Below are 1,094,958 nucleotides of genomic sequence, written 5' to 3'. Positions count from 1 at the left end.
CAGATGCATAGAATCAAAGATAATTTTGGACGACTGAGCTGTTACTGAAATGATGGATATGCTGCTGCTTTTCTGGGAGTTGGCTATGGCTAGGTGACTGGATGGTTTAGGGACATTAAAACTTTAACCGTCAAGTGTCCCCACCGTGTGCTCTATCCTATAGCGGATATCTTACTGTTCTTCATCTTGGTGAATAATTGAGTTGTTGGCTCCCTTCTAGGACATTAGGAGCTGCATTCCTTTTTTTGGTGTAAATCCAATGTAATTTTGTGTATGCTTGCTGCTTTCTGTTTTTTTTCTCTTTTTTTTTTCATGTATACCATACTGTAAATTAATAAGTCAGTCTTCTCATTCCTATTTGGGTAGAGAGTCGTAACTATGTGCAGAAAGCAAAGGCACAGGTGGAAGAGGAAGAACCATTGTGACGTTATCTTCCTAAATGGCGATGAAAAAGATCCAGGGTGGGTGTTCTCGATGAATGCAAGTGTTAGTAAGAGAGAGAAAAAACAAACAAACAGAACAGGGCAGTCTCCAGCAGTAAAATGGAAAATCTTAGTGTTCAAGGTCTCTTTCCCAGACTTGCTTTCCTTAAGGCTGTGTTCAGACAAGCAGTTTGCCAGCAGTAACTCCACCTTCTGCATTTCTCATCTCCTTTCCTTCTGCATCTCCTTTAATATATACGCTAGAGGAAGGTGAGAATACACCTCGTGAGCCTTGCCTTACAGATACGCAGCGCACACGGTGTGGGTGTTGGAGTGCCTGCAGAGCTTTATATATGGACAGACAGGAAAGAGCAGTTCAGGAGGCTGTTGGCTAGTTGAATGTCCTAAGCTGAGCTCGTCTCCAAGGGTGTCTTTACTGTTTTGCAGAGTTCACATACTCAAGGAGGACTCAGAAATGGTCTGAGGAGAGGACTCTCCTCTTTCTTTTCTTTAACTGGCTGAGGACTGCTATAAATACTCTGTTAACTGGCTATATTAGTGTGTGCAGAGATACAAGAAGAGTAACTCTTGTCTGAGAAATTCAGTGTGTTTTTCTGAAACTCATTTGCATCCATTGGAGAAGCCCTTTTTATCTTGTACCTTGTGGAACATAGAAACGCCAATTAGTTCCTTCTGGTTTATTTTTCTCTCCTCCTAAATGAAAACCTCGTCTGGGAAGAGGAGCAGATCGTCATCTTGGTATTGCTGCAAGTTCTTTTATGTCATTGGCTGCGCTCTATGTGATTGATGGGTTATTGGCAATAAAAATGCCAAGAGTTAAGACTAATGATCATATCTGACTCACGCGTTTTTTCCATATTGAGAATTACCTTTGGCAGGAATGCTCTTATACAAAAGATTGAAAGTTCTTTTATATTAAAAAAATAAAAGCCAGAGGTTAAATATACACACTTGAAAATCATTATCTGGCATATATATTCTTTTAGGAATATTTTCTCCAGTAATTGAACAGATTATTTAATGGCATTTAAAAAAAAAATCCCCAAATATAAATCTATCTACAAGTATCATGCCTTTTAAAGTTTTTACCAAGTCGTGTCCAAGAACAGTCTCTCCAAGTTCTAATGCTTATGGGGAAAGGAATATGTGAACATAAATGGAAACTACTGAAGCCTATGCAACAGCACTGGGTTTCTGAAGCACTCCGTGTGACCCCTTTTAATATTTTCTTTCCATCATCTTCATGAGTGTAGTACTGGCAGCGCTGATAGAAAGAACTGCTTCATTTGGGATCGGGTTGAGTATCAGAAGCTGTCCTCCCCCTTCTCCATGATTTTCGTTATCTGTGTTTTAGTACGTAAGTAGTGATTACAGTTGATTTATCTTCAGTATGGGGTCTGAAAAAATAAATTAGAGTAATCCAATATGAGGATACATTAGGCTGTAATAAGTTTTAATGATTTCCTCTGCTGGATTGTTTAAGGTTGGCCCAGGGTTTTGACTTAACATAGAACTCCTTGTTTAAAGCCGTGTATGTTCAGCAGATTCTTGTTGCTGTCTCTTTAAAATAAACAAATCTGAAAACAGAGAATAGAAAACCTAACAGGAAAATTACTGGGAAGCACATTCCCGTATCTGCAGGGAATGTTGTGGATATTCATTTTGCCTGTGTAGGAACTGGAGTCTAAGGAGTACTGTGAAATTCTCCTTTTTGCAAGCATAATGGCCCCCTTTTTGTGTTGGTCCCAACTGTTACTTGCTTTTTCTTCCGGAGAAGTAGCTGCTCAAGTTTCACAGCATCAGCTCTGAAAAATTTCGGCCTCATGATGCCTCATTGCCAGAACTGGTCAGCAGCTTCTGTGGCCCTTCTTGTTGTTTGCAGAACGTGGACCAGAAATATGGTTCCTTGGTTAACACTTAGGATCTGAACGAAAAGGCTGCTGCATCCTCCTTGTGCACGCTCCTGGAGGAAGCATCATTTTTCAGAATTAAGCATTAAACATAAGAAATTAATTCTCCTTTAGGATCAAAATGGAATTGATTTTTTTTTTTTTTTTTATTTACTAGAGCCTGTGTGTTAGTAGATACAGAGCACAGGAGATGTTTTATCCACCCCCTAATGATTCCTGGTAATAGACAAGAAACTTCATTCAGTTATTTTGAAACCAGATGTAGAGTTCCTACTCAGGTTAATCCCTGAGAAAGATCAGTTAGTGCTTGTAGATGTATTGTGCTGTGTTGAACATCTCCAAGTGGATGTTTATTTTAGCTATTCTCAACCACTGTGCTTTGTGACTCAGTTCTCTCTCCAAACTGGTTTATGGATTCTCCGAATCCTTACAACTTGTTCGTTTCTGTTCGTTTCCAAATGTAAAACAATTGATGGACAAGTTGGCAGTTGCTGCGTCCTGTTACAGAGATTTTCCTTGTGTTTGTGGTGTCTGTTTTTGCCTTTGTGCTGTTTAGCCAGGAAAATAAGTGTCAGTAAAATGGTATGTTTTCTTAGTGGCTCCTCCCCAAACAACTGTGGTGGTGGGTTTGTACTCTCAATCTATTCTACTAACTAGGAAAGGTTAATGCTTAGAGGGGAGCCGGTGTCTTCATGGATGTTTTTCTCTTCAAATTTACCCCTAAAACAAAAAAAAAAGTTTATGAATTTAAGCAAGCAAGCTTGAAACATACATTGATGCATTGAAGAGCTGATAAATCTGTGCTGGTGGTTTATAGTAAAGTACTTCCTCATTCTGAATTAGTCTAAATTAGCTATATGCCATCTGGCTTAACTCTCCAGATTGTCTTCCTTAAAAAATGAATGCTCTTTAAAAAAAAAAAAACACAACAACGAAACAACAACAAGAAAAACACCTTTTTCTTAATTTAATGTCAATTTTAAGTGCTAAGATTTTTTTTCCAAATATAAACTTAATATGAACAAAAGCTGAGGGGAGTTTGTAAATGAAATTTTATTGAATTTATTTCTACAGATGCAATTAATTATTCAGTGTGCTCATGTAAAAATGAGCTTGGGTAAGTGACATTTAAAAAAGGCACTCAGAAATGATTGGGAGAAAGATGGTGATAAGAACAATGTCTAAAAGGAAGTATAACATTTTTGAACATTTTAAACTGGCCTGTAAAAACTTTAAGTTATTCGGGCAATTTGGGAAATGTAATGAGAACATGGATTGCTGCTAGACTGGGGGAACTGCCAACACTGCCACGTATTGGTATTTATCAAGTATTTGGTGCGTTTCTTTCTTAAAATGTTTGGTGCTGATACTGGTAAAGTAGATAGAAGTTGCCTTTTTTTTTTTTTTAAGTACGAGAATTTAGTCTCTAGTAACGTACATATTTTCTCCTAATAAGAAATCATGTTGAAAGGTGACTATTAAAGCATCATAACCCTTATACTGCAGATAGCAACTAAAATAAAACTAAAAAAAAAAAAACCCAACCGATTTATTGCTTAAGAATTTGAACTTCATATACACATGAAAAGCTATAGTACACTCTGTACTTGTCCATGATCAGACAAACATCTTCCAGAGCTTCACGAGGTTTGCAGTCCAACAGATCATTGGCACTCCGTAAGGAATCCCATTTGTTACTAGCAACAGATAGAATTTCCGGAAGAGGGGAGCAGAGCAGTAAGGCCCTTGGACATTTTGTATCCATAAAAACCATGGTTAGCCATTTTAGCTGAGCCAAAGCTGAGATCCATTAATTGTTAGCTCTTATGACAGTTTCTTTTCTGTAGTCCTTAGTGATGGGTATTGTAGCTCTTAGTCTTATGTAGACCCATGAATATTCATGCAAGCAGGCGTTCTGTTGCAGCTGAATAAACAGAGTTGCTGTCATCAGATTGTTCAATTTGTCTTTCGTATTTGCGTTTTGACAATTAGCCAAGGAATACAGTTAAGAGAAATAAATGCCCTCAGTTCTGTTTGAGATGTTGGACCAGCAAAAACACTAGCGGACTATTTACTGTGTGAAGCAAAGAGAAAGAAGAAAGGTGCCTCTGTCACTAAAATGCAAATTTTTGTTCTACGTTCTTTCTCTCTGTAAGTTTACCATGACCACAGTAAAAACAGTCTTAAATATCAAAACGATGTCTTAGAGTAGTGGTGTGGGAGTAATAGTGGTAATCCCTGAAACCAAATTAAACGCTAAACTGCACGCTGAAGAAATTATTTACTTTGTATTTACTTTTTTTATATTGTAGGCTTACTGCTCTTTCTGTGTACAACACTTCTCTGGTTATTTTATTTTGCATTGTCATCACGTGTGATAGGGAAGGCATTTTGGTTTCTCCCTGCTTCACACACTAACTGCTTTTCTGTTGTTTGTTTTAGATTTTTTTTTTCTTTGTATGTGAAATGCACACAAGAAATATTTAGTCTTGTAATTATTTAAAGTTACAGTCTGTCCTTGTTCTGCTCTGATGCCCCCATGCCACCCTCTCTTCCAAGCCCCAAGGCCCCCAGCCCTGGCAAACAATACTGCTTTTACACTAAGCTCGTTATCTGATTATGCAATAAATACTTTCACATTTTTTCTAGGAATTATCCCACTAAAATGCTGCATTACTGTGTAAGTTGGCTTTAGTATATGTAAAATGCTCACTTTCAGACTTTGAAAAGAAGAATTTGGTGGCTCTTTGAAGCTGTGGTTTGCAGCCTTCCTCCTGTGTATCTCAAGTTGATGAATTCTTTATCACTTTTCCAGGGTCATGGACTTTTATAATTCCATTGAAGCTGTCCGTCCTCTGAAAGAATTATGAGTACTTAAAGTGATACAGATGTCAAATGCGATGGATTACCAGCTTTAGCATTTGATACATAACCGGTGCTGGGAGAAAAACAGAGACTGCCTCTAAACCTTGTTCTTTAAGTAGGCTATGTGAACAATAAGACTGTGTTAATGTATTATTTAAAGGTTTTCTCCTTTACATTCCATTTTCCTCTCTGATTTTTGTCTTGTAGTGTTGTCCCCCAGACCACAGTAATACTGAACAACGACCGCAGAATTCAATTGTAGCCAAGATGGTCGGGCAGGAAGAGCCATTGAGCAAGCCGGATTCTCTGGACAATATCCTTAGCAAGTTAGTATCATAGGTTGGAAAAGACCTCCAAGATCATCAAGTCCAACCATTAACCTATCCCTGCCAAGTCTTGTGGATGAGGTGGTTGTAGAGAGTGATAAGGTCTCCTCTGAGCTTCCTTTTCTCTAGGCTAAATAACTCCATTTCCCTCTACTGCTCTTCGTAGGGAGGAGTTATGGGAATTCTCTCCCTTCACTCCCTCCTTTGACAGATCAGTAGCAGTCTGCAGCAATTCCAAGGGAAATGAGGAATGTTTTAAGCAATGGTGTGGTGGAAATAGAATAAATTCAGGTTCTGATTGATGCATCCCGCTGACAGTGCTGCCTGGGGACCCCGTATCAGCAGTAAAGATACAGAGCAATGCTTCACTGTTGATGTGCAGAGAACATTTTGGAGGATCTGGGATTAGTTCAGTGTTAGTTGAGAGCTGACAACTGAAAGAGTGCCTATAGCTACATATTTTTTTACATGGACGCATAATCACTTGAGGATGTGCCAATATCCTGTTTCTAACCAACTGAATAAAGAATGCACAGCAGCTGAGTGAGGCTTGTTAAATTTTGCACTATCTAAAGGAAATTTTAAAGTAAGTGGAACTGGAGATCCTGGTTAGACAATTTTCTTAAATAATATGTTTGTTTTAACTATTGGATTAACTTTTGCACACGGGGCTGGGACAATTTGCATCAATTTGCATCAATTTCTATTGATGGTGCACCTAAACTTTTTTTTTCTTTATTTCCTTCAATTTTATTTTTTTGGATAGGCCATAGTTATAAACAGGAGAAGGCTTGCTAAAGGAATACTCTTTTATAATACAATTAATTTTGTCAGATAGTGTTTTTAATTCCCTTATAATGATTTCTTTCCTGATCAAGGATTATGTTTTCCCGAAGTCTCATACTTTTTTTTCCATAGTGGCTGTTCCTGGACGTAGGCAGAACACAATAGTGGTGAAAGTCCCAGGGCATGATGACAGTCACAATGAAGATGGAGAGAGTGGCTCTGAGGCCAGTGACTCAGTTTCCAACAGTGGACAATTAGGAAGCCAAAGTATCGGGAACAATGTGACCCTTATTACACTGAACTCTGAAGGTATGCTTATCTAAGTATAAGGCTACTTGAGCAAAGTCATGTGGTGGGGAACGAACTAAGATTCAACTGGGAGCTTCAGAGATTGCATCACAAATCCAACCTTGCGTGGGTAGGCAGTACAACAAGCATTAGATAGGACTGACTAATAAACTGAATTTATATATATATATATATATATATATATATATATTTATACCAGCTTTATAAGCAAATAGTTAATTAAAATCACTTGTAAAATTAAAATAAGTTTGCCTCACTATAGCAGCGTAGCTTTGTATTTTAAAGCCTTCTAATTAAGACATGCAGCCTTGTAGGATTTCCTAACACCATGTCGTTACAGAAAAACAAATGCCTTCTCTGGGAAATAGTACTACTAGTCCATCTGCTCCTGTAACTTGTAATACAGTCTACTCTTATAATTCTTATTAATGTAAAGCAGTTTTTTAGCAACTGTAAACAATTTTATAAGGAAATTCATATGAATACTCAACAGGATAGTGTGTAGTATCTCTTCTTTCTGAAACTTCTACTTTAGGACTTTGGACACAGAAATCACTTTTAGTGAAATCTAAAAAATTTAGATTAGCCTTATAAAGATATTTCCTTATATGTGGTTGGAAATACTGAAATGAATGTTACTGTATGTTTCAGTCACAAACAAGATGGGATAAGAGACGCTGAATTTTAGATGAAAAGAACTTATGATAAATTGTTTTACAATTAATTTGAACATATCACATGAAGAAATTTATTCTGTGCTTTCTGCAATCAGATGGATTTAGTCTAAATTATCTGCTTCATAGGCTTAGGGAATAGTTGGAAGTTCTCTGTGGTCAAGTTTTGATCGATGTCTGATAACTGGGAAATCCTAAAATGTTCATTTTTACAAGCTGTCTTTTAGTTACCTATTTTCTCCCAAATTGGTGAAACCAGTGTGGGGAAGGTGTGAGTTGTACTGGTCAAGTGGAAGCAGCAGTCAGAAGACATTACTAGCAATATTTTTGGTTCTTTGACCCTCTTTGTTTTGTCTATTTTATCTAACTATTCCTTGCATTGTTCCTGAGTTTGTGGAACTAATTCAGAACACTCTGGTTATAGGAGCTGGCTGCAGAGGCATGCTCACTGAGATCTTTGGAAATAGTTGTTGCTTTCTGTGCTTGAGTGCCAGTAATGGGACCAGTAAAAGCACATTATATTTCTTTGGAGGAGGCAGAGAGAAGGATGAATAAGTAGGTTTTCAAATTTTTTATTTTTATTTTTGCTGCTTTAATGTGACTGATAGGGGAGGATGAATAGCACAAAATATAAATGATGAAAATTATTATGGTGCAGATACTGCTCAAGGTAATGCAAATTATTATCCTCTATTATTTTAATGGAAATTGAAGTAAGATTTATCAAGATTTTTGTTTCCTGGAATGTACTTAGTGAAATTTTAATGAAATCTGATGGATTTCTGAGAGAAATCTGATATTCACAGCAACATCGGAATATGCTGTATTTGTAACTCTATAAAGCATATGTATAGCTCAGTATTTATAGCAGAACTGTTCTTTAAGGTTTATTTTGTAACTTAAAGCTGTGTGAGGTTGAAAACCGTATGCTTCTAGAGAGGAAAATACTTTGCAACTTTCACGTGGATAATCATACTTTAACACTGCCTGTGTTGACTTAGATTTAAAATAAGGAAGATTGAGGAATGTTCAAGTAATTTTATTCAGCAAATGAATATCCCAAGTGGAAACTGAGTATACTTGGTACCTTCATGCCTGAATGTCAGGGCTTCTTATATGAAATGTACTCTTTGTGGAGTCTGTTAATATTTCATACAGCTCTGCGTCAGCTATGTCAGGAGCAAAGTTTCTAACATTAGGAGGGTATTTGTTTTATAATGCCCTTTTTGACTTGGTTGTTTGGCACAGATTTGCACAGACAAAATGTGATGTTAGCGTTTTATACGATTGTTGTATATGTAAATTTTGCAGAAACAGCTATACCATTAAAGTCTTCAGATCTGATTTTTCTTCAGACCTTTAGAACAGTCATCCATTAGAAACCTCTCTGAGATTGATGAATGCTTTGAGAAATCAGATTAGTAATCCCCCACACTTACCTCTTCTTGCCCTCGTGAAGAGGAGAGAGGACTGCTTGCACAGAAGGAATGCTAAGCAAACTAGCCTGCAGTATGTCACAAATTAAATTATTAATAAAGGAACGTGATGAAGAATAATAGGTCTGTTGTGCAGACTTGTTTTCCTTCAGCAGTAAAAGGCAAAACGTTACAGCACCCATCAGTTTGCTTTCATTGTCTGGGAAAGAATTCTGAATGCCTTTGGGTTGCTCAAAGGAATCTCAATTGGTCCTAAAATACGAGGGATGAGAATGGCGTACTTCAGCCCTTTTCTCAGTACGAATCCCACTTGTTGTCTTGTGTCTAGAAAGCAAACGAAGCTAGATTTGTAGAGTGTCTTTAGCTGACCTTGAACGTGGCATTAACCTGTGGGTATTTTCAGAATTTAGTTAATAGATTTATATAAATGCATCATTTGCTCTCTGCTGGCTGTTTTCAAAAAGCATTTAATCTCGTTTGGTAGTTTAGAAAATCTTATTTTTCAGGAATAGAAAGGCAATATAACTATTAATACAGTTTGTTTAATTAATAAAATGCATGGGGGCCCAATTCTTGGTGTTGTTCCCATGTTTCGTAGAAGTCTTTTGTGTAATAGCCATTTTCTAAATACATGAACATCTCGGCTTTAGCATAATGTTTTCTGGAGGAAAAAATAAAACCAAATATGAGTTACAGCATGACACATCAAACTTCTAAAACAAAATACTTTACTGTGGCAAGTATCTTCTAACAACTTGGACAGAGGTTGGCTTTCTGAAAGACTTCGTAGATGAAAACAATGTAATAGCGAAAACGATCATTTTCATTCTATGTTTCCTGAGGTACTGTAGGGTTTTTCTTCAATCTGGAGGAAACCTGTTTTAAAAATTCATGGAAGTTTTCTTGTTCGTTGTCCTAACTTTTTGTTCCCAGCATGGATTAAACATCTTTCTCGTTAAATGGAATAAGAAACAAACATGTATCACTAAGAATTGTTTCAAGGAACTGTCAACAACTGATGGATGTGTATTTTGGCTCTTTTTGAAAGTGCAGTGAATTTTGACATGAATATGTTTTCACTGTAGTTTTGATACAGCTTATTCCCAGTTTAAACAAAGTTGTGCTCTTTGTATCTTGAGTTTTCTAATTAGGCTTAAAACAATGAGCAACTGATTAATGAAGAACATTTAGAAACATCATCATTTGGGCTTTGTGGTCTCTGCGCATGCTGTTTTGTAATCAGCTGTTGTAGATCTTAAGGAACTGTTTTAAAAAAACAAACGTGTTTGTCTATTTGTGTTTATAATCATTTAGTTGTGTGTGTAAATAGTTTATCCATCTGTTTTCCTGTGATTGGAATGGAGGTGATGGCTTCTCAGGCAGGCCAAAGTGTGGTGACTTAGGCCAGAGGCACCCTCCATTTTACTATGAATTATGAAAAGTGAAAATAGAGGAAGTGATTTCATTAAGTTCATTGATGAAGGTTTGGAGTGGGAGGAGCCATTAACTTTTATACACTAAACATGCTGACTTTTTTTTGAATGCTTGGATGGGAATTTGTCATGTGATTTAATGATGTGGTGACACTATTTCCTATTTGCCTCTTCAGTTTTCAGATGTTTACTTCCTTCATAATGAGGGTGGTAAATAGAAGGGAAAGTTCAAAGTGTTCGTTACTTTGAGAGAAGACTATTTTTCTGTGCTTTCTAGAATTCTTGTGCATTTATAAAGGTCTGTAGAGACTCTGGATTGGATTTCACCAACCTAAATGCTACAACTGATATTCCGTGTTCTTACACAGAACTTATGTTGTGAATAGATTCTTTAGGTCTTCATATTTCTTGAAGGTATCAGTACTGGGTGATTATGTGTAAGTAGAGGCCTCAGGTATAGTCCTCTCTTCATGAAAACTTGGTTCCAATACTGTTGCGTTCTTCTGGATTTTTGTCTTCTACCGCAGAAACTAATACCAAGAAGAACATTAGATCCACAGTAGTTTTAAATTACAGAAGTTTTAAACCTCTGATATTAAGTACCTATATTATTTTCTGATTTTAATGAATTTCTAGTACTGGTATATGGCAGTAATCCTGTCAAGGGTTGGTTTTCAGATGACTAAGCTATAACCTGGCAGCCATGGTGCACTTTCATACTCACCACAAATCTGTTAAAAAATATTCTGACATTCTCAAATATATTTATCTGAAGTTTTTAAACTGCAGACTGTTAACATTAGGTGAAGAAAAGCAAGATTGAGTAAGTATGAGCAGTAAGCTTTGTAAAGAATGGAGAGTAGAATTTTCAAATGATCAACACTCAAATGGAACCTTTCATGTTCTTTAATAGGTAACATCTGAGGTGGAAATAAGTTGCTTTTCCAAAGTTCTGGTTACCTCCCATCTTACTTACCGTACGGCCTCCTCTCTGGCCTTATATTCAGAAAGCTGTTACAAATATGATTTTCCAAACTTGTCATTTTAACCCCGACATCATCTTGCATCCTGTGCCGCTCCGTGGCACTCTAGTTATGAAGGAGGGCCTTGTTTTGGCCATCTCCCAGTCACAGTGTAGGGTTACTCTCACTTGCTCAATTGTAGATGACGGACTGTTCTCACAATGTTCTTAGAAAGACTTTGTTTTTCTTCACTTCTCTTCCTTAGGAGGAGCTCATTATAGCTATATATGCATTACTGTCCACAGTAGTTATTCGTAACATTGCCTTTTCCCCATGGTATTTTACAGAAACTTAGCAAGGGGTAAGGTATCGCTGTACTGTTACCTCTCTTTTGTTGGTGCCTACCATCTGATTGTTACCCATGCACCTCTGTAATCTACGCATTACTCTGGGTTATAAAATTTCAGGGTTGTGTTTTTTTTTTTTAAACTTCATAGTACCTTCCACAACAATTGTTTGTGATTTAAGAGTATTGTGCACTTGGATTTATAGGAAACAGTCAAAGTGTGGGTCATTGCTTACTTGTGATTTCTCATTTGAACTGCATGGTATTCATACGTAAAAGATCACACTTAGCAGTTTGTGAAGAGCTCTTTCTGATGACTCTTGAGCTTGTGCTAAATAGTAGTTTTGCTATTTTACTAAATCTGTGCAAACAGCAGAAAGCAAAGAATGATAATGTCCAAAAGTATTTACTATTTTCTCAATAAATTAGTTTTGTGGTGGTTGGATGGTTTTCTGTTTCCTCTGAAGGTTTTGAATTTTATTTGGCTAACATTGCAAGAACTTACTCTTCAAAATTTCCCATTAGAATACTGGTATAAACAGAAATTGTATTTTTTCGTAATTTTTTTTTTTGCAGTTTATGTACAGAAAAAATGGTAACTTAAACAGCTGTTTCAGTCTAGCAACAAAGCTCAAATGTTAAATACTTCTGATAATAAGCTATCTGAAGGCACTGATTATTCTATACTTGCACACCTGTCCTCCAGGGATTAGGATGAGAGCATTATTTTGGTTAGTGCTATATATTGCTTCAAGATATAAGGGTTTCAAGGTATAGGAATATTATAATAGTATTTTTCTTTTACGTATTCAGAGTATGGTAACATTTTAAAATATCTGGTCTGTGACCTACTTACAGACAAGGGGAGGCATCTGTTGCTGAAACATCAATTCGCATTGTTATCCTTTTAAATCTGTTTCTTTGACAATAGAGTTACTGTCCTATTTTAATATGAAAGAAAGTAGGACCTCTCATCTTTGTAGCATAAGAATGCCCCATTCAGCATTACTATGCTGCCTTAAAAGCAAATCTTACTTGAAATGTCTAAGCTAAAGCCAAGACTTTGAAATTACTAAGAAAGAAACATACTGTCCTTAGCATGTGAAACACACTGTCCAAGTATGTAAAAAGCTCTTAAGCAGCTCCTTGAAAGCTGTTTTTAACTGATATAAATAAAACATCAAGATCCATTCATTTAGCATTTGGTTCAGTGAACTTTGCACGTGGTAAACGGACATAAGATGTTTGGCACCATATGTGATAGTTTTGTATCATATCTGCTTTCTTGACATTCTTCTAGTGCATTTTAAGACCATCCAAAAAATTAGAAGTAGAATGTAAACACATTTTTGGAAAGGGAAGACTGGTCTACACAGTGTGCTAATTAAAGGATGAGTATTTTTTTTCCAAAGAAAATGGTTTAGTCACAATCTGTCTCTTCAACTTTGCATGTGAAACGTTATTTTACAATAGTTATTTTACAATAGTAGTGTTAAATAGAGCTCGCATGTTTCCAAGTGTGATTCCAAACAGCTACTTTTAAGTGGCCAAGACTAATCAGTCTATGGGATTTTCAGTTCACTGTTAAGATCAAATCCTGTATTTATATTATCACTTGCAGCACTTCTGCTCTTCCTGCTGGGCTCCTTATGACCAGATACAGACAATGGGAATGAGTTTTCAGAGCAAACATGTAACACCTTAAAACAATATTATATATTGCTGGTGTGAAGACACTGATCAGATCTTAAGAACTTCAGTGACTTTCTAAAGCCAAAGAAAACTATAGAAATTGAATTGCTTTGATTTTTAGGATTGTTGGGAGCAACCACATGAATCGTGGTTTCTTTCAGGTGTCTCTCTTGGTGATGTTTGGCATTAACACTCTGGTCCCCTGTGTGAAGTTAAATATAGCAAAGAGGCAACGAACAAAGTGGGGAAACTAAATTAGATATGATTTGCTGACATGAAACGCTTTCTCTAAGTGTTTAAAACCAACTTCTAAAATCCATGGATTTAAATTTCCTCAATTTTATCCCATTTTTTTTTAGCTGATCATTTTAAATGACAGCTGATCACATAGTCCGTACTTTCTACTTCTGTTAAATAAATTCTCTGGCCTTCCATGAGCTATACAGTAAGTTTATCTCGTAATTCTGTCTCAGATTTAACCATATACTAAAATTGAGGCCTTGTTTTTAACAAACGAGTAATTTCACTGATGTTAGGCTGAGGCTTCTGTGCACACCATAGCACTTGCTGAGACAGCATGCTTTGGTATTACATGCACAGGCATGTGCTTCCTTGCTGTGTGTTGTGTATCAAAGAAAACAGAAGAAAACATGAGTGCAGGATATATTTTCAGACTCTGTCATGGCATAGCATACCACTCCTCCAACCAGAACGGTTAGAGGCTAACTGGCACTGTGTCTCTGTTAACCAAACCCTTTGTGCCATGTGTGAGATTCTTCCGGCTAAATTTTTCTTATGTTTCCATTATGAAAAGTTGGGTGAAGAACTCCAGTTTTATACCTGGGCTTTCAGATGTAACACGGTTGCATGTGTTGCACCCTGCTTATTGCCACAGCCCAGTGTCTCAGCTGCTCTTTGTGCTGAGATTTTGGTGAGCGTAGCTTTAAAGTTAGCTCTTTTACCTTTTTTTAGTACAAGCTATAAGTCACAGAGGTAGATTTGGATGTTACCATATAGCATGATTGTCACTCTATTGCCTAAACCTGCTTTTAACTAACGATCATTAGTTAATAAAGTCTGTGCTCTGTATTCTCTCAGTTAATCACTACCCATGAACTCTTGCAGGGGCAAATGACTCAATCTAATTGACAAAAGTTTATTTAAAAAGATGCTGTGTCTTCTGCACATCAGCCAAAATATTACTTAATTTCTCTAGAAACGGGTTTATTTTTGTTTTGAGGTTGTCATTTTTTCTGCCTTTCTACTGCAGCAGAGTCATTTTTTCTCTGCTACAAATGCGAGGCTTGCACCCGCCTTGCTAGTAAAATAAACACAGCTACGCCGAAGAATGGAACGTGTTAATTCAAATATTTATGTGGGCAGGTGTTTTATTTTGTCTTTCTTTGTTTTAAAGGAATGATTGACAACACCTAGTGAGAGAGCGGAGCCTAGCTTTGCTTCTTGTCTTACCACTAGTGCTCCTGTGTCGGACTAGGGGAACGTGTCCCAGTGGAAAGACGTGAGTAACAGTGAAGGGTCTGCCACCTCCTGACATGGGAAAACACACATAAAGCAAGCCCGAAATCCACAGTGACTCTTGTCTGGCTATTGTTCTTTGGACATAGGGTTTTGATACTAACCTTAAAGCTCCCTTGTACTGTTTCCGTAATGGTGCTTGTTTGCGTAGCAGCCCCAGCCTCCTCCCTCTCATCTCCTCGCAAGTGCTTGCTGAAACTACGGGAATGGTCAGCTGTGTTGTGAGATAAAAGAAATGGACTTAATACAGTAAAAAAAAATAATAATTGAAAATGGCATTGAAAAGCAAACTAGTCTGGATTCGGCAGAACGGAGATAAAGGCAAATTTTCAGATCTTGGAAAAACAGTGAAAAGGAGTTAGAAACTTAGATTGTCTGTCATTGAAATGAATTTCTGAGTACGGAGAGCAAATCAGATAGAAATATCAGGACTTTTAACACTTGAAGTAGAAACGATCAAGAGCCACTTCTTGGATGGTACAATATGTGGCATACAGAAATGCGAGGTACCTTTCCTCATAGCACATAGGCACAAAGTGTAGCTCCTTTCCAGCGTGCATCTTGAATGCCGGAGTTTAAGTGGGGTAACGAGGCCATTAGGAAAATAAGTGGAAGAAAAATGCTGCAGGGCAAAACAAAAAGGGGTATGTTTATACTGGTGTGCAGATGAACGTGTGCATTTATGCTTGATGATTTTAAGAAAAATGTATTATTTGACTGTATTCTTCCTCCCCAGCTCTTCATATGTTATTTGCCTTTTGGTAGTCTCTAAAGAGTAGAAGCAGCTGTAGTGCTGTGTGTGGTTGTACAGTGCCTTGTGGAGTCCTGACTCGGTATCTGACCCTTACAGTGCATGTACTAAATAACCTGACTCATCTAGATTCTATCTGGATATTTAATATAATGCCTGGTAATTCACTTAAAGAACCATGGCAGTAAACATAAAAGGAGGTTTGAGTGCTATAAGCTTCAAATGGCATCGCTTTAATCAATAGTGTTTTTATATACTAAATAATTGCTCAGAGCGAACTTCCATCAAACTCCATGTCTTTTTGTCTCTTTCCCTATTCAGTCTCTCTTCTCCTGTACCACTCCGCTTGTTCAGAGTGGTTCTGCCTCCCTCATAACTGGCACTGTACTTCCTCTTCTCATTTTTGGTGTCAATCTCATCATACTTGTATGCCAAGTGCCAGATGTGTTGACAGCTTGGTATGAATAATAATTTCGTATATGATAAAGAGTGTTTTAGCTTTTGTGCCCTCAGGTAGCTGCAGTGAGACAGCAGAACCATGTTTAACTTTACATGCAAGTTCCACTAGTTTAAAAAAAAAAAAAAAGATTGTAAAGCGATCTGAATCTCAGCTTTTAAGGCTTGGGCGATGGTTACTTATATATTTGTATATGCAACCTAAAATGTATGTGAAGGAGGGAGGTGGGGAAAAGACTGCACATACATATATAGTAGTCAGAATTTTTGTTAGGTTACCACGCTCTTCTGAATCATCAGTCTCTCATTACCATCAGCATTTTGCTATTGTTTCACAAGTCAGTTTGACAGAAAGAATTTCATTTAGAAGACTGCACTCTAACATAGGAAAATGAGTTACATGACATTCAAACTGGTTTAGTTTGGGCTGAATCGAAGAGTTGGAGTAAACAATGAGTAGATATGTGTAAAGAACACTGGTAATTTCACACAAGCTTTTTTTTTTTTTTTTTTTTTTAAAGATAACTTGTATTTCTGCTGCAGGATGTAGAGGCAAAAAGGAGCATTCAGTTGAGGCTTTTGAAGCAGGATTGAAATACAGGAGAGAATTTCATGTGGAGCCTGTATTCGTAGGTCCGAATAACAAGATAGTGTCTTTTTTTCCAGGCTGCTAGCAAAAAAAAAGGATGGTTGCATGTGGTAAAAACAGTATGTCTGGACTTGGCGCCAGTAAAAAAATACAACAGAACAAAAAAAAACCAACTGATTATTTAGCAAAATCTTTGGTTCATGTAGGTTGATAGCATTCGTTAAACAGGATTGCAATGAAAGGTGTTCCGTAAGTATTAGTAACTTATAACTAATAGTAAGTGCGTGAATTGGTAAGGTAGTAAGATTTTGATGGCAAGTACAATCTTTTATGCAGGCTTCCCAGTTTTATTTATTTTTTTTTTTTGGAAAAACTTTCACTTCTATCCAGTGACATCTTTGCTTGCCAGCTCTGTCCAAATTTTTATCAAACGGTCAATTTGTCTTCAGGAGCAGAATGTTATTTTCCCTGATAATGTTAACCAGACTTGTGGTGAGGCCAGACACAGTGCATTCAAAACAAATCGTAATTAATGGGAACCACCTTGTTCTTCAGATGGCACCTGGTACTGTGAACAGAAAACCACTAGTGTGCCCTATCACATAGTTGAGAATAAAAAGGGTGGTGCAAGTTTTTATTTATATATATATATATATATATATATATATATATACACGCACACATATATATAAAAGTGCAAGTGTATAAAAATATATCCAGAACAGCATTAAGTTCTGATTTCAACAGAAAAAAAGTTTGAGGGACTAGCTGCTACATGTATCAGTGATAAATATTTTTCTTACACATTATTGCAGCTGACAATCTGTTATTTTCAATGATACGTCGGTATTGCATAATCCAACATTTGCTTCCTACTGTCAGTATTCATTGCAATAAACTTGCATCCGACATGTGGTATGACTCCACCTGAAGGTCATGTTGAAAAAGTGTTCTTTGTGTTCGAGTTGCTTTTATGTTATATTTTACTGCATATTTTTGGCTTGTAGTCTAGTACAATGTAGGCTGCTTAACCTATACCTGCTCTTGGAAACAAAGATGCTGATTGCTTGGGCGTCCTGTTCAATATGAAAAGGGCTCATCTGTTGGAATTGTGTCACTTCTAAGTGACTAGAAAGGTTATGGAAAATGGGAACTTGTGACATTGTATATACCATAAAACTCCACTTTAAAGGCATTTCATGAAAGATAAATAATGGAATTGAATGTGTTCTTTTTTCTTTTCACATTTTTACCATTCTGAAAGTAGTGAAATGGCAAGAAAATTCTATAAAGCTCTGGTGTGGAAGGACTGAGCGACTCCCAAGTCGGGAAGTTTTGTGTTTTACTCCACAAAGAGCAAATGTAGAAATCAATCCAAATGGTCTGTGTCAGTGAACACTGAAATAGTGTACTGGATGTTGTTCTTCCCAGTTCCTATTAGCAGTGTCAAGATTTGTACTGGAAATTCTGTTTTTATTTGGAATAAGCGTATCATTCTATGTTGTGTGTTGCATTCTGCACTCCATTAGTGATGGATTATCTTTATGAGCTCTATTCTAGTTCCTGGTTAGTCTTGAATCCACTGACTTTTGGCATTACCACCAAAGATTAATAAAAGTTTATTTCTCTAAAAATAAATAGATTCCCCCCCGCCCCAAACTGAGTCACTGGGGCAAACTCAAAAATCTTCTGGAGAGATATATATAGATAAGTGTGTATGTGTGTACACCCAGAGAGAAGTGTAGTTCTGGCAGTGAGTAAAAATTAAATATATTGTGCTGCTAATGATCTCATCGTTGACTAGAAGGAAAAATGCACTTGGGAGATGACTAGTGATTGATTCATTATCTTTATGCTGGGACTGTTCCATGGTAAGTTGTGTGTTTTGGAAATAATATAGACTACTGGCCAGTAAATTTAAATGAAAAACAAAATCGTGATTGGGATCTCTGGCTACGTTTTGAATGATTGCTTTTGCTTAAAATACTCTTTTTGTAAGTGATCAAAAAAATTACTGCTCGCCATTGATTGTAACTTCTTAAATTTATAATCTCGGTTAATCTGACTTCTATCTGATGCTTTTGGGGAGAAATGTGGTTCAAAAGCTGCTAGCTTGTTGAAATTAGCTATACTTTGAGAATGTTATGGGGTTACGGTAATCTTCGGGTTTAGGAGATGACTAACTTGTTAAAGAATGAGAACATTGTGAATACAATGTGCTCTTTAGCTGTTAGCTTCTAATATCAGACACTTTAAAAAGATACCTGAGAGTGAGTTAGACATTGGGACTAATTGCACCAGTTCTTTCTGTAGGCCAGAATGTTAATGGCAATTGCTTTTGGTCACTGTTGATGTGGATTTAAGAATAACTTTTTACTCACAGCTAATCTTGTGAGCCTATCAGTCATTGTAGATTTGAAAGAAGCTTGTGGTGACTACGAAGAAAATTGAAAGAGCTCATGATAAATTAAGAAATGTTGACTGTAACTTGAACTTGACTGTTTCATTCTGTGCCACAATTAGAATTTCCACAATCTCTGTTCTAGAGGATTACCCCAACGGGACATGGCTCGGAGATGAAAACAATCCTGAGATGCGGGTCCGTTGCCCCATCACCCCTGCTGACATGCTGCACATCAGCACGAACTGCCGCACAGCCGAGAAGATGGCACTGACGTTGCTTGATTATCTCTTCCATCGGAAATTCAGGCCATCTCCAACCTTTCGGGCCAGGGAAGCATGGGAAGAAGCAGCTTGATCCTCTCATGATTTACGGAATTCGCTGTGAGTATAATACTGAAACTTCTGAGTTTATTCTGCATAGGTAAGACAAACTGTTGGCTACTTGCAGTTATCCTACGATTTGTGAGAATGGGATATGTATTGTTGTTGCTGTTGCCAAACAGATGTTTTTTAGCTTTTATTTATGAGGAGTCCTAATGGACTGCTTTATTTTAGCTTGTTGTGGGCCAGAAATTCCTCGATCTTGAAATCTGAATTCAGATTTATTTGCAACTACCAGCTGCAAGCACACCAAGTGTAGCAAATAATCTAGCTGACAAATATTGCTTTGGCTAAAGTGGAACAGGTCTTAAAAGAAAAACAAACAAACAAAAACAATTATATTATTTTTAAATATTGCTAAAGTATTCCAAATAATATGGTCCTGCATCTCAGTTTCTTTAATTTGTGTATTATTTCAGAAGACTTGCTGACATTGAGATGGAGGAAATTTGCAGTCTCTTCTAAAGGAGAGATTAAGTATCATAGTCCTGCGGATTCATAACAACGTTAGCACACAGTGCTAATTGATAGTGCATATTGATTGCACACAGTGCTAATGTAGTTCCAGTGTGCTTGAGTTTTTTGCTTATTAAAGCTATTATGCAGTAATGAACAGATATTACTTATATTGCAGATGCAATTCTTGGCAATTTGAAAGGAATTAAATGTGTTTTGCATATAGAATATAGTAGGCATAGCCCCTAGTGAGGAGTGAAGAAGAATCTGGATGTATGCATCTCGCTCTGATACGGTGGTTTCTAGTAGGGGATTACTCAGTGAATACATTAATGAGGACAGCCAAGTCTCTTCCCTGTGCTGTGGTGTAAATATTTCACACCAAAGGAGGTAGGCGAAGGCCTCTCAGACATCCAAGTATCTGACACAAATCTTCAGCCCGTGTGATACCTTTATTATGCGTGCTGCGTAGAGGAAACAGAACTGGAAATGTTAGCGTAGAATTGAGAGTGTCTAAAAATGACCAACATTACTACTTGAACTAGATTATGCCAGTAAATCTTGTTCTTTACAGTCACATCTTATGTAGGTCACCAATGGATTAGTAGAGAGGGAATAATTTGTTATACTGAAGTGTTTTGTATGCAATTGCCAATTTGAAATGCCAATTAAGGCTTAAGAACATAGCCAGAGAGCTTATTTTGATTGGTGTTTGAAGAATCTGATGCTTTGTTTTTATGCTTCTGTTAGGGCAGTGTGTTTGATAGTTACATGGAAGAATATTTGATGATGCTACTGCTCTGCTTTCTTTACGCTGAACTGAGCTGAAGAAGTAGAGTCCTATTGCCCTGTTTTCATTTCTGGTGGTTTGCTGACTGTCTCGGGGAAACTAACGGGCAGTAAGCAATGCAGTTTGTTGCATTAGGCCAGTTTTTGTCTTTACATACCTGCAGCAGAAGACCAGGCTGTAGTAATGTATGTGTGTTATGTTATCACTCCGAGTAATTCAGTTAAAATGACACTTGGTTGCAGAAGCCTTGGTAGGAATTTGCTGCCATGCAAGTGAGCGTACGGATGCCTCGTAACCCTCAAGGATGAGGTTCTGGCCGTGGTCAGTTCAGTGGCAGAACTCCGGTTGAGTTCAGCTGTGCCACGATTTCATCCTTAACATTTGTCAGACAGGTAGTGAGAGGAGCCCTGCCATGTTGTGTCCGCTTTGCTTTATCGGTCCCCAGACCATCTGGTTTTTACTGGTGATCGTTCTCCCATAAATTGTACCAAAACCCAAGTGCAGCACTAGAATGGGAACTAAATTATGTTGTTATCCTAACAATGGGGTTTCCTTTTGCACTGAGCAGTCATACTTTGCATTATTTTAAAGTTAAATAAATTTAACTTAGTTGCATCAAAGTAGCAATTTATTATAAGCTGAAATGAAAATCTAATGTCATCAGCCTTGCCTTTGCCAATCATAGCTAGCAAAGCACAAACCAATGTAAAGGATTTTTTTTCTTTTGTTTCAGGTTTCTTTAAGTTTGTCAGTGGAAAGGTATTTGTTCTTTTTCTAGAACGAAAACACCAACCAAATCTATATTTAATAGAAATATTTTGAATAATATGCACAAGCTAAGAGAATGAAGAGATGTATGTTTATGAAAAATCCTTGATGTACTGCGTAGGGTTTACCGCAGCAGAGATGAAAGTTTATCTTTTGAAGTAGAAGTTTTCATTTGTGGTATAAATTTGCTTGTGGGGTGGTAGTGGTATTGAAAGATTTTAAGCAAGAAACCAAAATGACTTAAACACACTATATGTCATTAAGTAGCTCATTATTTCAGCCTTACTAAAAATATAGACATTTTCTGGTGAAATATAAGAACATCAGCAGTTTTAATTTTCATTGTGTAGGAGAAAATACAGATTTAGCCCTTTTGAGATTTTATAGCAATCTCCACAGATGAGTTTGAAAAAAAACCCAAACTATCACTAGTCGTTATTTTTAAAATATAAATAATAAATGAAAAGAAAATATTAGTTATTCCCTGTGTAACTTTGCTGTTAGCGCATCATTCTGTGAAGGGCCTCTTGCATCTGCATTTATTTATTTTGCAGACTCTCCCTCATCATTTTAACATATTTGTCAGTTTTGGCCAAATTCGACAAGAGGAGAGAAGCTCGGTATCTAGAAATTAAATGCAAAATGAGTGATTGGGTGGAGGAAAGAGAGATACATTCAGCAATCATGTTAAGGAAAGCTGTGCCCATGGTTCCATTGTGTTATTGGGCACCAGAGATCCTCTGTTGGCTCCATACTCTCTGTTGCTCAGGGAACTATTTATACATATTGAAATAACTCTCATGTTAGGGACATGATCTTTTTTTTTAAATGGAAGGAAAAAAAAAAAAAGACTCATACCCACAAAGGAGAGGGCACTGTGGTAAAGGACGGAAAGATGTATGAGGAGTGTTATAGCCAAGTTAGTACTATTCTGCTGAGTTTTCCTGTCTGCTTCCAGGACTGCTTTGTAGAGTGAATTTTGCAGACTTCAGTTCATGAGTTAACATTTATTTCATCCAGAATAAACCCCTGTTATTGAAATAGCATAGGACAAAAGTATTATCTGAAAACATCTCATGACAAAGTCTCATTTTTAATTACAAAGTAAATGATGCATATTCTGTTTCATGTGGCACATGACTTTAATTTTTTCAAATACATTTAAAATCATAGAATATAAAGAAATTGCTAAACGGAAGCTTGTTATTTCTGTTGTGTTGTAATATTGCTTCCAGTAAAGACGGTACCATTTTCTATTTCACTAACTGAAAGAGATGTTAATACACTTTGACAGAAGAATGAAATACAGCTCCGTCCTCTTCAGAAAGCTGTTCAAATAGAGTTAAGCACTATGTTGCTTTACGAAATTCATTGACACAATACTGCTTAAGATGGAGAGGCAGACCACCCACATTTGTTTAATAGGAAACACATTTGAGTCCTGCTTGATTGTGTGGAGTATGCCGCTTAAATCAGCGTATGTATATTTTTATATATATATATATATATATATATATATATATATCCATGCACATAACCCAAACATAATGCACGTTGGGTCAGTTTAAGCAACTTGTAACTTGTCACGTAAAAATCCTCTGATTGCAGTAATTCACTACTGTTTCAGCTTCTCATTTGCTTTAATGAAGATTTTGATCTTAATAACAGTGCAGGGTAAAGAACAATATACCACACTTCTGTTCCATCTTCTATAAGCATCTTCATGCTTTTAAGTATTGGAGGAAAGGTAATAAATTGCAACTCAAAGACAAGCTGTTAGCTCTAATATTTCTCACCAGTTGATCTGTTTTATGAGATACTGCAGACTTCTGTCATTATATTGAATGTTTTATATAAATAAACATTGCAGTTACTGAAAGTGTATACTATAAATACAGAATGTCTTTAGTATTTTCTTTTTTAAATTTTTTTCCACTTAAAAAATGCCTTTTGCATTGCTGTATTTTTTCTAAATTATGCCCATTCTTTTATCCCCCCTTTAGTCCTTCGTAATCTCTATATACTTGTTTTGCCCTCTGTCTTCCTTTGATTACATGTTTATAATTCTGGCTTCACATGTGTCTGACTTCTGAATATTGTACTAGTTGCTACCTGCCAGAATATATAGCATATATACAGTGGCTTAAAATGCTGTTGTGTGTTGCTGCGACAGAGATAGCCACAAGCCTTGGTTATCAGCAGTCGTTGACAACCGCTCGATCTTGGACTCCGTCAGGAGGCAGCTGGAGAACTTCAAGAAAATTTCAAACTTTTAAAAAATTGGCGTTTTGTCCTATCTATAATATTTTATCAGCACTAGAAACTGATGTTTTTTTTTTTTTAACTTGGATGGTTGTGACTACATAGCTAATTGTACTTTCAATCGATCTCCTTTGACAGAGCAGCTAACTCAAGAATCCGTCATGCTCTGAATTCCCTGGAGATTGGGGGTAAGAGGAATGGGTTAGTGGTAGTACTCAAGCTAGTAATTTGCTGAGGATTGCTGATGTTTTCTGTTTAACCCCATGCCTCTGTTTCTTCATTATATAGCACATTAATCTTCCAAGTTATAGTATTCTGAAGAGAAGTTGTGTGGTTTGTATCCACATGGATGAGCTAATCCTGTGGTCCCTGGAAATACCTTTTGCCAACATTTTCTTCTCCTAGTAATAAATACCGTGGACTGCAGCAGTCTGGAAATATAAATTCGCTTCAGCCTGTTCCTTTGAGGACTGTGGTGTTATTAGATGCTATAGTGCATTTCTCAACTGCCAGATCATGGCTTAGAGGTAGGACAAACTTCATTTTACAGTTCAAAGGGTTGAATATATGCAAACAAGGATTTGCCCAAATCTGCAGCATCATGCCTGTGGCAAATGGGGAAGCTGAAGCATGGTTCTCCTGAGCTAAGCACTATTCAAAACCTCTACTCTGATCCTCACCAAGTGGACAGTATCCATCTGACATTTTGGAAAGGCTGTCTTATGGCTCATTCTGAATTGCGTGATAGTGGTGGCTGTGTTATGGTGAGAACTTAGGAAGAGAGGAGGAGGAGTTTGCAGAGGTGTTGAACTACCTCATACCTCAAGCAGAGAGCAAGAAGCAGAGTATGAGAGTTCAGCACATCTTTAAATGAGAAGAAGTGAAAGAAAACAGTTCTGTTATGCTTTTCTTATATCCAAAAAGCATTATTTTTTGTACAGGACCCTTAGGATAGGCCTTGATGCAGCAGTGCCGCTTTTTGCAAACGCATTGTCTTCCTGAGAGCTGCAAAAGTCTGGCTTCAGTTCCAAATAGCTGCTGCTTTGTGAATCAATTAAATGCTGCCACATGGAGGGAAGTGATAACCTCGTTTGAGGCTAGGCAAGAAGATAATATGAGAACCCATTGAGTTTATCTCGGCACCGCAGTTCTCATAAATGGCATCAATGCTGGTACTTGCTTACTGACTTTATGTAAGCACTATAATTTAATGCTGGCTGTTGTTTTCTTCTTTCCTGGGTACTTATGTAGATTTCGATTACTTTCCTGGCCAGTTACTTTTTAATAAACTTAAGTAAAGGTGGCAATTTTGGGGAAAAAGAAATAAATTGTTGGCAGGGTGTTTTCTCTCTCCCTCTCACACTTGTCTTGTTGTTCTTGCATTATAAAAGCAATGAATTTAATTTTCCATTCTTGAACGTAAGCAGCTGCTTAGTCTGTCAGTTGCAACTGTGACTGCATAGAACTTGATTGTGTGTGATGTGCTGTCAAGCATTTGTGAGTTCATAGGCTCTAGAGAAAGAAGAAAACTAACATTAGGTCACTTGGACCATCTCTTTATGGCCGAAGCATGATTGTTCCATCCTGTCAATGCTTTTCCACTTTGGCCAGACTCATTTAAAGTACGTGCTGAAGTGCCCTGCTCCTTACTTCTTGAGAGGCAGCTAAAAACATTCAGATCAGTCTATGAACATAAAAACTTTCCTCAGTCATTTTAAATCTTGATTCAGGAGGGTGTACTGTAAAAAGAGCCAAACTGTGTAATTAGTAAGAAAGATGTGCCCAATGTGAAAGTTCCCCTATAAATATGGTAATTTAGTCAAATGAGAGCTGTGCTTTTCCTAATGAAAATCAAGGGAGTTTATGTGGAATTCAAAAGGCGTTATAGATTCATAATAAAAATCCTCAAACCCTGATGTCAGCAAACGGTGTTGGACCATTTGTAGTTAGCATCGAGTGTGATGTCCAGGGATCTTCCTTACCACCACTGTGGATCCATCCCAGCTATGAAGCTACAAGTGAAAAGGAAGAGTCTTCACATCGCAGTTGTACTAATCACTGTTAGCTTTGGACTAATTTCTCCACACTGGAACTCCTCCATGGTTACAACTGTCTGCAGGACAGTTCGGCAGCGTGCAGTGGTGGTGTCCCTTCGGGTCTGATTCAGAAGGATGCGGAGTTTCTTTATTCTCCCTGCCTGTACTGGAGGCTGTTGGTTACCCGCTACCACTTGGGCTCAGTCTCCGCATAAATAAAATACCCTAATGAACTTTCAGTGAGCTCCAGACAAGAAATAGTTTCTTTACTATTGAAGGCCTATAAATGACAAAAGTGAACTTTTATGGTGTGGTTTTAGAAGATGCGAAGAGTCTAAGAAAGTATTTGATCCCTGACATTTTGAGAGGAAAAGCAGCTCAGCCACCAAACGCAGATTGATCAGTGCAAGAATAATGTACATTCGTCTGGAAAGCTCATTGCCCGCGTTCAAGGAGAGCGTGATTTCACAAAGGCTCGTAAACGGAATGCCAGAAGGTTGCATAGCTTTTCCTTTCCTGCCTTGAACTCTCTTTTCTTCATTTCATAAGGGTTAAAAAGTGAAGTGGGGAGATGCCTCAAGCCGACTGCAAGTAAAATGTAAATAAATTCCCGCAGCGTTCAGGTTTCTGTGGTGCCAGGCCTTTCCAAACCCACAAGCTCCTTCGGAAGGGGAGAAATTTCGTTGTTGATTCATAAGTGAGTTTTTCTTGCGGCACGTGTGGTGGCGTTTGCCATCCAGATGGGATCCTGAGGCACTGCGGAGAGGGCTTATGTAACGGGATGTCTCGGGAAGGGGGATTTTAAAGCAACAACCCTCCTTTTTCCCTTGGTTTTGCCGTGGGTTCTCTCAGACTATACTGTGCTGCTGTGTAAAAGATAAACAGCTGTTTAATAAATTTCTCCTTAACTTTGTGTGGATATCAAAAATGACCCGACGTGTGATTGTTGGCAGTGGCTCCTCAACATCAGAAACATTTATTTCGATGAAGCATTATTACTTCAAATTGGGTGATTCCATTTGTTTTCAGCATCAGCCTTGATTTCAAGCAGTAAGTTGATCCCTTGGCAATAAACACATCATTTACCTGGGTGCGTTCCGTTCCAAACCCAAATGGTGGCTGATAAACCCTACAGGAGTGGTTCTCCCCAAGAGCGAGTAAAAGAAAAAGTAAGATCTTTGCTTGCTCCGTCTGATCATAAATGAATGCTCTGAGATTTGGAACGTGCAAAACTAGAAGGTAAATTCTTTTGAACTCTCAAAAGCACAGTATCCCATATGTGCATTTTTAACATGCGGAAGGAAGGTAATAGTCATCGTCAGGCTTTTTATTTGGAAGGAGATTGTTAGTGGCAGGGTAATTGAACAAGTGTTGGCGTCTTCAAGGTCCTAATCTTTATGAAAAGCCATTTCAGATGAAAATGCTTGTGTAGTCTATATGGAATGCTGCCATTGCAATTTTTAGCTGTACAGCTATAGATATATGAAGTATGCGATTTCAGTTTCATACTGGGACCCAAATGTTGCATGAATATATATATTTTGGGAGGAAATGAAACATAGATCTTCTGTCTTTTTCAAGGTATTTTGTTTATTTGCTCTGTCTTTGGATTTGCAAAATCTTTTTCAGAGCAAGAAATGTGTTTTCTTTTAAAAATGAGAAAAAAATAGAAGTGAATGTCATTTATCTATTATCACACTGGAGTACCTTCTATGCAACTTGTGAGCTGTAGCAAGTCTGTAGTAGATAACAAAGATTGTTCTATTCTCAGAGTATAGACCCTCTGATTTGGTCTAGAATTATTTTCTTTTTCTTATGGAGTTTGTTAATTCGTTTATGGAGTTATAAGCACTTCATATTCTTGATAATTGCACTAGTTATTAAATGGTTGCATCAATACAGCTGTTAATATTCTGTCACCATCAGAGAAACGTAATCAAAAAATCCCTATGGGAATGCCTTATGGCCACCACTGTAACACACCGCATGGAAATCGCTTCAATAGAAGTGTGCAACCAGGAACATCAAAAATGCTCGGTTCCTGCAGTGATTAATTCCCTCCCTTCCATTTCACAGCAGATCTCTGGTTCTGCAGTCCTGCTAACCTTTTGTAGCACTTGGCGCAGGCTGCAGGGGAATCAGGGATTGAGCAAACATACACAGGCATGGATAAAAACGCTGCTGTCTCTTGCCAGAGTGGTAAGTTTGATGCTCCACTAGATGGCATTATTCCCATGCTTATGGCAAAGAGGCTTATTTTGAAGAGTCAAAATAAAACAGGTTCTGCAATTGGTAAAATAAATAGAAATAGACTGGTTGGTTTTGCAGGAAGGTGAAAGGTGTCCGATTGTAGGACCTCTTCCGTTTTAGAAAAGGAATTGGTGGAATTTGGAGATGTTAGATGCTTAAAAAATAGGTATTTTTGTTCTTGAAACTTCTGATAGGGAATACAGACCTGGATGGTTCTTTTCAATTTGTTAAACAAAGGGCATTCAAAACAATTTTTAATTTCATGTTTCCACTGATTCTGAAATTCATTAAAAAAAAGTACTCAGCTAAATATTCTAAACAAATATTAATGAAATATTCTGATAAATTAACTTTTAATAAATTAAAATTAACTGTTAACTATTTTGATAATTAGATGTTAGTAGGTAACATTCAGGCTTATATTAGTTATTAGTTCTTTTGAGGAACACAGTGCATTGAATTATGAGCCAGAGCTGCACGTTAGCGTCAAGAAGGTACTTCCTTTTTTCATGTAAGATTCAGGTTTCAAAATGCTCTAAGTTTTCTTAAAATATTTTATCTGCATTTTTACAGAGTAAGAACAGAGAACGAAATCTCACGCCTTTTGGGTTGTACTGATTAAATAAAAAAGCAAACAAAAACCACCTAAAAAAAGCAAACAAAAACTACCTATCTGTATGTTGAAGACCATGTATTTTACTGAAGCAGAAAGACCTGTAGCAAGCACTTGCAAAAGGTCTCTTGTCTGCAGAAGGCCTTTGATCTGGTATCCTTGAGAGAAATGCAAAAATTAAATGTGGTTTCAGCTCTGTCTGCATCCAACAAGTCGTCACATCTGCAGCTCCAGATTGATGGAGAAAAGTTATAATGATCGAGGCAGTGAACGGTCCACTTTCACTTTAATCTGTTATTTGAGACACCAGCCTCTATGTACAAACACTTCTTACACTGTTTGGTAGTTATTTAAACAAGTTGATTTCTGAAATGTTTCTTCAAATGTGATAGACTAATTTGACACTACTTCTGAAAACTTTCTTGCCTGTTCTTCCAAATGGTTTAGTGTCCTAGTTGCACAGAATTGTAATCAGTAGATTGTCTAAACACTGTAGGTAGTGTTTTATAAATAGTTGCTGATTGTAATTTAACAATTCCTCTCTCTTTCTCTAATGGTGGTACATTAAAATGCACCCTTTTGATCCCAGAATGTATTCCTACCTGCCAGATATTTAATTTGAACTTGGCTTTGTTTTAGCAGCTGAGATGAGAAAAGCTCATTTTTTATTATCAAAAACTCATAAGTTGTTAGTTTTCCTGAAATAACTAAAACATGCTGCTTCCACTTATACTAGAAATATTATATATATATATATATATATAAATATATATAAATAATATATATATATATAAATAAAATATATTTATCCTAAAAGGCACTGGATCCCATTGCTTGAGGCAGTTGGTCCGATACTGTTTGGGGTATTGGTAATTGTAAGACCTGTGTTACTGTGGTTTTGGGGAGTGGGAAGGGGACGCTGTTAGGCTGATGTCAGTTCAGCCTACAGAGCTTTGTATTGTAGTCCCGCTTCTATTCCAGTTATCTTGTAAAAGCTACGGAAATACAATACTTAGAATCTGGTTCCTTAATGGGCTGACATATATATTTATATAACCCCACATCGCGATGGCATCTGGAAGCCAGCAGAATTGTGCTGAGCAATACACTCCTCCAAAGACCGTATATTTCGGTGTCCCTAATGTTAGTCCTTATTCCCTAAATTGTATAATCACATGCTTACATTTCAAACCAGTGACTTCACTGAGACTTTTTACATCTGGAGTGTTTACCTTGAACATGCCTGCTCTTTAAATTATATCCTTAATGGTATTTAGGAATGTCCTTACTTTCTTACCATGACAGATTTAATTTTCTTACTGTAGGTAAACATTTATGGGTATTTGTTGTAAGATTAGCAGTTACACATTTTGTCCTAAAGTTACTGAAGATGAGATTCCTCCCATGATCGCTAGTATAGGGTTGAGTTTCTGTTGTCCAGGTGGAAAGGGATTTGATTAACAGGTAATTTTGAGGTGTATATATTATTATAATTTAGTTGAAGCGTACGGTAGAATAACCCACTTTTCACGGGGTCTTATTTACCCAAATCCTCTTAAAGCATATCTTCTGCACCTAGGAAGACGGCATTTGTTCTCCTTAAAAGCTGACGATTGGAATTTTCTTTAAAAAGTTCAGATTTCATCAGCAGCTAGCAGTTATATTTCAATATTTGACTGTTTAAATTATAGTGGTTACTGACGAAGGTTTAGTAAACCCTTCCTTAGCTGTGTGTAGTAGAATAGGATTTCAGTTGTATTGAGACTTCTTGTGTGTACCCCGTGGAAATAATTTGTATTGTAAAGGGCTCATGCTGTAGTCACAGATGGTCTATATACTCAGAGCTGTTTGAAAGGCTTGAATTTAATAGTTAAAGGAACTGTAGGAGTAAAATGGAAAACAGGCATTGTTTGGTAGCTGCATTGTTTTTTCCCTCCTCCCTCTCTCCCTGTTTTTACCGGCTCCCCCCATCTCTTTTGGGATGTCGATTAGCCTGTGGCTGAGAACAGTGGTGTGCAAAGGGCTCGTCTGGGGACCTGACTGACGGTCACCAAGCACGTGGCACTGGAAAAGCTGCCAAAATTCTGCCATCCTCCAGGTGAAGCGGGACCAGTTTTCCACGAACGAGGATGCTGCTGCCCTCCGCTCCTGCATCCCTTTGCCCAGCCCCAAGCACTTTTGGGTTTCAGAGGGGAGCCACCTCCCAGCCGTGGAGATCGTACAGCCCCCTGCCTCCTCCCAGCTGTCAAACGAGTAAACAATTACTCGTTTAAAATTGTTTCAATATGGCCAATGCATGACCATAATTGTATTTGAGGAACTGAAGCCCGAAGGCGCAAGAAGGAACTTCAGAGGTGCCTAATTTTTTCTCCGCTGTTCAAGTATTTAGTATAGCAGATTTCATTGTCATACGCTATTTGTTTAATAAAAAGAACTCCAAATGTATGAGCCTTATGTGAAAAAATGTGTTTTATTAGCCAAAACCCCAAATAATCGCCCCTTTTCATGATTAAGTGCAGGCAAAATCCGAAGCCCTTATTTTTCATGATACCCATCTTATTCTTGCCAATTAAAAAAATGATTCCTTTTATCAGTTTAATCGTTAGAATTTGAATTTTGAACGTGACATCCTCTTGCTTTTTCTGTAGACTTTAAAAATAATATTGAAGTTGAAAGTGGAAAGAACGGTTAACCAAGTCTGTTTGGATTACACATTAACGTAAAGGTCTGTATTTTACATATTTTGTAGGTTCTCCAGGGGTAACACTTTCCCGAGTCTTTCAAAATGTAACAGTAAAAGAGGAAGAATCTCTGCCATCTCAGTACGAAGGGCAGCAAAGGGAATTCTGCCAAGTCCATGAATAGAACGATTTACCTTTTAATTTTTCTAAATAAATCTCGTTTTCCTGGAGAATGGGAATCAGCAGGACATGGCGATATCTAAATGCAAGCTGTTGACATGAAGTTTGTTTTTTAGCAGGCTGATACTGAATGCGGTGTCAAGATAGAATATTTCTTGTCTGGTTTTGATACTACAAATGCCTTCTCTTCCTCCTCAATTTGTTCTTAATTAAATTTCTTTACAAGTTAATGTTTTCTGCGGATTGCTTTGTCTGCTGCCTGACTTTTGACCTTTAAGAAAGAGAGGATTACTTTCTCAGGAACATTGTTTTCACTTTTTCCTTAATTAGTCCTGTTCTTTTCTCTTAAAAATAAAAAATAAAAATTGAGAACAAACATTTTGTACGTTAGCTGCCCCAAAGTTTGGGAAGGCACAGTCATTTCAAACACCATTGCTGGTGATCTCTGTGTTTACACTAGCTCATCTTCACTGTCTTTCCCAGCTTGTTTTTCTATGAACCACAAAAAGATTTATTTTGTGGTGCACAAGGAGCATTCTAGAACTTAGTGTCATTGTTTCTCTTAGCTTTATATGAACTTCAGCTAAAACGTAGCCAGAACTAGTGCTGTGTTTCTAATCTAGGGTCTACATTTAGTACGATGCACCTGTTACTTTTAATGCTGATTTATTTAATTTTTGTGATGCACACATGCTTTCCTCCTAAGCTTTTGCTCGATAAGATTAAATGTTGGTTCTTGCAATCCAAAGTGATTTCCTCTGTGTGCATTTTGGATGCTCCATGTCTCTGTGAATTCTTCTTGCAGACCTTTTTGTCTCCCAAGCTGCTGCTGGTATTTATGTTGCTCACAGAAGTTGCTCAAGCTCTTGCAATCTATTAAATAACCGAACTATTTTAAGTCTCTGGTGTGTTTTCAGAGAAAGCTTTTTTTTTTTTCTTTCTTTTTTTTCAGGAAGAGAGGTTCCCAAAGAAAGCAAGGTTCGGACACTTAGTATTTAAAAACAAGCACATCCTTTGTTTTGGATGTGACCAGCAACCATCCATTGTCCTAAATAAAAAGATCTCTAAAAACACAGCCAGCCATCCTTAGGCGATCTAAATCCTTTGCTTCACTCTTGTGTATGTGCATCTGTCTTCCCAAGTACCGTTGTCTTTTTGCCAAAGTGCTGAATTATATTGCTGAACGTATTTTAATGTGTTTTTATCAGGGTTGTTATGTGGCTCACGGATACTGTGCTGCGTACAAATTACGATGCTTCATGCTGCTTTTGACTAGTAAATGTTCTGAAAAAGTCAAATCTCTTCTCACTGAAGCACTGCTGTCTTTTCCAATAAGGACTGCCCCAAGTTAAAAGTCTCCTTGGCAGTATCTTGCTTTATTCCCGCCTTTCAGACTTCTTTTTTGGCATTTGACAGACTCAGAATGAGCCCCCGAGCTGAAAGCTCTCGTGCATGTGATCAGTTATGGGTAGAAAACAAAGTCAGCACACTTGCGATTGCAGATATTGTTTGCACATGTTTTTGAGATGGATCTCTACCGTAGGTAACTCATATTTCTAATGGTATGCTGAAGTTTGTTACCAGAACGTGTATGTACTTCAAAAACACTCCACTGTCATAGCATTAGATTTTCCATCAGCTATCAGTGGACTGTTGTGAAATGTGGCTGCTAAAGACCTGTTAATAGAGTAACGTTTTAGATTATAGTATCGGCTAGATGGATCTCTACATCTGAAACTCATTTAACCTCTATGTCAACTATCGTTGTATTTAAGTGCTAATTTTTCATGCCTGATTTGCACATGCAGTTACTGTGACGGAGCATGCAGTCTGGGGGAAGGTCTGCGCAAGCAGCAGGCCTGTCGTCTGTACCAGTTTTACGCCTGTGACCACAGGAACAGCTAAGTAGGAATTTCATGAATAAGGGAAAAGAAATACACCTGGCTTTGACAGTCTTCTGTGCCTGATGCCTTGGCTCTCTCTAGTCTAAAATTGGCTCTAAATCTGACTCTACCCCATTTAGCTTGTCATCTGTTATCCCCTCTGCAGTCTCTCCATGAAGGTGGTGGTCTCTCTGTCCACGTTAATGAAATCATAGCTTTTGTGGTCAATAAGTAGAATGCCTTTTCTCGTCTTCCATCTATAGAGCAATTTTTTTTGATCGTTTTATGTCTCACCTCTGGCACCCATCGTCTTTCTCAAGCTCTTGTCCTACAGGCCTTGGGTCTCCTAGTATGAACAGCTCACTGCACACGAGACTGTCATGTCCCAAATAATTTATATTGCTATTAATTTCTGTTTGAATTAAGTGACATCTTGGAATATCCCGTGGATTATTACACTGTAATAGTTAAAATTCCTAGCTAGGCTGCTTTACTGTGAGAGTTTTCTTGGACCTGCAGTCAATTCAGTCACTTTTCTAACAGCAGCATGCAAGATGAAAGTTATTAAAATGTATTTATGAATAAAATATGGACACTTGTTCAAAATAACGCAGTCATATGCTTTGTGGTTATGTAGGACTCCACAAGTACTTCGTATGTCCTGACAGCTGCGATCATATAAAGAGTTAAAACACAACTATTTTTATTGGACATTACTGCAAAGATTTATAAACCCATTTCTCTGTGTAGTGCGTATTAGTAATAGATTGCACTTGGAGAAATGTGGTCTCAGTATTTACAGTACAGTATGTGCTTTCCTTTTGCTGACACCCATGGAAAGGAAACTGTTGCACAGCAGCAGATGATAATTTTAGTCGGTTTGCCTCCTTCCCTACTCCCACCCTCGTTTTGGAGACATAATGCAGGGGTTGTAAAGCAATCTCTAAATAACGTGCCTACTGTCACTTGCCAGTGAGGAATCGGGCTTTTAAAAGAGTTTTTGAATTGGCTTTTTGATGCCAGTGCTTTCCTCCTCTATGTTCTAATTGCTCTTGGAACAAATCTCTAGTAAAATAACTTAAAGCATCAGAAAATAGATGATTGAAAAATGATTAAGACTTAAGAGATGCAGCATTCCTCTTGCCTGTTAGATCAGTTACCTGTGAATTTCAGCTTCTGAGGGCTCTCAGCTCGGTTGAAGTGCAGAGCTCTTAGTTTGTGTAAACCTGGCATTCTGCTGCCCTAAGCTTCAAATCTGTTGTCCTACGTGAACAGCCTGTATCCTGTTCAAAGGACTATACAGCAGCTTAAGCATGCATTTAACGGCTTCGCTTAAGTATTTCAGGATCCTATTTGAGAGTAAATTTGCAAACCCAGTAGATTGAAAAGATGGTTTTATTTTGCAGCGTACGGAAAGCATTTGATACAAAAAGGAATACAAGAATCTTAAGGGGTCCTTCAAGCACAGCCACACTGAGTAAAAACAAATATTACAGCTTTGGATTGATTTTTAACTGCTTTATTGCAGATCTAAATCTGAAAAGCTTAAAAGTAATGGAATTGTAAAGACTGTTAAATGTTTGGATAGTTCCAGTTTACTTCACAGTTCAAAAATTTGGATTTAATTTTTTGGAGTGTTTTTTCTGTAGTCATGAGAATCACAAATTTCTCCTAATACAGTCAAATGCCCTCAACTCTAAATGCTTTAAGCAAAACATAAACCACTGTAAGGCTTACAGTAAAACAGTAAAAGTCTCTAGCAGTACGAGGAGTGCCTTGAAAAAGCTACCAATGTACGACATATTTCCTTCTCAATTTTAAACCATTTGTCCAGATGTTGAAGTGAGTATTTTTTGGACCCAAAATCGTAGTTTTGCTCCATTTCTTGTACAATCAGGCTTCCACTTCGATTGCAGAGGTTGCAGACATTAATGAACCGGGTTTGAGTTGGCAGCAGGGCTCGATCTGCATGAGCTTTGTTTCAAAATACTCAAGCAGTTCAACTCACAAGTCAACATTATTTTTTCATAACGGTTTGGCAACTTAGCACTAAATGCTGGAAAGTGCAGAATGTGGCTCTTTACATGACTTAAGAGTAGTAGCATCATTTTCAGAAGATCTGAATTTTGTGCTGTGTTTTTGTTGGATTCTGATGAATCTTGCACTGAGCTTTAAGAGTTTGTTTTATATGAAGCTTTATGTGGCGTTGGACTTATGCATAAATATCATGGGCACTATCAGCAATCAATAAAACTTTATCCAGTTTGGGTTTAGAAGGACTGGATCCTTCTGTTTCAGTGTTGCTCATCTGAAATATAAAAGTGCAGTTTCCTTGGATAGAAGTGTAGATTGGGAAGTTTCATAGTGGTGACACTTCTAAATACACAATTGTGTACGTATGTATGATTACTTAATTTTGTGAATAGCTGTTTAAATCTCACCACTGTATAGCTATGGCATATTTTGTAATGTCATTGTATTTCTTTAGGCAGAGCTGCTCTCTTACTTTGTTCGCCTTGTGTGCGTGACTGTGTCATCCATGCATTTTCCTGAAAATACAGACTTGTCCTAGTTTCCATCCCTTTGTGTTTCTCTCTAATTATAGGTCATCTATTTTATAAATTTGGAATCACAGAATCTGACTGGTATCGAATCAAGCAAAGCATAGACTCCAAATGCCGAACAGCTTGGAGGCGGAAGCAGCGAGGCCAGAGTCTTGCCGTGAAAAGCTTCTCCAGGCGAACACCTTCGTCATCATCTTACGGTGGTTCAGGTAAAAAAAAAAAAAAAAAAAAAAAAAAAAAAATTTCCAGAGACCTGGAAACTTATAGTAATAATGCCATTTGTTTTTTAAAGTACCTTGCAATGATTTTTATCTTAAGCTATAGTTACAACAGGTGCATATTTTGCCCACAAATTCAAATATTTTTATGTAAAAAATATAAATGGAGAAACCCACACTTTCAATTTGTTTTTCTTTGGAGTGAATTTTGTATTATTGCTTATGTTTTTTGAAGTACCATTTATCATTGGCAAAAAGGCCTCTCCGTTACAGTATGAACATATGTCTGCTGTACTCCTCAAGGAGTGACTGCAGTATTCATTTTCTAATTGAAGCCAGCCACTCATAGTTAAATCACTGCGGGCTTCAGTGCAAGCCAGCCACCTTCTGGTACATTCAGAATCTTTGATAGCCTCCTGGGGCTTGTACCATAGTTGGTCCCTTGCAGCATGAACATACAATACTGTTTCATCTACAAATTGCGGTCACTCTCCTGGCTGAGATGCACTCTTGATCCAAGAAGAGAAGTAAGAGGTTTGTCTTTGTTCACAAAGAGAAGCGGGAGAAGGGAGACTGTCTCTAAACCAGTAGTAAAATAGGGATTTGTCAGAAATTAAAGTGTAGTATATTCCGGTGTGTGTGAGAGATTAGCTTTGTTGATTTGTACATACTCTGAGCTTCTGGCTTCACTAGTGTGGTTGGGACTGTCCCTGCCCATGTGCTAATTGAAAAAATTCACAAAGTGCAGCATCGTATATATATCTTACCATGTTAAACTTTGAGGAGAAAGTCAAAATATTTATCTGCAACTGATGTTCATAAGTGGAGTCAAGTGAATAAATCTTCCTCAGTGTGCTAACACTATTTAGTAGGACGTGCTAAATTTTGTTCATAAAGTATTTTCCTCTGAAGAAATTAAATATGTTGTAGCTGATTCTATATTTCCACATAGGTGCGTAGGCATGAATAATAATAACAAATGAAAAATACTGACCTAAGAAGTGTTCTCATAGGACATTTCTGGCTCATGCTTTTAATATAAAGCAGTGTTACGGGACATTTGTACATCATATATTAAAAACAGTGTTTTGGAAGTGAGCCCAAAGAAAAGGAAGTAAGTTTATTTGCCTGCATAAAATTTTTGGTTGCATGTTAACACTAACCACTGTATCTCATGCAAAGAATGCCAAAATCTGCTTTCAATGGAAAATTTTATGTGCTGGAACTGGGAATCATATCCAAAATCCTCAAATTAAAACAACTAATCAACCTAATGATAACCATAAGCCATATATGTTGATGGGATTTTTATTTTCAGTCTCTTTAGAATAAAAATGCAGTGGTAAGTTGATATTATAGGCCTGTGCTCATTAGGCTGTACCCATTGACTTTTGTTGAGATTTATTATTAAAAAATGCTGATCTTTAATCTTCTGTCTTTAATCTCCTGGTTTGGAGATTTGGGGAGACTGTTATAGAGATGTAAAACACAGAATCAGGCTCAGTGAGTTCTTGGCATTAGAAGGCTGTAAGGTTTTTTTTTTTTTTTTTGCTAAGCTGAAAACTCCAATTTTTTTCGCTGTAGGCTGGTCACAGTTTCACAAACCCAATTTGTGAATAAAATGTTCCATGGGTACAGATACCTGTGCTGTCTGAGCAGGCAGGAGCAGCGTGGTACAGACACACAGGAGGTGGTTCTGCAAAAGTCACTGAGGTGTTTCAGGTTGTGCACCCAGGTTTTCTGCCACCTGGGCCTCTCACTGTACCCCCCATCTCAGCTCCCAAGTCCCCTGGATAGCATGTTGGTGACTGCAAGTCCTTAGGAAGCTGTCTTTGGTCCTAAATCTGATGAAGGTCAGCTAAGGCATCTTGACATGTCATTTGCAGGACTATATATAAGCTGTGCAGCCAAAAGTGGGGTACTGGCAATAGCATTAACAGCTGCCTTTGGTAATGGTACATGAAAATGTTCCACGAATTCAGAGTTTTTTGTTAATTTTCTTTAAAATATTGCTATTACTCAGAATGTCATTGGCATCGTTTTCTAGGAGGCTATAAAGATGTTAGCTGAATTCACCACTGCTTTCACACCCACTGTGAAAAAGTAGAAAAACAGCCCACTTCTCCAAATCGGGCGGTCCTTTAAAAACTAATTTGCATTCCAAAATCAGGTGGGAGAGGAATTTCACCCGAAGAAAGAAGAGGTATGAGGAAAAGGGGGAGGGTTGGGATGAGGGGCTGAATGAGGGAAAAGAAGAAAAGATAAAAGGCAACCACAGGGGTTCACACACTGTCTGAGGAGGTAACTTTTGCATGACAGGGCTGTAATTCCACTGCTCTGTTCAGGTAACTTCGTGAACCTCTCAGACTTTGCCTTTGTGGTTTGACATCTCTGGAAGCCCTCGATGGAATTACAGCATCATAATTCACAGGCATCTGTTCCTTATTATATACACTGTATAGTGGATATAGCAGAATTCCTGCTGCCAGCTAGCAGGAAAGAGAAGTAATATTTCACAGCTCTGAAGTAAAGGAGGTCTGTATTTCACAGTTATGACAACATAGCTGTCAAATATGGCTTTTTAAAGTGTTACATATGAACCCAGACAGTTTTTATGGTAGCGTTTGTTTCAGGGGGCAAGTTAAGGTGAGCCTTGAATGCTCTGGAATTCAGCTACTTGAGAAACTGTGTTTCCCACTATTGTTAGTTGTAGCTGTTAAGGTCAGCTCCTGGGTGCTGCACCCTCCATCAGAATACCCGTGGTTGGGTCCACCGAGTCGGTACGTACCTAACAGGCGTTTTGGTTGTTCATCTGCTTGGCGAAATACAGCAGCTCTCTCGAAAGGTAGCACTTAAAGTCGAACAAATAAATTATTGTCAATGATTCCTGTGTTGTGTTTACACTAAAAGATGCAAGGCCACAAAGGATGCACGGATATGCAGCACAGTTTCTGGTGTAACATCTTCGTGGGCTCTAAAAAACACATTGCACCCCCAGATTAAATATGATAAACCTCAACTATTTGTAGGAGTATTTAAGCCCTCTGAATTGCAAAATGATGATAATTTCCCAGGGAAGTTTTAGGGCATACTCCGGAAGATTCTCCCATAGCCTTTACAAAGCACTGTTTTTAAAGATGCTCTGTTGCCATCAACAGATGCCCTGAGTAAATGCATAGTATCGTGGTGTCTGCCATGCAGCTGAGCTGTTCTGAAAACATCACTGGGATGTTTAAATATGATTTTGAGGGCCTGAGTGTGAATAAATGAACACCACATTCCCTGCATGAACCTTTTCCTTAGTGTGGTAGTGTTTTTCTGATTATGAACTTGTAATATATTGTAGCTTGTATTAAAGTTGGGATCAAAAGGTGGACCAGAAAAGACTCCAACCCAAACCAGTTGTTTGGCTTGAAGTAATATTTTTTCAGTATTTTTTCAAGGTAGCTTTCTATTATACCTTACTGTAACAATACATGTTTAAATCAGCAGGAAGTTATTGGCACTTTCTTCAAATGCTGTAAAGGAACGCTGTTCTCCTGTGTAGAAGCATAGAATAATAGGATATCCTGAGTTGGAAGGGACCCACAAGGATCATCGAGTCCAACTCGGTGTGTATCAGAATATTTCCTTAAATGTTGCTGTGCTAAAAGTCTAGAATAGCTTCACACTTTTCTGTCTGGCAGCGAAAAATTGTTGAACATCTCTACGTACCAGTTTAAATAGTGTTTGTGTTAGTTCTTGAAATAGTGTCAAATCAGCATGGTCACTGCTCTGCTGGACTTCTCCTTTGAATTAGGGGACTTGATTTTACAGAGCTGCTTTTTAGAAGCGATTAAGAGAAAAAAACAGAAGTCTGAAACTCGCCTTCTGCAACCTGACTTCTGTTTCTCTGGCTCTGAGGAATTTTAAGGTTGGTTGAACACGGGAACAGGTTGCCCAGAGAGGTTGCAGAGGCTCCATCTGCAGCTGGTCACGGTCCTGAGCAACCTGTTCTAGCTGAGCATGCTCTGAACAGGGAGGTTGGATTAGGTGACCTCCAGGGGTCCTTAACAGCCTCATCTATTCTGCGATTTTGTGCTTCTTATGAGCACTGAGTCATTGCACACAAAATAAATAATTCTGAAATATTTACATCTGAAAAGGGTTGCTATTCTTCAGCTTGTTTCTTCTGCACTTGCTGGACATGTCAAAACTTTTAGGCTTTTTATGCTCGTTGTGCATAAAAGCCTTATGTAGCGTGTGGCTTTGATTTGCTTTGTGCACTTAAAAATGATAACAGATTTCCTCCCTCTTCTGTTTATCATAAGGAAAAATTAGCTGTGGAAATGCCATAGAAAGCAAAAGGCTGAGTACATTGTCCTTATATAGACCTGACAAGTTTTTAGCACTGTAATTCTGTGATACTGTTCGAGTGTTAAGAGCTGAAGAGGAAGTGATCTGCAGACAAAAAACATGTCTAAGGAAGCTGGTGGGAAAAGATGAATGAATGCCTCTTCTGTCCTTCACCCTCAAAGACATTCATTAAGATTGTTCTATGTTTAATTGACTATGCAGATTTACAGTAGCCACAAGATTTATGGGTTGCATAAAGTTGTTGTAGCAGACAGTTAAATTAAGGCAGAACTTGTTTCCTGTTTTTTTCCTGTCTTTTCCATTCGAAGCCGTTGCCTTTTGTTGGACTTGAGGTATTAACTGCAGTGAATTGCTCCTCTCAGAGCCAATGTGTTAGTCTTTAATGTGTGCTTTTGTCCCTCATTTTTTCTGATAGGAGTTGTACACACGGCTGCCATGATAATTTAGCTAGATATTCTTTTTAAAAATGTTAGCAGTCTGCGGAGGAAAGGGAGTAGGAAATGAGTTTTTTGAGAGGAGGATTAATTGAAGAGTGCCATCTCTCCCTTTCTTTTAATTTCTCTTAAGATTGTTAAAGCTGTTATCACAATTTTCCATGTTGGAATTATTAATTAGGTCTATGACTTCGGGATTTACATGTAGATTTGGGCTGAAGGGCTCAGCTCTGCCAAGATGTCACACATGAAAATGGGTATTGCAGCCAAATCTTCAAGCTGCTCTGCAAAATTGGAGTGCTGGAGCACTCCTGAGTCAGGCTGAGATAATGGTTTACAGGATACAGATTTATTTCTGTGAATTGCTCAGTAGTGGGGCTTTATCCTACTTCGTGTTTTTGAAGACTACTTCTATCTACCCCTTAACCTTTCCTTGCTAGGAAATCATATCAAGGAAGTGGGAAAACACAAGCTAGGTTGTAAGCAGAAGCACGGAGCTGTGAGGCCTATAGGCCAGTGAACCAGGTTTGAGTAATGGTACGTAAGTAAGGAATCTAAACTTGAATCCCGTCTGCTGCAGAATCCATACCTCCTACGTTTCCTTCCAAAATGAGAAGCCAGATGCTCAACTGATAAATATGAAGTATAACGAGAATAGGAAGGAATTAGAAAATGCCAAAGGTTTTGCCTTTGATGTGAGGAATTTTTAAAATTGATCTTAGCTGAAAGTTAAACACATACTCTTGAAACAGTTACAAATTACATTTGTCTGACAAATCTAATCTCGCTCTGAAATGTTTGAGAAAGATTAGCTTTGAAAAATGTGACGAGTAACTTTTATGGAGGGTGATTTTGCCAACTCTTGAACGTTTGTCTGACAAGACAGACTTACTTAAGCTAAATTTTCGTTGACTCACAAGCAGACACAGTAAATAACTGGAAAATGTGAAAGGTCCGATTTCAGTTTGTAAGGAAGGAATATTTCAGCAGTTACTTTTTTCTCCTGTATCGCAACTTAACCACCTGTGGAGTGGTCAGTGCCACATTTTCTGTTCTCTGGATAGCTCCAAAGCTCTTCCTTCTCACGGAGGATGCTTTGGGGATGCCTCAGGTCAGGTGCTCGGTATTGGCACTATATACGCCGTTCGGGTGATGTCGAAGTACCCCTAAGAAGTGCAATGGAAGACTTCACAGCAAGAGTTCAGCTGTGCAGTTTCTGAGTGCCAGGGATTCTCTAATATATCAAAGTTGTAAATGTGAAGCCAGATAGTTTACATGATAGTGATTTATAACTGTTGACATATCCTCTATTCAAGCTGTGTGCTATTCATGTTTGTGTTTATTTTTAATGGAGAATGTTTAAAAATGGATAAATATTACTTTTGTCTGGTCAGATATTTAGAGAAAAACAAATATAAAATATGTGTTTTTAGACACTGCTCAATCCTCTTCTTTATTCCTAAAAAGAAAAAAAGGGGGGGGGAGGGAAAAGTGTGGTGGTTGCACTGATGTCAAACTGGAAAACTATTTGTAGGTAACCATAGTAGGTTAGGTAAGATATACAGTATGACTGCATTCAGTGCATATCTTCTCTTCCCAGTTCTGAACAGCTTAATAATTTCTGGCGTCTGTGAAGCAAAAGATGTTTTTTAAATAAAGTTTAAAATGCATTTCAATATGTGCATATAATACATACGTAAAATATATATATATATATATATATATATATATATTTTTTTTTTACCTGCTGGTGCTTATTTCTTTGATTTCACTTTATTGCATAACTTCCCCAAACAGAAAATGAATGCTAATTATAGATGCATCTTAGTGTGTTCTCAGAAGTACAGCATTGCAGTTTGTGTAGTGGTAGCTTAAGCTACAGGAAAAGTACTGTTAAAAAGTTATTAAATCTGGAAGTGAAACAAGTATCTAACCTCACTTGTGTCCCAAGTCCAGTTTTGCGGTTAGTGATCTGTATGCATATCTATATATACACTCAAATGTGTGTGTGTGTGTATATATATATATGAAGTTATGTATATATACACGCACACATCTAAATGAAGGATTATGTATTTGGACACCATGGTTTGACCAGATGGTGAATTGCAGCTCAGCTGTTGAGTTACTTAGTGGGAGACTGGGAAGACAAAATCACAGCTGTACGGACCAGCAATAGCCTCTAAGAAGCAAGATGAGTAACAGAGGGCATTCTTAGCCATTTAATATCCTCACAAAATGCTATTTTATGAAATAAAAAATAAAGATTAATTGCATAAAGAAACTTGCATGATGATCTAGTATCACAATTTGATCAAATCACATTTTTATTTGGCTGCCACTGCAGTTTTTCATACCGCAGCCAGGACTTTTGTACCAGTTGTGATTTGTTAATCCAGTTCTGAATTCTTCACAGCAATACCGTACAACAGTGCAGGAAATACCAGGATTGTACAGTAACCGACTGGGCTATATTTAAGAAATGATGTATTTTTTTGGAGTTACCTACTAGTCAGACGTAAGGTATTCAACAGATAGCAAAAACATGTACTCGTTATGTTTTACTGAGTTACTGCATTAGTGTTCTGGTTGTAGTTACGTATTTGCAGATTGTTGACATAATTACAGCTGTTTAGTTGAATTGTTAGGCAACTAAACTTTTCAACAAATAAGTAAATACTAGCTCGGTGGTATTGCATTAGTGTCCAATTCCCATGTTCAGACTTAAACTCAGAATTGTGTTTTTCCACAAACATTTGCAGACATGATGAAAAAAAAAACAAATGGATAATTTTATTAAAGAACATTTCCATTAAAATATTTGTATGATTGGATAAAGCTCAGTCTTTTGAAAGTAACATTCTGTTTCCAGAATAAATCTTAGGGTATTAAGTAGAGGTATTAAAAATTTATGAAAACCAGAACCTGGTACGTTGGTTCAGTAACCATCCATCACATTTTAAAAAAAATAAATAAATAAAAAAAATCAGCCATCAATCATCTCTGAGCAGGATGAAGCCCTTGTAGTCTTTATTTAAACAATACATAACATCTTGTAAGAAAATTATCTACAATGGAAGTAGAGTGACACTGTTTCTTAAATATTTTCATTACAGTTTCCTGTACTTGGACAGTTTGAAAGCCCTGTAGTATTGAATGCTACTGCGTGTTAGATCTTAATGTGTTTTATATTACCATGTAGCATAAGTCATGGTCAGAGCAATAAATACTTGCGAAAAATTGTAAAACAAATGTAGCACTTCAAAGATTTCGTATGATATATTTTTGTAGCATAGCAGAAGAAAACCATTAAACTGATTACGGAAATACTGTGTATAAAAAGCCTTGCTTCATATTCGTTACTCTAAAAGACTTAGGATGGTCTCCCAGTTGTCTCAAATTAAAACCAAACAAACAACAAAACAGGGACTCATGGTGAATCTTTCTAATTTGCATGATACTGGGAAGTTGTGAGGATTTTCCCAGCAGTGTGTACTTGACCTTGTCACATGCTGCTGAAGTGTCATTGTGCTATAAACTCCTCTGCCTTTCCTGACTCTTAAAAGGAAATGGGGTATCCAGTGGTGGTCACCTGCTGGTGGTGGATTCCACAGAATCAGCCTCTTCTCCCTTGTATTCCAGTTCAACCTCTTAGTACAGACGTTATTAGTCTCAGTATCATTGACCCCCAAATGCATAAAAACTTCAGGTTACAAAAAATAATAGTTTGAGTGGTTGTATATTACAAAATAATTTTAGTTCTTTTTACTTGCATTTTGCCTCTTACATTTATGACGTTCTTTTCCCTGAAGCCAGAAAGCCTATAAATAAATATACAGTATGTCAACTTCTAATACAAGTTGTTATCCTCTTGAAATCATGCGATGGTTTTCCTGGTGAGTGACACAGTGACCAGAAGAAAGCGGTCAGGTCCTTTGGTCTTATCCTCTGCATACATTTTCACTAGGAGCATTTCCAGAGCACTTTAACTTCCAGTTTGAGGTACTGTTTAAATTTCATCCAAGTCGAGAAATTGACCTGCTTTTTTTTGTTTGTTTTGTTTTGTTTTCTCCCTTGAGACAGCCTGCAGTGCTGAGGCTTCTGTCTGGGACATCACATGTTCTGTCCTCTGAATTTGGAGAGGGAGAGAAAGTCTGTGTGTGTCAACACGAAAAAGATAAGGGATTTTGGAAACTGGGACACTGTCATAGGATAAGACTATGTGAGAGTCAGCTTTGAGATGATTTAGAGGGTGATTTTTGCACATTTTTTTTTTTACTAGTAGTAGAGCATGGTATTAGAGTAAAATAAGCAGTAATATTTCTCAGCTACACAGGTGCACAAAAAGTGATAAACTGCCTACGAAATGTGTGTGTTTTTCCTGTGATACTACTTTTACATTTGCAGAACCCTTAATCTAGATTCAAAAGATATTTTGTCTCTGAGAAAGCATACATTTAAAAACTAACCTTTGGGGCTCCACTGGAACTTGTGGAGTGAACATGCATAAAGAATATTAAGGTATAAATGAGCTGCGTCTGCTTACTGACTGCATTTGTTTTCCACGTTTTTTAAGTATGCATTGTTGCATGGCCCCTGGCACAAGATCTGCAGATATAATATAGCTGCATTTTTGTCTCTTTCAGAGGGTCCGCAGAGTGCAGCTTCAGCTTCTAACGAGATCCAACAGAACCAGCCCCAGGCACTACATTATGCACTAGCCAATGCTCAGCAAGTCCAGATCCACCAAATAGGAGAAGATGGACAAGTCCAAGTAGTATGTACTCAACCTTTTCTACATTATTCTATTTAAACAATCTACGTTACTGCAGACTTTGCTTCAGTTGAAATTTATTTATTTTATTTTTATGAAATGACCTATCATCACTTCTTAAGCATGATTTTCAGAAACTAAACATTGAAGTTGTATAAAAAAAAAAAAACAACCAACTTTTAAAGGGTTATTTGGCAAAAATCTCAGTGCAGGATTTACTCACAAAATTGTTACAGATAAATGCACATTGATTACTCTGACTAGAATTGAGTAGTCAAGTCTCTACTTGGCCGTTTGCTTGCACAGTTACTATAATAATAGCAGACCTACAAAGTGTACAATTTAAATGTAAGAAGTAGTTCTGACTATGACATTCAAAACAAAACCACATTTGATTCATAGTCAGATTCATTTATTTTCATTTTTAAAAATAACTGCATTCTAAAGCATTTTTGAACATCTGTTAGCTGAGTCCTTTACATGCGTATCCATTCAGATACACATATATAAGCGAAAGTTATAAATATTGACATTTGTTGACCACGAGACTCTTTATCAAAGACTCTTTATCCACTGCAACCCACGGCCTAAGTTGTCATCATTTGTCTTAAATGTGGGGAAGTCCCTGAAACAGAAGAAAGTGGTGCTGCTTTTTCAGTTTGAGGGAATGATGTGTATAGGTCAGTCTGAGTCATTAGTAGGGGAGTAGTCATCTATACTGTTGAACTGAATGCCAAGGATTTGCTGAATATCTATAAACTTCAAGAGTTACGATTCAAAAAGATTTTGTTGGAATTTGTGGACAAACTAAACATGCTGTCCTTGAAGGCCAGCAATGTATCTGCAAAAGATGAGTGAGCAGTTCTTTTTTGGAATGCTGTGTGATACAAAGGTGAAGAAAGTCACCTTCTTCGCCCCTTTCCCCAGAAAAAAAAAAAAGCTTATTTGGAAAGACTATAAATGGATCTCTTAAATGTTTGGTGTTTTTTCCTGGGAGCCCTGAGAGCTTGATGTTAAGGAGGGAAAGTGATTCTAATCTCAACATGGACTGGGCTGTGCTCTAATTTTATATACAGTCTCTATTGTCAGAGTGATACTTTCAGTATGTTTTTTCTCCCTATAAATAGACAGTTTCCTTCCAAAGGAAATGAAACTGTTTGAAATAGAGGGGTCTGTGTTTCTTTGAAAATCACATGCAATTGTTCTTGTGTTATAAAATAAGAAGAGCCTTTGACAGAATTCCAAATGATTATCTTTAATCTCTGTCTCATGCAAGCATATTAAAATGAACACAAAGCCTTATAAACCCTGAAGTAGGTTATTTAGAATCCAATCTCCCTTCAGGTACATCATAGTAGCAAAGACTTCTCACGGCTGGTCAGGGTGCATGAGGAATTCCTTCCACTTTCTTATCCGCATTTTGATCAAATGATAGGCACGATACCGTTCTGAAGTGGCGGGTATGGCCAGCAACACAAAGCATTAACCTTATTAAAACCGTTAGGGCAGATTCTCAGCTAATATAAGCCAGTGTAACTGCATTCAAGTTAATAACTTTGTGCCAATTTATAGCAGCTTGGGAGATGGTTGTTAGCATGGAACTGTACCTCACCGTAACTTTGTGAATTTCTAAAGATTTATGGATACTTACAGGTACCTTCTAAAAATAACTATTTGTGAATAGTTTTGTCACATCTGTTTTGAGAACTGAGTTTCCAAGTTCTTTAAATGGGTTTCTTGTTTTGAACACACAGGTTTAGGAGACCTAATCTACCAAAGCATGTTAGTCTTACATTTTGTGTATCAGTCAAAAATTGCAGATGCTTCTTTTGTAGAGAAATGTTATTTAATTACATAAATGTTATTTATTGTTATGTCCATTTCCTTTTCCTCCTACATGAAAACGAATGATTTTCTCTTCAAAACTCACTTCACTTACACTTTGCATGAAAATATGGTGAAATGTGGTTACGCTTTTTAAAAGCAATTTTTAATGTTTTTCACTTAGTATTTTGCTTCCATCTACAACTGTGAATCCATTAAGCTGTACTGAATCCAAGTTAATAGCTTCTTCCTCTAGTTTTGGTTTTCTTCTGATGCTTCCTGGTGTTTTCTTTTGTTGTGGATCCCGCAGGGACATCTCCACATAGCCCAGGTTCCTCAAGGCGAGCAAGTCCAGATCACGCAGGACAGTGAGGTGAGCCAAAAACGTGGGTACCTATGGAGCAGGCATTGGCCTGGACATAGGGCCCCAATCCTAAAACCATACCTCTGGGAACTGCTGCAGCATGCTACAGAGACTGTGAGGGTAGAAGTGAGCGTGTGTGCTGGAGCCCGAATGAACTATGTGCCCCAGCAGAAAATGCAATATGCTATTTGTCTTTTTTTTTTTTCCTTGACCATCCAAGAAGGCTGCGTGTGTTATGTTAATGATTCAGGTATTAGCTGATGGTCTTCATTGGAGACAGAGTTTAGTACTTCTAGAGTGTTACAGGAAAACTGTAAGACTGCTGTAGTCAAACTACATCTATTAAAGATAAATTCCAGATTGAAGTGAATTTACTTTCATTATGGATCAAGTAATCTGGCACTGCTGTATTTGCACTTCATATTTTTTTCCATAAAAATAGTACAGTAGAATGGAAATGGATAAATCCAATTCTGAACCCTCCAATTTCAACTTTTTTTTCCCCACTCAGGCAGAACAACTGAAGCCATCTCGATTTACCTGAGTGAGGTTCTTGTTGGTTATTTAAGAATGTATAGATTCCTAATGGCAAAGGCTGCTGTCAGATGTCTTTTGCTCTTAGAGTTTGTTTATATGAAAAAGGCGTAGCAAAATAAAGTTAAGCATAAATACAGACCACAATATTTACTCTGTTTGATTTCCCTGTAGAGTTTTTTTAACTCAACATTAAGCATATCTGCTTGTGGGTTAGTTTAATTCTTTTCCAAAGTACCCTAAATTACATCTCATAAAACCACTTATGGTTAGGAGGAATACTGATGACACAGGGAGGGGTATTGCAGAGTAAATATAATAAATATTACATAAATATTACAGCTAAAGACAGTAGTCTTGACAGAGCTTGTCAGACCTACAGAAGAAAGGAAGGATCAGAATGTTTTGGGAATGCATAGTGTGCTATAATAAAGCTGAAGGAGTTTAAAAAGCCACTGGAAAAAAAAAATCTGATTCATCAGCTACTAGTTGTAAATGATCCTGAGGTTTAAACACCAGCGTCCGTTGGTTGGGAGTTTCCTGAATGTAAGAATTTTAAGCACTACATTTGTCTGTGACAGATGAAGACATCTGGTTTTAAATTTATTGCAATGTACACAGCTTCAAAAAAGACGATGTGTTGCCAGTAAAAGAAAATGTAGAAAATATGCAAATCAAAGAACTCAAATTCTTTCCTGAAATGTCGTATTTCACTGCAAGTCTTGGTGTTAGAGTAACTGTTTTTTCTTAATCTGTGTGCTTTTAAGAAGGCATCTCTGAGCATATGAATAAAAACTCAGTTTGTAATGACACTGCTTTCATTTTTAATTTTGTAGCTACAGTTTCCTTTAAAGTACGTTATTCAGAATTTTTTGTAGTAGATGTAATTCCTGTAGTAGAACTATATTTGCCTTTACTTTATCAAAATTGGATATCAAAAACATGTTAGCATAGGCAGTGACTTTATAACAGCAAATAGTGACTAGCACTCCATACAAATAAATGTTACGCTGCTAATGCTACTTTAGTAAGGCTTTGACTTACACTTTCGGTTTTATATAAATAAGTAAAAATGGAAATCTTACCTCAAAGGCCATACAATCAGACTTTGCATAAAAGTGCTGTACATTACACACTAACTTTCAAAAATGAAAACATGTGGGTGCTGAAAAACCTCCTTGCTTTTTTAAAAGTCTGTTTATCCTCTGTGGTTAAAGTGCTGAGCATTGAAGTGTGGCTGAATTGCCAAAATAGCCCTCAGAATTTCCTAAATTAATAGGTTTCCTTAATATTGAAGTTGTTTAATAATGAGATGAGAAACAGGCCTTTTTCAGGATAGAGAACTTTCTGAATTCCCAAGTTGTATTTATTTTAATGCTCTTATTTTACAGGGAAACCTACAGATACATCAAGTTCATGTTGGTCAAGACGGGCAGGTAGGAACAGAGCTGAGTTTTAAGCAGCATTTTACTTTATAATTGTTGTTGCAATTGGAATGATTTGGCATTATTTGTCTGTTTTAAAGAACAAAATCTGTTCTGGCCTTTGTTTATATAAAACTTGCAAAATGAGAAAACAAACTTAGTATTTTGTCTGTGGACTAAAAGTATTTGACCAAACTTATATCATTCCTCCTGCAATATACTTTATCCCTGTGTTTTATACTTTTTTTGGCCTCTTCACTCTTATGTTTACTAACGGGATTGATTATATTATGTACAGTATGTTCTTTTCCGTGTTATCAACTGTCACTGTGGCCAGATGTGGACTGCAGTCTGTGCAAACCTAAGAACGTTTATTGCTGAGTTTTAAGCAGCTATTTTTTCATTATATGGCTGTCTTGGGAGAAACTGATCTTTCACATCTGCTTTTGTTCTTTTTGATAAGATGGCTTTATTAGGTGCTTATGCATACATGAGGTAAGAAAAAAGTTTTTACTTTGAGTGATGAGTCAGTAAGTGTTTAAAATAGCAGAATTTCCGTGTCAGGTGTTGGCAAAATTGTTAACATCTGATCTCAGACATGCTTTACTAAATGGTGAATTATTACAATATCCACAGCACAAGAATATTCTGGTAGGAAGCTTTCTAGCCTGGCCACTTGAAAAAAATTGTTATGTTTCTTCGTGTTGAATAATAATAAGCTGTGAGACATATGGCTAGAACTTGAGTACTGCACTGAATTGAAAAGGCTTAGACCACAAAGGTTCTTGAACTCTGAGGCCTTGAAAAGTTATTGGTACTCTGAACTTTTGACCACATACAGTGTTTTATATGGGGAAGCAATCTAATCTGTATTTAAAAAGAAAAGATTAAAAAAACCCTGCACTTTAAATGTTTGTTAGTGAGACTTTAATCAAAAGTACATTTGCAGAAGTGAGACTGGGAAAGGTGATTTTTTGGAGACGTATCAGAACCTTTGTTTTAGAACTTAGTGTTCATTTTGCCTTCTGAGTAAAATATTGCTATCAAAACTATATTGTCTTAGAAAATTAATATTGGGTGGTGGTATATATCTCTGACAATGACATGTATGGATTAACTTGAATTTGGTGAATTATACAATACGTACTCATAACAAGTATGCCACAAATTGCATCTCTCACATAAAAACAAATAATGTAGTCTAGAATACTGTTGCAAATCCAGGCTGTTTTTAAGAGAAATGCTTGGATGATAAATGTTTTCCTGGAAAACCCCCCATGCTAGGCAGGGACCTGTGAGTCCTCTCATACAACAGTAACATTCAGCTGTGTCTCATGCTAAAATAGTTATGAAGTTAAAAAAGCTTACAAAATCCAAAAGCCCATAAATTGTGGGTTTTGGTGATAATCTGACCAAGTAGCATTAGTACCTGGAAAATAAAGCTGCACTGGAAAAATGGTATTTTAAAAGTGCTTGGTTGTAAATGTGCGTGCACATGTGTGTATATCTATATGGGTACATTGTTCATTGAAGTGTGTGACAGTATACACAAGATCGGGAAGAAAAGCAGGATTTAATTGATTTCTGTTGAAATCAACATCAGTAGGTTATCTGTATGAAGGCATCAGTGCTATTATATACTGTGTATACTATAGAGATAATTTGGTTTTAAGTGGTTGTGGGTGTATATGTAGGAAGTAAAGTTAGCATCCAGCTTTTCCGAGGAAACTTTTTTTTTTCTTCATGTTCTCAGCTGCATTTTAGTGCAGAAGAGTACCTGCTGTCCCGTGGGACCCGGCAGCCTGGCGGTGTCACGCTTCAGCTGGCATCTGCACTAATCCACAGCAACCCTTAAGCACCTCCAAAAGCACTCGCTGCTGAACGCTTTTCCAGTGGACCACAAAATACAGGAGCAAGCAACTATTTAGGGGATTTTATCTCCCTTCTTCACTAGACATTGAAACCTTCAGCAGCAGTTGGAGCCCTGTGGGGCTGTTTTGCAGTGAAATGGATGAGTAGCACTCACATGATTCCTTGCAGCAGCTGCGTGCGCCTTATGCCAGGGGGTAGAGGGGAGCTCTGTGGCTCAACTGTCTTCTGCTGATCAGCTGATCTGTGCCGAGCGACCTTTTTTTTGAGCTATTAGCTCATAAAAAGTGCAAAGGAAAATGAGTTAAACTAAATTCTGTTTGTGGTTTAAGAATGGAAGTTGAAATTAATACATTTTCCTTGGCACTCGCAGTGGGATAAGAGCACAAAAACCTGTCATATGATACGGTTTGGTGGTAATGGAAGTCAAACAATCCAGTAGCTTGCAGTCATCTGTACATGACCTGTGATCAAAAGGACTTCTGTGGTTTTCCCACCTGTCCATTACTTTTCAGGAGACGGTCTTTTTTTTCCTTGTTAGGAAATTCAATGCACCCTGCCAGGGGACACCAAAGAATATTGATAATAGGGAAAGTGAGTAATGTGTCACATTTGAGACTTTAGTCAGCTATCAAATATTCTTAGCTGACCAATATGTACTTATTAATAGTACTAGGTCTCAGCTTGGCTTCATAATATTCCCTTTGGAAATTCATCTTATTCTTCTGTTTCCCATGTATTATCGTACGCTTCCCAGACGTCAAATATTCTGTCTGTTCAGACGAGGTTTAGGTCTGCCTCTTGATGCAGGCTTTTGCTCTGAACCACAAGTTAAAGGTTTACAAGAAGCCGGGGCTGCAAAGCATGGAGCTGTTAACTTCATAAGAACAAAAGTAAAAAATGGTACAAATCGGCTGTGAAATTTTGTCAGTAAAACCTCCAAGATATGTTTTCAGCCTCATGACACTGGCAGTAAATGGTAGCTTCTCTGCAGAGTGTTGCAGTTGTTGATTTCTTTTTCTCCCCCCAACCCCATTCTGAATCGTCTGTCCTGGTAGTTGCACTGAATTTAGATCTTGTTTTTCTGGCATCATTGTTCATGGAACTAATGAAATCATGCCAAAAAGAAAAACTCTCTACCTACACATGTGTTCTATTAGCTGAAAGCTTCATATTTCAATGCACGTTTAATAAAAATACCAAACTGCAAAAATAATTAGACTTCGTATTAACTAACACTTGAAGCCTTTGACCAGTGGGAATTTCTTTGGGCTTGGCATTTTATACTTGTGAATTAGCAGAGGTTTTCTGATGTGTCTCTCTCTTTCCTCTGATCACCTGGCCTCCTTTCTCCCAAACTCCATCATTTTCTTCCTTTGTGAACTTTCGTGTTCTGCATCCCAGGAGGTGCTCAGTGTGCATCCTGCACAAGCCGTGCTGATGTGGTGCCACACAGTTTGGAAATACATCGGGGTGTACAGGGATAGAAGAGGCTGACCTCAGCAGTTTGACAGTCCTTGATATCATGTTTTAGACATTCAGTTTTTTACATCTGCACAGCCAGTGTTTCTCCATTGTAGAAATTAATTAAAATGACACCAGGCAAATGATCTTCAACTAATAGCCTTAGTTTTTAAATTAAAAATTTAATGCACTTTAAAATCTAAAATAAGATCATATATATTACTGGAGAGCTGATAATTTGTTCTGCTCAATGAACAAATAATTAATAAGAGTAGCAGCATTAGTTCACTTAATCTCAAGTATCGGTATCTGTAGGTATGTTAGAATAATGAGGGGAATCCAGAACAAGCAATACGTATGGTTTAGCAGCAAAAAGCTAGCAAATGTAAATTGCTTTTGTACTGTCATTCTTCCTCCTGTGTGTATGAAATAAACATATAGAATTGCTACTTGATACGTTACATTTTTCAAAAAGAAACTTGACATTTTATATAGTTGTAAACACAATCTCTTCCAGATAAATTTGTAATCAGTGGTTCACTGAGATGAATCCAGAACTGCTGAGTTACGTATACCTAGAGAGAGAGGGGGTCACCTTGATAACACTAACACATTTCTCTGCTGCTCAATGAGGCATTTGTACGTTATCTCCTACTGAACTTTGGCTCTGACCTTGCTGCTGTGGGCTTTGGGGCACCTCCTAGGTCCAGGAGAGTTCAGGTGCAGGGCTGTGGAGGTGGCTCACCAAGTAAGCTTTACAAAAGCATCCTCAGTATATGCGCGATGATTGTTATGAGAGTTCATGAATCCACGATCAGAAAAGAGATTCTTGCAAAATTGCCATTGTGTTGGAGAAAATACAACAGACTTCAGTGCTGCAAAGTAGCAGCTAGCTGCTGTTGGGCCTTAAAAGTTAAGATATACACGGGTATGAGAAACAGATCAGCGAAGGCTTGTCTTTAATGTCCTCAGGAGGAGAATGAATCTGATGTCTTGTTCAGATCTGGTTTCAATACACACAGCACACCCTGTAATACAGCGCAGGAGGAGATATGACCTCACCACCTATGTTTGAAACATCTGTCCTACTTCTGTACTCTGCTGTAGTCTGAAGCGAAGGGCAAGCTGTTAAATCTTAGAGCAATGGAAAAGGGAGAGAAATGGTTCCAAATGTTCAGAAGAAACCCTGCTCATTCTAATAATTCCACGTAAAATCCAGGGAATGTTACTTGCGATCAGATCAAACTAAAATGAGAAGAGGCTTGTTTGTAGAAGAAATAACTTACAAGCTTACGTTAAACCTCTTTTTACCTCCCTGATAATTACTGAGATGCTCACACTTGGCTTTTAGTGAGGGCACCATGGTTTTTTAACGTCCAATTTAGTCCGTAACTTGAGCGTGATTTTCAGTTATACAAACAAAAACGTGTTGACATATTAACTCGGCTTCTGCTCACTTCTATGCATTTTGCAGATGTTATTTCATTGGGAGAGAAACCATCTAAAGTACTTTCTGAATACGCATTCTAATTGCCTTTACCAAGCCTTTGGAGACATACTGCACTTTCTATCAATATTACCAACTTCAATAATATATTATCTGAAACAGAGAAAAGAACCGTACTTCACAGTTCTCAATTCTCATATAATGGATCTAATTAAAAAGTTCTGGATTTAAAAATACTAAAAATTGTTATTGGGATTCTTTGGTCAAGAATGATTATAATGTAGGAGTGTTTTTTCCTGGCCCTAATTTTTAAGCAGTAGAGGGCAGTAGTATTAAGATGATTGTCAGCTACCTTCTCAGCAAAAACTAAGAAATGAGGAGGAAATTTGAAGTGCAAGGAATGTGCTGCTCCGACATCAACCTTGTAAACTGTCGTACCATGGGGACAGAGACACATTCACAGCGTGAGTCTTTCTGCATGCATTGCTGACATGGGGTCTGTGTGTGCACGCGTGTGTGCTTGTGTGCGAAGGAGGGAGAGGAAGAAGACCTTAAGTTCTGCACCAGCTGTAGTAGTAGATTGAAAAAGCTTTGTCCTGTTTCAGCACATCTGCTTTGAATAATATGCACAGAGAAACAAACAGGATTGTTAGAAGAAAAACAACAAAATTAAAGACCCAATATAGTGCAGCTGGAACTTAGACACTGCCTGTACGGTTTTGAAAAAGTAACTGGTTATTTCTAAATGATTCTTTGGTAATAGGTTGTACTAAAGTCTTGCAGGTCGGCTGTATTTTTAGGAGCAAAAATGAAGAGAAGGATTTTGAAACAAAATGAACAAAACATGCTTTATGCAAATTTGATGTAGAAGCCCTGTGTATTTATGGATAAAGTAAAACTACTTAAACTTTAGCATGAGCATTTTAATTGCAATTTTTCCTTTTTTTCATGAGCATAGTCCTTTGTGCACATACACTCCTTTGGCAGCCTGCAGAAGGGCTGTTCTCCACTTTAAATTCTGTTCTTGCTAGCAGATCAACCAAAATACTTTCCAGACTTCTCAGTTCTGAAAACTTAGTCTTCTAGAGAAGGTAGTACTTTAGTTAAACAGGTGTTTTGGGAAATGAAAATCAAGAAAAATAATTGTAAAGCAGTTAAGTATATTAAGATTTACAAATGTGTATGGATTAAAAAATGGAAAAAAAAAACTTTCTGAGGAGATCAGTAACACAATATTTCTAGAAAATTACTTTTGTAAGAAGAAAGTAACAAATTTGTGTTAAGTGTGTGAAACAACAGCAAAAAAGGTAGCTGTAATAAACTACTTTAGCTATAGAATTTATAGAATTTAAAATGCATTTGTAGAAGGTTTGTACCTCTTTTGTAATTGTAAACCAGGGTATGACGCTGTCCAGTAGCAGAGCAACTGCTCTTCAGTGGTCCTTGTCATTGTGGCTCTGTTACAAGTAGTTTACTGCACGTTGTTATATTTGACAACAGAACAATGATTTTCTTTACCCAGTAATAGGAGACGGTATTGGCATAATGGCAGTCAGGAAAACATAAGAAACTATGAACCAAAGTGCAGAAGGGGATCTGCTACTTAGGATATGTTAATAGGAAAATACTTTCTCTGTAGTTGGAGAATGCAAAAATAATTCTGATCTTTCATTGAAACACCAAATATTTTTTACTACATAACATAGTTTATCCACTGTCAGAGAAAATGCTGAGTGATTTAGAAGCTCATTGAAAGTCAACAGGCCTTGCTCTATAGATGAGGTACCACTTTTGAAAACCACCTGTGTTGTAAATCCAGGGATTCTGTTTTGGTAAGACTTAAACTCTAATGCAGTGACGTTGAGGGCACCATTTCTTTCCATGTCCGTGTCACTGAGTTAAGTGATCCTTCTGCCTTTCAGCCACCTTGCAGAGCCTGGAAGTGAATGTACTTTTTTCAAACACGATGAGCGCGTGCACTTGTTGTGTATAATTGTATTTCTCTCCTGGATAATTATGTGGAATTTCAGAAATGAGTTATTGAATGGCTGAGTTCTGTAGACATTGCAGAAAGCTGTAGGAGATATTGAAAGCCACAATGATTGGAAAGTACCTTCAATTTTTATACTTATGGTTTTAAATGTCAAAATGTGTAAAGTATTTTCTTTTTCTCCGTGGAGATCCTTAATGTTCTGTTACAAAAAAGTGATTGCTAAGTTTTTTTTATTATTTTTAGATTCAAAGTAAAGAAAAAGCAGGAGCTTTTTTTTTATTATTTTTTTCATTTTGGTAGCAGTTTCACTGCATTAACCTGCCCACATACAGCAATTTTCATGACTTTTACTGCTTAAAGTTGCTTTGTAACTCTTTTCCTATACAAAGATTTTTTAAAAGGGGGTAGGAGGGCAACTCTGGCAAATTTTAAGCAGCATACAAAAAGGGTAACTAGTCGCTGCTATTATTTTGTTGTCTCCTTCACCTTGTTTTCACCTTGTTGAGATTTAAGTTATTTTTCTTCCCGTTGTTCTGTCCCCAACTTCTTACTCCTTAATTATGCGTTCTGCTGGGAAGGCAGTAAAAAAATATCTTTTGTACCAGAGAGTCAGCAGTATCACATCACTGCAGACTTTATTGGGTCATAAGTTTCATTAGTAAACTGGCTGTATTTAGTTTTGTCTGCACTTTTTTGTGCCAGAAGGTACTGTTTCATTTTACAGAGAAAACCAGCGATGTTCGTGCTGGCCTGATGCATCACCAGGAATACTATCCTGAACTGGGTCAAGAGGAAAAACTGTTTTTCCAGCAACACGGCCCATTCTCAAATGTAGTCATCTTTGAAGCCCTGATGGCAGTCAGGTGTTCCATTTTCCACTCTAAGACATGTTCATTACTGCATTTTTCTGTTCCAAGATGTAACAGCTATACATTGGCAATCCCTGGAGCAGTTTGGTATTCGTGAAATTGAACCCAATTTCATTCATCATGATGGATAAATATTCCCTCCTTTTCAGAGTGCTTAGCAAGGACTTCTAGAGTCTTTGCCTGTTTTCCATTTATTATTCATGTTTACATTAAGCCAGTGGGAGAGCAGACAAGACAAGACGAATCTGTGTGATGATGTGGAGAAAATATACAACTGCTCTGTTTGGTTTTGGTTTTGTTTCTTTGGAGTTTTGCTTGGGAGGAGTTGCACCATTTCCCAGCTAAATTAATAATATTAATAACAACAACTTACATGAATTTATTTACTGTTATGATATCTCCAGCTATTGAAAATAATTTTTCATTGGGTGGGTGCTGATCCTGAATGCTGGCTTAACTTTTTTTTTTTTTAAAATTCACATTGGGTTGGGATTGATCAGATGACTTTTTGGAAAATTAACATACTTTTGCATTTTCTCCCCTCAACTTTAAAGCAGTTATTATGTGGTGATGAAGTAATCATAAAAGACAAGCTCATTGCACACGTGTGGGATGACACTAGCAGTAGCTAGTGCACGCTGGTGCCCTTAGCGTATGAACGAACTGATCTATGTGTGGTGACGTTTTCCTCTAAGTGTAGTAGTGGAAAGAGTGCTTTGTGGTGTCAGTACGTATCCAAGTAGATTTTACATCTTGGAACGGAGGGAAACATGGAGGAACGAAACAAGCTTAACCACATTTATCGGGAACGGAAGAAAGGAATTACTACTTTGGAGATAAACCACGTATTAAGTTGCTGTTACAGTGTACTTAGGGTTTGGTGTGCAGCTATTCATGTGCTGCAGTCTGTTAAAGGTCATTAATTGCTGTTATTCTGCTGTTCAGCATCTCGTTTAAAATGTGAGCTCAGGAAACCATGGGCAGGCCTGCCCTCTGCTCGGGGTCTCCCCTGAAGTCCACTCGTGCTCCCCGGGTACCATTTGCCTGAGATTATAAAGCCGTTCTTGTTTTACCGGTTGAATTATGAACGAGATAAAGTCTAAACGTAAACTTCAATTATTGCTTAAAGATTGTACTGTCAGATTTAAGGAGTATGGGCCTAGTCCAGGAGACTGAGAAATTTCTTCTGCATGATGCAGCGCTGGGCTGCTCTAAAGCAATTCAACTGTGTATGTAGGACAAATGTAAACATTTCGAATTGCTATTTCTCATTTCAAATCTAACCATTTCCTTCTGCTTTAATCTACAAGTGTAATTTAGGCAAGCTGCAACAAAAAGTCTTATTACAAAGCGAGTCTACCTAATCAGAAAGTAGGAGGCTGGCCGTGCAAAGCCAAAGCAGCAGAAGGATGCGGCTGGGGTAAGGAACCTTTCAAGTCAGCTTGTTTAAGATGTTTTCCCATCTTTTGATGATCAGTAATTACTACACTTCAGCAGCCTCACAGTGCTTTGCCTTGCTTTTTTTGGTCTTTTCTAATTTGGGACCCAGCCTACCTTTATATGCAGAAAAAAAAATCCTCTGTTCAAGGCGAAGTAAACAAAGTCTTCAGCAGCAAAATCTCTAATGTATTTATGGTGGTTTTTTTAGTCAGTTCAACTTTTGGCAAAGTGTAACATGAAGGAAATAGCTTTCCATTAATAATAGAAGATTCAAATTTGACCCTGCTTTCATGCTTCATTTCAGTGACGCAGGTAAAGATTTGTTTTGGGAGCAAATAGTAAATTCCAGCAGATAGTTGGCTCTAAGAGCAGAATATAATGTCTGTGTTTTAAACATAGAGCTTTTCCCTAGCGCTTCTCGAGATTTAGACATTATGTCACACAACTATTTTCGTCTTCTGTTCAGAAGTCCCAGCTCCCAATACAATATCTTAATGACCTATCGAGTCTTGCACTCCTACCTTTCTCACATCACAAACTTAGTTGCTTTTCTTTGGCTTACTGATCAAAAGTACTAAAGCGTGCAGGGATGTGTTAAAACCAGCTTGTTTTAATACTGAAAAATATTATTTTTTTTCCAAGTTATTTATTTCTTTTTGTGTAAGTGTTCTGGCTGGTGGAAAAATTAATAAAGATGATTTGTTGATCGCTTATAGGTACTTTGATACCGTCCCTGAGCGACAGAGTTCATAGAGTGATCTGTGGTGGTTGTAAAGCAAGACTGTTTAATGAAGGTTTTGGAAAAGGATAATATTTTCTGTCATCTTTTTTTATTTTTCTCCTAAGAGGGTGGGTTGTTCCATTAAAATTCCATTCAAGCAGACAGGAGCATTTATAATGCTCCAAAGAATATGTTCTCTATTTTGGAGTATATTATGTTCTTTATTCACTCAAATCTTGTTTTAATATTGCTGTAAACTTAATAAGAAGAGATGAGATATGAAGTGATAATCTTTTAAATATAAGGAAAAATAATTTTCTCTACCTTCATAGAAGGCATAGGTCTAAGCTGTCTCTTATTAGAGATTTTGGTAATAAAAATCTCTGCTTGTAGAATAGCAGTCATCACAAAGCTATCTTGCAGTGCTAATCTAGAGAAATCATTTCTTTTTTGTTTTGTTTATTTTTTAATGCTCTTCATTTATGATTTTTCTCATCATGTGATATGAGCCCCGTCTTTATGCTGCAGATATGTCCTTATCCCATCACTTTGCATGTTGTACTAGTTCCCTGCTCAGTTATTTGAAGTATTAGGGATGCCCCTAGCATCACGTGTGTTTTCAGAAATCACTGTCCCACATTCCAGATTTCAGCCCAAGAAGAATTTGGGGAATGAATGGTACAATTGGACTGTCAGTGCCCGTGATAGGTTGACACCATATATTTTATATATCCTTAGCTGGATAGAAACTACTTGCTTGCTGCTGGCTGACCCTGATGATTGCTTATCTGCTCGGCGTGGAGAGATCTCATTTCATCTCGATGAAAAACAAAATACTTGTGTGCATGTGTATGTGTTGTCAGCTTGCTAAATGGCAGGTATAGAGTTCAGGCCGTTAAAACACAGTTAAACTTTGCACCATGTTAAGTACAACGGTAAATCTTGATGATTTAAACCTGTCTCCAGATTTCCATATTGTCTGCCTAGGTTAAATGGTCTGTGGGATTTTTTTGGTGTTTCACAAATGGTGGTCGTGACTTATTAAATCTTTTGTGACCAATTGAAACGTGTGAAAAAGTGAAACAGCTCCCCTGTTTTGTCTTCTCTTTTAAAACATTTACTTTTTTGAAGAGCATGGCCACGACAGCCATCCCTTTTAAAAATTAAACCACAGTGACTCGTTTGCTAATGAAGAACGAGCTTATCTTTTAGACAAAAACCTGTGTAGTTTACATGGACTTTCCAGCGCTTTTGCAAGATAATGTTAAGCAGTGAGATTTCACCAGCTGATAGACTTCGAATGTCTGTTGTTTGGTTTTAATCCTTTCCATAGTTCCAATATATTTTCAGTCTACTTTTTCAGAATTCTTAAATTCTTAAAATATTTTCAAGCAGCTGAGCAAATACCTAACTGAAGAAGGATGATCAGAGAGCATCCCTTTGTGATTTGTATGCTGGCTTAGAATAAAATCTGTAGTTCTGCAGTTGGATATTTTTAACAGTTAATGTTTGTTTCATGCAGATTCTGACATTAAAAAACTACAAAATGACCAATTTGTGGCTTATTTTAGAGACTGAAATCCCGCATCAACCGTACAGTTTTCAGTTTTGAGCTCAGATGCTATTTTAATTATCTGAAATATATTTACTGTATTCAGAATTTTTCTGTATTACTGAGAGTAACATTCGGAAAGTCTATTTGGAAAATCATCCACAGCAGCTTGCATTAGACATTTCTTTTGTGTTCTGTGAACAGAATTCTTCTTTCTGGAATAAGTACTTTAAATTATAAACTTGATTGATTTTATTTGATCCAGTCTGCTGGGATTAATTGTTGTATACATGCTCCATCAATTACTCATCTAGAGCTATCAGTTCCCGACTGGTCTGGAAGCAAAAAGCAGTAGTTCTGCTTCACGCACAGATACTCTTTTCCTTTAATAGAAACTCTGGGCTCCAACCAGGACTGGGCTATGAATGAGTCTGTTTTATATATTGCTTCATTTATTATTATAATTACTATAATTATTATTATTATTACAACTGTTTTGAAACGTATCATTCCATACTTCTGGAATGGTGCTAAATATTTGTGTTAAACTGTACAAGCATTGCAGAGTTCACCAGCAGGAAGTGTTATAATTAAGTTATTTATCATGTTAGTGTGGTTTTTTAGTTATTGGTTTGTTACAAGTGGCTGGTAATGACACTGAAATGAGGTATCTGTCCCGCAGCAGTAACGCAGAAGGAGGTGCTGTCTTCAAATCCAGCCCATCTCACTCAGGTTGTGTTTTGTTTCCAGGACTGTGTTTTGCTGCAGAGCTGGTACTGCGGTGTCGACTCCAAAACTGTCGGTTCATTGGTTTCAATGCTCAAGAAAATAAGGGTTGTAAAAGTTGCTTTAATGCATCAGGCTCAGATAGAGGCAAAATGTCGACGGTGCCAGTAGGTAAGGAGAGGTAACAGCCAGCAGTGAAAAAGATACGAATCAGTACTCTTAAATTCCAGGTGTGTTGTGCAATTTTGGGGGAGTTTAGTAACAGAAAGGCAGGTATTAAAGCATTTTGCATGAATAGCAGCAGGAAGACAATAGTGTGTGTGTTAAGGATAGGCTATCTGCTGTGCTGTATGTGTGAGCAAAGGAGGTGTGCACGTAGAGAGCAGAAGGCTGTAAGAAACACCAAACCGGAGACCGTGCTCTGAAAAATGAATGAGATTGTTTCAGCAATGGCACAGTGACTTCTGTTGTTGGCTTTGGTGATGGGATCAACATGATTCCTTCAAGATTAATTTATTTTATAATAGGTCAATATACAAAAAAGACCGTACTGGTTGGTAAAAGGGCTTGTATGGAGATAGAAAGGAGTTGCATACAGAAATATGCCAAAACTCATTAGCAAAGATAAAAGTTTTTGTCAACAAAGTTCCCTCTGTGTCTGTCTCACCCACCTGTGTGCTAGGGGGTTGCATTTTGCTTTGAACCCAGACTGCAGGTCTCCTAAAAAAAAATGTCTGTTCTGTCTGTGTATCCGTGCAGTACCTGGAACAGGACGCTGATCTTCAAAGGTGTAAAGGAAAATACCAAATAATTTTAGCTTTTGGTGTGTATTTTTCGTTGTCGGTGGTGATACTTCAGAGATTCTATCAGAAACATGGGGAAAGGAGTGATCAAGTGAATCATCTGTTCCGAGTTAAACGAAATATGACTTAATCCTGCATAATGGGAATGGAACTGTCAGAAACATTTGCACTGGCTGAATTCTTTTCCAAGTGATGCTAAGAGTTTTACTATTATTTGGTGTCCGATAAGTTCAACACTGGACTCATAACAACAAACAAAATCACTCATGAAGTTAACGAAGCCCAAAAACTGAGGACCAGATACTTCTTCCATAGATTCTCGAAATTATGATGGCCTTCATCTGGGTCTGCGTATGCTATTGGAGTAGATTAGTAGTAGTTGAGGAAATTCAGGATTCTGAATGATTGAACCAGAAATGGGTAGGTAAAACTGCTCAGGGACACTGTGATCTGTTCTTTTAGAAAATATGATTATGTAAAAGCATTTACTAGGTACATTAGCTGTAAATGTCTTCATTAGAAATGCTCCTCTCCTTTGGGAAAGCTTAATTTACATAATTTGCTTTGAAGAATACAGGTCTTGATGTACCAATACGTGTGACTTTCTGGAGTTATTTTATTGATGATACATGCATGCTGTAGGTTTCCATGTGTTGAGTAGAGTATTTTTCATTATTACGGGAGTGTAGTGGAATATATTTTGAGGCTGCTGTCAAACTTGATTTTTAAAAAAATCTGTCACTGACCTTTACCAGAGCAGAATTTTGGCCACCGATGATAGTTTAGATCGAGACAGACTGTTAACAAAAAAGGAATGACGCCATTATAAAATCAGAACATCTGAATTCAGAATTGGCCCCTCTTTTTCTCCGGACATATGTTTTTATAGTAGAGCAGCACATTTAATAACTTGCTACACTGCTAGAAGCCACAGTTAAGTATCACTGAATTGTAAACTTCTGTGCTGTACAGCAATTCAGTATCACTTGTTTTTCTAGAAAGCTGTGATGGAAACTTGCAGCGAATCTAAGAGTCAGAGGAACAAAAAAAATTCGTGGAATGTTGTAAAGTAGTTGACCAAAGGGACGATATTACTGCTCTTGGTCTTGTTGCCAGCAGTAGCAGCACTAGTGCATGGGTATCAGTCTCTTCTTTCGTGTAGCACTTTCAGTGTGCAATCACGCTATAGTGAACAATAACTAAATTAAGGGTTCGTTAGCTTTGGTAAAGGCTGATGACTTCTGTGTTGTGTTGGAAGCCAGCATCTTCAAGAGTGAATTAAGGACGTTCCATGTTTATTACCACAGCTTTAATCTTATTTCCAGTTCTATTACATCAGACTAGGCCAGATTGTTTTATAGGTTTATTTATTGTTCATTTTATAAGTTTTCCCAGTCTGAAATATTAAGTAGAGAAGTCTTTCCTTTCAGCCTCTATCTAAAATCTATATAAATTGTGAAATTATAACAGTGGAACTGAGCTTCTCAAATGTCAATACTGACTGAGAAAGATTTTGACCTACCTCTTTGTTTCTCTCCTTAACTACTTTAAATTTTCAGACAAATCTGTATTTTTTTGTCCTAAGGATTTCCTGTAATGAAAAACCTTTTAATTGAGAGTAGTGCATAACTGTAATAGAGGAAAGTATATTTCCTTAAAAAAAAAAATCAATGCTATTTAAATTATCCCTTGAAAGTGAATAATATCTCCTTAAATTTGTTTTCCTCAGACTAGGAAAATGCAACTAACAAGTTGGTGGTTTTCCCCTGATGAAATTCTGTAATGGCACATGGCATCCAGCAGCTGTTATTCCAAGCATTTGCAAACAGTACTGATAAAGAAAAGAACTTATGTCCCAAACTTCAGCCATTGCAATTAATTGGTTTATTTTTTACTGAAGTCAGATCTTGATGTCAGTACAAGAACTGACATTTATTTTGAATTTTTTTCTAAATTCATACAAATGGTATATTAATTCCAAATGTTGGATTTGTTGAGAATTGTATTTTCCATTTCAACTAAAACATTTTGTGAAGATGATAAATTGATTTGTCATCTGTTTGCATTTTTACTGTAATTATTATTAGAGCAGAAATTGGTGCAAAATGTTTGAATGAAATAAAAAACCTTGCTTTTTTTAACCTGACAGAGTGCAAAAACTGAAAGCTAAAAAGTCCCCAGACTTCCTCGCTTTCCCGATTCAGAAAGTTCTTTCTGTTTTCGCTTCACTGAGAAAAGCTGCAATATACTAAGTAAACGTATTGAATATATGGGGGTGAAAACATATATGTGCACAAAAATGATTTAATTTTTTTAATACTTAAACCAAAATATATCAAAGGGGAAAAACGAAAGTCAAAATTATTTTGTATTGTTTAAAAAAAAAATCCAGTCTGTTTTAGAATAATCTTTTTTAAAAGTGTGAACTTGCACAATGATAGTAATAATAATGGTAGCTGCCCTCTGTGTGCCTCTGATGTATTTAGTTTTATGGTCCATTACATTTTATGTGACACTATCTGTATTGTTGCGGATAGCGTCTTAGTGGAAGGAATGATTTGTGCCCAGCTCTGTAAGCACCAAGATCTTGACTTTTTGAAGTTGTCTGTTAGATTTAATAACATATGTGGTCCCTCTGCCTGTGAAATGAAGAATAAACGCATATAAATCTATCTTCCCAAGCATGTGGCCTACGTAGCTGTGCTACAGGTGCTATGGGAAATGAATTTAAAAATAAAAACAAAAAAATGACTTCTCAGCTACGACCATGCTCAGCACAGTTCTGTGTCCCTTAGAAGCACTGAGCTTGTGATGCATTCTGAGAGAAAGTTACTCTAACCTTACGCTATTTACTTTCTATCTGTGATTGTTATGGATAATGCAAAGATTGAAGTTTTGTAGCTAAGAGAGTTGTTTTGAGAAAGCTACTTTAAAGCGGGGAAAAAATGCAGATGGACAGGAGGTCCCAGATGATTTTTTTTTTAAATAAGGTTCTATTAGATGCATCCACTAAAAGTAGCATAAACCTTATTTTTCTATTTTGAAAGCATCTATTTCCTATTTTGATAGGAAGCAAGGAAGCTTTGTTTTTGAGGGCAGACGCTTGATGGAAGCTAGCTCTTGACTTGCAGTTTTGCACAGACTTCTCTTATATTGGAATGTTAATTGAATCTTAGCTGGAAATTTGAAGTTGCTTTAGAATTATTTTGATTCTGGAAGTTTATTTTCTATGAAAAACAGTGTGGATCTTCTATTCTGAGGATTATGTGGCAACATCTTAAGAATTAGCTTAAATAAAAACATCATTTATGTGCCGTTCTTTGAAGCCTTTTTGAACTGTTCCTTTTAGGTCAAAAAGTAGACTTTCTCTACTCCCCATATGTCTCCATATGTCTAATCAGGGACTTGTTTCTCCCTCAGGGTAGTCTTTGGCATCTTTTTTCTTCAGTTGCTCCAGGAAAAGTTTGGCTCCTTAAGAATCTTCTTATTTTGGCTTTGCTTTGGTTTCCCCTGGTCTCAGTTCTCATAGCCCCATCAAAGGCTGCTTTTCTGGCTCCTGCCTGGCCTGACATTCCTTCTTGGTTGTGCTTTTTGCTGAAACTTCATGAATATACTGCACTAGCGCCTTTGAAGTATGCTCATGCCACTTTTGTATAACTGGTTTCAAAGACCTAACAGCCTTTCTCAAATTCAGAGTGATTTGGGCAACTCAGTCCCTTGGGTTCCTTCGTGACTGCCAGGTATAATTTCAGCAGCTTGCTCTCTGCCAGGCTTTCGGCTCTTTTATCCCAATGTGGGCAGGAACACAAAGGTTCTGGCACAACACCATAAATGTGATCTCAAGTTATGACTTCATGTAAAAATTACAACATTTGAGAGCGAGTGGTAATTGAGATCAGAAAACATAAGGGAGCATCACTTTTTTGTTTTCATTTCCTGCTTGGTGGTTTGTTATTTTTGTGTTACCATCGTCTCTGTTGAATCAGTCCTCATTGATACCATCTTTATTCATTACAAGTCAGTCCTGTGTTATATAGTCAATCCTTCCTGCACAGCCTTTTCTGATAGCAATGTGGGAGTTCTAAAATATTTATATTCTAGAAGCAAACTTAATTGTGCCAGATCATCGCCCTCTCCAAGTAACAGACCACTATTGTGCTCTTGCATATCAAATCCTATGGCTTTATATAGCTGTGCAGTGTGTGAAAAATAAAAATCTTAAAATGTGATTCAGTTGTACGTCTCAGAAAAAATGGTGTCAGATTTAGGGTTAATGATTATGCTTAATTTCAGCCAGCAGAACAGAAATGTTTCTTGACCAGCACGGTGTGGCGTTAGGGACAGCTCCTTTAAGAGCTGACTTTTTGAGGCAAGATATGTGTAGAGGGTTATCAACCTTATGCTGTTATGTTGGACTGCCAACTTGTAACAGAACATAAAATAAAAAAAAAAAAAAGTCAAAACACACAAATGAACACACAGTCTTTCAGGAATCTCATGGGATCATTGAATTCCATGTTGTACCAGGCATAAAAAGAAAACAGAGGATATCCTCAGTGGGAGAAAGGAGGATTTAAAACAACATGCATTGGAGCTGAAATTTGCTAGGTGTTCAGGAACGTTTAAACCCGAATGGACTGAGTACAACAAAAAGGAATGCAGTTGGGCAGCAGTAGCTGGTTTTAACACACTCGATGCATTTAGCAATTTTCTTTCAACTGAAAGAGAAAAAAAAAAAGTAACTGTGAAATTGGATTGAAGAAATTAGAGTAGTGCTGCATTCCAGTAAGATCTGAAATACAGGGGAGAGATTTATTTTTACCTTCAAAGGCAGAATGTAGTAAAAGAGGTTGAAATCATAGAAAATCCTGTGACTAATCAAACTTTCAAGAGCCATTTTTTCAAATTTGAAGGTTTTTTTTATTGATAGTGTGATTTAATGTGATAAGAGATGAGATCGCGATTGTAATCTGATGGAAAAAAAACTCAGAAGCAAAATGCTTTTCAAAGCCATAGAATTTGTCCATCAAAGCAAGGCGCTTAGTTTGTAGCAGAAACTGTGCACAGGTCTGGTGCTGCAGGCGTAGTGTGGAATACAAAATGCCACAGGAGAAGAGACCTGAAACTACGAAGCACATGGATCATAGAGCTGGAGCCCGGCTCTGTGTGTGTTAAAACATTTTGTTTTGTTTAATCCGGCAGCTCTGCCTCCTCACAGAGATGGGAAGCCTGTAAGGAGAGGCCATAAAAAGCAGAATTCCATTTTTATATGGATTTTAATCTTTTTAAAAGTGACAGTTTTCTCAGATTATCATCTGAGTTCAGCTCAGTGCTGGAGATGCTCTGTTGAAAATTACAGCGTGATTTTGATAGCACAGAGCAGTGATGGCCAATGGACAGCCCAGGGGGGCAATTTGGCCTGCCAGAAGAATTTACTGACTGGGCGCACGGTCATTGCAGCAGTATCGGCTGCATTCATGTGCTAGAAAAATCTCTTCTGAGTCTCAGCAGCACTGTCACTATAGTTGGATATGTTCTCAGCAGGGAGGAAAGGAGATAAATAATATGCTGGAGTTGGACTGACTGACTCATGGACACCAGAGCTTGTGTGGAGGAGAGGGCCCCGTGAAGTAGGCCGAAGATGGCGTGTGCTTGAAGCTGAGGAGATGCTCAGGGTGGAGGTCAGCTCCTGCACTGGGGGAGGACTGGGAGCAGGAGAGGAAGATGTCTGGAGGCTGGGTGAGCTGGGGCACAAGGAAGGGTGAGGAGGAGCCACAAAGGAGCTGCTCCTGTGGGCTCTGGGCTTGCAGCTTGGCTTGGGCTGGGCAGGTGCTGGCCTAGTGAGTGTGGGAGCAGGGGGCTGCGGCTGCGTGTCTGGAGGAGCGGATTGAAGAAGAGGCAATATGTAGCTGAGTTTAAAAAGAGATGAGAAAGAAATCGTAGCGTAGCGTGTCAGATCCCTGCAGCGTTACACAATTAGAGAAGCACAAGGAGTGTGCAGACAGGTCATGTTAACAACATGGCTCTTAGTCCGAAGCAGGAGGTGCAGAGGTTCCTACGTAAGAAATAGTCTGAACCAGCAGGCTGTGAATGCTGATGGGTAAAGATGATTTATGGACTTGATTGGAAATCTTTCCCTACCTCCTCCACACCAAAACAAACGAAAAAGCAACAACAACAAAAACACAAGAAAAAAACAACCAAAAAAACATAGGGAGCCCCAGGACTGTGACAGTACAGAGCTGACCTAAGCCTTTGTACACTTCTTTTACCTCTGTGTAATTGGGAGTGAAGGCCAGGAACCAGTAGGTAGTAGTTGCTAAATAAATTATACACTGGTACCGTCAGACAGAGGAGGAGGTTTTGGCCTTAATACAGCTATGTGAAAAGTTTTCATGATTTGTCTCTGAGAGGCCAGCTGACCATCAGCCACTAACTGGTATTGCCAAATAGAGCAAATGGGTGATATCCCGCTAGAATACAAAGATTATTTTTTTTTGACTGCAGATATATGATTAGCCAATGAAACAGAAAACTCTTAGACATCGTGTTTGCAGACATTATTTCTGGAGTTTTAGCCAAAAGCATAGTGGAACAAAGACCAGAGTTAAATTTAGTACATGTCAACCTGATCAAAAACAACTCTACACAAACAAACCCTGTCCAGATTCAGACACAATGTGGCCTGTAGTTGCCAGAGCTACCACAGAGGATGGGATCTTGCAAAGTAGTAAAAGCTATTAATTACAGCAGAAGGCTTGAGGCAACTTATCTCCAGTGTCAGCGTGTGAATTCAGTAGGCCTTTTAGTGACTAGAGATTTTATTTAGAGGTAGGAAACCAGGGGTTTCATTTCTTCTGTTCAAAAACAAGTATTTAAAAAGATGCATTATGGCTGGCCAAGGATTAAAACAAATCTCCAGAGAGCGCTAGAAAGTTTACAGTAGACTCAGATCAATGAAAAAAACTTGCACCCTGAGCTGTGCGAGATATTGTAAAGTTGCAGAATAGCAGTGATGAAGCATTGAATATCACCTTTTGACATTTTGTTCAAGGGAATAATGAAAACAAGAATGCCTGCACTGTACAGAAAGTGATGTCAGCATTGGACTGAAGGATAGGAGACTAACGCATTAATAATATTTCTGTTTTTGTCTCATGAAAATGACACTGGGTCTGCGATGGGAAGGAGCAGTTGCAAGCAGCAGGGATGTCTCATGAGCTTGCTTGGTGCTTGTGCGTGAGAGCTGACCCACGCAGGCACAGTATACAGTAGCAGAAGATAGATGCACCATTCCTGGGAGGAAAAGAAGTGATTTTGCCAGAAAATATTTCAAATAGGCGAGTGCTGGAGGATGAGACTATGAATGTCAAGGCAAAGAACAAGTGAGCAAGCCCCATTATGTTAGCAACACCAGTGCTTCAAGGGAGCCCATCAGGTTCAAGCATTGGCACGTTATACTAACAGAGCAATAAAAAACTGCTAAACACAAGATTGGCTGTAAATATTTCATGTTGTGTTAAAGTTGTTCTTTAAATCTTTTAATGTGTTTCTACGTTGCTGAGCTCCCCAGGCCAGCAGCAAGGCAGTGGAAGTCCAGCTGCCCCACACACAATGCCAGGTTGATCCAGCTCCTTACATTTTCCTCTTCAGCTGCTCTGTTAATTTAAGAGACATAGCAGCTGTGCAGAACAACCTGCATGTCTTGTCACCTTTCCCTTTGAGTGCTCTCTTTGCATCTCATCAGCAGGAGAAAATGATGATTGCCGAGTCCTTACTGCTTTCATTTCTTCCTTCTGAAGGGATAGGTCTGTTGGTAAATATTTTCACTTGTTTTGTGTCAATACTATGATACTGTTCTTAGAGTAGCTTCAGACAGCCTTTATCTTTTATATCTTTATGGTGTTGTTTATATATCGATGTTTACAGGGAATTGTCTTCACAGCAGTCTGTGTATTATCGCTAAAGCAGATTGTATTCATTAAGCCTCTTGCAACCACAGAACTGATCAGAATATGAAGTATTTCACAACAGAGTAAACAAAGGCAAGTTTGTGGTCACAAGTATCCGACGTGTTCTCCCAGAGAGGCTGGGAAGCATTGGTTTCACGTTCTTGTCATTGCTGTGGCTTTTAATTCCCATTGCTTGCAGGCTCTTTGGATCAGGCAGGGTGAGGATGGAAGATAGCATAAATTTCTCAGCATTTAAACTTGGGGAGCGTGAATCATTTCTTTCTTGGAACAGCTTAAATAGAAAACTAGGATCCAACCTGATGAGAAAAACGTGCAAAACTTTTTTTTTCTTTTTTCCCCCCTGTTTAAATGTTCTTTTTTTTTCCAGACTATTTTTATCATGAATGCTTTCAGAAATGTAAGAAGCTTCGAGTTGTAACACTTGCAGAATTAGAGCACTGTAAAGAGGTATTTTGTTAGGAAGCTTGTTTTAAGGAACAGTAGAGTTCCAACCAATTAGAAAAGAAAATGGTTTGTCCAGGATAGTTTGCATTAGATTATGAACAATTTCTGCAATGTTTGGAAGGTTAGAAATTGGTTGGATTTCCTTCTGAAGAGATGTAACATCATTTCTAATGTATGTTACAGTAATATCAGATGTCAAAAGCATAAGAGAACTTATATCTCACAGAGGCAATGCCAAAAGTACAGCAATGTGTTCGGTAATTCGCTGGTTTTATAAGAAGCAGTGGATCATATTCACTTGAATCTTGCTCAGTTCCTATGTCATTCTTTGGACATTTTATCTTGATGATTTCAAAATACTGAACAAGAGAAAAACATCTCGGTGGAGATCAATTTAGTGACTCTCGTTCCTAAAAGAAATATTGACATACTTTGTTGTTTTAGGACTTGGATTTATGGTTCTTGGGGATCTAGTCCATCCCTTAATGTCATATAATCTATTGAGTGCTGAACTGAAAGCCAAAACTACTCAAATCCTGTGCCTGCTATTGCTAAGTCTAACTTTAGAAAATGTACCGTCACTGTTAGTACGAAGGAGTATAGCCGCTAACAGTTTGCAAAAAAAATGTGATATTTCTGCATTACAAAGTTTAACATGTAGCATTTTATTGCCATAATAACTGAGCCAGTCCAAAGATCTTGCATACAAAATGGGGATTCACACAGCGTGCAGTCAGTTCCATCACAGGGCAAGGGTTCATATTAACCTGCACTCTTTTTGCATTGCTGGAGTTGGAAAGTTTACCTTCCTGTTCTCCCTCTGTTGTGTGTGAAAGGGAGATAACAAAGAGAATCTACAATTCATGTCTGGAATCTGGCTTAATGATTTTAAAATTGCAATCCTATAAATTACCATCTTATATTGTGTTCGTAGTAAAACTTGCATTCATTTTGCCAGATGGAATTGATTCTAACAAGCTGAAAGATTTGGAGGCAAACCCATTCATTTCTAATAAAAATAAAAATTGAAACGGTAATATTTCTAATTCTTTGTAAGTGATTCTGACACTGCAGCACCCAACCTCAAGCCTATAGGCTTTCTTGGTATTTCTAACTTTGGTGAATTGACAGATTGAGTTAACAATAATCTGGAAATTGTTCATCTGAATGCCACTTCTTTTTGAGTGCGTTTTTTTTATTAGCTCTCGATGTGTCCAGCACCACTTTTTAACTCCGCAGGATTCTCCAGTGGTTTGATGCAGTAGTGAAAAGGTAGCTTGAGATTATCCAAAGACAGCTTGGTCTGTACCAAGGAAGAGTGACTGTGATTGTGGTTGCTCATGCTCTTATTGTGTTTACAGTAATTTTGTTTGACATCTCAAGCTGCCCAATACAGAAAGCACTGTCACGATGCCGCTGGGTGGAAGCAAACCTCAAATGTGTCTTCTCAGCACCCCTGCCCCTTAAGGCACCTTGAGCTGAAAATCCTTGGTTGGAAAACGCTTTATGTAGGTATTAATGAAGACAGTAAATAGAGCAAAAATTCTAATTTTGCAGTGAGTTTCCACATCCCTTAGTAGTGTCTATCTTCATCGATAGACGTTTGAGACGAAATCTTGTCTCTGCTGATTAGACTTGGATAAATGTCAGCTGGAAAACTTTTCTATTTCTTCACCGCGAAGCTAGCTTTTAAAACAATTGGTAAAGAAATTTATTTTTAGATGAGAAGTACTTGCTTTCAAGTAAATTACTATGCTTACAGGGCTGAAGTAGTTGTTAGAGCATCTTTGAAAAGCTAGAAAGTGTAAAATCTATCCCAGTTCTGCTGTGTCGTGACCCTTAGAAAACTGGTGCACCGCAGTGTTTGTTTTCCTGTCTATGTGGTAGGTAATTGCTAGTCTCATCTCTCTTCTAAGGTATTCTGCAGCTGTTTAAGTATTTAAAACTAATATCAAACCTCTTAATAAGGTCTTCTATGTACCATTTTTATTGAAGTAAAATAAAATTAGGTTATCTGGAATGCATAAAAACTGTGAATTTCAGATTAACTCTGAAATCTTTCTGCTTGAAATCAGTGTATCCCACTTCCTTGGAACGATTTTCTCCTCCATTATTCATTACAAGGGCCTTAAAATTATACTCCAGTGACAAAGCCTTTATTTATTTTTAGACAATTGGCATCCACTTCTGGCTGACCTAGAATGTTTCTTTGATGACAATGTCTGTGATCCAGCTGGGTTTGCTGAATGGTTGAATAAACAAAGACAGATAGTAAAATGTGGGAAAGAAAAGACTATTTTTATTATATTAGAGAATCTGTCCAGCCAACTCCAGGCCTGATTCTAAATGTCATATCTGTAACAGTACACTTCAGTTAAGTGCCCTTGTGGTCTCTGTAGTATTTCTGGAATTTTATCATTATTGGTTTTCAAGGTTATGAGAAGGCTAAGACCAAAAAGTTCAGAATGAAGGTGATTCACAAAAAAGGCCTCTTCCTTCCTCAAGTATGCAGAGTATAACTCAGGTTAAGTACATAGAAGTCAGAGGAGAGAAGTCTAAGCTTTCTGTTTTTTTTTTTTTTTTCCTGTAAGCTTTTGTTGCTTTCTGCATTATCACTTTCTCATTGTTATTTCATCTGCTGGCCATTTATGGTTTATTTCAGCAGCTTCAAAATCAGCCTAATCTGGAAGGGATAATGGTGCCTGTAGCAAAGAGCTCCAGGTTATAGAAAATGAAGGAGTCTCTTGACTGAAATCAAAATTTACTAAACAGCGTCGTGATCCAAGTTTCTATTTCTTGCTCCAAAAGAAGAGCCTAAACCAGTTACCATGAAAGCAGGTAACGGAAGGCAAATTTTGGCCACGATTCAAATTCTACTGTAAATTTAGAGGAAGTTGGTCCTTTCTGTGGGGCTCAAGACCAAGTGGCAAATAACTTTCTTGCGTGTATTTAAGTTTAGTTTCGTATTACAAATAACAACAGCGACAAACATCCTGATATTCCAGTTCTGACATTTCACTTGTTGGTTAGAGTCTTTGCAGTAAATGCAGCTCGCAGCAGCTTTGAAGCCTCCCTGGAGCCGCTGGCACAGGAGGAGGCGCAGCAAGCCCCGTAATTCTGCAGGGTGTAGTAGCGGCGTGCGCCAATGAAAACCATTACTTCCACTGTAAAAAGCAATGGTACAGCTCAGAGTTCCAGCGTGAATATTGTGAAAACATTTTTACAGGGAAAATACTTGGTTTCGCCTTTTTTTTTTTTTTTTTTTTAGCGGTCATTGCATGTCTGAACAAGAAGCCATTTTTTGGATGTGTAAAATAACCAGATGTGCTCGGGCTTTTAACTACAGCTGCTGTCCTATCGAGATGGGTTATTTCTACCACATGAAACTATTAGAGTACCTTACAAATGCCCTGCAGGAGCTTTCTGCAATCGTAATCATCATGTTTGTCTTGGATTAGGAGCTTTAAAAGATTTACTTAGAATTCTTTCTGTTTATCGGTTTCCAGAATGTAAAAAACGGCCCTTCACATATAATATGCTGAGCTTGATGACTTCAGTGTAATTTTCCATGGTTCCTACTTTCTGCAGTAATAAGTAAAATGTAATAAGAATAAATTATAAATATTTATAAGGCTATTTTTGTCTTTTATTAGGTTCTTAAGATATAGAATTTAATAATCCAGCCAAAGCTTCAGTCAGAGCTCTTCTTTTTAACATCAACACAAGCATTCAAAATTTTATAGTTGAAGACCGATCTGGTTGACTGCAAAAAAAACTCACCTGTATCGGTGCCAAGGAAAGCATCCGGTGAGATAGACGAAACAAAGCCAGCAAACCTTAGACATCCACGCTGGGGTTAGGAAGTTCATAAGACCCAGGCACATTCCAGCTCCCATCCTTGTGCCTCTGTCTCTCTGTTGGGCCCCTTGATTGGACGCTCTTACGGACTTGGTTGCGTGCCAGGTGTACCAGGTATGTTTTTTTGAAAAATGTGTATTAAAAATGAAATTGTTAGGGTTCTAGAAGAGTTGCTTTTTATAAATGAGTAACTTCCTATGCAGAAATTCTTACTACAAATAATTCCAGATGATTTATTTTAACAAATTTGTATTTCATTTTCTGAATGTTTTTCTTGTAAATTTTGGACTTAATTTACATGGAAAAGAATGTAGTTCATGGTTCTAGAAAAGAAAGAAAGAGTCATCTTTTAATTTCAGAAAAAGTATTTGGCCCTTCTTCTTTTGTGCCCAGACTTGAAACCAAAATATCGCCTTAATTTGGTTTATGCTTTTGTACAGCAGTTTTGTTTTTACTTTCTCGTGTAAAACATGTTGTTTTCAATGTCATGAAAATCCATCCGTGTGTCTATTCCCCTGTGGTCATTCGTGTACCTCGTACTGCCAAACAGGGAGTTGTATTTGGTGTTAGTTCTGTGATTGCCTGCGCCGCATGCCAGCAGCTTAACAGGTAACGTCTGCTTCTTTTTACCTCTCCTATGAAGATGTAGTGCGTTGAGATTTCTCTGCTGTTTGCGTCACTTTAGGTGCTTTTTTCCATTAGGACAATGAAATTAGGTTTTCAATTGTCACTGCCAACCTCTAAGATTCTTTTAAAGTAGGGCAAAATTACCGTCTCATGGCCTTAAGCATGGAAAGGCCAAGCGATAGGTAAGGGCGGTGAGTACCTTTATTCTTCTGGAGAGAGCCTTGTACTGCAGGAAGGCCTCTGTACAGATATTTCACTGGCCAAACCTGCAACAACGAGATGGTACGCTAGCACAGGTCTCTCTTGAACAAGTTCTGACACTGACTTCAAACCCAAATGTCCATGACTTCCCAAAAAGACTTTGGGAAGCCTAGGAACTCTCGGGTGGGTCACCTTCATGGTGTTCTTCAGTGTTAACATTAAGCAAGGGAACACTATTCAATGAGATCGAGGACCAAGCACGCTCAAGAAGCAGATTTGCTTCCTTCCAGCTGTGTAGTCCTCTTCCTCTCATTAAACATAGGCAGGGTTCCAGAAAGATAACAGCAAAGGCTTGTGTCAGGAAACTGATGTATACAACACTGCAAAACCCAGCTGCTTTCTCCCATGCTTTCATCCCTTCCTTGCCAATCCAAGAGCACCAGCGATGTACGAGACAGACATCCTTGACTGTACAACGATGGTACAGCAGAGTAGAGCAACAAAGAATTTGCAGCAGGCTTACAGAATCATTTTATGCTGTAAAAGCCTGGTTGACCAAAGTTGCTGAAAGCCCTGAAATCTCAGCATCTCTGGAATCAGTTCCCAATCAATTCCAGTGTCAGCATCATTTGTTACTACCAGTGGTTATAATGGGTTTGTCAGTATCTGCCTCTTCATTGGCGATTGTCTTCTGATAATGTTTAGAGCATCGCATGGGTCTTCGAGTTTCTCCTCAGTTCTTTTTCAAGGCACAGAGAAGTTCATCCCAAGGGAGAAGCTTGGATAGCACCTACATTTCCAATGCATTCTGCCTCTGGGGATTGTGTTGGCCTTGGATCTTAGTAACAGTTGTAATGCCGAGCTGGATCGTAAAACATGAGAGCTGCTCAGTGACAGCACCTGCTCCAAGACCGCTAGCAGCCCTCAGCAGCTTTGCTTAGTGCCTGTTCCAGTAAAAGTCCACGATTCAGAATATGTAGCTGTACAGATCAAGAAATATTCAGATATTTTCACCTTCTCTATTTTTTCCCCAGTGAGTCCAAGAAAGCAGGAGCTGCTCTGCACATTGAGAACTGCCAAAGTTCCAAGATGTTCTGCAGGAGCAAAATATGAACAGTGCACATGCATCCTTTTGACTTGAAGGACAACGAAGGAGGGCTCAGTCATTGCAAGTCTTATTGCACATATGAGGGATCATCAAAATCAAAAAAAAAAAGTACAGAATATTTATGTGAGGGCAAAAAAGCCTAACAATGGGTGGAATCTTTGTATCAGCTGTGTCTTCTGTGGTAGCTACAGAAGCAAAATGCCAAAAGATCAGGAACCCAGAAGATTGGATTAATTAGTTAATAAGCATATTATTTCATGCCAGTGATTTAGGGTCACTAATGTCCAAGCCCTTTGTTAAGATCCGTAGCAGGCACAGAAGCAGCTCATATTCTTTATAGGCAAACTATTCCCTGCTGATGGGGTGGAGCTGTTTTGGTGCTGTTGGAAGGTTGGTTTGCATGTTGCCCTGTACGTGTTCACAGTCAGCCTGGCTGCTTGTGTTGAGCTTTTCCAGAAGGGGGGAAAAAAAGCACGCACAAAAAGCAGCAAAAAAGCAGTGTGAGCCTCCTGGCTGAGGTGTGCGGCTCTAGAGCTGCTGTACTCGTTTATGACCTAGAAGGCCTTTAAGTGACTGCTCTTGGCAAAGCTCAGGTGTCTGAAAAAGCAGGGTGGTGAAAAGTCATTTAGCAATTCCTAAATAATTAAGGTTAGCCTCTCTGTCAGCTACTAGAATACGTTAGGGCTCGGAGCATCTGTATTGCTGAAAAGCTCGTCCAGCTCAACACGTGTAAGGCAGCATTCAGTTAATTGGGGTAGAGTTGCTCCTTTTTGCAACTCCAAGAACTGAAGAACAAATGTCACTGCTTTTTACAGCACCTGCACCATTCCTGCAGAGACAGACCTCACCTTGCAGTAATTAGGTTAACTTGAGATACGTGGTAGGTGTGCATATTCCAAGCCCTCTCCTTCAGAAGCTGGCATTCCCGGGGGTTTTTGAGGATGACAAAACTGCACTGATGACTGCTCCCTGCCTCTCCGCAGCAGCATGGTGCGTGTGGAGCCGTGCTGTGCCACCACGCGTGGCCCTGAGGGTGCATCAAACGCGTAAGGTGCCATGTGGCTTACGGATCTCTATTGCAGGGAAGCACTTTCTGTTCCAAAAGTATCCTGGCCAAAGATATCACTGGGGTTTAGTCCATAATTTTTAAGTAATTTTTTTTTTTAATTTACTTTTCCGTATTAGCTCTCCATTATGCTGGGAAGAATATCCTACAGCCACCTGCCTAAATGGAGAAAGGGAACACCTGGTAATATCCTCCCTAACACTGATTGCTGCAAAGCTTAACATATTCCTGACAAAGAGGAGAACAGATTGAATGTTCTTTTTTTTGTTAAGGAATAGTAGAAAACACCTGCAAAAATGTGTACTGACTGTTTTTCTGGTCCCTTATGCAGTATATTCCCTGGGCAACATTCTACATTAATAATGTGCATTTTTTATTTTGAAGAATGCTCCAAAAACTGTCCACAAGATAATGGATTAAAGGAAATATTGCAAAAATACCCTGCTGGATATCTACTTTCTGTTAATGTTTTCCTATTTTTATTATTACCTTGTTAAAAAAAAAAAAAAAAAAACCCTATACGGGTGGAGGTAGGATTTGTCTGTTTAGTAAAATATACAAGCTTACGTTAAATACGCTCTTATTTACTACTGCTGGTCTTAGTCGTATGTGTAGGCGAAAGGATTTTGAAAAAGATATTGATATGAAACAGATGGGAAAAAAAAACCAACAGATTTTTTAATCACTTTCTGCAGATTTTATTGATAGATGGGGATTTTTTTTTTCAATGGACTGTCTTGGTGGTTTTTATCTGATTATTGATGTTTGTAGGATATGAAGTTACAGAGTTTTCAAAAAACATTATTTAGATGTTAGTGTAAAAATACATAATGTATATAGGAAGAATGAGTTTTGTCTTTTTTTAAACTTCAAGATGAAAGTTTTCTAATTTTTATCAGTTTTAGACAGACATTATAAAACAGCATTTTGTCTTATACCTGTCTGGCAAGGAGAGAATGATTGAATTAAGAATTTTGCATGCTAAAAGCTTGAGTATATCATGTGTTTGTTTTCTTTGTCCAAGCTGCATTTCCAGCTGTGTCTGCTTTGTTTCTGTTGACAATGTTTAAGTCTGTTCAGCAAAGTACTAAAAAATATGTATCTGGAATGAGCATCTTGAAAATTTTAGCTAGCAGATAGTGAATTGCTGTAAAGAGAGTGCTCACGTTTCAGGAGGAATGTTATAGATGAGCCGTTTTAGAGTGAGGAATTCTTCCTGACACTTAGTTTAGTTTGTGCATCACGCCCTGAGATAGTGGGGAGCATGAAATTGGTAAGAATTTACATACTTCTCTACTGTCTAGTAACTGCCTTTTAGTTTTCCCATTTTGTTGTTGAAGGTGCTGCGCATTCATCTGGCAGGCTCTGAAATTTATAATACTGTTTTTATAATACTGTTTTTTTTAAAGTTTTGATATTGACCAAAATTAATAAATATTGTTCTTAGCTATTTCAGCTGTCAGCATACATTCGTTTGCTAAAGATATGCAATACCCTGTAGTGTGTTCCGATGTATTCGTCACGTATGAATTTAACTTTCGATTACAGCACTTACGCATGGCTTTGAATTCTCTGATTAAGTCTTTAATTAAAAAAAAAAAAAATCTGTGGCTCAAATTCAGTTTGGAATTTTTCTTAATTTGCAAAAGCAATGAACAAAATAAGTTGAATGTTATGGAAACCTTTTATGCTAATTTCAAGTGTGGCTTGAAGTAAAGAATATTCAACTTTTTTTTATCCAAACAACTTTTTTTTCCTTTTAGCAGTCTCGTGCTCTTTATCCAAAGCTCACCCTGCTGTGCTTAGGCGTTAACAGCAGCGGTTCCTGCCGCTGTTTTATAATGAGCGGGCTCCGGCAGCATCTCTCGGCTCTGCAGGGTCCAAGTTAATCTTTGATAACTGGAGCTGATGGTATTGGGTCCATAAAACAAGCCTGCTACAAGAGCTGAAATAACTGTCAGTTTGCTTTTGGAAGCTAATGAAAATGCTGCAAAAAAGCAAAAGTGTCTTACGATGCTGAACTAAGTCACTAAAATGTAAGGTGATCTTTTTTGTTCAGTGCCAGAGTGCAGCAAATGCAGCCTATCGTGCCCATTTGTCTTATTAGGAATTGTAAACTTTCCAACCTTTCTTCCACATTAAAGAGCCGTTAGGTCTATGGTATATTTTATTACTTTTCACCAGGCCACTTTCTTTATTATTCTTCCGTTTTGTTGCTAAGATGGGGAAGCTAAAATTGAGCACATACATAAAGGCACTGCACTAAACACCATTTTGCATAATGGCATAATATTTGTAATTTCCTTCTTTCCCACGCCTTTCACATCTGTTTAGTTTGGCATTACAGCCTCTGTTCATCTGCATTTCTTTTCCCTGAATGAACATAGTTAACTTGTAAGTCTGGGTGGCATTAATTCACACTTGTTGGGATGAATTTCACCTGCTGCTGTGTTTCTCTTCTCCTAAGTATTGCTAAGTTCCTTTGGACGGTCTTGCAGAAGTTTCTGCTTTAAGCCATATACCTCTTTGAGTTTAGATTAAAAAAATAAATCTAGGCAATTTAAAAATCCCGTAGTGTTTTTCTTAACGTTAGGACGATATGGACTTCGTGGCTAAAGATTTGCCCTTTTGCAGATATGCTGACTACCTACCATTCTCAACAGAAGTTGTCTTTATACTTTTATTTAGATACACTTGAGAAGAAATATGTTCAAAACAGTATGTTTTGATTGAAAGTATTGTGAATTACTTTAACCTCATCTTTTTTTTCACTAGTAAATATGACACCAACTGAACTACTGAGGACTGTTTTCCCCTATATAAGTTGTTTATAGATATGGTCTGTTACTATTAACTTGCGTGTAAGTTCTGGATTTCTCATATTTTTCTTGTTTTTGGGGGGGGTCGGGGGAATTCATTCAAAACACTCATGACGAATTAAATTAATTTTGTTAAATCACTTGAGGGGAATTGGATACATCTGCTTAGATAGTTCCCTCTTTGTAAGTTGTATTAAATGCTCTCAGACAAGAAGCATTCAACATCCAGCTGCCTCAGGCAGGACACCAAAGGTGAAGCTGTATGGTTTTAAGCAGACGCTCAAGGTCTCTGTAGATTTGGGTAGTAACCTTGTATGCCACAGCTTAATTTACCAGCTGTGCTTAGGAGCTTTGTGCTCACATCTTCATTTTATACTGTTTTATCACAGACTTCGGGCAGACAATAACAAGCTTGTGAGCAAGCCTGTAGTAGCCAAACTTGCACTTGCACACTAGGGGTAGGTTTTAACCAAAAGAGAGCTCAGACTATAAACTTTCCTCCTCCCATAGTAAAAAACACAACAAAAATTTAAAAAGTAATTGTTTTCACTGAGGAGATGCTTGTTTTGGATGTTGTTGTATATTTCTGCTAGGCTTCAGGGGAATGAAGAGAATTATTTTTGTAAGCGCTGTTTATCTCTGCAGATAAAAAATAGGTTATCAACTCATTTTCAATTATGCGTGGATAGTAATGTGTGCAATTACATACAGGTGATGTACAAGCTAATAACTGAGGACAGAGAATTCAGAGTAAGGAGACATAAATTCTAATTGTGTCTGTAATTATTCCTGTACTCTGCTAGGACAGGAATAGAAATATAGACAATGTTTGCCTAACCCAGTTTGTGTGAAACAAAGTTGAAACAAAATTCAATTCCTTGATCTACAGCTGAACATGAAGTCTTGCTTTGCATGGTTTGTTGGTACACAACTAGGACTGAATGCTCTCAGAATAGTTTGCGTTACTAGTTCGAAATAGTGAGTCTGCTTAAAGGAAAAAAAATACACTGACTTTGTGTGAGACATCATGGATTTACAGCTGGGAGAAGGGGAGATTAACAGGGTTCAGATCATATCTTTAACCTATCCTTGCATCCTTAAGAACAACACTTGTCATTCCTCTTCATCAGTCCTAGCTTGAGGGAATTGGAGAGGGATTCCATTTGATGCGAATACTAGCTCTGACAAAAAGGTAAGATTTGGGGAGTTAAAGGTTCCCTTTGGCTGAAGCCCCTTTCCCTTTTAAAATTTTGTTTTCAACACGATACAATTTCAGCTCAAATAAATTTACTTACCAATTAAATCACCATTTGCCTGAAACATCACTGCAGTAATGCAATGAAAACTGATCCAAACCTGCAGTGATTTTGTGTCCAAATTTTAAGGTCCAATTAACTAATGTCTGTAGGGGCTTGGAGATTTATTGCAGCTGGATTTAAAAGGGCAAAATAACAGTAGCAGGGTGCTAGAGAACTGCTGAAGATTTTTCTTGGTATTGTGTGTCTGTCTGCTGTACTGAAGTGACAGTTCAAAACTTGGCGTTAAATGAAAAGATGAGCTTTGGACCATATCCAGAGTCACCAAAGTCACTGGGTTCGGGCTTTGAAGAAGCCAAGCACCTCCTCAAAGGTACTTATTGTTAAGGAGGGCTACAGAGGAGCTAAAGGGACTTTAGTGGCATAATTTTTTTTCTTTTTCTGTTTTTACAATATATTTTTTTTACACACAGACATGCATACTGTTATCTCTGTTTTCAGTCTGTGTCTTTTTATGGAAAAAATCATATTTGTTAAATGTTTTCCCGTGAAAGCACTTGCCAAACAAGTCTTTATAACAGTTATCCAAATGAAAGGCCATTTTTATAGAACGACTTCTCCATATATTGTTTCAGACAACTCACAAACAGCTAGCCAACAATAGCAGTGGCATCTTTCAACTTTAACCTTGTGTTCTTGAAAATTTAACAAAAAAAGAAATTCTAATAACTTCCATCTTTTCCACGAAGTGATTCTATTGAAAACCAGGATAACAAAGGACTAGAATAAATGGGAATGCTTTATTTTGTATGCATTAAAAAAAATGCTATAGGAAAAAATGTTTTGCTTTGCAACTTCCAGAAGTATCTATTGGTAATAATCTGCCAAACAAAGCGGAATAATACCAACTCCAATAGACACTATAATTTGTAGCTTCTCTTCTAATGACAGTGTGCCTTGCAAGCAAAAATATTCCTTTATTGCATGCTAAAACAGAAACAGAAATCTTGGAGAGCCTAGGTAGCACAGGGAATTAATCCCTTATGGAAACCCATCCCTACCAGAATTAGTGGAAAATAAAATTTAAGCCATAATGAGTCAAGAAAATGGGTTTGGTGTTTATTAGTTCCGAGAAACATCCTAGTAAAGTCTCAAAAAACAACTGTACATCACTTGCAAGTCTGGCAAAGGTGAAACTTGGCCAAAAGAGGCCCAGGACAGCAAGAGCAGGACAAATATCCTCTTCCAGCAACGATCTCAGCAGGCAATTGTGCTTTGTCTGTCCTGTGGTTTTCTACATAGTGGACAAGGAATGTTTCTCATTGCTTTTGCGCTCGTATTCCTTGAATATTTAAAATTATGTTAATGTTTTCCTTGTAAAAAAAATATTGACGATGACATTGTACGTTTCTTTTAAAAGGTGGAAGTTACCACTAATTTTGAGATTGTGCCTAGGAAGGCGAGTGATTTTGTTACAGCTTCAGAGAGAGGAAGATAAACGAGAGCTGCAGCTCAGTCCTGTGCCTTGGGGTCTTGCCTTTGCCTTTTAGTGAGTGAAAATCCGTAAGACACAGCCGTAAAAGTAAGTACGGGTATCAGCAGTACGTAACCTACACAAAACCTGCGTGACTTCAGTTGGTGTATTTGTGTACACCGATGCATTGAAAACCGAAGTCGGTTTGGTTGCACTTTTTGTGTAACAAAACATGTTGACATGAGACCATAATGTATTTAAACGAAGCCTTTCTTTTGAACATTTTTTTTGTGTAGCTATTTCTTGCTGCCATTAGCTACAAGTGTTTGTAACTAGAAACAGAGCCCAGGAATCTCCTAGAAAATAATTCTTCATTAGGGACAGGCATCAACTTCCTGAGAGAAAAGGAAAGCTTAAACATTTAATGACTCTTAATTAAATTTTCAGTAATTTCTCAGACTGTTGAAAATGTGTAGACGTACTTGATGGTTATGTTAGGATATTCACTGTAGGAGGTTTTTAGGTAGCCAGAGTTTTTTTAGATTTTGTTTTGGCAGCATTTCAAAAGAGAATGTAAGCTGATAAATGGAAAACGTGAGACATAAGTGCTCTTGGCTCCCTCCGCTTTTAACACTTGGAAGGCTGTGTTGTGCTTTAGATGGTATCAATTAAAGAGATTGGAGATCCACATGCTAATTCTGTGTTACTGCGCATCACCATAGCGTTAACAATTTGTGCACTCCTGACATAGGATGATTTACAGAGCAGTGGGCTGCGTACTTGTGGTTTAGTGACACTCCAGGACTCAGCCTCAGGACTTTCCCTTCCCTCTTTTATTGAACCTCACATTTTGGAGGTGTGAAGGATGGAGGAAGAAAGCAATACGTCCCCTGCGGTTCCGTGTGTCACCCACGCTGCTGTCTCGGGGGCGCAGTCAATCTCTTTCTCATAAAATGGACAGTGCTGGTTTTCACTCCAGACCTGGGCTTTTTTTGGCATCAGTTTCCACATTCCAGGCACATTCGCCTCCCGGAACGAGGGGAATACCCCGAGAGATTTGTTTGGATGGAGGTAATATACAGGACTAGTAGAGTTACAGCTGGAACTGGCTGGCTTCCAAAGTATCAAAGCACAGCATGGTCGAGGCATTATTACAAAAGGCTGGCGATGCAAGGGAGGCCTTCTTTGTGGCAGTTTCAGAGGGGGACAGAGTGAAAGTAGAAGATGATAGTAAACCCGTGTCCACTGGCTGTATACAACAAATAAAGCTCTCTAATGAAGAGGGAAATGCAAGGGCATTAGAGAGAAAAATGTCTGCTGTGGACATTGCTTACAGTAATCTTTGTGATGATGCTCTGGAAGGTCAGGTTTATTACAGGGGAGAAAATAATAAAAAAAAAAACACAGAACTTTCCCATGTAATTTTTACAAATGTTGGCACTCCTTTGCTGACTTGGAAGACTGAACAATAACGGGGCAAGTGTGAGATTCATTACATTTAATGAAGATTGCTTGGGTGGATGTTACGTCCAGGGATGCCTGCATCAAGCATTTAGTAAACGTTGCCAGCAGTAAAGACGTGGCTATAGCAGGTGATGGTGTTGTGTTTCAGTCTGTGTTAAAAATGTGAATAGATTCATTTTTACATTATGTTTTACGAGCAGAATCCCAAAATTGTAGGTTTGTGTATGAGAATACCTTTGATAATTCTACTGAACTCATCCTTTAGGGAGAACCTTTGTGCGTGGCTTCTCTCTACAAGATACTTCTAAAAGCTTATCGAAATTAACCCAAAGTTAGACATTTAGTGGATTATTTTAAACTGTAATAAGCCCATGTGTGGAAAGTATTTTACAGAATTCAAGTGGATTTAATTCATATATCTTGATTCACTTTTGAGTCTAATTAGATTGAATTTAATAAAAGCTATTTGAATTATGAATGAGAATGTCTGCTGAGGGATTTAATGTAGTTTATCCACTTAAAATTTTTTGTTCTATGTCCTGTTATAGATACTCTGAAGTGTTTATATTTCCAAATACAGGACAGCGTGCTCTGCATGGGAAGAGTAGGCTTTTTTGAGCCATGACTGACTAATTCCAGCTGACCTGAAGTGCCACTCGGTTTGCTTAGTCTCTGTAGGCAATGGGAGAGCAACAAAACACTTGATGTAAACCCACTGTTTGCGGGATGTGTCACTCTGCAGTTAAAAAACAGATCCAAGTCTTGTGTGCGTGCATGCGTACATATTTTGTCTTAACTCATCTGGGGCTGTAGCTTCCCTAATGTTCTCTGAACACAGGGAATCAGGAGGAGGAGAGTGGAGACAGCAAAGCAGAAGCATTTAGTTACGCACTTGCAGCATGGTTTCCCTGGACTCGGGCAGGACACAACTTCCTTTGTTGCCCGTAATTCTGGGGCTTGCATCACGCTCCCGCAACTGCTGGGGAGGGCATCGCGGCTTTCCCCAGCTCGTCTCAAGTGGCCCAACTCGTGCGTCTGATACTCGTATTCTCAGCCAAACTGCTTTTCAGAGTAAATTGATCTGTGAATATCAGTTATCTTGCTCTTCATGCTTTTGTTTCATGCTATTCCATTTCAAGCAATTGGGAATTTTGCCATCGATTTGACAGGAGCTGGATCAGCCCTTGGAATTTTCAGCTCCAGCTACAAAAATTTCATTACTGTAATCGCTGAGTATTTTGTACTTCGGAGGCTCAGTAGTTGTTAGTAGCCGAATCCAGGATCTGGTTACCGCTTGTCATTGTGCGATATGTCAGCGCAGGGTGATGTATTACCGAGGTACGTATATATTACTGTGGTGGTTTTCACTGAAACTATTGTACGGCACTTCAAGTAATGCAAATCCTAAGTCAGGTGTGATTAAAAGCGGATTACCTTGTCTTGTTTTCCACGGCGTTGACAAAATCCCGCAGTACTAACGCTCCTGGCTGCTGCCTTCTTTCTGCCTTATCAGTTCAAAGTTTAAGCGGTCCCAAATACTCCCTGGAAACTCTTCCAGTTCGCTCTGTGTCCGCTCGGCATTCGGCGTCCAGAAATGAAATGTGTGTGAAGTGCCCCGGGGGGTTTGGAAGGAGGTAGAAAATGGTTCAACTTGGCAAAAATATTCATGGCTGACAACAGGAGGACTTAAAAAAAAAAATTAAATAAATAAAAAATGGGTTTTTTTGAGAAATTAAGAGCATATTGAACCACTTTCCCTAATTGGGCAAGCTAGTGAAATACATCTAAGTATGCATATATATACATTTGCCCTATAAAACACGGAGTATTGGAAATATTTTCACTCTGACAAACGTAAGCATTTGTTACTAATTCTTCATAGGTTGGAGCCGTGCTAAGCAGTGCTCCTGGGGCTGGGAGAGCTGAGGGAGAGGAGAGGGTTTTGTTGTCACAAAAAGAACATCTCTGGCTGGAGTTTTGCCCTTCTGTTTGCTATTCTTGCAAGTCACCTATAACAAGGAAAACAGTATCAAAGAGAGAAATTAAGCAGGAGATAAAGCCCTTTTTTTCTTATAAAGTATTTTCTACACAGTGCCATAAAACACATACGAACTGGGTGTTGGCTAGAGCTAATGCTTTATAAACCTTGACATATTTGCTCTCGGAGAGTTGTGGAAAAAGTCATGAAGACTCTCAAACTATGGAAAATGAGAGAAAGAGCTAAACAAAATAAAGGTGATGAGAAGAAGAATTTGTACAGACCAGGTGTTGTAAGCAGAGCAGTGAGGAGAGAAAATTAAGTTTCAGACCACAAAATATGCTAAATTAAGCAAAGATTCCACAAACAAAACCGATCTTTTGTTTTCAAAATCATGGACTCTTTTTTTGGACTTAATTACATTAAGGTAAAAGTCCTGTGCTTTTTAGAAACTTCCTAGAAGAAAACTTCCTAGAAGTAAGCTTTTGAAGGTACCTCTGTGCAGACAGTAATGTACCACAAAATATTCAGCAAATATAATGGATGTAAGAGCATCAGAAATAGTAAAAAAAAAAAAATAAAAAAAAAAAAAATCCTTTTGTTATGCATATATATACAGATATATGCATGTGTCAGCTTTTTGTTTTTCCGTCTGCACAGATTTTGTGTTGGTTTCTTTTTTCATTACAGTTTCGAGCTAAGTGCTGTGCAAATATTCGTAATTAGTACATCGGAATTGCTTTCTGCTGAATGAAACAGGGCTAACAAATCATGTTGGAAATAGTCTATGAGATATTATCAGGTTTAAAGCAAAACTATTTTTGCTCAGTGGTGTGTGATATAAAAGCCATAGATGTTGCATTTCAGCAGTCATTGCAGCGCATCTTGTTTATGCTATTTGATGTTACTCCACCTTCAGCATTTTAGCAGGCGTCAGGAAGAATCTCGAGGGACTGACCGCAGGTAGTGTGCAGTATTACAGGGTCCTAGTGTTATAATTTCAAAAGTGCACGAATCCATGAGGACATTTTCTTTGCACATTGTCCCTTCCACGTACAGTTCTTTGCTGTGTTTCTTTAATTGCAATCATTTACAGTACAAAAACACCCAAATTTGTGTGCACATACTGTGTAGTAGTAGAATTTTGACTACTGTCATACAAATCAGCAGTGTGGTTAATGGCAAACCTGAAATCCCAGGCAGTAATTATATGAATATTTCCAACAGTGGAGAATTACACAGCCACAGACAAATCTCAGATGCGGCACAGGTTCATGGGATCCTATAAAAATGGAGAAAAACAAAGCACAGAGGAAATTTGGGGGCATACAGTAAACGGTTAGCTACTTCCAGGAGAGAAAGGGATTTTTTTCCCCATTTTAAATCTGTTTTTAAGTGCAGTTCCGACGGTGGAGTTGCTGCCAGATGTCTGTAGCTGCTGGTAGCAGCTCATGCCCTTGTTTTACATCTTTCGAGCCTTTATGTCAGCCAATTCTCCAAAAGTCTCCGTGAGGAAGTAGTAACAACTTTATTGTACAGGCAAGGAGATGGAAGCAATTATTTGCCCGAGATCACCTAAAATAGGGAACAAAGATAAGAACTTATGAATTCTGGATTTCTTGTTTGCATTTTTGAGCCTTTGCTCTGATTCATGATAGATTTTGTCGTCCTTTTACTGGGGAAGAAGCCAAGGAAACTTTCTTGCTTTTGGAGGAAAATGGCTTGGTTCCTTTCTGCTGTGCTTCAGATCACATCTGAGCCCTCCTTCTTTGCAGAGGAGCTTATGACTAATAACAGAAAACTCCTCCAGTTCTTCTGCGGGCAATTAGCAAAGTGCATTTTGCTATGCACAGAACGACATAGGGAAAGTTCTTTTGAAGTCTTCAGTCCTGTGCCCGTGTCAGTCTGAGCCAGTTGTGGGAAGGTCACTGCTTTGCACGCTCACGTGTAACCTCGTGGCACAGGTCGCTGTGCACTTCGTGTTCACGTCGCGTGCTTCTGGGTGCACAGAAGGCCTTGACACAGTTGTGGCAGTTGTGTTCCAAAGTCTTTGGGATGCGTTTGATTTCCCTCTTATGTTTCAGATTCTCCTTGGCTATGTTGCAAATGCAGTCATTTCAGGCGACTTTTCATTTAGCTGACAAAGTGAAGTTGCTTGTTTATTTTAAATTATTCGCACGCACGCACAGATGTGTGTAATGCAGTAAACAACAATGCTCAGCAAAATACATGGTTGTCTGAAATACAATGGCTAGTTTATGACGGTTGGGATTTTTAGGAGAGCCTAAAAGGGGATAACCGATGGAAACCGCCAGGCTATTTTTCAACATTTATGCTATGTGTGTCTTTAGTGTTCTTGTTGTGATATTTTTACCCACAGCCATTGTTGAGTGTTTTCTAAAAGTATTTGCATTGCATATTGCTATATGTAACATAGCACGTGACGTTAAATAGCATGTCAGTCAAGATTGTCACCTATTTCAAGATTGTCACCTATTTTGTAAAAAATAGAAAAAAAAAAAAAGAGGAAGTTTTATCAGTTGCTAACATTGTCACTGGAACTCCCCTGATATTTATCCCATATCTCATTTTTGCTACCTCATTGAGAGCCCCTCTTGTCTTCAGTGTGCCACAAAAATAAGAAACAAGGACTGATAGGTTAGGAAGTGCCCTTTTTATGATTTTCTCTGTTAATACAGAACAGTCCTAGCAGGCTGCGCACCAGCAATGGGCTGTAGGTTCAGCGTTGTATGAAGAGCAGGACTGCAAACTCTTCATCCACGGAGGCTCCTCGATCATTTAATAGGATGCCCACCCATGAGGGCAGAATTTAAATTTGCCCTCATGATGGCAAATTTGGCACTCCATGATTTCTGTGGGTTTGCTTTACAGTCTGAACAAGCTATTATTTTTCATGTAGCATTAATATAGTATTTTTTGATGTGCAAATTCCTAAACGAAGATTGTAGCTAAGGCACATGTCCCTGCACATGAGTCCTCCATGAGAAAAACTTGTCTGTGGCCAGCTGAAGTCCAAAGGCTGTAGTTAATGGATTCTTTTCATCCCTGCTGAAAATGTTGACCAAACACTAGCAGGAATAGCCTGAAGTCAGCTATGTGTGTCTTCTGATGAGTTTGGGTTTAATTTTCATAACTGCAATAGAATAGAAATATTTGTTTCTTGTTAGGTAGCTGCAGAATGTTCCATTCATCTAGCAGTTGCCTACATCTGCATGTAAAAGAGGCAGGGGAACTTAGAGCAATTTGTTTTTGGCTAAAATAAGTACTTGCTTTCAAAACATTCTTATTACAGAAATTTCCATGACAACTTTGGAGCATCTTCTTCATCCTTGCTTTTTATTCATTTTTTTTTCGCGTCGTTAATTTACAAGCTAATGAAAAAGGTTACGATTACAATAAAACAACACAGAGCAATAAATTATGAAGTTTGTAAAAATCCTTGGCAGCATTTACTTAGATGCTGGGTAAGACGGCATTGTTTTCTGCTCTGGAAATGAGGTGAGAGGACCGGGGACCCACCTGGAGTTTCAGCCTTGGGTCCCCAGGGGTCTGTGCTGAGCCAGCCTCCGGGTGCCCAGCTTGGGGGGATTTTGGGGGCTCCGTGGGTGCTGCCTGCCCCTGGGCTGCCCGCAGTGCTTGGCCACTGGGAGAGCCGGTGTGGCGAAGTGTTGGGTTTCCTGCTAATGCAGGGAAGAAAAACATTTTTTTCCAATTGCAAAGATAAATATTGGCAAAACCTGATACTGTAGCTGGGGATGTCCTGTAAAACAGGAGCGTTTAGGACAAGATCCAAAATTTTAAGTTTTTTCCAATTTATGGGGGGAAAAGTGACTTGTTCTCTCTTCACTTCTTCCGTAAGCAATTTTGGGAATTGGGCTTGGTGGTCTGTCCCTCAGAATATTTGGTCAAGGCTTTTATACGGATCTGTCATTTTATTTGCTTGGTATTTTCTCATTCTTGTGGCTGTCAGACTTTCCCAGGTTGCTGCAAAATTCTTGACTCTCATGACAGCCCTCTAAATATTTCTGAAGAGAAGCTAACACCCCTTAGGTATCTCTTTAAATTGAAAACGCATTGCGTTCTACATAGAAGAAATCAGGTGGTTTCATTATATAATAAATCTTTCATAGTCTTTGAACGTTCCCTCAGTTCAGCCTGTCCCATAGGAGTCCTTCCACCAGTCCTTCCTCTGCATCGCGTTCCCAAAAATATGCAGCTTGTCCGGAGCCAGTTTCCATAGTCTTGGCCTCTCTGCTGGGAACATTGTGTATCTGGGCAGTTCCTATTTACCTGGGATACCAGGGACTTAGGTCATCGACTTCCTCGGCAATTATTCACCCATTAGCCAGATATTTCAAAATCCTGAAGTTTTTCAAATACATTTTTGGTAACGGTGCTGCCCTGTAAATCAACAACGTAGGTATTAAGTAAAAATTCTTCATTTTAGGTTCTTGGCTTTTTATAAAAATAGACAATGCTGCTTTTAAAGAAATTTAAAGCATAACTTTTCAAGTCAGGAAAATTTGTCTAATTCCAAAAAATCATTAATCTGATGCTTTTAGCAGTGTTAGTCATAGTTGACCAATAGTAACTATATCCCATTAAAGAGATTTTGGGACCACTCACTTCTTGTTACCATTGAGTGAGTAAAATCTTGGAAATGTCTGGGAGATTAGCAGCTTATTACTCATTTGCTTTTGTACTTTTGTGGTCTCAGATAGATTTTATCTAATTACATATTGAAGCAAACTCTTTTTCCCTTTCATTTTCCTTTTAAATACACTCAATCATCATGATATTAAAACTGGTTTGGCTTTCCAAGTAGCCTGGCATGTTTTGTAAATCAATTTTCTGAAGGTTTTATTACTCTCTCTAAAAAAAACAGAACAAGCTTTTCTTTCTCTTGCTCTTCTCCGTCCTGGTCTGAATGGCAGGCGTGCTAAATAAAGTCGAAAAATGCCTTTTCTGGCTAAGCAGGCAGTTGCAAAGGTAAATTCAGTCTCTCACACCTGACCCAAGGCTGTTGCTGCGTCCTCAGGAGCAGCAGGAGCCCTGCCGGCTCCGGAGGTTTGCTGCTGTCGGCAAACCCGTATGGGGAAGGGACGGGGTTCAGCGACGCGATGCGAGCAGCAAAGGACGTGGGGGATCAAAGGGGATGTGCCCAGCTGCAGTCGCGTTTGTGCGTGTGCTCGGGCTGCTTGGGCTTTATGAGTTCAGGTGCTGGTCTGCAAGCAAACTGCTCGAGGGAGCCGCTCAGATGGGGTGCGTAGACAGGGAACGGAGGACCCGGGGCATGGGGTTTGTGCTGCAGCGGGTGCGAACCTGGCTGTGCTCGCTCGGTGGCCAAAACCTGGTGGTGCTTCAGCATGAGCCCAGAGCAGGATCGGGGCCAGAAGCATTGAGAGCGTTGGATCAGCCTGAGAAATTTGTGGTCTGTGAAGCTCGGAGCTGTCTCTTTATTAGCACGTAATTTAACATGATTTGTGTCCTTAATATCACGCGGACTGAATCCTCTCTCACCCTTCGGTTTGTTGGGTCGGGCTCGTTATTTTCCTTGGACGGGACCCTTTGCGGTTATCCACCAATGAGCAAAGATATTTAGACATAAGACCCAAATATTGTTTGTCCTTTCCTTTCAGTCCGAAACCCAATTTCCAGCCTCAGTAAAAACAAAACTAATGTTCGCTTTTCCTTTTTTTCATATCTAGTGATGAATATGATGTATGTTGAATTTTATCTGTATATCTAAAATATTCCTATGGAAGGTTTTGAAAGATAGCATTGCTTTAACTGCACAACCAGCTCCTGGTCAAGTGTTTCAAGCTGTATGTCTGAATAGAAGCTTTTGCTGCTTGTAAGTACCTCAGTTGCTGATGTACTTCATAACTCGTGTAGAAATAAGGGTAATTTCTCAGATTTTAACTATTTCAAATTGTTTCTCAATACAGAACTTCCCTCACCCCTCTAAGTTTTTAATGAATCTGGCACCAAAAAATAATTGCAGATCTATCTGCTGCTGAATTATCTTAGAATCTAATATTTCATCAACATGTCTACAAATTTTTCAGCTATTTTTCAAGATATAAATCTTATCCACTGTGCCCTATATTTATCTTAGCATACAGTAATACATTTTTACCATGTTTTATATAACTAAAGTAACAGCAGTGCTTAGCAGCTGTTTTTATTATTATTATTATTATTATTTCTGATTGACTGTCATCGATATTCCACCATAATTTTTATCCTGAAGGTAGTCTGTTGAGAATCAAATAGATTGGGCTGCTTTGAACTTTGGAGTTTCTCTTTTAATCTCTTTAATGGAATTTGTGTCTCTTTGCATCCTTACTTTAGATTGTTTAGATAGATAGATAGCTCAAATGTGTACGAACGCTGAGATACACATTCCCTGCATATGAACAAACATTTTCAGATTCATTCTTGAGCCATTATTGTAGCTGTGTCCACAATGAGTAATTTTCATGTCATCTCCTTCTGTAGAGAGCCATTTTGTTGTTTGCAGTGTCCAAGTACTCCTGATTTCCTTGTAATTAACAAATTAAGAAATTTCAGACATTTTTTGCAATGTTAAATATTTTTTTTTTAAATTTAACCTTTGCCTTCATGAAGGTTGGTGCTTGTTACCTGTCTTGAAGAAGTAACCTGTAGCAGTGGTAATGTTAATAAGGATTCTGATATATAGTTTTGCTTGTTGTTGAGAAATAGAAAAGGGTGTGCGACCTCTGTTGTGGATTTGTTCAGGACAGCATCATACACTGCATGAGAAGAGCGACAGAGCCGCTCTGTTTCGGTAGGTGGCTGCTGTTTCACCCCCTTGCTCGTTAGACACCCTGAAAAGCCCAAAGGGAGCTGTATAACGTAACTGTTTTCCTGTGCCCTACTGCACTAGAAATTCATTTATGGATGTCAGCAACTGGAGCTGTGTTTTATGTAATGAGATCTGTAACAGTTCGAAGACGCGCATCAATCTGTGCGGAGCTTGCTCGTGCTCTCAAAGGAGCTCTTTGTGAAAAGCACACGTAATGGGGTAGGACTGGCTGTGGGGCTCTCTGAAAAGACCACAGCAAATGTCACCAGCGGCCTGGTTCACAAAGACGGAACATTTTTACAATAGCAGAAATTAGCACTGCAACACATTTTGAACCTAGTAAAGAAATACCAGAGGTTGTCAAAGGTTCAAATTATAGTATTTCCTTTGTAAGTGTTATTTGTGGGTATCTCACCAAAAAAGCTGTTTCTTTTTTCCTTGAGCTACCTCTTGACATTCTGGCGTTCGTACAGTATTTAGCAAAAGTCTGGCGTGGACCCATGACCAGCAGTCCAGGAGGTCATTAGCCAGAACAATGCTGATGTTTGCCACGGCTCTTCTGGAGACTCACGGCATTTCAGAAGGGCAGAGCGGTTGAAAACTCTGCAGATAAGCTGCAGGCTGAAGGGGCAAGCAAGGTGTCTGTTTTTTAGAGGCAAAACCTACAGCTGAATTCGCTGTTCCGTTCAGGGCTGCTCCCCAGCTGGGCAGAGAAGCAAAGTGCTGTATCATCGAGCCCTAATAAGAAAATCTGGGGACTGCAGGCAGGAGCTCCCCCCTGGGTGATGCAGAAGTTTTCTTCTCTGCGGTACCAGGGGGAAGATGCTGAGCGTGATCTGCACGTGGCAAACCTGCTGGCGCAAGGTGCTGTGCGTTCGCCACGCGTAGCTCGTGCGTTCGATTTCAGAGCCATCTTCTTCTCATTATTTCCAGCTGTCCGTCTGCACACTTGGGCAATTAAATTAAATCCCTGGTTGGTCATATATAGGAGGCTGTCATTGTTATGAACATGGCTAGAAATGTTCATTTGCGTGTATTTTGAAGATTAAATTCTTCACAAAGCATAGACTCTCTGAACTGTTAGAAAAATTTAGCCGTTTGCCATGTGCCTGTCAGATCCTGTCTGCCAATACTTAATTTTTAAAATCTAATTACTAACCATTATTGCTGTTTTGTAACACTGGCTACTCACGTTCTGTAATGTATAACAGTTTATTATTTATCTCAAATGCTAAGGTGGATAATTACTAAAGATTTTTCTTGATCTGACTGTGGTTGAAAGGAGAAGACATTTTTAACTTAATCTTTTCCAGTGCCGTTTTGTTGCTTATCTCCTCTGTGGCTTATTTTTTACTATATAACGGGTTTCTTTGTGCTTTGTGTGATCTGATTTCTGAATTGTATGTGTGGGAAAATGCAGTAGGCACATCGGTAGGCCAATAAATTGGTAAAGTATCAGAGGGAATAGCTTGTAAGCTATAAATACTCTGTCCTCTTGGAGGTTCTGTTTTACCCCTTTATTCTTTCCTGTGCTTTTATCTTCTTGCTGCGGCAAGTACTTAAGTAACATTTGCTGCCTCCTTCTCCTTAACCCCTATTTCCTCCCTTCCCCCATAAAAGCAACTGAAAGCACGAAACATGAATTTAATGGAGGTCACGAGACAACTTTTGTGGTACGCAATTTGGAGTCCTCGCGCTTTGTTGTGATTACAGCAAGATACAAGGATTTTTCTAAAGCAAAATGCTGGTGCCTAGGAAGAAAATAGGTTCCTAAGAACTTATTGGTTGTTGGGAAGGATTTACAAATGTAAGAGGAAATAATTCCAGAATTCCCGTACTAACTGTGCTTTTAGGGCCCGAGTCTGTGCTTGTTGCTCGGCTGGAGCAGTTCAGTGAGTGCCGGCAGTCCCCCTGCTTGGTACACGGCAGCAGGGTCATTCAGGATGGCTGCCTTAATGGTCTGGGTGTGTTTGTCTAATGCTGATTTTTTTCAGGAAAAAAAAAAAAAAAAGCTTGTTCTGTATGAGACATGAAAATAATGCTTTTTTAGAGTGCATGCTATATGGAATCTTTGTATTAATAGCATCTTGGCGTTTCATGTTCCCAAGACAGTCTCCGAAACCATGTGAGGACTGCAGATCTGGTTTGTAAGTACTGTAATTTGTATCAGGACCAGATTTGATCAAGTCCAAATGTTTTTTTTCTAAAACGCTGAATTCATTTTAAGCCTTTATTCATTTCCATAAGAACAGCCAGCCATACAGAGTCAGACTTAGGCTGTAGGATGTAAAGTTATTGTGTGAATAAAAATCTGAGAGTCTAAATCAAAATAATTCATGCATTAGTGGACTGGGGGAAGGAATAACTTTTACGGACACTTCTTTAAACTCCTTTAGTTCCGTTTTACCAATTGCTTTCAAACTGGGCTTGCTGCGGTACCTGCTTCATGCTTACCTACTAGCAGCCTTCGGGAGAACATTATCAGGCTGTCCCTTTTATTGCTGCCTGCCTTTTGATTTATGTTTCGGCCATCAAAGTCGCCAAAAGGAGATGCTTTGATATAAAAGAGTGGTCTGTAGGTTCAGCGCTCTTTGTTCAGCAATTTCCTCCAAGCGCTGCAGCATGCTTGGTTTCCTAAGAATAAAAAAAATTTGTAACCAGACATTTTACTTCCCATGGACTAGAAAGAAGAAAGTTTCAAGCTGGTCAGGGAAAAGATTGTCAACAGCCTGGGGAACATTCCTGCAGCATGCTAGTGCTAGACTCTTTGATAATTTCTTTCTGATGTTATGAGCAAACCACATTTTACATGTCTGTGCTTTAAAAACTCGCCTTTCGATTGTAAAAAAAATAAGTAATTTTAACCTTTTAAAAGCACGATTTTATGCCGCTCTGGTGAGCTTTCGTTCTCGTTTCCAGTTGCATGGCCACACAAGCACAGTGCCTGGGTCGGGGCGCGATTTTCCCCTCCCTCTTCCCCCTTCATTGAGACAAACTTTTCGGTATGTGGGCAGAATGTTAGGCAAGTTGAACTTAATGCATACAAGTATTACTGAACAAAAAAATGTGCTTCTAGCATTTATTTTAGGTTATATGCTAGTTTTACATTATCCCAGCTGGGTATTAAAGGGAGTTACAGAACTGGCAGTATGTTGGGGAAAACCAGATGTGTACTCTAAGAAAACAATAGCTTTGGGTCCAGAGCTTTCATTGAAGTCTGCTTCAAATTCACACTCCATATTCCTCTCCCTTTTCTCACAAAAAAAAAAAATAAAATAAAATTGAGAGATGCTCAAAAATGTATTTTAAAAAAAATCCCAGTGATGATCGGAAAATTTAACATGTATGCAAATGCTCTCTGGATATCCCTTCAGACAGAAGAGACCTTTGGCTGGCCTGGAGGCTCAGCTGGTAGCAAAACTCGTTGCCGTGTGCGAGACCCCAATTTAAGTTCAGCCACAGGCCATTAATGTCTGGAAACTCCACCTGGGTGAAACCCTCAGCCCTACAGCGAAGCGGGGAAGGATTTGGAGGCTGCGATACCGATGGGCGGCTGCTGCAATTACATCCCACAATAATCACCTGCCACGGGTTGCACTGGAGTGGAAAATGAACACAAAAAATGGTAAAGAATGGGCAAATAAACGACAGCGGACACAGATAAGAGCACAAAACCTTGGAGAAGTCCCAGGCCTGGTGTTCATGAAGGGTAAAATTGCCCTGACAGTAGACATATGGTTGAAGTTTAACTCACAAGGGAAAACAGGCACTCAACTACTGTGCCAATTGTTTTCCTCCCCCCAAACAAAGCGATTTTAATGATTTATAGCAGAACAGCGTGTATGTGTTACCTAATGTGTTTAGAATGACTTGATATAGTTTTCTAAGCAATGCAGGAAGTGAAGTGGATAAACAACTGCTTTTTATTCTTCTTTGTTCAGAATTTAAACAGCTGAGTTTTGGTTGTCATCTGTAACATTAGTTTCTCTGAAAATGCTTTCCCAGCATTGCAGAACTTCATGCCGAGGGCTAATACATGCAAGCAAAAAAATTAATTTGATTAATTTTAAAAAAAATCATGATCAGAAAAAAAAAAAAAAAAAGGATTTTCCTTGTGTTCTCAACCTGGAATGTAGCTGGCAATTCACCTTTTTAAGTATTTGTATAATTCTTAAATGTCAGGTTACTGGCTCCAACTTGAGCAAAATAAATAAAGGAGGAAATTAATTCAGTAACCAAGAAATCATTTGCACAATTGAGAAAGTATCATCTGCATTCCCATAACATGTAGTACACAGCTTAGTCAAACAAACTGCCACGCTGTTAGGATTCATTTTCATTTTATGACTTTCAGTTAGAAAAAGCATGTTTCCAGCGTTGCAAAGGCTGGTGTGAAAGAAGCACCAGTTCCCAGGCTCTTCTCCAGGGTATTATAAACATTTGTCCATTTAGTGCTCCGGCTGAAGGGAAAGCACATGTGAAGCTGCCTTGCTGAGCAGGGCGCTTCTGATGGACGAGCTGAGTAGAAATGATAAGGCTTCACGTGGAGGGTGTAGAGCTGATGTCTTATCTGTGAGCTGCGATTGAAATCAGAGGAGGGCGATTTGTGTTAGTCTAACGTATTATTAGATTTGTCAAAAAGACCGGAGTTTTAAAAATGACGGTGCTTATAAGAAAGAACGTCCAGCTTAATAAAAGGAATCAATCATCTTTTCCTAATTGTTTTTGTTTGAGAGCTATTGTCTGAAAATATTTTTGACGTGAAACACAGTTTTTTGGGGGGAGCTGAAACATGATACAGAGCTTATAACATACATATTACATCTGCTTTTACTTTTGGTCTTCCTTGGAACAAGCTGAGCTGTTTACCGTGACGCTGTCTTTTTCAGTGCTAATAATTTCAGTGATGTAGATGGAGTTTCTGTTATTTTGGATTCTCTTTACGTGAGCTTTACTGTTGGATAAAAGCCAAGATTAGAGCTCCGGTTGGGTATGTTAGTTCTCGTCTTACCGTTATCCTGTAATCTTCTGTACGGGTATTGTGAGAAGTCCAGGTGTTTTGTATGGTTTTCATTCTTAAAATAACCATCTCCTATTTGTTTGTAGCCTAAATTCTGGGCGTGGAGGAATAGCTTTATCTCCTGCGTTTCTGTGTCAGAAGAGAAATTGGGAGCTCGAGAGCATCCTCTTTTACAAGCTTAACATTTCTGCGTTACAGTTTGGAGACTTTAAAAAAGATTTTCTTTTTAATCTTTCTGTGTACGTGGGTAGATTAGGGCCTTGTATTTGAATGTATTCATTCTTGGTCATCCTTTTCTTTTTTAAATAACTCGGAGGGTGTCGTGCATGGAAATGATTTGACTGCAGCACGTTTGCATAGAGTACTTATCTTTGAGGCTGTGGGATAGAAATTGAGGTCTTCTGTCAAGCGCGGCGGCACAGCCTGCCTCCCTCCCTCCTCCTCCTCGCGCTGAGCCGTCGGGTGAGCAGCTGCCTTTAACAGCCAACCTGATGTAACTTTAATTCAAAACGTAACCTGGTGAGCAGGTAAGTACACAGGTGTTACAAACTAAGACACTTGACACTTACAAAGAAAGTAATTACAGTGTTACGACCCGCATTACCCATTTCTTTCTCACAGCGTCCGTGTCCCTAACCTGTGGCTCTGGGCTCTCTACTGCCCATGCACATTTACACCCTGCTATAACGCAAGCAGAACTCCCGGTAGTTGTGTCCTACAGCTCTTGTCATTCCTCGAGATTGGGGTGGAAAAGCAAAACCAAAGGCCCTGAGACTTTCAAGTTCCGTCTCCCTTTCTTGCCTATGCAAATGGGAAACGTCTTCCCTTCTGTCCTGGGCTCGTCGAGGGGCTCGTTGTAGCTGCGGCGTTGTTTCTTGTGTGAGAAACTTATTAATGTAATTCTGGCAATTCCCAGGAGTGCCACTTTCTTACTTGAGCGTTCTTTAATTGACAGCTACTTGCTTATACCTGTCTCCAAGTCCTGATTTATGGCTCAGGCAGGGTTACAGTTAACTCCTCCCGTGGCCGCTCCTGCCCTTTTTCTCCTCCGAAGCCATTGTGCGCCTCTGATTCTGATTGATACAAATGGAGCTGATTACATCACTTCATAATTAAAGTGTAGGAGGTAGTACATTCATTTTCTTCTCCGTAGGACTTTTTGCTGAACGTTGCAATACTATAGCTCTTCTGTTCCTCCGAGGGTAAAAGGCTTTATGCCATTGTCACATGTGCTTTTTTTCCCCATCCGTAGTTCTCCGACTTCATAGGAGCTGCAGTGTATGGTAGGAGCAGTGTTTTGTTACCCTAGCAACAAAAGCCAAACTTTCAGATGTTATTTTGCTAGTACTTAACAAAAAATATAAAAAAAAAAGTTGCTGCCAGTTATGATGTAAACACTTGCAGTTCCCCCCGAATGTCTTTTCTTTCTGGCATCAAAGCAAAATCACTGTTCCGAGTGGAAACTGATAAATTGTTTTAGACGGTTTAAAGCAAAATAACAGATGTCTGTGATTCTGGTAGATCCTCAGCGATCTGGTCGTGCTATTTTCAAGTGGCATATTTACTACTAGTCTCATTGGTGGGGATGTACCCTCTCATCAGCACCGAGAGCCCAAATTCTGGTCTTAAGTTATTTATGAAAGGATTGGATGTTATTTCTGCTGAAGCTGGCTGAAGACTTTAGCAGAATTTCGCGGTATACGTTTGTCTTAAAGCTAAGTACTTCAGCATTTATCTTGACCTTCTGTTTTAAGCATAACTAATCCCAGCAGGAATTTGAGGCTGGCGGATGAGACCAGCAGGGTGACATTTAAAGCCATATTTACGTTTACAGGCTAGCGGGGACTTGTCACACAAGAATGTAAAGGAAGACAGCCCTGGAGGACTAAGTTATCCTCTCCCTCTTGGCTAGGTTATGTCCCAACAAAAAATTTCCCACCGGCCAGATGCTGTGTGAGTCACCATTTATTATTCACTTGAATAACCTTTATCAGTGCCGGTCAGTCGGAGGGAGTCTGGGTCACTCGTGTCTGACTTTTCTTGAGCTTTTGCACTCGGCAGCTACAGCTTAGTAAGATTTCTTTGACACTGTAGGATTTTTCTCTGAACTGTCCAACCGTTTCTTAATAGCACTCAGTTGTATGTTGACTAAATCCCAAAATAACATTCTATTGGAAAAAAAATAATTACGCCAAAAGCTTCTTTACTATTCTCAAAATAGTGAATTATTGTAGCGACACATAATTGTCTGCTCTTGAAAAATCTTATTTTTGGAAGTAGTTCCATCAATTTGAATGTACTTACTACTGATAGCAAGTCATTTCATTGCAAAATGTCGCAATTGTATAGATTTGAATAATTTTTACTGTTCTTAGAGTGAATTAACTCAAAAGATTGTGCAAGCTGTAGCAGAATGTAGAAGGCTGAGCTGAGCAGAAATGCTTGGCTGTATATTTCTGCCTTTTCTCTTTTTTTTTTTTTGCCAAAAGGTGGTTGAGATGTAGGAAATAATTCTTGGTGGGTTGATAATCTGGCAGTCCCACCTCCATATGCATGCATGTAGCTTGAATAAGGGAACACACTGATTAACCTAAAAAGAGATCCAGAAAAGAGATTGAGTAACCAGAGCCTCACCTTTAGAGGAGAAGGTGAGCAAGAAATACCCAGACTTCATAATTCAGGGAACTCCAGCAGGTAAATATACGCAAAACTGTCTTTTATAACAGCTGAAATGAGGCTGTAGATTGCAGTTTGGGAAGTGCACCATCTGAAGAGCGCTGCTAGTTAACCACAGGGTTGTTTTGAGAAATTTCCCTCGGTGGGTGATTTCCTGAGAGCATCTTTGAACAAAGGATGAGTCAGATGCACAACACGGATTTCCTGACAGGCCTCTTCAATTCGATACAGTGCATTTAGATGAGGTAACTCTTCTTTCCGTATCCAGGCAATTTTTACTGAAATTACATCTGCAGCTGAACTGCCAATTAATTATAATCAAGTTTTACATATGTGCTAGTTTTGAAGCGTATTTCCAGTGAAAGTCTCTGTTTTGTTTTGGTTTATTTTACATAATTTTGTGGGGCCTGAGTTTAGCTCTACTTAAAAGGAACAGAAGGACCCCACTCGATGTCAGCGGGATGTGACCCCAAAGCATTTGAGACTATACCCATTTCTTCGCTTTGGTATCCATTTTCTGATGCTGGCAGGTATGTTATTGTCATTTTACCTTTGGAATTGATTGTTCACTGAATTAAAAAAAAAAAAAAAAAAAAAAAAACTGGTGTAAATTTGAACTACTTACATAAGACTTCACATAATCTCATTGTACTTAGATCGCATGATACAAAGCTTGATTTAGGCTTTTATTTCATAGTAATTAAATTTGCATCCCTTTCAACCAGCGTAATAGTTCAAAGATAAAGCTTTAATTACACTGATTACCTTTTTTTCTTCATTACCACCCACTTCTCAGAGGAGCTGCTAGTCTGTGGAGAGTCTGTATACAGATCACTTACTGGAGTTGGACCATGCTTTGGAAATGGTCAAGGGGAGTGTGCTGGTGAGAGCAGGTGTTCGTTTTTTTGGGGAAAAAAAAAAAAGACAACATGAACTGTTTTTATTGTTTTGTTTGTTTGTTTGTTTTTTCCTGCCCCTTATGTTTCTCCAGTTTATGTAACAAATTAGATGTGAACACTTTCCAAAGACCCCAGATTATTTACTTGTAAATTATGGTAAATTATTAGAGAGAAAGAAAGATGCACAGGGAATATTAATAAAGACGATGAACCTCTAGCACGTTTTTCCCTTTGAAAACCCGATCCAGTTCTGTGCATCTCAGCCTTCTGTGCCTATCAGAGCCGCAGCTTGCCATCACTTACCTAGCCCAATCCAACCACATTAACCAGAAAGACGGACGTTTCTGTCAAGTTTGTTTAACTAACTACAATAGCTGCAGTCTGTGTTCGTGCATTTCTCCAGGATTTGCACAGGCGCATTAAGGGAATCTCAGAGTAGACATTACTGGGTAAAACTGCGCTGTACTATGTGCTCAAAGTAAAAGCAGATGAGATGGTTTATTATTTGTTACGCAAGGAAATAATGCCACTGATAAAAATGTACGCTGGAATTATTTTCCTCATTTCTCCACACTTGGTAGAGCTGAAATCAGTTTCAGTTTTCATGGTCTTTAGTTTGGGGAATTTAAAGGAGGTGCTTTCAGTTATATGACTCTGCAGGGGTGTTAGTTAATGAAGTTTTGACAGATTTAAGGTCACATTTTGCATGGTTCAATTCAGCACACTTAGAAATACACAGCAGGGAGAGTTCCTCTCTCTCTGAGCGGTTATATGTTAGATTTTTATATATGCTGAATTTATTTTTGTATTGGCACATTTTATGTAGGAAATAAATAGCAAATTTAGGTACAGGTGGTTGTTGGAGTGAAGAATGACTCAGAGTTAAACTTTACGAACTAGATCTTTACCTTCAGAATGCTATCTGAATCTTTAAGAGCAGTGAATCCTTTTTATATTGTTTCCAGTTACATTAGATCAAACATGCTTTTATTTTAAAAGAAATAGTTAGGGATGTTAAAGTGAATGTATTACTTTAACTGAAGTTCTTGCAGTGTAATTTTCTGCAAAACCCTTATCATACACACTACAGTGTTTGAGGACGGGTAACTGGGGCAATTTGATTTTGGGTGGTGGAAAATGCAAACAGGGTGCTTGATTCAGGGACTCTGACCGGTCATCACTTCATTACCACTGGCTCTATCAGAACCTCTATTTTTTTTTCCTTTTCTTCTCAGTGTAGCCCAATCCGTGACTGTTTGGCATCAGTCACTTTTATCTTTTGACGTAGCCCATCTGGGCACAGACATTATGATGGGTGTGTTTTTAATTCAATAAATATACCCAGCTGCAAGAAAGTGTTTATAATTTAGAACATGGTAAAAATTAAAACATGTTAGCATACTTAATGTGAATTAACATTATTTTATTTAAAATAGACTTTGTTTCTGTGAACTTGACTGACAGCGTAATTCTTTGTGATCATTTGAAAATGCAGCTCTAGAGCAAGCAATTGTAGCCAGGGTTAAATTTACTCAAAATAATTTAGTTGATACATTGCAAAAGTAATTTTAAACCTTCCAATTTGTATTTCCTAGTGTTTTCGCACAAATATCTTTGATTAATGCTATTCAGTATTTTAATGAAAGGTATAAAAGAAAATGAATAATTAGTGATATGTAATGGCAGTGTAATTAAATGCTAGGTAATGAAAGTAACAGGTCATCTTTGCACTCTGACCTAGATTACCAGATACGATTGACTCAACCTGCCTTTTAATAAAGCCAGATGCAAAGTAATGGGTTTTGCTAAGAACAAATACTGCAGGAGTGATAATGTTGGCAGTTTGGTGGCCTACTTGATAGGATGTAATATATTCTTTCACCTCCCAGATGTTTTACTGCAAGGAATATAGGGAAGACATAGTAGATGGGGCAGTTTGTAAGATGCTACAAGGTATTCTGTTAATTGAAGTATTTAGAATAAAGATGGAGTGTCCTCTAAATGAGATGTACCCTGAAAAGCAGTTGTGCTTTCCATGGAGATTGCTTTCTGTAAAAATCTTTAGTTTAAGCTGTGGAAGACAAACTAGGCAATGACTCAGCCCTCTGTGACAGTAAAAGAGAACCTGTGAATTTCTGGAAACTCTCCGGTGGCTGGATATGGAACAGTATTGGAGTACGCATTGTAACCTAGAGGCTTTCTTCTCTTGTGGTGAGGCTGCTAATAGCAAAATGATAATTAGAGTAAGTTTGGCTTGAAAAATAAGAAATTAAAATGAGGAATTATTTACAGAAAACATCAGTGGTATATATTTTGGCTTTCTCCTTCACCTTAATATTTAGCAGCTCCAAGTCAGACATACACCACAAGTAAGAATACACCTTAAGAAGGCTAGAAGCCTCATGTTTAGAGGTTTTCCCTTAAGAAAGGGTTGCCAGTAAATGATCTAAAGGAAGGTTTGCATTTTCCCTGCACTTATACCTCTGTGTGCTTCTCATCACTAGTTACTGAAAGAGAAAAACTGCAGATATTTTCTGTGACACTGGGGGCCATCTGTCTTCCTTATCTTCTTGAAAGAGGAACTTCCAGCCTTTTATTGCTGTTAATATTTTTTTTTTTTTAAGTTTGGAAGATAAAACTTAGTCCTAAAACTGTCTTATAATCCTGTCAAAATACTGTTTAATTTTAAATATAGAACGAAAAGTATGCAGCAGGATGTAGCGATCCTTGGGTCCAGATTGTCAACTCCGTGTTCTGAAGAATTAAAAGTTCAATGGGAATTTATTGCTCTGGGAAGATAATATATTATCAGACCATACACATTCTGATTTTCTATATGTATGGGATAGGCAAATGCAGTGCAAGTGTAGCTAGGGCTTTCAGGTATTACTGCTTGATCTTAACGTGGGGACGAGTGCTTCTTTGAGAGCAGGTTAGGTCAGCCCCTCTCGTGCTGCCGCTCCTTTTTGTCGTGTTAATACATTAAAGCTAATTTCACTGGAACTGGACTGTGAAATCACCAAAATAACAGCAGCAGCCACTGTCAGGTAAGAGCCTTTCGATACAATTGACCTTGGTTAAATTGAACCGATGGCCTAAAGAGGCAGGTTACCAAATTTCCATTAGACTGTAGCATCTTCCATACTGGACTTGTTTCCTAGTGTTGGGTCCTTCTCTGACTCATCAAGTGGAATTAGGAACTAAAAAAGTCTTTGTGAAAGGCACCAAGATTTTATGCCATCAGCTCCAGTCTTTTGGCGTTCTGCATCGTCTGTTCCAGAGTCCTTAGTAAACGCCAAGGCCACCGAGCCTTTGATTAGACCAAACCTCTGATGTTTTCAAGGAGCTCACTGATTTTCTGGTAATAAAGATATATGTCCTGCAGCTAAATAGAGCTCAGTTGCCCCAGGTAAACACATCTATAAACCTGTAAACCTGCTAAAGAAATCCTTTATTGGCATTCTGTACAGTGGATGTTCTTAGCCTTAAGGCTCCAGAAAGAATATTTTAAAAGAATCTGAGGGAATTTTCTTAGTTACGTGAACACGTTCATCAGCAGAGCTTCTTAACATTTGGAGGAAGGAACTGTGCTTGCTCTTTGAATGTATTCACGTGGTATTACCATCAATGATGGCAATTTAGGAGGATGATAGGTTTTTATTTTTGTTATTTTCTAGCAATCATCTAAAACCATTGCTATCCATACACTTTTGTGCCCAAACTGTCCATTTATCAATGTTTTAGCTAGAAAATGCCACCAAGGGCCTTCTTTTTTCCTATGCACAACTCATTTCTTTTATTCAAGGTTTGCTGAAATGGTGCTTGCTGTCTGTAAATGTCACAGGATTTTCAGATGTGAACCTTCTATAAACAACCACCCTTTCAGTGACTCGAAGTCTCATTTTTTAAAGAAATGACATCTTTTATTGCATTCCTGAAGCAGCAATGGAAAGAAACGATGGAAAAAAAGACACCAAAATCCCAGCGAGTCTTGTTTTTGAGTTTTTTTTATAGGTAGGCAAACATATGTGCCTGCCTAAATTAATAAAAAAGCACACAACAACAGTAGCAAGAATGTGTTTTAGAAAGCTCAGTCTGGCAAGGACCAGACTGAGGAATGTCTTTTTATTTTATATTTTTGTAAACAAACTTCAGCTATCCCAAACCGATTACTTTTTGGTTTTGCAGGTTGGGGTCTAGAGAATGAATTTAAAAGTTGTGGGCATCTAGAAGAATAATTTTCAATGATAAGTAAAATCAGGAGAGGATGTGATACGAATTAAACCATGGTTGGAAACTATGCTTGCAAGATTTTGGAAGAAACTGAAGGAAAACCTATTATATTTTAATCTTTTTTATTAGTAGTAATATTATTTCCTGCCCTGGCAGTTGAATATTGAATGGAACTATTAGTTATGGGCGAAAATGGAAAGGAGGAGAGCAGAGAAACTAGCTGGTTTTCATTATTACTACTAATTTTATTATTACCACGTTTTATATGGCAAGCAACTCACTGAAAAGGGAACCAAAAATAGAAAGCTGGGACCTCCAGGCTCAATGTCTCGCATGCTGCTAACCATCAAGACTTTGAAAAGAAAATGCTAGAAAAAAATAGAGGGGGGAAGGAAAAAAAACAACACAAAGGTTCAGATCAGTGGGAGCCCAGTTGGATAGGTGTGAGTTAAAATTGCTGTAAGGAGGGACGGGTAACGTGTGTGTGGGCACAGGATGCGCTCTGGGTGCATGGGAGGGATCTGTCTGTCCCTTAGCTCATTTTATCGAACCTGTCAGCTCTTCTGTGTTATTGACAGCCATAGAACTTGAAGGAAAATAAATTTGTGGTCAAAGAGACTGCGGTTCTGTTATTCGCTAGCAGTGCCAGGAGTTCACACTTCATTTTGAACATCTGAGCGAAAGACTTTTCCTTCTGGCATTTCTAGGGCCATTTAAAATCAAAACTAACAGAAATGCATTTACATTTCTTTCTGAAGGTGTTAGGGAACGTTTTCTTACTCTGAAAGCTGATGGATATAGTGAGGGAAGGGGCTCTTCTGTGCTTGCTTTTTAATTTAGGCAAGTTGTCTTCACCAGGGTCACCAGGCAGCATGGCAACCTTTTAGGAAGCAAGGCTTGGGACATGAAGGGTTGTGCAGATCAGGCCAGACAGATGACCAAACACTTCCTTTCTCCAAATATTCTCCTGAATTACTCTTTTTAAAAAAAAATCTTTTTTAAGGAAAAAGGCTCCTTAATTGTAAGGACTTACCATTGACTTGAGCTCTCACCTGCCCAAGTTAACTTGAGGGAAATTGGATGTCAGGCACTGCTTTTGTGCCTGTGTGAAAGGGAGGTCTGTCGTCAAGCTTCTTGTTCTGTGTGTTTTACAGCGTGAATTAATCGCTTCTGTTGGAAGTGAAGTTTATTATTTCTCAGTTTAACCATATTCTGTTACCTGCTTTGGAGCAGGGAGGCAGGATATTAGAGAAGCCCAGTGGAGTTGGGACGAGAAGTTCATTTTCAGGGCAGATTGCTAATTGTTGTGGTACAATTCCTTTATTTTAAGGTCAAGGGCAGGTAAGAATTACTAAGTATTGGTCTGGGAGACGAGTGAGCAGCCAAAGAAAAGCCATATACTTGCACCTGCCCCTTTTGCTAAAGGCTCTGTTCCCTGCTCCTCCACTAATGCTGTGTTACATACAGCTGTCGATCCATTTATGTCTTTAATTTTTGCAGCCTTGCTACAGTTTCATATAAAACTTGTGGCATTTGCAAACAGAACAAAACTATTAAGTGAGGCTTACTGAAGTTACAGGGCTGAAGTTAAGTCCTGTTTTTACCTGGGTAAGCATGGGCTTGCAGATTAGAGGAGTTTGTTTGGATCCACGTGAAACCTCTCCATGGACTCTGTCCTTTTTCGCATTTGTTTGTCTCTCTGCCTGTCAACATGTGATTTTGAGGGAATTTCTTCCTCTTGGACCATTCTACCCTATGCTAAAAGAAATGGGGATATCTGTTTTTATAAAACACTTTGCATACTGTGAAAGAAGGAAGTTTTACAAATGCAAGCAGAGCCCAAGGGCCATAACCAGACTTGCCACTCTGTCGGCCTGCATGAAGCTTTTTCTGAACAAAACATTTCTCAATACTTCTGTTTGTGAGAATTAGAAACTGTGATTTCAGTTTTAGTTCTGCAGCAAAATAAACTTCTAGCAAATGTTGAAGTTAAGAGAGAAATATAATAAATTTATCTTAATTGCCAGTAGTGCCGAGAGAAAATGGAATTTATTGTTGTCTTTAATGTCAGTTCAGTTGGATTTTCCTGTCCGAATACACTTGAGATTCTTTGTAAATTGTGTTATCTTATGAATACAATGTGATGAGTGAAGTGATATCTTTAGCATGCTGTAGGTCACCGTGTCACGTTCGACACAGAGGTGCTCAGACACATGGAGAGGGATCAAATGTTCCAGGCTGAGCCTGAGCTTGGATTGATCCCTCTTCGGCTCAGCAGATTAAGCACAAGGTGCTGTGCCATCGTGATTACAGAACCAGCTTTATTTCCAAATCTCTTACCAAAAAAAAATATAAAAAAAGAGGATTGATCAAGATGACAGTTCTTCCCTTCTGCCCTCATCCACTTGCATCTTATTTTCAGGAGCTGTACAGGTTATGCCACGAACACAAGCTAGGTGGTATTTAAGGAAACATAAGACAACTATTAATGTTAGCATGTGCAAGGCAGAGAACATTAAGAAGGCTTTTTCAGCATTAGATATTTCTGCTTTTAATTTTCGAAGTCCAGACTGATTTTTTTTTTTTGGAAGTGATTTTAAACATACAAGAAGTAGACTGGGCATGACAAATAAACAAAGAGAAGCCTGAAGAAGCAAAATGGTTCTCATTTTTGAAAAATGTTCTTTTGCTGGCATCCAAGCATCCTATCGTGCTTTCTTTCTGTAACTAATATGCTGGTAGAAGAATGACTTTCCCTAAACCCGAAAATAACCGCACTGCTCAGTGTGTCTTCAACAGTTGATTAGTTTGTGTGAATCCAGCAGTAAAAAGCTCTTTAGATGGAGTTTGTTCTCTCTTCTTCACAACATGCATTGCACTGTCATCATGCTTCTTTTTTCATTGCTTCCTAAAAACCAAGATCAGGTTCCACAGTTGGATGTTTTGTACCTATAGGAAAAAAATAAAGAAAGAAGGCATTGGGTGGAGGATAAACATGTCAGTGCAACATCCGATGTAGATCCAATCACCTGGTTTGCAAAACCCAATCAGTTTGGCATAATATTAGTGCCAATGAGTCTTACTTGGCCACTTGCCTCCCATTCTTGAATACTGAATAGTTGCAAATTTATTCTTTTTTATTTTGTCCTATTTCTCCAATTTATCATTATCTGTTTTTCTCAGACTATACAACTGGAAGCCAAGCACAGTGTATGTATCTATCCCTGAAATAGTCTTGAATATAGTCAGATTTTGTACTATAAAAGTGAGATCTTTTAAAAAGTGCTGGAGGGTGTGCAGGTGAGAGCATACCATAAAACAGACGTTGGTTATAAGCTTTAGGCCTCGTTGTAAAACAGTTCGTATACAAGAATGATGGGCTGGTTCAGTTGCTCACCGCCTTTCTGAGGTTTGTGCTTCAGAAATTAATGAGATAAAACACATTTTAAACCTGGTCAATGGGACAGACCGCGATGCGGTTCTGACAATACGTACCATGTAGTTCCAAAGTAAACACTGTAGGACAAGAGAATTAATTTTGCTTACTCCTGTAAAAACAAAACGTAGCATCCTTTTGCAGCTTGATGCTGACTGTATCTCAGAACACCCAAGATCCCTATAAAATGCTGACAACACCCCAAAGGTCATTTATAGAGGTCACCTCTTTCTGCCTCCCACACTCCCTGGAGAAGTTCTGGTCTGCCCACTCCTTCATGGCCACCCACCCTCCGATCAGCTGAGAAATCATACTTTTAAGAAAAACTTTTGTTAAGTATGTTATTTTTGTTCTTTGTTCTCTTCCCTTCATTTGAAAGACATCTTTTTATTGCTGTGGTTTGAATACCTTAGTTTAAAAAAAAAAAAATACACTGTTCACAGCATACGGAAACTGAATTTGTGTATTTCAGCTGAATTTTAAAACTGAGTTTGGGGACTTAACGTTGTTCACATACATGAGTTTTATTCTGATTTGCATTTTTAGGAGTAAAATAAAATTAATCTAATCACAAGAACGTTTTTAAGCAAGCAGTTTTCGATGAATCAACTGCTCTCTGCTTGCTGGAGGTCATAGGGGACTTTCAGTCCAGACCAGTCAAAATGCAGATGTGGAGAGCACATGAGCTCACAGAGACTATGAGCGTTAATTAGCAGTAATTCATACATCTACTCCTTCATGTACAATAGGAATATAAACATTGCTGTAATAAATTGTCAAAAGTTGAATGCATTTGGCTGTGAGAGTAAGTATCTTGGCTCCGTGTCTGTATTTATGTAACAGTAAAAATATTATTCAGGAAGATGGTTGTGTGCTATTGACATTATCACACGCTTAGTGCAACCTGCTCGGTCTATCCCACTTAGTATTTGCAATAATCATTAACAGAATTGTTAATCCTTCATCGGTTATCTTTGTCAACACCTATGAAGGTGTCATTTATCATGAGGGCAGTAACTGTTAAACCTTTTGAAAGCCAGTATTCCTAGATGTGAGCAGTTCGCCATAAAAATATCCCAAAATGATTTGAGGAATCTTTTGAAATGTTTCCCAGCCATAGGAGCACAGCATTTCCAGGCAAGGAGGCAGCACATGCCTAAGCAAGCAAAACTGAGCAAGAAGCTCTTTTTTTCCCCAGCAAACCTGTCTTCCACCCTTTGATCTTGAACCTGAAGGTGCAAGGATGATAAAAGTGAAGCCAAATGTGCCTTTTTTTTTTTTCCCTCACTTTCTGCCATCGTAAAACCAAGCAGAAAGGTTTCTGAACCAGCTTCCTCCAGTGGTCGCTGCCTGCAAAGCTTTGCTGCCTTCCCACCGCCTGCTCATACGAGGGGCCTGAGCCCATGGTACTGCCCGTGTCCGTCTGAGGCTGATGAGAACAAACAGACTGGTTTTCCTAACTACATTATGTAGTAAAAGCAGTGCTTCCTTTTTTTTCCCCCACAGGGCTTTTTAAGTCTACAAATCACGTTTTCCCTTAGGTAGGACTCGCAACAAAACTAGGGGAATTGGGTGCTGCCAGAGGATAATAGCAATTAGTCTGGGGGATTAGTGTGCTAATTGTTATTAGTTGTTAAAACTGTCCTGTTCTCTGTGTGGTAATAGATGATATTACTCTAGCATTAAAAAAAAATTAATATTAAAATTGACATATTTAGCATAGGCCTGCAGGATGACTTATTTCTTTGCTAGTGCTGGTACGTGTAGAATACAAACTGTTTCGTGTTAGGGATCATCTGAGAGTTCAACATTTCTGGGTGCGGTGCTTATTAATCCTTCCAGTAAAGAGCTGCAAGAATCCAGGTCTCGTAAGGCAAAATGCAGCGAGCATCTTGTACGAGAATCTTTCCGTGTGTGTCCCACGTCCTTCTGGGAAACCCATGTGCTTTAAAGTAACTGTTACTGATAGACAAGTTTTCTTGTGTTTCTCTTTAGTCGTCTTTGATTTTGCATCTGTTTTAAGTTAGATGTTTCATAACGCATTTCTGATCGTGGCTGTTTACAAGCTGCTTTCTCCACTGCTTTGCTTGCAGGTGTTGCAGGGCGCTCAGCTGATAGCGGTTGCATCTGCGGAGCCTGCGTCAGGAGGTGTCGACGGATCCCCACTCCAAGGCAGCGATATCCAAGTCCAGTATGTGCAGCTCACACCAGTGACAGACCACTCTGCAACTAGTCAAGTATGTATGAGTGTGTGTGTATATATGCATATACCATATATATGTATTTACCATTTAAAGTACTTAATTTGGTTGAAATGTGTGGCAGATGAGCTATATATCTATCCACAAATACTGCAGTCCAAAGAAGCTTATGCTCCTGTTTCCAAACTAAAAATATAAAATCTTTTGCAGTAAGAAACATTTTCTTAAAGGCGTGAATGGTGTCAAATGAGTTTATGATCTTATTTCCAAACTGTAGAAAATAATAATGTATAATAGACATAATTTTCTTAAAGGTATGAAATGGTCTTTGACTATTCCTGCTTCAATGTTCTTGCTCAACACCCCTAAGATAATAGTTATTTTGGCCATCATTGTTTTTCTGCACCCTTGAAGGCTGAGAAGCATGTTTACAGCACATGGAGAAAAACTTACTCGGAATCTATCCAGAAAGTATTTTTCAGACTGAGGTTTCTTTTAAAAAATGTTATTCCCTTTCTGACAACAGTTTTCCAGTTATTTTGATCCACAGCCTGGATTTCCCACAGGAGCTGCAGTGTTTGCAATTGTAAGTGAACGCTTGATTGTCTCAGTTAAGGTGGAGGAGGTGTATTTTTTTTTTATTTTTTTAAATCAGTTTGAACTGTCATGTATCTGAGCCTAGAAGAAGCTTCCTATCAGCATGAAGCCATGTCTGGTGGCAGTATGAGAATGCTGACTTAAAACAGTTGTCTGAAGTTTTTCTGAAGATGGTTACACATTCTTCCATGAACCCAACTGTAGTGGGCTCCTTTTCTAGAGGATGCCTAGTGGTTTTGAAAAATACTTTTGCCTGCTAGCCAGAATATAATGCTATCCTCAACAGACAATTTTAGAATGGATTTTTGTCTGATACATACCCAGTTTTGTAGAGAATTCTCATCTGGATGCAAACTTTTGGATATTGAGTCTCTCAAGGAAAAAAAAATCGCAAAAGAAATCAAGGGAATCAAGTCCAAAGTTTCTGTGCACAAAACTAAGGTGCTGAGTGCTTCTTCCAGGGGAAGGGTAATCCACAGGTCAGTTTGATATATAAAGGTAGAGCACATTAGCTATTCCAGTAGCAAGTTACACCCTCAAACCAAAGATGCTGCTGCTTGACATATTGCTAAGTTGCCCCAGTCCATGCTGACTCCCCACATGGGTGCTAGAAAGTGCTCTTCAGAAAAATGATGCTACCTGCCAAAAAGGAGTAGGCTGCCTGGCATGTGAGCGTGCGATACGCTAATCTCTTCGTGTAGGTGAGTCTTTAACAGTCACTTTTCCCCTTTACCTAGGTTTTCTCTGTTACCAGTATCCTCAAGGCTCCTCAGTAATTTATTCATTGTCACTTGCGTTGTCACACGTGTTGCTGCAGAGATTTTGCCTAATTTGCCAAAGTCCTCAAGGACCAACTACATTGCTGGTCCCACGCAATTAATAATGCATACAGGCATCAGATAGCAAGGTGTTTCTCTCTTGACATGCTGCTATCCTCACTTCAGGCCTTGGAAATTCTCAAATTTAATGTCCACGGACTGGGTCTGTTCCTTGTGCCTGTCCTCCCTTCTCGCCTTCCACCTCTGATGGGCAGGAGGTTACAGTTGTAAACATCAGCATCCGTCTCCCACACAGCTGGCAGCCACCAAAGGAGCTACTTTTCTCTTCAGAGACACTTTGCACCGTGCTAGGTTTTAATATTGTGGTTAACCACAGATTTATACAAAGCTGGAGAGAAACAGAAAAGGAATGTGAAATAAGAAGAGTATGAAAGGAAAAACAGACTAAAAATAAGTTTACCATAAATATTTCCTCAGTTTACACAAGCTGAAAACCAAGGGTCTGTTAATGAATTGGAGAAACCAACTTGGTATTTGCGTTACCCTGAGTTATATGAATAACCCAGTAGGTTTTTTGGCTGAAATAGTCGTACATCATTTTAGAAAGATCTTTTATCAGAAGGGAAAAGTCTTAAATGTATCTCTCAGTGAGGTTGTAGAAACGATTTTATCTGTTTTCGTATGCTGCTTTGCCAAGATACTGAGATGTTCTCAGTGATTTTGAATCTATTTCTCAATCAAACCTTTGTAAAGAGGAGTTAATTATCTGCTTGGGTTGGATGCCATGCCCTATGCAAATGCCATGCTTGAAACACCACAAATATGAATTTTAATGAATGTCTGAAAACAAGACGCCAGTTTTCTCACCTCTTTTTCTTGAAAGCTCTGCCTGAAGGTAAAAGTGAGGCTATTTGAAATGAATCCCTTCTCTGACTTCAGCTGAAGCAGATAGTAATGCACACTTTGACTTAGTATTTTCCATGTGAAGCATGATTTTTGCATTTGCAAATTAACTGTATACAGAATTATTAATAGCTAGTATTCCAAAAATCTCTTAGTGCTCTTAAAGCACATATATAAACACAAACTATAAATATAACATCAGTCTTTTGCAGGCATACAATTGCAAATGCATATACAGAGGCATAGTTCGAAACCAGATTTATTTTTCAAGATTTAGATTTAGCTTGCTTTTGTGTCTCAGTAGCATACTTGCTAATACCAACTTGCCAAATTTAGAAGTACAAAATGTGATGACAACAGAGAATATTTGGATTAATTCTATGCTCAAATTTCATATGTTGGTGTTAGATTTCATTAGCTTTGGAAAAAGCACAACTCCAAACCTCAATTGTTCTTCTCATCTCTTTGGGCTGTCTTCTACTTCTGGCCTGAATTTTGGATAAATATTCAGTATTGCTGTTATGACTGTTATTTGGGAATTATTTTACTTCAGTGAAGTTTCCTTCTAATGGGAAAGAAAACTTTGATGGCCACTTTAAAACTTACCTGCTAACAAATTTAGCAATCAGAATTATTCACTAATTTATTGAACGCGTAAGTAAATGCCAAATTACCTATGAAGTTGAATAGGAAAAAATCTTGTGCTGTGCAATTACTGACAGCAAAGGAGAAGGATGGGGCGAAAATTTCACAACAAAATCTTAGTTTAGAAGCAGTGCTTTATAATTTTGAACCTCCAACGTTTTTGTTTGAATAAATAAGTAGTGATGGTATAGTAAAACCTAAAGGACGGGAAATCTAGCTGAGTTTCCATCCCTGTGTTTTTTTGTGGTTCATCAGGTTTCAATACTAGGCTGAGAGCATAAAGCAGGGCTTCAGGCAAGACTTATTTGTAAAAGAAGTATCTCCCCAGAAACAGTTCTGTATCCAGGACGTTACATAAAGCATCGATTAGGTGAATTTATGGAGGGAAAATCCATCAAGGGCAGATCTCTGGAATCTGTGGGAGTGTGCAGGAAAATATCATTAAGTGCTTGCCCTTTTCTTGTAGTTTATCTATGCTTGTGGTATTGGCTGCTGTCAGGGGAAGGATTATTGGGTGTGATGGACTTTATCCAAGCCAATACAGCTGTTCTTAAATGCTCTTTATTTTATAGCTGTAAAGGAGGGACGTGCTCGATAATCCATTTTTTTGTACTCTGGCTAACTTGGTTAAAAATACAGTTTTCTTTCAAAGTACATGGCAATTTCATCCTTAATGAGACTTTCTCTTAAAGCCGTTTCATTGTCTTTAAATTCTTTCATGAAGGACTGCTTTTGCTTGGAAAGTGAGTAGAATCTGAGGCCTCTAGGAAGAATTTTAAGGAAAAAAATCAGTTTGGTAGCAGTGTTCTCATTTCACACAGAGCAGGGAGTGACTGCAGGGGTAAGGTCAGCAGTTTGTTAGACTGTGTCCACCACCAGCAGGGAAAATTACAAGCACAGGGCAAACAGATGATTGTACTGTCCTTCCCTACCATAGTTTTGTCATTCAGGGATTTCCTATTGGCTTTTCTGTGATTGCCTTTGATGGACTTGTCATCTCTGACACTGTTCAGCTCCACCTTGTAGCACCTGAGCTGCCAGCACATGGGGTGTACTGGGACAAGACTTCCCATAGCATCAGCACCTGTTGGGCAAGAAACAGCTTTCTTTTTGTTTCTTTTAAGAGGTGGTTCCTCCTGGGAAGAGAAATTTAAGTAACTTTTTCTATTTGCTCTCTCCGTGCAACTTGTGATTTTATAGATCTTAATGATTTCATCATTTCAGCCTTCTCTTTTCCAGCCTGAAAGGCATCAGTCTGCTTAGTCTTTGTACGAAGCCATTCTGTTACTCTGGTCATTTCTGGAGCCTTTTGAAGCACGTTCCCATTTCAGCTCTGGCAAGGAGTTGATACTCATGCTGATTTTGTACTGGTACATACAGAAACTTTATATTAGTATAATCCATTCGTGCTCCTTTGGCTGCATCAGTGAAAAACATTTTTATATTGATTTCCTGATCTCATGTTTCCTTTTACAGGGCGCTGATACCCTTCAATCAGCAATCCAACCAGAAATGCAGATAGAACACGGAGCAATCCAAATTCAATAAGAAAATTGCGAAAAGCTGTGTGAACCGAGATGCCAGTGAACCCCGGTGGGAAGTTAAGTGCTGTAGTCCTCGTGCAGCGACGGGAAAATGGAAATGCCTGGTAGACTACTGGTCGCACCTCGTACATCTGCAAATCGCGGGTTTCTGATGATCTGTTTGTGCTCACCTGGAATAAGTCAGACCCATTTACTGCAATTGGAGCTACGTCACTGCAGCTGTTGAGAATGTGCCCTTCAGAAAAATTACACGGCCTGCTCTTAGGTATATCTAAAGAGGAAAAAATAATAATTTTGGGAAGAGAACTAATTACGAAACACTGAGACTAAATGTTTCATCCGGTCATTTCTTCTGTGAAATACGCCATTTGAATGTCTGCAAATATCTTAGGAAGTGTATTGCTGCTTTGCAATACTTGCTTTACCACATATAGAAGATCAAGAGCTCAAATATTTTTCACTGTTTAAACAGCTTTTTTATTTGCTATGGTGTTTATAACAAAAATGGAAAATATTTAAAAAAAAAAAAAAAAAAAAAAGAAAAATCCCATAACTGCAAGTATTAGCAATTTGCTGTTGTTTTCTGTTCAGTGTAATGAAAAATGTATTTGCAGAAGACTAATAATTTTGTTTGTACTGTTGCTTAACTACTTTTCTAGGGGAAAATGCTTTTAAATGCTGTAATTATGCATTTCTAATGAAAAATAAATGTGTATTTATGAATAGTGCAGCTCTAAGTTGCTCTCTGCTTTAGGAGCGAGTACAGTTTGACCGGACTGTGGTGTAACAGTGTAGTTCTGAAGTATTTGAAGACAGATGCTATCTGGCAAGCCCTGCTGTCAACCGAGAAGTAAGATTAAGCCTGTAAGGAAGATATCAATCGTAGATAATGTTATTATCTAAATTTCCAGTACAAGGAAAATGTGATAGTTAAGCTTTTGAGTCTGCAAATCCTATTTTGTACAATGAATTTATGAAACCATTTTTTAAAAAAATGTGAACAATTCTTTTGAGCTCTCTCCTTTCTGGTACTTCTTGTCGTCTGTCCAGCTATTTGTGGCAATACCTCAGTTTGGAATTCAACCATAAAAAGCTGGGTTGCAAAACTCGTGATACCTGTCTTGTTATCCAACCTGCAACAGCAAGGTGAAAGCCTCTCTCCACTGAAACCTATGGGAAATTCGATACTGATTTCAACAAAAAATACCTTTTCAAATTTGATAAGCTAGCACGGAAAGAATACGTGTTTGCTAGAACCTGGTTATCTTAATGATGCATGCATGCCTTAGAAAAGTATGAAATTTACTGGGGGAGGGGTTGTTTTGTGTTTGTTTTTCAACTGAGTTGATTCATGGTTATTGTCAATATATGGTTCATAATTTAATGTATTAATGAATGGGATGTAGCTATTCTACATGATTGAATTCAGGGTAACATTTTTCTGAAAAGAAGGGTTGTGCACACCCAAATTCTGGGAATGTTATCCCTGGTAAGTACTGCACTTTATGTAAATTCACACTTTTCTCTAGGGTATTTGTTGACGCACAAGTACAATGCAAACTGAACCACAGCTATTGAATACAATGTTTGTGACAGGCTAAGAATTTGGCTATGCTTCAGTTTCTTTTTTAATAGTGTTTCCCAGACTGGGTGATGTTTAAAGAGTTTGGCATCCAAATGGAAGCCTAAAAATAAAGCAAGGCCTGTACATTTTAGCATGGTTGTTTAGTAATAATTTATCGCTTGGAAATGACATTGAGAAAGCATTGAGATGGCAAGTCTGCAGCATGCTACCCCATACCACTCTCTTGCTACACTCATATTGGCTACAGTGCCTTTCCTGTCTTCAACAGAAAGTCCTGCTCTTGACCAGCTTTTCTTCTGAGGTTTAGGCATCCTCTGCTTTCACAGGAGTCATAAACACACACACACACACTTAATAGAAGCTGTAGGGATATTTGTCTTTGTTCTGTGGTGTGATTGAGAATTTTTTTCTCTTTGTGTTTTCAGCTCACATAGAAGATGAAGCATATCAGGAACAACTTGAGTTCAGGAGAGGTTTTCTTTAGCCATTAGACTGATGCATGCTCAAGTCTCTTCTGCGAAAAAAGTGATTGTAAATGCATGCCATGCAGTGAAATAGCATTCAGTAGATTTCAGGAGAATGAAATCTTCACCAGTGTGGAATGGAGAGTGTACAAATCAATTGAAATCAATAGGTAAGGAGAGTACCTCGTTAAGGCCCTCCTGTGCATTCAGACGTTCAGACTGCATGTTCCTCAAGACATGAGTTTTTCTTGGTTATGTCAATGTTTACATTAGTCTAAGCTGTGTCACACTGTTCATAGTTCAAAGAAAAGAGACTTCAACACCAAGCCAGGTATTCCTATGCGTAATGCCTGTCCCTGTTCTGTTTTTGTAGATTTTATGTTGTCAGAGGATTTATGTCTTTGTCCAGGGAGGAAATGACTTCTTTTCAGGAATGTTTTATGTGTTTTCTAGACATCACAGGTAGTGTCATGTACAAATAAGTCATTCCCGAGAAGAGTAACTCAGAAATGAATTCCTTTCTGGGACATCCTTGTAACTATGAAAAGTCTGTGAGGTTCTGTGCAAGTGTGAAGAGTATGTTCACACATGTAACAATAGCACGTCAACATTAAGAAATCTTAAAAGTATATAAGATAACTCAAAGAATGAAAGTCTTGCAGCAGCAGTGAGGGTTTTGCTTGGCTCTCCATTCAGGTGGATCAGTGTTGGGTCACCATGGAAGTAGTTCTGCCCATGAAGACTGACCATTCCAGTAGGTCAGCTAGAAATCAGTTCTCATTATGTCTCCTTTTGTTATTCACAGCCTCTGCTGCTTTTAACAGTTTTCTTTTCTTTTTTTTTTTCCCTCCTTTCCTACTTTTGTCTAAAAGGCAGCTATTGAGAATATATGACCACAAGTCTTCAGGAGGACATTCCTTGTAAGGTTAGACTACAATCAGCTGGGTAGTTCAATTCATTTTGTGACCTGTACAATTATATTTTGATGGGTTTGGTTTTGTGTAACAGTGTTTAGGCATGCAGGCTCTGGGGGAAGAGAGCCTCTGGTTACCCTGGTGGTCCCATTGGTTATTTTCAATATTAAGTTCACTCTTGCCAGCACCTCATCATTTATCTTGACGTACTAAAATTCCCAACATGTGGTTGTGGCTGCATGTGCAGTACAGTACCACTGCAATCATCTTTCAGATCTGTTCAGCTTGAATCCCACGTAAAAGAGGGCGCATCCACCTTTTTTTATGGGCTTCTGTGGTCCTAATCTAAAAACTAATCCAAGTGTTATGTTTTGATGGGTTGTAGAACTAGAAAGTGGTCTAAAAAAGTGAAGGATGTGGGTTCTTTTCTTTTTCTTTTTTTTCTTTCTTTTATTCCTTGTTGATTTTACATATTTTGTCTTGCAAAACAAAACTATAAAAATGAGCACCCTTCTGTGACCCAAATAAACTGTAATGCCTTCATTAGGCATATTTTTAGGCGTTTCAGTGTTGACGGTTTGCCTACAAAGCACAGAATGCTGGCCAAGATGTTGTTCTAGTGCTTGTCTCCGTCGTGGAGAACCTGGCATATGTCTGGTATGCTCTGGTGGCTGCTTACTTTATTAGTGGCTTCAGGGAACTGCTCTGGAGTTTCATGTTAGAAAATACAGTGAGAAAACTAATATCTAAAGAAAAAAGAATTACTGTAGAATCTCACTTTGCACAACCTTCTACTGGTAATCAGTTTTCCTTCTGAATTCCTAATTATCTAGGCACTGAAAAATTTGGAGCCATAGCTATAACTCAGCAAAAACTGTTTCCCATTATAAGAAGTAAGATGGTTTCTTTCACCCACTGCAATCCCAGAGCACTTCTGTAAGCCCTGCTGATTTAGATGAGTACTCGACAGTCAAACCTCATTTCCTTGAATGAAGCCAGGAATATGAAAGTCAATCAGTTAGAGTGGTGTTTGGGGTAAACTGAGATTGCTCTTTTATGTGCTGCTACAAACTGACATACTTAATTTCTTTTAATTTCCTTGTTTTTAAAACAAGGTTTGATGTATTTAGAGCTTGTTTTATACCCCATAAAAGTAAGACTAACTGCGCAGCAAGTGGAGGCAGGAGCCAATGGAAGGGTGGCGAGGAGTTGTACAGAGCTGGAATTAAGACAAAGTGGGCAGGATGCGATGGGAAACACACAGGGCAAGGGGTTAACACTTATCCTCCTTCAAAAGGGGCTAGGGGACTTCTAATCGAGTGTTGTTCTGTAGTGTGATAAACTGGACGAAAACCTATTTTTTCCACATCTACAGCTTCCCATGGGAGGTTTCAGTCAAGAGCGTATGTCTCCTTTCTCTGCCTTTTTCACATTTTATTAAACTTAAGTGAATTCTAGTTTTGAAAGCTTTCTCAAGTTTTTTTTTTTATTAAAAACTTGTAAAGTTTATATTTGGCAAAGGAAAAATGTCCTTTAATTATATTTTATAAAAATTTATACTTTGGGCAAAAAATGACATTTTTAGGATTTTTTCATCAGTATGAATATTTTTATTTAACTAGTAGACAGGGAAAAGTTCAGTGCTTCTGCTAGTCCCTCAGGTTAATCTGTGGTTTTGAATGTGTAAGCTTGGGTTGAGCATGAGTTAATATGTGCTATATAATCTTCCAGTAATCATTTTTTTTTCCAGATTTTTCATACTATTTAATGGAAACTTTATCCAGTTCAGAAACAGATTGACAAAAACCTGGATGGAAAGCTAAGTTTAGCCTGACGTCTCTCCATCCTACACTGTGATGCCAGCTGTAAGGACAGTCTGTTCATTGTCCCTCACGGTGCCATGGATATTTATGGTATTTAATTTGAAAACAGTAAAACCCCCTGTTGTCCACACTGATTCTCTGCTTTTCTTAAGGAGTTTTTGGGATTTGTGTTCAAGATGCACTGGGTTTCCTTGCCAAACTGTTCAGTGCATTAAATCAGGATCTGAGAATTAAAGCAAGCCAAATGAAATAAAAGGGACTTTACTCTTTTGTTTTTATCACATGGAAAATAAATCTCCTGTGTGTATATTTAAATTATTTTAATTTTTAATTGCTGAACTATTTATTAAATTTGCCATTGGCTTTCTTGGTAAAGCAGGGAAAAATTGGGAGCTAGCCAACACCATTTGACTAATAAAAAAGGGTACTTCAGCTTGCTTTGTGTGGGTGGGTGGGTATGTATGTGTGAAATATGTCTATATACACATGTATCTATATGGGTATCTTGTTGCTTGAGTTTGCCAGAGGTTGGCTCAGCTCTTACTACTTTAGGGCTAAAAGTTTCCTCTCCCCTCTTTCCACTTTGTTTTGATATGTTTTTTACTTCCCCCACTTCTACAGCTTTTATTTTTAATCTTAAGAAAAAAACGTTCATTTTGCTACGTCGATCATACCAGAGGAGGTTGGCCAGCTACCTTCAATTAAAAAATAATAAATCATACACCCTCAGGCTGCTGGATTCTGTACTGCATTTAACAGAAAAAGCAGTTGTAGACATTAACTTGTGCACAGGGAAGTAGTTCCCTTCCTTGCCTTATTTCACAGTAAAAAGTAAAATTAAAAAAAAAATTATAATAAAAAATATTTTATATATATATGTATGTATATAAAAAAATAAAATTGTCACAGTTAAAAATTGTGACTGCCATTAACTGTTAACATTTTCAGTTTAATAACCAGATTTTCCCCTGCTGTTCCCACGTGATAACAAAGTTAAAAAATTTCCTTTACAAGCACTCAGGTTAATACCCAAGTAGGTGGTACCGTGGGCTGCACAGAGGGCTCTGCTCGAACTTCCAGCCTAGGCTAAACATCAACTAAACTTGCCATTTAGTGCCTTTTTCTCCCCAAATGCCTCCTTCCATCTCTCTGCCCCGTGTCCTAACCCTCCTGGGGCAGCTCTGCTCTAGCGATCGGTGGCGGGGATGATTTAGCCAGACACAAACGAGGCTTCTAAAGCAGAGCGAGTTTTCTTCTGCTTCCTGTCCCTGCGCGTTCGAAACTGTTCTCTCTCGTTGGGGCCATCTGCCTTGCATAATTGCTGTTATTTAACAGCAATTTTATTACTCAATCCTACTTCAACTCTCTTAATCCCCCTGCTCTAATGGGCTCCCTGCTCTCTTCAGCAAAACCAGAAGAAAAACAAAAAAGCCCAAATGTTCATAAAAGAGGAGGTGGGAGGAATCAAGGAACAGCTGAGAAACGAACTGTTTGTTGATTTGGTTTGAATCCCTTCCTCCCTTTTCATTCATCCAGGTTGTCTTTCAGCAGCTAAACGTGCAGCCCAGGGAGGTGGTCCACAGTGAGAAGTCCTTCATTTTTTGAAATACAATATTGACCAAAAAGCCTCCTTTTATCGCAGGAACAGCAGCTTTGGAGGTAGGCAGGGGCAGGGTGGAGGGTAGAAGAAGAGTTACAAGTTCTGGTTTTGTTTTTCTCTCTTTTAATTTTTGTAGTTTGTGTAAGCCTTTTGCCTTGTTTCTTAGCATCTTACTATGCCTTACTTTATTTTTAAATAGCTTGTAAGCATCTGAGGGTAGTCCATCGGTTTTGGGCTCTGCCTGAAATTCTTTTGTGTTTGATTAATTTGATTATTATAATGAAACTTGGAGCTTCTCTAGCACTTTTCTTCTCAGAATTTCAGACATCCAGCAAAAAGAAGAGTGCATCTCCCCACTTTCTACCTCTGACATTTTCATTAATTTTTATGCAGATTTCTTCTGTGACAAAAGTCCTTAGTTTTTGTAGCTCCTTAGTTTTTGTGAAAATCATATTTTTCTTTCTTTTTTTTTGTTTTGTTTTGTTGCTTTTTGTAGAAGATGGAGGGCATTAATCTTTCCTGTCAGAAAATCAACATTTGTAGGAATATTTATGTGTATGAAACTGACCTCTGGGAACGTCTTTGCACAGACTCTCACACTTTTCCACTCTGATTCCTTTCTTTCAGCAAATGTGACTCATTTGGGCCTAACAAAGCCTCCGAGGTAATAAGTGGCTGGGTATTTTGAGGAGGGTTTTCTGTGTGTGGTTTTGCTTTTATTTTGTGTTTACCTGCATCCTTTCTCTGATCAGATTCACTGTATGGAGTTCTCTGTGCTGTGCAGGAATGAACCTGATGGAGAAGCTTGTGCTTGGATTCGAGCTCCCTCACGGCTGCAGACTTTTGGCTCTGATGCCCCCTAAATCTTAGCTGCTTTAATCAGTGCGCAGACTTGGGCAAATAGAGGGTAAGATTTAAAAGCTCTTAATGAGAGTGTTCCTCATGGGAAGAAAACACTGACTAGTGATGAGCTCTTCAGTTTGGGCAGGGAGGGAATTGCAAGAACTATGAGCCAGTCGAATTCAGGTGGGAAATGTGGCAGAGTGTTTGATAATAAGTGTGAAAGAAGATTAATGACTGGAAGAAACTGTCAAGAGAGGTGGATTCCTCATCTTTAGGTGTCTTCTGTTCTTGATGGGCTGCCACTGAGAAGGTGGGCTATCACCAAATGCAGCCACGCGATGCTGTGGCATGCCTAATGACGATAGCGGGAGTACACATTGATCTCCAGAAGCCTGGACTCTGTGATAAGTGTACAAGGGTTATCCCAGGGGATGCCCACGGTTCCTACAGTCTGCAGCGTGACCGTTCTCACAATAATAGATCCACACAGTAAAGGACATAGTCATTAAACCCATTCTCTGGACTCTGAAACCTCAGAGGACATTGCCTGTCTTCTCTCCCAACACACACATGCTATAAAGCACAGCCTAATGATGTCTGAAATATCCTAAAATCAAAAGCCATAAAATTAAAATGTACAAGTTAAAAGTAGAAAAGATTGAGGGCTTTGCTGATGTCCTGGTTTCCTGCAGTGTCTGAAACCTGCAGTGAGAAGATATCCAAACAGTCTTAGGAATGGGAGTTATCTGTTTATAGCCGATGTCTTTGTGAAAAAAAAAAAGAAACAAAACAAAACACAACACTCCTTTTTGAATCTAAATCTGGTGATTAGTTCAAAATTAAACTCAAGAATAAAACACACAAGCCACTCACCAGAGGGTTTTAGTGTCCCTCCAAGCACTAGCACGTGAGCCAGGGTTGCTCAAAACCTTCTTGGCCATCTGAGCTCTGCTGTAGGGTGCTGTTTGTAGTCTTTCTATTGATCTGCACAAATCCTGAATAAGGTGATAGGGAATGGGTAGTGGCAGGCATGCCTGGCTGCAAGAGGTCACAGGGCTGTCTTGTAAGTAGCCTTTGGCTTAGAAATCAGGTGCCAGTGGCAGCTATTTCATTCTGCATAAGTGTCCGTGGCGGGAGGAGCACATATTCTCCTGCCTGCTCCCTAGTTCCCAACATATGAGGGTTGTGCTGGGTTAGATGCAACCAGTAAACCAGAGCTGAGGTAGGTTCTAGTACACAGATGCTTGTTTTTAGCTGACAGCAAATGTCTTACTAATGAACAATGCTTCTGTCCGTAGGTGGTCTGGGAGCCGAGGGAGGAGAGGAGGGCTGATAAAGATCATAAGAAAAAGAATTCAAGACAAAAACAATTAAAAAATAAAAAACAAAACAACAACAACAAAAAAACTTGAAATACCCTGTCCTTTGGGATCAATTTCTAAGGGTCCGTAGTTAAAAAGACCATAATTAAAAAGCGTTTTCTTATAGTGCACAGTTAAAAATCAGGGAGCATCTAAGAAAATGTGTTTTCTTCTCTTAAAATGCAGCCTGCCCACTTTTTCCCTCTCTGCTGTTGTGGAACCTAAGAGGTTTTTTGTGGATGTTTACTAGACACTTCCAGCAGAAGGAGAGTTAAGTATATGAGAAGGGGGTGGAGAGGGAATCCCAGCTTGGAACTTGAGACTTTCCAGCTGAGAAAGAAAGATTCAGAGATGCAGACGTAATCATACAGCACTGCAATCAACTCCTGTGTCAAAAGAAGTCAGGAAAAGCACATAAATAACTCCACAGCCACATTTAATATAGTGCAGGACATATATCAATAATGCCATCACTTCCTCCAGGGTGAGTATAGAAAAGCTTCCTGTCTAAATGCTTGCAGAATGGTTGAAATACTTTGAAATGGCTTGGTGTAAGCTTCAGAAATTGAGGTAGCATTGAATTCAGATTATTTGGTACCAGATCAAGTAGATGCTCTTTATCTTAATGCAAGTTTTAGGTTTCTTTGCAAATAGTCTCAAGAAATAAACTGTGGCTGCCTGAAGCATAATCTATATTGTTTCCTGCCGTAAATTCAAAACTCCAAATGAACTGCCAAGGACTGAAAAGCACACTCATTTAGAAAGAATGCAAATTTGTCTGTTCTTTAATATACAAATTAGGACATTTCTGTTTTCATGGCTTAACTCCTTCCAGCTAATTGTTTGAGTCGCTCTAGTTATCTGCCTGTTTCAGTGCAATGGACTGAACATATTCAGGTAATCCACGTGTCTGGGGTTGGCTTTCTTGAAGCTGTCACTTTAAGGCTTTGAAGCGTCCTCAGAAAGTCTGGTGTAGCTCTACATTTTTATTTGCTGCCTGTGTAATGTACAACAGCTTCTGTAAGGACTGCAGGGTGTTTGTGGTCAGTCTGCTGGCCCGAAGGGTCCAAATTCTTTTAATTGATACAGACAGAATAAAGGATGGAAGAGGAAAGAGGCGCTCCTGCTTTGGTTCTCAACAGGGTGCCTTCTCCTCTGTTAGGTGGTTGGTGATGTTAGAGATGGTGTGTGATTTATTGCATTATTAATATTATTATTGCCAGTCTTTATGGAATGGTTCTTGGTTAATGCGCTCCAGTTCATAAACAGTTTCATGCTGGGCTTTGTGTGTATGTGTTTGTAGAAAGCCTGTTTTCCATTACAAAACTGGGAGATAAACTAAGATGACAGTCACATTTTCCTAACATAAATTTCTCAGTCCTCCTTGGAAACCATAAATTTCAGCAGCATGTCTCTGTGCTCCAGACATCAAAAAGCCACATTCAGGCAGGCGGATTTACAAGCCCTCTGTTTTCCAAGTCAAGTCCTTTGCATAAGAAAAGATACGCATCCAAATGATAACAGAAAGCTGGGAAGGGAAGGAGAGCTGAAGGAGGAAGCTGCACAAAGTGGGAGAGGAAGGAAAATCTCCTGGGAGGACTTGTCTCAGCTGATACAACTCAGGTGGTGGAGAGATTTTCCTTCTATTTCTGGCCAATAAACATCTTTTTGTTTTCCTGTTTTTATACTAAGTGTTTTCAGCCGTAACTATTCAACCTTTTCTTCCTCACAGCTCAAACTCTTGTCCAAGTTGTTATCTCATCATGTCTCGATTAATGCAACATCCTTTTCTCTTGGCTTTGATGAACACTGACTTTTGCTCAAATCCTATCCATTCAGAAAACTTCCTCTAGTTTGGCTTTTTCTTCCCTATCACATCAAATACTTGTCTGTGCTTTTGCGGTCCTTCTTGGCCTGTCCTCAAGGAGGGATTTCTGTTTTTAAACATATGAACCACCTACCGTGGCCAAAATCTCTATCACACGTTGAGCGTGCTAGTTCTACGGCACCAAGGTATGCGTGGCACAGGTCTTGGTTTTGACTTTACTGGTGAAAGGGACTGTGCCAATGCCCTCTCCAGAGGCATCTCTCAGCATAGAAGGACTGAAGCCTTGCCTTTTCAGGCAAGGATGAGCATCCTTTGTTCCCTGGGACAGCTTTTTGTACAGTAGCACTCTCAGGCTGCTAATTTGAGCAGCTGAAGTAGGGCAGCATTGTTTGCACATTGTCATTCCAGGAAATCCTTGACTCTCCTCCTCGTCTGTTGTGGCAGCTGGGTACCTCTAGCCAAGCTCTGCTCTGCCTGATATCTTTTCGTTATTTCCAGTACTTGGAATTTAGCTTCAGCCTAGCAGCTCCATCTCTTTCCAAAGTGAATTGGAGCTTCTGTCATGCTTTTTCTGCAGATTTTCCCCAGATGTAAGCATCAGCTCTGTAGACTTTGGAACTCTCCTGGATACACCAACAAAAATATGTTGTATTTTCCAGTGAAACACCTCTGGTGCTGAACTCAACCCAAGTGACAGGCTGAGGAAAGTGTCTCAAAGAGAGTGTTGAATACCCACAAACATGCACTTTATTTTTCTAGGGGCACCTGCCAGAACACTGCTGATGCATCAAGCACAGAAATACATTTGGCATCAGACATCTCTATAAAAATCCTTCTTTGTAGCTAATGGAAAATGTGCCTTTTTAACGTATTCTTGTAATTTTTTGTGTATGCGTATTTTTTCTTGCAGTAACCTGTGAGTATAACAAATCTGTTGATTCTTTTCCTCGCTCTGTGGTTCCCCAAATGGTGAATGCTTCCAACCTCCCAGTTTCTGAGTTAAGGTGACAGTAACTTTCTTCTTCATTCTGCACTTTTAGGAGCCTTTCTATCTACCCAGGACAATACGGTTCATGCAGTAGTGCCTGCTGATTACATTTCTTTGCACATTTTCACTCACCGTGGCGTTAGTTCATAATAACTTTCATGTTTGCCAGTTCCAGCTGCCATTAGTAAGATCAAGCTTTCTGCACCAATCTGTGAGTTTTACCCAGTTACTTTCTGCTGAGTGCTTCTGTTGCTCTTCCTGGCTCCCTACTTTGTGCACCTCTGCTTTTCAGTTAATGTGTCCCCTTTTCTTCTCCATTCCTGTGTCTCCCGTTGCAGCACTGTCTCGTTTCTATGAAGCCTTCACTGAGCTAACACTATTGTCTGCTACTATGGTCAACTTATATTTGATTCATTTGTAATGGGTTTCAGCTCTGGTGAGGCTTTTTGCCTTGTTTTTTTCTCTTTTACTCTTGGTCTCACAATTGTTCAGCAGTTGCTCAGAGCCAGGGCACTAAAAACAAAGCAAAAAACAAACGAACAAAAAAAAATCAACACCCCCAACCAAAGACTGATCGAAGGTATCAAGGCCATGCATGCTGCCTTGCATTTGCAGTGCTTATGGCAAGTTCTATAAATCTGCTTCCAGCTACTCAGTGTTGTTTAGCAGAGGCCTTCTTCTAGCACACCGACCCACTCCAACTCGTCTGTGCACGACCTTCTCAAAGCATGGCTGACGGAGGGAGCAGCTGTGGACAGCTGCTGGGCTTTGGTAGGGATCACAGACACCCCTGGAATCCTATGCATTTTTGTAGGGAAAGCCCAGAGCTCCTTTAGCTGCCTTTAATGAAGTTTAGTTTTATAGGTAATGAGTCCCTTTGCAAGCAGGCTGTAGCCGAGGGGTTTCTTGAGAGTCCAGGAAGTATTTCCGTGCTTGGCTCCTTTTTGGCGTGCATTAGCAGCTGTCTTCCCTTTCCCTCACTGATGTTTTCTTGGATCCAGGGAAGCAATAATCCTCTAGGCAAGTCAGCCATAGGACGAAAAGAACGTGGAAGTAGCGGGCTGGAGCTGTGCTGATTGCGGAAGGGACACAAGGCTTGGGATAAAAGGCAGTCATCCATAATGCCCACGCAAGCCCCCGTGGGAGAAGCCTAGATTCGGAATAGTGTAGTCACCATTGCTCTGCAACGATTCAGCGTGTCCTGGCTGTCATCCTTGCCTGGGTTAATAATTCTTTGGGGATTTACATCAAGCAGAGTCTGCCCTGTGACAGATGAACTCTCCGTTTATACAGTCTTATAGATCCCAGAGGGGGAACCGGCAATCTGCACCACATTGGAGTGTATGAAATAAAGAATCCTGTAGTATGTAAACATACACAGATTTTCCCTTTCAACTGTGATTTTACTTCTTAAGATTTGCCATAAATAAGGTCAGTTTCTAAGTGATAATAATAATAAGAAAACCTGACAGTAGTTTTACATTGTGGGTGATGTCTGCCCAGTTAGTCTGAGCTCTTGTCCTCATGTGTCTGGAAAATTTCTATTTATATATCACACACAGAGGCTTTTCCATTTTCAAGGTGGGGATTCACTGAAGGCCTGATCTGGGTCATAATGAAAACTGCTGGGATAGACTGACTCATTCTCCTGCAACAGCTAACATACATAAACTTTCTATTTCTTTTGCACTTGTTGCTACCTCTTTTTATCCTGCGTCTTAAATTCACTTGTTTTTATGGCAGGAAGATGAAGCCAAGACCAACTAAAGTCATTCAACTCCTCCCAGTATTTTAAGCCCAGTCCTTTAGCTGCTTGAAGCAAGATCTCACCATGTGCAGTTTTCAGCTGGACGAGAGGCTAAATGCAGATCTCGTATTTCGTTGTCCAATACTATCATTATATGGCTATTGCGTCTGTTCTCATCATTAATAGATAATCTAAGCCCTTCTAGGTTTTATCTAGTCCATTCTCTCAGTAGTATAGAGTTGCTTCCTGCAATCCACTTTCAAATTTTTCCTTTGATTTAGGTTCATGTGTTCCCAGAAATGAGTCTTCCACTTCAAGCTATGCAAACAGCCACTCAGTTAAACAGCTGACTGAATTCAGCTGAGTTCCCTTTATTTTCCTTCTATGATCCTGGTTTATACATGAATAAAATAGGGTCTTGCAGATATATATTGTTGTAATTCATCAACACCGCAGTTTGGATTTCTGCTAGTGCTGAAGATCTTTTTCCATCGCGAACGCCAACACGCCTTTGGCAGGACATCAGACACGCACAGCTGTCCTGCGGAGACTTGTCCTTCCCAGAGTTCACAGGACTGATGTCTGCCTTCGTCACCTTCACGAAGCACGGAATTCCCCCTGCTCTGCGTCATCACACCACTGTGAGTGTGCAGTGTGAGGACCACTGAAAGCCCTGACCCCTTCACATGCAGCACAGTTCCCAGCCCTTCTGTCCTGTTTCTCCTCTCCAGCATTTGGGGTGTACCCCGTGAGGCTCTTGGCCACACGAAGGTGCAGTGCTTACAGCCACGTGAATGTTGGTGTCCTCTGGTGTAAGTCTTGTCACTGGTTCCAGTTCAGGCTCGAGTGTCATCAGAAAAGAGATGGTGATGGAGGGACCAAATTTGGGATCTCCTTTCTGCCATGGGGATAGCTCTTACCCTGGCTGATAGGTAGGAGAACAGAATCGCAGGTGTGGATAGCTTAAAGCCTGAATCTCAGAGATGCTGCACATCTCCCCTTCCTGTCCTGTGCAGCCTGGGCACAGAGCAGAGTCCACATCAGAGAAGCGCATCACACGTGCACTAGTGCATCTCAGTCGTGCTTTGCAGCGTGGGGTTTTTGAAACGAATTTTTACTCCAAGAACAGCTGAAATTCTGATAATCCAGAGTGGATGTGCCAAAGTTCTCATATTCACAGTGCTTTTAGGACCAGTGGGCAGTGTGAGAGTTTTCTGATAACTGCAGGACGCAGCGGTGAGGACCACCACGTGTAGGCAGCTGCCGCTTCATCACAGAGAGCCTGGAAGGAGCTGGGTTTGCCACGGGTGGCTTTTTCTTTTCCTAGAAGGAGCCTAACAAGTTACTGCCAGACTGAAACCAAAGCAGAAAGCCTGGGGCAGGGAGAGCTGGTTTCTTTTAGTTTTTGGAGCTTTGTTTGGGAGCCGTGGCGAGGGGAAGTGCTTTTGGGTAAAAGAGAGGCAGGGTGGCCGTGCTCCCTGCAGTGACCGTCTGCTTTCATTTGGGAGCCAGGTTGGAGCTGTGCTTCACCCACACCACCACAGCCAGCCAAAAACAAACCTCTACTGGGTTAGCTGGAGCTTGCACTGTGTAACTGGGAAAGGGGCTCAAGCTGCGGGACATGGCACTGTTTGCAGGTCAAATACTGTGACCCACGCTTTTAACCATGAAGTAACTGTGTTGGTACTAGTGAATTGCTAGGGAGAAAACCAACTTCTTCATACCAATGGGATGGTAGTGCTGTTCCTCCAAGCCGGAGTCCTCCCCTTTCTTCCCCTGGTGTTGCTTTGTGGTGTATTTACCTTCGGAAACTCCTGAAGTAGTTCTGAGCCAGGGGATTTGCTGCTGTTACTGTGGCTGGGCTTTAGCTGCTGGGTAGTTCCTGCACGAACACTGGCTTTCACCCCCAGCCTGACTTCCATGAGATCACAGCGATTATGGAGGTCCCCAGATCTGTCCAACAGCACCAGAGAAGAGCTTTCTGCACTGTCTGTGTTGTCCTTTCAAAGCTGCTGCTCTCTAGATTTGGTTGCTGGACTCGCATTCGCTTGCTCACAGGCGTGTGCACACGTGCATGGTCTGGGCAGGCATCTGAGGAGCACGAGCCACCTGGTGGGGCTTATAGGAGCTTGAGAGGGTTGTCACCTATAGAAATGTTTCTTGCCTGTGAGCAATTTTATTTGGTTTCTTCTCTAAAAGCGTGGGAGAGCCGAGTTCCTCCTTACCTTTGCAGCATGCATGCTTTGACGACTTGCTTCCACCCAGAAGCCAGATCCGACACCCACTCTTTGCTTGGTTCGCTTCCTTGCTATTTATGAGGTGTTGTGCACCTTCCCCTGCTGCTCTGCCTCCAAGATCCGCGTGGGAGCGACGCCTGCTCCCTTGCACTCAGGCTGTGACTCAGGGCTCCCGAGTCTTGTTTACACCACGGAGCTCGGCGGCGATCGTATCGAGGCTGGACTGCGACCTCGCTTAAGGAACTGTCTGGTTCTTGTGGCTGCCAAGTGCTGCGGAGCAGCTCTTGCTGCGGAAGGCGTATATATCATGGTAGGGTCTGACCTTTGCAGTCTTCTGTTAAGAAGAGGGAGACAAAAAAAGCAAGCAAGAAAGCAGAGCAAACAAAACAAGGAACAGCTTTTGAAGTGCCAGAAGCAAAAGTCATTTGTGATAACAGTTTGGTTTTTTATATATATTTTTAAGCCACTAACTTTCATTTTTCTGTGGAAAGAACAAGCTGCTGGATAAGGAAAAGAGGCTAAACTTGTGCTTAGACATAAATAATCTTGTTAATCAGCAATGCAGGGAAAGGAGACAGAAAACCATGTGACAATTGAGCTGAAGTTCGGTCAAATCCCTCTTTGTTTGAAACATTTTGCCTGATTTTGCAGAGAGCTGCCTCCAAACCAGAACCTAATGGAAGTTCGGTATTATTAAAATAATTCATTTTTTAAACCTCAGCAGAATTTGTTTGGATTGTTAATTTCCTCGAGGCCTCAGGCCCCTGTATATGTTGAAGTAGATAAAATTCATGGGTTAGCACACAAGGTATCCAATTGCATGGTCTCTCAGGGCTAGGAAATCATTTTACAACCGTGCCTAATAGTCCTAGCACATAGAAATGATTATTGGCGATTACACAGGAAAAAAGTAAGCGATCAGAGCAGATGCCACACAGCAATGTGCGTGCTGAATGGAAAGGAAAATGGATCGTAGGGTCAGGAGATACAGGCTCGGCACCGATTTTGCCATTTTTTTTCATTTTGTCCCTGGATGAAGTCACACTGCAGGCTAAATGGCATTTCTTTCAGCAGAGGTTGGTAGGAGTAACGGCTTGCAGTTACCAGGACGGAGGAGTTGTACGTGCCTTTTGTCCAGTTCTTCTCCAGCTTTCTCGGAGCCTTGGTAGGATGGAAACCAGTTCGTGTTTAGCTCACACTGGGGCACCTCGGGCTGAGCTCTCGGGGCTCAACCTTCACTTCTTGAGCAAAAGAAGCTCTGCAGGTGGCAGTTTCTGTTGTTCCTGTTTATGCTCTCCAAACACTGGATGCGGTGACCCTGCTTCTCGTCTACCCCTGAGGTTGTGGCAAGAGGTTTCCATGGCAAGAGGTTTTCATGGCAAGCCATGCTTCGTGTAAAGATTTGTGTGTTAGTGTGTCAATACACAGCAAGAGCAAGCAGCAACGTGGGCTAGCTCTCTGCCCTCCACAGCATTCAGTGGATTTTGTTTTTCATAATCTTTATAAGCACAGAAAATAAAGGAACAGACTTCTTTTACGACTAAATAATACTTAGTTTTGTCCTGGCAGTCTCCTGCACTTCTAGCCCTGGCTTTTCCTGGCTGCTCTCTCAGTACGCCCCCAGCAGAGCTTTCTGTTTTCCCAAAGTGCACCCTGACTGCACTGTACGTTTACATATAGCCTTTGTCACGAAGGCTGTGTTTGGCAGCAGATCCCCCCGCCGTCGGCTGCCAGCACCCCGGGCTCAGTGCTGTGACAGCCGAGGGTCTCGCCCCCAGCTGGGCTTCTTGCCTTCTCCCTCTCTCTTACCTTAACAGAGCCATAGTCATCATGGTAAATAAACAGCTTGCTCCTTTCCAGCTGCTTCGGTGGCCTCAGGCCAGAAAACAAGGCAGCGAGAGCCCACCCCATTTAATGTCTCGTGCTGCCACTGTGGTCTGTCCTGGGACCCTGCCTCAAAAGGTCGGCAAGGGAGAAAGGCAAGTGGCACGTGGGAGGAGGAGGAGAGGGATGGAGGACTTGGGAGAGCCCATCATTGCCTCCCGAGGAAATTTAGTTAACAGCAGTTATTTCCTGAGGATGCAGGGACCTTATGCTTAGCTGGACACAGAGCAAATCCTTCCCTTTCTTCCCTACAGAAAGGGAGGGAAGCCGCACAGCATCCTTTTCCAGACGGCAGCAAAGCGCCTGCGGTGATTTTCACTTTACTGAGAGGGTGACCAGATTTAGTAAATAAAGCAGAAGGTGTGAAACTGGGACTAACCCACAAGTGCTCGTGGAGGAACGTGTTTCCTGTTACAGCCCAGGGACCGAGAATGGCTCAGGAGGGGGAATTAAGGAAAATCACATATCTAGAGCAAAATGCCCCTTCGGAAGGATTGTGGGGGACTGTTGGGACAGCTCCTGAGTTCTGGGTCTGTCCCCATCCACGTGGGGACATTTTGCCCTAGTCCTAGCAACACCCATGTGCTTCCTCTGACACGGATATGTAAGTTTAGACTGAGACAGTGAGCAATGAATCCCATCTCTGTGCTCACTGTGCTCCTGTTATGCTTCTCATGGGGACAATTAGGTTCTCAAGTGTGGCTGATCGTGGTACGTCAGGCTGAAGGGTTTATTTTTGCTGGACAGGTTCTTTGGCAGACGTTTTCCTAACCCAGAGTGCTCCTACATGTATGCCTCAAAGCACCTCGGGTAGGTTACATATCCTGGGTAGATGAGAATGCGGACAGCATAGATTTTTTATTTTTTTTTAATATATCATCTGCTTTGTAGTATAGATTTATTTTCACCAGGTTTTATGAGTTTCTTTGGGGTTTTAGATAAACAGGACATAAGCCCAAAATGACCATCTGTAGTATCTCAGTCTGCAAAATGTTCCTTGACATGGAAACTCGGGGGGGGGGCAGGTGTGGCTGCACCTTTCTGCCTTGTACAGAGAGGTTTTCCTTACAAATTTAATCTGGGGTTTCAGAGAAATGCTGAACACCTGCAGAGCCGTACACGGAGTCCTCCTGGTCCGTTCCCTGCATCACTCGGAGACTCCTTAGCCACGTCCACAAGAGCACGAAGTTCGCATCCTCTCTCACGTGCTCTCATACCCTGGAGACACGTAATGCTGGTGTGGATTTTCTGTACGGAGCTTTGGGTCAGTCTGCCAGCAGCCGGCTTTCAGGTGTTTACGGGCTGCTGTCACGGGGTCTCGGGAAGTAACCGGGAAAAGCAAACCTCTCCCGTGCTCCACAGCAATCCACAGATGGGACGTTTCGAAAAGGAATGGTATTTTCCCTGGAAAACATTCTTGTTTTGACAAATGCAAAAAGATGAAAACCAGTCGCGTGTAGATAATCGAGCGCATGCACATGTGATTTATTAAAGGAGTTTTGTGTGCTCACCAAACTCTGGGCACCTGTCTGTGCGTCTGATCTTGTAAGATGGGACACATCTTGAAAACAATGGCTCAGGAAAAGTCCCGTAGAATTTAATAGAAATCAACTGTTTCCAATTGTTTCTTAACCGCTTTTATTTATTTTATTTTCACTTCTGAGGCGGAGCTATGTCCAGAAAAAGCACGTTGTCACAAAAGCTGATTCCAGTCGTCCTCACCAAGCAGTTTTGCTCTCCCCCTAGAGAACAGGTTTTGTTCACAAGTGAGCGATCTGCAGGGAGGCCTGCACTCTGAACCCCCGGTAGTTCAAGATCAGGCGATTTTGTCACGTCCTTCTGAGAAAACTTTTGGAAGTGCACCAGCCTGTGAAATCACCTGCTAGAGAATAACCATCACCTGCACGTGAGCGTTCGCAGGGATAGGCAGGGACGTTTCAGAAAGCAAGGTAAGCAGATGAGTCTCTTTTATTTCTTACCCCTCCATAGTTCTAGATGGAAGATGAGCATTTGTTTGATTGCGTCTCGGAAGACAAGTAATTGGTGCCTTACAAATGGTTGTTGCAATTCGCATGGATTGGCCCTACCATAAATTAAGGATCAAACAGAAACACCAGTGAAAGCTTGCGGGGAACTGGCTGTTAATTCTTCTCCTGCTGCTGTTTCGCATTAGGCCCCTTGTGTTTAACAATGGTGCATCTAATAGTGCCAGCTTTCTGCTCGAAGAGGAACGAGTTAATTTGCCGAGTCCCTTCAGAGTGTCCAGCTTTCCTTACACGCTAGGGCTATATCCAGGTATCAGCAGCCCACGTTTTGTTTGCTATTTGATGGAAACAATTGTATAAAATGCAATGCAAAAAAGAAAATAAAAATGCAAATTATGAGGTGAGGGGAAAAAATCCAACCCCCTTTGCTGTGGCTCTGGGAACTCCCAGTGTTTCTGTTCCCAGCGTGTGCGGACCAAAAAGTGAGAACAAGCAGAAATGGAAAATGGGAATCAGTTGGTGGTGGCAGGGAAGCCATCTGAAGGCAAGTTCCCTGCCTCGTGTCCCCGTCCCATCCTGTGCTCCATCCGTCCCTCCAGTCTTCTGCAACATCTCATGCTTCAGGGTAGGAAAAGCATCAGAAGTCAGGGAATGGTGAGAACAGAATTAAATTCTAATTTGCTGTCAGCATTTTAGTAATCCCAGATTCTGTTAATAATACAGGAGTTACATTCCTCTGAAGAACAGAACTACTAAAATTCCCTTTCTAAAATTAATAATGCTTGTACAGGGGGTTAAACCTCCTCCCAGGTGCTATTCCAAAAAATAGTAGTGATTTGAACTCCAATAATTTTGGTCTGCAAGACCAAAACAGACTTGAAGCTTGTACAGGTCTATTTTCTTCAGTGTGCACAGCCCTCTCACCCCCTTAAAATCACACTTCAATCATTTTGAAGGAAACCTTGGGCCTTGTTTCAGAGCTAATCGCACAAAAATGCTTATTCAACCGCTGTGTTCGAAACAAACTGAAGTTTCACGCAAAAAATGTCAGGTCCTCGACAAACGCGATGAGCGGATGAGGTTTTATCAGCCGGGTCTCGTGGTGCTGGGGCTGGCTGTGGGCTTCGCGCCTCGGGCTCTGTGGTTCGTGGCAGTAGCAAGAGCGGGAGCGGCAGCCCCGTTGTGGGTGCCCGTCCTCCCTCGCTGAGTTACGGGAAGCTCTCCTGCGGTTTTAGCAAAGTAACGTCAAGTTGGTAGCACAGTTGGCCTGGTGCTGTTCACCAGGGGCTGGCGACGCGCACATGTGCTCACCAGCTGGCTGCCTTCGTGGGTGTCAGAAGAGAAGAGGGGTCCTAGCGCGTTATGTCACCCTTTACTGTCTCCTTATGAAGGTTTTACATATCAGGGCCACGGTAGCATCGTGGAGTCTGTCATCAGCTGGACAAAGGGCAGCTTTTGACAAGCAAGTCTCTGGTTCGCTTGGTTTTGGGTTTTTTTCTTGGTGATGGTTTTGCTTGCAACCGAAGGCTCCGTCCTGGGACGTAGGAAGCAGGCGTGCAGACTCAGGATTTCCCCGGGGGAGAGTTTTCTCTATCTCTGAGAATATTGTTTAAGGTTGGGCTGAAGGAAATGTAAGGAGATGAGCTGCCCCTCCTAGAATTATTATCTGCAGGTTAATACAAAGCCATAAAAGAAATTACAGCCTGCTCTTCCAGCTGGTTACATCTGTGTGGTCTGCTCCGCTGCAGAGTTGCTTCTTTGGAAGTTCTCCCTGGCTCTCAGAGGGCCAAGGAGGATGTGTTGGAGGGTTTGATCACCCGCTTCTCTCTTCTAGAGACCCTTGTTAAAATTTGGCCCAAGCCACAGAGGTTTTTACCCATGCAGCTGGGCAGCTTGGCACAGCGGGGCCACGGGGGCTGGATTCAAGGATCTTGGGATCCCAGGCGAGGGGAGGTGGCAGCAGTGGCCGTGTCGGGATGGCGGCACCATGTCCAAGCTCCGGCAGAGCCGTGAGGTCCCCAGGAGGGTCTGGCAGAGCCACAGGGTCCCCAGGAGGGGACCACCACCGACCACGGCGCCCTGGTGCCGCGCCGCAGCGGAGGTGAGCGGCTGCGTGCAGCCGGCGGGCTGGCGAGGCTCGCGTTTGGTGCTGTGCAGGCACCGCCTTTGCCCATTCGCTGAAAAACAAACAAAGAACCAACAAAAACAAGGAAAAGCGGGGGGCTAGAGTTGAAGTTTTGGCTTTAGCCCAGGCTAATGGATATTCAGCTCTGGCCCAGAGACTCTGAGATTAGCAGATATTTGTTTTCCTCGGGGATTGAGGAAATCTCCAGATTGGCTTTGACAAAGGCTGGTTTTTCCCCTGTCTTGTGACAGGGGTTCATCCTGTGGACACACGTTAGCAAGAAGCAGATGATAAATTAATCTCCTCTTGAGATTTCTACTTTTTTTTTTTTTTTTTTCCTTTCACACAATGGCACCAAGGCCTTCCAAAGGGAGTTTATAGTTGGCTGTGGGCTTCCAAACGAAAACGACTCCGTGATGCGGAGTTAATCAGAGACAGCTGTTACCCGCAGCGCTGGCGGCCTCACCTCTTTAGCGTGAGATTAAAAATCATTAATAACAATCAGCGGGGAGCCGCGGAGGACGCTGGTGAGTTTCCGCCCTGCGGGAGCCGCGCTCACCCGAGGGCGCGGGGCAGGCTCGAGGCACTGGGCGCCGGTGGCCAGGCTGGGCCACCGAGGCTCCACCAGTGGCTCCTAGGGGTGGGTGTGAGCACTCACGGCCTTGGGGCGCTGCACTGCAGCAGTTTTTTGGGGAAATGCAAATGAGGAAGTGAGCGCGGAGCTCCACACGGGGCTGGTCTTGGCTTTGGGTTTTGTTTTCTTACCCAGAGCGATCTGGATTTGAGCAACACAACTGGCAGGCAAGTGAGTCTTCTCCCTCCGTTTCAGTTCTCTGTGCGTTTTTGTATCAACCTCCTTCAGTTGGTCCCAGCAGAACAAAAGGAGGTTTATTAATTCTGTTTTTTTTTTTTTTTCCTCTCCAAGTTGCTTGCTCTCGGTTGCAGAGACTTGGTAGCTGCCCCCGTTCACGTACACAAGTCCTCACGCGGCTCCTCTGCTGCCTCGAGGTTTGTCTCCCTCCTTGGTGCCATCTGGAAAACCATTTGCTCAGTGTGAGTGGAAATGTGGGTGAGATCTGTCGGATAAAATGGGGTGCTCTGGGACACTTGGCACGGATTCGGTTTGCGGAACAGCTTCAAGCTCTGCACGTGCCCCTGCTCTGTGTAAGGCAGAGCAGTCGCTTGGGAAAGGGCTTGGAGGACAAGGAGCCCGGTCCAGGCTCTGATGTAAGCCTCCCTTTGGCAAGTCACTGAGGCCAGTTCCTTAAAAGCATCCCGGTGCTCTCACAGGAGCCTTCCCTCTCCCTGCTGCAAGCTCGGGGTCGTGGCTGCGATCTGCCTGGCTCGGCTCCTTCCATCCCTGCCCGCCCTGCTCTGGGGACGGTGTCCTGCTCCTGTCCTTACAGTGACAGCAGCGTGGGGCTTGGAGCCTGGGCATGCCATCGAGGCAGTGCTGGTATGGAAAACCCACTGCGTTTCTGCCCTGAGCTTCTTGATATCCAGAGATGGACCCTCGGGGGGGTTTGCAGGATGTGCTGTGAGCCAGGGAAAGACTGCTGAGCAGATACCTAGGCAGTGCTGACATAATCAGGAAGGCTCAGCAAGCCTGCTCTGGCTGCTGAGGCTCGGTGCTTGGATTTAATTAGCTCCAGAGATCTAGCAGCACCCTGTTGTACTTCTCGAGCTCCCAGAGGCATGCAGAATGGAGGGTTTGTTTCGATCCCCCAGAAATAAAAACGTGAAAAACTGTCTCCAAAACATCTAGAGCCCACCTTGGCTTCCACCCACCGTTACTACCTCGAAGGTGTGAAGCAGAACCAGGAGAGCGTTTGCCAGCAGCATTTAGGACGGGAGGGCTGAGGCACGAGGCATTTCAGGCACTGCTGTGGGTTTTGCCTTGGGCTTTGTCTCCTTCCCGCTTTTGGGGTGAAGTGCCTCTTCGCTGCTGCATTGCTGTGGGTTCTGCTTTTGTCCTGGCCAGAAAAAAACCAACAATCCACCCCCAAAAAGAACTAGACAGCAGGTCACCACATGCTCAGCTTAATGCAGCCCCAGGGCTGTGTGCGCCAGCATTTCTTCCCTGCTGCTCCTGCCATCTGGAGCAGCGTCTGCCTTCATCTCCTTATCTCCTTCCAGATCTCAGCTGTAAACACGCCTGTTCTTCTTTGCCCACACGTCTTAATTTCTTTCTGCTTTTGCTGTTATTTATGACTTAACTCTGTTCCTGTAATAACTCCGCTATACCCGGATGCCCTATTTAGTTTTAAAGAAGTGGCGGCCAAAATGAAGCCAGGTTAGTGTTTGTCTATTAGAATTCCCTTCTGTTTCTTCTGGACTGGTGAATCTGTGTACTGTGGGAGTCAGACCCTGGGGAGAAGAGAGCCAAGAGTGCTCTTGGAGGAAGGGCTCGGAAGAGCTTGCTAGCAAGAGAGCAGATGCTGAGGATTTGAAACTCAACCCTTGCCCAAACTGCAAGGAAACCAGCACATTTTTCATGAAAGCAGAGTGGCAAGCTGATGCCACCTGCTCCATCCCCTCTTCCTCCGCCTTTGGTGTTGACACAAGGTGCTGAGGGAGGATTACAGACCCACCAGCATCCTCCCCAGCCCCTTCCAGCGGTGAACGCCTTCCAGGGATTTGATCCCGATGGGTTATATTCCAGCATTTTGCCAGTTTTTTTTTTTTTAAACAATAAGATTCTCCAAAGCCACTCAATCTCAGGACCCCCAAATCTGAGGTTACACAACCTGTAGTTCCTGTGCTGCTGCTCTATCTAACGTCTCTCCTGAGCAAACAGTGAGCCAAAGACATTGCCGTCGTACGCGGCTGTTTAAAACACACGGGTGACAACCATAAGAAGTGCACGCATTGCTGGGAAAGCCAGTTTTCAGTGCATGAAGGCTGTGCAATAAAGTCTGGACCTTTTCCCCTCTCTCTGCTGGGAACACTTCATTCACAGCGGATGAATGATTTGTTTGTAGTCAGATTAAGGACCAAGCTGGTCCTTAGGCTTTGCCTGTCCATTCAGCAGAGTTTTGCTTATGTCTGGCCAGAAAATGACTCAGTCTAGCCATGACCAAGGGGCATGAGCATTTCTAAAGCAAGGCAGCGAGAGGAATTAATCCTTCAACAAATAGTTAGAAGCTGATATCTTGATTCAGTACCGAGCTCATGAACTAGAGGAAACCACAGGCAGGGAGATTTGAATCAGGAGGGGACCCATGGGGAGAAAATGGTTAGAAAAGGACAGGCTGTGCTGATACAACACCCAGGATAAGGCCTTGAGTAAGCTCCAGTACTCTCGTGAGAGCTGTGTGTGCTACCAGGCAGTTTTTCTGCTGGGCGGGACCCAGAGGGAGAAGCCAAAGGGAGCCGAAACGATGCGTGGGTCGCCGAGGATGTGTTTCAGTTCCTATGAGCCCGTCTTAAAGCACAGTAATGCTTTTATTAATCTTCGTATTCTAGTAAATGAAGGAATTCTTCGCTTTCACTGTAGCACAGGTCTAGCATTAAGAATCATTTTGGGGTCTGTAACAAACCTGGGGCGATTTGGGGACTGGCGATGCACGACCTGAGAGCATCCCCAGCCAGGTGGCGATGGGAGCGGCGTGGGAGGGACGGATGCCACGTGTGTGCGTGGGAGAGCAGGCTCCCCGCTGGAAGCCTCGTGGAGCAAAGGGAGCAGGAAAATGAGGACAGCGTCTGGGCTGAGCAGAGGCTTCTGCGAGGCCCCTTGGAGGACCCCGGTGCCGTGACTCAAAACTTAAATGGCCTCGCAGGCAATGGGCTTTGCTCAGCTGTCCGTGGCGATAGCTTCCAAGAGCCCCCACCCTTTCTCCCACTCGCAATAGCTCGGGGTGCATAAAACAATTTCTCATTAACTATAAAACACCCAAACCTCAGCAGAATTACAACCAGATGGATAAACAAACCAACGTTTCAAACAACATGAGAAAAGCCCTTCAAAAGGAAAAGCAAGGCAGAGTCCTGCCCAGCCTCAGAGAGATGGTCCCCGCTCCCAGCCTCGGCATCCTTGGTCAGAGCCCAGGTGATGGAAAGTTTTGTGCACGCACCTCGGGGGTCCTTGCACGGGGCTGAACTGTGCCTCTGCGAGGCTGGGAATGGTTTGCTGCAGGATTGGGCTTGGTCCGAGCTGGGGAATCCTGCGCTGGGTGCCAAGGGGTATTGATGACCGCACTGGCCCAAAGAGAAGGCATTTTCTTATTCTTTTGCTCCAGGCATTAAGTTATTGGGGCAGGGAGGGGGAAATGTGTCTTCTATTCCTCATCCACACTGCTGGAATAAGATCATGGGGGGCCTTCTTCGGGACCCCCAGACGTGCGTGCTGCTGGCTGACCCCTGCAGTGTGATTTTGGGACCCTTCAAGCGCTTGGGAAGTGGTTGCAGAGGAGGAGGGAGGGAAGCCCAGCACCCACGTGTGTCCTGGAGCTACCGCCTTGGGTAAATCCACCCCTGGGCACCGGGGAGGGTGCAGAGCAGCCCTGGCAAGAGGGTGCCGTGGGATGGGGAGGCACAGGAGTAGTGTGGAAATTACAGGGATGCGGGAAAAGGGATGGCAGGGTAGGGAGCGGTGGGTCCGTCCGCAGGGATTGAGGGAGGTAGATGGGGAGAGGGGATGGAAGTTGCTGGTGGTGCTATTGAGGTTGGTGTTCGGGCTTTGAGTAGGGGATGCTTTTTTTGCGATACAGATTTTTTGGATAATTTTTACACAGTGATACTTTTTTTGGTTCAGACCGGCAGGGCAGACTCAGATCCTGCTTGCTTTGGCTCTCGGACATTTGTGGAGACCTTTGTAAGAAATAGGAACAGGTCTAAAGCGTCACTCCACAGTTCTGCCTCCTAAAATGTATCAGAGAGCAGTGAGTGGGAAGCGCTGCGTGTCCCCTACCTGAAGGGAAGCTGTATCCCTCTCGGCTTTGCCATTCCTGAGCATTTCAATGGCCAACCCACACCCCAAAGTCTCTTTTCCAACCCTGTGATGATTATTCTCTCTGTTCTGCCCTGGCCCTTTATGTAAACAGGGCCTCTGTTCCTTAAAAGCGTGCATCATTTCCTGCTGCTCTAATGGACGGAGATTTTGCCATGAGAGGATGTGGGTTTCGTTCCCATCATCAGTGGGAATTTCTGAAAAAATAGCACTAAAATTGATGGCAGCTCCACATTCAGCACAGCGGGGCTGCTCTTCCCAGGAGCGTTCGAGACATCCACAGCCTGCATCCGGCCGGGCGAGCGGGCTGTGATCGCAGCTCCCTCCTCAGAGCCGCCGCGCGTCCTGGCAGAGCTTCTCCCCAGCTCGCCACGCTAACGCGGGGCACATGCCTGCCGGGGACGGGGCTGGCACCGAGGACCAGCTCTGTCATCTCCCCCGTTCGCTGTCCGCTGGGAGGTAGCAGTGCTCGCCCCCGTGACTGTGCAATCCCTTGGCAAGGTCGAGGGAGGGGACCGCTGGTTCTTTGGGGGGTCCCTGCCCCTCAGCCCCAGCCCTCATCCTCGTCAGCCCTCCGTCCTTTCCTGCCTTTGAGCTGGTTCCTCCTTTTAGCTAGGCTCGTGCAACAGCGGGTGGCAACCGCGTCCTTTTATAGCGGGTTGTTTTGTCTTGTGCACCAGTTACTTCAGGGAAGCAGCTAATTCATTCCCTCTGTGCAGATGTGCCCGTGGAAGCCCCTACAGGAGCCGAACTCGGGCTGGCTTGTAGGGTTTTCACGGTGTCGGGGCCGGGCTGGGATGTGGCCGTCGCTGCGGGAGCAGGTGGGGTGGGAAGGGAGCGCGCTGAGCTTGTCAGGGCTGGCGGTGTCAGCCCTTGGCTTCCTGCTCCACCAGTGCGTAAGGGACCGAGCACGAGAAGGACTGCAGGATTGGGGAGAGGAACGGAAACCAGAAGAGCTGGAGCCTCGTCTTGGCTCCGGGACGGGTTCAGCGCATTGCCCTGTGCGTGTCGTTTAAGGTCACCGCTTGAAAAGAAATCGTTTCTAATTTCGGGAGTTAAGTCAGGCTCCAGCAGCTTCGTTTGCAGAGTTGGTGAACTCCCACTGCTCGGAGTTGGCTTCTCGGAAGCGTTTTAAAGGACAAGCCCTCGAGCTGTGAATTTAATGCCCTTAGACTAGAGGCTGCTCGGGGAAAATTTTTGTGCCCCAGCTTCAACAGGTGAAACGTGTGATGGCAGCCTTCAAAGGGTGGTGGAAAGTGAACCCACATTTCTGAGGACCTTGAAGTTCCCCACAAAGGTTCGACCCTGGGCTGTGCTGGACCTGAGCTTGGCAGGATGTGTGCAGTAACTCAGAGCAGCATCTCAAATCAGTCCCTTCCTGATGGCAGCTGGGATTTTCTGTGGAGCTAGAGGCATTTGTGCACGTAATTCCCATTGCAATTTATGACTGTTTGGTGCCTGCTCCTCTTCAGGTCTTTGGAAAACTACTGCCGAACCCCCCCGGCCAAATTGTCCTGTAAGCAAGACACTCGTGCCGCTTGAAATGTAGCCGGTGTACCATGGTGATGGGCATGGTAAGAAAAAAAAAAAGAACTGATTTCATGGATCGGTGCTGCAAATGTTAATTTAATTGCAGAGAAAAGTGAAAACGTCTCCGTTAGGCGGGGAGCAGCTCCTTGCTGGAAGGCCCCATGGATGACTGGCTTTGGAGGCTGAGCTCAGCCGCGTGCAGCAGCACTTTGGTGCTGCTGGGCCGCCCGTGCCAAGTCTCCAGCTGCCTCGCCACGCTCCGTGCGGGCGGATCTGGCTGGCGGGGCCGTGCCGCTGCACCTGCTGCTGGGATAAACCCAGCCCCGGGCTCCTTGTGCCGCTCAGCTGGCTCTGCTCGACTTGAAGTAACGCGCTCGGAAACTTCTCCCCGGGGGCTTTTTACAACCAGAGCTGCCTTCTCGGCTGTTTCCCTGCGAATTGGTTTCACCACCTCCTAGGACCTGTTTTGCACGTTGCTGGCGGGGCTGCTCGCTGGCTTGGCCTCCGCAGAGTCTGTCTGGCCATTTGATCTCAGTGTGATGGGTCACTTCTGGAGCACAGTCGGCGATGAGTCTGTCAGCTCAAGGGAACCATAAAGAAGGAAGTTAGAGTTTAAACAAACAAAACCTGGAAGCTTTGATAGAGTAAGGTCAGCGGAGACACCCTCTCCGTGGCAGGACACTGTGTTTTTTTGAGCCTGAGCTGCTTTGCCTGGCTGGAGATCTCTGGCACAGCGCGGAGTTTGCAGTGGACTCCTTTGTTGAGCCGGGTGTTGTATCCGTTCGTGCTGAAGGAAGCCGCGTAGACCGTGGGTGAACCAAGAAGAGGTATTTGATGCAAACACATTTGTTCACCAGTGCGCAGAGGGAGCACATCAGATGTCTCTTATCTTTGTAGACCGATGCTCACTCCCTCTACTCCGACTCCAGGCTGTGCAGGGTGTGGGAGGACAGAGTTTTTCCTAGAGAAGTGGGCCAAGTCTACAAAACCAGGATCTCTGTCTTCGGCAGGGAATTTGCTTTGATTTGCTTGCCATTACTGAAGCTGCTGCCACACTTCTTCCACAGAAGGGGGGATTTCAGCTCTGTCTGAATCCTGGCACCCGTTGCATTGTCTCAGCTGATAGACGTGCTGGACCTTAAGATGCCCAGGATGCCTTCACTCATTTGTCAGTTTGGGGCCAATTCTGGCAGCCCAGGAGTTTGGGCTTCCACCAAAACCCCTCTTGCTCAACAGGTGCGAGGCTTTAGGGACCTGACCCACCATTTTAGTGGCGTTTCCCCATCTTGAGCAGGGTACTGCATGGCAGAGGAACCTATCCTGGCTTACCAGATCAAATTTTGGACTGCAAAACCCTTCTCCACCCATGAAGCAGGACAAACCAAATGGCCTTCCATCTTCCTAAAACCCCGCGCAACCTGCCGGCACGCAACGCTACTGCGAGCGAACCCTTGCTGTTAACACTAAGCATGTCCAAATATTATTTCATCCCTGTACCGCAGCCCAGCCGGCACGGGAGCCAACAGAAACGTGGCTGTAGGACAGCCACAGCGGCCCGGGGAGGGCGGGGGGCTGTGGGGACGGAGCGGCCCCCATCCTACAAACGGCACGGTTGTGTCCCAAAGGGTCTGCGCTCCGCGTGTACGGCTTGGCCCTGCTTCATCTCCTGCAAGCGCCGACGTGTTGAAGGGCCACAACGCACCGCATGTGAAGGGACAAACGGGAAACAAATGCTGATCCCTGAGCCTTTCCCCCCCAAAAAAAAAGCTCCAGCTCCAACACTCCAGGCCCTCCTGGGTCTCACGGCCTTTTAATTTGTCTCCTCGCTTGCAAACCAAGTTGATTTCTGTCAGGGAAGATAAATGTTGTCTACAAAGCTAAGATAAGAAGGATGAGATCTGTCTGTTTCTGAGGGCTTTGCGGAGGTTTGGGGGGATGCAGATGGGAAGACGGGACTAGACTTGCCAAGAGCACAGGGGCTGAACAAGTACGCATGAGAGGGGAACCGTGGTGGCTGGGTGGCTGAAAGCCCTTCGTTACCGGGTCGTTTGCGTATTTCCACCCTGGTTCGACTGCAGCCGAGTGGTGTTTCTGTGAGATTGGTTATGCACAGGCTGTGCCTACGTATTCTGGTGATACAAGTCTTGGAAACGCGAGGGTCTTTCCCTGGCTGATGGGGAGCGGAGCCTGCTGGCCTCCAGCCACGTCACACGGGGCTGGCATCCACCTCGCCAAACCCCACCAAAACTGTCCAGGCTACCGCACACCTTTTCCAAAAACCTCAGCAAAGAGGTCAAGGTATGGCCAAGCAATGAGCCTGACCTGAGCATTCACCCGGAGTGGGTTTTTCCCCGAGAACAGGATTTAGGGTAGGGAGGTGCAGATGGATGTACACAGAGCCAACGTTGGGATTGTGCTGCAAGAAGACTCTTAGGGAGCCCTGCTTGGTGATTGTAGGTGGTGGGAAACATGAGATTTCCTGAAAAATGTTGTTTGAAGTCTGTTCTTCTATGCATTATGCAGGAATTTGGCTGCAGGAAGTCTTAGCTCTTTCACATCTTTTGTATCAAAATCCCGTTATAGACCAAATAATTGCTTTTCTGTGGCGAAGAGACTGCAAACATGCAGTCACACTGACCCATGCGCAGCGAGACAGATTGCTCCAACCTGTTCATGCTGCTGAAAGGAAGTGAAAAGACAAGTCCGAAGCTTTTCTGTTAAATCCTTAGGCCTCACCATTTTTCAGGGATGGCGAGACTGCAGGGAAGAGGAGAGGGCTCTTAGCTCGCTACCTGGCTCCATCCAGCCAGGAGTGTCACCGAGGTGTTCGGCCATTGAGTCCATGGCCTTGCAGTCACCTTCAGAGGTACCGAAGGGAAAGACTTGCAAAAAATTCCTGCAGTTGCTGAACTCTCAGCCTCTGGGGGAGCTTTCCATGTGCAGCGAGGCTGTTTGCTCTGTGCTTGAAAGCAGACCTCACAGCAGCAGGGGTTACACGCGCCCCTTGGAGCCAGCTGTGGCTGATTTTCCCATCCCGCCCCAGACAGGCTGATAACCAGCTCTTTGGGGGCTCGGCGAGCGTGTTATCTTCGCAGCCACCAACGCTGGAGGGAGGGATGCTCAGGCTGCTGGAGGGAGCGAGCAGAAGGGCAAAGGACCCTCTTGTCCCCCGTGTGGGGATTCGTTACATGTCTTCATTAGGGATGTGCTCGCCTGGGTGCTGCAGCCTGGGGACTGCCACGTGCCCTGTGCAGACACCGCGAGCTGCAGACGCTGCCCTCCCTGCCGTGACCCCCGTGCCGAAAGGAGAGAGGGCAGAGGAAATGAGCTGCAGGGAGCCGGGCTGACAAGGGGGTGGAAGATAACTGCGCTGCTTCCAATTCAACATCACGTTAAACGGAAGGAGAAGCGTTCCCCTCCCGGCAGCAGCATGGCCCAGCAGGGACCCAGATGTCACCGGGAGCGGGATCCCAGAGCAGCTCTGCCTCTCCAAGGGACTGTGCGCCCCCGGCACGCCGATGGCGAGACACCAGGCTGCAGCAGGCCGGTCCTCCCCGGGTCTTGCAGCCTCCACCCAGCCACAGCCACTGCAAGACTTTGTGAGTGGAAGCGTGACATCCATTTTATCCTCTGCCCGCTTCCACGGGGGCACCTGCCCAACTCTGCGGTTAAGCGCGTAACCTGAGATGTGGAAGAGGAAAATCCCTCCAAGGCAAGCCCGCGGCGTGCCAGGTCCGGTCTGCAGAATTAAATCTGTCTCTGCTGCCGCAGACAGCTTGCAGTTTTTCAAATCAGAGCCCTGGCTCTGAGGATTTTGAATGTGCACCTGGAAAAACCGCAGGAGCGTTATCTGGGACCGAAAGAAGCCATTGTGTCTCGCAATCTGGCAATTACTTTTTCCACCCTTCAAATCTATCACGCTCGATGGGTGATTGCAGGCGACCGCGGCGGTGCGGGCTGACAAGTCACCGCCTGTCAGCCGGGCTGGAGACCACGCGCCTGCTGCCGCACGGTGTTTCTTTCCACTTCCAGCAGCTCAAGAGGACGTGTCCAGCCTGTTACCGCAGCTCAGCTGAGGGATGAGAACTGATGAAATCATAGTCCCAGGACTCCAGTAATCCGTGCATCCCCTGAGAGAGATTACCAAAACCGCTGGACAGAACTGCCACCCGTTGGAGACGAAGGGCTTTAGACTCCATAAGGACTCAATTTTTAATTTTGCTAACAGTACAGTATTTATCCCCTTGACCACTATTGTAATTACTGAGGCCTGATGCGGGCAGCCAGGTTCAGTTTTGCTTGAACTGTCAGCGCTCTTGGAAAGCCGGGGCTCTGCGCGCGCCTCTATCTGCTGCCCTTCCTCGAGCGCTCACATGTGCTCAGCAGATCCGCAGCCTCACCCGCACCAAGTGCAGCGTGACCTCAGTTAAGAAAACACTTGCTGTAATCGCCTCCAGATCTGCCGCTGTCTTTGATCAGCTTAAATATCGGTTTATCTTATGATATAAATATGTAAAACATCCATTTGTTTTCGTGCAGGATGCAAATAAATCATTGCGTAAGTGTATACATGAGCGAGGCAGTGGGGGGAGCAGTGGTAGGTTCATAACTCATAAGTCTCCACCTCTTTGAAGGTCATTACTTCACCAACACGCCGTTTCTCTCTCCACAAACCCCTATTTTGCATTATTCAAATGGTCTGGGTCATCCACGGAGGGCTCTGCCGTGCCATAGGAGCGGTGGCGACTGGCGTGGGTGCAGCACCCGTGGTGCAGCGCGTGGCTCTCCCCAGCGCAGGTGCAAAAAGCTTCAACTCCTCCCAGAGCCGTGCTCGGGGACTCGGCAGACCTGGTGTCACCACCGTGCCACAGCCCCCCCGGACTTATCCTCAGCCCCGTTCAGCTCGTTGCCACCCCTTCTCTCCTTTGCTTGTGTCCGTGTCTATGCATCAGGAATAACGAGGTTGGCTTGCTCCTTCCTTTCAGGCTTTGTGTCACACGAGGTTGATGTCAGCTGGACTTCTCCTGCTGGATCAGACCCTGTTCTGGCTGATTTGTTGAAGTTTTTTTTGATGGGAAATAGGAATTTGGGTTTTCTCCTTCCGTAGACTACTACGAATCATAAGCACACGCCATAGTTAACGTGTTGGAGAATGGGAACACCTGCCGAGAGATTCAGTTAGGAAAAAAAATGCCCACAATAATAGATGGTTGGGAGCCATAAAACATGCAAATGACATTTCTTCTGCGTCTGATGAAGAATTAGGGTACCAGTAAGATCTCCAAAGATCAGTAAGCATTTTCCCAAGAGAGAAGGGATGTTGTGTAGTTCTGTCTTAATTCCTGCTTGTGCCCTTGTACTCCACCTTCCTTAAGGGCTTAAATTATTCCTCCTTGTTACAGGATTTTCTGTTCCGTATCCTAAATGCTCTTCTGCGGACAGATCCCACCCAGGAGGTGGCTGCCTCCTGGGGCAAAGCAGTGCCTGTGTTCCTATCTTTGTAAGTAATAAACCAATTTCAGTGACGAACATCAATATATAATCATATTAATCGATATTTTGCTGCTGTCACTCCTGCTCACAGGTGTCCTGTAAAAGAGAGCACAGGGAGCAAGCCGCAGATAAGATATGGCGCGCAGAATAGTGCAGCATGATTAATGAACCCTTGGTCCTGGTGAGCGAGATAAAACATCTTGTGCTACTGCCCCATGCTAACAGCACTTCTATCACATTTTAAATATTTTTTCTTTTTTCAGAGGTATTGCACTATCTGTCTTTGTTCAAGGGCAGATGAGAAAGGGGTGATGCAAACACCGAAATTTGAAATCTTCCCCGGCTTAATTTTATTCCAAGATCGCAGAGATCCTTTCTTTGCTGCTTGTTTGTTTGTTCCGCTTTCTCACCTTTGCAAACTCCAGAGCTGGAAGAAATCCACATCAATTACTGCCCCCCCTCCACCCCGCCAAGCCTCCTGCATCTCAAGCACGCCCCTTATCTGCTTGCTGCCACTGCTGACGGCCACGGGCAGCACCGCTCCGTCGTGCCACCGGGAGGGAAGGGTGGACCCGTGCAGGAATTTTATAATGCTGAAATGTGGATTTCAGCTGAAAATCGACAGGGAACGTGGCAGAGTACCCAGGGCGTCTGTGGGGCTTGCCTAGGCCGTTTAAACTGGTGATGGGGTGGGGGGCTAGGGGAAAGCGCTGGGCTGTAGATGTGGCAGAGCTTTGGTGCAGGCTGAGCCTCATGAAATTCCCCTGGGCAGGGAACTGAAAATGGCTTTTCTCCTCCTTCTCCAGCTCTGTTTTCTCTTCTTGTTCTTTCCTTTCATTTTTTTCTGCAGCTCATCCAAGGGAAACCCTTGCAAGACCCCTCAGGCAGGTGCTGGGACTGCTTCTTGTGGGACGAGAAATCCCCAGGAGAAGGGAATTTTGCCTGTTTTCCCCCAGAAAAAAAAAAAAGGACTCCGAAGCTTAGGGCACTGCTTAAAAGTTCTGAGAGCCCCGAAGTTGCTGACCGTGGGAGCTGAGAACTGCCTGGGCTTTGGTGGGGGTCCCTGCAGCTGCAGAGGTGAGGACAGGCAGGACAGAGGCTTTGGGAACTAGCGGGCAGCATCCTCTCCTGGGCTCCCCATCTCCTGCAGCCAAATGAGGAGTGCAGCTCTCCGGGAGCTGCTTTCCCAACCTCTGTTGTTCAGAGGCTTGTATTTATTTAGAAACGTGGCTTATTCTGGTGCTGCCTGCAGAATGTGTCTGTGCTGCGCGAGCCCTGGGAGGGGATGTGCCGAGCAGCCTCGCCACGCACCAGCTTCCCGTGCGGGGGACCTGGACCAGCCCGATTTCCACTGCCAGTTGCAAAAGTGTGGTGTAAGAAAAATCCGATGACCCCAGCATTATGTTCCCCCCTCAAAGATCGGCTTGCGCCATGTCCAAAATTGAATGAAACACAGCGCTGCAGTGGCACTGTCTGACCTTTCCCATTTGCTGGGTATTGAGTTTTATTTGAATTTCAACCTTTCCCCCGCCGCTTCTTGGCTCTCCTTTTGGCAGGCTGACAGATGTTTGCTCCGCACACGAAGCCACCCCGCCTCAGGTGCTAGCTGCTGCTGCTGTTGAACTGAGCGCGAGCCTACGAGCGACGCTGCTTGCGTTGCACATCTGGTCCCGATAGCGCTGCAGATGGGTGCCTTGCGGAGGGCAGCACCCCGCACACATGCCGCGGAGTGTGGTCCCGCGAGCTGCAGAAATGACAGCTCCTAGTGCTGTCATTTCCTTCTGCTCAGCCTCGTGTGGTCTCGTGCCTCTCGGACCAGCTGCTTGCTCGGTCCGGATAGTTCCTCGGCGGCTGAGCCTGCAGCACGTCCTTTTCCTCTTTGCGGAGCCGGCACGCTTTGGAAATTGCTCGGAGCTCACGATGAGGAAGAGGCAGTGTGTTGAAAATGAGTGTTTGCTCTTCTTGTTGATGGGCGAGATGCAAGGGAGCAGCCACAAAGCTCAGGCGTGCTCCCTTCCGTCCCTCCTGGCCACTTTGGGGGGGTTTGGATGCTGCAAACTCCCTGCTATTTGCTTGGAAGAGATTAAATTTGTCTTGTCAAGCAATTAGCGCAGATGTGTGGCACTCTCCCTGCAAGATAAAGCCGCTCAGCTACCAGAAACACGAGCGTTGTGATATATTTCGTGTGTCTGAAGCATTTTCTGCAAATGATACTGTGCTGCAGAGCACGTTGTATTTTTTAACTCTGCCCACTGATTTTCCTAATAGACAATCAGACCTAGCTGGTTGACTGCAAATGGCGTTTCCATCGGTTTTGCCAGATTTTACAAAACCGAATCGGCTTTCAAGCATATGATGAGTGTAGCTCCGTCTCGGTAAGGTTAAGACTGAAACCGGGACAATTTATGGCAACGTTTCCTGCTGGGGAGAACGGTGCTACTTTTACACACATTCGATACCTCTTGGACTTCAGGCAGTTTACTCCCAGTTTATTCCATGCTATGTGAGGTCAGAGTTGGGCCCCTAAATCAAGATAAATATCTTTTAAAAACCGTTTGCTGCCTCTGCTTTGATGAGAGGAATGTAATGACTAAAAATAAACCTAAAGCAGACAAAATCAGACTATTTTTGGAGAGGTGGGAAGGACGTGACAAAGCCAAGGACGAAGTCGTTGTCTGCCATTAAAGGAAAGCAAGGTGCAGAGAAAATGATGGCGGGGCAGACAAGTGGTGATGGGAAGCTCAAGTGAAAAGGAGGAATTTGCAGTTCCTCGTGGTTCGTGAAGTAGGTGCGTTCGCAGATTCCCAGTGTTTCTGGCTGAAAATTGCCCGTTGCTGATCACTGCCAAGGGCCGCACTTCTAATAGTCCCCAGTGTGCCGTGCCTGGGGACCTGTCTGGCACGTGCACGGCAGATTTTGGAAGCAGCCATCCTTCCAGCCGCCATCTCGCTTCAGGGGGACTGAGCAGCATCCTGCAGGCTCCTGGCCCCAGCAGCTCTCCTGTTATCACTTTCCATCAAGCGGATGGCAGTTCCTTATTTTAGGTGGCTTTTAATTGGAATTTAATTGGAATGCACTGATTTAGAGCTGGCGCGGCTCACGTGCAAACCTGGGCAGGGAAAATATTCTTAGCTAGCACTTGCCGGGCTGGCCGGGGTCCCCCGTTAGTGGATGGATGGCTTGGAGTGCAGCCGGGGAGCACAAAGTGGTCTCACAGCCCTCCCTTTCTGCTGTCTGTCCCCTCTTATTTATTTATTTATTTATGCTATATGGCATTTCGCACACTTTGTGCAAGATTTCTGCTTTATGTTTGCCGTGAGACCTTGCACCATGCCCGCAACCTCAGCGGGGTCCCTTCATTTGCAGCTCAGCTGCATCGCTGCCGTCGTGCTCTGGGTCACCCCACCTGTCCCCGTTCAGTGTCCTCTCTCCCATGGAATTTATATTTGTATTTAGAGATTGTTTCAGCACTTACGAAGCAGCAGCCTGCGTCTGCTGCTTTCTGAGTCAGGAGCGGTTTGGGATTGCAAGCTATGGCTATTGACATTGCAGAGACGCTGCCTACGTGGGCAGAAGTAGAATGGAGAAGAAAATCCTCTCCAGTAGTTAACATACAGGGCTGAGTGTTGGTTTATCCTCATAAAAGCGCAATTTTAAAAAAACACACGGAAGAGAAGTGTAGCCCCAAAGATCCCCCCCTGCATGGGAGATGTAACGGGTGGCATTAAGTTAAACCTAGTAATTCATGTCACTGTAAGCAGAAACAGTCGCTGTGTTACAAACACTCCTACGGGAATGTAAAACCGGCCTCTTTCTCACAAGAAAGGTGGCTGGGCACCCTGTTTGCTGTCTCTGAGCAGAGAAAAGGAGGACGAAAAAGCCGTGCTGATTCCTAAAACTGTCATTTTAAGGCACCGAAAGGGTGAGAAATGCAGATTCTGCCAACCTGCAGTAGTCTGTGCCCCCAGGTCCCCGAGTGTTTTTGAAAATCTGCTCTCCACCACGGCTGAGCCTGGAATGATTGGGAAATTCAATTAATGCTTGCAGAGAGAGCTCTTCCTAAGTATTTACACTGCACACCTATCTCGGTGGTATGTAAACATGCCGCGGGGTTTAGCAGCGTGATTACAGCTGACCTGCCAAGGGCAGGCATCCCCTTTGCTGTTTTCCCATAGGTCAAGTCCAGGCAGCTGAATCTGAGCGCATTTTCTGCAAGATTTCATTAGAAATCAGGAGTGTGGAACCTGCAGAACCAGGCAGGTGGGGGACGAAACTTCGGGAGGGGAACCTGTGGAAGCATGACCCGAAATGATTTTCAAAAGACATGTTTTTAAATTTACTGCTGGGCAGTGCTTTGTGCTGAGAAATAATTTTTATTATGGCTGATTTATAACCCCATGAAATGGGCTTCGGTCTCGGAAAAAAATGCATACGCTGCAAATACCAGAGGTGTGCTATCCAGTTTCCATACAACCCTCCAGCAGTCATATAGAGCATATTTGTAGGGGTGTCACAGCTGGCTTTCTCTTGGCCGTATTTTGCTGGGGAACGAGGAATCTTGGCAATTCTGAACCTTTTCTGCTTTTCCAGAACCAGAATTGACACCGTTACTGTGCGGTGAAAGGTTTCTCCATAGGAACTACATCCCATAAGTCAGCCTGCAGATGCCAGGCTGGAGAAGAGCTGCCGGTCCCTGCCTGCCAGAAACTTTCCTGCGTGATTGCTCGGGGTCCTTCTGCAGTTTCCGCACGTCCACGAAATCGTCGGAGTCAGCAAGGCGTGCAAGGTTCGGGAAGAGCAGAGTGTTACAAAGGTTTCTTGCAAGGGGATTAGGCATTGAAGCCAAACGGGGCCACGCAGAGCCCTGTGGATGTGCCCGTGGGGAGGTGTTTGTATGGCCTGGCCCTGCTCCGGGTCACAGGAAAGCGCGTTTCAAAAGTAAGGCACCCAGCTACAGAGGCTGTCTCTGTTAGCAAAGATTGGGATTCCAGTAAAGCATCCTGGTACTGGCATGATTCAGGGACTTGATGAATTATCAGGGAGTGGGGAGCAGCAGGAGCGGGTCCTGGGTGGCAGCAACGGGTGAGGGACCTGTGAGCACAGCAAAGGGTCTGGTGGCATCAGGGGCCGCCTTTAGGAAGGAAGGAACGGACACAAAGAAGGGGAGGAAGGAAAAAGGAGGCTGTGAAAGAGGGAAGCTTGAACAGAAGAGAATCGGGAGCACCCACAAGACAGAGGGAGCCTGGTTGAAGCTTCAGGGACTCCTCTGAGCAGCATTCCTGGCTCTGGTGCTGCCCCCAAACTCCGTAGCTGCCTCCAGCCTGAGGTTTTCTGCACGGTTCTGGGAGAGGCTATTGGTGAGGGCACCTCCTGGATTTCAGGGAGGGAAGGGAGGCTCTGAGAAACTCAAAGGTTGCCTTTAGGAGAGGATTAAGGCCGGCGTGTTTGGTAACTTCCATCCCATGCTGTCGTGGCCTGAGCTTCAGCCTCGCAGCCCTGCTCAGTGAGCAGCACTCTCCCCGTTCACTCCTGAGGACACACAAAACAGGCAAAAAAGGAGCAAAAAAGAAGAAGCCTGGGTGGAAGAAGGCAGAGGAGAAACGTGCCTATTCCCCACGTGGTAGCTTGGCAGAGAAGGACACGCTTCAGCTGCAGCATGCACTCACAGCTGCTGATCATAAGGGATTTTACAAGTGATGAGCAGCGAAATTGCTCGTTGAAGCAGAGCAGTTTGCACCGAGGTGCAGGTGGGCACGCGTGGTAACAGCTGCTGGAGGGGCCGCATCGGGCAGCTTTACAGCACACGGCCGTGCTCCACCTGTGGGATAAACCCAGGCAATTTCGTGAGCTGCTGGGCTGGGAGGCGGGCAGTGGCGCTTGTCCGAAAGCACCCTCCTGCTGCTGCTGGGAAATGCTTCAGATACAGCTCTTCACTCACTAATGATCTTTTTTTTCTTTTTTTTTTTTTTTTTCTTTATCTACTACTTGGAGAAAAACAAAAATTACCAAAAACTTGAGCTGGGCAAGGGGAGCTGACGCCTGGCTTGGGGGAGCCCAGCTCTGTGGGGTGCAATAGGAAAAGTGCTGCGGGGTGGAGGGGCACTGGTGTGTGTCTGGCCTCACTTTTAGCACAGGGCTGGACTCTCAGTGAGGAAGGGGAGGATTTAGCCCAGCTGCAGCCAGTAGCTCAGCACATTTCATGTTCTGTATTGTGTGTTTGCTCACAGTATTGCTGGCCCACAACTGAAAAACCAAGCGTAGGTGTGAGCTTCTTGTATCCTGGTCGCTGTTGGGGTCAGTGTGTGGATGCACAGCCCCCCGTGCATGCTCTGGAAGGACTGGTGTAGCTCTTTGCAGCGTGTGATGAAGACCCCCGCTCCTCTTAGCCAAGGCTTGCAGAGGCGTTTGCAAGAGCACCTTGCTTGTGCTGTGTGTGAGGGGCTGCAGGAGCTGCTCTGACATTGCTTGGGCTCCCAGAGCAGATGTGCTGGAGGAGGACAACATCCATATTATGGATAGACAGGGAGCAGCGCTGAAAACCGGGTCCTGGCATGACTCTAGGCAGAGGCACCCATAGGCATGAGAGCAGCTCTTGCCCTGGCACTGCCCTTGGTGTGCAGAGGTGGCCTGGAGCTCCCAGGTGGGCAAGCAGGGGCAGCTGAAAGAGATAAATGAGGTGGGAGAGCCCAGCCCAGCTTCCCCACCTGGCACCAGGCTGGGGACGAGTGCTGGCTGCCCTCCCCCCAGCTGGGTGGCTTTAATAGGGCAGAAGCTGCTGCAGCTGGGTCTTTATTTCTCATTTCATAGCTTGCCAGGACTAGTAAGGGACTGGGAAGATGGACAGTGAATTTCTCCCTCCTGAGAGGCTGCGAAGGTCTCTTCTGGTGCTCTGGATTTTGGGTTGTAAGGTGCTAAGGTGCTGTGCTCGGACTGGCGCTGACCTCGAGAAGTTTGCCATCTCTTCGGGGACCTGGCTGGAGTCCTCAGCTCCTTCCAGTGCTCTCCTTGGCTTCTGGAGCAGCAGCGTGAGCTCGGCAGGTCAGTGAGGTGTCTTTCTCCTCGGTGTCCCGAAACCGCCTCAATTTGATGCTAATGGGTTGTGATTTCCTGGTGTGCGTGTGCGTGTGCGGGAGGCTGAGCTGTGGTTTGGGTTAACTCCCTCTCGGTTCAGTGGTGCTACTGTGCTGCGCGCTCCGAGTTAGGAGGGATTGCGGCTGCCTCAGATGTGCAGCTCATCCCGCTCCTTCCCCTGTTGTTTGAGCGATATTTGGTGCCAATCCCTCAGCCTTGGGTCTGTGAAGTCTCAGAGCGTAGAAATTGCCGTGGTTTCAGAGGGCTACTCCCTGGTAGTGAAATAGCTCTCGCTTTTCCTCTTGTTTCTCACAAAGCCTCGTCCCTCTTGGTGTAGTGCTCCTCAATGTCATCGAAAGGTACGTCTGTGTGGGATTGCTTACAAGCCTCTTCTTATAGCTTCCAAATGCTGGCAGGTGGCTGTACCGAGGGTCTTTCTTTTGTTATTGCTAGATGTTGATATTATCTTCTTTTGTTCCTCTCCTTGTGACCCTGTACACTCAATTGAGCCCAATTGCCTCTTGCAGTTTTAAATAATTCCATGATTATTTGGTACCTTCTGCTGCTCTGCTCTCACTTGGAGAGAGCAGCAACTGTCTCCCACTAAAAATTGTCTTTTGTATGTTGCAATAATGGAACAAGTGCAAGCCTTCGCTGCTGCTTGTGAAACGGATGAGTTTTGTTTGTCTCCTCTCTGCACTGCTGTATTTTATTTTATTTTTTTCTTTTTTTGTAACTGCGATTTGCCCTGCATCAGCTTTCTCTCTTCCTCACTCTCCACATCTGGAAAATGGGAACAAAAAGGCTTTTTGTTCTCTCTAGTAAAATCATTGTGAGCTGCGGATGAAAGCAGCTTCTGGGGCTGCTCCAAACCCCTTGGAAATTGTTTGAGAGAAGACTTCCTTGGATTTAATGTCCTTTGGAGTAGGTTGTGATGTTTGCCTTGCTTTTGTTTAAAAGTCTCTCACTTTCCTTTAGCCAGCAGTGTCTTCTCGTTGTAGCTGCAATAAGTGGAGAGCTCTACCACCAAACGCGTATAGAAAAATAAATAATAAACCTCCTTGGGCTGAGCACATAAACGTCCTAAACAGATGCCTTTAACCTTTGTGGCCTAACTAAGGATAAGAACTGGTGTGTTCCTTCTCAGATAGGAAGGATTAAGCACCGTTATCAGTGCCCTTTCTGTTCCAAAGTGAGCGTTACCAGCACGTCATAAAAGGAAGGCAGAAAAATAGCCAAATCCCAAAGCCTTGCATCGTCTGTGAGTTCCTGCACGAGCCAATGGCAGGGTCTGCAGAGAGCTGACCAAGAAGAGGAGAAGAAAAATAAATAAATTAAAAAATAAGAAATGCTGTGCTCGTGCAATAGCATCTCTGTGGTGTAGGTGTCTGGGAGCTGGGGCAAGGCCCTGGTTGCCTTGCTCTGCAGACACAGCTGGGCTGTTGGGAGCCCCCTCCTCAAGTGATGGCTTTGTGCTGGGAGAAAATACTGTGAGCCTGTTGAAATGTGACTTGAGTGGTGCCTCGGTTGTCCCTGATTCCCTATGCTGAGCCTTTTCTGTGGCAAAGGATGCGGTGGATGGTTTGCACCCGAATTCTTTGTGGGCAGCGTAGTTAAAATATAGTTATACTGCTTATCGTTCAGTAAAAGCCTGTCTTTGAGAGACGTCTTCTCAGGTAAGGAGAGGGCTTTTTCTTCTCTTTGTTAGCGATCGCAACTGAAATGGAACACGGTGCTGTAAGCAGCTCTCTGCTCACCTGTCTTCTGCCATGCTAACAAAAAAGAAAAGGAAAAGGGAAGACTTGATGCTTCCTCTAGTGCCAAGAACAACGAAGAAGGTCATTTTAAGTTTTACTGGCTTATTAATTCAAGCTGTTAACTTAAAGTACGGCTTTCCCAAGCAATGGCACAGCCTAAAAATGTTCCTTATTTGTTTTTTTAGATAAATAGCTCATACAGTGAGATTGCAATCTCTGGAAGAGGTACTGGGTCAGAAGAGTGAGGGAGATGCATGTAATAAAACCAGAACCGTGGACATGAAACTGATGCAAATAGAAAAAATAAAACCCTTTGCAAAGCCCTGGACAGGAAGCTGGGTGCAACTGCTTCATTGCTGCTTTTGGTAGGCGCGTTCCCCATCAGGGCTTTTTTCCTGTCCATGCACATGGGTGGTAACAGGTCAGAAGTGGCTGTGGCTATTTGGATGTTGGATATGTTCCTTAGTATAGCTTGGTGTGGCAAGGAGCTCCTCCTCCAATGCCATAAAAATAAAATGGGGCGGGAGGGATGTTTGCTTGAGAATGAATAAATCCCCATGGGCTGGCCCCTGGTCTTGTGTCCTCCCCCTACTGCATCTCCTGTGGCTGATGCTGCAGCTCTAGAAAGCAGCACCTGTGTTGCTTAGTAGGAGCAATATCAGGCACCTGTGGAGACAAAGTGCAACCAATTAGATTATAATTTTTTAATTTTTTTCCTTAAATGGCTGCAATTGGACATGCAGGACTCAGCTCATGCCTGCAGTTTTTTTCCTGGTGTCTCTGGTGGTGTCTTGGTGTCCCCTCTCAGCACCGTGCAGGTGTCCCGGGAGGGTTCCTCACCAAACAGGAGCTGGGGATTAGCAGAGCCCCGATGGCTCCTGCCTGCTTTGGGCACTGCTCTGCACCGAAGGCAGCGTGCTTTAGCTGCTCCGTGGCAAGGCGAGTGCTCAACAAGGTAAACCCTGGATGTTGCTTCCATTGCAGAAGCAGGAATGAAAACGGAGGCACAGATGGCACGTGTCCTGCCCAGCCTGGGAACGCAGAACTTGGCACCAAATCTGCCCGCCCAGATGCTGTAACGTTGCTCAGTTTGGGTGGCAATGTCAACCTGCTCCCCTGACCCCCGGTTTCTCGCCTTTCTCTGCCCCAGGTCTTGCAGCTGCTGGTGCTGCAGCATGTGCAGGAGCTCAGATGGGGTCACAGCCTGCATCCTCTGAGGCCAAAGGTTTTGGGGGCTGGATCTGGGGGCTGTGGGGGGTAGAAGGCTCAGATGTGATGGATAAGAGAATTCGTGCCTTTGACCAGAGGGCCAGGCTGTCCCTGCTCTGTTCTTCCCTGTGGTGGCTTCCAGCGTGTTGGGGACAAACCTTGGTGTCCTGGCTCACGGCATCACCTGCGCTCCGGCAGCACAAGCTGACGATGGAGTGGAAGTTATCAATAGCCAGCGAGCAAAATCCTGCCCTGTACAAATGCAGGGGTTTAAAGTGTAGTTTGTTTTCACAAAGGAATGAAAACAAGACTTTTCAGAATGAGTTTTTATTTTTTTTTCCCTCTTTTGAATGGAATGGAGACAAAACATTTTCTTTTTGGATAGCACAGGCTCCCCTCCCACCGCTTTGCCTCCCCCTGCCTCTCTGGAGGCAGCGAATGGCTCACACCGGACCTCAGATTCTTTTCTACCAAATAATGTTAAAACTAATAGATGTCTCTGTGGACTGTTTGGGCAGGAAAATTGAAGTTCCTTCGTTGCAGCCAAGAGGAACCATGTCCTGAGTCCTAGTCCTGAAAAGCTGGGATGAGAAACTGAGTTTCCAGCCAGCAGAGATGGTCCCGCTTAAATCCAGTGCCCCAGCAAGCTTCCCGTGGCTGGTTCCCATTTCGCGCGGTTCCCATCGCACTCAGGACGGTTGCAGCTTACGGCGCAAGTCCTGGGCTGGTGGCTGCGCTCCTGGGTCCGCTGCTCCTCGCTGCAGGACCACGAGCAAAGGGATCGCCACCGCCTGCAGGGAGAGGAGGACGCCTCTCCCTTTGGAAGAGCAGGGTAGGGAGCACTGCGTTGGAGCTGCCGTTACCAACCCGTGGCATAATCTTTTTTTTACTTCTTTCTTCATTTTTTTTTTCCTCTTCTTTTTTTCCTTTGAATAAAGGCAAAACCAGCCTTGTTTTTCCAACCAGCTTAAAGTGCTTTCCGAGTGTAACTTCTGGCTCTCAGAGTCTTTGAGAGAGTATTGAGTTGCAAAAGGTGGTGGCTGCCAGTTCCTATATAAAACACTGCATTAGTCAAAAACCCCTTTGGAAGCGCCACTGATTAATATATCAGTTCCTAGGAGAGGACGCTGACCTAGATTTTGCTTTCGCTGTTTAGGTGGAGACTTGACTACAATGTGGCTTTTATCTGTTCGCAGAATGGATTTAGAGGATGTGGAGTCTACAGAGAGCTTTTATTTCTTTTAAGACCATTGTGTTCGAGTGTGCTACCATATGTTGGTTGTGTTTTTTTTTTTTTTTTTTTAAATCTCACTTGCTGATCATTTCAGGGGTTTAGAAGGTCAGTGGTTAAGAAGCTTATCAGCCACCTAAGAACGGTTGGGGAATCCTTTAATTTGCACATTTTTCATGGCATAACTTGATTATCAGACACCTGAAAGACACTGGAGGTAGGAGCCGGAGCAAATATTTGCTGGGATGAGCAGTTTTTTTTTCTGTTTGGTCTCTTTGAAATTCAGACGTGTTAAAAGCATGATCATAACGCTCGTAGGCAGGCATTTCTTATCCGGCTGTTTTTGCTGGGGGAATATAATGCAATGTGAAAGGCGTTTATATGGAATTTCTGGAATAGCATTTTATAGGGTGGGAAAAGCAGGATGTCTGCAAAAGAGTCCAGCCCGTGAATTCGCAGCAAAGCAGCTCGATTCCAGCGAGCCCTTACAGTTGTAACTCTTGTGCTGCAGAATCTCAAAGCCCTTTCGGTGCCTTAGTGAAGGCACTAAATTCCCAGTGCCACCAGCCTCCCCATCCTTAACCTGAGACTAAAAATCAGGTGTTTCTGCAATCCCGTGGATTTGAACCATCGCAGGTCCAGGAAGGAATTGATCCCCGACTGCCAAATGTGGGAGAATCTTCCTTGGCTCGACTCCTGTGGTCGGGGAGATGGAGTTGAAATGTGTGATGTTGGGGTCAGCACAGCCCAGGTGCTCCTCTGCAGGTCGGCGCTGGTAACGGGGCGCCGGTGAGGAGGAGGAAGGGGTCAGCGTGGCTGTTCCACTAGTTCTTGCTGCAGCTCCGTTGAGAGGTTCCCCTATCTGCCTTTGATCTCTCTCTGCTCTTAAGGCAGCGTATAAATTGTTCCTTTGAATAGTACTATTTACAGTGAAGTCTCTCTCCTTTTGGGCAGAGGACGGTCCAAGCACATTTAAGTCTTGATTTCATTAGCGCAGTGCTGCAGTTCATCAAACCCTGTAAATATTTATCTTTTCAGCATTCTTTGTACGATTTCAAAACGCTGGCCGTATTTGAACGGGACACTTGGCGTTGTTTATTGTGCAATAGCTTTCTGTTTGCCATAGATACGTTACAGAGCAGTCTCCGATGGCCATAATGAATGGGGAGGCACGTTCTCTCCCAGACGTGTTTATAAACCTGGTAAAAGCTGCCTCTGCATCAGCGCTGCAGGGTGGGAGGGAAGGCCAGTTGGGATTCCCCCACCGAGGTTATGAGTCAAAAGGATTTGCGGCTCCGCCAGCCCCGCACACTTAGAATCATGAGTCAGTTGCTACAATCCCGAGATGTACAATAAATAAATAAATGGAGGGGTCCTTCACTTTGCCTTCTGACGGAGGTTCTGGGTAAAATCGATAGCTGTCCTCTGGATTTCTCTGCCATCCCAGTGGCTTGGGATTTATCCTTTAATTTTGAGGAAATAGCTAAAATTTTTGCTGTCGCGTGAGCCTTTGGGTGTTGAGGCTTTAGTGCTGCATTTGATGTTTGGAAACTTGTGGATGAGATGACGCGAGCTGGCAGGGTGGCTTTGGGTGGGCAGCGTGGGGTGAGCATGCCTTGGCCGGCTGAGCACGGGGAGGCTGTCGCTTGTCTGCACACTGCAGGACAAAGAAAAGACCACCTCATCTCCAACAGAAGAGCAGCTTGCCTGGCTTTTTGTTGCTCTTGAGCTTAAAACCCTGTTCTTGCTGCTCTAATGAAATGGGTTGGTTGCAAAGCCTTTTGTGTTTCTGGAGGACGCTGTTAACGGAAATCACAGCCCTGTCCCTGAAGCTTCACGTGTTTGCTTACATCTTTTTACTGTTTCTGGTTTAATTTTAGTGCTGAAATGATTAAAACAAAATAATAAAACAGTCTTTGATGAAGGTTTTTACAAATTTTTGTGGGGGTGAATGGAATGTGTGGTTGCTGCTAGGGTTTGCACTATCAAGAAATTATCTGGCGGACTTGATGCTGACATAAAGGAACCAGCTGCTGAAGAAGTTTGCTTATGAAACTTTCACGTTCAAGTCTTTTTTTTTAAAGCTTTAGATTTTTCTTCCAAGCGTTCTATTTGTTAGAACAAATTTGCTATGTTTGGAGGATAGAAGAAGGCTGAACAATCAATATTATTGCAGAACTTAATAGCTGTTCCTTTACAGGACAGAGTAAGGCTCACGGTTGCTTTAAAGAAAAGCAAACAAACAAAAAACTGCCTGTGCTTCTTAATGAATGAGTGTGCTCAAAAGCTATTCTGTTGAAAGTTTTAATGAGTTAGAAGGTTTTTATTTTAAATACTGAAAGTATTGATTTTTTTTCTTTGTCTCTTTCTGGCAGAATTATTGATTCAATGCACTGATTCTGTCCACCGTGCGTTCCTCTCCTGAACACCCGTACCAGGTGCTCCTTTCTTTCATCACAAGTGCTTTAGGTTGCAAGATTTTTCTGATATTTCTTCACATTTGATACCACTTCAGAATGGTCCCAGATCTTCTAATTGCTGCAAGATGCTTCTGCTTATGGAAACCAGAGAGGTGATGGGGCTCGTGGAAATAGGGACTGGATATTGTGGTGTTCTGGGTGAACTGGGTGGTACAAGGAGGTCTTGCAAAATGTCTTAGATGGAGTCCTTATATTCTTAATAATAGACATTTTTGAGGAGCGTGAGATTAGGGCTGGATAAAGGGCCCTGCTGATTTCAGTTGAGTTCTCACAACCTTCAGTACCGTGCCTGTGAAGAGGGGTTGCGCTGACTTCCAGCTGCTGCTTGTTGCAGATGCAGCGTGGCAGGAGGAAAGCCCCAAGCGTGACCTGAGACATCCCACACTTTTTGAAGTGTCTGAAATACTGCAATACATTTTTGTTAAACTGATCGTCAAACTCTTTTCATCACTTTAGAGTTATGGTATTCCCTGGTGACCGCAGAGTCCAAGGCAATGCTGAGTTCTGGCTATACAATTAAATTGCATGAAGTACTTCACCCATTTATGTGATAGTTTTCATATGTTTTCTTATTGGTTTTTACTACTATACGTTACATTTAACCATTTCCACTTGGAAAACGCATGTTTGGCTGCAAAAGTATAGAGGGGAGAAGAAAGGGAGTCAAATTTGTTCTCTTCCTGGGCAGAGGGAAAGCAGAAGAGCTGAGCAAGTAACGCGGCGCGTAGGCACCGAGCCACTCCTCGTCACACGGTCAGGATCGTTCTCCGTGAACTTTTTTCCATCTATAATTCGCTGATCTGCTTTGCTGGTATTTTTGACCACGCTGCTTTGTTTATTCCCCAACCGCTTCAGATGAGCAAAATTGCGTTGGCAAGAACACTTGTGGGAAAGCAACATCACGTTGCATACTTGTGCGAGTAAATATTCACAAGAGAATCCACGTCTGAAGCGCTCGCACGGCCATTTGCAAATTCTCTTTCAATTACTCACCAAAGAGACTTGTCGCATGTTTATAGCTGCTTGGTGGACAACTGGCAAGCAAGTTGGGAAGACTAGTAATTTATCTAAGCCTTTCATCGTCCAGTCCGGGACAGAAATGAAGGCATCTGGCCTGGTTGACGAATTGAGTGGCACTGGTAGTCCAGGCTCGGAGCAACTCGTTGCTGTCCGTAGCAGCTCGGGTTTGCCTGTGCAAGCTATTCATTAGAGCTAAATGGTGGAGAAACTTGTGGAAGAATCACAGTCTGTTTATAGATTGTTATGATTTAAACTAAGAGCTGGATTTGCCGGATAAATGAACAGAGAACAGAACAACATTAGGGAAATATGAAGACTTTATTTACCTTTCAGTTCTGAGTGTTCTTGAAGCAATTACCAGTTAATGGCTGTGCTTCTGGAGAGATGGTATTGAGTGATGATTATCTCGTGGGATTCCCAAATTCTCTGCTCCAAGTGCCCTGCACTGATGGATGCTTTTATCTGGTTTTCTGCTTCTCTTCTTGCAAAGCACTGGGAAAAGCAGCTCTTGCTTTAGCTACCCAGACAGATGGGGCTTCACAATTGAGTAAACCAGTACTGCTTGACTGGTTGCTCTGTTTTCCTGAGAGCTTTCCTGTAGAGGAAAAGAAAGCACTAATAAACTGTTCCAGTTGTGGTTCCTTAAACAAAGGTGGGTTTTGGTGGACGCTTCATAATGGAAGCCAACTGTCAAACAGAACTTGTCTCATCCTTTAAGGATTTGGTTGACAAAGGTAGGTGAAATACACTTAGTTTTTTGGAAGTGCTGGACTTGAAGCTGAAGAAAGCAATTAGCATTTTACAGCATCAAGCGCACATACCAAGTGGATTAAGAATTGGCTGATACATCTGAAAGAAGTCATCATCAGGGAACCCTTATGAAATAAGAGAGGTTGCTAGCTGGGCTTTGTGGAGTTTGGCACGTTGTTATTCCATCGTCTCATCAGCAACCTAAAGTCAAGATAAAATTACTGCTGATAAAGCTTTTGTACAGCTCATGCTTTGGCTGGAAAGGGTGCAGTGGTGAGCAAAGAAGTAATGCCATGCGGTCTGGAAGGCTTGGAAAACTCAGGCCATGGAAATAAAATGTGCTTTGATGCAGATGTAGCTCTACATCTGAGAGGCAGCAAGGGGCACCTATGGCACTGTCGACTCTGCTGCAGAGTCTTTGCAAAATGCCTTGTGAAGGGGACAGGACAGTAACTGAATGAGCTTTCCAAGCCCCAGGCTGGCAAAACAGAGGCCGCAATGATGCTGGGTTGCATTTTCAGGAGGGCTCTGTGCTCTCCCACCAAACCGTGTGGGTTTGGTTGTCTTTATTTTTTGATAGCCCTTTTAAAAAACAAAGTCAATTTGGAAAAGAGCTAGGCAAATGATTTGAGAGCTGGGGAAAGTGAGACGTTTAAGAGCTCTTAATCTACTGAATTTGTGGAGAAAAAAGATGAAGTGATTTGGTACTTATGCACCGGGATAATTTTGTGGGAGAAAACTTTGGAAACAAAAGGAAAAGTTATAATGTAAATCCTAGCTGGAAGCTAAAACCAACACATTCAGACTTAGATACAAAGCACGTGTTTCTGAATATGAGTACCACAGAGGATTTACCTCTCCTGATGCTTGTCAATCAAGCCTGCGTGCTCAGGTGCTTAGCCAGAACCCAAATGAAGCTGTAATTGTAGGGCTTAGTTCCTGGGCTTTACGCAGCCGGTGCCTGGGTGAAATGTAATGGTTGGTGTGATGATATCGTGGTCCCTGCAGGACTCAAATGCATTCGTTCATAAAGCTTAGAAAATACTGTTTTATTCCAGTGGAAAGGGCTGGTGTTTCTTGATGTTAAAGGGGAGACTGACTTGCAACCTGATTGTTTCCTTGGCTGGGAGTGTTGGTGCAGCCCCCCTTGTCTCCTCTCTTGTACCTTCACCAAAGGACTGAAGCAGGTGGCGTTAATCATGCACCAGCCACAGGGCTTGGGGATTTTCTCTTCTCAGAGGAGTACAGTAATATAACCAGATCAAAGACTGGCCGAGATAAAGTAGTTTGTTATTAGGTTTGCAGAGTTGTCATTACAAAATGAATTTTGTGCCGTCTGTGGCAGTTTCATGCCTTGCTCCAGGAGCTCTGAAGCACAGGCAAACTTTTCTTTCTCCCAAGGCAAGGAAACTGTTGGTGTATTTTTCCTTACTTTCACATCCGTCTGATCCTCAAGACCTCTACATTGCAGGTACCATTTATTTCTCACTTTTTATCAGAAGAGATGCTTCTGAGCAGAGTGATAACAAATCTTCCGCCTTCTCCACTCCCTCAATGCCCATTATTTCATTTACCAAAAGAAACGCTTCTTTGGAGAAAGCAAATATTAGGCCTTTTACAGCAAAAACATGGAAAAACACGTTCAGGTCAGATAAGTGATTGTGATGACTTCTTGTTAGCACTGGATTAGAACTATTGTGGTGAAGCTGGGGAAGTGATCCCAGCCATGCTGTGTTCCCTGAAGACCCTTAAACTTGCAGTGCATTTTTGGCAGCTCGAAAGTGCCCACCTTGCTTTGTGGTCAAGTTCTGTGATACAGAAGCAAAACGGAATTGAGTAAGCAGGAGATTCCTCACCTTCTGATTTAATCTTTGGCCATTGTTTAAATGACTTCCAGATCAGAGGTAAGTGCCTCTAAGCAATAGGTAAATGTTATCCCTCCGCGTTCCTCCGGAGTAAGGATGAAGGATGCTGGGTGTTTGGTGCTGTGATGTTATTACCCCTGGAGCTCAGGTGGCCCAGAGACAGCGGGCTCAGGCTCCCGTGACTCGTGATTAGGGGGTTTGGTGGTGCTCGTTCTTCTCCACTGTTGTTTTTGGCTGCAGCTGGAGAGGAAATACCTTGGTGTTGTCAGCTGAAATGTAAACAGAACGTCCATCATCAATCAGGAGTCGTCGAGGTTCATCTGCTGGAGCGTTCCCTCATAACCACGGGAGAAGCAGATTAACGTGAAAATACTGATGCGTGCATGTGGTTTTGTGCATTTAAAGCTAACCAATGTTTGAAACATCTTTCTGAAACGCAGTTGATGATATAATGACTCCACCAGTAATACAGAGCATTGGCAAGGGAGACATGAATATCCCTCAGTGTGGCATGTAGAGATGAACTCCTGATTCGTAGGCTCGGATGAGTTCAGGAAGTTCACAGGCTACCTAAGGACAAAAGATTTGTTCCAGGCATGGCACTTTGTCCTTGGTAACTTGCAGCACTGCTGGACGGAGAACGTCTTCATGTTACTTAATAGAAGAACAACCTCCACTGGACGATCAACTTGGCACTCGCAGGATGCCTCTAATCCAGAAGCTTTATACAACCTTCTGCTGGGAAGTACCCTTTGTAAATAGGATGGGGGATGGGGATGTGGATGTGCTCGGCTCCCTGCGCTCCCCAGCGCCTGCCAGCCCCGGCAGCGTGCGGCTGGGGCGCCCGACTCCACGTGCACTGCCAGCCCTATGGCAAGGGGCTCTTCCTCTGGCACACAGAGAGGAGGAAGCCAGTGGAAAATGGCCCCGATGATTAGATAAATAGGCTTTTCGGCCTCTTACCTTTAAGATTTAGAAAGCTATAATGTGAAGAAGGGGGTAATAAAATGCTCTGGGGTGCAGGTAATTGGATATGAAGGCATTGGTCCAAGTTCCTCAGTGAGAACAATGTTATTGTCTTCAGAGAAGCTGCACATACATTTCTTTTATACCAAATGAACAGATAGCAATTCCTGCCTCGCTTACATTTCAAGGCCTCAGTCTGCCTCTCTGCCTTTTCCCTGTTACAGAGATTCACGGCAGCGGGAGGAATGCGCATCTGTCAGCGGGCTGAGGGAGAAATGAAGAAGCCTAAAACTGGGTCCTGACAGGAGGCGTGTGGATGCCTGTGTTTTAAATAATAAAACGTCTTTCCTGTTAATTTGGTTTGGGTGAGCTGCAGGGGAGGGAGGAGGGCTGTAGGAAATAAGTGCTCCTGTCCTTGGAGGGCAGAGACTGTCACAAAGGCAGCAGCTAACGGAAGGGCTGCAGTATGGGGACAAAGGCAAAAGCATGGCCCATGTGTGTCCATGGCAAGGTAAAGCTGGAATGATTTTCCTAAAATGAACTTCAGCAGCATTTAGTCTGGAGGACTACAGCTCTGTGTGCTTTCTAACCTCTGCTACACCTGATCAGTGCTTTGCCTTCTGACTCTAGCAGTGCTTCTGTCCCTTCGACTTCTTCTGCATGCACTTGATAGCAGACCAAGATGCTTGGGGTGTTGACACCTCCTTTCTGCCTGATGCACAAGTTTGAGGCCCTGATGGGTGTCACACTGACTTCTGGCCAGTTACTTACCCCTGGATTCAATTAGAGATTGATTCAGTCTCAAATACGCAGCCAAGTTTGAATTGCTTATCCAGCCCGGGTTGGACCCTTTCAGGCTTTTGAAGCTCTTCATGCCATGTGTTGTCTCCGTGCTGATAAACCCAGCACAGAGCTGGTTGTCTCTTGTGGAGTCGGCCTCCGATCTTGTAACCTCTGAAAAGCATAACAGTGATAACTGTGGTAAGATAAATGGCTTGATTTTTTTTTTTTTGCATTTTGGCAAGGAATGGTATCGCTGGTCAGCAAAGTGAAGGCTCACCTCAGGTGTTTGAAGATGCAGAATTAATTGGCAGGTCTGCTTCCAGCTAATTCTCCAGAGAAAGTCTAATTGCTTGGCGCAAGCACAACAAATCTCATCCTGCAGTGCATGATTAACGTGTGCTTCTCCATCCCCTGAGCCTACAGAACAGTGCCCTCTTGTGTGCAGCACGGAGATGGGCTGGAGGTGATAAATCCTGCTCTGAACTAGCTGTGCTCTCGGAGCGTCGGTGAGAATGCTGTCCGACCTGTCACCGTGCGTGGATCCCTCATTTCTCCCTGGTTTTGTGTGGTGTGATGGCTGTAGAGGCTTTCGAGTACTGATAATCTGAACTATGTAAGCAAACGTGTTCTTTTAAATTTTTCTAATCTGATAACTCAATGCACTGAATGACTTGATTCACCCTAGTAGGGGGGATGAAATGCCTGAAGGGTTTCACCTGCTTTCTTCTGACTCACTGCTATGGCTAGCACAGATACCAGCGATTTGCATCCAGATTGCGCAACTGTGCTAATGTGTGAGAAGCTGAGATTAAGGTGTAGAACATGATTTCGAACAGTGCCGAAGGAAAAGATTGAACATTAATACATATATTACACATTTTTTCATTATCACTTGAGATCGTAGCGGGGCTGTTTTAAATGCACAGCAAAGTTGTAGTGCTTGGTTTGCCATAGATTCCATGAATGAGATGAACCTTTAGGCTGTCCCCTGTGCAGCTCTTAGCATGATTTCCTTTCAGTCCTGGCCTGATGCTATGTAAAAGAAATAAATCAGTCATTTGGGTTCCTTGGGTTCTCTTCCAAATAGCTAACAACTCTTCTAATCCATCTTCTGCTTCTCCAGTCACTTGTCTGAGTAAAGGTATCCTGCCTAAAGCACTGAAATGCTTTATATAGAGACTTTATATTTTTGTATATAGTTAGATATGAACAAATAACTTACAGAGCAGTACGTATTGTGTGGACGAGGGAATTGGAAATACAGTAGTGCTTTCTAACTAGTTCTGCATCAAAGGCACCTAAAGATGGACACACGTTGGGCACAGCAGACATCAGAGATGACTGCACGTGGTGTGCAGGTTGGCTGCAGCATGCTGCAATGTGCAGAGCGCTGGTAGAGGAAAACCTGTGCTGGATTGGGCAATGATTGCTTTCTCAGCATACTTGGAAATAATTAATTTAGGGGTAAGACTTAGAAACCTTGTAGGAGGTTATAACCCCATTTTGCTGGTGCTGTGGAAGAGTGAATAGAGCTTGTTGTTTTTTTTATCACGTGCTGTGGCTGGATCTATTAAATCTATTACAGGGTGGAGGAATGCATGTTAAACAAAACATGCTAAATTTGGGCACTTCCTGGAATTGGGTGGTTTTGCCTGACTTTTAGGAAGGGTGATGTGTTTAGACAAGGCATTGTGTCTTTGCAGTCTGGTTCCCTTTGAGCTTTCTCATACGGCTGAGATTTGATGTTCAGCTCCACGATGCTTGGAAGAGCCGAAGTTGGAGATGTCACCCGTGGCAGCGAGGCTCTTTTCAGCAGGGCTGTGTGCGAGGTGCAGCATCTTCCCTTCTGGAAGCAGTGAACTGCAAGTGATGGCATTCCCCACGTTTGGTCCTGTTTTACTCCTTGCATCAGCCACTGCTTATGTTACGAGGATGCAGCTTCCAGGATGGGCCTTGCCATCTGTGGTCTGTTGCTTGTCTGCTCACAGCAAGGGAAATCCACACTGGCTCCATGGGAAAAGCAACCAAGCTCCTTTTAGGCTCAGATAACAGGCACAACAAAACACCCTGCAGAGCAGCAGCCTCGTGGAGCCAACGGGGTAGCTTGCAGGATTTACCCAGCGCGGGGCTGGAGCCCTGGCTGGGCTGGGTCTGTATGTGTCAGAATGGGAAAATGGGCCAGGAAAAAGTCCCGGGAGCAGTGGTGCTGTGCCCCAGGAAGATGCCAAGAGACTGAGAGGTTTCTCAGGCAGAGTGCTGGCTATGAAGGTAGGCTTGGAAATGTGTGCAAGGAAACTCTCCTCCTGTTCCTGCTTGAGTCAGGGAAAGATGACTTGGCATGCTCATTTTTTTCAGTTAAGCAGGAAGCTACTAGACTCTTTCTTTTGGAAACCAGGCAAGAAGATCCTGAATAAACCCAACTGTGCAGGTTGAAAGGGCCAATACTGTACAATACTGTGCCTCTGATTCCTCTGCCCATTGCTTAAATACCAGGTCTCTGCTCTGAGCTTGCCATTGAATCCAAAATGGAGCAATGGCGTTAATCCTGTTGTTCAGCCTGAGGACATGTGCACGTTGGAAGGGGTGCAGAGATCTCCAGGTGGCAGCAGCGTAGCTGAATGATGCCCTGGTGTCCTCACTGAGAGGCTGCGCTCATGACCCTGGAGCATGGATAGTCTGTGGTGGTCTGAGGAGGTCCAGCAGCGCATGGAGGGCGCTGAGCTCTCAATTTCCTGTTTTTGATGTAACACCAGAACCAGCTCCCTGACCGCTGCGTCTGCACGTAAAGGCTGTAAGAGCGATTCCGTGTCCTTATAATCCTGCTCTGATAAAAATCGCATCTTGACAAATGTGAGCACATGAGGACTGAAGACTTTTATTACAATATCTTTTTAATTATCACAGGGGGGAATCACATTTTACAAACTATAATAAATTGAATTTTATTATGGCCTGTGTGTGAGGACTTAATAGATTACATTAGATGCTAACCAAATTCTTTTTCTTTCTCTAAGGTTTATGTGTAGCTTGTTGAACTCTAGAAAAATGAGCTGTGAATTGAACCAGTGGGTTACAGATATAGTCCAAATTATGGTTCGTATTTACGGTTTAGATTAGCCTAGTTTAATTCCAGATTGCAAACATTTTTAGCGTCTGTGAAATCCAAACCAGGCAGTTATGCTTTATTAAGATTTAGCTTCTACTTTTCTCAATAGGTAATTTGTTAGGTCTCAAATCTTGAATTACGGCTGTTTGTTTTGGAAGGAGCTTCACTTATTTTTCTCTTGTTTGTACTCATTGGTAAAATCCCTGTGTTACGATAATTCAGGGCTCCTGTTGAGCCTACTGCCGTAGCAGATATGGAGAGAGGGTTGCTTTTGTAACGAGGAACATCTGCCCTACAGTAGTAACCACAGAGTTATTGCACATCCCATCTCAGGTCCTGAGATGGGAAGAGGAACTGCTTTATTCCCTTCATTTTCACAGGTTACAGTCACTGTGATGGTCAGTCCATATAAAAAGATACCTGAGGTTCTGAATGCTGTTGTTGCTGACAAGATTTACAAGCAAATGTATGCTGGGTATCAATTTCATCTAAGGAGATGCTGGTATTAGGGGATGGTCTCAGTGTGAAGTTCCCCCAACCTTTTCTGTGTGTTTTAAAAAGCCACAGACAACAAAACCCTATGCTAAATAAATGCGAAGAAGTAGGCTAAAAAATCTTGCAGATAGAGTGGTGTGCCAATATGATCAGTTTTATGCTTCCACTTTAATTGAATTCCCTAGGAAAACTTTGGGAAAGAAAAGAAATCCGATAAAACTATAGAGGAGGGCAGACGTTTTCTGTCCCAACAGTTACAGCAAGCATACACATTTAAGAGATTATTTTCATATGCATGCAGTCATCTTAAAATTCTGGAAGGGAATGGTTTGTCTGTGATTTATAATAAATTATTCATCCTTTTTTATTACCATAATAATCGCTTTTTATGGTTACCCAAGTGAATGCTATTATGAAAGCACAGAAAAATCTATTAATTATTTTCCAGGATTTTATAGCATTTAGTTTCTTCCTAGAGTTTTCCCATTCTGTGGATTTTTGATGTTATCAGAAAGCAACACATTTATTCTTTCCTAAGATAAAAAGTCTCTAAGCACATTTATTTTGTGTATTGTGCAACAGCATTGCTATTTGCAGAGCTAAAGAAACATGAGAACAACTTACTAGGGAAAGTGCCAGTCTTTTCAAGCATTGCTGGGTGCTTCTCCCCTGTCTTTGGTCCCAGAAGCAGTATGGATTCTGGGTGTACTTCCTTTAGCCTCACATATATATAATTATTGTTGATTTAAAAAAAAATAAAATAAAACGAATCTCAAATGGGGGGCTAGGTTCTTAAAAATAAGCAGCAGTGACTTGTACCAGGAACAATGGAAGTAGACTGAAATGGAGGATTTTTCTCCTTTAGTAAGGGGTGGGTTTAATGCATGTGGAGGGACAAAATTTGAGTTGATTTTAATGTAGAGGTTGCACTAAACTTATAAATAGGTTTGTATAACACGACTATCTGGGATGCTGAAGGACTGGACCCCTTACCACACCTCTGTCGTGTTTGTTGAGGCTTTAAAAATAGGTAATTATTTAGTGGATCAGCAGCTCTCAGTGCCATTTATTGCTATGCCTTTGGGAATTTACTCTGCCTTAGGAGCGTGGTCTAGATTATTGCACTGTAGTGCAACTGGGGTACGTAATAGTTTCTGGATTTGAATTAAAAGACTTAAGAAATATCACTGGACTGGTATATGGCTCCTGGTGTTAGAAACTCTGCAAGTATAAAAAGGATACGTAAATCTTTCTTCTCGACTCTCTTGTTTTTGATGGGCTGCATCTCATTGAATGTAATCTCCACGTTGCATGTGATGCATATTTGGCCTGTACCTAAGGGTTGGCCAATTGCAGAGGTCAGCACTGCAGAAAGGGGACTGAACACAGGGAGATCTCAGCACAGTCACGTAATAACAGCTTTGGAGCTCCTTAATGCCTGCAAGTCAGATTGAATGAAGCTTCCAAATCTGGCTGCTTGTCCTCCATGTAAAACAGCTCTTAAATTCAGTTGCTTGTTTTGCACATTTGGGTCTCCTTAGAGCGAGCCTGATGGATGTACGCACGCAGTTCTTGCATGACACCATTCAGTGATGAGATGTTAAAGAGTAAAATGAAAATAACGCCCAACACAGCTGGGAGGTTGGATCTTGGTTTGTGCTCTATCAGTCTGATTCAAGAGTCTCCCCTGCTGTAAGCGTGTTTTCTGACCCCACGTAATCCGGGAGGTCACGGTTCAGCAGTGCATCTGAAGCCATTCCTAGGTTAAGGCACGGGGCTAACTTTGTTGAGTCCGGTGAGACTGATCTTATGCTGAAATAACACGCTGAACTGGAGCCTAAATATCTAAGAAAAAACATTCTCCAAGAACCTTTTCTTTGGAGCTTGTTTTATACTGTACATCTATTTGGCCTCTAAGTGCCGTAAGGGTTGGGAACATGTCATCTTCTGGGGGTTGTGCAGAGCCAGATCACTGCTTAACACAGCCATAATCCTGTCATCTCCAGTTTAGATCATGTGCATTTCAGAGAAGGAGCTCCTCTTTCTTTTCTGTATTAGCAGAGCACCAAGAGCCCTGTCAATGCTCAGTAAATCCAGCAGCCTCCTGGGAGTTGGTCTTTCTATTCAAGTGCTTTTCTGCTTTAAGAACGATGGAAGAACTGCATTTAATAATAAAGGAGAAGTGTGCAAGAACAGTAAGGTAGCTTTCTGCAATGTGTCCACTGCATAGTCCATGGAAATAGCAGAGAAGAGCAATGGGGGGAAAAAAAAAAACAACTTTGCTTGGGTGAGGTTTGAAAGGAGCTTTCTGGCAAGCTTTGAAGACGTGTGACTAGCCAGCCAAGCGAAGAAATCTAAATTCCTTTCGATATTGGAAGAGATGGAGAGGAGGAAGCTGTCTCTCCAGGGAGAGATGACTGGGGTATGGGAGGGTGGGAAACCGAAGAACTGTGGGTTACATATAGGGCTAAAAGAGGAAAGGATGGCCAAGGCAGTAGATGGAGTATGTCCAGAGAGACGTGAATAGAAATAATCCAAGAATGAGGTAGGAAACACTACCCTAACCATTTCCCAGTTGCAAGATGCAATATTTCCACTTGTGACTGGCACATGGTGGGGTAGAAGTGTCCTGGCGTGGAGCTGACACTTCCTTCGGGAGACGCTCTGGGAGGTTTGTGAACTGCCTGTGAGTGATAATGTTGAAATCCTGACATACAAAGTGCTTATGAGTCAGGGTAAATATTGACTTGATGCCAGTCTATATGCACGTCTCTCCAAGAAATAATGTCACTCACATTGGCACTGAACTGAGAACTACAACTCTTAACAGGCTTTAGAGAGCAAAACAAGAATGCAATACTAACTTGCACGCCTAAAAATGGTCTAGCCACACAACTTAGTTTGGATGTCCTGGCGATTATATTTATCTATGGAGATTATTCTACCACTTTCAGGTAACTGCAGTTACACAATATTCTTCCCTGTTGTACAGCAACAGAGGAGAGAGCCATACAAGTTACATCCCAAGTCACAGTGTTTTTTTCATAAACCAAGCCACAGAAGACATCATCTGCCTGAGTTAAGTTGATGTTAATTTAAAATAAGTATCAACATTTGTTAAGAAATCAGTGGGTTTCTGGCTAAAAACTGACAAGAATATTTCAGTATTATAGCTCATAGATGGGAAGATAAAGTTTCATTAAGACCAATTTTAGAAATCTTTGTCACACAACATAGGCATGCCCAGTTTCAGCTTTCCTGCGTGCTCTTCTTTGCATAAACCACTGAGCATTGCATTTTGCCCTGGGGTGCTCTAGCTTTCTAGAGGTTGACTGTCCTGGGTGTGATTTGAACCTGAATTTCCCATTACCCAATTAAATGTCTTAAGTGGTTGGGTTTTTTGATTCCAAGGAAATACGTGAAAGGCCTTGAGTTCTTATTTAAGGGGAATGGACAAATTCAAAGTGGTTCTAGTGCATCTGCTTCTGCAGTGCGTTGCTGGTGACTACGCTGGTCTGTAGTCCAAGTCTTCACATTTAAGAACTTCTTAAGAAAAGAATTGGACTATCTGAAGAATTTAAGATAACGTGAAGGTACTGAGTACATGTAGAGTCTCCTTGCCCCGGTGTTTACTCCCTCTTTCCCACCCAGTAAATCCTGGGTAAGTGCACTGAGCTTAATTTTACGCTGCTTCTAAGTGGGTCATTCATTTCCTTCTTGGTCCTGCCTCCAGCAGTAGGCCAGCAGGACTGGGAGATGCGGTAGCCTTTTGGCCACTGTGGTTTCGTTGTTGGCATCTTTTCAGCTTCGACGTGGCATTGGAAGGGAGCGCTGTTTGGGGTGCTAGGAGGAAGCTGAAAGAAGCTAATAAGAAAATGAATTCTTTACTGACAAATGCCAAGTAAGCCACAGTAGAGGGATAATTGGAGCTGCTTCTACAATTTTTCTGTTCTAAGTTTATTATGTTAATCGGGAAGAAGTACTTAAACTTCTTTGTGGTTGCTCAATGTAGCCTTTGGCTCCATACACAACAGTGGTTAAAAAAGCAAACAGAAGTGTTAAGAGGCATACAAAACACATGGAAAAATATCTTGCCATTATATAAATCGGCCGAATGCCTTTGCCTGAAATATTGTCTTCCATTCTATTAAGTTCATCTCATAAGGGACGTAGCAAAATAAGAAGGAATTCAGAGGCAAGAGGAATGAAAAAGGGTTAGTGTTTTAATATTTTGGAGCGGTTTCCCCAGAATGAATTTTAAAATCATTGGAAGGGGTATAAAGCAGGGAGACAAGCTGACTAGATGTTCTTTCTCAGAACGTGCAACAAATGACATGCCCAGTTGAACTGAATCAGCAAGCTGGATTGTCTGAGGGCCTTGTGTACCTTGCAGCATCATAGGCATGACCATGAGCTCCACAGGTTGTCCCTGAGATGTGAGTTTAATGAGGCTCAGAAAACACCACCAATACCCAAATATTTAAGAGTATGATCAAAATCTAACAAATTCAAGAAATATATCTTTGTATTTCTTGTTATTAGCCAATTAGGTAAACTGTTACCTCTGTGTCTGAGCATGATTTTTTAATGTTTACTCTTATGATTTGGAGGGTTTTCTTCCTCTTCACACTGTGAATGCAGGCAGAGACCCCCAAAGTGTGAAGGTGAAGCCAGCACAAGAGGTAGGGCAGTAACGCTTTGGCGTATCCTAGCAGTTTGGGGAAAAGATATTTTTACCTTTGGAATTTCTTCTGTGAGCCAGGGTTTCAAGCACTGGACAGACTCAGGGATTTGGGGGGATTGAGGAATCCCATAAGCCAGTGGGTTCTCAGTGCAACTTCTCACCATCGTCTGAGGAGCATGCTGTCTCTTATCTGTCTCCCCTTATCCGTTCTTCTGCTTCCATCATCTTTCATCTGCCCTTATTAACTTTTCCTATTCTGCTGAGCGTACGTACTTCGGAGATTAATGTAAGAGGGAGTGCAAAGTTTTCAAGAGAATTGAAAATCAATTTCTCTGTCTTCATATACCTGTCAGGGATTGAGTGCCAAGGCTGGAATTTGTCCTCCGATAGCTGATGGTATCACCCCTACCTAAATCACCTTTCTAGCACTGCTTAAGATATATTAGCCTTAGCACCCTGGCTGCAATCCAGTTCAAGTAAAAAGCATTTGGTGAAACAGGAAGCAGCCTCTGTCTGTGAGAGCAGAGGATCTGAAGGCGATACTGACTCCTCCGTGTCTGGTAAAAGCATGGTCTTGGAGCGAGAGGAAGCAAGGTACACCCAACTTCTGGGTCCTTCTCTATGAGAAAAGCCAAGCCCATGCCTTTAGAAAAAGGGCTGAGCATCAGGCCCTTCAGCTAGACTTACTCAGCTGCTGATCTCTGGGAGCAAGGGGAGGTCTGTTTCTACATCTAATCTCTTGCAGGCATGTGATTACAACATTTTAATGATCCGGACTAGGTCAGTTTTTAATTAGCTGAGTCACATGATAGGCCTTCACAGTGCCAGCAAACTCTTTCCTTATTGATGTCTAGTCTGATGTTACAAAATAGCAGCTGTGCCAGTGAAATCATAGATTTATGGGTTAAATCCTGTTGTGCAGCAGATCGTATTTTCCAATCCCAAGCTGTTCCGCTCTGATCTGCACGGTGGATCTAATTTCAGTATGCAGCAACTCTTTCTTTTGTGTTCGGTGTTTTATGGAGCATGCAGTGAATAAGAAAAACAAGGCTAAAAATTGCTTGGGAAGTTAGAAGCGGGGAGCTGTGGATGTTGCAAGGAATCACATGATGCTGTGGTCCAGGGGAACCAAATGCCATTACTGATTGAATCACATGTTTTTGTACTAGTAACAACCAATAACACCCCTCTTCTCTCCAAAAGGGCTAAATATAGTCCCAAAAAACTGCAGCCAGTGAGGATTGGCACCACACTGTAACTTTTCCACAAGCCCTGTGCGATGGCCGGTGTACGATCCTGCTGTTCCAGGAGCAGATGGCAGAGCAGGCTGCAAACTTCTGAGTCAGTCAAATTCCCCCTTCCCCTTTGCTGCAAGGAGGGACGTATCCTGTGCTGGCTTTACGCGGTACTTCACATCCATCATCTTGCATTGGAAAGGGCAACTGGATGACTTTGGTTTTCCTGGACCACGTGTGGAACGTTGCAGTCCCCCCGTTTTCCCTCCCGCTATGTGATGGGGGTGGAGGAGCTGGTCCCGCAGCAGTTAGACAGGCCCCGACCCTTCCAACTTAGATGCACAAATCGATTTTCCTAAATGTACATCTCAACACTCACGCACTGTACACGTGCTCCACTCTTGACCCTTTTGCATGCTAAGTAGAAAAGTTTTCCATTATTTCCAGGAGGTCTGGAGATTTCAAACAGTGCTGTCCCTTTGAGCCATCCAGGTCTGGAGCGTATTTAAGTGTCGAAGTATAGCCAAGTTTGAACACACTGAGATCTCTCAAAAATGTGCACGTGAGCAAATCTTTCCTTATCATACTCTTCTGCTGAGCCAAGGAAGAAGTCCCTGGTGATGTTCATCTCCAAGCCGGGGCAGGAGATGTGGAGGGTTTAATTCTCCCTCAAAGTCTGGTGCTGATTGCTTGTGAAGTCAGGGCTTCCAACCTGCTGTCCCAAGTCTCCATTAATTTAATACTCAGAGATTTTATTTTACCCCAAGCCAATTTACCCAAAGAGAAGTTGGGTTTTTATGATCTTGAAGGTCAGCAAGCCTTTGCCCTCAGAGCCTGATCTGGGATTGAAATTCTTGGAAGCTTTTGGAGGGGAGGAAGAGTTGAGACTGTAGATTTTGTCCCCTTTGTTTGCCACAGATGTCCTCTGTTGCGTCCCATTTGTTGTCATCCAAAAGATGCCCTTTCAGTTGTGCTTCTGGACAGGAGAAACTTGCTTGGTAGTGTCCCTTGGGGATGTTTGTGCAGAAAAATTATACATGGCTCTGTGCAGGGCCCAATTTGGTGTGTGCACACCCTGTGGGTGACTGTTTCATGTTTGGGATAACAAAGCCTCTGTTCCATCCCATGTATGTTCCATCCCATTTAGCTTCAGATCTTCTGCATCCAATGACAACTGATGGGCATCTCCAGGTCTTGACTTCAACCCAGCTAAGATCTGTTTTTTCTTTTATGAGTCTTCCAAAAAGAATTACACAAGATCACTAAGGGCAACTGGATTCCTAGTTTAGGTGTGGGTTATGTGTATGCATATCTTCAACCTCTTTCTTATTCTGGAGGTCCACCGGTCTGTTTTACTGAGCTTGGAGTTTTGGAGCATGGTGTGATTGTGCATAGGAGTCTATGGCTGCAGATGTTTTCCCAAAGGTTATTTTTTTCCCAGTAGTTAATTTTGAAAAGTATGGGGTGTGTGTTTCTACATGTACATTGGTGTGTTGCTGGTGGCTATACAGACCATGCAGCAGCTGGGGGATAAATAACAAAAGACGTGTGGTCAAATAGCTGTTTGTGCCCAAGTGGTTTAATTTTTAGAAAGCTATCTATTCTGGGCTTTCCCTATTCTTGCTTTCCTTCTAACAGAGGGGAAACTAAACCAGCATCATAATCTGCTGCAAAACCGAACCTAGATTACCTGAGTTTTGCTGTGCTGCTTTGACATGTTTTGTTTAATGGGCTGACATGAGTTTGACTCCCAGACTCACCAGGAATCCAGAGTAATATGGGGAGTCTGTGGTTCTGAGGCACTAATGAGCATCAAATGGTCATTTCTTAGCACGTGTGCACAACGTTATATCAAAGCAACACACTTGTAAGACAGGTAACTTCCAGGTACTGGCATGACTTGTTGACTTCCTCACCTTTCCTTGCAACATAGCTGACTGGTAGACAGCCAGCTAGCCCCACCATCTCCCCTGCTCGGTTTCAGCCTCCATTGCCTTTATTTTTGAGATAAGGAGATGCTGCAAGACACTGCTGATGGCTTTGGCAGGACTACCACTCACTACTGCAAACGTTTGTTGTTGGGCTGAGTGTGAAAATGACAATTTTCACAAAATGACACACTCAGCTCTCACGTGGTGAGATCCGTGGCTGATAAGTGTGGCACAACTGTAAGCAAGGGCCTCCAGAAGGGAGTATTGTAAAGCTGCTGTGATGAAATACAGCCACCAGCACCCTTCTCCCCTCACTTCTGTTGGGGCAAGATGCTTTTGAGACCAGAGTGTATTTGGTTTGCCTGCAGGAATGAATGAAGAGCAGAGCTTGGGAGAGTTTCTGTTTGATGGTGGCTTTGTTTTTTTTTTCCAGGGCACTTGGAGGTTACTCTTTGATGTTAGTGGTTGTGCTTCAGTAGAGCTCAGCTTTCCTGCACAGAGATTTCAGCGAAGCGTTATGTTCAAATACACATATGAAACAGGATAGAGTTCCCACACTGAGGCTTTCCTGTTTCTGGACAATGCCAGTGCCTTTCTTGAGAATATCTTCTTTTCAACATCCTTCCTTCCTTTTCTTATCGCTCCTGGCTTTGCATGTGGATTCCCCAAGACAGGAGAAGGCTCGCGATCCAGTCACATCTATTCCAAATGTTTTTGAACATGCAGTCAAGAAGGCACCGCAGCATAGTGGAATATGAAATATTTTGAGTGTCCCTGCTGTAGGTCTTGCCTCTGTAAACAAAAGCCATTCCAGAAGTCTTGCAAGGATTGATAGGATCAGGATGTGTTTGTTAGCTTGGAGGTCTGGCCGAGATATAGCAGTTGTAAGGCACCCTCAATGTGATTTGGGAAGTGGAATCTGCTGTTTTCTGTGGGGAAAGAAGACTTTGAGAATGAGGAGAGATGTCTCAATTTGAGACGTATTTTCAAAATGAAATGTTATGGTATTTTTCTAATGGGATGCTATTTTTATTTCAGTATTAGTGAAAAGAAAGTACCCAACTCTACACTATATGGGGTGTAAAGTGAAACATTTCATTTCACTTGAAGGTTTTTTTTTTTCCCCTAGACTTTGCTGCATCTTGCAGAAAGCTCAAGATTTTCAGTTGTTTTTTTTATTTTTTTTCCCTGATCTGGATTGAAGCCACATTTCAAAATATGAATGTTTGCTGCAATGGACCTTACCTTCTCCGCAGTGCTGGACTTCTGCTCAGACCTAGCTTCAGCAGAGCAGCCCACAGCTGGCTGTCACCGGCACGGCTGGGAAGCTTACAAGGGGTTTGCAGCTGCACCCCGCTCAGACGGCTGCACTGAGCCCGTTCCAAAAGTCTCTGCTTTCAGCTCCAGGGGTGTACACTACAAATGATGAGTAGCTTTTGTATTATGGTCCCACCAAGGAATGCTGATCGTGAACTCAGCTCCCTCGGTGGTGGGTATGCGGTATGTTTTGTGAGTCTTAATGCTGTAGGACCTTTGGGTGACTAAGCCTCGTTGGAAAGCAGAAGGCCACAAACATCATGATAAGGTAGGGAACGAGTGGACACACCTGAATGGGCTTGTTTGCAATGGGGCTGCTGTGTGGATGCTGGAAGAGCATCATCCCAGGGCATCTTTCCGTTGCTCTCATTGGGATCAGACCCCGAGCCCTTGCGAGGACGAGAGCAGCTCACCCGCTTTATGCAACTGACATCCCGCTCTGGTTTCTTGGCGTAATATCGACACACCCTGTTTTATTAACGCGGGGCCCTTGGGAAAGAAGAATTTGATGGGGTGGGGACCCCTTGGTGTAGCTACGCCAGTTCCACACCCACTCTTCAGCTGGTCTGCTAGCGATCATCGTTCTGGGGAGCAGCGGACCAGTCAATTACTCCATAACAGCTCCATCTATGACTCTTCAGTCATGCAGCTGTATCAGAATTACAACAAAACAACCTCAGTGATCCTAGTTGGATGTGAAAGTAGATGCGTGTTCCATGAGAAGCGGTGATGCCAGAACGTGGAGGTCAATGTTGTTCAGTGTTTTTTTGGCAAAAGAAAAACCTATCGTATGGAAGCCGGTGCCTGGGGAATCTACATGGAGCAGCGAGATGAGCTCTGTGCACGACTGGAGATAATGGGGCTTGGGGAGATGGTTGAGCCAGGGAATATTGGAGAGCGGCTCTGTGCGGCTGCCAGCAATCCCCACAAGCCCGTGGGCCACCCTTCTTTGTGATGAAGTCGTTGGAAGCAACAGAACGATTTATCCGGGGAGTCAACCTGCTTCCAGAAGACCTGAAGGCAATAGTGAGTTGCTGGTCCACCTGGGGCCATGTTATAAGTAGGTATTTGTATTCTCGGCCATCTGTGAATACGGGTGCTAGCGATACTGCCTCGTTCCCCCCGATCGGCTCGAAGTTGCCAAGTTTTTGTGTTTTTTTTTTTTTTTTCTTTTTTCTCTCCCTTCCCTCCAGCAGAAGGCTCTCAGCTCTTCTTTCTGGAGAATGAGGTGCTTGGTTCTGTCAGCACCACATGAGCCATCCCTGCAGTAACAGACCTGCGTCCAAGGGGATGTAGGCGATGTGTTAGTACTTGTGGAAAAATCCCCTGGAGCTTCCAATCTTCACTAGATTTATTGAAAACAAAAAGTAGAGAAAGTTTTGTTCACGAAGCTCTGGAAAACACCACTGATAGTATCTTTTCAGGGCTATTTCCAACCTCCCACGTTAAAAGATGAGCTCAAAGTACCAAGTTTTGGGCTTGGGGTTTCCAGTTTTCCGGAGTTTTGGGACTCCAAACAGCAAAGGATGTGGGCTTGAAATTATCTTTTGGCTTCTGTGGCACGGAGACTAGTGTGGAAGGAGTGACCAACCCTTCAGCAGCAGCTGATGGAGATGAGACCAGCACAGCAACCTGGAGCTGGTCCCCTTCTCCTGGGGAAGGACGGAGCCAGCTGCCCAGGCGACAGTCAGAGCTGCCGTGTGGTTTTGATGAGCTTCGCCTTCTGCTCTGAAGAAATCTGCAGCTTCTCATCGTCACTCCCAAAGAACTGGATCCATGCTGAAGAGCAACAATACATGGAAAATGAATATTTTGCTTATTAAAGTACTTGGAGTTCCAGCTCTGAGGTTGGCAATCAAACCTCGGAGAGGCTAGGAGCTGGAGAGCACGGCGCTCCCACCTTCCAAAAGAAACCTCGGTGTGTGCCAGCACTTTTATTTATAATGTTAAAATAAGTTGAGTACATTAAAAAGGTATTATTGAGGGAGCAGGACTTAAAATATATCATTTTTATGTTATTAGGGCTGCTCTAAGTGAGGTGTCCTACTGCAGGCAGATAATCTGTCCCTCTGCCTGGATTCCACGCTGGAACTTACTGGAAGCTTTTCACCCACAAGAATCCGAGCAAACTGATTATTTTCAAGAAACGAAAAGGGAGCTTGAAGAAAATAATATTGAAATACATAACCTCAAACCACGGTGGAGAAATTTCCTGACAGCGGTTCCATGTGTCATGACCACCTGATTGCTCCTGCTTTCATGGGGGGCTTTAGCAGATGCCCGCAGGGGAGCTCAGCTGCCTGAGAGGGGCTTGGGGTGGGGCTGCACCTGGAGCCGGGCGTTCGGCTGCGCCCCCCCTCCTTCATTCCAACCTTGCTGCGTGGGAGGGAGAGCAAGGGAAATCCTGAAGGAATCCAGCCGTTTTGAGAGCATCAGCTAATCACCTTGACCTTTAGGAGCTGTTCCACCGCGTTAGCGTCCCGTGGTCGGAGCTGTGACATAAGGGAGCGCCGCTGTCTGGGAAAGGACGCTGGGGGAATAAAGGTGTTGCAATGAAAGCCAGGATCTGCAGCCAGCTCCTCGGACGAGGAGGAGAGGGGGAAGATAGACTTACCACATCCTGTCCGCGGGAGCGCTGAGCGTCGGGCTTGCTGAATATTTCATGTCAGAGAAAGGTCTCTGTGTCCAGCTGAATTCCCCACAGGGAGGAATTTCCGAGGGCTAATTTTTCACAGCGACGTGCGTGTGCTTGCTCAGTGAGCCCCAGGTTGTGTGCGTGCACGTGCCCAGCTTGACAGCTGCGCGCTCGTGCACGCGAGGGTGACCTGAAGGAGACGGTTTGGGGGCAGCGTGAGCGTGGTTAGGGTGCGTGACGTGAACACGGGTGTGCCCGCTGTGACACCAGGGCTTGGGCTCTCCTCGCTCATGTGGCAGCTCCCATGGGAAAGGTGGCGCAGGGACAGGGCACGTAGGCAGGTATGGGACAGAAAATGTTCCCCTCGGGGAGGACCCCAGGCCATACGGTGGGTTAATCCTGGTGCATTCACAGGTGGGTGCAAAGCCTGAGTAGACGTCGGTACTGCTGCAGTAACTGGCTGGATGTGACAGGGATAGCATGAAGGTATGTAAAGAGAGGACACTTGCATGTAACGTGATCGGAAAGCAGCTAAGCTGTGTACAAAGGGAGCCTACAGAGTTAAAGAGGTGAGCAAAGCAAGAGGCACATCTCTGTAATGCAGGGGTGGTAAGAAATTCCTTGTTATTTATCCGAGTGGGAGGAGGGCTGGGTGGGGAGAAGTGATGGAGGGGTCTGGGGAGATGGTGCTGGCTCTGATCTGCCTCTGGTGCAGGCTGTCTGGCTTCCTCCAGACCTTCCCCATATCTCAGTCCCTTATGAGACGAGAATAAGCTGTAAGGTTTTTGGCCAAAAAGGGCATTCCGTGCAGACGTTAGATGCTTAAAAGAAAACTTCCATCTTCAACCCTGCATCCTGGTGAGAGGCTTTCCGGGAGCTCCATTCAGCACTGTACAAGTTAGATAGTAGAGGGGGAAATGGCTTAAGAGATGGAGTGCTAAAACTTCCCATGACGGCTTTTTGGATGTGCTCTGTATGATTAAAAACATTATTCGATGCTGTCGCGGAAGTGCCCGGAGGCCACGGCTGGGATCTGTCATGCTGAGTGTGGCACCTACACAGAACAAGAAGCAGAGTGCGAGCAGAGCAAAGTGCAAATGGGGTGAAGGGGAGCTACAGGGCGAGGAGGAAAGGGTGGGGAGGAGAAGGCAAAGCTTTTGGAGAAAGCCGTGGGTGGCTCAGGATATCCAGCACCATCTTCCAGCAGGCTCCAGGTCTTTCCCCTTTTCTCCTGGCTTTGATGCAGCTGTAGGAAGGGCACATCCTCGAGGCTGGTCCCGACTTGATTCTGTCTGGTGGCTGTATTTCCAGTCCCAAATGTTCCTGAAACCCAACAAACATTTCAGTCTTGGGGAACAGCAAAATAAGGCACTGCTGGCAGCGCTCCGATGTTTTAAGTGGAAGTCATGGTTTGTAGGTGTAAATAAATGGCTTGGGGAAGCTTTCAGACCACTTATGTATACAGAGGTCAAGTGAAGCTGTGAACATAAACTAAGAAGCAAAGGGGATCTGTCCATTAAAATCTGTTTGTCTACAAGCAGCCTGTGTTCCTGCAGAAAGGATTCTTTGAGCGGCCCCCCTGCCCCCCCCCCCCCCCCCCCCAACCACGTTGTGCCTCCCTTTGCTGCTTTCAGCTGCTGCAGTTTGCCTGCAGCTAAGCAAAGGATGCTGCAGGCGGCCAAAACCGCCAGCCTGGGGGCACTGCCAAAGGGCGAGCAGACCCCAGAGAAGGGATCGAGCTCCTGGTGGTGGAGCAGTGCCCGTGGCTGGGTTTTCCCGGTGTGAGTGGGACTGATGCCAGCCTGGACAAGGACAGCGTTGTGCTGGCTCTGCCCAGTGGCGCACCAGGAAGACACGGTGGTTCGGCGTGTGCCAGCTCCCCCTGGCAGGGCTGGAGGGAGCTGTAGGGGATTTCTGGGCAGTCCTCAGCTTGAGACAGCCGAGCAAAGAGAGAGCAGCCAGGTGTGGGGCTCTTTTGGGACCCCCTGTATCAGAGCAGCCAGGTGTGGGGCTCCTTTGGGACCCCCTGCGTCAGAACAAGCATTTTTGGGGGTGAATTGGGATGGGGGACTTCTGGAAAGCCATGGCTTGCAGAGCAGCTAGAAATGAGCTTTTACAAGGGGACTGGGATGAACCCAATGGCTTGTCCGTCCTGTAGAAAGCCATTGCCACAGCTGCTGTGATGCTTGTTGGTGGAACTGGCCTAATTCAGCTGCTGAAGGTATGTGCAGACTGCATCCCTTGCTGCAACAGCGTAGCTTCTTTCATGGTGGGCCTCCGTGCGGCTGTTTCACCCTCTTGCGGCAGGGGTACAGCACCTGGGGGAGCATGGAGGTGTGCCCCTATAGGGCTGGGGGCCCTGCAGAACCCCCAAGAGCTCCCCATGGCACTCACCAGCACTCAGCCCGAGCGCTTGAGGTAGCGCCGTGGCCAGAGCTTTGGCTTCAGCTTATTTCCAATAAAATAATGGAATGGGAAAAAAAAAAAAAAAAGGATTTTGCTGACTGCTAAGACAACTCCCAACTCCCTCTGGGAGATGAGAATCCTGCTGTGCCTGGCAGCAGCAGCAGTAACAGCCCCATCCTGCAATAGCTGCTGCCGAGGCACGCGCCAGCCTGGGGCCTGGCTCGCGGTCCCGCGGCCGAGGGGGTAAACGCACGCGAAGGGTGACAAGAGCGAGGGCTGGGATTCAGGAAAGCGGGCCAGTGCGTGTTCGTCTGACTCTGGAACACTTCTGTATACAAACCGTTTTGTTGTTTTTATTCCCCCACTGCAAAGCTGGCGCTAGGAGCACCAAACAGATGGGCTGTGCCGGGACTGCCTCTGACAGCCGCGGTCACAGCGGGGCTCAGAGTCGCAGGGGTTGCTGCAACGTGAGTGCCTCCTGGTTAGCTCCCAGCGGGGATTTGTTTTTAAGGATATTTGACAGTTCTGGAAAAAACTTGTTTTGTTTTTTTTTTTTTGGCATGGAAGAAATGCCAGGAATTCAGGAGAAGTTGCCTGTGGTACCGGGGCAGGCACCTAAATGGGGCACGGGCAGAAGCTTGCTGCAGAAGTGGCAGCTGGTGCTTGAGATGTCGGTGTCCCTGGTGGGTTGCTCTTCCCAAGCTAAGCAGGGGTTAGCGCGCAGCACCTCTGGCGAGGATTCAGCTGCTCTAGCTGAGTCAGCAGTGCAGCTGGTGAGGGGCATTTGTGGATCTGCTGAAGGGACTCAGCTGGGGAGGTGGCGGGAGGTGACCCCACCACCTACTGTGGTAGCAGAGTGAGGCTCTGGCACGCTGGGTGAGCCCAGGCTCCCCTGAGAAAGCTGCTGGAGCTCTTCTCGTGTCAGCAAAATGCTTTGGCCTGTCCCTGAGGCTATTTTCCAGCTCCTTCCCCGAGCAGGCAGCGTGGACCAGTGGCTGCCCCAGTGCAAGTGCTTGGATTCACTTGGCTGCCCTGGGGGTTGTGAGCAACATCTGCTTGTGAAATGGGATTTGCAGAAGGAGTTCTCTGGACTGAGCTCTCCATGGCGCCCTGTGAGGGAGGTTGGTGCTTTCCTGGAGGTCTCTGAGCTCCCCCAGCTCTGCCTGGCTGCGGCAGAGCCCTTCTCCAGTGCCAGATCCACCACGAGCTTGTGGGGTCCCTCCAGTGGGTGATGGGGAAAGCTGACAAAAGTACCAAGCCTCGAAGCTGTTGGCGATCCAAACCAGCCTTTGGGCTGGTGAGGGGCAAGCTGCCTCGTTGCTTTGGCTTTAGCTGCCTCTACCTATTGTGCCCAGGAAAGCTGTCCTTAAGACCTGCTGTTGGTTTGCTGGAGCAGCTTGTTCTCAGTGGGACTTTTTGGAAGAAATTTGCCTGTCCTTTCTCTCTGGTGAACCAGCACCTTACTGCATCCTCCAGGGGAGTCCTCTCAAAGGTCAAGAGGCATTTCTCCCGGTTGCCTTCTCCAGGCCACCTGGGAGACTTTGATGTCTCCTAGGAATTTGGTCCGTACCTCTGGTGCAGCAGCTCCAGCGAATCCCTCCTTACTCACGCTTCTCTCCGTGGCCAACAATAGCTAAATAAATGTTTTTCCACGCGGTCCTGCGAGGGCAGATGACTTGATGAGAGGACGGCAGGCTCGGCTGCTGGCCAGCCTGGGCTTTGTCACTAGTGGGACTGGGGCTTATCCAAAAAGCTGTCCCAGGGCTCAGGGCAGCCTTCCTGGGGGCTGCTTTGGAGAAGACAAATCACACCTGCTCTCGCTTCCTCTGGAGGACAGTGTACTTATTTTACCTAAAATGTCACCAACCTCTGGCACGCCGTACTGGTTCCTCCTCTGCACAAAGCAGCAGACCACCCGTCTGCGTTTCCTTCTTCCCAAAGCTCGGGGCTTTGGTCAGGAGGTGGGCTTTCATCGCAGCCTGGCTGTCCTCGCTCCCCCAGCGTGGAAAGGCTGTGGGCAGAAAACTGATGTGAAGTGGAGCTTGGTGCTCCTCGCCTTGTCGGGTTTGAACAAACGGTTAAATAAGGAAAGACTGAGGGAATATAAGCTCGCTTTCTCTGTTACTATTTTATTTCTCTTTTACTGTGTGGTCTGCTCATTTTGAAATTAGTGTTTTCTTTCCCTCTTACCCTGATTTAGGGGAAAGGTTTGAGCTCCCCCTATCCCCCACCCTCCCCTTGCTCCTTTAGATTGGCTCAGATCATCAATGGGAAAAATGAGGAGGTTTCTTAGGAATACTGTGTTCCCTCCTCATTTCCTGCCAGTTGGCATCCTTGCAACATCTCCGCTGCTGCATACTTTGGGGATGCAGTGAGATTTCTCCCGCTCTTTGAGGTTTGCTGCTATTTGCTTAAATTTCAGTGAGCCGCTCTGGACAAACACACGCGGATTTAATTGTGAGAAGCTAATGCTGAGATGAACTGTCTCTGGTTCTGTTTTCTTGTTCTCCTCTGTGTTTGCTTGGGAAGGCACGGGCTTTGCTTTGGGTTTGCAGCAATCCTTTCAGATAAGGTTAGGCGTGTTTTGTCTCTGAATCGCAGCAAACAAAACCTTTTGCATTTTTAGTTGTGTTCTGCAAGCTTCCCGAGCCTGACGGAGTGCTCCAGTGTGGCAGCTTGATCTTTTTTTTTCCCCTCTTAATTTCCTAATCCAGCTGTTTTCAGCTGGATTGCTCCTGCTAGCTGGGCTCCCAGATGCGTTCAGCAGTGTCTGGGTCGGTGTGGCTGGCTTTGGCTGCGTGGTCCTTGTTTGGAGCACCCCAAGGAAAGGCTCCTGGTGGCAAACACTCAAGTGTCCTTGTCCTCCTTAGTCCAGGTGGCTCCAGAATGGCCGTGGTGCAAATATCACATCTGCCAAAATGCCTCCTGTCCTTCCGGGTGGTCTTACAGCTCGTGAGGTCCCTCGTCCCAGCAGCCAGGAGCGGCTAAGGAAGGTGTCAGTGCTGGTGGCCCTTTCCCGGGGGTGCCCGATGGCTCTCCGGCTCGTTTCTTGTAACCCCCCCGAAGGGCAGCCTCGTTGGGCTGTATTGATGTGGGTTGGGTTTGGAGAGGCCATTAGCTCTGTATACCATTACCAGTTCCCAGAGCCTGGAAGGAAACCAAATTCTTTTGATGGTGAGTCACCTCGCTAGGAGCACAGCCTCGAGCCCGGGGCTCGTGCTCTGCATTAGGACAAGTCACTTTAACAAATTTAATAGCCCATCAGTTGGTTCCTCAAGTAAATGTGAAGATGCTTCTGGTACAGATGCAGCAAAGGCTCCATGGAAAAAAAAAATGCTGGCAACAAGTGCTGCACAATAGATGTCTTCAAAGACTTCAGCATCCTATTGCAGCCTCTCAAAGCATTGGGACCAGTCGTAATCAGCAAAGAGTGGAGGGAAGGAAGAAACACGTTTCCTTAAGCAAGTTAATTGTCAGATCCGGAGCACGTTTAAGCATGGATCCAGCTCTGGAAGAACAAATTCCATGGGATGGCCTGTCAGGAAGTCTTAAGGATTAATTGGGATTTAGACTTCGGCTTAGAGCTCTTTTTTGGCTTAGGTTTCTTCTCAGGAAAATATTGATTTGGTAATTCATCACCACTTTGTGGGGGTTGTGAGGACTGACGAAGTGATACTTGAATGCAAAAAGATTATAATAATGCTTTGCATTTGAATAGGAAATTAGCTTATTTCTTTTCTCTAACCTTCCTGTGATATGTAGTTCTGTGATATACAGCTGCCCTGGGTTCTCCTGTAATTAGCGATACGCACGCAGTGTGTCTCATTGATGGAAAACAGGAGGTGCAGTGACATCATTGCCCTGCCTTCCCATGCGGAAATTTAATCTGACTTAACAGAAGTAATCTTTTCCTTTTTTTTTTATTAATTTATTTATCTTGTTTGCACAAAATCCTTACCCTTCTTTTTCAGCATGGACAAGATTTGAATGCAGATTGGAAAGTGATAAAAGCATTAGGTCACTGTCACTTACTCTTCATCTTTCTTTCCTCTCAGTTGGGCTGCATCCTTTCCTGATTGCATCCTTTTTTCTCTGTCCTGTTTCTAACCAGATATTTATCGCTTCTAATAAAGTTGAATGCATCCACTAAGCATAAAAATAAGCCTTGTAAAGAAGATTCTAGGTGAAGCCTTGGTTCCTGCGAGCCAGCCCATCTGAGATATTGGCTCATAAATGGGCGATGACTGTAAATAGCTGGAAAAAAAGTTAAAATGATTTTTCTTGAAAAGTTTCTGCATCTCATTAAAAAAAAAGCCCTATCTGGGGTGAGTAACAGTGTACTTGAGGAAACTTATATGGAACGGTGTCTATCAAAAATGTTACTAAAAGGAGAGGCAGTTTTAAATTTTGATATTGTCAGAAATTTAAATACTAAATGTTGACTGGACAGTAAGCTAACATTATGCAAAGAAAAGTGCATAATTTGTAGCTGCTTTGAAATTTCCATGTTTTTTATCAATACTGATGTTTAAAAAGAAAAAAAAAAGCTTTTCAATGGGAGTCTTCTGTTTAAAAGCTTTTGGTTTGCTTGTACTAAGGGTGTCCCCAAACCCTCTGAATAACTTGCTATTTGATTCTGTTATGTGGTTGAGGAAAACTTCCTCCTCCTCCTGTCTTCTTTAGTCGTTCATTTCTTCAGTTTTCTTTTCCTCCTGTCTATGACCTTGATGCAATCACCTACATTTTATTTTAAAGTCCTTTATTCTCCCATCACCGATGAGCTAGTAATTCAGGTCTGAAGTTGAGCTGAGTACATTTGGAAGCAGGCTCGTGTTTTGTCTTACTTAGCAAGTTCCCCAACCAGACTGGGTTTGATCGTGGATAGGGGGATCCAGTTTCTTTGCATATAGCGTCTTGACAATTTGCCAGCAGAAGGACCTCACAGCTTGGGTCGATGATATTTATAGGCTAAAAGGTATACAAGAATAACTTTCTCTTGCACGCTATCCTGAAATCTCTTTTCTGCTATGAAGTCAACTGCCTGAACAACAGTAAGGCTATAAAATGTCTGCTACTATAACCCCGTGATAGACCTCCATGGCTTGTAAGAGGACCTTTTCACACAATAATTCAAACTTAGCAGACTTGTGGTCACAGTGGTTTTTGCCCGTAGGACACATGAACCGTTGTTTGAAGGTAAAAAGGGTACTCGTGGTAAATTGTGCTGTGCTTTCCTGCGTCTCCGATTAATTCTTTGCACAGGCAGGGCTCTGTCTTTTCTCATGACTTCTTGTAAAGCATTCTGCAGCTGAACCTTCTGTGGTTACAACCATGTGTGCAAGCACTAACGGCTCGAATTCCAAGTGTGCTAGACCCGTCCTTCAGAAAACGCTACTGAGCAGATCCACCAAGCCTCGTGGACACCAACATAGGTGTAAGGACAGCAGCTCATAGGGTAAGAGCTGGTGCTGATGAGGCAGACCTCTGGTGCTTTGCTGCTGTTTGCATGTCCTCATAAAGTTTAAATCTAGAAGCCTGCACGAGTGCTGTGTTATATTGACATTTATACTGCACTGCACGTGGGAGCACCCCATCCCTGAAGTGCTTTCAGACTGTAGCTTGGCTTCGTGTGCTGTGGATGTGTGTGTGCGTGCACATGAAAACAGACTGGGAACAGAGTGCCAGGGGCTGTTTTTTTATTTTATTCTTTCAGACGCTGCAGCAAGAGGCTGAGGATGGCTTGGGCTGGAGCTGGCGTCGATGTTATGAGCATCCTGAGCCTGGGGAACGCCTGTGTCCCAAATCCGTGCGGTGTGGGGAGCCTCTTTGTGTTTCTAGACTGGATAAAGCTCCTCAGAAAACCTCTTTCTTAGAGTATTTTCTAATTTCCTGGATTCCCAGAGAGGGGTAGAAGTTTACAAGCTCAAAAGTAAATGGGTTTTCTAACCTCAAAAAAATGTCTGTCTTCAGTCGAAATGCTGGCGATAAAAGATTTTCAGGGCGTGGGTCATTTTTCTGAACTGTCTGCTCATCCTAACAAGCTGTGTCCAAAGAAAAATGTGTAGTTTTGAGCTATAAAAACATGCATCTTGTGAAGAACCAAGCGGGGAGACATGTTGCTGCTCTTTTCTTCCAGCTAATATATTTGTGCTGGGTTCCCAAGTACTTCTGAGGAATAACAGCCCAGCAGATGTTGCGAATGGCTCAGCACTTGAACAAATGAACCTTTGATCTACGCCTTGTTCATAAAACTGCGCCTGGTCAATGGCATGTCAGGAACCAACCCAATCCCAAAAGCATGCTGCTCAGGGGTGACCGAAGTGTGTGGTTCTGCTGGCTGGGATGCATCTGTTTGCAGCAGCTTCGTGTGCTTTTGCTTTTCCCCTCCTGCAAGGGCCAGCATCTTTTCATTTCTATAGATCTTAACTGGCAATGGTGCAGGAGAAGAAGGGTGAGTTCAGGAGCCCTCGAGCAGAGCTGACAGTTCAGGACAGCAGGAGAAAAAAAGACGTTTTTAGTGTTCTGGGAGCTTCTTGCAATGAGGGTCCGGCTACTGCCTGCACCTTTTCTGCCTAAGCCTTGGTGGGGACTTGGAGGCAGCGATGCTCAGCAGGCGGTGCTGGCTGGGACAGGCACTTGGATGAGCCCCACACAAGCACTCTGCCTTTTGAACCCTCTGCCTCTTCACTTCTGCTGCATTATCGGCTTTAGCAAGCAGCTGCCTCTGCCTAAATATAGCTTGAAATCTCTGTGCTTCTTCCTGTTGTGGACAGGTTCTTCGCAAATGGATTTTAGGGGTAGGTTGTTCAGTGTAGAAAGGGAAGAACTAGGAAGAAAAATTATTCTCTCCTTCATGCTCAGGTTTGGTTTAATCATATTGTAAGTGAAGCTTGTTCCACAAATTTTCTTTTTATATCTGTAGTGGGCCACTGCAAGTAAAACAAAAGTTTTTGAACACAACATTGTAAGCACTATTAGAAGTCCTGCATAACAAAAACCAAACAATACAGGGACGGTCGGTCAGTGTGTAGCATAAATTGTCCTCATGCATCACTCCTAGGGATGCTTTCAGATTTGCTTTGGATGAGAATTTTTTCACTGGCATTAGTTAAAAATTTTTCCACAGGTACCAGTCACAGGTACTATTTTGTATGTCTTTTTTTTAAAGGATAACTCCTTTTTTTTTTTTTTTTTTGAAAATGCTGTAATTCTTTGAGTGGAAAATGAATGGTACGTAGGTGGGAGAATAGAAAAGTGACTAGGTTTTCATCTTATTCATATTTACTTAGCTTGAAACTGAGAATAAAGTGTAGGTTTGTAAGTTTTCCCTAGTGGACATCAGCTGTTAGTGCACAATCTGGTGATAACGCTAGGGGAGCCTCACGAGGGCTGAGTGCCTTTCAGGATTTCAGCTATCTTCCTTCAAGTGAGAAGGAAAAATCCCTTTAGTCAAGCTTTCAAACTTTAACTCGCACAAGGGCGGCTAAGTTTTTGACTTGGGGATTCCATGTGTTTGGGAGTGGCTTCCAGTTTTCTGCTCTTATTAATAATAATTAGAAATTAATTCTCCTCATTTGAACTGGTAGAGGAAAAGGCAGAATTAAGGTGGCGATGCAGCTAAGATCACTTTCGCTTTTCTCTGAGCATCCAAATCTTCTGCACTTCTGTGAAAATGAGGTATTTCCTGGTGTCTTCTGGGCTGCCATCAGATATTAGCAGCTGAGCAATGCTGGATGACTTGCATGTTAATGAATCAGAAGAAAACACAAGATTCCTCCTCTTCGGTCTATGGGCTCTCCTTAGCTTCACGCCTGTGCACAGAAGCATGGAATGGGAAATTGCCTCAGAAGGGAAAATTGTCTTCTGATTAGAGACAGAAAGTGGAAACTGGAGCTACGGGCTCGGTTTTCAGCCTGCCACTGGTGTGCTGTGTGGCCCTGGGCATGTCATTCCCCCTTCCTGCGCTGCTTTTCATCCTACAAAAATGCAGCTGATGGCTCTTGGCTTTGGGGCACGGACCTCGTTCCCATCGTTACCCTCTTGCAAGTCCCCAACAACAAATACTGGTGTGTGCAAAAATAAAAAGGGGAGAGGAGAAGTGTGCCTTCTTTAACCAGCTCTGATTTAAGTCTTTCATCAGAACATCCTCTTCAGCAGCTGAGCCCTCTCCTGAGAGCACTTTCCACACCCCCTCTCCTTCCTGCAAGGCAAACGCTCTCCTTGCAGATGGCAGTTGTTTGCTTTGTGGTTACTGATGTATGGAGCAATTTAGGGAGGAGGGAAAATAAAACCTCCTCAACCTTTCCTTTTTTAGGTTTAGTGGGAGTAATCACTGCATCCATTCATCTTGTGTGTTTACCGAAGTCGTTGCAATGCTTGCAGGGCTGCGGTGAGATGTGAGCTCCCATCAGGTCGATTTTCTCTGGTTTTGGTGGAGCTCAGAGGCTGGCGTGGAGCATGGGCTCTCCCTGGCATGATCAGGAGGCTGTTCGTAAATGCAAGCTGTAAGGGTAGGAGGGACAGGCGGCCGGAGCTGTTGGTAGAAGTAGGAGAGCCCTCTGTGAGCATCCAGGTGTGGGGAAGGGGTTGGGGCACGTGGAGAGGAATTGGGAAATGAATGGTGAGTTATGGAGATGGGGCTGGGGTTGACCTCAAAAGGAGTCTGAGGTTCCCCTCACCATCGTGCACTCTTATTGTCTTCCTTGGTCTGGGAGGAATTGCTCTCCCTATGTGGTTCCCCATGGTTAGCAATGGTGTCCCTTCTCCTGGTGGTACTGGGCCTGCTGCCTCCAAGGATAATGCTCTTGGTTGGGCTTTTTGGGTAGAGAAAGGGGCAGGATAATCAAGGGGGTGGTGAGCACCGTGGGCTTCCAAACCCTCCAACCAAGGCACCTCTTCTGTGACAAGAGGATGAAGCGTTACATTAAAGCTCCTGGTGGTGTCTCACTGACCCATATCGGACGTGGCGTTGGGGTGATGCAGCCATGTGGCTGGCCTGGTCACGCTGTCAAAGGACAGCATTGGGCACCCCAGGGGCTTTGTGCTAGGGGCTCAGAGGGGCACCACGCCACGATAGGCTCTGTGTAGGCTCTGGATAGGCTCCTATAAGACAGGAAGATGCTTATGTGCCAGGGAGTGTTTGTGGGATGACACCGGCGCTGACTGTGCCATAGCTCCTCTAGATGCTGAAGCCTGGGATGGGCTGAGCTGCAACGGGCTCAGTTAGGGGAAAAGTGGGGGAGTGGAGAGGCTGTCAGCACCGCTGGGCTCTCCGAGGACCATGCAGCAATGATGTGTCTTCCCGCGGCCGTAGCTGGAGGTCCCCGCTCCTGCCAGTGACCATGGACACTTTGCGGCAGGGCTGAGTGGGCAGGATGGGAGCGATCCCAGGGGCTGCAGCAGCCTTCCGGATCGCCCACCGCTTGCGTCAGCTGGCTGCGCAGCCCTCGTCTGGCAAATAAGCGGGGATCCGGCGACGGGGATGCTGTAATAAAGAGCAAACGTGGCCTAGGAGCTGCCTCGGGATCTAGAGCTGGTAAGCCAAGCTGCGGCATTCCCGGAGAGGAATCTGGGACAGAGAACCAGGAGGATCCCATGGGATCCTGTCGCCCGGAGGCGAAAACAAGGAAGAATGGAGCTGCGAGAAATAAAAGGGCACTGACCTTCAAGGTGAGGGTCTTCCGTGGCTTTGCTGTGGACCACCAAGCCCTGCCACCCACTCGGCAGCTGGAAACCTCCGTGCTCGGGAGCACCGGCAGGTCGGAGCGAGCCCTGCATGCTCAGGGCTGTACACCCCAGGGTCTGCCGTGTCCATGCCCCCCGTCCCACCTACTTCTCCCAAATATTTGGCGGGGGAGAGTTCAACGGGGCTTGGCCCTCTTCCTATCAGCCCGTGGGATCTGCGAGCTTGTTCCTGGAGGGAGCGGGCGGTGAGGGGGAGTTGGGATGGCTTTGGCAGTTTTCTGGCGGGGATTTTGTGTGTGTGTGTGTGTGTGTGTGTGTTTTGGGGTTTTGTTTGTTTGTTTGGTCTTAATGGGTTTTCTCTGTTTCCAGCTGGAGCCTTGCCCAGCGGTTGTGGGGGTGTTTGTGTTTGGGGGAGCTGTGGAATCAAAGGATCTTTGTGCTCTTCACCCTTGCTGTGAAATGCAAACGTGTGCATGCTTTGCAAGTCTAGCTGAAGGGTTTGTGTTTTTTTTTTTTTAAAAAAAAGCCCCCAATTTGTGTTGTTTTTCTTTAGAAGTACACACCTATTTGCCATACTAAAGTATATGCTGATTTTAGCGATATATATACACACACAGACAGATATATAGCTATTGTTCAATCTGAGAGAAGAAAAGAAGAAAAAGGCAGTCTTCTGGAAGTGCTTTAAAACAGATCAAGACACTAAATTATGCATGGCTTTTCCTCTCAGAATTCATTACAGCACTTTTCTTCTTAATCCTCTTCCTGTGTCCAACAGCGTAAAATAAGGATCCAGCTCCGCACTGCCTCTCACAAACCGAGCAGTAATTCTCAGACGGGGTTTTGAGGATGGAATTTGGGGTTTTCTGGATGTGCATCCATTTATTTGCATATACAAGTTGAAGTTGCATTAGGGTCTTAATTGTTCTCATTGCATGCCTTTGTGCAAAATACCTGTGAGCAAAAGAGCAAAGTTTGAGGACAGTTCTGTTTTTGAAATTTGGATGCTTTGCAGTGACGGCTTCCAACCTGAAGCAGGGATTTGAGTGCTTTAAAAAAAAAAAAAAAAAAAAAAAGGGAACAAAAACAGCCCCTCCAAGCTAAAACAATAAAACAACAACAAAAAAACATCTAAGACCTGATCAGTACACAGCTTTACTCCAGAATGCCTACTTTGTCAGAGGGGTTTCATGCGCTGAATGAAGCAACTCAAAAGCCTTGAGTTCTTTTCAAATCTTTACACTTTTCGTGTTCCTTATATTGTTTGATTTCACGTGGATGCATGCCTCATGTTGTCTGTAACAGAAGCAAACACATTTGTGGTTATCAGTATTGTGATGATGGACCTTGAGGTTTGTTACAGCCTGCAGGAGACAAGAGCTGGATTTTTGTCCTCCAATATGTTATTAAACCTGTTGTGGCTTTAAAACATCACAGTAGGTCAAGCTTGATAAAGATTGCAGATCAGGTGAAATGTTTTAGCCCAGTTCAGCTGATTTTGTAGCCCATGTGATTGCAGCCGTGCATGGTTGTAGAACTGGGCAGGAACCAGGATCCATCAAGCGGTCAGCGTGCAAGACTTTGCCTCTGTGCAAGTCTCTGGGCCTCCCTGGGCTTTGGCACTGCCTCTAGACTGGAGACAGCTGCGGTCTTTGCTCATGGGCCCTGGCTGAAACTGGGGAAATGGGAGACAACCGAGATAACAAAATCCTGGTAGGGAACGGACTGATGAGGAGCGAGCAACGGGAGCTCAGCCGCACTTCCAAGAAACACGGTGTGCCCTGTTTTTGGGGGTGTTTGTGGGGTGCTGAGGAGCATTCAGATGCAGCAGTGATGCAACTCGCCTTAATTCCTTAGACACACATCCTCATTTTCCCAATTTCACAAGCCATGTTTCCTAGCTTCCTGAGACAAGAAAGGCTGGGTTGTGCCGGTTTGAAGTGACAAATGCCATACACGTTGCTAAAGGATGCTGCGTCTGAGAGGCAGTGACTCTGGGTGACGAGGCTTTAAAACAAGCTGCTGTTTTCCCACGGTGATTTTTTTGTCTCGCTGTTGCTAGTAGCTCAGAAGTTAGCTGGATTAGCTGTGAGTCAGATAAAATCTGGATGGGCTGAAGGCTGAGGGATTCTCTCTCTTTGGGAAAAAGTCTGGCTCAGATTAAGTTGCTATTTACATTTCTAATGCAAAGGTACTTGCGGTCCAACTAAAACTGTGAAAACTTTTCACATTCTTGACGTCCCAGGGAAAGCAATTTAAGAAAATAGCGATGTTTTTAATGGTCTTTTTCTTAAAAGGCAATTCTTGGACCATAAAAAAAAAAAAAAATCTGCAAAAACCTGTCAGCATTTGCTCAAAACATCCTGTGCTGTTCCTAGTCTCGGATTCTGCTGGGAAGCAGTTAAGTGAGACCTGCTGACCTCCTGATGGTGATTTACTGCCCACCTGGATGGAGAGGAAATGGCAAGGGTCTTTGGAGAGATGATTGCAGCCTGTGGGATGAGCAGTTTAGAGGGAGGATCCCCACAAGCACCCATGGCTGGAAGTGGGCTGGAGCTGAATTTATCTTCTTTCAACTTTGCTTATTAACAAGAACACCCCACCCCTCTCCCCTAGGACATGTTGTTCTACGAAAGGATGAGAAAAGCATCGACTTTTTGCTGCATCTAGTGCTTAAATGCCTGTTCTGCGTGTGGAGGAGCAGAGCCGAGAGGTCTTCTCTGCCTTGGAAAGGGAACTGGGAACTCTTTGCTCGGGGTGATGCTGCCTTGTACTGGCCACTCCTGAAGCAATTTGTCACTGCATACCGCAGAGCATCCCAGGGACCACACGTGTTTGCTTTGAGATCCATTTGCTATCTTCATTGTACCTATATGTTATAGCAGACAGTTTTATCTTTGTTGAATCACAGAGCACTAGTGCAATAAGCACAACAAATAATTTGTGCGTGCAGAAAGTCCCGAGGGTCCTACTAAAGCCCTTAATCAGCGTCTGGGTCTTGTTCTACTGCTATGCTAATACGACTTGCTGTTTTGAATAGTTTCTGTTTTCCCTGGATATATCTTCCCTGAAAGGATAGAGGCTGCATGCTTTAACTCGAGCATTTCTGACTTACAATGAGACAGAGCTGGGTTTTGGGGCCAGGGAGCAACTGCTTCTGCTGTTCCAAAAAGGTTCTCAGCAATCTGAAAGGGATTTTTCTCAGTAAATGTTTATTTCTTCAAGGGTGAAATTAGGTGACCTATATTCCATGTAAGGGATGCATGGTAGATAGAGATTCTGCAGAGGAAGGAATTTCACCACTGATGAATAATAATCAAATCAAAGAGGGAAACCACATATAACTCTTGATCCCTTTCGGACTCTAACTGTTCCCAGAAGTGAGCGTGACTAATAGGTTTTTCTCCAGGGCAAGCTGAGTATTTTGCTGCAATAAAAATAAAACCCAGAAGCCCGGACTGATATGTGTGACATGAGTCATCTCCAGACTTCTGTAACTCTGTCGTGCTCTGGGGGATCAGGCAGCAGATCCCTGCTGAGCGGTGCTGCGAGGGGCACAGGAGGGCACAGAAAGCCCCGCTGTGAGATAAATAACAACTGCGGGGTGCCTAAACCCTGCTCGAATATGCTTTGACTCCCCGGTTGGTTTATCGGGGTGTATTAGCAAGATAGAAGGACGGGGGACTGGTCTGTTTCTTGGTGATTTGAAGGGTTGGTTTTTATGGCTGGGATTGCTGCCTTGCGTGGCCCTAAGCAATGTGTGGCCTCCCACCCTTTTGGGAGCTGCTGGTGGAGGTCACTGGAATGGCTGGAGTGAATTGGGACAGCAAAAATGGGATGGTTTTGCAGGGAATTGTAATAATGGACCAGTGAAAATTGAACTCTACTGGGCAATAACAGGAAAGCTGAGCAACGGGACAGGGCAGCGATGCACGCGCCTTCTCAATGCGATGCTCTCCGTGAGCAGCAGTGGCACTCAGCAAGACAAACAAGGGAAAGATCTGAGAGTTTGGGTCTTTTCTCAGCCATGCCCAGGCTGTGCAATGGCTTTTTGCAACCGGCTTTTAAAGGATTTAACCCAAACAGAACAAATAGAGGTCTAAGTTGAGCTGACAGATCCTAAGTTGGTGCTCTGAAGGAGCACAGGTCGTTTCACACTTTTGGGTGGGAACCATGTGAAAAGAAGGGGAAAGGTCGTGTGATTTCCACCGAAAACCAGGCAGGAGCTGATGTGTTGGACGGCGCTGTGCTTGAGTCATTGAGTTTGGTTCCAAGAGAAATGAGCTGGAATCGCAATCGGTGCAAACCACAACCGAGTGAAGGTACTGTGCCAATGCCAAAAACGGGGGAAGGAGCCAAGCTCTGCATGGGGTGGGCCGAATTTAGGCTGAGAGGTAACACATAGGAGGCCTCTGCTCACCTCTGTAAGGGCACTTGGGACGGTGACCTTGAGGGCACTGATTTATAGTGACACAATTAAAATGCACTTAGTGAATAGGATTATCCATCTTATTCCTTTAAGCAAAAGCAGAATAAGGTATTTCCAATAACTGCCTGTGAAACGTGTCTCAGCATAGATAAAAATGAAGTCAAAAAAAATTTCCAGTAATTTTCAGTTGTATAATACTGAACGTATTGATTACTTCTTGCCAAAAACCCTGATAAGACCTCTATATGTTTTTCTTTTAATTAAAACTATGATTTTTATGTACAAACATAATATTTGTGCCATATTGTTCTTTATGAAATATTGCATCACTTTGAAATTTGTTCCTGGTTCAGGCACTGAATTCCCAGCGGGAGGCAAGCAGATCTTTTAAAGAGCATTCTCCAGTCGTTCTCTGAAATACTTCTTCAGATATCGAGGCCCAATGCCTGATCATAAATATTTCTGGGGTTTTAAGACGCTGTGAGGATCCTGGATTCCTCTGCTGGTTTAGTTGCTTGTATTTATAATTGCAAGAGAAACATAAACTTAATCTCTGCTGCACGTACGTAAATGGAGGAGCTCTATACCTTCAGTAATGGTTTTGTTTGCATAAAAAGTAGCAGGATTATTTACAGGCAGTTACTGAATCTCTCGTCCTTTAAAGCAGCACTACTCTGATTTCTGTTTAATTGATGCCTGTGGCACCAAGCCCACCCTGTTCCTGGAAAATCACCTTGACGTGGTCAGAAGTGGCTGGTTTGGACGGTGATCGTTGCCCAGCCTGAGCGTTGCTGCAGGTGGGGGCTTTCTGGAAGCCCAGCAGTGAGGAGGGGAGGGGGATGTAACCTGTGCTCTGCTTCCTGCCATGCCACGGGGATGAGTTTGTGCCTTCCCCATGGTTTTGGTTTCTCCTGCGTGTTCTCCATGCCCATTACAGGACAAATGTTAGGAAATGTTTCTCCAGGGCATGGCAGCCACGAGCTGCTGCTGCTTTCTTAATGCAGCTGAGCCTTGCTCAGCTCCTCATGTTTGCAGCCTTACGGTGTGCTTGCTGAAGTCTCCAGCGAAGCTGGGGCTCTGTCCTGGTCCTCCAGGGCTCTCACCTGTGTCCGTGCTTTGCTTCTGGCATCCTTGTCCCTTGTTGTAACCTATATTGTGATCCTTTCTCTCGTTACTTCTCCAACCTCTCTCAGACCTACTTCCCTTCCTCCTTTAGAAACTTTATTTATTTCCCTCTGACCTTTTATTTTAATTCTTTTATCCCCTTAGTTGCTGCCTTTCAAGCTTGGGGAAAATTTCTGCTAGTATCTTCGAATCCCTTTCGTCTTCCCTCTCGCTTGCCAGGCTGCAGCCAGGTTTCAGGCTCTGCTGAGCAAACTGCCCCGTTTCGTAGCATCCTCGAGTCCCCATCGCCTGCGCCCTGTGCCATCCCTTCACCCAGTTAGCAAACGTCCTGGGTCAGGGGCCACCTCTCTGGGCTGTACTTGGAAAGCACCTCGCACAACACCCCCTGCCCCAAGAGCTTTCTGGTTCCCCCGATACACCGATGGCTGCACAACCCTCGCATGGAAGGTGTAGGTGTGACTGACAGCAGCGGGCACAGGTCCAGGGAGGTTTCCAGGGTGTAGCTCAGGAAATGCTTGGCTCGATCGCCCCAGGTGAAAGACGTGTTAGAAACCTGAGACTGCACCACTGCAAACATGCCTCGGGTTCCCTTTCTTTGACCTTTCAGCATTGCTCCGCTGAGCAAACCAGGCAAAGCTTTGCCTCTGTGCTCTGCTGTGTCTGGCCCAAACCTAAAATAAATCATATATATAACGTGTGTGTTTATATAATGGTTAAACTGAAGAGTGTCCGGAATAGATGGTGGTTGATAAAGTGTTGCCAGCATGATGCCTTTATGGTAATCATCTTGTGCTCATCAAAGAGTCCTCAGGCAGACACGTGTGTGCTGTTGAAAGAGAATTATGCAAGCTTGTTACTCAGCTGCTTGTCTGCAGGTGTAACCTGGCTGCTTCACTGCAACTTCTGTTCTGCAAACTGAAACGTTTGGCAAGATTAATGGGAAAAATCCCTTCGTTGCAAACTTAATGGCTTCAAAACTGCTAAGCTTGCTTATTAGGAAGCATTGAAAAGCATTGACGGACAAGTCTTCAGAGATTGCTTGCCTTGGATAAGAGTCTGCTACTTGGATTATAGAGAGCTTACACAAATGTCAACCTATTGTGCTCGCAAGCCTGGGATGCGATTTATGGATCAGCCAAAGTTGTCAGCTCCGGATCCAAAACTGAATGTGCCCATATGACAAAAAGTTGTCGGCCTTCCAAATCGTAGTTTGTTCTGTGTCCCGTCTCGAGCACATCTGAAACGTGTTTTTCCACTCGCTGGTTGTTGAGGAGTCCAAACTTGCTTTATGAGAATATTTGTGTTCCAAAACTGGACTTGATGTGGGCACGCACTGTTTGCAGATTGACAGAGGTTAACCCTAGTACCTGTATGGAACTGGCTTCAGTCTCCCGGGTCCTTGTCCAGATCTCTAGCTACGTGGCTGATTTCCTCCTGAAGTTAAATCTCTGTTGCGCTTTGGCTTGGACGCGCTGATGTCTGCAGCAGCAGACTTAGATGTTAAAGTATTTCCAGTTTTGGAGGTGTTGGTAGGTGGAGTTTCTTTTCCTGTAAGAGGAGAGATGGACAAAAGTGAAGCTGAACTTCAGTTGTTTGGTTTGGATTTCGTATCTAGTTTAAGGATATTTGGATCCGATCCTTTGGTCTAGACCCATCTCCCTTGGAAATGTTAATGAATTTTGGTGATAGCCTAGACGCATGCAGTGTTTGGGAGAGGGGCCAGGCAAACCTCTGGAGCGCTGCTGCAAGGCGAGCTTTGGGAATCTGTCTCTGCAAACCTCCTTAGAAAGACCCAAACCTCTCTAATTTCAACAACTCCCGTTGTCAGTGTCAGGCAATGGGTTTCCAATGAGATTGGTGAACGTCGGAGTCAGAAATCGAGACAACTTGGCTGCTGCTTGGTGCTGTTTTATGTCAAGCAGACTAATGTAGGGTTCCTTGAAGATAGTCTTTCTCCATCTCGCACTGCCTGAAAAGCCACATTAACGCGTTCAGAAGAAACAGCTTCTGAAAAGCCCGATGTTCTGTGGCTGTATTTACAATGTAGAGAGCTGGGTCTGCGCCAGGAGCTTATGCAAACAACCAGAACCTCAATTCTAACAGGCAGGAAGATGACAAAGTTTTAAGTGTTTTTTTCTCTTTTTTTAAATTTTTTTCAGTGGCAGAATTCCCAACAACAGCGCTCCTTGTGGTGGCTTGTTCTGAGAACTGGAGCGCTGCCAGACTTGCCAGTTCAGGTCACATCCATAGGGCTGGGAAGCTTTTAAATTCTTTTATAAGTGCTGTTGACTAGGGAAGAAGGTTTATTTTTTTTCTTTTCTTTTCCTTTTTTTTTCCCCCTCCCCTTCTGTTTAGCATGACAGCTTGGGCTCAGTTCTGTTCGTTGGATGCATGTTTGTCCCTGGATAGAAACAGTTCCCAGGAATGTCTTCAGGATTTTTATGAAGTCGGTTTGAAATGCCCCATATGGGATGTGGATTCTGGCTATCGCTGGTCTGGTAGTTCTTGGGCAACCAAGCCTCCCTCTAACTATTCAGTTGGGTTTCCTATGATGTTATCTATCATATATAAATAAACACGCATAAAATTAAGAGATGTGGCTGAAAGGGGACATGGGGCATTCCTGCTTCGTGTGGACATAAGCTGAGGTTCCGGGGGCATGCAGTGGGTGGTGTGGGGGCTGTTGAGCTGCATGCAGAGGTGCTGGGCTGGGTGTTGAAAGCCCAGGCAGATGTCGTCGTCTTGGCTCTAGAAGTAGCTCAGATCTCGTCCCATCAGGATGCTGCTGGACATGGACATACCCCACTGCTTTTTGAAGTATTGCTAAGCAAGGGTCATCAGCAGGCCTGGAAAGCAATTGGGAGCTTGGGCGCGTGGTGGGGCTCTTCTCCTGGGAAGGAAGGAGAGGGAGGACGCTGCTTTCCCAAATGGCAGCAAAGTTCAGAGGCTTCCTCTCAGCCATGTGTTATCAGAATATAATGTTCCGACCGACAGCTCAGAGAATGCATCAGACCTGGGCAAGCCTCGTGTGATGGCTTGTGTTTTTCTCCCCGATGAGTCAGGCCGTGGAGAACAAATGGTTTTTGCACTGCCCCAGTGCCGCAGCTCGTCGGCCGCTCGTGTGCTCCTGGAGGGAGGCTCCGGGTCAGCTGCGATTTTTGCTTGGTTTCTCACTGATTTTTGAAATTGTTTCTCATTTTTGTGGTGGTTTTGAGGCTTGGGTGGGGAGGTATTAAAGCATGAAGCATTGCAACTGGCTTGAAGTCTTTTTTTTAACACATGCCGTACCCCCCACGCCAAGGCTTTTGAGGCTCTGGGGATGGTGCTGTGAGCGCTCAGCATCTCCCCTGGGTCCGCAGGCATCTCGGAGCTGTTCTTGGCCGTGTCTGCCAAGGATGGCTGATGGGACAGGGAGAGGCTGCGAGGAGCTGTGCAGAGCTTTCCCACCTGCAACCATTAAAGCATGAAGGTTTTAAGCCAACTATAAACTGCCTAATCCCATAGCCACTTGCACAATGAAGGAAACCTTTGACTTTAAAGGTTGGGTTTTTAAAGGTTTATAGGTACCTCACTACACCCGAGGCAGGTAGGGCCATTTCAGAGGGTTTCTCAGCCTTGGGAAGAAGGTCAGGGAAGTGACTGGTAAATGATTCGCCCTTCACTGACAGCAGTTCTGCTGTTTTGTGATTTTTTGTTGGGGTGGTGCTGGTAGCTAGGATGGGGAAGCAGTGAATGGCTGTCTGTGCTTATCACTTTAATATGGCTTCTATTAAATAATAATAATAATAAAAAAAAAAAGACAAGAACAAACAGGCTTTTTCTTTTTTAAACGTAACTTAATCTTTCCATGGAATTTTCTGGTGAAATGTGGCTCAAAATGCCAAAACAACTTTATTTTCTGGCTGCATGGATTTGACAACTTGCAAATAAATAGGACTCAGCTGGCTGGCAGAGATCCTCTGGTCTCTGATGTACGAATGTGCAAAGGAGAGCTTGAAGCCCCAAGACATCTCCCATATCTGGACACTTCTTCTCTTGACTTATCTCCTTCTTGTTGACCTTGTGTTTACCTGGATTGTGACCAGATTATCTGAGTGAGCCTTTGGTACCTTGCAGTCAGCTCTGTCTTCTGTGGGTCTGCTGAGCTCTGAGCAAATCAAGTTTCCAGACTGTGCCTCAGATTCTCTGTTGGTAAGACGTGGTCAAAGATAGGTATTTGGGATCCGCTGGTTAAATAGCAGGTGGGGCTGTAAAGCTGCTGGCTAGGAGGCTCTCCTGCTGCTCCTGTTTTCTTTTAGTAGAGATTTAGCTTGAGGTTTATCTACTCCAGACCTGTATAGAGCTGTCTTCAGGGTCAAGCACAACTGTCCTCTTCAGTTTGCTCTCCAGCTATGCCTTACCACCACAGTTAAAGCACCTCTGCCATTCTCTGACTTGCCAGCAGCTGTACCTAAGCATGCTCTTAATATTTAAAGGTCCCCAAGGTAGAGGTTTTTGTGGTTCAGGTAGCGTGTTTTACATGCTGTAAAACATTGCACGCATTTATTTTATGGTATGGAAATAGTAATATAAACAGCGTTGCTTCACCTGTCTCTGCCACGTGAATGCCCATGGACAGAAAGTGTGGGCTGCCCAACAGTGTGCAGCAACACCTTAAAATGCTGTCAGAAAGGCAAATTTTGGTGTAATTTGCATGCAAGTTTCAGTTGGTGTGGAAACCTGACAGTGTTTGCAATGCCACCCTAGTTGAGTGCAGATGTGTTGTTCAGTTAGCAAATGAATTTTCACTTACGGTTATTCTTGAGAGAGAAATCCTGTGTATAAAAATAGCATTCAATTAAATTATGTGGGGACATGTGCAAAACATTATTAGGGTGTAATCTTTGTGTTAATAACTTCATTATTAATGAATGTGTTTAGGACTAGATTCTTGAAGTAGTACAGCTCAAAAAAATATATATATGCAGGTAGGCCCCTCACAGGGTGCCAAAAAGCACATGGATGCCTAAGAATAGGAATCTCCTAAGTGTCTTTCCAGACCTGCAGAGTGCCTGGTGCGAAGCCCAGCCACATCAGTGGACGGGTTCCCAGTAACTCGTCGTGCCTTGGGCCAGCACCAGTCCTGCTCTTGCAGCAATTCGGTGGGCTGTCGCTGCCGGCAGCCTCAGGGCCAAGTGTCACATCCCCAGAAATGCAGGTTGGCTGGGTGTACCCCACCACACCTCAGTTCGCCGGCCCCACCGAAATATCCTAGACAGCCACGTGCGTGGGGAATTCTTGTCCATAAACTTCCTTTGCACGTGCAAGTTAATTTTCTTCCTTGGACCCTGTTGCGTTGGCCAAACGCTGGACTCCTGGAGCTCTTTTGAAGTGATTTACACGATGTAAGGGACAGGTCAATTACCTTTATGAACACTTAACACAGAAGTGGCACTATTTTAACAGTCTGTAACTTATTTTATGCATCTATCGTGCTGAAATAGGCTTTTTAGCCTTGCACGTAAAATACGTTCATTATAAAGCAACATTCACTTGTCTTAGTTCTTGTGAGGAGACCTGCATCAGGCCAGTTTCCTGCTTCTCAGTATGAAAGAAATTCACTTTAATTGTCACGGTGCTCCTGCGATCCCAAGGCTAGAGAGAAGCTGGAGGGCAACGTCTGCAGGTTTTGGAATTAGCATCAAGCAATTAAAGGGGAAGGGGAGAGGGGAAAAAAAGAACAACTCCAAAGTGAAACATGTGGTTGCTCTTTTGCCTCATTTGTAATGTCAGCCCAGTGATTTATGCTGGATGAAATTCATTCCAGATCATGAGAGCAGATTAATAAATATGTGTTTTTGGACCTGATTGAAAAGATATTAGTTTCTAATATGCTTTCCTAAAGGTGTGGCATGCCTGTGTTTTGCTGATCAACTGCTTTCCATAAGTAAAATGCTCCTACTGACACTGACTTGTGGCATCAGCAACGCACATGGAAGGGTCAGAGGCGGATAAAACCTTTTCTCATTTCATTCTGTTCAATTGAGAGTCTTTTTTCAACCTAAAGTATGTTCTTTGCCCAGCCAGGAAGGCCAACCAACTTTTCTTTTTATGATCCTTTATTTGCCAAAGGTATTAAAACAATATATATACATATATGTATATATATTCCTACAAGCAAGTTGCCAAATAAAACCATCTTCACTGTGCGTCTGCTCCCAGACAGCTCTGCCAAAGAGCACTTCTGGAAGCTCCCCTCTGGTCTAGGTTTCCTCCTAACTTTAGCTTCAGACTGTCACAGAAGCATGTGAGTAGGAGGCAAAGCTAAGCCTTCCCAAGGAGTCGGGAAGACGAGACTGCTTTATTTTTTTCTTTTTTTCCTTTTCACCTCTCATCCCGAGACGTGTTGGCAGAGAGCTGCGTACGTGGAGGTCGGTGTTTGCGCGCTCATGCACACCATGCTCAGTCTTGCTGCGCTGCTCGATCCTTGAGCCTTCCCGATGCATCTGTGCTAAACTGTCTCCAAAATGTTTGAGCGACCGATGCCTTGAAAAGGCCTTCCTGAACGGCTCTGCCCAGGAGCGAGCGCACAGAGATCTGCGAGTTGGTCTCACGCGGATGAGTCAGTTCCCCCGACGGCTCCGCGAATATGACTTCATTGCTTTAGGTTCAGGCAGGCTGATAGCTGAAACTTTCCCAAGAAGAAAGATTAATGACAGTGGAAGTCAAAAGAGTGGGAGTTGCATGTTTATGGTGAGTCAAGTGAAACGATGAGCTGGACAAGAGGTGCATGTATGGGGATTATGTGCTAGTTGATGTCATTGTGTTGACAATGTGCATTGGAAACAAAAACACTGATGTGCAACTGAGATGCGCTGGGTTCCTGGAAACTCCAAGGTAGATTTATTAGCCCCTATTCCGTGACGCTGTAAGGGACTTTGCCTCAGCATTTCTATCCCTTTTTCTGAGTTTTAGATCTATGGTCTAAACGCTGGCCAGTCTGACGAGCGCGTGGCTTTTCCATGCAGGCTTCAATATATGTAAGTGTCCCTATGGAAGGAAGTCTAAGAACTAGCAGTAACATAAGCCGCTCATCAGCAGCCTTCTGAACTCCCTGAGCTTTTCACTGATCCTTCCAACTTCCTTAACTGGACAGTGCTTCCCTTTGCCTGCAGACAATTAGCAAAGGCTGTGAAAGGTCGTCTGTTTAATTGAAGCGTGCGGCTGGCTTCCGCTGCGCAGCTGCTTCTGGGGCCGCGGTGCCTCTGCACCTTCTGGTGGCCGTTTCTCTTAGAAACACCTCGAGGCAAGCACAGCAGCGTGCTCCAGGCTGATGGGTTTTCCAGCTAGAGTTTCCAAAAGCCAGACTGTAAAATCCCCGAACTTTGCACCTGTTAGCCATCCCGCAGAAAGGTTCTGTGTCAGCTTGAAGATTTGAGGGGAGCTGGTGACCTAAGAGTGAAAACACAAGTGAGGGGAGAAAGAGCAACCTGTGTGGTTACTGTACCGGATGGATCTGAGTGTTTAGCCACGTTGTGAAAAGGTTTGAGCTTGTGCCCCCCCCTTGTCTGGAGAGTCTGGGACTGAACTGGATGTGAAATATTGGGGTTTTCTTAACAGCACCTGGCTAAAAGACAGGGCTGGCAAAGCAGCGGGCAGGAACCTGGTATTGCCGTTGTCCTTGCTTTGTGGGCAAACAGGGCTGCAGCTTCAAGCCCTGTGTCAAAGACCTCGTATTGGCCCCTAAAGCAGAAAAAGCAATAACACGAAGAAAAGTCATTAAAGGTTTAGGAAACTGTTCTATGGAGAGCTTTCTGCTTTGTGTCAGAAAAATACATCTGGACTCAGGGGTCTGGTTTTAAATGCGATACAATCAGAAACATTCCCAGTTGTTCGAGACAAAATGACTGTTTAATTAAAGACCATTTTTTAGTGCAAACCCAATAAAATACAACAGCCGAAAGCAAGGGGCTGCAGCGAGGATCCGAAGAGGAGATAAATGCAGAGGAAGATGTGGGTGCTCTGCATCCCCGTGCACAGCATCAACAGAAACTACAAAGTGAAGCCAGATGTTGGCCGTGCTGGCTCGGCTCCGGCTGTGCGCTGTTCCCTTTCTGCCTACCTGGGGCTGTGCTGGAGCAGCTGCCGGCTCCGGTTCCTGCCCCGCTCCTCGCAGCTGGCACGACAGCCCCGTGGTGGGATTTAGGGTTCTGAGCACAGGGGAGGGAGATTGCCAGGGTCAGGGGGGCCAAAGTGATTTGCTTGCACTTTGTGCAGCTCTGGGCCAGCTGCTCTTCCTTCAGGATGAATGAGGGGAAGGAACTCCTCCCGGCTTGCTGCTGCTGTTTCCACTCGGGTGACTTTTCTCCTTTTATTTCTCTGATTCATGTCCCCTTCAGGTGTGCAGGCGCCAACCCAGCGGAGCTGGGGCTTCCCACCTGCTACCCCCGTGCTCCAAAAGGACCGGGGGGGGTTCTCTGCTCAAGGAAGGGGTTGGATTTAACCCTCAGTAGTTAAACTTTACCCAAGTGAAGCAGGAGGGGCTGTACAGCTTTTCCAAACTCCAAGGTCTTTCTTGCTATTTCACATTAGAACTCCCTAAGTTGTTTCTTTATAAAATCTTTTTGAATCCCCCTGCCTCTTGGCCTCTGTGAGGTCTTGTAGCAGTGAGGGCTGTTGGTTTTGTTAGATTTGTGAAGAAATGTTTTAAATTCTCCTATTCTTGGGCTCTGTGAAGGTTTCTTTTAGGAGTCTCATTGCCATCATTGCCCACAAGCCTCACCTAAAACAAATCAGACGTTAATGGATCTGTTGTAGTGTAATCTATTTGGAGAATGAATATTTTCCTAAGTTGTCAGGATAATGACAAGTATTTTCTGTACATCACTGTCCTTTACGCAGCTCCCCAGTGACCTGATCACAAATCACCGTGGGGTTACATGGCGCAGATGAGGTGCATCATCTCATCTGGCACGTTCTCACGTTTCCCTGATGCTTGGTTGTGCAGTGGTGATCAAGCAGCAGCAGAAATCCTCATCTCAGCCGGGGTGCCGCTGTCCTCAGCGATGTGCCAAAGGGGGAAGAGCCAGACCAAGGAGCTCAGGCTGAGCGGGGTTGGAGGTGCAGGCAGGGATTTGTCTCTGGTGGCTTGGTGGCAGGGGCAGCAATGTGACGGCTTCCCCACCTCCTGAACCTGTGTGCTTTTTTTTTTATTGGTTTTTTTTTTTTTTTTTTTTTTTTTTAAGTTTTCCCTGTAGTAAGGAGGGGATGGACTGGCTATCCACAGGAATTTTTGTGTGTGTTAATTCCCACCAGCATCAGTTCTATGCAGCTGGAGAAGGGCCCCTGGTAGTGATTGAGATGGAGTAAGCAGGAGCGAGCCTTTCTTTGCTCTTGGCCAAAGGTGAAGACCCTTGAGACCAGGCGACTGTCCAAGAATCTCTTACTAAGATGTATTTTTGCCATGTTTAATGGCTGCGCTCACCTCCTGTTTCCATACATAAAGAGCGTGCTGAGCCCATCTCAGCCTGACCTTTTAAACCGAATGTGCTCAACTGCACCGGGCCAAATTCCCTGGGCAGCCACGGTGCTGGAGCTCCCTGGGGGGTCACCGAGCCGGAGAGCGTGGCTGGCATGTGCCAAAAGGTGTCACTGATCCCACCGTGTGACAAAGGCAATAAGCATCAGCAGTTTCTGCTGGGAGGTTGCTCTCGAAGAGAGCAGATGCTTCGGTGCTCAAGGGGAAATTATTAATGGCTTTGTGCAAGTGTTTGTTCAGAGCGCCCTTTCCTCCTGCGTGGGGGGCCCATTTGTAGCATCCCCCAAACTCTCCAGGCCTGGAAAACCAGGCAGGCCGAGACCTGCTGTGGCAGCCCCGTGCTGCACCTCCTTGTCCTGCTTGAGAGAGGGACTTTGTGTATTTTTGGTAAATTCACTGAAAAACAGTAGCATGTCTTGGAGTGAAAATCCCGGCGCAATCATCCTCTTTGGAACCGACCGAAGCTATGTACGCTGCTGCTAGAGGAGTCTGACCTTTAAAGTTGGTACACTGCAAAGAGTTTTTGTTTTGCTTATGGCTTCCTGAGATGAGAGCAATCTCTCGTAGCTTCAGGGCAGGCTTTGCAGCTGCTTCTCATAGCTCTGCCTCAAGCACCAACCAACGGGCAGGTTTCTGATCTGCGGTTTTCTTCCAACATTTGGCTCTTTGGAAACCAAAGCCTGAATGCTCCGAGGGTTGCAGGTTCTCAAAGGGTATGAATCTGAAGCAAACATTTTGTTGAGGTATGATATTAGGAGGAGGAGGCAATCTGTTATTGAAAAAGATTTTCCAGTTGGCAAATATTGAAGTTGTCCCAGGTGACACAGACTTGTTAGCTGGGGACCTTTCCCAAAAGAGAAGGAAGCGATGCACAGCATTGCACCCGGGGCCTCAGACTTACAAAAGGTTTGTGAATGGAGTCAAATACTTCTGCAAAGTTTCCTAATGTAAAAAAACTAGTTTGGTCTGTGTCTTACAGTGCCTAAAGAGCTCCACTGTGTCTTACAGTGCCTAAACCTTTGAAAGCCTGACTGGCAAGGCGGCCACTTACTGTCCATCCCTTGCTTGTTGGTCACTGTCCAGCTTAGCTCACGGTGAGCATAAGAGCTCCTCGTGCTCAAACCCTGCATACGTCGCTTTTGCAACGCCTTCTGAGAAACCTCTGTAAAGTGGAGAGCGTCGGAGCCCCGGGAGGCTTTAGTTAAACCCACGAGGAGCTGCAGGGAGCAGCAGTCAGAGCACAGCAGGTACGGAGGCCACGGGTACCAGCCCCCAGCTCTGAGCTCACGCGGGTCACACTGCAGGCACAGATGCAGCGCGAGCGGCTGCCAGTGAGAGGAGGATGAAAAAGGCCACTTGGATGCGAACGCAGAGGAGTTGTGCACATCTTCCCAAAACAAAAATAGTAGCTCAGAATGCACTCAGAGTTCTTCTGGCAATGCTAAGCAATGGATGGGAAGCGCATTAGTATATTTTCCCCGGGTTGGAGCAAACAGATGTTATTGTGTCCACTGAAATCGTGGCAGCGAGCGTAAAGCACAACTTCTCTGCTGCCCTGGCATGAATTTTGATCTCCCTGTAGTGTAAATCAGGACAGACTCCGTGGAGGGCAATGCTGTTACACCGTTGTAAGCCAGAATTGGCCTTGGTTTTGCAAGTCCCAAGGGTGGTATTTTGATATCTAGAAAATTAATGCTTGAGATGGATCTGACCCAAAAACCTGGACTTGAACTCTTTGCAAGTTCAGATCCGGATGCAAACTTCACAGCTGCACCCTATTGTCTCTGAGCCCAATAAAACCCTCTCTCTGAACCACCCACAAGCCTAATGAAAATGTAGATTGAGATCAGATCATTATGGCTCCGAGCCAGCGCTGTGAAGCACGCACAGTAAATGGCCCGACTCTTCTCGTGCTCGTGGTGATGTAAACTGTGAGCAACTCCAAGGAAATCAGCTGGATTTCCCCAGCACGCAGCCAGTTGTAAATGTGAACAGAATAAGGCCCTAAGTATTTTTTGACAGTTCTGTTTTGAGGAGCAAGCAAACTCCCATCCCATGCCGACCTAGTCGGAGAGGTCATCTTCTTCCAGGAGGAGCTCTGCCAGGAGCTGAGACTGGATTTGTCCTGATTACCAAGACACATTGTTGGGGCATGTGATGTCAAATGACGGCTATTTTTGTTCCAGGCTCGGCCCTCTTCTCAGTTTTTTGGGAAAGCTGATACTAGCGATGGAGAGTAGAAAAAATCTGCGGAGGGAGAAGTGGAGTGGGGAAGGAGAGAGGGAGGTCTGAGCCTCGTGGGCAGCCAAGTGTGGGGACCCCTCCTCGGTGACAAAACGTTGCTTGTAAAGCAAGCCATGGCCCTAGGCTTGTTTGATATACATGTACACATATATTAAATTTCACTGTGCAAATTTTCATACCTGAAACAGTCATATTCAGTCATGTTTCCTTGTCAGACATGACACCTAAGCCATAGGTATAACCTCTTACAGCTCCGGCTGAACCATTAATTTTTCAAACCTTAGTTTTTTGGTGAGTAGTTCTGGTGGCTTTGTTTGTTTGCTTTTCTTCTGTTTCTTCTGGGTGGTATTTTCATTTAAAACAATGACAACAAACTTGCTGAATCTGTTCTGATCAAGTCCAGCTTCCAGTGGCATGAGCTCAGGGTCGTGCTTGTTTTGGGTTTGATATTTTGATGTTCCTAATGAAGGGTCCAGACTTGCTGGTATCACTGATGTCCAGCTCTTGAGAGCTGCCTCCATGCAGAAGCAGGCCTTTACCAGGTACGGATGTTTGTTTGCTGTACAATCAGTGAAGTCTGGGTGCTTTTTTCTCTGGTTTTGGACTCTGCTGGGGCGGAAGCAATGCTGGGAACAGAGCAAAAGCCTCAACATGCGGGGTGCCGAGATGCCTGGTTTGGAGGACTTTAATTGGCAAGGTCATAGTCCTGCCCTTCCACTAGGGACCATTTGCTGTTTTCCCAGAAGATGAAAGGATTTTGTTGTTAATGCTATTAAAAAGAGAAAAGAAAAAAAAATGAAAAAAAATCAAAGCATAAACCCAACTCAAGTGGGACTACGGTTCTGCCGCTATTATCTGCCAAGATGTTTTTCCGTAAAGCCACTGCAACAAAATCCCTCCGTCCCTTCCACTGCAGAAGCCCACAGAATGGGCTGGCGAGGCAGAGGGCGATGTAGAAACATTTACAGCTGGTTAACGGAGTTGTGTGGTTTTGGACCCGGTGATCTCACCAGGATCCTTCAACCTGTGTGTCTGGTGAAATTCCCATCTCCCACACCCTTTTTGTCCTGAAGAGGAAACAAACCACCATCACATCCCTTGCTTTTCTCCTAAAACACCAAAGAATAACTTTTGTTAAAGTTATTCTTAAATGTATCTTTCTCCCCAATGGCTTGGGAATGCTCAGAGAGGATCCAAGTTGTTAGTTTGGTTGCGGTGATGGAGATTTTACTCTTAGCTCAAGTAGCGGAGCACTTTGGGTTTTGGAATCTGAGTAGATCTGGGCAACCTTTCTCAGGATGAATAGTTCAGTTACCGAGAAATGCAATTTGGGGGTTGACTGAAACTGTTTACTGAATTGGCACTAGCAGCTAATCTTTTGGTAAAGGGCAGCTATGTTTTGTTTCAACATTTTCAGAAGTAGGTATTCATGTTCTTCCATTCTGAAGTAACATTTCATTTTGTAACTTGCCTACATTTCAATCTTCTTTTGCAAAAGAGAAAAATTATCCAGAGCACCAAACCAAAACGAAGGGATTTGTCATGCGTTTTGGTCAACCTGAACTTAAAGGAGCATTTTTGTTTTATTTTCCTTTGGCTGTGGCGGGGATAACCATCCCAATGAAAATATAACTTCCTCCCTCCCCTTGAATCAGCCAGTGAATCATTGCATTTATTATTTGCCCGATTGCGAGTCTCAGTGCTAATCTCCACATCATGGGTGCTTTCTCTGCCGCAGTTTCTCATCATGGGAATGAATTAGGATTTTATTAATGCTTTGATGTGGGGAAGTGGCACTGACATCTCCCGGACGCTCATTCCCTTGTGTGCCTGTTCTCAAGAGCAGTTGTCCCCAGACAAGATCTGCTCCTCTGCTGATTGAGGTCAATGGTAACTTTGCTCTTGACTCCAGTGCACGCAGGTCTGGCACTCCTAAAATGCAAGGTGGCCAGATCCAGATTGCCCTTAACTGTGGTGCAAGCCAGCAGTGCATATAGAAAAATCAGGATGTGCTTTTGTGGACCGTACAATTCATTGCACATTAGGACAGCAGTGTAAACTGTTTGAATGCCTCCACATTTCCTTATTTTCCAAGATAAAGTATTTCTTGTGGTCGAAGAGGATCCCTGCTGCGGTTCGGGCAGTGTGGTTAGGATGCGAGGGCTCTTGCTCGATGACACTGATGCGAAATGTTTGTGCTGGTCTGGAATTGAAAGCACAAGGCTCAGCCGTGGTCTCCCCAGTGCCAGAGAAAACTGTTAAGTGAAGGTTTTGCGATGTTGGTGGGTTGCTCGGTTAATGTTAATAGCCAGTGCCTGAGAAAATCTGTGGGAGATGAGTCTGAGCTGCGCTGCCGTGATGTTCCACCCGTCGTGGAAAACCACATCCAGCACACGTGCTGTCCCGCAGCCTGGGCATCTGCAGGCACCGTGTGTTGTTCCATCTGTCCATGGTAAACAGAAGGGCGCGTGGGGCTTGGCTTTCAGATGTGGCTCCTCTGAAAGCGGAACAAAAAGCCGTGACACTGCTCTGTGTGGCACTCTGCTTGTTTCTCCCATGTTCTGAGCAGCCAGGGCAGAAACATCAGAGCCAGGCGCTGGGGAGCCTGCAGAGTGATGTTAAAGCATAAAATCCAGGATAAAAGAGGTGAAATATAAGTCCTGGTTGTGCTGTCTGCTCGTTTAATAGTGTATGAAGATAATTATAACTGATGTTCAGCCTTGTGGAAGGTAACCTGGTAATTACTCCTGAGATGCACCCACCCCCTTGCAACACCATCATGTCCCATGAGCTCAGAGCTCAAGCAGATTTATTCTTGCAACCCCAGGTGTATTCTTGAGGCTGTCCCAGCACAGGGGCAATTGTGGGGCAGGGGAGGATGGGGTGGCCAGTGTAACAACTATAGGTAGCTTTGGAGAAAGAGCCAAGCTGCGCGGCTGGCCTCGTGTCTTGGTTTTGTCCTGGGGCCTGGAGAAGTTCCTGCAGGGAATGACATAGCCCAGGTGGGTGCTGGTCACCGACCGGACAGGGATGCTGGTTTGATACCCGAACGTGGGGAGGATACGGGCACGTAGGGCACAGCGACCCAGAGTGCGGGGCAAGGTGTGGTGGGACGCGCAGCGCTGCCTTGTGTCTGCTCGCCTGCCAGCGCTTACACAGCTGATGTCACTTGGGAAGCCGCTAAAGGTCCTTCCAGTGCCTGTCACCCAAGAACTTGGTGTTCTTGGGAGGAACAGCACTCTGACAACGAAGAATAATGAGTGATTGCTTAATTTCTGTCAGCGCCTCCCGGCCCAGCCAGTGCGCTGCCTCCTGGCAGGCAGTGTGCAGGAATGTTCGTCCTTGGCCACGGCCGGAGATGAGCTGGGACGCGAACCGCAGCGCCGTGTTGTTTGTGTTACAGCCTGGGAGTTGCCTCGGGGCCGCGCTGTGAAGTGATGACTGCACTGAAAGCGATGACAGACTCCGGGGGAGCTCCTGGTGCCGGGCTCTGTCCCTGGATGTATGGAACGCCAGAACAGTCGTATCGCCTTCATCTTCCAGCCCGCTCCCTGCCACCATTCGCCTTATTACCCATTGCTCTTCGTTTAGGAACTCCCTCTGCAGGCTGCATCTTCCTGCGCTTTCCTCTGCTCATCTCGTGCTATTGACTTCTCCTCGCTTGCCTGGTGTCTGCAGCCTCGGCTGTCTAGAGTAGGTTGTCTGTCTCTTTATGATTTTCCATCTCTGTCGATGGCACATCTGCTGTCCATTCTGGTGTCTCTTCCTTGCCGTGCGCCTCCAGTACCCTTGCTGGGCGTGGATCTCCTGGCATTGGGTGGTTTGTGCATATCCAGCTGGGGTACTACCTCCAGCGGTGTTTCCGCAGAGGAGCGATGCTACCAGCCAGAAATATGCACGAATAACTTGGCGGGGGGGGAAAAAAAAAAAAAAAAAGACCTTTCCTGTCGCGGATGTGTTCATGTGCTGACCCAAGTCTCAGGTCTGCAGAACCAAAAACCTGCCCGAGTGCACCTTTCTCAGATGATGCCACCAAAAGACTTCAAGGTAACTCATGGGTAGTTCTACACAACTGTATTTTATTCACTTATTTTTGCAAAACTGTTCCTGAAAATAGCTGCAGGTAGTCCATGCACTCCAGTGACTGACATCTGTCTGAACTACGGACGCGTGCACGTTAGGTTTGCAAGCGTGGGTCTGCCTCTGTGGATGTGCCTTTCTCCTTGAAGGCCCCCGCGTCCAGATACGTCCGTGGAGGGGAGATTGTGCAAACATTAAACACGTTTTCATATTCCCCTTTCAGGCCAGCTTTGACTTTCCTTGAGCAAAGTGAAAACAAACAGATGTTCTCGGAAAGCCAGGGTGACCTGGAAACTATTAATTAGGTAGTGAGTGAAAGAGGAGATTGCAGTGTTTGGATTTCCTTTAAGGATAATTATTTTTAGCCTCCACTGATGTAGCCCAGGACAAGCTAACAGCAACCTGCTGCTGGGCCAGCAGAGGAAATCTAGAAAGAAAGATCACTGCACTTTGAGGGAGGTGGTAGCTGAAATGCTGCTGTTAACTGGGATTAGCTTAGTCAAGGCCTAGATAATGCTTCTGAAGAACAACATGTCTGCGTGTCCCTAGAAAACACGGACTAAGGAGAGTTGCGAGGTAGACCCGTTCCTGGAAAAATGCAGAAAAACTGTTTCTGGATCAATTCTGTTCCCCTCCTCTTTCCTGCTCCTTCCTGCACTGTTTGGATCTTCCACCAAGCCCAGCGTGGTTCTCACGGTGCCTTTAACCCTGGTGTATTTGTCTGTGCCGACAAATGTACCACAGCTTAGGGTGCCTGAGAGGTGTTTGTCTCACAAATCTCTTTGCACATTGCATTTTCTGGTAAAAGACTGAAAATAGCGAGGTTCGGAGGAAGCTTCAGCCCCAGCTGCCACCTGACCACAGAGGGCAGTGTGGGGCTCATCCTGTTGGATGCTGCCCTGCGGCCAGCCCTGGCAAAAGGAGCTCCCAGGGTCCATGTGATAGAGCTTGATGGGGAGCGTTTGTGAGTTTTGAGCAGATGTCTTAGTTCCAGTATTATTTTGACCTTTTTCATTGTGTGGGAATGGATTTACCCATGTAGGCAAAGATGCTGTTGATGAATGTGGGTGACTTCTGTGCTTGCGAGTGAGCTCTGCACCCTGAAAAGGTGAAACGTGTCACCCATGTGTCACCCAGAAGCAGGAGTAATGGCATGTAGCCACATTTGGCCAGTTGTAGTCCAGGGAAAACAGAAGGTTCCCAACGTAGTTAACTCAGTTAACGCCTCCTGTGTTCTCTGTCTGAGACATGATGCTTAAAACTGCTGTGAAGGCAGGTCATGAACGTGTAGTTTGCACCTCACCACCACCTGGCCCTTGTTATCACCTGCTCTTGCTTGATTCCACACCCAATCCTTTCTCCTTTTCTCTGCAAACACCTCTCCAGAAGCCTTTGGAGCAGCCTCCGGTTACTGCCCCAACATCCAAGGCTGCAAATTCGATGGGGCCTTCAGTTTGCAAGCCACTTCCAGCTGAATCTCTCCCCAGGAGTCGCGCCCTCCCAGGACAGGCAGCTCAGGTCACCAAGCCATCGAGAAGAGCGGGGAAAAACACAGTGGGGAAAATCTCGTGTATGCAGCAAAGGAGGAGGCTGTGGCTGGGCTCCAAACATCAGGAAAGCCTCTTATTGAATATGCAGCGCTAATGACAGCAGAGTATGATTACAGACCAAAAAAATAGGCAGAACAGGCTCTGTATGTGCTACCCTCTGCCCTGCCCAGGGCAGGACCCGCATGTCTGCCTGTCAACACGTGAGCAGTGCTAATAATAAGCTCTTTGCATGCATGCAGCATCTTCCATCTCCATTATCTCCATTCCTCGGGTGCAACAGAGCACTTTGTTGGCCAAGGATGCACAACAGATCCTTGGCCAAGTAGAAAACAAGACCTTGGAGACTTCGTCCCCAGCTCTTCACCTCTGGCCACGGAACTGGGATCTTGGAGCTCACGCCGCTGGGTTTTCCACGTTAGCATCTCCCTCCCCAGCTCTCCGCTGCAAAGCAGGGCAGGGGTGGTCACCCCCGCGTGGCTTCCCGCAGCTGCGTTCCCCGAGCTCGGCCGGAGTGGGAGGCTCGCAGGTTGCTGTTATCCAACCCCTGCTTGGTTTCTCCTGCCCTTCCAGGCTGAAGGCCACGTGAGCTGTTTGAGCTGTCCCGAGCTTCCAAGCATCTGGGGCCGGTTCTGAGAAACCTTAGACTCGTGGAAGCGGTGCGCGGACGTGGCCGGGGTGGAAGGGCTGGGCTCGGCCGGCCTCCGGGGAGTGCGTGGGAGTCCTGGTGTTATGTTCAGTTATGGCGCCTCACCAGCTTCATCCTCCAAGAGGGATCCGAGCTTTCGGCGCTGCCTGAGGAGAAGCGGCCAAGGAGCAGTGAGATAAGCACACCGCGTAGCGCGGCGCTCAACCTGGACTTTGCTGGCAGCTCTCTCTGCCTGAGGATCCAGGTGGGAAAGCACTACAGGATATCCAAACGGATTTAAAACCTGCCTCTGTGAGCACACATGGCTGTTTTTCAGCTCAAACACAGGAGTTACACAAGGCGAGGTCCTTTGGCATGTTAGCATCAGTATGCATTGTGCGTTTTTTTTTCTGCTCCCTGTTTTGGAGATGTGCAGTCACCAGGGTTCATCCATCACCTTGCAGCGGTGTTGGCTTAGCTGTGAGTGGTGCTGGCCAGGACCCACCTTGCTGCTGAGGAGCCCATCATCACCGCTTACCACACTGGACAGAGCCACGCGTGTTGCAGTTCCTGGCTGGGGACAAAAGCCTAAATGCTCGTACTTTACCTTCTGTTGAGCAAGCGTCACATTCCTGACTCTACTGGAAATCAATCATCCGCATGTCAGGAGTTACCCCCTCCCCCTGAAAGGCTTTCAAGTTTTTAGTGTCTAATTGAATTTAATAATATTTATTATGTTTACAGTTCATTTATGGGAAGCAAGACTTGACTTGCTTTGTTGGGCTTTCTCCGGGAGGAAATGATGGACGAGGCTTGCTTTTATGCTGTCGTGGAACCGCTGTAGGTTTGCGCAGATTTAAACCTTGCAGAGACAAAGAATTTCTTTCTGTGGCTTAATCCATGTTTAGTCTTAAATTTCAGCCTTGGCGGGAGCAAAGGGGCTCTCCCTCCGTTGTAGGTGAGAAGTTGGAAGTAAAGTTTTCCCTTGGAGAGGTTCCTGGTCACGTGTGTGTTGTGCTTAGAAGGTATTTAATCTTATAAACTTCCTAATACCCTTTCCACGTAAAGCCTCCATAATCCTGTCCCCAGATCCACCTCGCTGAGGTGGCGGGGATTTCAGGATGGGGAGGAGAGGTGGCTGGTGTAAATGAGCCGGGGAGTGCTTGTGGTGGTGTGGCGAGGTGCTGTCATAGACCTTAATAGCGTCAGAGGATGGGCAACTTGCATGACCAAGGGGAAGAGGTGAGCTTTGTCTTCTAGAGCATCCTTCACCTGTGTCAGCCCCCGATCTGGCTGTGTGGGTGTTTTATAGGGTTGTGCCTTCTAGGACAAGCTTGCTTCTTTGGCTTTGGGTTACTTCCAGCTCTTGGCAATTAAGCAGCAGATGTCCAGCACCAAGCCCCCCCCTCCAGGCTTTAAACCCGTGGCAGGGCTTTGCTGGGAGAGGCATGCGATCCTGTGTCTTGTCCCTTGGGAGCGAGGAGAGCTCATGGCCTAGTCGCATATTCTGAGAATGAATTGTATTGTTCTGCTGTAGATTCTCTCTTTTTTTTTTTTTTTAATAAAAATGGTTTGGCTGAATAATGTGAAAAATTTGAGCATTCACCATAGGACTAACAGCAAATTGAAGTGATGTTTACCTAACCTACAGTGACAGACCCAAACTCTATGGGTTTTAATTTTAATACATATTTTACATAGGTGAGATGACAACGTTATTAAAAATGAAAAGATTTGTTGATACAAAGCGTAAATAGAAGAGAGCCCTAAATCCTCTGAGGTGCCTTTCCCTGGTCTAAGGCAGGTGGTGGGGTGAGCCTCAGCAGAACCGTACGCAGGAGCTGAAAGCCAACGTGGGAAATCATCCTTAGAAGAAAAAAAAATATGTATATTATAAAAAAAAAAAAAAAAAAAAAAGACCGAGCACATTGGTTAACGGTTTTCCTTGATGTTTTCCTTGATGCTTGCAGTCGCTGTGAGGGATGAGTCAGAGCGGGTTTCACGCACGGCACTGTGTGAACTGGGGCTTGTGCAAGCGCTGCAGGAGGGGGGCCAGCGTCCCGCGGCGCGGGGCTGTGCCCGTGCAGCAGCTCGAGGCGGCAGCGGTTTGCAAAGGGGGGTGGTCACAGCCCCCATGGGCTGGGGCACACGCAGAGGTTGACAGGTGGAGGAGGTGTGCAGCAGGAGCCCGCGTGGCCCTTGTGCTTTCTGCCGTGCTTTTTGATTTATGTCCGCCTTTAAACAGGCTCTCCGGAGCTCCGGGTTCGGTGCCATATTTTAGAACTGCGTACATCATCCAATAAATAAATCAAGTCCCCATCAGCTTTGCCTCTGAGCAACATCCAGCTGCAGGCAGGCAGGAACACAAACAAGCCGTTGCTGCGTTCCTCAGATCTCCGTCCTCCGTGCGCGCGCGCTTCGGAGTTGGCTGGCAGAGCGCACGGGGAGGCGCTCGGTAAAGGGACAGGGGATGGTGATTCCCGAGCCTGCTCCTGCCTCCATGGAATGACTGCTTCGTGCCCCTGTGCCCTTTTTTTCTCACTGCCTCTCTGTCCTCTTGATTGCGGTCGGACGACGATCCGTGCTCATGCTGGAGGAATGCTTCAGGAGTGAGTCGGATCTGGGTTTTTGAGGTATTGCCCATCTGTGGTACTTCCTGACTCAGTGATGGAGATTCCCAGCATCTCAGAAAGCTGGCTCAGAAGTCGAGACCTTTAAAAGAATTTGAAATACGTGGGGGTGAGACAGCAAGGCCTGGGAGAGGGAGATGCTGGCTAGACAGCCGCAGCCGGCAGCAGCCGGGACGTGCTTGTTCTCCCAGCAAAGCCGTCACCTCTTCCGTGGCTTCTTGCAACACTTGGGGCTGCTCATGGCAAACCCTTACCGAGTCCCCGTGGGATGATTCTTGCACAGGTCAGGAAGTGCCAAAATTCGTGGTGTTTCCTCTTCTGGGAGCTTGCTGTAGAGGCCAGAAGCAGCTGTATTCTGGGATGTCCTGAGGTGGTCTGCGTTTGAATGGCCACCAGTGCTGTCTGCTGTACCTGCTTCCTACAGGGTCCCCTGGTAGGAGCTGAGCCACAGTGTGTGTGCTGGCAAGGTGCGAGGGCTCACACCGACCTCTTAGCACCTTGCAAAGCAGCTGGCCCCGTCACAGATTTACCTATAAATGCTGGGAATTGGTCCGTGGATTTCTAGCTGCCAGGTTGGAAAAGACTTTCCCACTCCAAGAAGGGTCTGGTGAGGATGCTTGGAAAGGGGCAGGTTTGTGGGGCAGGCGCTGAGCAGAGCCTGTTCCCTGGGATGGGCTTTTCTGGGCTGCTCATAATTGGAATGAGTCTTTAAAAAAAAAAAAAAAAAAAAAAGACTAGGAAACTGGGCTTTCGTACTCATTGCCCTGGGTGCTGAGCTGTGCTCAGCTCTGCATCATGCTTTGTCCCCTTCATCAGAAGAGCAAAGCCTCCTGCCCTGACACCAGTTGCAGTGCTGAGGCTCTGGCCTCAGATGTGCCCGAGCAGCCTCTCCTCGCCTTGAGCTCGGGGAGTGCTCCTGCCAAGCCGTGTGCTTGTGAAGAGTAAAGAAAAAATGAAGTACATCAGTTCCCAGATTTCACTCTTACTGGAATTAAAGCAGAACGTGGTCCCTTCCTATAATTAATATTTTCCTCCTACCTTCTTTGGCTAATTACACAAAAAATATGTTTCTTTTTAAGCATCCCAGTTGTGTCGTATGTGTGCAATAAATCTTAGCAGTCCTATGAGCAATCCTGCAAGTCTCTGGGGGGAATTTCTGATTGCCTCCCATCCAAACAGTATAACTGTTGGAAAAATGCCTGGTGGACCTCTGCCCTGCCCTCACTAGTTACTGGTTGCAACTGGGTGAGTGCACGACTAGATTTATCTGTAGGGTTTATGATAAATGTCCGGCTGAAAGCCAGGGGTGCTCCTACCTTGCAAATGCTCACGTACCTGGTGCTATAGCGGTCCTGCGCCGAGGTCTCCCAGTTTGTAATCCTTCCAGGGTTGGCCCATGGTGCACAGACAGCACGCGGCAGAGCCAAGACGCAGCGCTGGCTTTCTGGGTGACAGCTCTGAGTGCCCCTTGGGTCCGTGCCCGCTGCTGCTGGGCACACGTGGGGCTGGTGGGACTCCAGTGGTGGTTCAGTGGGCACAGCTGATCGCCCGGGTCTCCGGGAGGAAAGGCAGGGCTATTTTGGATGTCACAGGAGGATTTTCCTCGTGCTGGTCCTTCCAGGACTGCTGCCTTTGAGATCCCACGTTAAATGTTTGATGTATCCCCGGTCTTTTTAGTAGAAGCAAATCCTTCCGGGCTGTAACAGCACTGAAAAGAAATGCTATAAAGCTGGAGCCTACGGGCCAGCAGTTATGTGTTATTATCTGGTCTCCAGTATTTTAAATGATAGCAAGGGAGAGGGAAGAGAAACTGTCTTTCTGGAGGCTCCTTTGATTCTGCTTTAGATGAGTCCCTGCCTCCAAAACCATGGTGACTATTGGTGTGTTCCTCCCCTAGCAGCAAGAACTTGATTTATCCTATCAATACATTTGGTCTCTGGGCCTTCCAGACTCATTTTTCCAACCTTGCCTTCCTTTTTGGTGCGGGGACGTGCGATGCTGCCTGCTCAGATTTGTAGCTGATCAGAAGGCTTTTCCCTTTTCTTTTTTTTTAAGTGACTAAACTATTTCCATCACCTGGCCTGGTAAAACTTAGCCAACTTTTTTTTTTTTTTTTATTATGTGTTGACTCATTAGGATGTCAGTTGTGACAAGGCTCGTATGTCTCAGCTGTTTGTGGATAGCAGTGATAACTGATTTAAGGGGGGAACTGCCCAGCTTTCTTAAAGACTCAATTCCTCTGGTATTCTCACTCAAAAAAGCAGTGTGGGCCAAATCCTTAAGTCCCTTAATCAGGCAAAAACTTGTATCTTCTCAGGCATTCAGATTTGTTCAATGCTATGTGTTTGAAATATAGACCTGTCTTGCTCTTCCATTTTTCACTGTTGCCCCTCTGGCTCTGAAGCCCCCATGAGACGGCTCTGTAGATTAGCTTTGGGGTGAAGGGAAGCGACTGCCTGTTACTATTTCTGAAGTGCTCCTGTTGCTTTTTACATTTAAGTTTTACACCATCCCGTGTTCTTTTGGTGGTATCAAATGTAGGAAGGGAAGTTGAGGTCCAGAAGGTGCTCGGAGGTGGCAGTGAGCAGGGTAATGCAGCTTGCTGCTTCGCCAGGTGGTGCCAGATCAAAAACTTAACACTTTTTGATTTCTTTAAGTTAAGAAAAAAAAATAACTTGAGTAAAAGAGCTATTAAGTTGGGTTATGGGGTAGAAGGAATAGCCCTAGCATGTCACACATGCACAACCCAAGCGCGTGTCGCAGAGGGTTGGCCCTTTCAAATATTTCTGAAGTCCTGGAGGGGTTTCCAGAGCATGGAGATAAAGGCCATCAAGATGACATTTTTGAGCCCTTTTTTTTTTTTTTTTTTGCAATATTTGGACAGCACAGATTCAAGCATGGTCCCCCCCACGTGCTGATAAAGCCTGTGGGCAAATGAAGGCATCTCCAGGATCACCACCGAGCCTGCGCCCCAACCCAGGGCTGCAGCGGTGGCGTTGGGCAGCAGCTGATGGTGACAGCAAGGTGACAGTTTAGGGTTTGTTTTGTCATCCCTAAACCACGGTGTACCTGGCTGTTAGCAAGGCAGCCAGCGGTTAGAGAGCAGGGATGGTATTTTTGTTGTAGGAAGGCAGGCTGCAGCCTCGCTGAGCACACGCCTGCCTTAAATTACGGTGAGGGAAATCCTGCTGACAAACGCCCTCGGTTGTCCCAGCAGCTTTGCGTGCAGAGGAGCTTGTCCAAAGGACTTGGCTGCTGATAGGGAATTCGGAGGCTCCCCGGGGGCTGCAGGCTTTGCACAACACCCTCCTCCCCCGCCACAGACAACTGCTGCTGGCCGGGTTGTAAGGAGGCGAAAACAGTGAAGTCGGCAAGGAGAAGGGCTTTGCGCAGGATCCTGCGTGGCTGCTGTTGGCAGCAGGATGTGTCGGAGTGCTACATCCCATCCAGCCCTTGTGAACAAACGAAACCCGTGTGAAACCTGTGCTCTTCAGGCACCTCCGAACATCCACATCTGACTTGGGCTCCATCCCATCAGCAGCGTAAGGGAAATGCCGTAGCAGCCACCCTCGCAGAAATTCAGCGGTGTTGGTGTGAATGGGCTGGACGTGGTGGTAAAAGCATGAATTCAGATCACTTCGTGCCCGTGGCGCGGGGCTCGGCTGATAGCAGAGGTGTTGCTTGGCGTGAAACCTGCAGCTCAGCACCTTCCGAGGGGGCGTGAGCGGGCAGAGCGATGCTGCCCATGCTGGTGCGGGGAGCCCTGGGTCTTGTCCAGCTGCTCAGGTGGGCAGTCAGCTTGGCTGGGCTCCACTCTGCTCCTAAGGTGGATATACTGTCATAAGGATCATACATCTACTATTTATTTATTTATATATACTATAAATGTATGTGTGCGTGGAAGTGCTCAGGGAAACGAGGTGCTAAAAAAAGAAGTGGTTTTAGCTTTATGCTGCTGATTCTCTTCCATTTGTTATGATTCCTCCAACTTAAGAGAGCACAGTTCCACTGATGGCGTATGCAAGTCGTGCTGTGCTGGAGCGAAAAGGAAAAGGGGTTTGCCCGAGGGAAAATTGGGATTTTTCTTCCTGGAGAGAACAAAACGCTACAGACCGAAACCCAGACAAATTTGTTCCCAAATTTTTGATGAATGGTTGATAATTTCTGGGGAAACGGATCGCTTGGAAGAATTAGTCAAAACTTAATTTGTCATCAAAATGCAGTCCTGACATTTGGTAGGAGGCTTTTGATCAGCTCGCACACCTGACGTGCATGCACGAGTTAGATCTGCGACCGTACACATCTGTTTGCTTTAACTCGCAAACCGGTGCCAAGAGATTAGAAGGTACTGCCAGGAAAACCTCAAGTTGACAAATGGGAATTACCCTTCCTAGGATGGCTGCGAATGTTTTTAGGAAATACAACCTCTTGCCGGTCTCTGGCAAGTCATTTGTATTGCAGGCCGGATCAGCCAGTCGCCTACCATCTCACGTTGTTTTATGATGGCAGCTTCACGCCTGTGTCCCCCTCGAGCACACGAGCGGGACGTGCCCCGTACGCAGGAGCTGGCGCTGATGTGAGCGGTGCTGGGCAGGGAGGACGCTGCTGTTGAACAAGTCATGAGGGCATGTGTTGCAAGTGGCAACGCTCAATGACCGTTTCTTAATTTTTTCTACCTTTCCATCCTTTGAATCCGCCCTCCAGCCATCCCTGTGCCCCTGGAAGTACCCTCCTGGACACCTTTACGTGACCTAAAAAGAGGTTTGTGGTGCTCCTGGCTCTCAGGACCTGATGCTCCCTCCTTTCACCTTACTCCTCTCAGCAGAGGGAGTGCTGGCTTTCCACATCTCTCACTGCCAAAAGAAGCAAAGGAAGTTAGTTCCTTTAAGGAAATGCTGGGAACCAACCCATCTATAGGAGCAAAGCATCCATAAATCCCACTATTTCCTTTTCTTTCTCTGTTGACACCGTTCGGCCTCCCCCTGTGTGTCCATGGATGCTTGCGGGCCTTCACAAAGGCCCTGCCCGAGGCACCCTGCAAAGCCCCGCCGATTTTTATTAGCAGTGTTGCAATGCTTGCGGAAAACAAACCCAAAAATGCCGAGAAGAGCCAAAGATGAAATTGGGCCTGGAAGGAATGACTGCTGGCAGGGTCAGGGCGCTGGTGACCACCGCGCTCCCACCGCCCCGCGCTGCATTCCCACGGCTGCCTCTGTGCCAGAGCCTTGCAAACAGACTCGAAATGTTTAATTGCTGTTCTGATGGTAGCTGGCCTCCTCGAGGGAGATTTTCCCTTGTTCTAGCAGAGTGGCTTTCGGTTTAGGGGAATCCAAGTCCCCTTTCTATTTTGTCCTGTTTCCCCAGTGACTTGCCTTGTTTTCCTCTGCCCCTGCTGGGAAATGGAAACACCAGCTCTGCCCTCCCTCGCACAGCTGAACGCGTTCAAGGTCGTGAAGCTGTCAAATGCTTTGCCAGTGGGGCTATAAAAAACATATGAGAAGGAGAGTGGTAAAATTACCTGCCAGAGGTGCACTCGCAGGTCTTTAATTACGTGCAGGCGGCCAGCAGAGGCACTCAGCCTCCTACCAAACCCTGCTGGAGGATTAATAAGCGTAAACCCTTTTGGGGAGCTGTTGCCCTGTGTGCCACCTCGAGTGCAGCCCCCAACTCACCTTTCTTCACCCAAAAGCCCCCCTCGGAAGAGAGCAAAGGGCTGTCAGGATGGTCCAATTGTGCCCTTTGCAGAGGAGGATGTGGTGGTGGTGCTGGAGCCGGCAGGAGGCTGGAAGAGGTCTGCAGAGCTCTGCCTGGGGCCGACGGCCGGCACAGAGTTAGGAACATACCGGCTGTTGGTTGTGGGGAATGGGTGGCAATGTTGGTCCCTTAGGTCCCTGGTTTTTGTTTGGTTGGTTGTCTTTTTCTTTGTTTTTGAGCCCTTCTTGGCTTCATAAAACATTAAATTACATTAATCCCTCATTTACTCCATGGGTAGGTGAAGTGCAGCTTCCTTAACAATACCTGAAATGTGCTATTCCTTGGGTGCTTGCCACCACCTATGGAGCAGATGCACGTTGCAAGAAATGGACCCCATGAAGATGCTGTAGAGGTGGCAGGGGTGTGCTGCAGCTCCTCCCGGCAGGCAGCTGCTGGCTGGCAATTCCTCCACCCTGAAACAGCAGCGGGCAGGCGGTGGGGACATGAGGCCGGTGTCAGCATCCCAGGGTGTTTTGTGTTTCCTCCTCTTCTGTTTTGAGCGACCCATCCATGCGTGCAGGCTGGGGCAGGTGTTTGTGTGTGCTGGCGAGGAGCTTCCTCTCCCTGTCCCCTGCTCAGGACCTCCAGTGTGTTCCCAGTAGCAGCGTGTTTGTTTTTGCTTCTCCTCAAGTTTGAAAGGGAGCGTGTGCTTGCCAGTGTCCAAGTAGCATTTGGATGTTAGCGTCTTTAAGGCTTAGTTCCATTGATTTTTTTTTTGCTTTCCTTTGGACTTGCAGTTAGCCTCCTAGCCCAACAGCAATAAGGCATGTTTGGGATGGAAGCTCCACATGGCCAAGTTCTCAGTATAGCTTCTCCAGAAACTTATTTGTCCTACCACCTACATTTTGGAGGACTCTGTTCCCAAAGGAAACTCTTACCTGGATGTTTTCCTTTTTCCAATTTTTTCCCTTTTCCCCTTTTTGCCCCTTTTTTCTTTCCTTTTTTTTTTTTTAATGTTTATTTCTTTGGGAAAAGGAAACAAGTCTCTTTCATCCTTTGGAGGCAATTGAATTACAGGCACCCTCTAAACCCACCCACCCCACAGAAGGTGCCAGAGGCAATTACATCTTGGAAACAGCTTTTCACTCTAAGGCTTGCAGCCAGCCCCGTCCTTACAGCCCGGGAGACGTGTTGCAGATGGGTTTGACACCACCTCCTGCTAAGTGCCTTTGTTGCTTCACCCGACGTGCAGCTCCCAGGCGCAAGGCACTGGGTGCAGCCACCGCATCTCCGCCCACACCGCTGTTTCTCTCCTTTATTCTTTTCTTTTCTTTTTTCATCTGTTTTTGCCAGTCCTATAAAGCCGGTCCCGCTCCTTGAGCATTGCACAACATAACCTTGGTGCCAATCTTGCGCCGTTGTCCCCGCCAGTGTCCCCAGGAGAGATGTGGCCCCTGCTTGCTGGCTGGGAGGAGGATGCGCTGCCAGCCAGGGGGTTGGTGCTTCGTGCCTCCCTGCTGATGGAAGGGGAGTCCAGGAAGGACTGGGTGCAAGAGGAACTGAGTTTGCCTCTAACCCCATTTACCTGCTTCTGGCACCATAGGAAAGCTCTGCAAGCAGTGACTTAGTGCCCCAAAAGCCTTCAGTCTGAAGAGCCTAAGGAAGATGGTGCATGGAGCCTGCAGGGGCTGCCCAACACGCACCCAATTTGCACTTCCTCATTTTTCCTTCTTTGCATTTATCTTCCTAGTGCTAATAAAGGCAGCTGAGATTTTCTACTTATATGTATCAAACCTGTTGAATTATATTATTGCTGCGAGCAAACTCTGGGACTTTAGCTGCCCCGGTGTCGTGTGTAATGCTGCCATGGAGCACCAACCTCACCCTGGCTGGCCACAAATCCAGCCAGTCCCTGCTCCCGTATCATACATGCTGCAGGGTGATGCTTGAGGCCGTGGCAAACCAGTGTGCTGAGAGGCAACTGCATCTTTGTGCCAACTTTTTCCTGTGCCTGAATGTGTCCTGTAAAGCTGTGTACCTTGGGCAGTGGGAGGCTGTCAGTGGGCTCTTGCCGGGCAGTTTGTCAAATCTGTGATTAAACCGGGAAACGTCTGATGCTCGAGACCAGCATCTCTGCGGAGGGGTGGAGTGAAGCTGTTTGCAAGAGAGCCAGGGCGAGTATGCAGGGAGGAAGGTGGGAAGGACACAGCAGCCGTCTGCCTTCCCCGCCTGGCCGCAGGCTCCGTGGGGAACACACGGAGATGGGAACGGAGGTGTCCCCTCCAGCTGGTCATCCTGAAGTGCCACCGCATCTGCAAGGCTTTTCAAAATGCGTGTGCATCTGTGGCTTTGAAAAAAGGTGGATATTAGTGCTTCACAGAAAGATAAATGGCGTGGAGCACGCAGTGTCAATAGGGTGAGTAATTCAGCATTTTGCAATGTTTAGGAGATCTGTCAGGACCTCTTTCCTTAGGCAAGTCATCCAAAATGTCCACAGCGTTCGTCCTGCTCCCCTCAGCTGTCCGCCTGCTTCCATGAGAATAAGTAAGTCCAGTTGTTAGCAAGCAGCTGCACTTCTCCTTGCTATTTTTACTTTGGAATAGGATTATTTGCTTCAGAGGGAGGAGAGTTTACATAAGGAACTCAGTATGTTCTCAGTCTTCTTACTGCTTTCAGCTTATCTTACTCTGTCCGTAGCTACGTGGAGCATGGTACCATGAGGACAGGACAGAAAAGGACCAGGAACCGCCTCTGGTTTGCAGTTTAGATGAGAAGCGGGGTTGTATCAGGAACTCCAGCATTGAAAACCTCTGCTAGGGGGTTCAATGTCATGTTTTACTACAGGGGGAGTTTTCTCAAGGTCTAACATAGTGTCTCCAACAGAGCAGAAGGAATTCTTCTGCTTCAGCCACTGCAAACTGAGCGGCATGCTTCACTGTGAACATACATGCACCTGGGCAGATTAGGAATAAAGGGGTCTTTTCCATCCCAAATTCCTTTGTTGCCTTTATCCTCCTCTAATGCCATTTAATCCGTGATGGGAGATGCTGCATATGACACTAAAGCCTGACCCACTGATTCTGCTCCAAACCCTGTTGTTAGCGTCACAGGTGGACGGGCAGCTGAAGGCCTATTTCAGCTGTAAGCTCATCTCCGTGTCCCATTTTTCTTGCTGAATAAGGAAGAAAAGGAATGTTTGCCTCAACCCCAGAGTTTTGGTGTGGTCCTCTTTCTAGAGAGAGTTGTGGAAAATGGGGGCAGTGTCCTGCTAGCAGCGCTGGAGGGGACCTCCCCAGCATGCATGACAAGCAGGGTCTGGAATGCTGGCACGCTCCCCTGCTAACGTAAGCCCCTGCTTTTACATATAGTTTGTATGTAAATAAATAAATAAATAGAAGCCTCTGCCTCTTTTCACTACACACAACAGCCAAAGCAAGGAAAACTGAAAAGAAAACAGCACTCAGCAGCATGGGCTGGAGCCCAGGCAGTTGTCAAAAAGTCTCCCTGCCAGAAAGATCTGGAGATCTCTGTAGGAGAAAACAGGCTTTTAATTTTACACCATATCTGCGTGGTACAGGACATGGAATTATGATTTCTGGTTCGGATGGCGTTACTAAAATAACAGCGGTGTAGAAAATGGACTAATAAACTTCAAAAAGAGCATGAATGAATGCTGGTATTTGCATATCAGTGGAGGAGCAGTAGCCATAAGGGTAGATGAAATTTGTCTCTGTGGCATACTTTGCTGCTAGAGCTGGGAAATAAATAGGCACAAATAGCCAAAGAAATGCACGCTTTTCTCTTGTGTGATTTTTAAAGCATATGCTACTGGAAGATGTGTAAAAGCTTTACTTGAGCTGGAACTTCTCACACGGCTGTTTAGGGCCCTGAAATATTCTCATCTGGAAAGGAAAAGTTTTTTATTACTTTTTTGAAGATTTAATTAAAAGTTGGGTGTTTTTTTTCTTCTTCTCCTTTTTTGAGCAGCTCAGTCCTATTGCAGTTGGCCCCTCTGATGCTTTGCCTTATGTTAGCCCCTCTGCTTTCTCCTGACTTCTTCCTGGTACTCTGGGTCTCTGCCTACGTTTTCGACATGTTTCAGAACCATAAACATGATTGATCACTTTTTTTAGCAAGCTGTTGAATTATTTATGGATCTGCTGGGATGCTGGAACTGCCAGCTACAGGCACGCGGCCAGCGAGGAAGGGGGCCAAATCGTGAAAGGGAAAGCCTTAGCACACACTGAAATGAACTCGCAGAAAGTAGGATGTGTGGTACTTGAGTTAATGTCCGCCGAAAGGTCTCGAGTGTCTGTCAAGAGCAGCGTCATGCTCAGCAGGGCTCCGGTAACACGCTGGAGACACCAGCAGTGGAAGGGTCGGGCCTGTTGCTGTGGTGGAACACAGGCCCGTCGCTGTGGTGAGATGAATTTAGTTCCCGACCTTTAAAATTCTAGAAAATGGCTTGCTGTCTGGCCTGAAGCACTCCGCAGCTGTTCTCTGTTCGCTGGGTGCCACAGGCCAAGGCCGAGATGTCTGGTTAGGAGCCGAAACGGCGAAATGTCAGGGTGACACGCTGAGGAGTGCACGCTGGAGGACAGCTGGGTCAGGGCTGGCGTGAGGGGGAACCGTGGGGCTGGGGGGGCACCAGACGTGGCGGGGGGGCTGCACGTGGGAGGCCTGGGTCCTGCCGAGGCCGGGATCGGGCAGCATGATGACGGCTCTCCCCCTCAGGGCTGGGGGAGCATGAGGATGACGGAGCTGGATGGAGCACGTCGCTCTGGCAGGAGCAGCTGGTCCTGCTCGGCCCGCCTCTCGCTCGTGCTGTCAGCTCTGTGCTGTAAGCACACCGGCTTCACGTGCAGCGAAACGCGGGGAGAGGAGCAAGGAAAGCTGCTAGTGATTAGCGCGGTCGGTGGCCTGGCTTTCTGGAGCTGTTAAAAGCCTTTAATTGTCCTTTTTGCTGCTGCTGTTCTTCACAGAACTCTCCGGCCTGGGGAGAAGTCGCATTAAAAATTAAAGCTATTCATAAAGCAAGCTAGAAGAGCTGTATAATTTCAGTCCCGTACAAGTGAGAGGAGCGGGGCTGTTAATGGGAAGTGTTTGTGTGCTGCAGGAGCAGACCAGGTTGTGCTGGGCTGGCCGCACTGCCCCGGCTCCTCCACCACCCAGCCTGGCCCCCTCCAAATTCTTATTACTGGAGCTCAGCATGCTTTTTTTTTTTTTTTTTTTTTCCTCCCCTTGGAGCAAAGTGCTGTCCCTAGGGTACTCCTCACCTTCATGGGGACAAAGGCAGCGCTAAACAGCAATCTCTGCCTGTATGGGCCAAAGCAGTCAGTATCTGCTGGTCCTTACTGGTTTCTGCATTGCTGCCACACTGGGGCCCTGAGCCATGGCATGGTTTCTGTGCTCTCCTTAATTTCACCTGTTCTCCTAGATGTCTAGGCTTAACCCTTCAGCTGTGGCTGTGCACGCCTGCAGTTCACGGGGCGAGTTATTAGGAACATGTGCCTGTGTTTTCATCCTGACAAATTGGCCAGTGTGAATCTACCACTGCCCTCTGCTGCCGTCAGCCCGCTCTGCTCCTGCCTGCGCCAGAGCCTGGGGCTTCTGGAGCAGAAAATGTTGCTGCCTAATGGAATATCACAGCAAACCTGAGGTGCCCTTTGCATGCAATTCGTGCAGGTGAGGTGTTTGCACACTAGTATGCCTCTGCCCAGGAAATTCAGTGCTGTTGCCTACTTCATGGATGATGCATTTAACAAATAACAGCACCCATCGTGCCCAGTCGAGGACAGATTCCCACTGTGGCAGAGATTTGCAAATTCGCGGCATTGGTGTCAGGTTGGTAACGTGGTGGCTGCTGATGCTGGTTCAGTTCCTACTGCATGTGAAGCTGTGGTTATTGCGAGAGCTTCTTTAGCGTGACAAATGGTGAATAGGGAAGCAGCAAATGGGCTGCTCGTGTGATTAAAAATATGATGGAAGTATTATTGAAGTTGTCCTGTTCTGCCCCACAGAGTTGGTTGTTTATTCATGAGGATGCTGTTATCCACTTTGGAGCAAGTCCAGAGTTGTTAATGCTTTATGTTACTTCAAATATGCCCAGGAGTTCTGGTTGTGCACCGGTGTTTTAGGTGTTGAGCAGATGTAAGAGAAAGAAGGAGGGTGCTGGAGCCTCAAGAATTGAACATCTTCAGGTGCACGATGCCCAGCTGGGAGCAAGTGTCTTTCTCCGTTTGTCACAGTGGCATTCCTCTGGAAAGCGAGGGCTGTGCTCAGCCTGCAGCGGATGTTTCCGTGCAACAGGGTCCTCAGGTCGCTGCCAGTGGATGGAGATCTGTGGGGCAGGGCTGTTGATGAGTGACCTTTTTATGGGACATTCAGCAAAACAGGTGCAGGTACAGGAGAGGAAGGTAAAGGTTTGCAGCCTGTGAACAAATGTCACTGTGTGACAAGTTCAGGAGTATGCCATGGTCTGTTCCTCAGTACAAAGCTAGAAGATATCATAAGATGAAAAGCAGAGAGAACTTACTGGGCTTATTTACATTTTGTAACTTCCCTGTACTTAATAAACAGAGGCCACTTTTTTCCAAAGCCTTCCAGCAGATGTGTTTTCTAATCCTGAATCTCTGGGAGTTGTCTGTTCAGCTTATAGGTGTGTAAGTCTGGTATTACAGGACTGATTAAAATATTACATACGTTTCTGAGAGAGTTGCAGCAGCAGGTTTGCATTTTGAGAGCTTTGCCCATGGTTAGAATGATGTATTGTGCTGTCACTGGGAATCTTACAGAAAAAGGATCATTATCGTTGGAAAAAAACAACCGTAAGCTTTGAGGCATGGTCCTACAAACGCTAAGCAGATGTGTAATGAGGCCTAACCTAATATGAAACTCATCGGGCCACTTTCACAAGCGCTGTTATGCTGCACCTCAAAGCTACACGCGGTTATGGGACTTGGAAGCCTCGCAGAGAACCGGCGGGCCAGCCCCATATGGACCTTGGCTGGAGCACAAGCCCGGGACTAATAACTGCGAAGACAGAGCACCTGGCTTGGTCCATCTCCGTGATGCAAAAAAGCTGGAGGCTGATAGACTCTAATAGGGGAGTATCACTTTATGCTCCTGGTTTTTATATTCTTCCCATGGCTCTTAGCCACTGCTGGAAGCAAATCCAAGCCTGGATGGGTCTTGGGTCCCAGGATGGCCGTTGTGGTGCTCGGTGCGTGGAGCTTGACTTACCCTTCTGCTCGGCAGCGGTGCTGCAGGAGAGCACTTCAAAGCCTGTGAGCGTCTGTCTTAGAAGGGAGCAGAAGCCTTTGATGCTGAAAAATAAATTTCCCCATTCTCCTCTCTTGTCATGGCAGCCTGGCTGTCTTTGAGGGGGCTGAGTTTGCAGCTCTCAGCATGGCCCTGGCTTGGGTAGGGCTGGATGAAGCGTTTGAAGACTTGGCCAGCTGTTTTCCCTGGGAATTCTGCCGGAGCAGTTTGTGAGTAAGGATGTAGGCATTTGTCCACAGGATGGCTGTAACCAACCAAGCAAACATCTTTTAAAAGTTAAAGGAAAATTCAGAGGTGACGTGCAAGAGGAGAATATTCTTGCTTCTTTTTTTTTTTCCCCTCTTCTTTTTATGATGGAAGGGTGGAAGTACTTACTTTAGCTCCGCTGTTTTTTTCTTCATAGCAGAAATTCCGCTGTTGGTTGTTGTTTTTGTTGGAGGTCTCCTTGAAGAACTAGTAAACTGTGGGGAGAGAGAACAGCATTTTTCAGCTCCCAGGTGAAGGGCTGTAGACGTTTTGGGCTTTCCTCTCGCAGAGCTTGCTCCCAGATATGCTCTAAGGGATGGCGCTGGGAGAGTTATAAAACTCCTGCTCCCACTGAGGAGGTTTTGTGGTCTCCTGCAGCAAGCTGAGCAAGTCCAACATCTTCCCCAAAGGCTGGGGTCAGACCGAACCGAGGTAAAATGAGGAAATGCAAAGGTGCGACTGAGCCCTGGTGTTCCCTAAAGACACAAAGAATGGGCACAAGTGGTTTGCGAGAGTAATCTTCTAGCAAAGCTCAGAGCCAGGAACAAATGGACTCTGAGAATAGCCTTCCCTTAAAAAATGAGTCTGAGAATTAAATCTTTAGGTACGGCTGCATTCCGGATATATTACAGCGATAAAAGTGCATTTTTTAGCTGAGCTCGGGAGCTGCCAACTGACACAGTGCCAGTTCTAGATGCCTGCCATTAACCTTAAAACAGTCTCACATTGTTGGATTAATGAGTCACCCTTGTATCAACACAGAGACAAGCCAAGCATATTATTTCTTCAGAGGGAAATTACTGGAAAAGACAATTCCTTCTTTTTTAGATTCCCACTTCACCTCCAGGTTTGGCACCCAGTAGCCAGCTTTGACTTTACTCCGCGGCGAGCTGTGGGGTTGTGTGAGGGAAAGGGAACGAGACCAAACCTGGGTTGGGGACGAATTTGTCTTCCTAAAATATCCTCTGATGTCATGGCTCCTGGGTGTGGAGCGCAATAGGTTTTTGGAATCAGAAGACGACAAACCAGAACTTCTGCTGGGAAGAAAATAAACAGAGAGGAGAAGCCTTCCATTGATTGGGTCTCCCGAGGAATTAGCCAGGAATTCACTTCATGTCTCTGAATATTTTTTCTCCTTACCTCTAATAAGGTTGAGTTAGGAATTTTAAGCCTCTGATTGCTTACCAAAAATTGGCCCTGGTTTTGGAGAAGCACAAGGATTAACCGGGCCGAGGGCGAGAATCCTAACAGACGGTTGCCTATTGGAAATTCTGGGCAGCTTTATAGTCTGAGGACAGGTCTGAAAAAAATAAATAACGGTGCTAGTCAGGCACTGGTGGTGGTGACAGCCTTCATCCTCAGGGATGGGGTAGGAAAACATTGCACATGGCACTGCCTGATGGTGCTGAGAGCAGCAACACCTTCTTCTTGCCCAAGGAGGTACCTACGGGAGGTCTGCTTGTTGGGGAAGGATCGCAGCCCAGTGGGAAAGATGATGCTTGTCTCTGGAGTTTGTTCCTGGAGGATCAGGAGGACCTCTGTGCCATCCCGAGTCTGCCTGCTCCTGGATGCTTTAGGGGAACTCGGCCACCCTCCCCAGCACACCTTCTCGTGTGGTTGTATCCTACAGGACACATTTCTCCCTGCCCGCAGCTGATGCGTCTGTACGCTGCGCGCAAACGTCAGCTTGATCTAATATTCGTTCGGAAAAAGCGTGTCTTTCTCTGTACTTCCAATAATGAACTCAGAGCAACTTCCCTCATGCATTCACCTTCGAAATATGCTCTCAGTGGGAACGCGCGCTTCCCACCCCTGCTTCTGCCGTGAAGCAGCAGCAGTGCTTTGCCCCCAGAACAAACCCAAATGGAAATCCGTTCCCATGCGGCCCGGAGGTGTCTGCGAAGATTTCAGCATTAAGGCATGTGGTGTGCGTCGTCAGAATTGCTGCTTTCTCCCCTCTCCTTTTGGAGATGAAGATCTGGGTGTATGCACGGGGTTGCAGAGGCTGTGTGATTAGGTTTGCACAGCCGGGGTGGGGGCTTCGTGCTGCTGGGGCTTGGCGAGCAGATAGAGAGGCTGTCAGCGCTAGAGGACACTTTCACCATTCAAAACCACGCAAAGCACGTCGCTGCTACGGGTCCGGAGAGGCCCTGTCCCTGTCCCCGGGGGTCTCCTTGCGGTGCTTGCTGCGCTCTGCAGCACGCAGCATCTCGGCTCTGCCTTGTGCATGAGGGCATCCACGTCCCCAAACCCACCGGTCCTGCTGGGAAGCGCCCTCGGCCGTGCCAGCGGGGCTGCTGACTCATTTCTCAGCCTGTGGTAGCCCCACCAGAGCAGGGTGAGGAGGTGCTGCCTGGCAGGGGGCCATCAGCTTTGGCTGCATCCCTTGCCCAAGGAGCCTCTGGCCTGCGGGTTCGGAGAATGTTCTCTTTGGGGAGGAGAGCAGAGCACTCGAACACAAGCCTCCTGTACCAGGAAAGTAAAAAAAAAAAAAAAAAAAAAAAAGGGGGGGAGGACTTTTCAGGGAAGCTGCCTCCTTGCTGTCAGCGACCTGGTTTGCCCGGCATTGAGGCCGGTGGGTGTCTGAGCAAGGAGCTGCTTCCCTGGTGGAAGCCGGTGCCAAGGCAGAGCAGGGAGCTGCGCTGTACGTCGGAGCTATGTTAGTGTTAGCAAGTTCCATAACAAATCATATTTTCTCTTGACCTTTCAGTTTCTGGAAACGTAGACACAATAAACAAATGTGGAAGGGATGAGCTTATGCTGAAATATGAGGATATAGCAGAGTGGAAAGTATAAAGCAAACAAGGAAGCAATTAAGTGCACAATGAAGGGAATTAACCAATATGCAATCCATTACATATTTATTTATACTCAGAGGCATAACTAATAATAAACATAGGATTTCTACAAAGAAAACAGTCTCTATTCCTTATTTTAAACAACCGTATGGTGTTGTGATGGTTATAGATGGAGAAATTCCTTCTATCGCATTACCCGTTTCCTGGTTCTTCCCTGCAGCCCGGTTTTTATGGCTTTTGTCTGTGCTCAAAGAGCGCCTGGGAAGCTGCTGGTGCAGCTCCTGCAGCATCTCAGAGCAGGGTTTGCTGCCTTCAAAGCATTTGGTTTGTGCAGAGCGGAGCAGGACAGCATCCTGCTCCGTGCTGGAGCTTCTGGGTACCGCCGTAGCAGAAATATTAAATAAGCATTGTTGTGATCGCTGCCTTCGAGATGGGCCAGCACGGGGATTAACCCGCCTTCTGCCAAGCCTCCTCCATCAGGTTGCAGCCGAGCAAACAGCAGCTCACAGCGTGTTTTGGATCCCATGGGCTTGACTATCCTAAAGCTTGGTGGAGGGAGAAGAAAACCTTTTTCTCCAGGCTATCTGCAAGCAACTGATCCAAAATGCAGCCCATGTGTCGAAGCCATCTCTGCTCAGCGGAGCTGCTCGAGCGCTTGTCGTGTGTTTGCTGAACTGGGCGTTGGGGCAGATAAGCGGTCTGATTTTCAGAGGTGATGAGTGCCTGCAGTCCACAACGACTTTTACAAAACTTTTGGCTGCTTTGAAAACAAAGCCGCTTTTGGAGTGCTTGAAAAGGAGTGCGTTGGATGTAGCCACGTGAAGAAACTCGCACAGATGGCACAGAGTTGCAGCGTGCAAGCTCTTCTCGTGGGTGCTCTTGACACAAGGCAGAGCCCCTCTGTGCAAGCAGGCAGGGCACCCACCTCCCCGTAGAGGTTCGTGCACGTGTGCTTTTGCTTGGAAACCCTTCTAAGCCCTCATTTTCCTATGTCCAGGCTCGCATAAAGTTGGTTCAAGGCGGTTTTCCTGCTCGTTGTTACCGCTATAGCTGGTGTAGGGCTGTTTGTGGGCTCAGCCCACATCCTTGCCGTGATGGTGACCATCACCCAGCACGATGCATGCTGGCGGTGCCACCAGCATGGTTTGGGCAGCGGGCTGGTGTTTCTGCAAGGAGCACCCTCTCTGCGCATCCTCGCGCCGCAGCCAGAGCCCAGCACTGCTGGCCCTGCACAGGATGCTAATGCGGTGCAGAATTTCCTTCTCATGGTCGGGTCTGGATATTATTATACAAAGCAAAATAAATTGCGATCCCTAATCTTGGGTTATTTATGGATCTGGCTTTAGCTGTTAAAAACCCTATTTCAGATGCAATTAGAGTTCCCTTTTGTCATGAAGGAGTGTTGGCACCGCTCTGTCTCTCTTTGGATGATTCTCTCGTGGCCCTGGTGCTCCTGGCTGTCCTGATATACATGGGCATGCGTGGCTTTGAGTCTCATCCCTGGTGGGCTCCCACCTTCCCAGGGGGGACGTGGGCAGACTGGGGTGACAAATGGTTTGCAAAATCATTCCTCATGCTTCAGCATCGCCCGCGGTCCTTCTGGAGCTGCGCATCGAGTGACATTCATGTTGCTTGTGGGAATCCTTAATTTGTGTAATACTTGGGAGATGTAAAACGTTCGGGAAAGGCTCACTAGTGCTAGATGCTGTTACTAATTTTTTATTATTTAAATCACTGTTGTTTTGTCTCCTTTCCCAGTCTGAGGACAGGATCACGGTTTCCAGCTAAGTGCAGCGATCTTGCGAGGAGCACAGTTAATGCAACATTGTGGTTGGTATCATAAACACTCGATGCGCTTAGGAACATATGGAGAAAGTATGGTGGAGTTTTTTCGCCTCATTTGCCAATTAGTAAAACAGCTCAGTAGATGTTTCTTGAATGTTTGTGTTTTTTTCTTCTCTAAGTTTAGACAAAGTATGGGAAACATCATCGTCCGGTGGCTTTTGAGCCATTATAAGGAAATGGAAACGAGGGGGAATAAAAAGATCAAGTATGTGGAGTGCTACTTGTTCTAACATCTTCAGCTCCTCGCATGATGAGCTGTGGCTGCTGCCACACATGAGTATCCAGGCTCTTCAGCCTCTCTTGTTATTTACCTTCTTGACACCCCTCTGAGGCTGGGATATATGCTGCTGTTTTACCGACAGAAAGCAGAGACGTGGCAAATTAAAAACAAGGTGAGGAGGGGTTCCAAGTCCCATGTCACCTTCTTACTTCCTGGACCCCCTGTGGACCCTTCCTGGGGTTCCCCTGGGGTACCCAGTGCCTGTCTCACCTCTCGTCTGTGTGAAGGTCTTGGTGCGTGGCTTGTTGGGTCAGGAAGGCTGGCCTCCCACTCCCGGCCTCCCCTGCTCGCTCCAAGCAGGTACGATGTTTCCTAGAGATGGACCAGAAACCATGTTTCGATCCACACCTCCCTGAACTTGAGAGAAACCAAAACCTTGGCTCCTCACACCCCTGAACTTTGGGAAAAGAGCAGATTTGGAGCTGAATGTTGTGGTTTGGACCCATTTTGAAGGCTTACCTTCTGAGCCACTGAAAACAAAACCAGAATCTGACTTGCAAAGCAGTGGAGAGTTTGAATTTATTTTCCGGGTCTCTTCTTTCCTGTGCATAATGCCCCGCAACTTTCCCTGTGGTCAGCGCAAGTTGTGTCTGTAGCAGAGACTCCTACCTCTAAATTATGCATTCCCAGTGGGGTGTAGGATGTTTTGGTTGCAGATTTTGAAATGATGACATGAATACATAGCCAAGGTTTCAGTCCATAACAGTGCATAAATTACCCTGCGTGCACTTTTGGCCCCGCTGTAGAGAACATTAATGAAGAGCCCTGTGGCTGAATGCAGGCTGTACCCAGATCGTGCCTGTTTTGCATTTTTATGGACTAATTTTAAAATCCCTTTGTATAATTTCTCTGAATAATAGCCTCATGGCTATGGGAAGCTGTTGCTTTATCCACTCCCCCCATGTCTGATCACACACGGGGATGTCACAGCTCAGCTGGTTTGAGAGCACCGCAAGGTGATGTAGAAGAGAAGAATTAACACCCAGGGTCAGGGAGCATTGAGCAGCTCAGGAGGTTGACAATGCACTGTAAGGAGCTTTCCACTTCTGGTTAGCATCCAAACAGTGACCAAAAGAGCCCAGGCATCTGGTAAAGGTATGGTAACTTCTGGAAACCGGGGCGGTGGAGCTCAGTTATTGACGTGGAGAAAAGATCCAGCAAAGCCTCCATGGAGGGACAGAAACCCGACCCACGTTTCTGCAGTGGTTTCTCCAGGAACGGGGATTGGAGAGGATGTGTGCAATGGCACCGTGAGTCTGGAGCTCGGTTCAGATTTGTTTTAGTTAGTGAATGACTCTAGTTCGGGATTTTTAGCATGTTTTATTTTCAAACTTTAGGAAGAAAGCTGTCACCTCCATCCAGCCTCATTCCTTTAGACAAGAAGTGTGCTTTGACAAGCAGCCGTGGCTCGCGTTCCTCGGTGCGAGGGATCGAAGAGCTTCCCTGGGAAGCTGCAGCAAGCGCTTACCTGGCAAGAGAAAAGGAGGATAATGTGTGATATAAACATAGCCACAGCTTAAGCGATTATTTAGCAGCTGGAAACGGAGAGGAGCCAGCAGCAGGTGTGCAGCCAGTTTTGTGTAGACAACTCCAGACTTTTTGGAGAAAGTCCTCCTCCCGAGCATGTGCTGTGCTATGTGTTGGCGATCCTCCCCACGGTGGTTAAAGCAGGGGATGGGTCTCATCTGGAGGAGCTGCCAGTGGGGCTGTGGCAGCAGTTGGCATCTTTCTAGCCTTGGTGGCAAAGGACAAGTCGAATTTGCACCTTTGGGTCTCCTCCGTCAGCAGCTGCTCTGCGTCACTCCCCTGCCATCGGTTATTGTCTTCCTGATTTAAAGCAGACGGTATTAAAGCACACAGCCTCTGTGGGCACATGAGGTAAACGTATCGCTCGTTTGTCTTTGTGGCAATTACACTTTTTCTTTTTTTCTTTTATTTTTTTATGTAATTATTTTTGATTGCCATTTTCTGACAGTTTCTTGGCTGGGGCTTGCTGCAGCTGCCCTCATTAGGGGCTGTGCCAAACGCAATCTTTTTGATATTGAATATTACTCAGTGGCTGCTGCCCTAGATGGCATGTGTAGTAGCAATTGAATCCAATTACATCTGCGTAATGCTTTTTAAATTGAAAGCCCGATAGGAGAGGGATGCTGAACCCCTTGCCATTTAAGCAACTCGAGTAGACTTTCTCCTAAGACTCGGTGAACCAGGGATCAGGAAGACGGGGCTGTCCGTGTCGGGTAAACTGAAAACAGAGTAATGCCACATGGGTTTTATGTCATATTTCTCCGTGCATGTTTCCTGTGTCCCTGTGCATTGCATATGTGAGGCAATTTTGCCCATTATACAGGTGAGGAAAGGTGAGGCAGGGAGAGGAGAACAGACTCCACCGAGCTCACCTAACGAACCGGCGGCAGAGCTGGAGGCACGGCTCAGACACCAGGCTGACTCCAGGTCAGGTCTCCCTTCTGTCCAACCACCCCTACATTTTCAGATGCACATGGTATTTTGCTTACTTCCTCTCTACCACACTCTTGTATAATCTTCTTTGGGCAGTTTCTTTAGCTAATGAATAAAATCACAGCTAAAACACCCCTGAGGGTGCTGAGAAGCTTTGGTGGGATGCATTGGCCTTGGGTGATGGGGAAACATGCACACATTGCTTAGTTTTACTTTGTTGTCCAAAATGTGCCTTTAGTGAGACTTTTCAGGAATAGGACATGGTCTGCAAAGCATGAATCATTGTTAGGCTGTGGTGGTGAATATCTTCAAGCACGTCTTGTCGTACACTCAGTGGATGTACAGCATGTTTTATTCCTTTCCTTTTTGCCACAGCCTTTTGCATATCTGAAGACTGCTGTTGCATCTTTCTTCAGCTGTCATCTTCTCCTTCTGGCAAAACCAACCTCAGTCCTTTCAGTCTTCCTTTGTCGGCCGCGTCTTGGCCCTCTGCTCTACATATTTCAAAGCTAGAAGAGTCTAAGAGTTGATTTATGGTCCTGTACAGATGGAATTGCATCTCGTTACCTCCTGCTTTGCCTTGCAAGTGTGATTTCTCCATTTGTCCTCCAGCTATTTCACAGCCTCTGTAAGCTGATGCTGTGGACAAACAGGCCATACAGGAGAAAACGAAAATGGGGCTAAAGGATTAGCATTGATTATTTCTGTATTGGCATTGATTATTTCTGTAACATGGGATTGTGGAGAGGAGCTGGGGGTTGCTGACACCATGTGCCCTTATGATGACAAATATCCTTTGGGAGCAGAGGAATGGGCACCAAGAGGAAAGGAGGCAACTGGCTGGCTGGAGGGGGCCAAGCTAAGCCTCATCCTCGCAGCAGCGATGCTGCTTTCCAGTCTCCTGCATAGGCTGGCATCAAAGTTACCAACTGGGACTGTCAGAAATGATTTATGAACTCAGCCCAAACACTCGCAGGAACGAAAAAAAACTGCCAAGGGAATCAGTACAGCCGCCAGCGAAGGGCAGGAAAGATGCTATGCGTCTGGCAAGTCCTGCCGCTCGTTTGCTCCTGCTTTGCATTAAGCTGTTTGCCGCGACTTACAAAACCAAACAAACATCTCTTCCCGCTGAGGCAAACAGAAAAGAGGTGGTTGGAAGGGGGCTGCATGGTGGGGCTCGTGCCTCGGGGAGCTGTGCAGCCCTGGGACAGTCCTGGGGTCACCGGGCTCATCCGCGGCAGAGCCGAGCAGCTCCAACGTGTCTTGCATTAAATGTTCTCGGCGTCCCGCATGGGAGACCTGGATGTGTTTGAGGCTGATTGCGTGTGCACGCTGGGTTTGTTTCTTTTTTTTTCATTTGGAGCACATTTTTTAGATGTTAGGGCTTTGGGAGTTTTCAAGGGAAGCATTCTTAGGGAGGATGAAACCGCTTCTCTATTGGACGTTCTCCTAAATCTTCTTCAAAAATGAACGCGAAAGAATCTAATGCTTGAAAGCAAGAAAAAAACATTTTTAGCAATCCAAGATGCATTTGTAACATTTTTCTAATTAGCTGAAAATTTTGAGGGAAATAATTTCCAGTCAACTGGGCATTTTTGTGTGTGTAATTTCATGAGGTTGTCAAATAGTAGCACTCCCCTCCGTACCGCGGTTGCATTAGGGATTTCCAATCCCAAAGGTTTCAGACGCAATTCAGTCAAGGCTCTGAATTTCTGATGCTTTTTCTGAAGTGCTTAATGTGAGCAGTTTCTGAAGCTCCACCACAATTGTTCTTCCATTAAGGACGAAGCCCAGCGTGCTCTCTGGAACAAACAAAATTCAGGATGTGGAATTAGCCTCAGTGTCCGTCAGTGCTGGCCGTGGGTGGGGAGGAGCCGTGCAAGCACAGGTTGAATCGAGTTTGTTCCCACCTCGTGTTATGCCAGGGATGCTCTCTTGGGACCTGCTGCTGCAGAACTGAGGCAAACCCAGTTTGTGGTTCAGGGAGGGGAATGAAGACCTGGGAGTGTCGTCTCCATCTCCAGGACGAGCCAACGCATGGTGTCATCACCCCAAGGCCCATTCCCAGCAGCGAGAACGTGCTCCTACAAATGCAGGGACAGGATTTTGTCCTTGCCCGCTGTGCAATGCCAGGAGGGGGTTGTTCCTACCTGCCAGCAGTTCTGTAGGAAGGGCCACGGTCACCAAGGGGACTGATAGCCAGGGAATGAGCCAGAAGAGCTCTGGCATTAGCAGTTGACCTTGTTTTGCTGAGCACTGGATGTGTCAAGGGGAAAAATACTTCTCCTGAGGCTCTTTGGGATCACTGAACACTGGCAAGTCTTCAGCCCCGCTGGCGTCCCCAGAGATGTGCAGGGGAAAGACCCACACGGGGTGGGTGCAGGGGCAGCAAGCTCTGTTCTGGGGGTGCTGCTGCTGCCTGATGGGTGCAGATCGCTCCCCGGTTGGGTTTTTGGGTTCTCGTGCTGGGGGCAGCAGGTAGGTGGGAGCTCTGCTTTGAGAAACGAGGAGTCTGCAGCCCCCAGCTCCCTTCCCGGCACTGCTCTCTGGGACAAACTCAGTCTCATAAATCTCCTACTCAGCAGGGATCATTTGTGCTATAAACTAATTAGGTGAGTGGTCAAATACCACAAACACCTTTGCCCTCATTAGAGACCAATAATGATCCGGAGTAGGTGCTGAAATGCCTCATTAACAAAGAGCAGGGCCTCCTCTCCGGGACGTGGGCTACACAAACAAGCCAGCGGCCCAAGGGTGCAGGAGGCCCTGACGCTAATTTGGTCCTCTGCTAGTGGTTTAAATGGCAATTAGCTGCTCTGATACCATGTGGGAGCCTCGGGCTTACGGGCAGCAAAGGCAAGGCACGGAGATGGCTGGATGTATTTGTCTGTGCCACTGAAACAAGGATTTGGCAGTTTGGTGTGATGCAGAACTTCCTTCCCTCTTCTTCTCTTCATCTGCCCTGCCAATGCGTTGACTTGGTGCCGTTCTCCTCCTTTGTTCCAAAATCCTCTTCCCATCACTCTTTTTGGTTAGATGCTCTTCCCCATACACCGCACTGTTCTTGAAGGCCTCTGTGCTTCTGGGTTGTTTTAAAGGGTTTGGGTGGACACCAGAGCCGGGTGGGCATTCCCCTCCAGTCACTCCCATTCTGCTGTTTTCCATAAGTTTCTTACACCTGGTGGCATCATTGCTCTATCTAGAGGTGCCTGTGAACATGGGTCTACGTATAAGTAAACAGGGAAATATCTCATAGACAAATACCCTTTTCCATATTGCTAAAGCAGAGCTGAAACTGGTAGCTTTTTCTGCCCTGAGGTTGTAAGCGAGTTCTGGTGTGATCAGGTAATAGCAGCTGGGAAATCAGGAACACCAGGTCTGGACCCAGTCGTTCAGACAGGCAGCCCTCAGATATGCTGGGATATGCAGTTGGTCCCACCTTGAGGCTGGGGAAGACCAGATCATCTCAGAGTTTTTAGTTGAAGGACTATTATAACATTTAAAAATGAAAATCCAAGATCTGCCTTGCCTAGCAGCCATTGCCAAAAGGTAGTGCATGTGCAAGCAGCTGCCTTTTAGAACCATCAAAAATTAAGCTAAAATGTGAACATTCATCCAGTGTTAGAATTTTTTTCCTATGCTGTGTTTGCCCTGTGTGCAGGAGCAGGATCGTGTCTGTGTGTGTGTTTCTCTCTCGGTTGTTTTGCATGATGCTGGTGGTATGTGAACCGCCAGCCGAGGGCTGCAAGGCTGTGTAATTTTCTTCTAGATCCTTTTCTGCCCAATTTCAACATGATCTCTGAAAAAAATTTGGTGGGTACTGAAGCGAGCTGGAGGTTCATCGCATGACAGAATCTGTTTCCTACCTCAAATTAGAAGCTTGTATTTGGCAGATGCCATGAAGATGTTGCAACCAGCCTGGAGTTTACATTTCTGCTAGCGCCTGGCCGAGACGCGCAGTGAAGATAACACAAAGCAGTGCCAAGCCAGGCGAAGAGAAGCGGAGTATGGAACAAAAAAATCTCGGAGCGATGAATTTTCTGTGAAGATTACCGAGTGGCAAAGAAAATTACTTAAACCAGGCTGAAATTCCTGATTCTGAAATTAGGTTAAGGCAGGTCCCCTAGGCCAAGTCTTCTGCACAGGCACGTCCCGCTGAACGCGCTCCCCGGGTTCTCCAGTGGAGCAGAAAGCCCTAGCAGCATTCCTTGGATGCCATCCAGGGCGGGATGTGCGAGAGGGACGTTATTTCCTGCATAACCCAAGAGATTCTGCGTTCGCCCAGGTTGCGTGTCACTGGGAACAATGCAGAGCAGATGGCAAAATCCCTATAAAAGTGGCCATGTGGAGGGGTGAAGCGTCCAGCTGCGGCCGCTTCCAGCTGTGAGAAGGGGAATGAGTTATCTCCCCTGCCGTCCCTCCTCACGGAGCGCCTTTAAATGCCGTTCTCCAGCCCTAAGGCTCACCCCCGAAGGCCTGTTAACACTTCCACACAGATGTGTTTGGGTGCTGATGGGTCCCCCATCCATTTGCTTTAAAAGCAAAAACTCGCTCGCAGCTGGTTGAAAAATCAAGGGAGACATTTTGTAGAAGTAATAATAATGGTCAATGAAGAAACCCCTCGTGGATTTTGTCAACCTTTGCTGCTTAATGAACCAACTCATTCAGCCTGTAGTGTTGAAATAATCCTTCCAAGGATGTTGGAGCGCAGTCACATTAAGTCAGGGGAAAGATTTTATTGGAGAACTTTTGTTAATGAACCAAGATTTTGTTGTCAAAGGAAGAAACGGGGCTTTCTCTGACCTCCCTTTCAGGCGCAGGTGAATTCATTTAGATTTCTTTCCCTGCGTGTCAGGCTGACACCTAATCATTGGTATAGTTTGAAATGTTTCTTTCTTCTCTTCTGTTATTAAGCAGGGGACAATGGAGAGGTTTGTAGAAGAGAATTCCCCTGGGTCCTGTTTGATACAAAGACAACACCTCCTTCAGCGCAGGAAATCTCTGAGCTGCAATTATTTATTTTTTTTGAGGCTGGGAGAATATTCTGGGGAAAAAATGACTGCATGTTTATTGTGTTCTTAAACCCTTTGCTAGGCATCTGCTTTCAGGCACTTCTAGTGACAAAATACCGAGCTAGGAAAGACATTGGAAACCTTGGAAATACTTTATTACAGCCTTAATCTTGGTATCATGAGGTTGTTCCCATGTCTTTTAATTACTATTAGAAATAATAACAGATAATTGCAGCAAGGTTTTTTTTTGTTGTCTTCATCCTGCTTTTCTTCTCTCCCTTTTTCTGAAGCCACCCTGCTCTTAACGTGCTTTTTCTCCGGCTGTGGTAGCACTAGCCTTTCTGAAGAGGTCAGTCTAGGATGGGCTAAAGCTGTGCACAGCTGCTTTCCTGGGGCTTTGTCTCCCACCCTCCCGAGCACTCCTGAGGATGCTCAGAGCTCCAGCTTTGGAGTGCTTTCCGCTTGGGTACCGTGCCGCCAGAGCAGTGTGAGCACCGTCATGGAGTGCTGCAAACCTCCTCCAGATTTCCAGATGAAGGGTTTCCTCTAATGCTGATGCTCTTCTTCCAAATCCCTGTAAAGGGACTTCAATTAACAGCAATTATTCACATACGGAAGGAACTCTGACTCTTACCAGGAACCCCACTGATGTGAATGGCAAAGCTGAGCTCTGCATGGGGGCTAAGTGCAGGTGCTGTATGTGCTCAGGACCTTTGCCACAAATTCAGAAGCTCTGGGTGCACTGAGGACAGCGGGAATACATGCAGGTTGAGTTCACTGCTCACTCGAGATCCCCTCTCGAAACACAAATAGGGATCTTGGTTGAAATCCTTCCCTTGTTGAAGGGAAAAGACAAAACAAAGACATGCAACGTGCAACAAAGATGCAAAGACAAAACTCCCCTTCCCTAAGGCAGGACTGGGATTTCCAACCCTGAAAGAGCCCGTGTTTGGCTTCTGCCTGTCTTAGAGCAGGAGGTGAGGAAGGCAGGTCCAGCTGTAGGTGAAGGCTGCTAGCAGAGAGCTGCTCAGCAGCAGACAGTGCTCTCCTCCCTATCAAAGCCATCTGGCGCTCAGTTGCCAAACCGGTGCCAAGCCCCAGTGACCTTTCAGACTCATCACTGTGCTTGGGAGATTTACAGTGGAAAAAAAAAAAAAACTACTTCTTGCGAGGAAACTCTTGCTCCTTCCTCCCAGGAGAGCATCTAGCCGCGGTGACTCAGAGGCTCATCATCCTGGCTTCCCGTAACGGACCGACAGTGGCTGCGACGCACGAGCCTGGGGAGAATCCGTGCTTGCTCGTCTCTGAGATAGGGTGATGTAAGCTCCTGCTCTGGCTTCTCCTGGCTTTCCAGGCTGTTTAAAGTTCAAAGCTTTCATCTCATCGCTCCACCACCCAGCAGGCCCGCCTTGGCTCAAGCACCGGCTGCCTCTCCTGAAGTGATGACATTTTAAAAGGGCTTTGGAATGACGAAGGTCCCAGAGTCCTGGAGGAAATGGAGGTGAAGCTCACTGACAGTCAGGCCTGGGTTTCCAGAAGATCTGCCTCAGTCGCTGTCTGCCTGTTCGCAGGCAGAGCTGCAAACCACACAGCTGGAGCTGCAGGGAAGAGTTTCGTTTTACAGGCTGCCGAGATGTTCTCTGCAAGGTACCCCGTAGGGTAATGCTTGAAGAAGAAACGCTGTTACTCTGGGATAAGTGGAAAAAATCAGTACACTCAAGTCAGGAGAGAGACGACTGCTTCTCAAGTGAAAGAGGAGCTGCAAAATGAACCAAAGAGATGGGTCTGGGCCCTGATGTGTCATTTGGTTCAGACTGCAAGTGCCTTAAAAATCCATAGGTGACTCCGTACGTGAGCCCCACGAGAAGTTCAGGGTGTCTCACAAAACCGAGGGGTTGGGTTGGGATTCTTCCTGCCTCCACCAGGTTTAGAAGTCCTCGGATCCGGGGCTTTGCTCAGGCCTGTCTCTGATTATAGGGCCATGAACAAAGAGGTCTGCCGAGGCAGCCGCATTGGCTGGGCTGCGTGAGCCACCGCCTGCCTTCAGACAGCTCAGGAGACTCAACAGAGCCTTGTGCTGGGGGAACATGAGAGCAGCACCGAGGCATTCGACGCGAGGCTGTTTGGATGTTAGTGGTTTTTGTCTGTGGGACTCTTTGTGTCCTCCTCTTTCAAAATTCTTGCCTGTTCCCCTGAATCCAAACCACACGGATTTTTTCCTGATGTCAGGTAGATGCAGCCGCATTCCCCCAGCTGCCAAGTGCAAGGTGAGATGCCGAGAAGTATGCAGTAGGCTTTTTTGGGAAAGGTCTCCATCATCTCCGGAGCTCCCAGGGGAAAAAATTGTTACCTGTAAGTTCCCGCAGCAGGCAGAACAGACTCAAACCCAAAGCCTCGATGTAAATCTAAACCATGATGTTTGCTGGGGTAAAAACCATTCTTTTACGTAAAGCAGCCTGCATATGAGAAGGGAACAAAAGCCAAATCTGCAGTCAGTCTTAATGAAAACTGGCTGTGCTGTTGGATTGCTTTTGGCCTTCCCCTCCATCCCTCTGCCCTGAACCTCTCCAACGTGCAGCCTCTGCTGGGACACTCCTGAGATGAACCCTCCTGGTGACGCTTCCAGATGGGGGCTACAAGGAGAAGACAATTCCCTCCCTGCCTTCTTCTTCATCTCTCAGCCCCCAGTGGACGCTGGCAGCATCAGAAGGCTGTGGGCATTTGGGGAATGAGGAGAGTTCTCCAGAACATCCCTGAAATCTTCCTCTTATAGACCAGAGTTTATTTAATGGTGCTTTAGCCCGTCCATAGAGGCCAACGTGTCTCTGTACCAGGACTGAGAGTGCACACAAGGCGAGCACACATCACAGGCTACCTAGAAAGGAGGAATGGAAAATAAACAGACATTGTGGAATAGTTTTTCCCGCTGTGGCATAGGCAGCTGCCGGGCAGAGCTCCTCTCTGAAGGACCGAGGACTGATCCCCTGTTGTTCCGCCTGCTTTCGGAGCGTTTCCCCGTAGGCCTTCAAGTGCCTGGACTTTGTGCTTCTGGGAGCTGGATCTACAGCACGGCTTCTTTGGGGTGAGGACACCGTGGTTTTGCCCTGTTTATTTATCTGCCTCCGACGGTCAGGCAGGAGCTCAGGTTACATTTGCAGAGAGGCAGAAAGAGCCCCTAGAAGGCGAGGAAAACAAGCCCAAATCCCCCTTACCCCGTATCAGGTTTGAGGCTCTAAGCACAGCTTTCCAAAGCAGACGTCTGATGCTGTGGGGATTTCGGGGGCTGATTTTACTCAGGGCAAATTAGTTGTAGCATCTCTGCTACAGAGCTCCAGGCGATGCTGCTGCCTCCATCGGTGGGAGCCAAGCAGCCAGCCAGGACCGGTGCCTTGGCCCTCGGGGGTTTCTGCAGGACATACTCCACCCCAGCAGAAGTTTGGGGCCTTTGGGGCAGTAAGCTGTACCACTGGGGCACGTGGGAACAGCGCAGGGCTTTTCTTTCCCACCGAATCTCTCCCTGATTTATGATGTGCCTGCTCAGCACGGAGGAATGCCAGCGCTGCAAGGATTGCGTTATCTGGGCTGTGCTGTTAATGAGGCCGTCGTGTTGATTAAGCCTCGAACTGGAACTTTTATCTTGGAGAGGTCTCTCTCCCTCTGCAGTGGCTGACACTTCTCCCCGAACAGGCAGGCCGGAGAAAGGCCCCAGTGCTCATTTTGGGGGATTAAAACAAATAGCGGGAGAGATGGAGCAGGGCTGGTGGCAGATGTGTGCAGAAGATTGCACAACTCCTCGCCGCCGAGGACGGAGCTGCCCAATTAAAACCAGCTACAGAGGAGGAGAAGGGCTGGATGCATGAGAGCGTTCATTAAGGATAATAAATAATTAAGTGTGAAATGCCTACGAGTGGCTCAAGTCAAGGGACGCAGAGGGGGCGGGTGAAAGAATGGAGTGGAAGAGGGATCCCGGTTAACACAAGATAAATCTGCAGGCTGCACTTTTTGATCTGAAGCTGGCAGCACTGGCATAAAGAAAACAGGTGACTTGGGAAATTGTTTGACTTCCTTTCCTTCCCCTCCAGCTTTTTCCCCAGCGGCGATGATCTGCCAATTCCACCCCGCGCGGCTCTGAGTAAAAGTGACACATCTGGCAGTCCTACCCAGGAACTGCAGCCCAAATCTCTTTGCTTTGCTAACAACTCGCTATTTTGTCATGTTCTGGGCCACCCGTGAACCTTGGAGAGGTTAGAAACGCCAGCAAATCTGCCTATCGAGCTGTGCCGGCGGGATCTGGCAGCGATGAAGGTGGTCACGAGCTGCAGCAGCTTGTGGTGGTCCCCCTGCCCGCGGCCAAGGGGCTCGTGCCACGCTGGATCCTTGCTGGCAATCGCAGCCTGCACCGTGGGTAAGGTCCTGATGAGGAAGGTGGCTCCTTGCAAGGACAGAGGCAGACATGTCAAGGTTTTCATGGCTCGTAGCTTGGGAGAACGCGGTGGGGTGGAGGAAGGTGCAATCTCCAGGAGCATCTCTGCAAATGCCCATCGCACCCACCTGGGAGCACAGCTCCCTTCTGCCCAGCATGGTGAGGGCATCTGAGCCTTCCTCGCAGGCTCTGCCAGCCCCCTGGCATGCCCTTCCCTGCAAAAAACAACAAGCGTGGGTCGATCCCTCAAGGGTGCGGGACAGCAGGCCTTCTAACAGAGCTTCAGACCCTGCATGTCAACTGCTGGATCCCAGCTGTGAGCGTCTTTGGCTGCCCTAGAGAAGAATTTGATCTGACTCACTACACGCTACTAGTTTTGGCTGCGGCTGTGGTACACGAACTGCCCAGAAACGTCTCTCTTCTTCACACGGGTGCGTGGGCATGTGTTCGGGACAGAAATCAGCCTGTTGGTCCCCAGGTGTGGTTTGCAGAGGTCTTCTGAGCCATCTGTGTGGTGTTCGAGGTGTTTCCACCTGGTGTGATGGAAGGGTGCTTGGTGGGACCAGCTTCAGGGGTGGTGCAGCTGGGGACGGAGCACATTTGCTGCCCAGGCCTTGTGCTGGCTGGGGGAAGCCTGTCTGCGGCTGCGGATGGGTCACCAGCTCGTGCTGAAGCCATGGGTGAGTCACTTGCTCTGCCTGAACTTGGAAGCCCTCCCCCGACTTCATCTCCTTGAACACCAGATGTGGAAGCCAGGCTGAGATTCCCAGGGCAAAAGAAACGTACCGTAAGCACGGGTTTGCTAAACACCAGCACCACAAAATGCAGGAATGGCAGCAGGGAAAGCAAACCTACGCCTCGTGGAGCAGTAATGCTCCCGAAGCACGGGACAGAGAGCTGCAAACGGGATTTGGTTTTGACCTCTGCCCCTTAAATCAGCTGGAGCAGACGCCTGCAGAGTCCAGGAAGGGATGCTGCTGCCTCATGTGGCTTCTTCCACCTGAGCCTCCAACAGCTGCAAGCTAAAGGGGAAACCAGTAGAAGAGATTCAGGTGCTGGCAGCGCATCCTGTGCTTGCAGACGTACAGCTGACATCTGCAGGCAGCTCTCAGATCCTCTTAAAAATCAATACCCCCTTCCAGACAGAGCTAAACCCTGGAATACCTCTTCATGTGAAGTGTTCCCAGTTCCCAAACTGTTTTTCTTGCATGAGCTCACCAGTGGACAACTGCATGGGTCAAAGAGGTTTGATTTTTGTTGTTGTTTTTCAGTTTTGAATTTACTTGTTTGATATTTTTTTTTTTCCCCCCTAAAAATCTATAAAGTCCCAGGGCGGCTCGTGTGCTAGGAATTGCTGAAGGAGGTAATTGCTTAACGCGGTTCCTTGGAGGGACTCTTTTTAAATGGAAAGAGTGGTGTGTTGATTTGGTCCCGTGCCAACCAGGAAATACCAAAAAGCTGAAGATGGACCCGTTACAAACAGGCTAACCAGCCTCAGATGTCCCTTCAATATCGGAATATGGAAGGTAATAGAGAGCACATGGGTGCAGTAAATAATGAGATTATTAACGAACACACAGAAATTAAGCCCTTTGGCTGCCTCGGTGAAGCGCTGAAGCCACTGGTTTCAGCTGGAATCTTTTAATTGCCCCCGCTTGCCCTTTAATGGGTAAATTTCCTGCAGCCTGTCAAGATCTGGGGTCCTGCACCCCATGTGTGTTTGATCCCAAACTCCCCTCGTGTGGAAGGGCTCGAGGAGAGGCTGGGGCAGGACGGAGGTGCTGATGCTCTGGGGCACGGAGGTTGGCAGGATTAGAGGGGCTGTGGGGAAATGTGTGAAGTGGAAGAGGCAAACGCCCTGCGAGGAAGCAGGGCAGAGGTGTGAGCTGTGCTTGCCTCTGTTCGCCCGCTTGACCCCCCGTCCTGCTGCTGCAACCTCCTTGAATGAGCCGAAAAACCTGGGGAGGAAGGAAGTGAGTCAGAGTCGGAAGGGCCTGTGGGAAAGCTCAAAAGCTGGGAGCTCGGGGTCGGGGTTTCAGCCCCTCCTTTGGCATCCCTGCAAGTGCCGACCCCGCGTAAGGAGGAAGCTGACGGAGCTGCAGGTGCTCGAGTGGGTTGTAAAGCAATCAGGTCTGTCTCCGTGCCGAAAGATGGAGCAAGGAGCCCGGCTGTAGGCATCCAGCTGCGAAAGTGCTGGCCCAGGTTGAAATCCCTGAGGCTGTGCTTCCTTTCCTGGGGCTGGGACAAGGGTGTAGGCAGGAGTCAGTGCAGCATATGGACATGCATACAGCTTTCCCTGGCCACGAGGATGGGGAAAGGACCCTTATTACACTGCATGGGGCCCAGGTGTACAAGCTCAGCGGTGGTGTGGGAAGGAGGGTGCATTTTGGAGATGTTGGGGATGGGGGAGGCCAGCTGGACTTCACAGCCCTGACCCCGTGGCATGGGGCTGGGAGCGTGACAGGGAACTAGAGGGGGATGCTCCAGCCCCCTGCACTTGGGGTAAGTCCATCCTCAAGCCAGCAGTGCTGCTGGGAGCATGGGGTGGGAGCGCTGCATCGCCCTGAGCCTGGGGCAAGCAGCACATGGTGCAGCAGCCAGTCCTCAGTCTTCTCCTTCTCATGCTTCAGCCTCACTGTTTGACCTCGAGAGCATTTGAGCTGGGAAGTTTTAAGCCATTTTTAGCTGCCTGGCTGAAAAGGGGAAGGGAGGGAGGAGGGAAAGAGAAATACCATGCGGTTAGTATTACATCCCCGACACAATAGGAACTTTTATTAGCAATTTTCCATTGTGTTGCAAATGGCAAAGATCATTGTTATATTTGCATGTTTCAGACTGTCCTGGAGAATTAGCTTTCCTCTGTGATTGAGTAATAGTTTTCACATTGCATTAGCTTCAGCCTTTGGAGTGAGATATAAAAATTGCTGCTTGAAGAGCATCAGTTCCCCTGCCATCAGAGCCATTTGTTCTCACCTGGTAGTGCAGACTCGTTAAAACTGATTGTAAGAAGCTTGATCACCATGGGACAGAGAAAGAGGAGGTGGCAGGTGGACGGCACCTTTGTTCCAAGGCTATTGATTGCACTTCTCAAGGCCAATATAAACACATGCATTCCTGGCTAGAATAATACTAAGGACATTTCTTTGCTCTAGGATAAGTCAGGACTTGACTAGATTTATACTTGGCTCTGCAGAGGACATGCAGCTATTGACAGCCTGAAAGAAATTAGGCCAAGAAAACAAAACAGAAACAACTGGGACTGGTTGCAGCACTCGGTCTGCAGCATTGCTTCCAGGACATAGGACCGAGTGCTTTGACTTGGGGCTATGGACCTGGGTTTTTTTTTTTGTTTGTTTGTTTTTCCTTTGAGATTTCGCACTGTGCTTTCCACGGGGGTGTCGAGCTCTGTGCTGAGGTCTGGATGAAGCGGTGACGTGCATCTTCCCATTGCGGGACCTGGGGCACAGTCACCAAGCTGGCTGACTTGCCCTGTAGTGCCAGATACGGCTTAGGCACAGCTGGATTTCCAGTGCTAAATGGCAAAAGTCATGGCAGTACCGTTCCCCAGATCCCTGATCCTCCTCTTGCAGCTCTTCACCAGCTCTCTAATCTCTGTGCAGCACGGCTACACCAGAAATCCCCAGCTGAAGTATCTTGCTAGAGGGTGGGCAGCTATTGCTGCTGAAGATAACCTCTTCCAAAGCATCTCATCTCCTTCTACTCAAAGACAAGAAGACAACAAATTTATTTGCGCGTGTTAAAAACCAACAAGCTAATCCCAGCGTCCTGAAAACCATCGGTAAACTGACGTTGATCTCAGCCTTGGGTCTATTTTCCCTTCTTCCCCCACCAGAGCTTCCCCTGTTTTGTGGGACTGCTCTCGGCCGTGCAGGGTTTGTGCCAAGCACTGGAAACGAGCCCCCTTGTGCTGCAGGCAGGGCTCCCGACCCCAGGCTGAGCTTTGCACCAGGACTCGGTCACGGCACTCCGGCTATCGGGGCTGGAGCCTGACCATCTCTGGGCTTGGTGTGATGTGAGCCCAAGCACCGTATGGATAAGGAAACCACGTTTCTGATGCGTAAGCCCAAGGGAGAAAGCAGATGTGTTCTGTACAGCATCAGGGTCAGAGCGACATTCGGGCTGCAGAACGTCTCCTTGCCCATTCCGCTCACAGAAAAGGCCTTCATATTTTGTCACCATCTGGACAGCAAATGTGCCCTGCTACGGGAACTCCGTTTTGACCTTTGCTCATTTTGTTTAAGAATGACTGTAAGGCAAACACGTAGCATTTGCACTGGGGATCTGCTGTCAGCACCGCAGGTAGGGCAGGAGGGCCGCCTCGGCTGTCTCGCTGCACCGTGCATTCCCGAGGCCTGTGTATAAATGCAGAGATTTAGGTTTATTCTTTGTCTTGGGCTGAAGCTGGGGAAGACAGAACCCCTATTGGAAGCGAGGGCGTTCCTGACGTTGTCATTTCGGATGGGTGATTATTAGTTTTAACGGGAAAAGCGAGTCCCGCCATATGGGGAGAGCCCCACACAAAGCGCCCCTTCACGGCGGTAGCACGCGCGTCGTCGGGAGGCGAGCGCGTCTGCTGGGGCCCTTTGGTTCATGGCATGGATCACAACCATCGGTTCACCTCGCCTCCTGCAGACCGTGCAGACGTTGTTTGGGTGGTTGTTAGCGCAGACAGGCTGCGGTCACGTTGTTTGCTGCTCCCTGGTATTCGGGCTGCCCCGCCACCCGCGGGCTGCTGACTGCCAGTCTTGCATAGCTTGAGCACGATGGAGCAAGCCAGGATGTCTGCCTGTCCATAGCCCCTGCCTAACCACAGCTGGACTCTGTCAGAAAGCCTCCTGCCTACACGTCCTTCTGCTTGTTTCCCTTTAGAAAGTCCTGAAACCCAGCAAAAAAATCCAGTGTAATGTCTGTGAACAGCCTCAGAGCTCTTTGGTGGAGGGGAAGGAAAGGTCAGCCTTCTGTTTGTCAAGCAGCCTTGCCACCAAGACAGACCGGGGCTGCAGATCCAAGTGCCCTACCTCAAGATGGAGGGGTACGAGTGGTCAAATATCTAGTGGAGATGGGAGCTGTAGGTGCAGCAGCACCCACCCTGCCTTCGCCTGGCTTGGTGCGGGCTCACGGCAGCCCCAGCTCCGTCCAGCATCCCTCAGCTCCCTGCAGCATCCGTGCAAGATGCTGCTCGCTTCCTAACGTTTAAATGGGTCTTGCCAAGATTAAATTGGAAAACAAATTGGAAAACAATGCCTGAGCTGCAGAGACTGTGCAGCTTGATCAAACAGCACAATTCAATATATTTATTAAACAAATGGGTGGTTTACCTCCCTTCTGCTGTGCACCCCAGGGACTGATGCTGAGCTGCCTCCCGTGAATGCTAACACAGACGAGGGCTGAGCCGAGCCTTTGCTTTGGATTCTGGAGCAGAGGTTTCACTTTTTGGGGCTGGTTTCATTTTAAAACTTTCTTTTAAAAACTCAGACCCTGCCCCTTCTAGCCCCGTCCCTTTAACATCTGGCTGCGGCGGCCATCCCGAGCGGCTGCCTTTGCCTCGGCCAGGTTCGGTGACAGGTCTCAGGGATGCCCCATGTCTGCCCCGCTCACCCCCTTTTTCTGTCATTAATAAAGCCACTGAGAGGATCTTTAACAAATAAACAAAAAGCATTCTCGACAGACAGTGGGATGGAAAATGACTCATAGGAAAGCAGGGCATAAAGCACTCTAGTATTAGGTATTGCCTGTGTCGAGTTTCTGTTTGAGCTCCAAGAATGCTGTGGTTTTTCTCTAAGGATTATGCCATTGTGGAATAATGTCATTGTGGAGTAGCTGGTAAAGATGAGCTGACTGGGTCTGGTGGTTACTTACAAATATATATCTCTGTATTTTTCAGCCTTCGGAAAATCTGTGACAAGCAGTTTTCAGGAGACTACGGTCAAATTATTGCCATCGCTGCTCCCAGCCCTGCCAAATACCATGAAAACTGCTGGCGTCATGCTTTCTCTCTCCCTCTCCTCCTTCCCTTTCCATCTTTTGCGTAGGACCTGCTTTTTTTTTGCCTCAGGGCTGGGCGCAGATGAGCTGGGTAGTGACATTACCATGAAGGAAGAGCGAGGTCCCCAAGGGGGAGAGGAAAAGGGGAGAGAAAAAACCATTCTGTGAAGTCCCTTTGCAAAGCTGGGGACCCCCAGCAGTGCCAGCAGGACCTGGGTGGTGGCCACCAAAAGGCTTTCAGAGGAGAAGCCTCAGGGGTTGTGCTTCTCATCCTGGCTGCCCAGGGTTTCGCTGTGTTGCTGCCTCTCTCACCTGACCAGCCCCAAGCAGCATGAAACCTTAATTTGTTAACTTTTGCTCTTCCGTCTGTGGATATTAGTGGATGCACTGGGAAAAGGGGCATTTCACCTGGCACCTGCATGTGCTGCAGCAAGCTGTCTGCAGAGCTGGAGGTGCCCGAGAAGGGTGCTGCCCCATTTCTCTTTCCTCGCACCTTCTGATCCTCATTTTTGATGCAGCAGGAACGCTGCTGGATCCGTTTTTGGAGGGAGGTGGTTGGATATCACGCTTTTTGCCCATTATTCAAGCGAGCTGATGATTAGAAGAGGGGGGAAAAAATCTTTTACAGTTCTGTTTCCAGCTTCTCTGCGGGGGGGCTGAAAAAAAAAAAATATAAAGTGCATCCTGATGATCCCAGCCCTAGAAATTATAATGTGTGATCCCTTCAGGTGTTGTCACTGCTGTCACGGGGAGCTGGAGGCGGTTTGAGGGCTTGGGGTCAGCCCGAGGCAGCTCGTGCCTGAGCATCGTATGGGACGCAAGGAAGGAGGAAGGCGAAAGGAAGGCATTGCGCCGGGGACTCCCCCTTTCCTGAGTCAATGAAATATTTATAGAGCAATATATACACAACTGCGGACAGGCTTTAAAAGTGGAAAGCACTTGAAGCAGAGCGAGGCTGTTTAGATCCAGAAGGCCTCGTTTTCTGGTGTGTCCTAGCCAAAAAAAAAAGCACGTGCACAAAAAGCCACTCATTGTTTCGTCCATCTCTCACAGTCACTCTGGTTCGTGCCTTACTGCAGCGTGCTCCGTGCCTTGGGTTTGGTTTATTTCCAGCAGTTTTTGCAGGTGAATGTACCCTGGGAGGGTGTGCTCGTGACCTCGGTGGGGAACACTGCCAAATGAAGTTGGAGGTGCCCTGGCAGGAGGGGTTTTTGTCTGTTTTTGTCTGTTTTTGTCTGCTTTTTGGGAAGGGCTGCTCTATGTTTGTGCTGAAAATTGTCCCTGAAGCATACACGAGCCTGTCTGTGTGTGTCTGCTGGAGGAGCAGGCAGTTGGCTTAATTTTTCTTACCCTTGGGATCTCTATCTACATGCTGGGCAGTTCAGATACCTGCGTTAATTTTTGCTTAACGCAGCGTATAAATAGGTACAAACACCAGTTCAGCAACAGCGTGGTGGTGGAAATGAGTGGCGAGCCACCAGCTGAGCACATCTCTGGGGCTTCCCATGCCTGGGTGAGGTGTTTTCAGGATGGGGCAGCACCCAGGGGTTGGAATAACATGGTTGGCAGGGGAAAACCCTCCCAGCCACGTCCCGTCATGGCCATGGCATGTGCCATGCCTCTGCTGTCGTTATTCTTCATGGGCCCGTTGACCTGAACGTAAACTCTGTGGAAAGCCGGGGCTGGAGGCAGCCTTTGTCTGACCGCAGACACGGGGAGCTGGGGCTCCGGGGAAGGAGCAGGCGTGGGGAAACCTGCTCACTGTGCCCGGGGATGTTTTCAGGGGATTAAGAGGCAAGCGATGGCTCTCCGGGGCTGTCTCAGGCACGAGGAATTACCTGGAGGGGCTGCTGGAGCCTGTTCGTGGATGACTGGAGAATTTTTCCTATTCGCAGTGACAGGAAGCGAGCCCAGTGGTCTGGAAACGTACCCCGAGCTGGCAGGGGAAGGCAGCTTTGCTTTCTGCAGCTCGGGGGGAGCTGACCCCGCTGTGGCAGGGGCATGGAGTGCTGTTTGCCCACCGGCCAGCATGCTGGTGGCAGGGGGAGGCTGGGGACAGGGCACGTCTGTACCCAGGAGGTGCTTCAATGGGTGACTGCACCGCACGGCTTTAGCTTTGGGGAGGAAGGGGGGAAGAGCAGAAAGCAGGGGCAGGAGCTTTGCCTTTCCCTAAGCTTTATTGTTGTCTCCTCTCTCCTTCTGGGCACAGAATTTCAGCACAGGGAAGATGGTGCTGGAGAGGAGCCGGAGAGGAGCGGCCTGCCCTGCTCCTGCAGCTCGGCTCCCCACCGCTTCATCTCCCCAGCCCTAGAGGGACTGCTTCTCCTGGGGGTGATGGCAACTGGGACAGCTGGCAGCTGTCAGGGGGAAAAAACAAACTTCTGGGGTACTACATGGGACCCTAACTCAATTCCCAGCATTACCCAACTGGAGGAAGCCATGTGGTTTGATGGAGAGCCCTTTCCAGCCTTGTACCTGCAGGGCAGACACAAGCACTGCTGCCACAAGGGATGTTTGCTGGGCCTTTCAGCTTTTTGCTCTAAAATTTTGTAGGCGCTGTCCCCATTTTTTTTTTTGTTTATTTGTTTTTAGTTTGCTAAAGGAAAAATCTCTTAATGGTTTCTTTCTCTCCTAAAGGTGTCTGGCAGCAGATGACGGGCCAGAGCTGCATCGGGGCGGGCGGCGCGGCGTAACACCAGATCTGTTCTAGGCTACGCCAAAGCGGGGACCTCATCAGACAGAGGTAAGAAAACCGCCTCTGATTTCTGCCACATGGGTAAATCACCCCACAAAGTGTTGAACATTTTCCCTGCGATTCTCTCGTGCCCGGGACCAGAGGCAGGATTTTGCAAAGGTCACCCCATCCCTTCCCAGTGCATCTGTCTGCTTGGCATCTGCTCCCAGCGTCTCCTGGGCGGACGTGGTCCTGTGCCAAGCACTCCCTGGGGATGGGAAATGCCCTCGTATTCATGTGGGGCACGCTTGTTTGAAAATCTCAGTTCTACTGAGCCTACGAGTTAGGATCAGAGTAAGGTTGGGAAAAAGGCTGAGTAGATGCTCTGAGGTTTTACACACGCCTATATCTGTATGTGTGTGTGCACATGCGTGGTTTTGTATTCTCTAAATATGCATACTTATATGAAAATGAAATGTAGATTATATCCCCATAGTATTTTCTTATTTAAAATTCCGATATGAATCACACAAACAAAATATCCTTTTTAAAAGGGAAAGGTGAAATACACACTTTCTTTACTTTCCTGGGGAACTCATTTTCTAAAATAGGTTCTGTAGCGTTTTGCTTGGACGTCTTATGACTTGTTGAGACTGAACAGTTGAGCCCCCGCCTTTTTGTTAAGGACTGAGCTGTAAAATGAAATGATGGTGGTTTATAAGATGTAGCTTTATCAGCCAGGAGCTGGGAAACGGGGTGTCTTTGTGGCAGAAAGCTATTGCAACTTTTGCAGGTCACAAGGCAGCAGGCCTCTTCTATGCAGGTAGCTGTCTGATTTTTTCTTTTATTGATCAACTTGGGTTAGAGTATCTTAGGCTGAAAGATTTACCATCCAAAGGCTCTATAATGGCCTAAACCTGGAGTTATTCAAAGTGGTTTTCAGGGCAGGGCTTGTATGAATAAAAGCACAGTAGTGCTGAGAGATGAGAACTTCGCTGCGTGTATCCGTGCTGCGATGCTGCTTGCAGGGCGAGCTGCAGTTACGCTGCACCTTCAGAGAAATTCCTGAGAATCTGGGAGAAACCCAAGTGCTCAGGCTGTGAAAGGCAGCACCCAGACCTGCTGTCAGAGCTGGGGCATCCCTCGAGCAGCACGAAGATCTCGGCCATCGAGGCTGTGCGTGTGCGACCCAGCCTTTTTGTTTCCAGCATCGAGGTTGTGCCTTGTTTCCAGACCCAGAACTTCACGGCAATTCCCTCCTGAAGGGAAAAAAAAAACATGGCAAAAAATGGCAAACAGAGTAAAAAGAATATCGTAAAACAGAAACACGTTTCACTTTCCAGCTTCTCGGGAGTTGGAAATTATGTGGAAAAAGATGTTGTTTGTTAATACTGATGAATGATCCTCTGGCAGCCCCATTAATCAAAGCTAATCATCGAAATGTTTTTGGGAGCGGAAATTTGTAGGCGCTGGTTTTGATTCCTGTATAGCATAGCTGCCTTTATCGGTTTCTTCTACGGGATTTGTGAGGCATCCAGTGGCCTGCTGATTTCTTGACTCAGTATAAGCTGTTAGGGCCCAGCAGAGGCTGTGCTGGCACCAAGGGCTGGAGCTGGTGCTCCCACAAGCAGCTGAAGGAGTCAGGTGCACATCCCCATTGACCCTCGGGGGCGATTTTAGCCCTGATTTCTATTTATTCGTTTTTGCCGTTCGCGTGCATTTGCAGTCCAGGTACCTCTTTGCTAGTTCGGGAAGGATGATTTATTCCCTCGTGTTTCAAAATGATAGCTCCACAACTAATCCTTCAGACAGGGGCCCTGCAGCAGTCACGCATCCCGTCGTCTCTACTGAGCGCTGTCTTTGGCTGTGCAGAGGGGCCCTTCCTTGTTCCCATCAGGAAAACCACTCGTCTGGTCGCCCACTTGGTAATTACAAAGAGGTTTCTGTAGTGCAGGTGTAACAGAAAAGATTGGTTCAGATGCCTCATTTAATGTGTCCCATTCAAACCAGTAAACTCTGCATCTAGGAGGTGGAAAATGGATATGCCGAGCGCAGAGCAGACTCCCAAAATCTGATTTCCATCCTGGAGCAGCTCAGGAGCCTTCTCCTCCTCGGTGGCTCTAGGTCAGGAGCTCCGGTGAGCACGGGGCCGGGCGGATCCGCGCATCCTGCAGGTGGCAGGGACACCTCTGCTCACAGGGGCTGCCAGGCACGGCCTTGTCCCATCACAAGCACGAGGACCTTGTTGGGAAAATGCTCACAAATGCTTTCCAGGATGGATTTACGCAAAGGCTGCAGAGTTATTTGCACTTTTTGTGCGGATTTTCCTGCGACGGCAAAAGGAAGGTGAAAATCATTAGTGAGAGCTGAACCCTGGGTCATCTGTATAAGAAATGCAGGCTCCTGCCAGCCTGATATAAAGGAGAGCCGGAGGTGCAGCAGCATAAAGCCTTATATCCTGTTTGTGTGTGTCAACACAGCCTCAAATTTGTTTTTTTTCTCTTTGTCTCGGTGCTTCAGATAACTTTTTGCCTCACCATTCTCGCTGTTTGTTTTTCCTCCGTAAGAGCCGATGGCTGACTGTATTCCCCATCTCAACACGTTGACTTGCGCTGTTTATTTAATGACCTTCACTCACTTCGGGATGATTAAGTTCATCTGTGTCTGGGTGTTTTGGTTAGCATTAAATTCCCTTTATTTTGGGAAGTTCATTTCCACACCGTGCTTTCTCCCAGTTGCCTTCCTGTAAGTGAGGAGGGTGGATTTTGATCCAGGTCTCCCCTCCTCCAAACTCCTGTTTTGCAATTTTTCCTTTCTGGCTTGCAACCGGCTTTCCAGTTCTGCCTCTCGGAGCGTGAAAATCCACCCTGGAACAGCATGCTTGCTCCAGCAAAAAAAAGGAAACTTTCTGCTGCCGTTGAGCCGGGAGCTGATGCCACTGCTGTGGGGATGGTGCTGCGCCCCCCGTCTGCGTGCCCTGCGCTGTGCCATCCCCAAAAATCCCATCTTTTGCCCATTTTTTTCGCTGCCACCGTCCAGGATGGTGGTGGTGGGTCTCCTTGCTCATTCATTTACCCCAGGGGGAGCACAGACCTCTTGGCTGCCATCCGTGTGTCTCAGCAAAGCGGTGACTCAGAGGGCTGTGATTTCTTGTGCTTTGGGTTTGTGCATGGGGTTTTTTTTTGCAGTGCCGTGTCCAGTTGGGGCCCCGCAGCAGCCGGCGAGGGAGAGCGGGGCTCGTCCCTGCAACAGCAACCGAAACGCTCCACCTGGAGGTGAAAGCAAATTATAACGGGGGCTATGTGGCCAGCTGGTGTTTTTAGATCGGAAGCTGGACCATAAAAAAAACCACGAAGGGCAGATATGCACGTTGTGTCGACCTGAAAATGGAGTTCTGTTAAGGGAAAGGAGCTGTGATGGGGAAGAAAGATCTACCACCATGAGCTCGCTCAGATTTTGAGGCCAAAAGTGAGGTTTCGAGTTTTCTGTCCATGCATCCGGGCATGCCTCTGCTTTCCTGGATGCTCGTTGAAACCCCGCGGTACCCACTTCAAACACAGACCCCGAACATCCCACCGAACTACAGGCATTCCCCATTCAACCTGCTCACCAGCAGCTTGTGGTTTACAGAAACAGCATTTTTCAGCTATGAGCAATTTACTGAAATGAAGTCACCCAGGCTAATTAGGAGGCTAATTCGGAGAGCCTCAGGACCCTGGGGAAAGCTGGGGCTGCGTTAGAGGCAGCATCTCTGGGTTTTGGAATAAGAGCCCTTTGCTAGCTCAGCTGAATGCTGCAGTGAGCGAGCTGGTGATCTGATCCACCGGGCATTTCCACTGTTCCTGCAAACAAAAACCTTCCCGTGTCTCTGGGGACGTTCTGCACGTAAATATTGCTCCAAGGGAAATTAACGTTGAATATATGTGGAAAATAACCAAAAGACTATAGTCATATATCTTGCAAGAATTACAGGAAATTAGCACAAGTGAATTACACTAAACAAAATTACCCTGCCATAGAGCACATGTGGTCTGAGGAAGAACTTGAAAATCATTCGAGAAGGTTTTTTGTTTTTTTTTGTTTTTTTTTTTTTTTTTTTGCAAAGCTAATGGATCTCATAATTTTGCACGGCCCTATTGGAAATAGGAAAGAACCTGCCTCGTTCAATTAAGAATTAGAAGTAGAGCAGCAACAGGGAGAAAGATTTCTATTTAAAAAAAAAAAAGTGACTTTGTTCTCAAGCTCCATGAAATCCTGCTGAATTGGGAATTCTCTCAAACGCTGCAGTATTTTCTGCTTTTCAGAAAGCCTTCATGTTTTCCCTCCCGGGGTGCTCTCTCTGCAAGCATTTCTTTCCTATCCCCAGCAATCCCAGCACTGGTGCATCACAAACATCTTTTATTTTTGGCCCCATAACCTTGTGTTCAGCCAGGCAGGAGGGAGAAGGGACCTGGCTCTCCTTCGGCCCCAGCCAAACCTGCACCGAACTGGGGTGAGGACTGGGCTGAGCACCGCCGGGTCCCTCTTGCAGAAGCCAAGGATCCGTTCCCCAAAATGTGAACAAAACCCAGCACCTCTCGCCGAGGTCAGCATTCAGCACAGCGAAGCGTCCGCTGCTGTCTCAGGAAGCAGGAAATTCCTACCGCTATGTGGGGAGCGCAGAGTTCAGTCGGACAAGCAGTGGTGCTGCCTTAATTGGGCTTGGGCAAGGAGCAGACATCAGGAGACCGAGCACATAAATGCGCCTTCAGGTCCTGGTCCATCCATCCAGGGAGGGGGACGGTGCAGCTCCAGCCGGGTAATTTTAGAGCCCTGAGAGCTTGTTCTAGCAGGAGAAGGTGCCAAAACAAGAGCAAGTCAATAGGGAGCACTGGAGAGCAACGACCGCAGCTTTTATGGTCGGGAAGGGGAAGGATGCTCTCTGCATCCCAAGGGAGCTGCCCTGCCCTGCGCAGGGCCCGGTGGCATTTTGGGGGCTGAGGGACCGGCTCGGCCCCTTCTGTGGCATTGCACGTCCCAAAGTGAGCTGCTGCTGCAGCTACCTCAAAAACCAGCACTGGGAGTCGGTGCTTGGTGGGGTCCCCGCTGCTTTGTGGGGTCTCTGCTGCTTTGTGGGGTCCCCAAGCTCTCTTGGGGTCCCCATCCTCTCTCCAATGAGGTACTGGTGCCAGCGGTGCCAATGCTGGTGGCCGAGCACTATGTGTAGCTGCTCCTCACTGGGAGAGGGCAGGTGACAAGGTGACAACACCATGGCCACGACCAGGTGGGACAACAGCAATTTAATAGCAGTGCCTGGACAAGGTGGCGAGCAATAAATTGTACATGGGCAAGGCTGCGCTAAAGCAATGTTAGGATACACCTGCATGTTTCTTCTTCCACCTATGAGGTTTTATATGTTCGTCCAAAAATTTTCAAAGTCCACCAGCCCTAGCAAGCCAGACCTTGTCAGGTGTGTGCAGCACCTCTGACCCCACCACGGTGTGCCTAGAGATGCAGACTTATTTGTCATGGGGCTGTGCATCCCCAGTTGGGGTTTGGGGATCCAACAAGCATCCGTGCAATTGGGGCAGTTTGGGAAAGTGTCCGCACGTTGTGTGCAGGCACTGCAGGTGGTCTGCGTGGGCACAAAGGCCCCGGCGCATCCCTGCTGCCAGCTCAGCTCTGTGTGTGCAGAACGATGGGTGATGGGCTTCATATCACAAACGGAAAGCTGGCTAGAGCAGGATGTGTCCTTCTGGGGGAGGTTATCTGGACGGGGAGTTCTCTGGCACCAAAATGTGATGGTTGGATATGAAAAACTGTTGGCTTCGATGTAATTCTTCAACTGTTGGAGTGGGTGTGAGAGGGACTACTATTCCCCCCATTCCTTTCCCAGTCTTCTCCCCTCTTCCCTAAAGAAAACCCTCTCCCAAACAAAGAGGTTTGTTATGTCTCATTGTCTTCTCTGGCACTTGGAAATGCGAGTTTTTCCCATCTATCTTTTGGCATTGGTTCGCGCTCCGTGTATCTTTGTTGGTTTTGCACTGATTCTCGCTCTGAGACTGACTTTGGGACCATGGGAAAGGCTTTATGGCTGCGATGGGGCAGCGAGATGTCTGAGCAGAGGCACCGCTCACCCAGGCGAGGAAGCCCATGGCATCACCTACGGTGGGCTGCAACTTGCCAGGGTCCAACCCAGACTGACGGCAGGAGGCAAGGAGTTTTACATGATTTTTTTTATTCCTCAGACACACAAGACCTCATTTTGATGTCGTACATGGCAGTGAGTCCCGCACGTCCTTCTTGTGGGAGGTGTGGGGGTAAAAACCCCGCTGGTCCTGGGCTGGAGCTGGATGTGTCTGTGAGAATTACCTGCCGTGGGCTTTGGTGTTAGCAGGTGATGTCAGTTGTATGGGATGTATCTCCAGCCTAGGAACTGGAGCGGGTAAATAGGATCCTGAAGCAGAGCCCTGGTCCTGAGCCGGGTGTTGTGTGGGAGATGTATGTGGCTGGAGGAGAGCAGCACAGCATTGCCTTCAGGAGAGGCAAATTGGGAAAAATACCCCGATCTGCAGCCAGCAGTCCTTTTCATAGCCTAAAGAGACAGTAGAAATACCCATGAGGAGAGCAGTACCCGTGCCCAACGCAGAGGGCGGCATGAGCCGCTCGTCCTGCCGTGCCTTGCTCTGCGCCGACCTTGACAAAACGTGTGTTCCTACTTGACTCTGCCACTTCGCCGTGGAGATTATTACCAATCCGGTACATTTTTGAAAGCAAATGAGGTTTCAAAACGCCTGCTGATAAGATCTTTCTTGCCCTCAGTGGAGTCATTAATTCAATATGCTGAAATACCATTTTAATTAGTTTGCACGACGGTCCCAAGAGCAATGAAATAATGCTCTTTATTGTGTGAACATGTAGTGCGCCATGTGTAATCCTGCTCTTTATCTCTTGTCTTCTGTTCTGTCTCACTGGCAAATATTAGTGCATCCTGTCTCCCCGTCATAGCCTTGTGCGAGCACGCCAGCAATCCCCAGTGAGACACTCGATGTTACATTAAAACAACACCACAGTTATTGCTGTAGCCAGAAAATTCAGAGCGAAAGGCTGCTTTTGATTGCTGGTGATGTCGCCAGGTATTACGGTGCCCCCCGTCTGTGTGTAGCATTTATCCCTCAGCCCCCTCTTCCTCCTCCCAGCTCTGCTGGCTGTCGCGGTGCCGTGGGAGGACCAAGAGTCACCCCAAGAGAGCAGAGCCGTGGCTATGAGCTCTTAGTCCATGGCAGAGGCAATTCCAAGGATGGGAATGGACTGAGGGATCCCCCCACGGTCACCCAGGTGCTCTGCAGTGAGCACAGAAAGTCTTTGCCTGTGGCCGAAGCACTGCTTGGGTTTAATTTCATGCCTGATGAGCACGCTGGGCTGCTGGCGTACCATATTTCAGTACAACACCAGCCCTGGCTGATCCACTGCAGCCAGCCTGGAAATGCAGGAGAGTCTGGTGTTAACCTGACCCTGCCTTGTACCCCTTGACCCCACGTCTTGCCTAAAACATCGTTTGCCACCTCCCACTTTCCAAGACAGACCAGAGACCAAAAAGGGAGTTGCGGGCTGGGAATGAGAGTTACCCCCTCACCACGTGTGAAGTCTCCATCGGATGCTGGCAGTGTGATGTCTGCTCCCTTCTCCTTTCTGCTGGCCCAAGCTCTCGAGCTCATGAAGGACAGCAGAGAAGGGGACAGGCACATACCACCCCAGCACCTTGGCAGAGCACGGCGTGTAGAAGATGTCTGCGGTCGCAGGGAGGACCTGCCACCTCGAGGACGGCTCTCATTTTGCATCCCCAGGTGGCCACGGCGAGTTTTGTGGGCAATGCCTTGTTACTTATCCTCCTTCCAACCTGCTCCGTGCTGAGGAATGTGATCGCGATCCCTTACTAGAACTGGTGCCGCACGCCGTCCCGTGCAGATGCGACCGAAGGAATGCGCTGAGCCGTACGGGAACTGCAGGCGGGCGTAAATCATCTTCACTGCTCGTTTGCAGTACTGCTCAAACAGAGGGGTTTTTGCTGGTAATGTCCTTGGTATGCATTTCTTGAAAGGTTATGTCACTTAATGGATGTCACAGAGCTGCGGCGAAACTCCCCTGTCGGGCTGGGTCCCGCTAGGCTGAGCTCGGTGTTTAAAGCTGCTTTTATTCCGATTCGGTCACAGCACCATTCCTTGGGCACCAACCAAAGGTCTTCTCGCCATCACATGGCCCAGCTCCTGCAGGCCCACGTGGCCAGGGCCGACTCCCTGGGAGAAGTGAGCAGCTGAAGCTCATCCTACGCGAACGGGGGAAATCGTGGTGATTTTGCAATTCACCTCTTCAAGGAAACGTGACAGATAAAGTACACAGAGATCCAAACGTTGCGAGGATTCCAGATAAACCCAGGCGTTTCATTTCAGCTAACCCAGGAACTAGACAAAATAATAAATGTCCAAGTCTCTTTTCCTGCCTCTTTTTCTTAATGGCTCTCGAAAGGTCTTTGAACACAAGTCCAAGCCCTCTAAATAGTCCCAAATCCTCCCTCATCCTGTTTTGATGCACCTGAGCTCTCCTCCAGCCCTTCTTGCTTTTATATCTGGTTGCTAAAAATGACCAGTGAGAGACCTTCTCTTTCGTAATCGTCCCATCCTTTTCCAGACGATTCTTGCTCAGCCCCGCATACGATCCAGGCATCCCACCAGGTCTGTTACTTAGTTATTTCAGCACTGGAATTCAGATTTTAAAGCTGGTTTGCCTAAAAAGGTGCCTGCATTTCTGGCTGCCGAGCTTCTAGAGGAACTGAGGATCATCAGTGGAAAAAGGCAATGGGAAAAACAGATAAGCTCCACGTTCAGGATGAAGTTTTCAGTCGTGAAACATAGACATAAAATATCCTCAGCGACAAAACAGAATTCACCGGCTGCGTGCTCCCGAAATCATCACGAGGTGATCACATTTCTCATAAGCTCATCTCGTTTTTCAAGGAATGTGGTGATAAGCTTGGAAATTTGTTGTACAAAAGCAAAGGTGGAAGAAAATCTTCAGCCTTAAAAATCAGCTGAGGGCTGAAAACCAAGCTCATCTTTGCTCCCTTTGAGGTTTTCTCCCATTTGTAGCCCCGAGCCCCTTCCAGGCATCCCACTGCTCATGTGGGGTGACTTCCCCTGCAGCTGGGAAGGCCTGGCTGATGTGGGGCACTTCAAACCCTGCAGGCTTGGGGACTGTTCCTACACATTGTAAAAAAAGGCCTCAAAATTGATATTGGCTGTGAAACCCAATCTCTTCCAAATCAGGGAGGAGCTGCTAAAGCCGGTCCAGCTTTTTGTCTGTTGAAACAAATTGCTCTGAAAGAGAACAAAACCCTTAATGGATGGCTGAGCACGCCAGCATCTTTATCGTCGACTGTAATCTGCACGAGGAGGTCGGTTGTGACTAATAAGTGCATCCCATTGGATAATGTGCCATAAATTTAAAAAAAAATAAAAATAAAAAACTCTGAGATGCTTCCAGGCCACTGCAGGGAAGAGGAAGAGGAAAGACCAGAACACAATTGTGAGAAGGATGCGTACAAGCACAGCCCTTGGGGACGCAGCCCACCAGGAGCAAGGGACATCAGCTATTCAAGCCCTGGGGTTTGCCAGGTTGGATCCTGTCACTCCAGTGACACCAGGGGGCTGTACCAGGATGATGGTGTTGGCCCAGGTCCGTCAGCTTTCCTTGGCCCCAGGCAGCAGGCGAAGGAAGCCGAAGCAGCAAGCTCTGCAGCTCCGTGCACCGGGCTCGCCCCGACCACGTGGCAGGAGGTATCTGCAGGCAGCCCCCGTCCCAACGCCGGCAATGTGCCTCGCATTAAGGCTGAAATGTGTATTAGTTGTTGTCATCCTCCCGCAAACCCGTACAGATGGTTTTGCTTTCCCCTGCAATCGTCTGGAAAGGGCGCGCGCGTGCCTGCCGCCGGGGTACGCGGCTGGGGGAGACCAGCAGGTAGGAGCCAAAATGCACCCCGACATTGGGTCCGTTTGGGGTCACCATCAGGAGGGCTCTCCTGGCTGCCACCCCCTCTGTATTACACCAGAAGAGTTTATCGGGGCAGGTTTTGTGTCAGCATCCCGCAGAATAGCGTTGCTCTCCACTTTGCAAATTATCCTGAGGTTTTTTTTCTCTTTTTCTCCTTCCTGCGCACAGGACGGACGTGGCTTTAATGCCTCGGTCGTGCAGGAAGAGATCCAGGCTCAGGACATCCTTTTTTAGTAATTCCCAATATCTTTTAAGGCATTACCTGCAAGCTCGGGCAGACAGGCATTTTATTACCTACCTGCAAAGTGATTCCCGTTATTAGCTTTACTGTGCACTGTAAAAATGAATAGTGGAATTTAACCTAATTGTGGTAATACGGAACAGCAAAGCAATCCGGTTATGTAACATGGCCTGCTCCTAACCAGAGAAAGGGAACCCTCTGAAATGTTATTTTTCCAGTAGGATGGCTGCTTTCTAATTAAGTTTATTAAGTAATATCAAAAGCATATGGAAGGGGAAATGCCATCGGTTCATCATGAAGCGATTAAGTTTGTTAGAAAGTGAAGAGCACAGACAGTGATTTCTCAGAGCTAGTGCTGAAAAGATAATATCTACCCCGGCTTATCAGCACATCTATCTCGCACGGGGCTCTTTAGCCAGCCCATTTGCTTGGCTTACACCGTCAAAGCCTTTCTGCCATTATCCTAGGGATTATTCTTCTGCCAAGACGAGAAGTAATCCCAAAATTCCCTTGACTGAATCTAGGAAGTTATTAGGAATTTGCTCGCGTGTGTTACATTTTTACACTCTATTATCCTATGCAGATCTTGCCTTTAAAGATTTTGCTGCTTGAACAAATCTGTCCGTTTCGAACCTAATCCAGCTACGGTACCTGTTCTAATCTAAATAATGCTTCTTATGCTAAACCTCTCCGTCCTTGCTGCTTAATCGGTTTTTGGCACCGCTTCTCATTGTGAGCTTTATCTCCGATCCTCTTTCCATGAAAAAAAGGACGCTTATCTCGGTGCTCGGGCTGTGATGGGAGATGGTGCGGGACCAGCTGCTGCCTTGTGCAAGGGCCAGGTTTTGGGGACCAGGACGGCTGAGGGCTTCCTCCAACCCCGGCTGTCCAGGACTTCTCCCGGAGCTCAGGGCTGAGTCTTTGAGACGGCCAGAAGGACATGAGCAGAACAGATAGCACCCGATTATTTCTGGCCTAAGCCACCTTCGCTTATGGGTGTGTTAATGAGCCGTTCCCACACAGCTAATTTAAGAGGGATGAAATCTGTGCCAGAAGGGGAAGTGGAGGCAATAGCCCGCTGTACTGCGATTAAAGGTGGCAGTCAATTAAACCAGAGCAGCAGCTAATTGCTTATGGGATATTCCACCACGATGCCCCTCTAGGTGCTGGCATCCGTGCGCGGCACGGACAGAGCTTTGCAAGGGGACAGCAGAAAGGCTGGGGCCACTGGTGTCCTCGCAGTGTCCCTGTGTGACCGCTGATGTCCCCGTGCTGTCCCCATACAGCTTCGAGCCCCCGTCCATGCCTGCCTGGCACCACGCGCAGCGCTGAGCGCTCGCTGCCTGCGGAAACGAAACGCTCCAGTTCTCGGTGCAGCAGCGGCTCCTGTGAATATCTGTCTTTGCAATCAGGCTCTGGTTTTATTTATTTGTTGTAAGCAGCGTCTCGCTGTCCAGCAGGCTCTTGTTTCGCAGTTGCCATTTGTCTTAATTGCTTTGTATTTCCACACCTCTGCGCTGCTGGCAGCGAGCGCGTTTCCTCTGGAGCTTTCCTGCCTCTCAACATCTTCCGAGGGAAGCTTCTGCCTCTTCTCTCACGCGGTCCTTGCTGCCTCTGGGCACGCTTTCACAGGGATGGTTTCCAGCCTGTGAATCCCCCACCTGGTCCACGACCACTTCCTTACTCCTGTCCCCGTTTTGCACCCCCAGCTCCGGGCAGGAAAGCAAGCAGGGGAGCAAGAGACATGCAACTGAGTTACAGAGGGTGATGGGTGTGCAAAATGGATGCGTTTCGTTCTGGGTGAGTTTTGGAGTATCATTTATGGTTGGTTTGCTGCCCTCGTCGGGGGGTGGGATACGGCTTCCAGTTGCTGAGCTTTGGACCTGGGCAGCCCCAGCCCCAAAATCTGCTGGCGGCCACTGCTCGCCTGCCCGGCCCCATCCAAAGTCTGCCCCTGTCCCTCTGCAGCCCCCCCACGCCTGAGCAGTCGGGGCAGTGACCCCGTGGGATGCGTTTACGTGTGTCGGGATGAGAGAGAGCCTAAACGTCTGCTTCACTTCAGCTGCTTGCTTAACTATTCTCCTGGGCGAGGATTTAGGTTATGAATTCGGAGGCTGCTGAAGCTAAAAGCGCATTTTCTAACCTTTAATCTGGTGCGCCTGCCTTCCTTTCCCGTTTCTGCCTTGCTTTTTGTTCCAGGAAAACTTTCTAACTGAAGGCTCAGCTGGTGCAGCCGAGCCATAGACGGGTCCTTGCCACGGCCGGGGGTTGTGCTCGTCTCTACTTAAAGGAAAAAAAAAAAAAGAAAAAAAAAAGCAGGGGGAATGAGAGCAACATGCAAATCAGATGATGCAAGCCTATAACCCGACCTGGGACGTCACTGCGCAGACTATTTATTTCAAAGATTCACCCTTTTCCATGGCAACTCGGGGCTGGAGGCACAGGCTGTACGGAGGAACGTGCCCTGCTAAAGCCATTCCCGCGGCCGGCGGGCTCCGCTTACGGCACCTTGCCGGGCTGGGGGGGCCGAGGGGCTGCACTTTACATCTTTCCATAGGAAACTTCCCTCCGGGGCCCAGCTTTTGCTCTGAATTTGAAGCGATTGCACAACCCAGGGGTTGCTCCTCAGCTTAGGATAAGGGAGGATTTCTCCCTCCCCCCCCACCCCCCCAACTTTTAACTACGCGGATTCAGCGGTGCCGCCATCACCGGCGGTGCATGGGAGATGCTGCTGGAAGCCAGCACGAGCATCCTTGGGTGGCTGCATCACTGTCAGGGGGGGAAAATCACTTTCAGAGGAGGGGGGAGCATCATTTTCGGAGGGGTTGGCTTGTGCAGGGTGCAGGTTTGGCCGACTCCGCGTGCGGTGCAGCAGGAGCTGCTGTTGCAGCGCTGCCTGCAGCTGCAGAAGCAGGTAGCAAACATCGCGTCCTGGCGCTCTCCCAGTGAGACCACACTTATGATTAATGGGCTTATAAAGAGGAGCTTCCCCTTCCTCCTAGCAGCACTTACGGTCGGACCACATCTGCTGGCCTCCGGGCCCGAATCCTTGCTTCTGCTCCCGTGCTCGCAGGCGCAGAGACCCCAAAGCAAAAGCAAAGAGGGGGGCAAGGTTCAACCCCGAAAATGCAAAACCTCTCCAGGATGGGCACGAAGGGTGCGACAGTCGTTGCTGCGTTTTATATGAAAGAGACAATCACTCAAATCTTTTTTTTTTCTTTATTAAAACAAAAGGGACACTTGGCAGAGGCCGGAGTGCTGTTACTCATTTAGTTAGCAGAGCATGTGGCTGTTTGTGTAGATATTATTTCTCTGGAAATGCTGGTTTTAGTTAATCACTCTGTAACTTGTATTGGATTCTGTGTTTATGTATTAGCCAAAGCCTCTTTCTGGGCCTTCATGACATAATTTTGAAGTGTTGAAAAATCAGCTTATTCTCTGCCTTCACGGTCTGATATTTTGAAGCATTTTTTCCCTTGTGAAGAAAATCCTCATAAACCACCTCATTCTTCAAGCGAAAGAACAGCTGAAAAAAAAAGAGAGAGAAAGGGAGCTTTTCTTGGCTTGTGAACGGAGTGGCAACATCCTGCTCATTTGATAAGCCAGGAGGAGAAGGGAACGAGCCAGGGCCTGGTTTTGATTAGAGCTCCTTAGGGACCGCATGCCCAAAAGCGCTGGCGCGGGTCGCCCAATGCTGCCGGCTCCTCTTCCTCGGGGCAGGCGGGGCTGATGGGCAGCACGGATGCCTCAGCTCCTCGTTGGCTTTGTTTCAGCCTGCAGAAATGAAATATTTCCTGAAATGCCGTGCCCTAAACCCAAAGGGAACACCTTTGGTGCCGAGGCTTGCAGGAGCCACAGGGAGCTGTCGTTTGCTGAGCATCGTGCTGGTGCTGAGTAAGAGTGCTTTGTAAAGCTTGCAAATCCCCATGAGTTGAGTAGAGCAGAGGACATCTGTCCAGCTGCTCCACCAGTGCCACCAAGGGCTGTCCCCTTCTCGGCAGCATTCAGGGACCTGCCAGCGTGCCCCCCTGTGGCCCTTGGGGACATGGGAAGGGGGACACCGGGAGGCCAGCCCTGCAAACTAACGGCACACAGAGCTAAAGCGAGACATCTGTCAGCACGGCCAAAGCCCAAAGTTTAGGTTTTTGTAGTAAAAGGGCTTTAGGAAAGCTAATAGGAAATAGAAATGTTTCCATTACTGCTTCATTTCCATTAAAATAGTTTTTAAAAGTACATAGGCGGCTTTGTGACATAAACACATCGGCTTTGGGCTGCTGTGCCAGAAGAAGAGAGTGAAAATGATTATTAGAGTAGGTCAGCTATGGGAAAAACGTTGAGAAAAACCTCCTTGGCACTTTGGATCCTTTTCTGTTTTGCAGGTTTTAAAATCCTTTTCCTTCTGTTTGGTGAAACTTTCTTTTAGGGGGCATTTTTGACATTTTCCCCCTCTTTTGCCCTTTTTTGCAGTAGCAGGGGGGCTGGCAGGAGTATTCGAGGAACCTTCTTCCTTCCACAAGCTTTTCATATTTTGTTTTTCCACTATGTAACCTTTTAAAAATTCTTCTAACATTAGAAATATTACGATGTTTCATATTTCCTTGGCCCAACTGTACCCTTTCTGGAGTTTGAGCTGCTGCTTCAAAGCCACAAAAGACCGAACTGAAACATAAAGAATTTGCTACCAGAAATGATGGAAAACTCAGCCTCCTCCGTGAGGGCTGCTCTGTCAGAGGCAGTAAAAAAAAGGGGAAGAAAATAAAAAAGGGAGAATAACTCTACATCCCAACGAGTACACAGAACATTAAGACAAATGGGAAAAAGAAGTTAGACAAGGTTTATCGTTGTTTCAGGAAAGGTCACTTCTTACTGGGTTTCCTCCTAAGAAGGTCTGAAATTCAAAAGGTTGACCAAGAATAAACAGGCAGAGAAAATGGCTTTTGTCTGGTTTTGCAAGGGAAAAAAAATATATCAGAGCTGTAGTGTAGAAGTGGTGACAAACATTATGCATTTTTAATTTCCTGCAATTTTATTATTTTTATCTGTTATTGTCTGGAGATAGAAGCTGAAGCACGGGTTTTGTTCAGCTGCGACATGGGGATGCCGGCAACTGGCTACGGCCAAGTTCCCTTCCTGTAATTCCGCCGTGATTTGGGCCGATCTCAAGACATGGGGAAATCAGTAACAAAATCCACATTGCGGCATAAAAATGTGTTTCCTTCCATCCAGACATGTTGGTTTTGGCAAAACCCAACCCAGGGAGCACCCACGAAACACCTGCGTGGGGCTGCACCCACTCTCCTCAGCCCTCAGGGCCGTGACTCCTCGCTTTGACCCTTTCACGGTGCTTTTCCTGACTCCCTGTTCCCTCAGTTTCTGCTGCTTTTAAAGCATGGCACATTCGAGGCTAGCTTTGCTGAGCTCTTCAGGAAATGAGCGTTTTTCTGTTTAAAAGAGAAACACGAATGAGGGTGAGGGTGGCCGAAAAGCCAGAGGTGCCCCGGGGTGGTCCCCAGCTCCAGCCCACTCCAACCCCTCCTGCAGAAGCGATGCTGGTGCTGGTTCCTTTGGTAATGTACCCGAATATTTGGTGTTATTTGTGCAGCAGAGGCATGAAACCATGCTCCAAAGCCTTGATACAGCCTTGCTTTTTCATCAGCAGCATCATGCACCACTTCCCACCAGGCCAGCTCCCCACGAGCACAAATCCAGGTCTCCCATCGGCTCCAGCCCGGTTGAAAACGCGGCGGGCTTCCCGCGTGGGAGGGGGACGATCCTTCGCGAGCTCCCTTCTCTCCTCTCTCTGACACCTCGTAAATCCGGCGTCTGCCTCCGGAGGCTGGTGGGGGATGCTGGGGCTGCCTCCCCGTCCCCAAGCAGCGGCTCTCGCCAGCACATTCGTGGCAGTCTGGATGCGGAACGGCATTGCGTTGGATGGGCCTTTAATTAGTTTCCAAAACGTTTTTTTTTTTTTTTTTTTTTTTTTTTTTGTATACACAAAGGGCCAAATCTGCTCTTCATTACCTTGTTTTGATTTTCCTGGAGCTAATTTAGGCTGCGACTTGCAGAGCCAAAGGCAGCAGGCACTCTGTGCGTCGCTGCCCCTTGCACACCTCCGAGGGCGCACGGGCGCTCTGTGCACACACGTGTGTGCAGCCCACCGGGGCACAGGGTGCACCCAAGCTCTGCTTTGCCTCTGTTCTTCTCCCAGGCCCTGCGATGGCTCCTTAAAGCAATTCCTTTGCCTCTCTCTTCGTCTTCTCCGGTCTTTCCCAGTAGCAGCTCTGCAGGTCCAGTGGTGATGTGGGTGGAAGAATAGAAGGGCAACGCAGGGACAGATTCAGCAGCATTTGTCCCGAACAGCCCTGGTGGGGCTGTGTCCAGTTTTATCCAATCTTCAGCCGGTCTCATCCCCTCTGTTCTTCACCCAGCCTACATGTGATGGCACCGTGCAGATGCATGTAGGATGAAAGCTGGCATTTTCGACAAGCTTGGGGTGCAGGGATTTGGGAAAAGATGGATGGAAGATGGGTTGGAAACAGCCCTACTGAGCTAAACTCTGCAACCTCAGCCTGGGACCTGGTCTCCATCCTCTTGTGCTCAAATCTTCATGGTGCTGGGGGTGGGGGACATGGCACAACCCATCCACGCCTGCCCAAGCTCGGCCAGGGCGCAGAGCTCCCAAACCCAGCACAATCCACCCAGCATCTTCTTTGTCCCTCAGCGGGGACCCATCCGTCGCGGCGCCGGCTTCCTGCTGGGAGCGCTGGGCACGGGGCAGACGAGGGGCGAGCACAGGCAGGAGCGGGCTTGTTGCAGGGGCAGGCGGGGGCCGGCCGGGAGAGCAGGTATCGAAATGCGAACGCACAAAGGCGGCTTTCTGAGGTTGCCCAGGAAACGGCAATTCTGGAATTTCCTAACTTCGGCGTGTTTGCTTTTGCAGCTTTAATGTTCTTTTAATAACGTTAGCGGCGCGTTCGTGTGTGTGTGTGTGTGCAGTTGATAGGTTATAAAGTAGCATCAATCTCTGGAGCTTTGGGATTGTCAGAGGATAGAAAGCCCTGTATAAATGCAAGTGGTTATTTAACATTTGCTGTTTTCAGGTTTTTTTCAGGCGGAAACCTAGAAGTCAGAGGGCTGAACCTATAAGCACTTTAAATGAACAGCTTAGGGGTGGAAATCCTGCCTCCTGAGGCTCTGCTTGCTTTGCTAAAGGGGATCATTTTGGAGACTACCGTGCCTTTGAAAGCAAACCAGCAAGAATTTGATTTGACTCAGTCACGATCCCCCCAAATCCAACCAACCCTGGCAGCTTTCAGAGCCCTGCAAGCAAACAGCGGCACTGGGCAGCGACCCCAGGGATCGGGGCTGCGGCTACAGGGCCAAATCCTGCCCGGGGCTGAGCTGTGCCCGGCCAGCCCTGCTGCCTCCCCTGCCACGGATCCTGCCAAAGGCAGAGCTGGAGCTCGCGCGCTTTCTGCTCGGCTCCCCGCTCGCGCGTGTGTTCTGTTCCTTTCATGTTTTTTTATTGCGAGCAATCATGATTTGCACGTTAATATAATATCATTATGATAATCTGGCAGCGGGCAAAGCTGGATGCGGCGCTGGAAAGTTCCTCCGTCTCCTCTTTCCATTATTCTTGGAAGGGAGGGCAGCGCGAGGCGGGGGCCGAGGAAGCCAAGGGAAGGGATTTATCAAGGAGGCAAGGCTGGGGACGAGCACCCATTCATTTCGAATAAAAATGGTGTGAGTGGAAACGTCAAAAGGTGAACCAAGACCGTGCCAAAGGGATGGAGAGTAGGGTAAAAAGTCAAGTGATGCAACTATATTTAATTTTTTTTTTTCGCTCTAATTATTTTTGAGTCAGTATCACTTCGCCTTTCAAACCCTGACTCATGACTTCTGCATGCTTGAGGCTGGCAGGGCTGGACGCGGTACAAAAATGTTGGACTCCAAGAAAGCCTGGCAGAGCGTGTGATTTCCCAAAAATAATAATAATAATAACCTGAGCTAATCCCCTTACATTTTCTGTAGCTTTTAATGCTCTGCTCCCGCGTGCTCCGTCTCATCCCTGCGCGTTGCCTGCGTCGGTGCGCTCCGGCTCCGAATTGCCTCCCGGCAATTAGCCGAGTTAAAAATTCCTCCCTGACCTTGCTGGGGTTGCTCTCTCTCGGGCTTGGCAAGCGTCTCGGAACCGCTCCAAAGCCCCACGTGCCGCGACTCGCCGCCGGGCCCCTCGGGGCAGGGGGAGCTGGCGCAGGTGGGACGGGGAAGAGCGGCCGGGGCAGGAGATGCTCGTGCGGGGCCGCGGGCTGTTGGAAAGTTCAGCAGGAGCAGGCTGTGAAGGAGCGGTTTGGCAGCCGGCCACCGCCGCGTGCTTGCTGCAGGTAACCTGCCCTTCGAGCCCGGCTTTCGCAGGTTTTCGCCCGAAAAAAAAAAAAAAAGTTTTTCGATGAAAAGCCAGCGCTGCTTTTCCGGGCGGCGTGCCCGGAGCTCGTGCCGCCTCTTCGCCGGGCTGCTCCACGCGTGGGGCAGGCGGGGGTCCGAGCAGACAAAGATTTTCCAATTAATTAATTAATTATTCCCCAGGTGAGATTTCTGGGGGTGCTGGGGGCTGCTCTGCTCCCGGGGAGAGGTTTTCCAGAGGGTCAGCAGCAGCAGTGCCCCAAATGAGACGGTGACCTGGCAGCAGGCAGGTGCTCGGGCGGCACAAATATCTTCTCTCTGCGTGGTTGGGATCTTTACACCTGGAAAAAATAACGCAAATCAGGGCAGCACCCTGGGATTTGACTGCTGCCTTGTAACGCTGAGGTCTGCAGGTCCCTGTTGAGCGGTGCTTCTTGCTTCAGAAGGGGTTGGGAAGGTTTCACTAGAGTAAAACAACCCGGCAGCAGGGGGTGCAGAATTGGCCCCAGCTTGCCCCAGGACACGGAGCCCGCCTGCGGCTGGTGCTTGGGGTAGGGACCTTGCCTGCATGCTTCTGCCTGCCACCCTAGGTGGGATCTGGAAGGGAAAACACCTCATCTGACCAGGCTTAACATTTTCATTTCCCTTCCAAAATCAGGCAGTAACTGCGTTTTTATTAGAAATCAACCGTTCTGACGTAGCACTGGTTTCAAGCACCGACTTTTCCCCTGTCGTTGCTCTTGTATGTGTCGAGGAGCGAAAATTACAAACCAACCCTTTATAAAATATCCCAGAAATGGCTGTATTTTTGGCTGACTTTCTCTGTCCCATCTGGCGGGATGGCGGGGAGGGTCTGCTTGGGAAGACTGGATGTGGGTGAGCGCTGAAAAGTCCGGGTGTGCTCGGGGGGAAGCAGCTTTTTGGGGCCAGGTACGGAGGGATGGATGAACTAAATTGCTCCGAAATCTCCTAAAAACGGACCAAGATGCCACTTCCATAAAATTCACCAAATTTTCTTTGCCTCTGAGGTTAATAAGGCAAGAAACAAACCCCTCTCCCTGTCCACAACCACGTATGTTTGTGAAAGACATGATTTCTCTGCTCCGTGCTGGAAGATTTCTGTTTCACGTCTTGGGCCAGCCACACAAAACGCCTTTTTTTCCCCCTTTTGTGCCCACCCCCCCTCCACGTTTGACTCAGTTGCTTTGGAGGGCCACAACAGACAAAGGCTTTTAAACGAAATTATACCAGCAGCGGGACAGGAGCCGAGCAGGTTGTGCCAAGCCCTGTGCAAACAGAGCAGAAGGTTTGAGCTTCTTTGGGCTGCATAATGGAAATCACCAATGTTGGCCGATAATCTGTGCATGATTCACGCTCTGGCAAAACGTGCTAGAGCTCTAGGTGTCAGTGAGAGTTAAGCCTTTAAAGCTATTTTAACGCGGTGCCTTTTAATGCAATTTCCTTTGTTTTTAGTGGTAGGAGTCACTAAAAAGCTGCCAAAAAAAAGGAAAGAAAAAAAAAGAAAGAAAAAAAAAAAGAAAGAAAAAAAAAAAGAAAAAGAAAAAAAGAGGAAGGCAAGGACTAGCACAGCTCTTGATTTTTGAAAATGCTTAGAGGTGGCTCTTCTCCAAGGCCTGGCCCTATACAGGCTCTATCAGATGGTGATGCTCTGAGATGTGGGAATGACACCGAGGAGAGCCGGGTGTGTGCCGGGGAGCAGGAGCAGAAGAGGTGGCTTTTCCCAGCGCCCTGGTGCTGGAGCCTTGGCTCGTGCTCACTTCCAACGCTGGCTCTGGTGACACCGGGACGGAGCTCGCATGGGGTCGGTGCTGGGCTGGGCTCCAGGAGATCACAAAGCTCGGACCCTGCGGCATCAGGGGCCCTTTTCTTCAAAGAAAATGCATCTTGGAGGCCAGCTGTGAAAACCTCAGCTCTGTCTCCACAAACACATCCCCAGCAGCGGTGTGGGGTCATGTAAGGAGGAGAGGAGAGGGGATCATGTCCATTTTGCTGGGTAGGAAGCAACTGGGCAGCCGGTGTTTGCAAGCTCCCTTTGCTTCTGTCTTAGATGACCAAAAAAAAAGTTTCTTCAGTCCCCCTCTGCAAATCATCAGCAATATCGGTCCAGTCCCATGCAAAACAAAGTTTGCAGCTTTTCCAAGCTTTCCTCCATCAAAAAACTTCTTCCTGCCAACCCTCATCAGCGGCCACTGTCTGAAGCGATGGGAGACAACAAACCCTGGCAAAAGGGTCAGGGAGAAAGGTTTGTCCAGCTCCCGAAGGGTGAGGACAACGTGCGGGGAATTGTTCTGGAGCTGCTGAAACACGTGCACATCCCAGGATGGGGACAGCTGGCTGGGTGCTGTTAAATCGCTTCCCTTTCTCAGCCACCTTGAGGCATTTGGAGAAGCTGGGGGCAGCGGCAGCACGATGATGAGGGGCTGGATCCGTCCCTTTGTGGTGTTTGTTTGGGGTTTTTTCCAAAAAACCATCATGCTAGTGGGAACCTGGGGCCGGCGGCTCGGGCTGCACCCCCGTACTGGGGCTGTTGTGCACGGTGAGGAGGGACTCACTGCCAGAAATGCTCCTTGAGAAGCTTTAGATCACTGTAACCACCATAGCCATGCTCTGGAAGGTGGGATTTTATTGCAAGGGCTCTCCATGGCATTGCACAGGAGGATCTCGCCCTCTGCCAAGGGCCAGGAGGACCAGCAGAGGGCTGGAGGCAGCAGGGCCAGGCTCCTCCGGCTCTGCAAGGCCAGCATTGGGTGCTGGGGCTGAGGGGGTGAGGGTGGGATGAGCTGTCTGCGGCAGGGTGCAGGAAAAAGCGCTGGGGATGGCGCCCCGGATGGGTTTCTCCAAGCAGCTGGGAGTCCGTGAGCTCTCGCACATGCCTTATTATTGCTGCTGGGTGACTTCCAACTGTTTGTTCGGATTTCACGTCTGGTCTCAGAGCAGTATTGTTGAGATGCTTTTGTCTGGCTCATCCCACTTCAATGCTGTCCCGGAGCGTCTCCCCACAACACAGAGGCCACTGAACGCCTCCTCCCTTCTTCAGAAACCATGTGCACAGTGGCTGTTGGGTTTCTAGGAAGCTACCACGTCCTTTCTCCTCCGGCTTCTCATCACCGTTGGCGCAGGCTGGAGCCCGTCCACGGGCTCATGCTCAGCTATTGTCCTACCGGCAGCTTCACGAGCAGGTTCCAAAGGCTGCAGAGCACAGGAAGGTGAACACAGTCACACTTGCAGAAGCCCCCTGGGAGCTCGTGCACCCAGTTTCAGGACAGCAGAGAGGCCAGGAAGCATTCAGAGAGTCCCAGGAAAACAGCTGGAAGCATCCCAGGAAAAGTGCCGGCATGCATCGCCCCGGCAGGCGTGCCGCTCTCGCTGCCGCTTACCTCCGTCTCCCTTGTGATTTCCCTCTCTCTGTTTGTTTTTTTTTTTTTTTGTTTTGTTTTTTTTCCCCTGAGTGCTCAGAGCTTTAAATAGCAGCGGTGGAGCAGACGCCGTGCCAGGCAGCAGCTGGCGAGGAGCTCCCTACCGATAGTCAAGCCACGGCCGTGCGCTCCCTGGGTGTCCCTGGCACCCGGCCACCCGCAGCACTGCAGCGTCGGCGGAGCTGCCAGGGGAGCCAGCAAGGAGACGGGTGGCACCCTGTGGCCTCGAGCCACTTGTCACCCACCTCCCTGTCCCCTCCCTGGTCAAGATTACGCAGGGTGGGAAAGCTTGGTGGGCACCGAGCATCCACGCTTGGCCTTCACCCCTTGTGGTGTCCAGGAGAAGCACGGCTGACGTTCACAGGTTCTGGAGGAGGTGCAGGGTTTTGGTCCTGTGCCTGCATGGCACCGAGCAGGACAGCCGGGGACGCTTCACGCCGACACCCTTCCGAGAAGCTTGCAGCAGCATGAGCAACGCCACAAGAAGGAGAGCCCTGGGAATGACCAGGCAGTAAAGTCACTCCGAGTGGCAATCTCCCGCAGCTGTGCTGGAGAGCTCTCCTAGGGGGCTGTGCTGCCGCTGGGATTTGTTCCGGAAATGTTCATGTAACAGAAACTGCTTTTTAATTGCTGCTGGTGGCATCGTTACAGAGCTCTGGGGGAGATGGGGCGTGCTCTGGGGAAGCAGAGAGGGGACCAAGCAAGGAGAGGAGCTGAGGGAACCGGAAAGCCACTTAGTGCTTCAAGCAGCGCAGTTACGCTTGCAAATTGCAAGGCTGGGTTTGCACTTGTGCCCCCTTTGGAGGGGTGATGCTCCCAAGAGAGAGTCCCCAGAGCCTGCAACTTCCCTGAGCTTCGTGAGCACAACCGTGAGGCTGTGGACGCACGGAATCAGAGGCCAGTATCAAACATCTGGGCCTCATATCTCTGTTTAACGCAGCCTCGTTCAGAGCGATGTTCATGGCACGTTAAGTTGTTTGGCATCCTCATCCCCCCTCGGAGCAGAAGATGCTTTCCTGCGGAAGAAAAGTGTGTCCCTCTTCGATTCGCAGCCCCGTGCAGTGTGCACCCCGCATCCAGCTTGGTCTTTGCATCCTTTTGGCTGTGAGGAGGCACAGAAAAGCAGGCTGCGTTGGTTTCGGCAGCGTGTGAAAGCATTTTCCCACCGCTCTCCGTTGAAAAGCATGATTTAATTAACATTTTTATATGTTTATTATTTAAGAGAGCACATGCTGCTGGTTTGGGGATGTTTTTTTTTTCAGTTTTCCCCAACTCATGCTCGTTGTGAAACAGTTGAGTCATGCTCCATATAGACAGGAGGGAAGGGGCAGAGGGAGCGTGGGACGGACAGGGAGCACCAACCATCCCCACCTGGCAGGGCATGGGGCTGTGGGGCTGTTGTCCACGCACAGAAAAAGTCAGGAAGAGCCTAAAATCCCCCCCTGCTAATCCACGCTAGCTCTCGAGCAGAGCAAAAGCTGAATTTCTTGTGGTTACGCCACAGGTGCAAGCAGGATGCGTGCCTGGGCTTCCTCCTGTTGGAGCACCTTCGCTTAGGGTTTATGGCTTTGAAGCCGCTGCCTCCTGACATCCATAAAAGAATTGTTGGGAACCACTTGCCTTCAAAGGGAGGCCACCAAAAGCAGCGAGAGAAGCCAAGTTTGTGCCGAGGACGTGTCTGCAGTGGTCAGGATTGGGCCATCCAGGGGCAGCCTTAAAGCCCGCTTCTCTCTGCCAGCCTCTGCCCAGGGAGGTTGGTGGTTGCAGGCAGCAGGGCTCTGTGTGCATTGCTGTCGTGTAACAGGGCCAGGGACTGGTTGTTTGCTGTGTTGCGGCCTGGCTTTAAAAAAATAAAAAAAATAAAAAAATAAAAAAAGCCAAGCCGTTTTTAGTCGCAGCCCTTTAAGCATAGGCTTACCCTCACACCCGTGCTGGAGGCTCCCCCACGCCAGCGCTGGAGACTTTGCTCATCGCAAAAAAGTAAACATGTGCTCTAGGGCTCTGAAAACAGATAAAAAATATCCCGCCCTGAAGGAGAAGGATAAACATTGCTAAAATGTTATCGTTTGTGCAACTGCGCTCTGGGTGCTGGATGCGGCCACAACCCCAAGAGCTTCTTCTCTTGCACGGGAAAGTGCCTGGGAGCTTTGCTGGGACCATCTGGAGCAGCAAGGAGATTTGTTTAGCATCCTCTGCCCTTATCAGCATAAACAGAGCCCCTGTCTTCTGGGGGGGTGACCGGGGCGTTGACCAGACAGCTGCTGGTCCTCATCTCGGGGACAATTGCAAGGTGGGTGCTGGCAGCTCCTTGGTCCCATCGACCCACGTGGCACCACCAGCAAGGGGGTGCTGGAGCCCCCCTCTCCCCATTTCCTGACCCTTTGTGGCTGGACCCGGGTCCAGCGGGTCCCAAAAAAAGGCTGCATGGGGTGGGCACCCGCTGGGTGCTCCCTGGCTCGCGGCACGCGGGGATGCGCCCTTCTCCCGGGAGCCGGGGCAGGATTTCTCCTTTTAGCTGGAGCAGAAAACGTGCGCTTGGAGCTGGTCTCGCTCTCCTCCAGGAGAAGCCGTAGGAAGCAGGGGAAGGTATATAATCATAAAAATAATCGCCCCCAGAAGGCTTCTGCGGAGGGGCCTGGGGCTGGCAGTGGTGTGCGGCCTCTCCGTGTCTCTCTCCGGGGCTAAAGATAGCCGTGTCTGCAGCTGAGCCGTGAATCAGTGGTAAAAAATGTGGGTCACCTCCTGTGTGAAGAAATGAACGTTCAGAGACTCATCCGCTCCTGACCTCATTTCGCTGGGTATGAATCAGGCCCCAGCCCGACGGACCCCACAGCTGCTCCTGCGCCGGCGGCTCCGCGCTGGGTTACCCGGCCGCACGTCAGCCCTTTATTAAAAGCTTTTGGGGGCCGGTTTTCTCGTTATAACCAAAGGGCGTTAATGGGGTGAGAGCGCAGGCGTGGGGGTTTTATTCCCGTTTTCTGGGGAGCGGAGCTGGGGGTAGGCAGGGTGCTCGGGGCAGACACCGAAAAGGTTAAACCCGGCGTTCCCGCCCCGCGTGCGCGCACACACGTGTGCACAGCCACGCACCAGCACGGGTGTGCGCGTGTGCACGGCTGGGGCATCCACGTGTGCAGGGACATGGGTGCTTGCATGCACAGAGTGAGCATGGACACAGATGTGTGTGTGCAAACACTGCTGGGCACGGGTGTGTGCACGCATGGAAACTCCGTTGTCCGTCATCATGGGGTGCACAACCAGTACGTGCGGCCAGGTGCCCACCAGGCACCCAGGGAAAGCTGCACACAGCCTTATCCAGTCTCTCTTTTCTTTTTTTCTATCCTGCCGTTGCAAAATCCACTCCCGTTTTTCTTAGTTCAAGTAAAACCTGACATGGACTCCAAAGCAGCAAGAAACCATGGTGTGAAAGCGTGGGCTGGCACCTGGGAGCCCCGGGCACCGTCCTCGGCACTGCCCCACGTGCCAGAGCTGCTTCGTGTGTCTGTGCCTTGCTCGCCCCTCCTCTCACCCAGCTTTTCTCAGAGACTGAGCTTTGCTCTGCTCCCCCTGCACGCCAGCACGCAGCGGTGGCACTGCCGGAGGGTGGCACCGCCTGGGACCTGCCTGGGTGCCACCACCCCGTCCCGCGGGGACACACACCGTGACGGCTTCGCGAGCGTGCCCCGGGCACCCTCTGCCCGAGCTGCCTTTAAATAAAACCATCCCGGCTCCGCGGGGGGAAATCTCGTCCCCGAAAGTGGAAGGGCTCTTTCCTCGCCGCGTCCGCCTGTGCTAAAAGGTCCCGCGCGGCAGAGGAGCGCTGCGGGTGCGTGCAGGGCGCACGGCGCAGCCCTTTAGCTGCAAACCTCCCCAGCACACATCAGTCTCAGACCGGGGCTGAGGTTGGGGCACGAGGCGGTTCGAGTTTCTGCCCCCGTTGGCTTTTCCTTACCCCGCGGGGCTTCGCCTTTCAAAACCCCGGAGCCAGGAAATAGTTAAGCGCTACAGTATTTCGATTAGCAGAGCCTTAAAGTCAGTAAAAGACGGTCAGAGAGAACTATCAGGAGCATGCTAATGAAGTGAAGTCATCAGCAGACACCAGCGAAGGATTCATGCCTGCTCCACGCCGTGTCGTACCGCTGGGCTGCACGAACGGCCGTGCAGGTGGACGGGGGCTCGCAGCGAGGCGACGGCAGCGGTCGGAGCTGGGCTGCCCGGCGTGCGGCGCTCCCCTGGATGTCGCGCTCCTTCGCTCCGGCTTTGCGCCTCGCCGGAGCCTGATGATATTTCCAGCTCCACGGGAGCTGCGGGAAGACTGGAGATAGTGCAGAGGGAGACTAGAAAGACAGCAAAGGGCAGCTCCCGTCTCCGAGGGAAAGGTGAGGGAACGCTCTTGGAAAATCCCTTTGGTTTCTCTGTGTCGCCGCTGGATTGGGGAAATGCTGGGGGTGGGGTGAGGGGGACGATTTGGGCTTTTTCGGTGGCAGCGGTGGTTGGAATCGGCAGCGTTGCGCGCTCGCTCTGCCTCTGCATCCAGAAAGTTTCCTCCGGTGCCAGGATCTCGGGGCTGGAGATGTCTCTGTGGGGCTGGAGAAGTCCCCATGGGGCCGGAGATGTCCCCGTGGCACCAGCGATGCCCCGAGCCCTGCGCCGGGCACCAGAGCTGGCAGAGCAGGGGCAGATCCTGCCCCCTGGGAACACCAAATCCCACAGGGAACACCAAATCCCACGAGGAACACCGAAACCCAGCCGCCTTCACTCAGTCCCTCTGGGGATCTGCAGCCCCTCTTTGAAAATACGTCGGCAATTTTAATAACGTTAAATAATGTTGTCCTCCTGTTTTGGGGCTTGGTGGAGTAATTGTGCGAAACTTTTCTCATCCTTTTTTCCTAAAGTGTGTGCACGTTAGCATCGGCGGCTCGCAGGCTCAGGTCCTACCTTTTCTGTAAAAACGGCTTTCGTGGAATAAATCCGAAACCTAGGGCAGAGAGGAGTTTTAGTTACCCAGTTGCCTTAAGGGTAAATCCAGCAGTTCTTACGCGGACAACTCCACGCTGGAGCTGATGACTCGGCGATGTTGTTTAATTTACAAAAAGGCGCACCGTGAAAACATGCATTTGTGTTTATGGTAAACGAAAGAAAAATATGCAGAAGAGCTTTCGCTCCTCGCCAGATGTGATTAACCCCTTCGAGGTGACGACGAGCTCGTGCGACGTGCTCGGGTAACGCCGGTGACGAACGTATCGCCGTGCGGCGGTCGGAGCGAGCCGACGACCCGGCCACGAGCTTAGCGCACGGACGGATTCTCCGCCGGTCTCCAGGTCGGTCCCCAAATTTGGTGTTTTCTGCCCCAAAGTAGTTTTAATTTTTGTTTTTGCAGAGACATCCCAGCTTGTGACACTGAGAGCTGTCAAGGAAGACGGACGCCCAGCTTCTGGGCTTCTGTGAATTCCTGCGATGCGCTGCATTTCTAATAATGCTGCTTTAAATAACATCCCTCGAGTTTATCCACGCTATCGCAGCATTATAGTGTCAGAACCCAATCTTTGGGGCCCGGGGACCTCCGGCGAGATCGGCGACACGATTACTTTTTAATCTTCTGTCCGAAGCGTCGTGCTTCCTTGTATCCAGTTCTGTCTGGAAAAAAATCTTAATGAGGGTTACGCTAAAATTGACACCTCTCCGTTCGCTGCAGCCCGGCCCCGACCCTGGCTGTGCACCGTGCGGTGGCACCGGCGTCCCGGCAGGATTTGCCCTTGCATGTGGGAAACGCAGCTCCGTCCCCGCATGCTGCAGGACAGCATCTTCGCGCCCAGCTCGGCACCTGGGGACGTTGCACAGGCTGAGATTTTCTGCTGCAATCGCGGCTTAAATTAAATACAAGAAAAGTGAGGGAGGATTTCCTCCCTTCTTCTCTCCCTCGTCCTGCCCTGGTGGGTGCGAGCCGGCATCCCACAGAAGGACCCTGGGTGCGGACAGCCCCCGGTGACCCCTGGGGAGGTCTCCTAGGTGCTGGGACCCGCTCGTGCATGGCCCCCCTGGGCTGCCCTGCGCTCTAGGGGGGATATTTGCTGAATACACCCCAAAACATGTGTTGTTTAAAGCAGGGTCTTGCGTTGTGCTGCAGCCAGCAGACGTGCCAGGAACGGTTCCGCTGCTGTGATTTTCGCTGCGGTTTCTCTGCACCGCACTCGGGACCGCGGCACCCAGGGACCCGAAAGTCCCTTAGCAGGAGCTGCTCCCGATCCCACGGCCCTTAAACACCCTCGAATTGTCCGCCGGCCACTTTGGCTGCCTGTCTTTGGAGGAGAAAGGTGTTAAAGGGCCAGTGGCCCACTACTAAGCAACAGTTACCAACAACCTTAAGCAAATAAAATGTGTGAGCTTATGAAAACAGGGGAACTGCAGCTGATTCCCAGCATCTCTGCCGTGTGAGTCAGTAGTGCATGGCTGCTGCTCCCTGCTCGTTCCTAGATGACAGCATCCACACATCAAATCTGCTGGCCCTTGGAGATTAGACATCCCTTAATATTTATGACGGTTTCGAATAACGCGCATTGCTCTGGCTGCTAGATAACCCGGGCAAGAACTGGGATTTACGTGTTTCTGTTCTTAGGGCTTTTTTTTTTTTTTTTTTAATAGCTTAGTTACTGAGTAGTTCAAGTGCCTTGAGCTGTTCCTGTGTGCTTTTTGGACCGCAGCTGCCACCCCCGGCCAGCTTGTGCCACCCCACTGCAGGTCAGGTCCTCGACCCTTGACCACGTGCCAGCTTGAAAAGAATTCAGCTGCTGAGCTAGGAGCAAGGAGGGCCTTAGCCCGGCGGTGCTCGGTGCTGGGTTTTGTGCAGAAACTCGAGGTCTGGGTGGCTCAGGGGGGGTTTCAGCTGCGGCTTTCCCGCTGCAGGCGCTGGGTGAGCGGTCCCAGGAGCCCCGTCTGGCTTTCGGGCATGCCCGTCCCACTGCCAGGGCTCGAGGGAATATCGAGCAAGAGCAAAGCTGGCCTGTGTTCTGCAAACCTCTGGGAAAAAAAAAAAAAAAAAAGTGGTTTTACTGCATGCATGGTGTCCAAGGAGGCTTTCCCAGGATTGCCATGCTGTTGGTGGAGAGGCTGGAAGGCATCGCGCGAGCAGAGGCGCTTCCACGTGCGGGTGGACTTGTTGCTGCTCTGAGCTCTGTGTAAGTAACCACATCGGCAGCCTGTGTCCGTGGCAGAGGTCCGTCTGTCCCAGCTCCTCTGCTGGGACATTCCCTGCTCTTCTGGCAAGGTGTGCTCCCATAATTTAGAGGGTTTGGGAGACTTTTCCTTCTGCAGCAGCCAGAGCTTATAGCTCTGCCCTGTGTGACAGCACAGTGAGGGTGGCCGGGCTGCCACCTGCAGCGTTTCCACCTGCTTGCCTTGGTTTCTGCAAGGAAAAGTGTCGGTGTTTGCCATCCTGTAGGCCGTGTCTTTGATTTTCCCGTGATACTGGTCGCTGTGGTAAGACGAGGATGGGATTTGGGGGTGGTGGAGGGGACCTGCAAGGTGTCTGCCTCTGTCCTGAGCTCTGCAGAGGTTTGGCTGTGACCTCAGATGACTCGTGTCCTCTCTGCAAGATGGCCCTTTGGGGATGTGTGCTGTGGGTCGGCCAGCAAAATGCAGAGGGCCTTGCACAAGAGGCACTAAAAACACACGGAAAAGCAGAAGAAGAGAATTCCTCCAGGAAAAGATTTTTTTTTTTTCAATCTGCTTTTAAACACAGCCCACAGCCCAGAGCCCATCTCACCTCACCCTGGGAATCATTTCCTTACCCTGCACGTCACCATCAGTTTTCATCCTGCTGGTCCTTGCTGTGCCTCTGGATGCTGCCTCGCGTTTCCCAGCCCTCCTGCTGCAGCCTCAGCCTCCCCTGCTGAGGTTCACCCCGAATTTTGGGCTGTCACCTCCACGGCACACTCGCCTTTTTCTGCACAGATGGTGCTTGGGGACAGGATGGAGCCCTTCAGCCTGGTACCACCTGGAGCCCCTTCTCCCATTGCTCTCCATCATCTGGCATCAGGATGAGGACTCTGTGGCCAAAAGGGCTTTGCTCAAGAAATGCCACCAATCTGCAGGAACTTGGCACTGCTCTGTGACCTGCTCAGCATGTCCGACACCAGGGACGTCTCCTGGAGGCACGATGAAGGCAAGGTTCAGAGTTCCTCCACGAGCTTCCACCTCCTTTTCTTCCGGAGGATGAGGAGTGTCAGGGACGAGCTCCAGCACAGGCGACACCAGGACACCGGTCTGTTGCTGGCAGGGACATGACTGCCGCTGGCTGTGCTGCACCTGCAAGTGGCTCTGGGTGCAAGAAAACCCAGAACTCGATTTTCTGCTCTCCTGTGCCCTTGTCTTCAGCGCACAAAAGTCCCCACAGCCCCATGCTCCAGCACAGTGCTGGCTGCTGTGCACAGAAGTCATTGCACAGGGCACATCCCTGCTCTGCTGCAGAGATTTTTCTCTCTGCTCCAAACTTTGTAATGTTTTAGGTCCGTGCTTCCCAGGCGCAGCTCCTGTGGCAGCAGCCCAGGCAGGGGACACCTTCCCCAGGGCATCCCCCTGGGGGGACACGGCCAGGGAGCCTCCGAGAGCGGCTTTCTGCCGGCAGCCCGGCTTTTGGGGCTGGAAGCTGAAATCCTGGAGTACAACATCGCCACCTGTTTGCCACATGCGAACATACAGCAGGATAAATCCCGCCAGGATGCACCCCGTAAGGCCAGTCCCATCAGGATGAGTCCCATCAGGATGAGTCCCATCAGGATGAACCCCATCAGGATGAGTCCCATCAGGATGAACACCCGAAGGGTAATCCCATCAGGATAATCCCACCAGAATGAGTCCCATCAGTCAGCCCCTGCACAGCCGAAGTCAGGGCGGGAGGGAGGAGGAGGGGATGGAGACAGGAGGCTCTGCTGGTCCCGTGCTGGCACGGACGCTGCGGTGCTGGTACCGCTTCTCCTGCTTCCACACCCTTCCGTGCTCGCCCGGAGCCCTTCACCACCAGGTTCTTAATGCGTTTTTTTCATCAAGAGGTTTAAGCAGGTCTCTGGAGCTCGACACGGGCGAGACCAAGTCAGTGAGAGTGGGACATGGCAGGCTGCGGGTGAGCTGCGTGGTACCCAAGTGATGGATGCTGCTGCGGCATCCCCTGGGAGGCTGCTGGAAGATCTGCTCTGCAGTGGCAGCTAGAAAACGCAGGGGGCCGTAGCAAACGGATCCCCCCTGCTCATCTCTCTCCCTCAAGCAAAACCCCTTTATGGGCTTCACTTTTCCCAAATGCTCACGGATCTTCTAGGGACTGGTTGAATCGAGCTGAGGTGCACTTGGTGCACGCTGCGTCGTGTTGGGGATCCACGGCTCTCATCATACTGGAGTCATTCTGCTGTGAAATGCAGGATCTGCACCCCAAAACCCACTGCTCCTGCCGGAAAAGTCTCTGCTCAGGGAAGATGCCCTGGAGAAGACCAGGCTGTGGGGTTGTGCTGCGTGGAGCAAGGCTGGGACTGAGCATCAGGGCACTGGGCTCACCCAACTCACTTCATTCATTTCGCTGGTTTTCAGTGGATATTTTGGATATCTGGCAATGGACTGAGAACCTACACACGTGGTGGGTTTATCTTCCTTCACCTCGATGCTAAAAGCTGATTTGTGCCTGTGCAACACCTATTGGGTATCCGAGTATTTTGGACAAATGCTCCTATGCTCCCCGTTTCCATGATCAGCGTGTGCACGGATTAAGCATCAGGCTTTTGTTTAAAAGAAACCTTCTAGAAAATGATGCAATGAAGCATTTGCATGTTTAAATTTGCAGGGATTTGAAATATTTAGATTCCGCTTATGGATTTTGGCATTTAATGGGGAGATCTTGAGTTTAAAGCCCTGGCTGCTGGCTGCGAGAGGGAGATGTGTGTGCACACACACGCATGTGCACGCACGCAGGGGTTTTCTCTTTTGGAAAGTGCTAATGGGAACAAGCCAACATAGATTGTTCCATTAATGGGGATTTATAGCACAAATCTGCTACTGTTTTGTCAAGACAAACAGAAATAAGTGGGCTTTTAGTGCTGGGAAAGCTGGCCCCAGGGCAGCGTGCTGTTTACTAGCAAAGGGCAGCTGCTCAGAAAAGGCTGCAGGGGAGCAGGAGGGAATAAACAGCAGAAGATGGAGACAAGAAGAAGCAGGATTTGAGGGAGGAAGGAATGAGATCAGGGGCACGGCCTCCAGCCCACTCCATTGAGCATGTTTTCCCCCTTAAAGTTTAGGTTGGTGAGCTCGGTTCTCATTTTCCCCCTTTTTGCTGTGTATTTTGAAAGCTGCCTTCCGCTCCAGAAGATGTGTCAGTGTTTATCCGAACGTAAATACTACTCCATGCCCTGGCTTCCCCGGAGGAGGGAGAACGTCGCAGCGGGTCCAGCTGCGGAGCGGCGGAGGTCCCGCAGCACCGCGAGGTGGAGAGGCGCTGGGCTTTGCTGCTGATGCTCAGAAACACGTGTCGGGAGGGTGTCACCTCCGCGGGCAGGTTTTGGGGCTGGCCCAGGCTGGGTGATGCAGTGGCGGAGGATATGAGCAGGCTGGGTTCGTGCGCGGGCATGGGCACTGCGGAGGTGAGACGTGTTTGGGGAGAAAGGTCCAAAAATAGGGTCTGGTGTGGTGTGGGGGAACGTGGCTCCGGTCCCCACCTTCAGCTGCCCACGTGGCTTTCGTGGGGCTGAAGCCACCTTCACTTGGTGTGACTTAGGTTTGCTCTCCTTGGTTTTGAAACCTCTCAGGAGCCCTGAACCGATGGTTCAGGAGCCAACATCATGTTCTGGACGTCTCTCCTGACATTCCTGCTAGGGTTTGGTCTCTGTGCCGGCAGAAATCTGACATTTCTGGGCAAACCTGACACTCTCCTGCCATGCCCCTTCCTCTCCAGTTTCCCACCACGAAGGTGAGGGACCGTTCTCCTCTTCCCTGAGGACATCCTCTTTCTTTCCCCACCCCATGCAGCATTAAATACGTATAAATATTTCTGCATCCTGCACCTCCAAGCCTTGGGTCTGCAGCTGTAGGTGGGACGCAGCACAAAGCTGTCACCCTTCTGTCCCCAAGGGGAATGGGCAGCCTCAGGAGCATGTACCAGCCCCAAGGGTGACAGCTGGGGACAGGTCAATGCCTGACCTGTGTCTGGGCTCGGGTCGGGGGTGCGAGGCTTTTGGAGCGAGCCTGTTTGTGCTGCGCATAAATACCGAATTGTTCTCCCCGCGCCATGCCTTATTATGCAAAGGCAAGTCCTAAAAAAATATTGGATTTCCTCTCTCGTAATTTAGAGGGAAAAAAAACAATTAAATAATTACCTGCCATTAGGCAGCGGTTGCGAGGTGTCCTCTCATCTCCCGTGCAGGGGAGCTGCCTGGCAAGGGGGAGCACCCGCGGGGTGTCCTCCTCCTGTGGGTGTGATGTCCTTGATGCACGTGGCGCTTGAAACTCTGGGAAAAGCTTCTTTTTATTCACACGCTTGTGCAAAAATCCGGGCAGAACTGCTCCGTCTGCAACAACACGTTGAAGAGGGTCTGTGCGCTGCTTGGTGCGGAAGGGAGCCGGGATGGAGAAGGGCAGGGGGGAAAGCCCAGGTGAGGTTAGGAGGAATTGAATTCGAAATGAAAAAAAGAAAAGAAAAAAAAAAGGATTAAATTCCATCTGGGTTGGTGACCTGCTGGAGGCAGGCTCAGCGATTCCCCTCACCCTCGGAGGTGGCACCCACCAGTTTCACTTCGAGGCTGTGAAACTGGAAAACCCAACGGCAACTTGGTTGCAAATGGAAAATGAGAATTACTCAGTCCTGTCTCAGCATTGAGCCTGGTCCGTGAACGAGCAAGAAGTGGGAGAAGCCGATGTGGTGACACCTCTCGGCAGGTGGCCCCGTGGTGGCAGGAGCGGTGGGTGGCAGGGGGAAGGTGGCCGCGGCTGGGACACAGTGGTACCCGTGGTCCCCTTCCAGCTCTTATTCTCTGAGGACACCCTAAAGCCGAGGTCTGCACCGGGAGCCCCATGGCCACGAGGCAATGCTAAAGCCATAGGAAGTGTGAGTCCTCCTCCTGTGGATGCAAACCGAGCAGCTTTCCACCCCCTCCCACGGCCCTTCGACCCAACTGCTTTCTGCACCGCTCGCCTGCTCTTTGCCGGGTTCCTGCCCGCAGCAGCGATGCTGGAGGAGAAAAATCCCACATCCTACCTCCGGCATGGGATGCTGCACCCCGGCAGCCCCTCGTGATGCATGAAGCCATGGCCCAGGAGCAGGGAGCGTGGGGCTGGCCGGGTGCTCCGCATCCCCCGCTCTCCTCCGCGGGTACAGGAAAGCCTTGAGCAAAGCGCAGTCGCCTCCGAGATGCCTATCTCGGCACGACCGCAATCTTTCAGCATCTAAACAGCCAGAAAATCGAGCCTTTGAGTTTCACACCTGCGAGGTGCCGAGGCCTGGATCAAGTGTGTGTTTGCGCAGGGGAGGGGAGGCAGCCCGGGAGGATGCGTTGTGCGCCCTGCCGCCACCGCCGCTCCCCCGGCACCGCGCTGGCACTTGCCTCCCGGATTGCAATTGCGAGGGAACAGCGTGCTTCTAGCAGGCATGGCACGTATTTCCAAGCCAAATAAAAGTCTGACCGCCGTGCAGAGCAGCAGAGCTGGCGGCGGGCAAGGCAGGGCGGCGGGACACAAGCCAGCCTGGTGCCACCCCGCAGCGGTCCCCTTCGGCGCAGCCGGTGCCACCGCTGCTGCGCGGGGACATTTCGCTCCTGTCCACTGCCAGGTTTTGCTGGTTTTTTTTCCCGCTGGGCACAAGGATGTAGTTTTCTGGCTCAGCGGGGGAAAAGGCAAGGCGAGCTTTGGTTGTTTTTATTAGACTTAAAAAGGAAGCTTTAAAGCAGACGTTCCTACGAGTTCTGAGCCCAGTCCGCACGTCGCAGCCGTGCCAGCACAGCCAAGTAGCAAAATCCTCACGTCGGCTGTTCGGCTCCCAGCTGCAGAAAGCTGGTGTCACCCAGCAGCCAAACCCTGTCCCCTTGCTGGGGGCTTGTGCTGCTCGCTGGGCATCCCCCCTAGCTTAGCACTTCCAGCTGGTCTGGCCTTGGGGTTCCCCCTTTGCTCCCAGCACCATTCTGGGCTGAAAAACTGTTATTCTGGTCCCAGGACTGCCCTGGGTAGCTGATTTCGGTCACTGCAGGCTGTGCCAAATGTCCGGGGACGTGGAGGGAGCGACAGGAATACGCACACACGCTCCTGTTTAATCTGGCTCTTGCTTTTGGATGTGGCAGCCCCTTAGAGCTCCCTTGTCATGCACTTCTGTGTGCTCAGCTGGGTCTGCGCCTGCTGCAGCTGGAGACAGAGGGGTCCTCGGGGCTTCGGGTGCCCCAGGTTCATGTCTGCCCCATCCCAGGCACAGGGGGCATTTCGGTGGGGAACATTCTGGCCCTACTTTTGACAATCTGGTACTTTTTGGCACTGCAAACGTGCCTGTTGGCAAGGGAAGAGGAGGATGCGGGGTGCCAGGGGCAGGCGTGCATCCTGCTCACATCTGGGCCCCTGAAAACGATGCTGTGCAGCCGAGCTGAGCGCCTCGCACCCACGTTTCTCAGCGAGGAGAAATGTCTGGGATGCTCTGAGATAAGGAGCCAGAATGATGGCATGGGAAGGGTGGCAGTGGCAGGACAGCAGCCACCGGCCACCAATTCCACTCCCTGCCTCAGTTTCCCTGCTCCTGCCCCGCTTTAGCACAGGGGTATCCTGCAATAGCGATGGTGAACAAAATAAAATAAAAAAGAAGAGGTAAGGAACAGAGATGGGGGATTTCTCCTGGGCTGAGCTGGTGAAGCAGGGATGTGTGTGGTGCTTGGTACAGCCTGAAGCTGCTGCTTGTGGTGCAACGTAACAGCTCGGTGGGGAGTTCTCGCTCTGCTCCTGCAACCCCTTCACCACCAGCCGCCTCCCTGGGGTCTCCCTGAGCTCCCAGGGGTGGCCGTGGGGAGCGCAGTGCTTCCAGGGGTGCTTCTGGGGCATCGTGCTGGGGTAGGCACCACCACGGCATCCTTGCAGCCAAACACACATGGCTCTTGGGGGGACTCGTGCCTCGGTTTCCCCATTGCAAGGAGGGTAGGAGTGCTCGGGTACATGCCCGGGATATCTGGCACGTCCCCGGCCGTGCTGAGAGCTGACAGTGACCTATTTACCTACAGCAGAACTTTCTGCTCCACTTGCTTGACCCGGCACCTTTCTGTTTGCTTAGAGCCGGGAACGTTTCCTCTCGGCCAAGCCTGGCGCGCACGCAGGTATGTTTGCACGGGCGCCCGTGCCCGAGAGACAGACTGCTGCTCTGTGCATCCCCGCTCCTCCACCTCCGAGGAATTCGGCCCCTTCTGCTGCAGTGCCATTGCAAAATTCACCCCCAAACGCTCCCACGTTTTTCTTTGCCCCCCATCCTTTAGGCTGCCCAGCCGTCGGCTCAGGGACGGGCAGTAGAAAGGTGACATTGTTCTGCCCTCAGCGTCCCGGCTCTGTAGCTGCCTCAGCCATGCGTGTTTGCATATGTTAAAAATATTTAGTCCGCTGCTAAAAAAAATATTATGCCCGAGATCTGGGGCCAGCTAAATATAATGCCATCTATGTGTCCGTGGCGCGGCGAGCCGGAGGCACAGAGGGGTACTATTTGTGGTCGGAGCGCGGGGCTGCGCTGTGAGCAGCGCTGCCGGGATGCTCCTGTCTGCAAGAAATGCTTTCACCCCCCCCAAGGGTTTATCCCCCCGAGGGATGAGGGGCATGGGCAGCTCTTGGCTCTGGTCTGGGGCTTTGCACCGGGCGCTGCTCGTGCTGGGTGCGTCCCCGTGCCCGGGGCGGGGACGCACAGGGCAAAGAGGAAAAGGAGATCAGGAGAAGATCTTGGCTCTAAGAAAAAGCAAAAAAAAGTGGACGAGCAGATGGGGCTAGCTCCTGTATTCAGAGCCAGGGGATGGCACATCGCAGGGATGAGCCCTGCTCCCTGAAACCCCCCTGTGCACGAGGTGTTTTTTTGGAGATGGGTGCATGGCACAGCAGAGAGCACGGAGACTCAAACTCCTCTCCTGTGTGCCGTGGATCCTGTAAGGGCAATTTACGGCCATTCCCAAGCTCGCTCGGGCTTTCCCCCTGCTCAGGCTGGGAAGAGGCTTCCCGAGAGGTTCCAGATAAAGAATCTCGAGCCAGCTGAGCGTGTGGGAGGGTAAACATTTCCCTGTAGTAACATCCCCCAGCGAGAGGCAGGAGAAAAGGGTTTGTTCTGGCCGCAGGGGGAGGACGGAGGGGAGCGAGGCTGGAGGCTTTCTGGGCAGGAGCATTAAGGAATAATTTCCTCCACTTTCTACAGATGTATTTATTTTTGAAGTGGGAAGAGGGGCTGGAGGGGGGTGAAATAATCCAGGGCAGAGCATGGAGGGATCCTCATACCCTCTTGCCTTTACTTTCGGGGGGACTTTTCCCCCTGCAAGAGCTGGGCGAGGCAGGAGGCAGCGGCCCCGCACACTGCGGCCATTCACAGCGGGCACGCTCGGGCCGGGAGGAGGATCATTTGTTCACGATACAGGCCGGGTAAAATGGGCTGGTTGTCTGAGCGGGGACGGAGCGTAATGTATAGAAGCGCAAGCCTCAATACGCCCATTTATTAGCGGAGCCCTTCGCGAAGCGGGCCCGTGAATAAACTATACAGCTCGCACAAAAATGTAAATGTTAGGGATCCCTCAGAGACATAATTACAGGAAAAAATAAGGACAGCTTGTCAGCCTTTGGGAAGCAGGCCTCCCGCTCCCCTCCCCGAGCTGCTGATCCGCAGCGTCCCGCTCCTCGCCGCGGCCCCGGCCCCGAATTAATCCCGCTGATTAACGACGGCCGCCTCTCCCCGGCCCGCGGCGCGCGCCTCGGTGCGCCGGGCGCTCGCATTCCTCCGGCCCGTGTGCCACCGGCTTCCCTGGACCCCAGTGAAAGGGTTCATTCATGCCTCCTCGCTGCCTTCTAGAGTTACCACACCCTGGGCCTCCGCTCCGCAGCGTCTCTCTGTTTTCCTTTCATTAGCAGGATTCCCAGCTTGAATGTCTGCGAAGGGCTGGGGAGGGATGCTGCGACCGGCTTGGCATCGGGGCTCTGCGCAGAGCTGCCCTGCACTCCTGCCGTTTGCCATCAAAACTGCTCGCTGTAGTCATAGGTTTGGTTTTGTTTTTTTTTTTTTTCCTCAAAAATTTACCTAAAAAAGCGACTCACAGCGCTGCTCCGTGCCTCAGTTTCCCCACGCGCAGCCTGCGGGTGCCCGGTTCCCACACCCCCCTGCTTTCACCCGCAGCAGCGATGGTTTTGGGGCCCTTGGCGTGGGACACGAGCGCAGCCAGGAGCATCACCGATAACCCAGATGTGCTGGGATGTTTTTTGCACTAGCCTTTGCCCCGTGTGTGTGTGCAGATGTGGGACGAGCAGCGGATGCTGGCCCACAGCCTGGTGCCACCCCAAGTCCCTTGTAGGGTGGCTGGAAGAAGCCCCCTGCAGGAGTGGGATCGGGGCATGGCCGTGCCCCAGCAGCCCGCGGTTTGGGTTATGTCGGCTTCCCTTCAAGCTAGTCAGCAAAGCCTTTACTGGAGCAAGATGAGATGAGAGCAAGGAAATGAGTTTCTGAGGGATCCGTGCTCGGGCACGGCGGGTTGCAAAGGGCGGTGATCAGCGCCGAGCAGTGACATGCAGAGGAGCCGCAGCTTTTGCCGCCCCCTCTGCCCCCCCACAGGTGAAAGCAGCCTTCCTGGCCCTGCTCTCCTGCTCAGCAGCCAGCTTTGTGGGGCTGCTGCTTTTCCATTGCTCTGTCCCTTCGTCTGACGGAGGTGGTTGTCCTCTCCCCATGGAAGGGTGCAAAAACGAGGCGTGGATGGGCGGTGGTGGGGACCCCCGGTGATGAGCACCCAGGTGGGAAAGGGGCTTTGGGAAGGCTCCGTCCCTTCCTCAGCAGCGGTGACGCCTGGTGCCAGGACCCCACGGGTGCTCCCCGCGGCTTGGCTGGGCTCCTGCAGCCTCCGCTGTGGTGGGAACGGCGTGGGCTCCTTCTGTCCCCCAGGGATGTGTCCCCACAAGTGCCCACAAGGGCGGCAACTGCTGTGTGCCAAGGCTTCAAAATCTCCCTTGCAGACACTGTTGGACTTGAAATAAATAGAGTTGTTGGCTATTAAACCTGCTCGTCCCACTGATCAGACTGCCCGCACGCTTCGCTGCTACCTGGCTGCATCTCCTGGTCTGGAGCCATCGTCCAGAAACGTCCCCCAAATCCTCGCAGCAGGACCTGGGGTGCCACTCCCCATGTCCTTGGCGCAGGCACAATCTGCCTTACCCTGCTCTCTGACTTCGAGCCCGTAGTCGCTCGGCTTGTGGTTTTGAGAAGCCTGAAATAAAGAACAAGCAAATGGCAAAGATGAGTGGTGCTGCCTGCGCAGTTCCCAGCCATGAATCAGCCTCTGGCTCCGCTCTGAGCTTTGGTCCTCAGCACCTGCCCCGGGGCAATCTCAGGACTGCTTGGCCAGCCCGTGCTCTCCGATGCTGTGCGAGCGTGGGCTGTGGATTCAGACCAGCATCAGGCACCCATGATACATGCTATGGCCAGACCAAAGCCTTTTTTCATCCCATCATTTGTGCGAACATCATTTTCTTTTGTATAAGATAAGTTGGGGTCGTCACCACCTGGGGGGAAATCGCAGCTCCTGGGTAAGAAGTGAAGCCCAGGTCCTGCGAATGATGGGCTGGGTTTTATTTTGATACAGCCCTATATGTATTTTAAGCAACGTTTATTAGTGATTTATTTCGTGTAGAAAGATGCACCTGGCTTTGATTTATGTTACACGAGAAACGTCTTGGCCAAAGCAAAAAGCACAGAGCTTAGAGAGGAGGGGGACACGAACTTTTTCTTTTATGGTGCATAATGAGACGTTTGCTCTGTGACAATTATATAAGTGGTTTCATGTTAGCGGATTCAAAACAAATCTATGAATACAGCATGTATTTTCAAATTCATTGTTTTGCCTCTGAATGAGTCTCCTAAAAAAGTCCCCGCCACGGATCTGGAGCCAGCTCGCTGCTAGACTGGTTTCAGCCCCAAGTAGCTCCGCTGGCTTTGGGGAAGTTCCTCGGGACTTACCTCATGTGCTAAAATGAGCTTTTTTCTGCCTTCATCCCTCCTGCTGGATGTGGTGTTGTGCTGGGGACCGCATCCGTGCAGTGTTTCGTGGTGACACTCGCCGAATAGATGTTAGAGGCTGGCGTCGTGCTACTCTTCTTCCCGGAACATGGCATCCTATGGATGCATGGAGGCTACAGAAGGGCTGTTTTAGGGGGTTTTCCCCAAAAAGTGGTGCACTACGTCAGCCAAACCTGCAAAAAGCTGTGCACAGGCTTACTTTCAGAAGGCAATAGCCAAGGTGGTGCCGAAGCCTGGGGGGTGCTGGGGGAGCCGGGATGGTGGCACGGTGGTGGCACGAGCCCGTCCCCATCGCCCCCATCATTCGGAGCTGCCGATGGGCTGGAGGCGAGCCGGGCGAAGGCAGCCTTTTTCAGTCCCTTCCTTCTGGTTTTCATCAAAACAGGCCTTTGCTGAAATTGCGCAGGCCTTTGGAGAGCTTTTGATCCAGACCGGTGTGTATTATCCTAGAGCAGGTTTCCGTAGGACGTGGGGCGTAACGGGAGCGAAAGCCTCGTGCAGGCAGCGTGGACGGGAAGATGTCCGAGGGCACGGCCGAGATTTCACTACAGCGATGAAAAATGCCTGTTTGCTTCTAGGGAAGAGAAAAAAATAGAGTGAGAGAAAGCTGTTAAATACGAGTAATTCAAAACCGTGCGCGCTTTATCGCAAACGATGTCCAAAAGTTGCTGGAGCCCCACTATTCCCGTCCGCAGGAGCCAGCCCGACTTTTCAAAGGCCGCTCACGGAGGTTGCTGTAAATAAGCTCGGGCTCGTCCGGGGGCTGCCTGGACACCGGCCAGGCGAGGGTTTGTGCTGAAACTCCGCTTGATGGCCGAGATGAAGATGACAACAGATTCTCTACGCTTCGCGGCGCTACGGAAATAATCGTCGCAACGTGGACGCGTCGACCGGTCCCCGCCAAGTTGTGCCGACCTCAGCCCGGCTCTCAGGCTTTACACCCGCTCCTGTCGGAGGAAAGCAAGGCAGACAACCCCCTCGGCCTCTTATCCTTACAAACTGGCAGAGCGCTTTTTGATTGTTACTCTTCACACGGGCGGCCCCGATCGCGGGGGCCAAAATCCCCCCGGCGCTCGCAGCGCCGCAGGCGGGCAGGGCCTGATCCTGCTCGCCCCGGGACGGCCGCAAATCGGCCCCAGCTGCCGGGAGGGCAGCGGGGTGGCTCTGGATTTACTCTGGTGTAACTGGGAGCGGGCTGCTGGTGCGGAGGATGTGTGCCTTTGATATTGTAACCTAAAACTGGCAGCTTTCCCTGCTCTGGCAGGAGTTTAGAAACATTGCCATATGAGCTGGTTTTCCAGAGGGGCCTGAAAATGCAATCCATTATCTGATATTTTGGAGCAGCTTTTTTAATTAAGGCTCTGGCTAAAGGGCTGATTCGAGAGGTGTGTTTTTCTTGTCCTTAGGGACTTGGCACATCCTGGCGTCTGTCACCCTCCCGAAACTACAGAGTCACTTTTCCTCCCGTGTCGTATTCGGAGCAAAGCCCTTTTATTATTTTTTTTCCTTTTTTTTTTTTTTTTTATTTATTTTTTTTTCCCCTACCAGAGGTGCAGATAAATCATTAGAGCCTCCGCTCAGCTCGTCTCCTTCTCCCGTAGCCCAACTTCTGTGCGCTACTGGCTGGTGCGGCTCGGAGGGGGCGTGAGCAGCGCGGCTCCGTGCCTGTGGTCAGTAATGAAGACTTCTCTTTTTATACACAGATTACGGAGGAACTGCACGGGCTGAGACGGCAGCTCTTAATTCCCCGACTTTTTGAATCTCCAGCCGTCGCCGAGGAGAATGCAGCCCTCCCCTCCGGCCGGCTTATAATGAGGTGAGTAAACACCCTTTTGTCATTTGGGGGCTCGCTCCCTGATGGAACATAAATATTATTTTTTGTTCGGGGCGAAGGACGGGGAGGAAAGGCGAATGTGCTGCTTGCCACATGTCAGTGTTCGGGTTTTAGTACCTCAGCCCCGGCGATTTCCTAGGGTTTGCTCTCCTGCGTGGTCTGCCTCGCCGACGGGTCCCGCGTTTCGCCCTGCAAAGTCCCCTTTCTGCAACTTTTCTCCCCGTTTCTCGCTCATTCAATGACTCAACGAGGCTTGTCAGCGCTAAAAAATGATGCCGCTCCGCTGCAAAGTATTCGGGCTATTCGTGTCATCCCGGACCTTTAAAAAGGAAAAAAAGCCTGGCCGTTCCCCTTGCCACCCCCCGGCTGCAAACTGCCCCGCTCTGCTGCCGGCCTCAGCCCGTCCCTGTCACCGGCGGGGGCACCGCGGCTGCCCGGCAAGCGAAGGGTTAATCCCGCTCCCCCCGCCCCGAGTTCATCTGCAAAAAATATGAAGTGAGGATGGATCTGCTCATCTGCTGAGCAGAGAAGTTGCCTTTGATGTCCGCCCTTCCTTTCCTCCTTCTCCTCCTTTTTTTTTCTCCCTTTTTTTTTTTCTCCCTTTTTCTATTTTTTTCTCTTTTTTTTTTTTTTTCCCATTTTTTCCCCTTTTTAACCCTTCTTCCCGTGCCGGCCACCTCCCTGGTGGGGCTCGGAGGGCCAAAACCTCTCCCTGCAGAGCCACGGTCTTGGGCTTGGGGGGGGGTCCCCCAAGGAGCAGCGGCCCCCCCCAGGCGTCCCCCCCGGGCAAACTGCCCCCCACCCAAAAATCCCAAATCCCCCCCACCTCGCCTGTCCCCAGGGCTGGCCCAGAGCCAGTTCCCGGTGCCTTTTGCTTTCTTTCTTTTTTTGGGGGGGGGGGGTATTGGGGGGGAGTTAACCCCTTTTCTTCGTGGCTGAAGGAAAATCGCCGCGGCCGCTTTAAGGCAGCAGTCCCTTTAAGCGACTTTCCATTTGCTGCTTTGGAGAGCTGAGAATTTGGTTTCCCAGATTTCCTTTGAATTGTGTGCAGTAGTTAGAGGGAGTTTAAATAAAAAAAAAAAAAAAAGGAAAAAAAAAACACAACTACTGTACGCTCGGGAAACCTTCTGCAGCAGCAGCAAGATGCAGGGAGAAAGGGAAAAAATTAGTTTGTTTTTTTTTAAAAAAAGTCGCCTGCTACAATTTTCCTTTGCTTTTCCAGTCCCATTGCCTCTTCCCTGCGTGGGGAGCGGTGGAATTGGGCAGTGGTAGAGAGGGAACCCCCTGACGCCCCCGGCCCCAAGTTGCCCCCCCCCCGGCACAGGCTGCACCGGGCACCGATGGGGTTAACGGCGCTCGCCAGCTGGGGAGCATCATAAATTTGCAGCCGTGCCCCACCAAATTAATTCGCACTTTCTTTTCCTAATGTTTGCGCCGAAGAAGAACGAACAAAAAAAAAAAAAAAAAAAAAAAAAAGGGAGAGAGAGAGAGAGAAAAGACCCTAAATAAATAAGCAGGCTGGAAGGGGGCTGGGGGGAGGCTCTGTTTCCTCAATTAGCTGGGACTTGCCTTCTCTTGACGAACGGAAGGCAGCGCGTTTTAGCCTCTGGATTTGTGGAGCTTTCTCCAAGTGCCAAGTCTGGTTATACGGGGACTTGGGAGGGTTCGCTGGAGGAATCCGAGGCGCGCTCTGCTCCGTTAACTCCTTCGGGGCTGAGCGCTGTTGGAGGCGCGTGCCCGAAGCGCCGGCAGCCGAGGAGGAAGCGTTGGGCACCCGGGAGCTTTGGGGAGGGGGCTGCCCGTCGGGACCCCCCGCAAGGTGTGCTGGAGGAGAGATGCCGGCACCCCGAGAGTGCCGAGACACCCTGTGGTGGAGCCGGGATGCTCGTCCTCATCCTCAACGAGTGGCTCACGGGGCTCTGGGGAAGGCAAAGAGCCCCTGGTGCAGCTGCGTGGGAGGTGGTGGTGGGTCGGAGCGGGGTCCTCGTGCCCCGGAGGAGAGGCTGAGGATGCGTTTTGCTGCGGTGAGGCACCAGCATCGCAGCCCACCTGGGCTGTGCCATTTGGGGCCCTACGGCACCGCTCCCGCAGCCAGCAGCCATGCAACCAGCAACGGCAGGAATTGCTTTGGGCGCCGCGAAAACATGGTCACAGTTTTGGAAAAAAAAAAAAAGCGAGAATTGGCTGCACGGCACCGCCAGCAAACACCTTCGGATGGGGAGCTCTGTAGGACCCCCCAACGGGGCCGCTGCAGGGAGGTGCTCCCCAGCAGGGCGCAGTCACCTGTGCACAGGTCGGCGAGGGCACGTGGGGGAGCGCCTTCACCTGTCGGGGAAAAAAATCCTCCTGGACATGCAGAACCCTTGCAAGGGAGGCTTTGGCCGTGCGTGGACGTGGGATGTCGTGACGTGGTTCCTGCAGACCCGCCGTGCCTTTGCCCCGTGGTCCCCATCGCGCCCCGCGCTGCGCCTGGAGGGCAGCCCGCCCGCCTCCACCAGCACGCCACGGCTCCTTTCCCCCGCGCTGGAACTGTAAAGGGGCCTTAAAAAGGAAGCAAAAGTAACTTAAATTTAATTTACACTCACTTAGAGGCCTCTTTACGTGGCTGGAGGAGCATAAAGGGGCCTTAATGCAGCTGGGAATCAGCCCCTGCGCGTATCTGCCGGCTGGCTGCTGGGCATTCACGTTGCACAGGCTCACCTCCGGCTGCAGGCCAGCTTTTAATCCCTGAACCCAGATATAACGACGTCCAAGGAGGAACAGCAGTGGACCAAGTGGGGTTAGGCCTCGTTTACACGTGGGGAAAGTGAAATCAGGGCTGGGCTTCCAACGAATGGTTTGCAGGGAGCGTGGTCGTGGCTTGCCAAGAAATTTGCGATACCTCACCGTAAAAGTTTTATTAAAAAGGATCGACTGTCTGCCTGCCTGCCTGCAGAGTCAAAAACCATTATCTCCTTCAGCACTGCTGTCTGCTCGGACTTGGAAGCTGGACTTCTCCTCGTTATCGGCCTCTCCTGCACATTTTGGGCAGGGAGCCCTGCGGGTTTGCCACGGTTGGGTTTCCTCTGTGTGCCGCGCTCCGGCGGCTCGTTTGTCACCGTGGCTGTTCGTCCAGGGACCCGTGATTAATGAATCCTCCCCCCGCGAGCACGCCCCTGTTGCTGCTGGCTGCTGGACCAGCACCTCAATGCTCTCGTGCCTCTTCTGTGAAACGCGAGGGAGCGGAGCAGAGGACTCCTGGAGGGGACGGCTGGCCGTGCTCCTGGTGGCCGAACGCCCGCTCGCATGGATGCAGCTTCCCGGGGAGTCTCACCCCGCTCTTGCCTTGTTATCACAAGCAAAGCCTGCTCCTGCAGCTTCCAGCCAGGCGAGGACATGGGATGGCGGCTGTGCACCCCGGGAGGCTCCGGGAGGCTGTTTGGGGTTTGTCTGTGTCCCTCCAGACCCCTGCTGCTCGCTGACTGGAGCCCCCACAGCGACCGCAGCTGGGGAGCTGCTTCCTTTAAGGCCCCAGCACCACGTCGTGGCCCAGCCAGGTGATGTGTGACACCAGGTCCAAAAGCCACTTAGCAGCGTCCCGACACCGGGAATCCCAAAGCCACTGCTGTCCTGGGCTCTCCGCATCCCGGAGGAGCTGGAAGAAGTAATTTCCAAGCCCAGGTTTGGTGAATTGGAGCTCTCTGCCCGCACAGCGTGGGTTTCCTGCGGTAAAACCCAGCAGGCGTGCAAGAGCTGGGATGTCCCAATGGGGTGCTGCGATGCAGCATCTCTTGGCCTTCACGGTCCTCCAAGCTTCCCCAAGCTCCACACCAGCAAGATCTGCTAGCAGTGAGAGTGTGATGCTGGTCAGCGTCACTCGTGGGCAGTGCTGACAGCTCTGACAACCGAAAGGGTCCTGAGCTGCCTCCCCCCCGCTACCCTGCGCTCCCCCCGGGGGCTGCCCCACAAAGAGCCTGCGGATGAGGCTCTCAGAGGCAGTGACAGACAAAATGGGCTGAGGTCTGATGCTTCCTCCCCGTTCCCATGCTTGTGGGGTCTCTGACATCCGTCCGCTCCACTGCACGTGGCGGGACGCTGTGCTCCATGAGGATGCTCTCCCCTTCCTTCCCCCGGCATCCTGCAAATGCAGGAACGAAATGCAGCAGGAAAGACGGAGCAGCGCTCATGCTGTTCCTGTGGTTTTGTTGGTTTTTTTTTTTTGGTTTGCATTCTCACCATCTGATTTATGGACACGTTTAATGGGCACCTGCTCCCGACGTTGCTGGGCTGGCAGGCGCAGAGCGGGGCCGGGAGCGCAGCACACGTGTGCCGGGCTCTGGCAGGGAGGCCAGCAGGTATTTGCTCTGCGTTTTGGCCTCCTTGCAAGGCCGTCCTCCCCCGTGCCAGCAGCCCTTGCTGCCTGCCCACCTGCTTTCCAGGCAGCGCTCTGAAGCCTGCCGGGCACCGCGTTTCTCCCCAGCCCGTGGCTTTGCCTGCGGGTTGCCCCGTGTCCCTCGCACGGGGACAGCTCCTGGCACCCAGGGCGATGCACAGCAGCTTGCAAACCACAGGCCTCAAACCTCCCATCCTCACCCTGCCTCGATAGAGATCTCCTTAGGAAGGCATGTGAAAAATGCAGCCGCAGGCAGGCATCGGTGTCCCTTTAAAAGAAGAGCCTCATCCATTTTCGTTTGGGATCTGCTGCTTTTTAATTACGGGTAAGCGCCGGCCCCCTCCCCAGCGCTGGGCAGCGCTGCCCAGACCTCAGGAATTATCGAACGCCCCTTCCTGTCAAGCTGTCGTGTTTAATTAGCACCCTCCTGCCCCAGCCCGGGTTAAACCCAGGCTGCAATAACAGCGAGCCCGGGGCACAGGAACACCTTGGGATCACCGCCCGGCGAAGGCAGCACAGAGGGACCCCCTCTTCTCCCAGCACTGCCAAATTCATTCATTTTTCCTCGTAGCCTGACCCTGCCTTCGCAGCCCTCATCAGCCCAGAGTGGGGATGCTGCAAAGTCGGGGTTTGTGGAGGAAGAGGAGGGGGAGGCAGACTGGGAGCAAGGGGGGGGCACGGTGGTGAAAGCTGCCTAGACCCCGGGCAGCTTCGGGAACGGTTTTCGTACACCAGCGCCGGGCTGCAGAGAATGAGAATGAACCCCCCGTGCTCTCCTGGTACTTATCAGTGTCCAGGAAGCAAATTTTTGCAGCTGACAGCCAAACGCAGCATTTTGCAGTGCCGAGAGAAGGTCCATCGAGCTGTGGACGGCTTCCAGAGCCAGCTGCTGGAGCAGAGCTGACCTGCTTGGCCGGCCCCGGTCCAGTAACTCGCTCGTGTTTGCATTTAATTACAAACGTAAAAAAGCCCTTTCTTTTCACGACAACAAAGCCTTGAAGCACACTTCAAAGTGGGGTTTCTGGGACAGTTGCATACCTTTTAAGAATAGCCCTCCGCGCGCGGTGCCAAGCAGTGAATGGATCGCAGAGGGCCTGCAAAGAGCCCAGCGAGCACCACGGGGCAGCCCCGAGGGATGCACGGAGCCGCACCTCTGCTCTCCTTCCCCGGGGATTTTCGAGAAACTTCCTTGCAAAGCGCTGGGGAGGTGGCAGGGTGGCGCTTGGAGAGCGTTAGGGAGCAGCACCCACCCCGGCTCAGACCCCGTTGCTTGGAGGCAGCAACTGGCCGCCTGGCAAGTCAAAACCGAAACGCCCATGGCAGGGAAAAGGCTGGAGGGGAAACTGAGGCAGCGCTGGCCCAGAGCCGGTGTTCTCCCCAGCTTCTGAGGGCTCTCCCATCCCGACAGCCCGGCCTTGCTGCTGCTTGTGGTCACCACCCCAGGGCTGGTGGCCGGGTTTGCATTTCTCAGGGGACGTATCCGTTTGTGTGCGATGCCTGGCGGGCACCTGGGAGCCGGGAAGCCGCTGATGAAGATGAAGAGCTTTGACCTGTGCCACGAAACAAGGCTCAGGTCTCTTCCCCTTCCCTCTTTCCGAGGCCTCCCAGGAGGTGAAGTCGTGGAGGAGGAAATCCGGCGCTTCAGACGAGGAGCAACGCGAGCTTTGGGGGCAGAGTATTACTTTATAGAACCTCCTCATCCTCTTCAAGCACCTTAAAAAGACATCCCCCTTTCCAGGATTGCGCCAACAGTGCAGAACCCCGCATTGTGAAGGCGCAGGGCACGACAAGAGCTGGCTGAGATGCCAGCAGCATCCCGCTTCGCCTGCAGCATCCTTTGGGGTCGGTGCAGCTGATGTCCCCAAAACCCACGGGGCCACCCCAGCACCATTCCGTCGTGCCTGCCCAGCTTGTGTCCTGCAGCGTCGCCACTCCCATCGCCTCCAAGGGTGCTGCTCTTTTCCTCCAGGGAGAAATGTCCAGGGAGCCAGCGCCTTGTAGGGCCGGGATAAAGCACCGCAACCCCAGCAGAAGCAGATTGTTATCTGCAGGAGAGGAAACCTGGTTCCCAAGGAAAAGGAGACCGCATTTAACTCCGGGAAAAGCTCTCCGTACTTGAAGCGTGCTTTTCTTGGACTGCTCTGCTGTATTTATGCAGGCTGGTATGTGGGGAGTAATTAGAACCTCATCCCAAGCACTTGACGAGCGTGTTTTCCATTCTAGATGTTGACAGGTCAGGCTCTCCGGCCGTCCCTCTGTGCCTAAAAATGTTGACATTTTATCTCTGCTGAAAACAAAACAAGGGCCCGTGAAGCTCCTGGGCCACGGGGAGCGATGGCTGTTATTCGCAGCGTGGCAGTGGCACGTGGGATGCTTCATGTGCCTGTGAAACCGCCGGATTCCCTGTGCCAGATTTGAGGTGCTGGGCATGGGGTGCGTGGCCGGGCTGCAAGGACGAGCTGATCCCAGCCGGGCTGGGGACTCGGGCACCTCGTGGCAGCCACCGGAGGGTCCCCACAGCTCCACGAGCACAGGCAGGAAGAGATGGCACTCTGGGCCAAGGGTTTCACTAAAATCCCTGTGTCTAACCTGAAAGCAGAGAGGCATGAGGATGCCAAGGACGCATCTCGCTCTTCTCTCTCCAAAAGTCCTTTTAAAATGGGCAGGAAATACCCAGGAGGCAGCCTGGGCTTGGAGAGCTTAAGGAGCTGCTGGAGGAGGTTTCAGCAGCTGAGCTGAACTGAAATCGTTTCAGTCCGTTCGTGAAACGAGCCCAGAAGGACTCGTGCACCTTGTGCAGCCTGGGGGGCCCATCGGAAACCGTCCCTGTCCTTACCCATCACGGTCCCCGTGTCCCTGGGTGTCAGGGGACGGGACGCAGGGGACGGGATGCAGGGGATGTGCTGGCTGGGTGCAAGGACCCGCCGAGCCGCTGCCGGATCCCCGTGTCGCAGGGTCGCTTTCCTCCCCATTCCCTCCCCGTGCAACCCAGCCCTGCCGCCTAACGCTGCTCATTTCCTCTACCCATTAACGAGGGCTCGGAGCGAAAAGCTGCACGCTTCGGCTGCCCTAACCCCGAGCTAAACCGGCAGCCGGGGCGCACAAAGAGCCGCCTGTTCGGCCCTCGCTGGCACCGGCCCCTTGTCTGCTCCTGACACAATGGTGTTTGCCTTGGCCGGCGTGCAGAGGCACGCGAGGGAGCTGGTGGCGGGGTGTCACGGCCAGCAGGGTTCCCCCGTGCTGCCGGAGAAGCTGCCCAGCACCGCGGTGCTGCACGGCTGCGCAGGGGGTGGCCGCGTGTGCAGGACCTGCTGCGGCGTCACGGTGATCGGCGGCCACTTAGAAATTTAAAATAAAAGGTATTTACTGGTCCAGTATTGTTCCTGAAATGGGAAGTTTGGGCTTTTTTTTGTGCATCTCTTTTTTTTTTTTCATTGGACATTAATCTCCAGTGGCTCCAACCTGTGTTTTTGGGTAATTTTTCCTCCACAATGCTTCACCCAGCTCCAGCAGTGCTGCAAGTGCCGTGCTTCCCGGTAGCATTTCCACCCAGGCTGGGGGTTTATTTCATGCAAAGTCCTTCCGAGTGTGTTTTGGTGGCCTCTTCTCTCTCCAGGGCGAGAAGCATTTCATTGCCATTTATCCGACCCCAGCAGAGCGGACCGGCTCCTCCTGGCTGGTGACATCGCAGCGCGGTGACATTGCAGCGTGGTGATGGTGCAGTGGTGGTAATGATTGTGCAGATGACTGGTGCAGATGACTGGTGATGATTTTAGTGAAAACCCACCCTGGCTATCACCCTGCGTGGCCGGGTTAAACGTGGGCTTGTTCCCTTGAAGGCCGCTGCAGGTGGGAGCGGGTGAAGCCGTGCTCCGGAGCGTGGCTGAGCTGTGCCAGGATGGGTGCCCCCTGCCTCCGCTCCCCATTTTAATTCCATCTGCGCCCCCCTTCCTGCCAGCCCCACCGCCTGCGACTATCAGCTGCTCTGCGTTTTGCACGAAATCAGCAGGTTTTCGTGCCAAGTTGACTGTGATATCATTTCTGAGGAGTTTGTAATCTGGCTGCGGCGCTGCAGGCTGGGCGAGCTGTGGGTGTGCACAGCCGAGCACCGCGTGCGCGCAGGGTGTGCTGGTGGGTGGGCTGTGAGCGCTCTTTAGATGTTTTTGTGTTTGTTTGTTAATTTGGAGGGAGCACAAGGGGAGATTGCAGGAGCCTGTAGGTGCTGTGGAGGTTGGAGAAGCAAATCTCCAACTGCAAAGTGCCCGGGTCGGGGCTGTGATCCCAGGTGTGAGCAGTGTGTGATGCTGCAGAGGGCCTAGGGACAAGCTTTAATACAGCTTCAGTGCATAAAAAAATATGGGAGAATCCAGGAATTGAATCTCCTAAGCCTGTTGAAGAGCAGGGAGGTTTGATTTCAGGCTGGAAAGAGCAGCAGGGATGGAAGGCACCTGGTGGCAGAGGCTCCCGGTTGAGCTGTCTGGGTTGCCGAGGCTGCAGGCTGGGCAATTCAAACGGGAAAGCTTTTAGAAGTGGGGATAATTAACTTTGGAAGAGATTACGAAAGCCGTGGTGAATTCTCTGTCACTGAGAGAGCCTGCATCAGCCTCTGGACGCTGGTGCAAAATATCTGCTTTCATTCAACCGCAGGCTCTCGGGGCGAGGCCAGAATCCCTCGGTGAGACGTTTCTGGCCAGCGGCGCGCTGGAAGCCAGCGACTGGCTGATCGCGGGGAATAGTAGTAATCTTAATTTATCACATACTTCTCATCCCAGAGCACTTCCCCAGGCCGAGCCATCTCCGCTGCCAACTGCTCGCGGCGCTCGCTTCAACCACCCGGGCTGAAACGTTTCCTGGGCTGGGACGGCAGCGGGGGCTGCCGGGAGGCAGGGCCAGGTTGCTCCGCAGAGCCTCTGCTCGCAGGAGAGAGGAATCCTTCCTCCAAACGGAGCTCCCCGACGGGAAAGTTGGCCAGGGAGGGTTTCACAACCCTGGGTTCACAGCAAGGTCCCGGGGATGGATCCGGGGCTTGCGCGGTGCGGATCTGGTCTGCGTCCTGGTGGGTTTTGCAATCCGACGTGCCGCCCGTGTCTGCTGGGTGTCCTCGCCTGCGGCCGGGAAATCTCACGGCACCGACTGCACGAGCGTCCTGGGACGGCGGCACCAGCACCACGAAGGCTTCAGCGCGCAGAGATTTCCACTCAGCCGTGTGTCCAGGCCAGGAGACCTTCACTGGATCAATCCTGAAGGCCAGCAGCAACTTGTTTCAGTATTGCTTGGTGTCAAAAATCAAGGTCTGCAGCTTTCCTTGGCTAAGCGGGCCGCGCGCCCCGGTGCGTGCCGTGCCGGGCAGGCTGCAGAGCACCCCTGCGCCATCCCCAGCACCCCGACCCTACAACTTCCAAAACCATTTCCTGGGAAGCCTCCCCCTGCGTCTTCCCACACCCCGATGGGGACTTACCTCCAGGGCTCATTTATAAACCCCGACGTTTCGTTTCATTGCTCGTGCCCCGGCGAGGGCCGGGCTTGAACTCCACGCTTTTATTCCACGCGGCTCCTATTTATTTCTCGGGCGGATTAGGAAATTGCGGCTGTCACTAACCGTTAGCCCGGCTGTTTCCTCAGCGCTCCCCCTGAGAGCTGACGGTTCATTAGGGCGCTGTGCCCGTCGGGATCCTGCCACCACCTCGGCTGGGAGAGGCTTTTCCTCGTGGCTTTGCCGGAGCAGCCCCGCACGCGGCTCGGTCGCGCCTCGCGCAATCTGAACCAGCTGTCCAAATGCAGGCAGCGATAAGTTAAAACTAACAAAAATAAAGGGCTCCCCAGGTAACGGCTTCTTATCCCAGTTATCATTTTTATAAAGTCCAGCGGAAAGCAAGGGTAAGGCGGAGGGGCTGCTTGGTGGCATTTTTCAGGCTGTGTCGAGCCCCTCGCGGCGCGGGGGGGTGCAGTTATGGGTTTGTGTGCCGGGGCGGGGGGGGCAAACGGTAGCCCCGTTTGCAAGGTTTCGTGCCCTCTCTCAATTCCTAAGTAAACCTCTCGTCCCCCTGTCAGCTTTGATTTGTAACCATACTCGTGGCATCTGGTTTTCATATGAAGCGTGGAATACAGGGGATGCTGTCTGCTCGCTTCTGCCCAGAGCTATTCATCTGGGGCCGGCTAGCGAAAAAAAAAAAAAAAAAAAAAAAAAAAAACCAGCCCGCTCCTGAAAGGCACTAATCATCGCGGAGGCGGCCGGCAGAGAAAGGGGCTGCTGTCCCCGCGCTGGAGCAGGGCAGGATGCGGAGCCGGGAGCAGGCGGAGAAGGAGGTGAAGGAGGAGGAGGAGAAGGAGGAGGAGGAGGAGAGGAACCATCACCCACCTGCAGGATGGGGACCTCCCAAACGCATCCCGGCACGTTGGGATGGAGACGGGGACAGGCTTGCAGGAGGGCTCCACAAATAACTGGTGGCACGTGCATGTAGGACGCCTCCCCTCTGGTTTGCCCCCAGCATCATTTCCCCGTGCTCTCGGCAGCATCGTTTGGCACGGGGTGCAGCTGAGCATCCCGAATGCTATCACACGCGGTTGCCGGTGCAAGGGGGTCTGCTCCCACGAGGCTCGGGCAGTGCCAGCGTGGTGTTTGCGTGCTCTTGTAGGGTCTTGGTGATTTTTCCAGGGGATGAATTGGGATTGTTTCAACGCGGTGTGATCAGGGTCAGCTTTGTGGATCAGATGCTTTGCTTTTCCCCTGTGTCTTGGTGCTGGCATCCACAAAGCCGGGAGGAAAACCTGAGATGGAGCCAGTGCCGGGACACCAGCCCGGCTGGTGGCTTCTCAGGGACGAGCCCGTCCCCTGCCTGTGGAGTGATTTGTGTGATTTGCTTTGAGGCAGCAGCGAAGAGCTGCTTCTGTGGGCTGTGACAAGGCCGCCCAAATCCCAGCGCAATGTCAGATGGGATCGCCACGTGCGGCGGGTGATTCTGGGCTGCTGGTGAGCAGGATCGTCCCCGTGCGCCCCCGGGGCAGGGCTGGCGTTTGGGTCTCAGCCACTGCCCTGTGTTCATCACCACCGTCCTCTCCATCGTGCAGCCCACAAGATGCTCCCCTCCTGCTCCCCAGGGCTCCCGAACTGGGACCTGCGTCCTGAGACCCTTGACCCCGCAGGCAAGCCACCCCCATGCCCCATAAGGCCATTAGAGAAGCACTCTCTGACATCATCTGTAATTTTAACGTGACGGTCTAACTTTCCTAAGCCAGCAGCTTGTTTTCAGCAGCAAGGAATGCTCTGGAGGAAGCAATTTTATTTTCCCGTCCCGTGCTGGATTTCCTAGGACGCAGCCTTTGATCCAGACTCCTGATGTTATCAAGTAGGAAGCTGCAGCTCTTTGAAGTGGGCTTCATGTTGCGCTTTAAACTTCTGGGGTTTTGAAGCCTCCAGCACCAGGGACATCTTTTGTACAGATCGCCCCGGCCGCGCGTCCCAGGGCTGGGGCTGCAAAGGATGCGCGCCGGCTCAGCATCAGGGTTAGGAGCTCGCAGAAGCAGCATCCCGTGGCACAAATCCGCCCCGTCCCCGCTCCCTAACAGCAGCAGGCTGCTCCGGGAGATTTGCTGCTTCAAGGAGCCCGTGGGGTTCGGGCACTCGGCTGCCAGTCGTGGTTGTGGTTTTCAGCGTCTGGCCGTGCTGCTGGGACCCGGGGCGGTGGAAATGGGTCACGTCCTGAGTCCCGAATTGCTGCGCAGCGCCGTGGTGCTTGCAGGGTTGTGCTTGTCTGGGTCGTTGGAAAATGAAGCCAACTTTCTGCTTGGCTTCTGCAATTTGCCTGGATTCCAGGCCGGGTGGCCAGCCCCTGTCCGAAACTTCACCCCCAAAACGCCCCCTGCTCCTCACACCTTGTCTCCGAATAGGTGCCACGGATCCAGCTGGGAGCACAGCACGAGGCTTCCCAAATTCCACAGAAAGTTCCCCGGGAATGGGAACGGTCCCGGCAGCCCCGTTTGGGGGCTCAGCACACCTGGAGAGGGTCGGAGTGGACGGGGATGGCTCCCATCTCCAGCACCCCCCATGCAGACCTTTCCCCCTGACCCTGCCTGCTCCCTTCTCCCACAGCCCCGGTGCCTGTGCCGCCCGCTGAGCACCGCTCCCTCCCAGCACCACGGGGCAAGCGCTGCTACCACGAGCCGAGGAGGATTCCCCCGGGACCGAGGGGAATGGCCTCTCCATCCTCCGGGAGCCGCTGCTACGGGGAGCTCCGCGCAGCCGGGGCTTGCGGGGAACCCAAGTAGGACAGAGCCGTCCTGGGGTGCCAGGTAGGTGGCGGGGACACGGCCGCCGTCCTTGGGCAGGAGATGCAGAGCGGGTGCTCAGAATACGTCCCGTGGCTCGAGGTGCCCAGCCCTGGGGGGCGAGGTGTGGGCTCCAAATGCGTCGGGCACCCCCTGTACGGTGCCGGAGCACCGTCCGTCTGTCTGTCCATCCATCCTGCTCCTCATGGGACAGCAGCTGCTGTGGGTGTGTGATGCAAACTCCTGTGCAAATGCTCCAAATCCAGTCCGGTCTGCCCAATGCCTGCTCTTGTTGAGGGCTGTCAGCCCCCGTCGCAGCGCCCGTCAGCTCCGTCGAGGATGCGCTAGCTGCCGGGAGGGATGGCCAGAGCAGTGGGTTGTCCCATGACAACGTCCTGCTCTGCTCTGCAGGATAACACTGCCGCTCCGTGCAGCAAGATGTTCCTCTCCCCGTGCCCTGGGTGCTTGTCCCAGCGCCGTTCCCTCCCTCGCCGGCTGGTTTTAAGCAGGGAAAATCCACTCTGGTTTCCCGATGGCATAAGGATGCTGGACACGTGCATCAGCCCATGCTGCTTCTGGCAGCTGGACGCCTTGACCTGATGAGCTCCCCCTAGGTTTGCACCGAGCCTACTACCCCACGGGTGTTTTAGGGCAGAAAATGGTGATTTTTTCTCCCCCTTGCAAGCCGTGCCCTGAACTTGTGTGCCGCAGGCAGAAACTGTTTTGACTGTGCTGCTGAGGCCACCACAAAGCAGTTCAAGCTCTTCCCTTGAGAAAGGTTCATGAGGAAGATGGAAACTAGGCCCTTAATGCCCCAAGAATTTTCTTCTCTTTCCCCCACCCCATCTTCCCTTCCATAAACTTTCAAGCTCATCCAAAAGCTGCAGTCTTCTGCTTCCATACATTGATCGCAGGACAGGGAAGCTGCAGCTTTGCCAGCAGCGCAGGATTTCCATTGAGTTCTAAGTGGAAGCAAATGGTTTAAAAGGAAATTAAATTTACAGCTCTGTAAAAAAAAATGCATTTTATTGCTTTGCCTGTCATTCCGGAGAGGCAGGGAGATAAAGGAATGCTTTGCATTTGTCTCTCGTCTCGGAGGCTGGAGGCGAAGAGGAGCAAACCCACCGATCACGCAACCGCTGGGCAGCCGGATCCGGCCCCGTCCCAGTGCCCGGATCCCCGATCCCCGCGGCTCGGAGGTGATGCTCGAGGCTGCTCCGTTCCCCTGAGCGGATGCAGGAGCTGTGCTGCCTCCAGCCCGCACAGCAGCGCCGGGGGCTTCATTCCCTTGGGGATATGCAGCTCCTCTCCGTGGTTTATTGGTGAATCTCCTCCACGTGCCGTCACAGCGCTGATCGGGGTGCTTCGAAGAAATGACACTGAAATAGCTGGGTTAGACATCATCGAAAGCCAGCACAGTGAATTCTTCTGCAGAAAGCGGAGGCAGAGGGGCTGTGCCTTAATGGTAAAAGCAGCATGGCACGGGGCCGCGAGGGGCCGGCTGGCTGCGGGCTCACCAGCGCGGCACGGCAAGGTGCAAAGCCCCAGGGTGGGTTCAGCGACTCCTCCGGGTTGGTTTTTGCACCGACATCCACAGCTCGTGTTCTGCACACAGCCGTCTTCCCAGGACAAGTCCTTCCTGGGGCTGAGAGCCCAGGGGGTGCCCGTGGGGAGCAGCTGAACGTTTTTCTTCCACTGCAAGGCCCCAGCCCCAGCACGGGACGAGGGCGGCCGAGGGATGCTCTGGTTGTGCCCCGCGAGCCGCAGTGAGCCGAGGGAAGGAGCTCGGCCTCTCCCCGCGCCACAAAGGCAACGCGCCGAGCGTTTTGGCGGAGGAGGAACCCTGTCCCGGCCCCAGCCCTCCCAGCTGTGTCAATAGAGGAGGAAGAAACAAAAGTGCTCTTTCTTCGCCTGTTGTTTTCGCAGAGGGGGACACGCTGGTGGCAGTCGTTGCGCGGTGACGCTGGCTGGATGCTCTGGACGCATTGGATGCAGCCGAGCTCTCCGCAGCCTGGTGGGAAGCATCTGACAGCGGGGTGCAACGAGGGAACTCCCAGAAGGTCTGCTCATAAATGTATGCTCCCTTTTGCCCAGGACATTATTGAGCAGAGGGCAGCTCACTAAAGGAAGGGCTCTCTCGCCTTTTCCCCGCAGCGTGGCTCAGCCAGGACTTTTCACCCAGCAGCATCCTTGTTCCCACCAGGTGCCCGGGGTGGTTGGGACACCCTGGGACACCTCGGGCCAAGCAGCAGCAGCTTCTTCAATGCTTTGCAAGACCCAGATGGGTTTGGTTGCCCATCACCTGCCGATGCTGGGCTTCGAAGCGCCCCGCGCTGCCCATCCAGCCGGGTTGGCCACGCGCCACCATCGCGGCGGGTCCCCGAGCAGCCCAGGTGCAGGCAGCGGTGGCCGCAGCTGCCTCCCGCCCCTCGGGCGCGCTTCCTCTCGCCGTCCCCATGCGCAGCCTCCCAGCCCCGCCGTCAGCTGTGAAAACAAGAGGAGCAGGAGCACGGGGCAGGGAGATGCGGCCGGCTCCTCCGGCAAAGCCCCTGCGCCCACGGGGAGGCAAAGCAAGGCGACGGCGAAGGGCGAGCGGTGCTGCGTGGGCAGCTGGGGCTGAGCAGCAGGAGGGCGCCCGGCCCCGTGAAAGCTGGAATAGGTCGGTGCAGCCCGGCACGCCCGGTGCCAGCAGCAGCTTCCAGGGTTTCTCTGGCAGAGCGGAGAATAAAGTTTAAATGGGCATCGAGCTGTGGTCCGCAATTGCGCACAAACCCCTGTAAAAGACCCAAATGGGAGAAGGTGGTTCATGGGGAAGGTGTTGGGAGCAGGATGGAGAAAAAGAAGGGATTTCCCCCTGCCAGCAGGCATCCTCAGGTGCTTCTCATCGTTCAGACTCACATCGCCGTAGCTGCTTCTGGGATGAAAATAATGAAATGTGAGAGTTAAGCCATTGTGACTGCTCGCTTTAAAGAGCCAAGCCTAAAAACATTTTTTTTTTGTCCTTTATACCCTTATTTTCCACATATACAATGTGGGAGAAGGAGGTGACAGTGCTCTGGCCGGGTTCTTTGAGCCCCTGCAGCCAAGCCCGGGGCTGCCCACCGCGCTCGCCTCGCACGGAGCCCAGCTTGGGGCTGAGTCACCCGGCGAGCAGATAAGCGGCGGCGCGAGGAGCTGCTCCGACTCACGCTTTTCCATGAAAAGCAGCAGATTTATGCGCCGCGCGCGCAGGGGCAGCGTGATATAAATCAGCTGCTCTCCTGTGTCATCTCCATTGCCGCCGCCGGTTCCCACGCGTATATCCATTTTAATCTCAAGGCTGACAGGGAGAAATCATTCCTCGCCGCTTCTGGGGACAGGCAGCATGCCGTGGGCAGGAGAAGGGGAGTCCCGGAGAGAGAGCGATGTTTGCTGCTCCAAGAAAGCACCTTCCGTCAGCAGATACACATTCTGGAGGCTCCTTCTCTGGACGGATGCACCGGCCAGCTCTGTTGCTGCCATACAGGTGTGACGGCTCAGATTTGGGGTGCCAAGCCCCTTGTCCCCCTTGTCCCCGTGCAGCACCGCAGTGCCAGTGCTCAGGGACATGAGCTGAGGAGCCCCGGTGCCTGGGTTTGCAGTGCTGATGCTCGGCTGGTTGTTGGCAGCTGTAGCCACGGAGAGGAAAACAATACACAAGCGCACCGCAATTAAACAGCCTCCTAATTGCAGCACTACACGCGGCTCTTCCGCTGCTTTCTAAGTTTGGTGGCATAATTACAGCAGCAGGGCAGAGGCAGCATCTGGGCTCCCACCGTGCCAAGCCCTGCCTTCCAGGGATTTTTGGATTTGACCGTCTAAAGCCTGGCAGCGGATAAAAGGGACGAGCAACCCCCCCCCGGCTCTCCTGGGTTTGGCACCACGAGCAAAGTCCTCCGCGCCCCCTGCAGACCCCGCCGTGCTTGCGGATGGCACGGAGGCAGGCAGCGGGTTTTGCTGTCCTCGTAACGCGTTTTTGAGAAACAGCTTCAAAAAAAAACACGCACAAGTCCTGCTCTAGTTGACTACTGTAATTCCCAGTTTAGAAACCCGCGGCAAGGAAGATTAAAGGGTGGCCAGCGGAAGGAGGCTGGGTGTCAGGACGCTGGGACAGACGCGGGTGCGAGGGAGTTGTCCTCCCGCTGTGCCTCCATCTCCCCGCCTCGGCTCAGTTTTGGGGGACTCAGCACCACAAACCCCTTTCTTCTTGTCAATCCCCACTTGTTATTGTAGGGTCACTCGTGCAGAAGGGTTTTTTTACCCTACTACATATGGGGCAGGCTGGGGCTGGCCGCTGCTGGTTTCCCTTTGGTGACGCCTCTCTGCCACTTCCAGCATTCCTCTGCCACCACCCCGCGAGCCAGCCCCTGCACCCACGCTCTCTTTTGGGGGAATCCAGGCTAAAAACACGTCTTCGCTGAGGCTGTTCCCAGCCTGGGCCACCCAAACCCCTGGAAAAGCCCCGTTTGGGTGCGGGTGGAGACAGACACACAGACGGGCGCGCAGACGGATATTTAATTCTTTTTTTTTTTCTTCTTTTTTTTCTTTTTGGACTGCGGGTTTGAGGAATCCCCGAGATAAATGCCACTTTCTGTGTTAAAAGGAGGGCGCCTTGGAAGGCCGGGGGAGGGAAGCTGAATCGCAGGCTGTGTTTTCGGGGGAAACGTGTCTGGGGTGCCGAACGTTTTTCCATCACACAGGCGGGTTTGTGTGGGTTCACCTGGGCAGGAAGCGGCGGGGTAAAGCGATACCCCACGGGGCACGGGGGCCCTGCTCCAACACCCCGTCTCCCCGAACCCGATAGCAGCCGGTGGCTGGTAATGAAATAAACAGCCACTTTACGGCAGCTCTCGCGCCCGGCACCATGTGCGAAAATTATTACTCGCACCGTTTTGTTGGAAAAGGGAGGAAAAAAGAGCACGGCGGCGAGAGGTGCATGCGTTTATTTGCTCCGCAGCCCCGTGGTGGCTTTCACAAGATTCCCCCTTCACCTCCGAATTCGTGCTGCTTTTTGGAGGGTGCACATGACCCCAAGGAACAGGCAAGAGAATAAGAGCTCGCATGCCCCATCCTCGTCCCGTTGCATGCACAAAAACCCTTGCACATCCTCCTGCAACCGGCTCCCGCGTGCTCCCACCTGGATTGAATCTCCAGGTGAAGGAAAAATCCAGCCGGCCTGTGAATTCACTGCGCAGCTATGCGGGCTGTGCTAAGGCTGCAGCAGCACCGCGTCGGTCGTTGCTAAATAGCGGAGGGAAATGAATAGTTTCCGGTGGCCATGGCATTAGGTATTGTCTGGGGTGGTTTGTGCCGGGAAGGAAAACGATCGTGGGATGAGCCTGCTCTGGGAGCGGGGGCACTGACCCTGCTCCTGCCCCTTCCCGCTGCTGGAAAGCTGGAGAAAACCCCTAATGAGGGGAATTCTCCCTTTTTTCAGAAGTGAGATTTTTTTTTTTTTTTTTTTTTTTTGTGTGTGTGTGAAAAATTGTCACTCTTTGGAAGAATTCAGTTTTCCAGCCAGGATGTAAAAATACACATTTTTTCCTTTATCCGGACTCCCAGAGGGTTGGGTTCGTTTTGTTCTTTTTCATTAATCCTCCAGAGGCTGAAGATGAGGAAAGAGCTGAGACACGCTGGAAAGCTTGGAGCCCGCTCCCTGATACCGCAACGTGCCCCGGGCTGAGGGTGCTGGCCCCAGTTTCCCCAGTTCCCCCCAGTTCTGCAGCAGGACTGGCCAACCTGAAGGATGCTCGGAGCCATCCCCGTCTCCTTCCCAGCGCCCTTCAGCTCCCTGCAGGCGATGCAGGTGCCCTCTGGGTGCGTGAGCTTTAGTGGGGGACAGTGAGCCACCATGCTTGGGTTGAGGCCCTATTTTGGGGCTATTTCTGTGCTTTTCAGCTCCCTTTTGTTTGCAGCATCACCTCCACGTTGTGATTCAGCCCCCGGAGCAGCTGCATCTGTGTTTTCTCTGCAGGAAGGGCAACAGCATCCTTCCCTCAGACCTGCTCTTCCTTAGCCGATGTGCTTTACACATCTTCCTGCTCGGCCTGAAAGTGATGCCCCGAAGCAGAAGGGAAATTCCCCGTCCTCGCTTCGCATCTTGCGAGCACATGTCGAGGAGGGACGCTGTCCCCCCTTGCAGCACGGTGCTGTACCCACAGCTTTTTCACCTCCAGCAAAAGGAAAATATTTGCACGATGCCTTTCTCCAGCCCTCCGCGATCCCCCGTGCTAATTTCTCAGCTGATGAAAGAAAAATACACAAGTGTGAGGAAGGGGATTTTGTCGCTCGGCAGTTCTCTGGAGAAAACCTCCCTCCCAAGGAAACAGAGCCTGGGCTTGTCCCGCCGATGAATATTGGCATTATTCAGCCACGCTTGCACACGGATGGTGCCTGCTTAAAAAGAAAAGGAAATTAAGGGGAAAAAAAAAAAAGCAGAAGAAATGCATGGGGACTCAGCAAGTTTTCCCACCTTGCTATTTCGTGCTTTGTGTCCTCTCCTGCTGCGCTGGGGGCACAGGGACTTTAGAAAAGCTTTTGGGACCAAAATGTGTGCCTCCCGTCGCCTCGATGATGGTGGGCTCACTGCAGCATCCCGTGATGCCTTGGCTTTGTCAGAGGGCAGGACCTGTTTCCTGAGGTTTGGGCGAGGGTATGAGAGCCACAAGGACCTCTGGTGCTGTGCCCCCTCCCCATGTGCCACCCGGGGGGGGGCTGCGGGTGCCCCGCTTTGGCAGAACGCTTTTTGCGGGTCGCCCCCTGAAGTTCTGTGCTTGTGCAGGGCTCATGTCAATAAGCCTGGTCCGAGCAGCCCAACTCGGGCATTTTATGGCGCAGGATGTGCAAATCCTCTCTGGTTTCATTGCGCTGCCAGGCACCGATTTGGAGATAGGTGGGCATGAGGTGACCGCATCAATACCTTGGTGTCACCTGGAAAAAAGGGAGAGGAAACCTCACGAAGCACCGTGGCAGAGCGCGCCTGCCTTGGGTCCTTCCGTGCAGGCATCAGGGCTTTAATGCCAGCCCCCAAACCCTCCCCAAGCCCGTCCCAGCCCCTGGTGCAGGCAGAGGCGGCCGGGCGCTGCCGTCCTGCTGCTCCCCAGCTGGGGCTGCCGGCTCCTGTAAAGCTCCCGAGCGTTCGCAGCATCTTTACGAAGCAGCCGATTGAAGTGCGCCATGAATGCGCCTCTGTTCATCAGCCTTTTTATAGCTCCGCGCGTTTTTTTTGGCCCCCGAGCCTTTTCTGCTCCTGGGGAGAACAGAGGGCATTTCTCAGCCTCGGCGTCCGCCGCGAGACGGGGCAGGCAGGCAGGAGGGGGCTCGGTGGATGCCAGGCAGCTCGCGTTTCGGGGGGGGGGGGCCGTGCTGCCCAAAATGCGACGCTCGCATCTCACCGATGCCCCGGTGCAGGCTGAAAGCTCGGCACTGCTCCACCGATGCGTTTTGCAGCTCAGATGTGAAGGCAGCATCGTGCCGTGGTGCGCTGGGAGCCCGGCAGAGACCTCGGCAGCTCGTGGCATGCAGTGTTTGCGCCGTCAGCGCTGTCACCGCGCTGAGCTGCAAAAATTGATAGCAGCGTATTTTGTCCCCCCGGTGTCTCAGTCCAGGCTCCGTCCTCTGGTGCTTGCTGTTTGCTGCAAAGCCCCAAATGCGAGAGGGAAGGGAATCCTCCTGCCTGAAGGCGGATTTGCTCCCGTCCTGCAGAAATATCGTGCGACATGCTGGAGGTGATGGCAAGCCGGTCTTTCAGCAACAGCTGTGGAGGAAGCCAAAATGGATTTTCTCCACCAAAAGACAACGAATTGCCACGGCACCCATCCTGCTTCGTGCCCTCCATCAGGTGCAACTCCCTGCGCCGATGCGGTTGCTCCAGCCCCAAGGGCAGGTGGGAGCCTGGAGGCCCCCTCAGTACCTCCATCCACCCAGATCTGGGGAGGGGACACCCCAAAAAGCCCCCCCCGCACACACACACTGCCCGGCCACTGCTGCCTTGCGCAGGCGCTCCCCTTCCCCCAGGCCAGGAGCCATCTGCTTCTCCTTCGCCGCGCGGAGGATTGCAAGGCGCTGACGCACACCGTTGGCCGAACAATGGGGAAATGTTCTGGAGCAGACATAAATCAAGGGGCTGGGCAGCGCGGACCTGGTCGCATTCGGTTTTTCCAGAGGACATCGGTTAAGAAAAGGAGTAAATAGGCAGTAAATTAAGCAGGCAGGCAGCAGCCGCGTTAAAACCCTCGCTCGCCGCGAGCGCTGGAGGCTGGCGGGGACGGGGATGGGGACGGCTGCGTGCGTGGGTTTCGTCTCGGGGTCTGCGCCGCAGCTGCAGGTCCGGGCAGCCGAGGGGGGCTGCGAGCATCCGGCGGGGCAGCATCGGGGCGTGGGGACAGGCACCGGCCTCTCCGGTAGTGCTCTGCCCTGCCCCACAGCCCTGCTTCGCCTTTCCCGGCAGCGCTGATAGCAGCTTCCCGAGCAGGAGGCTTTCGGTATGCAGTGCGCGCAGTGGGGCTTTCTGTTCCGGGCTTATCGGGTCAGCAAAAACCGCTCGGGGTTTGGCAGGAGCGCGGGGACGGCGCCGGCACGTGGGTAAGGCGAGGCGCGTGCTGGGGGTTGTCCCCGCTGCTGCGCCAGCGACAGTGTGACACCGCGGTGTGGCACGGGCGGGCGTGGGCGTGAGCCGACGTGGGGCGTGGGGAGGGGGAGTGTGTGCGCGTTTGTGGCTGTTTGAGGTCCCCGTGTGCCGGGCGAGCGTGGGTGGGCAGAGGGATGGAGCACGGGGAGAAGGCGGTGCAGCCCTGCTCCTTTCCAGGAGCACAGCCCCTGCCCTCCCGAGACTCAGAGCACACCTGACCCGCGATGTGCCTCTCACCTGGGTGTCTGGGCACACGATGCAGGCTGCTGCTCAGAGCCACCCAGGGCCCAGCTGAAGGGCTTTTCACTCTGGTGGCTTCCAAAGCACGGCTCCATCATCCCCAGGGGAGCGCATGGGAACGCACCCATGGGTGCTCCACCGGGGGTCTGCCCAAAGTGCCCATCCCTGTGAGATACGTGCCAGGATGCGGCATCTCCGGCCAGCTTTGCATTTCAGCCAGCTTTGCGTTTAGCTCAACATCTCGTTTGCTTTCTATTTTTCTGCGCGACTTCAGCGGGGACAGCCTGGGGTTAAAGCAAACCTTGCAGTGGACATGGTCTGGGGCTCTCGTTCGGTCTGCAGGGTGTTTTCCAGCAAAGCCATGCGTGGGCCTGCTCCCCCCCTGTGCCCTGGGTGTAATCGGATCCGTCCCCCACCAAGCAAGCATTTGTATTCGGAGCATTTTCTGAATGTTTTGCATTTGGGAGACACACGAGGAATGTCTGCTGGGGAGCGCAAGCAGCGTGCGAACCCGGCCCAGGCTGCGCTTCGGAGACCTCAGCCCCTTCTCCGGGGCTGTCCCGGTGCGAGCCCCACAACTTTCCCGGTGCAGAAAGGCTTTTTTGGGGTGAAATCCTGGCTTTTTGGTGATCAAGCACTGTTTGCAAAGCACCAGCTCCGCAGACATCTCCCGCTGCACGCTCCCCACCGGCATCCGCCTCCCACCGGCCACCTCCTGGCGAGCGCGGTGCCTGGAAGTCGCACCGAAATCACACCGAATTCGCACCGAATTCGCACCGGAGGCCCGGGCCGGGTCTCAGCACCGCTCCCGGCCCCTCGGAGCAGCCCCGGGGCCCCGCTGCAGTTTGCGGCCGGCTTCTGCTTCCCTCTGCAGGGCTCGGGTGCGCACTGCAGCGCGCCCCCGCCGCCTTCAGCTCGCTCTCTCGGCTATTAGACTTAATCAGGAAGGGGTTATATATATATGTATATATTTAAAATCCACTTTTCTTTTATACGGGTCAAATTATTATCACTTTTAATTGAAAAAAAAAAAAAAGCTGATAATATTCTGAACCAAATTTCTGGAAGAGAATAATTAACAGCGCAATAAATCCCCGAAGGAAACGCTCATTAATCTTGTCTTTCAGAAGCAGAATTTCAGAGGAGAGCTTATTTAAAACATTGCTAACAATTACAGGAAAGTTGACAGCTTAAAAGCTCCCCAAATCTTGCCGAAGTCTCCTCCTATCAGATCCTGCGGTAACGAGTTCGGGCTGGACGGGAGCGACCCTGCTGGGGGGGGACGCAGCCAGGGTGGCCACCGCCACCCGATGTCACCGGTCCTGCACAGGACAGCAGAATAGATGTGGGAAGGATGGGACCAGTGCTGTCCCCAGCCGCTTGCCTAAGGAAAGGGGGACTTCCAGTACCTGAGGAGCCGCAGCAGCCAGCGAGGGCTGAACCAGGAGCTCGGTGACGGCACCCACCTCATTTGAAGTCTGTGGCTGCGCTAATCGCCACGAGCCAATTCATTTCCCTCGGAGCAATGGATGTGTGTGTGTCTATGCAAAGGCAGAGCAGGCCGGATGAGCGCGGGGCAGATTCCGATCTCTGCTCCATCGGAGCTCGCCCGCTCCCGCGGCGAACCTGGCTCCAGCACGGCTCAGGCGCGACGATGCCGATGGCGAGGGGCTGGAAGAGCTGGCGCTGCTGGTGCTGCAGGAACATGCCGATGGGTTTAGGGCGTCTCGGCTGGGTTTTGGAGAGTTCTGGGGGCTTGATTTTAGCTCATCGGGTGCACCCAGGTGCGTGCCAGCACCACATTCATCGCATGTGGGCAGTGGTGAGAAAGGGACCGGCACAAAGAGGGACACTGTTGGCACTGCAGAGAGGCTGGGGCACAGCAGGAGGGGACACAGGGTGACGCTGGCACCGTGGCCGTGGCCCCCCCCGTCCCAGCACAGCCTCTGCAGCAGACGTGCCGCGGAACGAAGGGGACAAAAAGGATGCCAAAAGGACAAAAAGATAAATGAGGCTTGGGTGAAAATAAGGGTGATGTTCTCATCTGCTCTCGGGTTTCCTGTCCCTGTTTGACCACGGCTGTGAGCAGGAGCGGAGGGGAAGGCAGCTTGGAGCAGACCCAGGCTCTGCCGGGAGGAAGGAAACGTGATATTGGCCTGGGAATGGTGTCATTGCCTTTTCTTTTTTTTTTTTTTCTTTTTTTTTTTTTTTTACCCTTTTTTTGGGCCACAACAGGCTGGGCGGGAAGTGCAGAGCAGGGCCCTAGCTCGGGAAAGCAGGACGGGGGATGCAGCCGGCGTGCCGTGCCAATAGCCCAGCTCATGCCTGATGACATCGGCCTCATTCCCTGTCCCACGAGGGCTGGGGGCACCCGGGTGCTGCAGAGGGGCTCCCCAAAACCTGGTCCCCCACCAGCACCTCCGCGAGCGCGCGCCGTCACCGCTCACCATCTTCCCCCGGCTCCCCTTAAGCAGCTGCGCGCTCGTCATGATTTACACAAGGGTGTGGATGGAGAAGGTCTTGTAAAATATTAAAAAAAAGGGAGAGGAAAATCCTCCCCAGCCCCTTTTGGCTTATGCAAGCTCACTCTGCACTGATAGCGAATCCGCCCGGGTCACGCAGACCTGGGGAGATGCAGCGATTGCGCAGCCACAGCACTCGATACCTCTCCAAGGCCCTGGCTAACGAGAGCGCTTAATCCTGTGCTTAGTTCCATGTCTGTGCCTCAGAGTACTTAGCAATGTGCTAAGCAAGAGCCTGGTCCCATCCAAACGAGATGGATTTAGGCAGAAACAACCCCGTGCCCCGGTGCTCTCTGGCAGCCCCCACACCGTGCTCTGCAGGGCACCAGCCTGCTTTGACCCTCCTGATCTTCCTTAATCACTCCAAGCAGAGTTAATTTGTATTAAATCTCTTTTTTCCTGCTCCTCTGCCCTGCCCCAGACAGGTCCTGCTGCGGCGGGGACCCAGGGCTCCTGCGGTCCCCTCCTGGCTGCTCTTTGTCACCCGGAGCCATCGGTTTCAGCAGGCAGCTGCCCTGCCCCGCGCTGCCCCGCGCCTCTTATCTGCGTCCTGTTAAATGATCTCAAATATGTGATATGATAAAGACAAACAAACACCCGTTCAATTTAGTTCACCCTAATGCCAGACTCTACTTTTACCGAAGTAATTAAGATTAATGCAGCTGATAATTTGGGAAGCATTCTTAAATGTACCCTTCTGGCAGCATCTAACATGTAATTTTACCTTAGAAGATTTATCGGAGCACTTAGGTAACAGATAGTTCCTTAGCAAACAGGAGCATTTAGAAGGAAAATGAAAGATTAATATTTCTTAAACAAATGTCAAAATAGTCATTCTTTATTACAGCCCCACAAAGATGTTGCTGTCAGTCCCAGCCCCTCTGCTGATCCCCAGAGGAGATTAAACCCACGCAGTCCTGGGGGCTGGCGAGCAGGGCAAGAGGAGGTGCTCAGGTGCCTCCTCCATGGGATTCTTGAGGAGATCAGGCCCTTTGGAGGGCTCTGCTTGCCCATACCAAAACAAACCCGAACCATTTATTTACCATCAGCCTTCCTATTGCCTTTGGGAAGGACTCAGCAGCTGCTGGCTGAGCCTTGTGATGGGACCAGCATGAGTGACTGCAGCTGGTTTACACCCCGCTCCGGGCTCCTGTGGGTGCTGGGTTGGGCGTTACGGGATTTGCTTTGCTGGGTTGCCTCGATCCACCCGTCCCTTCTTATGCCGGCAGCATGCTGGGGTGACCTCCAGCCAGGGCTGAGCCCTTTCCCCTGCCTCCTCTCGTTCCACCACCCTCTCCATGCGTGGGACGCCTCAAAGGTGCCCTGGGGGGCATTTTCCAGACCTGCCAGCACCTCCAGCTCAGGCGGCGTGGATATTTGGGAGGGAGCCTGGGCACGGCGCCGAGACCCTGGCATGCAGCACCCCTACATCCCACAGGGTGCCCGGGCAGCGGCTCGGCTCGGCGCAGGGACGTGCCCGCCGCTCATTTGAAACTAGCCTGTGTTACAGCAGGCCGAGGAAGGAGTAGGACTCCGCAAAATCTGGATCCAGATTGAAAGCTGGACTCTCACCAGCTTGGAAATTCAAAGCTGTTCGGATCCAGAAAATCAATTTTTGACCATCGTGAGCAAGAAGCTAACTTCATAAATAACCTTCCAACTCCTCATCTGGCCAGAAAAAAAAAATCTGCTGGAAACAGCCTCTTGCGGTGCTCCTCACCCTGACAGAGCCAGACCAAACCATCCATGTGTGTGTGCTCACCAGCATCGCTTCCAGCCCCTCCATGTCCTTTTCAAGCCTCTGCACCAGTGCTCAGCCCCCCCCACGCTGTGAGCATCCCGTGGCTTCTCCTCAAGGGACACCCCAGCCTTTCTCAGAAAAAGCACGTGTCCATCACCAAACCTTCTCCTTCGCTCCCCAGCATGGTGCCGACCCCGGTCCCCAACCCCAGTCTCCCTCCCTGGGGACAAGCAGGGATGAGGGACCCATCGTGTCCCTCCCGAGGAGATGCTCCCACCTGCTGTGCCATGCAGGAGCTGGCTTGTGATTTCCTCTTTAATTGGCAGGTTAATATCTGAGGGATGAGCTGCTGCTGGCTTTGGCCAAGCAGCAGGCACACTCCCGGGGTGCTGTGAGCATCACCCAGCGCTTTGCTGCAGAGCTCCTGAACTCTGGGCTGGACCAGGAGCTGGCAGGGAGACAACAACCCCTGAAACCCCCCTGAGCTTCCTAAAAGTGCTCTTTTCCCCCATTCCCAAGTAGGAATGTGGGCGAGGACCCTACAGGCTGGGATGCAGGGGATGGGGTGGGATGCAGGGGATGGGGTGGGATACAGGAGAGGGGGATGCAGGGGATGGGGTGAGATACAGGAGAGGGGGAAGCAGACCCCTTTGGTTTTCCATCCCCACTTTGGTTTTCTGGCTCTGCGGGCACCCAGCTCGGTGTGGCCGTGGCAGGGCGTTTTTGGGGAGGGAACCCCTCCTTTTCACAGCCGCCTGCCAGAGCCCAGCCCAGGCGCTCGGAGCCACGGTGCCGGCAGCCAAGCCAAACACAGATTCCTGACATAGTTCTCTCTTTCCTTTGCAGCCAAGAAATTCATATTTCATGGGAGGTGGAAGTGAGTCCCGGCAGTAGCGGAGCGGCGGAGGGGTGCCAAGGTACGGCCAGCTGACGGCGCAGGATCCGATGCTATTTTTGGGAGTCAGGCGCTCGGATCCTCATCCCCGACGGGCTCGGGGGATGCCACGGCCCCCCCCCCAACCCCTGCTTGCGGTGATGCCGGGGCTCAGCCCCCGAGGCTGTGACCTCCCCAGCTGCTTTTCTGGCCACGCGGCCCCACTGCAGCCCGGCCACAAGAGACAGAAAGTTTAAACAGCCCCGGCTTTGAGAAGGGGCCAGTTCACAAGAGGAAGGGATTTTTCACAGCCCCAGCCAAAGCCTCGCCGTCAGAGGCAGCTGCCTGAGCCGCGCGGATGGGATGGACGCCCTTTATGCGGCGGTGAAGTGCACATGCATGGCACACATGGGCTCTTTGTGTCCCCCTGCCCTGCCTCGTGGCTTTTCCCTGAGGATGCAACCCATTTGGGTTTGCAGTTTTTCTTTCCACCTGCTCCTACACCCACCTCCATCTGCTTGGAGCTGTGGCTGCAGGAAGCACAGCACCTCTGACCCCGATACCCCCCAGGTAGCAGCCCCGCTATTCTGGGCTTGCTGCTTGCCCACCGGGGGGCGAACCCCAACCAGGACCCCCCACCCTAACCAGAACCCCCTGCGCCGAGCCCCACACACCTCCCAGCCCTATCAGGGCTTTGCGGTGCCGGGCAGTGTCCATAGAAATGGCAAGAACAGTTCCTGCCTCGATAATCTGACCAGACGATACAAGCGGCAGATAGGCGAGGGGGAGCGTTATCGGGCTGATGTGCAGATGGAGAGCTGAGTCACCGCGATTAAATGACTTCCCCAAGGTCACACAGGGGAGACGCCGAGCCAAGAGCTGAACCCGGGGCTGCCCAAGAGCCCTGAGCGGCTCCGTCCTCCTCTCCCGCTGCAGGGCACGAGATTTTCCTTCCCTGCCCTGCTGGCCCAAGGCTGGAGCCGCAGCGGGGTTCTGCAGAGGCAGCATTGCGGTTTCAGCCCTCTCTTCCTGCTTTGTTTCAGCAGCTTTTGTGGGAGGTTGTTTTTTCCTTTTTGTTTTTTTTTTTTTGGGGGGGGGGGTTCACACAACCGTTTGCTCCCTCGCCGCCATTTCCTGGAGCAGGGCAGGTGAGCCCCAAGAAGCTGCTGGGGACGTGGTGGCCACCTCGGTCCTCACACTGTGGTCCCCTCGTGGTGTCCTGGCTGAGATCAGAGCCCATAGCCTGCTGCTGGGACTCACAGGTCTTTTCTCCAGGAAAGGGGCTACCAGAATTGGCAGTGACACGGGCCACCGGGACGATGCAGGGGCGGTAGGATGGATGCTCTCGTGATGAAGAGCTGCTCTGTGCCGTCATGGCCACATCTCTACCACGCTTAGCAAAAGTCCACACTGGCAGCCCACACAACAGCAGGTGGGGAGCCTGCTCCCCAGTAGCCAGGTGTCTTTTAAGAAATATCACTTTTTATTTATTTATTTTGGAAATACAAACTTCCTTTGCCCCCGTCTTGTCGCTTCCCACCTCCTCTTCCAGGAGCTGAAGCATTAAAACCTAAAGAGGAGCCTGGGCCCAGCTGAGAGACAGGCAGAGGAGCAGGCTGAGCATATACAAATAATATAAATATAAATACAAATATAAATATAAATATAAATATAAGAGGAAACAGTCAGAGGAATGCAGCCAGTGCTGGTCCTGCGGGCACAGTGGGACACCAGGGCCACCGCCAGTGGGGATGGATTCCCCGAACCCTGCTGCAGGGATGCTTCAGCCACAGTTCTGAGGCACAAAACCTTAATTTACACCTTGCCTTATCCCAGACACCGTGTATGGGGTGAGCTCGCCCCATGCCCTGCCGAGGCTCTGCCACCACCACGGTGCAGCACGGCGCAGCAGTCGGCACCCACAGCTCTCCAGCAGCTCCTGCGTGCCGCCTGCTCCGCTTTCCCCAGCTCCAAAACCACCTCCAAACGCCTCTGCCGGCGCGGGGTTTGTTTCTCCTGGCGCTCAGCACCATCACAACTGCAAACCCCAGCCCTCGCCGTGCCCACGCTGCAGCTTTTAGGATACACAAATGAGCTTTTCCTTCGAAAAATGGCTCCTTTATGTGGCTGAAAGAGCGCGACTGTGATAAGGTAGCTAGCCCTGGCCTTGGTTATTTTATCTTGGCCAGGAGCCTTTGCAAATTTAAGCAGCAGCAAACAAGCTTTACAGTTGCAGCTTGAAGCGCATAAGTGGCACGTTGTTTTGCCAGCCGAAGCCCCGCGTGCCGAAGGGCTCTGTTGGCTTTGGCCAGTGTGATATCCCGCATCACGCCGGGATTCGTTTTACTTCGCCGAGTGACAAAAACGTCCTCCTGCTTGCTGTCACCTTCCTGCGAGCTCCTGCAGCATCCTCACGGAAGGGGTTGGCTCACCGCGAGCTGCAGGAGAACATCACTCACTTTTTCTTGCAGAAAGAAAATTTCTCATTTTTCTCAATTTCTCAAAAATCTCATTTTCTGCCCCGATCTTCCCTGGGCAGGAACGACAAGGCTGTGCAGCACCAGGTAGAGCCCGGCATGCATGGAAATGGGGCTGGGTAATTAACACAACTGCAATCAGCAGAACGCTAATGAGCTGTGGCTGGCCCCTATTTGCAGTCTGCCTCCCCCTCCCAAGCTCGGGGCAGTAACATGGCTTTGACCCCTGCAGCATGAGGTTTGTGGACACTGAAGAGGCATTTTTAGTGGGGAAGGAGAAAAAAAAACCTTCACTTTCTTAAAAAGAGAATCTTCAAAAAGGGGAATTGCTTTTTTTTTTCCCTTTTTTTTTCTTTAATATAACCTATGTCTGGGGCTAAAATTTAAAGGCTTTTAAAAGCTGCTCTTGACATTTGCTTCATGCCTAATGCCCGCAGATCCTCTCTTATAAAATCAGCTGGTAAATTCTGGACTTATTTTTTTAACAGTCTCAGCTACTTAGCAGCACCTAAAATCCGGAGCAGGGATAATTTGTGGCCGTGGGGAGCACTGCTGGGAAACAACCCCATTCTCCAGCAGGAGACGGTGACAGGCAGAGAGCAGAACTGCTGCTGGAGCCCAGCCCCGAGGGTCCGGGGTTGGTTTTTGGGGTGCCGAGAGGGGCCGCACCCACCACCTCGCCATCCCTCCGGCCTTGGCTGCCGGAGCCGGGACGTGGGGGCCCCCCTGGGGACACGGCTCCCAACTCGACCGACAGCCCTTCCCGGTAATCCGTAGGTGGAGCTCTTCTGTCATCTTTTTCTGCTTATGTTGCTGGGAAGTCCCCAGAAATAGCCTCCCGGGGAGGAAAAAGTGCCTGGCTCAGCAGCTTGTGGTGAAGGTGTGATGTTCCCAGCACCCTCTGAAGCACCAAAAGCTTCGCCCCGGGGCTGCCGGCTGGGTTTCGCTGCTCCCTGCCCATTGCAGCACGAAGGGAAGGGGTCCCAGAGTCTCCCCCCACCACACACCCCCTCTGCCCCCCAGCACAACGCAGCACTGCTCACTCCCTGCCGTTTCTCTCTTCCTTTCTCCAGGTCTGGGCTGAAAGGATGTATCAGACCCCTGCTGCCACCCGGGACCCCACACCACCCTGTCCCCATCCCTGTGCCCGGCCCCGCAGGACCGTGCCATGACGGGCGGGCAGGAGCCGGCAGCAGGACGGGCAAGCGGGGCTGCGTAGCCCCCCTCCCCGGCTACCATGACCGGAGAGACCCAGCATGTTTACACCATCAGCGACGCTGAGGCCGGCCCCAAAGAGCAGGACAAGGACTTTGGCTTCGAAGGCTGCGGCGAGAAGGATGGCAGGGCGCTCGGCGGCAGCTCGCAGCCCTGCACGCCCAGCGGGGGCGAGGGGACGTCCCCCTTCCCCGCCACCAAGGACAAGGAGCCCCACAGCCAGCGGGAAGCCGTGATCCGGCCGCAGCAGGCGGGCAAGATCGACTTCAAGTCCCTCCACAACAAGCCCAAGTTCGCGGGTGAGAGCGGCTGGGGCGGCATCAAGGGCAGCCCCCAGTCCCCCCCGGGGAAGGGCAGAGCCCGCGAGCGCAGCCGGCGGGCAGGGAAGGGCGAGCGGGGCCAGCACCAGCTCTACCGGCTCAGCATCGCCAGCGCCCGCCCCAGCCCCACCATCGGCATCGCCTACCCCCAGCAAAAAGTGACCCCCCCGAAGGCACCCGAAGCCAGCCGGGCTCCCGCGGCCGGCAGCTACCGCTTCCATGTGCCCGGCGTCCCCGAGGAGGAAGAGCTGAGCTTCGGCCGCTGCTTCCCCGAGGCCGCCGCCGGCCGTACCTCCACCAACTATACCTCACCACCCGCCGGCCCCCCGCGCCCGCCCCACGGCCCCAAAGGGCAGCCCCCCGCCGGCATCCCCCTCAAGAGCCCCGGCAGCAATGGGCAGCTACATTACTTAGAGTTTCAGGCGAACGGGGCGACCTCGTGGCCCTCTCCGGAGAAGAGCTTCGCAGGTGCTAGCTACGGGGTCAAGCCCAGCTCTTTCCCCGAGGGCAGCAAGGCGGGCGGCCACGCTCTGGGCGCTTTGCCCTTCCAGTTCCCCTTCCAGCTGCTGCACGACTCGGGGAAGGAGCCGTACCGCGGCGATGCCGAGTACCTGGACGTTGCCCTCGCCGCCGGCCAGGCGGCTCACGGCGCCTTCGGCTTCCACGCGTCCCCCCGAGAGTGGCAGGAGGAGGTGCCGGGCATCGGCTCTTTCGAGGGCGCGTGCCCCCCGGGCCGGCTGTACGGCGTGCCCACCCCGCTCCTGGCCCCGCCGCCCGCCCCGCACCGCGGCCCTCTGACGTGCTACAAGGGCAGGAGCGAGCATCCCGCCGACCCCAGCGGTGCTCTCTCGTCCTCTGGTGCTATCGACCAAAACCCAAGCACTTTCCAAGAAAACCAAGCTGTTTTTCCGTCTAGTTTACACTCGCCTAGTGTGCCAAAGCCAGTTGGTAAGGGGCAAGCCTCAGCCAAAGACAGTGTGCCCAGCCCGCGGCTGCTGCTCCCGAGCAGCCCTCTCAGAAGGAATATGCCACCAAACTCCCTCTCCCAAGTGCACTTTCAGAGCAAAGCCTATTGCGGCTCCCCCGCGGGCAGCGCGAGCGCAGGACCTGTGCCTTTCGAGACAAGCGTTCCCACTACGGCGCCCACCCACCCCCGGCTCGTGCAAGCCTGGGAGGGCGCCGCGAAGGCATTTTCTCCCATGGACCAGAACTCAGCACCTTATTCAAACCCTGTTGGAAGCCAGTTCTCATTTGAGTGCCAGCCTGGCCCCGAGCAGAGGCAGCACAGGCAGAAAAATGCCAGGATGCCTTGGCAGCAAATACACCTCACTTCTGCGGTGCCCGGCCAGAACAGGATCGAGTTGTCGAGGCAGATGAGCAGCCAGAAGCTCCCTTTCCCCCTCGGCACGCCGGAGTGGCCGGGCAGCGGCAAAGCCCACAAAGGGCCCCCCCTAAGCAGCTCCCCAGGGTATCACGGCAAAAAGCTCCTGTCGGGAGAGAGCCTCGGGGTGCAGCATGGGGACCCTGGCTTGACGGGCGCTTTTTCTTTTGAAAATGGCAAGGACCCGGCCTCTCCCGCCTGCGACTCAAGAAGCAAAGCCCTCTTCTACAGCATGGGCCAGGCAGGGCCACCTCCTCCTCCCTCCAGGAGCTCGTCGGGCTCAGCGTTGGTCCTGCCGCCGTCAGCCTTGGTGGCCGCCTCGCCCTGCGAGTCCCCGCTGCCATCCCCTGTCCCCAACCCCACCTGCGGCAGCACCTGCTCCTCGCTCTCCCCCATGTCCAGCAGCCCGCTCAACCCCAGCTTCGAAGACGGCCAGCTGTCCGGGGCGCTCACCCCCTCGCCCTTCTTCCACCACCCCTGCCATCCCAAGGAGGGCGTCAAAACCTTCCACCCCTCCGAGGTGCTGACCTCGGGCTCGCTCCACTACCACCCCCAGGACTCCATCAAGCCCTTCCACTTCCCTCCCGACACCCTGAAGGACGACCACCTCCTGAAATGCTCCCCAGAGAGCCCATTCCACAAACCTGGCGCGGAGGTGGCCAAAAGCTGCCTGGATGGCTTGGACGGGGAGCCGCCGCCGCCGCCATACGCGTCCCATCACCTGCTGGCCGGCTCGCTCAGCAGCGCCAGCCTGGACCAGCTGGACGTGCTGCTGACCTGCAAGCAGTGCGACCAGAACTACAGCAACCTGGCCTCCTTCTTGGAGCACCGCCAGTTCTGCACATCCCACCCCGCGCCCCACGCCGAGGCCAAGGAAGCCCCCCGGGCAGCCGAGGGGCGGCGAGGGCTGCCCCCCGAGCCCCCCAAGCCCCCCGCCACCAGCGGGGCCAGCCTGCCGCTGTCTCCAGACCCCCAGGCACATTTGCTGGCGCTGAACAAGGGCGAGGAGTTTCTGCTGGATGGGGAAAGCAAGAGCGACGGCAAGGAGGATGCTCTGAAGGGTGGCCTCTTCAACGGCCTCGCCGCCAGCTCCTTGCCTCTCACGGCCTCTGACCTGGACATTGACGACGCCAAGCTGGACAGCCTGATCACCGAAGCCCTCAACGGCCTGGGCTACCAGTCGGACAACCCAGAGATCGACAGCAGCTTCATAGACGTGTTTGCCGACGAGGAGCTGACGGGCATGAAGGCCGCTGGCAGCGGGGCGTCCCACAAGGCGAAGGAAGGCCTGGCCTCGGAGAGCAAACCCAGGCACGCAGCAGCGGAGGAGAAGGAAGGTTACTGTTATGAGGACAGCCACCCGGGGGGGGAGAGGGCGAAGAGACGGGCAGGAAAGCAGCACGGCCACAAGGGGAGGGCGGCACGGAGGCTGGTGGCCCACGAGGCCGAGCGGACGGAGCCGGCAGCGGAGGAGAGGACGGCCAGGCTGCGGGTGGGCAGGAAGAACAGTGTCCCACCGGTGTCCTCCAGGTCAGCCTCCGGCCAAAAGCAGCCCAAGAAACTCAACCAGGAGCCTCAGACAAAAAGCGAGGCCGGGCCGGGCGCTGCCACCAAGAGCTCCAAGCCACCTCGGTTCTCCATGAAGGAGGGGAAGAAGCGGAAACCCCGGAGCGGGACGTGGAGCAAGGAGCTCATCCACAAGATCGTGCAGCAGAAGAACAAGCTCCACCAGCTGCACGCAAAGAGCAGCAAGCAGGCGCAGCTCCCCCTGCACAACGAGAGGCTGGAGACCCCCACCCAGGAGGGCCGGCTCCAGGAGTACGAATACGTCTCCGACTCGGAGGACGAAGGGGCAGCGTGCAGCAAGCTCCGCGGAAGGAGGAAGCGGGGGGCAACGTTTATCGGGAGAGCCAAATACAGCTTCAGCAAGAAACGCCCGGGAAGAGGCGAGAGAGCCAAAGAGAAAGATCCAGCCTGGAGCTACAGCCGGAGAAGAGACCGTCAGAAAAGGGAGGCACCGGGGCACAGGAGGGCCGCCAGTCCGGAGGCTGCCAAGAAGGGGGATTGTGCCAGCAGAGCCCGCAGGAGGAGCAGCCAGTCGTCTACGGGCAGCAATCCCAGTGCGAGTGTGGCCACCGAGGCCGGTCCCACCGATCTGGTGGGGGAGAAGGCAGCCATACTGGGGAGGAGGCGCTCGGGCAGCCCAGCACGGACACCACGGGCTGCACTCGGCCATCCCGAGGACAGGAGCCCGAAGAAGAGCCAGAAAAGCAAGGAGAACTTCTCCCGGGGAACCAGACAGGTTGGCTCAGCCAAACCTTTGCTAGCAGGCCCCAGGTCCCATTCAAGTACTGAACCTGATGCTTCTGCAGGGGACGATGCAAAGGAGGAGCCACTACCGCCAAGCCAGGAGGGGCAGCTCCCCAGCACGGCCACCTCGGGCAGGAGCCCCATCAGGCTTCCCCATAAGAAGGAGGCAGAAGAGCCCAAAGGAGCAGCAAACCAAGCAGGAGAAGGCAGCCCAAAGGCTCAGGACTCGGTGGGGCTGGTGATGGTTGGCCAGAGGCAGCAGTTTGCCCCCTACACGGGTGACACAGTGAAGTACCACGTGGAAGAGCTGATGGCTCCATCCCGGAGCGAGCCCAGCCCCAGCAGTGCCACCGCTGCCTTCTCGGGAGCGAGCAGCAAGTACGGGAAGGCACAGGGGCTCACTGATGGTGGGAAGGGCTTTGCCACACCGGCTGCCCCGTTTGGGGGCGATGCGGTGGGGATGATGCTGGCTGCCAAGGCGCCCGATCCGTATGTCAGCAGTGACAATGCCTTTTTTGATCCCAAAGGTCTTCCTGCTCACTACGATGCCAACCTCTTCTCAAAGCCCCCAGCCTTGGGGTCCTCACACATGGATGACATGTACTTGTGCCGGGAGGACATCAGCACCGGCTCCTTTGAGCAGAAGCACGCCAGCATCTCCCCCTACACTGCAGAAACCCCACAGACCAAGGTCTCCTCCCCTCTCAGCTTTGATTCCTCCTCGATTTTTGGAGAGCTTCCTGTGACTGAGTTCGATTCACCACTGTACGAGAGCGTGTCTGCTGGCAAGGATGGCTACGTGGCAGCGTTTGCCTGCCCCAGCAGTGCCCCCAGCAAGCCGCTGCCCTTTGAGCAGCCGTACCCACCATTCATGCCGGAGAAGGACTGGTCCCTGATGGAGGAGGTGGCTCCAATGCTGCCAGAAGACATGGCTCACTTCCACGGCCTGGCGGTGGACAAGCCACTCGCCAAGAAATTCCCCGAGGAGGCACCCGTGCCCCCTGCCCAGCTGTCTCTGCCACTGCCGGACAGGATAACGGATTACAACGTGGCTTTTATGAACAACATGTCCGACGACGAGCTGGAGATCAAGCGGCTGGTGACGGAGCTGGAGAGCCAGCTGCAGACCAGCAAGCTGAGCGGCGAGGCTCCCGCCGCCCCGCCGAAGGGAGAGCATCACGCTGCTGCATCCCTGCGGGGACCGGCGGCCGAGCCTTTCCCACCCCTGCCTGCTGACCAGGGGACGGGCCACCAGAAGGGGCTGTTCATGGCAGATGACCTGGGCAGCTCGAGCCTCCTGGCCACCAAAGTCTGTGCCGGGGAGAGCCTGGGGGGTGAGAAGCCGGTGGTCGCAGGTGCCCGTGGTGGCTACGCGGGAGGCAGGGAGCCCTGGCACGGACCCGCAGCGGCGTTTGGCTCGCTGGATGCTGGGATGTGCACGCCAGCCCCCTCGGATGAGTTTTGCCCCAAAGACAGCAGGGAGCAGCTGCAGGGAGTTGCAGTCACCGAGGGAAGTAGCCCCAGAAAGATGGAAAATGAGTCTTCCTCCAATAGCCCACCCAACTCCTGTGCGCCAGACCCAGCTGAGGTGCCCATCTACAGAGACCCCCCTGCAAAAAGCCCTCCTGCTGTCACCAATGCCAGGATGGTGGAGGCAACCGAAGCCAACAAGGACACCCTGCCATCCCTGCCATGCAAACACGGTGCAGAGAGCTTCCCTGTGCCAGGGAAACCAAGTGAGCGCTTTGGTGATGCTGCAGAGCTGGAGAAGTTCAACGCCCATCTTCCAAACCATAAACCTGAGCTCGGCTTCCGGCCTGGTCCGGCCACAGCCATGGACCTCGCCTTTTCACCTCACGTCAAAGAGGTCCCGGATGCAGAAGAAAGACCCTTCGGCAAGTCCAAGGAACCCCAAATGGTGAAAAATGTCGTGGACTTCAAGGGGGATGGCGGTGGATCTGCGTTACTGGAAGAAGCAGGGGAGAGGAAGAGCCCCACAGCCTTGCCGGCCCCCGGGCACGGCGACAAAGCCAGCAAGCACAAAGCTCTGCTCTTTCACATGCTGAGCCTGCCCAAGGAGAGCAGCTGCAGCTCCCAGAGGACATCAGCCACCCAGGATGCCAACCCACTGCAGCAGCTCCAGCTCTTCGTGGCGCGGACGGTGAAGAGCAACGAAGAGGAGCTGTTGATGCCCTGCTTCCCCGTGCTGCTGGCCCCCGGCCACCCCCCTGCCACCAGCAAGGGCCAGCCAGAGCAGAAAGAGGAGAGTGGTGATGGTGAAAGTCAGGCGTATCGCCCTGCCCCAGGGGAAGGGGATGTCCCTGTCATGGGCAATGCAGAAAGCATTGCTGCCCCAGCTAAAGAGGCTGTGCCATTCCCCGGTGCCTGCAGGCAGCTGGAGCCGTTCAGTGCAATGGGCTCCTACAGTGCAAGACTATCCACGTTTGCTGGCCCGGAGCTGCAAAATAATGTGGCGGAGCTGCAGCACTTAGCAAATGAAGACGAGGAGCCAAATGACATTAATATCCGTGCAGATGGTGCTTCCCAAGAGCAAAATGACCTCTCGCCACTCAAAAACACAGCGGTGACCCCACCGCCAGGGCAAGGAAAGAAAGCTGATCAGCTCGTGGAAGAGCAGGAGCATAAAGATAAAAACAAAGTGGCCTTGGCATTTAAAACACATGAGCAATCCCATTTAAGCTGTGGTTTGATGGAGAAAGAAACGCTGGGCAGTGCAACATCAGCGGGGCTGGGAACAAACGAGGCTGAACGCAGAGCGTGGTGCCGGGGAGCTGACCGGGACGTGCAGACACCAGGATCTGTGGGCACAGGCAGTGCCCCCGCCAGCCCCACCAGCATACTCAGTCCCTCCAACGAGCCCCACGTGCATCCCCGTTTGTTGCAGGACACAAAAGTAAATGCAAAGGTTCCCAGAGAAGGAAATGGTAAGAAAAAGTCCCTCAACGGCTGTCATTATGCAAGTGAATCTCTGGCCAGCCTCCCCTCGCAGATGGGTTTTTCTCACCCCAACTACTTGCAGAATGGTGGGACCGAGGGCGGAGAATCCCCCAGCTTCAGCAGTCAGCTCTCAGAAGAAAATAAATTCAGCAAGTCCCCGCTGAACGCCTCGAGCTCATTCCTCGTGGCGAGATTTCCTCCTGAGGCCGATGGCAATCACACCCACCACCCCACCCCGAGCCCAACAGAACAAGGGACATGGAACAGGACCTCTGCTTTTCCTCCCCCCCTGCATCACTGTGGGGCCACGCCAACAGAGGCAGGTGGGGATGGTCACCACCGCTCCCCTGAAGGTGTTTTGGGAAGCTACGGACCGCCTGAAAGAGAAGGGATGGCGAGAGCCTGCGCTCCTCTGCGCGCTGATGCCCTGGTGGGCTCTGCCGTGGATGGTGCCCAGGAGCCATGCAGGAAGGATGGCTCGCCTCCCTGCTCGCCTTTCAGCCACAAAGGGGGTGGGAAGGAGGGACCCGAAACCGCCGGTGCCGTGCTGCCAGGATCTCATTTTAGAGAAAACCAAGCGTGCGCCGTCACCGACATGGTCATTAACTCCATTCCTCCAGAAACGCAAAATTACCCAACCCAACCCGCGACAGATCTTCTGCTGTTCACAGAAAGAGAGGTGAACCTAAATCAGGAGAAAAAGCTTGAGAACTGCTGTGATGATGGAAATAAGCATCGGAATGAACCAGAGGCTTTGTCCAATGGTTTTGTTGTTCAGGAGGTGCCAGCTGCTGTCTGTAGAGGGCTTAAAAGGACGGGAGATCTTGGTCCTGCTGAATCAAATGGCCACCAGCCTTCAGAGGCAGCAGAGGTGAGAACTGGTGATCTTTCCAAAACCACAGAGATCGGAGAAAAGAGTTTAGAAGGGGAGAAACCCAAGAGCCACAGGGCTGAGCACAGTGGAGAAGCTGTGAGTTGCGTGTTAAATAACATGGGCCAAGGAGAGGGCAACACACGTCACAGCACTCCAAGCCCTTCCCAAAATGAAATGCAGAAAGAAAAGAAGCCCAACGGGGTCCAGGTCACCTGCGACATTTGTTCAGCCTCCTTCCGCTCCAAGCCCGGCCTGACCCGGCACAAAGCTGTCAAGCACCAGGTGAAGCCCGGCAAGACTTCCAGGTCCACCTTGATTCCTGCGGATGAGACATCGAGGGCAGCCCAGAAGGTCTCCAGAAGGAGCCTGAAGGCTGTCAAAGAGAAAACCTGCAGCTCCCAGGTGCCACCCGCTGCTGAACAAGCGTCCAAGAAAATATGCACAGGCCTGGAGAAGGAGCCCAGCACGCAGATGCAGGAGGTGGTGAGCAGAGTGCTCAGCGACCTCAGCGTGATATCCCTCGAGGTGTCCCAGGAGCTGCACCGCACGCGTGTTGCGCACAGGGAGGTGAAGGCCAAAGGGCAGCACGCAGAGACGGGGGCAGGCGAGATGGCAGCGGGGACGCCGGACCCAGGCAGGCAAGGCAGGAAGGGAGAGAAGGGCAGGAGGAGCCAAAGCAAAGATCCCGGAGGGGTAAACGGCAATTCTGAGAAGAAGCTGAACAGGAAAGTGAGGCGAAGGAAAGCAAAGGCATTTCCCAACAGACATGAGCCCGATGGTCCGCCTGAGCTGGGGAAGAATTCAGGTCCTGCCCCTGCTGCCCTCAGCCCCAGCCTGCCCACTGTCACGGAGGGCCTGCATGAGCCAGGCAGGTGCATTTCAACAGAGGAACCCAACTCATCCCCTCCAAAAGCGAAGCAGTCCCCGTGCACAGCCGAGCTCGCAGAGGACCCAGGCAAAGGGATGGTGCCTTCAGAGGAGGTCATGAAGGAGCCAGTAACGGGCACAGCTCCCTGTCCCGCGGGGAAGAAAGATCCAAGTGAAGCAGAAAGCACGCAGGCTTGCAGAGCGTGGGTTAGCGGGTTTGTGAAGCAAGTGGAGGAGGGACTGGGTGAGGTAGGCGAGGAGCAGCACTGCGGTGCCGATGGCACGGAGGAGATGGAGGCTGAGACAGGAGGCAGTTCGGGAGGCAGCGGCTCTGGGAAATGGAGCGGTGTCCCAGGGGGTCTCAAATCACCTTCCCCAGGGGTACCATCGGTGGACACAAATGATTTGGAAACCCCCCAAAAGGCTCCCACGCATGGGGCTCTGCAGCCCCCACCGGTGTCCAGCCCTGCTCCCACGGAGCCGAAGCGCTGGGCGAAGGCAGAGCTGCCGCCGAGCAGGGAGCACCACGGGGACAATGCGGCCACCTCCGACCTCCAGGGCTTGTTTGACGACGATCCCACGTTCTCCCAGCTGTTCCCCCGGGACGACCAGCTCATCCGGAGGAAGTGCACGCGGGTGTATGGGAAGCGCAGCAAGAAGCCCAAGCCTGTCACTGAGGTGAGCCTCCGGCCGGCGGGTGCCATCGACCTCTTCTCCATCCGACTGGCGTCCGACCTCAGCGACACCGGCTCCTTCTGTGTCACCAGAGAGGACCCCTGCGAGTACGAAACCATCTCCGTCGACGACGCCTTGATGCTGAACATGTGTCACGGCAGCAAGGCGAAGAGCGGGGAAGCAGGTCCCGGTGGATCCACAAGCACAGCACTGCGGTCGGACAGCGAGAAGGCCAGCCCTGGGAGAGATGTCACTGACCTGGAGGACAATGTGCTAACTTTCTTGTGCCAGAACAGCCACATGGACAACGGCCCCAGCTTGAGCATCTGGGCGGGTCTGGAGAAGGAAGGAGAGAGCCTGTCCGCTGAGGAGATGTTTGAGGCTTCGGTGGGCCTGGAGAATGAGCACTCGCTCGGAGAAACGAGCTCCGAACCCCCCGACCTGGCGGAGGAGCCCTACGACGGCAAGAGCAGCGAGGATTCAGACTCCCCCGAATTCCACACGATTGACATCGAGATGCTGAATGCCAAGCTGAAAATGAGGGACGTGTGCTTCTTCGGTTCTTGCGAAGAGCTTCCTGGCAGCAGGGACGATGATGCTTCAAGCTTCAAGCCGAAGCCGGGGCAGCACAGCAAGCACGGCAGAAGTAAGCTAGAAGATGGGAAGCTGGGCAAAAACCGCGGCGACATCACCGTCAAGGCCAAGGACAAGCAGTACAAGTGCAAAGTCTGCTTCCAGTGGTTCCTGACGTTGGGGGAGCTGGACTTCCACAAGCTCACCCACAACCCCTCCCCGCCGCCCACCTGCTACATGTGCGTCCAGCGCAAGTTCAGCTCCCGGGAGCAGCTGAGGGACCACCTGAAGGAGAAGCACGCCAAGAACAAGGCCGGCCTGTGGGCCTGCGGGATGTGCCTGAAGGAGATTTCCGATGTCTGGATGTACAACGAGCACCTCCGCGAGCACGCCACCCAGTTCGCTCGCAAGGGGCAAGCGCAGAAGTCCGTGATGGGCCTGCCGGCCTGCTTCGGTGAGGACAACGATGCTGTCACCCAATTCCTCAACACCATCATGTGTCGGAAGCCCAGCAGGTCCTCCCGGCACGCCGAGCCCAGCAGCAAGCACACGCCTAGCAGGGAGAGCAGGAGCCCCAGGGAGCTGCCTCCGGAGCAGGAGGCCAAGGCAGTGAAAGAGCCTTCGGAGAGCAGCGTCAAGGTGAAGCCTCCTGCACCAAGCTCCTCCAAAGCATCTGCCAGTCCGTCTCCGGAGCACCCAGCAAAAAGCGAAGGCACCCCGAAATCTGTCCCCATGCACCCAGACTGCAAGGATCCTTCCAGGGACTGTCATCACTGCGGCAAGCAGTTTCCCAAGCCCTTCAAGCTGCAGCGGCACTTAGTGGTGCACAGTCTGCAGAAGATTTACCTGTGCCACAAGTGCCCGATGTTCTACCAGGAGACCAAAGAGCTTCGAAACCACCTCAGCCAGGAGCACGGGATAGTGGAGGAGCAGGAGATCAAGCACACCACGCTGTACGCCTGCGAGCTCTGCGCGGACGTCATGCACGTTATCAAGAAGTCCTTCATCTGCAGCATGTGCAACTACACCTTCTCCAAGAAAGAGCAGTACGACCGGCACATGGAGAAGCACCTTGCGGGCAGCAACAGGACTTTCAAATTCAGAGGGGTCATGAGGCCCGGCGCTGCCTCCAGGGAGGGCAGGGAGAAGGTGAGGGAGGACGGCGTGCCGCCGAGCAAGAAGAGGAAGGTTGCTCCCCACGGCACCTCGCCAGTCCACCTGGCCCACGCTGGTGACCTGCAGCTGGTGGAGGCTGTGAGCCCCAGCCTCCAGCCTCCTTCTGACCCCTTCCCTGTAGCACCCCGGGACCCGGCGGCACCTCTGCCCCAACCCCCCGTGAAAACCGAAGACCTTGTGGGTGACTTCTCCGACCTCCTGGCGGAGATGGAGAAATCCCAGTTTGACACCCTGCCGCCTCCACCCTGCCTCTCCCCGTCTTTGCCGCAGGCTGCGGCCAGCGGTGCCGAGCTCGGCCACATCGCTGCCCTCTCCATCGAGGAGCTGGAGAAAGGAGCGTTTGATGGGAAACCACTTCCTTTCCTGGACTCGCCCGGGTTTAGCATGGACCTTGCTGGGTTAGCATGCAACCAAGCCACAGACCAAAAGCTGTCTCCTCCACACCTCACCGAGAAATGCGGCTACGCCGATGCCCATAAAAGAACAAGTGTAAGCAACAAAGACGAATATACAGCGGGGGGGTTGGGAAACCCTGATGCAGCCACCGATGCCGTGGATGGGATCCCATTTCTCCAGCTTGCCAAGAAGGTCTCGGAGCTTCCTTCCCAGGGGGCAGAGGCTCCACCGGCCAAGGAGGCCCACAGGACGCAGTGGGGCACCCCCAGTGCCAGCGAGGCCTCTTCTTGGGAAGGCGCATCCAAAGCCACTTCTCCGGAGGCTGCCCAACAGCCCCTGCCCCTGAAGGACAAGACAGCATCACCTGCACTGAATAGGGCTGCCAAAGATTCAGCCCCGCAGAAGAAAACCACAGGGAACCAGTCTGGTGGTGAGGCTGCTCCCGAGGAGGGCCAGCAAGGTGGTGCGGTGAAGGACAAATCAGTGCCTGATGCCAGCACCAAGGAGAGCAGCGCTGGCACCAGGGACCACGGTGGCAACCCAAGCAGATCCTCCGGCCACCAGCTCCGAGGAGATTCTGCCGGCCACGCGGGCAAGCTTCACCTCAAGAGGAGGAAAGAGCACAAGTCCCTGAGCCACCGGTGCAGCGCCGGCTCCCGGGAGAACATGGAGGGAGACGGGAAGAAGAAGAAAGGCCGGGCGCCGGGCCCGGGCAGGAGCGAGAGCAGCGGCGAGCTGAAGCGCGCCGACTGGAGCATCGCCGAAACTCCTGCCCTGTCCCCGGGGAGGAGGGATGCTCACGGCAACAGGCTGCTGCCCAGGCCCAAGATGGGCACCCAACTGAAGAAGGTAGTCCTGGACGCTTGCAACCAGAAGAAGGGGGAGCTGCGGCACGCCAACGGCGACGTGCGGCGCAGGAAGGCCATTCTGGGGAAGAGCCTGCACCAGGTGCTGGCCAAGGGCACGGCGCCGGCCCCGCGCGGCTCCTTGCACGGCCCGCGCCCCGCGCGCGGCACCAAGCCCGCCGGCTCGGCCAGCTACCGCACCGCCGAGTCCCAGAACAACCTGCTCAGCCAACTCTTCGGGCAGAAATTAACCAGCTTTAAGATTCCTTTAAGAAGAGATACTTCAGAGTAATTTATGGAAGTGACTTACAGTGATCCGCAGCTGCTTTCACGGGGTTTGCAAGGGGAAAATTATCAAAGCATTAAATTCGTTTGTGTAGCATGATTTTTCTGTCTAGCTTAAATGAACTTGCACTGCAGCCTCTGTGAAATAGTTTGCTTTGTGTCTACTAATCTACTTTAATTCACCTGATTTATCATGCAAATGCTAGAACTTTGATGTTGCTGATGATTTTCATGAACTGAAATTGTAATCGCTTTGGGCAGACTGAATCGTCAAGAGCAAATGCTTTATTGCAGAAGTGCTGAGGTTATAAGGATACTTGCAAATCTCAGACCCTTTTGAGACTGTGTCTGTGTTATCTTTGTACAAAGTACTTGAAGAGATGAACTTCATTCCGTAGACGTCTTATTCATAAGGTGCAGTACACTGTAGAAAGCAAATTTTTTTTTTGAAGATTTTGCACAAATAATCCCGTACAATTCATTTAATTGGGAGCTGGCCTAAGAGATGATACAATTAAAAAAATAATAATAAAAATTAAATTAAGCATCAAGTGTCCCATATTTTGACAGCCATCCCTAAGAATTTGTTTCTACGTCGTCAGGAGAATACCGAAGCAGCCGGCAGGCTGTCCAAGCGCTGCCGCCGTCGCTGCCGTCCTTTGACCACTGTAGGTGATGTGCACGGAGGAGAGCTGCCACCGCTAGCAAACTGCACCTTGACACTTGTGACAAACTCTTGTTTTTTAGTTGTTGTTTTTTTTTTTTGGGGGGGGGGTTGTTTTTTTGTTGTTGTTTTTGTTCGTGTGGGGTTGTTTATTTTATTTTTTTTTTGCGCAACGACAAAACTGTGCCAACTTACCGCACCGCAACGGTACTGTCCGAGTGCCCTCAACGGTATAACTTCTAAAACTATCTTACTGTATTGAGTTAGTGGCTATATAGGTATCCGCTTTTTACTATGCAGTTACTGGTGCTATTCTTATTTTGTAATGTGAATACAGACTTCCTTGATCGAAAAAAATAAATAAATAAATAAATAAAAGGGAACCGTTAGGAAGTAGCCGTTACCTGTAAGAGAAAACAAAGCAGGAAAATCAAAGGTTAGGGAAAATCCTGTATGCTGGTACTCCGTAGTGTCGCGAAGGTTACGTCACGCCGGACAAGCACGTTATACAACCGAACTTCTGAACCGGAAAGTAATCTCAGGTGCAAACGAGGACATGGAAGATAACTAAATACTATTGAAATACTCCCAAGTCAAGGAGGTGAAGTAATGCACTGATGTGATATGAACAGTCAGAGTACTTTGCGTCTGTCCTGCAATTTTTTTTTGTTTTGTTTTGTTTCAGATTTAAAAGGAAAAAAAAAAAGAGGCTTTATTCTGTTAATATGTACCTTTACGATTCTTTGTATTGTATAAAAATATTGTAGGTAATTTACCTTGGGTGCAATGTGTTATGTCAAAAGTTTTTATTTTGATATTTTGTCAGAGAAGCAGAGAGAGAGCAGGAAACGCCATTTTATGATGTTGTATGTGTGCTTTTAAAGTGCCTCTTTAATATTGTTAAATAAAGTATGAGATGAAAATATGGGGTGGTACTGTAAAATCATACATGATTAATCTTTTCAAATATATTCCAATATTTTCACAGAAATTCCCTGTCTTGTGTGGCGTTTGTGGGCTCCTTCTCCCCGGCTGTGCTGGCAGAGCCTGACCCCGGCCCTGCAGCCCTGTTCTTGGCCCCTTTCCTGACCCGACCACGATGCTGCCAGTGCAGCAGGCGGACGCTTTGCACATTTTTGTGGTGTCCCGTGGGAACAGGAGGGCTTGGTGCCTCCGCCATCAGATTGCAATAATCTGCAGAGATGCAACTGGAAGCGTGAATCTCCAAGCAGCTCTGCAGCAGGGCCCTCAGCTGCAGCTTGGATTTTAAAGCTCTTCCCGACAGCACACGCTGCAGGTGCGCGCTCCGTCTGTCATTTATTTAGCCCCAGCAGAAACTCGTTCCCATTTTCCATCGCCCATGGACATGACCCCACGGTGCCCGTCCCCAGCGCCCTCACACCCTGGTCGCCACCACGGGGACATCTGCACCGTGGCCAGCAGACCCCGCTGACATTTCCCTTCCTCCTATACAAGCACCCCATTGCATTTCACACCTCAGCTGTGATACAGCCCTGTGGGTGCCTTATCCAGGGGGGGGCCCAGCTTGGTCAGCCCCAATTTGTCCTCGAGCTGACCTCTGCCGCGCTGCGCTGAGGTCTGGAGGTAGGAGGCTGACACAAAGCCGGGCATATTATATTCTTTAATTACTGTTGCAATCATAACATTTAAACGCTGTCAATGAGAGATAGCTCATAACCGCGGGCTAGAATCCTTGCCACTTGGGGCTTGTAACTAAAACTGCAGGATTAATTTGATTAATTGATAGAATTATTTTCCAAACTACTCTTTTGTTTATGGAGGCTTAAAATGCTTGCCGCCTGCACCCTCCTGGTGTGTTGCAGAGTGGAGATAAAGCGGCTGAAAATAATTAGTATGGCTTAATTTAGGGAAAAAAATAACCTCAAAAGAATTTTGCAGAAAATTTAAAGCAGCACATTTTACTTTGTTTTGGCAGGAAATATTATGGAGTTGGAAATGGGACTTTTATGTTTTCTCTCTCCTATATTTCACCAGGGCTGCAGCCCTACCGGGGAGAGGAGTATTTCACTCCGGTTTGCTGCTGCAGCTCTCCCACACCCCCAGCTCCATAACGTGGGCACCTGGAGGACAAAATCCCACCGGGAGTAACAGGTTTGCGGTGGGCAGGGTGCGGGGATGCCATTTGGAAGCAGCCCCAACCTTCCCCCTGCATGCCCTGAGCAATGCCCACCCCAGGCACCGCTCCCGCCGAACGCTGCCGCAAGCCCCAGCGCCAGCCCAGCATCCTCCCCGCAGCTCCCCATGCTGCTAAAGCCACAGCCGGAATATTTAATTCTTCTTTTTGCCTTCCAAGCTGGGAGGTGGAAAAAAATCCCCCCCGCTTCCATCAGCTCCTAAAGCCCTGGAGTTTGCTGAGTGTTGCATTTATCCGCGCACGTCGCCGTTGACACTTGGAGGATTGCAAGGCCCCCACCAGTGTAATGCCAGCAAGGAAGGACGAGCCCTGCTGCTCCTCGCTGCTGTGGCTTTTTTCCAGCTGCTGTTTGTTCTTAAAGCCCCCCCAAACCCAGCTGCCCTTTCTTCTAAGCCCCACGCCCAAGTTTCCGAGCTGTAAGTGCTTTAAGCCTCTCCGCCGTGCCGGGCAGATAACGGGATCCACCATGGTTGTCACGCTGCTAGCAGGGGCTGGAGATTTTTTGAGTCGCTCTTGAGTCAAATCTGGCCGTTCCTTGCACAGCAGTAATTTAAATCCTGGCCCCCACACTCCTCTTGCAGGGGACACGTGCACCCGCTGCCTCCTGCACCGGCTCAAGGGTGCAAATTGAAAATGTGGAAGCGAGCGGGATGGGGGCGCGATGCTCCCCATGTGCCAGCTCTGGAGATGTGGCTTTAAGGGCCAGGGAAACTGGGGAGGGTTTCAAAGGGAATTTTCCTGGGGATGAAACCAATAGGAAAAATAAAAAATTAAAAAAAAAAAAAAAAACACCAAAAAAAAAAAAAAACAGCATCAAGAAATCATGGAGCCCTAAAATATCCTGAGTTGGAAGGGATGCACAAGGATCATCGAGCCCAACCCAAACCCCAGCCTTGAATTTGGGCCTTGCAGCATCAGGGGCGGGAGAGTTTGTCTGCACACTTCCCCTGGCCTTCGACACCCCCCAGGAGCAACGGGCACTATTTCTTTGCGCCCTGCCACCGCCCGGCAGCAGGTGACGAGTGGCAGCAGGGCCAGCTGCGCGCACCGGTAGGTGGCAGGGCCCGCCCGGCACCCAGCCCTGCGGGGGCACCCCGGATGCAATTCCTCCCTTTTAGGACAAAACAAAACAAAAAAGCCTAAAATATGACTTTTTGCAGCTGTTCCTGCAGCCCCAAGCACAGCCCTGCTGTGCCACCGGCCGGCGCAGCTCCCACGGGTGCCCTGCACCTCTCGGGGTGCCCAGCGCAGCACCCAGCGCCGCAGCCGCCCGCCCCCCGGCCCTAAAATATGGCCGAGGCAGCGCCTCGCCTTTTTCCATTTACATTCCTCCGCCGACACATCCTCTCCCCGCGTCTCTAATAATATCGCCCCAGATTAATTGGCACTAATACAAATGTACACAGCTCCATAAAAAGATGTCACCTCGCGCACAATGGGGGAAACGGCTGCCGGCGCATTATCTCTGCTCTGCAGGCATGTAATTCACTCCTCGGGAAAACACGCTATTTATTCTGTTACCCTATAACAATCTCTCTGCAAACACAACGGGATGGGGGGGAGGGAAAAAAAAAAAAATACGAGCCACCCACGAGGAGATGTGGTGCTGTCACCGGCACCCAGCCCTGCGCCACGGCGGGTGGCACCCACGCAGGGGCACCCGTGGGTCCCCACGTGGGGCGATGGGGCAGGGAGATGCTCGGGGATGGTCCAGCAGCGTGGATCCAGCCCTCAGTCCTACATTTTCTGAAGCGATTGCAAATTCTCGGGCCTCGGGGGGATCTCGGAGGGCTTGGGAGGGTGCCAAGGAGCTAATTAAAAGGACACTGGCGAGGAATGCGCAAGGGTGAGGACTGACTGCAACCTGTTTGTCCCTGGGGCAGGGCTGGTGCTGCAGGCAGCCTCTGGCACGTTTTTTTTTTGGCCAGTTGGAGGGGTTTTTGGCTGGTTTGAGGGGTTTTTGGCTGGTTTCAGGGGGTTTTGGCCACTCGTTGTAGAGCGAGAGGCAGCCACTTGGTGCCCAACCCCATTTGCGCACGCTCGTCCCCCACCACAGCCCCACGGATCCGTGTGTTTGTTGGCGTGCGTTTAACACCTGGTCTGATTTTTTTTATTATTTTTGGTAGTCCTTTGGGGACCCAGGAGTTGGACTCAATGATCCTTGTGGGCCCCTTCCAACTCGGATATTCTATGATCCTATGACAACCCCATGAACTGAAGGGTTTGCCCAAAGGTCTCCCCAGGAGGATGCGGCGCGAGCCAGAGCCCTCGGCTACCCGGCATCAGTGCTGAGCCTCAGGGGTGCACCCAAGGGTGCCAGCCCCAGCGCCCTGACCCCAAAACAACAAATGAAACCCCCCCAAGATGGCTTTGGGGAGCAGAACCCCCAATACCGCAGGGGTTCACCTCCAAGCAGAGCCGAAGCAGAGGACGGGCAGCACCCGGTGTCACGGCCCCGCAAGGACGTGCGCGGGCGCTCGGCGGCATTACGCACATGGCAAGGAATAGCAAGGCACTGGCAGCAGAGCCACCGGCCCCGAGCTCTGGCGGTCTCCAGGTCTGCAGCTCGGGCCCAAACGAGGTGAAACCACCCCGCACGCCTCGCTGGGACTTTTGGGGGTGGGCAGACAACGGGCGCAGAGCGAGCCCTTCTCTTCCGCTGCACCGCCCGCCCTCGCCGGTTTCTCTCTTACCCCTGGAACTCTTCTTAATTCCTAACTTAATTTCTTTTGACATCCTCATTGCCGGCTTGACCTCTTTACTGGAATCATGTGCCGCTTAAAACTCATTATCCCACCATTGAAACAGGAAGCTAATTAAAAACCCTTTAAAAAAAAGAGGGGAAAAAAATGATAGAGGAAAAAAAATGAGAAGGAAAAAAAAAAGCACACCCAGCGTTCAGGGGTGTACAGAGAGGGGACATGGCCAAGCTGCCGTGCCGTGCCGTGCCGTGCCGTGCCGTGCCATGCCATCAAGGGCTCCCGCAGAGTCCCAAGAGGCACTAACCCGGGAGCAGCGGTCCCAGCAAAGCCCCCCCCATGCCGAGGGTTGGGTTTGGCCCCATTTTTTGGTTACCCCTGAGAGCAAAAACGTTCGGGTCGCGGCCCCAACCCCGAGCAGCTCCCGTTGGCCGTGGGTTTTGGCCCCTCCACCCTCGCAAAGCTGGATCTGAAGGTGGGAGAGGCAGATGGGGAACTGTGGGGGCGCCGAATTTCGGGGGGCAGCACCCTGCAGAGCAGCACCCCGCAGGCACCCCAAGGGTCCCAATGCAAAAGGGGACAGGGCAGAGCAGGATGGGGCCCCCTGTGTGCTAGGTCCCCTCTGTGCACCCCTAGGTGGGGGGTCCTGGGTGGGCTTGGGGTCCCTTGCGGAGCTCAGTGGCTCCAAAGGGGAGCTGGAGACCCCAAAGTGTGTGTGTGTGTGGGGGGGGGAGGGTCAGGACCCCTGGTGCACCCCAGAAGGGGTAACCGGGGAGGGGCTGGGATCCCATGGGGGGCACCGGGGTCCCAGAGGATGCTCTGAGGACCCCAAAATGAGGTCAGGACCCCAAATTGAGGGGGCTGGGGGTCACAGAGGATGCTCTGAGGAGCCAAAAATGAGGTCGGTACCCCAAATTGGGGGGGCTGGGGTCCCACAAGATGCTCTGAGGGCCTAAAAAGGAGGTCAGGACCCCAAACTGGGGGGACTGGGACCCCAGAGGATGCTCTGAGGACCCCAAAAGAGGGTCGGGACCCCAAAATGAGGTGGGGACCCCAAATTGGGGGGGGGGGCTGGGATCCCACAGCAGGGCCGTGGGGACCCTGCGGGGGGGGGGGTGAGGGCCCCAAAAAGGGGACCCCTACAGGGGGGTGCAGGCCATGCTGGGGGGGGGGGGGGCAGAACCCCCGAGGGGAGGGGCCGAACCCCCCTGCCCGCTCCCGCCGCCGCCCCCGCCCCCTCCGCGCCGCGCGCCCCGCCCCGCGCCGCGCGCGCCGGCTACGCCATCCGGTGGGCGTGGCCGGCGGGGAGGGGAGGGGGGGAGGAGGGGAGGAGGGGAGGGGGCGGGGAGAGCGGGCAACAGCCTATGAGCGGCCGCGGCGGCGGCCGGCCCCGCCCCCTCGGAGGGCTGGGGCGGGCTCGAGGCGGCCTCGCGCCCCATTGAGAAAAATCCCGCGGCGGCGGCGGCTCCGCTCCGCCGCGCACGGCCCCGGCCCCGGCCCCGGCAGCGAGGGGCGGGCGGGCGATGCGAGCAGCCCCGGGGGGGGGGGGGCCCGCCCGCCGCCGCTGCCGCCGCCCCCGCCACCCACCCGCCGCCGCCGCCGCCGCCGCCCGCCCAGCAGCCAGCCGGGGCGCCGGGCTCGCCCCCCGCCGAGCGATGTCCAGGAGGAAACAGAGCAACCCCCGGCAGATCAAACGTGAGTCCCGGTTCCTCCCCCCGGTGCTATCTCACCTCGCTTTTTTTTTTTTTAATTTATTTTTAATTTTTTGCACACACCCCCCCCCCCCCGGTTCCTTCCCTTCTGCCCCAGTCTCCCCACGGGAGCCCCGTGCCTGGCTGCGCCCGGTGCCCGCTGCCCCCCTCCCCCCCCCGTTCCCCAGCCCCTTTCCCCGGCTCCGTTCCCCGTCCCCGTTCCCCAGCCCCATTCCCCGTCCCCATTCCCCAGCTCATCCCGGCCCCATTCCCCGTTCCCCAGCTCGTCCCCGCCGCCCCCCTCCCCCCCCCCCTTTCCCCTCCCCGGCGGCGCTGCCAGCTCGGTGGCTCCTCCGGTACCGGCTCCCGATGGGGGCCCCCGATAAGGCTCGAAAATATTCCGCTCTGCGAGTCCCGGCCCGATAAAGATCGCTCTGTCGGGACGGCCTCAAATTGGGATCTTATCTCCCCTGCCCGCCGCTCAGCCGCAGCGGGGCAGGGGCTCCCCGGGTCGCCCGCGGGGGTTCCGTCCCCCATGGGACACCCCCGGCTCCGGGGGGACTCCCCCGGCACCCAAAGGCCCCTTAGGGCAGGGAGGAGGTTGGGATCCTGGGGGTGTCGCTCCAGGACCGCCCCCCCCCCCCCCGAGCCCCGTTATCGGTGCCCACCGGCGCGATGCCGCGATGTGCCGCCACGTCTCCCAAGAAATTGGGCGAAGTGCTGGAAGTTTTTTCGGTGCCGGGCTCGGTTGGCTGCTTTTTTTTTTTTTTTTTCTTTTCCTCCTTCCTCTCTGTTGGTTTTCTTTTCTCCTTTTTTTTTTTTTTTTTTTTTTTTCTTCCCCTTGAGTCGATCGAAGCCGGTGATAAGGCCGAGATGCGAGGATAGGGAAGGCTGGCCACCATGTGATAATACAGCTTTATCTTTCTCTTGAAATAATTGCAAGGCTGAGTTGCACCTACCTGTTTCCCTGCCTGGGGTGATTGTTCTGGTGATAAAGCGCAGCTAGACTTTTACCCGGGTAGAGTTAAAAATAGTCCCGGCTGCCTCCTTGATTTTATTATTTTTTTAATTTTATTTTTTCCTTTCGGATAATTCTGTTTTATCCGACTTCCGCGGGTTTCCTTCCCCGGGCCTGGGCAGCGAAGCCCCTCTTGCGGGCGGCTCCATCCCCGGTGGCGATGGAGCACGCGAGCTCCAGCTGGGGGAAAACGGGAGAAGCCTCTCCGGTAGCCCCAGTAACGACACCGATCGGGGCGATAGCATCCTGCCGGCCCGTGGGCTCCGCGCCACGGCCACGGGGAGCCCACGGAGTGTGTGTGGGGGGGGGGGGGGGGCAGAGGGGGCCGCCGGGGCGCTCAGCCTCCGCGGGCGCGCGGGGGGGGCGCGGGCGGCTCGGCTCTCCCTTCCCCGGCTGCTTTCTGCCGAGATGTGAAGAAATGATAAAGTGGGAGGCTGATCTCAGGCCGCCAGCGATGGCCAAAACTGATTAAAAGCTGAAAGCTTGGAACCCTTCCTGTATGTGTCAACATGAAAACAGTCATTAGAGACGTGGAGCGCCGCGAGAGCGCGTTTCGGCTGCCTCCGACTGCTCTCTCCTGAGGAGGGAAAGTATGCATGAATCAGGGCTCTGGTAACCAGACTCCTCTAATGTACAGACCGGACCTGTTTCCACAAAGTCTATCCTTTTTATCATCTCGGCTGGAGCATTAAAACCTCCTCCAGATTCATATCTGCTTATTTTATTTTCCTCAGTGACGCTATGTTCTCTCTCTGTCTTCATCTCTTTTTTTTTTTTTTATTATATTTTTTTTTCATTTTTTTTTTCATTTTTTTCTGAAGCCCGATGAGCAGCGCAGATAAGGCTCGGAGGGGAGATCGCAGGGAGAGCGGGCGATCGCCAAGAGCGATAAGACAAAGATCAGACACTGGACTATATTTAACCAGCTGCTTTAACCTTCTCCTTCAGCTTTCTGTGCCGAAGCCTTTCTGACGCAGCGACTTTCCCCGGGGATGGGTGCGGGGTGGGGGGGGGTCCTGAGCCCCCTCCTGGAGGCAGGGTGCTGCCCGGAGCCCCCCGGCAGCAGGAAGGCTCTGCCAGCCGATGGCAGCTCCGTGGAGGCTTTTCAGCTTGTGGCAAAAGCTTTTTCATTTTGCAGGGGCCCTCCTGCCTGATACCTGCCCGTGCCTGGGGGGGGCGGTTGTGGCTCAGCCCCCCGCTCCATCAGCAGCGCTGAAAATGCAGCAGCCTCCCTGCAGCTGCTGCTGCTTTATTTTAATTTTATTTTTTTTTTTCCTTCTGCCTTTTGTTCTGCTGGTAGATAGATGCGAGGGGCTGATAGAGAGCAGGAGCTGATCTCTCGCCCAGATAGCCTGTTATATTTATTAACTTCAAACAGGGGAGCGCGGGCACACAGCTGAGGAGCGAGGCTCCTGGCAGCTGCGTGTGCGTGCGCTCACAGCGCCGGGTCCTCAGATGGGGGAACTGATAAGCCGCAGATTGATCTCGTGCTGTCGATGTGCCTCTCTCCGGGTGCTGTTGTTTTAATATATGTGTTGTTTTTGGTTTTTTTTTTTTTTTATTCCCCCTTCCTAAATTAACTGGAAGCGAACATTTTTTGTAGTAGTTTGCAGGAGCCTGCCTGTGGTTTTTTTTTCTTTTTCTTTTTTTTTTTCTTTTTATTTTTTTTTCTTTTCCCTTTCTATTCTGCTTTCAGCTAGAGTAGATCTGAGCTCCCGATAAGCGCGGAGGCCCGATCTCCATCCTGATAAAGATTGCCAGGGGAGATAAGGGCCACTTATCTCTCCCGACCAGACTGGAGCAGGATTCGCTACAATAACAAACATTGAAAAGAGGGGCAAAAGGGCTCCAACAATTTGTTCCACTGCAAATGTGATTAATGCAGGCGCTCTAATTATCTGATGGGGGGCAGCTGCATGTGTGTTTTCATTTCGCAGGGTGTGTTGTTTTTTGTTTTTGTTTTTTTTTTTTCTCCCCCCACATGCTCGCACTCTGAAACAAGCCTCGTGTAGAAGAGCTCTCCTCAGCGCCTTTTATCACCTACAGATGTTGCATTAGTTCGACGAGGGCTGACTTTCTTTTTCGATCGCTATCGCCCCGTTCTGCTCCGCGCAGCAAACACACGGCGGTGGTTTGTTTTTTTTTTTTTGGGGGGGGGGGGGGGGAGCGCAGTCACATTTTTGCGTGGGGATATTTTTTTAATTGCTATTAGATGGTGTTAGATAGCGAGCGTGATCTGTGCTGGTAAAACCCTGCCTCCTTCTCGATGGGGTGGTTTTTTTTGTTTTTTTTTTGTTTTTTATTTTATTTCCCTCCCTCCCTCGCTCAGCTCTGCCTGGGGCGCTGCGTGCCGGGGCCGTGGGAGCCATCCTTCCCGGGAGCGGGGCGCTTGTGGAAAGCCAGAGTGAATTTCTTGTAAAGATTACAGTAGCCGGCCCAGAGCCTATTTTTAGTGCCGGCGTGGTAACCCCGTGCCTTTTGATCCTCCCGGCACGCCTCCTGCCCTCTTCTCCTGCAGTTTGCTCTCTGAGCGGTCCTTTCCTTTCGGTAGCGCGCAGGTGACTAACTACCTCCGCTTTCTGATTTATTTTATTTTTCCCCTTGCTGCTGCACTTTTCCGTCCGCCGTCAGCCTCCGCTGCTCCGTGCCTCGGTTTCCTCCATGGGCGCCCGCCGGGGAGGGATGCTCCGGGACGGGTGGGCGTTGGGATGGCTGGGGTGGCGTATTTTTTCCCCCCCCGCCGGGCTGCTCCTCTGGCTGGGGAGGGTTCCCCGCCTCGTCTGCGGGGAGGACCCGAGGACAGGGGCGGCCTCCCAAAACCGGTATTTTCTGTGATGCCGGGGGACCGCTGCCGGGGCCGGCCCCCGTGTCTGTCCTGCTCCCACGGGCGCTGCCACCCTGCGTGCCAGCCCCTCCCCTCTTGTGCAAGCCCCTCGGAGGCGCTTGCCAGCCGTGACTCAGTGCCAGCCGTGCTGGCACGGGCGCCAAGCCCCGTGGCACCTCTGCCCCCGCAGCCGCTGCTGCCGGCTCCTTGGGATGCGCTGGGAGCAGCTTCTGGGGGCGAGGACCCGTCGTGGTCCCTTGGGGTGTCCCCGTGGCGTGCGGGGGGGTCCGGGCTGGGGTGGCGATGCTCTGATGGGGGTGGGACGTGGCTGTCACTGTAGGGGTGGGACGCATCCAGCAGGGCCCCAGCCCCTGTTCGGTGCTGGGCGGAGGGGTTCAATGAGCCGTGGGTGATGCTGGAAGATATTCCAGGTGGCAGAGGGCTGTGGTGTCCCACGGAGCCGCCGTGGGGTCACCGCTCTGCCAGGGGTCCGGGTGCGTGTGTCCCAGTGGACCCCCAGGTCTGGGAGAGGAGCTGTCCCCACGGCTGGTGGCAGAGGGGACGGCTCGTCCCTGCGTCCCTCCAGGGCAACGTTACCAATCTGCTGCGAAGGCTCTGGGCTGTGCCGTGCCCTGCCAGCCAGGGGATGGATGCCCCGTGGGTGCTCCCCTCGCAGCGCGCCCATTTTCTGACCCTGTTGAGGGGTTTATCCCTGGGCTGGCTTTCCCCCAAAAGCCCCCACCGGCGGGTCTGGCTGCACGCAGGATGCTGTCCGGTTGGCAGCGCAGCAAAATCTGTTGGCCAAGAGCATCCCGGCGGCGATGGGCTTGGCAAGCGGCCGCTTGCAGGGCCCGTGGGGAGATGGGCGCTGCCCTTTGTGCCCGCTGCTCTTCCACCCCCACGGGGACGTCCCCAGCACCAGCGGCCGGAGCGGGCAAAGGGCTGCAGGGAGGCACAGGGAGCCTCCGGCTGGGGCTGAAGGCTCTGGCTCCGGACTCACGCAGTTGGGCAAGGTCTCTGTTTTCCCTTCGCGAATCACAAGGCCACCTAGCAAGCTGCAGCTTCCCCTTTCGCCGAGTTGCGAGGCGGCCAGCTCGGGGCAGGGAAGGGAGCAGCGCTTTCCCCCGGGAGCGCTGCAGCAGATTGCGCCAGGAGATAGCGCCGTGCTGCAGGTGGGCTCCCCGCGCCGGGGCAGCCCCGGGGACACCGTGTGATGGTGGCATCCCGAAGGCAACCGGGAGCCGGAATCACCGTGGCCTTGTCCGCCTCTGGTGCCTGATGGTGGTGGGGGCATCCCCGGGGCATCCCGCAGCGCTCCCAACCCTGTGCCATCCATGGGGTCGATGCCACCCCCATCCGTGGCAACAGTGATGCTCCTGAGGTGCCCAAGCTGGGAGCAGCGGGGCTGGCGAAGCCTGGGGACAGAACTGCTGTGTTTTTCTTGGTGTTGGTGGATTTGGGGTCAAATACGCCCTTTCTGAGCAAGGGAGGAGGATGTTTGCCCTGCCTGCTGCTGTTCCCGCTGCAGCCTCAGAAAACGCAGGCTGTGGCGGTGCCGTGGAACAAAACCAGCCCGGATTTTTTCCCCCGTGCCCATGTGGTGAGAAGGGAAAGCCCTAAGCATGGGTCAGGGCACTGCAAGGGGATGGCAGGAGCAGAGAAACCTTCTGGCTTTCTGTATTTGGGAAGAAAAAGTGAAAAATGCCTCTGGCACCCAGGAGCGGCTCTTGCTGGCCGGCTCTGTGCATCCTGCAGGCACCCAGGTTTGATCCCTAGGAGGGGGAAGAGGAGGCTTCCTCCCTCCCCATGGAGAGGAGCACGGATGGAAGCAGAAGGCCCAGCTCTCTTTTTTTTTTTTTTCTGTGACACGTCCCGTGACCGTTTTTGCTGCCTGACTCAGGAGTTTTGGACGCTTCGGCTTGGCGAGGCCGATGTCCTGCTTCACGTTTTATCAGAAAAGTTCAAGTGTTTCGGGGGTAATAAAGTTCCCTCTTCCGATTGCCGCGGCAGTGATGGCTCCTCATTGTTCCTGTCGCAACATGTTTTTTTGGAAGGGATGAAATGCCGAAAGGAATGTAACTGCTGACCTTGGGCCGCAGTAGGGTTAAGGAGTGTGCGCCTATGAGTCACTCGCGATAAGAGCCTTCCACGGCTTTTTTTCCTCCAAAATAATTCTTTATCTCCTCTTTCTCACATCAACATATTTTCTTGACATCTCCCATTCAACGGCGCGCGGAGGAAACGCGCCTCTCCAATTTGTTCATCTGATGAAATATAGACGCATTGTCTTTGCCTTCCGAGCGGCAGCGGGGTCGGGCGGCGATTTCGGGGACGCGTGGGATGGGGACGGCGGTGGCGGCATCCCCGTGGCACGTTCGGTGCCGCCGGCATCGCCCAGACCCGGAGCTATTTTTATTTTTTTTTTTATTTTTTTTTCTTTCGGTGCCTTTCCCTCGCCTTCTCCACCGGGAAGTTGGGCCGCTCGCGCGCTGCTCCGTCTCCCAGGCGAGGCCTCTCGTGCTACTTCCAGCTCCTATGATAATGCGGAAAGTTGAACTGGCCCCATTACTGCGCTGCGATGGTTGCCTCGATAACGCCCCGATAATGGCAGCGATAGCAGCAGCTCGGTAGCCAATGGCTCTGCCGCTCCTCCCATTAACATTCCCCACCACGGCCCGGCTCGGAGCTGCCTATCTGCTCTCCATTTCCACTCCTCCGCTAGATAAGAATGGAAATACTGACTTCATAGCTCACTGATTAAAGTGTCTGGATTTCTTGATAATACACAGATAAATTATGTTTTTCAAAAAGAAGGTAGGGAAGGGAGTGCGAGGGGAGGGAAAAACCTCCAGTCCATTTTTATTATTATTTTTTCCCTTCCCTCTTTCTCAGGGCCGGACCAGAACGAGGGGCTCGGAGGGGTGTCGTGGCTTTTTGGGGCTGCAGGGCCAGGCTGCCTGGGCTCGTGCGAGCTGGGTTTGCTGGAAGCATGCGGGGCCATGCACCTCCCGGTGCTGCCACCAGTCCTGCTGCCACTCCATGCCTCCTGCTCCCGAAATACCGCAGTCGCTCGGTGCAGCCGGGCCACCTGCACCAGGTCCCCAGCCACAGGCGGTCACGTCCCCGCGGTGGGACGGGGACCCTCGGCCACCTGGGACCTGCTCGTGCCATGCTTCGCTGCACCTCCTGGGGGTGTTCGGTGTCACCGGCCGTGGTGATGCCGTGGGGCTGTGGCACGTGGTGGTGCCCCAGCCGATGGTGGCAGTGCCACCGCGATGCTGGCAGCGCCACCCAGGCACCCTCCTCCTGTCCCCCGCTTGTCCCCCGTGGACTCACAGCTGGTTTGCAGGGCACAGGGATGCTCGGGGAGGTGTTTGTATTTCTCAACCTGCTTTTGTAGCCTCAGGCCTGCTGGCTCTGCTCCCCAGGGTGCTTCTCCAAGCTCTTTTCTGCGACTGCTGGTCACGCTGTGGCTCTGAGCGCAGCGGACAGGTTCAGCCCCGAGGGTGATGACACCCAGCCCAGCAGGGATGCTTTGGGACCGGCCTCATCCTGCTGGCACGAGCTGTGCTGCATTAGACCATCCCAACCGTCCCATTCCAGCTTACAGAGGCTCCAGCCGTTGTGCCCGGTGGCCTCAAACAGGGCTGGGTGATGGGAGCAGGCAGGGCAGGCAAGGACCCTGAAAATCACCCGTTATCGGGCGCTTTCCTAAATTTTCCTTGAGGTTCTTCAGTCAGCCCTGGCAGAGCAAATGGGGCTCCCAGACCTCTGGGTTCCTCGCGCTCGGGAAGGTATCGACCGCAAGAATCTAAGTTTGTTTCATCTAAATATAAAACTAAAGAGCCAACAGTATAAAGTTCATTTTTTAATGTGCTGCCCCATTCCAGTTGGGCTGTTCTCTTTATTTTTTTTAGAGGAACTGTGATAAAAAGCAGCGATAAAGCCAGGACTGTTTTGTGTAGGAGTCGGTATCTGCGTTATCTATCTCCCTTTTTCACTCTCCGAGCAGCTCTGTTGTTTTTTACTCTTATCTCGCTCCACCAAAATGCCAAGAACAGGAAAAAAAAAAAAAAAAAAAAAGGCAGCCCAGGCGCGCGCGTTTGCACAGGCACAAACCCAGCATCGGTGGAGCTGGGCACAAAGCTCTGCCCCTAGGGAGCAGGAGGGTTGTGAAGGGTGCTGGGGGGGGCTGTGCACCCGCAGGTGCTCGGGCTGCCAGCGGGATGCAGGAGCCCCAGTGATGGGTTTTTGGGGCCAGCAGCTCCTGTGACCTTCGTCCCGGGGCTCGGTGCTGGCAGCCTGCCCTGCTGCTTGCAGATAGACTGCCTTGTACCCTGCTAGGGGTGTTTTCTGCTCCCGGAGCCCCCCACCCCTGCTCGTCCCTGTGTCAGTGGCCGGAGACCCAGCACCGGTCCTGGGTGGTGCTGGAAGCTGGCACTGGAGGAACTGGGAGCCGGCAGGGAGCCCCAGCTCGAGCATCACCGCTGGTGGCCTGATGGATCCAGCACTGCCCTTGTCCCTATCCCTCCATCCGTGTCCTTGCCGGGTGCTGCTGAGGATGGAAACTTCAGGACTGGGCAAAATTCGTCCGAAATCCTGTCCATTGCTGGTGGTTTTTGCTTCGGGATGGGCTCACGGGGCTGTAGTGGCTCCGCCAGTCGGTGACCCAAAGCGCAGCAGCGAGAGGTGGGGGCCAGCTCCGGTGAGGATCTCCGGGGTAATTCCGGGGTAATTTGTCGCTGGATTAGCACAGAGCCTGACCTCTGGCCTCGCCCTCACCTTGTGTCCGCGGGGCCGTGCCGGCGGGCGAGCATCCCGTCCTGCCGGGGCCCTGCGCAGGCTGCCCGTGGAACGGCGTTATTCCATGTTGGAGGGAAAATATGGGAAGTGAGGCTTTTCACCTGGAAGAAGCCCCTATTCCCCATGGAACAGCATTATTCCATGTTGGAGGGAAAATACGGGAATTGAGGCTTTTCACCCAGAAAAAGTCCCTTTGGCCACCAGCAGCCGAGGCACGTGGTACGGGAGCAGCAGGAGCGGTTTGCTTCGTGCACACCCACCTGGATCCTGATTTTTTGAGTCCTTCCCAAGGATCCTGTTGGATCCTTCCCTGTTAGCCCCCGGAGCGGGGGGGCTGCCAATGCTGCGCCGTCCGATCTGCTCGTGCCGGGCACCCCCCCTGTCGCGCATCCCCTCCTGCGCCCTGCTGGGTGCTGCCTCGGTTTCCCCGCTGTACACAAGCCACCGGGGCACCGTCCCCACGCAGGGACCCCCCCCCTTTTTACCCCCCCCAGCCCCTCCACCAGCCAGGCGGGGCTATGCTGAGCCATGTCCCCGTTCCGCGCAGCAATCTGCTCCTATCCATCTGATGCGCCGGGGCCGGGGACGGCTCTATTAGAAGCTCTCCTCTCTTAAAATCTATCAGGGCCCTATCGGCCCCATCTGAAACGTAAAGTCACTTCATTGTCATTGTTCCTGTATTTTCTTTCTCATTATTTTCCCGTGCCCCCCGCGGCCCGCTCCCCCTCCCCTCGGCGGCTGTTTGATATGATGCGGGCTCTCTCGCTATTAGTATTAGTAATCGCGTCCCCTGAAGTGAAACAATCTCCTGTAATCTATCAGCAGTTTATCGGACCTATCTGAGCGCCGGGAATGGCTGGGCCCGGCGATGGCGCCATGCTCGGGCGCTGATAAAGTTACAGAGTTCAGCCGGTGATGAATGTTAAGTAACTGCACCCCGCGCAGATAGGATGTGGACTTGGCAGGGGGAGCAGCTCCGGCTGAAACCAATCTCTCCCCTATCAGCAGGGCTGGTTTTTCTCAGGCTCTGCCTCTCCGCTTGGCTTTCCCCCCCCGCCGACGGGGGGCTGCTCGTTTTTGGGGAGGGATGCTTGGGATGGGGGTGCCACTGCCAGGCACCCGTGGTCCCCGGGGTGCAGGCAGGAGCCGTTACAGCATCCGTCCCTGCAGGTAAATTAAGCCAAAATAATAATTTATAATTAAAAAATTATCGCAAACTATAAAATCCCCCGCCTAATATTTTTCCGAATATTTCCGCCGAATATTTTTTCTTCTCCTTACCCTTTTAACACAGAAGAGCCGCGGGGCGAGTTTATCTGGGTGCGATAGAAAAGGGCTCCTAATTCGAGATAGGTACGGCTGGGGCTGGCCCCAACATTATCAGCTCCGTGCATGGGGTTGATATTAAAAATGCTGATATCTTGGAGGGGGGATGCTGCTCCAAACCTGCGCCGGGGCTGATAGGGGGGAGAGTTTTGCTGTGTGCTCAGAAAGGCTCGTTTTTCCTCCAAAACAGGGTCCCTGGGGCGGGAAGGTCCCTCCCGCTGCTTCCATCCCTGGCTTCCCCACGGAATACGTTGTAATTTTGGTAAGGTTAAGATGGGAAAGATCAGCCAAAGGGAGCCAAAAATAACCCGCTGGATAACGCGACCTATGGGGACCCGTGTCATTTCCCAGCCACCAAAACCTCGTTTGCCCTCGGCCGTGGCTCTTGGCATCCCCGCTCCGGCGCTGCCCGGGGCACCCGAGGCCATGCAGAGCATCGGGGCTGCTGGAAGAGAAACCTTAACAAGTACCAGGAAAAATTGGGTGAGAAGCACGGGCCGCTGGCCCATCAGATAGCGGCGGTTTTTGGATCGCCCTGCAGCCCAGGTTGCTCCCCGGGCGTTGCTCGCTGCGGGGCGGACGCAGCCCAACCTTGCTACGAGACCCTGGGGAATCCCCGGGCTGTGCCGGACCTGGCCGAATTGCTGCAGAACTGGGGGGCGGCTTTGCTGGGAGCGGGGGGCACAACCACGATGTATGGTTTGGGCACCTCCAACATATGGTTTGGGCACCCCCAGTTGGCGATGCCATAGCCGGGAGTGGATGCGGCGCTCCTTGAGGGTGGGTTTCCCAGGGCACACCTGCTCACCGTGCAGCCCTTTGCCTCTCGTCTGTGAATTTTGGGTTGGTTTGGGGGCAAAGAGGGAGCTTTGGGATTTCAAGGCAGCTGCGCCACCCCAAAGAGGTGCTATCCAAGCCCATCTCCCTGCTTGCGATGTGATCAGCGAGCATCCCGGTGAGGTTTCGCACACCAGGAGCGCTGCTTTGGGCCCGCGTAGTCCTGGTGGCAAGCCTCAGCTGGCCGATTTGGGATTTTTTTTGTTTCGGTTTTAATTTGGGGATGACTTTTGGGGTCAGCGTAGGGATGAGGAGGAGCTTGAAGGATGCGGTGGAAACGGAGAACAGGGCTGCACTCTGCTCTCCAGCGGCTCACCCCACGACTGCATCCGTGGCCCTGCCATGCCAAGCGTTGGCACCGGGGAGCTGGGGACACCGGGGGGGGTCCCCGGGCTGCGTGGGCACAGGGGGGACTAGCTTGGGGACACCGCGGTGCTCCCCCACCCCAGGGCTCTGCCGTCACCGCGAGCTGTTGGGCGATTATCAGCAAGGCACCGGGACGTGGCCAACCCTCAGTCCCCAGCTCACCGAGCGCCGTCGTTCAGCCCGACAGTGGCAGATACGTTTTATTTTAAGAAAATAAATAAAATAAGCTTCTGGACTTTGATGCATGCTGATAAAATTAAAAAAAAAAAGAAAACCAGAAGCGAGCGCGGGTCGCCCCCAGCTCGCACGTGCGCGCGGTCACAGCGGCGCTGGCAGCTCGCAGGCGGTGGCCAGGGCCCACTTCCACGGGACTCCTCCTCCTCCTCTTCCTCCTCCTCCTCCTCCCCGCTCGCAGAGCTGGTGGGAAAGTCTGGATCTGTTGCTATTTTCTATCTGTTATCGAGGCCTCTTATCGCTTTGCTCTTGTCTGCGTGCCTGCTTTTGGAGCGTCCAGGGTCTCTGTCTTGGCAGCCTGGAAAAGTCCCCCTCCTTTTTTTTTTCTTTTTTTTTTTTTTTTTCCCTTTTATTTAATTTACCAGATAAGTGCAAGGCATTGAGAAAAGGTTTTATTGTTCCTGTGCTGGGAGAACCTTAATTGGAGTGGAATGATCAAATCATTACCTGAGTAATGGTGATTTTCCCGATGCTGGAGAAGCCCCTCGGAGCCATCCCGCTCGCCGGGGCGCACGGCCGCTTGCTCCCCTCTTTGCTGGGGACCAGTTTTGGGGCTCAGCGCCCGGATGTGGCCCTGTGGGCGCAGGTTTGGTGGTGGGATGGGGGGGTCCTGGCCCCTATCCCGGGAGGGGAGTGGTGGTGGAGCAGGGACAGGCCAGGCGCTGGCACCCGAGTGACTTGGGTTAATGCGAGTTCGTACAATTGCTGTAATTTTTAAAAAAATAATCCCTCCTTGTTATCAGAAAAAAAAAAAAGAGAGAGAGAGAGAGAAGGAGGGAGGAGGAAGAAGAGTTAATCGCCAAGCGGAGTATCTTGGACCGGAGCATTTTTTGGCTCTTCCCCTCTCTGTAAAGCCAGCCTCAGTAATTCAGTTTTAAAGCATGAAAAAAGGGAGTTGATGAAATTCCACTATCAGCACTGAACCAATATGCAAAATATCTCGCCGAAAATCAAATAGCTATTATGTTTTCATTTCCATTTCAGCGTATTTGCTTAATGAAGAATAGACAGATCAGGCAAGCCGAGGGAGGCTGTGTGCGGTGATAACTGTGCAGGGCTTCCAGCAATCCCGGAGAAATGACGCTCTGCTCCCTGCTCCGCCGCTCGCTCTCCCTCTCTCGTCTTTTTTTTTTTTTCCTTTTTTTTAAAAAAAAAAAAACTAGCCAGTATTTCCTTTAACCCACCTGGCCGTGGTGCTTTATTCCCCTGGGGATGGGTGGGCTGGGGCAGGGCTGCTCACAGGGGCACGCTGGATGCGGGAAGGCGTCCTTGGTGACTTGGGTGCACGCGGCCGGCACAGGTGCCACTTGTCCCCCTGTGTCCCCATCCCCATAGGCACCCTGTGCCAGTGCGTTACCCAACAACGAGGTTTTATAGGATCAGTTCCCTCTACAGCACCTCTCGGGGTGGGTGGTGGGTGCCACGGGGCGCCCCGTTGGGCACCCTGGGGCGAGTGGCACGCGCGGCCCCGTCCCGTCCCACCCCAGCAGTGCAGGCACGAGTCGGGTTAACTTTATCAGGAGCCCGAGAGCCGCGAAGGCGTGAAAGAAAAAATTAGCCTAACAATGTTTCATTTACAGCGAGAGAAACGATTTTGTTAGCCGGCGATTGTTTCTGAATATTATCAGAGTCTTTTTAATTGTGCTGGAACTGAAATTAGCAGAATTAGAATAAATTGCCTTCCCTTCTCCGGCAGCCTCTTTATTCACGCTCATTGTTGTCTGCTTTGTATAGATTATGGGCCCTTTGTTCTCCCGGTGTAAATATCCCTGCCTGGAGTCACGGAGAGCGGCTGAGGTCTGCGCGCAGCCGCCCGCCGCGCTTCCCCCTGCCCCGGGTGCCGGGGCGATGCCGGGGGCTTGGCCGCCCGGTGCCCGCCGCGTGCCGGCACGAGCCGCCTGCCGGCCGCCTCCCTCCCTCCCTTCCTCCTTTTGGCCCCGTGGGATGCTGAGTTGCCATGGCAATGGCAGCGTGCCGAGGGCTGCGGGGTACCCGCGGCGCATCCCGCACCCACCCGCCCCGTGCTCCCCGTTTCCCGGTGCGGGGAGCCGTGGGGGATGCGCAATGGGGACCCCGCTCGCTTCTGGGGCTCGTTGCCCCAGCCCCGTGTCTGGGGGGGAAGCAGGCATCCCCCAGGGGACACCCTGGACCAAGGCAGTGGCTCTGTAAACCCCATTAGTGAGGGGACGAGGGACACCAGTGACATGCTGGCCAATGTGGGGGGTTACCCATCCTGTGCCATGCGGAGCCGTAGGGTGTCCCTGTCCGTGCCACCGGGACAGCACCCCTATCCCACCCTGCATCTTCTGCGCCCCCGAGCATCCCTCAAAGCAAGCTGGGGAGGGCTCCGGGGCTCTGCCCCCCACTGACCCCCCCCCCCCCCTCTGTGTTTCGCAGGTTCCCTGGGAGCAATGGAGGAAGGCGAGGACGCCCCGGCGGGGCAGAAGAGCCCCTCGGAGAGGGAAGGGGCCGCCTCGGATCGGGAGGGCTCTGCCGAGCGCGATGCCTCCAGTCCCCCCAGCAGCGAAGGTGAGAAGCACGTCAGGGCCTTCCGTTTGCTCCCCGTAGTGTGGGCTCAGCTGCTGGTGCTTGGTGTTAATTAGCTAATGAAGCATTCCCCGCCCCATCATTAGCCGGGGGGGGGGGGGTTAAGTAAGACCCAGGTGGGCCTTGGGTGCTCCATCCCCCTGCCCGGCGTGTCCCCGGGATGATGGCCAGGAGCAAGGATGCTCTTTGGTGGGTTCCTGTGGCCCTTCCCTGGCACGGAGGGGACCCCAGCAGCCGGAGCTGGGGACAGGCAGGAGCAATTTCGGCTCTCCCGGGGGCGGGAAAGTGCTGGGGGGGGTCGCACACCAGGCTGCTGGAAACCAGAGGTGGGCTGGGTTGCTGGCTGCCGGCGAGCACCATCACCCCCAAATCCATTCCAGCGCTTTTCACCTCCCCCCGATGGCTGCGTGGGAGGGACGGGGGGACACGGAGGGACCCTCGAGGCTGCCATCCGACGTGACATCGGTGAGGCCGGGGCCGGAGCCCCCGCTGTGCCGTTGCTGCCTGCTTCCTGCCCGTGCCGCCGCCGCCTGCCTGCCGCCGCTCCGCGCCCCACCCCGGGGCGGCCGCGTTTCAGGGCCGGGCTGCCGCGGTCCCCAGATATCCTTTAAGTTCCTTCCTGTGGAGGTGGGGGCAAATCCTAATCAGTTAATGTTTGCAGCGCCCTGCGAGATAACGGCGGCGGGGCAAGGCTAATGGAGCCGGCCGGGAAGGAGCCGAGGCTCCCGGGAAGCGCCCGAACCCCAAAAGCGCGGGGTCGGCCCGGCCAACGGGGCCCCAACGGGACCGGGGTCGGGGCAGGAGGGCAGGGGTGGCCGGAGGCAAACTTTGCTCGGCAGCACGGGGAGCGAGCGGCGTTATCTGATGGGGAGCGGGGCTGGGGGCGAGGGAGCTGGGAGCCCGGGCGCGGAGCTGCACCTGGCACTAGCCTGGCTTGATAAAGAGGTGATAGCAGAGATAACGCCGAGCAGCAATAACGGCCACTAAAGCTTTCAGCGAGATGGATAAAAATCAATATGCCAGGCACTTTGATTTATAGCCAAAAATAATAGGACTTTTATACCCGGTGATTGATTTATTTGATGTTAATCATCCCGCTTATCACCTGTATTAATAATCTCCAATGCCGGTGACGTCACCCCTGGGTGTTCGCTCTGGCGCCTATCGATTGGGCTCCGCGCTGGTTATCCGCCCGGGACGCGAAGGCAAACATGTACTTTGGGCGCTAATCTTCCACACTGTCATATGCAGATAGGCCTTATCTGCTGCATCTCCAACAGCAGTTAATGGAGAAAATAATTGTTATCAAGTTGCTATGAGTACGCCACAAATAGAGCCGTGACGGGAGCGGGACCGAACCGGGTGACGCGGGGCCCTCGGTGCCGAGGGGGTGGCGGCAGAGCCGGGTGTCCCCCGGGGCCGGCAGGGTGTTTTGGTGGCCCCTTTGGTGTGGGATGGGGGGCACCGGGGGCTTTGGGTGCCCCAGGCTGCCCAGGGGGACCCCATGTGGGCCTGGCTGTGGCCATAGCTTGGCGATGGGGCGTTTTGGGGTGCGAGCCCCGTGTGCGTCCTCGCCCCGGTGCATCGTGGCTGCGGCGCTCCTGCCCTCTGCGGGCGACTGCCTCTGAAGTTCCCTGCGTGTGACCTTGTGCCTCCCCTCTTCTGCTGCAGAGGCAGAGTCGAAAGACGTCCCGGAGAGTCCGAAGGAGCCCGAGAAACCGGATCCTGGAGAAAATCCACAGGAGCCGAACTCTTGGAATGGGCCAGGTGAGTGCCCGGCCAGTCACCGTGCTGCGTCCTGGGAGCGGGCTGCGGCTGGAGGCATCGGGGTGTTCTCCTCCAGGGAGGGTGGTGGGGCTGAGACTTGGGCACGCTGCGAGCACCGAGACTTCTGCTGGGACAGGAGATGCAGGAGGTGATGGTCACCTTCTCCCACATCCCTCGGGTCTGTAAAAGCCATGCCAGGAGCGGCCGGGCTGGAGGCAGCGCGGGCATCGCGCACCCTGGCGCAGGGAGGGCTCTGTCCTGCACCGCCACGCGCTGGCGAGGCCACTTCGCAAACATCCTGGCAACCACAAGAGCGAAGCTCGAGTGGTTTCACGATGCTTATCAAAACCCCAAGCAGCGAATAGAGTCAACTATCTCCCTGCTGGCATCTCCGTGCTGGGCTGCGCGGAGCCACAGGGGCCGGCTAGCCGTGTGGGTGCCCCGCGCCCTATCGCGCCGCTATCTCCAAACCTCCGCGCCGATGGGTTTAGGGTCGGGGCTTCTCCGCAGATTGGGTCTGCGGGCACGTGCCCGCCGGGGCTGGCAGCGGCACGGTGAGCCTGCCGGGTGGATGTGCTCCGGGCACGCTGCGGGTGCTGAGCAGCCCCCGTGTCCCCTCGGCAGCCCCGGGGGCCGTTTTGGCAGCAGCGCGTTTCCTCCCCGCCGCACATGACGGGAAGGGGTGACCTCGGTGCTGGATAGCGATCGCCCTTCGCCGCTGATCCCAGCCTGGTGATGGGGATGGCTGGGGCAGGGGACACGCTGCGTCCCCGTGGGCACCCAGGCGGGCTGGGCGATGGAGAGCCCTGGGAAGGGCCGGCAGCCAGCACACGTGTGCCGGCAGCTGCCGAAATCCCCACGGCACGGGGGAGAGCGATGGAGCGCCCGGCCCTGCTCCCCATCCCGTGCCAGCCGAGGGGAAGCGCGCGCCGGCCCCGCTGATATCCCCGTCCCTTCCTGCACGGCCAGCAGGAAGGAGCTGCGAGGCTCCAGCTCCTCTTTATCTGCTCCCCGGCCCTTTGTCCCCGTGACCGCAGGGCTCCCCGCTCCTGCGCTGCCATCCCCGTGGTCGCGATGCCTTGCTGGGGACCTTCTTCCTCTCCTAAAAGCAAACCTTCCCATCCCATCTGTGTGGCCAAAGCGAGCTCCAGCTCCATCCCCTTGGCCCACCGCAGGGTTTCCTATAAGTGGGACCGTGCGGGGTTGTACCGGGGTGCTCAGGAGGATGCTGCCCGGCCGGACCCCTCGCCGCGGGCTCCCCAAAACGAGCGGCGCGCGGTGCGAAGCCTCCGCTCCGGCCCTGCCTCCCCTTCCCCCTCAACCAGCGCGGGTTATTTGCATTCTTTATGTAAAAGAGATTTTATTATCGCCTTCTCCCAGCCCATCTCTATTCTGGTAATTGGAGTGGTATTAATTTCTGTGTGGCTGGGAGTTGATGGCGGTCCGGCGATGCTGCAGCGATAGGGTGTTCCTTTCGCACCAACCGCCGCGATAGCCCGTCTATCAGGCGCTCTGCAGGCTCTGCACTTATCAGGGATGGAGCTGGCAAAAAGGGAAACTCTGAGCAGCCTGAATTTTCTTTTTATCTGGCAGGATCCGCCGTATGTCAGCAATGGCAGCCGCGAAGATGCGGCCGGGGGAAGGGGGGGGCAGGCGCAAGGCCGCTCCCGGGTGCCTTTGTTCGCGCCCCGTGGGGTCTCGGGGGGCCGGGGGGCTTTGTGCTTAGGGTCTGCAAACCCCCTGCCCTCCGGGCGCGTATAATGGGTGCTCGGTGGGCACGCTGCCCTGCGGGTGCTCCCAGCTTAGGATATTTTTCCGAGGGGCTCATGAGTCCCCAGGGTGGCACAGCAGCGTGGAGATGTCACCCCCGTCCCCTCGCTGCTGTCCCTCCGCGCTGCAGCACCCGTGTGGGGACTCTCCCTGGGTCTCCTTGGCCCCGTGGGGCAGGAGGAGTATTTTTTTTGAGTATTTTTTTTTTTTTATCTTTGAAATGACCTTGTTCGCCAGGGTGGGCTGGCTGCTCGCAGCTCTGATATGCAAATAGCTGATACCATAATCTATAATCCTCAACTTGGGAGCGTTTACAGATGTGCGGGGCTGTTTCGGTGGCCGTGCCGAAGGGGGGCTGCTCCCCGGCCACGGTTTTGGTGGCTTCATCTCACTTTTGGACGCTTTCTGAAGAGGTGCTGGGAGGGGAACGCTGGTGCCCGTGCCCACCGGCAGCGAGCGGGGTCAGAGGGGGGGGACTTGGCGCCCACTCACGTCCCCCAAAACCGTCCCGTTATCGGCGCTCTCCCCTGCCCCGGCTTTCCATCTCGCCCACTCGTCGTTGTTTGCCTTGGAGCTGGGCCCGTGATGAGGACTTCGGGAGCACCTGCGGCCTCGGCTCCTCTCCAGCAGGGAGAGCTGGGGGCGTGGGACTGTCCCCTCCTGTCCCGAGCCAGCCTGGCCGTGCCCAGCTGCGCATCCCGGAGGGGTACGGCGAGATGCTCTGAGAAACGCCGCGAACTTGGTATCGGCGCGGGGCGGGGAGCAGGGGAGAGCAGAGCCACGAGTGAGGGCCAGGCAGCTCAACCTCAATATTAGACACTGGAGAATCCCCACTGGGACGCCAGGTAGAACGAAGCTTTTTGCTGGAGGAGCCGGGGGGAACCCCACAGTGGCACAGCCTCAACCTCACGGCACCGGTGTCTTGTCCCCCCCGCCCCCCCCCCCCCCCCCCAAAAAAAAAACCACGACCCCGGGGCAGCCGCCCCCGCCTCCTCCCTGGCACGCCGCCGATAGCAATCAGCCACCACACCAAAGGGGCCTTATCGCCTGCCCACATCCCCCCGGCGCTGCCACGGCGCCCAGGTACGGTGCCCGCTGCCCCCTCCGCGGTGCCAGCGCTCGGGGAGCCCCGGGGGACGCTTTGCCCCGTCCCGGTGTCGGGGCACGCGGGACCCCATCGATGTTTCGCCGGGCCCCAGCATCCCGCTGCTGCCTCGGCTCTTTGGGGTTTATTTCGCTGTCCCCGAGCTGTGACGATGATTTCGGGTTCATTACAGAGCAACGCTCAGGACTGCCTCCCCCCACGCGCCCCAAATCCCGCCTCGCACACCCACCCCGTGCAGTACCAGCTCCAGCACAGGGTGGGGGAATTTTTATTATTATTATTTTGCGCCCCATCTAATTAAAACTGCAAACTTTTTTTTTTTTTTTTCTCTTTCCCCCTTTCCACCCCCCCCCCCCCCTTCTCCCCTCCCCTTTCCCGTTCGCCTCCCTCCCTTGTTCGGTTGTGTTTATCTGCACCCTGACTCCTGTCTGAATAATCTCTCGCAGCCTGGAGCTTGTGTGCAAACCTCAAGGTTTATTATCGGGGCGAGCAGGGCACGACGAGGAGGGACGGCTCGTCCTGACGGACAGCCCCGCGCCCCGCCGCGCTCCCCCTTCCCCTCCGCGCTGGTATGTGTGGGTGGGAAAAATTATTCCAGCTATTTCTCTTTATCATCCCGAGCCGGGCCGAGCGGCAGATAGGCGTGTTTGTGGTAGATTGCCGGGGAGAGAGGGGGCGCAGGGGAGAAGTTGGGGTCCTGGGGACCCCCCCCCCCCCCGCCCAGCCTGTGCCCGCTGGAAGCAAAGCCAAGCCCCGTGCCGGCACCGAAGGCAGCGGGACGTTTGGTGGCAGGGCTGGGGATGGTCCCAGCGATGCTGGGGACACTTGTCCTGGTTTGGGGACACGGAGAGGGACCTGCAGGGTGCAGCGCCCTGCCGGGGTTGGGGACGCTGCAGGGCGGAGGGATGCTGAGGACGGTTTGGGGACACCTCTGGGTGGAGGGACGTAGATCTGCCCCGTACACTGGCCCAAGTCCCTCTGCTCCCCATTTCCATCTCACATTGGCTTCCTTCCTCCCCCCAGCTCCCCACGGCACCCCCTTGTTCCCCTCTGCCCTGTCTGGGCAGCACTGGGGGGGTCCCAGTTAGCCCCGAGTGGGGACGGAGCAGGGACAAGGGGCCCCCAGAGGTGCCAAACCCTGGCACAGGGCTCTGGCCGCCCCTCGCTGGGGGGACCCTGAAAGTTTCCCTCCTCCCGGCCCTCTGTGAGCGCTTTCTGTGCCCCTATGATTATTTCTGCCCCCCCCCCCAGAGCCCAGCTCGGTGCAACAAAGAGCCGGGGGGGCTGCGGGGCCGATCATATCCTGGCTGGGAGGGCACCCATTCAGCTCTGAAATGAGCCGCGATAGCATCTCACGCCAGGGCAGCCGCTATTGTCTGCGGGGGGGAAAAAAAGGGGGGGGGCTGGGGGCCCACTCTGCCTTTGTGTCCCCGTCCCTCTCCTACAGCTCTCCCTCGTGCCACCCCCTCCCGAGGGACGGGGACCCCTTGTCCCCGCGTCCCCGTGTGTTTGCGGGACGCAGCAACACCCCGAAAGCAAACGTCTCGGGGAGCTTTATCGGGCCGCATCCTGCTGGGGCAGGGCGCCCCGGCTGCGGGGGGAACCCGGGCACCGCGTGGCACCGCCGCGGCGCCTGCCAGCTGCGGGCCAGCTGGCGAGCGGGGCTCAGCACCCTTCCTTCACGCCCCCCCCGCCCCGTAAAGCACCCGCTGCGCTGCTCGGGGCAGGTAACAGCTCCTCCATTAAGCGGGGTCAGGGTTCGGCGCGATAAGGGCTCGCCGGTGTTCCGCGGCGAAAAATCAATACACGGCGAGCGATGGTGCGGGGCGATAAGGGCAGAAATCCTCCCCCCCCCCTCCGCCACCCCAGCAGCAGGGGGAAGGGGAGGCGCGTGAGGCCCAGACCCCAAAGCTGGGGGGCTGCTCAGCATCCCCCCGCGGCTCGGGGCTGTCCCACGGTGGCCCCGGGATCAGCGGGAGAGGGGCGAGAGCATCCCGAGCCGCCCGTCCTCGCCCGCTCTAATTTAAGCCCCGCTCGCTCCTTTGTTGTTCCCAAGGCTGCCCTGATTACTCGAGCACCCGGGACGGCAAAGCCGGGATAATCTCCTTAGCCCCTTTGGAGAGATTTCCCTTTGTGAGCGGAGGTGAAGAGTGGAGATGCTGCGTGTTCGCGGCTTAAGGCTCTTCCCAATCGGCTCCCTCCATCTTATCGGCGCGGTGCCATCACATCATTGCGCTAGTTGAGTTGTCAGGATTTATTCCTTCCGACGCCTTCCAGCCTTCGAAAAACAGCAGCCGGGGGCGTGCGGCGCCGGGGCTGGGGGCTCGGGGGGCTCCTCTTTTCCCCCCCGGCCTCGATTTTCCCAGCTGGGATGCTCCTGGGAGGCCGGGTACCAAGCGGTGGGTGGACAGACGGACGGACTCACCCTCCTCTCCGGGGGTCCCCGAGCCCCGAGGACAGCAAACGGGCAGGCGTGGGACCCCTTTGTCCCCCTGCTCTGTTTTTCTGGAACTAGGGGTGTCTCATTTGGGGTGGGGGCTGGCATTGGGGCCCCCAGGCCTGGCAGCCCCCCGGGGGCCGGGACGCAGTATTAATAGGACTGCTGCGTGGTGCTGCTGGTGCTGGGAAGCGGTCTCATGACTCCCTGATAGCTGTATTTATCCAGATAGTATCCAGGCAGCTGCAAACACTGCGGAGTCCTCGCATCGGAGATCCCGTCCCGGGGCAGATCTGATCCTTTAGGGTTTGGTTAAAGCATCGCGGATACGTTCGGGGCGAGGGGACGGAGGCCCCAGGACGTGGGAGCCTTTTGGGGTGGGACCAGCCCTTCTCTCCTGCTCGCTCCTGGAGGAAAATCGGACGTGTGTGTGTGTGCGCGCACACGTGTGGGTGTGGGTGTGCGTTTGCACCTCCTGAGCACCCAGGAGCCAGCGTGGGTCACGGCACTGCCTCCTCACCCGCCTGCTGCCCTTGCGCCATGGATGTCCCTTGCCACAAGGATGCCCGTGGTTTTCCTCTTGCAGGCGGGCCGTTGCAGACCGTGCCATGGCCATGGGGACACCGCCGTGTGTCGCCTCGCGTCCTGACCCCCCTGGGACCCCAGCCCCAGCCTGCCCCGGGTGCCCCAGGAGCTTTCTCTTTCATTTACCGGCCGATAGACGGCAGCGGCGCGATGACGGGATTAATCTTTGCTCCCCAGCAGAGCTCAGGCTGTTTCTCTGAAGTCTCTCGATGAGGAGATAAGGCAAGGCGAAGGGCCCGGGTGAGCAGGAGCTGCTGGCCCCTGGGCAAGCACCGGGGCGAGGGGACCAGCCCCGCTTTTGTGCCAGCCTCAGGGGATGGATTCTCCCTGAGCGGCACCGCTGTCCGCTTGCCGTGGGGACCCCGTGCTGTGCCCAGCAGGTGCCCCCATTGGGACCAAACCCCCCCCGGTGTTATTTTTTTCCCCTCCTTCCTTCCTTTTTGCTGCTTTTCCTGACCCGAAGCCAGCAGCCCCATCCCTGCCCGAGGTGGTTAATCATCTCGGAGATGAGAATTCCTGCGATAACGGCGGGGCCGCCCGCGGGGTACCGCCTCGCCGGGAACCGATGGCGAGATTAGATAACGGGGTCGGTTGTGTTACCCCGCGGGGTGGTGACACCGAGCGCCGGTGGCGAGGGCAGCGCAGGGCACCCGCACTTTGCTCCCTGGGGCTGCCGGGCTCTGCGCACCGGTCACCTCCAGCGGCCCCGTGGGGTGGCACCGCCGGGGTCCCGGCACGTCCCCGGTCCCTGCCGCGGCGCTTTGAGGACAGGGCGATTTGGCTGAATTTGGGGCTGTCGGGGCTGGCTTCCTGCGTGGACAGGGCCACCTGTGGGTGGCTGTCCCCGTCTGGGGACGCCGCGTGTGTGCTCGGCTTGGGTGGCATCCCCAAGGCCACCTGCTTTCCATTTTTTTTCCCGTTGTTTCCCCTGTGCCAGGCGATGCAAAGCGCAACGATGCTGTGTGTTTGTTTTGGGAAGAACTTTTCTTTTTTTTTTTCCTCCTCTCTCCGGGTGTTGTTGGCCGCCTCGGTGAGGAGCATGGGGACAGGCACCCAGCTGGGCGCCCCCCTGTCACCCCTTGTCCCTACAGCAGTGGGTTACCCCGCAAATGGGGGCACAGCCGGTTCCAGCAGCATCCCAAATCGTGCACAGGGTGCGGGCACAAATCCATCCACCAGCACCGGGCTCAGCACCACCAGGAGCCCCGCTTTGGCCCAGCCCCATGCTGAATTTTTGGGGGCCGCGGGTGGATGCGCCCCGCTGCGGCGTGCCCGGTGGCGGGGTCGGCTCTATTTTTGTCCCCCCGTCTGGAACGGTTTTCTCTTTATCAGCGCCTGTGTGTTTTCTCTGCTGGGGATTGATACACAGAAGATGAAGTGCTCTGACATGGGAAGTGTCAGGCGAACGCGCTTATCGCGGAGACGTGGTCTCCTGACCCAAACGCCGCTGATTAGCACTGAGACGGGGGGGGGGGGCAATGGGGGTGGGGGGTGGCAGTTGGGCTGGGACGGGGACCCGTTCCCCAGGGGCACCCAGGCAAAAGCCAGAGGTGAGCTAAATCCACACAGAGCCCATGGGGAGCGCCAGAGGGGGGCCGATGCAGGCCGGGGGTGCTGTCCCGGGGCCGGGCTGGTGATGGAGGTGGCTCAAGGGACCCCCAAGCCCACAGCAGTGCCTTTGGGAGCCAGCAAGAGCCGGCTGCTGGCAATAACTGGGTGCTGGAAGTGCAAATTGGTGGGCAGCAAGGTGCCGGGGAGGAGCAGCCCCCGTGGGGTCGTGGAGAGGGACGTACCCGTTGGCATGCCTCAGACCTTTGGGACCTTCAGCAACTCTGCAGACCTTTTCTCCCATCCATCCCTGCCAGATGGTGGTTTTTTTTTTCCCCAAGGGGCATCAGCTGCGCCCTTGGGATGTGCTCGGAGCCAGGGCAGCACAGGGCTTCCTCACCCACCCCCCGGATGGAGGGGACTCGAGGTGACACCGTGGGGCTGGGCGCTCGCAGGCACCTCCGCCCCGCGCTCAGCACCCAGCGCTCCCGGTGGCTTACCTGAAATAACCCCGGCGCAGAGAGGATCCAGATGTCAGCCCGGCTAATAAACGCATCAGATTCCAATCTCTGCAGCCACAGGATCGTTTTATCCTCCCCGCGTTCCTAGCCCTGAAAGCAATTTGCCTCCAAACGAGCGCAGCCTCCTCCCCGCCCACGGGACCCGCGCGTTGCAGCGGTGCCCTCGGAGGATGCAGCGAGCGCAGGAGCTGGGCACCAGTGTCCCCACGGACACATGGCTGGCTTTTGGGGGACCCCAGAGCGGCCCTGGGAGCCTCACACCGCTGGTGGCACCCGTGGGTGGCTCCCTGTCCTCGGGGAGCATCCTTTGTCCTGGGGTGCAGCGACCGGCCCCTTCCCGCGGCGCTGCGTGGCGAGGGGCAGCCAGCGCGCGTCCATCCGAGTATTGGTTACCTGCCATCTTATCTGCGCCCCGAAAGACAAAGGCACAGTTAAAACATTTTAGAGCAGCCTTCATAGTGTATTAACGTGTTATCTAACCCATTAAACCAGAGCCTTATCAGATAATCAAAGCCATTAAGCCCTGAAGCTGCTGCGACTTTGGGTGCGGGGATGGGAAGCGCTCCTTCCGCTCCGCCACGGCACCGAGCCCGGACCCCCGGCGCGGGCATGCAGGGACCGAGTGGTGCCCTCGGGGCTCTCCCGGCTTTGGGGCTGTGGTTTCGGCCGGTTGGGCACTCCAGCCCTGCTTCGGTTTTTCCCCCAAAACCAGCCTGAAAGAAACCTTCCCGTGCTTAACGCCTCCCAGGCACCCTTTGGGAAAGGGATCGGGATCGGGATGGGGACGGGGCTGCCCTCGGTGCCAGGGCCCGGCTGATGTCGTGTTTCCCTCCGCAGACGAGCTGGAGCTGGTGGTGCAGGATGGGGAGCAGCGGGTGCGAGCCTGCCGGAGCCTCCCCGAGGGCTTCTCCTGGGGCCCTTTCCAGGGCAGCATCCACAGCGAGCCGGCATCGCCAGGGCACGGCGAGACGGTAAGGGGCGCTGACGGGGAAGGGGGAAACCCACAGCAATGAGCGGTGTGGGGAGAGGAATCACTGGGGGGATTTTCCCTGCACCTGCACTGAGCTCCCTGACCCCATGGGAATCACCCGGCTGCTTTTGGGTGCCCGGGGCGCTCCCCTCGCCCTCACACGTCCACTTTGCACCATGGCTGCAACACGCGGCTGTTAAAACACCGGCCTGACGTGAGCCCACGTCGACACCCCCAGGCTGCCGGGGTCCCTTCCCCTCCAGGCACAGCTCCTGGTGCTGCCCGTCTGAGCTCGGAGCATCCCCGAGGACTGGGGCCGGCAGCACCCAGCGGGGCGCTGGCGGTCCCATCCCGTCCCCCCTGGTGTCACCTGTGCACGAGCAGGCTGCTCACCGGCACGTGCGTGCTTGCGGGGGAGATGGGGCTCGGGGTGGTTTGGGGCTCAGAGGGGAGCCCAGTGGCCACGGGGACAAGCGGAGAGAGGTGGCAAGGAGCGGGGTGGCACCCTTTGGGATTTCAGCCGGTTTAGTGCCTGAGCCTCGCGGTTTGGTGTTGTGCTGGAGCCACGCTGCCGGCGCCTCGTGCCTGCTCCGAGGGTGAACATCGGTGTGGGTGTGTGGGGGTGTGCACGGGTGTGCTGTAGGCCCTGGGGCCCCTCACGGCCGCATCCTTCCCCTCTGCCCCCTCCCCAGAGCCGTGCGAGGGCAGCTCCAGCGCAGGGTCCTCGCAGCCGGGGCTCTCATCTTGGCTCCATCCCCACCTCCTCCTCCTCCTCCTCGCTCCCTCACTCCTTTTTTTCTCTCTCTATTTTTTTTTTTTTCGCTCAGGCCCGTTTATCTTTGCCGAATTAAATCCTTGATTAACCCTTATCTGCCCAGTTTGGCTCCCTATCTCCCGGTTGGCGCCGTGTGTCCAGACACCCGGTACAGGATGATTGATTTCTTAAAGATATGCGCGGCTTTTCTCTGATACTTCATTTATTGTCTAAATATTTTTGCTCCCATTTCAGCAGCTCCCTTATCGAGCCGGGCTGATGATTCCCAGCCCTGCTTTCCTCCACCGCTCGCCTCCCTCCCTATCTCTGCTTGGGGGAAGCGAGGAAGGGATCGCAGCCCCATCCCTGATAGGGGCTGTCGCCCTTGGGTCCCTTCGCCTTTGTTGCTGGCGGCAGGAGGGGGGGGGGAGGCAAAGGGGGTGTCCCCAGGTGCCAGCTCGCGGCTGGAGATTTAGTGGGGACTTGGGGACGTCGGGTGGCTTCTGTGCATCTTTGGCCAGGAACGTGGCTTGCGCCCATCGTGGTAGGGATCGGGGTGGAGGTGATGGAGGAGCAGGATGCCTGCAGGTCCCACGGGGCTCCCCAAAATGCCCTCATTCAGGAGGGTGCACAACCCCTCTGGCAGTGCCAGCTGTAAAGGGGCAGCGCTCGGTGCCTGTCCCACGTCCCCCCAGCCCACCTGGCCCTATGGAGTGGGGGGAATGGCTCGGGGCTGGGGGGGCGATGGTGGGCAGCGCGGGGCTGCCCCGATAACGCCAGCCCGGGCGGATGCGGCGCAGATAGGGTTTCCGATGGTTATCGGTGCCGGTTCAGCGCGGAGACACTGACCCCTTTGTTCGAGGGAAAACAAGGGAGGTTTCTCAGCGCTGGCTGGGGGGCCGTGGCCGGGATGGGCAGCTCACTCCGCGGCCACGAAGGGGAGACGGGGAGGGTGCACCGGGGTGCTGGGAGCACCCTGGGGTGCTGCGGGGCTCCGTGGGGAGCAGCACCTGCACGGGGGCACCGCGGCTCCTCCGTGCACGCAGCAAATCTGCAAAGCAACAGCTGAAGCCTTGCAGGGGGGGGGCCCTGTGCTGTGCCCCCCCCACACACACACACTCTCCAGAGCTGCTTTCTGCAGCATCAGCAGCTGCGGGCGGGCGCTGCGTGTGCACCGGCGCGGCGTGCACGCGTGCGTGCGAGCCCGTGTGTGTGTGTGCGTGCGCGCGTGCGCTTTATCACGCTGCGAGCACTCGGCTCCTCGCAGCGATAAGGCCCAAACCGGCTGAGACTGTCAGTCTGAGTTTGAGGGTTTAGAAATATTGGGACGAATAATTAGATTTCATATCGTTACCGCGGCAGCCATCGGAGGATCAGGCAGATTAATTTCCAACCCCCCCCCCGCCCCCCCCCTTCCTCGCGCATTAATATTCATTAGAGATGCAGGAAGGCAGAGCCGGGCGCAACGCTGGCACGGGCAGAGCGGGGCACGCTGCCGTGCCCCCCAGCCCCGCTGTCCCCACGCTGTCCCCACGCTCACCCGCGTCTCTCCCTGCCCGCAGCAGAGCCCACCCGTGACACTGGTGCTGGGGGACGAGAGCTGCTGGCTGTCCCGCCTGCCCCTCGTGCCCGGAGAGCCCGACGCCAACGCCGTCATCTACAGGAAAGGTTGGTACCTGCCGGGGGGGGGCACAGCCACGGCTGCTGCAAGGGGTGGTGGTGCAAGATGCAGCGCGATACGCAGCGCAGGGAGTACTGCCAGCCGTGGTGCATGCACCTTGCAAGCCTCGGTGCAAGCATTACTGCCAGCGGTGGTGCAAAGATGTGCAGGTGTTGGTGCAATGCTCAGTGCGAGCATCGCTGCCAGCAGTGCTGCAAGTCACTGCAAGTAATACTGCAGTCAGTGGTGCACCGCAGTGCAAGTAATACTGCAGGCACTGGTGCAAGACAGTGCAAGGATTAACACAAGCATTGGTGCAAGACCCAGTGCAAGCGTACTGCAAGCGTTGGTGCAAGATTCAGTGCAATGCTCAGTGCAAGCAGTACTGCAAGCAGTGGGGCAAGATTCAGTGCAAGCAGTACTGCAAGCATTGGTGCAGGGCTGAATGCACGCATTACTGCCAGCATTGGCGCAAGTCAGCGCAAGTATTGGTGCACTACCCAGTGCGAGCAGTTCTGCAAGCGTTGCTGCAAGACTTAGTGCAAGCATTGGTGCAAGATACCGTGCAATACTCACTCGGTGCAAGCAGTACTGCAAGCGTTGGTGCAGGACTCAATGCACGCATTACTGCCAGTAATCAGTGCAAGTACCGGTGCACCACTCCGTGCGAGCAGGTGTGCAAACGCGGCTGCAAGGCTCAGTGCAAGCACTGGTGCAAGATTCCGTGCAATACTCACTCGGTGCGGGCAGTACTGCACGTGCTGGTGCAGGACTGAGCGCAAGCACCCTTGGCAGCATCAGGGCTGTGCCAGGCAGCGCGGCTCAGGCGCAGGCTGACACCGCCACCTCCAGGCAAGCCGGGGCTTAGCCGCGGCTGGGGGAACGCGCCGAGCTGCTGATGGGGACCAGGGTGCGGGGTGGGTCACGCTAACTGCTCGCCCTTGCCCCCCCAGATGAAGCCGTGTGGTGCAGGACCACGCGCGCCGTGCGGGAGGACGAGCCCCTGTGCGCCTTCGTGGTGGCCGAGCCGCCGGCCATCCCCAGCCAGGCGCTGAAAGCGGAGCCCGGCGACTCGCCCTACCCGGCCGCGCTGCACTCCGACATCCAGCTGCTGCCCCAGCAGGCCGGCATGGCCGCCATCCTGGCCACCGCCGTGGTCAACAGTGAGTCCCCGGGGCTGGGGGGCACGGCGGGGGCTCGGGGCGACGCTGGCCGAGGGGTCCCCGGCCACCCGGCAGGGTGCAGCATCCCCGCGCTCGCCCCATCCCCTCCCGCCCGTCCCTTCCCTCCGCAGAGGACGTCTTCCCGTGCAAGGACTGCGGGATCTGGTACCGGAGCGAGCGCAACCTGCAAGCCCACCTGATGTACTACTGCGCCAGCCGGCAGAGCTCGGGCTCGCCCGCCGTGGACGAGAAGCCCAAGGAGACGTACCCCAACGAGCGCGTCTGCCCCTTCCCGCAGTGCAAGAAGAGCTGCCCCAGCGCCAGCTCCCTGGAAATCCACATGCGGAGCCACAGCGGTACGGCACGGGGACGCCGAGGGTCCCGGGATGGAGGGGACAGGGAGGTTGCACGGTCACCAGTTAGATGAGGGTCCCCCCCGCCCCAGTTAGGGCACTGGTTTGGGGCGGCGCCCTGCAGCTGGTGCTCGCTTGCAAAGCATAAACACGGAGCGGGCATGCTGCATGCTGGCTGTGGCACAGGGGGTGTCCCCACGGTCCCCGTCCCTCACCGCTGAGGTGTCCGCCCGTCTGTCTTGCAGGGGAGCGGCCGTTCGTCTGCCTGATCTGCCTGTCCGCGTTCACCACCAAAGCCAACTGCGAGCGGCACCTGAAGGTGCACACCGACACCCTCAACGGTGAGTTAGGGCCGCCTGGCGTCCTCAGGGGGCCATCCAACCCCTGTGGGTCCTGGGGACGGCAGCACCAGGGGATGGCACTGATGGGGACGGCCCCCCCCCCTCCCTCCCCATCCCCTCCATGCCCCTGCAATCCCTTGCAGGCGTCTGCCACAGCTGCGGCTTCATCTCCACCACGCGGGACATCCTCTACAGCCACCTGGTCACCAACCACATGATTTGCCAGCCGGGCTCCAAGGGAGAGGTGTACTCGCCAGCACCGGCGCTGCCCAACGCCAAACCCCTCGCCCCCGGTGAGTACGGGACGGGGGACGTGTGCCAGCACCCCCGCCGAAGCCTGGCATCGCCCCAGTGAGGGCTGCGTCCCCGCACGGCTCCGGCCATGGGGTGGGATGCTCGGACTCCCCCCCCCCCCCAGCTCCTCTAACACCTCTCTCCCCCCGGCAGGGCTGAGCCAGCCGAACAACCCGCCCGTGCTGAAGTGCAGCCTGCCGGCCTTCCTGCCCGAGGGGCTGCCGGCCCTCCCGCAGCACGTGGTGCTGCACGGCCCCCTGCCCGCCGTCCTGCCCGGCCCCGACGCCCCCCCGCAGCCCGCATCACCCCCCGACGCCGCAACGGGGCCCCCGGCCTCCGAGGTGCAGAACGGCGAGGTCAGAGCCCCTGCTGGTGAAGGGCCATCCTCCTCCTCCTCCTCCTCTTCCTCCTCTTCCTCCTCCGGCGAGCCCGTCCGCATCAAGGAGGAGCCCGCCGACAGCCCGCTGAGCGAGGCGGAGGCGCCGAAAAGCGGGGAGGGGGCCGGCAGCCCCGGCTCGGAGCCAGAAGCCGGCTCCCGAGCCTCGTCCCCCCGCAGCCTCCCCGCGGGGAAGGTGAAGTCGGAGCTCGCCAGCCCCACGCCGGGCTCCAGCCCCGTGCCCAGCGAGCCGGGGACGGGCACGGCGGGCGGCACCGTCTTCCTGCCCCAGTATCTCTTCGGCCACGAGGCCGCCGCGGTGGTGCCGCAGGCGTCGGAGATCCTGGCGAAGATGTCGGAGCTGGTGCACAGCCGGCTGAAGCAGGGCCACGGCGCGGTGCCGCCCGCCCTCTTCACCGGCACGCCGGTGCCCAAAGGCGCCACGTGCTTCGAGTGCGAGATCACCTTCAACAACATCAACAACTACTACGTGCACAAGCGCCTCTACTGCTCCAGCCGGCACCTGGCCGAGGACAGCCCCCCCGGCGTGCGCAAGCTCAAAGCTCCCCCCGGGGCACCCAAGGGTCCCGCAGCCCCGGGGACGCTGCTGGCCCCTCCGCCGGGCGAGGGGCAGGGGCCGCCCGCGGGGGACGGGGACAGCGGCCATGCCGCCACGCCGCCGCCGGCAGCCCCCCCGGAGGAGGGCAAAGCGGGGTCCCCCGAGGCGGAGGCGGCGTCGGGGCGGTGCAGCGAGGACAGCCAGAGCCCCGGCAGCTCGGCGGGGGACGAGGGGGACGAGGACCCCAGCAAGACGCTGTGCGAGGCGTGCAACATCCGCTTCAGCCGCCACGAGACCTACGTGGTGCACAAGCGCTTCTACTGCGCCTCGCGCCACGACCCGCCGCTGCGCCGCCCCGGCCTCACCAAAGTCCCCTTCCTGCCCCAGCCCCCCCGCACCCGCAAACGCCGCAAGCTCTACGAGATCCACGGGGCCGAGCCGGCGCCTCCCGCAGCGCCCGAGCCCAAGGCACCGGGGGCCGCCCCGTCGCCCAGCTCCAGCCCCGACGCCGACGGCCCCATCGACCTGAGCAAGTAGCCGCGGCGGCGAGGCGAGCCCGCGCCGGCCCCGCTGCTGCCGCTGGCCGACTACCACGAGTGCACCGCCTGCCGCATCAGCTTCAACAGCCTCGACAGCTACCTGGCCCACAAGAAGTACTCGTGCCCCGCCACCCCGCTGCAGCCCGGCGCCCTGGAGCACCTGCAGAAGATCAAGGGGGCCGTGCCCGCCGTGCTCAAGGGTGGCCGCAGCCCCGACGGCGCCGGCGAAGGGGAGAAGACGGCGCCGACGGGGAGCCCCGGGGGTCCCCCCAAGGCGCTGGCTCTGCCGCCCGCCTACCCCGGGGCATCGGGGGGGGGACTCGCTGCAGCGGTACCCCAAGGGTGCCAAGGTGCCCCTCTCCGTCTGCCCCTACTGCCCGCTCAACGGGGCCGTCAAGGGAGACCTCATCGAGCACTTCCGAAACGCCCACGGGCTCTTCGTGGCCAAACCGGTGGCGGCGGCCGGGCACGGGCTCCCCGATACCCCAACGCCCGGAGGGGGGGGGCGGCGGCAGGACGCCCGAGCCCCCCGCCGCTTCGCCCCCCCGCCCGCCCGCCCCCCGCCTCCGCCGGGACAGCTTCAACGGCAAGGAGGCTCGGGACCCCCCCGCCAACGGCAGCCCCCGGCCCCCCGCCTCGCCCCGGCCCCCCGCCTCGCCCGCCGCCCCCGAGGCGCTGCGGGAGGGCCCCCGCGAGCCCCCCACGCCCCCCGCCTACACGGACAGGGGGGGTGCAGACCCCCCCGGCCAAGGCGGTGGCCAGCCCCGTGCCCAACGGCAACCACAGGTACTGTCGCCTCTGCAACATCAAGTTCAGCAGCCTCTCCACCTTCATCGCGCACAAGAAGTACTACTGCTCGTCCCACGCGGCCGAGCACGTCAAGTAAAGTCGGGTGCCCTCCCCCCCCCACCCCACCCCCCCAGCCTCGTTTCGGGGCGGGGAGGGTTTTGTGGGAAAAGGAGCGGCCGGGGTGGGGGGGTGGGGGGTGCGCCCACCGTGCCGGGTGACCCCGCGGACGGAGGGGTGGTCGTAGAGGTGCGCCCAGCACCGCGGTGCCTGGCGCCGTGCCCATTGCAGGGGTCCGTTTGGGGTGATGGGGGCGTGCGGACCCTTGGGGGGGGGGGGTGGAGGATTAAGGGGGGGGCCCACGGACCCTTGGGTGCCCCCAGACCTCTTCCCCGAATCCCTCTGAAGTGGGGACGAGCAGCCTGCGGGGTTCACGCACATCCAAGGCGTGAGGACCTGAAGACATCGGGGTGCGGGCAGGGGGGGCCGGACCCCCCGGCCCTACAAAGCCCCCTACCTCAGCCCCATCGCCCTCCTCCACCCCGTGCTGCAGGGAAACTGAGGCGGGGGGGGGCTCTGCCCTGGGCAGACACTACAGGGATTGGGGGGGGGGGGGGGGGGGCACAACCGGCCCCCGGGCCAGGAGAGCACTGAAGGCGAGAGCGAAGCCGCCCTGCGAGCTGTGTGTATACGTGTGTACAGAAATAAATCCCTCTAACACCACCACGCTGCCGCCTCCCTGCGGGGGGGAGTAAGGGCTGGGGGCATGGGGTGCAGCCCCCACCCCTGGTGGGGCAGCAGGTGCGGGGATGGAGGCTGGCGGCTCGTTAATTAGCTGGTTAATGAAGGGGAGGAGCTGCCGTGGGTTCCTGTGCCGGAGCCCCAGAGCTGGGCTGGGGTCCCCAGGTGAGCGTTTTTGGGGTCTGGTGTGCTTGGGGTCGGTGTCCGCGGTGGCACGAGGAGGAGGTGGCCGCGTCCCCGCTCCCTTGGGGCTGGGGGGGCACCGGGCAGCCCGCTCGGGGCCACCCCTGGCCAAGGGGCTGGGGACGCTCAAGCAGCTGAGCCACCATCCACGATTAAATCCTAATTACATCGAACCATCGCAAGAGGAGCCTGGAGGGGTTAATGGGGGTTCTCCTCCATCCACGGTGAGGTTTGGGAGGACCTGGGGGGGGGATGCACGTACCCCCACCCCGCCATGCACAGCTTCTTTCCCCTCCCCAGCACAGGATGGCTTACCCCCCTGCAGGGAGGGGGCCTGATCCTGCCCCCCAGGTTGATGTAACCCCATACCCTGTTTTGTAGTTGAATGGGGCGGCCCCGGAGCCACCGGGCACGTGGGGTCCCCGTGGGGCCAGGAGCCCTCACAGGGCATCCCAAGGCTTCAGCTGCCCCCCAAGCCCTGCGGGGGGGGGGGGGGGGCAAAATGCCACCTCCCCCCCCCAAAAAAGGGGTGATGCAAGGATCCCTCGTGGGAGCCCAGCCTGGGACAATCCTACAGCAGCAGCTCCCTGGGGGGCTTCTTGCACCAGCATCCCCCCCCCCCCGCGCCCTCTTGCACCACCGCCTGGCCCAGCTCCGTGCCAAGCGGGGGGAACGGCCAACAGCCCCCCCCACCCCCCCCCACCCCCATTCCTCCATCCAGGGAGGGGAAAGGACGCGGAGCGGCGCTGGGAGAAGCACAGCTTTAACTTAAATAAATATATTTACAGAGTAACGGCTACCGCGGAGACGTGGCCGCATCCAGCCGGCGCGGCACAGGGGAACCCCCCCGCCCCCCGGCCCTCACTGCGGGGTCTTCTTGGGGGGCGGCGGGGGGAGGCTGCGGGGCAGGGCGCGGGGCAGCGCCGGGCTCCTCTCCTCCTCCTCCTTGTGCTCCTCGGTGGCGTCCAGGAGCTGCTCCATGTAGCAGGAGGTGCCCAGCAGCACGTGGCCCGTGGCCTGCATGGCGAAGAGCACCCAGCGCAGGGCTTCCCTGGGCGAAGCGGGGAGGTGGGGGGGAGGTGGGTGAGCACCCGCTGGTGGCTTGGGGTCCCTTTGGGGTCCCCTCGCTGCCCCCCTCCCCAGCAGGACGCGTTCCCCCCCCCCCGGCACTCACTTGACAAGGCGCTTGGCCCCGTGGCAGCGCAGGTCGTAGGACATGCTGTAGGTGCCGTAGAGCGTGGCTTTGACGTTGAGGCAGCCCAGGTCCCGCGGGCTGGTTTTGTAGAGGTCGAAAGTGATGCAGGCCACGTCGATCCTCCGGGGGGGCTTGCGGGACAGGCTCAGCTGGTAGCCGGGGGTCTAGGGCACAGCAGGACCCCAAGTTCCCAGCGGGTTCCCCCCCCCGCCCCGCCCCAGCATCCCCGGGCACCTCCTGGCGCAGCATCGCACCAGATCCCCGTGTGGGGTGCGGGGGGGGGGGGTGGGATAATTGGGGCCCCCGCCGCCCTCCCCCGGGGGCTCACCTTGGGGGCAGACCAGGCCTGCCCCTTGCTCAGCGCCATCAGCACCGCGCCCTCCTCCAGCGTGCGGAAGAAAGGCTCCGTCTCCACCGCCGTGCCGTCCTCGTCCAGGACCAGGGAGACGGGGCCGGGGGCCAGCAGGGCGCTCTGAGCCTGGCGAGGGGGCTTCGGTGAGGGGACAGCCCCCCCCCCACCCCAGACGGACGGAAGGACAGACGGACGGGCGGACAGCTCACCTGGCGCAGCAGCTCGGCGAGGCTCTGGGCCATGATGCCCTTGCGCAGGCTGCGGTCCCAGTTGCACACCCGAAAGGGACGGGGCCGCGGGGCCGGGCTCAGCAGCAGCTGCTGGGTCATGGAGGCGCTGGCGGAGACGCACCTGGGGGGGGGGGGGGGGGTTGGGGGGGGAACGGAGCCATCATGGGGGGGTCCCCGACACCCCCCCAGCACCCCCGAATTCCCCCTGGGGACCAGCGCACCCCCTCGGGAGACGCCACGGCGGGGACGACACCGGTGTCCCCTACCCGTGGGACGGCGCCGTCCCATCGCTTACTTGGAGACGGGGGCGGCCAGGCGCGAGCTCAGGGACTTGGCGTAATCCATCGCGGCACCGAGCACGGACCTGGCGGGGAGGAAGGGCTTCAGCCCCGGGCAGCGGCGGTCTCCGGCTCCTCGTGCCCCAAGCGGCCCCCGTCCCACCGGCCCCCCGTCCCAGCAGCCTTCCCGCGGGGGCTGCGCCTGCCCTTTGGCCGGGGCCAGGCTGGAGGCGGCGGGCAGAGCGTCCCCGTCCCCGCCAGCACGGCTCTTACGCAAAGCGGCGCCTGGGGCTGAGTCAGCGCTGGGGCGAAGGTGAGACGGAGACACGCAGCAAAGGCCTCACCCCGACCCGGGCAGGGGCCACCAGGGCTTGGGGCACGGATTTAGGGGCACCCACCAGGCAAACGTAACCCCAACGCTCCAGGGACAGGTCTACAGCCATCCCCATCCCCATCCCCATCCCCATCCCCATCCCCATCCCCATCCCCATCCCCATCCCCATCCCCATCCCCATCCCCATCCCATCCCCATCCCCATCCCCATCCCCATCCCCATCCCCATCCCCATCCCCAAACCTCCGCCCCAGGCCCCCAGCCGTGCCCCCCCCCCGCCCCACTCACCCTATATAGCTGATGGAAATAGTGGGGGCGGGACCAGTTTGGGGGGCGGGACCAGTTTGGGGGGGCGGGGCCAGCCTGCAGCTCCTCCCCCCCCCAGGCTGCCCCCTCCCCATGCCCCCAGGCACCATCCCAGTGCCCCCAAGCACCGCCCCAGTGCTCCCAGTAAGCCCCGTCCCCATGCCCCCGGTGCCCCCCCCCCCCCCCAGCACACGTAAGTGTGCACACCCCCAGTGCACTTGGGTGTGATAAGCAGCGTGCCAGCAGCAGCTCCCCGAGCACAGCCGTGTGCACGCACAGCTCCAGCTGCAGGCACCCGCCGCCACGCGCGCACGCGTGTGCCCCCTGCGCGCACACTCGTGCACCGCCACGTGCCCATTGGGACGCCTCCACGCGTGAGCCCTTCAAGGTATATGCGTGCGTGTGCACGCACGGACACCTCCATGTGCGTGTGCCAGTGTGCGCCCCCCCCCCCCCGTGCTCACTCCTCCACGTGCTTGCACGCCCCTGGCTGCCCGCGGCCCCTTTAAGGCGGGGCGGGGCCAGGCCGGGGCGGGGGCGTGGCCAGACGGAGAGGGGGCGTGGCCAGACTGAACGGGGGCGAGGCCAGATCGGAGCGGGGCGTGGTCGTGCTGGAGGGGCGGGGCCAGTCGGGGCGGGGGCGGGGCCAGACGAGGCGGGGGCGAGGCCAGGCGGGGCGTGGGCGTGGTCAGACGAGGCGGGGGCGTGGCCAGGCGGGGCGGGGGCGTGGCCAGGCGGGGCGCCGCTCTCCCGCTCCCCCCTCCCCTCCCCCCTTGCGCGCGGCCCGGCGCGTCTTGATGACGTCACGCCATGGCCGCCCTGCGCCGCCGCGAGTAGAGGCCCCGGCCCGACCGCGCCGCAGCCGCCGCCGCCGCCGCCGCCGCCCCCCCGCTGCCGCCGCCTTCCCCCCCCCCCCCCCCCCCCCAGCTTCCCGGCTCCGGTCCCGCTCCGCCCGGCTCCACCCGGCTCCGCCCGGCCCCTCCGGCCCGGCCCGGCCCGCCCAGGTCAGCGCCTCCCGCCCGGGCGCCGGCTGCGGCCTAGTGCCGGGGGTGGGCGGCCTGTGAGGAGAGGGGGAGGGGAGGGGGGGGGGAAGGGGGCTGAGGGGGGGCTGAGGGGGGAGGCCCCGGGTCGGGGGGTCGGGGGGTGGCCTGGGGTGAGGGGATGGGGGGGAGGGGCGGCCCTAGGGGGGCTCTGCGGGGCGGGGGGGGCCGCAGGAGGCGCTGACCGTGTCTGTGTCTGTGTCCGTGTCTGTGTCTGTCTGTGTCTGTCCGTCTGTCTGTCCCCCGGGCGCAGGCACTGCCGCAGGAGCCTCGGCCCCGGGGCGCAGCGCTCGCAGCCCGGCCTGGCAGGAGCCCCCCCCCAGGTAAGGCGTTGGGGTCCAACCCCCCCCCCCTCCCCAAGGTGGGAGCAGCCCCCGGGGACGGCTTCGTGGTGGGCGCACGGCGGCTGCGACACGGAGCCGCTGCGGGGGCTCTAAACCCCTCCTGTGAGGCGTCCCAGCAGGGAAATCTCCTTCTCAGAGCCCTCTTCTCGCCACCCCCACTGATGTTTTCTCCCTTTGCTGCTGTCAGTAACTCGGCCCTCCTGGAACGACTGCTGCTTTGGCTGTAGGAACACCTCCAAGGTGTGAATTCTGCCTCCTAAGGTTTGTCCAGATGAAGGAAAAGGGTGGAGATTTAATCCCGCTAGCTGCCTGCAAGACATCTGATCCACTTTTCCAAGCAGAGCTAGATTTTGTGATTATTCACAAATCCCGCAGAAAGTAGGAGCAGTTGTACTTGTTTTTTGTCAAGGGACCAAAGCTCCACTCATCCACAATTAGCGGTTGCTAACACAGAGCTGCAGGAAGAGCTCCGTGTGCTCCAGCTGTAGGAAAATCAGTTGCACTCCAAAACAAACTCCAGCTGCTTCCAGCTCCGCTTCTCTTCGGGTTTCAGCCCCGAGCCCGCCTGACAAAGCAGTGAGTGGCACCAGGTAACGTTCTGGATCAGAGCTCTCTGCGCTCGCCTTTAAAACTCAGCTCGCTGAAAATGGCTGTCACCAAGTAGTCCTCTTAAATTAACGGCAAAAGGCGGCTCAGTTTTCTGCATTAAAAGCTTTCCTGACAGCTGCCAGGTAATTGAGGTGCGCTGCTATGAATCTTCAAAGTCAGAGCTTCCCCGAGGACGTCAGAGAAGTGCGTGTTTCGGCTGGCTTACTCTGTTAGCAACCAGGGGTTCATTCAAAGCAGAGCCCTGGGTGCTTTGCTTTTTTTTTCTGTGTGTCTTCTTGATTTTATGTGACGCTCCTTTCCCAGCTCTCAAGGCGTTTTATCTCCTTCTCTTCCCATTTGCAGTGCTTTTCCACATTTTCACCCGCTGTGGTTTCTGCCCTTCATTTCTGTTTTGCTTCTGTTTTTTAAGTCTCTGTCCCCAAAGCCTTTTTTTGCTGTGTTTCCCTTCTGGCCTGTCGGCGCTGTTTCCCATTCACTCTCCTCAGCTCGCTCGTCGTTTTTCACCCATCCTTGTGGCTAGACTTAGCCCGTGCTCCACAACTTTTCTGGCCTGCGTTAACCACGGGCTTTCATGCGTCTGATTAATGGAAATATTTTAATTTTGCGTCAGGCTGCTTGGCTACAAAAGAGGGGAGAAAAAAAAATCTTTCTACTGGTCCAAAGAGCTCTTCCTCAAACGAAGAGGCCTTCGCTCTGTCTCACCAGCAGCTTTGAGAGGTCCTGTGGCCCCCCCGGGAGCTGTAAGGTAGCTCCTCGGGGGCTGTGGAAGTTTGGTTCGAGCGTGGTTCTTGCCACCTGGCTGGCAATTTATAATATTTAAAGACTGAAGCTGATGGATCTGCCAAGATCCAGGTTTCTGTAGTGTACCTAGTGCCCTCGGAAATGCCTGAGCTGCGGGTTCCTGCGCCGTGTTCGTGGTGTGTTCCTTGTTCACGGGGGGAAAAAGCTGTTCGTGGCTGAGCCTTGACGGGGGAAATGTACTGAATGAAAATAACGCTTCCCAGGAGTTTTTTTCGTTGGTTTCAGGTCCCGCCTTAACTGACAGCTGGATCTTACAGGTGCTGTGCTGAGTTAGAGGGAGCTGCCCTCCCGAGGCAGGGCAGCAGGTCGGTCCTTTCGGTGCTGGCTCTGCTCAGCCTGCCCGCAGGATGCTGCCTGCAGCAGCTGGGCAGTCAGCTGCGAGCGGAGCGGAGCTTTGCCAGCTTAATTAAAGGTATGGCTCGAACCTTCTGCGCGCTCTAGGTGGAAACAGAGCAATAAGAAACAGAATTTTAGCTTTCTGCCACAAATAGGCCCTGCGGTCAGGCCGCTGCGGGCTGACGGGAGCTGGATGGGGGCACGAAGATCCCGGGGGAGCAACTGGAGGGAAAGTCTTGCTCGCCCTTGGGGCTTTTGTGGGGACAGCGAGCGTTGCCTAGCTCGTACCTGGGAGCTGGGAGGCTGGCGTGTGCTTACTGCACGTGGGACAGCTGCAAAGTCCGCGATTTTTCTATTGAGAGGTCACGTGAGCTGCTTTTAAGGGGCTTTCAGCTCAATAAGGCATCCGCGAGTGCTTCTAGAGATGGTAAAAGACACAATTTTGGCCCAAAGTGCACCCCCCCCCCGTTAGATTTGCTCCAAAACCTCCCAGTGGAAAGGCTGTTCCAACTTCTTCAGCCTGGCAAAGTGGGGGTTCTGGAAACTTTTGTTTCGGTGGACTGTTCTGAACTAGTCTGGCTCAGACGCGAGGAGCGTTAAAGTTTGAGCAGATGAAGTCAGTATTGCAATAAAAGCAGCTTTGACCAAAGTCGTCTTTGCCTCAACTACCTGTGATTTTAAAGGTGCCTCTGAGATAAAACACTGCTAAGTGAGAAGTGTTGTCATATACCTGGTTTGTTACCCACTCGCTCTTAAGTTACAAGTCAAACAATCTTATCTGTAGCTTAGCAATTAATTTCTTTTGCTTCTGTAGCCAGTTTTGAAGACAGTAGGAAACTGCTTTAGTTTTAAGACACAAAAACTCCAAACTTGTGAATTATGAAGGTTGTGGGTTTCTGCTCTACCGCTTTTGTCAGTAGTATTCAGTTTAAGAGACTTCCGTGGAGCCAAATTTTCCTGGTATTCATCTGTAGCGGATTCATCATTAAAGGAGGATGAAAAGAAAAACTGAAAAAAAAAAAAAAAGTAACCTGCAGGATTCCAGAGATTGGGGATAACCGGTATTTACAGATTATTCTCAGACAAGATTTGGGACGTGCACTTTATATCGCGGTGAGATTTGCTACCCTGAAAAGAATAAAATCCACTGGAGCTTGAAAGAAGGCTTGAGTGACTGGCGAGTACTGTAGCATTTCACAAAATTCTTACTTTGGTGCTCTGCCTTTCCTAACTCTTAATTTATTCGTTTTTCTCGACGAATGGGTGGCTGCAAGTAATACCGATCGGGCCAGGGATAAGGCGTTCTCAATTAATCACTTAATTAATGCAGGTAAGCGTGTTACTGTGGTACTGAACCTTCACTTGCAGCCCTGGCTGGCGTCCTGGGGGTCTGCAGAGGATGGGGAATGGCTGGAGGACACGTTATCGTCCCCGTCTCGCTCCTTGCAGCGGCGGTGACCTAGTGGGGGGCTGGTCTAACTTCTGCGGGGCTGCTGCATCGAGCGCCTTGCAGGCTGCCTGGATTTTGTGAGCCCTTCTCAACTGGCTGTCGTTCATTGTGTTTCTTATCGTTTCTGCTGATGGAAATTAATAGGAAATTATGAAAAAAAAAACAAAACAACACCTCAGTGCACCAGTTGGTTACAATAATACCCGTAATAGCTGCCGGAGGAGGTGAATGCTTTATGCTCATCAGCTCAGCTGGGGGTGAGCATTCATATTTGTTTTTTTTTCCCAGCCCTCTGAGGGGCTCGGTGTCGAGTGCAGAGAGGCATCGGGTTTGCTTAAAAGCTTTTGCTTTGGCGCTGCTTGTTTGTAAGAAATCAGAAAGCAAATTTCCTGAGCACGTCCCTGCTGGACAGCTTTTACAGTCCTGCTGGCCTCTCCAGGCTGACCTTTCACGCGTAGTGCGCGAAGTGTAACTTCTCAGGCACTTAGGCAATTAAAATTGCTGTCACAGAATTGCTCTCGAAGCCAGTACCAATTTATGCAGGCGGTTATGAGCTCAGCAGCAACCTTGCTGCGCTCGGTAAGAATGTAATTTGTTTCAGATTCCGTCCTGTTTAACCGCCCAGCGCCGCTATCAGCGAGAGGCGATTGCTGTCTTTTAATTTTGGCTCTTAACTTTTCAGTAAAAGCACAACTTCGGTTGCGAGGAAGACCCAGCTCGCTCCGGCGTGCAGAGAAACAGGAGTAGCTCGCAGGCAGCTCCGAACGTGCCCCCGCTGCTCCCCAGGGCTCCGTCGGTCGTGTAGGTCGTCGGCGCGTTTATTAACTGGCTGATGTTTGTGCAGGGCTTTGAGACAACTTGAATAGACAACTTGAACAGATACTGGGGGCTAATATTTGTGCGTACTTGTCCTGTTCCTGAGAGAGTTTGTGAGCTTTTATTTTTTGAGGAGCATCCTTAGTCCCTCTGCAAAGCTCCCAAGGTGTAAGGAGCAGGATTTTCTCGAGAGTGGCTTTCATCTCGGGAGTTTGCTGCAAATACCAGCTAATGATGTCCTCGCTGTGGTGAAGGCGAGAGATGTTATCGCAGCGATGACAGTGCATCTGGCAGTGCCCAGGGCATAAATACAGCAGTCCTCGTCCTGCGAAGGTTAGAGAGAAGAGATGAGTGTGGGTAATAAAGGTGTGATGCCTTCCTGCTAACACACGGAAGCGGTGCTGCGTGTTCCTACACCTCTCCTCCTGCCTCGTTTCAGCCCTGAGCTCTCCGGCTGTAATCACCAAAATATTTTGGGTTTCAGGCTCTGGGAAGGCTTTTGGGTTTGCTGTGGTCGTGTTCGTGTTGCGTGGCAGCCTGTTTGGATGCTGCGGCGTGGCGTGCCTTCTGCCTGCCTGTCGTTTGCCGTAAATGACAGCACGAGCGAGCTTCCTGTGCTGAACCAGAGGAGCACAGCAGAGAACGGTGGTGGAAGGGGGGCAGGATAAGCGCTATATAGCGCAGGGCTGGCTGGTGGTAGCATTTCACAAAGAATTGTTTAAAGGAGCCACCAGAGTCATGTGTTTGTAGCGTTTCTGCTCCAAAACTTGTAAAAATAGGAGGTAAAAACCTGGCGACTGATGCCATGGGTCTGTTGCTCCAGCACTAAATGTGCTTGGGGGGAGGCTGTAGCTGGGAGTGGCTGAAATAAAAGGTGATACACAATAAGGTGAAGAAACCCTGTCGGTTCGTAATCCCAGGTCTTTTCTTTAGCCCTAACTCCGCTTCCGTTGTCCTCGGTTGGTCTCCAGCTTTTCGCTTCTGGCCGCTCCGGTTTGGTTTTTGAGGCAGCCGAGCACTGTTGGTTGTTGCTGAGCGGGGGGAGGAAGGGATTGTGGTCGTGTCTTGTTTGTAGGGCTAAGGACGTGCTACAGCAACAGCCCACAGCCAAAGGGCGAGGGGTTTTTATCACCGTGAGCTTTTGTCTAGCTGTGGACCAGCAGTCTTACTGCTAAGAGACGGGGCTCAAGCACTTCTTGGGTCGCACAGTCCTGCTAAAAATCCCGGGTTTGTGTTCTGGAGTAAAAGAAATAAACGTGTGGGGTTTTGTTTTCGCTTTCCCTGCTTTACATCTCGTGCATTTCCATTGCCTTTATTATGCTTGCACTAAGCAGAGGTCGGATTTTTAACCCGTATTCATACCACGCACGTGTTCCTATTGAACTGCCAGAAAAAGCGCGTGCTGGAGAAGGTTACGAAGTTTTCTGCTGCTTTGAAGGAGTTTTGGTTCTTTAGTGTACAAAGCAGGTGGAGGTTGGATGGCAATACATCTAAATTAAGCCTAATGAGAAGTCCAGGATTTTTCACGAATGCGTCCCGTCCTCGTTTTCGTATCTATTCTGGAAGCAGTGTAAAAAACAGTGCAAGTATATCACAGAACATGGGCTCTTTTTGCCAGAATCATTGTAAATGGTGTCACTGCCTCCTGGGGAGTCTGCGCTGTCTGCAGCGCCGTGTGCTTATGGTTATAAAAACGCCTGAAAACCTGACCCTGTGTTCTGGAGCTCGCTCGCTTGCTCCCCAAAGAAATGCCACTGCTGAATGTGCCTGGGGTGAGAAGGCCAGCGTGGGATTCCTGACGATTATTTGATGGGAGAGCTGGTGCAGCTCACCCATTAGAGCCTGTAGGTGAAATCCCAGCCTCGTGCTCTACCCTTGTATAATAAGGGTCTCTTACCTAGTCTGGAATAAATTCTTGATGCAATTTAAACTCTGTTTTCTTCTTGAAGACAGTAAGGTAAACCGTGTTCGTTAATTCAACTGTTGTTTGTTTTTTTCTTCAGGAGACACAAGGCAAGGTGAACCGTTCTTGATTTCCCAGCTTGTTCCCCATAACAAGTTTGTGTTTTTTTGTTGTTTTTTTTTTTCTTTACCCTCCGCAGACAAGTGGGTACTGATGGAAGTTTCCGACAGCCCTGAGCGAAACCCCTGCTCTCCTGGCGAGGAGGACCAGCAGCTTTCCGATGACGAAGTCCTGAAGGAGAGCGGTTCGGAGCGGGAGCTCGATGGAGAGGGCGGGCGAGGCAGCGTCCTGGGAGAGGAGGAGGAGGACGCGGCCCGGGGACTGAGTCAGGGTGAAGAGGAGAACCACTCGGATGAGGAGGACCGCTTGAGCGAAGCCAAGTCTCAGGACTCTGAGAACAACGAGCAGAGCGGGGAGCTGAAGAGCCCTCCGCCTCGCAAGGGAGAGGAGGAAGACCGCACGAACGACCTCGGAGATGAGGCGTCCTCCGTCACCCGCGAGCTGGATGAGCACGAGTTGGACTATGACGAGGAAGTTCCCGAGGAGCCAAGTGCTGCTGCTGCAGAGGAGGATGGCGAGAAAGCTGCTGGTGAGGATGACGAGGAAGAGGAGAAAGGAGACGATGCCCGCGAAGACGAGAAGAAATCCGGCGGTAAAAGCGACGATGAGAAGGATGGCCAGGATCCCGTTAAGGAGAAGAAGAAAGAAGACGACGACGGAGAGATTGATGACGGTGAAATTGATGTAAGTAGGAGCTGGTCCGAGGGGGGCAGAGCCCTGCTGGGGGAGGCCTGTCCTTGTGTTTGAATGTTTGCCTCTTGGAGTGCCGTGCCTTTTTCTCTTCTGTGACCCGAGCGTGCTAGCTGTGTCCCAAAGTAACGCGCTTTTTTCGTTGGAGGTAAAACCGCGCTGGGTGCCAAGTCCTAAACTCCAGGGCGCCCATTGCCACGTACTGTAGCAAAATTTTGTGCCACGTGGTGTTGGAGCAGCTGCAAACGAGCTTTTCCCTGCCCAGTATGGAACAGCTCCTCCAGTGCTTTAAGAAAGTATTCTGCTCTGGCTCTCGGAGGACTTCAGGGTGATGCTGACAGCAAATTGCTTAGCAGTGGATTAGGGGATCACAAGCTGCCTCAGCAGCTTCGTTTGAGAGGCCGGAGCTGTAGGGTGGCTCCGTACTCGAGGTGTGAGGCTATTTAAAAAAAAAAAATAAAAAAATGAAGTGCTTTTCCCCCGTTTGTCTTTGGGTAAGAAGCGCTGCAGGACAGCAGTTGGATTTAACGTAGCCTAATACCAGGTCCCTCTTGCAAACAGGACAAAACGGCTCTAGCAGGAGAGTTGAAACCCTCCTGTAGCTTCCTGGTGGCAAACACCGTGCTTATATCGGAACGGCAGGACTGCAGGGCGCCACGCAGAGAAGTGGCTGGTGGTGGTAGGTCCCTCACTGAGATAGCCCAGAGCATCAGCTGGCTCTGCTCCTCCCTGTCCCTGCCAAAAATGCCCCCGTGCAGGTAGACCAGCTTGGGGCCGCGTGCTGGTCTGTGGACACGTACGGATGGGTGCTTACCCGGTTACCTTAGGACCAGAAGATAACCATTCACTCCATAATCAGCTGTTCTTTGACCCCCCAAAAAATTTTTCTGTCGTTTTATTTATTTATTTTTTTAACTTCAGTGGTCCTTTGGCAAGTTCTGTGTCATTTGTTTTGTTTTTTTTTTAAAGGCGATGTCGGTTTTCTGCACCGTACCCGCTCTGCAGGCGGTTTTGTTAGACACCTGGGGTATTTTCGGAAAGTTTCTGGGAGTCGTGTATTTCTGATTCAGTTAGAAGGAATTTCTGCGTGCTGTGGGAGAGTCCAAGCAGGAAAAAGAAAATCCCGGCGTTCTGATTCTGTGCCTGCTTCTTGATTAAAATATGAATGCGTTCCTTTAGAATCCGAGGCATTCTTAGGAGCGCTCTCCTTACAAAGCCCGAGATGAAGCCGTGGTCTGTTTTTCATACGTTAACTCATAACGGGGTTCCCAGCTGCCTGATTCCAGGGAGACCCCCCAGAAATAAATACTGGCCCTTTTGTTCCCGCGCAGCCTTCGCCCGGCCCGTGTGAAGGGAGCCGAGCCGGTGATGCCGCTCACGCGCCCTTGAATGCCAGCCCGGCTTTGGGGGAAACTCCTCACTCTCTGCACTTTCTTCTGCTTCCAGACTTCCCCCCTTTGGAGGCGGGGGATATTAATACAAGTTTTAATGTGAATCCACGTGTCTTTAAGATCGGTTCCTGCTCAGGAGAGCGCTCCTTGCCTTGCCCCAAAAGGGCTGCCCCACGAGAGGCTGTTAACCCAGCTCTCTGTACACCCTTTAGAGACAAACGATGTTTTTTCCCCGTTTCCAGCTGTTAAAGTGACCCAAGCACACAACTTTCTTAATCTTCTCCTTGCCGCGGCGGCGTTCCGATGGCCGTGCGGTGGGAAGGCCTCGCCCGGTGGCTGGTCAGGTGTTTGATAGCTGGAAACCTCGGGGGGGGGGGTGAAAAAGGAGACCCCCGGCCCTTATTTCATGCTGCCTTTTAGGAGAAATCACCAATTTCCTTGGGGGTACGCCAGCCACCCCTGACAGCTCTCTGGTTGCTTGGGCCTTTTGGCATTGTTGCCTCTTTTTTATCCCTTTGGATTTTTCAGGTGTGGCCTCATGAAGGCAGCAAAGGCTTTTTTTTTTCCCTTTTTTTTTTTTTTTTTCCCCGGAGAACAAAGGCGAAGGCTGGTGCTTTCCAGCTTCAGCTTCTTTCCCCTTGAGGAGCTCCGTGGCTGTTATTCCACGCTCATCCCCGGTGGTTCTTCGTCTCTGAAGAAACCTCCGGCTTCCAGAATTCGGTCCCGTGTTGTGCGTGGGGATAACGCCGAGTTTCGCTGGGGCCGATTTCGTAGCCGCGTGGAGCTGAGCAGGAGGGAGGGAGTCGAGCTGCTGCCACAGAGGGCTGGAAGAAATAGATCCCACTTCGTTCCTGACGAGCTTGGGGTGGGGATTGATGCTCAACATTGAAGCATTTTGTGTTTCACTGCCGTGAGAGCAGAACTTAGCATATAAGCGCATCGCGTCTGTATTATCCCATTGCATTAAGTGCCTGTATGCAGGAATTCTGCTCTGTATTTTGAATCAATTAAGGAATCGGCTTGGGCTAAACAGCTACGCCACGGCGCTGAGCAGGGCACGGAGCAGTTAAAAGGCTCAGAAGGGCAGCAGCGTCGCCCAGCTGAGCTGCTCTAGCTGTCGGCGTGCACGCTCCTAGCCTGCAGGAAGGAAAGGTAACGCAATTTAGCTCGTTTGTGTGAAGCTGCCCCTAACTGCCTTCCACGTGCCGTCGGCTGGAAGTGCCCCACCAGCCAGCCGTACTCAGCTGAAGGCTGCTAATATCTTAATCCACCACGCCGTTTTTGAGCCTCGAAGCACGTACTGGGGAAGGTGGTGCTCCTTGGTCCGTATGTGGCACCGAGATGTTCGTAACGCCTGCTGGTCGCGCAGTCAGCTTGGAAACACTGAGCTTGATCCGTTTTCCTGGTCGTAGCAGCGCGTTCGGGGTGTTTGTCCCAACCTTTTATTGAATTCCCACTGTGTTGTGCCTCGGGGTGCGTTTTCAGCGACGGGTATTTGACCATATTGTGAAATGTCAAGTCGCCGCGGAAGGTGCAGCGTGTGAAATGTCAGCCTGCCTGTCTGTCTGTTCCAGGATGACGACCTGGAAGAAGGCGAAGTTAAAGATCCCAGCGACAGAAAAGTGAGGCCGCGTCCCACCTGCCGGTTCTTCATGAAAGGTAACGACGCGCTGTAGCGGTGGAAGCAAGCCAAAGGTGCTGTAGGTTTTTTCATTTGGTTTTGCAGCTGCTAAGCTGCTGTCTACACGATAATCTCTGCCCCAGGCATCCTCAGTATCACCTTTCCGTTCCTTGGTGGCCAGATGCCGAATTTACATAGAGCCAATATGCAAAAAATCCTCGGGCCCAGGTATGGTGAGCCCGGTAGAGGCAAATAAAGGAAAACAGCGTGGAATAAAACTGCTCGGGCTGATTTAACAACCTGCTATTGCTTAAAGAGGTTCTGTGGTGTTATTCCCTGGAAAACCAAAGGGCAAGCCTCGTTATTTCGTAGCAAGCGGACGCCTTGCCAAAATGTAACTGTTTCTTGCAATTCTACGTCCAGCTTACTTCCCTCGCTGATTGTTTTTTTTTAAATTGGAAATAGAAAATAGTTTCCCTGCGAGAAACAATGTGGCATCATGCTGGCTCCTGGTGAGCCCCTGCAGATATGCTTTGAAAAGCATCTGTTGACCAGGTTCCTGCGTGGCCTGGGTAGCGATGTCGGGTGTTGGCAACCCAAGCGTAGCTCCTTGCACAAGCAATCCAGAAACCCCAACGGGACGGCGTGTTTGAGGGATGCTGTTGGACCTGATGGGGATGCGTGCTGGTGGCCAGAACTTCCCATGGGCTGAGGAAATGGCCAGCTGGGGAGAAATTCTTCATGAAAACAAGATTTTTTATTTTTTTTTTCAAGCCAGAAGATCACACTGTGCTGTGTCAGGTACTACACTTGTGAAACAGGATTTGGATTGTCAGCCTCAGAAGAAATGGGGGCAGGAAGTCACATAACCTATTTCTTACTGCACGTGAGACTTAACTAAGGACTTGAGACTTTTAAACCTAACCAATTCTATTTCTTACTTTTTTTGATTCTTCCTAACGAGGCAAGCCCTGAAGTTTGTGCGACTGTGACAAATGCCTCGCAGTTCTCTAGCGCAGAGAGCAGGTTTTATAAAAGTTGTCTTATCTGAGCTGATTATAGCTCAGTTCTTCCTTCAGCTTCACCTCACTTGATGTTTACTCATTTACTTTGTTTTCTTTACAATCATCCACGAACGGTTTATTGAAATCTGAAATTAAAAGAAGGGTGGAGAGCAGGGTGGAGCCTTCATTCCTTGCGTCAGTAGCGTGTGCAACGTAGGGAGCTGCTCAGGGGGTTTCCAGCGATGTGACCGTCAGATAGCACTCACCTGCCTTCCTGAATGTCTTCCGGCACTGAATTTTCTGCCTGTGCCGAGACACGAGCGTGATAGCACGATGAGGGAACAGGGAAGTCCCTCTGCGAGGAGAGCTGTTTGTTCCTCAATCCCCAGCGTGACACACGGCACCGAGGTATTCGCCTGAGTCAAAGTTCAGGCTGTGGAATCTCCTGCCCCGGGATTTCATTGAGCTGGCATCAGTTCAGATAACGTTGACACTCGCTTCTGCTTGCACCCTAAAGGCCTCAGTGCCACCAGGGAGCTCGGACGCTGTTCACGTGCGACCTCGAAGGAAGATTTTCATCCTTGCTGTGTCTGAGGAGCCCTCGCGTGGCCGCGTCTGTCCCGTGGCATGAGTGACCGGCTGGGAAGCCTTCCAGCGAGGCAGCTTGACGTGCAGCCACCCTGACACACGTAGCAGAGCCCCTTGCTTGTCAGGGCAGTCGTTCCCCTTGTCGCTTCAGCGAGAGGCGTTGGTGGAGGTGTCTGACAGCCCCTGCGCTCAGACCTCTCCTGGCAGGCGCTTGCTAGTCACTGAGGAAAGACGCGGCAGTCACTGAGCTCCCGTGCAAAGGGATTTGTGCTCTTATTGCATTTGGCAGCACAAAAGCAGCCGGTGTTCCGCCTCTGATTGAGAGCCCCAGCTCGTGGTCCGTCTGGGACTGATGAGGAGCGTTTCCAGGGGCCGAGCGCTCTTTACCCAGGTGCAGCGTGAATTTCTGACTTGCTGCCCTGCCAGCTGGGATCTGGGAGGTTCCTCCTTGGGCCATGGCAGCGTTAACTGCTCTGTTCCATCTGAAATCAACGTGTTAATGCCCGAGAGAGCAGGGAGTTAGCGATGACTTTGTGATGCAGTTGTGCGCTGTGAAATCTGCAGAACGTCTCTTGCTTGACGTTGAGTGAATTGCCAGAAGAAAAAACGGGGTTTGTTTCTAAGGCGAGCTGAATTAAAATCAGGAATTAGCTTTGTATCCTGCCGGGGCCCCCCGAGTGTTACCATGATGGTGACTGAAGCTAACGAGCAGAGCAGCTTCAGGTTTCTGTCTGCTGCCCTCCTTAGCAGCGTCTCCTTTCCTGCGTTGTGCTGGCAAGCATCAGCTGGAGAGAAAATCTTTGCTGTGCTTTGTGCCTCACCAGAGAGCTGTTTGTTTCGAACGCGCTGCGAGGTTTTCCTTGCTGTCAGGTTGGAGTCACTGTTTTCTGGAAAAGATGAAGTTCTGACTTGAAGTGTTTGTCTTTAATATGACCTGAAGAGCTCACGGGCTTATTACTGCGTCTGCTTAACGGCGTGCGTGTGCATCCATCACTCCCTGCTCCCTGCCGTAAAAAGGTTCTTGTGCATTCATCCATTTGCGACTGGCTCTCTTGAATCTGCCCTCTCTGGGAGGGCGGGGGTGGCAAGAACATGCAAGTGGGTAACGCTCAACAAATTTGGAGAGAAGAGGGGTCAGGGATCTGAAGCGGCATTATGCCTTGGGTTCTAAGTGGTTGTGGGGCTGCAGAAACGCTTGCTGTAGTGGTCAGGCGTACGGGGGTCTAACGGAACTGTGTATTTCCACAGGTCATTGCACGTGGGGCATGAACTGTCGATTTATACACCCTGGGGTGAATGACAAAGGAAACTACTCCCTGATCTCCAAGCCCGAGCCCTTCTCCCCAAACGGCGCACCACCTATCGGCCCTCACCCGCTGATGCCGGCCAACCCTTGGGTATGGACCCCTCTTGTGTGAATTCCTGGCTTCTGCACGTAGCTTTTGGCTCCTGAGGAGGAGGTGAAGGCTTTATTAGAGCTAGTACTTGAGCTAAGTTCAATACATCTGTTGGGTGTGTGATTTTTAAAAGGTAATCTTGAAGTCCCTAGTAGAGGGGAATAATTTTCCAAGAAGCTCCTAGCTTTTGTCCTACTGATGCATCTCCAAAGTATCTAGAGGTACTCGGGGGTAAGTGTTTAGAAAAATGTGCGTTTGCTTAGGGCTACTGTTGAATGTCTGTCGTCTTCCTCTTCTAACAGGGAGGGCCAGTCGTTGATGAAATCTTACCTCCACCCCCTCCGGATCCTCCAACAGAAAGTGCCTGGGAGAGAGGACTCCGGCATGCTAAAGAGGTAAACGGCAGCCTCGGGTGCGCTGACTTGCTCCAAAATCCACTGACCTGTTGCACTGGGAGCGGACTGCTAGTAGAGCTCTTTCGGAGCACGTGGTGTCTTCCTCTTCTTAAGGAGCCTTCCTTTTGCCTTTTAACTTATTAACTGTGATAAACAGCAAGGAGCGGTTATTGTACAGAGCTGGCAGCCGGGTTTGGTTTTTTTGTTAGCATGAGCTAGGGAGAGCTCGTGGCCCGGGGTAGTTCAGGGTTGTTGAAGTCGAGCCCTCCGCAGAGCGAAACGCTTAGGCTGGTCCAGTTTCCCTTTCCTCAGTGCCTGTTTTTCTAGCACCTATAGGATCCGTGTGTCTGATCGTTACAGAAGGTGGGGTTTGCATGTTTGAAGCTTAGTGCCTGTCTGCTGCTGCTCTGAGCTGATGGAATAGCGAATTACGCTTTCTGCATCAAGAACGTTCCATTAGCGTGCGCGTTCCTAAGACTTGGGCAGAAGAATTTGGAGCAGGCTTCTCCCAAGTGAAGGGTTTTTAATGCGTCCATTTCTGTGCCTCAGAAAACTCCTCTCTTACTAATTCTTTCATTTTTATGTTATGGCAGGTACTAAAAAAGGCAACCATGAGAAAAGAACAGGAGCCTGACTTTGAGGAGAAGAGATTCACTGTGACTATTGGAGAGGATGAGCGTGAATTTGACAAAGAAAACGAGTTTTTCCGTGACTGGAATTACCGCATCACCAGGGATGTCAGAGATCCAGCGTAAGAGGCAGTTTTGTTCTTGCTACATGGGATAACGGGTGGGATGTGCAGTGCAGTGTGGCAGTCCTCAGGTTACTTGATCCTTTAAATCAGAGGAACGCCCATCTCAGAAAATGGAAACAACACCTGTTAAGCAGTCTGCACACGATTACAAACTGGGGCTGCCTCCACTCACACCAGTTAAACACTCTCTTCCCTTTGCAGTCTTCTTTACACCTTTCTACCTTTAATATCATTGGCATAGTGGTCCCTCGAGGACGCTATTTGTATAGTGCCTACCTCACACCAGCGCATTCTCCCGGCTTTTTTTCCCTCTTCGTGCTCTTATTCCAATCCCTGAGAATTTTTAAATGCTGAAGCTGGGGTTGCAAAGTTGCTCAGTGCCCAAGAGCCTCAGGGCAGTAGGGGCGCTGTCGCAGCTAGCTGAGTGTTTATTTGCAAGGGTGTTGGCACAGCAGGTGGTCTTAACAAACACCCCGACCAGTCCCAGATAAACTGTTCAGTAAGACACCGGTCAGAAAGCAAAGCTGTTAGCTGCCAGCGCATCGCCTGGGCAAAACCGAGCGTCCTAAACTTAAGTTGTAGGGGGAAGGAGATGAAATGGTGGAGACCTCAGCCACCCTCCCGTCATGATTGAGAGCGGGCAGGTGGCCTGAAACGGGAGCAAGGAGGCATCAGGCAGCTCTGGGAGATTGACGTGGTAGTTCTCAAGCCAAGAAGTGGGATGGAAAAGAGAGGTTTGCGTTCTGCAGGAATTTAGGTGAATGCACATTTCTCTCTTGCTCGCACATCCTCCGTTCTTCCTGCACGTACAGATTTGGGCAATATTTCCACTCACAGCAAAGTGTCTGCAGGGCTTGGCTCCGTCTTTTTGAGTGAAAGAATTGAGGGGGGAAAAAAAAAAATCTGCAAAAGAGCAGGTTAAGCTTTTGTTCAGTGGGCTTTGATTTGCTCTCAAGTGCAATTCCGCTCCCAGCTTTAAAAAAGAAGCAGCCTCCTCACTTCTGCAGGCTGTAACAAAGCAGTTGCCCCATACTGATGTTCTTTACCTGCGTAGAAATCACTCTGCCTTGTTCTTCTGTTCCTCTGAGAAGGCTTTCAGTTGTACCTGGGGCTTTGTTATCACCAGTGCTCTTGTGGATTAACTGTTTTATCTGTTTTATAACTGTGTATGGAAACCAGCATCTTCAGTCAGTGTTCTGGTTGTTTTATGCCACTGCCTCACTGATGTAACGATTTGCTGTGTTAGGTACAGGGCTTTGTTTTTTCGTACAGTCGAGAAAAAAGTGTTATATCGCATGTAGCCAGCGTTAAAGAGAAGTAAGCAAACATGGAATTTCTGAAAATTAAGGAATCTTTATGCGTAAGCAGGCTGTGGCGTTAAAATATATTAATTGTGTGTAGAGGCAAAAGTTTTTATTTCTGAAAATTAAGGAATCTTTATGCGTAAGCAGGCTGTGACGTTAAAATATATTAATTTTGTGTAGAGGCAAAAGTTTTTAAGTTGTTACCGCTGCATACTGTAGAAAAAAAGTGATTTTTCTCACACGCACATTGCGCGTGGGTTGACACCTTGCAGCAAACTAAGCGCTGGCGCTTCAGCTGGAATGTTACTAAATGCTTTCAGGACTGTCTTGTGACCTGTGCAGATGTCTGAATAGTTCATAAATCCCTTTTTCTTTTTTGAAAAACTATAGGGAGGTGGACATCAAAGAAAACATTAACTATGGGTAAGCAGGTCTTTGATTCCGGTACTGCTGCAACTGTAAGAAAGCGTTCCCTTTCCTTTCTCCATTGCACCTCTTAAAACTTCCTAGGCCACAGACAGCTGCCCCATCAGGTGTGGCTGGCAGTGTATTGCCCGGACGGATGTATTTGATTTGGGGCTGATACCAATTATTCAGCTGAGGATTTAAGCACTGAATTTTCAGTAACTGTCGCAAAGCACAGCAGGGGCGCTCGTTTAAATGAACAAAAAGTCCCCAAATGCCAGAGGAAGGGAATAATAGGGCGATTTGGATTTGAGCTGGGTTGAAAAGGAAAAGCTTCCTTTTTGGTGTAGCTAGAGACTTTTTGCTTTTCGGACACCTGATGTCGCTGAATCTGTATTGCTGCGTGGTTGGCATCAGGGGTTTGTTGCTGAATTAGGCGTTTGTATTCGCAGTTCCTGACATGCCTCCCCTTGGCTTATCATTTCAGACAGAAAAGTAGAAATCTTAAGCCATGTAAAAGCGTTGAAAGGAATATCGGTAGCCGCTTGACTTGCTGGGCAGCTCTCCCATCTCGGCCTCGTTTGGACTATTTGGCACCTAGGATGCAAGGGTGGGCCGTTTATTTCCCATGCTCACGAGTCAGAGTCTCATTACAGATAATCTGCAAGTTAGGAGCGCTCACTTTATAATCTCAGCTCTGCCCCTGCCTCCTCTGTGGCCCTGGAAGTTTCTTGTTCCCTGTACCCACCTCCCCGTCTTTACAGCAGATCTGATATTTTCACTCCAGGTGGCTGGCAGGGATTGCGTATTGTCGGGTACGTGAATTAAGAACCTCAAATGACCTTAACAGAAATGGTTAAATGGAGGACACGTTGCACATTTAGGGGGTGGGTTTTAGATCGTGTTCCTCCCCAAAAGGGATTAGGGTTTTTGCAGTTAGGGCGTGTCGCGTGCTTGCCGGTTCGCGTGCATGCTGGGGGCTGGAGCCTGTTTTCCACTGGAGAATATCGGCTGCAGGTACCTTCGGTGCATGGAGCAACCTCGGGTTTGGGGCCGAGCATTGCTGGCCTGCCCCCAAAGCCCAGCTTCTTGCACCGGAAGGCTCAGCAGCACCTTGTTTCCTTTCCGGTCAGCGCTGGGACGTGCCCCTCACCTCCGGTGGCAGAGGAGCAGGAGCTGACGGTGTTCTGCTCCTGGTGTTCCCGTGTGAGGGTTCCTGAGGTCGCTCTGTGCGCGAGGACACAAAACGCAGCTCTAAATCAATGGGGCAAAACGTGTTCCGTTACGTTGGAAGCAGCTGTAAAAAGCAATCGATGTTCCTGCGTTTTTACCACATTGATTTGAAGGCTGGGTTTGGCTAGTGGTGTCCTTTTTGTGTTTATCAAGAAAGCTTTGTGATTTTTCCCTGATAAGTTTCGTTTAAAAAAGACCATTTCTGTCCGTTTGGGCTGTGTAGGAAACGCACCGCTTTCCGTGGTCCTATTCCACTGAACATGGGCTTTCCTGTCAGTGCAGTGACCTACAACATGTAGCATTTGTGTGCTGACGAGGCGATATTTCCCTTTCTAACCTTCCCTCTTTTTCCTTGTAGGCTTGACCCCTATGCAGATCCCTATTATGACTATGAAATAGAACGGTTCTGGCGTGGTGGGCAGTATGAGAATTTCAGGGTTCAGTACACAGACCCAGACCCGTACCGTAACTACAGAGTAAGTAAGGTAATAACACCCCTTCCGCGCTTTCCTTTTCAACTTTCTTCCAGGTACTCACGGTGCTCGTCCCGTTTCCAGTGCAGCTCACTAGGATTTTTCTCGTACGTTCACGATCCTAAATCCTACAGGTAGCTAAACCTCGAGTTACTGGATGACTGTGCAGAGCACGCTCTGGGTGCGTGGGCTGGCAGGTCGCTGGCACTGCTGCCCGTAGCTCTTCGTGCTCTCCTCACCGAGGAGGTGCCTCTTCACGTGCCCCGGCTGCTGCTCTGAACGCGAGGCGGTTGTGCAGCCTTCCTTGGAAATTTTGGGGAGGGCGGGAGCCTCCAGGAAATGATCGGACCGGAGAACGGGTTGCTTGCTAGTTCCTAGGAAAGGATTAGACGTGGACAGGCGGAGGCTCCTGCGCGTCTGCCCGCTGCCGGTGGAGTTGCTCGTTAGTTGCTCTGAGTCAGACGAGGAAAGCACCCGGCCACCTTCCGAAATCCCAGGTGCAGCCTGTTGGCGTGGCACTGCTGTAAGGTGCAGGGCTCCGTGGAAACAGGGCTGGGAACCCTTCCCCTCCGCTTCCTTTTATCCTCGTGCAAACTGTTGTGCCTTGAGAGCAGTGTCAGAAAGAACAAATCCTGCCCGTTGGCAAGCTTTTCGGTAGCGCTCATCATGTCCCTAAAAAGGGGACTTTCCTTGTGCTGTAAGGCTTTGCTGTTTTCAGAAGCAGTGCAGAATTCGAAGCCTGTCCTGACCGTTGCTGTATGTGATGCACTGTCAATTATTTTCAGTGTGTGTTTGTAAAGTTAATTAGCTGGTCATAAACATGATGAACGCTGCGAGTAAATACTTGTAAACATCAGTACGTTCCTTTAATGGGCATAATAAGCAGAACTAGTCTTGTTGCCTTCAAAAATTATAACCGTGGTGAACGTGATGTGGTGCTTTGATCCTCCCCAGCTTCTCTCTGCTCAGGAAGCAGCGATGGAACGGACTCCGGGTTTATCTCGATGCTTTGCCCTAACGCAGGAGGGCATATGGGGTTGCTTTTAGTCTGAGACTTTGAAACCTTGCCCTTTTAGATGTTACCACAACGTTGCAACGATTTCTCCTTTTCTCTTTTTAAAGGAACGAGAGCGAGAACGGGAAAGGGAAAGAGAAAACAGACAACGCGAGAGGGAACGAGAAAGGGAGAGGGAACGGGAGCGGGAGCGGCGCCAGAGGGAGAGAGAACGGGAACGGGAGCGGGAGCGCGACAAGGAGCGCCAGCGGAGGAAAGAAGAGTGGGAACGCGAGAGGGAACGAGTGAAGAGAGATGAAAAAGACAGGCAGCACAGGGACCGGGACAGAGACCGAGACCGGGACAGAGACAGGGAGCGTGAAAAGGAGAAAGACAAACCAAAGCCCCGGTCTCCGCTGCTACCGAGGTAAGTGCTGGCTTGAGTTCAGACTTGGTTTTAGTTGATGTTGATCGAGCTGCGGATCGTGACCCAGGTTCATGCACGCCGGTGGGGAAGTCCCCAGTTATTTGCAGCTCTTCGGTCAAGCTGTAGTTTCGAGAGCAAGGTGATGCTTTACGTGAGCCCTGCTGGCCACTAAGTGGAGCTAAAACCTCAGATAAGAAGCAGGGAGCGTAACCTGGCGCTGAAAGGGCCGTGTTGGTCCTGTGGCCCCGAGGTACGGAGATGTTCAGCGTGACCCTGGTCCCTTGGGGCTAGGGCATCGCGGAAGGCTGGCCGAGGCCCCGGCTGGGAGTCCTGCCGATGGTGGTGACTCTTTGCAGCCTTGACAAATGCCCTTTGACAAGAATCGGGGCTGGTTTGGGAGTTTGTGGATAACAAAAGTATCTGGAGTTCATTGAATAAAACTCCTAGATGGGACTAGAAGAGGTAAACGGATTTTGTCTTGAAACCAGTTCCTGCTGGGTGTTAGGATGGAATTGGAGCATGGAGTTAGGTTTCTTGCCTCTGACTGCCTCAATTTGTTCAGTCTGTCTGAAAATTCTTGTTCTGGCCTGTGTGAAAGAGAAAATTGAACCAGATGGACTAAAAGCCTAGACATTTCAAAAACAAATCATGTTTTCTTTCTTTGTCGGTTCTTTCAGTACAGCGACTTAATGTACTGGGCGTGAGGCGTATTTGTAAAGCATCGTGTAAATACCAGAGCTGAATATGGAACTTGTCTTATGGGAAGCCCTGATGTTGGGCACCTTTTGATTCAGAATCAGGGAAAAGTATCGCATTTCCTGCTAAAACACATCTTCGGGAAAGCTGACCGGCAGCATCAGTACCTTGGAAATCAAAAGCAGACAGAGCCTTCCGATGGTGTGCACAAGTGTGTGTGTTGGGGTGAGGAGGTGTAGGGAAGGCGTGTTTCCCGGGACTCTGGAGCTTTTCCTTCTGGACGATGCCTTTTGTTTTCCTTCTGGGTGATGTGGTTTGTTTCCTGGGACTTGGAGGAGAGTGGGAAATAGGAGCGTGGCGAAGAGCCTGCTTTAACGAAGAGCAGGGCTCGGAAGGCCTGGAACGAGATGCCACGTGGCACTGCGTGGTTTCGGGTGGGAAAAGGGATTGGTCTCGGATCTGACACAGGGTTTTTGTTCCCATCCCTACATGGGAAAAGCGATGGTTGATGGTGACCCTTTTTTCCAAGAGGAAGTCACGGTTTCAGAACGCTTTGACTGTGTCTTGTGAGCGCTTCGATGCAGTAACAGTGGCAGAATGGTTACAGTAATACGGGGAACTACATTTAATTACCCTCTTCACTTACAGCCGTAATTTGTGCGCTTTAATTACACATTTACTGTGGGTTTATCCTCTCATCGGGTCAGTGATGGAAGAGATTTCGCTGCCCAGGCCCACATGGTGACGATGGGGAAGGCGACGTCAGCTGGCTGGCAGCGCGGGGCGTTAGTCACGAGCAGTCACCGTGCCCGGGATCGCTGCACGCGAGGCTGGGGCTGCTCCTTCCCCTGACACCTGGGTCACGGGGAGGGCTGCGGGGAAGAACTCGTGCCTCTTGTGTCTCCAGAACAGCCTTCTCAAGACAAGTCTTGGTAAATTAACAAGTCCTCGGTACGCCTCTTTGCTTTTTGAGTCGTTAACTCTGCTGGTCTTCCCAGAAGCGGAGCGTCGAGAACCTGCTGCTGCAAGTGTCCTCAGCCCTGTGCTGTAAGGCTGGAGCAGGTGCCTGTAGGGCGAGGCGGAGAGCCAGGAGGGAGGCAGAGCACGCAGGACTCTCTTTTGGCTTCCTTGGTGCCACTGAAGAAGCTGGCAGCGAGAAGCCCTGGTATTTCTGGATGCTGAATGAGGAGCTGATAATTCAGCTGATTTTTCCCTTGGCGAAGAGATCCCCTCATCCTGCACTTCGTGTTTCCCTATTCCCCCAAAGCCTTTACCACAGTTACAGGGTAAGTGCTCCCTGGGCAGCGTGCTTTTGTCCCACACGACCTTTCTGACGGGCTGCAGACCTCCCCGTGCTCGGGGTGCTGGAGCGCCCTCACCTTTCCTCCAGCCGCCTTCCTGCCGGGCTGGCTGCAGAGCTTCGCTTTTGGCACCTGGGCATCCAGCAGCTCCCGAGTTTGCTTAGTGCGTAAAACGTTTGCAATTGTTTTCGCGTTTCCCAGGTAGCAGGATGCGCCACGGTGGCACAACGCTCACCTGCAGCTCTATTCATAGCCTCCGTGCTTTCCCCAGTTGCCGCATCCCGATTTTTGGCAGGTTCAGCCCCCGAGGTGCCCTCGTCAGGGTGCCAGGGGCTGGCACACACCAGCGCCCTTCGCGTTCCTCCGACTGCTTCCTGTCCTGCTCGTGCCCTGCTGAGGAGCCTGGAGCACTGCCCCACGGGGTTGTGCAACCGGGAGGCATCACGGAGCGATGCCAGGCTGAGCACGGCCCTAATCGTGGCCCTAATCGTGGCCCTAATCACCGGTCTGTCTGCGTAGGAGCTCACCCTCGTAGAGGCTGCAGGAAGGAGCAAACAGCGACATGCACAGCGTGGAGTCGAAGGGGATGAAAGAAAACTCGAAGAGCAAATAGCCGGGGACGTGAAAGCAAGTTCCCTTTCAGCTGCATTGGAGGCCGGAAACTTTCCTCTGGTCTCTAAACAACAGCAGAGTTGAGGCTAAGAACAGCAGAGAGGACAGGAGGTCTTGCATGGCCGTTTGCTTCAGGCGGGGAGGATTAGAATTTAACGGCACACACCCACTGTAAACCCCAACAAATGGCAAATGGTTTTTCATTCGGTCCTTTAAGAGAAGAGGCTGCAGATGTGGGGCTTTGAGTGGGATTGCCGCTCAAGGATCGGGCTTTGGCGCAAGGAGCACGCAATCGCTGCTTTACGCTTCGTTGTTTGTGTGTGTTGTTTTGTTTTTTTCCCAAGCTTAAGACGAGCGCTCCATGAAGTTTATAACCTGAGATTGCAGCGCTAGTAAAATCGTTCCTCCTCCTCCTCCTCCTCCTCCTCCCTCCCGAGGCATCGAACACTTAGACAAGCCGGGACACCTTGTGATCGGCGCGAGGGATAAGGCGGCTGTCTGGCCCCGCGCTCCCCATCCCCAGAACGAGTTCTGATGCCCCGGGCTGTGACTGATTTTGCTGAGTGCAAAACTTCTGCTCTGCATCTTTATCTTGCCGCTGTCGTTCGCTGTTGTGCAAAGCGTTTCGGGGGGGCGGGGGGTAGAGAGCTGGCACGGAGCGCGTTGTTGGTGGGGACTCGGAGCGGTACAGGATGTCCTGACCTGAGCGCTGGATGCGGCCGGGGAGCTTCTGGCTTGGGGCTGTGACCCTGCACGCAGAAATAGCAGCTTGCTTTAATCCTCCTGTTGCCGCACAGGTCTTTATCCCGTCATCATCCGAGTGGATCTGAGCGTTCCAGCAGGGCATGAAGCAACGCGCTCGGTGTCGTCTGACTTGGGTTTGTTGCCAAAGCACCGAGGGGCACTGAGGATTCGGACCCACCGGCCGGGGCAGCAGGATCGTGCCCTGCTGCGGGTGGCACGAGGTCGTTGTCGACCAAGCGAAGGGAGAGGAGACCAGCCGGTGCTCTGGGGCAGTGAGGCAGGTCTCGGTTTCTTCCTCCCCTCTGAGAAGCACTGGGTTTTCTGTGCTTGGGGTGCTGTGGTCTGGGCTTAAAAGCGGCCTGGCCAAGTGCACCCTCGTTTGAGTTAAGGTGAGAACTTGGCGATGTCCAGCTCTTGAGGAGGTTTGTCCTACAGCCTGACCTGAAAGCCGTCTCCAGGTGGGCTAGCTCGGGCTGGGCGCGTGATATGGGGTCCAAAATCTGCCGTGTGCCAGTGCCAGGTAGGGTGAGGAGGAGGCGGTTGCGCTCAGAGACATCCCGGGGGGCGGACAGGAGGTGAGGGGAGCTGCAAAGCTGCCGGGCGGGAGCGGCGTCCCGCTGGGAGCACGTCCTGCTGAGCCCTCCTGTACTCACCGGGAGTCCTTCGGGAGGAAGTCGTCCTCAGCTGGGTTAGAGGCTGTCGATGGAGTGCACTTAGGCAGCTATTAAAAAATAAAAATAACACTTGCGAGCAGGGACACTGTCAAATTAAAAGCAATGTCAGAAAGGGCAGCTCTTTGGTAGCAAATCACGAGTCCTTCAGAAAACCCTTCCAGCAAGGAGCGTTGTGCTTCTGCCCAGCTTCTCCCGAGGTGGAAGTAGCCCCTGAGATGCCATAAAATGCTGCAGCCCCTGCGACAGAAGGGCTGCGGTCCCTTTTCAGAGAGCTCTTAGGTTTCTTGTTCAAGCTAGTTCACGTTGCCTTTGTAATAGGCCGTTATTAGTCCCCGGGGTGAGCGCGTTAATGAACAGGATAACCCGGAATCTAAAATCAATGAGTGCAGGTTACCCAGGGCTTGCAAGTTAGAAAGTGTTAGAATGAGGCTGATTAGATAAAGGAGTGGCAAAAATAAGGGAATGCAAATGGAGTGATTCATGAGCGTGTGTGAGGGAGAGGAGAGAGATCGCGAACCGACTGAACTCGTTTTAGGGACGAATTTGTAGTTCTGGGTGTTCCGGGGTCGTCATCATCTATCCCGATAGCTTCTGGGGGTCTCCCCATGGCACCAGAGCCACTGGATCTGCTCTTTGAGCTCTGTTGGCAGAGACTTTGGACTAATCCGCTGTTGTTCAAGTAGGTGCAGGTCTCTAGAGGGCTGTGATTACACAGTATCTTCTCCGAGTGTATATGGTGGGGGTCGGCTGGTGGATTTGGTCCTTAGTTTTTCCGGTAGAAATGTTGGCTTGTTGCTTGTTAACTCCTTCATTTGCTCGTGGTTGTTGCCCTGCCACAGGAGGAGGAGCAGACTGCACAGATGTGTGCTCTGCCCGGTTTCAGGTCAGGCATCCTCTCTCTCTGGATCCCTGGATCTCTCCGAATAAGTCCTAAAATCCCCGAGAAGTTACCGAAGGGAAAAGGCGGCGTTTGTCAGCAGGCACAGACGTGCTGTCCAGGCCTCTGGGCGGCTTCTTGGGATGCAGCAAAGTAAGAGAATAAAGCGAGCGGCCCCAGGCCGTTGGGTTTCCCAGGCTGGAGGGAGGTTTGTCCTCTCCAGCGGGACCTGGGCTCCTGCTGCTCTGCACGCTGCAGCCCTGCGGTGCCTTCCTCGGCGCTGCGATGCTCGGAAGGCTTTCCCTCCTCCTCGTCCTCGCTTACAGGACGTGTCCGTGCTTCTGCGTGTGCTCCTTGGGATCTGCAGCCCCTGCGAGGTAATGCTGCGGAGGTAGGGATTGCAATAACTTGTTTACATCCCCATTTTCTGCGGCGCAGCCTCCAGCCCGAGCGACGGAGCCTGGTTAGACAGCTCGGCTTTGATTTGTTCTCCCGGCTCGTTTGGGAAGCCGGCGATAATAAAAATGGCTCTGCAAACCAAAGCAGCAAAGCTCGTCGAAGTTCTCCGTGGAGCGTTGCTGTCGCCTGGAGTTTTCGTTCGTCTTCGCGGTTCTTGAGGTTGTGCCACAGTAGAAGGAGAAGGGTTTCGTAACCCTAGATCGAGATGAAGAAGGGCATCGAGTGACTCAGATGTGGATCTCAAGGAATGTGTTTTTCGTTGGCATTTTGGGGTTGGAGCTGCCTGAGAGATCCCACACGCTGGATTTTATTAAAGCAGACGGGAGAATCGCTGCATGCGGGCACCTCCGCTGGGAGAAGGCTCTCGAGGCGTCAAATGCTCAGCCCTCGGGGCAGATCGCATCCCGGATAGGTTTATCTGCCCGCTGTGATGATTTCATACTCCAGATTGTATCTCCACTATTTAATTTCAAAGCCTCTCCCCAGCAGGCTTTGAAGAAATCTTTTTTTTCTTTCTTTTTTTTTTTTAAGCAACTGATAACCCTGCTTGAGATGGAAACATCTCGAGAAGCAAAACCTTTGCTAACACCTCCCCAGGATGAGTGGCCGTGCTGTAAGCATTAGCACCGGATTCAGGGGTCAGGATTTCCTGCTGTAGGTGGCTCTGGGGGCTGTTGTATTTCTCCGGACACAGGGCGCTGGGGATGAGCGACTTTATTGTGCTGAGATGGAAAATCTGCCCGCGTGCACGTGCTCCGCTGGAGTTTATTCTGCAGAAATCACAGAGCCTTTACCGGCTGCCTCGGCACGTGCCTCCAAACGTTCCTCGAGTTCACTTCCTCTGGAAAATTCCACCGGCACCGAAGGAAGGCTTGCGCCGGTGACACAGCCCTCGCTTCCCCGCGAGAGACGAAAGGGCTTGCGAGCACGGCCGGACTTTCCTCTCTGAGCAAATCGAGCCGTAGCTGCCGGCCAAAACAGCAGCCCCGGAGCCAGGCCGACGTCAGCGATAAGGTTTGCGTTACCCGGGGTGGCGGCGTCACCCCGGGCGGGGGAAGGAAGGAAGCACTTTTCCCTGGGAAGCCTATTTTCCGGCTGAGATTAGAAGGGCTTCGGCGTCATTTGCATAACGCAGGAGGAGGAAGGCTCGGCCACGCGGCTCGACTTCCCCCTCCGAATTCCTGGCGGGCTCCTCGGTGCCGTGCCGCGCACGGGGCGGTCGGGAGCTGCTCCTCCTCGCTGCCAAAGCGGCGTTCGGCTCCAGCGCTCCGCTCGATTGCTGTAACTGAGCGCCAGCCAACTCCGGGTGAACGTGTTCGTTCTGGAAAATAAAGCTTTTAGTCATTTTAAGGTCAAAATGGGCTTCGGAAATAGCCGCGCTCGTGCCCCGGTGACGCACGGTGCTGCTGCTCCGGGCGCTGGAAGGAAACGGAGCTGCTTTCGCTCGGCCTTTGTCAGCCCCTTTAACTCCTTCTGTAATGTTTTCACCTGTTGTCATCCAACTAATTAGGGCGTTCATTCTCAAAGACCTTCCTCCGTGTCCCGAAAGTTGGAATTTGGTGAAAAAGGAGACCTGGGTTCGCACACATGCCTTGGTCTCGTGCGACTCCTTTGCCGGCAGCTTTGCTGCAGCTCGGCAGTGTGCTCATCCGAGGCTGAGATCGTAAAGCACAGGACCTGGCCTCGTGGTTCAGCACCCCAAAACAGCACGGCTTCTCTTCTTCCCCCCCCCGTTAGCCTTGTGCCAGCTCCAGCTGCTGTTCAGTCCCCACCATGGGCCAGCTGGACTCGCTGACCCAGCAAGAAGCTGGGTCTTTATTTTTTTTTTTTCCTCCCTCTTCAACCAAGGAGGTGAATTGGCTCACGGAGAGCTCTGACCAGTGCCACATCCAGCACAGGACGGGAAGCGGAAATGACCCAGTTGCAAGAGTGAAAGGTGGGACAGCCTACCCCAGGATCAAGCCATGGATAAAGGCACCCAGCCGCACAGCACCGGGAGCAGCGATCCTGCTCGCTGTGATGCCGGGCAGCCCCCCGGGCTCGGGCCAGCTGCCTGCCTCCTCTCCTCGCCTCGGGGAGCCCCGTTCCCAGCCTCTGCTTTCATCCCAACAACTGCACCCCGTCGGTCTGCAGCAGTGAACGTGATCGAAACGCCGACTGTTCGGGCTGCTAGCCTGCGACAGCCTCTTCAGAGACACCCGTGCAGGCTGTCACTGGGACGTTACTCCGAGGCAGATGGCGAGGAGCTTGGCAGCTGCTCAGGTTTGCTTTCAATTTTGCCTCCCGAATTCCACCGGAGGAGGCGAGCCAAATGGCATCGGATACAGGTCCCTTGTGTTAAGTTGAACAAGTTTATTGGGTGATGCCGCATGCCGGGCACGCAGGCAACTCTTGGGGAAAGACTTTGAAAATGTCCTGACACGCGCATCGCCTTTCTTTCTCGGCTGTAGTAAGGTGACGTGTTTACTGCTGAGTCAAAAGGCAAAGCGTATCCAGAAACGAGGCTTTCTGTTGTGGTTTTCCTGGGGAAAAAAAGCTCTCCTCCAGAAAGTGACTTCACCGGGAGAGAATTGCATCAAACCAGGTAATAGGTGCGAGTAATGAGACTTGCTCTCGTAGTCGCCTTTGCTCCAAGCCTTAGAGTTAAGTGCGAGCTGTTCCCACGCGGGGTCTGAGCAGAGGTTCAGCACCCAGGCTGTGAACGTGGGCAGGTTTGTGCTCTTTTTGAGAGAGAGAGAGAGATTCTGTAGGAGACTTTTCCTTCTGAGAACTGCTGTGGGATTCTTATCCGCATCTCGAGGTGGGAACTGCCTCTGTCCCAGCAGAATATTCCCCCTGCATCTCCCAAAACCCGCGGACTCGAGTCCCCAAGGAGAGGACACCGGAGAGGGACACAGTCTAATGATATTTGCTGGCATCCTCACGTCGTGCTCTCCTCCTCCTTGCTGCTGCTGTTTATCCTGCCGCTTGATACCAGCTGACTGGGCTGTACCTTAGCTTCTTTTCTCAGTCCTGGCGAGGGCTCTTTAGCCTTATCAGAGTATAATTAGTAGGTCAGGTCTATCTCAGCCCCGTGTTTGGAATCACGGTCTTCCTCCGTGATTAGATACCCAGATGTAGCTGCAGATGTAATACGGCAAAGTAGACCAGCCCACTGCAAGTGATGCGTTAAACAGCGTGTGTTGGAGCAGTTCTGGAAAGGGTGATGATGCTAAACGCAGATTCTGGTGAATAATGCTGAGCCATAAGCCCGCTTGGGGCTCTCTTAGTAGGCAGTCAGCAATTTCGTGTGCTGCTACGTCACCCTCAGAAGCATCTTCTGGGGCTGGAGTGAGATTTGTGGGACCGGCGAGCATGAAAGAAGAGCTTCTCCCCCTCCAACGTTCTGTATGCGCAGAGATAGATGCGGGACAAATCCTAAAATTGATGGAGTTATATCAGGGAAGATAGGGAAAGTGTAGGATGCCGTGCTGTGCGTGTGCAGGTTTGGCAGGAGGTGAGAGGTGGTAGGAGCTTAACTGAGTTAAGGCGGTTTTTGGTAGCGCCAAACCAGGAGGTGATGAGGCTCCCTAGGGACTGGTGAAGCCTTCAAAGGGAAGAAGAGGCTGCTAATGAAGGGCTTTAATTACCCCATTGTCTGCTGAGAAAGAATTGTGGCAAGAAATGTAATCCGTGGAATTATTAGAAAACTTTGGAGGTTGCTTTTTTATCTCGAAAGGTAGAGGAAGTCGTGTGGGGAGTGGTTGCTTCACGGTGCTGTGACTAATAGGGTGGTACTGGCTGAACCTGGGGCTGGAAGGTGCTGTCCCTCCCCCAAACCCTCAGAGTGAGAGGGTTCATTAGCTGGAGAAAAGGAATAAAGGCATAATTATACGGGTAATTTGATGAGCGCAATAGACTTCATAAACCTTTAAGCAAGCATAAACTTTGCCTAAAACCTGACGAAGAAGGTTATGAGCAGGTAATTGACCAGTCATGTGCAGGTTAGAGTAAGGGTGAGGAAAAAACCCACGTTAAATCATCCATAGATAAGAGATGCGATAAAGCCTGGCCTGAAGAAACTCATTAAGGAACTATCCTGTGCGGATGCTGAAAAGTTAGCACTGGGTTCTTTTCAGAGGGTTGTGGGGCAGAGTGGAAGCCCTGAGAATGAAAGAAACGGGCTAAAGAAACAGGTTAAAGAAACAGGTTAAACACAGCCCGAGCCATAAGAAGGGGAGGGAAGAAACATCTGGGTGTCTAGGCTGCCCCGTCAAATCTGCATGGTTATCAAGAGCAGGAGAGCACGTGTTCAGCTGTGTTTGTAAGCACCCAGAGAATAATGCGGCGATAAAACAGCCACCGTGAGCTCGGCCGGTGAGGTAGGCGTCCCCTTCGTACGGGTAAAAATGGATCAGCGTGCCTTGGCCGGGGTGAGGCTTGTGACACAGCCCCACGTGGTGCTCTGATAAGGGAGCTGTAGGAAAGCGATTCAAAGTGATTCAGGCTGCAGCCCTTCTCTTAGGGCCTGCTGCTTGTTTCCGGCACCTTGCTCTGTTGAGATGGAGCTTCAGGTGCACACCCCAAGGCTGTCCTCGGCCTGGGTCTGTTCAGGATTTTCGGTGCGCCGGGGGCAGGTTTAGGTTGCTCCAGTTCTCACCGCCTGGCATAGCAAGGAAGGAAGGAGCAGCTTCTGGGTTCCCTGCCCTCTTGTCAGTGCTTCGCTCCTTGGAGGCGCAGAGCCGAAGCTGAAATCAGCTGGCAGGTCCCAGGTCAGCCTGACAAAGTGGTTCACAAAACTGCAGGTGCTGCTTTTCGAAGGGCTTGTGGTCACTGTTTTTCAAAACAATAGCTGTTCTAATACTTACCTGCCACAAAATGATGCTGTATATCCTGCAGTGGAGCTTAAGAGCTGGTACTAGTATGCAGGACAAATTTTTGAGATCTTTTCCTGGCCCTGTGTTCCTGTTGGCCTTACGGTATAAAATGACCCCAGGATCTCAACTCCTCTTTTGTTTTCCAGCCGCCAGCCTGAGCCACCAAAGAAGGAGAAGGAGGCGACCACGATTACCGCCGCTCAGTCGAAGAGGGCAGATGAGTGGAAGGACCCGTGGCGCCGATCCAAGTCCCCCAAAAAGAAGCTCGGTCTCTCCGTCTCTCCCAGCCGCGCGCGCAGGCGCCGAAAAACCTCCGCTTCGTCGGCGTCTGCTTCTGGCTCTTCAAGGTAAGTGAAGGCGAAGAGCACGTCGCATCCAGGCCTTGTAGCGCATCAGGGAACGTGGCGTGCCTCTTTCTTGCTAGCAGGAGGTGTCAGCGTGTTTGGGGAAGCGGTTGAAGACTTGCTGCTCAGTGACTGTATGGGCACTGGCACGCAGGAGGCAGCGAGGTGGAAGCCAAAGGGGGCACGGAACCGTGGGTGCTGTGAGGAGATGTGATCTGCTGAAGACTAAGAAGAGGGGGAGGTCCTTAGAAAAATAGCTCTTAAGGGAAATTCGACTCAGATGTAGGTCCACATAGCTCATCTAGATGGGAACTGACCTTTATAGGAGAAGGAGGAGAATCGAGTTGGAACCTAGTCTAGTGGAAGGTTTTCCCTGTCCTTGACGGGGGTTGGATCTTTAAGGTCACTTCCAACCCAAATCGTTCTATGATTCCGTGATAAGCTGGATCCATTTCCTTTAAATGTTTGAGCTTGAAGCTCCTGCAAAGAGGAAAAAACGTATCAGAGAGGAATGAGGAACACGGCGAATTGAAGATACGGATCTTACAAAGCAAAGCCCTCCTGAAGCAGATAGCTTTTCTCACTGGAATCGCTGCACCTTTGATTTTCCTGTTTTTCTCCTACATATGTGACCCAGCCTAGCAGGAGGATTGCCTAGTGAAAAGAAGTAAAATTGTGTGGAAGGAGCTCTCAAAAAGGGATGGAAAGTCATTAGCTAAAGGGAAGGATGCCTGTTCAAGGACGCAAAGGGCTCTAGCAGCAGCAGAATCGTGTCTAAAAGAAAAGGTGGGGTGGGGACTGAGGGGAGACTCTAGTCCTGACAGTCCTTTGTGGAGAGGGTGGGCAATTTTTGGAGCAGTATTTGAGAACGTGGGAAGAGTGTACCTTGGTCTCCCAGGACTTCTCGAGAGGCACTGAATTTAAATACTTCTCTTGCAGGTCCTCTTCTCGGTCGTCCACCTATTCTGGGTCAGGTTCCTCCCGATCTCGTTCCAGATCGTCGTCCTACAGCTCTTACTCCAGCCGCTCTTCGCGACACAGCTCTTTCTCAGGCAGCAGGTCCAGGTAATGGCTCTTTGCATTTGCAAGTAACGGTGTGCTATGTCCCAAGCACTTGCTAGCAGCTACTTTTGGTGCTACTTGAAAGCAAATAGCCAGCTCTTGAGAGAAAATACTTGAAATACTTTCCTGTGTGAGCTGAATACGATAGACTGCAAGGCAGCGTGTTGTTTCAGTCGCTGAATGAAGTAGGTGTCAGCCACCCGCTCCTCTCCCCAGCACTCCCACCCACGTGTACGCTGCTGCTGTGGCTGGGCTGTTTCCCATACTTGTGGTAAACGAGCAGTTGTAGGAGCCTGGCTGAGATTAACGTTTCCGTCATTTGCATTTTATGATTGGAAGAAGCTACTGGCATCTCTTTTCTATTGCACTGGGATTTCTATTTAAAGAGGCAAATCACATTTCTTTAATAAAGCAGTCCATGCAGTTTTGTCTTGTGATAGACTCGACACTTCAAAGTAACAATCCTGTGTCCCATGCTGATTAAACGCAGGCATGTTTATAACTCTGCCACTTCCTTGCCCCCGCAGACAGTTTCCCAAGTCTGGAATATGCATAGTAGGAGAACTGGCTCCCTAGATAGGAGACACTTCTTAAGGGCTCAAATGCAGAGAGCCAGAGTGGATCACACAGCTGATGAGAGTGCATGGCTTTGTCTGGAGGGGTGATTTCTCTAGGAGAGACTCGGGTGGGAATTGTTCTAGACGCAAGCACCTAAGCTTTTCTAGCGGAGCAGGCTGACATTCCCCAGCCACCCCGTTCCAGCCTCAGCTGAAACAAATCATGCTGGACTTGCAAGTCAAAATCCTACTAACTATTCTTTAGACGTATTTCCCCCAAGGAAAGAATATGAAGAAAGTCTCCAGGTATTGGTGTGGAATATCTGAGGGTGGCTCTTCCTTGCAGCCAGCCGTATTTTTTTCCTTTTGTTTTCTACTTCTACCACCAGTCTGGTGACACAACTTGTTGTTCTGAGCAGAGTCCAGATATGAAACTAGGATAAGCTCAGACTCACTGGGACTAGTTCCTCAAATGCAGTCACCAGCCGAAGGAGGGAGTTGTGGGCTTAACGCACTGCTAAGGAGACCGAAAGCCTTCTGCAGCCCCAAAGACTGAGCCGAATGATCTCTCGTTCCTTTCTAGGTCACGATCCTTCTCATCTTCACCGTCTCCTTCCCCAACACCATCTCCACACAAGCCGCTTCTGAAGGCTAAAGGGGAGTTATTACCACCTGCTGGTAAAGGGTAAGGTTTTGTCTGTTTCGATAACACAGCCCAGAAAAGCCTCCAAACGGCAGCCTAATTCCTGACCTGAGTCAGACCCTTCTGACCTGCTTGACAGTTTAAGGAAGAAATGGAAGATGCAAAACGTGACCTCCGTAGAATGGTGTTTAGCTTTGCATGGCTGATTAAATGATGGCACTCTCACTTACTAAAACCAAGTTAAGCTGTACAGGTATCCTTAAGAATTGTATGTAGACGTGCGTGTTTAAATACACGCACAATTTGCTGTTTGAACATTTTGTGTGTGCGGATATGCTTGTGTAGGATCTATGCGAAAGTTTAATTCGTTCATCTACCGTAGCTTTAGTTAATACACAGCCTTAGAATAGCAAAGTGGTTCAGACTCGTCTACTCTTCATGTTGGATACAAATCAAAACAGCATTGGAGCTGTGAGACTGTTTGTTCGGCAGATTATGCCTCTGCTCTTTTAAATACTTGAAGTTGCTGTTTCACAAACCCTTGTAATACACAGCAAGTTATGGATCCGTTGGAGGGTGTCACAACACCGTAGTGATGTCACCGTTTTTAAGGTGACCTGCAAATGAATTACACCACGGGAATCCCCCTGAATTCTCCAGAATATGGGACAATAGCCCTTGCCAGGCTTTCTTGTACCTTGTTGACCTGCTTTTTTTTTTTTTCCTCTTAACTCAAAGGGGTCAACCCTTAAGGACACGCTCCCTGCCTGCAGCAATGTTTTTACACCCTTCCAGTGTGCATTGCGGTGCTGGTTTGGTAACACACAGCTCCAGCCAGCAGCCTGCACCAGCACGGGGATTGGTTTAGCCACGTAACATCGCGTGTGCTTAATCGCATGCTCTGCAGGGGATGAATCCAGATATTCTTAAACACGAGAGGCGGAATTAACAGTCTCTATTTTAGTATGCAGACAGCCGCCTCCTCCCCGGTTAATAGCAGGTGTGACATCACTGCAGGGAATGCTGAGCAGTAACCGGCCAGGAGACTAGAGCTTGGAGTGCTCTGAGCCCAGAAGTGAGCAGCTCCACAGTAATTCCCATCTCACGTGGTAGGTGCCGTATAAAGTCACAAGAACATTGTGTAGTGGTCACCCATCCACTATTCTGCAGGGTAAGGCAAGCAAGGGACAGGTCAAAGGGACGTCTGCACACATGTACTCCTTTGCACCTTGCAAATCTGAGTGAGGAGAGAGGTCGTTTTTTGCATAAACGGCGTGCAGTTTGATTTTGAGGCCCGATTGACAGATTTTAAGTAGGTATATGCGTTTTGGATAAAGAAGTGTAGACTCAAGTGGCTTAGAAACAACAGTGATTCTGCACAGTCTACCTCATGAGCTGATTTGCAAGTAGAAAACACATCAAAAATTGGCTGTTTTATAGGAACTTGTCTCTGGAAAGGTGACTTGGTTGAGAATAGTGGAAACAAATGCCTTTCAGTGAACCTGTGTTGTTTAAGAGTGGTTTGGTGAAATAAGCTTTCTTTTCCGAGTGGCTGTAGCTACAATAATCGTGTCTGGTCAGCACCAGGTACGAGTGTGTTTTATCGCTTTTGGAAATGCCTGTTTTCTGTAATCTGCTGAAATTGATCGTGCCCATGAAAATTCTGATCTTTGTAGTGAAAAATCTGTGAAGAAACTAGCTGCCCTTCCAGTCCCTCAGCCGCTCGCTAAAATTACAACAGCTGCACCAGAGCCAGCCAAACCAGGGGATAATAGAGAGGCAAGAAGGAAGGAACGTCAGACAAGGACTCCACCCAGGAGGTAAGAAAGCAGTGGGGTGGAGTGAGGTTTGGAAGATGGAGCAAACCCTGGGTTTCTCTCTAGAGTACCAGTTCCAAGGACTCTTGATATTCAAGATGTCTTTTTCCTGGGGCAGGAAGGAAGTGGGAAGAGAAGGGGAGGTTTGGAGGGTGAACACCAGTGACTTGCCACAGCAAAAGGCTCCTGTCCCTAAAGGGCTGGCTGGGTGATGGAGTAGGTGGAATGCATTAAATGTACCAAAAAGCAGCATCTGCAGTGCAAAAAAAAGGCCAGTTTTGGAGCAGCTGCTCGGGGAGGCTGAGCAGGGAGGAGGCAAAGGCGCGTTTGTTCCGGAGAACAGATCGGAGGTGCTGGAGGGTCAGGATTTGGGCCCTGTTTACACGTGCTAGTATGCAGGAGGTGTTTATTTCTTCTGTGTGGTCCAGGAGCTGGCTCATCAGCCTCCAGCAGTGCAGCTGGAGGAGACGAGGAGCTCCGCGATGTGCTCGGAGCCCAGCGTGCAGCTTGCTGGCTCCCCTGCCCTGCTTTCTCTTCCTGGCTTCGTCCTGTGCGACTAGTCTGAGCGTTTCAAGAGACTTGTTCTGTCTGTCCTCTGATTGTTTTCGTTGTCTCTTTCTCGTTCCTTTGCATTTGAAATGAGAGCGTCTGCTGATAGTTTGCAGACAAGGAGCACTTGTCTGGATGTAAATGTGTTTATTGGGCTTCAGCCATTATTCTGTATTTAGAAGTGTTACAGAGCAGATGCAGGTAGCGTTGCCTGTTCTTGGAGGGACTCTGAGTCGGCTAAACACAGCTGAAACTCTTCGTGCGTCCTTCTTACATCGCGAGGTGTGAAATAGCAGTGTGCTGCCTGATTGCCTAGTCTGTGGAAGGAGCAGTTTGGGGGACACGAAGTAAAATGCAGCCCAAATTTAATACATATGTCCTTATTATGGGCACGTGAGGAGTCTGAGGATGTTTTGTGCCTGCAGTAAGGCATACATTGGTTTTTGTGGACCACTGGATGGTACTTTCTATCAGTGTGTTTTGCAGGTAGCTGTAAATCTGTTTTCTGTTCAAGTTTTTGGAAGCGTCCGGAGTAGATTCTTAATTTTGCATGGGATTACCTCTCCTTTTTCTTCCCGGTAGCTAAAGAAAGGCCTGGGGCTGAGCAGTTATAATTTCTTTTCCATAGAAACTCCTTCAGTTCTACTTTGTTTCACTTAAACCAGTTAATCATCGTGGATGCCTTAAGTGACTTTCCCTTATATTTTTATTTCAGCCTTGGTTTGTTTTTTTCTTGCATGTACCCACACCACCTCCACGGCCCGGTGCTCTCCTTGCTGCGCAAACGACAAGACAGCTCTATCTGTGCTAGTACTGGTGTGTTACTCAAAAAACATGTATGGTTATTTACAGAGCCTGAAATACAAGGTAGTCCCAAAATAGCAATTTTCCTTTGTAGGAAGCATTTGCTCCTGGCATCACCAGGGGACTAAGGAGCCTTCAGCTCCCTCTTTGTCTGGCTCTGATGAGCATTATTCAGTCTTGCATAAAATATCTGCTCTCCAGAAAAGAGATTGGGAAGACAATGCTGAGAACAACATCTGAACCGATTACATTTGCAGAGCACCATTCTTTCAGACGGGTCAGGACGCCAGCGGAACTGTCCCTAAACGGTTCCTTCTAACCCCATTTCGCCGCCGAGCGCAGCGGGGTGAGGATGTCGTTTGCTGTGTTGCAGGCGGACTATCAGTGGCAGCATCAGCGGCAGCGCCAGCAGCTACAGCGGTTCCAGTTCCCGATCTAGGTCCTTGTCTCGGTCTCTCTCCAGATCTCATTCCAGATCGTCGTCTGCCTCAGTCTCCCACTCCGCGTCTGGGTCCAGGAAGTCCAGGTACAGCCTTGCCCCTCCGTAACCTTTGCTGAAGCAGCAGGGGCTGATAACTAATTGTAATTGTTTGGTTTCTCGCAAGGAAAGCGCTCTCAGCTTCAAGTATCAGCGGCTGTAGGTAACTAGGGCATGGAGCAGGATTGTCCCTTTGTGTGGGGTTATGAATCCCACATCCCAAATCACGGTACTACTGTGTTGATAGAGGCCCCGTGGCTTATCCAGGGAAGTAATTGGTCCTGGGTGCTGAACTGTCCATGTTTACCTAAATTATGGCCAAACCCCTTCTCCTGATGGCCAAGTCTGAACATTTTGTCTTGCTGGGGGGAAACCAACACCCCATAAATTAATTTATTTACAAGTAACAGTTTAGGGCTGAGGAGTTTTGCTGTTCTAAGCCTCTGCTGCCTCCAGTTACCGAATGTCCTTAGGGAAGGTGCTTGGCCTGCCCGGAGAGGTAGGTCAGAAGAGACCTAAAAGGCCCAGCTAATGATATTTTTACTTTGCTGGTGAAGTTGCACGACCAGTTCCCTTTGTATTTAGCCCCAAGTGGGTAGTTATAAGGCTGTTAATCTGTGAGATTTGTAAACAGCTAATTCCCTCCAGTAAGGAGTTGTGAAGTGAACCCCTTTCAAGTCCTTCCTGCAGATTTTTTGCATCTGTTCATAGACTGGAATCCCCAAAACTTCCCAAGCAGCCTTGAAACGCGAAGCTTCCCAGTGGTAAAGTACGGATTTAGAAGCAGACCTATCACCTAAAGCCGGTGGATGAAACAGGGTTTAGCTCCGACCATTGTTAATTCCCACGTGTGAACCCCGTGAAACTCCCAGATTCAATATCCGCATTATTTTACAGAAATGCCAGCTTGTTTACCGCGTGCTTGGCACGTTCGTCAGATCAGGCAGGTGATGCAAGAGGTTCGGAGAGCGCTCGGCTGTGCGAGGGCTTGAGGGGAGAGGATGTGAAAACCTTCACTGCAGGTGTTGCTCGTGCGGCACCGGGCCGTGCCGGCTGCTGTTGTGGGCGTGTGGACGAGGAGGGAATTTAGGAATTAGCCCGTACCCAAACCAGGTTTGCTGTCACAGTTGTGTAGCCAGGAGCTTTCCCAAAGGATTTTCTGACTCATCCGGTCACTGCTGTGGCCTTCAGTGAGACTTTCTCCCAGGATTTAGCCCTGTCTTGGGTACCCGTGGGTAGCAACTTGGCAGCTTGCTCCAGGTCCGCGTTGCAGCCGCTGCAGCCCCTGCAGCCGTGCACAGCCCGGCTTTCACTGAGCGAGCCTGGATCTCGCCAGCAGCTGCTGGGGTGCAGAAGTCGGTGTGGCCTGCAGAACCTGCTCGAGAGGCTGCGTAAATATTCACACGGTTAGGATACAGCTGGTCCTGCGCGGCGCTGGGAGCCGTGCAAGCCGGGTCCCAGCTGGCTGGGATTTGGGGCAAGACTGTGGGGGAGACAGGGCCCCCGAAGGGAAATCCACCTGGTTTTGGCCTAGCCCTGCTTTTTTGTCTGGCGTGCTCCTAAGTAGAAAGCCTTTCTTAGATTAATATGACTGTCTGATAGTTTTAATGTTGTGAATCCATTAGAAGATAGCCATCTTAGAGGCTTCCTTCCCTGTCATTACCACTCCTGGCAGCGTGTGCCTCTTCCCAATAGGCAGCTGGGCTCTCCTGTACCCTGAGGAGCCGGGCAGGAGATTTGGGCTGTAGGACTCGAGGTCTGTGAATAAACTCGTACAGCAAAAGCACTGCCAGGAAACCCTTGACCTGAGCCGTAACGCTGACATGTACGTGATAGCGCACACCCTGCTTTCACTTTTTGTTTACCTGGGGTAACAGTGACCTGCTTGAGTGTTGCCTTAATCCTGTTTATAAATAAACAGCACTTTCTAGACTTTAACACGTTCAGGATTTTCATATTGTCTGCGCCCCAGGAGGCGCATCCTTTTGTCTTTTCCCTGGATGTTGCCTGCCTGCCTTAGGAGCTTTCTGTCATCCCAGCCACTCTCTTTCGGTACACTGGGGGAATTAGAACCAAGCTGTCTGTCGCATCGCTGCCTGGTTCTTGTTGCGTTTGCGACTGTAACGGGTTGTTGGCTCTTTCCAGGTCCCTGAGCGTGAGCAGCGTTTCTTCTGTCTCTAGTGCCTCCTCCAGCAGCAGCTCCGTGCGCAGCGCTGACTCCGAAGACATGTACGCGGACCTGGCCAGCCCCGTGTCCTCAGCCAGCTCCCGATCCCCAACCCCGGCGCAGCAGAAGAAAGGTAGAGGTACCTGGTTTGGTATTTTCGTCTCTAAGAGGTACCGGGGAAAGGGGGGAGCAGAGATCTGCATGCAGCTTGCTTGATGATGCTGTAGGCGCCGGGAGAATCAGTCAGCAGGGCACAAGTGTCTGGCAGAGTCAGGTGAGACCACGGAAAAGGGAGGCTGTGGAGCAAACACACGTTCACATCCCTTTGTCTGCGTGTCTGTGGTGTAAAGATCCCTTTTCCTGCCCAGGAGTTCTGCCTGGTGCTCCCTCATTTTTGTTCTCTTTCACCACTGCAAGGTGATGGTGATATAGGCGCTTTATATATATAGAAATAAATATATATAAAACCTGGATGACTCCGGTATCAGGTTGTAATTCCCCTGTCCCTTTTAGACTGTAGCAGAGGTGGCGGCAAGAGCCGTTTGTTCTTTGTCTTTCATGTTAAGTGTTCTTTGCGGAAATTATGGTTTCCTGGATCTTCTGACCTTGGGGCCACACGCCACGCCAGCTGGTGTGGGCTTTTTCAGTGCTCGGAGGAGCACCCGCTCGCCCTGCAGGCAGGCGAAAGGAATTGGTCGCAAGCCATATGTATGCACTCTGCTTCCAACAGGAAAGTCAAAAAAAGAAGACAGCGCTAAAGAGGAGAAGCGGAAACGGGACGCGTCTGCTCAGCTCCTGAAATCGGCCAAGCCCGCGCAGGGGAGCAAATCCCAGCAGCTCCTGCAGCCCCAGCAGCCCGCAGCCCCCCAGGCTCAGCAGGGGGGCTTCAGCGCTCACAAGGAGATCAAACTGACGCTCTTGAATAAGGTGAGAGGAGGGGGGGGGGGGGGGTGCGCCATTCCCTCTGCCCCGGGGGGTCCGAGGAGCGGACGGGGCCGCGCTGGGGCTGCAGGCTCTGGCAGAAGGGGAGCTGCAGGCTCCGTGCTGTCGGGATGAGCTCGGGCGGGTAGCTGCAGCTGGGGCTGGAGAGGCGGCGCACGGAACCTGTCTGGCAGCACACACCCTGCAGTGGCTTCAGCTTGGGACTGTGTTGGCGGCTCCCCTGGGGCACATTCCTGCTGCAGCTTCAAGGGCTGTTCCTGGCTTTCTTTCTCGAAGGCTGCATCCCAGGCAGCCAGACGGAGGCATGTGCGGGGCCTTGCCCGCCGAGAGCATGCTCCGCGCACGCTTCCGAGTGAGCTGTCCTCCCCCTGGCCTGATCCAGAGCCAGCTGCTGACAGGTCATTAGCTGAGGCAGGGGGTAAAAGTGGCGTAAAGGAGCCTGCCCCCCGCGGCGAGCCTGGTGCTCTCCCCAGCGCTTACAACGGAGCCCGATGCCCAACTTCAGCGCAGACTCAATCCAGATCAGGCGAGCGTTTGACCTCATGGGGTTCTGTGCCGGAGCAGGGCGTTGGCTCCCGTCACGTGGCCGGGTTCCTGGTTTTATTGTGTTAATGTTTTTTTGGTTTTTTTTTTGTTTTTTTTTTTTTCTGACGGTCTGAATTTCCCGTTGCAATCTGAGGCCGCGGTTTTCCCTACTTCCCTGTGCTGTGACGCCAGGCGCCTTTATCGGCTCTGTGAAGCGTGCTCTGCGGGGAGGAGCGTGCAATTACACCTAACTGCGGGCTGGCACAGTCGGTGCTGGACCGAGGCGCAGCTCCCCAAGCCTCGTTGACATTTGCTATCCTTGGTGCTGCTGAAAAAGACTCCCCGAAGTGCTGCTCTTCTCCTGTTTCTGGCAGGAACGAAAATAGCCACGACACACAGCCACGGCGTTGGCCCCGCTGCACGGCCCGGCTGCCAGAGGCTGTTGCTGCTCCCTTGCAGTGGCAGGGGAATTATGCGGTGGCAGGGGAATTACGCGGTGCCGGGGATGGTGGGGACTGGAATGCACCAGGAGTTTAACAGGAGATGCGTTTGCATCAGCGAGCCAGCGCCCCGCGGGCACCCGTCGCGGGAACTAATCTGTTTGCTTCCCTCCCCGGAGGGAAATGGCCACTCAGCTCCGTTGTCTGCTTAATTCCATTCAGGCAGCTGACAAAGGAAGCAGGAAGAGATACGAGCCAGCAGACAAAGACAGGCCGACCTCTCCAGCAGCCAAACGGGCGAACCTGTCACCCGACAGAGGTGAGACATCGGCCGGCGGGGGGGTTCTGGCCCCGGCGGGGTTCCTGCCCTGCCACCAGGGGCAGCCCTCGAGCACCCCGGGTCGGGTGGCAAACGTCCCCTAAAAGTCTCTGCTGCGGGAGCCCCCTTGCTGGAGGGGTTTCCTGCAAGCGAAGCCTTGGAGCGAGCGATTGCCACCAGATCCGCGGGCGTCTCGGCCATCGTGCTGCGAAACCGTGGTGGCGACGAGACGCTGCGGGCTGGCTGTGAAGTAAGCGAGGTGAGGTCAGCCCTGGGCAGGCCGAGCCTGGCTGTGCCTAGCTGTCTTGTGGTGCGCCTTGCCAGCGCCGCGGCTCCGCCGTGTCTGTGCACCTCCACTGCAAAAAAAACAAAAAACAAAACAAAACAAAAAAAACCAACAACAGAAAAAGAAACAGGGAAGGCCTCGCTTTGAAGGCACGGCGCGCTCACCTCCACCTCAGGTACGCATCCGTCCTTCCCAGGAAGGCCGCCCCGTCTCTTGTCGTGGCACTGGATGCGGCTGTTGAATTCACAGGGGCTTCGCCTCGTGTTTCTCTGTATCGCAGTGGGATCTCAGGCTCCCGATAAGGCTTCTGGCAGTGCTTAGAAAGGGAGCACGGGCTGCCAAGGCTCCAGGATGGGTGCAGTACTTGGCTAGGTCATCCAGCCTGTGAAATGAGCCGATTTCCCCACTTGCGTGTGACACAATCTGATCTGCCCTGTGTGATTAGAAAGACGCAGGCTTTCCAAGTGTTCTCCTGTGTCCGAGTCCTCAGCAGTAGTTATTAGCACTTGGAAAACCAAGGCAGCGCGCTGCGCTGAGAGGGCCCTAAACGTGATGCTCCAGCCTCTGCTGTCACTGCTGAAAAACAAGGGGGGGGAAGCCGATGGCCAGAGGTGCCTCTGTTTTTGGCATCCCGTGCCAGCATCGCCACGTGATGTTGTTTTCCCTGTTGTCTTGGCTGTAGGTGTATCTTGTTGACTCTGGGTGCTCGCCAGAAAAAATTCTGCTTGCGTTCAACCACTGCAGCATTGGAGAGGAACTGGGTGAGGTTGAAGTTCACTGGGACCTAGTTCGCAACTGCTGCTGCGCTGCAGACAATTGAACGGGTTGATCTAGCAAACCGTGCTGATTTTATAGATGTAGCTGTAATTACGCACTCGATTTGTTGTCTGTATACTATAAAACACTTTTAAACAGTGGCAAACGGGACACGAGCCCCAGCAGCAATTCGGCCTCACCTCACAGGGGCGAGAGTATGCTCGATGGGATTGGGACTGAGCAAGAGGCACCAGCCTGTCCTCAAGAACCTCAGCACAGAGCTGTCGGTGTCTGTGCTGAGTCTCACGTCCCTCTTCTGTAACCTTGCTGTGATCAAATCCGCAGCGCTGCCCGTCTCGTGGTGTCGGGAGCAGAGCACTGACCTAACGAACGCGGGCAGCGGGTGCGCTGGGCCGTTGAGCACCTTTGCTCTCCGGAGCGGTGATGAAAGCGAGATCAGCAGCCCCGGGAATTACTGTCCTGGTAGCAGGGCGTGCGGCTTGGCTAGTGCTCGGGGCTCAGGACAGCCCCGGGGGCACGCGGGCTGCCTTCCGGGTGTAGCTCCGCTCCGTGCTCCGGGATATCAGTGGCTGGAAACCCGTTGCGGCTAAGCAGGACCCCCGCTGCCTTCTCACCGCCCACGAGTCCGCACGGCTCCGATGCGGCAGCTCCCTCCAGCCTCTGCTGAACAAACTCGGGGCGACGCCGGCTCCAGAAGCAGCAGAGCTGTGCTCACGCAGCGCTTGTTAAGCTGAAGTGCACCCTGGTAGCTGCCTTGGGTGCCTTCGTGCCCGCAAACTGGATCAGCTGCCCACAGATAATGGAGCACCCACGTGGTCCGCGCCGAGGTGGCACGGTGGGCAGGTAACGACCTCGGTGACGAGCAAGAACATCTCACCTTTTATTTCCCTGGTAGGCTCTCGTGACAGGAAGGCAGCCGGCAGAGCCTCTTCACCCAAGCAAGAGCGGCAGAGGGGCCAGAACACGAAACCATCTCCTGCGCAGGCAGACAGGTCAGTGCGCGCTTGTGCTCGTGGGGGTCTCAGGGACGAGGCCGGGGCAGCAGAGCCAAAGAGGAGGCCCTCGTCTCCCTAAAGTAACAGCCCTGCGGAGAAGAGCAGAGCCCTGTGCCCTCCTTCAGCCTTTCCTGGGTGGGCTGAGGCTCTCACGGGGAAGGTGAGCGCTTCTGATGACCTACACGTGCCGGAGAAGCGCTCGTGCTGCTTCCCGTTTCCCCAGTTGTTCGGTTCCTCCTCTTGGGGCAGCTTTGAGACTCTGACCGGAGAGTTTCCAGTTGCCATGGAGGCGCAGGGAGAGGAAGGACGCGAAGCTCCTTGGCCGGGAGCCAGAGGCGCTCAGGGGTTCACGCAGGAGCCACCGCTGAGCTGTTCCTGCTCAGGAAGGAGCCGGCGCCCGGGGGGGGTTTCTTGAGGTCGGTTCCGGCAAGCGGAGCCAAGTGGGTTAGGTGCGAGCGTGTGGTGCTAGGGAGGGGGAAGCTGCGGCCCCTGCTGCCCAGCTCCCCGTGCCTCGGGTGCCCAGTTCCCTTTCTTCGTACCCTGAGCTGCTCGGCGTGCTGCTGACGTTGAAACGTGGCCCCCGCGTGCCTCTAGGCGGTGCCTAGCGCTGGCTTCGTGCCTCCCGTCCCCTCTGGTGACAGCTGACCAGCTCACGGCCCATTTCTTGGCAGCCTGCACCTGCTGCTGGTGCTGGGAATGTCCCATTGCAGAACTGGATGTGGGGCTCCAGGGGCGTTGGGCTGCGCTCCGCTCCGAGCCCTTCGGCTAGAGGGTTGTGGAGCACCTTCTGCGGCACACCTAAAGCTTCCTCGGGCCTCGTTGCCCGTAGCCAGCCGGCGCTGCTTTGCATTTCTCTGGTGTCAGCTCCGAGGATCAACGTGAGCAAACGGGCGCAGCCCTGTCCTGAACCCCTGCCTTCCCTGGCCGGCAGGACTCATCTCATCCCCTCTCCCCAGCCTGGGGCGTGAGCGAGCCTCAGTTCCTGTGTGTCAGTGTCTTCCCAAACCAAAGCCTAGCCCCAGCCACCACAGCCCCGTTCTGCTGGCCCCGAGGTCCTGTTTTCTAGTGCTGAAGAGGAACCTCAGCCTTCCCAGGCTCACGGTGCTGACCGCCTCCTTGCTTTTGACCCTCTCCTGCCTGCTGCTGCCGGGGTTGGCAGTGTCGCCTGCTGGGTTTGGCACACCCCGTCGCAGCGGCCGAGGCGCTGAGCTTAAATCTCAGGGTTCCCCCCGGGGGCAGCTGAGCTTCCACTGCTTCAGACGGTTTACCAAAGTGACTCCTCTCATCTCAAACCTGTTCCTTCCACCCGTGCTCGGGGTGATTCCCTCCACTGGCGCAGCCCCCGGCTGGGTTTGTCCCCGTCGCGCCTCCAGCCTTCCTCACCGCCCTGTGCCTTTTTTTCCTCCCTCCCAGGAAGCGCCAGCTCTCGCCTCAGTCCAAGAGCTCCAGCAAAGTCACGAGCGTACCGGGCAAAGCGTCCGAGCCCGGCCCCACGGGCGCCAAGGCGGGCAAGTCCAGCACCCTGTCGCGACGGGAGGAGCTCCTGAAGCAGCTCAAGGCAGTGGAAGACGCCATTGCTCGCAAGCGGGCCAAAATCCCTGGGAAAGTATAGTGGGCCGTGCCCCTTTAGTGACTGTTCATGTTTTTATAAATAGTGTAAAAGCGGCCACTTTGGGATTTTGCAGTTCTGTCTTATTTTGGCTGCGATTCTTTTTAAAAAAAAAAAACAAAAAAAACACCCCCTCCCAAAAAAAAACAAAAAAAAAAAAACACGAAGTTTGTCAGCTGAGACCGTGCGCTCCGGCTCCCCCGTGGGGCAGGGCAGCCCGTGCCAGCACCAGGACGGGGGCCATCGCCCCCCTTTTCCATGTAAATTATGCACAGAGGACTCCAGCCCTGTCGGATGCTCTCACTACTTCCTCTTTCTCTCTTTCTCTCTCTTCACTTTCTCCTCTTTGCTAGCCTTGAGTTGTATTCTCCTAGTTAGCCCTGCTGTGTGTTGAGTGTCTTCAGCAATGCAGTTCTATATACTGTGTAACGAGAGAGCCGAAAACTGCTGTGAACTACTGGCGACATCACCTTCTCCCCTGCCCTCCTCCACCAGGAACAAAAATATATATATATTCTTGACTGAAATCTGATTGGAAAATGACATGTCTTTTATTTTAAGCAGCGGATTGTTTTAGTTGATTTAAAAGGAGCCCTGAAGCTGTTGTGGGATGTCTGTCTAACAAGGAGGGTCCTTTTTCCTTTTTTTTTTCTTTTTTTTTTTTTTTTTGAGGGATATTCCCTGAAATAAAGTATTTTGATAACCAGTTCTTCCTTTCTCCGCTGTCCTCTGCGTGCCCCTCTCCTCCCTCTCCCTTGCCTTAAGGGACCTGTCCCCAGCCCTGGTTCCAGGCTCTGTGGTTTTTATTCCCCATGTAAACCCCCCAGTGCCCTTTTTACCCCCCATGCACCTTCCCGGTGCCACGGGGCCTCCTGGCCCCCAGCACAGCCTCCGTGCCGCCACCAGTGTTCAGCATCAGTGAGGCCAAGTCCCTGCTGAGAAGCCCTGCGTCCCCTGCTGGTGCTGGTTTCACCCAGCGAAGGGGGGTACCCCTCATCCAGGCCCTCTGGGGGTGGCTTTTGGGGGTCCCTGCTGTCACCCTGCCCCCGAGGCCCTGTGTGCCTCGTCCCTGCCTGCTCGGGGCTGGTGGCCCTCCAGCACGTCGCTGCTGAACGCCTGCAGATTCCACCTCTGGGAGAAAAAACCGCGGTGCCTGGTGCCAGGTCGCTCGGTCTGGTTTGCAGCGGCGCAACGCTGCTTCCTGGGGTGCTGCGGGGACAGGGGCTGGGCACCAACCCTCGTCCTTAGCACACCAAAGGGGTTCAGGCTGGTGCAATGCTGCTCTAACAGGACACACGGTCTGTGGAAGCCCCTCGGTGGCGAGCGGGGACCCCCCCCCAACCCTGCTCCCCGTGCTTCTGCAGCAAAATGGGGTGCGAGGGGCTCCTTGCAGCGCCCCGGGGGGCTTCCCCTTGCTGCCTCCCCCTAGGGAGCCGCGCGGAGCAGGGAAAACCCCCTCCGCTCATCCCTGAGCCACCTCTTCTGACCCCGCTGTGCCTGAGCCCTCTCCGCCGGGCGCCCCGGGGAGCCGCAGCCCTTGAGCCCTTTCCAGGGTTGCCCAATTCGGGATTTCTGCTCGGGGTTTGTGGCAGCCCCGGGAACGTGACAGTGATATCACCGCCGGGCTTACGCAATGGGGCCAGGGCTGTGACAGCATGGGGCACGGGGACTGTCCCGTCATTAGGGTGCCTTCTGCTTCCCCGTGGGTCCCAGGAGGGTCGTGGGGGGGGGTGGGGAGTGGAGGGGGGCAGTGGCTGGGGACCATCCATGCGGATGCCCCCAGGTGCCCGGCCAGGCCACCGCCACCCCAACCCTCCTGGGACCTGGATGTCACAGCCCTGCGATGCTCCACGCTGCTGTCGTGCCCATCAGCACCATGACATCAAGCCACCCAAACCGGGCTTCACCTCCCCACCCCCCCCCCGCCCCTTTTACCTCCCCATCCCTACACCTCCGCGCACCCCTATATCCCCCCAAACGCCAACCCCATCCTTGGGGGGGCTGCCGGCAAGCGATTTCCGGGCCCCCCAGGAGCAGGGCTGGGACACGCCGGGCCGAGAAGGAAGTGCGACGGCCCGCGGGGAGGAGGAAGGCAGCCAGAGCTGGAGTTTCCAGGTGTGTGCACATCACCTGCCCGAGCCCTATATAAAGGCGGCGGCGGCGGCGGCGTCGCCACTCGGCTGCAGCTCGCAGGGTGCCCGCCGCGCCTCCCGTCCCGCTCCCACCCATGGTAACCCCAGGGGCGCGCGAGGGGGCACGGGCGGGCGTGTGCGTGGGAGCGCTTTGAGGACGGCGTGTGTGTGTGGGGGGGGTAACGGAGGTGTGCGAGGCAGGGCTTGGATGCCCCGGGGGAGCGGGAGGTGCGTGGGTGTGCGTGGGCACGCGTGGGTGCAGGTGTGGGTGCCCCCGTGCACACGTGGCGCTGGCGGCTGCTGCATGGGGACGTGCTGCTGCTCATCTATATTGACTGGGGGGGGGGGGGTGTGGAGGGGTAGCCGGGGATAAGTGTGTGTGCGTGTGTTGCACACACACGTGCATGTAGGCTAGCACGTGTGACTGTGCGCTGGTCAGGGCGCAGCTGGTGCTGGATGCGTGGAGGGGACGTGCACTGGGTGCACGTGTGTGCGCCGCTGCATAGACGTGCTGGCACCAGCTGAGAGTGTGTGTGTGTGTGTGTGTGTGTGCGTGTGCGTGCTTTTGTGTGTGAGAGTGTGTGTGTGTGTGTGAGTGCACACTAGTGCCTCAGTGTGAGCTACACATGCTGGTGCCACTGTGTGTGTGTATAAAAATATCTCTGTATGTGTACATATAAATATACATATATCAAATTATATATAATTGTGTGTGTATATACATATATCAAATGATGTGTGCAGGTATGAGAGCCACACATATACAGATAATACATATACATTTTATATATATATATATATACACACACACATATATAAAATATATAAAAAAAATGTGTGTGAGAGCCACACGTGCTGGTGCCACTGTATGTGCATACATGTGTGTATATATACACACACACTACACATATAAATATTTAAATTATGTACATATTTAATTATATATATATTTATTTACGTATTTATACATACAGAAAACGTGTTTTTTGTGCTGGTGGGGTGCTGAGGGGGGCAGGATCTCTGTGTATGTAGCTGGCTACGCTGTAGGATTAGGTGTGCATGCCTCTACACACTTAAGCTGGTTTGTGTGTGTGTGTGTTCATGTGCTTACACAGACACACGTGCACATCTTGGTGCTGGTACTTCTGCATGTGTCTGTGCACATGGAAGGGCAATTTTGGGGTACGGATGTGAGCTGGGGTTGTACAGACACACACGCTTGCATGGGCTGCTGTTCTTTGTGTGAGCATAACCACATCTTGGTGAGCTGGTGTGCGCACACGCGGTGTGCCAGCGCTTTGGGGGAACTGGGGTGTGCTGGTATTTGCGTGTGCATGTGCACACTCAGGCCCGTGGGAGCCCCCACCCCACCCCCACCCCCCCACCCCAGAGCAGCTGTGTGGCTGCGAGCTCACCCCAAAGCCTCCCTTGGGGAGGACGTGGGGGGGGGGGGTGGGGAGGGTGTCTTTGGGGTGCTGACGGGTGGGCGCTGGGCGCGGGGCTGCCTCCTGACCCCGTCTCTCCGGCAGGGCTGGCTCGGAGCCCTGGCTCTGCTGAGCGCCCTGGCGCTGTGCCGCTGCCTGCGGCGCCCCGGCGCCCACCCGCACCATCCCCACGTGCACTGCTACAGCGCGGGCGAGCTGCAGGACGGCGAGGCCCCCGCGCACTTCGTCAGCCGCAGCCTGCGCTGGGACCACTACGTGCCGGTGCAGCTGGTGCCGCAGCTGGAGCGCCTGCAGGATGAAGCCCGACGCCGACGACGCCGACGGCACCACCGCGAGCGCGCCTGCCCCGCGCTGCAGCTCCGCGCCGGCCTCCGCAGCGAGCCCAACGAGCGCTCCATCTCCCCGTGGCGCTACCGGTGGGTGCTGGGGCGGCGGGGTTGGGAAAAAAAAAAAAAAAAAAAAAAAAAAAATGGGGTGGGAAAGGAGGGTGGGGGAAATCCCACCACGGGGTGGTCACCGGTGCGGTGCTGGGGCTGGGGGAACGTGGTGGGATGCTCACGGCGCCCGTGCTTGCAGCATCGACGAGGATGAGAACCGCTACCCCCGCAAGCTGGCCTTCGCCGAGTGCCTCTGCGACGGCTGCGTGGACGTGAAGACGGGCCGGGAGACCACGTCGCTCAACTCGGTGGCCATCCACCAGACCATGATGGTGCTGCGGCGCAAGCCCTGCCCGCGCCCCTCCGGCCCCGGCCTCGTCACCTTCGAGGTGGACTACATCAAGGTGCCCGTGGGCTGCACGTGCGTCCTGCCCCGCACCGGGCGCTGACCCCCCCCCCCCCCAACCCCCCGCTCCCGTGGAGCCCCGTAGCGTGACCGTGTCACCGCTCCCCCGCCGTGCTTGTTCTAGAGCACCCCCACCCCCCGCCCCCCCACCCCAAACCACCACCTTTTTATTTATGAGTTATTTATGAGCCCTGCCCCAAGACCAGTGGCTGCCGACGCCTGCTGGGGGCTTTTTTTTTAAAAAAAAAAAAAAAACGTATTTATTGCTGACTCCCCCCACACACACAAAAAAAAGGCAGTGGCCCCGGGGTCCAGCATCACCACCCCACCCCCCCCACCCCCCCCCCCCCGATACCCGAGTCTGCGAGCGCTCCCCGGGCACTCGCTGGTTATTTATTCCCCCGTAGAGCTATTTATTGTGTCCTCTGTGTGCTATTTAACGTCGGCACCGTGCAGCCTGAAAATAAATCCTGACCCTCCGTGGCACGCCGCTTGCTTTGTCTCCAGCTGGGGTGACGTGGGGGGGGTGGGGGTGGGGGGGGTGCAAAATTATTGGTGCAGGGTTGGAGGACGTGCATGGGTGCCCCCCACCGCCAGCTGCCCCGCAGGTGCTCGGTTTTGGGGCATCTCTCAGCCCCATAGCGCCCAGCACCGCAGGGACCACCCCCCCCCCCGGCACCCGCAGCACCCCGCCACCCACCCCTTTCCCATGGCTCAGCCCCCCCGGGCACCCATGGGCTCAGCGCCACCTGCTGGGGCCGCCCCACGCACCCTGCCAGCACCCACGGGTGCCGTGGGCTGGCTGCCAGGGCTGGGGATCCCCCGGAGCAGCCGCTGGTGCCCAAAGCCAGGAAGGATTTGTCCCCACCAAGCAGAGGATGGACACGGGTGGCCCTTGTCCGTTCCCCCCCCCCCCCCCCCCCAAGATACACCCAGACCTCCTTCATGGCCCCCATTTCCCTGCCGGGGGCACTCCCACAGGGCTCTGGGGACTTCTCTGGGGCACGACGTGCAGCTGCAATGCACGGCCCCCCCCGGGGAAAAGGTGTCCCCACGCCTGCCACCCCCCACCCCCCCCACCCCCCACCCCAGCTGGAGCCATGGAAGATTTGGGCACCGAGCCCCCTCCCCAAGCTCACACCCAGGGCACCAGGGAGCCGGACGCAGGCAGGATCCGGGGCCTTTTGGTCCTTTTATTGCAAAAAGCGATCGGAAAAACGTTAAAAACGAAACCAAGGCAGGAGTCGGTGCAGCGAGCGGAGCTGCGTGAGCCATGGGCGGCCCCCGTGGGGGCTGCGTGGCCGGGGGGGGGTGGGGGAGCTGGGTCTTCCACGGGGATACGGGGAGCACCGGGGGGGCCACGGGGACCTGAGCATCCCCCGGGGATTTGGGGACCCCCTGGCACCCCGTTGCCCCCGGGGCGCAGCAGGGAAGCGGGTATAGGTGGAAAGGGGGCCACAAGCAGCAGAAGCCCCCCCCCCGGCGTTACTCGGCCTCCACGGGGATGGGGTTCACCTGGCCCCCCTCTTCCGCCGGCTGCTTCCTGCGTGCGTCGGCGGGGGGCCGGGGCGGGGGGTTGCTGGGGGGCTGCTTGATGGTGTCCCCCACGTGCGGCCGCTCCCGGGGCTTCTGCTCGATGGGTCTCCACTCCTCGCCGCGCACCGCCGCCTGCGAAGCCAAGGTTGGGGTGGGGGGGGGGCAGGGGGGAGCCCCCTCCTCCAGCCGGGCCCCCTCAGCCCCCCCAAATTCCCCCCCCCCCCCCCTTGAAGCAGCTCCGCGCTCACCAGCAGGTAGATGCCGCTCGCGATGCCCAGGCAGACGGTGCCCAGGATGGTGGAGAGGAGGAAGCCGGCGGGGACGGCGAGCCTGGAAGCACAGGGGGGGCTCACGGGGGGGGCTCAGGGGGGGGCTCCACCCCATCCCCGACCCCGCACCCCACTTACGCAGCGTGCAGGACGGCTCGGACGTAATAATTCCTCGTGAGGGGCCCGAACACCTTCACCACCGCCGTCATGTACTTCTGGCCGCTGCGGGGGGGATGCTGGGGGGGTCAGAAGGGACGGGACCACCCCCCCCCCCCCCAGCCCCAAGGGACCCCCGGCCCCAAATCCCCCGGGTGGCTGCGGGGGGGGGGGGGGGGGGGGGGGGCGTCACTTACCAGCGCTCCATGGTGGAGCCCTTCTTGCGCTTGCTGCGGGGGTACTCGAGCAGGCAGACGAAGACGCCTGCAGCGCTGGTGGGGTGGGGGTGGGGGGGTCAAGGAAAAGCGGCGCTTGGTGGGTCAGGATCAGTCCCCGGGCGCAGCCCCCGTGGGAAAAGGGGCAGGAACAGAGAGATTTGGGCCCAAAGCTGGGGGCAGGGAAGGTGTGTACGTCCCCCTCCCCATCCACCTCCCGGTCCCGAATCGGGGCAGGGGTCTCCCCGCTGCGCACCCCCTCCCCCCCCCCCCCCCCCCCCCCGCAAGGATACATGGCGTACACGGCGAAGTACCAGCCCTTGAACTGCCCCGCCACCGCCACGATGCCGCCGGTCAGCATGACTGCGGGGACACCGGGGGACGGTGGGGACACTGGTGGCCCCCCCAGCCCACAAGGTGATACGTGTCGTCCCCCCCGTCCCCCCCCCCCAGCCTGGGGACCCACGGAGTGGGACGCCGGGGTGATGCTGTGCGTGGGACCCCCTGGATTCAGGGCAGGGAACTGGGGGGGCTGTGGGACGAGGGGATTGGGGTTGGGGGGACATTTTGGAGCCCCCCACCCTGGCAGAACTGGGGCTGGGGGACAGCGCTTGGGGACCCTGGGGGCTGCGCTGCCGCCTCCAGCTCCGAGACCCCAGCCTCGGGGGCACCGCGGGGTGAGCCCCCCCCGGGGTGACACGCTGCTCCACGGGTGACCCACTCCCGCGGTGACACGTTCCACGGGTGACACGCTCCCTGGGTGCCACCCTCCCCGTGTGACACGCTCCCACGGGTGACACCCCCCACGGCTGACACGCTCCCCGCCCGCGCTTCCGCGTCCCCGCTGCTTCTCACTTCCTCCATCCCCAGGCAAGGCTGGGCCAAAACGGGGCGGGGGGGGGGGGGGTCACGACCCGATAGGGACCGTGGGGACACACACACGGGGACAACGCGGGGGGGTTCCCCGGGGTCCCTGCGTGGGGGATCCGCGCCCCGCAGCCCCCTCCTGCCCCTCCCCCTCCCCCCCCCCCGCAGCCCCCTGCCCACCCCCGCAGCCCCCCCGCACTCACTGAGCCCGGCCGCCAGCGCCTGCTCGTTGGCCCACATCGCCCACTCGATCTGCCCCATGGCCCGGCTCGGCACGGCCCGGCCCGGCTCGGATCGGATCGGCCCCGGGACGCGGAAGGCAGCGGCACCGCGATGGGACCGAGCCCCGGCCCTAAACCGCGCCCCCCCGCCATAAACCCCGCCCCTTACAAATAAACCACACTCCGTTCCTATAAACCACGCCCCTTACCGATAGGCTCCGCCCCCCTGCGTCCCCCCCCCCCCCCCCCAGGACCCCACTGGGGTCCTTGGGGTCACAGGGGGGGGGTCACGTCCCGAGCGCCCCCCAGCACCGCACACCCACACGGCTGCAGCCAACAATGCTCTATTTGCTCAAAAAGGGTAAAAATCAGGTCCCGGAGGGGCTGTACGCCCCCCCGCCCCCCCCAATGGCGGGGGTCCCCACGGGGGTGCCCCCCCATGGGTGTCACCGGTGTCCCCCCCCCCCCCCCCCCCCCGCCGGTGCTCAGGCCGTGCGTCGGGGCCGCCCGTCCGCGCCCAGGAGGTGCTGGTTGGGGTCCCGCAGGAGCTGGGGGCCGGGGCCGGGCTGTGGGGACAACGGGGGGGCGTCAGGGGACGAGGCGGGCACCGGGAGGGGGGGGTCCCCATAACGGGGCTGGGGTCCTGCCCCCCCCCCACCCCCCGGCCCCGTCCTGCCCGTACCTTGGTGTGCAGGATGTACCGCACGGCTCCCGGCACCGGCTCCGCCACCACGGCCGCCGCCAGCTCCTCCGGCAGCGCCGCCGTGCCCACCGGCAGACCCCGCAGGAACCTGCGGCACGGCCGGCGCTCAGCACCGCGGCGGGGGGGGCTCGTCGCCAGCCCCCGGCCCGGTCCCGGTACCAGTGATGGATTGGGGGGGGGGAGGTTAACCTTACCGGTCCCCGTTGGAGGCGGGCGGGAAGCTGCGCCTCACCACCGCCACGAACTCGTCCACCGTGTCCTCCAGCGCGAAGATGACGGCGTTGGGGCCGGCGTCGAAGGTGTAGGCCACCTGCCACGGGGCAGGGACGAGGTCAGTGGCCAGGATGGGACCCTCGGGGCCGGTAGGGACGCGCTCAGCACCACCGTGCCGTGCCGGGACCCCCGGGTCCGCCCCGTACCTTGGTGCGGCCGTGGTGGGCGTTGTAGCGGTGCGCCAGGGCGATGATGGCCCGCGAGACGTCGTTGAGGTAGAAGATGGGGGGGAAGGTGTCGAGGCAGGTGGCGTGGAACTGGTTGCTGTCCTGCATGGTGAGCTGCCCGAACCCCTCGAAGTCCCGCTCCTGGATGTGCCGCGCCATGCGGGACAGCCGCTCCGGCACCACCGCCTCCGCGCGGTACTGGGGGGGGGGGGAGCAGCGCGGTCACCTCAGGGACACGCGGCCCCCCTTGGGACCCGAATCCCCCAACCCTGAGCCCCTTGGCTGAGCCCTTCCGTCCCCTACCTTCAGCAAGGGGCTGGTGTCCACGCTGCTCTGCATCCCCGCCGTGCTGCCCACCGCCTTCTTCTCCCCGCTGACCTGCGCGGGGACGGGGACCGTGAGCCACGGGCGCCCCACGGGGGGCAGGTGCCAGCCCCGCGCGGCACCCCCGGTCCCCAAAACCAACCCCCTCACCACCAGGATGAGGACGCGCAGCTCCGGCCAGTGCGTCTCGGGGGCCAGCTGCTGCGCCACGCTGTCCCTGCCGTCCGGCCGCTCGCCGCGGTGCCACTGCACGAAGCCCCCCAGCATGCTGCGGCAGGCGCTGCCCGAGCCGCGCCGCGCCACCTCCGACAGCTCGCCCTCCACGCCGTACAGCCGCGCCAGCGCCGACACTGCGGGGATGTGGGGAGGGTCAGCAGGGACACCGTGCCGTCCCCGGGCACAGCAAGGGGACGAGGCGGTGGCGTTGTCCCCGCTCACCCACCCAGGCAGGCGTAGCCGGCGGCCGAGGACGCCAGCCCGGCGGCGGTGGGGAAGTTGTTCTCGGAGGCGACGTGGACTTTGTAGGAGAGGTTCAGCGGGGACGCGTCCTCGTCACCGCGGCGTTTGCGGGCCAGGCGCCGCACTGTGAGGTGACAGGGTCAGAACTGTGAGGGGGGCACAAGGACGTCCCTCCGTGCCCCCCTCGCCAAATACTCACCCTCCCGCAGGCAGGCCTGCAGCCGGGGCTGCGCCGCGTCCACCTCCTCCCCGTTCAGCCACAGACGGTCCTCGGTGAAGTCCCGGCTGGCGGCGGCCGTGGTGGTGGTCCTCAGCTGTGCGGGACGGGGCTGAGCCAGGGGGGCCGGCCCAGCCCCGCTGCGGGGGTTTTGGGGGCAGCAGCCCCCCGGTGCTGGGGGTGGGGACGCGGCCCCGCACCAACCTGGTCCTGGTGCAGCGTGACGCTGAGGGAGGAGTTGATGGGCAGGATCAGGTCGGTGTCGCGCTTGCCCCCTGTAAGAGACGTGGAGGTGGCACGGTGTGGAACGGCACAGCTTGGTACCGCTCAGCTTGGCATGGCATGGTATGGCTTGGTATGGTACAGCTTGGTATGGCATGGCATGGCTTGGTATGCTATGGCTTGGTATGCTATGGCTTGACATTGCACAGCGTGGCGCTGTACTTAGCATGGCATGGCACAGCTTGGTATGGCATGGCATGGCATTGCACAGTGTGGCACTGCTCAGCATGGCATGGCACAGCTCGGCACAGCATGGCGCTGCTTGGCGTGGCATGGTACGGCTTGGTACGGTACAGCTTGGCATTGCACAGCGTGGCACTGCTCAGCACGGCATGGCACTACTTGCAATGGCTTGGTATGGCTTGGTTTGGCTTGGTTTGGCATTGCACAGCGTAGCACGGCACAGCTCGGCACGGCACGGCACACCATACTGCCTGGTATGGCACAACACAGCACAGCACGGCTCAGCACCACTCGGCACGGCACGGCACGGCTCGGCACAGCTCGCCATACTGCCTGGTATGGCACAACACGGCACGGCACGGCACGGCACGGCTCGGCACAGCGTGCTATACTGCCTGATATAGCACAGCACGGCTCGGCACGGCTCGGCACGGCTCGGCACGGCGTGCTATACTGCCTAATATAGCACGGCACGGCTCGGCACGGCACAACACGGCTCGGCACGGCCCGGCACGGCCCCCCCGCCCCGCACTCACAGTACTTGATGACGGCGATGTTGACGGGCGCCGTGCAGGTGACCACCGCCGGGCCCCGCTCCTCCGCCATCCCGCCGCCCTCCGAGCCCCGCGCCCGGCACGGCGCCGCCCCGCCCACCGCCGCTCGCGCGTGGCAGCCCCGCCCGCTATTGGCTGCAGCCGCAGCGGCCGGGCCCGGCCGACCAATGGCAGCGATCGGACCACGGAGAGGCCCCGCCTCCTGCCCGCCCAGCCCCGCCCCCTGACGGCATGAAGCCACGGGGAGAGGGCGGCGCCATGTTAGGGCCGGGAGGGCGGCGCGCATGCGGGGTGGGGCTGCGTGTGCGGCCTGTACCACCGGTGCGACAAGCGACCATTTCCGAGTGCTCCCAGTGCCTCCCAGTGACACTGTCCCAGCGCCCCCAGTGTGCCATACCCTAGTGCCGCCAGTGCCCCATCCCTATATCCCAGTATCGCCACCAGTGTTCCCGGTTTGCTGTACTCCCAGTACTCCCAGTTCAACCAGTCCCCAGTGCTCCCAGTGTGCTCTGTGCCCCCTGTACTCCTACACCCTGCGTCTTCAGTGTTGCTCCAGGTGGTCCCAGTGCATCCACACTCCAGTGCTCCCAGTATCCCCGTTGCCCAGTACCTACGTGCACCACCACTCCCAGTTATTCCAGTGCTCCCAGTGCCCCCAGTGCTCCTACTTACCCCAGCACCACCCCAGTACTCCCAGTACACCCAATATGCCAATGTTCCCAGAGCTTTCAGGGCCCCCAGTGCTCCCAGTTCCTACAGCACCTCCACAGCCCCCAGTGCTCCCAATACACCAGTGCTTCAATATCCTAGAACTCCTCCAGCGCTCCCAGTGCTCCCAGTGCCCCCAGCACCCCACCCCATGGGGCTGGCAAGCAGCGGGAGCCCCAGTATCCCCCAGCTGGGCCCCACCGGTGTCCCCCCACCCTCCCGAGGGTATTTTTGTCCCCCGGCCGATCGCTCGCAGTGGAAAACATCCCGCACGTCCCCGTGCCCGGAGGTGACAGCAGGCACACGCCTGGCACGTGGGTGACACCGTGGGGACAGCTCTGCTGCTGGGGGTCCCCCCCAAAAAAAACCACTAGGGACTGAGGGGGCAGCATCCCCCCCTCCCAAAATTGGGGACATTTGGGGAACCCCTTTGCTGTCACAGCGGGGGCTCCCCGCTGGCACCCATGGGTGCTGGCAGGCGCAGCGGGGGCCATCCCGGGGTCCAAACAGCCCCCGCCCCCCCCCAGGATGTATAAGCATTTTCCATGGGCAAGGGGAAGGCACGCGGTTATTTTGGGGTGTGGGATTCTTTCCCCTGCCACCGGGACAGGTGGGGGCCTGATTTAGCAAGGCTGGGCTGCAAATAGCACGGGGTGGATGCGCGGCTCCCTCCTGCTGGCACCCCCCCAAAACCGTCCCCACCTCCTCCCCTCCCCTTCCCCAATCCACCAGGGTGACTGGGCTGTCCCCAACACTGTGTGTGTGTGGGGGGGGGTCCCACAGACCCCAGCCATCCCCCTGCTGGGGATGCTCAGGGACAATTTCGGGGTCCCTGGGGGGGTGCATGGGTACACAAGCCAGCGGTGTGTCCTGTCCCCCCCCCCCCCAAAATACTGCAGCATCCAGGCCAGAAGTCCCCTCCTGCACAGGGGGCTGGGGGTGACAGCCCCCAGGGGCACCCCGGAGCACACAGAGCCCCCGTGCTTGGGTTACATCCATGATCAGAAAAATACAATCTCCCTGCTCCTATTTTTAGGGCTTCCAACCAAAAAGTGGCCGGGGGCTGCTGTTGGCACAGGGCTTGGCCCCCACACCCCTCTGCAGCACAGACCCCAGCCCAAAAAGCCACCGAGTCCCTGGTTTTGGGGCTCGAGGCCAGCTGGGGACACATCCATGGGGACACAGTGGTGTCCCCGTGACCCATGCAGGGGAGGCGAGATGGGGAGGAGGGTGCTCGGGTGGGCAGCCCCGGGTGGATCCTGCCCTGTGAGGCCACGCACGACAGGACCAGATGCTCTGGTGCCGGTGGGACACGATGCCAGCCGAGCAGCACGGCAGCGATAAGGGACAGCCTCGCCACTCACACCCGCGGTGCCCAGCTCCGCTTTTAATGACTCCGCAGACGAAAGCCCAACAACCCTCCCTGGTGCCCGCAGCACGGGGGGGGGACACAACCAAGAGATTCCTCCAGCCCTGGGGGCCGTGGTGGAGCAGTTGGGGAGCAGCAGGGGGCTTCGGTGACCTGCAGGGGCCATCCAGGCAGCGCTGCATGATGCTCTCCGGTCCTTCTTTGGGGCACAGCATGGCACGGTGCAACATGGCATGGCACAGTGGAGTATGACACGGTGTGGCACGGCACGGCGCAGTGCTCACTGCCCTCTCCGGGTGCGGGGGGGGGGGCTCAGGCCGCCCCGCAGCACCCCCCGTCCTCGTGCCGTGCCAGCAGCGACATGCGGGAGAAGGTCCTGGCGCAGGCGCGGCACCGGTACTTCTTGACGCCCGAGTGGGTCTGGAGGTGGGCGCGGAGGTTGGAGCGGTCGGCGAAGGCGCGGCTGCAGTGGGGGCAGGCGTAGGGCTTCTCCCCTGTGGGACACACGCTCAGGAACCCACAGTCCCACCTCCCACCCCAGACCCCCGTGCACAGCCCCAGGATGCTCCATGGGGATGCTGGGTGGGAGCCTGCACCCGCGGAGCTTTGTGCGCCAGGGGAAACTGAGGCAGGGGACTAGGATGGGGACGGCAGAAGCAGCGAGGACCCGGGGTGGGGGAGGAATATCCTTACCTGTGTGGGTGCGGAGGTGGCCCTGCAGCAGCCAGGGCCGGGAGAAGGCTTTGCCACAGAGGCTGCAGACGCAGGGCAGGGTGTGGGTGCGGATGTGCATCTTCAGGGCGCCCAGGCTGGCGTACGCCCTGGCGCAGCGCGCGCAGCTGAACCAGCGCCGGGGCGACCCCGGGAAGGGGCGGCAGGGCCTGGGGACCCCCGCCTCGGCCACCCCCCTGAGCCGGTTGAGGGTCTGGTTGTCCTTCAGGGGGGTGCCCAGGCTGCGGGTGCCTGCGGGGTCCGGGGGGCTCTTGGTGTCAGGGGGCAGCGGGAGGGAGAGGCGGGCGAGGAGGCGGCCGTGGTCTGGCAGGCGGGTGGTGGAGGGGGATGCGCGGCTGAGCACCCCCCTGCAGGAGGAGCACGAGCCATCGAGTTCTGGGGGGGGCAAGGCAAGGGGTGAAGGATGGGGGCTGTCCTGGTCACCAGACCCTCCCCCCCAGGGTTATCCCTGGCTGGGGCTTATCCACACCCAGTTCCCCCACCACCACCCCCCACCCTGGTGCCCACCCCTATGCACTGCAAAACTGGGCAGAAATGGTCCTTCCCCCCCCAAAAAAAAAAAGCAAACCAGGAATGAGGATGCCACAGGCACCCCCAGAACATCTGGGGCTGGATGTACCAAAAATCTGGGCATCCCCTGGGGCACCCAGCAACCAGCTCCAGCCCCCCAAAATTAGCACGGGGACCCCCATGCAGGCGGGGAGGACGGGGTATGTTGGAGGGGAGGGTCCTGCACACCCAGCCCTGGGAATTCCCCCCCACACACACCCCAGGCACCAATTCGGATCCGGGGTCCCGGGGTCCCCAGGGCAGCCTTACCGCGGGCGTCGAGCTGGCCGTAGTTGGGGACGCGGGTGCTGGAGGGCTTCTTCACCAGGAAGGAGCGGGGCATGGCAGGGCCAGCAGGCGAGCTCCGTGTCCCCGTTGCGTCCCCCGCCGTGTCCCCGCGGGTGCCAGCAGGTGCCATAAGGCCCCGGGCTCATTAGCATGGGCAGCCCCCGGGGAGCCCCGGGGCCAACCGCTGCCCGAGGGCTGGCCTTGGCCGCCAGCAAGCCCCGCTGCAGGTGCAAGGGACCGTGTGGTGGGGACAGCCCCGTCCCCCTGGCAAGGCCACCCTACACATCCCACGGATGGGATCCCACCGCCCACAGCATCCCCCTGGGTCGCAGCGGGCATTGCCCCTGGGTTAGGGCACAGCCTCGGTTTGTGGGGACCCCCCCACCACCACCACCACCCCGGGTGCCCCTTCTCCCTGCACGGGTCCCCGTGGAAAACCTCACGGGGGCTGTTTGGGGAAGGGTCAGTGAGCAGATAAGGTGGACACTCAATGTTATCAGCCCTGGCCATCGTGTCCCCGAGTCATTTATTACCCCGGGGGTGATAGCTGGGGGGGGGGACACGCGTGCTGGGGCAGGAGCCACGCTCTGTGGCTCTGTGAGGCCAGAGGCAGCCCCAGCACATGGGCGATGCAGAGCTCTCTGCTCCCCGCAAACACCGCTCCGAGGACCAGTTCACCCCAGTTTAACACCCACCACCCCCAGGCAGCCCAGTGCGTGGCGCAGACCCCAAGCTCACCCCCAGCAGGGAGCAGCCCTCGGGTCCAGCTCCATCCCTGGCCACCCCGATGACCCTCGGGGCTCACCGGTGAGGTCTCGCCTGCATCCAGGAGCTGCAGCAACGCGTCTGGCCCGAGCAGGGGACGGGGCGAACCCTCGCGGGGCTGCACGCAGCCGGTGCCCGTGCCGGAGGAAGCGACTGGGCAGACGCAGCCCGTCCGTGCTGCGTCCCTGGGGAACCCCTGCCGGCTGTGGGGGCGCGGAGCCAGGACCCCTCCCCGGGACACCCGGAGCAGGGACACCCGCTGCGCTGCCCTGGCCTGCGCCCAGCAGGGCTCCGGGGACGGTGCGCGGTGCCAGCGATGGGGACAGCACCTCCCGCGTGCTCCTGCGGGCGCCAGGACCCGCTGCCAGCGCTGGGTGTGCAGTCACGGGGCTCCCGTGGGGTAGGGCGATGTAACGGCACTGCCAAACCCTGCCATTAACAGCAGCAGTTAATGAGGCAGGGGATGGGGCCATAAAAACGGAGGGAGCAGCCCAGGTAAGGGACCTCGGTGGCGTGCACCCCCAGCCCCGTCCCAGCGGACCCGAGCGCTCCCCGCTGAGCCTGGGTCCCCCGCGGGGCACAGACCGCACACCGAGACCGCCCGTGGATGAAACCGCCTTTACTGAGAAAAATGGCTTGCTACAAATACATCGTTGATTTTTCTTTTTTTCTTCTTCTTCAAAAAACCGGTATGTCTCATTAAAAGTTCCAGTCCTTATGCAAAAAGTCGGGGGGAGCAACTAACGAGCACAGCCGGCGGCGCAGCAGGAGCCCGGCGGCACCCGGAGCCCCGGCATGGTCAGACCCAGCCCCACGCCAAGGGGGCGAGAGGCAGGAGCCGCCTGCACAGCCTTAAGGTGCTTTACGAAAGCAGCCGTTGCTGCCCCTGCTCTGACGCTTCTGGGGCAAAAAGGAAGAGGAGGAGGGAGACAGAGGCATTAAGGGTGCTGCCCCAAATCCTCCAGGGCAGGTAGCAAGAGCTCCATGGAGAGCAGCACGGACCAGAGACCTCTAACCTGAGAGTCCCAGCCAAAGAGGGGACGGGGAAACCCAGCTGGGTCCCTTCCAGACTCCCCTGCTCCGTCCCACTGGGAGCAGGGGAAGCCCCCAGGCTGGGCAGGTGCTGAGGATGCGGTGCTGGTAAGGGAAGACCCCGTTCCTCCCTGCTCCAGGGAGGGAGCAGAGCAGCCCCAGCCCTTTGCCCGGGGGCAGTGAGTGCTGCCCTCTGCCAGGGGAGCAGCCGGTCTCCGTGCCTGCCCCGAAGGGCTGCCAGCGGCACAGGGGAGCCCGAGGACCCCAAAACAGGAGCCCGAGGACCCCAAAACACTCAGTACTACTTATAGTAAAAAGACAGTATTGCTAGAGCAGAGCTGGAGGGAGCCAGGACTCGGATGAACCACAAAAGGATGCTTCTCTGAGCGGGGATAAGGACGGCAGGCGAGCCCGGGGCATGCCAGAGGCACAGGCGCCCCGCAGCCCCAGGGCACAGCAGTGGCACGTCCCAGCAGCACCCCGACCTTTAGGAGGACACTGGGGTGCAGCCCCGGACAGGCACCTTGGGGTCCCCCGAAGCACCCCTTCAGTGCACGGGGTGGGGGGACTGCTGCCCTCCTGAGCACTGCCCAGCCCAGGTGTGCAGATGTCACCTCACTGCCCCCATATGGGTAAGTCCCCGTGAGCCTTGGGCTGGTCCCCTTGTTGGTGCCACCCCAAAGGGCGGCAGGGTGCCTGGGCACCGTGCAGGGACTGCGCAGACATGGCACCGTGCTTTGCAGGTGCTTTCTGCCACGTTTGGTACGGGGAGGCTACGGCACATCCCTCAGATCAGCATCTGCCCGGATGTGCCCCATGCCTGGGGAGAGGAACACGTAATCCTGCGATCCCATTTCGGGGGACGAGATGCTCTGCGTTAGGCATCCCACACAGCCCCGCGTCCCCACGCGCCCGTGGGACAGGCACAGCACCGTCCGGCAGCACCGAGCCCGCAGCTGCCCTCCGGATCTCGCCCACGGCCACATCCAGGGACATCGCAGAGCAGCCCTGCCTGCAAGGGTTGGTGCTGCTGCCGCAGGAGCCAGGGGCTGGAAGCCGCTCGGTGAAATCCTTTCCTGCCACGCTCGATCTCTGTGGCCAAGGGCTTCCAGTAGCGCTGCAGTTTTGGAGGAAAAAATCAAACTTGGGTGATTCCCAGCAGAGCTTGTGCAAGCCCGGCGGGCTGAGCCCCTTGTTCCTGGCTCTCAAGCAGCGCTTCTTGTTTAATTACAAGCGTCTGAGAGATCAGCCGGCAGAGAGAGGAAGGAAATCCAGCCCTCAGCGTTACGCCAGCACTCAGAGCCCAGAGCCCTGCCAGGAGCCAGCTACGAAGAGCTGCTCCAGCTGCCGAGCCCGGCGAGAACCCGCAGAGCCCGGCCACGAGTTAGCAGCTCGGGGACTGCAGCCGAGCAAGCGGCTCTTGGAGAACACAAAGGGGGCTGCTTGTCCTCCACGAGGCAGCTCTCGGCACGCCGCTGCCCGCTCCCCTTGCCGTGGAGGAGCCGCGGGGCTGGCGGTGCTGAGCGACGAGGTGCTGACCACCAACTGCAGAGAGAAGCTGCCAGCAGACGGAGACAGCCCGGAGGGGACGGAGGAGGAAACGTGCACGCTTGCCGTGGCCCAGGCAGAGTCCCACCTGCGGGCCCAGGGTCCAGCTCCTCCATCCCACCCGATTTCAAATCCACAGCGTGTTTGGTTTTCGTTTTAAGAGTGTCTTTTTTTTTTTTTTTTTTAAAAATATACTTTCTTAATAATGTTCCATAAAAATAACTCTCGTCCCCGGCGACGGATATTGCAGTGTAAAGAGTAACAGCTTCTGTTCCCGCTCTACAAAACGTGGAAAAGGCATCGCGCCGGTTCGTATAGAAAAATGCGAGGACGCAGTATCACAAGAGCCGGTACAAAACGAGGAGGGTGGGAGTTTTGGGAGTTTCACTGCGCGTCCAGACAGTCCACGGCTCCGAACCCGCTGCTCCCACGGGGCTCACGAGGGCAAAAGTCTTGCTCCAGGCTGCAGCCCGGCCTGCTCCTGGGCTGTCCTGCAGGAAAAGGAGGCAGCTCCCTCCTGCCTGCAGCGTGGGGGACGGGACAGACCGGCGGCTCCAGAAATAACCTCGTAGGGTTTGAAAAAGAAAAACCAAAACCGCTCCGTGCTGTTTTCTTCCTTTTCAGAAAAGGACGTGGATGGGTGTAGTTTAGAACTAGGGCGTTTCTGCATAAAACGCATCGCAGTTTTACGTGCCTATCAAACTGCAACAAAGAGCATGAAGACGAATGGTGCCAAAAAGCATCTAATAATAAATAGATCTGGGTACAGGTATATGCTCCGGATACGGATACGAGACGCCGAGCCGAGGAAGGATCCCAGCCCTTCGGCACGGACGCCTCTCTCCTCCCGGCAGCGACGTCTCTGCTCACTCACCGCTCCACCGTGATGCCGAGGCGCCTCCGCCTTCTTCACGGAGGTGGGATCAGCCCAGAGAGAAGAGGGAAGAGAGGCGGTGGGTCTCGGGGGGGCCACGAGCTCCGTGCCGCCCCAGCAGGGAGGTCGAGTGTGCAAAAGGGGCGTGAGGGGGGGTCCGAAGCGAAGAGAAGCTCCGCAGCAGCCCTCAGTTCTCGGAGAGAGACAGAGCCAGAGCAGCCTGCAGTGCTGCCTCCTCGTCGATGTTGTAGTCCTAAAAAAGAAGGGTTGGTCAGGAGAGCTGCCTGCGGGCAGACAGGGCTGCAAGGTCCCAGGAACACCGTGCTCTTTGGGGTACCCCGTATTTGTGCCCCAGTCCCTCTCCTGCCTGGGTCAAACCTCCTGACATCGCCCCTGCCCTCAGACCTGGCAGCAGGCAGGGATGAAACGAAGCTATCTGAGAAACCAGGGCCAAAGGCAAAGCTCTCTGCAGGGCCGCAGGCTCCTCCAGCACCCCAGGCAGGTTACACGACATTAATCACTTCCTGAGCTGCGGGTACTTCTCCGTAAATAGTCGGAGGTTCCTTTTTCTGAAATCTTAACTAACAAATCCAGGAGGCTAACAAAATCACCCGCTGGGCCCTGCGAGGCTGCAGGATCGCACCCCTACCACACACAGAGGGGCTGCAGCCCCGAGAGGACGACCCCTGCACTCCTCTCCTCTCCTCGTGTTTCCCCACGTGAAGCCTCAAAGAAAAGGGCTTTTGTGTTACAGTTCCTCAGGAAAGAATTTAACGGAGCACATGGAAAAAAAAAAAAAAAAAACATCTTCAGAGAGAGAGAGAACATTTCTCTGCTCCTCCTGGGATGATTTTTTCTGGGAATGTGTCTGACAGCGAGCAGCTTGAACACCCAGGAGCTCTCCCAAGCTCTACGTGCGGCGCGTGGGACACGGGGAAGGTGACTGCTCCGCTTCGCAGCCATACTCACCACGAAGGTGTCGTAGGAAAACTTGTGCCTGTGGAGGAGGTGCTGGAGGAAGTTGGCGCTCTTGTAGCTGGGGTCCCCCCAGGGCATGGCCGAGCACACCGGGCACACCTGCGGAGGGCAGGGACAGGGGAACGGTGACCCGTGGGCACAGCCCCACCTCCAGCTCCCCCGGGGTGCTTTGCTGTGCGGGTACAACACGTGCACAAAGCCTTCGGTGCGTGGCCAGGCTGCTTTTAGCTTGCTGACAAGTTAAATGCATGTGTATGAGCACCTCTGCGATGACCCCAGAGCTGCGAGCTCCCCACTTCAGCAGGGGTGGGGAGAGCAAGCCCAGCGCCAGCAGGTCGCAGGCACAGCGGGACAGAGGTGGCTCGTTCCATCAAAAAGATTTAAAATCAACTAAACCAACTCGAAACCCAGCTCTGCTTTCCGTCCAGCAGCAGCAGCTCCGCGTGCTGGTGGCACAGGATGCAGGATCTAGTATAGCATATTTGGATTTCCAGGGGTTACCCCCCCACAGAGACCCGCCCCAGCCCCGCTCACCACTTTGTTGGGGTCGTTGCGGTGGTTCTCCATGCAGTGCTTCACCAGCTCCTGCTGGTCCAGGTTCCGGGCCCCGCAGTACGGGCACACGAACGTGGAGCGATTGGGAATATTGCTGAAGGGAGCGAGGACAAGCTCAGACCCCTGTGAAGGGCCGGGATCGACTCCTTCCAACCTCACCCAGCCACCCCTGATGCTCCCCTTTCTGCTCTGTCCCCCCTGCCCATGGGAGGAGGCAGACCAGACCGTTCCCACCCCAGCCCACGCTTGGATTTTAGGGCTTCTAGCGAGGATGGATGGGAACGTCCGCGCCGTTTGCACTTCCCTACGCACCACACGACAGTACCTGGGGATAGGCTGGGACGTGGGGACAACGGGGACGAACTTGGGGCAGTTGGCCATCTGCTCCTGCACCTTCGCACAGGACGAGACGTGAGACCGCATTTTGGCTAGGGTCACCTGGAGAAAAAGGAGAGAAGAAATGTTCTCAGAGGTTACAGGAACACCTTCCCCTGCCAGGCACAGCACCGGAGCCTCTGCTCCCCCAAACCAGAGCATTTTTGCCACGCTTTGGCCGACCAACATCAGAGCAAACTCTGGTCAGCAGAGGACGACCCACGTCGGTGTGGAAATGCTGCAGAGCCCCTCCTTCCTTGCAGGACAGGGAGATTTGGGTTGCACGCTCCCTGCACGAGTCCCCAGGGTTCATACACAAGAAGTCAGCCGGGCTGCGTTACTGCAGCGCTAGCTCCATTTTCCTTCCCGAAAGAGTAACTGCTGACAGGCGCTAACCCCAAACTGCTCCGGCACCACCCCAGGGGAACGTTTCTGGGCCCCAGCCAGGCAGTTACAGGAAAATCCCCAAAGTTAACGGAAGACAGAGAGGGCAACAACCCAGCCCGTGGAGACACACCATGAATCACAGCATTACAGCCGGCCCCAGAAGCACCCCAGACCAGACCGCCCCGGGCCACGTCTGTTCCCAGCTGCTGGGATCACAGCACCTTGAGCAAGACCCAAGTCCTTACCCTCGCTGGGAGCAGCAAAGCTGGTTTGTCTCGGCCTCTCCTTTGCTGCAGGAAAACCTCAGCGTGCGTTTGAAGGTCCCCACTAATAACACCTCCAGCCTGCAGCCGGGAAGGTGCTCCTCCATCCCTGCACAGCCCCGCTCACCTCAGGCGGCAGCAGCCCTTCCCCCGGGGGCCACCACGTCTTGCAGGACAATTTGGGGACGTGCTGAGCACGGGACGGGGACAGGCAGCCCCCCCGCCCGCTTTTACCTTTTTGCTGCAGCCTCTGCAGGGGGCCTTGTAGGACGAGAGCTGCTTCTCCACGCTGGAGGCCTTCTCCACCTTCTTGGGGTCGAACGGCATGCGGCAGAGCGGGCAGAGCGGGGACGGCACCTGGAGGCAGGGCTGCAGGCACTCCCCGCAGAACCTGGGGGGCACGGAGAGAGCGGGGAGTGAGACCCCAGCGCCTGGGGGTAGGACAGGGGGGCTCCCAGGGTCTCCTGCACGCCTCGGGCAGCCCCAAAACCCAGCGAGTAGTATCTGCGTGGGGAGGAACTGCCCAGGCTGGCAGCTTGGGAGGGGGTGCGGGGGTCCCGGGGGCTCCAGAGGAGCCGTTCTGCTGCTCGTCCTCCGGCACCGCACGTGCAGCAGCCGCTTGGAGGCCGAGCTGTGAGCACAGCGGCACAGATCTGAGCGGAGCCGAACAATAACGGCGCTGAGCACGCAGGCGGCGAGGAACAAAGCAGGCGAGGGAGACGGAGCGTTTGAGCCCGGCTCACCTCCTCCCGAGGTCCTGATGCTGGCAGGAGCACGGATGAGAAATCAGAGCGGCGGGGAGGGAGCGCACGAAGCCGTGCGGAGGGGAGGGCTGAGCGCCGTGCCACCTCCTTCCCCCTGTGCCACCTCCTTCCCTCCATCTCCTGCAGTCCCACGGCCCCCACAAACTAAACTGTCACGGTGTCCCCGTCACCTCCCCAGCCCAGGTCACCGTAACAAGGGCACGGGGTGCTGCTGAGCCTGGCAGCGGGCACAGGCTGGCCTGGCCCCGATGAACGGCAGCAAAGTGCTTCCCGGCATGGACGTCACCGCTGGGGCTCCCAGGTGGCCCCGTGACACACTTAGGGCCCCTGCTGCATGCAGTGTGTTTGGGGGGGTCATTGCAGTGAGGGGTCCCCTCCTCCAGCTCCCTAACCCCAAAAAGGCTGAGGAGGAGGACGGGTGAGGCTGGGCCGTGGCACCAAGCAAAGCCACGTCCTCGATGTGTGACCGGGGTGGCCCGGAAAGCAGCTGGAGAAGGGCACAGAGGTGGTGTCAGGGGAGTGCTGCGGTGATGGGTGCCCCCAGCTCCCTGTCGGGTGCACCCAGATCCTCGCTGGGTGGCCCCAGCTCCCCACCACAGTGCCCCAAGCCCTCCTGCCCCGCAGCAGCATGTCCCCAGCACTGGTGGCCACAGCAGCTGGGGCGCAGCTTGGCCACTGCGTGCTGCTGTGGGTGTTGGGATTTCCATCCCGAGACCCCCAACCAGCGGGGCAGGGGAGAGGAAGGAGCCTGGGGCACACCCCCGGGGCACCCCCTGCCTCCTCCTCTGCTCCAGGGGGGGGAGCAGCAGGCCTGGGGGGTGGGTGTAGGATGGGATGGGGGACCCCAATACTGGCTGAGGGCCCTGGTGGGGTACGAGACATGGGATGGGATGGGGATGGGGATGGGATGGGGATAGGGATGGGGACGGGGACGGGGATGGGGACGGGGATGGGGACGGGGACGGGGATGGGGATGGGGACGGGGATGGGGATGGGGACGGGGACGGGGACCCCGGTTCCAGGCAGGGAGCATAACGGGGTCCCAGCAGGGATTTAGGACGCAGGGCCCAGCACCAGGCGACCCATGAGCTGTGCCAAGAGCCCAATCCCCAGCCAGGAACCAGGACACGGCTCCCAAGCCCGGCTGAAGCCCGAGATGGGGACCCCGATCCCCCGGTCCCCCCGTTACCCCCGATCCCCCCGCATCCCCCCGGTGCCCCCTCCTCACGTATGCCCGCATCCCGCGATGCCGACGGCGCGGTGGAAGACCTCCAGGCAGATGGGGCAGCTGAACTGCGCCTCCAGCGCCTCGGGGCCGCCGGGGGCCGGAGGGGGCGGCGGCGGCGGCGGCAGCGGCGGCGGCGGGGCCCGGGGGGGGCCGGGGGGGGCCGGGGGCCGCTGCGCCGCCGCCACCAGCAGGCTGCGGAACATGGCGGCGCCGTGACGTCACCGCGCCGCGCGTCACCGGGACGGGGCCGGGCAACGGGGACGGGACCGGGAACGGGGCCGCCATGTGCGAGGCGCCGGGAGGCTGCGGGGGGTGCGCGGTGGGATCCGCACCGGGACCGCCACGGCGCCGTCCTGCCCCGGTGCGCAGGTGGGAGACCCCCCCCCCGTCCCCGGTCCCGGTCCCGGTCCCGGCCCCGGTGCCGGGGGCCCGGGTCGCTGCCCCCCGTGCCCCCCCCCTCCTGACAGCCCCGTGTCCCGCAGCCAGCCGCGGCCGTGCGTGAAGTGCGGGGAGGGCGCCGCCGCCGTCGTCATCCGCGTCGGGGATGGGTTCTGCCGGTGAGGGGACCGGGGACCGGGGGGCTGGGGACATGGGGACCGGGGACATCGGGGCTCGGGGACATCGGGGCTCGGGGGCGTGGGGTCAGGGGGCGTCGGGTCTGGGGACGTCGAGTCTGGGGCACGTGGGGACAGCGGGGCTCAGGGACATGGGGTCTGGGGACATCCGGGCTCAGGGATATGGGGACCGGGGACATGGGGTCTGGGGACATCAGGGCTCAGGGATATGGGGTCTGGGGACATCCGGGTTTGGGGACATGGGGACCGGGGATCTGGGGGACATGGCATCTGGGGACATCAGAGCTCAGGGACATGGGGTCTGGGGACATCGGGTTTGGGGACATGGGGACCGGGGATCTGGGGGACATGGCATCTGGGGACATCAGAGCTCAGGGACATGGGGTCTGGGGACAGCGGGTTTGGGGACATGGGGACCGGGGATCTGGGGGACATGGCATCTGGGGACATCAGAGCTCAGGGACATGGGGTCTGGGGACATCGGGTTTGGGGACATGGGGACCGGGGATCTGGGGGACATGGCATCTGGGGACATCAGAGCTCAGGGACATGGGGTCTGGGGACATCGGGTTTGGGGACATGGGGGCCGGGGATCTGGGGGACATGGCATCTGGGGACATCAGAGCTCAGGGACATGGGGTCTGGGGACATGGGGACATCAGGGCTCAGGGACATGAGGTCTGGGGACATCAGGGCTCAGAGACATAGGGCTGTAGGGACATGGGGTCTGGGGGACATCGGCCTTGGGGACATCAGGGCTCAGGGACATGGGGTCTGGGGACATTGGGTTCTCAGACATGGGGACTGGGGACGTGGAGTCTGGGGACATTGGGTCTGGGGGACATCAGGCTTGGGAACATCAGGCTTGAGGACATGGGGTCTGGGGGACATCGGGGCTCACGGACATGGGGTTCGGGGATCTGGGGGACATGGCATCTGGGGACATCAGAGCTCAGGGACATGGGGTCTGGGGACATCGGGTTTGGGGACATGGGGACCGGGGATCTGGGGGACATGGCATCTGGGGACATCAGAGCTCAGGGACATGGGGTCTGGGGACATGGGGACATCAGGGCTCAGGGACATGAGGTCTGGGGACATCAGGGCTCAGAGACATAGGGCTGTAGGGACATGGGGTCTGGGGGACATCGGCCTTGGGGACATCAGGGCTCAGGGACATGGGGTCTGGGGACATTGGGTTCTCAGACATGGGGACTGGGGACGTGGAGTCTGGGGACATTGGGTCTGGGGGACATCAGGCTTGGGAACATCAGGCTTGAGGACATGGGGTCTGGGGGACATCGGGGCTCACGGACATGGGGTTCGGGGACATCAGGCTTGGGGACATGGGGTCCGGGGACATGGTGACATCAGGGTCTGGGAACATGGGGTCTGGGGGACATCAAGGTTCAGGGACATGGGGTCTGACGACATTGGGGCTTGGGAGCGTGGGTGCTCAGGGCCGTGCCACGGTGTCCCCGCAGTGCCTGTTTCCGCGAGTACTTCGTGCACAAGTTTCGTGCCATGCTGGGCAAGAACCGCGTCATCTTCCCCGGCGAGAAGGTACGGGGGGAACACAGAGGGGCGCACGGGGGGCACCGAGGCCGCTGACTGTCCCCATTGTCTGTCCCTGTTGTCCCCGCAGGTGCTGCTGGCGCTGTCAGGCGGGCCAGCATCCAGCGCCATGCTGCGGCAGGTACAGGAGGTGAGAACGGGCCCAGGGGGGGGGCTTGGGGCGGGGGGGCCGGGGGCGCAGCGCAGCCCGCTGACCCCGCTGCTGTGCCAGGGGCTGAGCCGCGAGACGGCCAAGAGGCTGCGCTTCGTGCCTGGCCTCGTCTACATCGATGGTAAGACACGGTCCCGTCCCCGTCCCTGTCCCCGCTGCGGGGCCGTGCCCCCCTCGCCCACCCACGGCCGATGTGCCCGCAGAGGGAGCGGTGTGCGGGCAGAGCCCGGCGCAGCGGGAGCAGAACCTGGCCCAAATGGAGGCCCTGCTGCAGGAGACCGGCTTCCCTTACTACCTGGCCTCGCTGGAGCAGGTAGGGACGTGCTGGGAACGAGGGGTGACACACAATGGGGACGGGGGGGGACATGCCCGCCTTCACCCAGCACCCCATCTCTGCCCGCAGGCCTTGGAGCTGCCTGGCTCGGTCCTGCGGCGGGGGCCGGGGGCGGCCGGCGAGCCCTGTCCCTCCTACAAGGTGGCCGTGGAGGGCTTCATCCAGCAGCGGCGGCAGGAGGCGGCTGACGGGGATGGTGAAACCTCACCCACGGGGCTCAGCACCCAGCACGGACCCGGGGGGGACCTGGCAGCCCCCTGCGCCCGCCTGCCCGATGCCACCCTCACAGCGGAGCTGCTGCGGCTCTTCGAGGCGGTGGAGACGCTGACGGCCAAGGAGGAGCTGCTGCAGATGCTGCGGTGAGGGGCTCCTCCTGCCCGGCCGGCCACATGGCACCCGCGGGTCTGAGTCGGTGTCGCCGTGTCCCCAGGAGCCACCTCATCCTGCACACCGCCCGCACGCGGGGCTACACCAAGGTGATGACGGGCGAGAGCTGCACCCGCGTGGCCGTCAAGCTCCTCACCAACCTGGCGCTGGGCCGTGGCGCCTTCCTCGCCGTGGACACGGTGAGCACACCCGAGGGGGCTGCTCTGCCATCCGGGGCTGTCCCCAGCTCGGTGGCAGTCCCTCGGCAGCCACCCACCCACCTGCATGCAGGGGTTTGTGGACAGCCGCCACGGCGACGTGACGCTGGTGCGGCCCATGCGGGAGTACATGGCCAAGGAGATCGCCTTCTACAACCACTTCTTCGGCGTCCCCACCGTCATCACGCCGCCCCTCAGCACCAAGGTAGGGGCGGCCCCCTTTCCCTTGCTCCCGGCCAGACGCTATAGGGCAGGCAGGGGGGCTGATTTGTGGGACCCCCCCCCCCATCCCACCTGTGCGCTCTCCGTTCCCTTCCCCAGCGCCGGGAGAAGACCAGCATCCACCGCCTGATGGAGAGCTTCCTCCTGGGGCTGCAGGTGGATTTCCCGTCCACCATCAGCACCGTCTACAGGTATGGCACCTTGGGGGGGGGGGGGGACAGGCAGGGTGCACCCGCTCACCCATTCTCCATGGCCGCAGGACAGGTGAGAAGCTGAGCGCGGCTCCTGCCGAGGCAGGCAGCGAGCTCCAGCGCTGCCTGCTCTGCCTCTGCGCCCTGGACATCGCCGGGGGTGAGCGAGGGGTGTGGGGGGGCACGGGGGGGGGGGGTGGCCATGCACCCCGAGTGTATGACCATGTCCCCCTATGGCTTTTGCAGAGGAGGAGCTGGCCCTGGAGCCCACGCTGGTCACGGAGGAGACGGGGAACGGGTGAGCGTGCGAGTGGTGGGATGCTGTGGCAGCGCTGGGGACAGGGTGAAGGTGTTGGGGACGTGGTGCTGGCACTGGGGCCACGGTGCTGGCGCTGGGGACGCTGTCCCCACTCACCATCCCTCTCCCCACAGGCCTGAGAGCAGAGCTGCCTTCATCCCACTGCTGTGCTACGGCTGCCGCCTCACCTTCAAGGAAATGGTGAGGCACTGGGGGTGACCCCCCCCCCCGGGACCGGGGGGCACACTGGGGACGGGGCTCCTGTCCCAACCATCCCGCTGTCCCGCAGGGCTCCCCCGCCACGCTGCCGCCTTACATGCGTGCCGAAGCCCAGCACAGGAGCTGCAGGTAGGGGATGGATGGGGAGGGGGGGTCCCCCCTTCCTGGGGGGGGGGGCAGCGCACCCGCAGGGCCCCCCACACCGGGTCTGTCGCTCGCAGGGCACGGATGAAGGAGCAGATCCAGGAATTCCTGCTGGAGGACGACGAGGAGGAGCCCGGGGCGAGCTGACGGGGCCGGGCGCAGCTGGGGGGCGCAGAGCCACGACCCACTGGGGTTGGGGGTCCTGTGGGGTCAGGGGGGTACTGGAGCCACTCGACCAGCCATGGTGACACCTGGCACCCAAACAGCTGTTTTTACACCCAAATTAACTGTTTTTATAACAGCAGGGGGCCAAGGAGACCTTGGGTGCCTATTATGGGGGTGCTGGTACCCCCTGGGCATCACATCCCTGCTCCCCCCCCACACCCCCAGGCCCCCCCCCCCCATGAGCTGGGGTGGCTTCAGCTTCGTTTTTATTAGATATCTGTATAAATAAACCATTTGAATTAAAAAAAAAAAAAAAAAAAAAGTCACAAGTGTTTACAGTCCAGTTGGGGGGGGTGCCCACAGGGGAGGGTGTGCTGTGGCCCTGTGCTCCCCCGGTCTGGGGATGGGGGATATTGCTTTAGAGTTCAACCTGGTTGTGGGGCAGGGGAGAGCAGGGAGGGGCCGGCTCCTGCCCCCCCCCCCCCCCCAGAAGCTGGGGTGCCCTGTGGGTGCTGGACCAGCTCCTGGACCACCCCCCCAGGCACTGGGGTGCCCATGGGGCCAGGCCCCCTCCCCGCCCCCCAAGGAAGGCACGAGGTGCTCTCCGCCAGTCAGCCGGCTTCAAAGCATCGTGGAAAAAAAAAAAAAAAACAAAAAAAAAACCAGAAAGCTCCTCGTTTTAAAAGCGAGAGCCCGGGCTCGCCCAGCGCGCCGTCCTGCACCCCCCGGCAGGATGCGGCCCCCGCAGGGCTGGTTAAGGCATTGGCGGTGATGTCCCCGGGGAGGGGGCCAGAGCCCCTTCCCCTTACTCTTTCTCCCGCGTCCACTTGATCATGGTCTCGGGGGAGCGGTAGAGGAAGATGAGCTTGGCGTAGAGCTCTTCCTCCAGCTCCAGCTCGCCCGTCTCCCGCACCAGGAAGATGTCCTGGCACAGCTTCAGGATGCGGTCCACGCAGGGCAGCTCCTCGAACATGATGGAGTGCGAGATCTCGCTGAAGAAGCCCCGCACGAACTTCCCGATCACCAGCACGATGGAGACGTACAGCCCCATGATCCTGCAAAGGGGACAGGATGAGGCCGCCTGCGGTCCCCACCGTCACCCTTCGCCCACCTCCCCGGCTCCTGTGTTCCCCCCTCCTCTACGCACCCGTAACCGGCCAGGAAGCCCAGGCTGGGGGGGCTGACTTTGTCGTTGAAGATGACCATGGGCAGGATGTTGCCGTCGCGCGGGGGGGCGTCCTTCAGCCGCACCACCCACCACTCCAAGAAGCTGTCGCTGCCCTGCCCCGAGCCCACGCGCTCCCGTTTCAGCTGCACCTCCACGTCCAGGTAGCTGTCCTCTCCGTCTGCGGGGTGGACGGGGGGGGGGGGTGGGGTCAGGGCACGGCGTGGTGGCCGAGACCCCCCCCCAGTGCGGAAAGGGGACCCACCTGGCAGCAGCTGCTTGACGGGGTTGGCTTCGGGGCCGTTGGGTGCCCGGATGTATTTGGGGAAGAGCTTGGGCACTTGCCTGCAACAAAGCGGGCGTGAGCGGGGGACGTGACCGCCTCTGGTGGCGTCCCCATCCCTGAGCCCCCTCCCCGTGCCTGGGGACACTCACACGGGGGCGTCGCGGGTGCCCTGCAGCAGCTGGGCCAGCTCCATGCGCTCGGGCGCGCCGGGCTGGAGGTCTGTGGTGTGCTTGTCGAAGGTGTGCTCCACCGTGCCGCCCTTCCCCAGGTCCCTGCGGGCACAAAGGGCTCAGCCGGGGGGTGGGGGGCTACCTTCTGTGTCCCCCCCCCCCCAGTGACCCCAGTGTTACCTCTGGAAGGTCCAGGTGAGTCTCAGGGTGATGTCCGAGGAGCCGTTCTGCAGCTCCCGCCGCATCTGCTCCCGGCTGGGCGGGCTGATGCTCCACAGCGAGCCCGAGCTGCCCTCGATGCGCGCCGTGACGATGTCCTCGTAGCCGTACAGCGTGATGAACTGCATGGCCACCTGGGGATGGGACGGGGGCACGCGGCTCAGCATGGGTGGGATGGAAAGAGGGGATCAAGGGGGGGTTGCTTAGGGGATTTATTTTTTACCGGTTGCCTCTCAAATTGGTTCGTCAGGGCTTCGTAGTCCTGGGGGGTGAAGGGCTGGATGGACTGCTGCTGGGCGCTCATGGTGAATAGTGGCTGTGGGGACACGTGGCATCAGCGGGGACACGTGTGGCATCGGGGGGGAACCCGGCATCCAGCACCAGCCCAGAGACTGCCCCCGTCCTCACCTCGTACCCCCCCAGCTTGAGGGTGACGGTGACATCGATGGGGTGGTTGACAACACCCACCACCGAGCGCACCAGCGACATGAAGAGCAGCGGGAACCAGATGATGGCCACCAGGAAGAGGATGATGAGGCCCCCCATGCCGTACTTGACGATCTTCTTCTTCTTCTGCCCTTTGGGCTGCGGGTATTTCTGCAGGGACACGGCGCAGGGTGCCGGGGGACTGGGGGGGGACCCAGCCGGGGCCACCCCGATGAGGACGGGCGCGTTGGGGTCCTACCTTCTCCGTCTCACGGCTGCACTTGATGATGAAGATGTTGGCGTAGATGTCTTCCACGCACATCCAGTTGGACAGGGACAGCGTGGTGTCCGTCCAGACCCAGTCCATGACGGCACGCAGCTCCACCAGGAAGGGCACGAGGCGAAACCTGCGGGGGACGGGGAGAGGGGGCTGCTACAGCTCCGTGCGCCCGGCTGGGGCCACGTGTCCCCGTGCCACACCGTGTCCCCTACCCCTGGAAGAGGAAGAGGTTGAGGTGGTTGTATTTCTTGGTGAGGAAGTTGCCCAGGATGCGTGTGGGGTAGCCGCAGCGGATCTGGTAGGCTGACAGCGAGAAGTAGATGCACTTGACGAAGTACCACAGCTGGGCCACCGTGTTGAGGCTGAACAACCTGTGGGAGGGAGATGTCACCCCTCTGGGCACCCAAGCCCCTGCCTGGCCACACAGGGCCACCACGCAGGCCTGGGGACACAAAGGGACCACCCCACGGCCTCAGCCACCCAAGGACCACACAGCGCCCTGGGGGACATCCTCAGGGGACACTCGGTGGGACCGGTACCTTTCGGTGACAGCCGGCAGGATGAAGAACATCCAGAGATGGATGCTGAAGACCAGGATGACCTGGAAGATGAGCTTGCCCAGCACCGTCTTGCGGAGGTAGAGCGCACGGTCGATCACCATGGTGGTGAACTGGATGAGCAGCATGACCAGGAAGGCCTCGGGCACTTGGTCATCCGACAGCGAGGAGGTGATGTCGGCGGCCGCCGAGTGTTTCTGGGGACAGCGGTGAGGTGAGGACACAGCCCGGCCTGACCCCACCATCCAGCACCCTGCAGAGCCCCCTGCTCACCCCGAAGGCCCAGAAGCCGAAGATGATGATGATGAAGTCAACCACGTCGGCCAGGAACATGAACGCGTAGACATCGGTGGCCGCCCGGTACCGAGTGTGCAGGATGTCCCGGAAGAAGCCACGCACGGGCTGGTAGGTGTTCTGTGCCCTGGGGGGGGACAGGGGGTTGGGGACAGGTCACCGGGGGGCTATGAGCCACAGCCCCCACCCCAACCAGCACCGCAGGGCACTCACACGGTGAGGAAGAAGAGCTTGACCCGGAGCCCCAACGCCTTCAGCTTCTTCTGAGAGTGGCTCTGTTTCACCTCTTCCTCCTCCTCCTCCTCTTCCTCCTCCTCGCCATCCTCTATGGGTGAGACGCAGCACGAGTGACCTCGGGGCCCTGCAGGGCCGCATCCTGCCTGGGGGACACGAGCCTTGCTCTGTGCCGAGGTGCTCAGCACCCCCGGGGTGCAGCGATGGGACGTGGTGCTCACCTTCCTCCAGCGCAGCCTTCGTCTCCTTGCTCCGCCGCCTCTTCCTCCTGAAGCGCAGCTGGGTGGCCGCATCCCTGGCCCCCTCCTCCGGCCCCCCAGCATCGTCCTCCGGCTCCGTGGCTGCACCCGGTGCCCCCGGCTCTGCTGGCGGCACCGTCCCCTCCTTGCCCACCGTCGTGGACTCTGCTTCCTCCCGCCGCTCTTCCTCCTCCTCCTCCTCCTCCTCTGCCCGCTCTGCCTCTGGCTTCTTCTTGGCAAAGGGGTCCTCCTCATGGTCCCACAGCCCATAGCACTGGGGAGGGCAGGGGTCAGGGTGGCTGCTGCCACCCCCCAGCCCCATGCACGCCATCCAACGCCCCACCGGGGCTATGGGATGCACCCAATGCAGTGAGGACCCATCCAGAAATGGGTGCCCCGGGGCTCACCAGCAGCAGCGAGCGGTGGAAGAAGAGCACCAGGAGCTGGACGAGGTCGTACTTGATGTAGCGGTCGGTCTTCTCCAGCCCCAGGATGCGGGGCGGGAAGAAGGGCTTGCCCTCGTTGCGCACCAGCATGGCGTAGCCGTTCCAGGGGAAGAAACCGAATTGGAAGAGGTATTTCACCACCACCATCACCTGCGGGGGCGTGGGCGTCAAAAGGTGGCAGCCGGGGTCATCGCATTGTCATCCCCTCCCCGGCCACCCCCTGCCCACCTCGGTGAAGATGATGGCGGTCATCCAGAAGCGCTTGGTGGGCCGGGGGATGGAGAGCATGGCCCAGAGGAAGACGAGGATGGGCAGGAAGAGGGAGATGACGGAGGCGGTCACCATGTTGTTGAGGATGATGACGAAGTAGCAGAGCAGCTCGGAGTGGGCGGCCACGCAGCGGTAGATGGCCAGCAGCAGCTTCAGGAAGCGGTTGTGGGACTGATAGAACTGCTCCGACTCCTCCAGCTCCACAAAGTACAGCCGCCTGGGGGGGCACAGGGGGCTGAGCCTGTGCCCCAAACCCACCGTGTCCCCATCCCCGTCCCCATCCCATACCTGCTCATCAGCAGCTCGCTGGCCGTCCGGGTCCGGTTCTGCGGCAGGGCCAGGAGCTCCCGAGACCCAGCCACATCCTCCTGCGACCCCCAGCTCGTCCCCTGCTCCTGGCTGCCAGCTCGCAGCGAGCCCCCCGCCAGGGGGGGCTCAGCCCCTCGGCCGCGCTCGGCTCCATCGCGCCCGCTGGGGACGGCACGGGGCCAGGTGAGCGCGCTCCTCGCCAGCCCCCGTGGCGGCGGGCGGGCACCCCCCGGGGGATCTATGCACCTGCCTGGAAGCGACGCCATTTTGGGGGTCCGCACCCCCAGACACCCGCGGGCTCGGCTCCTCGAGGGGCTCTTCGGGGGGCAGCAGGTAGAGCTCATCCAGGACCCCGCGGTGCACGTCCTCGCCCTGCGGCGGGCACGGGGTCAGCACCAGCGCGGTGCCACCGTCCCCCGTGCCCGCCGTCCCCTCCCCGGGGGTCACCTTGGCCAGGCGCCGCGTGAGGACGTATCTCTCGAGCCGCAGCACCGTGGACATGTCGGCGTGCTCCCGCGTGCAGGTGTCCAGCCACTGGGTCAGGCCGTCCACCATGGCCTGGCACAGCACCCACAGGAAGCGCAGGGTGTTCAGCGCCCGTTGCAGCACGTTGCCCCGCTCTGCCGGGGCGAGGAGAGAGGGGCTCGTGGCTTCGCACCCGCTCAGCACACCCCAGACACCCCCCTGCCATGGTTGGCAGGGTCCTGCTGCCCACCTACCAGATCCTTCCTCCTCCTCCTCCTCCTCCTCCTGGCCTTCGGCCTCTCCAGGCGACTCCAACGCCTCCTCCCTTCCTCTGCTGTCCCCTGCAAGGCAGGCAGCAGGTCAGGGCCCCTCCATGGCACAGGACGGGACATTATTTCTGACCTCTTTTTGTGGCTTTCCTGCTCATCACCCGTTCCCCCATCCTTCCCACCCAACTTAAAAAACGAAGGAGCCGCACAGCTCACACCCAACCCTATCTTAGACATCAGAGAATCTAGACACACACTGGGAACTCTGCTGAGATGATGCCCTGTTACAGGATCCCGAGGATCAAACACCAGGTGCACCCCCCCCAGTGCCCCCAGCCCCATTTTGGGGTCTGCCAGCCCCACCTGCACCGAGCTCATCGCCCGGCAGCTCCATCTGCTCCCGCTCCTGCTGCCGCAGCGCCGTCCTGGTGTTGGTCATCCAGGCCTGGTAGGCGAGCTGATTTGGGGAGGGGGCCATCAGCGCCCAGAGGGCACAGCCGACCCCCTCCCGGCCCCCTGCCACGCTCACCTGGAAGGCGCTCTGCCTGCCCGGCCGCGGCTCCTCCGGCACTGCTGCTGCTGCCTCCTCCTCCTCCTCGCTGTCCGACTCGAAGAGGAAGTATTCCCCCGAATGCAGCACTAACGGGGCGGCACAGGGTGTCACGGCACGGCACGGGGTGCCACGGGGTGTCCCCATCACCATATCCCCTCTGCCCAGCACAGCTCAGTGCCAAGGACACCCCCGAGGATCCCCGCTGGGGACATCAGCGCCCAAGAGTCCAACGTCCCCAAAGAGGGGTCCCTCCAGCGCCGAGCCCTCCGGGCACCCCAGGTCCATGCCCCGTTAGTGCTCAGAAGCAGAGAACGGCCTGGTTAATGCCGAGCGTGGGGGATGGGGGGGCATGCAGGGCGTCACCTCGCCGAAAGCACCGTCACCGCCGCTCCCCGCTGGTGTCAGCGATGCTGGCAGGGGGGGACCGCGCGCCCGCCCGTGCCCCGTGCCGGGGCAGTACCTGTGGCGTGGTCTAACCATGGCCGCCACCACCGCTCCCTCTGCCGGGAAGGGTCCGCCGGGCCACCGGGCGCTGTGGAATGGCAGCGGGGGCTGAGCGGGGCTGGGGGCGACCCGTCCCGCCGCGGGGGCCAGTTTTTGGGTAAGGGGGCGTGGGGGGGCGTGTTCACCGCTGCACTCCACCAGGCTCCGCTGGTCCCCGCTCAGCGAGGAGGCGGGACGAGGAAAGTGGGGGACAAAACGTCGGCGATGGGTCGAGGCCACCCCTACAGCGATGGGAGAGGGGGCAGGAGGGGTTGGGGGCTTGGGATGCCCCCCCGGCTCTCACCTGGCCTGGCCTCATCCTGGCCCTCGCCGGCGGGCAGCCGCTCCTGGTGGTATTTCTCCTGCTTGGCTCGGATCCGCTCCATCCTGCGGGGCGCAGCACAGGCTGCTCCAGAGCTCCCCGGAGCCACCAGGTCCCCCACAGCGATGCTGGGCACCCGCAGCCCCCCGGCACCCTGTGCACTGGGGTGCCCCGACGGCTGCAGGGCGCTCGGGGGGCGCAGGGGGCTCCCGGGTGCCCCCCCAAAACCCACTCACTGCCGTTTGAGCTGGGCCAGCGACTTCTTCTCGGCCTGCCGGTGGGAGCGCATGCTCTTCAGGATGCTGGCCTTGAACAGCGCGACGCCCCTGCGGGGACGGAGATGGTGAGGGGGGGGACACCTGCACCCAGCACCCCTAGGGACCCCTGGGGTCCCCCAGCCTCACCTGGAGGCCTGCAGGGCAGAGGCTTGGAGGTCCAGCATGACGTGCAAGAAGTAGTAGCTGAGGAAGACGCGGCGCTGGAGCAGGAGAAAGAAGAAGCAGATGCTGTCCCAGATGATGCCAGCCTCCTCCACGGGCAGCGAGCAGTCCTGGTCCTTGCCCATCTCCTTGGCTGGCAGGCAGAAGGGGGGGGCAGGTAAGGCAGCACCCCCAAACAGCCCCCCTAGCCCCATCAATGCAGGGCAGAGCTGCCCCCAACCCGCTCCCCGTGCCGGCGCTCACGGTCGTAGTAGCCCTTGACGGTGCAGACCAGGCTGAAGAGCTGGATCACCCAGCAGAAGTTGCTCTGCATCTGCTGCACGAAGACGCAGGACAGGAGCTGCGGGAAAAGGGGTACAGGACGGGGTTGGACCCCTGGGGACACCCAGGTGACCCGAGGAGCACCCCCCGGGGCCGGTGCCCTCACCGACAGCATGTTTTTGGAGATGATGACGGTGATGTTGTAGAGGATGAGGCAGTCCCAGAGCACCAGGCGCGCCCGCGCCGGCTTGCGCAGCATGGCGGTGCCGAAGAGCAGGAGGTAGAAGCAGGCGAGCAGGTAGCCGAGGCCGAAGAGGCTGATGCGGGTGGCCCCGGTGATGAAGACCACCACCAGGATGAACCAGAAGAGGTAGCGGAAGACCACCACCTTCGCCATGTCCAGGTACGACCTGCGGGACAGGGCGCTCAGAGCAGGGTCCCCATCCCCTCCCAGCACCAAAATTGGCACCGCCTGGGTTTGGGGTGCTACCCCCAACCAAACCAGCAGGTCCCTATCACGTTATGGGGTCCCAAAGCCCCTGGGTACCCCGGTGCCCATCTCAGACCAGTCTTGGGGTACAATGTGCCTTGTCCCAGCCTATGGGGGTCCCAAAACACATGCATGATCAAGCATGCCCTGGACAACTTGATCTTCCCAGAGGGTCCCCCCACAGCCTCAGGGTGCTCCCATCCCAGATGTGGGGGCACCATCCTGGTGGCAGGGGTCCCGTCCCAGCCCAGCCCTAGGGAGGAATTCCCCATCCCAGTGCTGCTGGGTCCCATCCCCACCCTTGGGGACCCCATCCGGGGGGTCCCGTCCCCGCGGCACCCACCGGCAGTGGATGAAGTTGGGCGTGGGGTTGTGGGGGTCCCTCCCCAGGTCCAGCCGGTCCGCGTTCTCGCCGGCCGCCCGCAGCCACTCCTCGGTGCGCTCGGCCGCGAACACCCGCCACTGCTGCGCCGCGCACAGCAGCAGCACGAAGTCGTCTGCAGGGCACACGGCTCAGCCAAAGGGGCGTGACTTCCAGAGGCCACACCCCCCTCGATAAAAAAAGGGGCGTGGCCACGGCAAAGCCCCTCCCCAAATGTGGTGGTCCCATTTTATGCATGTGGCTTTTGGCGCATTGCTCCCCAAAGGGGGTGTGGTCAATGCAAAGCCCCTCCTCCTAAAACGGGTGTGGCTTTCACCAGACCCCTCCCACAAATGGGCGTGGTCGCACACAGCCCCTCCTATTCCACAAAATGGGCGTGGCCTCAACCAAGCCCCTCCCCAATTGGGTGCGTCCCTTGACCCATGCGTTATCGGAGAGGGGTGTGACACCTCCCAAGCCCCGCCCACATTTTAGCCCCTCCCACCTGGGGGCGTGGCCAGGCAGCCCCCCCACAGCCCCCTCCTGGGGGGGGGGTGTCACTCACTGATGAGGTTGGTGGATTTGGGGGCCACAAAGAAGTCGGGCAGGTAGAGCCACTTGATGAGCGCTGAGTTGATGGGCAGCGACCGGCTCCAGCGCCACGGGTAGTCTGCGGAGGGGAGGCATTGGGTGATGGCCCCCCCCGAGACCCCCAAATTTCCCCCCGGACCCCCACCCGTGCCCCTTACCCACGCAGAGGGCGGGCGGCATGCCCACGCACAGCAGGTACTGGTAGAGGAGGAAGAGCACGAGGAAGAGGCAATACTTGGGCCAGAGGCGGGCGATGGCCGCGCGCCGCCGCCGCGTCAGGATGACGACGAGCCAGCAGCCGTGCAGGATCACCATGAGGTTCATCCGCTGCCCGATCACGTTCACCGTCATCAGGAAGCAGATCTGGAGGGCGGGCGGCAGCTCAGCCCCGCGTGTCCATACTGTACCCCACGTGTCCGTCCCGTACCCCCAAGCACCCCAAGTGTCTGTCCCATACCCTGATGCACCCCATGCATCCGTCTATCCCGTACCCCCACACGTCCATGCCGTACCCCCAAGCACCCCACATGTTCGTCCCGTACCCCGATGCACCCCATGCGTCTGTCCCATACTTCCACATGTCCCATGTGTCCATCCCGCACCTTGATACACCCCATGCATCCATCCCATACCCCACGTGTCCATCCCATGCCCCGACGCGTCCATCCAATGCCCATCCTGTACCCCCATGCACCCCAGATGTCCATCCCGTACCCCACATGCACCCCGTGTGCCTGTCCCATACTGCCACACACCCCACGTGTCCGTCCCGTACCCCCCCCACGCACCCCACGTGTCCATCCCATGCCCCAACGCATCCATCCCGTGCCCCCACATGTGCGTTCCGTACCCCAACGCATCCATCTTATGCCCCAACGCATCCGTCCCGTACCCCCACGTACCCCACGCATCCATCCCATAGCCCCCGCCCGCTGCCCACCTCCAAGCCGAACTTGTAGTAGAAGTAGTTCACAAAGTACTTGGCGCAGCTGCCCAAGCCCTGGTCGAGGTGCTCGCGGGACACGTCCTCGAAGACGGTCTCGGTGACGGGGGCCGCCAGCTGGTGCTGCTTGCGGTAGTACTCCTGGCGCCGGTACACCACCGCCTCGAACACCAGCAGCAGCAGCACCAGGAGGTGGTTCTGGGGAGGGGGCGAGGGGCGCTCAGCTCCGCCGTGCTCGGGAAGGGGGGGACCCCGTCGCCCTCCGTCCCCCGCCCCAGCCCACCTGGATGTAGCCCAGGTTGGGGAAGCCTTTGCGGATGCCGAACCAGTTGGCGGGGTCCACGGGGCCGCGGTACAGCGTGGAGTTGCCCAGCTCCTCGGGGCTCAGGTTGGTGCCGTTGAGCTGGGGCTGCGAAGGGGGGGGCATGGGGGTCAGCACCCACCGCGGGGAGCTGGGGAAGGGACCCCCCACACCCCCAGTACCTGGGTGCAGTTGCTGGAGTACTCGCTGGGATCGACGATCTTGAGCTGGTAGAGCATCTTGCAGACGATGATGATGCAGGTCCAGACGGTGGAGAGGCAGGAGGCCATGTGGCGGAAGCGGCAGTAGGGCATGGCGAAGGCCCACAGCAGCACCAGCAAGAAGTTCATCAGCGACACCTGGGGCAGAGAGGCGCCGTCAGCACCCTGGGGTGCCCAGCCGAGCTCCCCCCCAAAACCCGGGTCCCGGGTCCCATACCTCCTGCAGAGCCACCCAGACGGTGTAGAGAGCCACCAGCTTGAGGACGTGGAGCTCCAGCAGGCGCCCCACAAAGACCTGCCCGCGGGTCAGCGTGTCCGAGAAGGTCCAGCCCAGCACGATGAGGCGCTCCAGCACCAGCCCCCACTTGGTGGGCACTGCGGGTACACGGACCGTCACGGACACCCCAGCACCCATCCCTGGTGGGAGGACACCCCAACCCAGCCCTGCACGCACCTGGTCCCTTCCTGGCTTGGAGGATGCCATAAATCCACCCCTGTACCCAGGCTCTGAGGACACCCCAACACATCCCTATATCCTCCTTGGCTCAGGGGACACCCCAATTTATCCCTATATCCCCCTTGACTTTGGGGACACCCCAATCCATCCCTATATCCTCCCTCTTGGTTCCGAGGACGCCCCAATCCATCCCTATATCCCCCTTGGCTCCGAGGACACCCCAATCCATCCCTCTATCACCCTTGGCTTGGGGGACACCCCAATCCATCCCCATACCCTCCTTGGCTCGAGGACGCCCCATCCCATCCCATCCCATCCCATCCCATCCCATCCCATCCCCATCCCATCCCATCCCATCCCCATCCCCTGGCCCCTCCTTGGCTTGGAGGGCACCAGCCCATCCCACACCCTCCCCCAGCCCCTTCCTGGTCCTGAGGACACCCCAATCCTGCCCGTACCCTGCGAGGCGGTATCGGAATCGCCCGCCTCGGTCCCGGCGCTCTCGGCGACGGCCGCACCCCGCAGCAGGCGGCTCCCGTGCAGCTCCTCGGGTCTGCGGGGAGGAGGGTTCAGCACGGGGGACACGGGGGGCACGGGGACGCCCCGGTGCGCGGGGCCCTACCTGGGGATGTGTCGGGGCTGCGGCTCGGTGGCGGGGACGTGCTCGAGGTCGGTGATGTGCATGAAGGGGCGGTGGAAGTAGTGGAGCTGCAGGATGCAGGCCAGCAGGAAGAAGCCCGGGATGAGGGTGCTGGAGAAGAGCTCGGAGACGCTGAACTGCTCCAGGCCCAGGTCACCCAGCCTGGCCAGGGAGGGGACGTCCCAGTCAGCACGGGGACATGTCCGTCCACCCCCCTGCACGGGCAGCCCCTCAGCAGGGTTTGGGGGTTCAACCCCGACCCTCCCGTGCCTCGGTTTCCCCATCTCTTGGCCGTGCCCCGGTGCCCCCACGCCGGCGGCGGGCTGGGCGCACTCACTGCTCGTTGGTGAGACCCGTCAGGTTCCTCCAGTACATGGGGAAGTCCTCAAACTGGAAGGTGTAGATGGCGATGAGCACCAGCATGGTGTACGCCACCACCAGCCACCAGAAGCCCTTCAGCACCTTGCGCCACAGGCTGTAGTACACCTGGGGGACAGGGACGTGAGCACGGCGCCACCAGGCACGCGTCCCGGCCGGGGACAGCCTCCCCGTGTCCCCCCCCTACCTGGAAGAGGGTGAGGCAGAGGAGGAAGAGGAACATGTAGACGATCTTGTAGACCACGAGGCGCCCGGCGAAGCTCACCACGATGAACATGCCGGCGCAGACGCAGATCCAGTACTTGGCGTAGAAATCCCGCACCAGGGCGCCCAGCGCCTTCAGCACGTCCCGCTGCCGGCTGGGCTCTGCAAGGCACGGGCACCACGTCCTGGGGGTGCTCAGCCTTGGGGTTGGGGGTTGGAAAAAAAACGGGACACCCCTGCTGCCCCCAGCGTCCCCAAGGGACCCCTCACCCGTGTCCGAAACGGTCACCTCCAGCAGCGGGGTGGCCGGGCACGTCCTCGTTAGCAGCTTCTCCTTGACGAACTGCCGCACCAGCAGCCAGAAGGTGAGGGTGAGCAGGAGCTGCGGGGACAGGCGGTGAGCGGGGACAGGAGGACACCGCGGGGAGGGGGACGGGGATGGCACGGGGGGGGGGGTACCTTGGCCCCCAGGTCCAGGCAGGGGTACTTGGGGCGCACCAGCCCCAGCTGCTCGAGGCTCATGAGGCCGACGCGGGTGGGCAGCTCGGGGGCCAGGTCCATGCCCCAGACGTACTGCAGGCTGCAGAGCGCCACGCCGTAGAGCAGCAGGAAGGGCGAGCACAGCATGGCGAAGTGGTGCCGGCTCCGCACGATCCAGATGAGGCAGGACCAGAGCAGCAGCACGAAGGTCAGCCAGCTGTGGTAGGTGATGCTCCACACCTGGGAGGGGTGGGCAGGATGCGGCCACTCGCCAGGGCTGCCCGGAGAGGCGGGGGGGGTGAGAGCATGGGGGGTGCCCCCGTGCCCCCTGCCCTTACCATCATGGCAATGAGGGCGCAGACGTAGCTCTGCTTCATGATGACGTGCCACAGCGCCTGCAGGGGCAGCCGCTCTGCCGGACTCTTCCTGCCTGGCCGGGGGGGGGGAGCAGGAGCTGTGAGCCCCCTCCAGCCCCTCTGCAGGCAGGGGGGAGCAGAGCAGGGCTCGGGGTGGGGGCGGCGTTGGGGACAGGCTTACCCGGCGGCGTCACATCACCCATGACGTGGACGGTGCAGTTCTCGGTGCCGCTGCCCGGCTTCCCGGTGCTGGGGGACAGCATGGGCTGGGGGGGGCAGGGAGGGCTGAGTGCCTGCTGGCACTCCCAAAGCGCCCGCGTGGGGCACCCCCCGGTGTATGGGGTGCACACCCCACACCGGGAACACTGGGGTGCTGCCCCCGCCGCCTCCCCAGACCCACCTTGGTGTCCTCAGCCACGCCATCGGTGTCCTTGGGCCAGCTCTCCAGCTCCACCAGCTCCCTCACCGGCGGCTGCGCCGGCACCGCCGCTCTCTGCGAGGGGAAGGAGCCAGCTACAGCACCCGGGGGGGAGGTCCGGAGCAGGATCGTGCCCCGTCCCACAGCCCCATATCCCCCCCAAGCCCCCTGCCCAGAGCAGCAGGGTGCGTACGGCCACGTGCAGCCCCTCACCCGGGCGTCCAGCCTGCGCAGCTTCAGCAGCGTGGCCACGGTGTAGTAGAGCAGCAGCAGGATGCCAGGGTTGGCGTAGACGGGCCAGGGGTGGCTGGTGTTGAGCACCAGGGCGTTGGGCCGGGAGCAGTTGCGGTACAGGATGATGTCCTTGAAGCCGAACACCCTGCGGGGATGAGGTGGGTGGCGTTAACTCCTGCCTGCGGACGGCGTTGTCCCCGTCCCTGCGCACAGCGCTGGCACCGGGGCAGCCTCCAGCCGCCCTCCCCAGGGACCGTCCGCAGCCGGGAGCGGGACAGGCGCCAAGCAGGAGCCGTGCTGGCTGTGAAACATCCCCGGGGACGCGGGCACGCAGCCAGGGACACGCAGGGGGAGACCACGGCCCCGTGTGCCACTCACCGTGCCCAGATGGTGGGGGGCGGGAAGACCCCCTGGACGAAGGGCGCTTGGTAGGCGTAGAGGCAGAGGAGGTGGACGGCGGCGTAGACGCCGACGAGGATGCAGAGGGTGTCGAAGGCCCTGCGGCTGGCCGGGAGGTGGCAGGCCCACCACGTGCACAGCCCCACGAAGAGCAGGTAGTAGACGCTGGAGGAGGCGGAGGGCAGGGTGATCCCTGGGGAGCAGCGCCCCGCGGGCGGTCAGTGCGCGGCCGAGCATCCCCGCGCCTCCGTCCTCCAGCCGAGCACCTCCCCGGCGAGCAGAACCACTGAGACACCCCCAAATCCGTCATGCACCCCCCCCCCCCAGCCCCGTACCCACCGGCCAAGGCCAGCAGCAGGATGGCCAGCCCCTTCCCGGCTGCCCACAGCAGCCAGTGCGCCGTCACCCGCAGCCGGGCGCTGAGCGGCGTGTCCCCGTCGGCCGTGCCACCATGCCGCTCCACGTCCTCCTCTTCCCCCTGCCAGGCGAGGAAGCACTGCGTGAGCCCCAGCCCGACCCGGATCCCCTCTGATTCCAGCCGGCTGCTCGCCGTGCCTCAGTTTCCCTGCTCCGTGGGGAGCACGGCCGCGGGGGCGCCCTGCCCGGTGCAGCGCGGGCGCGCGGCCCTGCACCTGGCCGTGTTTATCTCATTAGCTGTTTGGAAAGCGCCTCCGAAACACGGCTGTTTTTCTTGGCACCGGCACCTGGGTTCCCAGCACTGAGCTTTTTTCCAGGCTGCCTCCCGCGCTGGCCCCGCGCTCACAGCAAAGGCATTCGCTGCTGCCCGGGCTCTGGTTACAGCCCGGCCCTGTGGCCGCGGCCGGAGCGGGGCCGGACAGCCCTAAACCAGTGGGATTCACCCCAAAATGAAGCTGAGCCCTGGTGTGGGGTCCAGGCAGGGCTGGGGGTGCCAATGGCACGGGGCTGTCTGCCTGGGTGACACCGGAGCTGCTCGCACAGGGCACAGCGCCCCGGTACCCTGCTGGCACCACCACGGCACGGCACAGCACGGCTCCCAGCAGCTCTGCCCCGAGCCCTGCACCCCGCTGGCTCCGTCCCCACCCGTGGGCAGCCGGGGCTCGGCCACCCCACGTAAAGCGGCTCCGTGGGGCCGGGCTGTTTGCGGGATCCCTATGGTAACGCGGGAGCAAACACGGGCACTCCTCCGCCGCTGAGTCACCCCGGCCCCGGGGAGGGGGAGGCGCAGGGGACGACCCGACCCGGTCCATCCATCGCTGAGGTCCATCCCCGACCACTCACAGCCAAAACTCCCCTCCCGGGCTGCAACCCCAACCCGAAACCCAGGTCCCCAGGCGCATCCCACGTGTCCCATGGGACTGCCGTCCCCAGGGACTGGCTGGCAGGACGCGGCAGGAGGGATGCTGCCGGTGGTACCGGCGTCACGCTCACCCGCTCAAGGGGCTCCAGGGACTCCGGTGCCCGGCCGCGGGTGGCAGCGGTGGCCTTGGGGACGAGGCGGCGGCACAGGCAGAGGCAGAGGGACGAGACCAGCAGGATGCCGACGTCGGGCGCCACGAGGCGCACCGAGTTGGGGAGGTCGTCCAAGTCCAGCCTGGGGGAAGAGAGGGGCGCGGGAGGGTTCAGGGGGGACCCCCTCAATGGTGACCACGTCACCGGTCCCCCGGCACGGGGGAACCCTTACCTGGTGACCCCGACGTGCCGGGCGAGGACCTCCCAGCTGCTGCCTGCAGGGAACCACAAAGGCGTTGAGATTGGCACCAGCCCACCACGGGGAGACCACCCCACATCAGGGGCCATGCTGCCCCACAGCACGCAGGCACCCAGGCACGGAGAGGGTGCCACGGGGTCCCAGCAGCCCCTTAGCACCCAGCAGGGTGGGATCCTGCTCCCTGACACCCGCCTGGGGGCTCTCCTGCAGGCACAAGGTGGCAGGAGCGGGGGGGCAGGCATGGGCACCCCCCAGCACCCACAGGTACTCACAGCTGGGTCCCAGCAGCTGGTCCAGGACGGGCAGCGTGTAGAGGCATATCTGGAAAACGAAGTGGGCGAGGAGGAAGAGGATGCTGGTTCCCAGGAGAGCTTTGAGGAGGCGGCCGGTGTGACCTGTGAGACATGGGCACCCCATCATCCACCACCCCAGGTGGCCCCGGGTGGTGCCAGCACCCCCAGTGCAGACCCAGCACCCCTGGGAAGCGCCCACAGAGCCGGGAAGGGCGCACTGCCGCCGTGCCAGCGATGCCAGCCCTCACCGTGCATCCCGCACAGCCTCCCCGGGAGCATCCTTCCTGCTGCAGTACTGGGGAAACTGAGGCACGGGGCAATGCAGGGAGCTGGGACCCCAGGACCACGCTCCCTCTCCTTGCCCCAGCTGGCCCAGTGGCACGAGGCGCTTCCCTGGCACCGGGATGCAGCGCGCCCTGGGCTCCTGCACCCATCCCATCCCATCCCGCAGGGGGAGTAGGCACCAGCCCCATGAGACCTTCCCCCAGCCGTGGCCGTGCCCCCAGCCCGTGCGCTTTTCCTGGCCGCTGGAAGGGCAGCGTGGAGCCCACGGCCACCCCGCAGCCGCGTGCCGGCCCCGTGCCAAGCTCTCCCTTGGCTTGTTTTTTTCCTGTAAACCATCGCGCTGCCACTCAGCAGCGCCCGGGCTCCGAGGCCGTGGAAGCCCATGAAATATTCAGAGGGCAGAGCTTTTAGCCAGGGCCACCTTTCGGCGCGGAGGGCAGGGAGCCAGCGGAGCCACGGGCGCAGCACCTCCGGGTGCCCGCCGTGGGGGGACGCGTCCCCTGCACCCACCGAGGGGGATGAACCCCTCGTTTCCACCTGGGAACAGGGCTCAGGGCTCGGCGCTGTGCGTCCCTGCATGCCTGGCACAGCCCTGAGGTTTCTGGTTAATAGGGCCGGGGCTCAAAATTGGCCGCTCCGTAGCGGGAGGCCTATTAATAGCCGCACCGGGCTATAATTAACGGGACGAGGCTGCCGCACGGAGCCGCCTGGCCCGGGGGAAACCACAGAGGAACGAGGGCAGGTACCTGCCGGAGGGCAGCTCGCGCCCCCCCACTTAAAACAGCCCCCGCGCTGCCCCAAACCCCCTGCCCGAGCCCCGGTTGTGGTGCCCTCACCTGAGACGGCGCGGTCGGTGGGCCCCGGGAACCACGGCAGGAGCAGGAGGTAGAGCAGGTACACCAGGGACAGGACGTTGAAGCGGAACAGGCAGGCTGGGGACGGAGGCACGGGCAGGGTTAGAGGCACGGGGACGGCACCCGGGGCTCCGCACCCCACGAGGACCCCCAGCCGCATCCCCGGGATGCTCTGTGGTATCGCCCCGACCTGGGACACCCCAAAAAGGACAGGGACTCTGAAACAAAGGGCAGTCCTAGAGACCGAGGTGATGGGGACACAAAAACTTTGTGAAAACCCGCTGCATTTCCACGCTGCTCCTGCAGGACGGTGCCGAGCATCGCGGGGGTGGCACAGCGGGGCTGGGACCCCCACCCGCAGCCGCTCACCTGCACCCAGCCCCGCTCCGGGCACGCCAGCAGCTCTCCACCTTCCCCCTCCATTATTTTTAGACCCAAATTACAGCCTGCTTGCAGGCGTGAAGCCATCGGAGGAGCTGGGGAGGGACCGGGGCCGGCCCCAACCCCGCACTCGAGCCAGCGCCCCACGGAGCTGCCACCACCAGGGACGGGGAGCGTACGCGGTGGGCACCCCAAGACAGCTGCCACCATGAGCTGGGGACGCAGCAATCCCGGTACAGGAGCTGCCACCAGCTGCCGGGAGGCCACGGTGATGGGCACGGTGGCTGCAGGACACCCACCAAGTCCCCGTTGGCCAGGAACGACGTTACGGGGGCTGTGGGGTCCCACGGCATCCCTCTGTCCCCTCCCCTGCAAACCCGAGGCACACGTCCCCGCTTTGCCCACCAGCAGCCCCGGGGGGGACCCTGCTGTGGGTATAGGGTCCCTTGGGGATGCAGGGGGGCAGAGCGAGCAGCCCCCAGCCCCAGGGGGGCGGGCTGGGCGCCAGGGGACGTGCTGCGCACCTCGAGCCAGGCGCGGCCCTTCCTGTGTTTACGAGGTTTCAATGGGACGGCGCATCCTGCAGCGGTGTGTGAGCCTCCTCCGGCACCCCTGTCGGGGGGTGAAGCAGGGTCCCCACCGGCCCCCCCGACCCCAGGGGGCTCCAGCAGCCCCCGGGCGGGGCTGGGGGGCGCAGGGTGGGCTCACGTCCCCGCGCTCCGGGGGAACACCGCATCCCGCCAGCCGCCTCTCAGCGGTGACCCCGGCGCGCGTCACCTCCCCGCACGCCGAGGGTTGCTAGCTCCGTCTCGCAAACCATGATCTCATGGAGCAAATATTCCTCTTCCCGCGCCAGCGGGCAACGGGGCCGAGAGGAGCTGGCCCGGCGGGGAGCGAGCCGCCGCTCGGGCTGACGTGGGGGGCAGGCAGCCCCCTCCCCGGGCCAGGGACCAACCCCAAGCGGGGCTGCGCCCGCTGCCCACCCACCCTGCTGCAGGAAAGGGTCCCTGGGAGGGGGAGCTACCCCCAGCTCCCATCCCAGCCCTGGCTTGGGACATCCCTCCTGGGCTGGCCATCCCAGTGGCAGGGATTTGGGGTCACCTGCAGCACCGGGAAGGGCTGGCACAGCCACGTGCCATCGCAGGCGCCGCATCCCAAAAAAGCGCCCAGAAAATGCCAGGGGAGCACCCGGGACCCAGCCGACGCCGTGGGGTGGCCGGGGTGGCTCCCATGGGACCAGGGTGGCTCCCAGCCCCGTCCTGCTCCTTCGGAGGAGGAAACCGGTTCCCTGCGGTGCTGACGGTGCGGGGGAAAGTGCCGGCGAGGGGGGAAAAACCAGTTCGGCAGAGCAGGGAGAGCCAAGGGCGAGCTGCCCCGCGGCGCCGGGACGGCCGCTCCTGCACCGCGCCTGCTCCTCCCGCAGCCGCTCGCCTCCGCTGCGAGGAGCCCGCCGGGTGGGTGGGTGCAGCACCGTGACACCCACTGCTCCCCAGCACCCATCGCCCACCGGGTTTTGGCTCTGCGGGGCAGGATCTGGCTTGGCTGAGCACCTCCCAGCTAGGTTACCCTGGCTCCGCGGCCCCAGCCCCCCCGCAGGGGACACGGGAGCAGCCAGCCCCGCTCCCACGCTGTTCATCCGTCACGGCGGCCGGCGCTGGCAGAGCCGGTAGCACTCGCAGCATTAACTGCGCTAACGTGATGGGAGGAGAGAAATCCCAGCTCCGGGGAGCTGGGCGCGATGCGCGGGAGCTCGCTAACGCCGGCCTTCAGCCTCCCCTGGGGGTCTCCCTGGGGGCCCTCCCGGGCTGGATCAGTCCCGGGGGACCCCCAGGCAGGGGATCTCCGGGGGGGGGCTGCAGCAGCACCGGGTTTCAGCAGCAGGGAGGCACTTGAGGAGAGCAGGAGGGAGACGGGGCTCAGCTGGGATGGAGACACCCCCAGCCGCATGGTGAGGGGGGCTCCCCGGACCCCACCAGTGATGGAGACCCCCCCCTCGTCACCACGCACTACGGCCACATGCAGCCTCTCTTATCGGCACGGATGCAGCCGCCAGCTCTCTGTGGGGACCTGCGGCCACCCAGGATTAATTAGCTGAGCTCTTCACCTCCCTGCGTGCCCTGCTGTACTCGCCTGGCCCCACCGAGCCCCGTGTCCCGCAGCCAGATCCCGCGGCACGGGCACCCCCGGGGTCAGGACGGTGTCCCCAGGGTGTCACCTGGCACCCAGCGAACCAGCTGCAGAACGAGGGACAACCCCAGGCGCATGGCTCCCCGTGCCCCACGGCCCCATCCCGGTGAGAACCAGCTGCGGGCACGTTCCCGTTCCCAGCCCCATCCCTCCTAACCCCGGCTCCTCTTTCCGGGAAGAGGGACCAGCCCCGCCATTTCACCCGCCGCATCCTGTTTTTGTGGAAAGCAGATCCCAGTCCTGCCAGCGCAGCCGCCGGCCCTGCTCCCCGGGGATGCCGCGGGAGCTGCCCCGGGAGGCAGTGGGACGGGCGCCTGCTCCGCGCTGCCAGCCGGCACGGGGAGCACAGCACCAGCGGGGTGGGTGCTCGGTGCCAGCCCCGTGCCCAGGGATGGGGACAGCCCCGACGTCCCCGCAGCGCTGACGGTGGCGGCTCAGGACAAACAACGCGGTCCTCCCGCCCTGAATCCTTATCTGCACGGGAGGAAGCAAGAGCAGAGAGGTTAAACGGGCAGCTGCGGTGCTGGGCTGGCCCCCGGCACAAGCCCTCCGAGCCCTGCGCAGACAGGGTGCCCCCAAAAACATGCCCCCAGCCCCCCCAGACACATGGCTTGCAGCACCTGGGCTGCAGGGGATGGGGATGGAGCTGTCCTGGGGCCCGCAGAGCTGCGTGCTCAGCACCGGGACGCCCGCGCTGCTCTCATGGTTGCACCCCACTTGTGAACGGGGACCCCCGGATCCCTGCTGGTGTGGCACGGGGGGGTCCTGGAGCCACCGTAACATTTTCCATGCATGGCTTGTGCCATAGGGCAATGCCGGAGCCAAAACAACACCCCCCATCCTCACCCAGCCCTGATGGGGATCCCAGACATTTTGGGGCATCCCCATAGTTGGGGGGGGCTGAGGACCCCCAGGGTTAACCCCACCATGCCCAGCTCCCCAGCACCGCCAACCCCCTGCAAATCCAGCCCAGCTGGGACCCCGGCAGGCCCCGCAGTGCTGCTCCCCGGGGGGCAGCGTGGGGGGCCCTGGGAGCCCCCCGAAGCACCCCGCAGCCGCAGGGCAGCGCGGGCACCGCACAGGCTCCGCGCCAGCCCTGCGCAGCCCAGCCCCCGGCCTGCCCTTGGGAGGAAATGGAGTTATTGCTCTTGGAGACATCGGTGGCATTTTTTTCTCTGTTTTTTTTTTTTTTTTTTTTTTTTTTTTCCCTCTCTTCCCTTTATTTCCCCTCATTTAAAAAAAGCACCTGACCACAGGAGGCAGCTGGCCGCAGCCCACGCGCCCAGCTGGGCACCAGCTCCCTGCAGCACCAGGGCTGGCCGGGACCCCCAGCACCCCATGCTGGGCATGGGGGAGGTCTCAGGTGGGGCCGTGTCCTCACCTCACCCCAGCCCAGCACCCCCAATTTGGGGGGCACATCCCCAGGGACGTGCTGCCCAGGTGCCTCAGGGCCCACCAGCACAGCCAACACTGCAGTACCAGCTGGATAAATGGTAAGGGGGGGCAACAGGCTGTGACCCCCACCCACCAGCTCCGTGCACCCCAACCGGGCAGGATGGGGCCAAGGTTTGTCCCCATGCTGGGCAGGATCCGGCCCAAGGCACAGCTTGGGAGCGTGGTGGGGGCCGTGGGAAGCTGGGGGGTGCCCCGAGCCGTGCCGCGGGGCCCAGCTCCGGCGCCTCCACCCGCATGGAGCTGGCTGGGAGCCGCCAGCAAACATCCTCCGGACGCTGGGGAAGAGCCTAATTGCAGGGGAAGGAAGGCGGCGGGGCCGCGGGCAGGTCGGGCTCCGGGCTCTCCTCCCACCCCGGGGGCAGCAGCCGCAGCCCCGGCCCTGTGCCTCAGTTTCCCCTCCGGTGCAGGACCCGTTGGGACACGGCCGCTTCCCCGGCGCCCGCTGAGTCACTCGCGCGTCTGTTTTGACGAGCGGCTGGAGCAGGGCGGGTTTCATCTCCCAGGACAGCCGCTGCCCAAGCCAGGCCCCAAATTTAACCGAGCCCACGAGGAGCGTGCAGCCGAGGGAACGCCGTGCCCGCGGCGGCTGCAGGAGCTGGCCGTCCCCGCTGCGGCGTCCCACGACGGAGCAGGGCGACCGAGGCACGGGGCAGAAGCGGCACAAGCGTGGCACGAGGGACCTCAGCGCCTGGGTGGCGCCCAGGAGGACACGTGTCACCCCCCCCCCCGGGGATGCGCCCGGCTGGAAGGGCCTTGTGCAAGCAGCGCCCGGCCACCTTCCCAGCCCGGTTTGCAGGCAGGGTTATAATTAACCTCCTCACATCCTGCACGATGCACTGAGTCACTCGCGAGGGAGAGCAAATACAGAAGCTTTTTTCAACAGTCGCCGACTTCCTCTGCCAGCGAGGCTCTCCCCGCTCGGGCCGCCTCCCCTGGAGGCACGGCGAGCCTCCGTGCGCCCCAAAACGCAGCCGGGACGGGAGCTGCTCGGCTGCAGGCGGCCCTGGTGGGACACACGTCCTGGGGTCCCGGCACCGGGTGACAAACCCGAAAAGTCCCCCGCAGCTCCCCGGGTGGCATGAACCCGTGCCCGGGCACAAGGAGGCCGTTGAACAATCCTGTTTACGGAGCCCGGCGGCCTCGGCGAGGTTATTTTTTTTCCCCTTTGCGTCTACGTGAAGGTAAACGGAGAGTCCCGAAGACGCTTCCCAGGTTCAAAGGGCCGATTCTTGCCCGGGGAGTGCCGGCACACGGGCATTTTCCAGGCCAGCGGCCAGGCGGCTCCCGGCTCCGCACCGCCGGGGGCTGCAGCCGAGGTGCGCGCCCCCTGCCCGGCCCGGGGAGGGGGGGGCGGCGGCGCTCCCGGCCCCCGCCCTGCCAAAGGGTCCCGGCTTTTGCCAAACCCATGGTGGGGTGCACGGGGGGGGTCCCCCGGTGCCCGGCTCCGTCCTCCCCCCTCCGCGGAGGCCGCTCCAGCCTCCACCGCCCGCCCGCCCCCACCCCCCCCGGTCCGGCAGCAGCGGGCGCGCCCCCGGGGCTGCGCGGAACCGAGCGCGGCTCTTGGAGTCCCGGGGTGGGGGGAAGTTGCGGCTCCCTCCCCGGGGAAGGGAATCGGGGCTGCCGCTGGGCTCGCCCCGCTCCGAGGAGACCCCGATGTGCTGCCCCCCTCCCAGCCCAACCCCGGAGCGTCCCGGCCCCGGTTCACCGGGGGGCTGCTCGTGGGAACCGCACCGGGGGGGGGGGGGGGGGAAACGAAAGGCAAAGGAGGGGGGGGCACCGCCACCGGGACCCCCCCAGGCATGCACACCCCTCGGGGGGGGCACCGCTTTGCTGGGGGGGGGGGGGGCGCACCTCCAGGCACAGCGCAGCCCCCCAGCGGCACCCAGCCTGGACGGGGAACACCCCCCCCCCCCCCCAGGACTCCCCCCCATCGGGGCACCCCTCCCATCAGCTGGGCCCCCCCAAAATAAGCGCTAAGGGCGGAGCACGTGCACTCACCGGCGAGCAGGGCGAGCGGCAGCAGCAGCCAGTAGAGCCCCGCGCACAGCGCCCGCCGCTCCATGGCTTCAGAGGGCTGCGGGCCGGCCCATGCCGTGCCGAGCCGTGCCGAGCCGTGCCGTTCCGCCCCGCCGGGGCTGGGCAGGGCCCGGTGGCCGGTCCCGGAGCGCAGCGAGCGGAGGCGCTTCCCCCGCCCCGCGCCCGCCGCCTTTATAAGCGGCGCCGCCCGGCCCCCTCGGCGGGCTGGCCCGGCTCGGTACGGCACGGCTCGGCCCGCTCCGCCTAGCGCCGCCCGCGGGCACTGCAGCCCCGGCCACCGCTGCCACGAGTTGGCCGGGCTCAGCCCCACGGCTCCCCGCAGGCAGCCCCCGGGCAGGGGCGTTTGCAGCGGAGAAGTAGAACTCAATAGGTAAAAACTGCGAAACGACGCGGTTCCCGTTTGCTCCTAGCAGTAACAATCATAAAAATTACACATCTGGGCTCACTGAGGCTGAGCACCTCGTGCAGGGCTTGGTAACGCCCGCGCAGGGTCCTGGAGCTGGGGCAGGAGCGCGGTGAAACGCGGCGTGCAGCCACCGGGACCCCCGAGCAGCCGTGACCCCACGGGGCCGGGCGCCCCGTCCCGTGTCCCACCATCACACCCAGCCACGAGGGCGGCATCGCAGCACCCAGGCAGTGCTGGAAGCCGCCGGCGCTCCGGAGCAGGAAGCATCAGCCCGTAAAATTCTCCGCATTCTTTGGCTTCGCCGCGTCTGTTTTCCGAGCGCACTCAATGGCCGGGCATCCAGCTGGCTCCCCGCCGACCTGCTCCCCGCCTCGGTGGGCTCCTGGGCTCCCTCGGGGCTCTTTCCACTGCTACAGGAGCCCCGTCCATCCAGACGTAACTGCCCATGCCGCAGCCCCCAAACCGTGGGGAGGACAGACCCGAGGACCCCCCTAAATGGGTTCGGTGTGGGCACACCCCGACACCTGGCACAGCCCCGCCTGGGAGCTGGGATGGGCTGCAGGCACCTGAGCCACCTCTGAGCACCCTCGGAGCAGGGACTCAGCACCTTTGCCAACCCTCAGGGCTGGCCCCCGGAGAGATTCACTCATACAAATAAAACCCTTGTGAGCACCAAACCACGAGGCTGTAAATTGTGCTGGGGTCTCACGGCCACGGCACTAGAGACCATTGTTGCACAAGCCCCAGGCTGCGTCCCCCCCAGCCCCAGCAGATCCTGGGAGGGGCGGCGCGTGGCACCCACACCAGCACCCTGCTCCCAGCCCCGAGCACCCCCTGAGCCACAGCCGGGCCGGGAGCGGAGGCTGCGGGAGTAAATGGGCGCAGGGAACGGCACCCCTGAGCCCTGCCTCGCGCAGCCGAATCCGGCCCCGCTCCACTTTGCCGGCCTCGCTCAGGCGCTAAGAGCCGTGCTGAGAGCAGCGCGGCCCCGTAATGCGCTGCGGGCACGGCCTGAGTGCCCGGCAAGGCGCTTTCCGGGCGGGCACGCTGCTCCCACGTCCGGGCAGTGCCATTAGCTCTCGGCCGTGCAGATGGGGACCCCGCAGCCAGCCTCTGCGCCAGGGGCTGCTTTTGGGGTGCAGCCACGAAGCAGCAGCAGCTTTTGCAGGCTGGTTCCCCCTGCTGTTTTGCAGAAGGAAGAGGGCTGAGACCCCCCCTGCCCCAGCTTGGGCAGGACCCTCGCCATGCGCTGCGCTCCCATGGCACGCACCCCTGCTGCGCCCAGCTGAGCACCGACCCCTGCGACCCCTGCAGCTGCAGCAACACCCCAGGGGGGTCCCCAAGGCCACCCCAGCACCCCGGCTGCGAACTGGGCACCTTCACCTCACGTGGGCTGGCGGCGGGCAGCCCCTCGGCCCCGTACACGCTGCGCAGCGCCACGACCCCCAGCCCGGAGCTGCCCCCCCCCCCAAATTGCGCCCCCCACGTGAAGCCCCACCGGGTGCGGAACGCGGCTCCTTTAAGAGCCCCGTGGCGCCAATTCCGCCCCACGTGACCCGCCGGGGGGCGGCGCCGCGGCCGCGCGGGTTCCCGCCAAGAGCGGCGGCTTTGGCGCGCGCGCGCCACCGGCACCGGGAGCGGGACCGGGACACCGGGAGCGGCACCGGGACGGGCGCCGGCGCCATGGCTCAGCTCCGCCTCACCGACTTCTTCGGCCGTGCCAAGGCGGCCGCCACCGTCCCCGCCAAGCGCGGCGGCGGCCCCCGGCTGAAGGCAGCCCCAGGGGGAGCCCCGGTGCACCGGGAGGCCGAGGATGGAGCCCCGCCACCGCCGCTGCCCGCCTCTCCCCGCACCCCGTCCCGCGGCGCTGTCCCGGCCGTGCCGGGGCTGGCGGGCAGGAAGCGGAGCCGCCGCGAGATGGAAGCGGAGCCGCTCACCGGGGCCGGTACCGGGGAGCGCGGAGGGAAATCGGCGCGGAAGAGGCTGGAGCTGCCCACGGACGAGGGGCCGCCGGCTGCGGTACGGGGAGACCAGGAAACGTGGGGGGGGGGGGGGGGAGAGGACACGGGAGGGGGGTGGCAGCATCCCCCGTGCACCCCCCACCCCGGGCCGGGTTGCTTCCCGGTGCGAGGCAGGGGGTCCCGGGGGGGGGGTTCCCCGCACGCCGCCTAACGCAGCCCCGGTGTCCCGCAGGCCGCCAGCCCCCCACCGGCAAAGCCCCCCCCGGCGGGCAGGACCCGATCTCCCGGCCGGGAGCAGGACGGCGGGACCGTGCCGCGGAAAGCCCCGCGCCTGGAGCCGGTACTGGGACGGGGGACAGGGTGGGGATGGGTACGGGAACGGGTACGGTTATGGGGTGGGTGAGCTCAGGGTCTCTGGCTGTCCGCTGCCCCCCTCCCAGCCCTTTCCTGACCCTGTTCCCGCACCCCCAGGAGGACCTGGCCGCGCTGCGGAGCCGCCTGCAGAGGATGAAGATGAAGACCCCGTCCCAGCTGCCGCCCATCCCCGCCGGGGCCGGTGCTGAGCTGCGGAGCCGCCTGGAGACCCTGCGGGGCCTGGAGCTGCGGCTCCGTGACAAGGCGGCGGCGAGCGGAGCACAGACACAGGAGACAACAGCTCCGGCAGCGGAGGCGACTGGGTGAGGAGCAGCTTTGAGGGGACATCGGGGTGTCCCGGGGGTGCTGCAGCACGAGGAGAGGCACGATGGTGCTGCTCTGCCCCGCAGCAGCCCCGCTGCCCGAGCGGCTGCACACGAGAGTGCTTCCCCACCACCAAACCCCGTCCCCAGGGCGCACAGGACGGGCTGTGACCCAGGGACCCGCGTGGGGTGCTCAGAGAAGAGTGCTGGGACAAGGGGAGCAGAGGGGACCTGCCCCAACTGGGGTGGGCACACGGCTCCCAGCTCAGCCCTGCTGGCAGCAGGGTGCTCTCCGAGACCCCTGCCCCAGCCCAGGTGGTCTCGGTCCCCCCGTGCGTGCTCGGGGCTGTCCCCGTGCCCCATTCCCTGTGGCCGCTCTGAGCAGGGCACCCTGACACCTCTCCTCCTTCCCCAGCGGCCAGAAGCTCCCCGCGTACCAGCGGTTCCACGCCCTCGCGCAGGACCAGCCGCCGGGGCTCACGCTGCCCTACAAGTACAAGGTGCTGGCCGAGATGTTCCGCAGCGTGGACACCATCGCCGGGATGCTCTTCAACCGCGCCGAGACCGTCACCTTTGCCAAGGTCAAGCAGGGGGTGCAGGACATGATGCGCAAGTGAGTCCGCAGCGACGCTGGAGAGCGTCTTGCCGAGTCTTTCGGGGCTCCCAGCTTCAGCTGCTGGGGCCGGTTCCCTGGCGTCATCCCTCGGGGTTTCTGACCTCCCTGGCGTCAGCCCTTGGGGTTTCTGAGCTCCCTGCTGCTGTTGCAGGCAGTTTGAGGAGCGGCACGTGGGCCAGATCAAGGCGGTGTACCCCACCTCGTACCGGCTGCGCCAGGAGAAGAACATCCCCACCTTCGGCAGCGGCGTTAAGAAGTCCGACTACCAGCTCACGCTGGAGCCCGTGCTGGGGGAAGGTGCGTACGGCGGGGAGCGGCGGGTCCCAGGAGTGCTCTCTGCTCCCTCCAGCAAGGAGTCTGAGCGTGCCGGAGCTGGAAAACGCTTCTGGGGCGAGTGGGAAGTCGGGCCAGCCCCGCGGCAGGGCTCTGGTCCTGCCGTTTATGAGGCTCGCTCCGCTTTGCCGGACGACGCAGGTGATGCTTTCCTCTCTCCTCGCAGACGAGAAGGTGTGCGGCCGCCCGCACCTGTCGGCATCGCGCTTGCTGGAGCGCAGGAAGGAGTTCAACCGCAGCCTGGTGAACATCGTCAAGCAGCACCACGCGGTGAGCCCCAGCTCCCTCTGCTTCGGGCTCGGGGTGCTCCGGGCGCTATCCGAAGGAGCGGGTGGCACCCAGGCCGAAGGATGTCATGGGGCCGTGGGCTCCGTGGATGCTCGTGGCAGGCAGACAGCAGTGTGGGATGAAAACTGGGAAACACGTGGCTTGAGAGAGGCCAAGGCTGGGTTTTCTCCTGGCTCTGGCTTCCTCCAAGCCTTGCTGGGAGCACGGTGGGGCCACAGGCCCATGGGTGCAGTGACGCTGTTCTCGCCCCCCCTCCAGGCGTTCCTGGCCACCCTCACGCCCCCCATGGTGGTACCCGAGGACAAGCTGACCCGCTGGCATCCCCGCTTCAACGTGGACGAGGTGCCGGACATCAGCCCGGCAGAGCTGCCGCGGCCGCCGCAGGAGGACAGGATCACCACGGCCCAGGAGCTGCTGAGCACGGCTCGGGGCATGATGATCCCCAAGGTGAGCAGGGACCGGGGTCTGGCTCCAACTGCTGCCCTGGGGTGTCCCAGACCCCAAACTGGTCCCTCTGGGAAGATGTCAGTGGACACGGGTGGGGAAGGGTTGCCTTGGAGCACTGTAAGATGGGGGCAGGTGGGAAGCCAAGCCTGGCCGTGCATGGGGCTGTGCACGGGGCTGGTTTGGGGCTAGAGGAGCTGATTCGGGCTGGGAGAGGAGACGGAGGACACCAAGCCCCCCCCCCCGCAGGCAGGACGGGTCAGGGGGGTGTGGGAGTGCTGGGCCGCTGCAGGGTGGCCCCTGGAGGTGGGGGCGGCGGAGGGGAAACTTCTCCTTCCTCCCAGCTGTAACCCAACTCCTCCTCCCCCTTCCACATGAGCAGATGGAAAAAGCTCTTGCCAACCTGGCCCTGAGAACCGCTGAAGCCGGTGCGGGGGAACCGGTGCTTTCCAAAGCACCGTCCCCTGCCAGCACCTCCAGCGCTCTGAAGGGGGTGTCCCAGGCGCTGCTCGAGCGGGTGAGTAATTCGGTCCTGGCCGTTAACGGGGCCGGGGGGGGGGGGACCTGCCTGCACCTGACCCCTCTCCCCTCTCCTCTCCCCCAGATCCGCGCGAAGGAGGCGCGGAAGCTGCAGGCGCTGATGACCCGGGACCCGCGGCAGGAGGAGCGGCTGGCCATGCTGGGGCGGCTGCCGGCCATGGCCCGCGTCCTGCGCAACGTCTTCGTGGCCGAGAAGAAGCAGGCGCTGCCCCTGGAGGTGGCGTGCGCCCGCATGGCCGAGAGCTTCCCCACGCAGATGACCGCGGGTAGGAAGGAGCGCGCGGGACTCCCGGGTGGTGCGGGGCGGGGGGGGGTTTGGGTGGGCTGGGGTGCAGAGCTCTCACCCGGCTGCTTCCCCCCCCCCACCCCGTAGGAGAGATGGAGAAACACCTGCGCCTCTTCGCGGAGCTGCTGCCCGACTGGGTGGGGATCCACGCCATCAGGACGGACACCTACATCAAGCTGGACAAGAACAAGGACCTCGGGCTCGTCGTGGAGAGGCTCGCCAAGGCGGCCAAGGAGGCGGAAGCGCTCTGAGCCCGACAAAGGTCCGGGCTTCCCCTGTGCAATCGTCTCTGTAGGCGTAGCGAGCCCCGGCCGTGCTCCGGGGGTGGTTGAGGAAGAGGAGAGTGGGCATTAATGTAACTAGTTCCTTTGCCAGGGTCCCCGAGGGCTGTAGTTAACCCCCAAGGTGAAGGCAGGCAGTCCTGGGGTGGCTCCAGGCGGTGAAGAGGAGTTTCTGACCTGTTCTGGTGTTCTCCTGAAGGCTCGAGGCAGGAGCTTCCACCCAGGGACTGGTGGGGGTGGAGGCAGGGGGAGAGGGTGACAAGGAGGGAAGGAGTGAGAGAAGAAGTCACAAATTGATGTTTTGGCTCTCTGGGCCTTGTTCTGTTTTTAAGGGAGGGAAACACGCATCTCCAGCTCTGGCTGGAAACAACGACAGGACTTGTCAAAACATATTTGTATTAAATGTTTTAAATAGAGCTGACTCCCGTCAACCCAGCGCTCTTCCTCCGCGCGCTGCCTGCCTGCGCCGCTTCGCCCCGCGGTCGTCCGTGGCACCGGGCCCCGGCCGCTCACGCAGGGAAGGGCTGGGTCCTCGGCCAACTCCTGCAGAAAGGCTTACTGGAAAAAGTGAGCGTGGGCTCGCGGAGAGCTGAATGCAGCTTTTGTAAATAGGGCCCGGGCGGCAGAGGGGACTGCAGCCCAGGTCCCGCTGGGGACAGGAGCTGGGAGAGAGGGCTGGAGGCAGCGGGGGGTGACTTTAGGCAGGGGAAGCCCGAGCTGCTCTCGCTGGGACCTGCTGAAGGGGCTGGGGAAGAGGGATGAGAACTATGAGGAGGGTGCCAGCTGCGGCAGAGGTGCCTGCCTGGCCCTGCACCCAGCTTGGGTCGCTGCTGTGGGACAGGCGCTGCACAGGATGGGGGCTGCCCGGTGCTGGGCGCGCTCACCTTGGCTGCTCAGAATCGCAGATTCTGGTTAAAAAGTGGAAGCAGCAGCACAGAGGTGCTCGTCCTTCGTCCTGCTGGCTGTGATGTCCCAAGGAAGCCTCCCCAGGTGGAGTGCTGCTGTTCCAGGCTGGTACTGTCGGTGACCCCACAGCACACCCCCTCCAGCACCCCGCTTGCAGTCTGGCTGCAGCCAGCCCCGCTCCCAGCAGGAGCAGCCCCGAGGGGGGACACACAGGAGGGTTTAAACCCTGCACAGAGGCTGTGGGGTGAGGGCACGGGGCTGGGCTCAGCACAGAGCCCCTTTGGGAGCTCCCAAAGGGTGGGTGAGCAGAGCTGGTTGCAGCAGGCGTGTGCTTGCCCCAGGGGAGCTCGCAGCGAGCTCCTGTTTGCTGCTCGGGCAGAAAAGCTTCCTCCTGCCTGCAAGGCACTGCTTCAAAGCGAGCAATCCCATCGAGGGGCTCTCGCTGCCCGCCAAGGCGAAGGCACCGTCCCCACGTTCCCTGATGTCAGCCCTTGGCCTCGCACGCTGCCAGCTCTGGCACCGGCAGGGCTTACTTACGCTCGCCTCCACGGTGAGCAGCTGCTTTCCACAGCTCCTCGGGGTGGAACCAATTTTTCCCCTCTCTACCTCGCAGCAGGGACCCTCGTCCTTGCGCCAAGAATGTGTGTGAGGCTCTGCCTCGCTTGGCTCCACGCAGGGGCTGGCTGCGAATCCCAATGCCCTGGGGTAGGTTTCTCCCGGGGGAACGATGTTTCTCAGCGCTAACTGAGCAGCGCTGAAGTGGCTTTTCAGGAAACGGTGATAAAAATAGCCCCAATGGTCCTTACAGCTGTAAGCACAGGGCAGGGTGTGCTCCATCCCCATGCGCCCGTAACACTGGAGCAGGAAGGTGCAGGGGCTTAGTCTGTGCTCCCCCCAAGCACAGGGTAATTATTTCCACAAGAACCCAACAGGAACAGCCTGGGTGCCCCCCTCCAGCCAGAGATCAGTGCCAGGTGGGGAGAAAAGATACCTGGAAGGGCCCATCCTGCCTCCCTGGTTAGCGCTTCCTTCCAAGCGTTTGGGGTGGCAACGGGCAGCTCCCACCACAGCCTCCAGCGATGGCTTGGGACTGGAGGAAGATGCCCACGAGGGTACGTAACAGCTTCAGCTACTGCAAGAAGAGCTCTGAGACAGTTTAGAAAAAATAAAAATAGGTCGACATTTATTTTATCAGTGAGTTCAGCCCCTGCTAAGGCAGGGATGCAGTCTGTACTGTGCTCAGTGGCGGAAGTTTTGGCATGCGGAGTCCTGCCTGCCCTTGTGGCTGACCTGAACCATGCAAAGGGGAGCTCTGCCAAACCCTGCTCCGTCCATCACACTGCCTCAGCTGGTGCTTTGGCAGCTTGGCTGTTAGCACAACTCTTTCTCCTCCGGTGGCAGGTACCTCAGTTCACCCCTTAGACAAATCATCACCTTGTGCCCATCTTCTGAGTTTCTTAGGAACCCATTAAAAGGAGGCTGGCCAGGTACGGCTCAAACAAAAGCGCGTGCTGGACCCCACAAAGCTCTCAGCCCTGCCCTGCCTCAGCAGCAACATTTTCACGTTGGTATCCTAAAAAATAAAAATAAAAAAATCCACCAGCAAAGTTTTGTGGTCTCCCTCCCCCAAGCAATCAGTCTGTTCCCTATTCCCACCAGGACGAACTCAAAAAAGGATCCATGCGCTGAATATGCTTTGATCTGCGGCTTGGAAAAATGACTTGGACTTACTCTTGTAGAGCGTCTGGCCAGCATTCAGACTGAAACTGTAGGTTCTCCCCTGCCCACCCCCTCGTGACATCAAGCCAGTGACATCTCCAATGCAGGAGAGGGCCGGGGCTGGCAGCGAGCGACCTGCAGCCTCTGTCCGCAGCCTGAGCCTCAGTCGTACTGGAGCAGGGAGTAGAAGGGGATGGACTCGAGCTTTTCCGCCCCTTTCAGGAGTTTTAGCTCTATGATCACCAGGCACTCCAGGACTTCAGCCTTCAGCCTCTTCACCAGCTCGCAGGCCGCGTGCATCGTACCTGCAGGACACAGAGGTTCAGCAGAAAGATCATCACTTGAGGAGCAGCACCCAGGCAAACTGCAGCCCCCAGGGATAACCGCAGGCAGCAGTGCATGGCAGGACTGCAGGCAGCCCCACCGTGCACTCCTGCGCCTCGCACAGCGCAAGTTTTAGCTGCCACAGCAACTTAAACACCACAGACATTGCTACCGCCCCCTCCCTTGTTGCAAAGTGTTACAGGGGTGGCAGTTTCCATGCACAATGTCTCGGCTAAAGTCACTCCCCGGAGGAAATCAGGGCGATCGCAGGCAGACCCGCACGTGCAGCTCTCACACGCGTTACCCGTGCCCTCTACCAGCGCTTCTCTCACCTCCAGTTGCAAGCAAGTCATCTACAATTACTACTTTTTGTCCCGGTTCCACGGCGTCGCTCTGGATTTCAAGTTCAGCCTGCAGGGTGGAAAGAGTAGCTTCATTTTAGCCTCGCCTCCCAGAGAAACGCTTCTCAAACCGCTACCACACGGTGGAACACAGACACGTCTTCAGCGAGATCAGCCTTAGCACTCAGCACCTAAAACCCCGAAACGCACACTCCAGCTACGGGAGAGTGCCACAGGAATAACGAGCGGGCTAGGTGATTGCTGAGCCAACCCTCCAGCACGTCAGGGTCCTCAGCGTTCATCGAGGGAATTACGGTCTCCTTGTGAAACCGTATCCCAGAGCAGCTCTCCAAGGGGGAAAAGCTCCCGTAACGTGCTGGGCTGGAGCGCTCTGCCCTGGCAGCGCCGCCGAGGCAGTTACAGGCACGTCCTTTGTCAGATGAACTCGTCCCATACGGGGCTTGGCCCAAACAGACCTCGTAAGTAATGCCAGAGCGTGGTGGTCCTGCTGCTGTTAGTTACCAGCGGTAGCGGGTTATTGGGCCTACAGCTCTGTGATCCGAAAGGGGTGCGGTGTTACGAGGTGAGCGCCCCGTTTCGAAGCCATGCAGTAAAGGCATTTACTTGGAGCACTTACTGGAAGAGGGGGGGGAGCTCGATGTTCATGCCCTTGAATTCAAGCCAAAGAAAGCAATTTAGCACCAACTCTTATCCCCCAGCCTGCCCCCCAAAAAAATCACAGCACGGCTCGCCGACACGAACCCCGTGTGCGTGGCTCGGCGATGAAGCCGCGCCGTGCCGGAGCACGGCAAAGCCCCGGGGAGCTCCCAAACCTCGTGCTGTGCCCGTGGGCTCAGCACCCATCGGGGCTGGCCGGGGCATCCTCTGCCGGCCTCATCGCCCCCTCCACTCACACCCCCAACCACAGCCTGAAACCCTTTTCCCCCCCCCCCGGGCATTACCTTGCCATACTCCAGGGTGTACGAGGCGGACTCGGTCGGACCGGGAAGCTTCCCCTTTTTGCGTATCGGCACGAAGCCGACCCCCAGTCTCTGAGCCAGAGGGGGGCCTATGAGGAAGCCGCGGGAGTCCAGACCTGGGGGGCAGAGCAGGAAGAACTCAGCAGAGCCGACGCCTGAGGGTCACTGTGTGACATCCCAGGTTCATCCTCCCGTGTTGCAAGCAAGCCATCTACTCTTACTCCAGGAGCACTTTGCCCTTACGGTCATTTCCAGGGGTTTAAGACATGCACCACGGCACCGTGCTCACCCAGACGTGCTGCTGGGGAGCTGTGGGGCACCGCAGTGACACCCCCAGCAGCCCAGCAGCCCTTTCTGCCTCCCTTCCAACTCTTCTTTACAGCAGCAAGCTCAGCTCAGCCCCGGTATCAGTCCGGCCACGCAGCCAGGGACTTTGCACCGCCAGGGTCAGAACTTGGTTATCAGGAGGCACTTGGGCTAGGTTTGGTCTAGACTCCCCAAGCCCTGGGCTATCGCCCAGCCCAAGCAGCACCTTCCTGAGCGCTTTCATTCTCAGTCTCTTTAAAATGTGTGCTGCAGCACGTTATCACCACAAAGGCTGTTTCAGTTGGCTTGATAAAACCCTCCGGGAAGGAAAACAAGCTGGAAACAGGGGCTCCGTGCCCTGGGGACTGCATGAGACCTTACAGGCATGGCACACCGGGCTTTAGTGCTCAATGAATGCCTCTTTTCTTATTGAGGGAAGGAACAAATTATGAAACTGGCACTGAAGTATCATCAGATGACATGTGCCACATCCCAAACCAGTATTTCAGGAAACTACAGTACTGGGTTAAGGGTATAACTCCTGCTGGTGTTATGTATGACACAGGCCGACATTCGGATGATGTCCAAGGGCTACAATATCTCCTGCCCCATTAGCAAGGCGTCTCCCCACACTGACCACCTGGGCAGTCCGAGCACACGGTGCTCGGTCTCAGCGACCACCCACCTGCAATGAAGTCGATGTGGGGGAAAGACGCCCTCAGGTGATCTTCCAGCAGATCAATCAGAGCCCTGAAGGCCACAGGATCCTTCAGCAAGGGGCTGATGTCGCTGCGAAGAGAGGAAGAGCGGTTAGCGAGCTCCCAGCGGTGCACGTAGTGGAGCTGCTGCACCCAGGGGAAGCGTGCCCAGCAGGGCAGGCGTGCAGACACGCCGCCACGGGGGAGGACGGGCAGTGGGGCTGCTGGAGCGGCACTTGCAGCTTCCTGGGGAGGGACCAAACCCCCAGCCACGAAGCAAGCCCAGACCTGCAACGTATTGAATCACCCCTTAATCAGCTCCTTGCTCCATCCCCAGCCCCCTTACCTCCATCCCCAGCCCCCTTCATTCCATCCCCAGCCCCCTTCCTTCCATCCCCAGCCCCCTTCCTTCCATCCCCAGCCCCCTTCCTTCCATCCCCAGCCCCCTTCCTTCCATCCCCAGCCCCCTTCCTCCATCCCCAGCCCCCTTACCTCCATCCCCAGCCCCCTTCCTCCATCCCCAGGCCCCCCTGTTCCATCCCCCGGCCCTTTCCTCCACCCCCAGGCCCCCCTGCTCCATCCCCAGCCCCCTTACCTCCATCCCCAGCCCCCTTCCTTCCATCCCCAGCCCCCTTACCTCCATCCCCAGCCCCCTTCCTTCCATCCCCAGCCCCCTTCCTCCATCCCCAGCCCCCTTACCTCCATCCCCAGCCCCCTTCCTCCATCCCCAGGCCCCCCTGTTCCATCCCCCGGCCCTTTCCTCCACCCCCAGGCCCCCCTGCTCCATCCCCAGCCCCCTTACCTCCATCCCCAGCCCCCCTTCCTTCCATCCCCAGCCCCTTTGCTCCATCCCCAGCCCCCTATCCTCCACCCCAGCCCCGCCGCGCACCGGAACAGCACGCCGGGCACCGGGAAGTCGGGGAAGCAGCGGACCCGTGCCCGCACGGCGCTCAGCCTCTCCCCGTTCATGGCGCCCCAAGCACTGCGCAGCCGCCGCCGCCGCCCGGCCCCGGCGGACAGGCGGGGCCCCCCCCGGGCCTTCTCCGGTGCGGCTGCGCCGGGATCGGGCCGGGTTTTCCCCGGGTGTCCCGGCCCCACCGGTCCCCGGTGCGCCCCGGTGCGCCCAGCCCCTGCCTGCCGTGCCCGGGACCCGGCTCACCGAGACCCTCCGGAGGGGGGTCCCCCCTGCCCGGGGGAGCCGCTGCAGCCCCTTCCCCCTGCCCTGTTAGCACGCTTCTTGGGCTATCTCCTGGTTTTCCGCCTCTCGGCAGGCCTCGTGCACCTCTGGAGCCGCACGGTGTGTTTGTAAAGCCTCCGGTTTGGGTTGGCACCGGGGGAGATAAACGGTGGTGGGGCAGGTCAGGGTGCTGCCGGCTCCCCGCGTGCGCCCCCGCACCCTGAGCTGGGGTCGGGAGCCGTACGGGACGGTTCCGCGTCTCCTGGGGCAGCAGCTGGGGCTTGGGTCTGCTCCAGGCACAGCTGGGCACGGCCCCCTGCTGCAGTAAAGGCCCTGCTGCCATGCGGCACCCTTGGCCGAGCTGGGTGCCCGCTGCTGATAGCTGCATGGGGACAACTCAGCTCCAAACCCCGGGACAGCCAGGGGACGACTCGGCTCCACGTCCCCTGGGACAGCCGTTAGGGCCCGTCTGTGCTGTGTGTCCCATGGGGCGGCGAGCCAGCAGCTACCGTTTTGCAGTGGTTGGGTGCAGGGCTGGGCGCCGAGGGCTGCAGCAGCGGGGTACGGGACGCGGAGCATCCTTCCCCTGCTCCATCTGGATCGGTCACCCCGACACCCCGCGGGTCCCTCCAGCTCCCAGCCGAGGTCTGGCACGGCAAGAGCAGCCGACAGGAGGAGAAGGTGGCCTGCTCCGCACCTCGGCTGCCACGGGCTCGTGCTCATCTCATCAGCCTGCGAGGCACCCGATCCTGCCTGCCCCACGGCACCCTACGCATCCCGTCCCATGGCAGCCTCTGGTTCTTTGCTCACTGCAGCTGAATCCTCCCCTGCTGTTTCCTTCCCACTCCATCTGTAGGTGCCTGCTGGCACGAGGCACCTGTGTAAGGGATGGCTGCTGGGGCACCAGCTGAAGGTCAGAGCAGTTCCCTCTCTTGTCAGGCTCTCTGTTGCCAGAGCCAGCCCACACAGGAGGTCAGCGTGCCTCCTTTCACAACCATTCCCCCACAAAGTAAGATTTTCCCTGAAGTCAGATTATCTCTTTGGCACCAGAAGAATCCTAACAGCTGTTCCAGCGAAGCAAACACAGATGAGGCACGCAGCCGTCCACTGGAACAGGGGCTTCGCAGCGGCCGTGCTCCCGCAGACCTGGAAGGGATTCTCCTGTAAGCTCACCAACCACAACACTGGACAGCGAGCTAGGCCAGCAGCTCCTCGTCTTCCTGGCGGGTGGAAGCGATGGAATTACTCTGCCTACCCATGGAAACGAGCGGGAGATGGGAAAGGGCCCTTCTGCAGCCTCCCAGAGCACCAAGCCAGGCAGCCCTGCCTTCTGCCTCGCACCCCTGGAGGAGCCATAAGCTGGGGGCTTCATCACTTTTTTTTTTCAGAGTTGCAACTCAATTCGTATTCGTGACCCTCCTAGGCAGCCACCACCGTTATAAGCAGCCACCACCTCGTTTTCTAAGCGAGGTTCCCAGGCTCTGTGCTTACTGACCCCAGCAAACCAGCAGCTCTCACCAGGACGAGCTGCCGAGGGCTCCCACCGCTCCCTTCGCGTCCCAAAGCTGGGTGAAGAAGCAGCTGGGGGGGGGGCTCCCTCTGCTGATGCAGGATCAGGACCCTCTGACATGTCAATTCTGCCAGAAAGAGAGCGGATCGCTGATCTAGTGGGAGACATCCCTGCCCACGGCAGGGGGGTTGGCACGAGGTGATCTGTGAGGTCCCTTCCACCCCGAACCATCCCGTGAGAGGTTACACCAAGTCGCACTGCTAACGCTTCAGCTGCCAGGAGTTACCTCACGTGCCAGCTCGGGTTTAAAAACGCTTCTCAAATCTTTTGTCAGGACTTCACCTCATTAATCCCCCGTTTCAAAGGACGGCACCTACCAGCACAGACTGGTTTTAACATCCGAGCTAAATTAGTTTCCCTGTAATTGTTCAACCTTTCAAACAACAGCGCTGACTCCTACTGCAGTTTCCATCCGAAAAGAACTTTCCTAGAACCAATTTCCAAATGTGATGTCAAAGGACTTCAGTTCTGGAATATCACCCGGGAGGTGTCAGCATCCGCTTGCGGCTCGGGGAGGTTCAGGGCTGCTCGGTGCCTGGCAGAGAACCACAGCCTCGCATCTGGACCCCCCCCCACGGCTCCACGGCAGGGGAACGCTGTCCGCGCCTCTCCTTCTGACGCAGAAAATCAGCGAGTTAAAAAGTGCTTTGAGATCCTGGTGGGAGAGATGTTACTGAGGTTATGAACACAGAAGTGGGGTGTATGAAGGCTGGAGAGCTAACTCTTCCCCAGGCAGTCAGCAGAGCTGTGCTGAGCACGGAAGTTTCTGTTCCGTTAGGGGATTTTTAAAAACTTCAGCGTGAAGTGGAACAAAGTGCCCAAAATCTCAACACGCCTCACAAGGGGAAACGGGAACTCAACTTTCCTCTCAAATCCGCTGGAACGCTTGATTTCAATTTCAGCTTTAGAAACTCATGCACTTTAAACCACTTTTTTTTTTTTTTTTTTTTTAAATCAAATTTGAAATCTCTTATTTCAACAGCCCAAGAATGCGGCTCCCCAGCCAGCTCCTCGGACCGACGCTCCAGCTCTGAGCAGCGAGCTAGCTTCGTCCCCGAGCAGAGGCGAAGGCGCCACGAGCCAGCTCTGCCCTTCCACAGCATCCTCGCCCAGCACCCCCTGCCTGCTGCAGGAGGCAGGATCAGGCCCTGGGAGAAGGCACAGACCTCGTCTCCCTTCCCCGGCCGGCCTGGAGGGCCAGGAGGGGATTTTGAGCCCGACCCAGAGCGAATGGATTTGGCGCGCGTTCCTCGCTGCTGGCAAAGAGGCCGGCGGGTTTTTCTGCCCCTATCCCTTTCAGATGGGAATCGCCCCGCCAGCCTACGTATCGCCCAGAAGGGTGTTAAGTGACTCCAGGAGGGAAAAAGGCAGAGAGAATCACACGTCGGCTGCCAGATTGGCTCTCTCAAGAAGCTGGGTGGCAGAGGTTTTTTGCTCTTCTAAGAGACCACAGGCTTTTGGCTAGGGCTCCCCCTTTATTTAGGATTTATATAATCCCAACTAGACTTCGAGCAACAACAAAACTGTAAACGGTGGCAGGGGATATGAAGAAAACCAGCAAACAGGGTCTTCTCTCGGTGTCTAAAATAGACTTTTTCCAACGAAAAGAAGGAACCTAAAATGGGATTTCAGTTCTTCCCTTGCAGTTGCTCTTTAATACTAACAGTTTAATTCAAGAGGCACCACTGTGTCGCTTTCTGATAACAAATGAAAAGCATCAAATAGCATCAGAAAACAAAAGCAAGAGTTTTTCCAAGTATTAAAACTGTTAAGAAAAACGGGAAACAAGCCACTCCAGCTGCAAAACTGTTATTTGGATACCGAAGAAGCACTCAGAATAACTCTTCAAGTGCAGTCTGTAGAGCTTCCCAGTGCTGAGGACCACAGCAAGATCCCTGGGGGGAGATTTCTCATCTAGCTGTGCTGGAGAGGCTGCTTGCAACTCTGCAGTGAGCTGCCTCCCAACACTGGCTTCCCCCCAGATCCCCGACTGAAACCCTTCTCACCTTAAAACGGTCTTCCTTCAGCTGCTGGAATTATTTCGCATTACGACTGCAAAGATGTCCTCAGCGGAAGGAGGAGCGTTCTCAAGCCTCCAGGAGAGCTTCGTCTCAGCTGCCTCACTTTGCACAAACCCAGGAGGCTTCTGGAAGCCGTCCACCACGGTTGGGCAAGGCTCGATTCGGCAGGTACTGAGAGCTGCTAGCGCCAAGCCAGCTTCTGCGTGGCAGCCAACGTCCCCGGCTCCACAGCCTCCTTCTCGATGCATTAGTTCCAGTTCCTTCAGTAAAAGCCCGCTGTCATCCTCAATACTTGCCCGAAAACTCAGTCCCCAGACACTGCGAAACGTTTTATTAGCACACACGGGGTCTCTCTCGCTCTCGTTCTGCTCTGAACTTTCCCATTTTCACTTCTAATGCCGCGCTCCCCGGCTCCGCATTTAAAATGCAAAGGCACGTTATCTTTCATCGCTGCACTCAATACTGTTTGAAGGGCATTAACCTTGGCTCTAAGTGTTTGGAATTGATCTTCTGCTTTCCAATTCCAGTGTTCAGATCCCCAAATTGTTGGTCCGCAGAGACTAATTTGCCACCGAAATAATCCATTTGTCGCTGCAGGTTTTTAAATCAGGGCTCCATTTTTGCAGCCATAGACTGTAAATGCAGTGGGACTTTTTCCACGATTATTAGTTACATCAATTTCAGAAGCTTCTCTGCATGGAGGGCTGGATGATAACATAGCCTCAGGGGCAGAGGAGGGAGACTCGCTCAGCTAATTGGAAATTAAAGGCAGGAGAGGAATTCCTCGGACTCTCAGCCCGAGCAGATATTAAGCTTTCAGCATTTCGGAGACGTATTTAAATACAAAGGAAGGAGTGCCACAAAGAAGCAGTCTTAGACTGACATCATCTTCCCTTCAGCCCCTACATCGTGCAGCTTGGGAAAGGAAGCCACCGCCGTCGGTCAGTAAATCCTGCCAGACCCACAGCTATTGTGTGCACAACCCCAGGCAGCCCCTGGGAAGCCAACACCTTCCCCAGCACGGGATGCCCCCAAAACGGGGCACAGACCAACTGGGGATCAGAGGCTCCGGGTAATTGTTAAGGGCAGATGTGGGAACACGTGCTGGCTGCCTTGTGAGCCGAGGTGTGCCTCGGGGGGCTTTGAGCTGCCCCCCAGCAGAGCTGCAGGCTGCCAGGCGTTTATCCCTGCGGCTGGGCTGCTGTAGGCAGCCGCAGGCCACTCGTTGCCCTGGTCCCCACACCAGCCTCCCAATTGTGCTCGGGCAGCTGTGTGGGCTGTGAAATTGATCCACGTTAAAAATAATACAGGGAAAACAAAACAAGTTATTTTTAACCCAAGTCAGTCCCATGACCTGCAAGGCACATCCGTGAGACTATCCCGAACCAGGGTGTTAGTCAGTTGTTTTACAGGTGTGTGCAGACAAACCATATCGTGCACTGCTGATAAATTAGTTTATTTATCTTCATCGGTTCCTCATCTCACAACTTTAAAACCTGTACATCTTTGGGAAAGGAATCGACTTAAAATTCTGCCTAGCCATCCAGCTGTAAAACTACTATGCTTATTTAAATTCAAAGCAGTCGCTTCTTCATATGAAGCTTTGATCTTTTATAATATATGAACACGAAGCAGATGAGTAAACAACCACCGAGTCAGCTCTGTTGTAGCAGCCAGCCTTCGAAGAGCAAAGTTTACATCCAGTACCTATGCGCCGAGTGCCTACTGCTTCAGCAGGGGACGATGACTTTGGGTGCTGGGTAACCAGACAAACACGGAGCATGCTAAGAACAGGACGGCTTGTCCAAGCAAGTCCTGCAGACGGGGGAGAAAGCCCTATCTGCAAAACTGCAAGCTGGGAAAAAGAAAAGAATGAAGTGGCAGGCAGGGGACACGGGGTAACAGGCACTCGGTACGCTCACAATGTGCATGCTGCAAATGCTAAGAACAAGAAACGTGCCCGGGCTAGCGCTCAGATGAGCTGTGATCCTGTGCTGTGATCTCTTAATAAGCTGCACAAGGAAAGACAAAGCGCTGGTGCAGTTTGCAGCAGACACGGTCAGAGCTATCTGAGAGCTGACAGCAGTTCTCAGGGAGTTGCAGTGACGGACTCCCTCATCTGGTGGTATCTTTATCTGCTGATAATAGCGGACTGTAGGGCTCTGAACACTGCTTTGTGACACAAACGCTAACGCAGAGGAGGACCAGACCCAGAAAATGGAAAGCTGGTGGTTTTGTGTGGTCTCCTGTGCTGACAGACACACACAGCTGCTGCCAGCCCTCCTACCGGTCCTTCTCATATAGCATCACCAGGACCAGGGTGAGCTGAATCTCAGGACTTGAGCTAACCACGCGACGCCAAAACAGGGAGAAATGTTATGAGTGAACTGAAAAATGCCTTGAGATGCCAGAGGGGACAACTAGGAACAACGCAGAGCAGCTAAGATGTTTGGACTGCAAACAAATGTCGTCTGCAGATGAGCAGGCAGTGAGGTTCCAAGGGGCTGGCAGCCGGTGGTGTTGGCTGTGATTCTGATAGATGGAGTGCTAAGAGCTGACTCAAGGGCTGTACTCATTACAATCTTACAGGATTATCCAGCTTCATCAGATGTACATGAGGAATTACTGCCGAGGAGATTACAGGTAGCATAAATCATGGGAACGGGGAGAAAGAGCATTCGGGATTACAGGGCAGGTAAGAACATAAAGTGGAGAAGCCCGTAGCAGGCAGAACACAGCAGTTAACACAGAAACTCTCAGCACGTCTCACGCCAGCCCCAGGCTTTGCTTGGGAAGGAAGCGGGACTGTTTATAGTCCCAAGGCAGCAAAATGCCACGCAGAAAGGGCATGTGTCCTGTCTCAAACGCAGGAGGGGTGCAAGCGGCACGTTCATGATTGCTTCTGGCCATTCTTGCAGACCTGCAATAACCTGGCTAGGTTCTGTCCGAGAGACATTTATTAGCAGTAGTGAGGAGTGTGAAAAACGCTCAAAATCAGACGAGAAATTTGCAATGTGAAGTTATGTGAAGAATTTGCATTTACCGTGAACTCTGTTTAGAGAAGTGCTGCACCCAGGCTGTGGAAAGTTTGCACAAGGAGAATTCCTCAGAGAGCATACACAGCAAACAGGGTCAAGAGTTAACAGCTGATGTAAACGGGCATTTCTGAGCCTGCAGTTGGCTGGGCCCAGATCATGAGGCCAGAAGCGTGACTTAAACCATATTTGGACCTAGATTTTTGGAAATGAAGAAACCCCTTAACTGAACAACTGACCCCCAGCTCCCCAAGAACATGCTGCATACCATCAACAAGGCAATACTTACATGAACACTATCTTCAAATTTCTTTAGAACTTGACCTAGTGAACGTTTGCAGCTACAGATGGCACGAACGCAGGGTGTTCCTTCTCCCTGGAGCCAACCCCTTGGTCGAGAACAGGAGGAAGCACTCGTGTGCACGCAGCGATGCTCAGCAGTAAAGCTGCACCCAGTACTTGCAAGTTTAGGAAGAACGGCGAAAAACAGGTTGGTGTCCAAAGAGTGCACAATGGAAATCAAATGTTAAAACAACAAGCGATAGGCAAACAAAACAAGGGGAGTTTGGGCAGGGTTTTCTGGCCACTGTAAATTTCCTGCACCCCATGGCCACTGTCGGGGCATCCGCACGAGCACTGATTTGAGAGGTTGGGTGGAAGGAGCCTGAGGAAAGGTGCATCCGTGGTGCTTCTGGGCTCACAGCAAAGTTGTGCTTGTCCAGAGAGCTTTTAGAGTTGAAGTAGTCTTCGCTGAAAATTTACCATTTACGGAAAGAATTAAAACAACAGAGGAGTACAGGCTAAACCCTGAGCACTAGCAATATAAACACTGGCCCTTTTGGAAGAGCAAATGATGATATCACATATACATCACACCCTTCCTGTGTAAACAGGAGTGCCAACATGAGAAGACATGCATTGTAAACTCCGTGTCCGGCTGGTTATGGCTTTTCTGAGTAGCTCCTGAGGGCTGCATGAAAGATCAATGAGGCCAAAAGCACTTCTTAGGATCAGACTCGGGTGGTTGCAGGCACTTCCCTAGTTTCTCACAGCCTGGGGGAGACCAATTCTGTTAAAAACAAACAAAATGTACAGAAAAACGAAGTCAAACATTCATATCAGGTATCTGCTAAGCCCTGTATCCTGCGTGACCCCTTTCAATTCTCACAAAGACGCTCTTATGTCCTCCTTGAAAAATAAAACCCGTCTCACAACTGATGCTGCCGGGCTCATCACATTTCCAACTCCAAATCCTGTTCAAAAAGGCTTTAGGAAGGACTACAAATGGTTACACAGCAGATGATTCCCTTTGTTGGGGTACAGTGGTCTCTCCTGTACAAATGCAGTCTGCCAGGACTCTGGTGATTTCCTCTCTTTCTTGTACGAGCAAACAGATCATGAGGTTTTGGTGAAGCTGTTTTCCTATGATCCAGAAAAGAGTCCTCATTCTTAGCATTAAGATATCCGTGCACTTTCTTCGGGAAACAAGTAAAGAGCACCCGTGTTTGAAGGCCAAGGGTGTGTGAGAGAGAAAAATGCCTGTATGTTAATGGGCATTTTGATGGATGAATTCAGGAACAGATGGAGCAGGGGGCACTTGTACAAGGCAACTGCTCCAATGCACGCAGACCAAAACTATTTGCCTCCCTTGTTTTCATGTTTCTTGGACTACCTTTCTCCAGCATACGTACAACACAGAAGCAGCATCAGAAAGGAAACCCACCGCAAACCTCAGCTTCCAAAGGGAATAACAGAGGAAGGAATTTGTACAAAAGAGCTTTTTCCATTTCAATTTTTTTTTTTTGTCATTTAAAATTTGGGACTGCGCTAATTTGAGCAGCAGGTTACGGTTCCCATTCTGCCTTCAGAAATCTTTTATGGTCTTTCTCTGACCCCCTTTCTCTTCAGGTCTACCCATCCACGGGAGAGTTTTGTCACCTATTAAAGGTCAGTTCAGCTCTGACCCACCGCCTTTTATTTTATTTATTTTTTCAACTCATTTACGTTTGCTTGGAATTAAATTCCTATGGAGGAGAAGGAAAGCTTAACCCCAGAAAAAATGCCGGAGCAGGTTTCCATTCCGTCTAGCTGACAACAGATGGCAGTGAGACACCAGCTATCTCCGAGGCAGAGCAGCACACACAGCGGAGATCTGGCGGAAGGCACCGCGCTGCGCGAAGGGCTTCAGATGATTCAGGAGCAATTAATGCTGATTTCTAACTCTGTTTCTCAATTTTAAAATGCGTAAGCACCACTGGGAATTTCAGATGCTTGACCACTCTGTAGAAGCAACAGAGATTCAAAGAAACAAAGAAAATGTTCGGGTTTTTTTGGAAAAAACAGACTGCATCTGCTTCAGTTTCGCAGTCCAAGTCACCTTTTGTGGATCAGGGCTGTAAGAGCTGAGAGCCCCGCGCAGCTCCATCTCCACTGCGGGTGGGCTATGCTACAGATGGGCCAGCAGAATTTCGAAGACAGTTTGGGGCATGGCATTAAGAAGCGATGTTTATCTCCCAGCACCCCCCAAAGACAGGTTTAGGGCCCAACTAACCCCACCAGTACTTGGTACTCCGAGAAGATTTGGTTATCTTTAGTTCTGGTCTCAAAAGGCAGACAATAATTTGGTGCCTGTTTATTTGAGTTTTGTGACTGCGTAATTGGCCAATTAGAAGTGTACGTCGAACAGAAAATTGGTAATGTAAAAAAGCTTCCTGCTGAGATTTGAACATTTCTACCAAGATTAGAATATCACCCAGCCCACTGGGGAGGGCTTTCTCCCTCAGACAGCCTGAATGACCTGGTTTGAGCTTGGCCATTGATGCAGCCACTAACCTCTCTTGCTTATAGACGGCAGGCACAACTGGCCTTGGCTCAGCCCAGGACATTGCCACAGCCAAAGCAGAAGAGGCAGCTTGTGGTCTGGTGAGAGGAAAGGCAAAACTTCTGCCCAGCTGAGAAAAGAACAAGGTGCGTTCAGGGAGAAAACTGACTGTCAGCAGCCCCAGAGGGAGAGCTGGGGTTTGGGATGAAGTCCAGGAGACGTTTAGTGTATGCCTGCACTTTACAAACCAGTTTTGGAGCTGGACTCAGCACAAAAGAAATGCCTTTCCAGTGAAGGGCTCTAGCAGGCACTGAGAGAGTCCCTGAACCCAGACAGTCCCAGAGATGCACAGAACAGTGTTTGTAAAGGGAGATGCTGAATAACAAAACAACACGGAAACAATGGTACTTCAAATCTTTTCTGCTGCTTAGCATCCAAAACTAGAAGATGTTTAAAGCTAAAAAAGATCCTTGCCTTCTTACTAAAGAGACAGCCCCACGTTTTGCACTTTTCTGTCTGGCCGGAGACATGCCCTAAGCAGCAGGTACTCACTGTTTGTTTGAGGAGATTATTCCAGTGCCAGGAAGACTTTGCCTGTTACTATTTCGTGTCAGTCTTTACAGGCACATCCCCTTAAACTACACAAACTCTCGTCATCTGACAGCTTTATCTCCTATGGACCATCCGTTTTTTTTCTCCAGGTTCACAACAAAGCAAGTGGTGTTTGATAGGAAAGGCAAGCTGTAACTTTCCAACGTGCAATTCAAATCGGAATGCAGAACTGGAAACACTTGGCCTGCTTCAAGCCAGAAGGGCTTTGGAAAAGACAGGCACAGGTGGACTTGGAGGGGACTGAGCAGGACCAAAGATACTCACTGATACAGCACAAAAAAAGACAAGAGGCACCGTCTCAGTCCCACCACTCGAAATGTAGAGGACTTGTGAGATTTGCAGAGGGGGACTAGAAAGGAGAAGTATCTACAGTTGTCGATACCGCGATATCTCGAAGGAAGGAAGTCACAGCTTATCACAGCCTGCTGATAGACTTTGCAGACATTACCCAGCTCGCTTTGTACAAGCCATCCTGTGCTGCTGCATTCCAGGGGTTACAAACAGCCCTCCTCTCTGTGGAAGGACAGCCTCCTTCTTCTTTCCAGCCACAGCAGGTGACATTTTTAAGCCTTTGCAAAATACAATTTAAGAAAGAGTTTTTAAATGTTTTAACTACTCACCATGACGGCCTTGTCGCACACGTTAAGCTGTGGCTCTCCTGGCACCATGGTCTCTTTGTGCTGCTGCACCACGGCAGATATTCGCTCCATAACTCCTTGGTATTCTTCACTGGCAAAACTAGAATGTGAAAAAATTATGGAAGCTATTAGCGGGGCTTCCAGAATGCAACTGTTTGGAGACAGAGCATTGTTAAAGTGTCCACATCACTAAGCTACGTCAGACTTTTTCTGGGCCATAGCAAAGGAGAAGAGCCTGTAAACACGCAGCCGACACTAACCGCCCACGGGTCCGTAGGGGAATGAAGCATCTGGGCTGACAGAATCCCTCCTGGCTGGGCCTGGACGCTGCGGGTCTGAGCTGCCCAGCCTGGGGGAGCACGGATGGCAGGCAGCTTGTGTGCTCTCCCCAGCACAGAAGCACGTGGCTCCCCGCGGATCATCAGCGTGGGGCTTCAGCTTGGAAAACTGCTGGCCCCAGGTGCCTTGCTTCCCAGTTGGGCAGACACGCTGCGAGCTTGTGTTGATTCCCAGGGGGGTGCCATTGGCAAAGGCAGCGTGTACAAGGAAGGGTGTTGGGGTTGTCCTCCTTTAAATGATTGTCTGGGGAAACCAGAATGCAGGACAAACACCTTGCCAGACACGTTAGTGCCTAAACAAGCTAGCCAAGGCCACCTCCCAGTGTGCCACATGTGAGGTCACCCAGTTCTGGACGTTTTCATCCTTCGCTCTTTCAAGGGCTTTTCTGTAGCTCGTGCATCGCGCAGAGGCATTTATCGAAGGGAAGTCAATGCCAATACTTTGTTTTTCAAGAGTGTTCTTAAGCTAAGGGTTTCGAACGCAACCAACCATTAGCTAGTAAAACTTCACAATCACCAAGTAAAAAGAATTAATATTATGCAAACAGGAAGATGGAGAAGAATAGAAGTTACTTGTCCAAGACAAGAATACCTCCTCCGTTTCGCAATACCCACCCTGGGATTCTGCCCCCTCTACATTCTTCCATTACGGCTTTATTATTCCAAGCTGGGACCCATCTGTCATGCTCCAAGCCCTCATACAACGTTATAAATTACCAGATTTTTATCCAAACTATTACCCCAGTAGGTACTTGTTCAAGCAGTTCAGGGTGTACTTCGCTAATATTTCAAGTACTCCTAAAATGGAGGACAGCTACCCAATGATCTCATTTTGTCCATCACGTTAAGAGCCACTTCAAAAACAGAGAGCGGCAAATTGCTTCTGAAGATAAAAGAGGAACAATGCAGCCTGGTCCTGACCTCAGGCTCCCTTTGCTTACAGTCCAAGCTGGCCACCAGCCCCATACTCCAGCTAATTTCCTTCTTTAAAAAACAATCACATTTCGAAGCCCAGTAATGTGCCAACAGTTTCCAGTAAACCCTATAAATATCACATCTCGGCAGCCATCCAGGGAGAAGCTGATTGTGGGGGTGGGCCTGAGCTTTGCTGATAGAGAACCGGAAGGGAATTGGAAATGACAAGCTCTAGCAAACTAATCTGTTGCTCTCACACCCAGCTGGCCGTATCCTGGTGGAGAGGCAATCACCAGGATCAGCTGTGCGATCCGCGTGGACCACCCTAAAAGATTGCTGCTGCGAAGCTCCCGAATTTGCGGGCTCCTCTTCCCGTGCATCTCATCTTAGCTCCCACAGCAAGCAGCTGCTTACGCCAAAGGCTGCTGAAAAAGGAGGGCCGCAGAAGTTTGGGAGCTGCCAAAGACCATCTGTGACTCACGCCCTTGATGAGGACACTCAAGGCAGCAGTCGCTTGGCTCAGTGAGTTTGGAGCGTTGCATCCTGGTGGCACAGTGGCCTTTCAGCTCGGCAAGATTTTATCTGGAAGCCCTCTGGTCGCGTTTCAAACGCGCGCAGGACTGCCAGCGCAGCAGCACGCTTGAAAAAAATCAAAACAGATCCTTAAAAGAGGCGGAGAGTGCTTAAAGCTAACCCGTGTTGACACAGAGGACGGCCAACAAGGGAGAGCCTGCATGCAGAGAGAAAAGGCAACAAAGGCAAGCACGCGGAGGGAGTGTACCTAAAACCAGAGCGAGCACCAGGGGTGCACGCAGCGTGTCGGACAGCGGAGCTGCAGCCTGCTCTGCTGAGACCGGAGGAAACGGGGGTGTCACAGACTTTATTTCAGAGCCTACACGCTCGAGTGATGTAAACGGCGATAAAACGTGGCTTAGGGAGACACGCGTGCTGCAGCGTTTTAAGATTTTCTAATGCACCTATTGTTTCGGGATTGGGAAGCTCTCCCAAACCCTAGCTAATCACACTCCGTTAAGAGCCTCGTATTAAGGATTAATGTGAATTAATACATACTTCGATCAATTGTTAGAGTCTAACAGCTATCGCAGATATCTAATCATTTAATGCCGCCTTCTGCCGCTGCTCTTGTAACTACCTAACGTGTTTATTTTTGTCACATACTTGTGTCATCTCTCCAGCATTTAAGATCTTCTTTTGGAAGTGGACCCGTAAGATAGTGTTGCTGCTAACTAATTAAGCTCCACAGCATCTCTGCAAATATTTAAGTGCTAAAGAGCCCAATTTCATCCTTCGAAAGGGCTTTTCATACATATGATTCCAAATTGGCTATAATCTGGACAGACCACTGGAAAACACAGCTGTGGGCTGGATGAAAGATAAACAATATGTTGTCACGACTGCTGGTTTTTGCTCCAAATATGCCAGTCCTGTTGCAGCAAAAAAAAAAAAAAATCTTTTTGCTGTAATCTTGAATACCGCATTTATCCACAGCACTGTTGCTCATTAGCAAACTAAGACACGTGAATGCTGCAGCATAACAAAGTAGGCTCACGTCATTTAAATCATCCTCTTGCTTTAATTCCTACGTTGGGGATGCTCCTGGCTGTTTCAGCTAGCCCAGCAGCGACAGGAAATCTTGGCCTAACCTCAGCTCCTGGTGGTTTTGAACTGCTCTCCCCTGCAGCTCCTATACTCTTATTTGAGCATTTAGCATAGGCTGAATGACTTCTCCAAAGCATGATAGAAATGGCTTGGCACGTATAAAAGACTTGCACTTCTCACATAAGCACAAAGCTGGCTCAAGCTAAAGAACATGTATAGATTATGCTCCGAGTCACACTGCTAACCTATAAACCTTGTCTCAGTAGGGCTTAACATGCTCTTAAGCTGACTAAACCTGTTGACACTAGCTTAAAACATATCCGATTGCAGCTGTCTTCCCGGTGTCCGAGTACACAACAGCGACAGAGTGCCGTAAGGTGTCATTCAACGCTGGAAGATCACCCAAGATCGGCTTCAGATGCCTCAGTTAATCACAGGAGCTGTGCCCCTCACCTAGAGGCACGTCTGGTCTCCAAGGCCTGCAGGATGGCACTCACCCGGGGCTTGCATTCGCAGTGACACCGGAGTAAGCACTGAGACAAAACGATGCTGGTGGCTGTTTTTGCTGTTGAAGGATCACAGCACTTGGAGTGTCCCCATTCCTTACTCTGAGGAGCTCGGATCTTGCTCAGACCGAGCTGTTCAGCTCCACAACGCCTAACAAGACCCAACATCCATGCAACGTTTCGTCAAGTATTTGCTGACTGCATGCAGCGGGTTAAAACTGTCTCCAGCCCTATGAAAGAAATGCATTTCATGACAAAAATCTGGAAGGGAAGAACGCCTTTAATCTGCATGTAAGATGGGGATAATTGCTTCGTGGTAGTCGGTCTGAGTTGTTAATGGAGACAAGAACCTCTCCTCTTCTTACACCAGAGTCCCATCCTTTCCTTGAGTGCAAATGAAGGACTGGGCTGCAAGGGCAGGGCTTGCTGCATTCTCTACTACAAGAAAAGATAGTATTATCTATACAGGTGTTCAGGCATTATCGCCTGAACGAGGATCCAGACCTCGCTGCCTCCAGGGCACGCCGCATTTTGTATTCGAGCCCGACAATCCTGCAGAAGGAGAGCTGGGAATATCACTGGAAGAATGAGAGCGCAGCAGCGAGGGTGAGCAGGTGGTGTTGTGAGGAGTTTGCTAAAAGAGATCCCCCAGCGTACACAGAATTATTCCACGCTCAGAACGAGCACGCGGGGTGGACAAAGTCCAGGGTCATTACACTAATTGACACTTTACCTCCGGGAAGTCTCTGGAGAGCCAATCAGGGCTGGATGGCGAGCACGGGCTCCCAGGCACAGGTGTGGCCCGTGCTTAGTTCATTTAGTGTAATTGTGCCTTGGCAATCTGCTCCCATCTCCTCCCTCGCCAAACAGCTCCGAGTGTAACCTGCTCGGCTATTAACCCCACCGTGCCCTCCGGTGAAATTCGGGTTTGGGAGGAGAAGGGTTTGTCTGACAGCCCGCCTCCGGTGTTGGAGCAGCGTTTCAGTCCTCTGCCTTCAGGTCTGCCGACATCCCGAGCCGTGAGGAGGAGGAGAGGGCGATTCTCCGCCTAATAAATACACTCAAACCGCAGGAAATCAACGAGCGCTTTCAGCATTTTTTAAATCTAGATCTTGATGTATTAATTTCTATCTCTTCCTGATGATTCATATATGGGCACAACACCGTATCTCGGCCCTGGCAGTGACAGAACCATGTTATTATTCAGAGGAACGTACCAAAGTGGTTATTTTGCAAAGCACTTCACTGAAATTTGACAGCGGGCTCTCAACGGCAGCTTTCGGATTTACAGCATGTTTCACCAGACGCACATGAAGTCAGGGCAGAGCACAAAACTTGGCTAACGATTTGTGTACTTTAATTCCTTCTTCAGAGGAATTATTTTAATTAAAAAACTTTGGTTTTTAATTGTGAAATACTCACACCCAGGTTCAGGTAATTTGATTTTATCTGTTATCAGTGCTGTGAGGCTGCTCTGCAATACGGCATCCAAGTTTTGATCTTGTCCCATTACTCAGTCTTCCTCTGTTCCTCTTTTCTATTATCAAATTTATTTGGAATGTGAAGTCTGCACAATAGATGACACAGACAACGGGTTTAGGACTCCAAAACGTGGCAACTTGCAGTTACTGGAGAGACTCAACGGGCCACAGAAAAACAGGAAAGGAATCAAATAGAAAAGCGCGGGGTAGTCCATGCTGGAAGCCACTTCTCTGGTCCAGCAGCATCCACGGGACCTATTTGGACATGGGACATTGTCCTTTTCAAACAGCATGTTGCATTTTTGAAACTGGTTCACGTGGCTTTTTACTTCCACTGTTCCTCTGTACACAGCATCCCTCTAGTCTAGACAGGGACTCATCAAAATACCCGCAGGCTGGGGGTCTGTGCAGTTAAGCCCAAGTTACAGGTTGATCAGGCAGCGTGCCGCAGCGCAGTCCTAACCCTGGGCTGAGCCCGGCAGAGAGCAGCCATCGATCAGCAGGAGTTTGCTGCTGTTCTTAGCCCCCAGGCCAGGGACTGTCCTCTGCACTCACGTTTTTCTTCAGCCCTCTTCCTTGCAGAGGTGGCCGTGATACCGGCTGTCGCGCCTGTACCTCTGACCACCCTCACGCATCCAGTGCTGGACAGCAGGCTCTTACTGGCATCGCTGAGGCTTTTTATCCACCGTTCGCCACGGTTTCCAGAGTTGTAGTTCTCCTCAAAGCCACCTCTCCTGTGGCAGCAGCGAATTCGCTCCTGCAATGCAGCTGTTGCCATTTCCTCCTTTTTTTCGACAAGATGAGGAGTCAGCATCTCCCCTGGGCAAAATTCTGGCTTTGTTATACCCTTTTTTTTTTTTTTTCCCTGTTTTGCACCTTCTCTCTTTTCTCAACAGAGAGGTTTCTGCCCTGATGGGTATGGTGAGACTGGCAGCTTTCCTATCAGATCCTTTCCCCTTTAGCTTCCCTTCAGGAGCTTCTCCCCGTCTTTTCTGGTTCCATAACCAGTGCAATTACCTCTCTGATGATTTTCAGGATTTTCCATCTGCTCAAAATAGGCACTTGTGAGCTCTTTTGTTAATTAATGTGTTCTAAAATCATTATGTTCATCAACCAAGCCTTATCACTTCCATTTTTTTTCCCCATAATAGTAAAATCTATTGCCCTAAGTAAAATACAGGTATTTTGACATTCACAATTTATTAAACTCAGTTCTGAGCAGAGCCAATAGTTCAAAGCAGAAGTCGCTATTAACCTGGAGTACTGGCAAGGTGTGAGCTGCACTTAATTGTTATCAAGGCTTCGTTTTGGACCTCTGGTGCAAACTGACCATTTCAGAGGTTTCTGGTATGAACTCCTTTGGCAGCTTTGGAGTCTGACCCAAACCGCACTTTGTACTTCCGTTCGTGTGGTGTGTTTTGGTAACTGTATTTTAAGCTGAGCCAGATTTTGCTAGGTATTATTACTTGTGCTCTTCCTGACTGGCACGAAGAATTTTAATAAAAGCATATAAAACCAATAATCTTTGACTTGGGCAGTAAAGCTGACAATTGGTTGTGAAGATACCAACAGATAATTTGACTGAATACAGGTTGGATGAAGAAACAAATTCCCTACGTGTTATTTAGGGGCCCCACAATACCACGAATATAACAGACTTGAGTAAAGAAAAAGACCCAGAGCTTTTAGCCCTGCATTCTGATAAATCTGGTAACAAAGGCACTCCACAGTTGGAGTGTTTTCATATGAAGAGAAAACCAAACAAACATTGCATCTAGGGAAGAAGCAAAATACTGCTTAGACTTACAGAAACGCTTCTGCTTTGTGTAGTGCTTAACGCACAAACTCATTTATATTTAAAAGTTGAGAGCTTACGAAACAAACAAACGAGCAAAAAAAAAAACTTCTATCACACAGCCTACACAGATCTAGTCAATCTCTTGGATGACAAGATACACAAAGTTCACTCCTCTCTACACAAGGACTAGATAACAAGGTAACTTATATAGGAGTTACATTACCATGTTTGGCAACCAAAAGAAAGATTATTTACCAGTAACCACCCTTCTTTGAAACAGACTGCCTACATATACCTTCATATTGCAGGTGTTCCTATTATAAGTACCTCTCCAGATGTCAATTTTGCCTTATCAGTACCTGTAGACATGTTCGTGCCCTACCTCCTCCTGCAGCCATATAAACGTAGAGCTTGCCAAGCTCCTCTCAACTCCAGAGCCCCACAGTTGCCAGAAAAAACCTCCTCCTTCCAGAAGAGAGAGGGATAAAAGCTTGGTAGTGAATGTATCGGATGCTAACGCTGAACACACGAGTCCTGAAGGTCAGCTACAGGACAGGGGTCCTGCTCCACGCAGCCCACTGATGTGATGATGTGAATGTGCCTTGGGCAAGCTCAGGCAGCGTGAGAACTCATAATGTGCTTTTGGCATCGCTGTGAGTTCCAACCAACCAAACGCAAAGCTGGTGAAGCTGTTGGACTGCCGGGGTGAGGTCCCAACCCAGACAGAGAAATGTCAGCAATTATCTTTCAAGGCAACAGGGACCAACACAATTATGCCCCTTGGCAGCAGCCGACGAGATGCTGGAGGTGATCCAGCCCAAAACAGAGGGGCAGCAGCAGGAAGGAAGAGTCGCTGCCCTGCTGGGAGGCTCTGTTCCTCGAGTCAGACATGCGGAGGGATGCATGCACGATCGTACACGTAAAGGAACAGAAGTGCAGGGTGCCATATGGCTCCGGACTGCCAGACGTGTCCTCAACATGATGACAGGGGCTGCCTGTAATTGCCTGGCCATTTTTTCCACCACATGAAGAGTGCTCCTGGGGAAGAGAAGCTTTTGCTGATAATGTTTCCAGGCAAACTCCAGGAAATCCAGCAAGCTGTGTCAGGAAGAGGAAGGACTTGTCCTGCTTCACAAGACCCAGAGAGCTGAAAACTATACGTGTTGTCTCTAGATCTTGAAGGGCTTGAATCTTCAGTGATCCCTTTAGCTCTCCAAGAAAGACTGAAAAAACTAATCCCCACGTTCTGAGATGAACTGAAATCAAAGCCTTGAAAAAACCACACAGTACCTTGTGTGCGCAGTGTCATGACCCAAAGCCATTTCAGATGAGACTGCCTGAGTGTAAGCCAAGAGCGTTGCCACAGCTGACTGATCTGATTGATTTCCAGGATGCCCTGGCTCTGAGACCTCCTAAGATCCTAAAAGGAGACCAAATATATAAGCACTAAATCACTTTGGAGGTGTGTGAGATGCCTGTCCTTCAAGTGAAGCAATGAAACCTCTTTACAGGTGATTTTGAATGAGACCCTGTGCCAAACTAACTCAAATCAAGAGACATAACAGATGACTAAAATCATCTTAGGGAGAAGAAAAGGTAGCACTAAAATAAGGAACAAATAAATAAATAAATGAGCGAAAGCAGAGAAACAGAGGAAATCAGTGTACCGTGCTGCCTCTTCCCAGTCTTCAGAACAGCAGCAAAAAAACTAACGAAACCCAGTGTGGATCTAACAAGGCAGAGCAGTAAAAGTAAATTAAATAAAAGGGGGAAAGGTACCAAGAAATCAGGGATGCAACACAATGTTTTCTAAATGCTTTGGCAACACAGTGACTCTCCAGAGGAGCCACGCTGGTGGAAGAGCTGTACGATACACCCTGTTCCTCCACGGCTGCCTGAGGACGAACGGAGGAGCGGGGCCAACATGGACCGCGAACACACAAAAACCTCCGGCTGGAGCGCAAGCGATCCGAATACACCCAGCGTGTACGGACAGACAGATACATGCTCGGAGGGGAATGCTGGATTCCCTTCTGAGAAACATCAGTGTCGGGACTCCCACCAGGCTGGCTGCCAAGGGGGATAATTAAGCTAAATAAAAATACACAACAGAAACAGCTCCACAAATGAGGATAATTTAATTACCACGTTGGATATAGGGAGACCCACTTCCCATGAGTTTTCCATTGTGACCAGAGAGGAGACAATAGCAACATAACGTGCTGCAGAGAGGAAGATTCATTTACTAGAAGAAGCTTTCTATTACGGTCTGTATATTAAACAACATCACAGCTTTCCACAATCGGGTATTTGTCTTGGTAAAAAATTCAATCAAAGAAACAGCTTTGAGTGTCCAAAAAAAATAATAATAATAAAAAAAAAATCAATGAAGCCATATAAGAAGTGACTGCAGACGCAACACTGGAATTTATTTCAATGCTCAGCCCACGGTGGTTGTAAGGAACATTTAACAGGAGCGAAGCATGTGTCCTGCAAACACCCTTTAAGCAAAATCTCCTCTCCCTCAGCTTTGGAAGAATTTGAGAGTACACAAATACTAGACAAACTACAGTTTAGTTAACACTACCATTCGTTTGATTTTTGGAAAAAGAGATCTCTTCTATCCATCCATCTTCCTAAAATAAAATAGCTGTTAAACTGAATAGAGCATAATCTCATCTGGAATCTCAACCCAGTAGCATCATTTCACTGAGCTGAATTTAAAATACAGGAGCGGCAGAGTTGCTTTATTCATTAGTGCTGAAATGCAATAGAAAGCAAGAGCTAACGTGCTGGGCTTCTGAAGAGCTTTATACGCTGTATAATGTACCTCTAGGGTGCTCGTCTGTTAAGTGAGAGAGAAGTGAAAATATTTTTCCTCCCCTTCTCTCTCTAGTGAAAACACTTAGTGGACAGCACAGGCTCAGTTCTTTTGGAAGTAATGGAGCGAGTCTATCCACTCAATTATTTAAAACAGTTGAGTAATTGCAGCCCTGTCAGCTCCGAAAACATCTCTCTGGTAAAGCTGCTGCACAAAACCATTTCTGCGCAGGCAGTCACAGCAGCACTGGTTTTCCCTTTATTTACTTCCACATTCCCTGAGTCAGGGCCACTAGTGAGGGATGAGGCTGCAGGCCTCTGTTTGCATCTTGTTCTGCCAGAGGGTAAAACTGAAGTCAGCGGAAGGCGGGAGGGAGGTGGGGACACCTTGGCAGCCATTTTGGAGATGCCAGATTGATGTGTGGACTGCGCTGGCTGAAGGCTACATAAATCCTTACAGAAATCTCTCAGGGCATGGTGTGTGCTGGAGATAAATATTACAATAGTAGGCTTATAGGCAAATGGATTTAGATAGCCAGGAGAGTCCGGAGAGGGAGAAGGATTGGGCAGAAAGTCCTTTTGCAAAGACTGTCTGGAGAAGCTCCTTTAGCAGGGGCTAGGAAATTGGAAGATTACCCAATTTGCCTTCACAGATTCCAATGCCGCGCGTAGGAAAAACACCATGGGAAGATCACTAGATGTTTCTTCCCTAGCCCCAAAACGCACTGGGAATTGCAGTAGACTAGCTCCAGTGCACACAGTCATCACCACTGCTTCGTTCCACACCTGCCCTTTACTTAGTTCCTGTTCTATCCAAAAGCAAATGTTTTGCCTTCTCCATCAGGGGTGCTAGGACACAGAACAAGAATCACAAGCGGAGCCATGGACATGCACACATCCATCTAGCTCGACCAACTGAAAACATTTGGTCCTTTTTATTTACTGTTCTCACTAGCGATAGCTTTTTGGGACAGTTTTCAAGCAGATTGTAAAAAAAAAAAATAATAAAAAAAACCAGCTATTGAGGCAAATGAATCATATAAAGCATACACTGACAGTGCCGAGGGTTTGCACATCTTTGTGAACTGGCTCACCTTAATGGGTACTTTTCTCCAGGGTCCCTCCCCAGATGGAAGAGCAGCGGCAGTGTGGTATGCTCCTCCTGCGTATGCGTTGTCACTCCAGAGACGTTCTGCCCAGGGCAGAAATCAATGCCCTGCAGTGAAGAGAAGAAAATAGGTCATCAAGGGTGAAGCAGGTGAGGGAGCAACATGTTAGCTGGTGCTGCTTTCTTCAGCGTCTTGCTCCAACATACCCACAAATCCCAGAATTAGGTTAAGCCCAGAGAATCCACTATAGTCTCCAAAATGGATTCTGATCTGATGAGGTAAAACAAGGTGACAACATCGGCACTGTACTGACATAAAAGCTGAAGCAGGCCTTACATTTTTGCCTTATAAAAAAGTAATCTCTATAAAATATTCATTAAAATGAAGTGGCAAAACAAAAGATGAAAAACATGAAACCATTTAATCATAAGAATTTTTCATGGGGAAAGCATCTTCCCTCTGGTTTCCATGGCTTAGAAATAAACAGATTCAGATCATATGGCAATTCTCATCAAAAAGCATCCGTTTCCCAGGGGAAAGACCTGGCCAAACCAAGGTGCATCACCCTGAGAGGCAATAGGCACCCGCCAGACTCCCTGAAAACTTGTCATGCCATCAAGCCTGAAGGATCTGCTTCACTGAAGAGCAAAGCAAATCCGGTTAATTTTAAAGAAACGGGTGCATTTGCTGACCTGATTTACAGCACCTCAAAGCTGGCATTGAGGCACTCACCTGGGATCGAGAGCTGTGCTGAAAGAACTGCGTTATGCCCGGAGAGATTCCTGTTGCTAACATTCAAGTCTACAGGGTGAGAGGCTGGGACTTCCCCAGCAGCAGCAGCATGAAGGACACAAGGGCTGGGATTCGCTGTTTGCCAGCAGCAACAGGTTCAAGTGCTCGGTGGCTGCCGAGGGATAGAGCGAGCTGTCTGCTCCCAAATCCAGAGCAGATGCAGATCTGCCCTCACACGGCTCGCCAGGCTGCGTCTCCCCAGCTCCAGCCGGTTATTAGCCAGATGCCAAGCTCCCTAATAACCCAGAGCCTGGTCTGGGGGGCTAACAGAGCTCATTTAGCCCTGGGAACAGCAAAAAATGTAAAGCGCTCATTTCACTGAACAGAAAATAAAGCAGGGGGCCCCACAGACCAGCAAGGGCTAGCACCGAACGGACTTGTTAAAGCTCGGTTTTACAATTCCAGCTGCCACGCTGCGCCCTTACAAAGCCTCAAAATGCCCCGAGACACGGACAGAGACGTGGAGAGAAGGTAAGTGGGAATATTTCACTGGAGGTGGGAAAGCAGCTGCAGGACTTGCTTATAAAACAAACTGAAAGGCTCTCTACAGATGTGGGTAGGATTTGATTGGCAAACAATTTTCTAAAAATATCCCGTGTTTTTAATGGACAGCTGGTCAGTGGAGCAGTTAATATTCTGCTTTTCAATAAAGCAAGAAGGTTAGAAGCCCATAAAATCCCATTTATCTGCACAGAGCTATGGATTCCTGACTCACTGACTGGAAAAATAAGAGAGTTGCTTGATAGGTTGTAGTGACCGACCAATAATGGACTTTAAATGGATACAAAAATGATTGACCTTCCCACCTTCTGATGCCACAGGCCTCTGAAACCGAGTGAAAAATAGATTATTTTTTTTTCCAAAAGGAACAGTTAATGAAAAGGTATCAAAGCCTACATAACATCCAAATTATAATTTGGATGCAAATCAAACAAGCAATTTAATTAAGAGCCTGCTAATTGGTACAATACTCTTCAGCTGCAAATGCGTTAGTTTGAAAGATTTCAGTCTCCTGGGTATTTGTTTACACATCGCTCTGTTTGCATTTCGTCTTCTGCTCCCCGTGGCTGCGGCTCCAGAGCACAGCACAGGCCACGTCCCAGGGACTCCTCGGAAAGGTGCTGCGACACCTCGCCTGGTGCCTCCAGCCAAAAGCTGTCCTCCTAATCTGAACAGCCAATGCCCTGCTCAAAGGCAGTCTGCTGGGGAAAGCCAGAACCAAACCTACTGTTTTATGACACAGAAATAACTCTCCCAAAGCGCTGCTGAAACCACACTTTAAATTTCCGAGGCTTTCCAACTTTATCTCCACAAATATAACACGCCGTTATTATTTTTATGTAGTGTGTGACTGCTAATATCCAACCGACAGAGACAGCTCAAAATGCTTTCTACCCGGTCATTGGCAAATGAACAAAGTACAAGAAGTAAAATTATAATCCTCACACCCCTGCTATCAAGGCACTGCCCAGCATCCCAGTAAGCAATGCACTTGGACTCAGCTGGTGGAGCTTGGTCTTCTGCCCATTTGACAGAAAAGAACGTTTAACTTATCATCCACAAGCTCTACTTTATTCTGATTCTTATCTCAAAGCATTTTCAGTTCTCAGGGTGGAAAGAGAAGTCAGCTACACCAGCAAGCTGCAAGGCTGGGATCCTCGGGTCTGGATTGCTTTTATTTTCTGGAGCCAAACCAGCGTACACTAAAGCTGCCCGAGATGTGAGCAGCATTTAACGATGAGACAATGCACACTCTGGAGCATCTGGACAATGCCTCCAGTTGCTTGGAAAGCGTGCAAATTTGGTCACGGGTGCTGCTGGGGGAGGGATGTGCCAAAGCCCTTTGCTGGGTTTTGCTGGGAGAGCTGGAGCTGCCCTCCAGCCGGGCAGAAGGGAAACCAGCTCTGCTCCCCCGTAAGGCTGGAGGACAACAGACCTGGTGAGGGAGGGGAGTCTCTTCCTGTTGGTGATGGTCACTAGATGACCATTTTAAATCACATCAACGTTTTCAATCATTTCTTGCTCTTCATTAAACTTTTTTTTTCCCCTTGTAAAAGCCTGATCTGACAAATGCCCTACAGCCTCTAAGGACACTGCAGGCTTTACCAGTAAATACAGATGTGCCAAATTCTCAGATGGAGAAAAGCCACCTTGTTCCACGGGCAGCAGAGGAACTGTCCAGATTTACGTTGGGGGCTGGCTCAGCTTCTCTGCCACTGCCAACAGGACGGCAACTTCCCTCAAAAGTAAAGTTACGTTACGCGGAGAAGAGCGCAGAGGTAGGTGGACATGCCTGCCTGCCCACCAGGATAACAAAACCCCGCACAGCCACCACTTTGCCCGTTATTATTTGCTTAAAGCTCTTTCTTTGGCAGGCTGTTAATAACAATATGCAGGGGATCAATAGCCAGTTAAAGCACATGCCTAATATTTCACTCTGCACACAATCCAAGGTAATTTGCATGTTTACAGTAACACTGATCAAACAAAGTAGAAAGGTCACCCTGTGTTTAAGCTTTTCTTGGAGCTTTCCTCCTCAGCTATAAAAGCATGAAAGCCAAACCAGAAGATCCTATCTAAAGCACATCAGCTCTGCTTCTACGGGAACCAATAAAAGAGCATCAGATGGCAACCAGAAGTATCTCGGCTTCTGCACCAGAGCTCTCGCACAGGCAGTGCTTTGCACCACCGCGCAGACCTGTTTGCTGTAGGAGAAATTCCAGCGATCTTTTTTTTTTTTTTAAAATAAAAAATAAAAAAAAACCTTCTTGCACATCAGGTAAACCTTTCAGCGAGCACGTCTTTCTGCTCTTCTTCCCAGCAATTGTGTAACCTGGATTGTTTTTCCGTTCGTAAGATCTAGCGGCAATCGGTTGCACAGCTTATGCTTTAATTTCCAGAGCAAATGGACCACAGATGCTATGTCAATATAGACATGAGACAAATACAGCCGGTTGCCAGTTTGGGCTCTCAGCCAGGCGATGGAATCACCACTTGTGTCAACGTCAGCCCTCTGGCAATTCGTCACCCTGGCGCTATCCCAGATCGCTCCGACTCGACGAGCGGCTGCGGATTTCGATAGCGGCGCAGCAAAGCTGGGGTCCGTCTCCTGGTCAGGTCTCCTCGTCCCACCACACGAGACCCAGGGCAGCAGAACTGTGCTCATATTAGAGGGAGAGAACAGTTAATTAAAGCCAGGAACGTTGTTTCTCCCTTGCCACGCTTACCAGCTTGCCACGGCGCTGGTAAGTGGCCGCTCTCACTCCCCTGGCAATTCCCAGCGAAAGCCTCGCAGGCCGGAGCTCTGAATGACCAGAAACCTCCGAGTGTGACTGCCAAGTTTCAACCCCGTCGAACAAAAATTGCTCCTAATGTGTTAACCGTCTGGAAGAGACCCCAGAAGATGGGCAGATCGGCAAGCCTCCGTCGGCTCTCAAGCAGAAGCGATCAATGGCTAGCTCATATGCTCAGAGGACCACAATCAAATGTCATTATTTGTGAGGTTCTACTTGACTTCACATCCCCCTTGCAGAAAAGGCTTTATCGATCCCTTCACGCTGACGAGAAGGGCAATCAGACAGACCGCGCAGGAATAACCCCGTTGGCATTTTACATTAAAACAATAGGGTCTTCTCACCGGCACCTACCCCAATCACTTAAAGACACAGGAGCCCTTATGAAAAATCACTGTAGACTACTAACAAGATACTAAGCTGACAGCAGAAAGGTTGATGTTATCAACCACTCTCCAATGAACCAAAGGGCTTTTACCACGATTTTTTTTTTTAATTTACTTTTTTTCCTTCTTGCATCACTGCTCTTGGAAGGCACAAGAGCTATTCTCTGCTGGATAATCTCTGTGGCAGGTAGAGAGAAGGAGATCTCCTTTCTTCTGCTGGCTCGTACTCCCCTGCCTCCTCCACACAGCATTAAATTAGGCAGTTCAGTTCCTGAAGGGCTCGCTGGCTACTCGGGTAAAGCCATAGAGAATACCCATTTTTTCCTCTTTCAGGCCCTGCCGTCCAAACAAGGACGATCAAATGTCCCTCTCCCTTCCACCAACTGGACAAGACAATAAAACCACTGAGCAATCAGTTTAGGAACGGGAAGCTGTGCACCCAGCATCACTGCTGCGGACACCAGCAGCAATAAACAGCCGTGCACGAAACAGAACGTCCACACACGTTATTTGTCACCCACTTTGCAACCCAGTAAGAGGCTCACATGTCTTGTGCTATACAGGAGAGGAGCTCCCCAGGTTTATCCTTAGTTCATTCTTCCGCAGCATCAGCCCTTCTGCCCCGCGCTGGGAAAAGGCCGGTCACATCACTGAATTCTGCCTGGGTGCAGCGTGAAGCCAGGGTACAGCTCTTGTCATTTGCTGTATTTCCCGAACGCTGGAGGACACACCTGTCCCAAAATCTGCTGGAACAATACTCCACAGAGCACTTACTCTCACTTCTGATGAGTGCTCCCTTCACGCTTCCAAGAGACGAACCATTCAAGCACGCAAGTTGCCTAAGTAATCACGCTAAGCCAGCACAAAAGACGGCACCAGGGTGTCCTCCAGCACTGAGAAAGACTGTAAGAGCTTATGAGAGGAGTCAGTTAGGAAAAATTGCTTGGGGGTTAAAAAATAAAAAATAGGAGGAACAGAACAGCACACTTCAGCTTTGTGAAAGATAACAGATCTTAATCCCAAGCCATAAGGCAGGGGACGCGGACCAGTAAGGGCATACTAATGTCATGGGAGTCTAGGACGACCATAAGCCTGAGCACTTCTCATGTGGGACCTTTCCAGTGTAAATATTCCAAGTGCCATATAGAGAGAAGTATTCACACGCCTGTTATGCTTTCCAAGGCTTTGCTTTCTGTAAGCGGCTTCTCTCTGTTAGATTTTTTATTTGTACATACATGCTTTATTACTTAACTAACTTATACCACATTCAAGTGCATTGCTTTCCAGGTTAGAGGCCAACGTTGCACACATTCTTTCTAGTTAATCCTGAAAGGCCTGGTAGTCCTAAACTGACATGACTGTGCTCAGACCCAGGGCATGCAACAATTTCACATTTTCCAATATCAACATGAAAATGTGATTCTGGATGCTTTCATGGTATAATCTCATCTAAAAGTCACACAAAAATGCACAACGCACGGATTAAAACCGGTGCAAGATTTCTGTATCAATCACCGATTTCCCGCACTGCCAATTAACAACGGAATTTGAAAGCAAAAGGAGGTTTGGCTAAAACGTGCAACGTATCTGTCAAAATAATTAGATACTCAACTACCCATAAAACAAACCTTTAAAAAACTGCAGACAGCTGTTTTGACATATCTGGCCAACTCCAGCCCTCTTCCAAATGAATGACATGCCAACCAGATACAGCTATTTATTCCAGCTCTGAGTTGGGACCCTTCGGACAGAAAGAATTTTACATTTGAAAGTTTAATAAATCTTTAAAACGGATTCACACCGAGGTAAGCACCCGTGAAGATCACGCAACTAACAAGGCCTCATTAGCTGGAGTTCTAATGGGATGGCAAATCAAATTTATCGAACAGCAAACCTGACGACAGGCAGAAATTCTAATGCCACACACGCATGTATTGAAACCCACTGTTCAAATGAAATTAGCAAACAAATCAGCCTTTTTGATTCTGGCAGAATAATTTAGTCCAGTATCAAAACAGCTGAGAACACAAGGCACTGAGAGAGGCAACCATACCGTAAGGTGAGAGTACAAAACTCCTCAAACAAGGCTCAGAACTGCGGAACTGCTCTGCATTCTGATTTATTTCTATTTTTAAACTTGCAAGGCTTGTAATTAATGGCTTGAGGACATGAGGAGAATTGGAACAAATTTCAGCCTCAGCTTCCTCTGCGTGTTGTTAATGGCTAGTCTGTCCACTAATGTGCTCCAATTTTACCCGCACCAACCACATGCGATACAAGCTGCAGGAAAGCAAGTGAATTTTTAATCATCTCTCTGATGTACAGTATAATTGCTGACTTTTATCAGACAGCAGTTAAACAAAGACTCAGAAAGAAATAAATATTCCTTAATTGCACAACTGCCATTTCTCGCAGTACGAGAGCTTTTGAAATGAGTAACCCGTCCCCATTATCACAGCCACACACATACTCAGACATCTACAAATACGCTTAGATCAATGCAGATATTTATTTCCAAACTAGGTGTGTAGGTGTGTGTATATGCATATGTTACAACAGAAAGCAATTAGTCATGTGTGACGTTATCTTCCAGGCACATGGGAAAAGCACGCCTGAGCCCATTCCTACACCTATACACACGGACACAGAAGCTCCCAGTCTCTCTCACCCAGGAAAATCCTCCACACTGTGCCACATATGACATATGGGCTTTGCTCACGTACAAACCTAGACAAATACATTAGCTCATTTTATCCGTGCAGTATTAACATTGACACAGAGCGTGCAACGCATTTTGAGTCAGCTTTCCTCCCTACTCCATGTAAAACAGAAACTTTGACTCCCAGAGCAATACAGCCCTAAAAAGACAAACACACACATTTACAGCCCTGAGTGTAAATGATTCCCTCGGAGCTGATGCTTCCTTCTACCTCCAGGACTTCCCAATGAAAGAAACCACGCACTTTTACATCTACAAATGTCATCAGCACTTATTTCTGCACCTGCGATGCCTTGAGGAGCCACCGTAAGTTAAAAAACAGAAAGACATAAATCATACAAACAATCCCTCCCCAATACCAGCCTGCTGTCAAAATTGCTGAGAGCTGTGTCGTAATACATTTAGTTCATGTCTAACGGTATAATCAGCAAGGCACATGTGTGAACCTACCATTCAAGAAATGCCCCAGAGTTTAGTACCCAAGTCTGAGGCAAGAAAGACACAAAAGAAGAAAAATAACAGCGCTTACCATCTAATTGTGAGAAGATCAGCGAGGAAATTACAAAAGCAGTGCCTACTTGGCAAACAAAATATAAAACATCTTCCAGAGTGATATGGGCTTGCAAAAACTGCTGGTAATAGATTAAACATATGTACTCTACTGTTTTCAGTGACTGATGTTCTTTCCACTGCATGGTCCCTACAGCTTTCCTTTTCCCATTTAGGAAAAAGGAACAAAACCAAACAAACACCAAAACAAACAAACAAAATTAAACCAAACCACAAATCACATCCCTACTCCATTTATATAGTTCAGGGAACACTCCGTCTTTTTCACCAGATATTGCAAGGTACACGATCAATTTGCTTCCAGACTTTGTAAGGATACACGTGAAAGTTCAGACTTCAGCAGGGAAAGAAGCTTAACATTAAGGAAATTTAACTGCTGCTTAAAGGGAGCGCCACATAAAACAACTTAAGACTTTACTCATTTTCTCTGTTTGTCTCTGACTTCAGTACAGGGGTGCTGGTGACACCAGTACCGTTAGATCTGATAGCTCTTAAGAGGCTGTGAATAAAAGGCTGGTTTGCAAGAGCTCTGTGACGTTCCCCCATTTAAAACTCCTCTGTAAATGGTTATTGCCCCCAGGAGAATGACCAGGGAAGGGGAGAAGGAACGAGACACGGGTGCGGGTTAGCGTCCTGTTACCTTGCTGTACTCCTCCCAGGAGTTGCTCCAGGTCCAGTAGTGAGCCTTGTAAAGCCCGACTCTCACGGCCATCATCTCGTTGCCACGATAATAGAATATGGGCCTGCAAGGGAGAGCAGAACTGCATGAGAAACACCAACATGCCGGGCCTGGGCAGCTGCCGCCGCAGCCTTGCTGATAAGGGAGACAAACACTTTAATGGCGTCTGACTTCCGATCCAGCTATCAGTCAGAAACAGGCTGCCTCCTAATAGTCTCCACTGCAAGGTTTTCAATTAACATTTCTTAAAGTGTTCATCAAGTTGAGAGCTCACATGGCGCAAGAATGAAACATTATACAGCTTGGCTGCCAGTGATTGTTAATCCTTGAACTATCAGACCCTGTTATTTCCTATAGAGCACGCCGATTTAAACACCAAATGTCTCAGAAGTGGCGTGCGTCTGCCAGAGAGAGAAAAAAAATAAGGATTCACAGAATATGCGATGCTTAGACTCCTCTTTATGGCAACACCAAGATAGATGCCGTTCCTGTCAGAGAGACAGGATGGCTGGGGAGGACACCGGCTGCTGACCTGCTCTGGATGTCATCTCAGAAAAATTCCATGTGAAAAAAACTGGCAACCAGCCACACTTAACTCCTGTCCGTTTGCTTTCCCAGAACCTCCCTTTGCATCACCTAAACGCACCACTGAAATCTGCAAATTCTTCCCTAAGGTTCTCCTGATTACAGATCCCCCATGCGGAGCACCGTCTGCACCCAAGTACGGGCACTACCTGGGCATCCCAGCACCACACTCATTGGGTTTCCTGATAACGTGCTCTCATTTTTTTGAGGGGACAGTAAAAAATTTTACGGAAATGGCCGATCTGCAGGAGAGAGGTTTGATTTGTTGCTGCAGCTCATCACGCAAGGACATCAGACATCGCTCTCTCCAGCTGTTTCAGGCTGCTGACAGGATGAGACCACAAAGTTGCTTATCACGGTGGTAAGGGCGTACATCTTTGTCTTTGATTCAGGTGGCACTAGACAAAAACTACTCTCTAGTGATGCCACCTTGAAAAAAAAGTCCCTATACACAAGATAAGATTAAAATCTCCATGTCTGAATGACAGGAGTGGCCTTAGATCTCTTCTATTGTAAAATTGTAGCCTCCCCTGAAGGTTCCGTGTACAAAAAATGAGCCTTTGTCCTTTGTCAGCAGGAACTGCTCCTGAACAAAGGGGAAATGCTGTTGCTCGCAGTGCCCAGTCCTGCATCCTAACGCACCCCAAATGCCTGTGAAATACAGGCAGCTTGAGATACGTGATAAAATGCAGAACCCGATCTAAACCAGTTCCACTAACAAAATAAAGTGCCCAAACAAATACGCCACACTTGAAAACACAGTCTCCTTTTTCGTTGCCATAAATACTGATTATGTGACAAGCTGCATGTACCCATGCGATTGAAGGTGTGCGGGTTAGGTTTGCATTTAAAAAAAAAAAAAACATCTTTGAAAGAGGCTTACACCTTATACTCAAAACTCTGTTGTTACCAACTTATTTTTCCTTGATTGCTTTATCCTTTTAAAACTTAAGAAAACCCACAACACTACAACTGCATCCTCTGCAAAGTTTTGGAGGCTCTTGGAACTGTGACCTCCCATTCAGGTCTGGGGAAAAAAAATAAAAAGCAAGCTATCATGCCCTTGAGTGACTATTACCGTAACACAAATAGCACTGCTGCAAGAGATTGGTGGCTGCAATGAAATTCTCTTTCATGAGAAAGAAGCAGCTCCACAGACTTTCAGATGTAAAGATGGTGACAGGCTGCGTTTGAGGAACATGCAACACCTCCTATCAGCCACTGGATGAACTCTCAGGTAACTGGCACACATTTCTTGCTTTAACAGACAAAAAGGAGTTTTATGGAACAAAGGCTCACACCTAACAAAGAAAAGAATTAAAATATGTTTTGCATGTGTATGTTTTCTTGTTGTGTCACAGACTAAGAATATGTTTGTACTCAGATTTCCAGGGTGCCAAATTTCTTACCAAAATCAGAACTAAAAGCTTTCTCTTGACCTCCAAACCTTTCAAAGAGGGCATCGAGGATATTTGCTGTCAAATCTTAGCGCCTCTACCCAACTGCTGACAGTACTCCTCCATGCTCATAAAGATCCCAGGTCTTTAATCCAAACATATCCTTAGAGATCTTTTCCAACCTGAATGATTCTCTGATTCTAAAAGCAACCAAAGAACCAGGACCTCGGGAAGAGGTGGGCTTCTGGCTCACCTGCAGCAGCCCAGCTTTTAACTTCAACCTCTCTCAAGCCGGAACTATATTCTGCAAAGAGCTGGCATACTCTTGGATGTTTTTCCAGTATTAAAAATGATGTCTTTGCCCCTACCCAGGCTACAGTTCCCAGACTTATCTCTCTTGTTGCCATACGCTGTTTCAGGGATCCCTGCTAACCCCCTGACATTTGCATCTGTCCCCAGACTCCACTGTATGGCATACGCTGCGTGTCAGGAAATGTCACCTCCGCTTGCTCCAGCAGAGGATTAATTCACAGTGGAAATCTCTGGTGCTACCTCACTTCACTGAGTAGGAGCAAATATGTGTCAGCTCAGTTTATTAAATATTTCTGTAAATTTATTTAAAAAATAATCCAAGTTTTGGCACCACTTCAGTTAAGAGCAAGGGTCGTAGCTCTGGGCTCGTAACTAACCTGTCAATTAGCTTGCCCTGCAAGATGGCAGGTAAAAGGTCGATGCCGTCAATCTGTCTGTCACTCGGAGGCTGCAGACCCGCCAGGGAGAGGCTGGTAGTGAAGAGATCCATCACGTTGCCTAGCTGATGACTGACCTGAAACATCAACAGAGACGCTTTTTGCGAAAAGACCTTCAGTAAAAGCTATAATGAGAGAGGCTGGTTTCCTCTGAAGAAGTATTGCTTCCTGATCCGCCTTCTCTGCTAAGCATCTTTTAAGAATACCTCCCTCTGCAGTCCTGCAGTCACCAGCAAACCTCACATTAAAATAAAAACGAAAGGAGATGATTAATATTTCTTCATTTCCAAAAAGCATTTGCATTTTGTTTCGTTTTTCTCTTTCTTCTCACTTCTCTCCATGTAGCCACCTACAAGAGCATCTTTTTGCAGAGTTCAACCTCATTGAGCAAATTCTGAGTCACTTGTGAATTGAAAAATCAACATTTAAAACAAGGAAAAAAGAAAAAAAAAAGTCCTTGATTTGTTCCCTCACCAGATCATCTCTGTAGTCCAAAATACCCTGAGAGGGTTTGCAGAAAGCACAAGGATAGATGGATAATAACAAAAGAGCCCAATGACTTCATCTGCAAACCATTTCCAACAATTCAAGAACTATAAAGTTGTGGTATTTTTAGTATATATTTTAATAAGGGAGAAAAACATCTGGTTTTGGCTCCAAAGGAGATTTACAAAGATTTTTGTTGTTGTTGTTTTCTTGTTTGTTTTTGCTTTAATTGGAAGCCATACTTATCTCTCTGGTTTTATTTATATTTTAAAAACTTAAAACTCTCTTCTGATTCTTTCTGAAGCTTTGCTCCCATCCTCCTTGGGGTATGCTACAGTTATCTGTAGTAGAATGTTTAATTAGCCAGCGACACAGTAAATGGAAGCAGATACATTCAAATCAAGAGCAAGAGCAAGCATGTTTAGCACCAGGATGCACCAGCACAAGATGTGACATGAAAAGAGCCTTTTCAGCCACACCACTTGTTCAGAGACAAGAAGCCATCTGATACGAGCTCACATCTGTAAGTTCAGAAGCACATTCTGAGTGAAACCCAAGTCCTACCAGCAGCCTCGCTAATGTCAGTGTGAACATTACGACGCTGAGACTATCAAAGTCTTTTTATCTCTGAATCCTCTTTCTAGTCACAAACAGACCCCCAGCCTGGAGGCTGATACTAATTATTAGAAAATGATAACAACTGATAACATGATAAATGAGCATTGGCCAGATGCTGGTTCCCTTCCTCTAGAGAAAAAAAATAAATAAAAATAAAAGGGAAAATGCTATTTTTGCTGGGATACTAAGCCTTTCATTAAGGGGCTGGGCTGAACAAAATGAACATTTAAAGGAAGAATTAGCAAGTTAAAAAAAACCTGGAGAAAGCAACATGCAGGGAACTGATTACAAGTTTAACATTACAATATCACATTACTTGATTACAGCAATTTCAAACTGTAATGGCTTTCATTCATCAAAAAGTGTTGGCAGGAACACACAATATTAAAGCTGCATGTAAGAATGCTTTCACAACTCTTACGAAGCAATCAAAGTGCAAAGCTCTAAGCTCAAGAGGAAGCCCTGACCACGAAAAGCCTTGCCCAGGAAGGCAATTGGATCAGTGGACCCCGATCAATAGTCTTGGGGAAGGTCTTGGGCATTAGAAGTTAAGCCTCGTTCATGGACCTTGCTGCATCAGGCAGCCTGAAAGGCAGCGATGAACAGAGACGAGCCCACAGATCCCTCACAAGAAGCAGATGTACACATGGAGTTCCCTCTCTGCATGTGCAGAAGAGGATTGGGATCTCCTGATTTACAGCTGTGGAAGAAGAAACAGAACCGAGCCCTCCAGTGGGGTAACCCTGCTTCTTGCTGTCCCTGAGGCCATTTGGCAAACACAGACCGCGGGGAAGAACCAAAGCTGGCTGGATCATCTACGGGACACAGACACCACTGCTGCGTGCTCCTAGCACCGTCTCCTTACACAAGCTCCTCTCTGGTGTCAGGCACATGCTCAGAAGAGAATGAAATCCTAAAAATCAGTGCATACTGGTTCAAAAAACCCATCAGCTCGCTCCTTCCAGAGCAGGACAGCTTCAGGAGCCACTGGTGCTGGGAACGCTTCTCTCTGTCTGAAGTCAAAGGGCTCAGGGTCTCAGCAAAGATGCTCAGTCCCTCGTAGGCTCATCTGCTGGCTAATTTCCCCCAAGCACATCTTCGGAGAGCTGTGGGGTCAGCAGAGCACCATATGCAGAGCTCGGAGTCTAATAAGGAGCAGATCCGGCACACGCCTGCTCCCTGGTTCCTGCCACGTCAGGCACAGGCAGGCTGGTGTCCGAGACTTTTTGTAATTAGGCCTCTCGCAATTTATACGGCAAATCCCAAAGTCACTTTTCTTGTTGTCACCCCATTCCCTCGCCCCAACCTTTTGATAACAAGCCGCGAGAGGCAATCACTGACCTGAGACTCGTGCCTCTAATATCACCTAATTTATATATCGCGCTGTGACAATCCTGTGGGGCCACCCCAGTCTTCTTGTACTGGCCCTTATTAACCATAACCAGATGTAGATGACTCTCTTTAATCATCCAATTACGTTTCTGGTCTCAGACAACATTTTTCCATGAAGCAGAGAAAACTTCTTAAGGAAATTAAATGCCCATGCCACAGCCACTTGGATTTATCTGTGCTCTGCAGCACCACGCTGAAGAATGGGTGGGGAAAAAAGGTTAATATTTATATAAAACTTTGAAGTATTTTCAGAGAAAAATAAAAAAATTACCATTTTCTCCTGTCAACAGTGCTCTTTCATTCTAGTTGCCTTTCCCTTTTTTTCCTCCTTTTTCTTTTTAAAAAAAATAAAATAAAATCCAGAGAGGGCAACAGCCCAGAGAAAATAAATAATATGTATATAAAAAAGAGTGAGATCAGATATTGCTCGTATCAGTGAGAAACAGCCGGTATTACGCACGTAAGAACGGATTTTTCCCCCTCCTTCCCCCCCTTCTTTTTAATAAACCCTCGGTATACACATAACGTCTTTAAGAAAATGAAATCCTTTTGCTGTGGGCCACGTTGCTAGAAGAAATAGTCACCACTGCTGTTATCAGTGCTTTCAAGCTTTAACTCTGAATCAAAGGCGACAATTAATAAAGTCGCCCCCGCCAGGAATGGAAAGGAGGAAAGCTAAATATTTGAAACTGGGTGAACAAATGTCAGGGTGTTTTTAAATAAAATCCTTTTACAGTTATCACAGCGAGCAGACCTGATATCCCTGTCTAATTCAATTTCAATTTGCGCCCCATGGGAGATAGCGAAGAAAAGGTTGCAATGCTGTCTTTGGGTTGATATGTTCTTTTCTCCTTCAGGAAGCAGGCACGAGAGAGGAAGGGGAGGAGGGCGAGGGAAGAGAGGAGGAGGAGGATTCAAATACCAACAGAATATGATTTTTTTTTTCCAGCTGGATCCTTCCAGAAGGCAGATGTGATGTGGGGAATGCTGAAATGCTGATTTGTTGTGAATTCACCTGGAAAACATAGCTGAGGAAGAAACTGCAGAAAGGCTGTTTGTGTGTGAATAAATATTCCTGATGGGGGACCAGAATTAACTCAATGTTGATGCCAAGAGCAACACAGACTCCCGAGGCATCCCTCTCCCCAAAATAACTGCAAGTCAGCCGACTGCACCAATTACCCTCCCCTCTATCGATATTCTGTCAAATGCTCACAGCCCTGTCACCTGACTTCTTTTGTTTACGCAAAAAGGCGCTCCTTCCTTCAAATAAACTCACGTACCCTTTAACAGCAACCAAACAAAACATATATATATATATATCGATAAGATTATTAACAGGCTGCCAGGTCCCATCAGCGGGATGAGCCTTCCAGCCAATAACTGGATTTCACTGGCCTCAAAATTCTCTTTTTCTGGCTGCAACTGTGCCAGCTGAAATGGCGGCTGGCCCACTGCCTGCTCTCCAAAACCTCCGTGGCTCCAAAACCCCCATGGCTGGAATGGAGCAGCCACTCAGCGGGAGCAACCCCAGCGCAGGACGGATGAGCTGACCCTTCAAGCTTTGCATCTGGCACTGCTGAGAAGCTCTGTGCTTCCAGCCCGGTTCGGGGCACCCAACCCTTTTTTTCCATCAACTCTTTCGAGAAGAAAAAGCAACGAGGCACTTTGAAGCACTTTTTCCATGTTTTACACCTACTTGGACTACACACCGCTTAGACAGACTAGTTTTAACTTGCAGTCAAGAAGATATTGAAGCTACAGACTCTGTAAGATATAAAAAAGAAGCCAGAAATGTACTAGCAAACATCTCTTCACTTACTAGGTCCAAAGAGGACATTAAGAAGCGGCAACCACAGACACCCTACATGCTAGAGAAGCATAAACTCTATTTCACAGAAGCAATGCCATACCTCTCACCTGCAGTCAGTGCTGCTGTGGGTATCACTGCCGGAGCCTCGACAGCAAGAATACAAGCAGAAAAGACATATAAGTAGCTATTACATATTTTCTTATCAGGAGCATCACACTGGGGGGTTCAACTCGGAGCAAAGCAGCGCATCCCAGGGACACGGTTCAGAACAGGCTTCCCAGGGTACCTGAGTGAAGTCCAAGAGGACACCTGGGATCCGAACACCTGCACACGCAGGCACTTGGCAGGCACAAACTGGAGCCCGGGATAGGAAGAATTTGGAGTTAAGCACATGCTTAAGTGCCAAAGATGATACCAACGGTGGTGCAGGAGGGGATTCTCAGGCGCGTACGTGCCCCATAAGCCTTACGCACGCTCTCCAGCCTGCTGAGCATGCATGTGTTTGTCAGAGCACAGCCCTGGTCAGTCCCTCTGCGTATGCAGGCACGTTAACTGCACAGAAATGACTGTTCACAGAAATTCAGAAAGCAGCTTCAACTGTAACCTCAAGCAGGAAGCCATGCATCACACCAAGCTACCGGGAAGGTTTCTCACCACACAAAGCTTCATCTGCTACACTCTGGCTACATGCAAAAGACTACCTGTAAGAGTGGTACCAGCAAGTTACAGTCCGAAAATGAACAGATTTCTCTACTCATGTTCCTAATTACCATTAGAGTTACTACAATGGAAAGAATTTTAAAATTTGGTATTTACTTGTCCTCATTTATAATGCATGTTTACTTTTAGCACATTATTCAGTTTGGACATGGAAAACAAAACAGTCGGCTTCAGTTTCATGTTCTCATACGCTAGCCCAAGGCTGTTGTACTTGGCTTGTAAAGACTTTATGGAAATGTTTAAATTTAAACAAAAAGACTGTTTTCATTTCAAATTAAAAAAATAATAAAATATCCCTAGTAGGTTTTGTGAACTCTAAAAAGCCATGAAACCAAACTACCCTTGTACCCTCAGCTGCAGATCTAAGATATCTGATGGTATTCTCCTAAATGCAAATGATAAATTATTATCCTGACTCAATTAAACCACTGAAAAGGAATGCAACTCAGAAAAATAAATGTTTTATTTATGAATAGTTTGCAGTCTTGAGCACAGTGCCCAGTTAATGAAGTATCACATTCTTCGGGGATGAGAGGTGCTCACAAAGGGGAGGGAATCTGTATTATTTACTATGAACCCTCCCTGCAGAAGAATTGATTGCATCTTTCTTTAATGAGAACTGGGACGAGAGAGGCTGGTAGTACCACCAGAGGATTATTTTGAAGTGATCATATCTGAGTTTGTGTACAGGCAGGAAAGAGCAATATTCTGGTATCTAGATCTCCCCAAGAGGAACTTTTATCGAACACCAAAGCAAGAGCTGCAAGAGTCAAATCACTTGATACTTCAAAGCACAAAGCGTGCATTTTCACCATGCGCGTGCTCTACACTGGGACACACATCTGTGTTTATACTTCTATTTGTTCAGCTACGTAACCCGCTAAAAATACCGCGGTCCAGAAGAGTAAAGGGTTTAGACCACGAAGACAAAAAGACCAGGCCGTGTGGTATTCACAGAAGTGTTGATCATAGACACTCTAGATGCAAATTTGCGATAATGAACAGGAATGGCATTGTTCTCGAGGGGTAGCATTCAGCTCCTTATTTAGGCAAGTGGCTGGACTGACATGTTAAAAGTCAGATCCAAAGCCCACCGAATCCAGCAAGAACCTTTCCGTTCATTTCAGTTCACTTAAGGCTCATCAGAATCGTTAAAAGCAGATACTCACTCCTCCTGCAGGAATATGTCCAGGCCACCAAGCAATAGCTGGCTCTCTCATGCCACCTTCAAAGGTGGTTTGTTTGCCACAGAGAAAACGACCATTGCTTCCTCCTAGAGAAGGAAAAGAAGCCATAAAACCCACGATATGTCAACAACGTATTTCAAGGGGACACTGTCAACTACAAAATTTTTAAGCTAGCTTTAAATGAATTTTCATTTCTGCACGAATCCTTCTTCAAATAAGATGTCCAGAGCTGTTTTCTTTAAATATTCCTTTACGATGAATTTTAGGAGTGTCTTTTCAGCGCAGAGAGAAACTTGACAATTAAACACAACTTGCTATCAGCTGAACAAAGACAAAATAAAACAATCAAATAGAAAAGACTGAGACATTTTCCTTCCCTTTATGGATGTTAACTGCTGTTTGTGACTATAAGAAATCTGACACTTTCAGGAAGAAATAGTATTTTTTTTTTCATAACCTTTTATAGTACCAGACCAGTATGAGATGCAGATACGAGAATGAAAAAAATAAGTCGTACATTCCCTGAATGTTCCCTCTCAGAGACAGCAAGTGTTTTGCAGGAATATGGGTGTTTTTAACCCACTCTCACAGCTGAGCTTACTGAAGAGCATACAGGGAAGTCCTACGACTGACTCCAGGTCACACAAAGTCAAACACAGTGGCTCAGCTGAAATCAGAACTCAGGATACTCTCTGCTCTGTGGTCTAATAACCACTAGACAGCCTGCCTCCAAAGAGAAGAGAGTGGGTTATAAAATCAATTTGCAATGACTCAGAGAAAAAAAAAATCATTTAAACAAAGGAAAACGTGAGAAGTAACAATAAAAATACTTTTTCTTCCTGATAACTTTTCAGGAGACCTAAAGAGGGAGGGACTCAGACTGTCTGTAATTACTCAGAAAGTTCAGATATGCACCCGGCAGCTGGAGAATAAAAATCCTGAGACGTTTTTGTGCCTGGGCCTAAATAAATTAAAGAATATTCACCCCCTGACCGAGGAGCACAAAGTGGAAATGCACACAGGTGAACAGCTACGCCAGGTTGGGCCAAAGTCCACTTAGCCAAGGATACCTCCTCCACCAGTGACGAGAAGTAATGAACATAATAGACCTAACATCAGACTAACTCTAAGCGTGAGCACTCTGAACTTTGAGGCTTCTCCTTAACTGCACAGGGGATAAGGGAAGAAAAACAAAAAACACCAAAAATCAGGTACAGGTGTTTCCCACCCCCACCCCCCCCCAGACATGGAGATATAAACCTGGATTTCACAACCCCAGTCCAGGTTCGTTCATTTGAGACTCACCTTGTTTAGGAGCTGAAATGAGCGCAGCCCCGTTATCAGAGGTGAAAAACACAAAAGTGTTCTCGCTGATACCAAGCTTTTGAAGATGTTTTAGGATTTTTCCAATGCTATCATCAATTTCCCGTACAGCATCCCCGTATCTGAGGCAAAAGTAGATGTAAAACATTAAAGGCAGCAAAAGAAGAAAAGTCTGATGCAGCATAATGTATTGCAATAAGCCACAATGCTTTTAGTGAGCACAATTTACACCTGGCCTGTAGAAGGAAATACTTCTTGTATGCATCAGGTACCGTAATAAAATTTACCAGTGTCACTGCAAAACCTGTGTCTCTTTCCTGTATGGAGCAACTTCTCCTGGATACTAAGAGTGAGCATGTGTTCAGATCGGAGCTACTCTTGGACAGAGACCAGCAATGGATAAAAGTTTAGCTGTAAGGTTCTCAAATATAGGCAACACCACTTTGCCGTTGTCTTGAAGCGAATCACACCATTTTTCTTACAGATGCTGGTTTGAAATCACACTCTCAGAAGCAAGGCTCACCGTAACTACAGAGCTACTCTTGCCTTCTGTAAAGTGCATTTTTCGTGCATGCTTTTCTACTTGCCCTTCTGATTTATAAGTTTTTAAAACAGGCACAAACCATACAAAGGCCTTCCAAAAATTCAACTATGCCACATACAGCACTTCATTACTCACACAACTGGCAAAGGAGCTTAGATTTCCCCCCTCCATTTTAGTCTCATGATCTTCATTTCAGATTATAGCAAAAATATTAAAAAACCAAAGTTCTCATTAACTAATATATATCATCATGTACTTCAGCACGCACATATACTTTTGAGAACTGATCTATACAGTTGGATCTAAGGAATGCAGCCTAGATTTTCCATTTCTCCAGCATATTAATTATAAATAAAAAAATAAATAATAATAAACAAAAACCACCAAAACACACAAAAACAAGACTTACAGTCCTCTCTGACTAGAGCCCAGGAAATGTTTGGAGGCATAAACAGGAGCGTGGGTAGCATCAATTGCCCAGTATAAAAAGAATGGCTGCTGGCTGGCCTGCTGCCGGCTAATAAAACTGAGAGCTTCCTGTAAACAACAGTAGAAATGAATTTAACAGAATCATCCTCTGCCGTCTAAGTCTCTCCAAAAAAAAAAAAAAAAAAGCATGAAGTCACTGTGGGTTAGAAACCAGTACTAAAATAAATGGTACCTGTAGGTAGATCTGAGTCAAGTTGGCTTCACCTGTCTTCAGATCGATTTTGAAATCTTCATAATATCTTAAGGTAAAATGAATCAGAGAGAAAAAAGAATAAAACTTAAGGAATATACAACACCAAAAAGGCTGCCCCTGCCTCTATTACTTATACAAGCAAGGCACTGCTGCTACTTAGCAAAAGGGTAAAAACAACTTACATAACAAGCCAATTCTCTTCAGATATTTAAAAGAATGTCATCTTATTTTTTCTTATGGGAGAAAGCAGTGAAATGGCCAGATCTGAATTAATGACAACTGCAAGATTTGGACAAACCTGAGCCACTAGCTTTTCACTATTAAGCTATTAGAACATGGGTATAAGGCACTGCTCCTTGAATAGAGAGTTGTTTGATATGTGAGTAATATTTTCAGACAAACACTAAAACTTTCAGTGAGATAGAGCAACCCTGGAATCAGAAGTTGGGCTGCCCTGAAAACGTTGTGCTGGAAGCATCTTCAGACACCGATTATGCAAAGAAGGGCAGGCTGCAGTCCTCGTGAGAATAACAGTACGTGAAATAAGATGACACCAGGCACAAGACCAAATGGGTAAGAATGGTACATACTGCACGCTTGAAGCCTAGGCATTAGGCAGTATTAGGCAAACAGACAAAAGGTTACTACAAAACAGGCAGAGGAGGAATAAAGCAGTCTTTCAGTACAGAATGGAACCGGTTTCCAAGAGAAGTAGTGGAATGAAATCATCACAGGAAGCCTTTAGGGCGCAAAAGGATAAGCAAACATCTCTGAGAGGTACTCTAGAGGAGCTGCAATCCCTACATGGTCTGTGTGCAACTTGCAGGTTGGTCTTGGCACTCAGACTTCTATGAGACCTCGGAATCAAACATCTAACTTACTATTGAAATGAGCCAAAACTTTCATTTTAGATGGTCAGGTAGAGCTAGGGAAGATTCCTGCAAAAAATAGCTTAGGAGGAGTTTAGAATAAACTTTAGTAATCAACTACCACACCAAGTCTTTGAGGAGCATCGATACTGTCGAAGCAGGTCTTTATTTTCTCAGCTTTAACTGAAAAAGTTGAGTGCCACAATCACAACTGAGAAGCAGCAGGCACTGCCCAGGCAACAGTGCTTTGGTACCGTCTGCTGCTAGCATTGCCTTCCAAACCTCTTCTGCCCTCAGTTCGTATTTTCCTCGCCTTCTCTCCTAGATGTGAAATTCACAGACCTCCTGACAGTTAATCTATACCCTCCTGTTTCTATCTGCCTTGTGCATTTTTCCGCAAGGTCTTTCCTTCTGTCTTGGCTCCAGTGGAAATGACCATCCTTAGATTAGTTCATGGACGTTAAGCCAGTGGCTATTAAACTTGAAGACCTGGAGACAACCTTCAGCTTCAGGAAGATGGACAGCCATGTAAAAGAAAGACTACTCCACGCCTGTTTTCTTATACCCCTCCTCTAAGTACCCACTGCAGGTAGTTGTTGCAGAGCGATGGATTAAATCAGCTTTGCGATGGACTCTGAAGAGCCGTTCGTATGTTTCATGAGCTTTTACAAGCACCTTTTCTGCATCAGCTTACTGCTGAACTGCACAGCAAAGGGGGCATTCAGGAGCAAGCATCTTAGATCATGCTCTAAAAGTCCTCTGCTCGGGGTGAAGCACCTGGAGGTCAACCAAGCCTGGAACTCTACCTGATTCTGAAGCAGCTTCTGTTTTTCCCAATGCTTTTTCACTGAAACTGGTTTGCTACACTAGTACTTGTCTTCCAACACAGTAACATCGGCAGGGAAAGCACGGAAAATGACGTTACCAGCAACTAAATAACGGTTTTGAAAACAACTGTCGGACAAGTAGCTGAATTACCTGCCAATCATTTCCCAGTCCCTATACACGGGGATATTGGGGAGTGCTCTGTTATCATAAGGTCCAAAATGGCAATTTGGGGATCCAAACCATTCATCAAACCCATGCTTCAGGGGATGGAACTGGGGCCTGTGGCCCAGATGCCTAGGAACAAAAGAAATAGATGAATTAAAGTTCTATTTTTTGCTTCAGTGCAGTAATCTCATCAGAATGGCATGCAAGAAAACAATCTAGAAGAAAAACTTCAAGCATTTTAATTAAATAAATGGCTGCAGAGCATTGTCTTGATCTTTCTTGTTGCAAATGGACCCATGCAGACTCACGCCAGTGCTTACATATATCCCATTTTAGCCTACTGTCCAGTCTGTTTTCTGTTATTTGCTTCTATTGGTGCCTTCTCTCATGCTGTCTTGATGATCTGCAGTGATGGACTACACTGCTCAAAGCCATTGCAAAGATGCACGTAATGTTTTGTTGAGGATTCTGATCTACAAGTCACTTTTATACCACTAAGCTGTAAAAAACACACAGCAAAACTCATGAAACATACCATTGTATTTGCATTCCCTTTATGGGGTCTTTACGTTGCCAAAATGGTACAGAGAGACCTGAATGTAAATGAGAACGAGTTTTTTACACGCACGTGTGAACTTAAAGCATATTTAGCTACTCCTGATGACAGCTGCATTCATCTATGCCCCTTGAAAACGCTCCATCCCTAACTTCAAGCTGAAGTTCCCTTCTAATCTCTAACTTCTCAACTGCAAATTCTCTGTCTTGAAAATAAAGAATGCCTGTCCTTTCAGTCTCCAGGAGACCTTCGTGCCCAAGTGTTTATTTAATCATTGCAGATTCTACTCACAAGCCTGCATTTGCAACCTGTCCATTTTGTGCTATCGCTGTCTGCATGCTTTCTGAACATAAGGGACATAAAATGCATTACCTGAACTAAAGCGATCCATGATGTCATTTTGAGCTATTCCAAAATGAGTTAAAGCATAAAATAATCATCATTCCAGCTATGATCGTATCTTGGTGATGTAACTAAAACTGCAAATCTCCAGTACAGGACTCTCCCGTTTCCTCATTTATATACACAATACTACAAAGCTATTCCAGGCTGTTTCCACAATAACAGGGAATAAGAGAATATTTTCTAAGAAAGCCCTAAGAGAACTTACAAAGCAAAAGAAGAGAAATGAAAAAGGTATCAAATAATTACTGAGATACAGAAGGTAGATTGTTCTCTCCCTTTTACAACACAAAAAAAATAGATGCAACAAATTCTAAAATAGTCACGGAAAATACTTGACTTGCAAACGTATAATTTAACTAGAAAACTCACTGTCACCTTGAGATGTTTTTAAAAGGGATGCTGAACAGATACAAAATCTTCTACCAGAAAACTTTAAGATCTCTAAAAGCCCTAAAATTCTACAGGGAGCTAGGATGAGACTCCAATTTAACTATTGCACTCTGCCTTTTTTTTTTTCTTTTAAACATCTTTCTAGGAAGCAGGTGATGTTCACAACTGCCAGAGACTCCTGCTGTACGGTATCATTCCCCAGTCCTCTCCGGTACAACAGTTCTTGGGTCTGTAATGATAGCGCACTGCACATTCATATTTAGTCTGCTGCTTGCTAACAGCTGCAGGTCCTTCCAGATTTGCTGTTTTCCAAATAACTGCCTGGAACCAATCTGTATTTGCGTTGTTTATTTCTTTTCCCTGGGTGTACGAATTTGCATTTATTAGCACTGAACTGCATCTTATTGCATTCAGCCCACTGATCCGATTCTTCATGGCCACTCTGCTGTTTGGATTCGTGGTAATAAATAATTCACTGTCTTAGGTTAGTTTGCTTTCTTTCCAATTTCAGCAGCACGGGTGAATCCAACCACAATTCAGTCTCACTCTTCTCTAACTTGTTAGCAAAACTGCTAAGTAAAATGTATCCCATTACTTTCCTAAACAGTATCCCCCTGGTACTAATCCCATCTGAAGTCTCTTCATTAACAATTACGCTGTTAACCGAGCAGTACTCGTCGGGGGTCTATGTAGTTTTGAAGTTGCTATTTATACATTTATTTATTACAGCACTGTTCCAAACTGTGAATTAACTGTTCAGAGATCTCCAGACACCATGGGTTGCCATTACAGCCCACGAGCACATCTGAATTTCGAATGTTACAAATGAACCAGTTTTGATTCCTACGCCGGTAATTCTGTCTTTGTTTGAACTGAATACCTCTCAGGCTTTTCCTTCCCAATCCTTCGCAGACATTGCAAAAGATCTGCAAAGATTTTATTGTACTCTCGTGAAAGTCAATAAAGCCAAAGGACAACGTTCAGAGAGCACTGGGTCAGCCCTCTAGCTCTTTTAAAACACCCAGTAGTATCAGCTGTCCTCATTAAGTCCCTCCCTATCCACCCTGATCTTCTACAGCAGGTGAACAGACTTCGGCACAGCTCTGATATCAATCCACTCGTCCTCAAGCATCTGCATCTCTGTTTTTGTACCATACACTCATCCAGCCAAAGACAAAAAGCACATAGGTGCTGAAGGCAAGTTCCAACAGAAAACATCTTGGCACTTCCTGATAAAGGTAAGTGGTGTGGTACATGGATGAAAGCACAAAGAGCTGCAGGCGTTGTATGTAAGCATGGATCTACGCATGTACTTGTAATGGTAACACTCAGTTTGGAAATTGATCACAGCAGGGGGGAAGATTCACCACAAATTTCAAAAGACAGACATCCGAACTTCAAAACAGGCTTTCTCCTGCGCTTCCGGTTGTCCTGCTGCTCTTTCATGATACGTACACACACGTACTGAAATCTCAAAGCAAGAGATCTTAAAACAAGTTTACCATTTGCCAATGATCTTATTGATGTAGCCAGCTTTCTTCAGCAACTCTGGAAGCAGTAATTCAGAATCTGGGATTCCTCCTACTATATCCTGTGGTGTGTACGCTGCGTAAAACAAACAAACAAGAAGTCTTTCTGTCTCTTACAATCACTACAGCAAACAGCTCATGGCCACCCATCATTAGAAGTATTATTACTGGATCAGAAATAGCAATTAGTTTGAAGTTCCAGCAATATCGCTCTTTGGAAGTCTTCCCGGACCAGGAGATGAAGAGGACAAGTTGATTCAGCAAACACATGCCTCAAGTAAAGGGAAATCTCCATCTGCTTACACACCATGACCAATAAAAAAGGGGGCTGCCATCACAGAAGGAAGGCAAGGCCCTTGAATACAGCAGGGAGAGGGGTGAGGATCAAACAGAAAACGAGTGCTTTAGGCATCCATTGGAGTTGCCTTTAATTCTGCAAATTTGCCTTACATTTCCTAAAATGAAGGCATTTTTTTCCTAGATGAAATGATTGATAAACTTGCTCAGGCTGCAAGAACTGAGAGAAACGAGGTCTCTCACAGTCCACAGCTCTCTGGTGTGGCTTTGGTGAGGGTGGAGATGGCCGAGCGTGCTGGGCGATGCACGGTGTGAAGCAACACGCAGCTGCTGCCTCTTGCCCAAGCACGCATGGTCTCATGCAGCTTCTGTCACTCCGGAACCAAAAATCAACCCAGAGACTTTACGTACTGGTAATCCTTCCTGGAAGCACCACAGGGCTATAAAACTGCCCTTTCTGAAATGGGCAGAAAACCAGATGCTGAATAAAACTGTAAGCAGCTTGTTTACTCCGGGTGTTAACACACACCCCGCGTGACTTTCTTTAACCAGACACCAATTACACCGAGCAGAGGAAACACTTCTCCGCCAGCAGAAGCAAATGGATCAACCAGCCTTGTTTGTGTCTCTTCATTTGAGAAGGTTTTCTGCTTAACGAGGAGGAAGCAATAAATTTCACGCTTATTACCAGCAGTTAACATGGTAATCTTTTTGTGCCACTCTAGAAGACCCGTAAGGGAAGATAACTGAGCCAAGCCTTTGTTCAAAGCAAAACTTTGGACAAAGCACGGAGAGAAATCAAAAGAGGAATCGGGAATGAAGCCCATACCGTTTCTGGCATGTCCATTCGTGGTGTAAAAACCATTCCTGACCGGGAGACGGCCCGTCAACAGCGCTGCCCTTGCTACAAACAACAAAAAACATTTGTTTTTATTTTTTTTTCCATGCACTCTGGTTACAGTTAGTACTATCATATTCAGGCTGACGACAGCACAACAACTGAAGCACGTCAGTGTCCTGCCACAGCCAGCTACTAGGATCACTCACATTAGAACTCAACAACAAACACCCTTTTCAAGCGAGCCACGGAGATGGCCAGGTTCTGATACAACACCGTTAGAGTTATGCCAGGACGAACCTAACTGAACTTTGGTCCCTCTATAAAATTACTTTACCCACTGCTGAAAAGTTATTACTTACAACAGTAACTGAAGCAGCCATCCTGTCTCAGTAATTAGAAAAGGAAAACCTGGCACATGTATTTAAGAGGGAATCCTAACACAAATCGATCACATGCTTACAGCTCAGGCTAAGTTTTCAAACTTGCCTGAATGAAAGTCATGTAGTAGTGAACAAAAAGAAGCTGTCCAGCTTTGACAATAAAAATCAGATCCTGAACTCTGCAAACATTTAAACAGATGCTGAAGTACCACTGGACTTAGGAGGACTTCAGCATATATTAAACGCCTTTTCTGAGGAAGGACAGGCATTAGCACATTGACAAATGATTTGCTAGATGAAAACCCGAACAGAAAGCCTCTGTTCCTCATTTTCATTTCAGTTCTTGGTTGCCAATAAAGCTGGGGACACACACACACACAAAGAAGGATTAAAAATAACCGTTAGCTCCCAAACTGAACTGTTTCTTTTGTCTCTTGTCCCTTCCCCAGGAATCTTGCAAGCCACGGAGGTCAACAACAGGACACGACCTGCTGCCTTTCCTTGCACAAAAGTCTGGCCAATGTCAGTGGAATCAGACAAACTACGTACCTTTCTGTTCAGCAACAATTTAAATACTGCTTTGTCTGTCTGTTCCAGAATGAGAAAGAACTAAAAATGCAATGACGGAGGCTAGAATACTAAACCAGAACATTTTACAAAATCCTTTACCTGCATTGATTTGATCACTAAAACACTGCTTTGAATGAACTTAAGATCGTAGGTTTTCCAGTCGAAAAGTAAATAAAAAGGAGGCAAAACAAAAGATCAAAGCACCAAACCCCAACTCTGCCCTGAGGGTAATCACTGGTTTGGTTGCTAGCTCATGGCAGATGCTGGCAAACACCCCAACCTTCTCAGAAGGTGGCATCCTCACCTGCTAGCTTCAGACTCAAGTTTACTCACATGGCGAGCAGAGGGGGTTGGCGGTATAAAAATCCAGGAAAAGCATCCCTTCCGAAGCCATCTGGTCTAAGTTCGGAGTTTCCTTCGAAGGCTCTCCGAAAGCTCCCAAATCACCCCAACCCATCTGTAAAAAAAGCACACACCAAAAGATGTAAAAGTACTTTTACTCTTCCATAAATGACAATGCTTCTGGGCTCACATAAAACCTTCATTTCATCCCTTCATTTCTGTCTTTATAGTGCTCATCTCCCTGCTTAGCGAGCACTTCACAACCGTCATGAAAATGGTCTTCCCCAACCCCGTGAAGCAGGGAACTATTGCAGGTCTCACTGGCAAACGAGAAACTGAGGCACACACAAGATAACTGACTTGCTGGAGGACATTTAAACGCTTGCAGCGGAACTGGACGAGAACCCTAACGTCTTCTCTCTTACTCCAGGGCCTGAAGACTGGCAAGGAGGAAGTTGCACACGATCTGCTCCGTGTTGTACAGCTGCAAAGTCAAATTGCTCAGTCCCTGGCCACGTGTCTTTGTCTTGGAGCGCCGACCCCAGCACTCTGTCTGCCCCATCTGCCTGCCCACCCGTTTGTACTCAACTACGAACGCAAGAAAAAGGTCTAAAAGGGGAAAAAAAAAAAAAAGTTTATTTTAAAAGCCAGCTCTAGAGAGAAACCTGCTGGAGGGTCGTGCATCCCTACCCAGGAGAGCCATAAAGCCACCGCCGCGCCGCCTGCGCTCATCGCCGAGAACGATCGCGGGTAATAACGCAAATAAAAGCGAGTGACTTAAAACAGAAGGTTCTGGAAGGGAACGGCTTAATGAGCAATTAGGCACCACGGTTGCTAGAGATTATATCGTGCTTTAAAAGATGCAATAGCTGTCTCTAATACAGGCGTGTATCAGGTGAGCAGCTAATACAGAGGGGGTAATGTATCCAGAGCTGTAGGAAACCATCTGTCTGGTCCCAGCTGAGAGCCTCGCGTGTGCGCTGCCGCGGTGCAGTTTGGAGAAGAAAACTGCCGGGGAGCTGCAGAGCCGGATTTTGAGGTTTGAGCGAAGGGCAATTAAACGGTGCGACCTCACGTAGGGCGTGGAATTAAATTGGGTTCCGTGGATCAGCCCTCGGTTCTCACCTCTTCGGTGTCTTTATCAAGACGAAAGAAAGAAAAAAGGGAACATCGCGTTGCTCTGATCCACACGCAGCGACAGAGCCACAGAAGTTACCGAGGGATCAAAGGAAAAAGACCACGGAGACGCACGTTTAATGAACAGGGCACACATCAACAAAGAGCCCACAGAAGCTCCACCAGGATCTGTGCCCCGTCACGTCCCGTGCTGCACCAACACTCCTAGAGCGGGCTAATCGCTGTCCCAAGGAGCTTTCATCTCGACACTTACAAACACCTGCTCAGGGGGAAATATCCCTGGTCAGAAAATTAAGATGGGCTGCCGGAGGCTCGGCTGGCCACGACAAAAGAGGGCTTACACGGCGATTATCTTGCACGAGAGTGTGGAAACGCTGAGAACAACAGCGAGGCGGTCGTGCTGAATTGGAAGAACGGAGTCCAACAGGCGACAGGGGCTGGGCCACCCTTCCAGTCCCATACCCGACCCCGTTAGCTTCTCAAGGAGCTTTAAGGCACACGATGCACCCACCCCAAACGCACCTCTACGACGAGGCAGGAACATCAGAAGAGAAGCAAAGCAGGATTTATTTAACTGGTGGCTCTATCTCCTTTTTAACGGCTTTTTTTCCCCCTCATAGAGCAAAATTAATGGAATTAGTTTTCTTTTTGTTTCCCTCTTCAGGAGGCAAGTGTGGGTTTCTCACACATTTCCTGAAATGTACTGGAGCTTCTTTGTCAATACGTGTAGCTGCTCCTCACTCAATGCTGCTACAACTACATCCATCTCCAGTATTAGACAATTATTTTTGTAGGCTGCAAGGCCAATCCTTGACTTAATTGCTCAGTCATTAGGATCGGGCTGATGAGGTGACTAGGCTTCTAGATAAGGTGCGTAGGTGGGCAAGCAACAGCCCCAAAAGACTTCAATGCAGGCTTGACTTTATAGATCTGAGAAGTCTCATTTGTTTTCCTCAGGACGCCCACAAACGAGGAATAAAACGTCCCCTGAACATCACCTGGGGTAGCTCTGCCCTGCAGGAGGGGCAGGGCCTTCAAAGCATCGCTGCTTTTCACATAAGACTTGAGAAGGAAAGCAACTGAGCGTGACAGATCCCTCAGCGACTACTTAAAATCCCTATGAAATACTCCGCTTATTCCACTCAAACCTTTCCGTATCATGCCACCGACCCACGAGCGGGGCCTGAATCACCGCGCCTCAGCCCCGTGGCCGTGACTCACGACGCAGACCCTGCCCGCCTGCTGGCCCCAACGCCGGCCAAGCGACCGGGGACTGGACACGGCGCTGCTGAGACCCCCTACAAGGGACCGGGCGTGAACCCGCAAATAACCTGACGGAGCCAGGATGGGGCACGGCGGGAGCGAGAGCGCTCTGCGGGGCGCCAGGAGGCGCGCACACCTGCAGGGTGGTCGCTGCTTGCAAAGCAAGGTGACCCTTGAGGTCCTCCCAACCCAAACCGCTCTGTGCGCCCAGGAATCCCAAAACCATCAGGGCTGGAAAACCCCTCCAAGCTCACCTGGTCCAACCGCCCCCCTACCACCACCGTCACCGCTGAGCCATGTCCCCAAGCACCGGGTCCAACCTCTCCTCGAACACCCCCGGGGACGGTGACCCCACCACCTCCCCGGGCAACCCGTCCCGATGCCTGACCGCTCTTTCTGAGAAGAAACGTCCCCAGATTTCCAACCTGACCCTCCCCTGGCACACCTTGAGGCCCTTCCCTCAGGTCCTATAGCTGCAGGATACTGGGACCGGGCTGCCAGACCCCTACTCCAGGCAGCAGCACCCCGGCCCCACAACGATTCCTTGGTACCACAGACACCACCCCCCCCCCCCCGGCACCATTTACACCCCCCCGACCCCACAGAGACCCCCCCCCCTCGGGGCCCCACAGAGACTCCCCCCCCCGGCCCTATATACACCCCCCTGGCCCCATATACACCCCCCCGGCCCCACAACGACATGCTCGGCCCCATATATCCCCCCCAGCCGCATATACCCCCCAATGACCCCCCCCCCCCCCCGGCCCCACAACAACATCCTCGGCCCCATATACCCCCCCAATGACCTTCCCCCCGGCCCCACAGACACCCCCCCCCCCGGCCCCACAACCACCCCCTTGGGGGCAGGCACCGACCCCCCCCCCCCCCGCCCCACAACAGCCTCCAGGCGGCTGCCACCGCCCCCCCCCGCCCCCCAGGTCCCCACCCCCACCCCCACGCCCCCCCCCGGCCCCCTCACGTCGTCCATGAGCAGCAGCAGCACGTTGGGGGGCGCGGCGCGGCCCAGGGCCCACCACAGGCACAGCGGCACCAGCACCGCCCTCGCCATGGCAACGGCGCCCGCCTCACGTGACCGCTGCCGCCTTCCCCCCCCCGGGCACGTGACGGGGGGCGGGGCAAGATGGCGGTGTGCGTCGCCGTGATCGCCAAGGAGGTGGGGGGGGGGCTGTGGGGCTCAAGGTGGGGCTGCAGGGCCTCAGAGGGGCTGTGGGGGGCCTGAGGGGGCCTGAGAGGGGCTGTGGGGCTCAAGGCGGGGCTACAGGGCCTCAGAGGGGCTGTGGGGCCTGAGGGGGGCGGGGGGCGGGGCCTGAGGGGGCGGGGGCGGGGCCTGAGAGGAGCTGTGGGGCTCAAGGTGGGGCTACAGGGCCTCAGAGGGGCTGTGGGGGGCCTGAGGGGGCCTGAGAGGGGCTGTGGGGCTCAAGGCGGGGCTACAGGGCCTCAGAGGGGCTGTGGGGGGCCTGAGGGGGCCTGAGAGGGGCTGTGGGGCTCAAGGCGGGGCTACAGGGCCTCAGAGGGGCTGTGGGGCCTGAGGGGGCCTGAGAGGGGCTGTGGGGCTCAAGGTGGGGCTACAGGGCCTCAGAGGGGCTGTGGGGCCTGAGGGGGGCGGGGGGCGGGGCCTGAGGGGGCGGGGGCGGGGCCTGAGAGGAGCTGTGGGGCTCAAGGGGGGGCTGCAGGGCCTCAGAGGGGCTGTGGGGGGCCTGGGGGGGCCTGAGAGGGGCTGTGGGGCTCAAGGTGGGGCTGCAGGGCCTCAGAGGGGCTGTGGGGGGCCTGGGGGGGCCTGAGAGGGGCTGTGGGGCTCAAGGTGGGGCTGCAGGGCCTCAGAGGGGCTGTGGGGGGCCTGGGGGGGCCTGAGAGGGGCTGTGGGGCTCAAGGTGGGGCTGCAGGGCCTCAGAGGGGCTGTGGGGGGCCTGGGGGGGCCTGAGAGGGGCTGTGGGGCTCAAGGTGGGGCTGCAGGGCCTCAGAGGGGCTGTGGGGGGCCTGAGGGGGCCTGAGAGGGGCTGTGGGGCTCAAGGCGGGGCTACAGGGCCTCAGAGGGGCTGTGGGGCCTGAGGGGGGCGGGGGGGGGGCCTGAGGGGGGCGGGGCCTGAGGGGGGCGGGGGCGGGGCCTGAGGGGAGCTGTGGGGCTCAAGGTGGGGCTACAGGGTCTCAGAGGGGCTGTTGGGGGCCTGAGGGGGGCAGGGGGGGGCCTGAAAGGGGCTGTGGGGTTCAAGGTGGGGCTGTGGAGCCCGAGCAGGGGTGAGGGGAGAGGGGCTGTGGGGCCCAGGGTGGAGCTGTGGAGCCGGGTGGGGCTATAGGGTCTCAGAGCGGCTGTGGGGCCTGAGCAGGGGTGAGGAGGGCTGTGGCTGTGGGGCCTGAGAGGTGGTGCAGTGCAGTGAGGCCAGGTGGGGTTACGAGGTCTGAGAGGGGCTGTGGGGCCAGGTGGGGCTGTGGAACCCGAGCAGGGGTGAGGGGAGAGGGGCTGTGGGGCCCGGGGTGGAGCTGTGGGGCCAGGTGGGGCTATAGGGCCTCAGAGGGGCCGTGGGGCCAGGTGGAATTATGGGGCCCTAGAGGGGCTGTGGGGCACAGGTGGGGCATTGGAGCCTGAGGAGGGGAGAGGGGCTGGGGGCCCCAGGGTGGTGCTGTGGGGTCAGGTGGGGCTATGGGGTCGCAAGGGGTGTAGGGCCAGGTGGGGGCAGTGGGGCCTGAGAGGGGCTGTGGGGCCCAGGTGGGGCTATGGAACCTGAGCAGGGGTGAGGGGAGAGGGGCTGGGGGGCACAGGGTGGTGCTGTGGGGCCACTGGGCCTCAGAGGGGCTAGGGGGCCAGGTGGGATTATAGGGCCTCAGAGGGGCTGTGGGGCTCAAGGTGGGGCTGAGAGGGGCTGTGGGGCACAGGTGGGGCTATGGAGCCCAAGCAGGGGTCAGGGGAGAGGGGCTGGGGGACTCAGGGTGGTGCTATGGGGCCAGGTGGGACTATAGGACCTCAGAGGGGCTGCGGGGCCTGAGCAGGGGTGAGAAAGGCTGTGGTTGTGGCGCCAGGTGGGCCTATGGGGTCTGAGAGGGGCTGTGGGATAGTGGGGCTACAGGGCCTGAGAGAGGCTGTGGGTCCAGGTCATGCTGCGGAGCCTGAGAGGGGCAGTGGGGTCAGGTGGGGTATTGGGGCCTGAGAGGGTCGCCAGAACAGAGCAGCCTGCCCTCACGAGCATAATTTGTCATCCTCCCCAGAACTACCCCCTCTACATCCGGAGCATTCCGACAGAAAACGAGCTGAAGTTCCACTACACGGTGCACACATCCCTCGATGTCGTGGATGAGAAGATCTCTGCGATGGGCAAGGCTCTGGTCGATCAGAGGGAGCTGTACCTGGGGCTCCTCTACCCCACCGAAGACTACAAAGTGTATCTTTCTAATGCGACCTGATCTTTCTAACGCCTGCGTGGCACGGTCTCCCTGCAGTCACGCCGTCACACCACGTGCTGGCATTCACCTCGACCCTTCCTGGACCATAGGGAAACCTCTCCTGCTGTTTGGTGCCACGTTAAAGGCAGCAGCAGGAGGTTCACAGCCTTGTTCGCAGACACGTCAAGGGTTGGGTTCGGTGCCTCGTTCAGTTCGGCAGCTGCTGTTTGTTCCCTGACAGGGCGGTGAGGCCTCAGCCCCTATGGGCATTTGGCCTACATCAGGCAGAGCCATTTCACAAACACGGTTCCTTCTCTTCATTCTCTGCTTCGTTAAAGCAGGTGAGTAACTACAACGAGGCTGGGACTCCTTAATAGCACTAGTGAACGTGGCGGGAGCGTGATGGTGTCGCTGGGTCGGCTCTCAGGACCGAGGTCCCGGGTGCACCACCCAGCCTCGCTCAGATCCACAGCCCAGGGTCACAGCTGTCCCGGCATTTTTGTCACAAAGCTGACCTTTTGAACATTTTTTGGCTTTTTCTCTGAATGCCTTAGAGGTTACCTGCTCTAACAGACCTGATTTGTGGGTTAACTTTTGGGGTCCCAGATCATTCTGATATTAGAGGATCTCCAGGCCTCTGACTGCGACCTCCTGAATGAGAATAGGTAGGGCGGCCGGGTCATTGAAACTGTTCTTCAGAAGAGAGAAACCCTCACCAAAACAGCTAACGCGGGGCTGTTTGCAAAATGCAAGGCACGCGTTACTGGCCAGCAGAGGAGCACATGGGAGCAGGAGTTACCAAAGGGGACAGAAGTCAGGTGGCGAGGGAGCAATCCGCTGTCTTGCTTACCTCACCTGGGCCTGGCTCTGTGCTGGGTGCAGTAAGAGCAAGATATTTCCTCTCCTCTCAGCTTTTTTGAGTGTATTCCAGCCTTGCATTGGTTGCTTTGCCAGCCTGTGGTGTGTCAGGAGCACATTCCTTAACAGCTGCACAGATACGGCTACGTGACAAATTCAAAGGTGAAGTTTGTTATGGTGGTGGATTCTTCAAACACAGCACTTCGAGACAATGAGATCCGCAGCGTAAGTGCAGGAAATCTGAGCACAACTTGCCACATCAGTGTTTTTGCTACTTCCGCTTATTCATAAAGTGCTGAGAACCAAAAAAAAAAATTTAATTAAACTACAATCCCTTTTCAGATGTTCCGAAAGCTGCATAATTCATACACAGACATAATGTGCAACCCTTTTTACAACCCAGGGGACCGTATCCATTCCAGGTAAGTGTGGGATGACCGCGCTGAGCTTGGTCATCTCTCTGGGACTTGCGGTGCCCCTGTGGTGTAACAGGACCAAGAACATAACCCCCGTGGTTGAGCAGTTCAGATGTGCATGCTTTAACTGCTCAGATGGAGAACAGCTGTGTTGTCTTTGGGTCATTACTGCATGATAGGAAACTCTGATAGTCCCCTGAGAAGTCACATTGAGCTGTCTCACTCCCACCTCAGAACTGGAGTTAAAAACATTGGCTGGAGAAAATGGTGTCACTGGGGGCAGAAAGTTACCTGATTAGCTGGAACCTTGGTAAACAGAGGGGGGTTAAACAGGGTAAACGACTGCAGTTTGTCCTGGAGTCACAACAGCTGGGATCCTCAACATGCGTAACTCCTGTGTGAGGGCCAGTGCTCCCCATTGCTAAACCGAAATCTCACAGGGAATTTTAATAATGCTGGGAGTCTGTATTGCCTAGGCAAGAAAACTGCTTTTACACTTTGCCAGGATAAGCCCTGTCCTTACTTCAGTTTAATTAATGTAATTATCCACTTAACATGCTATAGTTAAAGAGTGAAACTATGTATTCAGCCTGGGGAAAGCCAGCTCATTAACCAGTAAGAGGCATTGTTAGCTGCTGGTATTGTTAGGAGAGCTGGTGTGCAGGACTAGCTGCTTCCTTTAATGCTGTGTTCATTTCCTTCTCCAGGGCTTTTGATAACATGGTGAACTCCATGATGATGCAGGTGTGCTGAGGCTCTGCCCATTCTCATCCAAGTGTTGAGAACATTCCCTGTGTACAGGAATGCGCCCTACAAAGTGATGTATATATTGTCTTCATTCTGTGTAATAATTTTAAATCTATTCTGTGTAAAATAAACTCGGCACCTGCAAGCTCTGCATGCATTTCTACTCCAGCAAACCAAAGTACAGCACAGAAGTCCTTGTTCACCTTCTTGTGCCTTCAGGTACCATGCAGTAGCCAGCTCTTCCTTCAGGAAGGTCAGCAGCATCAGATGAGGCTCATTCCCTACAGAAATGTACACAGCTGTGCTCCTCTAACTCAGATGTTTCTGTAGAAACTGGGCTTTGTAGGAAAACAGCAGTTCCTGCTGTGCTTGTGATGAGAGCAAGCACAGCTGCACAAGAGACAGCTAAGAGATTATTATTAGGGTCAGCCTAGATTTCAGTCAGCTGAGAGGCACAGATAGTGACACTGCTCCCCAGAAGTACCCACACTTCAGAGCACTTCTCTAACACAGAAGGAGCACAGCAGCAGCCGCCCTTTTGCTGCTACTCAGGACTGCTCAGTTCTGTCAGGAACAGTCGAAGCTATGCTTATTTCAAAAACATGGTCTCCTTGTCCTGTTTTTCCTCAGCTGGGAACACTCAGATCTGCATGTACTTACTTCAGTAGTTCTTGGAAAGAGAAAGCTGCACAGATCAGCCGAAGGCTCCAGGTCTCTTTACAATCAGCCACTGCTTACACACTCGAGAAGGATCTGGCAGACAGACAAACAGCTGCTCTCGCAGCACCACCTTGCACCTGATGGAGTCCTGCACTGATCTTGCCTTCCTGGGGAGGATCTGTGGGTGACTCAGATTTGACAGCATTTGCTCTCATCACTCCCTAAAACAGGCCTGGCACACATCGCAGTAATTCTGGTCCAGGTCAGGGAGCACAGGTAGTGCAGCTGGGATAAACCCATACACACCAAGATTAAGACATCAGGACTGCAGATGCCTTGCTCATCCCAAACTAGTCTGTTAACATCTCCTCCCCCTGCAGCCCACTGCTGTTCTAATTAAAGACTACCAAATCAATAGCAGGTATTTATATTTTTAAAAATAGACTAGGAAGTCATCGCAGCTTCTTAATCGCTTGTATGGTGCACTCAGTGAGGCTGTGCAGCTCCAGCAAGTTTGACAGAGCTGCCCAACAGGGCAAGTTTTCTGCCAGATTATCTGCAAATCCCAGCAGCTCCCAGCACACACTCCTGGTCAGAAGCAGAGCAACCTAGGCTGCTCCATCAGCAGCACACAGCAGTCTGCTCTGAGCACCTAATCAATTAAAAAAAAATAGTTACACAGCTCCAAAGGATACAGGAACCTGGAAAAAGCCAGGTCAGTACAGCATGTCAGCTCCCAGCCAGCCTCTCACTGCAGATCAAGTTCACACAGCAAGATCATTTATTTTAAAAATAAGTGACATTTACAATACTTCCTCAAACAAAAATACATTTAATCAACAACAACCTGTCAAATGATGGGAGATGGAAGTGTTTGAGCCCCTCCCACCATCTAAACAAGGCACAGCTGCATGCTGTTATTCCGAAACAATTTCACATAAAAGTCTTCACTCTTTTCACTCAGAAGTACACCCCAAAGTAATTTTTATTAAAAATTAAATCTCAGTAACTTACAAACCTACTAATGGAAAGTTTAAAGCCCTTGAGAAAAAGCCAGTTTTGTAGTCTGAGCGCAAGAGTAGCTCGGATTGAGAAACTAAGGCCAGCCTCGGCAGCACAGCCCGCACTGGGCAGAGGGCAAAATCAACTTAAGAGTTAAGGCCCCGAGCTTTAAAAAATCCTGAGGTCCTAAGGAAAAAGAAAAGCAGTGGGATTTTAGTCTGGCAGTGCCCTCTGAGCTGTGAAAAGCTGCTTTAGGAGTCAGTTGCATCTGGGTTAGGGGAATCCTAACCAAGGATCCTGAAAGATTAGCGTGAGAATTACATAATAAAACCCATTTCAATGCAGAACTTCACACAGTACTGCTGATTGCTGGAGCCCCAGCCTGGCTCTTTTAACAAAGTTTTGCCTTTAAAAACGAGCAGATTCAGAGCTCATAAACACAAGATCAGCAGGAAAGGCAAGTGCCAGGCAGCGCTGATCCTTGAGTTCAGGTGAGCTCACACCCACCCCAAACAGGGAGCAGGAACGGTGCCAGGAATAAAGAGGAAGATCAGGCCAAATTTGCAAAAATAGACTATTTTGAAATGCTGCTACTGCTAGAAATGAAGCAAACGGATACATTAGCAGCACACTTCGATCCCTGTGGCTTTGGAATAAAAGCAGGAGGGGGAAGGTTTGTTTGGTTTTTGACACCCAGGCCTTGTTTAACCAGGAGAGATAGAGGCTTCCCAGCAAAGAGCAAGGGCTGCCTTCTCCCTGCCCTGGTTCTTAGATGTGGAGTAGCTAGCAAGTTAAAAAACTAGACCCCAAAATGCATCACTAGGCTCGATCTTCCTCCCAAGAATACGGTCCGAAATCCACAATTTGAGTCTTTCCAGCTACAGAAAAGCTCCCCGGCAGTCACACCTAGAGCTGCATCCCAAGGCTCTCCCCGCTGATTCAGAGAAGATGAGAGTCTTTGGAAAGGTCTTTAGAATTTTCTTATGGGCAAGAGAAACCAGGACCCGTCTGCTGTAGAAACAGCCAGTAAGGAAGTGCCAGAGAGGAAAGCTTCATGCGCTGGAGGATCTGAAAGCACCCAGAGCAGGGTTCTCCAGGGGCCGAGCAGGACAGGACTCCCCCCACTGCAGGGTGAACAGCATTCATGCACCTAGAACCCAAACAAGGCTTACAAACCCCCCAACACAGCTCTGTTCCCATAGGATAAGGATGAAAGGGAGGACTGGGAAAGCACTTCGCATCCCAGAGCACGCTGTTCCCTGGAATGAGACTGTTCTCCACACAAACCCCATCCCTAAACCCCTCCTGGGATGCCAGCAGGGATCCGGCCGAAGCGTGGACAGAGCAGATCCAGTCTTCCCCCTGGCAGCCCAGCTCCAGCTGCACAGCACACAGCTGCCTCGCCGGTAATCCTCACAGCCAGGCAGATGGCTTTTTAAAATTAATCTTTTTTTTTTTTTTGGCTCGGGTAGGCACATTTAAGTCTCTCCAATCCCATCTCTTCGTTCCGGTCCCATTGGCATCTTCCAGGGCAGTGCAGTCCTCCTTTCTAGTATGGAAAATACCAAGGCAACAGCCTTGCCCGACCCCTAGACAGGAACAAAACAGCCTCCTGGAACACCGGGGCATCGCTCAGCCCCAGGTGCCAGCGGTCGGGTGCTGCCAAGAATCACGTCTACCTGCTGACAGCCCCCCCAAAGCAGACTCCCCCTTCAGCCCTGGCTAACCTCGACCAAACCCAGGTACCCCTGGGGCCAGAGCCCTTCTCCATCCTCCCACATGCACCAGGACACCCGCCAGCCTCACCTGTACGTCCTCCCTCGCAGCCTCGCCTGCTGCCCCCCGTAGTAGCCCCCCCGCTGGGCCAGCCCTCCCCGGGCTTGGAAACGGCCCCGGTGGCCCCCGCGGTCGGTGCTGCTGATGCCCGGCATGTTGGTCCTCTTGGGCAGCACCTGGAAGGCAGCGGGGGCTCAGCACAAGCCCCAGGCAGCGGGGCTGAGACAAACAGACACATCCCGGGGGCCTCATCCTGCTCCTACCTTAATGACTCTGCCTCTGAACAAGCTCTCGTCCAGCTCCACAGCAGCCTTCACAGAGCTCTTCTCTTCGAACTCGATGTAGGCGTACCTGCGAGGGGAAGGGGTGAGCAGAGCCCTGGGGACATCATGCTGCCCAGCACGGGGCAGGGGCTCTGCTTGGGGACAGCAGCGTCCTTCCTGAGGGCACACCAAGCCCCCCAGGACTCGTGGGGGGAAGAATAAATCCCTGCCTTCTTTGCACACACAGCCCATGCTCTGCTTTTTTCAGAAGCAGGTGGCAGCTCTGCTCCTGCAGCACCTACGATGCCGTAGGGCTGATGCCAAGCCCCCAGGCTGAATGCCCCTTCACCACCAACCCACAGCACCAACCCGTTCCTTGCACTGGATGTTTCCAGTCGAGCTTCAGCCAAATCCCAGAGCCACTGGCTTTGGAGGAGACGTCCTCCACCACGACCAGCCGCGATGCCGCGGAGCAGCCAGGCTGAGACCCACCACGGCCTCGGTCCCCAGCACCCCGCAGCCAGCACTGACCCTTTGGGGTGCCCCGAGAACTTGTCACAGAGGATGGTGACGCGGTTGATCTGCCCGCAGCTGTTGAAGTGAGACTCCAGCTCCTCCGCCGTGCCCCCGTAGTCCACCTGCAACCACAGTCCCCCCCATGGGCACCTCCACAGCTCCCAGGTCTCTCTGCTCACCATCACGCCTCGGCTGGCCAGCAAGGGGCCACACGCTGTGCCACCACAGCCTCACCCTCTCCTGAAGTTTAGGAGACCCTTCCACCTGAATCCCCCAGCCCAGAACCCCCAAATCCAAAGGACAGCCCTGCTTTGAGGGAACAAAGAACACTGCACAACCCACAGCTTCCAGCGGGGTATTTGGGGTGGCTGATGCTTGCAGCACGTTACCTGCAAGTGGCTGAGGATCACGGGCAGATGCTGAGCTGTGAGGCTCAAGCCACATTCCCAGTGTGGGCTGAGCAGAAGCAAAGCACCCAGTTTGGGACCAGCCTCTATAGCAGGGAGGTGGGACAGGTCCCCGGGGTAGGGAGCACAGCAAACCCCCACTGGGCAGGGAGCAGGGAGGTGGGCTCTGCCCCAGGGCCTCCCACTTACATTGCCCACGTAGATGGACCGCTGGTCGACCTCCATCTTCTCCTCTGTTGTCTTTGGGAAGAGACCTGCAGAAACGAGGGCTGCTGTCACACTGGATGGAGCCACAGCAGAGGGACCAGCTGGCGGGGGCTCTCGGCACAGCTGGCACCAAGCTGGTGCACGGCCACACTGCCAGCTCCACAGTCCCATCACATACTCCCAAACCCCACCACTTCAGCCTCCTCCATCCCCTTGCCCCGTCTCTCCACACAAAAAGAATGACACAGCGTTACTGCTTTACAGGGCCTTGGTACTAAACTCAATTACTTAATTGACTTAAGTTTAATTAATTTAGTGCATCACAGCCGGCAAAGGTAGGAGGTACAAGTGGGTATGACCTGCATCAGCCCCGTGCCAGCCTGGGACGAGGGACAGCCCGTACCTGCCTCTGAGCTCATGATGAGGCGGCTCTCAGCTTCCAGCTGCAGTGCCTTCAGCCTCTCGTCCTCCTTCTCCATCTCCCGCACTCGGGCTTTGATGGCCTCCAGCTCCTGAAACCCAAAGCATGACTTGTGTGAGCAGCACACGGCATGGGAACACCCCCGGCCCATGGTGATGCAGCGCTGCACTTGAACAGCGTTGTAGAAAGCTTCCTATTTCCTTACGGAACGGGGCAAAACCAATTCCGCATTTAGCCCAATGCTCACCGGGTCCTGCACACCCAACTCCTCCGTGCTGTCCCCCTCCAGGTGGCTCAGGTCTGAGTCCTCATCCACAGCCTTGCGCGGAGCTGCCATTTCTGCCACGTCCCAGGACGCCTCCACTGCTGCCAGGGATGGCGGGTCCTGCCACCAGATCCCAGAAGTGTCCAGGAAGAGAGGACTGGGCAGGAACAGAGGTAAAAAGCAATTCAACAGGCAGCACGTCACACAGAACCAAACGCAGAATGCCAGCCCCACAAAGGCTTTAAGGCTGCTTCCAGGAGAACGAGTAGCCACCTCCAAAGCTCTTGATGCTGCAGGCAGGCTTGCAGGAAAACCCCAGAGCTGCAGCAGGGAGAACTACTGAGAGGTCTCCAGGTCCCAGAGTCGCTGCCCAGCTCAGGGAACCGCAGAGGGGACCTGGGAGCAGCTTCCCACGGGCAAAAAAAAAAAAGCGTCAAACACCCCATCCTCATTGAGGAAAGGGAAGAGGAAGGAGGACCTGCCCTACAAGCAGCATTCCCAGGCCGCACAGAGGGGAGGGAAAACCCACAGCCATCCAGACCCCAATTCGATTGGGCTCCGGGCACATCCAGGGACAAGCCTCCCACAACCCGGGCAGCCCCATGGCGGCCCCGGCCCCGGCCCCTTACCTGGCCCTGCCCCCGAACATGCCGCGCGCCCTCGTGCCGTGCCCCGCCGCCACGTGCGCCTTTCCCGCCGGCGCGCCACTTTCACACATCAGCAGCCAATCGCGGGCCGCGCCGCGCCGCCGGGCCCCGCCCCCCGCCGGCAGGGCGGGAAGGGAGGGAGGGGGTGGCCCCGCCCCGCTGGGACCCCGAGGCCGCGGGTTCGAGTCCCGCGGGCGGCTGCGGCCACGCGGGTGCAGCGGGGCGAGGCGGGGCCCACACACGTGGCGCCCCCCCGGGTGTGGGGACACCCCCCCTCGGGTGTGGGGACACCCCCCGGTGTGGGGCCCCCCCCCCGGCCCTTCTTGTCTGTTGACCCCGCTGGGGACCAGGCACAGCTCTGCCTGGCTGCCCCAGGCTGCAGGGCGCAGCACCTGCAGAATTAGGGGAGACCCCCTTGGGACCCCCCCTTCCCAGGGCTGGCTGGGGGTCACTGCATGACCCCGGGGTCCAAAGTGGCCTCCCCCGAGCTTGGGACAGGGGTAGCAGGTTGCTGCTGGCGGGGGGGAGGCGGGGTGGGGGCGAGGGCACCCAGCGCAAGCCCATGCTACGGAGACCTCGGGTTGATATTAAATCGTCTTTATTACACAGATACAGAGTTAAGAACAGACATAACCTGAATCATAAAGTTTACATCTTCCACAGGTCAAACATACAGTACACTTAGAGAAAGCGGGAAACAGCAAGGGGGGGGGGACAGCATGCCGAAGGAAAGTCCTGCCGCGTCATCTCTCCATGCTGGCCCTGCAAACCCAGGCAGCAGAGCAGGGCGGGCGCCCCCGAGCCCACCCGGCCCTTAATGGGGGCTCTGCTCTCCAGCCCCCAGCCCCTGGGACCCTCGCACCCCGGTGTCCCCGTCCCCGGGGCTGGCAGGGAGCCGCGGGCAGGGCTGGGGAACCGGTGCTGCCCGCGCAGCCGTGAGCAGGGGGGACGGGGGAACGACGCCTCCCTCCCGGTGCTGTGCCTTTTGGTGGCATTGGGGGAGACCCCAGGGGCTGCCGGGTGCTTGTGGGCGGCCCTGCCACTGCAAGCACCCTGCACAGCACCCGGGACCTGCTCCGGGAGCAAGGCGACGCCGTGTCCCCAGCCCCAAACCCACCCGGACGCGGGGACCCCCCGAGGAGCTGGGGATGACCCGGAGGAGGTGGGCGAGGGGCGGCTGCGGCAGGCGGTGCCAGGGGTCTCTGGGGCTGCTTGGGGAGGTTTGGGGTCCCCAGAGCCTTACCGGGAGGCAGCACTTTGGTTTCAGCTGGGGTTTCCATTTGAGAACGCCTGGGGACCACAAACAAGCTGTCCCCCCATGTGAACACCGTTCCCCTGCTCCAACCAGGGCAGGGGGAAGGAAACCCAAGACAGGCGCTGTGGGTGGCCACGGGGACCTGATCCGGCACAGGGCTGTGCCACCCCGGCCCCCCGTGTCCCCGAGCTGCCCCGCAGCGCCCGGGGTGTTCCCAAGCCCCGCAGCTGTACCAGGGCCACGCGGCACATCCCTCTGCCAGCACCCGGTGCCACAAAGCCACCAAAAAACAAAGCTTGGGCGTCGCGCGGGGCACGCACGCCCCAGCCCCACGCACGTCCCAGCACCGGTGTGGGGCAAAAAAAGACCATGGAAGCACCCGGCCAGAGCCTCCCCGGCCGCCACGACGGCCACCGTCCTCCCCGCATCGCTATTTTTTGGAAATATTACACGTTAAAGCTGTCGTTCTGGTTTGGACGTCTGCTAGCGCTGCACCGCCCGTCCCCTCCCTCCCTCGGCTTTTGGTTTCAATGCAAGGTTCTTTAGGGTATTTTTATTATTAAAAAAAAAAAAAACAACAACACAAAGGAAAACAGAAAAAATAAAATAATAAAAGCAAAACAGAAAGGAGTGGAAATGAGAGCAGACTGTGTAAATGCTCTCGTCTGCGGTTTCCCGGCGAGGCGGAGGTAGAGAGGCAGGGCCCCGGTGCGGGGGGGACAGGGGGCACGCGGGGACGCGTGGCGGGGAGGGGACGGACACCCAGGGCAGCAGGCGGCCCCGCAGCAGGAGCATCTGCAAAACTCTTATATATTACCTCTTCTCAGGAAACGTAAGAAAAATAGACAATATTACATATGTCACACCATAAATAAAGTGAACGCTCGCTCGAGGGGCACCCGGCAAAGCGCTCTCAGCTCGGGGCGCGCGGGACCCCCGCCCCCCCCCTCCCCCGAGGGGACGCACCGAGGTCTCGGGGTGCGCAGGGACCTGCAGCAGGGCTCGGGGTAGGAAACGTCACCTCGGGGTGCACCGGGCCCTGCTGCAGCACGGCATGGCACGGCATGGCACGGCATGGCACGGCATGGCACGGCGCAGCCCCATGCATGCTCCTGCTGCAGGAGGGTGGCACGAGGGCAGCACCCGCGGCCGGCGCCTCTGCGATGCCGGGCGAGCGGCCCCGAGCCCGTCCTCCTCCTGCCTTGCCTACAGCAAACACACAGGATGGTTTTTGCAAATGCGGAAAACTAAAGCTCCTATCGAGCACACGACTTCTTCTCGGTTCAGCCTAGCTCCTACACACCACATCCTCCAGTGGTTTCTCATCACCCTTTATTTGGCAAAGTGTCTCTTATTATTATCACTATCGGTATTATTATTTTTGGACCTCTGCAGACGCTATTTACATTCACATTAACGTACAGCACTCCTGCCCGGCCGCGCCGGGGCACGCTGTGGCTTCCTTCCCTCCTCCCGGAGCCGTGGGACTTTCCGTATTGCACTCCCGTCCTCTGCGCTTTGTACAACGGTGCGAGAAATTACAACACCACCTACATCGTCTTTTGTCCGCCTCCTCTGCGAGGGAGGAGGTGGTGCTTTCTTGCCTTTTTTCTTGCCTCCTGGAAATCGTTGCAAAAAAATAAAATAAAAAATTAAAAATTATAATCCAACGCGGGGAGCGGATAAAAAGGACAAAAACCCCGGGGTGTCGGCGCACAGGGGCCGGGAGAGCAGCAGAATTCGTCCCTTGTGCTCCTCGTTCCTCTCCTCCGGTGGTGGGCAGAGGTAGGGAAACCCGGGGGCTCCCGCCCGTGCCCCCCACGCCGCGTGGGGAGCGCTCCTCTGTATATTTCCAAAAAAAAAAAAAAAAAAGTCTTTTTTTGCTTTATTTTGTAATAGAAACTCATCCAACCCCCAGGCGCGCCGGGCTCCCCCCGGCCAGTGAGGACGGGAAGCGTCGGAGCAAGCGACAACAGAACGAAACGAACTTTGGCAGTGGAGAGACGTTTGGATCTTTCTCGTTTTTGGATTTCCTTTGGAGCAGAGGTGAGTCTGGTCTGTTCTTGGCTAGCTAGCAAGGTAGTTTACAGGTGAGCTTCTGGCACGCCGCTTGACTTGGCGGTGTCTGGTTTTTTTTTTGGGATTTTTCTTTTTTTTTTTTCCTTTTTTTTTTTTTTTTTTTACAATTTCTTACTTAAAGCCAAAGAGTCCGACGTTTTCATTTTTATTTTCTTTATTTTTTTTTTACAAAAAAAAAAAAAAAAAGAAAAAAAAAAAGAGAGAGAGAGACGAAGAAAAGAAATTTCCTTCCTCCTGTGAGCGAGCTCCTGGGCAGCACCGCCGCCAGCCTGGCCTCTCCCCACGGCATGGCGCGGCCAGCCTGCGGCAAACCCCTCATCCGGAAAGGAGGAGAAAAATAAAAATATAAAAATATATATATTTAAAAAAAAAAAACAAAAAAACAACCACCCGGTAGCAACGAACAGCAATCCCCCAAACGCTAGAAAACCAACCAAAAAAAAAAAAAAAAAAAAAGCCAAAACAAAGACCGAAGAGAGAACAGAGAAGACCGGCGTTTGCCTTAAACTCCACTTAAAGCCCAGTTTGAGGATCCGTGAGGATTATTTGTGAGAGATAGAGAGGTCGTTTTGGAGGTCACACGAGTCAGGTAGCTGAGGAAATTGCATCGAGTGCAGTCTGGTTCTTTTGGCGCGCCGCGGCGGCGGCAGCGGGGGGGGGGGCGGGGGGCGGCTCAGCGGGACGCGCTCTCCAGCGGGGCCGGGGTGGCCGGCGTGCCGGCGCGGGACGCGGCCCCCGAGCCCGTCTCGCTGGGGCTGCTGGCCATGGGGGGCACCCCCTCGGGCTGCGCCGAGCCCACCGGCAGCCCCACGCCGGCGGTCGGGGCGGTGGCGGGGGCCGGCAGCCCCTGCAGAGTCTGCCCGCAGACGTGGTGGTGCTTCTCCCAATCCTTGTGCTGGCAGAAGGAGCCGCAGTAGCGGGCGGTGTTGCAGCCGCTGCAGGTCTCGCTCGCTTTGCGCCCGCAGTTCCAGCAGCTCTGCGGGGACAGCGGGGGAAAACCTCAGTGCTGGAGCGTGCGGCGCCCCTTCCCAGACCGTGCGCTGCATCCCAGACCGTGCGCCACAGCCCTAACCATGTACCCGGTCTGTGCACTACATCCCAAACCACATACCCCATCCTGGACCGTGTGCCACAGCCCGTACCATGTACCCAAACCCAGTCCATGCACCACAGCCCAAACCACATACTTATTCCTGGACTGTGCAACCCATCCTGGACCATGTACCCCATCCCAGTCCGTGCACCACATCCCAAACCACATACCCCATCCTGGACCGTGCACCACATCCCAAACCCTGTCCGTGCACCACAGCCCAAACCATGTACCCTGTCCTGGGTTGTTAACCCATTCTGGACCATGCACCACAACCCAGATCGTGCACCACATCCCGGATTGTGTGTCACAATCCTGGACCAGGCGCAGCATCCTGGACCGTGCACCACATCCCTGACTTTCTATTTCTTATCCTGGACCATGCGTCCTCGTCCCAGACCACGCACCCCATCCCATCCTCACTCGGTGCAGGAATTCCCACCCCACCAGCGGTGCCGCAGCCACCCCAGTGCTGCTGAGCAGGTCCCCAGCGCCCGTGCTGCCACCCGCCCCGTCCCCCCAGCCTCGTGCCCGCCAGCCCCACCTCGCTCGAGTCCTCCTGCTGATTGATGACGGTCAGGGCGTCCTCCGAAGCCTGGCGCTTGGCCTCGGCCAGGGCTCGCTCCATCTTGGCTCGCTCCGTCGTGATCAGCTCGTGGGCTTTGCGCTCGGCGTCCGACACGGCCTTCTGCAGCTCGGACATGGCCTGACGCTTCACCTCGTTCACAGCTTCTTCTGGAAGGAAGGCGGGTGAGCGTGGCACGGGGCGTGCAGGCACCCTGGGGGGCTCCCAGCCCCCTCCGGCCCCGCGGGCACGGGGAGGGGACGCAGTGGGGACGCTGCCGGCTGGGCACGCTGACGGGGCCACACTCACCAGCCTTCCTCCAGATCTCCTCGGGCATGTAACCGGAGAGGGGCCGCGGTGCGAAGTCCCGGTGAGCGTCTGCGAAGGATCCGGGGGGGGGATGACAACGCCGTTAGCAAAAGGCAACCCCCCCCCATGACCCGACCCGCTGGCCAAGCCGGTCCCAGGGGAACGGCACGGGCACCCCGGAGAGGGGCCGGGGCTGGGCTGCAGCCCCCCCGGGTCAATACCTAACTGGGGTGCCTCGGAGCTGGAGGAGCTGTTGTGGGGGCGGGCGGAGGGGGGGCTGCCTTTCTTCATGTCCTCGGCGTCGCTGAAGCGCCGGATCCAGTGGTTGAGCTCCTCGCGGTCGGCCTCCTGGCACCGCCGCAGCACCGTCAGCGACCGGCGCGTCTTCTCCACCATGTCCATGATGCAGTTCAGCAGCTGCGGGGGGGGCAACGGAGGGGCTGGGGGGATGCGGTGCTGGGCGCTGGGGGGAAATCTGGGCTGCACAGGGTGGTGCTGGGGCCGTGGGAGCGAAGGATGCTCAGGAGGAAAACCACAGGGGGACACGGTGGAAGTGGGGGGGGCAAAGCGGGGTGGGCACAGCACGGCTGCCCCCACGCGTGCAGCAACTTGGGGGGGCAGGCTGGGGGCTCTACGTACGTTGTTGAGGTGCTTCCACTCCTCCGCCCACTCCCTGTCGGTGAGCCGGTGGTCGATCACCTCCTCCTGGCGCGCCCCGTGCACCGCTGCAAGACAAACACAGGGCGGGGGTCAGCCCGGCATCACCCCCAGCCCCACGCTGTGTCTCCCCCCCACCCCCCAAACCAGGGAGCGCGGGGGTGCTGAGCTCACCGGCGGGCCGCGGGCGCTCGCGGAGCTCCCGGGGGTCGGCGTGGCGGTAGGCGTCGCGGTAGTGGTGCGCCATGGCCATGTCCTCGAGGCGGTAGTGCTGGGGCAGGGGGGCGGCGGGGGGCGGCAGCCCGTTGGGCGCGTGGCTCAGCCCGTTGCTGGGGCTGTAGCGCTGCGCGGGGCTCATGGTGCACGGCCGCTTGCTGAGGTGCTCGGGGTGCAGGGGGTCGCGGTCCAAACCGTTCTCTTTGGTCCTGGGGGGAGCGGAGGAGGTCGGTCCCCGCGGGGTCCCCGAGCACCCGTGCGCAGCCCCGCGCCTGGGTGCCCGTTCCCGCATCCAGCGCGCCCGCGCTGGCGGGTGCGCCCCTAAAAGTGGCGTCCCGTGCGCCCTCACCTGTCTGGTGTCCTCCTCTTGCCGCTCTCGCTGACCTCCAGGAGCAGCTCGGAGGAGTCGATGGGAGAGGAGGCGTTGGCGTCCAGCAGCAGCTGCTCGTGCTGGGCCAGGTACTGCGCCGGGCTCTGCTTGGCCATGCGGGCGCAGTGCAGCAGCTCGCGCTGCAGCAGCGGCAGGTTGGCCTGCGAGGGGAGCGGGAGTCCAGAGCCCACCACGGCACGGCCGCGCTCCCCCCAAAATCATCCACCCCCAGCCGCCCCAAGCCTCCCCATCCCTCGAGTTCTCACCTTGAGGACCTGAGCCCCCAGCCCTGGGGGTCCCCAGTGGGTGCGCGCTCGGCACCGGGGCCACCCCCAACCCTCCTGGCACCCATGGGGCACGAGGGTGCCGTAAGCTGCCCGCGCACCCGTGCACTCCGCACGCGGATCAGCAGCGGTGAAGCAGCAGAAACACATTTCTGCCCGGGCGCTGCTGCTGCCAGCTCCGCTTTTCTCTTTAGGCAGCTGATCGGCAGCCAAGGCCCCATCTGTTGGACGCGTTAGCGCTCGGGGAGGAGATGCACACTGCGGCCCCCGCCCCTTCCCCGGCTCAGGGAACGACCCCGAAAACCAAAAAAGCCCCTGAGTCTGGGAAGCACGCCGCGCCCGGCTGCTTGCACTTAGGGTAATGAGAAGCAGCTGGAGCCCAAGGTGGAAGCAGCTGGAGCAGGGTGCCGGGGCGGCCGGTGGCACGGGGCGTGCTGCTGGCCTCGGGGACACCGCGCTCGCTTGGTATGGGGACAGCGGGGATGGGGGCTTCGTGTCCCCGCCCCCCCCCGCGCAGCCCCGCTCAGCTCTGCCTTCCCTGAGGGGCGGCTTCCTGCTGCAAGGGCTGCAAAGGTGGCAGGGGGCACGGTTTTGTTACTCCTCTGCTAACGAGGGGTGAGCGATGCCAGGCTCAAACATCTGCCACCCGTGCCCGCGCTGCCAGGAGTGCCAGCGGTCGGCGAATCCCTCCGGAGCAGGGTGGCAGTGCAGAGTCAGCACGAAATCAGACGGAAAATTAAAGGAAAAAAAAAAGGGGGGGGGGGATTTTTAATGAATTGCAAATGGTTTCCAGATGGGCCTAACCCCGCGTGTTATTGCAAACAGCTCCACGAGCGCCTCGGCCTGATGGGACTGCCCGTGCGCGGGGGATTTATGCGCCCGGGGGCCGTGCAGGGCACCCACCTTCAGGAAGGGGATGACGAAGGGCCGCAGCGGGAAATTGGTGGCCTCCTGGAGCTTGGCGTGGAACTCCTCGATGGTGAGCGTGGAGTTCTGCGGGGACAGCCCGGGCTCAGCACCAGCCGCTCGCAGCTCCCAACCCACCCTGTGCCCCCTGGGGCCGCTCCCCTGCTCTGCTCCCCACCGGCTCTGCCAAGCTCAAGGGAAAACCCCACAGGGTTTGCTGGTGGTGTGAGCAGTGGGGACCCAGCTCCGCACTGTGGCCATGCCAGCGGCATCCACTCCATCCATCTCCCACCCAGGGAACCATGAGATGCCCCCATTTTTCCAGAATTTAAGTCAACTCAGCACCAAGAGGCTCCTCATTTAGCATCATCTCCATCCCCAAATTAAAAATCAGGAGCCCCGGTTGGCGGCTGGGCTAGGGCATCACCCGCCAGCCCCAGGGGCTCCCCAAAACCGGTCCCCGCGCCCGGCGAACGTACCACGAGCCCCAGGACGAGGGTGCGCACCCGCTCCCCGATCTCGGGCGAGATGTCGTTGCCGAACTGCTGCAGGGTGGTGAGGAAGCGCTTGAGCTTGCTGAGCTGGCGGGCGCCGCAGGCCGGCGGGAGCTGGTGGGTGGAGAGGGAGGCGGTGGAGGAGGTGGCCGGCCCGTTGCTGAAGCCGTTGGGGGTGGACGGGGCCCCGTTGATGGCGGTGGGCGAGTGGCTGCTGCCGTTCATCACTGCAAGCGGAGAGGAGGGGAGGTGAGAGCGGGCGGCCGTGCCACGGCGGCGGGCTGGGGGGACCCGAGCATCCTGCTAGGCACCAGGGGGCTGGTGTCCTCCCACAGCCTGGGGCGCCCCGGGATGCTGCTGCACCCCCGGAGCAGCGCGTGGCAGATGCAGGGAGGGTGGACAGGCTGTGGTGAGGGCCCGATCCTGCTCCTTGACATTCCGGCAGCCAAGAGCTGCCAGAAGCTGCTGGCCGTTCCCCACTCTGCCCATCCAGGAGCCTTCACGTGGATGCTGCCCACAGCATCAGGGGTGGACAGGACCCCGCCGTACAACAGGGCGCCCCATTCCCGTGCCAGCCCTCGGCACAGGGACCTCTCCGTGGGCAGCACGGGTGACAGCACCCTGCAGCCCGTCCCCTCTGCGCAGAGCAGCCTCGCGCCCCTCTGCCAGCACCCAGGCGTGCACCGTGCTGCTCCCACGATCGTCCTGACCTGGTGCTGCTGGTGCTGCCGGGTGCCGCAGCCCTGCCCTGCCTGCCCTGCCCGCTTCCGCAGTCTCCTGCTCGCTCTCCGGCCGGCCGGTCCCAGCCGCCCGCTAAAGAGGTGCCGAAAATAACCCCCGGCCACAACTGCTTTTATTCCCACGACAGGTGCGTGACTAAGTTAGACGCCGCACGTGTCCCTCGGCCAGGCCAGGGACGGGGTTTGCATCCTTGGGACGGGGCAAGGAGAGGGGCTGGGGGGGCAGCGCCCTGCCGGGGGGCCTCGGGCTGCGTCTCGGGTCTCTCATTAGAGCGCACGTTTCATTTTACTTACAAAGACAGACCATCGACCATTTCAAGCAACCATGAAAACGGCCGCGAGGCAGAAACGTCGGAGGGCCAGCGTCTCGATCTGCAAGCAAAATAAAACACGCTATGATGAGAGAGCAGAGGCGGCAGCTCTCGGCCGGGGGTCCCGTTGGGCACGGGCCGCTCGTCCTGTGTCCTGCAAAGCCGCGCGGAGCCCGACGTGCCGGGGATGGAGCCGGGTCCGTCTGCCCCACGCAGCCCAAGGGAGGGCTCAGAGGATGTCCCCCTCCTCGTACGGTCCCTGCCCAGCCCCAACTCGGGGGGCAGCTTGTGGAAATTCCCCGAGACCAAGAAAAACCGAGACTCCATCCCGAGCCCTGGCGGGGATGGCAGCAGGCTGCCCACACCGTCCCCACGCCAGCGGGATGGGGACGCCTGCACCAGCCCCGCACACGGAGCCCTGTGTCCGCTGCAAGGCTCGGATTAGAAAAGCAAAACCCATCAGAGCGCAGAGAGCACAATCCGATTTCTAATTAGAGAACATCTGGTTGGGAGCGCAGCAGGGCCACGGCAGCCAGCGTGGCTGGGGAGGCTGCGGCTTGGGGTGTCGTTTTGGGGTTTCTCAGCGAGAAGCAGATACGAGCAATATCCCCACACGTGCACGCCCAGGGAGTCATCACGGCGGAGCCACTTGCTGTGGCCACCACTGCTCTGGTGGCAGGGACAGTCCCCTGCCCATCCTGATCCTGCCCCACCATGTGCCAGCGCTGGGACACCAGCGTGGGGACCAACCCCAGTGCGAGCCCCGTGGGTGCACGATGAGCCCACGGAGCACGGGTGCAGCCGGGGCTCCCCCAACTCACACACTAGAGACAAGTCCCAACGGAGCGCCCTGATGCCACCGCTCTGTCACCTGGGCACAGCCAGCAGGTCCCCACCACCACAACCAGCCGTGACACTGCCCCACACCGCCTGGTGCCGCACGCACCCACGTGGCCGTGCCCAGCTCCGAGCCCTGCAGCCTCCTCCAGCAGCTCCGTGCAGGTGGGAATGCCCAGGGCCACACACTGCTGCATGCTCCCGTTTGGTGACCGCACAGCAGGAGACCAGGACGTCCCTGTCCCCAAGCACCTCGCTAGGGATGGGCAGAGCACACGCAGCCCAAAGCCCTTCTCCAGCGCACGAACGGGGATCGCCACCCCACGGCACGGCCAGCACCGTGCAGGGCGGCGAGGTCGCGACGGATCCCGAAGGCAGCGCGTGGCCGAGGGACCCGGGCAGCCTCCCTGCCCGCCATCCCATCCCCGTCCCCATCCCCGTCCCCGTACTCACTGGTGCTGGGCGTGAAGGAGGGGTGGCGCGTGGCTCCCTGCGTGACGGCTGGCGGCGGTGGCGGCATGCTGGGCGGCGTGGACCTGGGCTGCGTCTTGACGTCGGCCGGCGAGTCGGGCATGGTGGCGGCCCGCTTCGCCGCGGGATCTGCGGGGACAGGGCGCGGGCGGTGAGCGGGGCGGCGCCGCGGGTGCCAGCCCCTGCCCGGCGGGTCAGGGCCTCGGGGGCCTCGGGTGTCTCCGGTCCCCAAGTGGAGTGAGAGCGCAGGGGCGGCGGGGACGGTGCCCGGTGTCCTGTGCCCCTGTAGCATGGTGGGGACGGCGCCCTGCATCCGTGCCCTGCATCCTCCACGGATGTGTGACACTGGAGAAGGGACAGGGCACTGCTCTGTAGGCACTGCCCTGTGCCACACGAGGTCCACACCTTGTGCATGGCACAGCTCGGGCTCACGAGCAGCGTTATCACAGATGCCATCCCTGCAAAGCCACCACTGTCACACGCCGGCACCCTCCTGCCAGCAGCTCCCTGCCCATACCTTTGGGAATCCCGTGCCCAGGATGCCCGCTAGCACCTCGCCAGCCCCAGGAGCTGTGCTCAGGGCGATTGTGGTCATCGTGGTGCCGGGCAGGGACTGCACACAGGCAGCAAATCATGGGTTCGTGACAGCCGGTGCACGATGCTGCTCCCTGCGTCACCCACTCAGTCCAAAGCCCAGAGGATGCCGTGCCATGCCGTGCCTTGCCGTGCCATGCCGTGCCATGCCAGGTGGCCGCGAGCATGGCAGCTGCACGGGTCTGTCACCATCCCAGCCAGGGTCCCCGCTGCACGCAGCGGGCTCGCCACCAGGCACGGCTGCTAACCACTCATCTAATGCGCACGCCTAATCCGCTGCAACTGTCGGGAGATTAATCGAACGCTGCAAGAGCACATGGTCCAGGCTAAATAAAACCGGGGCCTCGTCCCGAGCAAGACGCTATCAGGGCTCGTCCTGCAGCCGATGCCACGTGGGGAGGACCGGCGAGCCAGGAGGGCTGGTGGTCACCACCGCGGTCCCACGGCATCCCTGGCACTGTTTGAGTGTCCTTGGCTGGAGCCACCCGCGTGCACGGTCATCCTGCAAACACCTGGCACTGCGTGCTGTGGTCTGCCTTTCTGCGCCCCCTTCTCCCTCTCCAGCCACAGGAGAAACCCCAAGGATAAACAGCACCTCTGCCATGAAGCAGCAGTTTGTTTACGGGGTCTGCCAAAATAAATGGGACGCTCTGAAAAACGCCTCTGATTTTCCTTGCCACGGGGCTGGGAACGGCTCCTCCAGGCAGGACAGAAGAGAACTGTTGGAAGATGCTGGGGGGGGAGGAACGATGCCGGGAGGTGCCTGGCTCGCGCCCCGACCTGCGGCCTCCCTCCCACCTCCTGGGCCCGTTGTGTGGCTTTGCAGCTTTACGCCGGGTGTAACGGCCCCGGTGGGAGGCGCGAGGGGCGGTGAGGGGGGCGCAGCCCCCACCGGTGCTTCGGACTGGAACCAGCTCTGGCCGCCTGCACGGAGACGTGCCCGCCGGCTCACGAGGCTCCAGCACCAGAAGGGAGGCAGAGCAAGGGGTTTGTGCGGTCCCGTGCCAATCAGCGGAGCAGGATCCGGCCCTGATGCCAAAGAGTGCGCCGAGGGGAGGTCAGGCCTCAGCCCGCAGGTGCCCCCGTGATGGTGCCAAGCCCAGCCCCTGCTGAGTCCCCCTGTGCTGCATGGGCATGGGGGAGAGCCCTGGCACAGCCGGGGGGCTGCCATCCACGTGGCCCCCACGAGCCCACCATGGGGCAGCTGCGAGCACCGACGGTGCCGTCATCCACAGAGCGTGCAGCAGGGCACAGCCAAATCCTCCTCGGCTCAGCACCCCCGGGCAGCAGCCCCTGCCCTGCTCAGCAAAGCACGGATCCGGGCATCCTTCCCCTCGGCCAGCGTCTCCCCAGGCAGGGGCACGGCGCGGAGGCAGCGGGGCTCGTCCAGCTGGAGGAGAAGGTGGGGAGGTGGCAGCCTGGGGACCCTGTGCCACGGCACCTGCCCCACGCTCCCTGCACGGATCCGGCTCCGAGGGGCTGCAGCGGAGGGGCCTGGCTCTGCCTGGGCTTGGGGGAAAAAGCACAAATCCGCTCATCCTGGCGCCGGCACGGCTGCTCCGCAGCTTCCCATCAGGAGGAAAGTCTCCACGAAGCTGAACAAACACCAGGGGAAACTGCATCTGGGTGTGTTATTTCTCTCCCTCTCTTTTTTTTTTTTTTTTTCCTTCTCCTTCTCTTGAAGCCATAAGTTTTTCCTGCTGCGTTTGCAATCCAAACACCGCTGCGCGGGCACGGGAGCAAAAGGCAGCCCCCGAAGTGCCGGATTTCTCGGTGCCGAAGCCCAGAAGTGCCCAAAGCAAACAGAGCCAGGCCGCTGGGACACTCGTGCGCCCCGGTGGCACCGTCCCCACGGCGTCACATGCGCCAGCAGCAGGACGCTGCCCCTTGCTTCGCCAAACCACCCTGGAAACCCCGGCTTTTGCCTCCAGCCCCACGAAGCTCCCCCGAGGCTCTGAAGCGCCGGTGACAGTGGCAGCCTGGCCATGTCCTGCTGTCCTGCCACGTGTCCCTCCGTCTGTCCCTCCCTCCCCGTCGGCGGCGGGCGGTTGCCAGCCCGTGCCCAGGCTCTGCCCCCCTGGCAGCGCCTCCGAGCGTGGCACCAATTCCCCGGCACTGCTCAAAACTCCACTGGAATCCTTTTTCTTTTTTTTTCCCTTTCCTTTTTTTTTTTTTTTTTTCTTTTTCTTTGGGGTAATTTGTCCCAGCCGCTCGGGGCTGTGTCTGTTTTCCTACATCTGGTTTCCATTAGGCCTGTGCAGCCCAGATGAATAAGTAATAATATAAAAATAAAAGGATTAGTATTTTCTCCTTCGCTGGCCGGAGCGGGGCCGTACCCCGCCCTGCCTCCCGGTGGGAATCAGATGCCGAACCCCACGCACCCCCCGACCCCGATTTGTCACACCGGAGGCCTTAACCCCCCGTGTGCTGGCTGGGGACGGTCCCCACTGGTGACACACGGGCACAACCGTGACCACTGCCACCTCTGTGGGCACCGAGGCTGGGCACCACGTGTACCAGCCAGCTTCCCAAGCCTGGGGGTGCAAATCCTCCTGCTGTGCCCCCTGCTCTCTGCACCCTTTGGCCAGGCCTTGGGGTGGCTGGGGACAAGGACAGGGACATGCCAGTCCCTGTGTGGCTGCACGGCACCCAAAGGCTGTGCCCTGTCCGCTTCCCTGGGCACGGAGCCAGCCCGGTGCAGCAGAGGCTGTCGGAAAGCTCAGGCTCCCTGCGAGCCTCCCGGCGAGGCTTTGCCGTCGAGGAAGGGGTTAAAAGGGAATTAAAAGAACAGCATCTTTCATGCTCTCCAAATGGCCACAAATGAAATCCAGATGCTGGAGGCGACGTCTCCCCGAAGCCAGGCTGCCTCCCAAACAAAGGAAAGCATTCCTGCTGCTCAGCTGCTGGTGCCACGGGGGCCAAGAACAACTCCCCGATAAGATCGCGAGGGCCGGAGTCGCTCCATCTGGACCGCGTTAGGGCAGCGCTCCGCGCCGGCGGCCGGGCAGCAGCGGCGGCCGCGCTCCCACGTGTGCGAGCCGGGCACGGGTGGGGGGAACCGCAGGGCGCCGGCGCCCCCGAGCTCCGTCCAGCACCCCACGGTGGGTGCACGCAGCGTCAGCCACCCCGGTGCCTTCCTGGCGCAGAGGACGGGCGCGTTACGGAGGCACCCACAGCCCCAATCCCAGCGCGGGCACCCCAGGGAGCAGCCAGAGTCGTGCGCCCGAGGCCGCGGGGCTGCTCATGGCACCACGTGCCCGCCAAGCCAAATCCTCCCCAGCACCCTGCTGTCGGCTCCGGGGGACAGCCCCGGCGTCAGGAAAGGTCCCGTCCCCGGGGACACGGTGACGATGGCAGGCACCTGGTGGGGGAGGACGTGGCTCACCCCAAATTGCGCACAAAGGGGAAGGAAGCAGGATGGTGGTGTGCCAGAAGGATGCTGCCCACCTCCAGGCCTATCACACGCCCATCGCCGGGGTGTCCCACGTCCCCAGGGGGCTTTGCAAAGAGGTGACGGGGTGGTGAAGGAGCAGCAGCCGGGGCTGGGGTGCTGGACCCATGGGGCACCCCACGGCGAGGTGCTGGCAGTGCCCGGCCGAGGGAAGGCTGCTCTGCCAAGGGCCGGCTCCAGGCAGGGCCAAAGGGTGCAGGAAGAAACGGGGTGCAGGAGGAAACGGGGTGCCCCCACGGCTCCCACCACCCCAGGCAGGTGGCACCAGCGCTTCCTCCTTTGCAGTGACAACTTTGTGCGGTTTCCCTGAAGCAGCACAATTTGGGGAGCCGGGCTGCAGGGTGTGTGTGTGGGGGGAAGCGACGCAAGCCCCAGCACCAGTCAGCACAAATGAAGCCTTTTAAAAGGAAATCAAATTAATTAAACCCTCTGCACAAGATGTAAATGAAACCTGGCTTCTGGCAGCTCCAGGCCCTGCGAGGCACTTGCAGGCGCTCTGCAAACGGGGAGCTGTGCCTGCAGAGCGGCCGCCGCCGCCAGGAAGCCGGGCAGCACACAGACGTGCCCGGCACTGCGGGCACCCCACCGTGCTTGGGTGTCCCCTGCTCGCGAGGATGCTCACCTTCCGGGCAGTGCATGTCCCTGCTACCCCAAAATCCTGGCCCAGGACGCGAGGTCGCACCACGCCATGCAGCCGGCGGATTTGGGCAGCCCTTGCCCGTGCCCCACACCATGCCCCGCACCGGGACACTTTCAGCCACCCCACGCAGGGAACGCAGCGGGTTTCCCTTTGGCACATCCCAATTTCCTTCCCTTTCCGTGCAGCCCCATCACGAGCAGCCCCTGGCTGGGTGGGCATGGCAGGGGTGCCTGCGCTGCCCGGGGATTCAGGGACCCCGAGCCCTGGCCGCTGCCCTGAGCAGCCCCTGGCCCCATAGGGGACCTGCAGCCCCCCCAGGGCCCCAGCCGTCAGCTGCCGGTCAGCTGGAGCCAGGGTGGCGGGAGGGGGAGGTTATTCTGATTTTCCTCAAAAAAAAAAAAGCAAAAAAAAAAAGCCCTCTCTGTTTTACAAGCCTTCATTTGCTATTGTTTATGTAAACAGGTAAATTGTTTCGTATCTCAATTAAAAACATCTGCCACATAAATGAATACCAATTAACTCATCCTGTTTTTAATTACTCTGTTAATTACACACAGGCAGCAAAAAGGATGGCAGGGGAATAGGGAAAGCATGCTTACAGCCCCCCCCTTCCCACCTTGCTCTTGGCAAGGATCCGAAATATGCCCAGATAATGATGGATTAAGGTGGCTGGTGAAAACAATGGCTCGTCGCCAGCTCCGGGGATTTCGGCTCCCTCCCCGCCCCCGGCCGGGCGCCTCACAGGGGTATTTCCCGTTGGCCTCCCCGTGACGCCCCCATTTCGGGAACCCCACCAGCGGTGCCTGCATCGCCCCGGGACCACGGCACAGCCCGGCCGCCTCTCCCGGTGCCGTCCCCACGTTCGCTCCCACGGCACATCCCGGGGGACAGCAGCCTCCGGGGCCACGCGCGTGGTGGGAGGACGGAGGATGCGTTGCCCGTGCATCGTCCTCGTGGACCAAACACGCCCTGGGTGTGCCCGTGATGCTCACGGGGACGAAGGCATGGGGCGAGCACCGTCCTGCAGCCCAGCCGGCCCGGCAGCGATCGCCGGGTGACCCTCGTGCCGTCAGCTGCGCCGGCCTCGCACCCCCCCCCTCCCCTTCCCCGGCTGCGGGAAGCTTTCCAAGCAAGCAGATGGGGCAGGGGGAGCCGCGGCGGCGAGGAGGAGAGCAGAAAAGGCTATTTTCTCACGCTACATATTTTACAAGTCGAACATTTTGTGCAGTTCAGCCCTGCCTGTAAAACCGTCTCGGGACCGAGCGCCGGGGCGCGCGAGCCAACGGCGGCGTGGGACAACGCCACCGGGCAGCCTGCGGCAGAGGGGCCACGAGTGGGGTCCCCACGCCCCCTCCCCACCTTTCCGAGTGGGGGACCTGATCCCCAGGTGCTGGGGGAGCACAGGATGGATCCTGGCCCACGACCATGAGTGCTGTGCCACCGAGCTGCCGCCTGCCCTGTCCCACCAGCAGCTCACGGCCGCGGGAGGAGGTGGGCATGCACACGCCCTGGCTGCTCCCCAGCTGTCCCGCGCACCTGGAAATTAAATATGCTTTCTAAACACGGCGAGCAAACAGAGGGTTTGTGCACCAGGCTTTGCGTGGGCACGCAGGGCGGCGCGAGGCTCAGGGCTGCCCTGGTCTGCGCACCACATCCTCCTTGCAACAGCTACCGGCGTGCCATGGGGCCACCAGGCCACGGCGTCCGTGCCGAAAGGGCGACCGATCCGGTGACAGGCTGCAGGAGGGGCGCCCCAAAACCAGGTTCCTGCCCAAGCTGCAGAGCCAGGCACTCCTCGAGCAGGCAGAGCCCCGGGCTAAAACGCTCCATGCGCTTTTTGCTGCCACGTATGCACAGGGACGCTCGTGTCCGGAGGTGGCCTTGAGCAGGGACAAGTGGCACGAGCAACAAGGGGGCTGGGGGCACTTCAGAGGCACGGAGCAGTTGGGAAGGGAAGAAGTCCCCATCCACACGCCGACGGGGAGCTCCGTGCAGGTCCCCGCAGCGTGGGAACGCCGAGGCACCGCCAGCTCCCTGGGGACGCCGGGCCAGATCCTGCCCCGCGGGCGCCAGGATGGTGACGGCTCCGAGGGGGTGCCGAATCCAGCGGTGCATCCCCACAGCCTCCGGGCTGCTGCGCCGCTGACTCTTTGTCTCTTTTTAACCACAGGCTCCATTTCAAGGCAATTTTGCCCGTGCAAGATTTAATGCAATAACGCAGGAAAAAAAATATTAATGAGAATTTTGAAAAATAAACAGGAAATCCTTCGGATGCTTTCTGGAAACATTGGTCAGCATCTTCCGAAGGAAAGCTGTGGGCTTGTCAAGGTGGGGTTGCCTCTGGGGAGGCTGAGCAAGCGGGGAGGGAAGGCAGAAAACAAGCTTCAGGAAATCTAAAAATAAGCCCAGACCCGGGCAGGGGCACTAACGCCAGCTCGGCACCCGGTGGGCTCTCACCTCTGCGCCCCAGCCTGGCCTCGCCCTGCCCAGTCCATCACAAAGCCCCTGCCGAGCGCCCCTGCTTCGGGTCCCCCCATTTCACCCCGTCTCTGCACCGAGCTCCCCGCTCCTTCCCAGCCCGGCTGCAGGATCAGGCCCTGATCTGCCCAAATGCTGCGCACCCCGCGACTGCGCCAGTCCGGCTGGGGGCAGAACCAGTGCTGGTGGCCGTGGTTGGTGTCCCCCGTGCCGTGGGGACCGGCTCCCTGCCCCGCAGGAGCACGCATCCCGCTGCCAGCATACGCTTACACCTCGCCAGCAGCCCTGTGCTCTGGATCCAGCTCACCAGCAATGCCCTGAACCCGTTAAGAGACATTTAACGGTTTATGGGGTGTCTCTCACCGCCGGGGGTCTCGCAGCGCCCCACAACGCTTCCCCGGGGCGCAGGGGGGCTGCACGGCCGCAGGCAGGGAGCCGCACCGCCTCGAGAGCCCGCTGGAGATTTGAGCCGCCTGCATGCAGTGAGCAGAGCTGAGAGCCCATTTCCACGGCAAACCCAGGACGGGCGCACGCAGCCCACCCCAGCCACGCCGCGGGGTCCCCGAGCTGCCAGCGCATCCCCGAGCCCCCTTCCCATGCGTACCACGGAAACGGGCAGAGCCTGGAGGCTGCTCGACCCTCCAAACCCACAGAACCGGGGCTGAGCACACCACCAGAGCATTTTTGCATCCTGCACCCTGCAAGTCCTCACCGTAAGAGGCAAATCCTGCATCCACACGAGGCCTGGCTGCTACCGCACCCAAAACAAGCAGCCAGCCCCGCGCCAGCACCCAGCACCACGGGAGAACGGCCCCTGCTGCCCGCGCCCCCCGGCTTTTCCTCCCCGCACCCCAACGCCTGCAGCCGTGCGTCTCCCATACGGAACGTGCCCAGCGTCCCGCCGTCCCCGGGGAAAACCGTCTGGGCCTGCCGGGAGGCAGCAGGAGGGGAGAAACCCCCCACACAGCCCAGCCCGTCTCCGGTTTCCTTCCCAGGGCTCCCCAAAAGCAAGCCCCCAAACTTCTCCCTGTGCCTCAGGGCTCCGCGGGACCCGCCTCAGCCGCCTGCGGGGACGCGAGCCCGGCTCTGCCAGCTCCTCACCCGAGCACCAGCGCGGGGCGGCGGGCGCCGGGGCCCTCAGCATCCTGCCCGGCCGCTGCTCCGCGCTCGCTGTGCGCTTTCGGGATGGATCCCCAGCATCTCCGTGCCCCGGCTGCCTCCGTGCACGCAGCAGAGCTCACCCCGCCGAGGTGCCGAGCAGGCGAACGGCTGCAGAGCGTCTTCAAGTCGCTCGGCAAAGGAGCGCGGGATTAATATTCCTTTTAATTAAAGGCAGAAAAATCTCTTTGTTCCTGAACAGAGAGAAAACAACAGAGGGAAGAGCTCCGGAGCTCCTTCTAAGCGAGAGACGAGACCATCGCTTAGATCCAAAGGCACTGTCAACGCGCACGTGACCCCGAATTAAAAAAACAAAATGAAACCCGGCAGCAGCGGCGGCAGCTCTCCGGCACCGAAGGGAAGTTGCAAAGTTTTTCTTGGCTAACGGGAAAAAAAATATAAAAAATAATAAAAAATAATTAAAAATCCAGCAAAAGGTGCCCGCGAGCAGCCGAACGGGGCTAGCACGGGGGGGGAGCCCTGGGCGCGGCGGGCGAGCTGCAGCCCCCCCCGTCCCCCCCGGACCCCCAGGGACAGCTCGCAGCGGGGCAGCGCCGACCCTCGCCCCCCGCCCCCTGCCCCCGGGGAGCACCCCCGGGCACGGCCGGAGGCTCCGGTGCGCGTTCACCCGGGGGGGAACCGGGCCGGGCCCCGCTGCAGCCCCGCTGCCCTGCCGGGGACCGGGCGGGCTGGGGCACCGGGAGCCTCCCCGGCACCGGCACCATCCCCGACGCTGGGAGCGTTCCCCGGGCACCGGCAGCACCCCCGACACCGGCAGCACCTCCGGTCACTGAGAACGTTCCGGGGTCGCAGGGAGCACCCCGGCACCGGCAGCACCCCGGGTACCAGCAGCACCGCCGGGCACCGGCAGCATCCCCCGAGCGCTGCGCACCGGGAGCTTTCTGCAGGCGGCGGCAGCGCCCCGACACCGACAGCACCCCCGGGTACCGGCAGCATCCCGGTCCCCCGCGCACCGGCAGCACCTCCCGGTACCGGCAGCACCCCCGAGTACCAGCAGCGCCCCAACACCGGCAGGACCCCATGGTACCGGCAGCACCCTCGGGTACCGGCAGCACCTCCCGGTACCTGCAGCACCCCAACGCCGGCAGCACCTCCCGGTACCGCCAGCACCCCCGAGTACCAGCATCCCCCGACACCGGCAGCATCCCCCGGGTACCGGCAGCCCCCTAACACCGGCAGCCCCCCGACACCGGCAGCGCCCCGCTCCCCGCTCCCCGCGCCCCCCGCGCCCCGTGCCCGGCCCTTACCGTGCTGAGGAGCGGCGGAGGCGTGCGCTGAGTCCCGAGGCAGAACCGAGCGGTGCGGGCACAACCGGCGGCGGCCCCCGGCGGCGGCCCCGGCCCCGTTAAGGCCGGCGCGGGCGGAGCGCGGCCCCTCGGCGGCGGCTGCCCCCGGCACCTGCCCGCCGCCCCTCGCCGCCGCCGCCGGGGGCCGCCAGCCCGGGGGTCGGGGCGCTGCCCCCCCCCGGGGACCGACACCGGGGGAGGGAGGGGGGGTGGGGTGGGGGGGGGTGACGGCCGGGAAGGGGGAGGGCGGAGAAGCCCGGGGGAGAGCCGCGGGGGCCGCTTCACCCCCTGAGCATCCCCCGGCGCCGCGCCCCGGCCACGGGGCGCCCCGCGGCCGAGCTCCGTGCCGGGCCGGGCCGCCCGCAGCCCCCGCTGCCGCCCCGCCGCCCGCCCGCCCCGGAGTGAGCGGCGCCCGCCCCCGCCGCCGCCTTACACCGAGCCGCCGCCGATCCCGGCAGGGGGCGCCCCGCCGCCGCCGCCGCCACCGGAGAGGGGGGGCCCCCGGTGCGCGGTCGGGGAGGGGGCGGTGGGAGCCGGGGCGGGGGAGGGGGGGGACGCAAGGGAGCGGGGGTTGCGTGGGGACACGGGGAGGTAAAGGGGTGGGGGGGGTGGGAGGGGGTGCACGGGGGTTGGGGGGTGCGGGGGGGTGGGAAAGGTTGGGGGGGTGCCAAGGGCTGGGGGTTGCAAATGTTTCTGGGGGCGACGGGGGGGCTGGGGCCGGGGTTTGCAAGGTTCTGGGAGGTGTCGGCGTGGGGCCGGGGCACGGCTCGGTGCCCTCACTGGGCTGGCAGGGGGCTGGGGGAAGACACAGGGGGCTGGCACCCCAAGGGCTGGGGCTGTGCTCGCTTTGCTTCCGTCCCCGGCTGTCCCGGGGATGCCCGCGGGCCGGGGTTGCAGCGGGAGCAGCCACACATGCAGCCGCAACATCTGTGCAGGGCGAGCCCCACGGGCACCCCGCGACCCACGCACCCACCCCGGCCTGGCCTCGGGGTCTCCCCGGCCACACATGGCCTCATCCAGGCTGCCCGGGGTGGCCGCACAGCACCGGCACCGCGGGGATGCCCACGGAGGTGGCGCGTGGCTCCCTGCCCACCCTGGGTGCCCAGCGCACCCATCCTGCATGCCCGGACCCTCCTGCGTGCCCTGTGCCGGCTGGGGGGGGGCACTAAAAGTGTCCCTCCCCCCCCCCAAACCCTACTACGATGTTGTTGCTGGCTAGCGCGAGCCCTGCTAATTTCCCTGCGAGCTGAAGCCCTGCCTCTTTGCGTAATTACTCGGCTTGGCAGCTGCCTTCCCTCTGCGAGTTGCCGCCAGGAGCCCCTGCCGCCCCGGGTGCTTGCTGCATTACTCATCCGCTCCGCTCCCCAGGGCGCGGGGCGCTGGGGACCGCGGCAGCCCTGCCGGGCAGCGGGGCACCGCCACGGCACCACCAGTGCCAGGGCACTCATGGCACCACCACCGCAGAGGTGCCGCGCAGCCGCTGCGCGACGCGCACAATGCGTGGTCGCTGCGTGGCCGTTGCGCAACCGCCAAATGACCGTTGCACGGCCACTAAATGACCGTTGCGTGGCCAGTAAATAACACGGTGCGGCCGGTAAACAACCACTGCATGGCCGGTGAACAGACACTGTATGTCCAGGCTCCCACCTGCATCACCTCGGGTCGCAGGACGGCGCTGCCCCATCCCACCCCAAGGTGCTGGCAGCGTCGCCCCCTCCCAGCTCCTGCCACCGTGCACGGAGCACTCCTGCTGCCTGCACTCCCCCCCCCCGCCCTGCTCCTCCCAGCCCCGAGCGCTGGGGTTGCCCCAGGAGCCCCTCGCTGGAAGCACCACGGCCCCGCCATCGAGGCCCCGCGGGCGCAGCACCATCCGCCCCCGCGCACAGCTGCGCGCCGTGCTGCCGCCCGCCGGGCTTTGCAGCGGCAGCCCCGGCTGGCACATGCAAATGCAACGGCGTGGGTGCATCTGGGCACGTGGTGCATGGCGCAGCACCCCCCGGCGCACAATTCCCGGGTTCGTGGAGCACCCGGGCATCCCGAGAGGCGCTTCCCGAGGCTGAAGCCCAGTTTCAGGAGGGGGCTGTGGGGGTGGCCACGCTCTCAGCCAAATATGCTGTCCCCCATGCGCGCCCCGTGCCCTACAAGCTGTTAAATTCACGGTGAAATCCACCAGTAAATGTCCAGCTGGTGAAGCCCAGCCAGAACCCAAGGGTGACCAGCGCTGGCCCTGCAGCCACCGACCTGCAGGTAACAGCTGCAACCTTGCCGGCTTTGGTTCATTTTGGGTGTAGATGCAGGATGCTACCGAGTCCCTGCTGGCTCCGAGCAGCCACCCGCCCGCGGTGGGACGAGCCGGTGGCAGCGGCACCACGACGTGCACGGGGCACCGTGGGCAGGGGAGGGCCCCCGCCGTGTTCCCCCCGGCGGCGTTTGGGTGGCAGGGTCTGCCTCGTCTCCATTCCGCGCGCGCAGCCTGTAATTTTGGTCTATTGAAGTCATAATTCACCACTGAGAAAATAAACATTTGTGTTAGCTCGCTTTATTCGGCGGGCCTCGTCTGAATGTTAATAATGCCCTGCCGGCGGGCTCGCACGTGGCCTCGGCCGCCGGGACAGACCCGGGCACCCGTGGCCGTGCCCGTGCCACCTCCTCGCCTGTGGCAAGCTGTCACCCACTGTCCCACGCCATCCCTGGAACCCTACAGATAGGAGATGAGGAGGGAAGAGTCGCGTTGTGCTACACCAGGGATGACGATGGAGCTGGCGGCGAGGCCACCTCAAAAAAAGGCGATAATTTGGGGGACGAAACCTGAGGCATGTCCAAAAGCCCGCACCCGTCCCTGGGTCAGTTTGTGCAGTTTTGTGGGTGCTCCCTGGGCTGCACTGTCCCCAGCAAGGGCAGGGGGGCACTGAGGTGACCCCCAGGTGCCCCGCTCCAGCCCCAGCCCTGGGCAGGGCTGCCCAGTCCCCGGCTGGGTTCCCCTCGCACTGGGTGCTGGGTGTTGGCGCTGGGGGCTGGTGCTTTCCCCTCCACATTTGCATCTTCCCAGCCTTTATCTTCCTCCCAGTCTCTGTATTGCTGCAATTACAGACACTTTAAAACACAATGATCTGGCTGTTAGCGTGATGGATGACAGAACCTTTCTGTCTGGTTTAAATCACTGCCGAGAGTGAGCAAACTTCCCCGCCTTAACCCCTTCGTGCCCCTTAGCCCTCTCCGGAGCCAGCCCCGCCGCTGCCACGCACCCCACGGGCACACGTGGGTCCCACGGCAGCCTGAGACCGGTGCTGTTAGAGAAACACCACCTTCCCTCGGCTCACACAGGGACGGATGCAGCGCTGTGGTGCAGGCGATGGGGCATCCCCAGCCCTGCATCACCGCCGTGGGGGAGCATCACGGAGCGAGCGGCCAGGCCGGCAGATCAGCACCTGCGAGGGGCCGATAGGCTGCCTGGATCCGTCCCAGCGCAGGGCCTGGCCGTCCTTCCCAGCAAATCTGGAGCCAGGGCAGGATGGGGTCCTGCCACCCTCTCCAGCCCCACGGCTTCCCAGAGAGGCTGGAAACTTCTGTAAGGACTTTGTGTCGCTCATGGCGCCGCGGGACTGATGGCTCGGCGTGCAGCTGGCCAGCGCGGGGATGAAGCGCACGTGTGGTGTCAATTCGTGCTCCCTTCGTGGCGAGGAGAATGCATCTCCTGCCGCTGAGCACCAGCCCTGTGCCCACCAGCACCACCATCCAGGTGCCGCAGTCCCATGGGGTGGCGATGGCACCGCAGCGCACCGCTTCTGCTCGCAGGTGCCGCCCGCTGCGGGTGCGCGGAGGAGGGATGTCCTCGTGCACGAGGCTCGGGGGGCTCCTGAGGACCTGCCCCATGCAAAGGGGGTCCCCGAGACACGGCCTGGGCACCTGTGAGGGCATGGAGGGAGAGGTGGGGCGTCCCAGTGTGTCCATGCTCTGGGACCAGTGTGTGAGTGCCCAGGGAGCGAGGGCGATTGCGCCCGGTGAGCCCGGCAGGTCTGGCTCCTCCAGCCCCCTCCCCGACCTCCCCGCAGCCCAGTGTCCTCCTCAGCCCCCAAATTTCCGAGCACTCCAGTAAGATCTGATCGCTCTTCAGGCCGTGTCCCCCCTTCCCAAGCCTCAAGCCTTGTAAGAGAGCCCTCGGTGCTGGTTTCTCGCACCTTCCCCCTCGCCGTGCCGTGAGTCAACCCCGTGCCGCCGCGCAGACCTGCTCCGCCGCGCTGGGGCTCGTCTGGGGGCGAAGGCACCGAGCCGTGCCCGCGCTCAGCCCCAGCGTGCCGCAGGTTTCCTGTGTCACCCCCAGGAGTCTGGCTGCCCGTCTGGGTCTCTCAGTCTCTATCCTCAAGCTCACAGGGAGCCGAGCGTCTCCGGGTGCCTCTCTGCGGTGCTTTGGCCATGCCAGGGGTGCCAGCCTGGCGCAGCACCAAGCAGGGCATGGGGACAGCGTGGAGCAGGCCCTTGGTGATGCAGAGCCCGTCACCTTGTCTGCGTGCACGGACGTGGTGGCCTTAATCCCAGCTCCTAAATCCATCCCCGGGAGCTGGGCTGCAGCCCCCAGTGCTCTCCCCTTGGCATTTTGTTTGCAGCTGGAGCCCAGGCTGGTGCTCCCCTTCCCCACAGGGTAATTTGGTGGGGAATGCGCGGGGGAGATAAGGGGCTGGTGGGGAGCCAGCGGCCGGGGAAGACAGCTCGCCCGCGCGCCGGCTATCGCCCGCCGCAGCTGCATCCGCCGCGGGGACATCTGCTGCGCAGGAAGCGCCTCTCGCCAGCTTTTCTTAAGAAAGGGGCTTCGCTTGTGCCTGGCTTCCCCCTGCGCCCGCTCGCGGGGGCTCCCGGCGTCGCAGCCCCCCGCCCCGCAGCCGCCCCGGCCCTCGCCGCTGCTGGGTCGAGGTCTGGTGGGAGCAGTCCCTGCCTGTCACCGCCTGTGGGGAGCGGAGCCGAGGGCTTTGCGGCTTCTGCGCAACTTCCATGAACATGAAAAGAAAAAGAAAAAAAAAATCATGTTTTCCTGGCTGACAGATTCGTTCCTGCTTCCCTTTGAAAGGGAAACCGGGCCCTACTGCTTATCATCCCGCCGCGCCCTGCACCGCAGCCTCCAAAAAATCACCGTCTTGGCTTAAACACTGGGAGGCTTTGGGATACGTCGCCGTCCCTCTGGACGCTTTAAACCTTCAGGTTTCGGGGCTGCTGGGGCCGTGTTTGCAGCTTCTCCTTGCCACGGGGTGCCTGGAAACTGTCCAAAGTGGAGATGGCCTCGTGCCCCTTGCCTCCTGGTGCCTGGGGGGGGGGGGGGGGTGCACGGAGACACCGCTGCCACCCTCATGTAAGCAGCAGTCGGCCAGCAGCTCGTCCCGTTTTTGGCAGAGGGAACGTGCCAGAGGTGCTGAGCAGAACCCCAGCAGGTGCCCAGCACACGCAGCACGCTGGGAGGGCCCCCCCAGCACAGCACAGGATCCCTCCAGCTCCTCCGCTCCCTCTCCCGGTGACGTCCCCTGACCAGGCAGGGGGAACGGCGGTGCTGAGCCTCCCCGAGAGCCCCGTCCTTGTTGTGGGGCCCCTGCGCTCCCTGTGAGACCTCCCTGTGAGACCCCCCTGCAGCAGAGGGGTCTGGGGAGCCGAGAGCATCTGCCGGCCCCGCTGCAGCACCGCGGCCACCCTCCCATCTCCGGCTCTGTGCGGCTCCTGCTCCTGCTCCCCTGGCTGAGTCGCAGGTACCGGCTGCCTGCCAGACCTCCCCGCCCGACAGGCTGCAGCTGCCTGCGCCGTGCTCTTCAACGGTGGGAATTTAATTAGTTTGCACTGCACTTCCAGCACCTCGGGTCCCTGCAAAAATCAATAGGAACGAGCAGGAGTTGGGCCAGCACGGCCTGCCTCTGCTCCGGCTCTGTCCAGGACAGCACAGCAGCACCAGGAGGATGTTGGTGCCGTGCCGTGCCGTGCCGTGCCATGGGGAGCCCCAGCCTTGTGTCAGGGCCATCCCGGAGGTCTGAGATTCGTTACAAGGTCCAGATGCACTGTGGCAGCAGGGGACGTTGCGGCTGCCTCTGGCCACCTGCATCGTTTCCAAGTTCCCAGGCTAAAAGCAGGGCTTGTTATCAAGAGCAAAAAATGTGCCACCTCTGTTGTATTTCATTTCCCTTTCTCCACCTCTTCCCTGCCCGCTGTGCATCTGAGATAACAGCTCTCCGCGCTGAAGCCGGAGCGAGGAGCAGGCAACGGCCTCACCAGCCCTATCGCTGCCTCGCTGGCTGCGAGTAAATCAGGAAGTTTGCCGAGATATTTGGCCAACAAAATAAACGTTTCTCCTGCCAAGCACCTAACCGGCACCTCTGCCAGCCCGCAGCAATCTGCACGGCTCTGCTCGCTGCGCCTCTTCGGTCAACGGCACCCGCTGGCCCCGTATGTTATCGGGGGGTTCCCCTTGCCCGCTGGGGCTGGGGGCAGCAGCGGGGTGCTGTGTGCTGGCACAGGGCAGGGACTGGTGTCCCCATCGCTCCCACAAGGGGATCACTCCCAGCCCTCAGCACTTTGGGTGTCTCTGCCTCGAATGGGAGCTCTGGTGCTGGTGTCCCCGGTGTCCCATCAGAGGGGCGCAGCGCTGGCACCTGCTGTGCTCACGCAGCGGTGATGCAGCACCCACGATAAGGAGCTTGGGTGCACCCCATGTCCCTGTCCCCAGCCCAGCCCGCAGGCTGAGCAGCGAGGGCTTCGTCCTGACCCCAAGCCACACCACTTCTGCCAAGGGATGGAGCTGGGATGGGGACCTGGGAGGTCCCCACGCTGCCCAAACCCTGTCCTCAAACCCAACCTGGCCGCATCCCCATCTGGCAGGGCGGGTGCCAGGACCGGGTGGCGGGGCAGGGTGCTGTGCCTGGTGCGTGGTGCCGCAGGGCTCGCTGCCACCGGGGAAAGGGGTGTGCGAGGGGAAGCACGGCAGAGCGCCAGCATTGTTCGCTCGGGGCAGACAAACGCCGGTGACTCAGCCGGCCGCCGCTTTCCTTCCCGTGCCCGACGCGGCCCCACCGGGTCCCTGCGCGTGGTGCCGAGGGATGCCCAGCACAGGGCATGGGGATGCCCCAGCCCCTGGAGCCAGCACCGATGCTGTCACGCTGCAAGGGAGCAGCAGCACCTGGAGAGCCCGCGGGGCCGGATCCTGACCGTGGCGGGACAGAGCTGCTGCAGGCAGGGTCTGGCCGCTGCCGGGGAGCAAGCGTGGGAATGTGCTCCCGAGCCACACGTGAGCTGCTGACCCAATAATGAAAGAAAGCACTGGGTAAACAGAGGATTTAAACCCTGCAAATAAAACCTAATCGCGGCTGATAGCTCATTACAGAAAGGTTAATTGCAGAGCGGGCTGCGGACGGGTCCCCGTGCCCCATCCTGCTGGTGCTACGAGCTCGGCTGTGCCCCGGCCCCCTGCCCCATAGCCAGCTCCAACCAGCCCCATGGGGACGTCCCCCTGGGGACCCCCACGCACCACTTGGGCAGCACCTGCCTGGCCCCAGGGTTGCGTGTGACATTGGGACAAGTCACCTGCACTGCGCCACGTGCACGTGGGTCACCCACAGCCCCCCGCCTCCCTGCTCCCACCGCTGCCTCGGCCTTACCTTGGACGGTCCTGCCCGGTGCCCTGGTACAAGAGGGGTGGCTGTCGGGTTTGGGGGGACCCCCGGGCATCCCAGGGGTGCGAGGTCAGCAGTGCCTGGCACAGCCAGCCCACTTCTGGGGCAGGCACGAGTCCCCACGCCGGGTAAGGAGATGCTGAGCGCCGTCGGGCTCGGTGTGGTGTGGTGCGGCGCGGGGCGTCCTGCCCGAACGGTGCCTGCCCTGCCGCGAGGGCCGTTCATGTGACCGCCGGGGCCGGGGTGGCAGCAGCGCCGTGTCCCATGGTGAGGGGGAAGGTGAACAGCTGCCGGGCAGTGATAATGCGGCGGGTGGGGGGAGGCCGGGCAGCTGCGCCCGTGTCCTTCCCCAACAGGAACCATCTGCGACCAAGCCCAGCTCTGCCTTCCCTATCAGCCATTCCGGTCTGACTTTCCAACAACTTCCCCTTCGCGCCGGCTTCACTTCCTCACTGCGAGGGGCCAGCGCGGTGCAGCTCGACATGGGCAGCACCGCAGCAGGGTGGCACGGCGCGGCATGGCACGGCACGGCACGGCACGGCATGGCACGGCACGGCCGTCAAGGTGCACCGCGGCACAGGCAGCGTGGTGCGGCATGGCACGGGCAGCACGGTGCAGCTTGGCACGGCACAGCCTTCAGAGTGCAGCCTGGCACGGGCAAGGCAGCATGGCACAGCCGGCAAAACGCAGCCTGGCATGGGCATGGGATGCGCGGTGCGGTACGGTGTGGCTGGCACGGCATAGCCAGTGAACACAGGGATAGGTGCTGCGTGGCGTGGTGCAGCCTGGCACATTGTGGTACAGCCCGGCACGGCGTGGTGCAGCCTGGCATGGCGTAGTGCAACCTGGCACGGCGTGGTACAGCCCAGCATGGCATGGTGCAGCCCAGCACAGCATGACCAGTGCACGCTGTGGCACCAGGGGCTCACTCCCCTGCTGCAGCCCCGCAGCACGCTGCTCTGTGCCTGGGGATGGCTGTGGGCACAGGGCTCTCCCTTGGCTGCCGTGTCCTGCTGCCTGCTCCATGCACATCCCTGCCTGCTCTCTGCACAGGACAACCCCCCCAGTGGGTGCTGAGCCCCCTTTCACTGCCATCGATCCGTGCACCCCCAGGCCAGCCCCCCCCATCCCCCCCGTGCCGGGGTTGGGGCTCTCCAACAGCCGCTCGGGCAGAGCAGCCGCAAGCGAGAGAACCGACTTGTTAGAAAACCGAAAGGCTGCTCCGGGCTGCAGGTGGGAGGGAGGAAACGTGTCCTAAAAATACAGCAGCGCCTGCACGGTCCCCAAAGGTGGCTCAGCAGATGGCGTGTCTCGGCGGCCACCTGGGCTCCCGCAGATGGCTCCCGGGGCTCCCCGCTCCGTTCCCCCAGCCCGGGGCCGCCGGGGGGGACGGGGAGGGGACAGTGGGGTGCAAGTGGGGAGGAGGATCCTGGAGCTGCACAGAGCAGGGTGTAGGGGAAGCCACTGGTTTGCAGCATCACTGCCAGCAGGGCGGGGGGGGCTGAGCACTGCGGTGCCGGGTGCCCCAGGGGACGGCGCACGTGGCTCTGCGTGCTGCTGGGAGGTGAGGGGAAGCCCCAGCACGGGGCCGAGGGGCCACACAGCTCCAAAGCACGCAGACAGCCCAGGCAGGATGGTGTGCACCCAGCCTGCTGCCTCTCAGGGGGACACAGCCTCAGTCCTGGATCCACATCTCGCATCCCAGCGATGCTGGGGGGCTCAGCTCCATCCTGCCCACACCCGGATGCCCGTGCTCCGCTGGGAGGGGCAGCGCAGTCAGCTCATGGGGACCAAGGGCTGCCTGAGGTTTCAGCGGTGTGGGGCTGTGTGGGGCGCGATGCTGGGGCTGGAGGGTTTCCCTCCCATTCTCGGGCTCCCACCTCCTCCCCTTTTATTTCCTGTGGCCCCAGGTGGGCTCGGCATCATCAGCCCAGGGGTTTGCCAAGGCGCCCTGCGGCAGGGCACGGGCTAGCGGCAAAGAGAGCCCGAAAGCATGCGGGAGATCACACAGCAGGGGCTGCTCCCGGGGTGCGTGCCGGGGCACTGAGTCAAAGCCAGAGGCTTTCAGGGCCAGCAAGAAAAATCCCCGCCAGCTGTGGCCCCGTGTCCCCCATGTCACCTGCAGCAGCAGGGTTTTCTCCAGCAGGCACCTGCCGGGCAGCTGCAGGGGCCGTGGGGCAGCAGCGTGGGGAATGCCCCAGCGTGGGGCCATGGGGTCTGCCCCGATCTGGGGGAGCCCCGGGGGTCCTGGGCTGTGCCCGGCACAGGTGAGCCCTTGCCATGGAGCCTCACGGCGCTGCCGGGTGCTTTCTGTCTGAGTCAGAGCTGAGCCTTTGGGGCCGAGCAGAAACTTCCCGCGCGGTAAAGGAGAAGAGGGACCGGCGCTCCCCGCCCCGACACTCAGAGCAGGAGTGCGAAGGGAAGCAAGAAACCCCCGCGGCGCGGCACGGCACGCTGTCCCCTCTGTGTGACACACGGCGGGGGCGATGGGGCCACCCCGGCTGGGAAACCCGAGGTCAGAGGAAGCCGCAGCCATAACCCATGAGCAAAATAACAACATCTTCTGAACCCCAAGGCGGTGATTGCGTCCCAAGGCGGGCAGCGCAGTGTGCGCGTGGCGATGGGCGCGCGCTCTCCGGATGCAGCCGTTTCCCGGGGAGCGCACGGCACACGGGTGCGGGGATGGGGCTTTTTGCCGTGCCCCCCCATGCCCATATCGGCCTCTTCCACCCTGAGGAAATGCGGGTGCAGGACGGGAGGAAGGGGAAGTGAGAGCCAAGGCAGGAGTCGGGAATGAAAGGGAGAGCCGCGGCCAAGCCGGGGAGAAGGGAGCCGCCAAGAGTTCACATGAAACACAAAGACGAATTCTTTAAGAAAAAAAAAAAAATCAAAGGGATGTGGAGAGGGAGATAAGAGGAAGACAGAGCAGTGAGACGCACCGAGTGGAGAGGACGCGGGGAGCGGGAGGCAGGAGGCGCAGGCGGAGGCGAAGTCGGGGAGCCGGGGGAGCTGTCTCGCACGGTCCCTATCGGCTCTCTCCATCACGGTAGCCTAACCTCAAGTAGTTTTTCACTGAGATTGGAGTGATCAGGTAGGGCTGCCCTCGCAGGCAGCTGCAGGGCTGTGAATAAGCACCTGCTTATCTCTGCCCAACGGCTGTGCGCGGCTGCAGATTGTGCAGAGGACGCGGAGCTGCCTGCCGGCTGCGATTTCCATATCAGCGTCCTGCAGCCGCCTGCACCAAATAAACACAACAGCCACATGGACAAAAGGTTAATTATCAATTTTCAGAAAGGGAGAGAGAGGGGAGGGGGAAAGAGGAGAAGAAACGCTGCCGTGAGCTGTGGGGATGCGCAGCCACCCTGAGCCAGGGTGCTGGGCTGGGCTCTGCACCCGGGACAGACCGACCCTGAGTGTCCCCAGGGGCTGAGCTGGCGTCTGTGGGGCTTTGGGACAGGGGACAAGAGCTGGGGATGGGGATGGGGATGGGGATGGAATGGGGACGGGTACCAGTGTTAGGGCTGTGTCAGTGTGCGCAGAGGGGCAGTGGGAATGGAGGGAGACGTAGGGAGCAGGCCCCTCGCAGTCCCATGGTGTGTCGGCTCAGCCCTGCTGGGCAGCAGCAGGGCTGGGGGAAGGCAACTCCTCCTCCTCTTCCTCCTCGTCCTCTCCTTGTGGTGTGCAAGTCCCAAGTGGGGCGATACCCTAAAGCAGGGTTTTGGTCAAGCCCATGCTTGGAGTCAGGGCTTGCTCTTTAATCCCGCTGCTCAGGACTGGGCTGAAAAATAGGGTTTGGGGGTGCTGGTGCTGCCCTTCACCCCATGCTTACACTGGAAGGGGTTGGTGCTATGGGGCTGGGAAACTCCTCTTCCATCGCAGCCACCCCTGCACCGGGACAATTATCCTGGTGTGGAGCACACGCCCCGTGCATGCAGCACCGCCAGCGCTCGCGATGCTTGCACGGGGAGACGCAGTGCCCCGAGAGCGCGGGGCGGCAGCCGTCACACCGCCGGGGCTGCCCTGGGCCCACACGGTGCCAGATTTAGCCACCGACAGGCTCCTAAAAATAGCCGGGAGCTGGGAGGCTGGCGAGCAGCGCCTGCTGCGCCAGGGAGTGGGCAGGGAGCGGAGCAGCCGCGGGCTGGGTCCTTGCTGGGGGTCCCCCGTGGGGCTGGGGTCGGGGTGCATGGGGTCGGGGTGCATGGGGCTGTGGTGCACAGGGTTAGGGTGCACGGTCTCACCCCAGCACGGCTTGGCTGCGGCGATGCTCGGTGCACAGGAGGCAGCAGCCATCTGGTCCCCGCAGCAGGCTGCTCCCCGTGCCAGCCCTGCGCTGGGGCAGGAGGATGCCGAGCGGAGCCTCACGGACGGGGACAAATTGTTCTTGGGGTTGGGACGGTCCCAATCCGCTGGGCAATTAGGTGTGTGGCTGTGGCTAAGGCTTTTTGCAGGGTTTGCAGCTCTCAGCCTGGTGAGACCCCATAGGGGTGAGGATGTGGGTGGGAAGCGGGGTGCCCTCGGGGCTCAGGGGAACCCGGAGGCTGGCGGGGATCGCTGGGCTCTGCGGTGCAGCCCCGAGCTGCCCCACGCCCCAAGCCAGCGTCTGGCCTCCAGCTGGCAAAACAGGCTAAAAATACAGGGCTAAGAATACCCGGGAATGCCGGCGGCGTGCGAGCGTCCCAGGGCGCGTCCTGCCGCTGTCCTGGGGCAGCCAGACCCCGTCGTCGCCCCGGCCCCCCCCGGAGCCAACCCCGGCCCAAAATACGAAGCGGGGCCCATCTGGTGTCCAACTGAGGAGCACAGATGTGCTCGGGATTTCAGAGCCGGCTGGCAGCCGTTCAGACCTGTCGCAAGCTGCACCTGCTGCAGGATATTTTCCCTGCTGGATTTAATCCCAGCCAGCCCCCAGCAGCCCCAGGCACCCAGCGGGGCCGGGAGACCTCCCCGTGCCGGCCCTGTTGGCTTCCCCCATAAAAATGGGGAGGTCTGAGCGAAAAGTACGGGCGAGGATATTTGCAGGGGGGCAAATGTGTGTCCTGGGGAGCGCCCCCAGCCCCAGAGAGCCCGGCCTTTCATGCAGCCAATGCCCAAGTGATGCTCTCGGGAAGGAAAACCTCTGTGCTTGGAAACCCACCAGAGCATTTCCCATCCCTCCCCCCCCCCAAATTAGCGTCCCGTTATTATTTTTTAACAAGGCCCTCCCCGATCAGATGCTGACCCCTGTAATGATCGCTCAGCCTGCGGAGGGAATAAGCAGCAAATCCCCTTTTAAATGAAGCCCTCGCGGAGGGATTAGGAGCAGAGGGGTGGCCTCTCCCCCCCGGCCGCGGGCTGCCTGTGCAGATATGCGGGGACGGGGGGCTTCGTCTGCCCGTCTGGCCCGTCTGAAGTGGCCCCGTGTGATAGGGAGTGATTAGGATTAGACGCATCCAGGACGAGAGTTTTTTCACCAGATAGAGATGATAATGGGACCCGGAGGGAGGATTACCGTCCCCGTCTCTCCAAGAGCGCTGCCATCTGCGTGGCCGTCTCCCGGCCTGGCTTCTCCCTCGCCTGCGGCCAGCACCGGGGCAGCGGCGCTGATCCCACTTCCCGTTGCGATCTCAGGGGCCCATGGCCATTTGGGGTAGGAGCCGAGCTGTCCTGTGCACCACACTGTGCCCAGCATCCCTGCACCTCCCTGGGGCTCCTGGCATCCCTGGAGATGTGCTGAGGCCGCTTCCTACTGGGGGAACTGGGAGAGGTTCCTGGATCCTGCCCTAAAAACAACCCAGGGTCCCGTGCACCACAAATCGCAGCCAGTGGTACTGGTGTGGGGCTGGGGGAGCGGCGTGGTGCTGCCTCGTGCTGCAAAAGGGAAACCCAGCCGATGCTTTTTTTGGGTCAATAAAGAGAGAAAAGGACACCATGGCCATGCCAGCGCTGGCACAGAGCCGGGCAGGGTGGCATGGGTGTGGGCTGGGGGCTCGCTTTGTGCTGCAGCCACAGAGCCCCCGCTCTGCCCCCTGAGAGGTGCCACCTTGGGGAGGAAATGGACAGGAGGGAGGGGATGCGCTGAGCCCCCCAGCACTCCCCCCCTGTGCTCCCCTTGCCCACCGCGCTAACAAAGGGCGATGCCATTAACCCCAGCCGGGCACTGACCCTGCCACAGCATCCTCCTGCGGGCACCAGGAGCTCAGCCCCGCACACCCAAACCCTGCTGCTCATTTTAGGGGATCTGGGGCTGCTTCTGCCTCGGGACCACATCCCCCAGCCCCTCGCCCTACCCACCCGGCCCCAGGGGCGCGTGGGGAGCGGTGAGAACGGGCCCGTTCCCAGCACCCCGCGCCGCCTCCCCGCGCCGGCAGCATATTTCCCTGCTGAAGTCAGAGCCGCCCGGCAAAGCGGCCACGTCCTGCCAAGGAGCAATCGCACAAACATTTCCTATTTGGGACGAGCAGCTCGGTGCAGCCCCCGTGCTCGTGGGCACGGCCGGGGAGCCCCAGCGAAGGCTGCAGTCGCTGCGCCCGCCCGGCGTAATTACGGAGCGAGAGTGGCGTCTTGAAGTTTGGATAAAACCTTAATTGAAGTCTTGGCTGCCGTTAATTATATTAAAGGCAGAGCGAGCGATGGGCTTTTTATTAGTTAATGAGGATTTTCATTTTCCAGCAGAGGGGCCCTTTGATGCTGGCAGGGCTGCTGGCTGCTCGCGGGCACTGCGGCGGGCGAGGGGCTGCGTGCGCCGGCACGGGGTGAGGACGGGGGAGCGGGACGGAGCCCGCCCAGCACCACGCCGTTTTACAGAACATCCTCTCCAAACCTGCGGCAGGCTGCAGCCCTCCTCGTGCGATTAGCATTTCTTGTGATTGTTTAGCATTCATTACCAGCGGAGCTGAGAGCCGATGTGCAAATTTCCCCAGCGCCGCGCGGCGGGCGAGGTGCGTGCGCTGGGATGCGAGCGGGGAGGCACCGCTGCCCTCACCCACCCGGCTGGGAGGTTTGTATAAGTAATCGAGGCAGAGCGCACCTTGAATTTCAAACGCTGCCAGGGAACAGCCAGGCAGGAGTCCGGGCTTTGGGGAATGCACAAGAAAAGGCAGCTGTCCTCAGCCTCCCCTCGCCCCATCACCACCACGCACAGCGGGTGCGCCCCGCGGGGCTGCAGCTCCTTGCCGAGCACTTTTTGGGGTGCCTGCGTGCCCCGTGCCGTGCTGGGGGGTCGGCACGGGTGGTGGCAGTGGTCCTGGGTGCTTGGGGACATCGGGCAGCGGGTCTGGGATGCTCCAAGGGGCAGGAGGGGAGGGCAGGGGGGCGAGTCCCCCGTGATTCCCCCTCGTCCTTCCCTGTCACACCGCGTGGGGAGGAGCGGGGGGGACAGCTTAAGCTATCAATGGTCCTGCCTTGATGGGAATAAAATATGCACTGAAAGACATGAAAATGGAGTAAATAAAAGAGATAAAAATGGAACGATCAAGCCAGCAACTTCTCCTCCTCTGATTAAAAAGAGAGAGCGGGGGGAGGAGAGGGGATGCGCTGAGCCCTTGAAGAGGCAGCTGCTGCGGCAGCCGCAGCCCTGATAAAGGGTCTGAGGCAGCCTGTTTGGGAGAGATAAAGTGAAGTCCCAGCGTTTACTGTCCTCAATCCAAGCCTTACCATCAATATTAATACAGCCTGACAAACTGGCGTTTAAGATAGAATAAATATAGACTGGTTCTGCTATTACCTAGACCTTATTAATCTGCTTGCAGGCATTTAAATGCCGTTAAAAATATGGAGTTTACTCGCCAGCGCTTCAATAGCTTTGCCATCCATCACCGTTTTGTTTTCTGCCCTCCTCCTCCCCTTCCTGGCAGGACCAGGGCGGCTCAGGGCTGCAGGATGGTGCTGGTGGTTGGGAACCAGACGGGGCACCGGGGTTTGGGGGCACTGGGCCTGTGGAGCTGGCATGGGAGCATCCCAGGAGAGGCGCGATGGGGACTTTGCCCACGTGCTGCTCACCAAGAGCGAGCTCGGGGCTCCGAGGGATGCTGCCTTCCCAGCAGCCAAATCCTGGCACAGGGCAGCAGCCCCCCTTGAGCCCTAATTAGCCGGGACCTCGTCAGTGAGATGGGGGAAGCCCCACTCCTTCACCACACCACCCTGAGTTACCTGCACCCATGGCGATGGGGACACCAGGGTCCTGTGGGGGGACAGTGCAGCCCCTTCCCAGCCCGGAGCCCCCGTGGGTGGGTCCAGCCCATGGCACCAGGGCATTTCCAGACAAATCCCCAGCACCCTCCCAGGCCATCCTGCTGCCCCAGCACCCACTGGGCGGTGGGGACAACCCCAGCGTGGGGGGCGTGCACGTGGTGGGAGCATCCCAATATCAGCAGCATCCACGGGTGCCACGCATGTAGGGGGTGCAACCTGGCATGGGGCAGCACCCATGGGTGCCATGCACATGGCGAGGTGCCCCCGGTACGGGGCAGCACCCATGGGTGCTAGGAGCATGGCGAGGTGCCCCCGGTACGGGGCGGCACCCATGGGTGCCAGGCGGGCGGCAGGGGCACCCTGCGCGGGGCCCCGAGCGAGGCGTCGGGCGCAGATGGAGCGCGCGGGGCAGCGCGGGGAGCGCGGGCGGCTGGGAGCGGCGCTCATCAGCCGCGGATTATTCATCGGCAGCTTCTGTCGCCTGCCATCTGTTCCCGGCTGCGAGTCAGGCGGGCGGCAGCAGCCTAACGGGGCTGACGCGGCCCCACTCCTGCTGTCACACCTGGGCTGCTGCGAGAGCCGCCACCCGCGGGCTCGCTCCGGGAAGGAGAAGCGCGGGGGGCTCGGCTGCGTCCCCCCCCCCCCCCCGGCTGGGGCACGCGGGACTTTGCACCCCAAATATCACGCGCGTCCCCTGCCTCGTAGGCAAGGCGTGAGGAGCTCTCTCGTGGCGTCCCAGAGCTGCTTGTGCTGGAGGTGAGGCCCCAGCGTGGGGGCAGACGGCATCCCCTTCATCCCCTCCCCGGTGCCTGCCCCTTGTCACCCCTCGGCCGCATCCTGCAGCTCGCAGGGGACGATCTGAGCGCTCGCCGGGCCAGGAGCTCGCTGCTGGAAATTGGTAATTGCCGGGTTTTAATTACTCGGTATCCCAGTGACCTATTGCATCTGCTGGTGAGGCCGTGAGACGTCCCCCTCAGTGGGAGCAGACGTGCAGTGGGACTGGGGAGGGGGCTGCCAGGGCTTTGGGGTCACCCAGACCAGCAGGTGACAAGGACGGCGCGTAGGGGGCTGCACGTGTGGACACCCCCGGCCCCCAGGCACCACCCCAGGGTGCTTCAGGCAAGGGGGGGGCCACATTCTGACCCCGCTGCACAACTGGAGGTATCTGGGTGAGACTGGGACCGAGGTGTCCTGGTGCAGGGCCCTCCCGAGGGGAAGGGGACAAGAAGCCATGGGGCTCCTTGCCTTGGGTTGGAGCATCCTCGGGGCAGAGCCAGTCCCCATGCTCAGCGTGCCGAGGGCTGCCTCCCCTTGCCACCCCCTTCCTCCTCCTCCTCCCCTCTCCCAGCCATGGGAACAGCCCCCAACAAGCAGGAAAAGCCTCTAACAAGCTGCTGCAGCTCCCTGCACCACGGCGTGCTGGAGCCCTGGAGCCTCCGGAGCAGGGCAGGGCAAAGCCTTCCCCGCGCTCTGCCCCTCGCCCTCCCGCGGATGGAGCCTTTCTCCTGCCGATAATTACCAAAAAGTTCAGTGCTGGGAGAGACGCGGTGGGGGGGGGGGGGGGGTGAGGGATGTATTAAAATGCATGTGCACAGCTTGGGCCTCGCAGCAGATGTTGGCATAATTAGAGAGGAAAAAATTATGAAATTAATTTGTGGTTCAATGTAAATTTCAGCGCTGGGGGAACGCGCGGCTCCGCTCGCCTCCCGCGTGCTCCCACGCCAGCAGCAGGGGCCGGGGGAGCCCCGAGCCCGGGGGAGGCACCGTGGTGGGAAATTCGTGGCCTCGGAGGTGCCAACCCAATGGAGGAGAGGCAGTGGGTTAGCAGTGCACGGCCAGACAAAGCTTCGCTCTCCCCTCGGCTTTTCCACATCTCCTTTTCCTCTGGGAGCTGGAGAGGAATTAATATCTCCTGCCTGCCCCGGCCACCTTCGGCCCCCGGGGAGGAGGAGCGCGGGCTCAGGTTAATGCGCCTATTGATCGGCACCAGCCCCTGGTTAAGCTCGCTCTCCGCCGCGACGCACCACTGCGCATCCTGTCGCTGGCAGCCGTGATGGATGGCCCGGCTGGGGCCAGCGCGACCCGGCGCTGCGGCTGGAAATCGGGCTCAGAGGCAGCACGGGGAAATAGGTGGCTTCGTACCGAAACAGCAGGGACGAGGGCTCCGTGTCTTCCCTCAGCAAGGGGGGGGGGGGGGGGTGGCGGTATTTATTTGCAGTTGTGTGGTCCCTAAATTTGCATTTCTGCAGGATAAGGGGAGCTCCAGGAGGCTGCTTCCAAAGGTGAGGAGGAGTCCTGGGCCTTGGGAAAGCTGTGGCCAAACCCAGGACCCCCAAAAGCTCAGCGTGCCGCCAGGGCACGGACCCAGGACAGCCAGCGTGGAGACCAAGTGCACCAAGCCCAGGCAGGGCCGAGCATCCCTGCCCCTTCCCTCCTCTCCCTCCTGGCCAGGCCTGGCCCCACAAGCCGGGTTTTGTTCCCACGTCCCCATTAATAGGTGCGGCGAGCAGAGAGGCATCTCTGCGACTTGATGCGCAGGCACAGCAGGGATGCTCCAAGGGGCTCCCCATGGTGCCCACATCCCGAGTGCTGGGAGGTCCTTTGGGCAGCTTGGGGATGCTCCGGGCACTGCTGGCAGCGGGAGAGCCTCTGTCAGTGCCCCTGTGCCTCCCCCAGCCCCGTCCCTGCCTCCTCCAGCAGCACGGAGCCCCGTGGGTGCCCCGGCACGGGCTGGCCCTGCTGACCGGCTGCTCCTGGTGTGACTCCATCTGGCCCCATCTGCTCCCGCCTGGGCTCAGCAGGACCAAATGTGGGTCGCGGGTGACACCGGGGTGTATCCGGAGAGCACCGCATCCCTCGGTGGGATTACCCAGCTGCTCCCAAGCTGGCCCCGGGACCGTCTCCTCCAAAAGGTTCCCTTCCAGGGGATTATGGATAATGCATCTGGAGCAGCACTCGCTCATCCAGGTTTGTGATTTATCTGAAAATCAAATTCCAGTAATCTCGCCTGCCATATGGCCCTGCGTCTGCGGCCCTCGGACGGGAGGATGGACCCGGACCCGTGCAGGAGGCAGGGTCAGGATGCAGGGCTCCAGCGTACGTCCCCGAGCATCCCTCTGAGTATCCCCCCCGAGCATCCCCCAGGCATCATTCCAAGCATCCCCCGAAGCAATGCCCCAAGCACCACCCCAAGCATCGCTCCGAGCATCCCCCGAGCCATGGTGGGGAGGGCAGAGGGGGTCAGGGGCAGCCACACTGGGGGCACCCCGTGTAGAAACTGCTCAGGGGAACATTTTGGGGATGGTCTGAGATGTGCATGCGCCAGGAGGGAAGCGGGACCCCGAGGTCAGCCTTGCAGGGAGGAGGAGGTGGACACCCAGGGCCTGCCCTGCCTGGGGACGTTGTGGCAGCAGGGAGGCAGAGGAAGACTCCATCCTCCAGCAGGATCCGTCCTCGGGGAGGCCGCAGCCTGCGGCATGGCCCGGGGGGCCAGGGCCCCGCGCTCCCCTCCCCACCCCTCATTCCTAGCTCATTAAGGCTCTCCCATTATTCTGACATTTGTGCGCGTCACGTACCGGGAAGAAGTAATTTACTTAGAAGAAATTAAAAGTTCATTTTAATTGAGCGCACACTGCAGTATGCAAATGCGGGGCGCATTATGTACACTGATGCAGAGACAAAGGCTGTAATCAGCTGTTAACCCTCTGCGGGCCGGCCCCACGCGATGCGGGACTCGCCGGCACGGCGTCACGGACACCGAGGGACCCCACATGGACACCGAGGGACCCCACACGGACACCGAGGACCCCACACCCACGGCGAGGGCGTCCCCAGGCCTCACAGCTCCATGGCAAGGCAGCACCGGGGTGCGGGGCGATCCCGTGTGTGCCTCCCTGTGCAGTGCTACCGGAGCCAGACCTGATGCCAGTGGTGGAGGATGTCCCCCAAACGGGATGTGCTGGGAGGGCTCCATGCGGCCAGACGGCATGGATGGCCTGGGCAGCGGCTCTCTGGGGGTGACCAAACCCTTCTGGGGTGACCAAACCCTTCTGGGGTGATCAAACCCTTCTGGGGAGCCCAGGTGGAATGGGGACACAGACCCAAGGAGCACAAGATGGCTTGCCACACCTGCGAGTATCCTCAAATCCAGTGATACCTGGATTTGAGGTTGTTTCCAGATATAGCGAGCCCACGATGCTCTTGTTTTTTTGGTTTTTTTTTTTAGGCTTTTCTTTCCTGTTTTATTTTTGCTACCTGTCAGACCTGCGATTTTTTAATGGCAGTGCAAATGGAACCGGTTCGCAGATGCGAGATGACAGCCCCGCTGCAGGAGACAGACAAATTACCTCCAGCCCCGGCTCAAGACGCCCACAGACTCCGAACAAAGGCAGCCCGCGGCGGTGCAGCGAGCTGTCCGCGCTCGGCGAGGGTGCTCCCCCCGCGCCGTGGGTGCTCCATGGGCATGCAGGCTGCGGGTGTGATGCTCATGGGTATGGAGATATCCACAGGGCACATCCACGTTTTGGGGATGGCCAGCAGCAGCCGTGCGCATCCAGCTTCATGCTCGGCGTGGGCGATGCTAAAAAATGAGGACAGAGCCATCCCCTGGGAGGGGACACGCTGGAGGTGACAGGGTGCCCTTGGCACAGACCCAGACCCGGCCGCCCTCGGCAGGATGGGTGCTGCTGTTGGGCACCCCTGTGCCTGCCTGGGCTGTGCCTGGCACCGTGCTGGCAGGGCTGAGGACGGCAGGGACGGCTGTCACCTCCCTGGTGCTCCTGGGGAGGTGACAATGACACTTTTCCCCCAGAAATGCACAGGGAGGAGTGCTGGCGTGCAGCTTGGAGCTCGCACCTCCATCCCGGCCAGCCCTCTAGGAGAAGCCAGGCTGCAGCCCCAGTGCTCCCAGTTGGCTCCCAGTAGTAAGAGCAGCCAGGGTGGTCCGGGCGGCCACGGCGCCGCGGGGAGGATTTAATTAATTGCTGCTGCGTGACCTTTGCGTCCCGTCCCACGTGCCGGCCGGGCGCCCGGCTCCGCAGCTCCAGATGGCACCCGGGAAAGAGTTAAGTCCGCTGTGATCAACAGCAAGAAGCAAGTGGTAAACAATTTTTCTCTCCCTCTGCTAAATTAATATGCAAATTCCCCCCCCCCCCCCCCCCCCCCCCCACTCTCTGCTCCTGCTTCGAAATTAGCGAGGTAGAATGCTCGGGCTAATTATGCATTCAAACGAGCAGGCTTCGTTAATGTGGCACTAAGAGGAGCCTGAAAATGATTGTGAGACGATGAAATTGAAATTCGAGCACGGCACTTCTAATGCATCTGGAGTCACTCTTGCATGCCCCGGCAGATGTAACCTGGCAGTGACCGGCAGCCCCCGCCGCCCGCGGCCGGGCACCCCGCGCCCCACCGGCCTCCTCCCGCTGCTCGCCTCCGTCTCCACGGCTCACGGGGCTGCAGGGCCTGCCAGCCCCGTCCTGGGATGGATGGGGTCGGGATGGACCCGGTGCCGTGGAGCTGAGCATGAGGAGCTTCTGGATAAGGTGGGGACGGGGCGGCCAGCCCGGAGCATCCCCAGGACACGGGGCAGGCGCATCCTCGGGCAGCAGCCGGGCTGGTCCCGCTGGGGGATGCTGCTCTCAGCCTCCACGCTCCTGCTGGTGTCGTCCCCAGGCCAAATCCTTGTCTCAAGACAGCCGTGCTTGGTAAAGCTCCATGTGTGGCGGGTGGATGAGCCTCTCCCTCTGCCCAGACATGCCCCTTGGGTCGCTGAAACCCGATGAGCCCATGGCAGGGGAGCTCCAGTCCCTGTCACCGGGTCCCAGCGTGTTCGGGGACTGGTGGCTGTTGGCACGTCCCAGCAAGGACCAGACTGGTGGCACCTCCATCACGTCCCGTGGTCCTCTGCATGGCTGGGTGCTGCCGCTGCTGCTGTCCGGGCTGGGGGACGGACAGACAAGGGGACACAAGGGAAATGTCCCACCCCAGGGCTGCAGCGGGGCTGGTGGCACGGTGGCACCCAGGGCCGGGCTGCGGCTGCTGCATCCAGCAGGGCTGTGTCCACAGGAGGCTGTGCTGACGGGGCTGGGGATCTGCAGACCAAAAAGCAGAGCAAAGGGTCAGGGTGACAAAAACAGGGCAATATTTTATGCCACGAGAGAACTGCTGGGGATGAGCATCCACAGGCTGTGACAGACACAGGTGGTTTATAGGGGACATCACCAGCCCAAGTCTCCACCTGGCCAACGGCTCACAGCTGGACACACGGGCTGCAGCTCAGCTCTGTAAGGGGATAAACCCAGGCGGTGGTGCAGGAGAGGGGCTCAGCACAGTGGGCACACAGGGACCTTCCCCTCACTCAGCCCAGTATCCCCCTGAGACCCCCAGGAGCATGGGCACAGCGGCTCTGGGGTGCTCCTGGCACCCAGTTCTGCAGCCCCGGGCTGGCAGCCGCGGAGGGAATACCCGAAGCAAACCCCCGCCGGGCAGCAGAGGCGGATGTCGGTGTTAAATATTCATCAGAGGCGTGGATTTTACTGGAACCGTCCATTAGGAGGTAATGCACAATTTGCAGCGTGCTCCTGGTAGCCGGGGCACGCCGGGGCTGGGTGGGCGGCGGGGGGAGGACGGATGGCCTGGAGAAGCTGCAGCGCCGCGAGCCAGATGTGCTGTTAGTGATCGGTGGGGATCTACAGAGCTTAGGTGCTCGGCCACCAGGAATAAATAGAAGGAAATAGATAAGGAATAGAAGGAAACAGCACCCCAGGAAGGAGGGGAAGGGGTGGGGGAGCAGCAGAGGTGCAGACCCTGGTGGAGGTGGTCCCTTGGGGAGGATGCGATGGCACGGTTTGGTCCAGAGGGATGCTGAGCACCCCGGGGGGATGTTGCACATCCCGGGGGATGCTGAGCTCTCCCGACGACACCTTCACAGAGGAGCTGCTGAGCTCGGAGCAAGCAGGAGCTCGCTGCTGGTTCCCCAGGCCAGGTGCTGGGTGGTCTGGGGGCAAGGGCAGACCGCGGCCACCGGGACCGCTGGGGCCGGCTCTGCTCCGTGGCACACGCGGGGTCCAGGCTGGTGTGCAGGGGGGGCTGTTTTCCCCCTCTCTCTGGTAATTTTTCCCTCTGACTATGATGCATAGCGGTGCTAATTCGGCACGTTGCCATTAATTCCAGCACAGCTGCCGCTCTCTCCCTCAAGGCATTTTGCTAATACTCAGCTTCAGAGCCTCTCAGCAAATTAACATCATTTGTTCTGCAGAACATGTTTTATTTCTACACTACATGCATAGCTTATTACTCCGCGACAAACTCGGGGTGTGCGGGGAGGCAGCGCCGGCAGGCACGGCCCCCCAGAGCAAGCCCCGTGCCCGCGCCTCACCGTGCCTGTCCCCAGCGGGCAAAGGGACAGTGTGGCATGGCACAGCCCCCGGGGCATGGCACAACCCCCAGGGCACCAGCTGGAGCTGCGGGGATTTTCTCCCAGCACCGGGATGCTCTGGTGCCGTGGGTCCAGCCCAGGCGGTGGTGCGAGGCAGGATGGTGGTGCTGCTGGGTGCAGCCACCTGGGCGCTCTCCAAGAGGGAATATGGGGAGGACGCAGTGGAGGAGGGCGGTGTGGCACATCACAAAGCATGGGATGGAGGTGATGAGGCCGCACAGCCCTTGGGCACCGTGCGGGGAGGCTGTGGATGAACGGGAATGGACCCGGTGCTGCCCACGTCGTTTCCCACCACGCGCCAGGGGATGGGAAGACAGCACGGGGGAAAAAGGCTGCAAGGAGGGACGAGCCCCCACGCCGTGCACAGCACAGGTCTCTGGCTGGTGTCCCCGAGAGCTGCGGGCTGCTCCTCCTGCAGGCTGGGCACAGAGGGATGCTCCCCAGCCGGGCCCTTTCCCTGCTCTGATGATTATTCCCTGGGCGATCGGAGCCACAATGACCACGCTGCTAACGGCCCTGCCTGGGTGCCGACAGATACGAGGGCAGACCTGCCCACGTGGCAGCGCTGGCACCAGCTCATCAGCAGCTGATTAACGCTTCTGGAGTTTCAGTTAATTATCTCCGGACAAGGGGAAGGAAGGGGCAGGCGTGCCGGGCTCGCTGCATGGGTGGCTGCGGGCAGGGGGGGCCCAGCACCGTGCCCCCAGCGCTGGCCAGGGCTGAGCCCCTTGGGGAGCCAGGAGCAGGCAGGTCAGGGTGTCCTGACGAACCGCAGACCCCGCCGGTGACAATATCAGGTCTTCCCTTTTGATTAAGGTTATTTAAGCTTTTTACCCAAACATAAAACCTGATTGTTTGCATAAACAACCTAATTGGATTGTAGCGCACAGCATCGCTAATGCTGCGGGCTGGGGGGGAGCTGCAGGGGCAGACAAGGCGCTGGCTCCCCCGTTTTGCCACCGTTTCGCCACGGGGCACCCCCACACCCTGCCCCATGGCTGGTGACCACCACGGGGACCCGGCACCGGGGCCACCCCAGCTGGGGACTCCGCTGTCCCCAAGGCAGAGCCTGGCGTGGACGTGCCCTCAGCGATGCCCCACTGCAAGACCCTAGGGGAGCGGGGACGAAGCTGGCACCGCCTGCAGGCTCAGCCCGAGGTGGAGGAGGAAGAGGATGGAGGGGATGAAGCGAGGGGCCAGCGCCGAGCCGGGGACGTGGCAGGAGCGCTGCCCCGGGCTTCCACGGCTGGGAGCTGTTGAAGGCTTTCATGGCAAAAGGCGGCGAGGCTGCATGAATATTTCATTAGGAAAGCAATGTGGTGTGCTGCAGAGAACATCTGGCTGGAGTCCCTGGAGACCCCCAGCTTGTGCAGGAAGCAGGAACTGTGAAATATGGAGGAAAACGAGGGAGAGGGGGGCACGGGGGAGGCGTCCCGCAGCATGGGGCGCGATTCAGCCCCGTGGTGGCAGCTCAGAGCCTCATCCTGCTGTGAACAATGGCCCCATAGGGGTTGCATGGGGCATCCTCCGGGCTGGGGACCCTGAAGGAGGTTGTCCTGGTGGGGTGTGAGCGGAGGGGACAGAGCCAGGGTCCTTCGTGGGTGCAGAGCATCAGGCAGGAGCCAGGGTGGAGCGAGGGGCTCAGCACCAGGCAGCATCGGTGCTGCAGCCCCCTCCCCAGCACGCAGCCTGCACCCCAAAACATGCACCCACAGCCCCTACACGTACACCCCGCGGCCCCAAGCCCAGCCTGGCTGGGGGGTGAGGGCAGTGCTCTGGCCACTGTCCTCTTTGGGCTGGGGACCGCAGCCTCATCCCCACAGCTCTGCTCTGCCGGGGCTCATAGCTCTGCTCTCCAGTCCCTCCTGAGCCTGTCCCCAGTTTGGGAACTGGGGACAGCTCCCACAGGACAGCGTACGCGGTGCTGGGGCACGTGCTGCCCTGCTCCCAGCAGCCGGCTCCGACTCAGTGCCTCTGCGATGTCCAGAGCTTTGCTGGGTGCCAGAGACCCTTCGGGCCGTGTTTCACGGGGCCGAGAAGGTCTCAACTCCCTGCTCCCCCTTCCCAGGCAGCTCAGGGAAAGCCGCCTGCCTCCTGTTGTGCCCTGCTCCCGGCCAGGCAGGATCCGGCCAGCCCCATGCATGTCCCAGCCCTGCCGCCTCCATCCCGCCGCCACGGCCGGCAGACAAAGCCCGACCAGACAAAGCCGCAGCCCCGGCCCCTGGGCAGCTTCCCCGCCTGCACGGTGAGGGGACGACAAATCCTGCAGCCATCATCCGGCACCCGGGGCCCCTCACCTGCCTCCGTAGGCATCGGGAGGCGTGCAGTGCAGGCAGCGTCGCGGGACGGGTGGCGAGGCCGCAGGCAGCCTGCACGGCATCCCAGCCCCTCACGCACGCACCGAGCAGTCTTTAAAACGAAGGCAAATACCTTTTTCCTCGCCAGCTCCACCGTCCGCCACCTGTCCTGCCTCGGCCACGCGGCGCCTCCGCCGTTCTGCCCGTCCTCCATGCACCGCCACCCGCGCCGGGACAGGCTTCAGACCCTCCTCTCCCCTCCGGCGGGTTTCGGCCCCGCGCTGCCTGCTGGCATTTTGGCAGCTTCGCCGCTCCAGCGATGGCATGTGTCCATTTTTTTTTTTTTTTCTTTTTTTTTTTTTCTCCTCGCTCCCTTTCACAATCCATCCCCAGCCTCTCCGCCGCTGCCTCCGGAGCCGCCTGCGGTGCCAGCTCGCAGGGAAATTGGCAGCGAGCGCGGCGCGGGGACGCTCCCGCAGCTGAGCGGAGCCCCTCTGCCATCACCCGCCCTGGCACGGGGCCGGGGGCGGCGGGGGGCTGCTGCCGCTCGCCAGCCCTTCCCAGCACCGCTGCCAAAAGCCAAACGAGGGGGGGGAAGAAAAGGAAAAAAAAAAGGCAGAGAAAGGATCTGGCGGCGCCGCCATCACCGGCCATGGGGGACCCGCTGGCGACCCTTCCTTTTGCCACGTCCTCGTCCCTCGGTGGAGGGTGCGGGGGCCCTGTTGTGGCCCCGCTGCCCCTCGTGGGAAGGCTCGGCCCCGTCTGTCCCCGTGTCCCCACCCGCATCCCCATCCCGGCCGGGCGAGCCCTTCCCGAGGAGCGGGAGGCGACGCCGACAGCCCCGGCGCGGCGATGCTGCGTGGCGAGCACGGCTCCCGCAGACACACCTCTTACCCAGCATCCGCCTGCCGCGAGAGGGGGGCCCGGGAAATTGGGAAGGGGAGAGCGGAGGAGGGACTCAGCGCCGATGGGTGGGCGGCTTTGGGGACCCCCCAGCCGTGTGCCACCCTGCACGGCCACCGCGGCCTGGTGCGATGTGGCGTCCCCACGCCGCCCCCTGGGTGGCACCGAGCCGTGCCCCAGCTGGGATGGACAGCCCGGCCGTCGGCAGGGCAAGCGGTGGCATCGCAGCCCTCCACGCCTCTCCGGCTTTTGCTTTTCTTCCCTAAATTCCTAATCTTGGTGTAGTTTTGAAGAGAGATGAGGCTCAAGAGGGAGGTTGGCTTCAGTGCACGAGGCCGAGGGGTGTGCTCGGGGACACCCAGGCAGGGACGGGCTGGGAGCCCAGCGCCAGCACAGAGCCCTGCTCGGCTTCATGGAAAATAACATTTATTGGGAGCCACCTTTACTGGGAGCTCCCGTATACTGGGAGCCGTGGGGGTGTCGGGACTGCTCCGCTGCCCTCTCCTCTTGCAGAGCCCCCTGGCACAGCCCCACAGCACAGTTCCGTGTGCCATCCGCATTGAACGGGTTCTCCCCCTAATTGGGGATGTATTTAATGAGGTGGTGAGAGCCACCGGACACGGATGCAGCAGCTCCAGGATGGCGGTGTTGGGGCATCCCACGGGAGGAGCCCCAGGGGCCGTTCCTGCGCCCCCCTCCCCGTGTCCCATCACCGGTGCCTGCTGGGCCCGGCTCCCGCCCTGCAGCCCGGCCACGCCACACGTGCGCCTGCCATTTCCTCAAATAAGCAGCTAATCTCCATCAATCATAATTTCGCACAATTATCATAATAGGGCCATTTTGCACTTATCCTCTCCACGTGATGCGGGAGGCACTTACGGCTGCACTTCACGCCGAGTGGCTCCGCGCTGCTCCCGTCCCCAGGGAGCCCCGCTGGCACTCGTGGGCGGCCGTGTCCCCCCGCGGGCTGGGGACACGCTCCCCGTGGCCGCAGGCCATCCCTACGAGGTAGGATGGGTGTCCGGCCCCCTCCTCGCCATGCTCCAGCTGGGGCGGCTCATTCTCACCCCCAGCACCACTGCGGTGGCAGCCCCCAGTGCCCCCGTGTCCCCGTCCCTTCCTGGCTGAGCTGTCCCCACCGCAGGGCACCGGGCTGGAGCCAGCACCGCCCGCAGAGCTTCCCCCAGGCATTAACCTCCCTGTAAAATAGTGCTGTTTACACCACATTAGTAATTACGTTCCTTTTTTTTTCCTTTTTTTTTTTTTTAATAAATACGGATGTTGCCACAAGTAAACTCTAATGTAATAAAAGCTTTCTGCTGGATCCATAATTAATCAGCAAGCTGCTTAATGCGATGGGGAGGATGCTCCCGCTGGCGCGGGGTGCGCGGCTCAGCCCCAGCCACCGCAGGGAGGGTGGGGAGAACCGTGGTGGCCTCAGGGTGCCTGCCTGGGGAAACGGAGCTGCGCGGGGACGTGGTCGGTCCCTGAAAATCCCCACACGTCCCACGGGGCCCCCAGTGGGGGCGGAGGTGGGTGGACAGCACCGAGCATCGTCCCCAGGGACTTTGGGGGTCCAGATGGCTGGTGGCCAGCAGGTGCCGGGGGATGGAGCAGCAGAGGGTGGTGCGGGGTGGACATCTGCTGTGCGTGGGGGCAGCTGGCCGTGTCCCCCCGCCCTGGGACGGGGGTCCCTGCACAAACCAGAGGGGCAGAGGAACGTCCTGCCCCGTGCACATCCCCAGGGCTGTCACGGGTCTGTCCCCATGCCGTACACCCTGTCCCTGCCACCGCAGGGATGTTGGGGCCAGCAGCACCCCGGTGCCACCAGAGCCCCCCCTTGCTCCCCCTGGGTCGGGGGGGTTAATCCCTGCAGCGTGCGGTGGCTGGGGACTGAGGGAAGGCAGTGACAGATGGTGAGTACAGAAAGGAGAATGAAGGCGGCAGGGCCAGGGTGGTGGGGAGCGGGTGCAGCTGCAGGGCGACACGTGGGCACGGTGGCTGCGAGCCCTCCTGGGGGGGAGGTGGCCGGGGCCCCCCGGCAGCATCGCTGCGCCGGGGGGCTGTGACACGGGGAGCTGTGCAACGTGGAGCTGTGCAACACGGACCTGTGCACTGCGAAGCTGTGCAATGGGAAGGGAGTTGTGCGATGGGGAGCTGTGCCATGGGGAGCTGTGTGATGGGGAGCCGTGCAACATGGGGCCGTGCAACGTGGAGCTGTGCGATGGGAAGGGAGATGTGCAAAGCAGAGCCGTGCAATGCAGAACTGTGCAATGGGGAGCTGTGCAATGCGGAACTGTGCACGAGGGAGCCGTGCAATGGGGAGCTGTGCACTGGGGAAGGTGACCTGCAACGGGGAGCTGTGCAATGGGGAAATGTGCACTGGGGAGCCATGCAACGGGGAGCTGTGCACTGGGGAAGGTGACACGCAATGGGGAGCTGTGGAAAAGGAAGGGAACCTTCCATCAGGAGCTGTGCGATGGGGAGCCACGCAGCGTGGAGCGGGCCATGCAGCGGGGATGGCGCCGTGCAGCAGGGCCGGGGCTACGCAGCGGGCAGGGAGCCGCACGGCGAGGAGGGAGCCGTGCAGCGGGGAAGGGGCTGTGCGAAAAGGAGTGACTGGTGTGGTGATGACTGGTGTGGTGACGGGGAGCCGAGCACTGGCAGCCGAGCCGAGCAGCATGGCCGAGCCGCCGTCCCTGCTTCCGCTGCAGCCCCCGGGTGGAAACACACCTGGGGGTGGGCGGGGGTCGGCCCCGCTGCCTGCTGTGGCCCCATGGCGCAGGGGAAGGCCCGGGGGGGGCCGCAGGGCCCCCGCCAACGTCGCCCCCGTGCCCCTGCCCCGCTCCTGCTCCCCAGCCCCGGCCCTCGCGCGGCCTGCACAAAATGGCGCCCGCGGGCCGTGACATCACGGCCCCGCCATGACATCACGCCCCCCGTGCTGACGCCACAGGGTGACGCGGTGCCGTCAGAGCCCCGCTGTGACGTCCCCCCGGGGGGGGGGGGGGGGTGGTTTGGGGTCAAATCCCCGTAAAACGGGTGCGGGGGAGGGGGGGGGGGGAACGTTTGAGGAGCGGAACGCGCGGGCCGCGGCGCGGTGTTTCCGCCGGGGCCCGTTCGTTACCGGACCGCTCCCCCGGGGCGCGGGGCCGCAGCCTCCAGGTGAGGCCTCGCCGGGGCTGCGGGGGGACGGGGGGCACGGCCCGGTACGGCCCGGTACGGCACAGCACGGCCCCGCTCTGCCGCACGGGGCCCGGGCCTGGTCGGGGCCTGCGGGCGGGGGTACACCGGCACCGGTCGGGAGGAGGCTGCGGGCGCAGCGGAGCCGGTGCCGGGGCGTTAATGGCACCGTAACGACCGCCCCGATCCCTGCCCGCAGCCTGGAGCCTGCAGAAGGCCGTGCTGGTCCTGGCTGTGTATGGTGGGATTTCAATTCCCCTCTCCGCCCCCCCCCCCCCCCCCCCCCGCCATTTGGGAACTGTGGGGCAAAGTGGGGTTTTTCTCCCTGCCCTTCGCATGGCAGGGTGAGGGGCAGGGAGCTGCAGCATGGAGAGTTTATTGGGGTGGAGGAAGCATAATGCTCTCCCCTCTCGGAGGAGATGTGGGGTTTCACCTCCCGTGCCCGGCCCTGCCACCTCCAGAGCCTGGAGACTGCCACAGCTTCCAGCAGCGGCTGCACGGTGCCGTGAGCTCCGTACCGTGCCCTCACCCTGGAGGGATTGGGGCTGAGCCGACTTCTTTAGGGCAGCAAACGCCTGTCTGCTGTGCTACAGCCGTCCTCTGCCATCCGTGGCAGGCGCCTAATTCACGTATTCACAGCCAGGGAACGTTTGTGCTGCTGATTCTCGCCGAGCAGGGTGAAGGAAGCGGGCCCGGTGTGACCCTGCTCGCGCCGTCCCGAGCGCCTGTCGCTGTGCGCGCACACGCAGTCAGCGCCACTTCTGCGAAGCCCCTAAATGCCCCGGCCCGGCTGAAGGTGCTGCCGTTTATTGTTCCATTAAATGTGGACTGGCGCTGCGGTGGAACAGGGATAATGCAATTTTTGGAAGCCGCCGTTCTGAAGCAGCAGCAGCTAACACCTGCTCTGGAGCCTGGCGAGGAAAAGCGAGCGTGCCAAGTGCACTTAGCTGCGCTGGCCTGGAGCACGGCGTGATCCTGGCAGTCGGTCACTTCCCATTAGTGCCCCTCTTAACGTCCGGGACGTTAACGTCTCGCCAGCGAGCTGGGCACAGCTTGGGTGGAGGTGACTCGGTTGAGGTTTCAGGCTGTGTTCTCTATTTTATATTTTAGTCTCTGCAGAGAAATGGAAAGATGTCATGCTAGCTTTGTCATGACCTTTTTGTTTTTTTCCATCCCGGTGGTACAAGTCATGAGTGCACACGGTTAACACCCTCTGGGTTTGAAGCTTTCCCCCCCCCCCCCCCCACGTTTCCGCAGTAAATCACAAGTTTCTTCTGCAGAAGCAGAAATTGAGGTTGATATGCAAAAGAAAATACGTGCAGAGCAGTTTCCGATGGGAGAAATGCTCTGAACGTGGATGGGAGAGTCTGCGGGTCTCACAGCTACGTCTCTGCACAAGTAAACACTTGTTGCTGTCAGCGGAGGCATCCGAGCAGCCTGAGCTCAGCAAAGCTGCGCCCAGCTCTTCCCTGAGGAGCTGCCAGCTCTCTGAATCCTTTTTGTTTCAGCTCCTCCCCATGGTGGGAAGCTGACCTGGGAGGCTGTTTGAGTTGAGCCGTTCCGCTCACAGATATTTATCAAAATGTTATGAAAATCAAGTCACAATTGCCAGCATCAAGGAAACGCCACGTACTGTCACCAGGGCATCCGTGGAAGGAGAAGCTGTCGTCCTTGGCTTTTTCCTCACAGCACCTCTCGAGAGGTATTTCAGTGGTGGAGTTTAATTGTAGCCATCGGACAAACAATGGAGTAAAACCTCTGCTACAGCCCCGTTTTTCCCCTTCTCTGCTCCCCTGCTGGTGGTGGTGGCAGTCTCTGCATGGCGAAGATGCGTTAGCTAAAACGAATTATTCTGCTTGCTCTGGGTGAGCTCCAGGCCCTGTGCAGAGGGTATTTGGGATTCTTCTAAGGCAGCTCCTCAGCCCTCTGTCGCTCAATAGCTTGATGCTACTGCGGGCTTCTCCCTTTGAAAGGGAGGGGATGGTGAAAAGAGAGGTGAAGAGCAGGTTTCTAGCGCTTCTCCCCACTTACACCATCTCTCACGAGCAGATCAATGCCTCTGCACAAAGGCCGGGCGCACAGCGTTTGTGCCAGCCCGTCACCTTCCTGTAAGGAAGGCCTCTAACGAAAGATCAGCCTCTAATGGCACTGGTTCTCCTTCCAGTTCCCTTCCGGGGATTTTCCCCGTTGGGAAATCTTGCTGCGGCGCAGAGGCCGGGCTGGGCGCCTGGGTCGAGCTCTGGCTGGAGCTGGCGCCGCGGCTGAGCTTGTCCCGATGCTCGGCCCGGCTCCGAGTGCCACAAGTCTTGCACTTTTAGCAGCGCGGTGACAAACCTGCAGCTGCTGCTTGCTGGGAACACCAGCTGCGTGGCGAGGGCTCCTGCTGCCCGGGACTTTAACCTCGTGGTTGGTCTGTTGGGTAAGAAAGCTCCCGAGCTGAAGCGGCGTTTGTGATGGATGAGCTGTCAGGTCGCAGGGCCCGAGCGCTTGCCTGTTCCTCGGTGTGCTGCTGCGTTTAGGACAGCACATTTCCACTTGCTAGAACTCAGGAGGTTTGGATTTTGTCTCTGGCTCTGTGCTGCTGCACTTGAGCTGGGCATTGGTTTACTAAAACAATGAAAAGTGCAAATTGAGAGCTGGTTAATCCTGGAATTTAATTTCTTTAAATGCTGGTGAAATTGAGTTAGAACGGCACCTCAAGTAGCCATTATTCGGTGTCCTGATGTTACTGATTGATGAAAACTGTTTCATAATTTAAGTTAAATCGTTTCTTGGGGATGTGGAGGCTGCGGAGGGACGGGTCTCTGCCTCCTGCTCCATCTGGGCAGGGCCTAGCACGCTGGGGATACAGCAGGCTGAAGCAGAAGCATTAATAATACAGTGGGTATTATTCAAATGAAGGCTGCCACTTTTCCTCGGTGGGAATAAACCCCTGGGTAATTGCTGCTCATACTTATCTGTTCCTATAATTGCTTTCTGCAGAATCACTTCAAAACAAGCGCTGCTGGCAGGATGCTGGTCTCCCTGCTCTTCCCCCCGGCGAGCTGGCCCGTGCGACGCCTCGGCCGTGACTTGCAGCGGTGCCGGTGGTGGCTGCGTGGGCGGAAGGGGGCTGCCTGTCCCCACCGGGGCCTGCGAACCTCACGGGCAGCCAGCAGCCGTGACGCAGCCCCCGTTTTCACTAGGGCTTTGAATTTTGGTGATAAAATCGCCATCGTTGACCAACACGGTGAGCACACTTACAGGGACCTTTTCCGCCAGAGCCTGCGCCTGTCGCAGGAGATCTGTAGGCTCCTGGGGTGCTCCAGCAGAGACCTGAAGGAGGAGAGGATCTCATTTCTGTGCCCCAATGATGCCTCGTACGTGGTTGCCCAGTGGGCTTCCTGGATGAGCGGAGGCATAGCGGTGCCCCTTTACAAGAAGCACCCCGTGCAGGAGCTGGAGTACGTGATCCAGGATTCGCAGAGCGCGCTAGTCGTCGCAGCAGAGGAATACGTGGGGAAAATAGCCCCCAGTGCTGAGAAGCTGGGAGTCCCGGTTCTGCCGCTTCCCAAGTCTGGTGGCGATGGATCTGCAAGTCACGCAGCGGTGGAAGACGTGCCCTTGGCGTCCTGTGCCTCGTGGAAAGACAGGGGAGCCATGATAATCTACACAAGTGGGACCACGGGAAGACCGAAAGGGGTCCTCAGCACCCATGAGAACGTGCAGGCCGTGGTGAGTGCTGCTTTCTCTCTGCAATGCTCACGCTGCGGTACAGAGGTCTTGGCCCCCCCAGGTGATTTGGGGCTGTGAGGCACAAAACACCCGAGTGTGACCTAATTTCTGCACAGGGGCTGTGTCTTCAAAGTCCTTAACGCTTTTGGTGCGAGCACACCCAACTTGGTGTCTGAGGCTCTGACCCTCGTGCTGCAGCCAGGGGCAGGTCTCCCTCCTTTCCTGGAAAGCAGAAGGGGTGAGACCTGTTGTAGAAGGACCTGCTTTCTTTGCAATTTTCTTTTCTTGCCTGTGACTGGGAAAGTGTCTTTGCCCATAATTGGGATATAACTTAGCCCAGCACAGCACTGTGCGAAGTCTGTGCATTATTTAGCTATATATCCCCAAGGCAAAAAATCCATTAGCTCTCCGAGCCAAAAGGAATTAAAAGTTTGAACGAGCCTGCTGACTACCTCACCAGTTTGTTATCGCTGCCTGCAACAGATAGACTCACGCCATTAGGGAAAAAGGGCAGGGAATACACCGCGCCTCACGGGCACCTCCTCGAGCTCGCGCCGTTCCGGATGCACAGATACTGCAGCGACGGGCGTGGTAGGAGAGCCTTGATGGATAGAGCCAGCGCTCGGCTATATTGGGCGAAGAATCCGCTCCCTCACAAATATGCCGATCATCTGGGAGGCAGCCGAAGTGATAGCTGTCTGCTGTGCTGCCTCGCGGAGGGGCTGAAACCTTTCCCCCTGCCCTGTGGGAGAGGGTTGGGAATGACATGGCTGAATTCCACCGTTTGAATGCTTTCTTTATTTTTAGAGAGCTGGAAATAAGCTCTCCAGTTGCTGATGTTGGGCTCTGAAGGACGTTGTTCTACCCAGAAGTGTGAGGCCTAACACTTTAAAATGTTGTTACGAAGGGATAATTATCTAGACATTTAATTTATTATTATTTTACTAACATGGAGCCTATTTTCTCTTTGAGACTCTGATTTCCTGCTCCCACTAGTTATCCCTTACACGTGCTAGAAGTGTTATCAGCGTCCAAACCATGTCAACTGCGTTCTGGAAAACTTAGGTTTTTGGTTAATATTTCTGCCATCTGTGGCTGTGCAGCAGCGGGCTGATAATTCTGTGGGTCCTACGTGAGCATTTACGACTCATCTTTCTCAGTAGCAAGGAAGGCCATTGATGCAAATGAACACATATAATGAAAAGATGCAGAAGCTCTTCCTCTGGTATTCTGTTTGTGGTGGTAATTTTGCTCCTGCTGACCCTAAAGAAGAAATTTCTGTGCCTGTGCCTCGGTCTGGGGTTTCTGCCACCAGCTGCGCACAGGGGATCGGGGGTGTGGATACCCCGGGCTGTGAGAGGCTGTCCTGCCCTGACGCTGGCTTGTATGTCTTCTTCTGCAGACCACGGGGCTGGTTGAAAAATGGGAGTGGAAGAAGGAGGATGTTATTCTGCACGTGCTGCCTTTACATCATGTCCACGGGGTGATCAATAAGCTGCTCTGTCCTCTCTGGGTGGGAGCGACATGCATCATGTTACCCGAGTTCAGCGCACAGATGGTAAGCCTGGAGGGATTGTGTTGTCTTTGAAATTCAGCAGCAAGACCCCGTGCGTTGTGATTAGAGCAACTTTGGAAATAAGTTCCTAAACAATTCCAGCCTCTTTAGCTACTGGCTGCATGCGGCTCACAAACTGCTAAAAGCCACTTTCGGTTGGATGCTCAGTCTGGGGTAAACGTGCTCTTCCGGAGGTTACAAGTTGTTTGAGTGTGCCATACGTAACGGTGACGCTGCGCTGCCCGTCCTCGACGTGGTGGGGGTCTCTCTCGGGTCGTGGGTGGGCCCTTCCAGACACCCGCTAAGAGCCTCAGCACCTGGAATAGGGGTTGTTAATTTTCTAGCACCGAGGAGAAAGGTGGAAATATTGGATTTTTCCCTTGCATGTCGGCACCGTGCTGCCTGGAGCTATGCTGTTTGTTGGATATTTCATTTTTAGCAGCTTGCGTTTTCCATTACAATCTTCTGTCCTCGATGTTTCGTATTACATCACATGACAGCACGCAGGCTTTAGAATTTCTTGCAGCCCGGGTAAGAGAAATACCAATACTTGTCACTTGCATAGAAACATTGCTCTTCATCTGCAGAGGTACAAGTGTTAACAGATCTGTCAATTTAGGCTCGGCAATAGAAGTGAGAGTTTGCAAACTGAGCGTTGCTTGCAGCTTTGAAGGAAAGGTGGCAGGAGGGAAACCGTACTCATAAGCACGTCTGCGCTGCGTTCACGGTTGTTTTCCAGCTGAGGCAGGAAACTCCAGGCTTGGTGCTCTGCTTCTCTTCTGTTCCTTGCCCACGGTGGCAGATAGCTGGGTTAAAGAGAGGGTGAAGTGGGACTAGAAACAGGGCAGCCGACAGTGAAGGAGAACAGCTTTTAGAGCTGCTGGCCCCTGGGATCTGGCGCTGCTGACCTGTGTCTCCCGGTGCTGTTGGTGGTGAGAGACGCTGGAGTTTGCTTTTTGCTCCGAGCTGAGCGGTGTCGCAGGTGAGCGGTTGGGTTTTCAGGTGCTGGGGCCACCTCGCAGCAGAAGGGAAGCCTTCGTTGGTACAGAACTCCCTGGGAAAGCGAGAAGAGCTTGCGAGGCCTGTGCTTTGTGACTGAGCAGGCTGCTTTACCTGTTCGTGTTTATTCACGTGCCAGGCAGCCTGGTCACGCCAAAGGGACAAAGTGCAAGTGCGAAGGATACACCCAGAAGCCTTTGATGCTGCTGCTCTACGGTGAGCCCGGGCTCTGATCTGAGCGACTGCAGGGCCACGTGATTCTTGGTTGCTTATTTCTGCCTCTCAGAGAAGCAACCACAGAAAAGGCGTGCTTCCCTTCTTGTTTCAAGATGGCCCTGCCACCTGAAAACCCCACTGCTGGCTGAGCAGCGGTCCTTCTGAGGGGTGCAGCCCCAGGATCCCAGAGGGGCTGCTCTGCACTCACATTTCTAGAGTAAGAAGAGGAGGGCGGCAAGGTCTCCCGGCAGCCCCGGCCAGTGCTCTCTCTTTGCTAATCACTGCCACATTTACCTTCCCCCGTCTTTAGGGTGTCAGCCCAAGAAGTGCTGTCCGTGCCCGCAGCCCAGGGTGCAGCAGGGACGTGTGTGTGCCCCACCAAAATGAGGGCTCAGAGCCTTGTCCAGCCCCGGTGACGCTGGGAGGCAGCTGGGGCGGTGGCAGAGGAGCGTGCCGATAGCCTGGAAGCAAAGCCAAGCCCTCTGGAGGGCGCGTTTCTCCACGTCCTGTGCCACCGGTGATGGATTGTCCCTTCTCCCCTTGTGTTTTTCTCTGCTCTCTCCCCGACATCTGCAAATCAATGAGCTGACGTTGAAGGATGGGTTCAGGTGCCGGGGAGCGGGATGCCCGCCTGCCGCCTCTGGTCGAAGCATCTCCGCCGGACTCACGGCCAAGGGCGAGCGAGGACAGAGCTGGAGGGTGCCCGGCTGGCCCTGGGGGTTGAACTTGGGCAGGGAGGTCGCAGGGTAAGCGCCCCTGCCGCAGCGACGGCGACTGAGCGCCGTGCCGAGGGCTCTCGGGTGCGTTCGGGCTCCGAAGGACATCATTTGCTGTTCTATTTTTTTATTCCCTTTATTTTTCCGAGGGCCTCCCCTGGGAGCCGAAAGTGGTTTGATCGACACTACAAAGAAAGCACACGAGGGTAAATAAGGCTTTCTTGTGGAGTTTAATGCAAGCTGCCTTTCAGTTCCAGTCTATTTTCACCAGCTGTTTACAAAATGCCCTTTGCTGCCGAAATCAGCTTTCAGAAAGGCAGCGGAGTTTCAGTGGAGGATTTTGCAAAAGGAGCCCGAGTTTTGCTGTGTGCTTTTTCTCTTCGTTGCACCTTGAGAAAGCAGCCAATTACAGTGTGATATAAAGAAACCCGAATGGCAGCTAAAACACTTGACAGGCTGATCAAAACAAGGCTAGGAACTTACTCTCAACCTGCTGCAGACATATTTAGCCTTGAGTGATACTGGCATGGGTTCAAGAGAAACCGCAGCAGCATGCCCAATGTGTGTTTGGTTTCTAATCACTAACACTTCATTATACAAAATAAATACTTTATTATTACAGTGTTTATTAAATTACATAATTTGTGGCGTGCCTTATAGTCAGATACAGATGCCAGTCTGGTTTCGGTGGTGGTAACAGTGCTCTTTTTTTTCTCAGTTGGAAGGCACTGCGAGCCCCGGACCAAGGCTTGTTTGTCGTTCCCTGCAGCGCAGTGTTAGGAGGTGGCATCTTTCAGGCCCTCCCGGCTGCTTTTGGGAGCCGTCCAAGGAAAGGTTAAAAAGCAAGACTGCAGAATAACCCCCGTGTCCTGACCAACAGCCGCTCTCGTACTAAAACAGCACCTGATGTCCAAGGCTGCATGCGAGCTATTGCTGAGGCCACGAGGGCTCATTAAAGTGTATTGAGATGCCTCAAGCGTGAAAGTTGCTGCATAAAATCAGATTCTTTTTATTAAATGAGGACATCCATTACTTTGCACTAGCTACTGTACATGTTATAATTCACTTTATAGCACCATCTGTTAGGACTGTCTTGCCTAAGCTTTTTGTAGCATCTTTTTATTGTAAGTTATTAAAAAATACGGCAGCATCTATTAATCATTTATTAATAAAGGGCTTATAAATGAACCCTTAATTTCCAGCAGTTTCATACGTGGTGCACAAGTCCTCTGGTGCTGCTCGGGCTGCAGCGTGCCTCTGCTGGGTGCCCCCTGGGGCCGTGGGAGCAGCACCCAGTGCTCCCGGAGCGTGTCTGCTGCTCGGAAAGGGCAGCCCCGACCCCAAAATCACACAAAATCACAGAGCACAGCCACGTCTCTGCTGCTGTGGGCACGTGGACTGGCAGCAGGCAGGAGAGCGGTGTCTGAGAGCTCGTTCCTCCCCGCAGCTGTGTGGGGCAGAGGCAGCTCTGATGTTATTTTTGTTTTCGGCAAAGCGTGAGAACCGGGAGGGCAGAAATGTGCTTTGAAGCCAGAGCTGCAGCCTGAGCGGCCCTAAATGGTCCTCCCTCCCATCAGAGCTGGCTTCCAGGCTGAGTTTGCTTCTCCAGCTGCACCGTCCTGTTTGCAGGCAGCCGGCGTGTCCCACTTTGAAACGCCTGCCTCGTTTGTTTTATGCAGGGCTAGAAAATTTAAAGACACTGATTTTTCTTTTCTTTTCTTTTCTTTTGTGTATGTGAAAACTGGTGACCACAGGAGGAGGGAGGCTACTGATGTCTGTGCTGAAGGGATGGGTTCTCCGCGAGCCCACTGCCCACCGGGCAGCAGAGGAGGCCCCTGAGCACGCACTCTTCCTTGGAGGCCTCTCTGCAGTCGGGGTTTGCACCCGGCAGGCACCAGAGCACCCCTTCCCCGGAGATCCCCCCTCTCCCTTCCCCACACTGATTTGGTACAGCTGCGAAGGCTGAGCACCCCCGTGGCACGACCAGTGCTCGATGGAAATACCACGGAGTCTGGGGAGGCAAGCCCGGGGAAGGCAGGCGCCCTGCAGACGGGAGCCTCTCGGGGAGAGATGCGAGGTCAGCGGCTGCTCTGCAGGATCCATCCCGGGCTTGGACAAGGGGAACGGCTTCTCTTTGCCTTGGACCACCTCTGGTCCTGCCTGGGCTGCCTAAGGGACAGCTGAGAAAGGCGGTCAGCAATTGGTGCTGAACACAGGTTCAGCTCCTGGTAGCTCTTTCGGTCTTTGGTGTAGGAGTAGAATAAAAATCTTCAAAACCACGACGGAAAAAAAGCAGACTCCAGCGAGCTTCTGCAAACCTAAACTCTGCGTGACCTCGTGGTGGTGTGCGCTGCCCGCTGGGCTCTGCTGGGCAGGTTCTGAGCTGCGCCGTGCCTCCTACGGGATGACAGCCGTGGCTGTGCCCTGCAGCCACTCGGCTGGTAAACACGCCGGGACGCAGATTTATCGCCCTGCCGTTCCAAGAGGGGCTGCTGTTCCGGTGCCAGCACCACGGCGTGTCTGACTTCAGGTGCCTCCAAGGATCAAGCCCACTAAAAATCCTGTCCTGCTTTACGCTGCCACACGCAAAGCCATCAAAATCGTTCGTCGTTCCTGTGAATTCGGTTTGGGGCTGCGTCCCCCGCGGCGCGTTCACACGTGGCAGCTCCTGCACGTGGTGGAAGGCTGCTGCAGCCCCAAAGCCCTGAGGCTTCGCGCTGTGTGCGGGGTCACCGGAGCACTGGAGGGTTACGCCCTGTCTTGGACACCTGCAGACTTCCTCCTGAAGCCCAGCGGGCTGGTACGTCTGTGAGCAGAGTGCTGCCCCTCTAGCTGCTGTTATCCGTGCCAACCAGATTAGGGGAAGCCTCTCCGGGCTGCGCGGGGACATCCTGCGGGGAGAAGCGCACACCACAGCACTGAGCCTCTCCCCCGGACCTGTCACTTCTGCAAGCATCAGCCCTTCTGAGTTTATTTTTAAAATAAAGGCAACTCCGAGCACAGGACGCCCGTCTCCAGTACCCAAGCACCGAAAAGGTGGTGCTCTCGGTGCGCTGGGGGTTGCGCGTCCCCTCCCGTTCCGGCTGGAGAAAGGCAATTGTCTTTTCATCCGTTAATCGGAGGCTTCAGAGGAGTAATTTTATTGCAGACTCAAAGAGGAGTCGGAGGAGGGAGGAGCAGGTCACTAGTGAACGGATTATGTTTGATCGCTTCTCGCAGACCTGGCTTTAAAAAGTTATAGTTTTTCTTCACGTCTCCCCAGATCTGCCGTCTGTCCTCAGCATCTGTTACGGAGTAATGTCTTTTGATGTGTGTGGGGAAAAATAAAAAATGGAACCAGAGCCTGTCATATCTGCTTATATTACTGGGTCCCAGGGAAAGCACTTGCTCCTCTCAGTATGCCTACAGCGCGGTGAGGGTTTAAAAGCTTCAGACTGGAATGCAGAGGGGCCATCAAGCCGCACTGATGAATAAATGATTAAAACCAGCGTCATGCAGAGCGCAAACAGTTCGGGGTTATAACAAACAGGAGCTGAAGCCACCGAGGGCCCAGTTTCCCTTTGAAGAGAGGAACGTTTCCCGTTCTGCACGTTGCTCGCGCACAGCCCGGCTTGCGGCGGCGCGGCGAAGGCAGAGCTCCCACCGCTGCTCTCCGGGCTTCTGCCGCATCTGTCTGCCCTCCGCCCGGGGGACAGCGGGGTCAGATGCGGGTGTGCAGCCCTGCCTGCCCTTCCCCATGCCCCTGCAGGCTCGGGGGGAGCTCTCTGCCCCCGGCGTGGGGCGCGGGGTCCCGCGGACGCGGCTGTGGGCTGGCGGCAGCCCTGCCTCGCGGGCAGCGCTACCCGCGCGCCACGGATCGATGCGGAGCGCAGAGCCATCTCCCAGCTCAAAAGGGAGGGAAAGGGACGATTTAACCTTGCATTAGGGGTATTGTTACTCCTGAAAAGGTTTAAAAAAAAATCCGATAACAACTGGAAACGATACCCTAATTTTATAGAAGAGGAGCTGCTGTATGTGTCAATAGAGGTAGCGGCACACGTTGTCTGTTATCTGCTTGGGGTTGATGGGAAAATCCATGCTGATAGTCACTTTCTTTTCAGCTTTTAGGCATTTCTGCTGCATCTCTGCCAGCTGCTTCTGGAGCCCTGTACCAGGCAAAGTCTGGCTGGATTTAGCACACATTTTATGGTCGTTGCGACCTTTCTTTTGCGTTAGAAGGTGCCCGGGTACTGACAGATTTGGTGCTTTCTGGCTAGTTTGTCATTGCACATTTCCCTCTGAAGGCAAGGGCTCTGTAAAGGAAGAAAAAATTATTTTCTTCCTTTTCTACCCTGCGTTTGCGTCTCTTCCTTCAGGTGGTGGTAGCAGATCTGGATGCAGGTTTGGAAGGTTGCTGTAGGGATCTCTTGGAGCAGCAGCTTGCCTTCTCCTCCGGCCTCACTCACCATCGTGCCGTCTGTGTGCTGCAAGAAATACGTGGGAAAATCTTGCAGCTTCGCCTCACTGGGATTGTTTTGTACCCGCTGGTGTCATTTTCTCCTTTTTTTTTTTTTTTTCTTTTTTTCTTTTTTTTTTTTTCATTTACTGATGGCAAAATCCCGCTGGCCGGCCCATGGAATTGCCCAGATATGCTTTCGTGCAGTGGGAGGGGAGGAAAATCAGGAATGTCAGGAGGCTCTTGGGAACAGAAGGTCCTCCGCTTCTTTGCTGGCTCAGGCAGCCCTGACCTGTGAGCCAACAGTGCTGTGTGCCTGCCTTGGGCTTTTGCTGCTGTTACTGCTGATAGAGAGCTAGTCCCCTTCTTGCAGTTAGAAACATTTTGTTTCTAGCCCTTGTTGACTGTAAAAAGAGTTTGGGTCTGCTCCTCACCATCTCCTGAATGTCTTCCTTCTGAAGACCGGTGCTTCCTTTGTACATCGGGCTATCCTGATGATTTTGAAGGTTCAGCATTAGGCCAGAGGACTCTGCCAAGCTGCAGCCCCGGTCCCAGCCCCGCTGAGCTGTGCCCGGTCCCAGGCTGGTGGGCGTCCAGCTGGAGCTGGCATTTCTGAGCTCCCTGCCGGCAGGCAGAGCAGAGAGCATCAGGTGAGCAAAATAAAACGGAGTGATGGGCTGCCAATATCCCGTCCGCAGGTAATGGATGTGGTGACAGTGACACGTAGGATAACAGAGAGGAAGAGATTGATCGTGCTGCTCCAAACCTGACAGCGTCGGAGGATGCCGCGTGCGGGAAGGGCAGAGCTGGCCTCTCGCTGGAGGCTGTCCAAGTCCCAGGCTTGATTGATTAGTCCCAGGTAACGAGGCTTTCCCAGATCCTTCCCTTAAACCGTGAAGTTATAGTTATAAAACAGAAATAGCTGTTTCAGCTGGCTGGGCAGTGACAAGCCCTCTGGACGCCTCTGGGTCTGCAGAGGGCTCGGGAGTGCCAGCTTTGTACCGCGGCGTGGTGATTAGTGCCGTTAAAACACATGCTTGGGATCCAGATTTGGCTGAGCAGCAGCAGAACAGGTGGAGATGTTTGGCTGTCAGCAGATCGCCCCAGCAGTGGCTGGTGGCACGAATCCAAAGGCAGCTGCTTATCCTCAGGAAGGGGCTGTTGCTGGGGCGAGTCGGACTGACACAGAAGGAGCTGCTCCCCTCGCTGGGGGGGGCGTACAGAGGATTTTGTCTGGGGCAGGAGCTGAGCAGATGTGCGAGGACAGGGGGTTCTGGGGTGCAGGAGAGGTCTGCTGTATTTTGGAGTGATGTTTTTGTGTGTGGTTTTGTTTTTCTTTAAATCCAAACGCATGTGAAAATAATTCTGCTGCGTGGCCAGGCAGCCTGGAAGGCTGCCCGCTCTCCCCACAGCTGCTCTGAGCTTCTGAAGGCAAATCACACGGTGAGGATCGAACAGCCCCAAGTGTCTGTCTCCCTTCAATTCCTTTGGCACGGTCCTGATCCCTGCTTGCCGTCACCTGTCTCTCCCTGCCCGAGGCAAGGCTCTCGGGACCACCAGGGGGAGCGGAGCAGGTCCCCGGGTTCAGCCCCCGGCTTTGGAGACGTCCTTGTCCGTGCTGCTGCCTCAGATGGGAGAAGTACCAGGGGGATTGAAGAGAAAAAACATCTTTGGGGAAAGAGGCTGGAAGGAATATAGCAGGCGTTACATCCTTCTAAGTGCAGCTTTGCCTATTCTGCCTTGCTTTAGGGGATGATCTGGGGAGGTGGGGTGTTTTCGAGCCCACTGCCAGCACCAGCCACTCTCAGCTGTTCTCATGCTCTGAAACGCGCTGTCTGGCACCATCCCTCTGGGTTCCCAGAGCAAGGAAAGCAGCAGGCCTTGCTGCTGGAGCTCAGGACCACAGCCCATGGTGCTCTGCACTGAAGAGCCCACAGCTCCCAGCTCAGCCCCATTGCAGAGTGCTGCAGCGTCAGGGCACGGCTGTGGCAATGCGTCTCCAACAGGGAGTGCAATGTTCCCCTCTGGGCATGTCACCCCATCAATCTGGGCAAATTGCATCCCTCTTCTGCTTTCCCTGATGCTAGGTGGGGTTTACACCGCTCGTGTCCCAGCTCCTGGGGCTCTGGAAGGGGCTGGAGGTGCCCTTAGGTCATGGCCCTTTGAGCCTGGTGGGTTCCCAACCCGTGCGTTTGGTCCCGTCGGGGGCTGGCTGGGCTGGGAGGCAGCAGGCGCTCCCCTCTTGGGTGGGATGGTGCCTTTGTTGGATGTGTCCTGCTGTATTAAGAATAACACTGTGGTGCTGGCGGCTTTCTGCAGGAGCTGATTGTTCTGAAGCAGCCAAGTGAGAGACGACGGGGAGAGAGGGCGCGCGGGGAGAGGAGGCGCCGGCGCGGTGGAGTAGAAAGCGATGAAATGGAGCCCGAGCGAGCGGGACGGAGGGGAAAGGGGCAGAGCGCACCAGCAGCCAGGGTGACAGCATGAAGGAGAAGCACTTGTTCACCTTCAATCAATTCAGGCTTTTTTCCACCGCCGCACGCGCCTGTGTGCAGCTGAGCGTGCACCGGGAGGGAGGGGAGAGGCGGCCGCGGTGTCAGGAGCGGTTAGGAAATACATTTGTCACCAGCGGGGCAGGAGCGGGGAGAAGGGAGAGAGGCAGCCTGCACCGAGGCTGAGCGGGCCGTAGCCTTTTATTTATTGATGGCTTTGCAGCGTTCCTGTCCTGGGCAGAGCTTACCTAGGGGGAAGAGTGACGGTGTGTGGAAGAAACGGGCCTAATTGCAATATTTATGCCCGCTCCCCGCTGCTGACTGCTCCCAGGTGGAGCTGCTCAGCCAGCGCAGGGGCCAGGGGTCACTGGCTCGTCATTCCCCTCCAGCAGAGCCGGCTCCTGGAATTTGACCCAGTTTATGGTTCCTGCAGGTTAACGGGAGCTGTAGCTGGAGAACTTTGGTCCTACAGGGACCGTTCCTTTCGGCACCAGTGCGGTCAGTGGGGCAGCCACTGGGTCTTACCTGCGGCAGCTGACGGCTGAGCTGAGCTCACCGGGGGCACATCTCCTGCACCCCATCACCAGGAGAAGACCATTTCCACTGGAGTCTCAAGTCCACTGGGGAGGGACTCTATCAGGGAGTGTAGTGATAGGACAAGGAATATGGCTTTAGACTAAAGAGGGGCGGTTTAGATTGGATACAAGGAAGGAATGAGGGGCATGCCGAGGTTTGGGACCTCTTGTTCTGGATGTGGGTGAGGTGCCTGGCACAGATGTTTGTAATTGCCAGAATCCCTCGGCAGCACCCTGGGTCAGAGGTTTGGCTGTTTCTGACCAGCCCGGGGTGGCTTTGCTGTGAACAAGTCTGTTGCATTCCTGTAGTTCAGTTTCCCTTTGCACCATAAAGGAGTTGTGGAGGGGCGCAGTGGATTGCTTGCAGAGCCCCTGCTTGTGAACCTCTTCAAAGGCACTGAGGAGCTGGTGCTGACAGTGCTGACCATCACTTCCCTCTGCATTTTATATCGAGGTGCATTTTTATATATGTCTTTGCTTCCTTTCTAGGTTTGGAAGAAGTTCCTAAGCTCCCAAGCTCCCCGTGTCAACGTCTTCATGGCAGTGCCCACCGTCTATGCAAAGCTGATAGAATATTACGACAAGCATTTCTCTCAGCCACAGGTCCAGGACTTTGTGCGTGCCTTTTGCCAGGAGAATATCAGGTAGGTGAGCGCTGCCCCTCTGCACCAGGCAGGGGCTGCTGGTGGCTGTCGTACCAGGGGATCTGCAAGTTTTCTTTTTGGCTTTACCTCTCCGCGCTTCCAGGCAGGTTGGAGTGCTTTAGTGTCTCCCTGACAAGAACAGGGGTGACATTATTTAATTATGAGCCACTCTTGCATGATAAAGCCAGAAGGGGTCTGCATGCTTATTGTATGTCACCCTACATAACACAAAAGTAAGGACTTCATCCCGCAAACCAAGCTTGTGCTGCAGCATCTCTTTTAAGAGTCAGTCCCATCTAAATTTAAAACCCGTATCAGACAGAGAATCTTCTATATGTGGGGAATAGCTTGGTACTGGTTAAAGGCTTTGGGAACTTGTGTCTTAAGATTTTATGTAGGAGCATTCTTCATGTAGCCTTGTGTTCGAATGCAAATTCCCTGGAGCAAAGTTCATCTTGGATGCTTTCTTATGTGGTGTTTCTTGCGCAGGTTGATGGTATCGGGCTCTGCAGCCCTGCCTGTGCCTGTCCTGGAGAAGTGGAAGAGCATCACTGGGCACACGCTGCTGGAGAGGTATGGGATGACGGAGATTGGGATGGCGCTTTCTAACCCTTTGCATGGAGTCCGTGTCCCAGGTAGGAGTCTCAAGAGGGTGACTCTGTTTAGAGGTGTTTTGCTGTGAATTATTCACCACTTGTCATAATTCAGGAGTGGGCTATGGTATGAACAATGGTGCTGGTAGAGGAGCTGGCATTGGGAAGCCAGGAGAGGCCATGAGTGTGTGGGAAGCGGCTGGCAGCTTTCCCTGGGATTACTGCCCATGGTGCATTGGCAAAGCTGTGTGTGCAGAGCTCACAGTGGTGCACATTGTCCAACCAGCCAGGCCAGGTCTGTTCTAGAAGCAGGGTCCATATTGGATGCTTTATGATTTCCAAAGTCTTTGTGAGTTCAAGCACGGTGATGGGTCTGCGTCTTCAGCTTCTGCTTTATGAAGATGTATCTGTGTGGCGTGTTGACACAGGGTTCTCCACAGAGCAGCTCATGTCCTACCAATCAGTACTGAACATTTAAAATAGGATGTCTGCTCACTCTTATTTTAGTGCAAGCTTCTTAACTCTTCAAGAATTAGAAATTGTCACACCTCGTCGTACACTCTGGCTCTGTTCTCTCCTTGTCTTCCCTCACTTCTCCTAGCTACACTTGGTGACTCCTCAATATCTGTAGTTTTATGTAACCTAGAAATAAATTGATCTAAAACATTAAAAATATAAAATGCCCCCACCCTCCCTTTGGTTAAAAACGTGGCCATCTGTCTGCCAAGCAACCCAGCCCACCACTATGCCACCTTCTCCTCCCCACATGCTGTCTGCACATGCATGGCACCATATGCATCGTTTTGGTCTCTCAGGGGACTGTTGTTACCCAGAGACTGTCCTGTGCCCTGTGGCTTCCCTCAGCACCCCTGTCCTGACTGCTTGTGGCACCTGTGCCCCTGAAGGGATTGCACAGGGAGAGAAGCCACAGCTTCCCCCAGCACTGGCTCTGAACCTGAGAACAGCTTGGGGGCAGCATGAAATACGAACTGTGGTTTACTTCTGCCAAGTGACTGTAATACTGCCACCCTGTCCCAGCCAGTGCTTCCTGCAGGCTGGCGAAGGAAGCAGACAGAAAACTCGATTCCTACCTGCATGAGCTCTGTGACCACATGCTGCAGGGTGATGGTGCAGCTTGAGATCATTCGAACGTCCCTGCAGCCTGGTGATGTTTGCTTTTTCTTCATCTTTAGTAGGGGCAATGAGTAGAGGCTCTATAAATTTCCCAGGAGACAAAAGGAGAAAGGAAATAAGACTGAAGGTAGCATGGGCAAGTCAGAAATGAAGAAAGGGCAGCATTTATTCTGGAGCTGGGTCCGTGTGCTCCCAAGCAGAGCCAGTGCGTAGTCTGTGGCAGTACTGGGTCTGCAGGGGAGCTGGGGGCAAATAACCTGATAAAGCTGTGAGCAGAGAGGCTGGGTATAAAGGCTGCCCTTCCTTCAGAAGGGAGAGAGAAGAATCTGACAAAGGTGTGGATCAGCCAGAGACCTTACAGGCAGAGGGCTATAATTGAATAGGCTTGATTAATTTATTTCAGGAATTGTCAGTTGGGAAGCAGATGGGTGAAGCCGAGGCATAATTTACCGGAGCTGTGAAAAGCTTTTGATATAGTACCCCATTAGAGACTAGGATGTAAGGTCACCAGGTACAGCAGAGTACCCAGTGTGAACGACTCAGCTGAGAAATACAGCGGTTGGCTGGGGACAGCGCCCGGAGCAGGAGGAACAGTGAGCTTACCGCAGAAAAGACCTCAGACAGCACTGAGTGTTATGGGGACAGGTGCTAGGCAGTGGCTGACCACAGCCCCACACGCTGCCCAAAGCTTTATTTAAAAAAAATAATGACATAAATGTGGCTAAGCAGCAGAGGACTCCTTGTTTGCAGCAGCCTGGTGGCTGCTCCTCTCTGCCAGCAGCTCGGGAGCTCACCGTGCGAGAGGCACGGTGCTGGTGGAAGCTGGGCCTCAGCAGCCATCGGTGCCTTAAACCATGGCCCAGCTGAAGGTGCCAGCGAGCAGATAATGAGATTGACAGGGATGACTGTGGACAACTCCAGAAATTTGTCTCAGAATGATGACACGGCCTGTCACCGGGTAGCCCAAGGAGTTAACGTGGCTGTGCTCAAAGTGCCTGTCCCAGCGGTGATCCATCCCGGCCTGCAGAGGCAGGTCTCGGGGGTAAAGCCCAGGATCCTCACACGGAGCAGAAGCGATCTCTTCTTCATGTCTTCTCATGGTCCTGCTCTGCTGCTTCGTGAGCTCCTGTCTCTGAGGAGAGGTCCGGGGCCTCCCTTGCCCTCTTACACCCGCTCGGTGTGGCTGGGGAAGGGCAGAGGCCTCAGCGCCCGCCTGTGTCCCCATGGGACAACGGGGCACCACCAGAGCGCGGATCTGAAGGAGCAGGGGAGGGTGGGAGCCTTTAATTTCCGAAAGAAGAAAAGATGAAAGATTTGAAAGATAAATGTTTGCTTGTATATGGTTAAAACCCTGCTTAAAATGCCTCTGTTTTCACCAGCTCTCATTCTAATCCCCCTGGTGCTGTTACTGTGAAGGGAGATGAATAATTCATGGGCAGAGAATGCCTCGCTGGGCCTAATCACCACTTTAATTGGAGGTTTAGATCAGAGGCGGCTAATAGCTCCTACAGCGGGGACTCCGTGTATTGTTGACAGTGAGATCGTTGAGTGCCTTATCGTTGGCCTGTTTCAATTCTCCCAGGACACCACCGCACATAACAGCATCGAGGTCCCCCGATACCGAAGGACACAGACCGCAGGGCCAATTAAATTTATCTGGGAAGAGCTGACAACTTTTTTAAACAGAGGAGAACCGGTGGAAGAATAATAGTGTCACTCCTTGCTGACTGCAGCCTGTCGGAGGCTGGCTGAGCTGACACCGTGGGCATGCTGCCAGCATTTCTTAACGTTCGGGAGTGCGCAAATTGGAGAGAGCTGGAAGGGCAGGGGGAGGGCGCGAGAGGAGAAAGCAGGGATTTCTCCCCAGTTCCACCCCTGAGTTGTGGCTGGTGACAAAAGGAAGGCAGTGCTGAGTTCTGACCCCGTTCTGCTTCAGGTCTCAAGAAAGACAAGAGCTCTGGGGCTGTGCCTCTGGGACCTGCTCAGCCAAGCACCGACCTGTTGGAGTCAGCATGGCATGTATTTTAACGTGTCAGAGGGCTTGAGAAGCTCTAGTCGTTGCCTTTGCACAAATTTTATTAATACTGTCAGGCTCATGTAGCTCTAGTCAATGCTGTGAGCATTTTCAGCCTTTACAGATGTCAATTTCCAAGTTTGTCATTTTTCCTAACTACCGAAAAGACTTCTCCAGACAGAACATAAGGAAACAGCTCCCCACAAGGGGCTTATTTTACATGTTGGTTTTACTTTAGCCAAATAAGAAATAAATTGATGGAGCTGTACTTGTAAATGCGATCCAAAGCACGGCGTTGTATGGGGGATATGTTGACTTCTCTGTGGCTTCAGATGTGTTTGAAAGCGTTGGCTGATGTTTGACATTTGGTTCTCAAAGACCAAGACCAGAAGCGGTCACTGATCGTTTAGCAGTGCTGCCCATAAATCAGGCCATTGCCTTTCTGCACTGAGGAGGATAGCTGCATACAGTGAAGAAGTATGCTGCAGGAAGGCATCTATCTGATCACGATTTGAAGGCTTGCAGAGCTGGCAAATCTGTGGCAGTCTGTGGCAGTTCACTGCGCTGATTATTGCTCCCCTCCATGCGCCTTGTAAGCCTGATTTCATTTACTTGCCGTGTCTGCCTGCTGTCCCTTGCCGTGTCTTTTAGCTGGGGTTGAGGCTGTCAGCACATGGTATTTTTCACACTGGAGAAAATGTTCCCATAGAATTCTGGAAGGTGGCTCTGGCAAGCTCGACGTGCAAACATTTGGCTCGTTTTCCATGAATTATAACTTGCTTGGAGTCGTCCTGGAGTCTCGTGGCGGGTACCAGACTCTGTTTAAAATACATAAATACCTCTCCACGGCACCTCAGGTGGCACTTAACTCCTGGTGAGAAGAATGTAGCCCACTCTCCCTCCCTGCTCTGCTGCAGTCGCCTGTCTTGGACTTTTGGCAGTGAGTCTGGCCGTGCTAGAGCAGCCTGAGTGAGGCTCACGGAAGGAGGAGGACCTGGCCATCCGTGTTAGCTGACCTACATGCCGAAGGCAATCTCAAGCTGAACAGACACACATCACGGAACTGCCATGTAGCTTCTGTTTATTTCTTGCCAGATTTGCTAATTGTTAGGGTAGTTTCGCTGCAATAAAATCTCACTCCCTCATAGCCCATCTGCTCTTAGCTGATCCTGCAGGGATGCCATAAATCTGGGCTACGACGACACATCTATTTCCATGGCAACTGACCAATGTAGCAAACACTAAACCATGATGTCAGACACCAGACCTCCGGGACTTGAATGGGAGAACGAGACCAGGACACAGAAAATGCCCCTTGAGCCCAAATGCCTGAAATGCAGGTAACGAGGGGCAGGCAGTGCTGGGCTCCAGGTCCTGCTCACCTTGCTCTAGGGACATCCCAGCCATGCTGCATTGGGCTGAGCATGCTGCCTGATGAGCAGAGTTAGAAAGGACCACCAGCTGGATGCTCTCCAGGTGGAAAAATTGATCATCCCAAAATAAAGAGCACACTTCCCAGTTTAACCTGCCCAGCCCTCCCAAGCCACAGGTGGCTCGGTGCTGATGCTCTGTGCCCGGTGCAGGTCTGCACGCTCACTGGGGCTGAGCTCAGAGGGATGAATGCCACGAGCCTCATCCTGCCACGGGCCTCATCCTGCCCCAAGAGCCGCCTCGTGCCATTGAGATGCGGAGTGAAACCTGCTGAGCCAGCAGATGCCCAAGACTCGTGGTTAATGCTGTGCCTGAAGCCCCCTGGCAGACAGAGGTTGCAGGAACAAAGCTGCCCCTTCGGCTGGGTTTTCAGATGCCTACTACGAAGAGCATACATGAAAGCAAGGGTGGGAGCCCTGCAGGCTGCAGGTTTGGGAGCTCGTGGTCGCAGGACTGTTTTGGAGCTTAACAGCAGTTGTTTGTGCCACCGTGTCAGATACCCTGGCTTTGAAAATTGAACCCAGTGGAAGAATGTGGTGGTTTTGATCTCTGCCTTCTTCCTGTGATGTTTTCTATACAGTGTATTGATGTCTCATAAAACTGAGATAATCCCTTGCAATTCTTACGCTGTTAAGCCTTTGCCTTCTCTGTCAGGTCCAGGCTATAGAGAAGCAGTGAGCCACTGTACTAATCATTGTGTTCTTTCTTTTCGCATCTTTGTGTAAGTTTCATTGTGCTCTTTTTTTTTTTTTCTTCTTTCTTTTTTTTTTAAAGACAGCTTCATTACTGAGCTACGAAGCTGTGCTGATGTCTTCAAAGACTGGCCAAGAGAGACTGTTCAGGGCTGGAGACACATTTGTTTTCCTAGGCATTTCCAGCACTGCCTGCTCAGCGAACAAACGGAGTATTGCAGCGCCGTGACATTTGCATGCAGACATATGATGTGATCGAAGCCTTCCTGAAGGGTAACCCCCTGCTAGGAAGTTCTTTCGTGCCAGCGCAGGCTGCAGATGCCATGGATAGAAGAGCAGCTGCTCTTTTGCATCCTTTTTGTTCCCCAGGGGCCGTCCACTGCTTCACTCTTGTTCCGTTTCCTTCACAGGTTCTGTGGGGACCCCGCTGCCAGGGGTGGAGGTGTGCATTGCCACCGAGACTTTGAGGAGTGGTGGTCGCTCCTACACCGTTCATGCTCAGGGAGATGAAGACGGCACACAGGTAGTGCTCAGCTGTGTTCTCTGCTGCTTCGCCTCGTATCACAAAAAGTTCCCTCCTCCCCAGCCTTTGACATCTCGAGGAGCAGGAGCGGGGCTTGCCCTGCTGTTATCCCAGGAGCTCGGTGGTGCTGTTTTGAATTTTCTCCTTCTTTTATTCCTGTTATGGCTTAGTATGTCCGTGGTACTTCCTGAGTGTTGTCCTTACTGCGAAGGTGAACAGCATCTGAGAGAGTGCTCCAGCTCCCCGCACGGGGTGGGAGGTGAGGGCAGTGGTGCAAGGGCGGTGCGTAATGGTGGAAGAAGTTCATACTGTGTCATACCTCCCCTGCAGGAGGGCTCCAAGGCTTAAAGCTCAGTGGCTGAAGGCTGTGAGAGCTGTGGTGTGGACCTGCTCTGGAAGAGGGGTCCCGGTGGAAGAAGGAAGGTGGCAGCAGGGCCGGGGCAGGACGTACACAGCCCTGCAATAAGCGCGTCTGCGGCCCCAGCCCCGCTCTGGGCATTTCTGCGTGGTTTGGTACCGACGACATGAAAAATTACCAAATGTCACGTAATGGCTTGCTGGTTCCCCTGTAGGAAATAAACACCTCCCAGCAGCCCGGCCGGCGCAATAAACGCCTGCCGTCTGCTTCAATTATACGACTTTCAGGGCAGGGACCTCTCTCCGTACGCAGGGAGCGCGGTGCACATCTGTGCTCCTCCTGCCCAGATAATAACGAAACTGCCAGCACCGAGCGGGTCCTGGCCGTGGGGGGAGCACAGGGCTGTGCTGCAGGGCAGCCATCCCCGGGGAGCGTGGCAGGGCCACGGGTACCTGCGGGAGCCGGTGAGGAGCTGAGCGCCCCGCCAAGAGCTCAGCTCTGAGCCGTCTCTTCTCAGCATCCCTGCGGTTCCCGCGAGGAGCTGATCTCGGTGACGGGGTCAGGCACATTGTCAGGGCAATCTGCGAGGCGTTCACACCTCGCCTGGGCTGCGAGGAACCAGAACCCCCCCCCCCTTCCTGCGAGCGCCTGCGTTTGCCAAGGAAATTATTTGCTTAGCTGTAGCGAGAGCCTCACAAGGTCAGCGCCTTCCCCGCTCGTGTTGGGCTGAGGCTTCAGCCTTCTGCTCCCTCCTGACAACATCACCCAACAGACCTGCCCCGAGCCGCCGGCTCCCCGCTCACACCGCCTTTCCCGTTACGTGCCAGGGACGGTTCTGCTTGCCATTATGTGCCACCCCTGGGGCACGTCGCCATCCTGCACAGCGAGGTGCAGACAGGACCCTGGGGACATTGTGGTGGCGAGGTGGGGAGCGTTTCTGCCCCGCCATCCGGTAACTGCGCGAGCTCGCGGCAGGGGACTGATGCAATTTGCAGAGCTGGTTCCTGGCACGCCCCGAAGATCAATAATCTACTTAGCTGAAAGTTTGCTGGATCTCTTTGTGCCTCTCTTCGTTTTTTTCCCTGTCCCTTGATTAGAGTGCTGGATGCCTCCCACCCACGTGCTCCAGCCCTCCGATCTCTTTGCAGCACCCAGGAGCCCCGTGCTTGCCCACTTCCAGTTCGCTCAGGTTTTCTGGGTGCTGCCGTGCCCACTACCTGCTAATTGTTGCTGCACCCCGGGCTGAGAGCAGCTCTCGGGCGTGCGGTGCAGAGCGAGGTGGCCTGGGGAGATGAGATCCCATCCTTCAAGTGCTCGGAGAAGCGTTTCCTCCCCTGCTTCCCCGGGGAGCCGGGAGGTGTGGGAGCGGGCACTGGGGGACAGCAGCAGCTTCGCCTGCTCGGAGCCACCCCAGCTCACTAAGAAGCAGCCCCTAAACACCAAACCTGACCGTGTAGGCTCAGCAGTACGCGTTTAACCCCAGAGCCTAGGTGCAGCAAGGTGTCAGCGCCCTTCTTTACCCACCACCCCGATGCCTTTCATCTTTTTTCCCCTTAACTTTTTGGAATCTCGGCTCAAGCTCAGGACGTCGCTCTCCCCATGCCTGGCTCCTGTGCGCAGGAAAGGGTTACAGCTCTCCAGCGCTGAGCGTTTCAGTTTGCTTTGTTCACTGCGATGCATATTTCATACGCTTAGCTTCCCAGCTGGCAGAGGCCTGCAAACCCTGCGAGCTGTTGGGTATTGTCTCTCTCCTTCTTTATTTGTTTGTTTGTTGGCTGGTAGGTTTTCTGGGTTGTCATTTTTGTTGGATTTTTTTTTATTATTTTTATTTTTTGCTTTTCCAAATTGCTCGCTCGCACGAAAGCCAAGCCCCAGTCCCTGACAATAGGGGTCTATCAATAGATAAATGGTTTCACAGCTGTATCTGATGCAGTGCTCCAGCCAGGGCTTTTATGGCGAGTAATTTCCTTGCGATGAGGCTGCGAAGGGAGCCGTGCAGGACGTATGGGTTGCAGGAGCTGGCAGCAGGAGGACGCTGCAGCCACGGGCTTTTCTCCCCCCCCCCCTCACCCCCCCTTCTTCAAGGTTGTAATTATCTCGTTGTTTATCCATATGCAAGCTGTCGTCCTGGACGGGAACCGGCTCTGCTGCGGCCGTTCCTCCCCACAGCCACCAGCATCTCCCGGCCCCTCCTTCCCGTGCCCCCCACGTCTCCGCCATCTGCCAGCAGCTCGCTGCCGCTCGCCAGCCCCTCCGTGCCAGCGAGCCGCGGGGCTGCCGGCGTGGGGACAGCCAGTCCCTCGCCCTGTATCGGGGCCAGGGCTCCGAGCCGCTGGAGACCCTCTGGAGGGCAGCTCCACCTCGCTCACGGTCTGCTGAGACCTTCCTAGAACCGGCGGGGAGGTGCGTGGTCACCACCGAGCTGCCGGGGGTGTGCGGGGGAAGTCAGGCTTGCTCCAAGGTCTGGGCACCCACAAGGCTCCCATGGGTGCTGTCAGTGTACGTGGGGCAGGTGCCACGGGAGGTGCAGTCACACGGGCACCTCTTGCACAGTTTTTTCCTCCGTCCATCTCGTCCGTGGGGTGTTTTGAAGCAGCTGGTGTGAGTTGGCTTTTCCCCTGGGCGTAGCGTCGCCGTGCTTCCTGGCTGCACTGCGAAATGTTCCTGGCACGTGTGCTGGTCTCTCGACGCTCAGCCTCACCTCCAGCACCCCACCTCCATCTCCCGTCGGGGGCTTGCTGCTGCCCGTGCAGGATGGGCCGTATGGTGCTGAAGCCTTGCAGGATGCTTGCACCTAGGGTCAAATTGTTGCGCAGGACTTGGGTGAAATTCAGGCTGAGCTGCAGACAGTGCCTGATGAGGCTGCCTTGCCACCACGGGGGCTTGCAGGACTTCATCCCGCCACCCAGGGCTTTGCCAGTGTCACAAGCCTTGCCCTCAGGTCATGATCTCTGCCACCAGTAACCACCTCCCAGGCAGGCGGCGTGGGGAGGACGTTGTGGAAGGCAGCTGGGATTAGGTCTGCTGCTTTTCCCCCGTCTGGAACCTCAGTCCTCAGGTCATTGGCACAATCCACCTTTGGTAAACACGCACTGCATTTTTCCTGTTTGCTGTTTGCCTCTGCCCTTACTTCTTCCAAAAACTCTTTCCAGAGCCCTCTGAGCGTTGGACTCTGCTTGTTTTGTATACTCCAGCTATGATTGCTGTTTCCCCATGTTCCTCTCATCCCCTCAGTGCCCTGCTTTGTGTCCTGCCCAAGTAATACAAGTCTCTCCGTTTTGTTACCCGGGCTGCTTTCGTTACTGCATAAACATTTGAGCTGTTTCTTACTGACCACATCCAGTTCCTTAGTCAACATAGTCAGTAATTGCATTCCTACTGGTATTTATACTCCTGCCTCCTCTCTGTCTGTCTGATGGTTTTTGTTTGAGGCCGTAGCTGTATTTTTCTTTTTCCTGGTAGTAAAGGTGGAGGTAGATGACGTTAGCACCACGTCCCTGTGTTTCTCAGCTGGAAGCCTTTCTTATCACAGGAGCAGCTTCAATCCCAGGAGACTCTTTCCTTGTGCGTTCAAATTGAGTCCATCTGTCAAGAACAACCCTCCTTCCACGAGTGCTTCCTTTGGGCTAACCTTGGTCACAGCACCCTCAAGCTATCCATTAATCTCTCTGTTATCATTTTATGCGTTCATTCCCCCTTGCAGGGGGAGAAGGACTTCCCCCTGGACTTTCCGCTGCCTTGGGATCTCTGTCCTTGGTTCCCTTCGCCAGGCTGGCACCCTGCTTGTCCCAGCATGAAGGACGAGGGGTGGCTTCCTCTCTGTTCCCATCGTGGCTGTTTTCGGTCTTCAGCCCTTCTCTCTATCTCTGTATCAGAGCCGTCTGCCAGTGGATCAGCCTGGGAAGCTGGGGCGTTCCTGTTCCCGTGCTGTGAGACATGGGATGGAAGCAGCTCTGCCCGTGCAGCCCCTTGCTTGTTTTTTTTTTTGCAGCCTCACCCCTGAATCCCTCTGCTCTGTGGGCTCAGCCCGCGTGCTAAGGAGCTGCGCTCCTGCCTCGTCCCGCAATGTATTTCTCCATCGGGTTGTGGAGGCTGTGGCTGCTGTAGCACATCTCGGAGACGTTTGCTCAAGGACGAGGTGGGGGAGATGCTGAAGAAGACCAGCAGAAGGGGCAGTCTGTGCCCCAGAGAGCTTGCAGCCGAGGAGGAGAGGCAGCGGCCGCCTCGGGGCCACTTAGCACCAGGAAGCAATTAGAGGCTGCTGGGCAGCGCGGCCGTCTGCAGTCAGAGCACGTCACAGCCCTGCTGACCTCGACTTTTAAGTGAGGCTTATGAAAAACGAAGCAGAGGTGGGACACTAATTGAATCCTTGCCTGGCACCCTGCCTGCCCCCGAGCCCGGAATCAGAGCGGGCGCTGCAAGTGCGCGTCGGGAGCCTGCCTCTAATGAACAGAGCCGAGAGAGTGGGAAGATGTGCTGACATCTCGCCTCGTTTATTATCTTCTGAGGCCTGCAGACAAGAGGGATGAGAACAGCAGAGTGGAGAGCTGTTGGCGTTTCTGGAATGGCGTTACACTGCTAATTTATGGAGTTAATATAGATCAAGAAGTTTGGGGTCCGTGGAGCAACGGCAGGGAAGACTGACCTCTCCCAAACCTTGGTTGCTTTCCGTGGTTCTTTTGGAATCATCTGGACTTAATCAGTGTGGTAACTTTTAAAAATCGGTATTGCCCCAAAATATATACAGTCACTTTTGTTTTCAGTGGAGCAGCATTTGCTGTAAGTAGAGGGTTGGGTTTTTTGAGAATAACTTTCAGCGTTCCAGCTCCGCCGTGCACCAGCCTTGCTTTTAAATTTATAACCTTCCAAAATGAAAAGTAAATTGATTGTGTTATTCCCAGCCCTTTTATAAAAGTTAACATTACAAAAACAGATGTGAAATGTGGCCTTGTAGATTACAGTCTGGGCTTGGGGTTTTTGTTTTTTGCTTTTTTTTTCTTGCGCTGCGCCGTGTCCCTGAGGAGCAGAAATCTGCCTTTTTCCAGCAGGAGGAAAATTGTTCTGTGTCTAAATTGCCTCCTGCTTGCCTTCTGCAGGATGCTGCAGGACACAGAGCTCATAGTAAAAATAATGCTTTTACAAAAACATGCAACTTAGCAGGGAATTTTTAATTATGAATGTGCATGAGAGATCAGATTGCCTGGTAATTTGGTACTGCGCTAGCAAGCCTCGCACCTCGAGGACATCCATTCAAATATGACCCAGGGAGACAGTGATTAAAAGGGGGTGTCGAGCAGATTATTAGTCTCCAGCTTCCTTTTAGGAGGCAGGTAAACACGTCCTCACTTCCCTGGTCCCAGAGGCCCGGACTGGGCGAAGCACCATCCCCTGTGCTGGAGAAGCAGGGTCCCAGCAGGGCCCGGAGCTCCCCTGGGTTTTGTGGGTGCTGAGCTGCTGGAGGCTGCGCTGTGGCAAGGCTCTGCTGTGTCACCAGGGCTCTCGTGGCCACCGAAATCCCCAAGGAGTGAGTGAGGGGTCTTCGGAGGGGCAGAGAACATCTGGAAGTGCTGATGGTGGCTACGGAGGCGGCGAGACGTGGCTCGGCATCCATCCTCTGCCTTCCCCAGCTGTGTACAAGTGCTGTGGTTGATTTGGCTGAGCGTGGCGAATGACAGGGAAAAAATAGGATGTGGGTTCGTAAAGCTATGGCTTGTGGACAAGCATCTCTCCCCAAGCTGCCAGCATCGAGCTGAACAGGCAGAAGTGGCCACGAAAACGGGAGCAGTCGGTGCTGAGCGTGCCCTCAGCTGAGACCATCTCCTGCTGCTCCTCTGGGATTTGTTCCCTTATTTTCCATGCTTTGGTATGGGTTTTTGTTTGCTTGTTTGTTTTAAAAAAGTTACTGCTCTGCGAGAACTGCTAAAAGGGCTCCATCACTTCCATAAACCTCGCACATATAAATTATTGTCTTCTATTAGTCACTTAAAAGGCTGGGTTGCTTAATTATTTTGATTACAGTAATCACTTATTTATAAGGTGGGGAAAGCGCCAAGTATTTCCAAGCTGAGAAGCATGGTACCGGCTGTGGCAGAGGAGGCAGCGTTGCAAAAGCAATTTTCCCCCCCAAATGTCAATGATTTTGCTTTTTCTCCTTGTGTCAGTGACGGTGCCCAGCCCATGTGTGCTGGGCTCTTCCCTCCTGCTCTGGCAGCCCTGCTGGTGAAGAAGGAGGCCTGTGAAAGAAAACCAGGTTGTGGCTGGGTAGGCGGGGTGAAACACAGAGTGGAGACCCAAGGATAGAAGGAAAAGTAGGGAGGAATGAAAGAAAAATGTTTCAAGACCCGCATGGCATGAAGGGTCCCCGTGCGCTGCCCTCCTGCCACCGCCCCACCCAGCCTTGCGCTTCCCCTCGGCGAGGGCTGTGCCATCCCTGGTGGGCACCCCTAAGAGAAGGTGCTCAGCTCCGCAGCCCTGAGCCTCCGGTGCTCACCCAGGAAAGAGGTTTAGGTAATTATTTTGGGGCTGGGGGAAGGAGAGGTCTGGTGGAAGTTGGCTGTTTCCTCCTGACGCCAACCAGTGGCATCCTGCTGCTGTTTCCAGCCTGAAGAAGGTTTTTTTTTTTTTTTTTTTTTTTTTCTCCTACAAGCGTGTCTGTCTTCCTCCCCGCTCTATCAGTCTAATAAAAAGTTATTACCTCTCCTTACAGACCTGCCTTTCAACTTTCGCTCTTTGTCTCCCACATGCTTCTGCTCAGGCATTTGCCGTGCCTGCCCTCCTTCCCAGCGAAAGCTGTGCTGCCGTACGTCTGCCTCCATAAAAGCTACTAATTCCATTACCGTCCATTAGAAACTCCTCTCCTGCAGCTCCCGGAGGAGAGGGGCACAGCACAGATCAGAGACCACAAGAAAACAAATGGCCACTTTGAACAAATCACAGGGCTGCTTGCCAAGTGGGGATTCCCAGCTATTTACCAACCACCCTCGCTTCCTGCTAATGAAGAGGTAAAATGGAAGCAGCGAAAACATGCAGTTTATAATCACCCAGATTTATTCCTTCAAAGGGTTTATTACAACCTTTTATTTCCATGCGTGGAAAATGTAATCTTATCTAGCACGCCGGCTGGCCCAGCTCAACTCGCCGAGTGCATTTTGCAGCGGAAAGCTCTCGAGCAGCAGCAGCCTGCCAGGGCACGCGGGGGCTCTCTGGTAAAGTTGCTCGAATGCATTAAAGCAGTCGAAACGTGCATTAAAATGTGGCACTCGGAGACCAGGATATCTGTGCAATTAGCAAGCTGATGCTTTCAGCAGCTGCTTGTGACGCGGTTCCAGTGTATCAACAACGGGGACCGCTGAGATTTGGAGGAGAAAGGAAACAAACCAGCTAGCCACACCGCTGCCGCAAAAACGCCCGCTTCCCTGCCTTGCAGCGGGCTGGCTGGGTGCGTACACGTGGTCCTAGCAGGGATCAGAGGCAAGAGGCTGTAGCAGAAAAATGCCTCGAACCCTGAATTTTTACTGATGCTGTTTTCAGGCAACCCAGGCTGCTGACACCGGGGCGGTTCGCGTCCTCTCCGCTACGCTGGGGAGCAATGCCAGTGACATTCGGAGTTCAGCGAGCAAAATCCTATTAAGATAACGTCACGGCCTTTCTGTTTTACTGTTTGCAAGCCAGCCATAACATCATTAAATTACACAACAGGGAGGTGCCTGCTGCCAAGGAGCTCTGCTCTAGATAAGATGTGGGTTGAGCCTCTGCCAAAATTTGACTCGATCTGACAGGAAATTTGGAGCTCGTTCAAGGTTTGATTCACAGCAGAAGCAGCGGCGCGCAGGTAAACGCCATGCAGGATTGGTCCCCGGGGCAGCGGCGGTGCCGTGCCCTGCCTTGGGGGCATGGAGGCGTTCGGCATGGCCACATTTACATCTCTGCTCACCTTCAGCGAGACATCAAATCTGGCAGGAGCTGTGGAGGAATCCGAGGCAGCTGTTGGCAGGTCCTCGCGGGCGCTTACCTCTGCTGCTCCCCTTCCCAGCACTTTCTGGGGAGCCGGAGGCAGGCTGACGGCTCCAGGGACTGGTGCTGGAGCTCACACTGGTGATTAAAATGCCTGCGGTGTGAGGAAGATTTCATAGTGAATCGTCTCCAGCCGGGGCGCGGCGGGTGGGGTGCACCAGGGATTGCTGGAGGGCGCACGGGGTGGGATCAGCCTGGGGAGAGTTCAAGGTGTGCTTCCCAAAGGGCAAAGCTGAAACTGGTGGCACTGGGCCCATGGAATTGCTCGGGGAAGCTGCTTGGTTTGTGGTGCCACGGCCAGGCCAGCAGGAAAAGGAGGGAGAGGAAACGGCCACACGGCAGAAGAGCTGGCAGCCACTGCGGCAGCGCTGGCAGCCTGCCTGGCGTGTCCCATGCGCTGCGGCTCCTACGTGTCCTCTGGGCTCTGTGCCTCGTGCCCCTTTGCCGATGGGGGTGCTGAGGTTTGGCCCTGGGCTCTCCAGACCCCAGGGGTTCCTGTGCCCATGCATCGTCTGGTCTTCAGGCTCCCTCTCCAAGGTCCCCTGGGGCGCCGCGGTCCGGCACCATCCTCAGCTTGCTGTGGTTCAGCCGAGCTCCCCTCGTCAGCAGTAACGAGCTTTTTATCCTGCAGCACCTCCAGGGTGGTGGAGATAGTGCCCAGCGAGGACTCTGGGGGCTCGCTCCGGCTCCTGACGTGCTGAGGCATTTAAGGAAACAGCGATTCTGCGGAGTGCCTGGGCTGTTTGCGCAGAAAGCCCCATGTCACCGTGTCCTCCAAGACAACACATCAGGACGACGTGACTTAAAGCACAAACGGTACCTTAGAAGCAGCTTTTTGAACGTTTTCTGTTAGGAAAGCTTTGTTCCCATCAAAGACTGCGGAGATACAAAGCCTGCCCTGCTCTGTGGTTCCGCTTGGTGTTCCAGTACTGCTGTTACTGGTTTCCCTCGTGGCCCTGTTCCTGGCACCGCTCGCTCCAGGGTCCCAGAGGAACCCCGTCGGTGCTGCAGCAGCTCCAGTGCAGAGTGGCTGGGAGCTGCCGCTAGGTGCCTGCTCCGTGAGGGGCTGGGGCAGCTCTCGCAGTGACCTCCTCTCACAGCAGGGGTTTTTGCACATCTTCCCTGCAAAGGACCTGAGGTTAACACGGTCCCACGGGCGGTGCTACACCCGTGCCGCTAGTGCCTCGTCTCCCAGCCCAGGAGTTGCAGAGCAGTGTACGTGCGGGAGGGACGAACACCGTGCCATGTCAGGCAGGTCTGCGACCTTCCCGTGAGTCTCTAGTTTCCATAACAGCAGGATATTCAGTTCCGTTGCCATAGAAAACCAGCCTGTGCAGGTTTGCAGGGTGCTGAGCTGTCACTAGAGCCGTTGCCTCGCAGTGAGCCCGAAAGAAGCTGTGCGTCCCAGAGAACAAATCAGATGGTGTTTCCTGCCACCTCCTCGGAAAAAAAAAATAGTGTCAGATTGACAGTTTGGGGAAGCGAAGGTTTCTCTCTATCAACACAGCAGACAGCAGGATGTCGGAGTCGCAGGAGCGTGCCTCGTCCCGCTGCCTCCTCCTGCCTGCAGGAGCACGGTGCTGAGCCCCCAGGGGCCCGCAGTCAGCCCGCGAGGGGCACGAGGCGCTCGTGCTGCCACCGTCAGCATCCAATCTCCCACCTGCTGCGAGACAGCCATGACTTTTAGCCTGTAGTAACCCGTTTTCTATTTCTGGAAGAGCTGGGGAGACCAAACCCCACCAGCTGGTGAAGCAGCTCCCCGGGAAGCTCAGTTTTGGCTTCACTTCGGTGCTCCTTCTGGGTTTGCCTTCCCCTCGCCACGCCGCAGCCTGTTTCTGCAGCGGCAGGGCTGTTTGTGCTGCCTCCCCCGGGAACGGCAGGGGTTCTCCCCGCTGCCAGCCCGGCCACAGGTTGCCGCAAGGGCCAAGTGCTGCAGCTGGTGGCCGGCGTCCCTGGCTGCTACTCCCAAGGCTGAGCCGGCCACTAACCCTTTGCTTGCTGCTGTCACGGCTAGATGCACAGGGCTGGAGGGCAGCAGCGCTCTGGGGATGGGACGTGCCCTTGTCTGGGATGTGGGGGTTTTTTAGGGTGCAGTCTCCGTGGCCTGCTCTCATCCATCCCCTAATTGCCATGGGAAGGGACGGTCTTGCCACAGAGACAGCCACAGGGCTCCCAGTGGGGTGCATGCCCCGAACAGGGTGCCTGGAGGGTGCAAACCGTGGTACCAGCCCTGCATGCTGCGTGCCGCTGATGCCCTTCCAGCATCTCTCTCCTTGCACCACGCTTGGCTCCAGGGCAGCGAGCGGGGACAGGGGATTTTTGGGGCTGCCGCACGGGTTGGTTTCCCTGGCAGAATTCGCTCTCATTCCCTCCTGGCTTGTTGCAGGTGACTCCGGGTTTTGAAGGCCAAGAAGGGGAGCTGCTCGTCAGGGGGCCCTCGGTGTTCCGCGAGTACTGGAACAGACCCCAGGAAACAAAAGACGCTTTCACACCCGACGGCTGGTTCAAAACAGGTACTGTGCTGCTCTGCCCGCGGCGTCTGGACGAGGGAGGTCGGTTGTTTTCTGTGCTGGGTCTGGAGAACGGGATCTGGGTTCACGTCGGTTCTTCATGTGCACTGCCCCTAATTATTCAGCCAAGGAACGGGGGATGTTCGGGGCTGTTTGCTGGAAACGCAGCACACCAGCATCATGCTTCCTGGGGACTTGAGCCCTACGCACCTGACAGCAGGTCATGGTGTGGCTCAATTTAAATGAGCTTTTTGGAGGAGAATCACGGTGAGTGTCCTCAACAGGGAAGCAGTTTGGGAAAGTGTCAGAATTGCCAGGATGTCGCGTTTTGAAATTTTTCAGAGTGAGAGGTCTGCGTCTTCCAAATAGAGACCTTTTGTTTTGAATCTGGGGCTCATTTTATTTTTACATGGTATGTTTCTGAAATGCAAAGGAATTTTTTTTTACTGGGTGTTCCTGGGATTTGCCTTTCCCTTTGGACTGGGAGTGAGGAACATTTTTCAAATATTTTATGTTTCTAGGGACGGGAACACCTCTGGTGTTTGATTCCTTCAGATCAAATTTCACCAGATTTCACCAGAAGATAGTATCCTAGTAGTAACAATACGTATTGCAGTGCACCTTGGTAGATTTTATCAAATGTTTGCAAACAGAAAAAAAAAATCCTGTTATGATCAAGCTCTGCTGGCAGCGGGTGTAGCCCCGACTGCCCTACCTGCAGCAGCCATGGCTGGGGCGGCAAGGCCTCAGAAAAGAACTAAGGCTGATCCTGTCCGTAATGTGGGATAACAAATTCAAGAGGATACTGTGCTGAAGGCTTTTCCCAAGCGGAACAGACGTGACAGACCATGAATAAGTGATGTGCTTTGAACTACGCCTCCCGCTCTGTGCACAGCGCGCCGCATGCAGCGCTAGAGCTTGGCCTCCTCGGGCAGAGGTTCCCGTCCCCCGGGACAGCTCTGCGTTTCGGATTAAATTATAAACTAGCCCCGTGCCCACAGCAAGCGTGGCGGTGCCCTGAGGTGTCTCTGCAGGCTCTGGTCCCGGCGTTTGAGCAGTCGGTTCGTATCTCTGGCCACCCTTCTTCCTGCTGCCTCTGCCACCGGCCACGAGCGGTTTGGACGCTGGGATAAACGCCCGCAGCGCGTCTGTCTGGCGGTGCTGATCCCAACCGTCCCCTAATCTCGGGAGTGCAGGAGGGTGGGATGCCTGATGATGGCCCAGCCTTCGCGTACAAGCAGCCCTGCCTTTCCCATTCCCCTTTTACCCCGCGTTAGCAGTGCCATCAAGCCGGGAGCACCAGACTGGATTTCTGATGCCCGCTTTGTAATCGTATTTATGGACGACTCGTGACAACGCCGTGATTTATTATCACTGCTGCTCTGAACCAGACCCGGGGCTGCCCTGCCAGGGTTGTCACCACAGGTCCCGATCCTGGGCCAGGGCCACATTTGGTGCTGGAGCAGGGGCAGACAGCGCCGGGTGCAGGGCAATCAGCTCTAAAAATTTTTGTAGTCAACACTCCTGATGAATATTTCAGATGCAAAGGAATAGCATGCATTAATTATTGCAAAGAGATGTCTTTAGGAGAAAATGATTTTGAAATTCAGTTTAATTTCATTGTAATGCGCTGCAAACAGGAAGGGAGTATGTGTGTTTAATTGGCTCTCGGGGGTAAGGCCTGGAAGATGGCATGCCTTTGTCACAGGCCATTAGTGATACAGACTGCATAATGAGAGAGTACAATCAGCTCACAGCTGCCGGCTCCTACGGGGAGAGAATGATATTAAATAGAAATCAGTATAAATTAAACTTAACCCTTTCGCTCGCCGAGCGGAGCCGCAGAGCTGGGGATAAAGAGGGGAGCGGAGGCACTCGCCTGGGGCTGGGGACAGGTCGGAGGGTGCTGAGGACACACCGCACAGGCAGCCTCTGGTACCCCGGTAGCAGCCTCAGGAGGAGGACAGCCTCTTCATTCTCTTCCCCACCCCATTCCCCTCTCTTTGCCTTTCTTTTTTTTTTTTTTTTTTCCCCTCTCCTGACTGCTTGCTCCGTCTTTGCTCACTGCCAGGCCGACAGGGCTGCTTTATTCCAAGAAAAAAAAGCTGGTGGTGCTGAGTGAGACCCGTCAGCTCGCCCTGCCTGCCCCCAGCGCTGCTGGCAGCCTTCAGGGATGTGTGCTGCCTCTCCCTCGGGGGTCTCACACGTGTGTGGTGGTGAGAAGCCACCTCACACAACCACAGAGGCTGCGGTGTGCAATAACCAGCTGGTGCTGCCCGGGACCCGGGGGGTGAATTAGCCCACATTAAGCAGAGGTGGTTAATTTTGGAGAGGAGACCAAGCTGGCAGGTTGCTGCACTCCCCAAGGACAGAGGTGCACGTGCTCAGCTGCGGCAGGAATGAGATTTGGAGAGAGCGAACTTGGAGGCAGCGTGGATAACTCCCCGGCTGTAATTTAGCACTCTGCTGATTGCTAATGGCACTCCGAAAAAACAGCGGGTCAGCAAATGAAGAGTAATTACCGCAAGGGAACCACGAGCGCTGCTCGTGCTGCGCCTCGTGGTGCCTGTGTCACCAGAAAGGCTGGTGGCTGCTGTGGCACTGCGCGGAGACAGGGCACAAGGGCAGGGTGCCCGGCGGCTGGGAAGGTCCAGGGCCATACGCGGGGCACGTATTACTGCTTTTCCTGAGCGTAGGCAGCCTGGGGCTCTACCTGGGCATTTGCGCTCAGAGTTTGCACACACAGAGCCAAGAAAGCGTCACCGGAGCTCGTTCCCTCCTTTGCCTTTGTGATTTGAGTTCACCCAGGAGCCCTGAAGCCCGGGTTGCAGCAGAAGGCCTGGTTCTGACACCGCGCAGTGCTGCAGGAGGCTCTCAAACCAGCTGCCTCTGTGCGCACAGCACGCATCCTGCACGCCCTTGCTCTCAGGTGCCCTGCTTGCTGCAGCCTGCAAGGGGGCTGAAATTCCACTGCAAAACCAGGCCTGCAGCCCCTCGAGTCTCCCACCCGAAACCTCCCCCCCCGCGGAAGATTTGCACGGCAGGGCCACGACTCAGCTGGCAGGTCCTGGTCCCCAGCCAAGTCCTCGTGCCGGGGAGGGCAGCCGAGGGCACGTTGTGTCACTGCTGGGTGCCCCCCTTCTGCGGGCAGCGACCTGCCTCCCCCATCGCCTCTTCCTCCCCTTCCAGGCGTGCTCCTGCAGTGACAGGTCATGCTCAAAACTTGCGAACCACCTGAAATGTTGTTCCATCAGGTCATTTTCCAGGCTGCCTTCTGCAGTTTCAGACTCACAAAGGGATCTTTCATTTTTAAGTCCTCTCTGGCTGCAGACCATCTATTTCCCGGTACTTTCCTCAGGCCAGTTCTGTTTCTGGTTGCAGTTTCTGTAAATCAAGCTATCGTGTGTTATTTCAGAAAATATATGAACCAAAATAAAAAACAGGAGAGCCAGCACTTCCATGGCAGCAGTCATTTTCTTTTTTGTTTGACAGCTCTTTTATTAAAATCTCTTTTCCTCCCACGAAACCGTCTTACCAAAGGAAGCGACATCAGGTTGAGCACTGGGGATGGCCATTCCCTCCGTGACAGGAGGAAAAATAAATGGGGCAGGCTCTGGCCGCCAGCACTCTCACACCCTGCTCTGCTGCTGGGGAGATCTGGGAGAGACGAGGAGCTCAGTGCAACAACTGCAGACCTGTGTTTCCTCCCCCTCGGGACCAGAGGCAAACACCACGTGTGCCTCGAGCAGGAGCCTGTGCAGATCCCTCTGCAAACGTGCCCACTCTGTGCCTGCAGTTAGAGGAGGAACAAATGTATGTGTATGTATTACAGGAAGAAAAGCAGCATGATGCTGCCGTGACCTTTTGATGAATTCAAGATCTCAGCTCTTTTGAGAAGCATCCGAACTCCTGGTGTGGCATCGGTGATTTACTGTTGCTCCCTTCCCCTTTATTTCCTTGGGTTCGCACCATCGTCTGCCTATCTCTCCGTGGCTCTCATTTCCATTCGAGTGAATTTGATTATTTTTATTGTATTAATGCTGTTGACAGAGCTGCTTAGATCAAAGTCCCCTCCGGCCATTTCCAGGGAGACTGCTGGGTATCCACCTGCTGTCCGACAGCGCCGAGCCCTCAGAGGGTGAGGCAGACCCGGAGGAGAAATGCCCGCAGCCGTCTGTCTGCTGCGCTGCGACCCCTTTGCAGCTGTCCTGCGAGGCAGGAGGCGATCTCAGAGCAAACCTGGGTGCCCCTGAGCCATCGCCGAGCGCACCCCAGGAGCAGGAGGAAGGCAGCAGACAAACACCAGCTTCCAGCACCGCGGTCATCCCAATCCCCAATCATTGTCTTTCTATCCCATCGTATCGCCAGGCTCTGGCACTGTCAGATTGAGTTTTTTGGCACTGTCAGATTGAGTTTTTCCTGCCCAGGAGGCAGTGCTCTTCAGGCAGCAAGCTGCTTGTAGCCGTGAGCAAGGGGACGGAGGATTTGGGAGCCCGGTGGATCTGCAGGAGCTGCGTGATGCCCGAGCGCTGCCTGTCTGCCCCGGTGCTCTCCCGGCTGCACGGGGCAGGCAGGGCGCTTCCTGCGGAGGAATCTGGCAGCACGGTGGTGTGCTCAGCGGGGAACGACAGGATCAGAGAGCAGCCTGCTTCCCCAGGGAAGGCCAGCTTCCATTCACGTTTGCCCATACATCCAGAAAATTAGAATCTGGTGTATTCAGGGAGATTTATTTTCAATTACAGGTTAAGGCTGAGACATGAAATAGCACCAGGCTTGAAAGTAGTGCATAAATCCTGCAACAAATCCATGTATCTCAGCTCCATATAATAAGATTTTATTGATTGCTATATTGTATCTGTCAGAGTAAAACTCTCTTAATGCATGCATCAGGATGGAGAAGATAGAAAGCTTGTTGGTCGCAGAATCTGATTCAGGAATCAATGCACTTTGATTAATATGTCGTTAAGAAAGTAAGAGTTATTTAACTTGTTTGATGCACATCTCAAAATGACGACTCATATCTTTTAAGTTTCTTTCTTTAAGCCGCACTTAAAAAAACAACTTTGTGGCTGTTTTTCCCATTGCTAAGTCCTGTTTTATCACTGAATTTGGGCTAGATCCCTAGATTTGGGATCCCTAGATTTGGGCAGGTCATGAAAGCACCAGGCTCACTTTAACCAGAATTCCTATTGCCCAGAAGACTTCCCACATGCCACTGTCGAAGGCTGAAGAGCAGGGTAGACCTTTATTTCTATATCTGTATTCCTTCTGGATTTCTGCAGTGAAAGAAGGAGCTCCAGGAAAAAAAAAAAAAAAAAGAAAAAGAAAAAGAGAGAAAATCATCTGGAGTACGACATCACCAGGAGACATGAGAAGCACCCATCAGTCCTGGCAGCCTTTCAAATGCTGCCAGGCTTGGGCAGCAGCACGCTGCGTGTGTGTGCTTGCTGCAGACACCTTTCCCTCAGCTCAGGCCTCTCGGCCGTGCTCCACGAGCTCAGGCAGCCAGGAAAAACCTCGGTGTAGCTGGGGACATTGTGCGGAGCGCTGGGGCTTGTGGCGCTGCTCCTGCTGCAGCCACGAAGCCCCAGGCAGGTGAAGAAGCCCAGCGACTCTCAGGCTGGCTGCAGGGACCTGCTCGTGTCTGCCTGCTGCCTTCGGGCTGAGCTCCTCGTGGGCAGAGGGGAACGGCCCCAGCTCAGAACCCGCGTGGTCCTCGAGCATTACGTTAGGGGAGCCAGGAGCTGGCCTTGTGTTCCTAGCTGGAGAGCTCTGCTGGCCCCAGGATCCTTGTCATTCTCAGCCCTGGCTCTTTGCAGATTTCCACCCCACCACTTCTGGTGGAAAAGGCAAAGCTGCCCATGGTTTTCCAGCCCAAAGAAACATGGTGTTTGTAAGAAACGCCTTGGGCTGTTAATGGCCAGACCCGTTCCTGCATTCAGGCTGGCCCCCACCACCCCATCTGCAAGGAGAGGGGTGGCGGCAGCAAACAGCCCCCACCCTGTCCCTCTGGCACCGACTTTTGTACCTGGCACTTGCCTGTCTCCAGAGACAAGCAGGTGTTTCCCTGCCAAGGGAATTGCTTACATTTGTGGGAGCAGCACTGACACCTGAAACAGAAATACTTTAGCCTGATCAAGGCAGGTTATAAATAGAAATGCATCTAATTAGCATCCTAATCTGCAGGTTTTCTGTTTGTTTGCAGTGTCTCTCCTAGTCATAAATTCAGTTAATGCAAATTCTATTTTTAAAAAAACGATGCCTTAATTATAATGTGCTGCAGATGATGTGACTTATCGGCTCAGTAAGCCCATCGGATGAAGTGCTGGCTCCCTCTGAGGCTGGGTTTAAGGAGCTTCTTTTTAAGCCATGCTGTAGTTTAAGCCCGTGAGTCAGGCGTGATGGCAGCGAGGCACTGTGCGAGGCTCTGTCTCCTCTTTTCAGTGATGTGACCGAGTGTTTGAGCTGAAAAGCTGTGGGAGCTGGAGGCAGGGAGGAGGTATGCTCACCTGCTTCATTTCTTAGCAGCTTATAAATTGGACCCACAAATGAAGGGACATGAAAGGACACCAAAAAAAATCCCAGGCATATCCCAAACACATCTCTGTGTGCTGCTTAGGAAGGATATTCCACTGGGTCTGCATGGGACAGGGCCAGAGGCTGCAGGCACCCACGGAATAAACTCGTGCTGCCCGGTGAAGTCAGGCCAGCAGCGAGGTGGGCTCACGTTTCCACCCAGTCCTCATTTAAAAGGTGTTCCTATAAGTAAAAGCATAAAGATATTTATTCCTTCTTCTTGAGCTGTAAGGAGACAACATTGTCAGGTTTGCCTGATGGTTGGAAGTCGAAGGATCATTCGAACACAGTGAAATGCAGCCCGTGTAATTCCTTGACTGCTTGCAAGACTGATGTTTTCAGCAGTTCAGAGCGACTTTGGATTTTTGTAGCTGTAAATGAGAGCAGCTTTTGGCACAGAATTTGTTTACTCTCCTACAAAGTCCTGCTCTAGTTTTATCAAACGTTGTGGATGCCAACCACACACTTTTTTGAGAACCTCCAGTGCACAGAGTCCGATTTCCAGTGGCATGGAGCGATTGCACCCCACCTGAAAGTCCGTGGGAACAGCAGGTTCCTGCAAACTCCAGGCTCTGCTCTCAGCACCTTCTTGCTGTTACCTTTCAAGGTGTGCTGTGGTGGTGCTGCTCCAGCAGCAGGGAGGGAGAGGGGCTCATTCATGACTGTGGGGAGTTTCCCTTCCCATCCCTTCCCATCCCAGGAATTAACGCAGGGAATCCTGTCCACAGCTCCAGCTGGGCTCTACTGTGGAGACTTCAGGCTGAGCCTGTCAGATCTAGCAAGAGAACTGCAAGCTCACAAGTGGGTTAAGAGGGGGAGTCGGTTGTAGCAGGAGAGAGCTCAGGATGTGGGGAAGAAATGGGCTGAACAATCATCTTCCTCGTGGTACTTGGCAGGCCCTCCTGGATCATTGGCAAAGCTTTTGTTCAAGTGGCTACTTACTGCTGTATAAATAGCGTGTCTCCTCCAGGGCAAATTAAAAACCCCGTAGGGAAAGGTCAGCGTCAAAGCATCTGAGCGAGATCCCTGAGCAGTCGGCAGAGGTCAGGACGTGGTCCCGTTGCAGGCAGTGTCAAAACGCCTCTTGACGTGAGCGTGGCTGGAACGGTGCCCCAGGGATTTTCACTGGATCCGCGCTCGTGGTTCAGGCACCGGGCACAGGGAGATGAGTGTTTGTTGTGTCTTCACTGTCACACCGAGCTGTGACCACGGGACTTTGGGAAGTCCTTCAGCAGGAAGGGTGAACGCTGCTGAGCTGTCTGCAGCGGTGACTGAGGGGGTGGATTTACGGAACTCCGGTGGAGAGCTTTGGGGTAGGAAAGGAGTAAGACAGAGACAAGATTTTGAAGTGATCACCCAAAATACAAACTGTTTTCAGGTTTGCAGAGGCCAGCCTGGCCACTCAGTGCTGCCGAGAAGAGCTGGTGGTGTGTGCAGAGGTGGAATTGCCCTACAGAAGCTCGGTGAAAACACACCTTCTTTCCACCTGGCCCATCTATCATTTTTCAGCCTTATTTGTGTCCCTGGCTTTCTCTCGCTCCTCATTTGTCTTGTTTCCTGTTGCTTGAGGCACTCTGCTGGTGCCCACACGATCTGTTTAGCTTGCTGAACACTTTTGGCATTTGGTTTACATAACCCAGCCTTGCCGTCAGCGGAGCACAGAGCAGGGCAGTGGAATCGCACAAACTGATTACAGGATGAGCCGGGCAGTCAGGGGCCCGATTTCCTTTCCACAGCCCAGGAAAGCGAGGGCTCGTTTTCAGCACGCATAACTCAAGACCAAGTGCTGCTAAGTGGTGACGTTTTTTGTAGGTGTTTGTACTTCAGGCTGGCGGTAACGCTTGAAGAAGAGCTGAGCATCTCTTCTTTGAGCATCTCTGGCACGTGCTGCTCCATGCCCGCTCTGTTAGCCGGGACAGAGCATCCTAGGACGTGATCGCTCCAGGCTCTTTCCTTTCCACAAGTCATCCCTGTGGGTTTCGCTCGAGACAATTGAGAACATATTTACTTACGACTAATGGTATTATGCTGTAAGCAAAAGTATGGGGTCCTGGATAGTTAAGCAAACAATTTAAGGCAGATATCCTTCCCCACATCCCACCGCTGCCTCTCTTAGTCAACATCCTCCCATTGTTATCTCCGCTTTATTTAATAATTCGTCTCATGAGAGACTGGGACAGGTCACCGCGCTGAAAAGAAGAGGTAGTACTGTCTTTGGCTGAGGTGTAATTGATCCCTCAGCTGTTCTGCAGAGGGCAGAAGCCAAAGCAAAGGGGTTTAGTCTAAGGTTTTTATTATTACAATTATTATTTTTAGCCATGCACGCATGGCTGCCGTGCTCTTCAAAGTTCCACCAGCTGAGTGGCAGCCGTGTTCAGCTGGGCTGCCACACCTTGGAGCACTTACTTATTTATTACTCTTTGAGTTTTCTTTTTCATCTTGTTGTCTGCAGGGATTTCTATAAATATTTAAATGCTAATGTGAAAAAACGTTTTTCATTTTTACTTACCCATTTTCTTTTCTGGCTTGTCCTCTGGGCAAACCCATCTGCAGTAATTCTGGCTGTAAGCAGCAGGGGGGGGCTCCCTCCGCCCAGCCTACTTGTGTCATATCAGTCACCCATGAGTTCCTGCTAATGACGAGTGAACCTACAAAGTCTTGGCTGTCTGGCTTGCAGGAGCGTTCAGAGGTTTGGCTGTTTTATCTGCTGCTTTCCGTTACAGAGACGTGGTGCCCTCAGAGCAGGGCGTGCAGCTGCGGTCTGGTGGTGGCAGTGCAAGAGCCACGGCGGGCTGGGGAGAATGGGCAGTGAGGTCTTTGGGGACCAGCTGGTAGAGCTGGGCAGCGTGGACAAGTCCCTTCGGTAGGTCCAAGCACCAGAAACATCCCACCACCCAAAACAGGGACCATCCTGGGTGTCTCAGTGAGGCCCATCGGTGTGTTGGGGCTTCCGTGCGCTCAGTAGTTAAGACAGCACCGTGTTTGTGTGCACCCGTCCTGGTCCTGCCCCAAAACCCTCCCAAAACTGCTCCGCTTATTTGGGGCGGTCAGACATGGAAGGCCCAGAAATGAGAAGCAGCGCCTTGGCCGAGGGCAGACGGGCCCCAGAAGGCAACCAGACCCCGCTGAGGCCTGGCTTTCCTGCTAATCCTTTTGGTGCTCTCCTCTCCCTGCCGAAAGCTGGTGCCCAGGACTTTGTCTGCTGGCATATGTCGTGTAACGAGGTCGGATGCCAGCCCACGCCGAGGCTGGAACGGGGACCATATGCAGCAGTCCCCAAGGCCCTGAAACAACAGTCTGGAGACGGGCCTTTGTGTTCCCTGGCCAAAGCCTGCTGGCCATTTGGACCTGCCGGGGTGCCCATCTCGCAGGGGGGGAGAGGGTTTTGAATTTGGAGGAGGCGCAGTGGGTGATGCTTTCCAAGCTCCATTAATGTGTCTGCAGCTGAAGCTGAAGCTGCTGGGCCTATTCATCTGTGGGTTTTAGAGAGCTGCCAGCCTTAGACGAGCCTGGCGTGTTTACCGAGAGTCCCCTGTGTCTCTCAGCGAACACGAGGTGGTGCCGGGAGCGGGGTGAGCACTGCAGGGCATAAAGAAGGAAGCCTCCTGGTGCGTGTGTGTGCTGCGCCCATCCCCTGCCCATTGTGGTCAGCGTGGGCGTGGGGAGCATTTCTGGTGAGAGACATCAGCAATCCTCCCACGGCCTCAACTTACCTGTGCACAGCCTGAGGCTTCACACTTGAGTGGGAGTCCACCTCGTATGTCCACCACAACCTCCTTGGTGCAGTCCCACAGCTGGGCTTAGAGCCGATTTTCATTCAAAGCGGACAAAAATTGACCTGCATCTTTCCTGTTATTTCCTGGGCTTTTTTCTCCTCGGAACAGCTGCTCTTTCAAACCAGAGTGACCAGAAAATGCACCCGTGGGGTGAATCCTGTGGAGGTGTGGTGCCACAGGACTCGGTGACGCAGCAGGTCAGTCCGCCCCTGCCTGCAAATATTGCCTTTATTTCTCTCCTGTGCCAAGCAGGGTGCTCTAATCAATCAGGTGCTCCAGGAGAAAAGTCCCCAGGTGACCAGAGGCAGACCTCCATGACAGCACGAGGCCCACTACCTGTGGCTGGGTCGGCGCTGTAGGGCAGGGCACGAGGGGTAACTGGCGCCGAACGGGCTGAGATGTACAAGGGCAGCCCTGGTACAGCACGGGGTCACTGAACATCATCCTGGCTTCTTGCCCTGCTGCTGGAGAGATGCATTAAGCTCAGGAAGCCTTTAAAAACCCAGCCAAGAGGTGAAGGTATCACTGATTTATCAGCGAAGACAAGGAGTAGCTGCGCTCCTTGTCGGTCTGACAGCAGGTCCCCGACTCCCCCTGTCCCCTGGCTGGGAGCAGCGTGGGGGAGAGCACGGCTCAGGATTTCTGGCTGGAAATCAAATTTGTCTTATCTGCGGCTTTTGCCTCCCAGGTACCCGGAGATGCTGCCGGTGTTCCCTGCACTGCTACAGCTCCGTCCGTGCTGCACAGCCACACAGCACGTCAGTGAGCGGTGCCTTATTAGCACAGCTCTTTGTGAGATGCCCTTGAGTGATTTTTTTTTCCAGGTGTAAATGCCAGGGGAGGCTGTACCAGTGCTTCGCATTCTTTCATCTCGGCAGGGTTTTGCCCTTTCTCCCAGCGTGGCTCTGACAGCAGGCTCAGCTCTGCTGCGTGTGGAATACAAACAAACTTCCCTGTGCAGAGCATGACAGGAATTCATTCCAGGCTGGTTTTTTTTTTTCTGGTTTTCTTTTTTTCCCCAGTGCTGGATGCTCCAGGGGTCTCTGCAGAAGTTTTGAGAGCGGGGAATCAGTTGCTTAACCTCTCCTCTCCCGGGACATGCAGCTCGGCAGCAGCCCTGCCAGCTCTCACAGATGGGGAGGACTGTGAAGCAGCTCCAAGCTGCGGCGCAATTCCCATCACCTGGCAGAGTCAGGGGGAGAGGAGCCCACACATCGAGACGTCTGCAGCCTTACATCTCTTCGAACGAGCCATTAGGGCAGTCGGAGGGTCTGTGCTCGGCTTGCTGAGCACACAGCGGCTGCCATTAGTGCTAATGGGAGTTAGGCGCGTGCATGGAGAGGCAAGGATGCCCCTGAGCTACAAATCTACTTGGCAATTTTATTATGTAAATAAATGGTGCTTGCACATACACCTGCTGCTGCTGCTGCTCGTGGTGATGTTCATGGCAAGATACGTAAACAAACAGCGATTCCGTTCTAATAGATTTATTTCCTTTCTTGTGAGCCATTAAATTACCTCCAGATTTCATGCAGGTACAAAGCTGTAGCAGCATCGAAATCTTGCTCTGCCTCAGCGGACAGCGGCCTGCAAAGCGTGACAGCCACCTCTTACTCTCAGATATTGTGTCGGGGGGAGGCTGTGAACAGCCTGCATCATGCTCTAGGTATGAGGACAACCTCAGATGTCTGCCCCTTGCGCCAGGGCTCCCACCATCACCCGGCCAGATCCTGCTCGCAGTGCAGGCAGCAGTGAGCCTCCCGGTGCTGGGCTGAGCTCGGGGAATGTGAAAGCCACCTCTGGAAAAGGAGTCTCCATCCAGATCCCTCGGGGCAGCTCTTCCGAGCAGAGGATGAAGCCCTCCTCCCTTCGGGGGGTTGAAGCTCTGGGCTGGGTTTTGCAAGGAGATCCATCAAGGGGGTGTCCAGAGCACCGGTGCTGGGGCTCCCTGGCACCGTATCCCTATGGTCAGGACCTGCAGTGGAGCAGCCAGCTCCTGAAAGCTGCTTCGCCTGCTCACAACCACAGAAACATATCTCTGGGCTGCAGCTGCTGCGCTGCCCTCCTCTCTTCTGCTCTGCGGGTCCGCCGGAGGTTTTTGGCAGCGAAATGGATAGTAAATAGGTAGGGCTGCTGCCAGCCAGCGCGCTGAGGCTGTCAGGGCTGCCGGTGCCAGGAGAGATGCTGCTCCCGACTGCAGATTTTGTGCCACCCCCAGGGCTTGAGGTCGGAGGAGCGCGGTGCCGGCACTTCTCCCTGCGGAAACCTGCTCCCGGTGCGAAGGCTTCGTGCTTCGCCCAGGCAGCACCCAGGTGAACAGGAGCCCTGGAAGATGCTGGGGAGGGGAGACGGCTTCCTCATGAATAACTGGTGCTTTGTTAATATGCATGTGTTTTATAAAGAAGTTTCAAACTCTCCCTCTTCATCTCTGTCTCCCCCCCCCCGCCCCCGGGCCGATTTGATGCTTTATTAATGATGGCAGCGCAAACCCAGCGCTGCCCTCAGTACGCTGAGGCGAGAGCGGTGCCTCGGAGCACACCAAGCCCTCGTGCAGAGGCAGCTCATTTATTTTTGGTCATTGGGTTTAGAGAGCGTGGGGAAGGCGTTTCACCAGCAAACGGGTGAAGATAAATGGCCTCGACCAGCTCCGCACAGCCACCCGCAGGCAGCAGTGAGCTGCACCCCGGGAACTCAGCAGCTCTGCGCAGGGTGGAAAACGTGTGCAAAAAGCAGAAGTGAGAGATTTAAACTTCACACGCGGGATCAGGCTGAACAGGAACTTTTGCAGTCCTCTTATAGCTCAAGAGAGTGTCCAAGGACCTAAGGAAAGGACGGGGAGGGCAGGGTCGGGTGTTGGTTGTGGTTGACTTTGACGGCTTGGCTTTGCTTGGCTTGGGTTTTGGGGTCCCTTTTCTCGGTCCTCCAGTTCTTCTCTGGGGCCTGTATAGCTGCAGTTGCTGATCTTTTGGGAGTTCTGCTCCTCATTTGAAAGGGCAGGATGCTGCAGGGCTCAGTCCTTGCTCTGCCGTGCCTGCTGGCCCACTGGGTGTAAGGGCTGTGAGCAGGAGGTGAGCGGAGAGCCCTCTGCGCCCAGGGCCCGTAACCTGTGTGAGACAGGACACGCACTGCTGCTCAGCAGGCCTCCGCAACCGGGCCAAAATCCAGAATTTCAGGAGTGCTAATTGCTGTTAATTAGCTACAATTCGTGCTCGTGACCTCTGGAGCAGCCTGCTCCTAGCCAAGATGGCTGTCAGCAGTGACAAACGTTAGTCATTCCCACGCAATAAATCAAGCTAAAGTTGCCTCCGTTATTTAGCCTATCATTTAGCATTTCATTAAATAGATACGTACGCATACATCATCGTTGCTGAGGCTGTGTCAGTCCCCCTCAGGAGGAAGGCTGCCTCCGATCAATCCCAGCAGCGCGGCGTGCCGCGGAGGGGCTGGGGATTCGCCGCGCGTCGAGGCAGCGCCGTGCTGAGCATCCGTCAGCCTCTACCACGGCGTGGAGCCACGGCGTCACGGGCACTGATGCTCCCCAAGGCAGATGAGGCTCAGAGAGGGGAGATTTCCCCCGGGTGGATCGGACCGAGTTCCCAAAGCGGGGGCTGACCTGCAGCTGCCCACAAGGTGCACGGCGGGGAAGGTGTCTGTGGGGCTGGTGCTGGGCTTTCCGTGAACTCCGGCATGGAAACAACAGCACATAGGGAAGGGAAGGCTTGGTTGTGTTCAGGTCGTGTTTGAGGCCGAGAGGGGCTTGCTCCTGGTTGCTCCTGGCTCTGTTTGCTGTTGGCTTTCACGGAGCTGGAAAATGTCTTATTTTCCCATAGAAGTAAAGGAGAAGGGGTAGCATTAAAAGCAGCCAGGGGCTACGAAGAGCAGCAAAATCTCTACAGTAAGTATTTCTGGGCACACACAGCCCTCACAGCACTGAGAAACCCGTGCACCACCACGGAAAAGCAGCAACTGCCTTTCTCACGATGCTGACGGCTCGTGGTGAGTGTGGTGGCGCTCAGCAGAGATTTTGGGTGGGAGATTTTCGGCTCCCCATCCTTGCCCAGGTCCAAGCGGCTAATGGCAGCGGTTCCTGCTTGTCCATGCGGCACCAGGCGTTCGGTGCCCTCCCTCTCCCAGCGCTCCATAAATAAATTCCCCTAGTCCATCCTAGCACACTGTATCAATCTTGTTTAATAGACTGGAAAGCTTATTGCATGGCGGCAGGTCGCAAGGAGTGTCGAGGTGATGGATTGCGCCTTCCCGGAGTCGAGCGTCGTTGATGTATAATGAAATATTTATGATTTATTCCAGCTAATAAACTGGAGTGAAGTGTGTGATGTATGTGAGCAGATGGGGGATCTATTGATGCGGTTTTCATTGTGTGGAGGGGAGGGAAGGGTTTGTGTCCGCAACGCACACGTCTCCTGCAGCCTCCCGTCCCTCAAGGTGGACACTGCTGCAGGGAGGACGGATGGTCTAATTCCTATAGATGTCCTTCAGCACTCTCTTTCTACGTGTTTGTCCACCCCTTATCTCCTCCCATGGCTTCTCCCAACCATGAGAAGCCTGCAGCAGTGGACAGACACCGTCTCTTGGAGCATTTGGGGCTGGAGCTGCGCAGGCTGCTTGTGCTGGCAGGGCTGGAAGGACCCCTCCAGCCTCTCCCTGGCGCACTGTACAAAGGCTGGGGGGGCCTCACTGCGTGCTCTGCAGCTTCCTTACCTACATCCTTACCTACCTTGGGAGACCAGTGAGACACTGAGCTGCCCTGGGAAGAGCAGGGAAACCTGAAACCTGAGAAAAGAAATGCTTGTCCGTGAGGAGCATGGGGAACACATGGACCTCGTTGCTGCAGGATGCTCCCAAAGCCAGAAGCTTGGTGGTCGGAGAGGGAAGGGACATTCCTGGGGTCAGCTGCTGGGTTGTGTGTAACACCCCAGGATGGACCTGATCCGTAGGCAGGAGCCTGATCCTGCCCAGCATCTCCAGGAGAGCTGTGCCCAGAGGCAGCACCCTGCCTGCCAGCTGTGGTCCCGCGGCTGCAGGATGGCCACGACGGCCTTGGCTGTGCCCCTTTGTGTCTCTGTGCACGTTTGGCTGCGTTCGTTCTGGTGAAAGTCTGGCCCCGGGACAGAGCTTCATGCTGCCTGCCTGCAAAGCACTGCTCAGGCAAAGGGGATGTGAGCCCGCAGGTTTTGCTCTGCTCTCCAAACTGATGAGGGTGTCAGGATTAGAGCTCAGGCTCTTCACTGCCTGGAAAATAAATCATCGTGTTAATCACTGGTGTATGGCTGCCAGCGAGTGAGCTTTGCCGTGGCCTGGGATGTACCGGGAGCATCAACAGCCATTTTGGGGAGGGAGAGACACGCGGGAGTTACTCCGAGCAGCGCTGCTCCCCCCGTCCCTCCGCTGTCCTGCCAGCTGTGCCGTTTCTGCCTAATTAGCCTCCACATCAGCGTGCTTTGAGATCCTCGGCTGAAAGGCACCAGAGAAGGGCAAAGACTGATTATTCTGCCTGCCTCGACACAAGCTTCCTGGGGAGCTGCAGCCGGACCCCTGCCCGTCCCTGCGACACGGCAGCTCTGCAGGCATGGGCTGTGCAGGGGGATGCAGGGGAAAGAGTGCCTCTTTCTGTCCTTCCTCTCTCAGGACCAGGAATCGCTGTGCAGGAGAGGCAGGGGATTCCTCCCTCAGTTTGGAAATAAAGGCTGAAAGGCTTCCCGAGGTGCAGGTGTGGAGCCCGCCAGCAGCAGCCATTAGGTTGTGAGCACAGAGCAGCCCTGCCACCAGCCCAGCAAACTCCTCACCGTAAGCAGTGGGGTGTCCCGCATCCCACCCCATCCAGGGGCACTTTGTGGGGACTGTCCCTGTCCCTTCTGTGTCCCTGCAGGTCCATGTCTTGTGGAAAGTGGCTTTGGGAAGTCCCCGCGCTCCAGCCTGGCTCTCTGAGGAGCACCGTCTCGGGCTCTTCACAAAGTGTCAGCAAGGCGAGGCTAATTTGCAAAATCTGACATGACTCCTTAACAGAAAAAGGTCTAATTAATCTTAGAAAGTGCTCAAACCTTGTTCTCCTGCTGGCAGGGAAGAGCCTGCCAGTCCCCCCGCACCCCTGCGGTCCTGCAGGCGTTGCTTTCCTCCCGGGCTCTCCACGCTCCCGTCTGCGTGCAGCCACTTCTGAAAGCTGGAGGAGCCACTCCGGCAGCCAGGAAACTGTTAAACAAGCAGCTCCAACCTGCTGGGTCAGCAGGCACCTTCCACCAGGAGCAAATCACTTAGCAGGTACCGTGGGGTGGGAGGAGGAGACCCGTGGAGCACAATTTGCTCGGGGCGAGGGCTGTGCCCCACGCAGGAGGACGTTTGGTGGCAGCTGATCAAGGCTCTGCAGCTCCCCGTGGCAGGAGGGTAAAATAACCCGCTTCTTGTTTCTCAGCAAAATAAATTTCCCTTTCAAAATGCTTTGTTGTTTCCTGATGTGTTACGGTGGGCTGCCCTCGATCTGCAAAGCACCACGGCACGGCGAGCAGGAGGGGCAGGGACGTCCACAGACCCTCTTGACCCTGGTGACCAGAGTCCTGGTGTCCCACTCTCCTGTCCCCAGGGGCCCTGTGCACCACCTGCAGGGCCGCCAAGCACCTCTCCTACTTGGTGGCCTGACCCCTTACGAGGGCAATGCCACCGCTGTTCTCCAGCGACTGTGCCTTGTAAAAGCTGGCCTCAGTGTTTGTTTTTCCCAGCAGATCCCAGCACAGTCCTGGCTCTGCATCCAGCATGGGCTGAAGTCACCTCTCCTCTGTGTTAGCCTGAAGGGTCTCATTTTTCCTGTGCATTCCTGCTATCTCAGAACTTCTCCAGGTCGCTAAGTATTTCATTGCTCCGAGTGTTCTCCCGGTCAATAGTTAGTTCAAATGTTTGTTCGCGACACCTTTGATGTAGAAGCCTTGCAGTGTTTGCCAGGAACAAGCTGACCAGCGTGCGAAGGTGTTAGCACAGAAACTCTGGGGAGCGTTTGCTGCTGTAGCCCTGCTCCTTGGAGCAAAAAGCCTTTGTTCAGCGTGTCCTGGGGAGGCTGCCCGGGCTCCGGGTCAGCCACTGAGACCTCTCCGCTCTGCGAAGGAGGAGGTGCACAGACCAAAGGCTGTAGGGCCTGGGCGCTGGCAGGGCCACAAGGGCTCTTTTGTCTTTGCAACAAGTATTTTGCAACTCGAAGGAACACTGCAGAAATCTCTGGGGCTGGGGTTGGGAAATAGGGTCTCCATTGCAGCTTGGCCGCTTTGGAGAGTTTGCCTGGGCAAGGCACGCATCTGAAGTGCAGGAACATTTCCAAGTGACTCTCTGTAGCCAGCCCTTCCCTATAAATAGAAACGCTTTACCCCAAAGCCTCGTTTTTAAGACAAAGGCAGTTTGCTAAAGGCCTTTCACGCCTCTCAGCACCAGTAGCATGGTTCGTGCCGGATTGTGGCCTCCAGGGGCTGATCTGTGCCGGTGTGGGGTGGTCACAGCGCAGGCTGTGGGCTGGTGGGGATGTCCACAGCGGGCTCCTGCGGGTGCCAGCAGGCATGTCCCCCCCGGTGGCTCACAGCCCTGCAGCCTCTGACACGCAGCACCCTCTGAGCGCCCCGTCACGGCACCCCCCCCTCCTCCCCCCCCCGGCTCAACTGGTGCAGGAGCCTCCTCAGCATGCAGCTCGGCAGAGCCTTTAACATCTCGCGGAACAGATGCCCGCTGAGCGTCTTGAAACAAATCCAAAGGTAGCAGTGACGGCTGCTGTCAGGGAAACAATAATCCCATGGCCTCGCCAGCATCAGCTGTGCCTGGGCGCCGGCGCTGCGCGGCGCACAGAGGCTCCTTCTGCTGCTGCTTTGTTGGATGGAAGGGGCCCGGCGGGGGTGTCCCGGGGGAGCAGAGGTGGAGACGTGGCCGTGTCACAGGCTGCAGCCTTCTCATCACCCAAAAGCTCCTTCCCCGTGCAGCTGGCTGTGGGGAAGGGAACGCTGCCACTGCCTCCCTGCTGCGGGGGGGGTTCTGGGCACAGGGACATTTGTCCTGCCCCGCTCAGGAGCAGGACCACACAGGTGTTGAGCCCGGTGTTTTATCAACCATGTCCACACACCCCTCCTGTCCCTGTGCTGCAAGCCACCGGCACGGCCAGCTGGAAAGCGGGGTCAGCAGAAACGTGGTTTGGAAGGCGGTGTCATCTCACAGCAGGGGGGCTCCATCCTCTGCTCAGAAACGCCACCCGTCACCTCCGGTGTCCCCAGCCAGCCCGGGAGGAGGTACCCACACACGCCTGGAGGCTGCTGGGTGAGAAACAGCAAGCTGCAGCCCTGCGGAGGTGGGAGCCTGCATAATGGAGCAGAATAACGCAGGGAGCCGTGGGGACAGAGCTCGATGCTGGCAGCAGGGCCGCGGGCAGGAGCACCGCCGCAGCAAGGGCTGGGCACGCCGGGCACAGGGAGACCCGGAGCGGGGGGGAGCGAGCAGCTCCTGCCACGGGACTTCGGAGCAGCATCAGGTTTGGAAACGGTGCTCTTCACGCCGTTCAGAGGCAGCATGTGGGGGAGAGCCATTAAGCAAACGGCAGCATCCTTTTAACCAGTCTGGCTGGCACGGGAGGTCCCTGCTGGCCTGGAAGCCGTGGCGCGCTCTGTCGCTCCGGCTGCGCAGCGCTCGAGCCGTCCTGGTGTGCTCGGCTGGTGGCAGATGGCGCGGGGCAGAGGGTAACGTGGCTGTCCTCGGCGGACGGCGGCCCCTGCGGCGCCACGCGCAGCGAGCTCCCTCCTGTCAGCGCGGGGAGTGACAGCAGGGCCCTGGCGCTCAGAGGGCAGGAGAGAGGAGGCAGAAAGCGAGAGACGGGGGGGTTACAGAGCTCATCGAGAAGCTCCCTGTAATCATAGTAATGATACGAAATGCCTGCCGTGGTGGGAGGGCCGGGAGCGCTGCAGATGGGGCTGGAGGGTGTCCACGTAGACTGGTGTTTGGGGGGCCACAGGGACCGAGGAGGGGGGGCTCCTCTCCAGACGAGCTCCCCCTACCCATGCTCCGCCCGAAGTGACCGTCACCTGTCACCTGTCACCCCCTCCCCTTGCTCCCACAGTGAACATTTGGGGGGGCAACTGCTCGGGGAGCACACGGGGAGCATATTTGGCAGTCAGCAGCGGCAAACCTCTAGCACAGGGCACACACCTCAGGGGGCAGCCGCCAGCAGCCCCTGCCCGCGCTCGTGCCAGGGACGGCAGGGGACGGCCATGTGGGGACGCTGGCAAACGCCAGCCCGGAGCCAGCTGCCGCCCAGCTGAGCCAGCCTGGCACGGCGCCCAGCACAGCGAGCCCGCTCCTGCGCCAGCCCCGGCACAGCGCCCGCCTCGCACGGCACAGCCGGCACAGGTAGTCGGCGGGGCCGGGAGCTCGGGCTGCTGCCAGCTCAGGTGTTTTGCTGTGGTGCTGACGTGCCCCGACATCCTGCCAGGGTCCCTCTGCTGCAAGCGAAACACGGAGAGTTCCTGAGCTGGAAATACTGTCTGAAGCCAGGCGGTGCGCGGGCTCGTGCGTGCCGCTTTGTGCGGTGCAGAGAAGAGATCGTGGTGAAACGCGTGGCCCTGGCCGTTTGCTGCCCTGGCTGCTCCTGCAGCAGCTTGCTTTGCAAAGCAGAGCAATCAGCCGTGGCTGACACCTCACCTACAGACCACCCACTCAAGGGCGTGCAGCCATGGGTTCAGGTGTAAGGAAAGATGCAGGAGTGAGCTGACCGGGTGGCCGCAGCGGTTGGTGTCGGGACACCTCCCGCCTGTGCGCCCAGCCTGCTGTTTGGGCCGTTCTCCCCCATCCTGAAATGGAGGAAAATGCAAATGTGGCAGCTTTGGTGTGCTTAAATATTGAAGAGCAGCATGGGCACTGTATGTCATTGAACCAGCGCTGAATTCCCTCTCCTCTCCCTGTCTCCTCTGCATGCATAAGCAGCTCCTGATCTCGCTGCTGAAAGCTCGTGGCTCTCCAGTCCCCACCGTGCCACATTTTAATTAATGTTTGCTCTCCAGCCCTGTGTCAGTCACACATGCTACAGCGCTACTGGACACGGAGGGCAGTTTATCATGGCAGTCATGAATTCCTTTCGACCCCAAGCAGCCAGATACCCAGAGAGTCCTGGTTTCAAACTCTCCCACAACTTTAAAATATTCCATACAGCTCCCAACATCGACGGCCATGTGAGTGCCAAGAGGAAGGCAGGCAACTACACGAACAATTAATCATTTCCTGGCTGACCTGAGCAAGAGGAGCTGCTCAGCAGTTGGCATGTGCCAGCTGAACGGGGACACGACTCTTTTGGGGAATAGCCCAAATTTCAGAACTGATTGTGATTTTTCATTGCTCTGCCACCGTAAATCTCTAAGCGTTCGCTGCCTCTGCATGCACCACGTGCAGTCCCTGCGGAGCGTCAGAGGTGAGCTGGGAACTAGACTTGTAAAGCTGCACAGCCAGTGGGCACCTGCATCACCTGCCTCTGCGGAGCGACACCGTGAGGCCCTGGAGGAGAGGGGACCTCATCTCTGAGAGAGGGGAATGGGGAACATGCAGGGTTTGGGGAGCAGGAGGCATTGGGGAGGCTCATCCCTGGGCCACCCGACGAAGTCCCCAGGTCTCGGCTGCCCCAGAGCCCACCCGGTGCACTTGGCACACTCCCTGCACAGCCTGCACCCTAACCAGAGGCTCAGGGGTCCTCCAGGCTCCGTGCCCACCGGGTGCTGCGGTCTGGGATGCTGGGCTGCCCTCATTCCCCAGGCTCTGAACAAGCACCTGGACAGGGCATCAGCGAGAGCCACCCTCTGAAGCTCCCACAGCTCCGGGGTTAGCGCTGCAGCCCCGCAGTGCCCGCGGACCCTTTGCTGGGAGCTCTTTTCCCACTGCCAGAGCCGTTGCTGTGCCTGCACTCCCCAGCCAGCACCGTGCAAAGCTGCAGCAGGGGAGCAGGCTGGGTGCATGGACACGAAGGTGGTGCGTGTCATTAGGGCAGCACACGGGCTGCACGGGGTATTGCCGAGGGCCCCCCGGTGCTGCCATCAAGGCTCTGAGACTGAAATGCGAGGTCCTGAGCGTCCCCCCCCCCCTCACCCCCGGTTGGCAAAGGCTCTATTAGCAGGATGTGAGTAATCATCTTAAGTAGCTATCAAAGTGCAACAGCTTGTTAAGCATTTAGCCAGGTTGTGCTGACATGACCTCTCTCCTCAATCTTCCCAGCCTCAGCGTGAGCAGCTAATTACCAGAGCACACCTGCCACACGCCTTCTCCCCCACCTCCCGCCCCCCAGGAAGGACAAAGTCTCACTTCGGGCCCTCTCTTCTCCCTGACACCGTCCCCCACCCTATTTTGTGTCACTAGCAGCCCGGCAGGAGCCGGGGACAGTCCGGTCCTGCTGCTGTGTGCCGTGCTGAGCACACTGGGACGTGTATCCGCCTGCGGTGGTGGCTCCTTTCATTGCTTCCATGTTAAGGGATTTGTGGCTGCACAGCCTTATTCTTCCCTTTCCCCCTGCAGAAAAGGGATGCCTGCTCCCCTCTGTGCATCCCCGGGTGCAGGCTGTTGGGTGGGAAGGCTGGCACCCACCCCGGGGGCTCTGCAGATGCTGAGCGCGGCTCCTGCGCACGCTGCCACCACCCGAGCCTTGGGTGCGGGATGGAGGGGACAGCAGAAACAGTGGGAGCTGGTGGAGCAGCCCTGACACAGCCCCCGTTGTTTCCCAGGGGACACGGCAGCCTACCAAGACGGCGTGTACTGGATCAAGGGCCGCACCTCGGTGGACATCATCAAAAACGGCGGGTTCAAAATCAGCGCTCTGGAGGTGGAGCGGCAGCTGCTCGCCCACCCGCACATCACAGGTACATGCCGGGGCTCCGTGGATGGTCCTGGGGCCATGCCCAACGAGGAGCACGGGAACGTGTGGGGTCCTGGCCCCAAGGTGCTGGCACGGGGCCACCCGAGGGCTCGTGCTCCAAGGCTGCTGCCCTGCCTTCCCATCATCAGGCCCTCGTCTGGGCAAGGAGCAGGCAGCATTTGAAGCCCGCCACCAGTCGTCTCTCGGGGCCGAAGCCACGGGGCTCACAGCTGGGTGCCAAGTCAGCAGCAGCTCTCATCTGACCTTGAAAATGAGGCTGTAATTAAATCTGTGCTGACCTTGCGCATGACCCTGCGCGAGGGGGTGGAAGCGGTGCCCCTGGCTCAACACCGCTGTGTACATCGCATCCCCCTGCTGACTCCGAGTCGCTCCAGCCCTGGGGCTTCCTGCCTTCCTTGGGGCTTCCTGCCTTTCCGTGGGGCTTCCTGCCTTCCTCGGGGCAAAGCTCTGTTCCTGGAAATCGCAGCAGCAGAGGAGTCCCTGGTGTTTTCCTGCTGTAGCATCCCGTGCCATCCTCCTCCACGCGCTGCTCCTCCAGCTCACCGTGGTGCTGAGCTCCCCCCTGCCCCCAGGACCCGCTCGCACTCCTCACCTCGAGTCCTGTGCTCTCTCTGCAGACGTGGCTGTGATCGGGCCCCCGGACATGGTCTGGGGCCAGCGGGTGAGCGCCGTGGTGCAGCTGCGCAGGGGCGAGATGCTCTCGGTGACCGCCCTGAAGGAGTGGGCCAGGTGAGAGGCAGCGGGGCTGAGCACGGCGAGGGCACCGCAGGCAGGGCCGGGGCGGGCAGCAGGGACAGGACAGCACCTCAAGGCTCAGCACCCTCCCCTGGGGATGTGTCAGAGTAGGAGAGAGGGGTGGCAGCAGTGACGCTGTGCCTCAGGTACTGGGAATGGCAGAGACGCAGCTTCTACCAGCAGGTTGCCAAGCACAGGAGATAATGGGAATAAACGAGTCTCTCACCCCAAAAGTACCTGTGGCAAATGACTCGCCCCCACAGCAGCAGGGCCAGGCCTCTGGCAGCCCTGAGCTTACCGCCGACAAAGCGCAGCACGGAGCGAGTGCTCGGACGGGGCTCGGCAAGGGGCACTCTGTGTTTTCTGAGCAGTGAGACCATTTGCTCAGCTTTTTCCCAGGGCTGCTGCAATCACACCTTGCCTGCCTCCCTACCTGCTGGAAGCTGGCCCAGAGCAGGCCCCAGCTGACCCCAGAGACCCTCCCCAGGGGCCTGGAGATGGGGGGGGGACACCGGGGCTCACTGGCCTTGCGTGGAGTCACAGCAGCAGCAGGGACCTGTGCCTTTCTGGAGAGCAGGGCACAGACAGCAGCTGGCCATCCGGCACGGTGTCAGCCTGCAAACCCCATTGCTCACACCAGTCCCAGAGCAGCCAGCACTGAGGTCTGGGGCATCAGCTGCAGGAGGAGGAGAGCGTAAGCTGGAGCCAGGAAGCAGAATCGCCAGGTTTATCGCTAATATTCCATTAGCGAAATATTTAATAGCAGATTCTTTCTTTTCCTGGCAACTCCCTCCTCCAGGCTGCGGATATTTTTGGCGAGGCTGGCGCTATTTTGTAAGCGGCAGGAGCACTTGTTTCATCAGGGGCTGCACAGCCAGCCAATTAAAGATTTCCCCTGGATTTGCAAAAATCACAGTTGGGGGACTGCGATTTAGCAAATGCAAGGAAGATGCTAGCTGGCCGGCTGCTGCTCTGATTAAACAGTTGCATAGTGGGGGGAAGAGAATCGAACAAAGAAACCAAACCTGCACCCGTGCTGCTTGGGCAGAGGGGCCAGGACCCCACCGGGCATCCCTCCTGCTGCCACCCCTGCTCGCTGTGCGCGCCTTAACCCTCTGGCTGCCGGCTCTCTGGGGCTCCTGCTCCTCCAAGGCAGCCCGCGGCCACCAGCAGCTTTTGTTTCTTCATGCTGATGTCCTCCTGCGAGTGGAGATTCCCCTTCGTGGCCAGGCTCGGTCTGCCTGGGTTGGCGTGGATGCCACCGGCTCTCTGGTGCGTGGGGCTTCTCCATGTGGGACCCCACGGTGGCTGCTCATCCCTGAGCTTCATGGCAAGGACGTTGGGGTCTCCGGCAGATCCTTCATCCCCACTCTGTGGGCACGGCCCTCGTTACCCCTGCAGCCGTGGCAGTCCCCGGAGAGAAGCTGCTGTCCCCAGAACCCTTTAAGCAAAACCCACTTGAGGCTGCGAGGAGGTGACCACGGCGCTGGGCGCCCAGCACCAGCGCTGCTCCCTGCAGGCACTGCTCCTGCTCTCCCCGTCTGCCTCTCCCTCGCTCCCCGTCTCTCCCCTTTATTTTTCATGTCACTTACATTTGCCTGGCCCTTTTCTCGCGCTCCCTGGCAGGAGACACATGTCCCCCTTCAGCGTGACTCATTTCGCAGCTCTGGCCCCCAACTGCGCTTGCCGGCGCCAGGCGCCACCCCGAGCTGGAGACGTCCATCTGGCCGGGGGTGCTGGGGGCGGTGGGCGAGGGCTCTGCAGACTTGGCACCTCACGTTAGAGCCGCTGCCAGCGCGCTGCCGGGGCTGGGCACGGCCCCAGGCTGGTGACACACGGCACAGAAGGCAGGAGAGCCTCCCCCCGCGCTCCGCAAAGGGCACGGGGACAGCGCGCCGAGCTCAGCCTCCCTCCTGCAGCAGGCAGAGCCCCACAGGCTGTGACACAGCCTGTCACCCTGTCACCAGCACGGCCCAGAGCTGGCCCCCGAGGGGCTCTGTGTGGGGACAGGATGGGGACAGGCGTGGTTTCAGCATCCTTAGTGCCACGGTGCTGTTTTCCCCTGCCACGTCTAATGGGGAGGATTGAGGAGTGCCCGTTAACGGCGCTGCCTCCTGATCGCTTGCTGGAGGCTCTCGTGCACCCTGCGAGGGGTGAGCGGTGTTTTGGGGTGCTGCAGGGGTGCGTGGTACTCACTGTGTCCCGGGACATGGGCAGGGCGCAGGCACCGAGGGCGACCCAGCACAGGAGTGCCCACACCGACGGGGCTGGATGTGGCAAGCAGGACGCAAAGCCTCGGTGCCGATCCTCTGTGGGTCCAGCAGCTTTTGTGAGGTGTCAGGAGGGGCTGGAAGCACAGATTTCAGTCAGCTTTAATGGCTCCGTGTCTGTGTTGCAGGGAGACCATGGCACCGTACACCATCCCCACCGAGCTGATCGTGGTGGAGGAGATCCCACGCAACCAGATGGGAAAAGTCAACAAGAAGGAGCTGCTGCAGCGCTTTTACCCAGCCTAACACACGGCCTCGGGCCAGGACCAGGAGCCTGGGGGTGCTCCACTCGCTGCCACATCCATTTCCAGGGGCTGAAGTGGTGCCAGCAAGGATCAGCAGGGGCAGGTCTGCGCTCACCGCACTCCTGTCTGTGAAACAAAGCCCAATAAAAGTGAGATTCACCCTGCGTGCTCTTCTCCTTGGCTAAAGAGCTGCAAGGGTCACTCCTCATGCAGGAGCCACGTGCATGACCGGGACTGTCCTGCACATAGAAGTAAAGTGGGGTGAATTTGGGGGGCCTGGGCCAGGACTACCACCCTTGTCTGAGTGCTGCCAGCAGGCGCTTGCGGGACAAAGCTGCTCTGTTTAACGCACTTGTAGGACAGGTGAGAAGCAGAAAGGCGAGGGCTGAGCACGAGGCTCAGTTCTCTGCACCATGGACACCCCAAACCCTAGCTGGAAGGGCTCTGGGCTCCCTGCCTGCTCCACTGGGTGCTTGTCCCCATTCCTGCTGTAGCTGTGCCTCGGGCTGCATGCAGCTCCTCTCCAGCTGAAATCACTCCTCGCGTTAAACCCCTGTCCTCAGCCAGCTGTGCTGGTGCCTGGTAATTTCGCCTCCCTCTCTGCCCTTTCCCACAGGCTCATCAACTTTGGCTTACAGAGGGAGAGCCGAAGGGACTGGGTACCCTGGGATACCCCATAACCTGCTGCGAGCACCCCACGCCCCCAGCCTCCACCGAGCGCTGCCTTCTGCTTCCCTGTGGAACTGAAGCAGTAATGAGATGCACAAATGAATACAGGGTGCACTGAAAAACCCACAGCATCTCTGCCACCGAGGTGCTTCCACAGCAGCCGGGCCCCATCACAGGGCAATTACGGGGCGCTGGCACCACCAGCCATGGGGGCACAGCAGGAGCAGGGTGCAGGAGGCAGCGGGGAGCAGCTGCAGCACAAATCGCACTGCACGTGCATGCCTGTGTGTGTGTGTGTGCACACGCCTGAAGGTCATCGATTTCCTGCAGGACAGGCAGTATTGATAGATCCTACCTTTATAAACGGAGGTTTGTCCCTGTTTGACTTCGTGCACGCTCTGCCAGATCGATGTCACCGCGGGGGCCGGCAGTCGTGCCCTGCGGCTCCTGCACCAGGGGCTCCATCCCCAGCACGGGAAGAGGGACAGGGGGACACAGCTCGTCCTGCCAGCCGTGGGGCACTGGGAAGGGCAAGAGAGATGGGGAGCATGGGTAATTGATTAAATATCTTCGTTAGGGTCGGCGGAGCCCCGAGCACCTGGGAGGGCGATCAGCGTGCTGCGCTGCGGTGTCAGAGCCGAGCTCTGTCGGCCCTCGCCGGGCTGCGGAGGGACCGAGCGGGTCCTTTGTTAAAACATCAACGATGCAGTAAATTTTTTAACTTACCAAATAGATCAATATCAAATTATCATGTCTCGCATTCATAACTCTTAAGCAAGCAACAATGGAGAGAGACAAGGTCACTGGAGAATAAATAGCAGCAAAAGCTCTTAATGATCTATCATTCTCGACAACCCCAGGCACCCAGCACCAGCCTAGTGACAAGATCATTAATAAAACTCTGCAGGAACGCTATCGATTGCTTTGATGGATGATCACAGGTAGCAAATACTGTAAAACACCTGGTTGTCACACACTGAAATGAGTAGTGTGACTCGCACCCCGGCGCCAGCAGGACCGGCTGCGGCACCACCGGGTCTCCTCCCCGGGGGTGGCTGCTGCAGGGAGGGTGGTCGGTGGCCACGGCACCCCCGGTTTTGGGGCTGGCCTCTGTGCTGGTCCCCCAGCTCCCAGCCCCTCCAGCTCGTTCCTCCCTACAGATGGGAGCAGTTTATTAAGAGCCTCGTTAAAGCACCTGGTCGCCATGCCCCATGCCCCAGGTTGGAGCTGAGCCGGCCAGAGACAGATTTGGGTGCCTTGGTGCCGCTGGAGGAACCTGGAGACCCCGCTCCAACCCCTTGCTGCTGGATGTGGCCCCAGGACACTGACACAGCCCGGACGCTGGGGACAGAATGGGGGTCCCCAGGGCCATGGGCTCTGCACCCCCCGTGCCACATCCGTCGGGGATGCTCCAGTCACTTTGCTTGCGAGCCACGTCCGCATTGACGGTCTGATCATATGTACACAACCATTCAATTACCCCGTAATGGCTACAGGCTATTAAGCCATCAATCTCCTTCATTAAGGCCTGCCAGGCCTGGCCCGGCACTGCACAATAAAACCACTAAAACAACAAAAACAACCCAAAGTAGCACCCTTAATGCGCCGGCCCCGCCGCCCAACTCGGGCACCACCGATACGGACATCCCACAGCGTCCCCGGCCCCGCTGCAGCGTCCCCCTGCCTGGAGCCACCCTGGGGCACCCGGGGACCCACTGCCACGAGCTGCCAGCACCCTGCGGTGCTGGTCACCCCTTGTTGGGGTGTCCCCGGGGAGCTGGGGGCCATCCCCTGGGTGATCCCGGCTGCTCATCCCTGCCCTGGGCTCAGCACGGCTCGGCACGCTGGGCCCCGCGCTCGCGCTTTATGGCTGACATTATCTTTTATGGCCATATAAAAGCCGAAGCTCCAGTGGCTTTATGGCTGCTGCGCCGGCATTTGGCACCTCGCTGCTCAGCGCGCCCGGCTGCTCGCATCCCCCGTGCTCCCGCTGCACCCACGTTAGGGCAGGACTGGTCCCAGTGCCCTCACTGGGGACGCAGCTGGGCACAAGCCCCGCAGCTCTTGTGCCGGGCTGGGCTCGAGGGGCAGGTTTTGGGGGCTGGGGGGTCAGGGGCCGTGCTGCCCTGCTGGGAACGGAGCCGTGCCACCAGCGTGAGCTCACGGCCTGGCGCTGGCACCTTGTCAGAGCCCATCACGTCTGCGCCCCGTGCCCCCGCGCCGCGGTGCCGGTGGCAGGGAACATCTGCTCGGCCACCCCGCTGCCACGGCGCATTAGGGTCAGGGTCAGCTGCCAGGACCCCCAGCCACGGCCACCGGGGCCGCTCCCTGCTGTGACACTGATGCGGGGTGGCAGGGCAGGCGGGCGGATGGATGGGGTCAGGCAGACGGACGGGGACAGGAGAACGAGTGCCAGGGCTGAGCCGTGCCGTGGGGTCACTGGTGCCCGACACTCACCCACTCGTGGCATGGCTCCATGTCCCCTCTGCTGTCCCCCGGCCACCTGCAGCCCTGCCACCGCTCAGCTTTGGTGCAGAGCTAGGGAGGGGGGACAGAAGACCCCCCTGCACCCCCCGGCCCACGTCCCCCAGCCCTTTTCCCTTTTCCCCTGCGGCAGCCCCGAGGCGCTTTCCTGATGCGCTGTGCCGGGAGGGAACCGGGGGGGTTCCCAGGGAGGGGAGCGAGGCTGGCTGGGGAAGGGGGGGATCCGCTGCTGCCCGCCCCCCCCAGCCGCTCCCCGGTGCGGCCCCCGGGGTGCGGGGACACGGAGCCGGTGGCCGGGGCGATGCTGCCCCCTGGTGCCGCGGCCTCGCGGAGCTCCGGGACCGGCACCGGGAGGGGGGGCCGGGAAATGGGGTGGGATGGGATGGGATGGGGATGGGGATGGGATGGGGATGGGGATGGGGATGGGGATGGGGATGGGATGGGGATGGGATGGGGATGGGGATGGGATGGGATGGGGATGGGGATGGGGATGGGGATGGGATGGGATGGGATGGGATGGGATGGGGCTGGAGCTGGACGGAATGGGAATGGGGCTGGGATTGGGCTGGGCTGGTGCTGGGCACAGCCGCGCCGCTGCCCCCCTCTCGCAGCCCGCCCTGGCCCCCGCCCAGCGCCCGCCGCCAGCCCAGATGGCCCCGCACCTGCCCCGGAACGCGGCCGCGGGGGCCCGGCGGGGCGGGGGCGGGCAGGGCCCCCCCGGGAGGGGGACAGGAGGGGGGCGACGATGCCGGACCGGGGCCGGGGCCGTCCTGGCGGGGGGAGCAGCGGGCCCGGGGCTCTCCGCCCGCCCCGTCGCGGCATCCCCGGGGCGCACCCGGCGGCAGCTGCCGCATTCCCAGCGCCCTGCTCGGGGGGGGGCCCCGCAGCCCCCATCCACAAAGGGCCGGGCAGAGGGGGGGGGACGGACACCCCCGGGGACCCCTTCCTAGCGCCCCCCCAGCCCTTCGGATCCCCTCTCCCCGTCCTTCCCACGCGCACCGCCCGCCCCGTCGGGCCCCCGGCGCGCAGCCGGGCAGCATCGGGCCGGGCCGGGGGGGGGGGGGGGGGGGGGGAGGGCGGCGGGGCCAGCTGCCCGGCCGGGGGGGGCCCGGCCCGCTCGGCAGCACATGTGCTGTCACTCAGCCAGCCCCGCGGTTATTTTAGCTCGGGGCCGGCGAGCGGCTCGGACTGCGCCCGCTCGGCCATGGGGCCCCCGCTCCTGCTCGCCTGCCTGCTCGCCCCCCTCTGCGCCAGGGTAAGGGATGGGGCTGGGGGGGGGAGCTGGAACCCCCCTCCCCTCCCCCAAAATGGGCTGGTGCTGGGGGGGTGGCTGGGATGGGGCCCAGGCCCCCCAGACGCACGTCCCCGGGGGTGTCGGGGATGGGGACGGGGGCTTTGGGGATGGGGATGGGGATGGGGGTTCCGGGGATGGGGACGGGGGTGTCGCAGGCTCCGCGCCCCTCCTGGGCCATTTTCCACCCCACAGATGGTGGCAGTGGCCGGGGCGGGGGCGGGGGGCCTCTGGCACATTGCATGGGTTGGAGAGCAGCGAGAGGGAGGCTGGAGGGGCTGGGTGCTCAGAAACACCCTGCTCCCCTCATCGCCCCCAGCAGCAGTGCCGGATTTCCCCCTCTCGCCCCCCTCCCACCCTGCTGTTCACGCACAGCCCCCCCCCAGTGCCCCTCACTGCGGCCTCAGGCCTGAGCCATGTGGGGCTGCTGGGGTCTGGCCTGGGCCCCGTAGCTCTGGGGGGGGAAAGGAAGGCAAGCGGACCCGCAGGACAGGCCCCCCCTCAGCCCCCCTATTGTCCAACCACCCTCTCCCTACCCTCCCTGAGCTCCAGCAGCCTCCCAGATAAGCGGGAAGGGGGGGGGGGAGGGGTCTCCCCACACGCCCCCAGCCCAGCCCTGGCTGCAGCCCCCCCCACTCGTGCCCCCCACACCCAGCCCGACCCCCCTGCCCTCACTGCCACATCCACGCAGTGACGGTGACGTGGGCTGGGGCTGTGCCAGGCGCTGCCAGCCCCGAACAGCCCCTTCCTCCCCACCACGGGGGGGGCACAGCCCGGCCGCAGTGTGGGGCTGTGCCCAGAGCAGCACTGGGGTCATTTGCGGACCCCTTCCTGGGGTGCCCGTCACCACCATGGGGGGGGGGGGTGGCCATCACGAAGCCCCCAGGGGAGCCCCGTGTCCGTCTCAGCAGCACTGTGTCCCCCCCCTCAGGGTGCCAGCACGGCCCCAGGCAGCCCCCCCAGCTGGCGGCAGCACGAGGGCCCCCGGCGGGTGAAGAGGGCCTGGGTGATCCCCCCCATCAGCGTCTCGGAGAACCACAAGCGCATCCCCCACCTCCTGGTGCAGGTAGGCAGGGAAAAGGGGGGGGGGACCCTGTAGGTGGGCAGCACAGGGCCCCCCAGCGAGGGGGTCCCCATGCACACAGAGGGGATGGAGCTCCGGGCATGCCCCGATTCCCCTGGGGTGCAGGGACCCCCACCCCATGCACCCTGCCCTGGGGGTGAGGCACCCCCCCCACTGCGACCCCAGGGGTCCAGGGGGCGGCCCCCAGCCCCAACCCCAGCCCCGCTTTCCCCGGGCAGATCAAGTCGGACAAGCAGCAGCCGGGGGGGGTGATCTACAGCATCAAGGGGCCGGGGGTGGACGAGGAGCCCTTGGGCATCTTCTCCATCGACAAGTTCAGCGGCAAGGTCTTCCTCAACGCCATGCTGGACCGGGAGGAGAACGACCGCTTTCGGGTAAGGATACGGCCCGGCCGTGCGTGCCCGTGGCCCCCCAGCCCCCCCCCCCCCCCCCCCCCAGCCCTAACCCACCTGCTCTGCGCCCCCAGCTGAAGGCTTTTGCGCTGGACCTGGGCGGCGTGACGCTGGAGGACCCCACGGACCTGGAGATCATCGTGGTGGACCAGAACGACAACCGGCCGCTCTTCCGCCAGGACGTCTTCACAGGGCGCGTGGTGGAGGGCGCTGAGCCAGGTGGGGCCCTGCGGGCACCCGGGGTGGTGGTGGTGGGGGGGGCACGAGCCGGCCCCCATGCCGGTACCCACCGCGGGCGCTCTGGCGGCCGCAGGGACCTGCGTGATGACGGTGGAGGCCACCGACGCCGACGACCCCGAGACGGACAACGCGGCGCTGCGGTTCTCCATCCTGGAGCAGGGCGCGGGCGGCATGTTCAGCATCAACGCCACCACGGGCGAGATCTGCACCGCGCGGCCCGGCCTCGACCGAGAGGTAGCGGGCACGGGAGGGCACCGGGGGGGGCACCGGGGCTGGAGGAGCCATGGGTAGGTCCATGCGCAGAGCCAGCCGTGGCGAGGGGGGGGGGACACCCCGTCCCTGTGGCTGCTGGGGGGCTCAGCGCCTCCCCCTCGCCCCCCCCACCCCCCCCCCGCAGAGCGTGGGGGTGTACAACCTGACGCTGCAGGCGGCCGACATGTCCGGGGATGGGCTCACCACCACCGCCACGGCCGTCATCTACCTGGAGGACATCAACGACAACGCCCCCGAGTTCACCAAGGAGGAGGTAGCAGCCGGGGTGGGCTAGGGGGGACACGAGAGGGGGGCCCCCCCCCGGGGTAGTGCCATCCTGGGGGGCAGATGCCAGCCCTGTGCCGCTCCCCCCCCCCCCCCCCAGTTCTCCATGGAGGTGGAGGAGCAGGCGGCCGGCGTGGACGTGGGCAGGGTCCTGGTGCACGACAAGGACCTGGCCGGCTCGCCCAACTGGCTGGCCAAATTCACCATCCTGGAGGGCGACCCCGAGGGCGCCTTCGCCATCCACACCGACCCCTACACCAACGACGGCGTGCTCTCCGTGGCCAAGGTGGGCACCCGGGGGGGGGGCACCCGGTGTTCGGGGGATGGGGATGCGGGTGCTGGCAGCTCCGCTGACCCCGTGTCGTTTCCCCCCCCCATCCCTCGGCAGCCGCTGGACCACGAGGTGCGGGACCGCTTCCAGCTCACGGTGTCGGTGCAGAACCAGCAGCCGCTGGAGCCGGAGGCCCCGGGCAGCCCGCGGGCGCTGGCCACGGTGCAGGTGCGGGTGCGGGACGTGAACGAGGCGCCCGTCTTCCGCGAGAACCCCCGGCGCGTCAGCGTGCCGGAGGGGGCCCCCCCGGGCACCCCCGTCACCACCTACACCGCCAGCGACCCCGACACGCGCCAGCTCCAGACCCTCTCGTGAGTCCTGCAATTTGGGCACCCGCTCCCTTTGCAACACCTCCGGCACCCGCTGCATTTGGGCACCCGGGTGTGCAGCTGGAGGTGGGTATTTTGGGAAAGGGGGGGGGGGGGGTGGTGACGGCGTGCCCTCCCCCCCCCCCCCCCCCCCCCCCCGCCCCGTGCCCCCAGCTACGCGCTGCTGTACGACCCCGCGGGCTGGCTGCAGCTGGACCCGCACTCCGGCACCATCCGCACCAAGCGGGAGCTGCGGCACCCCTCGGCCTTCCTGCAGGGCGGCTGGTACATCGCCCTGGTGCTCGCCCGTGATGACGGTGAGCATTCCCCCCTCCCAGACCCGCCCCCCACCCCGTGCCCCCCGGCACCCCCTGACCCCTCTGCTCTTTGCCCCCGCCCAGCCGAGCCCCCGCTCTCCGCCACCGGCACCCTCTCCATCGAGATCCTGGAGGTGAACGACCACGCGCCCCTGCTGCAGCCGCCGGCCGGCGTGGTGTGCGGGCGGCCAGGCCGCGGGGGGAGCCTGCTGCTGGGGGCCACCGACGACGACCGGCCCCCCCACGGCGCCCCCTTCCACTTCCAGCTCAGCCCCCAGCACCCCCAGCTCGCCCGTAACTGGAGCATCACCCGCTTCAACGGTGAGGCATGGCCGGGGTGGGGGGGGTTGCTGTCGCATGAGGGGGGTCCCTGCTCAGCCCTGCCCGTGTGCCCCCCTCGCAGTGACCCACGCGGTGCTGGCCGTGCTGGTGGACCTGCCCGAGGGGCCCTACTCGCTGCCGCTCCTGCTGCGGGACTCTGGGACCCCCCCGCGGGAGCAGCAGCAGCTGCTGAACGTGTCGGTGTGCCCCTGCGGCCGCGACGGCACCTGCGAGGACGGCGTCCTGGCCGCTGCCACCGCCACGGCCGGCATCACCCTCGAGGCCCTCCTGATCATCCTCGGCAGCAGCATCCTCCTCCTGTGTGAGTGACACCCCCAGAGCCCCCCACCCACTCCCGGGTACCCCAACCCCTCCTCATGTCCCAAATCCCAGCAGCATGCTCCATCGCCGCGTCCCACCTCCCACCCACTGCCCCATCCCGGTCCTGGCCACCCCGTCCCATCCCAACCCATGTCCCTCATCACCCTGTCCTCGTCCTGGCCATCACATCCCACCCCATCCCATGTCCCACATCAAACTAGCTCGGTCCTGGCTGCCCCATCCCAATCCCATCCCATGTCCCCCATCAAGCCACCCCAGCAACCCCTACCAGCACCCCAGGACCCCATCCCAGCCCCGGCCCCATCCCTACCTTGCCCAATACCCCACACCCCGTCCCCCCCGGGGGTCCCGGCCCCCGCCGCCCCGTGCCCACCCACTCCCCCCACAGTGCTGGCGCTGCTGGGGGCCGCGCGGGTGCGTGGGCGCCACCGGGCGCTGCGCAAGGGGCTGCTGCAGCGCTCGCGGGACGACATGCGCGACAACATCCTCAACTACGACGAGCAGGGCGGCGGTGAGGAGGACCAGGTGGGGGGCACCCTGGAGGGGGCTGGGGGTCGGGGGGGCTCATCCCAGCCCCAACAGCCCTGACCCCCCCCCCCCCTCCACACACACCATCCCCGCAGGACGCCTACGACATCAACCAGCTGCGGCACCCCCAGCTCCTCCAGCCCCGTGCCAAGCCCCCGATGCGCAGGGACGCCCCGCTGCGCTCCGGCACCCCCTCGGCCCCCCGCAAGCTGCCCAGCGGCCCCTCGGACATCGAGGACTTCATCAACGAGGTGGGACGGGGCTCGGCACCCCCCCCGCACGCCCCCTCCATAGCAGGGCTGATGCCGTCCCCTGTCCCCGCAGGGGCTGGAGGCGGCCGACAGCGACCCCAGCGTGCCCCCCTACGACACCGCCCTCATCTACGACTACGAGGGCTCGGGCTCCGTCGCCAGCCCGCTCAGCTCCATCGTCTCCAGCCTGACGGATGAGGACCAGGACTACGACTACCTGAGCGAGTGGGGGCCCCGCTTCAGGCGCCTGGCCGACCTCTACGGGCAGTAGCAGGGGGCTGGGGACAGGAAGGGTCTCGCACACGCGTGTGCACGAGGTGCCCAGAGGCGGAGGCTCCGTGCACGCACCAGGTGCCCGGCTGCAGGGGCTTTGCACCCTCACGAGCCCCCCCCCACCCAGAGCAGCAGCAGAGGGACCCCGCACCCAGCAGAGCCTTGATGGTGCGAGCAGTGTGCCGGTGGGGAGGGGGGGCCACAGGGACCCCCCGCGGTCCCTTCCCAATAAAGATCCCAGCCAAGGGGGGCGGCGGGACCCCGGCCGCGCCAGCCACCCATGTAGAAACAAGGCACTTTTATTGGCAGCCTGCAACCCCCCCCCCCCCCCCCGGGGCATCACCCCCGCCCCAGGACTCCCAGCACAGCTCCTCCTGGGGCAGGATCCGGCCCTGACTGGGGGGTGGGCGCACAGCCCCCAGCCCAGCCACCGCTCACGTCCTTGGGCTTTGCGCCCAGGGCCGCATGGGGACGGGGGGGCCCGGTGCACCGGGGGGGGTCCCAGCATCGTGCTTGCCCCCCCCAGCCCTTCCAGCAGCAGGGAGGGGGGCACAGCTACGTCTCCGGGGGGGTGGCCGCGGGGCTGTGTCGGGGGCCCAGCGCCCGCTTGGTGGAGGAGACGAGGCGGGAGTAGTCGTGGGGGATGCCGCGGGGGGCGAGCAGGGGCAGGTGGTCCTCGCGGGGGGGGCGGTGGAACAGGGGGGGCCGGCGCTGGCTCTCGCCGTCCTGCAGGGACTGGGGCAGGCCGCGGCCCTGGCTCTCGGGCAGCAGCATGATGCTGAGCACCGAGAGGATGGCGAAGGAGGCGAACACCAGGTGGTGCAGGAAGAAGCCGCGGCTGTTGGGGATGGCCGTGATGGGGGCGGCCGCCTTGCCCACGAAGCTGGCCCCCACGATCAGCCCCAGCCCGGCGCCCCTGCGGGGGGGAAAAGCGCTCAGAAAAAGGGGGTGCCAGGGGGTCCTGCCCGCGTCCCGGGGAGGGGGCGGCTCCCCCCCTCACCTGACCACGGTGGGGAGCACCTCGCTGGCGAAGAAGATGCTGAGCATGGTGACGGCGTGCGAGGCGGTGATGCCCACCACCGACAGGGTCAGCACGATGAGGTCCAGCAGGTCTGGAGGGGGGGGCGGGGAGCAGACATCAGGGGGCTCATCCTGCACCCCCCAGCACCCGGTCCCGCCGTTCCCCCGCCTTACACTGGGTGAGGGCCAGCAGCAGCAGGGAGGAGATGCCGGTGAGGACGGTGCAGAGCAGGAGGACGGCGCGGCGGCCGAAGCGCTCGGCGGTGAGGCAGAGGAAGAGGCAGGCCACCGCCTCGGCGCCCACCAGCGCCAAGTAGGAGGAGAACCGGGGCAGGTGCGGGGCCAGGTTGCGGGTGAAGCAGTGCCGGATGCCGGAGCCGATGAAGCTGCGGGACAGGGGGCTCAGCGGGGCAGGGGGGGCCGGTTAGGGCCGCTACCCGCCCCCCCAGCACTATCCCCCCGCCTGCTCACGCGGTGAAGCCGAGGATGACGCTGTTCTTCCAGATCACCCTGGTGCTGAAGATCTCGCAGACGGCGTGGTAGCGGGGCTGGGGGGAGCCCTCAGCCAGCGTCTCCAGCTCTGCACGCACATTGGGACCGGGTTAGAGCCGGCACAGCCCCACATAGCCCCAGCACGGCCGCTTTGGGAAGGGGGGGGCCCTGTCGGACACCCCCCACGCACCCGCCATGAGGCTCCCCTGGTCATCAGCACCGCGGCCGCTGCTCTCGGCCAGCGCCTGCAGCGTCTTCCTGGCCCTCTCGAGCTGCTGCGTGGCCAGCAGCCAGCGCGGGGACTCCAGCAGCAGCGCCGGGCACCTGGGGCAAGTGGCGGTGTCACCGGGTGTCCGCGGGGACTGGCCCCAACCCCAGCACCACCCCCACCTCCCCCTGCCTGGCCCAGAGCCGTGCTGTGCCTGGAAACCCTCGGCTTCAAACCTGAGCAAACATTTACCCGGAGAGCCTGGAGAGCCCCGGCGGCTTTGATGCCCCGCAGCCCCGGGCGGGGTGTGCCGGGACAGGGCGCTGCCCAGCATGGCTTGGCCCCCTGCGCACACCAGCCCTGAAATGGGGGGGTCCTTACCACCAGCAGGCGGCCAGCAGAGCCAGGATCATGGTGACGGCGCCCTGCAGGACCCGCCAGTCCCGGCACAGCACGGCCAGCCCCGGCAGCAGCAGCTCCCCGGCGATCCAGAAGAAGCCGGCCACCATCGTCACCTCCAGCCGGTGCGGGGGGTCGCACTGCTCCAGCCCTGGGGGGGGACGACAAGGGGTGCAGCATGGGTGCCATGGCCACGGGGCACCCTACAGCATCCTGCATCCCACAGCGCCCCGCATGCTGCAGCATCCTGCACCCTGCAGCATCCCACTTGCTGGAACATCCCGCACCCCACAGCGCCCTAAACCCTGCAGCATCCCAAACCCCGCAGAGCATCCCAAACCCCGTTCCCCCTCCACCCCAGACCCCGCCAGCACACTCACGTGCCACGTAGAGGGAGAGGAAGGCGCCCGCCAGCGCGGCCCCAAAGAGCATCCGCGCGACCAGGACCATGACGAAGTTGATGGCCAGCGCCACGCCGAGCCCCAGGGGCACGGCCAGCCCCAGGGACACCACGAAGGTGGGCCGGCGGCCGAACCTGTGGGGCCGGGCATGAGCTGGGCCGGGTGCCCCATGGGGGAAGCACCCCGGGGACCCCCCCCCTATTACCTGTCACAGGCCAGGCCGGCGGCGACGCTGCCCATTGTCCAGCCCAGCAAGTGCGTGGTCTGCTCCAGGGGCACCTTCCAGCGCGAGGCGCACACCAGGTCCCACTGCGGGCCATGGGGACGTGTCTGCACGGGGGTTCCGGCAGAGCCCCCCCTGCCCGCAGGGCTGGGACGGATGGCGTGGGGGAGGTCACGAGCCCCACGCGTTGTCGGGGGGCTTCTGGGCAGCCCCCACCCCCAGGCAGAAGCGTGGGGCCCAGGGCGGTGCTGGTGGCCCCCAGAGCCCTGTCCCTGTTGTCCCCCCCACACACTGCAGAGCTCCCTGCCCCCCAGCCACCCCAAGACCCCCCCATGGGGGTCTCTCAGCTGTCCCCAGGATCCCCCAAGCAAAATTCCTGTCCCCGAGGCCCCCCAGAACAGCCAGGGCTTTCCCCTGCTGGGGCCCCCAGCTTGTCCCCCAGGTACCCCCCCCCAGCCCCCTTCACACCCTCCCCAGGCCTCCCCACAGCCCCCCCAGGCCTCCCCAACCCACAGCCACCCCTTGACCCCTCCTCCACCCAAGATCCCAGGGACCCCCGACCTCCTCCAGCCTCCCCCAGCCTGGGCCCCCCCCGAGCCCTCCAGGCCCAGGCCCCTTCTGGTTCCCCCCGACCACCCCAGACCCTGGGGAACCCCCAAACCCTCCCAACACCCCAAAGTCCCTCAATCCCCCCGGGACCCTTAGGACTCCGCAGAATCCCCCGCCCTGACCCAGGATCAGAGTGCCCCAGCTCCCCCGAACTTAGGGATCCCCTCAACACCCCCCAAACACGGAAAACACCCCCAGACCCACTCCCCCCAAACAAAGGGAACACCCCCAGACCCACCCCAAACCTTAGGGACCCCCCCCCAAACTTAGGGACCCCCCTAAACCCCTCCCAACCTCCCCATCCCCAGGACCCCTCCCCTATTACCCCAAGCTTAAGGACCCCCCTAAAACCACCCTCCCCGCCCCCCCCCATCCCCAGGACCCCTCTCCTACACCCCCAAACACCCCCCCCCGATAACCCCCCCCCCCCGTGTGTCCCCCCCCCACCTGTGTGACCATGTTGGAGCGCAGCCCGGCGGCGGGCAGGGCGTAGTGCCAGCCGCGGGTGCACGGCCCGGTGCCGTCGGGGCGGGCGGTGGCGGTGCCGGTGGCGGTGCCGGTGCCGGGGCGGTACCGGTAGAGCTGGCAGGGGCTCCAGCCGCCGCGGAGGCGAGGGACGGCGGCGCGGAGCAGGGCGGCCCCCGCCAGGCGGCGCAGCGGCGGCGGCAGGAGCGCGGCGTCGGGGCGGCAGCGGTGGGGGGGCTCCGCGCCCAGCGCCCACCCCAGCGCCCAGCCCAGCGCCAGCGCCAAGCACGGAGCCCACCCCCCCGCGGCCCGGCGACCCCGAGGCCGCGACCCCCCCCCGGTCCCGGTCCCGGTCCCGGTCCCGGTCCCGGTTCCTGCCCCGGTTCCTGCCCCCGGCCCTGTCCCCGCCGCCGCCATCCCGCTGGGGCCGGGCAGGTGAGGGCGGGCACGGCTCGGCTCGGCTCGGCCCCTCCGCGGCACCGCCCCCGGGGCCCGGTCCTGCCCCCTCCTTGTGTCCTCCCCCCGGTCCCGACCCCCGACCGCCCCCCGCCACGTCCCGACCCCCGCCCCCCCCCCCCAGCCCGGGTCGTGCCCCCCCCTGCCCGGCTCAGCCTCCCCCGCGCACCCCGGTTGCTCCCGGGGGGTCCGGGGGGGTCCATGGGGGTCCAGGGGGGGCCGAGAGCTGCTCCAAGCTGCCCCGGGCCGGGCACCAGCACCCATGGGTGCTCCCGGCCCCCGCCGAGCCTCCAGGGGCCGTTGGCCCCCCAGGAGGGCTCCGTGCTGAAGCCCTGCGAGGGGGGGCGCGGTGGGAAGGGGGAGGAAGCAGCCGAGCCCCCAGAGGAGCCTTTTTTTTTTTTTCTTAATTTATTTGTGCACATCACCTCTGTGCTCCCCCCGGCACGCAGCCCCGGGATGCGGCACCAGGAAGCAGCCGCAGCCGCCTCCTGCCCCCGCGGGACGGCAAGGACGGGAGCTTAAAAATGGTGCGAGAAACCCAACGCGGGCGTGCTGCTGGCGAGGCGGCCACGCAGCCACTTCGCGCCGTGCCACGCAGAAGGGGCGAGCACAAATTGTTGGGGGGACCCGAGCGGGGGACTTCACCAGGAGGATCCCGACCCCCGTGGTGCAGGGTCGCAGGGGAGCGCGTTGTGCTGTTGCTTTACCCCGCCGATGAAAGGTCTCCGTGCTTACAGAGGGCACTTCGCAGTTATTTAACGAAGGAAAGAGCAGGGCTGGGCATTAGCTAAAAAATCAGCTGTGTGAAGGTGCCCCAGGCCCTGGCTCACCCCAGGGAGCAGGAGCAGCCCCCCCAGCTGGTGCCCATCGCCCACCCCAACACGGCAGCCCTGGGCTGGGCTGGGGACAAAACCATTTAGGATCCAGCGGGGCCACGCCACCCACAAGCATGTCGCTGCCCGCCTGCCACGAGCCCCAATCCCTGCTGTAGGAGCGGGGGGCATCAGGCCAGGAAAGGCAGGACCCCCGCTGGGACACGATGGAGGGAAACCTTTGAGATCCCCGGCCCCAGGAACCGGGTGATTCCTCAACCTGCCACAAAGCTGGTGGCGGCTGGAGCTCGGTGCGCGGCCGTCCCGGCACAGCGGGCGCTCCCCCGCGCTGTTTGCGCCCAGCAGAGCCTGAGCTGCAGCGGGAGGACCGGGCTGCGCCGTGCCCTTGAGCCGTCCCCACCAGCAAAGCCGCTCCCACGAGGAAGAGGAGCCGCGTTGTGCTCAACACCTCCCTGGTTCCAAAAGCAGCAGCAGCTGAGGTGTTTGACCAGCGTGTGCGCCTGGAAAAACTGGAAAGAGGAAGCAAGAGAGGCGGGCGTGGGACAGCCGGGCTTCCTGCGTGCCAGGCAAGGGCGGGCGGCAGCTGCAAACACGGCGCAGGGGCTGTGGGAGAGGCACTTGAACCTCTCCGGCTGCAGTGCTGCACACTTGTGCTCGAGGACCAACTGCCAACAGGATGGCTTGACTGGAGCCACGCTGCTGCTTGCGAACACCACGGCACAGACACGGGGTGTGCATGGAGCGAGCGCAGAGCACGCAGTAGTGGGACAGCCCCAGCAGCACAGGGGAGGGACAGCCGGGGCACCGCGTGCCCCTTCCCTCCCTCACCCCTTACGGAGAGGCCCCAAGAGCAGGAGCGAATTCAGCCAACGGGGCAGCCGTGAGCAGCACAACCTGGGTCCTGGGGCCACGGCAAGGCCAGGGCAGCGCTGGGCTCCCCCCTTCCTGCTCCGAGCCCTGCAGCCCCAAAGCAGCAGCTCCTCGACTCGGTGCACCCGGCTGCACCGCCGCAGAGCCAGCACCGTGGGGATAGGAGCCACACGAGGTAGGGAGACGGCCTCTGGGGGTCTCTGCAACATGAACTGTGGTCAGGGGACCTGTGCGCACAGCCCGGGCGCATCGGACAGGCTTCCAAACACCACTGCACACCTCCTGGCCCTTCCCGGCTCCTTCGAAGTGCTGCCTGGGGTGAGCTATACATACAAAGATAATTTTAATTAATTTATTTATTTCTTTACACATAACTGAAAGTGATGTTACAGTACATAAGTTATTTACAACTGTGCAGTAATGTGTTGCAAAATAAATTATCTAGAAGGCAGCAAAAGTACATTGTTAATGTATATAAAAACTGTACAGCATTTATGGGATACAATTTTTCTTTATATGAGTATTGGCTCTGTAGTGTTTTCAAGTTATGTTCTCAGAAAGAGAAACGAAATGCCCAAGATTAAAGGAAAAAAAATATATAAACCACATGGATTTTACTCCATTAAAAACACAGTTGGCAAAGTCCTTTCTCTGCGTCACCACGTGCTGCCCGTGCCGCCCGGCACGCGGCGCCCACCGCTTCCTCCGCTCTTCCCAGACGGTGGCGAGCGGCGGCCCCGCGGCCCCGCGGGCGCTCCTCCTCGCGCCCGGCGCCGTCCACACCTTCAGAGCCGCGTCTGCCCAACTCGGACGCTGTCTTTTGCTTCTAATTGTTTTTTGTTTTGTGTTTTTTTTTGTTTGTTTGTTTTAGACATACCCAGGATGGAACAGAAACTCAAACACCCCCCCCCTCCCCCCATTGTTTCCTACTGCAGCTTCTCTGCGAGCAGATCCGCAGAGCGGTGGAAAACAGAGAGCTGGAAATCGCTGTGTTCACAAGTACATGGATCGCGTGGTTGCTGGCCCCGCTCAGCAGCTTCTGCAACACACAAATGGTGTCCTTGGCCTCCTCCCTCCACGCCTCTGCCAGTCCCGTCGCCGGTGAGTGCTCGCTGCCCGCGCAGACCGGCTGCCTCCCTGCCGCAGCAGCCGGTTGGAAAGGAGATGCGCCCCGGCCCGCTGCCCGGCGGAGCTGCCGTCAGTCCGGAAGCGAGGGACGCGCTGTGAAGAAAGTGCAATTTTTTTTCTTATTGTTTTGTTTTCTGCCGATAGCTGCTTCCTCCTCCTCTGACCAGGGATTCATCAGCAAGCGGTAAGGGTGAATGTGAGCTCGACCGCCCGACCTCGGAGGGCTCCCGTCCTTGCCAGTTTTCAGTGATGTCTCCTGGTTTTGAACTGTCATGCCGGCAAGAGCACAAAGTCATCGTTCACGTCGACCATTGGCACATAGAACGAGGGCACCTCGTTCACGCAGAGGGATTTGTGCCCCGCGGGGTCCAGCTCCTGCACCTTCAGCTGCCACTCCATCCTTTGCACCGCGTTCAAGGCAGCAGCCTCGTGTTGCTGTCGCATGAGCAGGCACGTCTGGATCAGGGAAAAAAAAAACAAGCAGAGGTGAGGGGTGAGTGGGACAGGGCAGGAAAAGCTCCCGCTGCTGGTCCCACCCGGGAAAAGGCAGGGGACCTGCAGGGATTGTGCGGGACAGCACAGCACGTGGAGCCACGGACACCCTGCACGGCCTCGCAGAAAGGGAACCAGGACTCAGGACATCTGGGAAGCCCCCACTGCTTCGCATAGGTCCCGGGACAGGATTCGATTCTTGCCATCGCTGCCCCTGAAGACGAGGACAGAGAGCCCTTCCCACCAGCTGTGCTGCCCACACCATCCGGGGATGCCTGTGCCCATCAGATTTTTGGAAACCACAAAAACGCAGCTTCCCAAAGCAGCATCCAGCCCAACCAAGCGAGTGCTTTGCCATCCCCGCGGCTGGGACCGCTGTCACCAAAAGCCTCCCCGGGACACCGAGCAGCAGGACCTGCTCCCAGCGTCACGCCCGTGCCTCTCACCTTCATCCGATCGTACTTGTCATCCACGTCTTGCAACCAGGAAATGAACTGTCGCGCGTTGAAACGGTCTCTGACCGATTTGTTTTCGTCTCCCTAAGCAGAAGACAGGGACAGGGAATTACATGGCAATTTATTTATATTTCTTTTCACTTTAAACAATCAAAGGTGTAACAGGCCATATTCAAACCCCTCTTACGGCACACGCTGACCAGAAACAGTGCTGAAGAAACAAGAAAGGCGCCTGCAGAGAGGGAGAACAGCGTGCGGCTCCCAGCTGCTCCTGCAGCCCTTGGCCAGGGGCTGCAGCCCGAGACAGACACACAAACATGCACGCAGGCGCTGCCGGCTTTCCCTTTCCGTGCAGGAGACCTGTGCCAGCCCAGCTCAGCACCCGCACCGCTGCATCTCCTTCAACTCATGCCCGAGAGCACGTTGCTGGAGAAGCACAGGCACCTCGTGGCTGGGAAATGCCGAGGGATAAAATCAAGGCTCCCAGGTCACCAGGTGACCACTAAACCCCATGATCCTGCTGCTGCCAGATCCCTCCTGCACTGCAGGCCTGCAGAAGGTCTGGCAGGGTGGCGTGGCTGTGGCTGCGCCCCTCTGCTCTCACAGAGCCGGCTGCAGAGCCCCAACGCAATGGCCCAGCTCTGGCACAGAACCACATGAAAGCAGGGAAGAAATGCCCCTTTTCCGTGGGCTGTGCATCAGTCTGGCCCTTTCAAAGCCGGTATTCAGACACAAGTTAATTTAATGGCTCTCTCCCTGTTATTTGACAGGAAAAGATATCCCAGAGTACAGTAAAATAAAGCTCTCAAATGTGCAGATGATCCTGATCAAGAAGGGCAGAGTGTCCTGAGACTCCCTGATAAACGTGAGCCATCTCTGCCTCCGAAGAGACATGATGCTCCCCATGTCACCGTGTTCCTGGCGTGTTCCCTTCCCCGCACACACACAGGGAATCCACCCCACCGCGTGCAGCTCAAGCCCCCAGGAACCAAGCCAGCTCGGCCGAGCTGGGCAGGTCTCGGGCAGCGAGTCCTGCACCTGGGAGCTGTGCTGTGTGAGCAGCAGCCAGGCAGGAGGAGCATTCTTGGCTCCTGCCTGCGTTCCTCCGTCCAGAAAAGCCCGTCGGCCCCGGGATCTTGTACAGCACCTCTGAGACACTCCTTCACCACTAAGACAGGCACTGACCTGATTTTCTAGAGGCATGTTGTAGACCTCGGAGTCCAGCAGCATGGTGCAGGCACTGAAGGGCACCGCCTGGTTTGCAATAGTCCTCGCTGCCCGACAGTGAACTCTCAAGATCTCCTGCTCACAGGAGACGATGAGCTTCTCCTGGGGAAGAGCAAACAGAGCAGTGAGCGTGGCAGCCTCGGTTTCCCCAGCAAAGGAAATTCAGGACCTGTTCCCAAGCAGGAACTCCTCAGAGCACCGCCTTACCCGTTCTATGCTGTGCTGGAGCCGCAGCTTCCCCCTGACGGCTTCCTGCTGCTTGAAGAGCTCCTTCAGGGGCTCCGCGAGCGATGGCGGCGGGGCGATCTGCGGGCAGACAGCACAAGGTTAGAGCTGGGCGTGCAGCAGCTCACGGCACGGCCACGAACAAGGGCAGCGGGTAGAGCACGTCCAACCAAAGGGATGAGACTGGTAGAGAAATATCAGCAGGAGCAGCCCAGCCCGGGCACCAAGGGGGTGTCCGTGTCCTCATCTGTCTCGGGGGCGAGGAAGCAGCCCCGGAACAGAGCGAAGGGGCAGCCCAGCCCCACAGGTCCTGCTCTTCCCTGCTCCGCACACCCCAAGCCCAGCACGAGCTGTGGGACAGGGGAGAGGTTGGCCCTAAGCTGGTCTGGGAAGGAAGGAGCAGAAGTGACCGCAGGCTACAAGCACCACGGTGCTGTGGCAGGCAAAGCGTGTCTTAACTCACGCAAACAGTAACTCGCACTTGGACCACACCGCTGTTCTGAACAGGCAACACAAATACTGCCAGACCTGGGTACTTTGCAGCGGCTGCAGCAGGGAGGAAGGCAGGGCCTGACCCTCCTCCTCTGGCTGGAGCCCAGATTTATGCCTGCAGCACCGAGTTTATTGATGCACCTGTGTCTGCAAAGGCCGCTCATGCAGCACAGCAGCACAACACAGATCCCACTGCCAAGGAGTGAGGGCTACTGGCAAGTCAAATATTGGGGCTGGGTAAAAGGGAGGCAGGAGTTAAGAGCAGCTATCTTTTTCCTGCAGTCTCCTAGGTTCATTATCCAATTACTGCGCTGCCTGTAAAAGCGATTTTGCCTTCTGGCCTCAAAGCCAGTGGATTCATATAAACTCGCTCTAAAGGCCGAACAAATCTCAGGTTCCTAAGCACAGCCTAAGGTCTCCTCTGCAAAAACACATCTCAGAGGATGCACTTATCACGCAGCCATCCACTTAGCGAGGCTTAGTTTTGCCATCGTGAGCACGTGCTCTGGGTGCACGAGGGGACAATCTGGCTGTGCTTGTAGCAGCAAGGGAGGGCAGAGCCCCCGACCCTGTGCTTTAAATTGAATGCTGCAGAACCAGAGAGGCGACTCACCACTGGGATATGGAGCTTGCTGAGAGGCTTGCCATCCAACAGGTAGGAGCCCGTGTAGGTGACATACTCAGCGTAGCACTGAGGAGCTTGGGGAGTAATGTAGCAGAGGATTTTCCGCTTCTCTTCAATCTTTTTCCTGATCTGGAGGTACTCAAAGTAGGGGTTGGATCTGTCACTGTGGTAAGGTTCGATGTCGTCCAATTTTATAGCATCTACGATAGCTGCCAGAGTTTGCTGTATCATCTCCCGAGTCTGCTGGGTGGACGTGTTGATCTGCTGCTGCAGCTGCTGGTTGGAGCGCTGGAACCTGCGTTTTCGTGGGTGCTGAGTCTGGGAATCGTCCTCCTCCGTAATGCGGCCTTTGGCACGTGTGGCAGGCGCAGAAACAGGAGGAAATTCCTTCTCAGAAGACGCGGCGTTCTGCTTGTTTTGGTTGGCGAGCATCTGAGCTCGGTTCCTGGTAATCCGCTGAGGAATCTCTTCTATTTTGGGCGGTTTGGGAGCTTCTGCTACCGGTTTTTGTACCGGTTCAACAGTTTCTGCTTGCGCGTTCCCTGGAGGCGCATCGGTGTGGGAGGAAGAGACTTGGCTCCCCGCGCGTGCCGCAGCGCTCTCCGGCACGGCGCTGCCCTCGGCGCTGGCCGCAGGTGGGGGACAAGCCTGGGAGCTGCTCTCCGGCACCCCGCCGGAGGAGGACAGGTCCTCCTGCACCACCTCCACCTCCTTGCTCTCAGCCTGGGCAGACTCCGATGAGGTTGGCTGGAGAGTCTGGGCTTCCGCGTCCTCCCCTCCTTTTTCTTCAGCTCCGTTGAGCGCTTCCGAGGTGGCATCCTGCGCGGCCGCTTCCGATTTCTGCTCCTCCGCCTGCGGCTCTGCTTCCAGAGGCAGGGCAGCAGTTGCCTGGCTGGCCGGGGGCTCCTCCGCGTCCCCAGCAGCTACCACAGGCGCGCTGGCTTTGATGATGCCAGCGCTCGTTTCTGAAGCTGTCACTGGGCTTTCTTCCACTGGTTCTGCCTCGGCCATCTCCGTCTCCGCCACATCCTTAGGCTGGAGTGGCAGCTCCGGCAGCGAGAAGGGGCCGAGGTCCAAATCATCTTCGGTGTTGGTGAACGGATCGGGCCACGTCACCGCCTCCTCTGCATTTGCCGGTGTGGTGGTGTTGTTTTCTATATAGTTGTTCTCTGGCGCGCTAACAACTTCTGCCTGAGGTTCTGCTGGCATACAAGGGGGCTCCGGAGGTATCTCGGGTGCTTCCTCTGGAAGAGGCTTGCAGTTATTGAAGAATGTGTCTAACCTCGTGGGGGACATGTACGGGGCTTGCTCTTCAGCATTTGCTATTTCTCCTGGAACTGCTTCCTCAGCATCTTCCTTGACTTCATCGAGCCCCGGCTCAGACACTGACAGCGGGTAAGATATCGGAGAAACAGGGTAGGACGTATCTGTGGGAATGAAGGCTACTGGTGTAGGATGAATTGGCTCTAGGGAACAGAGCGGAGGCTTGGGGGACTCAGAAAACCTCTGGGGAGATTTCATCAGAAGCTCTGAGCCCATGGACCAGGTGACAGAGTGCTCGGCTGCATTAGCCATCAAGCTGGGAGGCATTGCAGCGTCGGGGTTTCTGGAAGGAGGGTTATCCCAGTCTATATTGTTTTGTTCTGGTATACCCGAACTGAAATGGTTTTCTTCGATCGGTGGTAGGTAGGTAGGTTCTGGAGGCATGATGGAGGCAGTAGCCTGCTGCTCTTCCGTGGTGTCCAACGGCATGCCAAGGTCAGGGGGAAGAGCACTTTCTACCGAAGGAGCCAGGAGTTCGTCTCTGTGCGAAGGGGAGGATTTTGCTTGTAAACCAGAAAAGACACTTTCAGGAGACTGGGCGACTCCGCTGACAGCCCCTGGCGGGCAGTGCAAAGCCTCCACTTTTGGTGACGAAACCCCATAATCTGGTGAGTAATACCCAGGAGACAGACACTGGAACTTCTCGGTGGGAACAGAAGGAAGAGGAACTTTTTCCTCCATTAAATGCTGCACCGGAGAGTCATAATTTGATGTCGCCGGGACGCTTTGCTGCCTGAAAAATTTATCTCCAACAGTGAACTCTTCCTCAGGTGCCCTTCTGATATCAACAGAGATGGAGCGATAAAGGTTCGTGGAGGGTATGGTACGGGTCGGGGTCTGACTTGGGTTCTCGGGGAGGCCACCCGAAACGTTTGCGTATCTGTCAAAGAAGGATGGAGAACATGCGTTCATGGACATGGTGGATATGGGCAGCGAGTGCTGCGAGTCCGCACATTCAAACATAAGGTCCGTGTAGTCTTCGTTGCTGCATGAAGGAGTCCTGGGCGTCTGCATCACCTCCTCGTAGCTTGGACACGACACGACAGATGCCGGGGTTGGGACTCCCGTCGGACGGTTCTGATCCGGCCTGGGGGAGGCCGGGAGGATCTCCTTCAGCTGAGGGCCCGTTATCCAGTCCTTGGAGTCCGTGCCAACAGCGGGTTGTGCCTTGTTTTCTGGTGACAGTATGGGAGTCAGCGGGCCCAGCTCCTTGAGCTTCTTGTCCTTGAGCTGAGTATCCAGCGTTAATGGCTTCTTTGTTGCCAGATCCAGACTCCTCTTGCGAACATCTTCTGAGCTTTTAATTTTGTCCTTTAGCTTGGGGTCTCCGGACCTGTGTCTCATTTTCTCCATTTGCTTCATTCTCTCTTTGTGCCTTTTGTGGCGCTCCTCGATTTCCAGGTCTTTCTGGCTCAGCATCCTCTCGAAGCTGGTCATCATCAAATCACCGTCTCCCAGCAGCTTCTCCCTTGGCCTGGCATCCTTCTTGCCGCTGTCTTTGGAAAGGGTTATTTTTTCATTGCCATTGCTTATTTTTACTGACTCTGTTTTGTCTTTCTCTTGGTTCTCCTTGAGCTTCTCCTTGAGTTTGGTTTCACCGAATTTGAGGTTTTCCTCCTTTGATTTGTCCTTAAAGGTGGTAACTTGAGGACTGTCCTTCTCTTTAAGTGTTGACTTTGGCTCGTCTTTGTGATGCTTAAAGAAGCCATCTGTGTGTTTGTCTCTATGCTTTTCCTTTTCCTCCTTCCATTTTTCCTTGTGTTTATCTCGCTTCTTTTTCTCTTTAACTGTGCTGATGGCACTGGAACCATAAGTCTTTTCTTTTTCCGCCTTCTTTGACAGCTCTCTTTCAGAATCATTTTTATCTTTCTTTTCAGAAAATAAGTAATCAATGCTTTTCTCTGGTTCCTCATCAGGCTCTGCCTTCATATTGTAGGAAGTGCTAAAAGCCTCCCCGTCCACAGAGAAATCTTTTTCATAATGACTGGAATCCTTTCTGCTACTGGAGTCTTTGAATTCATCTGATTTTTCCTTTTTCTCTGTCTTTTCCTTCTTTGCTTTTTCCTTCTCATGGCTTTTCTTTGATGAAGATGAGGAATGCCTGTGTCTCTCCTTCTCCTTGAGTTTGTCCTGCAAGCAGGGTAAAGGGAGAGCGTCCTTAAACTTTTCTTCAGAGGCATCAGTAAGAGAGAGATTCGAAGACTCAAAGAGGCTGGTCAGTCCTGGCTCTTGTCCTCTGTCTGTGAAGCTGTCAGAAGAAATCTCGCTGATTTTGTCGTTGGAGTCATCCCTATAGTCGTTCAGAGCCTCCTCCTCCAATTTTTCCAACAGGCTCTTCTCTGACTCCCCTCCTTTTGAAGACTTTTTCTCTTTGGAATGCTCCTTATCCAGCTTCTCCTTATGCTTGTTCTTCACCTTGTCGTCACTGGCATGTTTCTTCTCAACCTTTTCCGGGAGCTTTTGCTTGTTTTTCTTCTCTTGATTGGAATCTATGGACGTTCTGTCTTTCCTGTCTTTGTACTTCTCCGAAGAATCCTTATCTTTCTTTTCTTTGTGTTTTTCAAAGGAATTCTTCTCCTTCTTTTCCTTCCCCCCTTCCGATGTTCCTTTGTCCTTCTTCTTCTCCTTAGAATCCTTATCTTTCTGCTTCTCTCCCGAGTGCTGCCGGTCGGAGGAGTACTTGCGGTGTTTCTCGGGGTACAGCTCCTTCTCAGCAGCTGCGCCCTCATCCTTCTCCTGCAGACTGTCCAGCCGGTGCATTTCGCTCCCAACGGATTCGCTGACTTTGAACCCAGTCAAGCTGTAATCATCCCTCTCGTCTTCGCTTTCATCTGTGAAGATGTCCGCAATGCTGTACCAGCTCTTCTCCTTGCCTTTCTTCTCATCCTTTTTCTCGGAGAAGTCCTCTCGATCCACAAAGTTTTTCTCTTTCTTCTCTTTGACCTGGTCGAAGGAACTCTTCCTTTCCTTGTCTTTGCTGTGCAGGTCTTTGTATTTTTCCTTACTCTCTTTTTTCTCTTTGAAACCCTTTTCGAGTTCTTTGTCTTTTGGGATTTTCTCAGGAGCAGCTTTTTCACTTTTCTCCTTGTCGCCTTCTTTGGATTTTTCCTTGTACTTTTCTGGCTTCACTTTTTCTTTTTTTTTCCTTGTCGGGAGCATCTTTCTTCTCCTTTTCCTTCCCAGAATGGTGCCGCTCCCAACTCTCCAGGGTTTTGCCACTGAACTCAGCATCAGACTTATCCTTGAAGAAGGTTTCACAGCCATATTCTTTGAAGTCATCTCGATAGGGCTCCTCCTGCTTTGTTTTACTATCTTTTCGGTCTTTAGAGCCATCAGAGGAATCTTTTCTATCTTTGTTGGTTTCACCTGTATCCTTTTCTTTCCTCTCCTTGACACTCTCTGCAGAATCCTTCCTTTTCTTATCCTTTTCAGGCAAATAGCTAGGAGCAGCTTTGTGTCTTTCTGTTTGGTCCTTTTTCTTCTCTGAGGTTTTGTCCACATAGTCTCTGTCTTTCTTCTTTAAGAAAGTGTCCTTTTCATTACGTTTCTCGTTGTATTCTTTCTTCTCCTTCGTTTTGTTTTCCTTTTTCTTGTCTTTAATTTCCTCTTTCACTGGCTCTATGATTAGTTTTGCCACGGTGTCATTTTTAATCTCCCTGAAATCTGTTACTGGAGAATCCCAGCTATCCTCGCCTTTGAAATCGAAGGAGGAATCAGAAGACAAGTCTGAAAACCACCTCTCTTGCTGATCATCCGAGAGGCTGAACTTTGTGTCCTCACTTTCGGGAAATTGGTTTTTGTTATTAAACTCATCAAACCCAGACTCATCCCTGTACATTTTTTCTTTTTTGCATTTTTCCTTCTCTTCCTTGAAGGATTTTTCTTTCTCTAGTTTAGCAACTTTCTCCTCTTTCAGCTCATTCTTCTTTTCAGATTTTGACTGCTTGTCCTTTGACTTCTTCTTTCTCTCCTCCTTGTGTATTCTTGGCTTCTCCTCTTTGGGAGACTTCTCCTTTACAGGTTTCTCTTTTTCTGATTTACTTAATCCTTCTCTGAAGGATTTGCTCATGTCTTTACTACCCTCTTTGACTTTTCTTAATGATTTCTCCTCTTTCGAGGATTTTCCAGTCTCATCTTTAAACAACCATTCTTTCTCCTCCACTTTACCTTTGGGGAGTTTTTCTTCCTTCTTACAGTGTTCTCGCTCATGCTTTAACACTTTCAATTTGTTTTCGACTGGATTTTCTGTCTCTACTATCAAGCCTTTCTCAGGCTTTTGTTTAGAGTCCTCAAATTCAAAAGAAAAAGTTTTGATTATTTTAATATCTTGGCTGATGGGACACTGTCCCTTCTCCTTGTTTTTATGTTTATGTTTTGTTTTATGTTTTTTAACAACCTTCCCCTCCTTGTCCAGCTTTGGAATTGCTCCATCCACATTGCTATGGAATGAATTCTTTTTCTCAGAAACAGTGTTGTGTGGGTTGTTTTTCTTTTTGTGCTCTGGTTTCTTCCTGACTGGCTTTAGCGACTCTAAGCTCGAATCCTCGGACGAGTAGTCTGACTCGCTCGTCAGCCTCGTCCTTGTGGAGTCCGATAAGGAACTGACATCTGACCAAGCTGGAGAAGATATGGTTTTCCAATTGTCCGTCCTCCAGTGCTTGGAGTGCTGTTCTGTAAGATTAGGATTATGTTTCTGGGACCCTAAACTCCCATGGGAAGAGGTCGATGAGGCAGACAGAGAGTTAAACAAGGAGGATTCTTTTAGCACTAGCCTGGAGTCCTTTACACAGCTAGAGCTCTGAAGAGAGTCTCTGTCATCCTCCTCACTCTCCACGTTTTCACTCTCTGATTCAGAGGAACAAAATTTGTCATTTTTTTTGCCAAATCGAACCTCTTTGCTTTTCGTCTCCTTCTTCCGCTTCTTTTTTACTTTGCTTTTCTCCTTCTGCGGCTTTGTGCTGGCAGGCTCCCGAATCTTGCTGCTGGGCAATATCGAGTGGGTCGAAAGTCGCAGCTTCTCCCCTGTCCCCACAGCAACGCTGGTCTCCTCCTCGTCCGAGCTGTCCGACAGGATGCGGTGGGCAGCTTTCTTTGGTGTAATTGTGTTATTTTTAGTATAAGTTTTCACTTCCATTTTGGGTATGGAAATGAAACTGTTTGCTTTAGTCTCTTTTCTGTAATCCTTTTTCAGCAAATGTTTGTCATCGACTGGCGGGACCCGGTCCTGTTCATCGTCCTCATCAAATTCATACTCATCCTTCACCGGGGTGATGGTTTTGGGGGGCTCCTGGGCCTTGGGTTTGTGCTTCAAACCCTTCTCGAACTCTGAGTCTGTGTTATTGCCATCAACAGAGCTGGAGGGAGCAAAGGACGGGGCATCCTCCTCTTCTGAGGTCTCTGCAGAGGGAGAAAAACAACGCGTTAAGGCCTGCGAGGGGCCCTGCCACCCCTTTCCTCCCCCAGCCTTTGCTAAGCTTGCAGCTGCAAGCCCGAAACGCCGAGCTGGAAGATTTTTTAGAAGGGAACAGTCATCCACTCTCTGTCCTGCGAGGCGTGCTCCTGAGAACATCCAGCATGTAGCAAGGGAAAAACTTTTTAACAGGATTATGACTGCAAATAGGGTAGGCCAAGACTCCCCATAAGACAGGAATGTTTCCTCCAATTAGCACTAATGAAGCCTGTGACGTTTCCCACCTGGCTCAGGCACAGCAGCGGCACCGGCGCGGCGGGCGCTTGCAGTGCATGCTGCTGGGTGGCAGCGCAGCCTGAAAACCTCGGCGTTGCTCCAACGTCCTCCTGTCTGTGCACAAGCTGGGAGCTCACCCACTTTTTAAATGTAAAATATCCATTTACCTGCAACTGACTTCCCATCCTACATCTCGAATGCACCAGGCAAGTGATCTCAGCGTGGGCTTCCAGGGCAAAGAGCTAGAGCTCCCGGAGCTACGGGCTGGCAGTTACCTCACCTGTAATTGGGTTACAGCTACAGATGGGCTCCTGACTGTGACAGCAGTGTGCAGATACTCTGAAAACAGCCTAACTTCACTGTCCTCTCAATGTCTCTGTATTAACAGACAGCTGCAGGCCACAGACCTTGCTTCCGCATGCACGAAAAGGTCAACCTCACCTGTTGAGCTCTCTTCGCTGGAGGGGTACGTCGTCTTCCCCAGGAGCAGATTCACCATGGTGGGAGAATTAGCTACTTTTAAAGGTGTCTCCCCCTTCCTGTTGCTTTGATGAGGATTCCCTCCATAATGCAACAACAATTTCACCACCTGAAAACGGAAATTGAGACTGTAAGTGTTCATAAAGATGTTTTGAATCTGTTGGGTTTTTTTTGGTAATCTTTTATATATAACAAAAAGGGACATGCTCAAGCTGGAGAGCAGCCCGCTGTCAGCCACAGGACAAGCCCTGGGGCACTAACAGACATCGATAAGAAAGAAGACGAAAAACAGCAACGTGAATCAATTTGGGCAGGAAAATGGGGAGAAGAACCAGCTGCAAAGCCATGCTCTCTCCCTGTGCTCCAGAATGAACTCTCCTCCTGTGCAAGTAAAATGCTGATCAGTGCGGGGGCAGGAGGTTCTCACCGCTACACGGCTATCAGCAGCAAATGATAATAAAATAACCAGAATCTCTGCATTTGCACAGGTGGCTGCTTGACACACAAGAAGAAAAAAGTCATTAAAAGAGAGCCGTGGAATCCAGCCACAACCAACCTTGAAGTGCCCGTTATTCGCTGCGTCGTGCAGCGGGGTGTCATCGTCCAACCCCTTGGTGTTGACTTCTGCGCCTGCAGCAAGCAACTGCTTTGCAACATCGTAGTAACCCCGGTTGCATGCCTCGTGCAACGCCGTCCAGCCTGCAAGCAAACAGACACCGAGAGTTGGGCATCACCTTCATGAAGAGAGTCAGAAACAGAGAAAAGCAACCTCCGTGCACCACCGCTGCCTGAGTCACGAGCCTACAGCCCTGCCCTGCAGTTCAGGGCACCCTGCAGGACCAGCCCCACCTTCCCCTCGGGCTGCACCGCGGGCAGTCAGACTGTCTGCTAGAAATGGCACAGCCCTGGCAAACCCAAAGGCAAAGTTCTGGCTATGAAACTGGGAGATGTGCTGATGCCATGCGGGAGCTAGGTCTCAAATCCCTTCCCCTTCCAACTTGTCTGTAAGAGAAACAAGGCGTCCTACAGCAGGGCTGAGTTCTGAGCTACAGACGCTGCTCTGAAACATCCCCCACACAGACCTAACAAATATTTTCTGTGTGCTTTCCAAAGCAAGCAGCCATGCCACGGCAAAACAGGCCCTGATCTCGGAGAGAAACCAAACAGCCCATCTCCACAGTAACAGCGGCTCTCGTTCTCAAACAAACCTCTGAAGAACACAGGATGAAATATTTTATCATGTTCAAACAGACTATTTTTAAGCAGAAGCTGTTTTGAAGTTTCCCAGCAAACGCACGCGGCTCCTTGGGTGTTTTGCTGATAGCGCCGTGGGAGCTCGCCCGTTACCTTCACCGGGAGCGTTAGCAAGGGGCACCTGTGCCCAGAATTAATCACAGCTGATACCTCCGTCTAGCACTGATATTAATCACCCAGGCAGAGGAACACGCATAGCTATTTATAGCCAAAAAATCGTGCAAAGAGAACAGCAAAGAGCAAAGTCGAGCTCTCGGACGTGCCGGAAGAGAGCCTGCCTCGTGCTAATTTAGCCCCCTCGTCAGTGCAGGAGTGCAGGAGCGGCATGGTTCCTCTCAGCAGCACGCCGCGTTGGGTACAGCCCCAGGAAGCTGACAGCATTAGCCATTCGACTCCGGAGTGACGACTCCACAAACCTCGTGTTTTCATATCTTTATGCACGTTTCTTACGTTTTAAGTAAAAAAAAAGAGCTAAAACAGCCTGCCTCCCTTTGCAAATCCTCCTCCAGACTTCCCGGGCATCACCTGCGTGGAACGAGAAATGGCCCAGAGGGTCCCGGTCCCGTTTAAGAGCACAGAGCCACGAGAGCCCCAGGGGGAGCAGGGATCGCACCCAGCTCCGCACCCCCAGCCCGGCAGGAGCAGAGTGGGTGCAGCCGGGACAGCCCAAGACTTCGGCTGCCAAACTCCAACACAGCAGCAGATGTTTTCCAGGGATTTTTTACTTTTAGAAATCTGTAGTTTTCTTTTTTTAAAGGACAGCAAGATTTTTTCCTCCCCTGAAGGCAAAATCATTGTTTCTGGTTAATCTCTCCTTTTCAAGTAGCAAACCTGTGTCGTAAGGAAACAACTTTCCCTGGTAGGAGCCACTCTCCAGGCGGAACATCCAACCCGACGGCAAAGTGCAGAGCTCCTGGTGTGGTGCTGCTTACCTGCAAAGTCTTTCACATTGACATCTGCACCCTCGATGATGAGCTCCTTGATGCGCCGGGCATCTCCTCGGATGGCAGCTCGATGCAGCCGAGTCTCTCCTCGCTCGTTTCTCTTATTTACTTTATCTTTGGTTTTGGAGGCAGAGTTAGGAGTTCCCTTCTGACAAACTGTGGACTGAGAGGGATGCTTTGGTGTTGTGTCAACTGCGAGGAGGAGAGAACACAGTCAAGAGCTGCAGCTCAAAGCAAGACCTAAACCCTTAGAGGGAGCTGTTGCAACGCGTTTCATCTCGCCTCTCCACTGAAACGCTCTCCGCAAGGCACTGAGAGTTAACAGCCTCTGAAGTTGATGTGAAGACAGAGGAAAGCCTGTGTGTGTGTAATACAGATATTAATTGCAGGCTGCCAAAGCCCGCTGGAGAGAACTGCAGTCCTTGCAAGGACTGTAGGCAATCCCATGATTTAGGAGTAGACAATGCAGCTCCTTACCCTAAAACCTCATTTCCTAAGGGAAGTGGCCTTTTACCAAGCACATGTGAGGTCTGACAGCCTTGGGAGGGGAGCACATTTTCTGGGAACAGCTGAATGCTCTGAAGACTACACAGCTTTTTGCTGGTTTTCAAGTAACAGCAACATAAGCAGCTAGATTTGCGTTAAGGACAACAAAACAGGCAGCTAAAAGCTGCAGCGTCTGTGTGTAGGATGCAGATGTACACACACGGATAGCACGCTGCGCCTCTAAAAACCCCAGAGGGGGGGTCACGCAACAGATAAAAATTACCAAAATCCCAAATCCATGGTAAACACATTCCAGCTGCGCTGCATCTCACGTTACAGTGCGCGCTGGCTATCATCAGCCTTATCCTTCTCCCCAAAAGGAACACTGAAAGACCAGAGGCTGGTGTTTGGCCTCGGTTCACAACGCTCCCCCACACCCAGCACCCCAGGGGCCTGGCAGAGCCCTGCGGCAGCGCAGCCGCCCTCCTGCGCCCAACTGTGCCACGCCGCTCGCTGCTCTGGAGCAGGAGACGTCCACCAGGGCTCGGAGAGGGGGCAGAAACAGCCGGGAGAGAGCTCGCCCCTCGCAGCGTCGCCCCCCAAGGCAGCAGCACGGAGCTGCTCCCAAGCTCACCTGGGCTGTTTGCAGACTCCTCGGCTGTCATCTGCATGAGAAGAGCGACTTGCTGGCGCTCGGAGAGCGGGTAGCCTGCCCGGATTCCTGAAAGGCCCATTCCAAACAGCAAGCCAGGCTTTCTCGTGGCGGGCTCCTTTTTAATCCTCTTCCGCTCTGGACCCTGCTTTTCTGTGATGCAACGAGACACAAAAGCACAACCTGTGAGCATCGCAGCGCCCGGGAACCACGCTCCTTTCCGAGCAGAGCGCTCACAGCTCTCCAAGTCCATCCCGGTCTCTCACGGATAAAAAAGCCTCTGGTGAAGGACACATCCCTGCGGTGGGAGCGCTGGCACCCGCTCCTGCTGCCCGCCAGCTCTGGTACCGTGCAATGGGATGGGATGGGATGAGATGGGATGGGACAGACCTGGGGCAGGAGCAGCATCGCCTCCACCGCAGCCTCTCCTGGCGCGGGCTCCTGGGGGCTCTGCCCCGCTCCCTTCTCCCCCCAGCAAACATCAGCGCAAGAGGCAGAGGAAGCGACTCCGTGGTGGGGCCACTGCCGGTACTGTACCTTCTTCCATCTTGCTTCTAGGAGCCTCCATTTCATGCCATGGTGCTTCGGGGAGCGTACGCAGCCTTATACCACCACAGCATGGACTGAACTGGAGGCATCTAAAAGCATCAACAGAGAGTGCTAACGAGATAGTGGCTGACAGCTCGGCAACGTTGCCACCTCACCCCTTCAGCACCGCCAAGCCGTGGACTTTGCACCCGAGCCATGGGCGCAGACCGAGCCCTGGCAGGACGGAGCAGGGGACCGGTCCTCTCCTCCCCAGGGCCCCCAGCACGCAGCTCGCACCCTCAGCCGACACGCTGCTCGGCCGCATCCTTCCCAAAACAACCAGGAGTGAGCACCGTGCTGCCTCTGCCGGCCCCGCCAGCCCACATGCCTAAGCCCTGCGAGAAGCTCGACTCTTGAAAGCATTTTCCCAGTTTTCTTGATGCAAATCTCACTTCTTTTCCCCTGCAAGGAGCGCTGGCAGCCCTTCCCGGTGCTCCCGCCCCGCGAGCGCCTGGTGCTGCTGCACGCTGCTCAGCACCGCTGCGGGGATGCGTCCCGAGTTCCAAGGTGTCAGCTCAGGAAACAAAAATTAAAGTTTCCTTTCGCAGAGCCAGCCAAGCAAGAGACAGAAAATGGATCTGCAGAGCAGCACAGCGATCCCTTGCCAAGGAGCCGAGCTGCGTGCCTCCTACCAGGCAACTGTCCTAAACCCACAAAAAAGCATAAGGAAGATATGGTGCGTGTGAGTGGAAAATCCAACGCTGCTCCCATCTATTTCTAAGCGTTGGCACAGCTCGCTCCCGGCCAGGCTGGCTGCAGGGCTCCTGCTGCGTACAGAGGGCCGGGAACAGCATTTGTAGGGGCCACATGTGTAAAAGTTGTCAGTGCAGGCGAGCAGTTCCTGGTCCAAACATCACAGGCTTGAGCCAGGGCTGCTCAGATGCTGCTTGAGAACCCTGAGCAGCAGAACACAGCACCAGGTCAGTCAGCGAGCGAGCACACGTCTGTGTCTCTTCTACATGGAAGTCTGAATCTAAACACGCTCTTGGTCGTGCTGAAAGTATTTTGAGAATCCCAGAAGATGGTGGGACACGAGGAGTCTCAAAGCAGGGTCTGCAAACAAGTACATGCCTGATAACCCTCTCCAATTTACAGGGCTTCAACCCTGAGCAGCCCGGGAAGGGAACCCACTAAGCCTTCACCGGCATCTCCCAGACCCAGGGTCCTGAAACTGGGCATGAGAAGCGGGGGAGACGCAGAGCTCCAAGACGACGTGCAGCCTCGAGCCAGCTCTCCCTGTTGGGGCAGACACCACCAGACACTGCCCTGGATGCTGGGGAGGCTCCGAAGCCGAAGGAAGAGATATTTTGCATCAGCCAGTGACAGACAAGCAGGGCCCTTGTTGGGACCCGCGGCAGCAGGCACAGCAGCAGGACCGGGGACCCGCTGGGCACATCCCTGCGCTGATGGCACTGCCTGCACATTTCTCACTCTCTGTTTTTAGGCACGGGTTTCAGCACTGAGCCCAAACTCCCCAGCAGCGCTTCTGAGCCGCCCCAGGCACCGGAGACCTCCCGTGCCACCACCTCGGCCTCGCGGGCAGGCGCAGCCAGAGCTTCCCGTTCCCTGCGCTCCCCTCCATCACAGCCACCAGGCCAGAGCAAACGGCACCGCTCCACCCCGAGCCGGCTCGCACCTCCTCCGTGCCCCTGTTGTGGTGTAACGGGGACGCAGCGCCTCGGGCAGAGCTCACCGCTCACGTTAGCTGCGTGCAAGCTCCCCGCATGCAGACGGTGAGCCCGTCCCCACCCACACCCCCGGTTTGGATGGAGGCAGCCAGCGCGGCTTTGGGCACGAGCACAAGGGCCCCAGAGCCACAACGCGGCCGCCCCGCGTCGTCCCCTCGAGCCTAGCACCAGAAACAGCCTTGGGCCCGCGCCAGTCGCCAGCCACGCACCTGAACCGCGCTAATTGGGTGACGCTTCGCTACAGAAACGAGCCGGTTGCACAACTCCGGGCTCTGCTTACATCAGCCACCCGTGTCTTTGCCGGTTCCTGGGTGCTTGCAGGTGCCACGCAGTTCCCGGGCTCTCGTGGCCCCCTCGGGCACGGGGTCCGGATACCAGCGGGGCCGGTCAGTGGTGCTCAGGACCGAAATGGCCCCAACCAGCGTGCACCGCACCTCCCGGCACCCGCCCTGGGGATGCGCGCACATTGACGGAGAACCCCCGCCTAATCCTCCAAAGCCACCTTTCGGTCACCCTGGCAGCGGTAGCAGAGCTAGGAGATGAAATCAGATCACAGGCAAGTGGATAGCTTTTTAATGGCTTACAATAAAATTAAACCCAGCGTGGTTACGGTAACAAAACAAGTCAGCCCGGGCAGCTCCCCGAGCCCCGCGGCCGAGCCCCGCGTGCCACCAGCATCGTCTGATCCTGCTGTGCCCGGCGGCGGCAGAGGCCCCAGCCACATCCAGCCCTGCCACAGCACGGGGCACGCCTTACACACGTACAGCCCGTGTGTAAGGACCCGACGGGGCAGGGGCTGTGTGGGCGTGCAGGGGAGTCCCAGGAAGAACAGCAACGTTTGGGGGCCGCGGGCTGTCAGAAGGAGCCTGCCATTTCCCCAAACCGACTACAAAGTTCAACCGAAAACCTCTAAACTCCTGTTAGCTCTACAGTTGGAGAATGTTCCTCCTCCACACAACATTTAGCATTAAGAGCCATGTGATCCACGCGACAGAAATAAACCGGAGAGCGATCGCTGCGCTCCCGCTTGCTCGCGCCGTGGCGAGGGCTGAGGCAGCAGCCGAGGAGCCGGGCTCGTGCGTGGTGCCCCGCGGGACGGAGGCGCTGCAGGGCCCGGCACCAGGGGATGGCGTCCTGCTCCCTGCCTCCTTCTCCTGCTGGTGCTCCCCGACAAACGACCCCGAGGCGATGCTCTGGCAGCACCCGGCCGGCCTCGGGGTCAGCAGGAAAGCACAACGTGGCCCCGCTCGGCGACGCGGCCCTCAGCAGCCTTCCCTGGCCCTGCCCTGCTGCAAGCCCGCTTTATTTCAGCCTGGGAAACTTCGCTCAGAGCCTGGCTGTCACCAGGTGTCCGTGGGGACCCCGCATGAACACCTCGGCTCACAGGCTCCGGGTGTCAGTGGCTCCTGCAGGCTGCTCCCCTCAGTAAGCGCTTCTCTGCAACGCCCTGCAGCAACGTGGAGCAAACCGAGGGAAACGCTCACAGCTCGGCAAGCAGGAATAAAACGTTTGGCACTAAAACCCCTTAGCGAGGCTGTGCTAAGGCTGAGAATGGCTGTGCAGGGCGGCCCCCCCAGAAGCAGAGCGCAGGGCCGTGCGAGCAGCAGCACCGTGCGTGTGCCCCACAGGAGGGGCGAGCACAGAGGGCTCTGGACAAGCCCCACCACCAGGGACCCAGTTTTAAATCAGCTCATTGCCGTCTGCTTCCACCTCCATCACAGAGCAAAGCCTCAGCCGGGGAACTGCTTCTTGTTCCAGGGCTACGAACGCCGCTCTTGTGCGCGGCAGACCACGAGCGCCTTTCCAGGACAAAGGCCCGCAGGTGGCTCCCGTGTCCGAATTAAGCTCCAGGTCACGCAACGCCGGCGCTGCCTCGGCGGGGGGTGCAAAGCCGGGGCTGAGCCTCGGCCCCGGCAGGAAGGGGAGCGAGGACGAGGCCGGGAGCCAGACGGGAGCGGCGCGAGGGGAAAACCTTCGCAGGTTGCTGGCTGGCGTGACGAGGTGCAGGCATCGCGGAGAGCTGCAGCTGAGCTCCCGCTCCCCACTACCGTGTGTCGCACCCTGTAATGCAAAAAGCATCCGTTTGAACGGCTCCGGCATGACAGCACAGGCATATAAGGTGGTACCCTGAGGAAAAATACCATTTCCAAATAAGCAGCTCGCGCCGAACAGCTCCGCACTGCACGGGGACGCTGCCGGCCGGCTCGCTCACGGGTCGGGATTTTGGAGTTTATTCACGGAGCGAGCACACAAACAGCAGATCAATAAGAATAAATTAGAACGGCACAGACAGCAACGGAGACTGCATTGCACCCCCGAGAGACCGCACAAGCCTCTGCCTTCCTGATCCACAGCCTGGCATGCGTAAGAGTGACTCATTTCTACTGCAGAAGTCACAGGGCACAAGATGTTTCGGCGCACGCCAGCTCCAGCGAGGGGAAGCAGCCCGGCCCCGCACGGGCAGCGCCGAGCCTGAGCACGCAGACACGTACCGTACCCAGAGCCCTGCTCGCACGCTGCACGCCCGGGCTTTGCACGCTGCTGACAGCTGAGCACGAGCAGAGGGCTTCCTACATCTGCGGGCAGAGGGAAAGGCAGCGTGGCGTGAGCGGGCGCAGCAGATGCCCCCGGAGTTCAGGACCAGGACGCAGCGCGGGGAGGACAGCAGCAGCAGGTTAAACAGCAGTGGCATTGGCAGATCAATGATAGATGGCAGCAGGAGGGCAGCGGGGCTGGCACGAAGGCACTGAGACCATAACGTAACGGCCCACGAGCGGAGGAATGAGGCATTCAGGCTCGACAGCCGCACCGGGGGGCCTGATGCAGGCAGGAGGCACGTTTTGTACCAGGGAGTTCACGCACGTGCTGCAGCGCCTGCAGTGTGAACGTCCCCCAGGTAGAGAAGGGAGGGGATGTGGCACGGCAGCCACGTGAAAGCCAAGAGGGAACCGAGAGGGAACGCTGTAGCAGGGTCTGCTCTGGCAGCAGGGCAGGGGGGCACCCCGAGCGCTGCTCCTCATCCCGAGGATGGGGAGGGTCCCCCGGCGCCCGGCCCCGGCTCACCGGCGACGGAGCATCTGCAGGCCCTGACCCCCGTGGCCTCGGTAGCTTTAAGAGCATCGCTCAGGCGGAGAGGTTTAACGCCGTGCCCCAGATAGCCGGCGATCCAAACACCAGCCCTTGCCCCCAGCCAGCCCTGCTGGACAGACAACACGACCACGCAGAAGGGTGGAAACGCATCCTTTGGGGCGGCCATCGACTGACAGGCTGCCGAGACAGGCTGCAGGAGGAACCCCGGGGCTTCTACCAGATACAGCAATCTCCATGTTAAACAGGAATAATTCCGAAAGAGAATTCAGGTCCACACTTTTCATTTCCCACGAGGCCGAAAGAACCGGAGGAGGAGGAGCAGGAGGGGAGGAAGGCTCGCCCGCGCAGCCCCCCTCCGGGAGCGGGGGGCAGGACACTCTGCAGACAGCGCTGATAAAAGCTCTTGTATTAGAGAAAAAGCCATCATTGATAGATTTTTGGTTCACAGAGACCCAGCACACTGCAGCCTCTCCCTCTGCATGTTAAGGAGGTGAGGCGGGGGGGAGGAGGGAGATTTATGGCAGCTCCCATCATCAAGCGACCTGCTTTCCCGCACAGCACCTCCCAGATGGCTGATGCACACGGGGAGTTTCTAAGGGTGATCTGAAGGCTGCTGTTTGCCAGCCTCGGCACACTGTACCGGCATTATGGAGCCAGCTAGAAGCGAAGAAGCTCTGACATTCACTCTCTCCCCGGTTGCTAGGTGAGAACAGTTTCTCGACTATTTTAGTAAAAGGACCGAAATTATACAACCAAAGAAAGGCCCGACGCAGCGCAGCCCATTTGAGTCCCCCAGCTGCACACATCCGCCCGAAGCCAGCAACAGAGGCGCACACAAATAGCGGCTTGGTCCGCAGATGCATTTTTTTAACCAGCCGGCGATCTGCTTCTCACAGATCCCCTCGCCAGCCCCGCCGCCTGTGACCAGCGAGCCCGCTCCCGTCGCAGCGCCGCTCCAAGCACGAGCGGGCGGTAGGCAGCCCAGCGGCCGCGTCCAGGAGGGACGCAGCGGGCGGGTTAGCTCGGCTGATTCATCGGGCTTGGTAACCCAGCAATTAGCGCCACGTACCGTGCTCGGGGATCAGCACGAAGGAGGCTCCGAGGCCAGGTCCCGCTGCCTGCGCTCACGCCCGCCGCCACCACGACCCGCGGCCGCCCTCCACGGCGGGACGGTGCTGGTGGGGCTCTGCCTCTCCCCGCTGCCTCCCGGCAGGAGGACCCTACCTTGTTATTCAGGACCTCGGAAGCACGATGCCACTTTCACGTCTTGTTTTTGAAGGAGACGGACACGGCTGAAGGGGCTTTTAGCTCTGGGGACTCTCAGGCCGCACTCTCCACACCCGCCCTCCGGCCGTGCTCCCCCATCCCAGAAAGCCGAGACGGCCGCCAAATGCCTCCAGACCACAGCAGAGGCAGGATGACGCCGACTTTAACCCTGACAGCACGGGAGGGAACCTAACCTGCTGCTCCCCTCCTCCAGGACAGGAGCCACCTCCTGCTCCGTGCCCGGCACCGCGCCAGGGCCCCGACCCGCGCCGTCCCCGGCACCACCACCACCGCTGCCTGCGGTGCCGTTTGGTTCGGCTCGCACCCCAGTAACAACAACAACAAAAACACCAAGCGGTGCTGAGAAATCCCATGACCCAAAGCCACAGCGCTACCAAACCACACGGCGTCCACCCCTCCCGGCCTGGCCGGGCGCTGGAAGCAGCAGCGGCTGCGCTGGAGGCAGCAATGAGGAATGTAAAATCCCTCCTACCCCCAGCACCCCTCCGGCCCCTGCACCCTCCTCTCCTGCCCCCAAGACCCTCCAGCCCCCCAAGTCCCCTCCTGCCCCCCCAGACCCCTCCTGCTTCCCCAGGTCCCCTCCTACCCCCCGACTCGTCCTGACCCCCGTTCACCGCTGGCTGCCCTTGTTTCCCCTGCGGGAGGCGGTGGGAGAGCTCAGTTGCGCAAAGCCCTCGGCTCCAGCACGAGAGCTGCCAGAGAAACCAAAGTCTGCGTGACAAAACGGTTCAAAATTAGAACTTCTCTGGTGTTCGGGGAACTTTAAAAGTGAGGCATTTGTTTCTGGAATAACGCTGCTGAGGCCAGGGCTGCACAGCTCAGCCGTGATATGCTCCGACACGGAGCAGCACACGTTGCACTCACTGCACGGCTACGCCAGCGAGCACAGGCACAGGACGGCTCCTCCGCCTGTGATTTTGGAGTAAGTGGATTCAAGTCCGGGTGTTATTTAGCGATGGCGGGGTTTGGACACGATCTGGGCAAACCCAAGCTTCTTACGTGCTCTGAGTCTGCCAGCAAATGTGCAAAACCTGCCCCAGAGATGTCGCCCAGGCCCAAGGAGCAGCATGGAGGCAGTGGGGCTGGAGGCACCAGAAGCCAGCAGCACCCTTAAGGGGCAAACCCAGCCCAGCGCCTGCCTCTCCTCCCCCGGGGGGGTCTCCAGGGGAGGCCGGCCTCTGCACCCAGGGGGAACCAGCACAGCACAGCAGGCCCAACCTCGCTCAGGTCTTTCCAGCTCCCCGGAGAGCTCCGGGAAGCCAAAATTAACTCAAAGTGCCCTGGAGATTTTTATTAAGCCCTACCTCTCCCCGGTGATGACTAAAAGCCCAGAAACCACAGCTCCACCCTACAGGAAGCCGAGGGACCCGAGCGACAGCCCGAAATCAAGCTAAAGAGGCCGTCCCCACTACGGCTGACATAGAATCATTAAGGTTGGAAGAGACCTTCGAGATCACCTGGTCCAACCATCACCCTACTCCAGACTCTCGCACCCTGTGCACTACACAGCTGTGGGTTTTTTTTTTGGTGCATGTTTATTTTAATGGCTAACCTCCTTTCGGCGCGGCGCGTAACTGAAGAGCTGCACGAAGCCTCACAGGCTGCTGGAAGTGCTGGGGAGAAGCTGGCTTTACTCGTCTGGCTGCTGCCAGGCAGCACGTAGGCTCTCGGCAGTGTCTGGATGTGGGGAGATGCTGCACGAGGGGAGAGGAGGAAGGCAGGAGAAGTCTCAGGCAGAGATGCGGCTCCCACAGAGCTGGATCCGGAACAAGCAGTCTGGAGGCTTACAGATTCATGTAAATTTTTTTCCCTCGCGAGGACAGCGGCTGCACGGTGCTGGGGCAGATGAGCCGCCGCAGCAAACCCGGGCAAGGCTTCACGTTACTGCTTAAACATTTAAAGAGGGGAAAAAATCCTACTACAGGCAAAAGAGCCCTCTCCCAGTTCCCACATCCTTGGAGCTGAATTTCACGTGGCTGTGGAACAGCCCAGCAAAACCTTCCTCAGGCAAACACGAAAGCCCGCGTGCAGCGGCCCAGGAAGTCCGGCTGCATTGCACAAAACATCGAAGGTCAGCCCCAGAACTGGCACGGCGAGCGCTGATGTTGCAATCCCACTTCTCACACCAGCTGAAATCGAAGTTTAGGAAGGGAAGAAAAAAGCAGCCCTTGCTCGGGGCAGCCGGACGCGGCCCCCTTGCTGCAGCCCCTTGCTCGAGACCAAAGCTTTGTCCTTCGTCCTCCAGCTGTGTGCCAGCACGACGTGGCCGGTGGGTGTTGTGGGACACTGACTGCACCTGCACAGGCTCAGGGGCACCTCTCCAGCCCCGTGTGAAGTGCGCAACCCTTGTGCAGCCTCAAACAGGTCTCTCCCCTGAGGGAAAGCCGTCCTCGAGCCCGGCCGAGGAGGAGAAGGACCCCACGGTCACAGCAGGGTGGTGCCAGAGGGGAGCACGGTGCCAGGGAGCTTCTCCCACCTCAAGCATCTGGTTCCTGGAGGAAAAGACCTCGGAGAAGAGAAACCAGCTCCTGCTCAGCATCGGCCTGGCTCTCCGTGCCGTTCATCTGCAGCTCCCCGCCGCTATCTCCTCCCCAGGGGCTGAGTCACTTCCTCTCCCTGGTCTCGACCAAATCGGTTGCTGATGACTCGCCCACACCTTTCCAGCCTTTGTTGAGCCCCGTTTGTCTTTCAATGCACCTTTGAGACCAGCGAGCTCCCCTGCTCACAGCTCCGCCAAGCCCCGGAGGGGAAGGGGAAGACGCATCTGACACGACCCTCTCCTGGTAGCAGCACCGGGCTGTCCCTGCCCGCCTGCTCCTTTTCAATTCTTTTCCTTCCTGATGCCACCGGCAGCACCATTTCTAACATTTCCACAGCCAGAAGGAGACCCGAGCCCTCTGAACAGCAGGCAACTGCTGCTGGTCCCCCAGGAAGCGGGCTGGCAGAGCCCGGCCGTGACGTCCCAGCTACCACAAGGGCCAGGAAGCCCTTCATTAAGTGAGTTTGGGTTTAAAATCTCAACCGAGTCCTGCACGTGGTTCAGAAACGCCCTCGACAGGAAGCAGCAGCAGCTACGGCTGTGGCTCATCAGCGCGGCCGTGCCCCGGCACCCAGAGGTGATGCTCCTGCACGCGCCCAGGGAGCACAGCGCACTGTGCGCCGGAGCCATCCCCCAGCCAAAGCCCTCCCCGTGCCCCTGCGCCTCCCTGGGGAGCGAGCTGGGGTCCCCCAGCCCAGGCTCCCTCTGGTCCCGGAGGGCCGGGGGCTGCCCTTCGTCCCGCAGCTGCACGCTGAGGTGTATTCGCCCCGTGATGCTCTCGCCCCTCTGCACACCAAGAACGCCGACGTGACGCTCCACGCCGACAAACGGCAAGCAGCGTGAGCTGCCATTCGGCTCCGTGAATTCATGTTTTGAAACTCTCTCAGGACACGGAGTTCAGCAACTGAAAAAAGAATTACCACTCGGCACAAAGAGACCCACAGAAACGCGTGGCCAGCCCCGAGGATGCACCACCACCACCGCGTGTCCTCGCTGCCCAGCGCGGGAGCTGCGCGGCCACGACAGCGCTCGTCACCTTCCCAAATTTGCCCTCCCAGCTTCCAAAGCGGAGGAAAACCGGCGGCTCCGTTGCAGCTGAAGAGTAACAATAAATACAAGAGGCCTGAGTCAGAGCAAAGCTCTTCCCATTGCTTGCACTCCTCCGGCCTCCCGGCACGGCACCGGCACCTCCTGGGAACCGGGTGCTCGCCGGGGCTGCAGCCGCAGAGGTGACCGTGGCAGTGCCAGGCAGGGGGCACGCGGGGCGCGCTGGTGTCCTCACGGTGCAGGGGGTCGCTGCACCCCCCTGGCCAGCCCCTGACTGCCAGCAGCCCCAGGCAGCCACGTCTCAGCAGCCACACCTGGGGCGCATCGCTCTGACCGCCGGCTTTGCCCTTGTGCGTGCACGCGCCGACTGGAAAGGGTTTCTCAGCTTCAGGTAACGAAGTCCTGCAAGTCTGAAGTCCCCAAACAACAAAGCGTGGCTGCAGAGGTGGCAAATGCGTTTACAGACAGACACACGTACAGCGAGTTTGCTCAAGGCGGGCGCGTGCGACCTTAGCTTTTACTGCTTGTTTTTTGCTTTTAGAGGGAACTCGGCTTTGTTCACTGATTTCCAAGCTCGCACTGCAAGGCCCAGCGCTGCTTCTCGGCCAGCCGGAGCCGCAGCTCGTCAGCTGGGTTAGTGAGAACCAGCAGGGAGCTGACCGCCAGCCCAGGATGGGGAGCCTCCCCCCCCCCAGAGCCATCCCCGGTCCCGTTACGTGTGTTACTGAGAACACAAGGGCCCAGATCCGCTCAGCTCCCGACGTGCCCGTGCGTCTCAGGAGCTCTCCTCTTGCTCACCGCCTTTTCCTCCGATTACAAAACCACAGGAGATGTGGAGCAGCGCTCCAGTACGGACGGGTGAACGTCGGGCGCCGCGTGCGTCCCACCAGCCCCATGGCTCCCGTCTCCACGGTGGGGTTTGCGGTTCCTGTACCTGTATCTGAGTCCTTTTGATCTCCATTTGTTCCGACAGTGAAAGGCAACTTCCGCTTCGTGGCCCTCTCTTTCACCTCTTTGCCGCCATCGCTCCGGTCCAACTTGGGAGTCTTGGTTAGAGAAACTTTATCTTTATCCTGGGAAGAGAAAGGAGACAGCAGGTTAGCAAGCACCTTCCCCAGACCGTGGAGGGACCGATTGCCACCCCAACCTCCTGACATGTTTTTCCTCCCCTTCTCGCAGGGCTGGGTTTGCGCATGCAGCAGAAACGAGCCCCCCTGCAGCCACGGGGGAAAGAAACGGCTTTTGTCCTCTGGACAGGAGAGCGAGGAAGGGGCACCGAGGGCTGGCACAGCAGCCAGCACTGCCAGCCCCATCCTCTACCCGCTCGTCGAGACCGAAGAATGGCTCATAGTGGCTGAGGCACCGCTCTGAGCATCCCAGCAGGTCCCTGCGCACTCAGGGAGGGCCGCAGCAGCGAGCGCTTGCTTGGTTTGCTGGAGAGGCCAGCTCATTTCACCCAGCTAAAACCCCAGTGCCACACTGCAGAAGAGCGAGGCCAGCCTGGGCTGATGTGCAGCGCGAAACCCTCAGCAACTGGCACGGAGACAGAGGCCTCGAGGGCAGGAGGGGCTGGGTCTGGGGGACCAGGGGCTGTGCGAACCGAACGGCCCCAGGAACCGGTGAAGGGCTCCCCGGGCCCAGAGGCGAGTGGGGACGTCCGTGCCCAGGGCTCAGCCGGGAGAGCCGGGGGCTGCGATGTTTCTAGCACAGGAATACGGCGTTGCTATTTGAGCCTATGTGATAAGGGGTTATTCTGGAGGATATTCTGGCAGCCGGCGGCCTGCCAACATTCCCGTTATAGGGCCAGCCCCGCAGCCCCGCGCACCCAACAGGCCGGCGCTCCAGGGTGCCCACCGGGCGCGGGGTCGGCCGTGCCGTGGCGAAAGGATTGCTGCAAACGCTGCAGGAAAACCTGCTTCTGAAGGGAGGGCAGCACAGGTTGAAGGATTTAGCTGCTTAATTCTAAGCTTCTTCCTACTGGGATTTTAAGAGGAAAAGCAACTGTGAGCACAAATCCACCACGAGCGTGCACCAAGGCGCAGGAAGCGACGCAGGCGCCGGGTGAGCAGTGAGAAAGCTGGTGCAGAACTGAAACTTCTGGAGCTCCATGTGCTGAAAATGCGCACAGACAAAGTCACGCAGTTGTAGCTTGTGTATTTCAGAAACTATTAGCTCAGGCACGTGCTCCAAGTTTCCCTGTGCAGCTGCTCTAAAAGCGAGGCCAAAACGAGCGGCTTCTGTGATTTCAAACAAAGCCTCGACCCTAGGCTCTAGGTACAGTTAGATGAAATAAAGAACCTTAATGTTTCAGATCATGCAAGACCATCGCTGGAGCCTCAGACAAGCGCAGCCGACAGAAATTCCTGCGTTTAGAGACGCCGGCCAGGCCGCCTGCAGCCAACTCCTGGCAGGTGGCTCCTGCATCGGCCTTCGCGAGACCACGGCATCACCACACACATCGCTCCTTCCTCCTCCTCGGCTGCACTCGCAACGCTCGACCTTCTCATCCACGTTCCAGTGCAACACTAAGGCCTGAAAAAATGGGGCTGGGAATCCCTTTTTTGGTAAAGCAAGCTAAAGGGACCTATCTGAGAGCTCAGCAGCCTGATCCCTGCCGGCGGAGCGGCTGCCGGGGCTGGAGCCGGGCACGCTCCACCGCAGGCACCGCCGCCGCCCGTCCTCCTCCTCTTCCTCACGCAGCCGCCCCAGGTTGCATCTAAACACCACGTGTTCCAGTGCTGTTGTCTTATTTTTTCTGACGTGGACAAAAATAGGTTGCACCACGAAGGTGCAAGTTACGCACTGCTGCTCTCACCAGTTCCGAGCAGCTCAGGCAGGGCAATGAGGCCAGGGACCGGCAGCAATTCACAGCCAGAACCCAGACAGAACAGGGGAGAGGTCGGCCTCTCGGCAGCCCCTCACCAAATTCCTCATCATTTATCTGAAGCCCACAACCAGCCCTCCCACCGACCACCTTCCAGGACCACCTTGATGCAAGCAGGCCAATTTGCCCTTTTCCTCCCCAGTTCAACACAAGCTCTGACAGCAACGCTACACTGCACATCCGTGCGCCCTGCCCCGGCTCAGCACTCAGGCAGCAGAGGTGCTGAGCTGCTTTCTCTGGGTAGGAACAACGGCAAGGGCACGGCCCCAGCGTGCAACTCAGAAACTGCCACTGCACTTCCAGACTTCCCCAGTCCGGCACTTTTACCCCTGCCAGTCAGGGCTGGGACAAGAGTGCAGCACCGGAGCTGCCCACGCAGCAGCAGCAGCAGCAGCAGCAGCAGCCGTGCGGCGCGGGCTCAGAGCACTGCTGCAGCCCCGCACTCCCAGCACCTCTTCCACTGCTGGAGGCCCGTTTGGGAGTCTCGTGCCCAACACCGATGGCTCCGGTCGGCCAGGTCCACGTGGTGGCAGCTCGCAGCGAGGCAGGTAGTTCTGGAGGACTCCAAAGGTACCGGTCACATCTGACGCTTCTCAGATGGCGCTTACCACATCGGCAGCTGTGCTCGCTGTCTGTAGCTCCTGTTCCTCGCCTGGACCTTTCAGGCTGCCTTTCCCACCCGGTATTTAAGTACAAACGAACCTTTTGCATGCTTTTGCAGCAGGAGGCCAGGATGCAGTCCAGCCCCTGGCACCCCATGGCGGGATTTCCTTGACTCCAAACGCTTCTCCCAGACATCAGCTCCACGGTGAGAACTCCAGCAAGAGGTCAGTTGTGCTCCGCACAAAAAACGCGGCTCTTTGTTTGTAACCTTCAAAGAGAGCGCAGCTGGAGCGCACTCGCCGCGTCCTCCGCTGCTTGTGAGGCTCGCGGCCTCCCAGCCCACCCTGGGAGGCTGCAAGGGGGCTGCAAGGGGGCTGCAAGGGGGCTGCAAGGACCAAACGGAGCCATAGGAGCAGAAACGCAAAAAGGAGCGCGCTGGGCTGCAAGGCCCAGCAGAAGCAAGCTGAAATCTGCCAACTGTTATTTGCGACAACTTGTTTAAAGCCCACCTGCGCTAAAACTCCCTCAATCCTTTGGGCTTCGCTCGCTGCTGGGGTGCGAAAGCCTGAGCCAGCAGGCGGGGGGGCTGCAGGGACTAGAAGCCAGGTCAGGCGTTCGCTGTATGACTGCCGAGTGGGAGCTCTGCACGCTCAGGAGTGAGAAAAAGCACGGCAGAGGTAAAAATGCAACTTATTCTACAAAGTTATTGCAACCCTGTTAAAAACGCCCTGTTAGAGGAGAGACAAAGAAGAAGGGAATCGGGCAAAAAAACCCGTTCCCAGACGAGGAGAGCCCAGCGTGAAAATGGAACTGGCTGCGTGAGTCCCGACGCCGGGCAAGCTCGGGCAGCGCTCCATCTGCATTCGCCCTAACGCTCAGAGCTGCTGAGCCAGCCAGGCTAGCAGAATTAACCACCAGGAACGAAGTCCCAGCCCCGCTTTGAAGATTAATCTGTTCAGCAGCGCGATGGTAACCTTTTATTCTAGTCGGAGCAAGGAAGATCCAAATTTTGCTCCCCGAGAAAGCAGTGGCCTGTTGAGGCGGCCTGCAGATGTTGCAGTGAAGCCACCGCAGAGAAATTAAGGCAGCTTGGAGAGGAACGTTCCTGAAGATAATGTCTGCTTTCGTTTTCTTATTTTAAGCTTTACTTCTGTAATTATTTCCGATCTTGTAATGAAGAACGTAGTTCTTTTCTTGAGTAAAAGCCGTTTTCACTTTTAGGTCATCTTGTGTCTCGGCTAAGCTCTGATTCATCCGAAAGGTGCAAGAATCGGGTTTCACGGAAGGAACAAATCCAAATGAATCGATGCTGCAGAGAAATGAGTAGGAGCACCCACGTGCAACGCAGGCGCGGGGCGCTCGGCGGTCAGGCGCCTCTTGCTGATGGCCGGGGAGGGAGCTGGGGGCACGGGGGCACGGCCGAGAGCTCCGCAACAAAGACAGGTTCCCTTTTGTCGGTGCTAAGAAAAGACACCTTGCAAAGGGGACACAGCAGACCATGACTTCAGGAGAAATCCCCAACCGCCACGTTACGTTATTAGTAAGATTTACTATATGAATACACGAATTTACTACGTGAAGCCTCCTCGAGTTAGGCTCGCTATAGTAAAAGGGTGCACCATGAATTGCTATCGGGTGCCATGCGTTGGAGCTGAGGGCAAGGTGCTCAGCAGCACCGTGCTGGCTCCTCTTCACGCAGACATCTCTGATCAGCAAGAGAGACACTGACAGCAATCTGCTCGGGTCATTTATGGCATATATGAACAAATGCCCCTTTCTGTCCTCATGCACAACTCACTCTAGGCCAGCTGACTATCCAAACTCAGGTTTTCAGGGCAGAAATAACCACGTAGCTCTTTTAGACGCAAAATTCTGTAAGAGAGCCACGCACAACCCTGTGCAAGCCAATGTGGACGTCCAGCAGAGAAGTGGGGTGAGTACAGTCTGCTTTCCAGGCAGGGCCGTGTACCTGCAGCCTCCTCTTCCTCTGTCCATACAGCAGAGCGGTGCTGTCGGTGCCCACAGACCTGCAGGACCGCTGCCTCTGCTGCCAGGCGCTGCGCCGTGCTCTCGCGGCACCACCAGCAGAACCTGACTCACATCCCAGCCGCTTATGCAAAGCCTTGCGTGGAAATCCCCGGCGCCCTTTGTTCTCCAAAATGAGTCGAAAGTGTTTCAGGTTGCACCACTCGTAAAAAGCGAGCAGCGACCAGGACAAGCGGCAGCGGCGACGCGGGAAGCCCAGGAGGACCACACGTGCTGCCGGAGATGCCCAGCACACGCAGCCGTGCAGCAAGCACGTGATGCTGGGAGCTTCCTTGCGGTCACGCAGCAGCACACCGTCGTTTCCCAGCCAGCTCCGCCGGGGAGCAGAGGAGGGTTCGTGCCCTGCGGTGCAAGTGGGGACGGGCAGAAGAGGCACCAAGAGGGCACGCGGGATGTGGTGGAGCCACCGCGTCCCTGGGGGCCTTTCCAAAACCAGGGGACAGCGTGTGAAGTTTCAGACAGTCTGAACACGTCACGATCGAGGCTGCAACAAAACATTCACAGTACGGAGACGACCGGGTTTGAATTCCTTCGGGGAGGCTGGCGGGAGCAGAGTACCCTCCAGCGACCGAGGGCTGCTCAGCCTCGCTCACATCTGGCTCAAAGCACCCGCGTGCCCCGCGCTCTGTGTGGCGCGAGGAGCCCCAGCAGGCAGGCAGGACTGCCTTCCCTCTGCTGGAAGCAGGACAAGGGAGGAGGAAAAAGAGCGAGCCCCAAACCCGGGCCCAGCACCGTCCTGCTCTGTGTGCAGTCTGACACCGCAGCGGACGCGCACCTCAGACCGTGCACGTCAAGCATTTCCCCCCCCCCGAACAGAAATCCCCTGCCGCAGCCCACAGCGAGCCGTGTGGGACCCGGGAACGGCAGGAAATGGTTTCAGCGAGGGCTCTCGTCCTCGCTGGGGCTCTGCGGAGCCACGGCAGACGCGGAATTACTCATATAAGGCGCGCATACTTCTCAGCAGCCCTTCGGGCCGCGCCGGAGCCGGCGGCCGAGGGCCGGGCAGGGCTGAGCACAGCAGCAGCCCTTATAAGGCCCCGCCGGGCTGCGGCGGCCACCAACAGGCCCAGCCCCACGCCACAGCCCCCGGGGCCCCCCCGGGCCCTGACAGCCAGGAGGGGCTCGCCCTCACCCCCTGCTCCGTGGCAGAGAGGCACGGCGAGTGTGCAAACTCCATTCCATGCCCGTGCTAAGGCGGTGGTGAAGGAGAGCCTGGAGGCAGCGGTGGAGCCCCGGCACCGCGCTCCAGGCCCCCCCCGCCCCCAGTGCCAAGTCGCCAGCTCGGCCTTTGCGAGTGTTGACAAACGCAAGATAAATGGAGAGCAGCGGCCTCCGGGACAGGCAGGTACAGCGGCGGCTGGACGCGGGAGGCCCGAGGGCCGCGTGCTCTCGCCCTGAGTCACCGCGGCCCAGCGCCAGCGGGACGCGGGGCGGTTCGCTGCGGGGCGAGTCGCTGCGCCGCGTCCTCCGGCACGGCACCTCGGGGCCTGGAGGACAAACCCTGCGAGCTCCTCCTCTGCTGAGACCAGAACCGAGGAGCAGGAGGGCTGTTCCCCACCCGTGCTGACGCCTTTCGACGGGAAGCATGAAATCGGTTGTGTCCGAGTCATTTAGCCGGAGGGACCTCTCCAGCCCCCTGCCCGTAAATAACCCGCGGCCTTCAAGCTGCGGGGAGCGGGCGCAGGAGGATGGGCGCTGACTCACACCACGACCGATCCGTTCCCTCCCGACGCACCTGCGCCCACAGCAAGCTCCTTACGTGGCACCACAAAACCCCGGATCTGCGTTCCCTGGGCTCCAGCCCCATTCGCCCAGGTAAATGCTGGTGTCTCCCGGCGTGGGAGCAGCGAACCCCTCGGCGTGGATCCCAGAACAGATCTGCACGCACGCACGGCAGCAGAAAGGGGAACAGGGCCGATGCCACGAGCGTGCTCGAAAACTGCATTTCTGCCTGGGATTTCCCCGCCGGTTGTTTGTCATCTCCCTCCTCCTGTCAATAACACGACCTCGCGCCCCGCGCAGAGAGAAGCGGCACTGCCACCGCAACCCGTCGGACCCCGGGGGAAGTGGCAGAGCACGAGACACAGCACCCCTGCCGTGACAAAGCTCAGCGCCACGACCGGGGCTGCCAAACGCTCCCCGGGGAGTGCCGAGGAGCAGGAGCAAGGGGGTGAAAGGGAGGCGGGTGGTGTTTGTTTCCATAGCAGAATACAAAAGGGGTGGGTTTAAATTCGTGTTTTAAGGTAACATCCGAGCGCAGCTTTCTGCAGAAGTGTTTACTGGGAGCTACCCATACACTGGGAAGGGCCTGAAAAAGCTGCGAGGGGAGGCACAGCGCAGGTCTGGAACAAAATGAGCATCGGGGTGTGGGAAACAAGGGGAGAAGCCTGGGTTTATTTACCCTTAAACTCCGGCCTCCTCTCAGGCCCGGTCAGAACCCGAACACCCCACATAAACCCCCCCAGCAGTAATTCTGCAGAGCAGCTCCCGGCCAGGCCACGCTCAGCACCCAGCGCTGGGTGCAGCAGGACCAGCCCCGTCCGACCCAGACGCTGTGCAGCCAGCCAGAGGAGAATCTGCTCCCTCGCATGGCACACACATACAAGATCGCTGCATTGTTTGGTCCTTCCATGGCTTAGCAGGAAGCCTTACAAACACCCAGTCCTTCTGGAAGAGTCTTCCCAACACCCCCATGGCTCCTCCGAGGCAGGGCTATGCGGCTGTAGCACTTCCCAGGAAGTATTACGGCCGCCAGGAAAATAAAGTGGACCTCATCTGCCAGCAGAGTGCCCAAACAGACTGGGTTCAGGTGGTAGCAGCCCGAGGCAAGCTGCCGCCATCTGAAACACTGTCACGGCTTGAAGCCATCAGGCACAAGGGGCAGCATCCCCAAAGGAAGGCAAGTAAACAAGCCACGCTACCTTTTTCCCCGTTTGTTTCTCCACCATGTCGTTGCTGAGAGAGAAATCTTCTGGCTGTGGTGTTTTAGAACACCCACCCTTGGGCATCGTTCTGCCTTCCTTACTTGATCTTCATTTATGCTGCCATCGCCTCATCATCAACCGTCTGTTTAGAGAGAGGAAAAGACAAGTCAGACATCACAAAAGGATCGTTCCACTGGGGAGAAAGGCAAGACGCTTCCCGGGGGATAAACCCGCACCGAGCTCTTCCAGGGCAGCCCCGGGACGGCAGAGCACCTACACGCGGGTAAAACCGCTGCCGGGCGGCAGCAGGCTGGGACCTGTCGCTGCAAACCCAACTCGTTTCACGTGCAAGGGAAGCCTGGAAAGGACTGCGCCCAGACAGAGCAACCTCCTCCTGCTCCTCTGCTGCAGCATCGCCCCGAGCGCACGGCCGTGGGACGGGACAGGCCCCGGCCGTGTCAGCCTCGCTCCCGGCCACCCGCAGCACCGCCCGCACCTCTCCGGATTCCAAAACCTGCTCCCCAAACACGATTCCGTGCTTTCTTCTCGTAACCGGGTTCAAAAACGCCCCGAGGCAGAGCGCTCCCGAGGCGCTGGCCGCGGGCTCCTCACCCTCGCACCGGCGCGGCCGCGGCGCCTTGGCCTAGGTAAGGCAGTTCGGGGAATAACAAAGCGCTCCCGGCTCCTGCCATGTGTTGCCTGGTTACAGGGCTGAAAAGACAACTGACATCTGAAATACAGCGGAGCATGAGCTGGAACAGGGATCAGAAAGGCGGGCTGCAGCCAAGGCCAGCGAGGCCTTTTTAGGTGAACAAAAATATCTCCTCTCCTGAGAGCAGAGGCTAAAAAGCATCTGTGCAGCAGCGGAGCTCAGCGCAGCGACCCACGGCAACTCCTGCGGCACAGGTCTCGCTGCGCCTGCACCGAAGCAGCGCCAATGGCGACCGCTTGCAAACTCTTCCCCAGCTAATCGCCACCTGACAAGGCTACGCGTTGCACCCATTAACTTCTGAGAACGGCGGCTGGCTTTCTGCACGGCTACAATTGCAGGAAATTGTCCAGGAACAAAGTCACGCAGGGCTGCATCACAAGACTGGGAATCCTGGGGGCGGGGAGAGAGAAGGAAAAAAGAAGGAAGGCAGGGGGAAGGCAGGAGCCGCGCCGAGCCAGAGCCTCCCGCCCGGGCTGGGCACCACGGCCCGGACCCCACAGGTCCCAAGGAGCCGGGGCAGCCCCAGCCACGGGGACCGGGTGCCCCACGGGGACAGCAGGCAGGGGGGCCGGGCGTTGGGGGTCCCCCGAGGAGTGTTTTCCTCAGTGCTGCCTTTTAGAAGCGCCCTGGAAATCCTGCCGTCATTCAAGCGGCTCATTTACGCTTCACAGACTTCAGAGCCCTTTGGGTTGGTTTGTGGGTTGGTTTTTTTTGGTGTTTTTTTTTTTTTTTTTTTAAAGGGATTTCAGAAGCGATTCCCAGCCCCCTCCCAGCCCCACAGCATGGCACAGACAGCGCGAGGAGTCCCGGGGCTGGGCGCCCTCCTCCTCCTGCAGCGGCTCCGTGCACCGAGGCCTCTCCACATCCCCCTGCTCCGGGCGGCGCTGAGCCTCAGCAGCCCCAGCCCTTGGCTCTCACGCGAGCAGGAGGCGAGGCAAAATCTGCCTCCCCGCATTTCTGCTCCTCATCACGTCAAGCCCTCATGGCAGCGGCGAGCCCCAGCGAAGCCATCGCTCCACGGCTTCTCCCAGCCCTTTCCTGGCAGAGCAGCTGCTCCCGGTCGTTACCTGGCTTGTCCAGGCTGGGGACTGTCCCCTCGGTCCCACCCCTGGCCCTCATTGCAGCGCAGGCAGAGGCAGAGCGAGCGCGTGCCGGTGCGAGCAGCGGGGTCGAGGCCACCGGCGCAGTCGCCCACCCCGAGGGATTTGCTCCAGTAGCCACCGAAAGTCCGCGCAGTGGAAATTCCCATGCCTTGCGCCTGGCGCTGGAGATCTAAGTGCACTCGGTAAAGGAGCCTAAAAGGAAACAGCTCCGCTTTCTGCCCTTCACGAGCTCGCTCTGCTCCCAGCGGCCGACGCCGAAAACCAGCCCCACGCTGCGGTCCCCGTTCCCAGCGCCTCGCCTCGTGGCCCGCACGCTGCCGGCGCCTTCTCGAACCCTCTGCCCGCTCTCGCTGTCGGCGCGGCCGCCTGCAGCCAGGGCAGCCACCTCTTCACGTGGAGCTCCGGCAAACCTGCTCAGCTGAGAAAAGGCCAGACGGATGCCAGATTAATTCTGCGCCCCTTCTGTTCGGCGAGCTGACTCATTACGCTTGGAAAGCTGGCTGCCTCTCCGTGTAAACAGAGCACTGGCCTGGTTCACAGCTTGCAGGGAGCGTTGCATTTGCACAACAATTACCAACGCAGCCTCCCTGCTTGCAGGAGGTGCGGGGAGGTGAGCGCTGCGCTGCCGGCCGGGGGCTGCCCGGCCCCGGACCCCCCCAGGCGGAGCTGGGCCAGCCCCAGCACCCCCCTGCCTCCCGCACGCCGCCAGCCTCGCTCGCCTGCCTCCCCGCAGCCCATCGCCACCGCTTCTATTTTGTAAACAATTAACTAAGCTCCTTGAACGAGATGATTACATGTCTGCCGCACAATAAGAAGTGGGAGACCAAGTGAGCTCAACGGAATATAATCCCTCGCACTCCTCCGGGAAAACAAAGGAGCTCTCTGCCTCTGGCCGGCGGCCAGGGCGCTGCCGCGCTCCACCTTCGGCGGGGTGCGAGCCCCGCGCGCTGCACGCGGTGACGCCAGCCCCTCCGACCTGCTCGCAGCCCTTCCTGCGTGCCCTGCGAGTCGCTTTCGATACCGGGTCCCCCGCGCCTCCCCTGGGATCGCCGGGAGGAGAGGGGCAGCCCGTGCTCACCCAGCGCGCCCTGCCCCGGCCAGCAGCCCCAGGTACAGCCCCGAAGTCTGAGCCCCGAAGTGTCTCACGGCACGCACGCACAGACGCACGCTCCTCTCCCCTTCTCGGGGCAAGGAAGCCTTGGAAATGTTGTTTGGTTCGCCCGGGGCACGCCAAGCCCAAAGCCACACACTGAGACCAAACGCGTCTGTGGAGGACCTCAGAAGCGCTGGTCCCAAAAGGGAAAGGAAGGAGGGGTGGGGGAGCCGTCCGCCCCTCCGCGTTGCACAACGGGGAGCAGCGCTCGGCCGCGCCCCGGCTGCTGGAAGCGGCGGGGGGCCGCTGGGAAGAGGCGATGGGAGCAGCCCACACGCCCCCGAGCTCCGCAGGAGGGGAGAACCCCGGCGAGCAGAGCGGGCAGACCCACGCGGGTCAAGGTCTTCATGGCCAAAGACACTGTGACGAGCAACGCCCGTATCGGCGACACGCAAGAGAAAATGCAAACCGTGCCGAAGCTCCTGGTGCCGTGAGCCGTGCACGAGGTCGCGGGACGGATTCCTGCCCTGTGCCCCCTGCCAGTCCCGCTCCTGGCCCGGCCCCGCGCGGCACAGCCGGGCTCTGGCCGCTTCCAGCCGAAGCCACGACGAAGTAGCTCCCGCCCAGGATCCGTGCGTCGGAGCTCGCCCATACCCTGCCAGCTTGGAGTAAGAAAGATTGTGCCGACTTCTTCAAGTGCCAGACAATAAGAAAAAAGCTGGCTGGAGGCTCTTACCCACTACAGAAAAACTCCAACACAAGGATGGGAATTAGAGGCGCAGACGTTATTTGCGCAAACCCAACACATTTGTTTGGTCTGTAAAGGCTGGAATAGGAACAAGCCCTGTCGAAACACGAAATTTCTAAAACTCAGGCTCCTTTTGAGGACTCCGTCCCAGAAAAAAACACGTGTCCTCAAATCTTTAAAAATCGCCTCAAAATAACAATTCAAATAGATCACGTCCAGATTTTGACACCTCCACCTGCTGGGAAGCGTGGGGACAGGACCTGAAGTTGCGGACTTTCACGGTGCTTCTCCATCGCCCTTCTGATTTGGGCGCTAACGGAAGCCCCGGCCCGGCCGCCGGCCGGCTGAGTGCCCAAAAGCCACCATCATCATCCCTCGGGCTGAGCACTGCTCACGCTGCTCCGTGGATGCGCTCCCAGCATTGCCCGACTGCCCTGTGCCGGTCCTTCCCCTGCCCCTCGGCCCCAGGGTTCGCGCCTCGGGCCGAGCGCCTCCAGCTGCTTCGCGCGGCGGCGGGACGCGCGCCTTCCGGGAGGAGGAACAATCGCGCTTTGTGCTCCGCTTCGATGCAGGAAGAGTAAAGTCCGCGCTCGTCTGCCATCGACAGCGAGCACGGGAGCAGCGGGAGGCCTGCGAGCCAGGCAGTGCAAACACAGGTGCGTTTCATTTAGCAGCCTCACAACGGGCGATCGCAAGGATTAGCTATTAATAAGGTACCGCAGCGCGGTGTGCTGCTCCTATAGCCACTGCCAAAACGAGGAAAGCACCGAGACCTCGGCATCGCCCCCGGCCTGACGGCAGCTGGCTGGAAGCAAGTTCACCGGCAGTCACATGGGGGTTACCCCGGTCCCAAAGCCCCTGCGCCCTCAGCTTCAACCCAGCTCCCTCCTTCTTGTCCCTGGGACACCCGGTGATTTTTTGCACTGGCCTTTGGACGGGGATGCTGCTCCTTATTGCGGGTCCTTACACAGGAAACATCTTTTCTCCCCTCTTAGTCCCTTCTCTCACTCCTAGTGCCCGGTCCCCACCATAAATAACCTCCTTCCTTCTGCCTTTCTCAGACATGCATTGCGCCAGCCCCACCGCGGCGGTGGGGTCACCCCTCCCGATGCGCCTGCACCTGCTCGCATCTGGCGGTCCCTGCAAGAACTTCTTGCAGCAAGAAGAACTAAAGCAGCTATCAGCACTTTGATCACTCGCGGGATAAATGCATCTTCCTGGTGTTTCTTAAGCCCCTGAATAAAGCAAAGCAGCCGCGAAGCTCAGTGTGCCGAGCGGTGCGGGTTTGTGGACGTGCACTCATGTCCCCAGGGACCACAGCCAAGAGGATGCTCAGAGCCTGGCCGGGCACCGCGGGAGCTGAACTCCTTGGTGGTTTTCTGGCCACAACTTGCTACCCGAAGCGATCCCCGCTAGCTGCTTCAGCTCAAGGCACAGCCCCACATGTCCTCTGCACGAGCCCCAACACTGGGCACTGGGCTAAAATCAAGGTGACGGCTCTGAGTTTCTCTGTTACATTGAGTGCTGCTACTTAACGAGATTACGTTTGGAAATTTCTGCCCTGCTTCCCTGTGATTCAGAATATTCCAGACGGGCCCGTTCTCAGGATACACGGCGCTGAAATAAAAGCGAGCCCTGGCCCGAAACCACAAGCGACTGCTCTGTCCGTGCGGTTTCTCCGGGAGCAGCTTTTCCCACAAACCCTTCCCTCAATTATCTCCGTGCAGCTGCCTCTTGCTATTGCTACATTGCTGGATGCCGCCGATTATCTGGTTTCTGGCCAAGGTTACAAAACTGTAGTTTCAGTCGGTTCTCCGAGCTGCGGTCTCGGAGCAGGATCGGCAGCGATGGGAAACCTTCGGAGGAGGCGCGTTGCAGGATGGTGGGAGCAGATTTGGCCCCATCACCCCGTGCCACACGGTGCAGGAGCTGCTCAAGAGCCAGCCACCGTCCTGGTGTGATCGCAGGGAGGCTCAGGACCGGTAAATCCTGCCAGAGGGGAAGGTCGCTGCGCTGTGCCCATCCCTGCTCCGCTACGCTCAGAACACGTCGGGCTTCGACCCAGGGCAAGCTGCAGCCCAAACCCATCTCCCCCACCGAAAGTCCAAAGGACTTGCGCAAAACAGCACGGTGCAACGACAGCGATCAGCAGAGCTAACTTTAAGCAGGCTGCACAGGAAGTGTTTTTTGCGTGCCTAGGAGGAAAAAAATGCAGCCCCAGCCAGGCAGCTCACCCTGAGGAGCGAGAGGAGCGAGGAGCACCGCGCCTGCAGCCGGGCTCAGCGCGAGGCGAGCCTCCACGTCCCCGCTGCTCCCACCTCTCCCGGAGGTCCCGCCGGCAGGGACACACGTGGATTCTCCGTTGGCTGATTTATTTGGATAAAACGTAACGAACACCACAGATCTGGGTGCTCCCTGGGATAAAGGCTTGCCTGTAACTGGCCGGGCTGAGGCCAGAGATGCGTTTCGCAACGGCAAGATGTTATTTTGCTCTGACACCCGGGGGGGCCGTGAGTTCCCACGGCCTCCAGCGGGCCCCACGCGTGGCTCTCCAGCCTCGCCGCCCCGTCCCCGAGCTGCGGGACAGGAACACACACTTACCGCCCGTGCACACGCAGGTTTTTGTGCAAGAGCCAGCTGCCGGGTCCAGCAGCTCACGCACAGGGCCAGGACCTCCCGCCCTGCCTGACGATGTGCCCACGGACCCTTCCAAATCCCCTCGGAGGAGGACACAACCGCCTCGTCCGTGCGCTTCGACGTCCTCCACAGCAGTGCTGGGGCGAGCCCAGCTGCGGCTCGTCTGCAGACGGGAGGCTCGGGAGGGTTCTGCAGCTTGCCTGGAGCCAGCTGTGCGAGGTTTGGGTCATTTTATTTAAATAAGTTACTCTGACACGCTGCTAGCACTTCTCTCTGTATATACACACGCACACGTGCATGGACACGCACGCAGGGAGCACAGACACGCACCGCAGTAAAACCCCAAAGCAGTCTTGCTCCGGTGCTGTCCAACCTCGTTACATGCCTCAGCGTATGAAAGTCCAACACAAAGGCCAGCTTTTACTACACAGAACCCCAACCAACTCACACGTGTCCCTAAACCTGAGAGGAGACAACAACCGACCGCGTTAATTACGTGGGAAATAAGGAAAGCAAAGACACGCTGCAGAAGGTGCCGCAGCCCTCGCAGCAGGGCCAGCTCTGGGACCGCCCTCGAGCCTCGCAGGCAGCCGTGACCCGGTGCCCAAGCCGCAGGGACCCAAACAAATGCTTGTCCATGTACAAACTCATTTCAGGCCACCACGTCGCTACAGCGTAAGTAACATCTCCCAGCCGCGAGCGCGAACGAGCACAGCAGTCTCAGCAGAACACCTCTCTTCCTCCTCCTCCTTGCCCAACTCCTCTTGGTTGCAAAACCAGGCAGAGGACATCCGAGGCACCTAAACCGGGCTCCTGCTTGAAGGCGTTTTTCCCTCTCCTGCACCGGTCCCGGGGCCGTACGGAGACCTCCCACCTCCAGCACTCGCAGGCGGCTCTGCCCACCACAAGGTACGGCAGCCAAACCCTCCGCCGCCAAGAACTAGTTTAGGACAATGCATCAAAGCTGCAGACCCATTGTACTGCGGCAGGAACACCCAACTCATGTGATGCTTCCCCTCGAGAGACGGGAAAGATTGGTTCATAGCTCACATTGAAGTCTGTAAGCATGAAACCAATCTGGGGGAGAAGAGCCCGGGGCATGTGAAGGTTGGGCTGGCCCGGGGAGAGCCCTGCTGCAGACACACCACGCAGCGCTGAGCACAGTGACCAGCAGCGGGGGAGGCTGGTGCTGGGTTCAGAGCCCCGGGCTGCTGCGGGACATCTGTAGCACACATATGGGGTCCACAGAACCGCACGCACTGCCGCTCCCCGAGCCGGCTGCCTGCGCTCTCCGAGGACGGGCACGGAGGATTTCCCACATCATCCCGGCACGGCTGCCGCCGACAGACCGCGGCGGTGGTGCGCGACACGGTGTGCTGCAGGAAAGGGGCTCGTGGTGGATTCTGTTGGGGCCCTGCCCGACGCCACCGCCGGGGTCCCCCGGAGACGTGCCGGGACGAAGGGGACGCCCGCTGCCTGGTGGAGGCAGGGAAAGGTTCGGGCACGGCGCGGTTCTGCTGCTGGTGTGCCAAGAGTGGAACCGGGATTAATTCTTCACAGATCTGCGGCCGTGCTCTTTCCTCCCTCCGCCTCCATCTCTCACATCGCAGCGCTTTTGAAGGTGATCTGCTCTATGTAAAGGCACGGGAACGCACTTACCAAAACGAGTATGTTCTTGTAAAGGGGAAATTCAATTTTCTCTACAAAGCCATTGTCGAACATGTCATCAGAGCGGGAGCGATGGGAGCCGTACAGCGGGGCCTGCTTTTACAGATCGCTTCTGTAGGGACACGGCCCCGCTCCTCACAACTCCGAGCTCTGCTGACTTTCGCCTTAATAAGCTGCCCGCACACACAGCCTCTCCCCCACGCACCGAGTAGGACAATGTGTTATAGAGCTACCATTTTGTAACAGCATATACAATGTGTGCATATATATATATATATTCATAATGCTTTTCAACACCCGTTGAAAAATCAAGCAGGGTTGAAAACACCGGTGAACCATTAACACAGAGGTCGAAACAGCCTGAGCAGCACTGTGGTATGTGTATGCTCAGCCCCGGGTCTGCACTGGGCAGGCACCGGGACCACAGCAGGCACGGAGACGTCCTCAGGTCCTCCCTTACCACCTCCAAGCACCGCAGCGCCCATGTGCAGAAGGCTCCAGACACAGGCAAAACCCACTGCTGCCTCCATCACCCCAGGACCAAGCCTCCGGGCCAGCAGGGACGTGGCTGGTGCCGCCGCCAAGCCAAGCTTGGTCCCAGCGGTGCCGAGCGGCCACGGAGCTGGCGTAGGCTGTGAGCACAGAACCGTGCCTTCAGCCAGGCCCATGCCTGCAAACCCCTCGTGCCTCCCGGCAAGCACAACGCGAAGGGGTGGAAAACACCAGGAGCTGCACTTCCCAACCCCAACCACATGCGGCCCGCCCGGGAGCACCCGGCCGGGAGCACGGCCCCACGGCCACCCGGGTGCTCCTGGACGGACCCCAGCCCCGGAGCTGGAGGACAGGGGTCACTCCCTAAAGGGAAGGGTGCGACGTGACATCTTAATTCACCAGCGGGGTCCTTGGCGGTAACACAAGCTGCACAATCTGCAGGAGCGTTGCTGGAATTCCAGGGCTTTGCCTGGCCGGGCACGTGCCCAGCTGATGGGCATGAGCCGAGCTGAGTGCCCTGCACGGGGAGGCTCTGCAGGAGCCTTCCTCCCGGCTGCATGAGCCCCAGCACCAGCTCAGCATCGCGGCGACCCGGCCGAAGCCAGCTGTACGGGCTCGCTCAGTGCACGAATTAATTTCATTACCTGCTCTTGCACACGGTGAGGAGGGAGAACAAACAACCTGCCTGAAAGTACATCCCAGTAATGATTAACCCGCAAGTTAACCCCCAGGGGTGGGAGGCCAGCACAGCCGGAGCGCCTCGCACCTGCCCATTCACCGGCACCTCGTACGTTCAGAACAGAAGGCCCACTCCTGAGCTGCGTTTTGTTCCCTTTCTATCCCAAAGATTCGTTTGCTTGCCTGAGCCCACGCCTTCTCCAGACATCTGCAAGGTAAAACTGGCCACTGAGATAGCTCACGAGCCAAGGGCTTCCCTCCCGTTGCCCTTGCTTTGCCTCCTCTCCCCACCAACCACCACCTTCACAAGGCTTTGCTTTCTCCTGCTCCACACCTAAACCCCTGAGCGAAACCCCGGGCTCCCAGATGGCCACGGGGGGCCCCAGGAGCGGGCTTACTGGGAACTACTGGGAACACGCACGAGGTGCCCTTGGTGGTGGGTGAAGCCCAGGTGTGCGCTGGGCGTTCAGGCTGCTATTTTGCTCCGGATTAAAGCCATCCCTCAGCCCAGCAGCCGTGCCGGTAATCCGCCCCCACACGCCGGACAAGCAGCAGCAGAGATTTAGCGACACCAGGGCACAAAATCACTTAATCCGTGCTGCAGGTCTGGGTTAGCAGCCCCTTCCCCGCACCGACACACACAACTAACACGTAGCGAATCCGCGCTTACGGAGCTGGAGGTTTTGCTTGGGGAATTCAGGGCATTACCCCGATTTTTAGAAATCCCACTGGCCCCTACGGCCTCCCCGGGCTGGGGGGACATGGCTTCGTCAAGGAGAGCAGCGGGGGCCGCCTGGAGGACAGCAGACCTCAGGGCATTAAGAGAAAGCCACGGAGAGGCCCTGCCAGGACGCGGGGCTGTGCAGGGCTGTTTGCAGGCTGCTCCCCCATGACCCGCGCTGATCACACCGCATTTTCGCTAAGCCCAAGGATTTAAGTGAAGTCACCTGTTCCTCTGGCATTAGCTCTCCAGGCTGTGTTCTGTTTTCTCCTTGCTCCCTCTCCCCTCGGCCTCCCCAGAACAAAAGATTCCCCACGGCTGCTCTGCACCACTCCACCCCTTCGGACCCTGGAGCAGCCCCTGTGGTTTGAAGAACAGCTTTAAGCAGCAGGTTTAATCCAGCTTGCTTTTCTTTTTCTTTTTCCTTTCTTTTGAAATCACCACTACAGTTTCCCATAGTCTTAGTCAACATGGAATCAAAGATCACCCAAAACAACGCTTCCACTCTTCACAGAGCTCAGTGCCAAGAGCCCTACATCATGCAGAAGACAATTTTCTCCTAATTTATAAAGCCCCCCCCTTTCGAGCTGTGACGAGCCATGACATTTTGTCCCCGACCACACACGCAGGGAGCACGCGCAGCACGGACACGCGCCCTGAGCCGTGCCGGGGCGCATCCCTGCAGCCCGCAGCGGCACCACCGGTGTCTGCGGCACGAACCCACCTGAAATCGAGCCCAGGAGCAGAGGAGACGTCGAGCCCGCCCTGCCCTGCCGCCGGCACGGGTACAGCTGGGACGGATACGGCCAGGACGGGTACAACCAGGACAGGTACAGATGGGAGAGGCAGAGCCAGGACAGGTACAGCCGGGATGAGTACAGCCGGGACGGGTACATCCAGGACAGGTACATCCAGGACGGGCTCTACGTGGCACGGGGCAGGCTCCAGCCCCAGGAGCAGGATGCAGATGCTGCCCCAGCTCCATGCCGTGCCTGTTCTCGGCACGGCTGCTCTCTGCCGGGGTGCTTCGCCCTGCCGTATTTTCCCTCTCCCATTCTTACTCTTTTGCATCTTCATTCAGCACGTGATTGGGGTTTTAAGCTGAGCTTTGTCCTCGTTTTAGGGCGAGTTAAACACGCTGCTGCTGCCATCAGCCCAAGGGCGTGAGTCACAACCAAGGCTGCACATGAAGCCGCTTCTCCAGAATTCAAGGGAAAGCGCTCCCACTGTCAGATCCCTCCTCTCTGCCCCGCGCACAGCTCTGCCCGCGGGTGCTGGGGCAGGTGCACGCAGCCCAGCTCCATTTGCTTCCAATCCGAACCGGCTACGCAGCGGCGTTACACAACAGCAAGAAAAGCACTGCCGTGACGTGCAAGTGAAGGACAGCAAGGAAATCTTTAAGGGCAACTGCCCCACAGCATGCTCTGAGTTTCTTCTCCCCAAGTGTTTAGTGGCAGGCCCAACATAGCCCCTTTATGGAGACCACCGCCTGGCGCTGTTTTATGAAAATGGGCATTATTTATTCCTTTGAGCAACCCTAAAACTCTTCGTCACTGAAATTTTCTGGCTCTGAGTTTCATAGGTTCTCCATTTTTTTCTCTGCTAAATTCTCCAGCACAGTAAGAGGCGAGGAGACGTGGAAGGCTGTCACGCTCCCTATTACTCACCGCTGAGAGCTACCCGCTACATCTACTTCCATTAAGAAGCCTTAAAAACTTGTAAAACATCTTAACACCGAGTTAAGGTTGCTGCCAGCAGTGCGTGAGCCGTTCCACCCGAGCAGAGGCCGCGGGCAGCGCCCTGGCACCCAGCGGGGTCAGAGGGGAGGGCAGGGCGCGCGCCCTCTCCCTTCGCCTCCCCTGAGCCGCAGGGCTCCAGCCGTGGTCCGCCAGAGCTGATCCTCGGCACCTATGGCAATGCTGCACATTTTCAGGTGCTTTCAGTTTTCTTCTTAACAATCTTCTGCTTTCCGCTGACACAGGTTTATTCTGTTTTTCGCGAACCGCCGCTCCAGCAGTGGCTCCGTCCCCTTTCCATCGGCCGTTCCAATGCAACCACCCACTACCACGCAGACCAAGGAACTTATCCACGTTTAAAACGTTTTTGCAGTATTTTCCCCCGTTCTGCTCCCAGCCAGGTCCTGCAGCAGCCCAGCCGGGCCGTGCACCCAGCGAGCAGCAGCGCGGGGACACGGCCGGTGCCGCAGAACCTGGCTCCTGCCCCCAGGGCCGAGCAGGGAGCCACATCCCGAAGTAACGCTGGGTTGGTAGGTGCTTGGTCACCAAAATCGCTGCTGCTGGTGGTGACCATGGCTTGGCTTGGTTCGTAGCTCCCTGATGGGACGAGGAGATGCCAGAGGGTGGCCACGTGCCGGCACTGCCATCAGCAGGGCAGCTCGGGGCACGGCCCCACCGGGTGAGGACATGCTCTGAAGCCCGGCTGCGCTCTCAGGCTTATCGTGTGGGCGTCACCGAGATATTCTGGTAGCTGGCATTATCGCACGGACAGCAACGCAGGCCGCGGCGTGGCTCGTGTGTCATCTCGGCGGCGTGGCCAACGGGTGCAGGTCCATCCGAGAGCGGCAGCGCGGTGCGAGCCGAGGGCACGGCAAGGTCTCAGCCCCGCGCTGCCCGGCCCGTTTGCCGCTTGGCAGAGGTCAAACAGAGCCCCACAGAAAACAGCCCCAGTGGCAGCGCTCCTCGAGGCCAGGCACCAGCCACAAGCGGCCGAGCTGCCACCCGCTCACTCACAAACCCGCCCCGCGCCACGCTGCCCGCGCCGTGGCGCCTGCAAACACCCCACGGGCAGCTACCGCACGCCGAATCGCTGCACCGCGGCGCCCCCCCCCAGCGCCGAAGGGCATGGGCCCAATTCATTTCGGCCTCTATAAACCCTTTTGCCTTACAGACTCGTGACTGAGATTGAGACAGATTAAAAACGGCTTTTGCCACGCGAATCGGAGGGTGCCGGGAGGTGCCGCTCGCTGCCAGGCCTCGGCACTGCGCTGCGAGCGATGGAGCCTGCCGGTCCCCTCTCCTCCTGCGGCGCTGGCACCGCGGGGTCGCCCCCCAGCCTCCCCCAGGCCCGGAGGCTCACTAATACGGCCGGCTGCCCGCTCCCAGATTATCCAGGCTGCAGATTATCCGCAGCACAGCTGCGAGCCCGCCCCGGCCAGCAGGGCCATCAGCCGGCACACGGCACTGCGCGAACGTGCCCGAGCTGCGCCCAGAGCCAGCTCCCACCCAGGAGCAGGACCCGGCTGCCACCCACGCCGTGCCTGAAGCAAAGCGTGCCGCAAGATGGGTTATCTGCGTGGTATTTGGTCATCTGAGTGAGGGCAAATGTGGGCGCCCCGGCCCTCTGCTAGGTTAAGGAGAGCGAAGGACCTGGCCTGGTGTCCTCCTCCCCTCCTCAGACCACGCCACTGACGAACAAGGTCCCTGGGCCTGGCCAGAGCCGTGCAGGACACGCTGCCCCATCAGTGATTTGTCCCTGATCCTGCGAGGACGTACCCGAGCCTCTGCTCCCCGCTTTGGGATGGATTCATTTACTCCGGCGTTAGCTCAAAAGGTGCTATCGAAGAACAAATGCAGAACCAAGCACTGCTTTCACGGGATACTTCCCAGCGCATCAGAGCTTTGTTCCATGCTCCCGACAAAGACACTTTGCAAAAGGCTGCTGTAAATTCTGGGACGTCACGCTTACCTCGTGCACAGCCTCGACTTACTGCTCCTCTGGCTCAAACTTGTGCAAATTCCTCTACCATACAACACCATCCTGCCACGGAGATGCAAAAGAGCAGCCAAAGCGCCCTCTGAAACATTCCCTGCCTGCTGAGCAGCGCTGGTTTGTCACGGCCACGATACAGGAACCTCAGGCAGGTCCCTGGGGAAGCTTCGGGCAGCGGGAGCACCCGAACGATGCGCAGTGCACACATGGGATGCTGGAGGACCAGGATCTTGCTCCTCGTTGCACTGACATGGGACCATGCCCTGTCCCCCCATCGCCACCACCCGCTGCGCATCCTCCCCCAGGCCGCCCCTGCGCACTCGGCGGGGTGCAGGGCAGGTCAGCTCATGCCTCAGCCCGCTGGATTTGCGCAGCTCAGCCCAAAGAACCGCTCATTTCCGTACGTTTTCCACTATCCAGCTGCGTCGCCAGAAGCGCATTTAGGAGCCGTTCTGAAGCCCGGGCGAGGACGAGGCAGCGCGGTCCTCCCCAGCAGACACAACATCTGCCAGGGGCTCGCTAAGACGGTGGTGACAGTCAGCAGCAAGGGGCAGCACGCGTGGGCTGCAAGAAAATCCAAAGGGTCGCAGACAGCCTGGTGCAGGGCGGCGCTTATCTGCGGCCCTCAGGACGGCGAGTGATGCCTCGCAGGGCACGGTGACACCGCGGCACCGGGCTCGTCGGGCTCAGCCTCCCAGTGCTCCTGCTCTGCTCAGGGGTGCACACAGAAGGAGGGGACCAGGGCCCTCATTTCTGGTGGCTGCCCCTTCAAAAAGGACGGGCAGAAAGAGCTGTGGACATCACATGGTGTGGGTCTCCGTACACCAGTTTTGCTGGCACCCCACTCCAGCTCAGACAACAAGTGGGGATTTTTTCCTGCTTTCTAAACATGACTTGAGCAGCGCGTTCGATTTAGCACGGCGATGTGCAGGACGGGCTGTAACAGCTCAGCACTTTGCGGGCCGTGCAGACACCCAGCAAAACGCATTGATTAGGCCGGGGCTTTGCATGCTAATTTCCATTATAACCGGTCCACCCCCTTTGTATCAGGCCCCTGAATGGGCGCATTGTCTCAGGGCTGAGCGTTCCTCATACCAAGCCCCGGCAAATGGGAGCCCTGGTGCTACGTAATAACAAAAACAAAATCCCAGCAGAAGTCCATTAGCATCCAAAGGGCCGGTAGCTTGAATGCATCAGAAGAATTCTTTGGAAAGTAAGAGTGAAACGAATGTAATAAAACGCTGCTATTACGTGCTGCTCATTGTCCAGAGGAAACCGTCAGAAGCAAAGACCTTGACTCCCGAAACACGCCCAGTGCAGCGCATGCTGCAGAGCCCACGAACGAGGCTATTAAGAATTTTAAGCCCTGGAGCTGCCCCAAGTATGGATTACTCGATTTCGTCCTGAGCACTTGATCACACGGGACTATATTTAGATTCCCAGACTAAAAGCTCAAATCTGCAGGCGGATGTGCGTGGCTACAGCCCCCGAACGCGAGTCCCATCTGCAGCCACCCGGCGGAAGGGAGGCCGGGAGCCGCAGCAGCCATTTATTAAGAGCAGGCAGAAGAGAGCCCAGCGCTCCTCAGAGAAGCTGGGCAGAAGGCAGGACAGAAGACTTTTCTAGAAGGGGCAAACCAAGAGCAACGTTTCCCTCTTTGTGCAGATGTCAGGGATGTGCCTGGCACCGTGGAGCTGTGTCACACGCAGGAAGCCCGCGCTGCTCCGAGGCAGGGCAGGAACCAGACGTTTTTCCACTTGAGCACAACACGCAATGCCATTCTGGACTCATCGCCTCCTGGGCCCCCAAACCTGCCCGGCTCTACCTCTGCAACCCACTGCTGGCTCCTCATTCCCAGTGCTGCGGGATTTGCCCTTCCCCAGCCACCTCCCGTGCCCTCGCCGCTCCTCCTGCCCTCGGCCGAGGCTCCCCCGGCACAGACCCCGCAGGGAGAAGCCGGGCGCGCGGCCCCGTACCTGCACCGGAGCAGAGGCGGAGCCCGGCAGGTCAGCGCTCTAATAACACGTCTCAATGCACCATTTTTTAAAAAAAAAGCTCTTTTCTAATTTTACCGAGCCGTCAAGCTTTCCTGCTCAGTGTCAGCCTGCTGCTGGCAGGCAGCCCCCGCAGCGCCTGGCCGCGGCCGTGCAGCTGGAGGAGCAGCTTACGTGGAGCGCGGCGCCGCTGCCCCGAGCCGCCCGCTTTGTCGCGGCCAGGCTGCCCCAGCACCGTGCCGGGGGCTGGCTGTGCGAGGTGGCACCGACACCAAAACCCCGGCGAGCCGCTCGCTCGGGGCGGTCGTCCGCACTCGGCGTCGCCTTCCAACTTTCCCTCCGGTTTGCTGCATTTTTTCTTCTCAAGAGTTAGGAGATGGGCTCCGGCAGCTCAAAACATGTTCAGTCTGCAAAGTGTTTTCCCGTGGCACGCCCTGGAGAGCTGTGATCCGTCCGTGACAACAAATGAAGGCTCACCCCTGGTTCACGGCATTACCAGAGCAGCGGTCACGCAGCGGCACTCGTCCCGCAGAAGCCAAGGCAGCGCGGAGCACTCATGCAGGGCCATGCGGCTCTCGGGGCGAGGGCGAAGCGCGACCACCTCGCTTAAAGGGCTTTGGGCAGTGACAAAGCCTCCCCGTTGCCTTTGTGCACGTCAGCCTGGCCCTGGAGAGCAGGACAGAAGTCACCCTCGCATCAGCCCCACGTTTTTAGCATCATTCTCGCAATAGGAGAGACTATCAAAAAAATTCCCTTAAAATGTACCCTAGAAAATTAGAAGGCTGGGAAGGTGTAAAAATTTTATATAAGCAGCGCAATTTAGTGGTCATGGCCTCCTGGAAATAGGGTTGTGTTAGAAAATTGCTACATCACGGCAGCATTTCACACCCCGTGTTACAGCACAGCGTAGCGCTCTTAGCTCCTTTTATCCGTCGCTTCATGAACCCGACATGTGGACATTTCCAAACAATGCGGCCGCGGTGCTCCGCCACGCCGGATCTGCATATCAATGTCCCCCGGCCCCTCCAGCCCGCAGAGAAAGGCGCAGAGAAAGGCGCAGAGAAAGGCGCAGTCCCCCTTTTGTTCCCGGCCCCTCTGCAGCCCCTGCTGCTGCTGCTGCCCCCAGCCTGGGGCATCCCCGCGGCGCAGGCAGGGCTGTAGGGGCTGGTTGTAGGAACGGCACGCTGCATCGACCTGGTTTTGCCCCGTTCTCGTTGGAAACCTCGGCGGTGACCAGCAGAGATCCACCCCACAGGAACCTGTGCAGCAAGACCACAACCATCCAAAGGCGACTGACCTGGAACGAGCTGCTTGCTGGGAAAGTCAGCGCCGGGAACGGTGGAAAGGGGCCCGTCCGAGCTCGGGGATCGCGTGCTGGGAACAGCGAGGGCTTGGGAAGGCGGGCGGCCACGTGGCGATGCTCTCTCTCCAGGCCCACAGCTGGAATCACCCGCTGGGCTGTTGTTCCCATTGGGGACCAGCCCCGCACGGGGACACGCCAGCAGACACCAAAGGGCATCGGAGCCCCACGGGGTGCCCGGCACGGCCCCCCGGCTCCGGGCTCACCTTGCACAGCCATTCGGGCTGCAGGTGGGTTGGAGGAAGCGAGGCGGTGCAAGCGCCTTTTCACAACCCTGACCTAAGTGTTTCTCACACAGTCAGTAATTAACGAGATTTATATTTTATGCTAAAATTAGCTACCCAGGCATTTGCTTCCCGCGGCGGTGCCTGAACACCTGTGCCATCAGCTAAATCTCTTCCTTCCAGCAGGGCGCAGGAGCTATAACCGGGGTTTTACTCCCGCACACTCGCTCCCACCCTTCCCAGCGCCCCAGCCCGCAGCTGCCCGCGATGGAGAGCAGGCAGGGAAGGAGCAGGTCCCGCACAGCTCCCTCCCGTGCCTCGTGCGGCTCCGCGGCTCGCACGGCTGCACCGTGGTGTTGCCCTGCTTAGAGAACAGAAATGTAGGTAGCTGTGTTAGGTGAACACTCGCATCGCTTCACGGTGTAATGACAGCCAAACTAGGTCAAGCGCTAGCAAGCATCCTTTAAAACAAGGGGAAAAATATCAGTGGGAGAAGTGATCTCCCAGGGAAGAAAATGTTTGTTGTCATCTACGACACTTGGCGTGCACCGGGCAACCAGAAAAAAATACGTATGTATACACACATATCCACATCTTTTCACAGTTCAAATGGCAGATCGTGTTGGGTTTTTTTCAGTTTAAGGGACACTGATGTACCTTGGACTAGAGCGATTTCCTCACACGCATTTCATACTCCATCTCCAACCCAAAAGGAGTTTCCACCTATAACACTCTTAAAATGTAATCTGGTGGCCAGCTCTTGGTGCAGGCTGCGGGCGACTTTATTCTATTTCATGGTCGCTCTGCCATGAATAAGAGCTCTTCTTCTGCTCAGCTGAGAAGCAGGAGCACGGCCGGTAACAGGATCCCAGCCCTGCCGGTAAAGGCAATTTGACGCTGCTCGCTAAAAGGGGAGAGGGAGGTAAATTAATTTCTATTACAGAGGACAGGCTTCCTCGGAAGATGGGTGCTTTCTACCGGAACACATCACGCGTCGCGAGCTGGGCACCTGGAGGGGAACACGAGGAAATGGAGGCGGTGGTGGCTTGGTTCAGCTGGAGAGCGGCCGCGTGTGTCCCCGACGGCACCGCGCTCCCCGTGGAGCTCCCCGGGTCCACTGTGGAGCAACCGGACGGCTCCCAGGGGAACTGGAGCGGCTGGCCACGGCGCAGGAGGTTTGGCAAGTGGCAGCACACGGCCACGCGGGCCGGTGGCCTGGCACCTCGGGGGCAGCCACGAGATGGTGAGGGCGAAGCGGTGATCCTGGGCGCGCCGCAGTGGCACAGGTTCGTGGCAACTGGGAGCCGGGTAACTCTAAACTCTCGGTGAAGAGCATCCTCACACCTGGTTCAGCACGCCAGATAAAGCCTCTGCTCCTGTAAAACCTGCGCGATTATCAGCCAAGGCCAAGGTATTTACCCCAAACTGGGTAATGTCGTTTGATGGTTCTTAATAGCTCAAAGCGCCGATGCGCCGAGCTGAACAGACGCTGCCGAGCAGCTCCTCAGCCGTTCCCCAGGACCGCGTAGGCGCTGCTGAATCCCGAAGCTGATCACCGTGGCAACGGCTCTAAACATATGTGCGGTGACATCAGCTGGGTGCTGAAAGCTGTAAATAGAGGATAATAGCACGAAAAAAAAAAAAAAAGAACGGGCGGGGAGCCAAGACCTAAAAAACATACTATTAAAACACTGCCTGTAATTCAATGTATGCAAACTTGTTTGCGTCCTCGCTCCCCCGAACCTGGGTAATTACGCACCTAACGGCACAACTGGCTGATTGTCCTAGCGCGGGCTGCCCACACTTCAAGGAGTATCCCAGGAACTCGGGCCTAGTGGAAACCCACCTTCAAATTTCATTTTAAAATTTCGTTTTAAAGATCGCTCCACCCAGCGTGAAATAAGGCTAAAGGGAGTCGGGCGGAAGACGCTCCGCCTGCTTAAGGTCTCTGCTTAAGGCCCGTGAGCAGTACCCCCAACTTACCAGAGCTATTTGTAAATAAAGCCATTCCCCTGGACTGGTGAAAAACAACCAGAGTGCTCCCGGTGTTTATCGCTGATGAACGCAGACGGGAAGCAAAGCGCTGCTTTGCATGAACGGGAGCCATGGCACAACTCGGTTCTGAGGTCGTGCTGCAGGCCCCATGCCCTGGCCAAGAGGAGGAGAAGCAGGAGCAGGCACATGTCTGCGGGACAGGATGGGACAGGATGGGACAGGATGGGACGGGATGGGACGGGACGGGACGGGACGGGACAAGCTCACTCCTCAAAGACCGTGCGGACAGCGTGAAGGGGCCGCGCATCCCACTGGCCTCACGCTCGGCACCTCGTTTGGATCAGTGCTGCTGTTCAGGGAGTCCTTCAACCAGCCGTCAGGGTAGGACACGGGGACAAAATGCTTTTGTTTCCCTCGCTTTGTTCGACCCGTACTTCTGCGATCCGCTCTGAGGGATGTGGCCTGGGCAGCGCCAGGAACCTCAGCAGCGCCTCCGCGTTCAGCTGGCACTCGGGGAGGGGGAGAGGGGAGAAATGGGCTTAATAGGATTTGCAAATGTCAAAAAATATCTTTAACAGGCCCATTTATGCCGAGCCTCAGTGCTCGCTGAACTCCAAAGCAAATCCGCCGTGCCCAGCACACGGCCTGCATGCAAAGCGGGCGCCAGCAGCGCTCTGGCGGCACGGAGCAGCTCTGCTCCGTGGGGAGAGCCGGCTGCCGGGGTCGTCACACGAAGAAAAGCAGGCGCCAAAATCCCTCACCAGGCACGGTGAAGGCCCCCAAACGTACCTGAGGGGTGTGTGTGCGTGTTAGGCCTGCTAAGAGAAACAGAAGGGAGCTGCTCCTAAAGCCGGGTGCTCGCAAAGCGAGGCGCCCGCCTGTAAAGGGATGGCAAAGCAAGCTCCCCTTCCCTGGGAAGCGCCCTACTTTGCAAATAAAATAAAAAATAACAAGGTGAGGGAAACTGCAAACCCAAACCTGACAGCTGCAGTAGAAGACGGATGCAGCAAGGAGCCAGCAGCAAAAACTTCCCCCTCCTTTCTTTTCTATAGATATCTTTCTTTTCTGTCAATTAGAGTTGCAAGGAAATTCAGAGAATCGAGATCAGCAGTGTTAATCGTTATTGCGTGTGAATTTAATTAGCATTATTTTTTAACTACAGGTAATTTACTGCGGCTCACCTAAATGAGAAAGTCGGGTAGTGCCTTCTGATCAGCAGAAAACCGCTAAGCAAAAGATAATCCTGCTCCTTGCTCTATGCCCTTAATTTCCGTAATCCACGGTTACCAATTTCAGCAGCGACTGCCATGGTTACTCCCCAGCTCCTTGCCGCGCGCGGTGCTGGAGCGGCGGCGGCTCTGCCTCGGTGCCAAGAACAGCACGTGCACCTTCCTCCCTGCCCTGCAAGACAAGCGCCCGGGCAGGGCGAGGTCTGCGTGGGGCAGGGGAAGGAGGAGCCGTGCCAGCGGGGTGACCAGCGCCGGGTGCTGCGTCCCCTGCCCGAGGTCCCTGTCCCCCGAGGCAGTGACCAGCCCCTGCAGTCCCGTGGCTGAGACCCGCGGAGCTCGGCGGGATCCAAGCTTCTCCCAGGGGCTTTCTCGCACAAGCCTTGGGTGCGAGCAGCCCGCTTGTGCCCCTCTCCGAAGAGGAGCCGGCCGAAATCTCACAGCGTTTTGAACCTGTTTTCTAAGCTGTCCATCTCCGAGACGCGAAGGAGACGCTGCTGGGCTGCGGGACAATGAGGCAGAGCTCTCAGGATGGGAAGAAGCAAATCTGGCACCGCAACTCGCCAGAGCTGGGCTGCAGGAGGGACAGCGGCAGCGCCCGGGTGGCTTCAGCAGAGGCCGGGGAGGGACCGAGCTGTCCCCAGGCGCATAAGGTCCCATCGTCCCTGAGCGCAGCCACCGGGCAGCACCAACGAACGATTTAACACATTTTATGCGCTCCTACCCTGTGAAAGCCTTCCTACGCCCAGAGTTTGCAAGTCCAAGTTAACAACGCCGCACCCGGGGATAGCGGCGACACATCAGAAAGCCACACGCAACCCAGCAGGCGCCCTCCGTTCAGGGAGCCCAGCCTTGAAAAACCAACGCTGAACACCCTCCCTGCCCTGCGCAAACTGGAGCACACGTGCCCAAGATAAACAACATCACGGGGCAGGCAAGCCAGTTACTCACGGTTTATCGCAGCATCGCCCCATCTAATTGCAGAGCTACGTGGTCAGTCACTTTAATCCGCTGTAAGCAGCTTACGCTTCCTTAGGTAGCTCGGTGACATTGCTCACTTCCTGATTCGGAAATAACAATTCTCTACGTCTTGCTCTAAAAGGTGTGAAAACCGCCATTCCCACAGTAACCCTGCACAGATTTGGGGACCCGCAAGGGGCACACGCAGGTGAGTGGACTCCCAGCAGAGGGTCCCAGCTCCCACCCACCCCCCTTGCTCGGTGCCGAGCCCGCAGAGGGCGTTCTGCTGGGGAGCACTGCTCTGAAGCCAAGACCAAGAGACTGGACAAACTTTGCCAGCAGCCTATCACATCAAAATGCGTTCCTAATCTTACCTCGAATCACACCCTTCAACAAAAGCTGTTCCTGGTCTTCTTTCACCAAATTCAGCTATTCCCTGCGATACCACCGGCATTCAACTTCTCCCGGTAGCCAGGCCGGCCGTGCTCCATGGCCACGCTCAAGGACCCGTCCTGCCTGCACACGGCTCCTGCGACCGCTGTCCTCCTGCCCAGCCACTGCTCCCATTTCCCCACGAGGGCACGGGGCCGAGGAGAGGCCACCCGGAGGGGCAGGACGCTGGGAGCACTGGGATGCCACACGACGAGCACTGGGCTGCCCGCAGCATCCTCGGCGCACACCCCACCGCTGCCAGCCGCGCGCTCTCCATTTATCCCCTACTGCTGGGGACGGGGCGCCACAACCCGCTCCATTTCTGGACGGCGTTTCATACTTCCAAATTCTACCATAGCAGTTCTTTGATTTTTCTGCGTTGTGTTTTCAAAAGCCTTGCTGGTACCCACACAAATAGGCATAAAAAGCTGCAGCAGTCCGAAAAAACATCCCCACGATTACAGGGGAACCCGTCCCTCCCCACCCCAACCCTGGAAGAGCAAAAGCACATTTTGGATTTTCCCCCCAGCTACGCGGAGCAGCAGAGGCCACAGAACTCATCTGAAGGCTCCGGGGAAGGACACCAACCGTTGGGTTGTAGCAAGCTTTCCTCCCCGCTCGAAAACAACCGCTGCTGAAAGCGAAAGCTCGCACCCCGCGGGGCCGCGCGGCTCGCGTGCTGCCGCAAAGGGGATTTTTGCGACTTGCAACACCGGAGAACTTTACCCGGGCCCTACCAGTGAACTTCGGCCGCTGACCCCAAGTCAAGCTTCAAAACCATTCCAGATACCGGACCAGACCAAAAGTCATCGGCCGACAAGGCCTGCCTCTGACGGCCCCAAACCCGTGTTTGGGGAGACCGTGGGGCGAAACCCTTATTGCAAGCAACTTTCTTAAGCTCGACTCAAAAATTTATTTTACCGGCTGTAAAATTCATTTGTGCAGTTGCGCACCCCGGTAGGCTTGAATGGGGCGAAGGAGCGTCTCAACTCCCAGCGCAATTTATTATTTAAAAGCAGTAAAATTACATTGCTGATAGGAGAGCCCGGGCTGAGAGCAGCGGTGATGTAATGGGCACTGCAGCGCCTCGCGCCGTGAGCCGCTCGGTACATTAGCGTGCTGGCTGGGGTGGTTGCTCCTATCAATTATTTATAGTCTTCTGGCGCGCAGCCTGGAGAGGGTCACATCGCTGAAAGCTAACTTTATCTTCATTGTTCCCAGCCTCCTGCCCAGCTGTCACTCCGCTCGCTAATTTAATACGCTCAGAGCAGTGTAAAAGGACGCAGGATTTTTGTTCCGCTCCGTCCCTCCCCTCGCTGGCACACGGAGGTGCGCTCTCGGCGGGCTCTGGATCCGCGGGGAGCCGTAACCCCGGGTAAGGCACGGACCCGGCCCCCGAAGCCTCCGTCTGGGGCTGCCCCTGCCATGGGATGGCCGAGCCGTGGCGTGCCCTGCGCCCTGCACGTGGCTGCCTGCTGCGTCCCACAGCCAGGGCTTCTCGACGCCGTGCGTCATGAGGGGAAAAGGAGAAGGCTCGCGTCGGCTCCCCAGAAAGAAATGGACAAGAAAAGGAAAAATCTCAAATTTTGCTACGATGCGGCCGATCCCCGCCCTGCACGGCCCCACGCCATGCCCAGCTCAGAGCCTCGCAAGCTGCTACCCCTAAAACCGTCGCTTTTCCACCCAGCACACAAGAAAGCCGCTCGGCGAGGCTCCCGAGGCTCCGGCTCGCCAGCACGCCTCTTCCCCTGCTCACCACAGAACTCCGTTTATCAGGGCCACTTCTGGAACCTGCTTTCAAACGGGCTGCTCCTTTGGGTGGACATCACCATGAAAGCAGCTCGGTGTGAACACGGTGTGTCCCCAGGACATCGCCCAGCAAAGCCCCGGCGCACGGAGACCTGCGCTCGGCCCGTCCACCGACCAGCTTGGTCGGCATCCCATACATCACCCAGGCACCTGCCCCATGCCTCCGACTGCAAGAAAAGCCCAGCTCCAGCTTGAGCAATGGGGCGCTTCTCAGGTCTGGCCAGGCGGTCTTATTTTAAGCCATGAGAAGCATCCAGATCTGGCTCAGACGCAGAAGACCATTCTGATGACAACATCTGAAAACACCACGCAACGATTTCGTGACAAACACCACCTTTGCACAAAAAGGAAGTTGTTGAGAAAAAAGCCAGCACAGGCCCGGAGGAAGCGGGTTTGTTTGCCCCTCTGGGGCACGAAGAGGGGCCGCAGAAGGGCTCTGCACAGCTCCAGCCCCGCGCCCCACCATGGCACAGGGAACGGCACCGACGGCCACGGGAAATGCTGGGGCCGGGGGCAGAGCAGCTCCAGCAGTGATGGGGGACAACAGCCCTTCTGCACTACCTGAATCGGGAGAATTCTGCCCAAAACTCTGAGCTGTGGGAAGCTGCACCAGCCGCGGGAGCAGCAAGCTGGTTCCTGTCCCCGGACCGGCACCACGTCGGGAAAAAAGCTTCCGAGCAGGAGCCGAGCCCCGCGAGAGGCAGCCGGGCTCCGCTCCCACCGGGCTGGTTTCGTGTGGGGCTGTACGTATGCTCCGAATCCAGGATTATTTCCATGGCAACTATCTTGAGAACTTATTAAGTAAAAAAACAAGAACAGTTTGAACACACAGAACCTACATTTGTAACGTACGAGCTGACTAAATTAGCAGCGCGAAGATTTTTAGTAATCAAAATAGATTATGTTCTAGCAGCCCCATCTCCTCCTTACCAGAGCTAAAGAGAAAAATCAGACAGTAATATCGATGGGGGGAGGTCGCAGATGTTGTAAGACCACGGCCCTCTATCAAGCCAAGCCTTACCCCAGGTAAGAGACATTAACCAGTTCAAGGGCCGTTAGGTAGGGCTGAGTTTCCGAGGGACGACAGACTTTGTCAGAACCAAACCGCGGACCGCCACGCGACACGAGGCAGTTACCTAGTGCAAAAGTTCATCGAATCACCCCAAAACGGCACAGAAAAGGCATCGTTTGCAGCCCGGCCCTCCCGGGCCATGCGCAGCACCGGGTGTCGCCGCCTCCTCCATCGGGTGGCACCGGCACCGCTGCGCACAGCACGGCGGCAGCGGGGGCACGACGCCACCCAAGGGGAGGGCTGGGGGAATCAGAGGAGTTCTGGAAACACCTGGGAGCTAACGCTGCCGGTGAACGCGGTATCGACTCGGAGCGAGATGTCGGTCAGCCTCAACGGGAGTGATCCGGAGAGGGCTTTAAAAAGAAGCGGTTAAATGAGCTGTTGGCTCAGGCCAGCCGGGGAGGCTCTATGCATTATTGATTTACCTTCGAACAACTTGGGAGCTCATTTCCAATGGTTTCTAATGGAACCTGGATTTTTCTCAGTGCTAATCTGCCTCGTGAGGTCAAGCCTCCTGCAAGGAAATACGATGGCACGGCCCTAAGATGGCAGCTGTCAGGTGTACCACGGCCCCGTTCACTTCACGGAGACGGTGCAGCGGCGACGGGGTTTCAAGGCTGCTCCAGGAGGCTCTCAGAATTAAACGGAGTGGTGAGAACACCAGGGTGGAGATGGCCTTGCGAGGGCCCAGAGATAACGCTGGAGATCTGCAAGTCCAGGGAGTCATAACAACAGAGGAAGGTTATGAAAAGTTTATTTTTGCCGCCCCAGCCTGCGCACAGCACCCGTAGCCCTTCCGGAGGCGATGCTGATGAGCGGTGTGAGCAGAGAGGAGGCAGTTCGGAGGCGCAGCTCCGTTGCCTGCTCAGCCACGAACGCACAAAACGTTTGGGCAAGTCAGATCTTCAGCAACCGCAGCTGCAGGACACGCACAGTAATGCTTTGGTTTCTATTCTTAGCAAGGCACGGAATCGAGACAGCATAGCATATGTACAGTCAGTAAACAATTCTTCCGTATGATAATCAAAGCCATTCGAAAATAGTAAATTTCCATCTGAACAAGCGAAGATCCGCGCTCACCAGGGTGTGCAGGCCCCAGCCCCGTCTGCACGCGGCCAGGGGCCAGGCGAGGACCAGGTCAGGCCGTGCAGGATCCGGCCGATGGCCCCAGCGGGTCCCGGCCCCACCGGGAGCTCAGGGGCATGTCCCGAGCAGGAACCCGCAACCCCAAATCTGCAACCCCAAACCCACAACCTGTCACAGCAGCAAACGCTTCTGAACGCAGGGAAATGCCTTCTCCTCAGTGAGACACACACACAGGCCAACGCTGCAGCAGGCTCAGCTTCTGAAACGTTGGTCTGGTTTGTTTTTTTAAATAGGTGATGATATTCCTTTATCTACCCAAAGTTAAAAGGAAAATATTTCTTCCCAACCTTCACAGAAAAACATTTCTTTAGCACAAAACCAAGCAGGGAATATTTAGCCCTAAAGGAGGCTTCCAGAAAGGCGTGAGCACAGAGAACAGTAGCTAGTGGCAGGAAGGAAATTGTAACATTAGCTGCAGACCGACTCCACACGCAGCTCTGCACCGCTGCACACAGACAGGGAGCAAAACGCTCGATGCCAAAGAGCAAAAAACAACATTTGATCCTCAGCTCAGATAATTTCAAAATCCATCCGCAAATGCATCCTGCCTTACAACAAATGAAAACCAGGGAGCGATGGCTACGCAGCAATTAACTGCAGCCGCTGGCTCTGGTGTTGGCAGCGTCTCGCCGGAGAACGAGACCGGCGGTGGACGCAGCCGGCCGCCTGCAGGCACCACCGCGCGCAGCCCCGAGCGCGACGCTTACCGCGGCTCGAAGTGCGCCTGGCTCCGTCCTCCCCTCCCCTTCTGTCCTGCTCCTGCTCCTGCTCCTGCTCCAGCTCCAGCTCCTGCCTGCAGCCAGGCCCCCGGCCGGGCGCGGGGACCGTGCCAATGTCAGCGTGACCCCACAGCCGCCGCCGCGGGTCACTTTGCGGGGTCACGGCGCCAAGCGGAGCGGGACGCACGGCGCCCACCTCGCCCCGCGGACGGGGCCGCCCCGGCGCCGCACCTACGGCCCGCGGCAGGGGGAAGATCGCGCGTGAGGGGCTCCGAGCACATCTGGCAAATCGAGTTCCAGCGTCGTCGGGTTTTTTTCCTGCTAACGGAGCGCCGGCAGCAGAGCCGGCAGGAAGTTCCAAAGACCATCGGCGCGCACCCGCAGGGCACCCAGTGCCGGTAAGGTGACCCCCGGCTGCGCCGAGCATCAGTCACTCGCGGCAGTGTCGCTTACTGCGCGAGGGGAGCGGGTGACCTGAATGTCTCCTGCAAGAATAATCGCCCGCCGAAGGTGAGGGCTAACGCCTCGAGAGGGGCCGCGGCTGCCTCCTGGGAGGGCGATGCTGCCGCCCCGGGGAAGGAGCCTTCGAAGGACCCGCGGCTGCTGCACGGAGCTCCCAGGGGCGGCCATCGGGGAACTCGGCGCCGCCTGGAAACGCAGCCGGACTTCTCCTCTTGACCAAACCACGCTCCCCGAAGGATGCGCCCCCGGTGAAGGGAGGCTCCAAGGCAACGGAATGCAGTTTGCTGGAAAGAAAGGGGAAAGCTTCAAGCCTGACATAAGCCAGGGCTCGGATTCCTCCCCAGCACCGTCGCTGCGCCGCAGATAAGGCTGCGTCAACTTTTCCATTCCAACGCTCTCCCCTCTAAGGTTCACAGTCAGAGCGAAAACGTTTTGGTCAGGTGGAAACTTCACACGCAGACTCCCAGGCCAGGGAGCCGCCGGCATATACAAAGCCCTTCGTTCGGTGTAACCCACCGAGATGTGCTTTCCCTGCACTGGGAAGGGAAAAGCTCGCCTCTCCCCCATGAAATTCCTACCATTCCTGCACGGCAGATAACCCCGCAGCCCGCCTCATTCCCAGCGGCAGCCCCGCAACGCCCCCGTGACGATGGCAGCGCGAGGTGCTGGGGCACGAGCAGGACAAACCTGACCCAGCAGCGGCCGCGCGATGGAGGCACCGCGACCTGGCCCCGGCTCCTGAGCACCCCAACCCCACGTCACCGGCCGGGCACCGTGCTCAGGCCCGAGACGTGGCTTTGGAGAGGAGGAAAGGCTCCGACCACGCGGGTTTCTCACCCACAGCTCCCACCGGGGGCTGCAGGAAGGGGCAGGAAGCGAGGTGCAAGCCGGTGCCCCGGAGCAGCGGGGTGCAGCTCCCTGCGCTGCCGCGCGTGCCGCAGGCTCCTCCGGGAACACTTCCCTGTTTTTGCACTGTGACGGAGCGGGAGCCAGAAAACCCAGCGCGCAGGCTGCCAGCTCACAGCCGTGTGCCATATTTTCTTTATCTTTTTTTTTATTATTTTTTCTTTTTTGAGATTCTCCATTTTTAAGGAAGGCGCTGATGTCTGCGGCCAGGGGCTGCCGGCGGTGCCCGGGCGCCCGTCCCCGTGCCGGCACCGCACCGCGCGCTGGGGCCGTGCCGGGGCCTGGTGACGTGCGGGGGGGATGGGGAGGTATTTCGGTACCAGCGAGCGCCGCGGCCACCCCCCCCTCCCCCCGCACGCTTCACTGCAGTTATCCCTGAAGACAGAAAAATTTGTGCTTGTTTTTCCACTGCTGCTGCTGCTGAGCAGCTAGGAAATATCTCCCGCTACGGAGAGCCGGATAAAGCCCTGGCTCCCGGAGCAGCAGCAGCTGAAAGCAGCTTCCCCCACCACCATCCCCATCGCAATTTCAAGACCTTGAATTTACGGAGGCTGGAGTGAAAGCGACATCGGCGCGCTTGCCAGCCGCGGAGGAGCTCTGAGCGCTGGCGGTTTATCACGTTTCCCCCAGCAGATACGCGCCGGGGAGCTGCCTGCGCCGGCCGGGACTTATCGCAAGGCCGGGTCGCAGCCGCTTCCTCCCTCCCTCCCTCTCTCCCCGCGAGCTCCGGGACCCGTCTGCGTTCGGCCCCCGCGCACGCGGCCGCCGCCAGCCCGCAGCGCGCCTTCCGGGGCAGCCGTGCTCAGCCAAGGGCTTGGAGCAAGCCCGGGCTTCTCTATTTACCAAGCTCAAATGAAAAAAAAGAAAAAAAAACATGTTTGGAAGGGAGAACAGCCCGGCCGCGTTCTTCTTCCTCTGTTAGACCTTGGGGTGCCGGAGCACGGCGCAGCTTTCGCCCCCCAACGCCGCTCGCGTGCCCTGCGCGGGGCTGGAACTCCCCCCTGCCTGCGGCGCGGCGCAGATGCCCCGCTGCAAACCAACTTTGTTCTTTCTGGAGGGAACAGACAGATTGCAGGAGAAAACTATATCCCAGCCGCTGCCAAATCCCACAGATTTAGTTATTAGTAGGCAATTAGGAGCCATTATTAACGCTTCCTACTACGTTAAGCTCCATTTGCACCGCATCTCTGCGCCAGCCCGGACGTCGCAGCCGGAGCCGCTCTCCAGCCCCGCGGCGCACGTGGGGCCACGGGTGGAAAACAGCGTCCTCCTGCCCACGTCTCCCGGCCCCGCAGATGTATTTAATGCACTTGTCTAGCAAAATAAAATCGTAAGTAAAAAGACAGAGATTAGAAAAGGGGGGGAGGTAAACAAGAGTGCCGCCGCACAAAGGAAAAACAATTTTGCTCTTGTTTTTTAGCTCACAATCAACATCGAAGCTATTCAGGAAACTGGTGCACTGCCCTCCAACCAACTTCAATTAGGGAATTCAAAAGCAGCCAGACAAAGGAATGCCTGGGAGTTACTGCACCGCACCGAGATATTTTTAGCAAGAGCTGGGAGGCTGTTTGTGGGACACTGCTTTGCTCCCGCTGCATTCAGCCTTTGTATTTACATTCGCAGGACAGCTAAGATTTACTAGGTCAGAGGGAAGGAGAGACAAGAAGCCGCGTGCGCGGTTCCGATCGTTTTGCTTTCTGACGCTCTCGGAAGGTATTTCGGAGAAATCTGGTCGACTCCAGGGCGAAACAGAACGAGCTTTGCCTCCATCCGCCTCAGAAGCAGCCCCGAGTCGCTCCTTTCCAAAGGGCGCTTCCAGCTGCGGTGCTGCTGCCCCTGGCGAGCCCAGAGCCCAGCCCCGGCCGTGTCCCCCCCCCCCCCTCCGGGTCAGCAGATGCCAGTCAGAGCCCGCAGAGCGGTGACACTCGGTGACACTCGGTGACACTCCTTGTGACACTCCTTTCGAGGCAGGCCACGGGCTTTGTCGCGGGAAGACAATCGCCAAAAACAAAGGGCCACAGGAGTCGGCCAGATCCCCGAGCTGGAACGAGGTCTGGGTGAAGAGGAGCGCGACCAAGCCCCGGGGGGGGGCTGCTCAGGGTTTTTTGGGAGCTGTTCCCCCAGGAGCCACCGTCGGGCACGGGGTGGCCCTGGCGGAGCGGGGCGGCCGGGGCGAGGGCCGGCTCGGGGCGCTGGCGGCCGCGCTCCTCCAGCGCAGCCCCCTCTTCCGCTCCCTCCCACCACTGCGGCAGCGCAGATGGCAGCAGCGTGACCTCGCTGTTCCTGCCTCCTTGTTTTGATCCTGCAGTCTTGATTGTTCAGGCTAATCCCACACTCCGAGCCTTGGCTGCCAGCCAGAGCTGTTATTAATGGCACAAAAGCTTCTCATTCCAGCTACTTCTACATCCGCTAATGCTGTTGTTCCCTTCGCTCGCTCCCCCTCTCGCCACATTACAGGCTGGAGCTGGAATACATTTTCCGAGGGGAAGAGCCCCTCTCCGATCACCCCTGCGCACCGAGGGCTCCACCAGGACCCTACGAGACGAGCTCAGCAGCTCCGGCAGCAAGCGGCGGTGCCGGAGCAGTCAGACCGCCCTGCTCACCCAGGGATCGTCTCCGAGGCAGAGAGCAGTGCAGGGACGTGGGGAGTTTCCAGCAGCCCCTGCGGAAGGCGCTGAGCCCCCGGGAGTGCACAGGGCTGCCCGAGGCAGGGGTAACCAGAGGCTGGATGGAGCCCGAGGACGGTGGCACCGCACGGCAGGCGCCCGCGGCACAGCGGCGTCGGCTGCTCAGGTGGCACTGGGACGCCGCCCGTCCTCCTGCCCCTGCTGTAACAACCGCTAGGTTCAGATGGGTGCTGTAAAGCTCTAATTAACACCACGCGCTGAGCAGAGGCTTCGAACTCTCTGTAATTTACCCCTTCACGTGCCAGCCTTACAGCACGCCTGCTCATCCCGGTGGAGCAAGGCACCAAAAAGAGCCTGTGCGGGGCCGGGAGCCGTGCCCAGGTCCAAGCTCTCCGTCCCTGCGCCCCGCAGCCCCCCGACGCCACCCCTGCCCATGGGGGAGGTCTGCAAGGGCGCAGTCCCTGCAAGCGGCCAGGCACGTGGCCGTGGGTCCAGCTGCACCCCGACAGCAGGTACACGTCCCCGGGCTGCGGGAACACGGTGCGGGCACTGCTCCTGAGGGCATCTGCCCAGCCCTGAGACCGGGCTGTCGTCCTGCCGAAGGGATTCCCTCTTCTGCCCTCGCTGCTTTTCAAAAAGCTGGGAGGGAGGAAGGCTCCTGAAGTCATCTCCGACCCCTTCTATAACAACCCCGGTGATCTGCCCACTGCAACGGGCGCCGAGCAGCTCTGCACCCCAGCTTTACACCGTCCGAGTAAATCTGACTCAAGCGAAAGCTCGGGGACCTGCCGGCTGCTCCTGGTGCAGGCAGCGGCTTCGTGAAAACCCCCCTGGGCAGGCAGAGCTCGGGCACGGCTTTGCATGTGCCTGGGATTAACCCCGACAAACGAAACGTTTTCTTAACTGCTCAAATCCCACGCCCTGGGTACGTGCGGAGCCGTGCGCTGATCCCCAGAGCCCCAGGCTGATGTTAGAGGTGGCCGCCCTGCCCCGGGGTGGCTGCAGGTGGCCGCGGGGACAGGCGGGCTCGGGGCAGGGCAGGTGGCACGCCAGGAAGGGAAAGTTCTTGTCGAGCGCGAAACCATTTCCCTGCCCCGCTGGAGGAAACCTGGTGCCTGTTCAAAGACACCGGGCTTCGCTTCTGAGGGTGCAAGAGACTAAAAATAATCTTTATTTTTAAACTGCTTAGCGGTCATGGGATCAAGCAGAACAAAAGGAGAAATCCGCTCGGAGGGGATCGATCCTTCTGGGGCTCAAGTGGCACACGGGGCCCCCAGGAGCAGCAGCTGGGTGACGGGCCCGGGGGAAGCAGGGCTGCACCCTACGAGTCCTGGGGTGAGCGAACCGCGGGGTCCTGCGGCGGGCACCTTGCAGAGTCTTACGAAGTCTTACGCAGCCTTAAGGGAGATACTTGAAGTAAGAACAGCAAAAATAGGAAATAATTCAAACTAATAAAATCAATCATTTCCAAGGCCAAAAGGATTTGCTGCAATCATCTCAGCCACCAGCCCAACAGGCGACAGAACTCCCCACGCTGTCTTCTTTCACGTTCTGCTGATGCAAACCGACCACAGCAGATACAAAGCCTGCAACCCGTCCAGCCACCCGCAAAAACCAGGCGCCGAGGGTCCTGAGCGTGCTTTGACATCACGTGGAGACCGCTGCCTTGATGCTTGCTCGTCACATCGCCGGCACCCGTGGTCACTTCCTAGGGGACGCAGTGGGAGGCCCCCGGGGTGCCCCGATGACGCTGCCCCCACCGGGGACAGGGCCGGACTGCAGGGTGCAGGTGCTCTGCAGACTGCGACCACGAGTGGCCGAGCAAACAGCTCTTGGGCTCTTGGGTTCTGGCGTGGCCGTGGCACCAGCTCCTGGTGAAGCCACGGTTCATGAGATCGTTCTCCAGTTCTGCACACGCATCCTGCCCCGAAGTTCGGCTCGGCGAGCGCACGGGCAGGGGAGAGCAGAAAAAACAGAGTGGACGAAAACGAGTGATCGTGGTCCATGTGATCAAAGGGCACAAGCACCGCAGAGACAATCTGCGTGCTGCCCTTCACAACCGGGCAGCCGCACCGACCAGATGGGGCCTTAAATGGGATTAAGAGGAAGACGGCACGACGACATCCAGCCCCTTCCTCCGGGGCTGGAAACTCGCCCCGCTCGCGGCCGAGGAAGGCTCCGCCGTGGGGAAGCAGCTCTCTGCTTTTGCCTTCTTTGTTCTTCCCAGCCGCTTCCTCCCTCCTGGTTACCTTACAAACCTGCCATCTCTGGCAATTCCTCTTCTCCGGCAAGTCTTTGAGGTGCACATTATACAAGATACACAAAAATAAATTGTTTTTAATCCTCCAGACTCTAGTGCTTCCAAACAAGGATCTTAAAGAGCTTTACAAACAATGGATTAAGCCTTAAGACTCCCTGTGAGGTAAGAAAGTGCTGCTTGTACAGAAGCAGAGGAAGGTGAGCGAGGCTGAAGGGTGAAGGAATGCAACCCCATAAGCAGTGCAGAAGCGCCCTGCTTCCGCACAGGCGGGCACGCGCTGGTCTACCACCGATCCATCATCCACGCAGAGATACCTTTGCCTTTTCGCTCCAGACTCTGCAGGACTGAAGGACACCGTGCATCTCTCAAACACCAAACGCACGTTCCCACCTTTGACTATCAGGACTGCTGTTACCAACGCGTGGCCAGACGCAGCCCTGCAGGCTGCAGCAGCCCCGTGGGTCCCTCCTCGGCGACTTTCAGGCAGCTCACCGGGTGCGACCCGGCGGAGGAAGGCACCTCCTGCCTCGCTCCCCAGCCTTAGGGCAACGGGGGGGGGTGGGCACGGGCTCTGCACCCTCAGACTGCAACCGCCACGCATCCCTCGTGCGCATCCCGGCCTGGGAAGCCCGTACGCTCCTTCCCAAATATATTTTGCATACATCTTGTAAACAAGTTTTACATCCTTTTGATCAGCTCTGCAGACGGCTTGTCCACGAGGCGAGGAGGGGGAGGGAGACTTCCTGTTCCAGCGCTGCAACCGCTCCGAGCAACGCGCTGCGTGCGCTCAGCTCCTGCCCGCCCTGCGAGCAATGAGGAAATTTTCTATTTTGGTGGCTTTTTCATCATATAGACGTAGCAAACAGGCTGCGCTCCAGTCCAGCACCGCTGCTGACCTGAATGTATTTTTTATTCGTTTTAAACTGGCAGAGCAATTTGCCGTTTGGAAAAGCCAAAACTTTTTCTGGCTGCCTGGCTTCTCGGTTTCCTCGCCGTTTATCTGAAAGCAGACATTTTTTGCAACGAGCCTTGTTTACAGGAAAATTACGCTTCTGCACGCAGCGAGGCACACCTTCGGGTTTTCTTGCCGTTGCTTATCCGTTGAGGACAAACCCGGTTCCTGCTTGCCCACGGGCAACCAGCCAAACGCTCACCAGCTGACACCTCGGGGTGCCTCGCGGGGGCTTCACGTGCCCAAAGGCCCTCCGAGGACCGACCGTGCGACCTCCCCGCGCTGCCAACGCGCACGCCGGCGCAAAACCACCCGGCTGGTGCCGGCGGCGTGCCGCCAGCCGAGGCTGCAGACGGCCGGTGCCTGCCTCCGCCGGGAAGCAGCGAGCAGCCGCAGGCTCCCAGCCCCAGCGCTGCGCCGCCGCTTCCAGAAGCCGCCCGCGCTCTCGTGACTCCAGCTCACCCCTTCCACCGCCGCCCCGTGCCAGCTCGCACGAGGAGCTCGTAAAAGCAGCAGCGTGCTGCAGGCAGCCGAGCTGCAGCCCGGGAATGTTATGTAGCCGGTTACTAACGGCGCTTTGCATATTGGGTTTCAAACCCGACGTGCTTCTACATGCTCCACGTCAACAAGGGGAGGGGAATTGTCAAAGCCGAGGGAAGCCTTCCTAATGCGAGTTATTAGCTGTGCAGCGGGCTACCAGGTGCGCTGCGAAGGCCCTGCAGGGCTGTTCCTGCATCCATTTCAACCCTTCCCTTTTCGGAACAGCCCCGGTTCCTTTTCCCATCGTTTTCCCATCGTTTTCCTCCAGCGCCGGTTTCATACGCGGTCTGCGAGCGGGCAGGAATGCCTCGCATCCGTCAGCGAGACGAGCAGCGGGAACCTGGCAGGTTTCAGATACCGAGCAGGGAGGAAAAATAAACACAGGATAGATTCTTCTGGGTTAAACCACTTGCCAATTCAAGGGAAAGCTTTTTTTTTTTTTTCTTTTTTTTAACAAACAGAACATATTACATGAAGCTGTGGGTGTGCTACTCTTACAGATGCTCTCCGTGAACCAAAATTTGCTGAAATTATTACAGAAACATTCCACCATCTCCCAAAATAAGCATCTTTGTGTATCTTTGCCTGGTTAAACGATGAAAAAACCTGCCTAGCGGAGCAGTTTCCATTTCCTAGCACACTCCTACCAGGGCTGCGCTCGCAAGTAAACGCACCGACCTTTTCTCAAAGAAATCAGTGTTTGCCGCTCCTTAGAAATGTGCAGGGCTCTGGCTCGCTTCCATTTCACCCACTTCTGAATGCGGCGCTCCCCACCCCCAGACAACTGCTCCCTCCCGCAGGATGACGGCTGCCCAAAAGCCCCGGGAGCGCCCCGGCTCCACGGGAGGCTGGGCTGGGGCGACGGACGGAGGGACGGGGATTTGGGACCCACTTGTTGCAGGGGTGCCTCCCCCGCGGCCGAGCTCCTGCTGACCTCAGAAGCGCCGTTTTTTTCAAGCGCTGCCCTCGCCCCAGCTTTTCCAAGCCATTATTTTTGGCACGTTTAATTCTTTATTATTTTCCTGTGAAGGAACTGCAGCTCGAAGCCCTTACGATCGGTTCTTGCAGTTACTAGAAGGATCGCCCCGCAGCCTCGGTCTGTTTTTCTGTCACCGCTGATGTGGTACACAAAGAATGAGATTTTTCAATTTGTTTTGTCTGTGAGCCAAAAATTCCTTTTAATGGATTGAATGTGGTGCCTGTGCTAGTCTCTCACCGTTCCAGCTCAGCTCTCACTTACAACAGTTACTGCCTACAACGTGGAGCTGGCCTCCTTTCGCAGCAAAATAAGGCCAAACCAGCTTGAAAGCATGTTTGGAATCTGGAGATTAATTCCATGTAAACTAATGCATCCAAATGTCTTTGTACAGCTTCAAAAAGAGCTGCCTGGTCCCGACGAGAAGTAGGGCAGCGCAGGCCCACGCGCTAGGACGGGGAGGTGGCGAGAGCTGCCTCCATTTTGAAACTCTGCCTGCGCTCGCGACCATTAGGGGACGAGCGCCCGGCCGGGCGGCCGCACCGCGGTCCTGCGCCCCTGCAGAGGGGCCGGGGCCGAGGTGGGGGGGGGGGGGAGCCCCCTGAAAAAGCCTCCCGAAAAACAAAGGAGCGGCTGAGCCTCCGCGGAGGCGGGTCAGGAGGTCGGGACGGCTCCCAAAGCTGGCCTCTCCCCGGGACGCGGGCGCTTTTGTTCGCCACAAAACGCTGGGAGAAACAAAGCCGCGGGAGGACGGGGCCGGGGGGCTGGGGGGGGGGACGCGCCGCTCGCCGCCTCTGCGGGACGGGCTGGGGGCTCGGGGGCTCGCGGCCCCCCGGCAGCAGGGCAGGCACAGCCCTGGCCAACGGCTCCGTGCTGCTCACCGCCACCTCCCTCCCTCCCTCTCTCCCCGGGAGATAAATTATTCAGAATGAAACCATTTTAAACTCTGCTGGGATGCTGAGCGAAGCTAGCTAAGATGGGTGGTGCCGCGCAGGAAGCCGCGAGGGACGTTACCAGAAACCCGCGCCTGCTCATACAGAAAGCGGCGAGCGCGTACGGCGGCGCTGGGCCAGCCCTCGCCACGCAGCGTGCCTCGCCTCGTTCCCACGCCTCGCAGCGTCGCCGGCGTCAGCGGGGATCCAGCCCGGAGAGCGGCCCCGAATTTCTGGCGGCCACGCGCTGAGAGCAGCGCGCACGCCCGCGGACAGGCCGCCGGCCTCGTGCGAGGCCCCGCAGGACGCGCACGCTGCTGCCCAGCCGGGGGGTCCCCGGGGTCGCCGCAGCGCCAGCTCCAAGGCAGAGCGAGGTGCTGAGCCTCGGGAACTGTCCTGCAGCCCTGCCCCAAGCCAGCTTCCCGTCTCTCACAGCTCCCACTTCACCATTATTTTGAGAACAGCCAAGTGCCCGTATGCCCACGTTTTCTCCCCGCTTGCACGACAAAAAGCAGCAGGGCACGGTTTGCACCACCGTCGCCCCAACCGGGCGGCGCGATGAGGGGCAGTGCCCGGAGCCTGACGGCTGCCAAAGCCCCCGCTGGGTGCTGGCACTGCCTGAGCACAGGGAGAAGCGAGGGGCAGTGGGCAGCGTGGGCAGGATGCGGCCACGCACTGGTGTACGCTCAGCGGGCACCGGGCTGGCACGGCACGCGGCCCCGCCGCACCAATGTGCCCGGGTCGGAAAAGGGAGCATCGAGGAAGAGGGAGCTCAGGGAAGAGGTAGTTCAGAAGGCTTTGTGTTGGTTTGTTTTAAAAGGAGGAGACAAAATAATTAAACGGCCTGGAAGCTCTTCTACATTAAGAGTCAGCGCAGCACTAAGCAGCCAGCACTGACAGCTACGGGTGAAGCCCTTTAAGTTGCCATGGTAGTTGATGCAGCTGCTCGCCCACTCCTTCTTCAATAATGCGGGATTATTTTTTTAATGCAATTCAACTACAAACAAGCAGACGCTGCTGAAGGGAAAAGTACTTGCTCGCACCACGAGAAACCCTCCGCCCTTCATCTCTGCCCCAGGCAGGCAGCGGAGGAGCAGGCAGCAGGCAACGCGCAGCCAAGGCAAACACGCAGCGCTCGACTTCGCTCTCACCCTCTCCGGGGAGGGAGGAAATTTAAGAAGCAGATTCCAGATTTCGGCATCCATTTCGGCTTCCCTCCCCCTCCCGACCCGTCGCTCCCTGGGCCCCAAGCGGCTATTCAGCTGCTCCGTCAGCTGAACGCTGCGTTAGCTTCCTCCCTCAAGCCCCAGCCCAGCAAGCCTCCCGGCACGCGAGACGTCGGACGGGAAAGCCAAGTCTTCTCGGGCTGCGCCTGGGCTCCTTTTAATTAAGCGCGCGGGCAAAGAGCCGCTCGCACAGAAGCGTTGGCTCTGTAAAGCCCAAGCCAGCAGCACCGACGGGGGCAAGTCAGAGCACGACGAGACCCAAACAAAGGCAAGCAAACACGGGCCGCGAGGGAGGAGCAGGATACAACCGCACTGACCTGCCCAGCTATTATTTTCGCAATCAAGCCGAGGTCTAGAAACTCCTACGGCCAGCGCGGAGGCTTCAGGGGCCCGGGAGCTGCCTTGCAGCGAGCGGCCTGCCCAGCGAAGCCAGCCCTTCCCCACGTGCAGGCAGCGCCTTTAAAGCGGTCACACGCTGGATTTGGTGGCAGTCGCTTCCAACAGGCAGCGGGGGCTGAGGAGACCGTCCCCATGGCAGGCGCCCCGCTCCCCGTGGGACCTGCCCGCGGCCCCGCTCGGGGCTGGCGGCACAGGGGTGGCCTCAGCGGCGCGTACCGCTGCCTCCACCCAAACACTGCTCCCAGCTCCTAATCCAGCATAAATCGTTACAGCAAACGCTCACGCTACAAGCCTCCAGGCTCTACCAACAGAGCTGGGCTTGCACGCGGGCTGTGAGAACTGGTTCCATCAGCCGGAGAAGCCGCGGCCGCGCTCAGGGAGCACGTTCAGGCTTCGTAGGACTGAAGCGAAAGCAGCCCCCCGCTCTGACACCAGCCAGCCCCGGGCAACCCGAACCGGGGAGCACGTTGCCACGCCACAGGCCAGGAGGGAACGGCCACCGGGGACCTCTGGCAGGGGGCAGCTCCAGCCGAGATGGGGACACACAGCGGTGCCACGGCGCCTTTGTGGCCGTGCCTCGTCGGTGCTATTGTTCCTTGGCCTCCCCTAATCGCCGCGCTCTGCCCGCCGCCGCGCTCAGCTGTGGCTCTTTGTGCCTCCCTCCGCCGCCTTCTGCTTCTGTTTGTCCTTTTGATCCCTGCCTCGCAGCCCGCGCTGCCGCCCCACCCCCTGCCTGCTTTCCACTTTTATTAGGGTGCGAGGAACAATGCCTCTCAGCTGCGGGGCTTTGAAGCTGCTCGCGTTACTTACCGAGAGATCCCCCGTCTCCCACCGAAATAACGCAGCGTTTTACCTCCACCGAAGCACTCCCTGGTTGTTTCCAGGTGGAAGCAGTTAAAAAAAGCTGCTGGCACATTAAATGCATAAAAACAGGATCAGGAGCACAGTCCTTGGACAGACAGACAGAGACAAACAGCACAGTTGGTAGAAGTTATCCCGGAGCCTGGTCGTAAAGCAGCCGCGGGCCAGATTAACGCCGTGCTGGCTCCTCGTGTGCAGGGTGCCCTCCACGAGCACATTTGCCTGGACCAGGAACGACGACCGACTGCTTGCTTTCCCACCCGACTTCCTCCAGCTCCAAAGCAGTACTCCAATTAACGCACGCCCCTGAAACTTTTAATTTTGAAGCTCTTTGAGCCGGGCAGCCGAGGGCAGGTGCGAGCGCACAGCCCCCAGCTGCTGCCCCAGGCTGCGCAGCGCCGCCTGGAAAGCCCGAGGTGGGGACGGAGACAAAAAGCAGAGCTTAGTGAAAGGGCTCTGCCCGCCCAGCACAGCCTTCCAGATCCCCCGGCATCACACCACCGCCGCCGGGAAGGGAGCAGAAAGGATGAGGCCGCAGGGTCTGTAGAGGGAAAGAAAGGAGAGCAGTGCCCCCAGGAGCGCCCCGGCACCGCACGACCGCGGGCTGCCCACACGAGGCTGCCAGGGCACCGGGATGCTGGGCCAGGAACTCAAACAGTTCGAGCCCTGCTCACGCCAAGGGCACGGTCATGTTTTGGGATGATGGAGGATGACCACGGAGGTCTGGGAGCCGCCCAGCAGTGACTGCAGCGGGAGGGAAAGCTTCGCACGCTGCACGGCTTCCTCGGAGGGGATGGGGATTAACTGGGTAGATCACAGCCCTCAACCATCCACCTTTATTTCCTTGCCATCGTTACACCTTAAATAATTTAAGGCAATACACAACCACTAACAGGCCCTGATTTCAGTCAAAGAGTTTTCGTGGTTTTTTTCTGTTTGTTTGTTTTTTAAGGAGAGTTGATTCCATAAAAATACCTGCAGCCCAGGGGCTGCTTTGGATGCTCCCACGTCACACGTTTGTCTGCTACCGAGTAAATATTTCAACAGATTTATTATAAAGATATCCTTACAGCATTCAAACGAGCAGATTTCAGAAGCCTTCCCGCATCGGAGCACACAGACATGCACTGTGCGCGCATGTTAACAACACGCAACTACTCGCGGTGCAGCAACTACAGGAGGTGCATTGCGAGCTGTTGTGAATTCCCTGAGAAAGAAAGTTACACACGTCATGCTGAGTAATTTCAAAACAAAACTATTGGTAACTTTAAATTATTTTTTCAGTTACTACACCAGGAATGCTTCAATCTTCTATTTTAAGCAGAAGACAGATTCCAGCTCGCAGCAGCCAGCACTGCTGCCAGGCCGTCCAGGCTCAGCGGCGGCCCCACTGCAGCTTGGTCCGGCCGCGGGGCCGGGGTCTCTGGGATGGTTTCGTGTCCTCCTCCCACATGTGCCGACCTCCTCAGTCTTTGTGTTGGAAAGAAGGCAGGTTTGTGGCACCCCTTCCTTCTGCGGTTTCAAAGCAGAAGCAAAACCCCGTTGCATTTTCACCTTTAGAAGACGTCGAGAACTCAGGGACTGGCGGGGCCTTCTCCAAAGCCATCTCCGTGCCCTCCCAGAGGGGGGCCAAAACCCCTCCCGACCGTGGGCAACGCAGCGATATCCCCAAGTTGCACATCTGTCCATCTCCTACACTAGTTAGCAGCTTCCAAAACTCAGAACATGATCATCCCCAACTGCAGGCACGAGGTGCCAGAGGAGCGAAGGCAGCGCAGCCTGCCCGAAGCCTCGGCACGCTCCATGGACGCCTCACCAGGCACCGAGGCTCATTCGAGCTTCTCACAAGCAGAAGGGTGCCCCACAAGCTTTTCGGGCTGCTACCCATGAGCTAGCACCCACGGCAGCCCGACACCAGAGCAGAGGACCCCTGCAGCACCTCCCGTGAGGCTGCCCGGGCCCCACCTCGCCGAGCGGCCCAGCAGCAGCAGCCGCCCCGCTGGTTCAGCTTCTAGGGAAAGGCTGCGAACCGTTCCGTGTCCATCGGTCACAGGTGGGTCGCTGCGAGCACACCACGACATTTTCAAAGCAGTTTTGCCTAGTTTCCTTTTTTGTGCGTGTGTGTGTCTACAAAGAGAGCATTCCTGCCTTCATTAAGCATCTCCGTTTGGGTTAAACGCTGCGAGAAGCGAGGCTATAAAAAGAAATCACAACACTGCGAACAGGTGTCTTGAACGAGCTGTTTTTTAAACACCTCCTCGGCTACAGCCGCGCTGCAGCAGAGCAGGACCCGCTTTGCCCCCTCGCTTAACGTGGGGCCGAGTCTTTGGGTTAGGACGGGGCTGCCAGCGGCAGCGATTCCTGCACCCAGCCCTCGCCTGCAGGCAACCAGCGGCACCTCCAGAACCCCCAGGCAGCCCTGTCCCTGCGGTGCTGAGCAACGTGGCCACGACCGCCCTCCATCTCCTTCTGCTGGCAGCCACGGCGCTGCCACCCGTCTGTTTTTAACCTGCCACCCGTCTGTTTTGTTTTGTTTTTTACCAACCTAGGTGCTGCGGTGCCCGAGCAGGAGCTGCTGCTCCCCCCTAGCCGTGCCCAGCGGCACTGGGGGCCGGATGACGGCAGGGACACGGGGCTGGGGCTTTCCTGCCCGTGCTGCTGAGCACAGCTCCCACACAGTTGTTTTTTTCCTTTCTTTTTTGGGAGGGAGGGAAGAGAAGGCTTCTTTAGCAGAAGGCACAGACGAATACAAGTCGCTGAGCACAGAGCTCCCCCTGAGCACAGCCACCTGCACCACCAGGTCAGCTCCCACCCCCCCGGGACAAGCCACCAGCCCGCACGAAACCTCTGCTCACAAAACGTCAGTTTTTAAGCGGCAATTACAGCTCGACTCAAACATCTTCCAATTACTCCACGCACGTCACCAGTTTTCCCCTCGCAGTTGCGTGCAGCCGAGTGCCAGGAATACCTGCTGACACGCTCGGCGCAGCGCTGGCCTGCCTGCTTCTCTCTCCATTTTCTCAGGCTTCCTTCCTGGCTCCTTTCCAGCATTCCCATCTCTCGCAGAGGATCCTGTTTTCCTTCATCGTCTGGGTTGTCTCCTCCTCTTCCTTCTCATCGCCACCCACTCGTTTTTTTTTTCATCTTTCCCAAGATTGTGTTTGCTACATCCTCTCGCCGCGGCCTTCTCCCCGGCACCGCCTCCGCGCGGCGTGGGGGGAGCACCCGGCCGAGCACCCCCAGGGGCCGGGTACAAAAATGTTTGTGTGTTTGGCATCCAGGGGCTGTCCTCCTCGCACCCTAACGCTGCCCAGCACGAGGAGGATGCAGCGCAGCCATTTTCTCCTGGCCTCCATGGGGCTGCCTCCTCCTCCCAGCCAGCGGGACCAGCGGCCTCCTCTGCCCCCGTACCACCCTACTGGGCTCCAGAGCTGGTGTTTGGGGGATTTATTTTGCAGCCGGATGCCCCCCATGCTCTGCCGGCACCGCGTGCCTCTCCCACACAGCCAGCCTCCCCCCGAGCCCCCCGGGGGCCGGAGGAGCTCCCTGCCGCAGCCGGTCGGCGCAGCCCCGCCGCCGCCAGGGCGCCCTGGAAGCGAGCTGTGCCGAGAGCGGCAAGCTGAGCACCGAGCTGAGCCTCTCCTTCCTCCTTCCTCCCCCCTAACCCGGATCAAGAAGGCCACGTACAATTAAGAGCTCCTGCAAAGCCTCCTCCGCGCCGAGCTGGCTGCGAGCAGATCTCTATCTCCCCCCCGCAAGTCTGACACCCCCGGCTCCAGAAACGTCTGTGCCCTTTTGTGCCGGGCACTGCCTTACCCACAGCCACCCCAGCTCGGCAAGGCGCCGGGCGCATTGCTAACGACGCAGCGATGCAGGCAGCCTCCAACCTCCCTTGCCCGGGCACGGCCCCTGCCTTCTACGGCAAGAGCCAAAGGAGCAGGGGAGCCCTCGCCCCGGGCGGCTCCTGGCTGCAGCCCCGCGCTCGACGGTGGCTCCGCCGCAGCAGCCGGAGCACGGAGCGGGCTCGGGGGGCTTTTTATCACCAGACTGCACAGACACAGCCCCTTGATCCAGTATGCTAAACTTCAGGCAGCACCGGGAGAAGCTTCACGCTCTCGGTCCTGCCGAGCCAAAACACGAGCAGGGAGAAGAGCACCGCTCGCCTCTTCTCGGGGGCTGGGGAGCTTTCCTTTTCAGTTTTGTTTTGGCACTGAAATGAGGGCAAAACACGTCAGAGCCTGGCCTATCCTACAGCCTCCGTCAGTGCCGCTGCGCACTAACGGCAAGCCACAGAGCTGATTTTACCCCGTGGGAGACGATGCCCCCCGTGCCGGACAGCAGCACACCCACCTGATGCCCGTTTCCAGCCCCCAGCCCTCGCTCGCACAGCAGCGCCCAGCTGCCTGCGCCGGGGGCATGGACAACGCTGGGGTTCTGGTGGCTTTCGAGGAAGGAGCCAGGGGCCCCCAGCTCCACGGCACGGTTGGAGGAGCCCAGGCAGAGCAGCACCCCCCAGCTCCCTGGGGCTGAGCACAACAGGAACCCCTGCCTGGCCCGGAGGGCAGATAGCATCAGCGGGCTGTTACACCCCGCGTTTCCTCCTCCAGCGGCACGACCCAGGGACGCGCTCTGAGCTCCACCAGAAACCAACGAGCCCGTGCTCCCTGCGGTGAGGGCCCCGGGTGACCTCGGCTGCACCCCGCTGGGGGGGGTGGGACCAAGGCTGAAGGCTTCTGCCCAGCTCTGCGCCGGGACCACCGCGGTCCACGAGCCATCGGGGCGCCGGGCCACCCGCCCTGGCGCTGGTAATGCCCGCGGCTCCTCCGTCACCTGCACGGCTTCTCCCCAGGCCCAGCTGCTAGCTGGAGCGATTCACTTGTTAGGTGACGGGCCCGGCTGAACGTCCACGGGGTGAGAGCCTCCCTCGGCCCTCGCACGGGCACGCCGAGCCTGCGGCCGCAGCTCCACACCACGAACTTAAACCTCCAACAAGGTGAGGCTCCCCTGCCCCACTGCAACGTACCCAAGGGACTTCAGGGTGCAGCTGCCGCCCCTGCTCCCTCCTCCAAGCGTCTCCGCGCCGCCCTGACTCCTAGGGGTGCGAAGCTGCCCCAGCCTCCAAGTTCCACAGCCCAGCCGCCAGCGCAGCCAGCAGCGGTCGGGAAAATGGCAATGTTTCTCCTTCACCTATTTCCTCCTAGTGGGGCAGCCAGCCGAATTCTGTTCCTTCCTTTATCTAGAACAAGCTAGGAAGGGAGAGGTTCCTTATCTTACAGAGAGCGTTAAAATTTTACTAAAATATCAACTATCGGGCCCCCAGCATTTGCAGACACGCCAAGAGCTGAAGATCAGCTCCGAGCACAACGAAGCGAGAACCAACAGCAAGCTCCACAAGCGCGTTTCACATCACAATTTCCACACAAAAATACCATTCTAATTAATAACGTTATGACTACCCAAGGCATGCCAGCCTGTGCTACTGAACGTTAAGCTCTTATTTAATGAGCTTTGAAACGGCTTATGGGAATACCTGCACTTCTGCGAAGGCGCAGAGGACTCAGGTGGGTCTGGGCTTTGCCTTCTGCGTTACCTCCACTGAACACCAAGTTCTCCATTCATTTAAAGCCCTGAACTGCATCACCACTTCGCTGTCGGAAGAGAAGTGCAAATGTCGTGTTGCTGTGCTTTGAGACAGACGTACTAAACACGGAAAAACATCGGAAATCTCCTCCATTGGGTTTCCTGTCACCCCCCCAACGCTGCTTGGGGAAGACAAGCCACATGCCGGCCTCATGGCACGTTCAGGCTGAGGAGGTCCTTGCACGGAGGGCACCCCGTGGGGCATCTCCCCAGAACAGAAACCCTGGGTGAGAACCACACGGCCAGGGCCGCCTGGGTGCCAGCCACCCTCGTGCCACCCCCTGCACCAGATCAGTCCCGGGCCCACGTTTAAGCACTGGCAGAGCCACCACCCAGAGAGGCAGGCACCGTAACAGGGCCCGAGCAGCTCTGCGGGAGCTGCTTCTCCTCACCCACGTTCACACCCCTCTGCACGCTCCGCGAGGCCCTGGCAGGGGCCGTTTTCCCGTCCCGTTTCACACGGGAAGCCCGTGGGCGAGCGGGGACGAGCCCCGAGCGCGGCCGCCCCGTCCCCTCCCTGCCGGGAGCCCCGCACACAAGGGGACATTGTCCCGGCTGAATGACAAACGGCGTTGTGACGCCGAGGCTGCAAAGTGCAGCAGACAGGTGCAGGGAAGCTTACCAAATTGGCGCGCTGCTCGCCGGCTCGGGGAGAAGCCGACGGCTGCTGGGAACGCGCACACAACGGCGGCGGCAGCCTGCGTGCTTCCCGTCGGCACCGGGGCTGCCCGAGCCCCCGCACACCCCATGGGGGGGAGGGAGGGGGGGTAACAGGGGCGCCTTCAGCCCCCGGGACTCATTTCGAGAGAGAAATCCCATGGTCCAAACGGAACAACAGGACGCGAGGAGTGGGGAGGGGGAAAAGCCCTGCAGGCTGAGCGCAGACACATCTCGCGCCCGCCGGCGAGTTCCCAAGCAGAACGCTTGCTATTTCTGTCGCCGCATCCCCAGAAGCTCCTTCTGGGTTTGCTCCATTTTCCCTATAAGGGATTTTTGAGCCGAGGAGGAGAGCCCAGCTGACCGCCAGCACGCTCCCTGCACCGCGTGCCGGCACCGGGCCAGCGCCGCGCACCGACCAGGTCACGGCTCCCGCTGCTGCCGCACCAGGGCCCCGTGCGGTCCCCGTGACACCGATTTCTTCCGGTACCTTCAGGGTTCTGCTTTGTTTTTGAAAGCACGCTACGTGAATCATTCAACAGAAAGCAAACAGCCAAGACCTTGGCAAGCCCCAGCCGGCGCTCAGTACCTGCCTGACGGTTAAAGACCCCTGCTAGCAAACTTCAAGGTTCTGCCCCAAAGCGACACCACCGAGCTCTTCTGGCCCGTCACCAACCTGCCACGCTGCAAATCAGACCCGGGGACTAACCCAGCCCAAAAGAGTTCCCAGCACCCAAAAAGCTCCCCCCTCCTTTTTTCTTTTAAAAAAGCCTGCTATCCCCATCCCAGTTCCGACAGGCCCACGGGCAGCTGTGCCAGCACAACCCATGAGCAGCATCTCAGCCTGCGCTGCAGCAGAAAAAAACAGACGGAACAGAGTTTTCTCTAAGCCTATTAAACGCTAAGACTAGCGCCGGGAACTGCAACGTGCAGAAAAGGCCTTCACTTCCTCCACCCCGATAAACACATTTCTACAACCACTGTTGAGGCAGGAGCAGTATCGGACGGCCTAACCTAAAGCTCGGCCGGCTGCGGTGCAGGGAAGCACCCGCGTCCCTCGCGCAGCGCTTGAGCAGCCCCGCAGACGAGCGCCGGGCCGGGCCGCTGCCAGGGACCAGAAACGTGTTGGAACAGATGAAGGTGACTCACGGAGAAGAGACGGGCACGGCGTGGGCTGCGCTGCCAGGAAAGCTCCCACGGGCGGCCAGGTGCGGAGGGACGGAGCCCGAGGAGCGCCCGTGCGCAGCAGGGAGCCGTGTGCTGGGGCTGCTCATCCAGCCCAGCCACATGGCGCAGCGCTCGGAGGTACAGGTTGGCTCCTGCTGAGGTCACGGAAAAGCTGCTCTGCCTTTAAAAAAAGTTATATATATTTACATGCATCAACGGACACGAGAAATTCCTCTGCTCTGGCTTCCTGGACGGAGCAGGAAGCGAGGCGGCGAGCAGCTCGCCGCACACATGGCCGTGTGCCTCCTGCTCGGAGGGGAGGAAGGACGAGCCGCACGCAGCCCGGGCACTCCCAGCAAACGGCCCCGGCCCCTGCTGGAGCATGGAGAGCCCCGGTGCAGCTGGGACACGGCACCGCAGCGAGGGAGCAGCCCCAGGAGGAGCAGCAGCCCCCGCCCCGGCATCATGCTGCTGCACCCGCTCCTTGCCCCTGCCTTCTCTGCGCTGCTTTTTCCACGAGGCAAGGTTACGTCCCCCAAGCAACTGGTCCCCATGCCTCTGCAACGCCTGGCGGCTGCTTGGGATTTCAATACGAGCTCCACAACTACAGCGAGCTGACGCTTAGAGGCGGCTCCTTACCAAGTCAACCTCGAAAAAACATTTCCTTCTGAGCCGTGGGTGCCTCTCCGGCAGTCACACCCCATGGATGTGGGCTGAGCTGGGTGCTTTGGGGCCGTTTTTGAAGACGTTGAAGACGTGCCCACCAGAGCCACACCAGGAGCCAGCCACACGCACGCTGCAGCCGAGCTCGGCGCTCACCACGGACAACAACTGCACGCGAGCGAGCAGGGATCTTGCGCCCTAACTTGGTGCTTTTTCAGTTGCAGCCCCCAAACCAAGCTCTGCACAGAGAGGAATTTCCACGGAAAGCCGTCCCTAGGAAGGCAGCGGAGGCTGGGCGCAAACATGAACAGCCCTGGGCTGCGTGGGCAGCCCCCCCCCGCCCCGTGCCGGAGCTGTGGGTCACGATCACTCCCGAGATAAGGTCCTGAAGGGGTCTCCGCCAAAGGCAAGTTTTCTGGCCCAAATGCAGAGCGCTAGCTGGCAGGACCATTCGTGGTGCTGCCCCATCCCTCCCCACGGCAGCCCTGTAGAGCAGCAGCCCGCTCCTGGGCGCAATCCCTCACCTCCCGCCTTGAAACAGGGAAGCTACCCCTGGAAATAAAAGTCCTTGCTGTGGGACACGTTAGCTGCAGGCACGCAGCACCCCGCGCCCATACGAAAGTGTGTTTTTTCTAGGTTTCAGCCAAAGAGCAGATGGTTCGGAAACGAGGGGTCTGAAAAATTAACTCCTTTTCTCAAAGCAGCAGTTCAGTTGGGAACAAACCTCCGGGCAGTTCCAGGCTGCCCGCCTCGCTGGGCGTGCTAAGAGTATCTTTTGGCTAAAGGCAAGCTTTCATGTGTAAAAGGTTAACCACATTTACACCTTAAATACCATACTTAAAAGCATCCAGCCTAACGAGCTCCTTAGCGATGCCTCCCAGGAGGTGGGACAACTCAACTGGTCGGGCTGGTCGCTATATAAAGAAGCAGGTTTGCCGTTTTCGGCTTTTCCATTGAAGATTAAGTCAACCAAGTTCTGCTGGGGTTTAGGAAAAATACCGAAGGCACCAGCCCCAGCGATCACGCCACTTGCCAGCGGGAGCCGGGCACTGTTCTAGTACGGGACCAAGGTACCCAGAGCCTCCCCAGAGGAGCACTCCGGCGGTGGCACCGCACGGCGAGCACAGCCCTGCCTCCACAAAGCCCCACAGCAGCTCCTGTGCCCGCCAGCAGGGCAGAAGGCAGCTCAGCTCCTTCCCTGCAAGGGGATGGAGGCAGCGAAGGCAGGGCAGCACTCGCCTGCCAGAGCAAGGCCCAGGCGCGCTGGTAACACCGCAGGCCCGGCACGGCGGTAGCGCCTGTTCCACCGAGCGGTGGGAACGACTTTGGGATTTTTCTTAGAAATTGTGTATCAGAAAGTCAACTGCACTTGAATGTCCCGAAAACTTCTCCTACTTGTCACGTCGGGACCCTGCGTAACAGCGCCTGGCTCTACAGCAAAGAGACAACACCGAAGAAGTCAGCGATGTTTAAGTAATCGTCTTCCTTACGGGAAATTCACAGTGACAAGTAGATGAAACCCGTTGGAAAAACAAAGCACTTGACTTGGTGAATCCCGAGCAGCTGGGCACTGCAAGTAGCAGAGGATGAGGAGCAGGAGCAGCAAGCAGCACAGCCCCCCAGGGGACACGGGGGTACCTCCCTGCACAGGCACCGAGGTGCCGACATCCCAAACCAGCCCCAGCGTCACAAAGCGATGGGGAAAAAGGCAACGAGGACAGGACCTTGTCCCCTTTGCAAGGTGCCTGCAGATGGAAACAGGCGGTTGCGGAAGACACTGAAAGGTACTGCTTGATGGACCAGGGCAGCTCCGGGCACCGCGCACGAACATCGCACGGGGTCACCACGCGGGCTCAGAGGCGGCTGCAGCACGAGGACGAGTCCCCTGGCTGGGCTGAAGCTCAGAGCACTCGAGGCAAGGAGACTTTGCACAGAAACAATTGACATTTGGAAGAGTTTAAATATCAAAATTGACTCCTCTGTAAAAACCAAAAATAATCCATACGTAGCACATGACGTACCCCTGGCATTTCTGCGGCTTGAATCAATCTCCAGTTAGGAAGCACTCTCCCCGAATCCCTGCTTGGTCGTAAAGACACATCTTGACTCGAACTCGGGGAGGACCCCTAGCCCCAGCATTTCAGCTGCGTTAATACATTCCGTGCTAAGATCTTCGGTTTATCTTCATTTCCGCACAATAATTAAACACTTTCTTAATTTCTCAAAATCTAATTAAACATCACGCATACGCATTATCAGCTATGTTTATTTCATCTCCGGTACGAGAGCACAATGGGACTTACTATTTGATACTTTAGCGAACTAATAAATTAAGGTTCTTTGCTCAGACCAGGAGTTAAGACTCCAAAGCAACACAGCCTATACATTGCCCAATTTTTCCACATAGATCTTAAGCCTTACCATCATTTATCATCCAATGGCAGTTTAGGATATACAGCACAATAAATATTAAAAGGAAAAAAAGAGCGGTGAAGTCAAACGTTTGCTTTTTGAAGGGAATGCAAGCCCTAAGAACAATCATTGTTTTACGTACTTAGAGTTGTTCTTCACTGTGCTGCTGTATTACCCTCTTAATACGCATCTGCTAAGGAAGAAACATTCTGGTTCTAATTACAAAAGGCTTTCAAAAAAGATGGGTTTTCAAGTTAAATATTTAATTTATTTGAAAAGAAATATTTCTAGAGGTGCCTCAAGTAAGAAATTGTTTAACATGTGTTTTACAGCCTTTCCAAACTCTTTTTATGGTCCTGGAGCCTGTCCACATTTGTGGAAAAAATGTAATGTTTCAGCTTCGATTTGTCTATTATTTCAGTGTGATGTTTTAAAGCGCTTTAGGAGAGGAGAACACATCCATACTTTGGGTCATTTCTTTCAATTAATAATTGAAAGAAACCCATCTTCTTCTGTTCAAAGGGGACCTTCAAATCGCCAGAAGTTAGCTTTCTCCAGGCGCTGCTCTTGGCCGAGACGCGGCCCCGCTGACTTCCACCAGGCTGCTCCTGGTGACGGTGGCACCGGTGACACCGGGCCCATGGTGGGGACGAGGGCAGCCGCCGGGAGGTGACGGTGCCCATGGACATGCCCCTGCTCGAGCCTCCTACCTCAACTCCACGCTGCTTTTAAAATAACGCAGCGCGGCTCCAGCTGGCCCCTTTCCCCACTGAGGTTAGGCTGAGCAACTGGAAGAGAGAAATACTTAAAAATACTTAAGGTAGCAGAAAGAAAATTGGGGGGCCAGCTGGGCTGCCTCTGCCCCCCTGAAACCCCTGGCGTGCCACCACCAGCCAAGGGATGCTGCGGTTGTGTGCCAAAACCCAGGGGCTGCGCAGCCTGGCTTCGCTGCGATGGAGCTTTTGGGGAGCAGGGGAGTGCATGAAGGCGACGGCCGTGGTGCGGGTGGGCTGGAGCCCCCCACCTCGCTCCAGGGCTCCTCACGGGCACCATCCCAGCAGCTGGGGAGGAGCGAGCTCAGCACCACCTGGAAGCGGAGCGGGGCCAGTGCTACTCGTGCTACCGAAATGGAACGGGTTCGGCACCCACAGGTGGCTCTGGTTCTGCAGCGCGGCGCTGCCCAACCGCAAGCAGCTCTCTGTTGATGATGCTCAAATCAAAGAGCATCCCACAGCTAGCAAGGCACGAGAAAAAAAGTGCATAATCTTCATTAAAAGATAAGCTCTTAATAGCCTGTGCCCGCTCCTCTGATTCCTGTTTACAGCTTTGTGCTCCCTACAGAAAGCCCCAGATGGCCGGGATGTTCTCGTGTCACCAGCAAGAAAGCTAACGTTTGGGGCGAGGATTCCCAACGTTTGGGGCGAGGATTCCCAACGTTTGGGGCGAGGATTCCCAACGTTTGGGGCGAGGATTCACAGCAGGTTGGTTGGTTTGTGTGTGTGTGTTTATGAGACAGACCGATAAACAAGATCCACAGAGAAAGGAACAGAGGGAATTAGAGATGGCCAACAAACACCTGTATTGAACACACCCTGAAGGATGGGCACAACGCTGGGGAGAGGCCGAACACGGCTGCCCCGGCCAGGCAACGTGCACCGTTCCCCGAACCCACGTGCATTTTGAGCCCGGTTTCCCGAGGATCGGGGCTCGGCCAGGGAGGATCCGCGGCCGCCTCGAGGCTCCCTGCGACGAGCAGCCCGAGGCCGAGCCCTGCGCACGGTAAGGCGGTTCTGGTTTATTTTTACTAACTCCATATCGCTTCCTCGGGGAACTGTAAAAACTGAAGCGCTCTCTACACGAAACCCTGAAAGCAAGAAATCACAACACATAGCAAAGATCTCGAATAACTTGTCACTCTGTGCGCTATAAAAGAGTGGATGGGAGAAAGTGAGGAAAAAAAATCAAGGAAAATAAAAAGCAACAAAGAAATGGGCCAGAAGAATCCCTGAGCCAAAAGCCTCACTGCTGGGCGCCCTCAGAGGGTCACCCTCACCGGGGCACAGTCGGGCTGAGATGAAGCATTCTGTGACGTGGTTGTGCTCAAAGGCAGGGAAACGCTATTTAAAGACAGTAACGGGACAGGGAGGGAAACGTGAGCTGAGGCTGCCCTTGGAAAGGCAGGGCCGGGGGACAAGGGCACCCACCACCCAGCAAGCTCTTCTGCACTAATTGCTCATTTATAATTAGCTGATGAGAACAGTTGTAGAAGCCATTCTAAGAACCGCCAGGCCTGAAAACAGGGTCCTTCTGAAAAGGCTTCATCTGTGCATTCCTATGAAGCGCGATGAAGGCTGCCCCAGTTACGTTAGCAGTTGTGCATTCAGTTACTGCCAGGAAGGAAACGAAACGTGCTGCAAGAAGCTGCGATACCCCACGCGTGCGTCAGGTCCCAAACTCTGGCTCGTCACTCCACAAACCACTTACCAGCAAGTATTGTAGTAAGCAGAGAAACCCACCCAGCACCACAGAAGCTCCACTCTCACCCTACCCCATCCAGCCTTGCACTTCCAGCTCCGGCTGGCAGGTCTTTCAGATAAGCTTCCATCTCAAACCCACCGCTGAAGTGAAGTTCTCTATTTCCCTTCATCCCCTCCCCCCCACCCTGCCTTTCCCAAACCCTTACGCATCATCTCCCAGGTTGCGAGCATGGCTTGGTTCTCAAATGCGACCACTGGAGAGAAAGGGAAAAGAGCAAAACCACCCTCACGTTTATCAGCCACCTCTCTGCCACACCTGTGAGCATCGGAGATGCTCTCCCTGCCCCGATCGCTCCATCGGTCTCGGCACCGTCCCCACGGATGCTGGGACGGATCCGTCGGGGTGCTGAGCCACCGGCAGCACGCCGCCCTGCTCCCGGACACCGCGGCACTCAGCGCGCATCAGCGCAGCCACCTGCGTGCCTGCGAGCACTGCCAGCGCCGGCTGGTAACCACTGCCTCCGACCAACTGGGACATGAATGGGACTTTTTCAGCGTGACCTACATTTCTCCTGCGACTGCAACCGTGCTCACGGGAAACTGAAATGGAAAAAAATTTAAATGCCAAATCAGAAGCAAAATTAAGCAGACAAGACAAGGAAGAACAGAAGCCATCTTCTAACCCACAACAGCCTGGGATGTAGTTAGCACTGATACAGTGTTAAAAAAATCCAGAATCTTCTGTGGGAAGGAAATGCCATATTAATTAGTTCAATGAAAAAGATGAAAAACTAATTGTCTCCAGCTTGGGAGGGGAAGGGGGACAGCACTGGAACACGGCTTCAGCAGCACTCCTGGCGAGGAGCTGATAGAGAACTTGGCCTCGGCAGAGAGGAATTCAGTTAACCAGCCACAGTATCAGCGCCTGCCTTGCTATCTGCCTGCAAATAATCCCAACTTTGGGGAACCCCCACAGCCAGCCCATGGCCAGGAGCCCCGAGGCGCCGCTATCTGCTGCCAGCAGCCTCCGGCACCACTCCGCAGCCGGCCCGGGGAAGAGCCCGCACGCACCCCCAAAAGGCTCCTACGCTCCTCTGGCTTGCCACTTCTAGCAGCCCTAAAAAAAAATACTTGGAAAGAGAACCCAAAATATAAGGCAGGGCACGCATCCTGTTTTCCTAAAGCTATACAGTCTCTATTACAAAAGTGATCTGCCAGTAAGCGAGCCAAGTGCACTGGAAAGACAGGGGCAGCGCCCGCGGTGGAGGGAAGGTGTTTTCAGCGGGCTCAGGCCAGTTAGGATTAGAAGGTTTCGGAGCACGCTGCTCCTCTTAACCCAACAGAAGGGAACCGAATTTAGCGACTTATTTAGGGTTTCATTTGCTAATTTGCAAAAACAAGGAGAAGTCTTCCTCTGCTCTCCAGCATCTCCCTCGGAAAGCTCCTGCCAACACGCGGCGCCGCTGCCAACAGCTCAACCCGACGTGACCCAAAGTCCTCCCTCCTGCGCCACCGCGGGCTTCTGCTGCAGGAAGACAGCTGAGGAGGGGTTTGGTGCACGCCTGACATCACACTTCTGTAAAAACGAACCCAGCAAAAACACAAGATACACCAGGTGATAAGCGGGGCTTCAACCAGCTGAGGCTCAGCTAACGAGAAAGTTGCCCCGTGATTCAAGTCTGAAAGAATTTGCACACGCGCTACAAAAACCAAAGCAGATTAAACGCTTAAGAAGTAAGGTAGCCTATTTTCCTCCTTCCCCTCAACACAGCTAAAAATGCTACTTTAAAATGACTGTTCTCAGTTTTAGCGCTGATGATAGCTAGGTCACAAGCCAGCCTTGGAAAGTTTTACTCAGCAGCAGCTTTAGAAACCATAAATTATCTTTAGACTAAGTTTACGTGCTCCCCTCCTCTCCGGAGCATGGCTGCCAACGGCACTTCTCAAGGGTTCTCTTCAAACAGCACCAAAACTTCCCCAAATCGAGGCCGAAGCCTCGCCCAGGCACTGCAGGGACTCAACACACCTAACTGCGGGTTTACTTGTGTCAAGACAAGAAGCAGCAGCACGTGGCTTGCCCCAGCACAGGGCTGAGCCGCAGCCCTGCCACGCACGCGGTGCTGCCTGTAGGGCACCACGAGCATCTCCACCGCCACCTGCGAGCTGCGCTTCTGCTGCGATGGAAAAAACGAGCACAAACCAAGCAAAGCAGGGGCACGTTCTGCGTGCAGACCAAGCCTGGGAAGTGTCAGATGAATATGACTGCTTTTGAAAACTTCTGAACCGTTCCCACAAATCTAGAGCAATGGAACAAGAAGTAGTCAAGTGTTTTCAAGTGTTTTGTTACTGAAGGCTTTCTCCTTCCCTCCCCTTTGGGTCTGCCAGAGACTTGGCAGCAAACTTCAGTCCCTAAGGACTTCAGTTCCACGACTGGGACTAACACCAGCAGTCTCGCTCACCCCGCACCACCTGGGTCCACACCGCGATGCGTTCGCAGCCCAGAACACGCAGCCCTAAGGCAGGCCTGCGGCTCTGCATCCTCGTGTGCACAATGTGGATGGGTGTGTGGGTCACGAGGGTGAGCAATAGGACAAATACCACATAAGACTGAAGTTTGGAGTTCTTCCTCTCACCCAAAGTTTTCGCGTACTTACACAGAAGGATGCGGGAGGCTAATTTGGGACAACCCTCACCGACACAAGGACAGCGATGTCACGTAGTGAATTCCAACACAAGGACGGCGATTTCACGTAGCCACTTCCAACACAAGGACTCCAACTTCCACCAGGACAACCCTACCAGGCCCAACCAGATCCCTAGGGCAGGCGGCCACAACGAGCACGAGCTTACCTGGCTCCGACGGGCTCTCAAGCATGGCCGCGTCTGGGGACAACGGCAGCGAGGAGACAGCTGTTCATCCAGTAGCTGTCATGCTCGGGCTGAAGTGAGAACATCTGCCGCTTCCCTCCGAAAGCCGCTGCTCACGTCAGGAAATCCTGCATCCGAACCCAACGTCTCCCTGTCCCCAAGGCCGCGAGGCAGCAGCGCGGTGCCGCAGCCCGCTGCACGAAGCGACAGGCGCGGGTGCTGCAGGAACACCCCGAGGGACTCGGCCGCCCCGTGTTAACCCCCGGGCAGGTGCCGAGGCCTCTGGTGTGCCTCAGGCCGGGCAGAAACCCGCAAACGGTGCCGGGCTGTGGTCAGAAACCGATGCAAGGTAAGGCAAAATAGACGGGGATTAGCTGAGAAACCCCTGCCGGGAGCCAGGGCTAGTGCCAAACTGTGACACGAGAGACTAGCGCTTGCAGAGGCATTACCACCACAACACATCTGAAAAAAGGGAATTTTTCTAGAACTTCTCTAGAGTTATCCAGTCAGCTGCCGTGCACGGAGGACAATTCACTGCGCTGAGCAGCAGGGAGACTTCTGCCCAGGTACGTTTAATAGCAAAGTGCAACAGACCTTTCCCACGCCACGTCACTGCCAGGCAAAAATTTAAAGGTAAACCTAGAGACAATTTCATAGGTCATTTCCACAATCATTCAGATGCAAGAAAGTTAATTTCCAGAACGTTCCAGAAGTTCCTCTAACTGCTCTCCTCTGTGTGTCAGTATCGCCTTTGACACAGCAGAGGCCCCGCTCAATTTGTGAGCCCCAACAAATCCCCTTCAGGCAGGGATTTCAACAAACACTAAGTAGGATCTGTAAGCTTTATCATCAAAGGAGAATGCCTTAAAAAAAAAGAAAAAGAACAACTTAGAGCATTCTTTTTGCCCATTGTGAGAAAATTCGCAAGCCTTTGGCCACATACCGCATTTCCATTTTCTTGCATGCTCTTTCGTATCTGGCTTTGACTCGGGATCTGTCCACATATTCCAGCAATAAATGACACTAACTGGAGTCATTCTTTAAAATATCTGTCAAATATAATTCTTCCACTGTTTCGATTCTCACTGACTTGCCCCACAGTGCTGGGATGAAGTCATAAATTATACGCCCCGCCACTCAATTTTCCCTGATTGTTTGGTAGAACCTCTCCACTAATAACCAGCGATCATCAGCCACCTCGTGGCTTAAGTGGTTTCCAATCATGAAAGATTTATCCACTGTGACTTCCAGTCCATCACGGAGACACCGAAATGGCTATCAGGCACTCACATCTCGAGACCACAAGATGAGCAGACAGACTCCAGAGACACGGGAAAGCAGATCAGAGTGCTGACTCCAGACACCCAAAATCAGAGAGAAGCTGCAACAGCTGGGTCTAAGAACCACGTTTATCTTTGCGAGGAAGTCAAAAGCCCAGGGCCAGAGCACAAATTCGGCTCTGAAGCAACTTGCCTGGGTCACAGCACACGCGGAGAGCCCAAGAGAGGACTCTGTACTGAAGGACACACGAGGAAGAGCTGTTTGCTGGGACGATGTGCAGGGAAGCCCTTCCCCTACCTAAGGGAGCCAACGTGGTGGCTGACAGCTGCCTTCAAGCATCCCACAGCAGAACAACCCCAAACACCCAATGCCAGCTACCCCCTGAGGTCCACAGGGCTCCAGGACGTAAGGGGAAGAGCTACGAAGCTGCCTTCGGGAGCGGGAACACGCTCCTCCTGCCTGCAGCGCCGGGAGGATGGGCTCAGAAGGAACAGTCCCCCAGGGAAGGCTCCGACACCATGTGAAAAATGAAGTTTAGAAAAAGAGAGGAGAGGCAACAGGTGCTGAGCACCATGGCACTAAAGTCCGAGGCACAGATACATCTGCACAAGCTAAAAACCAGCCGTGCTCGGGTTGGGTTCTGTGCTCCCCGCACGCAGCCGAGGGTTTCGGGAGCGAGATGTGGAAGCCTACCTGTGGCATCGCGCCCGCGGCCCCCCGACAGGCTGCAGTCACCGGGGAGCCCCTGCTACTGATGGGCACGTGGAAAAGGATCACTTAACGTGGCAAACCTGGGCATGGGAAAGGCCACCACAAAAAGACCTGATGTCTTCACCGTGCTCTCTCGCTCACATGTATCGAGCAGTCTCAAGCTCGCTAAAACTCATCAGCTGATATTATAACAAGCACAGGAGGTGAGTGGGGTGGCACAGATGGCAGCCACCAGGTTCCCACTGCCCTTGGCATGCCCCAGAGGGGACACCAGCACCAGGCGAGTCGGGGCAGTGCCCGCAGGTCCGTGGACAGGCAGCACAACGTGGCTGATTGAGGTCCAAGCACGCCTGCACGGCGGAACGGGGCTACGGGGATTAGTTGCTCCAGAACGAAAACTAGAAGAGTAAGCACAATTTATTTTGCCACATTCTTAAAACGAAATAAGAAAACATTTAAACACTACAGCTTATTTAGATAATACACACTGGAAGACATCTTTTACTGCTGGCAGCTTGAAAGAAAAGAACATAATTACGATTCCAAGCATGAAATGAGCTCTCTTCCACACATGCCTGAACCAAGTCTAACTGTTCCACCAGCTGTAGTGAATCAAAGCAGGCAGAATTAAACAGAAAGGACCTGGAAGCAGCAGCTCTTGCTGCCTTTAACCCAGTAATTGCATAGCACCTGGATCCGGGAGGACCGGAGGATTTAGCAGTTTCAGATGTGCAGCTGATGCAGGGCACGGAGCATTTGATCTCCCTGGAATGCCGGACCCCGAACAATGCATCTGTGTGCTGGCCCACCACACGCCCGGGTGTGGGCCCGCGGGATATATAAAAGCTAACATTATACTGCAATTGAAAAGAAAAAAGCCACAGCATGAGCTCGACTGTTGTTTAAGGAAGAGAAAAACAATAGCAGCTTTGGTCTCGAGGATCTGCCAGAATGACCACTGGCCACTTCCAGACACATTCCTTGTTCAAGCACTTCAATGCTGCGTTGCCCCATCAGCTGTCTGAAGTCACGAAGGTGTAAAGGGGGCGACTAAACCCCAACCACGGCGACATCTGCATCTCTGCCCTGCCCGAGAGGTTGTTGAAATGGTTCTAGCCCAGAGCTACTGGCCTCCAGTCCTTGCAGAGAAAGCAGGTCCCGACTTTTCCCCCTTTTGAAGGGCACACACCCCCTCATCTCACACTCCCCAGCGGTTTCACATCTGCTTTCTTCAAAGGGGGCAAGCCCCCACGGTGCAGGACTGAAAATGATGAAAAAGCAGCCCCCGTGAAGCTGCTTCTCCTGTGGACCCACTGCAGGCCCCCAGCCCCGCTGCGAGCAGAGCGCGGCCGCAGGCACCGCACGTGCGGGGACACCGCCTTCCCCCGGTCACCCGTGCAGGGGAACAAAGCTGGTCTGCCCGGGGAACGAAAATAAACAGCACAAAGTCAGCACTGCTAGGCTAGGAGCTTAGTCCTGCGTGTGCACAGATTCCCACAAGAACGTAATTCTTTTGAGATGAGTAGCTGAGAAAGCTGCTGTCTGTATTTCTGTCGGGGAATGCCCGGCAGATGTGGACGTGACCATCCCTCCCCGGGAGCCTCGCATTAACAGAGCGAGCTGCCAGGGCGTGCAGAGGACACACAACGCGGAGGAGCTCAGGGGACGGGGCCGTGGCAGCCCCAAAGGATGCCCTGACAGCCCTGGGATGGAGCCAGGGCCAGGGCTGGGTACGGCCCCGTAGAGGGGGAGCCCAGCCTGAAGGGATGATGAATGCACGCTCATCTCCAGCACCGGTGAGGCAGCGATCTGCCCGGCACAAGAGCTGTAAGGCCGCTGTTAGCAAAGTCTTAACGTGCCCAGGAAGAAGATCAAAGACAATTCTCCTGGCCGAAAGCAGCAGACATTTCCCTTTTCAGCCTGTGTACGCACACATCTATTTCCATAAACACGCCTGCTGCGGAAACAAAAGCAGAAGCGCCAGCACAGCCCCGCAGAGCAGTGCCACCGAGCCCCCGGTGCTGCTGCACGGTGTTTCGCCCTTATGTTATTTCACAGGCCGCAAGTGGCCGGCTGCTCACATCCCCTTACGGGACACCAACACCATCAGTAGCCAGGACCAGAGGTGCAGCAGCTCAGAGCTCAGACGTACCGTGCTGGTATGGTCTCCAAATTTCAGCCCGGCCCTCGCAGCAACGTACGCGGACCGGCGCCTTCGGCTCCGAGCCCTGCGAGGGCACGAGCAGGCGGAGGGAAGGCACGGTAACCTGGTCCGCACTCAGGCTTTCGGGCAAAAAGCAGAGCAGCCGGTGTTAAGTTCACTTTCCTGTCCTTGCAGCTGAATTCAAATACAACATTTACGTTTTGGTGGTTGCAATTGCTGCAATTTTAGCTATTGCAGAGAGCTTCACATGAGAAGTTTAAACATAGGATTTTCTACAATAAACTAAAAATAAGGAAAACCAGCAAGAATAAAAATTAGGAACTTTCTATATTAAACTTTGGTGTGTGTGTGTGTATAGATCTATCAACATGTCTATTGACTTCTTCTGCTTTAAATCATCTCCATGCACATGGATCTTTCCTTCCCCATTTTTCAACCCCGAAAGAATTACCGTTTCTTTCCAGACAGGAACTCCTGCCAACATTCTGGAGGGCTTAAGTCCAAACCACACATAGTTCAACAACAGCAGAGTTTAACAAAAAGTAAAACTATAGCTTTTTTTTTTTTTAATTATACCTTGTGAAAGTATGGCTGAGTAGGAGGAAAAAAAGTCAAAAGTCATCAATTAATTCCTGAGTAATAAAGAAGGTTTATAGCACAGTCGAATATATATTCTACCCAGTTTATCTGATTTATCACCATCCTTTAATGTCTAAATTCAAGGTGGCTCTGCAGAAAAGCATACGCTGCTCTGCAATTCTAATTAATTTCTGGACTCTCAGCCACTTTAGTAGATGTTTATAGGCAAGGGCTTCATAACTAGGCCAATGCAGGGAGGTGAAGCCTAAATTCCCATTCACCCAGCAGAATCGAGTCCCTTCCCCTGGGATCCCCAAGATCCCCAAGATTTTCGACAGGAAAAAAAATCCAACTTTGAGCCCTCTTTCAACACCTTTTAATTACAGCCTGCACAGGACCATGGCCTGACCAACACCCAGGCTTCCTCCCAAGCTCCAGAGCACAGCTCTTCATCGTCATCATCAGAAATGCAGATTTTTAAAATAAAAACGTTTGTATCAAGCGGCAAAGCTGCGACAAACCATGGCAGAAAAGGAACTGGAATATGCATACGGCAACTACAATCACTCGAGGGTGTCTGACAGACTTCTCCAGTTTTCACCTTCAAATGCTAAAGCCACGAGCACTTATGGTTTTAACAAAAAATACATTATTACTTCTTTGCCCAGTACACTCTGTCCTCCTCGTTTTTATCCGAGAGTTGATCCAAAGACATTTAACAAGGACTACGCAAAAATAGCCCAGTGTTTTCCTCATTCCTCTGAGCTACTGTAAATTAAACATGGACGCAGGAACTATTTCTGCGGACAAGGGAAAGCTCTGCATGGGGAAGAACACACCTGTGTGGGTTTTATTGTTGTTTTAAGGGAATATTCACTGAACAGGGCATTCCCTGCCACGACGCGAGCCTCAAGCCGCCGTCTCCTCGTGGCAAGCGCGGCGCCAGCGCCGCGGCCCTCTGCAAGGAGCCAGAACTTCTGCGGCCCCGCTGGGAGCAGGCAGGTTGTGTGACAGCAAAGAGCTCCCTCTCCTCGCAGTCCGCGTTGAGGCTGGATATTTCTTAGCTTAGCACCGGCGAACGCCAAGCAGATCTGCAGCAGCACCTCGGCGGTACCCAAACTGCAGGCTGCTGGCCCGGCACGTGGAAGCCGCCAGCAAGCAGGCGACCAGACGGGCGGCTGAGCGCGGCCCTGACGGCTATTTCGGCGTGCGCAAACCCAGCAAGCCGAGCTTTCTGTTCACATGATTTGCTTACTAAATTTTGCCCCAGTGCCCAGGGGCATTTGGGCACGCAAGGTTGGGAAACGCCGGTGCTGCAGCCAAGGCACGCACGTTGCACAGCTCTTCGCAAACACGTCACTGGAATTCCAGGCTGCTATTATGCACAACCCATTGCTCTAGTTATCTGTCCCGAAGATCTAATTAATCCTCTTGCTCATCGCAGCCTAAGCTCACGCAGGAGTGTCTCAAAGCTCGGTGCGGTTTCGCAAGTATGAAAAATAGATTAAACAGCTCCGGGGACTGCTGTGGGAGGGGAGGTGTCAGCCCGCATTCCTCTCACCCCGGCAGACACACAGTGCCACGCGGGGCTCGGATGCAAACCTCTCTTGGTCCCCGTCCCACATTCCTTCCAGACCACGGGAATAAGCCCCAGTAACAGATATTTCGCTGCAGCAATCCACGCTTCGGCTCCCAGCACAGATGCCCTTGAAGCAGACGTTTAAAGCCGCGTGCGCGCACGGAGCCGCCCGTGTGCAGCTGGTGCCGTGTTGTAAAGCTTTCCTACCTTCAGCGAGATCACGAGGTCAAGGGCAGGAGGACAGTTACCGAACCTTTAACCAGACCAAAGGGTACGCCGCTGTTTTCTTTTCCCAGCATAAGCAAAATAAGCAGCATTCACGTCCAGGTTCTCCTCACGTCAAAGCACTGGGAACCCAAGAAGCTGGAGGAGAAAGGGAATCGCGCCGCGCGGAACCGCGCTGCATGCAGAGCGCGGAGCAGCCGCTGCCTCCCTGGTACCAGCTCCCTTAGACAGAGATTTCCCTTTAGGCAGTTTAAAAGCACCATGAAAAACTGGAGGAAAAAAAAAAATATCAGGACTGGCCAGCTGCTAGGGCCAGGTGCAGTTCTAGCTGCTGACAGGAAAAAGACGCAGGATTTTTTCGTAATATACTTGTTTTCGTGATTTTATTTTGTCCAATTATTTACTACCTGTTGTCATTTGGTTCTCTGGTTCCTCATAACTCTCGTACAGCATTAAATCTGTGTCACGCTGCTAATTAATACCATCTACAATATATCACCAACTGGCTTACTATCAGCCTCTGAGGTTGCTCGCTCAAGCTAACTCAGGAGCAGCAGGGTTGCTTCCTTTACAGTTGCCCAACAGCAAAGGAAGCCTTCACGAAAAATCTCACAGCTCCAAGCTCCAAAGCAAAGCTCTCCACTGAATGTTTTTCCACTAACTTAAAATAAATTTCTGTGAGCATTTATTTCCTACATTATCTCCAACCAAAATGTGCATTTCTATCACGGCACTTAACTCCAATTAAGAAAAAGTTGAGAGGCTTCCTGTAAAAAACAAATACAGGATATTGGCAAGACTACAAGAATGAGGTAGAAACTACTGAAGACAACAAAATAATTTTCTTCTGACTAGGTGACACAGAAAGGAAGTACAGCTCTTACAGGACTCCAGCAGCAAGGCTGGGACCTACAGAGAGTAACCAGAGCCCTTCAACACCGACCTTCGCACCCTGACACCGCCAAACCCTGAGAAGACACATAATGGGTACGGACGACCGAAACGAAGGAACTCATCCCACCACATTTACCTCCGAGGAGGAGGAGGCCCCAAGCTTTTCCCCCCGGCAGCCTGGCGTCAGCACTCGGCCGAGCGCTGGAGCTGCTGCTGTTCTGGCCGAGCGCTGCTCACGTGCTACTGCCAGAACGCCGTGGGTACACGTCACCGTGCATCGGCGTACGGTGAGAGCCCACGCGCAGGCATCGGGCTGAAGCTCCAAAGGCAGTTCCTGCTCCTGCAGACCAGACGAGACAGCTGCTGAGCAGGCAGAGGGTGCAGGGCTGGGGAACTGCACGGCCGCTGGCCAGAGCCGTCAGGCAGAGGCCCTGCTGTTTGGGCAGGCACCAAAAGGAGCGCGCTGAATGCCAGGGATGCAGCAAGGAAGAGGGGAAAACCTGTCCTCGGGTACCTGTCCTCGGGCTGCAAAGTCCTCCGGGACTAAGCACGGTGTCACCCGCCGGCTGTGGGACAGCACCGAAGACAACCCCAGCGAGTAAGACTTCACGTCCCAAATACTGTCGTGTGTCTATTTGATGTCAGCCTGTTCTGACTCCGCAACTTCACCCTGGAAGCGAAACCCCAGCTGCAGACGGGCTGCAGCACGTCCGTCCCACCACAGAAGCCGTTTCCCCTGTCCCCGTCCTCCACGATGGCAGCGGCCCCGGCACGCCGCTGTCCCCACGACCCTCATTGCCACCAGCAGCCACCACACACCAGAGCTACAAACCCAGCCCACGTGGGTTATTAATTCACTTTGACAAAAAAAGTAAGTGAACAAAACGAAAAGCCATCACCGGTTTTCCCTGCGAAGGCAAACAACATTCATTTGCAGTGGCAATTTCCTAAAATAAGTCGTAGGCATGCCTACCGTCTCCTCGCTCTCAGGAGCGGTTAACCCAGAAAGGTGAAGTTGCACGAGAACATTCCTGTTTGATAAGGGAGACCCACGCATCGACTTAATCCGAAATAGCTATTGTGCTCTGAAGTAACCTCAAATATCGGGAGCCATTTGAATTTAAATTCCAAATAAATTTAGACGAGAGATTAAAGAAGGCAGTTTTGCCTTTCCAGCACTGGAGACGTCGTTTTTCCGTGCTCCCTCGTCGCAAGGGACAAACAAGGGAGAGGATTTACACCCCGGCTCCTCCGAAACACAAAGAACATGAGTGATTTTTGCAGCGACTTAGCGGCAGGAACAGATGGCTACAGGCAATAGTACTGACAATTTCGCAGGCTCCCGCCCCCAAAGGTGAGCTTCCAAAGTCTGCTGTAAATTCCAGACTTGAAGCCGCTCCAGCCGAGACGCCCGCTCTGGGGTGAGCGGAGAGCTCCAGCCGGTGCCGCGAGGCTCCTGAACCCACCCGGCTTCACTTGTGCCCACACTGCCGCTGGTTTCTGTGGCTGCTGCCCCACGAGGCCCCCAGGATCGGGCGCCTGCCCACCCAGACAAAGCCACGTCCAAGGACGGGAGGGTCCCCAGCGAGACGCCTGCTGTCCCCCTCTCCCTGCTCCCGGCCACCTTCACACCGGGAAGACACCAGCCCGGCCAGGCTCAGCCCAAGATCAAAGCGACTGAAAAGCCTTAACTTGCCAGATGATCTCAGTGAAGCTGTTCTTGAGTTTCTGCTGGGGAGGTCCATGCTGCTAAAACACAGGGATAACACGCGGAGCTGGAAAAGCTGTCGGAATACCTGAGTTCTCAAGCATCTAATTAAGCTGGCAATGAATTAGGCTGAGCCTGCAGGTTTCAGCCCCTGTTGTCCCATTCTTCTAAAACTGGAGCTTCATCAAGAATTTAACTATGGAACAGAAATAATGACGTTGCTTACAACAACAGCAATCCCCCCCTTTTACGAGCAGGCAGGGGCGGAGGGGCTGCACCTGCCTGTTACCCCCCTGCCCCCAGCCGAAGCCTCTCACACACGATGCTCCCACCAGTCCCCACCACGGCACAAGGACCACCAGCCCATCAGGTGCACGGCCGCCCCGCTCAACGTGCCCGAGTCCCTCGGCACGCACACGACACCAACACATAACCCAGAACGCCAAGAATTCACAGAACGGAGGAGTTCGAATGGGAAAACCACCCGGGAAACAACTGAACTATTATTTCAAAGAGCGAAAGATGAGGGAAGGCAAACGCCCCGAGCCATTATTCATTCAAGAAATAGAAGAGGGAGCCCGGTCTTATCAGCAGGCCCTTGGTCTGCAGGCTCCTTAGGGGAGGAACAGATTGCGCACCTCTTGCTGCCAAACGCATCATCTGCGCTTAATCACAGCGTGATGGATATCTCCTGCAAACAAGCGACTCCAGCCGTGCTTGGTGCAATCCTGCTATTCCACTCCAAAGCCCGGCAGCTCACGCCCAGAGCGTCACCTCGCAGGGCACCGACCACAACTTCGCTCCAGACCGCGCGCTGGGGCTACGCCAGGCAAGAAGCAGAGACAGCAGCGAACGCAGCAGCCGCTCCAAGCGCCGCACCTCGCTTCTGCAGCGAGTCCTCAACGCGTGAGGCTCCTCGGAGCGCTCCTGCTTTTGGAAAGGTCTCCCACAGGAACACTGCTCGTAGCACAACGATGCAAGTGGGGACCGGCAGCTTTGCGTGCTGAGAACCTCCCCAAAATCCTACCACCGATGCGTCACCGTGCCCGTGCACCTCGCAGGAACTTCCCCGCGTGGAAGAAGCGGCCTCATTTCTGGAGGTAACGACTTGTGCGCCCTCTCCGTTAGAAGCCTGCTGTAATGAACGTGCTCCTCAACACAGCTGTGATTCCTGAGGGTAGGGCACATCAGCTGATAAAGCTACTAAATCCTAACCTAAAAGCATATCTATTTTTTAAGCGAGGATTTTCGTGGTCAGAGCACAGCCCCTTCATGAAAATAAAATTACTCAAAACCAAGTAGAGTCAAAAAAAGTCATTTTCATTCTCTTTCGGTATTTACAGCAAAGGCTTTGTCCAGCTCAAAACAGAACATGAGGAAGAAAGAAGCGTTGTATTTGGTTGTGGGTTGTTCTTGCTAGAACCTCCTTCTGTGTCACAGCGCGCACAGACCTGAACTGCACCCGAAGAACAAGTCGAACGCCGCATTTCTCACAGACGCTCCTGCTCGGTTCAAACCTGTTCGTTAAAGATGCTCTGCTACGCGCGTGTGCCAGGCGAGCTTATTAGCAGTGGAAAGGTTCCTGAGAGGGAATTAATGTGAGTGCTCCGCTCACCAACATCTGACATGTGAGAGAGGAGCCTCCCTACCTACACTGCTCCTAAAAGGTGCGCTCAAATTGAGGGCGTGTAGGTGGCAGCTGCCAAAAATGGCATGTGAGTAACATTCGCAATTTAACAAATCCTGATAAAATACAGGGGACTGTAACAGCAGCAATTCAAACACTCAAATCAAATGCTTATGCTGAGATCACATCTGAAAATCCAGCTTTTTCATTGGGGCGGGGAAGGATTTTAAAGCTCGTTTCTGCAGGCCGCAGCAGCGCTGTGTGTCCAGAAGCTCACGTCCCTGTGACCCACGAAGAAACCTCGGCTCACAAGAAAGCCACCTCAGCTTATGGCGAAGATAGGACTTCAAACACCGAGCTTGAATTCGACTCGTGCGCATATCTCATCGCAGCGCTGGCCATTACGGGGTGCAAGAAGGGCCGGGGCCTACTGAAGCCCACCCACCCCAGGCAGGGACATCAATGTAGGGGAGCTCTTGGGCCCCCCAACACTGGGAACTGTTTATCATCAAGTTTAGTTTTTTATTTATGTTTTGAAACAGTTAAATAAAGTCACATTCCATCTAAACAACGCTGCCATTATTGTAGCATCTGACTTTCAGAGGACAATTCAATTCTGGAAGCATGTACTGTAATTGCTTTTCCACTACCGGCCTCGGCTCTACAATTGTATCCTTCTCGGGAGGTCAGAACAAGGCAAGGCTCCAGCTCTGAAAAGCAATTCTGTTTAGCAGCACTACCTTATTCATTCTTTTAATCGTACACCTACGTGTTCATTATGAACTCCGTAAAATGCCAGCGCCAAAACCGCCACCAGAAGCCCCTGCGATCTCTCTGCTGCTCTGCGGAAGCCTTGACCCTCTGCTGCCCCAGTGAAGGTGTTCGGAGAGCACGAACGGCTCCAGCTGCCAGCTCCTACGCGGGGACCGAGCCCCCGAGTTCACCTGGTGTAACGCAGCGGGTCCTTGCTGTAAGCAAGCAGCGAGAAGCTGACGTGGGGACCCTCGCTTGCTTCAAGCAGAACGGTTCAGCAGGAAGCGCTCTGCCTTATTGTTGGGGCTCCGATATTTCGGCTCTGTGACGCCGGCACCTCAGGCACCCAACCCAGCTCCCTTCCTCCATCTAGACGGGCCCTCTGCTTTATCACCACAGGACGCTGAGGAAAGCGAGCGTCGTTTAGAGAACCGAAGGTACAGGGTTTGCAGCAACTCCTCCGTTTTGCAATAAGGAGCCGTCCACCACGATGGAGAAATCTCGGACTTTCATCACACTTCCTGCGGTGGAAGAGGCCCTCTGCCCCTCCCCAGACGCAGCACACTATTTTTGCTCCCCCAGCTGCCCCAAGCAATCCCCATAAACCTCTGAATATCTGTGCAGAATACCTTGGCGATCTGGTTAAGAGCACATCATCACAACAGCCACGGGAGCAGAGGGGTGGATACAGGCCACCTCCCGGGGACTAAGTCCCAAAGACTGGGCTCCCCAGCCTCCACCAGCAGGGAGCCCACCCAACGCCCCTCGCAGCACGCGCTGGGGCACGTGGTGCTTTAAGCAGGGTAAAAGCAAATCCCAACCTCACCAAGTCCGCTTTTGTGCCCCCTGCATTTCCATCCACAGGTGTCCCCCCCGGCAGCCTCGGGGACAGAAGCCAAGCGCACGGCACAAGCTCTCCTCAGGAGGCAGCAGCAGCAGGTCACCGTCTCAGAGCTCAGCACGCCAGCCCACACTGGAGAACCCCACCGTGTCCCGCGTCCCAGCGGCTCAGGCCAAGAACAGTGCAGCGAGACCCCAACCAACACACACTCTAGGCAATGCAATCGCCTGCCTTTGCAGAGCAGCAAATAAAAGATTGTTTTGTTGTAAAAGGTCACTCATCTGTGATCTCTCAGGGCTCAGGAACCCGCGCAGCAGCATCAGGCTTTGTTCCAGAAGTGGGAGAAACACCCGACCTCGAACAACGATCCCATTCTGCGCAGCGCGACAGCACGTCGCGACACATCTCCAGCCTTCCTCCACCGGGCTTCTCCAGCCGCGGTTTCAGCAGGACCCACAAGCAACAGAGCAGGGTTTTATGCAAACAAAGCACAAACCACGCAGCGAGCAGGGGCTGAAGGTGGAGCAAAGCTCGTGTGGCACACTCGTCTCGAGGGCAGCCACCACGGACACAGCGCAGGACTCCAGGCTCCCAGTAAGAACTGAAAGCTGCTGGTGGCCAAGAAGCAGGTATAATGATGCCGACAGAAGGCCCGAGAGGCGCAGCCCACCCCAGTGCTCTCATCTGTCGGGGCGAGTCGTTTTGTCCACATTTAGCAAATTTAAATGAAAGTTACAATAATTAACACCATCCTGTATAAAAAGTATGGTTTGCACTCCATAACCAAACCACCACTTAGACCGAAACTCAGACCAAAAGCTCTTTGTACCAAACTCTGAAATACAATGGGTAGTAAACCACCTGCTCCACAGTCCATGCCGGATTCAGCTCCGTTTTCCAGGGAACTGCAGAGCACTCATTAAAGAGTGAGTGCACGCTGCAGCACAGGGTCCCACACCCGAGGCACTTTAATTACTGCGCGGCAGCAGGGGACAGTCACGGTGCCTCGTCTGTTTTGTTTCCCCGTGAAACACTTCTACCACTGCTAATATTCACCAAGGGATGCTAAAATAATGTCTTGTCTCCATCTGAATACCTCAGAATTATTATAGACAAACTAAATAGTGTTCTTTCCTCGAAACCCAGGACAAAAGAAGCCTACGAGCTTGCAAGGCCACCTGATACAGCAGACCTGTATGCCTGCACCAGCCTGTAGCGTCCTACAGACAACCGCACCACCGGCAGCCCCATCACGGCACGCACCGAGGGGTCACACGAGCACCCAAAGCGCCAGGGCAGAAGCTGAGAGCCTTCTCCATCCACCACACTTCGGACACGCACAGGACAACCTTCCAGGGAGCCGCACAGCCACAACACAGGGCGCAGCGCTGAGCTGAGGGAGAGCAGGACCCAGCCCCGCGCCACCAAAGCGACGTCCACAACTAGCGCTTCCCACCAGCTCAGAGGACAGCACCAAGCCCTCACCCTCTCACAACACTCAGGCCAAACCCACGATTTTTCCCTGAATTCCGCTCGGGGATAACCTATTCTTTCTACATCTCCTAATGCCACCAAAAAGCGGGACCTAACCTTGACCGAAAAGCGTAGCCTCAGCACATCTGGAGGTTTCCCTGCCCGAAATGAAACAGACACACCACCTGATTCGATTATACTAATCGTGAGGAGACTAACATCGTTAAACTGGCATTTCTAACAGCTTTTTTTGAAACACATTTTGACCACAAGAGAAAGGAAGGGGATCTGATAGACCACAAGCAGGAGGACATCCACACTGAGCAGCCCCAGCACTGCCGAGCCCCCACAGCCCAGCGCTGGGCTCGCCCCTGCGTGAGAGGAGCTTCTGCTTTCGCTGCACTCCAGGGAAACGTGCTACGTTTGAAATGCCATGGAAATGAAAGGGCATCTTACAACTAAGAGCACTTCATAAAATAATCCTGGTTAACAGAACATCTAAGTTACTCCATGGAAGCTGCAATATTTTGCTTCACATTACAGAAAACACAGAAATTACAGAAAATTTAAAAAAAACATCAGCATGGACAGAAGCACTCGTTAGGTAATAAAAGAGAAGAGTTGGACAGAAGCAAGGTAAATATTTACCGATTCCATAGTTGAAAGCTGTTGCTAGCAGGACATATATTAAAATCCAACAGAGGTGTGTCCCAAAAACGCTGTGCAATCTGAAAAACACAGGAATTATTTCATTAAAAAATTAAAAAACGCAATTTAATTTCGTTCAAAAACAATCACACTACATTTGAGTACCCAAAGGCTGCTAAATACAAATCCCTCGTCTAATCCAGAAATAATCTTTCTGACAACAAGTCTGCACCAACAGAAGGAAAACAACCATGGAAAGCCGCCGAGAGCGCCAGCCCCGTCCTGCAGCTGCAGCCACCCTTCGGATCGCACACGACAGCTCCCTGCTCTCGAGGTTTCCGCAGCAGCCCGTGGGACTGAGCAGGCCTCCTGGGGCCAGGCAGGGCCGGTCCCCGTGCCGTGGGGGTGCCGGGAGCCTCCAGACCAGCAGGACCTGCCCGCGGAGCGCTGCGTGCGCTGCCGCTGATTCACCTCCCGGGCGGCTTCCGCGGGCTGCAGCCGCCTCTCGGAGCATACCTTTGGATCCTGACTCCGAGGAGCAGTTAATCTGTTACAAGCCTAACCTTTTCCTTCAGCTTTTTTAAACTGCTCTTGCTCGCTGCCCCCCGGAGGATGTTTTCCCAGCGGGAAATGCCCGCTGCGGGCATTGAGGGTTTGCGGCAGGGGGACGGGAGGGCTTGGGCAAAGCCCCGTGCGAAGCACGCCTCGTCCCCAACTTCTGCTGCCCGCCTCGAACCACGGCCGGCACATACCAGGCTCTTACTGCCAGCTGCAGCCAGCACGCTCTGAGGGAAAAACTCGGAGCTTCAGAGCGCGCTGGGTGCGTAACAGTGCTGTCAGAGCTCCTGCTACGCTTCCACAGAGCAGTAGCTCAAGAAGGAACTTGGAGAAGGCAGGGAGCCAACGACACGCTACAGGCTACAACTGCTAGGGTCCGCCTCGGACAAGTGGAGCCCGAAGCTCGGGCTCTGGATCTTCCAGGTGCTTCGGCACCAACTGCACAGACCGCCCTCTGCCGAAATCCCCCGTCCCATCCCGTCGGATCGCCAGGTCTCCGCGCCACGCCGACGGACACGCGACTGAGCTGCTGCTCCAGCCAGCAGCGGAAAACACTGAGTTTTTCCAAATTACCTTTTCTTCTAAAAAGGAGAACTTCCAACAAGCAATTTTATGTAAGACATAATATAGAGTTACAAATTGGGTACTACAAAGTACAAAGTGTGCTCTTTTCAATAAAAAAAAGCAAAGCAAAGCACCGCTTTTACTCCTCCGCTCCTGTTCCCACTGCCCCTTGTGAAGGGCAGAGGGCCCCAGTCCGGGCAGCCCACCCACCTCCCCGTCCTGGGGAACACTCTCCCTGTACCAAGGAACACTCAAAGAAAGGAAATCCTGCAGCAGGTAAACTGTTTCAGACAAGCCACAAGGACACAAACGACAATCTTTGATGCTTTTCTGCCAGGAAAGCCCTGGAGATGAAGGAAGACGCAGCTCCCTCACGCTTTTCCCCAGGAAAGCCACTCGTGGGGCACCGAAGGGATCTCCGGCTTTGCTTTCTTTGCGCAACAACAGCGCTGGCCCAGCACCTCCTCCAGCACGATTACCGTACTCCTCCTGTACTCTTGTCCGTAATACAAGTCACGACTCTAGTCAGAGCTATCCACTGGAACAGGTATAGAAGATAAACCAAAGGGGAAAAATGAAGCTCAACCTCCAACTGCGTTATCTGGAAAATCAGCAGTGGTGTTTGCTGGTGGGTAACGACTGATCGTGAACAAAAGCATCGTGCAAGGCCAAAGGAATCCTATCCCACGGCACACCAGTGCAGTTTTGAAGAGCTACTTACACCTGCTGCCTAGCCTACAGTGATTTTGTTCATCACATAACTCCCACAGAACACATATTAGGTATTGTAACATGGAGCTAGTGACCACATCCAAGCCAAGTAACTTCTGCAATTAAGTGTACTTTATTTTTTTTTTTTTATGAAGTTGTCCGAGGCTTCAAGCTACATGCCACGGAGTGCTGCAGACACTCCAGCAGACGGTGCCCCACGTGCAGATAGATCACGGGCAAGACCCGACCGATCACACGCGTTTGGTCCTCGTGCACAACGGCTGTGCAGTATCCAACATTTCCATTTCTAACCAACCTGCACTTCTGAAAGCCTAAATCACAATTAACGATTTGCCCATCCAATTGTCTCAGCCTTGGACTGACGAAGATGTATCCCCCAAACAACACACTAGGGCACCTGCTCTCACTCCTGCGAGCTCGCCATGCAGCCAGGCCACTCGGGTGCGCGCTAAAGCCACGCAACACGCCCAACATTACATCTCCCTCCCTGCTGAAATGGCGGCACAAGCACCAAGCGGTTGAGTGCGCCAGGAGACCTGATTCCAGCTCAAAACCAGCCGAGTCTTTCATGGCTCTGTGATGCTCTCAGGTTAGCACGCGGTAATTTGGCAACTGGGTGAGAGCCGGGGCCATTAGAAACTCAGGGTGGTGGGGCCTCCCCCCAGCTCCTGCTCTTTAACACCGCCCGCGCTGTCCTCAGCGGTTTCCCCGTGATTAGTTATCGATCACTGCTGCGCTCCCAGGCAGATCAGTAAACTTCACCCGCAGCGTGCGGCACAACTTCTGCTGGCAGTCATCGAAAAAACCGGGAATGAGTAATTCAGACTTCTTTAATAAAAGGTTATCTTGTACCTTTACAGAAGAGAAGTCAGTGTTTGAAGCTGACAAGCCCCGTATAAATCACAGGATGTGAACCTAAAGGAACCAAACACTTGTAGTATGCGGAGCTGCTGGCCTCCGAGCAGCGCCAGCAGGGCCACGAATGCTGACCAGGCACGGCCACCGGGCAGGGGGCAGCTTCACGGGCCAGTGGCCACAAGGAGGAACGAAGGCCTCCATACTGATGCAGTCACTTCAAGGGATCACTGTTCAATTTTAATCACTTTTCATAGGTTTATAAACCCGCTTATTTCTAAATGTGATCAACGACGCAGAAAGGTCCTACTTGCAATCTCCATGCTGCAGGAGTAAAGAAAGCCGCATGCTGAAGCCTCCTCTCAGAGGAACGAGGCTGACCCGGCAAACGAGCAAGCCTGTTCTTCCATATTAGCGCTTCTTTGAAGCAAAGAGGTGCATTTTGATCTGAAAGCAGACCTGCATTAATTCACACTCAGTGGTGATCCAGAACTAGGCAGCGTGGCAGGATATCAGTATTAGGTTTGGATCCTGGCTTATGCCAACTTGTGAATGAAGAAATCCCCAGAGACTAGGAGAGCCCTGCTCCACAGCTCTCAGCCGCCTCCCGCAACATAATTTAAGGAAAAGACAGAATTTCAATGAGGGATCTCTCCGAGGGCTTCACTGAGAAGATACACTGGGGAATACACAAGACACCGATGCGGCTGTGCTTTGAGATAAGCGCCGGTACCTTAGCTGGAGAGCACGAGGAGGAGCACGTCCAACAACTCAGCATCCCAAGGGCTGCGACCAGTCCAGAAACGTGCACTCCACAGGCAGGCAAAGAGCAACTCGGCCAGGCCCAGCCCTACGCAGCACCCCGCCTGCAAACACCCATCCTCCTCACTGCTAGGGATGAGAAGGACTCGCTTTCAGAAATTATAAAAGCACCCTACGACTCGGCAACCTGAGAAACGGGGATCTGCGAGCAGGCAGCACCAAGACCCTACAAGGCTCCCCGAAACATCTGCAGTTACCTCCTGCAACGGGGCCGTGCTCCTGCCTGGTTACGGCAAGATAAGCCCAAGAAGCGAGCTCTGGATGGAGCACCACATGCCAAGGAAGGAGACTCTTGTGGCCATCCTGCCCTGTCCAAAGCTCACCCTGAGGGTCCCGCTGCTCCCGCGGACCTCCAGGCCCGGCAAAGCACGGCCAGGGCGCTGCCAGCCCCTCGGCGGCGCTCAGCACAGGGAAGGAGCCGATCCCAAGGAACTGGCAGGAATCAGAGACAAATACTGTGCCCTCAGCCCAACCGCCCATGCCCTGTCAGCGGCTCGCAGATCCCGAGGCACGCTGAGCACCCCACCGCGCTCACGGGGACCGACTGTGCCTGCCGGTAGGCTCCCGAAGCCTCCCGGGGCTGCGCGCCACGCACATTGCCTTCCACCGCAACCCGCGCGGCAGCGAGCCTTTCGGCAGGCACCCAGCGATGCTCACGCAGCAGCGATTACTCAAGTGGAAAAGCAAAGCAGAGAGCATTCCACCAGCGCTTTTGTTTTTCAGAAAAAAAAGAAAACACCCTTCAGTATGCTCAAGTGTGACAAAACGGGAAGAGCTCCAGCATTAAGCAACCAAATTGCGTTTTACTTTCAGAAACTAAGCAGACAATGTGTTCTTGGTCTCGAAGTTCCTCTATTTTGCCCTGCAGATAAGCACGCTAAATCTGCATTTCTCAAAACCCTGCCATCTTTGCCATTTGATAAAAATACAAAATAACTTGATATTGTCCTCAAAAGCAAAACACGCTACCTGCACGTGGGCTGAGGAGCCTAAGGCTCAATTTATCCCATCAAAAAAAAAAAGCATGAAGGGAAAGATGTGGTTCCTGAATTACGGCCTGTGGAACCAAGTTGTCCTTTAAGCATTTTAATTGAAAGTCTGATAGGGACAACGCTGTCCACAAGAAATTGAGGCTTGACACCAGTCTAAATTCAGGAAGCACCGAGTTATTTACAGACCTGCAATGAGAGGAAAGAACCCAGGATTTGGGACCTCAAAGAACCAGGTTCAATGTGTTTCAGGTATTCCTCAAGACCTGTGTGTCTCCAGGTCATCAAACTGCACTACTGCGAGTATTTACGTGCTGGTACGACCGCCTGAGCGAGCTTCCAGCACCAAATATTCCGGGGTGACCCCGAAGAGGGACTGAGCACCACTGTGGTCTGCTTTATAAATACTGCGAGCACCATGCTTATACGGAGAACGTGACAAGGCGTTTGTGTATGGTACATTTCTGCGTTCCCTTTTATAGAAATAAGGCTTGGGAGGTTCAAATAAAAATTCTGTAATTCATTTCAGTAGGTCAAAAGATAGTGCAGAAGCGTTTCAATTTTGTGTTTAAATTGCATTTAACTAAAAAACCTAATTATCAGCAAAAGACTCCCCTAACACCTCACTGGTGTTAACCCTTGCAACCACCACACGTGCAGAGTAATAAACTCTGGAGTTAGCTGACATTTCAGCTTTGTTAAGAAGAAACGAGCTGACCAATGTCAGACACCTAAATTCCCTACCCCTACTGGGGAACTGCTAACCCCTCAGATTACGTAACTACTCCCCAGTTCCTCCTGGAAAGATCTGTGAAAGCAGCCCGAAAGGTATTTGGCAGAGTTCAAAAAAAAGTTAACTGTAAGCAGCTCGTTTTTTTTCTTGGAGTGATGTGGCAGAAGAGCAGCGCAAGCCTGAACAGTTTCCACTGGACCAGGTTTTTCAATTCTGTGCACGCAATTAAGAGCTCTGGAAACACACAAGCTCGTTCTCTCATCTCTCCTCCTTCACCCTTACCACCCTTCTGTGGCTTCTCTGATGAGTGGAAAGTATTAAGTCAAAACACAGCTTCTGCAATTTCCTTAACCAACCTTGGGCCGAAGCTCAAGGCTCTAGCTTGCCCTTCTGTACCAGCAAGCAGAGACAAGACTCGTTCCGCCGGGCTAGAGGACACGCCGCTTTCCATGCTGTGATTTAGTCTGCACAAGCGAAAAACAAACTCTGCTAGTCATAAAAGCACCGTAAAGATCATCCACTGCCATGAGCAAGTGCACGGAGGAACCTTAATGCTGCTCTCCTTGGAACAGCTCCAGCTTACAGCCAGCGGCCATCCTGCAGGGATGGTAAGGAGGAGGTTGGGTGCCAGCGCCTCAGCAGCCTCCGAAGCTGCAGACGCCCCAGTTGATTAGCCCCAGTGCTGCCCAACAACCCCCCAGACCCTCACCGTTTTTTATTTTAGAGCCCCAATACGAACTTGGCAACCTGGTTGAATTTCTTCCAAAGGATGTATAACCGGGCTCATTTCTTTACTTTACTTTAAAGGCCTGAGCTTGCTGCAGTGCAATGTGCTCAGAAAGCCTCTGCATTCTTTGAAGGACCTTCGCTTGTTACCAGCAAGCAGAAAAACGAGCACACGCGCTAAGCTCGCGAGCAAGTCCTTCTGGGGAAAAAAACACGCAGAACTATCGCATCCCATCTGCTTTCACCTAACCCGAACTGGTCAGCTACCCAGACAGAACTCTACAGCGAAACCTACAGAGCTTCCAGCTGTTTATTTCCGCATGCAGCAAGCTGTTAGCTCCTAAGCCATTTGAGAGAGGCACGGGGTGCACCACAGCGGGCCTTTTCAAAGCAGAACTGTTCCGCGATTATTTTTAGTTCGCATGAAAACAAGCAGAAGAAATTGCAACTTCCATGTCCTACACACTTGCTGAGCCCCATCTGAAAGGTAGTAAGGTTTCCAAGCCAATTATTCTATAGTCAGATAATCACCAGGCTGGTATAAATAGCGTTTTTTTTTTTTTTTTTTAAAGCTTAAGCACAGCTGCATACATGTGGGCAGGTAAAACGAAGGGCATAATCTACCCGAAAAGCAAACACTGTAAAAATCATTTCCCAGGAAGAGACTTTCAGGTCAACGCAGACACCAGCACAAACCAAGTTCAACTAAAAGGCAGGAGGCAAAGCCAACAAACACTCTTCTTGGGCACGCAAACAAGAAAAAAAAAGGAAAAACAGTACTACTACAATCAACAGCATGAGCAATAAGATTCCCAGATGTTGACAAATTAGAAAGGTTTATGGGAAAACTAAAGAATTAATCTAGTACTAGGAAAAAGCATGTAGCAGAAAGCTGCAGAAATGCAGCTCGTACCAAAGAACAGCCAGAAGATTACTCAACTCCTGTCCACAAGTACCTATAAAAGCATTGCAACAGATTCATCTGGCAAACAAGTCCGCGTGCCAGCGACTCCAGCTTACATCTGTCAGGGCCCTCGGGAACCCTACCCGCCGCGTGGGGACAGCGATAGCCCCCCGTGACGGGGGAACTTGTGCCATCCGAAACGTAAGAGATGCACGACAGAATAAACACGCCGATACCCCCATCAGAAGGGACGCTCAAAGGTGAATTTCAAAGATGAAGAGAAGCTGAAGAGGAGTACTGCCGCACGCAAACACCTCACCGTGCTCAACTGAACCGAACGAAGCCAAGCGAAAACATCTGGGGAGCTTTGACTTGTCCTAGTTAAGCTCCACGACGCTGGCTTTCAACAATGCAATGAAGACAAGCGCGTTCTGTGCAATTAAACCAGCAATTTAAAGTTAGATCACCGCTGCTGTCACACTTCAGGGGCATTCTCTTCTCATTCCTCTTGGACACGAGTCTGAAGCAGGACAAACACACGCCTCTCCTCCTTCTTGGAGCTCTACCAGGAGCCCCTTACCGATCTACTCCACTCCAATTCCCACTGGAAGTCCTACGCGAAGGACAAGGGTTGAAGGCTGCCAGGGTAGGAGCACTGCCACTCTCCTCAAAAACACGAGTCTGCAATTTCTCTTTCTCTCTGCTCAGTTTTAACACGCTGAGAGAAAACAGAGCATTCTCGGGAAAGAAAAAAGCCACATTTGTCACCTTTTAGCGTCGCGTATTTGTAACCATGCGACTCGGTGGCAAATGGGATACAGGTTGCTATTAATAACCAAGCTATTTCCTTTCTGAAAGCTGATTTGTGAGAAGGATGCAGGCATTGCATTTCTTAAAAAACGCTTATTAGCCGAGGAGGAGTCGGGGAAGTCACCGTTCCGCCTACAAGAGCGCACACGTAGTGTTGCTGAAAGGGAGAAAACAGGGGCAGCTTCTCCAGGAGAGGTCACCCACCCCGGCCAGCGGCTTGCGGCCAGCCAGGAGGCCTCCCGCGGCCACCCCCACAGCCTTCCAGAAAGTAACATGAAAAATGGGATCGTTCAAACGTCCTCAAGCCTCTGGTTCCTACAGCCACGGCAAGCACCCAGCCATCACCTCGCACGCCACGGCAGGGAGAAGGCTTCAGGAGCGCCTGCTGCGTTCACACGTGGAACCCGCCAGGAGCAGCAGGGAGCGGGTTATGGTCAGGGTAAAGCCAACCCTTAAAATCCCCCAGATGGAGAGCACCTACAGCTTCCACCATTTTTCCCTCCTTCTGTTAGGAGGTTTAGGCAGCAGTTCCATCACTACAGGAACTTCTCCCCTCCTGCCTCCCATCCTCCTGAGAAGCGAGCGTGCTGCACACCGCGCTACGGCGGGGAACACGCGCGCTGCCCCCAGCCCCGCGGCAGCTACGGAAAGCGGGGCACGAGAGGGCCAGGGGTCACCCCAGGCACCGAGCAGCGAAGCAAGGCAGCCGGGCACACACCCGGGGCACCGCTGCCCCTGCACCTCCCGCAGCGCGGCCAGCAGCACGCTCACCCCGGCAGGAGACCCGCGCGTCCCCCACCGCCGCGCGGTGACACCACGCCCCGAGCGCCCGGGGAAGGAGGGCACGTCCCGCCCCGCGAGCGCGCCGCGGCGCAAACAAGCCGCACGGAGGGTGGCAAGGAAAACACGCAGAGGACAAAAGGACAGAGCCGGGATTAGACCGGAGTCCCTTGATCCCCGGCCAAGCGGCCTACCCATGAGCCCACGCAGCGTCCAGAGCCAATTCGGGGCCCTGAGTGCGCTACACTTTAGGTTATAAAATCAGACTTGGACACACGCTTGCAGTGTTCTTTGCTCTGCTGGTGGCTAAAAACAATTCCTTTGTCATCAAATCTTGCTTCGGCGAGCTGACGCGATGTTTTTAACGCAGGAAATAAGATAATTATGGTTCAAGGTAAACAACTACAACCGCGCATCACGAGCGGTTCTAATTTTAAGCCTGAGTCCCTCTCGAGCCATCCCTGTTTTAAAGGCAGTTTCCTCGCAGGCTGCTCGGCGTGCCCGTGCCCATGCCCTGTGTCCCTGCCTCACACCGACGCGGCCTCGGGAGCACAGGCAGGTGCGGCAGACGGAGTCCCAGCACACGCAGCAGGGCAGCTCCTGCATCGGGAGCCGAGGTGAAGGCAGGCAGGGAAGGAGACGACGCACACCGCGAATCCTAAATAGCGTGAGGCAGGAGCTGGCCCACCTCCTCCAGGAGCACGGGGAGAAGAGCGAGCGCTGCGCCCCAAGCCAGCAGCGTGTCCCACAGCCCGAACGCCCAGCGCAGCCTCCCGCTGGCACGGGCAGGAGGGATTCAAGTCACAGCTCGCTGCCGGAGCACCGGCTCCCGAGCCGTTCAACACGAGGCGGTAAACTCACCTACAGCTACCTGCGCCGTGCCTAAACTAGCCCCTGCGCTGCTGCTAGCGTGAAATATTCGCGGGATTTACCTGGAAACGAAGCCTCCCCACAAACAAGCATCGCCGCCGAGGCCTCTACGCCAGCGAAGCTGAAGCACAACATCCGAGTTTGTCTGAACGGCAATGAGATACCGAGGCTGCAAGTTGTCTGCCTCCGAGATGAATCATAGCGCGCAGAGGTAGCAATAACTCTAACTACTGTTTATAGGTGTTCGTCTGGTAGGCTTTCATTCTTCCTCAGCCAGAGAAAAAGGGCTAAATTACAACCAAATGAACGCGGCTGAACGAGGGAATGCAGCAGAGCGAATGCGATGGGATGCAGACAAAGCATGCTTAATCAGTTTTGCTTAGAAGAGACAGAAGCGGTCAAAACTATTTAAACAGCCCGTCGCAGGAACGCTGCTGGTCGTGCAAAAGACTAAACAGTAAAAACGCATCACGTGGCGACGTCTGCGTAGCTTGGGAGACCGATCCTCCGGCACTTCGCATCATTACGAATTTTCAAGGCACCCCACCCCGTTTCTGCTATTGTTGTCAGAAAGGGAACTCCAGCCAGAACAACTCTTCCCACATTATTTTTTTTTTTTTTGGTTGGAAGAAGCAAAATGGCAACGCGGCACAGCAAATGCGCGATTCCCCAAGCACTTCGCACGGTAATGCAGCTCTCCTCCTTAACGAGGAAAGCCGAGCAGACTCTCGCAGAGCCTGCTGTACGGCAGCACGGGTATTTTTAGCTGCAGGCATCTGAAGGCAGCAATATGGTGGCAATCTCCCAGGCTGAAGTTCGCCGGGGGAGGCTTCTCCCTCCCTCCGCCCCGGAGAGGCCGAGGCTCGAGGAGCTGGAGGCTGCAGCTCGCCCTCTCCCCATCGACGTCCCGCTTCCCCCGGGCGGCCCAGCTTCTCCCAGCGCTCCCACCGCTGCCTGCAGGACGCGGAGTGGCTCCAAGTCACCCCCGGTGCCCGCGAGCAGCGGGGAGCGGAGGGACGGTTGGGCTTTAGGAAGCTTTATCTGCGATTAACACTTCTCCGCGGTGCTGATACGGTAACGGACGAGCTGTCAGACCCAAACCGAGCGCAAACAAGTGGACCTTAAAATATTTCCAGCTTCAAAGCGAAGCTTCAGAAAGCCAAATACTCTCTGCCACCGAAGCCATTCTGCTCTTTCGGTTAACGAATGAATGTTTAACAGAGTAATCAGCTAAGAGTCTATTCAGTGAGCCCACAAGCAGGTAACTCAGTCACCACACGCTCCGTTTATACACAGGACTGTGCTCACATTGCAATTCATCACGCAGCCCTTCAGCACTGCACCTTCGGGGAAAAACACCACGAAGATTTGCTCCGATACCGGCCCCGGACCTGGGCAGGAGTGGAGGAAGGCAGCTGCCTTCGTGCTCACCGCTTCTGGCTGGAAGCGGCTCCCGCGAGCCCCGGGCGGGCCGACACCGGCCCCCAGCCCCACCTGGGGCTGCTCCAGCGATACCTGGCGGACAGCTCAGCTCAGCACCAGCTCACAGGTTCCCTTCCTAACGCTCTCCTGTGTTATTATTTCAGTGCTCAACTGTTGGGTAAAATAATCGCAAGTTATGAAGCATTTGGTGCAGAACACTTGGTTTTTGAGTAGCTGAAGTCAAACAAAATTGGAGCAGAGTTCACAAAGAAGTCACCGTGAGATCCCGGGGAAACAGCCCTGCTCACAGCCACGTCATTGCCAGGCCTTCCATTCCACGGGGACCGGCCTTTGACCGCGCTTCGCTTCTGCCTCCGGCACACAGCAGAAAGCACCAGCGTGGCACGGGACAGGGCAGGGAGGCGAGCGGCGGGGCGGAGGTGACACGGCCAGCAGAGCCCGCAGGCTGCAGCTGGGACAGCAACAGCTCCACCGGCACCACGGCCCCCTTGTCCCCATCACCAGCTCCCCGAGCAGCCCGGGCACCTCGGCAGCTCCTTTGTAACTCGCTCGCCTTCCCGGACCGCTGCGAGCCATGCTGCGATATGGCGTGTAGGACTACAAAAAATAGAACTGATTCAGCCCTGCCTCCCCTCCTCAGCCCTACCTCCTCCGAAGGCTTTAAATAGGATGTTATCACTACTTGTTTGTACGCCATTACAGAAAAATGCTCGGTTTCTTAATACTGCATTACAGAACAAGATGTTACTCAATTCTTTCCGTAAAGCACCAAGAACCGACTGTGAGACCATATGCATCCGAGCGCATCCACGTGCTGGGATAATCTGCAGTTACGTAAGGGACAATTGGCGCCTGCCCACGAAGGGGAGGAAAGAAAGGGCCAACGTACAAATCTTCCTTAAGACCTAAATCCCAACTAAACATGCGTTTGGGGGAATCTGATTCTGGAGGCAAGCGAAATTCACGTCCCCAAGTCACAGTTTCAGGGTTCGGCCATGGGAGCGCAGACGAAAGGAACTCCCACGCGGCTGATCTTCTCTCTTCTAGCTCATCCCATTAAGCAAAAACGAATCATTTGCTAAACGGCGAGTTCAAGTTGAGCCGATCCCACCTCGACCCTTCTCCTGGCAGCTGGGAGCCGAGCCCTCCCGAGGCTTCAGCAAGCCGTCCCCAAAGGCACCGGCGCCCTTCCAGCTCCTCAGCGCACCCTAAGGTGGCCGGCACCTGGGCACTGACACTGCGGGAGCCCACAATCACTTATGTCCACGCGGACATACGTCCTGCTGCATCTGCATCCTCCACGTCCGGGGGCTCATGAGTGTAAGGAACCAAGAGGAAAGGCAGGCAGAGTCAAGAGGAGCAGCAGCCGTGGCATGAGACAGACACAAGGAGGCCAAAAGGAGGGGTGCAGAAGGGACCCAAACCCCACAACAGCCGACAGACTGAAGCCTGCCTCCGCCCCGTTTATCTGCGCTTAACCGAAACGTGTGGCCCTGCAAGCAGGACTAAGTGCTTTGGGATCGCCCCTGCAGGCTGAGCTCCCCGTCCTTCCCCACAGACGTGGGGTGGAAGAGCAGGTGCCCGCCCGGCTGCTGCAGCCACCAGAAGGACACACGTTGTTACCAAGAGCCTGTTTTTATGCACAGATAAGGATAACAAGCGTCTCATCGTGGCGTTTCAAATGCTGAAGATCTTAAGCTGAACCGTGCGCCACAGAAAGCGCATCACTAGCCAGGCTGCGACAGCAAATGAAACGAAAACTGAAAACGAAGCCTAACTGACGCGAGATCAGCAAATATCAATTCCAGTCTTCTTAACACAGGCGGTCCTCACGACAAAACTTCTGCAGCACAGAGAAGCGCCCTCAGTAACTCCGAATTTCGAGCCGAGGCACCCCACGCACCTCACACAAACCAAGCGCCTCCTGCAAACGATGGCGGGTCCTTCGGCGCGAGCTGCGGCACGATTAACAGAGGTCCATTATAAAGGCACCGCATAACCCAGCTCCTGGCAGTCGGCACTGCCACATCGGACTGCGTTTCTATAGCAACCGGGGAGGAAAATATAAAGCAAATTACGGTTAAATGAAAATTATTCTCCATGACAATATATGTTAATGCAGGAAGATTTGCAAAGCCATTCTGGATAAGAGTGTTTACATTCACACATGTGTTTACAGAAATAAATAAAGGGGGAGATGTAACAGCTAATGGATCTCCCAGAGACAGGGGTCGCAGCCAGCCCTTTTTTCAAGTTTTCACGTATGTAGAATAAAATCCTTCACGCGAGCAGAACGGAAAGCAAGCCACCCTAACGCAGGTACGCGCACACTTGGATATAGCACACGTCCTGCGAGCAGCAGTTTTCCAGGAGATAGAAAGCTTCGGAGCGTCGTGATCCTTCCGTTCTCCGGGCTGCAAACAAAGAGCGCGTTTGTACCTCCTCATCCCAGGAGAGAATGTTTTAAACGAGAGGCTGAGTCCCTCGGAATATTTATAGAGATCTGACTGAGACCGGAATAGCGACTTACTTTAATCACCTCTAACTTACTGGCGGAGCACTGAACGGGGTTTTATACCCCAGGATTCGCAGAGCTCGCGCCCTGCTGCGGTCCAGAGGCAGCCCAGGGCATGGGAGCATACTGTCAGCCCACGGTTTTCAGCATTAAGGCTTAAAAAGGTAACCCCACGCTCTTCCACCCTCCTCCTCCAGCCTACACAGCCCTTCTTGCCAGGGAACCCATCTGAGACTTTGGGCATCTTCTGAAGCATGAGCGAAGTTCACTGGAATGAGCCTGGTTCCAGAGGCAGCCGTTTATTTATTTTTTTAATTCGCTCGGCTCGTGCCCCGAAGAAGAGCCCGAGGAAGGAAAGCAGGCTAGGGACTGGCGCACGGTGTCGTGGGGACGGCTCGGGGCTCCGCATTGGGAAGAAGCCCTGGGAGGAAGGCGGCTGCCGGGTCCTCAGGGAGAGGCAGAGGAGCACGAGGCGCTGCTTGCACCGTGCAGCGAGCCGGGACCGCGGCAGGCAGCGTCCCCTGCGCGGGCACGTCCGACCTCGCTCCACGCGCGCTCCCTCTGACCTCGGAGCCTGTCTCCTGCCTCCGCCTCCAGAACAATACTTGAATCATGAGGATCATAACTTTTTATGACGGTGGGAAAACTGCAATATTCTCCGCGAGTTCGCTCCACCCTGTACATAAAACTGCTCAGAGGTTCAGCCATAAAGCAAACTCCCTCCTTTGAAGTCCGGCTCCAGGCCCTCTGCGGATCATAATGCTGATGTGAAGGAACGCAGCGCGTTAACGTTTTACATAACCACGCTCGGGGAGCATCGCTTGTTAATCATTCGCTGCGACTGTTGACAACAGCAAGTCAGGCCAGAAAGTAGCCGGGTAACGAGAATCGTTCCAGGTGAGGCTGGGTGACCCACAGACACCGACTTCACGCACCGCACCGCCAGGCGTATTCCGGTCACGCTCCGCTCTCCCCGAGGATCGTTTGGTGCAGAGCCCACGGCAGCACTGCCGCTCTCATTTCGGCTCATTTAGTCGCCGATGCCAGCCCAGACACGATCCCCTCCGCGCTTCCCTCCACAACAACGCGCGCATCTCTCTCCCCACACAACGCGCAGAGAACAGCTACCAACCTCAGCCTGGAGAAGTCTGCAAATCACACGGCAGCAGCAGTTGCTAGGTTCCTCTTCAAGCCCCCAGCAATTGCTACGACCGGGTTCCCACCGACGCTCCTTCCTGCGGCGGCAGAGGGGCTGAACGCTGTTGTTTTCACGCAAGAACTTTAAACCAGGCCGCGCGCCTGCGTTCTGCACGCGTGACATGCCCAGCAGCGCGCCCGCAGGGTGCTGAGCCCACCAGGCCCAGCCACCAGCACCATCGGGCCGGGCACCGCAGCCTTGTGCAGAGCCGCCTTCGCCCCTTGCTGCGCCGAAACGCATCCACGTCGTTTTCTCTGCAAACGCTCTCTGAAGCCAGTTACCTGCGCTGCGCGTTCTGCCTGCCGCTGTTCTTGGTAGCGTGGCGGAAAAGAGCCCCACTGTCCACGTACGGGATGAACCCACGCGACAAAGGTTCAGAGAGCTGCCCCAAGCAGGGAACGAGCCGTCGGAGGGAAGCAGGACAGGCCCACGGCAGCAGGCCCACGGCAGCAGGCCCCCCAAGCTCCCACCCCCTGCGCAAGTCCCTCAGACCCTTCACCCCCCAGCGCCTGGGCTGCTCGCCCCATTTTGGGGCCGCTTCCTCCCACCGCGCAAAGGCCCAGCCCAGATCTCAACAGGGAGACGGAGACGCACGATGGTCTCAGAGAAACAGAAAGGCAGGAAGAGGAGTGAGGAAACATCAAAAGGCAGACTGGCTAAAATTAGAGACGAGAACTCTGGCTGAGGAGGGCCAGAGGAGGACCAGGGCAGCGCAGCAGCTCTGAGAAGAGATCCCAGGAGGGGGAGAGGCAGAAGGGAGATGGCGAGGGAAGCAGGGGAAGCTAGCAGATGGAACAGGCTGCAGAAGCACATTCAGCATTTTAAGACTCTAACCCACGGCTTTCTAAGCAAAGAGCACCGCTCAGCACACCTGGAAAAAGCCACAGAGCTGCCTTCTTACCCGACCCCTCCTCCCTCGCACGAGGGAGGGCTGAAAGGCAACTCAGCTCACCACAGAACAAGTTTAACACCCCAGCACCAGCGCTAATCACAGGGAAGGCAAATTAATTCAGCACCTTCCCCCACAACAGAGCACCTCTGAGCAGCGCAGGGCACCTCAAACGCCGACAGAAGAGCGGAGAGAGCAGGGGCCGGGAGATCTCCGCGCGGCCCCCAGCGCGCCAGGAGCCTCCGGCGAGGCAGGAAAGCGGAGACGCGCAGCGGTTCTCAGCTGCCCTCCTTCTCCCAGCCTATTCTCGGATGTCCTTTCCGAGCGGGCAGGACAAGCAGCCGCACGAGCTGGAGTCAAAGGCGAGCCTCCAAGGCGCGCGGGTTTACGTTTCCAAACCCGGCTCGCGTGTTTGGCTCTGGGCCTGCCCGGGACGACAGGGAGAGCTGGGTCCTGGCGCACCCAGCCCGATGACACCCCGCAGCCGGCACCAACCAGGGCACCAAACGGCACAGCAGCATTGCCACAGCCGCACGCGGCCACGAGCAGGATGCGCTCCCCCCAGAGCACCCCGCACACCCAGGTACCCGCACGCCGGCGGCAGGACTAGGAAGGGGCCGCCCCGTCACCGCGTCCCAGGGCCAGCAGCACTCCCTGCTGCGCTAACACACACCTGGGATCACCGGCAACAACCACCAGCACGCAGAGCAGAGGGCAGTCCGAGGGGTTGAAGTCCACCAGGGGATTCCTGCTCCTCGTAGTACCCCCGGGCCAGCGGGGCTGCAGCCCCCGGGACCCCACCTGGCCGCCTCCCCCCGGCTCCAGCCGGCCTGCAGAAGGGCAGCCGCTCGCGAGCGCCGTGGGGCTCCTGGCACAGCTTGTTTACACAGAGCAGGTCACAGGATAGGCTGGAAGGTGCAAGCAGGATATGGTTTTTACAGCTCTGAACTCCTGCCCAGATAAGCTGATAAGGCTCGGTGCACTGCTCACCCGGGGGCAGGGGGCACCTTCATGTCTGCTCCGCTGAAAACGAAGATGGACCACGAACTGCAATTAAGGAATTTATAATTGATAGCGACATTTCCATTCACCTCATTTTCCTTTAGAGCCATTCTACTGCATCGTGTTTTGTTTTGTTTTTTTTTTTTAACTAGAGCTCCTGACTGCACGCGCTCTCACACTTCACTGCGAGGTGCCCAAAGCAGCACAGCACCACCAGCCCCACGCTGCGCAGGGGCAGCAGCTCCCCACCGCCCGCTACCTCCGAATCGGGGCTCTTTTTTTTCCTGGATAACACCTCCCTACCTTGCCATGCTCAGGATAAAATATTAACAGCTTCACACTGCTGCTGGGGAGGCGATTTTAGACCCCTTCTGCACCACACAGCTGCCGGTCTCCCCGGAGTTCCTCCGGCACCGCTCTCCATGCAGGGACGCGCACAGCGCTCGTCTCGGAGCAAGGCACAGCCAACGCAAGAGGAGAGGAGAGGAGAGGAGAGGCCTTCTCGCTGGGCACACGTAAGAACAAGGTCAGCTTCCTCCAGACCTCGTGGAGACAAGGCTGCCTTTACACACGCTAAGTGCTCGACCCTTCCCTTTCCACGCTCTCCTCCGGGCTTCGGTCGATGCACAAGGAGCAGGCGCCGCGTCTCGCGCGGGAGTCCAGCAGCAGCCCCAGCGCTCTGGGGCCTGCCCAGGCTGGGGAGCAGCACGACCGATGCCGCAACGTTTCCACGAGGTATCAGATGTCGTCAGCTCGGGTTTACCAACGCAGACCTAGTGCACAACCCGTAGCTTGCTGCTGCAACGGTTCGCAGCGGAAGGCTTAGCGTAGAACTACGAACGGGCTACGTTTGGTTTTCTTCGAGGCAGGGCGAAGAGGCTGCCTGGAGACTTTCGGCAGATAAATAATTCAGCGCAGGAACGCCAAGGGCAGCACCGCACACGTCCATATGGCAGGGCGACGCAGCCGGCACTACGTGCTTCCCATCACCGCCCCGACAGCGCCTTCAACCCTGACCTAGAAAAACATCGCTGGCTTCTGGCTACCCCAGCCAGTCGCTCACGCTGGGGCAGGGTCTCTCCTCCGCAGACCGCGGTTTCGGCCTCTGTCGGCGGCAGCAGAACCACGAGGAGCACAAGAGCTCATCCACACGGCGATGGGATCCCACGGCCCCGCTCTGGGGCCACCCCACAGCTCCCCGTGCCCAACCGCCCGGCTCACGGCGCACCCAGGATCGAGGGGAAGCCCCCAACAGACCCAAACGGGCCCTCAAACGGGACTGTTTCCTTTGCTGACCCCAATTATCCCCCCAGTTTATTAAAGGGAACTCGCGCGCGCAGGAACGTTAACACCCTGAAGAGCCGTATAAACAGAGCAAGTCCGAGGGCACCGCTATAAACAGAGCTAATGGAAGGCGGCGACTGGAAATGGGTCCTGAAAGCTGCCAGATCAAAGCGAGACCCTTCTCGTGGAAGGGCTGCATTACCCTTGGAGCCACGGCGCTAATACCGTCTATAAAAATATTTTGCTCAAATAAGTGAAGAAACAGCAGCGTTTCATCTGTCAAAAGGTGCGAGGCTTTTATGGGATTAGCCATTCCACATGCAGCATAAAAATTAGAGCAGATTTTTTTGAAAGCCCTCAGCTCGGCTGACGGAGACTACGCAGACCGGCGCGTGCGCCTGCTTTCTTCACACACGCTGCGCCGAACAGATTTTTCGCTGCTACTAGCATTTAAGCCCCTTTTTTCTTTATTTTTCAGGCACTCGCGAAGGATTACAAATTGGCATCACCTACAACTAGTCACAGACGAAGCCAGCACCGCCGCCCAGACTCAGACAAATTAAGGTGCTGAAGGACCGAACGGTCGCACAAGAAACCACCCCACAGCACCCGTCCTCACGTGGGAAAGGCAGAAAGCTGCAGGTGCAGAGGGGCGCAGAGAGGCAGCCTCCGGCCCACGGGCACCGACCGCTTCCTACCCCGCTTCACAGCGGGGCACCGAGACAGCGCCTCGCTCGAGCGGGCCTTATCGAGGCCGTGGCTGCACAAACCCGCACTGTTTGGGGCGCTGGCCGTTCCGGATAGCTGGCCACAAGGCTCCCCTTTCACGTTCACGCGAGTATTTTTGATTACGGCACATCAGCGGCGTACAAATTACATAAGACTTGGCTGGGAAGCGAAGGGCTTCGTGCCCTCGGCGAAGGCAGCTCCTCGCCTCTCATCTCTCGCAGGGAAGAGAAAATATTTAAAAGCCGCATACAAATCATTCCTGCAAAGCGTCGTGCAGACTGTTTAAATTAGACGGGGGTAAAAATACATGCAAGTTTATCACGAAAACCTTTGCCATGGAGACACCGCTTTCTCCCGGCAGCCTTCTACAACGGAGACGCACGCAGCTCCTGGTCACGACGGAGGCAGCAGACAAAGCGCCCTGCCAGCGCCTCGCCAAGGCAACGCGATTAGAAGAGCCACCAGCACCACGCAAACATTCCCAGGTAGCATTTCCCTTGCCCTACTGAAAAGCTCCGGTACCTGCCCCTACTTGCCACGGGCCTCCCTGCATTAAGCCTTCATACCAGGGAAGGGTTTCAGCGCCGAACGCAGACTGCCGAGCCGGAAAGTCAGGTACTCGGCAGGCTGAGACGAGGGGCCAGCCTCGCAAGAAAGCTGCCACTCATTAATTTTATGAAATGTAATTAGGCAGCTCCGGTCCCGCCGACTGCCTTCCCTTGCAGGAGGAGTTCTTCAGCGAGCAACGAGGACGTCCCAGCTGCGACTCACGCCGCCCCCGAGGACGTTTCCCCCGAGCACGCTCACGGCAGGCAGGCGCCGTTTCGAAATAAATACCGCCATTTCCTCACGGCAACTCAACGCTCTTCCTCCTTTTCGCCTTAGTCACCGCGAGGATCTACGCCACGGCGCGAGCCCCCAGAAAGCAGCCACCCTGCTCCCGTCCCCTCGCCTGAGACACCTCCTTCTTACAGGGCACCGCTTTCTTTTAATGTAAAAAAAAAAAAAAAGCAGGAGGGTTAAAAAAAATGGTAGTACTTCAAACATGTGTCCAAAAGCCACAACACAGAGACAAAGAGCGCAGATTAAACGCTGCGAAGATAGACTTGTCAGGAACCTTGCTTTGAAGTATCTGCAGGAAACACTGTCATCGCGCAGCCATGTTACAATTACACAGTTAAAATAATCACCACCAGTTGTAAGCAGCCCATCTGGTTTACTGAAAGAGAGCACTGCTGGTGCAGTATTGATTAACACGACCGGTCTGCACTGACCCCAGAGAAATACATTTGTCTGCTCTGCTGAGCAGAGAGCGCGCCGCACGACACCGCGATACGCCTCGCTTTGTTCCACAGCGTTTGGGGGGGATTTAGTCAATTAAAACAAAAGTAGAAAATGAAATAACCTTAACGGGTTGTCTGCCACACAGGAAGGAAGAAATGAAGCCCAGCACTTTGGTGAAGGGGGTTTTGTTTGGGGGGGGGTCTTTTGGTGATTTTTTTTGGTTTTTCTTCCCCCCAGACCCAATCTCCATGTTGGACCATCCATACATTTAACCCTGAGAAAGTGCTGTTACAACCTCGTAAAACCAAAAAGCAGCACGTAAAAAAAGAAAATCAGTTCACCCCGAGCCACGTTTTTATGAAATGGAGACAGGGACAAGAGTTCACTTCGAAGAGCAGCACTGAATGGCAAAACCAGTTGGGAAACGCTAAGCTCAACACCCCCAGCTCCCAGCCTGTCACGGCCGCGAGCGTCTGTACGGCCGGGCCTCCGCAGTCACGCCCGAGAGCAGACACAAGCACACACACACAAAGCTGGGAACGGAGCGAGTCGGAGCGCAGAAGCCACGGGGCTCGCGTGCTGGCCACGCTCTAACAGCGCTCGCTGCAGAGGCGACCGAGGCTGCCGCGAGCCGGAGCCTCGCCACGCACTCAGACGAGGCCGGGGGTGATGCAAGCCCCAGCCAGCCCGACAGCACGGGCTCGCAGCAAACTTCGCTGAAACCCAGGCCAGATGCGCCCTGGCAAGTCCCAAAGCTCCCCAAGTCTCCTGGGGCAAGTCCCAAACCTCCCCAGCTCTCCCAGCACCCGGGAGAGAAGAGGCCCGCAGCACCCCTGCGCTGGAGGAGCCGAGCCCCCGGCTTGGGTACGGAGGCACGATGGAGAGCCCTGAGCGCGTACCCACACACAGAGACCACCCCGTGGGGCTGGATCGTGCGCTCCCCACGGCTGGGGGCAGCACCAACGCTCCCCCACTGGGGCACAGAATCCCCCGTGGGTCTCGCTCCCAATTCCACGCCAAGGGTTTTTCAGCCCTTGTGCTGCGCGCCACCACAACGGTTTAAAAGTGCTCCAGCGGGCACCCTTAATCTGCTGGCAAACCCGTGCTGTAAGAGCGCCAACTTTTCCTTTTTAAGTTAATCAAGTCAAATATTTAGTTCCTGGCGGAGCACGCACAAAAGAACATACCGATGCCGTCCGAAAGCGCGCGGGAGCGAATTACCCTTCCCCTCCCAACTCCACGGAGCGTTGTGTCGTCCCCCCCCCCCCCCAGAAACAGTAACTGTGGTTACATAAAGACGTTCCGCCTTGGGAAGGGACCAGAAAAAAGGCAAAACCCGCGCAGCTCCGAGCTCCTTCCGTTTACACCCATCTCGGGATCCCGAGGCAGCGCCCGGCGCCACGAAGCGCGGCGCTGGCAGCCCCGGGGAGCCCCGTCGGGAGGGCACGGCGCTCCCCGAGCCCTGCCTGGAATTTGCTCCCTGCCTCCAGGGCCGCGTCCCCGGCGGTGAGAGAGCACTTTGTGTACGGAGCCGGCCGGGGGGAGGAACCCTCCCCTGCAACCGGAGAGCAAAACACACCCGGGGGCTGCGAGCCGGAGCCAATCCGCACGCACGCGGCCCCCGGAGCCTCCGCGGGGAGGGAGGGAGGGAAGGGGGAGCCCAGGCCGGGCCCCGCCGCGGGGCAGCTGCTGGGGGGCGGCGGGGGCTCGGGGCCGGCGGCAGCCCCGGGGTGGGGGGGAGGCAGCGGCCGCCTGCCTGCCCCCGGCATCGCCCCCCGTCCCCGGGGCAAAGGGTGGCGGGGGGCGGCCCCTCCCCGGGGCACAAAGGCTGGATGAAGCCGGGGGTTAAATAAATAAATAAACAGACGAATAAGTAAATAAATAAATAAATAAATTAAATAAATAACGGAGCGCGGCCGGGCCCGGCCGGCTGGCGGCGGCTCGCCTCGGCCGCACGCACACGCGCGGGGCTCTGACGCCTCCCCGGGCTGATGAAATGGGAAGCGGAAATTACCGAGCGGGCAGCCCGGGGCATTGTTCCCCCCCCCCCCTGCTCTCGGTGCTGCTCCCCCCCCAGCACGACGCCCCCCGGGGCACGGGGGGGAGGGGGGGGGGGGACACGGCCGCGGCTCGGCCCCGCGCTGCCCCCGAGCAGCCCCGGCGGCGGCCGCCTCCTAAAATACCCCCCTCCCCGCCCCCCTACCGGTAACCCCCGGTATTACCGGGAACCCCCCCCCGTTACCGGTAACCCCCCGGTATTACCGGGAACCCCTCCCCATTACCAGTAACCCCTCGTTATTACCGATAACCCCCCGGTATTACCGGTAACCCCCCCCACTACCGATAACCCCTCCCCAGATTACCGGAAACCCCCCGGTATTACCGGGACCACCCCCCAATTACCGCCCCCCCCCATTACCGAGCCCCCCCCCCCTCACCCCTTAACCCCCCCCGGTTCCCCCCGCCCCCCGCCCCTTACCGGCTCTCCGCTCTCAGCGGGCCGAGGGCAGCCTCGCGGGGGAGCGCGGCCTGGCGGCGGCTCCGCCGGCCCCGCCGCATAGAGGAGGAGGAGGAGGCGGCGGGTGAAGGGGCGCGGCGCGGGGCTAGTGCAGGGGCGGCGGGCAGCAGCGGCAGCAGCGGCCGCACGTCCCGGTGCCGGTGGCGGTGGCGGTGCCGGCCCCGCGCTCCATGGCCCCGCTGCGCTCCGCTCGGCCCGGCCCCGCTCGCAGCGCTGCCGCCCGCTCACAGCCGCTCGCTGAGACGCCGCCGCTCATTGGCCCGCCGCGTCGCCGCCGCCCGTTGGCGGAGCGCGGCACAGCGCCGCCCTGACGTCAGCGCGTCGGCGGTGGGGGGGGGGGGGGGGGGGACACAGCGCCGCAGCGCCCCCCCCCCCCCCCTCACACACACACACACACACACACACACACACAACGCGCGGAGGGCGACGGGAGAGGGGAGGGCGGGGCTAAAGGGGCGGGACACAGAGCGGCTGCCATTGGCTGGCGTGGCCCGGCGGCGGGGATGCTCATTGGTGGGGGCCTGTGAGTGACAGGAGGAGGGGGCAGCACCACCGGGAGGTGGCGGCGCCGCCTCAGGCCTCCCGCCCCCCCCAATGCCCCCGGGGACCGAGCCCCGCGCCCTGAGCCCCGGCCCCCGGCAGCCCCCGGGCACAACCGCCCCCCCCCGCGGGGCGCAGGGCACGCGCCCGGCCCGCCGTTGAGTAACGGCGTGAGGGGGATTTGCCGTCAGCCCGTCCCGCACCCGGCTTAGTCTCGTTTATCTGTGCCCGGCCCGCTCCGTCAGACCCCGACTGGTCAAAAATAAAGGCTCTGGGGCTTTTTGGGTGCTCGTTTCCCTCCGTCGGCCTCCCTCTTGGTTGGCTTCTCGTCACACTTCAGCAAAAACACTGCAAACAAGCTTCTCTGGGGCCTCCGAGCTAGCAGCTGAGGGGAAATACGATTTCTCACTTCCCAAATATCGCTGTACGGCCGCCTTGGCAGCCCCAGCGTCAGCCCGGTCAGAGATCAGCGCTGGGGGGAAGCTGAAGCCTTTTTCTGTGTCCTCCTGACCCGCTGGAGCACGGCAGCGCGGGCTGTCGGCCCCTGTAGGGAGGCTTCCTCAGGGCTTTTGCTCCTTGCAGCTTACTTGCAATATTTAAGAGAAAAAAAACAGTCTGTACTCAATTATTATGCACTTCGCTAACAGTTGTGAGCCCTCAGTTCCTAAAAGGAAAGCGACACCCTGGTGCCAAGGAGGAAGGAACGCTGCGTGAGGGCAGGGAAATGAGGGCACTTGGGGATGTGCTGTCAGGCCTACTTCTGTCTGTCACATTTCTGTCCCACAGCAAACTGGAAGGACACTGACTGGGAAGGAGCTCCGTGACCCCTCGGTCCTTGCTCTGTTACTCTTTCCCTGTCTAACTGCCTACCATCCATGTCAGCCACTCAGCTGCTTTTGGAGCACCAGGCTGTCCATACGCATCCGAACGCCTCGGCTGAGCCCCCTTGTAGCTCTGCAGCACCTGTACCGCAAGGGAAGGAGCCATTACATCAACCGTCAGGGCAAAAACACCTGGTCTGTGCTACCGTGGGTGCCGTTCTCTGCTGATTCAGCGCCTACCAGGGTGGAAAGATGGGCATTTATTTTTAATAGGTTATACAAGTGATTTATGACTACTACAGTCAAACATCAGAGTAAATCCTGTGTGAGAAGTCAAGTGCCAGCATCAAAGAAGCCAAGAGAATAAAGCTTCGGGAGAACTTTGATTAGAAGAACCTTTACTTTAAGCTTGGCTCGTGTTTTAGTTAATGTCACCTATTAGCACTTGGAAGAGAGATGGGCTTGGCAAACAAGATAGCATTTAGAGAGGCGGCCGTTTGGGAGGCCGGCAAGGAGTCCCGCTGATGCTCCTGGTAGTGCAGCTCCAACCTCCCTACCTCCACACGCCATCTCGGGCTTCTTCAATAAAACGGCCTCGTGCCTATGTGACTGGCAAGGTGGAGCGTCAGGCCTCCCGCGTCCCCAGCCGAGGAAGATTTCCGAGGGCGGTGGTCCCCTGCTGCTGGGTAAATGCCTCATATTGATGGTCTGGGCGTGAACTCGTGCCGGTCTGGTCTAATTACTGTTTTTATGATCCCTAATGACAGGCTTTAGGCTTCTAGCTTGCCAATGGATTTGAGCAGCACGGAGCGACGGCTGCTCGCACAGAGCTTCCCGAGCGGTCCGTGGGGTTCGGAGCTGACTTCAGGCACCCCCCGCACACTGATGGATGCCTGGCCGCCTGAGCTCTGTGCGCTTCAGCAGCTCTCCGGGAGCATTCCCACGGGGCAGTCTGCTCCTTCGTGGCCTCCAACAGCTCTGGTTCCTACCGAGCTACTCCCCTCTTCCTGCTCTGCCCCTGCAAGCTCAGCGAGGTTGCCTCCTCGCCAGTTCTAGAGCTTCCCAAGCCCCAACGGGCAGCTGTCCTGACGCTGCTGCCGTACCGCTGATTCCCTCTGATCCCCTGTCTGTAGCCATCTGTCACCTACCTGTCTAAAACTGTCTGGTCCTCAGCAGTGACTCCCAGCTACAAGCCTGTGCCCCAGCAGCGTGTCCCGGCCAGGCCTGAGGCCCGTGGCTGCCTGACGGGCTGGGGTGCCTTCCTTGCCCCCAGTGGAATTTCAGGCCCTGCGCTGCTCCACGTGCAACGAGAGCAATTTCACGTCTTTTAAAAGTCTGAATTTCCCTTCTGGTTGCTTCAGCTCTGCATTTAATCCCTTGATCCATTATTGATGTAACGTCTGCGGACGGCGCAGTGGATACCTGACTCCAGGTATCCGTTTGCTCTGCTTGCAAAGTGCTGTGAGATGAGTCCGAGCTAAGAGGGGGGTGGTGGCACCCTGCAAGGAGCTTCCCGAGGTTCGGGTGGCAAGCACGTCTCACGGGGAGCGTGAAAATAGGGGATGCGAGTTCTCAGACAGCAGGGCTGAGGGCTGTGTTGGCTGTGGAACCTGATTCCTCTTAGCCTGAAGAACACCCGGATGGGGCTGCTAATGCTGCTTCCTGTCCCTAACCTGCTCAGGGGATAAAGCAGGGATTTCAGGCTCCGATCCCGCACCTTCCCCCAGTAGTAAATACACGTAGCATTACCGAGTGATGTCATGGCTGGAGCACGTCCCAGTGAGGCCAAGCCTGGATCAGGTTAGATCTGTCTGCTCAGAGCGTTGGCTCGCTCCCAGCGGAGCATATTGCCAGTCCGGGGATGGTGACTGAAGCCACCTTTCCCAAGGTCATCTCTCACACATGCAGAGAGGGCAGCACTCGCCTTCCCCTACGCGGCCCGGCCCGAGCCGCCCACGCACGAGTCGCAGCGCAGCCGCCGTGGTTGCTGGCCGCACGCAGAGCAAAACTTCTCGCCTCTCCTTCCTGGCACCGCTTCGCGTTGGCACGGGCGAGGCAAGGACCCCAGCACCCCCTTCCTGGTGGCTCATCATCTGCTCGCCTCTGAGGCACAGTGTGAGAGGAGGAATAGGAATTGCGTCAACTGCAGCTACGTGGTGCGTCTGTAAATAACCCGTCCTGGCAGATTGGTCGCATCCAGGCCGGCGTCTTCTGGCTCAGAGGGTCCCAGCAAGAGCCCCGCAGACCTCAAACGCTGTTTGTGGCAGTCAGAGAGCCCACCCAGGCTCAGCCTTTTGCTGGAGCTTTGGCCCATCCAGCTTCCAGCGCCCTGCATCGTTCAGTGGGTGCAGGTTTCCCTCCCTGAAGCTGCAGCAGAACTGTAAGGCAGGCAGGGTGAAGCACGTTTGGCCCCCCGTCGGGTCAGCCTGGTAGAAGGCAGTGAAGCCCCGTCTAAGCAAACTGCACTGCTTCGCTTCTAATTGGGCCGTAAATTTATTTAAATGATGCAACTCTTTTAAAAATAGATCGTGCTTAATTAGCAACAGGTCTAATCGCAGAATCGGTGGAGGCAGTGTGACGCCTTGAGTGAAGCTGAGGTGCGGGAGGTGCACGGCCCCAGTGGTGGGGGCCCTCAGCCCCTTGGTTCCTGGCGCACTTCGCTGTGGTCGCTACATGCTGTGTTTCCGCACTGGAAATCCCATGCCTCTCGCCTCTGTGGGCACAGCCCGAGCTAGAGGCAGCCTCCCCCCTCAGTCAGCATTTCCAGAGGAGCTATTTCCTCCTCCAAACGTAGCTGGAGTGTAAAATACCTCCCACTCTGGTCCCTCCGCGTGCCGGGTGAAGACGTGCGCTCGTCTCTGTCAACAAAGGACAGCGGTGGCGAGGGCTGGCGTGGCTTGCACGGGGCCGGTGTTTGTGCTCAGCTCGAGCTGTGACCGGCCCGTAGAGATTAATTGCAACCAGTTTAATTTTGTGTCTGTAAATTAAGCTGTTTGACGATTAAGCCAGTGATACAGAGAGACTTCCAGGAGTGAGGAGGACATTAACATGCTAATAGACCTTGCTGGTAGAAGGTTTGCTTAGACACATCCCAGGGGGCAGATGACAATTAACATCCTAAGAGACTCTTCTAGAAAGAGGATGCTAATTCAGACCTGCTGGGAAGGGAGAGATCCTTCATACGGATAATTATTTATTATTATTTTATGTAGCCCTGCAACCTCCCATTCAAGAACGCCTGAGATACATCAGGACAGGTGAGTTGGGAGAACCAACCACAGTGACAGTCACTAAAGTTTTCCTGGAGCCACCAGAGGGGAGGGAGAAACACCTGCAGGAACCATCCTGGTCAGAAAAACAGGAGAGAAGGAAGAAACAGGACTTGACTTCTTGAAAGGGAGTAAAATGGCACGTCAAAGGAAGTGGGCAGGAGGTTGGAGATCAGACCTGCAGGCCTGGCAAAGGGAACGTACATTGGAGTAGAGCAAGAAGGGTGTAACTGCGGCAGAAGGGAGGGGATGTTTGGGAGGAGACAGTTTACTCCGAACGTTGTCATAACAGAGCAGGAGGGCACCGCAGTTTAGTGAGGGCTGTTCAGGGCGAAACTCCTGGTGTGAACGTGGAGCAGGGCCCAGGCAGGGCTTGTGGGGCCAGAAGCCATGGAAAGCTCGCCCTGGACGGGTCAGGCAGATGGTCGTGGTTAGACAGAAGCTGGCAAACAGCTTGGCAGAGCCTGTCCTTGGGGAGCTGCAGCTCCTGAAGGACTTGTGTTGATTTATGGATTAAACCAGCCGTTACTGGAGTGCAGCCCGTGAACCTCTTCAGTTCCCGGGCCACCCTTAGCACAGTCTCCTGGGGAAAGCCGTGGATCTCCACGTCTGCGTTCGCTGGTGGTACTGGGCAGGTGCAGGGGGTACTGGGCAGGTACTGGGCAGGTGCAGGGGGAACTCTGCAGGCTGCCATAGGCCCACAGGCCGAAAAGCCTGGGGGCTCTGCACCTGAACTTGCTTCCCCAGAAGCTTGATCAAAAGGTTGCTGTTGCCCCTAAGGTCTTCCACCTTACAGCTCTCACTGGTGTTTCTGGGTGAACCAGGGGGAGGGCTTCTCATAGTCTTAACTGGCACAGCAGTGATTGCAAAACTTGTATTTTTGACTGACTTTTAGACCCTGAATTGGAAGGAAGGTGGAGTCACTGGAACCATGAAGAGACAAATTGTTCAGGTTGTGCTCTGAAATGCTTTCCTGCCCCAGAGAAACATTCGGTGGAGGACATCAGGCCTACCAGCTCTGCTGGGTACAACTAGGGCAAAACGGAAGAGATTACACAAGATTCAGGATCAGGGACTTAAAATGCGATGACCTTTGTGATATCTGTACACAGAGGCTGTAACACCACTCACAACCTTGATTTCGGTGTAACGCGTGAGAGGATTTTTGCACCGCCGTCAGGACTGCACGCCTGCACTGCCAAACATGGTTTAAGGAGCTGGGAGCTGCCAAACGCACTGTGGGGGCTTTTCCTCAGAAAACAGAGCCAGCTAACCCGCCTGATAAATGGCGTGTAGCTGTAAATACACACTGAATATTTATATATATTCCAACGGTAAATACGTCTGTGCTCGTCCTAGTTCCGACGATACCTGGCGGTGCCTCAGGCGCGGCCGCCACCCCCCGCTCACCCTCAGACCGTACCGTGAGCTCCAGCAGGGCCGTTCTCCCTCAGCAGCGCCTGCCAAGGCCGGGCACAGCCCCGTTCCCCTCAGCCCCGCCGGGCCGGGCCGGGCTCCCCGTGGCCGCGGTACCCCCCCGGGCCCGGCCGCACCCCCCCCTCACACGGCGCCATGACGAGGGCGGAGCCAAGGCGGCGCCGCCATCTTGCGGCATGGCAGCCCCGCGGCTGCCCGCCCGCCTCCAAGATGGCCGCCCGGCCTTCACCGGGCGCTTCCGGCCCCGCTGAGGCCTCCTCCCGGTGGCTCGGCGCTCCCTTCGGCGGCCCCGCGGCGCTCGTTCCCTGGCGGGCCCCCGGCGGAGCGGGCCGGGGCCGGGCCATGGCGCTGCTGCGGCTGCTGCTGCTCCGGGGGCGCTGCGCATGGCCGCGGCCCGCCCCGCCGCCAGCCCCGGCTTGGGCACGGCCTCGCCCGCAGCCCCGGGGCCTGCAGGTAACGGGGGGCGGCGGGGCCGGGGGGGCTCGGTCGGAGCGGCCCGAAGGTGCCGTGCCACGGGTGAAGCGTTAGGAGCGCCTAGGAGGGCCGGCACGGGCTGAGGGCGCCTGGGCTGTCACCGCCGAGGCTCCTTTCCCTCCCCCCGCCCTCCGCTGTGCCGGTCCCTGCACCGGTCCCGGTACCGGCGGGACGAGTCCCCCCCTGCGGCACCCGGGTGGCCTCCAGGGCCCCTTCCAGCCCAAACCCCAAACGGTTATGGGTCCATACAGCACCGCTCCCTGCGGCTGTGCGCCATAAATGCGTTTTTCCCTGCCTTGCTGTGCTCCTGGTATTGTTTTGCTCTCAAACACACGCCCTTAATGCATACAGAAGTCAAGGATCTTCTTTGAAGAAGGCCTGCGACATGATTTAACTCTGTTTTCTGCCTCAGCGCAGTGAACAAGTACGGGCAGTCCAAGTAGGCGAAGGAAGAACAATTCTGAGACTGCTCTGTGAATTGTGCCAAAGTTTTCTACTACCACAGCTCTGTCATCAATTTAAAGTAGCCTGAGCTGCTCTGTTCCAAAAAATACTGATCCCAGGAGGTTACCCTCTCAGGCAGACAAAAACAGTTGTGCTGCTGACTACCAGATGGGAAAAAAGAGGAATTTCAGCCAGGTCAGTGCTCCTGTCCAGCTTGCTGCACAGAAACTTGCCTCAGGGCATCGGGCAGCGAGACAGGGAGTCACGTCTGAGGAAGGGAAGGGTGTGTTCAGTGAGGGTATTACTTCGTGTCAATTCTCAGATGCTAAGAAATTGCCCTTAAATGTGGATATAAACTGTAGGATTGCTGCTGAATGACCATGGGGAGAACAGCTGTGTTACCCTTACAGCAGGGTTACAGAGTAGTAGTTGTTCAGATTCCCTCCTGTGGGAGGGTATGTTTGCATTCTAGGAGTTGATTTCTAGCATATCTGTAGAGTGAGGAGCAGCGGTACAGCGAGGAAAAAGATAAAAATTCCAAGTGTTTTGAATATATGTTTCTATTTATACGTGCGCTTACTTTAAACTGGGTTATAAACAACATCTTCAAAGTCACATGGCAAGTTCGCAGCACAATCAGGAATAATATTTGGGGCTTACAACTGCTGGTTCTGCAACTTAGCCACAATATTTTGATGTTTTGGAATTTCTGCCTCATGGGATACAGAAACGATAAGCAGTCGCAGAACTTTAACGATAGTTGTCTTTTTTTTTCCTCCTTTATCTTTCTCTTCAGAGCCTTCTGTCACAAACACTTTCCCCCACATCTCAAGGTCTCAGTGGAGTCCTACTGAAACAACAAATAATTCGAGACCCTGTCAGGCTTTGGAATCTCTTAGGTGAGTCCCAAAGAGCAACTCAAATGAGAAATTAGGAGGGGAAAAAAAGTCTTATTTAGTAAGAATGTTGACTTTTCCTTACTTTTAATTCCTGAAACAAAGCTGTCCTGTTCTTGGCTTTGGGAGCAGAGTGCCATTTGCAGGGGTTCTAGGTTTTTGGTGGCAGAGATGAACAATGGCATTTTTCCACAAGGAGCTCGGTGTGATTAAGTGAGCACTTGAGTCATTAGACCTAAAAGCTAATTTAAAAACAGCAGACTTCAAACTAGAGAATCTTCCTGTGCCTCATTAGCGAAGCCTAAGAAGAAAATGTCATTCACCTTAGAAATCACATCATGTAACCTTGCTAAAAGCCATGCATTGGAGCAGGTTAAAAGTGTATGTTGTAAGGTGTTATCTGAATTCTTAGAGCAAAAGTACAAAGCTGTAAAACAAAGGCAATTATTCTTCTCACTTTCCTCTTCAAATTGGGAAGGCAGCTTTGCTGATGCTTTTGAGATTTGAACGAAAGCGGTCCCTGCTATTGTGACTGCTGTGGGTCTGGTGAGCTCGAGCTACTTTACCTTGAAGAGTTTGTGGGTTTTTTTTTGGGGTAGAGGGGGTTGTTTGTTTTGGTTTGCCCCCTTTTTAAAAATAAAAATAAAAGAAAAAAGATATGCATAATCTTTCAAATGGCTGTGAATCCTCTAGTAGAAATAGCAGTTGACAAGCAGTCCAGCTCCTGGGCTTGCTTCTCTTTCCAGACCATGAGAAATAGAAGCTACAGTCCTTAAGTCAATTGCTTTGCTTCTGAAATTTTTGCATTTTCCTGGCAAAAAGCCTTCACTTAATTGTTTTGTAGCAGCTGCCGTGGGTTTTGCTGTTTGTAGCCATCCTTCCTTGGCTTTTATGAGAGCATCCTAACAGTATGTACTGAGAAACCTGCATTGAACTCCAGCAGATAATTTCCTCTAGCATGCATTTACAGCTCTAGCGTGAGGCTGTTCTTCACTGACCCCACCAGCGTTAACTTTGGTTATGCCTTGGGGAACGTGTAAATGCTTTAGTACTGAAGGAATTTCTCCAAATGATTTTTTTTGCCATATTAAAACAATGTCTGAACAAACTCATATTTTGATTGGATTGTTGAGGAGTATATATTATATAAGGAAACTGAAGGAGTCTTTCCCTCCCAGTACTCCCTCCTTGTGAGGCTGTCTCATTTCCGTGGCACACAAACGAAGCTGTGCACTTGGGTGGGTGTGGAACCGAGGTTTATGTGCATTGGGAGCTCACATGGATTTCTGCCATCCGTGGTCCACCTCTCTCACTGCCACCTGAGGTCTTTGGTAGTAACTGCTTAATTCTGCTTGCCTGCAGGTAGCACTTACTATTTTAGTACTTCAAGTTCTCAAGGGAGTAACCATAAGAATGGAGGATTCAAGAAGAAATCTCCAAAGGAGGATGAGGGTATGTACATGCCAGAAACGTATTTAATGGCATGAATTTTTTGTGTGTGTGAGGGACACGGGTGGAGAGCGTGGAAGATCAGCCTTAATGCTCATCTCTCTGGGTGCTGTAAACTTGTTCCCGTAACGTACCAACTGTACGAGCCTGTGGCTATGAATGAGTTGGAAGGGGAATTTTGTCTTAGTTGATGGTAGAATAAAGCTTAAGACAGGCCATGAAACTGAATCTTTTTATGTGCTGCTTTGCATCCTGTGCAAATAATTGTTTTTTGCTTTAATTTTGCCACTTTACAAAGGGGAACGGTATTTACTGAGTTTTGGTTTGGAGGTTTTGGTGTAGAGCACTTTGACTTCATTAAGAACTAAACATTAATACGAATCGAAGCTGGAATCGGTTTATTTCTTATTTCGTTCACCTTCTTTGTGAACATGTCTGCTTCTAGTGGTTTACAGAGCTCAGATATAAAAATAGATTCTTAAAGAGTTCTTAGCTGTGTTAGTAAGGGCACTTGCTCAGAAATTTTCTTTTCATTAAGTTGGTCTTCCTAGATACTGTGTGGGTACTGCTGAGAGGTCAGTGTCCCCTCTGTACCTTAAGCTTGTTGGGGGAAGGGGAGAGAGGAATTCCAGGGTGCTAAAAAGGAGCAGGGACATGAAGGAGAACATCTGTTGTGTATGAGACAAAAACCTTGCGTAACTTCTGACAGGCCGGAGTTTTGATCCTTGTATCTTCTACCAGTAGGTTTTCATCAGAGATTTTTCAAATTCGAGCTGATTTGTGGGTGTCCCTCCAAGTCTTGGTATTGTCAGCAACAGTTTGCTATTTGTAGATTGACAACAGCTGCATTCCATTTCAAAAGTGTAATTTGATTCTTCCTTTCCACTTCTGTAAGGAAAATTCTTTGCTCATTTGTGAATACATTTCTTTCCCTCCAGTCTCCCAAGAACTGAAGCGTGTGCAGAGTTTCTAGGATCTGGATTAGGCGTGTTTTCAGGCTCTGTGTTGCAGATTTTGAGCTGTGAAATCCCACAGCTGCGGGCATGTCCTGCATCTACGGGCCTGGGGATTTTTTTAAGAAAGGAGTCAGAAGCGGTCCGGATGAAGGCCTCATTCTTCTGTCTTGTCAACGACACTTTCAGAAGCGTAACAAAAACCTAAGCATTTTATTCATTTTATGGCACTCATTGATGCTTGCAGGGGCTGGTGATGGTTTGAGAGGCTTTACGTGGATGTCTGCTGCTTTCTGGACTTCTGAGTGAGGGCTGAGCCTCCTGTAGATGGAGGGCTCCAGACCTTTGCACTGCAAGCTGGAAGGCAGTTAACATCACACTGCTTTTGTAGATTACATTATAAACTTTTACCTTAGTGCATCTGATCTGGATGCGAGCGCAGGTATCGCCGAGTCCTCGAAGAGGAAGCCGGAGCTCAGAGGCTGGGGTGCTTGTGGTTTGCGAGACCACACAGGGTGATTGTGAGCACAGCGCCTTGAGGTATTGTAGCTGTTAAAATTAGTAAACAGTAACATGCTGTGTTCTGCGGCCTCTTTTCTCCGGTGATTAATGGCTAGCTTGACTTTGGGAGGTGGAATGCTACCCCATGTCTCCAGGGGAATACTCATCTCTGCAGTAATTATTAAAAAGAACTCTTCAAACTGTCAGTGCAGCCCTTGCAAGATTTTAATCAGAGAGTTCAGATTTGGGGTTAATGGCAAATCATTGCTTCATGGAGGCTTTTGGAGACTAAAGAGCTGGAAGTATTCCCACAGCTGTTGCTCGCAAGTGTCACATCCAGTTACTGGTTCTCATTTACTGACTGTTGTGGGGTAGCTTATGGTGCAATATGAATGTTGTACTGTAAAGACAGTCATATTTTACATAAACTTAGGATTAGATTAATTTTGTCCTTAATTAAATGCAGGGTAGAAGAAGCCTTTGTGTTGTCTTCTAGCTTTCTAGAAATTTCTGAAATTATTCAGCTGTAGGTTAAAGATCTGAGAACAAGTCTTGTATCCCAGACACTCTTTGTCTCGAGATATCTAATGGCTAGCTTTTACCCTGTAGTGATCTTTTTTTGTGATAACGTCTTCAGTGAATGCGTGCTTTACAACATACTACATGCACGCTGACTTTGTCTGAAATTTAACACAAAGAAGTGTTTAGCAATAATTGACTCAGATCTCCAAGAAGGAATTTGCATAGCAGGAGCTGGACGCTTTCTTTAAGTCAGAACTCCTTTTTCTAGTCGTTCCTTTTTTCTATAAACTTATTCAGAACTTGCTCAGTAGTTAGGGATAATGCCCAGGCTAAGGCCTCTACAATACTACATTTTAATTTTTTTTAATAAAACTGCTGGATGTTAGCCTGCAGTTTTATGACGGATTGCTTTGTTCTAACGAGGCTGGATCTAGCAGATAACGCAGAAGTGAGGAGATGGCATCAAAGAACAAAGTGGATGGGCTGGACGCAGCGTCTGAGCTTGTCACCGTGTTTTGAAATTGTGGCCTTATCTGAAACGCCGCATTGTTTCTATTTAGGAACAAGCCTTTCCTGTTAAATGTGGAGCAGAGCGAGGAAACGAGTGAAAAATGATGCTGTGTATCTGAAGGACAGAGTACTTTTTTTAGCATCTGACTGGGTCATATGTTTGTCCCTCGGTTTTGTTGCAGTGTGTATAAGGGTCTAATTGGTGGCTAGTGATAAATGCTGGTGTCAGAACACTTGTTATGAATTCGCAAATAAATCTAATCTGGGCTGCAGCAGGCAGATGCACTAGCAGTCCAGTGGTACAGAATTAATTTATTTCTGGGTGTAGAATAGTATTTATGTATGCCATGTTGCTGTTGATGTTAAATCGTATATCAAGAACGAGCAGTAAATTATATATTGAGAAGTTCCACATATAACTGGAAAGAGGAAGATATTTGTTGTCATCGTAACAACTCCAGTGCTCGCTGGCAGTTGACATTGAGCTGTGCTACCACAGAATTCAGAATTTGCCTGTGCAGTACAGAAAATGTTGGGAGCCTGAAAGAAAAGATTTGGTGTCAAATACTGCAAACCAGCCGTCCCTTTTTCTCGTGTCACCACTTCAGTATGTCACTGGTACAGTAAAGGTGGGGGAAAGCACATCTAGTGTGTAATGCTGATACAAATCCTTAACATGGACAAGTTATCAAGCCTATTTAAACAGGAAGGTGGTTACATAGCAGGGGAGAAAACGTGCAATGAACAGTGAGATTGATTTGCAGTGTATTTTGATTCAGAAGTGAGCTGCATACCGCTCTTCCTGTGCGGTGTTCGATTTGTTGCAAGTGCCGATTCTCTCTTAGGCAGTAGAGCTGTTGTCGCTCTCATGGTGCAGAGCGCCAGCAGATCAGGAGTTCACCAGGAAGCAATTATCCGTCAGCACTGTGCTACACGATTTAACAGTGAAACTAAGACTGGTTTTACTCACTCCTAATATTTTTTTCAGTGGATATGTTAGTAACAGCCTGAGGACTAGGCAGCGTAGAAGCGTGTTGATTAGAAGCGTGGGCTGTGGTCGTACTTGAGTGATTTTTTAGCAACAAAGGTCTGGTGGCTTTATTATTTTATCCATCCATATTAGGCCAGGCAAGTGAGTCCTTCCTTTCTGAGCAGAATGATAGTTGGTGTCGCCACAATGGGGGCAGTGGGCTGTGACCATCTGAAGTCTCCTGGAGCACAGTCGGACTGCCCCAAAACACGGAACGCTCATCAGAGCTTTTCAAAATGTTAGAGGTCGGCTTTGTGCATGACAAATTCTGGAAGTAAGGGACTTTCTTTGGCTCGCTGATGCTTCAGTTCCTCCTCTTACTGAAGTAACACTTAAAATGAAAGAGGCAATCCTCCATTATCTTTGTAACGTGTGTACGCAGTGCCTCCCCGCGTGGCTTTTGGGGATTTGGGGAACAGCTGAATATAGATGTGGTAAAACAGCCTCAATTGGAAAAGCAGCAATGTGATGCAAGCGGATGATTGCTGGCTATCAGGATGCAAAATGTGTCTCCTTCCAGGCAACCACTAAGTTTACGTGTGACTGCTCGTGCTTTCGTAACCAGGCTTTTGCCCTGGTGCTGTTCCGTATGCACAGCTGAGGCCCTGTGGCTTGACAGCCTAGAAGCCAGGAAGGCCTGGAAGTGAAATGTAACCCAGAAAACCGACTCCCTTGTGTAACCTTGGGCAAGTCGCACAGCCTGCTGTTACCTTTGTGAGCCAAGCTAGAAAACGGCCTGTGCAGAGCGAGTTAGGTCCTGCCTCTGAGTATAGTGCCTCCAGAGAACCATGCAACAAAAGCGTTAAAGGTACCCTTGTGTTAGTCTTTGTCATTTAGGTGTCCCTTCTGTTAGTCAGAAAGCTGTGCAGTTACATGCTCACGTCTTTTTTTCTCTGATCTTTTTCCTTTTTAAGAGGAAGAGAAACGGAGGAAAAGGGAAAATCAGATGCACCTTGAACGCTTGCGGGCACTCCTCATCGTAACTTTAATAGTGCTGATGTTTCGATTCACGGTCAGCGAGAACAGAGAAGGGACCAACATTTCCTGGAATTATTTCATCAATGAGATGCTGTCAAAGGGGGAGGTCCAGAGAATCGAAGTGGTTCCAGAAAGTGATATTGTAGAAATTTATCTGCACCCGGGAGGAACTCCGCATGGACAAGTTGTGAGTGGCTTTCTCTGATTGGAGTAGATGATCTTAGATTATACTGTGGAAAGAATTGAATTAATGAATTATGTACAGTAAAACTCTAGCCGGTAGATTTGCTTTCATTAATTTTACTTCCTGTTGTTTGTCATTCAGGGGGCTTCTATTATTCATACCAACCTGGACACTAAGATTTTTATTTTAAACTGTAAGAATAATTAATAGTGACCTGGAAGGAAACATTACGAACGTTTAAAAAGCTGGGGAAATTCAATAGTTCTTTCTTCCCAGCTCAGTCTAAAATGTCAGAAGGTGTCTAGAAGATGATTGTGAACTCTTAAATCTAGATCCAGTTTTAAAAATTGCATCCTGTTTGGATTTTAGGTTCAGTTGCTCTGTCAAACTCCATCAGACTTCCTTCTTAAATTTTCCAAGATGGGGAAAAAAAAGCAAAGTTTGATCACATGCTTACTATATTTCCAAGAGTTGCCACCAAGAATCGTTACAAACTAGCCCGAGAGATTAAAATATTGTTCTTGGGTACATCCCACTTAGTTCATCGATTTATGATCCATTTTGCAAACTGCTGGATGAAATTAATTTCTGAGAGAGATACAGAAACAATATCCAGAAGGCCTCCTGCCCAATGATGTAGTTTTCCAGATGCATTGTAAAACTTTGACTGGACCCAAGCTATCATTACAATTAGGTTTATAATACTAACTTCATCCTCCAGTCTGCCTACAAAATCATTGCATCTCCTTGTTTCTAGAGAGCTGAGATTTAGTTCTTGGCCTTAACGCTTTCATAAGGTGCCAGAAAGCGGTGAGGTGCTGCTGACTTGATTTGGAGGCCCAGTGTCAGTTACCTGCTCATGAGTTCATTGGTGTAGCCAACAAAGGATGTAACAATGCTAACTTTTATCTGACTTCTCCGTTTTGTGCACCTCTTCTGCTCGTTGTCGTCTTTATACCACACTTACAATTTCTTTTTGCTGCTTTTGATTGCATGTCCCCAGAACGTTACCCTCTTGTACACAATGCGGGTGGCAAACATTGACAAATTTGAAGAGAAGCTGAGAGCTGCGGAGGACGAGTTGAATATTGATGAGAGAGAGAGAATCCCTGTTTCCTACAAACACCCTGGCTTTTATGGAAAGTATGATATAAACTCGTGCTTACTGTTGATCTTATGTTGGCAACAACATCCTTCACTTGAAGAGCAAAGTTCCTTCCAACTACATGTTACGTAAATGCAGAACAAAAAAAGTGGTCCCTGTTTTGGAGTACTTAAGCAGTCTTTGAAAAACGCTCTAGATGTGCCTTAGTGACTCAGAAATGAGGGTCTCAAGGAGATGTCTGGAACTGCAGCACGCAGTGGACCAAAATATTTGGGGTCAGTGTCAGCAGCTCTGAGCAAAGTCTGTCAGTTGCTGCATGTCCTTGCACAGCTGAGCACTTTCCGTCCGCGTAATCCGTTATTCAAGTGCAACGTGAGATAGAAATCCCGACTCAACACGTGTGATGTTACACCCTGGTTTGTGGAGAATGTCGGTGGTGCAGTAAGCCGTCCCCCATTAGAATGCTTCAAGGAAGGCCTGTGGTGGTGGTTCAGTCCGTAAAAATAAACACCTAATTTTGGCCTGTTTCTCCAACAGCTGTAGATCAGAGGACAGCCCGTGCTGGTGCTCGCTCCAGCTGTGAGCCACATACTGAGCAGAGCAGCTTTGAAGCTAAGATAGAAAATCTCACTGAGGGAGGAGTGCTTCTATTAAATTTGCAGCCCCTTTCTGTTACCTGAAAGGATCTCGGGATCCTTTGCTCTTAAAAATAATAATTAAAAAGTCAGTGCTCAAAGGTTTTAATTCTGAAATAAACTGCAATGAGCAAGAAGTAAAAATCTGACAAAAGATTACAGAGCCCTGGCTAGCCTTTGTTCTGTGCTTTCGTATGATGTTTTGTGGTCATTTGCCGCTCACGCGGTTTATTTGCCCTTCTGTTAAGACGGGCAGCTTATTTTTGCAAGATGGGATTTATGGAGCTCAGAGTACAAAAGAGACCTGTGAAGCTCACTCACTGGGCTATTGAACAAGTTCACCTCCATCACTGACAGCTGTGCTGATGTAGAAAGATGCTCTCTGTAAGTTTGCAGAGAGACTGGCCTTTGGAGAGCTCTCAACTAATATTTTGTTCTAGAGTCCTAGAGACGGAGATGCAGCACAGTAGTCCTGTCTGCCAAGAAAGAAAGTAGCTCGTGGGGTTTGAAGCACGGTATCTTTCCCGGATGCCTTACTAAAATGTGAAATAAATGTCACGTTCATATATGAGAAAATACCCTTGCAGAGTTTTGTCTAGTTGCTTGTCCTCTGAGTGACATTTTTTTACACTTTGAATGCATGATTTCTATGAAGATAAACTTCTTAAATTGATCACACAGTATTAAATCTTCCGTTGAGATTCATAACTTGCTGATTTTTGTCAAAGTTTGTGTAATGGGAAGAGTACACTGAACAGTTAGTCAGTTAGCAGCACAGGCTGCTTCTTCCCCTACTTCTGAAAATATCGTGTTTCTTTTTAAAGAGATGCTACAGGGTCTGAAGTCTCTCTCAGGAGACGTTAGAGTCTGGAGTTTGAACCTGTGAGATGCAGAGCACTTAGAGCTTGCATTCAGTTTGCTATCAGGTATGGGCACTTGATGTGTTTCAGAATTAATCCTCTGTTTGCACAGTTGCCAAACCGTAGGTGATTTTCAGTTTCCAGTGTTGCCTAGGAGCCCTCGCTCAGAGGAGACAAATGCAGCTAGGTATACAGCACATGCTGCTCCCATTGCCTCAGTAAATCATCCGTTCCTGAGAGGTGGAACGCATGCTCCTAGTTTAAAGATCTGAAACAGAAGTGCGAGGAGGCAAGATCATTTCACGGGGTCAAGCAGGGCATGTGGAGCAGAACAAGGAGCTTAGTTAGGATACCTCAAGTCCCAGCCTGCCATCTGATAGTCCGATCATTCTTCCTCTTATTAAAAGTGTCCCGTGTTCAGAGCTCACAGGGTATTTTGTCCTCAGCACGTTTGTCTTGTAGCTGCGTTAGACCTGCCCTGTCAGCTCTGCTCCATGTCTCCCCTCTAACCCAAGAGGTACTGCAAAGGATCCAGAAAATTCGTTGTGGTGGTTGCTGCAGGACCTCCTTGTGAAGGACCTCCGAGAGACTTGAGCAGGGGCAGCCAACCAGCTCTCTTAATGGGAGACTTGCACTGGGATTTCTGCCAGGTTTGGGGGAGCTGGAATCTTCCTAGCGTCGCTGGACACGGGTCTTCTGCGGTGAGCTCCCGTGGGAAGGACCGCCAGTGCCACCGGCTTCCGCTCTGGATGCGGGATGTGGTCTGACTGCCCGAAGGTCTATCTGTTTTATAAGTAAAAATGCCTCTGCAGGGAACGGTGAAGTGGAATTTCTTCCACAGCTGTGAGCAGTATGTGCCAGTGTCCTCTGTTTAACTTCTTAGGTTATGTAATTGTTGAGGTTTTGTTTTTATATACAAAATTTTAAGGTGCCGTTTTCTTAGTCATGGATGCTCATGGCCGCACTTCTAGCCGAAATGTCAGGACCTTTAAAACACTGAAAATAGCTATGTTGAGTAATATTTACTGAGTTGTGGCTGAACGCTTCAATTTTTACCTGTTCTGCTTTTGTCCTTTCAGTGATGTCATTTCCCTGATAGTGACACTTGTGGCTGTGTCCATGTTGTGGAGCATCTTCCGTCTTATTAGGGTCGCAGGCAGGGCAGGAGGATTCAATGCTTTTGTAAGTATCCTGGATCTTTACGTTGCTTTGCAGCCTGCGAGTAGTCTTGCCTTCTGCTGGCCTAATCTCCTCCCCTTTCCCCAGCAAAGTCAACACAGATTGAGAATTAACTGATGCCAAGGACTCCTCAGTCTTGACACATCTTGCATCTTTTCCTGTCCTGATCATCTGACTCGTTTGTACAGTAACTGGCCTTAGCTGAGGCCCTTTCTTTCCCCCAATGGCAGGAAGGGCTGAGCTCAGTGAATTTGCAGTCCAGTTTGCTCTGCTATTTTCAAAGCTTGTTAATGAGTTGCAGCTGCAGATGGTGTTTTTCTCTGGGTCCTGCCAATATGCCTCCCATACAGCCAGGAGTAGGAATTGCTGCTTTCTGCAAAATGAATTCTCAATTTATAAAATATGTTCAGATTCTGGATTTCATTACGCGTTGGCCTGTTCCCCTCACGCCACATGCCTCACTTGCAACATCAGTTAAATCTCCTGCTATCCTCCGCCCTTGCCTGGATCAGCTGATGAAACTCGGTAGAAATCAGCTCTGGGTGCACTGGTACTGACCTCAGGGATCCGGGGATGAAAACAGTGGTGAATTCAGTCCCTTGTTAGGTTTCCCACTCGCTCTCCTCTGTAGTTCTCTTCTGGCTTCGGGATTCTCTTTGTATAAAGGGGTGCAGCTGCCTGGGAGAAAAGAGTAGTTTAAAGAAGTGTTAAGTAATGAGGGCCTTGAGGACTGGTTTCTGCCTTTGCATAAGTGGGGACAGCTAGGCCCAGCATGTTTAACTCTTTGTTTGGATAAACTGCTGCTTCTAAGGCATGAGAAGCTATAAACGTTCTTCTCAAAAAAAAAATCCTGAGTAGCTGTTTTCAGAGGAACATAATGAGCAGTTACAAGTAGGACGTTTAACTAAATCCTTGTTTTGACTGTCACTGTGGCTTAACACACACCAGAAGGCTGAAATGCGGTGCCTGTTAAATTTGAGAGCCTATATTCTCTCCCCGGGTTGTGTTGTAGTAGAAGCTGGTGGCAGCATTGGTCAGTGGTCCAAAGTGTATGTTTGCATACGTTTACAAGGCAATACTGGTAATTTATTTACCATTAATATTTACCATCCATCCATGTTCCTTAAAGCTACACCTATCCCGAGTGTATTAAGGATCGGTGAATTTAAAAATCAGGGAGAAGATTTCAGATAAGGTTTTGGGCATTCTGTACATTTTTAATAAATGTCTCTGCCTGGTCTACAGGGATTTGAGCTGGGTTGGGTTGGGAGTATTATTGCAGGTTTACTTTCTCTTCCCAACAAAATGTGGGTAAATAAAGCTTGAGTCAGCAGTCCTGCAGTCTGGCCGTGAAGTATATCCAAAGCAGAAGTTAGTAAAACAATGATGCATTGGTGGACATTGTAATGTCCTTTGTTAGGGATGGCTGTACCTGTGCTGTGCTGTGCAGCAAACCGCCTTTCCAGGCTGTTGCCTTGTCCAGAGCCAGAGCACATCTTCAGTATTTGTGTTGCCTTCCCCAGAACCAGCTGAAGATGGCTCGTTTCACCATTGTGGACGGAAAATCCGGAAAAGGGATTGGTTTCAAGGATGTAGCAGGAATGCATGAGGCGAAAATGGAAGTCAAAGAATTTGTGGACTACTTAAAGGTATTTAAGAGTAGACCACAACAAGTGCTTGCTGCCCATCTTCTGGGTTAGAATTAACCTGGGGAGGAGGGTCTATTCTCTTCATCCTGCACGATACTGAGCAGCCTCTGTTTAAATAAGCTGAAAACTTTTGTGCTGTGATCGCCATGACTCAATGTCTATTTCCAGTTCTGTAACAGACTGCAGATGTAGCTGCTCCCATTAGGAGCTCGGGGTTGCTCAGGATGAGAACAGTGTCGAGAAGCTCTGGGAGACTGTATTCTTGTGGAGATGCCTCATGTTGGCTGCGGATCTGACACAGCTGTGCTGCTCTTGCAGAGTCCTGATCGCTACCTTCAGCTTGGAGCTAAAGTGCCCAAGGGTGCCTTATTGCTTGGGCCGCCGGGCTGTGGGAAGACGTTGCTGGCAAAGGCGGTGGCTACAGAAGCACAAGTACCGTTCCTGGCCATGGCAGGCTCTGAATTCGTGGAGGTGATAGGAGGTGAGCGTGGTGGGAGGAAGGGAGTGGAGATTACTTGGGGAATGTTGGCTGGGCCTCTCACAAAGGGCAGAGTTTTGGCGTTGCTTTGCATGGGAAGGGTAAGTTGGATATTTCTGCTGAAAATATAAAAGGTTTTCAGCAATAGTGGATAGATAATAATGTGGCACCTAAAACATTTTCTTTGAATAACTAGTTGCTTCTTTCTGACTACGGGAAACCATGGTTCTTCACCTGAAAGCATTATCTCTGACTCGCCTTTACTTATTAAAGCCATTCACTGAGGCTTCCTTCCTTATATTGAGAATGCTGACGGATTTTCTGCTGCTCCCTGCTGATGGGAGGAAGTATGGCCTCTCTGTGCTCAGGGATTTCAGTTTTCTTCCTTCCTTCCTAGATCTCTTGAGACCCAACAAGGGTCTGTGTGTGGAAATGTGCTGAATATTTTTGCTCCTAACCTGTGGAAGGAACAGGAGCTCACGTCTGGAGCTGGGAGCAGAGCTCCTCTTACAGCAGCTCTGAAGAGTCCCTGCAGCTTTGGGAGCTCAGTTAAAAGCCAGCACGCTCCAGGACAAGCAGTGTTTAAGGACTAAAGAGATGAGTTCTGTGACTAATTCTTTGTGTCTGGAGTGTTGAGAGAGGGACTGTCACACACTGAGGGTTTGCCTGGGTCAGATGTCTGACTGGGGGCCAGCAATCCTCTACAGCTGTGGCTGTGAAGCTCATTTCTTCTTCCCTTCCCCTACAGGTCTTGGAGCTGCCCGAGTTCGGAGCCTCTTCAGAGAAGCCCAGGCTCGTGCACCCTGCATCGTGTACATTGATGAAATCGATGCCGTGGGCAAGAAGCGCTCAACCAATATATCTGGTTTTGCCAATGCTGAGGAGGAGCAGACCTTAAACCAGCTGCTGGTAGAAATGGATGGTCAGTATTTCTGTCTCTTAGCAGTTGGGCCCTTATCACCTTGGAGATCTGGGCTGCTGTCCTGTTTGAACTTGCAGTGCTTCTTTAGCGTTTTCTTCTTGGGGGAGTATTTACCGCTGCATTGAAACAAACCTCACTTCCCTCTTTCCTGGGACAAGGCTAGCTGGCACTTCACAGCATTTTCAGGACTAAGCCCAGCATTATGATTTGGTCATGTCATTGTTAAAAGAGTCTCTGTATGACAAGTGATAACCGTGGTTTGGACTGCTGCTTAGGGACTTTCACGCCTGAAATCATTTTTTTTGTGATTTTTTTTTCCTATTTGGACACCAGTGTGGCCTTGTCTGGCCTTGTTTTGTTTCTGGAGGTCATCATAGCACTCAACTGGAGTGGGTCCTTTCTCTGCTCTTTCTCCCCTTCACCAGCTGCTGCAGTGAGTACAGAGGAAGAGCAGCAGCTGTTGGTCAGCACAGGGTTTTTGGAAGCTGTGTGTCCAGTAATTGCTTCACACTGAATTATGCTTTTCTGCAGATCCCCCCGGGCTCTCCTCAAGCACTTGTCTGAATTTGTGTCCCATCGTTAGTCCCTGTTTCTGAAGGCTCTGTATTGCATCTTGCCATCAGTCACTGGAGACTTAGGTAGGACTACTCCAGAGCTGATGGTGCCTAGGAAATCACTGGGCTAAGGAGAGATGTTTGAGAACGTGGTGTGAATAAGCTGTGGAGATAAAAACCCTATATAAATGTCTAGATTTCAAAAGGATTAAGGGTCAAAATCTAGTAAACGTAAAACCCTGGAGCCAGCTGTTTTTGTGACTGTACTCCAAAGACTGAATCAGAATTGTAGTGTCACATTCGGGGTGAATGTGCACCGACAACACGGCAGCATCCACCTGCGAACAAAACCGGTGGATAACATGCATTAGAGATCCTGACTGGCAGAGGGCAGCAACCCCGAAGACTCTTCCTACAGTAAGTGGCTTCAGTTCAGGAGTATGTTTTCCTACTGGCAGTTGGAGAGGAATTTTTTACAATACTGGGGAACCAAAAGAGAATGAATTGGCAGCAAGGACACTACTGTCCATAGCTGGTAACGTTTAGGTCCAGCTGACCATTAAATTTTGAATATTGGCTATGTTCTAAGACAGGTGATGTCTTAAAATCTGATAAGGTTTAAAGTTTAGTTGCCCAGAGGGACATAAGCAATGGAAAATACTCATTCTCCTGTCCCTTGACCTATTCTCACATCTCTTGCCTGGCTATAAGATGCCTATCTAAGCTGGGAGAGTGAGGCTTTGCAGACAAGTCCTGGTTTGATGCCACACTTCTGGATGGTTGCTGGCTGTACCACGTATGGAATCAACCCTTTTCTCAGACGCTTTCATGCAACGCCAAAAAGAACGATCCTTTGTCTGTTGTTAGTCATAACTCTGTCAGAGCCTGCCGCCCTGACCCAACTTGCACTGCTTCTGTTGCTAAACCCTCCTGTTGCAGGGCAAGGTAAGGGATAGCTACTTGTCCATCAGGGTGTGTTTGTATCAGTCTGCTGTTCTGTGGGACAGGGCTGCCTTTTACCTCGACTATAACCGTGACACCTCATCAGATTCTTTATGCGAGAAGTTAAAAGTCCTGCACTGAAGGCATCCCTCTTTCTCCAGACCTAAGGGGTGAAAGGAGCTTGTTCCTCTTTGCTGGATGCTCACAGGGGAGCAGTGGGCGCAGCCCTGCTGAAGCAGAGCTCTTCCTGCAGCTCGGCGGTAAGGCTGCCTTCTGGAGCTTGCTGTGTGGTCAACCTTCGGCTCTCAAGGAGAGAAGCTGGGACTTGTGAAGTGTCTTCAGGAAAGGGTAGCTATTCCTCCGTGCTGCACGCGAGATGATCTGTAATTCTGGATCTCTGACTGTGCTGCAGAAGGAGGAGAAATTGTAAGCTGGAGCACAGCATGGTACGAACAGGGTGGAGTGGTCCTTCTGAACAGAAATCCTCCAGGCCCCTCTCTGCTTTCGCCCAGGTGCCATGAAGTTTTTGAAGGAGGGGAATGAGCTTTAAGTGGGTCCTAAATAACCAGACACAAATCTGGTTATCGGAGGAACCTCCCTGAAACACACAGTGCTATGTTGTTACCAGAAATCACCATAAATGCGTATGCAGTTCCATGGGACGTTGCGCATACGCTAACTTAGGCATCTTGGCCAAGCATATAGATATTCTTGGAGCGAACATAACTGTTTACAGCTGTATCTGTGTAGTGCTGTCTCCATGGAAAAGGCCATTGCTGACACACAGAACGCCAGTGCCAGCTTGGTTGTTTTTTCCTCTTGACGGTTGCAAGGTGAACCGGCAACAGGTTAATGCTGAATCAGATGGGGGCCATCTGTTCAGGAATACGTGGTCAGTGCAATCGACATCTCAGTGCTAGAAATGAAAATGTCTCATTTTCTGTGGTCTGTAGAAATCAGGTGCTGTTTCTAGAGCTTCTTTGGTGAGTCTCAATTCGGAAGTTAGGGAACAAATCCGTTCAAAAGTGAGTTTAGGAGGTAAATATTGTCCTCAGTTTATGCTTTAAAAGTCCTAGGAAAAAAAAAAAGCTTCTTTGTTGTGTGCTGCCTAACTTATTTTTAAATTTATATTGCTTCATGATTATTTATTTGTCTCTCGTACGGATCACGGACTAAGTCCCTTGTTTAGCTAAGTGCTTTATCAAACACACTAAAAAAATAGCCCAAGGAGTTTATAATGTCAAACGAGAGACAGCTGGCAAGGACTGTCAGGGTAGTACAAGAAACACGGGCTTACTGTTGGCTTGTACACATAAGCGTGGATCTTGGCTCGTGTTATTGAAATGCTATCTAGCTGCATGTTACCTAAATGAATGCTGAAGTGATGTGTCCATCTTTACAAGAGAGTTTTCAGGAGGATAGTGAATATTTTCCTTATTTTTTAAGGAGGCTGACAGTTTACCCAGGCACGAGTGGAAGAGTCATATGTTTCTAATGAGGAACCTCGAAAGGGGAGGTTGAGAGCTGTTTTAGCTGCTTTTAGCTTAAATTGATGGTTGAATCTCTGCAAGGCAACACCACAGCACTGAGTCGAGCTATTCATTTGAAAAAAAAATCAAGTGCAGAAGTAGACCTGTGAATCATCAGCTTAGCAGCGACTGTGGAATGTGTGTGCTGGAACGAGATTACTCATAGGTGAGGTGGGGAAAGAAGAGGAGGGTCAGAGCCTCACGGATCCCCTCTGCCGGCTGCGGGAAGGACGAGGGCACCAAGAGCTGTTACACTGAGCTGTGCAGGATGCAATGTGCAGTTTGCTCTGACGCTGGTGTGCGGATTTTAGAGTAATTGTAGCCTCTTCCTGCAAGCTACCTTGGTTTCATCGCTCTGACAGCTTGCTTCACGTTCTGGAAGCCCCAGGAATGGGGTGGGAGAAGGGGCGGGACGGGACGGAGCCTGTGCGTACAAAAGCTGCTTTAAAAGCAGAGCGACTCGTACTCCAGCCTTCGTCGGAGCAGGTGCCTGCTCTGAATAGTGAATCTTCCCTCACAAGCCGCAAACAAGCGGAAGAGGAATGTGACCCAAATATCTCCTCCCTTCTGAATGCATCTGAGAGGAGCCTGACAGGCCGGGGCTGATTCCTGGTTTTGTGAATAAAAACGCAGGCCTGCTTTTGGTGGCAGCCTGAAATCCTCAGACGAGACCTCTCCCCTGACTCGTGCCATGTGCAGGCGTGCGACCCTGCGACTTCCCTCGCAGCGGTGGCCCTGTTTCAGTGACACTGCGCACAGATGATGTCCAGAATGCTTTGAATGAGTGGCTGGGGAAGGACGGTGTAGTAATGCGCATGGGATGCCCGTCGGGGCAGCTCTGGCAGTGGGGAGGGAGAGCACTGAGCAATTCAAGTGGCCCCTTCTCCTTTCCTTTTGAAGTGGGTTAAGTTGTAAGCTTTATAGATACGAAGGCTCTCTTCGGGCTAAATTTTCAGAACCAATTTTAACTTGTTGCTGTTACTGAGGTGGTGTTTTCGTAGCCTGTTCCTGTGACTGATTGCTGCCTGTGGAAGCCAAAGCCTGTCACATGCCAGGTGACACGGCGCCGGGAGCTGGGATGTGACTCAGAGGCTGCTGGTGTAGGTTTCTCGGAGCTGTTCTGCACCGCTGGGCTGCAGGCTGGAGAACAAGTGGGGCAGAAGCTGACGTGAGGAGGATGCACTCAGCGGTTCTGTTTTTATTATGCTCGTTCTAATAGTCAGACCTATTTTAAGGCCGTGTCTTCCCAGCTGCAAAGCTGATAATGTACCGTACCATCTAATCCTACCACGTGAAGGAAGCTTGCTATCCCCCAAGTGCCTGCCAGTCTCTCTGCTTGTTTATCACCCTCCAGAGCGCAGCGTAATGCGTGCCTGAAGAGTGGTCGGCTTCATCCTCTCCGGGAGCTTATTCAGACAGCATCCTGCAGGGAGGAAGAACGGAGGTTCGCTGTAGTGCAAGCTGACAGAGCCAGTCCTCTGCCTTACCTGTAACCTTAATCTCTCTGCTGAGCTCTTGTACGCTGACACATTTGGCAGCTCTTCGGCAAAGCCGGAGAGAGCTGAAACCCACCCAGCTTACGTGCATAAAGCCGCTTTCTGCAGCGTGTGACTTGGCAGCCAGGGGAGGCGCATGGGGCTAACGCGGCCGTTCCCTGGGAAGGCTGCTGCGTGCCAGGGCGGCTGAATCGGCTCTGAGCAGGTGACTCATACCAGGGGCCTCTGGGCACCTGGTGGAATGTAATAAATAAGCAGCGTGGTTCGGTGATTCAGCATCATCCCTGGCTCCCCACCCAAGCAGCGCAACCACCTGCCCCGTTCTGCCCTCCTCCAGCTGTTAGTGCTCTGGCTTCCCCAGGAAGTCCCGTCTGCCTTTGATGCCTCCGTGCTGCTCTCGCAAAGCCTGTAAATCCTGATGCTCCCTTCATCTTTAAGACCCGGAGACAAAACCTTGTGGCTGTGGCTTGAGCTGGTGTCTGCTAACAATCACTGCGGAGCCGTTCGGGCACATTCTGCCCCTGCCTACATGGTGTCTGTGGGATGTTCTGCAGGGCTGGTCTTTGCACTGGTCTGCGGGATGCCTGGGTGCCTTTGGAGTGATAAAAGGCGAGTGAAAAGACGCAGATCAAGTCGTGCTGTAATATGGCACTTGCTGGGTGGCAAGGCTGCGTCTTCTGTTTCTGCATTAATGTGAGCTGGTCAGAAGGAAGCCTGTCCCTTCCCTGGTGATCAGTCTGGGACTGAGGGCTAACAGTAAATGAAAGCTGGACGGGCTTTCCGCAGGAATACTGGGGAGGAAATTGCTATTTCAGCTAAAAAGGGTTGTTTGTACAACTGGAGCTAAAGAAGCGGGAATTGACTTAAGGCTGGGGGTGAGAAGGCACATCCCAGCTCATCTGAACAGAACGATTCTGTTCTGGCTTCCAGTTGGAGCAATTTCAACATGTGGCAAAAAAAAAAAAAAAAAAGTTTTAGGCTGGGGTTTAAGTAACTGAAGCGGGAATTTCAGAGTGGCCACAAGGACCAGAGACTGGCCCGGGTGACCTGGGAGGTTCCTTCCTGCCTCGTGCTCCTAGGGAACAGGACACTTTCTCAGCTTCAGCTGCCCTAAAGGATGTCGTAAATGCGTCCTTTGTGATAAAGATGTGTAAGATGTTCTCTGCATCCTGCCCAGCCTCGTCCCTTTGTGTGCTTGCTCTTTGTGGTGGTGGAAACCTTCACCTTTGTTTTCGCTTGCTCTGCTACAGGAATGGGGACCGCAGATCACGTTATAGTGCTGGCTTCCACCAACCGTGCTGATGTCTTGGATAATGCCTTGATGAGACCTGGGAGGCTTGACAGGCACATCTTTATTGATCTTCCAACGCTCCAGGTATTTTCCACGTACTGCCCTGTCCTTCCTATAATGCTAGTGACAAAAGCGTCCCGGTCCTTTGCTTGCTGATGATTCACGGGCCTGGCAAAGGCTGAGCTTGGAGAAGATAGAGATAGTATGCCTTTCTGTGTGCCTTCCTTCTTATTTATGCGCCCTAAATCAGAGATTTGACATGCTAATGTAGTTGCCTGTTGCAGTGAAATGACAGCTCGCTGTTTTTAAGTGTATCTGTTCCTATACGAGCTTTGGCAGAAGATTCTCCTGTGAGGCTCTTTGCCATGCAGATGCAGAACGTTATATATAGTCTTCTCCCCAGGAAGTTGGGAACCACCTAATTGGCAAGTTGGCTTGTGGGGGAGAGCTCAAATTGTCGTGCGCTTTGAGCATCATTTGCCTCGCAGGTTTGTTGTCCTCACTATCCTTGTCAGGCTCTTTGTTTTCCTTCAGACAGCCCGCTAAGCGACTTTCCTTCCGAATGCTTGTTAAATCCATTTACTAGGGGAGTCTTCCACGGCTGCTGTGTTGACGTTTGTAGCAGAGCTTTGGAAACAGGCTCAGCTGCCGTAAAGGTCTGTCCGCTCTGCCAGCACAGCCTCTTCCTTCTTCCATCTGTGCTTTGCTGTCGTCCTCAGAGTTTTCACTTAAAATACCTTAAATGCCTGATACAATCTGGCACCGGAAGCATGAACCGTGCAGCTGCCCTGAAGGAGGAAGGGGAAAAACCCTGGCAACTGAGCCCATTGTTTTAATCAGGATCTCCTGGACCAGCTGAATGAGTCACTGCTTGGCTGCCCGCCAGCCATCATCTCACCCCCACCTTTGTCTGGGAAATGGTTGCAGGCTAAGTCGCTAGTAGATGGGGTTTTCGTTTGCAGTGTAGGAGGAGCAGGTAGAGGCACTCAGAGCTCCTTCCTGCAAGTGCTTTTATGGTGAGAGAAAAGTTAAAAGACAGATCAGAGTGAAAGTTTGGAGGAGGAGAGAGTGGCCCTGAGAGAGAAAGCAGTGACTCAGGGTAAGCCTTCATACATCTGTTCCGAATTTGAGAGCTGGGTGATTATCGGGGCTCCCGTAGAACTGAAGTGCTGTAAGGACAGCCCTGCCCTCTGGTGGCAGTGCTCCTGTCCCCGCTGCCAGAGGTCTGGCTCCTCCTCTGCTCCCTGGGATAGGGAGCAGGCAAGCTGCCATGTTGCAAAGGCTTGCTGGGCTCGGGTGTTCGCTGTCGTGCGAGTGCTCTGTGTTCTTCGCAGGAGAGAAGAGAGATCTTTGAGCAGCACCTGAAGGGTCTCAAACTGATCCAAGACGCCAGCTTCTACTCGCAGCACCTTGCAGAACTGACTCCAGGCTTCAGCGGTATGACGTGCATTGTCCCTCTAGGGCTGTTCTGCCTCCTTCCATGCTTGCTAATTCTGCACTTCAACCCGAAGCTTCTCAGTTGCTTAGTTTTAAGAGGGTATTTTGGTCTAAAGGGCTTTTTTTTTTTCCCCCTCCACTTCAAATCTTCTCCACTGAAATAGTGGGAACCTAACCAGCTCCCTGGTGAATGGAGTTGCAATAAGCAATTGTTTGTGGCTATTTTCAATCTTCTGAAATTTCTGGCAGGGTGTGGAGGTTGGAGGAAAACACGCTTTTACAGTGCCTGAATCCTGATTCCGAAGGGGAGGAACCACTGTTCATTCTCTGCTCCAAAGCTGTTGTCAAGGATGAGGTGTTGCACTTCACGCTGAGATGTGGAAAGACTCTTAAGTTGATGTGTGTTACCAGGAAAATGATGGGAGGAATGAATAGCAGTTCCTTCGTCGGTCAGGGTAGAAATTGGACAACTCTGGCTCCTGCACTGAGCCTGTTTCCAGGGTAGGTCCCTGGGACTTTGAAACAGTGCTGAGCAAGGGGCTCCAGAGTTCCTGTTTATGTGGAGTTCCTGGAATATCCTTTCTGGGTTTCCCCTCTAACAGGCCCCAGCACAGTGCCTCTTCGTGACTTCTTTCGGCAGCCCCCCACCACCATCACCCACACACACAAACTCAGAACAGATGTTCTTTCTCTTCTGCACAGAGGTTTGTGCGGTTGCTGTATGAACAGCGCGGCGGCCCATGCCAATCCAGGCTGCCCACGCCACTCCCCTGTTGTTGAGAGCCAGCCTTGGCTTCAGCCTGTTAATTGATTGCTGAACTCTGTCCTCTGTGTGGCAACGCAGTGTTCATTGCCAAGGCAGTTGTATTGTTCAAATCCAACATAAACATCATGGATTAGGTTTGCTCTCTGTTCCCAAGGAACAAAGAGGAGCTTGCAGTGCAGGCTATTTGACTTCCTTAGGTCCCTCTCTAGATCTGTTCCTGCCTGTTCTGTCCCCTAAAATGTCTGTCACGTAACAAACGCAATGTAATTCTTGTAAACTCTTGTCTACAGGAGCTGACATAGCAAATATATGTAACGAAGCTGCTCTTCATGCCGCTAGAGAAGGTCACAAATCCATTGATACTTTCAACTTCGAGTATGCCGTGGAACGAGTGATTGCAGGTAAGTGACCCAGCCGTTTCTGTTGTTGTCTTGTTAATCTGTGTCAGCTCCTTGAGAGAAGGATCAGGTGATTGGGTTATGTTCCAGGAAGACAGTTGGTTCTTAACTGGTTCCTCTTGTAGACAGAGCTGTCTGGAAGATCTTGAATGCCATAGTTGGAGAAAGGTTTTATGAACAAGACCCTAAATGGACCTGTTTTTCTGACTCTGCAGGCAACCTGAGCCAGTAGCTCAGGGAAAATGACCAGTAGCAAAATAGTAAAGAGGGGAATTCAAAGCTGGATGGTTGGTGGTTGGTTTGTTTTTTCATTAAAATAAATAAAGTGGAAGTATCTCTGGGTTTTTGTTTCTGCTCTGGACACCTGCTACATAAACATGAATAGCAAAAGCAAACAGGCTACCCCATCCTCAACAGCAACAGGAAGAAATTAGAGATTTTTCTTTTTGGCCTCAAAGCCCAGGCTTTGATGAATTGGCAGAAAAAACTGAAAGACAGTAGAGTACTGTTCTCCCTCTGAGAACATCCTGTCAGCCTTTCCCTGTCACTTGTGCAAGTGCCAGCAGAGGAACCTCTGGAGATTACCCTGTAGCAATGTATTAGAGGGAGGGGGGAAAAGAGTTCCCAGAACGCTTGACTTCACCTGAGGGATTTGAATCTGGTGGGTTTTGATCTGAACTGCCCTCTAGGCAAGCTTTGGTTTTCATAATCTGACACTTAACTGCTTCCAGGCTGCAGCATCATTACTGGGGGGTGAGCCTGGGCAAACGGAGAGGCGTTCTGTGCTGTTCTTAGTAGAGCGTGTGAAACAGGATGTTTGTACTGGGTCAGTTATTTCCTAATATAGAAATTAGGTTTTCACTATTTGTTTTTTTTATCAGAAAATGCCTAAATAATTCCTCATCTAAGAGAAGATTTTTGAGAACTCCTGACAGTTTCACCTGCCTCTTAAAAACAACCCTTGGGGTGCTTTGGGTGCCTGTGACCCCGTTTCTACAAAGCCTGTACTCAGCTGTACTCAGCAGCTCCCAGGAGTGGACAGCGAGGCAGCTCTAGCTGCAGTGCAGAAGTCCTAATCAGCTATAGCAAATAGGTGCTTCACTTTCCCGTCTGCAGTACAGAAAGCACTAAACTCGCAGGCGTTCCCCTAACTTTTCATTCTGAGTCCCACCATAGCCTTAGTTCCCCAGACATGGGCAAGAAGCAAGGAAGACCACAGGGATGTGTAGCAGAAGGGATATCTTGTTTTAATGTGGTGGACGTTAGAGGGCACGGGCTTTAGCAGTTTCACTGCTGACAGGCTGGCTCGCTTCACTGAGGCTTTGTGGCATTTGAGAGGCAATAACATCTTTTTGTTGCTTAATGGGATTTTTTTCATATTAGCAGGACTTGGCTATTTTTTGTAGGACACCCTAAACACCCCTCCAGGCCCTTATATTAAATGTACCCTTGCCATGTAATAGGAATGCTTCTGAGTTTCACAATTCAGAGGGTATTTCAGTTGCTATAAAAGCTTTTCTTGAAGAAAAGAAGATATTACTGTGCTTTCCATTATAGGCTGCTGGTTTTAATAAGGGTGGTGCGGAATCAAAAGAGAACTTCGCAAGTCCAGAGGCCCTGTCAGCCTTAAAGCTTTGTGTTGCTGTAAGGGAGGAGTAAGAACTCTTCACTGTGGTAGTCTCCATTGTGTTTTTAGTTTGGGAACAGAAAGTAGTCAGTAAGTCAGGTCTCCTGGGAGTGATGGAGGAAACCTGCTGAGCACACAGAGGCAGTTAGGGGCTGTCTTTGGGACTGTCTTTGGAAGATGGAGCAGAGCCTGTGCCCTGGTGGGGTTTGTGCACGCAGGGTAAGACCAGCAGAGATGCACCAGAGTTGCTTCCTGGATTATTTCTCTCATAAATGTGATAAGTGCAGGCCTTCAGAGAGCTCTCCTGCCTGGAGCTTGCTTTCTGTAGGGGAAGAAACAATCTTTGTGGGCACACTGTGTGCTATTGTGAAGAGTACAGTCCCTCCCTTCTTGGTGGGCTGGCAGAGGGATGCTTCCAGAGTATAAAAAAATTACATAGATTATATATAGTGCATGCATGCATCTTTCTATAGAAAGATCCATACAGGGAATGCGCGCACACTGCTGAAGGCAAGGTAAGGGGCTGACTAATGAAAATCAAGGCTGTTGCAATTAATCTGCTATTCCATCACCATCATGCCTTGCAGGGCACAGTGGTTTCCAGCATCCCCGAGCAGTAATTTTACAAGATCTGCCACGCTAATTTTGCTGTTTCCTTGTTTAATAAAGCTCTTGACTTTGTTTAAAAATTAATGTTAATAGAATGTTGTTTTCCAAGACATCAGGCAACCTTGGTATAATGCTGCTCTTGACTGTGCCTGCTCTACTCCCTATTGCTCCTGGCACTGTGCAGAGACATCCACTTTAAAGTACTGGTACCTTCTTGCGCTCGATACGCAGGGCAGTAATGAGTGCTCGGTGCGCAGTGTGTTCTGTAGTTAACGTATTTTCTACGTGCTAGAAGCTTTACTCCCATTCAGCATTTTTTTGAAATCCTAATTGGACTTATTCTGTGTTACGGACTACTGGGTTGGAAAATAGACACTTTCGAAAATCACCTTTCTGGAGAAAGTATTAAATGTGAGTTATGGCTTAATTTGCTAGTTCTCAAGAGCCTGGGAATAAGCTCATACAGAGCATGCCATGTGTAATCAGATATTCCTTGGGTCTGGAGAAAGATTTTGGTAGATATTCGTGGTTTTTTTTGCTGACTTGAACACTACTAATGCACGAGAATCTCAGCTGGGACCTCTCTGCTACATATAATGGAACATCTCGGTTCCCTCGTGTCCCTAGGGGACTGAAAGATCGTACAGCAGAATAAGTACGCTCTTCCAGCCAGACTCCTTTTTTTTTTGGTGGTGGGTTTTTTTAGGGGTTGGATTTTTTTTTCTTGAAATGGTGCTGACTTGTTGCAGACCTGTCCCTTCGCAGAGATGTAGTGTACGTACCTTTGACAGAGCTGGGAACAGAACAGAGCTTTGCGTTCTGGAGCTGAGAGTTAATCGAACATTAAATTATTTGTGCAATGACTAAGTCTGTTGTAAGGGGAAAAAGTTTCTGCCAGGCATGGATTGCCTTCTGCTGCAGGGACAGAGAGCACCTCTTCCACTGTGTAACTGAAGGGTGTTTTACTGCCTCTCCCTAGACAGCGTGCAATGGCAACTTTGCTGGCAGTGCAGCCACAGACTGCTCTAGCTCGTGTGCTTCTCTTTACAAGGTGATGCCTGTTGGTTACATTTATTGACAGTTTATTGTCTTATCTTGTCTGTGTTCCGACAGGCACTGCCAAAAGAAGTAAGATCTTGTCACCAGAAGAGAGGAAGGTTGTGGCGTTCCATGAATCAGGTCACGCGTTGGTTGGCTGGCTGCTGGAGCACACGGAGGCAGTGATGAAGGTAACCCCACCACTGGCTGTCGTGTAATGAAGCCCCGTGCTGGGTGGGAAGAGAATCCTTTGGGATCCTCCGTCCAAGACGTGTTGATTGTTTTGCAGCACTTGTGTTAGATTCTGCTACATTACCCTGGTCTCCATGAACTTGGAGCTGTGAATGCTGCATCAACATAAACAGCAAATATCATAGAATCACGGGATGGTTTGGGTTGGAAGGGACCTTAAAGGTTACCCAGTTCCAACCCCCCTGCCATGGGCAGGGACCTCTCCCACCAGACCAGGTTGCTCCAAGCCCCATCCAACATGGCCTTGAGCACCCTCAGGGATGGGGCACCCGCAGCTTCTCTGGGCAGCCTGTGCCAGGGCCTCACCACCCTCAGAGTAAAGAATTTCCTCCGTATATCTAATTAAACCTATCCTCTTTTTGTTTAAAGCCATCACCCCTTGTCCTATCACTACACCCCCTGACAAAAAGTCCCTCCCCAGCTTTCCCTTTAGGTACCCGCAGGCCACTGTAAGGTCTCCCTGCAGCCTTTGCTTCTCCAGGCTGAACAACCCCAACTCCCTCAGCCTGTCTTTGTAGGAGAGGTGCTCCAGCCCCTTGATCATCTTTGTGGCCCTCCTCTGGACTTGTTCTAATACATCCATGTCGTTCTTGTGCTGGGGTCCCCAGAGCTGAACGCAGTGCCGCAGGTGGGGGCTCACGAGAGCAGAGACCTGTCTTTGCTCTCAAGATATGCTGTCAAGAAGTCCGTCATCGGGCTCCAGTCATGACAGTGTTGCTGCAAAGCTTAATCAGCCACAGGAAAAATCTTGCATTTGCAAGCCAACTGTAAAGCACCCCCGGTGTGTCTGCTGGCCACCCTGGTGCTGGGCACATTTGGAGCAAGCGAGCGTCCTGCCGCTGCTGCTCAGCTCGTGCGCCGCCTCCAGGCACACAGCGCTGCGCTGTGTGCGCGCCTGCGTGGTCTCTTTCCCTGCCAGCGTGTTGCAGCTACCAGTCAGGCCATTGCAGGAGCTGCTCTGATACTGATGGAAAGAGAGGTGTTTTTCAGATCGGCACACTTGGGAGTTTGTGTGCCTGAAGCCCTTCTCTGTAGGGAAGGGCCTCCCTTTGGCACCCCAGGGTGCCTTCTGTCCCATGCACGTCTCCTCAAAGAGCCTTGACGCGGGGAAGAGGTGGAGGGGTGGGAATGGCAAGGATGACAGCTTCTTGGCCTGCCACCAGCAGCAAATTCACTCTGAATGACCTATTGTATAAGCTGAACTGTTGTTAATTACTCTCAAGGAGACGTGGCTGGATGAGGGAAATGGCTGTTATTTTTCTGAAAACATCCCGTGTTTCTCCAGGTAGTCCTGATGATTCTGGAACGTGGTAAAGCAAACTCTGGATTATATCCTCCAAAGGCACCCTTAAATCTTAGGGTTTCATTTACTTGCTGTTAAGGACAGGTTCCTTTTAATTTTTTTGGTCTGGAATGGCAGAAAGGGCATGTCTGCAGCTGTGGAGGCAGAGGCTTCATTATGGGAATGGCAACGTACTGCAGTTTTGGCCGTGTGTCTGTAGGTCAGCCTGCACCATCGCTTTCAACAGATTTCACTGGGAGTGCAGGCCCTTCCTTTCTTCCTTTTGTTGCTATGGTTGGTTCTTTTGTTCTCTGCACTGACGGAGCTGCCCTGTGTTGCAGGTTTCCATAGCCCCTCGAACAAACGCAGCGCTTGGATTCGCTCAGATCCTTCCACGAGAGCAGTATCTCTTCACCAAGGAGCAGCTGCTGGAGAGGATGTGTATGGCTCTGGGCGGGAGAGTGTCTGAGGCCATCACCTTTAACAAAGTCACTACAGGTGAGGAGTCAGACCCTGCTGCGGGCAGGTGGAGAACTTGTTGAGAGAGTCCAAACTTCTGTACTTGTTGCTCTGTCCAAGGGTGACCTGAGAATTTTCCCACTCTGGGCAGTGGGAAAGGGAAATGCCAAATTACTTGTTTTGATCTTCGAGTTGTTTTTTTAAGAATGAAGGTCTCTCATTGTGGGTTGCAACTGTGTTGTCTTAGACTTTGTCCCGAAGCCTAAGGCCACAGATGCGGTTACCCAGCGAGGCTGTTGGCTGGTGGAAGAGCCTGGACCTTCTGTGCCTTAGTTCCGCGTAGTTCCAGCTAGTTACAGACAAACGTGGTAACAGAAGGCAGTGGCTGCTAAGCGATCCGTATACTTCAGCTACCGGTGTGTTTACTCAGGGTCGTGCACAGGTCTTGCAGTACACGAGGAAAGGTCCATCAGCAGGTAGCGTTCACCTGGGTGGGTTCCTGCAGGTGCCCCAGGCTCTCGCCTAGTCATACGTGTGTTTGTGTAGGACCTGCTTCTCCTGCACTCAGCTCAGAGCTGGCAAGCATCGCATCTCTTTTCACGCAGGAGCCCAGGACGACCTGAAGAAGGTGACCAAGATCGCCTACTCCATGGTGAAGCAGTACGGGATGGTGCCCAGCATCGGGCAGCTCTCCTTCCCCGATGCGGAGAGTGCACCGGGAATCGGTCGGCGCCCTTTCAGCCAGGGACTTCAGCAAATGATGGACCACGTAAGGCTGCCCCTGAGCGCGTGTTCCTGTCTGTTCTTTACTTTCTGCAGCTCGCTGAAAAATGCAAGTCAAATAGCTGAAAACCAGAAAAGCTCTGGTTCCAAAGCACTGTAGCTGTGCTTCCCTGGGCTTTGTACTGAGCTGTATCTTTTGCTACTGGGCAGCTTCCGTAGACTTCATTTCCCATCAGCAGGGAAATTCAGGAGTTTTGCTAGCACAAGAGTTTACTGTTCCTTATCCCAAGCACACTTGGCTTTTTTCAAAAGGTTTATCTGTATTTTCTGTTAGTGGTAACTGCTTTCTGCCTGCTCGGTTTGCACATTCTTTCCCATGGTGCTCTCCTTGTTTGTCCACATGTTGTGTTTGTTGCCACTTGCACTGCAAATCTCTTCTTGTTACTGTCTTCTAGGAAGCAAAAGTGCTGGTGGCTCAGGCTTACAGACGCACAGAAAAACTCCTGCTGGACAACCGGGAGAAGCTGCAAACAGTAAGTTGGAGTTCTCTGAGGTTTCTTTCACTGTTACTTTTGACCTTGATATTTTTTGGGCTCTGCAGCTTGGCTGTTGCAGCATCTCTGTGGTCCTAGAATATCTCATAGCAGAGAGATTAACATGCTGGAGTTTGCGTTGGGACTGCTGGGAATAAGAGGCTGTTCGCTGCGTATCCCCTAGGTGAGAAGCAGGCACAGGGAGGATGTGCGCCTTCTCTAGCAGTGAGTAGTTCACCTCCTGACACCAGCTGATATTTGCAGGGTAGGGGAGGAGTGCTCTGTGCTGGATGGAAGTGATCAAACCCAGAACTTGCCTCCCTCACCTGTACTTCTGCGCTAGCCTCTCGGAAGTATAACTTCGTGGAAAGCGGTGACCATTCTTGTGAAGGCAAGAGCAGTTTGTCCTTCCAGGCTCTGTAGACATAAAAGAATTGGGTGAACAGTTTCTGGGGATGGTGAAAGGACAAGGGACCTGTCACCTAGGCTGACTGGTGCTGACCCATGCTCTCTGGTGGCTCCAGGCAGCTTTCGCCTGTCATCTACTTGACTCCTGATACATCGAGGAGACCTTGTTGCAGAGGCAGAGCTTTGCCTCCTCTAATTTGTGTCCTGGGAGCCCATAGCCAGTCCCCGCCTCGCTGCCAGGACCTCTGCACCCATCCTTTGGGGCTTGCAGCACCCCGTGTACCTCCGTGACCTTCCCTTCAAAAGCAGGGTCCGTAACATGCAAACTAGCCAGGAGCCGACTTAACGTTGCATGGTTTGCAAATGAAGCAATCCTTAAATCTTCTTTTTAAACAACAACAAAGCCCAAAACACTTCCCTCTACCCAGCAGCAAGCCTCCTCTGCCTGGTAAGGTGGCCAGAACTGGCTCGGACACCCTGCTGTTCCCCGCATCCCCGCTCTGTCCCCGGGACAGTGCCCCAGCAGCGCTCTGAGAGCGGGCGTTGTCGGGGGGTCTCCTCTCCGCAGGCCTCCTCTGTTCCGACGCTTTCATTTAACAGCAGTCAGATGGTTGCTAGAGGGTCAGCGGAGAAAAACCTTTTAAGTCAAGCCAAAGTATCTACAGAGCGCTCCGTTTGCCGGGCCAGTGTGTCGCCTCTTGTCAGCAGAACGGGGCGGTTCGTGGGGGACAGCCACCTGCTGCTCGAGCGCGGCCCTGCTTGCAGAGGGGCTGGAGAGCTGGCGTTCCCGGGGAGGACCTTCCTGGTGACCCTCAGCCCGTGCCTGCAGGGACAGCTCCGCTATCTGGGACACGTTCTGTGCGCAGGGGAGGGGTCTGGCTCTGGCTCCAGCCTCGTCTGCCGTCGCCCTGCCTCCTTAGGCAGGGCCACAGGTGCTGGGACAGTGGCAGTGAGGGCGCTTCCCCAATCGTCCCCGCGGTTCTGCCTTGCCGAATCATTTCCTGAAGCAGGCTTTATCGCCTCCAGTCATACTTGGCGTTTCTGGCCAAAAACACGCTTGCAAAAGGTGCCGGCTGCCCGGAGAGCTTTGTACCGGCTCGGCGGGCGCTCGGGTCACGCCGGCTGCAGCGTGGTGGCTGGGGCCCTGTTCCCTGCGGGCTCCAGCACGTGCTGTGTCCAGATGTGGAGGTCCAAGTTGAGCTGGCAGGGAGAGGTCAGGTCAGTTCGGAGGGGCTGTTTTCAGACCTCTGTGCCTCATTATGCCTTATTTACTCTTTCTAGCTGTCTAATGCCCTCCTGGAGAAAGAAGTGATAAATTATGATGACATCGAAGCTTTGATTGGGCCTCCACCCTACGGGCCGAAGAAAATGATAGCTCCTCAGAGCTGGCTTCAAGCAGAGAGAGACAAGCAAGACACGAGAGACGAAGAAATGCCCCAGCAGCCACCAAACCACGAGGAGGAGGAAGAACCACGCCTGAGACCAGTGTGAAGCCCCCTCTTTATGTGGAATGGGAGGACTCCAGAGGCTTCTTTTGAACACAGACCCTTTCCCTCTTCAGCTCTGGAATCAGAGATACCGAGTAGGGAATCTCTGTGACGCCGTTCCCCGAAAACGAAGGGATGGCTCCGTTGGCTCTTGTAACAAGCTTTTCCCTGCAGGAAGGAGAACTCCTTAGGATTTTGAAATTGATTCCCAGCAAGGTAGTAGTGGTTAGGAGTTGGGTAAGTCTAATCTGCTGGAAGGACTTCTTGTACACAGGGATGTTGTGTACGTGTTCTTAGGGCTGAAATGTGCTGTGGAGTCCTTGTCGGCTACCTCTAGCTGTGCCCTGTGGGGTGCCAGGGGTGCGCTGCCATTCCCCTCGGTGCCAGAGTGGTCAGCAGCGAACCCTTGGGAGACTGAGCTGGCTGCAGGGCTGCAGTTACGCGACTCCACCGTAACCTTTGATTGTCTTTGCTGCCGGACATAAAATAGAAGCTGAAAACCAGACTGCGCTAGAATAAACGCTCTAATGTGCTGCTGTTTGTGCGGTGTGTCAGGGCATGGCGAAGTGCGTGCCGCAGGTACGGGGTTGCACAGGACGTGGGCTTTCTTTTCCCTGGCCAGTAGCTTATATCTGGTTTTTATACCAGGGGTCTCAGAAGCAGAGATTGAGGGAAAACTCCTATTCCCAACCCAACGCGAGCCCACGGTGCGATGTTGGGACCCAGCCCTGCAGAGAAGCGCTGGGTGCCGGGTGTGCTCCGGCCGGGCCAGGCCCCTTCAGGCAGTTCCGTCGGTCCTGGGTTACTCCTCGAGGACTGTCTGTGCCCTGCAGGACCCCTCTGACATCTTCCAGGCCCCCCCCATCTCCCCCCCAGCCCTCGGGCCTTGGTTCCAAGCCCCCTGCTCGGGGTCAGGCGGGAGCTGGGAGCTGCCCTTCCCCCGGTGCGGGGCCCTTTAAAGCCGCCGCCATCTTGAGTGCGGGCACGGTGAAGCCGCCACGAGCCCCTTCCGGCGCCGCCATCTTCCCGGAGCCGCCTCCGCACTTCCGGCGCGCGCCGCGGCCGCGCTTCCCTTTTCCGGTCGGCCATCTTCGCAGGCGGGAGGTGAGTGGCGGCGCCGCGGGGCTCCATCCGCCGCCATCCGGCCGGGGCCGCGCCGGGCGGCGCTCGGGGCCCCGCGGGGGAGCGGGGCGGGACCCGGGGGACGCCTCGGAGGGGTTTTGGGCCGGTCGATGCCGCGCGATCCGCGCCCAGCCCCGTCCGTGTCCGCAGGCCGCAGCCGCCATGGCGCCCAGCCGCAATGGCATGATCCTGAAGCCGCACTTCCACAAGGACTGGCAGCGGCGGGTGGCCACCTGGTTCAACCAGCCCGCCCGCAAGATCCGCAGGTGAGCGGGGAGCGGGGCGGCTCCGGCTGCGGTCAGATGATGCGAAACCTCCGGAATCGCTGCAGCGCCGTGATGAGAGCTTGAACCCTGTCTGGCTGATGACCGCCGGAGCCGCCGGGGGGGCTTTGGGGAGCCCCCGGTGCGGCTGTGGGGGGTGGCAGGAGGGCTCTGCCCCTGACGGGTCTCTGCCCCCCGCTCCAGGAGGAAGGCTCGCCAGGCAAAGGCTCGCCGCATCGCGCCTCGGCCCGTGGCTGGGCCCGTCCGGCCCATCGTGAGGTGCCCGACCGTCAGGTACCACAAAAAAGTCCGTGCTGGCAGAGGCTTCAGCCTAGAGGAGCTGAAAGTAAGTACGGAGGAGCTGTCCCGGCCCGGTAAGGCCAGCTCTCGAGTTTGAGCTCGGTCGTCCTGTTCTTTGTGTAAAACTAACTCACAAGTGGCTGCAGTGTACTGAACTGGCAGTAGCTGCTTGCACTGGCTGAGCCTGCGCTTAGCCAGGGACAGGCTGCTGCTGTCGCTGGCTGTGGAGAAGCACGCAAAACGTTAGTCTTTTTTTTTTTTTTTTTTTTTTTTGTAATTGTGGCATGGGGAAGCAGTAACGCGACAGAGTGAAAGGTTAACTTAAAAAGTAAATACTGGTGTGCCTGGTCAGACTGTCAGTTAAAACAAAATATTAAAATCAGATTCTGGTAGGGTGTGAATTGAGTCTCCTGAACTTAACTTAAGTAAAAGGACTGGCCGGTTTTGTTGTTAAATGTCTCCTTCCTTGTAAAACGCGTTATTGCAAACCCTACAGAATGTAGCTGGTGGGGACCTGTTTGTGCTGTGGAACGAGTAGGTCGTGGTCACCGCAAAGACTGGGGGAAGCTTTCAGCGCCCTCGCCTTGCTTCAGGAAAAGGTGCTGCACCATCCTCCCAGGTGGCTCTCAGCTGATGAGCTGCTGGTGGTGAGCTGAGAGGGAGGTGGCCCGCAGAAAGCCCCACCGGCCTGCTTCCACACAGCAGGAGTAAATGTTAGTGACTGCTGGCAGCCAGTATCCCCAGCCTCTTGCGTGTTGTTTAGTGTCTAATTAAAGCATTTATAACAGCGAAATTAGCGCATTGAAGCAGTAAAGCTGTACTTCTGAATGCCAAATGCTTCGTTACTTTGCTTTCCTTTAACGTTCAGACAATGTTGGGATATGAAATGGAACGTAGATGTTTGTTCTTAAACAGAAAACGAGGTTATCGCTTAAGGATGTTACCAAAAGTATTTTTTTAACGGAGCTTTCACTGTTCAGCGAACCACAGTTGCCCTGTGCCAGCTCCATAAACTCATCTGGCACGTATCAGACTTTAAATGGTGGCACCGGTGGGGGCTCCAGTCGAGTGCTGAGGCCGGTGGCTGTGCTCAGCGGCGCGGTGTCGGGCGTTGTCGCACGCTGGCACTGCACGCTCTCTTTCTGTTCAGCTGGCCGGCATTAACAAAAGGTTTGCCCGGACCATCGGAATCTCCGTGGATCCCAGGCGGCGGAACAAGTCCACGGAGTCGCTGCAGGCCAACGTGCAGAGGCTGAAGGAGTACCGCTCCAAGCTCATCCTCTTCCCGAGGAAGCCCTCGGCGCCGAAGAAGGGAGACAGCTCCGTAAGTACTTGGCCTCTAGAAGCACTTGACCGGATCTGTTTGCGGTGGCTTCGGCAGAGGTTTGGTTGCCGGTCCTTCCTCCTGGTGCTCTGGTGTGCAGTCAGGGGGCGTTCTGAACGCTTGGAGCACGGCCCCTGGTGGGGGGGACGGCTGCAGGCTGGGCCTGCCCTGTGCTGCGAGCTGCTTCGGGGACTGCCGTGCTGCTGGGGGGGCGCAGCTCGGGGCCGGGGCTGGCTGCCTGGCCGCTCTGCTTCAGCTGGCCGAATTTCAGTCTGAGGCTCACCTGGCAGCGGCTGGAAAGGGCTGGCAGCGGCTGACAGGACCAGGAAGGCGAGGGTGTGCTCTGCACCGCCGAGTAGGTCGGGGAAAGGGGTGGTGGAAGTCTCGAGAAGCTTGTTGCTGTTGACACACAAAAATGCTTTTCGTAAAAATCTCACCGAGGTCCAAAGTGGAGTTGGCTTTTCCTGTCTGGTCTTGGCTCTGCGCGTGAAAAACACACGCTTCCCGTGGGGAGGCGCAGGCAGTGAAACGCGGTGCTGTGTTCAAGCTGCCTTCAGTCTCTGGGAGGGCCTGTCAGCCCTGAGCTGCTCAGCCACGGTGCTGTCCGCGGAGCTGGGCCGCGCTCGGGCTGCTGTCACAACGGGGGCAGGAGGGTCTCTGGCATCTTGCACAGCCTGGTTGAACACAAGTTCTGCTGAACGTGTCAGCTTCACGGTTTTTAAGTCAGGAGGGTGCTGCTCTCCACCTTGACTTGTGGACTGGCAGAAGTGTGGACGTGAGGATTATGAGATTGCATCCAAGATTCAGAAATAGTTTCATATGAATACAGGGGATTTTTCCAAACTGCTGTGAGTAGCGCATAGAGTCTGTGCCGAACCCAGTCTGTTCTAGTTCTGACCTGGCTAGCAGCACAAACTCGTAGCTTTCCAAGTCCAGCCCAGCTTTCTGGTTGTCCACTGCAGTCTGTTTTCAATACCAGAAGATAAAGATAGTTGTGTCTGGAATCATGTTTCAAATTAGTTTACTTTAAACTTTATCTCAGATAGCTGATTAATGATTTTTGTTGATGCAGTGGTTGCACAAGGAGCTGGAATTAGCTGTAGAAGGAATTGCTGAAGAACACGCTGAGCAGCCAAACTAAAAATGGCTCGGTAGACTTCACCTTTTTTCCAGCTGGCAGAACTCCGAAAGGCCACAGCTCCCCTGGCCGGATCCAGCCTTACTGGTAGCCGGGCAGAGCACGCTTGGATGCGGCGCGTCGGTGCCAAGTGCTCCTACACTACAGCTGCATGGGTGAAGCGCTGAACTCGCTACCGTCGCTGCTAAGCCTGCAGTCAGAACCGTCATCAGTGTGTTTAGGCTGGGAGCTCGTGTTAAAAACATGTTTTGAATGTAGGCACCAGGCTGAGAAGCGTACGTACCGGTTTTTAAATGATGTTTTTTCCCCTCTCTTGTTATGCAGGCTGAGGAACTCAAGATGGCGACTCAGCTCTCTGGACCAGTTATGCCAATTAGGAACGTAAGTGAAGCCCTAAATCGTGTTCCTTGTGTGAGGTAATTCAGGCCGGGCTCAGGGGAGAGGATTCTTGTCGTACAGTTACGGGTTGCTGGCTTCAGATGCTTCCCATCCTGGATGCACAAACAAAAACCCAACGGGTCAAGCCCTGCCCTCATTTAGTTTTTTTTTTTTTTTAATCAACTGAGAAAAGTCCTTAAATCATGACCTGTGTAGAGGAGAGCTCTAGGCACCAAGCTCAGGGGTCAGGTCAAGATAGATCGGACAAGGATAATCGTAAATTCTGCTTCTGCCCTAAATCACGTGGGAACGACCTAGTTATGCGCACCTCCAGAGAAGGCCGGGGTGGAACTTACCCGGTAGCCCCCAAAAAGCAACGTTCTGCGGGGACGGGGGTTAGAACCACACGTTAAGGATGTGCAACGTGCTTGTGTTCAGCACTGTCCTCCCGGCAGGGGGCTGTTTGTGCCCTGCCTGGTGTCTTCGAAGGAGCCCGTGCCCCCGGCAGATTTGGGGCACGTGTTGGCAGCCGGGGTGTCGGGGCCGAGCAGGTTGCGAGGTCACCGCTTGTCTCTGAAGCCCTTGCTAATTGTGAAAGATTGTTGATAGCGTGCCACGAACCTGACTCAGATTTCGTTTTGCGCTTGTTTTTCCCTGGTATTTTCTGCTCGTCTGCTGATGTGCGCTGGCAAATTAGGAGCTGGTTGAAATGAGGTGTCTGGTGGAGTGATGATAAGGGCAGGGCCTGCAGATTGCACAAATTCTGTATTCTTAACAGCATCCTGGAGCCAGTGGTAAAAATGTAGCGAGATTAATTGTGTTAAGCCTTAAATACCGTCTTTTCTGGCAGCCTCTGATGTGTAGTCTGACTGTCGGGCTCTCTCCCACTAGGTTTTCAAACGGGAGAAGGCCCGCGTTATCTCCGAAGAGGAGAAGAACTTCAAGGCCTTCGCCAGCCTGCGCATGGCCCGGGCCAACGCCCGTCTCTTCGGGATTCGGGCAAAACGCGCCAAAGAAGCGGCAGAGCAGGATGTGGAGAAGAAGAAATGAACTGTTCTCACCAGAACTGCCAATAAAAAATGTAGAAACGGAGCCGTGTGGTGTCTTCTTAGGGCAGCCGCACAGCATGGAGCGGCCTTGGAGCTTCTCCTGCCCGCTCTGCTGCGGGGTGCCGGTACCGACGGTGGGCAGCTGTGCGTGGAGGTACTCAGGCAGGGGAGGGCTCCTCTGTGATTAGGAGCTCCGAGCTTCTTGGCAGCGAGGGAAGCAGGCACCTCGGCTCCCTGGCGGAGGGCGGTTTGTTTCGTCTTTGGGAACGGGACCAGAGCTTGCTCCTGCCTGGAGCCTGACCCAGCCCTGCCCTGCGGTGCTGCGCTGCTGCCTCTGCCGGGGGGCCCAGGGCCGCTCCCTGGGAAGTCCTCGCCCTGCCCAAAGCTTTTCCCGCTGCCTTCGTGTTCCCAGGGGTCCCTGTATGAGGAAAGGTGTCCTCCGTGCTCCAGCTTCAGGGGCTGGGCGTGGGGTAACTGCCGTGTGGTGTGCCGGAGGCACCCTGGGGCTCTCAAACCTTGGGGCTGTGGGAAGGAGAAAGCGGAGGCTGCTTCAGGGTGCCCCGTCGCTGCTTTACCTCCACCCAGCTGTCTTTATTATTTCAGATTTCGTTATTTCCACACCTCTGCGTGTGGATTCGTGTGAGAGCAGTTAGCTCTGCTCTAACGGGGGGGATGCTGCGGGGGCACGGCGCGCTCGGTGTCCCTGGGCGTGCGAGCTGGGCGCCCGCAGCCCCTCGGCAGCTGCAGCACGGCTCAGAAGTGGGGTCCTTGCGGGGTCCCTGCTCCCGCATTTCGGAGGGGTGCGGGGCTGTGCTTGCTGCCGCCGGCCGCTGGGTGGAGCCGGGTCCCAGCACCGGCCTGCACCGTCCTGCACGCTGTCACCCGGGCGGGCAGCTGCCCCCGGCTCTCCCTGCCTCACTCCATCCCCTTGCACGCACCCCACAGACCTTTAAGCCACTTCTTTAGGGAAACACCTTGGTGACCTCAATGAGGAGCCCAGTCCTGGGGCGCTGCCCCATCCCTGCGGCTCTCGGTGGCCCCGGGGCTCTGCCAGCCGTGTCCCCGCGTGCTGCGGTCACGGGGCCGTGGGCTCCGTCCCGCTCCGGGGAGCGCTTGCTGGCTCCTGGCTGGCTAAGCAGTTCTGGGGCCCCGCTGCGCTGCGCCTCGCCCGTGCCGGGATAATTGAACCATTCGTATTCATTAGCGGTGTGATGACAAACTTGGGACTCGCATCAGCTGAGGGCTCGGGCGCAGGGCTGTGAGCTGGGGCCCTCGGCCCCGGGGTGCTGGACGAACCCCGGGGCGCTGGAGCGGGGCTGCGGGACGGCACGGAGGGGAGGGTGGCCTACTTCTGCCAGGCAGGCTGGGGATTAGCTCCCGGAGCCCAGGCCCTGCAGTGCCCTCCCGCTCGTTAGCCCTCTCTGCATTTAATCCCTCCGAACGCGGGCTAATTACATCATCCCTCACGCAGCCCAGCTGACAGCGCTGCAGTGCTCGGGTGTCGGGGGGGGTGTGGGGGCAGCCCCGGCCCGGGACGGGGGCTCCGGCACGTGGGGGCTTGGGCACGCCAGGACCCCCCCGTCCTTGTGGCAGGGACGGCTCCAGCGGGGGGCACGGGGGGACAGGGGCACACAGGGGATGGGACAGGCCTCGGGCACCCCATGGGGAGTGGTGAGGGGGCCTTGGGGCACGTGGAGCGAGGGCTGTGCCGGGCAGGGTGCAGGAGGGCTGGCCGGCGGTGCCACCAGTGCTGTGCCGTGTGCCCTGGCCTGGCCGGCTGTACCGGGGACCCCCGGGCACCGCGGAGCCCCTGTGCCCGCAGGCAGGCTCTGCTCCGGTGCCGGCAGCGAGGCAGTTAACGGAGATTGTAGTCTCCCTCTTAGGGCTCCGCTCCCGAACTGCAGCTTGAGTCAGTTGTGTGGAGGTGGCAGCGGCGGCAGCTCCGGCTGGCACACCGGCTCCGGCTGGCACACCGGCTCCGGCAGCCACGCCAGCCCTCGGCCGGCCCCGCACGGCGCCCGGCCACCGGCACCCAGGTGAGGGGGGCGGCCGGGCAGGGCAGGGGCTCCGTGCCCCTCCACCGGGGGATGCCGAGCGGTGCCGCGATGCCGGGGAGGGGACGGTGCCCACCGGAGCCATGTGCCGGGGAGGGCAGGGCCCGGCGCGACTTCGCCGGGAAACTTCGGTCAGGCGGCGCCAGCTCCCGGCACGGCTGGTGGGGGGCGGCTCTGCCACAGCCTCAGCAGCAACCGGGGGCTGCAGCTGGGGGCAACGAGCCCGGGGATGGGATGGGATGGGGATGGGGATGGGGATGGGGTTTGGGATGGGGATGGAGCAGCAGAGCCAGCGTTGCAGCATCGCCTGGCTGAGCCCTGCCAGCGCCCAGGTGGAGCATGGCAGCTCCGTGTCCCCAGCACAGGGAGCAGCAGGGTGGAGGGTGTCCCCCGCGGGCAGAAATCCCACCCCAGGGTGCAGGGGATGGGAGGGGAGGTCCTGTTCTCCTGCACAAGGAGGGGGCTCAGGGCTGGGGCTGCCGGCGCTGCCCCTGCTCCTGCTCAGCCTCCCAGCCTCGTCCCAGCGCCCCTGCCCACCGGACACCTCGCGGGGTGAGGCTGGGGGCAGAGCCGGGCACGGCCCCATGCGATCCACCCCAGGGGTCCAGCGAGTGGACAGGGGCAGAGCCGTGCCCGTGGGGCTGCCTGTCCAGGGGTGACCCAGCTCCGGCTCACCCCTCGGTGCTCTGACACCTTGCAGGTCCACCATCGGGGCTGGGATCAACCACCACGCCTCGGAGAGGGTCCCTCAGGTCCCCAGCACCCACCGGGCCATCTCACCCCAGTCCCCTCCTGCGCCCCTGCTCCGTGAGCCCCCCCAGCCCCCGCCAGCGCCCTCCACCACCAGGAACCTGCACCCGGGCTCCAGCCCCACTCCTGGCACCGCGGGGCCCCGTGCCCTGGGCATGACGGGCACCAGCCTGGTGCGCTGACAGCGAGGAAGGCAGCGGCCACCCCGTCCCCCCGCATGCCCTTCACCCACGGTGCCGCCTGCCCCCCGTCACGCCTGGCAGCCCCCCGCGCCGCCGCCACCATGGGCGAAGCGCCCGAGCCGTCCTCCCAGGCGCCGCTGGCCGTCCTCTCCAAGGTGGAGCTGCGGGTGAGCTGCAAGCACCTCCTGGACCGCGACACCCTCAACAAGTCGGACCCCTGCGTCCTGCTGCTCATGCAGTCCCAGGGGCAGTGGGTGGAGGTAGGCAGGGCCGGGGCCGGGCAGGGTGCTGGGCACAGGGCTGGGGGCTCCGGGACGGGGACGGGAGCGGAGACAGCCCCAGGGTGGCCGCGATGTCCGGCGGGGCCAGGGCCAGGGCAGGAGTTGGCGGCAGGGCGCGGAGCGTGGTGCGAGGTGCAAGGTGCAGGAAATGGCGCAGGGTGGGGTGTAGGGTGCAGGGATGGTGCAGGGATGGGCGCAGGCACAGGCTGCGGGGTGCAAGGTGCAGGGCTCGGGGTGGGGTGAAGGACACAGGGTGTGAAGGGCAGGGACCGGGGCTCCTGGTGCTGTGGGACGCTCGGGCTGTGCACGGGGACGGTGCAGAGTCCTGGCTCGGGGCGAGTCCCCCGGGACTCGGTGGCTGTGGCAGCACCAGGGGATGGAGTGCTCATGGTGTGGGGGTCCACCCCGTGCCAGGGCCATTTGATGCACTGGCCATCTCTGGGGTGGATCAGGGTTTGGGGGCTGCTGTGTCCCTGCTGGGGCTGGGCTGGCTCCATCCCATGGCTGCCCCACAGCTCAGCTCCCGGCTGGCTCCAGCAGCTCCGCGCTCGCTAATCACCGCTGCTCAGCCGGCAGATTTAGCGCTAAATCCCTCTGCGTGTAATTGACTCTGCTCGCCCGGGCTGGAGCCAGAGCTGGAGCCAGGGCGGGCGGCGAGGGGCCCCGTGCCAGCTCGGGGATGCAGCACCCCCAGGCTGTGCCATGCCATGGTGCTGTGCTGTGCGAGGGCCACATCCGAAGGGCAAGAGGACCCCTCCTGGGCTGTTTTGGTCCCCACCCGTGGCAGCGGGCAGGGCTGGTGGGCAATGGGGGACCCTCACAGGGACGCATCCCCTTGCTCAAACAGAGCCATGGCAAAAGGTGGGCCAGAGCCCGAGCGTCGCCTCGATGCAGCCCCAGTGATGTGGGGTCTGCCCCAGAGGGAGCAGTGCCTCAGCACCCAGGGCTTGCACCCAGGGCACCTCTCCCTCCTGCGCCAGCCACGGGCACGACAACGAAATGCTTCTGCCCCGGGGATGAACACAGGCAGATAAACGCTTGTGCACGGCTGGTCCTGCTGGCAGCTGCCCAGCGTCCCTGGTGTCCCCCCTGCGTCCCCAAGTCCCTGTGTCCCTGCACCCCATAGCAGCGCCACCAGCCCCGGGTCTGGCCCCGCACTGGCTCCAGCCCCGGTTACAATCCCACTGCAGCAATGCAGCGGGCTGGGGGCTTGAGCTGATTTAAGGATAAATTTCAGTGAGACGAGCTTGGACCGGTACTGCCTCTAAGGGGTAAATCCCAGTTCGTTTGGGGGGAAGGCATGGCCGGAGCTCCCACAGGCACAGTTTGAGGAGGCGCAGCCAGCACCGTGCCGGGACCCAGGGGCAGCCCCTTGGTGCCGAGCGGCGGGGCTGGCGGAGCCCCCTCTGCCCCGCAGGTGGACCGCAGCGAGGTGATCAAGAGCAACCTGAACCCCGTCTTCGCCAAGATCTTCACGGTGGACTACTACTTCGAGGAGGTGCAGAAGCTGCGCTTCGAGGTGTACGACAGCCACGGGCACGCCGGCATCGGCACGCACGACGATGACTTCCTGGGGGGCATGGAGTGCACCGTGGGGCAGGTGAGCCCCCCGCCGTGACCCCCCCATCACCTGCAGGCTGCTGTCCCCTCCCTGAGCCCGTCGGTTTTTGCAGATCGTGGCGCAGAAGCGGGTGACGAAGCCGCTGTTCCTCAAGTACGGGAAGTTCGCGGGGAAGTCCACCATCACGGTGAGCGGCCGAGCTGGGCTGGGGCTGCGGGTAGCAGCGGGACGGGACACTACGGTGGGACGAGCCTGGGACAGCAGGGTGGCACTGAGCAGGGGCACGTGTGGTGGGACCCCAGTGACCCTCCGCCCATCCCGGCCATTTATCCAGCTGCCCCACACCTCCCAGATGGATTGGGGTCCCCTCAGCAGCTGCTAGCCATCCTGGGGGTCCCCGTGGTGCCAGGAGGCGCGTGGAGGACGGGAGGCACGGGGGGGGAAGGAGGGCAGGGGAACAACATCACGCCGGGTGCTGAGCACCCCACGGCCACCTCTCCTGGCAGGTCATCTCCGAGGAGATCTCAGGGAACAACGGCTACGTGGAGCTGGCCTTCCGGGCCAAGAAGCTGGATGACAAGGTGGGATGGGGCTCACAGGCAGGGGGGTGGGATGGGATGGATGGGATGGGATGGGATGGGGATGGGGATGGGATGGGGATGGGATGGGGATGGGGATGGGGATGGGGATGGGGATGGGGATGGGGATGGGGATGGGGATGGGGATGGGGATGGGATGGGGATGGGGATGGGGATGGGGATGGGATGGGGATGGGGATGGGGATGGGGATGGGATGGGACGGGACGGGATGCATGGGATGGGTGGGATGCATGGGATGCATACGATGTATGAGACAGGTGGGATGGATGGGACAGATGGTTCTCTGATCTGTCCCGTCCCATCCTCTCTCCTCCAGGACCTCTTCAGCAAGTCCGACCCCTTCCTGGAGATCTACCGCATTGACGATGACCGCAGCGAGCAGCTGGTGTACCGCACTGAGGTGAGGCTTGGCTGGATCTGACCTGGGGCCGCCCCACGGGTCCCCAGTCCTGCTGAGCCCCCTCGCCCCCCAGGTGGTGAAGAACAACCTGAGCCCCATCTGGGAGCCCTTCAAGGTCTCCCTGAACTCGCTCTGCAGCTGCGAGGAGAAGAGGAAGCTGAGGGTGAGGAAGGGTGATGGGGATCCCATCCCCAGGCAGTGGCATGTGGGGGGGGACACGCACCCAGCCGGGGCTGAGCCGTGTCCCCCCGCAGTGCGTGGTGTGGGACTATGACTCGCGGGGCAAACACGACTTCATCGGCGAGTTCTTCACCACCTTTGAGGAGATGCAGAAGGCGATGGGGGAAAACAAGGTGGAGCGGGGACAGGGGGACGTGGGGATGTCCCCTGCAGGGCTGGGGCACAGCCTTTGGGCTGCCGACAGCTCCCGTTCCAGGAGGCTCCATGGGGAGGGGATGGCCGGGATGGGCTCCTCTGGGGACATCAGCCCAGGGTGGGTCATGGGGCTGTGGGGCCAGGGGGGGCTCTCACGTTATGGGGCGGGGGGCTGGGGGGCCGGGGCCAGCCCCGGGCAGCGCGGGTGCCGCGTGCCGCAGGTGCAGTGGGAGTGCATGAACCCCAAGTACAAGATCAAGAAGCGCAACTACAAGAACTCGGGGGTGGTGGTGCTGCTGGACCTGAAGGTGAGTGCCTGCGTGCCGAGCTGTGCTGAGCCAGGCTGCTGCGGGGCGGTGGGGGACAGCAGCAGCTGAGGCGGGTCGCTTCGGCAGATCCACAGGGTCTACTCCTTCCTGGACTACATCATGGGCGGCTGCCAGATCCACTTCACGGTGAGAGGCATCCCCCGGGGGGGCCGGAGCTGTGCCATGGTGCCGGTGAGCAGGGACAGCAGCTTGGGGCTGCTCCCGGCCCTGGGGACATGGGGACCTCACCGGCACCCCGCTGTGCCAGGTGGCCATCGACTTCACGGCCTCCAACGGGGACCCCCGCAACAGCTGCTCCCTGCACTACATCAACCCCTACCAGCCCAACGAGTACCTCAAGGCGCTCGTCGCTGTGGGTGAGATCTGCCAGGACTACGACAGGTTGGTGGCTCCGGCGGGGACCCTGGGGCTGGGGCACCCCGGTGTCGGCCACCCCAGGGCCAGGACACCTTGGTGACGGCCACCTTGGTGCTGGCACACACAACCCGCCGTGCCGGGGCTCCTCACACCCTTTCCTTTGCAGCGATAAGAAATTCTCTGCTCTGGGCTTTGGTGCACGGATCCCCCCCAAGTACGAGGTATGGGGGCGGCCGGGACCCCCGGGCCATGCCCGTCCCTGTCAGCACCCTGGCTGCCCCTCGCCCCTCTCACCCCCAGGTCTCCCACGACTTCGCCATCAACTTCAACCCCGACAACGACGAGTGTGAGGGTGAGCCCGGCCCCGCTGCACGGGTGCCAGACCCTGTCCCTGTGACCCCGGGGTGCAGCCGGGCCGCCCCCACACCCTGCACTCCCCCAGGCATCCAGGGCGTCGTGGAGTCCTACCAGAGCTGCCTGCCCAAAATCCAGCTGTACGGCCCCACCAATGTGGCCCCCATCATCTCCAAGGTGGCTCGCGTGGCGGCCGACGAGGAGCGGACCAAGGAGGCGTCGGTAGGTCCCCGCGCAGCACCAGCACGCCTTGGGTGCGCTTACCCACAAGTACATGGAGGGGGGGGCTAATTAAAAGCCTGACAATTATTTACACTTGCTGACGAGGAGGGTTTTAGGAAAATGACAGCCTCTCCTGGGACCTTGTGGACTGTTTGGGGCGGGATCATTGATAACGCCACCTCGCCCCATGCGCACGGGGGGGCGCATGGCAGCAGTGCCCTGTACCAGGCAGCCCCCCCCAGAGCTTCCCTCCCCCCCCAGCAATACTTCATCCTGCTGATCCTGACAGACGGCGTGGTGACGGACATGGCGGACACGCGGGAGGCCATCGTCCGCGCCTCCTACCTGCCCATGTCCATCATCATCGTGGGCGTGGGCAACGCCGACTTCACCGACATGCAGATCCTGGACGGGGACGACGGCGTCCTGCGCTCCCCCAGGGGCGAGCCCGTCCTGCGCGACATCGTCCAGTTCGTCCCCTTCCGGGAGTTCAAGAATGTGAGTGGGGGACGATCCCGTGCCCTCTGATCCCCTCTGGTCCCTGCACAGGGCTGAGCGTCACCGGCCGGAGCGCTGCCGGGGCGAGCGGCTGCCACCGAACCCCCATCACCCGTCCCGCTCCATCCCACAGGCGTCCCCAACGGCGCTGGCCAAGTGCGTGCTGGCCGAGGTGCCCAAGCAGGTGGTGGAGTACTACAGCTACAAGGCCTTCCCGCCCCGCTGCCCCCAGCCCGACACCCCCGACTCCAGCCTCAGCTCACCCCAGTGAGGGCACCCGTGTGGGGACCGGCACCGTGCCCCCACCGCACCTGGCCGGGGACACGGGGACAGCCCCGGTGCCCCAGTGCAGGACGCCACGCCGTGCTGCACAGGGGCGGCCGGGTCCCCAGAGGGCACTGCCTGCTGCCGGTGGCCCGTGCCCGTGGCCCATCCCCGCTCCGTCCCCCTGCGCCCGCTGTCCTCGTGGTCCCCCGTGGTCTGTGCTTGTCTGTCGCTGTGATGCCATTTCGAGGCTGCATGACGAACCCGTCCTCGGTGCGCGGGAGGCACCAGCCAATAAAGCAACCTGCCCCTTCCCTGCGCCGCGTGCTCTCTGGGGGCTGGGGCCCTGCCACATCCCACAAAATCCCCAACTGTGAGCACTCAATGGAGCAGAGGGACAGGCTGCGGACACAACCCACTGCTCCCCCCCGAGTGCCCGAGCCCACGAGCATGGCACCGTCCCGCAGCGAGGGGTCCCAAGGGCGTAAGCAAGCAAAAGCTGAAAGCACGCACCAGCTGCCCAGTGCTGCGCTGCCACCTCAGCCGTGTCCCTCATTAGCAGGGATTTGTCACTTGAAAGCCACCGGCCGGTGAAAGAAGCGGTAGTGCTTTGTAGCTGCTGTGCTTTGGAGCAGCCACGGCTTTAAAGTTGTGCCGGAGCCGCCCCACCACGGGGCTCCCGCCCTGCTGCGCTGCCGGCCTCGGCAGCCTGAAAATCCAGGCCAGCGGAGGCAGAGACAGAGCCGTGCTTCTGCCCCTGCCCAGCACAATGCAACTGCCACGTGCCATGAGCTGTGTGCTATGAGCCCTGTGCCATGGGCCATGTGCTGTGCCGTATGTGCTGTGTGCTGTGCCATGTGCCACATGCCACAAGCCGCGTGCCAAGTGCCGTGTGCCTTGTGCTGCGTGCTGCGCCACGCGCTCCATGTTGTGCGCTGCATGGTATGTGCCACGCGCCACGTACTCTGTGCCGTGTTCTGCATGCCATGCATCACGCACTGTGCCATGGGCCCTGTGCTGTGTGCCGCCTGCCGTGTGCCGTGCTGCTGCCATGTGCTGCACAGCTCTGTGTGGCTGGCTGTGCCAAGCCCCACGTGCTGTTCTGTGTGTGCCAGCTGCCTCACGCCGTGTGCTATGTGACGCCGCGTGCCACGTGCCGTGTGCCATGTGCCGTCCGACATGTGCCATGCACCGTGTGCCATTCACCATGTGCTGTGTGCCGTGTGTCTTTTACCATGTGCCATGCACTGTGCCATTCGCCATGTGCCATGTGCCACCGTCCTGCCACCTGCAGATGCTCATGGGGAGGTGACATCTGCCCGGGGGGGGCACCCAGAGGCCACCACAGGGCTGCAGCTGTGGCCTGGGGCAGCTGTCATGGGGCAGGGGCTGCCGCAGATCCTGCTCCCCATGCCCCCCCCCCCCCCAGGGCCACTGCTGTCACCCTGTCAGGGTGCTGGCACAGGGCTCCCAGCCTGACCCCATCCACGCGGCCGTGCCTGCACAGAGCTGCCCGTGCCCCTCTCTGGCACACGCTGGGCGCGGGGCTGCCGCGGGGCTGCCAGCTGCAGGCAGAGCGCGGTGCCCGCAGCGCCCCGATCAGTCGCGTATTTATAGCGCCTGATTCATCCCCCTATAAAACAGGATAATGGACGTCACCATGGAAACCCAGCGCCTGATGAGGCTGCTGCTGCATTCGGCCCTCGGCGCAGGCAGGGGGTGCCCGGGCCCCCTCCAGCATTGCCCCACACACGCAGGGGCGCAGGGGTCCCCTTGGGCTGGGGGTGCCAGTGTCCCCGGGGGGCGGGGGGGTCCCTCTGCCCGCCCCCACTCAGCTGAGCCCCCAACAAGGCAGTGTGGGCAGTGGGTGCCCTGCTGGCCCCCGCACCTCCCCGGAGCGCTTCACCATGCTGAGCGAGCAGGAGATGTTTAGTTCACGGGGTTAATTATTCACTTTTCCTGCATTTTATGAGCTTTTTATAAGGCAATTGCCTGGAATGCATCAGGATGAGGCAGGGCCCGTGGGCACGCTGGTGGGGGGCATGAGCCCTCGGGGCAAACACCCCACAAGGAGATGAGGCAGGTGGGTGCCAGCGGCTGCTCGGGGCACCACGGCCAGCCCAGGGCTTCACGAGGGGCACGGGCGTGCACCGGGGCAGAGAGGGGCACCGTGGGGCTGGGACCCTGAGTGCTGCTGAAGAAGACACCTGGCAGCCTGCCACGGCCCCCCCCCGACCGTCACCCGTACCCAAGATAACGTCCCTGGGGATGGGTTCCTGCCCCGATGCGTCCCTGATAACGCCTCGCACTTCCCGGCACCCGGCGCCACCAGAACGGCGCTGCCTGGCCCACACCCCTGGGAAAGCTCTGCCAGCATGGGAATTGCAATAAATATTTATTTTTTCCTGAGTGGGCCTCTGCTCCCTGCTGGGACGGAGGAAGGAGGGGGTCAGGGCCACCGAAGGGCAGGATGGCCATGGGGACAGTGGCTGTGTGTGGCCGGAAACATCCCCTGGACGGAGCACGGAGCAGCTGCTTCCCATCGCCACCTCCGGCCCCAAGGGTCTATAAGTTATGGGGTCAGGGCTCCCAGCCCTCACACCATGGGCCAGTGGACGCTGAGGTCAACGTCGCGCATCTCCTCCTGGTAGACGCGGTTGAAGAGGGCGTTTTGCAGCGGGGAGAAGTGGTCGCGCCAGTCCCCCACCACGCCTGCGGGATGGGAAGGGACCGGTGGGACCGGGGCACGGGGCGACGCCGGCACCGACGTGCCCGCCACCCCCCCCCGTCCCCTCACCTTTGCGCATGAAGCGTCCCTGGCTGTGGTCCATGATCTCGCGGGGGATGAGGGTGTAGTTGGCCATGGCGTTGTCCCGCATGGCGGCGAAGCTGCAGTGCTGCTCCAGAGCCTCCAGCGTCTCCGGCCCCAGCGGGCAGCCCAGGAAGGTGCCGAGCCGCTGCGCCGTGCCCCGCAGGTCCTGCAGCACAGGGGGTCAGCCGGCGGGGCTGGGACAAGGGGCTGGGGGACACAGGGCTGGGGGACACGGGGACGCAGGGCTCACCTGGTGCAGCTCCTCATAGGTGACGTAGAAGATGTCCAGGAGCTGCCGCTGACCCACCCAGCCCTTGATGTGGTCGAACCAGGAGCCGTAGTGCACTGCGGGGAGCCTGGGGGTGATGCGAGCCCGTGGCCGGCCCCCGGCGTGCCCCCCACTCACACACATGGGCCCCCCCAGCCCTTACCAGTGCCCTCGAGGAACTGCTGGAGGAAGGCATCGAAGGAGACAGGGTCGGGCAGGAATTTGGCCAGGCGGTGGAAGTAGTAGAAGGAGACGACGACGTCCTTGGGGTTCCTGGCCACATAGATCACCTGGTGGGGGGACACTGCTCTCAGCACTGCGGCAGCAAGGGAGTTTCCAGGCTCTGTCCCCGTCGCTCCGCTGCACCCTCAGAAAGTCCCTGGCAGCTGCCCCAGCTGGGGGAAGCCCCAGCAGCACGGGGACCCCCCGCCCGCCCGGCTCCCCTCACCTTGGCCTTGCTCCGCTGCAGCAGGGGGGCCAGGACACGGGCGGGCAGGTGGCTGGTGATGAGGCGGTGCGCGGCTGTGTCCCGCAGCGCATCCCTGAAGTGGATCTGCTCCAGCCAGGGCGCCCGCTCCCAGTTGGGGATGGTCTTGGCCGGCAGCGCATCCCCGTGGCTGTACAGCAGCGTCAGGATCTCCTGCATCCACGTGGTGCCTGGGGAAGGGGGCATCAGGGCACTGCCACCCCGCACAGGCACTGCCACACACACCGCGGCATGGCATGGCATGGGATGGCATTGTGTGGCTTGATACAGCACGGTGTGGCACAGCATGGCACAGCATGGCACGGCACGGCACAGCACGGCACAGCGTGGCACAGCGTGGCACAGCACGGCACAGCGTGGCATGGCACGGCACAGCACGGCACAGCACGGCACAGTGTGGCACAGCACGGCACAGCGTGGCATGGCACGGCACAGCACAGCATGGCGCAGCACGGCACAGCGTGGCACAGCATGGCACAGCACAGCACAGCATGGCACAGCACGGCACAGCATGGCACAGCACGGCACAGCGTGGCACAGTGTGGCACAGCACGGCACAGCGTGGCACAGCACGGCACAGCATGGCACAGTGTGGCACAGCACGGCACAGTGTGGCACAGCGTGGCACAACATGGCACAGCGTGGCATGGCACAGCACAGTGTGGCACAGCACCCCATGGCTTGACTTGTCACGGCACAGCACGGCATGGCGCAGCACAGCATGGCGATGTATGCCACGTAATGGCCATAGCACAGCTCAGCATGGCGCAGCACAGCATGTCCCGGCATGGCACGGCGCGGAGCGAGGTGGCGGAGGGCAGCAGCAGCGGCGTGGGACCACTGCCCCACCAAGACCCGGCAGTCGTAACCCCCCCGGGGATGGGGATGGGGATGGGGTCGGGAATGGGGACGGGGCTGGGGACACAGCAGGGGTAGGTGTGGGGTGGCCGCCTCCACCCCACAAAGCGGGGGGGGGGGGGGGGGGGGGGCTGAGCCCCCTGACATGGGGCTGTGGGGCTGTGCCGGAGGGATGGGGGGAGGCAGTGGCTGTGCAGGGCGGGGACGCGGTGCCCTCCAGGGCTGGCCGAGGGCCCAGCCACATCCCAGCCACGTCGGCAGCACCAGGGCCTGCTGGCGAGCGGGGGCTGCACAGCAGAGCTCCCCCCCCCACCCCCCGTCCCTCCGCCCGGGGGGGGTCCCTATGGCCATCCCCCTACCCCATCCCTGTCCCCCTCCCTGACACCTCCCCGCCTGCCGCCGCTCACCTGACTTGGGGTAGGTGACGATGACCACGTCGGTGTCACGGAAGGGGAAGGTGGTGGCGAACTGCAGGGACTCCTTGGTGTGGAGGTGCCCGGGCAGGGTGATGCCAGCGAAGGTCTCCGTCACCTCCAGCCGCTCCATGGCCCAGCCGCGCGGGACGTGCCGGGGACGGCCCTTAAATAGCTGCAGAAGAGGAAGCCAGACCCGGCGGGCGCAGGGCGTGGGGCTGGGCCCCCCCGGCGCATTCCTGGCAAGGGGCCGGGGGCGGTGGCAGGGGCCGGCGCGGGGGAAAGCTGCTGCGGGGCTGGGGGCTGTGGGGCCATCCCCAGGTTGGGGCCATGCTGGGGGGACACGCAGCCGGACCCACTGGGGATGTGGGGGGAGTTTGGAGGGGCTGCGAGCCCCCCCAGCAGGGCCGGGGGTGCTCAGGACCCTCCTGGCTGCGGTGGCCCAGACGGTGAGCCGTGTGCCGTGGGGTGCCAGCCCCACACCGTGCCCCATACGATGCAGGCCTCGGCGCCCCACATCCGGGCTCGCTGCGCCGCAGTGGGGGCCTCCCAGCCCAGCCACCCCAGGATGAGGGGCTGGGGCTGGGTTTGCTCCACGTGGCTCCTCACCGCTCCCGCAGCCCCACGGTGCCGCTCCTTGCCCGCGGCCACCGGCAGGATGCACCCCACGGTGGGTGACGGGGCGCGGGAAGGGCAGTGCCTCAGTTTCCCCCCGCAGCAGCAGCAGCACCGGTGCCCGTGCTGCCCCACCGCTGCCCCCCAGCCCTCGGCGTGGGGCAGCCTGGGCACGGAGCTGCGGGGCGCGCTGGAGCTCGGCCACCGCCCGGCGCCATGGCGGGGGCTGGCTCTGGGGTGGCCGGAGCCCGTTCCAGCCCCGAGCGCAGACACACAAGCCAGAAAACATATTGCACAGCCGCTACTGGGAGCAGCCACCCGAGCGTCCCGGGGACAGCGGTGAGCTGGGGACAGGGGGACAGGGGCAGCGGGCCCTGCCGAGACCCCCCCCCAGGGACATGGGGCACGGGGCTGGGGTGCCAGCGTGGGGCTGGGGGTGCCGGTGGGTGCCGGCAGTGGGGAGGCCGAGGCGCGGGTGGGACCGGCGCTTTTCCAGCAGAAAAATCTGCGCTGCGTTAGAGGGGCCGGGAGCGTAACCACAGCTATGCCGAGAGGCCCCCGGCGCGTCCCCGCGCCACCCGCGCCGTGCTGGGGGAGGCCGTCGCGGTGCCCAGGCACAGCCAGAGCCGGGCACAGGGTGCAAGGGTGGGTTTATGGCCGGGGCTCCTGGTTATTGATTTACCACGGGAGGGGAAGGACGGTGAGGCCGGGCAGCTGCGAGCACTCAGCAGGCTCCCACGGTGGTGGCAGGACACCGGTCTCATCCCAGAGCAGCCGGCGGCGCCCATACCCACACGGGGCGAGGATAGGATGCTGCGCTGGAGCGTGCTGGTGCTGTGCCTGCTCCTGCCCTGCTCGGCGCAGCAGCACCAGGAGGAGGCCAAGCGCATCATGGAGACCACGCCGGTCATCGACGGGTGAGCGCGGCCCCGCGGCGGCTCCAAAGGTTGCCCGGCCCCGCGGCGCAGGGGTCTTGGTTCCTGCGAAACTCCCAGGCGCAGAAAGCCCCGCGGCCCTGCCGGGGGGATGCCCGTGCTGTGCACCCCGGGGACACGCGGGGCTGGCCTCGCCGGGGGATCCCCGCACGGTGCACCCGGGGGCTGCACAACCACGGGGGATCCCCGGACACCACGCAGCCAGGCCAGGAATGGGGCCGGTGCTGGGAAACGGGGCCAGGCTGCCCCCGGGGGAAGTCCTGCAGAGCCGTGTCCCAAGGGACATTCCCGGTCCCCTGCCAGGACGCCCCGGACGCTGTTCCCGGTGGTGGGGTCGGGTCCTCGGTGGCACCCCCACGGCTCCACGGGGTGTGTGGCCACCACCTCGCCCGGAGCAGCCCCGGCAGAGGGAGTGGGGACAGAGGAGCGGGAGGATGTGGCGGGGCCGTAATGCGGGAGGGAAGAGGTGGGAGCTGGCTCGTGCGTCTGCCCCGAGAACTTCCCCAGAAATGCCGCTGGGTACATGACGCCACAGGTACGTGACGCCACGTGGTGGTGACATCCCCACGGCGGTGACATGCCCATGGCGGTGACATCCCCATGGTGGTGACATCCCCAGCGCGGTGACAGCAATGTCCCTCGGTGGGGATGCTGGGCTGCCTCCCCCGGGTGCAGGAGGGAGCCCTGCGGTGGGCGAGGGCTGCGTGGGAATGGGTGCGGGGGGCTGCGCCGAGGGGTCCCAGCGGGGTGACCGCCCCTGCTCCTGGCCTGAGCGGCTTGGGCGGCTCCTCCTGGGGGGCACAGATGGGTGGGAGGCGGGGAGGAGGGACAGGAGGCGGGAGGGACAGACAGATGGATAGAGGGAAGGAGGGACAGGCGGAGGGAAGGACGGACAGATGGACAGAGGGAGGGACAGGCAGAGGGAAGGAGAGAGGGAGGGGCAAAGGAAGGGAGGGATGGAGGGAGGGGTTATGGATAGATAGAGAGAGGAAGGGAGGGAGGGAGAGATGGAGGGAGGGAGGGAGGGAGGGAGGGATGGAGGGATGGATGGGTGGATGGATGGAGGGAGGGAGGGAGGGAGGGAGGGATGGGAGGGAGGGATGGGTGGGTGGGTGGGTAGGCAGGTAGGTGGGCAGGCAGCCAGGGGTCCCGGGCAGGTAGCTGGGCAGCCGTCTGGCTGGCTGGACAGACGGACAGACAGCCCCCCACTCCGCTCTCTCCCCGGCCCAGGCACAACGACCTGCCCTGGCAGCTCCTCAAAAGGTTCAACAACCAGCTGGGGCTGCCGGAGGCCAACCTCACGCAGCTGACCGGCACGCACACCAACATCCCCAAGCTGAACGCCGGGCACGTGGGCGGCCAGGTGGGACGGCGAGCGGGGCGCGGGCACCGGGGCGGCCCCAGAATGGGGTCGGGGTGCTCACCCCCTGCCTCCCCGTGCAGTTCTGGTCGGTGTACGTGCCCTGCGAGACGCAGAACAAGGACGCGGTGAAGCGCACGCTGGAGCAGATCGACGTGGTGCACCGCATGTGCGAGCTCTACCCCGAGACCTTCGCCTGTGTCGTCAACAGCGCCGGTGAGCGGGCGCGGGGCCGGCGGCGGGGGGCAAGGGGCTGCCGGTGCCCGTCCCTGGCTGAGCGCCCGCCGCCCTCCCGCAGGCATCGAGGCGGCTTTCCAGAACAAGAAGGTGGCCAGCCTCATCGGCGTGGAGGGCGGCCACTCCATCGACAGCAGCCTGGGCGTCCTGCGCACCTTCTACCACCTGGGCGTCCGCTACATGACCCTCACCCACAGCTGCAACACGCCCTGGTGCGGGGCATCGGAGGGGCTGGGGGGTGGCAGGGATGGGGAGGAGGCTGGGGGGCTGCTCTGATGCTCTGCCGGCCCCGCAGGGCTGACAACTGGCTGGTGGACACCGCGGAGGAGTCGCCCGTGCACCACGGCCTCTCGTCCTTTGGGAAGGTGAGCGGGGATGGAGCTGGGAGCAGCGCCCCGGAGTTGGGGGGGATGTGGCCTGGGGTCAGCCAGCCCCCGGTGCACGGTGTCCCCCCTGTGGGGCTGCCACAACCCTCACCCCGTCCCCATCCCCGTCCCCATCCCCGCAGACCGTGGTGGAGGAGATGAACCGCCTGGGCATGATCGTGGACCTGGCCCACGTCTCAGTGGATACCATGAAGATGGTGCTGAACATCTCCAAAGCCCCCGTCATCTTCAGCCACTCGTCCGCCTACAGCCTCTGCCCGCACCGCCGCAACGTGCCGGATGACGTGCTGAGGATGGTGGTGAGCGATGGCACGGCTGCTGGCAGGGGCACGGGGGGGGGGGGTGTCCAGCAGGGCTGCCACGGGGCTCAGGACCACCTCTCCCCCAGGCCTCCAAGGAGGGGCTGGTGATGGTCAACTTCTACAACGAGTACGTGACGTGCAGTGACAAGGCCAACCTGAGCGACGTCGCGGGTGAGGCAGCGGGCGGGGATGGGGGGGTACGAGGGGGGTGCAGTGTCCCCCTGCCCGCTCAACCCCCCCCCCCCCTCTGCACCCTCAGACCACATGGACCACGTGAAGAAGGTGGCAGGCGCCCAGTCCGTCGGCTTCGGCGGGGACTACGACGGCGTCACGGGGTAACGCGGGCGGCAGCGTGCAGGGACTGGGACGGGGTGGCCCAAAGGGTGAGATCAGGATCAGCCCTGGGGCACCCCCGTGCCCTGCCTGGGGGCCTGGGGGGGGGACACGGGGTGCTGCCGGGCTGGGCTCTGAGCCGCGGGGTGCCACAGGGTCCCCACGGGCCTGGAGGACGTCTCCACCTACCCGGCGCTGGTGGCGGAGCTGCTGCTCAGGAACTGGACGGAGCAGGATGTGAGAGCGGCGCTGGCGAACAACCTGCTCCGTGTGTTCAGGAAGGTGGAGGAGGTGAGTGTGGAGCGGGGGGCACGGGGATGCACAGGGCACTGGGACATGGGGACACACGGATAAGTGGGACGCCAGGGTGCTCGGGGACGTCTGGGGACACAGGGCGGCACGGGGACACGCAGGGCAGCACCGTGAAGGTGCCACGGGGCGGTGCGGCACGCGGGGACCACCCCTCACCGCAGGAACCCACCCCGTCCCCCCGCAGGTGAAGATGTCCCTGCAGGGCACGGCGCCCCACGAGGAGCCCATCGCCTTCAAGGAGCTGGCAGGGGAGTGCAGGACGAGCTACGGCTACAGCGACACCAGCGGGGCCGGCCCAGCCCCGCTCCTGCCGGCAGCCCTGGTCCTGGCGCTGCCCCTGCTCAGCACCCTGCTCTCCTAGCATCCTGCCTGTGGGTGCTGGGCAGCACTGGCATGGCCGGATCCTGCCGCGCCTTACCCCGAGCAAAATGAAGCTGTGCCTGGCGTCCCGCTGGCTGCGCGCATCGCCCCCGAGCCCCCAGGGCTGTGTGGTGGGGTCGGCACCTGCCCCGCTGCGGTGACGAGCCACCACGGCGTGTCACCGGCCACCCCGGCACCCCGATGGCACCCAAGCACAGCACCGGTCACCCCGGCGTGGCGGAGGCAGCCGGTGGGTGCCCACCCCGGGGCAGCGGCCGGGCTCCAGGCTGCCACCGCACCGGGAGTGAGACATCGCCGCAACACCCGGCCAGGTGGCGGCGGGGCTGCCTCCGCAGGATGCTTCCATTAATCATTAGCGAATTAATTGGTTACTCAATCATCTTCTTAGCAATTTCCTCTCACATTTGGGAACAGCCTGTCTTCGGAGCGGAGGCGGCTTTGGGCACCGGGGAAAACAAGCTCGCGAAGCAGAGCCACCTTCCTGTGGCATTCGCGGCTTGGCTGCGGCGCACAGCCCGTCTGCCAGGCGTAGGGGAGGGGACGAGCCCCCAGCCCCCCGGGTTGCACCCGCCGTCGGTGGGTGCTCGGGATGGGAAAGGGCAGAGCTCCTGCGTGGGCATCTCCCCTTTGGCAAGCCCAAGCTTCCCCCCCACAAGGTCTTGGGAGAGGCGTGGGGAAGAGCGCAGGGAGCCAGGCAGCCCCAGAACAATGCTGGGAAAAGAACCGGGGAGGGAGGCGGCTGCCTCGGCCCCCCGGGAGCTGGTGGTGGCCGCAGCAGGGCTGTGGCAGCTCCTGCTCGTCCCAGTTCCCCCGGCTCAGCCACAGGAAGGGAACTGGTCCCTGCCGGGAGGCGTAGGTATGTGGCACGCAGGGTGTCCCAAACACGTCAGGGGCCTTCCCCTCAGCTGCCCCCAGAGGCTGTGACCCCCCCAGTCCCATGGGGACAGCAGGTGAGGGCTCCCCTTCTCCCGGAACAGGAGGCAGGGAGGCTGCAGGACCAGGACCGGCCTCTCCCTCCTCCCTACCTGAGCCCCACGGGACCCCCAGTTCTGTCCCCAGCTGCGGTGGGGTTCACAGCCCGGCTCCCCTCTTCGTGCCCGAGCCCCTTGTGCACACCACGACGGATGTTCAGGCAGGTTTTATTTAAAATAGCAGAAGGTAATCAACAGTGTGTTGGAGAAGAAAAAGGCAACGGAGACGAGCTTAAAAAAAAAAGAAAAACAAAACACAACAACAAAAACCCAACAGGAATCAAGACAGAAACATCACGGGAAGAGGGAGTGGTTCCATGGGCCGGGGGGCACGTCCCAGCCCCCAGCCCGGTGCCGATGCAGGGCCGGGTGCTGGTGGCAGCCCTGCTCCGTGGTGCAGGCACCGTGCACAAGTGGCTTTGCAGCCCAAAGCCCCCTCCTGCTGCCCTGTTGTCACCCCCCCACGTCCCCACCCTGGCACACGAGGGCGGAAGGCTCTCTCAGCTAGACACATGCAGCCAAGGCCACTGAACTCAGAAAAAAGAAAATAATCCAAACAGCACGAAGTGTTTTAGTTACAAGCACTGAGGAGGTGGCCCCGGCCTGGAGCGTGTCCTGCCCTGTGTCCTTGGCCTGAGCCGGGCCGGGCGCCAGCACCGGAGGCGTGCAGGGGTTGCCGCCCATCCCCGCGCTTCCCCTGCCCCGCAGACAGCCGCCGAGGCCCCGCTCTCAGCCCAGCCCCACGCAGCGGCTGCGTGTGTCTGAGAATTCCCACTAAAGCTGATGGATGGGAGCTGCCCGTGGCAGCAGCAGCCGCGTGCCGCACAGCTCCGCGCTGCGGGCGCACCGGGGCAGCTCCAGCGCTGCGGGGCCGGGTGGCCGCAGGGTGCTCACTCACGGCCTGCAGCGAGGGGGCTGAAATTCCTCCTCCTGAGAGCCAAAGGAAGCTTCGTTTCCTTCCCACAAGCTCCCCACCCACTCGGTACCTCGGGGAGTCGCAGGGGAGAAGGGGCGCTGGGAGCATCAGCCCCGGGCAGCCCCATTTCCCCGCGAGCCGACCGCCGTGCCTCCCGCCCAGCCCGGCGCCAGCCCCCCGGGCACGGAGATGTGGCAAGGTGGGGACAGCGGGGAGGAAACGGCAGCAGGGGGACCCAGGGGACAGGCGGATGCGTGCCCAGGACGGTTTGGCACCCACCCCGGTACGCCCATGCGGCCAGGACGAGGCTGCGATGCCAGGCACAGACCAGCCCCACAGGGTCACGGCCCCGATAACTCACTGCCTGCAGCGCTGGGAGGGGGCACGGGTGGATTCGCGGGGCAGGACGAGCGTTTCAAAGGCCACTTCGTGGTAGAGACGCGGGGAGGGTCAGCCTGCCAGGGCCAGGCGAGTCGGCAAGGCGAGGTCTGCAAGCAGGGCCAGCAGGTATGGCTACGAACCGGGCAGCAGGGGCTGGGGAAGGTCGCTGCTAGGCGAGAGGTGCGGCGGCGTACCCACGCCTTCCTGCAAGGCACAAACCCCACAGAAACACCACCGCCCCGCGGGGAGCGAGCCCCCATCCCTCCTGCTGCAACACCGAGGGCACAGCTGCTTGCTGCGGGCCCCTGCCGGGTGCTGCCCACAGCTGGGAGGCCCTACAGCAGGTAACAAGCGTGCTACGCACGGAGGAGGCAGGCAACCAGCACCCCAGGAGACGCCACAACCCACCCCCAGAAGGATTCGTTTAGTGTTAAATCAGGAGTGGCACGTTGCATCAGGGGGCGCCGCGAGAAACCAGCAGCGACCCACAAATGAAGAACACCCTAAAATCACCCTAAAATCAGAACCAGCGAAGGATCCGTCAAGCCCAGAGAAGGGCTGCCCTTGCTCCATCCCCCCTGCCGGGATCTCTGCCTGCTCCGGTCACCGTCGCACCCCAAAAGAAGTCTGCAGGGAAGCGGGCAGGGCTGGGGACGTGCTGCTGCAGGAGGGGCCGGCCCTGCCCGGCCAGCAGGTCAGAGCAAGGACATAACGGGCAGAGGGGAAGGAGTCCTGGGTCCCTCCGTCCCCACACACCATACAACCAGTGTGGCAGCAGTCCGCAGGGGAGGCAGGAGACCTTAATTCCGCAAGGCAGCCAACCTGGAAGGGAGAGAACAAGAGGGAAGCGGCATGAGAGCAGCCAGGAACGGCCGCCAGGCAGGAGGACCTACAGCACGTCCAGGGCACGACTCTGCCTCCCTCCAGCGGCGGAGAGGCAAGAAATCCTGCCCCGGAGCACGCAGCCCTGACAGCCTGCAGGAAACGCAGAGCGTCTGTTGTCAGTGCAGCTGATGTGCTGCAGAAATGGGGCTCCCAGCTCCTCTCGTGGGTACCCCGCGGCTGCAGCCGCTTGGTGCCTCCCCCAGGGCAGCACGGGGCCGCTGCCACCTCGGTGCCGTCGCGCTGAGGGACCCCGGCAGCGGCTGCGTGGGGAGGGAGCGGGGAGAGGAAGCTGATCGGCTCCTCCTGGGGCAGTTCCAGCGAGACAGCCTGTTCCCGGAGCTGGCTGCGGCTGCGTGAGGGCGAGCACGGAGCAGGGGCAGAGGGCCCGGTGCCAGATCGAGGACAGCTCGCTGCCAGGTGCCAGCAGCCGGCCCCGAGCGGCCACCTCGCCTGCCTGCACCCTTCCCGGGCCCGGCCAGGTACCCAACGGGGAACGCCTGGCACACGCTGCAGGGCTCTGGCTCGCCTGAGCTTTACGGAGGAGCTCAGCACCCACTCGGCCAACCACGATGCGGTAATTCATGCCTTTCATGCTGATGGGAGACCCCCGTGAAGAATTCAGACTGCCTCAGCGCGAGGCGAAGGACCCGGCAGAGAACCAACCTCCGTGACAGCTGGTCCTCCTGGGAGCGCACCGAGCTCTCGCCCACCGCCGAAGCCCCCTCGGGGAGCTGGCTGAGCTGGTCCATGATCTCCAAGCCGTTCTCCTCGGCGATCTGCACGATGAGGCTGTCCACCTGCTCCTGCGGCGTGGTCAGGGTGGTGGCGGAGCTCATGGAGTCCTCCATGACCTGAAACAGAGACAGCCCGTCAGCCTGCCCCACAGGGAAAGTTGCTCGGTCCAGCACGACTTCTTCCCCTCGAAAATCACGCCACAGACCCCGTATCACCACTGCCCCTGCACCAGAATGGTCCCCATGGCCTCAAGCCTGACAACAAGGCCACGGCAAAGGGTTGCAAGGCCCAGTCCTCCACAGCCCCATCTGAGAAGCCCCTGGCTGGGACAGCAGCCTCCCTCCTCCCTCTCCTCCCCTGCCACTTTGCCTCTTTGCGTGGCAAAACCCTTCCCTGCTGGGCAGCAGAGCCGTGGCCTGCCCAGCCCCTCTCACGCACCAGACACACAGGACAGTGCCCGTCCTCCCACACCCCCCGAGGCCTCCTCCACTTACCGACGTATGAACATCCAAATTCTGAACCTGCTGCTCGAATTTATCCATCACAGCAGACACCTTCTGCAGGTCCATGGAGCTCAGAGCCTTGTCCAGAGCCTTAGTCACCTGAGCCATGTTTTTGGTCACCTGCAAGAGGAGGAGATTGCTTCGTGGGTGCTGCCCAAAAGCAAAGTCATCGCTGCTGAGAGCGAATCCCTGGCACAGAGCCCTGGGCAGAGCGCAGCCAGGGGTGCCGCACCAGGGCGCAGACCACCCTCAAAGCCCCCCGCTCGAGAACAGAGGCCCTTACCCCTTTCATCGTCACGGCCGTCTGCACCTTGGAGGCCACGGCATCCACTCGGGAAGCCATGCGGAGCCAGTTCAGCCCCTCGTTCTTCTTGCGAATGGCATTCTCCGCGTAGACACGAGCACATTCCACGTTCTTCTGCTGAAGGGCCTGGAAGAGCAAAGGGCAGCTGCTTGCACCAAGAATCCACTCCATGTTTACGAACCAGCATGATCCATTTCTGCCTGACAGGCCTCCAGCAGGAAACGGCTTCGCTGTGACCCCTACAAACACGGAGCACGTCCTGGGAATGGAATTAAATCCTTCCCAGCGTCGCAGGGAGGCACCACACATGCCCAGCAGAGCCAAGATCTCAGCGTGGGACTTACGATCACAGGACCCCCTGTGCTGGAAGGGACCCACCAGGGTCACCGAGTCCAACTCACGGCCCCGCACGGGACCCCCCAGCGATCAGACCCGATGCCTGAGCGACGCCCACGCGTTTCTCAAGCTCCATCAGCTCGGTGCTGTGACCGCTTCCCTGGGGAGCCTGTGTCCGAGCACGCTCCCAGAGAAAAAAAAAGCCATTCCTAAAACGTTCTGAGGCCAACGTTCTGTGACTGCTGGTGCGCAGCAAAGCCCGGAGAGGGGAACCTGCCCCTTTCCCCGTCCCTCGATGGCACACGGCTGGCAGGGCACAGGCGGAGGCAGGGTCCCCAGCCCCTGGGCGCAGCACCCAGGGCTGCCAGCACCCGTGGCTCCGTGACGAGCTGCCACCCACCTTCTTGACCTTAGCTTGCTCCGCCTTGGAGTCCTTCTCAGCCTTTTTAGCGAGCTTCTCCAGCTGCTTGGCCGTGAACTGGAAAGGAAGCAGGGGTTAGCGCTGGGACGCAGCGGGGAAGGCGGCGGCAGCAACCCGGGGGCCTGCGAAGCGCCCCCACCTCCACGGGGAGGGCTGCTCGCAGGGGGGCAGCACCCTGGGGTGCTGAGCAGCTCCCCGGGTCAGAGGGGGACCCACAGGGCCACGGGGGGGGGGGGGGGGGGCAGGTAAAAAGGGGGAGAGTTAAAAAAAAGGAGGGGGTATAAATGGGGGTTAAAAAGAAGAGGTTAAAAAAAGGGGTTAAAAAAGGGGGGGTAAAAAAGGGGGGGTAAAAAAAGGGGGGTAAAAAAGGGGGGGTAAAAAAAGGGGACTATAAAGAGGGAGCAAAGAAAGGGGAGTTAAAAAAAGGGGGGGTAAAGGGGGGAGTAAATGGAGGGGTAAATAAGGATGGGTTAAAAGAGGGGGGGCAAAAGGGGGGAGGGCAAAAGGTCCCTGTCCCCACCCAACCCCCAAGGGACCCCAGAACAGTCCGGACTGCCCCCCCCGCAGCACGAACGCCGTTACCGGCCCCTGGGCGGCGGGCACGTCCCGGGGCTGCCGGCGGGGTCGGCGCCGCGCTCACCTTCAGCTGGAAGAGCGTGTCTGCGGGGAGAGAGCGGCCTCAGCGCCCGGCCCGCCGCACCGGGAGCCCCCCGGGGCCAGGACGGGGCCCGGCCCGGTGCGGAGGGGCCTCCCCCCCCCGCTCCCCGCCCCCCCGCTCCTTACCGTCCATCCTGCCCCGCCGCCGCTTCCGGGTGCCGCCGCCGCCGCTTCCGGGCTGCGCGCGCCGCCTCCCGGTGGGGGCGGCCCCCGGTGGGGCGGGGCACCGGGGCCGGGGGGGGGGGACACGGACGGCGGGGGCCGCACCGGGGCTCTGCGGGGGGACCGGCCCCGGGGCTGGGGGCAGCGCGGTGACCGGGCCGGGCCGTGCCAGGGCTGGACCGGGACCGGGGCGAGGCGAGCCCGGTGCCGCGGGGCCCGGTGCCCGTGCCGTGGGCCGGGGCCCCGACGGCAGCCGTGGGGCAGGCGCTCGGCAGGGCCCTGCGTGGGAAGGGTAACGGGGGCTCGGCGGGACCGTGCGCCCTGGACGGGGACGGTAACGGGGACAGTGACGGTGACACGGACAGGGACGCCCCCCGGTGCACAGGGAGCTGCCGCCCGCCGGGGTCGCCCGTCACCATCTCGACCCCGTTTGACTCCGAGAGGGAAATTTTATTTCCAGACCCATCTCGTAGGCAGAGATCAAGGAGCGAAGCGCCCCGGGCTGCTGCCGGTACCGGTACCGCGCCGTAACAGCGCTCGGATCCGTGACGTGACGCTTCCAGCCTTTCTTCTGCCCCCTCTCCGCCCCACAAAGGAGAGCGGAGATAAACTGGGCCCTTCCCGTTGCGCCGTGCTCGCAGCCGGCCGGGTTTTAACGAGCCGCTGTATAAATAGCGCAGGTGCCCGGGGGTATTCGGAGCACCGGCGTCAGGAGGCGGGTGGGAAGCAGCTCCCGTGACCGCACCGTGCCCTGGAGCACGCAGCCACCCTCGATTTGTCTCCCCTCTGCTCCACCCGGAGCAGGGGCGCGGCGCGGGTGGCTGCGGGTGCAGGGGGCAGGCTGCAGCTCCCCGGTGGGTGCGCGCCCCCGAAGCTCGGAGGCAGCCGGACCTCCCGGCGGGCCCCGCACAGAGCACGGCGGTCCCGGTGCTCCCGCCGTGCCGGTGCCGGTGCCGCTGGGCGCCGTGAGGCTCCTCGCGGTGACCCCTCAGGCACGGCTTGCCCCCGGTTCTTTTAGACGCCCCAGGAGGCGCGGCCGACGAGGAGAGCCCCGCTCCCGCCCCAAAAACCATCGTCGCGTCGCCCTCGGAGGACGCGATCCTGATGGTGGTGACGGAGCACGCCGCGGGGGCGGCTGACCGGCACCGGGAGCACGGCCCGGGGGCTCAGTAAACGCCAGTGCTGGGCTCAGACCGCGCCGGGCGCGAGCGCTGCGGGCAGGGCCCGGGCACGGCGGGGGCCTCACGGCGGGCAGGGCCCGGGGCCTCCGCCGGGCCGGGCCGGGCCGGGCCGCGCATAGCAACCGTTGCTAGGGCCCCGCGCGGGGAGGGCGGGGGCTGGGCGGCACCGCGCATGCGTGAGGCGGCGCCGAGCGGCGCTGCGCATGCGTGAGGCGGGCGGCGGGCGGGAGGACGCATGCGTGAGGCGGGCGGCGGGCGGCCATGGCGGAGGGCGGCGGCGCTGAGGCGGAGCTGGAGCCGCTGCGCTTCCCGCGGCTGTGGGCGGACGGCTTCTTCGAGGTGCCGGCGGCAGAGAGGGTGAGGGGACGGGGCTGCGGGGTCCTGAGGTGGGGACTCGGGGGGCGCCGGGCCGTGAGGTGAGGTAAGGCCCCGGGCCCTGAGGGGGGGGGCCGGGGGGCACCGGGTGCAGGCCGGGGCCGTCCCTGCGGCAGAAGGGGCCGGGGCAGCTCCGCCGCCCACCCGGTGGGGGTAGGGCCGGGGCTCGGTGTCAGGCTGCCGTCGGGCGGTGCCTCTCTCCGCTCGTGGGAGGCCGCCCCACGGGCAGCTGCCGCCCGTGACCGCCGCTTTGGTTGCAGCTGGGGAGGTGCCGGAGCGTGAAGGAGTTCGAGAAGCTGAATCGCATCGGGGAAGGCACCTATGGCATAGTGTGTGAGTGCGGGGCTGGCTGGCTGCCCTCCCGGCCTGGGGTGGGGCTGGTTCCTGGGTGGAAGGACGGGCACCCGCCCTGGGAGCGGAGCGCGATGGGCTGTGGGGCAGCGGGGCGGAGGGACTGAGGCTGAGCGGGGGCTCAGTGGTGCCGGTGCCCCACCGATAATTGGGAATAAAGCCGGTGTTTGCCTCCTGGTGCTGAGCACCTGGCTGCTCTTCCAGACCGTGCCCGGGACACCGTAACGGATGAGACCGTGGCACTGAAGAAGGTGCGGATGGACAATGAGAAAGAAGGTAATAGAGGACCAGGGGAGGGAGCCGTGGCAAGGGTGGCTCCCCGTGCAGACAGCAGCGCTCCTGACCCCTGCTTGAGGCACTCGTGCAGCGCAGCTCTCGCTGTCCCCAGGAATGCCCGTCAGCAGCCTGCGGGAGATCACCCTGCTTCTGGAGCTCCACCACCCCAACATCGTGGAGCTGAAGGAGGTGGTCGTGGGGAACCACCTCGAGAGGTGAGAGCGCCCCCTCTGTCCTCCTGTCATCTCTTGCCCTCTCCGCTCTTCAGAGGCGATGCCTTCCTGGTGCTCCAGCGCAGACCGTGCCTTACCTGCCTCTGTCCTATCCCCTCCAGTATTTTCCTGGTAATGGGCTACTGTGAGCAGGACCTCGCCAGCCTTCTGGAGAACATGCAGACACCTTTTTCCGAGGCTCAGGTAAAGGTTGGGTCAGGCTTTTAGGGATGCCACCCGTGAGAGGGGGCTGCGACTCCAGCCAAAACACGCTGGCCACCAGCGTGGGTTCCCTGTGCCTTGCAACCCCTGCGCTCCGCCTGGTGCTGGTCACACAGTGGGTGACGCCGCCGTCCTCTGCCTCCAGGTGAAGTGCATCATCTTGCAAGTGCTCAGGGGCCTGCAGTACCTGCACGAGAAGTACATCATCCACAGGTGGGGGCCGGGGGAGAGGCGTGGTGGGGAGGGGGGACCGCTGGGAGGCAGCCTGCAGAGCCCTCGAACCGTGGGGCGGTTCCTCAGCTCCTGTGCCCCTGCCACGGGAGCAGGGAGCGCCGTGTGGAGAAACTGGGTGGGGGCGTGGGGCGAACTTTGACGGGCAGCGTGGGAGCCGTGGCAGGGCGGGGATGGCGAGATGCGCTTCTCTCGGTGACCAGCCAGCTCGGGGGCTCGGCGTCTCCCCAGGCTCCCTGGGGAAGGGCAGGCGTGGGAGGAACCGCGTGTGCAGGGCGGTGCTGACCGGCCCCTCGGTGTTCCTGGCAGGGATCTGAAGGTGTCCAACCTGCTCATGACTGACAAAGGCTGCGTGAAGATAGGTGAGCCCCTGCGGTTCCCCCGTCGGTTCCTGCTGCGGATGTGCCTGCAGCTCTCCCTCTGCTCCGCGAGCAGCCGGAGCACGGAGCTCGCCTCTCCCCTCACCTCGGGCCTGCTCCTCTCTTGCAGCGGATTTCGGTCTGGCGCGTACGTACGGGATGCCGCCGAAGCCCATGACCCCCAAAGTCGTCACGCTGTGGTGAGCGCTGGGTGCGGGGCCCCGAGCTGTGCTGCCTCGGGCTGACACGGGACGAGCCCTGCAGGGGGCGGCGGGGGCTTCCTGCAGACCTGCCCCTTCCCTGCGCAGGTACCGAGCGCCTGAGCTGCTGCTGGGGATGACGACGCAGACCACCAGCATTGACATGTGGTAAGGGCGGGGACGAAGGCCAGCAGGGGCCGAGGCTGGCTGGGGCGGTGCCGGGGGGGGGTTGTCGGGGGCCAGGACTGCGAGCACACATGGGGATGGCGGGGGTTCTCCTGCCACCGCTGACTCCTGCACGCCCTCTGCGCCGCAGGGCCGTGGGCTGCATCCTCGCCGAGCTGCTGGCTCACAAGCCGCTGCTGCCGGGCACCTCCGAGATCCACCAGATCGACCTCATCGTGCAGCTCCTGGGGACGCCCAGCGAAAACATCTGGCCGGTGAGAGCTGTTCCGCGGGCGCTGCCCGCCCTGCCCGCCCTCCCTGCCTGCGCCTGACGCTCTGCACCCCTGCCCTCAGGGTTTCTCCAAGCTGCCCCTGGTGAGTCAGTACACCCTGCGGAAGCAGCCTTACAACAACCTCAAGCACAAGTTCCCCTGGCTCTCGGAGGCCGGGCTGCGTCTGCTCAACTTCCTCTTCATGTACGATCCCAAGAAGCGGTAAGAGCCAACTGCGTGGGCAGGGCTCGGGGCCGCTGGTGTCGCTGTGCCCGCGTGGCGGGGACTGTCCCTCGGGCTGGGGGCAGCTCAGCCCCGCGGGCGGGTGCTGGGGTGGAAACGAGACCGGGGAAGAGCGTGGGCAGGTTGGGGACCGGGAGAGTCGGGCACCTGTGAGGGTGAGGGGCGGCAGCAGCGTGTTCGGGCCGGGAGCAGAGCTTGCCACCTGCCCTCGTACCCACAGGGCGACGGCGAAAGACTGCCTGGAGAGCTCCTACTTCAAGGAGAAGCCCCTCCGTAAGTAAATCCCCCACCAACCAAGGGCTGCGGAGCTCGGGCCCCGCTGACCCACCTCTCTGCCCCCCAGCCTGCGAGCCAGAGCTCATGCCCACCTTCCCGCACCACCGCAACAAGCGGGCAGCCTCCACCAGCACGGGGACTGAGACCCAGGCGAAGCGGGGCAAGCCCTGAGCCCCGGCCCGCAGCGGGAGGTAACGGGAGCTCGCAGCGGGGGCGGCCGCTGCCCCGCGTGGGGCTGGGCGCTGGCTCCTGCCCTGCTGCTGGCCGGGCACGCGGCCCCTCGGCGGCGCTGGCGCCCTCCTGGGACGGCCCCGTCAGCCCTGAGGGGGTGTGGTGCCGGGGGGGGCCGCCTGGAGGTCCTGCGCTCAGCCCCGCGGGGAGCTGCTCGCGCCAAGACATCCCCGGGCTGCCAGAGCCCGCGCTGTGACCCCATCACAGCACCGGTGCCCTCCCGCCCTGCGGCTGGGGCTGGGAGCGCAGCCCCCGGGTGGGGTTCAGCCCTGTGCCGCCTCCTCCCCGGGGGTGGGATGGGGGCACAGCCCGCAGGGTGGGAGGATGGGGGGAACGGGGTTTGGTACGGAGACACGGGGGGGGCTGGCGGGGCCAGCCCTGGGCTGCGCGGTGTAACCCCGGCTGTGCTGTCAATAAAAGCAGCTGCAAACAAACGTCCGTGGCGTGAGCGAGGTCCCTGGCGCAGTACCCAGGCAGGATGCGGCCCTGGCCCTCCCCTGCCCTGCGCAAGGCCCAGGGCACCCAGCCCGAGGCAAGGCCTGGCCCAGCCGTGCTGTGAGGCGAGAGCTGCTCCTGCGGCGTGACACCGGCATGGAGCTGAAGCCCCCCCAGGGACGAAACCACCCTGGGGACAGCGCTGGGTGCCCAGTCCCTTCCCGTGAGGGTCGGGGTGTGTGTGTGTGTGTGGGGGGGGGGTCCTCGGGCTGTTCCTCCCCGCTCCCTCCCTGGCAGACGAGACCAGCGTGCCGCGAGGCAGCCACGTTTTACTGGGATGCACGGAGCCGTTTACAGCAGCAGCTGGAGCAGGGGCCCTGCCAGCCCTCGCACCGCCCCGCTACATCCAGAAGCTCGGCGGCAGCGCAGGCTGGGGGGGGGGGGGGGGGGGTCGGGTGCCCCCGTGCCGAGCAGCAGCAGGCAGCACCCCCGGCGCTGCGCTGCCCGGGCCCCTGCTAGGGCCGGGTGCTGGAGCTGTCGGCCAGCAGCATGTCCACCTCTGTCCGCTGCAGCCAGAGGCGCTGCTGCCGCTCGCCGCGCAGCTCCTGCCCGCGGTGCCGGCTGCGGCAGGCCCGCCCGGCCGCGCAGGTGCTGGCGTGCAGCTGCTGGCAGGTGGTGCAGCAGTAGGCGGGCAGCGCGCCCTGGCGCAGGCAGGAGTGCAGCTGGTAGCAGGGCAGCTCGGGCGCTTCCTGCGGGGCGCCGGGGGGCGCGGCCTCGGCCTGGCTGCCAGGTGGGGGCTCCCCGGGGGGCAGCCAGGCGGGGGGGAGCACCTGGGGGCTGCCGCCGGCCCCCCTGAGCTCCTGCTCCAGGAAAAAGCGAGGGGAGGACGAGAAGGAGGAGGAAGCGTCCGGCTTGGGGATGGCGGGGAGCAGCTCCCGCCCGAGCTCGCTGTGTTCACAGAGGTCCCAGCTCCTCCCGAGCGCGTCCTGGGCCTCCCGCGGCCCCGCAGGGTCCCTCCGCAGCCTGGAGCTCGGCGCAGGGGGGCTGAGGTCCTGCTCCCCGCCGTCCCCGGGGCTCTGCGGCATCTCCCGGTACAGATCCACGTCGTCGTCGCAGGCGGCCGCCGCCTCGCCGCCTCCCGGCACGAGCTCCTGCAGCATCTCCACGCAGGCCTCCGCGTCGCGGGCGAGGCAGCGGGCCTCCAGCAGCTCCTCGGCGCGCAGCCGGCGGGGCCGCAGCCGCTGCAGCACCTCGGCCAGGATCTCGCACTCCAGCCGGCAGGCCAAGAAGCCGCAGGCGGCGGCGGCCAGCTCGGCGCCCGGGGGCCGGCGGCACACGGCCAGGCGGTGCTCGTCCCGCCGCACGTAGCCCAGGCGGCCGAAGCTCCGCAGCAGGTCGGCTTCGGGCAGCGCCGCCCGCAGCGAGTGCACGTAGGCCCCCGAGAAGGTCTGCAAGGAGAGCGGCGTGACGCCGGGGGTCCCGCTTCCCCTCCCCGGGACCCCCCCCCCGTCCCCGCCGCCTGCCCACCTGCACGGTGCCGAACTCCTTGCGCCAGGGGAAGAGGTAGAGGTTGAGGGCTGCCCGCTCCAGCAGCTCGAAGGCGGCCGCCAGGCCCCGCAGCGCCGGCCCCAGCTCGCGGCGGCCCCGCAGCCCCCGGGCCAGGAGGGCGCCGGCGTCGTCCTGCAGGGCCCGCAGCAGCCCCGGCTCGGCCCGCAGCCGCTGCCGCAGCCTCTCGGTGAACGAGGGGTCGGGGCAGGCGCCCGCGCGGCCCCGCTCCAGGCTCCGCCGGTACTCCTGCCGCACCGCCGGGCCCGCGCACATCCTGCGGGAGCCCTCGGATCAGCGCCCCCGGGCCCCTACCGGCACCGGTGTCCCCGGTTCCCCCCGGTACTCCTCCGGTTCCCCGCCCCAGCACCGCCCCGTGGCCCCTACCGGTCCCGGTTCCCCGCCGCAGCACCAACTCGGATCCCGCCCCGTGGCCCCCTACCGGCCCCGGTTCCCCCCGGTACTCCTCCGGGGCACCGCCCCGGCACCGCCCCGGCCCCGGGTCCCGCCCCGTGGCCCCGTACCGGCCCCGGTTCCTCCCGGTGCCCCCCCCGGTTCCCCGCCCCAGCACCGCCCCCGGGCCCGGTCCTCCCCGATCCCCCCGCCGCACCTCCCGGTCCCCGCCCCGTGGCCCCGAACCGGCCCCGGCTTCCTCCCCCCTGCACCTCCCCCCTGCACCGCCCCCGGTCCCCCCCCCCCGTCCCGGTCCCGGTTCCCGCTCCCACCTGCCCGGCCCGGCCCCGCGCCCCTTCCGCTTTCCCGCGCCCCGCCCACCGTGACGTCACGCGAGGGGGCGGGGCCCTCCCGGGGGTTGGGGGGGGAGCTCCGCAGGGCCCCCCCGCGGGCCCGGCCCCGCCACTTGCCGGGAGGGGGGGTCCCGGGGGCGGCTCAGGGCAGGGTCTCCAGGTAGGCCAGGGCGCTCCGCAGGGACGTCAGGCAGTACCCCTCCTCGCCGAGCAGGCACCTGCGGCACGCGGCGTCACCGCCCGGTGTCACGGTGTCGTCCCCCCCCCACCACCCCCGGGCCCCCCCGGAGCCCCCTACCCCTCGTGGATGAACTCCTCCAGCGCCGCGCACTCGGGGAGCAGCTGGGGCAGCCCGCTGCGCAGCGCCGCGAAGGAGACGAGGGGCAGCAGGTCGTCCGCACCGCTGCCGGCGACACGCGACCTCAGGTGGGCCGCCGGGCACCAGCACCACCGGCACCCGGGGGCACCAGCACCCAAGGACACCGGCACCCATGGCCACTGACAACCACGGCCACTGGCACTCAAGGACACCGGCACCCATAGTCACTGGCACCAATGGCCACCATTACCCATGGCCACCAGCACCCAAGGACGGCAGTACCCTTGGGTACCAGCACCCAAGGACAACAGCACCCATGGTCACCAGCACCTACGGTCACCAAGCACCCAGGGCCACTGACAACCATGGCCACTGGGCACCCATGGCCGATGACACCCAAGGACACCAGTACCCATGCTCACTGGTACCTGTGACCACTGCTACCCATGGCCTCCAGCACCCGAGGACACCAGCACCCATGGCCACCAGCACCCATGGCTACCAGTACCCACATCGGGAACCAGCAGCCCTGTGGCACCAGGGGGTGCCAGCCCCGCTGCCCCCCCAGGCCGGGCGCCCCTCTCGCAGCGCCGTACTCACATGGTGCCGGAGGCGGGGGCCCGGCTGTCGCGGGCGCTGCAGTACTCCTCGGCGCACTCGCAGATGCTGCGCAGGGCTCGCACTGCGGCACAGAGCAGGGTGCTGACAGGCGCCTCCGCTGCCCCCCGCGCACCCCAGCACACCCCCGGCCCGGCCCCGCACCGATGCAGTCCAGCTTCCTGCGGGGACACGTCTCCAGCGGGATGAGGCGCAGGTCCTCGACGGCGGCGCCGTAGGCGGGGGAAGAGCCGGGTGCCGCGGGGAAGAGCCGGGAGGGCAGCCCCATCTCGGCGGGGCTGGCGTTGCGGTGCCGCTCCATGCTGTGGGCCAGGGCCGCCTCGCGGGGCCGGTGCACGCTCCTGCGGGCAGACGAGGGGAGTTGCTGGGGTAAAGTGCCGGGACAGAAGCCCCCAGCCAAGCCCCGGTGCTGTGGTACCTGTAGAGGGCCAGCAGCGGGGCCCAGAGCGGGGGGAAGAAGGCCTCCTCGATGCAGGCCAGGCACTGGTCCTTGCCGGCGGCGGTGTTCAGCCCCTCGAAGGCCAGCAGGGTCAGGGACAGCAGCCTGTCTGGGAAGGAAGGAGTTACGCAGCTCGCTTGGCTGGGCACAGCAAGACCCCGTCCCCCTCCCGCGTGCCCCGTCCCCCCCCTCACCGATGGCGTTGTGGATGTCCCGCACGACGCCCTTCAGCTGCTCCTGCAGCGACGACGCTTGCCCGGGGCCAGCGGGGGGCTCCCCCAGGGGCCAGTCCTCGGGTGACGCCAGAAACCGCTCCAGGTCCTCGAAGGAGCTCTCCCGGGGGGCCTGGGGGTCCCCCTCTGTCCCGGGGGCGTCGGTGCTGCTGTCGGCGAGGGGCGTGCTGGAGAGGCTGTGCCGCAGCTCGGCCGGGCTGTGCTCAGGCACGGAGAACATGCAGTGCAGGCTGCGGGAGGCTCGGAGCCGCCGGCCCCCCGGCTCCGCAGGCAGCGGCCCCCCAGCATCCAGCGAGAGGAAGGCGAGGCCGGCGGGGGCCGCGGGGGCGGCCTCGGGGCTGCTCTGGCTGACAGCCGGGTACAGCCGGGTGTACACCACGCACTGCAGCTTGCGCAGGAGCTGGGCAATGGGGTGCTCGGGGAAGCTGGAAGCAGAGGGACAGGGGTGAGGGGGGTACTGGCAGGCGGCTGCACCCCCCCCGGCTCCAAGCAGAGCCCCCTGCCAGCCCCGCAGTACCTGAGGAGGCAGGAAAAGAGCCCCGTCACCAGGGACAGGTCTGCCGGGCTCCTCTTCAGCCTGGCCTTCCACTGCCGCGGCCAGTCCTGAGGGAGCGTCCGTGGTCCATCAGGAGGGACGGGGGGACAGCACCTTGCCGTGCCCCACAGCACGTCATTCTGCCCCCACGGCGCCTGCGGCAGCAGCCTCCGGCGCATACTCACGTGGTCCTGCTCATACTCGAGGATGGCAGCATAGAGCGCTCTCTGCTCCTGCTCCTCGGGGGTGAGGGCCACGCTGCTGGAGAACCTCCTGGGGGTGCCGTGGGCCCAGGTGAGGGTGCATGCAGGGAGGCCTCCATGTCCCCCCTGCGACACCCGGTGCCCTCACCTGTTGGCCGCCTCCTGCAGCCGCAGCCGCCGCTCCTCCATTTTCCGCTGCAGCTGGGCCAGGGCAGAGTCAAGGCTCTGGAACCGCAGCAGCCCCGCGCCAGCCCCACTCACCCAGCACAGCCCCCGTGTGGCTGACGAAACAGCAACCACAAGCACAGGCCGGGTGCATGGGGTGGCACAGCGGGAGCCTCCCGGGACCCCCGTGGTGGCTGAGCGGTGCCAGGGAGGCAGCTTGGACAGGCACAGCCTGCACCTCTCCCACCTCAGCCCCCCAAACCAGCCAGGAACGGGACAGGACTCAGACCCCAAAGCCTGGCACAGCCTCCGGCCCCTGCTCTGAGCTCTCTCCCAGCAGCAAGGATACGGTCTCCTCCCGTGCCTTGGCGATCACCAGGTTCTCCATCATCTGCCGCTGCAGGGACAGCGTCTGCAAAGGGATGCTGCGTCGGTGACGCCCGACAAAAGCCCGGGTGCGGGACCCACCGCACCCAGCTGCCTGCAGCCACCGCCCCCTTGCTCCCCGCTTACCAGCGAGGTTTTCTGCACGGCCTGGCTGGGGTTCAGCCGCGCCACCCGCGCCTCGTAGGCAGCCTTCAGCTTCTGGTTCTGCAGCGACGCCTCCTCCAGCGGCGTCAGCTCCCTGCGGGGAACCAGGGGTGTAGGGGTGACCCCGCACACGAGCCAGGCACCGCAGCCAGCTCAGGGCTGCCCTGTACGGGACCCAGCAGTGGGGCTGGGCAAACGCTGACCCCACAGCCCCTGCTCCCAGCCCACCACGTCCCCATCCCCACGCACTTGCGGGCTCCCTGCGCCTCGGCGATCTGCAGCTTCTGGAAGATCTCCGGCGGCAGGAAAGGCGAGAGCTTGCCCCCTTCATCCGAGAAGACCCTGCGGTGCCTGGCGATGGGAGCGGGCCCCCCGCCGCGCTCCTGCGGGGCTGGTATCACCTTGGCTTTGCCTGGGGAGGGCAGGACGGGTCCAGCCACCCCTGCCACCACCCCTTCTCCCCCCCCACGTCCCCTGAGGACCACCGTGCTCACCCAGCGCAGCCGCCAGGGACTTGACCCTCTCCAGGCACTGCTCCGCCAACTTCAGCATCTTCGGGGTGTCGGGGCCGAGCCCCTCGCCCCCATCTGCGCGGGGGGGGGGGGGTTGTAGGGCCGTCATCTCCCCCCCCGTGTCCCCTTCACAGGGTGGGGGGACAACAGGGGCTGGGGGGTGGGCTACCTGTCAGCGCCGCTTCGTCCTGCAGGGCCTGCGAGATGAGGGCGATGCTCTTCAGGTACTCCACGTACGCCTCCTGCCATAAAAAGGAACGGGGGTGAAATAGGGGTGCTAAAAAGCCCTTGGGGGGGGACACGGGGGTCCGGGGCCCCGGACCCCCGTGTCCCCCCCCCTCTTACGGTCTCCGGTGCTCACCCTCGGCCTCCCCCCGCTGTCCATCTCCAGAGCCCCGCTCGCCGCCCTCATAGCGGCCTGCAAAGCCCGGCCCGGCCCGGCCCCGCCGCCTCCGCCACCCGCCGCCGCCATGGCGGCCGGAACGCCCGGGAGCCCCGGTACCGGCCCTGTATGGGGGGGGGGGGCGGAGGGAACCTAAACCGGGACGGACCGGGCCGGGGCCTCCCCGCCGCTGGAGGCGCTGCCGGGGTCGGGGCGGAGGGGCCGGGCGGGGCGCGCCGGGCCCGCGGCGGCGGCGGCGGCGGCGATGAAGCGCGATCGGCGCGGGCGGTTCCTGGCGGCCGCGGGCGGCCCCGCTGCGGCCTCAGCCGAGCCCCGGAGGCGGCCCGGGGCGGCGGCGGCGGCCCGGGGGCCTGCGGAGGGAGCGGCGAGGCCCGAACCGGCCGCGGGGTGGGCCCCGGTGGCGGCGGCGGCCTCCGCTTGGGCACGGCCCGGGGGGGCGGCGGAGGAAGGTGAGGCCCCGCGGGGTGCCCCGGTGCGGGGGGGGGGGGGGGTTTGGGTTCGCGGGGGCCGGTGGGGGCCTCGTCCCGTCCCGTCCCGCCCCGCCCCGCCCCGTGCACGGCACGCGGGGCTCGGAGGTGCGAGGGCGGCGCTCGGGGCCTCGGACGGTGAGGCCGAGCCTCGCTGCGACCTCCTGGGCACGAGGGACGGAGCCGTCCCCTCCGCGGGCACCGGGCTGCCCCGCGCCACCGGAGGGCTGGGGTGGTGAGGAAGGGGCTGGGAACGTGATGGGGAAAGGCCCGGGCGGCAGGGAGCCCCCTTCGTCCTCGTCTGTCCCCGGGTGGGCACGGCGGGGCTGATAGCCGCCTGCGTGTCGCTGCAGGGGCAGGAGGCGAGTCTGGTCCCCGAGCTGCGCGGGGCTGGGTTGGGCGGCCCGGCAAACGCAGCTGGTACGGGGGAGACGTGGGTGCCCCGGTGTGGGTCAGGGCGAGGGGTGCCCGAGGGGCTCTTCCCCCGTGGGGGGGTGCGTGGAGGAGAGCAGGCGCCAGCCCTCGTGCCTGCGGCTGGCCCGGGAACGAGGGGTGGTTTTCAGCCCTCCAAAGCGCTTGTGGGCACTCTGCTGGCACATGCTGCCCTTCCGTACCGCCGTCACCTCCCCAGAGCTCCCTGTAGTGCTGTGCCCCCCAGCCCCACGTCTCCCATTGAGCGAAGGAGCCCCTTGCTGGGTGCAATGGGAACCTGAGGCTCTGGAGCTCTATGGCTGCTGCTGGCGTGGCCAGAGGCAGCTCATGGGGGCAGTGGGCAGGAGCTGTAACCCCCCAGGTGAGGGGCAGGACCACCATCACTTGCCGTGTGCTGTCCTTTTGGAGGGGGCTGGAGCCCAGCCATGGCCCTGAGGAGGCTGTGATGAGGCAGAACCGTTGGGGTGGCAGAGAAACGGTGGGCCTGGAAGAGGGGGGAGAGCTGGGGCGGTGCAGGCTCACAGAGGGCCACAGCCGCTGTCTATAAATATTCTGGAGATAAACGCCGGGCAGGGAGAAGAGTGACTTAGCTAGAGGATGGTGCTGGAGGAAGTGTGGGTGCGCGAGAGCCCTGCGAGCACCACGGCCGGGAGGAGCTGGGTCTGGAGCAGCCTCCCCAGGGCGCAGGGCAGGGACATCAGGGGGTTTGGGGTGCAGCACAGCAGTGATGCTGCGGAGCCCCTGCTCTGTCAGGGGCTGCCCTGAGTCCTGGAGAAGGTCTCATCCTGCCTGGCCTTCCTGTGCTTGCACTGAGGCCAGGACTTTGAAGGCAGCCTGCTGACTTGGGTCGAGGGATGGGGAATGTCTTCCTGCGTGCCGGTGCCCTCGGGCCACAGCTGGCTGCGTGCTCTTGGAGCAGGCACAAGCAGCTGTACCCGATCCTTCTCTCGCAGGAATTGGCAGAGCCCTGAGTACTGGATACTGTCGCCTCTGCCATGGGAAGTTCTCCTCCAGGAGCCTGCGCAACGCTTTTGGGAAGGTCCCCGTGATGGGGGAGAACTCGGAGAAGCAGCGCCGCGTGGATCAGGTCTTCTTCACGGACTTCCAGCGGCTGGTCGGGGTGGCGGTGCGCCAGGACCCCGCGCTCCCCCAGTTCGTCTGCAAGAAATGCCATGCCCAGTTCTACAAATGCCGCAGCGTCCTCAGGACGTTCATTCAGAGGGTGAACGCGTCTCCCACGGGCCACGTCAAGTCGAAAGGAAAGTACGTTGCGTTTCTTTGCCCCCGGTAGTTACCGGGAGTAGTAAAACCACCACGCGTCGGTGCGGTCCCGCTGTAACGCTGCCGCTGCTGTTCTGGCTCTTGCAGGAGCAGCGCTGCCCCAGCCCAGCCTGGCGTGGAGGGAGGTGCCTCCTGTCTGGGTGAGTAGCTGCTCATGGAGCTGCCTCCCTTCTCTTTCTGCAGTTCTGGCACAGGGGGGTGGTTTTCTGGGGTGTTTGGGGCAGGGCGGTGCCTGCGTCCTTCGGCAGGGCTGTGGCCCGGGTTGGGCGGTCATGCTGCCCCATCCTCCCTCCACCACGAGCTCTCCCCTCGCATCCCCAGGAGGATCCTCACTGGCACCAGCCTCCCAGCGCCACGCTGGAAAGGCGCTGGCTTACGTGGGGAATGCGAAGAGCGGGTTTGGGGGCAGCACCAGCCGCTGTCAGTGGCTCGGGAGCCATCGGGAGTGGGTCCGCAGCCACTGACCCTGCGCCCGCTGCTTCTCCCCTCCCAACAGTCGACCTGATCACCTCCAGCCCGCAGTGCCTGCACAGCCTGGTGACGTGGGCGCACGCGCACGCCGGGGGCTGCCAGTCGGTGCCGAGCCTGCAGAGCGTGCTGTCCTCCGAGTACTGCGGGATCATCCGCGCCGTCTGGGGCTGCGGGGACGGGCACGACTACGTCATGGACACGGATTCTGACTGTAGCACGGTGCTCGTTGACAATGCCTTGTCTGTCAAACGGGAGTGGAGCAAGGGCACGGCGCAGCGTTTGACTGACAACGGGGCAGGGGCAGACAATGCCGAGGCTGTTTCTGCTCCCAGACCCCAGCATGCTCCAGTAAGGACAACTCCTTGCCAGCAGCCCGCAAACAAAGGGACCACATCAGTGCCACTGAACGTGGAGAATGAGCCGCCGCAGAACAGGGATTCATCTCACTCGCAACTGGACAGCACGGCCTCGTTACAGGAGAAAGCCCTGCCCCAGCCCGTGTCACCGCTGAGCAGCGCCACAGGTAAGGGATTTGCCTTCTGATCTTCTCCCAGGCTTCTGGGGAAGGCCAAGATCTGAAGAGCTGGCCCAGGGAGCGGTGCCGGGGCTGGGGTGCCCTCCTCGGGGACCGCCGCTCCTCAGGGGGATTCGGATCCCACCGGGAAGCACAGGTTGCCCAGAAAACTGCCTCTGGTCTCAGACACCAAACCTCAGAGAGGGAAGGGGGAGCGCGGGGCTTCGGCTGGCCGCGTTGTCCTGCAGCCAGAGCCGTCCCCTTGCCTCTGTGCCTCTTGTTCCCCTCTGGTGGAGGGGTGAGACTTGACCGTTCCTCAGCTGGCCCTGCCCTCGCCCAGGGACATGAGCAGTGCAGAGCAGTCTCTAGTTCTGACCGTCTGCCAGGTGTTGGTTTCTGATCAGTCCTAACCCTGTCCACGTGTCGGCGATTGGGTGTGACCCCCCCCCAGCTGCAGGGCGATGGCGAGCAGCAGGAGCCCCCGGAGACACTTGGGTCTTGCTCTTGCTGCTGCGCTCCCCTCTCTCCTAAAACTTGGGGACTTAGGCTAATCCCGAGTTCCAGAAGTCGAGATGTGTTTATCTCTAACAGCCACGTGAGATGGCTGCTGCTGGGAGGAGGAAAGGCAGTTGTGACTCAGTGGGGAATGAGCCTGCCAGTTACAGAGCGGTTGTCACTGGGGAAACCAAAAGATGCTGGTGGCAGCTGCAGGGTGAGGGCTCTCCCAGTCCCTGGGGCGCAGGCAGAATGCTGCTCCTGGAGCACACGAGGCATGGAGTTTGGCTTAAATAATCATTAACTTGTCGTGGAGCGCTTTTTTTTTTTTCCCCCTCCAGTATGAGCCACCATGAGTGAAGTCAGAGTGCCGTCCCGGCAGCTGTCTCTGCTGGCTTGTTCTCACTGCTTTTCCTAGTAACGCACCTTGTTCTCCTTCATTTCCTAGGACAGTTGAGTGGGAAGCAGGTTCTGTCTACAACGTCGGATGAGCGGGTAAAAGACGAGTTCAGTGACCTTTCTGAGGGGTGAGAGAAGAGTGGGTTTAAAATAGCCTTAATGTCTTCTTTGCGAGTATGAAATGAGAGGCCTCGGAGAGCTCTTTCTCCACGAGAGACCCGGTCCCCGGAGGCCCTGGGAGCTGGCACGCGAGGCGCAGAGCGGTTTCTCTGCGATGGCAGCGCTCAGCTCCCTCCCTCGGCTGCCTCTGCCGCAGCAGGGTGTTTGCACATCAGCGTGTGCGTGTGTGTTCTCTGTTTGGTTGCTTCCAGCAGACCTGGCCGTGCTCTGCGCCAGGCCCTGCGCCCTGGGAAAGCAGCCGCACGGTTCTGCGTGGGGCAGCAGGCTGCTGGCGGCTCCATCCCGCTCCCACGCTGTTCCCCTCTGCAGCTCAGGGCAGCGGAGTGCGGGTGCGCAGCCCTGAGCTCGTGGGCAGTAGGTGGGACCCCGAGAAATCATCCCATGCGGGAGCGTTTGCGCAGAAGTCTGAGTGGGAGTGGGACACTGGCAGCCTAGCGGGTTTTCTGATCAAAGGTTTGGCCGAGTTCTCCAAACCCAGGAGTGAAATGAGGCTGGTACGCGGCTGGTGACTGAGTGTAGGTGCTGAACGGCCAAGTGCAAACTTAGCGCAGCGTGGCAGGTAGATCTGTCACACTGAAAGCACCCCAAAAACTTACTGCTGGCTTCCTGGCTACAGAATGAATTGCCTCTTGTATAGCGTAGGGTTTAAAAACCGAACAAAACATCCCAACAAAAATGCGGCTGCTACGTATGAGGAAACACTGAATGACCTGCAGCTTAATTAACCTGTGCCAGACGATCATATCGCATTCTTGCTCTATAAAATTACTTTTCCTAGTATAGGAACTGGTTACAACATCGGATCTTTTCAGTAATGGACAATTTTTGTTCTCCTGACAGTGGTTCAGTTAATCTTACAGAGATCTAACCCTAAAAGGAGCCGATTTTGCTATTTGCTGTGTTCACCGAGGCTTTATTTGCTTTGGGAGATTGCGGGGGAGGAGAACACGTGGAGCTTCAGTTCCTGCGCGGTTCTGTGGGGGTGATGAACGTGCTGGGAGCAGAGAACGCGTGTTGCTGCTGGTGCTGGAGCGTCAGGCGTGTCCTATGTCGGTAAAGGTCATCTTCTCTCTCTTTCTCAGAGACTTCTTGAGTGATGATGAGAATGAGAAGAGAAACGTGCAATCTTCAGATGACTCCTTCGAGCCTTACCCCGAGAAGAAGTAAGGGGCTTTCCCCCCCTGGAAGCGCGGTGTGGTTGGCAGGGGGCTGTGGCTGAGCAGCAGGGCTGGTGCCCACCTCTGCTCTGCTGGCCACGGGGCAGGACTCAGCTGGGCAGATGAGCTCTGTTTTCCTGCCTGGCCTCAGTTCTCCCACATCCCTGCCTTCCTGCCCCTGAGGTAACTGTAATGCCCAGAACACGCGTTCCCCAAGCTGCCCATCAGGTTAAAGCGCGGCCGAGTTCCTCTTCCCCAGGCCCTGCAGTAAATACAGCAGCTCGGCTCACATGTATTTATGTGATGGCACGTGTGCTCCTGTTTAGCCTGGGCTTTGCCAGGTCAGGCATCAGGCTAAGCCTTCAGGCCAGGTGTGACACGCAGGGACAGTTAGGTGGGAGGACTTAAATCAACATCAAGTATTAAACAGATGTCCTAAGTGTTAAACACATGTCCTTCTTCCTTCCTGGAGGGTTTCTAGCAAGAAGAGTGACAGCAAAGAAGCAAAGAAGGCAGAAGAGCCCAAAGTAAGGAAGAAGCCAGGGCCTAAGCCAGGCTGGAAAAAAAAAATCAAATGTGAAAGGTAATAAAGAGCAGGGTGTGGCCGGGCAGCAGCGCTGGCTCCCAGCACGCCGGCTGACAGCAAGCCTCTGCTTTGCAGGGAGGAGCTGCCCACCATTTACAAGTGTCCTTACCAGGGCTGCACAGCTGTCTACAGAGGGGCAGACGGCATGAAGGTAGGGTCAGGGCTTGGTCCTACTTCAAACCTGCAGCTTTGAGTGTTGTAGAGCAGCGTTCGCGCGAGGGGAAGGTCCGTGATTTCTCGTTCACCGTCTAGCTTTGCGGGGGGTGAGAGCCCGGGTGAGTCACCGAAGGGAGCAGTCCGTCCAGTGTCCCTGGCCTTTTTCTGTGCTTCCAAAAGGAAAAGGAGCTGCTCTGGCTCAGCGCGCTCCTCCTGTTCTGGAAGCTTGCCACTGGCTCGGCAGCAGCCCTTGGAACGAGCTGCGCTGTGTCCTGTTAAGTCCCTGCCGCCAGGGATGGATTTGGATGCAAGTCTGTTTTTTTCACAGCAAAACAGTGACGGTGCGCAAGGCTGCCAGGATGGGGGTCTCATATCCTGGGGGATTGGTTTTTTTCCTCTGGAGAAAACGCAGCCTTGATCTCCGCTTTAAGATCAGCATTTAGAAGCTCTGTCCTTTCTTTTCAGAAACACATCAAAGAGCATCACGAAGAAGTTCGGGAGAGGCCCTGTCCTCATCCGGGCTGCAACAAGGTGTTCATGATTGACCGGTACCTGCAGCGGCACGTGAAACTCATTCATACAGGTGGGTCTGCACAGTGCTGATCACACTGGGGATGGGTGTGAGCAATGCCAACTGATTCATTGTACAAGGCTGACGGGTGCTGTAGCAAGGCTCTGTGGGGGCTGCAGAACTGTCATCCTGACACACACGCTTGTAAGAAGCCATCGTGTGGGGGATTTGAGGCAGGGGGGAGGAATTCAGCTTCCCCCAGTAACTGTGGGCAGCTGTTCGTGTGTGTTTCATGCACTAAGAAATCAGCAGTAGCGGCCATTCTTTCCTCGTTTCCATTGCAGAGGTACGGAATTATATCTGTGATGAATGCGGGCAGACCTTTAAGCAACGCAAACACCTCTCGGTCCATCAGATGCGGCACTCAGGAGCAAAGCCCCTCCAGTAAGTGCACATCATCTGTTCATAGCTAAAAAAGGGACAGAAGGCGTCAGGAAGTTCTGGTGTCCTTAGCACAGGGTAATTCCCTGCCCCCAGCCCTGCCTGTAGCACTTTGTGTTCATCCGCTTCTGCAGTGCGTGCCCCAGCTCCAGCACGTCCCTTTGCTGAGCAGGTCTCACCCCCTCTGTTCCTGTTCAGGCGACTGCTCAGCTCCAGCCCTGAGGGTAAGGGTGTTGCTTGACCAGGGCAGCTTTAGGAGATGCTATGAGCCAGCCCCTGAGGCTGTGGTGTTTGTTCGTCTCGTGCAGCCCCAGCTCCTGGTCAGCACAGCCTAAGGTGAGCTGGTCGCTGTGCCAGACAGCTTGGGCGGGGAGCTAAGCCTGTGCCTTGCCTTGCAGGTGTGAAATCTGCGGGTTCCAGTGCCGGCAGCGCGCATCGCTCAAGTACCACATGACCAAACACAAAGCCGAGACGGAGCTGGAGTTTGCCTGCGACCAGTGTGGGAAGCGTTTTGAGAAGGCCCATAACCTTAACGTCCACATGTCCATGGTGCACCCTCTGACCCAGACTCAGGACAAAACCAAGCCACTGGAGCCAGAGCCTATTCTCCTCCTAAATACTTCAGGGACTTCAGAGAGCCAGGCAGTAAAGCCAGAAGTGACTGCACAGCAGGAGCCCACCTGAGGGGGACGGGGCAGCTTTCCCAGTCCAGCCCTGTAGAAACCGTACAGCAGAGTGGAGATTTTTAATCTACATTTTAGTCTCCAAAGAACTCAGTGGAATTAGCTTCAGCTTGCTCAGAAAAAGCTTGTTATCATGCTGTGATTCTCCATGCTCACGTCTGATTCAGCAGTGTTGTACTAAGAGTCTGTCTAATCCAAGGGGAGTGGATGTTTGGCAGCACCCCTTTGTTGTTCCCCTTCTCCCCACGCACACAGTTGTAGAAACAGAGTTGGCCCACAACTGTTACCGACCTGCACAAGCTGCTGCCTGTACAGTATTGCCCGCAGGTGGCTGTAAGAGTACCTAGGACAGTGGAGCAACTTTAAGCAGACATTTTGTTTTGGTAAAAAAAAAAGAAAAAGATTCCCAAAGCAAGTCTAAATTGAAATTTGTAACCTACTTTTTATTGTAACAAGAGCTTCATGGTTATGCTTGTAATAAATTATTTACAAAGTAATTGGAAAGAAACTGGTGAGAAAGAAAGGGAGCACGGGGTCTGTCCCTTGTCCCCAGTCAGCGGGGTGGCACTGTCTGGCCCTCAGAACAGAACCAGCTCCTCGTCCAGGTCCAGAGCTGCGGCCGGCCTCAAGCGACGCAGGAGGATGGCTCCCAGCTCGGGGTCAAGTTGGTCACACGCGTCTAGTAACTGGGGAGAGGGCACGTGTCGGGTGTTAGGCCTGCTCTTGCTTCCTCAGAGCAAGTTACAGCAACACCAGTGAGTTGTGCAGGCAGCTGCTGCTGACCGCTGCGGCAATCAGGGGCTGCAGGCAGCCAGCGCCGTGCGCGTGGGGATTGCACCACCTGCCCCGTAACCGGGCCCGGCACTTTCCGTAAGACCAAGCATTAAGCAAGAGTGCATGAGGGTAATGTTTAACGGAGCTGAGACGGAGCCTGCAGCAGGGGAGCGGGATGGCAGTGGCTATAGCACTGGGCGAACAGCAGGTGGCTGCTGCTCCAACGCGTGGTACAGCAGCACGCTGCCTGCCGCCGGTTAAGCGAGCGAAGTGTGGCAAGAAAGGCTACGCAAGCTGGTGCTGCTCAGACACTGGGCTCTCAGACTGGGAGGAGAGAAAATGCTCAACGCACCGGTCCTATGTTTCCAAAGCTTCTGGTAGGGCAGCGAGGAATTGCAGCAAGCAGGAACCGACGGGCCTTCGAGATCACCTCCACGGGATCCCCCTGAGGAACAGACGAGATGAGGCACAGCCGAGCCACCAGCGGTGTCACTCAGCGCTCAGCCCCTGCCTCCAGCAGGGGCACAGGGACCACCAGGCTCTACCCGTGGCCTAGGCACAAGCTGAGCAGATCATTCGCTCAATGGCTCCATCCATTCTAAGGCCCCGTACAAGTAGGACGGCAGCGGGGCAGCTGAGGGTTCAGGCACCAGCAGCGCCTGCAGCCCCTCACCCCAGGCTGGGAACAAGCTGCCTGCCTGCAAAGGCATCTCCACGCGATCCCACCGCTTCGTACAGGAGAGCGAGAACAAGAGGGATGCTGCAAGCAGCAGGGGGAAGGGAAAATGGATAGGATTCACAGTTAGGAGAGGAAAAAGAGACTGAGCTTCACTCACGTGTTCCGCAGGGTCTGGGCCTTGTCCCACCTGCTCAGCCTGGGGCAGCTCCTTCCCTTCCACAAAGAGCTGAAGCAGCTGGATGTAGAGGTCGAGCGCCACGTAGAGGAAGAGCTGCTCTCTAGCAAGCAGCTCCTGGTCAAAGCCAGGGGTGAGGCTATGGGAAGTCACACACGTATCCAGTCAGTGCCGATTCCACCTTAGTTTCTAACAGCAAGACACGAGGTAAGTTCAGGTAGTGCTCCCGCTGCCATCTATTTCACAAGTCCCATTGTGTGCAGGGCCACCCCCTGCCAGGAGCAATAACACAGCCTAGGACACTTCCATTTGAAGCTCAAAGATGAAGGGAAACTTCTAGCAAAAGAGACGGGGGGTTTCTAAAATAGTAGCCCTGCCATGATCCAGTGTTCTCTCCTGCACAGCTAACGTAGGAGCTCAGCTCACCAACAGGCCAGCTGCTGCCCATGCCAGCCACCACCCACATCCTCCCTCACAAGCACGTTCCTTCTGAAACCAGCAGGACATTCGTTACCTGTAGAACGCAAGAGGCAAGAGCCGGCTGTGGCAGTCGGAGGCTGCACTGTGCAGGACAAAGTATTTTCTGGAGCCTGTAACAGCCAGAGAGAAGCACTAAGCATCTGCAGTGGTCCTCATGCTACCTCGTGTACTGCTACAGCAGCGCAGGGGCTGCACAGCTTCCTCCCAGCCCACACTAAACCCTGACACTTGGGTGCGGTGATCCTGAGGGAAGACAGCTAGAAGACAGCTGTTCCCTCTTAGGCTTTCTCTACCAGATGAAACAATACCGAGTTTCAGCCAGCTCTAATCATCAGCCGGGTCACCGTACCGTCGGGTAGAAGCAGGATGTTCTCAGCCTTTACTGAAGCAACTTTTTTTTCCCCATGCAGCTCACAAAGGCCCAACAGTTCCTCCTTACAAAGCACATTCATTAATCAAAGAGAGCATTACTGTCCAGCACTAAACCTCAACTTTCCATCCCTTGGAGGCAGGACTCGCTCACCTTTTTCTGCTGACTGGAAGAGAAGTGGCCAGGACGCGCCCCTCTCTTCCAGGCATTGCAAAATCTCCAGTGACCATTCCAGAGAGGTCTGAAAATCCACGCCCTCCTGGGTGTCAGAAAGGATAGATCACCTTAGGTTTTAGTTGCATCAAAGCAGAGCAGAAGTCCCAGTAAGAGATCACACACATGACATGCTCTATTAAAGGACCTTCAGGAATTTAGCCCAAGCCTTTCCCCTCGCCTGGGGGCCTGGGTTCCTCCCTGGGCTATCAGGCACTTGTGCAATGCAGGCGCTTCATCACAACAGGGGCAGGGGAAGCAGTATGGGTGTGCTGGTGACAAACTGGTTGCTCACTTCCTAGCTGTGCTCCACAAAGTCCCTGCAAGTCCTGCACCTACCCCTACTCGCCTGTAGCAGACTTTTCCCCTCTAACGTCTCCAGTGACAGCAAGCCTTGGGAGGGTTTTTCGCATTGCTCATTTTACTTGGAACAACCTCCCCTATCTGTTTGCTCAAGATATTTCTTTCCTCAATGACTCTTCCTCCAGACTCCCCCAATGAAAGACGACGAGATCAAATGATTATTTTTAGCATGAATCTGCTCCCCAATCCAATCTGCTAGCTGACTACACCAACGGTTGCACTTCAAAGCTGAGAAGGCAGCAAAGGGAAAAAGACAAACGCATTCATAGGCAGGAGGGTGCTTAGGGCAGAGAGCTGCTGAAAGAAACTTGTGGTCTTTGCTCTTCCATTTTGTAGCACTAAATCATTTGGAAACCCGTGTTCCTCCTTGTTAGGGACTCTTCTGTTGTGAAATTCCGTGCGTGCTTCTGGCCTGAGGAAAAGCGTCTTACAACAAACGTGCAATGCTACACAAACGCCAAGAGATAGATAAGAGGTTCCGGCGCTACCTGGAGGTGTAAAGTCTGAGCAGGAAACTGAGAATAGTAAGCCATTCAGAAATAAAAGCTCCTGTAGTGACAGGGAACGTAACGTCAGATAGAAGGAAATACACATTCAATCTGATATGAACAGAAGGGCTTTCAGCAGGCTCTGTCTGGGACGCTGCAGATCCCTTCCTTCTGGCAGAACAAGCTACCAGCCTTCTCAGTACTGGTACAAAGCATTTTTAGGCAGCGCACCGAGCCGATCAGATGTATTTAGTGCCATGAGAATTCCCTGAGGGCTGAATTTACCTTTGGTGCTATTTTTGCTGAGATGAGATCCATGAGTGAGAAGAACAGCAGCGAAACAAGAAGCTGCAAGGGAAAGAGAGTACCTGTTAGTTGTATCCGCGGCGATGACTCAGAACTCACACTTTCCAATCAGGAAATAACATTTCACCAAGTACGTCCAGGATAGACCTGGACGAACTACAAGCATTGCTGCTCCTTCCAGGTGAAGGAAGTGCATTTGAAGAAGAGAGACTGGGGCCTGACTTGGTTCATTGCTTCTAAGGGTAAATTCCACACTAAATTCACAGTTTTTCAAAGCAAGGCTCGCTGCAGTCAGCAGTTCAGCCAACAAATGGCAAATTCTACCAAATACAGGGAAAACTAAGTAAGCTACCATAGATGTAAACCTGGAGGCGAGCTAATCTTGGTCCATGCATGCTACCAGCAGATGCTGTGCAGCCTCCTACCTCAGCAAGTGCATTGCAATCCTGCCCTGCCACATGTTACTGCTTTTCCGGATCCTTACAACTGAAATCAAAGGATGCAGTTCTGTGACCCTGGGAATTTAACGTAACACTTTTATTTGTGCTGCTAACCAAGCTGTAAAGCTCAACCTCCTTTCTTTTCGTGTCTCTTTCTGAGAAAAGAGAGGGCAGAGCCAGACAGCAAGCTACGTGCATGGCACAGGACCGTGTGCACATGCACAAAAGTCAGGCCAAGGCAGAGAAAAGAGCAGCAAGAGACCTTACACTTCAGGCGAAAATCTTCCGGAGGCACAGACTGCTGCATGTGGGTGAATCAAACAAAAGGGAGTGGCACATGCAGAACGACTGGGCTCTTTGGATTTAACCGCAGTGCCTCATTCCCCAAGGTGGCTGATCCCACGACACTGCCCCTTCTGACTTAGCAAGATTAGCATTTTAACACTGCCTGTCACCTGGAGGGATTTGATTTGGCATCTGACCTCACACTCGTCCTGTTTGTGAGGCCAAGTCCCCACCACAGACAGATCTGGGGAATTCCACCAAAACCGGAGCAGTAGCTGAGGGTCTGACCCGAAGGCTGAGCACCAGGCAGCCAGTGTGATCTGCTGGGACCCGTTACACTCAGCCCTCCCGCTGCTCTCATTCTACTGGTGCCCTCCTCCTATCTTAAGGAAGATTTCTGAGGTGAAAGCTGTCATTATTTCACCTGTACTAAATGCACCTATCACCTCGGTGAGATCGGTTTCTGACTAACAGCTTTTGGCTCTAGACCAGTATAAACAACGGTGGAGTCAATCCCACGGCAAGAAGAGCAGCTACCGCAACTGCTGCCCTGAGGATTAAAACTTAGGAGTAAATAGTAAGGCACGGGTTCAGCATGAACAAGATTTACCTGTGAATTTCTCAATACAGAGACACTCCCCATACTGAGCTCTGGTCCCTGCTATCCCCTGAAGATCAACACACCCCTGGCAGAGCAGCAGCACAACTTCCTTCTCAGCAGAAGGCTTCAGAGAATTCCTGTGCACAGACGGCCTGAGCCATGGTGAAACAGCAGACGTGTTCCTGGAGCATACCTGGGAATCCCCCGGGAGTCTTTTCCCTAGGATTCCCAGAACACCTGCCCAGAGCCCTTCAGATGCCTGCACTCCTGTTTCACAGCCACTTTCTGCATCTCCTTCGCCTTCCAACCAAGATGCCTCAACTAAAATTAACGAGGACAGCTCCTTTGTCAAAAGGAGAAGTGATTCTAGTGTGCCATGGACTGAGCTCTCAATCTCTGCAGCACTCTCTCCATCTTCGTTTATTTTTTAAAGCAGCAATTTAATAATCCTCCTTAACTTCACAGAGAAACCAATATCGGAGTCAAACTTTAAATTTGAAAAAACTTTGCCTCTAGGATAAATATTTAGTATCTGGTAATCTACAGCTACATTCTATCAACTAGCCACCAGCAAGATTTCACAACAAGGTTTACAATTTCTCAGTTCAAGATATTCTACTTCTAGTTTTAAGTGTAGAGAACAGCAGACATTTAAAATGTGTCCAGTCTTGCCTGCTCCGTGTCAGTCCCCAGCCTCTTCAGTACGTTTCTCTCTCTTCCACGTGGTGACTGCTGTTGAATGGTGCAGTGGAGGAAGGCAGCAGAAATCCAAGGAGGGCCAGAGAGAGGAAAAACCCCTCCTGAAGAAAGGAAGCTAAGAAACAAAACCAGCATGACATAGTTTTAGATAAAGAAGCATAGCTGTAAATGAGGAGATTTACGGGCTTTGGCAAAGGGCATAAATTTGTGACCGGGACAAAAAAAAGTAATTTTTCTCCCCGAGTTTTTCCCTATTGTTGAATGCTACTTGGAGAGTTTGCAGAAATAAAGGGAAGTCTAGCAACAGACAGCAGCCTTCCCCAATCTCTTTTATCACAGGCTGGGCAGGTAGGTAGCTGTATACACTACTACAGAATCATATGGTTACTGCCTGCAATCATCTGCAAGGAGATTCTTACACTGAATTCCCAGCTTTTAGTGAAAAGCTGCAGGACACTGAACAGACAGCAGATTTACCACATGGGAAATGACACAGAGGGAAGGATACAGCAGAGAAGCAGTCAGTAGTTTCAGGAGACCAGAGATTGACCAAATCCAGGGTGTGAAACCAAATCCAGGGTGTGAAGGGTGCGGCAGCTTCAGGGAATGACTCAACACTGTGCTAAAGGCTATTTCCAGTGTTTGTCTAACAGGGAGTCTGCCTTCCAATCTCCTCTAAAAAGATTCTCTTCTCTTTATGGTGAAACACTCTGACCCACATTACACAAAAGGCCAGACTAAATGATTATAATGACCCGTTCTGAGTTTAAACTCTACAAAGGAATCTGTATGTAGCTGTCCTACAAGCCTCAGACCGCACTAGCATTTCACAGTGCCTGCTGAACCCCAGCCTGTCTCAGAGAACAGGCTTCCTGCGTGCTGATCCATCACAGCCAAGCTACCTCGCAGCAGGTTCTCCTGCCTGCAGCTCCACATTCAGGTTCCTCATACACACCCCGTAGCTGAGGACTGGCATTCCCTCAGTCTTCCCAACTCTTCTGCAAGCGGAGCCCCGAAGAGTCTCTTCCACTGACAGCAAAGTATTGGCTCCAACCGTGGCCACCAGAGCTAGGGAGAAAGCCAGAAACCAGCAGCATTAGTGGTGGCATACTTGGTAGCTGTTTGTAATAAGGTGTGCAAGCTATCTCAGCCAGCTACCGAGAAACAATTTTTTTTTTCCCCCCTTAATAGAAAAGCCCAAGACGTACATACATACATAACTAACATGAGAAGTTTCACATCCTGGAAATGCAAACTGAGTTATATATGAAAAAAATATGAGCAGATACCACTGCAGAGAAAAGCACAATGGGACATTTGGCTTGACTTGTTGTTAGAACATCATTGACCGCTTCTGCTGATTCTTCACAGTCCAAGCTGGCATTCAGCAGGCCCTGGAAGAGGATATAATACAAGATGACTACACACCTATGTCTTTGCTGCTCTGAAGTACCTCCCAAACCCAAATGTAAACTAATCAAAAGTAACTGTAGGGGTCAGCATGGCCCAGCAAAAGGAATGTGTTCAACAGCTTCTCTTCCCCCCCTCCCACACACACACTTTGCTGCACTGTATTAAAATTAGTCTCTACCATTACTTCCTCCTATTAATTCTTTTCACTTCCCTGGACTACTGCTCGTCTTTTTGTAATTTACACCAACAATTCTCAAAACAGCTGTGAAAGGAGCACATCTCACTGCTAAGAATAGCGTACATAGCCAGGTATCTTGTAAAGGAACGTCTGCTCTGGCTAGCAGGAACAACAGAGCAGAACGACGAAAGCAGGAGTTACCCTGAAGAAGTGGGCGGTGATGTCGTAGGGAAGCGCGTACCCTCTGGAACAGACGTTCTTCTGTGGCAAGATGAGGAGAGAAAAAGTTTGAATGCCTCTTAAATTCTGTCATAAACCCATGTTTAAAGATCTTTAGCTAGAGCATTTGCCAACAAGAAGTTGTTTGGCTAGCCACACATACCAGCTCAGAGTTTACAAAATGAAAAAAGTCTTCACAGTCCAACGTTGTTTTCTTTCCCTTCCGACAAGTCATGATCAGAGTGGATGCAGGGAGCCCTACCAGAATCCTTAGGCAGGAGAGAAAAACAAAATCAAAGCTGCCATCAAGAAGAGAATCTGGCTCCACACTCTCAGGACACGAGACTTTGATATTCAGGAGAGTTTGTGAGTATGTCAGACATGACAGAGCTCAAACATGTTGACAGAAACTGTACCAGGAATTTTTCCTGTTGACCAGGAAGGAACTTGCATTTCAACGAGATATACTGACCACTTTCAAAGATATTATCTATGGATCAAAAACAGAAACGCACTCTTAAGTTACAGCAGCAAGTAATTTAATGATGGTTAATACAAGTGACGGCATTAACGGTGCTGCTGGCTGTAAACAGAGTCCAGGAAGATGTGTGGTCTTTGAAATCCAGTCTAGTGACAGGGGCAACTTTTAACCCACGATGGCACACAAACCCATTTAAACTACGTGGGTGCTACGGAATAAACATCCCTTGCACAGCTGCTACCAGGACTCCGTCATTTCCACTTGCAGTGGGATCTGAGGGGAGGCTACCTGACTGCACGAGCACACAACATAATTCCTCTGAACAGCAGATCTGGTCAAGGTATTCCCAGCCGTTCACATCTGCATTTACCTTCTGTGCAACAGCAGCTCCTGCTGCCTCCACAACTGCTCACCCAAAGCAGAGTCGTGCTTTCTGTCTTTCAATCTTTCCTGAAGAATCTTAAACAGGAAGTGTCTCTTGGCATCCAAACAGCCCGAAAGCAGCTTTCGCCTACAGCCCAGCTCAAGTACCATCTCCTAAACGAGGTAGGGCAGGAAAAAACAGTGTTTATCAGGGCTACACATTAGTTTGCACTCAAACCCCCTATGATTCTCCAAAGTAATTCAAAGAGCTCAATATCAGTCTATTTCCACACCGCTGCCCACATCTGAGAACTGAGTATCGGCCTTACTTACACGGACATTTTAGGAAAAATCTTTGCCTGAACAGATTCAAGGATTGAACGCACAGATACGCATTAAAATCTGAAATCACCTGCAACTTGCAAAGAATATCAGGATTCACTGACATCTTCAACTGGCCGTAGCTACCCAGGTCCAACCTGAAATGAAGAGACATTACCGGGTAACTATCCCTTTTAGGCCAGAAAGGGAACATAATTCAAAGAAAAAAAATAATCAAATGGCTTCACATGAGCATAAACGTCTAATATCAACATTCCTTAAATAAGCTGTAGATGTAACTCTCCTTTAGCCCTTCCCCTCCTTATTTTCCAGCTTCAGCCACTTCCTCAAGGGCATCGATGCTTGTCTGGCCAAACAAATCTGAATACAATTCGACGTAAAGCCAGACAAAGTAGGAACTATCTGTAAGTTCAGCCCCAAACCTGTCACCTAAAGCAAGACGCAAAGACCAGTGAATCATGCAGAGAAACCTCCCAGCTTTCACATGCAGCCAGACCTGTGAGAAGGGAATCACTTCCACTCAGGAAAACATAGCCCCACGTAAGACAAGTTCACAGCTCCTAGCTTGCAAGGTCATTAGCAGAACTATTGCTTCTGCAGAACTGCAAGTCGTGAAACAGAATACCTCTGTGAGAAATCCAGAATGGTGTTGATAATAATGCCACATGCCTTTTCCAGGTCTCCATCACAGCCACCAGAAGCAGAAGGTGCTGGAAGATACCACTGATAGATAGCCCAGTAATGGAAATCCTGTCTGCAATATTGAAAGAGAAAATAGGGAACCATTAAATTGCTGTGATAGATTTCCTTTACCTTACTATAAAAGGAAGTTCAAGCACCAAGTCACGTGGAGTGACAGACACAAGCATGCAAGTAAGTGCCAATATAAGTAAAGCCATCCACCAGACGCCACATGTCCAGATGACAGCTCTCTTGCTTCTGGAAACAGGGAGGTTTTATGAAAAGTCACGTGGAAGGACTGCATATGCAGGCCAGAGGTCATCTTGGTGAACTTCCTCAAGGTAAAACACACAGCTCACTCCAGCATTGTGTGAACTTTGCAATTCATTGCTTTAGCCTGTAGTGGACAACAGGCATGTGTGCCCCACTGCAGCTTTCTTATTTACTTTTGTTGTTAACCTCCTGGTCTTCAAGGCTTTTTCCTAATCTGAGTGGGAAAGACTCTTGAACTAGTCCCACTATAATCTGGGATTAAAACATCTCTGCACTTACCTTTCTGAAGCAGAAAGAATATCCTTTTCAGGGTGCACTTCTAGTTCCAAGAGCAGCCACTCTCTGAAAGATAACTGGGAGGAGAAAAAAAAACAAAAAAACAATTTAGATAAGAGAGCAGATCAGCAAGGCAAGTAACTTGTGCAGAACAGCTGCCTTCTTTCCAAAATAAAATAAATCCCACCTTCACCTGTATCCAGACACAACCCAGTGCAGACTAAGATATTAAACTGGAGGCATCAAGCCAAGGACGTTACAGTACCATTTCCCTTGCAAGAAATCTAAGATAAAAACCTACAGGAATCTAGAAATTTACTGAAAGCAAGTCCATTGAGAATCTCGTTCACAAACACACCCCTTTGGCATTCCCAAAAATGCCCACGTTCTTAAAGTGTAGATACTAGAACGAACACAGGTTATTAGAAACATACTTGAAAATGAACAAAGAGCAGCATAGGCAGGCTGGTATAAGCATCAGAGAAAGGTTAGAATGCAAAGGTATTTTAGTCCCGTACTTTAAACTAGCAAAGCGCATGGAATCATTCTAATAATATGACAAACTCCTCTGCACAAACTGGTTTTTACATGAACTGGGTTAAAAAAAAGCAATCCTGTCAAATCAGATATAATGCAAGGATGGTATAAAGAGAATATCTGATATGCTAACCTGCTTCATAGCACGGCAGAGCCAAACAATCCAAGATACACAAGTGGTTCTGGAGAACACCGACATTTAGACAAAGCATCAAAAACACTAGAAAGTATTTTCAGTGACTTGAGTCATCATCACTTTGTGCACTGCACACAGTGGGAAGCTGAGGTGAGGGACAGGCCTTTTCTCTACAGCTCCTGATAATTTTCTTGTTGTATACTGTATCACGCCAAGGCTTCAAGTTTTGCCATAAACAGGACAGAGAAGCTTCACCTCAGGTTATCTATTTCTGCCTTTTCATCATCACCATCGAAATCTACAAATAACACTGAGTACATGACGTAGCACACATCACGTCTCCCCATTGTCATACCAACTTTTCAGATATCAGATTTTTTACACAAAGCTTGTATCAGCAAAAAGGAAATTGTAAAGGGGAGATCTGAAAAATGAGAGTCCCAGCATGAACTTAAGGCACGGGAAATATTTTTACCTGGAATGCTTTTTCCTTCAAGAGCTCTTGAAACCGTGCTTGCTTCCATAAACAGAGGCTGGCTCTTCTGTAGTTTAGAGAGGGGCACGACAGGGAACTCCAATTTAGGTCAGCTTTACCGTCCTCACACGTGATTCCCCGGGCTTCCAAGCTCAGCCGTGGTATAATGTACTGCAACTGAAATAAAGGCAGAAAAATTCTGCACTTTTCCACAAAAAACAACAACAACAAAAAAAAAAAAACACTGCAACATCTGTTTGTCTGAAACTGCCAAACAAGCAAATACACAAAACGGTAAAGTAGTAGGGTGTCAAGATGCATTTTTATGTAGCTTTCTTTGTACAAGTTATAGTTTCACGGGAGTCTGCAGCGGGAAGTTGAACTGAGACTGATTTTTCTCATGAGCAATAGCAAAACATTTATTCCTTTTACCTTTTTAACAAGGCTAGGAGGAACCAAGGCACATAAGTCATCATGAGAAAAGGATGGAAACTTGCACATCAGATAAGATACTGCTGTAGTGCAAAACCTGATCAAGAAAGAGAGAGAATTCAGTTATCTGGCTGGTTCAGTCATCCCTCTTCCCATTCACAAAAGTTCAAAGTCAAAGCAAAGATCAAGTTTTAAAAGTAGTTTTAACCACCATGTTCAAAACCCGTTCGCTTTTGGGGTCATTTCTATTTATGTGCTCCCAAAACCAAGCACATTAATGGCATGAATCACCAGCGACTAAACCAGACCTTTGAGATCACCCAGTCAGTCCTTTCTCCAGCAAGCAACAGTCATCGGGACGCTATTTCACGTGGGTTCACCATCAGCCTGTTTCTCTGTGTAACGCCTCTATGCAGCACCTACACCTAAACACGCTCTGGAAATCCTCCGCAAGAACACGGGAGCTTTCCCAGCACCCCTCCTGTGCCAAAGCTAAGCCATTGCCCAGGGAAGCAAGCACGTGGGGGATGTGCGACCTCACCTCATGCAGAAGGAGAACGATTCTTTCGTCCTGCACACCAGCAAGCAGCTCCAGTACTCAGAAATGGAAAGGACCCTTTCAGCAACAGGCTGAGAAATCCCCAAATCAGCTTCCATTTCAGGAATTAAAGACCTGGATTCACTTAAATGGATCACAAAAGCAGCGAGTCCTAAAATATGAGCATCGTTCAGGGAAGGACCCTGCAAGACAAACAAAAGAATCGGAGAAATAGATGAATCTCACTGGTAACAAAACAGCCATTTGCAGAAAAATCTCAGAATTAATCAAGTAGCAAAACACTGCATCTGCCCATCGAGCAATTCCGTGCAATGATACCAATTGATACCAATTCAGCAGATGAGAGGCACCAGGTAAATTAAGCATGTTCTTCCTTCCTTCCTTTTATCAACCTGCAGCTAAATTTGTACATTTCTGTAACAGAGTAACTTGGAGCAACTAGCTGTAATTTCAACCCAGCAGAATTCGAAACTCTCAAGACTTTTTAGCTTCCATGACAGCTAATCTGGTCTATCAGACTTTTAATTTCTCACTTTCAGTATCACTGAGTAAAGGAAAATAAAATCAACAGTTCTTTAAAAGAAAGCCACGCACTGCTGCAACTCAGATTTGGGGTCTTACTTTTATTTTTAAAAGGGGTTTCTAGTGAAATATTCAATATGGAAGTTTGGGAAATAAGCATCCTACTATTTTTCTTTTGGATCCATTCATAGCCTGGTTTATTTTAGCTTCCATTAAAATACATCTCAATGAATTAACCTGCTACAGCAGCACTTCTGCAGGAAAACATTTAGCTCACGTTCCTAAGATCAAGTCCAGACTATTTTTCTGAAATGAGAAATTTTGGAAGCCTGAAAACTAGTGAAGTCCCTTCACGATGCAGTCCAGACAGGTACATGCCTCACAGCTCAGGAAATGGAGCCAGGCTAGCCTTTAGCACACTATAACCATAGGATTCTTGCTTGGAAAACTAACCTGGTGATAAATAAGCTGACAGAGCCTGCCCAGAAGGGCAGGTATGAGACTTCTGTGTCCACATATCATCTTCACAAACAAGGAGAGACATGGGCCCTGCCTGTAGAAAGGTAAAAACCACATGCTGATTTTACTGTTTTTCTTTTATCACTAATACAGTAAGAGTTTTCTTTTTTTTTTTTAATGGTTAGACACAATGAGCCTGAGCCATACTTGTCCATAAATACAAGATAATTATAATTCCATTTATAGGCTCAAAGAAAGTATCATTTTTAGAGCATCTGAGCTAAGGACCTCTATAAAGGCACAAACTCCACCAGAGCCCTGCATCAAATAACTGACTATATAGTCAAAGAAGAGTTCTGAAATGACATCAAGGGGAGGAGGAAATCGCGCCTGGGGCAAAGACAGCTTTTTCAGACAGAGAGCACAATGTGAGCAGAGGCAGAGCAATAAACGGGAACATAAAACAAAGCAAGCGTAGAAAAGAAGCAATATGACAAGGTCCCTGTTAAAAAATAAAGGAAGGGAAGGGCTTTCCTATGGAGCATTCCCGCTTAGCTGACAGAAAACAAACCATCTTCAGAGGATATTGGATGGGGGGTTGGGTTTAGAAATAATTTCCTGGAATGCTCTTGTTCATCATTGTTCCTTTTTGTGTGGGTTTGCAACGCAGATTCACCTACACTCCTGTGTCACCAGGGCAAACTACTAGAGAAGAGAGGTAAAGATGCACTGGTTGCCGAAGCGTGCTGCACTCCAGAGAGGCAGCTACCCAGCTCAACACCGTCAGCAGCTGGGATCCCAGGCAGTTTGTCAGTACACTGGTGTTTTCCAACAAAGCAATTTCCACTGACATGTTGACTGTTAACATTGACAGACTTCTGTCACATCATGAAGGAGACGGCATTAATAGAGTCCTTCCAAAGAAGGCTCACAGTGAAGGATGAGTGCTACCTTTCCCTCCTCCTATAGCTCATTTAGGCCAGAGTCAAACCGAATCACTTGCAGGGGGAAGAGGAGAAGGAAGATGGAGAGAAAGCGTATCAGGCTGCTCTTCCTGTGCCCATAGCACTTATGTCTCACTCATTTTGTATTAGATACGGCATCAGGGATGAAGAGTGAGGTGCCTGAATCTGCAAAAATCACTGAACGTGCCAAAAAGACCCCTGTGCACCCTGTCAGAAGACAAACATTCCTCTGATCTTTAGTGTCAGCCAGCAAGTAATTACCAGACAAAAGGAAAAAAGTTTGCTTCATTCCCCATCCCTCACCGCTGAGCTGAAAGCACCAACCTAAGCACGTAGTATTTGCAGAAAGTTTTAATGCACTGTCACAGAGAACAAAGCAGAGCCAAGCGCCACCTTTTTTCTGAAGAAATCAGTAACAAAAGAGGAGAAGTATGTTTTATTTACACTTGCACATCAAAGTGCATTAGTTCTTAGATTACTAAACTCAGAATAAAGCAGCCTGCTACTCCCAGTCTGGCACAGTAGGTATGAACAACCAGAAGTCCCTCCTGGCCCCTAGACAAATGTTGGAATTATAGTGTATTAACTAGTTTTCATTTCCCTGCTCTTTTACTTGCATCTTACCTGTCAGGAGGGTTAAAGTAGGAAGCAGCAATTAGGTTTTGGCAGAAAGATGTCAGCAGAAGATCAACAACCTGGAACAAGAGACACTGCTATTTCCTCCTCGTTGGGCTGGATATCTAGATCTAGTTTTGTGCTCTGTATACTTTATGTTTTCCAACATTAAAACAAAGGAGACAAATCTGTAAATGGTATTTCACCACCATAAGTTTTACAGATCCACTGGCACTAATAAGAGATGGAAAGTTAAGCCCATAACAGCCCAGGAATAATCTCAACATACAATGAATATCTAGGCAAGTCTGGTGAGGAAAGCCAAGCTCATCACAGGATTGCTCTAATAGATTCTATCTCTAGATCTCTCCACCAGACATCCAACAACTTCAAGGAGGTTAAAACACAGGTAAGAGTCTGTGCAGGGCACTACAAAGCAGACAAAAGGAGAAGTGTATTTCCTGGTAGCCACAGATAAAGCAACCTTTCTCACGTACTATCCAGATGCCTTTTTACCTACCCAGCCCTACCTATTTCTCATCCCAAGACAGATGGCACTCACACTCTGATGGCAGGGTTCCAGCTTGGGGTCAAAAACATTAACTTGGATTCGAGAATTCAAAGTAGCAGTGTCGTTCTCATCACCACTGTGACCCAAGACACTTGAGAGTCTGTCAGAAATCAAGGCAATCTGTGCTGGCACATCTGCAAGAAAGCAACAGGAGAAGACGAGAGTCAGGACAGAAGGCATGAAAGATTTACAACTCCACATAACAGGAAGAACAAGTGAAATACATACTCTAATTGATCAGAACCCAAATTATGCAATGGAAACCTTTAATGAGCAAAAAATGTCAGCTGGAACATAGTGATCATCACCCTCATTTTAGAAGACAACATTAATTTTTCCTCGCAGTACTATTATGAACACACATCGAGAACCATTTTTCACACCAAAAAGGAAAAGCCTTCAAAAGGCAGGGGTTCAGGTCACCAGGCAAGTCCAGGAACAAAGCTGCCAAACTTGGCAAAGATGCGTGTGGTAGCAAGCAATCATCACAAAGCTGCAGACCTGAAGTTCCCAACTCAAGCACAGAAATTGTTAGACATGAAAAAAATATATGTATTCATAGCTGGAAGGATACAGATCTGAGAAGGCTGCAGTCTTCAGGTACCAGTGGCAAGTAACTACTGCCATTGCTTTGGCTACCATTAGCCACATTTTATTAATGTAGCTTTTGTAGCAGTCAGTTATGGGTAATTATAACTTGCCTTCCTCCATACCTTCATATTTAGCCTGGTCCACAATCAGCATCCTTAGTTCAGCCAGTTCGGCCTTCAGCTGCTCAACAGGCTCTTTGGAATGGCTGGTCTCCACTTTTGATTCATCTAGACATGTAAGAGAGCAATGCAATACGTTATTCTTACTTCTGTGCATTACATCACTTTATGAAATGTATTCAACAGCCTTTGCATACACTTGCTGCAAAAGCAGAATTTATATACTTTTCTATAAACTGTCACAGACCCCAAACCATCAATCCTTCACACACGCAGCTTTATTTTTACATTCCAGATGTACTACTTGATTAATCATTTACCAGTTTATGCCTCGTTTCAGAACAGAATTCAGTTTTTAGAGACAAATACAGAAAAAAAAAGTCTCCTTTCCGAGTTTCCTTCCTACTTGCTTCAGCTCTCTGCCCCACACAGAAACATTTGTTGTCTTCCAAAGACTGGAAGCAGAATTTCAAAATACAGAAATACTGCAATGCAAACATACTATGTCATCAGCTGCTCCTCCAGCCCGACACCATCTTCAGATGTTACATGTTGCTTTATTTTGTTTGAAAGAAGAAATGAAAGGCAATTCCATTTACCACTAGAAAAGGAGTGCCACCACCAAGAAGCCGCCACAGCACAGCCCCAAAAACCACCCAGTGCAGTTTGTTAGACAGGAAGAGCGTCTCGTACATGGGCCAGAAATAGCTCAACCATGAACAAGAGAAGTAAATGACAAGGTTAAAATTTATAATTGTTATAAACGCATTGTAAAGCAACAACGAATGCTGAGTCACTTTTATGTGCGAGAATGAGCACTAACGAACAGGGCAGGTTTAGAGCTGACCAGTACTCAATCCTGCCCTAAATCCCGTGCCAAAGCCCCAGGGATGGATCAGGACGCAGGGGACAGCAGGGGACACAGAAGAGGCTGGTCAGGATGCAGGGGACACGGATCAGGCTGTGCCACTAGAGGTCACTGGCAATTCAGACTCCTGCAGAGCTCTGGCTGCCCAGCAGGATCCTGCTGATCCCACGAAGGGATTCTTCACTTCTGCTGGTTGCCAGGACAACCTCGCAGCCAGGCTGCTGCATTCCGCGCTTCTGTCACGGCTCTTCCGAGCCACAGCATCCTCAGAAAGCTTCAAACGTCCGGAGTGCCCTGAGCAGGAGTCCATTGCAGACACATCCCTGTACAGGGGTGTATTTACTGCCACCGTGCTGTGGGAACAACCCCTATTCACCAGCCTGACCTTTCATTTTGTACAAACCTGCGCTGAGGACGTTGCCCATTTTAAGCTGCAAGGGTATGAAAAAACCCACTTGCTGAAAGAGATAGGATTGTTCATTGAATAACTATTTCACACATGTTGTGCTGCTAATAGGGCTGCAGGGACGGAATCTGAAATTGTGGGGGCCCTCCCGCCCACAGACATGTAAGGTATGAACCACGATCCCTTTGTTGCTGGCTTCATTCCTAGCCCCTCCTGTCTCCCCAGCTCTCAGCCACGCACAGTGATCTGTTCTTAAAAAGGCACGAGGGTGAGTTCAGACAGCTCCAGTGCCATTACACGAGGGATGGACACAGGTTCACACCCCAGGCTAGCTGGAGCTGACAGGCACTCACTGCAAACGCTGATTCATGCCGATGTCCTGGAGCTAGATTTAAATCAGCTAGCTCAGGCCTCATCTGCAGCCTCAGCACTGCACAGCTCCACACGGACTGCAGAAATCCCACTCAGGCAGGAAAGGCGGAGAAAATAATTACGGCAGTAACTATTTAATACCTCAAGAAGACATAAAGAACATACACATACATATACATACCATTTCCATATAGATTAAAGACCTAATCAGCTGTAACTTTTTGAGAGTTTTTCAATTTATGAGAGCATCAATGGAAACATTAACATTTCTTCAAGCTCATCTGTAAGTAAAATTGTTTTACCTTGTAACATTTTCTCTTTCATAGCACAACAGGCCTGGGTATACGTCGAGTACAAGTTTGAGGGTATTTTATCAGCTCTATAATAAAAAAAGAGACACTTAATATACCATATAAGCATATATTTAATAAAGATGAAGTTTGAATAAGTAGAAAGAACAGCTATGCTATGAAAAATAATTACAGAGGCTCCAAAAAATACAGAGCATCTGAATTATTATTATTATTTTTTAAATCATCACTTGGCATAAGGGCCAGAAATGTATATCCAAGGCTTTCATAGCAAGCATTATAGAAGTATAACACACACTATGCACGGTATACACATGCATTAATACCTATTTCATATATAATATATCTAAGTCACATAACTTACATTCCTATGTGATCATGAGTATTTACACTTCTAAAATGCTAATGTGGAGGAGATCAAAGTTTGACCTCCAATGCTTGCTGGTAAGGAAGAATAATTTAGCAGCTTCTCTTAAAACTTTTAAGTATTTTTTTAAAAAGATTTTTTTTTTGTCAGACTGGAATTACAGGGCAGGATCGAATGTCTCATTTGTAAAAGGCAGCGTTGAGCATTTTTTCTCCATGATGGGTTACAGAGGAATTACTGGATGTAAACCAAAGCCCTCTCTGCAAGGCAGAGAAGAGCTTTTAAACATGCATACAGGACAAGCCTGAGTTCTGAGAGGGGCTGCAAGCACCCTGAAACATTACCCTGTTGTCCCTTAAGAACAGCTCAAGAAGCATTATCACACATTTAATTTCCATCTTCCCCTTCTCCCATATCCTCACCCACAGAGGGGGGAGCTTTACACAGCGGGGCTCATCTTCCTATTGAAGTTTTGTATTCAGCAGCATCCTCCAAAGTTTGCATGAAAATTTACCTGGCCGGCAGTCAGAGGGCTACGTGGTACTCCTTCTAGATAACAGTTTTATCCATGGATATTGGACTAATTACAGAACTGGAGACATTCACCCATACAGATAAGCTACTGCATCCCCAACCTGCAAGCCACAAACGAGTCTGGCCACGAAGCCCTGCCAAAAGGGTTAGCCAAGAGGCAGCATTCCGTAAACAAGGTGTCAAAGCTTCCGGTAATCTAATGGAAAGCCAAACGTTCTGAAGACAAAGTCCAGAAAACAACACTGGGGAGCCTCAATACCTTTTTAAAGAATCTATAAAAGCCATGCACACATCCGGGGTTTTAGGGAGCTGCAAGAGAAAAGCAGGCAGGTTAGGTGCAAATCACCTCTCTACAAACACACTTCTAAGTGGAAGGGTCCAAAAAAAAAAAAAAAAAAAAAGTACTAACCACACGTGGCCTGAGCAAAGCAGGAAGGAACCAAGAAATGTAATATGGTCGCCTGAAAATACTGAGAAAATAAAAGATAGCAAAATATTAACAACGCCAGAGCTGTAACGTGCCATTTCATTACCTCAAAAATTAACCTGGTTCCTGCAAATAAAAAAATATTCATGGTGGCATGAATAACCACAATCAAATCAAGTTCAGATTAGCTAATAATTATTCATTTATTTATTTAATTATAGTATTATAGTAATCGTGGACTTCTCTTGCAGGTGTGCATAAGCCTATTTATTCTCTGCAGAAATAGCCTCAATTTAGATGACTACGGAGGAAGTGAGTAACATGGGAAGAATTTCCTAAATCCTCCTTTGCTGACTTCCTCAATTTTTCTTGTTTTGTTATTTTGATTTGGACTTGGCTTTTTTTTTTTTCCCATTATTATTAAAGTTAAAAGCAAGAAGAATTGAGAAGCACACAGTACCTGGCTTCTATCACAGATGTTGGGATCTTCCTTGTATTTTCAAATATCTGAAGGGCTTTTTCAACGTCACGAAGCGCCTGGCCCTGGGGCTGGCTCACAAGCAACAATGAGAGAAAGATATTGTGAGAAATCAAAGATGACAGCAAACTTCCCTGCTTGGTCTTTCAGGGTTAGTAATAGCTGTCTGTGCTGCGAAGCGACTGAACAAATGCAATTGAATAACGAGAACTACCTGATAAGCAGAGTAAAACTGCAGGATAGAGAAACCCAGACCTGAAGCATCAGCCTGCCCTGGGAAGGCTGTTATGCGTAACAGCTCTTCTGGGTCAGCCCAAAGGTCTGTGTAGTTCTGTACCCAACTCCTACACTGATTGCAGCAGATATTCCTGTTCAACATCATTGTTTATTTAGTAGTCCCTCATGGGGACAATATCTTTTCTGTTCTGAATTTGTTTTATTGTTATTCCGTATTACTTCATACACTTGGAATTAAGACTCATAATCTTCACTTCCAGCCCATGCTAGTAGAACTACACTCCAGGCAGAAGGAATGCTGCCACAGGTTTCTCGTGTTTGAGCCGTGAGACATCTTAAGACTGCAACAACCTGTGCCAACTTCTTACCTACCAAACAGACAAGTCAGTCTATCAGCAGAGCTAATGCAGAGCCATTTCCTGCAAACCTGTCTTCTGCCTCTCCCCATCTCAATAACCTCATTTCCCCCCCACCATACAACACCATTAGGTTGTCCTTTGTCCCTTAAATCCCCACCAACGGAATCGTCCATTATTTTCTACATCCCACAGCACAGGATGGGCAAGAGGGAGCTGGCACTTTACTGGCTTCAAACAGCACGTTGCTACCTGGGTGGCTAACATAGACGCTGCTTGGCCAGTAGCTGGCTCGCTAATCATTGAGCTCCTCTGCAGCCTGTCTCCAGAAATACTTATTAGGGTCTGTTAGTCCTCTGTGCAGGTCTAATTTTCATGAAATCTGGGGAAAGTTTCCATGTTTATGAATGTCCAACTTTAAGACAGAGGAATTAGATTTGGCAGCATGCTCAAACTTGGTAGGAATAGCAGACAGGGCTAACCTAAGCCTCCACAGGAAAAAGAGCGTAATTGGTGAGAGAACTGTTGGATGGATGACCAGTACCTGCATGGCTTCATCCGTGGAAGACAAGTCTTCATAGAGCCCCATATCTTCTATAGCAACCTGTGTGGTGTTACATAAAGATGGACATCGTCACAACATGGTTAATATTTTGACAGATCCAGAAAGATGTCTTTTCTAAAGGGACAATTTTTACTAACCTTGAGGTCAGCCAGTCTCGTTTTAGCCAGAGTGATATACTCCAAGAGAATAGATCGGTGTTTTGATGGCACAAAAGGCGGGTACATAATATGGACCTGAAATGTAAAATTCAAAACACGATTTGCCATTTTTACAGGAGACGACTGTAAAATTCTGGTTTACTTTTACACTCAATTACCTCAAGTACTCCCCCAAGACATTATTGCTCGTTTTAAGAAAAGCCAGTTTCATGGCAACTGACATGCTAATTTTCCCCAACAACAACAAACAGACTAAATCACTGAATTGCTTCAATATAACTCCACGGAAGGAATTCTCCTTCTTGTCAAGGAAATAAAAGAATCTTGTTCTTGTTTATTTCAGGGAGAAAAGGTTTTGAACAGTGTGTCGGAAGTAATGCAATTACTGTAACAAAACTAATAGTATGCTCAAAGGCACATGGCACAAATATGTTTATTTTGGAGCAGTTCTGGAGCAGTCTAAAAAACCATCTCTACCAGCAGCTTCCCACCTTCAAGTACGGGGCTACTTCAAAGGGCACTAGCTCTGACAAGAACTCGAAGAGGAAGACCAGAGCCTTCTTACTGCTCCCGTGTTGACCACCAGCACTCCCAAAGGAAGCCTGAAACAGAAAACATCACAGCTCAGCCTTTCAGCGTGGAGGGAATCAGCATCCCAGCACTGCACTAAACTCAGCACACAAATCCCAGGCATCTATTGCAGACATCTGCTTTGTGTCAAGAGTATCCTCCTGGAGAAAAGTCTCCAGAGAAAGTTTTTAGAAGTCTCCACAGGAGTTTCTTTCAGTTTCTTTTTCCAGTTTCCAGACAGCCTGCCATGTCACATTCAAAATTCCTTCTGATGCACTACCATGGGTACAGTCAGGGGAGTTAAACAAGGCAAAACCAAAATGCACCAAAGGATCGAGGTTCATCAGGGCACCACAGTTCTGGAAGTGTATCTGGGCACTCTAAGAAAAATAAGCCAGTCAGACACTACAAAAAATAGAACCGGTTTACCTTTGATACATCCTAAACACTTTATCAGCAAAGGCTGAGCTTAGATTTGCAAACTCATATAAAGGAATTTAAAGGTTTAAATTATGCGGAGATTTGCATACCTTAAATACCTACATGTTTACAACTAAAAGCTAATTAGCAATTATCTATAAGGTCAAACATCAATTACAGCTGCACGCAAACATCCAGGAAATAGGAATGCTTCATGTGCAATAACCCACAACTTACGCAATCACAACACTGCTGGTTATCAAGATACTGAAAGACATCCAAGAATATGATTAGAATAGGAATTACGTGTCTGCGTTCCTGACAAATAACTAGAGGAGGCAAGATGGACTTGGAAGATGAAAGAAGGGAAGACCAGGGAAAGCCAAGTAAATATATTCTTTGCAGACACAAAGGCAGTAATAAATATTATTCCTAATACCAATATAATCACTTATTACTTTATTTTTTTCCTTGTTTTGTTGCTAGATTCCTGGTTATCTTGTCTGAAACTAGTTGTTTTTTTCTGTGCAGCAAAACCTTCCTTAAGTGCAGGTTTCTCACACACTTAAAACAAAGATTATCACTCAGGCCTCGTTTAGTCTTACCTTAAACCATTCAGAGTATGGCATGAACACAGCAGGGCCCTCGAGGGCAGCCTGACGAGCTATCAGGAACGCAGTGATCATATTTTCCATATCGTAATTCTCAAAAGCCTTTATCAGGAGATGGCTCAGTAGATCTAGAAACATAAGCAGTAACCTCAAACTTTGCTCTTGACAATTGTGCTACAATTTTATAGTAAATGAAGACAAATATCTGATAACACATCTGTCCCAAAGGGACATGCACTGCAGCTTAGAGAACCTTTGGGCCTCGCTTATATTTTTCATGTGCTTTCAGTGGTCAAATACTTTAGGACTTCCACTTGCAAGAATCACAGGGAGTCCAGCAATGACACAATCAGTAAGAAACCCTATCAAACACGGTCTGTTAGCAAAAGCGAGATAGAGGAACTAAGCTTCAGTAATCACTACTCCAAATAATCATGAAGGTAATTATCAAATAATCATTCTTAGCTGTACACTAAATTATAGAAGTGTCAGACACAAGGCCTGGCATTCACATCACGGCTGACATAGAATACTTGAATGCAGAGGGTGAGTTCCTGCTCTTTCCCCTACAGAAATCTCCAAAGAGCAGTTAGGAACTTGCTACTGCACCATTCAGGTTGTTTTCTCTGTTCAGTATCTGAGAAGCAACAAGCATGTGTTATCTTGCAGGCTTGCCAATACCTACATACCTTTGAACAACTGCTCAGCCTCAGCCTGACAGACCACCAGCGTGGAAACACAGGACAGGACATGCTGCCAATTTACTTCGTGTGTTTCCAGGACTTGCTGTAGCTGGCAGATCGACTCCTTTGCACTGAACGCCACAAACAGCTGGAAGAGAGCGACAGCAATTCACTTTAGCTATGGCATGCAGCCACCTGTAAGGGTGAAATGCACTGTCAAGATTAACACGCAGATGCCTTTTGCATAACTTATGAAAAAGCTATCTTGTGTGCACCTTTTGCATCAGCTTCCCAGGGCCAGACATTATTCTGGCTTGGAATCAGCACTGGCTAAAATACACAGGAATGCTCCAGCTCTTTCAGAAGCAACGTCATATTCTGTAACAGTGAAAATTCACATCTTCAGATATCTTTGTTCTCATTAGGAGCTTTGCACAAACGTCCCCTTAGTACTTCAGGCTTTGTCCTGCCTGCAGCTCCTGGCAGCTAGTTCAGATTCTGCGACTGTAATGCGCTATATTTAAATAATTCCATTTTAGATATTTCGATGAATACAAAACCAACATAATAATGTGCTCTTTGTAAAACCAAGAAGACATACTTTGCGATACAAGGTAGTGAGCAGCGAACAAGTCCTTGTAAAGCTCCACTCTCTCTGCATATGGATGGCATCAGACACTATATCCAGAAAAAGAATATAATAGTTACCTCTTCAGCAATAGATTTTAAAATACACCTAAAACGCAGAACTTCACCACACAAGATTTCCCTTTAGCTTTCACAGCCACATACATTAAAAACTGCCTGCTGAAATCCTTTCTCTCCTATTCATCTTTGGAACACAGACTGTGTGAACACGACTGTGCCATTTCACCACAGCACTGTCATCTCTAAGCTGTTCTCGAGATCACACATTCATTGGCCAACATAATGCAGAGAAAATCAGCAAGGAATCATCTTTTCCCTCAGTGATCTCTTTCAGCTGGAAGCCAGCAACAGTGACATTGCTCTCCCACGCTACAGGTGAGCGGCTCTAGATCATAGCTCAGTGTGGTATTTCACCAGAGATTTCGCAGCCCTAGTATTTCTTCCTAAAAACATCAAGCTTCACAATTAACAATCATGGATTAGAAGCCTTCTTGCATTTATGTCTGATCTACCAAAACGAAATGAACAACAGACACCCAACCAGCAGAGAAAGGCTATGTTTTGCACTTAAAGAGAAACACATAGGGCCACGTTATTTTAGCCCCAAGCTTTCTCTGCAGTACCAGCTCTCCCACACAGCTGCTCCTTTGGCTAAAACTACTCCCAGAGGCCACAGTTCTCCCATGTCTGCTCCACAAAGGCTGCTAGTAGATGTTATTCCAAATATCTGCTCATGAGCCATTGGCTAAAGCTCTATCTGAAGGCCCTGATTTTCCACCTAAGGGTTTCTCCTGAACTACAGCCCTCTAAAACCCAGACGAACTTCCCATCTTTTCTGGCAACATGCAGGTAGGGAAGGAAGCAGGGAGTCAGGCAGTTTCACTGTGCTTGGTTTGCAGGCAGGACTCCATTCAGTGAGGTCTGGGTGGGATGGAGCTCCAAACCCACCACAATAACAAACCCTCGAGGCACTTACTGCTCCCCGTGTACTCCTACCTTTCAACAAGGGGTTGTAGGTAAGAACCTCAGTCAGGGTGTGTCTAAAAAACTGTTGCAAGGAATCCGGATGAACTGCACTTCCATAAATTGACATGCTGAACACATTCAGCCTATAAATGACAAGGAAATATTCTGAAACAATGCGCAGGAAATATGATGAACCAGGTGCTGATTAGGCTGAATGATTCATTTTTCTTCTACACCTACCCTCATCAAAATGCCAGAGATATATACTTTTTTTTTAATGTATTTTAAAAAATCTGTCAGTTACTCAACATTATTAAGCTATCAGATTTATAAACTTGAGTCAAATGTATACCCCTGCACAGGTCAGGACTGAAGTCTAACAAGTACAAAGCAATCAGACAAAATGGGTCTGAAAATGGAAATTTGAGGAGATGACGGCACCTTCCCAGAGCTCCTGCTAAGAAGCAGAGTGAGCAAACTTGAGAGAGGAAACTCATCACATGCTGACGTGCTCCAAGATTGGTTCTGAGACTGCCAGAATGCCCTTTCCTATCTCACACTTACCTTTTTACTTGCAATTTCACTTGTGAATACTTTATTAGAGAGAACACAAAACACAAACAGTGCTGGGGGGAGGGAATAGACATTTATCCAATCCCACTAACAAGCATAACAGTGGATAAAAAAAAACTCCTCCTGACATTATTAAGAGGAACTGTGTTTCTTACCAGAACCTCATAGCTTGCAACGCGGAGACATCCTCCTGCTTCTCTTTACCAACAGCATCAAGCACCCCTGGTACCCCAAAGTAAAGACACAAAGATGCAATGAGAGAAATGGAAGGAGCTGTGACCCCAAACAGCTAAGAAGGTGACCCCATTAGGGAAGCGTGCCATTCAGCAGCATTAAATTCTTACAAAAACTACTCAGAAGTAACACAGAGACTCAGAAACTATTAACATCAACCTTGAACCACTTTAAAAGCATTCCCAAAAATGTGCTAACAATTAAGCCATCCAAAAATGCACAAAAAGTAATATTTAATTTCCAAATCTAATCCTAGCTGTGCAGTGCATCTAAGAGTGCAAACACTGCAAGGCTGCAGTAGAGAAAAGTCTGGAGACGGATTTGCACAGGCAAGCTCTGTGTCAACAACCTCCTGAAACAATGGTCTTCACCACCCTCAACAAAGAGAGCACGCTGCTGTGAATGGCACTTATTTGTGACAGCAGAGGGACTTCACGTTACATTGCCTTAGCAGCACTCCTTCAAAAGCGAGACCTGCCCCAAAATGGCTCGTAGAGGTGGAAGAGGTGGGCAGCTTGCACAACACATGGTCCTGACCAGACTACTCAAAGCCCACATACTGAGAGATCCTCTGCTTTACAGCCTGCAGCAGCAGTGGTTTTGTTTCTTGTTCCATGCTACCTTCAAAAGTCTCCTCTTTAACCACAAAAAAGTTTGGTTTTCATTAGGATTTGATCATTAGGACCATCTCAGTGATGCGCTCTGAAAAGGAAACTACCAAACTGAGGCAGCAAAACAGGCGTCCCTCACATTTCTGTTGTAAGGCAGCCCACAGCGTATGGGAGGAACATTCTCCTCCCCTGCTGAGGAATACTTTAAGGTTAAGCAGGGGAGAACAGAGAAAAGGAGATAAACTCTACTTAGCCGCAGGCACGGGAGTTCAATTTAGCACGATCATTACTATGAAGCACGGTGCTCCCAGCCTGTCCTCCTCATGTGAACGTCTCCATTAATTGTGAATTATTTTATATAAAGCACCCTAATGTTCTTCAAAGCCGCTGACAAGCTAAGTGAAACCCCTCAAAGGTGACCCAAAAGCACACACTCACAAGAACACTTAATTCAGAACTTCCTATACGTTTTCGAACAGACTGCAAGGCAGGCAGTGGCAGCACAGGCTGCAGGAACGTGAAGGTCAGATGAAGAGCAGGTTAGCACCGACTCCAGCCTGACTGCCAGCTGCCTGCTTCACTTCCCCAGAATCCCTCCAGTCCCGTGTTTATGAGGGTTATTTTTCAAGTGCCAACACCATTAAAGGGTCACCTGAGATGGGAGTCGTACATACTAAATAATAAAGCACTTCTCTTACAGCTTTCCCTTTTTAGAACTGCTCAGCGAGGTCTGTAAGGCAGCTCTGTCTCCAGACAACGCTTTCTGCCAGACGTGGGTAAGGGATCAGGCTGGCGATACCCACACGGAGAGGTGCAGAAGGACAGTCCCCATGTTGTGTCCTGGTCTTCAGTCATTTTACAACAGACAAAAAGCACCGATTTCTGCAATAGCACTGAGCATGCTGCTGAAACATGCCAGCAAGAAAAGAGGTAAAGCGCTGTCACTAAGGAGACAGAGAAGTAAGAACACCCACGCAGCCAGATTAGACAATTACAATGGCCTAGAGCACGTGAGGAGGTGTAAGTGAATGCTTCCTCTGCAGACAAAACAGCACAGCAGAACCAGCAGCTTACTGTGAAGATCGTCTGTGACACAAGGCAAAAAAAAAAAACACACCTTCTTGTGCGTTCAGTCTTTCCGCAACAGGATTTGTAACGCAGATCAGGCACTACTACACTTGAGCTCTCAGCAGCAGCATCACCACCGCCCAGGCCAAAACAGGTACATTGTCCATGGGACAGTTGAACGCTGGCTGTTTAAAGACTAAGCATGCACATTATAATCTTTGCTCCACATCGAAAAAAAAATAAATCAGGTTTCACAAACCAATAGTCTGCAAATCCAAACAGCAAGTCAGCAAAATAGCTTGCTTGCACGTAACTTGGTAAATTCAAAGTTGAATTTAATAAGCAGAAAAAATGATCCTAGTTTAACCTCTGTGCTACAACGGATTGGATTGTTTCCAATCAAACTTGTTAAAAATCAGCTCCGATATCTTTACCTGGTGTTGCAGCTGGGAGGATCAAAAATGAACTAGCATAAAAAGCAAGAAATTATCTTTGGTGTTAGAAGACACTCGCTTTACAAGAGCAAAGGAAAAAAACAGAAGCACAGAGAATCAGTGACATAAATACAACACAGGCAAAGCATCCCAGAGAGAGGACTGCTCTGAGTCCTTAGGTGATTCAGTAACGAGCAAGGAACTTAAGCCTAGCAAACAGCAGTGACTGCACAGTTACAAATCACGAGAACACTTACATGTCAACATTCTTTGTAAAACAGCACGACAGATCTGTTCAAAATTGACAAAGTAAGAATTTAGTGTTTAAAACAGCTACAATTATACGCAGGAAAAGTAAACTGAGTCAAACAAGAAGGTTTTGTCTCTCTTAAATTAAAGCTTAACTTTTACCTGAGGCTCTAATGCAGAACAGATACAACAGGCAGACAGGCAAGCATTTTCCATGCCTCATTTACAAACAGAAAAAAAGAGCAATCAAGGTGAACCCAAGGAAGCTAAAAAGCCTCTGACAAGTTACCTAGGAGAAATTCTCTTTAAAGAGGTCTCTAGTTTCACCATTTCTTCCTTACCCACTGCAGTAAATGGGCCATTGCCTTTTCTTTGTTGCTCTAAACTCAGATTTATTTACACTCAAAGGCAGAGACATATAAAATGCAACTAGTTTTTTAAACAACTATCTCTAATGTTTAATTTTGTCCTTACATTGGGGACCTTCTTGAATTCACACCTCCTTCCCAGCTCTGAAGTTTGCTGAAAGCCATTCTGAAGAAATGTGATCGCAAAGTCTGCAAATCGAGAAGGAATGAGTGTTTCAGCATCCCCTTACGATAAAAACCTCTTGCTCTTCTGCCTTCCCATCTCAGTCCCCCAAGGGGACTGGTGTCTGAAAAGCATCACTCCCTGAACAGCACAGTCAGCAAGACTGCTCAACACTCAGTTTTTCTCTTGGAGGAAAATTACTCTCGGGCAAAAAGGACCTGGAACAGTCAATGACAAGAAGCACAGAAATGTACAGGATTATAAAGACCAGGCAGTTTAGAGGTGTCACACACTTTTACCATCGCAGAGCTCAGGTGAATTGTACCTGACCCGCCGCACTGGCCCAAAGGCCAGGCTACAGCCCTTCAAGCAATCTTATGCGGGAAACAATTCGCTAAATTCACCAAATACATTTCCCTCGTTGAAAGAACGTAAGAAAACGCAAAGCGAGGTCCCATTTTTTAAACCCCAGCTTCTGACTTGCGAGCCTGTGCTGCAGGCCAGCAGTCGGACCCCGCTTCGCAGCGCCCAGCTCAGTGCCTTGCCTGAGAGAACGCGCCCGGCGAGTTCCGCGTCCTGCGAGGGCTCCTCCGCCTGCTCACACAGAGCACGAAGGCTGCTGCACAGCCACTCCACCACGGCAGGGGCGTCAGGGTTGCTGAGAACAAACAGAAGCACGTTCAGTTCAATCCTTTCTATGCTTTGTGATGCTTGGTTTTTTTTTGCCCCACCATCCCCTTGGACTTAGGAAAGAGACATCTGTGTAGGACTCTGCGCTATATGAGGCAGTTCATTTCTTTTCATTGTAAAAGCCAACGAGAGCTTTATTTGCTTCATAATAAGATAAGAAAAAATACATGTGAAATTGAGTGTTCAAGTATTTGAGTATTAATCATATCTGACATTAAGGTATTTCAATTTTAAAACTTATTTTAGAAGATTTTAGTTCTGATTTCTAAGATACTTGGATAAAAATGCTTTCCAAAAAAATATAAAACCCAAGCTCTCTCTCTTTGGTTTCCTTAAAGTACAGCAAGCACTGAAGGCTTTTTTTCCTGTCTCTTTAACAGATAAGTAAATCGGCATCAAAGGCTGTATCAAAGATCGTTGTAATATTCCTCTGACACCATAAGAAAACATCCTGAGGTTCTGAAAGAGTAACTGATTTTGTTAGCTCTGTATTGGGAAAAATAAATAAATTCTTAGAGTAACTTCTCTGGAGATTAACTCTGCCTCACTTCATTGCAACACTGGCTTTGAGACGACAGAAGCACGCCGTTTATGCGAAGCAAGCCTTCTCACCAAGACCCACACTAATTTTCACTGGCTACACAAGAGTTTCCGAAGCAGCTCTCAGGGGATGTCCAGATGAACCGAAAGAGCTGGGTTACTGCGTCCTTCCCCACCCTGCGTGGTACCTGCCCGCTGTGCAGCCAGCTGTGCCAGTGAAACTGGGTGAAATAAACATCAGCCAGCAGGGGCTGCAGCGGTGGTTCTTGCCCAACCGTTTGCTTCACACCCCAACTGATTGAGCAGCCACCAGACGAGCAGCCACCGTACCCTGAACTGTGCTAATTAACCCAGAGTAACCTCTCAAACCCCGGGTAACTTCTTAAATCCTGCTAATCTGATCACCTGCAAGCATCTGACTATATTCATAGTCCAGAATACTCATGACTAATCCCCGATTACATTTCAATAGGCTTTAAGCGATTAAATATATCTGCAAACCTATAAACCTCTGCTCACCTCTCCAGCAGCTCTCCCAGTCCAATGATGTTGCCTCTGTGCAGGTGCCACACAGCTTCCAGCACCGGAAGGTCCTAGCAAGAACGTCACAGTTAGGCCCCAGTGCACATTTCACACTTAACAACAATGTTTTGATATGATAACCTATATAGAAAGAATGAAACTAAACTTCATTCATTCAAAGTTATCTATTCTGTGTTCCATTCATACGTATATCCACCTTTGTCTCCCTGGAATAATCCTAACTTTGCATATTCAAAGGAGCAGTGGCTATCCTAGAAAACGGGGTAGTACTACATTTCAAGTCTTGTTAATTCAGAACCAGAAACAGCTCGGAGAATTATCACTCGGTCTTGTAACTCTTCAGTAGTTTCTGTGGAACAGGTTTGCTGCTCTCAAATCCATTTCCCAAGAGGAGACTGCAGGAAGAGATTCTGCAGCTGTACGAGAAGACGGGCCCATGGGCATGGAGGAAAACCGAGCACCACCTGAGCAGCCTTTGAGCACGCAAGGCATTCGGAAGACGAGTCCCACTAGCCTTCTGCAGCGACTAGTAGCTGCTTCTTAGCGTGACCCCCAACTCGCCCACATACTTTGCCTTCAACGGCCTAATCCTTTACTGTAACGATCTCAATTACATAGCAGCACTTGATCTCCATGTCTACCTGAGAACAGGGAGATTTTAATCAGCCCATAAAATTCACAGGATTCTATTTTCAGCCCCAGACGGATATTTGAGACTAGAGCATGCCTCTTTATCCAGGGAGATCAGTCTCTTCCTTCTTTCCCACCAGAGCAGCGAGCAACCAAAATTGTCCTGCTCACAAAAAGTCCTTAACTCTATTTAGAGCACCATTTATCTTCACAAAACAAACCACACAAATGAAATCAAGCCAACACATTTGTGAAGCAATGCAACCTGTTATCTGCTCTCATATTTCTCCCAAGCCATTCGCTGCACGAACTCACTTAGGCTTATCGCAATTCCCAGACAAACGGAGCAGAGAACCAGAACGCCAGAGACCCGCTGAGCACCGCTGGCGAAGCGCACGCAGGATTTCTGGGGCTGCGCCACCCCACAGCCAGCTGCGAGTCTGCACTGACCTGGGCAGCAAGCCTATGCACCACCTGACAGAGAGTTATCAGCATATTTCATTGAAAACAGTAAGGAGTGAAGGTAAATAGGAGAGAAAATGATCCCTCCAAAGCTTGTATTAGCTGCAGTGTCACCTCGGACGAGTTTAATCCCACTACCCATGCTGTAACTCCAGATACCACATTTGTCATGCCCTTCCTTGCTTCCAAAAGCTACAGAAAACCAGCGGTGCTCAGTACAAACGGAAACGGATTAAAATCTCCTTCAGAGAGGCAACCTGCCTGCCTGGCTCCACAAAAAGCTCGATCACCAAGACGCCGTCAACTCTCTTTTGTGGCAGTTTCTCAGCAGAACTGGTCACACAGTTTTAATGACTCTTCCAAACCTCTATTAAGCCCTCGTCAAAAATAAAGCAAATCTTGCCACAGGGGCAGTTAAGCCCCCAGTGAACTGGGAGCTGTTGAACAGACAACAACAACCAAGCCCTCTGCTGTTTGTAACTCATGCTTTTGAAAGGTCAGAAAGACCACAGTCATTCTGAGGAGAAATTCAAGACGACAGTCGCCCACAACTGACACAGGGATAAGCAATAGCAAGACTACTGTAGATTACAAAAAAACACCAAAGAAAACGGAACGCAGATCACAGCATCACTAGTCCAGGTTACAGTTCCACGGAAGAAACCTAAATGGCTTGTAACAGCAAGATTTCTTTGCGAGTTCTTACCTGCATTTTCCATATTTCTTGACAGAAGTGTGAGCGACTGAACACGTTGTTCACCAACAAATCCTTGACTGTTTGAAGCAAGCAAGACAGTCTCTTCTGGAATCACCCCAAAAAATAAGCAGAAATAATTTCCCTCGTAAATAACGCATTCTTACAAAAATAACTTTTTTTTTCCCCCTTCCTGTTTTTCAAAGACTTGAATGGTGGAGAGAATTCATGGGGAAGGCCCACACCTTTCATCTCAAGGCTGAGTCAAAGGCAGCCCAGCTGACAGCACAGGCACCTGACAGCTACTCAGAGGCGATGTGAGCCAGCAGTCCTGGCACAGGTATTGTACAGAAGACCATCACCACACCTCGCTACGCTGCAAACTGAGAAGATTGATAAACATAGAACTACGACTAAGAGAGACCAAACCACACCAGGGAACACACTAGAGGTGACAGCACAGGGCCTGCTTAGAGATACTCTAGTAACAGACAGGAAACTTCACTTCCAAGGTGTCAAAAAGTAGCTCCTTTCCTGTACAGGAGAGTGCCATATTTCTACAAGCATTTCAGACACACAAATACTGGTTTCTTGATAAGCTAAATGTAAGGCTTTTTGCTTACTCTCTGGCCCAAGTTCAGCAGAGGTACTTGGGAGGGGCTTGCAGAAGGCTGACAGATCCGCTCGATGTTGGTGACAGCATTTTTGGCTGCCAAGACTGCTGCGGGGACACCCAATCTTGAGGCCTGTTCCTGCAGAACAGAGACTAAAACCAAAAACCCACAATGCAGAAACCTGACAGCACGCAATAAAAATCAGTGTGTGAATACATGACTGTGAAGAGAGAAATCCCAGGTCTTAAAACTCCTTCCAGCACTGATATCATTTGTTGTACTGGGCAAGTCGTTTATATTTCCAAGCATCATTCCTTTACTGTACATAAGATGATGGCAGAAGAAACGTAGAAATGGAAAATCCCTACTAAGTAGAATTTTGTATTTTAATCTTGCAAGACTCACAGGAACACTTTAAAATAATCAAAATATTCGAAAACTAGACCTTGCCGGGGGTGCCATTCCCTGGACAAGTAAGAAACAAGCAGCTGAATGGGAGACCAGGAACAGTGAGAAGGAAGTAAAATCGGGATTGCGTTTAACAGGCAGAAATTCGTAAGTGAAGATCTTTTTCATGTCTGTCTGCAACCAATGTTCTTTTGCTCACCAATAAATGATTCCGACAATGCTTCCTGGTGCTCTTTGCCACTCTCTCCAGCTGACTTAACTAAATCTTCCACCTGCAAGCAAAACAAAAACATTAACAGTCTCAGATGTCTATTACACACTTTTACAAATATATTCCCTCTAAAGCATATTTAGCAGCTCAGGCATTCCATGGGGCTGGAGCAATTGAAATGAAATTAACACCATGCTCCTGCACAGTCATGGTAAACCATGGATTTTAAGGCACCTTGCAAGAGATATAAGTAAGTTCCTTTTATTCAGAGAAAGCGAGATGCAGGTCAGAGCTCCTTGTCCATAGTCACCCAACAGATCAGCACACAAAGTCTTGTCCGTGCAGTCACAGTGTCATAAATATTTGATGAACATAGCAAAACTTTGCATCCTCTTATAGTTAAATCACCCCTCCCCTTATTATTTGTTTTTAAATAAAGACACACGTTCTCTAGAGAAAGAAACATTCTTGTGGCTGAACTATGGTACGTATTGGAATGGCCAACTCCAGTTATCAAAATCAAAAATTTTCTCTACTGTGGGAGGAGAAGGTAGAACGTGGCCAAGACAGAATCTTGGCTTAAGCATGTATGCAGACAAATTGCACAGGTTTTCATAAAGACAGTCACGTTAGTCAGAAATGGTTGGTAATTCAGAGAAAACCTAATAGCCTCTCCAGCTTTTTTTTTCCCCTATATACACAAAAAGGCAATTCTGGCACTCAGACAGGTGCTGGATTTCCACTTGTCCATTTGTCCCATGCTTAACCATTTTTAGTCTATAACAATAACAAAAAAAAGAGGTCTAATTTCTGCAAAGCAGACCTCTAAGCTTCAGCTTACTTCCACAGTGCTGTTTTTTCCTTTTCACTTATCATGAAAAATGTGTTCCTGGGACATTCATTTTACATCTGCCCTGGGAATGACCCTGATGGAAATCCCTCTCCAGCAGGCATCTCCCGAGGTCCCTGTCCCGCTCCTACCTCCAGGAGGAGGTCGTTCAGGTTCTGATGGCGGTCCAGAAGCTGCAGAGCTGCTTCACGGAGCTCCGCTCCGCTCCCAAAGGTGCTTCTTCGTTTCCTGGCTCTCCCTGCTGAGAAGTCTGGGTTTATTTTAAAACCAAAGCGTGCTCTGGCCCCCGCTGACAGCCTCGCTGAGGCGATCTCCCTCTCTCACCCCGCTGCCCCACCACACAGGGCTGACAGAGCCAAGGGGGTCCTGCCCAGACCCTCAGCGGGCAGCAGCAGGACAGCAGCAAGGCACATAAATCCTGGGGCCTTCAACACATACTGGCATGAGGCGTCCAGTGCAGCCAAGGCTGCCAGGCACTGCCAGCCGTCGGCCTTGGCCTTGCCCAAGCCAAATTGTACCAGACAGCTCCACCAGACGCCTCCACCTCAGGGCTCTGAGGCCGCCGGGCGCTGCAAGCAGCTCCTGAGAGGGGCAGGCAGCACCTGAGGGGCTGGGGGCACCCGAGGAGCTAGGACAGGGCTGCCTGGAGCCCCAGGGAGCCCCAAACCAGAGGAAGGGCAAGCTGTCGGTCACAGAGGACACCCCCAGCCCTCCCCCGAGCGCCGGGACAGCCCCGGCCCGCACCCACCCAGCAGCGCCCTCAGCTCGCTCCCGCCCGCGCCCGCCATCATGGCGGCGCCCAGCCGCTGCCCGCCAAACCAACCCGCCCGCTCCGCGCCGCCATTGGCCGCCCGCCGAGGCGCCTCCCTTCGCCTATTGGCTAGAAGAGGCGTGGTCCCGCCCTCCTGCCCGCCATCTTGGTAGTGGCGGCGGCAGGAGGCTGCCATGTTGGGGAGGGCGGGGTGGCGTGAGGTGGCGGGTCTCTTGGGGTCGCGTGTGTGGGACTGTCACTGCTGCCACCGGGTACCTGTGGCTGCCAAGGGTACCTGTGGCTGCCGAGGGTACAGAGCAGGAGGTGGCAGCTCGCTGTGTGTGGAACAAAAGCAGCTCATTGTGTGTGGAACAATAGCATTGCCCGGGGAAGATGGAGATTCACCCCGGGGACTCGCCCGCTGGCTGCAGCCGTCCAGAGCCCCGTGCTGGAATTGGCCCTGGGAGGTTTTCATGGCAGCACAGCCCCATGAGGGGCTGACCCCGCAGTCCTCACCACCAGAGCTGAAATCCCTTCCCGGCAGCGCTGGGGCTGCGGCCCTGTGCTCGCTGTGCCAACCCCAGCCCGCCGGCCTCTCCTTCCCACCGCCACAGCGCCAGGGAGGCTGCGGAAAGTGGCAGACCGTCTGTCCCCTGTCACGCTCCTGGCCAGGGAGGTCGTTCCCCTCCGTGCGACAATCAAACAGTAAATTTCTCCCTTACCAACATCCCTGGCAGGTTGCTGCAGCCTCACTGGTTTACCAGCCTGTGAAGAGCAGCTCTTGCTATATTTAATCCTTCAGCGCACTATCTGTGAGGTATCCTGAGTTAATGCGGTCTGCTCAGAGGATTGGTTTTAATTAAAATATTAATGAAGAAGAATCTAGAAAGGAAATGGAGCCTTAACAAGCACGCCGTGATTCAACATTGCTGCCTTTGCAGCGCCGTCATCCAGACCCTGCCGAGGCAGTGGCTCCGGCCAGGCTCTCCTCCCACACCAGGGCACATCCAGCTGCACTGCTGGGCCACATAAAGCTGCTCTGAGAGCAGGATCCGACCCAGGGACCTGCCTCTGTGCCTTTGCTCAGCTGCAGAGTGAGCAGCTTGGGGGCCTCATGCCCACCCCTTGGTTGTGCCCCGGCAATGGGAAGGTGAAACCCAGTCATACCAGAGACCTCTGCGATAAAACTGACCCTGAAGGTGGGCAGCTTTGTTGAATCCAGCCCGATCTGTTCAGCATCACGCTTATGAGCCACGCTTGCCCAGAGGAACAGCCTCATCCATCTGCTCCTCGGTGGTGCCTGGGGACAGGGCTGGCCACCAGTGCTCACAGCCCCTGGCTGCTTTGATCAGGAGTGAGGATCGGGGTTCAGTGATGGGCTGGCATGGGAATTTTGGAGTGCCAGAATGCCTCAGAGCAGTAAGCAGCCCACTACATCCTGCACCATCAGGAAATTGGGCAAAAACACCACTGCAAATGGCCAAAGTGACAAGAAACTCCCCCAAAAAGGTGAGAGGAGGCGCAGCCAAGGGTTGTGCTTGAAGTGGCAACGCCAAGAAGCTCCCCTTGAGCTCAGGCATGTCCAAGTCCAGCCACATCCAAGACCAGCACACAGCACACCCCAAGAGCACACCACCTCACCAAGCACTCACCGCTTTCACGGTCCTAAGCTCAGTGCAGCAGCTAAGGAAGCTGAATACATGCATCCAGCCCCACGGGAGCTGTGCACTGTCATCTTGACTTCCTGGGGCTGTTCAAGGAAATTTTTTTGCATACAACAAAGGAAACCCAGGCAGCGTATTACCTGAAAACAAACATTGTGCACAGCCCTGCTGCAGGCTGCCAGGGCACGGCTCTGCCCCACATCTTGGCCCCGCCACGCTGCTGCTCGTTGCCCTTCGACGCGCAGGGGGGTGGGAAGTGGGGAAATCTGACACTCCTGCAGTGATTTGCAACCTTTTCCCAATCTGTTCATTTTTTTTTTCCTATTTCTTTCATTTTTAATTAAATTTCCCCTATGCACATATACGCTTGGCTTTTGTTTGATTTTTTCCAAGGCGGTAGCTTTTAATTATATCTTGATTTCACGTTAATTACAGTTTTACCCAAAGCGAAGGGCTTTGCGCCTTATAATTCAAATGCGCTCCCACGAATCCTGCCAGCTGGGTTATCGCTGCCTCCAAAGGCCCGCGCCCAGCCCCGGCGGTGCCGCCCTGGCTGTGTCTGGAGGCAGCAGCAGGTCCTGGGGAGCAGGAGAGCCAGCAGCCGGCTCGGCCCCGCATCGGGCAGTGTGCTTGGGTTTCCTCCTTCTGCTGTCGCTGCCAAAGCAGGCTACAAAGCCGGCTGATGACAGGGTGAATGTCACATTCAAATCGCACTCGTTTGAGCAGAAAGCGAGCCGCAGACACGGGCATCACGGCCAAGATCTGCTGCATTTTCCTTCTCGATGCAGCTGGAGCTCCGTCCTGCCTCGGCTCCCCGTCCCCGTGGCTCCTGGGGCTTTGTGGCTGAGCCACAGGGGCAGTCGGGATGGCAGTGAGTGTGGTGGCCCCAGAGGGGTCAGACACCACTGTGCTCCCCAAACCCTGGCCCAGCTGATGGTGCATTTGGGCGATCCCACCGGTGCACAGATGATCTGCATCCATCCTCCTGCCTCCCCGGTCCCAGGGCACTGCAGCAGGCAGGGCTGCACCTCCCAGCCGTGCCTTCCTCAACAGCTCAGTTCTACCATTTCCTTCTCCAAAAGATGGAGCTGATGTTGCTCGGGGTCTCCAGGAGGGAATTCTCCCCTAGCTGGAAGCCTCTCACTCAGCCAAGCCATGGCACTTCGAGCACAGTCCCAGCCGTGGTGTCCCGGGGCAGCCCTTTGGCCACGAGGGACAGACGGGAGGCCCCAGTGGCCCCAGTTTCTGCTCATGGCTTAATGGAGCTGAGGTGGGTTTTATGCATCATGCAAACGGGGAGCTCATAATGATGAGCTTCATTTTGCTGCCTGACCTTTCACAGCAGGCCGTCCGCTCCCTGCTCTGCTGTGGGCACTGAGCCACGCCAGCCTCTGTGGGTGCCCCCCCCGCCATGCTCCCACGGGACATCGGCTCAGCGAGATACCCCAAGGCCCCACCTCGGTGCCTTCACCTGGCTTCTGCTGCTCCTGGCCATGCCAAAACAGCACTGCACCACGCTGCCGGCTGCTGGCGCGCTGCCTGCCTTTGCCCCCGGGCCTCTTCCAGAGGATGCAGCCCGCGGACACCCCAGAAACGCTGCCTCTGGTCCTCCCCACCCTGGTGCTCGGGTCGCTGGTTTTCAGCCCCAGCCCCGTACGCTGGCGAGGTCTCTGCTCCTCCTCCGCAGGCGATGCAGGGCTGCGCAGAGCCCACGGGGACACTTCCCCAGGAGACCTCCTGGCTCTGAGTGCTCCCAGGGGCTCCCGGGGAGCTCCTTGTGTCCTTGCAGCCACCTTCCCAGCTCGCTGCGCATCGTGACGCGGGATGGCCCCCGCGGAGCTTGTGGCTTCCATGCCTCGGGTCTGAGGCTGTGCCCCGAGCCGTGGCCGTGCCTGACCTCTGAGGTGGCCACACCAGACCTTACAGGCGGCAGGAGCCGTACCATACCATACAGCCCCGTGGCGGGGCTGTCCCACAGCTCTGCTCTGCACCCTGCACCCCGCCGTGGGCCTGCAGCCTGCACAAAGCCACGTGCCCTGCACCCTGCACCCTTCACCATGCACCCCACCTGCACTCACGCACGCTGCACCCTGCACCCCGTTGTGTCCTGCACCCCGTATGCACCTGTGCCATGCACCCTGCGCCCAGCACCCAGTTGTGCCCTGCACCTTGCATGCAGCTGCACGCTGTGCACCCTGCGCCCCGCACCCTGCATGCCCCCTGCACCCAGCTGTGCCCTACACCCTGCATGCAGCTGCCTGCTGTGCACCCTGCGCCCCGCACCCTGCGTGCAGCTGTGAGCTCTGCACTGTGCTGTGCACCCTGCGCTCTGCACCCTGCATGCCCCCTGCACCCGGCTGTGCCCCGCACCCTGCATGGAGCCGCCTGCTGTGCACCCTGCGCCCAGCACCCTGCGTGCAACGGTGTGCCCTGCACTGTGCTGGGTGCCCTGCACCCCGCATTCAGCCTGCACCCCGCATGCTGCGCACCCCGCGCCCTTAACACCCTGCGTGCACCGCACCCTGCGCCCTGCACCCGCTCGTGCGCCCCGCACCGCGCACCCTCCGCCCTTGCGCCTTGCACGCACCCTGCGCCCAGCCCCGCCCCCAGCACCCGGCCCTTGCACCCCGGCAGCCTGCGGGGCCGTGCCGAGCCGTGCTGTACCGAGCCGTGCCGAGCCGTGCCGTACCGAGCCCTACCGAGCCGCGCCGAACCGAGCCCCCCCCCCCCCCCCCCCCGCCGCAGTGCGCGCCCCGAGCGGCGGCGGCGGCGAGGGCGGAGCCGGGAGCGGGGGCGGCGCAGATCCGAGCCGAGCGGGGCCGGGCCGAGCCGCTCCCCCCCCGCCCCCCCGCCCCTCCCGCCCCGCCCGTGCGGCGGAGGTCGGCGGCGGCGGCGGCGGCGGCGGAGGCGCGGGGATGGGGCGATGGCGCGGGCGGGCGGCGGGGCCCCGCGGGAGCTGTCCCTGGAGGAGGTGCTGAAGTGCTACGAGCAGCCGCTCAACGAGGAGCAGGCGTGGGCGCTCTGCTTCCAGGCCTGCCGCGCCGCCGCCGCCGCCCCCGCCGCGCCGCCCCGCACCGCCGACATCCGCCTCCGAGCCGACGGCAGCGTGGCGCTCCCGGCACCGCCGCCCGGTGAGAGGCGGCCGGGGAGGAGGAGGGGGCACACGGGGGAGGGAGCCCCGGGACCGGTAGGGGGTGCTGCGGGGCCCGGGGGGGGGAGAGGAGAGCTCCGCTGGAACCGGGGGGGGGGGGGGACCGGGAGCGGTGAGGAGGAGCGGGGGGGGGGGCGCGCAGAGGGGAGAGGGAACCGGCAGCGGGAGGCGGGGAGGGGGGCGGGGAGGGGGACGGCACCGCTGCGGGAGCCGGTGGGCTCCGTGGGCAGCGGGGGGTGGGAAGGCACCGGGGGGTTGGGGGGCTGGCACCGGGCAAACCGGGACCAACAGACCCCGGTGAGGCGGGCGGAGAAAGGGGGGCGCGCACCCCAAGCCTCAGTCCCGGCACCGGGTCGGTTCCAGCACCGGCACCGCGGGTACCGGCACCGGCAGCGGGTCGGTGGCTCAGGGCCCCAGGCCCGGTGCGGCACCGGCACCGGCACCGGGGAGGAGGCTGCTGGGTGCCCCGCGAGGCTGGACGCGGCACAGGGTGTGCGTGGCACGGGGGGTAGGGGCGGTGGGGTGCGGGGTGCCCACGGTGCAGGGCCCGGGACACGGAGCCCTTCAGGGCAGGCAGGACACACGGCAGGGACAGACGTGGGGACACGCACCTGCACGCACACGGGCACGCAGCGCGCACGCAGCACACCCACGGGATGGGGTGCACGCTCGGACCCCACTCCTCCCCCCTTCCTGGGCACCCGGAAGGGGCATTTTGGGGCAGCACCGTCCCTGACCTTTGGACTCGTGGCCGTGCCCTCCCTGCGGGCGGTTGGCGCTGCTGGGCAGGGCCGGCTGTGTTTATGGTCTGTAATTAGGCCCCGCCGGGTGCCAGCAGCAACGCTGGGTGGCTCGGCGCGGGGCTGAGCACCGTGTGCCTAATGACAGAGCTGGGGAAGGGCTGAGCCCCCGCCTCGCCCCGCGTGGGGACAGCGTGGGGACAGCCCCGGACCAGCGACCGCTGGCTCCCGCGTGCCCCAAGATGGATTTTGGTGCTTGGCATTCGTGGGGTCTCCTGGGGGCCTCGCGGCCCCACAGGGACACTTCATTGTCACCCCGTGTCCTTGCTCACGGCCGGCTGAGGCTGCGGCACCGCTGGGCGTCCCTGCTGCTGGCAGCGGGCAGGGATGCTGCGGTGTCGCTGCGCGTCCTTGCTGCCGGCAGCCGGGCAGGGAAAACCCCGGGGGAACGGGGAATGAAGGGGGATGGAGCCGGGCCCTTCGCTGCTGCAGCCCGGTGCTCGAGGGGCTACGGGTGAGTCCCAGCACTGCCGCAGGTAGGGCACGGGCACCGGCACGCGGCTTGGCAGCTGCTCCCAGGTGTGGGGCAGGAATGGGCCGGGTGAGCCGGCAGCAGCCGCCTGAGCAGCTCCAGGTCCCACGGGATGCCCGGCCCCAGCCCCACCAGCCCGAGGGAGCAGCCGGCACGTGAGCGCTGCGCAAACACCTCCAAAGCGGCCCCGTTTGCCATGGCAGCAGCAGGCGCTGCCGTTCCAGGTGTGGCCGTCCCGCCACAGCCGCGGGCGCTTCGTCCCTGATTTGCATCCTGGAAAAGATTTTCTGTTTCCTCCCCGTGGCCGGCTCGGCCGGCTCCTCTGCCACCATGCGGGATGTGATGCCGTCCCCTGCAGGGCCGCTGGCGGGGCTTAGGGACGGACACAGAATCCCACGGTATTTGATGTGGTCCAGCTGGGGCATGGGGTCCCGTGGGACACGCTCCCGTCCCAGCTGGCCTCACCCTGCCCCATGGGTGCTGGGCTGGGCGCCTGGCCACGGCCGGCACGTGGCCTGAGCCACCTCTCCCCCGGGCTGCTGCATCGATCAGCTAAATGGAGAGGTAATGGACACGGGGGATGGCCTGCGCTCTCCCGGGCCCGGGAAGTGGCTCTGCTCTGCAGCTGCTGCTGGGGAAAGACGAGCCGGGGGTATCTGGGCACTCACCTCCCTCGGGGTCGGTGCAAAAGCCACTGCTGCTGGACGTCCTGTGGCTGCCGTGCTCCCCAGGAGGGTCTGAGCTGCCCGTGAGGCTGTGGCCTGGACTTGTGCGTGTGTGTGTGCACAGGGCTGGTGTGTGTGCACAGTGCCCGTGAGTGTGCACAGGGCTTGTGAGTGTGCACGGGGCTGTTGTGTCTGTGCATGGAGCTTGTGTGTGCACAGGGCTTGTGTATGTGTGGTGCCGTGTGTGTGCACAGTGCCGTGTGTGTGCACAGTGCCGTGTGTGTGCACAGTGCCGTGTGTGTGTGCACAGTGCCCGTGTGTGTGCACAGCACTCCAGCCGCGCTGCCTCTGCAGTGAAAGGAGCGCCGTTAGCGCCGTCAGCTGAGCGCAGCCCGTCACCGCACCGCACCGCACGCGGGGTCGCACTCTGTGGGTGCTCTGCCGGTCCCTGCTGCACCCCGCCAGCCAGCACCCACAGCCCTGGGCCATGCAGGGGGCATCGCCCCGTGGGTGCAGAGCACTCTGCTCCCCTGGTCCCAGCGCTAATGGGGTGATGCTGCCAGCCAACGTGCCCCTCAACATGCCACCTCTCCCTCCGGCTCCAGCTGTTGGCAGGCAGGGCATCGGCCGGTGCTGGGGGCCAGGGCGTGGGGCTCAGCACCCTGAGGCTGCACCAGCCATGGGGCCAGCTCGGGATGGGAGTGGGGCTCCCAGCTCAGGTGCGGAGGGGAGCATGAGGTGACGTGGGGCGAGCCCCAGCCTGGGAGCCCCGCAGTGACCGAGCCTTCCTCTCCCCCAGCGCTGCCCCTGCTCCTGACACCCGCTGCTGAAGCACAGGTATGTGGGGGCCCGGGGCGCTCGCCAGGCCCTGCATCTCCTCGCTGGCCCCAGCAGGGTGAGCTGGCCGTCTGCCACCGCTCCCTGTCGGTGCCATGGCTCGGCCATGCCTCCCCTCTGCGCGTGCCCTCCTGCGGGCACCCGCTCCCCTTGCCCTGCGGTAATGGGGTCTGGGGTGCACCGGGGGGGCGAGACCCAGCCCCGGCAGATGGGGTGTCATGCGCAGGGGCTCGGTGGCACGGGCGATGCCGGGGCTCGCGATGGCACAGGCGATGCCATCTCCTTGCAGATGGTGCAGTCCTTGGGCTTCGCCATCTACCGGGCGCTGGACTGGGGGCTGGACGAGAACGAGGAGCGGGAGCTGAGCCCGCAGCTGGAGCAGCTCATCGACCTGATGACCAACAGCGACTCGGAGGACAGCGGCTGCGGCACGGCCGATGAGGGCTATGGGGGGCAGGAGGAGGAGGAGGAGAGCGGCGAGGGGCCGCCGCGGGCCGTGCGCACCTTCGGGCAGGCCATGCGGTGCTGCGCCGCACGCCTCGCCAACCCCGCCGAAGCCCAGGCTCACTACCAGGCCGTGTGCCGGGCTCTCTTTGCCGAGACCGTGGAGCTCAAAGCTTTCCTGGCCAAGATCCGCGACGCCAAGGAGGTGAGCGCCGGCAGGGAACTCCCCCAAAATGCTGGGGTGAGCGCGGTGCTTTGCTGCTGCCTGCCCACAGAACCGGGGAGGTGCCGGTGCTGCTGTGCACGGGGCTGTGCCAACCTGGGGGCTGCGTGCTGGGCACCCCTTGTGCTGGGTGCTGTGGTGGGGTGACGGCATCCCCGTGCTGGGGTGACGGTGTCCCCGTGCCATGGCAGATGCTACAGAAGCTGAACGAGGATGAGGAAGTGGAGGAGAGGCCGTCAGCAGAGCTGGGCAGCCTGCGCAACACAGACTGGGTACGGTGGTGTGGCAGGAGCTGCAGTAGGGACCGGGGCCGTGGTGGGTCCGGTGCTGACCCCCCGAACTCCTGCCAGGCCCGGCTGTGGGTGCAGCTGATGCGGGAGCTGCGGCACGGCGTGAAGCTGAAGAAGGTGCAGGAGAAGCAGTTCAACCCGCTGCCCACCGAGTACCAGCTCACCCCCTTCGAGATGCTCATGCAGGACATCCGTGCGCGCAACTACAAGCTCCGCAAGGTCATGGTGAGCGCAGCTGGGATGTCCCCACACCCTGCCAGGTGCTGTGCCATGGGCCAGCCCTGGCGCTGACGCTGCCTGCGGCCCCTCTGCCCTCTCCCAGGTGGATGGCGACATCCCGCCCCGGGTGAAGAAGGACGCCCACGAGCTCATCCTGGACTTCATCCGCTCCCGGCCCCCACTCAAGCAGGTGGGTGCCAGACCCATGGTGCCACAGTGCCCCCGTGGCCGGCAGCACCCAGGCTGGGCTCCCCATGAGCCCCGAGGGACCGCGGCTCCAAGCTGCAGCACCCCGGCTCTGCGTCCCCCAGGCATCAGAGCGGCGGCTGCGGCCCCTGCCCCAGAAGCAGAGGACACTGCACGAGAAGATTTTGGAGGAGATCAAGCAGGAGAGGAAGCTCCGGCCCGTAGAGACGCAGTACCGGGGCCAGAAAGGTACCGGCAGCGCCTCCCTTGTGCTGTGGGCGATGCTCTGGAGCTGTGGCAGGTCCCCAGTGCCCCATCAGGTCCCCGCACAGAGGCACTGAGCTCCGGCCCCATCTGCAGGCTACAGCTCCCTGCCCTGCATCCCCCACGCCTGCTCCAGCCACCTCACCTCCAGCTCCTGCATCGACCTCTCCGCACCGGAGGCCGGCACCGCGCCACCGCGCCCACGGCTCCGCGTCCTGCTCAAGGCGCCCACGCTGGCTGAGATGGAGGAGATGAACATCTCCGAGGCAAGAGAGGGCATGCGGTGGGGACGCTGTGGGGCACATGCCAGGACGGCAGAGGACGGGGGCACGGGGTTCTCCGTGTGATGCCGTCCCCGTGGCCTTGCAGGAGGAGGACTCGCCAGGTGCAGAGCCCGGCTTGGGGCTGCCCATGAAGCGGGACCGCTCCTTCTCGGAGCAGGACCTGGCCCAGTTCCAGAGCGAGCTCAGCGGCGGCCAGGCTGTGCCCGAGGTGCTGGGGCCGCTGGAGCCCGAGCCCCGGCCCCGCTCAGGTACCTGCACCCCGCGTCCACCCCAAGAGCCCAGCCCTGCACAGGGGCCGCCATCCCACGGTGCCCGTGCGCTGCCCATCGGGGCGGTCAGTGCCCCCAGCCCCACCACAGCCCACTCCATACGCCGCGTGCCCTGTGGCACCCCTGTCCCCATGTCACCAAGGGTGGCTTTGCCGTGCCCTCCAGCAGGCACCTGCTGGAGGGGTCGCATGCGGCAGCGTGTCCTTAGTGTCCCTCCCGTGTCCTCACTGCGTCCTTCCCGTGCCCGCCCGTGCAGGCTCGGTCCCCGCCAGCTACCACCCGGTGCCGTACGGCTCTGCGCCGCCCCGTGCTGCCCTGGGCCCCGTGGAGGAGAGGCCGGAGGACGGCTCCAGCGCTGCCCCCAGCAGCAGCTCCAAGCACCTCTGGCTGGTGGGTGCCCACGGCAGGGACAGCGAGGCTGGGGCTGCGAGCACAGCCCGGCACGGGGTGCACACTGCGTGGGGACCCCATGGGGCACGCCACGCTGGGCGCCCTGTGCCCGTGCCGGGGTGACGGCCCCTCTCTGCCCGCAGGAGTTCAGCCACCCCGTGGAGAGCCTGGCCCTCACGGTGGAGGAGATGATCAACGTGCGCAGGGTGCTGGTCAAGGCCGAGATGGAGAAGTTCCAGCAGAGCAAGGAGCTCTACAACAGCCTGAAGAAGGGGAAGGTGGGAGCTGGGGCTGGAGGGGCCGGGCTGCCCCATCACTGACCCCCTGGTGCTCACCCTGCCTGTGCCCGCAGGTCTGCTGCTGCTGCCGCACCAAGTTCCCCCTCTTCTCCTGGCCCTCAGCCTGCCTCTTCTGCAAGCGGTGAGCGCCGTGCCATGCCGTGCTGTGCCGTGCCGTGCCGCACCACAGCGCTGGGAGGGTGGCGGGAGGGTGCCGCGGTGCTGGCTTTGCTCAGCAGCCTCTCTCCATGTCCCCAGGTCTGTCTGCACCTCCTGCAGCCTGAAGGTAAGGGACCTGCCCGGGTCAGTGCCACCAGCCCCTGTCCCCATCCCTGTCCTGTCAGTAGGGGTGATGCCAGGACAGAGGCATGGGGCATGGCTGGCTGGGCTGAGCCCGCACAGCTGGGCACTATGGCACCCACGGGTGCTGTCCCTGACACCTGCACGCCCCGGCAGATGAAGATGCCTTCCAAGAAGCTGGCTCACATCCCCGTCTACGCACTGGGCTTCGAGAGCCTCCCGGGATCACTGCTGGCCAAAGCCCTGCCGCTGCGCAGGAGGGAAACCTTCCAGTGAGTCCCGTGCCCCACGAGGGCCCCGTGCCCTCCGCTGCCTTCCTCCCGGCCTCCTCCTCCTCCCCGGCTGGGGCTGACGGCGCGCTCTGTGCCCACAGCTCGCTGCCGGGCCCGGGCTGGCGCCGCGTGGAAGAGGAATTCCCCCACATCTACGCCCAGGGCTCCGTCCTGCGCGACGTCTGCAGCGACTGCACCGGCTTCGTCACCGACGTCATCTGCTCCAGCCGCCGCAGCGTGGCCGTCCTCAACGCCGCGCCGCGCCGCGCCGCCCGCTGCGAGTCCTGGTACAAGTGAGGGCCCGGCGCCAGCCCTGCCGGGATGTACATATATACATAGACGGATACACACAGCCTCTATATTTATATACCTGACGGACCAGGGGGGCGCGGGGCCTGCGGCAGGCCGGCTCCGTGTCTCCCAGCCCATGTGCCCAGGGGAGCCTCCTGTCCCCGCCGCTGAGGGGACGCTGGCACGGCCCTTTGGGGACGGGGACCCTCGGGGATGGGGCCCCCCCGGGGCACCCTCAGCCCCCCCAGCCCCGCTCCGGTGCCAAGGCCTGGTGGGGCTGGGACGCCTTACGGCCCCGTGGCTCTCTGTACATAGCGGCCCCTGGCTAATAAACCATCCCGGGCTGCCCCTCGGGGCCACAGCGGCGGCTCCTGTGCTGGGGGGATCGGGGGGGGTGGGTCGGGAAGGGGGGTGCTGGGGGGGATGTGCGGCTGTCCCGTGTCCTGTAGCCTCAAAGCTGGCCGTCCCACGGCCCCACTCCACACCGCCACGGCCCTGTGGGTCCCGGGGCAGCCCTGGCTGGGGGCGGCCACCCCCCCGCCATGCTCAGCACCCCCCGGGATGGGCTGTGGACCCCGGGGGCACCGTGGGGAAGTCCCCCTGCCCCTTCCCACAGCCTAATCCCCCATCCCCAGACACCCCCATGTCCCCAGACACCCCCACGTCCCCAGACAGCCCTGTCCCTAGACACCCCCATCCCCAGACACCCCCGTCCCCAGACACCCCCATGTCCCCAGACACCCCCCCATGTGTGTATGTGTGTCCCAGCCCCGTGCCCCCCCCCACGTCCCGGAGCTCCCCATTGCCGCCCCCCCCCTGCAGACACCACGGAAAAGCAGCGCCCCCCCCTCCACCCGGGACATATTTCACGCTGGGGCTGCGCGGGGGGGGGGGGGGGGGGGGCGCGAAACAAGTCCCGGGGGCGCGCACCGCGCCTGCGCGGGATCGGGGACAGGCTGGGAGGCGCGCGCACGCGCATTGCGGGCGGCGCAGGCGCGGTGCGGCCCGGCCGGGGGCTCCATGTCGCGGCGGGCCCTGAGGCGGCTGCGGGGCGAGCAGCGGGGCCAGCAGGAGCCGGGCCTGGGCGAGCTGGGCCCGGCCGCCGGCCCCGAGAGCGGGCAGCAGCGGCCGGAGGGGGTCGCCCGGGGCCGGAGCGGCGTCAGCAACCGCTTCGAGCTGGTGAGGGGCTGAGGGGGGACCGGGGGGACATGGGGGGACATGGGGGGGCGGGCGGGGGCCTGGAGGGACCGGGGGGCGCTGAGGGGGCTCGAGGGGGCTCGGGGGGGGAGAGGCCGGGGGGTGGCCCAGGGGACGGAGCTCTGGGGAGGGTGCTAGGGGGGCTGCGGGGAAGGAGTTGGGGGTGCTGGGGGGGTGAGGGGGGTCCGGGAGGCCTGGGACGGAGGTGGGGGGGGACTGGGGGGGGAAACTGGGGAGCACAGGGGTGGGCTCGGGGCTGTGCGGCACCGGGGGGTGGTGGGGGCACGGGGCAGGGCTGGGTTGTGCCGAGGGAGCTGGGCTCAGCGCTGGGGTGCTCAGACAGCGGTGACAGTTCTAGTTGGAGCATTGCTGCCCCCGCCCTGCCAGCCCCGTGGTGTCCCACTGCTGCTGATCTGATGGTACCGGTGGCTCCCCGGGGTGACAGAGCCCGGTGTTTCCTCTCCGGGCACCTTGGCCAGCCCCAGCGCTTCCCTGAGGCTTGGTTGTGAGAGCATGCACAAGGCTGGCTTTGGAGCCTCTTCCGAGAGGCCAGATGGGCTGTGCGTGTGCTGCCCGTTGCGCTGTGTAGCAGGCAGGTGGTCGTGGCCCTGTGCTCCCCTCTGGCTGGTTGGCAGGTGCTGGGCTGCCCCAGCTGGGTGCTGCGCTTTAAATGAGCGTCTGTGCCCACTCTGTGTGCTGGAGAAGGCAGCTGGGAAGCTGAGCCCTGCTCTGCAGTGCTTTCCTCTGTCGTTTGCAGGTGTGAGTAGAACAGATGCCTGTGCAATCTTGTCCTTGTGGGTGTGGAAGAGGGCAGAGCACGGCTCTGTGCCGCCTGCTGCTGCAGCTCGTTCTTCTGTTTGCACAGATTACCAGTGAAGAACCGGAGGATGACCTCCCATCCAAAGAGGAGCGAGCAGATACCAGGCTCAAAGAGCACGATGTGTCAGAGAGGAACGATGAAGAGTCAGTACCTGAGGAGGCAGAAGGCGATGGGCAGAGGAATGGGGAAGAGGCAGACCGGCCGGACCAAACGGTAACGCAGCTGCAGGTACCTTGCAGTGACAGTTGTTGCCCCACAAGGAGCAGAGAGAAAGTGTTGCATATTCCTGCCTCCGCTCGAGCTGAGCGGCTTTGTTGGTGATAGACAAATGTGTTTCTTGTGCGTGGGCTTTGTCAGAGGCTGAGAACACAGGTGTCGGGGCAGGTATGCTCATGGGGAGCCTAAAACCAAATTGTAAGTAGGTGCAAGTTAACGTCTGGTTAGAAGTGCAGGCTGTCTGTTCACCCTGTTCACTAGCTGGTAACTTGCTGAGCTCACGTGCCAGGTTTTTAGCTGGGGAGGTAGTGAGCCTGCACCCTAGAGCTCCTTCAGAGAGCGAGAGGAAGGTGCCTGCCTGCCTGCAGCTCCCGCTTGTCCCAGTCCCTGTGTGACCACCGGCTCTGGAGGAGGGTGAGCAGCATGGTGCTGAGGGCAGTGTCTGGGAGCCTGCAGGGTGCGCAGCATCTCTGCGTGGGGCCTGGGGGATATTTCATGGCTTCAGGGGGGAGGCTCCTATAATGTTTTCTCGAGGAAGACCTTGTGCGATGTTGTTGTGGGTGCTGAGGTTACGTAGAGCACGTGGGAAGGAAAGCACTGCTAGGATTCAGGAGCAGAGGTTGCTTCTCCGCGCTCTTTGTCGCACAATTAACATAGTGCTACGCTGTGGATGGTGCTAGGCTCTTGGGTGAATGCTCAGTGAGCATTTGGTTTTGGGCAAATGATGTAAACACTTCCAAACAATAAACTAATCGTTGAACTTCTTTCTTTCCTGTAGTATTTTGTTGTCATTTTCTGTTAGGAGTTCCTCCTCTAGTCCGTGTTGGCTCTTAATCATCTCCTCGTATGAGAGGTGCAGAAATACATAAGGAAAGGGACATTTTAAGTAACAATTTGGCCCTGCAAGTCTAGTCCGTATCTTACTGGAGGTGAGGGTAGGGGAAGTAAGAGGGAATCAGCCCCTTGGTCTCATCCGTTAGGACCCTGCTTGTGGTGCCTGCGTGCCGGGTGCCCGGCAGCGTGGCTGGAGCAGCGGGGGCTGCTGTCTGCGCGTGCTGCAGCGGGGTGCCCGCAGCCAGTCTGGTGGCTTGGGAGCGCGCTGGACGTGCTGTGTGAGCTTTGCTCAGCCCGTCCCCACGTGAGCAGCGGCTCCAGCGTGACCCTGACCCAGGGAATTTGCTGCGTAAGCACTCGGAGCACACCTGGTGCTGCCTTCAGATCTTCCTGGGTGGAAACGTGGGAGCCCTCGGCACGTGTGGAGCTGGACTGGGGCTGCGTGTGCCCCTGGCTCTGAGAGGGGCTGGGGAGTTGTGGAGCAGTCCTGTAGTGCTGAAACTTGGGAGTGTTACCTGTGGAGGGCTGGCGACCCTGGGAAAGTGCATCTTAGCTCTGCGTGCCTTGAGAAAGAGCCAGCGTGGGTAGCAGTGCGCATCTTGGGTTGGGGAATGCTGTGCAGCAGCCTGAGCCTCAGCAGCTGCATCTTAACTGAGAGGAGCCTGCATCACACGGTGCTTTCGGGCAGCTGTTGGTTTCTGTGGTAATCAGAGTGGCTGCTGAAACCATCTTGCTTACTAGAAGGACAGGAATACGGTTTATTTTCTAGGGAGTAAAGGAAGGCTGAAACATTTCTTCCAAACCTGGTGTATCTAAATTTTCTTGCTCGAGTTTGTGATCTCGGACGTTAAAATGAAAGTGAGATGAGATTTAACCCTTGCGTTTTTAAACCTTTGGTGCTTGCTTCTATTTTATGCTTGTGTTTTAATTTCTACTTTCTGACAGACTTGGAAGGATGAATATCGGTTTCATTTGGGGAACCTACTGACATGCTGGTCCCTGTTGGAAATACTGTTCTTCCCCGTGGAGCCTTCCTCCCTGCAGTCGTTGGGTATACTCTGACGGCCGTTTCATTTATCTTTGCAGCCCGTGTTAAGTAACAAGCCACGAAAGAAAAAAAAGAAAAGGAAAACGAAGAAAGCTGCAGCAGGCGAGACTCTGGTATGTCTGCTTTTCTCTGAGAGACGGTGGCCGTGCTGATTCCTGCCTTGGGGCTGACAAAGCGGTGACACTGGTAGTGGCAGAAAAGATCTTGAGGCAAAAATGCTCCATCTTGTGCTGTACTCATTTAAAGTCATCAAAGGGCAACCACAGCTTTAGACTGCGGTCCTTTAAGCGACCGGGACTAGCGCAGCTCTGCTGCAGATGGCTAGAGCTGAAATCCTCACAGCAGCGTCTCCTTTCATCTCTGCTTTGAGGCCCTGCACAGGAGGGGGTACTGCAGGACCTGTGAGGATTTCTGCATTTTCATGATATTTCCTTTGCCCTACTTAGGGAGGAGCTCTGCAGAGCTGTACGAAGCTCCTGCTGCCGGCAGTGATTCACGTTACCTTTGTCTGCTTCTCCGTGCGCCTTCTCTGTAGCTTGCCATCGTACGGCTAAATGCTGACGAGCACCCGCTAGTGCCGAGAGCGTTATCAGCAAACGCGTGGCCAAGTGCCCTTCCAGAGGGATGTGCTCCTGTCTTCTCAGGGGTGAAGGGAACGAGGGGACAGTGATTCTCTCTGACTAGGTTGTCTACTCCTAAGTAAGCGTGCTTCAAGAGGAGGGAGAACTTTATCCAGCGTCTGTGCGTTGTGGATAAAGCTTGGAGATAAATGGCCAAACTTGAATCTTTTATCTGTATCAGTCTGTTACGCTTGGATACTTTCAGTACTTGAGATAGGCTAGGAAGACATTTAATAAAGACTTAATAATAATAAAAATTTATGAAATATATCTAAATAATAATTTAGACTTCATTTAATAAAAATGAAGTTCAAGTGAGGAACTTTTTTTTTTTTTTTGCTAAAGCTTTTAAAGTCTTAACTCAGGGGAGATCCGTGGCTAAACACAGCAGGCCATGGTGTGCTGTGGTGCTGGACAGGCTGTTGTGAGCGTGCCTCCCAGGGAGGTGTGGGCTGGCTGCTGCCTCCCCAGGAGTTCAGCTGAGGACGTAGGGGTGGGTCACTAAGGCCGAGAACCCCACCAGAGAGCCTGCTTCCTCCCCAGCCCAAGGATAATGAGCGAGAGGGTGACATCTGCCAGCCCTAAGCTCTAGGGAGACTTAATTCCTAGATCAAACCAGGCAGTTTGATTCACCAACTGGTGGTAATGCTACCTTTGTTTGATTGCTAAAAACGCAGAGCATTATAAACTTTTCATGAGTCCGCTCCACACAGCATAGCTATATTTAGTTAAAAAGGCAACCTTGGGATGTTATTTGGGTGTTGTGAATGGGATTCCGCCTTCCACCCACATGCATCGTGAGGAGGATGTGAAATGGCCACTTAGAAATGCATCACTTGCTATTTGTGGGGAAAATTGAGGGAAATCGGGGTAAAAGTGTTATCCAGCAGCACACATTCAACAATTGTGTATATTCTTCTGGTTGTTAGAAGACTGGAAGGTGACTGTGCAGTATGTCAGAGCTGGGTTACAAACGTGCACGTTTGCTGTCGTATCACAAGGATCACAGCAGTAAATTAGTGTTTTCATGGAAAGCAGACAGCAAAGGCTGATTATTTAAGTCTTTACCATTAAAATCCGCACCCCAGCTTTTCATGATATTTTAGGAAGTTAGGGTGCAGGAAATAAACCAGACAAAGCACAGCAAATGTTTTGTAGCAGGGCGCAGACCAGAGACCAGACACACAAACTTGTGAGCCCTGTGCTAGAAAAGACCACTGTGGCTGGCTTGTTTGGGCTCAGCACGAGGCCAGCAGCAAGCCTGCCTGCTCTTTCTAGTGCCAGATATTTTCAGTATGAGAGTACGTGTGCTCCCGAGGTGGGGTAGCAGCAGGGGGAATAGTGGGGCCACACCAGTCACACACAGCGTGGAGTTTGGGGTGAGCCAGAGGGCCTGGAGGCAGCTGGGCGACCCTGTGCCTCCGTGACGCATCCTGTAATTACTGCCTTATCTCCGCATGTGCCTGTCTTAAGGAAGACAATGACCTGGAAGACATCGACAGCTTACTGGAGAAGATTGAGGATACCAATGGGGTACTGCAAGAGACCCAGAGTGGAGTAATTGCTGAGAGCAGGCCTCTGCTCTACGTAGAGCACAGGTAGTGCTTGTTTTCCTTCCTGACTTTGGGTGTGACAGAGGTATTCGTGCCCTGAGGAACGGAAAGGGGAGCCTGTGTAATCTGTCTGTAACTCCAGGATCTTAACTCGAAAGGGGCTATGTTGTACACAGCTTCATTTCTAACCATAGCTCTTAAAGCTGTGTTCAGTTTTTCAGTATTCTTTAGAACTTGGAACTCGTATTCTCTACTGTCCCACCTGGTTTGAGTGGACGTCTGGACCAGGCCAACCTCCAGAGGTGCCTTCCAGACTAAAATGTTTGGTAACTGTCAAAAAATCTCCGCAGAGCTGCTGAGAGCCACAGCACATAAAGCTTTGAAACCAGCCTAGCTTGGCCACTTGACTGGCTGCGTTCAGGTTGGGTGCTGCAAGCAGCCAGCTCCAGTGCAGTAAGTGCTGTGCTCCAAGGAAGGCTAAACACTACCAGCAGCTAATTTCACCAGGAAAGCTAATTAGACTCATCTAACCTTTCCCCCTTGTGACCATCAACAAAGTGGACTAAGTGCTAAGCACATCTAAGAGCTGGGGGATGAATTGGCCTCACACTAGATGTCTGTAACATCTAAGCCTGTGTCACGCTGTGAAACTTGTCACGGATGGGCCAGCTGCTGTGTCCCTCGTGATTCAGAGCCCTGGGCTGGTGCAGATACTGGCAGATTCTGCTTCTGTAGGAAAAAGAAAGCATTTTAACCTGTAGGGTGGAACAATTTACCACTCAGGTTTTGAAACCTGAAAACACTGCATCAAACAGAGTGGGCGCCCTTTACTAGTTTAGCTTGTTCAGGGACACTGCAGTAAAGGGAGAAATGTTTGTTTACCTACAGATGTTTTCAGGCTTCAGTGACTTCTCTGGTCAGGTGAGCGTTATTCAGATACCTTTGAGAGCTGGATAACCTCCAAGTGGATGAGGGTTGGCGGTGCTGGATGTCAGCTTCCCACTCCCTCTCTTCAATTCCTGCTCACTGGATGGCAGAGAGAAACCCCTCCTAAATACGCCTCCCTTCTCTGGGCCAAATGTTAGATCAAGAAAACTGTAGGTGTTGTCGTGCTTTGATATAAGATGTTTGTATTAAAAGAATGTATTTTAAGCCTTGCCAGCCTCCCTGCAGTGGTTAGGGTGCTTGCCCTGAATTGTGGACTGCCACTGCTAGATTCAGCAGAGGGCACCTCATGTTTTCCAGGCACAAAATACCCTGAGCAAGCAGAGGCAGTCCCTGGGAGTATCCAGGCGAGGGCCCAGGCTGCCCTGGAGAGGGCAGCAGCAGTATTCCCCAGCTCATGGTCCTTGGAGCCGAGCACAAAAGAAGCGTGTGTCTGATTGAAGAGGCGCTTGGACGCCTCCGTTTCTGGCCAGTGACCAGGTTCCTCCTGGTGTGTTGTGTCAGACTGGTGGTGTGTGTGTGTGTGTGTGACAGTTCAGGGGTTTGAGCAGGGACAGTTCATGGTACAGAATGCTTGGCATTGATGAAAAGGACAAGAGTGCAAGACTTTGTTTAACCTTTTTTAAATTTTTGTCTTGTTTCAACCTTCTCAGAAACTTGAATCCAGAGAATGAGTTGAAGAGATACTTCGGGGCTCGTGCTGTTCTTGGTGATCAGAGGTTAGTCCAAAATGTAATAGTAAACCCTTTGAAAGTCTGAGTTGGGGTGTCCGTCCTTCTCCTGGCACTGCTTACTGAGCCCCCAATGCTATGCCTGTGCCGGGAACCCAGGGCACCCCAACGTGATCAGGGCATCTTATTTCTTCAGATTATACCTACTACTTCCTTTTTCTCCTGTTGATTTCCCGCCCCCCCTTCCCTGCCAAATGCCCTTCTAAAGTCCTTTTGCTCAAATTCTTAGGCTATTGACTCTTAGTTGTGTTTTTTTTCTCCTCCAACATTTATGGTTGTTACTATTCTGAAGTCTCTGTCTTACAGAACGGACCCTGAATATTTTCCAGGCAGTCTCATGTATTTGCTTACAGGGGCTCAGGGAACCAGCTGCTGCTTAGGTGTAAATCTCTGTGCAGTTACCCACTGCACTGTCATCAGCTATCCAGAAAATCCTTGCTTTCAGGAGCTGGTTGGAAAATGTGCACATAAGAAGGGTATAAGCTCAGGGCAGTGATGGTGGAAGGGGGAACCCCTGAGAGAGTCTGTGAAAGAATTACACTCCGTCAAGGAGAGGTTAAAACAAAAGGTGGTGTTTAGTGCTTGAGGAAAAGAAACGGTCACATCTCCTTACTCAGGAACTTCGTTAGAGTAGCTGTGATTTCCGAATTCCTCTTGCCCTGAACCAATACATTGGTTGCACTTAGGAGTACAGCTTAAACTGAGTCAATGCTTAAAGGCCCTGCTGGGAAGAGAGAGATGAGTCAGAGGGATGTGGGGCTCTCTTAATTGGGTCTGGGAACGTGTTTGAAGCAAACAGGCAGCTGAGAACTTGGCAGGAATGAAAACAGGGAAAGAAGCTATTGAAGTGGAAATGCTGGAGGCACTGGCTGGCCCAAAGAGGAATGGTTAAAGTGAGGAAGAGCCAGAGTGAAGGTATGTTGTGTCTCGAAGGCAAGCAGGTTAAAGCTCTGGGCAAAAGCTCTGTGGCAGGGCTGCAGCTGGGGAAGAAGCTGGATCTCTTTTTTCCCCAAATCATCTTTTTTTTTCTGGCAGTTTTTAGCCCTCCTTATTCTGCTAGTGCAGGAAAGCTGTGACCTGTTGTGTTTTTTTCCCTCAGGCCAAGGCAAAGGCAGCGCCAGTACATCCGCAGCACGTGGCTGACGGTTCCCAAGAACACCTGGCCACGTTACAGCAAAACAGGTGAGGCTTTCAGCGCTGCTTCCCAAAACACTGCGCTGCTGCTGGCCGACCAAGACCGTCGGTCTCGTGCCTGTGTGGCTGCTCCTGCCAGCCTGGCTCTCCTGGAACCTCAGTGCCCAGGAGCTGGAGCAGCTTTCATCAGCTGCCAGGCCAAGGCTTCGCACGGGCTGAGGTAGAAAGGGAACTGCTCGTCAGCTGGTGATGGAAAAGGCCTCCTTTCTCAACAAGGAGGACCCTTTTTGTTGTGTCTTAGTATTTGAGTTCTTTTCTCCCCTTATTGGAGGTAGCAGGTGATGTGTGCTTCCCTTCTTACAATAGCCTTGCTGGACTGTGAGAAGATATCCATGGGGAGAGCAAGTTGCCTGTGCTTCTCGAGTGGGTTTCGGACATTGATTCGTGGGAGGAGGGGAAGGGGTGAAATTCCGTGGGAGTTTCTGAACACACATCTGGCTTTGGAGCCAACAATGCGTGCAGTCTTTCTGTGCTACAAGGAATCAGAAAAGTTTCAGCTGCTCACGCTCACAGGCTCACGGACCCATGTCTCCCATGTGCTCTCCAGGTATTGCCATGCAGCTGGTAGAGACCAGGAGGGGGGTGCAATACTTCACATTCGAGCACCACCGTGAGTACCAGCAAGTGCAGTTCAAGTTCCTGGATGCCGTGGAGTCCATGGACCCCAACAACATTGTGGTATGTTGTGAAATTGGGTTGTCCGTGCTGTTATCTCCTGCTGCTTTCCTGCAACCGGGGAGCAGGGTGATGTGCTCTAGTGCTTATCTTCTGTCAGCCCCATCTGAGCGGGGTGAGGCAGCGTTGCTTGCTGAGCTCTGCTTTCTCCTCATAAATAAGAAAGTGACCAGCTCGGTGAGGATGAGGTCCAGTCCCTGGTGGCCGAGCCTGGATTGTGCTGCTTGGAGCATGCCAGGTAGCTGGCAGAGGAGCCTGCAGGAACTGGCCGTTGGCTGAAGGAGTAGGAATAAAGCTCCCTTGTCTCCTCTCTTCAGCTGGGAAAGGGAAAATATTGTATAAGCCCATTTTTAAATGGGACTCTAAACCAACAGTTTTTCTATTTATAAACCCTTGCATGGGTGAAAAAAGTGTGTTTTCCTGGTATTGCAGTAAAACAAGTCTTTGTGCTGAAGTTCTTCATGCATGTTCAAGCTCATTAAAGTCTATGGTAACGCTTAGAGTTTGTAATGATAAACAACAGAAAAATTTCTCTGCACCCTACTGGACCATAGCCGAGGTATTTTTGCTCTGAAAAGTGGCCACGTGAGGGAAAATACATGCCCTGGCAAAGTTTCTGAGAGGCCACTGTCTCTTGAAGACAAAGGCCCTTAAAGAGGCCAGTGTTTAGTTCCTTCTGCTTTCCCACCCTCTGCTCGTAGCCACTGCTCTCTGCAGCTCATCAGTTCTGCTTGCGAAGGGATTCACAGTAAAAGATGCAAAGTAGTTGCTGGTCAAGTTTTAGTGGATTAAGAGCATTTTTCCCCTCTCACTATGACCCCAGGTGCTCCATATTTTCCAAAATGAAGGACTAGAAAGGAATGTACAGAAGCCAAGGAGAGGGAAAAATGTCAGACAAAAGGCACCAAGGCACGGGCGCTGGGCTGGGACAGCCATGGGTGCGAAGGCTTTACCCTGTAGGTGGGAACGTTGGCCACCACCCTGCAGATGTACCACTTCTGGAGCCTTTGAAGCTGTACCTTATTTTTAATTCTGGGAGAAACTTGAGGAGATTTGAAGCAGCTTCAGTATTTTCATATTGAAGTTGAGATGTACTTAGAGAAAGTAGTCTGTTTATAATTACTGAATGCTGAGCTCTTTGCGGTATGGTTACACTTGTACTCAGAAGCTTGGAAATCTTTTTGTTTGTTTTTTTTCTGTCCATTCCAATTCAGGAGCTGGGTCCTGGGATTGTAATAGGTGTGTGAAATTATCCTCGCGGTGCCCAGAGAAAGCAAAAGCCTGATCGAATGTTCAGACCCTTTTTTAAAAGGGCTAGAGAAGGAAACAAAAATGTCACTTAGGCCTTTTGTCTGCACCTTGGATAGTGTGCGCAGTGCTGTGCCCTCCGCCTCCAAAAGGATGCGGTGGAGCTGGGAGCGACTCAGAGGAGGACGGCAGAGATGAGCAAAGGCCTGGCACAGCCTCTGTGCTGGAACTGCCAGCTTGGCTGGGACAGCGCTGGGAGAGGCACCTGGGGGAGCCGTGACTGAGGTCTGGGAGGGGGAGAGAGCTGCTCCCTGTCCCTTCCAACACGGGGTGAAGCCGGCAGGTTCAGGCTAAAGGAGGTTGGTTGTGTTGTGGCTTTATGCTGTGGCTGTCTGTGTCACAGAGCTGGGTGCTGGAAAGTTACCTGGTCAGCGAGAGAACAAATTCCCAGTTAATTAAGGGCTATTAATATTAAGGTGGTGTCTTTGACAGTGGGGGTCCCTGAATCCCTGTAGGATGGAAGTTTAGAGAACGCTGGGAGTCAACACTTGCCGCCTTTCCTAGACATCTGCTTTTGGAGGTATGGCAAGTTGGACCTCTGAAGTGTATGAATGTCCTTATGTTCTTTTAATCCCTGGTTTTAGCCTTTCACATGAGGTGCATCTCAGCCTTGCATTACAGTCTTAGCATTGTTTCTGATGGTGTGGGACAGGATTGCTTCACATTCAGACCCAGGGGCAAGAACAGACCCTTTCTCTTATGTGCTGTATCAGGACATTTGCCTTCCTGCCGTGCTTACGGAGCTTGCCTCGTAGGCAAAGTGCACAAGAAACCAGTGATTCGTGCCATCGTGTAATCAAGCTCATGCTCTTCTGTAGCTGCTGCTTCAGATGAACCCGTACCACGTGGACTCCCTTCTGCAGCTCAGCGATGTCTGCCGGATGCAGGAGGATCAGGAGATGGCCCGTGACCTGATAGGTAAGCGCTGAGCTAGGGAGCGGACGTGCTGGGAGGCTGCCATGATGCCCTGCCAGCATCGGCCCCTCTTGGCTGGCCAGAGCTGGTGAGAGCTTGCGAAGGGTGCGCATGGAAAACAGCGGCCTGAACACCCAGCAGGGGCTGCGGAGCAGCGTGGCATCGCACCGCAGGGCAAGGCTTTGCCCAGGTGCTGGAGGGGAAAGGAAGGAAGAGGCGCTGCTGTGGCACCAGTCTGCAGACGTGCACACGTACCCAGCGCTGAGCAAGTCGCTGCTGAAAATCACAGCTGAGCAGTTGCTGTGAATTAGCAATCAAAGGCTTCTGGTTTGGTTTTGTTTTCCTTTCAGCAAAGGAGCAGCAAACCAGAAGGGTTTGTTTGGCTCCGTGTTTGTGACTTTGCGGCCACGAGCACTCGGCCTCGTGTTACCCTTCAGGCTTGCAGCTTTTGCTGGAGGCTTTTGAGCAGAGCTGGACATGCTTGTCTGCGGCAAAGCACATTAGCTTTCACCTTTAAAAAGAATGAAAGGATTGTCTGGACACGATGGGTGTCGTCTGTAGGACGTCCCTTGCAGGAGGAGGGTCTGATTTAGCAGCTACCCCGTACTGCAGTGCAAGGGGACGCTCCAGGAAGCCCACCCCATCCGCAGGGAGCGTGTGTGGCTCTCCAGGCCAGCTGGCTTTGCCTTCCTGTGACCAGCATGCTGCATGTCAGGCTCTTCAAGCACTGCAGGCTGGCGTGATGGGTAGGAGGCATCCTGGGAGATATCCGTCCCTCAGACTGCCGGGAGTCTGAGATGTCAGATGAGCTGTTTGGTAACAGGGACATGTGCTGCTCAGCATGGTAGGAGGGGCCAGAGGCTAAGTGAGGACAGGATCTTTGGCTCGCACACGTGAGGACAGTTGTGGCAGAGGCAGCTGTACCAGCCTCAGTCCCAGGCTTCTTCCAGAAGAGTTGCTTTTTGCAACCACAGCTTGATCTAATGCCTGCAAATGGGAGCAGGGCTCGGTTGCCTGGGTGTCTGCTGGGACCATGTACTCGGAAGTAGCTTTGCACCTGTCTAGGGTGTGAATAAGCTTTTTTCATGGCCTGTGGGTGCCAGAGCTCTCACTTATCAGTGTTTTCTTGGCCAAATTGCCCCCCATTTTGTGAACGCTGGGAAAGCCTGTGGTGTGGGGATGATGATGTGCCCTGATGGTGTCCGTGCTGTTTGCAGAGCGGGTGCTGTACAGCCTGGAGTGCGCCTTCCACCCCGTCTTCAGCCTCACCAGCGGGAGCTGCAGGCTGGACTACCGGCGGCCGGAGAACAGGTAGGTGGCCGCCTGCCTCCCGCACACCAGCCCGAGGGCACCTGCAGCATCCCCTGGCCTACTTCGGGCACGGAGACCCAGATTCACCACCTCTGCTGCACCAGCCAGTCCTGCAGATGGTGGTGGCTGGGGACCTTGAACGTCCCCTTCTGTCAGAACAAGCTTTGCTGCTCTGCAATCAACGGCAAAGGCCCTTAACGAGGCGAGAGCAGGCAGTGCTTGTGAGGGGGCACTGGGGTACCAGCAGCCCTTGTTCTGCCAGGTCACTTCTACTGAAATAGACTAAGGTGTTTTTTTTTGCAAAGTATCTTCTTTCCCAAGGGATTTGTTATTGGAGCATTACCTGTTTCTCCCTGTCACATCCCTCTTGTACAATTAGTATCCATTAGCCCAAAGCAGCGCTTATTTTTGTCATAAAAATCTTGATGGTGTGTTTAAGTCTGTGCTTGGTCACTTGTGTACTGTCTGCTCAGCTGCTCTTCCCAGCACTTGTGCTCTTAGAGGCCTGGCTGCTTATGTAATATTGACAGCTCTGCAGCTGCAGGGAAAGGTGACTTTATTCTGGGAATTTTCCAGTCAGCTGACCTAAGTAATCTCTCCCAAATTGCTCTACCTGGAGATTGCTCAGGTTTCCAGCGCCCACTCGCTGACAGACTTTGTGCTGTCCGTGACCTGAGCGCTGTGATCTGTATCTCACCCAATTTGGATGTTAGTCCCACCCCAAACATGTCACACGCGCTGCGTCACCGTCCTCATGCAGTGCTGGGACAGTGGCAGAGGCACAGCTGTGCTAAGCCTGCAGGATGCAGACCTCAGGGATTTCCTTGTTGTTGTTGTCCTGAGTCGTTAGTCCTGGGTTGTGTGTGCACAAGGGGAGCGGAGGTGGAATGGGCCGTGGGTTTGCTGTCCCTATGCTTGCACAAAGGTAGCAAGAGTAAAAAAAATAATAATAATAATAATAGTAAACAAGACACAATGAAGATTTGGGCTGATTTGGAGTCCCCGCTCTTGAATGAAACGTGCTGCTCTCCCAGTCTGGCTTCTAAAACCCGTTTCTGCTCTCCACACAGGGCTTTCTACCTGGCTCTCTTCAAACACCTGATGTTCCTGGAGAAGAGGGGCTGTCCCCGGACAGCTCTGGAGTTCTGCAAGCTGATTCTGAGGTAGGTGCCCCCTGGAGGGCTGCGCCCCCTCTCCTACAGCTGGGAGTCATGGTGCCCACAGGGAATATGCTTTGAGCAACACATGTAACCCTCGTATGCCCAGGCTGGACAGAAAATATTGGAGGAGGTATGATACTGTTCCCAGCCTCAGGAAGGGCTTGTTGCCACTCCTTAAGGATGCAGTCCCACAGATTAGTTTTGGGCATGTGCTCTTATCTGTATCCTGCTTTGAAGAGAGAGGTGATTGTTTAGGAGGAGGCTTAATCAGCTGGAACCTGATTGTCCTTTGCTTTTGGCTACCTAGCTGTGGGCCTGGCTGATAATTACAGCAGAGCCTGGAGTCTCTGTGGAGCAGACGCACAACAGTGGCTTCAGCCTGCTTGGTTTGTGTGGCCATTGATCTTCCTCCCGTGTGGCCTCGTGGCAGGCCCGTCACCCCTCTGCAGGGAGTGGAATGGGTGAGGTGTCACACCCCTCTCCCAGCTGTGTGGGGCTATTTGTGTCCCCATTATCTCCGCTTGCTGAGTCATGGCATGACTCTGAGTGCTAGTGGGAAAGTCTTGTTTGACTTAGAAATTGGGGCAGGCACTTCAGCTTTTGTGACGCTTATTTTGGTTCCTCTTGTTGTGCTCGCTTCCCTCTGAAGCCTTGATCCAGAGAACGACCCGCTGTGCGTGCTGCTGATGATTGATTTTCTGTCCCTCCGAGCTAGAGAGTACACCTTCCTGACACGCATGTTCCAGGAGTGGGAGGTGAGTTGCTAGCAGGCCACACCAGCGAGGGGTGAGGCAGAGCTCAGGGACACCTTGCTCCTGGGGCTCTCCCCACCCAGCTGGGCTGGAGGGTGGCAGCTGCGCCACAGATCATGGGGCTTCTGTAACTGGCTCAGCCCTTTGGGGACTGTCTCATGGGCAGGCTGGCATCTGGAGATTGTCAGAACAACCCATGGAGGCTGAGGTGTTCAGCATTAGGTCCTGTTGCAGTCCTGGTACCTACAAACAATTATGTAAACTCAAAGTTGCTTACTCAGTTGTAGGGGCACCAAGCCAGCAGCTGGAAAGTAACAGAATCTACCAAGCAATAAACCCCTCCCTGTGTGCAGCCCAGCCACGTTGAGATCACCGCATAGCATCACTTCTCGATAAATCTCTCTCTCTGATCCTGCAGAGTCACCGGAATTTGTCCCAGCTCCCCAATTTTGCCTTCTCAGTGCCGTTGGCCTATTTCTTCCTGAGCCAGCAGGAGGAGCGCTCGGAGCTGGAGTTAAGCCAAGCCCGGGAGAGAGCTGCCCGGCTCATCCAGCTTGCGCTGATCATGTTCCCAAGCGGTAAGTCTGTCCCCACCGGTAAGTCCGTCCCCGCAGGCTTTGTCGCTCTCTTCATCTGTGAGAGCGAACGCTGGATTCCAAGTAGTCAAATGCAGAAGCAGCAGTTTGCCTACGGGCTGCGAATGGCGTTGGCCTCCGTCCATGTGGGACAGGAGCACTGACTCAGAGGGGTGACACAGCTCGGCCGGCCCGCAGCAGGTCGGCTGCTGGAGCCCGCACTGAACCCACCGCCAGGGCTCAGCCTGCCCTGCACCATGGCAGGGCCAGGGAGAGAGCGATGGAACCAGGGTGGGAACCAGGGTGGGTACGGAGAGCCATGAGTCCTCCGCGTGTTGGGAGGAGATCAGCAACTGTGCTCTGTGCTGCTCGTCCTCCTCTTTGGCCCTTCGCTGAAGAGAGTCACGGGCATGCAGGCTGGGGGAGGGTGAGAACTGGGTTCTTGGAGCGGGAACATGTTTTACCCTGGGGTTGCCCAGAACAGACAACTAGTCTCTCTTAGCTTTCTCTCCAAGGCACTGCTCTGCTTCAGATGTCCTTTCTACGGGTGCCCATCACTCTTGCTTTTATCCATTTGGTGCTCATGTTCCTGAAAGGAGATACACAGCCCCTCCAGGCCCAGAGGGGACACAGAATGCCAAGGAGGGTGTGTCTTTTAAAGCCAGGAATAACCAGCTTTCGAACAGAGGTTTAGTTTGTGTTGGTTGAAACCATGTTTTTTGCTGCTTGTCACGGTGACTGAAATAAAACCTTTGTTCAAGTTCAAAGGCCAACAGCATTAAGTGCATGAAATTGTACCTTATGTTACTGAGGGGGGAAAAGAAATGTTCTTTTTTATTTACTGTGGATCTGTTTCCATCATCCATCCAGAGATCAAAACACTGCATAACCTCCAGCCGTGAAGCTGGCAGCATCCTTGCATCCTCCTTGCGTCGGTTCTTGTTCAGCGCCCCAGCCTGGTGGGGTGCTTGGCCCCTGGGAGGGGGCTGTCTCCCCGCAGCCCTGGCGGTGGTGACTGACCGCTCCCATGGCGCTTCTCAGCAGGCTGAAAGCAAGCTGTGTGACTTTCTCCTGCAGTTCTTATGCCGCTGTTGGATCACTGCAGTGTGCAGCCTGATGCCAGGGTCGCCTCCCATTCCTTTTTTGGGCTGAATGCTCAGATAAGGTAAGACCTGGAGATGTTCTCAGTAAGAGAAGGAATCGATTGTCCTGGTATTGGCGATTTTGCTTGCTCAGGCAGTTAATGGAGTTAAAAAGCTGTAGAGGACGATATTTGCTTTTCATGCTGAGAGGCTGTTAGATGCATTGATAATGGATTCCCATAAAGGCTACCAGATAACTCTAATAGGCCTGCCTCACCTTAATGCGGGTGGGTCAGAAGTTCATACTGCAGCTTGTCGGTACATGTAGTCAGAGCGATGCTTTCAGGGCAGGCTGTCTCCTGCCAGTCTGGATTTCCCTGACACGTGGTCCTCCTGAGCACGTGAATGGTCTCCCCCTCGGGTAAAGGCAGAGCAACTTTCATCTCATGGCTCTGCTTATCCCAAAAATAGGAGGCAGAAAGACTGGTGAAGGTAGATGTAAACAGCAGAGCTGGGAGCCTGTGATCCCTCTCTGTGTTCTCACGCGGAAGCACGATGCAGAGACGAGCTCTTTCCAGACAGCACGGGGACCTGCAGGCAGGAGGAGAGTGCCCTGAATAACAACTGTGTCCTTTAGCCAGCCTCCCGCCTTGAACCAGCTGACGTCTCTCTACGTGGGAAGGACTCACTCCCTGTGGAAGGACCCAGCTGTCATGGCTTGGCTGGAGACAAACGTCCACGAGGTGTTACGCATGGTAGACACCAGAGACCCGCTGGTGGAGGAGTCTGAGCTCAAGTGAGTGCAACAGGCAGAGGTGACGGGCTCTCATAAGGGACCCGGGTGCTGAAACACGGGGACAGGTCAGGCTGGGGGGCTCAGCAGACGAGAGAGCAGCTCTGTCCTGGGCAGCAGTGACGCTGGGGCTTGTTCAAAGTGCTTTCCATCTCTGAGAAGTGGGAGAGGGAGGCGTTAGTTCTTCTCTTAAACTGGTGTTAGTTTGCTCTGCTGACTTGCAGAGGTAAGAGGCTGGTGAGTGAGCTGTGCAGTGTCCCTGAGCTGCTCTGCTCTTCCGTCTGGAGGTTAGCAGCTGACAAGTGAGCTTGGCTTCACCTTTGGCCAGCTCAGTCTGACCTGGTGGGTCCCGGCAGAGCCAGGGATGAAGCTGACATTGCACCTAGAGAAGTGGAGATGAAACGCTGGCTGTGCTGAGGTGTGCTCTGTGCCATCAGCTGTTCCCGCTCCCTGCTTTAGGAGGAAGATGAGATACCAGAGTGCCCCCAGGAATATCTACCGGCATGTCATCCTCTCGGAGATGAAGGAGGCCACGGCAGCTCTGCCTCTGGTGAGGGCCCCCTGGGGGTGCAGATGGTGCTGCTGTCTGCGGAGTGGTTGCACTTGTGTCCTTACTACGCATGCAGATGTTGGGCATGTCTCAAACCACAGCCACCAGAAAGGAAACATCTGCATGACCTCGAAGCATCCTCCCTCTGCGTACAGCTTCCTGAGTGTCCTCAGGATAAGGCGCGCAGCGGCGTGTGCGGGCAGGCTGGGCTGTGGCTGCTGCTTTTCCCAAGACCAAGGCCTGCCCAGCAGGTCCAGCCATCTCCATGCCTTGGTGTTTGTTGCTGGTGGTGCGCAGCCTTCACCTCTCTCTTCTTCCCCTCTGCAGGAGGTGACATCGCAGCCTGTGATGGGGTTTGACCCCCTTCCTCCTCTGGACTCCATCATCTCCTACACTAGACCAGAAAGGTACCTTCTCTGCCCCTGTGCCGGCACAGCTCGCCTCCTCCCAGCATCGACACCTGGCTGCCTCGGCCGGGGTGCAGGGTGCTCAGCACTGGCATCCTCCTCCCTCCGAGGGAGAGCAGCCTGGCTTGGGAGCTCGCCAGCAGGCTCAGCAAACAGGCAGGGCTGGTCCTGCTGCCTCTGCGTGGGGCTGGTGGTGGCCATCGCAGACAGCAGCTAGTCACAGGTGTGGAGGCAAAGCCTGTTTGGGGAAAAAAAACAAACAAAAAAACTTTGTTTCTTAACTGAGGTGGGTTGGGGTAAACACAGATACGATCGCAGCTGTCTGTGGTTGCAAAGACTGTTCAGGTGAGGCTCATACGTGTCTCACACGCTGGCCCAGGTCAGAGGACACAGGGCAATGCTTTTAATGGTTGTTTTGCCCAGGGGCTGGCTAGCTGCTGGCTGCCTGGGGTAAGAAATGCTCATGAATTCCCCAGTACGTCGCTTTGGGAGAGTCTGACTGGCTCAGGGAGGGGCCCTGGTTTGTGTGGTTACCAGCTCCTCTGCCCTGTCTCAGCCCGGGTGAGCACTGGCAGGTCAAGCACAAGCTACCCCCTTAACCGTGGTGTGCAACTTGTGTCTTTCAGAACGAATCATCCATCCAACGAAAGCACTTTATCTCTCTTCTTCCGATCACTGTTGCCAAATTTTAACTTGCAGGTATGTGCAGTCAGCTGCTGCAGGCGAATCGGAGCGCACTTTTGCTTTCAGTACACAAGTTTCTACTGCACAGTGTTTCTGCAAAGGGAGTGGCTCTTGGCATATGCAGTGTGTAAACGTCAGGTTGCAGAACAGCCTGATGCTTTTTGGCAGGCGGCATTGTCTGTGTCCCTGCCTGCTGCAGCCAGGCAGCGAGCTCTCTGCCGGGGTCCTCCGGCTCTGCTCTCTTGCAGGGGGACATCAGGCACGATGGAGATGACGAGGCGGGAGCAGGGCAGGACCTCAACCAGGGGGTGAACAGGCTCATGGCAGCCATGCGGGACATGCTGGCGAACATCCAGTTTCAGGAACCCCCCCGAGACGACAATCCTGAAGGCGACGGGGACTGGGACTGAGCTGAGAGCACGTGTCTCCCACCCTGACCCTGTGTTAATTGTACCCCAACCCTGTTCCACTCCAATAAAATCATAGAAACCAGGCGTGCTGGCTGTCGTTGTGCGGAAAGGGCTGCTTCGAGGGGAGGCTGCCGCTGCTGCGTGAGGCTGAGCGCTGTCTTAAAAGGGCAGGGCTAATAATCTGCAGCAGTTTAGGCCCCTTCTGGGCCCCTGCAAACACAGTTAATGCCCAATTCCCTGGGCTGTCTCTTCTCAAGCCCTGTGCTTAATGGTCGTAGCCTTTTCTTCCTGCTGTCTCCTTGTCCTTTGTGCTTCCTCCAGGCTGAAGGCGCCTTCCCTGCGGCGGGGTGGGGGCGGCTGCCCTGCAAGCTCCCTCGGGGCTGGGAGGGACTGGGCTGTGTCCTTGCTCCTCGCAGTTCCCTGTGATCTGCCCTGGAGCTGGAGCTCTCCCGGTGTCGTCTGGGGGTGGGTGGGGAGCGACTCCTCTTGCGCTGCAGCCATTGATGCTGCTGGGAGCGGAGAGGATCCCCCTCCCCTCTTTTTTTTTTCTTTTCCCCACCAGCTTCCCTTGTTTCCCTACCTTCAAGTGGGGCACAAAAGAGTGCAGAGGCAGGAATGAGGTCAGCGGCACCATAAAAGCCTTAGCTCATCGCTGCTGCCCACAAAGCTCTTTCATTTCTGCTGTGTAACGGTGTGCGTGGCTCCAGTGCTGAGCCAGGCTGCGCTGCCCGGAACAAATCCCCCTCCTCCCACTGTGGCCATGCTGCAGCCGGGCTCCCTGCGGGCTGAGCTTCCCGCCTGGGGCTGGCCCTGGCCCCATCCTGCCCCTGGCACATCCCTGCAGGAGCTGAGCCCCGGCTGCGCCCCGCGCTCGCGGTGCTCGGAGCTGCAGACTCGGCATTTTGCAGCTCTGCTCCCAAAGCCTGTGTTGACAAAGCCAGAATTCACCGCGCGTACCGGGCGGGGAAGCCGGTGTCTGCTGGTCCGGATTCCTCCCGCTCACGTTCTCCCGCGGCCTGGGCTGATCCTGCCCGCGAGGCGTGGGAGGTGCCGGGGACGCCGTCTGCCCAGGCGGCTGGCGCCGAGCGAGGCTGCTCCAGCTGGGTACTGCTGCGGGTGCTCGACCCCAGCCCGTGCCAGGGATCAGGGCTGGGGCTCGTGGGCTGGTGCATGCCCATCCATGGGTGTCCCCAGGCCGTGGCCTCGATCGTGGGAGCAGGCTCCTGCCGCAGCCTCGCTGCTCCCAGCCCAGCACCGGGGATGTGTGCGTACTGACCTCAGCTCAGCAGGCGGTTCTCATTAGCTAGGGTGTTAAAATGTCTTCTGCTCCCTAATGAGCACGGGCACCAGCCCTGCACGCAGCTGCTTCCACGCACACGGGACCGGGGGCAGCTCTGAGCCCCGGGCAGGCCCCGGCGCCCCGCAGGAAGGAGCGGAAGCGTTGGGTGTGAACGGCCTGTTCATGGAGCCCTGAATGGCTCTTTGGTGGCTGAGCAGCTCTGGGCATCAACAGCCAGCCAAAGGCACATGATGGTCAGATGGGTCCCGCGTCCCCCAGCCCGCCTGGGCTTGCTGTGGCACCGGGCTGTGAGAGAGGCCGCAAGCTGGCCACAGTGTGGGACTGTGCTCAATTGTGCCTTTGACAGTCCCCAGGGGACATGTCGCTGCTCTGCAACGCAGCACCTGGGTGCAGCGGGGGGACACGTCCATGGCCGCGGGCGAGTTCCGTCCCTCGCACTGCCCCGGCTGTGGGGACGGTCCCACTGGGGTCCCCAAGGCATGTGGAAGCTCCGGGGCATGCAGGACCCCAGGGAGCATGGGAACCCCAGTGTGCATAGTCCCCCAGCGCACTTGGCACCCGCAGGGCGCAGAGCACCCCTATGGCACGTGGAGGCCATGGTGTATGGCCTCCAGGGTGCGCAGGGACCCCAGGGTGCGCAGTGCCCCAGGGCAGTGCCGGGGTCCGGCAGCCCCAGCCTCGGTGGCGGCTGCCCCGTCTGCTGGGGCACAGGCTGTCATGTGTGTGCCCACCCTCCTCGGGAGGAGGAGCTGAGGGAGACGGCTTTAAAGTGGTGCAGAGAAAGGGCCCTTTCTTCCCCATAACTGCCACCGAGCCCTTGCTGAGCTCTGAGGACGCCAGGAAGGGCTGGCAAGGAGGGCGGCTGCGACACCAGTGGGACGCTGGTGGGGTGGGGGGGCCCTTCCCCATCTCCCCCGCGCTCAGGGCGCCGCGGTGCCCATGTCCTCTTGACCTCGCAGCTGGGTGCTGCAGGAGTGCTGGCGGGGCCAGCTGGGCACTCAGGGGGCCTGCAGGTGCTGTGGGGGGCCCTGGAGCCACGGCCGCCATCCAGGGAGCCCCCAGGGCTGAGGTCGGGGCCATGTCAACATTGGCCCCCCTGCGCCTGCTCCGTGAGCCCTGGAACGCCAGCGAGGGCAACCAGAGCAACGCCACGGCCGGGGCTGGCGGCGCCTGGTGCCAGGGGCTCGATGTGCCCAACGAACTCTTCCTCACGCTGGGGCTGGTGAGCCTGGTGGAGAACCTGCTGGTGGTGGCCGCCATCCTCAAGAACAGGAACCTGCACTCGCCCATGTACTACTTCATTTGTTGCCTGGCCGTCTCCGACATGCTGGTGAGCGTCAGCAACCTGGTGGAGACGCTCTTCATGCTGCTGATGGAGCATGGCGTGCTGGTGATCCGCGCCAGCATCATCCGCCACATGGACAACATCATCGACATGCTCATCTGCAGCTCCGTCGTGTCCTCCCTCTCCTTCCTAGGGGTGATCGCCGTGGACCGCTACATCACCATCTTCTACACCCTGCGCTACCACAGCATCATGACGCTGCAGCGGGCCGTGGTGACCATGGCCAGCGTCTGGCTGGCCAGCACCGTCTCCAGCACCATCTTCATCACCTACTATCGCAACAACGCCATCCTCCTCTGCCTCATCGGCTTCTTCCTCTTCATGCTGATCCTCATGCTGGTGCTCTACATCCACATGTTCGCCCTGGCCCGCCACCACCTGCGCAGCATCTCCAGCCAGCAGAAGCACCTGACCGTCTACCGCACCAGCAGCCTGAAGGGAGCCGTGACGCTCACCATCCTGCTGGGCGTCTTCTTCGTCTGCTGGGGGCCCTTCTTCTTCCACCTCATCCTCATCGTCACCTGCCCCACCAACCCCTTCTGCACCTGCTTCTTCGGCTACTTCAACCTCTTCCTCATCCTCATCATCTGCAACTCGGTGGTCGACCCCCTCATCTACGCCTTCCGGAGCCAGGAGCTCCGGCGGACGCTGCGGGAGGTGGTGCTGTGCTCCTGGTAGGCACCGGCCCGGACAGACGGATGGACAGACGGACGGACAGACGCGCCATGGGGCGTTCCTCCTGGTGCCCCGACCGGGCCGGGTGCCGGGGGGCTGCCCGGCCTCGCGGTACCGAATAAAGGCTCTTTGCAGTGATGCTCTGCCTGGCACCGCCGTGCGGCCCCGAGCGCCGCGGGGCACCGGGAGCCTCCGTGCGGGCTGCCCCCGCCCGCACCCGCCCTTTATCCGCGGACCCATCGCTTCCCGTTACCGGGACCGCGGGCACCGGTTCCGGCCCGCTCCCGGCACCGGCGGGGATTGGGGGGGGTCCCGGCCGCCCCGGGGGGCGCTGGAGCGGGGGGCTGCGGAGCGCGGCCGCCCCCGGGCGGGACAAAGGCAGCCCCGCGCCGCCGCCGCCTTTGTTCTGCGGCCGCGCACGCTGCCGGCCCGCGGGGGGGCCCGGAGCCGGGACAGAGCCCCCCGGCCCCGACGGAGCCCCCCGGGCAGGATTCGGGCCGGGCTCCCGCTGCCCCGGGGATGCTCGGACCGGGTCCGGTTGCCGGTGGAGCCCCAATCCCCGTGGGGGCGGGCGGGGCCCGTGCTTCCCCCGCGGGGGCCGGGGTCCCCCCACGCGTGGCCGGGTGGGCGTGCCGCCTCCCCTCCCCCCCCAGCGGCTGCGGGGACCCCTCCCCAACCCCCCCCCGCGTGTGTGTGGGTGTGGGTGTGTGTGTGGGGGGTGTTCGTGTGTCAACGACCCCCGGTACCGGGGATGCTCCGGTTGGGCGGTGCCGCGGCACCGGGCCGGGCTGAGCACGGCGCGGCCGGGCCGGGCCATACCGGGCTGGACCGGACCGGGCCATATCGGGCCATATCGGGCCGTGCCGGACCGAGCCGTGCCGGTGCCGGGCGGCGGTGCCGCAGGGCTGTTGCAGGGCTGCGGCGGCGGGCGCTGATTGGCCGCGGCGCGGCGGTGACGTCAGCGCCCGGCCCGGTGCGGCGCGCGGCCCCTATAAAGGCGGCGGCGGCGGCGGGGCCGCCCCCCGCGCTGCCGGTGCCGCTCCGCTGCCGGTCCCGCTCCGCTCCCGCTGCGCTCCCGGCCCGGCCGCACCATGAGGGAGATCGTCCACATCCAGGCGGGGCAGTGCGGCAACCAGATCGGCGCCAAGGTAACGGCGGCACCGGCACCGGCCCCGCCCCGGCGCTGCGGAGCGGCGGACAAAGACCCCCCCCCCCCCCCCCCCCCCGCCGCCGCCATCCCCCCCCCCCGCCCCTCCTTCCGCCGCACCGGGCGGACAAAGGGCCCCGCCCCGCTCCTTTGTCCGCCGCCGCCGCCCGGCTCCGCCGCCGCCCTTCAGCACCGCGGACAGCGCCCGCCCCCGCGGCGGACCCGGTACCGGGAGGGGCCCCGCCGCCCCCCACACCCCCCTGGGGGCACCCCGGGATGCGGGGCGGGGGCGGGATCCCCCCCACCCGGTATTTCCCCACCCATCCCCGGCGCTGAGCCCCCTCCCGCGGGTCCCGGGCTGCGGCAGCCCCGGTGCCGGTCCCGGGGGAGGTCCCGGGGAGGCGGGGGGGACACGATCACGGCACGGGGCCGTCGCCCCCGCTGAGGCCGTGCCCCCCCCCCCAGTTCTGGGAGGTGATCAGCGATGAGCACGGCATAGACCCCAGCGGCAACTACGTGGGCGACTCGGACCTGCAGCTGGAGCGCATCAGCGTCTACTACAATGAGGCCTCCTGTAAGCCCCCGGGGACCGGGGCACCGCTACCCCCCCGTCTTTGTGTCCCCCCCCCCTCCATCCCGGTGCTGCCACCCCCTGCAGGGACCCTGCGGGGCGGGGGGGGACAGATACGTGCACCCAGCCCCATGGGGGGACAGGGGGAAAATGAGCTCTGTGAGACCCTGTGGTTTGGGGTGGGATGGGCGTGTGCACCCAGCTGCGTGGGACCTTATGGATTTTGGGGGGGGGAAGAGGGGGGGTTGACATGGGTGTGCCAGCCCCATGGGACCCTGGGGGGGAGATATGGACATATGCACCCAGCCCAGTGGGGAGCCTTTTGTCTGGGGGACCAACACATGCACCCAGCCCCGTGAGCCCCTGAGGCTTGAGGACAATGAGTGCGACCCCGGGGGGGCCGGGGCGGCGTCGGGTCCCCTCCAGCACGAGGTCTCTCCGCAGCTCACAAGTACGTGCCTCGCGCCATCCTGGTGGACCTGGAGCCGGGGACGATGGACAGCGTGCGCTCGGGTGCCTTCGGGCACCTCTTCCGCCCCGACAACTTCATTTTCGGTAGGCGGCCACGCCCTGTGCCGCGGGCTGGGGGGGCCGGGATGGGCAGCGCCGGCGGGGCCGCGTCCCTCACCTGTCCGGCCCCAGGGCCGCCTATGGGTGCGTCCTCACGGCGCCGAGCCCGGCGGCTCCCGCTCCCCACCCTGTCCCAGAATCAGATCTCGGTGCCGTGTCCCCCCCCAGCACCCATCATGTCTTTTGTTTGTTTTTTTTTTTTCCTCCCCCCTTTCCCTTGCAGGTCAGAGTGGGGCCGGCAATAACTGGGCCAAGGGGCACTACACAGAAGGGGCCGAGCTGGTGGACTCGGTGCTGGACGTGGTGCGGAAGGAGTGCGAAAACTGCGACTGCCTGCAGGGCTTCCAGCTCACCCACTCGCTGGGTGGTGGCACGGGCTCGGGCATGGGCACCCTGCTGATCAGCAAGGTGCGCGAGGAGTACCCCGACCGCATCATGAACACTTTCAGCGTGGTGCCGTCCCCCAAGGTGTCGGACACGGTGGTGGAGCCCTACAACGCCACCCTCTCCATCCACCAGCTGGTGGAGAACACGGATGAGACCTACTGCATCGACAACGAGGCGCTCTACGATATCTGCTTCCGCACGCTCAAGCTGGCCACCCCCACCTACGGCGACCTCAACCACCTCGTCTCGGCCACCATGAGCGGCGTCACCACCTCCCTGCGCTTCCCCGGGCAGCTCAACGCTGACCTGCGCAAGCTGGCGGTCAACATGGTGCCCTTCCCACGCCTCCACTTCTTCATGCCCGGCTTCGCCCCCCTGACGGCCCGCGGGTCCCAGCAGTACCGCGCCCTCACCGTCCCCGAGCTCACCCAGCAGATGTTTGATGCCAAGAACATGATGGCCGCCTGCGACCCGCGCCACGGCCGCTACCTCACCGTGGCCACCGTCTTCCGCGGCCGCATGTCCATGAAGGAGGTGGACGAGCAGATGCTGGCCATCCAGAGCAAGAACAGCTCCTACTTCGTGGAGTGGATCCCCAACAACGTCAAGGTGGCCGTCTGCGACATCCCGCCCCGGGGGCTGAAGATGTCCTCCACCTTCATCGGCAACAGCACGGCCATCCAGGAGCTCTTCAAGCGCATCTCGGAGCAGTTCACAGCCATGTTCCGCCGCAAGGCCTTCCTGCACTGGTACACGGGCGAGGGCATGGACGAGATGGAGTTCACCGAGGCCGAGAGCAACATGAACGACCTGGTGTCCGAGTACCAGCAGTACCAGGACGCCACGGCCGAGGAGGAAGGCGAGATGTACGAGGACGACGAGGAGGAGTCGGAGGCGCAGGGCGCCAAGTGATGCCGGCCCCGCTCGCCATCGCCCCCCGGCCCCGCTGCTTCCCGGGGGGGGCCCCGGCCTCGCCCCTTCGGTGTCTGCTCCCCCCCTCCCCCGCCCTGCGTTAGCTCGGCCCCTCCCGTGACCCCCCTGGCCTCCCCCCCTCCCCCTTTTCGTTTTTTACTGGTTCGTGTCTAATATTTTTTTTGGAATACTCAATAAATTTATTGCTGTCCGGTTCCTTCCCTGTCTGTGTCTGCTGGGGGGGGGGGGAGGCCCGGCTGGTGGTGGTGGGGGGAGGCCCGGCTGGTGGTGGTTGGCGGGGGGGGTGGTCGGGGCCGTGCCCCAGCCATTGTCACCCCCCGGACAATGCCCCGGGGGCGCCCCCTGCTGTCCCTTGTCCCAGCTGATGGCCGGGGGGGGGGACACAGCCCCGGGGGGGGGGATAGGGCCCGACTCGGGGGCAGCAAGGCTCAGCCCCCCCCGGGGGCTTTAGGGGTGCTGGGTCCCCCTGCGGCGGGGGGCCGGGGTGGGGCTGGGGGCTCGCTTATAGGGCCGGCTCCCCCCCGTACCCCCCCCGGGCGCTGCGCACTCCGCCGGCCGCCAGGGGGGGCAGGAGGGGGGAGTGGCGAGGGGGGCCCCGCCCCCACGGCGCGGGCGGGGCCGGTACCGGGGGCGGTGCTCAGCCGGTGCGGTGCGGTGCCGGTGCCGGTGCCGGTGGCGGTGCCGTGCCGGTGGCGGTGCGGCGATGGCGTACGACGAGAAGCTGGCCCGGTTCCGGCAGGCTCACCTCAACCCCTTCAACAAGGGCCCCGAGCCTCCCGCCGGGGGGGGACCCGAGGAGCCGCCCCCCGGTGCCCCCCCGCCGGCTGCCCGGCGGCCGGAGCCGTGCCCGGGGGACGCCGAGAGCCCGGAGCGCCCCATGGACCTGGGGCTGGCCGAGGACCACTTCTCGCGGCCCGTGGTGAGTGGGGCGGACGGGGGGGTCGGGGACCGGGGGCTGGGGGGGTCGGGGACCGGGGGCTGCAGCCCCCCGCTCCCCCCGCCCCGTCCCGCCCCGTCCCGTCCCGTCCCGTCCCGCAGGGCCTGATCCTGGCGCCCGACGTGCGGCAGCTGCGCCGCGCCATCGAGGAGTGCAAGCGGGCCATCCTGGCGCTGCCCGAGCACTCGGAGCGGCAGAAGGACGCCGTGGTGCGGCTCATCCACCTCCGGCTCAAGCTGCAGGAGCTGCAGGTGCGGCCGGGGGCTCCGGGGGGGGGGGGCGGGGGGTTGGAACAGGGGGTCGGGTGTCCTGCGGGGGTCCTGAGGGTTCCGGGGGTCCTGAGGGGGTCCTGGGGGCCCTGGAGAGGAGTCCTGAGGTTCCGGGGGGGTCCTGGGGGCCCTGGAGAAGGGGTCCTGAGGGTCCTGGGGGGGTCCTGGGGGCCCTGGAGAGGGGGTCCTGAGGGTCCGGGGGGGTCTTGGGGGCCCTGGAGAGGGGGTCCTGAGGGTCCTGGGGGCCCTGGAGAGGGGTTCTGAGGGTCCGGGGGGGGGTCCTGAAGGTCCGGGGGGGTCCTGGAGAGGGGTTCTGAGGGTCCTGGGGGGGTCCTGAGGGTCCCGGGGGTTCTGGAGAGAGGGCCTGAGGGTCCGAGGGGGGTCCTGCGGGTGCTGGGGGGGTCCTGGGGGCCCTGGAGGGGGGGGGTTCTGAGGGTTCTGGGGGGGTCCTGAGGGCCCTGGGGGCTCTAGAGAGTGGGGTTCTGGGGGTCTGGGGGGGGTCCTGAAGGTCCCAGGGTGGGAGTCTGTGGCTCTGGGGGGGCCCACACTGACCCCCGCCGCCCGCAGGACCCCGACGAGGAGGAGCCCAACATCCGCGTGGTGCTGGAGCACCGCTTCTACAAGGAGAAGAGCAAGAGCGTCAAGCAGACGTGTGACAAGTGCAGCACCATCATCTGGGGGCTCATCCAGACCTGGTACACCTGCACAGGTGGGTCGGGGGCCCAGACACCCCCCCCCCACGTCCCCTCCCCGACCCCACGCTGACGGCCGCCTGCCCGCAGGGTGCTACTACCGGTGCCACAGCAAGTGCCTGCCCCTGGTCACCAAGCCCTGCGTCAGGTCCAAGGTGAGCCACCAGGCTGAGTACCAGCTCAGCATCTGCCCCGAGAGCGGGCTGGACAGCCAGGACTACCGCTGCGCCGAGTGCCGGGCACCCATCGCCCTCCGTAAGGCACCGGGGGGCTGTGGGAGGGGGGCGTTGGGGCTCTGGGGGCTGCGTGGGGCTGGGGAGAACTGGAGGTGGGGGCTCTGGGGCTGTGGGGGGCTGGGTCTGGGACCCCAGCATCGCCCTCTGGGTGCTCTGCGCATCCCGGGGTGCGGCGGCGGTGCCGGTGTGGCTGCGGGTGCCGGTACCGATGCGTGTGCCGCCGCAGGGGGGGTGCCCAGCGAGGCCCGGCAGTGCGACTACACCGGCCTCTACTACTGCAGCAGCTGCCACTGGAACGACCTGGCCGTCGTCCCCGCCCGCGCCATCCACAACTGGGACTTTGAGCCCCGCAAGGTGCCCGTGGTGCTGGTGGGGGCCGCGGGGTCTCTTGGGGGGGATCACTTGGGAGGGCATGTCCCCGGGCAGGGGTCCCTGGGGGCCGTGTCCCTGGGTGGAGGCCACTTGGGGGGCTGTGACTCTGTTATGGGGTCCTGGGGGGGGGGGCCAGCTCCCTGGTCCGTGGGGCCGTGGGGACTGGGAGGCCCCAGTGTCCCTGGGCGCAGGGTGACGGTGGCGGGCACGCAGGTGTCGCGCTGCAGCATGCGGTACCTGGCGCTGATGGTGTCGCGGCCCGTGCTGAAGCTGCGGGAGATCAACCCCCTGCTCTTCAACTACGTGGAGGAGCTGGTGGAGATCCGGGTGAGCGCGGTGGGGCCGCGGGCGGGCAGGGGCTAGGGGGGGGACGGGGACCCCTGGATGGGGCTGGTGGGAGGGATGGCATTAAGTGGGGAGGGGGCTGGGGCCAGCAGCGCCTGCTGGGGGCTGGGAAGGGGGAGCAGGGCAGGGTGGGGGGCGGCGCTGACTGGAGGTGTGGCGGTACCTGAACTGCTGCAGGGCTGGGGCCGACCCAGCGTGGCCTTGTCCCTGTCCCCAACCTGTTCCTGTCCCCATATCCTCTCCCACTCCCGCACCATTACCTCAATCTCATCCCTGTCCCTGTCTCCGTCCTGCCCCTGCCACCACCTCTTCCTGTCTCCTCCCTGTCCCTGTCCCCCCGCGCCCACCCGCAGAAGCTGCGCCAGGACATCCTGCTGATGAAGCCGTACTTCATCACCTGCAAGGAGGCGATGGAGGCCCGGCTGCTGCTGCAGGTCAGGCCTGGCCTCAGCGGGAGGGAGGGAGGCCGAGGCCAGGGAGGCCCCCGGGCGCGTGGGCACGGCGGTGACGGGCGCAGCGCTGACGTCTGCCCGCCCACAGCTGCAGGACCGGCAGCACTTTGTGGAGAACGACGAGATGTACTCGCTGCAGGACCTCATCGACATTGAGGCCGGGCGCCTGAGCTGCTCCCTGACCGAGATCCACACCCTCTTCGCCAAGCACATCAAGCTGGACTGCGAGGTGAGCGGGGTGGCTTTGGGCACGGCCCCGTGGGGCCAGAGCCACGTGGAGGGTGTGTGTGGGGGGCTTTGGGGGTCCCTGCCAAGCACCCAGGTACCAGAGCCCCTCTGCCCCCTCTCGCCGCAGCGCTGCCAGGCGAAAGGCTTCGTGTGCGAGCTCTGCAAGGAGGGCGACGTGCTTTTCCCCTTCGACAGCCACACCTCGGTGTGCACCGACTGCTCCGCCGTCTTCCACAGGTACGGCGGGTGCCGGTGCCTCGCTGCGTTCCCCTCGGGCGCTGCGGCAGGGGGGGCCGGGCAGCTCCGGGGCCCTTCCCGGCGTTCCCTGACGCGTCCCTTCCCCGCAGGGACTGCTACTACGACAACTCCACCACGTGCCCCAAGTGCGCCCGGCTCAGCCTGCGGAAGCAGTCCCTCTTCCAGGACTCCGTGGCCGAGGCAGAGCCCTAGGGAGGGCCCACCCCCAGGCGTGGGCTCTGCGGGCTCCCAGCCCGTGGCCCCGGCTCCGCCGCGAGCGCGCCAGCGGAGCCGGAGGAACGGGCTCTGCCAGGAAGGGCGAGGGTGCCAGGACAGGGCTGAGGCTGCCCTGGATTTCTCTCCATCTCCACGCGCTCCCAAAGGGCTGGGCAGGGTGTGCGGGAGGAGAGCCGGGAGCTGGGGGGGGGGGGTCCTGCCCTGGGGCGGCTGCCGGCAGCCACCGTGCATGGCCCTGCCTGGTTGGACACTACCTGCTTGGATGCTGCTGGTGGGGGGGAAATACCACTTGGTTTTGTTCCCCCTGCACCATGGGACACACTTTAGCACAGTGAAGGACAGGGCCAAGGGGTTGGGGGGAAAGGGGGGGGGGGGAGTTAAGGGCAGTGCCCGTGTGTGACACTACGGCAGGGGTCCTGCACGCTGCTGGTCCCCCCCCACTCTCGCGGTTGCTCGCTGCTGCTCGTGGAAGCCCCCACTGCGTGTGGCCCCCCACCCGTGTCCTGTCCCCCAACACTGCTCCTGCAACACTCGCCCGGTCTCTGTCGCAGCAGCGTGGCCTTTTTGCACAGCGCCGCAGTCGTGACCCCATCTGGGGGCTGCTTCTGGCAGAGCGGGGGTCACCGGCTGGGGGGCTGGGGCTGGGGGGGCTTCGGTGGGCTTGGGGGGGGGGGGGCACCGGGGCAGGCCCTCACGCACGGGGTCTGGTTCTCCTGCCTCACAGGCTCCCCTGCATCCCTCCCCATTGCCTGCCCTACGCCTGGTGCTGCTCCTGCAGGGGCTCCCCCCGCTGGCGGCACAGGGTCCCCTCTAAGCCGCCCCCACCTCCGGCAGCTCCCCCCCAACTGGGGGTCGCATCCCCCCCTTTCCCCCAGTGACGGGGCAGAGCCGTGGCCGTGGGTCGCTCGGTTTTACCGGTACACACAGCTGCTACATGGTGGCGGGTGGTACGGCGCGGGCACCGCGCGGCTCCTGGCCCCACCGAGCCGGGGCTCCCGGGGGCCAGGACCACGGCGGAAGGGAGGTGGGGGCCGGGCAGCGCGGCCCCCTTTGTGCTACAGGGCCGGGAGGGGCCGGTTCCCCCTCCCCACCAGGCCACCGGCTTTGGCATCGCTTGGTACCCGCGGGCTGGGGCTGCCCCCGCCGCCCAGGGCCACCCCCAGCACCCCAGCCAGTCCTTCGCCCCGCACGGCTTTTCCCAGGCAGGGCATGGGGAACGCAGTCGGAAAACGCTGAGGATGAGGCGCAGGGCCCGTCCCCGGGCCCGTCCCCACCGCCTGGGGCAGCTCCTACTCCTGCTGCGGCCGCTCCACCGCCAGGAAGGCGTCCACGGCGCCTGGCTGCAGCTCCGAGTCGCTGAGGTGCTTCTTCTCCCGGCCCTGCTCCCGCGCGCGGGTCCAGGAGGGCGAGCGCAGGTACCCCGCCCGCAGCATGGCCTGCGGGTGCAGCCCTGCGGGGACAGCAGGCTCAGCCCGTGCCCCCCCCGGGGGACGGCAGCGGGACGGGGCGCGGGCGGCCGGTCGCTCACCGCTGGGCGATTCTCCGGCCGCGTTCTCCTCGTCGGAATCGGCGAAGACCTCGGCCAGCTCCTGGTCCGACATGTCGGTCAGCTCCGTCAGGTCGAGCAGGTCGAAGTGCACCTCCAGCGAGGACACGCTGCTCAGCGGCTCTGCGGGCAGCGGGACGGGGGTGGGCACGGCCGGGCACCGCGGCGCCAGGGTGGGGACGGCGGGGCTGGGGGCCCTGGGGGGAGCCGAGGGTGCTGGGCGGGGACCCAGGGAGGGACGAGGGGCTGAGGGGGACAGTGACCAGTTGGGGGGGGGGGGGGGGCCCTGGGGCAAGCAAGGGGGCGCGGGGGCCGCACTCACGTCTCCGCTCGGTGACCTGCAGCAGGCTGGCGGTGGGGATGGGGATGCCGCCCTGCTCCTCCACGGGGACGTCGGGGGCCTCCTCAGCCGTCCCGGGGACAGGGGTCCCCGCCGTTCGCTCCGGGGCCAGCGTCTCCTTGCCCAGCTCTGCAGAACCGGCACCTGCCACGTTGGTGCGGGGCCGGGGCAGTGACGGCAGCTCCCTCCCGCGGCCCCGCCGCCTGCCTGGGGCTCCCCGGCTGAGGGGGCTGCGGGTCCCCGGGACCCCCGCGGAACAGGCAGCGCTCCGAGGCAGCTGCCGTGGGCCCCGCCAGCCCCGGTGCCGGCAGCCCCCCGCCCCTCGCAGCCCCTTTGTGTCGGCGAGACAAAAGCGCAGCCTGTTCGGAGGCCGGAGCCCAGACAAGAGGCGTTTTGTCTCCTGGGGAGAGCTGGGGGGGAACGGGCAGACACGGCACGGTGCGTGCTGGGCGGCCCCTCCGGGGGGGGACAGCCGGGGCTGGGCTGGCCCCGAGCACGGCCGAGAGACCCCCCCGTGCGTGGGGTGGCACCAGGCACCGCGGTGGCACCCACGGCCCCCAGCCCGCCCGGTGTCACGGCTGCAGGTGAGCAGACCCAGCCGCGTGCCACTGGGCCCCGCCACCGGTTTGCTGCCGGGTGAGACGGCACGGGGCGCGGGGACAGGCTCGTCGGGGCAGGGGGTCACCTCCTCCCCCCGGGGAGGTGGCAGCGTGGTGGGGCAAGGGCCAGAACCCCCCCCCCCCCCCCCAAAGGAGACAGCACAAGAAAGGGGGAATTTCAGGGACATTTGGCTGCGGTGCTCGGCGCAGAGGGCAGCAGGCAGCCCGTGCGCCTGCCCCGACAGCGGCTGCACCGTGCCCTGGGCTCACAAGGCGGGACGGGGCGCCCACCACTGCCACCACCTTCCCTGCGGCAGGGAAACCGGGTCCCCACCCCGCTCCTCGTCCAGGAGCAACCCCGTACGCACCCGTCCCCATGCCCGGGGGAGATGTGGGGCTGCCCCCCGCCACCACCCCATGCACCACAGCCCCGGTGGGTGACGTCCCCGTTCCCCCCCCCCGGCGTAGCCCCCACCCACCGGGGCGCTGCTCCCTGCCGCAGCAATCCCCCGTGGCCCCCGCGCTGCTGGGCTTCGGCCGCCGCTCGGGCTCCCCGGCGAGGAGCGGGGGGCCGGCAGCAGGGCTCGGCGCGCTGCTGACTCACGTCAACCGCAGGGTGAGACAGCACCGGGCTCCGGCCACCCCAACCGGGGGGCTCCGGCCGCCTCGACGGGTCCCCGACCCCGCTAAAGGGCCCGGCGGGGCGGGAGGGCACGGCGGGCTTGTGGCCGGGGCGGTGGCACCGCCGCGTGCGGGGCACACGCAGGAGGGACGGGCGCGCGCGGGAGCTGCTCGATGCCACCGGCGTGACCCCGCTGCGGCGCCGGGGACCCCCCGGCCGCACCCCCGGGGCCACCACCCCCGTCCCCGGGCGCTGCAGGCGGGCGGCAGCCCCAGCACCCCCGCGTCTGAGGGTGCCCCGCGCACACCTCGCCCCCTGCCCCAGGTGAAGCCCCCCCCCCCCCCCCCGGTAATGCGGGGCAGGGGGCTGAGATGTGCTCCCCCCCCCCCCCCCGGGTCCCCCGCCCCACAGACACCCCCCTGCACACCCTCACGCTCCCCTGGTGCACGTATGCACCCCCTGACACACCCCCTGCACCCCCCCCATTGCACACACCCCCCTCTTGCACCCCCCCCTTGCACACACCCCCCTTGCACACCCCTCTTGCACACCTACCCTTGCACACACCCCCCTCTTGCACACCCCCCTTGCACACACACCCCTTGCACACCCCCCTTGCACACCCACCCCCTCTTGCACACCTACCCTTGCACACACCCACCCCTTGCACACCCCCCTCCGTCCCCCCGAGCCCCTCCGTCCCCCGCTGCCCCCCCCCGGGGCCCCGGTGACGGGCTCGCCGCTGCCGTTGCCACCGCCCCCCCCCGCCCCATCCCCGCTCACCTGCGGCGCCGCCCGCTCCCGGAGCCTCCATGGGCCGGACCGGGCCGGGCCGAACCGGGCCGGTGCCGGTGCCGGTGCTGGGCGGGGCGGGCCCGGTGCCAGCCCGCAGCCCGCACGCTCCTGCCCGCCGCGGCGGGGGCGGGGATGGGGGCGGTGCGGGGGCGGGGGCCGGGCCCGGGGCCGCGGGGGGGGGGCGGCTCATCCTGCCCGGGGGGGGGCGGCGGGCACCGGGACCCGGAGCGGACAGACCGGGGGCTGCGGGAGGGGGCGCGGGGGGGAGCACCGGAGGGGTGCGGGGCACCGGGAGCGAGGCGGGGCCGCGGGCACCGTGGGGGTCCCGGTGCGGGGGTCCCGCGGCTGCGGATCCGGGGGTGCCGAGGGGCCCCGGGGATGCACCGGGGGGGGGGAGGGACCGGGACGCACCGGGGCGGGGTGTGGGGGGCCGTGGGGCGGCGCGGGGCTCCCGGAGGGCCGAGGGGCCCCGCGGGCCGCAGCGCAACGGCTCCGGATCGGGGGTGCCGGGGGGCAGCGGGGCCGCGGGCCCGGCCGGGACCCGGAGCGGCGGCGGCCGGGGCTGGGCCGGACCCGGAGCGGGCCCCGCCGCCGTTACCGGGGCCGGGCCCGCGTTGCTAGGGGGCGGGGCCTCCGCCGCGCAACTCTCGCGAGAGCTGCCCGCGCGTTGCCAGGGAGACGGCGGCGCGGCCCCGGCCGCCATGGTGGGGACCGGGGCCGGGACCGGGGGACCGGGGGGGGGACCGGGGCCCGGGGCCCGGCGGTGGGGGAGCCCCGGGGGGTCCGGGCGCGGCGCTGAGGGGCCCCCGGTCCCCCCCGTCCCGGCGCTTCCTCCCCGCGTAACGCGCTCCGTGTCCTTCGTTCCCTCAGGCGCCCAAAAAGGCCGGGAGGAAGGGGAAGGGCGGCAAGGCCCCGGCCGTGGCGGACGCCTCGGGCCCCGAGGAGATGAGCAGGGAGCAGGTAACGGCCCGGCCCCGGGGCTGCCGCCTGTGGGGCGCTGCTGGCCGGGCAGGGGGGCGACGGGTGGCGGGGGCCGTGCCCGACACACGGCGGTGCTGGGCCTGCGGCCCTCACAGAGCCCGCTCGGCGCTTCTCCTGCGGGGAGCAGCCCCCTCAGCACGTCCGTGCTTCTGCTGTGCCACGGCCTGCTGCTCTCCTCCTCGGGCTCTCGCTGTCTTTGCCCTCGTCCCTTAACCCTGGCGCCCTGTTCTCTCGTGTCGGCGTCCTGCTAGCGTGGAAATGTCCTGGGAAAGGTGCCTCTGATGGGAGTCCGTTATTTGAGCAAGTGTTTTGTGGCGTTTCCTTCAGAAAGCGGCCTGGCTGGCCAATTCTGCTGGAATCAGTTTCCCTCTGCGTTCAGTGCCTTTCTGGGGTGAGCGGGCTCATCTCCACAGGTGGCTGCACTTGTTCCCAGCCGTACGATCACTCAGCCTGCGGCACTCTCAGCACGTCCCCAATCGCGCTGTGCTAGGGGCAGGAGGCTTCCCTAGGGACGGCGAGGGCAGGCCATGGCTGCCCAACGTGGGCCTGTTGTGCTGGGTGCCTAACGAGCATAGGAGGAGACGGTCCTGACCTGGGCGATCGCACTCCCAGGAGAAGATCTTGCATGTCTCGGTATTATCTAGCACCTGAGAACGTGTTACTGGCTGCTGGGAGACAGAATGCCCAAGCCCTGGCTGCTTAGGGTAGGAGGAGATTTTGTCACTCCTTTTGCAGAGGCCGGTGGGTCACTGTCATGTCCTGGGCTCTCCCCACCCCATCCCCACTTTTTGTCCTCCCCTCCTCTGTCCCACTAGAGGCTACCGTGTTCTGCAGGTTTACGACAGAGCTCACCACGGATATCTTGAGAAGAACTTTGGGTCGGCACGTTTTTCAGGGGAGCCGTCTGTCCCAGGCCTCCTTTTCCCACTACCTGCTTCCTTCTCTTGGCTTTGCAGCTGGGGGAGCACATCGTGCGTCTCCGGGAGGAGCTGGATCGGGAACGGGAAGAGCGCAACTACTTCCAGCTGGAGCGCGACAAGATTCACACCTTCTGGGAGATCACCCGCCGGCAGCTGGAGGAGAAGAAAGCAGAGCTGCGTAACAAGGACCGCGAGATGGAGGAGGCGGAGGAGCGGCACCAAGTGGAGATCAAGGTGCGAGGGTGAAACGGCTGGGATGTGTGCGTGCCCTGAGCCCTGGGCGAGAGGCAGCAGGTCCGAGGAGGTGAGGGACGGGGGCAGAGGAGGAGCTGGGCAGGATACAAGCCAGGAGCATCTCGGCCAATATCCCAGCTTCAGGTGTTTTCCTGCTGAAACCCGTCACCTGCTCGCTGCCTTGTCTCTAGGTTTACAAGCAGAAGGTGAAGCACTTGTTGTACGAGCACCAGGAAAACCTCACCGAGCTGAAGGCAGAGGGCACCCTGTCCATGAAGCGGGCCCAGAAGGATCACTGGGCCCAGGAGATGGAGCTGCGCAAAGACATGCGCTCCTTAAAGGTGGAGCTGAAGGAGCAAGAGCTGGCCAACGAGGTGGTGGTGAAAAACATGCGCCTGGTAGGTGCCTGGCAGGGCAGCAGGGGCTGGAGCCGTGTGTGAGGTGCCTCTGCCTCAGAGGGAAGCGGGGGGGCTGCTGTCTGAGCCCTCCCAGCCATGGTGTGTGAGCAGGAGACTGCCTCCTCTGCTGTCTTGGTGAGGTGGGAATGGGGTTTCCTGCAGATCCCGGTGTTGGATGTACTTAAAGGCACTGGAAAGACAGCACAGAATCAGGGAGGAGAGCTTTCTGGGGCAATCTCTGTGAAATCCCTCCTAGAGCAGGGCGCTAGCAGTGGCTCAAAGCGCCTGAGAACAGCTGGAGAACCTACTGTGCCACTTTGCTCAGATAACGTGGGGTTCACGCCGTGGTGGGAGCCTTTCCCAGGGAGCAGGACGGGTTTTGGCTGCCTGCTGGGGTGGCTCCTGGCTGCTGGAACCCAGGCCCCATGGCTGGGCCTGGCCTGGAGGCCCGCGTGAACCTCGGGGACTGGGTTGTGTAGTGATGCAGTGACCTCAGGATTGAGTTGTCCGCCTCTCACATGAAACTTCTCCCTAACAGAAGCAAGAGGAAGAGATCACGCGGCTGTGCAACGACTTCGAGAGACAAGTGAAAGGTCAGGCCGTGCTCGGGTCCCTGTGTCAGCACGCTGGGGAAGGCTCCTCCGAGCTCCACTGCACTCTTGGTTCCGTGGAGCAGAAAGGGGCTGCTTCCCCCTCCCAGTGCTCGCTCCCCGTGCCCGCGGGCTGCCAGGCCGCATGGCCAGCAGCGCTGCCTGAGCTGAACTCCCAGCCTGGTGGGGACGTGCCGTGGAAATGGGGCCGGGAGGGCCGCCTGTGGCGCGAGCTGGAGGGTGGAGGCAGGGCTCTCGCTGCTGCCAGCCTGTGTCACTGAGCTCCGCTGCCTGGCTCGGCGGCTGGAGGAGCCCTCGCAGATGGAAGTCCTGGCTCCAGCGCCCCTCTCGGGGGACGCTTCAGGTTCTCACGGGCTGACTTGGAGCTTTTCCATGTCCTGTTTCCAGAATGTTATTTCTGGGCTCTACTCGGTCTGGTCCCAGCGTAACTGCTCTGTATGCTGGTGGCAGCTGCGGTGGGGCTGTTAACGAGCGCCTTGTCCTCGAGTGATGCTGCAGTGGGATGCACTGGGCTGGTGCTCGCTAACACCAATGCACCGGGCTGGTGCTTGCTGTCCTTAGTCAGCCCCCTGTGCGCTTCCCCAGAGATTGAGGCCAAGTACAGCAAGAAGATGCAAGTGCTGCGGGACGAGCTTGACTTGCGCCGGAAGACTGAGATCCATGAGGTAGAGGAGAGGAAAAACAACCAGATCAGTGAACTGATGAAGAACCACGAGAAGGCCTTCAGTGAGATCAAGAACTACTACAACGATATCACCCTCAAAAACCTGGCGCTCATCAGCTTGCTCAAGGTACTGCCTGCCTGCTCCCTGACCCCGCTGCCGCAGCCCTGGCTTGTAGTGTCACCCGGCCACCATGGGGCTGCTCCTGTAAGGACTTCATCTGGATCTGGCCAGCTCCCTGGTGGAGGTGCTGGTGCTGTTGTTCTCCTGCACACCATTAATACACAAAGCCCTTGTGCACAAGGAGATGTGGCTTGCTGGGCCAGCAGTGGGAGGGTGTCCCGACAGCACGAGGAGCTGGGCAGACCCTGCTGCACAGCCCCTCCGGGAGCCAGCGCTCATCTTCCCAAGAACAGGAGCAGATGGAGGAGATGAAGAAGAGAGAGAATCAGTTGGAAAAGGAGAAGGCAGACGTGCTGCTCCAGAACAAGCAACTGAAGGAGCCCCTGCAGCAGGCCCAGGAGCAGGCGTTTGAGCTGCAGAAGAAGTTGGCCCACTATGACATGGACAAGGAGGCTCTGACGGTGAGTCGCCAGCCCTGCTGCGAGCCCCTTTCTATTCTTCCCTGAGTCACTGCAGCTGTTCCCTGGAGTGCAGTCGCTCAGCAGTGACCTCTGCCGCTCAGCAGAGAGCTGTTTGGCCAGATTGCTGAGCAAATGCCCCCGAGTCCCTTTCAGCTTAGTTGTGTGTAAGATCTCAGGTGGGACTCCAGGATTCTGTCAGGAAGAGAGAGAAGCAGCCCCTGCTGCAGAGAGGGGAGGGAGCTGTTGTGGGTGCAGCCTGCGTTTTCTCACCCCTCTCCCTTTGCTGGTCTCTCTCCTCCCTTGCCAGAACACATACCACCCGCCCCCCGGAGAAGCTTGCACTCTTTAACTGTCCCTTCCCGCTTGCAGAACACAAAAGCCCGTCTGAAAGTCATCCAGAAGGAACTGAAAGACCTTCAGTGGGAGCACGAAGTGCTGGAGCAGCGGTTCAGTAAGGTGAGAGCTGCAGGTGGGTCCGGGCATCCAGTTTCCCTCTTTAAACAGGGTTAGGCACCGGGACTTAGCAGCGGCTGCCTACGCCGTGCTTAGCAGAGGGCTTTCCAAAGCCCTAATCTGGAGCCGCGTGTTAGCTGCCGCTTCCAACAAAGCTTATCGCGGCTTTGGCATCTCCCGTGCTCAGCAGACGGGCCCAGCCTTGTACTTTGCTGAGCAATCACGCGTGTGCTGATGGTCCCCTCCTGGCCTGCTGGTGACTCCCAGGCTCCCAGGCTGCGGCGCTGGGTCACGAGAGGATCCGCGTGGAGAGGCTCCCGCTGCAGTGGGGAGAGCCAGCGACAGACTCCCTCGTTCTGCTGGTGTGTGGGTGTCGCTTCCCCTCTCGCCGTGCAGCCTCTTGAAGGAATGTTCGGTTGTCTGAAAATCCTCCCAGACTCAGCCTCTCCCTTCCAGCTAACCCAGATAAATTTGTTGAGGCAGAACAGAGCTCATCTGCAATTCGTAGAAATCCCCAGGAATATGAACATTGATCTGAGGCCTCGTTAACAATCCATCATTAAGGCAGCAACGTATTCAGTGCAGTCAGAAATAGGCTTTGGAGGAGAAATCCTAATTAGGACACTTATTAACTAGCTGTGAGCCAGGGACTCCTGCCAGCTGCAGGAAGGGGAGGAGGAGAGACCCCTGCATGCCGCGGGCCGCTCTCTGAGCTCTAAAACAGTCCCTGGGGGCAGAGCACTGGGGAGCCTGCAGTCGGGGCCAGGCCAAGTGGAGGGGGGAGCCCGCACTGCTTGGGGGGGACAGCGGGGGCCCGTTTGCTCCCTGCAGGGGCCCAGGAAGGGGGAGGTTCGCTTGCGGGGAGCCGAGCTCTTTGGAGGAGAGGTAGCTGGGCTACGCCGGGGTTTGAACAGCAGGGGCTGTACCGGGGCAGGTGCTGGTGGACGGGGTTCCTGCTGCTGGGGGCGTCCCGTGCCGGGGGACGGGGGAAGCAGAGCTGCAGGTGCCGAGGAGGTGCCAGCGCAGCAGGAGGGGGGGAAGCTGCGCTCCGGCACCTGCGTTCCCCGCGGGGTGCAGGTGCCGTGGGGACCGGCCCGGCTCTCGCTGGAGCAGGCGGGGCTGAGCGGCAGGGCCTGTTTGCTCCCAGCCCTGGGCGGCTGCCAGCGAGGGGGTCCCGGGGGCGGCGTGAAGCCGTGCCGTGTTTTCGGAGCAGGTGCAGGCGGAGCGAGATGAGCTCTACCAGAAGTTCACCAAAGCCATTAACGAGGTGCAGCAGAAGACGGGGTTCAAGAACCTGCTCCTGGAGCGCAAGCTGAAAGGACTCCTCGACATCCTGGAGAAAAAGGAGGTGGAGCTCAGCGAGGTCTTTGCAGCCTCCAACCTCGACCCGGGCGCCCTCTCCTTGGTCTCACACAAGCTGGAGGTACTGTGCGCTGCCGCAGGGCCCTGCGGAAGCAGTTCTCCCAGCAGGGCTGGCTCTTGAGGGGCAGAGCCTGCTCTGGGGCAGACCTCGGAGTGCGTGAGCGTGGCCAGGTGCTTTGTTCTGGGCAGTGCCAGGGCAGGCCCAGGCCGCGTGGCAGGAAACGCAGTCCCCATCCTCCCTGCACCATGGGTATCTGCCCAGATGGCCAGTCCCCAGCCCTGGGACGCTGCGACAAGCACCTCGGCCTGCTCGGGTGCTGAATGCCCCGTGTGAAGGGCCTGTAGCTGTCGTGTCAGTCGTTCCCGGCACTCCCAGGGCTGTGCACGGTGCCGCAGGGCGCTCCGGCTCTCCCTCGAGAGCGAGGCGTGTGGGTGTAGGCGTTTGGCGCTGATCTCTCCCTCAGGCAGAGTCTGTTTGAAGGAGGATGGCCCCGGGCAGAGCAGTGCTCACCAGGTTTCTGTGCTGGCAGGTGGCTCCCGAGCGCACCGCTGAGCAGCAGGCTGCGAGCGGGGCCCGTGAGCGACCCAGGGCGCTCCGATTGCGGGGAGCCACCGCTGGCGAACCTTGCCCGTGCTCCTCTCCCGGCCTCTCTGGCTGCAGAGGCGGTGCAGGCTGGATCCCAGAGGCTCTGCAGTGTCTGGCGTGCTAAAAATACCTACGCAGAAAGCCTCAGCACGGTGCGGCGGCTCGGAGACCCACATTCCTGGAGCGTGCAGCAGCAGTAACTGGAGAAGCAGCATTTGTTTCAGGCTGGCTGGAGACGGGACGCAGGTTCCCTCCCCAGCTTGGCCACTGCTTCCCTGGCGCCCTCCTGCTCGCACCGCGCCACCTGCCCCATCCAGGGCCCCTCTGTGCTGGGTGGCAGCGATGCTCGTGGACTCCCCCTTGCCAGGGCACCTTAGGGATGAGCACGGCAGCAGCCCCAGGCTCCCGGTCTGTACGACAGGACAGCAGATGTGTCACCTACCAGCAGGTGCCACAGCAGCACGTTGGGAAACATTCCTGGGAAGGCGTCAAGGCGCCGCTGTCTCCCGCAGCTGCTGGGGTCCCTGAATTCCTTTGCTCAGCTGCCTCCAGCCACCGGCACCTTCTTGGGGAGGCTCTCCCTGTAATTCCCTTGGTGCCGTGACGGCGGGGAGGTGCTGCGGGAGCAGGTGCTGCCGTCCGCCCCCGCTTGCAGCAGGGCAGGTGATGCTGGCGGTGGGGCTGAGCTGGCATTCGTGCTCTTGGTCTGGCAGGTCCCTGGGCCTTGCCTCTGCCCCGGGGCTGGCCGTCCCTGGCAGCGCTGGCCCCACGGGGACGGGGTGGTGGCCGCCTGCCCGGCTGTGCTGCGAGCTGCTCTGCTTCAGCCGCGTCCCGGTGCCAGCCCGGCCGCCGCACAGCCGCTGCTCCGTGCGCTGTGCTGCGTGCTCCGGGCTGCAGCACGGCCCCAGGTCGATGTGCCCTCGGTGCCAGGCAGCCAAAGCCTAACGCGCCTCCTCCCCTTGCAGGACGTGCTCAATTCCAAGAACAGCGCCATCGAGGACCTGCAGTTCCAGCTGGCCCGAGTCTGCAAGGTGAGGAAGGGGTCGGGGCATGCGGTGTAAGCCCTGGGGCTGGCCTCGCGCCGAGGGAAGGGAACCCGCAGCAGGCCAGCTGAGCTGCTTCATGCCCCGGAGTGCTGGCCCGGGCTGCGTTGCTCCCCTGTTCCCTGACTTTCCCCTGCAAATCGAGGCCGGTTCGGGGGTCCCCACCGTGCAGGGGGCTGCGGGGACCCTGCGCCCAGGCAAGGAGGGGCTGGGCTGGGCTTCGGGCTGGCAGAGCAGGACGTGGAGCATTTCTCTTCCAGGCGCACAACGACATGCTGCAGACGCTGGAGGCGAAGCTGACGGCTTTTGGGATCCCGCTGGACAACCTGGGCTTCAAGCCCCTGGAGAGCCCGGTGCTGGGCCAGGCCTTGGGGCAGGGCCCCGCGGGACTCGTGGCGGTGCCCACGTGACCCCAGGCAGCACCCATGGGTGCTGGCTGTGCTCGGGTGCTCCTGGGGCAGGGAGCAGGGCTGCGCCTGCCTCACGCCACCAGCATCCCACCCCAAGGAAGGTGATTTTTTTTTTTTCTTTGAGACTAAGGGTGCTGTTTGAATCCTTTAATGGTGTCAGTCGTGTGGTTTCCCCCCCAGCGACCGGCGGCCCTGCAGAGAGGATGGGCCTTGCCCTAGCTGCCCCGGTACGTTGTGTAGGAGTAGGGGCTGATCAGCAGCGGGATGTGCAGCTTCTGGGCTGGGTCGGTGATGGTGAAGACGACCTAGGGGAGAGCAGAAAGGGGGTGAGGGGGAGAAAGCCCCAGCCACAAGCTGCCCCTGTCCCTCTCCCTATCATCTGGGGGCCCTCCGAGCAGCGCAGCAGGAGAGGGCTGGGGGGAGAGAGCTCCTGCAAGCACGGACACCGCCTCCAGCCCCCCTGCAGCTCCGGCTGGCTCCGAGGGGCACCAGGAGCCCTGCGCTCTGCCCTTCGGCCAGGTACCTCCACAAAGGGGTAGAAGCTGGTGTGCCCCAGGCTCTGCCAGTACTCCCCCGTCTCAAAGCGCAGCTTGTAGGTGCCAGCCTTAGCCTGCCCCGGAGGCAGGAGCGGCAGGCAGCGCCCGTCCTCGTCTGTCCACCTGAAAGCAGAAGGAGGCACGAGTCGGCTGGCCCTAAAAGCCTCCCCCCGTAGCTCTGTCAGCTGGGGGTCTCGGGGCGGGGGGGACGGGGCTGGGTGGTGCCAGCACCCTCTGCCCCTTTGCCGCCGCCTGCTCTCCTACCTCTGCACCAGCTCCCTCCACTGCGCCCCCGGCTCCTGCAGCTGGGCCAGGCGGAGGGCGAGGCGGGCGGCGGGCAGCCCCGTGGCCGTGTTCAGCACGTGGGTGGTCAGGGAGCCGCGCGGCCTCTCCGTGCCTCCAACCTGCAGCAGGGGAGTGACAAGGGCTGGGGTGCTCCCCGGCAGCGCTGTCCCACTCCCCACCACCGCCACGCTGTGCCTCCCAGCACTCCACCCCGAGGAGTAATTATTTGGCATGGATAGCGGGGGGCTGAGGGGAACCCAGGGGGGGCAGTGCCCCAGCTGAGCATCCCCGGGTGGCCCCAGCCCGCTCCGGGGGTTCCTAGGGTCAGGCTGCCTGCGTGCCCCATCCCTGTGCACCCCGTGCTGGTGTCAGCGCAGCCGGGTCCCTCCGGGAACTTCTCCGTCCCCAGCGCCCTGTTGTGCCTGCAGGACGCGGGTGCCCCCTGCCTGCCCGTGCCATGGGGCCAGCTGCCAGGTCCCAGGGGTGCACCCCGACACTCCCAAGGGCAGCCTGCGTGCCCAGGGCACCGCTGCCGTGCCCGGCGTGGGCGCCCTGCTCGCCTTTCTGCCTGGAAGGAGGGCTGCCTGCCTGGGGCTGCCGGGCTTCCCCGTTCAGCCCCGTGTCGGTGTGCACCGAGGGCCGCCGCGCGGGCTGGCCTGGCCCCCAGGGAGGAAGCGGCCATGTCCCTGTCGCCTTCCCGGCCTGCACCGATCGCGGTGTCACCACATCACGTGCGGCAGACGTTAACCCTGCAAGTGCTCGGCGCTGCCTGGGGCTGGCAGCCAGCACGGGGTCGGGGCGCTGCACCTTCCCCTGCGGCAGCCCCTGGCCGTGCTCGGTGGGGTGAGACCCCCAGAGCTGCCGCAGCTGCTCCTCTGGGGCTGCCCCAAGTGCCTGCCCCTAGCCCAGGGCCGTCTGCGGGCTTTGGCTTCCCAGACCTTCAGGAGGCACAACAGCAAGCGAGGGCTCCCGGTGGCTTACCTGCCTCTCCTCCATCCTGCTCTGCCAGGTCCCCGTACCCGGTGCCACCCCGCAGGCTGCCATCCCCTGCCCCAGCCACCTTCCCCAGGGAGCTGCCGGGGCCAGGCGCCGCTATCCCAGCACGCTCCTCCCCGGCTGGGCTGGCCGTGCAGGCGGCTCCCCCGCAGCCGGCACACCCCGGTGCCCCGACGGCACCCGTGCTCTGGCGGCACCGCAGCCCCGGGGGCTGGCGGACCCAAGTCTGGCTGGATTTTGGGGATTTTTTGGCAACCGGGACTGGTTGAGCCACAGTGGAGCTGCCAGCCCAGCCTCCCCCTGCAAAGAGCCCAGAGCGCGCGAGTGGGTCCGGGCACGTGGAGGCTGCGAGGAGCAGTCAGCAGGATCACCGCGGGCAAGCCGTGCTCGTCCGACCTGCCTGCCTCCCGGGGGGCAGCCGCCTGCGGGACGGAGCCCGGCTCCCCTCCTGCACCACTGGGAGGGCCCGGCGCCTCATCTGCGTGCTGATAACAGTGGTGGCGGTGGCTTGGAGCCCCTGTCCGTCCCTGTGAGCAGCCTGCATCTTCAGGGGCTCTTTGGGGACCACCTGCAGCGAGAGGCTGCTTTGCACCACGGTGCCCAAGCGGGCGGTGAGAGCCAGGGGGAGCGCAGAGGCTGAGCGCCTGGGGCAGGGGGGCCGTGCCCAGGACAAGGCTCATCTGTACCTCCAGCCCTGCTGTGGCCATGGAGATCACCCAGGTGGGGGGGGACAGGGACGGTCACCTCGATGTGGGGGGCGAGGGGGAGAGGGGAAATCGACTCCCTGGAGCGGGATTGAGTAGGGGAGACAGGTACCATGGTGAAGCTGAAGACGGGAGCGTTGTCGATGGCATCCCTGATCTTGACGATGGCTGTGGCAGTGAACGCTCTCTGCTGACAGTTTTCGGCTGCCCCTTCGCACTCGCACACCCGGGCTTTGACTTGTGTCACCTGCGCCTTGCCCTGGCTGTCCGTCAGCCTCAGGAAGATGCTGTACTCCCCCGGCTCCAGCTCCTTATGCAGTTTCAGGACCAGCGAGTCTTGTGCGGGAGAGAGAGGGCTTGGGGTCAAGGTGGGTCCCAGCTCCCACATTTGGGGACACCCTCAGCACCCGCAGGGCTTTGCCACGTGGCAGTACCCCATCACGGGGACCGGTAGGAGCTCCGGTGCCAGTGGCATTCAGGGTGGCTCAGAGAGATCCGGCTAGGATGTGGCCCTTGCTCACTGTCCCCCCACTGCCCTGCGCCACAGGCGGGTGGCTGGGACGGACCCCACGGCACCTACCTTGGCCGGACACCTTGACGGTCCAGTTGGTGCTGGAGCCGTGCTCCAGCGCTGCCTCGAAGGGGTACGTGTTTGGGGGCAGGTCCTTGTCGACGATGGTCAGCGTCTGCTCCTCAGGCTGCCGGCTGCAGATGTCGAAGATCCGGGGCTCCGGCGTGGGCCCGTTGTCGTTCACATCCTGGAGGTGCAGCAGCAGCGTCCCCGTGCCAGTTGCGTCCGGCACCCCTGCAGAGCTGGCTGTTAGCGAGGTGCCTGGAACCCGGCCCCGTGCCCTGCGCGGCCACCGCGCGGCCCCGCAGCCCCCGGCTCCCTGCAGCGCGGCGCGTCCTCACCGTTGTCCACGGCGAGGACGATGGCCTTGTAGGTGCTGTTGATGGCGTGCACCGACTCCCGGTCCAGCGGCTGGACGGCCGTGACGATGCCGTTCTCGGGGTGGATGGCCAGCCACCCCGCGGGGTCGCTGCCCATGCGGTACCTGGGCAAGTGAGGGTCAGCAGGGGGGCTCCATGCCCACCCTGGCCCGTGAGGCCAGGTGGGAAGGGGCACGCAGCCCTCGCGCCCCCATCGCCACCCCCACTCACGTGATTTTGTTCCTCTGATCCTTGTCGGGGTCCTGGGCTGTGTAGGATGTGACCTCGTGCCCCACCGGCAGGTCCTCCGACACCTCCACCCTCTTGACAGGGGGCACGAAGACGGGGGGCTCGTTCACATCCCTGACGAGCACCAGGACGCTGGCCGAGGAGAGCCCGAGGGACACGGAGAGGGGGACTTTGTTCTCCACCGTCACCACGAGGTCGTAGCGGCTCCTGGTCTCGTAGTCCAGGCCCTGGAGGTCGGCAGAGAAGAGCTGGGCTGGAACCAGCGCCGGCGGGGACGCGGCCTGCACGGGGCAGCCCCGCAGCGCCACGACCCACCTTGGCAGTTCTCAGGATGCCGTCGTTGGTGTTGGGGTCGGTGGTGATGCTGAAGGCGCCGTCCTGGTCTCCGCTCTTGATGCGGTAGACGGCTTGCCAGGCCGGGGAGCCCGGCATGTCCTGGTCCGTCACGTGCAGCCTGGCCACCTCCAGCCCCACCTCGTTCTCGTCCACCGTCCCCTCATACTGTGAGAGGGGGCACAGGGGCGGTCACCTCATGTGGGGGCCGGGGGAGTGGGGAAGCGACTTGCGGGAGCCGGCTCGGGTGGGGGAGACGGGTACCGTGTTGGGGTCGAAGACGGGAATGTTGTCGTTGGCATCCGTGACCTCGATGACGGCCGTGGCGGTGGTGGACAGCCCCCTGCCCTCCTGGTCCGTGGCCTGGACGATCAGCGTGTAGTTGGGGGTGGTCTGCAAGCAGAGAGCACCGCGGTCAGAGGCGCCCCGCTCCCCGCAGCCGGTCCCTCCGTGGGGCGCGGGTGCCGGGACGCGGCGCCCTCCAGGCGCCCACCTCCCGGTCCAGCCCCGTGCCGAGGACGCTGATGACGCCCTTCTGGGGGTCGATGGTGAACATCTGGTGGTGCGGGCGCGGCGGCTCCTGGCTGACGATGGAGTAGCTGATGATGCCGTTGTCCACGTTCACCGCGTCGTCCGCGTCCGTGGCGTTCACTGTCATCACGGAGGTGCCTGGCGCGGGGACGAGCCGGGGAAATGTCACTCACGGGACGAGCCCCGCGGGTGCTGCCGTCAGCCCGGCGCAGCTCCGGCCCAGGGCTCTGCGGCCCCCCTGCCCCCAGCCCCACGCACCCGGCTTCGCGTTCTCCTCGATGTAGCCGACGAAGACCTGCTTGGTGAAGACGGGCTTGTTGTCGTTCTGGTCTGTCACCGTGATGATGATCTCCATCGGGTCCTCCACGGGCTGCCCGTTGGCCGACACTGCATGGGAGAAGAGCTGCGAGGGCACCGTCAGTGGCACGGCCCCCTTGGGACCCCCCAGGTCTCCCCCCACCCCGGCCCCCCACTCACGACGTATTTCCCGATCTCCTCGCGGTCCAGCGGCTGCGTCACCTCCAGCCACCCCGTCTCACGCTCGATGGTGAAGACGCCCACGGGGGGGCTGTCCACCCCCTGCCCCGTGATGCTGTAGAAAACCTTGGTCTCCTTGTCCTTGTTGGATTTGATCTGGCGGCGAGGCGGGGGGCTGTTAGAGGGGGCCTGGCACTCCGCGTCCCCCCCGGGGCTGCTCAGCCCGGCCACAGGGCACGGCGCTGGCTCAGCCCTCGTCCCCGCACCGTGGGGCTGCGTACCTGCACCAGCTTCATGGGGAAGGGCCCCCGGTGGTTCTCGAGGCAGCTGATGGGGGGGATGACCCAGTCCCTCTTCTGCCTTCGGAGGCCGGGGCCGGACTCGGGGAAGGCCACGACGTCTGCCTGGGTGCTGAGCACCGCGTCCTGAGGGATGGAAAGCAGCGGGAGGGCAGCAGGGCTGTGCTGTGTGGGTTTCCTCTCCCCTCCTCGTGGCCTCTCACCGATGCGCAGCAGCCCCCGGCCCCCAGAGCGCCCTACCTGCAGGAGGAGGAGGAGGAGGAGGGCGCAGGGTGACATGGCTCCGGCCACTCTGGGTGCTCCGAGCACTGACCAGGGCCAGGTCCCTGCCCTTGGACTGTGACCCTGGCAAAGTTCCCGGCAAAGCCCACGTGGGTGCCAGCGCAGGGGGTGCCAGCCCCCGGCCCCGCTGCCACCCCCGGCCCCACAGGCTGCCTGGGGAGGATCGGGGTGCGGGGCCGTGCAGGCGGGTGCTGTTCCATGCCCGGGGGGTGCCCAGCCCCCGACAGTCCCCGTTGGGTCGGCGGCTCCGTGCTGCGCCTCACCTCTCAGCCCCCTGGAGCGGGGGGGCCGCGGCTCTCCACCTCCCACCGCCGGGCACCGGCTGCCGCTGCCCCAACCGGGTGCGCGAGGAGAGCCCGGGGGGGGGCGCACGGAGGTGCCGGGTGCTGCCTGCGGGGCCGCCCGGAGGTACCGGGGGAACGGCAGCGGTGAAACGGAGGCACCGGGAGGGGCGCGGCGGAACCGGGGAGGACCTGGGGAGGGCCGGGGAGGTACGGAGGCACCGGGAGGGGCGGACGGGGGGACCAGGGACGGCTCGGCGGGGGGGGGGCGGGGGCGGGGCGGAACCGGGCGGGGCGGGGCGGGACCGGACCGGGCGGGGCGGGGCGGGGCGGGAGGGGCCGGTCGGTACCTGCGCGGCCGCGGCCTCACCTGGAGCCGCGCGGAGCAGCGGGCGGGGGCGCGGCGCTCGGTAGCGGCGGGGCCATGCGGGGGTCGCGCTCCGGGCTCTGCCCGCTCCTCCTGCTCCTACTCCTACCGGCTGCCGCCGCCCCGGCCCGGCCGTGCGCTCCCCCGGGGCCAGGTAAGCGGCGCCGTCGGGGCGCGGGGAGCATCACCGGGGCGGCGGTGGGGGCTGGGGCTCGGGGCGCCGCCACGCCGGGCGGCACCGGGGCGGCGGGGGCAGGCAGGTTGCTCCGGGCCGGGCTGGGGGCGGCGGAGAGCCCCCCCCTTTGCTGCGGTGCTCGGCCCGGTTCTCCCCTCTCGCCCCTCAACTTGGGGGCCCGGCGCTAGCCGCGGTGCGGAGCTGGCTGGTGCCCCCCGGGGTGCGGGGCTGGGGCAGCGCTGCGGGGCTGCTGCCCCCCCCCCCACCGGGCCGTGGGCTCGCTCCTTTGCTCGCTGGCCGTGCCCCCGGCATCGCGGGGCTGCCCCCTTCTAGGCTGTGGGCTGGTTGTGGCCCCCCCTCCCCGGGCCGGGGGGGGCTCTGGCGGTGCCGCTCGGGCCCCGTCGGCTGATGCCGGCGCCTCCGGTCGGTGGAGAGCGGCTGGGAGCCGCCGGGCAGGGCGGGACCCCGCGGGTCGGTGCCAGGCGCCGGGCTGCCGCTGGGACCGGCCGCCCCGAGGCCCCCTTCTCCGGTACGGGCGAGGGGCTCGGGGGCACGGCGGGGCGGCAGGGGCCGGCTCCCGGTGCCGGCGGGGCTGCCCGCCGTGTTTACTCGTCGGCATCCCCGGGGAACGGGGCTGCTCGGGAACCGCGGCCGCAGGCAGCGCTTCCCTAATGGCTGCGGAGCGCTGAAAGCTCTCGCCCTGAGAGCTCTCGCCGTGCCAGCCCTGACCTCAGCCCGCCCGGCTGCTGAGCGCCGTGGGCAGCTCCTGCCAGGCCGGGGTCGGGGGCAGGGGCTGTGGGGCCGGCCGGGGAGCTGCAGCCCCTCCGTGGGAGCCCGTGGCCGGGAGCCCACCTGGGCTCGGCTCCATCACCGGGCCCCACGGAGGCGGGCAGGGCGCCCAGGCGCTGCGTGGTGCCGAGGAACCCCGGGGGCATGACGGGGGGGAGTCTGGTGCTGGAGCAGGGCTGTGGACCCCGGCCCCACAGCCAGAGCTGGCTCCTTGTGCCCTGGCGTGGCTGTGGCCCTCGTGGCGTGGCCGTGGCCGTTCCAGCCCCAGCACCATCCCCGATCACCAGCCAGCGCTGCCCTGGAGGGGCTGCCAGGGCTGCCCTCCAGGTACCAGCTCTGCCCCAGAGTGGGGTCAAGGGGACCCCCCGGGGACCTGCTCCCCCAGCCCAGGACCTGCTACGCCCGCGGGGCACAGCTCTCCTCGCCCTGCTTCTCTCTCTCGCCCTGCTCCTGGCAGCCTCTCGGCCAGTGTGGCCGGAGCAGGCTTAGTGCTGCTAATCCCCTAATCCTGAGGTGGTGCTGGGCGTGCTGGGGCTGGGCCCAGCATGGTGCGAGGGCGCAGCATGGCTTTGGGTGCAGGGCCCTGCTGCAGTGCGGGTCCCAGCCTGGGGCCGGGGGGGGGGAGGGGGGCCGGGAGCAGGCGGTGACACACGGAGGTGGGAGGTGCGGGGCAGGGCCCTGCGTGCCCAGGAATTTCCCCGTCATCTCCGAAACAAAGCCAAAGCCGAGCTCCTGCCCGCCCCCAGTGCCGGGAACCACTCCGGCCTCCCCCTCCTGATCCTAATCCCCAGGGCTCAGCTGGGCTGGCCTGGCCGGGAGCTCCCAGGGCCACGCAGGGGGCACATGGGGCTTGGGGACAGGCCCCAGCATGGCTGGGGTGGGGGCAGCAGGTTGGGTCCCCTCCCTGGCTGCCCTGACCCCTGTCCCTCACAGCAGCCTTTGGGGATGGCACGATGCAGCATGAGGATGAGGAGCCCCATGCAGGAGTGGTGGCACCGAGGCACCCTGGGTGGCTGCCTGTGACACCCCAGGACGCCACCAGCCAGCCGGTCCCCGTGCGGAGACGGCGCTCCCTGCAGGTAACGCTCCCGAGCAGCCCCCCCCCGGCAAACACCCCTGTCCCCCAGACCTTCCCCACGTGGCTGCTCCCTCACCCCGCTCTCCTTCCCACCAGGAGGTCCCTGATGTCCCCGGGGCTCTGAGGAGGCAGAAGAGGGACTGGGTGATCCCTCCCATCAAGGTCCCTGAAAATGAGAGGGGCCCGTTCCCCAAAAAGCTGGTTCAGGTATGGAGGGGGCCCGGAGGCATGGGTGGGTGCCTTGGGGTAGGGTGATGTTCTAGCTGCGCCCATCACCATTGCGTCTGGGCAGGCGTCTGGAGCTGGGCATGGATGTGTGTGCCGAGGGCTGCAGAGGTGCTGGCCACGGGCGTAGGTCCCGCACCCAGGACAGGGTGCGGTGCCGCGGGGGGGCTGCCGAGCCCCAGCACTGAGCGCTGCTGCGCACCCTACCAGATCAAATCCAACCGGGACCGGGAGGCGAAGATCTTCTACAGCATTACGGGGCAGGGGGCGGACACCCCCCCCGAGGGCATCTTCACTATCGAGAAAGAGACGGGCTGGATGAAGGTGACGCAGCCGCTGGACCGGGAGCACATGGACAAGTACCACGTAGGTGCCAGCCGGGGGACGGGACGCTGGGGCAGGCGCTGTGCCAGCTCTCTGCTCACCCCTCTGCCCCGCAGCTCTTCTCCCACGCCGTGTCCGAGAACGGCAAGCCCGTGGAGGAGCCGATGGAGATCATAGTGACGGTGACGGACCAGAACGACAACAAGCCCCAGTTCACGCAGGAGGTGTTTAGGGGCTCCGTGCCTGAGGGTGCTTTGCCAGGTAGGGCCGGTGCCACAGTGGTTTGGGTGTGGCGTGGCCCCATGGGGAAACTCTGCCTCCTGCTGGATGCGTCCTTGGAGAGCCCCAGGACTGTCCCTCTTGGGGACATGGGTGCCCTGTCCCTCCCTCACATGGATGCCCCATCCCACAGGCACCTCGGTGATGCAGGTGAACGCCACGGATGCAGATGATGCTGTGGAAACCTACAACGGTGTCCTTGCCTACTCCATCCTCAGCCAGGAGCCACGGGAGCCCCATCCCCACATGTTCACCGTCAACAGGGCCACCGGCACCCTCAGCGTCATTGCCAGCGGCCTCGACCGCGAGGTGGGACCTGCGGCACCATGGGGGTGGCGCTGGCACCGAGCGGGCAGCGGGGTGCTGACGGGTGTCTGTCTGTCTGCCCCCCGCAGCGCGTGCGGGAGTACACGCTGACTGTGCAGGCGGCCGACCTGGATGGCGAGGGGCTGACCACAACAGCACTGGCCGTGATTGAGATCACAGATGTGAACGACAACGCCCCCGAGTTTGACCCCAAAACGGTAATGTGGCTGTTGGGCAGGCAGGGTGGGCCAGGAACGGTGAGCTCGGTGCTGACGGTCCCCAATGCACAGTACGAGGTGGCCGTGCCGGAGAACGAGGCTGGGCTGGAGGTGGCCCGGCTGCTCACCATGGACCTGGATGAGCCCCAGACGCCGGCGTGGCGCGCCGTCTACTCCATCGTGCGCGGCAACGAGGGCAGCGCCTTCACCATCACCACTGACCCTGCCAGCAACGAGGGCGTCCTGCGGACGGCCAAGGTGCGTGTCCCACGCTCGTCCCTGCGGTGCGGCCACCCGCCCTGCGTGGTGCTGCCCGTTCCGTCCCCTCCTGCAGGCTCTGGACTACGAGGCCAAGCGACAGTTTGTGCTCCACGTGGCCGTGGCGAACGAGGCCCCCTTCGCCGTCAAGCTGCCGACGGCCACAGCCACGGTAACGGTCAGCGTGGAGGATGTGAACGAGGCACCTGCCTTTGACCCCCCGGTGCGGCTTGCCCAGGTGGCGGAGGACGCGCCGCTGGGGCAGCCCCTCGCCTCCTACACGGCCCAGGACCCCGACAGAGCCCAGCGGCAGCGCATCAAGTGAGCGGGGCTGGGGTTGGGGCTGGGGGGGTCCTGCTGCCGTGTCCCCGTGGGACCGACCCCTCTGTCCCACAGGTACGTGGTGGGCAGCGACCCTGCGGGCTGGCTGGCCGTGCACCCGGAGAACGGGCTCATCACGGCGCGGGACCACCTGGACCGCGAGTCACCCTTCGCCAAGAACAGCACCTACATGGCCGTGCTGCTGGCCGTGGATGACGGTGAGGCGCGGTGGCCATGAAAGGAGCCCTTGTTCCTCCTGGGTGCTGCCCCACATGAGGGACACATGCTCCTGGTGTCACGGGGGTGCCACATCCCGTCTCGCTCCCTTGGGCAGGGAGCGGTGCTCGTATGGTCAGGTCCTTGGGGCTGGGAGGGAGACCCTGCTCTCGGGGTCCCCCGCCAGCCCTGCTCCTCTCGGCAGGTTCTCCCCCTGCCACGGGCACTGGCACCCTGCTCCTCACCCTGCTGGACGTGAATGACCACGGCCCTGAGCCTGAGCCCCGCAACATCGTTGTCTGCAACCGCAGCCCCGTGCCCCAGGTCCTCACTGTCATCGACAGGGACCTGCCCCCCAACACGGGTCCCTTCCGTGCCGAGCTGAGCCACGGCTCGGGGGACAGCTGGGCGGTGGAGGTTGGTGACACAGGTAATGCAGGGGCTTGGCACGATGGCTGCCTTAGCTGCCGTGGGGGTAGGCACCCCAGGTCACCCACGTCACTCATCTCACGCAGGTGACACCGTCACCTTGCGGCTGACGGAGCCGCTGGAGCAGGAGGAGTACAGCGTCTACCTGCGGCTCTTCGACCGCCAGGGCAAGGACCAGGTCACCGTCATCAAGGCGCAAGTGTGCGACTGCCAGGGGCGGGTGGAGAGCTGCGCCTACGAGCCGCAGACGGCCACCGGCGTGCCCATCATCCTCGCTGTCCTGGGCGCCTTCCTGGCTTTTCTGAGTGAGTGGGGGGGGAAGGGGCTGCACCCCACCTGTGGGTGCAGGGGTCCCCCCACTGATGCCGCTCCTCTCCCGCAGTCATCCTGCTGCTGCTGCTGCTCTTTGTGAGGAGGAGAAAGGTGGTGAAGGAGCCGCTGCTGCTGCCTGAGGATGACACGCGGGACAATGTCTTCTACTACGGGGAGGAGGGTGGGGGCGAGGAGGACCAGGTGGGTGCCGGGGACGGGGGGGTCCCTGTGCCACCGTGGGCTGGCCTGACCCCACGCTGTCCCCATGCAGGACTATGACCTGAGCCAGCTGCACCGCGGCCTGGATGCCCGCCCCGAGGTGATCCGCAACGACGTGGCCCCCCCGCTGATGGCAGCCCCCCAGTACCGGCCTCGTCCTGCCAACCCCGAGGACATCGGCACCTTCATCGACGAGGTGAGCCCCTTCCCCTGCTGCAGGGCCCTGGGGCAGCTCCAGCCCCTGCTGAGCTCCTCCTCTGCCCCCCCAGAACCTGAAGGCGGCTGACACAGACCCCACGGCCCCCCCCTACGACTCCCTGCTGGTGTTCGACTACGAAGGCAGTGGTTCGGAGGCCGTCTCGCTCAGCTCCCTCAACTCTTCCGACTCCGACCAGGACCAGGACTACGACTACCTCAACGAATGGGGCAACCGCTTCAAGAAGCTGGCGGAGCTCTACGGCGGCGGGGAGGACGATGAGTAGGGCCCCCCCCGGCCCCCCGTGCTGCTGCTCCTGCTGCCGAAAGCCTTACCCCTGCCTGTGCCTTGGGGCCAGCGCTGCCCCCTCCCTCCCGCACTCCCTGTGATGCCTTCTGCATCCGCTGAAGTGGCCTCAGCTTCCTCCTGTGTATTTTTTAATGAAATAAATGTAGTGTGATGATACAGATGGGCTAAGCTGGGTTATGTAGAAGTTTTAATAAAGGATGTGGATTTCTTTTTTAGATCCTCCTGTCTCTGTGTAGTTCTGTGGCCCTGGAGAAGTGCCGGGGGGGCCTGCTCTCCTCCTGCCTCCCCAAGCAGTGCTTGGCTGGGGACCTGCAGCATCACCACGGGGGTGCAGGCCCCCCCCCCCCAGGCAGTGGGGTCTCTCCCCAGAGCTGTCCCTGTCCCCATGGGGGGGAACTAAGTGGATCATAGGAAAGCAGCCGATGGTGCTGGGAGGGCATGGGGCCAGCCTAAGGGTGCCCTACTTCCCCCCTACATCCCCACGCACACTGTGCTGGCATCCTTGGGCAGGGCTGGTCCCTGAGCTCCCCATCCCCAGCGGGCCCCCCCGCCGCCCGCAATTAGCAATGAGCGCTAACAGCGCTGCAGTAACCTGGGGCAGCGGGTGCCGGAGGGGGGGTGCTACCCGCTTCCCGGCTGCGGGGGCTCAGCCCCCGACCCTGCTCCTGGGGTCAGCGCTGGGTGCTCGCCGCGGGGCGGGAGGCGGAGGTGGCACGGGGGGGCCCGGTGGGGTTCCCCCCGCCAGCCTGCACCGCCTGCCCCGCTGCTTGGGGGTGCCGGGGGGTCCCCGGGGGGCTGCTTGCCCGGGCTGCCTACCGGAGCCACCCCCGCGAAGCTCCCCCGGGCGCCCAGGGGGCTCCGGGACCGGAGGGTGCCGGTGGCGGGGCCGCTCCCCGGGGACCTGGGGGACGGACCGGGGGGGGGCCGGGGCTGGACCGGGAGGGGGGGGGCCGCCTCCCGGCGGGGCGGGGCGGGGCGGGGTCGCAGCACCTGCGGGCGGTGCCGCTCTCACCTGCGGCTCGGCGGCGGCAGCGCTCGGCAGCTCCGTCCCGTCCCGCACCGTCCAGCACCGGCACCGAGCCATGGGGCGGCAGCGGAGCTCCCTGGCCCCCCTCTGCTTCCCCCTGCTGCTGCTGCTCCAGGTGAGGGCTGCGGGACGGGACGGGACGGGGCGGGAGGGGACAGGGTGGCGGTGGCCACGCTGACACCTCTCTCCGGGCAGGTGGGCGGCCGGCGGTGCGACGAGGCAGCCCCCTGCCAACCCGGCTTCGCCGCAGAGACCTTCACCTTCACCGTGCCCCGGGACAGCGTGGCGGCGGGAGGGGTGCTGGGACGAGGTAGGGTCCTACGGGGGCGGCGGGGGCCCATGGGTACAGGAGCTGCAGCCCCATAACTCGCTGTGGCACGGGGCTGCGCTCGTGGGGACGGGTGGCTGCGTGCCACTGCGGGTGGTGAGGGGGTTGTGGAGGCGTGGGGACGGGTTTGGTGTGTGGCACCAAGGGTGGCAACGGGGACGGCGGTGTGCCCGTGGGGACGGGCTCGGTGCGAGGCAAGGTGGCGCAGGGCCGTGGTCTCGGGGACAGGCGCCAAGGGTGGCAAACGAGGGACAAAGCCGTGGCTGCGTGGGGCCGGGGCCGGCAATGGCGACGGGCACGGTGCACCGTGAGGAGCTGGGGCGGTGCAGGTGTCGGTGCCGGCAGCACCGGGGCGAGGGTGTGCGGGGGCAGCGGGCGCCTCTCCCGGCAGCACCGGGGCGGGCGGCGCTGACTCAGGCGGCGCAGACCTGTTGGGGCCGGCAGGCCTGGGCGTGGGGCGCGGAGCCCGGCCTCGAGCGGCCGCCGAGCCGACCGCCCCGCGTGGCCTCCCCACGGGCTGGCGGTGCCTCTGCGTGCCGGCACCAAGCACCTGGCCCGATGCAGAGCCATGCACGGGTGGAGGCGGTTCTTGAGGTGCAGGAAGGGGTGGCCATGAAATTGGGGTGCTGAGGACCTGCTGCTGCTTTGGGGTGTCTGTGTCCCCACCACGCTCTTCCTCTCCCAGCACCGAGGTCCTGCTGGCCCCTGGCACTGCGGGGGGCGGCTCGGCCGCCATTTGCTCGGGTCAGTGGCTGGCAGCGGTGCCGGAGTGGGCCGAGGGGCGCTGAGCACTGCAGCGGGGCCCCCGTGCTCTCAGTTTCAGGCTGAGTTTCACCTGCACTGGCAGTATCGGTGCAGGGAGCTGGACCCTGCACTGCACTGAACGCATTCCATACATGTTTGCTTTCTGGTTGATCATTAACGAATCTGCTCAGCACCAGCAGGCTGTGTCTGCTGGGGCTGTGCCTGATAGCAGGGTGACGGGCAGTTGCGTGGCCCTCCGCACCCCCGGGATGCGCAGGGCTGGTTTCTGCAGCGGGGCCAGCTGGAAATCCCCTGCGTCCCAGTTCAGGGCCTGGGACAGAGGAGGCGCGTGGGGGGAAGGAAGTGGACGGGTGCCTGTGTCAGCTCATGCGTGCCGGCGCCAGCGTGGTGATGCCTGGCTGTGCCATGGCAATGCCCAGCCGCACAGGGGGACGCTCAGCAGAGGCAGGATGCTGCCCTCTGTGCCACACAGTGCTTCAAAGACCTCAGCCGGGCTGCGGTGCGGCAGGCTGACGAGCTGGCCTGTAATTAAGCTGATGAGTCGAGTGCTGTGTTTTGCCTCAGACAGGTCTGGATAGGCCCCGCGCGGCGCTGGGGCGGCAGGAGCCGGCGTGGGGCCCTGCTCACCGAGCGCTCCAGGGGCTGGGCCGGCTGCTGCTGCGGCTCCGAGCCTCCCGACGGCGGTGCTGCCGCCCTGGCCCACTGATGAAAAAGCTCGGTGGAGGAAGGAGCAATTTCCTCTGCGTTAATGCGGGCAGTAGGAGCTGCCCAGTGCCTCGGTTTCCGGTGGGTGCTGGGGCTGCGGCTGTCCCACGCCCCGAGGGAAGGATGGCAGCACCTGCCTGGCGTCCCTGGGCTGGGACCAGGACCCTGGGGCCGTGCTCAGCCTCGTGTGCTGCTTTGCAAATGGGCGAGGGGTCCCTGGGCAGGGCACGGGGTGGCAGAACCCCCGGGAGGGAGCCTCAGGGAGCCCCTGGCTCTGTGAGACGTGGGCGTACGTCCCCATTTGGGGGGGGATGTGGGTCTCCAGCGGGGGCGGATGTTCCCCAACTACGCAGCTCCTGAATCAGCCCCGGGTGGGAGAAACCTCGAGACTCTGAAGTCACGGCGAAACTCAGTGACGTCAGGGGGTGCGCCTGGGCGGGACGTGCGGCTCACGGCGCCTTCGCCCGGGCTGCCCAGAGCTGACGTTTGTCCCCCCTCCGCTGCTGGCTTCTGCCCCAGTGCAGCCACCGCGCTTGCGCAACTGTGTGGGGACACGGGGTGGCGGCACCCGGTAGTCCTGGGGTGGTGGCACTTGGCTGGGCCCGTGACTCACCCTGTGCCCAGCCCTGGCGAGACACTTTCCTGTGTCACAGCGGGATGTGGGGTGGCTTGGGGGCTGGCAGGCACCGTGGTCCCCAGGTCCCAATCCTGGGGGTGCGGGGTATTCCCCCCCCCGTCCCGGCCAGCAGTCAGTAATTCGGTGATTTTGGCCCCGTGGGTAGTGGCAGGTTGGGGTCCAGGAAGGCGTGGAGCATCCTGCAGTGCAGGAGCCCCCCAAACTTGCCCCCAGCCCCACCGCCTCCCCCTGCCCCACGCCTTGCTGAGGCCCCATGGCTGCATGCCCCCGGGGAGGACGGGGCAGGGAGGGGTTGGCTTTCAAGTGCTGAGCTGGAAAAACAGGTTGAGCACAGCGATGGGGAGCGGGCGCTGAGCATGGCGTGCTCCCCATGCTCCCTGCGCTCCCTGCGCTCCCTGCATGCAGCCGGTGCGGGGCTGGGTGCTGAGCGTGGTGTTCGCTGCACCCGGCCGGCTCCGTGCCAGGTCCCGGGTGCCCGCAGGGGCCGTGGCACCTCCCTGCTGCGAGCCCCCGGTGCGGGAGCGCCCGGCCTGCCCCGGCGTGTCCCTGCACAGCCGGCCTCACCGGCTGCCCCGGCCTGGCTGCGGGACCCACCTGGGGGCCGGGCCGGGCTGGCATCGCACCCGCTGGGTCGGGGGCACGGTGGCAGCCCCCAGCCCAGCTCTGCTATCGCCTTCCACCCACCATCGCCTCTGAATTGGTGGGCTGCACGCGGGCTGATGTGCTGAGGGATGGTGGAAAGGGCCCGGCAGTAACGGCTGCCCTGGGAGCGCCCAGCTCCGTGCTTCCCACCCCGGGCACGACGCCATCCCACGGCAGCGCCCCGGCATGCCAAGTGCCTCCTGCCCGAGCCACGGTCGTGCCTCGTGCTGGGGCTGGAGGTGGCTATGCCGGTGGGGGAACCCAGCCTGGGTGCTGCTGGCTCAAACAAAACATCCCCCAGACAAAGGAGCGTTTGTTCAGGGAGCTCCCGGCTGCGCGGCCCCGCTCATGTGATGCCTGCTGATCGCCGCCGTGCTGCGCGCTGTCCCCCTCCTCGGGCTGTCCTTGTCTCCAGCACGCCAGTCCCAGCCGTGACCAGTGCCAGACCAGTGTGGCCAGCGTGAGGGCTCGTACCATGGCCCCAGCAGTGTGCCAGGCTGGTGACACCAGGATGCCATCTCCCTGGTCTGTCCCCAAGGAGCCCCTGCTATCCCGCACCCCTGGGTGCACCAAGGGTGGCACCTTCCCCATCACGCAGGTTGATGCCCTTGTCCTGCAGCGGGTCACAAGCCTGCTGCAGATGCGTAGCCCTGGTCCCTGGCCGTGCAGGAGGCTCAGTGACCCCCACGGGTCCCCAAGCACCGGTGCACTGTCACCCCCCTGCCTGCAGTGCAGGACCCTGCGCTGGCAGCCCCTGGGATCCAGCCCTGGCGGTTACTGGGGTGGCTGGGTGCCAGCGCAGGTGAGCTGGACACACCGGCCTTGTTTTTATTTGAAAAGCACCCGGCGCAGCAGCACCCTCTGCCCGCTGGCACAGCCGCGATAATGCGCCACGTGCAGGGGTGTGCCATGGGGACGTTGTGCTGCAGGGACACACCACGCGGGGGGATGTGCCCCGTGGCAGGGATGTGCCGCGCGTGGGGTGTGCCAGGCACGGTGCCACCCGGCCCACCCGCTCTCCCTGTCCCCAGTGAGGTTCTCAGGCTGCGGCGGGCGGTCGCAGGCCGTGTACGTCCCAGACGACACGCGCTTCGAGGTGGACGAGGATGGCATCATCCAGACGAAACAGCCGCTGCAGCTCCGCGGGCAGAAGATCCACTTCAGCGTCTCTGCCCTGGATGCCACGGGCAAGAGGCACTCGGCCTGGGTGACAGTGGAAAAGCGCAGGTGGCGGCAACATCACCGCCACACCTACCAGGTGAAGTGTTGTCCCCGTGCCTGTGGTCACCACAGCCCCTCCGTGGGGTGGGCAGTGGGTGCCTCTGGCTGCCTTGCGCTCCGGTGGGCACCAGGACAAATTGCTGTTCCTGCAGGACGGGGTGCCCTACATGCTCACTTTCCCTGAGTCCGGCCCCGGCCTCCGAAGGCAGAAGAGGGACTGGGTCATCCCCCCCATCAGCTGCCTCGAGAACCACCGGGGGCCCTTCCCCATGAAGCTGGTGCAGGTACGCAGCCCCACGGTGCGGGGACGAGGGCTGAGCCAGCGCCGTGCCCTGTGGCCGGGCTGAGCAGCCCCGGGGGGGACGCGGAGTGCCAGGCCCCCTCTAACAGCCCCCCGCCTCGCCGCCAGATCAAATCCAACAAGGACAAGGAGACCAAGGTTTTCTACAGCATCACGGGGCAGGGGGCGGACAGCCCCCCCGTGGGCGTCTTCACCATCGAGCGTGAGACGGGGTGGCTGGAGGTGACGCAGCCGCTGGACCGCGAGGAGATCGGGAAATACGTCGTGAGTGGGGGGCCGGGGTGGGGGGAGACCTGGGGGGTCCCAAGGGGGCCGTGCCACTGACGGTGCCCTCGCAGCTCTTCTCCCATGCAGTGTCGGCCAACGGGCAGCCCGTGGAGGACCCGATGGAGATCATCATCACGGTGACAGACCAGAACGACAACAAGCCCGTCTTCACCAAGCAGGTCTTCGTCGGCTACATCGAGGAGAACGCGAAGCCGGGTGCGTGGGGCTGGGGGCAGGGGGGCCGCAGAGCCCTGGGCCGGAGCTGCGCCGGGCTGACGGCAGCACCCGCGGGGCTCGTCCCGTGAGTGACATTTCCCCGGCTCGTCCCCGCGCCAGGCACCTCCGTGATGACAGTGAACGCCACGGACGCGGACGACGCGGTGAACGTGGACAACGGCATCATCAGCTACTCCATCGTCAGCCAGGAGCCGCCGCGCCCGCACCACCAGATGTTCACCATCGACCCCCAGAAGGGCGTCATCAGCGTCCTCGGCACGGGGCTGGACCGGGAGGTGGGCGCCTGGAGGGCGCCGCGTCCCGGCACCCGCGCCCCACGGAGGGACCGGCTGCGGGGAGCGGGGCGCCTCTGACCGCGGTGCTCTCTGCTTGCAGACCACCCCCAACTACACGCTGATCGTCCAGGCCACGGACCAGGAGGGCAAGGGGCTGTCCACCACCGCCACGGCCGTCATCGAGGTCACGGATGCCAACGACAACATTCCCGTCTTCGACCCCAACATGGTACCCGTCTCCCCCACCCAAGCCGGCTCCCGCAAGTCGCTTCCCCACTCCCCCGGCCCCCACATGAGGTGACCGCCCCTGTGCCCCCTCTCACAGTACGAGGGGACGGTGGACGAGAACGAGGTGGGGCTGGAGGTGGCCAGGCTGCACGTGACGGACCAGGACATGCCGGGCTCCCCGGCCTGGCAAGCCGTCTACCGCATCAAGAGCGGAGACCAGGACGGCGCCTTCAGCATCACCACCGACCCCAACACCAACGACGGCATCCTGAGAACCGCCAAGGTGGGTCGTGGCGCTGCGGGGCTGCCCCGTGCAGGCCGCGTCCCCGCCAGCGCTGGTTCCAGCCCAGCTCTTCTCTGCCGACCTCCAGGGCCTGGACTACGAGACCAGGAGCCGCTACGACCTCGTGGTGACGGTGGAGAACAAAGTCCCCCTCTCCGTGTCCCTCGGGCTCTCCTCGGCCAGCGTCCTGGTGCTCGTCAGGGATGTGAACGAGCCCCCCGTCTTCGTGCCCCCTGTCAAGAGGGTGGAGGTGTCGGAGGACCTGCCGGTGGGGCACGAGGTCACATCCTACACAGCCCAGGACCCCGACAAGGATCAGAGGAACAAAATCACGTGAGTGGGGGTGGCGGTGGGGGCGCGAGGGCTGCGTGCCCCTTCCCACCTGGCCGCACGGGCCAGGGTGGGCATGGAGCCCCCCTGCTGACCCTCGCTTGCCCAGGTACCGCATGGGCAGCGACCCCGCGGGGTGGCTGGCCATCCACCCCGAGAACGGCATCGTCACGGCCGTCCAGCCGCTGGACCGGGAGTCGGTGCACGCCATCAACAGCACCTACAAGGCCATCGTCCTCGCCGTGGACAACGGTGAGGACGCGCCGCGCTGCAGGGAGCCGGGGGCTGCGGGGCCGCGCGGTGGCCGCGCAGGGCACGGGGCCGGGTTCCAGGCACCTCGCTAACAGCCAGCTCTGCAGGGGTGCCGGACGCAACTGGCACGGGGACGCTGCTGCTGCACCTCCAGGATGTGAACGACAACGGGCCCACGCCGGAGCCCCGGATCTTCGACATCTGCAGCCGGCAGCCTGAGGAGCAGACGCTGACCATCGTCGACAAGGACCTGCCCCCAAACACGTACCCCTTCGAGGCAGCGCTGGAGCACGGCTCCAGCACCAACTGGACCGTCAAGGTGTCCGGCCAAGGTAGGTGCCGTGGGGTCCGTCCCAGCCACCCGCCTGTGGCGCAGGGCAGTGGGGGGACAGTGAGCAAGGGCCACATCCTAGCCGGATCTCTCTGAGCCACCCTGAATGCCACTGGCACCGGAGCTCCTACCGGTCCCCGTGATGGGGTACTGCCACGTGGCAAAGCCCTGCGGGTGCTGAGGGTGTCCCCAAATGTGGGAGCTGGGACCCACCTTGACCCCAAGCCCTCTCTCTCCCGCACAAGACTCGCTGGTCCTGAAACTGCATAAGGAGCTGGAGCCGGGGGAGTACAGCATCTTCCTGAGGCTGACGGACAGCCAGGGCAAGGCGCAGGTGACACAAGTCAAAGCCCAGGTGTGCGAGTGCGAAGGGGCAGCCAAAAACTGTGAGCGGAGAGCATTCATCGCCAGCGGCCTGGGTGTCCCTGCAATTCTGGGCATCCTGGGGGGCATCCTGGCGCTGCTGAGTGAGTACTGTGTGGTGGGGACAGGGATGGGGCCGCTTTCACCCAGTGGTGCTGACGCCATGCCCTCTGCTCGCAGTCCTGCTGCTGCTGCTGCTGCTCTTTGTGAGGAGGAGGAAGGTGGTGAAGGAGCCACTGCTGCCGCCCGAGGACGACATGCGGGACAATGTCTACCACTACGACGAGGAGGGTGGCGGCGAGGAGGACCAGGTGGGACAGGGGTGCTGGGCCACAGTCCTGCCCATGGGGTTCCCCACAGTGCGTGGTAGCATGGCTCCCCAGGGCACCGCCATAGCCACAGTGGACAGTTGGGGTGTGCAAGGTTCCCATGGACCTGCTCGTCCCCACATCCTCCCTTGGGGGTTATCCAGTCCCCTGCAGGCCCCTGGTCCTTCCAGCACTGTCTGAGGCCATCCCTTGAGTATAGTCTTGCTGTCTCTTCATGCCCTCTGTCTCCATCCCCACACAGGACTATGACCTGAGCCAGCTGCACCGCGGCCTGGATGCCCGCCCCGAGGTGATCCGCAACGATGTGGCCCCCCCGCTGATGGCAGCCCCCCAGTACCGGCCCCGGCCCGCCAACCCCGATGAGATCGGAAACTTCATCGACGAGGTGAGCCCAGCCCCATGCGTTGCCCTGGGGCAGGGGTGCGATGCACGTTGCCACAGCTCCCTCCGTCTGTGCTGGCACCGCTGGGCCGCACGCATTCCCATCCTGCGGGATTGTGGCTGGGGCAAACACAGTGCCCGCTGGCAGGGGACAGCGGAGCCCCTGGCCAGAGGCTGGGCACTGAGCTCCTCCTCTGCCCCCCCAGAACCTGAAGGCGGCTGACACAGACCCCACGGCCCCCCCCTACGACTCCCTGCTGGTGTTCGACTACGAAGGCAGCGGTTCGGAGGCCGTCTCGCTCAGCTCCCTCAACTCCTCCGACTCTGACCAGGACCAGGACTACGACTACCTCAACGAATGGGGCAACCGCTTCAAGAAGCTGGCGGAGCTCTACGGCGGCGGGGAGGATGACGACTAGGCTGCCCTGGCCCTCCTGCTGGCCCGCAGCCACACAGTGAAGGCAGCTCTTGCCATTTCTTGGACATGCACTGGCCCTTGTCGGCAGTGTGGTGGGTGGCCAAAGCCCCCTCTGACATCCCTGGATCCATCACTCACATCCCTCTCCTTCAGTGCAGATAAAGCTCAGGATCGCTGGGGCTCGAGTGTTTTGGGGAGCCCATGTGTTTCCTGGTCCCCCTCAGCTCCAGACAGGCCACGGTGCCGTTTGGGGTTCCCTGGGGAGACCTGGGAGGCTGGCGGTAGGCACTCCTTGTCCTGGAGCTGAGGAGCTCCTGGATCAGCTCCCAGCCTCCCCGTGCCCAAATCCTGTAGTGGCCATCGGCTGGTGCTCAGCGCCTCTCCTTCATCGAGGAGAGGCCCCCACCGCCTCTCTCCCTCTGCTTCAGAAGGAAAGGGTTTCTCTGGCGCTCTCCAAAATACCTCGCACTCCCAGACCTGAAATCACCGCCATGCTGGCAGCCTGCCATGCTCAGGGAACGGGACGGCCCCGCGTCCAGCTTTTGTGTGGAGCTGCTCAAGCATGGGCCGATGCAGGGTGGATGATCTATAAACGCAGATTAATGATGTGCCATTGTCTTTCTATGATACATGAGGGAATTATATTTGATATAGTACTTGCAGGCAGATTTCTATTTTTCTGTATACCAGATTATATTATTTCCTTTTGTGTCATATTATGTGTAATTATTGTGCAGTTAAGAGAAGGCGCTTTCTGAAATCAAACAGCTTTACTTAAATTCTGAATTGTGTTTAGCTGTTGTCACGTTTTGTATTTTTAAAATGGGAGAAGGGTCTGATGCAGGCTGGGAGACCAGCAATTGTCTAGTTTTAATTGATTGTATGTTTTTTATATAAAACTGAAATAATACATTGTTTTAATAAAACTAGAAGACCATTTCTTTGGGCGTAGCTCTGCCAGCTGCCTGTGTCTGTGCTGAGAGGCAGGTCTGCCCTGCTGTGACTTCTTGTTATGGCTACGGCTGCTGCTGCCTCCAAAGTGCAGAAAGCAAGTGCTTTGTGAAGCCCCTGCTCTTTATAACAATCTTACTTGGGAAGGGAGGGATCCATAACAGAGCACGTGTTTTCTCAGCACAGGGGCTGATAAGAGGTATGGCTGGCAGCTAATAGCACGGCAAGGTTTTACCTTACTGCCTGGTCTGTTTGGACTGGGGCCCTGGGGAAAGGAGGAGCAGCAGGCTGAGTGAAAACTGGGCTTGCACTAAAGTGCCTTATCATGGTGGCTGCACCCTGTGTGCCTAGCGTAACGCTCTGACCCACGCGGGCCCAGCAGCGGAGGCGAGGCTGTTATCGCTAATGTTTGCCTAACCCTGTAATTACTCTGTTTTCCCTAGAGAAGCCCTGCCCTTTAAAGGAAGCACAAAGCAGAGGAATAACATGCCCCACAGTGCCTGCATGCTTTTAAACATGCAGCAACCTAAGAGGCAGGTACAGGAGTTGCAACCACCCTGGTTTCAGTCCTGGAAAGGCGAGGTGCTGATGTGTGTGCTTTGTAACATACACGTAACGTGTTTACTACAAGGCAGCACCTGGCTGCAAAGCTGGGAGCAGGGCTAGCTCCATCCTGCACGCCTCTCCCACACGGGGATTACAACACGGCTCTGTGTTTGTCTTCTTTCACATAAAATAAAATGATAAATAAAAAGATAAAATGAGTGGTTTCTCTCCAGAAGCTGCCGGCTGCAGCCGGAGCCTGTGCTCCGTGTGTGGACGAGGCTGAGCCCCAGCCACCCCGGGGCTGCCCCCAGCCGGCTGCAGGGATGTGGCGGCACAGGGGCGTCAGGTTTCCTCAACCACCTGCCCCGCCGCGGCGCCCGGTGCTCCCGGCACCTCACGGCAGCCACACCGAGCCCCGGCAGCGCCCCACCGGGCCGGGCCCGCCATGGCGCCCCGACCTGCCCAGGATAGCGGCGGGCGGGTCTGCCCTCCCTCCACGATCCCCCCAAGATGGCGGCGGGCGGCCGCGCCCCTCCCCTTCTCCCGACCTCCCCAAGATGGCGGCGGAGAGCCGCGGGCCCCTCCCCTCCCCGTCACGGCGGCCCCAAGATGGCGGGCGGCGGGGAGCCGGACCCGGGGCAGGTGGTGGAGGCGCTGGAGCTGCTGCTGCGGCAGCCCGCGGGGCCCGGTGAGCGGGGCGGCGCGGCCGGGACCGGCCCGGAGGGCGCCCTGCGGCTGGAGACGGTGCTCAGTAACGCGACGGCGCTGGACGAGCGGCTGCGAGGGGAGCCGGGCTGGGCGGCGCTGCGCGGCCTCCGTTCCGCCGTGCTGGCCCGGGCACCGGCGCTAGCGGCCGGGGCGGAGGGCGAAGGCGAACCGGGCTGGGCCGCCGCCTGCGCGGTGCTGGCGCTGCTGCTGTGCCTCAAGGAGCGGCTGCTGGCGTTGGCCGCCCTCCCCGCCGCCCCCGCGGCCGTGCCCGGTGCCCCGCCGCCGCCCGCCGCCGACACGCTGAGCGCCGCGCAGGGCCGGGCGGTGCGGCGGGCGCTGCGGGCCGCCGTGGGGCTGGGGCTGACGCCCTACCTGCCGCCGGGCGTGGGGCAGCGCCCCGGGCCACCCCTGCCTCCGCCGCTGCCCCCGGGGGTGACCCGCGGGGCCCGGCTCCGTGCCGCCACCGGCGCCCTGGTGGAGCTGTGCCGGCACCCCGCGCTGGGCGGCCCGCTGCTCGCGCACCACCTCGGCATCCTCCTCGCCGGGCTCTGCCTGCTGGGACACGGCCCCGCCGCCGACAACGAGGTCGGTGGGCCCGAGCCTCCCGCTCCCCCACGCGTGTCCCGATGCTTTGGTGCTGCTTCGCGGGGTGGCCGGTGCAGGGGATGCCCTGAGAGCCCCCGTTCAGCACAGCCTCCCTCTTTGGTGGCTGCTGCTGAGCCATGTCAGTCTGAGTGTAAAAGAAGAGGTTAAAGCACCACTTCAAGTACAGCCTGGGAGGGAGAGCTCGAGGGGCACCGGCACCACACCGCCGGCAGCACCATGCCACAGGGAGCTGGGTGCCAGCATCTGTGCAGGTGCAGCACCCACGGCCGGGCTGCCCTCACCACCTCAGGGCTTGTTTTTCCAGGGCCTTTCAGAATTGGAGCGAGCGCAGAGCCGGGAGGCCCTGCAGCACATCCTGGACCGTGTCTACCAGCCCCTGGCAGTGCGGGAGCTGCTCATCCTGCAGGGTGGCCCCAAGCAGGTACTGGCTGCAGCGGAACCATCATAGGGCAGCCGCGGATCCTGCATCCCAGCAGGAATATGATGGCCCAGCAAAGCACCTTCTGTACCCTGGGCTGCCTGTTTGCATGTCATGGAGGGTCACCACTCAGCCTGCAGGGTGACGTGCTGCTGCCTCAGCACCGGCTGCTGTTTGTGGCCTTTTCAAAGGCTGCCTCATGGTGGTGGGGAGAAGGAAATGGGAAATACGTGCTGTCTGCAGAGGCAGCTGCTGGATCGCAGCCGGGGCAGCCCGGGGCTGCTGGCTCGGGTGCAGCTCTGTGCCGTGCTCTAGCCTCTGGCTGGGACCGAAGGCAATTCCTGGGCAGGCAGAAGCTGCCATCCTGTGTGCAAGTGCTGCAGAGGCGCTGTGTGAGGAGCTCACGGGGGTGAGCACCCTCAGTACGTGCTGTGGCTCACCCAAAAGCTAGGGTCTCTCAGTCAGATGAGCCGAGCTGATGTCCTGCTGCAGCACGGCATTGCCAGCCTTGCTCCACGTGTCCTAGTAAGCATGCACATTCAAACTGCTCAATTTGTAGATTTGCAGCCTCTGAACAGTGTTGCTGTTTGTACCTCTCCCTGCGCAGTTCTCTGCTTGAGCCCATGGGCTCCTGGTGCTGCTGCCCCAGCACAGCACAGTGTCCAGTGTAGCAGGAGTCACCACTGCTGTCCCCTTACATGCATTAAGCCTGACTTGTCCCCTGAGCCCCCCCTTGCCCCATTTTGGTAATGAGACAGTCAGAGCTGCTGCCTGACCCTGGGAGACTTTAATTAAAGGAGGGAAGCTCTGCATGAGAGGATGTTCCCGGGAAGGTTACTCTCTCATTAAACCCTAATTTGCTTTGTGCCACTGGATGAAGTGATTTAAAACGTTTCTGTGTCCTCTGCTCCTATCTGGTCTTGAGTCCTCCAGGGCAGGGCGCAGGCCTGTTAGCGAGGGTTTGCCCGGAGCGTGCACTGGGGAGAATACCCTACTTAGCCTGCTCCTTTGTTTCCTTTCAGAGTCATCCCTCTCCTGGGGAAGAAACAAAGCCAGCGCTTGTACGGGCTCCAGCATGGCTGCGGCGCCTTTGTGGCCAGCTGCTCTCAGAAAGGCTGATGAGACCCAGCGGGGTTCAGGCTGTGGTTCGGGGCATCATGGAGGGAACTGGTGGTGAGTAGGGTGCTTGGGCGCTGCTGGTGGTTTCCAGGGTTGCAGATTAAAAGAGACTGTGATGATGTGTCTGAGACGTTTCATCCCGTGGGAAGCCCAGAAAAGATAGCACCAGTAGAGCACTGAAATGGGGAACGCTTTTGTTAGGCTAAACCGACTTCTGTAACACTCACGCAGGTTTTGCTTCTGAGTATGGCAAGGCTGCTGAACTCTTGAAACATGAATGCCTTTGCAAATGCCTTTAGCTTGGGGTATGCCATCCATATTTAGGGATGAGAGCAGGGGGTAACTCCAGCCAACTTTTAGTATTACGGCCCCTTGTGCTGGTTGGGTTTTGGTGCAGCAGTGCTCAGTGTTAGGCCGTTGGCAGCTGCAGTGGAGTGGGAGCAGTCTTATGCTGGGCCTTGGCAGCCAGGTCCCCTGCTCTGTTTCCTGCCAGTTAGGTTAAGCATTAAGCATTGCTCTTTAAAAGCTGAATCCCACAGCACCAAAGTCTCTTCCGGCCAGTGCAACCTGAAGACACCATCCAAGCATAGCTTCCCTCCCTTTCTGGCTTGCACACCTATTTATAGACATTGTTTTCCAGTGTCAAAGGCCTTGGATAATATTTTTCCCTTTCCCTCAGGTGTTTTCTGAAAGATGATTGGTTTAAGGAGATTAATAAAAGCTAAAAATCCATTTTTTTTTGCCAGAAACAATGAGTTCAGCCAAAAATGGCCCTGCTGTTTTCTGTCAGGCTGAGCTGATCTCCTCTTTCTGTGCATGGAGCAGGTGGCACTGATGCTGAAGCAGCAGCTGTGGACTGGAGAAAATGTGATGCGGTTGCAAAGATCCTGGCTTCCTGTCCTCAGCAGTGCCTTTCCCTCGAGGACTACTACAGACGTGTGTGCCCTCAGGTGGGTGCTTCCCTCCGTCCTCCCTGTGGCATGCTGGCTCTGCCTGCAAATGCAAAAGTGGGAGCACTCTCAGGTTCCCAGCTTGGCAAGTGTCTACTGTCGATACCACTTGCACGTTGCCTTGCTCTTGAGGCAGGCTGCCCCAGCGTGGAGATGTTTTCCTGCGGCTCTGTCAGTGGGACGTGCCTCCACCACGCTCTTGAATTTTCTATATTTTATTGAAATGCTGAGCAATGCTCCCTGGTCACATGAGGTCACTCGCTTTAAGGAGCTTTGTGCTGGGGGGCTCTGGCTTCCAGCCTTCAGCTGCGGGCATGGTGCAGGCTCACAGCGCCCAGAAACACCTCCTGCCTTACCACATGCATGAGATGGAGAGCTGCTCCTCCGCGTGGGGTGTTGTGCCCAGTGTCCAGTAAAGCAGCACCACAGAGGCTCCTCCGCTTTTGGCTGCAAGGAGTCATTTGCTAAGCTTTGTTCTGATATCATGGAGTTTTCCTTCCAGATTCTGGGCTTACTGCACATCCAGGACAAGCTGACAGCACGCCAGTTCCAGAGAGTGGCCACCACAACACTGCTCACCATGGCGAAAGAGCACCCTCAGCTGGCAGAGAAATACCTGCTCCAGCCTCTGCTGGCACCGCTTCTCCGCTGCTCGGATGCAGCAGGTAACGGCTGGCGAGGCACCGTGTCGAGCCCTGGAGTGAGGAAGGGTCTGATTCCTCTTTCCAGTGGTCTTTGTCTTTCCATCAGAATTTTCCCATGTTGGTGACTTGGCTGCTGAGGGTGCCAGCCCAAAGCTGCTGGTTGTGGATATGTCTGTGTGGCGATGTGCACCACGTTTACTAGCAGTAAGGGAAATTAGCGTTAGAGTCAAGTAGTGGGGCTTCTGCCGTCCCCTCTGGGTACCTCTCCCAGTCTGACAGTCTTGTGCTGGGCTCCTGGATGGGAGCCATCAGTTCCCCACACTGACCAAGCAGCTCCCCAGGGAACAATCCCTCAGAAACTTGTGGTCTGCTTTGATTTGCTTGTAGCCTTGCAGAGGTTACACCACTTCAGTGATGTTTTCCACAGCTAACAAGGGCTCAGTGGTTCCCATGCTGCCCTTGTGTAGGGAAAGCCAGAGGACTCTCCATGGGCTTTTTGGTGCTGGGCGTGAAGGGTTGCCATTTTGCTGAAGCCTCCTTGGCATGTGGAGGTGCTGATATTTCTCCTCTTTGTTTTCAGAGATAGCAGCGGAAGATTTGTCAGCAGGGACAGTGCTGGTGACGGAGGCAGAGCTCAGCAGCTGCGTGGAAGATGTGTTCAAGGTAGAGTGTCTGTTGTGGTGTGTGAGGAGGTGAGAACACTGCTCTGGGAAAGAGCTGGTTTGAGACTTCCTCAGCAGTTCAGCGTGTGTGTGTTTTACACCACGGTAAAAGCGGTGTCTCAGGCAATCATGGTGCTGAAGCAAGGCCTAGAATTGCACTGAGTAACCTTGAAAGAAGTACTGCACAGGAGGGAGTGCAGCTCCTTCATGGATACCAGAGGCACTGCCTTAACCCTTTCAAGCATTCTCACCTGAAAATGTTCTACAGAGTGGCAGTGAGCTCTTGCTGGTTGTTTTTCCCCATGCCTTGCTGGTGTGTCGATGAAAGTAAGGAGAGAGTCGGAACAGTGGGCTGGAGGCCAGGATTCCCCATGGTGCTGTCACATTCTCTTCCTCCTTGAGCTGCAGCAAGAATTTCTGAGCATTGCTAGCTTTCACTGCTTCCTGCAGGATCAGGACCCGGGCTGTGGTTGTAGATCAGGTAACATTAGAACAGGCAGAGGTGGCACACAGGAGGTGCTGGTGGCCTGGCACACGTCGCTTTGGGTGATCGGTCCCTGTCAAAAATGGCATTTCTCTCCTGTCAGCCTCCGTCAGAGGCATGCAGCTGGTCAGGGGGAAGCAACAACCACGGGGAGTTCTGTAAGTGCTGAGTCTTCAGAGGATGCCCGAGTTCTCCTCCCAGGCTGTCGCTGGTTCACTCTGCTCTTAGTGCCTCTGTGCCTCAGTTTCCTTGCTGTGAAACATGGATCATACGGCTAATGTTACCTGTGGGAGGGAGAGCCTGCTGCCCTCTGCTGCTGCTCAGAAGTACCTTCATGCCTCCCGAGGTCTGCAGAGGGCAGCCTGAGCCCGAGTCTGAAGAGAAGCAGCTGGAGCTGGGAGTTTTCATACAGCTCCTGCAGTACATGGCTGAAGGAATTACGGTGCATCCAGTCCCCTTGGACGAGCTAAAATGATGAGGTTAGGTAAAGAAAAACGAGTAGCCTGTTTTGCGGGGACCTTTCTGAGCTTAACCTTGTGACACGTGGTTTTCCGTGTGCGTGATGTTAATTTTAAAACCTGTGGGTGGGTAATCCCTCAGCAGCTGGTGCTGGGTGTCCGGCAGTTGCTGATCTGCCCCCAGGAGCTGCTCACGGGACAGGACACAGCCTGGAGGCGCTGGTCGGACCTCAGCACTGTGAGGCAGGAGGGGCTGCAAGAGCTCGGCACCTTTCCCGCCTGGCATTCAGACCCTAGTTGGGTTCTGGGGCATGGAGAGGGCTCAGCAAAATGGACAGAAACCCAGTTCTGCTTGGAGAAAGGCTGCAGCCTGGCTGTATGAATAACCCACCTTCTGTGTTAGAGGACATGTCCTGTGGGCAGGACAGTGCAGGTTTAGAGTCTGGAGATCCTTCCAGCAAGGATTTTTGTCCTAGTGATGTCGGTAGGGAGCCTTTCCACCTCCGTGGAGTCAGTCTGTTCCCCACTGGAAAATGCCCCTGTTCTTGTAGAAGGACTCCTCCTTTGCAGCGGGGTGCTTAGCAGTGCAGGTCTTGGCTCTGGCACTGGAGAGAGAGGTGGGGTCCGTGCTTGTGCTCCCTGTGAGGGAACAGGGTTGTTGTGTGGGGCCCCTCGTCTGAAACCTTTCCTCATGCCTCGTTTTTCCACTGTTCCCGCCAGTATCACCAGTACCACGCTGCAGGCTTCACTCCTGCCTGATAGCAGCTGAGCCGTCTGTTGCATCCCAGCCAAGAAGGACATCTCAAGCCCAGGAATTCAACTTCCAGAAGCTGGTGACTGGCTTCCTGGCATGCCCCTAGGCAGCCTAAGCTCTTAAATGCTGTGATTGTTGTAGTATTTTGCGTACTAATGATCTGTTGCAACTAGCTGGCAGGCAGAGACCAGTCTGGAGGGCTGCTCTGTGGCTGCTGTTCACAATGAGAATACTGCTGGAGTTTGGGGCGGGTCCCTCCCTAATGGCACAGTGCTCCAGGCCTGACAGCAGCCAGATTAGCGACGGAGACTCCAGCCTGCCATTTGTGGGGTTTTCTTGCCTAGCAAGTGTCATTTGATGCTGAGTGCGAAACCATCCTTGGGGCTTCATCAGGGAGGCTTTGTGTAGAAAAGGTTCTGGTTAGGAAGAACGGCTCCACGGGGATTAGAGCAAGCAAAACATCGGTTTGCATCAATACAGCAGGCCAAGACACTGTCAAGATCTCCTTCCTAGGGCTCATACCTGGCTGTCACCCTGCCTCTGGCAGGCAAAAGCTCCTTTGCTCTGTCCCGAGGGCACTTGTAGCCCTTGGAGCAGGGACTTGCTTGCCACATGTGCAGATCGGAGGTGTGGGGAGCATCCCAGTTTGAAGGGACAACATCTTCTGGGCAGGTCGTTCACCAGCCTACACAGCTAGAAGTCCCTTGGAGAACTTGTCTGTTTTTTCCCCTTTTCTTTAAGCTAAAAGCTATGGAGGGAGATAGACTCTGGAAAAAAAAAAAAAGGACCTGAACAAAAAAACCCTGAGTCCAGCCAGACAAAGCTTTTTATCAGTTTTAGTTTTTTATCATATTTATCAGTTTTCTAAACCAAACTTTCCCATTATGGCTTTCACTGTAAGTGTCTTACCTGGCTTTTAGATTTGGGCAATTTCTTTAAAAGGATTGAAAAGGAAGCCCGATGTCATAAGACTTCTGTGAGCACTTCTGTGCTCCGTGGGCAGTGGCAGGGCTTGATTACAGTGCTCTGGTAACAGCAGCTTGAGTGGGTAGAGGGTGCTGGCTCTGAGGAGGGTATTGCCAGTGCTTTGGGAAGGTGCTGCTTGAGGCAGAGGACAGGAGCATGGTTCTGCAGCCTCCTCAAAGCCTGGTCAGCTCAGCACACATCAGCCCTGCTGCCTTGCTAGGGACTGATCTGCGTATTTAGGATTTGGCTTTGAATGCAATTTCCATAAAGATTTGCTAATTCAGAGATGCCTAATGCATCTCTCTGTATCTTCAGACCTTACCCCTAAGCAGTAGACTTCCCAAGTAGCTATCTGCAGTGTTCCTGTAGCTTGGAGCCCTGCTGTGGTTAAGCAAATACTGGGAGAAAGGTGGTGCTGAAGGCTGCTTTTAATACAGAACGTGGCATAATTGGGGAGATCAGGCTCCAGGCTGAAAGGAGCAGAGGCTGTAAATGCTCTGCCGTCCTCTCTGGTGGCAGCTGTCCTGCGTGCACGTACCTTCTGTCCTCCCTCGGCCTTCCCTCTGCTCCATGCAGGTGTTTGACTTCTCCGTGTGCCCTTCTCTCTCTGTAGGTGTACGTGGTTGGAAATGACAGCTCCAGCCTGCTGCTGGGATCCCTGCAGTCAGTCCTGGGAGTGGTTTTCTGCCTCTATTCCTTCGCCAAGCAGAATGTGTCATACTTACGGTAAGGAAGGACTGTGCACAGCTTCTTCTGGGGTTTTGTTTCTCTGTGCTGCCTGGCTCCAAAGCACATGCTCTACACGGACACGTAGAGAAGTCAAGACCAATTTTCGTACCCTGAAGAGCTCATTAAAAGTAGGCAGTAACCACAGGCATAGGCCAGGTACGTGACCTTACTGCCTGACCTGTGTACACAGAAGCAGTTCTCGCCTTGGTTTGTGTCAGGAGGATTAGAAATGGTAAAAAGCAGCAGCTGGAGCTCTGACTCTTTGAAGTAAAAGATCATCTTTTTCCTATCCGGGATCATTTTTCTGGTGTGTGCACGACCTGCCTCCCAGCAGCCGTTTCTTGCACTGTGCCCAGCTCCCCCACGACTGACACAATGGTGAGCATTATGCGCATCAGTCATGGTGGCAGCGACAGTGGTGACCAGGTGTGACTGTCCTCTGCCCGTCTCCTCCCGGGCTTTCCCTGCGCTGCCCTGAGTTTGGGCCAGCCTAGTACATACGTTCCTGGTGGGTTTATACTAATGCCTGGGTGTTACTGGCACGTGGGTACTAGAGGTTTCCCCTAAAAGGTCTGTGCTATTATTAACGACTTGGTGAATCACTTCAAGGAGTAGCGAGTGCTGGGGCACGTTCTTAGAACACGCCAAGTTAACACTGCTGCTGAGTGAGCACAGTCACTGCTAGCTTCTCTCTTGACACAGGAATTTGGCAGGGGTAACAAAAACCACAGCTGCCTGGAAGTGTTCAGGTTCCCAGACCCCTGGCACAGCACCGCTGCTCGATCTCATTAACCTGCATTGTTCCTTGGCAAGGGTTTCCATGCCACCTTACAGTGCTCCCCGTCTCCTTCATCTTTCTTGGCACGGCTGGCAGCTCTGTGCTTTGTCAGATCGGCACGAAGCGTCAGGCACTGTGTACTGTGGCTGCGTGCAAGTGGCTGTCCTTGCACAAACACGCTGTTCACGCAGAGCGCTCCCTTCCTCGCTGGGCTGCAATCTTGAAGGACCCAGCTCCTTCCATCTGTGAACGCTAGAAGGACAGGCTGTTCTGCTCAGCTCCTGACCTGACACAAATGCCTTCAGCTAGCTGGAGCTCTCAGCCCAGAGCATCCCACGGCGTGTCCGTGGTCACTGCAGAGCATCCGTGCCTTTCCCCTCTCCCTGGGCCGTGCTGTCACACTGCGGCACTGCGCAGAGCGCTCCAGCGGGCAGAGCAAGGTCACTGTTGATGTCTCTCTCTCTCTCTCTCCTGCCAGCTCCCCGTGCGAGGAGGTCCTGCTGTGGTTCCTGGAGAAGTCAGAGAGGGAGACGTCACTGTCCGTGCTGGAGAGCTGTGCGGGGCTGGAGGGCAGCGTGCGCCGCCTCCACCCGCGGTGCTGCTTCCGCGTGGGCAGCGAGGGAGGCGCCGTGGTTGTGGTGGAGGAGCCCATCAGGTGAGAGCTGCTGGAGCACTGCGGGGTCAGCCCCCAGACATCGCTCAGTGCCTGGGGCCCTTCGTGGTTAGCTGGAGATGCTGCCCCTGCCTGTCTTGTCCCCCAGGCAGCTGGGTGGCTGAGTTGTGTGCGCTGAGCTGGGACAGCGGTGCCTCCACGCTGCCTCTGGGCTCCCCATCTGTAGTGCAGAGCAATGGCTTTCAGCCCTGAAAACCAGCACGCTGTGAGCATTAGCGTGCATGCCCTGCGTGTCTTCCTGTGTCCCAGGAGTGGCCTCTGGGGTGTCTGGGGACAGGACACGCACCGCCAGTCCCAGTGCTCCCCGAGTGCAGCTTCCACCCCATCCAGGGTCTGTCTCTTGGCCGACTGCGACTGCATGGAGCGGGTGGAATCCCTTGGGCACAGGTGGCACCGTTGCAGCAAGGACTTGGTGGTGCCAAAGTACCTGAGCCAGGCACTGAACCCCCCTCCTGCTCTTGCAGATGGCCTCTGCAAGTAGAGGCAGTGCGTGGCCCTGTGGGAAATAAACTACAGCCATTAGACTCCAGCCGTGCAACCTAGCACTGTTCAGCAGCGAGGCATTTGATTTAAAGAGAGGCAGCTACGTTATTTGGCACGTTACGAGCACAGGCCAGCACTGTCCAGCAGGCAGAGAGCTCGGCTCCTGCCCAGCAGTGTTCTCTGCATGGGTGCGTCGGGAGCTGCGGGCACCCATTTCCTTCCCAGTGTAACAAAACCCTGTACAAATACCCTCGTTCTGGTTTCATTTCAATCTATTTCTGACCTGAATTAGAAGAAGGTCTGCCCTGGGGTTTGCACTGGTTAATCTGAATGTAATTTAAAATTATTCCTTAATGGCCATGCCTCTGCCTCTGTCTGCCCTGCTTTTATGGTTATGACTGCTGCATGAATTAGCTAGTGCTAGGATAGGATGGGTGGACTGAACGTGTGTTTTGTGCTGATGGTTTCTGTTAGTTATTTCTTAAATGAATGCAGGTTAATTAATAAGCTGAGTGCTTGATCATGTAGACCAAATTAACTGAGCAATAGCTTGGCTCAGCTGCCTCCAGGCTCCCGCGTTCTGGCTGTGCTGTGCAGGCTGGTGCTGGGAGCCAGGAGTCCGCACCCCTGCAGAACCCTGAAACCCTGAGCTCTGCCTGGGGAGAGGGTGCCAAGGGTGATGGGACCCTCTGGGTGCCCCTTGGGGTGGTGTCTGCAGGACTTGTTCTCTCCACCTCCTGTGACTGGTGACATGACAGACTCAGCTTGCACTGTTGCTGGCTTTCACAAGAACTGAAATCTTAATTGCAGTGTCCAAGCAAACCACATCTTGAACTAGAAAACCCTTCAGAAGTGCCCCTAGTTCCTGCAGACTGCCGTGTTCCTCTTTTCCTGCACCAAGACGCTGCGCAGTGCATGCTGAATATTTCCCCTTGCAGGGGGAGGCAGCAGGAGCTGCAGAGCTGCTGGGTGCCGCCGGGCCAGGAGCCAGGGGCTCGGGGCAGTGCTGGGGACGAGGGTTTTTAGCAGGAGGCAGCAGCAGGATTTCACCTTGCTGCAGGGCTGTTCAGAGCCAGCCCCGGAGAGGCTCTGGGTGTGTTTGTGGTGGTGACAGGGTGACTTATTTCAGTGATGAAGATGAGGCCCTTTACCAGAAGGTTTCCTTGGAGCAGTGCTACGTGGAGAGCTTAGTGGAGCTGCTGTCTCACTGCCAGAAGAGTGGCCTGGCTGGAGACTTCTTCATCCGCTGCCTGAAGGTGAGGTCTCTGGAGCACACCGTGGGGATGGTTTCCTTGGGGCAGGCTGTGCGGCAGCTGGCAAAGGGAACAGAGCTGCAGTTGTGTTTCTGGGAGCAGCGGGCACGGCACGGTGGAGCACACCGCTGCGTGCTGGGCAGGCGGAGGGGAGGTGCGGGCGGTGTGGATGTGCTGCACACAGGACTGTCGGCCCATGGGGAAGGAGGTGGCTCCTGCAGCATTAATAGCATGGTGGCTGTGGTGACCCTGGAACTGGTTTGCTGTGCCCAACCGGTGCCTCCCTGTGCTTCCTTTCCGGCAGGCGCTGACGCACGTGGCTGCAGAAGACGAGGCAGAGGTGAGCCCCAGTGCCGCAGCTGGAGGGAGTCTCCTGGAACTGGAGCAGCACCACGCCAGGCAGAGGAGGAAGCTTCTGGTCCTGCAGCTGGTGGCCACGCTGTGTGAGAGTGTCTCGGACACCGTGTTCACAGACATTGCTCAGGTGGGTCACGGCAAAGCCCATGGGGAGCAGCAGCTGGGGTGCATGGCACAATGCTCTGTGCCACTGGGCTCCAGGTACACAATTACTAAGAAACAGCTGGAGAAAGCCAGAACATCCTCAGGAAAAGCAGCTTGTTAAGTCAGTTGTGAGTGTCTGAAAAAGGCACCGTCCTGTGCAATATCAACAGGGCTGGCATAACTGTGTTCATGCACTTATAGATGTCTTCATGAATGTGCATCTGCAAAATTTATTAAACACTGTAATTTCAAGGGCTTGTTGAACCTGGTACCAAGCAGGATTGTTAAAATGTGCTGCCTCTGTGCCCCCTGAGCACACGCTGCAGCAGCACTGAAGGGAATTCCTGTCCTGCACCTGGCCGTCTTTGTTGCACACTGAGGGCAGTGCTGTGTTCACCAGCTGCTTTGCATGTTTAACTTCCCCATCCTCTTCTTTTTAACTCAGTGACCTGGTTATGCTGGTTACCTGTGACTTGCTGAAGCAAAGCAGGTCGCTTCTTGCACAGGTTTTCTTATTTTTCTCTTTGGGACAGTGGCATCTCTTGTCCTGTGCTCTGCAGTGGCAGCGCAGTGACACCAATTGTCACCAGCGGGTCTGGCTCTGCTGCCCAGGTCAAAAAGTCAGGAGTGGGAAATGGGGAAGGATTTTGCTGAATTTTTGGGTCTAGCATGTCTGGTGTAAAAAGAAACACAAAGAAAAAAAAAAAAGGCAGACAAAAAAGCCATTATACTTCAGCCTACAAGTAAACACCAGGGGTCATATTTCAAGGAGCGATCCCTCAGGTTTAAACAAGCATCTGCATAGCTGTGTTTTTTAAGCATTTTCTGCAGCACACAGTTCCTCCAGGGGGTTTGTTCTTGCTGCAGCTACTCTGCAGCTTGTATGTGTGTATAACAGGGGTGGAACAAGCAGGAGCTGTCTGTGTGAAGCCTGAGCCAAGGAGCAGCAGCAGCTGTGGGCCTCCTCAGTTGCACGATATATTTTATCTACATTTTCCTGCTCACAGTTGAGTTTTATGAGATTCACCTGATTTCCTTGGTGTTGCAGTACACTCTCCTGCTGAGTGAGACAGAAACATCACTCAGAGTTTTATCTTTCAAGCTTTTTATTCCTTGTAGATATTAGTGTTTAATTTTTGGTATCTACGATCTACTGGTTGTTGTGATGTTTCTGTTTTTGCATCAAGTGCAATTTCAACACATTCAGTTTGCCTGTCACTGTTTTGTGAGAGGAACTGCTCTGACGCTTGTTTGTACTCTGCATTCTTGCTGTTTAACATCACTTTTTTTTTTCTGATCTTACTAGTCCAGGAAGTACCTGTGCCCTCTCAGCAGCCCCTCGGAGCCAGTCTCCCTGCTCTCTGCTGCAGTTGGGGGGCATTTAATGAAGCTGGCAGCAGTCTGCTCGCTTGCCTGTGGTGCCTTAAGTGATGGCAGGAGGCTGGAAGCGTGGGGAGCTGGTGCAATAGGACCTTGTTGCCCTGTCGCTTTGTTTTCCAAAAGAGGAGCTATTCCAAAGGGTTCCTCTTATTTTGCAACAAGCATGTTAAGTGGCAATGACTGCTATTCATTCCTTTCCCACCATGAATGAGTGCCCGGCTCCTGCCACACTCAGTGAGCTGGCCCAGAGCAGTGCTCACCAGTGCAGAGAGCAGACAAAGGAGTGGAGGGAAAGAAGTATTAATTTCAAGCTCCATTAGAAACACAGGAAGCCTGTGGGATCAAAGATCTTGGTGCCAAGTGTCAAGCAGGCCAAAGCCAGCCAAGCGGGATCGTTACTGGCTTGGAAGAAAAATTCTGAGGAAATGACAAACCGTGGTACACGCACACGCAGCGAATGGCCTGTGTCGAGTGTCAGCTGCCAGTGGAGCACGTGGTGTCTGATCCCTGGCTTTGTCTTCCTGCACTCGGGGAGCCCTCTGAGCTGGCAAATTGGGGTAATCGCTGGGAGTCTTGCAGAGCTCGTCAGCAAAGGGGTTTGGCTGTGAAATGCCCAAATGCTCTTGGTGCCTGCGGGTGTCAGGACGTTGTGCTGGCCTGGGGGGCTCGCAGAGGGGTGCAGGCAGGCGTTATTTTGTTAGGATGAAGATTATCTGAGCCGTGATAATCCCTGCTCAGCTCCATGTCTTGCTGCTGTGCCTGGTGCTGTTGGTGACTTTGGTCCATGACGGCAGTCGGCAGAGCCGATGCTTTCCCAGAGCTGCCTGGTCTTCATCTTCTGCTGCTATTGTCTAATGTAATTTTTCAAGCCCAAACCTTTCCCTAGCACAATCTTGTAGGGACTCTTCGTGTTTCCCCCTGGTTGCCACCACCCCCTTTGCTCCCTCTGAGCCCATTTGCTTCCCAACATCTCCTCATGCTGGCCTGTGCTATGACCTTGCTTTCCCGACCAGCTTGTCCCAGGGCTGCGGCGGAGGTGCCGGGGCAACACGTGAGCTCCTACAGCCCTGCCGTAGGGGCCGGGCTGTCAGCACCTTCCTGGTTCAGCTCTGCCTGCTGTGGCTTGGGGAGCGGATGTTAGCTTTGGATTTTAGGTATTGTGTTTCACAAACACTGCTTTTCTCCCTCAGATGGGAGGGCTGCCCAGGGAGAGAAGGGGAGCTCCAGGCTTGGCCACTGCCCACCCTGCAGCTCAGCTCCCCGGTACCTCTGCTGCCTTGGACAGCAAGGTGCGGGGTTTGCTGCCAGGAACATCAGCCTCTCCTTGCTAATGCCCCGGGGACGGGCAGCGGTTCAGGAGCTCCATCACCTCCACCACCACGTTGTCCTGCACCCTCAGTGCATTCACAGCTGGGCTTCACCAGGGTCCCAGCTGCCCCCCAGCTCCCCAGGGCTCCCCAGCAGGGCTGGCATTGCCGTGGCCCTGCTGCAGGGACAGTCCTTGCGACGACCAAGGGATCCACGGCAGCTCTCGGTGGGCTGCTCGGGGCATCTCCTTCCTTCCTTCCTTCCTTCCTTCCTTCCTTCCTTCTTTCCTAACCACTCTCCCATCCGCTGGCAGGTGGAGGAGTTCGTGGCTGCCACGCTCCAGCGGGCGTGCGTCAGCCTGGCGCGGGGCCGCGGCACAGCGGTGGAGGCGCAGACGCTGAGCATGGCCATGGGGCTGGTGGCCGCCGCGCTCGGCGGAGCCGTGCAGGTGAGCGGGCACCGGGCGAGCCTCGGGGCTGGGGGGCTTCATTGTGGGGCTGGGGGAGGCGGTACTGTCCCCGCAGGGGGTCCGGGTGCTCCTGGGGCTGGGTGTGCCGCCCAGCCGCAGTGTGTTGGTGTACACTTATTGTATTGTTCCTGGGAGCACAGCCAAGGGTGCCTTCCCCGCGAGGTGCTCGCCAGAGCCCGCTTGACGCGAGGGCCGGGCTCCGCGGCGGCACTTTCTGGTCCCAGTTATCTCTTTGGGAAGTGCCGGCCTGCCTGCACACGCGTGTGCTGCTCTGGTTCCCGCTGGCATTCACAAGCCACTTCCTCCTGTTTGCTTTGTCCCTTTAATCAAGCTCTCTTGACAATGCCATGTGTTCCCAATAACAAAGCAGCCAGACACAGAAGGCTGCGCCCTCCCAGCGAGGAGGAGGAGGCGGCGAGGTGGAAACCTCTTTGTGTGCCCCGCAGGCGTGCCCGCAGCTGCTGGGCTGGCTGTGGGATCTGGCGGCTGTCACCGGGCTGGACGGACTCCACGTCCTGCAGCCCAGAGGTCCTGAAATCTTCGTGTGCCACCAGCTCACGGAGACGGTGCTGCCTCAGGCAGAAGTGCTTCAGTGCAGAAGGCAGCACAGAAAAGCTCTGCTAGCTCACAGAGTGTTGGCTAATTTATTCATAATCCAAAATCTGCTTCTGAGAAGGCAATGACGGAGCAGCAGTCTCTTTACATACCACCTCCTGCACCCCATACATTCATACCACCTCCAAAGCGTGCTGAACCTCTCCACGGAGGCTGTGCCATTCTTGAAGGTCCTCTATAACAGCAGTGCTCGCTCAGTTGCACAGTGTCGGCTAAATGCCATTGGAGAGTGACAATGGGTCCTAGTGCTGTGAAATCACTTCTGGTTACATCACCGAGCAGTCAGTTGCTTCATGTCCAAAGGAAAATTCAGCCATTAACGGGAAAAGATAATTTATTGTGTCTTATGTGCCGAATTCCTAGCATTGGGAAGAGAGACATTTAGTTAAAAAAAAAAGAGAGAAAGAAAAGTGTGGTATATTCACAAACGAGGAGATAACAAGCAGTGTCCTTCAATTAAAACAGCAGAAACTGCCAGTTCTCATGTAATTAATGACCAGTTCTCGTGTAATTAATGACCATATTGTGGCAGTTGATGTGCAGGAAGAGGAGGTGCAAAGCTCCCCCATCAGGTGCCAGCTGGGGCATTGCTGGGGCTTGCCCTCGGCGGTGTCTTTTCACGCGCAGGCCTGGGGCTGAATTGGGTGCTCAGCGTGGGGCTGTGCCCGGGGCTGGGGCTGCTGGGCACGGCTGGGCTCTGTTCCCACCACTGCAGTGCCGCAGTGCCCCAGCACCCCGTGCTCTGCTGGCCCTGCGCAGAAATGCACAGCCTGGGACCTGGAGCACCTTCAGGTCCTGGGCCTGGTCCTGGCAGCCCAGCCCCTGCCGTGGTGGGCCCAGAGCAGCGTTAATGGCCCCCCCTCCCAGGCGAGCCCCTGCTTCCTCACCTTGTTAATGGAAGCAACTGAACCGGGCCCGCAGATTGAGTGAAAAAGGCTGCCTGGGGCAGCTGGTGCGGGAAGCAGCAGGAGGGGCTGCAAAGCTGCTTGGTTTTGAATGGCCAAGTGGGTTTTACATAAGCATCCAAATGCTCCCCTGAAACCTCTGGGAAAGCGTTGCTTTTCATGCCTTAGCTGCCCAGATTTTGCTCCTGGGACCTAGCAATTAAATCCTAAACCCAGGTTAGGGCAGGAACTGCCCCCGCCGCGGGGTGCAGCTGCCCTGCGAGGTGCTCCCTTCGGGGATCCCGTGGGATCCGGCAGGGCAGCGAGCTCCGTGCCGCTGCCATCCCCACCTGCTGCTGCCACACCTCGGCACTGGGTTTAATATAGGGATTAGCATCAGGGCCATGCACCTCTGTCTTTGTGAGGTGCTTGTGGCTCCAGAGTCGTGGTGTTTGGGGTGCTCGAGGCCAGAGGCTCTGCTCCGGGGCACGAGGAGGTGCCCTTGGGCGTTCCTGCAGCCCTGGCTGCCTGCCCTGGTCTGCTCCTTTCCCACCTGCTCCCCTGACACACTGCCTGTCCTCAACCCAGAAAGCTCCCGTGTTCCTTTGTAGTGCACAAAGCCTTTTATTTCCCAAATGAGGTCTCCCCGTTGTTGGAGCTCTTCACAATGAGCCTATTCAGGGGCAGTGCTGCAATTGATACGTTGGCTGCTAACCTGGCGTTTCACTTGGCAAGCATGTCGAGCCAAGGCAGAGCACCACAGACGGGCCCTTACCTCGTTTTGTGCCCCGAGATGCGATGCTCTGCTGACCTGACTGTGGGGTGCTCGGCAGGAGGGTGCCCTGCAGCAGCTGGTACCACTGGGGCAGCCCTCGGTGTTCCTGCAGTCCTGCTCCTGCCCGCTCTGTGCTCCCCCTGCCCCGCAGGGGCTTGTGGTGTTTTGGCCGTCAGTGCCATACAGTTCCCCTGCCTCACAACAGCTCTAATCCCAGAGTATTTCTCCTGCTTCTGGCACGAGGGAGCGGCCCCATGCCAGAGGAAGCCTCTCGCTGCGATCACGCCAGCGCTGCTCCTCTCCTCCCCGCAGCTGAAGTCGAGTGACTTCGCCGTCCTGAAGCGCCTGCTGCCCTTGCTGGAGGAGGTGTCCCGCACCCATCCCGACCCCGTCATCCAGGAGCTGGCCGCGGACCTGCGCATCGCCATCTGCACTCACGGCGCCTTCTCTGCCCAGACGGTTGGCACCGCTGCTGAGACCGTGCTGGGGAAAAAGCTTGGGCCGAGCAGGACAGGAGGGGGGAGCCCCGCAGGCCCCCCCGTCACAGCCCCCTGCCAAAGTCCCGGGGCTGGTGGGGCACCGACGCAGCGTGGCCGTGGCTGCAGCCGCCCCTCGGCTCCCAAGGAGGGTGAAGAGCAGAGCATGCATGAAGAGCCCGGTGCCGTGGGTCCTGCTGCAACCCCAAGCACTGAGAGCCCGGCCCCAGCTCAGCTCCAGGAGCTGCTGTTATCAGCCTACGACCCCCAGGTCCCTGTCCGGGCAGCTGCTGTGCGTGCTCTTTCCAGCCTGATATCGCAGAGGGACCCGGAGGCACTGCAGATGCAAGAAAAAATCCTCCAGGTACAGGACCCTGCGCTGTCACCGTCCCTGCGACAACAGCGTGGAGCTGGGGATGAAACCCATGGGGCAGGACGGCTGGCAGTGCCCCTCATGTCCTCAGAGGCTGCTGGTAACGAACCCCTCTCTTGATCCTTACAGGTTTTCCTAGAAAACGTGCAGCACGAGGACTCCTTTGTGTACCTTTCTGCCATTCAAGGTGAGCAGCGCCTGACCCGACGGCTGCGTGGTCCCGGGCCCTGCGGGGTGCCGTGCCGCTGTGCCCTGCTGAGCACCGTGCCCCCGAGCCCCGCTGTCAGCAGCGATGTGCCTGCTTGTTAACTGGCCTGCCACGCAGCTCACGGTCTGTGTGGGGGCTCAGGGAGTGCCACCCCCGTACGGTGCATTCCCAACGGCCTTAGAGCAGGGCTGGAGCGTCCCTGGAAGCAGACAGCTGGAGCTCGGGAAGCTCAGGTTGTGCCTTGAGCCAGTGCCTGGGCTGTGCTCCTCATTTCTCAGGGTGGTGAGCGTTGTCTCCTGGGCCTCGTCAAGCTGAAGCTCTCCTTGTGCTTACTCAATGGGTAATTAGTTAATTTACGGCCTGATTTAACTGCTAATGCGCTCAGACCGCAAGTGTGCATCCCCAGTGCGGAGGCGAGGGTGCCCTGCATGGGTTCACAGCTTGGGGCGTCTCCCAGCCAGTGACACCCAGGAGCTGGTCACCGTCCCTGCATCGGTCCGTGCCCCAGCCCTGATCTCCCGGGGGCTGCGTGAGCACAGCTGGGCGAGGGCCGTGTTACGAGCCAGCCCCTTAGCCCCGCTCCCGCACAGCCCTGTGTGTGGTCCTATGGGAAAGTGGAGCAAAAACCACCTTCATTTACCCCACAGCCGGGCTGCAAGGGTAACAACCCAAAGATCTTTAAAGACGTTTTAGCTCACTGGTCGGTTCCCAGCAGTGACTTTGGTGAAACTGGGCGGGTGGGGATTGGGAAGGGGCTCTGCCCCCCCGGGCGGGCTGTTCGCCCCTGCTGCTGGGGCTCCCAGTGCTGCCGCTTGCCCCCTTCCCAGGAAATGTGTGGGACTTCGCCTGCTCCAGCACGTTCAGCTCATCCCCTTCCCGGTGCGTGTGGCACCGGGCTGGCTGCGGTGATTTGCATGCAGGTGCCTCCGAATCTGGGCATGGCTCGGGCGTCTTGCACAACGGACTGCCCGTGCCTATCGCTGTCTCCTGTGGGCATGCAAGAAAGCAGAGTTAATTCCGAGGGAAGGTGTTCCAGCAGCCCAAAGTGTAACTGGAGCCCTTGGGAGACCCCTGCAGAGCAAGCAATTATTTTAGGGCTGCCAAACGGGAGAGGAAGCTGTTCGGGGGGACTGGGGTTCCCCTGGAGGCCCGCAGAGCTGGTGGCCAGGCGGTGCACGGGGGCTTGGTGGTTTTAGGGAGCTGGGGAGAGGGCGGGGAAGCACTGTCCCCGGTGTCTGCCCTGTGTGCAGCACTTGAGCAGGTAACTCATACCCAGCTGGAAAATGAGCTTATCAATATGCTTCCCTCTCTCTGCCTGTACGGTCTTGAGTGGGACGGGTTTGTCCTTGCCCTGCAGGTGAAATAGAAACGCACGCTTAAATATTCCCCGAGTGATTAATATACAGCGTGCAGCTGCCTCCGTGTTTCGCAGCCCTGCTACAGTTGTGATTAACCCTGACGCAGTTCCCTGTGGTGGTGAGTCACCCGTGTGCGCTGCTCGGGCTGCCGTGCCGTGCCGAGCCGTGCCGTGCTGTGCCGAGCCGTGCCATGCTGTGCCACACGTGGAGCCCGAGGGCAGCAGGAGAGGCTACTCTGTGGGGCTCCAGCTCCGCCAGGCAGGGCTCCCCTCCAGCACCTCGTGCCGCTGTTGGGACGTGGCCACCGCAGCGGCGCAGATGGGAGCCGCAGCGCTGGGAGCGTGCGGGGTGATGCCAGGGGAGAGGTCGCTGCCCCTGTGGATGCGCCCGGGCTTGTGGATGGTAACCCGTACCGGGTGCTGAGCGATAACTGGGGAACTGGGTTGGAGGTGAAGGCTCCTGGAGGGCAGGGGAGAGCTGGATCCGTCCTCTCGCAGCCCTTGCACTGACTCAGCGCTTGGCACAGCCGGGGCAGCGCTCTGCCACTTGCGTTTCCCTGGAGAGCGGCTGCCTTTTGCCACCCCGGTGCCCCAGCCAGAAACGCGCCCAGGTCTGGGAGCCCTGGTGCTGGCGGAGCCCTGCCGGGGAGGTGCGAGCAGAGACCCCGCCGGCCTCCAGAAGCGGCACCCACGCTCTGCTGGAGCCAGCGAGCTGCCCGGGAGCTGCACCCGGCCAGTGCTCGCCGTGGCGGCGTCTCCCAGCGTGTGACGTCTGGCTCGTTATGTAGACACCAGGTCAATGAATATTAACCAGCAGTAATTAGTGGACACCTGCTGCCAACTGTTAAATAATTTCTCTCTCAGATTGGCATCCAACCCCAGACCACGCTAGGTACCTTGGCGGTTTGGCGTCGCGCGGAGGGGCTACGTGATGTGTTTGACTGAGCAGGCAGGGAGCGACACTCGTTTGTGCAGAATTAATTTCCAGCCTGGGTGTATCTGCCGCCTGAAACTCGGCAGTATTGAGCAAACAACGGGAGAATTTGGGGGTAATTTCCCCAACTACATCCTCAAGACAAGCGAACCCCCGTGCCATGATGTCCTCAGCCTTTCCAGAAGCGCGTCAGGGAGCTGGAGGGGGCAGCTGGGGTCAGTGCATGCCAGTTCCCCCCCCCATGGCCCTGTCAGTTTGGTTTTGACACCCGGGGGGATCGAGCAGCCCTAGCGTGGCTCCCGCCAGCCCTTCGGGGAGTGGTGTCCCCAGTGAGCTGGTTGTCACACCGGCTGTAATGGCACGGACACCACTTGGCTTCCTGCCTCTGCCGGAACGCTTAACCCCCTTCCCTGGCCATCGCCGTGTCACCTGTAATGGATTTTGGGTCCTTGCCTTTCTGAGAGTGCAATCCCAGAGTTTTCCCCTCTCCCTCCTGCCCAGTGAGGAGCTCTGGTGCTGGCCAGGCTGTGGAGCTGGGACCTGCTGTCAGTGCGTGCCGCTGCTCGCTGTAAAGCGGGGCCCAGCGGGTGCTGCCCGGTCCAGCACAGCCCTCGCCGAGCATAGGTGAGACCCATGAGCCCGTGTCTGACCCGAAGCTGCTGCCGGAGTTGGGTCACGATGCAAAACACCAACATTTCCCATCTCCTCGGTTAGGGAGGTGATGCAGAGTGCTGTCCATGTATGTGCCATCCTCGTGTCCGATCCTGACCTGTGTTTTCTTTCCCCTCTTACCTCCAGGCGTTGCCCTGCTGTCCAGCGAGTACCCAGAGCAGGTCCTGCCCACCCTGCTGGCCCGCTACGGGAGCCCCACACAGGGCACGGAGGACACCCCGGCTGCTGTGAGCAGGATGAAGCTGGGCGAGGTGCTGATGCGTGTGACCCGGGCGCTGGGTGAGTCCGCAGCCACTCTCTGCTCCCTTGGGGTTACTGCGAGGCCCGTGCAGGGCGCTGTGGGCTGCTGCTCTGCTGTGCTCTGCCACCCCTGGAGACAGAAACCCCGGGGCTTTTTGTGTGCTGGAGGTGGAAAGGTGCCTGGGCACGGGGTCGCATTGGGGCATTTTGGAGATAAAGGCCAGCGAAAGCCCGGGCTTTGTCGGGCTGCGGGTTCCTGCCGTGCCCACTCGGGATCATGGGGGTGTGAGCAGATGGGGCCAAGCCCCCCGTGGGCAGGGTGAGGCTGAGGGGACCGCCGCGGCGCAGGGATGTGAGCGGTGCCGGGGCAAAGAGGTGAGCCGGAAAATGCTGCCGGGAAAACCAAGCCTGGGGCTCGAGTGTGTTGCACAAGGGCCCGCGATTCCCTGGAAAACCCCATCCGCCTGCCTGCGGGGCAGACGGGAGCCGGTTCCTGGGGCCTTCCAGGCTTCGCCCTGCGTGGGGGGACTGGCCCCACGGGAGCGGGGATCCTGCTCCGCCACTCGGCAGCTTCCCAGCTGAAGCCCAGGGGCAGGAGCGGGGGCGCGGATCCCGCAGCCGGCCCCCCTCACCCTCGGCAGCCCTCGCTGGGTTCAGAGGACGCCGGGAAGCGCCTGGACACGCAGGGCTGAGGGATGAAAGCTGTACGAGGCCTTTCCGGCAGCTGCTGTTGGGACATGTCCTAAAACGCCTCGTGCTTCTCCTGGTAGAGGCAAGGCTGACGAGAGCAGGCGTTTGGTGTTTCCAGGGCACCAAGGGAAGGAGGAAGCCGCTCTCCCCGGTGCCATGGGGCTGCCGGCAGCCCCATCCCAAGGGGCTGAGCTGGGCCCTCCAAGGGGAGCAGGCAGCACGTGGCAGTCGGTCCTCCTGGCCTGTGCACCCTCTATTCAGTGTCTGATCTCGCTCGGGCTTGAGAGGAGCATAACGAGCCCTGGTTCCGCAGCCAGGCCCCCCAGCTTGGCACCTGGCCCTCGCATTGTTCCCACCAGTGCCAGCCCAGTGGCAGCTCTGTGCCACCCTCTTTCCTGGAAACCCCGTGGCAAGGTGCGACCTTCGCGCAGGTAACCACAGCCTGTTGTTTGTAACAGTCGTGCTGTGCAAAAGGCTCCTCTCTCCCTGGGCACAGCAGACACAGGGAGCACAACAAAGTGCTGTGTGCTGCACCCTGAGCCGCCCCCTGCTCTGCTCCCCCGGGGTGGCAGCTCGGGCATCACCCTCGGTCCCCATCCTCACGGGATGCAGCGCGCTGCGTCGCCCAGCACAGCCCAGCTGCTTGGGACAGCAGCAGCACGGCTTGTTCAGGCAGGATGGTGACTGTATGCCCCGCAGTCCTGCTTCAAATAAAAAGGGAAGAGAAATCCTCCCATCTGGGGAATCGCTGCCTTGTGCGGGGTCGGCGTGGGCTTGGGGGCACGGAGGTGGAACAGGAGCCGGGCACGTGGTGCTGTGCTGCCTGGCTGGGCGACAGCGACCGGCTCCATGCTTCCTGGCTCTGGCTGCACTCGAGGCACGTTGAGCTTAACTCTGTGTTAAGGCAGCAGCTGTTCCAGATGGGGAAACATCTGTGCACGTCTCCTGCGTGCAGAGGAGTGACGTGGCAGCGCTGAGCTGCTTATAGGAGCTCTCGGCCAAGGCTCCAGCACTCCCTGTGACTGCTCCCCGCACCGCAGCAGCTGCAGCTCAGCATCGTGGGCCTGCCCCACGGTCCCTGCAGCGTGGCCGCTTGGGCTGCCCGGGTCCTGTGGCTGCAGGGGCAGCTCCTCGTGCTGCATCCCGTAGGGTTGGTGCTGCCTCGGTCACATCTTGGCCCCTGGGACGGGGACAGGGATGAGGGGTTCACATGCTGCACCCTCTGAGGTGCTGGGCATTTGTCAGCAATCACACCTCGCCACCTGGCAGCTCCCCGCCTGCCACACGGCTGCAGAGCGGGGTCACCACTGCACTGCCACCTCCAGGGTCCCCGCAGACCCCCGGGTGACGGCCCTGCTCTGAGCCCTGCCCCAGGACCATCGCAGCTCCTGCACTGCTGCGCTCCTGGCAGCAGCTCCCCCGTCCTCCCTCCTCGCTGCGGGAAAAGTCTCTTGGCTCTAGGCATGAGCAGCAATTGGCAAAGGGCCCTTTCTTTAAAGATAATAACATAATTGCGCTGCAGTGTGTCAGTGTTTTATTCAGCTCCTCGGTAGTTTGGCTCCTTCAAAGGCGCTTTATCCTTTAACGACACCTCCTCTCGCCTCCCAGGCGGGCGGGAGCTGTGCTTGCAGGTACGGGGATGGCCGGGCAGGCTCTCCGCCAGGATTTCAGGTGCTGAGCGGAGGTGCGAGGAGGAGCGGGCGGAGGGCTGCGTCGCCCACGAGTGGAGCCCCGAGGGGAGGGACGGGCGAGGGGCACGGTCGGGGTTTGCACGTGGCAGGGCTGAGCCCTGGCGCTGAGCGCCGCTGCCGTGCCCATCCCAAACACGGCCCCGTGCCCTTTGGTCCAGCTTCGTGCCAGGGCTCAGCGGTGCTGGGCCAGCCCCGAGCAGCCTCCCGGCGGGCCCGAGCACGGGCACGGGACGTGGTGGGGCTCCCGGGGGTGCTGCTGGGGGGTGCTGGCAGCAGGAGGGTGGGCACGGCCCCCGTGGGGGCTCTCCTCCCCGCTGCGGAGCCTCTGCTGCGGGCAGCGACTGCGGCGTGTCCTGGCGCGCCTGCGTATTTATAGAACACACTGCACCGAGTTGTTTTTGTTGCAAAGCTTCGGTATTCCAGACAAAGGACTTATCTGGTGCTTCCAGAAACACTTTGCTCTGTACAGCGGCACCCTTGTGATTCAGAGCTCTCCTGCTGCTGCCTTGCACCCCGGGGCCGCCGTGCCTCCCTCCCCTGCCTGCCTCCAGCCTGCCGGAGCCGTGCCTGTGCGCGAGCGGTTGCTCCAGGGAGCGGGGCCATCGGGAGAACTGCACAACTCAGTGCTGTTAGCAGCGGTCCCTTGCGTACAGGAGGTGAGAGAGCACTGATGGCAATGCCGCTGGGTGCAGTGCTCAGTGGTGCTGGACAGGGTGCTGGAGCCGTGGCAGCGGGTGCTCCCTGGGCGCCGTCTGCCACCTGGGCCCTCACCACGTTCTGCACAGTGAGGGCACCTCGGAGCCTGGTGGGGCTGGGTGCTGCCTGAGCAGCACGTGCCTCCAGCGCCGCCACTCCCGGCCTGAGCCCCTGGCCGCGGGCAGGGCCGGTGAAGGCAGCGATGGGGAAACGATCCCTGCCCTGCTGCCCTCCTCCTGGAGCAGAGCCGAGGATGCACCTCCCGGAGCCCTGCAGGAGCCGTGGGTGCTGTGCACGGTCCCCTGCCGCCGGCGGGGTCCTTCTCAGCCCCATGAGGAAGCATTTTTGTTTCTGGCACCTGGCAGGAGAGAGCTGAGGACAAGTTGGGATCTGCTTAGCGCCGGGACGAGGACAGGAGCGCACAGGGCTCTGAAACCCGACACAGCGGGGGCCCGTGTGTGCCTGCCCTGCATCGTGCTGCAGCCCCAGCCCCACTGCGGCTGGGGAAGGGCGAAGCTCTCCCCCCTCCCAGGGTCCATGAGGAATTTGCATCGTTCCTATGGACTTTTGCTGCAAACCCATTAAATGTGCTCCAAGCGCCGAGGCAGCCGTTCTCCCTTCTCCACTGGGGCGTTTGTCTCACTTGCTGCAAGTGCGATCCGTGAGATCCCTGGAGCTTTTTTTTCCCCTGCTCACCCCACACGAACACCTCCCCAGGTTAACCTTTGTCCGGCAGCCCGTGCTGTACGGGATCTGCCTCTGCAGGAGGGTGCCTCCACATCGGGAGCACTTCTGGCTGGCGTTTTGGTCGTGCAGGACCCGGGTGTCCTTGTGCGCGGGGTAATTGTGCATGCAGGTCACCGCCTGCGCACACGCACCTCTAATTAGCTGGCTCACACGTCCCCGGTGCCTGCCTGCACTAATTGGCTGTGGGTTCTGGGCGCTGAATGATGTGAGAATTTGGGCCTTCGCACTTCGGATTGTTTATTTGTAGCACGTCACCTATCTGAAAGGCCCAACAGAAGACTGAGGGAATATGTGATGCACCAAGCGGCCCCAGACAAAGACCTTTGCTCGGGGATGCATGACACGCATCTTACCCTCTCGGCAGAGCGGAGATGCCCGGGTGCCTTGTCCCCAGCAGCGCAGGGGGTCACCGTGAGGGATCTGGCTGCATTGTGCTCCAGATGTTGCACCCAGCTGTTCTGCAGGACGCAGAGGGGGCCCGAGCATCTGTCTCATGGCTGTGCTGGAACCCTGTGGGGGTCTCCTCCCAGCCAGCCGTGCTGTGCTCTCTGCCTGGCATTGCCGTGACCGCTGTGCTCTCTCTTGCAGGGGACATGGTGGTCAAGTACCGAGAGCCCCTGATCCATGCCTTCCTGCGGGGCTCCCGGGACCCGGACAGCGTGCTGCGCGCCAGCAGCCTCTCCAACCTGGGGGAGCTGTGCCAGAGGCTCGGCTTCCAGCTGGGCTCCGTCGTCCAGGAGGTACCGAACCCCCCCGAGAGCCGCCATCACCTCCCCTCCTGCCACTGCCTGGGGCTGAGGGCCGTGGGGATGGAGATGTTCCGGCTGGGCACGAAGTCCCGGGCTGTGCCACCCAGGGGCCGGGGCCCAGGTCCTTTGGGGGCAGGCGGTGGGGACGGGTGCTTGGCATGGTACCAAAGCCCCCAAAACCCCTGGGGGAGCCCCCAGCTGTGCCATAGCAGGGCTGGCTCTGGTTGACGAGGCTGCTTCGTCAGGTGCCGGCAGGGTCGCTGCTGGGGGCACAGCAGCACGGTTTCTTTCAGAGCTTACTCTGGGAGAGGACGTGAATGATACTTGCAGATATTAGGGTGTAAAAAAGTCATTCAGTCTGAAGCAAACGCCTGGGAAATTCTAGCGCTGATTTTCAGGGCTGAGAGCTTTATAAAGAGCTAAAAATGTCTCCTGTGATGGGAAGTGATAGACAGCCCCAAGGAAACGCAGCGGGATCTGCTCCGCCCATCCTCATTTCCCTACAGCAGAAGACCTCAAGACATATTTTGTACCTGCCAAAGGCACCTCCTCCCCCTTAATGAAACCTCATTATCCTTCACGCTACTACCGACGGGGAGCACTCGGTGCCCACGTGAGCGCCACGGCAGCGGTGCTCAGCCCTCGCCCGGGTGTGTGCCCGGGGCGGGGATGCGCAGAGGTGCCCCAGCTGTGCTCCTGCGAGGGGCGGCCAGGCCTCGGGCACGTTTCTGCCCTGGCTGTGCGGGTGTCCAGCACCCAGCCTGCGACCCGGGGCTCTGGTCAGGCTGCGGATGTTGCAGCAGGGCGAGGAGAAAGGCATCGGGTGCGGGAGCAGAGCCCGTGGGAGCTGCAGCCCAGGCTCGAACGGTGCCGATCTGCATCCGCGCAGCTGGCGAGCACCGTGCCCAGCGGCTGCACAAGGGCTTGCACGTTTGGGGAGCTGCGAGCAGCAAACCCTCAGCGCCGTGCTGGTGCGGGCGGCTGGCAGGGTGCTGGGCTGGAGGGAAGGCAGCAGCGTCGGCGCGGCACTCCGGCTTTTCTCCCTGGGTTCCCTCTCGCTGCTGCTCACGCATCAATGGGGTAATGACAGCATTTGATGAGATGCCAATGCACCACACATGCAGCTATTTCGGGAACGCGCTAGCTCTGCTAATTCTTCCTGCTGTCACTGGGTGTTTAATTAGGTTCCTTCAACTCTGCTTTTTTGAAGCTCTCAAAGACGTCTGCACAGCGCTCAGCCCCTGGCAGGGAGGGGCTCGGTGCCCCGCGAGCACTGGTGCTTGAAGGAGGCATGGCCCCGTGGCAGCAGCGTTCCTGTGTGGGCTTTTAAGGACACTACATGACACCAGGAGCATGCTGCAGCCTCAGCTGGGCTCAGCGCCCCTGATGAAGGCGAGCCTTGTGGCAGGGCCAGCACTGCCTCCCTCACCTGCTTGTGCTCGCGGTGCAGCCACTGTCCCCTCGCCCTGCTCACTTCCCAGCTGCTGTGCTCAGGGTCACAGCGCGACAGGCAGAGCAGCGCCAGCATCAGCTGCTTCACCCGGCATCACTGCCACCGCTGGCTCTGCAGGACTTGCAGCAGTCACGATTTTTGCTGCAGAAGTCCACCCCCTGTCTGGGCGCTCTGCAGTGTTGCAGAGGGACCCAGGGCTCGCGAGGCAGCACGGGGACACAGCGTGGCTGCAGCTCCAGAGCTGGCAGGAGAAGGGCACAGGGACACATCCCCTTCCTGGCTTAGGGAAAGCCTTTGTGCGTAATTACTGATGATGAAATCCTTTCCTGAGCGCACTGCTCAGCACCGCTCTGCGCTGCAGCTGCTGGCCGTGACGGTGCCCTGGGCAGAGCCCGTCCCAGCCCCGATGGCTGGGTTTTCCCAGGCAAATTGCCCCAGCTCCAGGTGAGCGGCTGCTGGGCTCTGCTGCTCCAGCCCCAGGGAGATCAGGGCAGCACGGCGAGAGTCCGGCAGCGGGTGCAGAGCGGTGTTTCTGAAGGACGGAGGTGCCAGGAGGGTTTTCCATCCCCCAGCCTCAGGCCACATGAGGCTGTGGCTGCCTCTGTGCCAAGTGGGACCTCCCTGCACGTAGCCGAGTGCCAGAGCCCCACGCCGTCCCTGCCAAGTCACCCTGCGTCCCCTCATGGGGACTCTGAGCCCCTGCCTAAGGGCTGGCCGTGGGTGGTGGCACCGGCCGCGCTGATGTCCTCCCCGTGCTGCCCCCCCAGGTGACCTCCTGTGTGACGGCCATCGCCAAGACGGACCCCGAGGCGGAGGTGCGCCGAGCTGCCGTGCACGTGGTGGTGCTGCTGCTGCGGGGGCTCAGCGAGAAGGCTACCGAGGTGGGTCACCTCCCGCTGCCCCACGGCATGGCCCCTCTGCCCCCCGGAGAGGGGAGACCCCGGCCTGGAGCACGGTGCTCCAGGGGTTGTCCCCTGCCCAGGGGTGGCAGGTCCCGGCCCCTTGTTTGTGTTGCCTCTGGTGACGAGGAGGGCAGCAGGGACCAGCTGGGTTCAGGGGGTGCACGGGGTGAAATTCCACCTGCAGGCAGCTCCCCGAGAAGTCCTGCTGATCCAGGGGGCTGCCCCCCTGCAGGGCCAGGCTGCCTGTAGCGGCGAGTGCTCTCGACATGTCCCCGCGTGGTGACGGCTGCAGTCACCCCAAGCTGGCGTTGTGGCTCCGGCATGCGTGGCAGCTGCAGGGAGTTAGGAGAAAATTAACTGAGCTATAATTACCTGAGCAGCTGCAGGCTTCCTCTGCCTAAATTACTGCTGATTCTGGAGCAGGCGGGTGCTGTGTGCCCTGCTCCCGGTGGGAACGGCCGGGAGAGGGCTGGGCTGGGTGCAGCAGGGACGGAGTCATTCTCACAGCACCGATGCAGGCAGCAGCTTGGAGAGCCTGGCGTGGTGACAGCCCTGCCAGCTCCTTGCTGCAATCGTTTCAGTTTCTCTCTCTCCTATTGCTTTAAGCCAGAGCTGCCCTTTGTCTCCCTTTCCCTCCATTCTCACCCTCCCTGCAGCTCGGACCCAGCATGCGGCCTTTTGGGGACAGCCTGGTCCCTGATACGTTCCTCTGCGAACGCAGACACGCAGCACGTCCTGGCCCCAGCCACGAGCAGAGCAGCCCCTCTGCCTGGGGCTGTGGCTCTTGCCCTCTGCCCAAGCCAGCCCGGCGGCCACCCGGCCTCGTGCACTGCCTGGGGGTGACCCCTCGCAGGGTCCCCGCCCTGGGGACACACATGCAGACGGGTGCTTGTGAGGGCACCACGGCAGGAGCAGCCGTGCGGGAGCTCTCCCTGCGTGTGCTTTGTGCTCCGTGCACGCCTGCTCTTTGTTTCTTTGTGGAGGCTTCAGGGAAGGCTGCCGGTGTCACTGCCGGTGTCGCTGCCGGTGTCACTGCCGGTGTCACTGCCGGCGTTCCCCTCCATGGCTCTTTGCTCCCCCAAGTCGAAGCTTCTCCTCTGTTTCTCCACCCCCACGCCCCAAAAAAAAGACAACCTGGTTGTGTTTCCTCCTGAAAGCAATCCCAGTCCCCACGGCTCTCTTACTCTCTGCTTCCCATTTCGTTCCTCAGCCCGGGCAGGAGGGCCGGTTCCTGCAGCGCTCAGCCCCGCGTCCTGCCCGGCGCTGGGGCGACGCCGACCCTCTGCTGGGGCGCTGGCATCTCTCCGGGGCAGCAGCGGCACCGCGCAGCCGCAGAGGTTTTGTTTCCCTGGCTCGGAGCAGCAGCACGGGACAGGCCATCCTCACCTCATGGCTTCCTAGAAGTGGCAGGGCTCCTTTCCGCAGGGAGCCCCAGCTCCTGTGCCACGGGGAGCACGAGGCTGGGGGCCGAGCCACGGATCCGCATCTACCTCTGAGCTTGCTCCAGCTCCCTGCACTCCTCTCGAGCTCTCGTCCTCCTCAGGGCTCTGCTCTTCAGAGCACCCTGCTCTGGGAAGGGCCTGGCTCCTTTCTCAGCACTTGCAGGAATCTGCCCCCGAAGCCATCGGCGGTTGGCACCTCTTCCTCCTGGCACCCGCTGCTGCAGGCGGGCGAGCTGCGCCCTCCTCACGGGCCCTGCAGCGCGGGGCTGAGCCCGGGGACAGCTCAGCAGGGCGGCTGGCACCCAGGGGCTGCTGCCAGCGCTCGGCCACCACGGCTGGGCCCGTGCCGGGGGCTCTGCCCGGCCCCTCCAGCCACAGCACCCATTTCAGGGGACGTCAGGGCACAGGCGTGTGGCACGGTGGCGTTTTTGCATTGTAGCTGTGAATTACTTTGTCTTCCCCAAACCACGTGGAGCACCTTCTGCTCGTGGCCCAGCCTGAACCCATATCTGTTGGTCCTGCTGAGCCTAGGGGCTGTGGAGCCTCTGCCAGGAGCTCGGGGCTGCTCTCCGCGTGCCCTGTGCCCGACCTACAGCTTGTGGCCCCGCACTGAAGCGCCCTCCTTCCTGGGGCAGGGGGACGTGGTGGTGCATCCCTTGGGACAGTTCCCTGCTGGGCTGGGCCGTGGGGCAGCGCCAGGTTCTGGGAAGCCGTGGGAGTTGCCCTGAGGGCCCCGATGATCGATTATTTGGCTTGGGAAGGACCAGGTTTGCCCAGGCCGTCGCCTCCCTTCCCACTTCCCAGCAGTGTGTTGGGACTCAGTTCCTAGGAAGGAAGCAGCCGGTTCCCCGCGGGAATCCCCAGCGGGCAGCTCCAGGGTGCCCCTCTGCAGGCAGGGGTGCCGCGGTCCATGGGCGGGTAGCTGGGGCTGGTCACGGGCCTCATCCTGCAGAGGGGCTGGGGATGTTGCACCCTCGCAGGGCTCGATGCTGCAGCAGTGCACGCATGAGCAGGGCCGTGCCGCTGGTCGTCGTCCGTAGCTGTCCTCATGCACTGCGCCCACCCCGGCTGCTGCCAGGGCCGCCCAGCTCGCGTCCATCTCCCCCATCCCTGCAGGTTCAGGGGCCTGGGGAGAGCCGGCAGTGCCATGAATGTGCGGGGAAACTGAGTCACAGGAGGGGAGGGCAGTGAGTCAGCGCGGCGATGGTGGTGGTGCCGCGTCCCGGCGCTGCCCAGGTGGAAGGGGCACAGCCGCGCCTGCCGGAGCACGCCGTGCGCTGCTCGGGGCCTGTGCTGGGTGCCGGCGGGGCTCCGGCGGGTGCTGACCGTGGCTCTGCCCTCTGCTCTCCCCAGGTGCTGCGGGACGTGCTGCGGGACCTGTACCGCCTGCTGAAGCACGTGGTGGCGGCCGAGCCCGACGGCGCGGCCGTGCTGCATGCCCAGCTGGCGCTGGAGGAGCTGGGCCAGGCGGTGCGGGGCGGCCTCTTCCCCCCGCAGGTGCTGGAGAAGAAGATCGTGGTGCTGCCGTAGCAGGTGCTGGCAGCGCTCCCCTACAGAAAGAGACTTTTCCTGCTCCCGTGCCGGGCGATTTTGCTCCCTGGAGGGGACAGGTTTGCTGCGCCCTTGGGCCGCCTGCAGCAGGTGCCAGCCGTGGTGGAACCGCAGCGGTGCCGGGGGCAGGCAGCCTCACCAGCCCCCCTCGGCCAGGGCAGCACCAGCCTGACCAGTGCAGGGATGGCGGATTAAACGGAGAAACCCTCTGCCGTGTGTGTGATGTTTCTGGGAGCCACATGAAGCCCCTGGGTGCTCTCAGCCATGCTCATTCTTGCCTGCTTGGGATGGTGACAACAGCATGGGCCATGGAGCCCCTGGGTCCTGGGGGGGTTTGGGGCATCAGCCCCATGGAGCAGCCCTTCGCGTGGGGGGGTGCCCAGCTTGGAGCCACGGGGCCGGTGCTTGAGCTCTTGGGGCTGGAAGCAGCACGGGGTGCTGCGGCTTCCCCTGAGACCATGGAGGGAGCCGGGAGGGAGAGGGGGCTTCGTCTGCAGCCGTGCCGAGCTGGCTGGTGGCACTCGCCCAGCCCAGCCCCTGGGGTGCCCGTGGGCATCGAGTGGCATCGAGGGGCACCAGCCCCAGGTGTGGGCCAGGGAAGAAGATGCCTGGAAGCAGTGGCTGAAACAGAGCCAAAATGTTGTGATTTTAGCCAAATTGGAGTGATTTCCCCAGTGGAAAAGAGGGAAATGATGCTGGTGTTTCCAAGCTCCTGCCCCACTGGCACTGGGGCCCTCCCAGTGCCTTTCCGGCAGCTCCGGGGAGCTGCATCAGAGCCCCCCCCCCATCCTAGGGCTGGGGCTGCAGGGCCCTGCGGGGCACCTCCACGTCTGGGGACATCCCAGCACTGGGGTCACTCCTCTCCCTCCATCAGGGCAGCCCCCAAAGGTCCCTCACCGAGGGGGACACCCCAAACCCGCAGAGCACTGTGCACCCTGCTCCTGGGCCAGGACCTTCCCTGCACCCACAGGACAGGGAGGGAGCGGGGACGTGCAGGGTTGCACCAGGGTACCTGGGGGTCCTGCAGCCCAGAGCCCCCCCAGCACCCGCAGCAAATCTGTGCCCCAGCCCGCCCCGCACTGTGCTGGGCCGAGGGTTTGTGGGGGAGTCAGTGCGCCCCTGCCCTGCAAGGTTGGGGTGCCAGGCTGCACCCCCCCTCCCAACAAAGCCACCCGTGCCGTGCCGTGCCGGGCCATGCTGTGCCGTGCCGTGCTCAGCTGGGTGGGCGCAGGCAGGGCGGGCGGCCAGGAGCACACTGTCCTTGATGGAGCACGGCAGTGGCCGGGCGCTCCCCCTTGCTCTCGCTGCCGCCAGCCTGCGCACCCGGTGCTGGTGCCGGTGCCGGTGCCGGGCTGCAGGCGTGCGCCGGGATGCTGCCGTACCGGCACTGCCTTGCCAGGGCCTGGAGCAGACAGCCAGAGGAAGGGTTTTGAATGAGAAGTCTGCATTCGTGCTGCTTTCTGGGCGTCTGGCTGCAGTTCTGCTGCTGTGAACAAGGAGATTTCTGTGCCGGAGGAGGAGGAAATTTTATTTGTACCTTGGGAAGCGCTCGTGCAGAGAGAGCAGGGCGAGCACCGGGGAGCTGGGATCGCACTGAAAGGTAACGGGGCCAGGGGGTAACCCTGGTGCTGGGCACCTGCAGTGGGGTGGGGACACGCACCCTCCTGTCCCTGTCCCTGTCCCTGTCCCTGTCCCTGTCCCTGTCCCTGTCCGTGTCCCCTCTGTGCCTCCTGCAGATCAGCACCCACAGCCCTGGGGCACCCCTGTGCACCCCTGAGTTGGGGACACGACCACTCTGGGTGTCACCCCACCACGCGGTGCCACGTGGGAGCCCCACCGGTGGTGCCGGGGTCCCAGCTCGTCCCTGCCCCACCATGGGCAGGGGGCCACCCCCGGGGAGCCCCTGGCCCCTCTGGGTGAGGGACCTGAACGCGCGGGGTCTGAGCAGCGGCTGCAGCTCGGGGGGCTCAGCGGGCACGGTGCGCCCCGGGGCGGGCAGGGACCCCCCCACCAGCCTGGCACCGACACCTCGTGCGTGACGGGCGCGGGGCTCCTGTCCCCGGGGTGGCCCCGTTCCTGCGTGGGGGACAGGGGGACGCCACGAGGTGGGCCCCGGGCGTCCCCAGGTGGGCGGCTGATGGGCTCGGGGGGGGCACGGCCGGTGGCCGAGAACGGCACCGGTGGCACACGGGGACAGGGGGGTGGCCCTGGCGGGCGGCGCGGGGGTGCCCGCGGCGTCCCCGGGGTGTCCCGGAGCTGCGGCCCGTGCCCGGTGCCGGTGGAGCCCGGCGCGGTGCCGGTGCCGGTGCCGGCAGCGCTCCCGCAGTGCGGGGCCGGGCGGGTCCCGCGGGCGGGGCGGGGGCCGGGGCCGGCGGGGCCGGGGCCGGGGGTGGTGCCGGGGGTGCCGGTGCCGGGGGTGCCGGTGCCGGTGCCGGGCGGGGACCCCGCGGGCTGCGGGCGGTGCCGGCCCCGCCGCGGTATAAAGCGGCCGCGCGGGCCGGGCCGGGTGCACAGCGGCGGCGGCGGCGGCCGGGGCGAGCGGCACCACCGGCACCGGCACCGGCACCGGCACGGTGAGTCCCGGCCCCGGCCCCGGTCCCTCCCCTCCCTCCCGCCCCGCCGGTGCCGGCTCGGGGCTCCCCCGCGGCGCTGCGGGACCGGCCGCGCCCCCCCCACCCCGGACCGCGGAGCCGGCACCGGGGGCTGCGGGGCCGGGGGGCGCCGGGGGCGCTGCCGGCAGCCCCCTTCCAGCCGCTCCCCCCCCAAACCTGCGCCCCCCCCTCGCACCGCCCTGCGCTGCCCGTGCCCCCCCCCCCCCTCCCCCCCCCCGCCCGCCGGCGATGCCCCGGGGCGCTGCCCGGTGCCCGGTACCTGCTGCCCGGTGCCCGTCCCGCAGCCCGGATAACGGGGGGGGGGCTCCGGGCGCTGCCGGCCGCGCCGCTGGGGGGGCTGCCGGGTCCTGCCTGGGGGGGCTCCGGGGGGCTGTGCCCACGCAGGGCTTCTCCCCTGGGGACCCCCCGGTGCCAGGTCCCCGCTGTCCCCGTGCCCTTCCCTGTCCTCCAGGCCCTGCAGGGCTGCGGTGGGGGCACTGGGATGTGCCCCCCCCACCGAGCGGTGACTGCAGGTGGATGGGGTGGGAGACAACCGGGCTGCCCCGTGTGCCCGTGCTCCCCTGTCCCCCCCGGTGGTGGCCGTGCCCTGACTGTCCCCATCCCGCCCAGATGCCAGTGAGCCTCTCCACGGCCCTGCGAGTAGTCGGGACCAGCCTCTTCGCCTTGGCGGTGCTGGGGGGCATCCTGGCCGCCTACGTCACGGGGTACCAGTTCATCCACACGGAGAAGCACTACCTCTCCTTCGGGCTCTACGGAGCCATCCTGGGGCTGCACCTCTTCATCCAGAGCCTCTTCGCCTTCCTGGAGCACCGGCGCATGCGGGGCGAGGGGCGGCCGGTGCGGCTGGGGCGCTCGGTGGCCCTCTGCATCGCCGCCTACCAGGAGGACCCCGACTACCTGAAGAAGTGCCTGCGCTCCGTCAAGCGCATCGCCTTCCCCGACCTCAAAGTGGTGATGGTGGTGGACGGCAACGGCCCCGACGACACCTACATGCTGGACATCTTCCACGACGTGATGGGCTCCGAGCGGGCGGGCAGCTACGTCTGGAGGAGCAACTTCCACACGTGGGGCGAGGGCGAGACGGAGGCCGGGCTGCGGGAAGGGCTGGCCCGCGTCCAGGCGCTGGTGCGCGGCACCACCTACTCCTGCATCCTGCAGAAGTGGGGCGGGAAGCGCGAGGTGATGTACACGGCCTTCCGGGCGCTCGGAGACTCCGTGGACTACATCCAGGTGGACGTGGGGGCCGGGCGGGGGGCCGTGGGCGCGCCGTGAGCAGTGGGGTGGCGGCAGGGACCCTGCAGGTGCAGCCCTGCCCGCGAGGGCTTCGTGCCACCTCCTCGGTGCATCCCGTGCCGTGCGCAGGCGTCACCGGGGGGATGCCATGTGGCGGCACTGCGTGGGGCTCCGGACCCCCGTGGCCTGGGTTGGGGGGGCGGCGAGGGCAGGTCCCAGCGCGGTGCCGTCGCTCGGGGCCGGTCTGCGGGGCTGGGTGTCCCGGGGCAGCGGTGGCCGGGCACCGCGGGGCGCTCCGCTCCCTGCCACCGCCTGCCGGTCTGCGGGGCCCTGCCTCGTCTCGCCGGCCGCGGCTCGGGCTTGCCCGGCTGGGGCTGGGCCGTCTGCCGGGCGCGCGTGGGCGGCAGGAGCGGGGCTCGACGTTGCCTCTGCCCCCAGGTGTGTGACTCAGACACGGTGCTGGACCCCGCCTGCACCGCCGAGATGCTCCGCATCCTGGAGGCAGACCCCCGCGTCGGCGGCGTCGGCGGCGACGTCCAGGTACCGCGGGCAGGGAGGGCGACACGGGGCGGCCGGGGCGCGTGGGGGCACAGCGAGGCCGGTCCCGTTACCGGCGGTGCCGGCGCTGATGCCGTCCCCTCCCCAGATCCTGAACAAGTACGACTCGTGGATCTCCTTCCTGAGCAGCGTGCGGTACTGGATGGCCTTCAACGTGGAGCGCGCCTGCCAGTCCTACTTCGGCTGCGTGCAGTGCATCAGCGGGCCCCTGGGCATGTACCGCAACGCCCTGCTGCAGCAGTTCCTGGAGGACTGGTACCACCAGACCTTCCTGGGCAGCAAGTGCAGCTTCGGGGACGACCGGCACCTCACGAACCGCGTGCTCAGCCTGGGCTACCAGACCAAGTACACGGCCCGCTCCAAGTGCCTGACGGAGACGCCCACCCGCTACCTGCGCTGGCTCAACCAGCAGACCCGCTGGAGCAAGTCCTACTTCCGCGAGTGGCTCTACAACGCGCTGTGGTTCCACAAGCACCACCTCTGGATGACCTACGAGTCGGTGGTGACCGGCTTCTTCCCCTTCTTCCTCATCGCCACCGTCATCCAGCTCTTCTACCGCGGCCGCATCTGGAACATCCTCCTCTTCCTGCTGACGGTGCAGCTGGTGGGCATCATCAAGGCCACCTACGCCTGCTTCCTGCGGGGCAGCGCCGAGATGATCTTCATGTCCCTCTACGCCCTGCTCTACATGTCCAGCCTGCTGCCCGCCAAGATGTTCGCCATCGCCACCATCAACAAGTCGGGCTGGGGCACGTCGGGGCGCCGCACCGTCGTGGTCAACTTCGTGGGGCTGCTGCCGGTGTCGGTGTGGGTGGCCGTGCTGCTGGGCGGGCTGGCCTACACCGCCTACAGCCAGGACCTGCTCAGCGAGACCGAGGTGGCCTTCCTCGTCTCGGGAGCCATCCTCTACGCCTGCTACTGGGTGGCCCTGCTCACGCTCTACCTGGCCATCGTCGCCCGGCGCTGCGGCAAGCGGCAGGAGCAGTGCGGGTTGGCCTTCGCCGAGGTGTGAGCGGGGTGCCGGGGGACGGGGACACCGCCACCGTCCCCTCCCGGCCCAGGAGCAGCCCAAGGAAGCGTTCGTGATCAAGTCTTGTTTTTTTTTTTTTTTCTTTTTTTTTTTTTCCACTTTTCCCTTTTTTTAATTTGATTTTTTTTCCTGTAAGACTCAGCCCGGTGGGTGCTGGCGGCCAGGGAGCAGCCGCGCCGGGGCTGCCTGGAGCTGTGCTCGGCACGGCCTTGGTGCTGCAGGGCAGCCCTGTGCCACGCCGAGCGTTTGGGCGCTGCGGGAGCTCCGCTGGCTGGGCTCCCCCCGCCGGGGCCGCCGTCCTTCGGTGCTTTCCCTGGGGACCTCGACGTCGTCCCCACGGTGCTATGGAGAGAGGACCCCACGCGTCCGGCCGGGTGCTGAGCTGTGATGCTCGATACCGCTGGGGTTGCTGCGCCCCCCACGGTGCCCCCCCACCCCGTCCCCAAAATCCCCGTGTAGCCTCTGCGTGAGCCGGAGCCGGCTGCAGGTTCAGCCCCGCTCCCTGCCGCGGGTCAGGGGCAGAGGTGGGATTTCACCGCAGCGTTAGCACCACTTCCCCCGGCGCTGTGCCAGTGCCAGGCACCGCTGGCTGGTGCTGCCAGCTGGGGCCACCCCCGGCGGGGCCCTAGCACCCCCCTGCTCCGTCCCCACGCAGCTCCGGCGGCTCACGAATGTCCCCCAGGGCCACGTCCTCGCCCCACGGCTGGGTATGTGCGGGCACGTACCCACAGCTCCCCCCGACCCCTCGCGGGGGGCCCGGCTGCCCCAGGAGGGCGGCGCTCCCGTTGCGCTTTGCCAAAGAGCTCGGGGGGGACCCTGGCTCCTGTTTTTGTGCCCGCAGCTTGGGCAGGAGCAGGAAAAGCGGGGCCGTGGGCTGGTTGGAGTGTCACCCACACGGGGCCGTGGTGGAGCGCCGGCCAGCCCACGGCCCTACAGAGCCGAGCGCACCCCAGCTCCGTGCCGGCTGCCTCCCCACAGCCCCTCCTCTGCCCCCCAGCTCTGGAAGCGAGGAGGGAGCCTGGCACCTGTCTAGACAGCGGGAGGCGCTGGGTTTTGGGCCCGGACATGCAGAGGAGGGTGGGGAAAGCCGGTTCCCAGCCTTTCCCTGCCCACCAGGTCCCCCCGGGTGCTTACCCACGGCCGTCTCCCCTGGGCCCTCTTTTTTCAGGGCTAGAACCTTTCTACAGTCGAGCAATCTGGGTTTTTTATTTAAGACGAGGTTTTTTAGGAGACTTTTGTAGCTCTTTTCGTATTTACACTTATTGCTGATGGTTTGTAAATCTATTTATTTTTTAACCCGTGTTTTTTTCATATTTTGAGAGGTCTGTTTTTTATATCCCGCTGGATTTGTCACAATAAAGACTTGCGCAGAGAAAGGCCGGCGTGTCAGCCCCGCTCTCCCCCTGCCCCAAATCCATGAAGTCCTTCCTGTGCGGGGGGAGACTCGAGGGCAGTTGGTGCTGAGACAGACCCTGCCCGTCTCCAGCTGCCTCCAGTGCCCTGCCAGCTGCAGGGGTGTGTTTTGGGGGGGACAGATGCTGACGAGCCAGGTTGATTGAGCCAAAGCCCCCCGGGCAGCACGAGCACGGCCACAGAGCCGAGTCCTGCCCCCGTGGGCACAGCCTGGCCCTGCGGCTGCGCTCCCCCCGACGCTCCTCACCTCGGAGGGGCGCCGGGTTTGTGCCCTGGCTCTCCCCCGCTGTCACTGCGGGGGGACAGGGACCTGGGAAGGGCACGGGGTGCCTGCAGAGCCAGGGCTGAGCCCCGTGGCGGCAGCAGGTCCGCGTCCTCGTGTCTTGGGCACGCTGGTGCCAGCAGCAGGTCCACGTCCTCATGCCTTGGGCACACGGGTGATGCCAGCAGCAGGGCCGTGTCCTCACGCCTTCCTGGGCGCGTCGGTGATGAGGGCAGCGGGTCGGTGCCCTCACACCTTGCGGGGCACGTTGGTGATGATGGGCTTGGGGCGGGTTTTGAAGAGCAGCTTGGTCTTGATGAGGGCGGTGACGGCGTAGCGGGCGTGCGGCTGCGCGGGGCCGGCCGCCTCCTTCACCAGCACGGCGAAGGGCTTCTCCAGCGTCACCACCTTCCCGTACAGCACGTGGTGGCCCACCACCAGCACCGGGACGCCCTGCGGGGGGGGTGAGCAGAGGCTGAGGGCTGTGAGCGGCCCCGTGGCGGGGCGGCCCCGCGGCGGGGGGTCGGGGGGCTCCGTGCCTCACGGGTGTAGTGCAGGTCTCCCAGCAGGCTCCCGGGCAGCGCGCCGCCGCTCCGCGCCTCCACCTCGCCCTGCAGCTCCAGCAGCACCCACCGGGGCAGGCCGCCCGTGCTGCCGGGAGACAGGGGGGTGAGGGGGGGGTCACCGCCGGGCTCTCAGCCTAACCGGTACCGGGCACCGGGCCCGGCCCGCGCTCACCTGGAGACGACGAGCTGCACCATGGCGCGGCCTGCGGAGCCCCGGTCACTGCGGGCACGGCCGGGATGGGACCGGCGGGGACCCCGCAGCGTGCTGCGGCCCCGGGACCCCTACCGGCACCTCCCCGGGACCCCCGGAATCCCCCCGGGACCACCCCAGTACCCCCGGGACCACCCCGGGACCTCCCCAAGACCCCCGGGGACCTCCCCGAAACCCCCGAGACCCCTCCCGGGACCTCCCCGGTAGCCCCGGGACCCCTCCCGGTACCCCCCGTATCCCCCCATCCCCGGTACCAACCCCCAGCCCCGGTGCTGCCCCGGCTGCCCCCCGCCCCCCCGTGCCCGGTTACGCCCGCCCGGTGCCCCCCTCCCGTTCCCCCCTCCCGTTCCCCCCTCCCCCCCCCCCGCGTCCCGGTTCCCCCCGGCGTCCCCGGTTCCCCCCCGGCCCCGTCGCCCCGCAGCGCTCCCGGTGAGGCGGTGCCGGCCGAGTGCTCCCCGCTCCCCCCTCCCCGGCCCCGGTCCCGCCGCCGCCGCACCCGAATCTCCCGCCGCGCCGCGCTTCCGCTTCCGTCTCCGCCCCCTCCCGGTGCGCTTCCGCTTCCGGGAGCGCCGCGCGCACGTGGGCCCGGTGGCGGCGGGGCGGGGCCGGGGCCGGGAGCGGGGCCGCGCTCGGTGCCGGGATGGGGGAGTTCGAGGTGCACCGCGTGCGCTTCTTCGGCCTGGTGCCCGCCGGCGTGCGCTGCCTCGCCTACCTGCCCCGCGGCCGCCGCCTGGCGCTCGCCCGCACCGACGGCGCCGTGGAGGTGTACGGGCTGGGCGGGAGCTGCTTCCAGGAGAAGGTGGGGAACGGGGGCACCGGGGGGAACGGGGGGCCGGGTGGGCCGGCGGTAACCGGGCACCGGGGGGAACTGGGCACCGGAGGAGAACCGGGGTACCGACGGTAACGGGGGACCGGGGGGGGCCGGCGGTAACCGGGTACTGGGAGGAGCGGAGCAGTGGGGAACGGGGGGAGGCCGGGGGGTACCGGGGGGAACCGGGCACCGGGAGGGCCGAGGGGAGCAGGGCAACGCGGGACCGGGGGGGGCTGGGGGTAACCGGGTACCAGGAGGACCGGGGGCACCGGAGGGTAACCGGGCACCGGGGGGGCCGAGGGGAGCGGGGCAACGCGGGACCGGGAGGACCAGGGGTAACCGGGTACCCGGGGGACCGGGGGCACCGGGGGTAACCAGGTACCGGAGGGAGTGGGGCAGTGGGGGACCGGGAGGGGCTGGCGGTAACCGGGTACCGGGGGCACCGGGGGGAGCGGAGTTACTGAAGGGGCTGGGGGGAGCAGGGGCACCGGGGGGAACTGGGGGTGGCCAGAGGGAACCGGGCACTGGGGGGAACCGGGGTAGCGGCGGTAAGCGGGTACCGGGAGGACCGGGGGCACCGGGGGTAAGCGGTCACCGTGGGGAGCATCCCGGTGCTGAACACGCCCCCCCCCGCAGGCCATCCCGGGGCACCAGGCCCGCTCGGTGGAGGCGCTGTGCTGGGCGGCCGGGGAGCGGCTCTTCGGGGCCGGCCTCAGCGGGGACATCACCGAGTACGACCTGCAGCGCCTGCGCCCGGCCCGCGCCGTCGACGGCTTCGGGGGGCCCATCTGGAGCATGGTGGCCAACGGCGGCGGCACGCGGCTGGCGGTGAGTACGGGGACGGGGCCAGGACCCCACCACCACCACGGTGGCGGAGGAGCTGCCGCCCTCCCGGAGCTGACCCCGGTCCCCGCAGATCGGCTGCGAGGACGGCTCGGTGAAGATCTTCCAGGTGGTGCCCGGCGGCATCCAGTTTGAGAAGAACCTGGACCGGCAAAAAGGTGAGCGGGGGGCTCGGCGGCGGCGGCGTCCTCCCTGTGCCCCCCCCCCAGCCGCCCTGGCCCCGGTCACCGAGGGGCTGCGGTGCCCTGCGGCGCTCCTGGAGCCTCCTCCTTCGCAGGGCGCGTGCTGTGCCTCTCCTGGCACCCCTTGGGGACCCACATCGCGGCCGGCTCCATCGATTTCATCCGCGTGCTCGATGTCCGCTCAGGTAACGAGGTGCCCTGGCGACGGGGCACCGCTCCCCGCAGAGCCTGGGGTGGCCCCAGCCCCGGGGCAGCATCAGCAGCCGCGTGCCCCTGCTTTGGGGCGTCTGCACGGCTCCGCGGCAGCTCCCAGCCCAGGAGTCCTGCAGCGAGCTGGGCACGGGGAGGGGATCAGGCGAGGACTGAGGTTGCCCTGCTCCAGGCAGGGAGGGCACCCGGTCCCACCCCGCTCCCTTTCCCGTCCCAACCAATCCTTCCCGCACCTCAGGCCGGACGGTGCAGAGAATCATGGTGAACTACCACGTGCCAAAGCCCAAGAAGCGCGAGTGCGTGGTGTGGAGCATCGCCTTCCTGTCCGACGGCGCCGTCGTGAGCTCGGACTCGTTCGGGAGGGTGCAGTTCTGGGACTGGGAGCGGGGCACGCTGCTGGAGTCCCACACCGTCAGCACCTCGGCCGTCCTCTCGCTGGCTGTGTCAGAGGTAGAGCTCACGCCTGCTCCTGGCAGCGGCGCCCGTCGGCCCCGTCCCCTGCGAGCTGCAGCCCTCTTTTCCTCCCAGAAGGAGGACAGCATCGTTGTGGGCACCTCGACGGGGGCCACCTACCAGTTCCAGCTGCTGCCGGTGAAGGCGGGCGGCCAGGAGAAGCGCTGGGTGCGGACGAAGCCGTTCCAGTACCACACGCACGACGTGCGAGCCGTGGCGCACAGCCCGACAGCTCTCATCTCCGGAGGTAGGGGCTGCGGGGCGTGCTCACCAGGCAGGCTTGGGTGGCGGCGTCCCCCTCCCCGACGCCTCCTCACCGCGCTCTGCCTGGCTCCCAGGCCTGGACGCCCAGCTGGTGATCCGCCCGCTCATGGAGAAGGTGCAGAGGAAGGGCTACGAGGCGGTGCTGCGCAAGTTCACCTTCCCCCACGTGAGTGGGGCGCTGAGCGGGGTCCTGCGGCAGCTGCCCGGGGCGCGGGGCAGGCTCTGCGGGAGCAGCGGGGCCCTGCGGGGTCCCCTCCCCAGCCCTGGCACCCGGAGGCTCCCGCGATGGGGCTGGGAGCTGGTGAGCCTGTCCTGCTGGTCCTGCTGGGGCTCCCTCTCTGGGCTCCCATCCCACGGCACCCGAGCCGTTCCCCTCCGGCCCCCCGGGGCGTTTTGGCTCGCCCCAGCCCTTTCGCCCCGGCTGCGGGCTCCTGACAGCGCGCCCGTTTCTGCCCGCAGCGCCGCCTCGTCTCCTGCGCCAGGAAAGCCCGGCTCCTCCTCTTCCAGTTCTCCCAGCACCTGGAGCTCTGGAGACTCGGCTCCACCAATGAAACCGGTGAGCCTGCGGTGGCTGTCGGGTACGGACGGTGGCTGTCGGGTACAGACGGCTGTGTTTTACCTCGGGGCAGAGCCCGCAGCGCCCGGGGCGCTTCAGGGTGCGAGCAGCCCTGCTGCTGGGGCAGCGGGGTGGTGTTTAACATCCTCTGTGCAGCTCTGCTCTGCTCACGGCTGTGCTGCTGCTGAGAGCACGCTCTTCTCCCTGAGCTGCCTGGTTCCCGGGGAGCTCAGGCCTGGGGTGAGGCCGGGGAAGGGTCTGGGGCGTCCCTTGGTGCCCCTTGGCTGGCACCGCTCCCCCGGACCCCCAGCTGCTCCCTGGGAGCTGTGTGGTTTCCGTGTTTGCTGACGTGCTGCCTGCTTGGTTGTCATCCCAGGAAAGGACGGCGAGGTCCTTCCCGTCTGCCGCATGCCTGAGCACCTCCTGCAGCTCAAGAGCAAGGTAGGGCCGGGCCGGGGCAGCAGGAGGTGGCTGGGAGGCTCTGCTCCCTCCGAGGGCTGAGCTGGGGGGGGCCAGCAGGGACCCGCTGCGGTGCCCGGCCCCACGAGGAGGGCTGTGCGGGCTCGGGATGCTGCCAGGGAGGCTCTGCGGGCCCCGCTCAGCACCTCCACGTCCCCAGGGTCCCGAGCACATCTACTGCAGCTGCGTCTCGCCCTGCGGCAGCTGGGTCGCCTACTGCACGGCCTCCCGCTTCCACCTCTACCGCGTGCAGCACGAGGGCGACAGCGTCAGCGTCAAGAAGGTGGGCACGGGAAGGAGCGAGGGAAGGGCGGCGGGGGGAGCTCGCGGGGAGCGGGGGCTGCTCGTGACACCGGGGGGTGGGTCGGAGCAGCTCTGGGGCCGGTTGGCGGCAGTGGGTGACCTTCTTGCTGCCTTCCTCCTCAGGTCCCCGGCGTGCCCAAGCTGCTGCTCCCCGCGTACCAGCTGCAGTGCGCCTCCGACTCGGGCCGGCTCTTTGTCGCCTCTGACCGAGGCTCCGTCCACGTCCTCCAGCTGCTGGAGCCGGGGGGCTGCAAACACCTGCACACGCTGCGCCCGCCCGCAGGTGGGGAGCGGGCACCGGGGTCCCCTGGGGTGCGGCCCCTTGCCCACGCTGGGTTTTGTGGGGCCCTGCCCTGCCTCTGTGTCAGCCCCGCGGGGCGCTGATAGGGAGGGGGGACGCAGGTCTGGGACGCCTCGGGGGGAGGCTCGGTGGCTCCTTGGGCCGTCAGCACCCACTGGGGCGGGTGCACGGCGTTCCCCCAGGCACGGCCGAGGCTGTTTACCTGCTGGCATCGAGCGCTGATGGGAACTGGCTGGCGGCGGTCAGCGGGGACTGGGAAATCCACGTGTACAGCCTGAAACACTTCAAGGTAGGAGAAGGCGCCGGGGGGCTGAGCGCTCTGCCTCGGGGTGCTGCGAGCACGGGCTCTGTGCAGAGGCCCTGCTGCGTCCCTGGAGCAGGGAGGGAGAGGTCCCACGGGGCGTTAGGGAAGGTCTGCGGTGCAGAGGCTGTCCCCGCGTGCTCCCAGCTTTGTCCCCTCCCCTTTCAGCACCACTGCACGGTGCCCACCTACAGCTGCGCGGTGACGGCCCTCGCCATCCACCCGGCCACCAACAACCTCGTCATCGCCTACGCGGACCAGCAGGTAGGAGCTGTCCCTGCTGCTGTCCCCGGCAGGATCCTGTCCCCACGCAGCACTCGCAGCCCGGCTGGGGGTGCTGCGTGCTGGCACGGGGGTGATGCTGGGTGGTCGTGGGGCCGCCCCCGTCCCCTCTCCCGCCCCGCAGCTCTTCGAGTTCAGCATCCCCGAGAAGCAGTACACGGCCTGGAGCCGCACGGTGCAGAACTGCGGGCTGCACAAGGCCTGGCTGGAGAGGGACACCCCCATCACCCACATCGCCTTCAACCCCCAGAACCCCGCGCACATCCTGCTGCACGACGTCTACATGTTCTGCGTCCTCGACAAGTCCCTGGTGAGCGGGGCTGGGGGCTGCCGGCGCGTGCTCCGGGGGGGGATGGGATGCTCGTGCTGGTGGAGCAAGGGAAGGGCACCGGGGGGTACTGGGGAAGGCCTGGGGATGCCGAGTGCCTGCGGGACCCGGGGGCCAGGATTTGCACCCGGGGCCCGTCCCAGCCCGCAGGAGCGCGGGCAGCTGACGTGGCTGTGCCCCCGCAGCCCCTGCCCGATGCCAGCGTCCCGCTGCTCAACCAGAGCGCCCTGAAGCAGCTCCCGGAGCCCGCCCGGCAGCGGCAGCTGCACGCCTTCAAGATCTGCAAGAAGTTCCAGGTGGGCTCACGGCCACCGGCCCCTGCCCTAACCCCGGGCGGGGGGGTCCCGGTGCCCCGGGGCGCGGCGGGGGGGCTGTGTTGGGGCTGGGGATGCCCCCGTGCCCGCTGACCCCCCCGCCGTGCCCGCAGCCGCTGCTGTTCGCCGAGCTGCTGGAGGAGAACCGCCTGGTGCTGGTGGAGCGGCCCCTGGCCGATATCCGCGCCCAGCTCCCGCCGCCCGTGCAGCAGCAGCCGTTCGGCACCTAGCGCCGCGCAATAAACCGCTGCCACCGCCGGCACCGGATCCGCTCTGTCCGGGGGGGCGCGGGGGGGCACCGGTACCGGGGGAGGGGGGCAGAAAGGGCAGGGGAGGGGGCAGCGGTACCGGGCCGGGGGGCGGTGCCAGTACTGGAGGGGGCTGGGGGGGGAGGTGGCACCGGTAGGGGGGGTTGGGGGGGGGGGCGCTGGTTCCGGGGGGGCAGTACCGGTACCAGGGGGCGGGGTACTGGTGCTGGTACCGGGCTGGGGAGGGGCAGGGGGCGGCAGTTCTGGGCCCGGCCAGGCTGGGTGTGGGGCAGCGCCGGTACCGGGCCGGTACTGGGGGGGGGGGACGTGGCACCAGTAGTGGGGGGGGTGGGCGCCGGTACCAGAGGGGGACGGGGGGGTGGGCACTGGTACGGGTATGGGGAGGGGACACCGGCACCGGGCCGGGCAGGGGCGTGTGGAGGGCGCCGGTACCGGGCCGGGGTGCGGGTGCGGGGGGGGCGGTCCCGGTACCGTGTGGGGCTGGGGGCGGGCGCCGGTCCCGGGCCGGTCCCGGAGGGGGACGGGGCGGTCTCGGGGGGCGGGCGCCGGTGCCGGGCCGCGGCGGCGGGGCGCTCCGCTCTCCCTTAGCGCGGCGTGACCCCGCCTCCTCCCGCCCTCTCCGCCAATCAGGGCGGCGCCCCCCACCGGCGCCCCGCCCCCTCCGTCCCGCCGGCCCAATGGCGCGGCGCCATGCGGGCGGGGGCGTGTCCCCGGCCGCCCCGCCCCCGGCCGCCCCGCGCCCGCCCGCCCGCCCGCCCGGCGCAGCGGCGGCATGGCCGTGTGGACGCGCGCCGCCAAGGCGGGGCTGCTGGAGCTGCTGCTGCGGGAGCGCTGGGTGCGGGTGGCGGCCGAGCTGAGCGGCGAGGCGCTGAGCCTCACGGCCGAGCCCGGCGAGCCGGCGGCCGAGCAGCTCAACGGCGTGCCCAACGGCGGCGGAGCGGCGGAACCGGCCGGGAGCGGCGGAACCGGCGGCGGCGTGCGGCGGGTGCGGGTGGTGAAGGCGGAGGCGGGCGGGCTCGGCATCAGCATCAAGGGCGGCCGCGAGAACCGCATGCCCGTGCTCATCTCCCGCATCTTCCCGGGGCTGGCGGCGGAGCGCAGCGGGGAGCTGCGCCTGGGCGACGCCATCCTCGCCGTTAACGGCGTCGACCTCCGCGACGCCACCCACGACCAGGCCGTGCAGGCGCTGAAGCGAGCCGGGAGGGAAGTCGTCCTGGAAGGTAGCGGCACCCCCCGTGTCCCCCCGCCCCGGTCCCCGGTGTCCCCCCCGGTGTCCCCGCCCGGCCTCCGGTGTCCCTTCCCCGTCCCCCGTGTCCCCCCCCGGTGTCCCCTCCCTCCGCCCCCCGCGCCCCGTTGCCGGCTCTCTGCCCCCCCCTCGTTTCCCAGTCCCGGTCGTGGCCTCCCCGCCTGTCCCGCCCCCGCTCACCGTGGGGGGCCCGGTCGTGTCCCCGCTGGTGGCAGGGTATAGGGGTGTCCCCCTCCTGGGCTGGGGACGGGGACGGGGACACCCCCCCGACAGAGCTGGGACCCCCAGCTGCCGTGTCACCCGGTGCCCCCCGGGCTCGGCCGCGGTGCCCCGGGGGCTCCCCGTGGTGCCCAGCCCCGGTGCGGCTCCGAGGGCGGCAGCGCCCGGGCTCGGTGCCTGCGGTGAAGCCGGCGCAGGGCTGGCCCGGCACAGCGGCCGCCTCCTGCCCGACCTGTTCCCCGGCAAGCTGGGGCAGGACCTGCCCGGTGCGGCACTGCCGGTGCCACCGGTGCCTGCACGGGTCCCCGGTGCCCCGCGCGCCCTCCTGTCCTGACACCCGCCGGGGCCGCGTGCCGGTGCGAGGGCGTGCGGGGATTTGCGCGGCTCAGCTGCCCCCGAGGGCCCCGGGGCACCGGGGGACGAGGAGGGGACGAGGCTCCCACCTCGCCTCCCAGCCCGCGGCCGCCCGCTGTTGTTTTTGGCAGAGCAGACGCGGACTTGTCGCCTGAGCGCCCCGCGGGTGCCCCGTGCCGGATTTGCTGCCTCTCCTCTGCCTCCGGCACCGTGCCCCTCCGCTCCCGTCTGGCACCGTGCCACTCGGTCCTGTCCCGCAGGAGCCCCACGAGTGTCTGTCCCTCGCTCCCCAGCCAGCCGCTGGGCACGGCTGCCCCTTCCTGTCCCGTGGGACAATCTCCGCTCTGGGGGTGCGTGGGGCTGCTCAGGGCCTGGAAGAGGACCCAGCAGCGCCCAGCAGCGCCCCTCCAAAAAGGGTTGGAGACTTTGGTGCCGGCTGCGCTGTCCTTGGGAGGCCCCAAAAGCGCTGGCAGGGGCCGTGGTGCTCAGGAGCTCCAGCACCGAGCCCTGCGCCTGCTCTCCAGCGCTGGGCGTTATTGTGGGGACCTGCAGTGGGTGCCCTCCTCCTGGGGCTGCCAGCACGCCGCATGGTGCGACCCGGTGTGCTTGTGGCGCAGTGGAGAGGAGCCCTGCTGCGTTTCAGCAGGAGCTGGGGGCCGAGCTCTGAGCCCTTGGGCCCTGCTGGCTGGGGAAGTTGGCAAAGGGGAAGAAGGGTTGTGAGGGCAAACCCGCGCCCATGGGTGGGGAAACCGCTGCGGTGCCAGCGGGAGGGGGCTGTGCGGGGCCAGGGTCAGCGGTGCCAGGGAGCACTCGGGGGTCTCAGCCCTGCTGACACCAGCGCGAGCCCGCTGGGTGCACGCAGGGGGAGCAGCCGCCTTCCTGCGGCAGGCTGCGCGAGGGTGCAGCAGCGCTGGGTTTCCTTTGCGGTGAGCGCGTAGGCGGGCCGGGCCGTGCCGTGCCACGACAGCCGTGCCAGGACGGGGCCCTGCAGGTGCCGTGCCCCCTGCACCCCACCGGCACGGGGGCTCCCTGCCTGTGCCATGCAGGAGCACTGCCCAGGCGGTGTCCCCGGGCAGAGGCTGGCTGCAGCCACCCCACCCGCTGCCGGCCACCTCGGGGCTGGGGCGCGCTTCCTGTGGTGGCCGAGCCTGCGCAGCCCGGCACGCCGTGCCGAGGGGGCGGCCGGGGCTCGGCTGCTGCAGGAGGCAAACTGCTGGGGTGGTTTTACCATCCCTGGCCACCCGTAGCCTGCTGGCCTGGCGGTGGTTTGCTGTGCCGTGGTTGCACGGCCAGTGCGTGCTCTGCTCCCCGTCCCCAACCTCGGCTGGAGGCTGGAGGCCGCCAACATCTGGCCGCCAGCTGCTGAGCGGCCCCCGGGGGGACGCTGCCCCCTGAGCCCCCTGCCCGCACCCGTCCACCTTGGGCGCTGCGCTGCCCGCTGGGGATTAAAGGTGCGTGGCGAAGGCGTAATCCGGGGATAAGCGCGGCGGGAGGCTAATATTAACTCCTTGGCTGCCCGCAGCAAGGGCAGGCGGCTCGTGGCAGCGCGTCCCCCTCCCGCTGCCCAAGGTCTGCAGCCCCGCTGCCCCCGCGTCGCGCTGCCCTGCACGGGCACCACAGCAGCACTGCTGCCCGCCGCCTGCGGTGCTTCCCCCGTGGCTATGCATGGCCTACTTGGCCACGGGGAGCTGCATTTTGCAGCCGTATTTCACAGCAGATTAGAGCTTATTTGCTTTTTTTTTTCCGATTTTAATTCCCTGCTGCCCTGTGGCGTACCGGGGCTGCTGTTCCCAGCGCGGCTCCTTCTCCCTCGCAGCCAGACCAGGGCGGCAGCTGCAGAGGTTGGGAACCCCCGGCCCTAGCCGTGCGTGCGGCTTTCCTGCTCGTCCTCAGCCCTGCTCTGGCACGCAGCGCCGCACGCTCGCTGGCGCCGACGCTCCCTGACATCTTGAACGAGTTGGAGTTCCCCGAGCGTGACAGCAGGGAGCAGGGCCCCGCGCGGGGCCGCTTGTGCTGGCGAGCCCGAGGAGCTCGGCCGGCTGGGGGCTGCGTGGGCGCCGTGGGGTCAGCACCCAGTGAGCAATGGGTGTCAGCGAGCTGCGTCCTGGCACGCCGCTGCGCTCGGCGGGGCCGTGCTGCTGCCTGTTTGGGGAGGGACGGTCCGTGGGGGAAACGGAGCCGGTGTCTCCTTCCTTCCTCCCGGCCTGGAGAGGAGCACGGAGCCGGGGACATCCTGGCTGGAAAGTCCTCGTCCTCCTCCCGCTCCCGGGGGCCTCGAGCGCCTGTGGCGCTGGAAACTTGGACAGTGGTGTCCTGCAGGGCGGGCCAGGATGGGCTGCAGCCTGACCTCCCGCCCGGCCCATTGTGCTGCGCCGCCGGCCCCTTCCGATCCCCGCGCCCTGACGGTACCGGGACGAGACCCCCGCGCCCCTCGCGCCGCCGGCTCCCAGCCGGGGGTCGCGGCTCCCCGGCGCTGGGGGGCGTCCCCATCCCTCCGCGCTCCGGTCCCCGCGGGATCCCCCATCCCTAACGCTGCCCGTTGCTCCGTCCCCAGTGAAGTTCATGCGGGAGGTGACGCCCTACATTAAGAAGCCGTCGCTGGTGTCGGACCTGCCCTGGGAGGGGGCCGCCCCGCAGTCGCCCAGCCTGAGCGGCAGCGAGGACTCGGGCTCGCCCAAGCACCACGGCGCCCGGGACCGCAAGGTCATCCCGCTCAAGATGTGCTTCGCCGCCAGGAACCTCAGCATGCCCGACCTGGAGAACCGGTGAGGGGGAGGCAGGGGGGGGTTCCCGGGACGCGTCGCGGCGGCGCTCAGGAAATGCTCGGCGGTTTGGCCGGGGCCCAGGGCTGCGCCGTGCCCCCTCCCCGGGCCCCCGCGGCGCTGGCAGCCCGCCCGCCCCGAGCCCCGCGTCCGGCTGCGTTTGCAGGCGTTGGGCCAGGTCCTGCTTGGCTGGGCGGCCCCGTCGTGTGTGGGTGGCGGTGGGGGGGGGGGACAAGGACGCACCCCGCTGCACCCCGTCCTAGTGCCCTGTCCCCTGCAGGCTGATCGAGCTGCACTCGCCGGACAGCAGGAACACGCTGATCCTGCGCTGCAAGGACACGGCCACGGCGCACTCCTGGTTCACGGCGCTGCACGCCAACATCACCGCCCTGCTGCCGCAGGTGCTGGCCGAGCTCAACGCCACGCTGGGCGGCGGCGCGGGCGGCCGCGAGGTGAAGCACATCGCCTGGCTGGCCGAGCAGGTACGCGGGCGCTCGGGGGACGCGGTCCCCAGGCTGGCACCGTGCGGCGGTGTCCTCACCCCGCGAGGCCGGGGATTTGGCTGCTGGGGGCTGTGGCTGCCCCTCACCGTGACCCCGTCTCCGTCAGGCGCGCCTGGACGGCGGGCGGCAGCAGTGGCGGCCGGTCCTGATGGCGGTGACAGAGAAGGACCTGCTGCTCTACGACGCCATGCCCTGGACGCGCGACGCCTGGGCCTCGCCGTGCCACAGCTACCCGCTGGTGGCCACCAGGTGGGCTGGGGACGGGGGGCTGCGGCCGCACGCGTGGGGCACGGCGCTGTCCCCGCGCCCCTGACGTCCCCCGTCCGTCCCCAGGCTGGTGCACTCGGGCTCGGGCCGCCGCTCGCCCTCGCTGGGCTCCGACCTCACCTTCGCCACCCGGACGGGCTCGCGGCAGGGCATCGAGATGCACGTCTTCCGCGTGGAGACGCACCGGGACCTCTCCTGCTGGACGCGGGTGCTGGTGCAGGGCTGCCACGCCGCGGCCGAGCTCATCAAGGAGGTGTCCGTGGGTGAGTGCGCGCTGGCAGCGGGGGGCTCTGCCCGCAGGGAACGGGATGGGGCTGGGAAGCGGCAGGTTCCGTGTCCCCAAAGCACTGCTGGCAGCAGTGGGGGCACTCAGCGTGACTGCCTCCCTGCCTCCTCCGCCGCCCGGGGGCAGTGCTGGGGTGGGTGAGGCAGGACCCCCGCAACCTGGGGACGCTCGCTCCCCAAACCAGGGACTCAGCCCCGCTGGGTTCACATCCCCGAGGCCACCAGAGTGGCGATGGCACAAGGGCAGTGCCAGGGCTGCCTCGGGTGCACGCAGGGACCCAGAGGCCTGCCTGTGCCCGCAGGCTGCACGCTGGGCGGGCAGGAGGTGAAGCTCTGCATCCACTACGAGGGCGGCTTCACCGTCTGCCGCGAGGAGGGGGGCGGCAGCGTCCTCTTCCGCTACCCCTACGAGAAGCTGAAGATGTCGGCGGACGACGGCATCAGGACCCTCTACCTGGACTTTGGGGGCCCCGAGGGGGAGCTGGTGAGGACGGGACCCCCCCCCAAGGCTCTGAGGCACCGCCGGGGTCGTGGTGCCAGGGGTGCCCCCGCGCTCTGACGCCGCTCTCCCCTTCCCTCCGCAGGCGCTGGACCTGCACTCCTGCCCCAAGCCCATCGTCTTCATCTTGCACACCTTCCTCTCGGCCAAAGTCACCCGCATGGGGCTGCTGGTGTAGGCGACGGCCCCGGAGCCCCCGACCCCAACCCCGCAGCACAAAGCAGCCGGAGGAAGCACAGAGCCCCCGCCTCCCCTCCCGCCGCACCAGTGCCTTGGGGCCGGGACTGCCCCCTGCCGCGGCACGGGGGGGCTCCAGCAGCACCCCCCGGTCCCGAAGCCATCTCCCATCTCACCGCCTGTGCCTTGGAGCGGGGCCGCTGCTCCCCGCGCCCCACGAGACTGGGCTGGGCGCTGCGTGCGGCTGCTCGCCCCCCTCGGGGGTCTTGTCTTAAAAATTTGGGCACTCAGGGGAACGCCGGGACCCGGTCCCACGGTGCTGGTGCGGGCAGGGGGCTCGGGCCCCCTCCGTGCTGCTCCCAAACTCTAAGAGCCAGAAACAAACGCCGTCTCCTTCCTGGGTTCGGGGTCGCCCCGGGCTGGGGGCTGCGGGGCCCCTGGGGAGGGGGGGGGGGCGCAGATTTATGCACTTTTGCTTTTTGTACTTTACCTCTGACCCTCGCGTGGGGACAGGCGCTGGGGGCCGGGGGTGTCCCCGTCACGCCCCCGGCCAACCTCCTCCGCAACCGTTTCTGCTTCCCGCGGGGCTCCGCGGGCCCTGGGGTGCGCCGCAGGCAGAGCCCCCTCCCCACGGCCCCGGGCCGCGCAGCCCCTTCTATTTTTGTACTCTTTGTAAATCGCTATTTATACAAAACCTCCGTGTCTGGGCTCTCACTCTTGCTCCTGGGACTGTGGGGTACGGCACGGCACAGCCGGCGGGTGCTGTGCACGGGGAGCCGTTGCACACACCATGCACGTGTCTGCACGCCCAGCGTGCTGCACGCACACACTGCGTGCTGGGGGGTGCTCGGGGCATGCGCTGCCTGGGGGGGTGTGTGGGCATCGTGCACAGGGGGTGGGCAGTGGGTGTGGGCCGGGGGTGCACAGGGTGTGCACAGTGTGGGGGCTGCGGGTGTGCGTGGGGGTGTGTGCACTGTGTGTGTGTGTGTATGCGGTGTGTGTGCTGGGTGTGTGTGTGCTGTGCACTGTGTGTGTAAGGTGTGTGCACCGTGGAAGGTGTGGGCACTGTGTGTGCAGGGTATGCACTGTGTGTGCGCTACGCACACCGTGTGTAAGGGATGCACACTGGAAAGTGTGTGCACTGTGTGTGCAAGGTATGCACACTGTACATGGTGTGTGCATGCTGTGTAAGGCACGCAGGCTGGGTGTGTGCTGTGCACACTGTGTAAGGGCTGCACACTGTGTAAGGTGTGTGCACTGTGTGTGCAAGGCACGCACACTGTGTAAAGGTGTGTGCACGCTGTGTAAGGGCTACACACTGTGTAAGGCATGCGCACTGTGCGTGCAAGGTAGGCACTGTGTGTGTAAGGGCTGCACACTGCGCGCTATGCACGCTGTAAGGCGTGCGCGCGCTGTGCAAGGTGTGTGCGCGTGTGCAAGCTGCGCACGCTGCAGGGTGTGCACGCCGTGTAAGACGCACGCTGGGTGTCCGTACAGTGCACGCACAGCGCCGTGCACGCGCCCCGTACCCGTGCACGCGCCCCGTACCCGTGCCCGCCCGCACTGTGCACGCGGGGCGGGGCGGGGCGGAGCAGCGGGGGGCGGGGCTTGCTGGAGGGGGGCGGGGCTAACGGAGGGGCGCGTCCATCGCCGCCCCGCCCCGCGGTCCCGGCGGGTGCCAGCAGGGGGCGCTGCCGCCGCCGCCGCCGCCGCCCAGAGCCGCAGTCGCGGGCGGTCCCGGCAGGGCCCCGCCGCCCAGAGCCGCGCCGGGCCGGGCCGAACGGGGCCGGGCAGGGCCGTTCCGTTCCGTTCCGGGCAGGGCAGGGCAGGGCAGGGCAGGGCCGCGCCGAGCCAACGGCGGCCGCCACCGTGCGATGCGATGACCACGTCCACCCTGCAGGTACCTCCCGCCCCGCCGGGACCGGCCGAGGGGAAGGCCCGGCCCTGCCCGGCCCCGGCCCCGGCTCCGGCCCCGGCTCCGGCCCCGGTCCCGCTGCGGGCGGCCGCGCCCCGCCGGCTGCCCCCCCGCAGGCCCCGGCTGACGGCGGCCCCCCCCCCGCCCCCGGCAGAAAGCCATCGACCTGGTGACCAAGGCCACGGAGGAGGACAAGGCCAAGAACTACGAGGAGGCGCTGCGGCTGTACCAGCACGCCGTGGAGTACTTCCTGCACGCCATCAAATGTGAGCCCCGCCGCTGCACGGCCCCCCCCGGCACGGCCCGGCCCCGGCGGGGCAGCGGGTGACGGCTCCGGGTCCCCGCAGATGAGGCGCAGAGCGACAAGGCCAAGGAGAGCATCCGCGCCAAGTGCATGCAGTACCTGGACCGCGCCGAGAAGCTGAAGGACTACCTGCGCAGCAAGGAGAGGCAGGGCAGGAAGCCCGTCAAGGAGGCCCAGAACGACAACAAGGGGTGCGTGGGGGTGCCCAGGGCCCGGCCCGGCCTCAGCACCTGCCCTCCTCGCGGCACGGCCTCCCCTCCCCTCCTCCCCTCTTCCCCAGGAGCGACAGCGACAGCGAGGGCGAGAACCCGGAGAAGAAGAAGCTGCAGGAGCAGCTGATGGGTAGGGGGCCGGCTGGCCGCAGCGGGCGCCGTCGTGCGCGGCGCCCGAAGCCGTCGCAGGGGGTGGCTGTGGTGGCCGGGGCTCGGTGCCCGGGGGGGTCGGGTGGGCCTGGCTGCGTGGGGTTGTGGGGGGGTTGTGGGGGGACGGGGGGGCTCTCACCGCCGCCTCGCAGGTGCCATCATGATGGAGAAGCCCAACGTGCGGTGGAGTGACGTGGCTGGCCTGGAGGGAGCCAAGGAGGCCCTGAAGGAAGCCGTGATCCTGCCCATCAAGTTCCCACACCTGTTTACCGGTGAGAGTCACCGGCAGCGCCGCGGCTGCCGCTCGCCTGTGAAGAAGGGCCTCGGGCCCCACGGCGAGGGGCAGCAGCTGGGGCGTGTGCATGCAGGGAGGTGACCCAGAGCAGCGGGGATGTATGTCCCTGGGGGCCCCAAGGTCCCTGCACAGAAGCTTTGACGCTGGGCTCTGTCGCAGGGAAGCGCACGCCCTGGCGAGGGATTCTGCTCTTCGGGCCCCCTGGCACTGGCAAGTCCTACCTGGCCAAGGCCGTGGCCACCGAAGCCAACAACTCCACCTTCTTCTCCGTGTCATCCTCAGACCTGATGTCAAAGTGGCTGGGAGAGAGCGAGAAGTAAGCTGTCACGGGGCTGCGGGCTGCCTGAGGGGCTGCTGCCAGGGCGGGCAGGGGCAGGAGGAAGCGGCGGTGCGTGGGGCTCGCCCCCCTGGGCAGCGTGGGGCCGTGGTCCCTTGCCCAGTGCTCGGGGCGTGGGGACCCAGCACCTGCCTCTGTGCCCAGGCTGGTGAAGAACCTCTTTGAGCTGGCGAGGCAGCACAAGCCCTCCATCATCTTCATCGACGAGGTGGACTCGCTGTGCGGCTCCCGCAACGAGAACGAGAGCGAGGCGGCCCGGCGCATCAAGACGGAGTTCCTGGTGCAGATGCAGGGTGCGTGGGGCTCCCCCGGCGGGTGCACTATGGGGTGAGGGGGGGATATGGGGCAGGGTGGGGGCTGGTGGAGCCAACCCTTCAGGGATCCCTCTCAAGTGTCCACCTTCTGTTTCCCGGGGCAGGTGTGGGCAACAGCAGCGATGGCATCCTGGTGCTCGGCGCCACCAACATCCCCTGGGTGCTGGACTCGGCCATCAGGAGGAGGTGAGCAGCACGCAATTCCTCCGCAGTGCCCCAAAACGCGGCACCACGCTGTGCCCCGCGGGGCTGCAAGGTCTGGCAGCAGTGGGGGCGCATCCCCTGACCCCCCCCACCGTGCCGCGCTCAGGTTCGAGAAGCGCATTTACATCCCGCTGCCCGAGGAGGCGGCGCGCGCCCAGATGTTCAAGCTGCACCTGGGCAACACGCCGCACTCGCTGACGGACGCCAACATTCACGAGCTGGCCCGCAAGACCGAGGGCTACTCGGGGGCCGACATCAGCATCATCGTGCGGGACGCCCTGATGCAGCCCGTCCGCAAGGTGCAGTCGGCCATGCACTTCAAGAAGGTGAGTGGGGGGCCGGGGGCTGCCCGCTGCAGGGGAGTGGGTGCTGGCCCCCCCCCCCCCTCCCCCCCCCAGCACCGCCTGCCTCTGCGCCAGGTCCGCGGTCCCTCCCGCACCAACCCCAACCTCATCGTGGACGACCTCCTGACGCCGTGCTCGCCCGGGGACCCGGGGGCCATCGAGATGACCTGGATGGAGGTGCCCAGCGACAAGCTGATGGAGCCCATCGTCTGCATGGTGAGTGGGGCTCCGACCCGGCCCCGGCGCTCGGCCGCCGTGAGGCCTGGCCCCGGCTCAGCAATGCTGCGGCCCCGGCCCTACCGGTTCCTCCTCCTGAGCCACCGCCTGCCTCGGGGACTGGCGGAGGCGCATGGTGGCTTCAGCAGGCTCAGCACCTCACGCGCCGAAGCGGGCAGCCCCAGGTCCCCCCCCTGCCTGCCCTGCGGCAGCACCCTGGTGCCCGGCGGGGACGGGGGCACAGCCTCAGCACACTGCCACCCCCCTCTGAGCGGCCGCCCGCCTCCCTGTGTTGCAGTCGGACATGCTGCGCTCCCTGGCCACCACCCGCCCCACGGTGAACGCCGAGGACCTCCTGAAGGTGAAGAAATTCACAGAGGACTTTGGGCAGGAGGGATAAGGGCCTCGGCAGCGGGCGGTGGGGCTGGGGCACCCGCGCCCCCCCCCCACCCCCCCTCCCTGCGCCCCGGCAGGCGGCCGTGCCAAACAGGCTCACCCGCAGCTCACAGCTCAACCCCGCTCACTTCAGCACCCGGCGGGGCAGGGGAGCGCTGCCCGGGGTGGGGGGGGCTGACACTACTGGGGGGGGGGGGGGGGCGGGGGGCCCCAGTGCAGCCGGGTGCTCCTCCTACTGCTCCCCTCTCTTCTTCCTGCTCTTTTTTATTTTTTAAATTAATGCTGCTTCGGGTTCTGTCTTGTTTATATGAAAATAAAAACAATCCAAAAGCTTCAGACGGTGCCCAGCTGCAGGACACCCCCCCCCCACCCCGCATCCCCCCAGCCAGCAGCCTGCACCCCAGCCCCTTCCCTCCCATGGCCTGGGTGCTGCTGGGGGCAGGGGGGGGCGGACGAGGCCCAGCACACCCCAGTTTGCAGACAGGACACGAGGCGGGGGGGGGGGGGGGGGGCGCCGCACCGCGCGCTGTGTTGCCGCGATGAAGCCGTGCTGGGGGTGCCCGGTGCCGCTGCCGTGCGGCGTCAGTCGAGGAGCTGGCTCCAGGCGGTGTTGGCGAAGGTGCGGCTGTCCATGCGGTCGATGAAGAGCACGCCGTCCAGGTGGTCCAGCTCGTGCTGGATGACGCGGGCGGCCCAGCCCGACGCCTCCCAGCTCACCGGCTGCCCGCTCTCGTCCACGCCTGCGGCGGGAGAGCGGGGTCGGACCGGTATCGGACCGGGAAGGGGATCGGGGGATCGGTGGGGTACCGGGGGAGCCGTACCGGAGACGTGCACGGCCCAGTGCCGCGGCACGCAGGCGGAGAAGCCGCGGAGGCTGGCGCAGCCCTCGGGCGCGGTGACGAGGCGGGCGTCGAGCACGCGGAGCGCGGGGTTGACGAGGACGCGCAGCGGGAAGGGCTCGATGCGCTGGGCGCTGCGCAGCGCCGCGGGGTAGCGGCTGCAGCGGGCGGGCGACAGCTCGGCGGCGAAGACCCGCAGGGGCACGCCGAGCTGCGGGGCGCTCAGCCCCACGCACGGGCCCCGCCGCAGCCCCGATGCCAACGCCGCCGCCAGCGCCCGCAGCTCGGGGCTGCCCAGCTGCTCCGCGGGCACGGCGGCGGCGGGGGCGCGCAGCACCGGTGTGCCCACCTGGCACGGCTCCGAGAAGGGCGGCACGGGGGGGCCCAGCACCCGCCGCCGCAGGGCCTGCCAGTACGAGCGCTCCCGGGCCCCCCACGAAGCGGCCCCGCAGCACCGGGAGCCCCCCGGGGCCGCCACCGGGCGCAGCCGCCGCACCGCCACCGCCATCTTAAGGACGGACGTGACGCGGGGGGCGGGGCGGGGGCGGCACCGGGAGCACCGGGGGGAGGCACCGAGAGGGAGGACGCGGCCCCACGGAGCACCAGGAGCAGCCCCAGGCACGGCGGTGGCACGGGTTTATTGCTGCGGGCACGGCGGGCGCAGACCCCACCACGCAGCCCCACCGGGCAACCGGGGCTGTGCCCCCCCCGCTGTCCTTTTTCAGCTGTCCCCCCCCGGCTGTCCCCTTTTCAGCCGTCCCCCGGGCAGCCACACGCAGGGACAGACGTGTCACCGTGTCACCGTGCAGCGCGGTCCCTTCCCCGCTAGCTCACGGCTGGCGGCGCGTCCGGCAGCAGAGCCCCCGCCGCGGGGTCCGTGGGGTCCTCCTGGCCCTGTGCTGCCGGGGGCTCCCCCACCACGGCCCCCTCCTCCTGCTGCTGCGGTGGGCACGGGGCCGCTGCGGGCACAGCGCTCTGCAGCACCGGCTCCTCCTCGCCCGGCAGCGGCTCTGCCTCCCGGGCTGGCAGGACGGCGGCCAGCAGCTCCCTGATGGCGGCCACGTCGACGCAGCCCAGCCGGCCGAAGCGCTGCAGCTGGGCCGGGGGAACGCCTGCGGGACACAGAGAGAGGGCTGGGCACGGTCCTGAGGCACAGCGGCACCGCGTCCCCGCCGCGACACCTCCCACAGCAGGGCCTTACCCAGCGCCTGCGCGATCTGGGCCGGAGGGAAGAGCACCTGGAGGCAGCGGTTCAGGTAGGGGAGCAGATCTTCCAGGAACGCCGTGCAGAACTGGACAAAGAGCTCCTGCTCACGGCCACTGAACGCCGCTTCCTCTGCCCGGTGGAAAGCCAGGATTATTTTGGTCACCTGAAGGAGGAAGACAGAGCCATTAATCCTGTTAATCTCCAAGGGCCCGGAGCAGCCCCCCCAGGAAAACAGCGGCTTCTCTTCCACAGTGACGCAACCACTTAGACAAAGGCAATATTTCAGGCAAGAAGAGACTGTCCTCATCTTCTGCCGCTCTGCCAAGACAAAGCAGGAGCTGGGCACAGCTCCGAGCCCCAGCACCTCACCTTGCTGAGGGCGTCCTGCAGGCAGGCGGCCACGTCCTGGGCCAGGGCGATGGGGCAGCAGAGCCGCAGATCGTTGAAGGCGACCAGGAGGCCGTTGAGGAAGCAGGCGAGGGGCGGGAAGTCCAGCAGCACCATGGGCGGCTGCAGCGTCCCCGGCTGGGCCGTGGGTATCGGCACGGCCGCCGCGCTGCCCAGCACGGCCGGGGCGGAGATGAGCGTGTAGGAATTCATCTCCTCCTGGAACTTCTCCACCGCCTCCTCCACTGCCTCGCTGAAGGTGGCGGCGGCGACGCGCTGGAAGATGGGGGCCAGCTGCCCGCGGAAATCAGCCCCCACCCTGCTGAAGGAGAGGCCGAAGTACATGCACTGCCCCAGCAGCGAGTCCAGGCGGCCGCCCACCCCTCGCTGCAGGTCGCGCTCCAGCACCTGCAGGAACTCGGAGACCTTCTGCAGCACCCAGCCGTGGAAGATGGCCCCCTCGTTGAGGGTGGGCTGGTCGGGGGCCAGGAGCGGCTCCTCGTCAGAGAAGATGGCACGATACTGAGTGACGATGTCAAAGAGGTGGACGCGGCAGGTCTCGACCGTCTTGGTGAGGTGAAAGTAGGGGTCGTCCTCGGGGATGGAGGCCTGGATGGAGCGCAGCCAGGCGTCCCGCGCCTGCAGGAACTTGATGCGCAGCTCAGCCTCCGTGAAGACGTCCATGCGCCGCAGGTAGCCGATGACCCGCAGGCAGGTGGGCAGCGGGATGTTGGTGCGGAGCTGCTGGATGAGCTCGTTCAGCATCAGCTGGGTGGACTGGCGCACCTCGGCCACGATGCCCTGGGGAGGGAGAGAATCACAGAATTGTAGGGGTTGGAAGGGACCTCGAAAGATCATCGGGTCCAACCCCGCTGCCAAAGCAGGTTCCTTGGAGCAGGCTTAGCGAGAACTCAGCCACGGGGACCGGGGGACGGCAGCGCGGCGGGTGCAGGGCGGGCGCACCTGGATCACGGGGATGCTGCTGTGCTTCTTCTCCAGCCGCCGCACGTAGGCAGCCAGCTCCAGCGCCTCCTCGTAGTAGCGGTTGCGGACGCAGGTGTCCATGAGCTGCGGGATCTCCAGGATCTCCAGGATCTCCGTGTGCCGGTTCAGCGTCAGGCTGTTCATCCGCCGGCTGCAGGCGATGGCCTCGGCGTCGCGCACGAAGTTCCTGCGGGGACGGGACGGGATCGGCGCGGGGGTCCCGAGCCCCGCTCAGGCCCCCCCCCGCCCCCCGGCCTCCCCTCCCCGTCCCCAGCGCTGACACCGGCTCCCGGCGCCCCCCCCGGCCCCCGGTCCCCGCACCGGCAGGCGTCCTGCAGGGCGGGCAGGCGGTCCAGCAGGCTGCCGAGGCGGCTCTCGATGCCGCCGAAGCCTCGGCCGGCGCGCCCGGTGCACTCCGCGGAGCGGATGAAGGCCCGGTAGTGCTCGAAGGCCAAGCGCCGCGTCTCCGCCCCGACCCGCGCCCGCTCCGCCGCCAGCCGCGCCGGCTCCCGGCCCAGCTCCGCCAGCCCCAGCGCCGCCAGCTCGGCCACGTAGGCGGAGAGCTGGGCGCCGCCGGGCCCCGCCGCCGCCGGGCCGCGCAGCCAGGCCAGCAGCCGCGCCTCCTCCGCCGCCATCGCGCCCGGCCCCCGCCGCCGCCGCCGCCGCCGCCTCCCGCTGCGCCGCCGCCGCGGGTTCCGGCCCCGCCGGTTCCGGTTCTGGCCCCTCCGGTTCCGCTTCCGGCCGGGCCCCCGCGTGCGCGGCGAGGGGAGATGCGGCCGCTCACCGAGGCGGAGACGCGGGCGGTGTTCGAGAAGCTCGGGAGATAGTGAGCGGGCACCGGGAGCGGGGGGGCACCGAGAGCGGGGGGGCACCGAGAGCGGGGGGGGGTACCGGGACCGGGGGGGGTAATGGGACCGGGGGGGTACCGGGACTTGGAGGGTAGCGGGACGGGGGGTGGTACCGGGACCGGGAGGGTACCAGGACTTGGGGGGGGTACCGGGACCGGGGGGGGGCATCGGGGTTGGGGGAGGGCACCGGGACCGGGGGGGTACCGGGACTGGGGGGGGGGTACCGGGATTGCGGGGGTGGGTACCGGGACCGGGGGGGGGCACCGGGACCGGGGGGGGGGGGGGTACCGGGACCGGGGGGGGGCACCGGGACCGGGGGGGGGGGGGGTACCGGGACCAGGGGGGGCATCGGGATTGGGGGAGGGCACCGGGACCTGGGGGGGTAATGGGACCAGGGGGGTACCGGGACTTGGAGGGTAGCGGGACGGGGGGTGGTACCGGGACCGGGAGGGGATACCAGGACCGAGGAGGGGCATCGGGGTTGAGGGAGGGCACCGGGACTGGCAGGGGTAACGGGATTGCGGGGGTGGGTACCGGGACCAAGGGGGGGGCACCGGGACTGGGGGGGGGTACCGGGACCGGGAGGGCACCCGGACTGGGGTGGGTACCGGGACCGGGGGGGTACCGGGGGAGGCACCGGGGGAAACCGGGACAGGAGGCACCGGGAGGGGTTTACCAGAACGGCACGGGGGGGGGCACCAGGGGAGGGGTTACCAGAGGGGGGTGAGACACCGGGATGGGGAGGGACACTGGGACGGGGTACCAGGGGGTACCGGGAGGGGGGGTACCAGGTGGGGGAGTACCGGGATGGAGAGGCAGCACCGGGGGGAACCAGGATGGGGGCTACCAGGACGGCACCGGGATGGGGAGGGGCACCGGGACGAAGGTTATCGGTGGAGGGGAGGGGGGCACCGGGACAGGGTTACTGGGGGGGAAGTACCGGGAGGCACCAGGCAGGAGGGTCCGGGGGGCAGAACTGGGAGGCACCGGGGTTGGGGCACCGGGACCAGGGGAGGGCACCAGGATGGGGGCGAGGGCTCGGGGCAGGGGGGACCGGGGGGGACACGGGGGTTGGGGCTGGGGCCGGGCCGTCGGCAGGTGGGGTCAGACGCCGCCCGTCCCGCAGCATCGGCGAGAACATCCAGCTGCTGGTGGAGCGCCCCGACGGCACCTACTGCTTCCGCCTGCACCGCGACCGCGTCTACTACGTGAGGTGAGCCGGGGGCCGCGGCCGGCGGGGCCCGTCCCTGCCGCCCCGCCGCCCCCTCAGCCCCGTGTCCCCCGGCAGTGAGAAGCTGCTGAAGGGGGCGGCCAGCATCCCCCGGGACAGCCTGGTGGCGCTGGGCACCTGCTTCGGCAAGTTCACCAAGACGCAGAAGTTCCGGCTCAACGTCACGGCGCTGGATTTCCTCGCGCCCTACGCCAAGGTGGGGCGCGCTCCCCCGGCCGGCTCGGCCCCTCGGCCCCCCGGCCGCTCGCTCATGGCGCCTCTCTTGCAGTACAAGGTGTGGGTGAAGCCCGGCTCCGAGCAGTCCTTCCTCTACGGCAACCACGTGCTGAAGTCGGGCCTGGGCCGCATCACGGAGAACACGGCGCAGTACCAGGGCGTGGTGGTGTACTCCATGGCCGACGTCCCGCTGGTGAGCCCCCCGCCTCCTGCTGCCAGGCACGGGGGCCGGGGTGCAGAAACCTCCCTTTGCTCTTTTTTTTTCCCCAGGGGTTTGGGGTAGCTGCAAAGTCCACCCAGGACTGCCGGAAGGTGGACCCCATGGCGATCGTGGTGTTCCACCAGGCCGACGTCGGGGAGTACGTGCGGAGCGAAGACACGCTGACCTAGGGGAGCGCGGGCGCTCGGGAGCTGTGAGCGTTTCTGGGCAGAAGGGACTTGTCCTGCCCCCTGCGCGGCAGCAGCGTGCAGAGCTGCCAGGAGCTCACCCCGGGCAGGGGGCTGTCACCACGCACGTGAGGAGGAGGCACCAGACGGTTGCATAAAGCCTGATCCTTCCCCCGAAGCGCTGTTGTCTCCTGTCAGTCACTTCTCAGCCTTGACGCCTGCCTGGGGTTGAGGCATCCCCAGTGGTACACGGGGGGTGAACCCCAAGCAGCACAGCACCTCGTGAGGCTAAGCAGATGAAGCCAGAGCAGGGCCCCCCCTGCTGCGGGTTGAGCTGTCGCAGGCTGAGGGCTCTGTTACGGGAGGGAGGAGGAGGGCAGGCAGCTGCCCGCAGGGCAGGGCTCGCCCCACAGGCTGGTACAGAGGGAGGGCAGCCAGCGCTACCCCCTCCCTCAACAAAGCAAGCGTGTTAGAGCGTTTTTTTATTGGGTTTATAACCAAAAAAGGCAGGTTGAGACACTGCCTAAAAGCTGGTAGACACAGAACAAACTGCTGCGCAGATACAAAGGGGTGTTTTGTTTATTTTGGTTAGGAGGTAACTTCAGTTAAGGCAGGGCTGGAGCTAGAGGCTGGGTGAGCTCTGCTTCCAGCCGCGCCACCTCCCAGCGCAGGATCCAGGCTCTCCCCCCTCTCAGCACGCAGCAGGAGGGGCTGATGCAGCTCGGTCCCAGTGCTGCGGGCAGAGGCAGGCTGAGCGCCGCTCCCGTCGGGGCGCTGTCAGCACCTCGGCTTGCTGGAGCCCTGCACGTTGAAGAGACGCTTCAAGAAGTAAAGCTGCAGGACCCCCGAGAGGACAATGACACAGCTCTGCGCCATCGACCAGCAGTTGACGTAGTGGTAGTTGGACTCGAGCAGGAAGGAGTCGGCCCCTTTCCTCATCCGGGCAAAGTTGTAGAACCGCCACATGTGGAAGATGTGGAGCTGCAGCTTGTGAATGCTGACCTGCAGACACAACGCAGCGGGAGAGGAAAGGAGGCGCTGCCGCAGGGGGCTCAGCACCGAGTTAAGCTGCAACACGTCAGGCAGTGACAAACGCCCTTCTTGGGTCCCTCGGGAAGGACTTGCCCATCCCTGCAGGACTGCCGGAAGCCAGCCCATGAGCAGCACGCTTGGCACACCAGCGCAGGGCCCTCGCCGCTCCCCAACCTGGATCCCGGCCCTGGATACCGCTGGGATCCTCCGTTCCCAGGATGGGACGGGCAGCCTCGCTGCTTTCTTTATTTCCAGCCCGTTTGGGGTCTGCCTGACACGCGCTGTTTCAAAGCGCTCTGTGGTGGAAGCGGCACTTACCCCGATGGCCTCCAAGGTGTCATTCAGCTGCCTCCTCTCTGCTGGCTGCTCCCTCTCCACGTTGAAGCCATCGTAGTAGACACCAAAGTTGAGGTACACCTGCATGAAGCCGAAGTGGTTATGCTGGTTGTCCAGGCACAGCTGGTAGAAACCTGCAGAGAGAAGCGGGGAGTTTTGTCCCCTGGGTGGCAGAGCTGCAGCTGCTTCAAGCCAACACTGCAGGGAGGGTGCCCGGGGAGCTCACAGCCCCCAGACCGCAGGCAGCAGCCTCCCGGCCCTGGCGGGGACCAGGGCAGCAGGGACCAGGGCAGCAGGGACCTGTCTCCCTGGTGGGGAAGTTGATCTGTCCTCGCACGTCCTGGGAAGCGCCGATCTGGAAGCCGTTGGGGTCGCTCGCTGTGGCCAGGATGATCCTGCTGTTGGCGAAGCCCGTCGCCCGCTGGACCTGCGGGCAGGGGATAGCAAACAGTGCCCTGCCCCGTGGGGATCCCGTCCCCACCCTGCAGGGCGCTGCCTAAGGGTGTTTGTGTGCCCAGCTCCGCACCCAGGGAAGCGGAGAGCGGAGTGAGCGGGGCAGGAGCCCAGCAGGGCCTGGGGAGGGGTTTGGCCATCGCTGGGGAGCTGAGGGGGCCGGCTGTGCCCCAAGGCCAGGAACAAAAATGCTTGTGTGAGCTGCCAGCTACAAGTAACGAGGAGAAAAACAAGAGTCAAAGATATGGCACTGAGAAATTTAACCCTGAACGGAGGTTCCTTGTCCCTGCTCCTGGTGCTCACGCAGACCTAGGGTTGCTGTTGGTCCCAGGAGGGCCAGCAAGGCTCCACGCACACCATCAGCCCCGCAGAGCAGCTCCTGGCGCAGCTCCCTGCTGCCCACAGCCACTGCTGTCGGTGCTCTGGGCTGGGCGAGCACACGTTTGGGGACGGAGCTGGGCTCGTGCTAAGTCCCCACGTGCGAGCACCGCGCGGCCGCTGCCTGGCGCAGGGTGGTGGCTCTGCCCCGCTCCCCTTCAGCCAGGGCAGTGTAAACAGGAGATAAAGGGGCTGGAGTTTCCCTCGTGGGAAGGCGACCAAGCACAGGGAGAAGCAGATATGGCTGCGCGGGGACCTTCAACGCTCCTTCAGGTGCTCCGAGGAAAGCCGAGGTCTCCTGCAACGGCCTCCAGCAGCTCAGTGAAGGGCAGCGCTCCCAAAGAGCCAGCTGCTCATCAACCTGAGCTCCCTTGGGGTGCACAGGCACCACAGCTGGAGCACTCAGCATCTGCTTGCTCCACACCTACTTAGGGTTTTAGAGCAGGTACTTGAGGAAAAAAAAGGCTTGATGATGAAAACAAAGCTGCCTCAAAAAAAAAAAAAGTCTCAGTCCGCAAGAGCAGCCATCCGAGTCACCGCAGCCATTCCCCAGCGCGACCAAGGCCCTTCCCCACGCAGGGCAAACCGCCGCCGCCCCGAGGACAGCACGTCTGGAGCTCAGCCGGCACGTGGCCGTCATCCTGCAAGGTAAGGGCCCCTTCCTTTCCTGCGCCGGCCTGGACCAGGCAGGGGGAGACGTGCGCGCTGCAGGACCCGCCAGCTGCCACTGGCCATAGAGCCGCTGTGGGACTGACCCAGCGCCCCGTTCCCGACCCCATTAGCCCCATTAGCAGAGGCGCCGCACTTACAGCCTCGCAGAACCCATCCCGCAGCCCTCACCTCGTAGCTGAAGAAGAAGTTGCCGCTCTGGTGCGCAAACTGCCAGAAGCACTCGGCGGCGCCGGCGGGGACGATGACGGCGAAGTCGTAGCGATCCGCGCCGCGGAAGAGGGGCTCGTCGCTGGACCCGCTCAGGGGCTCGGTCCTGGGGCACCCGGCGGGGCCCGGCGGCACCAGGAGCAGGAGAGCCAGCAGCAGCATGCTGCTTCCAGCCTGCAGCCGGGGCAGGAGCAGGGAGCCTGGGGGGGGGTAATCATTAACGGCGCCTGCGCCGCCGCTCGCTCCCCGCTGTCACCTGGCAGCGCTGGGGCTGGCGGCAGCAGGAGCGCGGAGCAGGCTCCGCTCCTCGAGGTGCTCTCCGTGCACGGCGGGGTCGGGCTGGTGTTTCCACGCCGGAGCTCACCCAGCCGAACCCTTCTGCTGAGGGTGCTGCGAGGAAGCGCCACGGTCACCAGCAGCAGCTCCCGGTGCACAGCGCTGGGCCTCCTGTTCCCAGCCGGCCTCGCCCCTCTTGCAGAGGAACCGCAGCGCTCGTGAGCGAGATGCTTCAGCACAAACGTTTCACTCCAAGAAGCACGCGCAGCCCTTCGCAGGCCGGCTGGGCAGGGCGCGCTGCTGCCCCGCTGCTCTCCTCTGGCACACCGCGTGTTTGCCTGGGGCAGCCGGGGCAAGAGCCCAGAGCAGGGGAGGGGAGAGAACACGGAGAACACGCTCTGTGCCCGTCTTGTCTTCTTCCACCCGGGCGCGCTGCGGGCTCTTCCTCACACTGGCGATTCCTGACGCAGCGCTCGTTTCTTCTCACCAAGCCTGGAACGAGCCCTGCAAGCTCAGGGCGGTCCTGTCCGCCTGGGGCTGCTCCAGCACAAGTGAAGGAGCTGCAGGAGCAGCAGGGCAGGGAAACGCACAGCCACTGACAGATGGCGGGGGAAGCTCGTGCCAGCAGCTGCTGAAGGGCAGAGGGGAAGCCAGGTGTTTCCGAACAGCCTCCTACCCAGCACTAGCTCCAAAGGAACGTGGCCACAAAGCCACCCGCACCTCCAGTCCGTGTTGCCGATTTCCCGTCTCTGCAGAGCCGACCCTTACGGGGGTGTTGCAGGTTACGTCTGCCACGCTGGCACACGGCCATCAGGGCTTTCACCGTGGCACCTCCGTTCCCTCACAAGTCCGTGCAAAGCTGGCTGGCTTTCAGCTGGCAGTACAAGAAAAGTGAAAACACCACAGGGTAATCAGAAGAGTAACAAGCTTGACTGGGCTTCCCCAGCATTTCTGGAGCTGCTATTTCACTGACACTTCACCCAGAGCCAGCAGGGGTTGCTTTTAGGAAATGCCTGCCCCTCTGCCCTTTGACTTCAACGGAAACACAGCCCGGAAGGTGATGCTTCGTGTCCGTGATGCTTCGTGTCCATGCCTCACTTTGCACCCTCAGGGCATCTCTGTTCCACCCCAAACAGCTGCTGATGCTTCCTGAGCTGGCTGCGCGTGATGCAAACTGGGAACCCCCCATTTCTGGGACTGTGCACGCCCAGGGGCCAGCGAGCAGCCAGTGCCCCAAACCGCCCCGCTTCCATCGGGGCGGCACAAGTTCACACACTGCGACTCTGGTACTCAACAGGAAAGGAACTTTATTTTACAGAAGATCGTTCAGACCTGGACTCCAAGCCCTGGGCCCTGAAGGCAAGAAACAGAGCGCTCAGAGCTCACGTGCTTGCAGGAATCGCACACGGAGGATGTTACCAGGACGGAGACATGCCAGTAAGAGAGGATTTAAGTCATGAAACACTGGACTGTTTAACATGGAACTAATCAACATTTAAGTACTGAAAAAGATGTTGATAACGCCTCAGAAAGCAGGGAGAGATTCTCGCTCGCAGACTAGACATTTACAAAGCAAAGAACTGTGGGAGTAAAACAGTAACTCACCTACATCTCTTCAGCCCAGAAGCTCTGGGGCTATTGTGTTGCCTCTCCCACAAGGGAGAGATGAAACAAAATTCCAACAGTTAGACAAATTAAAACACTAATAGCCACTGATAAAATTCTCCTGTCACTCGACAGTATCTGAACAGAGAACTCATTTCAGCAGCACTTCAGGTTGGTATTCATTCTGCAAAGGCTGCAGCGGTCAGGTGGAGAAGGAAGTCCCGACACAGGCCATCTCCAAGCACACGCAGTCAAGCTGTGCAGTTTCTACCAACCGCAGAAGACCTAAACCTTCTATCTACAACTCAGGAAACAAGACTCTTCGGTTCTTGCCACACGTGGTTCTATCTGCTGCAGCAGTCTCTGGTACCAAAAGCCAAAATCCCAAAGCTGCTGTGCGCCAGGGAAGAGCGCTGCAGCTACTATTGCTCTGGTCAATCTTTCAAAACAAAAACAAATAAACAGTTTTGCACTCAAGATCCCGTGGCTCCCAGCTTCAGAGCATCCCCAGCCTTTTCATGGTCCGCCAGCGATCCTTGATCATCACCGATGTGCGGTTCTGGAAGGGGTACTTCTGGCAGATGGACTTCCATCTCCCTTCTCCGTACTTCTTTACTCCCTCTTTGATCCACTCACTTTCCTGCACCGTCCATTTCTACAAAAGAGCAGGCAAGCGGCGTTCTGTGAGTAAAGTGCAGTTGCAGGAAGGAGCTGCATTTTGCTGGGACTGCACTGCATCTCCTTCCTGGGGACTCAGCTCTCCTTTATCACCTGTGCTAGGGACGCGGAAGAAAGGCAGAGCCGTTCCAACAACAGCACATGCAACACCCAGAAATCACTTGGCTGCAGATGTGCTCTCATCTCTAACCGAGAATCACTGAGCTCCAGCACAAGCTCGAGAGTAGATGTGCCTCCCGAAACATAGTGCTGATCACATAAACGAGGAATGACCCCTTCACGCAACAGCAAGCGGAGATACTAAGCACTCGCTGCCTACCTCCCGCACAGCAGCACAGATTTAGTGCTAAAACTGCAAGTTCAGCTCTGCAGGTCCCCTGGTTTTTGTAGGGGAGGCAAATCAAGAGCTGCAGGAAGCAGTCACGGGGAACAAGGCGCTGCACTGCGTACGGCAGCACAGGAGCCAGCTGACATTCACCTCCAGGTAAGGCTGGCGGAGTTCCTGGAAGCTCCCGGAAGGTAACGGTAGGCACAGCAAGCCTACTTCTGAGGTGCACACAGGAAGGAAAAGGGACTTTGCTCCAACACCCGATGCCTGGCACGTGGGAGGCACGCAGCTCTAGCCAGCTACCAAACCGGGCTGCTTTAGCAGTGAAACTCAAGCCAGCTTGGCGAACGTGAAGATCTGCACAACGCTGACAGAGCCCGGACACCGCAGCACTGGCCTCGGCAAGGATCGCCCCCCAGCCCAGCCCCCTGGGCTTCGTTTGAAGCAGGGCAGCAGCTTGCCCTGCTGCGCTGAACTGCACCAGGGAGTCCCCTCACCGACACGTAGTGCAGATCATTGACAGTTTAAAGACACATTCTCATTTCAGACCTTACAGAAAGGATTTAAGGGCTCTACGTTACCTGTTTCTTGGAACCAAAGACTCCAGAGTTGTGGCCATTTTGCTCAAGTAATGCTGGAAAACAAGACAAGAGGATTACATTTCACAATAACTCAGGAATGGACGCTCCCAGGAGACTGCCTTTGGCTTAACTGCTGAACTCTGCAGTTAGCCTACAATAAGAGCGTCCCATGACAGACAATAAAAACAAATTCCTTTGTCCCTCACTTCTCTGCAGCCCGTCTCAAGCCCCAGTTGCTTTATGGAAAGCTTCCCAGGAAGATCTGCTTTGTTTTGAACTAGCCAATACGTCAAGAAGAGGGGCAACCATCCAGGATGCAGCTACGCCATACGCCGAGGCTGGAATCAGGCGTCCTGGAACCAAGCCCACCCCCTCTCACCAGCAGCGCCAGCTAAGCTGTGCATATACGCGCAGAGGTAACTGGACTGGAAAATCCGTCTGGCTGACGAAGTTTACTGAACTTAACCCTTGTTTCACGGCAATAAAAGCACGAACAGGGAAGGAGCTGTACTGCCAATATTTACACCCTGTAGTTTAAGCATTGTTAGTCTGAAACCTGAACAAGAGTTCTTGGCACGCATTTCAGGTTAGAGGTACAGAAACCAAACGCCTCAGTGTTGGGTACCTGGCCATTTTGTCGGGCTCCTACAATTTCTGGTTTCAAAACTCACACAGAGGGTAGCACGGCCCCCGCGAACAAGCCACAAAGCCAGAATTATCCTCACTTAGCACCTGTGAGAGCAGCTCTGTACCTACCTACACCTGAGAAGAGCTCTTCCTCATCACTCCAGCTGTCCTTTTGTTCTTCAGTATATAAACTGCTCCACTTTCCTTTGCGGGACCTGAAAGCAGGCAAGCATTTACTTCAGCTACCAGCCAGGAACAATTTGGGGGCGGGGTGCAGGGCCAGCAGGAGCACAGCAGGCAAGCTCGCGGTCAGCATGCAGGGCAGAGAAGCGTACCAGGAAGCAAGGAACAAAGCAGCCACCCCCTCCTCTCCCCTCGGCGTGGGGATGAGTTAGGAGCCCCTACAGAAAGACAGCGTGCGTCACGGACCCAGCACGAGCAGCACCCTGTACTTTGTGACCAGCATTTCCGAGAACAAGCGACCAGGTGAACACCCGCAGCAAGCAGACACACCGCGCGTCCCAGGCCATCGCCTACGGCTCAAAATAAAGACCTCTCCTAGAGAGCTGCAACGTACCAAAAAAAACACCACCAAAACCAAAAACCACCACCATCACTACAAAGCCGTGAAGAGAGAAAGCGTCACCGCTTGCAAGTCTTTGAAACAGGAAACTGAAAATTCGCAGATGACCCTAGGAAGCGGGCGACGTGCCCGTGGGGCGATCTCTTCTCAGTGACAGCGCTGACAACAAGCTCAGCCCCGAGCAGCGCTCAGCAGCAAGGCACTCGAGATCTCACCGCCGCCACACCAGCGCGCCCCGCGCCGCAGCACGGCTCTACCTGCAGCCACTCCCCTGCGCTTCAGAGCAAGGCAGCCCGTCTGCGAAGCCAGGCTACGCAGAACAGCACCACCTGCACTGCTCTCCCTTCGACAGCCAAACTTTAGGTTCTTAAGTCTTCATCCAGAAGACCGGGGAAGGTGTTTTACCGTTCTGAGCACGTTAAGCTACCTTCACACAGACCTCCCAGCTTTGCTGCTGGGGATCCAAACATTACCGCTGCCTGCCGCGCGCCTTCACTAGCCAGAGAACCGCAGCGTAAGCAGGAAGCTCTGTTACAGCCTCGCTACGGCTTGCAGAAGGAAATACTGATGAGACTTTGCTCAAGCCTCATGGCAGAATTAACCGCAGACTTCTGCCAGTAGGCGTACTCTGCTGTCATCTGTAGGAAACCCCTACAAAAACGAAAACCCTAGAACGCCCCTACCTCCTATAGCGCGGTCATTTCAGCTACAAGGTAAGAGGAAAGCTGCAGCGAGGGGCTTCCTAACCAGCAGCGGTTTCAGGAAAAAGAGCACGAGCTCAGCACTGCACTTCTCGGGGGACGGGGGGGTTACCCAGCTGTGCCTGCTGGAATTGCCACCAGCGCTAAGTGACTCGCTGCCAGCGAAGCCGGGTGATTTTCTCACCTCTAGTAAACGAACGATGAGCCCTAAGGACCGTTTACTTTACCTAGCTCCACATACGCTGGTGGGCAAGGATGGGCAATATAATCATCCTGAATTAAAGGTTTTTGTCGTTCACTTTACCAAAGGCAGCTGCAAGTCAGAACACTGGGTGCAATTAGGCTATACCACAAGAGACAGGCTTCATACTTGGCACTTTCAGTAGACTCGTGCTGGTTGGGCAATTTCTGAACGGATTTAGAGGCAGAAGACACAACTGGCTCCTGGGAAGAGTCTGGGCTTTCACTCGACTCGTTGCTCTGGTTGTCTTGCTCCATGACAAGTTTACTTATGGTCAAGCGTTTGACCTTATTGGGGATTTCAGGAGGGTCTGAGATCTCAGAATCTTGATTTTCCTCTTCTTTCCGTCTCTTGTTTCTGTGGGATACAGAAGGAGACAGTTGCTTGGGGAAAGAAAAGTCTGTTTCATCCAGTTTGGTGAAGAGCGCATCTGAGTCCCGGGAGTCTGACAGGATCTTGAAAGCTTCTCTCAGAACAGAAATCCCATACGTGGTTACAGTTCCAGAGGGCTGCCTACAAAATAAACAAAACTGAGCAGCTTGTAAATGTTTCACCCCAACGGCTCCGACATCGCTGACATCAGGCTTTTCTCCTGCGGTGTGACCCTCAACAATTCGCCACGACCCCAGGGTGCTAACGCCTCCTGAGGAGGGCACTCCCAACCCTCCCACGCACACCGACACCCCCCGGGGCGCCCGGGAACCATCTGAAGCACGCGGACACCAACCACCACTCCACGAGAGCAAGTGAGACCTGCCGCCAACTTTTACCCACCACATGGGGCCAGATTTCTCTGCCCACCTTTCCGAGTCCCTGGAAGGCACTTCTGCAAGCTCTGGAGCCGCTGCTGCTGCCTGCTCAGGTATTTCCATACGTTCTGAAACGTCTTCCAGGTTCTTAACCGCCGCTATTATGTGCTCAGGAGCTGCTGCAGGGTAACTGCTTTCTTCCATGGGCTCAGGAGCTCCTGCTGGGTCCTCTGCCCTCTCCGCAGGGCTGGGAGGTACCGCCGTGTCTTCCGCAGTTTCTGCAGGCTTTGGAGCTCCTGCTGGGTCCTGTTCCATTCCTACGGGCTTGGGAGCTGCTGCCTGGTCCCTGGCCCCACTCGCAGATCCAGGAGCCGCCGATGAGCGTTTTGGTTCTTCGGCACGTTCTGAATTCAAAGTCTTCATCATCTTTGACAGGGAAAAAGCACGTGACCGTTACAACAATGGCTCCCCACAACACCATTCAGTTTCTACCTTCTCCCTAAGGCATTTTAAGCTGTTACTTGCAGCCCAGCGGGCACCAAGCACAGAGTTCACGTCTGCCAATTACAGCCTGCAACGTGGTTTGGAAACCGTGCTCAGCCGCATAAACCTTTTAGGGACAGACGACGTTAAGTAGTTTAGATTTAGCCCTTTGTTAATCAGGTGTCTGAACTCTGCAACTCCCGACTACAGCGAAGGCACGTACAGGCCGAATCGCTGAGTTTCCTTGTCGCATGGGAAAGGAAGCGTCAGCTCTCCCCAGACCTCCACCCCACGCCACCGCCCTGCTGCCCCTGCAGGGGCAGGAGCCGGGCGTGCGGGGCAGACACACACCGTCACCAGCACCGGCTCGGAGCTGTCCACGTAGGTCTTCAGGAACTGGAACATGTCCTGCTGGAAGTCCCCGTACGAGAAGTCTCTGATCATCGGATGAGCGTGGTTCTTCTCCCGGATGATGGCCTGCAGCTCTGCCTTCTTTTTCTAGAGAAAAGAAAAGAACGTTCCGCATAGTCACCGGGGGTTTAACCGAGAGCTTCGGGAGCGCGGCTCTGGGCAAAGATCAGAGCCCTTCGGGCGCCCTGCACGCCCGGCTAGCTCTCGCTGCCACAAGGCTGGGAAGAGGCCGGAGGCCCAGGAGATCCACCCAGTGCCAGCAGTTCTTTTCTGCCCGCACAGCACGCCGCCTACAGCAGCGGGAGCGGGGCCTCCTGCGCTCAGACCCAGCCCTCCTCACCAACCCGTGCTCCGCACAGGTCGGGCTGAGCTTGCCCGGGGCCAAGGAGGAACGTGAGGGAACGGGAACAAAGAGGGAACTCTCAAGTGACAGCTAGAGAAATACTCAACACTGAGGGTTCACGTTCCATTTCATCCCCCCAGCTCCCCTCTTTTTCACATTTACCCCAGAGGCTCGCTTCTCAGGGAAACCTTTTAGGCCCGCAACGGGAGTCACAAGCCCCGTGACATCCCATAGGACGTACCTGACGGTCCTCACCCACCTTACAGTCAGACGTGGGCTCACCTGGACCCTGGGATCCTTCCCCATGTGCCTCTTTAAAATTGCTGAAGCTTTGTCGAACTCTCTGTTTCGGATGCAGACGATAACGGCCTGCAGAAGAAAAACCACCAGTTTCTCCGTTGGCACTGTGTTAACCGTACAATTAGCCAGCTTTAGGAAATCACATGTAATAATCCGCCAGGGCACGCGGGTCGCAGCTTAGTGCCGGCTCAGACGGGGAACCGAGCTCTGCCGCGACACCAAGATGTGTTTGCAGCCAACTCGCTGCTACCCCGGTAGGTGCCAGGTGACACCTCCTACCGCTGTTTATTCGAGAGCGCAACTGAACCAAGGGCGAGCAGAGAACTTATTGAACAAGAAAGAAGTCTTACAGCCTCCTTCAGCATTTTCTGGACGGGTTCCACCTTCTTTTCCGGCACGCTGAATTCTTTCTGAAACAGCTGCAGGATGCCCATTGCTGACTCAAGAGGAGTGAGCTCCATCTCTCTGTCGAAGCTGCAATCTAGAAAAAAGGCACAGTTTGTGAAGCGGACGCGGACGCGCTCGGTCTGAGCTCGGACGCTGCAGCTACGGCGGCGGAGGGGAGGCCAAGCGGCCGCCGGGTGCCTGCAGAGCCCGGTGCCCGCGGGGCCCTGCGGAAGCCCGTCCCGGCGCCGAGCGACCCACCTAGGTTCTCGCCTTCCTCGATGCGGGACAGGAACTGCATCACGCGCAGCAGCTGCACCACGGGGGGGTGCTTCTCCAGGGGCCGCACCAGCAGCGCTGGGGGCGAGACGGGGGCGGGGGTCACGGGGGGTGGCGGGGGGTTACCGGGGGGGTACCGGGGGGGGGGGGGCTGTTACCGGGGGTTCGTGACCGGGGGGGGGGGGGTTACCGGGGGGCTGTTACCGGGGGGGCGTTACCTGGGGGGGGAGTTACCGGGGCCGTTACCGGGGCGGTTACCAGGGGGTGTTAGCGGGGGAGGGGGAGGGGAGTTACCGTGGCGGGGTGTTACCGGGGGGTGTTACCGGGGGCCGCGACCGGGGCCGTTACCTGCGGGTGCCCGCGGCCTGGCCCCACGCCGTGCCCGCCCTCCCGCCGCCAGTCCCGGCGTACCTTGCATGACGTCGCGGAGCTGCCGGAAGTCGCGGTTCCTTCCGGCGCGGTAGGCCGCCACGGCCTGGTGGAAGTAGAACTGCAGCACCCAGCGGTTCATCGCCTCCTCGCCCCGCGCCGCCGCCGCCGCCGCCGCCTTCTCCCGCCGCCCGCCAGCGCCCCGCGCCCGCTCGCCCGCCATCGCGCCGGAAACGGAGCGGGGCCCCGCCGGAAGTAACGACAGAGCCCCGCCGCGGCGCCTACAACTCCCGGCGTGCCCCGCGGCACCCCGCCCCGCCTACAATTCCCGGCGTACCCCGCGGCACCCCGCCCGCCGCGCCTACAACTCCCGGCGTGCCCCGCGGCGCCCCCCCTCCCCCCCGCCGCGCTGCCGCCCCCTGCCGGCCGCCCCCGTCACGGTGCCGCCGGTGGAGGCGCGGAGCCGGCGCTGGGGGCCGGGGCCTGCCCCGGGGGGCGGGCGGGTGCTGCCCGGGGCCTCGGGGCCTCGGGGGCAGAGGAACGTGTGACTCCGCCGGCGGGAGGCTGCCCGGGCGCGGGGAGGGGAGCACCCGAGGGGGACCCGCGTCGGGCGCGGGGCCACGGCACTGGGGGCCGTGAGGTGACGGCGACGTGCTCTGGTCACGGCACCTCGCCGAACGGGTGTGGCGGCCTTGCTCTTTTTCTGTCACGGCACAAAAGGACACACAACGAGGCCGGGGCGCCCGAACCTCCCCGTCCTCCCCGGCCCAAGGAAGGCCCGAGCAGGCACAGCAGGAGCACTCGAGGTCCGTTCCCCACGCAGCACAGCCTCTGAAGTCCTGACGAGAAATCTCAGTGGTTTCTGAGGAGGTCGGTGGCTGCCGCACCCACGGCACGCGCTGCCCCGGTGAGAGGCTTCCCAGAGCGAGCACAGAGCTACACGGAGCTACAGCCCCCTGTTGTACTCTCTGGTTCTTCTGCGGTGAATGGAAAGGAAACGGGGGTTGTGGGAGCAGGCGGTGGGCGAGGAACGTCCACGATCAGTTCCCTTTCAGGAAAAGGTTTGGTGCTCTGCGTGCCAAAAGAAACACCGGGCAGGAAGGCACAAATTACAGTCACGTTTGTGCTTTTGGGTCATAGCTGGCTGATTTATGGGTTTTGATGAAGTGATTACGGATGAAAGAAAACATTTCGGGGAACGAGACCACGTTGCTGCGGTCTCGTGGCTCTGTCCTGTCCAAGTTACAGTGGAAAACAAAACAGGAAAATTACAAGGGGCGTTCTGGTCACCACACACTCCTGTCTCGTGTCGCGGCACGCGGGCTGACTCCTGTCTGATGACGATCGTGAAGAGCAGCGCCTGGATTCTGGCGCTCAATGAATAAATACGGACGGTGCTTGCTACCGCCAGCGCTATTTGCGTTGCTAACGTGCCTGGAAAGCCTGACCGGGGATCAGGATGCCACTGGGCTACGTCCGAGTGCAAGATGCCGCGCTGGGTAGTCTGCAGGGAGCGGACAGCTACAGAGAAACGGCGACGGGGCGTTCGTCACAGCGCGACAGGAGCCGCTGGGGAGGGTAACGGGGTCGCCTTGCGAAATACCCGGGGATCCCTCCCAGCAGCGAAGGCGCAGAGCAGCAGGCGCACAGGCGGCCGCTCGGGCCGCTACCACGTACAAACGCGCCGCGCCCCCGCCGCAGGCCGGCCCCCAGCGCGCCGCACCCAAACCCGACGGGCAGCGCCGCGCCCTGCCCCCGCCCCGCCCCCCGCGCCGCCCTCGCGGCTCCGCCCCCTCGCTCTGGCCGCTCGCTATTGGCCCGCGCCCGCCCCCGCGCCTTTCCCGTTGGCCGTCTCCCCCTCCCGCGGTCGCCCCGCCGCCGCGCGCGCTCGCTCCTCATTGGCCGGCCGGCCCCGGCGCTACGGAGGCCGCGGCGGGCCGGTCCCCGCGCTGCGCGAAGCTGCCGGCGGCCGGCATGGAGGGCGGGAAGCGGGCGGAGGGCGGCGGCGAGGCGGCGGCGGCCGGGCCGGTGTTCACGCTGCAGGAGGTGGCGAGGCGGAACGGCGGCCGCGAGGCCTGGCTCGTCATCCACGGCCGCGTGTACGACGTCACCCGCTTCCTGGAGGAGGTGCGGGGCCGGGGCCGGGGCCGGGGCCGGGAGGGCGGGGAGCGGGACCGGGACCGGGGCCGGGGCCGGGAGGGCGGGGAGCGGGAGCCCCGTGCCGCCGCCTGCCGGCCCCGAGGGCTCGGGGAGCGGTGCCGAGGCCCGGCGGGGCTCTGAGGAGGCCGCCCCGTGCCGGCCCTGTGAGGGGCCGGGGCCCGCCCGGCGGAGGCGTTGCACCGGGCCCGGCCGCCGGCACCGAGACGCCTCGCCCCGGCTCCGCCTCGCCCCGAGCCCTCCTCCCGGTGCCTGCTTTCGGGGCCCCCGGCGCACCGCAGCGCACGAAGGGAGGGAGCGGATTTCCCTGCGGTGGCTTCGGACCGCCGCTCCCGCAGCCGGCGTTTCGCCGCGTGACGCCTTTGTGACAGGAGCTCGTCCTTTCCTCCTCAGGCCCTCCCCTGCTCGCCGCTGCCTGCTGCGGGCGCCCCGGCGGCGGTCACGGGCGGCTTTGCGGGGCGTGAAAATCGGCCTGCGGAGCGGCTCCTGGGCCGCGGTGCTCGGTGCTTGGCTGTCGGGGCCCGCGGGCACCCAGCGCGCGGGGAGGCTCCCGGGAGAAGCGTGCGGGTGGTGCCCCGTGGGGCACGGCCGTGCGGCGCGACGGGAAGCAGCTGCCCCGGGTTTGCTCCCCGGGAGAGCCCAGAGCTCCGGCTGGGGCCAGGGACCGGTCGCACGTTAGCCGCACACAGCCGCAGCGAGGCGCGGGCGGTGCTGGGGAGGCCTGGTGGTCACGGAGGGAAAGGAAGGCAGTCCTGCCGAGCGGGACTCCAGCTCGGGAAGCAGCTAAACGGAGCTACGAGCAGAGCGAAGGTACTCGGATCCCTAGCCCAGGGTCAGTCCACAAGACCAGGAGTTGTCTGGTACGTGAGGGTTGTTCGAGCAGCCGCCTGCCCCCTCCGGTGCTTGGGTTCCCCGACAATAGCCCAAACCGGTCATCCGGCACCTGCCAGTGCTTGAGAGAGCTGTGGGGTCAGCTAGCTCTGCTGACCGAATGACGTGGGCAGAGCGGTGGGGATGTGTTGAAGAGCATTCGCCATTCCACAAGCTTCTGAAAGCCTTCGTGTTTGCCCGCATCTAACCGCCGAGTACAAGAAGCAGGGGACATCAAGGAAGCTGGCGGGAGCCCATTTCAAAACAAACAAATGGTGTTTCTTCACGCAACGGGAGCGGGCCAGCCTTGCCAAAGGACATTGCGGATGCAGAAAGGTTAAGTAGAGTCAGAGGAAGACAGAAACGTGGAAAAGCAATTTGCTGCTCGTTTCTAAATAACAAGGCACCTTGGGCTTAGGAAGAGCCAAAACCAGGTGGAGGTTGGGAAAGTACCTGCAAAAAGTGCGTGCCTTGTCTTACCTTGCCTCAGTGTTCCGTTACAGCCGCTGCTCATTGTTTTTCAGACTTAAAAGGTAGAAAAATCTTCAAAGCCTTTCTTCTTCACAAATCACATTTTTGAGGTGTTTACCCCCAGGCCCGTGGTGCGAATGATGCTGTGTTTCCAAGCACGGCTGCTGCGTGGTGGTCCCAGCCTTCGCCTCGGCAGTCTCTGCGTAAGATGGCGCCTGGGGTGCCCTTTATCCCATTTCTGGTTTTATGGCGTAAGGATTTACTTGGATTTGGGAAGGGAAGCAGTAAGGCTACGCTGGTAACTGTGGCAGCACGGCTAGCACAGCAGTCTCTGCTATGTACGCCCCTCGCTGACATGGTGAAGTTTGTAAACGCGGATCAAGGCCTGATTTATCGGCAGAAATACGCCTTATATCTGTTACCCCCTGCAATCAGTCCAGTGACAGGAGAACAATGTGTAGCTGATCAGACCCAGGAATGTTTGCCTTGTTTAAAGGTTACAGTCGTCTGATAAACTGTTCTGCCTTGGAGCTCTGAGTTGTCACTGCAGCTATCAGGCTTTCAGCGGGTAATATTTCCCCTTGGTCCCATGTAGCCACTGAAGCTGCGTCTCATTGTTGCCTTTCCTGGCCTTTGGCCATGGGTTATTTGAACAGGATTGCCGAATTCCACGGGAGTGTTGCCTCGGAGTGATTGCGTTATCTCTAGGAAGCCTGGCTGCTAAAAGCCTGCCGAATATTGCTTCGTGTTCCTGCAGACTAGGTGCAGCAGGCCAGCCGTTAGCTAGCCGCCCCAAAACCTGGGTGTTCTTTGACATACAGGTCAGCTTAAACTTCCAGTTTACAGTTGGCCACTTCCTGCGTCATAGGCACCAAATTAAGACGTTTATCACGTAGCAAAAGTCTCCTGAATTGTGAGAGCGTGGACAAAATGGAGAATGCAGAGACAGCAACCGAAGTCTCGTAGGTGTTTCTGAGAGATCGCGTGCTCCAGAAAGCCTGCAAGTGCCTGAAATGAGGTGCGGTTATCTGAAATCCGAGATAGCCTCACAGCAATTGTCTCATTTTCTTCCAAATCTAGGTAACTGGACCACTGGAATACACATCATTGCTCCTGTTCGCAGTAGGCTAGGAAAGCAAGTGTAGACTTGCTGGAGCAAGAAGGGCTGGCTCGTCAGGTCGGTGTGAATGATGAGTGAGGAAGAGGAGGAGGGCAGGCGAGCCTCCCTGGCAGGTCTCCGAGGGCTGGTGCTGCTCACACGTGCCCTCACCGCACCGCTGTTACCAGCTGTGGCTCTCAACCTGTGCACCAGCTGTAGTGCTCTTATTTTCACAAGCTCTCCTGTGACACAGGGATTTGTTCTACCTCCGTACGTACAGAAGAGTTTGGGGATGTGTGTTTCTTTTGAATCAGTTTCCAGGTGGAATGGGCCTGCGTTGCGGTGACTCTATCCCAAACGGGTCAGTCGGTTACAAGCATAATGTTCTCAGCAGTTCTTCAGACGACGTTGCAAAAGAAGGGAACGGTCTGCTAGTGGCAGCTTCTCCGTAAAGCTGCGTGCCTCCAACAGGGTGCCGTGCTCAAGCCTAAGGCTAAGGTAGGGTCCGTGCTCGGAAGAGCTGCTAGTTCAGAGCGCTTTCGTCTGAGCTGAAAGTAAAGTGGGACGGATAAAGGGAGGTTTCAGACGGTCGCTCACACCAAGGAGGCAGCAGGGTTTTAAATTCTGACCTTCGTACTGCACCAGCAGTAAGAAAACAATATTGAATATCTTCTTTTGTCTTTCTGCATTTAATTCCTGCATACTTGGGTGTGTCTGCAACCAGAACTCCGTGAGGGAGGAGGAGGAATGTCAGAGATCTGTTTTTGCTCACGCTGACTTGCAGCAGCACTGCAGAGGCACTCTCAGGGAAGCCTGTTCCCGTCTCACAAAAAGCCTCGAAGGATGCGTGCTTGATGAGCACCATTTGTCCAGGTGCTTGTCCTTGTCTTCTGGCTCGCGTAGTGCCACACGTTGTTATTGCACAGGAGTGCTCTTCCCTTGCGTGGCTTATTTCCCTAATACTGTGGCTGGGAATGAAAGCTTTTGCATCTCTCCTCGACCTGATGATCTCGTGCCTTATCTGATCCAGCACCGTAATTAGCCACAGAGCTCGGTGTTGCTTCCGAGCTCGTTTGTAGGTCACGGTGGGGCTGTAGCAGCGGCTGCCATACGCGACGGGCTTGGAGTTTGCAGAAAGACAACTCGGGGCCCTCGCCTTCTGCAGAGGGTTTCCGCGTCGTGCTCTCGGAAGCCTCTGCCACACGCTTCCAGCTGCACGGCTCTGAGCTGCTGCTGCTCCGTGTCCCCTCCAAAGGCTCCACAGAGCGTCTCCTCCTCACGTCCCCTGAACAAAGACCGCCTTCTGGCTGAGCGCAGAACCCAGACTGCACGAGCTGCCCCTAGATGCTAATTCAAGGGAGAGGCACCAAGGGCAAACTTTTTTTTTTTTATTTGCTACCTTAGAGCATCGGCAGCATATTTAAAGTGAGTTTGGAGTGAGTACGGGGTTACACGATGCCCTACTGCTGTTCTCTGCCTTGAGGAGCCCGGTTTGGGATTCGAAGAGCTTGATTCAAAGATCACACTGCAATGACCCTTTTGAGAGCGCTGCTGTAGCTCTGCGTATTGCGGAGTGTGCCTGAGCCTGGGCTTTATTCCCCCGAGGCCTCCCGACGGCGAGGGGCAGGCCGGCTCCCCTCTGCGCGCTGGGCTGGGGGCTCCGGGTGGTGCCTCCTGCCGGAGGTGGCTGCTGGGGCTTTCGCTTCCTGTCAAACTGTTCTCTGCCCCTGATGTTGGGCACATCTTCCAGAGCGGGTGCTTCAAGGCTGTCAGCGCGTGCTTTGTGCATTAGGTGTGCTCCCGGCTGCCGTGACACGGGGGTTCTGGTCCTGGTGCGGATGTTGAGGGGGACCCCTGCGGGCTGGCGCTTGGGCCCACCTCTCTTGTCCCTGTTTGCTTGTGTCTGTTCCTTTTCAGGAGGAGGAAGGCTTCGTCTCAGCCGTTATTTCCTCTGGAAGTACATCTTATTTTCGGAGCTTGCTGCACTTCTCGCAGTTTTTATGTTTTTCTGCAGGAGCTGTAGCTTTTGGAAGTTTTGTGGCAGAGCAAATGACTTCTTGTATAAATAGTCTGGTTTTACATGTGCGCGGGTACGACAAGGTAGGAACTGTCTGGCTGCAGTTGTGGGTGTCTAGACTAAAGAGTCCTTTCAGAAATACGATATTCCACGCGTTTCTTGAAGATTTTTTTTCTTTTTTCTTTTGGCTTGGAGATTACAATTAAGGACGAATGTACACGAGTAAATAATTCTTCTTGTGGGTTTAGCAAGTGTGTAGAAAGGCTTCAGACCAAACAGGCAAAGAGCAGTAAAATTTAACACTCTTCCCTCTTGTACTTTGTTGTTTTTCTCATCTCTTGGACGTGCAATGACTGGCTGCCCCTGAAAGCCGAGAGCCGTGTTCCCTGTTACTGCAGGGTTTGTCAGCCCTTTTAGGATGGATGGGTAGGAAGTCAAGGTTATCTTTTCAAAATCTCAGTTCTGACGTTTTTCCCCGTGAAATGAGATTTCTGACGAGGCATCCCTAAGGACTTCCTGTAGAAGGCTCAAAGTAAATGGTCAGCCCTTCTTCCCCTAATTTCTGTGGATCTTTGTGAGCGTGCTTATAAAGTAGCTGAAAATTGAATTACTGTCCGCGCACGTTGCGCAGAACAAGGTACAGCATCCTACCGCTGCAGCCAGGTCCAAAAGCGTGAGCCGAAGGGTGGCGAGGTGAGCTGGAGGGAGGTCCTGCTCTGTAGAGAGCTCGTTGGTGCCTGCCAGCAGGCAATCGCTTCCTCTCCTTTGCTGTCGGGTTGGATTTCTGCTGGGGCAGTCCCTACCTGACTCCCCCTGAGATCAAACCAGCCCTAGCGGGAGAAGCGGCAGCACGGCGTGGAGCCAGGCCCGGTGCGAAGCAGCAGAGCGGAGCCTGGCTTGGCGTTACAGCGAAGGCGACCTCACAACTTGAGTGCTGCCCAGCTGCCTGCTGGGCTGAGACTTTGCCCTTCATGGCTGCTGAGAAAGCGCCGCCTTGATGATGTTGCATACCTGGACAATAAAGGGATTTATTCAGAATGAAGAGCTCTGATGTGGGGTTGCAGAGCTGGCTGCACCGACTCCCTGCGGGAGACAACCGGCCTGCTTTCGTGTCCACATGAGTACGGTTGGTATGAGGTGTGAGAGCCAAGTGAGAACATTTCGACTTTTGGCAGCAAAAACAAACGAGCTGAAGGAAGAGGGGCAATGACAACTGTTCTGTGTCTGTGGGAAGGAAAAGGATATTACAGAGAAAAACAGGTGCTTTAGTCCTTTGATCTGAGATGTAGCCTAACATCTCTTCTCCAGTCCCAGGCTTGTAGCTGTCAGAGGAATCTCAGGCAGCAGTGAGCAGGTCCCCTCTCCTCGACCAGCGTGTCTAGTGCTTGCTGCCTCGTGCTCTGCAGAACTGGGCTAGTCCCTGTGTGCGCTCAGCAGCCTGATCGCTTTATTGGTTTAACTGGATTAGCTGGTAGTTCAAACTGAACTATTTGTTCCCATACGCACTGTAAAGAGATTGTACCTTGCTGGCCTCGTGGTTAGTGCTTCCTCTTGCCAGTCTGTTCCTGGAATCCTGGTATTGACAGTGCTAGGGGAGAGCCCGGCCCATCAAGGAGAAGTGCACCAGGTATTTTTGTCGGTCCGTACTGCTCGGTCTTGCCTGTGGCCGTCTGCTCCCCGCAGCAGTGCCGGTGTCACTGGGGAGCGACTTCTGTTGTTAACACTTCTGGGTTCCTGAAAGCAGTACGAGATGTCCAGCAGTAACGTGTTCTGTTGGTTCTTTTCTGCTTTCTCCTGTGGTCGTTGAGTAGTTGTAGCTCCACCAGTACTGGACTTTATCCAGCGTACATTACAGTTGTGGCTTTTTATGCCACTAGAAAACGTGATGTGCTTCTCCTTTGTTCTTCTCCATTCCTCATCGTGCAGTTATGTGCGAAGAGAGGCTGTCTGCCAAATACCGTTGCTTTTTGTAGTATCTGAAGAAGTAGAACATCATTTCTTCTGCTGGTCCCTGTGAAAGCAGCGTTTCTCATGCTTTGCTGGCAATTGAGTTGTCACGCAGGAGAGGCTCCTCTGCAAGTGAGTCTGATTTGTGCAGTGAAGCCCATTAAAAGCTACATGAGGATGTGCCTTCTCCTGTGTTATTTTCTTGCTCAAATCAGTTGCAGAATCAAGAAAAGAGATGGCTTGGCTGTGGGGGTCAAAGCTGGGCTTCCATCTATAAGTTGGGGCTTCGCCTCTTTGGAAGGATTTCTATTTTATGCAAGGTATTTCCCAGGCTGTGCAGCACACACCATTTCCTGTGACCTGAAGGAGGGAGGTTGGACGATTGAATCTTTGGTAGATATTACTGATGATGTTGGCTTGAGACATCCGTAACGCATGAAAAGGGCTAGAAGGGCTGCTCCGACTCCTTGGAACCTGACCGCTCACTCACCTGAAGTCTTCTCTTGCAGCATCCAGGTGGAGAAGAGGTCCTGCTCGAGCAAGCCGGTAAAGATGCCACGGAGAGCTTTGAAGACGTTGGGCATTCCACGGACGCCAGGGAGATGCTCAAGCAGTACTACATAGGGGAGGTCCACCCGGTAAGGCCCCGCTGGGTGGGACAGCCCTCTTTCAGACACGGGGTTGGGGCTGTATAAATGGTGACTCTCCTTTATGCAACGCAGTAAACGCACACCGAGACGTGTCTTGCAAGATACGTTTTTACACAGTCTCTGTATCGCCCAGGATCTCTAATGAGGAAAGAAGGCCTCTGCTGAGGAAACAAAACTAGCTCAGTCTTCTCTTTCCGCCATTTAGAACAGGCTTCTCCCTACGGTTAAATCAGTGGCACTTAAAGAAGCTGATCTGATCAATTCCTTCCTTAGCTGGTGAGACCGCAACTTCCCCTTGCCTTAAGATTTAGAATTCAGGAGGGTGAGAGATCACAGGCACGGCACAAACACCAGGTTCCTGCCTGCTGCAAAGTCAGTGCCTTTCGGTGCTGTGGGTACGCCTGCTTTGAAAACGAGTCCAGGCAATTGCCCGTGTGATGAGGACTATGTACAGAACAATTCCCTCATAATGACTTCAGGTTTCGCTTATCTTTTTCTTTCTTCTTTTTTTCCCCTTGACAGCATGATCGTAAAAAGGAAGGTTCTAAGGTAAGCTGTTAGTGTTTTACTATTCCATTTTATTTAATGCTGAGGAAACTATTCTATGCTCACAAAATGAACAAAGAAGTCGCCAAACACCTTTTATTTTGCTGTCTTTTTTTCCTAATGGAGCTTGTGGCTTTATGTTTACAAAGTACGTAATGAATAGATCTCCTAGGCAAATTATTCCTTTTTTTTTTTTCTTGTTGTTGTTCAGAAGCTTGGCAGGCACCTCAGTGTGAAATTTGAAGTGTTTTTTTGTGCCCTCTCTTCCCCGATGTCAGTGATGCTATTTCTACACCTCGAGCCACAGAGCGTTTTTTGCAGTACTTGCTGTGTCCTGGTCACTGAACTGTTAGCGTTGTTCCGACCAAGCCAGCAGACAGCCACCGCGGGGCTGGCTGTAGAACAAGAATTCTCTGTTAACTGCCCTAGAAATCATTGGTGTTGGTTAAAAGTCAGGTACTCCTGAATTAGAACGGGACACAGTGTTGCAAAAATGCCTTTGAAACGGATGGGGAGAGGGAAATGGTAATAAATAGAATGCAGTTTGAGAGGTAAACGTGTGTCTTGCAACTGGCTTCTCTTCGTGCCTGGCTTGAAGGCTTGGACCAGGCGCAGCTCTGCCTTCAACAGCGCTTTCATTAGCTGTCGCTCGAAGCAGGGCCACTCGCAGAGGACCGGGAATCAATAAGGAAGCTGTCAGCAGCAGTAACTGAAGCCCTTGGGAGTGTTTGCTTGTTATAGCCAGCCATAGAAAGAGCCACTTGGGATAGATAAAGGCAAATCTTAGTTATAAAGTGGGGCTGATTCTGCCTATATTTACCTTCAAATGTATTGTTCAGTGTATAAAGTTCAGTGGCTTATGTTCAGTGGTTTATGTACAGCTGAGGTCTTTCTAGTGTGCAACATCCGTTTTTAAACTAGGCCGAAATATAAAGTCAGCAGCAAGAGATAGAAGTCAGTAATGTGGATCCCCCTATTTAGTTTTTTAGTTGTTTTTTTTTTTTTTTTTAAAGTAGTGACGTTATACTCTTAGAATTCAGCCTAGAGGTAACTCCCTGTGGATAAGTGTCAATGTTTAACAGCCACTGAATGTACTGTGGCAGAAAAGAAAGTGCGAAGACGCACAAGGAATGGAGATAATACTGTTTAGGAGGGGCAGCAACAGTGATTGAGGAAGAGGATGTGGAGTTGATAAAAATCTAAATAAGAATTTCAGTTGGTTGGAAAACGTACTTAAATTCTCAGAGTTTTATGAAAAAAGAAGTATGAAAGTTTGGAAGCAGGTTGTAGGCAAAGGAAGAGTTGAAGAGAACTTCATGGTTTTATGCTTCGGTGGCCAGGCAGTAGGAGAGCAAAGGGGGATGTGGACAGAAGGCTTTGGGGAAGCGATCATGGGGAAAGAGTTATCTGCCTCGGATCATCAGTTATCGTCCGTATCATATGAAATGAACAGACCAGTTTGCAAGGCGATGAGCAAGACCGTATTTTGAGAGAGGTTAAAGTCCCAGTGTGAAGCTGAAGGTGGGAGGGATTGGGCTGATGAAAAGAATGTGGAGGTGAGGCGGAAGGCAAACGCCCCCAGAAACATCCATGCCCGTGATAGAGAGGGTGTTTGGGAAAGGAGGGGGAGTGTTGTTTTTCCTCTGTGTTTGTAAGCACCTGTCCGGTCTTGCAGTCTCATTTCTTAGCACAAGATGTATAATGGTTCTTTTTTTCCCTGCTAACTCCCTCTTTCTTCTTTCAGGATCAAAATATGACGTCCTCTGGCCAAGCAAGGTATCGTACAAAGTAATCATAACAATAAATAAATAATAATAAAAAGAGTAAGAGACTGAGGGGTTGGGAGCGTCCATTCATAGAACTGCAGACCAACTCTAATGGGCAGGAAAAACACCGCAGGCTATTACTGCGCTGTCCTGCTAGCAAGCAGGTGCTCCAAAAGAAGCTGCCCAACTGCATCGCGCCGAGTCAGCTGCCAGGGCGTGCACCTCCCTCGGTGGAGATGGAGACACAGCCGGCAGTGAGACGTCCCCAGCTCCTCGCTGGGCAGAGCAGGCGTCCTGGTGTTGTGCAGCTCGAATCCTCTGGCCCACGTGTTCGTATTACACAACGATGGCTGCAGTCCCTTTTCACTACAGTGATTATTTGGGTGGTCGCTGCAGGTCGGGTGTGATGAAACGCAGCCATGTGTGGTTTTTTAGAAGGTTTTACCGTGACCAGCACAGTTTAGTTGAAAGTGCAGGAGTGCTTACAACCAGAAGAGGGTCCCAGTCTTTCATAGCTGATGCAGAAGTTTTTAGCTTTTAATTTATTTTTTTGCGAAGGAGGCTGCTGAAGGTGAGCCTGTGGCCTCAGGTTTATGAGTGAGGATGATTTATTGTGGGATAGCTGTAGCAATTTCCATGCTTGAGTCAACGCAGCTGTTTGTATAGCACAAATTACAGTCTGGCTTATTTAAGAAAAGAAAAAACAACAACAAAAAACCCCAGTTGGTTTCTGTATGTGCCAGGCTGGAAAGTTCAGCAACCCAGCTGCTATTTTATACGCAACTAAGCCATCCTTGCAGTCACAGGGGCCTCTCACAGGGAGCAGGAGAGCCCTGAGCACGGGACTGCTGGAGCTGTGCTGCCCAGACCCGAGCGGTTGCTCTGTGAGCTGGTGGGAGACGGGTCTCGAGAGCTCCCTGGGGGAAAACAGACGTGTAGCGAGTGTTGAACATCTCGAATGATTTATTAACTTGATACTTTCTTCTGTTTTATGTTGTTCGTGGGTGTTGTGTCTTTTTTGTTGTTGTTGTTTTTTCCTCCCCGTAGCTTCTGGTCAACATGGCTAATCCCCATCTTCGGAGCACTGGTCATAGGTTTGATGTATCGCTATTACATGTTGGAAGGGAGATCGTCGTGAGCTCACCTTGATGGGACCTCAGAAAGCCTGAAAGAGCATGTGTGAGAGAGAGTGCACGCATGCAACACGCGGGATTCTAGTTCCCTCCGCCTTTCATGCCTTGCTTTTAGCTTTGGGTTTGCCAAGCGGTGTTGATATCCATGGGACCAAGCTGATACCAGACTGTCTGTCCGAACTCTGGGACCCGCGGCCCTTCCATAACTTCCTCTTGCTGAGGCAGGGCAGGCACAGCATCCTGTTATTCTGTTACGTTTGTGTGTGGTCTCCCTGGCGTGTGCGTGCCTGTGCTCTCTCTTGCGCTCGCTCTCTCTCGCTCTCTGAAGTAAAACGCAGATAACCTTTTTCTTTCAATGCCTTTTTGTTAAGCCAGACAACGTGAAACAGCTGCTAGTGAGCCTGTGGGTTTGCCTCAGTACTTCACGTAGCATTGTCAGAAATAAACTGCGAGTTGTCTGCGGTCCTTTCCAGAAAAGATTTTGAGAGATTCGGTTCCACAGTAACTTTCCAAGTGCATGCAGGCTACACTAATTGGAACAGCAGGAAATTGTTAGCTTTGCTACCTCTTTCTGTCTGTTTTTAACGGTTAAACAAATACAAGTATTTTAAAAGTGATTCTGTTCATTTTGTAATATTTGTACTTGTCCCTTTAACATGTATATTCTGTGAAACAATTTATGCCTTGGATTCTGGTTTGTCTGGGTGCTTTTGTGCTGCGTGCGGCAACACCAGAAATGGGAACTGACATGTGGCTTCTTGAAAGGGAGATTTTTTTTCTCCCTGGGGTCTCGATCCAACACATGTGTTGGATACAAAACTCATTCTTACTGCCTGTGAATCTGTACCAGATGGGGGAAAAAAAAAAAAGAAATAAATCCTGCCTCTTCTTCCTAAATAAAAAGCGAAAAGAAATCCACTTGGGATTTGTGCATAGTGCTGTTTTTGTCTTGGAACAGAGGAGAACGTTTCTCCTTTCTCCTCTTCTTGTGCATTCTGCAGCCAGCCTCCAGCAGCACGCAGGAAAGGTCAGGTATGCCTCGTGTGTTGTGAGGCACGGATCTCTCC

The 1,094,958-nt window shown here is 55.3% G+C and overlaps 56 protein-coding genes, 4 long non-coding RNA genes and 1 other non-coding gene across 125 annotated transcripts in view; 33 read left to right on the top strand and 28 right to left on the bottom strand.

The window, feature by feature from the left end:
• The window catches only part of LOC121076880 (BTG3 associated nuclear protein), a 147,190-nt gene extending 28,942 nt beyond the window's left edge, over positions 1–118,248 (top strand). Inside the window, 12 exon segments of the mRNA XM_040571514.1 lie at positions 5,426–5,460; positions 5,463–5,548; positions 6,441–6,639; positions 19,061–19,210; positions 19,213–19,242; positions 19,245–19,298; positions 35,823–35,990; positions 45,436–45,566; positions 47,698–47,760; positions 49,677–49,721; positions 112,069–112,212; positions 116,577–118,248. Coding sequence (XP_040427448.1) covers positions 5,426–5,460; positions 5,463–5,548; positions 6,441–6,639; positions 19,061–19,210; positions 19,213–19,242; positions 19,245–19,298; positions 35,823–35,990; positions 45,436–45,566; positions 47,698–47,760; positions 49,677–49,721; positions 112,069–112,212; positions 116,577–116,648 — 1,177 coding nt within the window. The 3' untranslated portion in view covers positions 116,649–118,248.
• Positions 118,249–121,376: 3,128 nt separating this feature from the next.
• On the top strand, positions 121,377–350,149 carry ZNF469 (zinc finger protein 469). Of its 12 annotated transcripts, XM_040571504.1 has the most exons (7): positions 121,377–121,520; positions 122,967–123,089; positions 123,815–123,937; positions 261,507–261,612; positions 303,589–303,701; positions 330,353–330,423; positions 333,931–350,149. In XM_040571504.1, exon 7 carries the CDS (start codon positions 334,095–334,097, stop codon positions 346,737–346,739), a length of 12,645 nt encoding a protein of 4,214 aa, XP_040427438.1. In that variant the 5' UTR covers positions 121,377–121,520; positions 122,967–123,089; positions 123,815–123,937; positions 261,507–261,612; positions 303,589–303,701; positions 330,353–330,423; positions 333,931–334,094; the 3' UTR covers positions 346,740–350,149. The 12 variants fall into 12 exon arrangements, with proteins under 12 accessions (XP_040427438.1, XP_040427436.1, XP_040427440.1 ...); XM_040571502.1 differs by lacking the exons at positions 121,377–121,520; positions 122,967–123,089; positions 123,815–123,937 and adding an exon at positions 125,391–125,718; XM_040571506.1 differs by lacking the exons at positions 121,377–121,520; positions 122,967–123,089; positions 123,815–123,937 and adding an exon at positions 138,954–139,036.
• Positions 299,309–304,471, bottom strand: LOC121076879. The gene is made up of 4 exons (XR_005823777.1): positions 303,837–304,471; positions 302,085–302,459; positions 301,826–301,981; positions 299,309–301,076 (listed from the first exon to the last, which is right to left on the bottom strand). It is a non-coding gene; the product is annotated as an uncharacterized LOC121076879 (long non-coding RNA).
• A 3,685-nt stretch (positions 350,150–353,834) lies between the features above and the next one.
• Positions 353,835–385,545, top strand: ZFPM1 (zinc finger protein, FOG family member 1). Its single transcript, XM_040571244.1, is given in 13 exon segments — positions 353,835–353,966; positions 367,768–367,899; positions 369,589–369,684; positions 378,488–378,621; positions 380,937–381,042; positions 381,988–382,197; positions 382,329–382,553; positions 382,796–382,891; positions 383,035–383,184; positions 383,339–384,969; positions 384,971–385,162; positions 385,164–385,385; positions 385,387–385,545. Coding segments are annotated over 13 exon segments (3,393 nt in total). The 5' UTR covers positions 353,835–353,926.
• A 1,571-nt stretch (positions 385,546–387,116) lies between these two features.
• CIDEC (cell death inducing DFFA like effector c) lies at positions 387,117–388,696 on the bottom strand. Its single transcript, XM_040571245.1, has 5 exons — positions 388,442–388,696; positions 388,126–388,267; positions 387,893–388,042; positions 387,544–387,728; positions 387,117–387,420 (listed from the first exon to the last, which is right to left on the bottom strand). Exons 1-5 carry the CDS (start codon positions 388,489–388,491, stop codon positions 387,231–387,233), a joined length of 717 nt encoding a protein of 238 aa, XP_040427179.1. The 5' UTR covers positions 388,492–388,696; the 3' UTR covers positions 387,117–387,230.
• A 1,319-nt stretch (positions 388,697–390,015) lies between these two features.
• ZC3H18 (zinc finger CCCH-type containing 18) lies at positions 390,016–434,399 on the top strand. 11 transcript variants are annotated; one of them, XM_040571091.1, is made up of 20 exons: positions 390,016–390,067; positions 390,357–390,426; positions 396,562–397,166; positions 400,138–400,222; positions 403,025–403,173; positions 403,476–403,568; positions 404,162–404,319; positions 406,017–406,049; positions 407,623–407,749; positions 408,860–409,158; positions 419,524–419,724; positions 420,661–420,786; positions 421,924–422,025; positions 423,660–423,803; positions 425,527–425,679; positions 427,777–427,937; positions 428,529–428,725; positions 429,928–430,024; positions 431,983–432,079; positions 433,496–434,399. In XM_040571091.1, exons 3-20 carry the CDS (start codon positions 396,576–396,578, stop codon positions 433,692–433,694), a joined length of 3,012 nt encoding a protein of 1,003 aa, XP_040427025.1. In that variant the 5' UTR covers positions 390,016–390,067; positions 390,357–390,426; positions 396,562–396,575; the 3' UTR covers positions 433,695–434,399. The 11 variants fall into 11 exon arrangements, with proteins under 11 accessions (XP_040427025.1, XP_040427034.1, XP_040427030.1 ...); XM_040571096.1 differs by lacking the exon at positions 390,016–390,067 and having other exon boundaries at positions 390,329–390,426; positions 427,813–427,937; XM_040571094.1 differs by lacking the exon at positions 390,016–390,067 and having other exon boundaries at positions 390,330–390,426; positions 407,623–407,740.
• A 1,402-nt stretch (positions 434,400–435,801) lies between these two features.
• On the top strand, positions 435,802–438,108 carry IL17C (interleukin 17C). Its single transcript, XM_040571398.1, has 3 exons — positions 435,802–435,921; positions 437,353–437,684; positions 437,845–438,108. The coding sequence occupies exons 1-3, from the start codon at positions 435,919–435,921 to the stop codon at positions 438,092–438,094; spliced, it is 585 nt and encodes a 194-aa protein (XP_040427332.1). The 5' UTR covers positions 435,802–435,918; the 3' UTR covers positions 438,095–438,108.
• A 1,116-nt stretch (positions 438,109–439,224) lies between these two features.
• LOC121076816 (cytochrome b-245 light chain) lies at positions 439,225–441,476 on the bottom strand. Of its 2 annotated transcripts, none has more exons than XM_040571417.1 (6): positions 441,298–441,476; positions 440,521–440,590; positions 440,210–440,284; positions 439,995–440,078; positions 439,836–439,917; positions 439,225–439,719 (listed from the first exon to the last, which is right to left on the bottom strand). In XM_040571417.1, the coding sequence occupies exons 1-6, from the start codon at positions 441,353–441,355 to the stop codon at positions 439,537–439,539; spliced, it is 552 nt and encodes a 183-aa protein (XP_040427351.1). In that variant the 5' UTR covers positions 441,356–441,476; the 3' UTR covers positions 439,225–439,536. The 2 variants fall into 2 exon arrangements, with proteins under 2 accessions (XP_040427351.1, XP_040427350.1); XM_040571416.1 differs by having other exon boundaries at positions 440,521–440,620; positions 441,298–441,474.
• Positions 441,477–441,643: 167 nt separating this feature from the next.
• MVD (mevalonate diphosphate decarboxylase) lies at positions 441,644–444,607 on the bottom strand. Its single transcript, XM_040571420.1, has 10 exons — positions 444,460–444,607; positions 443,663–443,733; positions 443,441–443,555; positions 443,225–443,365; positions 442,933–443,132; positions 442,762–442,836; positions 442,438–442,656; positions 442,213–442,328; positions 441,998–442,106; positions 441,644–441,881 (listed from the first exon to the last, which is right to left on the bottom strand). The coding sequence occupies exons 1-10, from the start codon at positions 444,527–444,529 to the stop codon at positions 441,801–441,803; spliced, it is 1,197 nt and encodes a 398-aa protein (XP_040427354.1). The 5' UTR covers positions 444,530–444,607; the 3' UTR covers positions 441,644–441,800.
• A 1,564-nt stretch (positions 444,608–446,171) lies between these two features.
• Positions 446,172–448,253, bottom strand: SNAI3 (snail family transcriptional repressor 3). The gene is made up of 3 exons (XM_040570969.1): positions 448,106–448,253; positions 447,248–447,661; positions 446,172–447,048 (listed from the first exon to the last, which is right to left on the bottom strand). The coding sequence occupies exons 1-3, from the start codon at positions 448,251–448,253 to the stop codon at positions 446,867–446,869; spliced, it is 744 nt and encodes a 247-aa protein (XP_040426903.1). The 3' UTR covers positions 446,172–446,866.
• A 1,239-nt stretch (positions 448,254–449,492) lies between these two features.
• RNF166 (ring finger protein 166) lies at positions 449,493–457,129 on the bottom strand. Of its 4 annotated transcripts, XM_040570965.1 has the most exons (7): positions 456,934–457,129; positions 455,135–455,291; positions 454,201–454,313; positions 453,855–453,969; positions 453,312–453,419; positions 452,343–452,595; positions 449,493–452,170 (listed from the first exon to the last, which is right to left on the bottom strand). In XM_040570965.1, the coding sequence occupies exons 1-6, from the start codon at positions 457,093–457,095 to the stop codon at positions 452,378–452,380; spliced, it is 873 nt and encodes a 290-aa protein (XP_040426899.1). In that variant the 5' UTR covers positions 457,096–457,129; the 3' UTR covers positions 449,493–452,170; positions 452,343–452,377. The 4 variants fall into 4 exon arrangements, with proteins under 4 accessions (XP_040426899.1, XP_040426900.1, XP_040426901.1 ...); XM_040570966.1 differs by lacking the exon at positions 449,493–452,170 and having other exon boundaries at positions 452,199–452,595; positions 456,893–457,129; XM_040570967.1 differs by lacking the exon at positions 449,493–452,170 and having other exon boundaries at positions 452,199–452,595; positions 456,934–456,951.
• On the top strand, positions 457,110–461,565 carry CTU2 (cytosolic thiouridylase subunit 2). Of its 2 annotated transcripts, none has more exons than XM_040570963.1 (15): positions 457,110–457,261; positions 457,375–457,449; positions 458,952–459,030; positions 459,113–459,172; positions 459,254–459,314; positions 459,397–459,506; positions 459,597–459,886; positions 459,958–460,093; positions 460,185–460,316; positions 460,406–460,524; positions 460,593–460,684; positions 460,771–460,822; positions 460,957–461,023; positions 461,112–461,170; positions 461,263–461,565. In XM_040570963.1, the coding sequence occupies exons 1-15, from the start codon at positions 457,176–457,178 to the stop codon at positions 461,330–461,332; spliced, it is 1,488 nt and encodes a 495-aa protein (XP_040426897.1). In that variant the 5' UTR covers positions 457,110–457,175; the 3' UTR covers positions 461,333–461,565. The 2 variants fall into 2 exon arrangements, with proteins under 2 accessions (XP_040426897.1, XP_040426898.1); XM_040570964.1 differs by having other exon boundaries at positions 457,111–457,261; positions 460,433–460,524; positions 461,263–461,511.
• Positions 461,566–461,606: 41 nt separating this feature from the next.
• PIEZO1 (piezo type mechanosensitive ion channel component 1) lies at positions 461,607–484,869 on the bottom strand. 2 transcript variants are annotated; one of them, XM_040570960.1, is made up of 51 exons: positions 484,655–484,869; positions 478,616–478,711; positions 477,474–477,596; positions 477,175–477,217; positions 476,922–477,084; positions 475,851–475,989; positions 475,491–475,704; positions 475,092–475,257; positions 474,861–474,953; positions 474,642–474,726; positions 474,443–474,534; positions 474,084–474,344; positions 473,895–474,006; positions 473,608–473,786; positions 473,380–473,528; positions 473,025–473,204; positions 472,855–472,955; positions 472,163–472,320; positions 471,907–472,083; positions 471,707–471,832; positions 471,421–471,621; positions 470,639–470,843; positions 470,455–470,559; positions 469,872–470,025; positions 469,205–469,448; positions 469,021–469,117; positions 468,742–468,910; positions 468,574–468,663; positions 468,320–468,402; positions 467,993–468,064; positions 467,509–467,618; positions 467,343–467,436; positions 466,965–467,051; positions 466,693–466,865; positions 466,496–466,617; positions 466,225–466,407; positions 465,895–466,153; positions 465,628–465,816; positions 465,203–465,494; positions 464,961–465,072; positions 464,727–464,874; positions 464,436–464,650; positions 464,109–464,267; positions 463,876–464,023; positions 463,599–463,787; positions 463,414–463,506; positions 463,152–463,324; positions 462,951–463,073; positions 462,781–462,860; positions 462,498–462,696; positions 461,607–462,405 (listed from the first exon to the last, which is right to left on the bottom strand). In XM_040570960.1, the coding sequence occupies exons 1-51, from the start codon at positions 484,716–484,718 to the stop codon at positions 462,156–462,158; spliced, it is 7,539 nt and encodes a 2,512-aa protein (XP_040426894.1). In that variant the 5' UTR covers positions 484,719–484,869; the 3' UTR covers positions 461,607–462,155. The 2 variants fall into 2 exon arrangements, with proteins under 2 accessions (XP_040426894.1, XP_040426895.1); XM_040570961.1 differs by having other exon boundaries at positions 472,861–472,955.
• A 1,794-nt stretch (positions 484,870–486,663) lies between these two features.
• CDT1 (chromatin licensing and DNA replication factor 1) lies at positions 486,664–490,941 on the top strand. 2 transcript variants are annotated; one of them, XM_040571635.1, is made up of 10 exons: positions 486,664–487,118; positions 487,293–487,400; positions 487,532–487,737; positions 488,156–488,350; positions 488,505–488,650; positions 488,853–488,956; positions 489,233–489,421; positions 489,801–489,935; positions 490,023–490,224; positions 490,332–490,941. In XM_040571635.1, exons 1-10 carry the CDS (start codon positions 486,783–486,785, stop codon positions 490,493–490,495), a joined length of 1,785 nt encoding a protein of 594 aa, XP_040427569.1. In that variant the 5' UTR covers positions 486,664–486,782; the 3' UTR covers positions 490,496–490,941. The 2 variants fall into 2 exon arrangements, with proteins under 2 accessions (XP_040427569.1, XP_040427568.1); XM_040571634.1 differs by having other exon boundaries at positions 488,153–488,350.
• A 1,649-nt stretch (positions 490,942–492,590) lies between these two features.
• APRT (adenine phosphoribosyltransferase) lies at positions 492,591–496,817 on the bottom strand. Of its 2 annotated transcripts, none has more exons than XM_040571638.1 (5): positions 496,689–496,817; positions 495,787–495,890; positions 494,778–494,911; positions 493,807–493,885; positions 492,591–493,455 (listed from the first exon to the last, which is right to left on the bottom strand). In XM_040571638.1, exons 1-5 carry the CDS (start codon positions 496,766–496,768, stop codon positions 493,313–493,315), a joined length of 540 nt encoding a protein of 179 aa, XP_040427572.1. In that variant the 5' UTR covers positions 496,769–496,817; the 3' UTR covers positions 492,591–493,312. The 2 variants fall into 2 exon arrangements, with proteins under 2 accessions (XP_040427572.1, XP_040427573.1); XM_040571639.1 differs by lacking the exon at positions 492,591–493,455 and adding an exon at positions 493,476–493,736 and having other exon boundaries at positions 493,771–493,885; positions 496,689–496,783.
• Positions 494,839–548,895, bottom strand: GALNS (galactosamine (N-acetyl)-6-sulfatase). Of its 2 annotated transcripts, XR_005823830.1 has the most exons (16): positions 548,747–548,894; positions 545,359–545,482; positions 544,064–544,138; positions 542,911–543,013; positions 540,043–540,186; positions 538,175–538,241; positions 537,923–538,050; positions 536,952–537,091; positions 535,629–535,732; positions 529,371–529,507; positions 526,661–526,763; positions 518,246–518,367; positions 507,656–507,773; positions 500,553–504,671; positions 495,787–495,890; positions 494,839–494,911 (listed from the first exon to the last, which is right to left on the bottom strand). XR_005823830.1 is itself a non-coding variant. In XM_040571636.1 (14 exons), exons 1-14 carry the CDS (start codon positions 548,834–548,836, stop codon positions 504,585–504,587), a joined length of 1,542 nt encoding a protein of 513 aa, XP_040427570.1. In that variant the 5' UTR covers positions 548,837–548,895; the 3' UTR covers positions 502,005–504,584. The 2 variants fall into 2 exon arrangements, 1 of the variants encoding a protein (XP_040427570.1); XM_040571636.1 differs by lacking the exons at positions 494,839–494,911; positions 495,787–495,890 and having other exon boundaries at positions 502,005–504,671; positions 548,747–548,895.
• Positions 548,835–553,329, top strand: TRAPPC2L (trafficking protein particle complex subunit 2L). The gene is made up of 5 exons (XM_040571641.1): positions 548,835–548,941; positions 550,990–551,162; positions 552,159–552,246; positions 552,364–552,443; positions 553,145–553,329. Exons 1-5 carry the CDS (start codon positions 548,909–548,911, stop codon positions 553,188–553,190), a joined length of 420 nt encoding a protein of 139 aa, XP_040427575.1. The 5' UTR covers positions 548,835–548,908; the 3' UTR covers positions 553,191–553,329.
• Positions 549,670–550,697, top strand: LOC121076964. Its single transcript, XR_005823831.1, has 3 exons — positions 549,670–549,686; positions 550,034–550,196; positions 550,660–550,697. It is a non-coding gene; the product is annotated as an uncharacterized LOC121076964 (long non-coding RNA).
• Positions 553,330–554,420: 1,091 nt separating the features above from the next.
• On the bottom strand, positions 554,421–559,443 carry PABPN1L (PABPN1 like, cytoplasmic). Its single transcript, XM_040571637.1, has 8 exons — positions 559,331–559,443; positions 558,684–558,858; positions 558,419–558,527; positions 557,998–558,062; positions 557,417–557,523; positions 556,886–556,973; positions 556,653–556,798; positions 554,421–556,435 (listed from the first exon to the last, which is right to left on the bottom strand). The coding sequence occupies exons 1-8, from the start codon at positions 559,417–559,419 to the stop codon at positions 556,396–556,398; spliced, it is 819 nt and encodes a 272-aa protein (XP_040427571.1). The 5' UTR covers positions 559,420–559,443; the 3' UTR covers positions 554,421–556,395.
• A 3,415-nt stretch (positions 559,444–562,858) lies between these two features.
• CBFA2T3 (CBFA2/RUNX1 partner transcriptional co-repressor 3) lies at positions 562,859–588,138 on the bottom strand. Of its 6 annotated transcripts, none has more exons than XM_040571628.1 (12): positions 587,189–588,138; positions 569,918–570,064; positions 568,611–568,688; positions 567,562–567,803; positions 567,080–567,169; positions 565,872–566,053; positions 565,481–565,731; positions 565,289–565,374; positions 564,871–565,066; positions 564,650–564,718; positions 564,320–564,507; positions 562,859–563,658 (listed from the first exon to the last, which is right to left on the bottom strand). In XM_040571628.1, the coding sequence occupies exons 1-12, from the start codon at positions 587,256–587,258 to the stop codon at positions 563,356–563,358; spliced, it is 1,902 nt and encodes a 633-aa protein (XP_040427562.1). In that variant the 5' UTR covers positions 587,259–588,138; the 3' UTR covers positions 562,859–563,355. The 6 variants fall into 6 exon arrangements, with proteins under 6 accessions (XP_040427562.1, XP_040427561.1, XP_040427567.1 ...); XM_040571627.1 differs by having other exon boundaries at positions 564,320–564,510; positions 587,189–588,135; XM_040571633.1 differs by lacking the exon at positions 587,189–588,138 and adding an exon at positions 579,525–579,666 and having other exon boundaries at positions 564,320–564,510.
• A 20,941-nt stretch (positions 588,139–609,079) lies between these two features.
• ACSF3 (acyl-CoA synthetase family member 3) lies at positions 609,080–667,448 on the top strand. 3 transcript variants are annotated; one of them, XM_040571081.1, is made up of 10 exons: positions 609,080–609,169; positions 612,170–612,901; positions 614,304–614,459; positions 624,376–624,530; positions 625,020–625,165; positions 630,805–630,917; positions 641,675–641,801; positions 663,883–664,017; positions 664,652–664,763; positions 667,168–667,448. In XM_040571081.1, exons 2-10 carry the CDS (start codon positions 612,200–612,202, stop codon positions 667,283–667,285), a joined length of 1,764 nt encoding a protein of 587 aa, XP_040427015.1. In that variant the 5' UTR covers positions 609,080–609,169; positions 612,170–612,199; the 3' UTR covers positions 667,286–667,448. The 3 variants fall into 3 exon arrangements, with proteins under 3 accessions (XP_040427015.1, XP_040427017.1, XP_040427016.1); XM_040571083.1 differs by lacking the exon at positions 612,170–612,901 and having other exon boundaries at positions 609,098–609,169; XM_040571082.1 differs by lacking the exons at positions 609,080–609,169; positions 663,883–664,017; positions 664,652–664,763; positions 667,168–667,448 and adding an exon at positions 642,320–645,249.
• On the bottom strand, positions 633,351–641,668 carry LOC121076615. The gene is made up of 2 exons (XM_040571084.1): positions 639,209–641,668; positions 633,351–637,508 (listed from the first exon to the last, which is right to left on the bottom strand). The coding sequence occupies exon 1, from the start codon at positions 641,652–641,654 to the stop codon at positions 640,749–640,751; it is 906 nt and encodes a 301-aa protein (XP_040427018.1). The 5' UTR covers positions 641,655–641,668; the 3' UTR covers positions 633,351–637,508; positions 639,209–640,748.
• A 4,176-nt stretch (positions 667,449–671,624) lies between the features above and the next one.
• On the top strand, positions 671,625–676,940 carry CDH15 (cadherin 15). Its single transcript, XM_040571413.1, has 14 exons — positions 671,625–671,692; positions 672,660–672,794; positions 673,031–673,186; positions 673,279–673,423; positions 673,518–673,678; positions 673,842–673,970; positions 674,082–674,267; positions 674,370–674,623; positions 674,795–674,937; positions 675,022–675,258; positions 675,341–675,580; positions 675,989–676,125; positions 676,224–676,379; positions 676,453–676,940. Exons 1-14 carry the CDS (start codon positions 671,642–671,644, stop codon positions 676,648–676,650), a joined length of 2,328 nt encoding a protein of 775 aa, XP_040427347.1. The 5' UTR covers positions 671,625–671,641; the 3' UTR covers positions 676,651–676,940.
• SLC22A31 (solute carrier family 22 member 31) lies at positions 676,936–680,661 on the bottom strand. Its single transcript, XM_040571414.1, has 9 exons — positions 680,452–680,661; positions 679,378–679,481; positions 679,152–679,306; positions 678,754–678,922; positions 678,355–678,488; positions 678,144–678,252; positions 677,847–678,058; positions 677,653–677,764; positions 676,936–677,568 (listed from the first exon to the last, which is right to left on the bottom strand). Exons 1-9 carry the CDS (start codon positions 680,461–680,463, stop codon positions 677,208–677,210), a joined length of 1,368 nt encoding a protein of 455 aa, XP_040427348.1. The 5' UTR covers positions 680,464–680,661; the 3' UTR covers positions 676,936–677,207.
• A 2,305-nt stretch (positions 680,662–682,966) lies between these two features.
• Positions 682,967–800,092, bottom strand: ANKRD11 (ankyrin repeat domain 11). The gene is given in 15 exon segments (XM_040571406.1): positions 682,967–684,212; positions 684,695–684,787; positions 685,889–686,032; positions 686,138–686,236; positions 687,261–691,736; positions 691,738–693,992; positions 694,723–694,870; positions 695,318–695,460; positions 696,948–697,151; positions 698,080–698,250; positions 709,271–709,409; positions 716,791–716,935; positions 785,820–785,899; positions 796,930–796,933; positions 800,082–800,092. Coding segments are annotated over 12 exon segments (8,145 nt in total). The 5' UTR covers positions 716,878–716,935; positions 785,820–785,899; positions 796,930–796,933; positions 800,082–800,092; the 3' UTR covers positions 682,967–684,026.
• Positions 733,504–755,523, top strand: LOC121076802. The gene is made up of 2 exons (XR_005823722.1): positions 733,504–746,730; positions 747,137–755,523. It is a non-coding gene; the product is annotated as an uncharacterized LOC121076802 (long non-coding RNA).
• Positions 800,093–809,771: 9,679 nt separating the features above from the next.
• On the bottom strand, positions 809,772–814,190 carry LOC121077016. The gene is made up of 2 exons (XR_005823866.1): positions 814,078–814,190; positions 809,772–813,685 (listed from the first exon to the last, which is right to left on the bottom strand). It is a non-coding gene; the product is annotated as an uncharacterized LOC121077016 (long non-coding RNA).
• Positions 814,191–814,238: 48 nt separating this feature from the next.
• On the top strand, positions 814,239–846,224 carry SPG7 (SPG7 matrix AAA peptidase subunit, paraplegin). Of its 4 annotated transcripts, none has more exons than XM_040571769.1 (17): positions 814,239–814,544; positions 815,806–815,908; positions 817,268–817,357; positions 821,785–822,035; positions 823,036–823,175; positions 825,712–825,814; positions 827,335–827,460; positions 827,779–827,941; positions 828,687–828,860; positions 834,632–834,756; positions 836,007–836,109; positions 837,166–837,276; positions 840,623–840,738; positions 842,423–842,579; positions 843,146–843,309; positions 843,719–843,796; positions 845,486–846,224. In XM_040571769.1, the coding sequence occupies exons 1-17, from the start codon at positions 814,302–814,304 to the stop codon at positions 845,693–845,695; spliced, it is 2,457 nt and encodes an 818-aa protein (XP_040427703.1). In that variant the 5' UTR covers positions 814,239–814,301; the 3' UTR covers positions 845,696–846,224. The 4 variants fall into 4 exon arrangements, 2 of the variants coding, with proteins under 2 accessions (XP_040427703.1, XP_040427704.1); XR_005823864.1 differs by lacking the exon at positions 845,486–846,224 and adding an exon at positions 844,061–845,017 and having other exon boundaries at positions 814,283–814,544; positions 843,719–843,980; XR_005823865.1 differs by lacking the exons at positions 814,239–814,544; positions 845,486–846,224 and adding exons at positions 814,983–815,204; positions 844,061–845,006 and having other exon boundaries at positions 843,719–843,980.
• Positions 846,225–846,655: 431 nt separating this feature from the next.
• Positions 846,656–851,308, top strand: RPL13 (ribosomal protein L13). The gene is made up of 6 exons (XM_040571779.1): positions 846,656–846,795; positions 846,964–847,079; positions 847,281–847,422; positions 848,527–848,700; positions 850,163–850,219; positions 851,108–851,308. The coding sequence occupies exons 2-6, from the start codon at positions 846,976–846,978 to the stop codon at positions 851,264–851,266; spliced, it is 636 nt and encodes a 211-aa protein (XP_040427713.1). The 5' UTR covers positions 846,656–846,795; positions 846,964–846,975; the 3' UTR covers positions 851,267–851,308.
• LOC121077018 lies at positions 847,117–847,194 on the top strand. Its single transcript, XR_005823868.1, has one exon. It is a non-coding gene; the product is annotated as a small nucleolar RNA MBII-202 (small nucleolar RNA).
• Positions 851,309–853,169: 1,861 nt separating the features above from the next.
• CPNE7 (copine 7) lies at positions 853,170–859,806 on the top strand. 2 transcript variants are annotated; one of them, XM_040571776.1, is made up of 15 exons: positions 853,170–853,301; positions 854,020–854,511; positions 855,950–856,132; positions 856,206–856,280; positions 856,600–856,674; positions 857,010–857,093; positions 857,167–857,256; positions 857,348–857,446; positions 857,690–857,776; positions 857,864–857,923; positions 858,045–858,178; positions 858,321–858,375; positions 858,455–858,730; positions 858,992–859,228; positions 859,362–859,806. In XM_040571776.1, exons 2-15 carry the CDS (start codon positions 854,287–854,289, stop codon positions 859,497–859,499), a joined length of 1,818 nt encoding a protein of 605 aa, XP_040427710.1. In that variant the 5' UTR covers positions 853,170–853,301; positions 854,020–854,286; the 3' UTR covers positions 859,500–859,806. The 2 variants fall into 2 exon arrangements, with proteins under 2 accessions (XP_040427710.1, XP_040427711.1); XM_040571777.1 differs by lacking the exon at positions 853,170–853,301 and having other exon boundaries at positions 853,580–854,511; positions 858,455–858,506; positions 858,597–858,730.
• Positions 859,807–861,870: 2,064 nt separating this feature from the next.
• On the bottom strand, positions 861,871–864,463 carry LOC121077013 (sulfotransferase 2B1-like). Its single transcript, XM_040571778.1, has 6 exons — positions 864,325–864,463; positions 863,021–863,229; positions 862,736–862,862; positions 862,555–862,649; positions 862,290–862,470; positions 861,871–862,204 (listed from the first exon to the last, which is right to left on the bottom strand). The coding sequence occupies exons 1-6, from the start codon at positions 864,461–864,463 to the stop codon at positions 862,089–862,091; spliced, it is 867 nt and encodes a 288-aa protein (XP_040427712.1). The 3' UTR covers positions 861,871–862,088.
• A 92-nt stretch (positions 864,464–864,555) lies between these two features.
• Positions 864,556–869,567, top strand: DPEP1 (dipeptidase 1). 4 transcript variants are annotated; one of them, XM_040571771.1, is made up of 11 exons: positions 864,556–865,284; positions 865,677–865,862; positions 867,111–867,243; positions 867,324–867,456; positions 867,539–867,689; positions 867,773–867,842; positions 867,986–868,162; positions 868,252–868,336; positions 868,425–868,500; positions 868,654–868,789; positions 868,995–869,567. In XM_040571771.1, exons 1-11 carry the CDS (start codon positions 864,695–864,697, stop codon positions 869,169–869,171), a joined length of 1,914 nt encoding a protein of 637 aa, XP_040427705.1. In that variant the 5' UTR covers positions 864,556–864,694; the 3' UTR covers positions 869,172–869,567. The 4 variants fall into 4 exon arrangements, with proteins under 4 accessions (XP_040427705.1, XP_040427707.1, XP_040427706.1 ...); XM_040571773.1 differs by having other exon boundaries at positions 864,707–865,284; positions 865,720–865,862; XM_040571772.1 differs by having other exon boundaries at positions 864,707–865,284; positions 865,696–865,862.
• Positions 869,568–870,313: 746 nt separating this feature from the next.
• Positions 870,314–875,509, bottom strand: CHMP1A (charged multivesicular body protein 1A). Its single transcript, XM_040571780.1, has 7 exons — positions 875,427–875,509; positions 875,284–875,303; positions 874,623–874,700; positions 873,866–874,012; positions 873,574–873,702; positions 873,008–873,195; positions 870,314–872,281 (listed from the first exon to the last, which is right to left on the bottom strand). Exons 1-7 carry the CDS (start codon positions 875,431–875,433, stop codon positions 872,260–872,262), a joined length of 591 nt encoding a protein of 196 aa, XP_040427714.1. The 5' UTR covers positions 875,434–875,509; the 3' UTR covers positions 870,314–872,259.
• Positions 875,510–876,862: 1,353 nt separating this feature from the next.
• CDK10 (cyclin dependent kinase 10) lies at positions 876,863–880,490 on the top strand. The gene is made up of 14 exons (XM_040570958.1): positions 876,863–877,000; positions 877,279–877,351; positions 877,574–877,645; positions 877,758–877,860; positions 877,980–878,061; positions 878,225–878,292; positions 878,620–878,672; positions 878,800–878,869; positions 878,978–879,037; positions 879,186–879,309; positions 879,389–879,528; positions 879,770–879,822; positions 879,893–880,069; positions 880,111–880,490. The coding sequence occupies exons 1-13, from the start codon at positions 876,905–876,907 to the stop codon at positions 879,994–879,996; spliced, it is 1,098 nt and encodes a 365-aa protein (XP_040426892.1). The 5' UTR covers positions 876,863–876,904; the 3' UTR covers positions 879,997–880,069; positions 880,111–880,490.
• A 265-nt stretch (positions 880,491–880,755) lies between these two features.
• On the bottom strand, positions 880,756–882,839 carry SPATA2L (spermatogenesis associated 2 like). The gene is made up of 4 exons (XM_040570957.1): positions 882,762–882,839; positions 882,019–882,313; positions 880,979–881,939; positions 880,756–880,868 (listed from the first exon to the last, which is right to left on the bottom strand). The coding sequence occupies exons 2-3, from the start codon at positions 882,310–882,312 to the stop codon at positions 881,007–881,009; spliced, it is 1,227 nt and encodes a 408-aa protein (XP_040426891.1). The 5' UTR covers position 882,313; positions 882,762–882,839; the 3' UTR covers positions 880,756–880,868; positions 880,979–881,006.
• Positions 882,203–886,834, bottom strand: VPS9D1 (VPS9 domain containing 1). The gene is made up of 17 exons (XM_040570956.1): positions 886,699–886,834; positions 886,507–886,579; positions 886,320–886,412; positions 886,075–886,237; positions 885,808–885,919; positions 885,644–885,706; positions 885,278–885,330; positions 885,112–885,199; positions 884,909–884,994; positions 884,353–884,816; positions 884,138–884,267; positions 883,864–884,060; positions 883,702–883,783; positions 883,081–883,185; positions 882,905–883,000; positions 882,537–882,544; positions 882,203–882,323 (listed from the first exon to the last, which is right to left on the bottom strand). The coding sequence occupies exons 1-15, from the start codon at positions 886,807–886,809 to the stop codon at positions 882,925–882,927; spliced, it is 1,896 nt and encodes a 631-aa protein (XP_040426890.1). The 5' UTR covers positions 886,810–886,834; the 3' UTR covers positions 882,203–882,323; positions 882,537–882,544; positions 882,905–882,924.
• A 150-nt stretch (positions 886,835–886,984) lies between these two features.
• Positions 886,985–895,006, top strand: ZNF276 (zinc finger protein 276). The gene is made up of 11 exons (XM_040570955.1): positions 886,985–887,189; positions 888,593–888,902; positions 889,008–889,060; positions 889,417–889,914; positions 890,849–890,927; positions 892,062–892,142; positions 892,609–892,719; positions 892,798–892,873; positions 893,344–893,461; positions 893,734–893,833; positions 894,229–895,006. The coding sequence occupies exons 1-11, from the start codon at positions 886,985–886,987 to the stop codon at positions 894,512–894,514; spliced, it is 1,917 nt and encodes a 638-aa protein (XP_040426889.1). The 3' UTR covers positions 894,515–895,006.
• FANCA (FA complementation group A) lies at positions 894,940–929,753 on the bottom strand. Of its 5 annotated transcripts, none has more exons than XM_040570950.1 (43): positions 929,661–929,753; positions 929,044–929,153; positions 928,051–928,123; positions 927,453–927,595; positions 926,842–926,937; positions 925,020–925,093; positions 923,816–923,928; positions 923,214–923,296; positions 922,748–922,781; positions 920,299–920,365; positions 919,601–919,713; positions 918,558–918,634; positions 917,963–918,104; positions 917,268–917,401; positions 916,164–916,274; positions 915,652–915,747; positions 915,494–915,553; positions 914,339–914,427; positions 913,861–913,921; positions 913,711–913,760; positions 912,542–912,618; positions 910,597–910,701; positions 909,875–910,017; positions 909,322–909,392; positions 907,727–907,826; positions 906,734–906,933; positions 906,193–906,289; positions 905,761–905,937; positions 904,616–904,689; positions 904,008–904,136; positions 903,453–903,519; positions 903,048–903,214; positions 902,360–902,465; positions 902,179–902,238; positions 901,676–901,780; positions 901,342–901,454; positions 900,360–900,501; positions 898,341–898,403; positions 897,145–897,250; positions 896,656–896,731; positions 896,124–896,280; positions 895,640–895,732; positions 894,940–895,199 (listed from the first exon to the last, which is right to left on the bottom strand). In XM_040570950.1, exons 1-43 carry the CDS (start codon positions 929,701–929,703, stop codon positions 895,092–895,094), a joined length of 4,305 nt encoding a protein of 1,434 aa, XP_040426884.1. In that variant the 5' UTR covers positions 929,704–929,753; the 3' UTR covers positions 894,940–895,091. The 5 variants fall into 5 exon arrangements, 4 of the variants coding, with proteins under 4 accessions (XP_040426884.1, XP_040426885.1, XP_040426886.1 ...); XM_040570951.1 differs by having other exon boundaries at positions 929,044–929,150; positions 929,661–929,731; XM_040570952.1 differs by lacking the exon at positions 929,661–929,753 and adding an exon at positions 929,237–929,628.
• Positions 929,754–931,735: 1,982 nt separating this feature from the next.
• Positions 931,736–933,778, bottom strand: LOC121076670. The gene is made up of 2 exons (XM_040571177.1): positions 933,571–933,778; positions 931,736–933,495 (listed from the first exon to the last, which is right to left on the bottom strand). Exons 1-2 carry the CDS (start codon positions 933,667–933,669, stop codon positions 932,644–932,646), a joined length of 951 nt encoding a protein of 316 aa, XP_040427111.1. The 5' UTR covers positions 933,670–933,778; the 3' UTR covers positions 931,736–932,643.
• Positions 933,779–934,207: 429 nt separating this feature from the next.
• Positions 934,208–941,323, top strand: SPIRE2 (spire type actin nucleation factor 2). 2 transcript variants are annotated; one of them, XM_040571422.1, is made up of 15 exons: positions 934,208–934,458; positions 937,215–937,252; positions 937,542–937,901; positions 938,111–938,191; positions 938,270–938,434; positions 938,532–938,618; positions 938,740–938,863; positions 938,975–939,144; positions 939,248–939,410; positions 939,688–939,821; positions 939,965–940,099; positions 940,174–940,241; positions 940,358–940,385; positions 940,556–940,671; positions 940,773–941,323. In XM_040571422.1, exons 1-15 carry the CDS (start codon positions 934,251–934,253, stop codon positions 940,966–940,968), a joined length of 2,073 nt encoding a protein of 690 aa, XP_040427356.1. In that variant the 5' UTR covers positions 934,208–934,250; the 3' UTR covers positions 940,969–941,323. The 2 variants fall into 2 exon arrangements, with proteins under 2 accessions (XP_040427356.1, XP_040427358.1); XM_040571424.1 differs by lacking the exon at positions 934,208–934,458 and having other exon boundaries at positions 937,226–937,310.
• Positions 941,324–941,939: 616 nt separating this feature from the next.
• Positions 941,940–960,825, top strand: TCF25 (transcription factor 25). Of its 4 annotated transcripts, none has more exons than XM_040571268.1 (18): positions 941,940–942,141; positions 943,025–943,192; positions 945,116–945,190; positions 947,171–947,295; positions 948,849–948,914; positions 950,026–950,108; positions 950,668–950,798; positions 952,922–953,021; positions 954,236–954,329; positions 955,400–955,492; positions 956,139–956,244; positions 956,660–956,819; positions 957,894–957,981; positions 958,536–958,694; positions 959,151–959,241; positions 959,569–959,648; positions 960,275–960,347; positions 960,581–960,825. In XM_040571268.1, the coding sequence occupies exons 1-18, from the start codon at positions 941,983–941,985 to the stop codon at positions 960,740–960,742; spliced, it is 2,013 nt and encodes a 670-aa protein (XP_040427202.1). In that variant the 5' UTR covers positions 941,940–941,982; the 3' UTR covers positions 960,743–960,825. The 4 variants fall into 4 exon arrangements, with proteins under 4 accessions (XP_040427202.1, XP_040427201.1, XP_040427200.1 ...); XM_040571267.1 differs by having other exon boundaries at positions 943,025–943,207; XM_040571266.1 differs by having other exon boundaries at positions 959,151–959,648.
• A 2,026-nt stretch (positions 960,826–962,851) lies between these two features.
• TUBB3 (tubulin beta 3 class III) lies at positions 962,852–967,866 on the top strand. The gene is made up of 5 exons (XM_040571547.1): positions 962,852–964,061; positions 965,060–965,210; positions 965,675–965,783; positions 966,225–966,335; positions 966,574–967,866. Exons 1-5 carry the CDS (start codon positions 963,121–963,123, stop codon positions 967,647–967,649), a joined length of 2,388 nt encoding a protein of 795 aa, XP_040427481.1. The 5' UTR covers positions 962,852–963,120; the 3' UTR covers positions 967,650–967,866.
• A 422-nt stretch (positions 967,867–968,288) lies between these two features.
• Positions 968,289–972,208, top strand: DEF8 (differentially expressed in FDCP 8 homolog). The gene is made up of 10 exons (XM_040570977.1): positions 968,289–968,589; positions 968,709–968,858; positions 969,444–969,585; positions 969,659–969,823; positions 970,031–970,158; positions 970,390–970,503; positions 970,875–970,955; positions 971,062–971,202; positions 971,329–971,438; positions 971,549–972,208. The coding sequence occupies exons 1-10, from the start codon at positions 968,374–968,376 to the stop codon at positions 971,649–971,651; spliced, it is 1,350 nt and encodes a 449-aa protein (XP_040426911.1). The 5' UTR covers positions 968,289–968,373; the 3' UTR covers positions 971,652–972,208.
• Positions 972,209–972,572: 364 nt separating this feature from the next.
• On the bottom strand, positions 972,573–975,725 carry DBNDD1 (dysbindin domain containing 1). Its single transcript, XM_040570978.1, has 4 exons — positions 975,566–975,725; positions 973,544–973,690; positions 973,204–973,344; positions 972,573–973,125 (listed from the first exon to the last, which is right to left on the bottom strand). Exons 1-4 carry the CDS (start codon positions 975,594–975,596, stop codon positions 972,965–972,967), a joined length of 480 nt encoding a protein of 159 aa, XP_040426912.1. The 5' UTR covers positions 975,597–975,725; the 3' UTR covers positions 972,573–972,964.
• A 479-nt stretch (positions 975,726–976,204) lies between these two features.
• On the top strand, positions 976,205–983,967 carry GAS8 (growth arrest specific 8). Of its 2 annotated transcripts, XM_040570975.1 has the most exons (12): positions 976,205–976,281; positions 976,448–976,537; positions 977,515–977,712; positions 977,904–978,110; positions 978,649–978,703; positions 979,307–979,512; positions 979,800–979,967; positions 980,337–980,423; positions 980,696–980,782; positions 981,634–981,843; positions 983,334–983,399; positions 983,672–983,967. In XM_040570975.1, the coding sequence occupies exons 1-12, from the start codon at positions 976,279–976,281 to the stop codon at positions 983,819–983,821; spliced, it is 1,527 nt and encodes a 508-aa protein (XP_040426909.1). In that variant the 5' UTR covers positions 976,205–976,278; the 3' UTR covers positions 983,822–983,967. The 2 variants fall into 2 exon arrangements, with proteins under 2 accessions (XP_040426909.1, XP_040426910.1); XM_040570976.1 differs by lacking the exon at positions 980,696–980,782.
• On the bottom strand, positions 983,954–989,897 carry LOC121076559 (cadherin-1-like). Its single transcript, XM_040570974.1, is given in 15 exon segments — positions 983,954–984,126; positions 984,345–984,480; positions 984,622–984,761; positions 986,455–986,678; positions 986,923–987,147; positions 987,255–987,397; positions 987,504–987,760; positions 987,762–988,022; positions 988,119–988,247; positions 988,348–988,523; positions 988,644–988,788; positions 988,863–989,018; positions 989,144–989,287; positions 989,402–989,506; positions 989,707–989,897. Coding segments are annotated over 14 exon segments (2,265 nt in total). The 5' UTR covers positions 989,441–989,506; positions 989,707–989,897; the 3' UTR covers positions 983,954–984,036.
• Positions 989,898–990,045: 148 nt separating this feature from the next.
• CDH3 (cadherin 3) lies at positions 990,046–995,960 on the top strand. 2 transcript variants are annotated; one of them, XM_040570973.1, is made up of 15 exons: positions 990,046–990,245; positions 991,992–992,134; positions 992,230–992,340; positions 992,569–992,724; positions 992,799–992,943; positions 993,095–993,270; positions 993,357–993,485; positions 993,558–993,743; positions 993,820–994,064; positions 994,140–994,282; positions 994,486–994,710; positions 994,796–995,014; positions 995,092–995,222; positions 995,293–995,436; positions 995,510–995,960. In XM_040570973.1, the coding sequence occupies exons 1-15, from the start codon at positions 990,149–990,151 to the stop codon at positions 995,720–995,722; spliced, it is 2,463 nt and encodes an 820-aa protein (XP_040426907.1). In that variant the 5' UTR covers positions 990,046–990,148; the 3' UTR covers positions 995,723–995,960. The 2 variants fall into 2 exon arrangements, with proteins under 2 accessions (XP_040426907.1, XP_040426906.1); XM_040570972.1 differs by having other exon boundaries at positions 991,989–992,134.
• Positions 995,961–996,719: 759 nt separating this feature from the next.
• On the top strand, positions 996,720–1,006,002 carry CDH1 (cadherin 1). The gene is made up of 16 exons (XM_040570970.1): positions 996,720–996,887; positions 996,968–997,082; positions 1,000,881–1,001,107; positions 1,001,223–1,001,354; positions 1,001,480–1,001,635; positions 1,001,710–1,001,854; positions 1,001,975–1,002,150; positions 1,002,251–1,002,379; positions 1,002,476–1,002,661; positions 1,002,750–1,002,994; positions 1,003,101–1,003,243; positions 1,003,351–1,003,575; positions 1,003,820–1,004,041; positions 1,004,118–1,004,248; positions 1,004,508–1,004,651; positions 1,004,854–1,006,002. Exons 1-16 carry the CDS (start codon positions 996,828–996,830, stop codon positions 1,005,064–1,005,066), a joined length of 2,649 nt encoding a protein of 882 aa, XP_040426904.1. The 5' UTR covers positions 996,720–996,827; the 3' UTR covers positions 1,005,067–1,006,002.
• Positions 1,006,003–1,006,885: 883 nt separating this feature from the next.
• On the top strand, positions 1,006,886–1,038,569 carry TANGO6 (transport and golgi organization 6 homolog). The gene is given in 18 exon segments (XM_040571546.1): positions 1,006,886–1,007,131; positions 1,007,133–1,007,855; positions 1,008,181–1,008,297; positions 1,009,317–1,009,467; positions 1,010,239–1,010,363; positions 1,010,866–1,011,028; positions 1,011,588–1,011,670; positions 1,014,945–1,015,057; positions 1,016,317–1,016,493; positions 1,018,124–1,018,250; positions 1,018,552–1,018,731; positions 1,021,750–1,021,884; positions 1,024,492–1,025,019; positions 1,025,158–1,025,215; positions 1,028,326–1,028,478; positions 1,032,852–1,033,003; positions 1,035,233–1,035,346; positions 1,038,163–1,038,569. Coding segments are annotated over 18 exon segments (3,522 nt in total). The 3' UTR covers positions 1,038,340–1,038,569.
• A 2,322-nt stretch (positions 1,038,570–1,040,891) lies between these two features.
• Positions 1,040,892–1,044,931, top strand: HAS3 (hyaluronan synthase 3). The gene is made up of 4 exons (XM_040571296.1): positions 1,040,892–1,040,933; positions 1,041,582–1,042,202; positions 1,042,644–1,042,745; positions 1,042,852–1,044,931. Exons 2-4 carry the CDS (start codon positions 1,041,582–1,041,584, stop codon positions 1,043,773–1,043,775), a joined length of 1,647 nt encoding a protein of 548 aa, XP_040427230.1. The 5' UTR covers positions 1,040,892–1,040,933; the 3' UTR covers positions 1,043,776–1,044,931.
• A 131-nt stretch (positions 1,044,932–1,045,062) lies between these two features.
• On the bottom strand, positions 1,045,063–1,046,786 carry CHTF8 (chromosome transmission fidelity factor 8). Of its 3 annotated transcripts, none has more exons than XM_040571299.1 (4): positions 1,046,742–1,046,786; positions 1,046,207–1,046,254; positions 1,046,008–1,046,119; positions 1,045,063–1,045,921 (listed from the first exon to the last, which is right to left on the bottom strand). In XM_040571299.1, the coding sequence occupies exons 2-4, from the start codon at positions 1,046,227–1,046,229 to the stop codon at positions 1,045,718–1,045,720; spliced, it is 339 nt and encodes a 112-aa protein (XP_040427233.1). In that variant the 5' UTR covers positions 1,046,230–1,046,254; positions 1,046,742–1,046,786; the 3' UTR covers positions 1,045,063–1,045,717. The 3 variants fall into 3 exon arrangements, with proteins under 3 accessions (XP_040427233.1, XP_040427234.1, XP_040427232.1); XM_040571300.1 differs by having other exon boundaries at positions 1,046,207–1,046,236; positions 1,046,742–1,046,785; XM_040571298.1 differs by having other exon boundaries at positions 1,046,207–1,046,278; positions 1,046,744–1,046,765.
• A 6-nt stretch (positions 1,046,787–1,046,792) lies between these two features.
• Positions 1,046,793–1,052,110, top strand: UTP4 (UTP4 small subunit processome component). Its single transcript, XM_040571295.1, has 16 exons — positions 1,046,793–1,047,044; positions 1,047,693–1,047,884; positions 1,047,973–1,048,057; positions 1,048,177–1,048,266; positions 1,048,530–1,048,741; positions 1,048,820–1,048,991; positions 1,049,083–1,049,174; positions 1,049,468–1,049,564; positions 1,049,941–1,050,005; positions 1,050,184–1,050,306; positions 1,050,450–1,050,609; positions 1,050,810–1,050,916; positions 1,051,097–1,051,192; positions 1,051,335–1,051,520; positions 1,051,724–1,051,834; positions 1,051,966–1,052,110. Exons 1-16 carry the CDS (start codon positions 1,046,886–1,046,888, stop codon positions 1,052,080–1,052,082), a joined length of 2,064 nt encoding a protein of 687 aa, XP_040427229.1. The 5' UTR covers positions 1,046,793–1,046,885; the 3' UTR covers positions 1,052,083–1,052,110.
• A 758-nt stretch (positions 1,052,111–1,052,868) lies between these two features.
• SNTB2 (syntrophin beta 2) lies at positions 1,052,869–1,058,607 on the top strand. The gene is made up of 7 exons (XM_040571402.1): positions 1,052,869–1,053,341; positions 1,056,495–1,056,705; positions 1,056,983–1,057,184; positions 1,057,312–1,057,454; positions 1,057,539–1,057,735; positions 1,058,060–1,058,241; positions 1,058,342–1,058,607. Exons 1-7 carry the CDS (start codon positions 1,052,894–1,052,896, stop codon positions 1,058,432–1,058,434), a joined length of 1,476 nt encoding a protein of 491 aa, XP_040427336.1. The 5' UTR covers positions 1,052,869–1,052,893; the 3' UTR covers positions 1,058,435–1,058,607.
• A 1,568-nt stretch (positions 1,058,608–1,060,175) lies between these two features.
• On the top strand, positions 1,060,176–1,063,456 carry VPS4A (vacuolar protein sorting 4 homolog A). Its single transcript, XM_040571009.1, has 11 exons — positions 1,060,176–1,060,333; positions 1,060,503–1,060,614; positions 1,060,696–1,060,843; positions 1,060,933–1,060,994; positions 1,061,167–1,061,286; positions 1,061,469–1,061,625; positions 1,061,791–1,061,939; positions 1,062,065–1,062,146; positions 1,062,271–1,062,490; positions 1,062,584–1,062,724; positions 1,063,023–1,063,456. The coding sequence occupies exons 1-11, from the start codon at positions 1,060,313–1,060,315 to the stop codon at positions 1,063,122–1,063,124; spliced, it is 1,314 nt and encodes a 437-aa protein (XP_040426943.1). The 5' UTR covers positions 1,060,176–1,060,312; the 3' UTR covers positions 1,063,125–1,063,456.
• On the bottom strand, positions 1,063,450–1,064,482 carry PDF (peptide deformylase, mitochondrial). The gene is made up of 2 exons (XM_040571010.1): positions 1,063,942–1,064,482; positions 1,063,450–1,063,860 (listed from the first exon to the last, which is right to left on the bottom strand). Exons 1-2 carry the CDS (start codon positions 1,064,465–1,064,467, stop codon positions 1,063,703–1,063,705), a joined length of 684 nt encoding a protein of 227 aa, XP_040426944.1. The 5' UTR covers positions 1,064,468–1,064,482; the 3' UTR covers positions 1,063,450–1,063,702.
• A 99-nt stretch (positions 1,064,483–1,064,581) lies between these two features.
• COG8 (component of oligomeric golgi complex 8) lies at positions 1,064,582–1,067,172 on the bottom strand. Its single transcript, XM_040571008.1, has 5 exons — positions 1,066,859–1,067,172; positions 1,066,517–1,066,724; positions 1,065,536–1,066,354; positions 1,065,161–1,065,329; positions 1,064,582–1,065,071 (listed from the first exon to the last, which is right to left on the bottom strand). The coding sequence occupies exons 1-5, from the start codon at positions 1,067,170–1,067,172 to the stop codon at positions 1,064,785–1,064,787; spliced, it is 1,797 nt and encodes a 598-aa protein (XP_040426942.1). The 3' UTR covers positions 1,064,582–1,064,784.
• A 22-nt stretch (positions 1,067,173–1,067,194) lies between these two features.
• Positions 1,067,195–1,069,394, top strand: NIP7 (nucleolar pre-rRNA processing protein NIP7). 2 transcript variants are annotated; one of them, XM_040570998.1, is made up of 5 exons: positions 1,067,195–1,067,363; positions 1,068,512–1,068,598; positions 1,068,674–1,068,812; positions 1,068,885–1,069,025; positions 1,069,103–1,069,394. In XM_040570998.1, exons 1-5 carry the CDS (start codon positions 1,067,308–1,067,310, stop codon positions 1,069,220–1,069,222), a joined length of 543 nt encoding a protein of 180 aa, XP_040426932.1. In that variant the 5' UTR covers positions 1,067,195–1,067,307; the 3' UTR covers positions 1,069,223–1,069,394. The 2 variants fall into 2 exon arrangements, with proteins under 2 accessions (XP_040426932.1, XP_040426930.1); XM_040570996.1 differs by having other exon boundaries at positions 1,067,205–1,067,363; positions 1,068,674–1,069,025.
• A 390-nt stretch (positions 1,069,395–1,069,784) lies between these two features.
• TMED6 (transmembrane p24 trafficking protein 6) lies at positions 1,069,785–1,073,384 on the bottom strand. The gene is made up of 5 exons (XM_040571545.1): positions 1,073,310–1,073,384; positions 1,072,259–1,072,471; positions 1,070,888–1,071,014; positions 1,070,570–1,070,721; positions 1,069,785–1,070,221 (listed from the first exon to the last, which is right to left on the bottom strand). The coding sequence occupies exons 1-5, from the start codon at positions 1,073,382–1,073,384 to the stop codon at positions 1,069,997–1,069,999; spliced, it is 792 nt and encodes a 263-aa protein (XP_040427479.1). The 3' UTR covers positions 1,069,785–1,069,996.
• A 479-nt stretch (positions 1,073,385–1,073,863) lies between these two features.
• TERF2 (telomeric repeat binding factor 2) lies at positions 1,073,864–1,081,481 on the bottom strand. Of its 8 annotated transcripts, none has more exons than XM_040571001.1 (10): positions 1,081,215–1,081,477; positions 1,080,849–1,080,944; positions 1,080,554–1,080,684; positions 1,080,186–1,080,272; positions 1,079,501–1,079,647; positions 1,078,719–1,079,092; positions 1,078,047–1,078,430; positions 1,076,522–1,076,607; positions 1,075,766–1,075,818; positions 1,073,864–1,074,833 (listed from the first exon to the last, which is right to left on the bottom strand). In XM_040571001.1, the coding sequence occupies exons 1-10, from the start codon at positions 1,081,456–1,081,458 to the stop codon at positions 1,074,675–1,074,677; spliced, it is 1,761 nt and encodes a 586-aa protein (XP_040426935.1). In that variant the 5' UTR covers positions 1,081,459–1,081,477; the 3' UTR covers positions 1,073,864–1,074,674. The 8 variants fall into 8 exon arrangements, with proteins under 8 accessions (XP_040426935.1, XP_040426937.1, XP_040426940.1 ...); XM_040571003.1 differs by having other exon boundaries at positions 1,078,047–1,078,274; XM_040571006.1 differs by having other exon boundaries at positions 1,081,278–1,081,476.
• A 1,664-nt stretch (positions 1,081,482–1,083,145) lies between these two features.
• On the top strand, positions 1,083,146–1,094,580 carry LOC121076704 (cytochrome b5). The gene is made up of 5 exons (XM_040571263.1): positions 1,083,146–1,083,362; positions 1,090,306–1,090,434; positions 1,090,969–1,090,995; positions 1,092,737–1,092,768; positions 1,093,806–1,094,580. Exons 1-5 carry the CDS (start codon positions 1,083,210–1,083,212, stop codon positions 1,093,894–1,093,896), a joined length of 432 nt encoding a protein of 143 aa, XP_040427197.1. The 5' UTR covers positions 1,083,146–1,083,209; the 3' UTR covers positions 1,093,897–1,094,580.
• Positions 1,094,581–1,094,958: the final 378 nt, after the last annotated feature.

This window comes from Cygnus olor, chromosome 12 (assembly GCF_009769625.2).
Source record: "Cygnus olor isolate bCygOlo1 chromosome 12, bCygOlo1.pri.v2, whole genome shotgun sequence".
Taxonomy (NCBI): Eukaryota; Metazoa; Chordata; class Aves; order Anseriformes; family Anatidae; genus Cygnus; species Cygnus olor.
The sequence above is the reverse complement of the archived record's forward strand: the minus strand, read 5'-3'. Positions and strand labels throughout refer to the sequence as shown.

Bases quoted from the DNA above. Each gene is read 5' to 3' on its own strand.
- CBFA2T3 (XM_040571627.1), bottom strand. From the start codon at position 587,258: ATGCCCGGGGGTCCCCCCAAACCCGACAGCCACCCCTCTTGTACCAGG. The intron at 568,689-569,917 runs GTGAGTACGGGG...TTTTGCTTGCAG, and splicing joins CTCCTTCACGCCCAGCACCA to ATCGAGACGCTGGCCCTCCG. The intron at 565,067-565,288 runs GTACGTAGAGCC...CCCCCCCCGCAG, and splicing joins AGTGGAAGCACCTCAACAAC to CTGCTGAACTGCATCATGGA.
- LOC121076615 (XM_040571084.1), bottom strand. From the start codon at position 641,654: ATGAGAGCGAATTCTGCCAGGGAAACCAACCCGTGCGGCAGCCCCAAA.
- UTP4 (XM_040571295.1), top strand. From the start codon at position 1,046,886: ATGGGGGAGTTCGAGGTGCACCGCGTGCGCTTCTTCGGCCTGGTGCCC. The intron at 1,047,045-1,047,692 runs GTGGGGAACGGG...CCCCCCCCGCAG, and splicing joins GGAGCTGCTTCCAGGAGAAG to GCCATCCCGGGGCACCAGGC. The intron at 1,048,992-1,049,082 runs GTAGGGGCTGCG...CCTGGCTCCCAG, and splicing joins GACAGCTCTCATCTCCGGAG to GCCTGGACGCCCAGCTGGTG.
- CDH3 (XM_040570972.1), top strand. From the start codon at position 990,149: ATGCGGGGGTCGCGCTCCGGGCTCTGCCCGCTCCTCCTGCTCCTACTC. The intron at 993,744-993,819 runs GTGCGTGTCCCA...CCCCTCCTGCAG, and splicing joins GCGTCCTGCGGACGGCCAAG to GCTCTGGACTACGAGGCCAA. The intron at 994,065-994,139 runs GTGAGCGGGGCT...TCTGTCCCACAG, and splicing joins GCCCAGCGGCAGCGCATCAA to GTACGTGGTGGGCAGCGACC.
- SNAI3 (XM_040570969.1), bottom strand. From the start codon at position 448,253: ATGGCACCTGCTGGCACCCGCGGGGACACGGCGGGGGACGCAACGGGG. The intron at 447,662-448,105 runs GTAAGGCTGCCC...TGCCCCCCCCAG, and splicing joins CGGCCAGCTCGACGCCCGCG to AACTCGATGGCTCGTGCTCC. The intron at 447,049-447,247 runs GTAAGGATATTC...TGTGTCCCACAG, and splicing joins CCACCTCCGCACCCACACAG to GGGAGAAGCCCTACGCCTGC.
- RNF166 (XM_040570965.1), bottom strand. From the start codon at position 457,095: ATGTTCCGCAGCCTGCTGGTGGCGGCGGCGCAGCGGCCCCCGGCCCCC. The intron at 454,314-455,134 runs GTAAAAGCGGGC...CTTTTTCTCCAG, and splicing joins GCAGAGGCTGCAGCAAAAAG to GTGACCCTAGCCAAAATGCG. The intron at 453,970-454,200 runs GTACTGTCGTGT...CGCTCCCTTCAG, and splicing joins ACGTCCCAGCCTATCCCCAG to CAATATTCCCAATCGCTCCA.
- HAS3 (XM_040571296.1), top strand. From the start codon at position 1,041,582: ATGCCAGTGAGCCTCTCCACGGCCCTGCGAGTAGTCGGGACCAGCCTC. The intron at 1,042,203-1,042,643 runs GTGGACGTGGGG...CTCTGCCCCCAG, and splicing joins ACTCCGTGGACTACATCCAG to GTGTGTGACTCAGACACGGT. The intron at 1,042,746-1,042,851 runs GTACCGCGGGCA...TCCCCTCCCCAG, and splicing joins GCGTCGGCGGCGACGTCCAG to ATCCTGAACAAGTACGACTC.
- CDH1 (XM_040570970.1), top strand. From the start codon at position 996,828: ATGGGGCGGCAGCGGAGCTCCCTGGCCCCCCTCTGCTTCCCCCTGCTG. The intron at 997,083-1,000,880 runs GTAGGGTCCTAC...CCCTGTCCCCAG, and splicing joins GGGAGGGGTGCTGGGACGAG to TGAGGTTCTCAGGCTGCGGC. The intron at 1,003,244-1,003,350 runs GTGAGGACGCGC...CCAGCTCTGCAG, and splicing joins CGTCCTCGCCGTGGACAACG to GGGTGCCGGACGCAACTGGC.
- TRAPPC2L (XM_040571641.1), top strand. From the start codon at position 548,909: ATGGCGGTGTGCGTCGCCGTGATCGCCAAGGAG. The intron at 548,942-550,989 runs GTGGGGGGGGGG...CATCCTCCCCAG, and splicing joins TCGCCGTGATCGCCAAGGAG to AACTACCCCCTCTACATCCG. The intron at 552,444-553,144 runs GTAAGTGTGGGA...TTCCTTCTCCAG, and splicing joins GGGGACCGTATCCATTCCAG to GGCTTTTGATAACATGGTGA.
- TERF2 (XM_040570999.1), bottom strand. From the start codon at position 1,081,458: ATGGCGGGCGAGCGGGCGCGGGGCGCTGGCGGGCGGCGGGAGAAGGCG. The intron at 1,080,685-1,080,848 runs GTGGGTCGCTCG...CCTTTTTTCTAG, and splicing joins CGAGGAAGGCGAGAACCTAG to ATTGCAGCTTCGACAGAGAG. The intron at 1,076,608-1,078,046 runs GTATGAAGCCTG...GCCTGCTTTCAG, and splicing joins GAGTCTACTGAAAGTGCCAA to GTCCCGCAAAGGAAAGTGGA.
- CDT1 (XM_040571634.1), top strand. From the start codon at position 486,783: ATGGCTCAGCTCCGCCTCACCGACTTCTTCGGCCGTGCCAAGGCGGCC. The intron at 487,401-487,531 runs GTACTGGGACGG...CCGCACCCCCAG, and splicing joins AAGCCCCGCGCCTGGAGCCG to GAGGACCTGGCCGCGCTGCG. The intron at 488,651-488,852 runs GTGCGTACGGCG...CTCTCCTCGCAG, and splicing joins GGAGCCCGTGCTGGGGGAAG to ACGAGAAGGTGTGCGGCCGC.
- PDF (XM_040571010.1), bottom strand. From the start codon at position 1,064,467: ATGGCGGTGGCGGTGCGGCGGCTGCGCCCGGTGGCGGCCCCGGGGGGC. The intron at 1,063,861-1,063,941 runs GTACGGCTCCCC...CTCCCGCCGCAG, and splicing joins CTGGGCCGTGCACGTCTCCG to GCGTGGACGAGAGCGGGCAG.
- SLC22A31 (XM_040571414.1), bottom strand. The intron at 677,765-677,846 runs GTAAGGCGGGGG...CCCCCCCTCCAG, and splicing joins GCTGCTGGCCCTCACCCAGT to ACCTGCTGGACCTCATCGTG. The intron at 677,569-677,652 runs GTGAGGGGGGGA...TCCCCCCCGCAG, and splicing joins GTGCTCCCCACCGTGGTCAG to GGGCGCCGGGCTGGGGCTGA.
- ZNF276 (XM_040570955.1), top strand. From the start codon at position 886,985: ATGAAGCGCGATCGGCGCGGGCGGTTCCTGGCGGCCGCGGGCGGCCCC. The intron at 888,903-889,007 runs GTACGTTGCGTT...TGGCTCTTGCAG, and splicing joins CACGTCAAGTCGAAAGGAAA to GAGCAGCGCTGCCCCAGCCC. The intron at 892,874-893,343 runs GTAGGGTCAGGG...CTTTCTTTTCAG, and splicing joins GAGGGGCAGACGGCATGAAG to AAACACATCAAAGAGCATCA.
- DEF8 (XM_040570977.1), top strand. From the start codon at position 968,374: ATGGCGTACGACGAGAAGCTGGCCCGGTTCCGGCAGGCTCACCTCAAC. The intron at 969,824-970,030 runs GTAAGGCACCGG...GTGCCGCCGCAG, and splicing joins CCGGGCACCCATCGCCCTCC to GGGGGGTGCCCAGCGAGGCC. The intron at 971,439-971,548 runs GTACGGCGGGTG...CCTTCCCCGCAG, and splicing joins TGCTCCGCCGTCTTCCACAG to GGACTGCTACTACGACAACT.
- SPG7 (XM_040571769.1), top strand. From the start codon at position 814,302: ATGGCCGCCCGGCCTTCACCGGGCGCTTCCGGCCCCGCTGAGGCCTCC. The intron at 840,739-842,422 runs GTAACCCCACCA...CCTGTGTTGCAG, and splicing joins ACACGGAGGCAGTGATGAAG to GTTTCCATAGCCCCTCGAAC. The intron at 843,310-843,718 runs GTAAGGCTGCCC...ACTGTCTTCTAG, and splicing joins TTCAGCAAATGATGGACCAC to GAAGCAAAAGTGCTGGTGGC.
- CDK10 (XM_040570958.1), top strand. From the start codon at position 876,905: ATGGCGGAGGGCGGCGGCGCTGAGGCGGAGCTGGAGCCGCTGCGCTTC. The intron at 877,001-877,278 runs GTGAGGGGACGG...CTTTGGTTGCAG, and splicing joins AGGTGCCGGCGGCAGAGAGG to CTGGGGAGGTGCCGGAGCGT. The intron at 879,529-879,769 runs GTAAGAGCCAAC...TCGTACCCACAG, and splicing joins ATGTACGATCCCAAGAAGCG to GGCGACGGCGAAAGACTGCC.
- SPATA2L (XM_040570957.1), bottom strand. From the start codon at position 882,312: ATGTGCGCGGGCCCGGCGGTGCGGCAGGAGTACCGGCGGAGCCTGGAG. The intron at 881,940-882,018 runs GTGGGCAGGCGG...CTCTCCTTGCAG, and splicing joins AGGAGTTCGGCACCGTGCAG to ACCTTCTCGGGGGCCTACGT.
- MVD (XM_040571420.1), bottom strand. From the start codon at position 444,529: ATGGCGGAGGAGCGGGGCCCGGCGGTGGTCACCTGCACGGCGCCCGTC. The intron at 443,366-443,440 runs GTGAGTATTTGG...GTCACCTCACAG, and splicing joins GCAGGCCTGCCTGCGGGAGG to TGCGGCGCCTGGCCCGCAAA. The intron at 443,133-443,224 runs GTGGGTGAGCGG...ACATCCCCGCAG, and splicing joins CGCCGGCTACGCCTGCCTGG to TGTCGGCGCTGGCGCGGCTG.
- LOC121077013 (XM_040571778.1), bottom strand. From the start codon at position 864,463: ATGGAGCGGCTGGAGGTGACGGAGACCTTCGCTGGCATCACCCTGCCC. The intron at 862,471-862,554 runs GTGAGCCCTGCG...CCTGTGCTGCAG, and splicing joins CCTATGAGGAGCTGCACCAG to GACCTGCGGGGCACGGCGCA. The intron at 862,205-862,289 runs GTGAGGGGACGG...CCCATCCCGCAG, and splicing joins GGGACGCTTCATGCGCAAAG to GCGTGGTGGGGGACTGGCGC.
- CHMP1A (XM_040571780.1), bottom strand. The intron at 874,013-874,622 runs GTGGGTGGCAGC...TTGCTCTTCCAG, and splicing joins AGCAAGCTAAGGTCAAGAAG to GCCCTTCAGCAGAAGAACGT. The intron at 873,196-873,573 runs GTAAGTGGAGGA...TCTCTGTTTCAG, and splicing joins ATTTGGATGTTCATACGTCG to GTCATGGAGGACTCCATGAG.
- LOC121076704 (XM_040571263.1), top strand. From the start codon at position 1,083,210: ATGGAGGGCGGGAAGCGGGCGGAGGGCGGCGGCGAGGCGGCGGCGGCC. The intron at 1,090,996-1,092,736 runs GTAAGCTGTTAG...TTCTTCTTTCAG, and splicing joins GTAAAAAGGAAGGTTCTAAG to GATCAAAATATGACGTCCTC. The intron at 1,092,769-1,093,805 runs GTATCGTACAAA...TCCTCCCCGTAG, and splicing joins ACGTCCTCTGGCCAAGCAAG to CTTCTGGTCAACATGGCTAA.
- CDH15 (XM_040571413.1), top strand. From the start codon at position 671,642: ATGGGGCCCCCGCTCCTGCTCGCCTGCCTGCTCGCCCCCCTCTGCGCC. The intron at 672,795-673,030 runs GTAGGCAGGGAA...TTCCCCGGGCAG, and splicing joins TCCCCCACCTCCTGGTGCAG to ATCAAGTCGGACAAGCAGCA. The intron at 673,187-673,278 runs GTAAGGATACGG...CTGCGCCCCCAG, and splicing joins AGGAGAACGACCGCTTTCGG to CTGAAGGCTTTTGCGCTGGA.
- CIDEC (XM_040571245.1), bottom strand. From the start codon at position 388,491: ATGGATTACGCCAAGTCCCTGAGCTCGCGCCTGGCCGCCCCCGTCTCC. The intron at 388,268-388,441 runs GTAAGCGATGGG...CCCCCCCCCCAG, and splicing joins CTGGCCGCCCCCGTCTCCAA to GTGCGTCTCCGCCAGCGCCT. The intron at 387,729-387,892 runs GTGAGCCCCCGG...GCTGTGCCCTAG, and splicing joins AGGCCTGGTCTGCCCCCAAG to ACCCCCGGCTACCAGCTGAG.
- IL17C (XM_040571398.1), top strand. The intron at 437,685-437,844 runs GTGGGTGCTGGG...CCGTGCTTGCAG, and splicing joins ATCTCCCCGTGGCGCTACCG to CATCGACGAGGATGAGAACC.
- VPS4A (XM_040571009.1), top strand. From the start codon at position 1,060,313: ATGACCACGTCCACCCTGCAG. The intron at 1,061,287-1,061,468 runs GTGAGAGTCACC...GCTCTGTCGCAG, and splicing joins GTTCCCACACCTGTTTACCG to GGAAGCGCACGCCCTGGCGA. The intron at 1,062,147-1,062,270 runs GTGAGCAGCACG...TGCCGCGCTCAG, and splicing joins GACTCGGCCATCAGGAGGAG to GTTCGAGAAGCGCATTTACA.
- PIEZO1 (XM_040570960.1), bottom strand. From the start codon at position 484,718: ATGGAGCGGCGGGCGCTGTGCGCGGGGCTCTACTGGCTGCTGCTGCCG. The intron at 468,065-468,319 runs GTGAGAGCCGGG...GCCATTCCACAG, and splicing joins CCAGGATGAGGCCAGGCCAG to CGCCCGGTGGCCCGGCGGAC. The intron at 467,052-467,342 runs GTGGGGCTGGCA...CCTGCCTTGCAG, and splicing joins GGGCGATGAGCTCGGTGCAG to GGGACAGCAGAGGAAGGGAG.
- DBNDD1 (XM_040570978.1), bottom strand. From the start codon at position 975,596: ATGGAGGCTCCGGGAGCGGGCGGCGCCGCAG. The intron at 973,345-973,543 runs GTGAGTGCGGCC...CGCTGCCCGCAG, and splicing joins GCAGGTCACCGAGCGGAGAC to AGCCGCTGAGCAGCGTGTCC. The intron at 973,126-973,203 runs GTGAGCGACCGG...CTGTCCCCGCAG, and splicing joins GGCCGGAGAATCGCCCAGCG to GGCTGCACCCGCAGGCCATG.
- RPL13 (XM_040571779.1), top strand. From the start codon at position 846,976: ATGGCGCCCAGCCGCAATGGCATGATCCTGAAGCCGCACTTCCACAAG. The intron at 847,080-847,280 runs GTGAGCGGGGAG...CCCCCGCTCCAG, and splicing joins CCCGCCCGCAAGATCCGCAG to GAGGAAGGCTCGCCAGGCAA. The intron at 848,701-850,162 runs GTAAGTACTTGG...CTTGTTATGCAG, and splicing joins CGAAGAAGGGAGACAGCTCC to GCTGAGGAACTCAAGATGGC.
- ZNF469 (XM_040571504.1), top strand. From the start codon at position 334,095: ATGACCGGAGAGACCCAGCATGTTTACACCATCAGCGACGCTGAGGCC.
- LOC121076670 (XM_040571177.1), bottom strand. From the start codon at position 933,669: ATGCAGGGTGCAGAGCGCAGGGTGCACAGCACAGTGCAGAGCTCACAG. The intron at 933,496-933,570 runs GTGTAGGGCACA...GCTGCATGCAAG, and splicing joins AGCAGGCAGCTGCATGCAGG to GTGCAGGGCACAACTGGGTG.
- NIP7 (XM_040570996.1), top strand. From the start codon at position 1,067,308: ATGCGGCCGCTCACCGAGGCGGAGACGCGGGCGGTGTTCGAGAAGCTC. The intron at 1,067,364-1,068,511 runs GTGAGCGGGCAC...CCCGTCCCGCAG, and splicing joins TTCGAGAAGCTCGGGAGATA to CATCGGCGAGAACATCCAGC. The intron at 1,069,026-1,069,102 runs GTGAGCCCCCCG...TTTTTTCCCCAG, and splicing joins CCATGGCCGACGTCCCGCTG to GGGTTTGGGGTAGCTGCAAA.
- PABPN1L (XM_040571637.1), bottom strand. From the start codon at position 559,419: ATGTGTGAAAGTGGCGCGCCGGCGGGAAAGGCGCACGTGGCGGCGGGG. The intron at 558,859-559,330 runs GTAAGGGGCCGG...GTTCCTGCCCAG, and splicing joins ATGTTCGGGGGCAGGGCCAG to TCCTCTCTTCCTGGACACTT. The intron at 556,799-556,885 runs GTAGGAGCAGGA...GCTGCCTTCCAG, and splicing joins TCAGAGGCAGAGTCATTAAG to GTGCTGCCCAAGAGGACCAA.
- TCF25 (XM_040571265.1), top strand. From the start codon at position 941,983: ATGTCGCGGCGGGCCCTGAGGCGGCTGCGGGGCGAGCAGCGGGGCCAG. The intron at 945,191-947,170 runs GTATGTCTGCTT...GCCTGTCTTAAG, and splicing joins CTGCAGCAGGCGAGACTCTG to GAAGACAATGACCTGGAAGA. The intron at 956,820-957,893 runs GTAAGTCTGTCC...TTTCTCCTGCAG, and splicing joins GCTGATCATGTTCCCAAGCG to TTCTTATGCCGCTGTTGGAT.
- ACSF3 (XM_040571081.1), top strand. From the start codon at position 612,200: ATGCTGGTCTCCCTGCTCTTCCCCCCGGCGAGCTGGCCCGTGCGACGC. The intron at 614,460-624,375 runs GTAAGCCTGGAG...CTTCCTTTCTAG, and splicing joins CCGAGTTCAGCGCACAGATG to GTTTGGAAGAAGTTCCTAAG. The intron at 664,018-664,651 runs GTACATGCCGGG...CTCTCTCTGCAG, and splicing joins CGCCCACCCGCACATCACAG to ACGTGGCTGTGATCGGGCCC.
- TMED6 (XM_040571545.1), bottom strand. From the start codon at position 1,073,384: ATGGCCGTGTGCCAGCGTGGCAGACGTAACCTGCAACACCCCCGTAAG. The intron at 1,072,472-1,073,309 runs GCAACACGGACT...CCCCGGCTGCAG, and splicing joins TCTGCAGAGACGGGAAATCG to GCTGGAAGCAGCATGCTGCT. The intron at 1,070,222-1,070,569 runs GTAAGTGCCGCT...TTGTGTCTGCAG, and splicing joins ACACCTTGGAGGCCATCGGG to GTCAGCATTCACAAGCTGCA.
- GALNS (XM_040571636.1), bottom strand. From the start codon at position 548,836: ATGGCGAGGGCGGTGCTGGTGCCGCTGTGCCTGTGGTGGGCCCTGGGC. The intron at 529,508-535,628 runs GTGAGTATCTGC...TTGATGTTTCAG, and splicing joins GACATATTCCTGCAGGAGGA to GTCAGTCATCAGCTAGGCAA. The intron at 504,672-507,655 runs GTGAGTAGTTAA...TGTTTTTAACAG, and splicing joins TGTGCGACAAGGCCGTCATG to AATTGGTCTCCCCCAGGCTG.
- TUBB3 (XM_040571547.1), top strand. From the start codon at position 963,121: ATGTCAACATTGGCCCCCCTGCGCCTGCTCCGTGAGCCCTGGAACGCC. The intron at 964,062-965,059 runs GTAGGCACCGGC...GCCCCTATAAAG, and splicing joins GAGGTGGTGCTGTGCTCCTG to GCGGCGGCGGCGGCGGGGCC. The intron at 966,336-966,573 runs GTAGGCGGCCAC...TTTCCCTTGCAG, and splicing joins CCCCGACAACTTCATTTTCG to GTCAGAGTGGGGCCGGCAAT.
- APRT (XM_040571638.1), bottom strand. From the start codon at position 496,768: ATGAACGGGGAGAGGCTGAGCGCCGTGCGGGCACGGGTCCGCTGCTTC. The intron at 495,891-496,688 runs GTGCGCGGCGGG...CTCTCTTCGCAG, and splicing joins GTGCCCGGCGTGCTGTTCCG to CGACATCAGCCCCTTGCTGA. The intron at 494,912-495,786 runs GTGGGTGGTCGC...TCTGCCCCCCAG, and splicing joins CCACATCGACTTCATTGCAG to GTCTGGACTCCCGCGGCTTC.
- CHTF8 (XM_040571299.1), bottom strand. From the start codon at position 1,046,229: ATGGTGCAGCTCGTCGTCTCCAG. The intron at 1,046,120-1,046,206 runs GTGAGCGCGGGC...GTCTCCCGGCAG, and splicing joins GTGCAGCTCGTCGTCTCCAG to CACGGGCGGCCTGCCCCGGT. The intron at 1,045,922-1,046,007 runs GCACGGAGCCCC...CCCCCCCCGCAG, and splicing joins ACCTGCACTACACCCGTGAG to GGCGTCCCGGTGCTGGTGGT.
- FANCA (XM_040570950.1), bottom strand. From the start codon at position 929,703: ATGATGGCGGGCGCGGGCGGGAGCGAGCTGAGGGCGCTGCTGG. The intron at 919,714-920,298 runs GTAAGAAACACA...TGTCATTTATAG, and splicing joins TTGCAAGCTATGAGGTTCTG to GCTGAATGTGTTCAGCATGT. The intron at 916,275-917,267 runs GTAAGACTAAAC...TTTCTGTTTCAG, and splicing joins CATACTCTGAATGGTTTAAG to GCTTCCTTTGGGAGTGCTGG.
- COG8 (XM_040571008.1), bottom strand. From the start codon at position 1,067,172: ATGGCGGCGGAGGAGGCGCGGCTGCTGGCCTGGCTGCGCGGCCCGGCG. The intron at 1,066,725-1,066,858 runs GTGCGGGGACCG...CCGTCCCCGCAG, and splicing joins GCCCTGCAGGACGCCTGCCG to GAACTTCGTGCGCGACGCCG. The intron at 1,065,330-1,065,535 runs GTGAGGTGCTGG...TTCCTCCTTCAG, and splicing joins TGCAGGACGCCCTCAGCAAG to GTGACCAAAATAATCCTGGC.
- VPS9D1 (XM_040570956.1), bottom strand. From the start codon at position 886,809: ATGGCGGCGGCGGGTGGCGGAGGCGGCGGGGCCGGGCCGGGCCGGGCT. The intron at 885,200-885,277 runs GTGAGGGCACCG...CGGCACCCCCAG, and splicing joins CTGCAGGAGGCGGCCAACAG to GAGGTTCTCCAGCAGCGTGG. The intron at 883,001-883,080 runs GTAGGGGGCTCC...CGCGTGCCGCAG, and splicing joins GAGGAGTTCATCCACGAGGG to GTGCCTGCTCGGCGAGGAGG.
- LOC121076816 (XM_040571416.1), bottom strand. From the start codon at position 441,355: ATGGGGCAGATCGAGTGGGCGATGTGGGCCAACGAGCAGGCGCTGGCG. The intron at 440,079-440,209 runs GTAAGTGACGCC...TCCCCCCCGCAG, and splicing joins GGCTCCACCATGGAGCGCTG to CGGCCAGAAGTACATGACGG. The intron at 439,720-439,835 runs GTGAGCGCGGAG...TTGGCTTCGCAG, and splicing joins CGAGCGGCATCTACCTGCTG to GCGGCGGTGCGCGGCGAGGA.
- DPEP1 (XM_040571771.1), top strand. From the start codon at position 864,695: ATGTGGGGGGAGTTTGGAGGGGCTGCGAGCCCCCCCAGCAGGGCCGGG. The intron at 867,457-867,538 runs GTGAGCGGGCGC...GCCCTCCCGCAG, and splicing joins CTGTGTCGTCAACAGCGCCG to GCATCGAGGCGGCTTTCCAG. The intron at 868,790-868,994 runs GTGAGTGTGGAG...GTCCCCCCGCAG, and splicing joins TGTTCAGGAAGGTGGAGGAG to GTGAAGATGTCCCTGCAGGG.
- CPNE7 (XM_040571776.1), top strand. From the start codon at position 854,287: ATGCCCTTCACCCACGGTGCCGCCTGCCCCCCGTCACGCCTGGCAGCC. The intron at 856,281-856,599 runs GTGAGCGGCCGA...CTCTCCTGGCAG, and splicing joins CGGGGAAGTCCACCATCACG to GTCATCTCCGAGGAGATCTC. The intron at 858,376-858,454 runs GTATGGGGGCGG...TCTCACCCCCAG, and splicing joins GGATCCCCCCCAAGTACGAG to GTCTCCCACGACTTCGCCAT.
- SNTB2 (XM_040571402.1), top strand. From the start codon at position 1,052,894: ATGGCCGTGTGGACGCGCGCCGCCAAGGCGGGGCTGCTGGAGCTGCTG. The intron at 1,053,342-1,056,494 runs GTAGCGGCACCC...CTCCGTCCCCAG, and splicing joins GAGGGAAGTCGTCCTGGAAG to TGAAGTTCATGCGGGAGGTG. The intron at 1,057,736-1,058,059 runs GTGAGTGCGCGC...CTGTGCCCGCAG, and splicing joins CATCAAGGAGGTGTCCGTGG to GCTGCACGCTGGGCGGGCAG.
- SPIRE2 (XM_040571422.1), top strand. From the start codon at position 934,251: ATGGCGCGGGCGGGCGGCGGGGCCCCGCGGGAGCTGTCCCTGGAGGAG. The intron at 939,822-939,964 runs GTGGGTGCCCAC...CTCTGCCCGCAG, and splicing joins GCTCCAAGCACCTCTGGCTG to GAGTTCAGCCACCCCGTGGA. The intron at 940,386-940,555 runs GTAAGGGACCTG...ACGCCCCGGCAG, and splicing joins GCACCTCCTGCAGCCTGAAG to ATGAAGATGCCTTCCAAGAA.
- ZC3H18 (XM_040571091.1), top strand. From the start codon at position 396,576: ATGGAAGTTTCCGACAGCCCTGAGCGAAACCCCTGCTCTCCTGGCGAG. The intron at 404,320-406,016 runs GTAAGAGGCAGT...GAAAAACTATAG, and splicing joins AGGGATGTCAGAGATCCAGC to GGAGGTGGACATCAAAGAAA. The intron at 428,726-429,927 runs GTGAGAGGAGGG...AATTCCATTCAG, and splicing joins AACTGACGCTCTTGAATAAG to GCAGCTGACAAAGGAAGCAG.
- GAS8 (XM_040570975.1), top strand. The intron at 978,111-978,648 runs GTAGGTGCCTGG...TCTCCCTAACAG, and splicing joins TGGTGAAAAACATGCGCCTG to AAGCAAGAGGAAGAGATCAC. The intron at 983,400-983,671 runs GTGAGGAAGGGG...TTTCTCTTCCAG, and splicing joins AGCTGGCCCGAGTCTGCAAG to GCGCACAACGACATGCTGCA.
- CTU2 (XM_040570963.1), top strand. From the start codon at position 457,176: ATGTGCGAGGCGCCGGGAGGCTGCGGGGGGTGCGCGGTGGGATCCGCA. The intron at 460,094-460,184 runs GTGAGCACACCC...ACCTGCATGCAG, and splicing joins CCTTCCTCGCCGTGGACACG to GGGTTTGTGGACAGCCGCCA. The intron at 460,823-460,956 runs GTGAGCGTGCGA...CTCTCCCCACAG, and splicing joins ACGGAGGAGACGGGGAACGG to GCCTGAGAGCAGAGCTGCCT.